Source organism: Balaenoptera ricei, chromosome 2 (genome assembly GCF_028023285.1).
Source record: "Balaenoptera ricei isolate mBalRic1 chromosome 2, mBalRic1.hap2, whole genome shotgun sequence".
NCBI lineage: Eukaryota > Metazoa > Chordata > Mammalia > Artiodactyla > Balaenopteridae > Balaenoptera > Balaenoptera ricei.
Window position 1 is genome coordinate 35,048,893 of NC_082640.1, and position 1,113,402 is coordinate 36,162,294.

The following is a 1,113,402-nucleotide window of genomic DNA, read 5'->3' on the forward strand; positions in this document are numbered from 1 at the left end:
TCTTTGAAGCCAACTGCTTTATTCAAACCAAACTTAGCATTTTCTGTGGATCTTTTGATCTTTCCTTCTAGTGTTTATTGCATAAGTGTGTGTATGTGGCTCCTATTCCTTTGTGAAAATAATAAGTAAATGAATTATTCCTTCACCGTTGAGTGGTGATTGATGACTATTAGTAAATGGTCTCTGTAGAAAAAGACTATGAAGACTAGAATCCTTTCATTTTCACACTGATATTCTAATTACTGCTTTTAAGCAAGCTATAAAAAGGTCAACATTTCAGGGGAAACATAAAAATGTTTTCTGAAGTTGCCGTAATGTCAAAGGTTGTGTGTTTTCTAAGACAGTAGTTGCCATCACAGATGTTTTCTTTCAAAGTGACTTTGAAATACATGCACTCAAACAAATTAATGTTCCCCTGGCTGACTCCTTTTGCCAGGAGTGACATCACAAGCCAATTTTGATAGACAAGGAGGGATGGCACAGGCAGAAACTGGAGACACCCTTTACCACCGTGTAAGATACGTGCAGTGACACCTCATTCAAAAAAAAAAAAAGAAAAAGAAAAAAGGTGTTCTGCGTAACTAATATTTAACCAAAGGAGTGGGAACTGGGTGGTGAGTGAGAATATAGCAGAATATTTCCAAGAACAGAAGGAGCCCCGTGGGTCCAGATTGAAGCCCTGGTTTCATGGTGAGACACACTGTTCCAGGAGCAGAGTGAGGTGGGCTCAGAACAAGAAGGCTGCTCATTAAAGAAAAATTAACAGTAATAAAGGATGCAGTAAAAATAGTTCACCGATTACATTTCTTATTAGGTTCTGGGTTCACATGCCTTCAAAATTTTATTTTGAGAAAGATGTATTTCTCATACATGGTACTTGTGATACAGGAGGTTGGGAGGGAGGGGCTGCAGAGGGAGAGGATAATAAAGAAGGGACTTGGGGCAAGAGTTTTCTGTGGAAAATAAAATAAAACTAGAAGGAGTGGTAGGTGCAGAGAGAGTTCTAGAAGTGGAAAGAGCTGCTGGGTGACCTTGATCGTGCTCTGAATCCAGAGGCATTTCCACCTCCCTTTGGTCTTCCAGAGTCTTTGGCTTTGCCTGGTGGTAGAGAAAGGCCAGGGAAGTCAGACAATTTGACCTCCTCTTGGACACTCATCCTTGGAGCTAAGGAGAGCTGGAGGCCTGATTCTGGTCATGTCACTTTGAGTGCACATTACAGGAACAGCCTGCAGCTATAGAAACACTAATAGGAATTTAGTGGAAGAGATCTCATCTGAGTACATCAGTTCCAACTGTCTTCCTTCAAGATTCAAATGCCTGGGGGGAGCACATATTCAGCCCCCTGCGGGTCACATGCCCACCTGCTCACCAAGGACCCCTGGTGTGGCAATCCCATTAAGACTAAAAGAATATTGGAACAGTGATGGTCAAAAATGGGGTCCTTAATGCCAAACAGGCAAAATCCACAGAAGTCCAGTACACTAGCAGAAGTCTCGGAGGAGTGAGGTAGTTCTGAGAAACGTAAAATCACAACATTTTCAGTCAATGGGATTAGAAATGAAAATCAGAGTAAGTAGGGAATGATTGACACTGGGAAGAAGGAGGAAAGAGGTGGTCTATGGTCTTACTCTGAGTGCACATACCAGGCACCGTGCCCTGAACTTTGGGGGCATTACCTCTTCTGTCCTTAAGACAACCCAGTAAGGAAAGTTCTAATATTTATCCCTATTATACAGATGAGGAACGTGAGTTTCAAAGCAAAAATGGGGATTTTCTTAAGGTCACACAATGGGTAAACAGATGAGGGAGTTGGAATCAGAGAGCTGATTCTCTCTTGTTAAGAGTCACAGAATTAACAAGTCACAGAGCAAATGCACAAACCCAAGGGTAACTCCATCACAGCCTTCCTTGTCTATCCCACAGGCCTGGCCCTGAGCCACTGTGTTCTATGTAAGATTTCTTCTTGCTCAAGACACAATAAACACACCCATGTTTTTAAAGCCTCTGATGGAGGTAAAGAGTATAGAGACTTCCAGGTTCCAGCCCATGAAGAGATGATAGGCATCACATAAGACTTCTATAATGTATTGCTGAAATATATGGGTGGAAGTACTTCTTTGACAATAAGAATAATCACAGAAATTGGTTTCAGCAAGTATTTTATGCCATGGTGGCAGGGGGAAAAAATCTGTAATTGGTTAAACTCCCATGTTAATTCCTTACAATTTGGCCATTGCTACAGTACATGAGTCACTGAGCATATTTTCATTTTCAGTCCTAAGCACAGTAATGTATTATATAGTTTAAAGTTGGAACTTTTAAAGACAGTCAAAATTAAAACCATTTTTAATAAAAAGGCTGAAAATTATTGCACGTCATCTTGATGGTTTAAACTATATATTTAATGTTTTAGTTCTTATATCAATCATTGCTATGAAATGTTATTTATTTAGCACCGTTTTTCAACTCAATGCACCCAAACTATATTCTTTAGTCCTCCTATTAATTGGAAATATTCCACTATATCTGATTTTGTGTGCAGGAACTGTACTCTTGTAACAATGACAGGATTCAATTTTAAAGACTCTACTGTATCATTGCATAGGGTATAATTTGTGCCCAAAAGCTTTTGTTAATATTTCTACAAACTGTTACTCTTTTACGTGGGTTTCATCATAGCATTGATCTCGAAAAACTGAAATGCCTGTCCATGTCTTTTCTGTCTTTACCAAACAATTCAGCTTTTAGAGTTACTATTTCTGAGTCTAATTTCACCAAAGGAAACCCTCACCTAGCCGTGACACAGAGTGGCCCATACATAGCCTCAGAGGGAAGGGGATGGGGAACAATAGGTCTGTGACTGCTGCATTTTCTTCCTGGAGTCTCTAAGATCATTTCTAAACGTGTGATGCAGTAGAGGAAACATGATTGAGGGTTGGAAACTCAGAGTTTAGCAAGCCATCTCCATGGCTAAGCTCCTTGGACTTCAGTCACTTACTCTGTGAAATAGGTATTCTAACTTCTCAGCTCTGTTTTAGCAGATCAGCTCCCTGGAGCTCTCTGGAGCTCTGTTCTAGCAGACCTACAATTTCTGCAATTTTTTTTAAGAAAGTGAGTTATGAAGAGGAACTAAAATAAAGTTGAGATACTACATGGTGAAGAACAATACTGAAGCACATTTGCATGATGCTTCCTTCACAGATGACAAAGCAATATGACACGCACCTTCCTTTTTCAAGGATTCAATAATTCTGCGTGGTAGAGAGGAGACACAGCTGAGAACGTGGATTCACACTCTTCCTCCACTGTTGACAGCATTGTAACTTTGGACCAGTTACATAACTGCTGTGCACCTTAATTTCACCCTCTCTAAAATGAAAATTATAATAATGGAAACATTTTTACGAGATTAAGTGAGTAAAGACACGTAAAGGATGCCAAACAGCACACGGCAATGCTAAGTGCATTAATGACAGTTGATGATCATCACTGTTGTCACCACCATTATTTTTATGCCTTCTGTGGTTGTACGGAATCTGAGGGGCTGAGTGGTGGATGCTGTCTGTGGGTTGCCTCATTCAATTTCCATTACAACCTACTTCTCGTCTGTCTCCCCAGAGTCAGAGTCTGAAAGCTAAAAACACTTCCCAGATTCCACTAGGCTAGAGTCCTGAGTATGATTTTGGGTACACCTTTCGGATGAATTTACAAGTGGGGAGAGAGGCAAGGCTGAAGGCATTCACTTTCCTGGTGCAGTTGAACAGAGGAGTGCAATTCTGGAGTGGGAAGCTGTGGTGGAAATTTCCAGATTGGACAGCTTTTTAATCACATAGAGGCAGAAGCTCCTTTGGTGGCGTGGCTCAGTGGTATGGTTTTTGGAGTTTTTCCCCAAAGCTCAAGCCTCTGTTTCTTCCACACCCCCTATGATACTGTGAGCTATGTATATGTCTTACTATATCTCATTTTCTTAGACTAAGTAGAGAGGATTCTGTTGTCTGCAACTAAGAAGACTCATCAATGTGGAGGGTACAAGCCACTTTCCCTAAACCATAGGCATAAACCATAGAAGGCCGGGTTTATGACTCCAACTTTAGTGGTCATTTCATTACCTCACAGTAAGAGAAAGGAAAATCAGCCAACTTTAATCTGATCATATCTCTAAATATGATCATATCACTTCTACAATCTAGAAACTGAGCTAGGCACTAGAAATGTTTCTGAGTTAACATGTAGATAAATGACATCACCTCAAGGAGCTTTTAATCAGTGGAAAAGACAAAACAAAAGCAAATAATATGTAGTATAAGTGCTTTAATAAAGACAAATACTGTACAGCAGGAACATGATGGAGAAAGCAATTATCCCAGGAAGCCATAGTATGGGTTTCTCAGGTGAGGGGGCCAGACAGAGTATGTGGGGAGGAAGTAATTCCATGCAAAGGCAATAGCATTTGCAGGGGCACAGGAGACATAACGATTTATGGCATTTTTAGGGTTGTTTTAATATTCAGATAAAAATCAGTATAATTTTATTTCACAATTGGGTTAATTTAAAATTGTTATACTTCGTAACTGTTTTGAACCATCTTGATTGGGGTATGTATTACAGGAGATTCAAACAATCAACATAGAAGCCACAGACTGGGGATTAGCCAAATAAATGCATATGGCTATAAAGCATTTGGGCTTATTTAATCACATTCATATCACTGTCATTCCCTTTGGAGGAACACCAGAGGCCATTGTGAATTAAAATTGTAAAGAGCCTTTATTCAGTCCACAAGTATTCTTAAGAACTTGCAATGTGCCACTTGCTGTGCTAGACCAGAACCCAGCAAGATCCTTGCCCTGGAGAAACTGACATTCTGAGATTGAAGGGGAAAGAGCTCTTTGTTTTATTGTTTTTTAATATCCATTGACTATCAATAGGAAGAAAAATTTTGTAACTTCCCCTCCACGTTCCTTTGCCTGTGCCCAGGACTTTGGACATCTATTATTCAAAAAACACTCATATTTTTCTCAGTCCCTGGGGTCAACATTTCTACTGCTAACAGACTTCCCAGCCTTCTCTTTTTACCCTCTTCCCTACCTGCCCTCCAATTTTTAAGTATCTCTCAAAAACTTCCCTTGATTTCTCTGCCCAACTCTTTTTTACCCATCTCTTGCTTAAGATCTCAGAGGACTCCATAGCATATTGTGATGGAAATAGCAAAGAAATGGGAGTCGGAAATTCTGGGTTCTTACATTTTTGCATTCTTGGAAAAGTCACACCCCCTCTCTGGGCCCCCATGTCCCAACTGTAAAACAAACCCACTGAGAGAGATGACCTCCGAAGTTCCTCTAGTACCAATAACTTGAGCACTTGTGCCTTTCTGAGCCAGGGAAGTTTCTTTCAGATGCAGATATAATTATGTTTGCTGAGGATAATTGAGATGGAACATGAGTGGTAGAACATTTGTTTTTTAAATTTGTTTATAACTAAATGAGGTTGAACTAAATATGGAGTTTCTCTACCTCTGGTCTAAGGAATATAGGGGGAAAACACACAGACACATTCTGAAAATGCCCACTGTGGAAGCATCTGATGGTCAACCAGATGGAATGAGTTGTATGCCTAATTCCTATAGAATAAATAACCAAAAAAACTGATAACTATTAGTAAGGAAGCACAAATGTAATTTCTTAATTTGGCCAGCTGGTTTTACAGGCTTCTGTCATCATCTTGAGGATACAGAACATTTTTCAAATCTAAAGCTGAATAACACAGGCTGAAATTAAATTACAAGTGTAGTCTGGACATCATGATTTCCAGGGACTGATGAGGACAGGGAAGTAGTCAGAAAATCTGGTTCTGCTTCTGCTTCTGCTTCTGGCTCCTGTTGCATCCCTACTCACTGAGTAATCCCAGGTAAGTCACCCAAACTTTTTGAATTCATGCCAGCCCTAATGACAGGGCTTTTGTGGGGTTCAACGGAGACTGTGAAAGTGGGAACATTTTGCAAACTGTCAACCACTGTACATCCTTGGGGGATTCTTACTGTCTGAGAATCCTGAACATCTGTGTTTTCTCTTGTACTTAAAAGGAACTTTAATACGTGATCTCCCATTGTTCCAGATATGGAGCTAAGTGCTTTAAATACATTTTAATTCTCACAACAGTCCTATCTTCATTTTACAGATGAGGAGACAGAGGTCCAGAAAGATAAAGTAACTTGTCCAAGTTCACACAGCTAGTTAGTAAAAGCAGAGCCAAGACTCAAACTCAGATCTAGCTGAGTCTAGAACAACTAGAAGTTGTTTTGTTTATGAAGATACCTTCATAAGATATCCCACAGATAGCCAATAATAGGGGAGGCATCTTTATCAGAATAAAACATGAGGATTCTTTATCCATTTCCAAGCAATGAAGAAGGCAAGAAATATTCTCTGTCTATAGATGGTCCAACTTTCTGGCATCTTTCCAGCCTGCACATTCCGATCATCTTCTCAACTCCAACAGAAAGTTACTCTTCCTTCCTCTCAGGTGCCATGGGTGCTACTCTGGCCGGGGTATCACAGGGAGACTGCAATGTCCTGGCCTCTTAAAAGTGCCCTCTGAGAAAACCGTAATTCAAAAAGACACATGCACCCGGAGTTCACTGTGGCACTATTTACAATAGCCAGGACATGGAAGCAACCTAAATGTCCATCAACAGAGGAATGCATAAAGAAGATGTAGCACATATATACAATGGAATATTACTCAGCCATTAAAAGGAACGAAATTGGGTCATTTGTAGAGACATGGATGGACCTAGAGTCTGTCATACAGAGTGAAGTAAGTCAGAAAGAGAAAAACAAATATCATATATTAACACATATATGTGGAAGCTAGAAGAATGGTACAGATGAACCTATCTGCAGGGCAGGAATAGAGACGCAGACATAGAGAACAGACGTGTGGACATGGAGGGGAGGGTGGTGGGACAGGGGATGAACTGGGAGATTGGGATTGACATATACACACTACCATGTGTAAAATAGATAGCTAGTGGGAACATGCTACATAGCACAGGGAGGTCAGCTCCATGCTCTGTGATGACCTAGATGGGTGGGATGGGGGGTGGGGCATGGGAGGGAGGTCCAAGAGGGAGGGGATAGATGTATACGTATAGCTGATTCACTTCATTGTACAGAAGAAACTAACACAACGTTGTAAAGCCACTGTACTCCAATTAAAAAAAAAAGTGCCCTCTGCCTTTCCGTGTCTGAGCTATCATATTGGCTTGGAGATCTTTGGCTCCCTGGGCTGTTATCACGTTAGTATCTCCCACAAGCACAGATTCGGCAGAGCAGGCCTGTTGGTAAGTAGCTGGAGGAGTCAAAAATGCTCCGACTCAGACAAAGACAAATAGCATCACTTATACGTGCAATCTAAAAAAAATGATACAAATAAACTTATTTACAAAACAGAAACAGACTCACTGACATGGAAAACAAACTTATAGTTACCGAAGGGGAAAGGCCGGTGGGAGGGATAAATTAGGGGGTTTGGATTAGCAGATACACATTACTGTATACAAAATAGACAATCAACAAGATCCCACTATATAGCACAGGGAACTATATTCAGTATCGTATAATAACCTATAATGGAAAAGAATCTGAAAAAGAATATCTATATGTATATCTGAATCACTTTGCTGTACACCCGAAACGAACACAACCTTGTCAATCAACTGTAAATTAATTAAAATAAAAAATGCTCTGGCTCAATGAAGAGAAGCTAAGAAAAACCAAGGGCCAATATAGTCAGGCTTCCTCCTCCCAGTCATTCAACAATTATTTCCCCAGGCTGTCCCCACATCACAGGTTCTGGGGAGGATGCAAGTTACACCTAGCACTTGCTCCTGCTCTCCAAGAGTTCACCTCCAAGGAACGGAGATAAGACAGAGACAGAGACACAATTTCTCTTCAAAGAATGCAGCAAATTTCTGGGTGTTAATGCATCTCATTTGTATACACCTGCTATTAATGGTGTGGGAGAGTAAACAGAATGAAAGAAGAAATTTGTTTTATAAACTGATAAACAGCACATTGTCTGGGCCGGGGAGTTGGTCTGACGTTCATCTTTATGCTTGGTTCAAAATCCAAGGCAAGGGTTTACAGCTGTTTCTGCAGATTGGAGAATAGTGTATGGCCAACACCACTTCGCATTTGCACCACAGAAGGTAGGAGGCTGTAACCATGGGTAAATCCAGTATATATAACATTCACTGTTCTTATTTCTTTCTCAGAATGCTAGGAGTCTTTATAGGATAGAGTGAGAAGAAAAGAAAAAGGTAAGAAATCCTGTTTCGAGAATCATAGCATCCTTCCCTACTGGAATGTTTGTAGACGTTTTTATAGAATGCCTGGTAGCAACTTGTCATGGGGCAAATGAGGAAACTGAGGCTGTGGGAAAAGTGGTGGCTTGCCAGGATCACACAGCTAACAGTGAGGGCTAGGGCATCTTGACCTTGTGAATTCAGATGGCCCAAAAGTTAGTTTCTGTCAACCTAAAAAGAGAGAGGAAAGAAGGAAAGAAGAAGGGAGAGAGGGAGGGAGGGAGGGAGGAAGGGAAGGAGGGAGGGAGGAAGGGAGGGAGGAAGGAAGGAAGGAAGGAAGGAAGGAAGGGAAAAAAGGGAAGGAGGGAGGGATGGAGGGAAGGAGGAAGAGAGAGCAAAAGAGAGAGAATTTATATGTGGTCCTACTATTTTAATGATCACCAATAGATGCCACATTTTAGAGTAGGGAGAAGATAGTATTTTTGAGACCTATGTTATTTGCAATTCCCCATAGATAAGGGGCTTTTATTGGAACTTTTAGCTTGAGGCTTATTTAGCCTAGCCTTGCTGCTGTGATGTTGAAAATTAAATCCTGTCTACTCTTTACCCTCTATGTCCTACTCCTGCCCTAGCCCCTAACCAGTACCACCCTTAAACCCAGGAAAGAGGGACCCCTGCCCAGAGCCGTGAGCTTTAGAAGGTCCCTTCCAGCCCTCCTCTAGCCACGCCTTTCCCTATGAGGACAGGAGTCCCCAGGACTACAGGGGCACACCCCTTCTCAGAACTTGTATTCCACCTTCTAGACCATGCACACAGTACCCAGGACCACACGATTCTCTGCCCAAGTGTCCCTGAGCCCACATGCCACCAGTGTGTAAATCACCATGCCCTAGAGGTGACCAAAGCAGGGTTGTGACTGGCATGGGTTGAGCTTGGAAGCCCAGGTCAAACCCAGAGGTGTGGGCAGAGCTGGGCCACAGGCCGAAGTCTGGAGACCAAATCTTGACTGCCACGTTCTGAGGACACCATCAATCCAAGGAATCCCGATTTCCTTCAGCTCTAAATTCTAACCTGGCCTTCCAGGTCATTATGAAGGAATATTTCTCATGGTATGAAGAGAGAACATTGATTTAATAATGTGTTAGCTTGACTTATAATGTTTTAAATGGAGACATAGGGTAAGTGGCTCTCCATTTGTACTCTTGCTCTGGGCCACATACATGAAGTTGCAAGCTGTGTTTCGCCTGAAAATGCCTTTCCCCTGTGCAGAAAGCATTGACTTGATGCTTTCAAGCCTAAAACCAGCCACAGTGGAGGGGTAGGTGTCTGGAGGCATGTTTCTTCCTACTGTTGGTGTTTTCTCTCATGGGAAGAAAGTTCCATTAGTAATACGCCTAGCCTCTCTAATCTTTAACTCAGCCCAGCCCAGGAGAGATGGAGTGAGTGCACTGATAGATTTAGAAAGAATAAACCAGGCGTTCTTGACTCTCCTTTTCCTATTGGGATCAAACTTTTCAAAGGAAATAGGAGTTCCCCTCTTTCTTCCACGCATAAGTCCATTGCCTATGACTGGATAGGTAAGTTTGCTAAATGAACTACAAACCAATTTCTCTAATAAATATAAATATGAAAAATAAAACATATTGAATCTAGATGTCAAAAGCAGGATATGGAACCAAGCTAAGGTCTCTTCTAGAAATGAAAGGATGATTCGATGTTGGGAAATAATACCAGTTATATTAGCAGGTCAAAGAAGAAAAATCACATGATAATCTTGATAGATGGTTATTTGATAAAAACCAACATTAATAATTGATTAAAGCTCTTAGTAAACTAGGGGTAGAGTGATACTTACGTAGCATGACATGATAGGCTAAACCTACATCACCCCAAGATTGAAACACTGAACTGTAGTGTGAAAGGTATTTTCTACTAAGCGAGATGTCTGTGCTTGTGTTACCCACATACCTCCCCACCCTCCACTTCTTCTTCCCCACCAAACTGGGGGAGAAAAAGATTTCCATGGTAAAAAGACTTTAGAAAAAAAGTACATGTTACATCCTTATTTTTGAGTATGATAACATATGCAGAATGACGCAATACAAGATTTTAGAAAATGACTTACAATAAATAAAACTTTAAATCTGATTACCTTTACAGCATTTGACCATGGAAACTTTTCTCATTAACATTTACTCACTGAACACATTTTGTAAAATAATGTGCAGAATGTCACAGTGTCAAAAATAAACCAAATAAGTCCATTATTCTACTATTTTTTATCCATTTCTAAATAAAACAAGGAAGAGTACTGGGAATAAATACTGGAGATTAAGAGACAAATTATTGCTTTTGGGAGATGATGTGATTGTCTATCTGGAAAACCCAGAGAATGAACTAGAAAAACTAACTTATTAGAATTAATGAGAGAGTTCAGGAAGATGGCCAGTTAGAGAACAAATTTACAGTAATAGATATATATAGATATAGATATAGTGCACCTATAAGCCAGCAATAATCAGTAATAGCATACAATTTTAAAAGACTATAATAGCAACAACGATATATATATTAATACCTAAGAACATTATCACAAAAATAGACTTGTATAAATAAAAAGGAAAACTACAGACCTTTATTGAAAAACCATAGACTTGAAAAACAATTAGAATATGTACCAGATTCCTTTTTGGGAAGAGTCTAAATGTAAAGATATCAGATCAGTTCTCCCCAAAATAACTCATTAATTCAAAATGATTCCAGTCTAAATTTCTAAGAGATTTAAAAAATTTTGTCCAAAAAAATTTCTAATATTCATCTTGAAGAGTAAACAAGACCAAAAGAAATCTTTAAACATTAAATAAATAAAGGAGATAGCTTGCTAGATATTAAAATCTAATATAACTGCAATAATTAAAACACTGTGACACTGGTGCTGGACGAGACAAAGAACACAGACCAGAAACAGAACAAAAAATACAGAAAGAGTTACGAATTTAGTACAACCAAAAGATTTCATTCAAGTAAACAAGCAAACAAAAAAAACGAATATATTGAATTAAACATGGTCTTGGGGCTACTGACTAATATGGAAAATAGGACATGTAAATCCCTCCATCTTCTCATATTTTTTAAATAAATTTTCAACAAAAATAAAATTTAAATATAAAAAATATGTTCACATATACTTCAAGAAAATGGATTTTAAAGCAGGTTAACAAAAATAGAAATAATAAAGGAAAAGATAAGTACAGATTTAAAACTGAATATCTAATTTATCAACTACCTCTTGAATGTCTACTGTGTCAGGCAGTGTACCAGACACTGGCCTTGCTGGGTTTTCCCTAAGTAAGTAGACTCTACTCCCAAGTTGCTTTACATCTGGATGGAGCCACGTGACTAGTTGGGACAATAAAATGTGGCTGGAAGAGATGCAAGCCAATGCATCTGCCTGACTCTACTGAAGAACAAACAACAAACCTCTCAGTCTTCCTCTCACTCCCCTGTTTGCAGCAATCTTGGAGCCACACATTGAGGATGCTATCACGTGATAGAAGCAACCTTGATCCCACAGTCACCACTTGGTGAAGGAGCCCAGCCAGGAAGGCCACCTATCCATGAACATCCCCTTGGAACTTTGCATGAGCAAAGAAGAAATCGTTCTTATATTAAGCCATTGAGACTTGAGGCTGTTTGTTACAGCATTTTGTCTTAACTGACTAATACAATTATCACTGAAAGTGGGATTGGCTGAGCAGGCAGGGGCAGTGAGGATGCCCACGGCGGGCTGGGAGGCTGGATATCCACGCTATACAGAGGCAAAATATTCAGAAAGACTGTCTTAAAAGATAGACCAGGAGACTGTTGATCCTGGAGGAGAAGATAGAAGACACATTAGCTCTGTACATTGGTTGTCACTTGCTGACTTTGGCAAGGTCTGATAGGAAAGGGCTGCACCCAGGAAAGAAGAGGTTAGTTTATAAGCAAAACCAAAAGAGAACAGAAAGATTTCAAACATTTGCAACAATGAAGGGTGAAAAAGCCAACTGCTTCTAGATTCCAAATAAGAACAAGATGGGATTGGAAAAAATCTTTGAGTGGCAAAAATCCAGGAAAAATTCTCAAGGGAATCAAATGACCCCAGGCAGTGATTGCAGTAAAGGTGTATCCTTCTTCTCAAATGCTGTTTTAGATAGACTCAAGGTGGCTGCCTAAATCAAGACTGTGTGTGGGTGGGGAAGCAAAGAAACCAAGAAAGAAATCGGCGGGGGGCGGGGGTGGCGGATGGGGGAGATCGCTAGCACCTAGTATTGAATGAAAGCAAAGAAATCAGAAGTCTTCTAAGTCTTAAAGGGAATTATGAATTGCTAAAGAAATTAATTTTTTTTTTTTTAAAAAAGGAGCTTTGTTCAAGATACAAAACTTGGGGATTCGAGTTGCAGGAACAGGAAGAAGGCAGCAAAGATGTATAGCTCCCAAAATAGTCCATCACCTCCACACTCACTTCCTATTTGGCCAAGGAGCATAACAGAAAAAGGAAAGGTTTTCCAGAGGGTGGAGTCAGGGGCCCCAGACAGCAGAGCAAGGCACCTTCTCTCTCTCTCTCTCTCTCTCTCTCTCTCCTTTCCCAACTAGGTTCCCTTCCAGGACAGAATTAAGTCTTAAAGCCCCAAGGCATTACTTACCTTGTAAGGAATGAGTTAACTTCTTTCCCATGTATCTACAATGGTTCTAACTATGTACCAATTGGAAATAGTCACTCAAGTCATTTTCTGTGTGGCTTATTCTCTCTTGGAACCCCACGTGAGAAAGGATTCCAGGGAGTTCCTTCCAGAAAGTCAAACCTGGGTCTAATTAGGAAACCTCCTCCACCACCAAGACAGGAGACTTCAGGATTTCGCCATTGACAGGGACCAGAAACTGCGTGTGGAAAAGGAACACTCTTAAATTATACTGACAGCTGTGGAGAAATGACAATATCATTTGAGTATAATGTAAAAGGCCTTTAAAATATATGTATCTTTTTCAACCCAGCAATTCCACTTTTAGGGTTGCATCTCAAGAAAATAATTGTAGGTAGGTCCAAAGATGTTCATTCACTGAAATGTTAGTCATGGAGCAAGTTTCTTACTGTGCAGACTTGACCATGCAAGAAATATCAATATATTTTATAATTTTTAATAGAAATCAGGGTGGGGGGAAGGGATAGTTAGGGAGTTTGGGCCTGACACGTGCACACTGCTATATTTAACTTGGATAACCAACAAGGACCCACTGTATAGCACAGGGAACTCTGCTCAATATTCTGTAACAACCTAAAAGGGAAAAGAATTTGAAAAAGAAAAGATACATGTATATGTATAACTGAATCCCCTTGCTGTACACCTGAAACTATCACAACATTGTTAATCAACTATACTCCAATATAAAATAAAAAGTTAAAAAAAATAACTAAACGCATAAATAAATAGAAATAAACATGGCATCCCCACCCAATCACACCAGGAAGGGGGGAAACCAATCTTGGCTCTTTTTGAAGACTCCTCTTTCTTCTTGGTGTCTCCAGTCAAAGGAATCAGGAAGCTGAGTCCAATCTTGGTGGACACGGGTGACTTCCTTTTCCAAGCTGGCGGGGCCGCGTGTAGGCCATGTGCCCCTGCTTCTGTGCCTTGCTTGGAGACGGGAATACTTGCCCAGGCTTAGAGCCTACCCCCTGCCCCGGCCCTCACCCAATATCAGTCCCCAGCAGCCATTCCCAGTGATGCCTGAGCCCCCTCCCAACCCCTGGGGCACTGCCAGGCCCAGACTCAATCCTTCCACTCTTTGCTCTCCCTTTTATGACTCCAAAACTCGTCTCTCACACAAAGCCACTTTGCCCTTGCTCTTTGCATAATCCCCTCAATAAACTGAGACCTAACCAACAAAAGCCAGGAAGAGAGATCTGTCTTCCTGCCTGGTCACAAAGGATCTCAGGGGCTTTGGGCTCCTTTCTTAAAAGGAGGAAGAGTGAAAACTGGGGAGAAGGAACACAAAGAACTTGCGTCCTTTCACATTCTCTACCCAGGCAAAAAGAACACGCCAAATTGTCTTTGTAAATTATTCTGCACCTTTATGATAGCCAAGCAACTGGACATAAACTATACGATTTACAAAGTGAGGCTATTAAATGCGTTACCATTTATTCAGTGCAAGAAATAGTGTGCAAGAAATATTATGCAAGAAATGAAACAAAATGCTATAGAAGATTTAATAACAGAAAAAGTCAAGTAAAAAGGGGGGGACAGGAAAGGTGAAAATCGGGTGACAAAAACGTATTTAAATATATCCCACTTCTAAAAAGCCAAAATTTATAATGTAAGGGTGTGTGTGTATGTAAATGAGCCTATACCCACAAACATATGATATTCCAAGACACACTGCATGCACTACAATGTGTGGTACAATTTTACATCTTTTGTCTTTTTGCTTGCACGTATGTAATGCAGTTTTTATAATGACGCATATTTTCACGATCACATGTATATAAAGAACCCGTATCCCTCCCTCCGCTGCGACCCTCTCTCTGGTCCTGCCTGACTTACAGCTCCAGCAGCTGCCGGCAGCTTGCTCACTCAGACATCGAAAGAGCAAAGCCCAAGCCCTGTGAATTATAATTGAAAACATTCTTCAAGGGCTTTAAAAGCATTATTGGCTCAGGAGTTCGTGCTGAGGATGAGCCAGCCTGGGCTTCATGAGGACTGAAGGGAAGACAGAGAGTCCTGTCAGATCTGGAGGACCTTGAGGGAAGTGGGGGGCTGTGGGAGAGAAAGGAGGTGAGGAAGTTGGGGGTGGCGAGGCAGAGGGCAGGGCCAGGTGTTTCCTTGGAGTGTCTCCTTTAGAGAAGAAGCAAAATATGTGGAAGGGCCCGGGTTTGGATGCTTGTGTGTCTACCTTAAATAAGGCCTGATTCATCGTGTGGTGATGAGGATTTTCCAAGAGTGTAACTCTGGACATCTAGCCTTTACCCTGCTCCCAAATTCATCTCACTGTGCATTAACCTGTGGTTCCTTAAGGCTCATCAATGGATCTTTAGGGCCAAACCAAATTAAAGATCTCTGAAGCGTGGTCCAGGAAAATGAATGTTGGCAGGGCACCCTGGGGACCACGATGGGCTCTGCCACTAATAAGATGCCACCTTCTGCAGACTTTCTCCCCCAGATGAAGAGACCCCAGCCAGGCTAAATTATGCTGATCAGGGTCACCTGCAGAGACCCCTGAGGGCGGGGATGGGGTGAGGGGTGTCACCTCTCCACTTGGGCAGCTCCTGCTTGGTTGGCTCTGTGTGTGTGTGTGTCTCCCTGTGTGTGTGTGTCTGTGTGTGTCTCGGCATCTCTCTCTCATACTTTGTAAATGCTTTCATGTCATTTTTTTTTTATGTTCTACAGAGGAAAAATGGTTCGGAAACTATGACCCTTGATTTTTGCATTCCCTTTCTCTTCTATCGTTTGGTAATTTTTTTTTTTTAATCAGTGTAGTAGCAACAACAGGGTAATTCAGTACCAGTATGGGAAACACACCTAACACAATGCAGGAACAGCACGGGGGTCCCTGCCATGGTCAGCCCTGTGCTTCTCCATCTCCTTAGAGAGGTTAGCACCTCCTGTTTGGGTGTTAAACAAGGATTTATTAGAAGAAAGAGAACAATAAAGAGGGAGGTAGAGAGAGAGGGCCAGGCAGGAGGAAAAGAGGGAGAGGGGAGTGAGCCTGTGGGCTTGGGCAGTGATAAAACACGGGTGGTATTATCACCTCCATGGGCCCTGGGCACTTTTGACTTCCTGGGCCCCTTCCTCCAAAAAATGATATTAAAAATTTTATTTTACAGCTGCATTGATATAAAGACAAATTTAATCTAGCTTTGATTATATTCATCGTCTTTCTTCTGACTTCTGATTTTAAAAGAAATGAAGGTATTTCGATGGCTCCTAAAATGATCATGGGCCCCGGGCACTGGGCTTGCTCTTGCCTGATGGGGAATCAGACCCTAAGCCCCACCCACCTCTGCCCCTTGTCCGTGGTCAGCTCCTTCTGGGATGGGCTTGCCCCTACCCTGACCCCACGCTTGGTGCAAATTCCTAAAAGAGGGATCTAGTTTTTGCACATCTGAGAGATGGAAAGTTAAACATAATGTTCTGTAGGAATTTTTAAGGCCTCTCTGGAAGAAAACCATCACAGAAATGGTAGATACATTGGAATGAACAAACTCCCCCTCCTCTTCCCATCTCAACCCCTGCACCATCATCAAGAGAAAAGCAGGCAAATAAATACATAATAGCTTGGAAGAAATTAGCAGATCATCATTGGATGATTTTACTCGGTTTCAGCAAAGTGCAGTTGGCATTCTTTCTGGTGTAACAGGCAATTAACTGCACAGTGGTGACAAGAGGCAGAGGCTCATTATAAAAATAAAAGAAACGTGTGACCCGGGCACCAAAAGGGAAGAGACAGGGCTGCATATCTTTCCAGCCGGGGCCTTGTAAAATAACTGGCCCTCAATCCAAATGTCTAACACACAAAGTGAGGTGGGGGCCTCGGAAGAGCCCCATTTAAGAGTAAGGAGTCGACCATGGATGATCAAAGAAAAAAGGAGAAGCTCAGCGAGGTGAGGGGGCAAAGAAAGAGGAAGGAGGGAGGTGGCTGTGGAATGTCAGGGTGAAATCGGGAACTCGGTCCCCACGTTTGATTTATGACATCAAGCAGAGTGTCATTGCTCAATCTTGTGAAGGAAGTAGGCACCGGGGGTTCAGCTCCAGATGGAGGCAGGGCATGGGTCTGCAGGGCCCCTTGGACAAACGGGCTTTCAGCACCATCACAAGGTCGCTGGGTGACCTTGGGCGAGTCAGCTCCGCTCTCTGTGCCTCAGTTGCCCCATCTGTAAAATGGGTATGATTACCTGCCTCTCATGGTTGCTGTGAAGATGGAACAAGAGCACACGTGGACACCGCCTGGTTAGAATACGAACTCACTAAGGGTTTGCTGTGACTGCCACCACCAGTCTTCTTATTATGGTCAGCATCTTTAGACAGCTCCTGGGGTGTCATGGAGACGGGGCGGGCAGAGTCAGGGTTTGGCTGTGAGGGGCTCCCACTAAAGAGGTGTGTTTTGGGGACTTCCCCGGCAGTCCAGTGGTTAAGACTCCGCCTTCCAATGCAGGGTGCGCAGGCTTGGCTTATCCCTGGTTGGGGCACTCCTGCATGCCCCGGGGCGTGGCTAAAATTTTTTTTTAAAAAAAGAGGTGTGTTTTTAAGATTTGGGGGATTGGAGGAGAATAGACTTGGTGAGGACCCATTAAGTTTTAGAGATTGTTTCTCTCTTTCACACACACACACACACACACACACACACACTACCTCGCACAAGTTCTTCATGGCTTTTTACATCAAAGTCAAGAGATGAAGCCTCATGTAACCTACATCCTGATATAACCCATTCTCAAACTAGAGCAGGACCCCAGGCTGCCTGTACAGACACTGCCACACCCGCTGACCCCACGCCCTCCCCTCACTCCCAAGGCCCTCTGGCCATCTCCAGCTCCGAGCTCTGAGAGCTGGCATTTCTGTGGTACAAGTGCATAAAGGAAAGTAAAGAAAGGCCTGGCTCAGCTGAGGGGGGCCGGATGCTGGGAACAGTTCACAGGACCCCTGCTGGCAGGGCAGAGGCGGCATCTTCAAAAGGCTGCCCTGCTAAGTGAGGTGCCGCTGTCCCCCCAGCCCCGAACCCCGCATGTCTGAGCTCCTTCGGGGGACATGGAGGAGCTTTCACTGGATCTCTCTGCCACTGTCCTTATTAGATTTGCCTCCTAAGTGCCAGCCGTGAAGGTTCATGTAAGTTTGTAGCTGTAATTTCTTCTGAGAAAAAAAATTAGCCATTTCTTGTTTGCTTTTTCTATGTTAGCCAACTTTTAACTTTTCGCTTCATCACCTGCCCAGCTCCAGGCCTTAATCCTGCTTTTCCACACTCTATTCATTGTGAGGCTGACACTAACATCGATAGCCAAAGTTGATGGCATGCTTACTACGTGCGGGCACTGTGCTAAGCATCCTATGTGCGTTATCCCTATTATGTTTACAAATGATGAAAGTAACACTCAGAGAGGTTAAGTCACTTGCCCAAAGTCACACAGCAGAAATGAGTTTACCCAAAAGTCAAGGCTGTCTGATTCCAGAGCCCACGCTTAGAGCACCAACACTCTACTGAAATGGAGCAGGACCCTATGGTCTATGCCCCCCATGTCCTCCGCCTGCCTTCTGTCTGTGGAAAAACTTCAGCCAAAGAATCAGTTTAATCAGAGAAGTGAGAAAATGCAGAAACAAAGGAAAAGCTAACACAAAACACTCATAGTTTAGTCAGTAAGCAAAGTCAAGGACCTTTAGTTCCTTCTCAAGGGCTATAGATAATATTCTGAGCCATATCCTGCGAGTTGTCTTATAGATACTGAAACCGCCACCAGGTGGAAGAAGTTACTACATGATGACCAGACAGTAGTCATGACATAAGCTGCCACAATGCAGAGAACTGGCCTCAAGGAAATGGGAACAAACCAGCCCTGGAACTGAAGATTAACTGTACCTAAAACAATCAAGATGACGCTGATCAGACCACCAATGACCAATGTCAAGATGACTGTCAGAGCTGACTGTGCTGTTTCTGCATGTATGTATTTCTCCCTCCGTCTATAAAAGCTCTTGCCCACTGATTGTCAGTGGGGGGAGTCAGCCTTTGGACAGAAGAAGTCCACCCTCCACCCCCTGCCCCCACCCCGGTTGCCAGCATCCAAAATAAAGCAAACTTTCCTTTCCACCAACCTTGGCTCTTTATTGGCTTTTTAGTGGCGAGCTGCCGCACCCCACTTTCGGTTACACTACTAGTTCATTCGAGGCAACTTGGGAAATGTAGAAATAGATGTGCTGTTGATAAAATCCATAATTAAAGCACATGCTAGGGTAATTTAAATAGTTAAATGAGGACGTATTATGCTAAGTCTGACCTACACGCAGGATTGACCGCAGTACAGCCTCAGAGAACCCAGCCAAGCAGCACGCTAAGCAGATGTCTAGTGAAAAGTGAAAAGAGGTGGAGGTTTCCACTCTCTGAGCTTAGGTTGACCAAGCAGGAGCAGGATAAAGTCTTAACTCTGAAAATAAACAAACAAATTCTCAGCTATATAAAGTCCACAGCATCGAATAGAGGTCAGTGGGCTGGGCGAAACCTGGATTCGGATAAACTCTGAGGATGGAAATAACAGGGCAGGCACAGGGTCTGAAGTGAGAGACAGCCAGTGCCTGCACTAAGTCTGGGGTCCACATAAAGCCCAAAATCTGGCTAAAGGCCAGGGACCTATGAAGCCTGATAAGCCCTAGAGACTGATGGTGTTGGGTGAAGTCTAGACTCGAGTACAGCCCGGCTCTTCTCCATGGGGCACAGCTGAAGATCATTCCTGGGGGATGGTGGTCCCCAGGAGCCATGGGTCTCCACTGTCCTCCCTTCCTGCCTGGCCGGTGGCACCACCTTAAGCTAAGCTCTACCCCCCACCCCAGGGGCAGGAACAAACTCTCGATCCCTTTGACATCTTCCTCAGAAGGGGACAAGGGGGCCCAGTGCCTATGTGGTGTCACCCATCTGTCAGCTTTCTCCCAAGACTCTTTAACCCATCTCAAAAGAGGTTAGATTTTGTCCTCTTTCAAGGGCACGGCTGTATGAAGCTTGAATTGCTTCCCCAGAGTACCGGGGGCTCCGAGGGGCTCCTCAGGCTTTGAGTGAGTCCCAACTTTTAGTTCTCTATACCGGTTTTTACTGCCTGCAATGTCACTTGAAGAAAGGTCTCCACCTTGTTAAAGAGTTTGAAAATCCCTGGGCCATATGGTCAACAAGTCCCTTCCAGCTGTTGCCACCCATCTTCTATGACAAGTCCCTTCAGCCAGTAATCACAGGCACCAGGTGTGAGGGTCCTGCAGGCACCGGCCAGCCTGTATTGATTTCACTCTGGCCCCTACCAAGACCTGGCTAAGGCACTGCGCGCCAACGCTCAGGGACCAGCCCCGAGGGAAGCTCCGGCTAGCTTTCCAGCTGATGGGCAACAGCTGGCCATATGCTGGCAGCAATCTCATGGTCCTGATGGCTCATTCTCTCCCCTCCCCCATTCAGTCACCCAGGCCACCAAACCAAGGCCAGCTTCCTCTTGGCCTATGGAACCTCGGCAAAGTTCGAGAAGACAGACCCAGTGGGAGGCTTCCTGGGGTGGCCAGAATAGCCACTGCGTCCCAGGGAGGGACAGGCGAACCTGGTTCAGCAGCCTGCTGGCAGCCGCAGCCTCCTGCAGCTTGCACGGTCTCGGGAAACCTTCACCACGATCAGCGTTGTCTTCGTTCTCAGCCAGTCTCAAGTGGGAAGCCCGGCTGAGGACAGGACCACCGGCCGGTGGCCCCTTTCCCATGTGGAGGGCAAGGCCAGGGCTCAGGATCACATTCAGCCTGCTCCCCTGCGTGGCCTCACACAGACCTGCATTTGGACGAGATGCATTTGAATCCTGGTTCCCCGGCTTACTAATTAGAGGACCATGAGAATTTGTTTAGCCTCTCTGCGCGTCCATTCCCTCACCTGTAAAACAGAGGTACTAACCCCTACCTGGCTGGGTTGCTTGAGGATCTGCTGACCTATTGTAAGAGCATAACACAATGCTTGCACCTTGTAGTGGGGGTTTTTATTCTTATTAAATTTTTAACGAGGTGTGTGCATCTGATGCTGTTCAAAAACGCAAAATCTCTCTCCAGGTGCGTGCTGGGGGAGAATCTATCATTTAAATGTTTATCACAGAATCCAGGTGACCTCACTGCCCTATCCGCCTCCAATTCCATCTCTGCCACTTACAAGCTGAATGACCTGGATCAAGTCTCTAAAGAAGGGCTTGAACTAGTCAGTGGTTCTCACACTTTAGCATGTGTCAGCATGGCCGTCTGGGGCCCACCCACAGAGTTCCTAATTCAGAAGGCCTGAGAATCTGTATTTCTAGTTTCCAGGGAATGCTGATACTGCTGGTCTGTGCTACACTCTGAGAACTACTGGATCTTAAACGTCCTTTCCAGTTCAAATGTTTTATATTTTATCTATTTATATTTTACATAATTATATTTTAAATATTTATATTTTATGCTTTTAGGATTTTATAGTCTAAGACTATATGGGGTCTTGACTGGATACGTTTTCCAGGAAGGCACTGCAATGTAGTATTAAAAAGCTGACAGCTGGAGTTCGTTAGTCGGCCTGTGGAATCCTGGCTGCTTATAAAGGTGTGTGCGTGTGACCTTGGAAAAATTACTTACCCTCTTACTACATCTTTCTCATCTGGAAAATGGGGGTAATAACACTACCCTACTTTATATAATTTGAGGTAGAGACTGATGGTTGTCCCCCTGAACCCCCACAACAGAATACTGGTTTTGTGCCCAACCACAAGATACGGATCATAATTGGTCAAAGCCAGTTGCATTCTCCTTTGCCAGAAACTGTTGGGGGGATGGGCACATGACACAATTCTATAAAGGGGAAGTCTGCTGGGGCCTTCTAGGAAAGATGTTCATCCCTAATTAATGACAAGAATTTCTCAAGGGAAATTCTTTTTTCCCTGTCCTTTTTTCCACTGCTTTCCTGCTCGGGTTGATGTCTTATGAAGATATAATGCTGGAGCTGCAGCAGCCACTTTGCAATCATGAGGCCACCCACCAATGACTCGCTGAAGATGGCTGAATGGAAAGACAGAAAAGACTCGAGTCCTTGAGGGGACCTTTGAGCTGCTGGGCCAACCTTGGGTCCATCAACTTCCAGATTCTTGTTCATAAGAGGCCACATTGGTGAGCACTTACTATATTTACTATACACCAGATATGCTATTATATCAGATGATACATGTGAAGCACGTTTTTATACAATGCCTGGGATGAAGTTTATAATCAGTAAATATAAGCTCTGGGCAATAATGAAAAATCTCAACATTCTCCTGTCGGTAGCATCTTCTTTAATTTTTAATAAAATCTCTGGCTCATGGAAACAGAGAGGCAGTGTACATTTACTAAGTGCCCACCTGCTACCCTTTTTGCCCCTGAGGACATTATACAAAGTGCATGCACAGTCCTGTCCTTAAGGACATTACAATCTAATGAAGAAGAACAAACTAACATTTTGGAAAAAAATAAGTTTTCAAAATTATTATGTATAGCACTAAGATATTTTAAATTTTTTATTTATAAATAAAAGTAATAAAAGTAAATGGCTTAAAAACTTTAACACCTTAGAAGGTAGCATATGAAAAGTACAAGTCTTCCTCAGCCTCTCTTTTTTGCCAAGGGTCACCGTTGTTCACAGTTTCCTGTAAATCTTATCAGGAAAAAAATTATTTATGTACTAACACTTACACACGTATTTATCAGTTTTATTGAGATATAATTTACAAACCATACAATTGACCCATTTAATTTGAATTCAGAGTTGTGCAACCTATGTTGCAATCAATTTTAGAACATTTTCATCACCCCAAAAAGAAACCCCATCGTTAGAGTCACGCTCCATTTCCCCCTCTCCCCACCCCCTGGCAACCTCTAATCTACATTCTTGCTCTATAGATTTGCCTATTCTGGACAATTCATATACATGGAATCATACAATAAATGGCCTTTTGTGTCTGGCTTATTTCACTGAGCATAATGTTTTCAAGACTCATCCATGTTATAGAATGTATCAGTTCTTCATTTCTTTTTATTTCTGAATAATATTCCCCTGTATGGATATACCGCATTTTTATTTACCCACTCATCAGTTGATGAACATTTGGATTATTTCCGTTGGGGGCTATTATGAATAATGCTGTTGGGAACATTCAAACATAGAAGCTTTTTAAAAATTACAGAAAGGGGCTCATCCTGCTATACTTCACAGTTCGTTTTTCACTTAAAAATCCATTTCAAAGATCTTTTTATATTAGCACATTCAGATTGCTGGGTAGAAAAATAAGTGCATTGGAAGTTTGATAAATGCACTGAGGAGAAGGAATTTGTGAGAGGAAAAAGCCATCTTTTATTTTGAATGAAGCAAATTTATAGAGAAAGGAAACAGCTAAGAAGAGATGACACACAAGCAACCAGAAAAGGTGTTGATGCGGTGAATGCTGTTATCACCTACGCTGGCAAATACGGTAACTTCTCTTGACATCCCTAGCCTGATTTCTTACCAGAAAAGCACCGACAGTGGGTGAATTGTCAGAACTGACAGATTGAATTGACAGGTGACTCTGCTTGGTTCACATGACCCTGGCCAGACATGCCCACAGCCCACCATTATTAGAGCCAGCACCTTCCCCCACCTACCTCCTTTCACTGCATTTCTTGTCCTCATCTCTTCCCAACCCAGTCCTGCATCCATCCTCCTAATCTCAGCAGATAGATGGTAAACCCCTCACATACCCAATCCTCCACTATCTCCCAGTGTCTTTTTCTTTTTAACTTTTTATTTTATATTGGAGTAGAGTAGATTAAAAATGTTGTGTTAGTGTCAGGTGTACAGCCAAGTGATTCAGTTATACGTATACGTGTATCTATTCTCTTTCAAATTCTTTTCCCATTTAGGTTGTTACATAATATTGAGCAGAGTTCCCTGTGCTATACAGTAGGTCCTTGTTGGTCATCCATTTTAAATACAGCAGTGTGTACATGTCAATCCCAAACTCCCTGACTATCTGTCCCCCACCACCCTTCCCCCCTGGTAACCATAAGTTCGTTCTCTAAGTCTGTGAGTCTGTTTCTGTTTTGTAAGCAATTTCATTTGTATCATTTCTTTTTAGATTCCACTTATAAGTGATATCATACAATATTTCTCTTTCTCTGTCTGACTTACTTCACTCAGTATGACAATCTCTAGCTTCGTCCATGTTGCTGCAAATGGCATTATTTCATTCTTTTTAATTGGACTATCTCCCATTTTCTTTATGAATGAACCCCAAAAGTACCCTGGAGTGCCTGCATTTTTAACCACAGGTACAGCCTGGGATGCTGAGAGCAGCAAAAGGATGGGGAGAAGGTAAGTAAAGGGGAGACTTAGGCTCCACATTTTTCCCCTTTGTTACCTGTTATTAAGGTAGCTGACACTAGCCTACTCATCCTGAATGCCCACCCACCCTCAGGGCAAACCTCATGCATGATAATGCAGGATCTTCTTATTTCCCACTTTAACACCCAAAGCTGTTATTTTTTTCCCCCCTAAGTCAGAATTGGTTGCTGTATTTGTGAGAATTCATTACGGAGGTATTCCACCTGGCGACCAAATCAGACTGGCAGCAGAGTAAGGCTGATTATACAAAAACCCATCTGTCCTCATTAATCTGGGTAATGATGTGCAGAACCCCAGCCGGGTACCCTGGAAGCTGGCGCTGAGGACCTGTGTGCAGGCGAGAGCAGGCGGTGACACTGCTCTACACAGCCTCCCTCTTTGATCTGCAGGAGCCACATCAGAGGCGATGACAGCCTGAGGTCTAAACACAGCCATGGAGACAAATCATTAGTTGGAGTCAGAGGGGACGGGACCAGTGTTCTACAAAATTCAAGTCTGTCCCATTTCCAAAGGCTCAGGTGACTCAGTTAATCTCTCCTTCCTTTCCCCTGCTCTGCCATCACCACCCATCACCCTTCCTTAGACTTGAAAAAAATAATCTAGCTTTTTTTAAACGTGGTTTTATAACATTGTGGATGTTTGGAAGTAAAGAATACAAATTTGTGTGTTGCAAACTTTATCATCTCCCTCGCTGACCAGCTCACATGCAGACTCTAAATCCTGGAATGACCCCATGGGCGGACATAGGCTGCCATAGTTGGGATTTGGCTGACAGGCACATCTACCATATGCTCACGACCCCAGCTCCAAAAGAGCTCAGAGCTCTCCCTTCCCGGCAGCAAAATCATTACCCGCACAGCTCCCCGGCACCACTTCACTGGACACACTGTATTTGTTCAATACAAACCCAGACTTGGTAGTAAGAGGGCTGAAAATACCTTTGGTTTCAAAGGGAGCAGCTCTTTATCTAAAGTAAGGGTTTGGGTACTTCCCTGGTGGCACAGTGGTTAAGAATCTGCCTGCCAATGCAGGGGACACAGGTTCGAGCCCTGGTCCAGGAAGATCCCACATGCCGTGGAACAACTAAGCCCATGCACCACAACTCCTGAGCCCGCATGCTGCAACTACTGAAGCCACATGCCTAGAGCCCATGCTCCACAACAAGAGAAGCACCACAATAAGCCCGCGCACTGCAACGAAGAGTAGCCCCCATTCGCCTCAATTAGAGAAAGCCCGCTCGCAGCAATGAAGACCCAATGCAGCCAAAAATAAATAAATAAATAAAGTAAGGATTTGTCCTAATCTGCAATTACCCAGAAGTCTGAGGACTCTCCACTTGAATATCCCCTGGGGCCATCAACTTCACCTAAAACTGAACTCCTTCTTTCCCCTCCCAACATCCAAATGAAGTTCTCTTCCCAACACTTGAATTTATATTCTGGCACCACTCTCCTCACGTTCACCTTCTCACACTCCTCTCTTCCCTCCCAAAGCCGCTGTCCCCACTGGATCGGCTTCCAAGCTCTGATGGTCATTTGGCAGCTTCCATTGATTGCTACAAAGTTCAGCCATTCATTATCTCTCATCAAATGAGTGCACATGCTTCTTAATAAGGGTCCAGTTACCACTCTCTCCAACCTCCAATACAATCAAATAAAACAAGAAAGAAGATATTCGAGGGTATTAATATTGGAAAAAGACAAGAGTCATTATTTTCATAGGATATGGTTGTTGCTCTTAAGTTCAAAATAAGCCACTTAGAAGCTATTAAACTAGTGAGAGAGTTCAGGAATATATCACACACATGATGAGTAAACAAAAAATTCCATATCCAATCTATACACATGCAATAATTAAACAGAAAATATAACAAAAAGAGATTGCCTCCTCAAAAGCAACAAAAATGTAAATGCTTAGAATTAACACTAAACTAGAAGCACACAAGACTTACATGAAAATTACAACACTTTACTAAAGAAGCAGAAGAATACTGCATATTCTTGGATAGGAAGAATTATTGTAAACATGGTAATTTATCCCCCAACTTAATCTATGAATTCAATTCAATCCCAGTAAAAAAATCACCACCAAAAGTAATTATAGAATGTACAGTTATTTGACAATTCTATAAAAGTCTATATAAATCTAAAATCATAGTGAAGAAAAACACACAAATAATGAAGAAAGTTTTGAAAATAATAACAATTTGACAGAACCAGTTCTATGAGAATTTGAAATGTATTACAAAATTATAGTAATGTGTGTCTTTTTGTGTCAGCAGAAAAAGACAAAGAGATCAGTGGAACAAAATTATGACAGAAATCCAGCAATATAGGAACTTAGTTTATGATATTCTGTAGAGAGTGAGCGGGTTAAAGATGGGAGATAAAATAATCAATAAATGCCATTTAGATTGGCTATCCAATTGGAAAAACATGAGGATTCAACCTTACCTCACACCATACATAGGACTAAAGATAGAATAATAACTCAAGTGTAAAAGTCAAAACTTTGGGAAAAAAAATATATGAGAATATTTGTACAATCTCCAGAAGCCATTAAGTATAAGACTAACTAATTTAACCAAAATTTAAATTTAACCCCAAATTAAATCTTGTTATAAAAGAGACATAGTAGCAAAGTTAAAAGATAATGTACAAATGTACATACTGGGAGAAAAAATTGCAACAAAGAGAATGGGGGAAATGGTATGAGATAAGAGATAAGGCAAACCATGGGGGACCTCAAAGGCCACGATACAGAATTTCATCTTTACCCCCCACCCCGCCCCGGTCAACCACAAAAGGGAAATATTCAAGACAATGACAATATGCTTGGAGATTTGCATTTAGAAAGATCATTCTGTCTACAAGGTGGAGGGTGAATTGGAGTTTAGCTGAGGTGGATATGGGCAGACCAATTACAAGGTCTTATACTACAGTGGTCCAGGCAAGAGATGATGACCAGGGTTATGGTGGACATGGAGAGAAGAGGATAGAGGTGAGAGATAGTGCAGGAGTAAAGTTAACAACTCATGGTCCTGGATTGTCATGGGGCCAGGGGTGAGGGAGAGGAAGGTGTCAGGATTTACTGCTAAGTTCTGGGCTTGTGGAACTGGATGGGTGGTGGTTCCATGCAATGAGATAGGATACAACAGAAGAACATGCTTGGGAAGAAAAGTCAAAGGTTCAGCTTGGGATGTGTAAGATGAGGATAGGTTTGAGACCTCATTGCCAGTGTATCTATCTGAGTTCCATGGATCCTGGTTAACAGGACAATACAAAGATGTGGTGAAGTGCGGGTCCAGGAATAAAACAAAAAGACACCAGTCCTTGACTTCAATTAGTGTGTCCTCCAATGGGGACGTGAGATCCTCCTTCCATGAGTGATAAACAGCTTGTTCTCCCGTGTGGAGACACTTCGTTTGACTCTGACTGAATCTGTGGAAAGTCTTAGGAACAGGATCAGCATGAGATCACAACCAGGCCACCAGGGTCCCCGGCCATTTTATTACAGAAATCATGATGGTGGGATTACAAGTAAATGGTATTTTCTGCTTGTTGTTTATAACTTCTAAATTTTCTCTAATGAACTTATTGTATTAGGAGACCAAAGACTCAGTAGAGATAAAATTTTTAACGTGCTTTACAGAGAAAGACAAATGGAAAACTGAAGATGGTAGAAGGTTATTTTTCCCTTTTTATTTCCTTTAACACATACTATTTTGAAGAATAATAAAGTTTGGGGGGAAAAACAAGAGTGGAGGGGGGCTGGGAAGGCCACCAGTGTCCCAGGTTGTATTATGACTCTGTGGGAAGGAAAGGGAGGAGGGAGAAAGGACCCTAAGAGCTGCAGGAGACAGAAAATCCACAAACACCCACTTTTAATACTAGTGACATCACTTCGCTGTACAGCAGAAACTAACACAATATTGTAAAGCAAATATACCCCAATTAAAAAAAAAAAAAAAAGACTAGTGACAAACTACAGGTGGCTTCCCACCTCACAGTAAATGAGAACACCATTTCTTAACAAAAATGTTTTCCAAAACATGTCAATGATGATCTTGTTCTGTTCATCAGGATCGCCCAATGTGGTTTCCAATTTGGAGTCTTTAGTACTTAAACTTAACAAGGTCACTGAGATTAAACAAACTTCTTCCTTTCCACTGCCAGCCAGTTCTCTTATTCTCTCTCTCTTTTTTTTTTTTTTTTTTTTTTGATGTGTACCTAGTAATATGGGTGCTCAAAAAAGTATTTGTTATTGACTAGCTGACTCTGATTCCCTGACCCTGTGGGATGTGGGCAGGAATGTCTTGACATTTCCTCAAATGCAGCCAGGGTTGCTTGGGCTGGCGAAGGCTTCCCCAGGTCAGTTCTGCTGAGCGCCAAATCTCCTCTGCTTGGCGTTTGTACCTTTTGCGTCTTTCTGAACCTTCCTTGTCCCTGAGAAATCCCTCTCAGTGCCACTCTGAGCTGCATTTCACAGTGTGAAAAGCAGATTCTCTGATACCTGCTTCCTGAGTTTGAATCTGGAGCCTCATTTTGATCTCCAGCAGCCTAAAATTAGATGATATCACCGGGAAGAAAAGCCATCTGGCCAGCAACCCAGCCCCCAACTCTCAAGCCACCCTTCTGTCTCTAAGAGACAGCACCCAACTCGGATGAAAAGAGGGGAAGATTGCCTTGGGAAATCAACCACATCAGTGGTTCAGTGTACCACCCTTCCCCGAAAGGGAACTTGGGGCCTTTGTTACATGGTGCAGTATCTCTCAATTCCAGAGCGTTCAAGTCATGTTCAAATTTGGGGTCAGAGTCCCTAACGTTCACAGCAGCACAAAATATAAGACCTGGAGCTGCATTAGCACTTTTCCTCTGATTAGAAATTGCCTGAAAGCAGCTGATTGTAACAACATTAGAAACATCCCTTCTCTGATCCACGTAAACAATAGATATAAATATGTTTGTGTGTATAAATTTGTGTGTGCAGCTATACATATAGTTATAAACATATATCAGACTAAAGAAACTAAGGAAAGTAGTCTCATTTGCTTTTATCCCCTCCTCTAATCAACATGCATTTTTTGGAGTCTGCATTCAATTCCAATTAAGGGATGTTTTTATACCTTTATAGAGGAACGACTATATTAACACTACCATTCACTTTAAGTAGTAATTGAATTTATAAGGTATGAAGCTTTTAATGCTACCTTGAGTCTCAAAAACTTCTCTCTCCTGCTCATGAGCCAGGTGGCTGAGCTCAAAGTACAAAGACACTGTGACAGGAGCTACCCAGGCACCAGAGAACCCGCATCACACCTCTGTGCACAGAGATTTGGCTGATTTTCACATCCAATAGAGGAAGCAATTCCCTTAAAAAAAAAAAAAAAAAAAAAAAAGGTAATTTGAGGGGATTGGCCCACTGAATTTTTTAAGAATTCAGAATTAGGTTTTAAACATGACAACTGTAAAGAAGGAAGAGGAGAAATATGCAGAAATATGTTCTGTTGGAAAATATATCAGTTAAGAGAAAAAAAGGAGGACTTTTGCAATCTCCATTGAAATTAATCGTGATGTGTCCCATCTCTGTCTGCTTTCTTTTTTTTTTTTTATTGGATAGTATCTCATTTTTTTTAATAAGCTTTTAAAATTTAAGGTATAACATGCATACAGAAAAGTGTGCAGATCCTAAGTGTACAGCTCCATGAGTTTTCGAAGTAAACATACCCATACAACTAGTAACCATGTCAAGCAACAGAATATTAACACCATTTCAGAAATCTCTCTTGCTCCTCCCACTTCACTGCCCTCACTCTCACACAAGTGTCCACTATACTGACATTTTTTTTAACAGCCTTATTGAGATATAATTGTCTGTCTGCTTTCATGACAACAAATCAGAATTTCTATAACATCACAAAACAATTATCTGTGCAAAACTTCAAAGAAGTCAGAACAAAACATCAATTGTGTCAACAGGATGAGTTAAAAAAAAAATTAACCCTTCAGATGTGAGCCTGCCCTTATTACAGCCCAGGCGTCTGCTAGGGCCCCACCATTTTCCTCCACAGGATATTCAAGAGTTGATGGACAAAAACGCATCAAAACAGATTTGCTGGATCCTGGGAAGATGGTGGTGTACGAAGCACCAGGAATCTGTCTCCCCATCTAGACAAAAATTGCGCTGGCAGAATTTGTCTGCTGTAACTATTTTGGAACTCTGGAGTTTATTGAAAGCTTGCAACTTCCAGAAGAAGCCTTAAAAGGTAAATTGCATTTAAGTCCTGTCAATTTCAGATCTTAGCTCATCAGCAATTACCCATCCCCACCCCAGCCCCATGGTAGACAGCTGTGCACCTATTCCTAGAGCAATTGGCATAAAGTTTTCAGAAGCCAGAGTGGGCAATAAGTACCTTGTCCTCCAAAAATCAGGTATCCATGCTCTGATCACAGATTGCTGATTCTGGTCATAAAGGTGCAAACACAGAGGCAGGCAGCCATTGTTATGCCTCCATCATTGTTGTATGCTCCTCCCCATCCAGCTGAAGTAACTTCCAGAGGATTTTAAAAGCTGACACTTTTCCCCCCATTCATTTTTCTCTTCTTCTCCTTTAGGGAACCAGGCATTAAAGACTAGATCATTCAAAAGCAACTGCCATATACAGAGGAAATTAGAAAGTCACTGAGTATGCCCAGGGAAAGATTTAGGCTCAGAAAAGACCTGAGAAGACCTTAAGTGTACACCTCAGGTTGACCCTCAACATGACGAGAACCTACAATAATTTTTTAAGGTAAAACAAAAACAGCAAACCCTAGAGAAAGGGAAGAATTCTGACTTACAGAGTTATCACATTATTAGATTCAAATGTCCAGTTTTCAGCAAAAAATCACAAGGAATACAAAGAAACAGGAAAATATGGCTCATTCAAAGGAAAAAAAAAATTAACCAACAGAAACTCCCAGAGAAAGACCAGATGACTCACCAACTAGACAAAGATTTAAAACAACTGTCTTAAAGATGATCAGAGAACTGAAGGAAGATGTGGAGAAAGTCAAGAAAATTATCTATGAACAAAATGGCAACATTAATAAAGAGATAGGAAACCTAAAAAGAAATGAAAAAGAAATTCTAGAAAGTCTAGAGCTAAAAATACAATAACTGAAATGAAAAATTTACTAATCAAAGGCACATTTGAGCAGACAGAAGAATCAGTAAACTTAAAAAATAGGACAGTTGAACTTATTGCATCTGAAGAACTGAAAGAAAAATATTGAAGAAAAGTAAACAGTGTCTAAGGGACCTGTGGGACACCATCATGTAGACCAACACATGCATTGTAGGAGTCCCAGAAGGTGAAGAGAGAGAGAAAAGAGCAGAGAGATTATTTGAAAAAATAGTAGCTGAAAACTTCCCAAGCTTCATGAAAGACATGAATATAAACATTCAAGAAGCTCAACAAACCTCAAGTATGATGAACTCAAAGAGACCCACACTGAGACATACAAGCTATCAAAAGGCAATGACAAAGAAAGAATCTTGAAGCAGGAGAGAAGCAACTCATCACATACAAGAGATCCATAGTAATAATATCAGCATATTTCTCATCAAAAACCTTGCAGGCCAGAAAACCATGAGCTAATATATTCAAAGTGCTAAAAGAAAAAAACTATCAACCAAGAATCCTATATTTGGCAAAACCGTCCTTCAAATGTGAGGGAGAAATTAAGACATTTCCAGACAACTCCCAAAGGTGAAGGAGTTTGTTACCACTAGATCTGCCCTGTAAGAACGACTAAAAGAAGTCCTGCAGGACTTGAAATGAAAGGACACTAGAGAGAAACTCAAAGCCATATGAAGAAATAAAGATTTCAGTAAAGGTAAATACATGGACAATCATAGAAGATAGACTTGTTGTAACAATGATTTGTAACTCTGCTTTTTATTTTCTATATGGTTTAAGAGACATACATTTTTTTAAAAAATCACTTATTAGTTTACGCTTTTGGACACACAATGAAAATGTAATCTTATGACATAAACAACTGAAAGAGATGGAGACAGAGCTGTGAAGGAGGTTTTGCATGTTATTGAAGTTAAGCTGTTATAAATTCAAACTAGAGCTGTGTAACTTTAGGATGTAATCCCCATTACAACCACACGGAAATAGGTATAAAATTACACACAGAAGGAAGTAAGAGAATTAAATTACCACAAAAATCAACTAAGCACAAAAGAAGACAGAAATTCAAGAAAAGGGGAACAAAAAAATCTATAAGGAATATGGAGAACAACTAGCAAAATGACAGAGCTCCCTCTTTATCAATAATTAATTTAAATATAAATGGATTAAACTATCTGAGAAATCAAAAGACAGAAATTGGTACAATGGATTAAAAAACAACAACAACACATGATCCAACTATATGCTGTCTATAAGAGGCTCATTTTAGGCCCAAAGACAGAAACAGGTTGAAAGTGAAAGATTGAAAAAGATTTTTCCATGCACACGATAACCAAAAGAGAGCAGAGATAGCTATATTAATGAGACAAAATAGACTTTAAATCAAAAAAAGTTTACAAGAGATAAAGACATTATGTATTAATAAAAGTTTCAATACAGCAAAACAATATAACAATTATAAACATTTATGCACATAATAACAGACCATCAAAATATAAGAAGCAAAAATTTACCTAACTGAAGAGAGAAATAGCCAATTTTACAATAATAGTCTCAATAGAGTTAAAAAGATAGACAATATACAAAGTATCTTCTCCAACAACAAAATGAAGTTAGAAATCAATAATAGAAGGAAAACTGGAAAATTCACAAATTTATGGAAATTAAACCACACACTCTTAAACAACCAATGGATCAAAGAAGAAATCACAAGGGAAACTAGAAACTTCAAAAAGTTATAAATAGGATTACCATATGCTCCAGCAATTCCATTCTGGGGTATATACCCAAAAGAATTAAGAGCAGGGACTCAAAGAGATATCTGTACACCTATGTTCACAGCAGCATTATTCACAATACCCAAAAAGTGGAAGCAACCCAAGTGTCCATCAGTGGATGAATGGATAAACAAAATGTTCTCTATATGTGCAATGGAATATCTTCAGCCTTAAAGAAGAAAGAAATTCCCACACATGCTACAATATGGGTGAAACTTGAGGACATTTTACTAAGTGAAATAAGAGAGTCACAAAGACAAACACTGAATGATTCCACTTATATGAGGTACCTGGAGTAGTCACGTTTATAGAGACAGGAAGTAGAATGGTGGTTGCCAAGGGCTAGGGAGAGGGGAGAATGGGGAGTTATTCTTTAAAGGGTGCAACGTCTCAGTTTTGCAACATGAAAAGCATTCTGAAAATGAATGGTGGTGATGGTTGGGCATCAGTATAAATGTACTTAATTCCACTGAACTGCACACTTAAACGTGGTTAAGGTGGTAAATTTTATGTTACATATATTTTACCACAGTAAAAAGAAATGAAAAAAGAAAACAGATTTGCTGGTGTTGGGCTAAGCTCACAGAGTTTATGAACCCAATTCCACATCCTCCCACAATGTCATTTCCGCCTTCTCTTTGTTTCATCTCAATCTGGATTTCATTACCTGGAAGTATTGCCCCTGAAGGATACCACACCCACCCCAATTCTCCCAAGGTTCATTCTCTGTGGAATATGTTGTTCAGGGGCTAAGAGGACTGGTCCTTGGAGCTCGACCACCTGGGTTTGAATCCCAGCTCTGGAACTCAGTAACTGGGTAACATTGGGTAATTCATTTATTCTCCCTATGCCCTCAGTTTTCCTATTTGTAAAATGCAGATGATAGTAGTCCTTTTCTAACAGAGTATTTCTAAGAATTAAATGTTAAATTGTAAGTACAAAGCTGATCAGAATTCCCAGTTCACACTGGCTGCTCAATTATTCATGTTACCAACATTCCACTAAAACAAGCATTAAAAAAAAAAAAAATCAATGAGGCACCAAAACCCATGGATTTAACATTCTTTTATTTCCCAGAGCCACCCACCTTAGCTTTGGTAGTCTAAATGGTCTCCCTTCCTCCAGTCTTGGCCCTTTCCAATCCATTATCCACCTCCAGGCTAAGGAGATCTTTCTGAAAGACAAATGTGACCATGCCCCTCTCCCTGTCTAAAATTGTTCGGCCACCATGGCCATGATCTGGTCCCTGTCTTTTGCTGTTCTCCAGGGTTTCACTCACACTCCAATTGCACTGAACTGCTTGAAGTTCCTTGAGTCCGCATTTTTTATTTCACATCTCAGTGTTTTGTCCACACAGCTCCCCCTCCTGGAAAGTTCTTTCATGCTTGGTCCACCTGGCAAACATCAGGCATCTTTTAAAGCACAGCTTTGAGGTCACTTTTCCATGAGTTGTTTCCTGGTCACCTTGGCATCTGATCCCAGAGGTCCTAGTACTTGAGTGCCCTTACTTGTCTCCATCTGGTGGGACTGATGCTTATTCCACCTCGTGTTCCCAGTACCCAACAAGACTCTGGCTCAAAATAGATAAATAATGTGGGATGAATGAACCTACTGTGCACCAGCAGACAAGGGGACGTGAGTTATGGTGTCTGCTCTCAAAGAACTTGGAATTAAACTAAGCTTAGAGAATACAATCAATGTGCGGTTAAATGTCTCGTTAGGGGCGCAGATATAGCCTCACCTTCAAAATGAGGACATCATTTGGGGAGATTTTAGAAACATTAAAATAGCAGCCAGTATCTCTTGTGCACACCTATTGTGTGTCATGTTAATTGTGTTAAAGTCATTATGTCATTTAAGCCTCATTAATTGATTAAAACATCAGTTTGAGCAGATAGAAATCAGACACTAATGCTGCACATAATTGCAGCAGCTCTTAGTTACTGCACTCATTTACTCTTCATATTGCATGGGTCAGTTTGTATTTATTGACCCTGTTCCAGAAGGAATGCAAAGAGAAAAACAGAGTTAATATAACCTCTGATCCCACAGCAAGACAGTGGTTTTGAAAGCCAAGCTTTAAATAAGTAAGACGGGGGCGCGAGGGGGCAGGGAGAGAATCTTAACTCCAAATGTTTCTTTTTACTTAGAGACAAGCCAGACCACCTTGTAGACCATAGGGCTTTCCTGTAAACCATGGAATTCAGATATGAAGTAAAGAAGTTTCTGCCACAGTGAAAGGGTGGAATTCCACCTTTTCTGGTACACAGAACGTGGAGAGGAGAGAGATGAAATGAGACGTGAATCCAGGATGCAAAGGCACTTGCCGAACTTCTCTAGGGTGACTGCTGGGACTAAAAGGTCAATATCGTTAGATGGTTATGGAGGAGTTCAAGGATAGGATACTGTGGCTAGTGGTCTGCTTCCCTGGGTGTAGCTTGAGGAAGCCTGCAGAGCTAGGAAAAGCCCTACATTTAGCCTAAAAACACATCTAAAAGGGCGTAAAATGAGAAGGCAGCACTGAAAAAGAAGGCGTGAAAGCTTCTAATTGCCCAGCCATGAAGGAGATCTGGAAGTTCATGTGCCCCAGAGAAGGTCATGAGGGCAGAGGTATAGATGTGGGACAAAAACATTGCAGAACGCGAGCCTCAGGATCAAAGGAAAATGACCCAGACCATGGTCTTTGCATCAGGTGCTCATGCAAAGTCCCAGAGTAGCACAGGACCCAGCACATCCCAGTGGAAACTTGGCAGTGATCCAGGGGCAGGACCACACCAGCCACCCAACAGAGAAATCAATCAGGACACGGAAGCCAACATCAGGTCCCGTACTCACACAAATCTGAGATGACCCCTCACTTCCTGAGGGGTCATTTGAGGAGAAGCGAGAGGGAAGAGAAAAAGTCTGAATGACTGAATATTTATCTAAAAGGGATTCATCTCCATTCATTCTACAGATATTAAGCTCCTACCACATGCAGGGCAATGCTGTGGACAATGGGAACACAAGCAGGGAACCATGAAGAAAAGAACCTGCAGAGACCTCTCATTCTGATAGATAAACACACCTCTCGCAAATGAACAAGATGTGTCCTATATCAGAGGATAAGTGCCAAAGAAGGGAATGGGAGTAGGGGTTGCTGTTTTATGTAGAGTGATCAGGAGAGGCCTCAATGGTGATATATGAGCACAGATCTGATAAAATGAGTAGTGGGCCACAAGATGTCTGGGAGAAGGAGGCTCGGGGTAAAAGAGAGAGCAGGTGCAAAGATCCTGCCCCAGGAGTATGTTCAAGGAAAATCAAGGAGACCAGTGTGTCTAGAACAGACAGAGCAAGGGAGAGGGTGGTCAGAGAAGAGCAAGGGGCCAAATCATGTTGGCCTTACAGGCTTTCATAAGAACTTTGGCTTTTATTCTGAGACAAAAGAGAAAGACTTGACAGGTTTTGAGCAACAGAGTGACTTTACCTGACTTGTATTGTGAATGGATCACCTCTTGGCTAAGGAATACACAAAGAGCTTATAACTTCCTAAGTCATTGAAGGGAAGAAATGAAAAAATGAAAGAAAAAAAAGAGAGAGAGAGAGAGGTGCACAGCAAATATATAGTAAAGTGATTGATGTGATTACACACACACACACACACACACACACCAGTAAGCACGAACAATATAAATGGACTAAAATCTCCAGCTAAAACCAAATATTGTCAGGAAGGATAAAAGATTTAGTTGCATGTTGTTTATAACACATATGTTTTAAACAGGAGGGCACAGAAAATTTTGAGAGAAAAAAGACAAAAAGAGAAAGTGCTAACCCAAAGAATATTGGTTAAAAATTGACTTTAAAACAGAAAGCATCACTAAAGGTAAAGAAAACTGTAGATGATTAAAGATTCCATTCTCCAGTAAGATAGTAACAATTCTGCTGCCCTCAGGGCTTTAAGATGAATGAAAGCCTCTCTAGAGGAGGGCACATCCAGGCCTTGGGGAGCCCTGTCAATGGCATTTCAAGGGAAATGACCAACACACAGTCAATGGTACCAGGAATATAAGGAAAGGACAAAGAATATTGTTAAAAACATCCTCTTCATAGGAGGCAGCTAAAACTAAAAATATAGAAAGTAAAAGAGATGCCACTTACAATAGCAACTAAAAATATAAAGAATAGAGGAACAAATCTAGCAAAAGATGGGCAAGCCTTTGATGGGATAAATTGCAAGACTTTATTGAAAAACAATTTTTAAAAGCTGAATGATTGGAGAAATACACCATACTCTTGGAAAGGATGACTCAATATTTTAAATATCACTTCTCCCCTAAATTATCTGTAGATTCCATGCAATCCACAACTAAAATCCAAGCAGATGTTTTTTACAACTTTTATGAGGCAAAACACTATTGAAGAAGAAGACAAGAGACATGTGTCACAATGTATTATTAAACTGAGTAACTAAGACAATAGGCAATCAGTGAGAACAAATAAATAAAAAGACTAGAGAGTTTAGGAACATACTTATACCTATATGAAACTTACTATAAGACCAAGTAAGCATTGCCAATTAGGAGAAAAAAGAGGTGTACTTTTTTTTTTTTTTAAGTAAATTTGTTCTTTTTATTTATTTATTTATTTATTTATTTATTTATTTATTTTTGGCTGCGTTGGATCTTCATTACTGTGCATGGGCTTTCTCTAGTTGCGGCCAGCGGGGGCTACTCTTCATTGCGGTGCGCAGGCTTCTCATTGCGGTGGCTTCTCTTGTTGCGGAGCACAGGCTCTAGGCGCGAGGGCTTCAGTAGTTGTGACGCACAGGCTCAGTAGTTGTGGCACACGGGCTTAGTTTGCTCTGCGGCCTGTGGGACCCTCCTGGACCAGAGCTTGAACCCATGTCCCCTGCACTGGCAGGTGGATTCTTAACCACTGCACCACCAGGGAAGTCCTGAGGTGTACTTTTTAATGAATGGCATGGAGACAACTGATATCCATATGGAAAAAAATAATATTGGATACTTATACCATACCAGACATAAAAATCAATTCCAAGTGGACTCAAGACTTGATTATGAAAAGAAAATTATAAAACTTTCAGAAGATAACATACATGAACATCTTTCTGACTTGGGGATAAAGAAGGGTCTCCCCAAATAAAAAATATTTGTGACAAATATCGTATATTAATGCATATATGTGGAACCTAGAAAAATGGTACAGATGAACCGGTTTGCAGGGCAGAAATTGAGACACAGATGTAGAGAACAAACGTATGGACACCAAGGGGGAAACGTGGCAGAGGGGTGGTGGTGGTGGTGGTGGTGTGATGAATTGGGAGATTGGGATTGACATGTATACACTAATATGTATAAAATGGATAACTAATGAGAACCTGCTGTATAAAAAAATAAATTAAATTAAATTAAAAAAAATATGAACATTACAGTAAATTAAATCAAAAGAAAAAACTAAATATTTTACAGTCTCAAAAAAAATCAAAATCAAAAAGTAGAATATTTAAAATTCAGCTACATTAAAATTAAGAACTTCCATTTTGTATATTATTGAAATTTTCTATAACAAAATATTTTAACTTCTCTTTCAAAAAACACAATAAAGATAGCAAAAAATGGGCCATAAATTAAATGATATATTTAATTCAATGAATTAAATGATAAAGGATTAATATATAAAATACATAAAGAACTTCCCTGAGTCAATCAAGCAAAAGACAAACAACCCAAGAGAAAATGGATAAAAAAGAGTAATGTCATCAAAGGAAAATACAAATGGGCCATAAGCCTATATTCAATTTCATTAGTTTCATCAGGCATTAAAAAATGCTTCTTAAAACCACAAGCAGAAAACTTTTCACATCCACCCAAATGGTAAAAATTGAAAAGTTGGACAATACCAAGTGTTGGTAGGAGTGTGGTGCAACTGTAAATCTAAATCCACCACTGGAAGAAGAGAAAATTACTAAAATCACTTTGGTAAACAGTCTGGCATCACCTAATAAAGTTAAACATATATATTTCATATGGCCCATATATTCCACTCCCAGGACTATATCCTGAGTAATCCTTATACATATGCACCAGAAGATTATTTCATAGCAAGATTGTTTATAGCAGGGATCAGCCAACTTTTTCTGTGAAAGGCCAAATGGTAAATATTTTATTCTTTGCAGGTCATTTAGTGTAGCAGGACAGCAATCATTAGACAATATATAAACAAATGAACATGACTGTCTTCCAAAAGAATTTTTTTATGGACACTGAAATTTGAATTTCACATATCCACATGCCAGGAAATATTATACTTCCTTTGACTTTTTTTTACCATTTAAAAATGTAAAACCATTTTTATGTTGAGAGCCATACAGAATCAGGTGGATATGACCCATAGGACACTGTTTTCCAGTCTCTGGTTTATAATATAAAAAAAAGATAAAGGTAAGAAGAAACAATACAATTGTCCATCAACAGATAAATAGCTAAATAAGTTGGGACGTATAAACAATGGATACTATACTGTTGAGAAAATGAATGAAATTCACACATCAACACAGATGAAACTCAGCAAAGAAATGTTCAGCAAAAGAAATAAGCCAAAAAATGCCACTACGCTAGCCAAGTCTTCCAAGAGGCAGACACCAAGATGGAATTCAGTGTGCAAGGATTTTTGTTAGGGAAAATGCCTATGTGAGAGAAAGTTTGGCAGAGAGAAGGTTGGGTAGAAGCATCCCGGGCTGCCTCCATGCAGCCTCAGAAAGGTGCTCCAGGGAGTCCTTGAGCCAAAGTTGGCCCACAAAGGGCCTGTCTCCCACACGGGTCTCCCTTAGTATCCTCACGAGTGAGCTGTGTGTGGGAAGTGGCCTTGGCGCTAACACCCATGAATTTCAGAGTTTAGAGCTAAGCATTAGGTCAATTACACTCCTGTAGAAGGAAGTGCAAGGCACGTTCTCATGGCCACCATGACCACCCATGGTATACATCCCACTTACACAAAGTTCTAAAACAGGCAAAACTAAATACCGTTTTCTTGTTGATTTATACAGAGGTAATGAAACATAAAGATAAGCAAATGAGGGACTTCCCTGGTGGTCCAGTGGTTAAGACTCCACGCTTCCACTGCAGGGGGCATGGGTTCGATCCCTGGTCAGGAACTAGGATCCTGCATGCCGTGTGGCACGGCCAACAAAAAAAAGATGAGCAAATGAATGACATACACTCAGGGTGGTGGTTTGGTCTGTGGGGGAGGGTGGGGAAGTAATTGAAGAAGTTCACACCACAGCTCAGCACTAAGGCACTGGAAATCGCTTCTTCAGCTGGATAGATGGCATATGGGTGTACATTTTGTTAGTATTCACTAAGCTGCACATGGATGTTTTATGTACTCTTTTGTATGTATGGCATATTGCCCGATAATTTTTATTGAAAAGTATCTTTTGCATATCTAAGTAATAGTATGTGTCAGTATTCAACCATGCTACAGATATAAAGCCTTTGTGCTTGGATATTGTAAGCATTAGAGATTATGTATGTAAAGTCACCTTGCTGAAGCTCAATAAATAATAGCTCTTTCCCTCCTTTCCTTCCTGCAGAAGTCATCAGCACCAGCCTGCATTTCTTCAAGTTCTTCTAGGACATGGCGCATCAGTTTTCACTAAGGAAGTCAGTCAGTGGAAGTAAATCATAGTAAATCAAAGGGACCTCAAAGAGGATCCTCTCCATCTTTCTCCTTCTCTCATCACTGTGGATGTCATGGCTATTGTCTTAATTTCTCCCACCTTCCTGATCAACAGTCACAGGTGCAAAGGAGTCCATCAAGGATAGATTCGCCTGTATTGGTAAAATGCTCTGTGTGATTCTGTCCTGTTCCACTATCAACTTCCTCTGAAATTCAGAAGTGCCTACATTGTATTCACACAGAGCTTTATATTCTCCACCAGCTAAATTCATTGTAATTGTCACTAAAGTGACTGCATCGGACTATAAGTTAAGACTCCTGGCTTGAGAGAGAGCAGCTTGACAAGATAGAAACTTAATAATGTTGAGGAAGAATTTTCCATTTCTAGTTAATTATTATTCATCAGTAATTGAATTTAAATTTTAACAAATGCCATTTTTGCTACCACTGAGGGGTTTTTTTTGACCTGTGGATATATATTATAGTAAAATATTTCTGACATCAAATCATTATTGTATTTCTGGAGTGTTGCTAATTTGGTCATGAATTCATCTTCATTTAATGGAATGCTGGTCTCAATTTTGCTTATTTTCATAATTCAAATTGAACTTTTTTTTTTTGTATTGAGATAAGCATCATGTCAATTCTGTTACCCAGGTTATTAACACATGAATAAGAAAATTTTCCATGTATTTCCTTCCTCTGTTTCTTGTACATTTAATGAAACCAACCAATAAAACCATCCATCCAGGCCCACACGTCCTTTTTTAAGTGTAAATTTTGGCATCTCTGGAAATTGGTCCTTAGTTATTCTATCTTTCAAGATTTCACTTCTAATGTAAATTTTTATGGGTATACCTTCCTTAAAATTAGGCTACTTTGAGATGTTCAAATTTACTTTTTTAATTACAGAGAAAGTTTTCTGTATCCTTTTCTTTCTCCCTTCACCAAAAAAGAATTAAAGAGAGATTAGATTAATTTCTTTATAATTTCCATAGTTTATTGTCTTTTCATTGTTAATTTTTGGCTTAATACAGGCTTACTTAGAAGATATTGTGGGTTCAGTTCCAGATCACCGCAATAAAGCAGATATCAGAATAAAGTGAGTCACAATTTCTTTGGTTTCTCAGTGCATAAAAAGTTATGTTTACACTATACTGTAATCTATTAAGTATGCAATACCATTACATCTAAAACCAATTTACATACCTTAATTTAAAAATACTTTATTGATAAAAAACGCTAACCATCATCTGAGCCTTCAGTGAGCCGTAATCTTTTTGGTGGTGGAGGATTTTGCCTCGATGTTGGTGGTTGCTGACTGGTCAGGGTGGGGGCTGCTGAAGGCTGGGAGGCTGTGACAACTTCTTAAAATAAGACAATTAAGTTTACAGCATCTATTCACTCTTCCTTTCACTAATGATTTCTCTACTGCATACAATGCTATTGGATAGCATTTTACCCACAGTAGAACTTCTTTCAAAATTGGAGTCAATCCTCTCACAACCTGCTGCTGTTTTACCAGCTAAGTTTTATAACATTCTAAATCCTTTGTTGCCATGTCAACAATCTTCACAGCATCTTCACCAGGAGTAGATTCCATCTCAAGCATCCACTTTCTTTGTTCATCCATAAGAAGCAACTCCTCACCTCGTTAAAGTTTTATCATGAGATTGCAGCAATTCAGTCACATCTTCAGGCTCCACTTCTAATTCTAGTTCTCTTGCTATTTCTACCACATCTGTGGTTACTTCCTCCACTGAAATCTTAAACCCCTCAAAGTCATCTATGAGGGTTGGAATGCACTTCTTCCAAACTCCTGTTAATGTTGATATTTTGACCTCTTCCCATGAATCACAAATGTTTTTAATGACATCGCAACAATGAATGGAATGGTGAATGCTTTCCAGAAGGTTTTCAAGTGGCTCTGTCCAGATACATCAGAGGAATCAACATCTATGACAGCTATCACCTTAAGAAACATATTTCTTAAATAATAAAACTTGAAGTCAAAATACTCCTTGATCCATGGGCTGCAGAATGGATGTTGTGTTAGCAGGCATGAAAATAACACTGATCTCATTGTACATCTCCATCAGAGGTCTTGGGTGACCAAGTGCATTGTCAATGAGCAGTAATATTTTGAAAGGAATCTTTTTTTCTGAGCAGTAAGACTTAACAGTAGGCTTTAAATATTAGTAAACCATGTTGTAAACAGATGTGTTGTCACCCAGGTTTTGTTGTTCCATTTCTAGAGCACAGGCAAAGTATATTTAGTGTAATTCTTAAGGGCTTTCAGATTTCCAGAATGGTAAATGAGCATTGGCTTCAACTGAAAGTCACCAGTTGCATTAGCCCCTAACAAGAGTCAGCCTGTCCTTTGAAGCCTTGAAGCCAGGCATTGGCTTCTCCTCTCTAGCTATCAAAGTCCTAGATAGCATCTTCCAATAGAAGGCTGTTTCATCTGCATTGAGAATCTGTTGTTAGGTGTAGCCACCTTCATCAATTATCTTAGCTAGATCTTCTGGATAACTTGCTGCAGCTTCACCTTGCACTTTTATGTCATGGAGGTGGCTTCTTTTCTTAAACCTCATGAACAACTTCTGCTAGCTTCAGACTTTTCTTCTGAAGCTTTGTCACCTCTCTTTATATAACTGAAGAGAGTTAGGGCCTTGCTCTGGATTAGGCTTTGGTTTAAGGGAATGTTGTGGCTGGTTTGATCTTCTATCCAGACCACTACAGTTTTCTCTGTATCAGCATTAAGGCTGTTTCTCTTGCTTATTATTCATGTATTCACTGGAGTAGCACTTCTAATTTCCTTCAAGAACTTTTCCTTTGCACTCACAAGTTGGCTAACTGTTTGGTGCAAGAGGCCTAGCTTTTGGCCTATCCCAGCTTTCGACATGCCTTCCTCACCAAGCTTAATCATTTCTAGCTTTTGATTTAAAGTGAGGGATGCACGACTGTTCCTTTCACTTGAACACTTAAGAGGCCATTGGAGGGTTATTAATTGGCCTAACTTCAATATTGTTGTGTCTCAGGGAATAGGGAGGCCTGAGGAGGAGAGAGATGGGGGACGGCAGTTCGGTGGAGCAGTCAGAACACACACAACATTTATGAAGTTTGCCAGCATGGTGCTCCAAAACAATTACCATAGTAACCAAAGATTACTGATTACAAATCACCATAAAAATATAATAATAAAGAAAAAGTTTGAACTATTGCGAGAATTACTAAAATGTGACACAGAGACAGGAAGTGAGCAAATGATGTTGGGAAAATGGTGCCAATAGACTTGCTCTACGTAAAGTTGTCACAAACCTGCAATTTATAAAAAATTCAGCATCTGCGAAGTGCAATAGAATGATGTATTCCTGTATTATTCTTTCCTCATGTTTTCATCAGATTTAGCTTGCCTTTCCTTTTATAACTTGGATTGAATCTTCGATCAGTTGAATTCACTTCTCAGTCCTATCATTTACTTTCCTTTTTGAGCCATAACCTTTCCTTTTTTTCACTGCTTCCATAGCACTTTTATGTCTGACATGGAGAATTCTCATTTTCACTGTTTTCTAAGATGTTTGAAATCACAGGTTCAAGTTGACTGGTTTTTTTTTAGGTGATTGCAATTCTTTTCCATGTGATTAATATTTGTGATCACAGAAAATGGGCTATATAATTTCTCCCATTTGAAATGTATTAAGATTTTCTTTGTGATCTAATTACATTTTATAGCTGTTCAATGAACTCTTACCAAAGGGTATTCAACTATTGGTAAGGTACAAATTCCAATTTGGTCTATTTAATTAAAGCCAGTAGTGCTATTATCCAGATTCTCTATATTCTCACTTAGTTTCGGCTGGTTGATCTTTCAGAGATGTAGGAAACTGTGCCAAAGTCTTTCTCTTCTTCTAGTTTTCAAACTTTTTCTTCTTGTGCACCTTATACAAAAATATTTTGTATTATAAGTCAATGACATGCTAGTCATTGCGTGTATATTCCCTTATGTCTGTAGGGAGCCTTGTACTTTTTCTTGAAATAAAATAACCCCCATCAATTTTAATGTTTTTATACTTTTAATTATTAATTATATATTGATAGTACTAATACAACAGTCTTTTGAGATTTTTGCTTTTTTGTTAGTTTATTTACCTGTGCATATTAGCCCAACATTTTGGTTTTACTCTTCTCATTTTCGTTTTTTCTTCTTCCTTCCTTTCTTAGATACAGACATACCTCAGTGATGTTGTGGTTTTGAATCCAGACCACAGCAATAAAGCAAGTTACAGAAATTTTGGAGTTTCCCAGTGTATATAAAAGTTATGTTTACACTGTACTGTAGTCTCTTAAGTGTGCACCAGCATTATGTCTAAAAAAGCAATGTACATACCTTAATTTAAAAATATTTTATTGCTAAAAAATCCTAACCGTCTTCTCAGCCTTCAGCGAGTTGTAGTAGTAACATCAAAGATCACTGATCAGAGATCACCATAACAAACAGAATAATAATTTTAAAAGTTTGAAATAATGTGAGAATTACCAAAATGTGACACAGAGACACGAAGTGAGCAAATGCTGTTGGAAAAAATGGTGCTTGCTCGACACAGCTGCCACAAATCTTCAATTTGTCAAAAACGCAGTGTCTGTGAAGTGCAATAAAATGAGGTATGCCTTCCTATACAGGTAACATATGCGATATTGTTTGCTATTTTATTGCTGTTTTTCATACTTTCTTATAGTTTTACACCATGTTTCATTTATTTTGTCTTCTTATTAAAATTGGTCATTTTAAAAATTGACCAATTTTTATACAAGTGACTCCTCCTAAATTTTGTAAAACCATATGTGAAAAAAAAAAAAAAAAAATATATATATATATATATATATATATATTTCTCTAATGATCAAAATCAAAAATAAAATCTCTTGCATGGATAGATGGATCTATCCAACTATCCTAGCTATAGGTGATAAAACAAGTATAGTAAAATGTTAATGGTAGAATCTAGGTGGTGGGTATATTGATGTTCATTGTAAAATTCTTTCAACTTTATGTTTGAAAATGTTCAGAAATAAAATATTGGAAACAATTAATTCATTAACTAACTTAACACCAAATAAATAAAATCACTTTCACTATTCCTCTATAAGATGGCACATTTGGTTCACAATTACCTGTCTGTGACTCTCACTTACCTCTCCACAGTTTAGGTAATAATCCTTGGAATTTTTTGAAACATTATAATGATGAAATTATAATTTTTACATTATATTTGTTCTGTTTTTTTGCACTTAGTTTACAGAGTATATATAAAACAATTCTATTTAGCTAGTTTAATTCTCCAAGTCAGTACTTCCATACTGTAACAACTTCATTTTTAGTTGTTTTGATCCATCTCTTGGCCAACGTAACTGTTTTGTGAAATAATATTCCTCAAAGAGAGTTTATGGATATTTTACTTTCTGGAAACTTTCAGTATCCCTCTCCCACCCCAAAACACACTACCAAATGTAAAATAGATAGCTAGTGGGAAGCAGCTCCATCACACAGGGAGATCAGCTCTGTGCTTTGTGATCACCTAGAGGGGTGGGATAGGGAGGGTGGGAGGGAGACCCAAGAGGGAGGGGATATGGGGATATATGTATATGTATAGCTGATTCACTTTGTTATAAAGCAGAAATGAACACACCATTGTAAAGCAATTATACTCCAATGAAGATGTTAAAAATAAACAAATATATAAATAAAATAAAGTTCAAACAAACAAAAAAAAAGATCTTATGGATGCCCTTCACTTATGAATAATTTTGCTAATATAAAAATTAGAGGCTAAAAGATTTTTCTTTCAAAAGAGTAATTTGAAGAAGTTTGAATTAAATAAATTTTTTCATTTATTTTTTAATTTTATTATTTATTTTATTATTACTGTAAGTCTGAGTATAAATAAACTGCTATTTGCTATTTTACTCCCTACCTAGATGATTTTATATCTATTTATAAAGTACCATGACATATGATGGCTCTGGTCTTTCCTTACCTTTCCTTTATTAATTGTACTTAGTGTTTACTTACTCAGCTTCAGACAGGTTTTCTTCTGTCTTTATTATTATTTCCCTCTTTTCCTCTTCTCCAGGGATTCTGTTCCATACATGTAGTTTCAATATGCTATTGTACTCCATGTCGTCTCCTCTCACTATTTTTATGTCTTTGTAATTTTCCTCCAAATTCTGGGAACTTTTCTCAATTTGATTCAACATCAAGAGTTTTCAGATGGCTTTAGCCATAGAAAACAATTTCAACCAAAATCTCGGATGACCCAATTATAAAGAATTATTTAAAAAAAAAAAAAGAGTACCTGTTCTGTTTGAAGTGGGGATAAGGAGCCCTTACCCCACTCTCTAAAACATGTACACCCCTTACACCAGCCTCTGAGACACCCTCATGAGGACCTAGGGTGCTCAGTTCAAAAACCACTGCTCTGCATTTCTCATTAAATTTTCTGCAGCATTAACTTGTTCCTTTACTACTTCTATTATTGATTTTGATTTGATGATTTTATTTTTAATGCAAAATACTATATTTAGTTTATTAGACTCATTCTAAACTTTGTAAAGCTGTGTACCTAATTCCTCTGTACATCTGTAACTTTACAAAGCTTAAACTCTACATTTAATTGGCAGCACAGGTCAAAACATTTAAAAGTCAGACTTATTAACATTTGGAGCAGTTTTAATAGCACATTTGGCATTCACTGATGTTAGGTCTCTTTGAAAAGCCAAGATAGTAAAGGAGGAATTTAATTTATAATTTTCTCCCTTAAAAAAAAGCTAAATATACTTTTTAAAAATAAATTTTGAACTACTGAAAACATCTGTCCCAAGGTGGGAGGGGTGCAAGATGTGGAATCAGCTCTGGTGACCACATAAATTGAAAAGGAATGCAATATTCTGTGCATTTTTATAAGTTTTTGTGTCCAGATCTGTTATCAACCATTTTTAAAAGTCATTAAATTTTAGTTTCCTTAAAAGCTCTATTTATCACAGTAATCTCTCTTTTCATCAAAGGCTATTGTGTTTTTATCTCATCCTTGGCTTCCTGAAGTTTATAGAGCTCAAGTTAGATATTGTCTAAAAGTTTTCTGCTCTTTCCTATCATAAACTTTCCAAAGTACACTGTTCCTCAGCCTCTTAAGTCCCATATTCATTTTCTTCCATGTTCAATCCTTTGATCACAGAGAGAGATCTCAGTCTTGATATTTGCTCATAAAAAGTGTGTGTGATTCTGCTTTGGCCCCCTCCCTATCTATGTGCTTTCTGTTGGACTTCACATCTCTGCCCACTCCAAACCAACTTGCTGGTGATTTGCAATTTATTTAACCTGAGGAAGGATTTGCCTGGTCAACTTGCTAGTCTGAAGCGGTGTATATTTACTTCCTTGTCAAAACATTAAATGAAAAACACAGTCTCCTGTTTGCGCTAATACCACAGTTTTTGCAGTTGCTAAATTCTCATTTCTCCATTAGCATATTGGGAATTGTAGCCCAGGAGTCAGTTGGAGAGAGGGAGAGCCTGAAAGAAAGACTCTATAATGAGGAAGAATTTCCTATGACCTCTTTTCCCCTATACAGCCTTACTTTGTTTCTTAGAGCTTATTCTAAGTTCAGTAAAGTAGAAATTCCTCCTGGCTTCTAGTAAGTTTTTTAATAATATTTCTGGTTTCCAGCTTTGTTGGAAATTTGAATCTCCTTCTATATTTTTATAACTATGTCAGTGGGAAACTAGGGGATGGTAAATTAAGAGTCACTGGTTTCCTGCCATCATAACCCACAAACGAGTACAGTTATTCAAATGCATTAGGCCACTGATCAAAACTGCAATCGTCCCTGAAATTATTTGGAATGACTGGTAGTGCTGAGAGTGAATTTGTCCCTTGAGTACTAAGGAGTCAGTGGAGGTCTTGTGTGTATACATATGCATGTGTGTGCCTATGTGTGGCATGTGGACATGTACATGTGTACACATGATGTGGAGGTGGTAAAATAATCAAGGGATGGACAAACAAGAAATTTCATTGAATTTAAAATTGGAGAGATTGTTTACTAATTTCTGGGGTATTCCATATAGCAACTGTTAATGGTCACTTATTTTATCTCCCCTCTGGACTCAGTTCTACTTGGTGCATGGAATTGTAAGGGGCTTTTGGTGGTTAGGTACTCAGCATCTACTCACCTCTTCTTCCATGCTAACACTACCCAATTTTATTTCAGCTTTTCAATGTCTTTATTTTCCCTTCTGCTTTGGGGAAAGTTGACGCAACCCTCAGTGCCCTGAGTGGATCCCAATTGATCTAATCCATTCGGGGTCAGACCATCTCCCCTACCACAGGGTTATTGACCTGTGGTAACCGACCTGTGGCTCGGGTAATTGACTTAAGCCAATCAGTGCCTGGCTTTCCCCAGCCTTAGGGACTGATCTAAAATAAGCAGGTGACCCGGTGAGATGTGAGGAGAGGTTTGCTGAGGAATTACAGGAATGAAAAAGAGAGAACATACTGAAAGATATGCTTTCTGTTTAGTTATGTGGTGTATCTATATCAAACCAGGAACAGTGATGACAATTTGCTAACATGAAGGGAAGTCACCTTGAAGCTGAAGTTGACACTGCAAAAAGTTGAGCAGAAATGGGAAAAATGGCTAGATCCTTGAGAAACTGTCAAGTGACTAAATCGATCCCATCCTGAGGTCACCCCACCTTTGGAATTTCTAGTTTCATGAACCATCAACCATGGCTTTTGTCACTTAAGCCACTTTGAGTTGGTTTTTCATTATCTCCAAAAAAAGAGTCCCAACTAACTCAGGGATCATGGGTCATGTTCACCTCTGTATTCCTTCCTTTAAACATGACAACAGCTGTTTCACTCCATCTGTTTCCAAAGTGGTTAGCCTTAAAGGAATGAAAAGCACAGTGGTTCAGAGAAGCCAGCAGTGGAGGTCAGCACCAGGGTGTTGGCCATCTCTGCTGGACTGAACCATGCCAGCTGTCCCACCCAGACGACAGCCTTGTGATCACTTCAGTCACCTTGTGTTTCTATTTCATGGCACACATGGCATCATCAGTTGAGACCATAGTCCCTCCCAAAGCAAGAGTACCTGCCTTATCTTTGACACTTCCCTCCAGGGTATTCTTGGGGGCCCTCTCACAGAAAAGGAGGTAACTGATCCTGTAAGTGAAGATTTCCTCTGATTGTACCAGGACAACTGCCTATGGGGTACATTTCTATGTCCCTAGCACTAAACCTAAGACCTGATTCACAGACTGCATCCCAAGTGTTTTGTCAGTGATGACACAGGAAAAACAGCCTTCTGGAAAATGACTGAACTCTGCCTAAATAACTAAATATCCCTTCTTACAATGCTCAGAGTGACGTAATAAAAGCTAATTAATTGTCTCCAAATTGTAGGATTTATTGCACAGATGTTGTAAGAAAAAGGAACAAAAAGTGGTCAACCCAATTAGGAGTAACCAGACTGGTGAAGAGGCAACCAGGATGGCCTACGGATAGATCACAGAAGGGGACACATGGTCAGGGGGTCTGGCTCGCCCTGATCTTTCCATTGACAAGCTGTGTAATTGTGGATGGTAACACTTCTCATTCTCCCACCAGGCAAGAGTTTCCAAAGAGCCATATGGGATTGTGGATACAAAAGAAAGTTTCAATGGCAGCATGAGTTAGAATCCATTCTAGGTTCTGGGGGCAGGCAAGGTGAATAAGGCCCTCCAGGGAACTCTCAGTCCAAAGAAATGACCATTCAGAAACTTCCATGTGATATTGGAAGATTGAATGAACAGCTTTTTCCATTTCCATATACCTTGCCCAACTAGATTCCTGTTAAAATAAAAAATGGAAAATAAATTAAAAGAGATGAATATCTTAAACATATGGAACACTGACATCCGTAGTTCAGTATTTCATGATATATTCTAGTATAACTACTTGGGAAAACATAAAATTAAATCCTTACCTCAAATGATTCTTCAAATTAAATTACAAATTTACATTATATTAAGTATGTTACAATAAATGAAATCAAACAACTAGGAGACAATATAGCCCTATATTTTTCCAGTCTTGTTTTCTTTAGTTTGATTATTTTTTAAATTTATTTTATTGAAGTATAGTTGATTTACAATGTTGTGTTAATTTCTGCTGTAGAGCAAAGTGATTCCATTATACATATATATATATATATTCTTTTTCATATTCTTTTCCATTATGGTTTATCACAAGATATTGAATACAGTTCCCTGTGCTATACAGTAGGACCTTGTTGCTTATCCTATTTTTCCAGTTTTATAATGGATATATGCTTCTATAAGCACAAAAGAAAACAAAAATTTCATAAGAGAAAAAAAGACTGAGAGTGTCACTATATTTAAAAGAACTATCATATTTCATCTGTTATATGATATTTTTAAACAGCTCTAAAATTGGGATCGATGACATCATGAAATTATTTTCAGACATGCAGTAGTTTTGAAGTAGTTATCATGACTTACATGTGCCCCAGCTTTGTTATCACTATTTGTCTTATCTTTGCTTCAACTGAGTCTGTTCATTATTTGTACTACATGGCCGAGTAACATAACTGAAAATAGAAAAAATGTTGCCAAATGTTCAAAGCATCGAGAGGCTGGTACTACAAATTAACACATCAAGCAGGACTATAGTTAAGGTGTTGAACACTGGAAACTTCCTGCAGACTTTGAATAGAATCTACTTAACTTTAGTGACATGTGATTCAATTAAAGAAAGCACCAAGTCATGAGTTAATTCAAATAGAAAAGTGACAACATAAAAACTTGCAGATTTGGCAAAGTGGGCAGAGTGGATAACAGCTTGGAAGAAAATCATAAAGATAGTCATGGGGTATGTTTTTTAAACTACTGCATCACCAATTGATCTTGATGGTACAAAGGATGATATTGTGTAGAAAACCATAGATATCAATGAAAAACTTCAGATTCTTTGAAAAAGTACAACTTATCAAAACTGACGCTAAGGAGATATAAAAAATTAGAATATCCCTATATCTATAAAAGAAGTTGAATGCCTAATTTTTTTTAATTTATTTAGTTTATTTTCTTTATTTGGGGGGGGGGGCATTGGGTCTTAGTTGCTGCATGCGGGATCTTTTATTGCACCATGCAGGCTCTACGTTTCAGCGTGTGGGTTTCTCTCTAGTTGCGGAGCACAGGTTTTCTCTCTCTAGTTGTGGCATGCGGGCTCCAGAGCGCGTGGACTCTGTAGTTGCGGCACACGGGCTCAGTAGTCGTAGAGCACGAGCTTAGTTGCCCTGAGACATGTGGGATCTTAGTTCCCTGAGCAGGGATTGAACCCGCATCCCCTGCATTGGAAGGTGGATTCTTTACCACTGGACCACTAGGGAAGTCCCTGAATGCCTAATTTTAAACCCACCCATAAAGAAATCTCCAAGCTCAAATAGCTTCAACAGTAAGTTCTTCAAATATTTAAAAAAGAACTTCTATCTTACACAAACTTTTCCAGAGAATAGGAAAAAAGTAGGAATACCTTCCAGCTCTTTTATTCATCATCCAGCATTTCTTTGAGTCCAAAACTAAAAAATTTATACAAAAAAAAGAGTACATAGTCCAATGAACATTGATGCAAAAATCAAAAATAAAATATTAGCAAATCAGATGATCCAGTGATATAAGAAGAAGAAAATTAATAAGGATCAATCAAGTTGGGTTTATTCTAAGAATGCAACTTGGTTTCACATTTAAAACTTAATCACCAGATTAACATAAAAATGGAGAAAACAGGTTTTTTCAAATAAGTGAGAAAGAAATAAATTAGGGAAATTAACCACCCATTTGTGATTTTTTCTTTAATTTTAGCAAATTGGGAATTAAAGCAAACTTCTTTAACTTCCTGATAAAAGGAATCTGCAAAATAAATATACAGTAAACTTAATTAATGGTGAAATATTGAAACCGATACACCTAAGTCTGGAAATGAGACAGATGCCACTATCACCATTTCTATTCAACATTGTACTAGAAATCATAGTTAGTATAAATAAATAAAACAAGAAAAAAATAAAGTTCAAAGTGTTAAAGAAAGTATTGGAAATAGGTATCCTTATGCACACATGATGTAACATCCAAAGAATCTAGTGATAAGAAGTAAAAGACTTCTATACAGAAAATGATAAAATGTTACTGAAAGGAATTTTTGAAAGACCTAAATATTTGGAAGAGTACACCATGTCCATGGATTTGAAGATTCAATATTATAAAGATGTCGGTTCACCCAAACTTATCAATAGATTCAATGTAATCTTAATCAGATTCTGGCAGATCTTCCTGTAGAAATTGACAAGCTGATTGCAGAATTTATATGGAAATGCAAAAGGAGCAAGAACGTTGGAAAACAAACTTGAAGACAAAGAACATGTTTAAATGACTTATGCTTCCAGATATGACAACTTATTATAAAGCTCCAGTAAGTAGCACTGTGTGGTACTGGCACAAAACTAGATGAAAGAACTAATGGAACTGAACTGAGAGTCCAGAAGTACATATAAATGTCCACATAAATTTTGACACAGACTAACTTGCAATACATTGAGGAAAGGATGATCTTTTCCATAAATGTTGCTGGGTCAGTTTACCATCCAGAGAAATTAAAATATCTGAATCCCTTACTGTTACCATAAAAGAAATCAATTCCACGTGGGTCATAGACCCAAATATAATAAGTAAAACAATAAAGTTTCTAGGCAGTAGCATAAGAGAACACAAAGTCTTCATGACCTAGGGGTAGGCTGCTATTTCTTTAAAAAGACACCATCTGCCCTCTCCCCAAAAAAAGCACAAATATTAAAAAAAAGAATAGCAAATTGAACTTCATTAAAGTAAGAATTCCTATTTATCCAAAGACACCAATGAGAATGTGAAAGGCAAGCCAATGAGTGGGAGAAGAGGATTTTTACCCAGCATGTATAAAGGACCCATACATATCAATTTAAAAAGAGTTAACAGATCCCTGTTCAACCCTAGAAAACAGTCTTAAACAGGAGATTCACAGAAGAGAATCTCCAAATGGCTAATAAGTATACGAAAATGTTCTCAACGTTATTAGTCATCAGGAAAATACATATTAAAAACACAAAGAGACACCACTATACACCTGCTATAACATTTAAAAACAATTTTCTTTTAATTAATTTATTTATTTTTGTCTGTGTTGGGTCTTCGTTTCTGTGCGAGGGCTTTCTCTAGTTGCGGCAAGCGGGGGCCACTCTTCATCGCGGTGCGCGGGCCTCTCACTATCGCGGCCTCTCTTGTTGCGGAGCACAGGCTCCAGATGCGCAGGCTCAGTAGCTGTGGCTCACGGGCCCAGTTGCTCTGCGGCATGTGGGATCTTCCCAGACCAGGGCTCGAACCCGTGTCCCCTGCATTGGCAGGCGGATTCTCAACCACTGCACCACCAGGGAAACCCTAAAAACAATTTTAATGGAACAATGCCAATTGTTGTCAAAGACATAGGACAACTGGAACTCTCATAGGCACCTGATAGAAATGTAAACTAACACAACCACTTCAGAAAACTGTCAATATGTACTAAAGTATAATTTACAGCTTTAGCTATAATTTACACATAGCATATGACCCTTTAGTGTTTTATATATATATATACATATATATATATCCCAAAGAATTGCATACATATATGCACAAAATACATTATAAGAATACCCCTAGGGCTTCCCTGGTGGCACGGTGGTTAAGAATCTGCCTGCCAATGCAGGGGACATGGGTTCAAGCCCTAGTCAGGGAAGATCCCACATGCCGCAGAGCAACTAAACCCGTGTGCAACAACTACTGAGCCCGCATGCCACAACTACTGAAGCCCACACACCTAGAGCCTGCACACCGAAACAAGAGAAGCCACTGCAATGAGAAGCCTGCACACCGCAACGAAGAGTAGCCCACACTTGCCACAACCAGAGAAAGCCCGCGCACAGCAACGAAGGTCCAATGCAGCCAAAAATAAAAATTAATTAATTAATTTAAAAAAAAAAGAATATCCCTAGTATCATATTTTAATAGCCCCAAACTGGAAACAAAAAAATGTTCATCAATAGTATATTGTATAGATAGCAGTATAATTGCCCAATGGAATACTATATTTTAGTGAAAAATAAACCAACACACAGGAAGATGGATGAATCTCAAAAGCATAATAGTAAGCAAAAGAAGAGAGACACAAAAGAGTACATACTGTATGACTCCATTTACACTAAGCTCAAAAACATGCAAAACAAATGTATGGTGAGAGAAGTCAAGATAGTGTTTCTCTTGAGGGGCATGATGTCTTGGTGAAGGCAAAGGAAGGCATCCGGGGTGCTGGTAATATTCCATTTCTTTTTTTTTTTTTTAATAAATAAATTTATTTATTTATGGCTGCATTGGGTCCTCGTTGCTGCGTGCGGGCTTTCTCTAGTTTCAGTGAGCGGGGGCTACTCTTCGTTCGGTGCACGGGCTTCTCATTGCGGTGGCTTCTCTTGTTGCGGAGCACAGGCTCTAGGCGCACAGGCTTCAGTAGCTGTGGCTCATGGGCTCTAGAGCGCAGGCTCAGTAGTTGTGGCGCACGGGCTTAGATGCTCCACGGCATGTGAGATCTTCCCAGACCAGGGCTCGAACATGTGTCCCCTGCATTGGTGGGCGGATTCTCAACCACTGCGCCACCAGGAAAGCCCCAATATTCCACTTCTTTTTTTTTTTTTAATTTGCACAATCTTTTGATTTATAATTTTTACTGTTACTTTATAAACTGTGTAAAAATTAATACACTAAATTTAATGGTGAAACATTTGCCCTTGAACAATTTTTAAATGTTTACACGAAGAAGAGCTAGAGTTTTTCACTTTGAAGAGTCACACATGGTACAGGAAGACAGTATTCAGGTCTTTTAGCTAAAAATATAATTACAAAGGTATGTTTCATGAGGGGTGGTGTGTGTGTGCATATTTTGGGCAAAATGAATACCCCATTTCATAAATAAATTAATGCAAATATTCATATTGAAATGAATCAAGAAAGGACTCTATATAAGTACTAAAAGTCAACCCACACTTAAATCACAGAACATACCCGATTATGATTAGGGAAGAAACAGTTCTGTTGTGAATTGGAGTAAACTTTACTTTGACAGATTTCATTTCTCCAGGTTTTAAAATTAGGTTTAAAGTTAAACGACGGGAGAGGCACTCTGTAAATCCTGTTGAACTCTGCAGTGGATGAGCCTTGAATCGTTGGGTAAACAAATAGGAGTCATTTGTATAGTCTCTGGAAAAATTTTTTTCCCTTTACCCCATCCACAGCCCAGTATTAGTTTCTTGAATTGATCAACTATATAAACAGTTTTATCCCTGATGATTTAGAGGCTGCATAGCTGACAAGGAGAGCTGGGCAACCAATGATGACACTTTATATTCTGCATTAAGTCCCAGAAAGGGCTTTGCTCCCCAGGTCACCAAAGTCTTCATGTTTGTACTAAGCACTTGTTTTTGTATACAGATCTTTTTATTTTTAACTTTAAATGTTTTGAGACATGACGCAAAAACAGAAAAGGACACAAACCTAAGAGATGAGTAGCTCAGTGTTTTAGCACAAAGCAAGCAGCTGCCAATATGCCACTTCTTGATCTGGGTGTTGGTTACACAGGGCCTGCTGAAGTTGGTCTAAAAAGTGAAAAGATTCAAACTCAAGTATATCTGACTTCAAAGCCCTGTTCATTAAACTATTTTAATGAATAGTGTGTGTCTGTGGTGGTGATAAGGAGGTCTACTTTAAAATGGGTATGAATAAGAAAATGTTCAAATTACCTCTCCTTTTAGCACCCATTTGGTGACTAAAATCAAAGAACCATGACTAAGAAACCATTGCCACCTAGTGGCATACTGCCCTAATTGCAGGATCAGGTATTTGGGGCATGACTCAACTTCCAAGCGGTCTACTGCCAATTCAAAACAGCAGGATGGACAGAAAGATAGAGAAGATGAAAAGGCAGAGGGCTATGTACCAGATGAAGGAACAAGAAAAAACCCCAGAAAAACAACTAAATGAAGCGGAGATAGGCAACCTTCCAGAAAAAGAATTCAGAATAATGATAGTGAAGATGATCCAGGACCTTGGAATAAGAATGGAGGCAAAGATTGAGAAGATGCAAGAAATGATTAACAAAGACCTAGAAGAATTAAAGAACAAACAAACAGAGATGACCAATACAATAACTGAAATGAAAACTACACTAGAAGGAATCAATAGCAGAATAACTGAGGCAGAAGAACGGATAAGTGACCTGGAAGACAGAATGATGGAATTCACTGCTGCGGAACAGACTAAAGAAAAAAGAATGAAAAGAAATGAAGACAGCCTAAGAGACCTCTGGGACAACATTAAACGCAACAACATTCGCATTATAGGGGTCCCAGAAGGAGAAGAGAGAGAGAAAGGACCAGAGAAAATATTTGAAGAGATTATAGTCGAAAACTTCCCTAACATGGGAAAGGAAATAGCCACCCAAGTCCAGGAAGCGCAGAGAGTCCCATACAGGATAAACCCAAGGAGAAACACGCCGAGACACATAGTAATCAAAGTGGCAAAAATTAAAGACAAAGAAAAATTATTGAAAGCAGCAAGGGAAAAACGACAAATAACATACAAGGGAACTCCCATAAGGTTAACAGCTGATTTCTCAGCAGAAACTCTGCAAGCCAGAAGGGAGTGGCATGATATACTTAAAGTGATGAAAGGGAAGAACCTACAACCAAGATTACTCTACCCGGCAAGGATCTCATTTAGATTTGATGGAGAAATCAAAAGCTTTACAGACAAGCAAAAGCTAAGAGAATTCAGCACCACCAAACCAGCTCTACAACAAATGCTAAAGGAACTTCTCTAAGTGGGAAACACAAGAGAAGAAAAGGACCTACAAAAACAAACCCAAAACAATTAAGAAAATGGTCATAGGAACATACATATCGATAATTACCTTAAACGTGAATGGATTAAATGCCCCAACCAAAAGACACAGACTGGCTGAATGGATACAAAAACAAGACCCATATATATGCTGTCTACAAGAGACCCACTTTAGACCTAGGGACACATACAGACTGAAAGTGAGGGGATGGAAAAAGATATTCCATGCAAATGGAAATCAAAAGAAAGCTGGAGTAGCTATACTCATATCAGATAAAATAGACTTTAAATTAAAGAATGTTACAAGAGACAAGGAAGGACACTACATAATGATCCAGGGATCAATCCAAGAAGAAGATATAACAATTATAAATATATATGCACCCAACATAGGAGCACCTCAATACATAAGGCAACTGCTAACAGCTATAAAAGAGGAAATCGACAGTAACACAATAATAGTGGGGGACTTTAACACCTCACTTACACCAATGGACAGATCATCCAAAATGAAAATAAATAAGGAAACAGAAGCTTTAAATGACACAATAGACCAGATAGATTTAATTGATATATATCGGACATTCCATCCAAAAACAGCAGATTACACGTTCTTCTCAAGTGCGCACGGAACATTCTCCAAGATAGATCACATCTTGGGTCACAAATCAAGCCTCAGTAAATTTAAGAAAATTGAAATCATATCAAGCATCTTTTCTGACCACAACGCTATGAGATTAGAAATGAATTACAGGGAAAAAAACGTAAAAAGGACAAACACATGGAGGCTAAACAATACGTTACTAAATAACCAAGAGATCACTGAAGAAATCAAAGAGGAAATCAAAAAATACCTAGAGACAAATGACAATGAAAACATGACGACCCAAAACCTATGGGATGCAGCAAAAGCAGTTCTAAGAGGGAAGTTTATAGCTATACAAGCCTACCTAAAGAAACAAGAAAAAGCTCAAGTAAACAATCTAACCTTACACTTAAAGAAACTAGAGAAAGAAGAACAAACAAAACCCAAAGTTAGCAGAAGGAAAGAAATCATAAAGATCAGAGCAGAAATAAATGAAATAGAAACAAAGAAAACAATAGCAAAGATCAATAAAACTAAAAGTTGGTTCTTTGAGAAGATAAACAAAATTGATAAACCATTAGCCAGACTCATCAAGAAAAAGAGGGAGAGGACTCAAATCAATAAAATCAGAAATGAAAAAGGAGAAGTTACAACAGACACTGCAGAAATACAAAGCATCCTAAGAGACTACTACAAGCAACTTTATGCCAATAAAATGGACAACCTGGAAGAAATGGACAAATTCTTAGAAAGGTATAACCTTCCAAGACTGAACCAGGAAGAAATAGAAAATATGAACAGACCAATCACAAGTAATGAAATTGAAACTGTGATTAAAAATCTTCCAACAAACAAAAGTCCAGGACCAGATGGCTTCACAGGTGAATTCTATCAAACATTTAGAGAAGAGCTAACACCCATCCTTCTCAAACTCTTCCAAAAAATTGCAGAGGAAGGAACACTCCCAAACTCATTCTATGAGGCCACCATCACCCTGATACCAAAACCAGACAAAGACACTACAAAAAAAGAAAATTACAGACCAATATCACTGATGAATATAGATGCAAAAATCCTCAACAAAATACTAGCAAACAGAATCCAACAACACATTAAAAGGATCATACACCACGATCAAGTGGGATTTATCCCAGGGATGCAAGGATTCTTCAATATACGCAAATCAATCAATGTGATACACCATATTAACAAATTGAAGAATAAAAACCATATGATCATCTCAATAGATGCAGAAAAAGCTTTTGACAAAATTCAACACCCATTTCTGATAAAAACTCTCCAGAAAGTGGGCATAGAGGGAACCTACCTCAACATAATAAAGGCCATATATGACAAACCCACAGCAAACATCATTCTCAATGGTGAAAAACTGAAAGCATTTCCTCTAAGATCAGGAACGAGACAAGGATGTCCACTCTCACCACTATTATTCAACATAGTTTTGGAAGTCCTAGCCACGGCAATCAGAGAAGAAAAAGAAATAAAAGGAATACAAATTGGAAAAGAAGAAGTAAAACTGTCACTGTTTGCGGATGACATGATACTATACATAGAGAATCCTAAAACTGCCACCAGAAAACTGCTAGAGCTAATTAATGAATATGGTAAAGTTGCAGGATACAAAATTAATGCACAGAAATCTCTTGCATTCCTATACACTAATGATGAAAAATCTGAAAGAGAAATTATGGAAACACTCCCATTTACCATTGCAACAAAAAGAATAAAATACCTAGGAATAAACCTACCTAGGGAGACAAAAGACCTGTATGCAGAAAACTATAAGACACTGATGAAAGAAATTAAAGATGATACCAACAGATGGAGAGATATACCATGTTCTTGGATTGGAAGAATCAACATTGTGAAAATGAGTATACTACCCAAAGCAATCTACAGATTCAATGCAATCCCTATCAAATTACCAATGGCATTTTTTACGGAGCTAGAACAAATCATCTTAAAATTTGTATGGAGACACAAAAGACCCCGAATAGGCAAAGCAGTCTTGAGGCAAAAAAATGGAGCTGGAGGAATCAGACTCCCTGACTTCAGACTATACTACAAAGCTACAGTAATCAAGACAATATGGTACTGGCACAAAAACAGAAACATAGATCAGTGGAACAAGATAGAAAGCCCAGAGATTAACCCACGCACCTATGGTCAACTAACCTATGACAAAGGAGGCAAAGATATACAATGGAGAAAAGACAGTCTCTTCAATAAGTGGTGCTGGGAAAACTGGACAGCTACATGTAAAAGAATGAAATTAGAATACTCCCTAACACCATACACAAAAATAAACTCAAAATGGATTAGAGACCTAAATATAAGACTGGACACTATAAAACTCTTAGAGGAAAACATAGGAAGAACACTCTTTGACATAAATCACAGCAAGATCTTTTTTGATCCACCTCCTAGAGTAATGGAAATAAAAACAAAAATAAACAAATGGGACCTAATGAAACTTCAAAGCTTTTGCACAGCAAAGGAAACCATAAACAAGACGAAAAGACAACCCTCAGAATGGGAGAAAATATTTGCAAATGAATCAACGGACAAAGGATTAATCTCCAAAATATATAAACAGCTCATTCAGCTCAATATCAAAGAAACAAACACCCCAATCCAAAAATGGGCAGAAGACCTAAATAGACATTTCTCCAAAGAAGACATACAGATGGCCACGAAGCACATGAGAAGATGCTCAACATCACTAATTATTAGAGAAATGCAAATCAAAACTACAATGAGGTATCACCTCACTCCTGTTAGAATGGGCATCATCAGAAAATCTACAAACAACAAATGCTGGAGAGGGTGTGGTGAAAAGGGAACCCTCTTGCACTGTTGGTGGGAATGTAAATTGATACAGCCACTATGGAGAACAATATGGAGGTTCCTTAAAAAACTAAAAATAGAATTACCATATGACCCAGCAATCCCACTACTGGGCATATACCCAGAGAAAACCGTAATTCAAAAAGACACATGCACCCGAATGTTCATTGCAGCACTATTTACAATAGCCAGGTCATGGAAGCAACCTAAATGCCCATCAACAGACGAATGGATAAAGAAGATGTGGTACATATATACAATGGAATATTACTCAGCCATAAAAAGGAACGAAATTGAGTCATTTGTTGAGACGTGGCTGGATCTAGAGACTGTCATACAGAGTGAAGTAAGTCAGAAAGAGAAAAACAAATATCGTATATTAATGCATGTATGCGGAACCTAGAAAAATGGTACAGATGAGCCAGTTTGCAGGGCAGAAGTTGAGACACAGATGTAGAGAATGGACATATGGACACCAAGGGGGGAAAACTGCGGTGGGGTGGGGATGGTGGTGTGCTGAATTGGGCGATTGGGATTGACATGTATACACTGATGTGTATAAAACTGATGCCTAATAAGAACCTGCAGTATAAAAAAACAAACAAAACAACTAAAAAAAAAAAAAAAAAAAAAAAAAAAAAAACAGCAGGATGACAGCAAAAACTTGTTCGATCTCCCCACACACACACCAAATATTTCTTTCTCAAGCAATCATTTATGGAAAGCAGTCACCTTTCCTTCAGACTGCTTATCTTAGTAACATAAATATTCAATCTTTATCCTATATTCATAAAAATAACAAGAACGTTACCTACTAATCATTGAGCAGTTACAACATGCCAGACACTGTATTAATCTCCTTGCATAAATTATGTCATTTACCACTCATAACAATTCCATGAGGAGTCCACTATTCTTATACTCATTTTAGAAATGAGTAGGCTGAGACATACAGAGATTTCCCAAGGTCCACACAGATACTAAGTAATCAAGTTGAGACTTTAATCCAGATCCCTAGGATTCCAAATGTCCTGCTCTCTTATTTTCCAAGCATGAAAGTTGGACCTTTCCTCCTCACAGTAGGAAATCCACAGTTGTGAGTTCCAGTGCTAGAGATGCCAAGGACTCACTGTGGACCACAAGCAAATCACTTTACTTCTCAGGGACTCAGTTTTCTTATCTGTAAACTTAAAGTCTTGCCCAGATGATCTCTAAGGTTCCTTCCTGCCCTATCACCTAATGGCTCCTGAAAACAGAAGAAGGGCATTAATCTAAGTCACTTGCAATATATTTTTGTGGTTTGGTATGACTATTTTTAGACAATCACAGAATAAGAGCTCATTTCATGGAGCTAGCCACAAATTTCCCACAATCTTTGGGGGAAATCCAGGCATGAGGGATACTAGTGCTTAATGAGATGAGGTAATACAGGAAAATATATAGCTGGAAGAAAATTTTATTAGTGTGAGTAAATGCACATTTTCAAGTGAATTACAAGACCTTAAGAAGTAAATGTATATGCCCCATGGGGAAAATCACCTAAGACTTTAAAACATGCTTTAAGAGCATGTAGTGTTCATTTTCAAGCATTCTGAGAACCTCTGCCGATGTCAGTAAAAAGAAAAATTGTGCAGGACTTTTAACCCTAGAAAGAAAAACAAATGACCTCAGAAAAATATCTTCAGTTAAGCAAATTGAGGATACTCTGTGACAGGTGCAATTGTTAGATAAAGGGGCTTTATAACACAACATGAGTTAATGTATTCATTCAGCAGAATCGCACTTATGTGAAATCTGCTGATGTGAAATCTACAGGATTAGCAACATTTAAGAATAATGCATGAAACTGGTCTGGCATTCAAATAGTAAAGCGCGCACCCTCCAGCTCAACATGCCTATTTTCCAAAAAAGTAAAGAAAAAAAGCATGTTGGCTCATGCAAATACAAGACATAACATTCTGGGTGATATAATTCCTTAAAGTATTTCTAAGTTGTCACATACCTATATGTTCGACACATGCATCCTAGCAAATTCCAATCCCGTGATGTCGATTTCAGAATTTACATCTGTGACAGAACTGTTAAGGACTGGGATGTCTGGTTCTTTCCATTATTATTTCAATAGCCAACCTTAAATGAATAAAATAACAGAGGTAAGACACAGAGGTACAATGAGAAAGGTGCCCCAAAAAGATGCTCTTTTCTCCTGTCTTACCTGTTTTATCTCTGCAGAGGTGTTCCTGGTATTTTTCAGTCATTAAACAAGAATTTATCAGTGTGTAAGATAAGAATAAATTCAGAGATTAGGCATTTTAGGGAACACCACTCATGGATGATTTGAAAACCAAGAGTATTGCAAAGAACCAAGGGATCACAGCCTTGATGTGACTAAAGCAACTAATGCATCCCCAATCTGCGTCCCATCATGCAAAGGTCCATGTGGACACAGTCACAGATGAGGAGACTGAAGCACAGTGAGAAGGAAAAACTGTGCATGCATCCAACAGACCCAAGCGTTGGTGCCTCCAAGTGTGGCCTGAAGGTCCCTCTGTAGAATACTGCCCTGCCCATTTTAGTCTTGTTGCTGCTGTTCACACCCAGCCCAACAGCCAACACCCCCTCCCAAGTATCACCTGGTTCCCCAGTACGTACTGCCTCCTCAAGGCTTGCTCTAACCCTAGAAGGCTTAGCTCTCCCTTGCCCAACAGTGATTCATAAATCCATGGATGCTACAGTAAGGATGGACCTTTGAGACATCTAGTCCTCTCTCTTTACATCAATTTCATCCATCCAACAAAAAAATTACATACCCCTGGCGACTAGCATCATGCCTGACACAATAGATTATCAAAATTTATTTACTGGATATAAAGATTTGCAAATTGTTTACATTTACAAGTTGAACAAGATCCATTCCCTGCTTTCTCTGAGCTCAAAGCCCAGCTGAGGAGATGGGACATGTTCAAAAGTAACTCTAATTGAACAATAAGAAACCACAGTCATTTAGAGAGGCCTGGAGGAAGCGGCACTGGAGATATATCTTAAAGGATGGAGATAAATTTCAACAGACAGATAAGAAAATGCTTTCTCTTTTCTTTGAAATCTTTGCCTTCTAGTTTCCTTGCTCACATTCTTCTGAGAACTTCAGCCACTTGGGCTTTTACTTCCAAATAGACGGGCTCATAAACAATCCCCATTGAGTGTTTATGGATTGGACAGATGGATGGGTGGATGGGTGGATGGATGGATGGATGGATGGATGGATGGCAAATGCTCCCTGCTCAAGTTCTGCAATAGCTCCCTATAGTCTACCATTTTGGGTTTTAGCTCATCTTGATTGACTTAATTGACCAAATCCATGTCATAGTTTAACCTTCACTGTGGTCCAGTCAATGTCCTAAATATCTTGCAGAAATCCTGTACTAGACCCAATCTCTGGATTTCCCTAAAGGGTTCTTGGGCTGTAAAATGGCCTATTTACCTTCTCAAACTCTCCGTCCCCCAAAGCCCAGGTCAAGTTTCACATCTTCCAGGAAGTCATTTTGACTCTAGTAGCCCATAGGGAAATCTTTCTTCGAATTTCTGCAAGATTTGTAATGAGAACCACAGAGTTTGTTCCTCAAATACACAAAGGCTGAAATCTTCTTTATTTCAAGTAAAATCAGATTACTGTGCAAGAGATTGCTCTTCATGCACAGAAATGCATTTTGCATTTATGATGTGTTCTTTCCTAGACACCTTGCACAGATCTTTACAAGCTGCTGAGCAAGGAACGGGGAGGGGGTGGAGGGGGGGACAGATGGAAACTGAGCTGAGTTTGAATCCAAGCTTCCTCACTTATAAGTCATTCCTCATCTTTAAAAAAAATGGTGGGGTCCCCTGGTGGCGCAGTGGTTAAGAATCCGCCTGCCAATGCAGGGGACACGGGTTCGATCCCTGGTTGGGGAAGATCCCACATGCCACGGAGCAACTAAGCCAGTGGGCCACAAATACTGACCCTGTGCTCTAGAGCCCACGAGCCACAACCACTGAGCCCGTGCGCCTAGAGCCCGTGCTCCCCAACAAGAGAAGGCACCGCAGTGAGAAGCCCGTGCACCGCAACGAAGAGTAGCCCCCACTCGCCGCCACTAGAGAAAGCCCCTGGGCAGGAACGAAGACCCAACGCAGCCAAAAATAAATACATAAATAAATAATTTTTTTAAAAAAAGAGTTTAAAAAATGGGATCAAGATACCTCTATTGCATCCATGTCCTGGCTATTGTAAATAGAGCTGCAATGAACATTGTGGTACATGACTCTTTTTGAATTATGGTTTTCTCACGGTATATGCCCAGAAGTGGGATTGCTGGGTCATATGGTAGTTCTGTATGACAATTGAATGAGACACCTATGTGGATGCACTTAGTATGGCACATAGCAAACTCTAATTCTTCAATAAATGCTTGGTTCCCTCTTCTATTGGAAACTCTAAACTGTGGAGGTGGGGCTTAAGGCAAAATAGCCCCCTTTATCGAAGGGTTAATATCAAACTTTGAAACTAATAGTCTGATATTTAAGTAATTTGTTGGAAGATGACTTTGAAAAAGTCAAGCTTTAACTGTGACATCGCTGTATTGCAGGGTCAGCCCTCATTCTATAAAACCCTGTAATCCGGAAGAGAACAGGATGGTGTTCTATGCAGGCGGCATAAATGTGCCACAGCCCCACAGAGTCCAGGCTTTATCAAAACAGTTCAGTTCTCTTACAAGCCGAGATCCTTGACAGCTACATTGTAGCTCTGTAATTATCTATAAAATGCCTGCAGATCACAATGGCCCTTCCTTCTTCCCCGTGTCAGTGTCAGCCTTTCCTTGCCATTTGGGGTCTTCTCGTGAGCAGACGTGAGCAGCCAGACAAGGCAATGCGCTGAACTTTGAGGGTCCTGAATCAGAGGGAAGCTCATTCATCCTGATGCCTTTCACCAGCCCTGTTTACAAACTTTCTGTGACAGAAATCTAAACGTGCTTAAGCAAAATAATAATAATAATAATAAACGGTGGGGGAGGGGATTTTTCCATTTGCCCAACTGGGGAGGATAAAGTGGAGAGTGCCGAGTACACGCTCTCCACGCTTCTGGATTCTGCTTCTCCCTGGGCACCGACCTCGTTTTCTCCTTTTACACGTGGGCTTCCTCCTGGAGCCTCTTCCAGTTAGCACCTGATCTCTTTTCCCTTTGTGGTCAGATTTCATGAAATGGGAGTTGACACAAGATAGCTTTGTGTTCTCCTTTCCCCCTCCCTCCCCAAACCATCCCAGACTCATTTGTGTCCCTTCACTTCATTCTGAAACTGCTCTCATTCCCGTCACCCAATAACCTCCAAATTGTCCAATTGACCGTGCCTTGAAGTCTTTGGCCTTATTGGGCTTTTTTGTTGCCTTTGTTTCTCTTGGCTGGCTCTCCATCCTACACTTCCATGCAACATTCTCTCCTGGTCTCTTCCTATCCCCCTGGCTGCCCATTCTTGGCGTCCTTTACTGGCTCCCCTTCCTCTCTCCATCTCTTAGATTGTGTTACTCCCCAAGGTTCCATCCTCAACTCTCTTCTCTTTTCACACCATATCTTTTCTTTGAATGTGACATATCCACATTCCTGGCTTTAATTGCCACCTCTAAGTGATGACTCTCTATCTCCAACGCAGATCTTTCTCTTGAATTCCAGTCTTCTAACTGATAATTGATTATCTCCTTTCCAATGTCCAAAGGCACTTGGAATTCAACATGTCCAAACTAAACTCAGCACCTACTCCATGGCCCTCAAAGTTGTTCCCCTTCTTCTCTGTATGGCGCCATCCTACCCTCGGGATCCCAAGCTAGACATCTGATAACCATCCTCTGCTTCCCGGTTTCACTAACCCCAGGTCCTGTTCATCTCAAGACTATATCCTTCTCCCCCCAAAACCACTGCCACTGTCTTAGTTCAGAAAGACAGCCACCCTGGTAGTACTGGTCTTCAGTCTCCCCTTCCCACCTCCTTCTAGCCCAATCTCAAAACTCCTTCAAGTGTGCTCTTTCCAAAACACAACATAATTGTGATTGTGTTACCCATCCACGCCCACTTAAAATTGAAGTTGCTTCCAGCTGTTCTCAGAACAGATCCTAGGGCAAAAATGTATTTTATCATCTTGCCCATGCCTGTTTCACCAGCCTCATCCCTCTCTGTGAGTTCGTGATCCAGCTCCCCCTGCCCCATGCAGTTGCTCCACTGTGGATGTTCTCTCTTACCTCTGCAACTTGGCCTGAGCTGTTTCTCTGTACAGGGTGTTTTTCCCCCTTATTCACCTGGAAGGTTCCCACTGATCCTTCAAGTCTCCATTCAGCCGTCATATTAGTTTCCTGGCACTACCATAACAAACTACTGCTAACTGGGTGGCTTCAACAAGAGAAATTTACTGTCTCTCAGTTCTGGAGGTTGGAAGTCTGAAATCAAGATATCAGCCGGGATGGTTTCTTCTGAGGGCAGTGAGGAGGAATCTGTCTTATTCCTCTCTCCTAGCTTCGGTTAAGCCACAGACATTCTTTGACTTATCCATGGCATTCTCCTTGTGACTCCACACCATCTTCACTCTATGCGTGTCTATCTCTGTGTCCAAATTTCCCCTTATTATCAGGGCACAGTCATACTGGATCAGGGCCCCCTAATGACCTTAACTTAATCACCTTCACTTGATGATCTGCAAAGACTCTATTTCCAAATAAGGTCATATTGACGGGTACTATAGGTTAAGACCTCAACATCTCTTGGGGGGAATGCAATTCAATTATTGTTTCCAATAATGATCCAGACCCTCATATAAACACGTCCCCACTAGGCTTTAGACACTTCTTTACCCATCAATTCAAATGCCAAAACCAAGAAAAAGACCAGGACCCAGTGAGGTAATCTAACCCTGCTCCAGCCATTTGTTCTTGCAGGGAAACTGAACTATTCTTTTCATAGCCTTCCGGGCCAAGGACCAAAGCACAGAAGTTAAAGCCAAGGGTCACCCATAGTGAGGAATCTGATATGGCCCTTCCACACCCCACATTCTGCCACAATGATGAAAAGCTACACCCTGGGGGTAAAAGTGAGCCAGAAGTACATTGGACTCCCTGCCCCCAACTCAGCAATGCAGGGAGAGTTGCTTTGATGCTGAACAGAAAAAGGAGAGCGATGGTAAACTGACATTAGTCCTTACACAGAATTATAGCCAGAATTCGCATCACCAAGTAGTCTAAATTCCTCCTTCTCTCTCTCCCTCTCTCTCATATTAAGCCACTGAAACTAAGAAAGCACCTGTGTGTCCAAAAAGAAGATGGATGTAGGGATAAAAATGAAATGATTGGTGGAAGAAATATATAGCATCTTTAGAACAAAAAACAATTTAGATCAAAACCATGTAGTATTGATACAAGCACACTGACTTTTTTTTAAGAAAGGAGAGTGAATGAAGAACTCCGTAGGTTTTTTGGCTTGACGCTTTTAAAATTGATATTCTAACAGTATATGATTTTTGTTATTGAAACTACATATAATGAAAATCCTTCATTGTCCTGACATCTGATTAAATTTCTTCACTTCTTTTGCTCTTCACGTGTTTTTTAAAAACTATTTGGGTTTTTTGGGCAGGAGGTGTTATGACACTGGTGGAGAACATTGTATTGCTTGGAATCCAGGGGTTGTGAAAACATTAGGAAGCAGCAATGTTTTCATAATGTTACAGGCAAAACAATTCTCAGGTCTTGAGTTCTACGACCAAGGCGCCAGGCGTGGCATCCTCAGAAAAGTTGAAACCCCTTCCTCACCTCAACATTACAGTAGAAAGTCACCCTCTTTGTAAGAAGGCAGGTGGTAAGTGAAATAACAGGGTAGCTGTCACATAAAATGAGGCATTTCAGGACTTGAAGGGGCCTTAGAAATCAACATTTGTGAAAGCTTAAATGGGTCTTTCTGTAGGACACAGTCACTATTGAGCTGTTTGTCATACAACAGAAGCCCCGGTGGAGGAAATCAGGGTGAGTGGCTCATAGGACACCTTAGGAAGCTGTAGTGTTGCCTAGAGACTTCAGTCCACTGCTACAACAAGTGTTCAGATGGTTCTTAAGCTCTAGGGTCCCTTGACCACAGAGGGCTTTACCTCTAGCAGAGAGGTACAAAGCCCAGTGGTATAAACCTCTCCTAAGAAGGACAACCAGGGCAAGTATTTTGCAGACAACTGGCTTTGCCAGAGAGGGCAGACCAGGTAAGCACACCCTTCCCCCAACGAGGCTTATTTCTTCCTGAGTATCTTCCCAAGGCACTTTCACCTCTCTGGGCCCCAGAGTCCTCCTTTATATAATGAATGGCCTGGACAACATCATTTGTGTAGTCCCTTTCAGCATTGCAGTTGTATTGCTGCTGTAACAAATTACCACAAATGTAGTGACTGAAGCACAAATTTGCAGTTGAATAGGGCAGAAGTCTGAAATGGGTCTCGCTGGGCTCAAATCAGTTTGCCTGCAGGGCTATGTTCCTTCCAGAGGCTCCAGGGGACAATCTGTTTCCATGCCTTTTCTAGCTTCTAAACGCCTCCCCACATTCCTTACTTGTCCTCCTCCTTGCAGCAATGTCAGGCTGAGTCCTTCTCATTCTGCCATCCCTCTGGTTCTCTCTTCTGATTTCCTTTTCCATTTCTCTGGACCCTTGTGATTACACTGGACCCTCCCAGATAACCCAGGAAAATCTCCCCATCTTAAAGTCATCTGATTCCATTCAAGTCACCTTACTTCTATCTGCAACCTTCATTTCTCTTTGCCATTTAACCTAACATAGGCACAGATCCTGGGGATTAGGGCATAGACATCTCTGGGTGATCATTATTCTGCCTACCACAAAAATAACACAAAATTCTGTTTCTGTAATAATCATGTTTCATGCCTATCACCTACCCTTCACCTACCAAGAGCCCAAAAAGTGAGTGCCATTGAAATAAGGAATAAATACTTTGACTTCTAAACCACCTGATGTTGGGAAAGCTAGAAAAAGAGCGAGAAAACTGACATTTATTGAGAGTATCAGCTACTCTGTCACATGCTTCATCTACAGCATCGCATTTGTTACCGTTTTCATAGGAGAAAACTGAGAGTCAGGTCGTTTAATTAATATGGCTTGTAAGTGGTTGAGTGGGAATTCAAATCCATGTGCATCAGGACAACTGCAGAGTTTATGTTCTTTTTCATCCATTAGTCCTTTCCCAATTGACAGTCCCCTAACGCAACTAAAAGAACCACGTGGTTGAATATACTCAGTTCGAAAGACTATCCTCTATTCTGAGATTTTGTCCTTCCTACTTTTTGTTTTGTTTTGTTTTGTTTCTAGAAGGATTTTTACTTTATAGAAGTATAGAAGGATGGGGTGGAAAACGAGCTGTTGAACTCGTACAGACCTGGTCTTGAATCTCAGCTCTGCAGCCCACTGTCCATGTTACTGAGAAGCGCTGAGCCTCTGTTTGCTTCTCTATAAAAGAGGATAATAAGGTCTATCTCATAGAGCTGTTTCAAAGGTGGAAATAGTGCATAGTACCTGGCACGGTACCTAGTATTGCTCTGATACTGATATTGACATGAACTCTCCCATTCCACCATCTTTGCAATGCCAACCAATCCCTGGGCTCCATCTAGCCCTGTTATGCAAATGACACCTGTATCCACATTCCTAGGCTGCTTTCTTCCTGGTCCTGATTTTCCCAGAGCCTGCTAAGCATCTCCACCTGGATGCCTTAGCAGTGTCTCAAACTCAGTACATCCAAAGCTGAACTCTGCCCTACCCCAATGTCTGCTTTGTCTCCCATTTTCTTTGTTTCTATTAATGGTGCACACCCAGTATCCTGTCACCCAGGCCAGTAACTTGGGAGTCTTTTTTGATTCAGTTTTCCCTTAAACTGATAGTTCTTGCCTCTGTAACACCTCCTCCCGCAGGCTTCCTTCTCCCAGTTCTCACGGCCGCTGTATCAGTGGTATCAGTGTTCATTGCTGCATCCCGCACACATACTATGCCCCATGGCCTTTCACCTCCAGCTTCTCTGCCCTGGCTTACTATTTTAGAGGTATCATCACTCCCCTGTCCAGAAGCCTTTTAGTTTCCCAGGGCCTCTAAAATCACATCCAGACTCCTTAGCCTAGTTTTCAAACTCCTTCGCAAGCCCCCACCAGCTTTCCTGTGCTACTTTCTTTCCTAGCACTCCCTCCATACGCCCTAAAGTCCAGCCAAATTATCAGGGACCTGCTTTTGCCTCACTTCTCCCCATTGTTGCCTGGTTCCATGCTTTTGCACACATTCCTCCTCCCACAAGATCGCCTCATGTCCCGATAAGACATCCTCCAGGATCTCCTCCCTGGGTCCTCATGTCTCCAGGCAAATGCCACCTACAACAAGCATTCTTTTCTCTTTAGCCGGTAGACTGCTCGTTTTAGTGGTTGACGTCTATAGGTCTTCACTCTAAAGCTGGGTGATTATGATACATCACTTTGAATGTAGTGGTCCAAGCTGTATTGGAAATAGAAATGTAAATTGGCTATTAGTTATGTATTCATAAAGAATAGGTGGTCACTTTTGCCTGGGCAACTAAGCCACACAATACCCGGCCCTTCTCAATGAAAGTTAGGACTACACCCACTTACTCTGTAAAACAGAGGTCCCAGTGGCTCTCCCAGTAAGAGCTGCTTCCCTGGCACCTACCAAAATCCAGTGACAAAAGTGTGACCTCTTCCCTGGTTCCATGGGAAAGAGCCAGTTTCTTAGGGGGTCCCATGAGCTGCAGGAACACCCCCAGGATTCTCCCCTTTCCTCCCACCAGGGTCAGGGAAGACAGGAGGTGACATTAAACTTTTCCGACATTCACATGCCCAACTTGTGAGTCCGTGGTCTCTCTAGGGACCCACTGGTTTAGAAGAACCAGCAACTTCTAGCTCAACTCCTGCACCTGGAAAGCGAGTTTTTTATGAAATGACTTAATCCTTCCCTTTCACCTACCCCACATGCTCACAAGCCCCACATCTACCAGGAACCAGCTGGTTTTGGAAAGCTTAGCTGACTCTCCTGCTGTCAGTCAACTTCCGCCACCCTACATCATGGTAGTTTCTAGTCCCAACTGTGTATCAGAATTATCCATGGAGCTTTGCAAGCACAGAAATCCTGCCTTCCATCCCTAACAGACCCCATCATAACCTCCAGGGGCAGGGCCCGCATCTGTACCTTTTATTTAATTGGGGTTTCCTGATTTCTAGTTTGTCATGTGGAGAATGGTCCCACCACAGTGTCCCGAATTACAATATTAACTCCCACTTTATGTGACATTTGGTCCCTCCTCTTGAGGATGCTCTCCCAATACTTACACCCACATGCCTAGGATCCTCCACGTGCTCATAATTTCAACAGGCCCATCCCTTTCCTGGAGCTGCCCCACCAGGCGTTTGTAGGCTCCACTGGTGATTGCAGCACGTGATCAGCTCAATTCCCTTCCAGCTTGAGGAATTCCAGAATCCTCTTCAAGTGGCTTTCTCTGTCTCCCTGGTGGGAGTGAAGCAAAATTACTATTTCTAATCATCTCCCTGAATTGGGAAATGAAATGAATCCTGCTCTGCTTCGAGAACTAAGCTGAAAGTTGAGAGAGAGACAATGATTTTTGAAGCCCAATGCCATAAACTAAATTCATACATTTTAAAAAATAACTTTTAGATCCTTTCACTAGATATTCTCAAGTTCTTTTTTTACTACTGTGTTTCAAATTCCTACTTCTGATGCTTCTCCTTCACTGCAGATAAATCTGTTCATTTTTTTTTTTAATTCTACCTGCTTCTATTAAATGCCAGGAATGATGGCTCTAAAAGACCAAAGATAAATGCATGTTATCCTGTCATTCATTTCTAGGAGGAAATCAGCTATAAATTTAGTTTGCTTCAGACCCCATACCTAGTACAGTTCAGCTACGACTGATTTTCCTGATGTAAATATTTTGCAAAAAAAAAAGTTAAAACAGTCTGAGATCCTTTGCTACTTGATTTTAGTATTATGAGTATCTTGTCACAGAATTCCCAATTTCCTTTATGTGTTCTTTTTAAATAGTTTCTCTTCATTCTCAAGTGTGATTATATTTTGTCTTGGGAACAAAACATTTCCCAAGGAACATAGGTCCAACCATATAGTGGGAGGCTAACGGAAAAACCCTGTTCCATCTGTAGGTATTTGGTTTACATGGCACACATCCATCTTCAGGGGGAGGGATGCACTGATGAGAAATAGCCATAGTGGTGGTTCCCCAGTTCATCTTTCCCTTATCACATCTTAAACACTGGGGAAGAGAAAACCAAATATTTTCGGATTCTGGCTAAGCATCAGCAGGACATTCCTGAGGACCCTGGGGAAGCCCGCTGATTTTGTAGTTCAAGGTGGATAATGGTCACTTGGTATCATTAAAGCAGGGACAGGCTGCCTATAAAAGCCATGGCACCAGAAAAATGTAGCCAACAGGGAAGGACTAAAATTCTTCAAGCTCCCGTGTTGTGCCAGCTGCATCCTGCTTGACCTCCCAACACTGAGAGAAGCAGGAGGCTTGGATGCCACCCGGGGTACATTGTGAAAAGCTCTAAAAACAAATTTCAAATTTGCAGTTTACCAAAAAAATTATTATTACCAAAGTCTGTGAGAAATGAAGACACTTACCCTCCCCCAGCCCTACCCACCATCACAGCTTTATTTTCTAAAGTGTGGGTGACGCCCGAGGGTGCAATGAAACTCATTGAGGGGATAAACAAGAAGCACGGGTAAGAGTGAGAGACCAACTCAAAGTGAAGGAAAGATGGGGGCTAGGGGTGCATTTTGGCTACCTACTGCTGCCTGAAAGGTCAGCCCAAACTTAGTGACTGAAAACAGCAAACGGTTTTTGTCTAGCAAGTTCTGTGAGTCAGGAATTCAGAAGTGGTATAGCCAGGTGGTTCTGGCTTGGGTTTCCAATGAGGTTGCACCCAAGATATCAGCTGGGATTTCGGTTATCTGAGGGCTCGACTGGGTTCCCAAGCTCACTCAGGTGCTCTTAGTAGGAAGCCTCTGCTTCGTGACACCTGGCCTCTCCATAGGGCTCTTGGAGTGTCCTTAGGACGTGGTAGCTGACTGCTCCCAGAAGGAGAGATCCAAAAGAGAAAGCAAGGAGAAAGGCCTGGCGCCTTTTATGACCGAGTCTTGGAAATGGATACCAACATTTCCACTTTATTCTCTTCACAAAAAATGAGTCACTAAGTCCAGCTCACACTCCCAGGAGGGGAATAAGACTCCACCTGTTGAAGGAAACAGCATCACAGCATTTGTTCACACATTAAGTCCAGTACATATGAACGAGTTCTGTTCTCAGAGCATGTTCGTTAAGTCCAACAAAGTTAGCCTAGGTGCCCAACTAAGACAATTGGCTTCACTGTACCAGCTACATCACCACTGCTTTCACGCTTGCTTCCGGACATCCTGGGCTTGAAATAAAGATACTGTACTACTGTACTCTATACAGTTCTGCACAGTAAAGGACACAAAAGCACAGCCACTTGTAGAGGATGCGCGCACGTGACAGCGTACGCCAGACACGTGAGCTAACTTATGTGATTGGACCTGTGAACGCACATTCACATGTCTGAAAGTTCGCGACTTGAAGATTTGCATGTAGGGGACTTACTGTATTTCAAAACCACTATAGAACGGGTGGGGATTCAGGAATGGAGTGATGGCGGAGAATTCTGCTGTGCACATTACCTGGCAATAAAAACACTATTTTTACATTCTCACACAGTTGCTTCCAGACAGCCATTTCAAAATGGCAACTCCTTCGGAAGGGTGTGTCATCACTTGCAACTGTAGGAACCTATGGTTCCGTATTAGCACAGTCCTGTCAACCACCTTCTGTTTGGGTGCTCAAAGCTAATAAGCAATTGTATGGACTTATTAGGAAGGCCTTACAGGTCATGGGCCTTTTGGGAGGCCCAGGCTAAGCTCACTGCCCCCAGACTGACCCCAAGGCTGCACTGAATGCAACAAATTAAACACAATATGTTGAACACTTTGCATATTTGCCCTGTGTATTACATTCATATAATTTTGTAGCAAGAGATATAGCTTTGTCCCTGCAAAGGCTCCCTAACTCCATCTCAGATAAAAATAAGCAAAGCTGCTTTTAGAAGCTTTGTATACTTTTTCCCCTTCTGACAGCCTTCAAGTGGCAGCATATGATTTTGTCCCCGAGACATACAAAGTGTTTTAATTAAAGGTTGTCTAAAAATACAGAACGTTTCCACAACCACGTCTGCCATTAACTCTTCTGACATTCTGGCGGCATTAAGTCCCGGAAAATTCTTTACATATTAAAAAGTATCCAAGTGTGCCTGCACACTGCTGGCTGTTTGCACTGACAAAACCAAACGGTCTGTTTACAGTTGGTGACCACAGTAATTAGAGGCACTGCAGGGCCCGAGGCAATTTGTTCTTACAACTTGAGAAACAAGCTTAGAGATTTTGTGGCATTTTGCTGAATGTCTCTATTTAAACATCCTAAGAGGAGAAGTAACAGCCTACGTGTCCACTAGACCAATCTGGGGAACTGGGTTTTTTTTTTTTTTGTCCCAGTTGGTTGCCAGCTGTTTCTGTGACCTTGAACAAATCAGTTAACCCTTATTGGTTTCAGGTTTGTTTAATCTATTGAGTTGGCCAAAAAGTTCTTTCGGGTTTTCTGCCAACATCATATGGAAAAGTCGAACGAACTTTTTGGCCAACCCAATATAATAATAGCAGTAGCTATTCAGCAGTGACAACATGCCAGGGAGTATGCAAAATGCTTTACATCGATGATGACACCAACCCTTACCTCATCCCAATGAGATAGGGCCTATTATTATGCCCATTATATAAGCCTCCTTCCTCTTGCTTATTTATGTCTTATATGATGGCAAAGAAAGCTTTCCTCTGAGAGGCAATGGAGGGTCAGGGTAAACAGCATATACTCGGAGAGAGTGCCTGGGTTCAGATGCTAGTTCTGTCATTTACTAGCTGTGTGATCTCAGGCTAACTTGTTAACCTCTCTGTGTCTCTTTTTTTCCCAACAGTAAAATGTGGGTAATACTAGGACCTACCTTATAGGCTTGTTAATATGAATTAAATAAGTTAACATTTGCAAAGTACTTAGAACAGTATTTGGTACATAATAAGTTTGGTTAAAAAATTACAAATCTGGATGATCTTGGGCCAGGCTTTTACTGGAAAGAAGAGGTAGGTCGGGGAATTGGATCCCTGATTAGTCAAGGCAGAGAGAGAAGATGTGCTTTCATGGCCTCTGTCCAGACGGGCCTCTAGAATGCTGCCTCCCTGGAGGTGAAGAGCCTTGGGGCTGCCCTGCCCGGCCAGGCTGGAAGACAGCAGAGCCTCCCTGAGGTGTCCATCTGCATTTGGAGACACTTCCATGAATGGTAGCAAAGCCCAACCAAACACACAGCGACAAGAGCCATGTTCAGTGCAGAGCAGAAGTCACGGCACTGCATGCAGAATTCCAAGCTGCCGGTCCCAATTAGGCCCCATCATGACACCCATTTCCTCTTTCTCTGTAATCCCTACAGCAACCTTGCAAATAATCTATCAAGACCCAAGAGTTTAAATCCAACTTTTGCTCTGGTCCACCCTGGCCCACAGATGGACAGCAGCCATGCATGAACAAAGTCTTAGCGCTTTCATTCCTTCTTCAGCCCAAATATTCTTCGCTACAAATGAGAGGCTGCTGTACATATTCCCAAGGCTACTGTGGGTAGTGTAGGAGTTCTCCTCTTTGAGATAACAAGTTGAAGGTCTTTGTACACAGGAACATCTTTGCAGAGGCAACCAAAAACGAATCTTTCATTCATCAGAACTTAGGGAGTGAAGTGAGAAGTGTGGATTATCAAGAGAAGAACTGTTCAAGTGGAAGATAAGGGACTTAAGGCAGCTGGAGGGAATGAGGAGAAAGTAGAGCTGCATTGAACAGGTTCAGGAAAATCAAAGGGAAGAGAGCAAGAGAAGAGATAGGATGTCAAAGAGAATTTGGGGCTGAGCATTGTTTCATGGGAACAGCTGCAGTCCACATCGGGGATACTCAGAAAAGGAGACATGGAGAGAATTTTTAAGAAGTGTTGCTATGCATTAACAATGTCTCCCCTCCTTCCACCTAGCCTCTCCCTTGGAGATTTTTCAAGAGGCTAAGTAAAAAGTGGCAGTGTTTTCAATTCTATTATTCTGAGGGACTTTTAATTCCTGTAATTGATACTATGCAAAGATGGGTCCACATGGGGCCCCAGTTATAGTTAGGTTTTGTATGTGTATATATATGACATACTGGCTTTCAGTAGAACCTCAACCCTGAGATTCCATAGTTCTGAGAACACAGCATCCAGGCAAATGTTACTTAAACAAGTGTGCTACGTCCTCCTAAGAAAAACGTGCCTTTTATCTTGGGGGCCCCCATGACCAACATTAGGAGTGGCTCAGAAGGAACATTGCACACAGTGTAAAACAGGGACATGTCAGAATCTCTTGGGGACGCCTACACTTGTGGGGAAGTAGTGGGGTTCCAGCAAACCCATGTGGGTCCAGAACCAGTTGGCTGTCTCTGGTTATTATTATTATAAATCTCTGGGGACTTCCCTGGTGGTCCAGTGGTTAAGACTCTGTGCTTCCAATGCAGCGGGCACAGGTTTGATCCCTCGTTGGTGAACTAAGATCCCACATCCCGCTTGGCCAAAAAAAACCCAAAAAATCTCTGATACTCCTAGGCCTGGAAAGCAAGTTCTTTGTGAAACAGCTAATCCCTCCCTTTCTCCCACCCCACATGAATTCTTCAGCTGTAAGACACAAGAGCGCACCATTCATTTAAAAATAAATGGGAGGAGCTGAGTCAGAGACCACATAGGCTTCCATGGCTGGGGGAGGGATTGAATGAGTTCTGTCCCCTCTCCTTCATAGCACTTCCTCATCTCCCCTTCACTCACAAACTCCCAGAGTCGTTTGTGAGCCCATCATCCCATCAGTGATATCAGGAAGCCCCACGGAGATGCCTGAGCCCGCTGCTAACCAGACTTCACAGCCACCTTCGTGCTGGTGGGGACACTCTCTGGTGGGAAACATCGGCCCCTCCTCCCTCGACTTCAGTGATGTCACACGGCCTTCAGCTGTCCTCCTAATCCACGGGCTGTGCCTTCTCTACCTCCTCGCAGGCCTACGTTCCTCTACATCCCCCTTTTATTTTCCCTCAGGGACTCCCTGCTCCCCTTCCCCAAGCAGCCTCAGCAATGCACCCAGGTTCATTGCCATCCAGAATGTCGGCACTGCTCCTCAGAGCTCAAAAGAGCCCTGTCTGATTGTACGCTTTAAATCTCCACTCGGATATCTCAAAGATCATCCCTATTCTGTGTGTCCAAGACAGAACATGTTATCTACCCTTCCAACTTGGTTCTCTTCCAAGATTCCTCCTCTGAGTTAACCTCAAAAATAATAAGAGGGAGAGCAAACAGACACTCTCTGCTTACCAGACCCCCAATGCCATGCCACACATATTAAAAGTGACTTCTATAAATCTCTACTTTGCACAAGAATTCTAAAGGTTGGTTTTTTTTTTTTTAAACTTTATTTATTTATTTATTTATTTATGGCTGTGTTGGGTCTTCACTTCTGCGCGAGGGCTTTCTCTTGTTGCAGCGAGCGGGGGCCACTCTTCATCGCGGTGCGCGGGCCTCTCACTGTCGCGGCCTCTCTTGTTGCGGAGCACAGGCTCCAGACGTGCAGGCTCAGTAGTTGTGGCTCACGGGCGTAGTTGCTCCGCGGCATGTGGGATCTTCCCAGACCAGGGCACGAACCCGTGTCCCCTGCATTGGCAGGCGGACTCTCAACCACTGCGCCACCAGGCAAGCCCTAAAGGTTGGTTCTTTATTGGCACTATTTTGCAAATAAAGAAACTAAGGAACCGAGAAGTTAGGGGATTTCCCTCCATTAATAAGTGGCGGCTCCACTGTCTACATAGCTGTCAAGCCAGAAACCAGGAAGACGTCACTGACACCCTTCCCATAGCAGCAACCTCCTTATCAACTCATCACCGGTCCGTGGCCTGTCAGGAACCGGGCCGCACAGCAGGAGGTGAGTGGCGGGGGAGCGAGGGAAGCTTCATCTGTGTTTACAGCTGCTCCCCATCGCTTGCATTACCGCCTGAGCTCCGCCTCCTGTCAGCATTATGCTGAGTTATATATTTCATTATATATTACAATGTAATAATATAAAGTGCACAATAAATGTAATGTGCTTGTTGTCTGGTTTTGCTTCTAAATAGATGTTTATTCGCTCTATTCTCTTTATCTCTGTGGCCACCTCCCTTTCCCACCTTCCGTTGTTTCTTTTTTTTTTAATTATAAAAAAATATTTTATTTTTAAATTAATTTTTATTGGAGTACAGTTGCTTTACAATGTTGTGCTAGCTTCCACTGCACAGCAAAATGAATCAGCCATACATATATGTACATCCCCTCTCTTTTGGGTTTCCCTCCCATTTCGGACACCACAGTGCATTAAGCAGAGTTCCCTGTGCTATACAGTATGTTCCCCTCAGTTGTCTATTTTATACATAGTATCAATAGTGTATATTGCTGATATATGCCTGCAGTGGCCTCTCCACCTTCCTCTATCTCCTCTTGTTCATTTCTAAAACATTCCCCACACTGCAGCCAAAACGACAGTGAATCTGATCACCTAAGCCTTTTAATATCTCCCCATTGCTTTTATATTTTTTATTATTTTTTTTAATAAATTTATTTATTTTTTGTTTATTTATTTTTGGCTGCGTTGGTCTTCATTGCGGCGTGTGGGCTTTCTCTAGTTGCAGAGAGCGGGGGCTACTCTTCGTTGCGGTGCGCGGGCTTCTCATGGCGGTGGCTTCTCTTGTTGCAGAGCACAGGCTCTAGGCACGCAGGCTCAGTAGTTGTGGCACACGGGCTCAGTAGTTGTGGCTCGTGGGCTCTAGAGCGCAGGCTCAGTAGTTGTGGTGCACGGGCTTAGTTGCTCCGCGGCATGTGGGATCTTCCCGGACCAGGGCTCGAACCCGTGTCCTCTGCATTGGCAGGCGGATTCTTAACCACTGTGCCACGAGGGAAGCCCTCACCATTGCTTTTAGAATAAAGACCAAATTCCTAATGATGAGAGCCTGCAACACTCCTCAGGGTCAGCTTCCCTCAACCTTCAACTCTCCAGCTGAAGGCTGGGCGCCAGTCACACTGTGTTTTCAGTTCCTGGAATGCATCTTTCTTCCTCATTCTTTCACCCAGGCTCTTCCTTCTGCCTAGAATATTCTTGACCCCCTCACTCTACCTAGTTAGTGCCTGGTCATTCTTCAGATCTCAGACCAAATTCATTGTTTCAGAGAAAATTCTCTGCCCCCAAATGATGTGTTCTTTTCCTCAGGGCATTAATCTCCCTCAGGCCTTTGTTTCACTATTTGATTGATGTCTGTATCCCTTGCTGGTTGGTAAGTTCCTTAAAGCAGCGATCCCCAAACTTTTTGGCACTAGGGACCGTTTTAGTGGAAGACAATTTTTCCACGGACCGGGGCGGGGTGGGGTGGGGTGTCGGGGGGATGGTTTCCGGATGATTCAAGCACATTACATTTATTGTGTACTTTATATTATTACATTGTAATATATAATGAAATATACGACTCACCATAATGCTGACAGGAGGCGGAGCTCAGGCAGTAATGCAAGCGATGGGGAGCAGCTGTAAATACAGATGAAGCTTCCCTCGCTCCCCCGCCACTCACCTCCTGCTGTGCGGCCCGGTTCCTAACAGGCCATAGACCGGTACCAGTCCGTGGCCCGGGGGTTGGGGACCTCTGCCTTAAAGGCATCGACCATGTCTATTTTGTTCACCTTTGCATCCTCATTTAACCAGCACAAAGCCTAGCAAATAGTTGGCACTCATTGATGTCTGCTGGATGGATGGATGATGGATGATGGGGGATAGATGGATGGATAGATGGATGGACGGGTGACTGATTAAATAAAGAGGGACTCAGAAGCCCAACCTACTTGCCCTTGTTTTTGTTCCCCACATTTACTTAAAAGATAATTTTTTCCCCTCCTTTGCATGCTCAACCATGTCTTCAGTATATTGCGTGGGTGTTAAGCACCAGAAGTCGATTCTTATAAACCTAAAAAGAGGCCAGCTGCCAGACTCATGATAGCAATGAATAAAACTGGAGAGGAAAACAGAGTTCTAATCACAGCAGGAGACAGTGCAAAGAGCACTAAACTGACGTCTAGAAACGTGCTTCCAATCACAGCTTTGTCACACATGAGGTATGATCCCAGAGAAATCTCTCTGCTTTCTTAGCTTCTCCAAATGCTATTTTTTAAAAAAAGTTGGCAATACAATGCTGTCTTCATCTCTCAGAATCCTCACTTGGCTTATTGATGAGTTTCAGTTTGTTTCAATTACAGTATTTGAATTCTTCACACAATGACTTCACATGGGGTACAAAAGGAAGGTTTAAAATCAGAAAATTCATATAAGAAAGAAGTATCCGTTTTAAATTTCATTTGGTGTTTTTTCCAGACCAGGTACTAGTGTTTTGCTGCATTTAAAAATAGCAATTTAAACGTTCTCCTTTTATTCACTGTAGTCATTTATTTTCAGTTCTATAGACTTTAAACTAACATAGACGAAGCCATGATTATTTCATTGTCAGAATTATTAATTTCTCTTTATCATAAATGCTGCTGAGTGAAGTCATTTTATGTACTGCAGCTCATGGCTGCAGCCTATCGTCTATGTGTCCATCATCAAAACACATTTTCTTTAAAAAAAAAAAAAAAGTTAATAAACTATAAGCACCACAAATTGAGCTTCATCTTCTTTCTATAATCGCTGAATTTTATTTGTGCCCTTTCCAGAAATTACCTCGGAAAGGGAAGAAAAGCAAGCTTCAGATCTGCGTTAAGTCTAATTAAGATAAGTATAGTGCATGACTTGGAGTGAGACCCATACCACCAGGAAAATTCGGTTCATTTCCTGTGTAAGTGTAAATAAACACATCCACTTTGCTGTTAATAAAAGCAATTGCAAGGCAATAAAAAGCTTAGCTGACATGAAGAAAGATGGAGTTATGAATACTTAATGACAACATGCCCCAGTTAAGAGACACAGACCTGGAATATGTTAGTCCAAACGCATGTGAATTTCCACCAGTGAGGGAAGGACCTGCAAGTTTCACAGTGATGCTGAGCTTCAAATGTGTGAGTTCCAGAAACTCAATCTCAACCAAGATTTTGGGGTTTATTTTAGATTTGGTATTTTAAACGTGGGAGGGAAGCAACGCGTAAATGGTGGATTCAGTGTTCCTTTGTCAGGGGGTGGGTGAATATTGTTGAAAAGGAGTCAAGTTACAGATTTAAAGAAATGCAATCCTCTTTCATATAAGGGTTAACTACAAAAGTACAATTTTTAAACCTGTTTAAAAGTGTTTATATCAGAAGGTCAAACAAGACATTTTATCCAAGGGGAAGGAAAAAGGGGATGCAAGTGGTAACCATATTTTGTTTAGAGGTCAGGCAATCTTGCAGATTGGGGAACAGGTTTACATACATCAGCTGGGAGACCTTGGGTAAGTCTCTTCCCTACTCTGGACTCAGTTTTCCTGGCTACACACTTTAAGATGGAAGTCCTCCAAAGTCTCTTCAGCTGAAATATTCCAGGATCATATTCATAATTTTATCAAAGCATGAGTTGAACTTTTCCTGTTTCCAAATTTTCATAAGTGAAAATTTCCCATCTGACTTGTGCATGAACACCTCCTAAGTTTGATGTTGAAGGTCATCTCAGATCTACTTTATGGCCTTCAGTCATTAACTCAGCAAACATTTACTGAGTGCCCTGTACCTTGTTTCTAGAAAGTGTTAGGGAGCTACCCAGCTAAAAACCAAACCCTGAAATGAATGCCTTCATTTGAAATTGGTCCCCAGAGAGGCCCTCTCTGCTCAGCAGATGCTCCCTGCAACTACTATTTTATTTCATTGTTTTCTAATGGTATTGGTGGTCCTAATATTAATCTATATGAGTAAAATAAATTTTGCCTCTGTCTATGACTCTTTTCTGACACCAGACTGAACAGAATTTCAACAAATTTAGTAAGAATGTTGGGAAGAGTCAGCTGCACAATATAGAGTCCATGGCACATCTGAAATGTACTTTGAATTGAGTTATTTGTAGTGAGGTGGATGGACCTAGAGTCTGTCATACGGAGTGAAGTTAAGTCAGAAAGAGAAAAACAAATACAGTATGCTAACACATACATATGGAATCTAAAAAAAAAAAATGGTTCTGATGAACCTAGGGACAGGACAGGAATAAAGACACAGACGTAGAGAATGGACTTGAGGACACGGGGGTGGGAGGTAAGGGGAAGCTGGGACGAAGTGAGAGAGTAGCGTTGACATATATACACTACCAAATGTAAAGTAGATAGCTAGTGGGAAGCAGCTGCATAGCACAGGGAGATCAGCTGGGTGCTTTGCGACCACCTAGAGTGGTGGGATAAGGAGGGCGGAAGGGAGACGCAAGAGGGAGGGGATATGGGGATATAAGTATGCATATAGCTGATTCACTTTGTTGTACAGCAGAAACTAACACAACATTGTAAAACAATTATATGCCAATAAAGATGTTAAAAAAAAAGATGTTAAAAAAAAAAACCTTTGCAATAAAAATAAATAAATAAATAAATAAATAAAATGTACTTCGAGTAGCCTACGAGTATGTCTGACAGAGAGGCGGTCCACCCCCAAGCCAGCTAAACCTGAGGTTCAACAGGCTGTCCTGGTACCTGCCAATTAGGAAATCAATACATTAGGATACTGTAAAATAAATATATAAAATAAAAGAAAGAATCAAAGTGAAGAAGAATAGTATGTATAGTACAATGTGAGTAAAAACGAGAGAGAGAGAGACCTCTATAAGGGTGAAAAGGCAATAAACTTTTCATTCTATGCTTTTTTATGCTTTTTGGTTTCTGTATCACATACAGGTATTATATCTATTAAAATAATAAGAATTCTATAACTTACTATAAGGAAGAGTGTAATCACCAGCATATGAGGGAGATAGACAAAATTTCATCCACAGAAAGGTGAACATGGGTGGATTCAAGGTGAAAGGGAAATTCAATGTAAGCCTAGGAGATTAGAGTCAAGGACACTCTGAAAAGACAGAAAGAACAAAGAGAGCAAAGGGGTGAAGAGACCATAGGCTGTATTTGTGGCAGGCTGAAGTGTGGGTATTTATAGGTGAGGTAGGCATACTGTTAAGCCTAACAATCTTCACTACTAAAAAATTCAATGACATTTATCAACTGTTCTATCACTCACTTAAAGAAGGAAGAGAATAAGCAAAACTCTTTGCCAAGCACTGTCTCTAATGGATAAGACTACCACGTTGAGTATCCAAAGTAATCATTCGATGTTTTCTATCCTATGCTCGATGTTTTCTATCCTATGTTACATTTTGGAAAAACACTATAAAAATGAAACACTCTGGTTCTCTGCTGATTCCCCCCCCCCACTTCCTTCTTCTCCAACTTTCTTGCCCTCCATGCTCTTCATCTACCTGGGGGAGTTGTCCAGCAACAATAAAATGTCTAAAGCCAATGTGGTTGGGAAGAGCCCATAGCTCAGCACACCACCACCCCCATCAGGGTATAACTGCTGGTCTGGGCCTTCTCTGAGTTGAGCACCAGGTGCTGAGGGAATATAGCAAATTCATCCATAGCAGTTGTCTCCATCCTTCAGCAGGTGTAGAAGACATTACCATGTTTGAAAGTGTCATGCATTCCTCCAGATTTTGTTTTCATTGTGCATACTATCACACTTAGGAGCATTCAGGTTTTCTGCCAAGGTCTGAAATGGGAGCTTAGAGGCCTGTTCTTGCATACCTAAATTCAAGACTGTACAATTTGCATCTGTTAAAATGTGCATGTCCTTTGACCCACCATTTCTATTCTAGATATTTATCTTAGAAAAATATACGTACCTTCACAAAATAATTCATATACGAAGATGTCTATTGCACCAGTTTATAATAATGCAAAAAATTAACTACCCAGGGCTTCCCTGGTGGCACAGTGGTTGGGAATCTGCCTGCCAATGCAGGGGACATGGGTTCGAACCCTGGTCTGGGAAGATCCCACATGCTGCGGAGCAACTAGGCCTGTGAGCCACCATTACTGAGCCTGCGCGTCTGGAGCCTGTGCTCCGCAACAAGAGAGGCCGCGATAGTGAGAGGCCCACGTACCACGATGAGGAGTGGCCCCCGCTTGCCACAACTAGAGAAAACCCTCACACAGAAACAAAGACCCAACACAGCCATAAATAAATAAATAAATAAAGCATGACACAAATTAAGCAAAAAAAAAAAATTAACTACCCATTAATATGGAAGTGGTTAACCAAATTATGATGTATCCGTATTATGGCGTACAACATAGCTTGTAAAAAGAATGAGATATACATATACTCACATGGACAGCTCTCCAAGATATATCAACAAAGGAAAAAGATCAAGGTACAGAAACACGTATATGGCCGGAGGTTTATTCCAAACATACATCTATTCATGTAGGAATGTTAATGTACTGGACTTCCCTGGTGGCGCAGTGGTTAAGAATCTGCCTGCCAATGCAGGGGACATGAGTTCGAACCCTGGTCTGGGAAGATCCCACATGCCATGGAGCAACTAAACCCGTGCACCACAACTACCAAGCCTGCGCTCTAGAGCCCACGAGCCACAACTAGTGAAGCCTGCATGCCTAGAGCCCGTGCTCCACAACAAGAGAAGCCACCGCAATGAGAAGCCCACACACCGCAATGAAGAGTAGCCCCCGCTTGCTGCAACTAGAGAAAGCCCACACGCAGCAAAGAAGACCCAACGCAGCCAAAAAAAAAAAAAAACCAAAAGAATATAAATGTATTGGAAAAGGATTGGCAAGATTCACACCAAACTGATAATGGTTGCCAAGGGCAAAGAGATTAGGAAAAGGGTTGAAAATGAAGTATTCTATTTCTATTTCTTCTACATTGTTGGGATTTTTATGCAACAAACATGTTTTTGTGTATTATTTGTGTCATAAAAAATAGTAACCCACTAACTTTGTGAAAATTTTGAAAAATACAAAAACACATAAAGAAGAAAATTAAATTTACTATTATATACTGCCCAGAGATATCTACAATTAATATTTGAATGCATTCTTCCAGTATTCTGTGGACCTTTTTATCACGAAGTGTTCAAGGGTTTTCAAACTTTAAAATCCCCAGTACAGAGCATAAAATGACAGCGCTGGGCATGAGTTGTACCTTGAAGTTACACCCTTATTAAAAATCAGCCCAACATTGCATGGGCAATAATTATGATAAAGTTTTTAAAACTAATACCAAGGAAAATAAGAGAAATGAAATGCCCTGAAGTGCTGAAACAGGGCTTTTGATTGGTGCAGCCTCTAAATCTTCACCTACTTTAAAATATGCTGCAATTTTGTGTCACTTTTACCAAGAAAATAAATCTTTACAATCTTTCAAATTCTTTCAGGAGCAAGATTTTTTTAAATAAAATTTTACTGTGGCTTATAATAGTTCCCCTCCTCTATAAAGAAACACATAAAGAAACCTCTATAAAGAAACACGTAAAATTCCACAACACCAAAAACCAAGGTCTAACAAACATGCCAGGATCCAAGCGAGATCTTTCATAACCACAAGGCAGAGGGAGGTAAACTGAGAAAAAGAGCACATCTCTCCTCGCAGGAAACACAGGCTTTATCTAAGCAGGTAGCACAGCCTGGAAAAAGATGTGATGTCTTACTTCTCTCATTGTCTTATTCAAAGAGACAAGGTCTGTGCCAAACTCCTCATTGGGCAGTGCTGCAGGTACATTTTCTTGGTGGCCATTAGAGTGTGACCACCACTGCCACATGATCCAGTGAGGGGGTGTCCGCATAAGTGGAGCTTACCGGGGAGAGCCAGAAGAGTCTCAGAAGTACATGTTGGGTGTTGTGTTTTTGTGTGCTCTATTAGTTCAGCATATCAGAGAATAGAGATCATTAGGTTTCAACAAAGCAGAGTTGAAACAGGCAAGTAAAGGGGAAAGAGGAGAGAGAAGGATTAATTGGGGGGAAAAAGCTCATAAAAAGAGTAAAAACCCTCACTGGACATAGTAAATGCCAAAACTGATGGTGCAGAAAATTGAATCAGTAATGTGGAAAAAAGCTAGAGAATCATCCTCAGATTGAAAAGAAAGGGAGGAATAGACTAAAACGATAAAAGGTAAAAAAGATACATGGAAGATAATGGAAGAGTTCTCTGACATATACATGACTGAGATTCCTGAATTACACACCATAATAAATAAGAAAATAATCATCTACAATATAATCAAAGAAAGCATCCCTTAAGTCAGTAATTCTCAAAATGTGTTCTGCAGACCTTTGGGGGTCCCAGTACACTTTCAGATAATCCATAAAGTTGACTATTTTCATAATAAGGTAATGATATTATTTGCCCTTTTTCACTGTGTCACTATTTGCAGTGATAGCACAAAAGCAATGGTGGGTCAAGCTCTAGCACCTAAGCTTGAATCAAAGCAATGGCACAAAACTGTATTATTAGACATTATAGTCTTCGCTCTCATGCACTTTTTTTAAAATGCTAATTTCCTTTAATAATGTCCTGGCTGCAACAGTAAAAGTACTAATTATGAAATATCTTGTCCCTTGTAAACATGTCCATTTATATCTGAGAGATGTGTGCTATGGTCCTGAGCCTCCAGGACATCCCCAGGGATTCTCCCCTCCTAGGAGTCACACTCCTGTGTCATCTTCTCCCACACTGAATAGTGATGACCTGAGTAACCAACAGGATACTGCAGAAATAAGAGTGTGTATCTTCCAAGGCTAAGCCATAAAGATACGGTGCCTTTCTCCTTGTGTCTTAGATCACACCCTCTGGGGAAGCCAGATGCCGTGTTATGAAGACATTCAAGAAGACTTACGGAGAGGACCCCATGGAGAGGAATTGAGGTCTATCTACTGTCAATAACAAGCATGAATGTGCCACACATGTGAGTGCGCCATCTTGGAAGTGGATCTTAGCTGCAGTCAAGCCTTCAGCCAACAGCCAACAACCTGGCTACAACTTCATGAGAAACCCTGAGCCAGAATCACCCAGCTAAGCTGATCCCAAATCCCTGCCCCAGAGAAACCCTGTGAGATATAATAAATGTTTATTTTTGCATTAAGCTGATAAATTTAGGGGTAATTTGTTATACCACAGAAGATAGACATGAAGCTCTGTGTCACCTACAGAAGTTCAATGGTTGCTCCAAGATAGTTGCTAGCAGAACTAGCCACTTTTCTCATGGAATAGCATTTTTACTGAATGAATAACTGGCAAACTATAGTTATTTAGAAACAGACATGTGGCACACTTTTTCTCAAAAATAAACAAAGTGAACCTGACACTTCAAGGACAACTGACAGCATTTGTTGCCAATGACAAAATCGGAGATTTTAAAGGGAAATTAGAATTTTTTAGAATTTATATCTGCCACCATGGGTCTTCATAGTTTTCCTATACATAAAGTCTTTTCTGATGAGACAGTGGTAATATTAACGAATGTGATTTTTTAATGTGGTTTAGTGAAATCTGTCAACATTTGGAAAGTCTATAGAACTCAGAAACTTAATATATTTTCTAAATGACCAATGCCTGATGTTATAAAAGATCCATTTGAAGTGCAAGATAAGTCAGTGGATATTTTTGTTTTTACTTTTATTTATTTATTTATTTTTTAATATTTGGGTAATCAGTCGTTCTTCTACAGTTACCATGGTTTATTTTCTTTTATTTATTTATTTCTTGGCTGTGTTGGGTCTTCACTGCTGCACTTGGGCTTTCTCTAGTTGCGGTGAGCGGGGGCTACTCTTCATTGTGTGCGAGGGCTTCTCATTGCGGTGACCTCTCTTGTGGAGCATGGGCTCTAGGCATGCGGGCTTCAGTAGTTGTGGCGCTTGGGCTCACTAGTTGTGGTTCACAGGCTCTAGAGTGCAGGCTCAGCAGTTGTGTCGCCTGGGTCTAGTTGCTCCGCGACAGGTGGGATCTTCCTGGATCAGGGCTCTAACCCGTGTCCCCTGCATCGGCTGGCAGATTCCCAACCACTGCGCCACCAGGGAAGCCCTAAGTCAGTGGATTTTAATGTAACAGAGGACAAAGTGTTCGTTGCTATGGTTTCAGCGTCTACATTGCAACTCATCTTTAAGAAACTAACATTTACCAAGTTTTGATGTAATATCAAAGAAAGTTTTTCATAACTATCCAAAAAGACGTTTAAAATATTCCTTTATTCTCCAACTACATAACTCTGTTACTGTACTTTTTTTCATACACTTCAATCAAAACAACATAATGCCACAAAGCAAATGAAGAGAAGCAGATATGAGAATATAACTATTTTTTATTTAGCACCTGTTAAAGAGATTTGCAAAAATATAAAGCAATGCCACTCTCCTCACTGAATTTTTTTTTGGAAAATACAGGTAGTTTTCATTAAAATGTATTATTTATAAGTTTTAATGAGTTTATTACTATATTTTAATGAATTAATAAATATTTTTAAATTCTCAATTTTAATTTCTAATATGGCAAATAATGATAAATATATCCTTCACAAAGGCAAGTTTGCAGGGGAGGTTTTCAAACATCTTTAAACTCAAGACCACAATGTTTGATAACAACTGCCTTATATGAGGAAAAAGACGTTACATGTATGTCTGATTGAAGGGATCACCTCTCTTACTCAGAATCGGTTTGGTTACAAATAGATAGATAGGTCTATAAATATATATGTATATTTGAAATGATATAAAAGATAAAAACAATAGAGCCATTTAATAAGGAAACAAAAGAAAAGCTTAAAAGCACAGAGCAAAAAAACTAAGGTCAGGGCTTCCCTGGTGGCGCAGTGGTTGAGAATCTGCCTGCTAATGCAGGGAACACGGGTTCGAGCCCTGGTCTGGGAAGATCCCACATGCCGCGGAGCAGCTGGGCCTGTGAGCCACAACTACTGAGCCTGCCTGTCTGGAGCCTGTGCTCCGCAACAAGAGAGGCTGCGATAGTGAGAGGCCCGCGCACCACGATGAAGAGTGACCCCCCCACTTGCCACAACTAGAGAAAGCCCTCGCACAGAAACGAAGACCCAACACAACCAAAAATAAATAAATTAATTAATTAATTAAAATAAAAAAAACTAAGGTCAGATATTATCAATTATGATGATGATTGAAGCTAAACCAAAATCTTTTTTTAAATGGGAGAGACTCTCTAATGGAGTATTAAACATGCTGTTTATAAAAGGCGTTCCTAAAATATGGTGGAAAGTAAGCCAGAAAAAAATGGTCAAATATGTATGATTCCACTTACATGAGGTACCTAGAATAGCAAAATGCACAGATACCCAAAATAAAATAGAGGTTGCCTACTATTAGTGGGAGGGGGAAACTGGGAGTTACTGTTTAAGGGGTATAGTGTTTCTGTTTGGGATGATGAAAATGTCCTGGAAAGGTATAATGTTGTAGCACAACACTTTGAATGTACTTAATGTCACTGAATTATACACTAAAAAATGGTTTAATGAATTTTGTTATGTATATTATAGTACAATAAAAATGAAAAAAATATATAGAAAAAGAAAATTTATTATTATTGTCTTAAGCTGATATAATAGTATGCCCAGAAAATAAAGAAAAACAAACTGAAAAATTATTAGAATATACTAGCATTTAGTAAAAAGACTAATTACAAAGTAAACACACAAAATCCAATAATTTCCTATATACCAATAGCAGTAATTTATAAAATATATTAAAGTAAAGATTCCATTTTCAAGAGGAAGTTAAAAATATAAAATGTTTAGGGCTTCCCTGGTGGCGCAGTGGTTGAGAATCTGCCTGCCAATGCAGGGGACACGGGTTCGAGCCCTGGTCTGGGAAGATCCCACATGCCGCGGAGCAACTGGGCCCGTGAGCCACGACTACTGAGCCTGTGCGTCTGGAGCCTGTGCTCCGCAACAAGAGAGGCCCGATAGTGAGAGGCCCATGCACCGCGATGAAGAGTGGCCCCCACTTGCCGCAACTAGAGAAAGCCCTCGCACAAAAACGAAGACCCAACACAGCCAAAAATAAATAAATAAATAAATAAATTAAAAAAAACTATATATATATAAAATGTTTAGAAAAAAAAGAGCTAAAACATCCTTATATAAAGAGATCTATAAGCTTTATTGAATGACTTAAAAAGAACATCTGAAAAATGGAAAAACATATCATGTTCCTGGATATGTAAGTATATTGTAAGTATGCTTGATATTGTAAGTATATCAATTATCACCAAAGTCATCTAGAAATACAGCTAAATTTCTATAAGAATTTGATATTTTTAACTTGACAAAAAGCAAATTTACAAATTCATCTGGAAGAGTAAGTGTATTAAAATCACTAGATAAAAAGATACAACAATCTAAAATGTGTTCCTAGTACCAAGATATGCCAACTGTTCAATTCATTTAACATTTATGCCATAAAAATCATTCAGCACATACTATGTGAGATGTGCTAAGGATACAGTGATGAACAAGACAGACAACCAGGTTCCTACCCTCATGGACCAGTGGGAGGCAGGCATTCAGTAAATCCTGGGGAAAGGAAGAGAGAGAGAGAGACAGTGTAGGCAAGGAAAAACATAACTTGTTTTCCTTTACCTGTCTTAGGTTTATTGGCTGTAGCTCTGCAGATTAGAGTTTTAAAAGATGAATTAACAAGAGAAAAACAGAGCTTGTTAACCCATGCATCAAGTGTACATGTGACAGAACTCAGGGATGAATAACTCAAAGCAGTGGTGATAATAGGGGGTTTATTTAGCATTTTAACAAAGAACAATAAATTTGTGGAGAAGTGACAAGACAAAGGAAAAGGGGTTTAGGTTCTTAGAGGCAGCAAACCGTGAGAAGGTAAACATATGTGGTTAACTAATGGAAGATAAGGGCTATTTTAGTAAGGTTTTTGTGCTCTGGGCTGATAAGTGCCGGGAGTCCTGGTGAGTTCTGCTCTTCCTGGTGCAGGAAAGAGAGACACCTTTCCAAACTCTTGTCCTGCTTTGAGGCGTAGGAGGAGGGCAGAGAGCATTTCTTGTGTCTGCTTCTTCTCTACTGCCTTCAGCTCAAAATAACCTTTATGCTACAGAGGCATTCTTGGGGTGCCATATTTTGATCCCCTAGGAAGGAAAGAGAATTACAGTCAGCACTATGGAGGAAATAAACAGGATAACATGAGAGGAACTGACAAAATAGGGATGATCCCACCAAGATAAGATTGTCAAGGAAACGGAAGGGAGACCATATAACAAGTGAGAATTAAAGAATGAGAAGTCAACTGTGGGGAAAACCTGAGTAAGTGGGTTCCACACAAAGGGAACGGTGGGTGCAAACACCCTGAAATAGGGAAGGCTTTTGAGGCTTCATCAGGCGGTTATGTCACAGGAGTAGCATAAGCTGGCCAGAGCTAGACACAGGGGTTAGATCATGAAGAGATTGTAGGCCATGGTAAGGACTATGGATTGTATTTTGGTAAGACGTATACTTCATCTTGGTAAGGATTATATTTTATTTTAATAAGGAGGAGAAGCTTTTTACTGGAGGCAGTATGATCCAATTTGTACTTTTAAAATGTTCGTCTAGTTGCTGTGTGAAGAATGGATTGTAGGGAGAACATAGTCAAAGCACAGAGAATAGTTAGGTTTTTGAAGTAATATAAGAAAAGGATGACAGTGGGTTTTAAATTAGAGGTGACAGAGAGAATGGAGAAAAGTATATTGAGTTAAGGGACAGACGACATTTTTTTGGAATAGATCCAAATATATATATATAGAAACTGGGTACATGATAAATATACATGTTTTAAATCAGTGAAGAAAGAATAAATTATATAACAAATAATTCAGATGTAGTAAGCTCTTCATTTAGGTAAAAATTAAGTCATAACCCTACCCAAGTCTTACACCAAAATAAATTCAACTTAATTGAAAATTTCAATGTGATGCATGGCTTTGTAATTGTTTGGGGGGTAACAAATTTACTATCTGAATTTTAAGCCCTTTAAAATACCATCCAAGATTTTGAATTTGTGAAATCATGAAAGAAAAGAGATCAGATAAGAGAATAAAAATTATATTACATGTCATTGTCGTTCTTCCTGAGGCTCCTTTTGGAGATCTTCCTTGTTTAGGATGACTTAGATAGTTTTGAGGAATGCTGGTTAAGTATTTTGGAGAATAGCCCTCAATTTAGATTTGTCCAATGCTGTTCTCAGGAACAGACTGGGATGATTTCCTTTGGGGGGGAGGACCCCAGAGGTAAAGTGCCATTGTCATCACGTCATATCGAGTGATGGCATACCATCAACATGATGACCTTGAGCATGGGGCTGAGGCAGGAAGTTACTCTCTTCTCCTGTTTCCATAGTGCATTCTTCGGAAGTCTCTGCACGAAGCCATGCTTAAGGAGGGGGAACTACCTGAGGGCAGAGTTACCACACCGTTTATTTGGAATTCTTCTACATGAGAGATTTGTCTATTCTCCTTCCTTTATTTATTTGTTCAATCATTATTTACATCAGTTTGGAGTCATGGATATTTGTCTTATGCTTAGCCTATAATCTAAATACTGCTTTATTCTGCTGCTCAAACCTTTGGCCATTGGAGCTCTTTAGTTGGTTCCTTCGACCTTTTGACATACAGCTTGCATCACTTTCTTTTATCGGCACTTCCTTACTTTCTGGCACTACAAGACAATCCAGGCTCATTTTGTATATTTTCTATCCCACACCTAGTCACTTCTCCAAGAAGCTCTGGTTGCTTTAGTTGGAAAACGGTATTAGAAACCAAGATGTAGGCACTAGGTGTGAAACTACTTTAAAAAAACAAAATCTCACATGATACCATGCTGCCAAGGATGTATTAAAACTGGTGTTTTCATCCATTACTGATGGAGTGAATGATACAATTTTTCTGGAAAAGTAAATTTTCAATGTGTATAGAGCCTTGACTTTTTATTCAGACTTTAATGTTGTATTCTCATGTCTTAAATGCAAAAACTTTTGCTATATTACTTATAATAGCACAATATTAGAAAAGTCAAACAGCATGGAAATGGTTAAATAAAAGAATAAGAGTCATTAAAAAGTAAGTTTAAGGGCTTCCCTGGTGGCGCAGTGGTTGAGAATCCGCCTGCCAATGCAGGGGACACGGGTTCGAGCCCTGGTCTGGGAAGATCCCACATGCCGCGGAGCGACTAGGCCCGTGAGCCACAATTACTGAGCCTGCGCGTCTGGAGCCTGTGCTCCACAACAAGAGAGGCCGCGATAGTGGGAGGCCCGCGCACCGTGATGAAGAGTGGCCCCCACTTGCCACAACTAGAGAAAGCCCTCGCACAGAAACAAAGACCCAACACAGCCATAAATAAATAAATAAATAAATAAATAAATAAATTTTAAAAAATTAAAAAAAAAAAAGTAAGTTTAAGCCACCTTAAATTATTTGTTGTATAAGATGGCTGGGGAAATAAATGGATACATAAATGTATGGATGCCATAGGGAAATGGTTTTTATGGGAATGAGGAACAATAACATTGTGTGTTTGTGTGTGTGTATTTAAATATATGTTACAATTTGTTTATAGGGAAATATCTTTTAAAATGGAAGGAAATTTTGTAAAATCTTAATAGTAATGGCCTCTGGATGACAGAATTATGTAATTTTTATTCTATTTTTTTCTGTTTTTCAAAAATTCTTTTAAAAGCTGGTACTTATAATCACCCAAAGCTAAACACAAAGTAATTTTTTGGGTTTTTTTACTTTGTTTATGTATAGTTTATTTCGTTTAAAATATAAATTATGTAATGAACTAAAATAATGGTATATAATGCAGTTTTTATATAATTGATATGATAGGAAATTATATATCATACATAAATCATCTAGATTCAAGAAAAAAACAATTCAGTGGCTTGAAAATTATATACTAAATTCTGAGGCTGAAGATATACTTATTTAAATATCTGAAAAATGAAAATAAAATTTTTTATAAAATCTGCAAAAGATATATACACTCATGACTGTCCTGTGTGTAAATCTGTCATAGATTGCTATATAAAGTGGCCCTCTAAATAATTACTGTGGGCTATTTGTATTTTATGGATGACTAATTTACCTATTCACTGAATGACACCATGATTTCTTGACAGTAAGCTCCTTATCTGTAATAGAGGAGGAAGGTCTTAACCAGGGGATTGGATCAACTCTCCCAAAATCACACAGCAAGTTGATGGCAATAACCAGATTCAACACAGCATCAAACACTAGAAAGAGCACTGGACTAAGGGTTGGGCTATCAAAATGCCTCTGGGCTGATTTGCTTTGTCACCTTCTCCTGGCCTTGCTAACTCCTTAGAAACAGACATACCTTCCTGGGTCATAGGGGGGATGAGGGAAAGGAACAGACAAATCTCAGAGTACTACAGGGAGTAGACCACATTGAAACTGCAAAGTCAAACAAACTTGGCTTTCAGATGATGGCAAGGTGGGTAATTAATTCACATGGGACTTTGAGTTCTGGGTTTGTTTTTCTCTTATGCAAATCTGGGTTTGTTTTGGTGGAGAAGTTAAGTCATAATTTTGTGTCGTCTTCCCCAGCTACAGGTCACATGACCCAAAGTTTTACCAAAAGCAGCACTTTTATTCTGTAAAGTTGCCAAGGCAACACCAGCTGCTTATGACATCATGTGACTGAGGGGACACAGGCTGATTTTAGAAGCCTAAAATTATCACTCAATCTGTTCACCAAAACTCTGAAACTGCCAAGACGGCCCCAAGCCCAAGGAAAATCTTCATTAATACTGTTCTGTGGAAATGATGGTGGTAATGAATTATGTATTCTTCTCTGAAGTCTGGTACCACAGCCTCAAATCACGTACTAAAAACGTACTCAAGATCAACACATGGCGGGCTTACAGAACACACCTGCTGATCTGTTTTCAATTAAAGTTTTTGCAATACCATGATGAATAAAAATAATTTTTAGTTTTTGTGGAGTTTAAAAATTAAAATTTATTTTTCTTTAAGTCAAATTATATCTCAAATTGTTCAAGATATATTAAACATGAAAAATAAGAATGGTATTTTTCTACTATAATATATAATTATATAGTAATTAGGAATATACATATAGTCAAAGTTTCAATATTTTTATGATAATAAACTATAGTCCATGGACCATAGTAAAAGTCTAAATTTTAAGGGTTCTCAGAGAGAATTAATTGCATAGACACATTGAAGAGAACTAAATCATTTGCCAGGCATTTAGAAACAGGGACACTCGTCTCAACCTCCCGTTATCACCTCTTAGAGGACAAATAAATCAGAATGGAAAATAAAAACCGGATTAACAGCAAATGTAACACTTTATCATATCATGTTGCCCAGGTTTTCCTCTTTTTCATTCTCAAACACTCACTTTTAAATTAAAATAGTTGCACTGAAATGTATGCTTATCATGACAAATGAGTAAGATTATTGTCAAAGGAAAATATCCAGAGTATAAATATTCCTTGTAAACAGAAAGACTTCTCAGCTCCTTACGTTTTATTTTGTGAAGTTGAATAGCTGAGCACCCACTATGTGCAGGACAATGTACTGGGTCCTATGAGGATACCAAGATGAACAAAAATCATCCTTTCCTCCAAGGAGGTAAGAGAAACATGCAAATAGCTAAACAAAGATGCAAATAATTAAAACTAAAAGCAATAGAACTATGGGAGCACAGGAAAGGCAAAGGTCCTCTGGCTGGAAGGACCAGATGAGGCTTCATGGAAAAAGTGATATTTTGAAGTGAACCTTGAAGGATGAGGAAGACTTTAACAAGTTGAATGGGGAAGAGCACGCCAAGGAGGGGACACAGTGTGAGCTAAGGCTGGGGAGCTAAGAGAAGAGGCAAAAGATACTCAGGAAGTTGTTGGATGGGAGTGGAAGGGTAACACAAAGATTGGGACCAGGTCCCAGAGGAAGCTGAATGCCATTCTGAGGCACTTGGACTTGATTCTGAGAATAAAAGGAAATGACTGAAGACTTCTGGGCAGAAGAGCGACTCGTACAGTAAGATCAACTGGGGGAATGTCTACTGTAGGAAGGCTAACTCAGAGGAGTGGGAGTCATATCAGGGACCGGTGGAAACCACCTAGTGAGAAGCAATGGAGATGGGAACTGGATAAGGATAAGCAAGCAGAAGGCCTTAAGATGTATGAGACGGGTGACTGGTAAGACATGGTGGCCTGCTGCCCCAGTGTGGGGCAAGGGAGTATTTTAAGACAACGCTGATGGGTATTACATGAAGAGAAACAGCACTCTGATCCCCTTGCCAGCTAAAGGGTTCTGGCTTTGTCTACTGAGCTTCCTCCCACTCCATTCCTTCCAAGGAGGGGTGTGTGTGCCTGTACACCCATGTGCATGTGTTCACGTGTCTATGTGATCGGACTTGGAAGGAAAGAAAGAGGAGAAATAGACTTGACAGGGCTAGAGGAAAAGTTGCCAGGGACTCTAGAAGAGAGAGAAATCAGGGGATGGAACAGAAGAGAATTGAGGACAGAAAGTGAATACAAAAGGGGGGGGAGTACGACTTTGATCCCTTAATACGTGACAGAGCAAAGAATCACATTCACTTAAAATTATTTTTCCCTAATGGATGTTGAATTCTGGAGGCCACACTCCAGAACTGAAACGTATGGATCACAACTTCAAAAGGGTGACATGTGTCATTAACTGTGGTTTGGTTTGGTCTGGTTCTGAGGATGGCAAAGAAGGGAGAGGTTTTTTGTTTAATTTATTACTTTTAATATTAAATGTAAAGGCCTAAGTAGCAATGTCCAGGAGGCAGTTCTGATCATTATAATAAAAATTATTGCCCTGAGATCCATGACTATTGTTGAAATGGATTTGTTCGTCTGACCAAAATTACTGGTGGCTCAATAAATAGGGTCAATAAGTCAAAATTCAAATTCTAGCTATAGCTGCAAAATTAGTTCTTAGAATATTAATCTGCTGTAAAATAGACATATACATCCTAAACATTACACCTGTATCTAAATCCAAATTAAAAGAAAATATATAGTATTCTATAAGTAATCTTATCAAACAATTCAGTTGCATTTTTCAGATCTGATTAAACCAAAGTTGTCTGAGTAATCATTTAAACTATATGAATTTGAAGTTTGTTACATATGCCTCTTTTTAAAGACAATTCAATTTCATTTTAGAGAATTTGAAAAATATGGAAAAGTAGAAAAAAGTTCTATTTTGCCCATCACCCAAGTAAAAACTGTTTTCATGTTGATATGTTTGCTTTCATTTTTTCCTCTATATAGATTTCTTGGTTGCTTTATATAGTTTAAATTATATTTTATGTGTAAATTTGTGTCACTTAATACGAGTATTTCTATGCTATAAAAATTTCATAATTATTTTAACAGAGAAGTAACATTCCATCAGGTCAATATACCATGATTATTTAATTATTCCCCATCATTGAAACTGTAGTTATCTGATATTTTTGCTAATAGAGAAACATCTCATTGCATATTTTTTTCATATTTAGGTTTGTTTCCTTGAAATGTGTTCTCAGAAGCAGGATTTCTAATTTAAACATAATTTGATTTTAATCAAAATATCTTCACCTGATGTATAAATTCAATCTCTCCCACTTCTAATTTTGGGACGTTCAGTAGGAAAGAACAAAAAATTGTGAAATTTCACATAGCAATCCTTACCGTGACATCATTTTCTCTTTTTTCTGTTTTCCTCACTGTCAAGCAATCAAGGACTAAAGGCAGGAAGGGTAAACTGAGGCTGGTGTCAGATGCACTGTCCTACTGAAGAGGTAATTGGACACCAGAGGGAAGGGTGTGAGGACCACTTGTTTCCCAGTCCTCTGACTCTGACTGTTGGTCTCTGGTTTCTCCACCTAGTTCTGATTGGCAGCTCCCGACACCATCTGAAACGTTTCTTTGGCCTCCTCTGTCTGGTACCCCTGGGCTGTACCTCAGAGCCCCAGAAGCATGGAGAAAAGCAATAATGCCTGCCTGAACTCTGTTTGAACTAACTCAAACCTAGATCATGCAATATCAATATGTGTCTCTCCTCCCCAAGAAAGCATTCTAGACTCCACTTAAAGTTGATTTACATTTGTGCAACTCTTTTATGTTGCTGCCCAAAACTAAAATTTATTCACACTTATCACTGTCGACCAGTGTTTTTCAACACTCAACGTGCATCAGAATCATCTGAAGGGCTTGCTAAAACAGCACTGAGCCTCACCTCCAGAATTTCTGATTCACTAGGTCTGAAGTGGGACCCAAGAATCTGCATTCCTGACAAATTCCCAGGTGATGTTGGTGCTGCTACTCCGTGGCCCACGCTTTGAAAGCCACTACCGAAGAGTTTTCCATTATGTGACTATACCACAATTGATTTATACTTTCTACTTTTGACGGACATCTTGATTGTTTTCATTTAGGAGCTATTATAAATAATAACTCTGTGAGTTTCCTTGTACACATCATTTGTTCACATATGTACCACATTTCTGTTGGGTCCCTAGGAATTATTGGGTTATAGGGTGTGTATACGTTCAAAGTTGGTAGATCCTGCCAATAAAATTTTTCAAAGTAGTTGAACTAACTTACACTCTGAGGAGCAATAAATATCTGAGAGTTCCTGTAACTTGCAGGGTCCCCACCAACTTAGGCTTGTGGAGATTTTAAGTTTCTGCCAATCTGTTAACTATGCGTGGTTTTTCATTGTGGTTTTAATGTTCATTTCCCTGATGACTAATGAGGTGGAGGCCTTTTAATATGTTTATTGGACATTAGGACTTCTTTTTATATGAAGTGTCTCTTCAAGTTTTTGCCCATTTTTCTAATTGATCTGAATGAGTTCTTTATACATTTTAGATACTAGGTCTTTGTCAGTTCTATGTGTTGCAAACATTTTCTTCCATTGTGCAGTGTGTCTTTTCATCTTTGCAGGGCCTTCTTGTGAATAGCATGTCTTGATTTTAATGGAGTCTATTTCAGTGTTTCTCAAACTATCTGTGGTGAAGGACCTTTCTTTTTCCCCCTAAATCAACTGGAAACTGAAATTTTTGAAAATACAATAAAATGACTGAGTATAAACATGAAATTTTTAAAAAGACATTCAAAAAACTTTCAACATTTTATTATCAAGCAATGTATTCAAGAGACCCCTGCCTTTCTCCCTAAGCCTCACCCAATTTTCTGAGAATATTGTACCCAAGAATGAAGTGAAACTCAGGAGAGAGTGGAAATTTTGACATTTATACTTATCAATTAACCCTTTAACAAAAGAACATTCAACTGCCAAGATTTTTATTGCTGAATAAAGGTCACAAAAGATATTCTTACCTTATTCCTCTGAGTTTCTTCTCACCCTGTTCTTGACCTTCACTCCATTTCTCTCCCCGTTCATGAGCCTCCAATCTCCTTGAAGTACAGGGACGGTTAGAGCCATGGATGTGTACACATGATACTTGGTAATAAAAAAATTATTTTAAAATTATATCAAAATGTCCCCAGAATTTTTATTTTACTCCGAGTCAAAATTTCATGTGGACTAGGTAAGTGTCCTACTCATAGCATAGCTTGATTTTTAACAAAGCATTTAAAAACTCTCCTGTAGGATCTAATTACAGATAAAATGGTGCAATAAAGCAGAAAGATTATATGGTTAGGTCATAGAAAAAGGAATGTTTGAGCAATATAATTATATATATATATAAAGAAATTAAAATGTGATGACTGATTTAATTGAGGTGACTCTTATTTTCTTCTCCGTTAAGAGGACTTAAAAATGATTGTGATTCACAGCTATAACTCTTTCTGTGCTTACCTCCTTCTGATTTTGAACCCCTTGAGGGCAGGAGTTATGTCTTATTCAGATTTGCAGTAGATTGTTTTTATAGATAGTCTGTAACAGGTTAAGAAAGTTCCCTTCTATTCCTAGTTCGTTAAAAATTTACCATGAACGAATGTTTAATATTTTTACCAGTTTGTCCTGCATCTATTGAAATGATCATATGGCTTTCTGCTTTAATCAATGAATGTAGCAGAATGCATGAATAGATTTTCTAAAGTTAAACTCTTCTTACATTCCTGCGATAAATCCTGTTTGGTTAATGATGTACTGTCACCTCTACACATTGCTGGATTCAGCTTGCTTATTTTTTGTTCATTAGTCCATGTCTGAAACTGATCGGAAGTTTCCCTTTTTCTTACTGTCTTTTTTTTTTTTTTTCCTTACTGTCTTTGTCTGATTTTGATATCAATGCTATGCTTGCTTTATTAAATGAGTGGGAGAAAATTCCTTTTTTTCCTATTTTATGGAATATTTTGTGTGAGACCAGAAGTATATGTTCCTTAACTCTTTGTTCGAACCCAACTCTAAAGCCTTTAGACTTAAGTATTTCTTTTGGAGAAAGTTTTTAACTATTGGTTTCTTTCCTTAAAGGTTTGCAGGGCAATTTATGTTTTCCATTTTTCGTGAGTCAATTTTGATGAGTTATATTTTTCCAGGAAATTGTGCATTTTATCTATTTTTAAAAATTGGGCACAAAGTTGCTCATAATAGTACCTCATTACATTTCCATCTCTGCAGCATATGCACTTATGTTGTGTTGCTTTAAGCCACTTTTGTAATTTGTATGGAAGCCATAGAAAACTAATACACCACCCCTTAATGTTAGTGTTTCTGAGGCTCTCTCTTTGCCCTGCTGACCTTCAAATTTTATATTTCTCTGGGGACGTTTTCAAGATTTTCAAAAAATCTATATGCTGATGACTCATTACCTTTATTGTAACAATCTCTTCTCTGATCTCTTTGCATCTCAACTTGTTCTCCTGAAATTCACCCTCCATGGAGTTGAAAGTAATGTCCTTAAAATCTAAAACAATAGCACTTTCCTACTTAAAACATCCAAAGCCTACACTGCTTCCCCTGACCTTCTCATAGCATGAAAGTGATTTTGCAAATAGTATCTCATTTCTCAAAACAACGGAGGAGAAAAGTAAAAAAGACTATTATTATCCTCACTTTACTAATTTAAAAGCTGAAGTACAAAAAGTTAGGTAATTGCTAAAAGGCATATAGCCAGAAGGAAGTGTGAGACGACAAGCATCTCCATGCCTTGGAATCTACCGGCCACCATGTGTTCTGTTTAAAGCTGACAGCAAAGAGGGGAGATCGCTACCAGTAAGAATATGAAGGCAGGTTATGAGGGGTGGGTGAGTGAAAACAAAACGGAGACGTTGTTTTGTAACGCTGTAATTATTCCCTTAATGTTCAAGTCTAAATATCTGTTCTCCCTTGCCTGCTGTCCAAGCCACCAGATGTCTTGAAAGACAGATGTTTCAGCATGTCAAACTTTTGGTCCCTTTAAAATGGCAAGTTATGGTCCCTGAAATACTCAATTACCAAAAATAAGTGTGCTGTACTTCATAAATCTCCAGAGAAGCCATAAGCACATGGGCAAGGCAGTATGGTAGATGTCATATCACAAGAATAATTGTAACAGATGTGCCACTACGAAGTTCTTTCTGGAATAGCCTCTACTAGAAAATACACACTCCTGTCTCCTACTCCTTATTTCAAGGTAAAAAGTAGAGCATATTAATGAAAGACCATTTACAGGAAAAAATATACATTATATAATTTGGCTAAATGTCCCTGTCAAGAGTCTGCAAGACAACCCTTGTCCACCCTTGGGATTCCAGGCTCTTTTGTATGATTTTAGCCATCATGGACTCCTCTTCAAGGCTTTCACTTTTCCTTCCTCTTCTCTCCTGCCTCACCAAGAGTCTATAACTCTCATTCTAGAAAAAAAAATGGCATTGCATTGACAAATGTTAAATTCTAGAACTCCTAGCTACCCCTTCATCAGTGTAGCTGTGTGACTTTCCTGAGTCACCTCACATCTCATCTTTTAGGAAGAGGTCACTGACCCTGATACCCCCAGGGCTGCCCAGAACCTCTGACTTTATGCTACAGCTGTGGCTTGAGCTTCCTCTCCCTACCCTCTAAGTCAGACTCAGCCCCCAAAGCCACATGTTCCTGTCCTACCCTTGAGACCCAAGTCCCCCCTCCCTGGTCTCTTCCAGTTTCATGGCTCTCCTGTTTTAACCACTGCCGGGACCTCATCTTCCAGGTTCAAATCTCAGAGGCAGTCAGGCAGCCCTAAAAGAGCTATGGAAGAAAGTTTAACCATGCGTCATTTATGATCCTGCATTCCTCCACTCCCCAGCAAAGACTCCCTCTATCCAGGGAGGACTTCCCCTCCTAGAACCAGCATTGCTCACGGTGATTCCCAGGTCCAGAAAGACTGAGTCAGTAAGTAGAAATGTCCTGATCCAGCCTTTGCATGAGAAAGTAGCAGGCATCGTCTCCCCCACTCTGACCCATCATCCTCTTCTTTACCCTCATTGGACTGGGTTCAGCTTTGAGTCTCCATCCTCTGGGTTCCTCTTTAGTAATAATGAATGGTCATGGATGGAATTGGAAACAATTGATGATCACCATCTCATGTTTCTCTGCAAGGCACGCATACTGTACTCCCATGAAAAGGGTGTTCAAATCCTTTAAAAATGTAACTGGAAACATAAAATTATATTAATATTCAACACGCATGGCAGAGATCTCATCACAATGAGATCTTCCAAAATCTACCTCGGAGTTCCCTGACTCATCTCTTCTCTCTTCTTTTACTTTCTAGAGCCAGGGATAGTTTGAAGTTGGAGAGTATTGACTATGGGAGCCCCTGCTGGGACTGAGGCATAGTGGAGAGAAGCACAAAGTAGAAAAGAAAGCATTGGCCACAGTTGCTCCTGGATGAGCCATGTGGACGGCTTGAGCTCCCCTACCTATTTCTCATTTGCATTCCAGCCTCAGTTTTCATCCTTTTCTCATCCTTGTCTCCAATTCCACTAAGAAAACTGCCTTCTTCCATCCCATCACCAATCACATTATTTCTGCATCCATCCTCCATCTCTATTCCAATTTCATTCTTCCTTTCCACCACTTCTCCCCACACTTGTGCCTTTGACATCATCCCCCCCAGCTCCTTGGGAGCATTCTTCATCAGTCTTGACCTCTCTGCCCGATTTCTGAAATCTCTTCCTCTCTCCTGGCACTTTCCCTTCAGTAAATATAAGCATGCTTGACTCTCCCTTTCTTTTTTAACACTTCTACCTTAATCCGTTGTGGTAGATAGAATGATGTCCCCTCTACCCCAAACATGTCCATCCTAATCCCAGGAAGCGGTGAATATGTTACCTTACATGGCAAAAGGGACTTTGCAGATATGATTAAGCCAAGGATCTTGAGATGACATATGATCCTGGATTATCTGGGTGGGTCCAGTGTAGTCACGAGGGTCCTTATAAGAGGGAGCCTGGAGGGTCAGAATCAGAAAAGGTGATATGACAGCAGAAACATAGGTCACAGTGATGCCATTGATGGAATAGAGCCATGAGCCAAGGAGTATGGAAAATCTCTACAAAGTGGAAAAGGCAAGGAACAGATTTTCTAGAGCCTTCAAAAGGAACACAGTCCTGCGGACACCCTGATTTTAGCCCCATAAGACCCCTTTTCAGACTTCTGACCTCAATAACTATAAAATAATAATTTTTGGTTGCTTCCAGCCATAAAGTTTCTGCAATTTGTTACAGCAGCAATAAGAAACTTATGAACTCTGCATCCCTCTTTAGCTGGCCTTCAAAGAATCTCCTCTTTTTCTCATTCAAAATTTCTTACTATCTCAACTTCTTCATCTGTTAACTCCTTCAATCTCTCCCCAGATGTCACCCAAGGTATTTTCCTACCATTTCCCATTCTGGAACACTTCTGCCCTTCCCCTTCTCCCAATTTACAGCATGGCTTCCCTCAACCTCCTGAGGATTTCAATATGCAGTGGAGGTCCTGGCTCCCCTCCCTTCTCCAGGGATGACGTGTCCCTCTGAGCCTGTCCTGGTCGCTGAGGTCAGCTGTTCTGTCTTTTCCCAGTGCAGCTTCTCCTGGGCCCTACACTGCTGGTGCCATCTGAGTGATGAGGAAGTTGGTACCTTGAAATATCTTAAACGTCCTTGAATGGAGATGTTAACAAAGAGACCCAAATCCGCTTGGTATTACTTCTCCTATCAGATGGAGGAGTCTGGGTCAGTTCTCCCTGGATGTCTCCCTTCAGCTGAGGAGAACTGGCTGCCTTATGTCTCTACCTCAGCAATGCTGTTCTTGCCTGGCCTACTTTCTTTTTACACATATCTTTTTTGGCATCTCGTTTTTCTCAGCTTGGCTGACATTTGATGCCACCCCATCTCCAATATATTCGTTTTCTATTTGAGCTCCAAGTTCTGAGACAAAGAGTCTTGACTCCAACTCCTTGAAGAAGACTCAGCAGCTGAAACTGCCCTTCACCCCAAGGCAACGTGCTCCAAGGTGGCCTCCTGTGGGGGGAGGGGAACCGGCAACAGCAGGCCACGCAGTAGAAACCACGCTCTGCGTTGACCACCACGCTGGGTTCTCCATTCAGGACCTCTTTTTTTTTTTCTTTTTAACTTTTTATTTTACATTGGAGTATAGTCGATTTACAATGTTCTGATAGTTTCAGGTATACAGCAAAGTGATTCAGTTATGCATATACATGTATCTATTCTTTTTCCAATTCTTTTCCCATTTAGGTTGTTACGTAATGTTGAACAGAATTACCTGTGCAGTAGGGCCTTGTTGGTTACGCATTTTAAATGTAGCAGTGTGTACATGTCAATCCCAGACCTCTTTATTTTTTTTTAACCATTTTTCTATTGAAGTATAGTTAATTTACAATGTTGTGTTAGTTTCAGGTGTACAGCCAAGTGATTTAATAATACATATACATATATATGTATGTATTCTTTTTCAGATTCTTTTGCATGATAGGTTATTACAAGATATTGACTATAGTTCCCTATGCTATACAGTAGGTCCTTGTTGCTTATTTATATACAGTAGTGTGTATCTGTTAATCCCAAATCCCTAATTTATCTCTTTAACCCCCCCAACTCTGCTATCCCCTTTGATGTCCATAAGTTTATTTTCTATATCTGTTGAGTCTACTTCTATTGTGTAAATAAGTTCATTTGTCTTCTCTTTTCCTTCCTTAGAGACAAGTGCACATATTTCAGCCACTACCGCCTCCTCAAAAAGCCTGATGGGATTGACAAAGAACAACAACCAATAAACAAGAGCAAGCTTTAGAATATTAAAGATATAATTGCCCAAATGTGTTTTTAAATTTTCAGTAGAAGTGTGGGAAGATAAAAGTGAGGAACTCTCCTAGGTGTATGCATCAAATCTAGAAGATCAAATAATTAAAACACAAATTCCAGAAAGATATATTAGAAGAGGGAGAATCCTATACAAAAATGAAAGAAAATTTCCCCCAGCCAACAGTAAACACTGACCTTCAAATTAAAAGTCCCCACAGAGAGCTGGGGTGGAATGACTGAGAAATGACCCCTATCCAGACATCACTGTGAAGCTTCAGAACATCAAGAATGAAGCCAATGATCCTCAAACTCCTAGATTCTAGAGAGAGAAAAGCAGGTCACTTAAAAAGAAAGAAGAATTCAACATAAGATTCTCATCAGTGATTCTGGATGATATAAGACAATAGAACACCCTGTTCTTCTGATGGAGCAGCGCCTTCAGAAGTTTATATAACTGGTTGGTCTGGGAAAAAAAAAAAAAAATGAGAGACAGGAAACAGTAGCTCCAACCCAACAGAGCAATGAAGGGCTATCCCTTGTGACACTAAAGCAACAGGCCTAGAAAAAAAAAGCAGTGCATGTTTCAACAGGCTGGCTGAAGTAAATTTCCAGGATAAATGCAATGGTCTCACATTCAGTCCACAAGTGTCTCCTGCATACCTATGACACAGCAGGCACAGAGGACACGGTGAGGGAAACACTGTCCCTGCTTTCATGGAGCTGACAGTCTAGCCCAAAGGAAACTAGCCCTGGTGACTTCCAGATGCGATGCTCAGGCTAGCTCTTCTCCGGCTCCACCCCGCGCCTCAGCTCCCTGTCTGATTGGTGAAGCCGTGCATGACTCAGCTGCTCTCAGACGCTGGCAATCCGGCAGATAAAGGGATTCCAGGGGTGGCACTCCCCTTCTGTCCCAAGGCCCCATCCTTCTGTATTCCAAACCAGGGTGTATTTCCTTGTATTCTTCACCACTCCACGGCTTCTCTGGAAGGGAAGCTGCAGGCGAGAGATTAGTACCTTCCTTTCGTCTGCTACACGGGTGAAAATGGATATAACACAGCCCCATCGAAGAAAATCTGGAACCGGAAATAGAAAGTTGAGAGTCCATTTCACTCTAGTACCTTCCTTTCGCCTGTGGGTGGCGTCTTCCCTGAGACAGAATTTCCCATTTTATATCTTTTTTGATTTTCAGTCAAAATGGAATGGAGGTGGAGTAAAATGGAGAAAGTAATTTCGTGTGTGTGTGTGTGAGATACAGCTACCATTTTATCCAGAAATGGAATGAGCTGAGAGATGAAAGAGAGAAAGAAAATTGGAAGTTAATTGCTACTTAATAGCAGAATAAGGAACTGAGGATGGCTTGCTTTACTTATTATCTGTCCTCCCTGAATTACAAAATAAACAGGATGAAACTTAGTATTTTCTCTATGCAGACTGAAGTGTGACATTAAGAGGCTTTGGTAATTAAATTTAATTGGAACCAGATTTATAAAAAGGGCTGGGAGCTGTTGAGGGCAAGCACTCTGTATCATTCACCTTCCTCTTCAGCCAATGCTGGCTATTCGTGCTGCTGTAGCCGCCGTTTCTGATTACCATGTGTAACAGAATTTAGAAAGAATTGCTTCTGAGAATGATCAAAATGGGATTTTACTTTTCCTGATGATTGAACAATTTTTCTAAGTTCAATCGTGGCTGAACTAAAAGAACACGGACCTCTTTGTAAGTGGCGGCTTTGTACAGCAGGGTTTATAGTTAAACGCTGCGAATCATATTTTTGTTAAAGCTTTTACGAGAATTAGTCATTAAAAAGCTGTTTCTCCTTTTCTATCCACCGCACAGCCAACGCTTTATAGATGTGCGAAACTGAGAACCGCTTGTCTCTAAACACAGTCACCTGCCCCTATTTCAGACTGACCTCTTCCATCAGGGCAAAGGAGTGCGGTGTCACAAAAGCCAGCAGCGGTTCCACGGAGCAGTCAGAGCACAGAGGGGAAATGGAAGGACGGCGGGGAAGCACAGACAGGAAGTAAAGAAGGGGACAAATCCGGGATGACAGAGTAAGTGTCACAGGAGGGTGGGAACAACATAGGGGAAAGGAGAAGGTAGTTGGGGTGGAAGTGGCAGCTTGAAGAAGGAGAAAGGGAAATAAGAGCAAGGGGGAAAAGCAGCAGAAAACATGAGTGAGAAGTGTGTGGGGAACGGATCCGGCCAAGGAGATGCTGGAGCATTGCGTTCCCCTCCGTGCCTGGGTGAGAGCAAAGGGACAGATGGAGGAGGAGTTGTGTGGGGAGTGAAATGGACTCTCAACTTTCTATTTCCGGTTCCAGATTTTCCTTGATGGGATTGTGTTATATCCATTTTCATCCACGTAGCAGGCACCACACATGTCTTCTATAGGACAGGTGATTCTGAAACTAGCATTTATTGAGCAACTATTATGGGTCTTGCCCTCCACCCAGGCACATTACTCATTGTTATTTCATTGAATCCTCATAACTAGCCTGTGAGAGAGTATTTAACCTTCTGTAAGGGGTGGGAAAAATTAGTCTGAAGAGGATTAAATAATTCTCTTCATGGTCTAACCTAGAGTGATGTTTGTGTGTGTTTAAAAAGTCCTTGTCCTGAACAAGAGGAAGACCTAAGGGGCTTTTAAAGTAAAAAGTCAAAGCAACACATTGTCCCTAGAGCCACAGCTTCATTAGACAAGAGATCCTGTTTTCAAAATCATCAGTGGTAACAGTTTTCCCTAATGTTTGTCACTACATCATGTGGGTCTCCATCTTTCCATCATCTGATAGCCATTTTCTTGCTATGTGATTAAGAAGTAAGCCAAGGACATATATTTTAGGTTTTTGTTACAGCACCACCTCACTCCAAGATTCCAGGTACCAAGTTTCAAACTAGATAAGTCACACTAGCTGCAAGAGACCAGATAAACTACAAAATCTCAGGGTATAAGAGAATATTAGTTTATTTCTGCATCATATTAATCCAAAATAGGCATTTCTGATTAGCAAGCACCGCTCCCTCAGGGATAATTCAGGAACCCAGAATGCTTCCACCTTGTAGCTACCATCTCCAAGGTTGATGCAGAAGGTCAAGAAGAATGTGTGGGAGGCCTGAGTATTGGGCAAATCCCCTTAGCTCACATTTCATTGGCTAGAACTCAATCACATGACCCCATTCGTTGCCAAGGAGGCTGGGAAACGTAATCTAGCTGTAGTTCCAGAAAGAAGAGAAAATGTATAAGGTTATCAACTAGCTCTGCCACATACATCCAGTTCCCAAATTTTAATTTAGCATTCTCTTCTGGTTTCTAGATATAGATATAGCCAAAATAATTATGGGTTGTTTAAAGCACTTTTGCTTCAAACATATATTGAGCATATACTGTATGTAAATGAGTGGGCTAGGCAGGATATGAAATCTGCTTGGAACTATGGATGTCAGTGGAAGATTCTCTGAAATATCTGTTGCGTTCTTTGTTAACCTCCTTCTTTCCAAAAGGAGGAAGGAAACATACATGTTGTGCCATGGGCCTTATTTCAGGAGAGAAGATGGAAGCAGTCGTCTTGATGGAGGCCAGTTTTCAGTGGGGAGAAAAGGATGCGCTGGCTAAATGTCCCTCAGGCAGTTTTGGTTTCCAAGGGAACCTCTGCCCACCCCAAAAATGCCAGGTTCCCTCCCTGTACTTCCGGGCATCAGGACTCTCCTGCCTGATCCTCCAAGATATCCAGGCATCTCCCCGTCTTTCTTCTCCCACGCAGCCAGCACTATCATGAGGAGAAGTTCAGACTTGGCCGTAGGCAGACGACTATACTGCAGTTTACCTCTGCCACTCCTTCCAGCCGCGTTAGAAACCCCGTGTCCTCCAAGATGGCTTCCCTGAGCCTCTTCAGGTTTGATTCCCAAGGTCTGTGTCACACATACTGCAAGCTCCAGATCATCCTAGCACATCTGGCAGCTATAACCTGGGCAGTCTTTGCCTACCCCCTAGGCTGGAGCCCACTGAAAGGGATATGTGTCCCTATCCTTTCCTCTAAGTTCTCCTGAGGTTTCCCACCCCAGGACCCAGACCACCTACCTCCCTCTCCCCTGGTCCTTCACGCACAGCTTGCTTGCTGTGTGTGTGTGTGTGTGTGTGTGTGTGTGTGTGTGTGTGTGCGTGTGTGTGTTTTGTTTGGGAGCACATAGTCTCTCTTTTTTTAAACATTTTTTAAATTGAAGTATAGTTTATTTACAGTGTGTGTTAGTTTCAGGTGTACAGCAAAGTGACTCAGTTACATGTGTATATGTAACTGATTTTATACACACACACACACACACACACACACATATTCTTTTTCATATTCTTTTCCCATAAAGGTTATTACAAAATATTGAGTATAGTTCCCTGTGCTATACACTAAGTCCTTGTTGTTTATCTATTTTATATATAGTACTGTGTATCTGTTACTCCCAGATTCCTAATTTATGCCCCCCCCCACCTTTCCCCTTTGGTAACCATAAGTTTGCTTGTTTTGTTCTAGACATGACATCTCAAAACTGATCCAGTCATCCCGAATGAAAACAGCAGCCTCAAATATGACCAATTCAAGGTCCAAAGCCAGTCAAACCCACAAAATGTTCTCAGTCCTCAATAGAGCTCCTTGGGGGTTCCCTGTGGGGCAGTCCAGGGAAGACCACTCCTAAAAGAGCCCACGGACTGATGGTGTCATAAAGCAATGTCCACAAGAAGAGACTCCTTCTTTGCTACTGCTCAGCACGCTGTCCCTTGGCTTTTCCGGTGACAGACTGAGCCCGCCCATGAGCCTCTGGTCCTGGTCTTGGCCTTTAAGCTCCTCCCCACCCTGGGGCTACCTTTGCCTCAGTGTCCAGAGAACGATCAGAATTGGAGCTGGAAGCAAAGGACGGTGGCTGTCATCCTCCCCACCCAGCCTCCTGTTTCCCTGTGAGAGGAGCCTACAGCCTCTGGAAGCCAGCGGAGAGTCACTGATGCAGCCCAGCAAAGAGGCATTCACCTCCTCTCATTCATTATCTGATTCATCTGATCAATCTACAGACATATGCTGATGCCTTCTCTCTGCCAGGCCCGGTGCTGGGCAATGAGGACAGGATGATTCACACCGTCCCTCCTCCCAGGCCTCATCCCAGGGGATTTTTCTACCAGAAGCCTCTTGGTCCTTTCTAGCATAATCCCTTTGCTAAAACAGAGTCTGGAAGGCCCCTTCTCAATACACTGGGCAACAGTGAGAGATTAGAATTTTAATGGATTTTCCCGCCCCCCCGGAGGTATGAGTGAGGGACTTAAATAAAAACAGTCTTGTTCAAGCCAAATAGCCTTGGACTCTGAATATGCATTTCTTCGTGAATCATGGGCTCTCCTCAACTCTTTGCAAGGATCTCAGGAGACACATTTTCTCCCTGCTTCGGTGGGAGTTGCTAGGAAGAAAGGGGAAGGCGGTGGTCCTCAGAGGAAGGGATGTAAACCCATATCTCCTGCCCATAAGGTTTCCACACAGCCCGGCGGCTGCTCTGGTTTCTTCATGTTGCGGAGAACTGGTTCCCTGGGTCAAAGGTCAATCCCCTACACTCACGGCTGACATTCCTAGAACCTCTCCCATCCACCCATTACCCACAGAAATCTCTCTCCCGTGTAACAGTGAGGCTCACACTCGGGTGCTAAACTCTGCTTTCCCGATTAGGCCCTGGTTCCACCCTCTTCTCTTGGGCATGGGTGTCCCTCTAAGGTCAGCTATTCTGAGCTTCCTCCCAGAACACCTGCTCCTGGGGCCAGTCCTGCTGGGCAATCCAGAGTGGGGGGGGGATGGGTGGCAGATCCAAAGGTCCCTGACGGGGAGCCTCGAAAAACAGGACAAAACGTTCCACTTGGTTGATTTCTCTTCCAAAGTTGAAGAGCTTTATCCTCAGTCTCATCTTAGGAGCAGGGGATTCCTTGTCTTCATTCCAAGCCTCCTGTTTTTTTGCATCCTGTCCAGCTGTTTTTCCAGCTTGTGCAGCTGCTGTCTCTGCTCACCCAACTGCTTTTGCAGGACTGGACATGTTTCTTTCTTTGCCTTCTCTTATCTCTTGGCATCAGGCCAAGCAGCAGAAGCCACTAATAGTAACCAGCTACTCCAGCGGGGGTCACTGCCTGGAGCCTTTCTTTCTCCTCTATCTATCCCAGGAACAAGTTCTGCTATTTCAGATTCTATCTTATCTTCAAGGGTCCCATTGGAACTTCCAGGGGTCCTGTGCTAGTGTTGCTTATTGGAGAACAAACGCTGCCCTCTCCTGTAAGCTAGTTATGGAGGAAGGGGATCCTCAGTGGTTAAAAACATGTTCCCTGCTTTCCGTTCAATTGGCTCCTCCCGTAGGGTCCTCCACTGCTTCTCTGATGCCCCCCAGGTCCAGTTTTTTGGCCTTAAGAAAGACCCACCTCAGCTACCCACTGCCCTTTCCTGGGGAGGATCTTTGTTTGGAGGATCCAGCCGAGAATATTTTTCCTCTTCCATAGTGGAAATCCCCATGAGGTCTCTGGATCCCCCTCCTTGTCTATAACGTAGGGCAAATTCTCAAGCAGAGGCAATTCGACCCCCCAAGGAATATTTGGCAATGTCTGAAGACATTTTTGATTGTCGCACAAGGGTGAAGGGTTGCTGCTGGCCTCTAGTGGGTAGAGGTCAAGCACGCTGGTAAACATCCCACGATGCATAAGACAGCTCCCTCAACAAAGATTACCTGTCTCGAAATGTCAGTGGTGGGGAGGTTGAGAAACCTTGCCCTGAGGGTTTTGGTCTCAAGGGATCCATGAGGTTCTCTCCAGCCTGGCAGTCTATGAAATCCCATCAATTTTGTCCCACTCCCACCCCAGAGGCTTTCTGTACCCTCATTTCAAGTTCTGAGTCCCAAGTACTTGGGGAATATCCAATTAGTGTGTGATTTCAAACAGACTAATAATAGTAATACCTAATGACAAACTTGTATTCAACCTAAAGAAAGCCTGCCTTGTTTGTATATATTGTGGCACATTTTGTGCATTTTGTGTTTGTAGAGTACTTATCAGTTTAATTTGTTTTTAATTCCAGCATTTGTTTGTTGACTGTTGGATGAAGCTGTCCATCAGAACTTGGAAAAATCTTTTTACTAAACCTTCAAAATGCAGTTTTGTGTCAATAGAGGAATATGTGATTTTCTTTATTAACATTCTAGTTTAAGTAGGAGAAATATTGACCTCTTTAAAGGTAAGGCATTTTACATCAGCAAATATATTTAAGGAAGGGGAAAAAAATCTTATATTTCTGTTAAGGCTTTTACAAGATTTCCTGATACAGAGGTGTTCTTTCCCCTTGACAATGTTCCAGTAGGTTATCTATAGACTTGAAAGTAATGAAATTGCCTCTCTCTAAACATTTGCCTCTCAAGTCAAAGTTCTTGAATTCAGATTAACCTCTAGAGTGAAGTCAAATAATTGACATCTACTGTGTCTGAAATCTTTGAAGTCAGAAGCCAATTCCTCAGTCAAAAGCAGGGCCCAGGGAACTCAAAGGGAAGAAGAGTTTGTGAAAGTTTGTTTGTGTGATTGTGGTGTGTGAGGAGGGCAGGGCTGTGGCAGGAAGTGGGGTATCTGTCAGGAAGGGCAAAGAAAGAGGTAAGGAAAGCATCTGGAAGAGTGAACGGGCAAGAGAAAGACAAGGGGCAAAGAGGAGCGTCAGGAGAAGGCATGGGACAGAAAAATGAGAGGATGGAGAAAGGAAAGCGGGATAACAGACGACAGCAGGGATGAGGGGCCAGGAAAGATGTGCAAAGAGTGAAACGTGGCAGGGTCCCAATGTTGAACAAGAAATTCCACATTCTTGAGTTAGGCAAAGCAAACTTTTTTAAATAAGAAAAATTGGAATTTCTTCCTTGCCAGTTCCTTGATCCCTGAGTGTAGGGTAGATGGGAAGGACAGAGAAGGGTAGAGGGACAGAAGGCAGGGTGGGAGGGCCCCGGCCTCAAAAATACAGCATCATCAGGGCTCTGGGTTTTGTCTGAAGTGCCATACACTCTTTCCCCACCCAACTCCCATGATCTTCTGGTTTCCTTTTGAACTCACATTGAGGTCAGACCCATTCAGTCCCTGAGCGCTTCTTAATCCAGGGATGCAGTGCTGCCAGCTTGCCCCCCGGCCACCTATACTCTGACTCTCAGAACCTCTTTCCCTTCTTGTTCAGCCCAGGCATTTTCTCTGAGACACTCCATCTCTGCCCCCAACCCCCACCCCCAAGCACCATCCATCAAGAGCTCTCTTTCCCTCTTAGAGTGGCAAGAAATAAGTTTCACAAGCCCTTCACTCACTGGTAAATTTCTGATTCTTCTTGGCACATGACCTTTGAGGATTCTTTGTTGGGCCACAGGACTCGTGTCAGAGTAAATCCCTGACAAGGGTTTCCTGCCCCAGACCCCAGGCAGTTCAATCATCCCTGACGGCTTCCTTCATCCTGGAATTTCATCTTGGAACTGGATGACTCATTGCCAGATCAGCAAGGAGGACCTCATCTCCAGTGGAAGGCAGGCACATTCCCTGGCATAAGGTAGCTACCTAATTGCTGTAGATTTCACAGGTGGTAACCTGAGAAAATGTCTCAGTGTGTGTGTGTGTATGTATGAACGTGTGTGTGTGTGTGTTGGGGCGTGCTTTCTTGATACTATGGTAGCTTTTAGAACCTGGAGAAATAGATGGCCCACTTACTAAGCAAAGAGGACATGGCTGAGTTACTTTAGCAAACAATAGAGGAAGGGAAAAAAAAAAGATCAGGTCAGTGGGCATGCTGGAATGGATATATTATGAGGCCAATAGACCCACTAGAGGATTATGTTCCATGGGTGGGCCCAGTGGACCCGCCGTGCACCAAGGCCACCAGAAAAGAGCTGGCCAGGGGGGCACCAACAACACTAAGCAACGCATTGGTATCTCTCTTCTGCAGGATGGAGCTGGCTATAGGTAAGATACTCACAAAGCTGGGCAGGTTAATAGCAATCTGTATGATGGGGCCCCAGAACAATAGAGGCAGTGCTTCACTCCCAGAAGCCAAGAGGGCACAATGACCGCACATCAGAGGAGCACCCATGGGGAGCTGTGGAGTTTGCTTATAGAGCACAGTGCCCTGAGGAGCAAAAGAGACAACCAGCCAACAAGGGAACTGCTTAACATCTACAGTCAGAAGAAGGCATGTACGAATGAGAGTAGGAGGCTGATGGAAATCACCCCACCAGGAAGAATCCATTATGGAAGAGACAATGGACAACCAACTAGACAAAATGACTTGGCCAGTTGGCTTTAGCCAGCCTTTGTCATCAGCTACCCCAGAACTTGCAAAATGAGCCCATAAATGGAGAGATGGAGGCTATGCATGGGCCCAACAACATGGACTCCCACCACCATGGCCAATCTAGCCACTGCCACCTCTGCTTGTCCAACCAGCACCAATGGAGGTCAATACTGGGCCTTGGAAATGGCCCTATTCCTTGAGAACAACAGGCCACAGAGTGGCAAGTTGACTATTTTGAGCCCCTCCATCCTCTCTCTAGGCTTCAGGTCCCATACCCTGTCCCCAGACTGGTCTCTGCCAAACTCAGACAGATCCTCTTAAACTATCTGGCTGGTGACCTCAGCCTTAACTCTGACTTTGGCAAATTCCTGGCCCTTGCAGTCTTAGCTCCTGAAGTAGTCCTACTGCTATTTGTCTAATATTTACTGCCCCCTCCCTCAACTTTATCCTTTATCTTTACCAGAAAAATGAAGATTTCATTCAAGGTAACATGGGGTCCAGCTAAAAATATTTGATTTCCCAACCACAGGAACGGTTCTGGCCAATGAGAGGTAGTCCCTTAATGAAAAGGCAAAGGTGCACCAGGAACATGCCTTTTTATGGTCTTCTTCACCCTTTCACCCCGTTTTCATGCTGGAACCACAGACAAGAGGCCTGAGGGTGCAGCAGCTGTCTTGTGACCCTGAGGCATTAAACACGTAACAGATGACACAGCAGAAAGATGGAAAGAGCTGTGATTCTTGGTAGTGTCTCCGAGCCACCAGACAAGTACTGATCGGCTTACTCTGGGGCTCCCTGTATGTAAATCCACTCAAATTCTGCTTAAGCCACTATAGGAAGTGTTATGGATTGAATTTCAACATATGAAAAAAAAACATATGTTGTTGTCCTAGCCCCCAGGACCTCAGAATGTGACCTTCTCTGGAGATAGGGTCCTTAACAGAAGTAATCAAGTAAAAATGAGGTCATTAAGGTAGGCCCTAATCCAATACGACGGGGGTCCTTATTAAACGAGGAGATTTGAAGATAGAGACAGATACACAGAGAGGGAAGATGATGTGAAGAGATCATATAAAGATGGCCATCTACAAATCAAAGTAGCCAAAAGGAGATCCTTTCCTCAGAGCCCTCAGAAGGAAACCAACCCCGCTGACACCTTGCTTTCTGCTTCTCACCTCCAGAACTGAAAGACAATACATTCCTGCTGTTGAAGCCATTCAGTGTGGTATTTTGTCAGCCCCAGCAAACAGATACAGGAGGGTTTTCTGTTATTTGAAACAGGATGCCTGCCTATACGATATGCCCACACAGTCCCCCATCTCCGCCTCTTCTCCCACACTCACCCTACCTATGACTTCAACCATCATCTGACATAATCCAACATTTGGAAAAATCTGACTTAAGATGACTGTTCAGTGAGCTGTGGGGATAACCAGTAAATTGTATTTAAACTTAATGAGCCATTAAGAACAACTGAACCGCCAGAGAGATTCTCAGAGCTCTTAGCAAAAGCCAAGAGTCGAGTTCCTCCCACTCACAGAGGGCCCATCACTTTCTGAAAAGCATCAACTTGTGTACAGACTGCCTGTGGCCACAAGGTCCTATCACAGACTTGACTTAATAAGATAAGGTCACACTATGACTTGTTTTTGTATTCTGACTGTCCTGGGCTCTAAAATCTGCCTGTTTCTCCATTTTGAGAAGCTTCTAAGTTTGATTGATTCATTTTGGACATTAGTCTGGATGCAGGAGTATCAGTATTCTGACCATTAAGGAAGGATTAATTGGGCTGCCCTGGAAGGGACTTCATTCTAGTTTCCAAATTTGATGTATGGCCTGGTTCCTCCCAGAACGTGGAGACCTGGATTGTGCTTCACTCTCTTATAGTGAGCTACTTGGCAGCCCCAAATTTACGAAGCAAAGGGCAAGATATTGAGGCAATATGTTCAACGTGCCAGCCCTGCTACGATTTCCTCTATCCCAAACGTCTTATAAATGCTTGAGTGAAATTTGAGGCGTTCTTTCTCCCTAAATGGGAAATACAGACTGGAGGTTTTCATTCATTTTGATCTCTTCTTTGCAGTGGAATTGCTGGAATCTAGCTGGCACTTAGTTCTAAATATATATGAATGAAGACTGAGCTCTTGAAATTAAACTTTTATGACAATAACACATTGATGTACATGCTCATACAAACAGAAGATTTGAAACACTGTTACTAATAATAAATGGATCATAAAAGCTTCCTAGTAACAAATGTTTGTCTTGGATATTTAATTAACACAAGCTGGATCCAGCGTAAGATACATTGTTTAGCAAATTCTAATGGTTACTACTAAAAGAGTGCATTTCTTTATTTCTGTGTGTCATTTAAATATAGTTAGCAATTTTTTTTCTTCTCAGATCAATCATTTAGTGAGTCTGGCGGTCAAATATATTCCCATTACGTGCCTTACGGCTTACTATGCTATTGTATATGTAGTATTGTATGTAAATCTGCTTACAGGTTACACTGTGAGTTCTTATAATAAAGTGCCTCAGACAGAGGCCAAGTTTTAGAAGCTACATTTCTATACTTCTTAAATATCTTCAACCTTTATGTAATAAGTGCTCAGAAACACAAGATTCTTCCGCTTTTATTCACTGCAGTAAATTCAAAGTTGATGACAAATGTTTAACCTTAACCGTTGTAGAATTTCTAAACAATTTCAAAAATGATTAAATAAATGAACCCTCTGAAATGTAATCATCCCCATAAACAGAAATTTTGTCCCTGTCACCTATTAGTATCAATATGTGTATAAAGCAACAATGGAGATTTTCAGATCATCTCTGAAAATTGTATATTCATTGGTTAAAACAATTATGTAAAAACCACACCCATGAGAAGCCTGGAAAAAATTCTTAAGCTACACATGTACACACACACACACACACACACCATTTTGAAATAAGCGGGCACACTGAGGCTCTCTCTTGATAGTCACTTCTTTATATGCCTGTCATGTCTTTGCTTCTAAATGCATCATTTGCCTAAGGATATGGAAATAGACTTTTTAATAGACATAATCAAGATAAACCTAGCACAAATTGTTTCAAGTTGTATAGAAACCCTGGGCCCCAATTCTCCTATTGAAGAGCAGTTCTTTTTTTCTTTGAAGTCATCCTCAACAGATAGAGTTCCTCCCCAGGTCCTCACCTGATTCTCAGGTGAGCCTGTGGGTAGAGGTGAGGAAGGTTTGCTTTCTTAACATGGTCAGGATATTACTAGGTATAAAAGTTTCTTTTCCCCGGACGAGCTTTTTTCCTATCCACCTTCCCCTTGTGGGAAGGAAGTCTGTGATAAACAGGAATATATAAAGAGGGCTCTGACTTCGAATAGTCAAATTCATAGGGACAGAAAGTAGAACGGTGGTTGCCAGGACCTGGGGGAAGGGAGGTAATGGGGAGTTATTTATTGTTTCCTGGATATAGAGTTTCAGTTTGAGATGATGTAAAGGTTCTGGAGATATATGATGGTGGTGGTTGCACAACAAGGTGAATGTACTTAATGCCACTGAATTGTACACTTGCATGTGTATGTGTGTGTGTGTGTGTGTGTGTGTGTATATGCACACAATGGAATATTACTTGGCCATAATAAAGAATAAAATTTTGCCATTTGCAACAACGTAGATGGACTGGAGGGTATTATATTTAGAGAAATAAGTCAGACAGAGAAAGACAAGTATGTTATCACTTATATTTGGAATCTAGAAAAAATAAAAGCAAATGAATACATATAACAAAGCAGAAACAGACTCACAGATACAGAGAACAAACTAGTGGTTACCAGTGGGGGAGGGGTGGGGAGAGGCAAGATAGGGGTAGGGGATTAAGAGGTACAAATTACTATGTATAAAATAAATGAGCTGCAAAGATATATTGTACCTTTTAAAAGTCAGATTCTTAGGTTCTAACCCAGACCTATTGCACCAGGTTTTCAGTGGAGACAAAAACCAAGAATCTGTATTTTACATGTTCCCCCAGGTGATTCTTACACACAGTAAACTTTGAGAGCCACTGTATCAGGTAAATATAAGCCCAAGGCAGTAAGCTTCAACTCCCAGATGATGAAGTTAATTTTCTCTACTTTTAGATTATGATCTAAAGGATAAGGTTAAAGCAGTAGTTCTCCAGCAGGGGTGATATTTCCCCCGGTGATATTGGGCAATGTTTGGACATATTTTGGTTTGTCATATTTAGGAGTATGCTACTGGTATCTAGTGGGTATAGGCTAGGGCTGCTACAAAAAAAAAAAAGTGGTTAAAATGGTAAGTTTGTGTTAAGTATATTTTAACCACAGTTTTTTTTAAGTTAAACGAAAAAAGAAGGGCATGTTAGTCAAATAACATCTAGACATTGTACTATGAGAAACTGCCAATATTAGAAAGATTTGTCTTGTAGATGCTCCTCTCTGTTGACACAGAAAGGCTTACACTCTCTCCCACAGTACGCCGTCTCAATATGCCTCCTGCCACGGGGGGTAGGGGGTAAGGGGTTAGAACTTTGAAGACTTTGCACCCACTCTCTAGGATGGAGTTGGGACCCTCATAGGAGGACCATATAGAGAATATCAAGAGGATCGTGGCAGTGAAGGAAGAGGGAGGAAGATAAGAAAGTGGAAGGGAAGCTGCACACCCATCAGAGGTAACCTCTGTATGAATTGGAAGGAGAGTCCATGAGAAAAGTCAAGAAATACTCCACCATACGTGCACCCCCATGTTCACTGCAGTGCTAGTCACAATAACCAAGATGTGAAACGACCCGGGTGTCTGTCAATAGGTGAGCAGATTTTAAAATGTGGTGTATATTTTAAAATGTGGTTATTTTAAAATGGAACACTATTCAGCCTGCAAAAAAAAAGAAGGAAATCCTGCCATTTGGGACAACATGGGTGGGCCTGGAGGACATTATGCTAAATGAAAAAATCCAGTCACAGAAGGACAAATACGGCATGATCTCACTTATATGTGCAGTCTGAAATAGTCAAACTCATAGAAGCAGAGAGGAGGACAAAGGTGATCAGGGACTGGGGGCAAGGGGGAGGGGGAGGGAGAGGGGGAGGTCAAAGGGTATAAAATTTCAGTTACATAAGATAAATAACTTTTGGAGATGAGGGAGGCAGGAAGAAACTTTGGGAAGTGATGGGTATGTCTATGGCCTTAAGGGTGATGATGATTTCCCAGGTGTCTACTGATCCCCAAACTCATTGAATTAAATACACTAAATTTGTACATAAACATGTATGGGAATGCATACATTAAATGTGTACAGCTTTTCATGTCAATCATGCCTCAATAAAGTGGTTTTTTAAAAAGTGCTCCGCGGCCTCTTCTGGATTTCCAATCTATTTATGGTTTCTACTCCACTCTCCACTGCTCTCCAACAAGTCCCCTTAGGGATTTGGAAGAAGACCTGGACCCTACAGACAACTTCTTCAGCTGGCCCAAAGCCAATCTTCATGACAGAGCCTCTGCTTGGAAAGCGGGTCCAGTCCTCACCAACCTCCACATCCAGCCACTCACCAAAGCTGGCCACACACCTGGCAGCAAGTGTGATGCCGCCCTCCTGGTTTGTGTCAGGACTCACTCCAGCATGGGCCAGTGTGATTAGGCCACCAAGAAGGTGAATGCTTCCCAAGGCCACGCGAATGGAAGGAGGTGGCCCTGCTCTGCTCCTATCTGTCCACACCTAGAGTACAATTGTCCAGTTGTGAGCTACCGGAGCTTAAGGTAAATGCGCCCAAAGCGCATCTTTTTTTTTTTTTTTTTTAACATCTTTATTGGAGTATAATTGCTTTACAATGGTGTGTTAGTTTCTGCTTTATAACAAAGTGAATCAGTTATACGTATACATATGTTCCCATATCTCTTCCCTCTTGCGTCTCCCTCCCTCCCACCCTCCCTATCCCACCCCTCTAGGTGGTCACAAAGCACTGAGCGTGTCATTTACAGAAAAGTTAAAGCCCCTGAGCTACATAGCATGGAAGCAAGAAAATTCGAGGTCTCACGGGTCAGTGCCTTCAAATCACTGACGAGTTGTCAAGTAAAAGAATAACATGACTTGGTCCATAAAATGAAAGCTGCCCGGTGGAGTTTCAGCTTTTGACTCCGGGCAAGGACCAGCTTTCTCACAGTTAGACCTGCCCAAAGGCACAAGAGTGATGATTTTCCAGACAGAGAATGACAAATGCTGTATGATTTCACTTGTATGTGGTATCTAAAGAAAAATAAATAAATAAACAAAGGTAACAAAACAGAAAGAGTCATAGATTCAGAGAACAAACAGGTAGTTGCCAGAGGGGAAGCGGATGGGGGGAGGAGGGAAATGGGTGAGGTAGATTAAGAGGTATAAACTTTCAGTTACAAAATAAGTGAGTCACAAGTATGAAATGTAGAGTATGGGGACTATAGTCATTAATTGTGTAATTTCTTTGGACAGTGATAGATGACAACTAGACTTATTTTGAAACGTATAGAAATATTGAAGCACTCTGTTGTACACCAGGAACTAACATAGTATTGTAGGTCAATTATACTCCAAAAACAAGCAAACAAACAAACAAACTCATAGAAAAAGAGATCATACCTATGATCCCAGATGAGGGGGGTGAGAGCGAGTGGAAATTGGATGAAAGCAGTCAAAAGGTACCAACTTCCAGTTATAAAATAAATAAGTACTAAGGATGTAATGTACAACATGATAAAGATAATTAACACTGCTGTACACTATATACAAAAGTTTTTAAGAGAATAAATCCTAAGAATTCACATAACAAGGAAAATATATTTTTTTCTATTTCTTTAAGGTTGTATCTCTATGAAATGATGGATGTTCACTAAACTTATTATGGTCATCATTTCATGATGTATGAAAGTCAAATCATTATGCCATATACCTTAAATTTATACAGTGCTGTAGGTCAATTACATCTCAATAAAACTGAGATATAAAAAAAAGAGTGATGACTTCCCAAACTCTTCAAGAAAACGGTGGTTCCAGCATTGGTGGAGGTGCTGTTTGAACTAGATTATATTTAAACTCCCTTCTTGTGCTAAGATTCGCTAAGCCACGAAGCACCTCATTTCATTCCCCTCCTTCCTAATCCAACTGCTATCTCCTGGGTCCAAGCCCTCACCATCTCATCTTGGGTCACTGACAATTTTGCAGGGAATCAATCCTGCCTACCACCAGCAACTTCCTCTTCCTAAAATATCACATTCTTTCAGGTGCTGCTCTGTTCCAAGGCCCATTCCCAACCCCGTCAAATGTTCATGATTCTTTCTACCTTTCAAATTTTTGATAATCTTCCTCCACCCCAGTGCGGTCATAAACTTTGCTCCAGGTAGACCTTTCTTTTCTCTATTTTACCAGGCTTCCACTTGGATCTTTACTAAAAAAATAAATAAATAAATAAAACAACACATTTCCTAGGCAGAGGGAATGGTTCAGGCAGAGGCATAAATATGTAGAAACACAAGACATATTCAGGAAATATAAGCAAAAGCGTTTGCTCTAAAATTCCATGACATTCCATTTAGTCATCACCTCAAACATCTCGTTCCTCTCTTTTTAATAATGGTGTTCTAGCCACTGAGACTTAAATCCCCAAATCTCCCCGTCCATCCTCACTCTCCAGAGATGCCCTCTGCCACCTCACACTGTCAATTCTGTTAGGTTGAACCACATGAAATTGTGATTAATGTAGATCACAATGGTCTAATATCAGCAATTTCACATGATTCAACCTAATACTTTTTCAAGGCCCTCACAACTCTCTCCTCTTCTCTCATCATCCCAGATACTCGGCTACCTCGTGCCTCACCATCTACCTCCTGGATCATGGCCATGGCTCCTCACCAGGCTGCCCACGCCAGCCTGTTCTGGCCTTTTCCCAGCCCATCTGGCTCACTATGAAAACAATGTCCCTTGATGCCTGCAAGACACACCCCAAAACCCCCAGTCAAGCTTTCCAGGCTCTCTACGACCTCATCTGACCTGCTTTTGCAATCTTACCCTCTACTCTTCTGTTCACCTGGAACCGTCAGTGGAAGGGGCCTTACGCCCACCACATCCAGAGATTCCCAAACCTGGCTACACATCAGAATCTCAGGGGGAACTTTTACTTCATCAGCCTGTCAATCAATCAATCATTCTAGCCTTACATTCATTTATACATGGGTTTACCATGCCTAGCACGTTAAAAAAACTGTTCTAATGAACAAACTTTAATTCTAGAGAATTTCTAGGTTCACACCAACATTGAGGAAAGTACAGAGCTCCCACCTCTCCCCCGATGCCCCCACCCACCCTGTCACACACACAGCCTCGTCCACCATCAGTGTGGTACATTTGTTCCAATCAATGAACCAACATTGATGCATCATTATCAACTACAGAAAATATTTTGAATAGGTAACATACAAAATTTCTTTAAAGATCCAAACACCACAAAAGGATATACAATGACAAGTAGGTTTCTCTCCAGCCCCTGACCCCGACCCCCAGTCTCCCTCTCCAGAAGTCCATTCCATGTATATACAATTATACTTGTAGGTAAGTCTCCATATACAATCTTAATACAAGTGTAGCATACTGTATGTACTCTAATGTACCTTAACGTTTTCCTCTTAAGAATGCATATTGGGGCTTCCCTGGTGGCGCAGTGGTTGAGAATCTGCCTGCCAATGCAGGAGACACGGGTTCGAGCCCTGGTCTGGGAAGATCCCACATGCCGCGGAGCGACTAGGCCCGTGAGCCACAATTGCTGAGCCTGCGCGTCTGGAGCCTGTGCTCCCAACAAGAGAAGCCGCGATAGTGAGAGGCCCGCGCACCGCGATGAAGAGTGGCCCCCACTTGCCGCAACTAGAGAAAGCCCTGGCACAGAAACGAAGACCCAACACAGCCATAAATAAATAAATAAATAAATAAATAAATAAATAAATAAATGAATGAATAAAAATTTAAAAAAAAAAGAATGCATAATGTTCAATATCAACACAAATCAATCTGCTTAATTCTTTTTAACAGCACTCTGCAGAGTTGTCTAAAGTCTAGTATTTATATCTTTAACTAACCATCCCCTATTGAAGGAATAGAGGGAGCTTTTTAAACTGCAGATTTCCAGGCCTCATCCCAAATGTACTGAATAAGAATTCCAAAAGGTGGACCCAGGAAGTTCTATTTCATATACATTTTCCAGGTTACTCTCATGTAGGCATCTCAAGGGACTAATATGCCAAGAAAATTGGAGATGGAAGATGTATAGTGATTTCCCCGAAGGCTCAGAGCAAAGGCAGAGTTAACAGAACAACAGCGGTGCTCCCTGAATAGGAAGTGTGGATGAATGAACAGATCTGGGAGGTACACCATAAAAGTGTGGCTGTGATAAGTAACCCCAAATATCATAGTCCTTTTTATCAAGAGATTTTAAGTGATCATTTTCTTGCTGTACAGTTCACTGATGTTGAAGTGCCTTCTGAGTCATCGGAGGAATATTAAGGCGTCGTCGTCATGGTTTTTAATGAGAAGTGTGTTTTACTGGCCTCTGAGTCCATGGGTGGTAGGTTTGGATATTTTCAGTAAGCAGTCTATTAAATTTACTCATAACTCATTGGAGTCACTTTGGGCTCTTCTGTAAAAGCAGGAGTCTTCTGTATGTCTGCACAGGGCATGGTTAAAAGGAACTAGGTTTCCAGAAATCTCTAGTCTCCACTTCACCAAAGACTGCCTGTTGGGCAAAACATTTAAGCTCAGTTTCTTGGGCTGTAAAATGAGGATAATAATGATAGCCATATTATTCACTGCTTCACGGGGTGTCTGTGAGATGATTCATATGAAAGCATTTTGAAAAGTGTAATGTCTCCTATACAAAATAAAATAATAGCATTGTATTAAAGATAAGATGTCCATCAAAATGTTCAGACGCAGAAGATCTGGCCCAGACACAATCGACAAACACCCCTCATGCTTCCAATTCTAAATTTTTAAAATTATTTTTGACCTATGAAAGTAATATAATCACATAGTAAAAAAATCCAAAGGTCATGAGGATATTAAGTGAAAAAATAATAATAGCAAACATAAGGACTGATAGACAGAGATAGAGAGCACATACCATAAGCCATGCATTATCCTAAATGCTCCTCAGAGCGACCCTTTGAGGTATGCTACTGTTATTATCCCCATTTCATAGATGATAAAAGTGAGGCACAGAGAAGTTTAGTAACTTTCCCGAGATACACAGCTAGGAAATGGCAGAGCCAGTTTTCTGTTATCACCCCCAAATACCAGCCTTATTCTCCAAGGATGACCACTGTTTTAACAGTTAATTGCATAACTGTATTAATTTTCTATTTGTGCATAACAAATTGCCCTAAAACTTAGGGGCTTAAAGCAAAAAACATTTATTATTTCACTGTTTCTGTGGGTCTGGAATCAGGGTTTGGCTTAGCCAGGTATTTCTGACTCAATGTCTCTTAGGAGGCAGTCAAGATGTTGGCCAGGGCTGCAGTCTTATCTGAAGATTCAACTTGGAGAGGATCTGTTTCCAAGTTCATTCACATGGTTGTTGATGGGTGTCAATTCCTCACAGGCTATTGGACTGAGACTCTCAGTTTCTCGTGGCCAAGGGTCCCCCTCAGTTTCTCAGCACATGGACCTCCCCACAGGGTTGCCTCAGGTCATGGCACGTGGATTCATCCAGTGTGAGAGGTCTGAGACCACACCCAAGAAGCCAGTCTTTTTATTTTTTTTAATTAGTTAATTTTCTTTTTTTTTTTTGGCCACATGCGCTGCTTGCAGGATCTTAGTTCCCCAACCAGGGATAGAACCCGCACCTTGCAGTGGAAGCACAGAATCCTAACCACTGGACCAACAGGGAATTCTCAAGCCCAAGCTTTTTATAACCTAATTTCTGAAGTGATATCCCATCACTTCTGCCATATTCTGTTCACTAGAAGCAAGTCACAAAGGCCAACCCACACTCAAGGGGTGGGGGTTACACAAGAGCGTGAACACCAGGAGGGCAGGGGATCTTTGCAGGCCATCTTTTTTTTTTTTTTTAATTTATTTATTTATTTTTGGTTGCATTGGGTCTTTGTTGCTGCACACGGGCTTTCTCTAGCTGCAGCGAGCGGGGGCCATGCCTCGTTGCGGTGCACAGGCTTCTCATTGCGGTGGCCTCTCTTGTTGCGGAGCACGGGCTCCAGGAGCACGGGCTTCAGTAGTTGTGGCACGTGGGCCCAGCAGTTGTGGCTCGCAGGGTCTAGAGCGCAGGCTCAGTAGTTGTGGCACACGGGCCTAGTTGCTCTGCAGCATGTGGGATCCTCCCGGACCAGGGCTCGAACCCGTGTCCCCTGCATTGGCAGGCGGATTCGTAACCACTGTGCCACCAGGGAAGCCCCTGCAGGCCATCTTAAAGACTGCCTATCATGATAGCCTTCTAAAAATTGTCCATGCATATAAAACTTCTTTTCCACATCACTGATTATTAGAGAAATGCAAATCAAAACTACAATGAGGTATCACCTCACACCAGTTAGAATGGGCATCATCAGAAAATCTACAAACAACAAATGCTGGAGAGGGTGTGGAGAAAAGGAAACCCTCTTGCACTGTTGGTGGGAATGTAAATTGATACAGTCACTATGGAGAACAGTATGGAGGTTCCTTAAAAAACTAAAAATAGAATTACCATATGACCCAGCAATCCCACTACTGGGCATATACCCTGAGAAAACCATAATTCAGAAAGAGTCATGTACCACGATGTTCACTGCAGCTCTATTTACAATAGCCATGTCATGGAAGCAACCTAAATGCCCATCGACAGGCGAATGGATAAAGAAGATGTGGCACATATATAGAATGGAATATTACTCAGCCATAAAAAGGAACGAAATTGGGTCCTTTGTAGAGACGTGGCTGGATCTAGAGACTGTCATACAGAGTGAAGTAAATCAGAAAATGAAAAACAAATATCGTATATTAACGCATATATGTGGAACCTAGAAAAATGGTACAGATGAACTGGTTTGCAGGGCAGAAATTGAGACACAGATGTAGAGAACAAACGTATGGACACCAAGGGGGGAAAGTGGCGGGGGGGTGTGGGCTGTGGTGTGATGAATTGGGCAATTGGGATTGACATGTATACACTGATGTGTATAAAATGGATGACTAATAAGAATAAAAAATAAATAAATAATTAAAATCATCTTTAAAAAAAAAAAACAAAACTTCTTTTCCAAAAAGCATATCCTTTGCATGTGCCTTTACGGACATCAAGGGGATCCTCCTGTTTATTATGACATGTAGAATTCCATTGGGTGGAAGTTGCATAACTTAATAAACCAGTCCCCGATTGACGGGAATGCAGTTTTTTTTCAAGTAAAACACCATTTTTACTAGTTTTCCTAATGTGTATCGAGCACACCTGTGGGCAAGGCTCTGTGCCGGGCGTTGGGGGCACAGAGATGGAAAGAAGAGACCCCTGCCCTCAAGGCATCCTCAGCCTAGTGGAGAGAAAAGACAAGGAGACAAACAATTGTGAAGGCCCCAGCAGATGTCACTGTGGTAAGAGGTACAAGGTGTTGTGTAAGCCCCAAAGAGGGACTAAGCATGTCTGATAATTCCAGAAGGAAGTAAACGCTTCCTCTTTCCACAGAGGAGCAAACTAAGTCACAAACCTGCCATTTTTCTCACCCATATCTTCCATGAAAACATGTGCTCTCACTGGAACCAGCACCAAAGACTTATGGGGTGTGCAGCTTCCATAATGTCATTTTTAGACCATGCCCAGATCCTACAACGTCTAAGAAATGCCCTAGAAAATGAAGTCAATGTGAAAGAGAAAGAAAGAAACAAACAAACAAAGAGCCCGGAATTCTGGAAACCAAACAACTGACTACATTTCACTTTTCAGTCAGGGTTTTGGCATCTTTTAGTCACTATCTAAATTAGTTCATGTGATGCTTTTATGGAGTTTTCTTTTTTTTAGAGAGAATTCTGCACTCATTTTACCCTCATCGAATGCTCATTTATTTTGTCTACCTGGAAAGACTATACTATAGAATTAGCTTAATGTTCATTGTTCAGTTGGTCACAAAACAGTCAAGAGATGACAAGCCTTTAGAATACATGTCGCAGAAATACCCCTGTGCTCATAAGGTACTAGTCATGCTTTAGGTTCTCAGCCGAGTTGCTGTGAGTCCTGAAGTCGTTATAGCAACTGGACCCTGCTCCAGTTTCAGGTCAATTACACTTAGCATTAAGAAAGGACCATCATTCCCATGGTTGAGTATTTTGTGCTGAATGAGTGCTTGCTTTTTCTGAAAATGTCTCTTGTAAAAAACATTTTTCTCAAGTGGTAAAGATAGGAGGATAGGATTTATTGATGCTCAAGTTGGAATCCTAGGTCCAGTGCTTACGGACCATGTGACCTGGGGTAAGTCATTTAACTTCCCTCCAACTCAGTTTCCTTATCTTTGAAATGGACTTATTCATACCTACCCCATGGGGTTGGATTAATGTAAAACCCTTAGCACAGTTCCTGGTTCAGAGTGAGGGCTCATTGAACTATAGCAATCATCACTGACATCCAGTGGACCAGTGTAAGGGATGCTTAATTCTCACTCACTTCCCACTTCCTGGAAAACAGGTTGGTCTTAATAGTGGGGGGGAGAGAGATGTTAGCTCTTTATCGCCAGTCAGGTTTTGACTGGGTCAGGGGACAGAGGAAGGCAAAAGGGGGACAGGATTCAGCACTAGAAAGTCCCCTGCTGCCCAGCCAGGGAGGGAGTGATTCCCTTAAGGTGAGAAAGAGTGAGTGTAGCCAATACAAATCCCATCTCTCCCCAAGTTGCCTTGCCCCCCATAAAGCTTCAAGGACAATTACTACCAGCATCACCCTGGCCAGCAGGCTCAAAACCCCCTTGAGATGGAGCAAATTTGTTCATATTTCTTGGAAAGATAAGGCTTAAGAGATAAAAGCTCTGGATCTCTTAGTGCCTGATAGTCACTGACAATAATAGAGCTTTTCCCAAGAGCCAATGTTGGTAGGACTACATTTTGAGTGTGTTTTACTACAAATACGCACAGTAAAATCTCAATGGTTTCTCCCTTCCAGTTGTAGAAAGGATCACAGGAGACAATCGAAAAGAAAGCGCTTTGAACATTCCATGCAAACATTATTATTGACTGAGTGCAATCTACCACTCTTTGGTGAAGAAAAATGATTTCCTTAATGTTGACCTCCCGTGCTCACACATCAGCCTTGGCTTCCCCTGCAATATTCCTGATATCGCTAGAGCTACCCTGGGTAGTGGGCAATCCCAGAGCACCACCGAGGGCCAACCTCTGTGCATTTAAATGTCAGAACAATATCACCAATTTCAAGACAGTGAAAAGACAACAGGGAAGATCCATTTTCTTTGTCTACATCAGGGTTTCTCACCCCGTCCTGGATGATTCTTTGTTGTGCTTTGCAGGATGTTTAACAGCACCCCTGGCTGTTACCCACTAGATGCCAGTAGCACTACCCCACGTTGTCATAACCCAAAATGTCTCCAGAGATTGTCAAATCAGGGGTGAGGGGGTTTGCAAAATCACCCCCAGTTGAGAACCAGTAGTCCACGTAAAGAAAGGAAACATGGACCAATAATTCGGGGCAGAGATGTCTGTTAGCTGATATTTTGTTGCTGCAGAAAGACGGATTTCAGATGGGTAGCAGAAAGTAGAAAGGGAAACTGTTAGTAGTTGCAGGGCATAAAAGTGGTACCTCTCTTCTCTGCAGCTGGAGAACCTCCACAGCAAGTGACCACCTCCACAGTTGTCATTTGCGGGACCTGGGGGATGGGACAAAAAGCCTGCCTTGGATCAAAAGTTAATGTCATCTAATGCCACTAGCATGTGTCCACATCCTCTGCTGGTGACAAGGGCCTGCCCTGCAGAGGAAACCAATAGTGAAAAGCTCTCTCTCCTCTCAAGAATCCTGGTTTTATTAATATATTCCAAAACTTCATGTCAACAAAGGGGACCTCTCACCGCAAAGAAATACAAGCCATCCAAGGGCGTGTCAGTAGCCTCGAAACCTGATTTTTTTTTTCTCATTTTCTAAAGCAGCATATGGACCGCAAAAAATCTCAGTGAGCAAGAGCCCATGTGAAATTCAACCAGTCAAGGCTTTGATTTTTCCTCGCCTTCTCTGGAATCATTCTGCTAAAGCAGCAAAGCAAAGCTGCATAACTAAAGAAGTAAGTGCAAAAAGACTCTTGGTTCTGTTCTAGGCATTTCGGAACAGCTGAAAGAAAGGGGGGATTGGACTGTAATATTGCTCCTTGCCAGGCCTCAGCTAACCTCCAGTCCTTGAGGGAGCAAAAATGGGGGGTAAACACTGCCTGGAAACTTTCCAGAGTTGAAGATGATGCCAGAAATTTCCCAAGCAGGGCCACTCCTTTCTCTCCTCCCACCCCAAAGGCCTGTCTCCTGCCTTTGCACAGAATCATTCACACCAAACAAATCAGGAGCTATGACGTAAGCAGTGACTAAATTTCCGGACAAATAAAAATGAATACAGGGCTTCCCTGGTGGCGCAGTGGTTGAGAATCTGCCTGCCAATGCAGGGGACGCGGGTTCGAGCCCTGGTCTGGGAAGATCCCACATGCCACGGAGCAGCTGGACCCGTGAGCCACAACTACTGAGCCTGCGTGTCTGGAGCCTGTGCTCCACAACAAGAGAGGCCGCGATAGTGACAGGCCCGTGCACCGTGATGAAGAGTGGCCCCCGCTCGCCGCAGCTAGAGAAAGCCCTTGCACAGAAACGAAGCCCCAACACAGCCAAGAATAAATAAATAATTTTTTAAAGAAAATGAATACAAAGGGGAAAAGAGGAACAGCCAATGTATGTTATAGCCTACTCTTTGGACTCACCTGCTAAATGTTACCCATCAGCAAAGGTTAAAGTAAAAGGCTGCCACATTCCAGGCAGACACCATTCTCCAGGGGCAGCTCAGCTCAGCCTGGAAGTCGGCTGGCAATTCAGCGGCATGGTCTGGTCATTCCTAAATACTCTCTAGAAGGCAGAGTTCCTGTCAAGTGAAAGCATGCAGGCTCCATCCCTTGACAAAGCCCCACAGCCAGGGAGCAGGTGCAGCCTGCCAAAAACAAACAAAAACTTCTCCCGAACAACAACAACAACAAACAGTTAACACCCGCAGCCTGTCAACACCAGTTAGCCTGCCTGACGAGCAGAAGCCTATTAAGACCAGTGCTCAAATCTAGCCCGGTCCTCTACAAGCAGAAACTGGCATCTCTGGGCTTCCCCCAAGGAAGTGACCTTCAGTGGAAATTCACCACAGCAAGCACAGCCCTCAGGGTCCCTATACTCTTGAGGGCCCTTGCTGGGTGGGATTATGACTTTCCTAGGCCCTAGGCGCTTTTGCTCCTTCCTCCATAATAATATTATTCAAATTTATTTTTGATATAACTTTCAGTACTTTGATACCTTGTTTTCTTAATGTGTTGTTAGGCAAAATTGAATAGGTTTTTGTGGGCCTGAAAATTAAGACATTGTCTTTGAACGTTTTCATTTCCTTTGCTTTATTTTCTTCTAATTTTAAGAGAAATTAAACCTTTTCCTGGGACCCTGAAAGAATCACAGATCCTAGGCACCATGCCCACAATGTCTAATAAGGAAGCTCTGATTTGGTAGATAACTTGCAATTAACAAAAAAAAATACTGTTACCCACGGCCTAACCATCCAACCAAACACAACCTTGGCCTCTTTTGAAAGTCCACTCTATCGATAAAATACTGACATAATACGCCTGGAAGTTGTATCTTTCAATTTGTCACTTAAGAGTGATTCCTTATAAAGGTAGACTCCAAGAAGCTTAAAAAAAAAAAAAAATCAAGTTACCACACAAGATAGATTTTCTTCAATATTTTATTTATATAGAAATACTTAAAAAATGAAGTAGCACCATTACTTAAGTTTTACCTTTATTATGTAGAACTTTAAATGTCAGAAAAATAAAACTCTTGATACAATTTCAAATCTTGTCTCAGCAAATATAATATTAGTATTTGACCATGAGGTTAAAGGCCCTTTATCATAAAATAAAATATACTTTGTTTTTTTAAACTTTGCTCAGTAAAGTACATTTAAGCTCAAGTAACATCACCTACATATACATAAACAAGTGGTAAACAAATGTATTAAAATAGAAATACTAAAACTATAGTGGTGCAACAGAATTTTTGTAACTTGCACTGAATTCTATTTATACAAATGTTAGAAAGCATCAACAGTTCCTTTTGACATGTTTATACATTTCCGTTTTTTTGTAATAATATAGAATAAAATATGCTTTATATCACTGAATAGAAAATATGCTGGGTGAAGCAGATCTAGAAGATTTGTCTGAACCTATAAAATCTCCATCCCAACAGAATACTGTTCAAAACATTACACATTTTATGGTTTGTAATTCCGTCACAATTGTGTGATTATTAAAATAATACAGTGTTCTTTGCCATAAGGCCATACTAAAATAAAAAGATTTAACCCAGCTACAAAAAAGTTCACTGAACTTAAATTAAAATACTTGTAAACATCTTTGCAATATGAAATATAATTTTTCAAGTCAAAAAAGAATAAAATACTTCAATCTGTATTAATGCAATTTCTCTTTAAAACTTTTAAACGTTTTTTAATATATAAGAGATATGTTACAGTTTCTTTAACTTTAATAAAGCTGCAGTATCCTGGTTTCACAGGAACTCCTGGCCCTTCCACGAACATTCAAAAAGGATCCACTGTGTTCTATAATAAGCATCGTAGGAACCCAGCCACAAAGGGGAACACACTAAAACAGTCCACACATCCCATAGCACTATTATTATCATCTTCATCATAATAATTATTGTTCATTTTTTCCTACTTTAAGAAAATGGAAAACTTGTGGGGTTTTCTTCTTTTGGAAGCTTCCTATTAAGTACAGTGTAAAAACTATCATTACTAGAATGTCGCCGTTCCTATTATTTATAGAGCATGCATTTAAGGTGGTTCGGAGGTTTCCCAGGCTACAGTACTCTTGATGCAGATATCCTGGCAAGTTCCTTTGTTTAAAAATTTAAATTTAAAAAATGAGCGGATACTACAGCTTTCCAAGCTCCTCTTCGGATCTCAGAGTGTGAGCAGGGAGGCGGGGAGGAGAAGGTGGGGCACCAAGGAGGTAAAGAGGCGCTGGGGAGTGAGGATGGAGGAAAGCGGGTTCTCCATCCCCCGCGTGGTGCGCGCCGCCGCCTTCAAGAAAAGATGCGGATGGCCTGAGTGACCGCGGTGTGGCAGACCGGGCATTCAGGCTCACTCTTCTCACAGATGCGGTTGGCGCACTCCATGCAAAAGAGGTTGTGGCCGCAGGGCACCAGGGCGGCGATTACTTCGCTCTCAAAGCACACGGAGCAGTCACGGCTGCCCTTACGCCGCAACCCAGAGGAGGAGGATGAAGAGCTGGAGGAGGAGCTGGACGAGGACGAGGAGCCGGATGTGTCCGACGGCTGCAGGCCTGGCAGCTGCGCCCCCAGGCCGTTGGCATAGGCGGCGTAGGCCAGGCCCCCTCCGCCCGGGTCGCTGCGCACCCGGCGAGCCAGGTGGTGCTCGCCCGCCCCCGGAGCCATGTGCAAGGGCGGGGACAAACGGGGGCAGCTGGTGCCCGGGTGCAGCCGGCGGTGCACCAGCAGCCCCAGGTTGGCGTTGGAGGGCGCGCTGGCGCCGCCCCCGGGAAAGACCACAGAGGAAGACGAAGCAGACGAAGATGCAGAGGAAGAGCAGGAAGAGGACACGGGAGCTGCAGGTCCGCCTCCCGGGGACCTCTCAAACTGGGCCCAGAGAAGTGGAGCCCCAGGCGGTGGGGCGGGAGCCGGGTCGAAGGTGGGCTGTAGCTCAGGACAGCCGTCAGGGGAAGGCACAGAAGCTTCCCCCGCCGTGTAGGTGTATCCATTGCCATTGTTGTTGTTTCCGTTGTGAGCAAAGCTGAGCGCGGGGCTGGGGGGACTATAGTCCGCCAGGCGTGGGGTGGCAGCTGCACTGCCGCTGGTCCCCCCGCCGAAGTAAGAGTCTGTGGAGGCGCTGCCAAGCGAGCTGGAGCTGTCGTTGCGATAGCTAGAGAAGGGCTTGCGGCCCGGAGTGGGCGTGATGCTGGGGGTGGGCTTGCTCCAGAGGCTGCCTGGGCCGGACCCGCCGGACCCATGATGCAGATCAAAGCCCACATCCGTGCCATTGGCGTGGAAGTCGTTCTCATCTGTGAGCTCAATGATGCCGCCAGTGCGCAGGGCGATGTGCGCCTCGATCTCCTCGCGAGCTCGGTCCACGTTCTCAGGCATGCCGGTCACCTCGAACACCGGCTCCTTGTCGCGGCTGGGCGTCACGATGTACGTGTGCGTCTGCTGCTGGATGCGCTTGATCGTGGCGCCCTTGGGCCCCACCACGAGCCCCACCACGCGGTAGGGCACCCGCACCTGGATGGTGGTCTGCCCCGGCAGGTTAGGCGGCCCGGGCACTGCGCCGTTGAGCGCCGTGTTCTTATTTCGCGAGGCGCGGATCATGGAGAAGTGCTCGGCGGCAGAGATGATCTCCCTCCGAGCCATGGCCACATCCTCCTTCCTGCCCGTCACAACAAAGACAGGCTCCTCCCCACGAACCGGGGTCTTGATATAAGTGTTGGTCTTCGCCCGCAGCGCTTTGATTTTACAACCTGGGAGCCAGAGTGCAGGGGAGGGAGTGGGAGAGAGAGACAGACACGCCCATTACCCCGGGGTAACCGCGGAGACCTGGGACTGCCCGCGTACGGGGCAGCGGGAAGGCAGAACGCGCGATGGGCGGAAAGGGGGCGGCTCCCTCACAGACCCCGGGCCGCTCCACGGGCTGGGAAGCGGGTTCCACCCGCGAGGCGCTCGAGGAACAGTCCGTTGGCTGCCCAGCCCTCCCCCAGTGACTGCAGTCGTCCCGAGCCAAACCCGAGAATCCCAGAAAAAGTCAGCTGGGGAGATGCCGCTGGGATCCAGCGGGACGCGCCGCCGTCCGCCCTGAAGACGCGGCAAGGGGATTCGGGGAAGGCGACCGAAGGCCGAGATCCTCCAGCGCGGGGGGGACTGGTGGGAATGGGGGGCAGTCCCGGGACCCATTGTTCCTCCTCTGGGCTCCATTCCGCTTTGCAGAAATCCAGAATCCTCCTCCCATCCGATGCTTACTCCTCCTCCTCCCCCCTCCCAAAGGACCGATCAAAGGCCCCCTCCCCCAAGCATCTTATATTTAAATTCTATTTCCCGGGTTGGGCTGGGTGGGGGGCGCTAGGGGAGAAGGCAGTGATTTTCGCAGGAGAAAGTGCATCCTGCCGTGGCCGCGGCGCGGCTCTGGGAGACAGCCTGCCTGCACTTTCTTTGTCTGGGGCGCCGGCCCTTCGCGCGGCTCTTCCTCCCTCCCCAAGGCTCCCCGGCGCCGCGGATCTCGATTCCTCTCCCGCCTTCCCCGCGGGGCGGTGGCCCGAAACCCTCTCACCTCCAGCTGCCCATCCCTGCCGGACCCACCTTGCCGCCCCACGATCTCGGCGACATGCTCGGAACTGGGCACCGGCACGCACTCGGTCATGTTCACGCTCTTCTTCCTCGGCTCGCTGTCGTACAGAGACGCGCCCTCGTCACTGTCCAGCCCCAGCAGGGAGAGCTGGTCGAGCGCGAGCTGCAGGGCTCTTTGGTCATCCAGGGTCTCTCCCCCGCCGCTGCCGCCGCCGCCGCCTCCCCCGCCGCCGCCTCCCCCGCCGCCGCCGCTGCCGTTGCGCTCCAGGTCTGCAAACAGCGAGCTGGGCATCGCTCGGCCGTGCGCACCGCGCCCCGCCGGCCCTCTGCTCGGCGGCGAGAAACTGCGGCCACAAAGGCAGCCGGGAAGCGAGTGGTCAGGGGAGGAGAGGCCGGCCGGCTGCAGAGGGCTCCGTTGCTCCTTTCTCGGCGCCGGGAAGAGTGGGTCGCTCCTTGCGGTCCGCGCCGGGCAGTGGCTGCGGGAGCCCCCGCCTGGGTCCCCACCCCAGATCTGCTGGCGGGTGGGGTGGGGGCAGAGCTCGAGCGGCGGCCGCGCGTGCCCCCCAAGTGCCCGGCTGGCTGGCCACAATGCCGAGCGAGAAGCGAGCAGGCGAGCGACAGCAGCGTTTCTTTAAGGAGCCCCTCCCCGGCTCCTCCACTCCCTCCCGCCCGCCCGCCCGCCAGCCCTCACTCAGCGCTTTTTCCTCCTCTCCTCCCCGCCTCTTGACTGAGCCTCTGCAGCCAGACGGCTCCAGAGGGGGACGAGGGAGGCGCAACGTCACCGGCGGGAGCTGACTCTACAATGCTACTGACACTATCGCTGGGGGAGGCGATTGGCGCGCGCCGGGCCGGGGGCGGGCGGAGGCCGCAGGCTGAGCGAGCGGAGAGCGAGCGCCCCCCCACCGCCGCGCTCGCCGCAGCCCGCCCCGTCCTCCTCCCGGCCGCGCCCCTCCCCCGCCGCCGCTAACGCCTCTCTTTGTTGTCTAATGCGGGACCGGCAGGCTCGGGACACTCGCCTGCACCTATCAACCGAGGACGGCCACTGTCTCCAGGTCTCCTCCCTCTCCAGATTAAGAAAAGGAAACGCGCCCAACTCTTGATGCCAGGGGCCCGGCTCTAAGAGACTGGTCCTTAGAAAGTCCCGTTAGTGTCCCCCAAATAAACCACCCCTAGAACCAAAGATGCCACTGGAAGAAGCGTCTATTGTCTGCCCAAAAGGCGGTCCGAGCCCTCGGACCCGAAAGGCATGTCTCGAGGTCCTGGTGCGCACTGGCAAAGTGGCCCCCGGCGCGGGCTGCCCACCTGCACGGGAGCGCAGGAGACACAAAGGCAAACGCCCGGCCGCATCGCCGCTCGTGCGCGCGCGCGCCCGCAATTCTGTCCCCTTGGGCAACACTTCGCCCAACTGGCCCTGAAACTGCGGATCAGAAAGCCAGAAACCGGTTGCAGCGCGGACCTGGCCGGCCCCGCCTCCGGCGACCTCCGGAACGCACCGCGCTGGGGTCCTGCACATGCCACGCGCGCCAGCTGAGACCCCGCGGGCGCTGATACGCGCACGAGCGCCGCGCCTGCACCGCTGGGACGCCGGCCATACCTCCAGCGGGCGGTGCGGGCGTGCGCGCCCGCTGCTCTCAGGTCCCTCCCCGCCCCACGGTCGGGCCTGCGCAGTGCGCGCGAGGAGCGGGCGGGCCCTTTAAGGAGGGCGCGGCGGAGCGCGCCGGCCCCTCCCGCAGTCCCGCCCAAACGGGAGGTGTGCGCTCGCCTCCCGGCCGCTCTTTGTGCGTTTCTCGGGGTGGGGGTGGCGTCGGAGGGAGGGTGCGACGGGACCGGCCGGCAGGGACGGCGAGCTGCGCCCCCTCCCGGATCTCCTGAGAGCCGCCTCCGAGCGCTAGGGAGAAGAAAGGAGGCTTTGAGGGGCGGGCCGGAACGGTGCACGCTGCCCGCCGGGCCCGCCACTCGATCCCTCTCCGCCCGAGTCCCCCTCCGCCGCCGACCCGGGCGGATGCCCCCGGGTCCCGGCGCGCGCTCCCCTCCCTTGTTCCGGGCGCCGCCTGGCTCGCCGGGCCCCCTGCGCCTGGCCGGGGCCGTTCCGCAGAGCGGCCGGGGCCGCGGTTCGCGGAGTCGGCCAACGCTGGTGCAGCGGCGCTCCTGCTGAGGACAATGAGGCCATGTGGCCGCAACCGCAGACAGGCTTGCTCGGGAATCCTCGTGGTGCCGCGGGGCGATCTCGGGACTCGAAGACAGCGGCTCCCCCAAGTGCTCCCTGCGTGACCCAGGGAAGAGGGAGGGAGCGCCCCGGGCCTTGGTTTCTCATCCATAAAATAGGGGAAACCATTCCAGCCCTCCCCAGCTCGTGAGTTCTGGGAATAAAATGTGACAATAGGTGGGAGCGCGCTTTGCAGGCAGTCAGGCAAACGCCTTTTGAGAAAACGAAGATGTTTTTCCTTCCTTGCTCACCTGGAGCTGTCTTGGCAAAGAGGTGCTGATTATTTCCTTAGGGAAATGAGACTTAGAAGCCACTTACAGTGGTTATTTCCTCAGGATGTTTACATCAGCTTCCTGGTGTGTGTTTTGCTTCAAAGGGAAAGCTTGGTGAGGGGGCAGGGATTGGGGTGGTGGGCGTGCCGATTCTTCTGAGAGAGCCACCGCCTAGACCTCCAGTAGAGAATTCCTGTATTTTTTTAACCTGGTTTATGGACTCAAGTCCTACCAATTTGAGAATGAGGAGGGAGTGCCCTTGAGGATTCCTGCCGAGATGGAGGGCTGGGAATAAAGGGTCCTGGCTGGGGAGGGCCACAGAGGAGGCCCAGCCTGGAGTCCCTCACTAAGGGCCTGTAAACACCGAGACAGACAGGAAAAGCCCTCCTGAGTCCTTGGCATTTGTATCTTGCCGACACAACAGGCTAGCTTTGGCCTCTCAACTCTGTTTCTAGGGACTTCATAGACTCTGGATTGCGCCAACTGAGGTTTCTTTTTTCAAATCACAAACGTGATGAAGGTAAAGTTGTTCTTCAGCTTCCACAGCTGATGAGGCCTGAACCCAGGTAAATGGGGGCCCCCCCTCCCCAAGGTTGCCTGTGCTAGGGACCAGGCCTGCCATACATCCTCCCCCTCCTACCTGCAGTGTTCAGCTTTCAGATGGTCAATTCCGAAATTGGTTTGGAGAACTGGATGCTTCCGAGTCCCTGGGTCATTCCCAGGAAGGTGAATACACTTTGTGGAAGTGACATGTTTCATATCTCTCTTCCCTACTAGATCAGGAAGACAGGAGCTCTACCTGCCTGTAAGTGCAAATGTTCAATGAAATCACCCATCTCACCCACCCTCCTCCCCGCATGAAGGATAAGCTAAAACTCTGACCACAGGAATTCATGGAAAGCTGCCAATCGCGAGGTGCCCACGACCTTCCATGTAGCCCAGGTCACCCTCCAAGGGCCAGAATGCTTCAGTTAAACCTATACAAAGGTCAGCATGGTTTTCTGAAGACACCCACAAAATCAAAGCCCCTCCTGAGGGTAGGAGGGGGATGACTGTGGTGGCAGGAGCTGGGATGGCTGACGGATCCGGTTCCCAGTCCAGCTCTGTCCCAGTGTTTTTTGCCTGCAAAAAGAAGGTAGTGTCCCGCTTTCCATCTGCTTCCGGGGTGGAGGGTGGTTTAGCAAATGGATAATGATAGTAAAAGGTGACTCATTGTATGTTGCAAAGTCCTAAGCAGATGTATTGGTAAGTGGGTGCTTTCCCCACTGCCACTTCTTATCTACTTGTATCCAGTAATGACTGATCAGGGTTATTTTCTGACACTTGAACGCTATTATAAAAGGAACGATCTGGAAATTTTAATTCACAGTTAATGGCTTGAATAAGCCAAGACATCATAAAACTTGCAAAGTCCAGTTCTGTTTTTAAATGGATAATACACCCAACCCCAAAGTTTCTGGTTAGACTTTCCCAGGCGCCTTTAGGACCCCAGAGCTTAACTACTTTTCCTGATACAGGACATGTTCCCTAAGGACGTCCCCGATGTAGCCATATTATTTTTTTTATTAGCACAAGAGAGAAGCTTGCAGAATGTGATCTGGTAAGATAATAGAGAAGTTCAGTTGTCATAAAATAAGAAAAGGTAAAAACAAACCAAGATTAGCAAAAGACCACCTTGTTCTTGTTTCCAGAGGCTCCAAACTATTTTGCACACAGCTTGCTTCCTCTTGCAAACTAAATAGCTGGCAAAAGAAACTAAAATCCTCGTGGGAAAACAAGCACACTTTCAATCAACTCATTCAACATTATCGAGCACCTACATACTTTTTTAAAGGCACAGAGGAAAGTGCTGAAGCTACAGAAATGAAAAAGACAGAGGAAGCCTTTCCCTTGAAGGCAGTCTTGTCCAAATCCAGTTCCCAGCAGGGTAAGTGCCCAGAGGGTAGTAAATCTGCCTAGGGTCCCAGGAAGCCTTCCCAGAGATGTGGATATTTGAGTTGTACTTTCAAAGGATGACATTAATTGAGACTAGTGCCTAGCATAGCATATGATATCTCGTAGGAACTCAATTAATGTTTATTAAATGAATGAGTGAGCCAGATTGAGAAGGCTCGAGGTGTAACTTTCTTAAATATGTGGATGAATAACAGTCTCTGGGAAACAGCTCAGATTACTTCAGCCACAACTGCATGATTTTGAATAATAATAACCACAAGTAATACTTATTAAGCACTTATTATGTGCCTGGCATTTTACCAAATGCTTTATAATGCAGTATCTTATTTAATCCTCTTAACTACTGAGGTCAATACTTTTATTATCTCCATTTTACACATGAAAATAGGTTAAGTCACTTGCCCAAGGAGAGGCACATTTATTCTTTTCCTTAAGGAGTACCCTTAAAATGATGTAATCTTCAAATATTAGATCCACTATTGAACCTAAGGTCTTGAAGCTAGTAAGTGGTACTTGAGCCTGTGATCTTAATCAACCCTAAGTTCCTTCCCATCTCTGAGCCATGGTTCCTCAGAGAGGAAATATTTCCAGCCCTGCTTCTGTAATGATCACATGTGTGAGGGGACTTGAAAGCATTTTGTTTTTCTGATGTTCTGTGGTTTTTATATCATTAACGTGTATGTGACATATAATACATGGAACACACATATTTTAAGAATATTTTAATAATATGGGAAATGTTCTCCTTATGTTGAACGAACACAGAAAAGGAGATAAGGAGTGTGTGTGTGTGTGTGTGTGTGTGTGTCTGTGTTACTAAACACTCAATAAGCATTAGAAAAAGCAAATGATGTATGGAAACACAAAAGACCCCGAATACCCAAAGCAATCTTGAGAAAGAAAAACGGAGCTGGAGGAATCAGGCTCCCTGACTTCAGACTATACCACAAAGCTACAGTAATCAAGACAGTATGGTACTGGCTGAAAAACAAAACAAAAACAAAAACAGAAATATAGATCAATGGAACAGGATAGAAAGCCCAGAGATAAAGCCACACACCTACGGTCACCTAACCTATGACAAAGGAGGCAAGAATATACAATGGAGAAAAGACAGTCTTTTCAATAAGTGGTGCTGGGAAAACTGGACAGCTACATATAAAAGAATGAAATTAGAACAGTTCCTAACACCATACACAAAAATAAACTCAAAATGGATTAAAGACCTAAATGTAAGACCAGACACTATCAAACTCTTAGAAGAAAACATAGGCAGAGCACTCTATGACATAAATCACAGCAAGATCCTTTTTGACCCACCTCCTAGAGAAATGGAAATAAAAACAAAAATAAACAAATTGGACCTAATGAAACTTAAAAGCTTTTGCACAACAAAGAAAACCATAAACAAGACAAAAAGACAACCCTCAGAATGGGAGAAAATATTTGCAAATGAAGCAACTGACAAAGGATTAATCTCCAAAATTTACAAGCAGCTCATGCAGCTCAATATCAAAAAAACAAACAACCCAATCCAAAAATGGGCAGAAGACCTAAATAGACTTTTCTCCAAAGAAGATATGCAGGTTGCCAGCAAACACATGAAAGAATGCTCAACATCATTAATCATTAGAGAAATGCAAATCAAAACTACAATGAGATATCATCTCACACCGGTCAGAATGGCCATCATCAAAAATTCTACAAACAATAAATGCTGGAGAGGGTGTGGAGAAAAGGGAACCCTCTTACACTGTTGGTGGGAACGTAAATTGATACAGCCACTATGGAGAACAGTATGGAGGTTCCTTAAAAATCTAAAAATAGAAATACTATACAACCCAGCAATCCCACTACTGGGCATATACCCTGAGAAAACCATAATTCAAAAAGAGTCATGTACCAAAATGTTCATTGCAGCTCTATTTACAATAGTCAGGACATGGAAGCAACCTAAGTGTCCATCAACAGATGAATGGATAAAGAAGATGTGGCACATATATACAATGGAATATTACTCAGCCATAGAAAGAAACGAAATTGAGTTATTTGTAGTGAGGTAGATGGACCTAGAGTCTGTCATACAGAGTGAAGTAAGTCAGAAAGAGAAAAACAAACACCATATGCTAACACATATATATGGAATCTAAAAAACAAACAAAAAAAATGGTCATGAAGAACGTAGGGGCAAGACCGGAATAAAGACACAGACCTACTAGAGAATGGACTTGAGAATACGGGGAGGGGGAAGGGTAAGCTGGGACAAAGTGAGAGAGTGGCATGGACATATATACACTACCAAATGTAAAATAGATAGCTAGTGGGAAGCAGCCGCATAGCACAGGGAGATCAGCTCCATGCTTTGTGACCACCTAGAGGGGTGGGATAGGGAGGGTGGGAGGGAGGGAGATGCAAGAGGAAAGAGATATGAGGATATATGTATATGTATAACTGATTCACTTTGTTATAAAGCAGAAACTAACACACCATTGTAAAGCAATTATACTCCAATAAAGATGTTAAAAAAAAAAAAAAGCAAATGAATAGTCTAGAAAGAAATACATCAAAGTTTGACAATGAATGTTCTTTAAGTAGCGGGTCACAATTTTATTTTCATTTTCTTTTTCTGTATGTTTCAAGTTCATCTTTATTAAATTAATTTTTTAAAGTAATGCATGCTTAATTTAAAAATTGAATAGTGCTAAAAGTCTTAATAAAATAGAAAGCACCTCATCCCTGCTGTAAACAGAAGCAAAAGAAAAAAAAAACCTAAGCTAATCCTAGCACACATTTATTCATTTATTTTTATTAAAGCTTTTGGAATTGTGAAAGGGGAAAGTTTCATAAATTTTATTAATGGGCTTTTAAAAGTAGCTTGACTTCTAAAATTTAAACATCATTTAGTTAATAATCAGTAATAACCATCCTACAATATCAGAAAGGAATAAGAATAAGAGAAAGTAATTTAAAAATCTCTGATATACTGGAATTTAAAGAGCCTGGAAGCTCACCAATCTCCAGAAAGAAGTAATTCTTCTTTCTGAGCAGAGATGAAATAAATCAGTGGAATTCAAACTTGTTTTTGCAGTTGAATCCCCTTTTTTCCCCAGAGTCTTAGGTTGAACCCCTATCTATGAAACTGACAAAAGAATGTTAAGATCTCAGGTGTTAGTGTGTGGTCCAAAACCTTCATTAGACAGTGAGCAAACTGAGGGCCAGAAATATATAATCTGACCCAATGTCAATTGCCCAACCCAGGGTCCTGACTTCCAATGTGAGGTGCTCTGTTCTCTTATTTTAGGAAATCTGGTATGGCCCCTAGTAAGCCCCTTCAATGTTTGATGGGTCATCTTCGCAGTGGTCTTACAGTCAAAACTGCTGGTATCAAACCTAAAAGGAATTCTACGATTGCTCCCCAAGTCTGGGTAGTAAAGAATAAGGAAGGGGGAGTGGTGGGGAAGATCTAAAGGCAGTGCCACTCACCTTGCCTCCCCAGCCTCTCTTCCCTGAACTAAATAGTGCCTCTTTAGTGAAGGCACTGTCTCAAGGAGCTATACAACCCTGCTCGGGAGAGACAGGTGATGCACCGGCAGTGAAGGTTCCAGACATCACAGTGGTGCTATACCTTCTTAGAGGGACTTCCATACCATAAATAAACAAAATGAGTGCTCCGTATTGGCATATGATACAAGTCAAGCACAATGCTAAACAGCTGGATACTTTGTCATCAATTCTCACAGCACACCCATAAGGTATGTACTGTCGATTCTATTATAGAAATTGACTTTCTCAAGGTCACATTTCTAGAAGAGTTGGAACTGGGATTGGAATCCAGCCACTCCAGAATCCAAACTCCAGCCGAACTTCTCAAATAGAAGTGTGTCCAGAAAAAGACAAACCAGGATAATGAAAAGCCTCAAAATCTTGATGTAAGAGAAATAATTGAAGGAATAATGACTCTTTGGACAAGAGGAGCTTCAGGCTAACAATATTTATCCCTCAGAGTTGAGAATGACAAACAGATTAAAATAATAAAATAGAAGATAAAGTGTCTCACAATCATAAGTGCTCAGTAAACAGAGATTTAAAAAAATCAAAAGTGGGAAGGGACAAGGCAGGGAATGGACGGTTTTCTGATATTTAAAGAACTACTCAGTGGGCGGCGGGTTCTGTGAAACTATGTGGGGTGAACAAGGATAGAAGCTACTGGAAGGTGTACTGGCATAGGATAAGAACTTGCTTAAGTGGCAGATGGGTGGGGTGGACCACTTCCAGGCAATGCTTACAAACACCTGAGGACCAGGAGACACCTACAGAGGGTTCATGCACTGGCTGGGCAGACAGGTAAATTTAATCAGTGGTGAAATTTCGAGTTTTTTTCAGTTGGTCTGTTGACATTCAACTAGTCACCTAGTCTCTGAGCTTCAGTTTTCTCATCAGTAAAACAGGAATATTAGTCCTTACATAGGCAGGTAACAAATGTGAGATAGTCTTTCTTGCCAGTGGGACGTAGACATAGTCTACATGAGGGTTTTCTCGTCAGACCTCTTATAAAAGTGATAGAGTACAGAATGAAAAAAGTAGTAAAAGCTCTTAAGTCTGTATCAGTACTTTATATGAGCCCATTGTCTCTGCTCTCATAACTTTTTTTAAAAGTAAGGAATACTTCTATAACCTAGAGAATTTGTGTGTGTACGTTAAACATCAGCCCCAAAGTCGAGATGCTAATTAATGAAATACAGCTGTGATATTCTGACAAAGAACTCTGAACTATCATCTAGTTTATCCTCATGATAAAAGCATTTTTTCCCATACATTTCAGTTCAAACAATAAAAATTATGTCAACAGGGCTGTTGACAATTTAGCTAATAATAGAATCCATTATGTTACGTTAATAAAACAAATCTTCTGCAATTTTATTTATTAAAATTCTACCATTATCACTGTAGTAAAATGTATATGCTGCCATATAAAGAAGATTCACTAACGCTGACAACCAAAGAAATCAAGTGAAAGAGTGCTTTTGAGTAAGCACAATCACTAGTGAACCTAACCAAAGAATTAAAATAGAGGTCATAAAGTAAATTCCACATCTCAGGGGAAAAAAAGAAATGTAGTCTCTAGCTGGAAGCATTATAAATAGGAAATAAAAAACAAAACACAATAAAGCATACAAAAGCATTAAACAACCAAATAAAGCAAATACCAACAAGTTGGTAATAACAGATATGAGGAGAATATATTCCTTCTTGAAAAGAGATTGATTCTCAGGTTGGATTTTACCTTGTAAAGGTCAAGGTCATGGTCTCTGGAGCTAGACTGCCTGGGTTTGAGAGCTTCCAGCCCTGCTAGTTTTGTGGCCTTGAAAGCATGTCTCCTCTTCCCGTGCTCAGTTTCCTCATCTGTACAAAGGAAGTGGTGATAGCACCTGCCTGCCTGGGCTGATGTTAGGCGTGAGGAGTGATGCTTGCAGAGGCACACGTTGATGCTCGCATAGCTGATAAGAAAAACTCTGAAAAAAAAAAAATGAGCAGCACTTGCATTCTCCTGTGTTTAACTATGTTATGCAGCTGTAAAAAATTAAAACAGCATATAATGGCATCAGATGAGAGCTAGATAATTCCAATGGACGTAAACATTTAGAAACAAACCCAAATTGAAAAGTATTTACTATAATGACAAGGGTAGAAATGCAAATGAGTGGGGGAAAAGATTATTCCAAAAATGATGCTGAGATAGGTGGCTTTTTAGAAGCACTACATTGGGTTGATTTTTTTTTTTTTAACCTCACAGCATACAGTGGGATAAATTCCAGGTGGGTTGAGGAGTTAAGTTTGAAAAATGAAATCATAAAAGAACTGAAAGGAAATCACTGTTTCTATAATTTTGAAGTTGGAAAAGGGCTTTCTGAGCATGACCCTAATGGTGGAAATTATTTAGGGAAAGGCTTATATAAAGAAACCAAGAAACTGTACTGCGGGACAAAATAATGTACAGCAGGGCTTCCCGAAATGTGAGGTACCGGCAGTGACATTGGGAGGTACACAGATGAGTCTACTTTGTTTTAATTATTATATATTTATTTTAATTGTACTATAAGATCTTAGTTTACCAAACCTTAGAATTCACTGATATCAAGGCAAGGAAGAAGCTAAAGTTGGTATGTACACTTAGAAGGAAGTCAATTTGAACAAAAATATTAGATAAATAATATTAGAGTTTGTTCTCAGATATTGTAAAAATATATAATGCAACTGTTCACTATTTACAATAGCCAAGACATGGAAGCAATCTAAATGTCCATCGACAGATGAATGGATAAAGAAGATGTGGTACATATACACAATGGAATGTTACTCAGCCATTAAAAAGAATGAAGTAGGGCTTCCCTGGTGGCGCAGTGGTTGAGAATCTGCCTGCCAATGCAGGGGACACGGGTTCGAGCCCTGGTCTGAAAGAATCCCACATGCCGCGGAGCAACTGGGCCCGTGAGCCACAACTACTGAGCCTGCGCGTCTGGAGCCTGTGCTCCGCAACAAGAGAGGCCGCGATGGTGAGAGGCCCGCGCACCGCGATGAAGAGTGGCCCCCGCTTGCCGCAACTAGAGAAAGCCCTTGCACAGAAACGAAGACCCAACACAGCCAAAAAAAAAAAAAAAAAAAAAAAGAAGTAATGCCATTTGCAGCAACATGGTTGGGCCTAGAGATTATCATACTAAGTGAAGTAAGTCAGACAGAGAAAGACAAATATTATATGATAACACTTATACGTGGAATCTAAAAAAAATGTTACAAATGAACTCATTTGCAAAACAGAAATAGACTCACAGGCATAGAAAACAGACTTATGGTTACCAAAGGGGAAAGAGGGGGGAGGGATAAATTATGAATTTGAGATTAACAGATACACACTACTGTATATAAAATAGATAAATAACAAGGACCTACTGTGTAGCACAGGGAATTATAGTCAATATCTTGTAATAACCTATAATGGAAAAGAATTTGAAAAAGCATATATATATATATATATATATATGTAACTGAATCAATTTGCTGTACTATGTATATATACATATATATATATAGCAATAAAATCACAAATGTATGGGTGAATGATGACTAGAGATGGAAACTATGGATGAGAAGATGTTCTAATTAAGCTAATTCTTTAAAAATTCATTTATAATTAGAATTTTATATAATTTCAATTAAAACACTTGCTTTTGAGGGGAAGTCTTTCAGAAGTACGTCTGAAAGAACACAGAAGACCCAACAGAATAAGGAGTAGCCTTCACAATACCAGATATTAGCACATTTTATTCCACTGAACTAACAGACAGAACAGTGTGGTATCAATGCATCGAAACAGGAAACTCAGAAATAGACCCAGGAGTGTGTAAAGCTTTGGTAGAGACACCATCCTTTCAGCAAATACTTGGAGTGCCCATCCTGTGGGCACCGGGCTGGGATATGGGAATAAAATGGTGAACCAGAGAGAGACGTGGGCCCTGCCCCGGCTCTGCGTGCAGTCTAGAAGGGAAGGTAGCATTCATGAAATCACAGGGCAGGGCCCACGACTCAGTAAAATTGCATCTGTGACAAGTGCCATGTAGGAGGGGACCGTGGTGCAAGGAGAGTTTGTAAAAAGGGGAATTTGGCTTCTCCTTATCACATAGAGGACTTAATCTCTGACCTGGAAATAAATGAGACAAGAACATGTTTTCCTGTATAAAGTGACAAAAGCAGGATCAATTGTTCTTTATAACATTTTCTGGAGCACTTAGTATACACCAGCATCATGCCAGCTGCTCTAATAATCTCAATAATCCAGTGAAATAGAGACCATCATGCTTTCCATTTTTGCCCTGAAGAGCACTGAGCCTTAGCTGGCATGTGACAGGCAGACCCGGGCTGTCCAAAGCCAGAGTTTTCCGTTACTCTCTTTTTCTTTCAACAGCTTTGTGGAGGTATAATCAACATCCCAAAAAACTGCACATATTCAACATTTACAAGTTGATGCGTTTGGACACACCGCACACCCATGAACGTGAAACCACCACCACAGTAAAAGTAATAGATGTATCCATCACCTCCAAAATTCTCTTGTGTCCCTTTTGTGTGTGTGTGGTAAGAACACCAACCTGAGATCTAGTTTCTCAAATTTTTAAGTGCATATTACGATATTGTTAACTATAGGCTATGTGGACAGCAGAAATCTAGAACTTATTCATTTTGCATAACTGAAACTTTATACCCATCGAACAGCAAGTCCCCATTAACCCTCACCCCATCCATGGTAATCAGCGTTCTACTCTCTGCTTCTAGAGTTTGACTACTTTAAATACCTCATATAAGTGGAATCATGCAGTGTTTGCCCCTCTGTGACTGGCTTATTTCACTTAGCATAATGTCCTCCAAGTTCATCCACATTAGCAGGATTTCCTTTTTTTAAGGCTGAATAATATTTCATTGTATGTATATACCACATTTTTAAAATTCATTCATCTGTCTATGGACATTTGGGTTGTTTCCATATCATAGCTATTAGTGAATAATTCTGCAATGAACGTGGGAGTACAGATGTCTCTTTGAAAGTATGATTTCAATTCTTCGGGGTTTGTACCCAGAGGTGGGATTGCTGAATCATATGGTAGTTCTATTTCTTTACCTTTCCACCAAGAGTATACAAGGGTTCCAATTTCTCCACATACTTGTCAACACTTTGTTTTGTTTTAAAATAGCCATCCTAGTGGGAAGCTGCTACATAGCACAGGAAGATCAGCTTGATGCTTTGTGACGATCTAGAGGGGTGGGATAGGGAGGGTGGGAGGGAGGCTCAAGAGGGAGGGGATATGGGGATATATGTATACATATAGTTGATTCACTTTGTTGTACAGCAGAAACTAACATAATATTGTAAAGCAATTATACTCCAATAAAGATATAAAAAAAATAAATAAAATAAAATAGCCATCCTAACAGGTATGAGGTAATTTTTTTTTTTTAATTAATTAATTTATTTATTTATGACTGTGTTGGGTCTTCGTTTCTGTGCGAGGGCTTTGTCTAGTTGTGGCAAGCTGGGGCAACTCTTCATCGCGGTGCGCGTGCCTCTCACTATCGCGGCCTCTCCTGTTGCGGAGCACAGGCTCCAGACGCGCAGGCTCAGCAGTTGTGGCTCACGGGCCCAGTTGCTCCGCGGCATGTGGGATCTTCCCAGACCAGGGCTCGAACCCATGTCCCCTGCATTGGCAGGCAGATTCTCAACCACTGCGCCACCAGGGAAGCCCTGAGGTAATATTTTATTGTGGTTTTGATTTGCATTTCCCTGATGATTAGTGATGTTAAACATCTTGTATGTCTTCTTTGGAGAAATGTCATTAAAGTCATTTGCCCATTTTTTAATCTGGTCTTGGCAATGAAATCATGGATATGACATGAACAGCACAGTCATCAAGAGCGTAAGTAAGATGTCTGCACAGCAAAGGAAACCATCAATAGAATGAAAGGGCAACCTACAGAATGGGAGAAAATATTTGCAAACCATATATCTGATAAGAGATTAATATCCAAAATATATAAGGAAAGACTACAACTCAATAGCAAAGAAATAAAACAAGGCAAAAAAACAATAATCCAGTTGAAAAACAGGCAAAGGACTTGTATAAACACTTCTCCCTCTTAATCATTATACTGTGATACCAGCTGAATTTTAGGATTATACACACACACACATTCATGTATGTATGTGTGTCCTAAACATTTGCTCTCATGCCATATATCTAAATATTTCAAAGTTATAAATCAAGCTATCAGCTGTTGAATAAAATGTGTTCTAACCTCCTACCTAGACAAACAGACCTTCAAAATGGCCTGGGAGACCAGGTTAGACTTTAGAATTCTCAGTCTCCTTGGGGTTCTGTCCTGGACCTTGGTCACACAGGGAAGGGTAGCCTTGGCCACGACCCTGTGACTCCCACTCCTCTTCTTCCCACCCCCATCGGTTTCAGACTCCATCCCACATCACAAGGGGGCCTCAAGCACAAGTGTGTGGACTTCCCAGCTCCGTCCACACCTTGTTCCCTGCAGACAGTCACTCCCTTGGATGCACCTTGGGCCTAGAGGTGCACACACTTCAGTGCAAGACCTGGGTGGGCCATCAGGAGAGGTCCACACCGGGAGTGTACTGGGGCCTCTGGGCAGGGAAGTCCCATTGTGACTTCATACTCTGGGGGTGGGGGGCATAGCCAGAGGACAGCAAAAGCATGGGGCCCAGGGCAGTGGCCTCTCTTGTCTGACATAAAATAACTTAAAATATTTAAAACAACAATTTGAGTTATAAAATAGCAATTGAGATAAGTACTATTATTATCTCCATTTTCTATGTAGGAAAAGATGACAAGTAAACCTGTATGCTGGGGGACAGAATGGTTGCAAAGACTCTTTCCACTTGTAACATTTCTCACTAGCTGCTTCTTTTCCTTCCTTTTGTTTCTTTCTCCCCCTCCCTTCTTCCCTCCTTTCCTTCCCTCCTTTCCTTCCCTCCTTTCCTTCCCTCCTTTCCTTCCCTCCTTTCCTTCCCTCCCTTCTTCCCTCCTTTCCTTCCCTCCTTTCCTTCCCTCCTTTCCTTCCCTCCTTTCCTTCCCTCCTTTCCTTCCCTCCTTTCCTTCCCTCCCTTCTTCCCTCCTTTCCTTCCCTCCTTTCCTTCCCTCCTTTCCTTCCCTCCTTTCCTTCCCTCCTTTCCTTCCCTCCCTTCTTCCCTCCTTTCCTTCCCTCCTTTCCTTCCCTCCTTTCCTTCCCTCCTTTCCTTCCCTCCTTTCCTTCCCTCCTTTCCTTCCCTCCTTTCCTTCCCTCCCTTCTTCCCTCCTTTCCTTCCCTCCTTTCCTTCCCTCCTTTCCTTCCCTCCTTTCCTTCCCTCCTTTCCTTCCCTCCCTTCTTCCCTCCTTTCCTTCCCTCCTTTCCTTCCCTCCTTTCCTTCCCTCCTTTCCTTCCCTCCTTTCCTTCCCTCCTTTCCTTCCCTCCCTTCTTCCCTCCTTTCCTTCCCTCCTTTCCTTCCCTCCTTTCCTTCCCTCCTTTCCTTCCCTCCCTTCTTCCCTCCTTTCCTTCCCTCCTTTCCTTCCCTCCTTTCCTTCCCTCCTTTCCTTCCCTCCTTTCCTTCCCTCCCTTCTTCCCTCCTTTCCTTCCCTCCTTTCCTTCCCTCCTTTCCTTCCCTCCTTTCCTTCCTTCTTTACACAAATATTTAGAGAGTGCCCTGTGTGCCAGGCACTGCCTGGGCCCTGGGGTTCAAGGCTAATCAAGACGAATGCTCTCAGGGAGTTTACAACCTAATGAGGGGACTAGCATTGATCACACACAAATAAATGGATAATTACAAACTGGGACAAGTGTGCTGACAGATAAGCATGTGTTGATTTGTTGGTTGCCTTTGATTTAAGGTTTCCTGCTGAGGCGGGAAGGAATGTAAATCTGTTTTTCTCTTAAAGCCAGAGGCCTTACATATTTTCACAAACTTCCCAGTTCCGTACATCCATGGCCGGTGTAATGAAACTGTTAATATTCCCCATGTGGATTTAGGCAGAGAAGACCTAGAAGCTTATTATTTTTAAATAGCTTTGTGTCGAGGAGGAGAATCCTAGAAGGAAAATCTGCTTGTGCCTTTAACATTGGCAATTTGGATTTCTGATCGCCCATTGATCTTACATCTTTTCACTAACAGTGTTCATGGTTTCTCGTAAGGAGGAAATAAATCCCCGTGAACTTTACCTTGGGAAAGGAATGATTATATCTTTACCACACCTAAGGGTCACTTAGGCAAACATTCCCTAAGAGGCAAAAGCAGCTGGTCTTACCCTCTCCTCCTCCCCTGCCCTGTACTGAACAGTCAAGCTTTTTAAAATTTTTATTCCTTGCAGGGGAAAACCTTATTTGAGAAGTTGTATTTTAGTACACGCACAAGACACAACACACACACACACACGTTTTCCTGTACCTTTCTCAGGTTTGGTGCAGGTGCCCCAGGTTGGGGGGTGCCCACGGGAACTGGCACAACCTGGGATGGGTTTTCTGCCCTTCACTACTGTGTCCTCTCCTGCCAAACAGTCTCCGGAGGACTGACTTGGCTACTGCGAATGAGCTGCCCCCGCCCCTGGGAACGCTGGGTCTTCTCCATCGTCTCCACCCTGCCTGTGGTATCCGCCCGCCAGGCCTTTCCTCTAAGTTACCTACAGACTGCACAGCAAATATAAGTTTGTTTTAGAGGGGTTTTGCGGAGGGGTTTGTTTTGTTTTTTATATTTTTGCAGGATTTGGGAAAGCATCCAACACCAGAATCAGAGCTGAGAAAAGAATAAGGAAATGGCTGGGGAGGGGAGACTATCTTGTCTCCAAAGCATCTTTTATCCTACGAGCCTGCAACTTTTTAAAAAACCTCTCATGTGCCCCCAAGCAGGGAGCGATCACCAGCTTGATCAAGGCAAGTGGGATAGAAACCAAACTCCTAGTGCAGCTTCTGAAGTGCTCCAGGACTTAACACCCAACCCACCACCACCAACCACTGTTACTACCACTGCTACTATTATTGCTACTACTACTATTATCACTACTGCTACTGTTATTATTACTGTATTACTACTGCTGCTACTGCTACTGTTCCAGCTACCGCTACTACTAATACTGCTATTGCTACTGTTACAACTACTACTATGACTCCTCCTATTACTACTACAGTAAGTCCCCTACATACGAACAAGCTCCACTCCAAGAGCGCATTTGCAAGTCCAATTTGTTTGTAAGTCCAACAAACTTAGCCTAGGTACCCAACTAACACAACTGGCTGTATAGTACTATACTGTAATAGGTTTATAATAATTTCACACAAATAATACATTAAAAACAAACACACACAAATAATAAAGAAAACGTTTTGACCCTTCAGTACAGTACCTTGAAAAGTACAGTAGTACAGTACAACAGCTGGCATCCAGGGGCTGGATCGAGTGAACAGGCAAGAAGAGTTACTGACTGGAGGAGGGAGAGGAGGTGGGAGATGGTAGAGCTGAAGGATCGTCAGCAATAGGAGACGGAGGGCAAGCTGCAGTTTCACTCACGCCTGACGTTGATGGAACACATGTTCGAATCTTTGAAAGTTCGCAACTTGAAGGTTCATATGTAGGGGACTTACTGTACTACTACTACTCCTTCTCCTTCTCCTTCCCCTCCTCCTCCCTCTCCTTTCCTCCTCATCATTATCATGAACATTTTGCTATTATCATGAAGCACTTTTTAAGCTTGCAGGTTTGCTGCCACACTAGGTGTGTATAACTCTGGGCGATGCCATGATGCCTTCCATTCTCATTTATGAAATGAGGGTGGTCCTAGCTCACTTCGGAGAACTGTTGCTTTAAGTGAGTTGATGGATCTAAAGTAGATCCCACAGTGCCCCAGCATGTAGAAAGCGTTCAGTCAAGGCCAGCTGTTATCCTCTCAGCCCCCGCGTAGTTTTTCCACCAACGCAGCCCTCCATAACTCTGCCTTGAATCCCCTTCTCTTTAAAATTATTTTCCTTATGTAATTTTTCATCATCCTCTTAGGCGCTATACAAAGGCCACCTCCCCGAGGAAGCTTCCCACACCGACCCCAGAATCAAAAGCGATTCCTCTCCCTTTTCATCTCCCAGCCAAGAGTTAGGGTCTGTCTTGGACACCCCTTTCCTTCAGCCTGATATTAATGTTCTTCGTGGATCCTCTTACCTCTCCTGCGAGGCTGTAGGTTGGTTGGGGAAATCTCTACACCACTTTCTTCTAACCGTGTTACCTCAGAAACTGCTTAACCTCTGTGTCTCAGTCTCCACTTCTGGAAAATGGGGGCGGGGGGGGATATTCATTGCACGATGCTCGTGGAGTTAGCACAAGAATTTTAAAAAATGCTACACGTAATCACATCATGCGGTCCCCGGCAACAAGGAAGTAGATGCTCAGAAAATGTTTGTGGAGGGATTCTCATGGCAGCTGATGTATTGAAGGGTGAGAAGGTCTACAACTGGAGGGACACAGGGTCGCCTTGGTGAATGAAGTCAGCAGATGTGAGGGTCACAGATAGCCCTAGTTGTCCCCACTCACAGTGAGCAAGTCTGCAGCCACACAGACGCTACTGTCCCACGGCCCTGCGATGCGGAGGCGGGGGCTCTCCGACTGCAGCCCCACTGTTCCGAGGGGAGCCGCATCTGTGGCTGCAGGCCCGACACCACCTGCGCGTCTGCCCCAGCACGTGTCGGGCGGCTCCTCCAAGGCACAGACGTCACTGTTCTCCCAGCGTCACATCTGCAAGGAAACCCAACTGCCTTTCACAGAACTGGGCCAGCTGAACTTGAAACAGATTCAAGGCATAGAAATCGGGAAGGAAAACCAGCCATGACAAGTCAGTCTGAAGGAACTCTCATTCAACCTCACCAGCCCCTGCTCCCTGTATTTCAAAGAAAAGCATTCATCACACCTTATTCTCTGGAGTGTTGATTTTTCCCAAGGTCAGCACTTTTTTTAAACTTTTCATTTGGATGTAATTTCAAACTTACAGAAAAGTTGCACAAACAAGAATAGTGCAAAGAACATTCATATATTCTTTACCCAGATTCACGTATTGGTAACATTTATCCCATCTGCTTTATCACTGTTTTTCCCTCTCAATATAAATATAGGTACAGATATAGATGGATATAGATATACACAAAACTAGGGTGTACATCATGGCCCTTTACCCCTAAATACTTCATCATACATTTTTCTAAGAATAGGGGTATTTTCTTACAAACCCATGCTACAGTTACCAACTTCAGCATTGATACAATACTTTTATCAGCTCTACTGTCCTATTCCAATGTTGTCGATAAGGGTCAGCACTTTTAAAATTCTCTTCAAAATAAAAAAAGATGAAAACCTCAGATAGGTTGAATAGGGTCATATTTATTTTAAAACCCTCAGCTTTTGGAGTAAATCTTCACACACACAAACACACACACACACACACACACACACACACACAACTGGCAGTGCTTTAAGCAGCCCACCTTGGTGGCCTTATATCCTTTTATGTTTCTGTTATCGTTGTGACAAACTGCTTCAGCATCTGTGTCTATTGTGCAGGCTGGTGTCACAGGTGTTCTAGGAAGGGAGCCCCGGCAGGTAATTAACACCTCAGGGAATGATCTACATGGAGTGGGGTCTGGCAAAGCCTGTAAAATGTACTCATTCTTTCAACAGTGAGCCATCGAGCACCTCCCCTAGGCTGGGCATCGAAGATACAAATATCAGAGACAATCTCTGTTCCAAATTTGCTTACATGACAGCTGAGAGCACAAACTTAGGAGCGGGATGAACCTGGGTTGTACTTACTTGCTGTGAGATGTGGGCGGATGACCAAGCTCTGAGCGTCACTTCCTTGAGCTGGGAAATGGGGGTGATAGTAAAAGCTACCTTCCAGGGGTGCTGTGCTGATCGAGTGAGAACATCGGTCCAAAGCTAGTACAGTGCCTGGTACATGGAAGTACTCAGCAAGTGCTCACTGGTGTGATTGGTGGGGAGACAGGCACATAAACATGCAATTATTATATCAATACAATCAACCTATTGCTATCATGGTGGTCTAGAGCACCAAGGGATCCCCAGAGATGGAAGCCCTGTGTCTTTCAAGTGGAATCAGAGATGTCCTCAGAGGAGGCACTTGAACCAAGACTGGAAAGGTGACGTATAAGCTGACCGGAGGGAGTCTGGAGGCTGAAGGGAAGGAAGAAGGAAGGAAGGGGAGGTAGTCCACGTCCCATGCAGAGGAAATTGCATGAGCAAAGCATGGACGACCAAAAGACAACAAATTACTTCACTGCGGCTGGCCTCAGAGCCAGAGGGGTAGGTCACTAGGAGGTGAGGCTGAAAAATTACCAGGGGGCCCAACGGTACCAGTGATGTGCAGGTAAAATTCCCACGAAGGATCACACGCTAATGGAATCAGCCACGCTGCCTTTCATCAGCATCAGGCACAGGCTACCAGGTGAGGCTAGAGCTGAGCAAACTAAGCCCCAGTGTGGTCCTGACCTTCCCCGTGTGGCCCTAGCTGGGGATCACGGCAAGTGAGTCAGGCAGCAGAGGGCTCAGGGGAGAGAGAACCAGCTCGGCGGGGGCGGGAAGGGGGTGTGAGAGAAACTTCAGATAATCCATCAAGTAGTGATTGAGAGTTTGACTGTGAATTAATTTTATGCCATAAAAGACCAATCCAATTCTGTTTGACTATGTAGCATCTTAAAAAGAAAACAAAATTAAAATGAAGCCCCAAAATTAAGAAAAAAAAAAAAATTAAAAGGGAGGGGTGTGCGGTCAGCCCACCCCTCCCTTTTAATTGCTCAAAATGGCCAGACGCTTTTTCACGAGAAATATTTTCTTCCGACAGTAAAATGAATAATGTTCATTACAGATGATTGCAAAAGTATTTCTTTAATCTCTTTTCCCACTTTCAATTAAGAACCTCTCAGTCATAGCTTCGTTATCTGGTGTGTCGAGTTAATGAAAGGCTGGTTATTGAACTCCCTGCAGTCTCCCTGCTTCCACCTTCCCTCCTGTCGTCTGTGAGTGCTGAGCAAAAACCACCTACCTGCCATCTCCCAAGCACCTCTTCTCATCCTGGTGTTCCTTTCTTTGGGGTGGGGTGGGGAGGGCGGAGGGTCCCGTGGTGCTATGCCACGTGCTGGTTTCCCCAAAGGTGGCCCATTTTAAAAGCAATGGCTTGGGGGCTTCCCTGGTGGCGCAGTGGTTGAGAGTCTGCCTGCCAATGCAGGGGACACGGGTTCGAGCCCTGGTCTGGGAAGATCCCACATGCCGCGGAGCAACTACGCCCGTGAGCCACAACTACTGAGCCTGCGCGTCTGGAGCCTGTGCTCCGCAACAAGAGAGGCCGCGGCAGTGAGAGGCCCGCGCACCGCGATGAAGAGTGGCCCCCGCTTGCCGCAACTAGAGAAAGCCCTCACACAGAAACGAAGACCCAACACAGCCAAAAATAAATAAATAAATAAATAAATAATTTTTTTAAATAAATAAATAAAAGCGATGGCTTGTGCTGAATGTAAAACCCCAAGCTTTTAAATAAGACCCATTAGCCGTGGTGTTTAACCAGAAGCTGGCAGCTGAGTTACCAGGAAGCTTTGTCAGCTCACACAGCAACCCACTCCCCTCTTCCATCCTGCTTCACTTGGGGGGGGATGGGTGAGGGGACTGTATATGGGGCTAGAGCTCCCCCGGTGATACTGACGCACAGCCCTGGTTAAGAACCTCCCCATCAGAAGGGGTTTGTTTATTCACTTCCTAGTCAGTGGCAAGAGACCCCAGAGGGAACTAGGTACGCCAAAGCCCAAAGCTGGAGTCCCCTCATCAGAGCTCCACTCTCCCCATTGTTCCTTTAAATAGCACAGTCCCCTGGAGCTTTTAAAACACAGTTTACTTTCAAAAAGTCAGTGCTCGCTCCTTCTCTTCCAGTAATAGATTTGCTCGGTGAAGTCAGGTTCTATAATCTGGCCTCGACTTGGCTCCGACAGCAGTTAGTGAAAACAGCACGGAGCAGAAACTGGATTTTTTTAGATTGCTTGTCCTGTTCACTGGGTCTTTTCCAAAATACTGCTCTTGTTTTCTGATTTTCAAAATATGATCTTATACAAATGCACATGAAGGGATTGTGGTCCACTTCACAAAGGGATTTTAAGAGGTTATAAGAGGAGAGTGTAGGTTCCCCCAAAGCACTGATAATCGGATTTAGTTTATCACCATTGGTTTTATATAAAATTCTTGGGGAATGTAGTTTATGCATCGGAGAGGCGCAGCTGCCACAAACGCGGCCTAGGTGTCCAAACCTCTGCACGGTCCACCTTTTGAATAAGGGCTACAGACTAGCAAGCAATGGCCTTTTCCAATAGCTCTGCCCATCAGAGCTTCTTGTCCTAGACCTTGAGCACAACCATGCCTTGCTGTTAAAGGTGCACCTCTCCCACCCCCTTCTCCCGATGTTTGTGAAAAATTAAGACAAAAATCAAAATGCTCTTGAGAAATACCTGAATGAATTCTTAAGAGGAGTTAGAAAGAAAAACATCCTTCCTTCCCTGCCTTTGTGTTTTGATTATGTTTGGTGTTATCTGTGGTTTGCAGAACAGCAAACTATTCAACCCAGCTTTAAAACATACCCACACTGACACCCACACCAGGGAAATGTGTTGGAGGGACCCAGGATTCTCTGCCAAGGGCAGAAAATACAGCCCCGCCTCGCCAGGGGCCAGGACCACTGGCTGGAGGGCAAAAGCTGTAGCTCACACTTTTCGTCTCTCTGGGGCTGCCCAGTCCCTGGCGTTCTCTGCATTTCTGCTTCATTCATTCACAGACTACCTTTCTCTGCTTATCTCCATGTAGCTCCTCAATCCAAGTACTTAACAGAACTTTCCAGAGTCTCTGAGTCACAAGTTTATTTTAGAAAAAATCTGATTGGTTCAGCTGGAGTCCAATTAGCTGTAACAAGAGGAGGCTGGGTACCCCTCACCCACTGCCCTAGCATGCCTCCCCACGGCATCACCTCATCCCTGGCTCTGACTTTCATAAACTATTGTACATTTCTGCTGCCTTTGTCCTCGCAGTCCCTGTAATAAGCATTGCTGGAGGGTCTGTTGTTTTGGCCTACCTAACATCTATTACTCCTTCTTCTGGCATCAGAATCCGCCTTTGCCTGTTGAAAAAAACCTTTGCCCCAAACGGCATCTTCCACTCCCCCTACCTGCCTGGCCAGTGGGTCGCAATGATTCAAATTCAGAAGATGAGCATATGTCACAAGCAGGGCCACTGAGAATCTTATCTAGGATTTTTGCTGGACCATTCAGGGAAAGAACCATTCTCTTTTTGCTGCCGGTGCCAAATTCAAGCCTGGAGCTGCTGGTGGCCATCTTGGCTTGCCCCCAAATGAAGCCAACACAGAATAAATGCAGAACCAAGAAACAGAAACAAATTGTGACAACATGGGTTTGAACAACTAAATCTGAACATGTCTGAAGCAAGTGGACCCCAAAAATCTCTTCTTTGCTTAAGCCAATTTGCGTTGGATTTCTGTCCCTTACATCCAAAAGAATCCCACCTAAAACGCCAGTGGAAGGAAATTACTTCCATTCTTCTTTATCGGTTTCAGCCTCATCAGCTAACGCTCAAAGAATGAAAGAGCTGAAAAGCCAGTAGAGTTGATGGAGCCCAAGGCTTTATGGTGCAGAGAAGCTTCGAGCTTCAAGGGCTGGAGAAGTTTGCCTGAAGCAGGCTGACCCCTAACATTTGTGGCCTAGAATAAGAGGACAAGTGGAGGCCTACATACCACATGTCTAAATATTTAAAGGTTACCAATCAAGCTAACAAACTATTAAAGACTATATAGTCGGGACTTCCCTGGTGGTCCAGTGGGTAAGACTCCGTGCTCCCAATGCCGGGGGCCCAGGTTCGATCCCTGGTTGGGGAACTAGATCCCGCATGCATGCCACAACTAAGAGTCTGCATTCCACAACTAAAGATCCCGCCTGCCACAACTAAGACCTGGAACAGGCTAAATAAATAAATAATGTATTCTATCCCTCTACCTTGACATATATACCTTCATTTTTTACCTAGCAAGGCAGACCCAAATTTAGGATCCTCAGGCTGCTTGGAATTCTGCACTGGAGCAGATGGGCGTAGGAAAGCCCACCACCAGCATGGGGGCAACCTCCCCTCCCATCCCACTCCCTCCAGCTGCATCCTCACTGCAAGAAACCTCACACTTGCAGGCTCACATCTCAGCCCACAGGACCAAGCTCTGCAGATCTGCCCTTCCCCCCACACTCAGTGTGGTCTGCCCTCAGGAGGACGGACTCAGCAAAGGAGCCCGAGCAGTTCTCAGAATCAAACCTTGGAGTTTGGGGGGCAGAAAATTCCGGCAACCCGGGTCCCCAGAGAATGGCCTAAAATGGGGAGGCGCGGGCCTTGAGTGCTATGTTCCTTGGCCCTTTAGACTCCTCCCCTGAGAGGAAGACCACGCTTGCAGAAGAGCTAGGACAAGGCCTCTGAAAGCATGGAGCCCAGGGTAGGGCCCCTCCTGTCCAGGTCTAAGGGTAGTTCTAGGCTGAGGTCACACACAAGTGACTAGAACTTAGTTTGCAGGCCCCAAGCCATGTACTGGTTTCTACCTCATTATTGGTATTTTTGTCTGACTAGAGTTTCTACTTTCTAAATTTGTATCGACCATTTAGGATCTGGCTTACTGTTTGATTAAGCCCAGGGCTACTGGGTTGCAGGGAACTTGCGCTGTCAGGGAAAGGTGTTTGCACGGCCCTTCTGACTGTGTCTTCCTGCAGGATGAAATTCAGTGATCCCGTCAGCTGAAGACATGTTTGCATTAGAAGTTCATTTTCACAGGAATGATCCTGCCCAGGCACAGACTACCCACTGTGGGGCAGTCCCGAGGACTGAACAACTTGCAGAATTACAGCTCATTTACTTCCTGATTTCTCAAAGCACTTTGGATGGTGAATATATGTAAACAAAAGTTTCCTGTATGGGCTCTTCTATGAGAATATTGGCATCTGCAGCTATTTTCAAGAGTCTCAGGATTATTATAATATTGGGTTGGCCCAAAAGTTCATTTGGGTTTTTCCATCACATCTTACGGAAAACCCGAACTAACTTTTTGGCCAATCCAATATGTTGCTGGTGGGAATAAGAGTTTGGAAGAAAAATGGACATAATGTTAAGGACCTATGGGATTCAGCAAATGCAACTTGGAGGCTCATACACAGATGGAAGGCCTGTGTTGGAGTGTGTGACGGATAATTGTAGGATTTATTAAAAACTATTTATAGTACATCAGAAGCAATACAGTCCAGTCATGGTACACAAGCACCAAAGTGTTAGACAAACTTTTTGTCCAATCCTATCGGCGTATCCCTGTGACTGTATTTATAACCTCATTTGGAGATAACCCTGAGGTGGAACTAGAGGCTCTTCCGGAATGGGAGGCCAAGTCACATGGCCCTCTATCCCCACCCAAGCATGTGCCTGGTCCTAGGTCAGTAGTGATCCTGGCTTTGGGGCAGATGCTCTGACCTCTGACCTGGAATATCAGCTTCCGGAGACCCACATGGTCCCTCCAGCCCAGGGCTGCTATTCACCTTGGAGGGTTTGCCCTCCTCTGTCTGCAGGTATGAAACGGAGCAGGACCCTATGGTCTATGCCCCCCATGGCCTCAGCCTGCCTTTTGTCTGTGGAAAAACTTTAGCCAAAGAATAAGTTTAATCAGAGAAGTGAGAAAATGTAGAAACAAAGGAAAACAGTCAAAGGAGACCAAATAAAAATAGTTTAGTCATTAAGCATAGTCAAGGACTTTTAGTTCCTCCTTAAGGGCTGCAGAGAATATTCTGAGCCATATCCTGTGAGCTGTCTTGTAGGTACCGAAACCTGCACCAGGTGGAAGAAGTTAACCACATGATGACCAGGCTGTAGCCATGACATAAGCTGCCACAATTCCAAGAATTGGCCTCAAAGAAATGGAAACAAACCAACCCTGGAACTGAAGACTAACTGTACTTAAAACAATCAAGATGATGCCGGTCAGACCACTGATGACCAATTTCAAGATGACTGTCAGAGCTGACTGTGCTGTTTCTGCATGTGGCCCCCTCCCTCCGCCTATAAAACTCTTGCCCACTGGTTGTCAGTGGGGAGAGTGGGCCTTTGGATAGGCTTCCGCCCTCCCCCGCTCCCCACCTGGTTGCAGGCATCTAAAATAAAGCAAACTTTCCTTTCCACCAACCTTGCCTTCTTATTGGTTTTTGAGCAGCAAGCCGCCAGACCCCGCTTTTGGTTACAGGTACCCAGAGGTCACCTTAAAGAAAATATTTTCTGCCCCGCTATGCAAAATGCAGCAATGGCTGTGGACATTGATTAACTCTCTTCCTGCTCCTATTTTCCCTACTTTTCTGCCAAATCCATGTAACACACTCCTTCCTTCAAAACTGCAGTGGAATAAGCCCTTGCTGGGCGTTGAAGACACAGAGCTAATAAGCAGTTGGTTCTCCAAGGCCTCTCTGCCCTAGTGAAAGAGACACGTATGTAGAGATAACCACCACCCAGTTGGATGAGTATGGAATTAGTTTTGGTTTATCTTTTACTTGATTTTACTGTTCATCTCCCCATCAGACTCTAAGCTCCTTGAGGATAGATGGTGTCTGTTTTGCTTTCTATCTCCCCATGGCCTAGCACAAAGTAGGTGCTCACTAAATACTTGTTGAATTAGACAAATACTTCACGGACTTTCATATCTTGTTATTTCATTCGACATTCTTAGTGCTTAAAATGTCATGCGTATTTTTCAATACAATTACATTATCACTATAAACATCAGCTTCAATGACATTTCATATATTTCCTCTATCAGTGTTTTCCAAATTCATCTGACGATAAGAATCGCCTTGGAATGTAGATCCCTGGGCACCATCCCAGTCCCACTGAATCGGAATTTTCCAGGGACCAAGACCATAATCTGTATGGGTAACCAGTGCCTCGAGTGATTGTTAACAGGAAAATCTGGGACATTCTAATGAATTTATCAAGGATTACTTAACCGACTTCTATTTAGATGATTTCTAAAAAGTTTGTTTTTCCGCTTACAGATGATTTCTTTAGAATGTATGTAACAAGTGTAATTACTGGGCCAAGTGCAGCAAACCACTTTCCAACAGGACTGTACCAGTCCATCAGCACAGAGGAGCACCTGTTTCACTTCACCCCCTCAGCAACAGCAGTAACAACTTCTTAAATGTCACTCATCGTATAATTGAATATTTCTCTCCTTGCATTATTTTTATTCCAGTTTTATTGAGATATAATTGACACACAGCACCATGTAAATTGAAGGTGTACAGCATAATGATTTGACTTATGTATGTCATGAAATGATAATGTTCACAATAAGTTTAGTGAACATCCATTATCTCATGCAGATACAAAATTAAACAAATAGGAAAAAATGTTTTTCCTTGTGATGAGAACTCTTAGGGTTTACTGTCTTAACAATAACATACAGCAGTTTTCATTCTATTTATCAGGTTGCACATTACATCCCTAGTACTTGTTTATCTTATAACTGGAAGTTATATAGAAAGTCCATCTGGGCTAATGTGTCATTTAAGACCAGTGTTTCTTTATTGATTTTCTGTCTGGATGATCTGTCCATTGATGTAATTCCTTGCTTTATTTTGCATTGGTTTGATTCTTACTAAGACTGAACATTTTCCTATGTTTGTGGGAATACATAGTTATAATTATATTTTCTCAGAATTTTTTGATCCTATTTCTTGCCTGTTTAATTTTGGAGCCTTAATATTTTTTCTTTTTTATCTTTAATGACCTCTTTATATATACAATATCAAATCTTGGCCTTTCGTATTTTCTGCAAATATTTTCCCCCTCCTGTTGTTTGCCTCTTGGCTTGAGTTCTTTTTTGAACACAGACGCTACACACACACACACACACACACACACACACACACACATTCCCCTTTTCTTTTCTCATTCCTCCTATTACTTCCTTTGTTCCTGCATCACTCCATGGAGAGTCTATAAGTGTCATGTAGGCTAGAGGTCAGGGCTGAAGTTACAAACCTGGGGCTGGGAGTTCACAGCAATAGATGGCATTGAAGACTAGAGCCTAGGTGACCACTTGGAAATAAAGTATTGAAAGAAAAGAAGTAAAAAATCAAGACCCAAAGGACTCCAACATACAGAGGTCAGGGCAGAGGGAGAGCTGGCAAAGGAGGCTGAGAAGGACTGGCCAGAGAGGTGAGAGCAAGGCCAGCAGCCTAGGGTGTCATGGAAGCCAAGAGGGGAAAGTGTAGAGAAGATGGAGCTCCAGGGAGAGTTTATGTCTAACGGTGGACAGGCCTCACTCTTTCTTCGACTGGTTTCATGGGGTTTTTGGTGGGTTTAGTATTAACTGTTTCATCCCCTTGGAATTTCTTTAGAGATATAGTGCAAGGTGAGCCTTGGACTGCCATCAGCCTAGAGATGAAGGGAGGGAGCCCTGGACAGTTTAGCCCTTTCACTTTCTCCACCCTCCCCAACGAAGGGGTAAAGGAAGAAAACTGGTTGGGAATTGTTGTTTCCCTAACTGTGATAAGGGTGTGGTTTCTGGAACAGGCCCAGTTGTCTCTGCCTATCTCTCCCATTCTGATTAGAATGGATGCTTGAAGTGAAGGCAGAATTAGGGAGAAAAAAAGAATCTTGGCCAACCACAAGAAACTACTCTCGAAAAATCACTGTCAATTACCCTGTGACTCAGAAAGACAAAAGTTATGGCTTTGTATTTATAGATGAGGAAATACAGTCTGAGAGCAGTCACATGAGTTGCCCCAAATGCCATGCCTAGAAAGAAGTGGAATTGGAGGAGAACCCCTAGTCCAGCCGTTCCCCAGTGCACCAGGTGGCCCCGAAACTGGAAGAGCAAGATGAGGGAGTTCAACACTGCTTCCTTGCTTAAAGGGACATCTCTGGTCTCGACGTGTCTCATAGAGACACAGACCTGAAGCAAGAGACAAGCGTTGAGTTCAGGTGATCTCATGGCTTTTTGAATTAATGTTGGGTTGGCCAAGATGTTCATTCGGGTTTTTCAGTAAGATCTTATGGAAAAACCCGAACAAAATTTTTGGCCAACCCAATATGTTCTGCTTTCTTGAATGAGAGAGAGATTTCTCCAGGGCTACCTTCTCTCCTGGGGAAAGAAACAGGGCTCCATCCATTCCAGCCAAACCAGGCTGCTTTCACACTCTCGTCTGTTCCCTGCCCTCAGACTTAGCAAGGCTGAGAGATCTTAGTCAGTGGTGGGGCTTAATCACCTGACAGGCAAATCAAGTATATAATTAGGGCACAGCAAAGCAGGGACATTGAAACAATTCTTAGTAAATAATTTGATATTTTAGAAAAACATGGTGTTGCCATGGAGGAAATTAGCCATGTTGAACTTGCATTCACTTGTTTCAGAGTCTGGTATCATGGTATATTTTGAATTTTACAGTGAGGTGGGATGGGGAGGGGCATGCCATAGTGTTTTTCAGGATTCAGGGCCTCTAAATATATCCTTCCTGCCTTGGTTAGGATTCAGGTATCTAAAGAGGCCTTGCTCTGCACCCCTGCCCTGGTATGGAAGGAAGAATTTGAACTTAAGGCTTTAACCTAATATCCTGACTCTGCTCAGGGAATCAATAATATGAATTTTAGAGGACTTGAAGTCATCTAAGTAAAGATTAACAACTGGCACGCAAAAGATGCTCAAAATGTGACAGCTCTTGGTTCAATTACCACTAAATAGCTAGCCCTGCGGTCCTCTTCCATGTCAGGGATCAGCAAAAGTCTTTCTGTAAAGGACCAGACAGTAAATATTTTCGCCTTTGCAGGCAGTGCTGTCTCTCTGTTACAACTACTCAGCTTTGCTTTCTGTATCACAAAAGCAGCCATAGACAACATATATGAATGAGTGTGGCTGTGTTCCAATAAAACTTTATTTAAATATATGGAGATTTAAATTTCATAGATTTCACATTTCCCCCAAACCAGTTAAAAAATATAAAACCATTCTTACCTATGGGCCATATAAAAACAAGCAGCAAGTTCAATTTGGCCCTCAGGCTGTAAGGTGCCAGCCTCCCATCCCCCCACCCCACCCCCACCTTGTTTCATGTTATCATTGGTTCTTCCTTACCAAGGACCAGCATCAAATTTTTTCTCACTCCTTAAAATGGAAATCAAGTACCAGCCTATCTTCCTTGTTAGAGCCACAGGGACAGTCCAGTCCCCAGAAATGCAACTGCTAACTTATTTATTAGCGCCATCACTCTCTCACAGCCATGGAAATGTCGCTTTGATTGAGCCCCTTGGCCCCATGGGACACTGGCAGTCGCTCGTGGCAGAGAAGGGGAGCATTTGTCTGGTGATTTCCTGGCGAATGTGCCCAAATGGAACACAGAGAGTCAAAGTCCGGCTCCTCTGCTTCCCAGGCTGCGTGACGTCAGAGCATCTCCTCGGTGTCCACGCCCGTGGTGCTGATGCTTCCAGCTCACCGGAGTGTCGCGAGGATTCAGTGAGATAAGGCACATTCGGTACTCAGCCCACCACAGATGCTCAGCAAACGCAACGGAGATGATCATGAGCTACCAAAGCAAAAGCTGCATGCATGGTTTGTGGCGTGGGCTGGCACCTCAAGGCGGCACGCGACAGAAAGGGGCTTGGGGCTGGGGGAGCTCACAGACATCTCCAACCTGTGCAGAGTGGCATGATGGGTTCAAGTGCTTTTTTGGCTTCCATGTGGCAGGTAGCAGGTTTGTATCTCCAGCTATGGTAAACAGAGTGTGCAAAGACGCCAATGTAACCAGCCAGCTCTTACCCTCCAGCCCCTCAAAGTCCCTGCCTCTTCCCAATCACAGAAAAGAAACAATTTGGGGAGGAAAGTCCCTCCTACTGTGACACCCCCCCCCCACCTTGGGTAGCTGCTTTCACTTCTGCAGACTGCTTTCCAGGTCTCCCCCAGTGCATACAGATGTTGACGCAGCTGCCAGACTTTGTTTAATGTTCTCTATCTACATGCACCTTATCCCATGTGGCTGCATTGTTGTCCCAGTTACCGATGTTGGTGGCAGCATACTATCTCTCAGGATAGCTTAACCGTCATTGATGGTCTTAACATTTCCCGACTTTAGGACATCAAGTTAGAGGTTTTTTTCAATGTCAAATATAATGCAGTGATCTTTGTGCCCAAAGCTCTTTTATTCTGCTGAATCTTTTTCTTTGATTTCCTTTAGAGAGATTCTAAGGACAGGATCAAAGCAGTACTACACTTGCATCAGGCAAGAGGTGTCTCTCCAACCCTCCTCTGGCTGAGTCCTTCCCCACAGGGTAAGGAATCCCCAGACCAAAGGAACATGCCCACTTGAAGTCCACAACCCCCCTTCTAGGTATCTGGGACCCCCAGAAGTCCCTGCCCCAAGCTCATCTCCAGACCTGCTCCTGGGTCTCTCCTCCTGAGGTCCAATCTCATCAATAGCGAGCACAGAGCTGGACCCAAGAAATGGCTAAGGGGACCTGGGATTAGGGTTCACCCATATAAACTCATTTTACTTTAATTACCTCTTTAAAGGCCCTATCTCCAAATATAGTCACATTCTGAGGGACTGGTGGTTAGGACTTCAACGTATGAATCTTGGACAGACACAATTCAGCCTAAAACAGCCACAGAAAGGAATGAAGTAGTGAAATGCACTACAACATGGATGAACCTCAAAACACTATGTTCAGTGAAAGAAGCCAGACAAGAAAGGTCACACAGTGTATGATTCCATCTATATTAAATGTCCAGAACAGGCAATTCCACAGAGACAGAAGCAGATTGGTGGTGACCAGGGACAGGGGGGAGGGGGAATGAGGAGCAACTGCTTGGCAGGTACAGGGTTTCTTTTGGGGGAGATGAAAACGTTTTGGAACCAGATAGAGGGGGTGGATGTACTAAATGCCACTGAACTGTTCACTTTAAAAGAGTTACTTTGGACTTCCCTGATGGTGCAGTGGTTAAGAATCTGCCTGCCAATGCAGGGGACACGTGTTTGATCCCTGGTCGGGGAAGATCCCACATGTCGTGGAGCAACTAAGCCCGCGAGCCACAACTACTGAGCCCGCACGCCACAACTACTGAAGCCTGCGTGCCTAGAGCCTGTGCTCCAGAGCAAGAGACGCCACCACAATGAGAAGCCCGCACACCACAATGAAGAGTAGCCCCTGCTCACCACAACTAGAGAAAGCCCGCGCGCAGCAACGAAGACCCAACGCAGCCAAAAATAAATAACATTTTTTTTAAAAAAGGTTACTTTTATGCTCTGTGAAATTTCACCTCAACAAAACACCCACACACAGTTACCCACTTCCCAGAACCATCCTCCCTCTCATCCTCCCATCCGTTTCTGGGGTCCACCCCCAGCTTCCTGCAGTTCGCCCTTCAAATCCCAGGGCGCACCCCCTGACTCCCATGTTCTCAGTGCTGAGGCCCCCACTGCCCTCCTGAGGCCCTGGGAACATTCCTCCCTCCCTACAGCCAACTGAAACGCTGTCCTCTCTCCCAGCAAGTCCGGGTTTTCTGTTTTCCTGTATTTTCCCACGGAGCAAAGTTTGGTGCTTTTGTACAAGGCTGTGCCATGTTCCCAGAGCTCATTAAACAGCCTCCCCTGAAAAACAAAAACAGAAAACCGACTTGTCTACATATTTCTCCTACCTCTGCCCTGGATCCCTTCCTTCCTGCCTCTGTAGAGATCTAGCTTCATCATTTATCCTCGCACACTCACGTTTTCTCCCTCTCTCTCTCTCTCCTGTATCTTCAAATTCTCCCTCACGTATGCTCTCTTCCCATTACAATGTCAGCCTGTTCCAGCCTCTCCTTCATAAAGAGTTTCTATCCTTCCCTCCACACCTCTCTCCAGTTCCTGACTTATTTCTCTGCCCGTTCGTGTGAGATTCTTTTTTTCCTTTTAAATTGGAGTATAGTTGCTTTACAATGTTGTGTTAGTTTCTGCTGTACAGCAAAGTGATTCAGCTATACGTATACATATATCCTCTCTTTTTTGTATTTCCTTCCCATTTAGGTCACCACAGAGCATTGAGTAGAGATCCCTGTGCTATACAGTAGGTTCTCCTTAGTTATCTATTTTATACGTAGTAGTGTATGTATGTCAATCCCAATCTCCCAGTTCATCCCACCCCGCCTTTCCCCTCTTGGTGTCCATACATTTGTTCTCTACATCTGTGTCTCTATTTCTGCTTTGCAAATAGGTTTCTCTGTACCATTTTTCTACATTCCCCATATATGCGTTCATATGTGATATTTGTGACTCATTCCGTATGACAGTGTCTAAGTCCATCCACATCTCTACAAATGATCCAGTTCCATTCCTTTTTATGGCTGAGTAATTGTCCATTGTATACATGCCACATCTTCTTTATCCGTTCCTCTGTCGTGTAAGATTCTTGAAAGAACTGTCGCCTGTGTCTCCTCCGTTCAGTCTCACCCGCCCACTTGAAACGACTCCTTCTGCTAGATAATTCCACCACCTTTAGCTTCCCAACCTAGCTTTCTCTTCCTCTAAGAAAACTCTGCTGGCCCCCATGTCTGGGATGAGATCTCCTGGGTGTTTCCCAGATCACCCATGCTTACTTTGGCTGGAGCACCTGTCATATTGCACTGTGGTTGCCTGTTCAGCCCATGTTCCCCTCCAAGATGGTGAACACCTGAAGGGACACATCTGTGTTTAAAAAACACTCTACACACAGCTTCTGAAAGCACTTGGCATGTTGTGTCAATGGACTTATACCCCTGTAATTTTCTAGGTGTCCAGCAACACTTATCAAATAATCTTTCATTGTTTCCTGGTTCCAAAATGCTAAACAATAAATTTTTATATTTAGCCAAGTTTATTTCTGGGTCTTTTCTTCTGCTCCATTAACCTATGTTTATTTATTTTGAACTTTCATGTATTTTAAATACCGACCTTTTAATAATTTTATTATAAATATTTCCTCTGTTTTTTAAAATAGAGTTTGAAATTATTTTGTGTATCTCCATTAATAAGTCTCTTGGCTTTTTTATTCTGATTATATCGTCTATAAAATGTCTCACAGAGAAAAATCCTCTTTCAATAACATTTAGCCTTCCCATATGAAGCATAGTATAATTATTTATTCAAATCTTTATTTATATCTTCCAAAATTATTTTGTATATTGTTTTCTTTCTAGAGATTCTGTATTTCTGGGTACCATGTGCCCTTTCATTATTTTGCCTTGTAATATGTATATATATTTTGCTTTGTGTGTGTATATAATACATATATATTCAATCATGTGTATAAAGTATTTCATAATAAAAAATAAAAAAGATCTTAATATCTCAATTGTTTTATTCCCCTGTAATGAAATATTTTTATTAAATTCATAAGGATGATTTCTCTTTTAATAATTTCTTTCAAGTTTCTTCATCACAGTGTGTTCAAGAATGCTCCTTTAGCTATACTTATCTGGCATCTAATAATGTACGTTATTATGCCCTCTTAAAATGATGACATTCTTGTCTCTCTTTCCAATATTGTACTCCTCTTATTTATTTTTCACGTCCAGTTACATTGTCTGATATTTGTATTGCTTCAAACACTCATCCTCCATCTGTCATTGGAAGGGAAAATCAGGGGTTCTGATGGGTGTGTGATCTAAGCTTAGTCAGAGGTACAAAGACAGCTGAGTTTCCATGAAATCCTTTATTGATGACAGTGAAAAGGAGGCGTGGTCCCAGGTGGAGGTCGGGGAGTTGATAGGGAAGGTTTCTTCCACTATAACTGATATACAGACATTAGGTTGTTAAATCCACATTCAGTTTTGACAAAAAGTTAACCTTCCTTAGGAATCAGAACATTGGGCAGTACACAAATATGATTCTAAGTTTCATTTTTGTACTAAATGTTCTTTAATCCTGATAGCCAAAAATGGTTGTTTTTTAAGCTCTCATGCTTTTGATTAATTTCTAAACTAAGAAGGACAAAGAATTGTCTTCCGGCAATAAATATCTTCTGTCTGTTTTGAAGCCCCACCTGTCCCACCCTCCTGAGCAGTGCCTAGTCTGCACTCTACCTAAATGGCTTTCCTCTCTGAGCCTTAGTTCTCTTATTGATTAAAAAGTCATTGGACTAGATGACTGCCGTGAACTTGTGGGGATGTTGATCTATGTTGAAAGCACATTTCCTATTGGTATTAGCTGGCTGATTAATGGATTTGTTGATGATACCAAAACAGAGAAATGTGTTTCTATGGGTGTGATTGCCAGGCATTAATGAAAAGCTATGTTGGGGGGTAAAATTGAGGCTGGGCTAGAGCTGGAGCTTCCAGGTTCCTTCTAAAAACAAATGTCAAGTCCAGGATTTTAGAAATAATTATTTGAACACATAGTTAAACATCACTTCTTTTGTGAACCTTTTCCAAATGTCCTTCAGACACAGAATTTCGCATGACTTCCTGAATGCTACTTTGTATACACCTCTGTTCCCTTACTTTCCACACTTCACCTGAATTATCTTTTAACTTGTCCTTTGTCCCCATGAGACAGTAAGTTCTCTGTAGTGTGGGGCTGTGGCTTATGACCTCTGTAAGGCTATAAGCCTTCAGCTAAGCACCTGGCAGGTAGCAGCTGGTAAGAGAACTTCTGTTGAATACGTGAGTGAGACAGAGAGAGTGAGTAGGTGAGTAAATGACTTGAAACCAGCTCTGTGGTGTAGAGCTATGCTGTCCAATATGGCAGCCACCAGCCACATGTGGCCACTTAAAATTCACTAAGATTAAATGCAATAAGAACTCAGTTTCTCCATCACACTGGCCACATCTCAAGTGCTCGATAGCCACATGTGGCTGGTGACTGCGGTACTGGACAGCACAGATTACAGAAAATTTCCATCATGGCAGAAAGTGCTTTTGGACAGTGCCAGTCCAAACTCTTATCTGTATTACACACACACACACACCATGGAGTTACAGGGACTCCAGTGGAGTTACAAGGAGGGCCATCTCACTGCAAGAGATTTAGCTGAGTCACTACCAGATATGTAGGGCTCCACCGCTTTTGACGGGACGGGGGTGTGGGGGGAAGAAAAAGTTCTAGAGGAAGTAAAAGGGGATGCCTTTGCTCCTAGACACCTTCTACTCCCTACTTCAAGCCCTCTTAGAGATCAGGATGCAAGGGGAGACCCAACTGCCATGATGTTAGACAGGATTTCATTCCTTTCCCAGACAATAAGCCTTCCATTATATTCCCATTACTCTATACTTTCGATTTATAAAGGGAAACTCCCATGTCTCACATGATAAATCATCTTTATTTATTTAAGGCTGGGAAGGGGCCAAAAAGCAAACTGTCAGTGAACAGCATACTGTAACCACAAATGCCTGCCTGGAGAGCCCTCGTGGAGTGCACGCATTCCCTGCCGATTCCAAAGCACTCTTTGCCGGGCAACGTTTGCCAGGACATTTTCAAATGTGCTGTGTGTTTGTCCCTGGGGCTTGATATTAAGCTCTGCTCATCCATCACCATCTGAAGGTCCACTTCTTCAGGAGAGATGCCTGGCCACAGAGATGACAGCCCCCTTTAGCCAGTTAAGGCTGTGCTCAGACACGGCCAAACTCTCCCATTCCCTTTTTGGAAACGATAAGCAACGGTTACTGTGGGCAATAGGGAAATGCAATTGCTGGATTCTTAATAAAAATTCAAAACTGCCCATGATATTCCAGGCAGCAGCTTCTATGAATGGAAGATTTTACATGAAAAAGATCTCAGAATTCTACTAAACAACAAATGCCACATAAACCATGAATTGTCACAATCTTAGGCTGGACAAATAGAAGGGGACCTTCATATCAAGAAAGTAAGTGTCCCACTATGTTTGGCCCTGGGAATCACACACCAGTCTAGGGATGGGGGCAACACATTGGGATATTGTCTAGAGGGGACCACCAGGAAAGCGACAGAAATGGTGACGAACCATTGCCTTTGTCTGCGGAAACCGTATTAGCTGACATTTCTCTGGACAGAAGGATGAGGATTCAAAATAAGCCATCAGGCTGAAATTATGACGCGGTAGATCGCAAACAGTAAGGATGGACTCTGGCGGCAAAAAAAAAAAAAAAAAAAAAAAATTATGTGGTGCCCAAAACATTATTTGTGAAAGTAAATGCCTAAGAGTTTCAGATAACCACAAGCTCATTATAAGGCAACAGCATAATTGGAATATTAAAAATAAAAATGTAAATGCTCATGAATGATACAGAGTGAGTGGGGGTGGCTAAGAGTGGCCCCAGCACTGAAGAACCAGTGTTCACCTCCAAGTGCTATCTTAGGAAAGGGGTTCAGAGCAGCGTAATCAGGATGGCATAGGCAGGGAGTGTTGAGTCTGGAAAAAAAGTATTGGTGGTACTGATGGATCTCTGTGGATCTCTTAAGGGTCACCTTACAGGGGAGAGATTAGATAGACATTTTACCTATATGGCTAATTGTTCTGAACAGGTTTCTGAGCAGAGAAAAGAGATGTTCTCGCTCTTTCCTCTGTGCTAGGGGCACCATGCCAGGGGCACGATTTCATTTAGTCCTTAGGATAACTCCAGCAGGTAGGTCATATTATCCTCATTTGACACCTGAGAAAGCTGCTTATTAAATATCAAGCTCAAGGTCACAAGCTTGTAAGTGGCATAGCTGAGATTCAAACTTGCACCTACCTGCCAACCGAGTCCCCTTCCTCCAGGGAGTCTCCCCTGACTATCTAGGAAGTCTACCCCCTTGACCTTTGACCTCTCTCAGGTATCACCTTTCCTCTCAGGCTTCTCCTCCTTCTCTCTCCACCCACTCCCTGGGATCTCTCCTCCTCCCCCCTCCACAGAACCCACATACAAAGTTTCAACCTTCATCACTCCCTGTTGGTGAGTCTTAATATTATCGGCTTAGCTGACCCACTTGCCAATTTCCATTGCCCCATTTCTACCCCCAGGGCAGTTTCATCACTGTTAGGTGCACAAGGTTCTGGGATAACTGAACAAGCAATCAGCATTGCTTGAACATCTACCAGGCTCAGGGTGAGCTGGGGTGTGTGTGGGGGGGGGGGGCGGTGAACAGAAAGCAACCAACAGGAACAAAAAGATGCTCAGAAATCATCGTTTGATTGTCAAAGAGCACATTCTCTCCATAATTAGCTAGCACTCAGTCCCCGCCTTCCAGGAATTCCCCGTCCATTGGGAGAAAAAAGACAAAGACACACTAACCAATAATTCAGGAATTGTGAAGCGATGCATGGGAGCACAGAGGGGGAAGAGCGAGGGGCTGCAGAGGTGTCAGGGCCAGTGTTCTGGAGGAGTCTGAGAGGCAGACAACATGGGGAGGGCTTTCCAGGCAAAGTCACATTGGAAATAGAGGGTGTGGGGACTTCCCTGGCGGTCCAGTGTTTAAGACTCTGTGCTCCCAATGCAAGGGCCCCAGGTTTGATCCCTGGTCAGGGAACTAGATGCCGCATGCATACCTCAACTAAGAGCCCGCATGCCACAGCGAAGATCCTGCGTGCTGCAACTAAGACCCGGTGTAGCCAAATAAATAAATAAATAAATAAATAAATATTTTTTTTAAAAAAAGAAAGAAATAGAGGCGTGTGGAACTCCAGGCCTGGGGCCTGCACTGCTCAGAGATGTCAACATGTGTGGGGTGATTTGGGGTGTTAATCACAAAGGTCAAATTGTCAGCTAATAACAAGCAGAGGTGAGGCGACAGGCATTTGGCATACACATGACTTAGGCACTCATGCTTGTTATTCATAAAGTTTGTTTACTAGAATAAGAGCACAGAGACTTTGGGAAGGGAATTTTGACTGTACCTGCTGATCAATTATAGATGTGCTACCCTCTGATCCAGCAACTCCACTCTCGGACTCTATCTTACAGGAATGCTCATTGTTCAGCTCAGCATTTTTTTTTTTTTTTTTTTTTTTGGAAATACTGGAACACTGGAAACAATGCAAATGCTTTTTGCCAAAGAATTACTTGGCAACTTATCAAACATACATTCAATGGAATATGATGGAGCTGATAAAAAGGAATGAGTTAAATACATATGTATCAACATGGAAAGGTAACCATGATAAACTGGGTTTTTTTCAGTTGTAGATTAAAATATAGAGAGTGTAACTTCATTGTGCTTGTGTGTGTGTTCGCCCAGGAAAACATCTGAAAGTATATGTCTCAAACTGTACGTAAGGGTTGATGCTATATAGGGGAGGAAGCAAAGTGGGGGGGAAGGGAAGGATTTTGCTTTTTACTACACGCGCTTCTGGGTTGCTTAAAAGTTTTGCAACAAACATGTAAAACTAGTAATTTAAAACAAATTTTTTTGCCGCGTTGCACAGTATGTGGGATCTTCCCCAACCAGGGATCGAACCCAAGCCCCCTGCATTGGAAGTGCAGAGTCTTAACCACTGGACCACAAGGGAAGTCCCTAAAATGTTCTTGAATGAAACAAATACAAAGAAGACACTGGCCTGTAATTAAATTAAGTAAAATCTAATAAAATATCTGCTCCATTCTTTCCCCACAGGGCCTCCCACCCACTGGATCTGAGAGCCTGAACCGAGGGGGTAGATATGCAGGCAGGAACCGCAGCAAGTTGGTGCCTTCCGCTGCTGGACAGTGGTGAATGGTGAGGGAGACAAAGTCTTGCAGTTCCAGCTGGAGGGGGGGCCCCGCAAGGGGAAGACAGCCCGTACCGAGAGATGGAACTTTAGGAACCGATGTGTCTGATCCATTTCCGCCCTTCACCAGGCAGCCTCTCTGTCATTGACTGTCCTCTTACCGTCACTGTCCCATGTGCTAAGCAGACATCTCCCTTTTTCCTCCAGCCAGCATCACTCCTGGGGCCTGGCTTCTCACTCATGCTGGAAGTCTCTCTTCTAACATAGCACATGTACACACAGAACATCAGAATCTAGAACCACAATATTAATGAACTGTATAAACCCACAAAAAAATGACATGGGTGCTGGACCAATGCCTAAGAGCATACCGTCTCTGAGCAACTGACCATACTTCTTAAATGCACCTGCTAGCCTTGTACACATCAAGATTTTGAGGACTTATTACAAGACCACACCATGCATTCATCCAGTCTTTTACCAAGACTCTTACTCTATGCCAGGCTCTTTGCTAGTATATTAGTTAGCTATTGCTTTTGGCTGCTAGTTACAGGGACCCAAAATAAGAGTGTTTTAAACAAGCTATAGGGGGTATTTTTCTCCCACATAATAGGAAACCCAGAGGTAGGGAGTCCAAGACTAGTATGGTGGCTTCTTGATTTCATTAAAAACATTCTATATTTCTGCTTTATCTTTTTTCCACCATTTTCATCATGTGCCTTCCAGTCTCAAAATTGCCTCATGATCACAATATGGCTGCTGCGCTTCCAGTCATCACACCTAAATTCCAGTCAGCAGGGAGGAGGAAAAGGAAATTGCAATAAAGGCATACTTTCCATCTGAATCAATCTCTTTCAAAACAGCTTTAATGGAAACTTTACCCAATTTTATTTGTATCCCATTTACCATCTCTATGTGCAAGGAGAATGGGAAATGTAGGTTTTTACTACAACTCCTGACAATACAGAGGTTCTGTCAGTAAGGAAGAAAAGAAAAAGAGATACTAGGAAGACATTTCTCACAGCTGGGCACCATGGGTGATGCAGAGATTAAGACCCAGCTCTGCCCTCAAGGAGCTCAGGCTTCAGGGAGAACAATTTCCTTCCAAAACGGTTAAAAGAATAATTACATCTTGAGACATAAACTTTCATCTCGAGGAAGAGACTCTGTAATTTAGGATGGCATTATCCCAGAAGATTCTAGACTGCAGAGAATTTTGCTGAGTTTGTTTGTTTTCGTTCACTAAGAATTGTGTTTCTGTCTTTGAAATCTGCTTGGGCCCTGCTCCTATCCACCAGCATTTATATTCCTCACAGCTCTGTGCTAGGAAATGGGAGAATCTTTTGCTAATAGCAAATGTCCACAGAATTTCTGGGCAGATTTCCCTGAAAGACAAATGACAGCTAGAAGTAGAAGGTGCTGCAGTCCTGTCTGTCCCCTCCCCCTCCCTTAGGCTTATCCCAATCATATTCAGGTTGTGGGCACCAATGGCTGCGGCTTTATTAAGAGAGGGATTCCTCTAGGGAGGGTGTAAAACCCTCTGACTGTGCGTTATGTGGCTTTAACTCCAGACCCAGGAGAGACCCAATTTTTCTGTTTCATTTTGAGCAGATCCCTTGTTTTCTTAGATAAAGTCAATGTGGCGGGCTCTGATGGTTTTCTGCCCCCAGGGGAGAGGGGTGGATTTTAAGCTGGTTTCTTCTATTTCTAGCTCCGCCTGGGGTGGGGATTTCCCCTGATGGAGCTAAGATTGGAGGAACCCGGAGCCGGAAGCCTGGGGGTGAGCACCCACTGCTGTCACCTTGACCTCTGCCATTCACCTGTGCCACTGCCCTCTGACTGCTCAAGGGGCAACCCAGAGGCTCGGCGGTAGGTGGGAGCGTCATGATGGGGGTGGTCCTGAGAGAGGGTGGGGCACCGCAGACGGCCTTGGGGAGTTCCCAGGAGAAGTGGGGTGGGGGGCACGGGAGGAGCAGAAGCAGGGCCCCACAGACACCCCGACAACCTTGAGAATGAGTCGCACATCAGCGCAGGTGTGTCTGACCCGGTTGTCTTTCATTCAGCCTTAATTAGGAGCGTTCTTTCTGCTGGGCGCTAAACCAGGCACTAGACACGCTCTCCCTGCCCGGGGGTGCGGGGAAGTCGAAGGTCCAAGGAGGGCGCTGTGCGCGGTCAAGGAGAAGCCCTCCAGTTGGGCTGATGGGTACAGAAAGCTTCCTGGAAGAGGCTCGCCCAAACTGAGTTCCAAAGGATGGATCAGGCAAGCCGAGACTGGACTGAGCTGGGGCGGGGCTCTCTAAGCTTGGCCCGTGGCTGCCTGCCTGCCCTGGGGGGATGGGGGTGGTACAAGGTGAGGCGGGGCAGGATGGGCGGGGCCATGATAATAGGACCACCCTATCAGGAGGAGGATGCTCCGGGGCCCAAGGTACGTGAAGCAAGGAAGGGCCAAAGATCTGCGTGGCTGCGTGGAGCACAGCTTTGGAGCTGGGCCGCCCGGAAGTCAGGCAACAGCCTAGGAAGGAGAACCTGAACTCAGACTAGTCAGGACACTAGAGGCGAAGGGACAGATGCACAGGCTGCCAAAGAGATAAACCGATAACCACTGGTGAGTGATGGGGTGTTGGTGGGAAGTCAGGAGCCATGGAGGAGGACAGCCTGGTGTGGGGACTGGGTGACTTTGTCCCAGCCTCACATTCTGAGCAGGGGAAAGATGAGTCCAGAGATTGTCTTTGTGAGTGGGGGGTTCTGTGGGTCAGCTTGGGAAGCCCTCCCTCCGATCAGATCCGGGAGTCGGGAGAGAGTTGGGGAAATGCAGCCGATTCCCGCTCTTCTGCTGCCCCATAGGTCTGAAGACAAAAGAGGGTTGTCCCTACAGTAAATACATACAAGGTTCCCCTCGTGAGCATAACGTGCCATATGTAAGAAGGAGATGCCTCAAAGCCCGGCAGGGGCGGGGCAGGGGGGAATTTATATGGAGACTTTCTTGTCACTTGCAACAGGGAATATATTTCTTCAGAAAACCCCGATAGGTAAGTACTAGAATGAGCTCCATTTGACTCATAAAGAATCTGGGATCAGAGATGGAGAGTAACTTACTCAAGGTGACCCAGCCAGTTAGTGACAAACAAACAGAGCATCGGGTCCCAGGTCTTGTGATTCTTGGGTCAGATCCAGGGAGGGAGTTTCACCCAGTGGTTAGCCAATGGACTTTGGAGTTTGGTTTGACTCCAAATTCTCCTTCTTACTAACCTCTCTGAGCCTCTGCTTCGTCACCTGTGACTTGAGGGTAAGGCTTCCATCTTCTCACAGGGGCGCTATGAGGCTTGAGTGAGATAATGCACTGGAGCTACTCCACTGTTGCCGTTACTTAATAAGGGGACTAGAGGGGACCCTGCTCGGTGGGCACGACCCAAGGCCAGGAAGTCAGAGTCAGTCAATGGAACATGGATTTCCACTGGGTGGTTTTTCTTACACCCAGCATCCAAAAAAGCTGAGTTCATCCTCCCTCCAAAGCTACATGCAAACCAGAGTCTGGTCCCCAACTGGGATTGGAGGGAGAATTTAAAACCCACCCTCCTGGACTTCCCTGGTGGCGCAGTGGTTAAGAATCCACCTGCCAATGCAGGGGACACGGGTTCGAGCCATGGTCCGGGAAGATCCCACATGCTGCGGAGAAACTAAGCCCATGCACCACAACTACTGAGCCTGCACTCTAGAGCCCGCGAGCCACAACTACTGAGCCCATGTGCCACAATTACTGAAGCCTACGCACCTAGAGCCTGTGCTCCGCAACAAGAGGAGCCATGACAATAAGCCTGCGCACCGCAACGAAGGGTAGACCCCGCTCACCACAACTAGAGAAAGCCCACGCACAGCAACGAAGACCCAACGCAGCCAAAAATAAAATTAATTAATTAATTAATTAATTAAAAAATAAAAACCCACCCTCCTGGTGGGCCTGACTTAGCCTGAGGCAGCATACGACACTCCTGGCAGACACAGGCCAGCCTCCTTTGTGGACCCACTAGGCTCAGCGATTCGGTCCACACTTACAAGTCCCCCTCCTCCTCCCTTTCTGCCCGGTCCTCCCCGTCCAGGAGTTAGGCTCTGTGGAGCCGGGCCCAGGAGTGGGGCGGCCTGACTCAGCAGCAGCGATCAGAGGCCCGGTCTCAGGCAGGGGTGTGGGCAGGGCAGGCGAGAGGGGTCTAGCGAGGGGTGGGGGAAGCGTGTCTTTGGGCTCTGCCTTCTGCACAGTCTGTGCCAAAGGCAAGCGGAAGATCTGACTCAGCCCAGCTGCTTCATCTGGGCTCTCATCACATGCTCATGGTCGGGACCACAGGCCCCAGCGACAAGGGCGCTTAACCATAAGCGACCCAGCTGACAAGCCCACTGTCCCATTTCTGGTAAGGTCCCATAGGATTTCTTGAAATCTTGTTCATGGGGTTGCTATGGACCAGACACTCTTTTAATTCTAAAGTTCAAATGTAGCCTTTTCTTTTCCAAAAAAAAAAAAAAATCTGCCACAATTCAAAGAGAACTGTGTTTCTATAAAAAGGAAAAAAATAGTACTTTTTCAAAAAACCATAGCCCAAACTGGAACATTTAAATATGAGACTGATGTATAAATATGCATACCCTCTCATAAAAATAGAGTGGTTTCAGTATATGTTATTTTTTCCCTTCATTGGTTGAATGTAATTGAAAATCCACCAAAAGCCATGCTGTGGTGAGTTAGCAGGTCACACCCCTCCCCCGCTTATGGAGACAACTGTTCATCCGGAGAATAGAGCTTAGAGCCGCTTATAGGGGCATGGTCTGTTGATGCAATAGTTATCCAGTCACCCATCTCCATTACCTCACACGGAGGTACGTTTCCAGACCCCCAAACAGAGCTGAGGAATGGGTGGAGGCCTGAAAGAGATGGTGCTGAAGGGGCCACAGGGAGCATTTCAAAGGAGGGGAAAGTGGAGAAGACTTGGAGGTCCGTGTCCCCCTCAACGAGGTGCTGGGAGTACGCTTGCTCCAAGGAGAAGCTAAGGGAGCATCTCCTTGGAGGTGAGGCAACCGCATTGTGTAAGAGGCTTGGGTTCAGGTCCTGCTCCCTCTCTGTGTGGTGCTGGCCCAGTTATTTCACATCCCTGACTCACTCTAAACTGAGACAGATGATACTGATGCAGAGGTGTGCTGGAGTGACTAACTGAAAACATGCTCGCTCAGCTAGGAGAAGACGTGGGCAGTCACTGGGTCACCCACGGGAAAGGGCTGGACCTGGCTGGCGCTCTGGCAGTCGAAGCATTTATTTTATTTCACGAGAACAAAGAATTAAGAACAGGACCAAGGATAGCCACGAGTGGGGATGAAAAGACAAGAAGAAAGCATCTCATAGTACCAAAAAGTAAGTAAGTGATTAAACACACAGGCACACGCATGGATGGGGGTTTGTCAAAGGACTGCAGGGCAGATTGAAGGAACCCCAGTCTCCCATGGCCAAAGCTGGAACAATCTGAGCAACACAATAATTAAAGGAATATTGGATTATAAACAAAAGTATAACATAAATATGCATGCCTCCATGCTGATGGAAATAAAAGACTGAATAAATTAATAAATGAGAGAGAAGAGACAAATGCCCCATGCAAAAGAATCCCAAATCGTTCCTGTTGGATGCTTCCCCGTACAGGAGCTGGAGCGTAGCTCTCCATCCCTTAAGTGTGTCCTGGCTTCCTTCAAAAGACCACAGGATGGGGCTTCCCTGGTGGCACAGTGGTTAAGAATCCGCCTGCCAATGCAGGGGACATGGGTTCGAGCCCTGGTCCGGGAGGATCCCACATGCCGCGGAGCAACTAAGCCCGTGCGCCACAACTACTGAGCCTGCACTCTAGAGCCCACGAGCCACAATTACTGAGCACGCGTGCCACAACTACTGAAGCCCGCATGCTTAGAGCCTATGCTCCGAAACAAGAGAAGCCACCGCAATGAAAAGCCCGCATACCTCAACAAAGAGTAGGCCCCACTCACCGCAACTGAAAAAGAAAGCCCATGCGCAGCAACAAAGACCCAACGCAGCCAAAAATTAATTAATTAATTAAAAAAAAAAAAAAAAAGACCACGGGATGGAAAGGGGGGGCCAGAAAGAGTAGCTTTACCATGGAGAAGCCTGACAAACACTGCTCACCCAAGCAATCAAGGTCAACGACAGCAGCCAAAAATCACATTGACAGTACGTACTGTTGATGTTGGTGTGATAGGATGTAAATGGCACTTTACCCCTTTGATCTTCCTCGAAAAAGGAAGACCGTAACCCCAGTCTAATCGTGAGTAACACATCAGATCAATTCCAATAGAAGGTCATCCTACAAAATACCTGACCACAACCCCTCAACACTGTCTAGGCCACCCAAAAACAAGGAAAGTTGGATAAATCATCAGCCAAGAGGAGCCTAAGGAGATGCAGTGACTAAATGTAATGTGGTGTCCTGGATGGGATCCTGGAATGGAAAGAGGACATAGGGAAAAACTAAGGGAATCCAAATAAACTGTGGACTTTAATGAATAATAATGGACCACTATTGTTCCATTAATTCTAACAAATGGACCTTACTGGTATGTAAGGTGACAATAATAGGAGAAACTTTGTGGGGGGAAGGGGGGTATAGGGGAACACTCTGTACTATCTGCTCAATGTTTCTATAAGTCTAAAACTCTTCTATTCTTAAAAAGTCTATTAATTTAAAGAAGAAGGAGGAGGAGGAGGAGAGAAGAAGGAAAGGTGATTCTTAGCACACGCTTCCATAAAGAGCTGACCTGAGGGAGGGCATGGTCAGCACATAAGGTGAGGTATCCCAGAGGAGGGGAAAATGGGGTATCCTCATACCCCTCAAAGTTGCGGGGAGGTGGGTGAACCTCCAAGATGAGCCAGGGGAAGGAGCTGGTGTCAGGGAACCGAGTCCAAGGCTGTCCGTGTGCCAGGGAATTCAATAGGAACACCCAAGGTGGGGAATTTCTGGTTCATTAAACTTGATTCTGTAAAAGAGGAAAATGTCTTTGCTATTTATAACCCCAAGAGCCTTCTAAGGAAGGGGTGCTCCATCCAACGAAGACCCTTTTGTTCTGCCAAGCACCTCTATGCATTCAGACCCTCCTGGAGCTGACTTCAAGGGGATGAAAGGGAGAGGGAGGAAGAGAAGAGATGGAGAAGAATCAGCAAAGTGGCAGAAAGCCGAGGGCTCCATGGGGTGAAAGGGCCAGTGAGAAGCCCTCCTGGAAAGTCAGCCGAAAGGACTTTTATAACAGGAATGTCAGAGGTGCTGTTGTAAGTTGCTTGCATTCCTCCCCACCACCTGAACTTCCTTGGTGACCCACAACTCCCCCATAGAAGGTTCCACTAAAGTGATGGTCCAGGACATCCCCGGTGGCTTCCCTGGGAGAGAAAGAACGTGAAGAGTTTATGTGGGCAATCACTTGAATGGAGACGAAGAGGCAACTGCAGGGCACAGAGCAGGAAACAATAATTCAGTAGATGTGGGACGCTGGGTATGGAGCTGACTGCGGGAATGGAGATCCCCCCTGCAGTGGGAACCCAGGCATCTTGGGGAGAGTTGAGACTTCCATGCATCCTTTGGGGAGGGCCTGCCTGGAAGAGGGATGTCAACCAGTATCTCCTGGACCACCAGGGGCCAGGAGATGCCCGCTGACATCCGGGCTGCCTGCAATACTCTACCTCAGTGGTGGAAGGCTTGCAAGGGTGATCAGATCCATGTGGGCAGCATGATGGGGGGCACATGTCCAAGGAAGTGTGCCCAGAGCCTTTCTAGGGAAGACAGGTACCCGGAGCTTGCACTCAGTTCTCACCGTGGAACCCTGCACCCAGCAGGTCCTCAGCATACCCTAGTTCCTTTTCCGGTAAAGCTCTGCTTAAAGAACATGCCAGCCTGATTGCGCCAAAAGAACACAGTGCAGTGCTGTTCCTTTCATCTGGGTGTGTGTTTGCTCCTCTGCTGACGATCATCTCTTATGGGTAACGATGAACACACCATTCACTAGTTAGCACCCACAGAAAACATCTGTTTTTCTTCTTTCTGGTTGATATTTGGAAATAGAAATCACTGAGTAGCTAAACTGATCGTGTGTGTGTGTGTGTGTGTGTGTGTGTTGGCAGGGTGGGGAGTGGGAGAGCAGGGAGACAGCAATGAGTGACTCTATTTAAAATCTCCCCCACCACCACTACTGGGCATATACCCTGAGAAAACCATAATTCAAAAAGAGTCATGTACCACAATGTTCACTGCAGCTCTATTTACAATAGCCAGGACATGGAAGCAACCTAAGTGTCCATCGACAGATGAATGGATAAAGAAGATGTGGCACCTATATACAATGGAATATTACTCACCCATAAAATGAAACAAAATTGAGTTATTTGTAGTGAAGTGGATGGACCTAGAGACTGTCATACAGAGTGAAGTAAGTCAGAAAGAGAAAAATAAAGACCGTATGCTACCACATATATATGGAAACTAAAAAAAAAAAAAAAGGTTCTGAAGAACTTAGGGCTAGGACAGGAATAAAGACGCAGATGTAGAGAATGGACTTGAGGACACGGGGAGGGGGAAGGGGAAGCTGGGACGAAGTGAGAGAGTGGCATGGACTTATATACACTACCAAATGTAAAATAGATAGCTAGTGGGAAGCAGCCGCATAGCACAGGGAGATCAGCTCAGTGCTTTGTGACCACCTAGAGGGGTGGGATAAGGAGGGTGAGAGGGAGGGAGATGCAAGAGGGAGGGGATATGGGGATATATGCATATGTAGAGCTGATTCAGTTTGTTATACCACAGCAACTAACACACCCTTGTAAAGCAATTACTCTCCAATAAAGATGTTAAAAAAAAAAAATCTCCCCCACCAGCCGCAGCTTGCTGCCTAGCGCAGAATAACTGGCATGGGTTAGGCTTTCAATACATGGTGTCTGTGGTTGCTGTACTGTTGTCAGGAGGCGCTGAAGGGTGGGGGGAAGATCGTGGGGCATGAGCATCCATCTCTGCAGTGGTAGAGTGAACGCGGGTAGAGGGTTCTGGAAAAGCAGAAGCTTTAGAGCATCACCTTTGATGCTGGCCACAGGAGGACGAGCTCTCAGTTGGATGTGAGACAGATGTTTTAATCTGGACCAGACTTTTTAATACTGACATGTGACCAGTAAGTTTTTAGATCTTTCTGGGATGACATCAAAAGAACTGAAAAGGACCGCATGGCAGCAGCTGGGATATTTTTTAAGGCAGTTCCTTGTCTGTACCGCCTGGAGTTCCAATTGTTCAGTGAACCAGTTATATAGTTCTAGATGTTCATGCGGACAAGTTCAGAAAACACTTGTCTGTAGATAGATGGACATAAAAATCAAACTAGATAAGGAAAGAAAAGTATTATTCATATTTTTGTGAATAACATTACAGTTTTCAATGTCGTTTCTTTGTAACTTTTTATTTTGATGTCATTTCAAACTTGCAGAAAAGTTGCAGGAAGAATACAAGGCGCTCCCATATACTCTCCACCCAGATTCACCGATTGTTCACATTTTGCTCCATTGTCTTTATTTTTCTCCCTTTACTGTCCGTTTATTTTTTCCCTTTCTCCCCTGATATATCTAGATCGATATATATGTATATATTGTTATTTTTATAATATGTCAACTACATTCTAATATCTTTATCAATATATTAAATGTTATTGTGACTATTAAAATAATAATAAATTTTAACAATATACTCATATATTTTAGACAGACACAATTTCTGAACCGTTTGAGACTAAGTTGCAGATATTATGCCCTTTATCCCTAAATACTTCAGTGTCTATTTCCTAAGAATAAGGTAGTTCTTTTTCATACCCACAGTGCCAGTATCAAACTTAGGAAATTTAGCATTGATGCTATTATCTAATCCGTAGTCTGTATTCAAATGACATCATTTGTCCTAATAATCTTCTTTATAGTAAATTTTTTTCCTGGATCAGCGGCTAACCCAGAATGTCACAATTTTTTTAGTTTTCATGTCTCTTTCGTCTCCCTTAATCTATAAGAGTTCCTCAGTGTTTACCTTCCATGACCTTGGTACATATTTTAAAATACAGGCCAGTTAATTTACAGGAAGTCCCTCAATCAGGGGTGATCTGATGTCTCCTCATGATTCCATTTGGGTTATAAATTTTTTTGGTACAAATACCCCAGAAGTGATGTGTCCTCAGTACGTCCTATCAGGATGCACGTGAAGTGGACTCATCCGGCTATTGGTGATGATAACGTTCGCACCAAGGGATGGTCAGATATTAAGAAAATTGGGTTGCACCGGACACTGTTTTATAAACTGCTTTCTCACTTAACAATTTATTGCAAACGTTTGGTATGTTTTAAATATTCTGACACAGAATCATTTTAATAGATGCATAGTTTTCCATTGTCACGTTATATTTACTTATTATAACTCCTATAATTTTGCCAAATTGTAACATTTTACCAAATATCTCCTACCATGAGCAATGTGATGCTGAATATTCTTGTAAATAATTCTTTTTGTATACCAAAGACTATTTCCTGACGGTGAATCCCTAGAATTGGAATTGACAAAGGCTATGAATACTTTTAAGGATAAAAGATGCCGTTCAAGGGGCTCCTGTCCTCACAAGCTTTGGTCCAACTTACGCTCCCCAGCAGAGCGTGTGAAGGGGCCCGCTTCACCATCTGTCTCCCTACACCCTCCCCAGCTTGGGGTTTTGTCATTTCCCCAAATCTTTTCTTGCTTTTATTTGTAATCCTTTAGTTAGAAATTTTGACTTTTGCATATATTTTGGACCATTTACGTAACTTCTTTTCTTTAGTTTCCTAATCATATCCTTTGCTAGTTTTTCCTTGAGTTTCCACCTTTTTTTTTTTTTCGTCTGTGTTGGGTCTTCGTTTCTGTGCGAGGGCTTTCTGTAGTTGCGGCAAGCGGGGTCCACTCTTCATCGTGGTGCGCAGGCCTCTCACTATCGCGGTCTCTCTTGTTGGGAGCACAGGCTCCAGACGCGCAGGCTCAGCAGTTGTGGCTCACGGGCCCACTCGCTCTGCGGCATGTGGGATCCTCCCAGACCAGGGCTCGAACCCGTGTCCCCTGCATTGGCAGGCAGATTCTCAACCACTGCGCCTTTTATTATAACATACAGTCCTTATTGTTATTATTGGATGAACAATTTGTAAATTGAGTTTTGAGTACTTTCTTGTTTTTTCTTTCCTTTGTGGTTATTTTTTTTTTTAATTTCCAAATAGCTTTCCTTTATTTATAAACAGAGTACATTTATACTTGTGTTTGTAATTTTGTCACATGCTTGTAAATATAGTTGTAAATAATTGCTCCACTGGTAATTAATTTGTGGTGTTAGGTCTTCAGGTTAAAGAGGACTACCTAGAAGCAAGTATAGTTTGGTGGCGAAGAGCACAGGCTTTGGGGTCAGGCCAACCTGGTGTTGAGTCCTGGCTCCGCTGGGTGAATCTGGGTGAGTCAGCCACACTGGGTCTCAATTTTCTCAGCGGTAAACTAGAAGATAATAATAGGGTCGTGGTGAAGATTAAATGAGATATTGTGTGTAAAACGCCCGCTCTTGGGCGCTCAGTAAATGTCGGTTGTTAGACGGTTGTTTTGTTATTGTAACCGGTCTACTGAGGACCACATTCAAAGAGACTCTGATTCACCAGGACGTGTGGGAAGGGCAGACACAGTGTCCAAAAGTGAGCCGCTAAGGACTAGAAGCAAGGCTTTTAAAGACGTTTACGGCAGGGCCGGGTCTCAGGCTTGTTATGTAACATCCAGCATTGACCTGCTTAACTGGCTCTTCCAGGAGCCCCTGAACCCTCCTAACCCTTCCAGGCTCGAAGTTACAGCATCTGAACGTTTAAGGGGTTGTTGTTTTGATGGGTTGACTTTTCTATGCTGCGCAGACATCTGTCCCATGGTGACATCCAACAGCTATTTAAGGTCCCCAGATGTACATCTGCAGGCTGCTGACTTGGAGTTTTAACGTCAGTTGGTAGCACTTAAGAACCTCTAACTAAGTGAAGAATGAACTTGGAAAACATTGAGCCCAGTGCCTGGCACATAGTAGGTGCTCATCCAGTGCAAGTTGTTTCCCTTTCCCCCACTCTCTCTCTCCCCGTTACTAATGGACACAGCAGATGATGGGGAAAAGCATGAACCAGCAACCCAGTCCCAGTTCTGGTCCTGCTCATTACCTACTGTATAATATTGGGCAAGTTAGGTACCCTCTGAACTTCTCTTTGCTCCCCTATAAAATCATGGTTTTGGGGACAACTTGCTTTCAAAGAGCCCTTCCAACTCTAATATCCTATGATGTTATCATATAAGATTTGGCATAACTGCTTATCCCCAGAAGCTCACACTCTTGAGATACTTACACACACTCAAGAACCAAAACATGAGGCATGGGATGCAAACTGCCCCAAGAAGGGACGCCCGAGGGTGTTCAAAAGGGCCTCCACCCGCTTAGCCTCTTATCATCTGACCCTCTCGCCAGGCACTAAATGCCCCTGTAGAAGCTCCAATTTGTCCGTCGCCCCCCAGAAGCCAGGCTTCCTACTCGGCTCCACTAACTCACTACTTGCCAGGCCCCAGCTATGCAGTTGTTGGTAGGGGGAGGGCGGAATTCTTTCCAGCCTCACGATGGAAATTTAAAGAAAATAATGCGAGACCTTCACAGATAGCTGCACACTCACCACCACAAATGGCAGCATCACAAAGACAAATATATAACATTTCAGAACTTGGGAGCGACCCATGCTCAGAAAGGGAGCAATTTGGCTGATACATGGCCATCCTGTGGTACAGCAGAGGGAAAAAAAGCAAAGTTTCTAATTACCCGGCCACAATCCTGTATTTTGATGTAAAAGAGAGGAAATAACTGAGCTCTCTTCTAGTCACAGACACACCAAGGGGCCAAGAGAAAAGCCTTCTGCCCAGATCATTGCTGAGCCCACAGCTGGCCTTCGGCCCAGGCGGGCCCAGCCAACGATCCTCAGATGAACCCCCAGAAGCCGACAGTGGCCCCACTTCATCCTCCCCGCCTTTTGCCGGGGCATCGGCAGCAATTTCCTTCTCAACACCTCTTCACCCTCTTCCGTGTCCTTTCTCACACATATGTGTTGGAATAGGAGGAATTGGGGTCAGGGAGATCAAGTAACAACCCTAGTTTACTCAGGAATACTGCAAACCAGATCGCGGCTCATCCTGTGCCCTGGGCACTTCTGATCTGGGCTCCCATTCCTCCTTCACTCTGTGCTTTCTGGAGCTCTGACACATCCTTCGTCTCCGCTGCACGTCACCTGTGGCCACGAGGTCAGCCAAGGTCTCCTCTATTATTGGGCTGCAAAATTAACGGAATCAAGCTTCAATCCTAAGATTTCTAGGGCATGACTCAAAACCCATCTCAAGGATTTGTCAGAAGCGTCAGCACAGACAATCTGGCAGGAAAGGATGCTACCTTCCTAAGAATGCTTGGGGAACGCTTAGCTGTGCCTCAGTTTCCCTTAGCAGCCCTCTGAGCTGCGGGGGCTTGAGGCCAAGAGGACTTCCCCACTGTCCGGGGGAGACAGACTTTGCAGTGCTCCCTGTCTCACAGCATAGAAGCAATTATTGTAGCCCCCCTCTCCCTGACAACGCTCACAGAAACACACGCACCCTGCTACCAGCCTGTCTGGGTTTTACTAGTCATTCATTTTATTTTCAGGATGTATAGGCAGGAGAATGAAAGAGAGACTGCACGGCACGGGTGAGGAGAAAAGGAGAAGAAACTTGGGAAATGGGAATGAGGGATCCTCTTGTGCTGGTGCTACCTTGCGTCCTGACACCGCTGACACTTGATGTATGATTGGTTTGACATTTCTCCTATGTAGACAACAATAAATCATAAACAAAAATCAGTTTATCAGAAAACATACAAGGAAAAAATATTAACACAGATAGTTGTGATATTTGCCCCTCCCACAGTCTAACACAGCAAATTCCATATCTGGCCACGTTTCCCCTCCCCCTCCTTCCACGGGAGATCCTGGGTCTGCCATCTTGGTTCCTGGGCTCCTCTTCTGACAAAACGTGGTCATACCTCCAAGAGGTGAAACAGAGGGCAAACTGATTTCCTTCACTGATTTGGAAAAGGACAGAAATTTTGCTTATAGGAAACAAGAAAAGATTTAAAGAGGGGGAGGAGGAGTGAGGGAGTCAAAGGCCAACCAAAGTTGGATTTGAGGACAGCTTTTCTTAGGCACTGAGGTGAGGAAGTGAGAAAGAAAGAGTTACTTCATTGGCATGTGAGAGCTGAGAAGAGCAAAGGTAATGGGGAAAGAGGATTTGTGGGTCATGAAATTCTCCTTTGACAACCTTCGAGGGATCCCAGTAAAGAATTTGGAAATACATTTGGAAATTCAATCCTTGCCTCCGATAGTGCTCTTGTTTATTCTTCAAGATCTTCATCAGAAGCCATCTCTGGAAATCTTTAAAATGACCTCCTAGTGACCTCCCATGTCTCTGAACTCCTAGTAGGCAACTCTCATCTCAGTCCCCAAAGTCCAGTAATCTCCTCAGGAGCGACCCCTGATTTTGTGGCATTGGGTGGGAGGTGGAGTGGCTTGCTTACTTGAGTAGGTTGTCTTAGTCCATTTGGGCTGCTCTAACAGAATACCATAGGCTGGGTGACTTATAAACAATGAAAATTTATATCTCACCGTTCTGGAGGCTGGAAAGCTCAAGATCAAGGCGCTGGCAGATTGGGTAAGGGCCACTTCCTGGTTCATGGACAGCCATCTTTCACTGTGTCTTCACATGGCAGAAGGGGCAAGAGAGTTCTCTGGTGTTACTTTTATGAGGGCACTAACCCCATTCATGACAGTGCTACTCTCATGACCTACTCTCATGACCTAATCCTCTCCCAAAGGCCCTACCTCCTACCCGTCTCTCTGGGGATTAAGTTTCAACACATGAACTTTGGAAGGACACATACAGTCTATAGCACAAGCCTTGCTTGCCTACATGTTCTGGGTTAACAAATGATGTCAGGGGGTTTGAGCCCCCAGTTTCCCCTCAGTGTGCTTTAGAGCCACAGGCTGTTAGTGAGTAGCGAACAATAACAATGGTAGTAATAATAACAGGCGCCTTTGATGTGCTAGGCACTGGGCTAAAGGCTTTACTTAACCTCATCTCACTTAATCCTTACAAAAGTCCCCAAAACAGGGATATTATCTTCATTTTACAGATAAGGAAATTTGGGCTCAGAGAGGTTAATTGAGTTGTCCAAGTTCATCCAGCTTATAAATGGCCCTTCAGGATTCAAACATTGTCCTCTTTGACTCCAGAGTCCAATCCTCTAATCACTTTGACATAGGAACACACCCCCGTATCTATTTCTTTGTGTGACATATGAGAAGACCTAGGCTTACAGTGATTAAATCAGGGATGAAATCCTGAGGTTTCACCATCAGTGACTGGTGGAGCTTGGGCTAGAATTCCTGCCTCCTGGCTTCCTATTGGCTGCTTTATCACAGCACCCTCCTCTTCCAGCCCCTCCCTGAGAGGCTGGCCCAAGGCTTGAGAGCTTTGTGATCCGATGGCAGGGAAGGGGGTGGGACTGTGGAGCAGGGCCCACCCAGCGGAAGAGCAGCCCAGAGGACACTGGGAGGGGATGCAGGAGCACCCAACTGTGTCTTGGTTTGTCCCAGACTTCCCCAGTTTAAGCACTCAAGCTCTGGACAAACCCAGACCATTTGTCACCCTACTGGGACCTGAGCTGACAGCAGTGTCTTGGCCTTAGGTCCAGGCCTGAGGCCAAGGCTTCAGATATCCGAGGAGTCTTCGGAGCCCCAAGACCAGCCTGCACCCAATGAGAAGCCATGAGGTGGCCCAGGTCCTGAATCTGCAGGCCAGCATCAACCAGGAGGGGGTCAGCTCTCCAGGTGAAGGGTCTTCAGAGCTAGAGGGCATTTTAAGTAGCCCGTAGTTATACCCATCATTTAACCGATGGGGACCCTGACATCCTGAAACCTCTCTCAAGACCCTGCAGCACGTGAAGGGCAGAGATGGACTGAGTCTCCTGGGCCAAATCCTACTCTTTGGTTAAGGTGTCACGTGGCTTTTCTTAACTTCAGGTGTCTAAGTCAGGAGGTTCCCAAAGTGGAGTCCCTGGGGACTTGATAGAAGTGCAAATCCCCTGGGCCCTGACCCACTAAATTAGAAACTCTGGGTGCGGGGCCCAGCACTCTGTGTCTTAATAAGTCCTACAGGTGATTCTGAGCAGGGTCAAGTTTAAGAATTATATACTCCTAAGGCATGGATCTTCTAGAACACTGAACTCCTCAAAGGCAGTACTATATGATCTTTCTCTCTTCTTCGCATGTCCAGCATGGGACCTGGCTGTCAGACAGTCTCAGTACAGTAATAGGCTATGGTCCTGGGGCCCTGGGCCTCCAAAGGGGGTGGCCTCGATGGAGGTTGGGGGGAAAGGCAGGAGGCTCATTCTCCAAAAGGGGCGTCTGTTTAATGATTGCCCTTTAAGATAAAGTGGAGACTGTTAGGACTACGCTGAAAAGATGTTAGGGGAAGTGGTTGAAACCACATGGTGAGACAGGCAGACAGAGCAGGCAGAGGGTGGGGCTTATTTTAAGTGATCACTTCCCACCTCAAGCAGCCTGCCCTTGCCTGGTTCACTCACTGTTTTTAGAGCTCCCCAAGTGTCTGTTTGCAGGAACGGTGTCACCTGAACAAATTGACTGCTGGGGACAATTCCTGAAAGCAGCTTGCCAGAACAGATCAATATTTAATTTCTAATGAGCAGTTTTCAATTAGATCCTAGACTGACTGCTGTCTGATTGGTCACCTGTAACCACTGCAGGCCTTTGCTCCAGCCAGAGGCCGAGTGCAGCTGATATTATAGCCATGACAGCCTGCGTGTTCGGTCCCACTGCTACACCTAGGGCAGCGGTTCCTAAGTGGGGCAGTTTTGCCATCCAGGAGACACTGGACAATGTCTGGAGATATTTGTGGTTGACACAACTGAGAGATCTAATGACCTCTAGTGGAGAGAGGCCAGGGGTGCTGCTAAACATCCTTCAACGCACAGGACAGAGTACCCACAACAAACAGTTACCTGGCCCCAAATGTCCATCATACTGAGGTGGAAACACCCGGTCTTACTTAGGGTTTCCTCTCCCTGGTGATCAGAGTCACCTCCCTGATGGCCTCTCTACCTCCAATCTCACTCTTAAAAGCATCTTTGTTCATGCCACAACTGTGCGCATGCATACACACACACTCACACCCCTTCACAGCACCAGTCACCTACAGTCCAAACTCCGCCCACTGTGTAAGCTCTGCACACCCAGGGCCCACTCGTCTTTCCATCTTTGTTTCCCCATCTCACTCCAGTCTCTGAACTAAAGTCCCTGTCCTGGTGACTCTCAAACTTGACTCTGCATCAGAATCTCCTGGGGGACTTGTTAAAACCATGGTTACGGGGCTTCATCCCCAGAGGTTTTGATTCAGTAGGTCTGGGCGGCGGGCTGCAGGATGTGCATTTCTTCTGGGTGAGGCCGCTGCTGCTGGGCTGGGGCCCACGCTCTGAGGACTTCCACCCACACCAGCTTCTCCTCACCTCTGGTCCTGTCCCCCAGCCTCTGCTTCTGTCCAGGATGCCCTTGCTTACTGTCCTCTACCCACCCGAGTTCTACCCTCAAGGTCCAGCTCAAACGCCACCTCCACCCTGCTGTTGCCCTCCTCTGATGCCCAAGGGAAGAAATATCCCAGCCTCGGCCCTCTTTCAGCACTGTGCACCTCTCCATGGACACTTACTTTCTTCTTTCCCTGACAGTTACAGTAAGTCCTCTACATATGAACGAGTTCCGTTCCGAGAGTGCATTCATAAGTCCAATTTGTTCGCTAAGTCCAACAGAGTTAGCCTAGATACCCAACTAACACAATCAGCTATATAGTACTGTACTGTAATAGGTTTATAATACTTTTCACACAAATAATACATAAAAGACAAACACAAAAAATAAAGAAAACATTTTTAATCTTACAGTGCAGTACCTTGAAAAGTACAGTAGTACAATACAACAGCTGGCATCCAGGGGCTGGCATCGAGTGAACAGGCAAGAAGAGTTGCTGACTGGAGGAGGGAGAGGAGGTGGGAGATGGTAGAGCTGAAGGATCGTCAGCAATAGGAGACAGAGGACAAGCTGCAATGTCACTCACGTCTGACGTTGATGGCCCAGGTTCCTTGCTGGAACCAGATGCACGTTCGCATCTTTGAAACTTCTCAACTTGAAGGTTCATATGTAGGGGACTTACTGTATTTAAATGCATGCTTTACAAGTCAGGCATGCTCCAGAAGAGTGGCTGGAGAGAGTTTAATCAAAGGGACTATTTACGAAGATGTGGGCAGGATAAAGGGAAACTAACAAGGATGCTGAAGCACCCCAAGGCTGGCAAGTATTGGAAGCCATGACCACTGTGATGGACAAGGTGGGGGAATGGTCACTGGAATCAGGCGAGGGTCACCTGATAGGAGCTGCAGGCTTGGGAAGAGGAGCACAGACACCACTAGAGGGCAGCCTGGCAGGGAGGGAGTCTGGGGAATAAATACCCCAGCTTTTCTCTCCAGCACCCCCTGCTGTCCTGCCAGTGCCTCCCACTGGCTAAACCCAATAAGAAAACAGAAGGCAAAGGAAACATGATGCAGCCCATAGACGTCAGCCTCCCAAGGCTCAGAGCAGGTGGAGAAGGTTGGAGAGTGGACCTAGTGGGGCAGAGAGAGGGTCTCCAGCACACGACTTCTCTCCCTACTATGAAAGCCCAGAGTTATAGCATCCATGTCAGAATTGTCCCCAGGATCCACGACAAGCCTGGGCTTTGCATAATAGAGTAGGCTATTAATAAATATTTGGTGAGTGAATCGTTCATCATTAGCTGGTGAGTATGTCTAGAGATTAATTTTCAGATATTTTATGGAATTTCATCACTCAAAGAAGTTTCTCAGAATATTCTAAGAATGTTTATAGCTCCACAGAAAAACCTGCCAGCTGAGGCCCCCATGACATGGCTGGGAAAACCAGCTTATCGTATTTCCCAGCCCTGTCCACCAATTTCTCACTTATATATCACTTTATCTTTCAAAGCAAAGAATATAAAATAGGGATGTATCAGGCTTGTGGAGGAATATTTTCGCAGATTTCAAGCAATCAAAGAAAACAGAAAGGAATGGAATCAACAACAGAGATACTAGTCTTTTTAAAGTGAAATATAACCAAACTAAAATTAAAGGGAAAAAGTTGTCTGCAAAACATATTTGCATTAGAAGTGATCATGAGTTCAAATTGATTAATTTCGTGTAAATATGTAAGAAAAACAACTTGAGCTTAAGAGAGAAGTGGTCTTCTATTCTAGCACAACTGGCAACCATTTATTGAGCACTTACTATGTGCTGGGAACTGTACTAAATGATTTATGTATTCTATCTCATTTAATCCTCACAACTGGCATTTGAGCTCTGAACCGTTATGATTTTCATTTTCACAGATGTTGAAACTGAAGTACTGAGAGGATAAGTAAATTTTCCTGGTTCTCATAGCTGGTAAAAGGCAGTGTTGGAATTTAAATCCAATTTGCCTAATTAAATCCAATTCTCACTGGAGAATAGCTAAAAGTTGAAACCATAATCACTATACAAATTCAATTCAGTGACTATCTGAGTGCCATTTACACCTACTAAATTAATTAACAATTTTAAAAATTGTTATTCAGTTCCATTGCTGATGAGGCACTGGTGAAAGTTATACCCACAGAGCTGGTGTCATGGTGGATGAATATACACTTCTGGGAAAGCAACACAGCAGAACCCATCAGAAATTAGAACCACATTCAGAGCGTTTCTACCATGATCAGAAGGCTGGTTCGCTGTCCTGTAGGAACAGGATTCTGCATGAGGGGCAAGGATGTGAGGTCTGGGTCTGGGCTTTGCACTCTTGGGGCAGGAGAAAGACGGTGTCTTCAGATATGGGATCCACTGTGCTTTCATCTACATGACCCAGCCCCATCTAGGAGCAGCTTCCTCCAAAGGATCGAGGTCGGGGTGGGGTGCGGCACTGGTCAGCTGACTGGGCTGGATCAGGCACAGGATATGGTCCTACTGAAGCCCTGGGATGGTGTGACTCAGGCACTAGGACCCAGACAGACGGGCACAGCTGTGTTCGGAGTTGTAGCCTTCCCAGAAGACTCTTCGTTTGCTCTCACTGACCGGGCCATGGCTGGTCCTAGAGGTGACTCATATTGATGTCCAGATGTTGAGCAGGTGGAGCGAGGAGGTAGCGGGGTGGAGGTTCCTTGCTCCACCCTTCCTGAGCTGGAGGAGAGCGGTCTCCCTGCTGCCCCTGCTGGGAACTCTGAGAACTGCAAGGGGTTTTCTGACATCCCGGATCTTGATTTCTTCTGGAGACAAAGCAGGAATCTTCTTCTGCTCCCTCCCTGTCATCTCTTTGCCTGACGCTACCTCTATATTTTAGCGGAAGCAGCACGCCGAGCATCCCAGGTCTGCCACTCACGCGCTTAAACTCTCGCTTCCCAGCTCCGTCAACACTACTACCTGCCTCACAAGTCCTTCCTGAAACCACATAGTGTTTCGTAAAGGCCTGGCACAAAGCAAGGAATCGATAAATATTCACTTTCCCCCTTTCCTTATTTTTATCCCTTTAACGGATTACAGGTGAAAACACCTCGGAGTGGTCTTCATTTTATACGATAAGGCCCATCTCGTGTGGGGCTTTCCCCTCCCTCACATTTTTCTTACAGGGCCAAAGGGCTGGACCTGGCGGCTGTTTCCAGCCCACAAGAGTCAATCAACCAGGGGAGGGCAGGGCAGTACGGCAGGGCTCCACCAGGGGGCAGCAGAGAGCCGGGCTCCGGGGCGTGGGGCTGGGGTCAGCACAGGTGACCTCAAGAGCAGGGAGACCTTCCCAGGCTCTGTCATTAGAGGCTGAAGGTCTGGGGGTTATGGGCTGTGTCACCAAACTGAAACTCCAGAGGCAGAGACCTAGGTGAGCGTGAGCCCAGCATGGCTGTTAGGTTAAAGAGGAAGTAGTTCCGGGACTTCCCTGGTGGCGCAGTGGTTAAGAATCCACCTGAAAATGCAGGGGACACGGGTTCGAGCCCTGGTCCGGGAAGATCCCACGTGCCGCGGAGCAACTGAGCCCCTGCGCCACAACTACTGATAGAGCCCGTGAGCCTCAGCTACTGAGCCTGTGCACCACAGCTGCTGAGGTGCACACCTAGAGCCTGTGCTCCACAACAGGGGAGGCCACCGCAATGATGAGAAAGCCTGGACGCAGCAACGAAGACCCAACGCAGCGAAAAATAAATAAATTAATTAACAAATCAAAGGCCGTTTCTTTAAAAATAAAAAAGAGGAAGTAGTTCTACAGAGTCCAGAAGAAACATTCTCAAACAGGGGAGTAATAGTAATAATAGCTGCTATTAACCAAATGTGCTGATATCATAAGGATATTACTGGGGGGATCTTTATATACATATGTACATATATAATACATTTGTGTATATATATATATATATATATACACACATATATACATATATACATATATGTATATATGTATATATGTATATATATATATTTTTTTTAGGCCGTGGCATGAGGGAATCTTAGTTCCCCAACCAGAGATGGAACCCGAGCCCTCTGCATTGGTAGTGCACAATCTTAACCACTGGACCGCCAGGGAAGTCCCGCCAATATATATTTTATCTGTGGTCATGTCTAATGTCAAACCTGGTAGACTCGGGCCATAGAGATTCTTCCGGAACATAGAGAAGATACCCCCAGCAGTCATGGGCTTCAGGACCTGGGGAGGGAGGAGGGTATTGAGTACAAGGAGATTCTCCCAGACAGGAAGCGGAAATGGAAACCCTGCTGTTTCCTCTTGATGGAGCGTGGAAGGAAGAGAGGCGGAGGAGGAGAGGCAGTGGGTCAGACGCGCGGGTCTTGGGTGCCCCATGCAGCCCAGCTCCCAGGATGTGGTGAGGCTGGACGTTAACATGAAGGAAAAGCCAAAAGTGGAGGGAGGGGGGCTTGTGCTCTGCTGGTGCTGGGCGTGGTGCAGGCACGCCGGGTACACACGGAGACCCAGAGGCGTGAGGGGGAGAGGAGGCCTGGGTTAGAGCTCTCCAGCCCTCTCTTGGCCTGGAGGGGCCCCCGAAGAGCCGGCGTGCGACAGCCACGGGTTGAGACGCAGGGGCCTGCCATGGTAAGGGGTGAGGTGACTGCACCATAAAGGCCACAGAGTCCCCAACTTAGTAGGGGGCAGGTGGAGGGTGTGTCTGAGATTCAGAAGGCAGAGCAGCACCCTGAAGAGCTGGGGGAGGGACCAGTCAGCAAGGGAGAACAACTGGACCCCAACCAAAACAAGAAAACAAGCTTCGCGTTAATCTCTGCACCCAGGGAGAAGTAGCCCACGGGGCAGGCATCCCTGCCTCTATGTCTGCTTTGCCTCTCGAGCCCCAGCCACTCCCATTCTCCTTCACAGCAGCCACGCTGGCCCTCTCAGGCCTTCAGTGCTGCCATGCTTCCTCCAGCCTCCAGCCACAGGGCCTTTGCACATCCCTTCTCTCCTCCCTCCAAACCCAGCCTCCTGGCTCAGTCCTTTTCTTCTCTTCCATACTCTTTTATAACACTTGTCATTTTATTAAGTTGTGATTTTGCATCTATCTTTGATTAACACCCACCTCCCCCCTAGGATTATAAACTCCATGGGGGCAGGGACCACTTTTTTAAAAATATTTTTAATTTATTTATTTGGTTGTGCCGGGTCTTAGTCACGGCAGGCAGACTCCTTAGTTGTGGCACGCATGTGGGATCTAGTTCCCTGACCAGGGATTGAACCCCGGGCCCCCTGCATTGGGAGCATGGAGTCTTAACCACCGCACCACCAGGGAAGTCCCACCATGTTTATTTTCACGCATCACCGTGTGCCCAGCACCCAACAGACACTGGCAAATGACAGACCCTCCATCAGCGTTTGCTGAATGACCGGACAAACAGCTGAATGAGTGAACGTGTGGCCACAACCTTGTCTCCATTTTCGGAAGGAGGAACGGAGGTGAGCAGTGAGCTGTGTTCAGCACAGAAGGTGGGGAAGGAGGACGGTAGGGGGCAGGTCCCGCCCTCGCTGAAAGAAGCAAACCTTTCCCCACATCACACAAGCTTTTCCTTTACCCCCCAAGTCAGAGCAGCATTTTCTTCTTCAGATGAAGAACCTGAGGTTCTTTCGGTTTTGTGTTTACTTCTCATGATGAAAATTTTCAGCAGACAAGAAAAGTGAGGAGGACTGTACCATATCCATTGGAGAATAAATATTTTAAAGTAAATTACAGATATCGTGGCAATTGACTGTCAAAGACTTCAGTTTGCATCTTTGAAAAATAAGGACACTTCCCTACATAACCCAAATACTGTTATCGCACCTAACAGAGTGATCCAGAATTTCTTATTATCATCTCACACTCAGGCCTTGTTCATATTTCCCCAGTGGGCTCCAAAATGTCTTCTACACTTGGTTTCCTAGACCCAGGAGCCAAACAAAGTCCTTGCACAGAGCAGCATGTTTTGAAGACCATCTCAAATGTCTTAATTCAGACCATATGTTGACAAGCATGGAACACAGAACCAGACGTCTCCCATTTACATTCCGGTATCCTCGGTCCTTCTTCATTCTCATCCATTCCTGGATGGAAGGCAAGTCCAGGAAGGAATCGCCACGGAGCCCAGATCCCTGGGGACACAGGGCTCCTCAGGCATATTCCAGAAGCCCACAGCAGCCCCCAGGGGAGGCAATACGCAAGCCGCACGGCGGAGGAGCAGAAAGATGAGCCATAAAGAATTTTCTTTTTCCGAACTTGCCAAGCCCTCCTGAGAAATCTGGCTACCACTTCTGAAGGAAGGTGCTGCCCCCCAGGCAGGTCCTGGAGGGCAGGGGTGAGGTCGACCTTTGAAAAGTCATCCACTTAAAGGACAAAGCACTTTCTCCGGTTCTCGGCCCCAGTGCAGCTGGCCTGGTGGCCTGAGGTCGGCCAGAGAGGCTGCAGACAGGCGTGTGTCACCAGAATGTGTGGAGGTCGAGCTGGGGGATGGACATGGGACTTGGCTGTGCCAGTGAGATTTTTTTTAATCTTGATGGGAATTTTGTGGTTTTCACAATTGCCTTGGGATAAAATAGGACCTTGGTTCATAGTCCCTCAAGTATGTAGCTGCTGAATTGTCCTTTAGATGACTCTCTTGGGTTTCCAACTTATACTTTTTCCCTTGGGCGACTGCAGGAGGGCAGCTTTCCCCGCCCCCTACCCTTGGCTTCCTTGCCTCTAAGATGAGGGAAAGACTGTGGGAAATTCCACCCCTAAAGAGAGTTTCCCCTAACCTTCCCCCTGAAACCGTGGGGTTTGGACAGACTGATACACATAAGACTCAGTCCTATGGGGACGGTCACTCTCTGTGCTCCAGAAAAGCTGGGGGCAACCTGGAAACATCCTCAGTGCCTGCAGGAGCCCCACTCACCAGGTGGGTGCAGACGTGGTCACCCAGGCCACCGTCCATCACACCTTTGCCCCCGAGCTGCAGCCTGGGCCCTGGTTCCCATCCGGCGTGGCCCCCACCACCTTCCCTGCCCATCAGGACAGGGTGCCAATCCCAGACAGAGAGTTGTGGGACTCAAACAGTGTGGAAGAGACTCCTTGCTCACGATCCCCTCCCTTCCCCTTCGGTACAGATACTTCTCTGCTGTGGGGCCTGTCCTGGGAACAGCAGGATGGTTAGCAGCGGCCCTGGCCTCTACCCACAAGATGCCAGGATCGTCTCCAGACGTTGCCAGGTGTCCCCTGGGGACCCAAATCATCCTCAGTGGAGAACCCCTGGTTTAGATCTCGTTTAAAAAGCCAGGAAAGTTGCAGAACTGTGTACACCAGCTGAGAGTTTCACTCTGCTGGGAGAACCTCAAACCATGCATTTCAGCAGCGTTCAGGAAAGCCCCCATTCTCTTCTTGGGGAGGCAGAGTGGCCACCAGGCCGGGCCAGTCGAGTCCCCTAGGTGTCCCTCCACTCATGCTGCGGAACAGTGCTGTCCCTAAGATAGGATGAATGGGGCGTTTCCCCCCTGGAAGTGTGAACCCACGAATGCTTTCCAGCCACCGAGGCCCTGCGTCCCCACCCTCTCCCTTCTTCCTCCCTTCCTTCTCACACCCTCATCCCCCAACCAAGGCCTCTGGCTCTGTCCGCCCTGAGCTGGACTCAGGCTGGGCGGCTTCTCTGGCCACAGCTAGAATGGCCCTAGGTTGCACCCGTGGCTCTCCCAACACTCTTACTGCTGTCACTCCCTTTCTCTCATGTCCCAGAGGAGCTGCATCAGGGAGATGGCCTTAGAGCCCTGGTTGACAGATCTGCAGGGCCTGGGTCTGAATCTGGACTTTGCCGACCCCTGGGCTGGCCCCTGGTCCTCCCAGCGGTCAACACAGGGAATTCAGGTGATGAAGGCTTGTCCTGATATCATAAGGATATTATTGCGAGGATCTTTATATATATATATATATATATATATATATATATATATATATATATATATATACACACACATATATATATACACATATGCATATATATACACATATACATATATATATATACATATATATATATATATATATATATATATATATATATATATATATATTTTTTTTTTTTTTTAAAGCATGCGGGATATTAGTCCCCCGATCAGGGATGGAACCCGTGCCCTCTGCACTGGGAGTTCAGAGACTTAACCACTGGACCGCCAGGGAAGTCCTGCCAGTATGTATTTCATCTGTGGTCATGTCTAATATTTTATCTGTGGTCATGTCCTGCTTCCCTCTTCATCCAGTAGGGGATGGTGAGAGAAGGCTCAGATGGACCAAGAGGAGAAGAAGGGGCAAGAATAAAAGGAGAAGGGTCTGAGGGGACCAGGGAAAAGACACAGGAGGTCAAGGGGAAGCGGTGCCTCTGAGAGCCCTGTTGGGTGACCTTGAGAGCAGAGGGCTGAGGCCCGAGGCTCTGCACCCATGGGAGCGCCTGGCGGAGGAGGAGCCCCTGGGATGGAGCCGAGGGGTCACACGCGGTCCTAGCCCCACTACCCCCGCGCAACAGACTCTGATGTAAAGGGCTGGACCATATCCCCTCTTCCCATCCTCTGTGGGTGCTTGACGGCCTTGTAGTAAGATCTGTCGGCACATAGACTACATCCCTCTCCTCCTTCCCCAGAAGGTTTGGGGTGCTGGGCTCCCCCATAAATGGGTGGTTGTTTATTGTCACTTCTGCTAAGGATCCCCCAGAGGAGGTCAGCATCCTCAGGATCCAGGAGATCCTTTCCTGCTGGCCCTCCTGCCCCTCCCAGTCCCTTCTTCCGCCAAACCCACTTCCCCACCTCACTGAGCGTCCCGCTGGGCCGGGCCTCTGGTTCTCAGTCTCTCGGGCCCCTTCTGGCTTCAGTTCTTCCTTCGACCATCTCCCAGCAGCCTAAACTCACCTGCTCTCGTGGCCTCTCGCCTGAATCTCCATGCCTGCCCTGCTCAGCTCAGCAGTGTCCTCTGCCTGCCCTGCCTGGGAGCTTCACGGGGGGAAAAAACAGTACCAATGTGCTGATTGACCTTGTCGTAAAGAAGGTCACCCAAGCCCTCCAGGCAGCCCTCCATGATGCTACAAGTCCTCCAGCAGCCCCGCCCCCTTTTTCCATGACTGCATCCTCAACCTTCACTGCTGCTCTCAGGGCGCCAGAACCATCTCCAGCCTCACCTTCTCAGGAGGATCTTTCTTCCTCCTTTCCCTGAAAAGCAAAACAAGAGGAAGCAAGGACCGTGAGAGGACTTGCTCTGTTTCGAATATAACCTTTTCTCCATCTTCACAGCTGCCACCCAGGTCAAGCCACCATCACCTCCTGCCTGAAGCACCACGATACTTCCCATCTGACCTCCACAGAGCAGCCAGAGTGACCATAAGTTAGCTCACGTCACCCCATCTAGAATCCTCCAAGACTCCCATTGCTCCTAGGAAAAAGATCAAATTCCTCAAATGGCCTTTTGGGCTCTGCCTGGTCTGGCACCACTTTCCCCCAGGCTGTCTCTGCTCTGGCCATGCTGGCCTTGTCTAAGTTCCTCAGACCTACAAAGATTCCCCCTGTCACAGGGCCTTTGAACATGCTGTTCTTTCTGGAACATGATTTCCTCTCCCATCCTGGTCTAGATATGCTCAAAGGTCACTTTCCCAAGAGAATCTTTTCTGGTCCCCCCAGTAGGTCAGGTTGCTTTGGTATACGTTCCTTCCTTCAAAGGCACTTATCCTAGATCACTGGGATGTCTTCCTCCCCAACTAGGGTCGCCAATAGCTCCTGAGTGCCTGGCACAGCATTTGGCACATGGTTGGAACTCAATAAATGTTTCTTTGTTGAATGAACCTCACCTCCAATCCTTCATTCTCGGTGGACCATGTCCCATTCTCTCTCTCTCTCTTTTTTTTTTTTTGGCCACACCTCGCGGCTTGCGGGATCCTAGTTCCCCGACCAGGGATCGAACCCATGCCCCTGCAGTGGAAGTGTGGGGTCCTAACCACTGGACCGCCAGGGAAGTCCCCGTTCTCTCTTCCTCTCCATCTCTACCCACGCCCCACACCAAAGAGTCCATTAGAGGTGAACTCTTTCCACCGCTGTTCCCTTCACCACGCACCCAGCCAGGCTCTCACGTCAGAAATGGGCATTCGTGCCTTCGCAGTCCCTCTGAGGCCGACCACGAGGATGCAGGGGGTAGATTCCACAGCTGCTATCGAGTCTTCCCAAAAGGCTTGAAAGTCTTTCCACTGAACACTAGATTGGGTGGATTTCTTGGAAACAATGTGCTTCTTACGAAAGAGATGAAGTTTAATGTTTTTCAGCAGCTTCTTCTTGGTCTGGCTGAATGTACCTAGCTAGCTGTGCTTTTCTGCCTTTTCTGGCTCTCATTTTCATCAGAGAGACAGCATGCCAACGCCCTGTGGGGCTGTGTTGAGAGCCAAGGCTCAGGAACGAGACAGACTGAGTCTGAGATTCTGTTGTACCACTTCTTAGCTGTGTGACCTTTAGGAATTTATGGGGATATAACTAGTACATACCTGAGTCGATTGGGAGGCAGCCTAGCACAGGGTTTGGGAACATGAGGTCTGGTGTGAGAGCATTTGCATGCTAAGACCTTAATTCTTGTGTGTAAATAATGTTAAAACCCAGAGGGAAGGTGACCAAGGGTCACTCCATTTCATGAAAGAATTAGTAATCGGTGTGTGTGTGTGTGTGTGTGTTTCCCAAGAGCCCACAAGATTTGGAAAATATACCATTTACGAGTAAGCAGAGCTTCTTTGGGCCACCATCACAGGAAAACAGATGGAATCCCACCCCTCTGGCTCTTGTTCACCTGCCATTACATGTCCTTTAGCTCTCAGAAAGGGGCCCCCCACAGTTTCTTCTTGAAGTTCCCTGAGAGTATCTCTGAGATGCGCCCTCGAGGTATGAAAACGGAGCCGTGCTCCCTAGAGCCCTCGGGGTGTTGAGACTAAACTGTGTTCTGGGCATTAGTGGGCGAGGTGTCTTTGCTCTCTCCTCAGCTGCCCTTTGGACCAGGAGGAAGGAAACTGTACGGTCTTATGTGTCTGGGGCTCAGAGATTTAGCGAGGCAGCTTTTTCAGTGTTTACTCACAGCCTGCAATGGGGTCAGGGAGACAAATCTGAAATGCAGATCCTCGGTGAGCTGAGTCGCTCCCGCCTTCTTTTCCCTGCCACTGTCTAGGGCAGTGGTTCACAGATATACGAGTGCACGAGAATCAGCTGGAAGGATGATGGGGCGCATGCCCAGTTCCTGATCCAGAAGGACTGAGGCAGGGCCGAGCGTGTGCGTTTCTGAACCGTCCTCAGGTGGTGTTGATGCTGCTGGTCAGGGGACCGCTCTTTGAGAACCCCTGCTTGAGGGCTTCCAAATCGAATCCAAGAGACTGTCCAAGTCCTCTTTCTAGAGTAGGACTCCTGCGACCTGGCACAGTGGCTGTAAGTCACCTAAATTCCTCCCATCCTTGCAGATGTAGAGACCTTGGTGAGGAGTCAGCAGGCAGCTGAGCTGGGTGCCGCACCCCAGAGCTGGCAGTGGAACTGAGCACGGTGTGTGCGTGTGCCATTCCGGGAGCCCAGCAAAGGGGATGGGGGTGTGTGAGCAGGGACGCTGAGGGTGTCGGCTGAGCAGCATCTATAGCTGTTGGCTTTCAGCCGTGCCCCACAGACCCCTAGGTGTTCCATGGACTCTGCCAGGAGCAGCTCTCTGCGCTGGCGGCCAGGTGTGGGGCTCCTCTTCGGCCCCCTCCCCCTGCCCTTCCGCTCCCGCCTGCAGCAGGCAGGCTCTGCGTGCCAGGCTCTCAAAACCTTCCTCCTCTCACCAGAGTTCCAACAGGGTCCCTCCCTAACACCGTCCAGTTCGTGTGCAGATGCCACATACTCAACCAACCTCTCAGCAACCAGACGGCAGTGCCCTGAGTGACGGTGGAGGGCTACTCGGTTATTTATCTTATCTCATCTAATGATTTTTTTCTGATTATTAAAGCAATACATGTTGGATGTGCAAAAGAAACACTTGTTAGGAAAACATAATGAGGAAAGAAAAAATGGTCTGTAACGAAATCCATAGGGATAGTAAATTTAACAGGCTTGTAAATGTCTTCAGATTCTTTCTGAGCATTTCTTACTGATGCATACATGCATTATAAATACTTAATAAAATGGATTCAAAGTATAGTTTTGTAGCTTTTTAAAAAAATTCCAATATATTTCAAATTTCTATGTCATTAAGTAAAGATTTTCTTCAAACTTTCTAATGGCTGTTAGTGATCCACTGTTCAAATACACCATAATTTACATAAGCAATTCTTCATTGGCTATTAGGATTTTTCCCTGTGGTGGCTGTTATTCACAGCCTTGTTTGGGTGTTTTTGTGCACTTGTGTGAATGTTTCCGTAGAGGAGATTTCTAGAAAGATGTCTAGGTTAAAGTGTATGACCAATTTACATTTTAACACATACAGTTGACCCATAATGCGGGTTTGAACTGCGTGGGTCCAATTATACCCGTTTTTCAGTAGTAAACACTACAGTGCTACCCGATCCGTGGTTGGTTGAATCTGCTGATGCTGAGCCGTGGGTACCGAGGGCCGACTGTAAAGTTATATCTGGGTTTTTGACTGCAGGGAACTTCAGTGTCCCTAACTCCCTGTGTTGTTCAAGGGTCAACTGTGTGCCAAACTGGGCTGGGCCACTTCTCAAAGCTGCTTGTCCACGTCAGAGTCAACAGCTCCAGAGGGTGACATGTCCCCTCTAGCTCACTTCTCAGATCTCACCCTGCTGCAAACTACGGATGGATTCAATGGCATTCTGCCACGGCTACCAGCATGTTACAAAAAATAATGGCAGTGGGGGTCTCCTTAGAAGGAGCTATGGGGATGACAAGGAGATAGACCGAGCTATTTGTAGGGGAGCTGGAGAATTTTCTTGGAGAGAAACATCCTGTAAGAAGGCAGCAAACACAATTGGTCGAGTAGGTAGCAGAAGAGGGTAATAATTTTGAGTACAGCCGGTGACGGCCATTTGAATCCATTCCAAGCTAGGCCTCGGGGACACTTGTCTGGTCTGCTGGAGAGCAAGGTGCCGAGGAGTTGATTCACTCAAAACTCCATAAAACCCCAGGACACCAGGGCCCACTGCTTTGAGGCCTTTCCGACATAACGACACAGAAAGGAAGAGGCAAAAAAAAAATCCACCTCTGCAGCTGTGGCAGGAGCATGGCTCAGTGAGCGGTGGCAGCAGCTGGCAGGGGACTGGGGTGCAGGTGAGAGGCAGCAAAGAAGTGACCGCTCCAGGGGAAAGGGGGCTGTGGTGCCCACAGAACGGCGCCCAGGGAAAGCGGGTCTGATCGGGGGCCTGTGTGAGACCACCCCAGTCCCCAAACCCACCCCTGGGAGCCTCCTGCAGCATTTGGGGGGAAAGGAGGAAGCAGCAGGAGGTCCTGTATGAAGAGGGCCATCAGCACAATGATCCCTCCAGGCTGGATGAACCCTTGCATATCACTTAAGAAATATTAACCTTTTCTGGGGAAGGGAGTTAGCTCTCCAAGAGAGAAGCCCAGGGAGAGTCTCAGACTTGAGGGTACTTTTGCCTTCTTTGGAGAAATATTTGACCAGGAAGCACGCCTTTTCGACATCAAATTCCATTCCAAATGCTAAATCCTGTTTATTTTGAAGGATTGAAGATGGTGGCAGGGGCAATTTTAAAACATTTCAAAGCCTCTGAAAACAGCCAAATGAATTCACCTCTGACTGACAGGCTTGAAAGTGCGGTTGTTTTAATATACGAAAATGTCTTTGGAAAGGGTAGCATATAACATGAAAAGTGTGTATTTTCAATGATCTCATGTGATACACTTAACAGAAGAATTCTCCCAGCCCTGATTTTTCTAGACACTCGTTTTTTTTAAAAAAAAATAGATAAAAGAAGGGGCGTAAACATTCATAACTAGACATCTCATAAGGTCACTTCTTTTTTCTTTCTTTCTTTTTTTTGCATGAGGGCAAATAAAAAAAGAAACATCTAAATCTGATGTTCAAACAACCTTTCCAGTTTGATCCAATCCTCTCACCTTAAAAGTCCATTTATAAGTGCCCCAGATCTTTGAGCTGGTTCCTCCCTTTCTTTGCTCCTTCTGGGTTTGAAAGGCAAATAACTTCTTCCTCCAAAAATGTTCTGTCCAGAATGAACACCATATGGATGCTCTTTTTCAAACTGAATACTTTTTGGTGAGTTCTCTCCTTTGACCTTTAGTCTCCCAATCCTAAAATAACAGTGTACACATTTGGAAAGAGTTAAGAGTTTCCATATCTACTGTAAGGTGGAAGAAAGTTAATTATCCAAATGAGGCCTTGCAAATTTTACTTAAAGTTAGACTTAAGATGTATAGTGTGCATTTTCACTTGTAAATCACGAAGCAGTTAAGATAAATTTCAAAAAGAGCAAAGTATAATTTTAAATAATTGTCAATTGAAATCTCTATGGCGGTAGTTTCCAAACTGAAGTATGCATCGGAATCACTTGGAGGGCTTGTTAAAACACAGCTTACTAAGCCCACCCCAGTTTGATTTAGGAGGTCTTAGGCGGGGGCCGAGAATTTGCATTTCCCACAAGCTCCCAGGTGATGCTGTCTGGGGACCACACTTTGAGAAGCACTGCTCTTGGACACATCCACGCCACTAAGACTTCTCTCTCAGGAAGGAGGAAGTGTGGCATTCCAGAAACACGGGAAGAGAGCCAGGAGAACTATGTTCTCAGTGTGGTTCTACGTGACTAAGTGTACACTCTTAGGTTAATCCATACACTTCCACCAGGATTTACTGAGCATCTACTATGTGCAAGGCACAGATGGTATAAAAAATCTTCACCTTCAAGCCTTCAAATAAGTAAATGGGGCAGGATCTCTACCCAAACCACACTTACCAGAATGCCCTGGGTACCATAAAAGAGATGCAAATAATATTATGGGCATCAGAAAAAGATAAGCTCATTTGGTTGGCAATGAGAAAGGTGACATCCTAATAGAGATGGCACTGGACCCAGGCCTTAAGAGATGGGAAGGACACAGGGTGAAGGTGGGGGGACAGCGGGAACCACAAGACATTCTTGAGCAGAGGAGGGTGTCAGGATCAAAGGTGTTGTATTGGTCAAGGCTGTTCAGTGCTCGTGATTTAAAGTGATTTAAAGTGATTTAAAGTCAACTCAAATTGACTTCGACAGAAAAAGGCGAGGAAACTTACTGCCTCATGTACCTGAAAAATCCAGGGATAGCTTTGGTTTAAGGTACCGAATTTAGATGCTCAACATTGTTCAGAAATTGGTCTCGCATCCATTCCAAACAGGCCAAGGGACTTGAATACACCAACTGTCCCATCCTGGGTCACATGCAGGTGTGGTGAGGTCAAACCCACTCCAACCTCATGGACCAAGTAGGAATGAGGTGGTTTCCCCAAAGAAAAGCAGGGTGTTATTTCCAGAAGGCTTTTGTCTACTGGGTACTGCATAGGAGAAAACAACTAGGAACTACTATAGATGTGAATAGCCCAAACATGGGATCCAACAGGTCACTATCAGAGGGGGAGCCAATTTAACAAAAGGTCACTACCCACCTCTCAGGTCCTTTGCCAAAGGACTTGCTACAACCTGGCTTCCATTCTCGGGGTCTGCTCCAGGGCAACTCCCTCGTCCTCTGTCCCCTCCGCCTCGAGCTTCTCTACAGCAGCAGGAACCCTGCAAGGGGGACTGTCCAGGTGGGGGGAGGAGGGGACAATTGCAGTGGTGGCCCCTGTAGACCAGGCCTTGAAAGCCAATCTCTGGAGGATCCATTGTCTCCAAATGTCTAATCAGGGCAGGGTCAGCTCAGCTACCGTGCATCTTCCTCCCACCAGCCTTGAAGCCCACTGTCACTTTCCTAGAAGGTTCTGGATCATTCCTGTCCCTTGTGGATGCTGCTGTGCACTTAGTGGCCAGAGCAGGAGCCCCTGCTGCTCAAGTTCCTCCCGCTGCACCCAATTCTGCTGGGCGCCAGGCCTCCCCCCACGGTGGGCTCCCCGGGGAGCCCGTTCCGAGTAACCGCAGCGTCACCGGTCCGGGAACTGCTTTCTCCAAGGCTCTCTTGACCCACTTGCTCTTTGAAAAGGGGAAGGAATGGGCCCCTGTGCCAGAGGTACTGGAGCAGCCCAGAGGGCTGGCTGGAGGAAGCCCTGGCTCTGGCCATGAAGGCAACATCAGTGCCTTGACCAGAGCAGGTCTGCACAGGGATGGTTATGCTCGGTGGATGTGGCTGCCTGGGGACCAGGCCGGGGAGAAAAGAAAGTAAAGCCTATGGAGGGTAAAAAGGTAGAAGGAAATGGTGGCTGGCAGAGTCGTGGTAAGTCAGAGCTTCCCAGCGTTGGGAAGACAGCAGGCTGTGGTAGGAGCAGAGCACAGTGAAGTTCAAACGTCCCAGGTGGGGCAGGCCAGGCCCGTGGCGAGGGCCAGAGTGGCCCTGAGTGCTGCCTCCAAAGCAGAGGGGCAGGAAGGGGAGTTGGCGCAGGGGGTGCTTCAGGAGCTGGGAAGACCACACGGAGGAAGCTGACGTCTCGGCTGGGCCTAGCCCTCACACTTTCCTGTAGCTCCCGTTCCAGCCGGAAGCACTGGCTGCCATGGGTTCACGAACGATGGATGAAGGGCAGCCCACAGGCAAGCTTATCTGGCTTGGCCTTAAGCAGAATCAGTCACTGTCCAAAGGCCAACTGTATGGCGGTCCCCAAAGCGAAGGGTCTTGGGGCTGGCCGATCCCACTTGCTATGCTTTGGGGACAGCACATAATCTGACAAGGGGCGCTGGCTACAGTGCAAAACCTGACCTGAAGGAAAGACCATGAAAAGTGAAGAAACCAGAAAGCAAGCACCCCTGGAATTTCGAGTCCTGCCGCCCTCCCCACTTTAGGTCCAGAGTGCTCAAGGTCAGCAGGATGGGAAGACCTCACTAGAGAAAAATAAAAGTGATGTTTTTTATTTTTTCAAAAAGACAACAGAAAACAACTTTTAGGAAAAAAATGCTACAAATGGTCATTCAAAATTAAGAAATAAAAATTCTTCAAGATCACTGATTTGCAAAAAGGTAAAAGTTGCAGCTGTGGTAAAAAGGCCTTTTAAATTGGACAAGAAAGGCTGTTTGTTTATGAGAAATCACACGAAATCTGGGACAGCAGAATTAGAGCTGCTACACCTTTTGCCACGAATCAAAATCATACAAAATAATCTCAGCCAGACCCAAAGGCCAGGCAGAGATGTGCAAAGGGCAACCCCCAAAGCAAACGTGCTCCCAGCGCTCCCAGCCCTGAGGCCGAGGTGAGCTGGGAGGGACCTGCGGGGTGGAATACAACTGCCTGGCCCTCTGGAACTTCCTCAGGAACACCGGAGGGAGGGGACACACGGGCTGGGAGAAACCCCATCTCCATGACTCAAGATCAAGTCTCTGGCCTGCCAGCCCTGGGCCAGGAATGGCCAAGCTGGGAGGGCCTTGGCCCCTTCACTTCCGGAGCCCTTCCTCGTGTTCCGCCCCCTCCTGCCTCCCGTCTCCTCTGGTCAGTGCTCCCTTGCTTCCCTGGAGTCTGCGGCGAATGGCTCTGCTCGTTCCCTGCCGGGCAGACATACCACAGGGTGAGAAGCCTCCCCACCGCTCATTCCTAAATTGCGAGAAGATGCTCTCTGTGCCGCGGGTTCTGTCTATGGAACAGGATCAAAGGAAAAGTCTTCTTACTCCCGTGGTCTGGTTTATGTTTTTAGGTTGACATTCATAATCCTGTTTTTAGAATCTGATCTAAATTCTTGGCTTCTATTATTAATTTTATCATTTTTTTTCTAGCTTAGGAAGTTTAAAGTGCTCTTTGCCTTAAAAAGAAAGGATTACTTGGACTGCTTCACAATGGCACACCTTCTAATTCTGGGATTTAATAATCTATTCACCTGGAGGGCTTTGGCTCCGGGACAAGGCTTCTATGGCTCTGGGCCTTATTTGTTGTTGTAAGACAGGAGAGAAGGGATATTTCTTATCCAGTTCCCTATTCGCAGTTCAAGAGCACAGGTTAATCTAATTTTTTTTAATCTAATTTCTGAAATCAATGATTTTTCCAAACTTACCAGCCATAAATCTGAGCCATATAGATAATGATTTTGAATCTTGGACACTGGTAGCTTTACCTAAGTGTGAGGCACAGAATATAAATATCATAAATATAAAGATGCCCCAGATCCTCCCCTCGTCCTCTGCTATAGTGAAGATTCAGCTTCTGTTGATGATTTCCCTGACCTAACACAAATCAGGCAACAGTCCCTGGAATCCTTTTGTGATGTACTCAGAGCAGGGCTTACCCAGAGGTGCAATTAAATGAGATATGGGACCATGGGCTGTGAATGTAACTTCTACGAGGCCGTAATGATTTCCTACTCCTATTCCCATAGAACACGTGTGAGGATCCAGTAATTCTCTCTCTCTCTCTACACAGACACAGACACGGACACACACACACACACACACCACACACTCCCACCCCATACACCCAGGGTCATAATAGGAGATGGATATTTCCCCTCAAGTCTATGAAAACTCTGCCCCTTCCAGACTCCCTGCCCCTGGCCCACCTGTGCCCTGGGATTGCCTTGGAAAAGGCATTATGTTGATGTTGCCTATGCCTGTCCTCTGAGACCTCAGGACCTCAACGCCAAGAATCCTCCGGGAGTGAGGGTCTTGATTTTGTGGCTCCCTCACTGCCCCTGAGGCCTGTCTGTAAATGACTGCCAGAAACGAATCCCTATGTAAGAACAGGAACACCCCCATCCCACTTTGGGACTGATAACTCCTTGGTTCACTTCCACTGAATTCAGTACACTGAGGCTAGGGTCTGAGCGTGCCATGGGGACACGAAGTAGAGACACAGTCTCACTATGCTGTCACACGTGGACGGGGTATCCATGGCTGGGGCCCCGTCACCAATAACACACCACAGCAGATTACTCGCACGGCAGATTAGCTATAGCCCTTGGCCTGCCCGCTCGTGGTCATTTCTGCTTGTTGTTGTCTCCCCAAACGTGGAGAAGGAAGAGAGGCAATCTATCAACTTGACACGCCACTTCCCCACACCAGCACATCTGGCAGAGCCCAAGAGAATGCAGAGAGAGCTCTCTTTCTGGGTTATGCCTCTTTTCTCTATTAAATGTAGCATTTGCTGATAAAGTGTATAGTCTAAGAATACTTTTTATAGCCCATCTGGCAGTTTGAATGATACTATTTACAAATGCTATAAATCGATGTGCTAGCTTTTCCTGTGTTATCAAAGTTTTCAGATAAACCAATACGTGGTATAACTCTCCTAAATTAATTCAGATATCAGTATCTGTTCCACTTAGACAGTGAATTATCTAGCTACATTTTCCCCAAAGTCTGGGTCAATTAGACTTGACCAGATATGCCAGGGCTCTGGTATTAGGAATGACATAGTTTATTAAAAACAACAACAACAAACAAACAAAAAACCATTAATAGCATTTCAAGCCTGGTCTGATAATTTTAGGTGTTTTGAAAAAGAATCCTTCTTTTAAGTGGCTATGAAAGGTATCAGCACAACATCAAAAATTACAAAATCTATTTTTGACTGGATTGCATTTGTGCCTTATATGGGGATCTCCCTGAATGAGGCAACTGAGGAGATTTAGGGAAAGTATTTACAATTAAGGCAATAATCTCATCATATTAGCTAATATCCCTTCAGTAAGGCTAAGAGGAAACAGCCAAGAGAATTATAGAAATTTACCTTTTTTTTTAAAAAAAGAAAAAGGTATAGGGCACAACTTTAATTAACATTTATTTAAATATGAGTGATGCAATTTATGAGGGAGTGTAAAAACAGAAGGTTTAAAGGCTAACAGTTGACCATTACATTGTTTTGCTACACAAATAAACCGTAAGATGAATCAGTGACTTGGTTTAACTAACCTAAAGGTAGCTGGTCTCTCGAGTATGCGGTCTCTCCAAATGATGTTAAATGCTGTGATTCAATGATTAAATATGAAATATGTTTAGGTGGAGGATGTAATCAGAAATGCAACACCCTGATGACAGGCAGAGGGGTGGGTGCTCAGTGTAGAGGACCCAGCCCACTGGGGGATCTGCACACCCTGCCCCCGGCACTTAGCAGGTTGCCCTCATCACAGCACGAGTCTTGCTGCCAAGGGGTTATACGTAGGGTAGGAAGAAGGCACCACTGCAATATTTATAACTTCTTGCCTTGTACCAGAATCAATTACAAAAACATTTTGGAACGCCCTCTTTAAAATATGATCTGGATCAGCTTTATTGAAAGTGAATGCACAGAGATGATGCAGCATAAAGAAATTTTCCCAGTATCGAAGCCCGGGTGATACTTCCTAACTTATTACGAAGAGGAGAATCTGCCAACAGTAGTAGTTACTTATTTTTGCTGAGGGTTCTCTGCTTTTCTGCGTGCTCCACAATCTTCTCTTCCACATAAAGACCCTTCCGCTTTCGTACCGCATTCATGTACTTCCGGGCCTGGTTCTCAGAATCAGCCTTTTCCCCAAAGTGCAAATACTCCTCCTCAGTGGTTGGTACCCAGAAGGGGTCACTGGGAATGATCTTGTAAAAGAAGGTGACAGAATGTGCTAGATTAGACAAGTATACTTTCATTTCAAATGCCAATTCATACAGTCTTAGCTTAAGAATAAAAGTGAAGCAATGAAGAGTTAAGCTTGCTAGAAATGGTAATAAACAAATATGAAGGATCACAGGCGGTATGAACAAATGGAAGTAGATTCAACAAAACTTGTAACAAACATATTATTCTTTATTCCTAGAGCCTTTACATAACACTAAGTAAGAAAACTATTAATTCTGAATAATATAATAGAAAAAACTCTCCCTTTCACTAGGATATACCTGGGTATCAGTGTAACTTCACTAATTTTGCCTTTGTCCTCAGCAAAGACCAACACGTGTTAAGTCCATTCTTGATTATTCTGAGCTTTTTGCTCCAAAATTCAGTGCAGTATTAGGAGCTCAGTATTGCCTACAGATGAAGACCACATTCCACAAGATCAGCTTTATCAGTAATAACAGTGAGATTCTGACTTTTATATGCCTTGTTCTTTTTGTTGTTTTTTCTTATTTCTCAATTGGGAGGAAAGAGGTGGTATTTCTCAAATGGTCTCAAATCCCAACACTTTTCCATTTAAAATGCAGAAATGAAAGAAAAATTTACTTTATAATAGTCACTCTTCAACACAAGAAAAGGAAATGTCTGTGGCCCAGGAAGGGAGAGGTTCTTGGAGGGAGAGAAGAGAGCCCACAGTAATACGTGAGGGCAAAGCCCCATCCACTTCCCACAGGGAGCCAAGACAGCTGTGCACCAGGAGGGCCAGGCTTCTACTGCCCACTTAGGATGGGCCCAAAGCCACATAAACCAGGTGTGTGGGGACCAGAACCATCCACTCTTCTCTGGAGCTGGAATAACCATGTCTGCCCAGGGCTGTGGCTGAAAATGAGTTGCAGGTCATGAGATAAAAGCCGTCACCTTCTGAAGATCAGACTCGGCCCGTGCTGAGTCTGTTGTCCTGCACCATCCACACTGGTGAAGGCACCAAGCTGAGCCACTGCAAACGCTACAGTGAGAGCTATGGCACTCAGGAGGACAGAGGGGGAGAGAATTCCTGCTGAAAATGACCCTGCCAGTAAGATATATAGAAGACAAAAGGAAATCCAGCACCATGAAAGACAGGTGCCAGACTCAACAAAAGGGAGAATGAATAATCAAATAGAGATAATAAGGTAATCTGAAGAGAAAATTCTAGAGGGTTCATTTAAAAATCCTCCAAGAAATAAAGGAGACGGAGGTGGGGAATAGCATCCATAACACATTAGGCAGTTGTGAAAAAGAAAGAACTAGAAATCCCAGAAATTAAAATTTTAGACATTAAAATTTAAAAAAACACAAAGAAACTCAGTGGGTAGGTTAAACAGAAAACTGCTGAAGGGAGAATAAGTAAATTAAAAAGACAGATTTGATATTCAGAATATATAAAGAACTCTTAGAACTCAACAACAAAAAATCCCAAACAACCCGATAAAAAATGGGCAAAGGACTTGAACAGACATTTCTCCAAAAAAGATATACAAATGGCCAACAAGCAATTGAAAAGACGCTCAACATTATCAGTCATGAAGGAAATTCAAATCAAAACCACAGTGAGGTACCACTTCACACCCACTGGGATGACTATTATTTAAAAAAAAAAAAAAATGGAAAAAAAGTGTTGGTGAGGATGTGGAGAGACCGGAAGCCTCGTGCATTGCTGATAAGAATGTAAGATGCTACAGCCACTGTGGAAAAGTCTGGCGGTTTCTCAAAAAGTTAAACGCAGAATTATCATACGACTCTGCAATTCTACTCATAGGTATATACCCCAAAGGACTGAAAATAGGAACTCAAACAAGTATCAATACATATACATGCAAGAACATAGCAGCACTACTCACAACAGCCAAAAGGTGGAAAAGCCTAAATGTCCATCAATGGACGAACAAACTATGGTATATAATACATACAATGGAATGTTACACAGCCATACAAAGAATACTGATACATGCTAAATGTGGATGTACCTCCAAAACAGTATGCTAAGTGGAAGAAGCCAGACACAGAAGGTTACATAGTATATGATTCCATTTGTATAAAATGTCCAGAATAGATAAATCACAGACATAGAATGCAGACTGACGGTTACCCGGGTCTGGTAGGGGAGTCTGTGTGTAAGCCCAGATCCAGGAAGGGTTTGGCACATCTCTAATTCCAAGGCAGGCGCGGAGGCTGGAGCGAATGTAACGCAGGGGTTGACGGTGCTGGTGCTGAAGTCAGATCTGCATGACTGGGGCAAGTTACTTAAAGGCATCTTGTGCCTTAGTTCTCTCATTTGTAAAGGTGTAATATTAAAAGTCCTAATCTCCTATGATTGTATGAGGACTAAATGAGATCATCAATTTATGTAAAGTCATGCCAGGGATGTAGTAAAAGCACATCACCACTCTCTCTGACACTGCTGAATTCAAGACTAGGGCTACAAGTGTAAAGCACAGTTGAATGGAAGTGGAAGGGGAGAGTCTGGAAACTGGGCAGTGTCTCTGTGTACTTTTATGAACCACCAGCCTACTGTGGCTGGAAAAACAGACCCACTCAAAGAACTGCTCCTGCATTCTGTCCCCGGGAGATGAATCCCTTTGCTTCCACAGTCACCTCTGGGGACCCTGTCTGCCACTCTCCTCCCCCACCCCCAGCCACAACCACATGTCACAACCTCCTAAGTGTGTCAAAGCACAGACCAGTGCCCTCAGGCTGAAGAAAGATGACATGCTAGGTATGAGGACTCAAGTGTCATCAGGGTATACGTCTACAGAGGATAAGCAAAATCTCCAAGGTGCCATTAGCCAAGTATTAGCAGGTTGCTGGGGCCCTGCCACATCCAAGTCTAATCTGACAAGGTACCAGAGTAGTGGGGTGATACTGCTGATCTGGAAGTTCCCACACACTGGTGAGTGGATTCAAAGGGGATGAGAGGCTGGTGGAAGCCTGGGGGCAGGACAAAGGCAGTTGCAGGTGGGGATTTTGTGGCTAGAGACAAGTGGTTGGTAGGAGAGATTCCTGAAACTGGTTGGTGCCACCATACTGGCCCCAGCAGCGAGATGGGACTGGACCAGTCAAGCCATTTCCTGGCCAAAGCCACTGAGGATCTAGGGTACTGTGTTGAAGCTGAGGCTCCCCTCCCCCTTTCCACAGAAGGCCCCCTCTTGCTTAGAGAGGGAAAGAAGAAAGTCAGGAAATGGAACATTTACGTGGGCAGTCATCCACAAAGACTATACTTGTAGGAGACTAGTTTTAAGCCAGTTTTCAGTGCCCTCCTCTAACTAGTTGGATGATAAACCCATCATAGAATATAAAGAAGCCGCATGTTCTTAGCAGGTCTCAGTGGTAGCAGTGAATACATCTTTAATCCTGTTTAAAAAAAGTGACAAATTTTATAAAGAGAAATAAGTGAGGTGTTAGTTGGGAGATATCAGACTCAGACTGGCCAACTGAAGACCAGAGTGTCCTCTTTTCAAAAATGTAACTTCAGAGCTTCAGAAGGGTCCAGTTTTGCCTGGGCCCTCAGCGTATATTTCTGAGGTTTGCTCAGTTTGTTTCCCGAGCCGCCAGGGCTGCTTTCTGTGCCCATCTCCAGCTGCCCGGGGGACTCGACCCAATGCGGGCCCACTGCCCACACCTCTTCTGTCCAGCACGGGCAGCTGCTGTTTTCACCTTCACTCCTCCTGTATCTGTGTGGACATCTGGAAGCTTCTTGCCTCAACATGCCAAACAAACTCTCAGAAAAGGGGCAATGGGGTACACTTTACCAGAAAGTGACTAGCCTGGTCCAGTCCCACCTGACCGTGTTAGGGTCATTTTGAATTTTTCCAGTATGGTAATGACAAGGCAACCCCAAAGGCTGTCCAGGTCTTGCTCCACAGAAAGGCATCCTTGAGGCGACAGAGCAGAGCTTGCTATCAGTTTGGAAGAAAAGATGCTTTCTTCTAACTGGCTCACCCAGAATTCATGTGCCTACAGTGAGAATGTTTTTTTGGCAACTCCACAGCCTAAAGAGGATGCCATTTTCTAACTCACAGGAAGAAAGGCACCCAAGTGCTAGCTGTTGCCCTGAGCATTACTACAAAAAAAAAAAAAAAAAAAAAAGCCTAGAAGAAAAAAGCCATGGGAGCTCTGTTTCAATACTTTGTCCAATTTTCCCTATGGTTATGGCTGGCAGGTGGCAAACACCATGTCCAAAATACACTTCTTCCGTGTGATTGTGATCACTTCTTCCTTACCCTAACGTGAACTTTAGCCCACCCCTCAGGGCTAATCTCAGTATTAAACAGCGAGTCTTGAGGTTATGCTGACATACATGTAGATCAGCACTGGCTGGTAATATTTTTCCTCCTGTGTCTGTTATTAGCTCCTTTTCTTCCTTTTTCATAGAAGGGTAAAACATAGAAAGAGAAATTATGAGATTGCTGACTTCAAAGGTTTCCTCATGGAAAATGCCTGTAATTTTATTTTCTCTATTTTTTGAAGCACTTTCTCTCAAAAGCTCTTGATTGTAAATTATATGGTGTGGTAGAATACAAATGAAAAAAAGTGCCTTGGAGTGAGAAGCCAGATCTCAACAACTGTGTTATTTCTAAACCTAACTATGGGGGAAAAACTGAGACAGCCAGAAAAGATCAGATCAATGACACTTAATTATAATGTAGTTTTCTAGACTTTCAAAAGATTTGAAGCTTTTGGGAACAGGACCATGACAGGTGGCAAGGGGATGACAGAAGGATGGTACAAAACTGGAGCAAACTTTTCCTTGACTACATTTTTCTCTCAAGTTATTTATTAAAGGGCAGATTTGTAATGATAAGCTGTAACTAAGTCAAAAACTAATATTTTTTAAAAACTACTATTAAGTATGTCAGATTAACTTTCAGCCCCCCTGCCCTTTTTTTTTCTTTTAATTTTGAGAGACAAAGGAGATTGAAAAACCATCATGGCTTTCACATTGACAAAAACTGCCTGTTTTGTAAAACTTTGCTGTTTTATATTAACTGTTCCTAAATACTTATTATCCTCTTTTCCTTTGGTATTAGTATTTCAGGTGGGCATACAGATGACCTAGGTTCTGGGGGGAGGGGTAGGTAGGCACACATTTTCTATAAAGCTCAAGACAGTAAATATTTTAGACCGTGGGCCACACGGTCTCTGTTGTAACTACTCAAGTCTGCTTGAAAGCAGCCATATAAAATACGTAAATGAATGGGTATGGCTATATCTGAGTATATTTTATTTACCAAAACAGGTAATGGGTCACAGTTTGCTGACTCCTGAGTGAGTTAAAGACTGCATTGTCCAGCCTCCTTGTCAGATGGAGCCTTGTTAGATGTGGCGGGATGACGTGTTCTGGGCAATGGACTGGGCAGCATCCTCTTAACAGGACTATGCCCTCTTAACGGAGTATGCCCTCTTCCCATTGCCTATTCTTAATGGCCGGTATGCAGAGGTGACAGGTGAAACAGCCACTCTGGACCATCGGTGGAAGCCAAGTGTTGAGAAAGGCAGCAAAGTAGCAGAAGCCTGGGCTCCTTCCACAGTGCGCCGCACACCAGCCCTGGACTGCCTCCTGAGACTCAAAAGAGAATCTTCTGCTGAATTTGAGCCACTCTACTTTGAGATCCTTTTGATAGAGCAGCCTTATCTGTTTCCAGATATATAGCTGACAATTGGGAAATGATGAGAAGTTTAATTTATAGATCTTTAAAAAAATGTGCTTTATAAAGTCACTTTCAAGGACAAGGGTGACTACAAAATGATGAGGGGACTTCCCTGGTGGCGCAGTGGTTAAGAATCCGCCTGCCAATGCCGGGGACATGGGTTCGAGCCCTGATCCGGGAAGATCCCACATGCCGCAGAGCAACTAAGCCCATGCACCACAACTACTGAGCCTGTGCTCTAGAGCCGGCGAGCCACAACTACTGAAGCCCGTGCGCCTAGAGCCCGTGCTCCGCAACAAGAGAAGCCACCGCAATGAGAAGCCTGCGCACCGCAACAAAGAGCAGCCCCGGCTCGCCGCAACTAGAGAGCACCTGGGAGCAGCAACAAAGACCCAACGCAGCCACGAAGACCCCACGCAGCCAAAAATTAAAATAAATAAATAAATAAATTTGTATATAAAAAAATAAAATGATGAGGTATTTTAAACAAACAATAGAATAAGTGAATTCAAATATATAATTCTTCCAAAAATGATGCCATTACAGGAGCTCTGAATATGTTTTAGATCTGTATTTACAGAGAATCCCAGGGATCACTTAACCTACACACTCTTTGTTCTGACCAAACATAGTATAACCCAGTTTTCTGAACCAGTGCTGATCAAGGACATTTTTTTTCTTTTTTGAATTTTATTTTATTTATTTATTTTTTATACAGCAGGTTCTTATTAGTTATCCATCTTATACACATCACTGTATACATGACAATCCCAATCTCCCAATTCATCCCGCCACCACCACCCACCCCCCGCCACTTTCCCCTACTTGGTGTCCATACGTTTGTTCTCTACATCTGTGTCTCTATTTCTGCCCTGTAAACCGGTTCATCTGTACCATTTTTCTAGGTTCCACATATATCATTAATATATTTGTTTTTCTCTTTCTGACTTACTTCACTCTGTATGACGGTCTCTAGATCCATCCACGTCTCTACAAATGACCCAATTTCGTTCCTTTTTATGGCTGAGTAATATTCCACCGTATATATGTACCACATCTTCTTTATCCATTCGTCTGTCGATGGGCATTCAGGTTGCTTTCATGACCTGGCTATTGTAAATAGTGCTGCAATGAACATTGGGGTGCACGTGTGTTTTCGAACTATGGTTTTCTCTGGGTATATGCCCAGTACTGGGATTTCTGGGTCATATGGTAATTCTATTTTTAGTTTTTTAAGGAACGTCCATACTGTTCTTCCTAGTGGCTGTATCAATTTACTTTCCCACCAACAGCGCAAGAGGGTTTCCTTTTTTCCACACCCTCTCCAGCATTTGTTGTTTGTAGATTTTCTGATGATGCCCATTCTAACCCGTGTGAGGTGATACCTCATTGTAGTTTTTATTTGCATTTCTCTAATAATTAGTGATGTTGAGCAGCTTTTCATGTGCTTCTTGGCCATCTGTATGTCTTCTCTGAAGAAACGTCTATTTAGGTCTTCTGCCCATTTTTGGACTGGTTGTTTGTTTTTTTAATATTGAGCTGCATGAGCTGTTTATAAATTCTGGAGATTAATCCTTTGTCTGTTGATTCGTTTGCAAATATTTTCTCCCATTCTGAGGGTTGTCTTTTCGTCTTGTTTGTAGTTTGCCGTGCAAAAGCTTTTAAGTTTCATTAGGTCCCATTTATGTGTTTATTTTTGTTTTTATTTCCATTACTCTAGGAGGTGGATGAAAAAAGATCTTGCTGTGATTTGTGTCAGAGAGTGTTTTTCCTATGTTTTCCTCTAAGAGTTTTATAGTGTCCAGTCTTATATTTAGATCTTTAATCCATTTTGAGTTTATTTTTGTGTATGGTGTTAGGGAGTGTTCTAATTTCATTCTTTTACACATAGCTGTCCAGTTTTCCCAGCACGACTTATTGAAGAGACTGCCTTTTCTCCATTGTATATCCTCGCCTCCTTTGTCATAGATTAGCTGACCATAGGTATGTGGGTTTATCTCTGGGCTTTCTATCCTGTTCCACTGATCTATATTTGTTTTTGTGCCAGTACCATATTATCTTGATTATTGTAGCTTTGTAGTATTGTCTGAAGTCAGGGAGTCTCATTCCTCCAGCTCCGTTTTTTTCCCTCAAGATTGCTTTGGCTATTCAGGGTCTTTTGTGTTGCCATACAAATTTTAAGATTGTTTGTTCTAGTTCTGTAAAAAATGCCACTGGTAATTTGATAGGCTTTGCATTGAACCTGTAGATTGCTTTGGTAGTAGAGTCATTTTCACAATATTGATTTTTTCAATCCAAGAACAGGGTATATCTCTCCATCTGTTGGTGTCATCTTTAATTTCTTTCATCAGTGTCTTACAGTTTTCTGCATACAGGTCTTTTGTCTCCCTAGGTAGCTTTATTCCTAGGTATTTTATTCTTTTTGTTGCAATGGTAAATGGGAGTGTTTCCTTAATTTCTCTTTCAGATGTTTCATCATTAGTATATAGGAATACAAGAGATTTCTGTGCATTAATTTTGTATCCTGCAACTTTACCACATTCATTGATTAGCTCTAGTAGTTTTCTGGTGGCATCTTTAGGTTTCTCTATGTATAGTATCATGTCATCTGCAAACAGTGACAGTTTTACTTCTTCTTTTCCAATTTGTATTCCTTTTATTTCTTTTTCTTCTCTGATTGCCATGGCTAGGACTTCCAAAACTGTGTTGAATAATAGTGGCGAGAGTGGACATCCTTGTCTTGTTCCTGGTCTTAGAGGAAATGCTTTCAGTTTTTCACCATTGAGAATGATGTTTGCTGTGGGTTTGTCATATACGGCCTTTATTATGTTGAGGTAGGTTCCCTCTATGCCCACTTTCTGGAGAGTTTTTATCATAAATGGGTGTTGAATTTTGTCAAAAGCTTTTTCTGCATCTACTGAGATGATCATATGGTTTTTATTCTTCAGTTTGTTAATATGGTGTATCACATTGATTGATCTGCATATATTGAAGAATCCTTGCATCCCTGGGATAAATCCGACTTGATCATGGTGTATGATTCTTTTAATGTGTTGTTGGATTCTGTTTGCTAGTATTTTGTTGAGGACTTTTGCACCTATATTCATCAGTGATACTGGTGTGTAATTTTCTTTTTTTGTAGTACCTCTGTCTGATTTTGGTATCAGGGTGATGGTGGCTTCATAGAATGAGTTTGGGAGTGTTCCTTCCTCTGCGAATTTCTGGAAGAGTTTGAGAAGGATGGGTGTTAGCTCTTCTCTAAATGTTTGATAGAATTCACCTGTGAAGCCATCTGGTCTTGGACTTTTGTTTGTTGGGAGATTTTTAATCATAGTTTCAATTTCATTACTTGTGATTGGTCTGTCCATACTTTCTATTTCTTCCTGGTTCAGTCTTGGAGGGTTATACCTTTCTAAGAATTCGTCCATTTCTTCCAGGTTGTCCATTTTATTGGCATAGTTGCTTGTAGTACTCTCTTAGGATGCTTTGTATTTCTGCGGTGTCCATTGTAACTTCTCCTTTTTCATTTCTAATTTTATTGATTTGAGTCCTCTCCCTCTTTTTCTTGATGAGTCTGGCTAATGGTTTATCAATTTTGTTTATCTTCTCAAAGAACCAGCTTTTAGTTTTATTGATCTTTGCTATTGTTTTCTTTGTTTCTATTTCATTTATTTCTGCTCTGATCTTTGATTTCTTTCCTTCTACTAACTTTGGTTTTGTTTGTTCTTCTTTCTCTAGCTCCTTTAGGTGTAAGGTTAGATTTTTTTATTTGACATTTTTCTTGTTTCTTGAGGTAGGACTGTATTGCTATAAACTTCCCTCTTAGAACTGCTTTTGCTGCATCCCATAGGTTTTGGATAGTCGTGTTTTCATTGTCATTTGTCTCTAGGTATTTTCTGATTTCATCTTTGATTTCTTCAGTGATCTCTTGGTTATTTAGTAACGCATTGTTTAGCCTCCATGTATTTGTTTTTTACGTTTTTTTCCCTGTAATTGATTTCTTTTTTTTTTTTTTTTAAAGATTTTTTTGATGTGGACCATTTTTAAATTTATTTATTTGTTTATTTATGGCTGTGTTGGGTCTTCGTTTCTGTGCAAGGGCTTTCTCTAGTTGTGGCAAGCGGGGGCCACTCTTCATCGCGGTGCACGGGCCTCTCACTGTCGCGGCCTCTCGTTGCGGAGCACAGGCTCCAGACGCGCAGGCTCAGTAATTGTGGCTCACGGGCTCCGTTGCTCCGCGGCATGTGGGATCTTCCCAGACCAGGGCTCGAACCCGTGTCCCCTGCATTGGCAGGCAGATTCTCAACCACTGCGCCACCAGGGAAGCCCCCTGTAATTGATTTCTAATCTCATAGTGTTGTGGTCAGAAAAGATGCTTGACATGATTTCAATTTTCTTAAATTTACCGAGGCTTGATTTGTGACCCAGGATGTGATCTACCCTGGAGAATGTTCCATGTGCACTTGAGAAGAATATGTAATCTGCTGTTTTTGAATGGAATGTCTTATAAATATCAATTAAATCTATCTGGTCTATTGTGTCATTTAAAGCTTGTGTTTCCTTATGAATTTTGTCTGGATGATCTGTCCATTGGTGTAAGTGAGATGTTAAAGTCCCCCACTATTATTATGTTACTGTTGATTTCCTCTTTTATAGCTGTTAGCAGTTGCTTTATGTATTGAGGTGCTCCTATGTTGGGTGCATATACATTTATAATTGTTATATCTTCTTCTTGGATTGATCCCTTGATCATTATGTAATGTCCTTCCTTGTCTCTTGTAACATTCTTTATTTTCAAGTCTATTTTATCTGATATGAGTATTGCTACCCCAGCTTCCTTTTGATTTCCATTTGCATGGAATCTCTTTTCCCATCCCTTCACTTTCAGTCTGTATGTGTCCCTAGGTCTGAAGTGGGTCTCTTGTAGACAGCATATATATGGGTCTTATTTTTGTATACATTCAGCAAGCCTGTGTCTTTTGGTTGGAGCATTTAATTCATTCACGTTTAAGGTAATCATCGATATGTATGTTCCAATTACCATTTTCTTAATTGTTTTGGGTTTCTTTTTGTAGGTCCTTTTCTTCTGTTGTGTTTCCCACTTAGAGAAGTTCCTTTAGCATTTGTTGTGGAGCTGGTTTGGTGGTGCTGAATTCTCTTAGCTTTTGCTTGTCTGTAAAGCTTTTGATTTCTCCATCGAATCTGAATGAGATCCTTGCCGGGTAGAGTAATCTTGGTTGTAGCTTCTTCCCTTTCACCACTTTAAATATATCATGCCACTCCCTCTGGCTTGCAGAGTTTCTGCTGAGAAATCAGCTGTTAACCTTATGGGAGTTCCCTTGTATGTTATTTGTCGTTTTTCCCCTGTTGGTTTCAGTAATTTTTCTTTGTCTTTAATTTTTGCCAATTTGATTACTATGTGTCTCGGCATGTTTCTCCTTGAGTTTATCCTGTATGGGACTCTCTGCACTTCCTGGACTTGGGTGGCTATTTCCTTTCCCATGTTAGGGAAGTTTTCAACTCTAATCTCTTCAAATATTTTCTCACGTCCCTTCTCTCTCTCTTCTCCTTCTGGGACCCCTATAATGTCAATGTTGTTGCATTTAATGTTGTCCCAGAGGTCTCTTAGGCTGTCTTCATTTCTTTTCATTCTTTTTTCTTTATTCTGTTCCACGGCAGTGAATTCCACCATTCTGTCTTCCAGGTCACTTATCCGTTCTTCTGCCTCAGTTATTCTGCTATTGATTCCTTCTAGTGTAGTTTTCATTTCAGTTATTGTATTGGTCATCTCTGTTTGTTTGTTCTTTAATTCTTCTAGGTCCTTGTTAAACATTTCTTGCATCTTCTCGATCTCTGCCTCCATTATTTTTCCGAGGTCCTGGATCATCTTCACTATCATTATTCTGAATTCTTTTTCTGGAAGGCTGCCTATCTCCACTTCATTTAGTTGTTTTTCTCGGGTTTTATCTTGCTCCTTCATCTGGTACATAGCCCTCTGCCTTTTCATCTTGTCTATCTTTCTGTGAATGTGGTTTTTGTTCCACAGGCTGCATTGTAGTTCTTCTTCCTTCTGCTGTCTGCCCTCTGGTGGATGAGGCTATCTAAAAGGCTTGTGCAAGTTTCCTGATGGGAGGGACTGGTGGTGGGTAGTGTTGGGTGTTGCTCTGGTGGGCAGGGCTCAGTAAAACTTTAATCCGCTTGTCTGCTGATGGCTGGGGCTGGGTTCCCTCCCTGTTGGTTGTTTGGCCTGAGGCGACCCAACACTGGAGCCTACCTGGGCTCTTTGGTGGGGCTAATGGTGGACTCTGGGAGGGCTCATGCCAAGGAGTACTTCCCAGAACTTCTGCTGTCAGTGTCCTTGTCCTCATGGTGAGACAGAGCCACCCCCCACCTCTGCAGGAGACCCTCCAACACTAGCAGGTAGGTCTGGTTCAGTCTCCTATGGGGTCACTGCTCCTTCCCTTGGGTCCCGATGTGCACACTACTTTGTGTGTGCCCTCCAAGATTGGAGTCTCTGTTTCCCTCAGTCCTGTCAAAGTCCTGCAATCAAATCCCGCTAGCCTTCAAAATCTGATTCTCTAGGTATTCCTCCTCCCGTTGCCAGACCCCCAGGTTGGGAAGCCTGAGGTGGGGCTCAGAACCTTCACTGCAGTGGGTGGACTTCTGTGGTATAATTGTTCTCCAGTTTTGCGTCACCCACCCAGAGGTTATGGGATTTGATTTTATTGTGATTTCGCCCCTCCTACCATCTCATTGCAGCTTCTCCTTTGTCTTTGGATGTGGGGTATCCTTTTTTGGTGAGTTCCAGTGTCTTCCTGTCGATGACTGTTCAGCAGTTAGTTGTGATTCCAGTGCTCTCGCGAGAGGGAGTGAGCACACGTCCTTCTACTCTCAAGGCCATCTGAATGAGATGGACGACTTGTCATCTCTAAGATATTCAGAAGCATGAGCTGCAAGTTCTGAAGGCAGTTATCAGCAACAGCAGCACAAATGAAGAAAGTGTTTCACTTCTCAAGGTCATTACTTTGAAGTGGAATAAGTCTCTCTTCAGTTCTAAGCATCATTTAGCTGCACTGTCCTGTAATCACACATCTGGTCACTAAAACACATGGGGGATAACGCTAATGTTTTTCATTAGGAACATCAGTAATATATTTACACTATAGACATAGTTCTTCAGAAGTTGCCTTTATAAATCCATTCCTTCTACTTCTTACTGGTTTGTGTTTTTATGTAAAAGTTGAGTGCCAAAAACCAAAACCAAAAAGCTAGAAGTTTGGATAAGTGGGAAATTACTACCCATAAGTGTGGGCATTAACAAATAAATGTTTTGTGCTACTGCTTTCTACATAATGAAGTACAGCAATGGCATCTATTCAGATATAGGCCAATAAAACCATCAAAACATCATTTAGTTTCTAGAAAAAGATGCAAGAAAAATTTCATAGTAAGTCACTGTTAAAATGTAGTTTGTACTGACAACCAAAAAAATGTAACCTAAATTAGAACAATATTAACTTTAGTTCTATCAAGCACTAAGAATGTAACTTTCTCTTTTTAAGGAGAAGCAGACACAATTGAGCATTTTGGACTAGCAACTTCACTTGTATCAATTTAGATGATATGAACTTGCCCAACTAAAATTAAATTTGCCTTGTCCAAAGTTAGTTTTGCTGAAGTGTCACCTTTCTTTACTTTGCCAGATTCACTTGACTATAGAATTCATTTTAAAGAGAAAGTTCTCCCTCAATTATTCCCATTCCTCTATACTGTCTAAATTTAAACTGCTCATTGGAAGCATTCTAGAGAAAGGGACCCAGCTGGCTAAAGAAAGTGAAAGAAGTAAAAAGAGCTTAGCACTGAACCTAAACCATGAGCTTTGTTTAAATAGTTTAAGGAAAAAGTCTGGATTATTTGTGTGAAGTTGAGTGCAATGCCACATTGCTGAGAGAGAGCCAAAAGGAACATGACACGGACTCTAAGAATGTTGACAAGAAAACAATCTTCATGCCAGGGAGGGCCTACCAGTGTCAGGCACTAGGCTAGATATTCCATATACCTTATATCTCAGGGGCAAAACAAACTCAGGGAGGTTCCACAATTTGTCCAAATAAGTGGCAGAATTAATATTTGAAACCAGGACTTCTCAACACCAAAGTCAATGCTCCTTCCACTAAACTATACACCTCCACGGTACAAGAGAATAATGTGAAGTTACTTAGGTTCCCTGTAAACAGTGACAACAGAACTTTCTTAAAACCACCTTTCAAACTTACAACCTACAGTTTAAAAATGCTATTCCTGGCCTTAAGGCTTTGTCTTGAAACATAACACATTGCTTTCTGCACATGCCCTACAGCTTTCCTTCACTGCTTCTCACACAGGCACCCTCCAACCCAATGTCCTTCTCTCCTCCTTAGCTGCTAGCTTCTACCTTTCCTTTAAGGATCTGTTCACAAAGGCCGGTCTGACCTCCCCGTCCTTTCTTGTTATTATTTTCTTGGCCTAAGTTAAAAAACAATGTGTTCACAATCTTGTCTTCTCTCCCAAGCAGTGTGGACCTGTTAAGTTTGCATTTCTGATTACAGATAAGGTTTACCTTTCACCTACCTTTCCCTACACTGACAATGAAGTGTTCTGATGAGCCATTTTATTCCACAACACTTGAAAGCTACAGGAGCCTCGAATCTCTATAATGGGGACTGAAGAATATGTAACACGTAATAATTTAAAGGTGTCCCTTGTAAGAAGCATAACTGTTTGCCTTTAAATGCTAGAAGTACTTTTTCCCCAGAAAAAACAATACCTTAAAGTTTCACTTTCAAAATATCTGTGGTTTTCTTATCTACAACATTATCTTTGGAGGGAAAAAAGGGATTAAATGTTCTGTCTTAAATTTTACATCAAATGAAAAAAAAAAAGAATACATATGTGTGTGTGTATTACAAAGCACATATAACCTAAGTCTCATTCAATCTGGATGAAAAAATGCCATATGCTTTGTCCTGTCCATTTGACTGAGCAGAGCCAGAGGAAGGCCACATGGTCTGGGAAGTAGTCTGCTACTCTTGGCGCCATCTATAAGGAAGCACATCCGTAGATGCAAAGGAAGGAACGGGGATTTGGATTCTTACCTCCCAATGGCTAAATATCAGCTGCGGGCTGGCCAGGCCACTTGTCCTCTTCCTGATTTCATCAGCAAAGCCAAAGCTTTCAGCCACGGGCAGCACAGCCTTGATGATGAACATGTCTGTCCCCTCTTTCATTTCCTCTTGTAGCACTCGACCTTCTCTCTTTGACAAGACAGCATAGACCCGACCTGCAAAGCCATATACACCTTTTAAATTCATTGACCGGTTACATGTCTTGAGCGACACGAAGATGGGACTACTCCTGTACCCTGTAACAATCAACTAATGATTAAGTTTGTTCCCAATAATTTTGGTTTACAAAAGCATGGGAAATTTTCAAGTGTTTATTTAAACAGTAAAGCGTTGACAATTATAGAAAAATTAGAAACAAATGATAACAAAAGGTGAAATCACCCCAAACTGCATTACCCAAAGACAATCTCCTCAACACAGTGTGAGAAGCAGGAGACTTTAAAAGGACCTTTTGATACAATTTCACTACAAGCTGTCTTTGGGTCTGAAATCCAACGAGATGAGTGTGACTGGGCTTTGTAAATGTTAAAATATTCTAATAATTTCAAGACATTATTAATGTGATGATGATAATTATCATGATGACAGGCTATTTGGGACTAGTAAGCAATCAACTGGCTCAATGACATTTCTATACTAAAAACTAAAGCCGCACATGTATATATGCTTGCTCGTATTTGTTTTAAGCTGATAATATTTCAGTTGTACAAATATAAGGGTTTTATTCCCTGAAAACTGATAGCCTGGAATCTTTAATGTCTGGTAACAATTTTTTCTGCCACGTCACAGGAATTCTATCAAATCCTCTTGGCTAACACTTTTATTTCATCTTTAGGCACAATTCTGCCTTCCACTCAGGAGGGAGACCCCTTCCCCTCTGACTGGCTTCTGTATGACTGCCTCTGGGTGCTCCGACTATCCATTCAACTAGTAAGCAGAACAGACTGCAGAGATAAACTGGAGATCACAGACAACTGGAAGGAACTTGCTTTAGCTAATGGGTACACTCTTTAATGCCCCCACTTTCACCTTCCACTTAGAAAAAATAATTTTAATTACGTAAGTGATCTATAAATATATTATCCTTAAAGATTTACACATTGCAGTGAAGCAGAGTGCAAGTCTCCTCTGACTACCACACTGAGTTCTGGACTCTGCCCTCCGTCCTAAATAACTGGGTGGTGATCTGGTATGGATGTCACCCACCTTACTTATTTTTTATTTTTTAGACTAGGCACTGAGGACACAGGGCAAACTTTTCTCTCTGACTCAGATTTCCCCCTGGTGGTGGTTATTAGGAAGGATAAAGGAAAACAAATGGCAGGAAACCCATTGTGTCGCAAGGCTTAAAAATTTTAAAAAAACCTTAAAAACTCCGGCAGGCCTTCTGCATCTCTTGGCTTAGCATCAAAACAAATAAATTAAAAATTCCATCAGTGATGACAGGCACAGTTGTCCTCTTCCCCACTCCCACGCCGGCCTCCACAGTTTCCCCTGCTTCCTGCCCCACATGCCCTAAGGGACCGCCTCTCGCGTCTTCACTGTGTGCTCTTTAACACCCAGGCTCTACCGGTTGCCCTGAGCTCTATTAAAACTGTTTCCTTGAAATTTCACAATAATTTTCATATTCCTATCCTAAATGTCTTTTTCTCAATCCTCATTCTCTGTGATTTCTCTGCGGTTTCTGCAGCTACTGATCAACACCCTCTCTGACAAATCTCTCCAATCTTAGCGTCACCTTCCTTTGACCGCTGGCCCTCTAACATCCATCATTCTACTGTCTACTACAATAATTCTTAAGGGTATGACTTCTTCCTAAGAGTATTCTTTGAGGCTCCATACTCTTCTCCAAACAAACTTTCCCTTCAGAAAGCCCATTCATTTCTCATTTGTGTGGTTTAAATTATTAACTTTATGTCTGGGACTCCTGGGACTCTATTTCTAAGCCTGGCCTCTCACTGGACCTCCAATCCCACATTTACTGGGACTGTGGCTGCCAGGGCATCTCCACAGTGCAGCGCAACTTCCTTTTAAATTCAACGTGTCTAAGACACAATACATTGCCTATTGCAAAAGGCAACTCCACTCCTCAATTTTAAAATCATTTCCCCTGTCATTCACACTAGAAATCTCAGAGTCAGAGAATCACAGAACAGTGGGCTAGAAGGGAACTCAGGGGTCAAGTTCTACCACAGTAGTCATTTAGATTCTGCTTGCATACATCTAGAACTCACTTCCTCCCAGGGCAGGCCATTACATCTTTGGACAGCGCTGATTGGTAGACAATTCTTGAGCCCCAAGTTTCTAACCATTAGGCCCAGTTTTTGTCCTATGGGACAGGTTTAACCCCTCGTCCACAGACCAGCCTTTAAGCTACTTGAAGACAGTATCCAGCCTTCTCTTCTCCAGTCTGAACACCTCCTCTCTCTCTGTCACGACCTTCCTTTCCTGTTCCATCCTGACCACTTGCCTATTTGAACGACTACAATTTATTTACGTTGCTTTTGGAACGCAGTTTCTAGAACTGAAAGCCATATTTTAGGTACAGTCTGAAAAGCTCTTGAAAAAAGCAGAATTAGTGTCTTTATTAGTGATCCCCTCTAGGTTATATATGACTTGCCTGAGATTCTTATGAGAAAAAAAACTTACTGTAATAGCTACCATGTGTGAACTAGTCATCTTTATTTACTCCTCTACCTCACTCTAAGGAAAGTTTTAAGGTGGTTTATGGAAGTAAATACAAAACAATGGGGTGGGGAGGGAGAAAGAATGAGTAAATTGGGGCAAGCAGACTATGAAGAGCTGGGCCAGCAGGGACGAGCCGCCTGACTGCTGCTGCAGAGGCTGGCTGCCCCTCCCCCTCCTTCATGGGTCTTGCCAGCAGGCTTGGATCAATAATTATAATGGGAACTGAAAGTAATTAATCATGTAATTTTGGGCCATTCCATTTTAATTCCACTAAAACTAAATCCTAAAACTGGGACACAGTGATGGATCACTGAACAATGGAAAACAGCTATAACAAAACCTTCCAAATACACTTGGCGCTCATGACAGGTGTGTCCAATGCTTGGATGCACTCAGGGACCCTCTCCACTGCTGAGGTTACACTGAGAAATGAATGCAGTCCTATCAATGAGGATTTCTGATCATGTGGCCCCTGACAGAATATTTTGATACCCCTTCAACTGGTCATAACACCTCAGGCATTTGTTCACTCACTCAAAGGAAGATCACGGTGTGCCCTACCGTACGCAAGGCACCAGGGAAGAGGCATCCATCAGGAAAGAAGCGGCAACAGAAAGGTTAATCGCCTGAACTGGTTTTGATCAGGGCTCCACTTTTAATGACTACACTATAAATGTCTCAGCCTGTACTCCAGGCCCTCTATAACCTGGCAGGAACCCACTACTCCAGCTCCTGAAACTGCCAGACCCTAGAGCACAGAGCACAGACTCTACGCTCTAAGCCAAGGTAAACCACTCACTGCCCACAGGACACGTTTGAGGTTTTTCCACTCTGAGCTCACAGTTTCTCCAACTCAGAATACTCTTAGCCCAGCTTTATAGTCAAATCCTTTTCATCATTTAAAGACCATTCAAAAACAACTCGTTCCACGAAGTGTTCTGTGAGATCCCAGGATCAAAATAATCTCTTCACCATTTGGGCTTTACTGAACCTAATCTGTTCTTTCGTGGCATTACAGATTCTTATATACATATCTTCTTCTTCCATAATAGGCAGTTAAGATTGATCTGCAGATTCTACCATCTTTAGAGCTGAAAGTTTGGCAATTAAAGGTATGTTATTTTTTTTCAGAATTTAGGAAAGGAAGCAGCTGTCCACAGCAATGTTTTCTCTAATAGTAAACAAACAGGAAACAATGTGAATTTCCAATTTGGGGATGACGGGAAGTAAATTACAGCACATCAAATTGATAGGATATTACGCAGAGGTTAAAATGAAAATTATGAATACTAAGTAGCCAAATGGAAGTGTGTTTATAAAACAAATAATAAATGTAAAAAGCAAAACATCAAACTGCCTATACCATAATGCATAATAGCCATGCAAAATGTACTATTATGGACAAAGATGGTAAAAGAAAATGAAAAATGATAGGCTGACTTCCAAGGAGGAAGATTTTTCTTTCATCTTGTGGTTTCTGTTACTGTCGGTAACACTTGCGGCATAACTTCAATTAAAAACACACACACACAAAGAAATCAGTGGGCATTTCTTATTCTTATAAACTAGGTCACACAAACCTCTTTTCCTTTTGTCACAGAACAACCAGACTGCTAAATCAAGCAAATGTGGTCGACAGGATGCAGGTGGTCTTCAACCAAATATGAGATAAAGTGTGCTGTGGACGTAATGGGGAATGTGGGCTGGTTGCTATTGGATAGAAATGGATGTTAACAAGTCACTCCCACCCTGGAAGGATGTCCTTAGTGAACTGTCAGTGCTCTGCTCACAGCTCTGTGTCCTTACTCTGATAATCAGCCACTTAAAAATTCAGAAGGCATGGTGATCAAATCCAAAGTTGACATGAAGCTGGCAAAGGTAATAAATTCTTTGACAGAATCAGGATAACTAGGTAAGGACCCAAATTTAATAAGACACAGTATGGGTAAATGCAAGGTTTTATTGTTGGGTTCAACCAACCAGTGTCCAGGATTAGAAAGGTAATGCTGCAGAGCAGTGTCTATAAAACCAACTGGAAAGGAGTTTACTTTAAGTTCAACAGAGGTCTTCAGTGCTGTGGTACAAAGAAAGCCAATTTAATACCTAGCTGATGAACTCAAAATTATTCCATCCATCATCAAAACCAATTTCAAAGTACAATCACTTTCAAAAGATTTACCCTGTTTTGACAGTTACAGAAAGATAGACAAGATGAAAAGGCAGAGGGCTATGTACCAGATGAAGGAACAAGAAAAAAACCCAGAAAAACAACTAAATGAAGTGGAGATAGGCAACCTTCCAGAAAAAGAATTCAGAATAATGATAGTGAAGATGATCCAGGACCTCGGAATAAGAATGGAGGCAAAGATTGAGAAGATGCAAGAAATGATTAACAAAGACCTAGAAGAATTAAAGAACAAACAAACAGAGATGACCAATACAATAACTGAAATGAAAACTACACTAGAAGGAATCAATAGCAGAATAACTGAGGCAGAAGAACGGATAAGTGACCTGGAAGACAGAATGGTGGAATTCACTGCTGCGGAACAGACTAAAGAAAAAAGAATGAAAAGAAATGAAGACAGCTTAAGAGACCTCTGGGACAACACTAAACGCAACAACATTCGCATTATAGGGGTCCCAAAAGGTGAAGAGAGAGAGAAAGGACCAGAGAAAATATTTGAAGAGATTATAGTCGAAAACTTCCCTAACATGGGAAAGGAAATAGCCACCCAAGTCCAGGAAGTGCAGAGAGTCCCATACAGGATAAACTCAAGGAGAAACACGCCGAGACACACAGTAATCAAAGTGGCAAAAATTAAAGACAAAGAAAAATTATTGAAAGCAGCAAGGGAAAAACGACAAATAACATACAAGGGAACTCCCATAAGGTTAACAGCTGATTTCTCAGCAGAAACTCTGCAAGCCAGAAGGGAGTGGCATGATATACTTAAAGAGATGAAAGGGAAGAACCTACAACCAAGATTACTCTACCCGGCAAGGATCTCATTTAGATTTGATGGAGAAATCAAAAGCTTTACAGACAAACAAAAACTAAGAGAATTCAGCACCACCAAACCAGCTCTACAACAAATGCTAAAGGAACTTCTCTAAGTGGGAAACACAAGAGAAGTAAAGGACCTATAAAAACAAACCCAAAACAATTAAGAAAATGGTCATAGGAACATACATATCGATAATTACCTTAAACGTGAATGGATTAAATGCCCCAACCAAAAGACACAGACTGGCTGAATGGATACAAAAACAAGACCCATATATATGCTGTCTACAAGAGACCCACTTTAGACCTAGGGACACATACAGACTGAAAGTGAGGGGATGGAAAACGATATTCCATGCAAATGGAAATCAAAAGAAAGCTGGAGTAGCTATACTCATATCAGATAAAATAGACTTTAAAATAAAGAATGTTACAAGAGACAAGGAAGGACACTACATAATGATCAAGGGATCAATCCAAGAAGAAGATATAACAATTATAAATATATATGCACCCAACATAGGAGCACCTCAATACATAAGGCAACTGCTAACAGCTATAAAAGAGGAAATTGACAGTAACACAATCATAGTGGGGGACTTTAACACCTCACTTACACCAATGGACAGATCATCCAAAATGAAAATAAATAAGGAAACAGAAGCTTTAAATGACACAATAGACCAGATAGATTTAATTGATATATATAGGACATTCCATCCAAAAACAGCAGATTACACGTTCTTCTCAAGTGCGCACGGAACATTGTCCAGGATAGATCACATCTTGGGTCACAAATCAAGCCTCAGTAAATTTAAGAAAATTGAAATCATATCAAGCATCTTTTCTGACCACAACGCTATGAGATTAGAAATGAATTACAGGGAAAAAAACGTAAAAAAGACAAACACATGGAGGCTAAACAATACATTACTAAATAACCAAGAGATCACTGAAGAAATCAAAGAGGAAATAAAAAAATACCTAGAGACAAATGACAATGAAAACACGACTACCCAAAACCTATGGGATGCAGCGAAAGCAGTTCTAAGAGGGAAGTTTATAGCTATACAAGCCTACCTAAAGAAACAAGAAAAATCTCAAATAAACAATCTAACTTTACACCTAAAGAAACTAGAGAAAGAAGAACAAACAAAACCCAAAGTTAGCAGAAGGAAAGAAATCATAAAGATCAGAGCAGAAATAAATGAAATCGAAACAAAGAAAACAATAGCAAAGATCAATAAAACTAAAAGTTGGTTCTTTGAGAAGATAAACAAAATTGATAAACCATTAGCCAGACTCATCAAGAAAAAGAGGGAGAGGACTCAAATCAATAAAATCAGAAATGAAAAAGGAGAAGTTACAACAGACACTGCAGAAATACAAAGCATCCTAAGAGACTACTACAAGCAACTTTATGCCAATAAAATGGACAACCTGGAAGAAATGGACAAATTTTTAGAAAGGTATAACCTTCCAAGACTGAACCAGGAAGAAACAGAAAATATGAACAGACCAATCACAAGTAATGAAATTGAAACTGTGATTAAAAATCTTCCAACAAACAAAAGTCCAGGACCAGATGGCTTGACAGGTGAATTCTATCAAACATTTAGAGAAGAGCTAACACCTATCCTTCTCAAACTCTTCCAAAAAATTGCAGAGGAAGGAACACTCCCAAACTCATTCTATGAGGCCACCATCACCCTGATACCAAAACCAGACAAAGACACTACAAAAAAAGAAAATTACAGACCAATATCACTGATGAATATAGATGCAAAAATCCTCAACAAAATACTTGCAAACAGAATCCAACAACACATTAAAAGAATCATACACCGTGGTCAAGTGGGATTTATCCCAGGGATGCATGGAAATAAAAACACAAATAAACAAATGGGACCTAATGAAACTTCAAAGCTTTTGCACAGCAAAGGAAACCATAAACAAGACGAAAAGACAACCCTCAGAATGGGAGAAAATATTTGCAAACGAATCAACGGACAAAGGATTAATCTCCAAAATATATAAACAGCTCATTCAGCTCAATATTAAAGAAACAAACACCCCAATCCAAAAATGGGCAGAAGACCTAAATAGACATTTCTCCAAAGAAGACATACAGGCGGCCACGAAGCACATGAAAAGATGCTCAACATCACTAATTATTAGAGAAATGCAAATCAAAACTACAATGAGGTATCACCTCACTCCTGTTAGAATGGGCATCATCAGAAAATCAACAAACAACAAATGCTGGAGAGGGTGTGGAGAAAAGGGAACCCTCTTGCACTGTTGGTGGGAATGTAAATTGATACAGCCACTATGGAGAACAATATGGAGGTTCCTTAAAAAACTAAAAATAGAATTACCATATGACCCAGCAATCCCACTACCGGGCATATACCCAGAGAAAACCATAATTCAAAAAGACACATGCACCCGAATGTTCATTGCAGCACTATTTACAATAGCCAGGTCATGGAAGCAACCTAAATGCCCATCAACAGACGAATGGATAAAGAAGTTGTGGTACATATATACAATGGAATATTACTCAGCCATAAAAAGGAACCAAATTGAGTCATTTGTTGAGAAGTGGATGGACCTAGAGACTGTCATACAGAGTGAAGTAAGTCAGAAAGAGAAAAACAAATATCGTATATTAATGCATGTATGTGGAACCTAGAAAAATGGTACAGATGAGCCAGTTTGCAGGGCAGAAGTTGAGACACAGATGTAGAGAATGGACATATGGACACCAAGGGGGGAAAACTGCGGTGGGGTGGGGATGGTGGTGTGCTGAATTGGGCAATTGGGATTGACATGTATACACTGATGTGTATAAAATTGATGCCTAATAAGAACCTGCAGTATAAAACAACAAACAAAACAACTAATACTAAACTTTCATTGGGTTATTTGTATGGAAATATGTTAATATAAATGTTTCAGACATTACATGAAATTTCTAAAAATCTTATATTTGTATTTGTATGGAAATATGTATGGAAATATGTTAATATAAATGTTTCAGACATTACATGAAATTTCTAAAAATCTTATATGTTCTGGTATAATGTTATAAGTAATAATCCTAGTTATTACTTTAAAATGTATATCTCAGAAATAACTAATTTTCTTGTCAACTGTATTATTATGAACTTTCATCAAATCTTTAACAGTGGTCATTTTTAAGTCTTTTGTCATTTACAGACAGTTCTGGGTGTACTCTGATGCTTTTGCAAATATGTTCCTATAAAAGGCTTTCATCTTCAAGAAATTCATGGAAAAGACTGTGACAAGTACAGGTTTCTGGTAACTGACAAAAAAAAAAAAAAAAAAAGATTTACCCTGTTTTGAATTTTGCTAATCCAAATTTCTCATAAAATTTCAATAAAAACCCATATTTATTCACTAAATTCAATTGTATTTTACTAATTGTTTTACATAACTAAGCTTTGTCGCCTTAACTTATTTCTCAAAGCAGGAACCATGCTTAACATAGTGCTGGCATATACAGCTCAATAATTTTTGTTGAATTGAATTATGAAATGCTGGTGAAATATAAAAAGAACTCCAAGTATGAAATAAGAATAGGTTTTTAAAAGTAAACAGTAATACTTACTAAGAATGTTTCTGATACATTAAAGCACATATGTTTTAACAATATAAGCATTTACCCCTACAAATAAAATAGAAGAACTATAATAATTGTAGATGTGAGTAAAACTAACACTAACAGAAAAAGTTATATTTTATATGTGAAGTTATTGCCAAAGGTAAAAACAATGGAGAGCAAGAATGAAAGACGTTAACAGGTTAGAAGAAATATGAAAAGAGACAATTTACTAGTCACATGATGATCAATTAAAAACACAAACCAATTCTTATGTCCGTTCAAGCTCATAAAAGGCAATTTTCCTGGGTAAAAAATGGTAATAAAACCTCAGTTAGGAAAGCAGGTTTTACAAGTAAAGGAGGTCATTTTCTTGGGATTATTTCCCCATGCAAAACAATTTTAAGATGATTATTTTTTCTGCAAAATTTCCCATTTTGACCATAAGCAATTCTATACATTTATAAAAGGATTCCTTATTTTAAAAATCTGTGTAGAAAAGTGTTTTAAAAAGAGACTAACTCATCTTACTAAATAAAAAAGACCTGACTTGTCCTTTTATTTGTCTTGTGCCAATTCTTGGAGAATTAAAGGAACCGGCAGCAGTCTGAAGTTTTCCTGGAAGATCTCTGAATATCCAGGGAGGAAGCAAAATGCCTCAGGAACATAGAGGTCTCCTCATTTCTTTTTCCAGTTGAAGGTGGTGAATTAGAAAGAAAAAGGAAAACACAGGTGAAGAGCTGAGTATCCTGATAGACCCTGGATACTAAAAAGTGGTCATCATTACCAAAGAATCCCTCAAAACAAGAGAAAACAGGCTTAGGAGGAGATTCTCTAGTCTAAGCAAGAAGGCCTCAAACCAATTCAGGAATAAAACAAATTCCAGATCAAATCTAAACACAGCTTCTTTGTAAGGCAGTGGGTGTGGCAGCCAGTTTATCTCTGAGAAATGTATTAAGAAGGCTGACCAGCGACACTGGTACAGACTGTGTACAGTGGACCCTTGAACAACACAGGTCTGAACTGTGTGGGTCCATTTACAAGTGGATTTTTCTAAGTACATACTATAGTACTACACAATTCGCAGCTGAATCTACCGATGTGGAGCCACATACAGGGAGGGCCAACTGTAAAGTAATATACGGATTTTCAACTGTGTGGTCAGTCAGCACGTGTAAACCCCGTGTTGTTCAAGGGTCAACTGTACTATCCAATCCACATATACAAGGTTGACATTTGTACCTGGATAAGGCAAGGCAAAGACATATTCTGCTCCTAAGGGAGAAGAGGGCATATAACCCTGAGGGCTAAGATAAGCATCTATTCCTAGAAAGTGCCAGAACTGACTCAGCTGGCCAGGTGAAAAGTGCCAGGATGAAGATCAAAGTGCAGGATGACAAGTGATATTCAAGGGACTGCCTGGTCACATGCAGGGTCCTAGTGGTGACTTCCTAACACAGAAGGAAAAATGGACACAGAGGACTGACTCAACAAAAGTGACTCAACAGTCTGCTGGGAATTTCCAATAAATGCCAACAGCTGAACCTAGCTTCATGTGTTGTGCTGAAAAGCTGTCTTCTAAGAAAGGACAAATGCCACTCCAAATGGATTATGTAAGGAGAGATGGCCATTTAGGGAGGAAATATGTGTTCCTATTATGCTGGGAATAAAGGAGGGAAAGACAGGCATAGACCTACATGGACCCTAGACTTTGGGAAGGCTCATTTCAAACACATAAAGGAAAAGAAAAACAAAAAACCGAACAGGCTTTAGGATAACAAACCCTAAGATAAAATTCCTTTGGGGAGTAACAAGAGTCTGAAAATATCAATCATGAATGATCCCAATGAGAAAAAAAGGAGGAGAGATCCTGCCCACTCAAAATAAATAGCTCCAAAATAAATCTGCTGGGTCATGGAAGGCACTCTGTTTGTGCCTTCTGACTCCTATTTTAAGAGGACAGGCACAGTAGATAGAAGAAGAAGATAGCAAACAACTAAGGGAGGATCATAGCATGTCCTGGATGTTGAAAACTAGAGTAAGGCGAGCCTACCAAGTAACAGAGTTAAAGACAACAAAAAGGGTCACAGCTACAACTTGGAGAGGCCAGTGTAACATTAATACAGGACAGCAAGAAGGCCAGGGTTGGTTCTCAACACCTATGTTACCTCCATTCTCTTCAGTAAGGAGAATGAGGAAGAAACTACAGCAAGTAGAACAAACATGATAGAAGAATGCTGAAGTTCAAGACAGCCGAGCAGTTGATAAGCAAGTACCTGGCCTTCTTAAATGAGTTCAAGTCTCCAAGACCAGAATTCTATCTCATGGCCCTAGAGAAATTTGCCCTTTTGAGAACTCGTGGATAGCAGGGTAGCCGCCAAACTACAGGTAAAAGGTAAATGATAAATGAACTTTTTTAAGGATAAAAGCACTGGTTTCCATAAACTACAGACTAGAAAGCCATACACTAATTTCCTACAGAATTTTAAGAAAACGTTATAAAGATTTGTATATATTTATAGAAGCACGAGGTAAACCTTTGGAGATGACATGGACTTTCTAACACAAAATCCTATCAACCTAAGCTTATTTCTTCTTATAAGATGGTTGGTAAGTTGATAATCAGGGGAATGCTATATATACAAAGGAGCTCAACTTCATCAAAACATTCAATTCACTACTTATTGAGTTTCACTTCTCACCAGACAAGGACACATGAAAAAAAATTTTTAAATGAATCAATGTGTGAAGATTATGGTGTTGAGGGACTTCCCTGGTGGCGCAGTGGTTAAGAATCCGCCTGCCAATGCAGGGGACACGGGTTCGAGCCCTGGTCCAGGAAGATCCCACATGCCAAGGAGCAACTAAATAAGCCCATGTGCCACAACTACTGAGCCCACGTGTCACAACTACTGAAGCCCACGTGCCTAGAGCCTGTGCTCCACAACCGCAATGAAAAGCCGGCACATGGCAATGAAGAGTAGCCCCTGCTCGCTGCAACTAGAGAAAGCCCACGCACAGCAACGAAGACCCAACACAGCCAAAAAAAAAAAAAAAAGATTATGGTGTTGAGACTTCTTTTTCTTGGCATTAAAAAACCCCAAAACTTCCTTCATTATTGTTGTAATGTTTATTACGTATTTTACACACACACACACACACACACACACACACACACACACACACAACCTAAGGGAAGAAATTAATTGTATAGACCCAGTTTACTCATATGTAAATACAGGAGTTCTACATAATTTCAGTCACTAAAATTTAAATCTGGCTTCTGGGGGAACAAAATAGGAAGACAAACTTATTAAAAAAAAAAAAAAAGAAAAAATGAGGTTGATCCTGACTTCTCACAAGTGAATGACAAGATGCAACTGCTGAACTGCATTAAAAGAAGAATGCTGTACCGCATGTGGGAGGTAGCAGCGTGTCTGTGTCTGTGTCTGTGTCTGTGTCTGTACGGGTGAGATGGTATCTGGGGTGCTGTTTATGGCTGCTTTATTTAAGAGGGAGGCTGACCGAATGAAGTATGTCCAAAGGACAGCAACTGGAACAATGGAAGGATTAAAAAAAATCATATTCTGAAAACCAGCTGAAGGATGTGGAGAGTTTTCCCCTAGATATAAAACTAGAAAACGAATGCTCCCCTCAAATATATGAAGTGTTATTGCACGTAAGAGGGACGAACGGTGGTATGAATGGTGAGAAACCAGCAGGAGACAAGACTTTTTTGCTCAATATGAGAAAGACAGTTTAATCCTGGAAATGGCTGTGAGCTGCCCATCAACAGAAGTATTCAAACAGAGGTGGTATAAGCATCTGTTAGTGTAGGAGAGACTGGAGAAGACCTCTGAGGTCTTTTTTTGAAGGAATTAAGACTGCTTGATTCTAGTTCTACCTCTGCCTTCTTAAATTAAGAATGTTCTCAATGGAAATGTGAAGAACACCTGGGAATGGTCTAGATCGGTGTTCCTCGAGCTAAGCTACGGATTCCGTGAGATGTTAATAGGATGCTGTATTCAAGTAAGGTTGAGAAACACCACATATTCCAGGCCATATCTGCAGATCTGACTCACAGCACATACTGGCTTTAAGCCGTCCCAGAGTGACCAAATCTATGTACCTGTGTTTAACTCAACTGTTTTTGAAATGCTGCTATGGGTGCTCAGTTTCTCTCACAGGAACCTTACTGTGATGCAAGCCTAAATTTCTTTTTGGGGAAGAAAACCCCCAACAATTTAGATTTATGCTTTTATGAATTAATCGGCAAAAGAACCTTACCAAAAAGAATGTAAAGGAACCACGTATTGACTCAAAGGACCTCAGAGCTCGAGAAAACACAACAATTTGGTCCACTCGCTCATCCAGTGCTCAATTCCTCCTTCTACCCTCCTCACCGCTGAAGCAGTTCCAAGATCTCAAGACGGTAAAGAGAACTACTGTGTGCCAGGCATGGTTCTAGGTCCCATATTTGTGTTCTCATGCTACTCTTCACAACCTCCAATGAATTATTACCTTCTTTTTCAGAGGTGAAGAAAATAAGTCTCACTGAAGTAAAATCTGTCAAAAGTCAAAATAGCTACCAAGTGCCAGGGTTCAACGTCTCCTGAGATCTTAACGGTTCTTCTCCCAAAGAGAGAAAAATCAGCAGTAGGATCTGATATAATAGTTAGCAGTGGATAAAGTCCCAAATAATCTTCTTCTTCAGAAGAGACCCAGAATTCACAGAAGCCCTTTGTGTTAGGAGTACGAGAATGTCACCTTATTCTCTGATCGTTGTCACAACTTTGGTTACCCAGACTGATATGGTTATTCCCTTGTGAAAAACTACTGCACGGGTTTGGACGGTAAAATATATGAGAAGTTTAAACCTCATTTACCAGACCTTCTGTTACAGAAAAGTCTTTCTATTTTTGCAAAATAAAATATCCTAAGTTGGCAAAACTTCTGCTCCCTTGCCCCCAAGATTTTAATATTTAAGGCCTCTGGCTTTCTAAGATCTTAGTTCCTGAAAATCAGATGATAATGTAGCTTCTGCAAAAAAAAATATTAAATGAGTTTAAGCTTTCTGATCTGGGAGACTTCCACTGTTATTCATGGTATTTCTCACTGTCTTTACCTTTCTTGCCTTACCGAGAACATCACTGGTGGCCATGATGTCACACGTGTACATTGCTGCCATCAGACGCTGAGGTTTCACTTGCAGTGCATAGCGACAGGCTTCCTTCATGGTGGCAATGAGCTGTCCTGAGAAGGGTCCATAGCAGTCGGTGAGTGAAGACTCTCCTCTCTGGGAAGCCCTCTTCTCAAAGGGCTCGGAGCAGCCACCTTGTAGGTCTTGGTGTTCATCTCTACCAGAACAGGTTTCACCTTCCCCCTGTCCCTCTTTTACCAGGTCACTTTGTTCTTGATTCTGTTTATCACTTGCTGTTTGGTCTTCAAATTTACTTAGGTCCCATTTTTCCAGAACAAAACAGACACCCATGAGAGGCTCCTCACACATGGGGCCAGAGAGGGTTGCTAGCTGGAAGCCACTCACGATGCTATTGCCCAAATCTCGGTATCTACTGGTTTCTTCTGAAGCTTTGCCATCTGGGCCTGTCCATACTGAATGCTGAAAATCTTTACTTTTATTTACTAATATGTTGGGCCCACATTTTCTTGGGCCAAATGACCAGATTTGGTCAACAGTGTTCCTCCATTTTCTCCCTGTTAGATGTTGCTCTAGTTTTCCTTTGAATTCCCAAATTTTCTCTTGGGTCTTCTGGCGAATCATCTGAGTGTTTTTACCCTCATTCAAAGAGGATATCAATTGCTCCATAGAACGAATCAAATCACTATTTTCTTCCAGAATCCGAGTGACTTCTTCTGGAAGGGGCATGGCTCGAACACTGAGTGTGGCAAGTTTATTGGGGGTTGTCATGGTGATTAGCCCACCAGAGTAAACTTGGATTCCTTCAGGGATTCTGTTTTGATCTTCTTTTGTTTGGTGTATGACTGCAACTTTTTGTTGTTTGCCTATTTCTTCATTGACCATGTCAACTTTGGGGGGGTTTGTGATTGTTTCTCTGAATGGAATAATGGGTTCAGATACACTGATTTGAATCTTTGCAAACCTACAGAGTCAAGAGAAATGATACAAGGTTATAATCAAAATGGCATCAAAACGCCCATGTAGAAATATCACATAATGAATATTCTGCAAAAACATAGAAATATAAAAATTATTTTACTAGGAAATATTGGTAATTTACATTATATCAGAATTCAATAACCGCTTTCATTTCAGATTCAAAAGACCACCTCTAATGGGAACAGACCTTCAGGGAGTTCTTGGCATATACTAGAATCTCACTGCTTTGTTCATTCTCAAAATAAATAAACCATGTATTTAGATAAGAATGTTTTGAGTGGAGAATAAATGTTTTAATAAGATTTGACATGAATTCTTTAAAATAATATCTGCCACTTTAAGAATCTGGAGAAGAAAAGATCAATGATTATAACTCTAAATAGACAAAAAAAAAAAAAAATCACAGAACTTCAGGATATACAGTCAAATCCTGACAGTGGATTTGGCTTTGATGAGGCTCATGGTGAGGCTGGCAAGACCTAGGAGTTTGTCTAGAGTAGCACTCTCCAAAAGATCTTTCTGAAATAATGGAAATGTTCTATATCTGTACTATGATTCCAGAGTACTTGATATGTGGCTAGTACAACTGGGGAAACAAAGTTTTAATTTCATTTAATTTTAATTACATTTAAATAGCCACACGTAGCTACTGAACATTTGAAATGCGGCTAATGTGACTGAGGGACTGAATTTTTAATCTTATTTAATCTTAATTTAATTTAAAATAGCCATAAGTGGTTAGTGGCTACTCTACTAGACCGCATAGGTCTTGAACCTCATAGGTCTTGAACCTCACTCTGGCACCAAGTTCAGAAAGCCCCCTTTCTCACAATGTGTCAAGTTTAGTTTCATGCTGCACTTTCTTCCAGATGAGTTACAAGTTCACAGAGGGCAGATTCTGGAAACTGGCATGGTCTGATTCTGATGACAATGAAACCACGCCATCTTTCTTTTTCTCTTATTTTCTGTTTACCTCATTCCCAGGTAATACTAAAGCTTTGGTCTGGTCTACTATTGGCAAGGTGGATGAACATATGTATAAATGTACATATATATATGTATGTACACATACATAAATGCGTGTGTATGTACACATATATAAGAAATTTTTGGATCTTGGAACAATGCTTTTTCCCTGGGAAATGTTATTCAATAAGGAAATTAAATACTAAAAGTAAAAGGTTTTGAAATGCTTACTTTTGATTCTAGATTTGTTTTTGCTTTCTATATTTTGTGGGTTTAGGGCAGGAATTTGGTTTATCTGATTTCATACTTTGTGATAAAATTGAAAACTCAATGAATGGATGGTTTTCTAAAAATATGTTACCAAAACTGATTTTAGAATACAGAACCTGAATAGACCATAATGTATGGAAGAAAATTAAAATTTTCTAAAAATAAAAGTCACTTCCAAGAAAGGTTTTGGTTTTGCTAGTGAGTTTGTTTGCTTTCAAGGATTAGTTTACTCCAATTCTATATACATTGTTGCAGAATACACAAGATGGATGTCTACCTGACACTGTATTCATTTAAAATTACTCTGATACTTGAACCTGACAAAGACAGCAGACATACACAAAACTGTAGCTCAATCTTACCCAAGAATTGAGATATAAAATCTAAGATAAAATAACAATGACAGGGACTTCCCTGGTGGCGCAGCGGTTGAGAGTCCGCCTGCCAATGCAGGGGACACGGGTTCAAGCCCTGGTCTGGGAAGATCCCACATGCTGCGGAGCAACTAGGCCCGTGAGCCACAACTACTGAGCCTGCGCGTCTGGAGCTTGTGCTCTGCAACAAGAGAGGCCGCGACAGTGAGAGGCCCGCGCACCGCGATGAAGAGTGGCCCCCGCTTGCCGCAACTAGAGAAAGCCCTCACACAGAAACGGAAGACCCAACACGGCCAAAAATAAATATAAATAAATAAAAATTAAAAAAAAAAAAAACAATGACAAAAATGGATATATATGTGTGTGTTTTGTTTTGTTTTTACTAATCACTTATTATGTATGAGGCACTGTGGTAAGCGGTTTACATGTGTTATTTCTTTAGTAGGTATATTATTATCCTCATTTTGTAGAGGAGAAAATCAAATAAGAAAGATCAAATAACTTCTCCAAAGTCACAGAGCTAGTAAGCTGGGTTTCAAATCGAGGTCTGACCTCAGAATCCATGCTCTTAGCCATTATGCTATAATGAAAAATCCAATTAAACAGCATATTAAAGGAATAATTCACTACAACACTAAGTAGTTTTTATTATAGGTTCTAAAACTTGATTTGTATTAGGACATCTGTTAAAATATCACATTAAAAGTGTCTAATAAAGTAATCTATGTAACCATCTTTAAAAATGCTAAATTGGCATTTAATAAAATTTAATACCCACTCCTGGTTTTTAAAAAAGAAAAGCACTTAGAAATCTTTGAAACAGGGAAATATTTTTTTAATTATCTTTATTTAGAGAAAATATGTTCAACATACTTAGAACTTTCAAGAAAACCAACTGCACAGCTTTGAAACTATGAGAATTGAGTACTATGACACTGTCCTATTTTCCTCGTACCATAAGGTCAAAAGGGCTACTAAAAGTCATATTAGTCCTTCCAGTTTCTAAGGTTTCCAAGAATTCTCCCATAGTCGTCACTTATAAGATTAATTAAAATCACTCCACACCATGGAAGGGGAGGTGTGCGTTTGGTTGTCACACCTACAAAGTGCCTCAGGGCTAAAGTTTCTTTAAATCCTGGCAGTGCAGAGCCTGTGATTACTTCAAAAGAAGTGCAGTAGACTCCAACTACATCAGCAATTTCCTGTGGCTTCCTGCCATATCTGATCATGACTACCTTGAGAGGTTTAGGATAAGAGCTCTGACAGTTTCTCTGGCCTAGAGACCACAGGAGCCTCCTTGTCTCCCACGCATGTACATAGCGCATTCCTGCACATGTGTATCAAAGTCAAAAAAGCTTATATATTAGAAGGCATAGGCTCTGTCCTGTGAGAGGTAAAAAAACCCTCTAGCATTATATATATGTTCTTATTCTAAGTATATAATTGTAAAATTTAACAGTCATATAGAACAGTACACAAAACAACACTCTACTGGATCTATGACTTACCACAACATGAACACCATGTAAATAAACCACTACTCAAGTTGAGAAACAGAACATTACTAGCCCTCAGAAGGCCCCCTTATGCATTCTCCCAACCCCATGAAGGTAACTGCTATCTTGATTTTCATTGTAATCCATTTTAAATTATTTTTTTTATCACCTAAACATATAACCCCCATACTATATATAGTTCAGTTTGGCCTGCTTTTTGGACTTTATATGAATAGAATCAAACATTTTTTTCTTCAGTTGTCTTCTTTTGCTCAATATTATGTTGTGAAATTCATCCATGTTTGTGTAGTTAGCTTGTTCACTGAGATTATTTTATAAAATTCCACGGTATGGATTTACTGTAATTTATTTGTTTATGCATTTTATTTTGAGTTTTTTCCAGTTTTTGGCTATTAAAATTTTTGTTGCTATGAATATTATTGATGCACATTTGTCCAGCTTTGTGTTAAGTATATATAGAATAGAAATGGGAATAGATTTGCCAAGCCGTAGGAAATAACTATCTCCTACCTTAGTAGATAATACCCAAACTACATTCCAAAGTAGTTGTACCAACTCACGCTCCCACTAGTTGTGTAGGTGAATTCCTATATCTTTGCTCTACATCTTTGCCACCATTTGATGCTGTCACTTTAAAAAAATTTCAACCACAAATAAGTAATTCAATTAAAATCAGTTTTAGATTTAAAGGGGGAATTTTACTTGAAATATAATATAATTCTAAGTACCATAAAGCATTATTTTTAAAGAGGAGTTAATGGCCTGAGAAATGTAAGGTTATTTAACATTGGATTTTAATTTGGTAGCAAAGAGTGTGAAAAGAGAGAAAATAAGTTAGTTCAAAAACTCCAAAAAATAACATAACATTTCAGTACTGTTAAGAAAATAACCCTCTGAGAATTAAGTTACTATTTTAAAATACATTATGCCTTATGATTTATCCAATTAGGATTATTCTCTAATCAACATTATAATTATACCCTCAGAAATTCTAAGAAAATGGTGACAACATGAAAGAGACGGAAAAACCTACCGTCCAATTTTGTACTAATTATGGCGATAAAAACATTTAAAGAAACCCAAATGGATGGTGCTGCAGGAGCAGCTCTTCTTATTCTACTGTATTATTAGTAGTAGTAGTAAAGTAGTACTGTATTACAACAACAACTATTACTACTACTACTACTACCACCACCACCAATTTTACTAGGTTGTTTTAAGGATTAAACGAGACACACAGAGTTCAACACAGTGACTAACATGTAGTATTTAGTATGTAATCATGTTGATTATTTATAATTATTATTTTAGCTATAATTATTATTATGGTTATTTAAGCCCCAGAAAATTGAAAAATAAAAGGAAGGAAGGCCATTACAGGGTGATTCATCAAAGAAAAACACATGGCCAATAAACATATTAAAAAATGTTTCAGGGACTTCCCTGGTGGCGCAGTGGTTAAGAATCCGCCTGCCAATGCAGGGGACAAGGGTTTGAGCCCTGGTCCGGGAAGATCCCACATGCCGTGGAGCAACTAAGCCCGTGCACCACAACTACTGAGCCTGTGCTCTAGAGCCCGTGAGCCACAACCAATGAGCCTGCGTGCCACAACTACTGAAGCCCACGTGCCTAGAGCCCATGCTCCACAAGAAGAGAAGCCACCGCAATGAGAAGCCTGTGCACCGCAACAAAGAGTAGCCCCTGCTCGCCGCAACTAGAGAAAGCCCGCGCGCGGCAACAAAGACCCAACGCGGCCAAAAATAAATAAATAAATTAAAAAAAAAAGTTTCAATATCATTACTAAGCACAGAAAGCGTATATTAACAATGAACACCTTTTATTCGTCTTCCAGGTTGGTGAAATTTTTAAAAATTATGATATACAGGGCTGGCAAAAGTTTGGGAAAAGAGACACTTTCAAATACATCTTGCTAGTTACAGTGTAAACCGGAACAGCCTTTCTTAAGGATAATATGGATCATAGGCCTAAAAAATATGCCAGCAATATAATATGCCACCTTTTGAATCAGCAATTATACTTCCAGAAGTTTATCTTAACCAAATAATCAGAGCTGTGTATAGATATCTGTAGGTATTTGAATACACATAGAACAGACTAGGGATTTATGGACCCAAATGTAATGGTCATAGTTATCTCTGCATGGTAATTGAATGATTCTTTTTATTCTTCTGTATTTCCCTAATTGCTACAATAAACATATATTACCTTTGGAATAAAGAGGAGAAACATAATTTGCAAAAAGTTATTTGGGATGCCTATTTTATGACACTTATGTATCACCATGATAGAGAAATACAAAGATTTACCGAAGGTTTACACTGTAGAGACCACATCAATAAGGAAAGGAAGTCTATCCTAATTACAGCCTATGTTTACAAAATATGATTTTGTTTTGTTGCCCTGATATGCTGTGTGTGTATATGCTTAAAGTAAAATACATATATATGAAAATATTTTATGATTCAACCTAAAAATGCAAAATCATGCAAGTATAGCAGTGAATACTATTTGTCAGTTATTAAAAATTAAATCTATGATCCAGTAACACAATAATAGTTCATGTTTAAGTTGAGGACACTTAATTTTTCTCCAAAGACAAACCACAGTGTAAGTTCAATGGGTTTAGGAAACGCTAAAGCATCCCACCGATTTTGGGGCTATCATTTCTCCATCTCTGTTATCACCTAACCTTTCTTTTAAGTCATCCAGGCATCGTTGAAGGTGGACTTCCCCTGCTGTGACTAAAACGTGCTCTCCCGTTTCCTGAATTAAAATCTGGACACAGGGATCAGCTTGGTTTAACAGTTTCATTCCTCTGACGAGCTGAGGCATTTCACCTAGGTTAACAAAATGAAATACTGATTAAATACAAGATAAGGACTAAAATAATCTAAAGATAACATCCGTGAGAAAACTGAAGGGAAAAGTATAATGAAATAAACTCTTAAAATAATGGTTTATTGTTCTTCCAAATAATATAGCAATGTGAAGAAAACTACCCTCTAGTAATTTACCTGTACAGATAGCTCACATGAGACACGTGTCACAAACATATCACTGAGACTCCCAAAGCTGATCTATGCCACTTCTTCAAACACTCAGCAAATATAAACTACCATCGTTATACTTGTAAATCCACCTAAATGTATTACACATGTATATATACCTAGAAACGTAACAGAACTCTTCCCAAACAGTACCTATAAAACTATAAAAGCAACAAATAAGCAAAGGAAGCATTCAGTACGATACTCAATTCAAGAAACTGTACCAGAAGCTCATATTTAAAATAATTATTTATGAAACTCCTTGACAGAACTGTGGATTTTAGAATAAAGCTGCCCTTTGGGTGAGAGCTGGGATACACTAAGCGGCCACTTTATCCCGTGAGCTATGGGCACCTTCTGCATTCCACTCTGTTGGTGCTTTCGGTATCTAATTGCTTGTTCCCTACAGTTGTTGGGGTACAGGTAGGGATTTGGATCCACATCTTGAGTTCGGCTGCTTTTTCACACCTTTCATATGCGTGGTGGCCACTATTCACTCAAGGCAGGTCATAGGAATTCTCTTGTTACTACCTTAGCAGAGACCTTGGCTTTGAAGGCATTTTTACGCAGTCTTGTTTCACTTCTACGTCTGAAGGAAGGACTCAGTTAATTCCTCAATGCTTGGTTTTCAACATGCTAAACAAACCAAACCACAGGAGCTTTCTGCAATCAGTTGTTTTTCAATATATTCTACCAAAGTTGACTACCCATATCTATTCCATATCTATTTATTTTCCCATTATCTATTTATTCTTTAAATAAGCTTTTCTTAATGATAAGTAACACTTTATAGTGCTAAGTGCGCCAGATAAGCACTTTACATATATGAACCCATTAACTATGAGGCAGGGATGATTACTGTTCTCATTTTATCGATGAGCAAACAGGCATAGAGAAGCTTAAGGAACCTGTGCTCAAGATCACAGACACACTGGTTTTGAAGCCTGCAGGCAGACAGCCATAGAGCCACACTCCATAATGGGTGTCGGCACCCTCACAGGTCGTGGTCATGAGCCACATATGGGATGCATGAAATGCTGACGGAAGACAGGGAGTGGGATTTCACTGTATGTGGGGGCGACGGATGTACCCTCATGTTTTCCTTTTCAGCATTTGTAGTTTTCCTTTGCCGAATTCAGTGGACAGATATTATCTAGTGTTAAGTTAACCTTCACAGAATTTGAAATATGGCTTAAAAAGATTCTTGCACGAAGACCACTAATAATACATATCACACAAGCCCAAGGGAATAATTAAAAAAAAAAAAATGACAAAGCTTTTTGTCAGCTCTCCATCACCAAATTACAAAGTACAAAACAATGTTACCAGTATGAGGACCTAATAAATTCTTTTTTAAATTTTTCCTTATAAATTTATTTGTTTATTTTTGGCTGCATTGGGTCTTCGCTGCTGCGTGTGGGCTTTCTCTAGTTGCGGCGAGCGGGGGCTACTCTTCGTTGCAGTGCACAGGCTTCTCATTGCGGTGGCTTCTCTTGTTGCGGAGCATGGGTTCTAGGCACGCAGGCTTCAGTAGCTGTGGCTCACGGGCTCTAGAGCACAGGCTCAGTAGCCGTGGCTCGCGGGCTCTAGAGCGCAGGCTCAGTAGTTGTGGCGCACGGGCTTAGTTGCTCCGCAGCATGTGGGATCTTCCCAGACCAGGGCTTGAATCCGTGTCGCCTGCACTGGCAGGCGGATTCTTAACCACTGTGCCACCAGGGAAGTCCACAAATTCTTAAGAAAACAAAAACAAAAACAAAAAACCCACTCACATTCACATACACACTTAAATCTGTCACTTCAAGGCAAAGGTGACAGTGTAACAATAAGCAAAGAAGAAGCTTTTTCAAAAGAAATTTGGCCTGTCTGACCAATAGAATACTGCAGAAGTGATATGTGATTCCTAAGGTTAGCTAACAAAAGGTACTGCAGCTTCTGTTTTAGTGTCTTGGACTACTGGCTAAAGCCAGTAACCATACTGTGCTCCAGGAAAATCAAGCAGCCATGAGGAGAGGTCCCTGTGGAGGAACTGAGGTCCCTAGCAAGCACCAACTTATGAGCACCTGTGAGTGAACCACCGTGGAAGTCCAGTTAAACCTTCAGACGGCTGCAGCCTGCTGTGATATATGACTACAACTGCATGAGACATCCCCAAACTGAGCCCTTCCAAAATTCCTGACCAAAGGAACTGTGAAAAATAATAAGTGATTACTGTTCTTTCAAGTCACCAAATTTTGGAGTAATATGTTAGGCAGTATTACATAACTAATGCAACTATAAACCACAATCATAAATAAATAATACATATTCACCTATTTATATATCCAGTGCATATCTCCATCAAAGACAAATAAGAATATTTTAAAGACAGTTATTTCATTTTCATCTCAATTTTTAAAGTAATTTCTATGTTTGTGTGTATTTCATAATGTACATAAAACATCAGCACAAAAGTTCGTGTATCTATATAAACATATGTATAGAGGGCTCTTTTATTTTAACTGATATGGATAAAGGATGAAAAAAATTCTGGAAACCAGTAACTCTGCTCTCAGGTAAACAGAATTTCTTGGATTCCTAAAAATAAAGATCCAGAGGCAGGAGTCTGAATCCTGATTCAACCACTTACTAACTGCTAACTGTAAGGCCATGGGCAAGCTAACTAACTTCTCTAAGCTTCAGTTTACCTCATGTGAAGATGAGGATAAAAAATAGCACAGGGCTGTTGAGAAGATTAAATGAGATAATGTCAAATCCTTAGAATGTAGCACACAGTAAGGATCAATGATGACGCTGAAAATAATAATGGCTTTGGGCATGTGGAGTTCTCTGTGTCTGGGTGTTGGATTTTGAGTAGACCCCGTGGGCATGGAGCAGAGTGGCGGCCACCATGACATCTGGACCTCAGCTTAGGAAGTCAGAGAAAGAAAAGTGGAAGAACAAATGCTCGGAATGCCTTCACACCGAAAGAAGAGCAAAAAGGCTGTCTTCTAGATTAGTTAACCCAGTTTGTCAGCATGAAAAAGAAAAGAGGGCCTGGGGACACATGTTCTATTCAGAAATAAACAATGCAACTGCCCAGTGCTTCTCAGGGGCAATACTACTGGGAAGTTGAGGTATAGGAGGGTGGGACATCCCAACAGTCATTAGACATGTAATCCGTAGAGAGAGGGGCTATTGCCCCAAAGTAAGGATGGGCATAAGAAACTAGGGCAAAGAGTAAAGAGACAATAAATATCCTCTGAGGGCTCAGAGGAATGAGACTAGCGTCAAGAGAAGTATTCCCAGACATTCTAAATGTAAAATAAGATGTTGACACTGTAGTAACAAGAAGACAGAACAATGGGTATAAACTTCAGACATGGAAATATAGAATGGGGTACACTTCAATAACATAATTAAGAATACACATGGCAAATCCAGCAAGAATAATATACTTGATTGGGAAAAGTAGCAATACTCCTTTTAAAATTATGAAGAAAACTGGGTGCCCCTTCTATCATTTTAGTTTATTATTTACAAAGTTCAGAAAAATCTAATGCAACACATATGAGGAAATAAATTTTGGCACTCAGATGGACAATCTTAAGTAATTCTGTTTATTAGATTACCTTGTTTATGAGAAAGAAATTAATCTTACTGAGTCTGCTATGGGACAGGAAGTAAGCTAGGTTCTAGGATCTCTCATCTCATGTAGCCAAAGCTGTACAGAAGGTGGGCCTTTAGGACTGGGCTTTTACTCGGCTTGGATAATAGCACAGAGTAGCACACAACTATTAAACAGACTCCAAAAAATTATACATTTCTTTTAAAACATTATAGCTTAAGTTCCTTTAATCCCTGTTTTAAAAGTAAGAAATAAGATTTGAATAAATACTAGAAACACCTAAGAATAAATTATGGTTGCCAGACTCAAATGTTACAACTTAAATAAAACTGAGCTTTCTTATATTGTATGTACTTCTTAGGGTTGGAGGCAGTTAGCAAGTAGAATAAAAGAACAAACCATGAGGGGCCGGGATCTGGACAAACCCACAAAGAGGAAGCAGGCATTACAAAGAATGGCGTAAATCCATGCAACAACCAAAGGCACTGTCAGTCCACAATGACAGCCCAGAAAGCATGCCTGTCTGAGGCCCAAGGCAGATAGCTATTTACTAAGACTGAGCCCAAAGGCCAGAGATGCAGTCCTCCAAATACATATCTGCTCAAGGGTCCCAGGGATCCTCAATGGCTAGAATATGTCTTAGGAACTGAGGCAGAGACAAGCTTTCAGAAGGCCCCAGCTCTGGGGAGAGGAGGGATATACAGATGCAGGGGCAACGAGGCCATTATATACCTCAACAGAAAACTGCCATTTTACACATTTGTTCTCTGGTTTCCTTAAAGCAGTCTGGAGATTCTTCACCAACGACCACTAAGCACTGGGAACAGCAAAGTCACAGGGACTAGGGGGGTTAGTTACAATCATGGGAAGTAAAATACAAGAGTCAGTGAGGACTGGCCAGGCAAATGGTATAAACCAAAGACTAAGAATTAGTTATTATAGGGACTGGCATATGTGGGTGTCATACAGCCAGAGAGAAAGAGGCAGGAAGTGCTTTCTAAACAAAGAGGAAATGCTCAGTGTCCAGATAATCTAGCAAACCTAGAGGGAAGAGGATATGAATTTTGAACCAAGAAGCTTGGGATAAGATTCTAAGAACCGTTCACATAAAACATGAACTCTGGTAAGACACCACGCTGTGCCAGGGTTCTGGGGGATGCAGAGATGACCCTGTTTCTGCCATAAAGAAGAATACAGTGTCCCTGGAGGGCGAAGGTGCCTACAGACTCCCGGTTCCTAAGACAGAGGTTAGATTCCCCTCAAAATGTTGGTGGTCTGTATGGCCTCATGGCTGGGCAGGTTACTCCTGTTATAAACCTTCATGAAAATACATAGTCTACTACTGAAACAAATCATGAGGAACCAAGCATTAAATGCAAGTATTTTAAAAATGTAATGAACATCACATGCTTTTAAAAACAAGGTCATCTTACTTGGGTGTTTCGGTTCAACAGCAACCCTCACAATAGGGGTGGCTTCAAAGTTGAGTGGTATAAATGGCGGGCAAGATGGCAAGGTACACAGTGTTGCCGATTTCAGCACAAAGTCTTGAAGGCCTCCTATTCCTGCAGGGAGGAAAAGATCCATGGAGTCAATAAAAGATGATAAATTCTGAATTTATGTTAGAAAAATAACAACATCAACCCAGTATATATGTCACAGAGAAAAAACACTAAACAAATTGGGCTAAAACACACCTACTTTGACCACAGAAATGATCATGTCCAGAAACATATGTCTGAAAATACTAATTACTTTTTAAATTGTAACTCTTAGTTTTTAAAATACATTAATTTGATGACGATGAGTCTCTCCTGAAATAATCTCTTTTGCCAAATCTACTTGCTTGTGGGTAAAGGGAATTTAGAGACTTTTAGAGGAGAATATCAGTTATTCCCCCACCTCCCTCTCTTGCCCACTCTCCACTTCAGGCTCCCGGCTGATAGTTGCATAAGGCTCTAAAGCACACATATTTGTCTTTGAGCAGATAGGAGCAGAGAGAATGCCCCAAAAAAGTGAGATGAAGGGGTCATATTGAACCTCACATCCAGAGTAAGAGCAGACAACATTTTCGAACAAATTAAGAAACACAAGGGCGATTTTTGTGCTTTGGGGTTAAAGAATTAAGAATTGAAGAGGGCGTGGAAGGGGAGGCTACCTGTTTTAGGGGAAGGTGACATAGGAGAAATGGGCAGGGATATTTAATCGGCAGTCTGCTTTTGCATCTCGAGCTTAGCAACAACTATGAAGAGGTAACAAAGAAAACAACTTTGCTGCCTTCAGCTGACAAATGGATGTACAGGTACAGGGTGCCGGGGTGCCACACCATCGACCATTCAGCCTGGTGGAGGGGAACTGAAGCAGAGGCTTCTGACACACAAGCTTGGAAGGTGGTTTAGAGGTTTCTTTGAGTCTGACCATACAGTGTGAAAAGTCCCCTCCCATAGCCCCTTCCGAATGCCTCCAGAATTCACCATCCCACTACATTAAGGGATCGCTACAACTGTAAGAACACCTTCCTTACATTAGGCTGAAACGTGTTTCCCCCATCTCTACACATTGTTCTTAGTTCAGTTCTCCAAAGGTCCACAGAAAATGTGCTTCTTCTACTTTTACCAACTACCCTTTGGATTTCAAAGGCATCTGTCAGATCCTTTTAATCCTTTCCTGCCTCACACTAAACCTCATTAGCTCCTTTAACTGTTTAGCTCATGACATGACTTCTAGACCTTTCGTGTGCAGGGGATCCTCTTCAGACTAAAGTTTCCAAGGAGCTAAATTCATTCCCAGTGCCTCTGGTTTATTTATTTGGTCAAGGTCTAAACTTATTGCTGTCCTTCTTAGCCCAGCACACAGAGAGACCTATACCTGGCCACAGCTTCTTGATAATGTCCTCCATGTACCATGATGTAACACATCTGGGTCTGCCCAAGTTTCCACCAAGTCTACTAGAAATAACAACATCTCCCATGAGGCTAGGGGTTTAGGAAAACCCCACAGTAAATATTCTCTTTCAAACCTCATCCATCCTGCTTCTGACCTCTGATTAGCATGCATTTCCTTCCTGCACACACAGCACATGGTTTCATGAAAAGATAAATGCTGGTCTCTCCTCTGTATCACCAGGTTTGCAGGCTGCAGAAGGTCAGTATATTTTGAACACTGTCTCTTTAAACTTCTGGTTTACATTTTGCTGTTCAAATCACCAAATCTATCCTTGCTACTTAGATATGCCCAGATTTGTGAACAGATTAAAAACATGAAAAAACAGAAACAAAAAAAGTCAATACCACAGTATTCCTAGTCAAGATTAAGACTTTATGGAAAAAGTTATGCTCCAAAGATAGTAAAAAAGTCACTATCTGTAATATGCCACTATTTTAACTAATTTTTAAATATAATTTAAAAATCTAAGAAAGGAACCATTAGTTATTTGGCTGAATCACAATAAAATGATTTAAAAATCACTTTGAGAATTTCTTGATGTACTATCAGATAATTATTAAGTGTACAACTTGATATTTATACAAAACACACTTTAAAACAAACTTTCTGTTTTAAAAATAATGCCATCAGGTACAATTTTGAAAAAAAAAAAAAATGAAACAAAACAAAACAAATCGCCATATACCCATAACCACACCATTTGAATACTGTCACTATATTCATTCGATGTATTTCCTTTTTTATTCCCTCCTCTACTGGCACACATAATTTACACTGTTATAATCTCCATATAATTTTGTGTCATTTTTTTTTCTATTTAAATCACATGATTTTCACTTCAGTTGTTTAAATCACAATTATATCAATCAAGGAGGTATAATTCCTTCACATAAAGTTCACGTGCTAAAGCATTTTTCAACTGGGATTGGAGCTGCAGAATGTGTTTCCTTCAGGGAATCATTTTAGAAGTTTTGGGATGGAAAAAGTGATAGGTCAGAAAAAAAATACGCAAAATTAGCATGGCATGAATTTGTTTCAAGGATGAAAGAGGGTGCAAAGCTTTTTCCATGTATGTTTTAAAAAAAGGCATATGACTTAAATAAAAGATAGAGAAAAAACAGGCTGATGAATATGGAGCAAAAGGAATTTACTAAACACCAAGAATTCTAGCTTGTTTTTATACAAACGCCAGTAACTTTTGTCTGACTGAAGATAAACAATCCAAGTCCTCTCTGGTCCCAATTCTTCTCTATATAACAAGGAGTATTAGACATTTTGAGTGAGTGAACTCTAGCTTACAGGCTGGGGTGACACTTGAGTAAATACTGAGTTCTTCCACTGGGTACACAGGCCCTCACCAGGATGTGTACCATACCCTTCAAACTTTTCTTAATCAAAAATCAGCATTTTGCAAACACTGCCAGACCAAAATTTTTTCCAGGTTCTCTCTAATGTTTCCTTTTACAAAGTATTCCATTTTTAGTTTTTTTTTTGAGAAACTGCCATACTGTTGTCCACAGTAGCTGTACCAATTTACATTCACACCAACAGTGTAGAAGGATTCCCTTTTCTCCACATCTTCACCAACATTTGTTATTTGTGTTCTTTTTGATGATGGCCATTCTGATGGGTGTGGGGTAATATCTCATTGTGGTTTTGATTTGCATTTCCCTAATGATTAGGGATGTTGAGCATCTTTTCATGTGCCTGTTGGCCATTGGCATTTCCCCTTTGGAAAAATATCTATTCAGATATTCTGTCCATTTTTAAATCAGGTTGTTTTGTTTTTTTTGATGTTGAGTTGTATTAGCTGTTTATATATGTTGGATATTAACCCCTTATGGTCATATCATTCGCATCACTTGCATATGTGACTGATATGACCCAGCAATTGCACTCTTGGGTATATATCCGAAAAAAATAAAAACACTAATTTGAAAAGATACATAAACCCCAATGTTCACAGCAGCATTATTTACAATAGCCAAGATATGGAAGCAACCTAAGTGCCCATCAACAAGTGAATGGATAAAGATGTGGTGTGTGTATATATATATATATATATATAATAGAATACTACTAAGCCGTAAAAAAGAATGAAATTTTGCCATCTGCAGCAACATGGATGGACTTGGAGGGCATCATGCTAACTGAAATAAGTCAGACAGAGAAAGACAAATACTGCATGATATCACTTATTTGTGGAATCTCAAAAATACAACAAACTGGTGAATATAACAAAAAAGAAGCAGACTCCCAGATATGGAGAACAAACTAGTGGTTACCAGTGGGGAGGGGGAAGGGCAATACAGACATGGGGGAGTGAAAGGTACAAAACTATTGAGTGTAAGATAGGCTCAAGGATTTATTGTACAACAGGGGGAATATAACCAATATTTTATAATAACTGTAAATGGAAAGTAACTTTTAAAAATTATATACAAATTAAAAAAACTTTTTTGAAGTACTCCAGAAACAAGCAATGTTAAGGAGCACATCTTTTATGATATGAGACTGAAAATATTGCGTGGGCCCTGAGAGATGGATTGGTCTTCTGTCGACAACTTTTTTTCTTTAACGACCCCCTGCTGCACCAGCTGAGTCAACCTAGGATGCGGGCACACTGGCAGCAGTAAGATGGTGAACTCATTACTGAGCTCTAACACTGCTTGCTGGGAAGGAGCCTGTCAGCTGTCTGGAGAGAGAACAGCATTACTATCTTCAGGAAAGTTTCGATTCGTAAACTGCTCTTCCATTGCTGGTACAAAAATAATACTGGAATGAAAAAAAACTTTGTGGGAAAACGTGTTACTGCTCTAGCTAGAATATGGTCTCCTAATTGCCAAAGTTGTATTTCAAGACAACTTTAACATTACTACACCCAGAACCATCAACCTGTTCCTCTTACACTGTTTAATAAGACTGAGTTAATAGATTCCTTTAAATCTTCATAGTAAATGCAAGTTATGTATCATGGATGTCTACAGAGCCTCAGGCCTATGAGAGCGATAAACACTACTTTAGAAGAGATATGAGGATTCAGACAACTATTAAAACAAAACAAAACCTTTTTTTTTTTTTTTAAAGTACAGGTTCCCAGAGTAGTTGGTGAGAACCTAGAAAAACCTTTGGTTTCAGAAGACTACCTTCTGCTCTAGGTCCTTCTGTCTTTGAATACCAAAGAAGCCCATATCCTCTGACTCTTAATTTTACGCCCTTATTCTGCACCTTCCTGGAAACTCAGATTCTGCTCTCCTTGAGTCAACTACATAGGATATCAGGGGATCCATGCACTTTATAACTCTTGTCACGGAGGGAGCAGGCAGGTAGGTACAATAAATATAAAATGGGCTTTTTCCAAGCCTGCCTGCCGAGCATCTCCAACGCAGACCAGTATTGCTGAAGTTTTCAGAGGACTGGTCCAGTCTGTCCATGATGCTAAACAAGTTCCTTAAATCAACTGCCCTTTACCTTTTTGGTGTTATAGGAGGCCCCGGGGAAAACTCTTGCAACAATGACATCACCATGTCAGGATTTTTTTCCTTCGTAGGGACACATGGAGCTCATAACCAGCTAACAGTTACATCAAGATCTGGGGTCCTTTTCTCAGAAGAGAGACTACAGTAAATGGAAAATGTAACACCTTAAGAATCAAAACCTTTTTTTTTTAAAAGAGCCGTCTAGACTTGCTATCTTCGTCTATATTCCAGAACAGGTGGAAACGTGGCCCTTAGGGTCCAGAACCATGTAAGGGAGCTATAATTAGGTGTCACTGTGGAGTCTCAATTTATGCATCAAGACCACTTCCATTTATGCCAGACCACCATTCCTGCGAAACAGATGACTCAGTTGAGCTGGCTGTCACCAAGGGAATTAACACAGTTGGAAGGGTCTAGGATTAAAATAGTGGAAGAAATTTCACCTTGGACCTGGAGGCAATGCAGAGTACCTGAATGGTGCCTAATATTCACTCCGAGTGAATAAAAGGGCAGTTACTTCTGACTGTCTCTTGGTGTGTTATACCATGATAAAGGATCTACTAATGCTAGCCCAGGAGAAAGGATGAAGCACATTAATTAATTAAAATATTTGAAAACAATGTTTTCTATTAGAACAGAAACAGATGTGAAGGACTGTGGGGAAGGGAATACCAGGCCAGGGACACAGCATATACAAAGTGCTGGAGTGTTGTGGGAACCCAAAGTAGTTCAGAATACCTTATGCATAGAATACACCAAGGGGCTGGCAAAACAGGAGGGTGAAGGAAAACAGAGAGATTATTATCAAGGGACGTGGATATCAAGCTAAGCTTAGACTTTACTCTGAAGGGTGTGGATATGGAAACAAGTAGATGAATTAGAGAGAAATGAGGTAAGCTATCAGTCTTGGTGGTTACGTAGGCGCTGGAAAGAAGGGACAGGAAGAAACGAGGATAAAATCCAGATTTCTAACTTGGTAAACTAAGCATTTCTCTACCCTTCTTTTAGGTTCATAAGTTTTTCCTATTGTTTTTATTAGTTCTTCATGTAATAAACATTTTAACTCTTATCATATTTTTTTTCTCCAGACTATAGTTTCCCTTTTGATTTAGCTTCTATTTTTTCTCTTTAGTACCTTTTTGAGCTTTTTCTATTTGGTGTCTAAACTTCAGAGCTTACAAACTTCAGTGCTCTCAAAGAACTGATATTTATTCAACTTTCTGTTAGTTTTCCAAGAATTTAGTTTTAGGGGCAGGGGCACAACTAGGCACTTTCATAAAGTTTCTTCAATGAACAAGTGAACCTGAGAACAGTTCCTGCCCTCAGAGCTTAAAATCTGGAGGGGGACAAAGGCAGATAAACAGGCAATTACAATATAATGTGATAAATGTCATAATAGGAAAAGCACAAGGTTTATGTGGAGAGAGAAACTGAGAGGTTAGACTTCCTAGCAAAGTTGACATGTAGGAGTATCTGAGATAACTCTGCAGATGCTGTGGGAGGAGAGTGTAGAGGGGGGGAAATGGCACCACTGGAGGCCCAAGTGAGAACCCAAAGTTATTATCTACAGCTGCAGTGTGGAGCAGAAGGCAGGACTGAAAAGACATTTTCATCCCATTCATTTCCACTTCTCTGAGATCTTGCAACTGCCATCAACTTTTTTTCCTTAGTCAACATGCATTCTTGTGATGTTTGGTTTGGAATCAGAAGGACTTGAATTTAATTAAAGCTCTAACCTTATGTCAGCTACCTAATCTCTCCCTAGTTTTACTTTCCATATATACAGCATGTGGTACTTTCATAGGGTTACTGTGAGCCTTAAGTAAGATAATCAAATAAAGAGTTACAGTCGCTGGCACAGAGTGAGCACTCAATAAATGGAGGTGGTGGCAGTGGTGGTTATAATTGGTTGTAGTAGTAACAGTAGTTGTCAGTAATAGTTTTGTTAATCAAAAAGTATTTTTTTGTGTATGGTATGAAGTGCATATTTAATTTTTATATATACTATTAACTAGTTAACTGTAAAGAAGGTTATAATAACTTCTCTATAAGGTACAAATTCATAATCATATCCATTTATAAGCTTTGAATCCTGTCCCACTGACCTAAATTTATATTTTGTATAGTAACACATGGTTTTAAGTGATGCTCCTTCAAAGATGTGATTCCAATTCAAATGATTTCAGTAAAATGGAAGAAGTGTACAATGTTCAGCACATAAGAAGAATAAAATGCCTAGTATAGTTTAAAATAATGCTGGAAATTTGTTTTAAGATTTAAAAAGAAAAAAAAAAAGAGATATGGCTTTACACAACCAGGAAATGGTAACCAGATTTCTTCTACCTTTAAACTCGAAATATTTCCAAATAAAAACAGGAAGCAGAGTCACTTCTGGATGAAATGGCAACTTCATCACAAGTACACAAAAGATCCTAGTTGAAATGATCAATGGAAGAAAACTAAGGAAAAACTGAATGAATAGTGAAACTAGACAGGGCACTTCAAACTTTGAGCTATTTCTGTTAACTGTAGATCAAATTAAAGAAAAATAGCAAGTGTCAGGTTATAACTCCATTCTTGAGAAATTAACACAACTTAAGAAAAATGATTACATACATAGTGTACTAGTGGTGGTCTATTTGATAACAGACCAATGGAAATGAAGAGTCTAGAAACATGTATGTGTGAAGGTAGAAAACCTAATGAAATGGAAAAAATAATACAATTGCATCTCTATCATACACCATCTAGAAAAATAAATTTTACATGGAATTGAAAGCACAAGTCATAAGATGACATCATACGACTGAAGACTGATAATGTCTTACTATATTATAAAATCTACAAAACAAAAATGCCATAAACAAAGTGAAAAGTTATAAAATAGATGTTTTCAATGTTTAAACAAGACAAAGGATTAGTAAGCATAATATATAAAGAACTAGTACAAATCAGTGAAAGAGACATGCAACCAACAGGAATATAGGCAAAGAATATAGTTTCAAGAAAAGACACTAAAAGAAAAGGAAGCTCTAAACATTCAAAAAACATACAAAAAAACCCTTAATCGCGTTAATAATAAGGTAAATGTAAATTAAAACAATGAGATACTATTTCACACCAATACAACTGGTATAAGTCTGAAAAGAAACCACGTTTGGCAAGTATGTGCAGAAATTATAGGTCTTATGAACTGGAAATGGGAACAAAAACTGTTACAATTATGCGGGAGAACGATTCTGTGATGTTGAGCCAAATACAGACTGTGCAACTCACCAGTTTGATTTCTACTCGTACATCTCAGATCAGTGTGAGTAGCAGGCACAATAGTGTTACCAGTAACATACCACAAACAGTGGTACAACTCTAGTGGTACAAATCTAGGTGGTTTGGTAATTACTGGGAACATTTCTGGTTGGGGTCGACTACAGGCATTAGTGGGCAGAACCAAGGACCAGTGCCTTGGAATGTGTGCAAATGTCCCACACAAAGAATTTTCCCAAACCACACAGCTTTTGAGTATTCTGCTGGACAAACCTATTAATAATGATCCGAGTTTAGATTTAACTCCATTTTAAAAGTGAAGTATTTTTTGCCCAATTTAACACATGTTGAATTTTCAGGAATTTTGTTCTGAAAATGAGCTACTCACCATTTTACCAACAGCCACTCATGGCACCCCAGTCATCAGTACCATACATCTGCATCAAATTGCATCTGTAGCTGTCACATTCATGGTGACTACAAGTATGTATCTAACTTGATTATGCCATCTAGTATAGTCAAATTGGAACATTTACACACTGCAGGGTACTTCATTTTATTGAAAAAAAAATTCTTTAACCAGAAGGTAAGAAAACAGCCTTTTTGTTTCTCCTGCGCCTTGAATGCTTGCATTGTTTGAATTATCACACAGCAATAAACCCTGGGATTATGCTGTAAACGCATTATATTTGAATCAATCAATTTAGGCCCTAAAAACGGAAACTGTGCTCTCACCTCTGGGCTGCCAGACTTGGATTTCCCTGGTGCCTGGTGTCCGCAGAGGGAGTCTTGGATTCCTATCTGATAGGGAGCTGGAATGTTTCTTGAGGTTAATCAAGATCCTGAGAGTGAGGCGTCTGATAGCCTCACACTGAAGGCCCTGTTCAATCTTAGTTCCACGGAAAGACCCTAATCTCCGGGTCCACTCACAGGCCACCCTGGCATTAGATGTGAGAATGCATCACCTGATGCCACCCCTGTGTCCTTTACCATTTGTAATGATCACTTTTCCAATGGTAAATATTTTCCTCAAAGTCAAATCAGGAATTATGGAATTTAGAGGGTCCTATTGAACCTTACATTCTAATATATTGTGATTTCTTTGCGAGTAGGGCTCAAAACATTGGGTGAAGGAATACTTCACACAATTCCTGTGCTTTTTAGATTTATGTCAATAAATTTCTACTGACACTTATGTTTACAGGTCTGTGCTGAGCACCTTGGAGGAGACAGAGATGAAGAAGACCAAGATCCTGCAACTTTCTCTCATTTTAGTATTATAAGTGCTCCTAAAGCACTTTTAAAATTCAGTCACATTATTGCTGATAATTTATTCCAATCCCTGAACCTTGGAGCTTGAGATTTTTGTGACCATCGCCATATGTCTGCATCTTGATGTGGCACAGTTACTATGGCATGGCACAGACACAACTTACTTGTACTAAACCCTACCAGAGAAATGTAATTCCTAAGGGGAAAAAATAACAATGATAGAATGTTAACGAAATTTTAAGCAAATATAGGTTATTTGAATTCAAGCCAATACTATTTCCAGCGCATGCATTACTTCCCTGTGAGAGGCAGCTTTCAAAGCAGTTCTGTTATTGTGGACCAATCACTTCACAGACCAATGAAGTAAGAATAAGTACTACAGGTTGAATTTTTTAATGTTAATATTACTACTATAAAACTACAGTAATCAAAACAGTAGGGTACTGGCACAAAAACAGAAATATAGATCGATGGAACAGGATAGAAAGCCCAGAGGTAAACCCACACACCTATGGTCACCTAACCTATGACAAAGGAGGCAAGCATATACAATGCAGAAAAGACAGTCTTTTCAATAAGTGGTGCTGGGAAAACTGGACAGCTACATGTAAAAGAATGAAATCAGAAGACTCCCTAACACCATACACAAAAATAAACTCAAAACGGATTAAAGATCTAAATATTAGGCTGGACACTATAATACTCTTAGAGGAAAACACAGGCAGAACACTCTGACAAAAATTGCAGGAAGATCTTTTTTGATCCACCTCCTAGAGTAATGAAAATAAAAACAAAAATAAACAAATGGGATCTAATTAAACATAAAGGCTTTTGCACAGCAAAGGAAACCATAAATAAAACAAAAAGACAACCCCAGAGTGGGAGAAAAGTATTTGCAAATGAAGCAACCAAAAAAGAATTAATCTCCAAAATAGACAAACAGCTCATGCAGCTCAATATAAAAAAAACACAAATAACCCAATCAAAAAATGGGGAGAAGATCTAAACAGACATTTCTCCTAAGAAGATATACAGATGGCCCAAAAAGCACATGAAAAGATGCTCAACATCACTAATTATTAGACAAATGCAAATCAAAACTACAATGAGATATCACCTCACACCAGTCACAATGGCCATCATCAAAAAATCTACAAACAATTAATGCTGGAGAGGGTTTGGAGAAAAGAGAACCCTCCTACACTGTTGGTGGGAATGTAAACTGGTAGAGCCACTATGGAGAACAGTATGGAGGTTCCTTAAAAAATTAAAAATAGAACTACCATATGACCCAGCAATCCTACTCCTGGGCATATACCTGGTGAAAACCGTAATTCAAAAAAGATACATGCACACCAATGTTCATTGCAGCAATATTTACAATAGCCAGGGCATGGAAGCAACCTAACTGTCCATCAACAGAGGAACAGATAAAGAAGATGTGGTACATATATACACTAGAACAGGGGTCCCCAACCCCCAGGCCGCAGACCGGTACCAGGCCGTGGCCTGTTAGGAACCGGGCCACACAGCAGGAGGTAAGCAGCGGGCGAGCAAGCAAAGCTTCATCTGCCGCTCCCCATAGCTCCCTACTGCTCGCACTACTGCCTGAACCATCCCACCCCCCATCCCCCTCCGGCCTGTGGAAAAATTGTCTTCCACGAAACCGGTCCCTGGTGCCAAAAAGGTTGGGGACCGCTGCACTAGAATATTAGCCATAAAAAAATAACAAAATAATGCCATTTGCAGCAACATGGATGGACCAAGAGATTAAGTCAGACACAGAAAGACAAATATCACATGATATCGCTTATATGTGAAATCTAAAAAAAAAAGGGTACCAATGAACTTATTTACAAAACAGAAGTAGAGTCACGGATGTAGAAAACAAACTTATGGTTACCAGGGGATAAAGGGAGGAAGGGCTAAATTGGGAGATTGGGGTTGACATCTACACACTACTATATATAAAATAGATAACTAATAAGAACCTGCTGTGCAGCACAAGGAACTCTACTCAACACCCTGTAATGGCCTACATGGGAGAAGAATCTTAAAAAAAAAAAAAGAGTGGATGTATGTATATGTATAACTGATTCACTTTGCTGTACACCTGAAACTAACACAACATTGTAAATCAACTATACGCCAATAAAAGTTTTTTTAAAAATCGTGAAAATATATAAAAACTGGGTATGGTTTGGTGCAAAGAATATATACTTCTGTAGAAAGTCAACTCTAAATGAATCTGTGCTGGAACTATATACTCAATATAACCCATAAGGGAAAAGAATTTGAAAAAGAATATACACACACACACATATATATGGCTGAATCACTTTGCTGTACACCTGAAACTAACACATTGTAAATCTACTGTACTTCAATAAAAAATATTTTTTAAAAAATGAAAAAAAATGTTAATGAGGTTTTACATTATAGTAGTAATGGGTTTTAATTTTATAATATTATGAAAGCTCATCTGGTTAGTACTGGTATTGTAAAGCAATCAAACCTCTTTATAAAGGACAAAGGGATCTATGCTAAAGAGTTGGATTAATGTAGACTCAGTAAAAAAAATAAGTGAAAATAATTAAAGATGGGGCCTCAGATTTATACATCCATTCTCATTTGCTACCCTCTTGTAAAATGACAGATCAGTAAATTTCTACGAGGTAGCAGTTCTCATTACTATCTAAGAACACTCTAAATGCCTATCAGTATAGGACTGGTTAACTAAATATGCTATACGTGTCAAAAAAAAACCACACAGCCACTAATAAATTGAATTTTGAAGACTACTGAGCCACAGATAAAGCAGAATATAAAATTCTACATAGATAAGATTTATAGATAAAATGAAGAGAAATATAAAAATGAAAATTATAATAGTGGTGAGATTAAAAGTGATCATCTTTAAATAAAAAATATTTTGATTTTTACTATGAAAAGTTATTAGACACAAGCTACAAGAACTAAAAATTACACAAATTACATGGGTATTTAAGTTTTTTAAAGAGCTGCCATTAACAGAATCAAATGGATATAAACTATATAAACTGATATATGGCAAACGTGACACTGTAGTATAGTGGGGATTTGCTAATGATTTTAAGTCAATGGCGTATTCACACTGGCAGAAACAATCAATCTGACTTCCATCTCACACCACGTACAAAAACCAATTCAGATGGATTACAGGTCTAAATCTCATAAGTTAAAAAAAAAAAATCTTCTTCATGACTTTGGAGTAAGCAGATTTCTTAAACAGGACACAAAAAGCACTAATCTTAAAAAACTGATAAATATTAGACTATATTAAAATTAAGAACTACTGTTCATCAAAAGACACCACTAGAGAACAGAAAGGTAACTCACAGAGTAGGAGAAATCTGCAGTAAGTATATCCAACCAGGGACTTTTATGCAGAATATATAAAGAATGCCTACAAATCAATACAAAAAAGGCAGAGAATCTTAAAAAAAAAAAGTAGACAAAGACTTAATGATAATTCATACATGAGTAAAAGTCAATAGTTAATAAATAAGTCAAAAGGAGTTTAACTTCACTAGTCATCAGGGAAACCAACTACTATTCCATACACACCAGAATGGCTCAAACAAGAACAAAAACAAGTGTTGGTAAAGATACGTAGCAACTGGAACTTTCAGGTCCTCCTGGTAGAAGCATAAATCGGTACACTCACTAAGTCTGAACATAAACCTGCCCTATAACACAGCAACTTCTCTTCCAAGAGACATGTGTACAGATGTTCAGCAAAAGACATGTACAAGAATATTCAAAGCAACAATATTCATAATGGCCAAATATTGGAAATAAACTAAATGTCCACCAACACAAGAGCGGAAAAATCGTGGTAGTCACACAATACAGCAATGAGAATGAACAAATCACAACCATGTGCAGTGACATGGATGAATCTCACAACCAGAATGATGAATGAAAGAAGCCCGACACAAGAGCACATTCTCTATGATTCCATTTGTACAAAGCTTAAAAACAGGTAAAATTAATCTATGATGTTAGAAGCCAGGAGAGTTGGTACTCTTAGTGGTGGAGGGTGCAGGTGGCAGTAACTGGAAAGGCAGTTGGCTTCTGGCATGTGGGTAGTGTTCTGTTTCCGGATTCGGATGCTAGTAACACATGCATAATGTTCAGTTTATGAAAATCTATCAACCTGTGGTTTAAGATTTGCATATTTTTCTATACGACTATTATGCATCAATAAAAGTTACTTAAAAGTGTTATTTGGCTCAAATTACATGGGTATTTAAAGCGCTTCTGAGTCTCTTAGAGATGCCATTAGCTGCAACTATTAAAGATAAACCATTTCAGAGCCTTTAAAAAAGAACTGGCAGCAAAAGAGTGAGCGCATGGTTTGTCTCCTGTATCTTTTCCCTCCACATCATCCAAGGAAGAGTGAAAGGTGTCTTTCACCTCAGTGTCCTTACACGGATTCTTCTGAACATGTCTGTCCTTGAGCAAATCACTTCTCTATTCAAGTAAGTGCAGCCGGCCTCCTCCCGGCGGCACAGTTCTGTCTATTCTCTGGTTCCTGATGCTCTCCAGTTGATCCATTCAGAAGATGGTCCTTTTAAATACCCACTGGAAGATACTATAAATGGTTTAGAAAACTATTCTTTGGGTTTTGGTCTGTTTCATTTTGGGGGAAAACAAAACAATCCCCAGCAAACATCACACAATTCTCTAAGGCTGCCTTTATTTATGTATAAAAAACGTCCAACACATTACCCAAGATTTTCCAAGTGTCTCCTTCCATTCTTACCAGCTACCGCTGCTGAAATCTAACCACCATTAAAGAAAAATAATCTCAGCTCACATCATGGGAAATGTTTCTTTGGCTCTAAGTAAAACAGAGAATAAGTGCTGTGAAAAAGTAGGTCAGCAAAATAATATGAAAGTTGTTTACAGCTGATTATTTCCATAACACTGTCCATGGTGGCCTTGTGTACATGGGTCTCTTCAGCAAACACCCCAGAAACACTCTGAGGCAAGATTATCATTTCTAAGTGATAGGAGACCCACAAAAAGGGTATGTCAGGCGACCCTCCTTTACTCTACCAAGGCACTTGGGTATGTTTCCTCAAACAGCCACAGGTGTCCTTCTGATTTATTAACAAGCTCTGTCCCTAGTGAAACCTGTTGCAAACTAAAGAATTCACCGTAACAAAACGCAGAAATGCTAATACAGCATCTGTAAAGAAGCTTTCATAAGACAAACTAATGTGAACAATTGACTCAAGACTTCCCAGTCTGTGCCTACTAAGTAGAGTTAGATGGGCAATAACAAAATCCCACTGGCTCCCTGTCCCCACCAGTTCATACAGGGCCTTCATCTTCCTGTCCATCATCTTCTCGAGGAATCCCAGGGGCTGTTCCTCATGGGCTCATGAGCTCACACTTGCCACAGGTACTTAGGCACTGGTGTTCTCATGGTGCAAAAGCTCTGCAGGGGTCTCTGATGTAGGGGGAACGCTTCTTCTGTATGCTATACCCTGTTAGAGCATAGATAATGCTTGCGACCCAACGTCTTACAGAGGCCAACTCTTACCTTCCAAAGGTCTCAGTCATGGGAGCAACAGGGCTGGGCCAAAAGGCAGATCCAGTGACAGGTATCATGCCATTCCTCCCCGTGGAGACTAAGGCTTGGCTACTGGATTACCCTGTCATGTCTGGTTTCTTGTTCTTTTGGAGAAGTCTCCTTCCAGGAGGTACCTCAATCATCTTCAAGGGCCCTTTCTACCAATATCTGGATATGCTCCCCAGAAGGTAAGCAGTCCACGCTGAAGCTGATCCTTGGTACTTAACTATTTGAGTTATTATTCAACATTAAGAAAATGGCTCATGGTATTTGGCTCAGGAGCAGAAGAGAGCAGCAACACTACTGAGCACCCTCAGGCAGTGGGAAAAGCCTTCAGGGAGATACGGAAGCAGCCAGCTTTCCAGTACCATATCAGGTTGGTAAATGCCTCATCTGGAAAACAAAATCATCTCTAGAATAGTCTATGTTTTAGTAAACATCAAGGGATTTCTTTCAAACTTTGCACACAACTTTCATAGCTTGCTTGTAAAATAGCATTGTCGCTGATTTAATGACAGAAACATAAAATGTATACTTCAGCAAGTCCTTAGAGCTCCTCCCTTTCACAGGTGAAGAATCTGAGGGGTACAGTGGGGAAAGACTGATCCCAGATCCCAGTCGCTGGCAGTTCTGGAAAGAGCCCAGTTTTCCTGACTCCCAGGAGGAGGGATTTTTCCTTTATGCCATGCTTCCTCAATGTGTTCCAGATAAGATGAATTACATTTTTCCAGGACCAATAAATAGTTATAATATTTCTGCTCCTTTCCAAAATCATTGAAATCTCATTCACATGCCTTTCGTCCAGTAAAGGAAAAGTAAAAATGCCAAATCTGTTAAAGAAGAAGAAGAGGGGAGGAAGAACTGGTGGGGACAAGGAGGGAGTGAGTCACCCTATTTATCCCCTGTAGAGCTGCTGAGCACACAGGAACAGAGTGCACCAGGGTGGAGAAGATGAGGCAATAATTCCTGAAGACTCCAGTGCCTATGCCCAGGATCATCCTTATGGAGGGGCAAAAGGGCTGGGCAAGTAAACACCTGGTGCCCTGTCTACAAATATCTCCAAATAGGGAAAACTGGTTTATAATGAACATCAGCTGAAACCTTCAAGGGACAAATGGGAGGAAAGTGCCTTGCCAATGTAAACACACTCAGATAAGGAAATGGGGAGAGAGCACTAGCTGTATTTTATCCCAGCTCCTACCCCTTCACTGGCAACACTTAGAATCTCAGGTGTTCATGAACACCATTTAGCTGTGCTGTCTTCTTTTCTCTGATCTCTTATCTCCTCCCCATTCCCACTCCTGCTATGGCTTTACTACCTCTCCACTCCGAGAGTCACCAGAATGTCTGGCACCTAGTAGGCCCTAAATAGATATTTGCTGAATGAATGAATGAACCTCATGTGTGTTAAATGTCAATTAAAATGAAGCAATAGCTGTGATTAGACTGGCAAAAAACCCAGAGCCACTACAACATAAATATAATACAATGATTGTCATCATAGCACTGTCTGAAACAGGAAAACCACCATACAGCAAACTAATTATTCATTAGGAAGGAATTGGTTTAAAATACTTGTGGTACATTCATAAAATTTATTTAGCCATGAAAAAGAATATAGTAAATTAGAATGTGATAACACTTGAAGATATAGTACTGATAAAATATTCTAAGATATATTATGATAAAAAAGCAAAGTAGAGTAAAACAACATTAATAATGAGATTCTTTCCCTCCCCTTTTAACATAAGAAGATATACTTGGAATATGTTGGTATACTTGGTAAGAAGATATACATGGTATATGGGTAAACCTGACTAATTGTCAAGAACAACAGCTAGATTTTTAAGTTGGCCCTTCCCAAAGAATATGGAATGGATAAAATGATATCCCAAGTTCCTTTAAGCTCTAAATATCTAGGGTCTTATGACTTATTATGAGCAAGTTTCCCTTCCATACAAATATGGCACACTCTATGAAAACTCAATATACGACTTTGTCCTGAATTTGACTGTGATAAAATGATCCCCAGATGACAAATAAGACTTGAGTTAATTTGTATTTTTGCATTTTGCATACAAGTCCAGGAAAACAATTTTTAAAGCCTCTGAATATCACTTAAGAAACAGTTTCATTGTGATTATACTTGAAGATGGAAAGGAAAAAATAAAACAGTTACTTGATACATATCAGATTTATTATCCTCAGTGACAACACAGAAAATCACAATTAATCATACAAAAGAGCTGCAGAAGTGGAAGACCCCTGACAGCCTGTTTGCTTAAAACAACCTGCTGCAATGTGAAATCTCCTTCATAATATCCCTAAGAGAAGATGGTCACAGCAGTCCACTTCCCTGATGGAGGAGCATGAATTCAAATTTATGTATGTGTGTGTATGAATTCACTTATCATTATGAACATCTACTGCATGACAAGTCCTCTGGCAGGCACATGAATATGGCACTGCCTCTACCCATGGCACTGCCTCTACCCAGCAGGCTCTTCTTGGCTTTCTTGTGTTGTATTCAAATCACATTCCCTGTTATAACACCACTGCCTCTAGCTGTACTCTCTGGAAAAACACGAGCCTTTTAATACTTTTGAAAGCTAGTTATCACACCTTCCGCACCACTGCTGTTTTCATAAAACCCCCTAAAAACTTCTATTCCCTCTATGCTCCGTATATAAATTTAACAGAGGAAAGTACAACATTTAGGTCAAAAAATCAGTTGCCCACACAGATATATTTTTAGGCAGTCATTTCAGTTTCACAAAGGTTTTCAGTCTGTGGTTGACAATAGGTTTGCTGCAAACTAACAGTCTGAGGTAGCTGCTAATTCAATCTTAGGTTTCCTTCATGAAGCCTGGGAACCAGCAGAAGGTTCCAACAATAGTCACCTATATTTGAAGTATTATTCTGTTAGGAAGGGCAAGGACAAAACTGAGTCCACCTAGAAATGGCAGAAGAGGATGGCAAGCTGCCTGTAAACCATATTTTACAGTCATGAAGCATAAGGAGCCAAAATGTGGTTTGAAGTCAGGTTTAATTACCAGAGCAGTCAGCTTGCAAAGGCACCGGCAGACAAACACATGGGAGGAAAAAACTGGGCATCCAACCTTCTATCAAGGCTGGAGCCTCTCCGGCCTGGGGCATTTGTAAAGGGCATGGGATGGAAAGACAATGATGAGATCTGCAGGTAAAAAGGATCTCCCAGCAGGAAAGAGGACTTGGTGGTGACAGCCCACTTATGACCCAGGTTTGGGGGGGAGATGGCAAAACTAAGCGAGGACTTGTCCAGGGAATTTTACTATAGAAGCCCCTTTGCTATATATTAAGTATTAAAATTATCAATTTCTCAAACGTGGGGAGGAAGAAAAGCTGCTAGTCATATTTTATAATAATTTTGCCCTTAATATAAACTCTGTTTTCTTTAGTAACTCAAATAAAGCGTTACATATGCCAAGGTATATCTGCCTAATTCTTCAAGCACATGGGATAAAAATAGATTGGTCAGTGAAGTCTGTTTTCTTAGCAGGCAGCTCTCTCACTTGCTTCTTTGGTAAGTTCACCTCATTATTTTTTTGGGGGGGAGAATACTTGCTCCTTAGGATGTGGTGTCACACCACCACTGAGGGCACGTTCCCTTATTAGTCATCACTGGTCACTGGCCCTTTTGTCCCTGCTCTACTGATCATGTAACACTACTACTCCACTGACTGCAGCAGAAGCCAGCTGAGGAGAATAGGGTTGGTGATAAACTGCACCCACCCTCCCTAAATCTGATGGAAGGAGCTGGAAGAAATGTAATAACAGAGGTTCTAAGGATGGTCTAGCACTGCATTTTTAGCCGTTTTGAATATTATCACTGGGTTTACAATAGGTCCTTGTGTTCTCTGTTTGTGAATAGGGTCAGCTGGCAGCTGGTTAAATTTCTTAGGGAGTTACTGAAGCCAACATTAAAACAAAACCAAGCACAGGATTCCCTAAAAAGTGCAAAGCACCGGGAAGTGTGCCCAGAAGAACAATGTCAGGTTATCTTATGAGTCCAAGAGCAGAATACTCGAGCAGTACATATTATTAATGAAGGGCTCACCTTTCCAGGGTGGCTAGTGTCAGTCATGCTTTCCTCCCCAGGGTTTTTGGTTTCTACCCTATAGGGCTGTGGCACTCTAGGACCTCAGAGGTGAGGAGAGATGTGAAACAGGCTAGAAGAGGGGCTAAGAAAAGCGACCCAATCTTACAACTGTCATTATAATTGGTGGTAAATCATTATTTTTAATCTAAATATCTTGTCTTTGATATTGTTAGGGAAGTCATCATTATAAATATCTATCTTGGAAAGCACTGACTGCTGTATTACTATGCAAAAGATCTGCAGTTGAGATATCCAGGATTCTCAACAGTAAATACTCCTGGTACCCACAGGAAACAGCAGAAGCCGAAAGAAAATTCAAATCATGACTATAACATACATTCACAGCAACCTCTGAAGAGTGATTTAGGAGCATTCAGAAGAGTTCTTCTGGCAATGGAGAAGACAAAACCCTGCAATCAGGATGACTTGTGAAGCGCTGAGCCCAGCTTCCTGGTGCAGGTGGGGGTGACTGACTGCAGTGCTCTTCTCCCTGAGAAGGAACCCAGTCCTCCTCCTGCACCACAGGTCACGCTTTACTTCAAATCAGGGCCCAGCTACACTCTCCCAGCAGGACCAACCACAAAAATAAACGACACCCAGGCTGTAAAATGGGAGGCACAGCAAACTGCCCAAGAGAGCACAGACACTTTGCAGTGCTCTTTCATGCCCTACTGAACAGTCTCTCCAGCATTTCATCTCCTACCTGGTATGTGGGGAATTTTTTCCCACATCTGGAAGAAAATGGAAGCCAAGTAGACTGTAAGGAAGAAGTTGAAAGTTCCTAACTCCCAAATTCCTCAGAGACTGACAGATAAGGGATTACTGGATGAAATGGGGTAAAACAATCTACTCTACGGCCAAAATAAGTATAATCATAAAAACAAAGATGTGTAAAGTCTTCTCATCTGAGGACTTTGGGACAAGAACAACTTAAAGAAGGGGGTGAATAAAAGTCCACTGGTCAGCTAAAAAATTAGGAGACCTTCGCTTCCCCAGACTGTGTTATTAACATGAAGCAAATGTGTCAGCGAAGGAAAAGGAAAAGACATCTGTCTTTAAACTCCCCGCCACAATGAGCTCTCAGAGACAAAGCCAGTTTGAGTTCTGTTGACCATACAAATGAACTCACTATATATATATATATATATATAAAACCCCTCTTCCAGAAGACATGTAGTTCTTAGTAATGCTGTGTGTGTGTATGTGTGTGTGTGTACACACACACACCCTTCCCCACCACCCTCCAAGTTAGGACATTAGGTCACCTATTTTCAAAAATAAAAGATTAAAATTACATCTCTACCCGACACAGTAAGCCAAGATAAAAATCCACATGGATTTAAAAGTGACAAATGTATGCATTTTGTTTGTGTAAGCAATACATACTAAACAAAAATGGAGTGTTTATCAGGGAAAAGGACAAGACTATTAACTTTTCTCTATATGCCATTGTTTTGCTTAATTCATTATATTGTTTATCTCCCTAAATAAAAAGAGAGAAAAATGAATTAAATTATATAACTTAACTTTTAAAGATGGTTGAGTTTAACAATCAGTTAGCAAAATTCCTGAAAAGTTAACAATTGGCTCTTGTAAGCTGACCATTTCCCTTTTCTGTGTCCTGTAGGGCCTACTGTAGATTTTCCACACCTAAGCTTTCTAGAAATAACTTTTCGGAGCTTCCAGTTTATATGAGTTCCTGTAGAAACAGTCTATAACCTTCATGGTACCAAGGCTGACTCTGCTCTTACTTGCATGCCCACCCTGTACCCCCTGCAACTGACATCTCATGATGATGTGCAACTAATTCCAGTAACGCAGGAGCTTGCTAGGTAGTCTTTTGAGCACCTCCCCCTCCCTCCACCCCCCACCTCACTGGAACCTCAGCCTGTAGTGATTTTAGCTAATTTCTAGAGCTATGTTGTTTATCATTTCCTTGAACTCTGAATAGAGGTCACCATACCACTTGGATGCTCTGTTTTACCTTCTTACGTAAGCTATTTTTGATCTGTTTTTAAGAGTGATTTCAAAAATGTTCTCTATTATACATCACCTTACAAAGGAAGTTAGCAAGGGGATGATGACAAGCACCAGGGCTAACTGTAGTGCTTTTCTACAGAGGACGCACTTGTCAATGAGCTAAGGAGCAAACACTGTGACATATATTTGGAGTTCAAGTTTCATTTTTTTTTTCCCAATAGTGAAGAAAAAATATTGTGAAATGGGTATCACTTCCACTAAGGCTGTTTGGTTAAGATAAAATGCAAATGTTTTAAATCAAGGGGTTACCTGTATCCTATAGTTAGTTGCAAATTTAATTTCTACTTTGCTCCAAAGGTGATTTAAGAGATTGTATTTTAATATCTAACTGGTGAGAATTATTTTGAGTAACTTTTTATTACTAATTTCAAGTTTTAGTTTATTTTATAGTATAACAGCCAGAGCAGTTTATATTTGAGGGACTTTATTAAGATTTTACTTGTGACCTAGAATCTGATTTTAAAATCTGACTTTTACATAGAGTACAGTGTTTTATGTATACCTAGTGAATCCAGCATACATTCTAATGGGGGAACTAAATAAGCCCAGAAGGTTAGAGAAGTCATGAATCACATTTTTCTCCCTCTCAAAGTTCTGGAGACAGAAAAAGAAGCTTGATGTTGACTCCATTTTCTCTGTTTAGTGGGTATTCTGCTTTAAACTACCTGGATTTTCTGGACTATTTTCCTTATTCTTGAAATATTTCTAAGAGTCTTTCTCTCCCGCCCTGCCCACCCCCCCCCCCATCCGTAACTACACCCATTACTCAGGGTTTCCTTTCACCATGAGGGCCCAAGTCCACAGAAAATTTTCTCCCGTTCTTTCTTTCTAGTGTAGACGCATACACACACACACACACATTCGTATACACATCTATACTGAATTCTCTGTGTTTATTTTCCATGTTTCCAATCTTTTCACTCAGAATTTTAATCTTTTTCCTTTTTAGTTCTATTAGAATTTCTTTAGCTTTCTTTTCACTCACTGATTCAGGTTTCTTCAGTACTGAATCTGTTCCTCACCACTTTGTTTTAAAATCCTACAACCATGTTTTTAATTTCCAGTAATTTTTCCTCCTCTCAGATCATTTATTTTTCGTGACTATCAACTCTGGTTTTATCAATGCAACACCCTCCTAATCTTACTTTGGATAATTTATTTTTCTAAGTTTTCTCCAGGTCAGACAGTCCTATTTACTCTTGTCGCTCAAACTGGTCTTTTTCTTCTGAAATGCCGTATCTTTCTGTATGTCCGTTGGTGTCTTCTATGTTCACTCGAAGAGAGGAAGTGTCCATGTTAGTTTTCTGAGTGATAAACTGTGACAGATAGTACACAGGTTTTCTGTTCTCATCTTGAGTCTTCACAAAATGAGGAGGGAGGAGTTTAGAGTTATTGAAAATTTCTTTGCCATCTTGGTGATGCAATTATCTCTATGGTATAAGAAAGGGCCAGCAAGTAGAATCAGAGAAGAGGGTTTAACTTTTGTCTCAAATAATATCTTTCTCATGTCCTGAGTAATATAAGCAATAATACTGATTTAATAGGGGCGTATGGGTGTGTGTGTGTTTGTGCACAGGCATGCAAAAATTATCTTTAATGTCTGTGGAACATTTTAAAAGTGGATACTAGGTCACAAGTAAAATCTCAATAAAGTCCCCAAAATATATGCTGCACAGCTATTATTTGATTCTCTGATTCACCTAGACTTTTTCCATCCTATTTTGCATGCCTACTGTGATTTTTAAAAAAGAAAAAAAAGGATTATCTGTCATAAAAATTATTTAAAATGTATTTCCACCTCTTTAGGTACTTAAGGAAAACTGACAGTTTTCTTTGCCCCCTCTTTTCTCCTTGGCTGCATCCACAGCTTTCCCTAAGCATATGACTTATTATCCACATCTCTGTAAATTATATATATTCATTGTAAAAATGGAGAACAACAGAAGAGCTGCTAATTTCTAAGATTACTCCAAGCAGTAAAGTTTTCTTTTATAGAAAAGAAAGTTTAAAATTTCATCATTCAAATGTAGCCTATCTAAAACACCTGGAAATGATTTCAAAGTCACTAGTCTAATAGGTATTACTTCCAACCTTACCATTACTGGCCTTTGAAATATAGAAGCTAAAAGCAGACTGACAGATCAAATACTATAGATAAAAGCATTCTGAAAAGCATACAGTGCTATAAAAACATATGGTAGTAGTATTAAAAATAGATTTGGACATGAAATCCCAAACTCATTCATTTCAATGATTCCCTTAAATCTTGACAAAGGCAGAAAATAGTGAGACTTTAATCCAGATCCAGTTCTGCATCTTACTGGGATCATTTCAGTCCAGTCAATTTTAATCAAATTACACTCCATCCATACATGATTAGAAACAAACTGAGAGGTTTTGGTCGAGTGCCACAGTTTTTCTCACAAAGCCATCATGCTCACTTTATTGGAGGACATTTGGAAATTACGTGATCAAATTTGAAAGTAACTTTTCAAGAGTTGCGTGCGGTCTTTCTGACAAGGAATAGCTTTATACTTGTGGCAGAGTTAAAATCTCTGGCTGTAACTAATTAGCTGGTGATAAAATAATCACAATGACAATGGACATGGAATACAAACCATAAAGAATCTTAGACTCTAACACATGCATGTTAACTGAATAAAATTTATGGCCTCACTCTCATCCATCCAGGAATATATGGCCAAGACACAGCCAAGAACATGGAAGAAAAGGATGGCTGAAGATACAACTAATGGGATTTTTTTTAAACATCTGTTGAGGCAAAGAAGGTTAGGCACACTGCATCTTAAACTAACAAATACAATAAAACCAGGTGCAGAAATGTATGGAACCTACTAAAATAAATTAAATATAAGCAGATGTACCATTTTGTCCTTTAGGAATTACAAAAACTAGAATTACCCATAAATAATTATTAGTAATCATCATGCTTACTAAATAAGTGCTTTATGCTTAACTAAGTGCTTTAATAAACATTACCTTATTTGGGTTTCACAACACTATGGGCAGGAAGCCCCCACATGAATTGACAGGGGATTAACAATAGTTAATGAATTTGAAAATGTGTCAGAAGAGATTATACGCACTCATAGTGCAGTGCCTCTTGACACTGTGTGAGCAAGAGCCCAATACACATCTGCTGAACTGTACTAAACTAACAATATATTCAACAATAATTTTATAAGGCAAAGGAAAGAAGCAAAAAATGAAATGTGTGTGTGTGTGTGCGCGCACGAGTGCAAGCTGTATAAAGAAAAGCTATGGAAGGATACATGCTGGTTTGCTAGCAATGATTATATCAGAGAAGCAGTTGCAGAAATGAAACTATTAATTTTTGACACTTCTATACTGTTTGGATTTTTACTATAAGCATGTATTACTTTTGAAACCCAAATGAATGAAATAAAAATTAAAATGTACCAGCTAAATCTGCTAACAAAGGATGGATATAACTTTTAAAACAGAAAACAATTCAAATTGTATTTATCTTTTTAAATAAAAGAAAAAGAAAACACCGTAGGATTATGCTATGGTTTGTGATTATTGGATCCTGAAAATTGAATACTGAATTTTATGATCAAATATACTTGCTAGAGGGGAAAAAAACACAGATTCACCAGTATTTATTGAGCACTAACCATCATATGCTAAGCAGTTACCTAATAACTTAGGACTCAGAGAATATCTGTACTCAATTTATCCACAGCCTTCCTTATTTACACCCAATTAGATCGCCTTCCAGCTTTGCAGATAAGCAACCTTACACTCTGAATATAAATTCAAAGATTACTACACTTTCTAAATATCAAAAGTTTTTAGTCATGAAAGTCTACAGCATTATTACATGTAAGCTCAGTTAAGCTGTCCATATTCTGCCTAAATTTGGAGGCACTTAGCTAGAGTTAAAATTTGGCAAAGCCTTTAGAAAGACTCATTTTTTTCTGGTGTTGTCAACTGCCTATCATGATAAAGTACACAGCATATTTTGCAACTTAAATTCTAAAAAAGGACATTCTTCCCTCTTCTGGCTCATAAATGGTTAACCGTTACTAAATACACCTAGCTTTCAAATTAAGAAGCCAAACTTATTCTTTAGAAATACACATGGCCCTGGACTTCCCTGGTGGCACAGTGGTTAAGAATCCGCCTGCCAATGCAGGGGACATGTTTTCAAGCCTTGGTCCAGGAAGATCCCACATGCCACGGAGCAACTAAGCCCGTGCGCCACAACTACTGAGCCTGTGCTCTAGAGCCCGCAAGCCTCAACTACTGAGTCCATGCGCCACAACTACTGAAGCTTGTGTGCTCTAGGGCCCACGTGCCGTAACTACTGAGCCCGTGTGCTGCAACTACTGAAGCCCACACGCCTAGAGCCCGTGCTCCGCAACAAGAGAAGCCACTGCAATGAGAAGCCCGCGTACCGCAACGAAGAGCAGCCCCCACTCGTCCCAACGAAGACCCAACGCAGCCAAAAATAAAATGTAAATAAATAAATTTATTTATTATAAATAAGTAAAAAAAGAATTCTTTAAAAAAAAAAAAAAAGAAATACACATGGCCCGACCAACTGGATGTGCTCACAGAAATCTCTTCTGTGAATTCCTTGTGTGGCTCTCCAACTACTTTCCCACTGGGTCTCTCCCACCTAACTTGGAGCCTACTCTCCTAACTCTAGACACATCGCTGTCACCAACACTGCTGGTGGCCATGGTGGCTGAATTGAGCTGCTCTCTCTCTGCCTCGCACTGGAAAACTCCTTTGCCTTCATATTTAGCAGGAGTGTCATCTTCCAGAAAGGACTTTAATTGAAAAAGAGTTTACTGAAAACTTATTTGAGAGTCTCCAAGTAACAAAACAAGATAAATGGAATCTCTTCCAAAACTGGGTTTGGTCAGTGGTGCTGTGGGACTGACTGGATCCTCAGCCCCAGCTCAATCCCAGCTCCTTTACCTGAAGGACATTATTCTCAGACGAGATGGAAATTCAGCCTTCCTTCTATCAGGCCAAACTGTTTTCTCAGATTCATTCCACAAGTATTTCTTGAGCACTCACTTAGTTCAAAGCATACTGCTGGATACTGCCAGAGATACAAGGATCAGGTACCATCCTCAAAGAACTTATAGTCTAAGTCTTAAATTGGTTGGATACACAAGTAACATTTCAGTGTTGACTCTTTTAAAGAATGATTTGAAAAACATAAAGGGCAGCCATTAATAGAATTAAAAATAGGATATGCCTTCTAAAACATAAGAGTATCTAAAAATACAGGAAAATATAGTAAAATACGCACTAAAGCAGCATTAAAACCAAGCATAAAGTAAAACAATTAAGGACAAAGTATATCAGTCATAACTAGAGTGACAACAGAATTCACCATCCAAACTAGCATTTACAAAAGTGAAAGGGGGTGCTATTAATAACTTCTCCAAGACAACAGGCATAAACCAGGATGTCCTGAGCAAGCCAGGTGGTGACTTCTCCCTAGTTATAAAAATAAAGTTTGCTTTACTAAGAAAGGCGGATGGAGTTAATGGGTTCAAATGATCATCTTCCCTTCAGAATATGAAAATCATGAAGCATACTGAAAAAAATGGAAAACAAAATAGGATACACAAAAATATTCTTTCTACAATTTTTGCAAAGAACAAAGCTACAGACTTGTTACATTTTAAAATAAATTTAAATTTGGTCAAATATTGTGAGTTTTAGAAATACTTTTATATCATTTAAAGTGAATATATACAACTTACCTATAATTACACCAGTAAACTAACATCTACTTGTTTAGGTTTTTTATTTTTTAAAGGCAATTCTATATTTTAACATAGGTTTAACATACTGGGTTCAGTTATAAACTTGCCTAACCTCATAAAGGGAATTGTTTTCCAAATTTATTACCAAAAAAAAAACACTTTGGATATACTAGACTTATGTAGAAAATTAGACTTTTACAGGCCAAACAAATCCAGAAAACAAAGTTACTCAAAAAAATGAAGATATTTTGTAAGACCTGAAGAGACCAATGTTACATTACTTACAAACTCTTCTACAGCTATGAGATTTCAGGCTGTGAACAGCCCTAAGGTATCCCACATCTGGGCAGATTAATACGCCTACAAATGAAAGACAAACAGCCATACTTACTCACATGACACCCAGCCTACTGTCTACTCCAAGTTCTACATCTCTAAATTAATGCGGGTCCTTGGGAGAAATTAATTCCTGGTGAATACATTGACTATCAGAGGCAACAAAGAAGCAAACCAGAAGCATAGGACTGGTGGTCACGTGCTGGAAATTCAAGTTCTTAGTACTCTGGTCTTCCATTCTCCCTTTCTGATCTGTAGTCCCTCAATTTTCCCATATACAATCTAAAAGCCAAATTGCCAGCAAACTAATGAATAATTGTAATAATAGCTCCTAGAACTTCCATAGACTCTCCTTTCCTCCTGCTCAAAATTCTATTCCATCTCTGTGCTCAGAAGGTGCAACTGGGAGGGTAGCACACAGCCATTTGTCTATTCACTTACACGTGCACTGGAACATGTGTCCTAGTAAAGGGCACCCACTGTGTAACAGGTCCGGGCTCAACACCAGAGATGCCCAAAGAATGACGATCCTTGGCCCAGAAGCTTAGAGACACCAACTGAAAACACAAACAATGTAATGGAATAAATGTTCTAAGAGAAATGTATTAAAAGAGGTATAGGAACCCGAAGGAAGGAGCCAGATGTAGCCTACAGAAGGTGGGGAAGGCTTCAGAGAGGCTGCATCTGAACTGGGTCTTGAATCTGAGTTTATCAGGTAGTAAAGGGAAAAAGAACACTTGAAAAGAAGCAGCATGTGCTGAAACACAGAGGTATAAAAATCCTGATATATTCACTGTTAGTGGGAATGTAAATTGGTTCAGTCACTATGGAAAACAGTATGGATGTTCCTTAAAAAATTAAAAATAGAACTACTGTATGATCCAGCAATCCCACTTCTGGGTATACATCCAAAAGAAATGAAAACAGGACATCGAAGAGAAATCTGCACTCCCACGTTTATGGCAGCATTATTCACAATAGCCAAGATATGGAAACAACCTAAGTGTCTGTCAACAGATGAATGGATAAAGAAGTTGTCACACACACACACACGGATATTATTCAGCCATGAGAAGAAGGAAATCTTGCCTTTTGCAACAGTATGAATGAACCTTAAGAGCATTACGCTTAGTCAGATACGTCAGATAGAGAAAGACAAACACTGCATGATATCACTTAAATGTAGTATATTAAAAAGCCAAACTCAGAGAAACAGAGAATAGAATGGTTACCAGGGGGAATTGGGGAGATGGTGTTTAAAGGTACAAACTTGCACCTAGCAGATAAATAAGTCCTGGAGATCTAAACCACAGCATAGTGATTACAAACAACAAGACTGTATTATAAACTTCAAAGCTGCTAAGAGGCTAGATCTTAATTGTTCCCACCATAAAAAAGAAACGATAATTATGTGACATGATAGGGGTGTTAGCTAACACTACTGTGGTAATCATATTACAATATATAAATGTAGCAAATCCACATGTGTACACCTTAAACATAAACACTGTTAAATGTCAATTATATCTGAAAATAAAATTTTTTAAAATCCTGATGTATTCAGGAGTGGTGAGAAGTGAAGCACAGGGTTTGAGGTGGGGGGAAGCAGACAGTGAAGACTCTATGAGGTATGGATACAAAACAAGCATAGGCTCCCAGGTGTGTGACATCAGCAGTGAGGAAATATGAGGGGGATGGAGAAGGGGGGGTGTCTCACTATCTCACCTCTTTACGGTCTCTCTTTCCAAACTGGGTAAAACTGGCAAAGTCTCACTGTTCACAACTTCTCTCTTCTCCCTTTTGAGAGGAGCCAAGCTATTTCTCCTCCTGTCCTTCCCAACAGTTTTCTTTTCCCCCCTTATAAAATGAAAGACCTGGGTTCTAGTTTCAACTCTCACTACCCAAGCTTAGAGGAGACCCAGTCTCTCTCTGAGTCTCAGACTTGCTTTTTATAGGAAGAAGAGACCGGACTACATGAACCATGAAACTCAGGACTCAATAAGCAGAAATGCCAAAAATCATTATAGCATATTTTCATTTTAACAATCATAGAAAGTGAGGAGAATCAGTAACAGACATATTCTAAATAATCTCAGCTACACAACGGTACAGGACACAAAATCTGCCTACTAGGGGATGGCTGGGATAGTGTGATTTGCTATGCAAGTCAAAACCACCTCACAGTTTTCTCATCTGCAAAATGAAGATAGGAAATTCACACTCAAGTTTGCAGTGAGACTTAAATAAGAAAACATAAACAAAACCAAGTCACTGGACACCTGGCATGCAATAGGTGCTAAGTAAATATTGGTTAAATCTAGTTTGATATATTATCTTTCAAGTACATTTATATATGTGCCATCTGTATTAGTATCAGTTAACAAAAAATATGCAAATACAATGACATTGGTTGTGTAAACTGTTTAGAAAGTGAAATTATTATTTTAGAAAAATTGAAGGCTTCTAATTGCATGGGAGATCAGGATATTACTGGTATTTTATATGCTGCTTCATTGCCCACTAAGCAGCATACATTTTCATAGTAATGCTTTTTTCAACTAGAAACAACCCAAGGAGTCATAACTCAATTTCTAAGGTGAAGAGGAAACCAAATGGAAAAAAATATACAATGAAACAATGCCTTTAGTATTTGGAAGAGAGGTAGGAGGGGCAGGAGAAAGAAAGAAAGGGCCAAAATAAATTTAAATTACTGCTTTGAAATCATTCTTCATGTTCAAACAGCACGCTAAACTAATTTCAATTTCTTTATCTTAATGATTCAGACATCTCAACCTCTGATAATAAAAGATGCCTGCCTGCATGTTTGCAAGACTCTGGCCTGCACAAGAGGGTATAGTTCATAGTGCCTACACAGAAGAATCCTATTTGTGTTAACAAACTTCAGTCCAGCAAAGCACAAAACCTACTCAGCACTCATATGCCCTTCACCCACCAGCTTAATACTCTTTATAAATACAAAGGCACAGGCTACAAATTTTACACAGGGGCTCCGGCGCAGAGCACAGGCTCATGCACGCGCTCACACACAGACACCCTAGTCTTTGTTCCTCTGTTTTCCAATATGATGAAAATCCATGGGAAAGGCTGCCCCCTTGTGTTCATCTCAGTGAGGCCGTGGGCCTTGCTAGAGCAGGAACAAACTGGCCGCAGATGCCTTTCAATATCCCCTGATGGCTTCAGAGAGCAGACTTATTAGCCCACTCGACCTCTGCCCAGAAATCTAGGCTGGTATAAATGATGATCATCGCTTGGGCTTTCAGAGAAAGTGGCACTGCTTCTGAGTTGGTTCAAGTCCAAGAAAACCATTCTGGACCTCTATTAAGGCACAGCCATGTGCAGCTGGTCCTTGTACATACAAACAGGATGAGAACCGCTTTTACAACGCTCCTGGTTGTTAGAAGAGACCTTTAGAGGGATGGAATTCCTATCTGTCAAATGGTCTCTGGACCTCTGGCTTTCTGAATGACACCTAGAGAAATCCACAGATAGGAGGAAGGGCAAAGAGGATACTGAGAACAGCATAGCAACTAAAAGAGGTAGGAGAGCCCAAGATAAGAGCAATTAGGAAGGTTCCCAGAAAACCAACTAAGAGAGAAGGAAAGGCTTATCATAGGAGATCACCTGACTCAACCTTATTTTCTATGGATATGCTTTCAGGTCTGGAAGTCCCCACAAAAGTAGCCAACTTGCCAGAGGTCTCAGCTGGCATACCTAGTGCTTTTTCTCATGTAAGAGGCTACCTTATTGACTAGTATGGGATCAAAACTGTGAAGGGCCTATAAATAATTTGGAAGATTAAATTTAAGCACCCAGCATAAGAAATTTAACCTACTGGATAATATAGAACCAAACATACAGTAAGCATGAAATCCATGTATGTGAGAGAATGACTAAGCTATAAAATTAAGCAAACAAAGGTTTGTCTTTTCAGAGCAAACAACAGTTCAAAAAAGAAAAAAAAAAACTCCATCTTATTTTTTTTCTTTTAAGACACTCTGGATCCTGAGAAAGGAAGGCTTATCAGAGATATTGATATCCCTTCCTCTCTTCCCCAAATCCCTCCACCCCCAAATCTCAAGTGAAATGCCCAAAGAAAGGTAAAAATTAGGGAAAGGCTATGTCAACACAGGAAAAGGTCTCATCCAAATGCCAGAAAATTTGAAAAATGGAGCTAGATTAAAGGTCACCCAGGCATCCCAGAATTAATTTATGCCACAAGGAGAGCAACTGGTCTCTCCACAAATTAAAAAATAAAAGAGATCCTGGACCTCATAAATACCCCAGAGTAAGAAGGCCCAGGGCAGATGTCTTCATGTCAGGGAAGACCCTGGGGCACAAGCAGTAATTCTGGCTGCTTGCCAGCTGGCTCCATTTGAGACAGCCAGGCCTGGGGCTCACAACAAAAGAGCTTATATGAAAATGGAAAGGGCTTCTCCCCAAAACAGGCTAGTATTGGTACAATTTAATGGTTTAAAATGATTTGGTATTAATAAAGTTAGGAGACCAGAACAACACAGAGCTGGGTTAAGTCGCAGCCCCTTCCTTAGCTCCCCCATCACTAGAAATGGCTTAATATGATAAGGATGTCAATCCTTCCCAAATGAACTTGTAAATTCACACACATAAAATTATTTCTTACTATAAAACATGTGTATGTATGAATGTGTGTTTATGCCTGGACAGAAGTTTGGAAAAATACACATTACACTGTATATTCTAAACACCTACAGTGAATACCCCTGGGAAGGTAGTTCACCTAGTATTTTCTATATTTACTGAGCTTTACAGTGAAAGAAGGTGATCGCAACTTACTTCTGTAAATAAAACGTCTCAACATAGATATTTAATCTACTGGAATTAAATAAAATGATCTCAAGTTCATATGGAAAAATAAATGTCCAAGAAGAGCCAAAAAAATTACTAAAATGAAAAGTGATAAAACCAGATTAAGAAAGAATGACTGAAACCAAACAATACAGACTGGCAAATACATCAGAATAGAAAATAGAGCCCAGAATCAGACTACTATAGTATTTGTAGGACTCTAACAGTGACAAAAGTAGTAGTGAAACTTGGGGGTGGGGGGAAGGTTTATTTAATAAACTGTGATGGCACAACAGTTATGCATCTGGAAAAAAAAAACCTGGAATATCTGGCCTACGGGTAACCTGGTCCATGCCAGAGCTTGGCTGGGCACACGAGGGTTATGTAACATAAAACGGTCAAAGAACAACGCAAGAAAGAGTACAACAGCCAAAGTATGTGGTAGAGAATAAGAGAATTAAACAAAAAAAGAAAAAAGAAAAAAAAAAGAGGAAAAGTATCAGTGGAGCTTAAGTCCCTACAAATCACACCTCTGAGAATATGGTACAAAATAACACGTGGGGATAGACAAGCTCTCTAGGCTATGAGGCGATTGAGTTCTGCCTTCCCTTGGGAACTCCCTTAGCTCAGGAGGCTAGAAAGGGGCCTCAACTGGCGCCTGGAGGCAATTTTGGCCTTTACGAAGCCTAGAACAATGCTCTTCTCTTGACTGGACCAAGGCACACAGAAAAGAACAGAAAAAGACTCAATATCTCTGCTTCTCCAACATCAAAAAGCCTTTTTCAGCCCAGAATATGCCCTCTGAATCTCCCAGAACACCTGGGATACACTGAGTGCAGGAAGGAGCAATTCATTTCAGTGTCTACATGAGCCAAATGAAGAATTTCCAGTGATAACGTCACCTTGCCGCTGGGACCCCGGATGATCATATCACATTAAAACATCACTATCCTGTTATCCTTAAATGAGAAATGCTCAGACCAAGCCAGGACTTTGCTCTCACCTAAGAAATTCCAGAATAATTATGATGAAAAGCAAATGTGTTCGCTTCTAAAGAAATGTTTTCCACACTCTTCCTTTTGTACCTGAGAACATTTTAAACTTTGAAGAAATAAATGATAAACCCCAAGTAGCTCTGGCTGCTCATGTGTTCTCTCACCTAAGCTCAGTGATCTTATAATTTGATTAATTCATTCATTCCTTCAACCAATATTCACTGAATGAAGTGTAGAGACTTATGAGGCCCAGTCCCCTTAAGGTACTTGCAGTCAGTCCCCTGCCCCCCAAATTAGCTTGTGTGAAGTGTTAGGATGGTATAAGCTAAGTGCCCACCACTGAAGGAGAAAGGGACTTCCTTCCCTAATAGAAGGTGTACTGGCTCTCCTCCCCACCCTATAAAACTGGAAAAAGGCCAAGTGCTTTTTAAAAGACCACCATATATTTTATTCCAGGGCAGAACCTAGTTGCTTTCAGCTTCTACTGCTCTTAATACAATTCCAGAGATCCAACTAAGGATTTACCTTACAAATGACAGCTTAAAAAAATTAATATATTTCTTTTTATTTTAAGAGAACAAATTATACTGCTATTTTGTGGTGTGCTTTATATTTATTAATCACTATATTTTCAGGATAACATTTCAGAAGAATATATAACTATTTTTATAGTTAAAACCTTCTTGCAAAAAAAAAAAAACAAAAAAATCAAAAATCAAACCTTAACTCTGAATCTACCCCGAACAGCTCATGGCTTTGTTGACCAGGCACGTGATGCGGCCTCTCACGGAGTATCTGGGACACCACCACCCGTCTGCGTATGTCTTCGCTTTGTGTTCAAACTTGTATACATGCTTCTCAATAGAAAATTCTCTACCTCCTCCAACTTGCAAGCCACCGCCTTCTGCCTCAGCCACTCTTCCTCCTCTAAAACATACACTTCTGGAGTCAGGCTCCGACGCAAATGGAATGGAGTTCTAACATCCATGTTGTCAATTCAGAAGTTTCAAGAATTCACCCTTTCTGCCTTGCTTCTCCGGGAAACTGATTCCTTCTATCATCTCTACTTACCTCAAGCTTTCTCTTGAAGACGTTACCAGAAGTTCTGATTCTTTGTTAACTCTGAATAACTAAGGATGAGAGGGAGACTCAGAGAAGTAGTTTCAGTAAGAGCCAAAGCATCTGATTTCTTCTCTACCTACATTTTTTGGAGGACATTTTTCAGACAGACTTCGTAAGAACAACAGAGTACTTTCCCCAGAATGTTTATGGTAGCCAACTTGAATTTTTCAATTAGATCAAAAGAGTTAATGTTTAAATAAGTGACATGCTAAATTAGAAAAGTGTTCTTTAATCTTCACAATTACGTGCTTCACTTATGATTTATTTTCTTAACAAGTGTGACAACTGGCAGTCAATTAATTAATGATAATATTTCCCATGGAAATCAATGGTAATAACCATGTTGCTTAATTAACATGTTGCCTTGTGATATTTTCTGAAACAAAATAAGAGGCATCATCCTGTTGCTTCCCATTATCCTCATCTGCAAGATGAAGTGAAAGATCACAGTAAGTACCTTGCCCAAAGCTACAAAGCTAAAGGGTTGCTCGGCTGGAATTTTAACCCAGAGTATCCTATTTCCAACCCATGTACTTCGTACCTCTCCACTCAATTCAACAGGATAAATTCTATAAAACAGCACCAATGGTGTCAAAGAAAGATATTAACATGGTCTTCCTTTCTGACTTAAAAAAAAAAAAATTAGATGATATTTCAGGTATAAAAAAGGTAAAAAGAAAAATAAAACAGACAATATAGGCTCACTATTCACCTGACAAAAGAGAATATTACCAATAATTTTTACCCCTCCCAATCACATCCTCTCTCAAGGGAACTACTCTGTTGAACTTGCTGTTTATCTTTTCATGTATTTTTTTTATTACATATGTATCTGCTTCTAAACAATATACAATATTTACATGTTTTTAACCTTTACATAAATGGTTGACAACTGGCTTGTTTTTAAAATGCACTATTTGTGAGACTGACCCAAGTTGATATTTATAGTGTAGTTCATTTTCATCCATGTATAATATTCTACTTTATGACTGCACCATAATTTACTTATCCATTCTTCTGTCAATGGATAATTAGGTGGTTCCCCTCCCCCCATTTTTTTGCTATCGTAATTAGTGCTATTATGAAAATTCCTGTACATGTTTCCTTGTTTGCAAGATTTAAAAGTTACTCTAAGATATAGTCCTAAAAGTGGAATTGCTGTGTCTTGCCGTCACCTATTCTTCAAAGTGGTGTACCAATTAACAATTTACATCAACAGTTTATAAATGTTTTCACTGCTCCATCCCTACAACACAGGATACTGCCAGATTTTAAGAATTCCACCATTCTAACTGTTATAAAACAATATCTCATGATTTTAAAATACATGCATTTCTTTGATTACTTTCACATCTAATGGGTCTGCCACATTTTAGGTCATACTAGAAACATGTTTCTCCCTCCAACATCACACCTTCCTCTAAACCACATACTTCATCTTTTCTGAAAAGACCAAAAGAGATGTCGAGCCTTCTTAATTACTGCCACCACTCAAAATCCATAGTTACTGTTATCACTCAAAATCAGCTTCCTTCAAACTATCTTCATAGTCTTTGCAGAAATACCTTTCTTTTTGGAAAAATTTTTTAAAATTCTATTTAACCATTTACCCTCTCCCCCAAGACTATAATAAATATCTTCATAGCCAAATCTTTGTGTACAATATTAATTATTTCCCTCTGAATCAATCCCTAAAGGTAGCACTTTTGGGTCAAAGGATATGATTATTTTTCAAGATATAATTATCTTTAAAACTCTTGATATACAATGCCAAGTTGTACTCCAATGGATGGTATCAATTTAGGGGTATAAGAGAGTATCTTGACAGTCAGTCGTCAGCTGGATAAAACCAAATTTGGCCTTGTCAACAAGACTACTGTGTGAATCATCAAGGATTGCTTCCCAAATTTCATTTAACCATTTACGGAAGTCAAATTATTTCCCCATTCTGTCATGCATTAAAAATACTAAGAAAAGAGGTCAAAGGTCTCACCATCAGCTTCTTAAACTTGACCTCTGCTTTATCCATTACCACCTACGCTTTCAGCTTCCTATATCTGACATTTGATCTGTCAGTATCTTATGAGTTTAGCTAAATTCCAGGCTCTGGCCTCCCCAGTGCTGGCATGACAATTATACAAATAATTATTCAACTCACAAGTGTGATTCCAATATCACTTGAAATGGAATATGACTTGTAGTACGTTTACTATTATGTGTAAGTTCTAAATACAACTGCTCACTTTTTCAACTACTGTATCTGAAATAGGCTTGGTAGGGCCAAAGACAAATGGAAATGAGGAAATTGCAACAAGCCTATGAGCTGAGTTTACATGAGGTGGCTCAATGACAAGTGAGCCTGCCCCCTCCCGGCCAACCAGGTCTCAGTGGTTATTTCCTCCACGTTTAGACCTGGGGCAGCTGCAAAATGTCTAACAATAGCCAATATATAGTCCCTCTATGACGGGCACTCGACTCAGGCCAATCTTATGTTTCCATGTCTGAGCAATACTCACTGGACTTCCCATCTCCGTGTCTTCCCAAAGCCTCACTGCAATCCCATTTATTTTAGTCAAAGTACAACCTGATGATCTGCTAGCAACTGCTCACTATGGTTTCTCCATGCATTATCACACGCTTCAAAATCTTATTCCCTCCCAAGCCTTGTTTACTCTCACCAGCCGACCATGTTTTTTACACTGTTGAGTTGAGAGAGGTTATATTCTATATACCACTAACCATTTGAACATTTTACTGCATCCCTCATCTTTCCCCTTTCACTACCTCTTTTTCTCTCTGAAAAACAGCTATTATCAAACTCTATTATACACACACACACACACACACACACACACACACTTTCCCTCTCTCTTTGCCTTGACCCAACCACTCCTTCAAACCATTAACCCGTGTCGCACCTTTCTTCAACTGAAAAACTTCAGCAAAAACTGTTTCAATTACCTCTTCCTTTATTTCCTGTGACAAGCTGGTCTCTATTTTATAAGTGCTATTTAAGAGTAAAAGAGGACTATCATATTTGGAGACGGAAGGGAAAAAAATTCCCATCACATAATCATTTGTTCTCGTATAATATCTAGAGTGGCAATAAGCTTATTAATAGTCAATTCTTAGGTTATGAAGCTGTATTAGTCTATCTATTCAAAAGAAGTTATGTAGTTTTAGCCAGTTACTCCAGTGAGTGAAAATGAGGATTCAACAGACACATCTTAAAATAAGCATTTTACTAAACCATATGGTAACAATTCGATCTTAGGTAACAGACAAGAGGGCTCCAGCTATCTCATAACCTGCTCAGCTGCCTTAAGGACTAAAGGGATCAACAGCTTGTCACATTTAAGTGCAACTGCAGTACACTGGTTGAAAAATGTTGAATTAGAGTGTGTATAAAAATGTAATGATAAAAAGAATAATGCATATAAAACTAAAGAAATCCAGCCAAAGTTATAAGTAAGATTCAGGCTATAAATACTTTCATTTGAAAAAAAAAGAAAAAAAATGAACCAACTCTTTTGAATAAAAAAGAAAGGGACAATAACAATTGATAACATTATCAAATCACAACTGACAACCAACCAGGTATAGTTGCTTTCATGGTGTTAATCAAACTTCTTAAGGGCCAGAAAATTCCTGTGTCATTTAAACTGTTTGCAAAACAAGAAGCAATGAAAATATCCCCTAATTTGTTATTTCTTCATGCAGCTAGTAGAAAGCTGATATCTAAATTCCACAAATATAAAATATACAAAAAACTATAGATCAGGCAAACTTACAAATACTATAAACACTTTACAGAAAAACTACTAACAAATAGAATTCACTGCTCTATTAACATATTGAAATATACTCATCAAATAGTTTATTCCAGGAATACAAAGCTGGTTTGATATTAGGAAACGTGTTAATGTGATTCACAATATAAGTGGGTCAAAAGAGAAAAACATGTATCACCTGAAAGATGTGGAAAACACCACATGATAAATCTCAATATCTATCCACATTTAAAAAATTAACCTAGTAAACAGAAACAGGAGGATACTTTATTTTAATTGTAAAGACTATCCAGATCAAATCTCATAGAAACACTAAAATGTTTACAGGAATTCCTATACTATAAAAGGAATAAGACACCACTCTTAAGCACTGTTCTAAGGGTTACAGCAAACATACTTAAACACAAGGGAATAAGCTATAAATATTGTGAGAAGAGATTATCTCCAAGAGAAAAACATACAAGTTACAAAACAGTAGAGAAAGTGTGATTTTTTTTTTTTATTAAAAACATACTACTGAACTGTACACTTAAAAATGGTTAAGAAGGTAAATGTTGTGTCATTACATTTTTATCACAATTTAAAAATATATATACACACACACAGATTAAAAATAAAAAAAAAAAAGACTGGTGGTTATCCCTATGGTAAGAGATAATTCTTATTTAGCTTCCCTGAACTTTTCAAATATATCTCTATCATGACCCACATTATACTGAAAACCATCTTTTAAAAAGAACTTCTAAAAAAAAAATAACCCTTAGAATTCACATATAAGCCTTATGACCTCAAAATAAAAAAGACAAACTTATATATTGAAGAAATAAAGAAAACACAAACATAGAATTGATCATGAGAAAGACAGTCTACCAGATTGAAAGAATCAAACTTTTTATGTGCCCTGCCAAGACGATTTACAAGTGAACTATTTCAAAACTTTCAAAGAAATGATGATTATCACATTCTATAGAAATGTCTCTAGAATAACAATGTCCAAAATGGTAGCCACTAGCAACATGTGGTTACTGAGCACTTGACATGTGACTAGTGTATCTGATGAAGTAAACTTTTTTAATGTTATCCGATTCTAATCTATTTAAATAATGGCATATGGCTAATGGCTACCAATTGGACAGTGCAGCTCTAGAGGGTAGAAAAGATGGACGCTTCCCATTTTGGAACTACCATGACACCAAGAAAATAATGTCAATTTTATTAATAATACAAGAAAAGTCTGGATGAAATACTAGAAAATTGAATCTAACAGTGCATGGAGAAAATATGAAAATGCTCAAGTACTGTTTTTTCTAGAAATACAAGGACATCTTAATAACCAGGAAATAAATATAATTCATGATATCAATTATAGCAAGGAGAAAAGCTCTATAACCTTGTCTTCAGAGGCTGAGAATGTATCAATAAAAATTAAGTATCTATTCCTGATTTTTAAAAAAAACCCAAAACTTTCCTAGCATGATTAAGAGATATGAATCAATAGGCATCAGCAAACCTGACACTAAAATACTAGGAATATCTTCATTAAAGTCAGGAAGGAATAAGACAGAACAGCAGCTATAACTATTATTTATCATACTTTTATAGGCAATAAAAATAAAAAGAAATAAGACACATAACTCTTAGGAAACAGGAGAACAAATTCATTATCATCTGCAAAGAAAACTTACTAAAATCAGTTGGAACTATTAATACTAAGAAATGACTAGTAAGGCTGCTGGTTATTTACTGATTAAAACAGAGTCTTTCCAAGTGGAAATGCTGATAGTAAGGCATATTTAAAAGAAATTCACTAGTAAGTGAATTTAAAGTGTTACAAATGTACTACAAAGGCTTAAGAGTCACAAACTGCTGAGCTTTCCCTTGAAATAATCAAATCAAACCTGCTAGTAAAACCCTTCAATGGCTTCTGCCTCGTCAGTCACCCCACATGACTAAGGAGAACACATACACTCCCTCTCTCCATTTAATCCACACTGATTTCCTATCAACCCAGCAACCAACCACGGCAAAACTAAAGCCATTTCAGGAAAAGGCTAATTAATATTTATTATTTTCTTCATGTTGCAAAAAGAGGAATATCATGTTTCCTCTTAGAATATGTCCCTGAAATTTTTAAAGATTTAACCATATGGAAGAGATCTAGAAGTGTGTAAGAAAAGGCTAAAGATCTGGAATCCTAATTCAATTTCCCCTCACATTTTAATAGGCGCCTGTAGCAAACATTTATTTTTAGAGAAATTCTCAGTAGAGAATTGAACAAAAGACTATTGTGTGTTCAACACAGTAAGGTTTCTCTGGTCCCATCTATACCAACTTTTCAAACATCAGGTTGGAATTAAATGATTTTAAACTTTAAATTGACTATTTCCAGACCATAAAATCTAACCACACTTAGTCGGTGTAAGTATTCCAAGTGAGTTATAGCTGAGTTCAAGTGTGAAATCTGCATTTTTCAAGTACCAATAAAGGAACTTTCCTTTAGACTTTACACTGACTTGTTCAAGAATGCCATATAATGTTTTCATTTCCCTCCCCAACAAAAATTTTCATCTGCACCTGATAAATCTGACTTGGTATTGTTTCTGATGAAAAGCATATGGGTATCGGTCATATCACTCTACTATTTTCTTATTAAAATGAGAATTGTAACTTTTTCTCTAAGTTAGGAAGAGTGAAAAAGAAGTTTACAGGCCTGCCTGATCACTATGAACATCGCTATGTCTTAATTTGCAGTATGTGTCCTACCACGGGCCTGCTAAAATACAAAAGGAAACAAGAAATTATCTATGATTAGTGGTGTGGTCATCGTAAAACATGTCCACAAATTCCTTGACATATCTCCCAGCAAAGGTGGAGTTAGTTCCCTCTCTTTGAGTATGGACCCGTCTTAGCGACTCTCACTTCTTAATAAAGAGAAGGTGGCGGAAATGAGACTGAAGGCTTTAGAGGCTGGGTCATAAAAGTTGATACAGCTCCCTCCTGGCTCTCCCTATTGGGATGCTCACCTGCAGAACCCAGCCACCATGCTGGGAGGAAGCCAGGCGGCCACATGCTCCAGCCCCAGTTCCACTTCCAGAAAAGGTCCCAGCCGACAACCAGCATCAAACAGCAGACAAGTGAGTGAAAAGAGCCTTCACATAACTGTAGCACCCAGGCTTTGAGCACTTCAACTGACACCATGTGGCACAGAGACAAGCTGTCCCACCAAACCATGTCCAAATTGCAGATTCATGAAAAATTTACAAGTGCCTTTGTTTTAAGCCACTAGGCTTTGGGTGGTTTATTATGCAGCAACAGATAACTGGAACATGTAGATTAATTCAACCACATTCAGCCACTCAACTTATTCTTTCCATTCACCCCCTGCCCACCCCCTGCCACAGGAAGACAAACCTGTTTTAAGTAAACAACAATGCTGACATAGAAACCTGATAGCTAGAATCCCAGCATTTGTTACCCTTGCTGGCAATTAGCTTTCTCTTGTTCTGTTTGCTTCTCACCTCTTAACATACCAGAATTCTTGGCCTTTTCCTCTGTCCTGCCTTAAACTTACTCCTAGCTTTGAAAGGTTGCTTTTATTAAACACCTGGCTTATGAAACTGCTACTACAGCTACATATGCTCCAGTTTTTTAATCAATAAACAAGTGAAATTTGCCTTACAAAAGGTAATTCTGACTCTCAGGCTAGTAACTAGTTCAACATGTTCTGATAGAGCCACTGAAATGGGTTCTCAACCCAACCAAGTAACCATATCAAAAATGTACTGTTCCTTCTAAGGAATACTAGGAAGGGAAATATCCTAATAACTAAAATAAGATTTTTCTCTAAAAAACACAAACCTGAAAAGTTAAAGTCTGAGGGAACCTTGGAGATAATCTAGTTCAGGACTTTTTTCAACCAGTGGTATACTGACATAATCCAGGGAAGATTTTCATGACAAAAGTATTAAGAATTTGTATCTTACTCCATCCTCACTGAAATGTCAACCTGCCATAATATAATGGCAATTTTAAACTTGAATTCTGTTTGTACTTTATTTTTACATTTGTATGCATGTATTTTATAAACAAGACGTACAAAATATAATTTTGTTTATATTTTACAGCTACAGCAATAAAATGTATCCATACAATGCTATTTAATGTTCTGTCCTTAAAGTTTAGAACGTATGATAAATATAACAAAAGAAGCCCTGGGAGTCCATAGTCTTCTCAGAAAAAGAAATTAAAGTAGCTGTTCTATTTTTACTATAAGAAATGTTGGTAAAAATTTCTCTAGTCCAAATCATGTGGCAAAACTGAGGATCAGAAAGGTTATACAGTTGGCCTGAGGCCATATAACTAGTTAGTGGCAAAACTATGACCAGAATTTTGGTATACTCATGTTCTCTAGTCAGGCATGAGACTCCATTAGATTTGGATTAACAGAAGGAAAACAATTACTGTCTGCTTCAATTCAGAAGGTAAGTCAAAGTGGTTGGCTGGATTCCAACCCCTTCAATGCTACATTTATAATCATTCTGGAAGACTATCTTCCTCCTTAATGTAAAGAAACAGAACCTTAATGAAGGGGCCTCAGGCAACACCAGGGCAATGTGGAGGAAATGTGGCTGACAGTGCGGACTGGCTATTCAAAAGCCATTCACAACCCCAATATACCTTGCCTTAATTGTAGAGACTATAAGAGACTCAATCCTTGGCCTCCACTGCAGCTAGGGGTGATCACATGACAAAATTACAAAGAAATGAGGATATATACATCAGTCACTAACAGGGCATTTCTTCCCAAATAAAAACATCAGTGCTATGAGAAGGCCTTTGGCCCTTGTGCCCTCTTCCTGCCAGGAATGTCGATGTGATTCCTGGAGATGCAGGAGCCATCTTGGTTCCATGGGGACAAAAGCCACATGCTGAGGATTGCAAACAGGCAAAGAGAAGGAACCTGGCTCCCTGATGACATAGGAGAACCATCCCACCAGCCCTCAACTCTCTGTCCTCTATCTTAAACTTCCTACTGAGTGAAGTTTAAGACAATGCAGTTGGTTTTTTGATTACCTGCAGCTAAATACAATCCTAATTCTTAAACGAAATAAATCTGGCTTTTCTCCCTAATCCATTTTGTCCCAAAGTTGGGTGTCCAACTATCTTATTTTTTTAATCACTGAATTTGGTAAATGAATGTTTAATCACCTCCACCACCCTAGCTCGTACCAACACCCCAAAATGTTTTAAAAGATCAGTAAAAGAGAATGAGGCATGTCTCTTTTCTCCAAGACGAAGACAGTTTTAACTTGCAGTAGGTCTCCTGTAGCAGATGGCAGAGTTAAGGGCTGCCTTAGGAGGCAGATGAAAGAGAGACGGTTTCCCTACTTATAACCCAGCTGACCTCAGTCCTGAACAGCATATGGAAATCTAGAAACAGAAAGAAGGAAACCAGAACTATTGCATGTCAAGTTCCTAACCTCTACTGGGGAAAGAGCACAAACAATGAGCCTTAACTGGAGGGGATACTATAAAAACCATTCATTCAACCCTTTATTCAATACCTTTTCTTTCACTTGAACATTGTGTTAAGAGATCTTCGACCTCACCTTCCATTTAAGAAACAAAATTAATCGAATCAAGAGAAATACAGTAATCCCAAGGAAGGCTTATAAACAAAAATAGGGTGTTTTCTGTTCATCTTCCCACGTCCTTCCTGATAAAATATTTTGCTAGCTACGGAAGCTTGTAAAGTTATATCAATTGTTAAGGTTCAATAGCATTTTCCAAAGGGGTGAAAAGAATGGGTAACACTGATGAGAAGCTAGAAATTCTACTAATTTCATACCAAAAAAACAAAACAACAACAAAAAAGGAATGAAAAAGTTTTAAAAAGAATGTATCCCAGCAAGGGAGCATCAAAATGCTTTGGCATATTTCCCGGACTAAAGTGGACAAAATCCAGCTGTTCTGGACCAGTAGTCTAGATCATTTCTCTAAAACATAAAAAGAATCCCCAGCCCAAGCAATCACCCAATAAATAGCTCTACAGCTGACAAGGACCCTAAGGGTTCAGAATGGGATACAACATTCCACAACACACTCAGGTTCCTGTGATGATCCAAGGGAAATTCCTTAAGCTAAGTCTTTAGGATTGCACTAAGGACCTTAAAATGTGAATTCTGCACACAAAGAGCAGAAGCCAAGCAAGTAATAAACATTATGGAGATAAGGAGCAGTATTTATGGATATATAATATAAAGCAACATTCAATGGATAAAAAATATTGCGAGAAAATAGACCTTTACATCAGAATAGTTTCCGATAATTTAGAACCAGAAGTGTCTTATTCATCTAGACTGACTTTAATGTGAGCAGGAATTCTCCTTCTTGCTCCCAAACAAATGGAACTCCAGCTTAGGATAGAGCATTCACAGATTACTTTTTTTTTTAAGTAGAACTACCATAATTTACAGCAAGCTATTGCTGTACATGCTAATTACTCAAATGCACTAAGTTAAAGCCTAAGGACACCAGACAAAAATAAACAAACCAAAAACGAGATCAAAGTCATTTCCTTTGAAGACTTCACTTAGTTTGTGTGACAGGTAATCTCTCAGAATGGACTACAGATATAATACATAACACCACCCTACCTAGCACATTTCCTGGAGGTACCTTCTCTAGATCTTCCAGTTCCCTTCCCATCAGAAGATACAGGTTTTCCAGGGTACAGCATGCCATGTGGGGGACTGGGGGAAGGTCATCTAATGGAGCTGAGAAGCCTAATGGCACCTAGGCAAAAAAATAAAATAAATAAATAAAGGAAGATAAGTTAGAAGGCATCAAATGAAAAGATTAGTTAATACCTACAAAGTTACTTTTATTCAAAAGTAAGATATAGTGCAGTCATATTTCATGTACCTGAAACGGCATGATACAAAAATAAGTCTCAGTTTATGAATAAATTCTGAAATAGTGAAACCTCTCAAATATTCAAAAATTGTCAAGAATTCCACATAATCATAAGCTTTATGGCTAAGTAATATAAATTCTGTTGTGACCTGGTAGCACCACATTAACGAACAAAAATCCCCATAGCCCTTTGCTAGTATTTACATGAACCATGCCATATACCAGTTCTGGTGACCACTATGCTATTATTTCAACACTCATTATTACTATTATCACTTAAAATTGTAATAATATTATTATAATGCCATGTCAATTATAATCTTATTATAATGTCCTTTAAGCATTCAACAAGGGCTGGTGCTAGTGCTGAGTAAGACATGAAAATGAGTAACTTTGGAAGAGCAGTTAGACGTAATAAACATGCCATGTAATGGCCAAACAACTGCTATTGATATTATATGCTACACTGTTCATCTGGAAGAGAGCATGCTGTGAAATATTAGGGACTCATGAGAAGACACAGCACACTCACATGCAAAGATATACTACAGGGATAAGAGATTTATGAACTCCCCCTACATCATATTTATTCTTATGGAGATACTGTCTCAAATTATTCAAGACATTGTCTCGAATAATTCAGTGATCTCCATATAAATGCAAGTGCCCTGAAAGCATTTCAACCAAGGAACCAACTTATCTTTGATACCGAAAGGCCCAAGGCACTGTGCCTGTGCTGTGAGGAGAATAAAACGTCCAAGACATAACATATACAAAGATAATTACCATTGCAAACCTAGAGTGAGTGACAAAAAAGCAGTACAGGCAAGTAAATTCATAAAATCTCAGAGGAGGGAGAAGATAATGTGTTAGGGTAGACGTGGAAACTTCATGAAAATGATGACCTTTCAGGCACCTGATACATTTAAATGTACATGTTCTGACTCAGTGACAACTCTGTAGGGGAGCTCTAAAGATAGGGTGGAAGAAATTTAAAATATAAGGATCAAATTGGAAGAATCAGAATTATGCAGACAGTATGATCATTCACTTAAAGCAAACTACAGATAAATTATAATTACTAAGACAATTTAGCAAGATGAGCCACAGACCAATATACAAAACTTAATTAACTGTATGTCTATAAATCAGCAATAGAAAATATATATATTTTTAGAACAGTAACTTTTACAATATCAACAAAATATAAGAGAGCTAGGAATTAGTAACAAAAGTGATTAAAGATTTTTATAGAGAAAATGATAAAACTTTAATAAAAAACATTTTAAATGACCTAAATAAGTGAAGAGCTATACCTAATACATTCATGGATAGAAAGATTCAGCATTGCAAAATGTTGACTAGTGCCATACATGTACCGATTTAAATCAATACCAAAGTCTCCACAGGACTTTTCATGGAACCTGACAAGATGACTGTAAAGTTTATAGAGAAGAGTAGAGAGTTAGGAATAAACGAGATACAAAGAAAAACAAGGTAGAGGAATTTGGCCTTTTAGATGTCAAAACATGTAGAAAAGAAGACAACACTGAATAGGGACAGTGACAGACAAACAGAAAAAATGAAGTCTAATAGTCCAGAAACAGACCAATGTACATGTGAAATTTGATTTATTACAGAATTGACAAAGCGGATTAGTGGGTAAAGATAGGATTATTCAATTAATGGTGTTGGAACAACTGGTTATTTGTATGCGGACAAAAATCAAATTGGATCCCTTCTTCATACCACATATAATACAAACACTAACTTAAACATTTAAACATGAAAGGCAAAACATTAAACTTTAGAAGAAAACAGAAAATTTTGTGTCTTCAGTGTAGTCATAATTTTAATTTTCTTAAACAAGTTACAAAAAATAACACCCATAATGGGAAAGACTGATGAATTCAACTACATTAAAATTAAGAACTACTGTCCACTGAAAGACACTAAATAAGAAGTGTGACAAGTCCCAAACTGACGAAGGAATTTGCAAAACTTAAAAATGACAAGGAGTTAGTATCCAGAATACACAAAAGAATATACAAACTTAATATCCAGAATATATAAAAATCAATATTAAAAAGTATATATTGTACAATAGAAAATTATGCAAAAGACCCAAAGAGATATCTTCATCAGAGAAAACAAGAATGACCAATAAACATGTTAAAAGAGTAATAAGGAAAATGTAAATTAAAACCATAACAAAACACCATATCATACCCATTTGATTAGCAAAAATTAAAAGCCTGACAATACCAAATTTTGGTGAGGACGTGGAATAACTGGCACTGTTAAACACTGCTGCTGGGAGTGTAGGTCAGAACTACTTTGGAAGACAATTCGGAATTATCCAGTTAAGCTGAAGATACACACAGGCAATTCCACTATGGGCATATTACCTTGAATTTTTTGCAAATATGCACAAGGAAGATGTACAAAAATATTCAATGTAGCATTGTTTCGATTAGCACAAAATGAAAGCAGCCCAAATACATATTGAAAGGAAAATGGATAAATAAAATATTTCTATAATGAAATACAACACAGCAGTGAACAATAAATGAACTACAGGAATAAGCATCAACATAAATTTACCTCACAATGTTAAGTTAAAAAGCAAACTGGAGAGTAACTACAGTAAGATTCCATTTAAACAAAGTACACAAACAGGATATTCTTTAGTGATGCACACATAGGTTGTAAAACTATAGGGAAAAGCAAGACAAGGATGGAGCAGACAGACTAAAGGCAGTCCTCCTATGATCCCTGCCTCCTGGTGTTCACCTCCTTGTGCAATCCCTTCCCCCTCAGTGTGAGTGGGGCCTGTGACTTGCTTCTCACCAAGGGAATATGGCAAAGGTGATGGGATGTCACTCCCACGATGACCTCATGTCACACAAGACTCTGTCTTGCTAGTAAATTCACTGTACAGTCTCCTCTCGGGCCTGATGAAGTAAGCATCCAGGCTGGGAAAGTCCACATGACAGGAAACTGCAGGCAGCCTCTAGGAGCTGACAGCAGCCAAAAGAATCTGGGGCCCTCAGTCTCACAGTTACAAGCATGTGAATTCTGCCAACAACCTAAGGAAGTCTGGAAGCAGATACTTCCCCAGCTGAGCCTCCAGCTGAGAATACAACTCAGTCAACATTCTCATTGCAGCTTTGTGAGACCCTAAGCAGGACTAGATAAGCTGCGCTCAGACTCCTAACCCACAGAAACTGTGAGATGAGAGAGCAGAAGCAAGAGAACTACAATTCTGCAGCCTGTGGAAGGAAAACCATATTCACAGAGAGACAGACAAAATGAAAAGGCAGAGAACTTTGTACCAGATGAAGGAACAAGATAAAAAACCAGAAAAACAACTAAATGAAGTGGAGATAGGCAACCTTCCAGAAAAAGAATTCAGAATAATGATAGTGAAAATGATCTAGGACCTCAGAAAAAGAATGGAGGCAAAGATCAAGAAGATGCAAGAAATGTTTAACAAAGACCTAGAAGAATTAAAGAACAAACAGAGATGAACAATACAATAACTGAAATGAAAATTACACTAGAAGGAATCAATAGCAGAATAACTGAGGCAGAAGAACAGATAAGTGACCTGGAAGACAGAATGGTGGAATTCACTGCTGTGGAACAGAATGAAGAAAAAACAATGAAAAGAAGTGAAGACAGCCTAAGAGACCTCTGGGACAACATTAAATGGAACAACATTCGCATTATAAGGGTCCCAGAAGGAGAAGAGAGAGAGAAAGGATCCAAGAAAATATTTGAAGAGATTATAGTCGAAAACTTCCCTAACATGGGAGAGGAAATAGCCACCCAAGTCCAGGGAGTGCAGAGACTCCCAGGCAGGATAAACCCAAGGAGAAACATGCCAAGACACATAGTAATCAAACTGGCAAAAATTAAACACAAAGAAAAATTATTGAAAGCAACAAGAGAAAAATGACAAATAGCATACAAGGGAACTCCGTAAGGTTAACACCTGATTTCTCAGCAGAAACTCTACGAGTCAGAAGACAGTACCATGATATATTTAAAGTGACGAAAGGGAAGAACCTACAACCAAGATTACTCTACCCAGCAAGGATCTCATTCAGATTCGATGGAGAAATCAAAAGCTTTACAGACAAGCAAAAGCTAAGAGAATTCAGCACCACCAAACCAGCTCTACAACAAATGCTAAAGGAACTTCTCTACGTGGGAAACACAAGAGAAGAAAACGACCTACAAACACAAACTCATAATAATTAAGAAAATGGTCACAGGAACATACATGTCGATGATTACTTTAAAAGTGAATGGATTAAATGCTCCAACCAAAAGACACAGGCTTGTTGAATGGATACAAAAACAAGACCCATATATATACTGTCTACAAGAGACCCACTTCAGACCTAGGGACACATACAGACTGAAAGTGAGGGGATGGAAAAAGATATTCCATGCAAATGGAAATCAAAAGAAAGCCAGAGTAGCAATACTCATATCAGATAAAATAGACTTGAAAATAAAGAATGTTACAAGAGACGAGGAAGGACACTATGTAATGATCAAGGGATCAATCCAAGAAGAAGATATAACAATTATAAATATATATGCACCCAACATAGGAGCACCTCAATACATAAGGCAACTGCTAACAGCTATAAAAGAGGAAATCAACAGTAACATAATAGTGGGGGACTTTAAGACCTCACTTACACCAATGGACAGATCATCCAAACGGGAAATTAACAAGGAAACACAAGCTTTAAATGACACAACAGACCAGATAGATTTAATTGATATTTACAGGATGTTCCATCCAAAAACAGCAGATTACACTTTCTTCTCAAGTGCACATGGAACAATCTCCAGGATATATCACATCTTGGGTCACAAATCAAGCCTCAATAAATTTAAGAAAATTGAGATCATATCAAGCATCTTTTCTGACCACAACACTATGAGATTAGAAATCAATTACAGAGAAAAAAACGTAAAAAACACAAACACATGGAGGCTAAACAATACGTTACTAAATAACCAAGAGATCACTGAAGAAATCAAAGAGGAAATCAGAAAATACCTAGAGACAAATGACAATGAAAACACGACGATCCAAAACCTATGGGATGCAGCAAAAGCAGTTCTAAGAGGGAAGTTTACAGCAATACAAGCCTACCTCAAGAAACAAGAAAAATCTCAAATAAACAATCTAAACTTACACCTAAAGGAACTAGAGAAAGAAGAACAAACAAAACCCAAAGTTAGTAGAAGGAAAGAAATCATAAAGATCGGAGCAGAGATAAATGAAATAGAAACAAAGAAAACAATAGCAAAGATCAATAAAACTAAAAGTTGGTTCTTTGAGAAGATAAAAAACATTGATAAACCATTAGCCAGACTCATCAAGAAAAAGAGGGAGAGGACTCAAATCAATAAAGTTAGAAATGAAAAAGGAGAAGTTACAACGGACACCGCAGAAATACAAAGCATCCTAAGAGACTACCACAAGCAACTCTATGCCTATAAAATGGACAACCTGGAAAAAATGGACAAATTCTTAGAAAGGTATAACCTTCCAAGACTGAACCAGGAAGAAACAGAAAATATGAACAGACCAATCACAAGTAATGAAATTGAACCTGTGATTAAAAATCTTCCAACAAACAAAAGCCCAGGACCAGATGGCTTCCCAGGTGAATTCTATCAAACATTTAGAGAAGAGCTAACACCCATCCTTCTCCAACTCTTCCAAAAAATTGCAGAGGAAGGAACACTCCCAAACTCATTCTACGAGGCCACCATCACCCTGACACCAAAACCAGACAAAGATACTACAAAAAAGGAAAATTACAGACCAATATCACTGATGAATATAGATGCAAAAATTCTCAACAAAATACGAGCAGACAGAATACAACAACACATTAAAAGGATCATACACCACGATCAAGTGGGATTTATCCCAGGGATGCAAGGATTTTTCAATACACACAAATCAATCAATGTGATACACCATACTAACAAGCTGAAGAATAAAAACCATATGATCATCTCAATAGATGCAGAAAACGCTTCTAGCAAAACTCAACACCCATTTATGATAAAAACTCTTCAGAAAGTGCGCACAGAGGGAACCTACCTCAACATAATAAAGGCCATATATGACAAACCCACAGCAAACATCATTCTCAACAGTGAAAAACTGAAAGCATTTCCTCTAAGATCAGGAACAAGACAAGGATTTCACTCTCACCACTATTATTCAACACAGTTTTGGAAGTCCTACCCATGGCAATCAGAGAAGAAGAAGAAATAAAAGGAATACAAATTGGAAAAGAAGAAGTAAAACTGTCACTGTTTGCAGATGACATGATACTATACACAGAGAATCCTAAAGATGTCACCAGAAAACTACTAGAGCTAATCAGCGAATTTGGTAAAGTTGCAGGATACAAAATTAATGCACAGAAATCTCTTGCATTCCTAGAATAAAATACCTAGGAATAAACCTACCTAGGGAGACAAAAGACCTGTATGCAGAAAACTATAAGACACTGATAAAAGAAACTAAAGATGATACCAACAGATGGAGAGATATACCACGTTCCTGGATTGGAAGAATCAATATTTTGAAACTGACTCTACTACCCAAAGCAATCTAGAGATTCAATGCAATCCCTATCAAATTACCAATGGCATTTTTTACAGAACTAGAACAAACAATCTTAAAATTTGTATGGAGACACAAAAGACCCCAAATAGCCAAAGTAGTCTTGAGGGAAAAAAACGGAGATGGAGGAATCAGATTCCCTGAATTCAGACTATACTACAAAGCTACAGTAATCAAGCAATATGGTACTGGCACAAAACCAGAAATATAGATCAATGGAACAGGATAGAAAGCTCAGAGATAAACCCACGCACCTATGGTCAACTAATCTATGACAAACGAGGCAAGGATATACAATGGAGAAAAGACATTCTCTTCAATAAGTGGTGCTGGGAAAACTGGACAGCTACATGTAAAAGAATGAAAGTAGAACACTCCCTAACACCATACACAAAAATAAACTCAAAATGGATTAGAGACCTAAACATATGACCAGACACTCTAAAACTCTTAGAGGAAAACATAGGAAGAACACTCTTTGACATAAATCACAGCAAGATCTTTTTTGATCCACCTCCTAGAGTGATGGAAATAAAAACAAAAATAAACAAATCAGACCTAATGAAAATTAACAGCTTTTGCAAAGCAAAGGAAACTACAGACAAGATGAAAAGACAACCCTCAGAATGGGAGAAAATATTTGCAAACGAATCAACGGACAAAGGATTAATCTCCAAAATATATAAACAGTTCATGCAGCTCAATATTAAGAAAACAAACAACCCAATCCAAAAATGGGCAGAAGACCTAAATAGACATTTCTCCAAAGAAGACATACAGATGGCCAAGAAGCACATGAAAAGCTGCTCAACGTCACTAACTGTTAGAGAAATGCAAATCAAAACTACAATGAGGTCTCTCCTCACACCAGTTAGAACGGGCATCATCAGAAAATCTACAAACAACAAATGCTGGAGAGGGTGTGGAGAAAAGGGAACCCTCTTGCACTGTTGGTGGGAATGTAAATTGATACAGCCACTATGGAGAACAGTATGGAGGTTCCTTAAAAAAGTCAGAATAGAATTACCATACGTCCCAGCGATCCCACTACTGGGCATATACCCAGAGAAAACTATAATTTAAAAACACACATGCACCCCAATGTTCATTGCAGCACTATTTACAATAGCCAGGTCATGGAAGCAACCTAAATGCCCATCGACAGACGAATGGATAAAGAAGATGTGGTACATATACACAATGAAATATTACTCAGCCATAAAAGAATGTAATTGGGTCATCTGTAGAGACGTGGATGGATCTAGTGACTGTCATACAGAGTGAAGTAAGTCAGAAACAGTAAAACAAATATCGTATATTAACGCATATATGTGGAACCTAGAAAAATCGTACAGATGAACTGGTTTGCAGGGCAGAAATAGACACAGATGTAGAGACGTATGGACACCAAGGGGGACAAAGGGGCTGGGGAGGTGGGAGGTGGTGGTGGTGGGATGAATTGGGAGATTGGGATTGACATGTATACACTAATATGTATAAAATGGATAACTAATAAGAACCTGCTGTATAAAAAAATAGATAAAATTCAAAAATTCAGAAAAAAATAAACTTAAGGTTGATGTTTTAAAAAAAAAATGCAGAGTCTGATTCAGCAGGTCTGGGGTGGGGCCTGAGATTCTGTATTTCTAACAAGTTCCCAGGTGATGACAACATTTCTAGTTCATGTGAGTAGCAAGCATGAACAGGTCTGTGTAGACAGGAGGCTGGAAAACAGGTAAGGGATACATCACACAAAAGCCACACTGAGGAGTTTGGGCTTTCTCCTTAGTGCATTGGTGAGACACTGATGAACTTTAAGTAGGAAAGGGATACATCATATCTGCAGTTTTAAAAATGACTCTGGTTACCGAGTACATGTGTGTATGTGTTTGGGGGAAGGGTGTGTGTGTGCAGCACATTTCTGCTCCAGAGACATAGTGATGTCCAGCCCTAGAGAAGTCACCTATAAATTCTCGGTCAGATGTGAACAGAAGCAGCAGCCAGCTGGGGAAGCAGAATGGTAGGCAGTGGTTCTGAAACTTGAACAGGCAAGGAAATCACCAGGAGGGATTATTAAAACAGATTCCTGGGTCTAACCCCCCAGAATGTCTTCTTCCGTAGCTCTGGAGCAGGGCCTAAGAATCTGCACTTCTAACAAGTTCGCAGGAGATGCTGGTACTGCTGGTCTTGTCTTGGGATCACACTTTGAGAACCACTGGTGTAGTGGAAAAAGCACAGGCTTTGGGGGCCATACAGATATGAATTCAAAGCCCTGACCCACCACTTCCTAGCTGTGTGACTTTGGGCAAGTTTTTTAAACTCTTTGAGTCTCCGGTTTCTTATTTGTAATAATAAAACAGTAAAATAATACTAAACTCATGGCAGGACGGTTGAGTAATGATGGTGGTAAGGATTAAGTAAAGTACACATAGTGTGTGCTTGATAAGGCAGAGTGGCTTTGCTTTGGGTTGCACTGGAAGGCAGGACCAATTTAAAAAAAAACAAAACAAAACTGTGAGATGAGAAAACATGTATTGTTTTAAGCTGCTAAATTTGTGGTCATCTGTAACATGCAGCAATAGAAAAAAATAATACAAAGGATAAACACAAAATTCCAGGCAGGGATATGTCTGAAATATTCACTTTTTTTTTTAAGTAGCTGAAATTAGGTTTTACGGGGATCCAATTACTGAAATAAGGAGTCATTTGTGCTGTCAATTCATTTTATCATTCCTGCTTTAGTCATCTGACACATAAGCAGTTGATTTCAATCCTGAGCCCCACAAGAGCAAAGATACACTATGTACAGAAGATAAACTGGAGTGCTCGTGGAATTTCTAATGCCCAATAAATCAGTGTTTCACTAAATAACAATTTCTTACTCCTCTTGACAGTTTAAGAGAGTAAAAAAGGAAAAAAATTAACCAAGACCACCCTTTCTGATAAATAACAAACTATCAATTACGTGTAAACCAAGATGGTAAGATGATCATAAATGGATTTTTATACATGCCATCACAGCACTTTCACCCTCCCATAAAACCTAACCCTATACACACCAACTGCTGTGCTCCTTCTTGCTAAATCCAAACATGTCACAGACTAGCACGAACTGCTTAGCCACCACTCAGCACTGCAATGTCCAAGGATCAGACTGCTAAAACTGATGGAATTAGCAGCATTCAAGGCAAGGCAAAGTTGATGGCACAGACTTCTGTCAACTGCCATCTCCCTCTCTCTCATTCATACAGCAGCTCCCCTGGTTAACCTGCAAGGAGAGGAGCACGTGCTTTTCTGCTCGTGATGCCGCACGTCTTAGAAGCTCCTCACTTAACTGCTTCTCGCTGATCCTGACTGGCTCCCTGGACCTCTGGCATTCATCCTATGACCTTTATCATTTATTTACTACATATATCCCTTGTTTATGTCCAAAAATGTTCTGACGGCTCTAGCTTGTGGCTTCTTACTTGCCCTTTGGCTCAGACATATTTAGATGCTGGCTGTTCACCGACTTTCAGACCCTCCTGATCAATTTCTGGGATCTGCCTGCCAAGAAACTGTTGCCTATCACCTGCTCACTGCCCATGCCTTTGGCCTGTGCCACCTAGTTTTTGGATATTTCTTGAACATCTGCCATTGCCCTGGCTCCAACATGACATCTGTTCTTACCAGTTCCTTCCTCTAGCCTTGAGCAGAAAAGCCTTATAATTAACTAAATAAGGTTTGAAAACTTGGTTCATATACTGGTTTAATTTCCTAAATGCTACTAAGCGAGACAGGTTTACCAAATGTTACTGAAGTAACACAAGAGGAAGTACATGGATTCACCTGAATGTGCCTTTCTAGAGACAAAATAAATCTACTAATAAGGTAATCACCAATCTCAACCAATCTGACAAGGTATCAGAACCTTGAAACAAACTAACATTTTACTTCCAATTCTTACCCGCTGCAAAAACTCAAGAGGACTGTATTTGGGCCCCAAGACGAAAAGTTTCTTTCCTCTTCGAGCCACGCCACTGAATACTCGAGCAAATGCAATAAAAGGCTCTTGGTCATTTGCTTCCTGGGGCACAGGTTTAGGGGTCTCACTCTCCACCTCTTGCTCATCACCTGCCAGAAGCCAAAGGATAATAAGTGCCAGGAATGCTCTCTCCAATCCAGGGACTGCTGAGAAACTCAGAGGGAACAGGGAATATGCTATATTCAGCCCAGTTTCAGCAAGGAAACACCAAGAATGAAAGTATACTGCTAAAAGCTACCTTTAAAGCTAAAAAGCCCAAGAGCTAAAGGATGAGTGTCCCAAGTTATGTAAAAATCCCGTCTCACCAAAGCCTATTTAGGAAAGCTATACCTTTCGGCTCTTCTCCCTGTGGACTCGTTTCAAGGGCACTCCCATCCTGGGTGGGCTCCAAGGGTGCTTGGCCCTGCGCGGCTGCCAGCTTCTCCGCGTGCCTTCGTCTTGCATGCTCACGCCTCTCAGCAATCTCCTCCTGAGTGAGAGGTCTACAGGATACCAGATACGTTAACACCTGGCAACATCAAGCATCTCTCAGTCTGTTCAAGCAGAGAAACAGCAAGTATTAACGTAGCTGGAGAAGATGATGGTTGGTCCCCAGTCCCATCCGGGCGGAAGGTTTCCCCAAGTTCTCTCCCTCACTGCAGCAAGAGGAGAGAAGGCCTGTCGGGCTTTCTCTGAGAATGCTGCGTCCCCAGCTAGTCTGAGCTTATGAACTGACATGCAAGAGCCCATGTCCCCACACAGAGCCACACACAACAGCATGGAACCTTTCTTAGGTACCGATGTTCCTCCTCGATAAGGCAAAGGACAGGAAAAGGAAGGGTGTGAGTAACAGACACCGGGGCTCAGAACACCCCTGTAGAGAGATAAGCATAAGACTTCAATGAGATTGAGGTTTTCTCCTCAAGTACAAAAATATATCTTCATGGAGAATTGAGGTCCAAGAAGAAGGGTCAGGCTGAACGCTGGCAATTCATCAGGATAAGAGGTCAAATAGTGATTATCAGTCATTGTGTTAGACCCAAGTACCACCAGAGAAAAGGCAGTGCGTGGGTGTGTCTGGCTGTCTGCTGGGGGGTTCATCTGGAGGGTGGGTCATGTTGCTTGATCCTGTCACTTTGTGCCTGCCTCCCCTGCTGTCCCCCACTGTGATTTTATGATTCCTGCTTCACTCCCTGGTCTCTGACTTGACACCTGGCTGATAATCTCGTCTCCCAGCCTGCCATTCCCCTTTCCCCTTCTCTCTCCTTAAGCACTGGAATCCATTCAGATGGCCATTCTGAGAGTGCACTGTCCACGTGCATTCTAAATGGCCACATGCTCTTGGAGATCCTGATGTCAGGTACCCTAAAACCCCTTTTTACTTTGTGTAGGCTACCCTGGGAGGTGAACGCTTAAGTCACTGACTGTCCACTGCTATCCTCTTCAGACACCTGCCTGCTAGACAAGACCTCCCACTAGGGCTGGACACCAATTCTACTCCCTTAGCACCTGCCCCTCGAAATCAAAGAATTCGGTTCTAGGAGTCGGCCCCTTCTAGTCAGACCCATCCCAATGCAGGTAGCAGGGCTGTGACATAAGACACAAAAAAATGAGAGCACGATCTTTGAGAATGGCTTGCTCAGGTGTCGTTAGGTAATCAAACCTGCTGGCAGTTTCGCTACAAGAGATAAGCTCCTCCTTACTGGAAGCTCTACATGTTAAAGGCCTTTCAAATACAGGATAAAAGCTGCTTCCTCATAATTTCTTGTCATGGCTCTTGTTCTGTCTTCTGGAGCAACATCCAACAAACCTTCTTCCCTCTGCCTTCCTTTCAATCATCTGCATTCATGCCCTTCTCCTCCCCCTCCCCCTTCTCTTCTTCAGGCTACACACTCCAGCTGCTCCTTCAATCAACCCTTAGATAACTTACCTTGTTTCTAGACTTTTGCTAAAATCTTTTACAAGAGTATCTGAAAAGTATGAATTAAAATATAAATGCAGAATACATTATTATTACTACAAACAGGGTGGGAAAAAAAAACCTGATGCACTTGTTAGCACATGGAGAGAAACTGTCTCTTCCAATGGGCTTATCACTATGATACGGACATTGTGTTCATCACTCTACGTATATTATAGCACATATTATCAAAACAAATGACACAGGTATTATTACTCCTAGTTTACAGACGAGAAACTGGAGGCTTAGGAAATTTACATAACTTGATCCAAAGTGACACAGACAATAAATGGAGGAGCCGTAATTCAAATACAGATATGACTCCAAACTCTATACTCGTTATCATCAGGCTATGTCTCCCATCCAGAAGGAATTAAAGACGATAAAATCATCATCACATTCAGTAAATGTGGTTTTATTTTAGCTTTGGTTAAGGAAGAAGCATATTTGTTCACATATATTAAATCCTCATTCTGCCTGAGCTCATAACCTGATTAGCATTTTATATTCACTAAGTCAGCATCACATGCATGCAGGCTTGCTGTCCATCTACATGCTTATCCATCCATCCAGTTAACGCCTACTATGTGCCAGGCACTGCTGTGAGCACTGGGAGTGGTGGCAGAGGTAAACAGAGCAGACGGAAGAGAAGTCAGCAAGGTTTTATATGAAGAACCCATTGTGTAAACTAGTATCTATTGAGAATAAAGAGGAATTTATTTGCAAGAAAACAGAGCTCTACTAGTCAAGGAACATCTGTGGGTGGTGAGTTACTGAGGCTGTAGCTGAGCTAACTATGGATGACAGTTCTGAGGGGACGGCAGTCAGCAACAGCAGGGATGAAGGAGACCAGAGGTGAGAATACTGACTGGAGCGTCAAATGGCAGACTGGGGAGGTGAATCTGGAGAAGAAAGGAAAAGAGGCAACGACACAAAACCACCCACCCTCAGGATTCCAAGCTGAATGTTCCTGCTCTGGCCTCTGCGAAGCTGGCCGAGGGGTAGGCTGGGAGAGTGTCAGAGAAAGGGCTGGAAAGCTGGCTGTAGTTGGTACGATCAGTAACCACACCACCAGGTAGCTGAGATGATGGGAACCAAGGGACCAAGGAACGCGGCTTCTATCTGAAGATCACATCTTGTTACTAAAAGAAGGTGGTTCTCAAGAAGGAAGCCGAGAGGAACTGCCTCAAAAACTCCTAGTAGGATGTTACCTAACAGGTACTTATCAGCAAGTTAAGTATTCAGCAAGAATTTGATAGAGTACAGTTGAGAACAGCAAAAGCAAAGGCCCAGAATCTAAAAAGGGCAGGCAGGTTGGAAGGTTGCCTGCCTAGATTTAGAGGTGGAGGTTAAAAAGCTGCACAGGATGACAGAGGCCAGATTCCACACAGTGAAGTAGAAGACCATAGGTTTTCAAGCTAGACAGATGTAGATTCAAAAACTGTTTTGGCCTCCTTCTAGCTATGTGACCTTGAGTGTACTACTTAATCTTTTTAAGGCCTCTTAATTTCCTCAGGTAAGACTGAAACATTAAACAGTTCCATTGCAGAACTGTTGTTAGATCTAAGTGGCATAATTAATGGTGAGGCAGGAATATTATAAGTTTAATAAACTGCAGCCAATTATTAGTGTTATCATCATTATTAATTATAACATAAAAGAGTAAGATCTGAGATGCTGCCTGAGGTACCAGGACCTTCTTCAGAAGTAATATTTATATCCTTTCTCTCAGGTTACTTGAAAGATTGTTACACAGAATGCCCCCAGAGTAGCTGTGGATAGCACAGAAGAGGAGCTTCCAAGCTCCTATATCGAGTGAATCTTTTCATTCCAGACACCAAAATCATACTGAAGGAAGGATGGCAAATGGACTGGCAGAGTTAGACACTGGGGCAGGGGAACCAGCTAGGAGACTGCTGCAATAATTCTCACGAGAAATGATCAGGATCTAATCATTTATACTAGCGGTGAGGGGGGGGGGGCAGTGCAGCTGGGAAGGAGGGGAAGACACATGACCAACTCATATGATGTAGAATAGATCCTCCAAGACTCTGGAAACTTGAGAAATGAGCCATCTCCCTCCACACACGCACAATACACGTGAAGATCAGCAGAGATACTCACCCATCCAACAATCTCTACTGGGGCAGACAAGACAGGCTTAGATTAGAACCTGCCTGATGTTCAATAAAAGTTAACTGTGGCTACCACTACTCTTACTGCTCTTCAAACTGACATGAATTCAAATCAACAGTCCCAGAGCTGATTTCAACAACCATCTCCTACAGAGGTATCACAGAAAGATAAAGTACCCTGCAAATCTTATGTTCCCGCAGGGGCTGCGGCGTATGAGTTCCAGGCTGAGGAGAGAAAGCATTACCTGCACCTTCCCACCCACACCCTCACTGCAGCCCCGTCAAACCTACACCACTTCCCTGGCCCAACCCAACTTTCCTTTTATCCTTACCTTGGCTTATTCTGAGGCAAAGCCTTAGCATCAACTGCAAACATTTTGGAAACAAAGATAATAACCGGAGCAGTGTCTTCGCTTCCACATTTCATAAAAGCTAAACAGACAGGAAGTAAAACTGTTACTGTTTTTTTCCATTATTAAAGAGCCAGATTTTTCTGAAAACAATTAGGAAGTTTAGAACATGGCATCATCTAAATACGTAAGCAACCTATAATGTTTTACCACTATGATAAAAATTGCATCTGGAAAAGTATAAAATTGCTAGAAAAATAGTAGAGCAAGAGCAAGAGAACTGGCAGAAATGAGGAAAGAAAAGCAAAACTGATAGGGTGGGAGAAGGGCTGGAGGAACTCCCACATAGAACTAAAGCTAGGAAATGGGCTTAACCACCCACCATAAGCCCTCAGAAGTGTTTCCTGTGGAGAAGGGATAGAACTGAGAAATTTTACCAAAGGTCAACAGTCAATAGGTAGCTTACTAATAAAATACATAAAAACCAGTAGCTTTTCCAATCCCTCACAAAAACAAGTTAGAAAATAAAACAGACAAAAATATCTTATCATGATAATAACCAAAAACCTTAGAAATGAATTAAGATTCAATACTATAAAGATGTCAATTTTCCCTAAGTCTATAAATTTTAACACAATTTCCTATCAACATATTGACATTTTTCTTAACCTACATAAAAAAACCACTGGTTAAGATAAAAAACCATCGGTTGGTAATTTTTTTAAAAAATCACCCCACATCAAAATAATTCACACATAAAGAATTCAACAGTAAAATTCAAGTAAGAAATAAAGGAATCAAGAATTAAATGCCTATCAGAAGTCTTGCCAGGGAAAACTTTGAAAGACTGTGAGGAACAAAGTGACACGCCCTGACTTCAATTTTTAACAGGATCACCCTGGCTGCAGTGTTGAGAAAACGTGAAAGGCTATCAAGAACAGCAGCAGGGATACCAGCTGGAAAGCTATTATAATAACCAGATGAGAGATCATGGTCCAGGGAGGACCCAGGGAGGCAGAAGTGGAAATGTTGAAAAGCAGTTGTTCTGGATATATTTCAAAGGAAGAGTAAACAGGATTTGCAGATGGACTGGATGCAGGGGCCTGAGATAAATGCGGGAATTAGGAGCATGCCGTTGTCATGCAAAGCCTTGAGACTGGAAAAGGTCAGCAGGTAGAAAACAGATGAGGTCCAAAGACTAAGCCTTGCTTTGGGGCATCCCACAGTTAAAAAGTCAGGGAGATGGAGAGGAACTGGAAAAAGAGATTAAGAATAAACAGCCAGCTCTGATGGCAAATATTTGGCTTGGCTTCCTAGCCTCAAGAGGCTATTAGAAGTTCAATCTGGAAATTCCTTATGAAAAGTTCCAGCAAAGCAGATTTAAAAGAGCCTATATAGTCAGTTAACTATTCTTGCTGGACCTATAAAAATAATCAGGCCAAATTTAATGAAACTAAACTTACTCTGCAAACAAATTAGTCTTAATTTGGCTATCTTGGGTAGAAATCAGGGTGACTTCAGAGAGAAAAAAATTATGTTTCAATAGAAACTATAATACACACTTGTGGATATTCGATTCTAGTTCTGTTATCATCTTCGAGGTTTTGTTTTTCTACTGGTAAACTGGACTGGATCCTGAATTCTTCTAGTTTCCTCAAATATTTGGCTACAACTCTCCAAAGTATCATTTCCAATTTTTCTCCCACTTTTGATTCGGAATCACTGAGAACCAAAGCTGCCCCTTTCCTGAAGCCCCGCAAACTGAAGCTGAACAACCTGCAATACACTTAAGAGAGACCACCACACAACATCCCATGTTTAGACAATCTTCAGGCCTGTTGCTGTGTAAGCCGCTCAGAAAGTTTACCTGAACACTCAACGACATCATCAACGACATTTCACACTGCAGATGATACTTGACTCTGACATCTAGAAATCTTGACTGGCTGCCTCCTAGGTTCAGAAGTTGGTTTATAATTTGCTCCAACCATTAACCTTTTTCTTCTGTCTCCATAGAAATGCCTCTTATAATACCTGATTGCTTGCACCTTATAAGCCTAACTTTGAGAGCCCACCTGCATCACTGCCTCCAGAAATGAATTTAACTAGACAGATCTATTGTCAGGACTGAGACTGGTTTAATGAGATGGAACAATCTACCAACTCAGCTTCTGGACTGTGACACTCCTTGAAGACATTTCAAAGGCAGAACTGTTGAAGAGCAAAATTTGCCACCCCAGAATGTGTTTCTTTGGCATGAGGATTAATTTAGGCTGATTATTTTTAAGAAGGAGAAGACTCAGGAAGTCCTTCTTTTTATGTCCCCTTAGCTGTCTAAAGAATTCAGATACGGGGCCTGGTCCCGGAATAGAGCTATCACCAGAAAAGAATATGCAGCTATCACTGTAAAGAATATGGGCCAGGTGTGGTGGGGGAAACCTGGCAGGACCTAGAGATCAGAGTCCACTCTGTGTCCCAGAGTCTCTGCACAGCCCAGCAAACATTCTTTTCAACCAAACTTTTGCTTTTCCATCTTCATGTGAATTGCCTTCCTCCCCTTTGAAGTCCTGAACCACTCACAGTATTTAAGGTGAGGGTTTCGGCCAGTTATTCTGTTTTCCTGGGTCTGTCCCATGTATATATGTTATTAAACTTTGTTTGATTTTTCTGTTTTAAAAAAAAAAAGAAAAAAAGAATAAATAGCCAGGGAGACAGGGAGAAAGTAGGAGTATGTGGAAGCCTAGAAGTCAAGGAAAAAAGTGACTCAAGGAGGAAGGAGTGATCAACCATGTCAAATGGTAGTGACGGATCTCGTCAGATGAGGATTGAGAACTGGCTGAAAGATATAACAAAGGACAGTCAACAGTGGCCCTGAGAACAGCAGTGACTTGGGGGGCAGGGGCTGCAAATTCAATAGATTGGGAGAAAAAGAATAGGAGAAAGTGAGTACATACACATGAATTTCATGGAGCCACACAGAGCCTGGAATGGGAGGATCCCTCTCATGGGGAGCGCATATAGGGGGCTTCAAAAGAGCAGCACAGCCCCTGGAATCACTTTTCCACAGTCCCTGGGGACACAGCCATGGTGGTGATACGGCACTTTAGGAACACATTCCTGGCTATTTAGGAGGATGGAATACAGCATGATTATAAGATTATGAAATGTGATCAGGGCAAAAGGTAGGGGTCTCAGAGCCTCTGGTATCCCCACTCCACTGGCAGAGCAAAATGTCTCTAGCAAAACTGAAATGTTAGAAAACAAAAGGCAACTGGTGAAATGTTTGTCAAATTGTTTATCTGTAGAATTGGCCATTTGGCCATTTAGCAAACTAGCATTTAGCAAATTGGTCTAGAGTAGTCTGGACTTAGGACAATCAAAAATATGTTACCTGCTGTGTTCATCTTTACCTCACCTGCTTTCAGCGCCTGGGTTTCCGGTGGAAGAGAATCAAATGTTTGCGATCCTGCGCACATCAGTTTCTCCACTCTCTCGGCTGTAATATCAAGGGGACTAGGAAGTTTCTGACACACCATAGCTGAAGTCTGTTGTTAAGGACTCAAAACTTTGAGCAAGTGCCCTCCACCATGGCAGAGATTCACAGTATGCACTAAATACTGAGGTGACAATGTATGTCTATAAGATGCCTGGGCTGTAAGGCAGCACTACGCCATATATCACATCTCAAAATATGGATACAATTTCAGGGAGTTCATGGACACTCTAGAGCCCAGAAAAGATCCTCGTGATAGACATTCTAACACCGACATCCTACGGAACAAGTGAGGAAGGACAACAGAGCTTAGGAGCCTGGCTAACTGTGACCTTTTAAGTCCTCAAAATCTTTTATGTGGTTTCATAGACTGGTATAGAACAACCATCAGCCACAAGCTATGATACAAGAAGGTCCCCCACCAGAGCGAGTGTCACTGTAGGGGTATGTGTCTATCACAGCTCTGAGATCCACTGCTGGTTCACTTCCAGGACACTGCGCCCCCAGCCCACTGCAGGGGTATGCCTGAGTACACACAGGTCAAGGAGAAGAAGATAGTCTAAATTCATCTATAAAATCACTTTAGTTAATGTAAGCCATTTAAAATCAAGTCTTTTTGGAATCACTAATGTGAGAGGAAGTATCAACAAGCTAACGAAAATATGGGTCTAAAATGAACCAGTGCTGTATAAAAAAATAAATAAAATAAAATTCAAAAATAAATAAATAGGGCTTCCCTGGTGGCGCAGTGGTTGAGAATCTGCCTGCCAATGCAGGGGACACGGGTTCGAGCCCTGGTCTGGGAAGATCCCACATGCCGCGGAGCAACTAGGCCCGTGAGCCACAACTACTGAGCCTGCGCGTCTGGAGCCTGTGCTCCGCAACAAGAGAGGCCGCGACAGTGAGAGGCCCGCGCACCGCGATGAAGAGTGGCCCCCGCTTGCCACAACTAGAGAAAGCCCTCGCACAGAAACGAAGACCCAACACAACCAAAAATAAATAAATTAACTAAAAAAAAAAAAAAGAAGGTGAAGAAGGCGGCTTTAAAAAAAAAAAAAAAAAAAAAAAAAAAAAAAAAATAAATAAATAAATAAATAAATAAAATGAACCAGTGATCCTAACACAAACATCTAAATTATCTACTTATACGTAAATCTTAGCCTAAAAGTTTTTATTTTACAGATTACTAAACAAAAACTAAAAACATTTTTAAAGAACATTCAGGTTGATATTAGTATTAGTCCTAGTTAATATTAATATACTCATTTTTAAAGTACTTAATACAGTTTCATGGTAGAACCTTAAATAACCCCAGAAGACTCTGGATGGAAATGCGTTATTTTCAGAGGATTTCCGGATTGCCAATAACACACTGGTTTTTCTTGTTTAGTCAAATCTATGATTTCATTAAAAACCATTAAAATAAAGGATACCAAGAACAGCTTGAGATATGGGAAGCCACTGACTGCAAATAGCATTGATCTGAACTTTAGGATCTGAATGCCGTGCCTCTCGGGCTCCAATTTTTAATCCTAAAGAAGTCACGATTTTATCAATTTTTTCTTTGTCCCTATAGTAAACATACAGGATGGGTGGGAGGTGAGGGGTGAGGAGAGAGAAAGATCACATAAAGACACAAAGGAGCAGTGAGGAAAAGGGACTCAACATTGTTTGACACATTTATTCCTAATGTATTACTCTTACTACAAAAAAATAAAAACGCTTGAAGGGGCTCCTGCCACAGGAGAAAACTGCTCAACCTCTACCCATACACTTCCAAATGAACTTTTCTTTAAAACGTCCCATGAAGCACCATTCCACAATCTCCCTAAAAAAGCTATGTCAACTGGTAAAGCAATTGTATAAATAAATACTAAAAAATCATTATTCCATCTCTGGAACAACTTAGAAATTTACTGAAGCAAACATTCTTTTCCATGTGTATCAGGCAAGTTTTTCCCCAAGTGCCCCATTAGTGATCCTTGATATCAAGCACCTTTTCTACTATAATTACTATTTTATTTTAAACTGAGCTTGTATAAACAAAAGTCTAATGTTTCTTTCCATCCTTTTATCTCTTCACCTCAGCACTCTATAAAATATTGCTGTTCTCTCCCTCCTGTCACCCTTTACTTGGGTTACACATACTCCTTTAAATTGTTTCCAAGCCCTGTAATCAACTCCTCTGTAAAGGCTCTGTTCATTTTTTCAGTCTATCTCAGCTTTCTGAAGTGTGACTCATCAAACTGAAAAGTGAGGCAAATTATACTGTCCAATTTATGTAACAATTTATAACAGCCTTACTTTTTCAAGACAGCATCATACAAACTCCATATATTTTCCAGGATCAACTGTACAAATAAAGGTTTCTTTCCTTTTGCCTGTAAAAAAGGATGAATGGGCTTAAAGTTCTGAATATTTAATCGGTATCTTACATATTCATTCTTGACATGTTTTATTATCAGTGTTTCATTTCTACTAGAAAATATTTACCCAACAGAAAAGTGGAGGAAAGTAGCTATAAGAATGCTCTAAACAGCCAATAATCTACAATCAGTAACAACCCACTGTTCTCTTCCTCCAGGAACCATGGACTTCACAAATAAGACCAGTTGCCCTTTCACTGCCATCAAAGAAATACATGATACCCAAGCTGAGAGCTAAAACTTCACTCTAAAATTTCCATGGACTTTGTTCTAAAGAATGTTCTTAAACATGAAAAATGTTCAACTTCAAGGAAGAAGATATTAAAAAAAACCAAAAAAACCCCAACTATTTCTCTTACCAAACTGTACAAAATAATATCAAGAGCACTTTGAGATGGATAATATACAAAGAGCTGGAATATAAACTGATACCCTCTTTCTCAAGAACTATTGGCAAGGTATTGGGAAATTAGGCCATTACCTTTGAATGCCTGGTTAAAAAAAGGTCATTGTCAAGACATAAAAATGTATTTATCAAGATGCCCACCACAGCTTTACTTAAAATATCAAAATATTTGTGAAACAGAAATAAAAATTATGTCCATTCTTACAGAATTTATGTAGATTCTACATTTATGTAGATTATGTAAATGATGATGTAATAGGGTCCTTATGTGACAGGAACTGTTCTAAAGACTTGTCTTGGATATTTCATATAATTATCATAACCACCCTATAAGTATTACTATCTCCAATTTGCAGATGAAAAAAACTGAGACAAATGTCACAGAACTAGTAAGTGGTGGAGCTGAGATTCAAACAGAGTTGGATTCTCAAACCATGCTCTTTCCCACTTCATACACTGGCTCCCTCTTAAATACACTGTTTACACTGTTTATAGAAAGCTTTTAATGGCAACGGAAGATGTTCACAATATGATGTCAAGCAGAAAAGCAGCTACATTATATAAATAGCAAAATCTCAACTGAGGGATGTATGTATCTATCCAGAAAGAATGAAAGAAATGAAAACCACAGCATCAGCAGTGTTGGCTTCTAATATTTTTTCTTTCCTGTGGCTTTATACTTATAAATACCTTCTTAAAGGAATATATATGCTCTTCAATGAGAATGAATTTATAAAACCCTGAATTTTACATTTAAAAAAATCTTCCAGAAAAGCATCCTCTGAGGCTATGTGATTCAGCAGCCTTAATCACCTCAATCGATACAATGAAGTGCTCCAGGGAGCACCTGCCTCTCCACATCAGCAAAGCATGGTGACTGACATTCAATGAGAGAAGGCCTCAGCTGAGACTAGGGATAAAGTGTGGGCCACACAGTGATGTCTGAAAGAGATGTCTCTTTATGAAGGGGACACACAAATGCCTGATGGAAAATATGTGTCTTCAAGTTCACATGCACAGGATCTGAGATTTTTGCTCCTCTTAAAAAGAAAAAACAAACAAACAAACAAAAAAACCCAGGCAGTCCTTTGTTCCCTATATTTAAAGAACTCCATTTAAGCAATACTTGGATATAAGACACATGAGCTTTAGCCAAATATATACAGTAGAAAATCCCTCATGAACTGACTCCCATAAACCAAGGCCAAATTACAGGTGTCTTACAGTACAGGTTTTCATAGGGCAACAATGTGACCAACAATCAACAGGGACATATGCCACATTACCTGATCAACCTTCATAACCTTCTTAGCCTTCATATTTATGTAATAATCTCCCCACAAGGTTTTCAAAAGAACTTCCTTTTTGATGCCAGTTTTTTGACTGTAGATTTCGGCAAAGTGTTCAATTCTGAAAGAAAAGCAAGTGTTCACGTTATTAATAACAACATAAATAAGTATGAGTACAGCTAACACTTGAGTGTTTCTGTGCCAGGTACTGTTCAACGTGCTTTAAATGTCATTTCAACTATCTTACAAGGTAGGTACTAATTATCTCCCCCATTTTACAGAAAAGGATAATGAAGCACGAGATATCACACAGGTAACAAGTGAAGCCGGGATTCAAACCCAAGCAGTCTCGCTCCAGAGCCCAGCTTCCTGTCCAACTTTCCCTAAATTCATGTGAATCAGAGTTCATGCCATACCTCCCTTTTTAAATTCTGCATGTGTAAAACAAGAGGAATAATGGCCAAGGAAATGCAGGCTCCAGCTGCCATTGCAGCCACGCCAACAATAAACTTTTTTTCAGCCCTTCACTGCTATAGGTACCTATTGCTCACAAAGAAAACAAACTCTAGAGCCAGAACATAGAGAACCAGAACCTAAAAAGCCTAAAGGCTTTTTAGCATCCGGGATTAAACAGGAAACAGATAGATACACACTTAATTAACTCTCTCCAGCCCTTAGAGAAGCCAGTTAGCACCAGGTCTGCTCTACTGCACACCCCAGCCACATGAGAGCGGGTCACCTGACAAATAATGATGCTGTATATTACAGCATCTGCAGTGTCTGGGTAAAGGGCCTAGGAAAAATACCTTTTCTGCAGGGAACAGTATGTTCCTACATAATCTAAGCTTTGAGTCCAACTCTCAAAGTACCAGCAACTTAAAAGGCGCCTGCTATATTCTCCAATGCAGAAGGAATCCAAAGTTAACAGATTCTAGACAATTCTTTACCTGTCAGTCAACAACTGTGGAATCTAGGGGTTAACTACAACCAAGTCCAATTAGCTGATATTCTCTTACGATAATAGAAGCCTGGTGGGAGCAATAAAAAGCTGCAGGAGTGGAAGTTAATAATTATGGTTGGAACCAGAAATATGAAGAGCATCAGGCAGCAGCTTAGAAGCAAAAATAGATGCTACAGAAACTGCTAAAGCTAAATACCCAATGCCCCCTCTCACTGAGGGCCAAGGGAGAGAAAAACACCCATCAGGAATCAAAATTCATATCATACAGTTATAAGCTACTAACATCCTGAAAGAGATGGCCTCAAAGGTCCATCATTTCCGAAGTAATTCACTATGGTAAGCTTTATTTCCCATTTGATCCAACAGTTATTTATTTAGTAGAGGTTTTTTTCACTTTTCCAAAACTTTAGTTTCTATGATTATTTTATTTATACTTATCATATAAAAATTTATATATAAATTGTATATATAACATGTATATAATATATAATTTATACATAATTTATTTATATATGTTAGTATCACTATATTATTAATTCATAATCTTTTTCGTCTTTTTGGAGGGAACCCATCTTCTCTTTACCAATTTTTACCTTACTCCATAGACATAGCTTTCCTACTCTGGAGGGCTGAAAGGAGCACTCTTGATCTCTCTCCCACTTCAATGGCTACTCCACAAGCAAAAAGAAGGCCAATGGCCAACACTTATTGGGCAGAGTTCCTATGCCTCAAAACGGAAGCAAGCTCTGTCTTGCTCCCTACTCCAGGGATCAGTAAAAAGAGCCAAGCTTCCTCCTTGACTTCCTGGAGTTAAGTACACCTAGAGCAAGGCACAGAACCTTCTTTCCAGAGGCAAGTCAGCAGACCCTTATCTCACCCTGGGCTTTCCATCTCTCAACACCTGATCCTGCCAGACAGGCTGCAATCCTCCATGCAGATTCGCAGAACCATTACAGGACCTACAGGAGGGAGACAATGGGAGGCAACTACTGTGGCCTGAGGTCCCAAGCTCATTCTCCAGCCTAACTCTACCAGGGAGCCCTGTTCTTTACAGTGATGCTTGCTGGGTCCTCAATAAATAGAGTCAACACTTTGATCATCATATTGGCAACTTGGGTCCATTCTTAGATGGTTAGCGCTGGAGATAATGACTGAGTGATTTGTATAAGCTTTCAACATAGTTTATATTCCTTGAACTTGAATTGTTTGTTTGCCTGACATAGGATCAATTTTTATATATCCTTCATTGACACTTAAAACAAATCCTGACTTTAATTATAATACTATTCATATGGTTTGTTTCTATTTGATGTTAAACTGTGATATGATGCAATCCCCCCAAACCACATGCCTGTGGATTTCTACTTATACTTCTATTTTTGCCTCATGAACTTTGCTGTTATGATCATTAATCTCTTTACTACAGAAATGTGCCAATTATCCACATAAAAGTGATCCTTATGCCAGATTTGCCATAAATTCTGCTCTGCTTATCATTAAGATCGCCAAACCTACTTTCTTTTTATTCACACTTGATTGACATTGAGCCAAAGCTTTGGTGTTTACCCTCTGTCCCTTATCCTTTATGTTTATTTTATTTAGCAAACCTCTGGAAATTTCCTTCTTATAAAAGACAGTATCTCCTCAACAGGGGATTCAAACATTTACTGTCATAACTGTTCTGATTAGGTAGATTTCTATTCATGCTTCTAGGATTTTTTTGTTGTTGTTGTTGATTTGGGCTACCCAGACTGTTACGTTTTTTTTTATCCTTTACAACAATGTGTCAGATATATGTCTTGTTTTTAACTCAAAAAGTGGTAAACAAAGATTTTCACAAACACTGAAACATACTATAAAATCATAAATTATAGTAAGAAATTGGCCATTTGCAAAAGTCCTCAACAAAATACTAGCAAACAGAATCCAACAGCACATTAAAAGGATCATACACCATGATCAAGTGGGGTTTATTCCAGGAATGCAAGGATTCTTCAATATACGCAAATCAATCAACGTGATACACCATATTAACAAATTGAAGGGGAAAAATCATATGTTCATCTCAATAGATGCTGAGAAAGCTTTTGACAAAATTCAACACCCATTTATGATAAAACCCCTGCAGAAAGTAGGCATAGAGGGAACTTTCCTCAACATAATAAAGGCCATATATGACAAACCTACAGCCAACATCGTCCTCAATGGTGAAAAACTGAAACCATTTCCACTAAGATCAGGAACAAGACAAGGTAGCCCACTCTCACCACTATTATTCAACATAGTTTTGGAAGTTTTAGCCACAGCAATCAGAGAAGAAAAAGAAATAAAAGGAATCCAAATCGGAAAAGAAGAAGTAAAGCTGTCACTGTTTGCAGATGACATGATACTATACATAGAGAATCCTAAAGATGCTACCAGAAAACCACTAGAGCTAATCAATGAATTTGGTAAAGTAGCAGGATACAAAATTAATGCACAGAAAACTCTGGCATTCCTATACACTAATGATGAGAAATCTGAAAGTGAAATTAAGAAAACACTCCCATTTAGCATTGCAACAATAAGAATAAAATATCTAGGAATAAACCTACCTAAGGAGACAAAAGACCTGTATGCAGAAAATTATAAGACACTGATGAAAGAAATTAAAGATGATACAAATAGATGGAGAGATATACCATGTTCTTGGATTGGAAGAATCAACATTGTGAAAATGACTCTACTACACAAAGCAATCTACAGATTCAATGCAATCCCTATCAAACTACCACTGGCATTTTTCACAGAACTAGAACAAAAAATTTCACAATTTGTATGGAAACACAAAAGACCCCAAATAGCCAAAGCAATCTTGAGAACGAAAAATGGAGCTGGAGGAATCAGGCACCCGGACTTCAGACTATACTACAAAGCTACAGTAATCAAGACAGTATGGTACTGGCACAAAAACAGAAATATAGATCAATGGAACAGGATAGAAAGCCCAGAGATAAACCCACGCACATATGGTCACCTTATCTTTGATAAGGAGGCAAGAATATACAGTGGAGAAAAGACAGCCTCTTCAATAAGTGGTGCTGGGAAAAGTGGACAGGTAGGTACATGTAAAAGTACGATATTAGAACACTCCCTAACACCATACACAAAAATAAACTCAAAATGGATTAAAGACCTAAATGTAAGGCCAGACACTATCAAACTCTTAGAGGAAAACATAGGCAGAACACTCTATGACATAAATCACAGCAAGATCCTTTTTGACCCACCTCCTAGAGAAATGGAAATAAAAACAAAAATAAACAAATGGGACCGAATGAAACTTAAAGGCTTTTGCAAAGCAAAGGAAACCATAAACAAGACAAAAAGACAACCCTCAGAATGGGAGAAAATATTTGCAAATGAAGCAACTGACAAAGGATTAATCTCCAAGATTTACAAGCAGCTCATGCAGCTCAATAACAAAAAAACAAACAACCAAATCCAAAAATGGGCAGAAGACCTAAATAGACATTTCTCCAAAGAAGATATACAGATTGCCAACAAACACATGAAAGAATGCTCAACATCGTTAATCATTAGAGAAATGCAAATCGAAACTACAATGAGATATCATCTCACACCGGTCAGAATGGCCATCATCAAAAAATCTAGAAACAATAAATGATGGAGAGGGTGTGGAGAAAAGGGAACACTCTTGCACTGTTGGTGGGAATGTAAATTGATACAGCCACTATGGAGAACAGTATGGAGGTTCCTTAAAAAACTAAAAATAGAATTACCATACGACCCAGCAATCCCACTACTGGGCATATACCCTGAGAAAACCATAATTCAAAAAGAGTCATGTACCACAATGTTCATTGCAGCTCTATTTACAATAGCCAGGACATGGAAGCAACCTAAGTGTCCATCAACAGATGAATGGATAAAGAAGATGTGGCACATATATACAACGGAATATTACTCAGCCATAAAAAGAAACGAAATTGAGTTATTTGTAGTGAGGTGGATGGACCTAGAGTCTGTCATACAGAGTGAAGTAAGTCAGAAAGAGAAAAACAAATACCATATGCTAACACATATATATGGAATCTAAGAAAAAAATAAAATAAAAGGCCATGAAGAACCTAGGGGTAAGACGGGAATAAAGACACAGACCTACTAGAGAATGGACTTGAGGATATGGGGAGGGGGAAGGGTAAGCTGGAACAAAGTAAGAGAGTGGCATGGACATATATACACTACCAAACGTAAAACAGATAGCTAGTGGGAAGCAGCCGCATAGCACAGGGAGATCAGCTCAGTGGTTTGTGACCACCGAGAGGGGTGGGATAGGGAGGGTGGGAGGGAGGGAGACGCAAGAGGGAAGAGATATGGGAACATATGTGTATGTATAACTGATTCACTTTGTTATAAAGCAGAAACTAACACACCATTGTAAAGCAATTATACTCCAATAAAGATGTTAAAAAAAATCATAAATTATAGTAAGAAATTGGCCATTTGCTTAGACCACTGTCTTCAAACCCTTTTCTAGTCCATCATTTATCTACACATACATACACATACAGACACATAAATCTTTGAAAATCTTGTTTTTCATCCTTTACATTCGTTTCAATCCCTCAGTTACCACAAAAGTTGCTTATAAACATCAAACTTTTCTTCATTATTGCTTAGTGCTTTTATTCCTGTATCTGTCATTAGTTATAATTTTAAAACACTGACAGTTTCTAGCACAACTTCTCCATTCTTGAATTCTATTTTAATTCATTTCCTCTACCGAATAACTTCAAACAAGATTCTCAGAAAAGATTTGCAGAACATGTTTTCTAAGACCACTGACCTATCAGTCTTTTGCCCTGAATGACGGCTTGGCCAAGTATGAAACTTCTGGGCCACATATTCTTTTGTGTCCAAGGTACCCAATGGATTAATGTTAATTGCAGGATTCTAAGACACTACTGCACAAAGACAAACAAAACTGTAAGGAAGGGCTTTTCATCGTCTTTTCTTTCCTGCCCCTGTTTTATAGGACTGGGGCCTCAGCTCTATTTATCTTAATCGGGAACTAGATCGTTGCTGCCACCCACACAAGTCAATGTGTTTCTGCTTTTTCAGAGCAGATTCTCCTAGAGTAACAACTATTAGCAGGACAGATTTAAGCCACACAGCCACTAGTCACACTTCTTAATCCTGTCCCACTATGTAAGAGTTTATAGAACCATCTGCTAAATTCTGAAATGTACTCATTTCCCACTTTTGGTGACAACTTTCCCTACTGAAGTTGCCAACTTTCCCCATTCACTGATATGTTAGAGGAAAATTGGAAGGAAATGGGTCTCCAGTGCTTTCATTTCCACCAACCCTTTTCCATAAATTAACATGTCAACTAGTTGAGAACAGGCACTAGTAGATCTATAAAGATGACTTTGTCTAATACAGGGGAATTCATTTATTGACTGAAAGTACGTAAAAATGTCCAAAGTTGTGAGAAGTTACCCTCATTCTATTCATTCAAGTCTCTCCCCATTCCTTCTTCCACAATAAACTTTCCCTAATTTATGAGATTTAGACTAAAATTCACATAAAACATTCAATTATTTATGAAAATCATTACAAGAAAAGGGCAAGCCCCTTACCTTGTGGCTCACTAGCAAAATTTACAAATTAAGAAATCAATAGGTCTGACCCTGTTATATGACTGAATGAATCATTGTACGTTTTAGCTCAAAGAAATTCTTAGAAATTATCTTAGACCTATATTCTTATTTTTCAGATGAGGAAACAAGGCCCAGAAAGATGACAATGGTAAGTCATCAACTACATATGAAAAGTACAAATTTTCAAGTTTGTAATTTCCATTTTCACTATATATCCATTATCTGAATTTATTTGTCTGGTATGACCTTTATAGGCACCAAATAAACCAAGGTATCTATAGTTTATTACAAACTAGCACAGAAAAATTATGGTATTATAATTTATTATGCTGCCCAAGGCAAAATGTGTTCAGTCAAAAGGAAGTTGAAGGGCAAGTTCCTGTAAAAAGGAAGACAAGGAACAGCCAAGGGTGGTTTCACCTGGTGTATTATTTCTGGTTCTATTATCCCTGCAAATTATATGTAAGGTTAAGCCTACAACTAAAGTAAATTTCATTATATCCCCACAACTGTTTACCCAAGCCGAAGACATTTTTCTCAAAATAAAAATCCGCTGAATTTTCTGATTTCACGGGTCAGTAATGGTTGTGGTTAGAAATGTAATCAATTACCTAGCACATTCAAAACTGATATCACTACTACTTGGCCTGAGTGTGTACATACCCAGAAGGGGCAATTAGAAAAAACAAGGTCCCTATATTCCATAGTGAAGATCCCATAGAAGCACTATGGTAAAAAAGCATGAACTTCAGTGCCAGGCAGACTTTAAACTTAACAACAGCTATGCCACTCAGTGGCTAAGTGATGTTTAACAAATCAATCAACGTCTTTGAACCTTAAATAATAAATATTAATACCTATTTAAAAGGATTGTTCTGGGACTTCCCTGGTGGCGCAGTGGTTAAGAATCCACCTGCCGATGCAGGGGACACAGGTCCAGGAAGATCCCCCATGCCGCAGAGCAGAGCAACTAAACCTGCGTGCCACAACTACTGAGCCTGAGCTCTACAGCCGGTGAGCCACAACTACTGAGCCCACATGCCACAACTACTGAAGCCTGTGCACCTAGAGCCTGTGCTCCGCAACTAGAGGAGCCACCACAACAAGAAGCCTGCACACCCCATCAAAGAGTAGCTCCTGCTCGCCGCAACTAGAGAAAGCCCACGCACAGCAATGAACACCCAATGCAGCCAAAAATAATTAATTAAAAAAAAATTGGAAAAAAATAAAATAAAAGGAGTGTTCTAAGAATTCAATGGAATAATTTAAGTAAAGTGACTAGCTCAATGCCTACCATATGTACACCCTCAATAAAGTTAGTTTCTTTCCACAGTAACTTCTGCTAGTGTAAATAATAAAAGTTGATAATGTATTTGCTCATATATGCATAATAACCTCCAGATGATACACAAGAAACTGCCAGGACAAACTAGTTTTCTGTGGGGAAATGAACTAAAAAGCTAAGGGATAGGGTGGGAGACTTTTCATTGTATGCATTTTTGTACCTTCTGAATTTTGAATTTATTCAAAGAATAAGGTTTAAAAAGTTAATTGTATATAACATCTACAAAGAGATGCAAAACTGGTTGAATACTCAAAAATCAATGTAATCTACTATATTAATAGTTAAAGATCAAAAATCATAGGATTATATTAATTGATACAGAAAAAGCATTTGAAAAAATCTGACACCAATTCATAGTAATAACTCAGAAAAAAAGGAGTGCAGGGGAACTTCCTTACCTTGACAAAGAACATTTAGAAACAACTTAGAGCTAACATTATACCTCTTGGTGAAAGATGGGGAACAAGGCAAGTATGTCTACTTTCCCCACTTATTCAAACAGTGCTATAAGTTCTTGCCAGTGCAACAAGGCAAGAAAAGAAAGGAAAATGGCACAGGACAGGAAGAAATAAAAGTCCTTATTTGCAGATGACATGACTACCTTGTACAAAATCCCAAGGCATCTGCAAAAAACTCTTAGAACTTATGAACAGGTTTAGCAAGGTGACAGTATACAAGATCGACACACAAAAATCAAGTAATTATATTTCAATACAGTAGAAATGAATATGTGAACACCAAAATAAAAAATACAATACCATTATAATTTCTAGAAAAAAAGAAAAATTAGGTGCAAGCCTAATATAATATATACAGGACTTAAATGCTGAAAACCACAAAATGCTGATTAAAGAAATCAAAGAAAATCTACACAAATGGAGAAACATACAGCCTCCATGGATTAGATGATTCAACATAGTAAAGGCATCAATTCTCCTTAAATTAATATACAAGTTTACCATGAATTTTCCACCAAAATCCTAGCAAAATTTTTTTTGCAGATATAGGCAAAGATTATTATAAAATGTATATGGAAAGGCACAGATCCTTGAACAGCTAAACCCATTTTGAAAAAGAAGAATGTGATGGAAATAATCCACCCAGTTTCAAAACTTATTATACACTTAGAGTAATCAGGGCTATGTGGTATTGGTGGAAAGACAGACACACAGATCAATGAAATAGAATATAATACTCAGAAATAGACCCACATAAATATGTCTAACTGATTGGGACAAAGGTACAAAAACTATTCAATAGAGGTATAGGCTTTTCAATAAATGGTGTCAAAGTAACTGGGACACCCACAGCCCCCAAAATGAACCTCGACCCAAGTTTCACATCTTATACAAAAACTTAACTCAAAATGAATCACAGACTTAAATGTAAAAAGGAAAACTATAAAACTTCCAGAAAAAACATGAGCGAAAACATTCAGGATCTAGGGCTAGGCAGACTTCTTTTTTTTTTTTTTTTTTTTAAAGCACTTTTCTTTTTTATAGCTATTTTATTTATTTTATTTTATTTTTGGCTGTGTTGGGTCTTTGGTTCATGCGAGGGCTTTCTCTAGTTGAGGCAAGTGGGGGCCACTCTTCATCGCGGTGCGCGGGCCTTTCACTATCGCGGCCCCTCCCGTCGCGGGGCACAGGCCAGACGCGCAGGCTCAGTAGTTGTGGCTCACGGGCCCAGCTGCTCCGTGGCATGTGGGATCTTCCCAGACCAGGGCTCGAACCCGTGTCCCCTGCATTAGCAGGCAGTAGGCAGACTTCTTAACGCCAAAAGTGTAATTCATAAAAGGAAAAATCGATAAACTGGACTTCCACTCAAATTAAAAACTTTGCTCTGTGAAAGACACTTATTAAGGTGAAAAGCGAAACTCTACACTGGAAGAAAATATTTATCAAACACATATGAGACAAAGGACTAATATCCAGAATATATAAAAAATTCTCAAAGCTCAAAAGTAAAAAATAAATAAATAAAAAATAAAATTAGAAAATGGGCAAAGGACTATACAATGAAGCAGGTAGTCAAGAAAATGAAAAGGCAACCTATTGAATAACAGAAAGTATTTGCAAATTATATATCTGATAAGGGGTTAATATCCAAAATATACCAAATACTCATACAACTCAATAGCAAAACACCCAAACAATTCAATTGAAAAAAAGGACAGAGGATATGAACAGACATTTTTCCAAAGAAGACCTACAGATAGCCAACAGGTATATGAAAAGATGCTCAATATCACTAAATGTTGATCATCACTATCAGGAAAATGCAAGTCAAACGACAATGAGCTATCACCTTACACCTGTTAGAATGGCTATTATCAAAAAAGGTAAGAAATAAGTATTGGTGAGGATGTGGACAAAAGGAAACCCTTTGTGCACTGTTGGTAGGAAGGCAAATTGGTACAACCACTATGGAAAATATTATGGAGGTTCCTCAAAAAATTAAAAATACAACTACCATTTGATGCAGCAAGTCCACTTCTGGGTACTTATGCAAAAAAACCCCAAAACACTTGAAAAGATATATGCACAACACCTTCATTGCAGCATTATTTACAACAGCCAAGGTATGGAAACAGCCTAAGTGTCCACTGATACATGAACGGATAAAGATGATGCAGTATATATACACAAAACGGAATACTATTCAACCATAGAAAAGAATGCAAACTTCCCATTTCCAACAACATGGATGGACTTCGAGGGCATTAGGCTAAATGAGATATGTCAGACAGAGAAAGACAAGGACAAATACTGCATGATCTCACTTACATGTACGATCTTTAAAAAACAAAACCAAATAAACAAGCAGCTTACAGATACAGAGAACAGATTGGTGGTTGCGAGAGGCAGGGAGTAGAGGATTGGCAAAGTGGGTGAATGGGATCAAAAGGTACAAATTTCCAGTTATAAAATAAATCAGTCATGGGATGTAATGTATAGCATGGTATAGTTAATAACACTGTATTGTATAACTGACATTTCTTAAGAGTCAATCTTAAAAATCCTCATCACACACACACACAAATTTTGTAAATATATATAGTGAGATAGAAACTAACTAGGTTTACTGTAGTGATCATTTCACAATATACAAATATTGATCATTATGTTGTACACTTGAAACCAATATAATATGTCAATTATACATGAACAAAAACAAAATGGGCAAAGGACATGAAAAGACATTTCACACAAGAGGATATGCAGATGACAAATCAGCTCATGAAAAGATGTTCAATATCACAAGCTGTTAGGAAAATGCGAATTAAAACCATAATAACATATCAGTACACACCTATCAGAATGGCTAAAAAAAAGAAAAAAGAAAAAAAAATAGTGACAATACCAAATGAGGGTGAAGATGTGGAGAAACTGGATCACCATACATTGCTTGTGGGAATAAAAAATGGTACATCAGTTTGACAGTTTCTTTAAAAACTAAACACACAACTACACTATGACTCAGCAAATGCATTTCTAGGCATTCATCCCAAGGAAATGAAAACTTATGTTCACATGAAAACCTACAGATGAATGCTTACAGCAGCTTTACTAATAGTAGCCCAAAACGAGAAAAAACCCAGATGTCCTTCAATGGGTAAATACTCAAACAAACTGTGGTACAACCATACATGGAATAGTACTAAGCAATAAAAAGGAACCAACCAGTGATGCACACAACAACTTAGATAAGTCTCTAGAGAATTATTCTGAAAATCAAATCCAGAAAAGGTTACATATTATTCAATTACATTTCTATAACATTCTTGAAATGACAAATTATAGAAATGGAGAAGAGTTAGTCATTAAGGAGGGGTTGGAAGTGGGAGGAAGTGGGTGTGGCTATATTAGCAGAACATGAAGGCTCTACATGGTGATGGATTTAATCAATGCTAATATCCTGGCTGTGATATTATACTGCAGTTCTGCAAGATGTTACCTTTGCAGGGACACTAGGTAAAGGAACAAGAGAACTCTCTGTATTCTTTCTTACGACTGTATGTGAATCCACAATATCTCAAAATAAAAAGTTTAATTAAAAAATCAATTGGATAGAAAATCCACAAAGAGATTTAATTACATTGAAACACTTACCCAAAGCCCCACCCATCTATTGCACTTGTAAATACCACATTTCCCTGGTCTGGAGAGAAGTAAAGGTGAGAATCATCCGTGTCCTCCAAGCCAGTGCTCCAGTCATACACTTGCTCCCCTTGCTCAGAATTTGGATTCACTTGGGATTCAGTCTCTCTCTCTGCTCTTTCTTCTAGCACTTTAGAAGTAAAAAGAGTTCCTGTGAGTGCATTAATCTAGGAGAGATGGTAAAATGGCAGAATGTCATTCAGATGCTTAGCACGCCCATGGCAGGAGACACACTGTCTAACCCTTGCTAAGCCTAGAATCGTAAGTCACAGTTTCAGCTCATATTAAGCACACATGGATGGCGATGACGTTTATAGCAATCATTAACTTATATGCTATCAACCCATTCTTTCCACACCCAGCAAAACTAAACTGGAAGGCTTTTGAATGGTCATTTTTGTGCTCATGAGTTGAAAGCAGACACTAATCTGTGGTATCCTCAACTTGTTTTCCAGGACCAGGGCCAGGTGTCACTAGAACTCATGGTTTCCAACCCCCACAATCTTCATTTATAACCTTAGTCAACTCCCTCACCATTTCTCACAGCAGATGTCTGAACTGTTTGCCCCTCTCTTCAGGCCCTCTTCCTGACCTCTAACCCCCAACTGTTTTCACTCTCAAGTAGGTAATCTGATTTCCTACCTCCGAGAGAAAATGGAACCTATTACTCAGAAATCCTGCAAGCTCCCCATAATTCAACCTATAGGTCCATCTATATCTACAAATACCGCCGGTCCTTCTCCTTCCGCTGCAAGGCAGGAGTATTTCATCTGTACCCATCCCTGACTATCTCTTCAGGGAACTAGATCCACTGATCCATTCTTTTTCACTGCTCTACCTTTATCATTTCCTTTCTTTAGCAAATAAATATTCTCAAGTTGGTCTCATCAATGGTACTCCACCGTCTTGAAGAAGACATTTCAAACCTCCATGCATGGCATACAAGGTTCACCATAATCTAAACCCTATACTCCTTTCTACTCCCGCCTCTTATCACTACTTAACAAGATCTAATTCTTCAACTATAACAAATAATTTGCAGTTCTTTGAATGAAACATTGTACTATGCTTTTTTCCCTTTATAACTATGTATATCTCATTCCTTCTCTCTTGAAGGACTTTACCATAAGTCTCTACCTGGCAAACGCTACCTCTCTTCCATCTCAAGGCCTCTTTTGTGAGACTTTTCCTCACTCTCCCTTTCCTCCTGACCCAGTCTGGGTGAAGCAGCCCTCATTTATGCTCTCAAATCACATCCAGGGTTTATGTCATTGTTCTCCAAATATCTCTTTTAAGTGTTTGTCTCCCCTACCACACTGTGAGAGCTTTGAAAATAGGGACTCTTATCTGTCTTTACAGTCATAATCCTTAGCACAGAGTGAACATCCAAGAACTCATTCATTCAACATATAGGTATGTTAATGTTTGCTGAATAAACGAATGAATGCTTTGGTAAAATTTCATCTAAAGACAGGTAATAAAAAAAGCCAAAGAGTCTCCTAATATTGCTTCACTGTGAAACCAAACTACAGGATTTTAAACAAGAGAACATTGAAACCTATTGTCCAAGCTTTATATTCAAGGATGCTGCCAGGTGATGGAGGGGACTCCTAAGATGATACTTGTTCTATTGCCTCGCTTGTGGTATGATGACTGTGACACATGTGAATCTAAGTAAGTGAATTTTCTGTAGCAATGCCTCATACTCAACTCAGCAACTTCCTTACAACTCTTCTTTGAGCCACAATTTTTCAAATACCGAAGTAAAGCATAAAATACCTGTTCTAAAATATTCTTGAGGTGACAATAGGCCTCCTGTGGGGTGAATTTCAGTTCCACTATCAAGCGATCTATCTTATTAATCACTAAAACTGGACGGATGCTTTCGAGCCAGGCTTGTCGCAGAACTGCCTGTGTCTGATTAAAAAAGAAAGGAAAATGTAAAGCTCGTGATCTGAAATAAGTAAAGCACATTAGAAAATCCTGATTAATAAGCAGCTCATTTCCGTACTCCTTGATAACAACTCAGACCATGCCAGTCAGACACAGGTGTTCACCAGACATTCACAAAGTATATAACACAGAAGCAAAGAACTACAGACAAGAAACTGTCCTTGCCTTTATGGAACTGACAATTTATTTAAGAAGGATAAATAAAATTATGCAAAAGACAGTGAAGAGTTTTGTGGAACTATACACACACACACACACACACACACATACACACACAGAGTTTACTGAATTTTATTCAGTAAATAATCAGAAAACAAACACTCATGTTGCCAACACACAGGTCGAGAAACAGAACATTCCCCCAGAAGTCCCCTGTGTACACCTTCCTGATCATAAACAACCTCTCAGCATTAACCACTATTCTGCTATTCTAAAGTCAGGTCTGTTCATTTTACTTGTCTTGTCAGGACACCTAAGACACTACAAAGACTAAGGCTGTGCTTCTCCAGTTGGGGGACCTGCACCCTTACAGGCAATCAGACAGGAAGTTACAGAATAATTACAGCATATCTTCTTGGAATTATCAAATTTTCTCCATTTCTACAAGAAAACGTCATTTCATTGGGCTTTTGATTTATTGCGCTTCACAGATGTTGCATTTTTTACAAACTGAAGGTTTGTGTCAACCCTGCATCAAGCAAGTTTATTAGCACCATTTTTCCAACAGCATTTGCTCACTTCATGTCACTATGTCACATTTTGGTAATTCTCACAGTATTTTACATTTTTCACTATGCATCTATTTGTTGTGGTGATCTGTGATCAGTGAACTTTGACGTTACTATGACAACTCAATGAAGGCTCAGAAATGGTTAGCATTTTTCAGCAATAGAGTATCCTTTTAATTAAGGTACGTACATTTGTTTTTTAGACATTATGCTATTGCATACTTAACAGACTTCAGTATACTGCAAACATAACTCTTATATGCCCTGGAAAACCAAAAAAAATTCATGTGACTCACTTTACTGCGATATTCATTTTACTGCAGTGGCTCAGAACCAAAACTGCAATATCTCAGAGGTATGTCTGCAATTTAAACCTTTTCTTATTCTTTTTAAAAAACATTAAAACAAACAAGGGCATTTAAGAAGTAGGACATAAAGGTGACAACATTTTTAAAGATAAAACATAAGGTTTCAAACAAAAATTATTTTTAAAACTAAGTTTAGAAAGCCACTCTGAGTTTCACGTCGACCGGAGTTATATGTTCACTCTGGCCTTTGGGGTGAACTTTTTGAACTTTGGTGGGAAAGAGAAGAAAGTCTAGGTTAAGGATCTGGAAGAGTAAGAGAGGGCAGGAGGAAGGCAGAGAGACAGCGTGTGTAGGTGGGAGGGGGGTAGACTGACAAACCAATAGAAGAGACTCTCCCATCTCAGTATCTTGCTATCAATTACCTCTCACAGTTCAGAAACTTTTCCACTGGAGTGAAACCTCCAGATCCTCCTAAACACCTCTCCCATTTCTGCTGAGTCCCTCTCCAAGAGGACATGACAGACATGTTAAGGTACCTTAAAGTCATTCTCTCTACTATCCCTTCAAAACTCGGGGGATTTGACTCCATCACAGACCAGAACACTACCGAATATGAAATGTAAAACCAGCTTTGTGATGGTCAGTGAAATGTCTCAAGTGGCACAGAGTCATCGACAGTCAGTTCCTCCTCTCTCCCCCCACCTTCTTTAACCAGTTAAATATTTCCATGTTACGATCCACTACCTGCGGACAGACCCCTTCCACAGCGTCCACTACAATGATGCACCCATCACAAATGCGAATAGCCGTCGATACTTCTGAGGAGAAATCCACATGTCCTGGAGAGTCTATCAGATTAATCAGGTACTGCTCCTCACCTGAAATGAAATTGGAAGACACACATTTTCAGTCGTGCAGGTACACAGTACTCTTCCTCAGGCAACCCAGAGTAAGAGAGCTTCTAAGAAATGACTGAATAAAGCTAAAGAAGACAAAAGCTCCATCAACAGCTACCATTTCAATTTAGGAATTCCCAACGATGGAACTATCAATTCCAAATAGCGTCGGTATAAAAGGTTACAGGATTTTATTATTCTAATAATCCAATAACCACTTATCAAGAGCTACTGTGAGCCAGGCACTGTGCTAAACGCTTGTGCTAATCACACATGATTGAGCCCTTAAAATATCCATACAACATAAACATTCCTCTACTCACTGTGCAGATTAGGAAACTGGGACTACAGGAAACTAATGGAAAAGACACAAAGCAGGTGGCCAACTACTTCCCTACAACTTCTCAAAGAGCAGTGTGTGAATATGCACAGCAAGACTTACACTCAATTCTAAGTCACAAATTTAAAGAGCAGCTGCTATTTGCCAAGCAGTGTGCTATGTGCTCTCACATTTGATATACTGTATTCTTTAATCCTCACACCAAAGTTGTAAGCTCAGAGCATGACTCATGCCTATGTGTCCTGTTTTAGCACTGAAAGTCTCACATCCCATCAAACGCCAACGTCAGTCCCACGTCCCACTAAGCCCTAAGTCAGTCCCAGGCAAACCAGAACTACTGGCCACCCTAGGTTACAGAGACCTCATATTATCAATAAAACATAATTAAGTAAACCAGCCAGAAAACCGGTAGTTCATTAGAATTCTACACTCATTCCCCATTCACTGCTAAATTTGATACAATTCTCTTTCAATGGCATAATAATTACTTAAATGATCAAACACCTGAATATACCTATACCTTACTTTTGCTCCTCCTCTTAACTCAGTGTTTTTCAACTTTTGTGTGCTCCAGAACTACAACAGGGCTGAATGTTATAACTTATGGGGCCATTTAAAGGAATTTCCCCAGTGTGATGTTAACAACTTGATGACCTGTTTAGTGCCCTGTGTGATACTCATAATGATAAAACAACAACACTGCAGTAACCAAAGCCAGAGCTCACATTTGTGGAGTGCCTATCTGGGCACTATCTGGCACTGTTCTAAACATTTTATAGACATTATCTAATGTTTACTTACAACAACCCTTGCAGTAGTTACTACCATTAGGCCAAATTTACAGAGCAGGAAACTAGGGCACGGAAAAGTAAAATATCTTTCTGAAGAACATCCAGCTAGAATCCAACTCTAAGGTAAATTGCCTAAGATCAAAGAATTCAAAATGGTAGAGTGAAAGTTCAAACCCATCTACCTCCAAAGTCATACCTTTAACCCCGATCCTCAAGATGGCATATATTTAATCTCACATGCCAAGGTCCCACTAGTAGTGAATTTCTGAACACTAGGTTAAGGATTCCAAAATGCAATGGGCTCAGTGGGAAAGACTGCCATCAATCAGCAAGACTGCCTTCTTCAATACCACTCCTTCCCCTGCTTCCTCTTTTCATGCAAATTGCTTTGTAAGGAATTCTGGCTCTGATGCACCCACCAGGGAAGACTCCAACCAGAGAGGACTGTGGACATCTCTAAACAAAGTCAAAGAACCAGTGCCCTGGAACAATGGCCCCGTGTGCCTCCTTAATCGAGTCTTTTACTGTCAGGTCTCACAGCACCAGTCTCACAGCTACCCTTTAGGATAAGCACCAGGGTCCCAACCAAATAAACCAGAGAAAAATGAGCAGTGCTAGCAAGGTTCAGGGTTCTATCCGCTCCCATCACATAAAACAAAAGTTATGAGATTCTTGAAATCATTCAGCATTTTTGCAGCCCAACCCTTCATTTCATAAACATGCTAAAGCCCCCAAAAGGGAAGAGATTTACCCCAGGTCACAGAAACACACCCGGGTCTATCTACCACCTTAGTCACTTCCTATGAAGGTCACAGATGCCTCTACACTTTGCAGCTGAGGAAACAACACTTGTTTGTTCATTTGGCTAAGAACCAGAAAAAGAAACCCTGGAGTGAAAAAAGATTGATGTTCACTTCCTGGAACCCATGTAAGGGTTCTAAACCTCTGCAACCTACTCGGAACTTCTCTATGTTCACATCACCCTGGAGAGAAAGTCAAAGATCAAGGACCAACTATCTCTCACTCAATTTCACATGGCTAATATGTGCCATTACCATAAGGCATGGGATGGGGCCTATTGTCAGAGCAACTGAAACGGTAACAGCAGCGCACCTTTGACTAACACTCAGAGTGACAAAGAGAGAGATACACGCGCACACACACACACACACACACACACACACACACACACACACACACACTTAAGATGAGAGACTTTAGCATGCTCAAGAGCTGACAGTTAGGCACCAGGACAAAGGAGATAAGTCCAGAGCACAAGTCTTTCACAGTGACAGGAGGCAAGCAAAGATACTAATAATGTTACATTTTGAGGGGCAGTGGCAAACAGTTGAGAAAATTCTCCCGTGTTCTGTGAAACAGAACGTAAACATGTCTGCTGAGATTGTGGGAGAGGGACTGAGAGGTGGACTGGAAGAGACTAGAAGGTTTAAGAGAGCTGTTGGAGAGAATGAGCAAGGCCTGACAGACAACATGCTGGAAGTCGGCCAGCAGCCCGAGGACCAGCCGAGAACCCAGCCCAAGTATAAGGAGGAAAAAGGTGTAGAGAGTTAGCTCTACCAAGGGTTAGAGTTTTACTGGGAGGACAGAAGGTGAAGAAAGCAAACTGAGGACCTTGGCAAGACTGTCAGCAAAAAGACAAATCTGGGTTGTATGAGGCAGGGAGTAAACGAAGGACAGTGATGCGGCTCAAGAGACTGAAGGGCTTTCTGAAATCAAAGAATGGCGACCTCGCTACACAGGCGAGAGAGCTGGGAAGAGTAAAGATTGTGGAGAAGGGAGTATTTGAATTTGAAATGTCAAAGATGAACAGTTCTGGATGATGCTAAAATCCAGCAAGTAGCCATGCCAGAGGGAGGGTGAAGTGGAGATCTACACGTCACTGTTGTTGAAGCCATGCCGTTGGAGAGGTCATTTTCAGAAACGGTAAAAGCTACCTTGGTGGATTTGGGCAAAAAGGAAAACGATGAGCCAGGTGCCAAAGTCATTAATGAACGGGGACCGGGGACTGTAACCGGAAGCTGACAGTGGTAAGAAAGGTCGAGAATAATTGGATGGACAGTAAGAGTCTCAAAGGAGATGGAGTTTTAAAGCAAGGGTGGAAGAATTAAGCTTTGAACCAGAACTAGTGAACAAGGGGAACGGCAATCCCATGTCCTAACCCAGAGGTAGATGGAGCATGAAAGAATGAGTAGCACTCACTTGAAAGAAGGATAAGAAAAGCAGTGTCCTCAGAAAACAGCCAGCAGGAGGAGGAGGGAACAGCAACAAAAGATGTTGCGGATGCAGGGGTTATTTGTTTACCTTGGGATGTTTTCAGAGAAAGTTTTGGGAAGGAAGGGAACAGTGAGAGGTTGAGGGCAGAGCAGGTATTAGAATCACAGAGAAACATGGGGAAGAGATTACTGAGAGGCCAGATCACAGGACTTCCATCTTGGGCAGTGACCAAAGACAACAGGGATGCGGGTCATGCTGGCCACAAGAAGATGTCTGTAAGCAGTCGCAGCAATCCCTGGTGGACAGGAGACAGTTACGCTTCAGGGAGAATCAGCCGTGGCCAGGACTGACTGATTTCCAAGAGACTCCTGGTGCAAACGAGGAGTCTGCAAATGTAATTACTTGGCTCCCAGGACTACTACCACATGCTAACTACTCTGTCTTCAGGGGAGTTTCTTAGCCCCTGTGAACTCCATTTTGCACACATGTAAAATGAGGATAACATCCATCTCACAGGATTGCTGTGAGGATTAAACAAAATCACGCATATGAGGCATCTGGCTCAGAATCCAACTATCGTGCACCCGTTTTCTTAGATCTGGCATCAACTGAATGCTTCACAAAGTAAAGCATTCATTATCTTAAGAGGGAAAAATCTGATCTTTAGTCAAACAAGGGACAATGGAACCCTTCCCTCCCAGCCCTGGCCCCAAAGGAAGAGGACAGAAATCAGAACCTCGGGTTAATGTTCACATATCTGGAAGGTAAGGGAAGCGACTGATACATGCTGGCCTTGTGTGAATCTGGATGGCATGTATCAGTTTCCCCACGGCCTAGTTTTAAGAGATTAAGACCAGAGAGCCACAGAATTGAAACCAACATGGGTGTAAACTCTCCACTTGCCCACAACTACAAACCCCTATGGAGGTGTTTACAAAGAGGTGAACCTGCACATGGATCTCTTTGCAGAAAGCCCTGCCATATCCTTGGTCTCCACATTTGGAGTACATCCGAGCTACAGTGTGGCTGCCACCTGGGTAAATACTGAGTATCCCACTGAACCAGGCTGTTAGCTAGCTAGCACATATGCCTGAAGTACAGACTGAAAGCCTGTAAGTTAAAGCCCACTGCAGTTTGTTCTACATGGTGCTTTACAAATTCTTAATAAGTTGCCAGTATTTTAAAAATTGGAGGATTTTACCAAAAATCTTGATGCCAACTTTTCTTGGAAAAAAAAAACAAAAAACAGAAAAATACAGGGCATCAGTCAGCTGCAGCTGGCGAGCACTAGCCCCCAGCCAGGTACTGGGGGGTGTTTCATGGGTGGGTAGAGTCTGCTCTCTAACTCATAACAGTCCCACCCAGACTGCCTCATTCATGCAGAGCTGTTGACAACAGCACTGCGTCAAGAACTAATAATATAGTACTTAATAATCCAATTAGACTGGTGTTGGAATAAGTAGTCAACTCTTTGGGGGGAAATTTAAGTTAGATATCTACCTCACAGCTTGCATGTATACACATTCACGTGTACAATTATGGTAGGATTAAATGTAAAAACTGAAAGGATAAAAGAACTGGTGGGAAACTAGAAGTAATTTTTATTTCAGTCTTGTGTTTTAATGTATATTCTACAACATACTGAATTTCCTATAATACATATAAACGTAAATTTATTTAAAATTTTTAAAAAGACGAATTAAAATGAAAACTTCATTTCAGAAGTTCTGCAATAGCAGTATTTGCTCACAGGTATAGAGAACAGCTACAGGGTAGAAATGACAACAACAGGCCTTCTGATAACAACAGTCCAGGAATTTCTAAGTACTTAATCCATCTGAATACATTTCTCTCATCTATAGTTGCATCCTAGGCTAAAGGATTCAAGGTATTACATCCTCTTAGGATTTTTTATAGAATGTATATTAGGATTGGGATTATTTCCTAACTCTTGAAATGACCAGATAAATGCATAGTATCCTTGTGGGAAGGGCACAAAGAGGGGTGGCTAAGAAATAGGAAAATAACAAGATTTAACAATATGGTCCCAACATTTGTACCAAATTTTAGTCACAAATGTAAAGATGAGAGAGGCTCCATTTTCTCAAGGAAGAACTGGGGCCCTGGAAAATGCTAAGATAAGAATATCACCTTGATGGTTTTCAACACTCTATCTGTAATATGCATAGTTTTGGTAAGCTTATTTGTTTACCTTAAACTAGAAAAATACCTTATCTTTCAATCCAAGTGAGGATTTGAAAAAATTTTTGAAAGCTGGTTAAATTAAGAGTCAAAACCAGAAAGCACTTCATTAACATTTAGTACAGAGATCCTCAACTAACAGGGCATTTGGAAGGGGCATGGGAAGGAGGGGAAGAAGTGGTAAACACAAAAATCACCTGCAGATTTTCTTCAACCATCAGGTTTCCCTCCTCCAGAAGGGAGATCGCCTTCAGGCTGTCCCACCTTCACAGCAGGAAATGCCCCATTCCAGAGAGTCAATGCTGAGACAGGGAGGAGAATGTATCTCATCTCTCGGATGTTTTGAGAACATGTCTCAGTCAACATCCCCAACTTCCATCCCCATTTTGCAGATGTGGAAAGCAAGGCTCTAACTGTCAAGTGTGCTGACTGCCTAACCCACAGCCCCTTCTAGGCCATCACGGTCACAAAGAAACATGTTGAATACTTTATGGCTCCACTCCAATCACCACTGATCAGACTAGGAGATGACCATCCAACCCCAGACCAGCAGTCCATAGGTGCAACTTCTGCCAGAGCCTGGCATCAAAAGACAAGCTGAGCAACATCCTGCTCTTGAGATGTATGCTCTTAAACGTAGGGGAAAGCAGCCGTAAGCAACAGAACTAAGGGAAAAAAACAGGAGTTGAGAGGAGGGGTCAGGGAAAGGGGAGTTCATGAAGATGGAGGCACTAAGGGTAGGCAAAAGCTATAAAACAGAGAAAAGACTTACAGGGTAAAAACAGATAAAAACAGAGAATTCAACCCAAGGATGACAGTGGAGTTCCAGAGGGAAGATCCGTTAACTTTTACTGATGGTCTCTAGAGCCATCCTGGATCCAGAATCAACATCTGCCTTCAATTTCTTTGAGATGTCACTCCAATAATGCTCCTGCTTTTGCATTTTCATGAATACTGTCTCCAGTATCATTTCACACATATTCTGTCAACAAGCCATCACACCCCAACCCAAGCTAGCTTAAGCCTCTGCTCTGTGCAATCAAGAAAGTATATCTAGGACAGTCTGAGAGCAAGTTACCCAAGGTCATACAGTTCAACAAAATAAAGATTAGACCATTCAATTCCCTGGGACCTATAGCCATTTTCCTGCAACACTGTACCACAAAGACAAAAGGGAACTGGAATGACTGAAGGTCATGATACATAAAGTAAACCTTAATAAAATGGTTTAAAAAGGGGTGAAGGAACTGGAGACAAAGTCCAGAGAGCAACTAAAATTCACACTAAAGTAACCTTCAAATGAAAACAGACTAATAATATGAGTGTGGAAAAAGGAAGGCTACAAATGTCTTGAACTCTATAAAAATAAGGAGAGAAAAGAAAGAAACTGACCACCGACCCATTCACTGGATCACAGAATGAGGACGTTTAAAAGGTGAGAGGTAGTTTTTAAAAAATAAGGCATCAGTTTAAATACTAAACACTGGGAATTCATGTACCTAAAAGCTTCAAAACTGGTTTAGTTCAAAAACACTGTAAGACTGACCTCAAAGAGAAGAGTCATGTCCCACATACTATAACCCTTGGTGTCAGTGCCAGAGATATGAAGGATAAATCACAGGTCAGTCCATTAGGAAAATGAAATACAGCTTTATTATTTTCTTCTAGTTATACAAATTCACATTTTGTGTAAAATTTCCAAACAGTACAAAATAAATATTTTGAAAAGTGTAAGTTTCACATAATCCAGCCCCTAATAACTACAGTTAAGGTTCTGGCATGTGTCCTTCCAGACACCTTTATCTGTATACATAATATATTCGTATTACTAAAACACATTCATATCTTATAAGTATTTACTCTGCAACTTGCTTTTTGTCTCCTACTTTACCTGTTCTATATAATTACATATAGGTCAAACAGTTGTTTGAACAGCTGCATAGCATTTCACAGCATGGATGTATCAGTTTACTTAACTATTTTCCAAAGACAGACATTAAGGTTGTTGGCATTCTTTTCCCTAATACAAACTTTTGGGTGAATGTCAATGAACATATATCTCATGTGCCTGTATGACTGTTCCAGTCAGATAAATTCCTAGAAGTGTTACTGTCAAAATGGCATCCTGATCTGGGGATAAAAACCATACTGATCATGGCAATGCGCACACAGTCAAGTAAATAAGACTCTAGATCTAATAGGCAGGCCATAGGACAGAACGAGGACCTAGCGAGGAAATGGGACAATAAGGCTGAACCAGCAAGGTCCTAAGACTCCAGACCTTCCCTCTGAAGAAGTCTATACAATCACCTGGGTGGATGGGGGCAAGTGTGAGCTGCCAGTTCTTCTGCCCTCAAGCCAGTCAGAGGTCCCCATCTGTACTCAACTCTGGACAGCCTGACTCTGATCTAACAACAGATCATCTGGAATGGCCAGAATGAAATTTGTGGAATGTAAAGCAAAAAACCTGAGGCCTGAAACTAATTCAGGAAGAGAAAGAAGGACACAAAAGATACAAAACCATTGTTCTTTAAAACACAGATCGATTTACCTTTTGCATAATGTAGTGAAATGGCACTGGATTTCATAGTGATCCCTCGGACCTGTTCATCCTCTCTGCTGTCCATGTACCTTAACTGTAAAAATGCAACATATGCATCCTTATTTCCCAATGAATTAAAATGTAATATTAAAATGGACTGATTTGGATTTTTGTTTTAAACACTTAAATTTTTAGGCTTATTGCCATGAAGTTGTTCCTTATGTCCCATTATTACCTTCTTAATCTCTGCAGCATTTTTCTTTCCTAGTACCACTTATTTCTTCCTCCTTTCCTTTCTCCTGATCAACTTCTAACTTTTTATCAGTTGTAATGCAAGACAATCATAAACTGTCTACATTGCCAGTAATTTTTTTTTAATTAATAGGCTTTATCATTTTAGAGCAATTTTAAGTTTATAGAAAAGTTGACTGGAAAGTAAAGAGGTTCCCAAGCATCCCCTCCCCTCCTACACACACAGTTCCCCCTATTACTTACATCTTATATTAGTGTGTAGTGTGGTACATGTTACAATTAATGAACCAATATCAATACACTATTATTAATTAAAGTCCATAGCTTACATTAGGATTCACTCTTTAAATGTATTATGACGTGTCCACCATCACTGTATCATATTTGTTAGCTGTATTAATCTTTTTGAGGAACAAATTGTGGCTTCATTGATCTTTTCTACTTCATTAATTTATGGTTTATTATTTCCTTTCATCTACTCACTTTAGAGCTATTGTACTTTTTCTCACTTCTTAAGTGGGAAAAATAAAAGCACTTTATTATTTCATTCAATCCAGTTTTTTTAGCCTTCTATAGACAGTATCTTGGGCCAGTTCCCCACCCAATGTGCCTCAAATGCCCAAGTCCTCCTTCAGTATCTTAGGTCTACTTTTTTAGTTCAATTTTGCTTCTCTATCTTCTCTTCTCTATATTACCAGTCACCTGATAAATCCTGCTGACTATATCCTAAATTCACTGAAGGGAGCAACATCTCTACCTTTCTACTGCAAATAAATTATTCCAATTTCTTTCAGTTCACAGATAGAAAGAAAGGTCTCTATCATTTCGTTTCCTAAAACATGATCTTCATCATGACCCTCAGGCTTCAGAAGCCTTCCTTTGGTACTCAGGTTAGCCTTCAAGGTCTTTGTAATCTGATACATTTTTTCTACCTGCACCTTTTTCTCTCTCAGTATAGGCAAACGTTCCACTCAAATCAAGCACAATCCACAAATTAGCCTTTATGCATTTTATCCACATTATTTCCCACTGTGAAGCATCTCTTCCACCTGTGAAATTTTCCACAATCATGCCAGGTTATCATCTGATTGGTTGCAAAAACTCATTCTTGCACTTATAAAATATTAATATAAAGTAACATAAAGCAATATAGAAATAACTTTTTTCGCAACAATCTATTTTATCTTGCTAAATGGATTGGCAGCTTCTTAGATCATGAACTATGCTTTATACTTTTTCGATCTTTAAGAACACAACGAAGGACTCATCACATTGTAGATTTGCTAATACTTACTGAAATGCAAGTATATATCAAATATAACATACCTTGCCCGCCAGGCGGCTGGAGATGATGCCATTGCTAGATATAAGACAGTCAGCCAGAGTAGTTTTTCCTGTTAAAGTAACAGTATTAATTTAAATCGATTTCTTTTTTTAAAGGGTGAGGCAGGTAGATTGTAGCGACAAATTTAACATCTAACCATAGAAGAGGTTTAGCAAATATCTCCTATTTACCTATACTAAGTGAAGCGAGATGCAACGCGCATTTTAATTAGAACTTTGAACAAAACATCATCGGGAAGGATACAGATTCTAGCACTCCACAGTGCTGTAATCTGTATTGCCAACCCTGCGGATCAACGTCACTTTAAAATCCGTCAAGCAACATTTTTTTTTAAGGACAGAAAAAGTTTTTTTAATTGAGGCATAATTTACACAGAGCAAAATGCACAGACTCTTAAGTGATAAGACAAACCACTGTGCCAATCAAAATATAAAACATCTGACAAACAACTTTTACAGTTACTCAAATCTGTCCGACAAAGAATTTGATCAAGTTTATTGTAATTATTACATCAGTCATCAGATATCCATAACTGTGTCCAGGCCTATAAACTTAAACTCTTGATAGCTCAGCATGACAAAAGGATAGCACAGCAATCACGTTTTCCTCTGAATGATATACTGGGTAAAACATCGCCACAAAACAATGGAACATTATCTTTTGCCGTATTTCCCCATGTATGGCCTCAACTGGCTTTTACCAGTTAAACTGTCTGAAGAAAATACCCATCTGGCAAAGAAATTCAGGAAATTTACCCACATCTCCTACTGTTTGCAAGCCAATGGAGGGCATCAGCTACACCACAGTGACCAATGCTACCCAGTATCCAAACGTAAACCCAGGAATCTCCTCTAATAATAAAAGAAATTCTTACGATACTCAAGTACCCATTTGGACCTCTAATACTGTATTACGTGCTTGCCATGTAAACATTATGTATTAGCATATAACCCTAGAGTGTCACTTTCCTGCTTCCAACGGAGTAGAACATTCTAAGTACGCCGAGCATATATCCCCCCAAATGCAAGTGTCAAGAAAGCAAGGACTTTGCTTTCTTCACAACTGTATCCCTAGGACCAGAACAAGGCTTGGCATATAAGAAACATTCAATGAATTATCTGTTGAATGAATAAATGAATCACAGGTTTTCTAGGATAGTATTATCTTAACATACTTTTAAATAGTAAATTTTAAAGTAATCTGCTGTACACACACATGCCATTGACTTGCTGCATGATTTAATTCACAAAGCAAAAAAAAATACTTTTGTCAAACTTCATGTCCTCAAACCGTGAGCAGCATAATTATAGAAACTCATGGGGTAAGGTTAGTCACCAGATTTGTATACAAAACTCATTCTCAGTTGCCTTCACCTACAAAGGGATCCATCACCTCTCCTTTTAGTTCCCGTGACTACTTCACTTCAACTATTATATCAATGGCAATAGCCACCTAACCTCTTTCCTGCCCTTCAATCCATCCTAAACACTTCCACCAGACCATTCTTACTAATGTACTATTTGATTACAACATCCCTGCTTTATTCTGTTCTCCCAATGGCTCCCTATTACCTAATAATAAATGCCAATGATCATCTTCATGATAAAGCACGTACCTGCCAAGGGCTTCTCATTATCATCATTTAATCCTCACAATGCTATAAGGTAGGTTTGGTTTTTATTCCAGTACACAGAGGCTGTATACTGAAGCTCAAAAAGGCAAAGTAACTTGAAATGGAGTTTTGAACTCAGGTTTTCTAACTCCAGAGCTGGAGCACTTAACCCATATCCTAGTGCCTAGCTGGCATGAAGGGCTCTTTAAGATACAGCCCAGCCTACCTCTTCACTTTTCTCTCTTACTCCCTCACCTTCAGGATGGTATACAGGTTTTATTTCACACTCCCAATCCTATCACTTTGCTGTGGCTACGTGAACTAAGAAGCTGTCTGAAACCAAGCACGCGGGCTTAGCAGGAGGCAATGCTGTGGTATGACAGCAATGTCTGTGAGAAGCTAAGCACCATGCATCCTTGCCCCCCTCTCATGTCCCGTGCTTTGGTCACATACATTTCATTCTCCCCTTGCTGGCATTATTCCCACTTGAAATGTGTGTCCCCATCTGCCACCCTGAATCACCCTTCAAGGGTCATCCCTAACACTGTTATAAAGCCCTTTTCTTAACCCATTACTAGCTTCCCGACCCTCCAGCTCTCTCAACCCTTAAGAGTCTACGTTTTGCCTGTCTCATGTTGTGCTGCCTCAACCCCCAAATCGCCTCTCTATATAGCTGGGCTGGTGCCCTGTGCATAAATCTCTACCTTCTGACATAGCTAGCAAAATACCTCGAGCTTAGCAGATGTTCAATAAACATCTGACGAGTTAAACAGAATCACATAACACAGGTTCTGAGGACATTATGTCAAGACTACAGATGTGTTATATTACAAAGCCATTTCAAAATACTTGACAAATACTTAAAAACTCAACTTCTCGTTTAAAAGACAACAAAATATACTACATAGAAGAATAACAATCACTAGTTAGCTGTGTTCCTCCCACAGCAAACTTTTAAAGGAAATAAGACTTGCAACTTAGCAAGCATCACTCTCAACTGCCCACAGCATCACTCCACTGACACATGCGGAAACACACCCCCTTAATTACTGAAAATAAGCCATTTAGAAAGGATTCTTACCATGGTCAACATGAGCCAAAACACAGATATTCCTGATGTTAGCAGTGTTTTTCTGGAGTTGAATCATCTTATCCAAACTATTGAGCACCATGGTCACTTATTTCCTGTGACTAATAATTAAACATGCATTACAAATGGCTGAAGATCCGGGCGTTAAAAGATAAAAGTTTCTACTGCTGGGAGCTGACAAGACTTCTCGAGTCCCTTAAAGTAAGAACCCAACGGATGCTTACTGAAGGGACAGACCCACCCAGGCCAAAGTCCAATTTGAGCACTTCAACAAATACTGTACCACGACTGTACTTGCGGAGTTTTTACTCATCCTTCCGGATCGGCCGTTTGCGATGAATCACAAAGCTCGTGGGGGTGGGTGCACAGTGACACCTGGAACTCTGCCCCGTACTCTGTACTCGGGCATTATTTCTCCAGGTCAGTGATTACATACTGGAAGGGTCTTAGGCAGGAGGGAGAGAAGATGCCGACATCTCTCTCTTCCCCTGCTCGATCTTTTCCCAAGCCTCTCCTATCACTCCCACTTGCTTTCACTGGAGGTAAAACACCCAGCTTCCCGACTAAATTTTGGGGTCACGTGCAGGTGCACTGAACGTCTTCCATTCCTTTCCACACTGGGGAAACAAAGAAAAAACAAACCCTCAACTCTACATTCCCTTTATCCTCACTCTCTTTTTCTTTGAGGATCCCGGGTCCGCACTGAGAAACGGCCGGCCAGGCCTGGACACTACGCTCGGGCGGCAGCCGCTCGCAGCCCGGGCTCGCCCCTAGCCCCGTCCCCGCCCTGCCGCCGCGACGACCCGGGACCGCCACTGCCTGGAGTTGGCGGAAGAGGACGTCCGGACGCCTGCGGGCCCGCACTTACCGGCTCCCGCCGCCCACCCAGCCGCGCTCGGATGCCAGCGCCCGGCCACACCACGCGCGTCGCAGGCTCCCAGCCCACCGCGTCCACCAAACGCCCGCGCGCCGGGGGCGGGGCTGAGGACGCACGACCTTTGGCCCGCCCGCGTCTCTGGTGCCGCCGGAAGCAGGCGGTGCTTCCGTTAGCCGCGCCCCGGCGGTTGCCGAGGCCGGCGCGGTGGAGCTGCCAAAGCTGCGGGTGCGGAGGAGCTGTGGAGCCGACCCCGGGAGCCGGGAGCAGGAGGACCTGGTGCCTGTGTCAGATTTGTACCTGCGGGTAAGAAACGGCCGGTGTGGCGGCCGCCGTGGCTTGGAAGCGAGCTGGGGTCTCGGGGAACGGAGCCCTCAGAGTGGCCGCCCCGCCAAGGTGGAGGACGCGGGCCCAGCGACGTCCCACTTATCCCCGGGTCCGCAGATGCTCGCTGCGCACCCGCCGGCTACCGCGGGTTAAGCAGTTCTGCTTTGTCGGCTCCTATCCAAGGGCGCAAACTGAAATGCCATGGCGCCAGGCGGATGATACACGCCTGCGTAGCAGCGGCTGGATGTCAGGCTGCCAAGTGGGGAGACCTGATCCAACGGGGAGAGTGTATGCCCACAAAATTTATTTATTTATTTATTTATTTATTTATTTATTTATTTATGGCTGTGTTGGGTCTTCGTTTCTGTGCGAGGGCTTTCTCTAGTAGCGGCAAGCGGGGGCCACTCTTTATCGCGGTGCGCGGGCCTCTCACTATCGCGGCCTCTCTTGTTGCGGAGCACAGGCTCCAGACGCGCAGGCTCAGTAATTGTGGCTCACGGGCCTAGTTGCTCCGCGGCGTGTGGGATCTTCCCAGACCAGGGCTCGAACCCGTGTCCCCTGCATTGGTAGGCAGATTCTCAACCACTGCGCCACCAGGGAAGCCCCTATGCCTAGAAAATTTAAAAAACATAAATAAAAGGAAACGGAAGGGGAGTAGAACGGTGTGCAAGTCTATGAGTTTTCGACCCCTGTTAACGCTGTCTTCTGTTCCTAGCTGTCCATCCCGGCCTGACCATATTCCCGTTCCCAGTCCCATCCAAACTGGTTTCCTTTGGGATCTGACGGACTGAAAAGGTAGTAGGTAGTCTCCTGAAACCCAGAATTGGTCAGTGAGTCCTGCCTAACCTATAAGCAGTCATCTCCTTCCTCAGCTTCCTTGCTGACCCAGGGATTAGACCACTATTTGCTAAATAAATATTATGAATATGTCAGTCCTGTCGTACAGTAATCCCCTCCAAAGGAAAAACACTTCACATGGTGATGGAAAGCAGTTTCCCCGTAGTTTCATGGTAAATGTTGTTTTTAATTACTAATCGGATGTAGATTCAAAGGTAAGTCGACCTTTGAGGATTTGATTCATATCTGAAAACCCTGATGTGCAAGAAAATTGATTAATTTTTTTTCTGATCTTTAAATTAATTTCTATCCAACCTAAGTTCCTTTCCCATCCAGCTGTCAGGAAATTTCAGTCTTCATTATGTTGAGGCTCCCTTTTCTCCAAGCAGTAAAATGATCCAGGGAGCAGAGGCATTGCCAATGCAAGAGGAGTCTTCTCTGGGCTTTAAACATTGGTAATGCTTCCCACTGAAATGTCTCTTGCTGAAGTTCACATAATCCCTTCAAGAGTGGTGCCACCGCTGCTTTCAAGTTTATGTTTGAGGTACAAGAATCTTGGCAAAGCTGGGAGCCACTGTTGTAGGGTTCCACCTAGCCAACTCTTGATATCCGGCCACCTCCTGGAACACTGATAGAATGGGGCAAAGACCCCCGCTCTTCTAAGAACGCCCTCCCCCTCATCTTCTACCTCCTTCCTCTCTCTGGGGAATCGTCTCCTCTTCCCTCTTTTGCAGTCCAGGACCATCTGTTTCCTCTTAGGACCTCATTTCCAGAAGGACATCTGATTTCTTCTCTTCATGAATTGTTTTTAAAAAGACAGGAGAACGTGTTGACTTCAGGCAGCTTATATCCTCGGTCCTTCCAAAAGGCCTGCAAGAAGGAAATATCAGGGTCCTGACTACCTGCTTGAAATAAAGGAGGGGAAAAAAACAAGGAGAACAAACGCATTAATATTTCAATACATTGCCTCTCTTTAGGAGGATCAAGATTGTCAAGAGACCCCTTCAGGGAAATTTTGACCTGCATCTGCTACTTTTTCATCTTGCTGTTTGAATCTTTTTTTTTTCCATACTATGTAACTGAATCTTTTCAAATGTCTATTTCTTTCACTATATCAGTCAAAACAACCATCTATCTCAGAACATCGTTTCCTCTGCAATGTGTATATACAATTGCTCATGTGAGTTAAACTATGATAAGTTATTTATGTTTGCATAGGCGACATCATTGCCCACATGGAACCACAAGGATTTATGAAAATTCTGACGTGTCTTGTCCCACAGCTGAATGTTTGGAAAACTATCCTATGTATGGCAGTGTTCTTCCACCTCAGAGTCTGAAGCCCAAGGAAGAATTTCGAGCATATCGTGGTAAAATGGAAGGAATAACAACATTTAAGTAAATATCAAGAAACTGTTTGCTTTACCTGTTTTTCTCCCCACTCTTCTGGGTTTTTTTGTTTCTGTTTTTTGAATTTTTGAATTTTATTTTATTTATTTTTTTATACAGAAGGTTCTTATTAGTTATCCATTTTGTACATATTAGGGTGTATATGTCAATCCCAGTCCCACTCTTCTGGTTTTAATAAGGTGTTTTTGTTTTTAACTCTTTAAACTATTTAGTTGATTTAAGTTGAACCAGTGTAAGAAGCAAGAGACTAGTTGAGTCACAACTTGAGGAAAACAGAAAGATGAGAATTAAGTTAAATGAGAAAAATGAGAAGGAAAGGGGATATATAAAAAGTTCTGTTGGCTTCCCTGGTGGCGCAGTGGTTGAGAATCTGCCTGCTAATGCAGGGGACACGGGTTCGAGCCCTGGTCTGGGAAGATCCCACGTACCGCGGAGCAACTAGGCCCGTGAGCCACAACTACTGAGCCTGCGCGTCTGGAGCCTGTGCTCCACAACAGAGGCCACGATAGTGAGAGGCCCACGCACCGCGATGAAGAGTGGCCCCCGCTTGCCGCAACTAGAGAAAGCCCTCGCACAGAAACGAAGACCCAGCACAGCCAAAAGTAAAATAAATAAATAAATAAATAAAATTTTTTTAAAAAAGTTCTATTGATTGTTTTTCTTAACCTCCTAAAATCTGTTGTGTTTATCTGCTTTTCATTGTGACCAGAACCTAGAGGAATGCAGCAGCTTCCTAATGGTTATGTTTGTATCTACTCTAGTTTTTGCATCTCTGATCTGTTTTCTAACTTTAGTCAAGATGACCTTTTTATGTACTATTTATTTTTTATTTTATTTTATTTTTTTATTGAAGTATAGTTGATTTGCAACGCTGTGCCAATCTCTGCTGTACAGCAAAGTGACTCAGTTATACACATACAGACATTCTTTTTTTATATTCTTTTCCATTATGGTTTATTGACAGGATATTGACTATAGTTCCCCGTGCTATACAGTAGGACCTTGTTGTTTATCCATCCTATATATAATAGTTTACATCTGTTGGGACTTCTCTGGTGGTCCAGTGGGTAAGACTCTGTGCTCCCAGGGCAGGGGACCCGGGTTCCAACCCTCGTCGGGGAACTAGATCCCGCGTGGATGCCGCAGCTCACTGTTCACATGCCACAACTGGGAAACCTGCATGCCACAACTGGAGATCCCGCATGCTGCAGCTAAGACCCGGTGCAGCCAAAATAAATTTTAAAAAAAACCAAAGAGTTTACATCTGCTAATCCCAAACTCCCAGTCCATCCGTCCCCCATCCCCCACCCCCCTTGGCAACCACAAGTCTGTTCTCTATGTCTGTCAATCTGTTTCTGTTCTGTAGATAGGTTCATTTGTGCCATATTTTAGATTCCACATATAAGTGATACCACATAGTATTTGTCTTTCTCTTTCTGAGTTATTTCACTTAGTATGATAATCTCTAGTTGCATCCATATTGCTGCAAATGGCATTATTTTGATCTTTTTTATGGCTGAGTATTCCATTGTATATATGTACCACATCTTCTTTATCCATTCATCTGTCGATGGACATTTAGGTTGTTTCCGTGTTTTGGCTATTGTGAATAGTGCTGCTATGAACATAAGAGTGCATGTATCTTTCTGAATTAGAGTTTTGTCCGGATATATGCCCAGGAGTGGGATTGCTGGATCATATGGTAACTCTATTTTTAGTTTTCTGAGGAACTGCCACACTGTTTTCCGTAGTGGCTGCACCAGCTTACATTCCCACCAACAGTGTAGGAGGGTTCCCTTTTCTCCACACCCTCTCCAGCATTTTTTATTCATAGACTTTTTAATGGTGGCCATTCTGACTGGTGTGAGGTGGTACCTCATTGTAGTTTTGATTTGCATTTCTCTAAATAATTAGTGATGTTGAGCAAGATGACCTTTTAAAATGCAGATCTAATCCTGTCACCTCCCTGCTAAAACTGCTGTTATATTTTCCCATTATATTTAATGTATACCAAAATCCCTTCATTGTTTGCTCCCTGCTTTCTTCTCTGATTTATTTTCACTGTAATGCCCTTTGCACTCTTACGGTTACATCTCATAGAACATTTTTCATTTCTTGAGAGTACCAGGCTTCTCTTGTCACAGAGCCTTCCAAGATACTATGTTACCTGCGTGGAATTTTTCCTACCTCTTTACCCTAATTAATGCCTATTCAACCTATACATCTCAACTCAGTTATCACTCTGAAAAGCCTTCACTGACACTCATTCAGTTTTCAGGCTAGGTAAAAGTCCCCTATGTACGTTCTCAAAGCATCTGCCTATTATTTATCATTAGATTAGTTTCAGTGTTCCATGAAAGCAGGAACTATGTCTATTCTTATTTCAGCAGTCTGTTTCCAGAAACCTGTTAACAATGCCTACTAGCTCATAGTAGGCACTCACTATTTATTCAGTGTGTGAAAGACAAAAAAGTCCTTTTAAGCCTAAACTTTTCGTTTGGACTCAGCTTTTATGATCTTTGTCAATTCATTGGGTTCTTTTCTCTATTTTCTTAATGTGTACACTATAGTCAAGGTACAATCTTAGGCATTACGTATAAAAATATCAATAAAGAGAGTTTCTTGCTTTCCAGGAACTCATACATCAGCTTTCTATAATTTAGGGTTTTTGAAATGCTCTGTAACCACTTTAATTTTTAGTGCTATCCATTTTCTTTTCATTTCAGATAGAGCTTATTTTACTTACCTAGCAAAGGTGGAGACCTTCAAACTTTTACTCCAGTAATTGTACCTTTAACATTTCAGGCAACTCTTGCAGTGCTTTGGTGATTCCAGTTACTTCTGTAGGTTTGCAGCCCTTCCAGAAATTTGAAGATTTTCCATAGTCCTCATACTTTGGTGTGATTTGGAATCATCTAGAAAGTTTAAAATTGCAGATTCCAGAGCTCCACCTAAAATAGTCAGTAGATAATGAAGTGGATCCCAGGAATATGCATTTTTAACCAGCATTGCTGGTGATTCTGTTGCTACAGACTCAGTGCAATGGGCAGATATTGGACTGTTCACTGGGTATGACAGGGAACAGAAAGAAGGGCTTTCCCACTATGTTTATAGTCTTGTGGGAATGATAGTCCTGAAACAAAAATCAGATAAACAAGATAACGACACATTATAGTAAATGAGATGAAGGAATTGAGCAATTGGTTGAGATAGAGCACATGGGAATGTTTGCTCTTTTCTCTTCACCTTTACTCCTTTCTTTCTTGATGCCTTACTGATTCATAATGGAAATTTGAAATAAATTTCACGCTATTCACATTTATTGAATAAAGATTTTGCATTTAACCAACTCTAAGTGTTAAAATCAGGAAAGTTTAACCTGCCACATCTTTCTTTAAAAGGCAATTGCTTTTCAATTCTGGGCTTTCTCAGTTGCCTTGTTCAAGTAGCCTGTAATAGTAAAAAAATAAAATAAAATAAAAAAAGAAATGTCCCAATTCCCAAAAGGTTCAAATATGCCAACAAAATTAAAACTTCCATTTCTTAAATCATCATCTTTCCACTTACTAAAACATTAGGTCTTTTCTTCATAGTTTGACTAGGGAATTAGCAGTATTTCCAAGAGCCGTATTCAAGGGGTTTGGAACTCTTGCTTGACTCCCTCATGGTGACCACACTGACTAGGCAGCAGAAAGCAGCTGATTCATCTGTACAAACAAAGAATCATGTGTCATTCTGTTGTATACTTTTCTATAATATAGGAAGAGACTGTGTAAAGAGCAGATGTCTGGACTTGTACAGGACTTTTGATCCTTTATAGCATTACAGCTGTAGCACAGTAGATGATTGCCAGAGTTGGCAGGAAGTCTGCCCTGAAAGTACGATTCCAGACATGTCAGATGTTTTAGGATATATCAGATGAATAAGAGTGCATTTACCCTTTACTACTTCTCCATAGAAAGTTGCTTTGGGTTTAGAGGTAAACTTTCTAACGCTTAACTAATCTTACTAGAGAAACTAAGACTTCTAAGCTTTCTCTGCCCTCTCCACTTCCTGACTGCATTTTAGCCTATTCCTCTCTAGCTGGTATTTGGGAAGAGCAAAGAACAACTCAGATGTGTTGAGAAGCATAGGTATGGGATTTCTACTATTATTTATCCACTAAATAATATTTCATAAGCATTCGTTAAGTGTCAGGCGCTATGCTAGGCACCTGGGATACAGTGGTGAGCAAAACAGTCATGATCTCTGTGCTCACAGATGTTGCAGTCTCGTGAAGGTGGCAGTCAAAAAAAAAATCACTCAAAATAAGTATAAAATTGCAACAGTGATCAAATCTATGAAGGATAGGCGCAAGGTAACTTTGGATCCAGAACAAGAGGCTTGACCTTATCAGGGAAATGAGAAAAATGAGCTAAAATCTGAAGGCTGTAAAGCAATTAACTGGATTAAGACTGTAAGAAAGTGCCTTCCAAGCAGAAAGCAGCATGTAGCAGGAAGGAGCATGGAAAGAAGGAAATTGTCAGAGAAGGCCAGCAGGAGCAGAGAAAGCAAGAGGAAGCACGGTGTGATTTGAAGCTAGTGAAAGAGGCCATGTTCAGTTTCTTCTATATCCTTAGAGCAATAAGAAGCCACTGAAGGTTTCTTTTCTTTCTTGTTTTTTGTTTGTGTGTTTGTTTGTTGAGGAGGGTACGAAAGAGAAGTGAGGAAGAGGCTGGAGAGATGAGGGCAAGAATGACCTGATCAAATTTATGTGTGAAAGGATTACTTAGGGTGCAATGTAAGAAAAGATTGGAGAGAGAACTAGTAAATGAGTTTAGGAAGGCATTGAATTGATTTGAATGAGCTATTACGAAAGCTTGGAATGGTGATGAGAGAGAAAAGCAGACTTAAGAGATATTTAAGAGGCAAAATTGACAGGAGTTGATGATGAACTAAATATAGGAGGGAGGTGAGGCATGAAGTGTTAGTCCTGGGTTTCTGAGTGCACCTGAAGAGATGGTGATGCCAGTCACTAAGATAGGGAACAAGCCAATAGGCCCAGATTTGTTGCGGGGAAATAGTTTGATTAGGGGTATACTAAGTTTTGAGGTGCCACTGAATATCCAACAGGCCACTGTAAAAACTGGTACGGAGCTAAGAGAGGAGGTCTGAGTGGAGACGTATGAGTGAGAGGTGTTTCCATATAGTTAGTAATTGCAGCTGTGGGAGTAGAGGCGTTGTCCTCAGGAGGGAACATTGGGTGAGAAGAGGAGAGTGGGTAGCCCCAGTGTCGAGGAACTGCCCAACTTCATGACTGAGTATGGGAGGGCGAAGCTGCATAGGAGACCAAGAAGAAATAATGAGGAAGGCAGGGAGAGAGAATTTCTCAGAAATAGAGGGAGTGGGCAATAATGTCAATTACAACTTGAGAGGTCAACTAAGATGAGGAGTAAAAACGTCTGATGGATTTAATCACAGAGAAGTCATGGTGCACCTTCAAGCTGTGTTAGAGAAGTGACAGTGCTGGCAACCAGGTTGAAGTGGGTTGATGGGGGTGAGGAAATGGAGTTAACAAGTCTAAGAGGTTACATCGTGACTAGAGAAGGGATTCAGTGAGTTTTGGGTTTTGGAGCTTATGGACATATACAGAAAATATTGATTAATACAAGATGGTTTAAATAAATGATACAATGAGTGAAACAGTCCATAGTGTCCCAAGAAAAAAAGCAGTTTTGAAGACTTTTAGTAATATTTGTAGAGTTAACATATCATCCTTACTGTGTACTAAACACTCATGTGTATGCTGTACATGCATGCATGTGTCAGTCCTTCAAACAACCCTATGAGGTAGATGGTATTATTGTCCTATTTTATATCTAAGGAAACTGGAGTATAGACGGGTTAAGTTTTCCCACATCATAAATCTGGTGAGTGACAGAGCCAGGTAGTCTGGTCAGTCTGAGTCTGTGGTCTCACCATCCCACCAGACAACCTCAGTGTCTGCAGTACTACCTCTGCCACAGAATGTTATATAATGCCCAGGGTGGCTAGGGTACCATATGACTCCTATCCCTGGCAAGGGCTTCTGGGGATCGGAAGATGGATAAGACCCACATCAATACTATGAATGTGATTTATGTCTAAAGGCCAGAGTTTAGACATAAATTATTTCTTTAATTGATTACTTAATGATGAGCAGAAAGATAGCATGACTTCAACAAGAAGAGAGCATGCCCAAATAGTTTATTAGAGTCTTTAATAGGATGAATAAGGATTTTGACAAAGTGGACCCAGGCGATATAGTTAAAATTGTTTTCAGATTCATTAAATCTTTAACCTGAGATTTCCTTCCAGGTTAGGAAAAAATTCAATTATTTGAAGATTTTACTTATGTAAGATCCAATTAACTGAGGATCCATTGTAAAGATGTTTTGAAAACTAGGATTTTTGACATTTCTTTTTCTTATATTTAGTCACTGGATAGGACATAAAGGAATTCAATAATCTCTTTCAAGTAGCTTATCAACCATCACCATTTTAATATCTTCTTAGACTTTTCAAGTAAAAAAAATTCTGAAAAATTTTAATACTACATTGAAATACTTAGAAATAAAAGAACCTGTGAAGCTATGTTTCAAATTTATATATTTCAGGTCAGATTCTCGTCCTTATGAAATAGTCAAACAGCCTCGCCATGCACCAGAAGAGTATAAACCAAAGCAGGGGGAGATTGATCTTGGTACTACCTACAAACGGCATCTTAATTCTTGTAAAGTGCAGTGTGTGGCAATAGCTCAGCCTTTGGAGAGACAAGTTAAAAAAGGGAAGTGGGATACTGTCCCAACCTATAAAGGTAACTTGCCATTTCAAAAATTAAAGAGCCAAAAAACAAAAACTTACTTCCAGCTTTGAGATCTAACATCAAATCATGATTTTGGTGCATTGCCAAACTTAAGTCTCCGTGGCTTAGGAAAACACTTTTTTCTCTGTCGTCCAAATAGTATTGTATAGTGAGAAAAAAACAGACTGCTTGATGGAGAGTTAAGAGACCTGGATTCCTGTCCAAATTCAGACACTTAATTAGTTTTCTCTGTCTCAAACCATGAAAACAAAGGATACCACTGAACAAGCATTATGTCATATTTGTCACATTATGCCACATTTAGTCGGCACTGTTCCTTTCCTTCCATCCCAGAATGAGTTGAAACTTTACTGAGCATACTGGAGCCTTTGAGAAAGTCAAATTAAGAGCAACCCTCTTCTCCATTCAAGTTCTGAACCAACCGATAAAGCAAAAGAGTTAGCAGGTAGAGAACCAAAATACTCCCTTTATACTGATAAAGGCTGGAATAGAGGATGAAGCTTGCATCTATTAGCAGATGGTCCCTGATACTGAACCTCAGAATACAGTAGGCTTGTCCACCCAGTGAGACAGTGTTGGAGCACCACATAGTCAACCTGCTCCTCCAAGACTTCCAGCATGGAATACCTTCTGCCTCCTGGCAACTGACTTGGAAGAGTAAGGGCTGTACAACGTATGACCAGTTTCTTTCCAAAAATCAACCTGATTATATAATAGTCTGTTGCTTTTTGGCAGGGAGTGGGGTCCTTTATTTTTAAACAATAGGCTATCTTGTTAGTTCATATTTTTTCTTTTTTTTTTTTTTTTGTTAGTAACGTAATTGCATATTTAGGCTTAAAGCCTTTTCACTAGTTATGTGATATAACTGAATGGGTATGTCCTAATATAAAAACCCTTTTGTAAGAGTGATGCCATCCACAATAAAAGTAATGATTTATACTTTAAACCGGTAATAGCTGAATACATACTTTTTCTTTAAATGTCACTCTTACCAGTTTAATGAGTAACTATAAAGTATATGGTATCAGTATGCTGTGATCTATATGTCAGCCCAGGAGGGATATCTATACAAAGGACACATTTTTAAGACAATGCATATGGTGAACAAATATATTGTTATAATCTAATATAGCATATAGTAATTGCTAAGGTATATATTTATTGGTATGCAGAAGAGATAGTGTATTGTGTAATAATTCGACATAAAAGATAATTGGTGAAATGTCTGTACTAGGTCTTTTAAACAACCATAGTAAGATTTTCTTTTTTTTTTTTTTCCCCACCAAGTCTATTTAAAAATACAACAATATTGATATTCCTTGATACTGTGACTATTTACATATGACACACACACATACACACCAGCACTAGTTCTGGCTTCTCATTACCTGGGTTTCCTATAGATTCCTGTACTTCCACTTCCGTAATACAATGTTGAGGATTCCTGGGTTCCTTATGGCCTTCCCTCTCCTCATATTCCCTAGTGAGGGAAAGTGATCCTTGTATTTCCAGGTTTTCAGGCATGAGACAACAGATACTAAGGGCCAAGGGAATAATTCGTCTTTCTGCGTGATGATTGTACTGCAGGTTCTGTAGATACCTACTGAAGGACAGGTCTGTAGCTGAAGAGAAATCACAATGGGAAGAGACTCTCTCACTGTCACCTAAGAATTAAAGAACAGAGCAAAGGCAGAAATGGGATATGATTAAAAACTAAAACGAAAAACTCTACAAGATGGTGAGAAGGGTGACATCTAGATTCTGGAGATGTGGTTCTGTGAAACTGGTGACTCTTAGACAGAAACATACCTGCCCCTAGCAGCCTTGCTTTAGAAATTCATTCAGATTAAAATGTAGGTAATGAAAATAGGTCAGTATTTGATTTGATACTTTTTAGGGATTACTCTTCTGTGTGCTGGGCACTATAAGGAATAGAGATCTGAATTGAGCATGGTTGTTGACATTTAGAAACTTTACAGTTGAGTTGAGAAAAAAGAGTAATAATAGCCTGAAGAATTAAATAGTCATACGAGAAATAAAAATATGAGCTATCACAAGGAGGGGCGAATAATTCACTAGAAAATTAATGGAACAATTAGGGCTTCGAACACTTAGACTAAGCAGGATATCACTGCAGGCTAGTCTGGGAATGCATCACAGACTAGTAAGTATTGATATATAGAAAGAGGAGGGACATCATAAAAACTATGATGAGATGAGCAAAAAAATCATAAAGCCAGAAAAATAAGAGGGTTGTTCAGTGAACATGGTGGGAACCAGAGAATTTCAGGACCTGAGAGATTGGTGTATAGTTCTAAAAATGTAGGTTGAGATCAGATTGTGAAGTCTTGGTTGTCAGACTGAGGAGCTTAACATTTTTCTAGTAGCCACTAAAAATTTTTGAGTTCTGCTACCAGATAGGATATAGCAGATGGCAGAAAGCCATTACTTCCACTGAAACAGCCTAAAAAAATACATAAATTTTTTAAAATATTTTTTTAATGGAAGCAAAGAACTAAAATTACAGAGACAGGGGAGCCCTTCCTAGATGAGCTGAGATGGCCAACTGTGTACTTCTCTGGGAGCATTTGTCAAGTCTAGGCCAAGGCAGAAGATTAGGGTAGCATCAGCAGCGGAACCCTCCTAGGGGGAAGGGAAACCAGTGGAGCACCTGACATGTAGGCCGGTGTGACCAACTGGCATCTGTAAATACCCCAGATGTGTGGCTGGTTTCCCTTGTGGGATGTCTGCTGAGTGATTAGGGGGCATGGTGGGCTAGAGGACTGGGCTAGAAAGAGCCCACAGAAATATCCCAGTCTCACTTGGGAGCAGGTGCTTAGGGGAGAAAGTCCCACTAGAATGAAGGCTCTACCACAAACACATCACAGGTCTTGTCCTTGAGAAACTTGTAACTAGAGGAAGACTGTGTCTAACTGAAGGTGCCGCCGAATGCCAGCCGTGCTCGGTTCCTGACTGGATCAAGGTGACCTGCCCCATATCTTATCTTCGTAACATAGGAAAGAGCAAGCTGTCTTCTGTTGAAAATAACATCGATTTTAGTTTCTATGGTTTTCTTATACATGACATCCAGCATAGAGTATAACATTATGAGACCTATAAAGAATCAGGAAATATTTAAAGAGGTGATGGTCAAGAAATTTCCAAAATTGATGAAGGAATCAGACTCCAGATTCAAGAAGCTCGACTAACCCCAAAATAAACACAAAGCCACATCTGGCAAATGTTGTCAGACTTCTGAAAACCAACTAAAGATAAATCCTGAAATGATAAATTCTGAAATTATAAATTCTAAAGATAAATTCAATTAAAGAAAGCCCGTACTCAGCAAAGACCCAATGCAGCCAAAACTAAAATAAATAAATTTATTAAAAAATAAAAAGATTGAGCCTGGACCTGGACAACAGAGGAACACCCCCTCCACACACACACACCCACCAGATTACTGAGCACTGAATAACAAGCAACAACAGTGTACCATTGGAGAGACGCAAGGTTACAGAGAGACATTCTCTGAGGTGCAGGTGCAAAGAGAATGCCTAAAGCTGAGGATGGCGCTGAAATTCAGAAAACCAGCCCTCCCCCCCGCCCCCGCCCCAAAGCACAAGATAATGCCAAAGGAATTTAAAGCTGATGGTACACTGAAGGTAAGCCTAGCAACAACAAAAGCCAAACCTAGCTCAACTACTGATTGAGCTGACTTACCCCCCTCACTAAAGGCCTGGCAAATGAAGACGTATATCCATTTCTGGACATAAATACTATTTATCCCAGTCTCTACTGTGCTACACACAATATCCAGCTTTCAAATACAAATTATAAATTGCACAAAAAGTAACATTTTATTGAAACACAGCAATGCCATTCATTTACATATTATCTACGGCTGCTTTCATGCTACAGTGTCAGAACTGAGTAGTTGCAACACAGACCATATGGCCCACAAAGCCCTAAATATGTAATTAATGAAAATGAAAAAATACGATATTAAAATGTGTGGGATGTATCTAAAGCAATGCTTAGAGGGAAATTTATAGCATTAAATGTTTGTATTAGAAAAGAAGACAATCTTAAATCAATAGCTTAAGGGTCCATCTTATGAAACTAGAAAAATGAGCAAATTAAACCCAAAGCAAAGTAGATGGAAAGAAATAATGAAGAGCAGCAATCAATGAATCCGTAAACAGAAAAACAATGAGAAAATCGATGAAACCAAAAGCTGAATCTGTTAAAAGATAAAGTTGAATAACCCTAACCACACTGACCAAGAAAAAAACACACTAATTACAGATATCAAGAATGAAAATAAGGATCTCATTATAGACTCTGTAGAACCTTATCTTACATTATTGTTTCTTCCATTATTCTTATCTTTGATGATTTCATCAGGTTGCTATTCATTCAATGTTTGCCTCAAGAAGGCAAAAATTAAAATTTAGGAAGTAAGATTGACAGGACTTGAAAACCACTTGAAACAGGGAGAAGGGAGTGAGGGAGAGAAGATTAGCTGGGTGAAACCTTTACCTGAGATACCAAATTCAAAATAGTGTTTTCTTGTTGATGTATTATTTGTGGGGAATATGAGTCTGAGCAAGATGGTGAATTCAGTTGGGGCATACTAAACTTCAGTTTACCTCTTGGATATCTGAATAGAGATGTCTAGTAGGAAGATAGATATGTTAGTTTGGATTTGAAGGGAGGTCTGGAGTGGAGATTCAAGTTTGGGAGTCATCAGCTTATAGGTAGGGTTAAAACTGTGAGGTTCGTTTGATGTGTAGATTGAGAAAGAAAGGATAGAGCCCTCTGACTTTATTAAAATTGCCCCCAATTCCTTGGTGCCATAAGACAACACAGGGAACAGAGTCCCAACTACTAAAAGAAAGAACTCACATATACAGCTGAGGACTTTTGTCCTCAAAGAAGAACCTAGAACGTCTCGCTATATAAGGCTGGAGATGGACCTCTGCATAGAAATGTTCATGGTGAGCAAACACATGCAAGCACCTCATGGACTTAAAACTGTTCAGAAGAAAGCAAGCTTCCTGTCTAGATTTTAGTGGCTAGAAAGCAAAAGAATGAGCTGAGGAAACTGGATTGCCCTTATCTTACAAGGGTAATACTGTAGCTGCCAAATGAGCAGACTGCATTGTTAGATGTGGATGGCATTATATTTTCTTTCCATAAGTGTCATAAGATACTAAGAATAGATGATGTTAATAAAGACTGTGATGTTTTAAGGCATTGCTATAGTTTGTTATTAATAAATATTCTAGAGCAAATAAATTTTCTAGGCATATGAGCGTAGGAATATTTATGAGAGGCAAATCAATTTTCTGCAGTTATCTGAAATTGATATTCTTGCTAATACATGCTGTCAAATCTTGTCTCTCAGTCTCCAAATTCTTCCTTCCTTTTTGAAAACCAAAGTTGTTTGTTAAGGGAGAAATATTCTCTTTTTCTCTCATGAAATTAACGTCATTTTCTTGTAGACATTTTGGCAACAAAGGCTCTCCCTGTATGTTTATAGGGAACCATAGGTCTTCAATAACATCCTATGGTTTCCTTTTAGTTACTGAAAAATAGTGCTATAACTTTATACTTTAGATTGCAAACAACAGAGATTCCTTCTTGGTGCCTCAAGAAAAAGCGAGTTTATGGTAAAGCTCTATGTGAACTGGAAACGGAAAGCTATCGGGTACAGAGGAAGCTTGAGGGAAGAGCTGCTCCCTCCATCTCTGCCATGAGCTACATGGCTTCTCTCACAGCATCTTCACTTCCCTTTACATGTCTTCTCTGACTGCCATTCTACTAACTGGCCTCCTCTGACTATGTATCATCTCTGTTTCCTTACAAGTCTATTTTGAAGTCTTCAACTTACCATAGCTCTCCACTTCTGCTTCATGGCATCCTTTTACATTCTTCTCCCACTTTTATCTGGCTCTGTATTTTCAAATTTAGGCTCACAAGAACGAGCATGTGCTTGACCCAGATCATCTTTTCTTGCCAAGTTGTTTCTTGCCAGGTCTCTACTACCCTACAGATTGCCTGCTCTTAGGTCAGGTATCCACTCTCATTCACACATTTGCAGCTTGAGGGTGGTGGGAGTAATCATTTGGTTTAAGACTTGGCAATCTTGGCAGAAATGCCTGTGGCTGAGGAATTTGTCTCTTCAAAGGAGGTATCCACATAACAAGCATTTGAGTTTTGGCCTTTCCAATAAACAGTGCATGGACTTTAGCCTAGACTCTAATTCTTTATCTTGTATATCTTCTGCCTTTTATAAATTAATTTTTGGTATTTAGAAATACATATTTTGGGGTGAAGTCAATTCTGTAGTATTTCTCAGCTTTCCACCTTTCTTATCTAGAAATGGAAAACCTAAATAACCCTCAGTTGAAATATAAGCAGTTCAGTTTTCCATCCATGGTCTAGGTAAGCTGCAAGAAGCAGAATTAAGGTATTTAACACTAAATACCAGACTCAGCTCTGATGTTCATTTCTAAATTCCACATACAATTTCTAACACTTTAGAAAGCACTCAGTTTTGGCCCCTCACCTCTAGATGACCCTTTATCGTTCAGGAATGCCTTGAAGCCCGTTTCCTCCAGAGGAAAAGTTGAAGCCAGTGATCTTTCTGGGACAGTACAAGTTACCCTGTAGCCTGTGTCTTTGCTCAGGGAGTCCAGTAGGCTTCCTAGGGTACAATGGAGTTGAAATTTTCTCTTCTTTGAGGAGTCCCTCCAAAGCAAGGAGTAATACCTACATCATTTTCACCCACACATCAGGGCCCTTGATTTTATGGTAATCCCTAGATTTCATGTTTTACTTTAGCATTTTGTAAGTTAGAGCAAAAATCCCAATGAGTTCCTGGGAACACAACCATAATCTCCTAAACTCTGTCTTCACCCAAAACACAACCTTCTTGGCTTTCAAAAACTATCAACAATCAGTCTCAGATGTTCCATTCCCTGATGTAATCACAAGACTCTTAAAGTGGAAAGTTACACATATTAAAGTGGAGAGATAGGGAAAGGAAAGTGGAAGTGAAGAAAAAAGAGTAAATCTCAGGGGAATCAATGAAACTTCATGCTTGATTGGTGTTCAGATTTCTAAAAGAAATGAAAGGATGGCAATGAGAAAAGTCAGTCATGATTTTTAGAAGGTGGTGGTTTTCTTCAGTATTTAAACATGCTCTTTTTGTGTTTTTTAATTTTCAAGATGATTATAGAGCTTGGGACATTCGGAAAAGTGAACTTTATAAACAAGAACAAACTTACTATCCCCCTACTGTGAAATTGGGAAGTACAACTACATTTCAGGATGACTGTGTTCCTTGTGAGATAAAGCCTAGGCAAAGCTTTAAACCCAGCCCTGCAGTCAAAGGCTCTACAGTCCCCTTAATGGTGATACAAGTCATCGCCTTGATTATGTACCTCATCAGCTAGAGTTCAAGTTTGCAAGGCCAAAAGAAGTTTACAAGCCAACCAACCAACCAACCTCTTGAGGATCTCACAACTCACTGATATGACTTTCAGGGTCTTGTTGGTGAAAATGGAAACATCTGCAGACCTCCATACACCAGAGTGTTCCAAAATGCTGAATTTGAAGGAAGCACTGAATTCCGTGACAGTTTTCAACCATGGGAAATCCCACCACCCGAAGTCAAGAAAGTACAAGAGTATGTCCCTCCCGCAGGTATCGTGCAATTACACAGCACAAGCCACATCGATTATGTTCCATATGAGGCCAGACGTGTTGTTCCTTCCCATCAGGCCAGTTTCTTGTAGAAGAAATAACAGTTTTCCTTTCCAAGGAAAAAGCACCACGAAGGAAGATTTTCCAGCGCAGGAAAGTTGTTGTCAAAGACTTATTAAGCAGGAGCAGCAGATCCCCAACCCATCTGGAAAATTTGATAGTTTGAGCACTTTCAGATCTCACTATATGCCACATGAATTGATTCCAACAGAGAGTTGCAGACCTGTAAATGTTCTCTTTAAGAGTTCTATTCCATTTGATGACATAACCGTGTACTCTCCCGAGCGTGCACCAAAGAAACAGGAAATCTGCCCTGCTAGTTATCCTTCTCCTCCAGGTTATATCTTTGAAAATACAAATTCCCGAGGTCATAAATTCTTCCACACGATCGCTCCCATGGTGAAGGCCTTCTAATCATCAAATCATGTTTAAAAGGAAGCTAACTAACAGAACGTTGGTTTCCCAAGGGCAAAACCAATTTTCTATGGTAGAAAAAAAAGTTTATGAGAGCTGGAAAAAATCATGTTTTAAATTTTTAAACGAGATTTAGAAAATTTGTTACAGGAAATCAGGATTTTAAAACCCATTTTGTATTAATATTTTAACCAAGATTGTTCTTTAATATGTGTTCTGAGAGTTGCATATTGTACATTCCCATCTGAACTATTTTAATCCAAACATACTTTCTGGTAGCTTGTCTCAATCTACTATCATTTGTACGTGTGTTTATAATTATGGCAATTATAGGGTTATTCATATATGAGTTATTTATAAGTGCCTTAGGACTAATAGAACACCATTGAAAATGATACATGGATTCTTTTCATTGAAAATGATACATGGATTATTTTTTCAAGACAACAGTATTTTTTCCCTTAGATTTCAAGGCATCTGCATAGTGTACCCTGAGTCAAGTTTTGGTTGGCAGTGTCAAGATGGCTGCACCGCTCCTCGCTGTGTTCAAGTTAGAAAGAGGCATTGTGGTGTGACAAGTAAAGGCTCTGTGGGTTGGGAATCAATGCACCTGCGTTCAAGTTCCAATGACACCAGTTTCTACTTGTGCCATCCTAGGCAAGTGACTCTTGTCTTTGAGGCTCAATGTCTTCATTTGTAAAAGAATATCTGCTCTGCCTACCTCTCAAAAGTTTTGCTCTGAGCATCAGGTCATGTGATACAACATAATGCATAAAGTAAAAGTGCTAACCAAATGTCAGGGATTGTTAATAAGTCATTCAATCTCTTTCTGTACCTGTTTCTCTGTTTTCAAATTAGGAGAATTACCTACTCAACACTCACTTTCTGTCCTGTAGCAAGGATTGTAAAATAACCTAATCTGCTTCGAGCTTACGAGTAGTATGATTTCTGAGATGAGACTTGCCCTCTAAAGCTTCACAAGCACCCTAGAAGTTGTTACAGAGAATGGAGAGCTTGGATGGGGAGAATAATGTGGTTCGAATGACAGTACTTACAAAAAGGAAAAAGCATTTGCGAGAGTAGTTTAAGGAATGACTGACAGCTCTGAAGAAAATTTTCACGGTAACCTCAGGTAATTATGCACCTAATTGCTGCTCCCAGAGTCACGGTGCAGAAGAAGAATCAAGCTTGGTATGGGCACAATTATGTCCTCCTCCTCCTCCAGTGTGAAGAGAAATGCCAAGAAGGGAAGGAGGGAAGGAATGGTGCCATTAAGTGAAGTAGAAAGAACAGACTGCAGTTATAAATGCTGAGACTTCCCTAATGAATTAAACTCTTAGTGGGTGTTTTTTCTTTGATCAATGATGCATTATGGGATAATATGATTTATTTTATCTTTTTAGTCTTTAGTAGCTTTAGAACTGTTTCAAAATATATACTTAACTGAGAACAAGTCCGTCAACAATTGGTTAAAATATTTTTCATTATGTGGAAGTAGTTTGTTTTTATTTACTTTCATATTAATTAGGGAAAATTATGTTGAATTGATATATTAGTCATATTAATAAAGCATCATTAAATGAATTTTCATGAAATCATTTCTGCAACAAATATTCTCTGGAAAAGAGAACTTGTTAATAAAGTATTTTCCAGGATAAACTCTACATAATTCACACACACACACACACACACACACAGACACACACACACAGTCACACAACATTTTAACAGCACTGGAAACTAGTAATATTATTATTTAACCATCTGCCAGATTTAGAATGAATTTCCACTAAGCCAAACTTGGATAAATCAGATGAAGGAAGGAGGGCATTTGGAGACAAAATTTCCACCCCCACCCCGTCCCATCTCCATCCTGTCTCCCTGCATGTCCCTGTTGTGGAGAATAAGACCACAGAATGAGACAGAAAGGCTTTGTAGTTTATAAAGCCTGCAGGGACAACAACGCTGAGTGCACCCTAATGTAAACCGTGGACTTTGGGTGATTATGCTGTGTCAGTGTCAAGTCGCCCATTGTGACACATGTACCCTCTGGTGCAGGCTATTAATAGTGGCAGGCTGTGCATCTGTGGGGGCAGGAAGTACAGGGTTACTCTCTGTACTCTCCACTCAATTTTGTTCTGAACCTAAAACTGCTCTAAAAAATAAAGAATATTAAAAACAAAGACTGCATGGCAGAAAGAAAGGAGGGTAGTGTTCACCAGTCAGAGGTTGGGAAGCCCGTACCCCAGCCCCTGAATACATCAGATTTACAGACTTTCTTTCATACAAAACTATCTAAGGCCCCCTCTGAGAATCGCTGTGTGAGAGGAGTCTGGTAATATGAAGCGAAGAGGAGACCTCTGAACATACATCAGAGAAAGGGAAGGTGAACCTTGTCATCATAAGTTAGCAAACTTCAAAAAGGATGTTTAAAAAGAGTGCTGATACAAAAACAGAAATATAGATCAATGGAACAGGATAGAAAGCCCAGAGATAAACCCACACACATATGGTCACCTTATCTTTGACAAAGGAGGCAAGCATATACAGTGGAGAAAAGACAGCCTCTTCAATAAGTGGTGCTGGGAAAATTGGACAGGTACATGTAAAAGTATGAAATTAGAACACTCCCTGACACCATACACAAAAATAAACTCAAAATGGATTAAAGACCTAAGTATAAGGCCAGACACTATCAAACTCTTAGAGGAAAACATAGGCAGAACACTCTATGACATAAATCACAGCAAGATCCTTTTTGACCCACCTCCTAGAGCAATGGAAATAAAAACACAAATAAACAAATGGGACCTAATGAAACTTAAAAGCTTTTGCACAGCAAAGGAAACCATAAACAAGACCAAAAGACAAACCTCAGAATGGGAGAAAATATTTGCAAATGAAGCAACTGACAAAGGATTAATCTCCAAGATTTACAAGCAGCTCATGCAGCTCAATAACAAAAAAACAAACAACCCAATCCAAAAATGGGCAGAAGACCTAAATAGACATTTCTCCAAAGAAGATATACAGATTACCAACAGACACATGAAAGAATGCTCAACATCATTAATCATTAGAGAAATGCAAATCAAAACTACAATGAGATATCATCTCACACCGGTCAGAATGGCCATCATCAAAAAATCTGGAAACAGGGCTTCCCTGGTGGCGCAGCGCTTGAGAGTCTGCCTGCCAATGCAGGGGACATAGGTTCGAGCCCTGGTCTGGGAAGATCCCACATGCCGCAGAGTGACTAGGCCCATGAGCCACAACTACTGAGCCTGCGCGTCTGGAGCCTGTGCCCTGCAACAAGAGAGGCCACAATAGTGAGAGGCCCGTGCACCGCGATGAAGAGTGGCCCCCGCTTGCCGCAACTAGAGAAAGCCCTCGCACAGAAACGAAGACCCAACACAGCTAAAAATAAATAAATAAATAAATAAATAAAAATAAATTAAAAAAAAAAGTTCTTTGTTTATATAAAAAAAAAATCTAGAAACAATAAATGCTGGACAGGGTGTGGAGAAAAGGGAACCCTCTTGCACTGTTGGAGGGAATGTAAATTGATACAGCCACTATGGAGAACAGTATGGAGGTTCCTTAAAAAACTAAAAATAGAACTACCATACGACCCAGCAATCCCACTACTGGGCATATACCCTGAGAAAACCATAATTCAAAAAGAGTCATGTACCAAAATGTTCATTGCAGCTCTATTTACAATAGCCAGGACATGGAAGCAACCTAAGTGTCCATCATTGGATGAATGGATAAAGAAGATGTGGTACATATATACAATGGAATATTACTCAGCCATAAAAAGAAATGAAATGGAGGTATTTGTAGTGAGGTGGATGGAATTAGAGTCTGTCATACAGAGTGAAGTAAGTCAGAAAGAGAAAAACAAATACAGTATGCTAACACATATATATGGAATCTAAGGGGAAAAAAAAGGTCATGAAGAACCTAGTGGCAAGATGGGAATAAAGACACAGACCTACCAGAGAATGGACTTGAGGATATGGGGAGTGGGAGGGGTAAGATGTGACAGGGTGAGAGAGTGGCATGGACATATATACACTACCAAATGTAAAATAGATAGCTAGTGGGAAGCAGCCGCATAGCACAGGGAGATCAGCTTGGTGCTTTGTGACCACCTAGAGGGGTGGGATAGGGAGGGTGGGAGGGAGGGAGATGCAAGAGGGAAGAGATATGGGAACATATGTATATGTATAACTGATTCACTTTGTTATAAAGCAGAAACTAACACACCATTGTAAAGCAATTATACTCCAATAAAGATGTTTAAAAAAAAAAAAAGAGTGCTGATAATGTACCTTTCAAAGGGTCACAGTGTCCAATATAACATGAAGAAACGTCCATTTTGTTAAGACTTTAGCTTTTCTTCTCTCTCCACTCAATGGTGTTTTACATGGATGGGCAGATTTTCACCCTATGTCACAGACCTAGGACTTTAACCAATGTCGCCCCTCGCCATCCTCCCCTCCAACAGTGCATACAGTTTGATAGCTGCCAGGGCTATCTCTCCATCACCTCCAATGTCCCCATCAATACTTCTTTATTTGTAGCCATTATGGAAGTATAATGACAAATGACACAGATTTGGAGCAACTGGAACACTGTATGTTGTTAGTGGGAACAGCCACTTTGGAAAACAGTTTGCTAGTTTCTTATAAACATGCACATACCATATGAGCCAGCAAATCCACTCCTCAGTATTTATCAAAGAAGAATGAAAACTTAGTAGTTTTACACAAAAGCCTGTACGTGAATGTTTATAGAATTTTGTTCATAATCACCCCACGCTGGAAACAACCCCGAGGTCTTTTAACTGGAAAAATGATACACATCTATAGTATACCCATACAAAGCCAATTCAAGGAACAAACTATTGATTCACCCAATATCACGCATGAATCTTAAATGTCTTTTGGTCAGTGAAAGAAGCCTCAAAGGCCACATAATATATGATCCCACTTGCATGAAACTCTGGAAAAGGTAAAATTATACGGACAGAAAATAAATAATTGCCAGGGGGTGGGGGGTGGAGAAATTATTGACTACCAAGAATCAAGATAAGGGAATTTGGGAGGTGATGGAACCGTTATGTAAGAAACTGCTGGTCGACAAACAACTCTGAATTTGTCAAAATTCTTAGAACTGTAAACCACAGAGGCAATTTGACTGCATGTAAAATTATAAAAACCATCACCCAGGAGGTGGGGAGAACGCAAGGAGGAATGCAGACTGTGACAAATAAGGATGACTATACTACAAATGAATCACATAACCACACTGCAGGGGGTGGGAAGGAAGGGGATGACCTAAGTCACTCTGGAAGAGGGTTCTCACTGGACACCATAAGGCAGTAGACAAAAAGAATACTATACAAATACTTTACTCTAGTTGGTAATTTCTTTTTTTCCTTTCACAGGGGTATGCGTTAGCAGCTCTGAAACTACGTGTATAATAAGGTCAAACCAAGAAAATATATTGCAGATAATGAAAGCCAGGCTTCTCCCTGTCAGAGAAAGAAGTTTACAAACAAGAAAAAGGTATAGACTATAATAATGACCCTATGGTGCTGGACTGGCATTCAAGGTTTCAGTATGAATGCATAGATACAGGAAAAAAAGTGTGTGTGTGTGTGCGCGTGCGTGTGCACGCACATTCAAGGATTAGTGTATATGCAATCAACCTTTTAACCCTCCCAATGGCCAAAGCTAGAATGCTTTGAGCAACAAAATAATGATAGTGTTGGATTTCAACCCCTAAATATATATTATATATAGATATATAGCTATAGATATCTATATCTATATATCTATATCTAGATATATATGCATCCCCTGGAGTCCATATGGATATACATAAAGTGAATAAATGGGGAAGAAGGGACAACTCTTCCCTTCCAAAGGATTCCAATTAGTAAAAGTAGAAGGAATGAAGAAAATAGAAGGTCACAATTAGAACATCTTCGTAATAATTGTTGTAGGCACAATCCACAGTGGACACTAAAATTAAGGGACACTACTTTAAGAAGAAGCAGAATATTTGCACAGTGTCAACGTATTGTCTCTAAAATAAGTATTTATTAATTACAAAGGGAAAAATAGTAACTTAATAGACAAGAAACTTGGCAGAAACTACCTGAACCAAGGATCAAGTCACTAGTAATCGGACTTATTGACATATTGTTCCCCCTGATAGTATGCATTAAGAAGGGCAATAATGCATAACCTCACTCTAATCTTGAGAAAACACTAGATAACCCCAGATTGAGGGACATTCTACAAAACCTCTAGCCAGTGTCATGTCAAAAGTGTCAAGGTCATGAAAGACAAGAAGAAATTGAGGAAGCATCACAGATTGAAGGAGGCTAAAGAGGCAAAGCAACAAAATGCAATGTGGGATCCTGAATTAGAACTCGGGCAGAAAAATGGACAATAGTGGGAAAATGGTAAAGTCCCAAAATGTTGATATGTAAAAGAATATTTGGGATTTCATCACACTGTACATGAGAGAGGACCCAAGCCTTACATTAGTGTTTAGATTGTAAAATGTGGACTTTTTTCGGTGTCCTTGCATAGTTACTAAAGATTACAAAATATTTCAAACTGCCAAGAAAATAGAGGGGATTTCCCAGAAAAATTTATCTGAGTTGGAAATAAAGTTGTAACTTTTCCACTGTCCCGATAATGCTCTCCACTGCTTGTAACCTATGTAGGCCTTAGAGAAGGAAGGGAGGGAGGGAGGGAGGAAAGAAGGAGGAAGGGAGGGAGGAAGGGAGGAAGAGGGAGGGAGGGAAGGAAGGGGAAAGAGAGAACGAGTCAAGGAGAGAAGGAGGAAAGGACAGAAGAAAGGAAAGAAAGAAAAGGAAAGAAGGAAGTACCCTGTTGAGATATCTGAAGTGTCCCATTGCTTATCTTCTGTGTGGCTCAGCCTCATTAGGTTAACATAGTCTTACAAGTTACTATAAAATGGTTGATTTTTGTCTTCATCAAGTGACTTTGGAAACTCCAAGGCCTGTAGCAAATGAAGGGGAATTTCAATTCCAGCACCATGAATGTTTTCTAGAAAGACTCACTGCTAATCTTGAAGCACTATACACTTGACCCTTGCACAGTGTGGGAGTTGGGGCGCCACCCTTCCCTGCCATGGAAAATCCACGTATAACTTGTAGTTGGCCCTCCGTATACTCAGTTCCTCTGTATCCGAGGTTCCACATCCACATATTCAACCAACCTTGGATAGTGCAGTATTTACTAGTCATAGAAATCTGTGTATAAGTGGACCCAAGCAGTTCAAACCCATCAACTGTATAAGAGAAGGAAGCTATTAAAAGCGGTTACTCACCAACTGCTGCTAAAAAGTCTCTCTGTGCAGACATCTCAAATCCATCCCTAACCTCCTCACAATAGCCAAAAATAAAAGTGTGCTAGTGCCTCCTGCTCCTGCTCTCCCAACTACCACCCACTTCCATACCCGCTTCAGGCTGTCCGTTTGGAACTTCTTGCCACTCTTTCCTGCCCTTGACATTCTTTTAGGTGTGATTCACAGGAAGTAAATGACTGGGATGAGGCAGTGAGAGTGAATCTCTGTGTGATCCGCTCTGAATCCTGTAACCCACACCCCAAAGACAGCGCAGGGCACTGAGCCCAGCAGGGTTGCTCCTGGACTCAGAGAGGCAGCCAAGGTGACCATACCCAAGGCCACCAAAACCCGAATGCAAATAAGTCACCTGCCTTTGTAAGGATGCCACTGAATAATCAAAGTACATTTATTTCTGAATTCCTAGTCAGGATCGTGAAAGAGAAATATTAACTCTTAGGTGATAGAAACAGTAGTAAAATACAGTACACAGGAAGGTCATTTGAATGATAACAAGACAAAAGGTACAACAGCAAATGAAAAATAGCAACTTTAAAAACAAAGTGAAGCAGTTTAATAAGAAATTTTGTTAATAAGAAAAATACATGTCCCCTGTCTTTATTACATACTGTACAAAATAAAATATTGCACCTTTAAGTCATATAATAAATATATACAAAGAGTATTGTACAAATGATCTCTCTTTAATTTAAAAAGCCTTCAACAATCAAGTGTGATTGATGATGAACAACTCACAGGCTGGTGTGTCCTCGTCACATCCCCGCACCCGTTCCCAACCACCAAACCCTCCACGTACAGTAGTGCTCATCCCAGTGTCAGTGAGGCTGCAGTTAGAACAAGAGACCTGGTGCTCAGTAGATGGCAGAGAGACTCAGCAAGCTTGTCTACAGACAAATCCAAAGCCAGAACGCACTGCTCACTTACGAGTGACCAGGGACTAGGGCCAGCACACCTGCTTCAGGTAACTTTGCTGCCGACAGGCTATAGGCAACATGCGCACAGGCAGCTGGGACCCCGAATAAAGAAGTATGACCACTTATTTGGGGTTGTGTGCCATCCAAAGCCATAACTGGTAGAATGTAAGGTAAGAGCCCCCTAACCAAATCAGCTTTAGAACTTACAATTAAATACTACTTCCCAACTCCTTCAGCAGCAACAACTTATCCAAACTTTACCTCTACCTGGACGCCATCACTAATGCCAGCATTGGCACGTCCAAACCCAAACCAACTCTGGCCTAACCCTAATCCATAAAGCCAACTCTAGCCGTAACCCTAACTTAACCTCCATTTTTCTCACCTAACCCAAGGCTAAAACTAAACTGAACCCTAAACTTATTCACCAAATCCTAACTCTAACCCCTCATCCTAACTGTACCTTCCAGCCTAACCCTAATTCGCTTTGGATTTACTGAAAAATCAGTTCAAATTAAAACAATTATTTACTATAAACAGCTCTTTTCAGCTATCATGTTTCATAGTTAGATTACTTTCTCATAATTTTTCCAAAATAAAAATCCTTAGGAATACTATCTTATGCATAAATTAGGTCTAACAAGGCTTTGGTTTTTCTGTTTTTGTGCAAGAGAATAGTGCTGAGAAAAGTCTCATTCACAGCTCTTAAAAGAACGCTTTGAATATACTTCAAAATCAGTAGAAGAGGTTACTTTCCCTCTCCTTTAATTTCCAAGATGCCTCATTTAGTCACACATCGATTTCCGTAGTTGTGAAAATGGCAGCAATGTTTACTCTGTGTTTTCTTCCCTAAGTTCTCTAAGAGCAAGGATAAGATGCCATTTCCCAAGGATGCCTGGATCAGTCAAGAGTCACAAGCCTGTCCACAGTGATTGTCTCCTTTTCACAGACTAAACGTAAGGGTCCATAAAAATGCCATTAGAGCCAACATCTTAACAACTATTGGCCAGAGCTTCTAAAATGTAAATGCCTTATAAACCTGTTGCAACCCTAAAACAGAGAAGTCATCAGTTGCCGTGTTTCTCAAGCCTTCAGGATGTCCTACTCTGTACTAGTCTATAAATCACAGGAAGAGGCAGCTCCTGACAATGCACAGGTGATCTTGGTGATTTCCTGATTAGAAGGACACGATGAGGTCCCAAGTGCAATGGTGTACCTGCTACGGTATTTTATGTTAGTCCTGGAACATATCATTTAAAAGAGTTGGAATTAAAAACCGGCCATTGGGAAATGACAGTCCCAAATTTTAACAGTGATGATTTTGCATCGACTTCTGTCTGATTGTAGAATCTAGAGGGTTTTTTTGTAAAGAAATACATGTTTTTGTGCCAGCTACATGGGGAAGAGAGCTTTTACATTTTGTTTCATCTTCACAGCAGCATTAGGACCCCCCCTGCAAAGTTTTATCCTTCTTGACACGACTGACAGCACCTTTGTTTGTAGACGTCTAGCGAACACAAATTAAGATGATTTACAAACGTACAGTAGTGAGTTGTGTCTGTGCAGCCTCCTGCAAAAAAATATATATATATCCATTTAACACATAGCTCATTAGAGACCTAGTGTAAAAAAGTGCATGATTTTATGAAAAGCGGAAACTGAGATCACGTGAAGCGAAGAAGCTAGGCTTGGGTTAGGGCCACTGCTTGGCACTAGAGTCAGAAGTGCCCTGGACTCACGTCTTAGCTGGGCCAAGTGGCTTCTCGATGCCCTCCGGGCACGTCACAGTCCTTCAGGCCACCTGCTCCTCCCAGTGCTGACAGCAGCACTAGCTTCTGGGGTGTCATGAACCCCAGGGAAAACTTATCAAAGTTATGGACCTCTCCCTAGAAATATATATATGATTACATTTCCCACATAACTTCAGGGCATTTACACACCTGCCCAATCCCATCCAAGGAAGCCTTGTCTGAGGGGCTGAAACTCCAAGGCAGAAAGAGGCTGTGGACAGGCTCCCAGTGCTTGTTAGAAGGCCACTGTCCACGCTACTCACTCAACTATGTTCTTCTCTAAAGAACACCAAGTTGCACCCACATCAAAGCAGCTAATCTCCTGATGTCCCAAGATACCACATATGTTCAGAATGGCCCTGCGGATAAGACCCTGACAAGGTTGGCTCCATGCGGTCCGGTTTGCACAAGGCTTCGGGGTGGTCGCAATACCTGAGAGGGGTACGTACTATCACAGGAAGGCCCCAGGCAGTGCCGCCAGGAAGAGGGTTTCTTCCCCGGCTCGCAGCGTCTCTCAGCCACCGTCTTGCAGCTCCTTGTGTGGACACAGTCCACCTTCCGAGACTGGAAGCCCTGACCACAGGCTGACGTACAGGGCCTCCAAGGGCCTGCGTGCCAACATGCGTCACGAGCCCCCGACGAGCAGTTCCTCCAAAAGGTGGGTCTGAAATGAGAAAAACAAACAAAAAAGTGGACAATGGGAGAAAGTGGGGTGTCACTTCTTGCTGGGATCAAGCCTTTTACTGTATTGTACTTTCAGTATAGCAAAGGCTTGACAATTAGGACCTTATTCAACAGGAAACTCATCTGCATTGTTCCTGGCTGACTAAGCAAAGTGGTGGAGGAATCACAACCTCAATAGAGGCAAGCAAACCGCGTGTTTCCATGAGCCTCTGGCACCACATCAAGGCACGCACCTCAAAAGACACACTCTACTGATGAGCTGGAGCAGATCGATTTAGGCAAGGAAGAGAAGAATGACACATTTGTTGACAAACTGTAAGCTCTGTTTATATAAGCACTTGAAATATATTCTGCTATGAGTATGAATTTGTTTGTGAGCAATCTTCTCCACTATGAGGAGTGCTCTAGTTTACATTTAGGACACACTATAACTCGTAGGGAGAGCTAACAAAGACCTTTTGGGAAGAGGGATCTCTCTCTAGCCTCCTTACCCTTTAAAACAGAACAGAAAGTTAATGCCCTCTGTTTTGTTGTTGTCAAAAAGGGTCCACTGTATGTGTATATTTATTTGACAACCATGTGCCAGAGAATTTTCCAAATACTTTACATAGATTGACTCCTTTAATCCTCACAACTACCCTACACAGTAGCTAGTTAATTTTTTTAATTGAAGTATCGTTGATTTACAATATTATATTAGCTTCAGGTGTACAACGTAGTGATTCAATATTTGTATACTTTATACTCCATTTAAAGTTATTATAAAATACTGACTATATTCCCTGTGCTGTGCATTACATCCTTGTACCTTATTTATTTTATACCTACTGGTTGGCACCTCTCAGTCTCTTAGCCCTGTCTTGCCCCTCCTCCATGCCTTTCCCCCCCTGGTAACCACTAGTTTGTCTCTGTATCTATGAGTCCGTTTCTGTTACAGTCATTCGTTTTATTTTTTAGATTCCACATATAAGTGACAGCATATGATATTTGTCTTTCTCTGTCTGACTTGCTTCCTTAAGCATATATACACTCCAGGTCTATCCATGTTGTCGCAAATGGCAAAATCTCATTTTTTATGGCTGAGTAATATTTCACTGTATATGTACCACATCTCCTTTATCCATTCATCTGTTGATGGCTACTTAGGTTGTTTCCATATCTTGGCTATTATAAATAACGCTGCTCTGAAAATTGGGGTGCATATATCTTTTTGAATTTGTGTTTTCATTTTCTTCAGATTTATACCCAGGAGTGGAATTGCTATATCATCTGGTAGTTCTCTTTTTAACTTTTTAAGGAATCTCCATACTGTTTGCCATAGCGGCTGCACTAATTGACATTCCCACTAACAGTGTACAAGTGTTCCCTTTTCCCATCCTCAGCAACATTTATTATTTGTTGTCTTTTTGACAACAGATATTCTGACAGGTGTGAGGTGATATTTCATTCTGGTTTTGATATGCATTTCCCTGATGATTAGTGATGTTCAGCATCTTTTCATGTGCCTGTTGAATGCCCTCTGATTTTTGAAAAGATATTTACCCTGGAGGGTGAGCCACCTTAGTGGACCCACTTTGGGGTATCTGCTCTTGTTCCCTAGGGCAGGGCTCCTGGAACTGATGTACTTGTACCACATGAGAATGTCTCCCCATCCCCTAAGAGGACTGGAAGAGGGCCCTAACCTGAGCTGGTTCAATCACTGTCTTTCTCCCAGGAACTTGGAAGTTGCTGGAACAAGACATATAAACCTGAAGGCCGGAGTAGTGGTGGCCATTCTCTGCCACATGGGCCAGAGAAGTAGAATAAAATAACATTCAGAAAGAACAAAGAATGAAGCAGAAACACACGGAGCTGCAGAGCTGAGAGGAGAAATAACTCCTCATTTCTTGGTAACAGTCCTCCCTGAGGTCTCACGGCATTATCCCTTTGGATCGAGACATTTTTGTGTTCCTATAAAAGGCTCCCTATCAGCGCACATAATCCATAAGGAGTGTTGAAACACCACTGGAAATGTAATAAGATGGAGAAAAGTCTGATCACCTGAACTTCTCTGAGACTATTACACATAGTTGGAAGCAATACTTGGATTAGCCAGTAGGGGGAGACTCTATCAAAGGGTTTACTTAATACTGTCCCATCAAGCTGTTTATAAGATTCGTAAGAGGAAAAAGGATGAGGGTGTCCTGTTAACTGCAGCGTTTTTGTTTTCTCCAGTGGGTATGAACCTTAGGGGGCCAAAAGTTGAGTTGCTTTGGACAAGAGGGCAGAGACTGAGTACTCTTCAGCCATCCCCTATGCAGAGATTAGCTTTTCTACTGAAAACAGTTGAACAAATATTCCAAGAATACTCAAAGAGGACATGTTAAAATCTACCAAATTGTTCTATGTGAGAATGGTGGTCCTATCTTCATAAGAAATCTCCCACCCTCTCTGTATAACTCATTCCAAGTTGACTTTTGTTGTTTCCAGCCCAAAGGACCTTAACTAATACAGCCTCTTTTTCTGCTTCGTTAGAAGACAGGGCCAGTGGGATGTCAGAAGAAACTATTTAGCTTCCTAAACCTGAAAGATGAGAGAGGCACAAGGAGCTAGAGACCAAGGCAGATGCTGAAACCCAAGAGGCTGGTCATTGAGGATGCAGTAAAAGAATGCAAGATCGGTCCAGCAGAGAGCATCACTTCCTTCCGGGCAGGGATGGGACTGGGGATGGGGATGCCTGAGCTAGGGGGACACAGTCTGGGCACCAACACTGTGCACACAATTGGAACTCATGTCTTTTTCTATGTAAAAGATGAAAGTAGAAATGGCAGCAGAAATCATAACAGTAACCCTGTTTCTACTAGTCTTTCTCAATTTCTCATTCCTATTCAGTCCAGCTCTGCTCCTACCTCAAATAACCCTTTTCATCATCAGCCAGATGGAACTACTGATTCTGTAGGGCAGTAGATTCCAAGTCTGGCTTACTATCAGAGGTATGTGGGCAGCTTTCAAAAGATGTAGATTAAGAAAGAATTAAAAACAAAAGAAAACATAAACAAACAAACAAAAGAGATATAGATTGCCAGGTTCCGCTCCCTCCGAAAGATTCTTATTCATTAAGTGCCAGCTGAGGCCCAAGAATCTTTAAAGAAACTTCTCAGGGAATTCTGACTCATGGCTGAGGTTAGGAATTACCTCTTTGGGGAACAAACCCTCTGGGTCCTCCAGCATTTCCTCAGATCCCTGTGTTGTCTTCTTGCCATAATGTGGGCTAGTTTACCCTGATAATGCTCACTCCCTTTATAACTCTTTTCAGTGGAAGCCACACCTCCCAAACCCTTCCCAGGGCCAATAATAGAGGCTAGCAGATAGCCTGCTCACCACTGATTCTCTACCAGTGGCCACTAATAATGTTACTCCTTGTAACACAGCCTCTAATATTTACTGAGGCCCTACTATGGCAACTGGGGGTCTCCAGCCCGCCCACTGCATTGTAAAGTGAGATCTAGTACCTCACCTACCTTCAGCGAGCCCACAGGAAGCATGCCCAGTCAGCAGAAGAGGCCTGTGGGGGAAAATGAGGCCAGAAAACTGCAAAAGAAACCCACAGAAGCTCTCTAAACTAACCTAGTCCTTCTTCCATAAACCACCAGATATTTGGGGAAAACTAACAGCATGAAAGAAAAGTACTAGGACACTGGTACTAAAAGCTGAACAGCCAACCCTGGAGGAAGCAGAAACAATAGAGAAAATGAAAGGCAACTTGACTCTTTTCCCGCTTCAGGTCTAGGAATTTTTCTTCTATTATTTCTTTTATGTCTACCCTTTCAGTTCATTTCCATATCACTTTCTCTAAAACCCCACTTAATCAGATATCCTCCTGATAGATCCTTCCATGCCTTTTATCCTCTCTATTCTATTTTTTGCTTCTTGTGTTGGTTGGAAAGTTCATGGCATATCCAAGGGACTGAAAGAAGGACAGTGGCTGGAACACAAAGAGTGAGACAGAGTGAGGTCTCGAATGAAGCTGTGCAGGGAAGTAGGACTTGACCGTGCAATACTTTATAGGGCACGTGGTGGATTTTAGTCAACCTTTTCCCTAAGAGCAAGTGAAGCCTCTAAAGTGATGTTAATCCAGCAGGGAGACGGGGTGTGGTGGTGGTATGATCAGATTTGCATTTGGGAAAACATTACTCTGGCTGCAGTAGGGAGACTGGGTTGGAAAGGAGCATGGATGGATGGAGGGAGACCAGTTGGATGGCTTGGCCAGGGGTGATGGTGGTAAAGATGGAAAAAAGTGGATGGGTTGGAGAAAAAATACAAAGAGCCAAAAGTCATATAAAAAGTAACCAGAAAAGTACAAATTACAATAAGATATATTTTTTCATCTATCAGATTGGCAAAATTTTTAAAATATTGAAAACCTATATAAAGTTGATGAAAAGGGGGACTCTCATATATTGTTGGTATAGACATTTTGGTGGTAATTTAGTAGTATCCAAATGAGCATTACTGTCAATTCAAGTCCATACCTAAAATTTATCCCATAAGAATATTACCCTTTGTGCATAAAGATGTTCCGGGATGTTTACCGCAGCATTTGTCTGTAATAGCAAAAAAATTGGAACAATCAAATGTCCATTAGCAATGGAGTGAGGTAATATTAAGTACAACAATTCAAAAGAATAAAGTGACTCATGTACTCGGATGGGAAAGAGGCCTATCATGTATTGATAAGTAGAAAAAACAAGTTTCAGAAAAATATATCCAGTATGTTATAAAGAAAGCTCAAACCACGTAGGTGTTTGTAATATAAATATATCTTTGAGCGTGCAAAGTAAAACATCTGGCATGATACATATCAATCTGTGTGTGGTCTCCATCTTCCGAACAAAATTGGAAACTGGGTTTTCTTTTGAGAATAAGGGCAGCTGTTCCAGACATTTTCCATTCGAGGAGAATGGTTCTGGCTGGAATTGTTTTGGGAATAGGAAATGCAGCTGACCCTACATTGCCAAACCTTACTGAAGGCTCAAAGTAGCAACAGAGCCAATTGTCAAGGTCATCTCATTTTCTCCAGCAAGACTCAGGATGTGGAGGAGGAAGGAAGAGCCATAGAGTGAGCACCTTCTATGACCCAGGCTGCTTAAGTGCCTCACACTAAAGCAATTAATCAAAACTTCCCCCAAACAAGATAACCTAAAGACTAGGAGAAAATATTTGCAAATGATGTGACCAACAAGTGCTTGATTTCCAAGATATACAAAGAGCTCATACAACTCAACAACAACAACAAAAAACAGACAACTCTATCCAAAAGTGGGCAGAAGACCTAAATAGACATATGTCAAAAGAAAAAAATACAGATAGCCAATAGGCACATGAAAAGATGCTCAACAATGTTAATTATTAGAGAAATGCAAATCAAGCCAATAGCCACATGAAAAGATGCTCAACAATGCTAATTATTAGAGAAATGCAAATCAAAACTATGAGGTACCACCTCACAGCAGTCAGGATGGCCATCATTAAAACGTCTACAAATAACAAATGCTGGAGAGGGTGCGGAGAAAAGGGAACCCTCTTACGCTGTTCATGGGAATGTAAGGTGGTGCAGCCATTGTGGAAAGCAGTACAGAGGTTCCTCAGAAGATTAAAATAGAATTACCATATGATCCAGCAATCCCACTCCCAGGCATATATCCGGAAAAAACTATGATTCAAAAAGATACATGCACCCCTATGTTCAGAGCATCACTATTCACAATAGCCAAGACATGTAACAACCTAAATGTCCACAAACAGATGAATGGATAAAAAAGATGTGGTACCTATATACAATGGAATACTACACAGCCATAAAAAAGAATGAAATAATGCCATTTGCAGCAACATGGATGCAACTAGAGATTATCATACTAAGTGAAGTAAGTCAGAAGGAGACAGGCAAATACCATACGATATCACTTATGTGTGGAATCTAAAATATGACACAAATGAACCTGTCTTAGAAACAGAATCATGGACATAAGATAATAGACTGGTGGTTGCCAAGGGGGAGGAGGATGGGGGAGGGATGGAGTGGAAGGCTGGGGTGAGCCGATGTAAGTTTGTATATATAATGGATAGACAGTAAGGTCCTACTGTATAGCACAGAGAACTATATTCAATATTCTATGATAAGCCATAATGGAAAAGACTATTTAAAAAAAAGAATGTGTATATGTGTATAACTGAATCACTTTGCTGTACAGCAGAAAATAACACAACATTGTAAATCAACTCTACTTCAATTAAAAAAAAAACCTCCCAAGCATAATTTCACACGGACAATAATACCCCATTGTGCATTGTGCAGAGTAGGCGGTTAGGTAGTCCAAGGTTACACAAGAAGAGAGTGGCAGAACTCCACATTTCCCCGTTAGTGTGCCCTCTTGGCTTTCTCCTCACTTTCTCTGGCTGGAGCACGCTCCTCTGGGGTGGTGGAGTCGCCAGATGGAAGGGGTCTGGGTGACCTCTGAGTGACCTCAGGGAACAAAGTTCTTCTACCCCTAAATCATCTATCAGCTCAGACTTTTATAAAAGAGGGAAGCATTTTTTTTTCTTGTGTAAGCCCCTTAACAAGATAAAAGTTAATTTTATTCTCTGCTAATAACGTTGGACGTTATTCTGTGCCAACGTCCTAATCAAACAGTTTCTAAACAAAGGAGTAAAGTAGTTCATTGAAAACACTAGGTTACAGATTTAATCTGTAAACCTAAATGAAATATTATTAGGCTTCATCAACTTTGTATATAGAGGGAAAAATACCTGTCTATTCTCAATGCTACTTTTTCCTTTCTCTTTGGGGTGTCTCTGTATGTTGAACATCCAAATAATTTGTAATGATAAATAGTACATGTTAATGAGTATTTTGGTATAATACATACTATTGAGGATGGCACCATGAGAAATCATAATTTAGTAGGAACTGTCCATTATGAGAGGTGGTATAGAGGACAGATGATGCCACTTTCAGGTGGTCATAGTCACTATCTGAGGTGGCAGGGGTTGTGTGCTGCCCTAGGGCGGGGCCGGTACCTCCTGTCATCACAGCCGGACTCAGAACGGTTGGGGTGTTGACAAATTATATGATGCTGCTGCTGCATCCTCACAGCGCGACCCAGGCAACATCCAGGACACTGGAACAAAAGCACAATGCAGTATAAACAACATTGTGAGCTCATGCATGCTGGGGTTCCAAAACCATGTGCTGCGGTGGCATTGCTAAGGACTAGCTACAGGGGATCAGCTGTCCCCAAGGGAAGTTAGGGAGGATGGAAGCCCAGCTCTAAGGACCAGACAGCCCTCCTTCGGAGCCTGAAGTTTCCTTTCCTCCTCTTTTCCCCCAGAAACTGAGACCACCTCTGGGCAGAAGGGGAAAGGACAGGGCCAATCTGTAATTGACCAGGCTTAGGTTCAGAAATGACTGTGCTTAAAACCATAAGCCATGGCCAAGTTTGGATTTTCCTGCTCAGAGCAAAAATGAAGGCTATATGTTGAGGTGAGTTCAATTACAGAAAAAAAAATTTGACATGCAGCAGTTCTTAAATTTTTCTGTACTCATAACACCTACTAATTTTTCTTCTAATTTGTTTTATGATTGAAAAGGTCTTTCCCGTCCTGATAGTTCTATTTGAGTTTAATTACTTTTACACTGAGCACTTTAATCAAGTCAGAATTTATTCTGATGTATGCTGTGAGTCTGGGCTCTCATTTTACTTATTTTTCTTACATTAGCTGACCAATTTCCCTCATACAATTCACATACTGTACAAGTCACTGTTTAATGTATACAATTTAATGGTTTTTAGAGTTGTGCAACCATCACCACAATCAATTTCAAGACATTATCACCATCCCCAAAAGAAACCCTGTACCCTTTAGCATCTATTCCCAATTCCTCCCACGGCCTCTCCCCTTCAGGCCTAGACAACTGTTCAGCTACTTTTGTCTCTAGAGATTCACCTATTGTAGACACTTCATATAAATGGAATCATACAATATGTGGTCTTTTGTGTCTGCCTTCCCTCCCTGACCATAAAGTCTTTAAGGTTCATCACCCTGTAATACATATTAGTACTTTATTCTTTTTAATGGCCAGATAATATTCCATTGTACAAATATACCACATTTATCTATCTGTCAGTTATTTCCAATTTGTGGAATTTTATTATGGGTTTGATTTGAGTTGTTCCCACTTTTTGGTTCTTATAAATAATGCTGCTATGAACATTCATGTACAAGTTTTTGTGTGACCCTGTTTTCATTTCTCTTTGGTACATACCTAGGAGTGGAATTACTGGGTCATATGGTAACCATACATTTAACCTTTTGAAGAACTGTCAGACTGTTTTCCAAAGTGGCTAGGCCATTTTACATTCCCACTTGCAAAGTATTAAGGTTCCAATTTCTCCATGTCCTCATCAACACTTACTACTATCTCTCTTTGTGATTAGCATTTCCCTAATGACTAATGATGCTAAGTATCTTTTCCTGTTCGTATGGGCCATTTGTAAGTCTTTATTGGAGAAATGTCTATTCAGATCCTTTTCAATATTTTAATTAGGTTATTTGTGTTTTTATTATTGAGTTTGAGTGTTCTTTATATATTTTACAAACAAGTTCCCTTTCATATATATGATTTTTTTAAACATCTTTATTGGAGTATAATAGCTTTACAATGGTGTGTTGGTTTCTGCTTTATAACAAAGTGAATCAGTTATACGTATACATATGTCCCCATATCTCTTCCCTCTTGCATCTCCCTCCCTCCCACCCTCCCTATCCCACCGCTCTAGGTGGTCACAAAGCACTGAGCTGATCTCCCTGTGCTATGCGGCTGCTTTCCACTAGCTAGCTATTTTACGTCTGGTAGTGTATATATGTCCATGCCACTCTCTTTGTCCCAGCTTACCCTTCCCACTCCCCATATCCTCAAGTCCATTCTCTACTAGGTCTGCATCTTTATTCCCATCTTGCCCCTAGGTTCTTCTGACCATTTTCTTTATTCTTTTCTTTTTTAGATTCCATATATATGTGTTAGCATACGGTATTTGTTTTTCTCTTTCTGACTTACTTCACTCTGTATGACAGTCTCTAGGTCCATCCACCTCACTACAAATAACTCAGTTCCTTTTTATGGCTGAGTAATATTCCATTGTATATATGTGCCACATCTTCTTTATCCATTCATCTGTTGATGGACACTTAGGTTGCTTCCATGTCCTGGCTATTGTAAATAGAGCTGCAATGAACATTGTGGTACATGACTCTTTTTGAATTATGGTTTTCTCAGGGTATATGCCCAGTAGTGGGATTGCTGGGTTGTATGGTAGTTCTATTTTTAGTTTTTTAAGGAACGTCCATACTGTTCTCCATAGTGGCTGTATCAATTTACATTCCCACCAACAGTGCAAGAGGGTTCCCTTTTCCCCTCACCCTCTCCATCATTTATTGTTTGTAGATTTTTTGATGATGGCCATTCTGACCAGTGCGAGATGATATCTCATTGTAGTTTTGATTTGCATTTCTCTAATGATTAATGATGTTGAGCATTCTTTCATGTGCCTGTTGGCAATCTGTATATCTTCTTTGGAGAAATGTCTATTTAGGTCTTCTGCCCATTTTTGGATTGGGTTGGTTTTTTTTTGATGTTGAGCTGCATGAGTTGCTTGTATGTTTTGGAGATTAATCCTTTGTCAGTTGCTTCATTTGCAAATATTTTCTCCCATTCTGAGGTTTGTCTTTTTGTCTTGTTTATGGTTTCCCTTGCTGTGCAAAAGCTTTTAAATTTCATTAGGTCCCAATTGTTTATTTTTGTTTTTATTTCCATTGCTCTAGGAGGTGGGTCAAAAAGGATCTTGCTGTGATTTATGTCATAGAGTGTTCTGCCTATGTTTTCCTCTAAGAGTTTGATAGTGTCTGGCCTTACGTTTAGATCTTTATCCATTTTGAGTTTATTTTTGTGTATGGTGTTTGGGAGTGTTCTAATCATATGGTTTTTCTCCTTCAATTTGTTAATATGGTGTATCACGTTGATTGATTTGCGTATATTGAAGAATCCTTGCATTCCTGGGATAAACCCCACTTGATCATAGTGTATGATCCTTTTAATGTGCTGTTGGATTCTGTTTGCTAGTATTTTGAGGATTTTTGCATCTATGTTCATCAGTGATATTGGCCTGTAGTTTTCTTTCTTTGTGACATCTTTGTCTGGTTTTGGTATCAGAGTGATGGTGGCCTCGTAGAATGAGTTTGGGAGTGTTCCTCCCTCTGCTATACTTTGGAAGAGTTGGAGAAGGAAAGGTGTTAGCTCTCCTCTAAATGTTTGATAGAATTCACCTGTGAAGCCATCTGGTCCTGGCCTTTTGTTTGTTGGAAGATTTTTAATCACAGCCTCAATTTCAGTGCTTGTGATTGGTCTGTTCGTATTTTCTATTTCTTCCTGGTTCAGTCTCAGAAGGTTGTGCATACCTAAGAATTTGTCCATTTCTTCCAGGTTGTCCATTTTATTGGCATATAGTTGCTTGTACTAATCTCTCATGATCCTTTGTTTTTCTGAAGTGTCAGTTGTTACTTCTCCTTTTTCATTTCTAATTCTATTGATTTGAGTCTTCTCCCTTTTCTTTCTTGATAAGTCTGGCTAATGGCTTATCAATTTTGTTTCTTCTCAAAGAACCAGCTTTTAATTGTATTGATCTTTGCTATCGTTTCCTTCATTTCTTTTTCAGTTATTTCTGATCTGATTTTTATGATTCTTTCTTTCTGCTAACTTTGAGGGGGTTTTGTTCTTCTTTCTCTAATTGCTTTAGGTGTAAGGTTAGGTTGTTTATTTGAGATTTTTCTTGTTTCGAAAGGTAGGCTTGTATAGCCATAAAATTCCCTCTTAGAACTGCTTTTGCTGCATCCCATAGGTTTTGGGTCATTGTGTTTTCATTGTCATTTGTTTCTAGGTATTTTTTGATTTCCTCTGTGATTTCTTCAGTGATCTCTTGGTTATTAAGTAGTGTGTTGTTTAGCCTGCATGTGTTTGTATTTCTTACAGATTTTTTCCTGTAATTGATATCTAGTGTCATAGCGTTGTGGTTGGAAAAGATACTTGATACAATTTCAATTTTCTTAAATTTACCAAGGCTTGATTTGTGACCCAAGATATGATCTATATTGGAGAATGTTCCATGAGCACTTGAAAAGAATGTGTATTCTGTTGTTTTTGGGTGGAATGTCCTATAAATATCAATTAAGTCCATCTTGTTTAATGTATCATTTAAAGCTTGTGTTTCCTTATTTATTTTCATTTTGGCTGATCTGTCCATTGGTGAAAGTGGGGTGTTAAAGTCCCCTACTATGATTGTGTTACTGTTGATTTCCCCTTTTATGGCTGTTAGTACTTGCCTTATGTATTGAGGTGCTCCTACGTTCGGTGCATAAATATTTACCATTGTTATATCTTTTTCTTGGATTGATCCCTTGATCATTATTATGTAGTGTCCTTGTCTCTTGTAATACTCTTTGTTTTAAAGTCTATTTTGTCTGATATGAGAATTGCTACTCCAGCTTTCTTTTGATTTCCATTTGCATGGAATATCTTTTTCCATCCCCTCACTTTCAGGCTGTATGTGTCCCTAGGTCTGAAGTCAGTCTCTTGTAGACAGCATATATACAGGTCTTGTTTTTGTATCCATTCAGCCAGTCTATGTCTTTTGGTGGGAGCATTTAATCCATTTACATTTAAGGTAATTATCGATATGTATGTTCCTATTACCATTTTCTTAATTGTTTTGGGTTTATTATTGTAGGTCTTTTCCTTCTCTTGTGTTTCTTGCCTAGAGAAGTTCCTTTAGCATTTGTTGTAAAGCTGGATTGGTGGTGCTGAATTCTCTTAGCTTTTGCTTGTCTGTAAAGCTTTTAATTTCTCCATCAAATCTGAATGAGATCCTTGCTTGGTAGACTAATCTTGGTTGTAGGTTTTTCCCTTTCATCACTTTAAATCTGTCCTGCCACTCCCTTCTGGATTGCAGAGTTTCTGCTGAAAGATCAGCTGTTAACCTTATGGGGACTCCCTTATGTGTTATTTGTTGTTTTTCCCGTGCTGCTTTTAATATTTGTTCTTTGCATTTAATTTTTGATAGTTTGATTAATATGTGTCTTGGCGTGTTTCTCCTTGGATTTATCCTGTATGGGACTCTCTGTGCTTCCTGGACTTGATTAACTATTTCCTTTCCCATATTAGAGAAGTTTTCAACTATAATCTCTTCAAATATTTTCTCAGTCCCTTTCCTTTTCTCTTCTTCTTCTGGGACCCCTATAATTCGAATGTTGGTGCGCTTAATATTGTCCCAGAGGTTTCTGAGACTGTCCTCAATTCCTTTCATCCTTTTCTCTTTATTCTGCTCTGCAGTAGTTATTTCCACTATTTTATCTTCCAGGTCACTTCTCCGTTCTTCTGCTTCAGTTATTCTGCTATTGATCCCTTCTAGATAATTTTTTATTTCATTTATTGTGTTGTTCATCACTGTTTGTTTGCTCTTTAGTTCTTCTAGGTCCTTGCTAAACGTTTCTTGTATTTTCTCCATTCTATTTCTAAGATTTTGGATCATCTTTACTATCATTATTCTGAATTCTTTTTCAGGTATACTGCCTATTTCCTCTTCATTTGTTAGGTCTGGTGTGTTTTTACCTTGCTCCTTCATCTGCTGTGTGTTTCTCTGTCTTCTCATTTTGCTTAACTTACTGTGTTTGGGGTCTCCTTTTCTCAGGCTGCAGGTTTGTAGTTTCCGTTGTTTTTGGTGTCTCTCCCCAGTGGCTAAGGTTGGTTCACTGGGTTGTGTACGTTTCCTGGTGGAGGGGACTAGTGCCTGTGTTCTGGTGGATGAGGCTGGATCTTGTCTTTCTGGTGGGCAGGTCCAAGTCTGGTGGTGTGTTTTGGGGTGTCTGTGGCCTTATTATGATTTTAGGCAGCCTCTGTGCTAATGGATGGGGTTGTGTTCCTGTATTGCTAGTTGTTTGGTATAGTGTGTCCTGCACTGTAGCTTGCTGGTCGTTGAGTGGAGCTGGGTCTTGGGGTTGAGATGGAGATCTCTGGGAGACTTTCACCGTTTGATATTATGTGGAGCTGGGAGGTCTCTTGTGGACCAGTGTGCTGAACTTGGCTCTCCCACCTCAGTGGCACAGCCCTGACGCCTGGCTGGAGCACCAAGAGCCTGTCTTCCATACGGCTCAGTATAAAAGGGAGAGAAAAAGAAAGAAAGAAAGAAGATAAAATAAAATAAAATAAAATAATGTAAAATACAATAAAATAAAGTTATTAATATAAAAAATAAAAAATAACTATTAAGAAAAAAAATTTTTTAAGTTAAAAAAAAAAAAAAAAGGACAGACAGAACCCTAGGACAAATGATAAAAGCAAAGCTATACAGACAAAATCACACACAGAAGCATACACATACACACTCACAAAAAGAGAAAAAGGGAAATATATATATATAAATATATCATTGCTCCCAAAGTCTACCTGCTCAATTTGGGATGATTCGTTGTTTATTCAGGTATTCCACAGATGCAGGTACATCAAGTTGATTGTGGAGATTTAATCTGCTGCTCCTGAGGCTGCTGGGAGAGATTTCTCTTTCTCTTCTTTGTTCCCACAGCTCCTGGGATTCAGCTTTGGATTTGGCCCCGACTCTGCATGTCGGTCGCCTGAGGGCGTCTTTTCTTCGCTCACACAGGACGGGGTTAAAGGAGCAGCTGATTAGGGGGCTCTGGCTCACTCAGGCCGGGGGGAGGGAGGGGTACGGAGTGTGCGGCGAGCCTGCGGCGGCAGAGGCCGGCGTGACGTTGCACCAGCCTGAGGTGTGCCGTGTGTTCTCCCGGGGAGGTTGTCCCTGGATCACGGGACCCTGGCAGTGCCAGGCTGCACAGGCTCCCGGGAGGGGCGGTGTGGAGAGTGAGCTGTGCTTGCACACAGGCTTCTTGGTGGAGGCAGCAGCAGCCTTAGCGTCTCATGCCTGTCTCTGGGATCCGTGCTGATAGCCACGGCTTACGCCCGTCTCTGGAGCTCCTTTAAGTGGCGCTCTTAAGACCCTCTCCTCACGTACCAGGAAACAAACAGGCAAGAAAGAGTCTCTTGTGTCTTCGGCAGCTCCAGGCTTTTCCCCGGACTCCCTCCCGGCTAGCTGTGGCGCACTAGCCCCTTCAGGCTGTGTTCACGCCGCCAACCCCAGTCCTCTCCCTGCGATCCGACCAAAGCCCGAGCCTCAGCTCCCAGCTCCCGCCCGCCCCGGCGGGTGAGCAGACAAGCCTCTCGGGCTGGTGAGTGCAGGTTGGCACCGATCCTCTGTGCAGGAATCTCTCCGCTCTGCCCTTTGCACCCCTGTTGCTGCGCTGTCCTCTGTGGCTCTGAAGCTTCCCCCCTCCGCCACCTGCAGTCTCCACCCACGAAGGGGCTTCCTAGTGTGTGGAAACCTTTCCTCCTTCACAGCTCCCTCCCACTGGTGCGGTCCCATCCCTATTCTTTTGTTTCTGTTTTTTCTTTTGCCCTACCCAGGTACATGGGGAGTTTCTTGCCTTTTGGGAGGTCTGAGGGCGTCTGCCAGCATTCAGTAGGTGTTCGGTAGGAATTGTTCCACATGTAGATGTATTTCTGATGTATTTGTGGGGAGGAAGGCAATCTCCACGTCTTACTCTTCCGCCATCTTGAAGCTCCTCCTCATATATATGATTTTAAAATATTTTCTCCCATTCTATGGGCTGTCCACTTTCTTGATCATGTCCTTCGTAGCAAAAAAAAAGTTTTTAATTTTGATGTGGTCCAATTTATTTTTGTTGTTGTTTTAGCTTATGTTTTGCTGTCATATCTAAGAAACCATCTCCTAATCCAAAGCATGAAGATTTATGGCTACATTTTCTTCCAAGAGCTTTATCGTTTTAGTTCTTAAATTTAGGTCTCTAATAAATTTTGACTTAATTTTTTGTATATGTTGTAGGCTAGGAATCCAAGTTCATTCTTTTATATGTGGCTATTCAGTTGTCCTGCACCATTTGTTGAGGAGATTATTCTTTCCCCATTGAATGGTCTTGTCACCTTTGCAGAAAATGAGTGGACATAGATACATGGATTTATCTCCAGACTTTCAATTCTATTTCATCAATCTATGTGTCTCTGCTATGCTAGTACCACACTGTGTTGATTATTACAGTTTTGTAGTAAGTTTTGAAATTGAGAAGTCTGAGCCCTCCGACTTTGTTCTTTTTCTAGATTATTTTGGCTATTCCGGCTCCTTTATATTTTCATATGAATTTTAGGAACAGCTTGTCAATTTCTGCAAAGAAGCTGGGATTTTGAAAGGGATTGTGTTGAATCTGTAGATCAACTTGGGGAGTGCTGTCATCTGAATAATATTAAGTCTTTTGATCCATAAACATAGGATGTCTTTTCATTTATTTAGATCTTCTTTAATGTCTGGAAAAAAAACTTTCTGTAGTTTTATACTATTTATTTCTTTTGAACTATTCTTCCCTCTATGATGAGCTGCCTTTGAACTTTAAACTCATTTAACATGGGTCTGTTTCTGTACTATAATTATATTCCATGACTCACGTCTATTCCTGTACTAATGCTGCATTATTTTACTCACAAAAGCTTTGCGGCACGCTCTGACATCAGATAAGGTAAGTCTCTCTATAACTCTGGTAATTTGTTTTTCTAAAAATTTCTTGTCCTCACTCATTCTACCATATGAATGTCAAAATTATCGTAAGTTCCGAAAAAAGAACTCTACTGTAATCTGAATTGGAAGTACATTACATGTTTCAGTTCATTTAAAGGAATGGACTGTTCAACTTTTCTGTTATGTGTTTCAATAATGTGTTAAATTTTCCTTATAAGTTCTGTGATGGTTAACTTTATGTGTCATTTCGCACCCATACCTGATCAGGTGAAATTTAATGAGGCGTTGGATTTGGAATCGGTGTTGGAATGGGTTATGAGCTCCGGGGATATTGAGATGGGGTGAGTATATTTTGCACATGAGAAGGACGTTAATTTTGGGGGGACCAAAGGGCATAATGTTATGGACCCGTTTGTATCCCCTCAAAATTTATATATTGAAGCTCTAACCACCAATGTGACTGTATTTGGAGATAGGGTCTCTAAGGAGGTTACAGGTTAAATGAGGCCATAAGGGTGGGACCTTAATCTGATAGGAATAGTGTCCTTATAAGAAGAGGAAGAGATACCAGAACTCTCTGTGCGTGTGCACAGAGAAGAGACCATGTGAGGATGTAGTTAGAAGGTGGCTGTCCACAAGCCAGAGAGAGAAGTCTGACCAAAACCAACCCTGACAGCATCTTGATTTTGGACTTGTAGCCTCTAGAACTGGGAGAACATAAATTTCTGCTGTTTAAGGCACCCAGTCTGTGGTTTCCTCTAATGGTGCCCTGCAGGTTAAGACAGGGTCTACTACACATTTCTTAAATTTTTTTCCCAGGTATTTTTTATTATAATAGCATTCAAGGTGGTATTTGGAATACCGGTTCTGAGACTTCTGTGCACATATTACTAGTGTTCCTCTGCTCCTTTTCTTGAAGCCTGCTCTTGTCCCTATTGCCTCAAATCCATCTATCTTGTAGCTTGTTATTGAGCTGCTACATTCAAAGGGACCCGACCTTGGTTAACCTTTGTACTGGAAGATAGAGACACTATGATTTCCAAATGCAATCCTTGAGGTCAGACACATACATTCATTTTAGAGACCAATCAGACTTTTCCCCCAAATTAAAAAAGACAGTATTAGAAACAAGGTGATGATTTGTGTGTGTGTGTTTTATTATATATTAGTCTCTTAAATCAAACAGAAAACAAAAAGTGGAGCTACAAACCAAAGTTAACAATAGTACTAGCTTTCCTCATCGCCCGTCTATCTACTTTTACCAGAGGTCTTTATTTCTTCATAAGGCTTTGAGTTACTGTCCAGGGTCCTTGACTCCAACCTGAAGAACTCCCTGTGGCAGGCAGGTCTGGTGGTTAAGAACTCTCTCAACTCTTGATTAACTGGAAATGTCCTGATTTCTCCCTCATTTTCGAAGGAAAGTTTTGCTAGATATAGGATTCTTGGTTGACGGTTTCTTTCCTTCAACACTTCAAGTACACTGAGCCATGCCATCTGGCCTCCGAGGCTCCTGATGAGGAATCTGCTCATGACCTACCTTCCTGGCAAATCTTCTCTCAGCTTCATAGACTTTCATAATGTACCTTATCGTGTCTTATGCAACAGAACATTTTGTATAGTATCGTGAAGTCAGTTAAGTTGTAACATTACTTTGAGACCAGAACTTAAGGAAAAGGAATTGAATATTTCAACTGTAGACATTATGAGGTCTTTAAAATTATTACACATTTTCAAACTAGAAATAAAAAGGCCACTGAAGTATCCTACAGATTTTAATTTATAACAAAGTGAATACCGATATCTAGTAACACACGTGAAGAAAAATTTCTTTGGGATCCTTTTTCCTAAGTGTAAAGGGGCCTTGAACTCAAAAAGTGAGAAAACCACTGTGGTTTATCCCCAGCTGTGATGGGTCCATTTCTTGCTCTGACCTCAGAGTGCACCACTGTGATGTACTTCACAAAGCCCTATAAAAGAGAAAGCTGGGCCCAGGTTTTTGGTCCTTAGAGCCCAGGAAGCTGCTTTTGGTGACCTGACGGCCTTGGACCTACAGTTAGCTTGTTTCTTCCTTGTTTCTGCCATTTTGTTGATTTTTTTTTCTCCTTTCTCTACTCTTTTTTATTTGTCTCATTTTTCTCTCTACAGTTAGCATAGTCAGTATTCTTGGTATAGTTAGCACAGTTGGTATAGTTAATAGTTTATTAGCATAGTTAGTGTAGTTAGTACTAGTTAGCGCTGTTGGTACAGTTAGCATAGTTAGCGTTGTTAGTAGAGATAGCATACTTAGCACTGTTAGTACAGTTAGCATTGTTAGTTAGCATAGTTAGCATTGCTAGGTAGTGCTGTCAGTCAGTGTAGTTAGCAGATCACCATGATGCAGGGCCTCACACCCAACTCTGCTGACAAGGAGGCTCATATTGATGACTTCGAGATCCTCCACACCACTAGTGAAGGCATCTTCAGTAAAGTGAAGTTGGCCCGGCACATTCTGACCAGGACACAGGTGGCTGTCAAGATCATTAAGGCGTCAGAGCTTCTCAAGCGTCCAGGCACTTTCCCGGGAAGTGTGCAATATGAAGGCTCTGAATCACCCCAATATTGTCAAACTGCTGGGGGTGATTGACACGGAGGACACTCTTTTCCTGGTGATGGAGTACGTCAGTGGGGGGGACATGTACCGCTATTTGAAGATCCATGGCCGTATGACAGAGGCGGAGGCCCGCGGCCCGTTCCAGCAGCTGGTCTCCGCCCTGCAGCACTGCCACCAGAGGGGCATCGTGCACCGGGACCTGAAGCCAATGAACATCCTCTTTGATTCCAACATGAATATCAAACTTACAGACTTTGGCCTCAGCAACAAGTGTGATGACACTGGCCTACTGGACACGATCTGCAGCACAGTCCCTTATGCTGCCCTGGAACTCTTGCTGGGGCAGAGGTACAGCGGCCCTGCGGTGGACGTGTGGAGCCTGGGAGTAGTGCTCTACACCATGGTCCCGGCCCTTTGTGGGAAAAGGCTTACAACAGCTGCGGAAGCAAATCCAACAAGGGCAATACCCCATCCCACCTTATCTGTCTTTGGAGATCAGGGATCTATTACAAAAAATGATTGCCCTCAACCCCAGTGACAGAGGCACCTTACCTGACCTCATGAGGCATCCATGGGTGAACATGGACCAGAAGGAGCCACTCCACCCACCCTGTGAAGAGGACCTGGAGGTCACAATGGTGAGGACTCTGGGCTTGACTTGCGACCAGATCCAGGACACTGGAACAGGCAGTGTGAGCTCCAAGAAACCCAGGTGGGGGTCTCCATCATAACTGTGAGGCCCTTCTCTTCTGGGGACCTCAGTGGCAGTGAACTTGAGCCTTCTCCAAGCCCTGTGGTGTCCTCCCTGCAAACCAGGTGGCTCTACCAGAGAAAAAGTGTGCAGCTGCAGGAAGACCAGCAGGCAGGGCAGAAGACCAGTGAGTCTGCCTGTCCCCCACCCAGCCTGGAGTCGAGGACTGCCACCCCCAGCCCAGCCCCCCAGCGTGGCACTGGGACATCCACCTCCAGCAGCAGCGGGATTGGAGCCCCAGAGGGAACCAGCTGCCCCCTGGGTGTGTCCAACACTGGAAGGTCCTCCCACACTGGGCAGCCTGAGAGTGTGTCCTCATCCACTCTCTCTGGCCACAGCCAGAAAAAGCAAGGGGTGGCTGGGAGAATCTGGAACTTCTTTTTAAAACATCTTTGTTGCAAGCTGCCCAGCAAGAGGCGTCATAATAAAGTGAGCCCATGTGAACCCCATGGATGACCGAGGCAGGAAGGTCAGGCCGCTGCGCTCCCTGGGGCCCGGTCCGGTGGAAGATGAGTGTGTTCTCTGCACGGCCTTCAGAAGCATCGTATCCAAGACCCTGGCCAGCTCAGAGGATGGTCCGGAGCAGCCCGGGCAACCGAAAGCGAGGCCACCGTGGCTGCAGGTCTGCCCCTCAACCCCCACCTGGGTGAAACTTCAGAGACTGGACTGTCATTCCTGGGGCACGTCTCCCCTCCCCTGCTCTTCTGTCTTCCGTGTTGGTGGGGGAGGGGGATAGTTCTTGTTCCATGAACTCCTTGGTTCTTCCAATTCTAGTTAGTAAACTTGATGCTCCAGAAAGATGTATCACACTCTGCTTTGCGTCGTCCCTGCACAGAATGGGGGCTGTGCATTTTCCAGTTAGACAAGTGTGTAGCCATGCAGTGCTTGGAGTTAATCAGAACAACTAAAGGGAAACATGACCGAAGAGAATTAGCACAATGACTCCCAACAGCAACAACTGCTGCACTGCAGGGCAGAAATGCAGAAAGTGTGTATTACCTTCCTGCACTAACATTCCCGAACATTTTCAGAAGGGCCGAGGGGAACTTTTGGTCCCTGCGGCCTGTGTTCATTACAACAGAGAGGCCCATTAAAAGGATAACAAGGTCCCGTGGACCAGCCTGTCCGCGGTGTAGTAAGGGCCCTGTGCAGCTGAGTTTCATGACTGTCGTGCAGCAGTTGGGCTCTCCTGTTCCCCTGTGCGGAGGGGCCCTGATGCATGGATTTATTTTAGTTTAGTTTAGTTTTTTGATGTGGACCATTTTAAAAGTCTTTATTGAATTTGTTACAATATTGCGTCGGTACTATGTTTTGGTTTTTTGGCCGCGAGGCATGTGGGATCTTAGTCCCCGACTAGGGATCGAACCTGCACCCCCTGCACTGGAAGGCGAAGCCTTAACCACTGGACCACCAGGGAAGTCTCTTTTTTAATTTTAGTTTTTTGATGCATGGGTTTCACCACAGGGAGTGGATGATTATACTAGATGATCATACTATCAAAACACTAGATTTGTCAGCGTTACCTGGTTCCCTGGTTCAATAAGCCCTTGAACACACGGGTGACTGGAGCAGGGTCTTCTTCCCAGAGGCCTCTCTCTGGGGGCACATGCTCTCGGAGGCATCACCTGCACAGTTCCATTGGCTCTCGTGCGCTTACAGGTCACTTGCCGACTGCGGAATCCTTCACCGCAAGACACAGAGCACTCTGACCACGTGCCCGTGAACCACCTAAGAACAAAAACTACAGGAGCTTAGTAAGGACAGGTAAGACAGATCCTAAAGGGAGTGCCTTCCAAAGGAAAAATTAATCCTAAGATGATGACTGTTTCAGGGCCCTCACACGTCTCTCTGGGAATGGGCAGCAGCACAGATAACTCCCAGCCATATGCTCAGATTTGCTTTTACTCAGAGAAGCAACAGAATCACCACATAGAGACAACCAGCATAGGGGTGGGATAGAGCCGTCTTCACGTATGTAAGGAGCCATGACCTGTGTGGCTTCATAGAGTAGAGCTAGGGCAAAATTAGGTGGAAACTTCAAAAAGGTGGATTTCAACTCACTGAAACCAAAGGGAAGCAAATATTACTAAAGCACCTGTGTGCTCTTTGTGCTCTGAGATATTTGCAAGTTTTCTTATGTAATTGTCATCTTGTTCCCATTCTTGCAATGAAGACAGAGATGTCCACAGGGTTAAATAGCTATGGTCACATAACTAACATGCCAACAAAGCTGGGACTGCTTCTAGATTTATCTGACCCTAAAGTTCATAATGATTATAGGAGACTGAACTTGGAAGTGGACACCTTGGAGATATTGGGTGCTCTGTCACTCAAGATGTTCGAGCTGCCACCAGGATACTGCAAGAGTAGGGGTTCCTAACCTGAGCCCCATTGTTCTCCAAGGGAACCATGGACTTGGATGTGAAAAGGATTACATCTTCATTGTTACTAATCTGTAACAGCAATTGAGTATTGCCTTCAATTGTAAAAATGTAGGCAACAAGATATAGTAGTAGTAGCAATACCTGTGATTTTGTTACCAATACAAATCATATCTGTTTTCACATGACATGAAAATTGTGGCAGGCATTCAAACAGTAATTATATTCATCACCATTTCAAAATCAATTGTACTACTAGATACTATTATTTAGTGTGTTAATAGAGAAGCAAATTTACTACTACATCACACATTTAAAACTACTTCAGTAAGTATATTTCAATATAATTAATTGGCTTCCTTTGCAATCAAGCATATTTTATTTTATAGATTTAAAACCCTTGTTTGAGAACGGAGCCATAGGCTCCTCTAGACTATGTAGGGGTCTGTGGAACTGAAGTGTGAAGGACCCCTGATGTAGAGGGATCTAGGGTTAGATGATCTCTACTGTTTCTTCTAGGTATGAAAGTGTATGACTCTATTTTTTCTAGGAGTGGCTTAAGGGTTGAGAGAACTTAATAAATAAGGATAAATTTCCCAATGTGAATTCTTATTGTGAGAATCAAGAATTGACATAAACGAGTTTTCTTGGATCAAATTCCTCCTAGTTATTTTAGCATCAGTTTGCTGCTTCCTGCGGGACAGATGACTGTTGCACAAGCTCTTCCTTTGAAGGACAGTAAGAGCTTATGCAAGTGTCTCGGTGCCTATGGCACTGGAAGAGAGGTCAAGGTGCCTACGGTATCCATGGCTCTTCTAAGTATGTGTTCCGAGGCATGTCTTTTGTTTCACGGTGTGACCATGTCTCCCACTTCTCCTCCAAGGCTCAGATCATGGATCCGGGGTGGGCATTTGCACAGGGCAGTGAGCTGTACAACATTATGTACACCTCCGATTCCTCCTCAGTAAAATGAGGTTGATAATAGTGTCTGCCTCACAGGTTTGTGCTCAGTAAGTGCTACTACTGTTTGGTTTTTGTCTTGGTTTGGTTTTTTCTTTGTTTTTACTGTGAATTTTGGCACTGTGAACTAAAATATTGCCTGCCATATCAGTAAACAAAGGATATTGCAGCCATCAAGCCATCACATTACGGCCGCCCTGACGGTGCACCACCCCGAGGAGACTCAGGATGAGAAAGCACAGGACACTGGCCCCAGATAGTGGAGGTGCACATCAAAGGAATGATTTCGGTAAGCTCAGACTCTTGCATCTTCCCATACAGACAAAGGCGCTAAATTCCTTAACTTGAGATAGCTGGTTTTCTTTAATTAATAGTAATCTTTTGATGTTCCAACTACCTGGTCTTTGGTTGCAAAAACTCCTATATATCGTGGCTCCCCAATCCCCTCCTTGCCACTTCAGAAGAGTTTCTCAGCATTATCTGCGATGCTATGTCCCAAGCTTGAAGTTCTCAGAATGTCTGTCGAATAAAACATACCTCTCGACTTTTAGGTTGTGCATTATTTTCAGTCGACGGCATCATTGGTCAATTATCTGCTAGGGACTATGCTATTCAATCATTCATTCATTCTTTTAACCAATATTTTTAGAGAGTGTGCAATGGGGCAATCACTGTGCTGAGTGCTGGTGATAACTTGTTAAACACACCAGCTGTGGATTTGTTCTCATAGAACTGATGGTCCAGTGCGGGGGCAAGACAGGCAGATTATGGTAAGAGCTGTGCAGAAGAATGCCACGGAAAGAGACAAACATAGAGCACAGGGGTCTGGGTTAGTTTGGGGACTAGAAGGTTTCCCTGAAAATAGATGAATAGGAATAACTAAGTGAAACGAGAGTAAGCAGTATGTGCAAAGGCCCCGAGTCAGGAGACAGAACGGTATATCGAAGGGACGAAAGAGACTACTGTGGATGGAGATCCAATAACCAGGCTGGGAGAGACAGCAATGAGACAGAAAGGCAGCCTGAGACCCAAGCACGGAGGGACTTTTATTCTTTCACTCACGTATTCGGTCAGGCAGCAAATAGGTACTGGGCCCTTACTATGTGCAAGGCATTATTTTAGACATTGGGGGATAAAATGAACAAGATAGACACAGTCCCTATGCCAGGAATTTTGACCTTTGTCCTAAGAACTATGGGAAGGCATGGAAGGGTTTTTTGTTTTTTTTTAACATTTTTATTGGAGTATAACTGCTTTACAATGCTGTGTTAGTTTCTGCTTTATAACAAAGTGAATCAGCTATACGTATACATATATCCCCATATCTCCTCCCTCTTGCGTCTCCCTCCCACCCTCCGTATCCCAACTCTCTCGGTGGTCACAAAGCACCGAGCTGATCTCCCTGTGCTATGCGGCTGCTTCCCACTAGATATCTGTTTTACATTTGGTAGTGTATATATGTCCATGCCACTCTCTGAGTTCATCCCAGTTTACCCTTCCCCCTCCCCGTGTCCTCAGGTCCATTCTCTAAGTCTGCATCTTTATTCCTGTCCTGCCCGTAGTTTTTTCAGATCCATTTTGTTTTGTTTTGTTTAGATTCCATATATATGTGTTAGCATACGGTATTTGTTTTTCCCTTTCTGACTTACTTCACTCTGTATGATAGACTCTAGGTCCATCCACTTCACTACAAATAACTCAGTTTCGTTCCTTTTTATGGCTGAGTCATATTCCATTGTATATAGGTGCCACATCTTCTTTATGCATTCATCTGTCGATGGACACTTAGGTTGCTTCCATGTCCGGGCTATTGTAAACAAAGCTGCAATGAACATTGTGGTACAGGACGCTGTTTGAACTATGGTTTTCTCAGGGTATATGCCCTGTAGTGGGATTGCTGGCTCGTATGGTAGTTCTATTGTTAGTTTTTTAAGGAACCTCCATACTGTTCTCCATAGTGGCTGTATCAATTTACATTCTCACCAACAGTGCAAGAGGGTTCCCTTTTCAACAGAGAAGCATCGTGATGAGTTTGTGTTTTCGGTTTTTTTAAAGTTTTTTTAAAAATGTGAACCATTTTTAAAGTCTTTATTGAATCTGTTACAATATTGCTTCAGTTTTATGTTTTGGTTTTTTGGCCGCGAGGCATGTGGGACCTTAGCTCCCCGACCAGGGATCGAACCCACACCCCCTGCATTGGAAGGCAAAGTCTTAACCACTGGACTGGCAGGGAAGTCCCATGAGTTTGTTTTCTCCAAGATGGCTCTGCTTATACATTGGACAAGGCACTCTAGAAAGGAGACAAAACTCAGGAGGCTCCTGGAGTGGTCCTAGTGAGGAATGATCGTGGCTTGGACTCCACTGGTAACAGTGGGAAACTGACAAGAGTGGATGGAAGTGAGAGGAAAGGGGGAGTTTAGGATGCTGTCAATGTGATCTGGAACACTGGGGACGGATCAGAGTTGGTGGAGACCATGAGTTTGACTTTGGACATTTTTAAAACCATTGATTTGTGTTTTCTGTGACACAGAAAGGTTATTAATGGTTGTACCCCTGGGGGTAGAGTCTAAGGAACTGTGCTTTTAGCTAGTGCCTCTCATGATCTGGCCCACTGCCTTATCTCCTGGGTAAACCCATGAAATCAGCTTCACTGTGCTCTTAAGGTACATTGTGAGTGCAGGAAACAGATTTGGGTAGCAATTAAGAGCACAAGCTGTGAAATCAGACTATGTCCATTTGAATTCTGGCCCTTGTAACTGTGCAGCCTAGGGGAGTTGTGCCATCTGTAAAATAGAAAATGAACGACATCGACCTCATACGTGACTGTGAAGTGATCCACATAAAGAACTTAGCAGAGTGCCTTGTATGGTACATGCTAAACAAATCATAGTGGTCGAGTTATTAAATCCAAATGACTGGGCATTTTCAAACAAGCCAAAACCCGGTACTGATGAGATGATTACACATACCTCGAGGGGCAGTCCCAGATGTTACAGGGCTGGAACCCAGCCAGCGGCTTCTGGAGATGCTCACAGAAGGCCTCACTCACTTCCTGCCCGTTGGCCATTACACACTGGGGTCTCTGAACTCGGGCTCCCAAGTGGCCGCAAGTGGCAGAACACTGTGTCCAGCTACCAAGCTCCCAGAAAGTCTCTGCGGAAAGAAAATGAATGTCATGACAGATGAGAAATGATGAGGGGCTGGAGACAACCCGGCCAAAGACCACGGCCAGCTGTTTTCTGCTTAGCTGCCTGTCTGGTGCTCTGAGTAGCACATCGAGAATAAGCCATCGTACAGTGCAAGGGAGTCCTTTAAATCTCCTTTTCCCTCAACTAGCTTATTGTAATAACTGGTGGGAATGGCAGCCAGAATGGGGCCCTTGGACCACAGCCTGGGAGAGGGGCTATTGCAGAGCAGCTGGATCTGCCAGAAAAATCCCAGAGAGAAGGAGGAGGTATCCTGTGCAGTGCGCTGGCTCCTCCGGACTCTCCAAGCAGAGCCAACAGGGCAAGAGTGGAGGGTCTCTCAGGGGATGCCCTCATGGGTTTTATTTCTCCAAAGGGGATCAGGCCGAGAAATGAAAGATGTTTAGCAGGGAGCAGGGATTAAGCAGAAATGTTAAAGTTGCATTTCAATTCCATTCTTACTCTTCCATTAATTCTGAATCTACGCTTCAGATTAGTCCTGAAACTGCGTACATAATTTGTCCTGGAGACATCTGGAAAGGTGAAAATGGGAGTTTCCTTTAGAAACGTTGAAGCTGACCCCCTCCAATAATTATAGCGGATTTTTCTTTAATCCCCATTCCAAGCAGCCCTTCCCTTCCCTTTTGACACTTGGTAAAAAGATGAGGTAGGACACGATGATGACACACGTGTGTATGATCACAGAAAGTGCCAGATTTCTTGTAATATTCACAAGTAATTGATAGCTACCAGCTGTGTCCACAGGCTCCCTCACAGAGGGACTGGTTTCTTTAACTGAATTGTTTTCCCGGTTTTCCTTTTGATTTTGGAATTTTTGTCCTAAGTTGCATATGGTATCATTTGCAAAGGAGAAGAGAATATATTTTTATTTGTCCCCCCAGAATTACAGTTTATTTAAAACAAATTTAAAAAATAGCTAAGTTTATTGAGAATTTTCCAGGTGATAGGTACTGAGTTAAACACTTTTAACATCAATTTTCCATTTAATCCTTGTGGCCATGTTGTGAATTCGATTAGTTTTACTTGCAGAGGTGGACACTTAAAAAAGCTAAGTGACTTTCCCAAGGTCCTTCAGCTGGATTGGAGCCCAGTGCGTCTGTCTCCAAATCTCACTCTTTCTAGTCTGTCACATTTCACTAAGACACCTTGATGATTCAAGGCAGGACACCCATGCATTTCTTTAAAAAAAAAAAAAATGTATTTTTTTACTGAGGTATAATTCATATACAATAAAATGCTCAGATATGAGGCATATGGTTCTATGAGTTTGCACAATTGTATGCACTTATGTAACCGTGATCCAAAGCAAGGTATATAACATTTCATCACCCCTAAAATTTCCTCCTGCCTCTTTTGTAATCAATTTCCCTCTCCTCCAGGCAACTACTTCTTCATTTCCATTAATATACATCAGTACTATCTGTTCTTGGACTTTATACGATACGTACTGTTGTGTGTTTGGCTTTTTTTGCTTAACATAATGTTTTTGAGATATACCCATATTGTCCTGTATATCAGTCATTCATTCTTTTATTTTTATTGCCGAATAATATTTCATTGTATGAATACACCCACAAAGTTACACCTTATTCTCATAAACATTTCTGATTTTCTTAACTCTGTCTCTCTCTCTTGGCCTCCTAAAGAGTTTTGCAAGCTGGAAATACCTAGATTAGGTTCTTGTGACCAAGTACTGATATGCGTGGAAAAAAATATTTGTGAAAGAAGACAAATGATAGAATTGATTGCACAGTGCTTAGCAAATCTTCCCTCTATTAATATTTACCAAGTTAGCAATTTTTTTGCAACTAGAAAATCAATGTCTGCATTACCACAAATAATGATGCAGATTTGAGATATGACCTCTGTGGGCTTCCCCAGGAGTGAATTTTTTTTAAAAACGTTCAATATGGAAGGAAAAAGTTGAACCCCAGAAGGCTGAGGGGGAAGAGAAAAGCTGGCTGGATGCCTAGGAATAATTTTACTTATTGCAAAGTGCAAAACATGGAGGGTCTTTTAACTAAATCCTTTTCTTAGCACATGTCTTACCACCAGCAAATCCCCCAGAAAAGCCCAAACCCCAGACCTGAAGGTAGGGGTTCTCTTGTTGGCCCATTACTGTTGGTTCCAGTGTTGGATGCCTGGAGCATATGCTGTTTATGGTCCTGGGGAAATAGAAGTTGACTGCCTGAATGTCTTTGTTCTGAGAAGAAAAAAAGGAACACTTGTTTACCAATTAGAAGTGATCCAATTCTTGTTCCATCTTGGGTGTTCTGAAAGACGACAACTCCTGGGAAATAATTCCTTTGCAATAGAATGCTCTGTCCCAGGACATCAGGCTCACACAGATCTGGGAGCTATGTGTGGGGCTGGGTGTGCGGAGTGCCACAGGGGCTTAGTTAGAGTTATTAACTACGCTAACATGTAGCATCTCTGCATGTTTTCAAGGTTTACAGCCTAACTAAGAAGGTAGGAAAAAATACATTTACCAGAATTCCAAAAGGGACTGGAGGAAGCAGCTGGGGCTTATAGGGCTCTTCCCCTCCAGACAGCTTTGGGAACAGAAGAAGGGGTGATGTTTTATAGGGCACCTCACATGGTGAGGAGTGCATGAGTGTAAGAGCAGAAGGATGGTGGAGGAGTGCTGTGTATTGTGTGATGTAAGACATTCTTGATTCCCCAGTCATGTGACCATAGTCACGAGCTGCTTGACTGGAGAGACTTCTGAGAGAAGAGGCGTGCAGGGCAGAACTGAGACACTCACACAGACTCATGAGTGGAGAGGGGGAGAGGCAAGGAATAAGGCTGGGACTTCTCAGGGAGCTTGGGGAAGGCACTCGAGAATCAGACAGGTTAAGCTACCCCATTTGTTGACAATCTTCCATATTAAGATCCTAGAGGACCACAGAGGCTCTTTGGGAAGGGCCACATGGAGGCACGCCAGTGCCTTTCTGATCAGCAGTGAGAGTCAAGCAGGGCAGTATGGAGAACACTGAAAGAGATGACTATATATTTGGGCTCTAGTAAAAACTTTCTTTTTTCTTTTTTTTAAATAAGTTTATTTCTTTATTCATTTCTTTATTAATTTATTTTGGGCTGTGTTGGGTCTTCGTTGCTGTGCATGGACTTTCTCTAGTTGTGGTGAGTGGGGGCTACTCTTCGTTGTGGTGTGTGGGCTACTCATGGCGATGGCCTCTCTTTTTGTGGAGCACAGGCTCTAGGCACGCGGGCTTCAGTAGTTGTGGCATGTGGGCTTAGTAGTTGTGGCTCACGGGCTTAGTTGCTCTGCGGCATGCGGGATCTTCCCGGACCAGAGATCGAACCCATGTCCCCTGCATTGGCAGGCGGATTCTTAACCGCTGCGCCACCAGAGAAGTCCTCTAGTACAAACTTTCAATGAGTAGCAGGTTTCCTCATTTATACAACGGGATAAAAGATTACTGCCCTCAACACTGCGCTATTGTAAATATCTAAAGAGTTCATGAACATCAAAGTGCTTTGTGCATGACACCTATTCCAACTCCCCATCTATTTATGTCTCTGGGCTCCTCTAACTGCCAACAAGAAAAGCCATGGAGAAAGCTCTTTCCATCATCCGCTTAGTTTGGCAGTGGATTCTATAATCTCATACCAGTTCTGCCAGTGACTCAGTTTTATTCGTTTATGAAACACTTATTTAATCCTTACACCTGTGTTAGGTGCTGGAGATACAAAGGACAATAATAAATGATCCCTAATGTCAGTCTAACTGACGTCTGTGATTAACTCCCAATCACTTCCAAACTCTGGGGGGGAAAGAGGAGTATTATTTATTGAGTCCTCAAACCCCTGCAACTTAAAGTTCATTCTGGTGACAAGACTTCCGTGAGCTCCAGATCTTATCCCTGACAGACAGCAGCAGCAGAAGCCAGCTTATCACCCTGTGCCGGGGGCTCACTGCAATGACCTTCCCCAAATTGCGATACTGACCCCACTACAAGGTGTCTTAAGACTCAACTGATTAGTATTTGTTGAGCACCTACTGTGTGCCTCATACTCTATTATATTCTTAGGACTGCAAAAGAAACATTAGACATGGTCTGTACCATGAAGGGACCCACAATTTAGCTGAGGAGACACAAATGAAAGAGGAAACAATTGGAGACCAATGTGTGTTAGGACTTAGGGCCCAATGGGTGAGACCACAGAAAGGAGAGGTCCAAAAAAATCAGAGAAGGATTCACATGGGAAACAGGAATTCTGTTGGCCCTACAGGATGGGAGGTGTTGGGGCAACATGATAAAGGCGGTGAGCAGTATGAGTGCAATGAGCACTTTTCCTGGGTAAGCAATATGAATGGAAGCCACACTTCCAGGGAAGCAGCATGGGGTGTGTGTGTGGAGGGGGGTTTGGAACACAGGGCAGGAAACCATGTTGCCTAGAACAGAGTTTAGTGCTAGCTTACAGTGGAGGTCAGGGAAAAGAATTAAGCAGATGTAAAGGCAGAATATGAAGGATCTTGATTCGGGGCAGAAAGTTTATATCCCAATGTAGGTTCTTAGGCAGAGAAGGAGCAGCAAGAAAGTCACAGCCTTCTAAGAGCAGAACTGGTAAGACAGAGTATTAGATTTAGTGCTCGTTTGTAAGTGGGCAGTGGCAGCAATAGTTAAAACCATTTAATGTCCACTTGTTTACTCCTCAACCCCAGAATCAACAAAACCAGTTCTTACTTTGTACATATTATAGGAAGCACTTGAAGGACAACAAGAATTTGACGCTTACCCAGCAAGTGGAGGATGGATGATGCCATCGCCTTTCCAAGAGCATTGGTGGCTGTACAGACGTAGGTTCCTTCACTTTCAAGGGAAACATTCTGCAACAACAGGGATCCATTGAAAAGCAAGGAAATATTGTCACTCAGAGATCCTCCTTTCTTCAACCAAGTTATATTAGGTTGAGGGACACCTTTGGAAGAAAAACAAATATGACAAAGGCAAATTCCTTTAAGAACAGGGCCACAGGACCATATGCAAATACCATTTAGCATTTTGACCACAAGTCAGGAAATGGGTTTAATCCCATGTAATAGGAAAAACGGCTCTTTCTATTTCTATAGCTTCTCTATGGCAGGTGGGGGATGCTGCTGAAGCAAAGGGCTTTGGTCTACTGAGCACCGGGTTGGTTTATGTATATAAGTCAAGGAATAGGAGCCAAAGAGGGTGGGCTTGCTCTGTATTGGGAAGGGAGAGAAATTTTGAAGTTGAGTGGGGGTAACGGGAGAGTGGTTGGAAGAGAGGAGCTGATCAAGCCGGATGAATATGGAGGCAGAGACACAGAGAGGAATTCCTAGCAGTGGGTTGTCACAAAGAAGCCTTTTGGAAACAAAAATATCGAATATGGATGTTTAAGTGGTTTGCTGTGCAAAAGGTAATGCAATGTTCCTCCCTTCAGGCGGAATACAAAATCTTTAGGGAAGTAGATTTTGTTCATCCATGCTTTTGTGAAAGAGGATAATTTCAGGGAACAAAAAGAAGTGTTGCATTTTAAGTTTGGGTCAACGTAGGGGTGAGCAGACTGTAAGCGACATCTCTGGACACAGAGAGGAGCGTGAGGAACTGAAAGAATTTCTTCCCCCACATCTTGAGAAGTCTTAGCAGTTTGCTGGGCTGTGGGACGTGAAACTAAGAGGAATCTCATTTCATTCTTAAGAGCTGGGGCAGCCTCCGGTGATCCAGCAGGGTTACTGGTTTTGAGGATGTCCTTTCTTCCTGCAATGCTCTGGCTAGAGAGGCTATGGCAGAAATGGCAAGGCTTTCTGACAAGAAAGACATGTCATCGCTCTAGTCATGACATCTGCAATGCACCTTACAAGAGGCAAAACACATGCTCCATGAACACTGAGACACGTTGATTCTCACGGTTATTCCCAACTCCTGGGAAGCAGTCATTGTTAGCTCTGTTTACAGCTGAGGAAGCTGGTCAAGTCAAAACTAGCTCAGAACCTAAAAACACAGAGCAGTGCTAATCACAAGTGCATATATATAGTTTTGTAGTTTCTTCTACAAATATAAACACATGGAGAGGTTAAACTTTCCTAAGGTCAACAGCTAGTAAACACTGGATCTGAGATCCACACCCACGCAGTTTACTCCAGAACTTACCTTTTAACCACAATGTAGGTAGGTCTTGTATATTTCTTGATAGATTTATTCCTAGGCATCTCATACTTTTTATGGCCATAGTAAGCAGGCTCTTTTAAAATATATTTTAGAGTTGTTTATTCCTGACAATTAGAAAAGCAATGAACACTCACGTCTTTATCTTGTATCTAATCATCTTACCAAAGTTTATTATTTTGAATAGTTTTCAAATGATTTTGTTGTTTTTTTACAGGTAAACGATCACATCACTTACATGTAATGACAATTTTATCTCTTTTTTCCTATATTTATACCTATAATTTCTATTAACTATTGCACTGTATTAGCTAATGTCTCTAGAACAATGCTGAATCGTGTTACACCTGGCAAATTTGTCTTGTTGCCAGCTTTAAAGGGAACATTACTAATGTTTCATCCTTAAGCATGTTGTTTGCTTTTGTTTTCTGTTAGCTGTTGTCAAATCAAAGAAATTTCCTTCTGTTTCTAACTCACGTGGAAATTTCTAAACCTTTGAGCTAATATTTAGTTTATTTTAATTGGTTTTTAAAAAATAAAAGTATTTAAAGTTATTAATTTTCCTTTGAGTACAGCTTCGACTATATATCTTATATTTTGAGATGAAATAAACCATTACCATTATTTCACTCGTTCAAAAATGTTTACAAAGTGCTTATTGTATGTGAGACTTTATGCTGGTGCTAAGGATATGTGAACTAAGTTTCCTTAAGAAACTTGATTTTAGAAGCCTTAATTTTGTGGTCCTCTAGGATCTTACAATGAATATTGTCAACAAATGGGGTAGGCTTAACCTGTCTGATTCTCGAGTGCCTTCTCCAAGCTCCCTGAGAAGTCCCAGCCTTAATTTTTAAATTTTAATTCCCTCCTTTGGAGGGAAACAGATGATTGCAAGAAAAGGACATGAGGGCTTATGATAAACGTAAACACTGGATGCCACTGGCACGTAAAAGCTGTATTTAATGCAGACTGGAGAGAGGGGAAAGATTCCCACATGAAGGAACATCTAAGCTAATACTTTAGGACAAGTAGAAACACGTCAGGTGAAGGGGGTGGATGTGGCGGTGAGACTGTTTTAGGTAGAGGGAACAGCGTGCAAAAAGGCACAGAGACGAAGGAAAATATAGTGCATTTGGGGAATCATAAACTGTTTTTTTATGACTGGAGCTTAAAGTACATGGAGTAGGAGTGAGGAGAGATGACTACAGAGGTCAGCAAGTACTCATAAAATGAAAATTTATTATCCACAGTAAGGAGTTTGGTGGCAGTTATCCTAAAGGAAATAGGAAATAGATTCATTCTTTTAAGCAGTGGTTAAAACTATCAGATTGCTGCTTCAGAAACATCGTTCTGGATGTGAGGTAAAACGGGGACGAGGGAGGCAAGGGTCAGTAGGACCACTTAGGTGGTTACGGAAGCAATCGAGGTGAGACGCAAAGGGTGCTGAAACAATGGTGGGAGCAAGGGATCTGGAGAGAATAGATTCACTTAGTAAACATTAAAGAAGAAAAATCAGTAGGATTTGGTGACTGATGTTCTACGCGGGAGTGAAGGAGAAAAAGGATTTAAGGATGACATGCAGATAGAGGGTGGTGCCATTCATTGAAACAGGGAAAATAAGAGGAAGAGCAGACCTGCATGATAAATTCTTATAAGCATGTTGCGGCCTGAGAGGCAGGCGTCGAATTTAACACATACTCCTAGGAGCCTGCGGGAACACTCCGGGGACGAGGACCGGTGGGCGCCATTGTCATGCTCTCCCTCTGCTGTGCTCCAGAGCTTCAGAATCTCCCAGAAGAGGGCTTTTACACAAGTCTGCCCTGAGTTTTGTGGCTGCCAGCTGCGGATGCCTCTGGCTTGCCCGGCTCTGGAGGACAGGGGAGCCTGTGTTCCTGGTCCCTTGAGACCGTAATAATTAGTGTCACCCAGAAAAGAGCTCATACACCTACCTAGCACCCTGATTTTTGTGATTGCTGTCAGGGGACACCTCTGTATCACGTGGCTCTGGTGGCCAATGGGGCTTATACGTGTGGGTCCCACAGGATGGTGACCAATGGAGAAAGAGTTCTTAAACAGCTACCACCCCCCAGGGCACAGCAAGAGGCCACAGACCCAGGTGCTCCTTCTTTCTGTGAAGGAGGCCTATTAGCTAAGCATCATGACTGCGCCCGAGGGGCAGGCTTCTGATTAAACATGCATCTTGGGGGTGACTGTGATCCCTCCCAGAGGCCTCTGAAGGTGGGAGCTGTCTTCATGCTCACCCTCGGCCATGCTCCAGGGCGCCAGTGTTTCCTGCAGGCAAGCTTTATGTGCATCCAGTGCCCTGGTTTTTACCTCTGGTGTCCTGTTTTTTTATTTTTATTTTTTATTTTATATTGGAGTATAGTTGATTCACGATGTTGTGATAGTTTCGGGTGTACAGCAAAGTGATTCAGTTATACATACACGTGTATCTATTCTTTTTCAAATTCTTCTCCCATTTAGGTTATTAAAGAATACTGAGCAGAATTCCCTGTGCTATACAGTAGGTCCTTGTGGGTTGTCCATTTAAAATATAGCAGTGTGTACCTGTCAATCCCAAACTCTCAATCTATCCCTCCCCCCAACCACGCTTTCCCCAGGCTAACCATAAGTTCATTCTCTAAGTCTGTGACTCTGTTTCTGTTTTGTAAGTCAGTTCATTTGTATCTGGTACCCTGGTTTTCGTGGCTGCCACCCAAGGGATGTTCCTTGATCTGGTGGCTCTGGTGGCCAGGGGTTGAAGGGGTGGGTGTAGGGTTGGGGGGGGTGGAGGGGTGGGAGGGTAGGGAGGAGGCGGGGGGTGGCGGCTTGCATTCCTGGGTCCCACAGGACTGTGGCAATCAGAGAGGTAGTTCTTGGCAGGCTACCACCGCCAGGGCACCGCACAGACAACGGACTGAAACACACCCTCAGTCTTTCTATGAAGGAGGTCTCTTTGCTTGTCCTGGAGCTTTGGCCTGAGGGGCTGGCTTCAGGTCTGGCTCACATTTAGTGGCTTATGGAGCTGCTTTCAAGGAATGTAGGCTGTAGAATGTAGCGCCCCTTGGCACTCTCCCTCCGCCTCACGCCAGCTCACAGCTATCACCCAGAAAAGGAAGTTACACACTCATTTGGAGCCCTGATTTCGGCAGCTGCCACCCAGGGGACCCCTCCAAATCTTCTGACGCTGGTGGGCATCAGGGATTACACGTACAGTCCCACAGGACTGTATATATCTGCATACTTAAAGGAAAAACTGATCCTGAGTGTCTAGCTTGCAGTCAGCCTGAATCTAGGTTCTGAGAGCCTCCCGTTTGAGACACTGACAGGTCTTAGCACATCCTCAACTATGAGGAGTTATTAAATACATACAGTAAGTCCCCTACATACAAACCTTCAAGTTGCGAACTTTCAAAGATGCAAACGTGCGTTCGCATGTCCAGTCACATAAGTTAGTAGATGTGTCTAGAGAACATTGACACATTGCATGCATCTTCTACAAGTGGTTGTGTTTTTGTGTACTTTACTGTACAGTACTGTATAGAGGACAGTAGTACAGTATCTTTATTTCAAGCCCAGGATGTCTGGAAGCAAGCGTAAAAGCAGCAGTGATATAGCTGGTACTTTTCAAGGTAATGTACTGTAAGATTAAAAATGTTTTCTTTACTTTTTGTGTTCGTTTTTTATGTATTATTTGTGTGAAAAGTATTATAAACCTATTACAGTACAGTACTATATAGCCGATTGTCTTAGTTGGGTACCTAGGCTAACTTTGTTGGACTTGCCAACAAATTAAACTTACGAACGCGCTCTTGGAACGGAACTCGTTCATATGCAGGGGACTTACTGTAGTAGGTTGCTTGGACAAGCACAAAGGTTAGAGAGACAACCAGGAGCTGAAGCAGAGCTCAATGACAATGTTCATCTCCTTCATGAGGCTACTCCTTCAAAACTGAGTAAGCTTGTTGCTTCATCTCTATAGAAGCCAACACAGAGACATAGAGTGGTTGAATGGATGAAAAAACAAGACCCATCCACATGCTGCCTACAAGAGACTCCCTTTAGATGTAAGGATACACACAGACTGAAAGTGAAGGGATGCAAAAAGATATCCCATGCAACTAGAAGTTAATTTCACGAGGAAACCTGGAAAATCACACAGATGTGGAGATTGAAAAACATGCTACTGAACAACCAATGGATCATCTTGCTTTTCTAGATTTTCTTGGGGACATAGCACATACACTACCTAAGATTGACCTTGGTAATACAGTGGATGCTCTCCTGTGCTTCTTGAGTGCTAGTTCAATGCCATTTTTACTGCCTAACCTCAGCATTCTGACTCAGAGCTCTAATGAGCAGAAATTCCTCCTGGTCCCATCTAGATAGATCCCAACCAGCATCTCTGCTCCCAGTGCTGACTATACTTGGTATCTCTTTTACACACTTTATTTTTATTTCAAAGGGTAACATTAGGAAGAGCAAATCAGGTCTCCCTCTTTTCTGCCTAAAGACCACAGAAGTAAATCTGTGGTTTCCTGAAAGCCTCAGACCATACTGCTCAAAAATGTCAAGAGTAAAGATGAGAGACTAGGTTAAATTTCTCTTGGGGGCTTCCCTGGTGGCGCAGTGGTTGAGAATCTGCCTGCCAATGCAGGGGACACTGGTTCGAGCCCTGGTCCGGGAAGATCCCACATGCCGCGGAGCAAATGGGCCCGTGAGCCACAATTATTGAGCCTGTGCATCTGGAGCCTGTGCTCTGCAACAAGAGAGGCCGCGATAGTGAGAGGCCCGCGCACCGCGATGAAGAGTGTCCCCCGCTTGTCACAACTAGAGAAAGCCCTCGCACAGAAACGAAGATCCAACACAGCCATAAATAAATAAATAAATAAATAAATAAATAAATAAATAAAATTTAAAAAAAAACACATTACTTAAAAAAAAACAAAAAAAAGTAAAAAAAAAAAATTTCTCTTGGGATTCCTTTCAGCTGAAAGATATGTGTGAGATAAATTCATCCATTCATCTATCCACCCACCTGTCACTTTATATATTTATTCAACTCACTTTTATTATGTACCTCCTATGACCAGCACTCTTCTTGAGCATTATTACTGCATTAATCTCTCACCTCTCCAGTAGATCATGAGGATAGCGCCTGGCAAAGGGTAGACAAATGAATATTTGCTGAATGCATAAATGAGTGAACTGGGGAACGGACCTACCAGAAGAAAATTATATCCCAAAGATACGTCAGCATGACTTCCTGGTTATTCACCCCAGTGTTCTCTTCCAAATGGCAAAGATAAAATGCTGACTCTATTTTTAAAAATCTTCGTAAATTCAGATGCTATTATTTTGGAATCTGTGGTAATTTAGAAAAGGGTGGTATTAACTGGGAGGAAAATAACCTCCACAAATATTTTGAGGCAAAAAATGTGAAACATTTCAGAAATCCCTTCAAACACTTAACTAGCCTCCGTATATGTGAATTTAAATTGTTATTTATTAATTAAAGGGATTCCTTTAAGACCTCTGCTAAGTCATTCTCTCTTGAGTAACTGAACATTTTTTAAAGCAACACTAAGTTTGAAAATATTTTACAATTTAAGGATATTCAGATTTATCTCCTCCAACTAGTCCCAATTAAGGGGAGTTTTCTCAAATTATAAAACCTCTTACAGTGAGAGACCCTGAAGCACTTCACACGTATTGGCTTATTCATTATGCCTCTATCATAAGAAGCATGCAAGCAACAGTGCTGTGAATTCTAAATTGAAAAGGGGTGCACTAAAGCCCTTCAGCGAGGTAGAACAAGCCACGCGGGGTCCTCGGGGAAGAGCACTCCAGGCAGAGAGAACAGCTCACGCTTCAGCCCTGAAGCAGGGTTTTTACCATGGCGTCCCTGAACCTCATGTAGGTCCATAGACGGAATTCAGGGGTTTGTGACCTTTCCACTTACTCCAGCTGAGATTTAGCATTTCTATCAACTATGAACATAAGCAACAAACCAAGGTAGCAGTACCATGGACGCTGCAGCCAATGGAAATCACAGATATTTTCATATCACATTATAATTCTTACAGATATCTCACAATATCTTTTATACCATCACTACTTCAAAACTATGGTATTTATTGGACGAATGTTAGCTTTTCAGTTGAATGCATTAGTAAAGAAACACATATATTATTAGATCGCATACTTGCTTTATTAATATTGTGATATCTGTATTTTGATTATAATTGGTTTTCTTTAAAATATATAGTCTGCATCTGAAAACATTGTTCTGAGAAGCAGTCCCCTAGGCTTCATCAGACTAGACTTCAGGGCATGCTTCTCTTATTTTGGAAAAAGATAAAAGAACACTGTGGCTGCAGGGATGTGAGCAAGGTCAGAGAAATGGCAGGTCAGGTGCGGGCTCAGATCATAGAGAGCCTTATAGGTCATTGTAAGGCTCTGGATTTTACTCTAAAGGCTTTGAAGAGTTGTGTGTTCTGACTCTTGATTTTAAAGGGTTACTTTGACTGCTACGTTGAGAGTAGATTGTAGAGGGCAAGGGCAGAGACGGAGAGCAGCGAGGAGGCTGTGATTACAATCCAGCCTAGAGATGATGGTGGGTTGGAGCAGCTTGGTAGCAACTGAAGTGGTGAGAAATGTTCAGATTCTGGATATATTTTGAAGGTGGATATATTTTGAAAGATTTCTCTGGGGAATGGGGGATTGATGGATAGAGGGCTATGTCAGAGAGAAATGCAGGTCAAAAATGATGTCAAGATTTTAGGCTCACGCAACTGAAATAAAGGCACTGCCATTCTCTGAGACTCAGAGAAAAACTCCATGAAGAAGCAATTTTGGGAGCAAAACTCAGGCATTCAGTTTTGGATAAGTTAGGTTTGAAACATCTGATATTCACTGGGAGATGCTGAACAGGCACTTGGATCTGTTCACCTAGAGCTTAGAGTAAAGGTCTGGGCTGGAAATACAAATCTAGGAGTTGTCAGCATACAGATGACATTTGAATCCTTGAGCATGAATGAGATTGATGAGGGAGTGAGTACAGCTAGAGAGCAGAAAATGTCTGAGGACTAGTCCTGAGGTACCCTGACTTAGAGATCAGAGATGTGAGGCAAAGCCAGCGGAGGAGGCTGAAAAGGAACAGGTGATATGGTGGGCGTACAACCGGGAGTGTGGTTTCCCAGAAGCTGAGAAGAAAATATTTCACGAAGGAGGGAATAGCAACTGTCAAATGCAATCACTGTCAAAGGGCCAAGTAAAAGGTCTGAGGATTGGCCAATGAATTGGCAATGCACAGACTGACATGGTGGGCCTGTTGGTAACCTTGACGACAGCTCTGAAGGTTGAGTGGTGCGGATAAACTTGGCTGGAGTGAGCTCACGAGAGGATGAGGGGAGATGAAATTGGAGACCGTACAAACTACTCTTGAGGTGTTTTGCTATGATGGAAATCGAGGAATGAGGCAGTAGCTGGAGGGGGGAGTGGAGTCAAGGTCAGCCTATCTAAAGGTGGCTTCACTCACCTGGAATTTGCAAAATCTTCCTAACCCTTCTCCCTGCTCCTACACTGGCCTTCCTTTCACTCTTTGATTCCCTACAGTCTATTTTCAACATGGTAGCCAGAGTGTTTCTCCTAAAACGTAGGTCAGATCATGTCATTCCTCCAATGGCTTCCACCTCATTCAGAATAAAAAACAAAGTGCTTATGATGGCTTATATGGCACTACGTGATCTGCCTCTATCATCTCAAAAAAAATGGAAAACAAACAAGTGCTGAGAGCCAGAGACAGACAGATTCTTGATGAAATCATTTATGTTCCTGAATCCAGATGTGTCCAAAGTTAGCTGCACCCTAGGACTTTTCAGTTTCCAGAGCCAGTAACTTCTCTATTTTTCTTGAGCCAGTTCGAGGTGGTTCTCTCACCCTTGTAACCATGGGCGTCTGGACAAAAAAGGTAGGTATGAAAACAACCCAGATGGCCAAATGGCCAGAGCAGCACGCACCTCTGGGAACAAACTGGCATCATCGTGTTCCAAAAGAACATGTCAGAGATAAGAAGTTTGCAATGAGGAGGGTGAGACCACAGCAGAATATGGCCCGACCTCTTCCTCCTCACTCTACACAACTAACCTGGCCAAGTTCATCAGCTTTTAAGAACACAGTGATAATTCCTATGCTGACAACGCCCACATCCGCCTGTCCAACCTGAACCTGTCCCTCGAGTTCAACACCAACAGCTCCTGGACGTCTCCCATCCACGAGTCCCAAAGGTGCCTCAAACGCAGTTAAGTCCCACAGCAAATTCGTTCTCCCTCTCCTCTTACCTCCCCGTAGGCTTCTTCTGCATCATCATTTCAGCACCACATCTATCCAACCTCCCCACCTCGGAGCCTCAGAGCCACGCTCGGATCTCGCCTCTGCATCCTCCATGTTTCATTTGCCACCAAGTTAGAAAAAAATCACTTCTAACTTAGGATGTTCCTGGATCATCTCCTCTTCTCCATTCTCATGGTCAGTGCTGTGGCTCAGGGCCAGAGTTCCTGCCTTAGTTACTGAAACAACCTCTTAGCTGGATTCCCTACTTCCCAACAATTCTTGTTTTTTTAAAATTTTTATTGGAGTATAGTTGATTTACAACGTTCTGTTAGTTTTAGCTGTACAGCAACGTGAAACAGTTATACATATAGGTATATCCACTCTTCTTTAGATTCTTTTCCCAAATAGGTCATTATAGAGTATTGAGTACCTCCTACACCATTGGTGGGAATGTAAATTGGGACAACCATTATGGAGAACAGTATGGAGGTTCCTTAAAAAACTAATTACAGAACTACTGTATGATCCAGCAATCCCACTCCTGGGCCAACAATTCTTCATGCAAAGTCAGAGGGAGCAAAGTGCTGGGCCCTGACTGCCTTCAGAAGCTCGTGGCCCTGGCATTGTCAGCTCCACATCACTTAGCTCCAGCCACACTCCTAGCCTCACCTTCCAACCCTCCTGCCCGGTCTCTCCTTCCACAGACCTCACACCGTAGCCAATTCCGTGTCCTGCAGCAAGCCTGCCCTTGCATGCCAGCTGTCCTCACTCATGCTCTTCACTCTGGAATGTTCCTACCTTTTCATCTTCATGGGCCTGGTCACACCTCCTGGGACCTCCCACACTGAGCTGCTTGTCTACTCCTCCCAGTTCCTACAGTGTTTTATTCGTGTGCACACTATCGCATTGACCACGTTATGTCATGGTCAGTATTGTGGCTTTCTGGGAGTTCCTTGCTGTCAGCTGGGCTTGTAGGAGGTGCTCAGAAGAGTGTGTCGAATTGAAAGCGTTCAAGGCTCTTTTTGGCTACGGCCATTCTCACTGGTGTGAGGTGATACCTCATTGTAGTTTTGATTTGCATTTCTCTAATAATGTTGAGCAAAATTGGGTCATTTGTAGAGACGTGGATGGACCTAGAGACTGTCATACAGGGTGAAGTAAGTCAGAAAGAGAAAAACAAATATCGTATATTAACGCATATATGTGGAATCTAGAAAAATGGTACCGACGAACCTATGTGTAGGGCAGGAATAGAGATGCAGACATAGAGAATGGACATGCGGACGCGAAGGGGTAAGTGGAGGGGGAGATGAATTAGGAGATTAGGATTGACATATTTACACTACTACCATGTGTAAAACAGATAGCTAGTGGGAAGCTGCTATATAGCACAGGGAGCTCAGCTTGGTGCTCTGTGATGACCTAGATGGGTGGGATGGGGGCGGCTGTGGGAGGGAGGTCCAAGAGGGAGGGGATAGATGTATACATATAGCTGATTCACTTCGGTGTACAGCAGAAACTAACACAACATTGTAAAGCAATTATACTCCAATAATAATAATAAAAAAAAAAACCGTTCAAGGCTCTTGTTATGGACTGGATGTTCATGCTTCATTCCTCCCACCTCCACCACCAAATTCATCTGTTGAAGCCCTAACCGCCCATAGGATGGCATTTGGAAATGGGGCTTTGGGAAGGTAATGAGCTTTAGATGAGTTCATGAGGGTGCATCTCCCATGATGGGATGAGTACCCTTATAAAAAAACAAAAGGAAGATACTGGAGATCTCTCTCTCTTTCCATCATGTGAGGAAACAATGAGAAGATGGCTGTCTGTAAGCCAGGAGGAGTTCTCACCAGACACTGAGCCTTCAGGCACCTTGACCTTGGACTTCCCAGCCTCCAACACTGGGAGAAATAAATGTCTGTTGTTTTAGCCACCCAGTCTATGGTATTTTGGTATAACAGCCTAAGCTAAGGCAGCTGTAGAGGAGGACTTGACTTTGGGGTTGTTGCCTGTCATGGGGCTCACCCCAAGGTCCTCAAGGCCTTAGGAAACAGGTTCTGCTGCATTCACACCCCTGGCTGGCTGAGACCCTAAGGGAAGGACGTCACCTTAGAGCATCTAGCGGGGCGCAGTCTCAATTCCTGCAGTGCCGTCCTGCTCTGGCCGCACCAGCTCGGAGTGACCAGGCTCCTCTGGCTACCCAGGGCTCCTGACAACCTCCAGAGCCTCTCCGCAGTTCAGCCGACCCGAAGTCTGAGCTGCAGGTGATTCCACGAGGGGAATGAGCTCCCGTTTCAGGGTGCTCCCTGAAGACACCCCACCTCAGTCGTTCTGAAACGCAGAGCAGGGGCTGGTGAGGATGGTGGTGTGAACGCTGTGCTCAGGAATTCTGCGGTTCATCTCAGCAGAACTTACCGTTCAGCAGAAATTTTTTAAAAAAGGGAAATCCCCCAGCATGATTTTTTTGGAGTCCATTTTGGTCACTAGTTATTCTGATTCTCTATGACTTCCTAGTTGCTTTCAGTCTCCCATGCCTGTGCTTACATCACTTGGTGTAGGAGACGACACATCTGCCACTCAGACTGTCCCCCCACCAACAATCGCCTACACCTTTATGCAGACAAGAATCCATCCATCCACTGAATGCTCTGGAAGTGCCTACCATGTGCCCGCACTCCTCTAGGTGCTGGGGTCCTAGCTTTGCTGGCATGCTGAACATCAGCTTCTCCCACCGTTAGGCTTTCAGCAGAGTACAAGGAGGGTAAGACTCCTCTCAGGAGTCGGCATCTTTTTTCAGCAATCTAAGGAAACAAACTCTATGGGCCTCTCACTTCGTATGAGGCCTCAGGCAACCATCAGCCAGCGAGTTTCCTCAGGGCTGAGACATGCAGATTGACCTCAGGAACCCCGGAGCAGTGCCTTACACACAGCAGGCGTGTTGAAATAAACTGAATGGAACAAACTACAGGTCAGAGGAATTGTTCTGATCTACAGTATATAACTCTGGTTTTCTTTTTCCTTTCTTTCTTTCTTTTTTTTTTTTAAGCTTTAGAGCTCTTTCATTTCATTTTTAAAAAAATATTTATTTTTAAAATTCATTTATTTTTATTTTTTGGCCGCATGGGGTCTTAGCTGCAGTGCCCAGTCTCTTCGTGGTGGCACACAGGCTTCTCTCTAGCTGAGGCGTACGGGCTCAGTAGTTGTGGCGCACGGGCTTAGCTGCCCTGCGGCACGTGAGATCTTAGTTCCCCGACCAGGGATTGAACCCGTGTCCCCTGCATCGGAAGGCGGATTCTTAACCACTGGACCACCAGGGAAGCCCCTCTGGTTGTCTTCTAAAAAGGGTGATGCTTCTCCTTCAGAATATCTTGCAAGGTTTAGACGCGTGCATTCGTAGGCAGGGGCTGCGTAAGAGGGAGAGAAGAATCTAGAGTTCCTATGGCGATCCCAGGAGGTTAGGGGTGAGGACAGGAAGGCTGAGGGTGAAGGAGAACAGGGAGAAGAAGGGCTGAGTCATGACATGCCTTTGCCATGATCCCTGCATCTTCGGCCTGGCTTGAAAACCTCGCCAAATGCTTGGTATTAATGGATGTCCTCCTATGAGCAGAAACCAGTCAAGGAAGTGAGTTTGTCATCCTTGGTTGATGGAGGGCAAAAGAGAGACCGTACCAGGTCGGTGCAAGAGAGAGTGAGAAGCAGAGGGTCCAGGGCAGTGTAAGCCCCCAAGAACTATCCGAAGTCACTTCCAGAAGGCTTTGGAATCTCCAAACCTTTCTGGAACTGACAGGGGTCAGAGACAATTTAAACCTAAACCTCCACATGGCAAGGGTATGATACTGAGTTTACACAGATAGTAATGTTCTACACAGATAAGGAATTTCAGAAAACAAAACTAAACTTGGCGACTTTTTCGATGTAAAGGGGAGACAAAGGTCTCCAGCGCTGAGGAAAGGAGCTGACCCTGCAACTCAACACCTAGAGCAACACTGCACCTGTGAATGTTTTCAAAGAACTGCAGAGGCCAGGGGAAACTCGGATGGAATTCTTTATGGTCTTTCAAACCTACAAATGTTTGCTTTGTTGAAACAGCCATAAAATGTCAGAAATAGTTTAAACTTATTTATCTAACCTCAAAGACAGGCTATTTCCCCCAAGACTTAACAGCTCGGAAACATTCAACGTTCTGTTTCCACAATGCTGAAATCATTTTTGAAAGGCAAATGTTATGGAAAAAAAGTTCAGATCTGGAGGGGCTGTGAAAAACATGTGTTGCAAAAAGTCTGCACCTCTGGGGTGTCTTTAAAATAGTCACTGTTTAAAGACAAATTTCCTTCACCCTTGAAGGGCTCATGAAATAGTCTATACTATAAAATCCTTGGCCTCTTCAGACTGCTCTAAAATGCTAGATTTTTCTATCAATGTATCACATATATTACACTTGTATGTTTTGTTCATTGGTTTGTTTCCTCCAGCTACTCAACACTCATACTGTATTTTTTCCACAGATGAAAACTGAACATTTAAGCTACCAGTAGTCACCTCCAGGGAATGGGAAGAAATGATGTTGCCAGTTTATAAGATTAGAGGCAAACTGAACACAGTGTAGGCAAAACACAAAGGGAGTCATTACTAATCGATGAAACAAATGAACAAGAGTTCACGGTTTCAGTGTCAAAGAGAATATCTCAAAGCTCCTAGCACAAAAGGTACATATCCTTCTTGACTGGCGGGTAGATCTTCACAATGCAGTACATTTTGCAAGGCATTTTCCTCTTTTGAGTTAACTGCATACCCTTTTGTTCTTTTGGCAATAGATATGTAACTATGTTTTTTGGATATAAAGGATTACCCTTCAATGAGGCCATATCCAGAATTTCCTCCAAATATAAGGCTCTGGCTTTTACCATTCACAGAATTCTCTTGAATAGCTATGGAAGTACTTCCGCTTTAGTAGAATTATGTTAACAGATTGACATAATCAGGTCCCCAAGTAATCTGATCTGAGGACCTTAGAAACAATCTGGGTCATAGCATCGATCCCCAATTCCATAATCAAGAGTTTTTCCTCAAAGGTTTTCAAAACGTGTTTATTTTGCCATAGAGGAAGGGTGCCAGCAAGTCCTCTTCCTGGTGTGGTCATCCCTGACCTCTCAGCAACCCTGGACTCCTGCTTTGCTTGGGACTGAGCAGTTCTCTTTAACTCCAACAGTCGTATCTCACAAGCACTACACAGTTCAATGCTGGATAGTGTCCTCTGGGGTCCCGCTTATAGGCTAGAAAGGACCCCTGAGAGTTATTCTATATATTATCTGAAAACCGAAAACCTCCAGTGGTTCCCTGAAGAACAAGACTCAAAGTCAAAGCTGGTGCAAATCAAGCGCAGGGATGCATGCTGGAGTTTACAAGTGGTGACAACCACTGAGCCCAGCACAGGGAATTCCTCAACAGCAGCTCAAATGGGGATAATCTTGGGACATTCGGAGGCCCTTCCTGATAAACATCAATTTTGGTAATCTATCAATGTAACGTTGCGACGTGGATGGACAAATAGCTTTGATACGTTCCTTAAAAGCTACATTCAATGTGTGGCTTCTTTGGAAGTCATACACCATGACCTACAAGTTGATCTTGCTGCGGCCACCAGCAAACCCTGGGAACTACGTGTGGGCTGCTGTCAGTGGGGCTCCCGGGGTGATCTCTCAAGGCTTGGTTGACTCCCCAAGCCTCCCTTTCCTCCTCCCTCAAGGCACTGACGCTTCTCTTGTGTCTCTGAGCTGCCCCACTTACCCTGTTGAGCAGTTCCTTTCTCCTTAGGAGTGATGGGGAGTAAGATTCAGTTTTCCTAGCTCCATAGCTTTGACACTTCTTGGAGGAGAAAAGCACAAAAGCCCTTCAATGTATGGGTACCACTGCTCACAACAGCTCATCCTCCAGCCCCGGGAGCCTCACCGTTCTCACCTCGCTGTGGGTAACGCTAAGCTTTTCTACGTGCCTTCTCTCCACTGGGGACTTAGTTGCTATTCTCTTTTATCACTTGGAAAATTTCTACTAATTCTTAAAGAGCCATCTTAAGGCCGCTCTTCCATGACCCCCTCTGACACTGAAGCTGATTCCTCCTTTGTGGACCTTTGAACATGCTGACATGCCTATTCCACCTTCAGAATGAGCCCAGAGCATGGCCCCGGCCCTGCCATTTAACCCCAGTTTCTGGTTCACTCCTTGTTACCCACTGTTTCCTGAGGGAGAGTCTCTCATTTTGAGATAACATTTGAGATAAGTTCCAGGAGACACTTTGGCCCCACTTACTGGCTAAAGCACTGGCTCTTCACCTTAACCTGGGCTACACATTAGAATCTTCTCGGGAGCTTTAGAAAACCTTGATTCTCAGGCCATACCACAGACAAATTAAATCAGACTCTCTCAGGGCAGGGTGGGGTGGGGTCGGAGGTGATGTCCAGGCCTGAACTGACACTATCCATGGTAATAAAATGGCTTGAGCAGATTGTCTGTCAGTCATGAAAATGAACACATGGGTGTTCAATTATCAAATACATAACTAGCGGGAATAAATGAATGAAAAATAAGAAGAAACAGAGGGGCTCCTAAATTGGGATGTTACTAAAGATGCTGAAATTCTATTCCGGTCCTCTGTTATCGCACCCTAATGTGGGGTGTTCTCCTCACAGTGACTGTTTTTCTAACATCAATAGTTCCTGAATGCCTTTTTCAGGCTGTACCGAGAAGCTTTTTAAAATTTCTGGAGTTTGAATTCCAACTAAATTTCCTCTCCTCAAGTCCCCACCTTCTGTGGGTCCTGTGCACCCTGCTCTCTCTCTAGGAAGGCGCAATTAGGGCAGAGGAGTGAACGTGGACAAACAAGTCATCCGAGGGCTTCTGATGGTTCTGTGTGTTTAACATGAGAAGGATTCCTCCAGCCTCCACAGCTATCCTGAGCTTTCCATCCATGTCCAGGGGATCTCAGAGCATAAAAGAGCTAAAGGTGAGAGCTCTGGGGGGCAGAGAGCAAGTAGGGCCTTTCTAACAAGATAAGCAGATACGATTGGTTTGAGGCATTGCCTCTTACTGCCTTTAAAGAAAAGCTCCCCAACTGCTCCCTAGCAGATCTCAGACAGGTCTGGGGAGCTCAGCAACGACCACTCTAGCTTCCGTTCCGACAGCATCTGAGGAGCCAAGAGGACACAGGGCCCGCCCAAGGCACCACTCAGAGACCCGGGGGAGTGAAGCAACTTGTCACATTAGAAACCTGAGCTTCAGAAGATCACCAGGAGAAGACCTGAAGTCGGAAAGCAAAGAGAAGGAGCCCAGGAGGAACCCTGCCTACAGGATCAGTATCCAGCAGGCGCCCCCAGGACCAAGTCATTACAATTTAGGTGGGCTTAATGTGTCTTCGTATCAGAACTGTGGTAATGAAAAAACCATGGGGGTAAAACCTATCATGGCAGAGAGCTTATACATTAGTTTGGGAGTCATAAGCCCTATGCTAGTGTTCTAACCAGTGGCTTTCAAACAGTAGCAGAACCGATTCTTAATTTTTTTTTTAATATATATATAAGGAAGTCCAATTCACAAAACTGCAGAAACGTGGAGGTCTCTTAGTTGTACTGTATGCTGTGGGAGAGGGTAGGTAGGGTTGAAAGATAAGTTCGGGGTCCCTGACAAGGCTCCATGGAACCTACGGTTTGAAGCTCGGTTTCTCCACTGGTCTATTTATGGTGCATAGAAGAAAGGGGCATGGCTATTTGGAGGACAGAGAGTAAATGGGCACAACGTGAAATTACATGATAAAAGGCCTTGTGGGTCAGCTGTTTTTACAATGTGAAGGGGTGAAGGTTAACACGGGGCTGGGTGTCTGTGAAGTTTTCAGGGCAGAGAAACATATTGGTGCAACTGACGACACGAGTGGGGAATAGATATTTGGGGAGGAAAGAAGTGTTGCTGATGACAGGACTGGCCACGAGAGCTGTGGTCTGAATGCTTCAAGAGATGGTGGGGGGCTTCCCTGGTGGTGCAGTGGTTGAGAATCTGCCTGCTAATGCAGGGGACACGGGTTCGAGCCCTGGTCTGGGAAGATCCCACATGCCGCGGAGCAACAAGGCCCGTGAGCCACAACTACTGAGCCTGCGCGTCTGGAGCCTGTGCTCCGCAACAAGAGAGGCCGCAATAGTGAGAGGCCCGCGCACCGTGATGAAGAGTGGTCCCCGCTCGCCGCAACTAGAGAAAGCCCTCGCACAGAAAAGAAGACCCAACACAGCCAAAAATAAATAAATAAATTAATTAATTAATTAATTAAAAAAAAAAAAGTTAAAAAAAAAAAAAAGGCATGTTGGGACTCAGTCTCTGCAGACACAGAAGCCCAAGCACATGGCTTTTTGCAATAAGTATGAAATTTGATAGGTGCTTGAATAGCCCTTTCTGTTTTTCATTCTGCGCATCTAGCTACCTTATGCCAGCATTTCCTTCTACTTCTTGACTGTGTAGAGATTCATGTTTCCTCCAACTGGGAGATTGAGATGGATCAAAGGAGAAGAAAATCATGTTCCAAGGAGCATTCAGAATCTTCAGAGGATCTTCAAAGAACAGACAATTGCTTTACATAATCCAAGTATGAGTACAAAGAGGCCTGGGGCAAGTATATCAAGGGTTAGGTGAGGCAGTGGGAAGTCATTACTGCACGGTGCATGACTCGCCATGTTCCTTTCTTGCTACAGCAGTGATGGGCGAGGCATGCATCAAGGTGGGGCCTCAATCCTCCTGGGGACAGAGGGGGCACACTCAGGTAGACCTCTGGCCTAACACTGGCTGGCATCCTGCAGGCTGGCGAGAGGCCAGCCTCTCCGTGGACTCTGCCTGGATCCTAGACCTCCCACCATGGGACAGTTCTCCAGTGGGCCCTGGCTGCTGCTCATACCTGAGCCTCTAACACCTTGTCCCTAAGCTGCAGCACTTACTAAGTCCTGCCTCAGACCTCTGCTTTGACACTCTCCTCTCTGATTAGACCACCTGGGTCCCCATTCTGCTGTCTCAAGCCCAGAGCCTCCTTCTCCCTCCAGTTCCTTTGGAGTCACACAGACTTGGGATTAAATCTTAGCTCCCACACTTGTTACATATATACACAAGGGTAAGTAACTGCACGTAGGGACTTCGCTGGCAGTCCAGTGGTTAAGGCTTCTCCTTCCAATGAAGGGGCAGCGGGTTCGATCCCTGGCCAGGGAGCTAAGATCTCACATGCCTCGCGGCCAAAAAACCGAAACATAAAACAGAAGCAATATTGTAACAAATTCAATAAAGACTTTAAAAATGGTCGTCAAAAAACAAAAAAATCTTAAAAAAAAAAAAAAAAAGTAATCGCACATCCCTGAGCATGTTTACTCTTTAGCAACACAAAGATAATGATAATATCCACCTCATAGCCTATTCAAGCTGACACATATTAGGTACTCAAGTTATTGTTATCTGGGGTGATGAGTGTTGATGGTTTTTCAATATGTTTCTTACTGAGATGCTGCCTGTCAGCATATAATCCTTAGCTCTTTGCAATGTGGTTTCTCTCCATGTTTGACTTACCTCTGTGCCAACGTCCCAGCCCTAGCCTGGGGACGACTGTGTCCCTGATCCTCAATTAATGACACATCCATTGCTAACTGCTTGATACGCCTGCTCTCCTTGGATAAGCTCTCCAGAGGCATGGAATCCTAATTTAATATCTTGAGTGACTGGCTCCACAGTCCAGTCAATGACCAGCGATGCGACTTCACTGAGCTTAATTTATGGCTTTCTGCAGTTTCTTTCTCCCCAACTTTGCATCCATACTGTAGACAGAATGTTCTCTTTTAACACAGATTGGGTCATACCATTACTCTACTTAAAACATTTCTTGGGACTTCCTTGGCGATCCAGTGGTTAAGACTCCGCGCTTCCAACGCAGGGGGTGCGGATTTGATCCCTGGTCAGGGAATTAAGATCCCACGTGCTGCGCAGCCGAGCCAAAAAATAAAAACAAAAAATTTTTGCCTCCCTGCCTCCAATAAAAGGAAGTCCAAGGGTTTTAGCGTGACATTAAAAGCCCTTCACAATCTGGTCCCAATGTATACTTCCAAACCCACCTCTTCCCACTCTCCCTCACACCCTCTGCTTTAAGTCACGTGGATCTGCTTATGGTTTTGCAAATAAGCCAGGAGCGCTCATGTTTCTGTGCTTTTGCATATATGCTGTTTCAACAAAAATGGCCTTCCTTTTTGTTCCAAGTGGCCTGGTTATAGTGTCATCTCTTCTGTCAACCTTCTCCGATCCTTTGGGAGCCTTAACTCTTCTCTCCTCCGTGTGTCTTCATAAACACTTATACTTTTGCATTTGCTATGTCATAGTTTCTGTGTCTATATATCTGCAAAAACAAGATCTTATTCATCTCTGTACACTAAGGAACTAGACTGGGCTTAGTAGATGCTTAGTGAATGCTTGCTAAATGGATGCAAAGATGGATGGAATTTCCAACCATCTGTGATTGATTGTTTGATTGAATATAGGGTTCAGAGAGGAGAATGGTGGGAAAATTTCTGTATCATAGGCAGAAGTAGGAAAAACAAGGGAGGGGGGTCGGCTTTTTGAGTGGCAGAAGAGGTTTTAAACATACTTTAAAACATATTAGCTATTTCAAGGATTGTATATGGTGTAAATAAGAGATAAACATAGTACAGAAGAGGGGATACATTTCAAAAACTAGAGATGAAGCAAAATAAATTAGCTTTAATTTAGAATATGGTCAAAAGCACTAAAATGTTCGGTTCATAAAACAAGAGGAAGCAGATTATCCTCAGGTTTTCTCTTTAAGTATTCTGAAAGTTATATGGAAAATGTTGTGGGTAAATGTATTTTTCTGGAGAGAGAGTTTTTTGTGGGGGGTGGGGGGTGGTCAAAGGGATTTGTGACTTAAAGATGTTAAATCACTGCGACTGAGTTCCACACTGCATAATGTCAACCAGTAGTTGTCGGAGGAAAATAATTGTCAGACACATGAGGCTGTGTTCAGGAATTTAAGCATATAAACTTGCTGCACCACAAACATTTTCTCAAAGTCCTCCCCTGTAAGGGAAATCATTAAAGCCAGTAAAGAAAGCTAATAATTCAGTTAGACATCAACAAAACTCTAGGTATATTTCACAGCATCTTAAGCCTAAAAAAGTCTCTGGATTAAGAAGATACTTTTAAATTTATGTAATACGTTTCTTCTGAAACTGACCAGCATCTCTTAGGTATGAATGGTTTACCTTCTCTCTATTCATCTCATGGAGCACCAAGACCCTGCTGCTACCTGGTTACACCCTTGCTTCCCACCATCTGCTTGTACACACACTGTGTGCACTCAACTTTGTACCTTCTACCTACTTATTCCCCCATCCTCTCCTATCAATGGGGAACTCAGAAATGACAGAGGTGTAGGGCTTAAATCTATATCGCTAGTAAGTTTAGACTTTCTAGAAAGCAATTTGCCTTATTTGCTTTAGTTCTTGTTTAAGCAATAGAGCATTACACCTACAGCTAAAGTTCTGTCCCTAAACTTTGCTTTCTTCTTTTCTCTCCCAGGAGTACCAACAATCCTGACGACATTGGTATATGTCCTTCCCATGAATGTTTGTATATTTTTGCCATACAGTCATACACTCATAAATAAAATATATGATTGTGCCGTAAGTTTTAACTTTACATGCTAGTATATTGTGAGGATTATGATTATGATTTTAATGAGATATAATTTAAATACTATAAAATTCACCCTCTCAAAGTATATAATTCGATGTTTTTTTTTTAGTGTATTCATAAAGTTGTGCAGCCATCAGTACTATCTAATTCCAGAACATTTTCATCACCGCAAAAAGACACCCATGCCTATTAGTCATTACTCTCCATTCTCTTGCATTTTCCTCTCCTCTTAGCCACTGGCAGCCTTTAATCGGTCGCTATGGATGTGCCTACTCTAGACATTTCATGGAAATGTAATCATACACTGTGTGATCTTTTGTGTCTGGCTTCTTTCACTTACCATCATTTTTAAAGATTCATCCATGTTTTAGCATGTATCAATATTTAATTCCTTTTTATGACCAAATAAAATCCCATTGTATGGATATACTACAATTTCTTTATCCATTCATTAGCTGATGGATATTTAAGTTGTTTCCACCTTTTGGCTGTTAAAAATAAAGTTGCTATGAGCATTTGGGTACAAGTTCTTGTGTGAACATATGTTTTCATTTGTCTTGGGTATATAACTAGGAGTGGAATTGTTGGGTCATATGTTTAACTTTTAGGGAAACTGCCAAACTGTTTTCCAAAGCATCTTCCTAGCTTAACTCCATTCCAACCTGTGGGCCAAGAGAGTTTCTTGGAGACTAAAGAGGAGCCCAACACACAAGAACACTTTAGAGCAGAGACTCAGATCAGCTGCACCTCTAATGAGCTTAAGGAATAAGAAAAACAAGCAACCCAATACACACCTAACACGAAATTATAGGATAAATAATGTTCTTGCTAAGCATTAACACACGAAAAAATAAAATATACAGCTCTTGATATTTACTGGTCATTCTCCTCAGACAAGCTTTCCTTTCTTACCAGAAGGTGGCAGGAGGGTACAGTTTAAACTCCCCACCCCTCTCATTTTTAGAAGAAAGTTTTTTTTTTATAGAATAAGACAAATAACTCTCGCAAATAACTTAGAACTTTTAACCCTTAGAAATGCAGATTCTCAGGTTCTATTACTTAATATCATGATTAGAAATATCATATAAGAGTGACTAGGGACAATCACTATTGATATCTATACCACATGCGTCAAATAAAACATATTTGGGTATAACAAAGAACTATGAATCTGTCTAAAAGGTATGAATAGATAAGCTCACTCTGATTAGTAGAAAATATTTTAAGGGTAACTGAAAAATAAGAGAAAAATTGATACATTCCACTGACTGACAGTAATAATCTAATCTCAGTTTGCAATATGAAAATGTAATTTTGGAAAGCAGTATTCAAGTTTGTAAATGTTATAATGCCCTCCTCTATCAAATGGGGCTGAGTTAGATGATAACCCAGGTCCCTTCTTCCACTAATATAGTGTATTTCCTATTTTAGAGATGAGAGTAGGACAGACACGGGACTCACCTATAGTCATATACTAGCTAGTGACGGATCTGTCTGTAAAATCCAAGTCTTCTGACACTTCATCAACTTCATCAATACTTCATCTTCACTTAGATGAATCTCCATAAAAAGCAAAGTTAGCTATGACTTCTGCCCATAAGAAAACACAGTAAGTTCACTGCAGGCTTATTTAAAATGGCACATAACTCAAAATGAGGTGTTTATTTTGAAAAGGAAAGACCTCCTGATGAGTTCCTGGGGTGCAGGCTATAGGGGATGACTGCCAGGTAAAGCAAGACCAAATGGGCCCATTCCTAGTAAGAGCTGAAAGGGGGGTTGGGGGGGGGGAGGGAAGAGGCAGAGGAAGACTGCCAACACCGAGCTGCATCGCGGGCCCGAGGGGGCACAGCACAGGGTCCAAGGGACTGCAAGAGTCAAGGAGTGGTCAGAGACGGCACACACGCTGACTGGGCCTGGCCGAAGAATAAACCAAGACAAGATTAATGGTCTTAGCTGGAGGCTTCACTCACGAAAACAGTTTCCACTGAATCCAGTCCCTGACTTACGACAGCAAACAGTACACCACAGTCCTTTCAATGGCTCGTCCCCCCAGAAGCCTAATTGTAAACTATTGTGGGGAAGTAGGAAATTTAGAAATAATGTTAAAAGTTGAGGTGTCTCTTAATAGAAGTCAGATCCATTTTGCAGAATCCTCTGCAGGTGTAGAGCCGTAGAAACTCTAGACATTTGTGGCTTGGCAACTACAGAGTTCCGTTCTGCTTCTCTCCTTGCTGCAGCCAGAGAACGCCGCCCGTTCTGTGATGGTAGGTGTGTTTTGCCAGAAAACTCACATATTTGTGGGTGGAGTCAGTTGGGAGGCTGGAGGGATTTTTCAAAAGTCTTCGTAGGCCAAACATTGCAGGGACTTCCAAGGGGTGAAAAATAATACCTTGGGGGTTAGCAACTTTCCACTGCTTGTGAAGCCAAAGGTGCAGCTCTGGAAACATGGCAGGTTAACTAACTGACAATGACAGGGAGGGAGAGCCTTATAGCTGCATGGCTGTGTCCTAGGATCCTGTCATTACGTGCACCTTTACTCTGGTACCGAGACCAGCCGTAAGGGCTCCTCCGGTTACCCTGGGCTCTCTGGCCTCGGTAAGATTCATCTTAAGTGGCTGCAACTACAGGTACCCCGTTAGAACTAGGAAACCAGGCAAATACAGTTGCCCAGAGAATTAAATCAACGCATAGTAAATGACAGGCACACGCAAGGTCACCCGAACATAGTAGATCTTAATTTTGAGGAGTTTATAAGTCTCTCTGAGAAACTGATCAAAGCTATTGACACAGGCCTCCTGGCCCCCATAAAATGTACGTGTGTACAGCATATAATATTAATCTCAGTTGGGGCATGCATGGGCCCGGGGTAAGACTTAAGAATCCATGGCTTAAAGAGACAGAATGGCCCTAGATTAAGACAACGTCAGACTGAAAATGGCATTTCTATTAAAGAAAGAATGAGTCAGTTAGAAAGAAGGTTTAGCTGCTCTTGTAAACAAAGCAGAAAGAGCCACTGAGGCACAGACTGGTGATGCTCACCCAAGGACAGTCCAGGACAGACAGTCTAGGCCACGGGACCCTGACATTCCCACTCTCCGACCTGGCCTTGCCTAGCACAGCCTTGGTCCAGCTGGAGGACACAGCTAATGATTTCCAACAAACCTCCTTGCTCTGACTCCATACTCACCAAGCAATCACCTGCTAGAAGCTGGCCTTTTGTGCAGCTCTGCCCACCGGGACAGGGTGTTCTGGTCTTGCCAATATGAGCATGCCAGTGTACAGGGCAGGTCCTGTACATGTCCTCATAGTCCTCAATGAGAATGATTAAACTGCATTCTGTTTTACACACTGGTCTCATGAGCTGGTGTCAGCTCACCCTTGAGAGAGAGATCCTCTGTCGGGTGCTGGAAAATCAGATTTTTAAGCTTGTAGGGCTGTCTGAGCTACCAAAATGCCAGCTGGTGACTCCCGGCCACACTGGGCTGGCCTTGTGCTCTCCCACTGGAAATGACCACGCTCACCTTTTACAGGACATTGGATGGTCACGTTTGCTCGCTGGGGTGCTTCCACGATGCCTCCAATCACGACGGAGAGATGGCTGTGCTCCGGTCTGGTGATATTTCTTCCAATAGACAAGATAACAGGTGCCTCTTAATTCAAAGGGAGCAGGAAACTACGTTAGGTTCAGGCTTTTGCTCTGAGTAAACCGTGCCGCATTTGCTAAGATTTGCTGAGTTCTTTGAGAGCAGGGGCGGGGTCCTGGCTCTCTCCGTATCCCTTGTGGTGCCCCATGGGGACTTGCACATCCACAGCCTGGAGGTGCTCAGGGGATGGATGGACAGATGGATGCATTCAAAGAGGTATCTACAAAGAGGCGTTGCAACAACCCTATACAGACTGTGAGGATAGTTTGGTTTTATAACCAAAATTGAGGATAAAGTCCTCTTTGACACTTTGAAAAAGAAGGAATTCAGAAGTTCATGCAAACAAGACATGGCACGGCAGGAATAACATCTCTGCAGTGCAGCCTTGGATGAGTTAAAGCAGGACCAAAACACACGACGGCTTGGGACCACCTGACTCTTTTCCTGGAAGAAAAATTTGAAACAAACCTGCGTAACACTTGCATGGAAAAGATGAATAATAAAAACAAGGTCATAAAGAATCAGGAATTCATTCACAGACTTTTATTTTCCTGGATTTTAAGAACCATGTACTTTTACCAGATTCATTTATGAACTCACTCAGGAAACCTACTTTGTGCCTGGGCTGGACAATGGGAATATGAAGTTGGGAAAGAACCATTCTTGCCCTCAAGCAACTCATGGACTGGTGGGAGACACCATTATCATTACAGGGTGATGGCTGTTGAGGTAGAGAAAGGTGCTGGTTGCCCAGGTGTCTCTCAGGAGCATGTGGGGGTCAGGGAAGGCCACATTCCTCTACTGCAGAACTATCGCCACGGTTGGTTTCCCTCCTCCACCCCATTAGCAGGTAAGCTCTTGGAGGGAGAGGCCACGTCGTAGTTCTTTAATCTGTTTTATCACCAATGCATAGGACATGAAAGAATAACAACATTTTGGTGTTTGGTAACCATGTATTCTGGAGAAGAGAACTTGGGAATGACCATGTTTGGGTGACAAAATGTTCCATTTGCTCCTGGAGTGCTTGGGGCACTGAAATGCTATCCTGAGAATTGAAAAGATAGGAACTCTTGGGCTGGGAAAGGGCTGTCATTGTCCTATGTCCTCTGGCCCCTTGAGGACCTTGCACCAGCTCTCCCATGAATCTGAGCTGTTTTGGGATGGACTTACGGGGAAATCTGTGAGCTGCAAGAGAGACTTCTATTCCTCCCAGCAATTCCAGAACCCTGGAACTGAGGTTTTCTGGAAAAGAGCTGATGCTCACAGGAGAGAACAGTCCAGGAGGATCAAGGCACAGAAAATCAAGGCCTGAAGGCCCTACCTTGGGAATGCAGCCAGGAGAGGGACTTAGCATCAAGCCTTGCACATTCAAGGAGCTTTTAAAATCAACTGGCCCAACCTCCTCTATTTAGAGAAGTGATGAACTCGCTACATCAATGCTTAGTTGTCTAAATGCTGGGTTGCAATCCCTGATATTGTCTTTCTCCTCACCTTAGTTTATTTGAGCCATAGATACCAGAAACCACAGAGCAGAGAGCTGGAGGATAACTTTCTTATTTTAGTTTTAATCCCAGAACATGAGCCTGACACAAGGAAGCATTGCTTACAACTCTGCCACCTAAAAATGTTCCTTCATAAAAAAAGCACACTTTAATATTAAAGTGGCTTTGTCTACATCCTGGGACAATTTACACTAATATACGATGACAATTTCCTGAAAGTGTTTCTAAGGATTGGGGGGTATGCCATTGCGAGGTATACATCAACCTTTAAAGGATAATTACTCTCTTTCGCCGGCTGGTGGCGCTTTAAAAATGAAAAGTCCATACTATCAACACTGCCGATCAAACCCTGTTTCATTAATTCCCAATTCTTAGAAAGCAAACTCTAGAGCAGCTGTTTTCCAAGTGTGGTCCTCAGGCCAGCAGCACTGGCATAACCTGGGGACATGTCAAATATGCACATTCTCAGACTCCATCCCAAGCCTGCTGTGTCGGAACCTCTGGGAATGGGGTCTAGAGATTTGTGTTTTAACCCCACCCCCCGGTTATTCTGTTGCATGAAGTGTGAAAACTGCTGCTGCAGAGTTTAATGTTCAAAACAAAACCAAACCCAGGCATTCCAGGTTTCAACAATGGGCATTATTACCTGCATACAGCACAGAAGAACTTTCCACATCCGAACCGAGATGATTAGCGACAGAACATCCATATATTCCTTGTTCTTTCTTTGTAGGTTTCTGTATCTGTATTTTCCCCATTCCATCCAGAATGACTCTGTAGAACAGTCAGAAAGAGGATGCGCTTGTGTAACACACCGAACTGTTCTAGAACCACAGCAACTCACAGAGAATGAAGACAGCAAAATGATTGACCTTGGGCTGGCAAGGATCCCAGAAGATGATGTTGTCAAGCTACTTGCCTATAAGCGGACAACTATATAGACTAGAGGGTGGAAAAGTCCTTCGTCTCGGCTGAAACTTAGTGAAATGGTAGAGCTGGACTGTGCTTGGAGATCCTATCATCCTATCTCACTCTGCATGAGAACAGACTTTTCTGGATGGACTCAATGCTTAATCTACCACGTTTTAAAAAAGACAAACGAGATTGCAAACGAATTGGAAGATTCGTTTAATTTTAAGATTATACATTTCAAGAAAACGCAACTGCAATTTTTGTTGGTACATTACATAGTTTTCTTTCAAGCATGAAAAATACAGTACTGAATACTAATAGTGAGTTTAAATCATCTGATTTTTCCCTTTCTTTTATAATTTGTTAGTCATTATTAAAATTTCACTAATGTTGCACCTTACAAATCCACGTGAGACATGTGTGTCATTCTCTACAGGAAAATCAATAGTCCAAGTAAGGTAAACTCTAGGTGAAGTTACAAAAGAAGTATAGCAAGGATTATTAGGCACACACAGTCTCCACGCTACTGTTCCTTAATAGTATGGTTTACTGGGAAAGATGATCTCAAACAGGGATCAGCATTGATTCCCTTGTGTATAGTTCAGAGATACTAAGTGATGCCGTGTCTCCTGCTTCTCTATTTCTCAGTTCTACACATACTGAATTTCACCTGTCTGTCATCATCATTGACCCACACCTTACTGTGTTACAGTTAACTTTAATAGGTACTACTCTTTTGAAAAAGTTAGAAACATTTGCAGTGGGAGTAGCAACTCTGAAGACTAGGGCTGCTTCTAGGCTATAGGATATCTGTATGAATTTGAAAAAAAGTTGACCCTCACCCTTGGCAAATGTAGCCTCAAAGTTCAGGGGTTGGTGAGCAGAGGGTTCCCTTCTGTCCACCTCCTTCCCTTCCTTTGGAGAGACAATGCCTTTCACAGCTTTGTGGGCAATTTGTGAGCTCAATTTCAGCCAGAGATTTGCCCGTTCAGCTGCGTACCTCTGTGCAAAGTACAAACTGTATACACATGCATGGTGGTCCTGAACATGATTTTGGCTATGGAAGGAAAGGGAGAAATAGAAAATTCCCAAGTGTTCAATGAAATATTAGTTATAAGAGAGTGGAAGAGGTTTTTATAAGAAAAAAGGAAGGAAACAGTTGAAAGGGAGAAGTTAAAGACAGCAAAATCTGTCAATGGTCAATCGAATCTCCTTTATTAATTTTTTTAAAATTCAGGTAGACCCATTCTACCACTTATGAACAGAAAATAAACATTGTGCCATAAATTATTATATTCTGTATCAATTTTCGCTTCATATTATTATTATTTTTAAAAATTTATTTATTTATTTATTTATGGCTGCATTGGGTCTTCGTTTCTGTGTGAGTGCTTTCTCTAGTTGTGGCGAGTGGGGGCCACTCTTCATCGCAGTGCGCGGGCCTCTCACTGTCGCGGCCTCTCTTGTTGCGGAGCACAGGCTCCAGATGCGCAGGCTCAGTAGTTGTGGCTCACGGGCCTAGCTGATCCGCGGCATGTGGGATCTTCCCAGACCAGGGCTCAAACCTGTGTCCCCTGCATTGGCAGGCAGATTCTCAACCACTGCGCCACTAGGGAAGCCCCGCTTCATATTATTTTAACTAGGGTTTCTCTTCTAATTCTATATGAAATAATAAATCTTTTGGTTTATGAGACTAGAGGACCATCCTATATGACTGTCAGTAGAGAATGATTTCACTATTGTTTATATTCTTTCAAATTTCTTCAGAATAAATGTTGAAAACTTAAGAAAATTTCTTCAAATTTTATTTCCTTTTTATTATAGCAGTTTAAAAGTCGTTGAAAATAAAGAACTTAAATTCACTTTCTCCTGAAGTCACAAGTGAGAAAATAGAGATAATGGATTCTACTTTGTTAATGATATGCCTAAAATTGGATAATAAGTTATTAATTTTTTAGTTTTTTTATGAATGAGGACAAAATCCTCATTTCTAAATCTGTCACGCTTAAATTATGCTCTTATTTGAGTCCTCAAAGGATTAAATCCAGTCTTATGACTGTCACTCCTATAAACTTATTTTTATCCAAGTGACATAACCTCCAGAAATACATAATTTTGAAACTCTCTTCAGACTGGCTTCCATTATTATAGCTCATAATAATAAATAAAGAACATCTGTAAGTTTCATTTTCCAATGTTTACAATTCCCAATCTCCTAAAGAACTTATGGGCTAACTGTATTGTGTTTCCTGAAAATAATTTGTTCAGTGAATAAGAACATTTTTTTTTTTTTTTTTAATTTTTATTTATTATTTTATTTTTGGCTGTGTTGGGTCTTCGTTTCTGTGCGAGGGCTTTCTCTAGTTGCGGCAAGTGGGGGCCACTCTTCATCGCGGTGCGCGGGCCTCTCACTATCACGGCTTCTCTTGTTGTGGAGCACAGGCTCCAGACGCGCAGGCTCAGTAGTTGTGGCTCACGGGCCTAGTTGCTCTGCGGCATGTGGGATCTTCCCAGACCAGGGCTCGAACCCGTGTGCCCTGCATTGGCAAGCAGATTCTCAACCACTGCGCCACCAGGGAAGCCCAAGAACATTTTAAAAATAAGTTTATGGTGTTATTTAGAATGCCAGAGATCTATATCATATGTAACATTTAATCAATGTTACACTTTGTGTGTGTCAATATTTTCCCACACAAAGGTTTTAAAAATTATATTAAAATGTTTAAAAACTAAAAAAAAATTAAAAATAAATTAAAAAGACAAACGAGCAAACCTTAATTTGCCGGTTGTTAACCCTCATTTTCTGCCCCGATCCTTCTTAACAAACTGCAGACGTGGACTTTTCATTTCAGATTTTCACACTGGAAGTGAGTGGACCTTTAGCTACTGCTGCCTGGCAATGGTTATCATCTCACTATCACGGTATGAAAAAGTCAGTGGAGGTAACAAAGCTCAAGCTGCATTATATTGGATTTTGACCATGCTGTTAAGAATCAGGACTACACTGTGTGAGTTCCTTATGGCTTCCCAATATTATACCTGCATGTAAATACCACTTGATATTCATAAACACCTGCATGTAAATACCACTTGGAGAATCAGGGTTGGGTAGGTGTATCCTCACAGGTGAGATAATTATTCAGGGAATGAGAAAGAGTACCTGTTCTGCTTTAATTTTATTTTAATTTTTTCTTAATGACTTGAAGTTGCTAATAGGTTGTCTGGATCAGTGGTCCATATACTATTTTTTTCCCTGCCCCTTCGCACTTTACAGATCTTAGCAATATGGACTGTTGTGACCACTAAATACCATGTTTCTTCATGAACTGAACGGGGCCACTTCATTTCCTGTCACTTCATGTTGCTCGCTCATCCTATGCTCCAGCCATAATGAACCTCTAACAGGTTCCAGGACATTCCATGATCTGTCATCACCCCGAGCTTTTGCATACGTTGTTCACTTTACTTGGAATGCCCTTCCCCACTCCAGGCAAACTCTGACTTACCCACTGAGTCCTGGAGCCAATGTAATTTCCCCGGTAAAGCTTTCCCCAATACTCCTAGAGTTATCTTCTGCCCCCTCTGGGCTCCTTCTGCTCTGGTTCATATATTTAAAAAGATATTTATAAAACATCTTTTTATTTCCACCAGACTGTGATCTTGTCAAGAGCAGGGACCAAATCTTATTCACAGCTGTGCATTTTCTATGCTTAGCACAGTGCCTTGTATACAGCAAGTTTTCAAAAACATGCAATGACTAAATGCATGAATGATTACAACAGAACAGAATAATGGTAGAGAATAAATGTACTAGGAGGATGCAAGCCCCCCTGCAACCCACAAATGAAATATACAAGGGTGGGCAGAAACCAAAACAGCTGAATTGCCCAGAACAAAAACAGGAATATGGCAGACCTAGCTATTACTAGGGCTAGACTTGCACTGTCAAATCCCTACTAAGGAATAGTTGATTAAGAACAAAAGTATAACTAATAGCTCTACTTGACAAATGTTTATACACTAAAATGTTTTCTTAAATTATTTCATATGTACGTTTGTATGACTTAGCACTTCTCAGATGATTCCTTTGTTTTCTTGGCCTCAGTTTTACAGCACAGTGAGAAATCACTGAGATTAGAAATAGTCGAGCACATGTGAACCTTCCTGCCAGGTGGTGCCACCCAGTATCCAGCCTAGACCAGTCTGTGGGCTGAAAGTTCTTTAACGAATCTGATCTTGGCCTTTGCTGCATAACCTTATTCTTAACTTGAAGTAACAACAAGGCTGATCTTTCCACAGACATCATCCTAGTGAATCCACCCACAGCCTTCCCTTCCTAGCTGAGATTTCTTACTCAGCTGGCGTCCAAACGTACTCCACGCCCACGCTGTTTCCTCTTATTGGAGACAGGCTCTCAGAAGCATAATTCCATTTCAGAATTACTTCAGTTGAGAAGATTTGTGAAATTCAGAAAAATATATCTAAAGGTGAGAACCTTTGTTGAGTAAAGGAATTTAAACATAAGTTGAAAAAATTAATTAGGTAAAGTTGAGAAAAAAATGGAAATAAAAATAGATCCTTTAAAAATTCCCTTAAAACATTAAAAACAAAAACTCTTAATAGCCATATAGGATTGTTTCAATATCAAATGGTTGATCCTCAGAGTATGCAGAAACACATCTGAGTGGGATGTCAGAACCTTAATAGGATTTCCAGGAGTCTCAGCCTCAGAAACGAATGTTAATTCCATTTGAACAAGTCAAACAATCTAAAATCAACTCAATTCAACAAACATTGACTTAAACTGACCGTGCTCTACTACATCCCTGTAGTACTTTATGGCCACAAGTCAACTGATCAACCTTCTCAGCCTCTGTTTCCTTATCATTTCTAAAGTGAAACTGTTGAGCCGTCCTCAAAGGGTAGTCCATGGACACCAGGGGTCCGGGAGCTCAAAACTATCCTCATAATAGTAAATACTAAGCCATTATTTGCATTTTTCACTGTGTTGACATTTGCACTCATAGTAAAAGCAGTGGTGGGTAAAACTATTGGTACCTGAACTGGAACCAAGGCAGTGGCACCAAAGGGTACCAGTAGTCACTGAATTCTTGGTACCACACACTTGCAGTAAAAACAAAAATGCCAGTTTCCCTTAAGAATGTCCTTAATGAAGCAGTAGAACTTATTAATTTTACTATAACTGGACCCTTGAGTGTAAGTTATTAAATATTCTGTATGACAAAACGGGAAATACAAAGCACTTCTGCTGCATGCCCAAGTGTGTTGGTGTGATTGTGTGAACTGCTAGCTGAACTAGCTGCTTTTTCATGGCATACCACTTTACTTGCAAGAATGACTGACAGACAAACCATGATTATTCGGACTTGGGTATTTGGAAGATAATTTTTTAAATGAACAAAAACGAGCTGGCCAATTCAAGGAAAATAACTGACAGTATTTGTTGCCAATGATAAAATTCGAGCTTTCAAGGGAAAATTAGAATTTTGGAAAATCAGTAACCTTCATTGTGAGTTTGACTGCTTTCGAAAACTCAAAGACTCTTCTGAAAAGTTGGGTAGTAATATTAAAGAATATACGTCTTTTATGTACTGTATAATGAAATGTGTCAACATTTGGAAGATGCGTATAACTCAGTCAGCCAGTATTTTCCAAATGACCAATGTATGATGTTATAAAATCTAGTATAGTTAAAAGATCCATTCAAAGAGCAAGAGAAACCAATAGATTTCATTGTAACAGAGTACCAAAATCTCATTAATATGGTTTTAGATTCCACGTTCCAGCTAACCTTTAAGAAGCTACCACTTGTCTAGTTTTAGTGTAGCATTAAAAAAGAATAGCCACAATTACCTGAAAGGGCTATGAAAATATTCCTTCTCTTTCCAACTGACATATCTGTATGAAGCCAAATTCTCTCTATAAACATCAATAAAAACAACATATCTTTTTTTTTTTTTAACATCTGTATTGGAGTATAATGGCTTTACAATGGTGTGTTAGTTTCACTGTATAACAAAGTGAATCAGCTATACATAAACATATATCCCCATATCTCCTCCCTCTTGCGTCGCCCTCCCACCCTCCCTATCCCAACCCTCTAGGTGGACACAAAGCACCGAGCTGAGATGTTAAAAAAAAACAAAAAAAAATCATTTGTATTCAGAACAAAAGAAATATTGTATGCAAAGAAAAACCAAAAATGCAAATTAAGGAAAATATCCATTGTGCTGGCTTTTTCTGATAATCCACTTGCACATGTTTAAAAAAAAATAGCACACCTAAGGAAAAAGAGAAAGCCAACAGAATATTTCAGGGAAATAAAATTTTCAAGTGAAGAAACCAAAGAAAAACAGGTTTTAGGGCTTCCCGGGTGGCCGCAGTGGTTAAGAATCTGCCTGCCAGTGCAGGGCACACGGGTTCGATCCCTGGTCTGGGAAGATCCCACATGCCGCGGAGCAACTGAGCCCGTGAACCACAACTACTGAGCATGCGCGTCTGGAGCCTGTGCTCCGCAACAAGAGAGGCCGCGGCAGTGAGAGGCCCGCGCACCGCGATGAAGAGTGGCCCCCGCTTGCCACAACTAGAGAAAGCCCTCGCACAGAAACGAAGACCCAACACAGCCAAAAATAAATAAATAAATAAATTTATTTAAAAAAACCAAAAACAGGTTTTAAATCTGTATTTGCACTTGGACTTGAAAGATCTCAGTGTCAGGAATAATAGGGTGTAGCTTCTTTTTTTTAATTGAAGTATAGTTGATTTACCATAGTATATTAGTTTCATAACTTCTTTTCAACTATGGGAAAAACCACCAGGAAATCCAATGTGAGGTGATAGATCCCCATCTTACTAATTCTAAAGGGGAACCTTATGGCACCCCAAAGGCATGGAAATACCCCAGAAGTGCTCACGTGCACACACACCGTCATACTAGTCACACTTTACTAGAGACTTTCCTAGAATATATGCGTTTTTTAGAAATCGCCTTGTTTCCCTTTCGTTAACTCGGGCTGTAGGAATGAAAGGTGAAGCTAGTGTAATGTCATGATGCATTTGTTTGTAGCCTTCTTATACCCCAATCTTACGGAAAAATGGTCTGAGAAGGGAAAGAAAATCATTAATTTTTTTGTTTCCATTTATAATTTATGCCCCCAACTGTTTCTCAAATGGGTGTGAAGTCAGAATGATCCTGGTTACTTGACCAGCTGGGAACTAAATTATTAAATTATCCTCTGAAAATTAAAAAAACAATGTAAAACAATGCCATTATCAGTAATTTTTAAAATACTGCTTTTCAAAAATTATGTTATTTATGTGAACATGAATTGGGCTTATTACTTATTTCTAAATGGATTAATAAACAGCTCTTTTAAATGTTTCATGGTTTTAATTTCTAACATCACTAGATATAACTCACATTACCAAAAGCTCTTCGGGCTTCTCATCATTTTTTTAAGTTTAAAGGGGTCCTAAGACCAAAAGATTTGAGAACTGCTAAGTTAGTTGATCTGGAAGGTTAATTCCACTTCAAAAACTTCATTATACTCTTGTGTTCAGCGTTCCAGGCAAAACAATAAAAAATTAGATTTGTTCTATCTTTTCATTCTAAGACATAGCCTAACAATTTAATATAAAATTTGAATTTTACCTACATTTCTTTTAATGTTTCACATATTAGGTGATGCACAAAAAAACGACATGATAAAAATAAAACTTGCATTTTTAAAGTAACTTATGGTTTGCAAAACAATTTAACATCTGGTGTTTTGTGTCTCTCAACAATCCCTAGAGGCAGATAAGGTGCAGCTTGAGCTCTTAAACTCAAATTGAAAGAAAGCAAAAGGTCTATAACCCTATGTGTACAAACAGCAAGATTTGGAGACAGTAAAGAACACAAAAGCGAATTAATATTTCTGTTATCCCCTGTTATTTTGTGTAAAATGAATGAAATGTGATATTTTTGCACTGACATGGATAACTATCACAATAAAATAAGGTGACTTAATATTGTGTTTCGAACATCTCAAAAAACTTTGATCCTTATCATCTTATTTTTGGATTTTGTGACATGAAAAACTGCATGATATAGAAAATTACTTCAGATTCTCAATCTTTCTACCAAAGCTATTATTTGTGTGATCTTCAAACATCACTGGCAGTGTTCAGGAGATAAGGTCCCTGGTTCTGACTGGCCATGAATTAGTCATGAAATTCTGGTTTCCAACGACCTCATCAGAAAAGTATTAACCCCTACCCTGCCAAACTCATGGGGCTGGTGTGAGTTCAAATGAGATACCACATCTAGATATGGAAGATTCTGATTTACAGTTCCTACACAATGTAAGATTACTGTAAGTATGCTTTTTTAATGGCCTTATGTTGATTTTATTTTTAAATGTTAAGTGACCTGCAAAGAGAGTCTGTACATGCTTAAATTCAATCTTAACGGTAACCAGTCTTGTATCACACCTATATGATAGTGACTGGGACAGTACGATTTCATTTTGAGAATTCCCATGCACATGTGAAAACCATACCCTGACTTTTTTTTTTTTTCATTTTAAAATTCCTTTAATTGACAGGTTATTGTATGGAATACATACAGTAGCAACACATTTTAGAGTATATAATGTAAGTAGAAGTAAAATGTATGATAAAAAATAGCACATGAGAGAGGGGAAAAGGAAGTATAATACTATTAAGTTTTTTTGTTTTGAGACACATTTTATAAATTGAACTGTAATTATCAGGCAATAAAATTCACTAACTTTAAGTGTACAATTTGGTTTCTGACACATGTATACATTCGTGTAGCCACCACCACAAACAAGATAGATAACATTTCTATAACCTCAAAAAGTTTCCTTTGCTCCCTTTCAGTCAAGTCCCCTCCCCCAAAACCTTAGGACTATGACAACCATTGACCTTCTTTCTATCACTGTAATTTCGTCTTTGCTACAAGTTCATATAAATGGAATTATTATGAAGTATGTAGTCTTTTATGCTTGGTTTCTTTCACTTAACATAACGGTTTTGATATTCATCCATATTGATGTATATATCCGTACCTCCTTCCTTATCTATGATGAGCATTTGCCATCTTATGGACATACCATAATTTGTTTACAAAGCCATCAGTTGATGGACATTTGGCCTATTTCCAGTTTGGGGTTATTATGAATAAGGCTGTTAGAAACATTCAAGTATGCATTTATTTGATATGCTGCTTTCCATCCTTTTACTCTTAACCTATCTGTGTTTTTATATTTGAAGTGCACTTCTTGTTGACAACCTATATTTAAGTTGTTGCTTTGTTATCATCTGACAATCTCTGGCTTTTAGTTGGAGCTTTTGGATTATTTATATTTAATGTATAATCTTATACTTTACATAATATATACATAAATAGAAGAACACCTTGACAAACTATCAAAAATTATTCAACAATCCACAAAATAACCAAACAGAACTTCTAAAAATTATATATGTGGTCACTGAAATGGAAAACTAAGTGGGTGGGATAATATCCACTTAGTTTTTTGCAATGCTGAAGAGACGAGTAGCAAACTAGAAAATAAAAGAGGCAATATGAAAGAGAGGTTAAAATACAGGGAAGATTGAGACAGAGAAATTCTCACATACATTTATTTGGAGTTCTAGAAAGAAAGAAGAAAAAGCTATATTCAAAAAAGAAAATGGGCTGAGAATTTTCCAGACCTGATAAAATATATGTATCCTCAGGACAGAAAGTGCAACAAATTTCAAGCAAGATAAATAAAACAAGACACTCATGTAGATTTATCATCATAAAACTGCAGAGCACCAAAGGTAAGAATAAATTTTGAAAGATAAACAGAGAAAAAGGACATATTACCTACCAATGAATAATAATTACATTGGCAACACACTTTTCAACAACAAAAATGGAAGCCAGAAAACAATCTTATCTATAATAGGCTGAGAAGAAAGCAACTGTTCTCCTAGAACTGGTAGCCACTTAGCCCTCCACTTTAAAATGATGGTGAAGTAAAGACTACTTTGATTTTCTTTCTTTTTTTTTTTTAAATAGATCTTTATTGGAGTATAATTGCTTCACAATATTGTGTTAGTTTCTGTGGTACACCAAAGTGAATCAGCCATATGCATACACATGTCCCCATATCCCCTCCCACCCTTCCTATCCCACCCTTCTAGGTGGTCGCAAAGCACTGAGCTGATCTCCCTGTGCTATGCTGCTGCTTCCCACTAGCTGTTTTACATTCCATACCCTAACATTTTTGAGTTTCTTTCCTAAAGAATCCTGCTGGAAACACATTCTTAGGAGAAGGGATTCGAAAATATTTTCAAGAAAGCCAGAAGAAGAACCATTAAGACGGTATTACAGAGGAAACACTGTATTCTTATTTTACTTACTTTTTGGAGGGTCGTAACAATGCTCCATCCTTGGTCCATGTATATGTGGCCTCACTGGGGGTAACAAGCTCACACAGTATATTGATGACCTCTGTCCTTCTTGTAATGTAGACTGTATTTCCAATCCTTGAATTTACTGTTTTATTAAAAGAAACTGAGGTGGGCTGGCTTTGCCTCAAGAGAACAGGTCCCTTTGGCTTGAATGTCAGCTTGCCTGAGTCTTTCGAATTTGAGCTCTGGGGCACACTTCCCGTTTCCCCCCTCAGGTGAGCCGCGGGGGGCGCCTCTCCCAGGATGCCCCTCCACTGCACGTGTGCGGACTGCGCCTTCGCTAACTCGGCCACCAGCTGATATATCACCTGGGACGCAAGGTCATCACTGACCTCTCCGGTCTCCATGAGCTGACTCATGTTCCTTATCAGTTCATCAAACTGGGCAGTATCCATGCTGTAGGCTCCCTGTTTAACTGCGGATTCAAACTGCTTTTTCTCAAACTCCCAGGAGTTGGCGTTTCCTGCAGAATGGCTGCAGTGACCCAACAGAGCTCTTAAGAGAGGCTGGTGACGGATTTGGCCATCGTCCAAATAAAGCTCATTTTTGTTACTCCACTTCTGCCTCATCTTATGCCATGTGGCTCCCAGATTATTGGCTTCGTTGTGGTCCATCCCAGGATATTCCCCTGTGTGCCCTCTGAGGGCTGGGGGTGCAATGAGCCGGTTGTCAGTGCCAATGAGCTTGAGCACCACTGTCTCTTGGGCAGAGCCTGCAATGCACCGGTACATGCCGATGTCGGGGGCTGCAAGGCTGTGGATTTTTAGTGAGCCTGACTTGGTGATGCCGAGTCGTTTGGAGTTCTGCAGACAACGGCCATCCTTCTCCCACTGGATCAGAGATTTCTGGAATCGTCGCACTGGGCATTTAATAATCACAGATGTGTTGGGCAGCAAATAGGCTCTGCTCCCGACGGTCAGGTTAAGGCGCTTCTCTTCCCTTGTCTGAATGTAGACTCTCTGGACACCAAGGATCTGAGGACCCTGCTTGCCAAGGTTGGTCTTCATCTCTGGTTGCATTTCTGTAGGAAAAAAAAGAAAGAAAGAAAAGAAAACACAAATATCTCAATAATGAAAACTTTTTGACTGTAATCTTCCAAGGCTGGCACAAGTCAACAAATTCTTTTTTCCTCTTTTAAAACACTTGAGAACTAAAACATAAGGAATGAGATCTATCTATCTATCTATCTATATATATTATACATCCTTAGATGGGGGTAAATTTCACAACTATCTGGTACTTTTGCAGCAAAGAATGCACGTTTGAATGAATTGCACGGAAGCATGTAAATTATTTTACAAAGCTCTGCTTTGGGGAGGCATGAGGGTAAGCGGTTAAATGTTTCCATCAGTAAGGGGATGTCTGATATGTGGGGCCTCCACCACCTAGGGGAGGAGGCCCTTGAGAATCTAGTATGGCTTGGCCAGGGGTACCCCAAATCTGAGGGAGGCAGTGATTGGGGAGATGAGTGAATGCGTTTGAAGGATCTGAAAAGGAGGATGAAGCTGGCCAACTGCAGCAGATAACCCAAGCGGGTCAGTTAAACCAGCATGGGGGCCTAAAGAAGCGAGTGATCAAAGAAGAAAAGGTAGGACAGGCACTTGGAAGCCAGATGAATCTGAGTTTGAATCTTAGCACTGCCATTTGCACAAGTCATTTAATCTCTCTGAGCCTCAGTTTTCTCACTCATAAAATGTGGGTAATGTTAGCAGCTTCGTCAGAGGAATGTGACAGGTTAGAGCATTTATATCAAGTGCACAGCACATTAGCGGGCACTTAAAAGCTCTCATATATGACTATTGTCAGCGGACAAAGGCAGGTCCAGCCAGCAAACAACAGGGCAAGCTGACACGGATCAAGGGTCGGCTGACTCTTGCTTGTTCCTGGGCATTGGCTGCAGTTAATGGGCTAAGGCCAAAGAGGACACTCCTCAGATTCCCATCCCCCAAGAGCAGTGGCTCTCTCCCTCTGTCCACCTGCGGGAAGGAAGGCCTCAATGCGTCCTAGGGTGATTCTGAAGTGAGTAGGGAGGCTTGATGCAGGTGGGAGACGGATTCCTCTTTGAAGATGTACTTAGGTCTATGGGCAGATGGTGGAGCGTGGGCTAGAGGGCCTGGAAGGTGGAAGTGACAGAAGAGAGACTGCATCCACAGAAATGGCACTGTGGAATTCAGGTCATGAGACGGGGTGGGGGGGAGGGTGGGAATCAGAACCTTGGAGGACCCCGGTTACGGCTCCTCCTGGTTGTAGCACTGGCAGGGATACGCTGGGAGGAGAACCAGATTGAGACTCCGCTTAGATGGACTTCTCAGGCCCTGGGCACGAACTAGGGTGTGTTCGCCAGCACCCTGGTTTGCCAGAACAACTCCTGGACTCCTCTCGGGTGGCTCATGATCCCTTTAGGGTCTGCCTGCCTGCTGGGGTGTGGTGGCGCCCGTACGTTCAGAAAAGCAACAGGGTTGGGTGCATAACAACAGGGTTGTGGTAGAGAATGTTCTAAGTGAGGGACAGGCATAATGAGTTTGCATGCAAATTCCACAGAGATGCAATTAATAGGCCAGGCCCCTTGTCCACGGTTCTGCCTGTGGATGCTCCCCTCGGCTCATCTCTAAGTGGAGCCGGGTGGCCTGTCATGTATACACCTTTCCCTAGTGGGACGCAGACCCTTCACAGAGGATGTCAAGCTCCCCTCAGCCAGTTAAAGCATACAGGTTTTCTTTCGGTTGGCAATACAGAGTTTTGGACTTACTGCTGTTCAACAGTGATCAAAAGCAGAAGGAGGATTCCTGGTAAATTTACGGTTCATCTATTACTACAGGCAGAGGTGCTATGCCAAATACTTAACAATCTGCATGGCGAGGGTGCAGTCAACCAGAGCAGACGGCGGCTGTAGCAGTGGACCAGGTCTTTGCAGTGTCCCCTCGCCCAACATTGGTACACTATGAGGAGGTCAGACGGCTCCCGGCAGGAGGGTCCCAGCAGCTGGGAGACAGTCGTGGGGTTCAGGCAGAGGCTACTTACTAACCATTTGGGAAGTATTTCCCTACTTTAACAACCAGTTACAACTCTGGTGTGTAGAGTTTCAATATCAACCCTGACTATAGGCAGTGGCTCTCAAACTTTGCTGTGCATTCGAAACACCTGCTATTATTGTTTTTTAATCTCAATACCCTGGGTCCCACCTCCAGAAATTCTGACTTATGGGGAACAGCCTGGGCATCAGACTTTGTAAAAGCTCCCCAGGTGACTGAGATGGGCAGCAAAGGTTGAGAACCACTGCCCCAAAGCGTCCCACTGCATTAACTCAAAGGCAATCTGATGGGATACTACTGGTGAAGAGGGAAGGGAAAATCAGAAAGAGCATCTGTGTTTTCTGTGCAAACCCTGCCAAAGTCTTTATAACTTGCAGTGTCCTCTGTAAGGAGGAGGTAGGAGGATTTCTTTGTGGTCTCACCATCAGGAACTCTTATACTTTCCTCTGAGTAATTAGTCCATTTCCTACCCAATAAACACTGAACCGTGTAATCAACCAGGTTGCTTTTTCCAAGATAGTTATGTTATCAAGTTTAGAGCTAAATTTGTGCCCACACATAACAGAAGTGCAAAATTCAAGACATAATCCTATATTAGCCTTGTTTGTTTTCCTTTTTTATTACTCACTGGTTTCTAATTTTACTTATCTGGTTGCATTTTATGAATACTTAACTTATCAGTGGCCTATTGTTGTCACAATGCACGGTATGTATGTATGTCTATACACATACATATCCATAATATCTACATATATGTGTTTATATGCACCTATAAAGCTCTCTTTTTATTACCATTTAAAAGGATTCAGTTGAACACCCTGTCTGGTCATTGATCCCTCAGTGGTGGACAATGGGAAAGATAAATGTGCACGTGGATGGCTTTGAAACTTGTTCTTCAAAATCAGAGTTTAAGCTGGGTCAAAGTCAGACTTTTGAACTCATGCAACTGAGAGAGATGTGTGGAGACAGACTCTGAGGGCTGCTACAGATGATGCCATAGCTTGAACGTTCCTGCTCTTACTGGGAAGGTGCAGAAGCCCACATGGGGAATGCAGCACATGCCTGGCTCGATGCTTCAGGCTGGAGATGATCTGAGGCTGGTATAAGCCCACCCAGCATCTTGTGCGGAGATGGGTTCTAATTGCCATGGAGATGGTTTCTAATTACCATGGAGAAGGGTTCTAATTACATTCAGGCCCACTGGTAGCCAGACGTCCCTCAGCTGAGCTTGGGGCTTAAAGTAGATGGGACCTGACTCCTTCAAAAGCAGGCTGGGGAGTCTGCAGGTGACAGGCAGTGTTCAGCCTTGCTAAAGGGCCTGCCCGTGGCTGGCTGAGCCACACAAGCAGCTCAGAGGCTCCCTCTGGCTGCATGCCCATCTGTTGGAAGGCAGGCCCTGTGGCCCCAGCTCCATTCCCAACCAGGCCTGTTTAGCAATTACTCACGCTGGGTATGCAGCAGTTCAGTTAGCAGGTACGCCTGGGGAGGGATCTGGGATCAGGCTCTGGCAGGCTGCCAGGTCCCACGGCGTGGGCCAATTCCTCTCTTGGGACTCCGGTGAGTTCCTTTGGAGCAGTGCCTGGAGCGTGGCCTCATCAGACACAGTTCTTGGGCAAGAAACTGGTCTGGTTTCGGGTGACTGCCTCCTCCTGCATCTGGATATGCCCCCAAACTGCCACACTGGACAAGCCTGATGAGATAGAGAGTGGCCAGGCAGCGATGGCATCCTCCTGGAGGGCCTGCGGGCAGTGCGAGGGTACCAACCCATCCCTCCACTCTCCCACTGTGCTGGATAGGAGAAATGCCACATCTTTTGGCGTTTCTAGAAAACGAAAAGATCTTTCTTCTGGAGGTCCTCCTTCTGGCCTCAGTGTCAGCCTGCCCTACCCAGTAAAGGCCAGCTCTGATGCCCGAGGCTTGTTTATCGCAATTGCCTCTGCTCTTTGCCTGTTCGTGTCCGGCCCTAATTCCAGTTGTGTCCCTGCCACGACGCTAAGTCTTGGCGCCATGCCAGGTTTCTGCCCCAAGCCATCTGCGCTGGATGTTTACACTTGGTCTCACCATCACTTGACTCCTGCCACTCCCGAATGGGCTTTGGCTGCAAAGCAGCCTCTAAGCCTTCCTACTACCCTGTGGAACCCAGGCCCATCAGAATCCAGCCCTGGATGGGGCTGCTTGGTTGGTGCTGACTCCCATTGCTCCCACTGGCATGGAGGATCTCACAAGCCCCTTTGGAGCTCTATCAAGAACCCGGGCAGCTTTTTTTCAGATTCTCTTTAGGGTAGAAACACAGGTAGCTGGGAGGAGGCTACAAGGGATGCTATAGGCGGGACTGGTTAAATGGGCTGTGAAGCCCCATGAAGATTACACAGTAAGTGTCTCATCAGGCTGAAAGAACGGCTTCCACACTTGGTTCTCATGCACTTTTCAACCGAGGGTAGATGAGCTTCTGCTCACAGCACCGCACTAAAAGCTCCCAGGGAAAGGCCACCGACGGTCCCCTAGTGACAAATACAATGTCTCCCTTCAGTATTCGTACTTGACCCTTCTAGGACACGTGGCGCCCGTAATCACTCAGTTCATGGAAAAGTCTCGCCTCCCCACCATTTTTTTAAACCCTTCTTCTGGTCCTTTCCCACCACTGTTCGTTGCCAGCACGCTGCTGACTGTTGCTACCACCCCTCAGGTGTCAGTGCCTGGCCACTTCCTCCCTTTCTCTTCTTGCTCTAAACTTTTCTTTGGATGATCTTGGAGTTGTAACTAACAACTCTAGGTTGATGCCTCCCAAGTTGGTCTGTCTAACCTAGACCTTTCTCTAGAGCGCAAGACCTAATAGTCCACTGCTGACTGGAAATCTCTTCCTGCTACTTCAAGTTTAAAATATTGTAACCTAAACACTTTATCTCTGCCTCCCTAACCCATCCCAATAGTCCTCCTCTTCCTATATGCCCTAAGTTAATGGCTTCATCTTCTACCAACCTCCTCAAGGCAGATTCTAGAGTCATCTCGATTTTTCCCTGTCCACTGGCATGCTGGCCCTTCCTCTCACAGACTCACAGGTCGGTGACACTGTTACTATCCATTCCCAACTCTGCATTCAATGATGCCACGTCGGTAGCCAGAAACCAGCCATGACGGGAGTATCTACACCACAGAAATCAGCAAAGGTAACAAATGACAGCAACCTCTCCCTCCTCGCCACCCACCTTGCCCCAGAGCTGCTTGTTAAACACTGAAAAGCACACCACTGTCCTTTTCGCTCCCAACTCCAGCCAGCCATCAGGTACTTAGACGGGACATCTGAAACATTGTTAGAATGCAGCCTCACTGCTTCTATCCTCGCACTCTCTCACCTAGAGATCGTCATATCCCCTTGACTAGACTCCCTGCCTGCACTCTCATGTTTTTCCAATATATCCGTATATAAAGCACTATTGACAATAGCCAGGACATAGAAGAAACCTAAACGCCCATCAACAGAGGAATGGATAAGGAAGATGTGGTACATATATACAATGGAATATTACTCAGCCATAAAAGGAACGAAATTGTGCCAGTTGCAGAGACGTGGATGGACCTAGAGAGTGCCATACAGAGTGAAGTAAGTCAGAAAGAGAAAAACAAATATCGTATAATATCGCTTATATGTGGAATCTAGAAAAATGATACAGCCGAACTTATTTGCAAAGCAGAGACACAGACGTAGAGAACAAACGTGTGGATACCAGTGGGGGAAGGGAGGCTGCGATAAATTGAGAAACTGGGACTGACACATATACACTACTGTGTATAAAACAGATATAATAAGAACCTGCTGTATAGCACAGGGAACTCTACTCAATGCTCTGTGGTGACCTAAATGGGAAGGAAATCCAAAAAAGAGGGGATATATGTATACGTATAGCTGATTCACTTTGCTGTACAGTAGAAACGAACACAACATTGTAAAGCAACTAACTCCAATAAAAATTAATGTAAAAAATACATCTAGACAGCTGAGTAAATAAACCAAAATAAAATCTGACTATGTCACTCCTTCTTTGATAAAATCTAAACTCCTCATTATGGGGTTCAAGATGCTCTACAGCTCACCTCTCAAGCTTTCCCTTTCACCATAACCCACCTTCAACCTCAGTTCTAATCCTATGGAATTGCCAGCAGTTTCCCCAAACATACCACTCCATTTGTCATACCCCACCTTTGCCGACACTGTTCTCTTTTCCCAGATTCTCCTGTGTCCCGTGTGGGTCTGATGAATGGACACAGCTTTCAGAATTCTGCTCAAAGCTTTCTCCTTTTTGAAACTCTTCCTCACATCCCCCAGCAGTGGTGAGCACTTCTGCATCCTTTTATGATATCATTGGCACTTTATTCTCCTTATTTGTTTATATATGTCTCTCTCCTACTAGACTATGAGTTCTTAGAGACAAGAGGAAGGATCCTTTTCATTTTGTATCATAACATCTAAAACACAGTAGCACTTGATGAATGATTCCTGAAAGAATTAATAAGGAAATGCTATCCTCTGACACTGAAAACAATATATGCCCAGGCAGAGAGATCATCTCTGTCCTTAGGGCACAGCATAGTGTCTGGTACATGTAAACAAGAGTAAACAGTAAGTAAGAGTAAACAGTAAGAGAAAACTCTTACTGTTTATTGAATGAATAACAAGTGAATGACTGAGCAAAAGATAAAATAAATGTATGCTGTTGGATGCTGCAGGAGGTGACACAAGCCCAAGAGGGGTGCTGGCGAGGTAGCCCTGTGCCTGTCTGGGTTTCCAAGGGCTACAGCTATGTCAGGCAGGCAGGGGTGGGTGTTACTGGAATCTGAGAAGGCATAGAGGAAGAGTAGAAGCTCTCTATAATGAGAGCTGAAGAGGCAGACGCTGGGCTGGTACAAGGAGGAAGACCAAGAGCTGGAGAGAAGCGAGTGGGTTTGAGATAACCTGGGAAGGGTATGAGGCATATGTTTCTTGACATTTTCATCATATAGTACACGCCTGGGTGCCTCCCCTCCCTCAAAAAAAATTTTTTTTTCGCCGCACCATGTGGCATGTGGGATCTTAGTTCTCTGACCAGGGATCGAACCGACGTCCCCTGCAGTGGACACGTGGAGTCTTACCACTGGACCGCCAGGGAAGTCCTCCAACTATTTTGATGTCAGTACTTGGGTGAAAAATAAGAATTCTTCACCAAAGCTTGGGAACCTTTAAAACCAGGAGCCGTAATTGAAAAAAATCTAAACTCAAACACTGTATTCCTATTATCTTTTGTTTTCTTTAGATGCCTGATTGGAAGCCAAGACGGGTAGGCTTTTAATAGCAATCTGAGGATGATCCAAGCCTGACATATTTGAAAAGCATGTCTTTGGGTACAACTCATTATGATAAGTGCTTTGGGGGCCTACACGGAAAAACTGTCCAGAGCTACTGTCTAGCTACCCCATATAAACTTATACCCTAGTAAGCCAGAAGACACAATACTAGTTACTCTGTTACATTTTATCCTATCTTAAAGCTATAATAGGAATTAGAGGAAAGTGGTAATGACATTAAAAATAACTAATACTTTTGAGCCTATAGTATGTGCCCGGCACTGTTTCTAAGCACTTTCTAGGCATTAATTCTCAAAACAATTCCATGAGGTAGGTACAACTACTATTCCCATTTTATAGATGAAAAACTGAGACTCAGAGAGATTAAATAACCTGCCCAATGTCACATGATGAGATACTGATAGAAATGAGATTTGAACCCAAGTTGGCTTAACCACAATGCCATATTACTCTTCAGAGATTAAGTGCAACTGAGAAAGATTACTGGGGAAGGTAGGGTTTGTACTGGTCCTTCAAGAATGGGAAGAATGTCAGTTGCTAGATATGGCGGAGGGAAGAATTTAAGCAAGGGGTAAAAGCTGGAGGTGGGAGAATGCAGGGAAGGTCTGGGGAGAAGCAGGCAGGGGGTATAACTGGACTGTATGGTGCACCGCTGGCCTCTAGGGGGAGCTCAAGACATCTTGCCTCCACCCCCCCACCCCACCCCCCCCCCCCCCGCCCTCCACCCCACTGCACATTAAAAGGGTCAAAATGAGGAGCAAGAAGATTCTCTCCTCCATAGAGAATGGGTTTTACTTAAACTCAAGGCACCGATTAGGACACATTTCTAGAAGTGGAGCCTTGAAAGGGAATAAAGATCACAGCATAGTTGGGCTTGATCTTTCTTGTCTTCACACCTCTTCCGTAACTGAGGGATTAGGCCTATAAAGAAGACCATCCTTTTCCAGTCTGGTGAGCAAAGGGGGTGGATGTGACATGAAGGAGAGAGGACAGTCAGAATAGTGGAATAAAAGATGAGTTTATCCACAGAGAAATGGGAACTTGGGGCCAGTAGAGTGGTTACGAAATAGCTGCTATGATGAATTTCTTGGGAATTCTTAGGAATAGGAAAAACACCCACACATTATTGCCCAGGTAAATCAGATAGCATGAATATGAAGTATGTCTAATCAGGATGGTGATATTATTTTCTTCAGCAAATCCCAGTAGCTCAGGTCAGGGAACTAAAGAACAAGCAAATAAAAATCACCTAAAAGGTGATGTCGTCCTAATTGCTTTGAGACATGACATTATGGATTCTTTTAAAGGAGATTTCACAAAGTACCTAAGCCTGCGTGTGATCTGAAGTGGTAGGTCAGAAAGTATGTATGACAAGAGATGTTCAGTTTATATCTAGAAAGATGGAATTCTCCTTGAATTGACATGGTGAAATGCATTGATTTGTACACTGTTAAAAATATTATGTATGCACATTTGTTAAATATGCATGCAAACCGATCTTTGTATAATGTTTGTTCTTTGTGTTATTTTGATTAAAATATAAAAGAGGTTTCTTAGGTTTTAAAATCATGTGGATGTGATAAATTACCATGCTTTATTATCTGAAACAGTCAACTCTGTGAAATAGGAGCCCTACTCAGCTGTTATCTGATCTGTGATACAAGACAAAATCATTAATTCCTTTACATCCCCTTGTTCTCTCAACTTATCCTGTGTGTTATCATTTATATACATGGTTGTAGTTAAAGTTAAAAATGATGACACAGTAAAAAAAGATCACCTAAAAGGTAACCCACCAGAGTTGAAGATGAGCAGGGTGATTGAGGTAGTGGGTTAAGGAAGGGCATAGTGATCTGACTCTAGAATTGGTTAAGTGAGTGATGAGGAAAGGCCAGCCAATAGGAGTGGTTTCTAGTGCAAGAGCAGGAAGTTTGGGGACAACAGGGAAGGAAGAACCAGAGGTCACAGTGAAGCATTAACTAAATAAGCAGGGGCCAGGTGGGGAACAGTAGAAGAGCAGGAAGCTATTTAAGTACCAAGAAATGAGGAAGTCTATGGTGTCACCCTGCCAAGGGGATGGCTGTCAGTGAAATTGACCATGTTGGGAAATTGGGCTATCAGGGTGTGAGAAAGTCATCCGCATGGATGCTGGTTGTCCTAGGTGTTGGCAGATGTTGGAGAGGAAGAATGGACCTGGTGGTGGGGTGTCCTGGCGAAAGGTAGAAAGGATGCTGGAGGTCGGCACACAATGCATTTGAAGGTGGGACGAGGGCGGTGTACATGCTTAGTGTGTGATGACAGAGGGAAAATGGTGCAGAGGCAGGAGGGGTAGGGAGGATGGGTCTGCGCCAAGCTCATCCCTCGGCTCTGATACGGTGGTGGGGTGAAGAGGATGCCATAGGAGCGTGCAGAGGGAGAAGCCAAATTTATGCAAGCCAGGGCCATTGATCCAAGGTGATGGCATCAGGCCAGGCTACGGCTGAAGTGGAGGCCCAGCTCGGGGTGACTTGTCTGTGCTGGGAGCATGCAATCCTGTCTCTTGTCTGCTTCCATGACCTGCATGTTGGCAAGCTAGAGAATGAGATAGGGTCAAGGGGAAATATGACTGTCTTTTTTTCCTGCTTTTTTTTCTCCCTAAAACTTATCCTTTTACTCTGCTTTCTACCACATGCCATAATAATTTACAATTTCATCTTCTACCACATTGCATGCCCTAATAACCACGATGTATTCCCACATGTTATTCTGTTATTATTTTAGAGGAAGCTGCCAGAATTTAATTTCACTCTCCTCTAAGACAGTTTATGGTCCAGCCACATTGCTACGCAACCATCCACAATTAATAAAAATCAGGTAGGTAAGCAGCTTGAAGCATGACACTGTGCCACACGCCACAGACATTCTTGAATTCCAGGATACGATAAAACTTGGGATCTCGAATTTTTGGAATCTCAAGATTTTGAAAACTTGTTCTCAAAGTATTCCCAGGGAAAAAAAATTAATGTTGTCTATGAATCACCACAGAGAGGTGGCTAAGAACATGGGCTCAGGAATCAGACAGATTTGTGGTCAAAGAGGCCAAGAGGCCCAACTGGCAGCTACAGATCCTTGGTCAAATCTCGGACCTTCTCTACGTCTTGGATTCCTCATCTCTCAATGGGGATAATACCTGGCTCACAATGTTGCTGGGGACTAAATAAGACAGTGCAATAATGCCTGCAAGGAACTCCACAGAGTAAGTGCTCAATAAATGCCATGAATGCTATGACATTTTTTAAAGTTACTATCGTTTTTCTTACTTGGTAAGTTTCTTCAGGAAAGTTGCTGGTAAATTTAGTAGTATATATACATACATATACGTACATACATATATGTACGTATATGTATGTATATACACAAGATGCATTTGTTAAGCAGGTGGATACTTCTTCAAACTGACTTTTCTTAGAGCTGTATCTTGGTCTTCAACATTATACCATTTGCCGCTTATAACAATCCTGAATTCTGCTTTATTTGCTTTACCTACAGATTAGAAACGTGTTGCTCTATGGAAGATGAAGCCACTTGGGGAGAGGAACAGAATCGGCATATCTGGTGAAGCGCGGACTTTCCATACTTACTCCTGCACACAGGCATTCGGCAAGATCTCACAAGAGGGGGCCCAGGAAGATGCCTGCACACGGTCTCACTGAGGGGGACACGCCGGCCTTTGGCCGTCAGCCTTTGGCATACCTGCTGTCTCCGCTGGGTTCCAACACCACAACTGACAGAACACTGTAATGAGAATTGGGCGACAGAGTCAAACGGAGTGTGAGCAGACATATCCCCCGCAGCAACAGCGACGTCTCCTACGGTGAAACAGGAGGGGTGTTATGTATGGGTGCACCAATAAGTAAGCATTTCCTAGGCTTGAACATCTTTTAGGAGATGGAGATTTTCCCTCACCCCACCACTCCCCATCACTCCCCTCCCCTCCCCTCTGCCTTTTCTTTTCTCTCTTCCCTTCTTCCCTCCCTTCCTTCCTTCCTTCCTCCTTACTATCTTCTTTCTTTCTTTCTTTCTGAGATAGTAACTAATTTCTAGTAATTTATTGTCGTGCGGTTTTATGGTCTTGTAATTGATGTCTAATTTATTTTTTAGATGTCTAATCTAATTTATTTTAATTTATTTTTTAGCTATTTATTAATATAGTAGGATGACTTTGCTTTTTAAAAAATGACATAATATAGACAATAATATGGTATTAACTTTGTATGGTGACTAGAATTATTGTGGTGATCTTTTCATAACGTATACAAACATTGAATCACTATGTTGTACACCTGAAACGAATATAATATTATATGTCAATTATAGTTCAATAAAAAAATTAAAATTAAAAAATGACATACACCCATGATCAAGAATTCAAGGAGGAGAAAAGTATAAAAGGAAAGTTTTCGTTTTAAAAAACACCCAAACTGCTCTACGTAAAAGAACATTAGTATTTGATAATCAATGTGTCTATAACATTGATATTTGGTAGTCATAATTACATGTGTACATGCAATTTTAATTTAAAATTTTAGCAATTTTATTAGGTATATTAGAAAAAAATTAACTAAAATAAGATTAAAAGAGTTGCTGAATGGCGGATTTTTTTCCACTATTAAGTGATTAATTCCCAAAAGAACTCTCCAAAGGTAAGAAAGAAGATGAAAGAAACCAACAAGAGGCTTGGGTAGTTATTTTTACTGACATATTTTGACTTAACGAGAGTATCTGGTAAGCACATTTACATTTCCTCTCACCCATCTCTCCTCTGCAAACATTCAATTTGCTTTTGTTAAATTATTTAGCTAACGTCAAGATTTTCTGATATTTACGTTCTGTTCTGAGATGCAATTGCTGGTTGATTACTCTTAATTCTGTGCTTAAGTGAATTTACGATTCATCTTCCATCTTTTTTCACCAGCATCTGTGCCTTCCTGGATTTTTTATTTTTAGTCATCTTGGTGCTTCATCATGGCCCTGCAAGTTTTTCGAGACGGGCTTATGGGTACGTATGCTCTGACTGCCTCTCTTGCCTTTCCACATGAAGAACAAACAAGATGAAGAGAAAATACTTGGGTCATACTTCCTTTCCTTTTGAATTGTGCAGACACTGCTTCACTGTCTTCTTGCATCTAATGCTACTGTGAAGGTGTAGGAGGCCAAGCAGGGAATTTTTGTTGTTTATTTGTTTGCCTTTTATGCTCAGAGGCCTTTGGCTCCTTTCTTTACCAATGAAGTTCAGCACCTAAGCAGGCTATGTCTTAGTGGGTCATACTTTAGTGGCACGTGGTATACCATTATGACTTGCAAATTAAAGCTTTTATTAAAGGAAACTAATTCCCCTTAATTATCTCTGAATATTTTTCTGTTTCATTTGTTTTGTTCTTCTCACAAATACCAATTACACTTATGTCTAATCTCCTCTCTCTGCCTTTCCATATCCATCATTGCCTCTGAAAACCAATTTTACACCTTACTCTTTTTCATATCATTTTATATGAGTTATTCCAGCTTGTATACCATAGCTCTCTGTTTCCGGTCGTTTTAATTACTTTTTGTTGCTTGTAAAGTAACTTTTACGTCTGCTGTCTAAAGTTCTTCTTTTCACTTTTTTTTCCCTGACTATTCCAAGTTGTCTTTTCATCTCCTTCTGTTGACTCATAATCTCTTTCTGAACTCAAACCTCATTTTAAAGCCACTTTCCTCCCAGACATCATGACTATAATTTCCTTGGGAATATGGAGCCTATTTTTCAGAAATTTTCTCTGGGTAACACCTTGTGATACTATGCTGTTCATGTGACTCTTGCTTCCTGTTCCTTTCCCCACACCTTAACTTCTTTCTTCCCCTTCAATTTTTTTCTCCCAGTTTTGATGCATAGTTTTTATGCCGGAACTTTTTAAATGCAGCTGGCTGTTTGTGAACACCAAGGGTTTGGGGAATGAGCTAGGGCATTTCCATAAGTTTGCTGTCTTCAACAGTCTGTCACCAAATTTTTATTTCCTTTGCCCATATATCTCTTCAGATTTTGGCATTGGAAGGGTCGGTGTGACTCAGGGAACAGCCTCTTAAGTAACTCATTCACTGTGTAATCATCCAGCAATTGCTGCCCTTCTTCCTTCACACCACTCCATTTCTGCAGCCTTCCTTGGCTGGGAAGCCTAAACATGTGGCTTCTCCTGCAGCTCCATCTCCCCCACGGCTCTGCAGGGACAATCACGGTGTTTTCAGGGTCAGCGCATGGTCCCCCATCTAGTGTCTGTAATCAAAGAACCGTTGAGTAGGCCTTTCAGGACCATCACACTTACTCCTAGGGAAATCTATATCCTGCTCGTGCCTGAGGAAATCTTTGTCAGCCCTCAGCCTTCCCTCTCTCATTTTGGTCCAGATTTTACAGTCTTTGGCAGGTGTGTCTCAAAATTGATAGTTTGGGCTTGTGGCCATTTCATTGTTCATTAAAGACAGGATGTTCCCGCTCTTTCATTCTCTTTGTGGGTTTTTTGTTGGGTTTCACAGAGGGGAATGGAATTTTTTTAAATGCCTTTATTGTCCTCTTTAACAGAAAGCCCAAATTATTAATAGTTTTTCAGTACAGAGGGAAGCTTTTTGTAAGCTTTTGAACAAATAATTAAAAATTACCATTTAGCAACTTATGATGTATTTTTTTAACATGTCAAATCATCATCTAGGAGTTTTCCATATAATATAAAAACAGTAGTTACATAATTGCCAATCACCACTCATAAGCCATTTCTCATGATCAGTATTTGACTTTTTCTCCCCATTATGAATGGGAAGACCATCTGTAAACCCCTCTTCTGGATGGAGGTCTTAGTGACCTTGCATCTGCTAAGTTCAAGGTTAGCATGCCATTAGAGAAGGTTCACAGCTGAGACAGCAGAGATGACAGGACCAGTGCCATTAATTATGACTCACAAAACAGCAACTTTATGCCAAAGCTTCTATGATTTATTCCATAGAAATATGGTAGATTCCTCTGGAAGAGCTCATGGGAACAACATACCCTGAGTTCTTGTAAATTTGGAACTATTTGTCTGCGACCTTCAAACTTGAAGATCAGTTGGGCAGGACAGAAAATCCTTGGTTCACATTTCCTCTTTTAGTACATTAAAGATGTTGCTTCATTGTTTTCTACTATGAAGTGGTATTGTTGCAAAGTCTGATGCTAACCTGATTTTCTTTCCCTAGTAAGTGACTTGGTCCTTTTGCCTAGAAACACTAACACATTATTCTTTAATCTTTAATATCCAGTATCTTTAGTAGAGTATGTCTTGATATTGACTGTTCTGGGTCAATTTTCCCAGGTATATGGTGTGCCCTTTCAGTGTGGTGCTTGGAATCTTTTATTTATAGTTTTGTTCTGTTACATTGTTTCGGTTTTCTTTTCTCGGGACTCCAATCGGGTCTCATCCTTTAGACCAAACTCTAAAGCTGCATTTTCTACAACACTTTCCTGGGACTCAGGCAGACTCAGATGTTTCCCCTCAATTTTCACTTATTTCTGTAGATGGGACAACTTTATTGGACTTTATATACAATTTTTTTCATCGGTCTGCCTCATTCAACTGTGAGCTCATTGAAGACTGTATTCTTGATTGTCTCAGATTCCTGGTACCTGGAGTAATCAATCATAGCAGTGCTCAGGAAATGACTGTGAAGATGCTGAGCTGTTGGCAATAGGCATACTCAATTTAGAAGAAGCTTCTACAAGTCTATTTATTTCAGTCAACAAGTAAGAGCATTTCTATCCTAAGTACCTGTCTTATCAATAAGCTGAAACTGTCTTGTTGATAAGATAGTGTGTGTGTGTGTGTGTGTGTGTGTGTGTGTGTGAATATCCCTTTCATGCAGTTGTGTACTAGTAAATGTTTCACAACAGGTTCATGGAAAAGAGGGCCCTGATTGTAACATTTGCCAATTTCTATGGTGTAAATATTCCCATCAGGGCTGATTTCAAGCTGTCGTCCAAATGTCATTGAATACAAGGTAGGAAGAGATCACAATTGGTTCTCAAAAGCTAGTATGAACTGGCTCCAACACACTACTGCCTTCCTGAGTCATAATTAATAAATCTATTGAAAACTGGAAAGCCATATTTGGAAATCCATGTGTCCTGGACATATCTTGAGCTGTACTTTGTAAAATGTCTCATGTATAGAGATCTTTCCCTTTTTACTTAGCATATGGACATATTTCAAGAATTGAAGAGTTGGCAGGTATTCAACTAACTGAATTCAGGTAACTGAATACAGGAGGCAAAGTCAGAGATGATCAGAAGTGTTGGAAAGATGCTGGTGCACTGAGGACAGGAAGTAGGTGGGGGAGCTGGTTGGGAATGAAGAGGGTGTCCCTTTGCCTTCCCATAATGAGGATATATCCTACTTGGGGAGCTAAGGACAGGTACTGAAGAGAAAGTCAGAAACTGTTCCTGGAGACAGAGAGTCACCTATAGATGTCAGAGAAGAAGTCCCACCACAGAATCATCGATGGAGGAAAAATGCAGTGATAAAAATCAAAGGGTCAAATACTGAGCTTTTTGGAGATTTGGAAGAAGGCAAACCAATAGAAAAGATGCAGTCAGGTAATTAGGAAAAATAAATAACACCAAGAAACACCCTGAAGGAGAATGATGAAAGTGGACAAAATGGCCAAATGCTCCATCGAAGTAGAGAGAACAAAGAATGAGGAGAGGCTACTGGATTTCAGTCAAAGGAATAGGGTCACAAAACAGTCCACAAGGGGTATGTGGATTGCAGAAATCCACCTTTAGGGAAGACTGCCCCATATAAGTGTCGATGCTCCTTTTTTTTTTTCAAATTTATTTATTTATGTAATTTATTTATTTTTGGCTGCGTTGGGTCTTCGTTGCTACACGCGGACTTTCTCACTAGTTGCGGCAAGCAGGGGCTACCCTTCAAAGGTTGCAGTGCACGGGCTTCTCATTGCGGTGGCTTCTCCTTTTGTGGAGCACGGGCTCCAGGCGTGTGGGCTTCAGCAATTGTGGCACACAGGCTCGGTAGTTGTGGCTCGCAGGCCCTAGAGTACAGGCTCAGTAGTTGTGGTGCACGGGCTTAGCTGCCTTGTGGCATGTGGGATATTCCTGGACCAGGGCTCGAACCTGTGTCCCCTGAATTGGCAGGCAGATTCTCAACCACTGTACCACCAGGGAAGCCAATGCTCCTTTTTGGTAACTAGAAAAGCAGTGTAAGAATTGAAGGTTCCTTTCTGCCTAAAACTGGGTTCAGATCTAAGGAAATCAAGGAAAAGGAATGAGCCAATGAATGAACAAAGCCCAAACATGCCATGAATAGAGCTAGTGTCAGGGAGAAGAGTATTCCAGCTGCAGCCTGAGAGTCCTGGCTCGGCGAAAAGCAGAAATTCTGGCGTGGCTTTTCAGTCTTTCTGAGTTCAGGGGTAGTGGCCAGTTCCAATGTGGAAGGGCCTCATCCAGAACCACAAGATGGACGGCTGCCCTGGAATGAGCCATCCCATGCCAGAGGGACGAGCCTGGCAAAAAGCTTTAGGGACGGTGGCAATTTGGCATCAGAGTCTCTGCCAAAACAAAGCAACTCAGAAATGAGAGAAAATTTCAACCATCAAGAGAAGAGCTGAATTCCGTAGGAAACACAAACTGCTGGGCGAAACGTGGGCCTAACTGGACCCAAGTCTGAACGCTGGCTCTGCCTTCCTGTGCACGTGGGCACACCTGCTCCTCCTCCCAGATGCAGGTGTCCTGGAGATGTGGCCTTGGCTAGGAGCAGGAAGATGTCTTGACTGTGCTTGGGCTGACCTCTTGGAGTGTGCACAAGCTTGCTCTCGCCTTGGTGAATGGTTGCCTAGGAAACTGATCTGCCTCAGGTCCAGCCCAGCTCACGTGGCTAACCTCTTCTGTCTCCTCTTCTTTCTTCCAGCAGAATCTCTTCCAATGAATGATTTTCCTGTCCTCTGTTAGCTGGCCTGAGCTTTACTACAGCTCACTACTTCAACACCATTTTGCATTTCCCCTGTCTTTGCAAAGGCTCTTGAGGAAGAGTATTTACCTGCTTAGAGGTCTATAGGGCCCAAGGACCTGTCAGCAATCTCATGGCCACTGGCCTCAAGGACACTATAGGCCAGATGAGAAGACCATGTGGATGCTCAGGAAGTAGCTCCCCATTAAAACGCAATAAAAAAACCCCTGGGGTCATCATGAGTTAAAGCTGGGAAATGCTGTATGATTTTAGGGAGTGGAAGACTTCACAGAGGAGGGAAGCTTAGAGCTGGGCCCAGGATTTGAGGGTAACAACAAGAGCAAAGACACAAGGCAAGCCTGAGTATACGTGGTAAAGGGTGTTAATTTAGTGAAACATACCCAGCAACTACAAATTCTGTTATTCACAGAGGGAATGGACAGGAGAGGAAAGCAAGGATGTCAGCCCCAGCCTCTCCTCTAAAAGGCTAGTGAGAAGAGTTTGTTCAGGAGGTAGGATGGAACTGTGAAGGCCTCTTTTTTCTCAGAGGAAATAAGAAAAGAGATGAGGAGGGTGTGGTATTTTAGAGCACAGCAGGGGTTCTAGGTGCTCCCGGGCTGCCTCCAGAAACAAGGTGCCCACCACCTCCGCTCACGCCTTGTCTTTCCCTTTTCCTGCCTCTTCCTCTTGGGTTAGGGCAGCACTTGCTCAAAGAAGTTATTTCCCAGAGCCATCCCTACTTTGGACACATTGAAGGGCTAAGCAACCCTCCCAAGGATGAGGGGCAGGTAGGGAAATGCTTCTCAAATGGTAATGTGCCTGACAACACCTGGGGATCTTGTTCAAATGCAGATTCTGACTCCTTAGGTCAGGGTGGGACTTGAGATCCTCATCTCTTACAAGTTCCCAGCTTCTAAAAAGATGCCCATTTGGCTGGTCCCTGTGTCACACTGAGTGTAGTAAGGTGACCAAGCATTCACGATGCCAAGACTTCTCTCCACAAATGTGTGGCTATCCCCTCCCTGAAGTTCTGCCCCTAACCTTATGGAGACAGTAACCGGAAGCATTTAATGAGGGTTTGGGGAAACATTTAGGTAGACCCTCAGTGACCTGGATGAGGACCATGACTTGTGGCTTGTCAGTTAAGACAGTTTATACATACTAGTACTTAATTGAGCTAGACAGTTAAAACAGGAAAAATATAAAACGGTAGAACATGCAGATAAAAGTACTGTCAATCCAACCTATGCCAGAAGGATGCTCAGGGGGATGGGAAGGGTCCACTCTGTTCGGTGTTTCCACACCTAATATCTCATGTTATCCTCAGAACAACCATTGTGTTAAAAGAAAGGAAAATGGAGGCTCACACAGGTTAAGGATATGGAACGAGGTCACTTGCAGGCATTAAAGCTTGTAGGTTCCATCATGGGTCTGTTTGGCTCAAAAGCTCTTGTTCTTGCATGAGAGACATGAGTGTACACAGTTTATACTAAACTTGGGTCACACAAACTCAGGTTTGAATCCTAGCTCTCCCCTTGGGAAGGCGACTTCAGTCTGAATGTACCTCTGTTTTCTCATCTACAGAAATGGATACATCTGCTCCCAGAGCCGTCGTAGGATGAGATGGGAGTAGTATCATACAATAGGTTGCAACCGTACCATCACTGAATTTAGGACTCAGGGAAGTTCATAAATGTCAGTTACTGCCCTTTCTTATTTCTTGAGATTATTTCTAAGGTTAGATTGCCCCTCTGCTCCCAGAAGATATACATTTGGGGCAGTGACTGGAGATTAGAGGACCCTCATTAGGGACCTCAACTACCTGCTTCAGAATCTTTGCTAAAACCTCAGCCTACAGACAGTAAGGATGCAGCAAGACTGGAAGAAAGAGCTGGAATAAGAATAAAGGGGGCCGGAATATGAGTCCCATCAGTTCAAGGAAAGCCCTGCAAGGTATTCTGGGAAACTGAAAGTTGATTTTTCCGACCTTTAGGAGGTGACTTGATAGATGCAGTGATGGGAATACTTTGAGGTGTTAGATGGTGTGGAGATGCGAGAGTGGTACAGAGGCCGGGAATCTGGTGGGCAGTGTAATATCAAAGAGAGAACCCTTGGAATAAGGTTAAAAGTCGTGGATTCTACTCCTAGCTTGCAGCTTATTTCAGCTATTTGGGTTTAATTTTCCCCACCTGAAAAATGAGGCATTGCTACTAGACTATATTAAGTCCTGCCAGCACTAAAATGATAGTTTGGAATTCTGCTTATTGCAATTAACGTGAACTTGAGAGGGTAAATGGTAAAATCAGCAATGGTATCAACGGAATGCAGAGGAAGTAAAGGTGTGGAAAATTTTCAGAAAGTTGAAATGTCAGGGTTTAATAAATAATTCTATATAAGGAGACCTAAGGCAGAGAAGAACCAAACCGATTTTGAGTTAATCCTGGGATACAATGACTTTGGTTCTTCCAAAAGAAAGAAGTAATGGGATTTGGTTTAGGAGAAACGTGTTGAGTACAGTTTAAGTAATATTGAGTAAAAACTGAAAACGGATCATTATGTGTAGGTCTGGACCAGGGCACTTACACAACCCAGAGAATGAGTAAGTGCCTCCTGAAATTCTGCACCCTAGACATTCCACTCACCTCAAACTAGCCCCAGCTCTCATCTCAGGGAGGAAATATCGAAAGGCTGAAAAAAGGGAGGAGTAGAAAAGAAGGGACTGTAAAATTTGCAATGGCTGTTACCTTTGACCAGTCTCCCACAGTTAGATACGGAGGACAGTCTGTTCTGGCACAGGACTTATGAGAAGATGCCTTGGGTCCTTGACACAATTCATCTGAGAGACTCAGAAAGCTGCCATCCGTTAACAGCTGCTGACAGGTGACCCTGCGATTCTGAGTTCCCCCACCACAGGTCCTGGAACACTGAGAAGACAGAAGGAGGTGAGTCAACGGGCTTGGCCCTCTTCAACTTAGTGCAATGCAGGGCTCTTACAATCATCAGCCTGGCGGCCGTGGAGTCACCAGTCTGCCATACCTGCTGCCATTCTTCAATATGCCAGCTAGGAGGGCAATCAAACTGATTGCATGCTTGTAAGGCATGGGGCTTCTCATCTTGGCATTCCTCAGGAGTGGAGGGGGATTCCCCAGGGTGCAGGCAGTACACTTCTCGGGTCTGGATTCCAACACCACAGGTAGCTGAGCAGGGTCCCCAAGAGCCCGTGTGCCACCTGTACCAAAAAGCAAGTGGGCAACATTAACTGTCCAATGGACTCTGTGCAACAACCAGAGCATGGACAAGTTCCTCTCTGGACTTCCAGACTCCACCCGCCACATCCAGATCCTGGAGTCACAGCATCAACATAGGCAATTAAAGTACAGAAATACAATGTTTCAAGGCAAGAAGTGTCAGGAAAGGGTTTAAAGATTTTACCTGTTTGGGAAAGTCCAGAGTAAAAGAGAAGCAGATTTCTCTCCATCCTAACCTACCACCCTACAGCAATAATAAAATCTTAGTTTTGTTTTGAATAGAGCCCCAAGGGCAAGGGTGATTTATATAGGTGCCAAAAGAATTTTAAATGCTTAAAAGCACACTTCAGGAAAATTTCAGGGCACCTGGATTCATTATTTGGAATGTCCCTAAGAAAATTCTTTTATGTTAGGATTACAACATATATATATATATATATATATATATATATATATATATGTATATAAAATGTGATTCCTTTCCAATAAGATTTTGGAAAAATCAGGTTTTCTCATGAAACATCTGTAAAAATTAAAACCCAGGGCAGCTGCTCATGATACATATTTCCAAGTTGCCTTCAAAAAAGATTCTCTCAATTCACATTCTCACCAAAAGCAAGTGAGACAGCCTGGTTTCTTACAGCCACACCAACACTGGACAATATCATTTTAAAAAGTCTCTGCCCGTCTGATGGGTGAAAAATTGTATACAATGATTATTTTAATTTGTGGATATTTAATTCTTAGTAATCATGAATTTTTAACTAGTTACTGTAAAGATATATCATGAGGAAAGAATTTTTAAATGCTTAAAATGTACATTAATAAAAAAATGCTTGCTCCAGGGTAGTTTGTAACAGCAAAAAATTAATTAATTAATTAATTAAATTTTACAAAGTGGAAGGAGGCCATCTAAACATTTAATAATAAAGGGCAAAATAAATAATTGTCTATTCATAAAGCACCATGTTAGCAGCCATTAAAAGTAAAGTAGATATATAGTTACTGACATGGAAATACATTCATGTATTTTTATTAGAAAATAGGTCATAAAATAGCCATGTTATTTTATGCACTATAAATGCATGCAGAAAAAGAATATGGATAATTACACATTGGAATGTTAACAGTGATGATCTCTAAGTGATAGGATTTTTATTTTCTTTATTCTTGCTAGTATCTTCTTCCTGATTTTTCTTATAATAAACATTCATTATCAGAAAAAATAAGTTAGTTCTTTGAAAAATATTAGTGTTTATCTAAAGGTGATTTTTCAGTTTTTCTGATTTCTAACTTTCTATAATAAACATGTTTTATTTATGTGACTAAGAGAAAAAATGAAGAACAGTATTAAAGACAAATAGGGCAAAAAGAGTAAAATCTTAATTTATGAAGGCAAGAGTTCACAATGATGATATAACAAATACGGAGACTGAATAACAAGCACAAATATGTATGAAATATGAGATGTTAGATAAAAGAAAAATGGAAGGATATGTAATAAAAAATTTTTTAAGCTGTGAAATACTTCTCTAAGCTCCTGGCTTATCAAAAAGATGAATTTTAATAAGAACATAGAGAACTGAATAATACATTTGAAAATTTTGATGAAATACATGTTATTAGGCAACTACAAAAAGTTCTATTCAAGAAAGGGACTAGAGCTTGCTAATTGTGTGATTGAGTGCCTACAAGTTTCTAAGAAACAAGTGAATTCCTATGTTATTTTAAATGTTCCAAAGTAAAGAAGAGGATTAAAGATTTTAATGCATATTATGAAGCTCGGTAAAACCTGAGCACAAAATCTGACAAATGTATATAAAGAAAATATTTTTTATGTATGGTTATATATTCTGAATTCTAAATAAAAGAGAAATATAAATCCTAAGTAAAATGGAAGCAAGTCAATCAAAGGATTAAAATGATACACAGTACACGCTATGGACTGAATGTTTGTATCCCTCCCCAAATTCATATGTTGAATCCCTAACCTCCAATGTGATAGTGTTTGGAAATTAGGCCTTTAGGTAGAAATTAGGGTTAGAAGAGGCCATAAGGGTGGGGCCTTCCTGATGGGACTAGTGCCCTTGTAAGAAGATAAACCAGAGAGCTTGCTCTCTCTCTCTCTCTCTTTCTGCCATAAAAGGACACAGTGAGAAGGCAGCTGTCAGCAAGCTGGGAAGAGAGCTCTCATCAAACACTGAACCCTGCTGGCACCTTGATCTTAAAAGTTCTAGCCTCCAGAACTGTGAGAAAATAAACTTTTGTTGTTTAAGCCACCTAGTCTATCACATTTCTGACCACAGTGGAACTATATTAGATAATCCCCTAAATATTTAGAAATTATGCAATAACCTTTTAAATTACTCATGGGTCAAAGAAGAAATCACAATGAAAATTAGACAGTATTTTTAAATGCATGTTAAAAAATATGAAATGTCAAAATATGTGGGATGCAGCTAAAGCCATGATTAGAAGAAAATCAATGTCTTAAATGCATATATTAAAATGAAAGAAAGGCTGAAAACAATAATCTATTTCAAGAAGTTAAAAAAACACTATATTAGACCAAAAAAAGTAAAGGAAACAAAAAAAGAGATGAGAACAGAAATGAGTAAACTAGAAAACAAAAGTTGGCTGTTCAAAAGACAAATAAAATTGATAAATTTACGGTGAACTATGAAGAACAAAAAAAGAGACAGCATAAACATAAGTAATTTAAGGGTAATCTCAAAGGCATTAAAAATAATAAAAGTATAATAGGTGTAAAATGAAAAACATTATGTCAAACAATAAATAAATTTAAATTTAAATAAATTTAAAAATTGGATTTTTTTAACTTCAGAAATTAAAAAATTCAATTAACATGCAAAAAGACAAATGAATATATAAACTAGCATTTATATTCCTTTAGCACTTACCCTTAAATTATAGCATCTATCACTATAAATGTTGATAACAAAGTCTAGAGTTTCTTGGTTCCTTTTCTTGATCAAGATGAAAGGGCTTCTTGAACTACTCTCATCTGTTACTGTTGTCTAGAATTCTGTTTCTCCTGACTTTTCCATACTTATTTTAATCATTCCTGTTTTGTCTTGTTTTTCCACGGGTTTGGTTGAGTTCATTATATTTTTTATTCTGCGTTCTCCTCTGCTATCTTTTATCCTTAGAGTTACCCTTGGAAATTTAAAGGGCCTATTTAACATCTGTAGAGTTAATCAAAATTATTTCCATCTTCACAAATAGTACAAGGGGCTTAAAGCACTTTAACTCCACAATCAACCTTTGACCCAATTTTACTAGGCTTTGTTGTCCAATATCTATTTCAAATCCACATTCAGATATTATTATTGACTTGCACAGTCAGTGATTCTTTTTTAGATAGCTGTCTTTACAATGTACTTTGTTCAGTATTCATTCTTATATCTCAGACCGTCCCTCTGGGATCAGTTTTCTGCTTAATAAACACATTCTTTTAAAATTATCTTTAGTGAAAGTTTGCTGATAGTAAAGTCTCCTGGTTTTGCTCACCTAGAATTTCTAACATAATACTAGTTAACATTTATCGATCACTTACCATGGGCCAAAGCTCTTTTTAGAGTACTTTACATGTATTAACACACTTAATCCTCACATCACCTGTAAGGCCACGGTTTGCTGACCCCATTACAATCTGAAAATAACCTTGTTTCATCTTTGATATATTGTTCACTAAGTATGTGATTCCAGGCTGACAGTTATTTCCTCTGAGCCATCTGAAGATAATATTCCATTATTACTAATGAGAAGAATACTGTCAGTTTTTGCTGTTCCTCTTATACATCTCTTTTCTCTGATTGCTTTTGAGATATTTTCTTTGTCTTTGGAGTTCCAAGGCTTCCCAATCATGTGTCTAGGTGTGTATTTCTTTTTTATTTTTCCTGCTTGGGATTTGTTGTAACTCCAGATTCTCAGGATTCATATTTTTCATTAACTCCAAAATAGTCTCAGCCATTATCTCTTTGAATATTACCTGCTATCTTTTTGTAGCTTCATTTAGATATATACCTTCTCAATATTTCCTCTGTATTTCTTACCTCTAGTGCATATTTTACATATCTCATTTGCTCTCTGTGCTTTTTTTCCAGGTAATTTCTTCAGATCTCTCTTCTACTTCACCTGTTTGCCCCATTCCATAACTTTTAAATGTCAGTGATTTTATATTTAACCTAGGTATTCTATTAGGTTGAACCATATGAAATTGCCAATATTTGACCATTTTTGACCAATGAAATTTAAGTTTTATATGGTTCAACCTAATATTTGGTTCTTTAAAAAATCTGTCCAAGTATTTTTGATAGGTTGTTCCTAGCTTAGGTTTTCATTTCCAGTTTTATACCTTTAAGTATTTTAAACAAACTTATTTTATTTTCTGTATCTGATAATTCCAATTATCTGATGCTCTGTGTATCTGATTCCCCCCTGATTCTCCCACGTTGTTTATTCCTGAGTTTTTTGATTTTTGATTATGAGGTCATTCCCATTAGGTCTTTGTGGGAATTTTAAGTTCTAGGTGGAAGTTACATCATTCTTCTACACAGAATTTGCATTACGTCTGTCAAAACCAATGTGAATTAATTTTTCAGATCACATAGTCAGATGCATATAACCCCCCCTCCTGCATAAAGGGCTGTTGGTAGCTGTCCCTAGGGAGGTACTAACTTTTATACTGGGTTACCACTCTAGATTCATGCCTCAGCTTCGTTTTGGCTACTGAGAATTTCCCCTACTTTCTTACAAGCTTAGTTCTACATTTCAAGTTATTTTTACATATTTTACATGGTATTTTAGCTTTAACAAAAGGGCATTCAGGATATCTAGTCCATCACAAGGCTAAAAATGGACATCCACATTCATATACTTGAAAGTTTAGCAAGTTTAGCTCTAGGATGATCATGACTTTCCCTGAGTTCTCTGAAGATGTTATTCCTTTGTTTTCTGGAAACTCCACTTGTTAATAAGTTCTTGGGGTTAATATGTCTTTCATGTCTTATAGCTTTTAAGAATTTCTTGTCATCCTTGATTTTCTGCAGTCTCACTATGCCCTATCAAAGTGGGGATTTGTTTCCACTTATTTCTCTTGATACTAGAAGTATTTTTTCCTGAGTTTTAGTAAACAGTTTAATATCTTGCTTCTCTGCCTTTATTTCCCTATTTCTGCACTTTCTTCTCTTTTCCCCAAATCATCAACCTTCTGTGGTTTGATTCATTTGACATCCTCAGCACTATCTTCAAGTCACCAACTCTTTCAATTGTCTATAGCTTATTCTTTTATTTCATTGACTTTTTTTCATTTCTAGGTTTTCTAATGCTTTCTTTATAATACACATCTATTCTTACCACATTCCTGCCTATTTCTATTTCAAAATTTCTAGTTCTTTACATGGATATTATTTATTAGTTATTTCTCCAAAGATCCCAATAATACTTAGTTTAAAGTATTTTTCAGATTGTTCTTATATTTTAATTTCTTCTGGAGTGAATTCATCTTTCAACTATTGAATCTGTGGACTATCTTCATAAGTATTAGATTTTTTTACATGCTTTGGAACTTCATTTTGCAGCCTCAACTGGAAGAGGGGATTCTCTCCCTCCACCTCCTTCAATCCTTTTCTCTGTCTCTTAATCCTTCCTGTCTCAGTTTTGTTTGCCTCCATCTAGCCCTCCAGGGTCTCCAGTCTAGATCAAGGTCTTATATGGACAAAGTGGCACAGAAGCACTATAAGGACACTGACGATCCAACCACCAAGCCAACAGGTAATCTGGGGCGGTACCTGGTCCCAGGCCTCTATCTGTGTCTGTCCTTCCTCTCCACAAGTGAGCAGCCTCAGGTAAACAATGGCTTCAGGTTGTGATTAGCAGCAGCTTTTGTTCTTTTTTTTCACAAAGAAGCAAAGAACATGGGTCCTTTCCCACGAATTAAAAGGAAGATGTTAAGTCCCTGCTATCCATAGGATTGGATACAATTGGAAGTATATAAGTTAACCTATTAATTAGCCTATTAATATCTAAATTTCCAGGAGCTTTAGAGGTGAGGGAAATCACCAATAGTAGATATATAGGTCATACTTTGATGACAATCAGACTACATGGCTAAATAATTAGAAGGCTTTTGTTGCACTATTAAAACAACTCAGCTTAACTATGTAATTTATTTGAAGTGACTTCAGGATGATCAGTCTTTCAAGAAAGTATGTAACTAGAAGAATCAATTAGTGCCATAAGGAACCAGAAGTGGAACCATTTTTATTCAAGAAATGGATAACAATTTCTTATTAACAGACAATGAACTAAACACAGAATTTTTTTTTTTTAATTCAAGAACTGGGTAACAAGTCGGTACAGAAACACATTACTCTTGCCTCCTGTTTCCCTACTTCCCTGTGTTGAATCCTGTCATAGAAGAAGGCTCTTCTCAGACTAGTGGGACCATTAAGTAACCCCGCATGTTTCTATGAACCGCTGGCTCTCTCTTGGAAAAAGCAAACTCCATAAATAGCAGACACTCAGCAGTTATAGGATAGACCAAGGGGAGTAACCCCATAAAAGCAAATAAACATACAACACCCCACCTTGGAGAGTTCAGGCTAACACATCAAATACATTTGCCTTTGGGTAAATAAAGATCTACTGACTGTCCAATCCAATCTCACTGGTAAGTTTCACCCTGGGGTAATATTTTACTGCTATTGCCCTTGGAGTCAGTAAATATTTGTATGGAAATATTGTGCAACACCCTGTTCCTGTTATTCCTACACCACTGGTTTCTAGAACCTAAAACATTTTTGTAAAATTACCTTTATTTTGGCATCAACCCTTTGTCTCTGCTGGTTTTTTTCCAATATGACTCTCAACCTTCAAAAAGTTTATTAAATTTGCAACTTCAAAATGAGGAATAGTATTTCTCTTCACATAAAAGCAGACCCTTAATTTTGCAAAGTGGCCAAGATATAGTGTGTTGCCTTAGTCCTAGCTTGAAAGCTCTGTGAGCAAGATGCTGCTGAAGAAGATAATGTGCAGGATCTCTCGCTGAGGCTGAGGGAAGGAAGGGATCCTGCACGTGGGCTGGTGCGTGAATAAACCAGCATGCTTCCATCGGCAGCCTTAAGGAACAGTTTATAGACTTGTTGTCAAATCTTGCCCTGATTGGTAAGCCAAGGAAGGACAGCACTGCAAAACAAACTCAACCCTGCCTTGGCCTCCTGGGCAGCTCAAGCAAAGGCTGTTATTCTTAGAACTAAAACAAATCCTGAGCATTTCAAACAACTCATGAGTAGATATGAGGATAATTGCGAAAACACTAGGCAGAGTCCTAGAGAAGTGAGTGAAAAATGCAACCTGAAAGCATGACTCAACAATGAAAGACTAGAGCTGAAAGGGACCTTGGTGATCATAAAGTCTGACACCTATCGTCAACATTCAGATTAAGAAACTAGGCCCAGAGAGCTAAGGGACACGTCTGAAATGCCTTGATGGAGGTAGAACGAGGGCTCTATCCCATTCCCCTGACCCACTCCCACTTCTCTCTGGACTATTAAGACTTACCCCTATCAAGTGTCTAAGGTTAGGGTCCCATTTCACATTGTTGGGCTTCATTATACCAGTGAGAAGTGAGCCACTGCTTACTTTTATGGGAGAGTATTAGCTTATTTCCTGGAGGAGGGCTCCAGGCAGAGGGCACGGTATGTGCAAAGGCCCAGAAGGCATGAATGAGCATGAACATGGGTCATAGTGAATAATTTAGTGTGGCTGCTGGGCAAGTTCCTCAGCGTGAGTGCCTCTGTGTGTGTGTGTGTGTGTGTGTGTGTGTGTGTGTAGCGTGTGATGAGGTGAGGGTGGTCATGACAGGAAATGTGGTTCAAGAACCTAAAACCAGGGTAAAAAAGACTTTATTTGCTGTTATGGGTTGAACTCTTTTCTTCAAAAAGATGTTGAAGTCCTAACTGCTAGTGCCTAGAAATGTGACTTTATTTGGAAATAGGGTCTTTACAGATGATCAAGTTAGGATGAGGTCATTAGATATTGGGCCCTGATCCAATATGAGTAGTGACCTTATAAAAGGGAAATTTCGATGCAGAGACATACAGAGGGAAGAGGATATGAAAACACATGAGGAATGCCATCCACAAGCTAAGGAACGCTAAAGCTACCAGAAGTTAGGAGACAGGCAGAGAACAGGTTTTCCCTCACAGCCCTCTGAAGGAACCAACCCTGCCAAAACAACTTGTTTATGGACTTCTGGTCTCCAGATTGGTGAGACAATAAACTTCTATTTTTTAAGCCACTCAGTTTGTGGTACTTTGTTATGGCAGCCCAAGGAAACAAATACCTATGCCAAAGTAAAGAATGTGGATTTTCCACAGGTAAAGGGAAGTCATTGAAGGGCTTTTTGTGGAAGCTCACATGGTCATTCTACAATTTAGAAGGATCTTTCATAATCACATGTGTGCATGTGGATCAGGGAAACACTAGAAGCAGGAGTTTATTTAGGAACTAAGAAACCGTTCAGTCAAAACATCTGAATCAAGGCAGTTAGGAATGGATAGGACCTGGGAATTAACATACTAAGACAAATATCATATGATATCACTTATATGTGGAATCTAAAATATGGCACAAATCAACATATCTATGAAACAAAAACAGACTCACAGACATAGAGAACAGACTTGTGGTTACCAAGAGGGAGGGGTTTGGGGAGGGAAGTATTGGGAGCTTGGGATTAGCAGATGCAAACTATTATATATAGGATGGATAAACAACAAGGTCCTACTGTATAGCGCAGGGAACTATATTCAATATCCTGTGATAAACCATAATGAAAAAAATATGAAAAAGAATATATATATATGTATAACTGAGTCACTTTGCTGTACAGAAGAAATTAACACAACACTGTAAATTAACTATACTTCAATAAAATGTAAAAACAAAACAAAAACACCTCTGCAAAACCCTGGAGCACAGAGGGGCACGATTTGGGAAGCAGTATTTTTGAAGGATGCTCTGAGCATTTCTGGAACAGACAGCAGAGATGCAATGATATTCATGGCTACAAATCTAAAAGCAGAGTCAACATCTTGATGAAGAATATTTGCGGCACTATATAAACAGTAAAAAGGAAATGACAAGCTAAGGAAAAACTATTGCAGATTCACATGGAAGCAGGCTTTAAATGGGGCATACTCAAGTGGAATTGTGGCCAGTTGGGTACCTCGTTTAAGGACATTTATTAAAAGTTTGTAATTGATCTCATCATCTCTATCACTGTTCTCCCCATTTCAGGGTTTGAGCAGTCTTTTAAAAATGTGACTTTATCATTTCATCGTTTAAAGCCTCCAGTGGCTCCCCACTGATTCTCTGGATCACGTCTAAATGCCTACCATGGCCCTGCCATGTCTGATCTCATCTCAGGATACACTGACTTCCCTCTGTCCAGTTTCCTGAACACACCAACTTCTTCTTTTCCTCGGGGTCTTTGCACATGCTGTTCCTTCTGCCTAGAACACACCTTCCTCTACACTTCCCCTGACCAACTTCTACTCCACTTTCACATCTCAACTCACATAGAACTTCCTTAGAAAGGCTCCTCTGACCACCTGCACCTAACCCTCAGCCCCCACCAATCTATATTATGTCCTCACGTTACTCTTGTTCCTGAGACCTTTTCTGTTTCTTTATAGCATTTATTATAATTTAAGTAATATACTTATTTATGTTTCTGTTTGTTTAACTCTTCCTTCTACCCCATTCCAAGACTCAAGTTTAAGGAACCAGTTTACAAAATCACATAGAGCATGATTCCAATTTCGTGGGAAAATATGTTGAGGTATTAAACTATGTTTTTCACTTCCTATATTTCCCCTTGTCTCTTACCCCAGTTCAGATGGGTAGTCTCCATCTTACAGGGCCTCAGAGGAGGGATGGGGCAGGGGAGGAAAATAGAAACTCCGGCTTTTCCAAAAATATCTGAATCATTGGTTCCAATATTAGAATAAGAAAAAACTGAGAAACCTAAGATAAGTAATTAGGATTACTAAGGTGTTCAATACTTAACATGAGTGCTATTTCCCTAAAGATGAAAGGGAGCAGGCTTCAAGACAGCGGAAGAGTAAGACGTGGAGATCACCTTCCTGCCCACAAGTACATCAGAAATACATCTACATGTGGAACAACTCCTACAGAACACCTACTGAACGCTGGCAGAAGACCTCAGACCTCCCAAAAGGCAAGAAACTCCCCACGTACCTGGGTAGGGCAAAAGAAAAAAGGAAAAACAGAGACAAAAGAATAGGGACGGGACCTGCACCAGTGGGAGGGAGCTGTAAAGGAGGAAAGGTTTCCACACACTAGGAAGCCCCTTCGTGGGCAGAAACTGCAGGTGGCGGAGGTGGGAAGCTTCGGAGCCACGGAGGAGAGCGCAGCCACAGGGGTGCGGAGGGCAAAGCGGAGAAATTCCCGCACAGAGGATCGGTGCCGAGCAGCACTCACCAGCCCGAGAGGCTTGTCTGCTCACCCGCCGGGACGGGTGGGGGCTGGGAGCTGAGGCTCGGGCTTCGGAGGTCAGATCCCAGGGAGAGGACGGGGGTTGGTGGCGTGAACACAGGCTGAAGGGGCTAGTGCGCCACAGCTAGCCGGGAGGGAGGCCGGGAAAAAGTCTGCAGCTGCCGAAGAGGCAAGAGACTTTTCCTTGCCTCTTTGTTTCCTGGTGCGCGAGGAGAGGGGATTCAGAGCGCCACTTAAAGGAGCTCCAGAGACGGGCGCGAGCCGCGGCTATCAGCGCGGACCCCAGAGACAGGCATGGGACGCTAAGGCGGCTGCTGTCGCCACCAAGAAGCCTGTGTGCGAGCACAGGTCACTCTCCACACCTCCCCTCCCGGGAGCCTGTGCAGCCCGCCACTGCCAGGGTCCCGTGATCCAGGGACAACTTCCCCGGGAGAACGCACGGCGTACCTCAGGCTGGTGCAACGTCACGACGCCTCTGACGCCGCAGGCTCGCCCCGCACTCCGTACCCCTCCCTCCCCCCAGCCTGAGTGAGCCAGAGTCCCCTAGTCAGTTGCTCCTTTAACCCCGTCCTGTCTGGGCGAAGAACAGACGCCCTCAGGCGACCTACATGCAGAGGCGGGTCCAAATCCAAAGCTGAACCCTGGGAGCTGTGCGAACAAAGAAGAGACAAGAGAAATCTCTCCCAGCAGCCTCAGGAGCAGCAGATTAGGTTTCCACAATCAACTTGATGTACCCTGCATCTGTGGAATACCTGAATAGACAACGAATCATCCCAAATTGAGGAGGTGGACTTTGGGAGCAATAATATATATTTTTTTCCCCCTTTTTCTCTTTTTGTGAGTGTGTATGTGTATGCTTCTGTGTGTGATTTTGTCTGTATAGCTTTGCTTTTACCATTTGTCCCAGGGTTCTGTCTGTCTGGTTTTTTGTTTGTTTGTTTGTTTTTTGTTTTGGTATAGTTTTTAGCGCTTGTTATCATTGGTGGATTTGTTTTTTGGTACGGTTGCACTCTTCTTTCTTTCTTTTTTTTAAATTACTTTTTAAATTTTTTTAAAATAATTATTTTTTATTTTAATAACTTTATTTTATTTTATTTCATTTTATTTTTATCTTTTTCTTCTTTCTTTCTTTCCCCCTTTTATTCTGAGCCGTGTGGATGACAGGCTCTTGGTGCTCCAGCCAGGCGTCAGGGTAGTGCCTCTGAGATGGCAGAGCCAAGTTCAGGACATTGGTCCACCAGAGACCACCCAGCTCCACATATCAAACAACAAAAATCTCCCAGAGATCTCCATCTCAACACCAAGACCCAGCTCCACTCAACAACAAGCAAGCTACAGTGCTGGACACCCTATGCGAAACAACTGGCAAGACAGGAACACAAGCCCACCCATTAGCAGAGAGGCTGCCTAAAATCATAATAAGGTCACAGACACCCCAAAACACACCACCAGATGTGGACGAGCCCACCAGAAAGACAAGATCCAGCCTCATCCAGCAGAACACAGGCATTAGTCCCCTCCACCAGGAAGCCAACACAACCCACGGAACCAACCTTAGCCACTGGCGGCAGACACCAAAAACAACGGGAACTACAAACCTGCAGTGTGCAAAAAGGAGACACCAAACACAGTAAGTTAAGCAAAATGAGAAGACAGAGAAACATACAGCAGATGAAGGAGCAAGGTAAAAACCCATCAGACCTAAAAAATGAAGAGGAAATAGGCAGTCCACCTGAAAAAGAATTCAGAATAATGATAGTAAAGGTGATCCAAAATCTTGGAAATAGAATGAAGAAAATACAAGAAACGTTTAACAAGGACCTAGAAGAACTAAACAGCAAACAGTGATGAACAACAAAGTAAATGAAATTAAAAATTCTCTAGAAGGGATCAATAGCAGAATAACTGAGGCAGAAGAATGGATAAGTGACCTGGAGGATAAAATAGTGGAAATAACTACTGCAGAGCAGAATAAAGAAAAAAGAATGGAAAGAATTGAGGACAGTCTCAGAGACCTCTGAGACAACATTAAATGCAACAACATTCGAATTATAGGGGTCCCAGAAGAAGAAGAGAAAAAGAAAGGGCCTGAGAAAATATTTGAAGAGATTATAGTTGAAAACTTCCCTAATATGGGAAAGGAAATAGTTAATCAAGTCCAGGAAGCACAGAGAGTCCCATACAGGATAAATCCAAGGAGAAACACGCCAAGACACATATTAATCAAACTATCAAAAATTAAATACAAAGAAAAAATATTAAAAGCAGCAAGGGAAAAACAGCAAATAACATACAATGGAATCCCCATAAGGTTAACAGCTGATCTTTCAGCAGAAACTCTGAAAGTCAGAAGGGAGAGGCAGGACATATTTAAAGTGATGAAAGGGAAAAACCTACAACCAAGATTACTCTACTCAGCGAGGATCTCATTCAGAGAAATTAAAACCTTTACAGACAAGCAAAAGCTAAGAGAATTCACCACCACCAAACCAGCTTTACAACAAATGCTAAAGGAAATTCTCTAGGCAGGAAACACAAGAGAAGGAAAAGATCTACAATAAGAAACCCAAAACAATTAAGAAAATGGTAATAGGAACAAACATATCGATAATTACCTTAAATGTAAATGGATTAAATGCTCCCACCAAAAGACATAGACTGGCTGAATGGATACAAAAACAAGACCTGTATATATGCTGTCTACAAGAGACCCACTTCAGACCTAGGGACACATACAGCCTGAAAGTGAGGGGATGGAAAAAGATATTCCATGCAAATGGAAATCAAAAGAAAACTGGAGTAGCAATTCTCGTATCAGACAAAATAGACTTTAAAATAAAGACTATTACAAGAGACAAAGAAGGACACTACATAATGATCAAGGGATCAATCCAAGAAGAAGATGTAACAATTGTAAATAGTTATGCACCCAACACAGGAGCACCTCAATACATAAGGGAAATACTAACAGCCATAAATGGGGAAACCGACAGTAACACAATCATAGTAGGGGACTTTAACACCCCACTTTCACCAACAGACAGATCATCCAAAATGAAAATAAATAAGGAAACACAAGCTTTAGATGACACATTAAACAAGATGGACTTAATTGATATTTATAGGACATTCCATCCTAAAACAACAGAATACACTTTCTTCTCAAGTGCTCTTGGAACTTTCTCCAGGAGAGATCATATCTTGGGTCATGAATCAAGCCTTGGTAAATTTAAGAAAATTGAAATTGTATCAAGTATCTTTTCTGACCACAGTGCTATGAGACTAGATGTCAGTGACAGTAAAAAATCTGTGAAAAATACAAACACATGGAGGCTAAACAATACACTACTAAATAACCAAGAGATCACTGAAGAAATCAAAGAGGAAATCAAAAAATACCTAGAAACAAATGACAATGAAAACACGATGACCCAAAACCTATGGGATGCAGCAAAAGCAGTTCTAAGAGGGAAGTTCATAGCAATACAATCCTACCTTAAGAAACAAGAAAAATCTCAAGTAAACAATCTAACCTTACACCTAAAGCCATTAGAGAAAGAAGAACAAAACCCCCTCAAAGTTAGCAGAAAGAAAGAAATCATAAAAATCAGAAATAAATGAAAAAGAAATGAAGGAAACAATAGCAAAGATCAATAAAACTAAAAGCTGGTTCTTTGAGAAGATAAACAAAATTGATAAACCATTAGCCAGACTCATCAAGAAAAAAAGGGAGAAGACTCAAATCAACAGAATTAGAAATGAAAAAGGAGAAGTAACAACTGACAGTGCAGAAATACAAAGGATCATGAGATATTGCTACAAGCAACTATATGCCAATGAAATGGACAACCTGGAAGAAATGGACAGATTCTTGGAAATGCACAACCTTCTGAGACTGAACCAGGAAGAAATAGAAAATATGAACAGACCAAACACAAGCACTGAAATTGAAACTGTGATTAAAAATCTTCCAACAGACAAAAGTCCAGGACCAGATGGCTTCACAGGCAAATTCTATCAAACATTTAGAGAAGAGCTAACACTATCCTTCTCAACCTCTTCCAAAATATAGCAGAGGGAGGAACACTCCCAAACTCATTCTACGAGGCCACCATCACCCTGATACCAAAACCATGAAAAGATGTCACAAAGAAAGAAAACTACAGGCCAATATCACTGATGAACATAGATGCAAAAATCCTCAACAAAATACTAGTAAACAGAAGCCAACAGCATATTAAAAGGATCATACACCATGATCAAGTGGGGTTTATCCCAGGAATGCAAGGATTTTTCAATATACACAAATCAATGAATGTGATACACCATATTAACAAATTGAAGGAGAAAAACCATATGATCATCTCAATAGATGCAGAGAAAGCTTTCGACAAAATTCAACACCCATTTATGATAAAAACCCTCCAGAAAGTAGGCACTGAGGGAACTTACCTCAACAGAATAAAGGCCATATATGACAAACCCACAGCCAACATCATCCTCAGTGGTGAAAACTGAAATCATTTCCACAAAGATCAGGAACAAGACAAGGTTGCCCACTCTCACCACTATTATTCAACATAGTTTTGGAAGTGTTAGCCACAGCAATCAGAGAAGAAAAAGAAATAAAAGGAATCCAAATCGGAAAAGAAGTAAAGCTGTCACTGTTTGCAGATGACATGATACAACACATACAGAATCCTAAATAAGCTACCAGAAAACTACTAGAGCTGATCAATGAATTTGGTAAAGTAGCAGGATACAAAATTAATGCACAGAAATCTTCTGCATTCCTATACACTAATGATGAAAAATCTGAAAGTGAAATTAAGAAAACTCTCCCATTTAGCATTGCAACAAAAAGAAAAAAATACCTAGGAATAAACCTACCTAAGGAGACAAAAGACCTGTACTCAGAAAATTATAAGACACTGATGAAAGAAATTAAAGATGATACAAATAGATGGAGAGATATACCATGTTTTTGGATTGGAAAAATCAACATTGTGAAAATGACTCTACTACCCAAAGCAATCTACAGATTCAATGCATCCCTATCAAACTACCACTGGCATTTTTCACAGTACTAGAACAAAAAATTTCACAATTTGTATGAAAAAAACAAAAGACCCCGAAGAGCCAAAGCAATCTTTTTTTTTTTAAGTTTTAAATTAATTATTTATTTATTTTTGGCTGTGTTGGGTCTTCGTTTCTGTGCAAGGGCTTCCTCTAGCTGCGGCAAGCAGGGGCAACTCTTCATCGTGGTGTGCGGGCCTTTCACTATCGCGGCCTCTCTTGCTGCAGAGCACAGGCTCCAGAAGCGCCAGCTCAGTAGTTGTGGCTCACGGGCCTAGTTGCTCCGCGGCATGTGGGATCTGCCCAGACCAGGGATTGAACCCATGTCCCCTGCACTGGCAGGCAGATTCTCAAGCACTGCGCCACCAAGGAAGCCCCAGACAAAGCAATCTTGAGAAAGAAAAACGGAGCTGAAGGAATCAGGTTCCCTGACTTCAGACTATACTACAAAGCTACAGTAATCAAGACAGTATGGTAGTGGCACAAAAACAGAAATATAGACTAATGGAACAGGATAGAAAGCCCAGAAATAAACCCACACACATATGGTCACCTTATCTTTGATAAAGGAGGCAAGAATATACAATGGAGAAAAGACAGCCTCTTCAATAAGCGGTGCTGGGAAAACTGGACAGCTACATGTAAAAGAATGAAACTTGAACACTCCCTAACACCATACACAAAAATAAACTCAAAATGGATTAAAGATCTAAATGTAAGGCCAGACACTATCAAACTCTTAGAGGAAAACATAGGCAGAACACTCTATGACATAAATCACAGCAAGATCCTTTTTGACCCACCTCCTAGAGCAATGGAAATAAAAACAAAAGAAACAATTGGGGGCTTCCCTGGTGGTGCAGTGGTTGAGAATCTGCCTGCCAATGCAGGGGACACGGGTTTGAGCCTTGGTCTGGGAAGATCCCACATGCCGCGGAGCAACTGGGCCCGTGAGCCACAACTACTGAGCCTGCGCGTCTGGAGCCTGGGTTCCGCAACAAGAGAGGCCGTGATAATGAGAAGCCCGCGCATCACGATGAAGAGTGGCCCCCGCTTGCCGCAACTGGAGAAAGCCCTCACACAGAAACGAAGACCCAACACAGCCAAAACTAAATATAAATAAATAAATAAATTTATTAAAAAATAAAAAAATAAAAAAATAAACAAATGGGACCTAATGAAACTTAAACGTTTTTGCACAGCAAAGGAAACCATAAACAAGACGAGAAGACAACCCTCAGAATGGGAGAAAATATTTGCAAGTGAAGCAACTGACAAAGGATTAATCTCCAAATTTTACAAGCAGCTCATGCAGCTCAATATCAAAAAGACAAACAACCCAATCCAAAAATGGGCAGAAGAGCTAAATAGATATTTCTCCAAAGAAGATATACAGATTGCCAACAAGCACATGAAAGAATGCTCAACATCATTAATCATTAGAGAAATGCAAATCAAAACTACAATGAGGTATCATCTCACACCGGTCAGAATGGCCATCATCAGAAAGTCTACAAACAGTAAATGCTGGAGAGGGTGTGGAGAAAAGGGAACCCTCTTGCACTGTTGGTGAGAATGAAAATTGATACAGCCACTATGGAGAACAGTATGGAGGTTCCTTAAAAAAGTAGAAATAGAACTACCATACAACCCAGCAATCCCACTACTGGGCATATACCCTGAGAAAACCATAATTCAAAAAGAGTCATGTACCACAATGTTCATTGCAGCTCTATTTACAATAGCCAGGACATGGAAGCAACCTAAGTGTCCATCGACAGATGAATGGATAAAGAAGATGTGGCACATATATACAATGGAATATTACTCAGCCATAAAAAGAAACGAAATTGAGTTATTTGTAGTGAGGTGGATGGACCTAGAGTCTGTCATACTGAGTGAAGTAAGTCAGAAAGAGAAAAACAAATACCATATGCTACCACATATATATGGAATCTAGAAAAAAAAATGGTCATGAAGAACCTAGGGGCAAGACGGGAATAAAGACGCAGACCTACTAGAGAATGGGCTTGAGGACACGGGGAGGGGGAAGGGTAAGCTGGGACAAAGTGAGAGAGTGGCATGGACATATATACACTACCAAATGTAAAATAGATAGCTAGTGGGAAGCAGCTGCATAGCACAGGGAGATCAGCTCGGTGCTTTGTGACCACCTGGAGGGGTGGGATAGGGAGGGTGGGAGGGAGGGAGACGCAAGAGGGAAGTAATATGGAGATATATTTATAACTGATTTACTTTGTTATAAAGCAGAAACTAACACACCATTGTAAAGCAATTATACTCCAATAAAGGTGTTAAAAAAAAAAAAAGTTGAAAGGGATGTTCCAAATGGATATAGCCTCAGCACCACCTCCCATATGCTTGATGTTCTTGGAAAGCTCCAGACAGACTTGACAAAGTGGGCATCCTTACTCCCAGTTAGATCCTAATAGTCGTATTGTATTGTTTCTTCTGCAATTTTCTGCTAGTGTTCTGGTACGGATGACTCTGGAATTCAGTAAAGCTGGGGGTGGAAATGGGATGTCCAGGAAAGAAGATTTCCCTATGCTGTTTCTGGGCCTTGCTCACCAAAGTAAGTCTGTAGGTCTTTACTGCCTCCTCTCAGCTGAGCACAGCAAGATGGCTCTAACGCAAGTCAAGAAGTTCCCCGTATTTCCTTAGCCGACAACTTAAGTCAGAAATATGGCAATGGACCCCATCTTTATCCATTCTTCTGTTGATGGACATTTAGGTTGCTTCCATGTCCTAATGAGAACCTACTGTATAGCACAGGGAACTCTACTCAATGCTCTGTGGTGATCTAAATGGGAAGGAAATCCAAAAAGGAGGGGATATATACGTATATGTATAGCTGATTCACTTTGCTGTACAGCAGAAACTAACACAACACTGTAAAGCAACTATATTCCAATAAAAATTAAAAAAAAAAAGAAATACGGCTATATAAAACCCTGTGCCTGGCTTACTGCAGGTGTGGTCTCCCCAGGGATGAAGCACGCATTGAGCTGGCCTCTTCCCAAGACTCTGCAGGTTAGAGACCAAGACCCACAAGGAAAGGGCCCATCTGTGGGATACATAAGACTGGATCTCCAGGATGCCCTGACTTATTTGATCCTCACCCTCACCACTTTCAGACCACGAAGGCAGGAGTTTCTGCCTCATAGCCAACACATCTCATGGAATCAAAATCAGAAAGATCAAGAGAATTCCAGAAGCACAACTTATTTCCTGAATAAACATAAAAACCTATCCTTACTCCCGTATGGCATGGGACACAATAAACTTCCTCAATTACTTAGGGTCCTAGACATAACTAAACTCACCTTTAGTGAATACAGGTTCCTCATTAGATGGGTGATATAATTACTAAGAGGCAGGAAAGAGAATCTGGCAACAAGAGAGAGGAGGTGATTGGGAATGGGCTTTAAATGTTTGGTTTTAAATTTATCACAGAAGAGAGGTCGAGATTATAAAGGTAAAGGATAGAGAAGAGAAAAAAATGGGGCCTGGATTTTGGAAGGTCTTGTGTGAGAGACCAGTGATGCTGAGTTATAATCCTCTGTAGCCAGCAACACGCAGGGATAGAGGAACAGGGGGAAAACCTACCCTTCCTTCTGATAAAATTCCCCAGGATCTTAAAAGGACTTGTGAAAGGAAGCAAATTAACTTTTAAGTTCAAACTTTCAGACCAAGGAGACCAAAAATAAGTCAACCTCGCCTACTCTTTGGGGCCTGTAACATTACACCCCATAATCTGAGATCTATGGTAAATCAGTGGGAAGGTAAGAACACACTGGTGTGAGTTCTAGGTAACAAATAGGAGATCACTCAGTCATTCAACAAATATGGATTGAGCACCTACTGTGTACCAGTGCCAACTCGACCTCAGATCCTGTGCTTTTGGATGTGGCTTTAGGCAAAGAAATGTTCTTGAGGAGACAGACAGGAGACAGAACAAAACTGCTGACCCAGCAGCAGGCCAGTTCATGTTCATTCATGTTTGATGCAAACAAAAGTCAGACTAAAGGGGTTTCCTGCTGAACCTGGCAGTATCTGTGCATCTTAGCAAGAATTTGGCTGGGGCATAACTTGAACAGAGAAGGGAGAACTCCGAAGTAGGCCAGGCTGATCTACTTTGGGTGGACCCGCCAGTCTCAATGCACACAAGTGTTTCCTCTGCAAGGGAGGGTGTTACCATTCAGACGGTGTGTCCTGGGAGCATGAGACAGCACATACCTGGGCGGGCAGGGTTCCGTGTTACAAGCCTGGCTCATTGCTGGAGGACGGTGGACCATATCACACAAGGAGTCGTTGACCGTCTGCTGGGTCTGGATGTGTAAGCACACTGCAATGGCTTCTTGATGGCCTGGAGGTTGGAAAGAGGAAAAGTGCAAATGACTTAAAATAACTCATTGTGGGGAAAAAAGAAAACAGGGTCTTGAGACTTCTCATTCTTAAGCTACTGCCCTTTTGACCATATTATGTGGCTGCAGGCTGAATTTCAGGGTACACGTGGAGCAAACGACTTTGCATTTTGCAAAGTCTCCCAGTCTTTGATATTCTCTCCATCACCTTTTAAACTCAGTCCCTCTACCGTCCCTCCCCCAAATATACTCACTTTAAGCCATTAAGGAGCATCCTGACTCCCCATCCACCTTCAGACTGATCTGCATTCCAAATATACTCAAAGCTAGGAGTTCCCTCAAGTGAATCATCAAAGTGTTCCTTCCAAACATATACAATAATTTCCCTAAGAGGAATTTTCACATCAGCTCCTAAAGAATAACACTTTCTTTATATCATTGAATATGTGCTAAATTTGATGCATAACCCTTATTAAAATTTTCATTAGAGTTGGAGTTCCCGTTCACTAATACTATCATTAGTAATATTTCTATTACTAGCAAAAACAACAGCAATGCCTCCTGTTGGGAAAGTGATTTGCAGTGTATGAAGTGCTTTCAAATACATTATTTGAGCCCACCATAATCTTGTGAGGTCAAAAGAATGGTATCATTATCTCCAGTTTATTAATTTAATCATAAGGAAACAGTTGAGAGAGAAATGAAGACCGCAAAAGAGTGATAGATTCAAAACTGAAAATCAGATTTCCTGCTTCCTAATTCAGTGGTCTTTCTTTTGTACCCGAGGGATTCCAAAATGCAATACAGCCAACCAGCTTCCCTGTTCAAATATGAACTTTCACAGGCACATTTTTCCTTTGAGGCTAGACAGGTCTGTCTGACCCCAAAGCCCATGTCTCAACCACTCTTCTTTTTTCGTTGAGACAAAAAAAAAAATTATTGGAAAATCAGAACTGAACAAAATATAAATGAAACTTTTGATGAAAAAAATCAAATGAAAATTGTAATAGCGACTGACTATGCTATTTGAAATATGCAAATGTATTCAGTTTCATGCAAAAATGTGTGTTCCATTATGTTATAAGATTGTGGTTCTTTTTCCAAATGCCATGTTTCAATTCAACCATTTTACAATATTTTGCAGAATGCAGTACAGGCCAAAAGTATGTATAAAATATGTATTTGAGATGTTCAGTTCTTTTCACTAAATTTTCTTTTGCTTTCTTCAGTTGTAATCTTATGCTCCTGTCCATGGCAGGATGCAGTCTTAAATCTCCATGCATCTTCCATGAACCTTTTTCTTTTTTTAAATAAACACTGGCTAACCTGAAATACAAGGAGACACTGCTAAAACATCACACCTTGGGTTCTCACCAGCAAATGTCAAACTTTCTTAGTGATTTTACAGGGACATAGATGTTCATTTTCTAGCAGGTTTCATTTCTTTTTAATCTGAGAAAAATTCAGTTATCTTTCACATATATTTTAATTTGTAATTAAAATTATTTAGAAACTACACTTAGAGACTATTTTGGAATGTTTTCTGGAGATTGAGGGGGTGAGTCTGAAAGCACCAAAGTTATCTCATTTTAACCATTTTGATGGAATTTCACAACATTTGTGACAAATCTTTGGGTCTTAAAGCAACTTTACTCAAAAAAATATAAAAGTTTAATAGGCGATTTAGGATACTTATTGAAGTAGAATGCATTTTCCAAAGACGGCCATGAGAATATCTCCCTTCCCACGTACTGGACCTACAACATGACTTCAACACTTTTCACTTCAAGAGGTTTGAGCAAACCTTTATCCTCAAAAAAAAATTATAAAAATAAGTTTACTTCATCTTATACTTAAAATATGGATAGTAATCGCAAATATGCATTTAGAAGTCATAAAATAAATCAAGTGTTGAAATTTCGATATAATTTTTGTAATAAATTCCTTTGGTAGCATGAGGCAACATCCTTCACTTCACATTTGACTTCTACAATGTCATAGTAAGAAGGTTGTTTTTCTTTGGCAAAAAAATATCCAAAGCCTACATCAAGAAATGAATTCATAATTAAAGGGTAAAAACACAGACTCTATGAGGGGAAGCAGAGCCAGTAAATGAGCTAATATATTCCCTTTTGCTGGTTTAAGGTTAGTTTGAGTTGGATTTCTTGCAAAGAAATCTTGACAAATTCAACATGCCAAGTAACGTCACACACACACACACACACACACCCAGTAAGAAATACCTGGAGCAATAAAAAAATCTATAGTCAGAACCTTTAAGATGACACCCACTATTTAACATAACAAATTATTTTTCAAAGTGGGAAAATGATTTGAATAAGAAAATTATGTTGATAAAATAACCAAATAGCCTTGGCCCTTAGAAACAGATGTAATATGCTCTTTTTAAGCACCAGTGGAACATTAACAAAAATTGATCCTATATGAGTCTATAAAGAAAACTGCACTAAATTCCAAAAGCCCGAAATTATGCAAGTAACATTCTTGACCATAATAGAGTCCAACTATAAATGAATAATAAACTATTAACCCACCCCCCAATCCAAACATTAGAATTTTTTAAAAGTCATTTCCTATAAAACTCCTAGGTCAAAAAGAGTGACTAGGTTACACATTATTTGTGACAAGAAAAAAGAGAAGAGGAAGCCTTAAAGCAACTTGAGACTAGATGAACATCTCTTTTTCTTTTTGGTAAAGACTTGGGTTTTTTTTGTTTGTTTGTTTTAAATTAATTTATTTATTTATTAATGGCTGTGTTGGGTCTTCGTTTCTGTGCGAGGGCTTTCTCTAGTTGCGGCAAGTGGGGACCACTCTTCATCGCGTGCGCGGGCCCCTCACTATCGCGGCCTCTCTTGTTGCGGGGCACAGGCTCCAGACGCGCAGGCTCAGTAATTGTGGCTCACGGGCCCAGTTGCTCTGCAGCATGTGGGATCTTCCCAGACCAGGGCTCGAACCCGTGTCCCCTGCATTGGCAGGCAGATTCGCAACCACTGCGCCACCAGGGAAGCCCAAGATGAACATCTCTTGATGATGGTTTTAATATCATGAAATAGATGACTTTTTTCTAACAACATCTAAATTATGAAATTCACTTTAAAATTAAGACCTTGTATATAACAATAAGCAGGGGGGAATCTTGAAAATGATGTTAAAGATCCAGCCACAATGCTCCCCCCTCAATCCTGCCCCCAAGAGGGAAAAGCAAGAACTGAATTTAGACAGTTGTAGGAACAAATTCTTTCAAACTTTTTAAACAGATAGCATTTATGATATGAACTATTTAAAATTATTGAAAGGTATGGAAAACTCCAATTCATCTCACAAGACTAGTACAAACCTGATGACAAAAATCTATAAAAGAAAAAAAAAAACCAGATCTACTTCATATAGTGTTGCCTTATACAATGCTATATGACAGATGCAAGCCTAGGGCCATATTGAAAAGAACAGTTAGCATAGGTTTTTCCCTCTGCTGATTAGCCAGTACGATAGAATAAATACTACTATGAACTCCCAGGTAATGAAAAAAAGTAGAACCATAATATGGTATGGACCCAGAGGAGTGCCATTTTGGTATGAAAATGCAAGTTTTATAGCACTCCAAATAGGTGAGTTCTTTTTAGGAGCCAGATGAGGAGACAGCTGGTAAAAATTAAGGACTGTTGAAAGCCATTTGGCCTTATGAAGGGCATCATAAACATCACTGGAGCCTGAAAGGAAGTGACCAATTATATCAAGAGTAGCTGGAAGAAACTACAGCTAGAGGCCTGTTACGATTTGAAGGGATTTGAAGAGAACAAAACAGCTATTGCTGATGTACCATGTCAGGAACACATCTCCATGGGAAGTATGCTAAAATGAGCCCATAGTGGGCCAAATCAGCTTGCAGTCCTACTTTCCCATTTGCAGGAAGGCATTCTTGTACTCCACCACGCTCAATAGATGATACCTACGTGCATCAATATCATTCATACATGCATGGAAAACCCTAAATTAAATACTAGCACATTGTAATCAAGTCAAAAGTATCATAAAAGAATACTACATGTGACCTCAAACAACTGGGCATTCACATACAAAATCACTCACACACAAATATTCACACACACTCAAACAGAAACAACCAGATAGGAACTTCCTGCGATCAAGCAGATAAATCCACCTACCCTCACATCCATCCTCGCCTTTCCCTTGCCAGTTTCCATTAGGAGCTGCTCCTCCAACTATTTAAGACTGAGCTCCACAACCAGGCTTTGAATTTCACTCCCTTGCATCTTAGGACATTTGTTGATACTTTGCCTTTTGCTTTCATTCTGGAACTTTCTCCTTGCCTTTTTTTTGTGTGTATTTTTATTTTATTTTTAACATCTTTATTGGAGTATAATTGCTTTACAATGTTGTGTTAGTTTCTGCCGTATAACAAAGTGAATAAGCTATATGTATACATATATCCCCATATCCCCTCCCTCTTGCGTCTCCCTCCCACCCTCCCTATCCCACCCCTCTAGGTGGTCACAAAGCACCGAGCTGATCTCCCTGTGCTATGCGGCTGCTTCTCACTATCTATTTTAAATTTGGTAGTGTGTGTATGTCCATGCCACTCTCTCACTTAGTCCCAGCTTACCCTTCCCCCTCCCTGCGTCCTCAAGTCCATTTTCTACGTCTGTGTCTATATTCCTGTCCTGCCCCTAGGTTCTTCAGATCCATTTTTTTTTTTTTTTTAGATTCCATATATATGTGTTAGCATACAGTGTTTGTTTTTCTCTTTCTGACTTACTTCACTCTGTATGACAGCCTCTAGGTCCATCCACCTCACTACAAATAACTCAACTGCATTTCTTTTTATGGCTGAGTAATATTCCATTGTACACATGCCATATTTTCTTTATCCATTCATCTGTCGATGGACACTTAGGTTGCTTCCATGTCCTGGCTATTGTAAATAGAGCTGCAATGAACACTGTGGTACATGACTCTTTTTGAACTATGGTTTTATCAGGGTATATGCCCAGCAGTGGGATTGCTGGATCGTATGGTAGTTCTACTTCTAGTTTTTTAAGGAACCTCCATACTGTTCTCCATAGTGGCTGTATCAATTTACATTCCCACCAACAGTGCAAGAGGGTTCCTTTTTCTCCACACCCTCTCCAGCATTTATTGTTTGTAGATTTGCATTTCTCTAATGATTAGTGATGTTGAGCATCCTTTCATGTGTTTGTTGGCAATCTGTATATCTGCTTTGGAGAAATGTCTATTTAGGTTTTCTGCCCATTTTTGGATTGGGTTGTTTGTTTTTTGGATATTGAGCTGCATGAGCTGCTTGTATATTTTGGAGATTAATCCTTTCTCAGTTGCTTCATTTGCAAATATTTTCTCCCATTCTGAGGGTTGTCTTTTCGTCTTGTTTATGGTTTCCTCTGCTATGCAAAAGCTTTTAAGTTTCATTAGGTCCCATTTGTTTATTTTTGTTTTTATTTCCATTACTCTAGGAGGTGGGTCAAAAAAGATCTTGCTGTGATTTATGTAAAAGAGTGTACTTCCTATGTTTTCCTCTAAGAGTTTTATAGTGTCCGGTCTTACATTTAGGCCTCTAATCTATTTTGAGTTTATTTTTGTGTATGGTGTTAGGGACCGTTCTAATTTCATTCTTTTACAAGTAGCAGTCCAGTTTTCCCAGCACCACTTATTGAAGAGACTGTCTTTTCTCCATTGTATATCCTTGCCTCTTTTGTCATAGATTAGTTGACCATAGGTGGGTGGGTTTATCTCTGGGCTTTCTACCCTGTTCCATTGATCTATATTTCTGTTTTTGTGCCAGTACCATATTGTTTTGATGAGTGTCACTTTGTAGTATAGTCTGAAGTCAGGGAGCCTGATTCCTCCAGCTCCGTTTTTTTCCCTCAAGATTGCTTTGGCTATTCGGGGTCTTTTGTGTCTCCATACAAATTTTAAGATTTTTTTTGTTCTAGTTCTGTGAAAAATGCCATGGGTAATTTGATAGGGATTGCACTGAATCTATAGATTGCTTTGGGTAGAATAGTCATTTTCACAATATTGATTCTTCCAATCCAAGAACGTTATATCTCTCCATCTGTTTTTGTGTCATCTTTGATTTCTTTCATCAGCGTCTTATAGTTTTCTGAGTACAGGTCTTTTGTCTCCTTAGGTAGGTTTATTCCTAGGTATTTTATTCTTTTTCTTGCAATGGTAAATGGGAGTGTTTCCTTAATTTCTCTTTCAGGTTTTTCATCATTAGTGTATAGGAATGCAAGAGATTTCTGTGCATTAAATTTGTATCCTGCTACTTTACCAAATTCATTGACTAGCTCTAGAAGTTTTCTGGTAGCATCTTTAGGATTCTCTGTGTATAGTATCACGTCATCTGCAAACAGTGACAGTTTTACTTCTTCTTTTCCGATTTGGATTCCTTTTATTGTGGCTAAAACTTCCAAAACTATGTTGAATAACAGTGGTGAGAGTGGGTAACCTTGCCTTGTTCCTGATCTTAGTGGAAATGGTTTAGTTTTTCACCATTGAGAATGATGTTGGCTGTGGGTTTGTCATATATGGCCTTTATTATGTTGAGGTAAGTTCCCTCTATGCCTACTTTCTGGAGGGTTTTTATCATAAATGGGCGTTGAATCTTGTCAAAAGCGCTCTCTGCATCTATTGAGATGATCATATGGTTTTTCTCCTTCAATTTGTTAATATGGTGTATCACATTGATTGATTTGCGTATACTGAAGAATCCTTGTAATCCTGGGATAAACCCCACTTAATCATGGTGTATGATCCTTTTCATGTGCTGTTGCATTCTGTTTGCTAGTATTTTGTTGAGGACTTTTGCATCTATGTTCATTAGTGATATTGGCCTGTAGCTTTCTTTCTTTGTTACATCTTTGTATGGTTTTGGTATCAGGGTGATGGTGGCCTCGTAGAATTGAGTTTGGGAGTGTTCCTCCCTCTGCTATACTTTGGAAGAGTTGGAGAAGGATAGGTGTTAGCTCTTCTCTAAATGTTTGATAGAATTTGCCTGTGAAGCCATCTGGTCCTGGGCTTTCGTTTGTTGGAAAATTTTTAATCACAGCCTCAATTTCAGTGCTTGTGATTGGTCTGTTTATATTTTCTATTTCTTCCTGGTTCAGTCTCAGAAGATTGTGCTTTTCTAAGAATTTGTCCATTTCTTCCAGGTTGTCCATTTTATTGGCATATAGTTGCTTGTAGTAGTCTCTTATGATGCTTTGTATTTCTGCAGTGTCAGTTGCAACTTCTCCTTTTTCATTTCTAATTCTGTTGATTTGAGACTTCTCCCTTTTTTACTTGATGAGTCTGGCTAATGATTTATCAATTTTGTTTATCTTCTCAAAGAACCACCTTTTAGTTTTATTGATCTTTGCTATTGTTTCCTTCATTTCTTTTTCATTTATTTCTGATCTGATTTTTATGATTTCTTTCTTTCTGCTAACTTTGAGGGGGTTTTGTTCTTCTTTCTCTAATGGCTTTAGGTGTAAGGTTAGATTGTTTACTTGAGATTTTTCTTGTTTCTTAAGGTAGGATTGTATTGCTATGAACTTCCCTCTTAGAACTGCTTTTGCTGCATCCCATAGGTTTTGGGTCATCGTGTTTTCATTGTCATTTGTTTCTAGGTATTTTTTGATTTCCTCTTTGATTTCTTCAGTGATCTCTTGGTTATTTAGTAGTGTATTGTTTAGCCTCCATGTGTTTGTATTTTTTACAGATTTTTTACTGTCACTGATATCTAGTCTCATAGCACTGTGGTCAGAAAAGATACTTGATACAATTTCAATTTTCTTAAATTTACCAAGGCTTGATTCATGACCCAAGATATGATCTCTCCTGGAGAAAGTTCCAAGAGCACTTGAGAAGAAAGTGTATTCTGTTGTTTTAGGATGGAATGTCCTATAAATATCAATTAAGTCCATCTTGTTTAATGTGTCATCTAAAGCTTGTGTTTCCTTATTTATTTTCATTTTGGATGATCTGTCCATTGTGGAAAGTGGGGTGTTAAAGTCCCCTACTATGATTGTGTTACTGTCAATCTCCCCTCTCCTTGCCTTTTAAATGCACCCAAGGCTCTCTGTCATTAAATGACAGCACACACACACACCTCTCCCTTAACCCACTGTGCCTTCTAGCCTTCTACCTCTCTGTGTTTTCTTTATCATAAGTTTTGCCATCAGAAAATCGAATCTATTCATCTCCATTTCATCACCTATCACTCTCCTCTGTCCTTTCAAGTCTGACTTCGTCTCCACCAATCCATGGAACTGACCCTCTAAGTCATCAGTGACTTCCCCTTGCTGGACCTGGTGCTGATTCTCAGTTTACCTCACTTCACCTCTCAGTGGCCCCAACGCAGCCGACTCTGGTTCCCACCACACCACTCCCTCCTGGTTTTGCTCCTATCTGGCTGACCTCTTCATCGCATTGACTTTTGTGGCTCAGTATCCTCCACCCAGCCAGCGGATGTTGAATTTCCTCAAAGCTCATTCTTAGACCCTCCCCACGGCTCACAGGTGGTCTCTTCCTGAAGATTTGCATCCATGCCCCTGGCTTCAATTCTCCCCGTACACAGATGACTCATAAATGTATATTTCCAGACTAGATCTTGCCACTTTGCTTCAGATTCACACATTCAACTGTCTCTTTAGCATCTCCATTTGGAAGTCTAAAGGCACTTTAAAATCATTATGTCCAAACTGAAATCATTTCTTTCTGCCAAACTGGACCGCCTGTCAGCACTCATTATCTCTGAAAAGAATCTTAGGACTCAGACCTGCCACCTCACTCCCACTGGCCCACTCCACTGACAGACTTTTTCCCTTCTCAACATCTCTCAAAGTCACCTGCTCACCCCATCTCCATCATCATCATCACCACTTCAGCCCAAGCTCTTGCCTGGACCAGGCAAAAGCTTCCTTGATGGTCCCTCTTACATCTGCTATGAACCCTTCTAATCCCTTTTTTACAATACAACCGGACTAACCTTTTTGAAATAAATAAACATTTGATCATTAACTCCCACTTTAATGACTTGAATGGCTTCTCATTGATCTTGGGATAAAGACCCAAATCAACACGGCCGGTAAGGCCTTAACTGTCTGGCCCCTGCATTCCTCTCTAGCATCATCTCACATTAAACTCCGTCTTTCTCAGTACCCCAGCTGTGCCCGACTTCTTCAGCTCCTGGAATGTCTCATGTGCCCTCCTGCCACGTAGGGCCCTTCCACATGATCCTTTTTCTGCTGGAAATTCTCTTTGTACCACCGTCTCTAATCTCTCTTTTGCTTAATTAATTCCTCATCTTTCAGATTTAAGTTCGAGTGTAATTGTTCTTAGGGAAGCTTTCCCTGATTTCCCTAATTAGGTCAAATTCCTCCTATTATATGATTTCATAGCACCACATACTTCTTCTGTAGCTGCTATAACCAGCTGTAACTTTACATACGTGTGTGTGTGATTATGTGAGTAACACATTTCCCTCACTAGATTTGAGTTCCAAAGGTAGGAATTACTGAGTCCCTATCACCTAGGCAAGTGCTTGGCACAAAGAAACGTGCACTAAATATTTATAGGATGTTGTTTTTGAATGAAACAATAGAGAGATTCCTGCTAATGTCAAGACCAAGGCAAAGTTGGCATTATCCACATTATTTACTATCGTTTTTGAAATTCTGGACAATGCAGTAAGATATAAAACATAAACAAGATAAATAACTACTGGAAATAGAAAGAGAAAAATCATCATTAATTGCAGATGATTATTTACTTGAAGAATTCAAAAGCATGCACTAGGAAACTGTTAGATGCATTAAGGGCTTCAGCAGTTTAGTCAGATTTTTTTTAAAAAAAGGGGAAAAAACAGTATTCTAATATAAGATGAATAACCTATTATTATTATATTATAAACCAATCATCCCACCAACATTTATTATATACCATGTGTCAGGCACTGTGATTAAACATCTCTCCAACATAACCTTGTTTAAGAATCACAGTTAATTTTGTTTCTTTTTTGTGGCTGAGTAATATATGGGGATATATGTATATGTATAGCTGATTCACTTTGTTATAAAGCAGAAACTAACACACCATTGTAAAGCAATTATACTCCAATAAAGATGTTAAAAACAAAAAAGAATCACAGTTAATCCTTTCATTAATCCTAATAAGGTAGATATGGCTCTTCTCATTTTACAAAAATAAACCTCTACAAACTTAAATAACTAGCCCAAAGGGAGTGGCAGAACTAGGGTTCAAAAATGGGGCCAGGCCTCAAAGTCCATGTGTATGCTACTAGTCTGTGCTTTTAGAAAATACAAGGGTGAAAATGAAAGGTCATAAATGCAACAAATAATATAAGATATCAAAGAAAACTTTAGTGAGGAATGTTTATGATGTAGTAAATTACAAAACCTTACCAGAGGGTATTAAAAAGGTAAGCATAACTTCTAGAATGTACATGTATGTACACACGCACACATACACACACACACAACACAATGCTGTATATATACATACATACACACACTCTGGAAGATGGAAATTGAATATGTCTGCATGCTTCATACTTTTGGGAATTGAAAAAGAATTCTCTGTTGCCACTCCAGTGTGAAAGCAGATTGTAAAACGTTCTTAATCATCAGTAATGACAACAAACGGATTTATTTTTATTTCCTGTATGATGTGAAGGCAAGTTAGAATATACAAATACACAATATCAGGATGTGACCGAAAGTTTATCTTTTTGGAAATCTATAATTTGCGTATCTTATTTTTCTACCAGAAACAGGAATGTTGAAGAAATAACTATATGCCTGTGGAAATTCTACTTTCCTGTGGTTTTCAGACACTGCAGACTTACCCTCCCTATTATCCAGGGTGAGGGTTAAAAACCCACATTCAAAACCACACATAAGTGGACTTGTAGAGGCCAAGCCTCTAAAACCACATTAAAATGGATCACAGAGAGGCAAGTATCACTGCCTATAAGTAATGCAGTAGAGACAGTAAAGCCGAAATAATCAAAAGCTGCACTCCATCAGGACAAGGACTGTGCCTTCATTTTATAACCTGATATTGAGCCCAGAAGCAAGTGCACAGCATGGAGTCTAGCGCAGAGCAGATGCCCGGTTTCCTGCATTTATAGAGAATTTTATAATCCTCCAAGCTTTCCAGTTTTTATAGAATTTAGTTATGTATTTAAAAGGAAATTTTAAGCTTGAACCCAAGAAATTAAAAACATTACTTTTTACAAAGTTAAGAAGCTTATTATAAGCGCTGACGGTTCAATCAACCCTCTCTAAAGAACGACAATTAAGCTGTTTGTTTTCTGTTTTGGACTGTGTGATGCCCTCTGATCCTCGGCTTCCCCAGCTGTAAAATTTGGGTTAGTGGGTATCCAAGGTTCATCTTAATGACACAATTCTGAATTACACAACTCAAGGCACCCTCACAAGGCTAAATTCTGTTTAACTGAAAGTTGAAAGATTACCAAGTTGAGAGCTATTAAAATTTGTAAAATGCGTTCCAGATAAACAAGAGGATGTCAGAAACAAATGGACACATTCCCATCAACCATTTGAATACTGAAATGCATTTCTAACATGTGCAAGGCATTTTTCTCCTCACAATAGGCCAAAAGGTCCACAGTGCCCATAAGGATAAACTGAATTAGTCAAGTTTCACAAAAACTTTTATGTTTTAAACAGATCCTGGTCATGCTATTACTCCTAAGTATATACCCAAGAGAAATGAAGACATATGTACATACAAAAATGTGAACATGAATGTTCAGAGCAGTATTTTTCATAATACCAAAGACATGTGAATAATCCAAATTCTAACTGATGAATGGATAAATGTGATACAGCCATACAGTGGAATAGTATTCAGTCCTAAAAAGAAATGAAGTACTGACTTACGCTACAACATGGATGAACACTGAAAACACACTAAATTAAAGAAAGGGGTCACAGAAGATTGCTTATTGTGTGATTCCATTTATATGAAATGTCCAGAATAAATAGAAAGTAGATTAGTAGTTGCCAGAGGCTGCTGCTAGCAGGGAAATGGGGGCTTGAGGGAAAATGGGGAGTGATTTCTTAAGGATACGGGGTTCTTTTGGGGGGGAAAGTGTTCTAAAACTGATTGTGATGATGGCTGCACAACTTGGTGGAATATACTTAAAACCACCAAATTGTATACTTTAAATATATAAATCGTATGGTATGTGAATTAATATCTTAATAAAGTTGTTACCAAAAAAATAGAAAATCATTCCAGGGGGTCCAGGCATCCTGGAGGTGGAAACTAGGGCTCTCTTAGTGGACACTGGGAACACAGCAGATCCTAACATTTTGGCATCAGGCTCCAAAAATGAGGTCTAATAGACTCTCCCAACTGAATCAGAATTTACCTGGTCAATTTTCCTTGGGCAACTCAGTGGCCTGTTGAGTTCCAAGGACCCAACAAGCCATATTTTCCCATCTGGAGAGGGCCTTCCCAGTCAGGAAGAGAACTGAAGTCAAGGATGACAGAGTACTAGATGCAACAGTAATTCTATCAATGGCAGTATTTAAAAGCCTGAGATTAACACAGTAGTTTTGGGGTATGCAAGCAATAGCAGGGCTTAGTTCTGCTCTCATAATGAAAGACAAAGCTCCAAGTCTCTGGTGAAAATACAGCAATGTAGTGGCTCAGAAGTGGTAGAGATAGCTGCATTTTGTAGTCATGTAGTAGAAAGTTCCAGACATCTATAATTGCAATTGAATAGAAGAACATTTTTGCATCCCAGTGACTATCTCCAGAGGGTTTCCCCAGATTCATCAATAAAGTACTAGCTCCCAGATTGCCAAGGGCATATCAGTCTTAAGGTTTCCAAGATATAAGAAAAGACGTGTCCAGGACCCTGAAACCAGAGGGAGCAGGAGTTAGGTTTTGGGGCAACAGCAGACATGTGGCAGTGTGCAGGTAACTGAGACTTACGTGCCCGGAAGGGAAGAGACACAGCTGACATTTAGGGTCCAAGTGAACCAGGTTAAATTCCTGGCTAGTTGGGATGGGCTTCTAGGAACCAGGGAGAAGCAAGTAAGAGATAGAGAGAATCTGGAGGAAGATAAGGGTTCTTCTCCTAACTTGCACATGTGTACCTCCAGGCGAAAGGCAGGAGCTTAGCTGAAACCTGGGGGTAAAGCACACACCACCTCATCTGGGTTTATTGACAGGCTGGTGTCTAGGATAGGTGGGTTGACAGGTTGATTAGACAAGAAAGGAGAAAGACAGATACCATGAAGTCACAGTGATTGGATGGCAAGGATTGAGAATGTACTCAAAAGTCTGAGGGGCAAAAGAGGAGAGGCTCGGGCACAATGACTGGTCCATGAGCTCTAAGACACGATCGCGAGCTCCTAGTAATGGGCGCGGGGCCGCCAGGAGGAGTGGAGCCTGCTCTTGAGCCAACTGCCTCCTAAGGCAATAGCTTCCTTATCTTCTCCACCATTGGCTGGGACTGAAGTCAGAGCATTTCTAGCCCCCAACTTTAGCCATGACAGCTGGCAGGAAGGCGCAGTCAGGAGTCAGTGATAGGATGTCAGGGGCCTGGGTTCCTGATGAGATGAGTCTCTTTCATGTTAGTAGAGGATCTAGGTTTCCCATTGATTATTTCTGTCTTTTTCCTCCCAAAAGAGAAAGAATGACTATCTGGACTCCCGCCCCCTGCTCATCCACTCCCTTTTGGATTCTGGAATGCTTAAGGCACCTTGGGGCCAACTTCCACCCCAGTGGGGTCCCCTGACTATATTACCACTTCCTAATCCTAACAGGGTCCCCTGGCTATGCGTGTTACCCCACACGTACACACACGTAAATCATGGTGATCAGTGTGCTCTGCACTGGTTTCTGGTCCAATGTGCAGGTATGGACCTAAATATTTTCTGAGGATGGCTTCTGACCAAGAGTTGCATCAGATAGGGCAATCCCAGGCTGCCTCAATCTGTAATTCTGCTTTATGCACAAGATTGCCTTAACTAATCATTTCTGCATTTTCCTATTTATTCTCTATTAATCAGTGACCTCTCGCTCCATCTCAGTTAGGCGGATGCTTAGGCCAAGGAGCACAGGCTACAGTGCCACTAGTCCTTTATCTTTCTAGAATAATCACGATGAAAACTGAAAGAAAGAAAAGGCATAGTTTTCAATTATTCAACCTTAACCTCCTTTTGACTTCTGCTAATTTGCATATTTGGCTTAACCGATTTAGTGATTTCTCAAACCACCCGCAATGCAAGACCTAACTGTCCCTTAAACAAAAAATCACATACCTCCCAAACACGTGGCGGTGCAAGGGGTGAACCCAGCATACTCCCAGTCGTAAGTCATCTCACTGTCCTGCTCCTGCTGGGAGGCGGCCAGCTCACGGGAGATGGGGCTCTCATCACAGGGTTCCAGATGGCAGGGCCGCTCGGTGGGCGGCTGGGGGCCTTCACACTCTTCCTCGGGTAGCTCGGTCTCCGTCTGCGTGAACGTCAGGAGCACGCGGCACTTCACCTCTCGCACCTGAACGCCTGGCCCACACGTGGTGCTGCAGGCGGACCAGGGCTCCGGAATGAACCTGCGCGAAACGGGGGAGCCCCGGGTGGGGGGAGGACACGGGCAATCATTCAAGAGAGGCCACAAAAGGAGTGACAAGCATTCTATGAAGGAAAAAAGTAACTTCATCCAGAGGGAATTCAATATGTTTGGAATGCTGTCCTTTTGTTGGTGCTCAAAAATGTGTCGTTGACAAATGTTCCAACCCCGTCAGCCACGGAAAGAAATTTGCACCAGAGATACACTGAACTTTTGTACCCATTTTATAATTCAAATTCTGTGCTCTGACCTTTGCAGATCATCACTAAAAGGTTTTCTTTAAGATCTGGTAATAAATAAACCATTGTGTAGAGATAATTTCTACTCTGATTTCTTTTATAATATGGACATGTTCACCAGTATTTATTCAAGAAATCTTTATTGAGCTTACCCTTTCTTAACAGGCAGAGTTTTATTAAAATGTCTCGATATTTAGGAGCTAAACTGTAGGATAACAAATGCTTTCTGAAGCTTTAATATTCGTTTCTATTTAACATATAAACACACAAAACTTCTGAATCTTCTTGAAAATATCCCAGGTGTTGCCCAATCTGACTGAATAAAGCACTTATTTCTTATCCTGAATCATTATTCACTAAATCATAGGGTGTCACCCTTTGGTCTGTAGACCAAAGGCCTACGAAGGTCAAATCCAGCCTACCTGTTAAGAATGATTTTTATAGTTTTCAATGGCTGAGGAAAAAAAAAGAAGGATAATATTTTGTGTCATGTGAAAATGACATAAAGTTCAATGTGTGTCCATAATTAAAGATTTATTGGAATACAGCCACGGTCACTTGTTCACCCATCGTTTATGGCTGCTTTTGTGTTACACGGCAGAGCTGAGTATTTGCAATATAGACTGTTTGGTCTGCAAAACCTAAAATATTTATTATCTGGCTCTTTACAGAAAATGTTTACTGATTCCTGCACTGAATTTAAAACATAGATTCAATAGGGACATATATTTTAAAGATACTCTGAAGGAACATTTGCATCATAACATATTAACAAGTAATAGGCTGGAAAGAGTGCTGTAATAGAATAAGTCTGGGAAACTTTGCTTTCAATAAGGTTGAATAGGTTTATTTACTGCAAAACTTTCCCAAAAACTATGCTATGAACGCATACCATACATATTTAAGAGGGGAATATGAAGTGCATCGTTTCCTAAATTTAAGTGAATATACGTCTCTATTCATGGGATAATGTTGTACTAACTTCAGAAAATGCTGCTGAGATGTTTGCTTAAAATGCAGTTCCAAGGCTTAATGTTTAAAATCTCAGAATGATATGGTTACAAGGGTCTCTCAGAGTCATCTAAGCTTCTTTCCCTAGATAAGGTTTCATTACAGTTGTACACAATAGCACATACGAATCAGCAGAATTGAAACACCATTGCTCTAGATGAGCCCAATAAAGAAAGAATATCAATAACTCCTCCCTTTCTGCATTTTGTTTCCTGGGTTGAAAATTGTTAGTGGGAAACTCTATTCTCTAATCTTCATTTTCCATGAAAGGTTTTGCTTAACTTCTCAGGATGGAGTGGTATTGGAGTAATATTTGCATGTTTACTCTCTTCTTTGCTTGCTGCTTTCCCACGGTAGAACTGGAAAGGAGGAGACTGATTAAATTTAAGATGATGCATCCATACAATGTAATAAGATGAGGTCATTTAAAAGAAGGAGGTGAGTCTATGTGATTGATAAGGAACAGTTTTCTCTTGAAGACTGTTAAATGAAATAAGTATGGGATATATATACTATGATCTTTTGTCTAAATACACAAAAGGGCATATATATACATATATAGTGTATATACTATATATATAGTATATATTTATAGCTATATGTCTATATATGCTGATTTACATATAATTTCTCTTTTCAGGAAGCAATTGCAAGAGTTGGGAACTGGAGTGTGTAGAGGGAGGCTTTTACTTTTTGTTTTGCAGCTTTAAAAGGTTTGAACTTTCTAACCATATGAATACGGTACTTCTATGATCATTAATATTTTTCTCTTTTCGCCTTTGTAATAAAAACTTAAAATTTGGGATTATGTTTTAATGGGAAGTAGATTTTTTTCATTCAGATTGGACCCCTGTGTCTTGTAGATTCAGAATCCTGAGAGGAAGGCTCACCTCAATTCCCAACAGGGCAAATGATGGTTACACTTGATATTTTTCTAGGTGTCCTGGATCTTTCAAGTTGTTTTTCTGTTCAATTTTTTAATTAAAAAAAATTGGGGGGATTGTGGGATCTTAGTTCCCAGACCAGGGATAGAACCCGGGCCCTCAAAAGTGAAAGCACAGAGTCCTAACCACTGTACCACCAGGGAATTTCCTCAAGTTGGTTTTCAAAGATCCTTTTAAGGGTCCTCTTAAAAAACAAATGTCAGAGCTGTCCAAATTAGCCATGAATGATTTGGGGGAGATGACATGGGGAGCCACGGCAACTCCAAAATGTATGCATCTTCTAGCATGATCTTCTTCTATGTGTTATTTTTTTATTTAAAGGAAAGATAGTATAGTGTTCATGCAGTTCTGAATCTTGTTTTGTTTTTGTTTCTCTCCCGCAGTAATTTATTTTAAAGAAAAGAATGGAGCACAGCTGCACACAAGCATTTGAAAAGCAATGTCTGGGCACAACAAAACCAGAGAAACAGAGCATGTTCCCTATGTCTTTGCACAATAGAAGAACTTAAAAGAAGAACAATTCACTAACATGAGAGCTTAGACACAAGATGATAAAACCACAGAATAAAATGGAAAACTATGGAGCTGAAGAAACAAACTATGAAACATAACATTATTAGAAACTAACAAATAATTCAGAACTAAGAAGAAAAACAGAAGAAATATGGCTGAAAATCAAATTAATGACATAGAAGCAAGACTTGGAAGTGAATGCAGTGATGAGAGAGAGAGAAAGAGAAGCTTTTAAAGCAATTAGAGGGGTGAAAGGAGGGATGGGCTGCAAAGGAAGCTTTTGGGGTGATGAGAATGTTTTGTATCATGAATGGGGCTGGGGTTTTATGGTTGTGTACATCTGTTAAAACTCATCACTTTGAATAGTCAGTTTTTGTATGTAAATTATACCTCTCTAAAATTGATTTTTAATGCAGTTTTTGGAGATAAAATGAGAGAGAACCTAAATAATCCAATATTGAAGACAACTGGATTCTTCAAGTAGAGGTTTCAACACATGAAACAGAAAAAAAGTGTTCATAAATAAAATATGCGAAAAATGTGCCTAAAATACAGCTTGGAAAGGTACGCTGTCTTCCAGGAAAAAGTGATGAAAAAATGATTAACATAAAAACCTAGAGCTTTCAGCAGAATAATGCCCCCCAAAAGATGTCCACACCCTAATTCCTAGAATTTATGAATATGTTACCTTACATTGCAAAAGGGATTTTGCAGATGTGATTAAGGTTATGACCTCAAGATAGGGAGATTATCCTAGTGGGCCTAATCTAATCACATGAGTCCTTAAAAACAGAAAAAATTCTCTGGCTGGAGTTAGACAGATGCAGCAGAACAAGAGACAAGAGAGATTCAGAGCATGAGAGGTACTCAACCCGCTGTTGCTGGCTCCAAGATGGAAGAGGCCAGGAGCTGAGGAATGTAGGAGGCCTCCAGAAGTTGAGAACAACTCCTGGCCAACAGCCAGCAAGGAAATGGAGATTTCAGCTCTGCAACTGCATGGGCCTGAATTCTGCCAACTTCCTGAATGAGCCTGGGAGTGGATTCCACCCTAGGGCCTTCAGAGAAGCGTTCAGGCTGACAGACATCTTGATTTTAGCCACGTGGGATCCAGAGAAACCAGTTGAATCTATTGGGTTTCTGACCTACAGAACAGCAAGATAATAAATTTGTGTTGTCTTAAAGCACTATGTTTGTGTAGATGAATATACCTGGCTTAAAAAAGTAAAACTTTGAGGATGAAGAAAGAATTGTATAAGCATTACCAAAAAAAGTCCCCTATAAGAATAAAAAGTCAGGTGGACTTCAGACTCACAACATTCAAAACCAGAAAAGGATGGAGCAAAAGTTTTGAGAGAGAGAATCTGGGTCCCAAGAATATTATGTCCAGTCAAACTGTTATTCAAATACAAAGGCCATAATTTTCTGTAAAATAGGAACAGTAATGGTACCAACCTAATGGGGTTAGGTAAGGATTAAATGAGACGTCAGAATGAAAAGTTCAATAATTACAATACAATAAAAAATGACAACTAACATTCTTTGCATTATTATTCATGTAAGATACTGTTCTATGTACTTCACATATATTTTATCATTTACTCATAACAACAACCCCATCAGGAAGTATTGTTATTATTCCCATTTTACAGATGAGGAAACTGAGGGTAATTTGTCAAAGATTACAAAGTAGCTACTGGCGTTATTTTACCCTGCCTCAGCAGTATCATAGGTGAGAGATGCATTTTAAGATCATCCAAGATGACAATAAAAGGATGCCAGGAAAATTCAACAATACTATTTGGGGGCATTTACTTTTCTTATTTCAAAAACGAATAAACAAACACCAATATCCACTTGATAAAATAATTATTCACTCTAAAAGAAGAAGAATGTAACCTGTATTAGTGAAAGAAAAGCATATTGGGGGGAAAATATTATCAGAAACAGAAGGAAATGTATAGCATTTCCTTAAAATTTAATGACAATAAAATTCAAGGAAGCATTCTACAAAACAAAAGATAAATGATGGGGTTAAGAAGTCAAAACATGGCTGGAAAAAAAACCTCTGGCTTGGTTGAGAAAAGACTGAAAAATACAAAAATAATGCAAAGTTTGCTCTATGACAGAAGAAAATCCAAATGAATAGTTGGAAATACATTCAATGATGAGGAGGGCAAGTGCTTTTGTTTGAAGGGGAGGTGTGCTTCCAAAACATGGAGGAAAAAAGACAAAGAGGTGGGGGGAAATATTACATGTTAAAAATAGAGAAGAGATGCAATACAAGACAGTTGGTGAACCTTTAGAATAAATAAGAAAAATAACAGAAAAGAGGCACAAATACAACAGAAGAAAACTTTCATGCACCCAAGAAAGATTTGAATCTATGTCCTAAAAGCCCTCACTGTTTACCAAAATTATTGAAAAGAAAATAGAACCTGGACTTATTCTAGAAAAGTCCTCTAATTTTAAGTATATGGGGAAAATCTTATATCTAAGCAGAAAAAAAAAAAAAAGGTTCACAACACAAGGAGAAAGGACAGTTTAGGTGCAGATATTTCCTTTTCAATATCCAGAGCCATATGTCCACAGTTTTAAGAAAAAAAAAAAAAGAAGATAGCTTATTAAACAAGAGCTCATATTCCCGCTCATTTGAGGGTATAAGAAAGGCATCCTTAAATATAGAGGGTCTTAGAGAGTGTGCCATCTGTATAATCTCCCAGAAAAAAATGCACAAAGATCCACTCCAATTTAATGAGAATTTAATTTTTAAAATTACTATGGGGGAAAAACAAAAACAAAACAAGATTCAGCACTGCCTGAACACTATAGTATCTTTTGTTTAAATTTTTAAAAGGAAATTTGACAGTAGAAATTAAATGCCTTCAACGTGCCTATCTTCTGGCCCAGAAATTCCACCCCAGCAAATGTGTCCTAAGGAGACATTTAGAGACGAAGAGATGGGAAATTTGAGATTTGCTACAGTTTTATTTATCATAGTAAATAATTAGAAACAAACTGCAGACATCCAGAAAGATCTTTCTAAAAATGTAATCGTGATTACATCACTTGTTAAAAATCCTTAAATGGTTCTCACTGCCTCCAGATGAAGTCCAAATTCCTTTATGAACCATGGAAGACCTCCAAGACTTGCTTACTTTCCCAGCTGCTGTTACCACCTACTTCTCCTCCAGCCCCCTCTCCACGCTTAGTACCTCAATGTCCAGGTGTGGCCCCCATAGGCCAGTTGGCCAACATGCAACCTCAATACCTGACATGCTGTTCTGACATCTGTGTACATCTTAGGGCATCATTTCATGTACCATCTCTCCCAGGAAGCCATCCTTGACCCCCTAAGCCTTATAATACCGTAATATAATCGCTAACTTCTCTATCTGCCCTATTAGACCAATCTAAGGATGGGAGAGACTTGAATTCAGGTCTCCTAACATAAAGTTGGAGCTCTAGTATCACATGCCAGAGAATCACCATCCACCATTTAATAGCTCTGAAATGTTGGATAATTCCTTAATCTATGCCTTTGTTTCCTCATCCCTAAAATGAAGCTAATAATAATGCCTCCTTATGGGGTCATTGTGAGAATTAAATCAGTTAATCCACATAGAACACTTAGAACACAGTCTGGCACAAAAGAAGTCCTCAATATTAGTTGTTTACTGCTGTTGTTGTGAGAAAAACAGCTGCCTGAAACATAACCTAATTCGATTTTAGCAAATACAAATGGCACAAATGCAGAAGCTAAAATAGCAGTGAAGAAAATACACGAAGTGTTTTAAATCCTTGGTTCTCATATATGAAAAATGGGAGGGAGGGCAGCATGACTAAGGAAGTGTTGTGAGTCCCGCAGAAACTAGGAAGGCTCCAGGGAAGAACTTTTAAAACAACAATGAACCATATCAACTGTCAACACATTCCACAGCTGAAAGTTAAGAAGGTCAAAACTGCAGTTCCCCGGCTTAGCTTTATAAGCTATAATTTGTATTTTTCTAATTAAAAGGAAAAGCCTTTTGAACATCCACTTTCTATGTAAATTCAGAGCTCAGGCCATAGTCAACCACAGAGGCAGAAATATTTATCTTCTCCAGGAGGGTTTGGGAGGCTTTCCTCAAGGGATCTGAAATACAGCTCACTGTCAACAAGCAAGCATCCCCAAACCACAAGAGACAGGGGTAATAAACGGATGAACTGGAAGCTGAGATATGTTGTGGTTTTGTTTGGAAATCAAGGGAATGACTAGAGTCAGAAGTGGTAGGAGGAAACCATAAACTTCACACTAGACAGCCAGGAACAGGCCAGAAGCTGCCAGGCAGTGTGAATTATAAAGGAAAACTGCAGAGAGACCACAGAGGGAGACGGGGAGGAAGGTGGAGAGAGGCAGTCGCTCAGGCCCGGGAACAGGTGCTGGGGCCTCAGTTTTCCATGATGGGAAGAAAGAAGTGGTGTCCTACAGGAGAAGAGGGTGAACCAGCTTTGCACAGTGAATACAGACTGGACAAGCCACCAGCAAAGTCGGGTGGGGCTGACAGTTCATGCAGGCTTCGGGATGGATACAGGGCTGGAACCTGCTAAGCTTACACGATATGCATCTTTTCCAGTTAAGTAAAACAAACCATATTTTCAGAACTTAAAAGGGACCCTCAGGACTATCTGATCCAATGGTTCCCAAATTTGGATGCACCCCACCCCCAGTCACCCAGCATGCTTGCTAAAAATGCTGCTGACAAATCCATAGAGATGGAAGTAGAACAGAGATTACCAGGGGCTGGGGGTATGAATAGGAGGATGGGGAGTCAGTGTTTAGTGGGTACAGAGTTTGTGTTGGGGATGATGAAAAATTCTGGAGATGGATGGTGGTGATGGTTGCACAACAATGTCAATGTGCTTAATACCAATGAACTGTACACTTAAAAAGGGTTAAAATGGTCCATTTTAGGTTATGTACATTTTACCACAATTTAAAAAATACCTGGCAGAGCCAAAAGAAAAAAAAATTGCTGGTGACTGGGACCCACTCCCAGAATGTCTGACTTGGTGAGGTCCAGAAATCTGCATTTTAAATAGCACCACAGATGCTTCTACAGGAAGCAATTTGAGAACCACACTTTAAAAAGTGGTATTGTGGTTATCAAAAAAAGGTCTTTCTATTTTGGAGCTACATACTGAAATATTTATGAATGAAATGATATGCTGTCTGGGTGTGCTTCCAAAATGGCCCAGTGGGCTGGAGGTAGTAGTGTAGATGAAGCAAGAGTGGCCCCAAGTTGATAACTGTTGCAGGTGGGTGATGGACACATGGGGGTTCGTTACACTCTTCTCTCCTCATTTATACAGCCTTGAAATTTTCTATAACAAGCAAAAAAAAAAAAAACATTCTTAAAAACCAAGTGAGGGGGGAGACCTTCAGTATGGTGGAGGAGTAAGACGTGGAGATAACCTTCCTCCCCACAAATACATCAGAAATACATCTACATGTGGAACAACTCCTACCGAACACCTACTGAACGCTGGCAGAAGACCTCAGACCTCCCAAAAGGCAAGAAACTCCCCACGTACGTGGGTAGGGCAAAAGAAAAAACAGAGACAAAAGAATAGGGACGGGACCCGCACCAGTGGGAGGGAGCCATGAAGGAGGAAAGGTTTCCACACACGAGGAAGCCCCTTCGCGGGCAGAGACTGTGGGTGGTGGAGGGGGGAAGCTTTGGAGCCACGGAGGAGAGCACAGCAACAGGGGTGCAGAGGGCAAAGCAGAGAGATACCTGCACAGAGGATCGGTGCCGACCAGCACTCACCAGCCCGAGAGGCTTGTCTGCTCACCCGCTGGGGCGGGCGGGGGCTGGGAGCTGAGGCTCGGGCTTCGGTCCGATTGCAGGGAGAGGACTGGGGTTGGCGGTGTGAACACAGCCTGAAGGGGCTAGCGCACCACAGCTAGCCGGGAGGGAGGCCGGGAAAAAGTCTGCAGCTGCCGAAGAGGCAAGAGACCATTGTTTCAGGGTGCGCCAGGAGAGGAGATTCAGAGCACCGCCTAAACGAGCTCCAGAGACGGGCGCGAGTTGCGGCTATCAGCATGGACCCCAGAAACGGGCATGAGACGCTAAGGCTGCTGCTGCAGCCACCAAGAAGCCTGTGTGCGAGCACAGGTCACTCTCCACACCACCCCTCCCAGGAGCCTGTGCAGCCCACCACTGCCAGGGTCCCGTGATCCAGGGACAACCTCCCCGGGAGAACACACGGCGCACCTCAGGCTGCTGCAACATTACTCTGGCCTCTGCCGCCGCAGGCTCACCCTGCACTCTGTATCCCTCCCTCCCCCAAGCCTGAGTGAGCCAGAACCCCCTAATCAGCTGCTTCTTTAACCCCATCCTGTCTGGGTGAAGAACAGATGCCCTCAGGCAACCTACACGCAGAGGCGGGTCCAAATCCAAAGCTGAACCCCAGGAGCTGTGCGAACAAAGAAGAGAAACGGAAATCTCTCCCAGCAGCCTCAGGAGCAGCGGATTAAATCTCCACAATCAACTTGATGTACCCTGCAGCTCTGGAATACCTGAATAGACAACAAATCATCCCAAAATTGAGGTGGTGGACATTGGGAGCAACTGTAGACGTGGGGTTTGCTGTATGCAACTGACTCATTTCTGGTTTTAAATTTATCTTAGTTTAGTATTTAGAGTTTATTATCATTAGTATACTTGTTTATTGATTTGGTTGCTCTTTACCTTTATTTTTAATATATCTATATCTATATATATTTTTTTCCTTTTTCTTTTTTTGTGAGTGTGTATGTGTATGCTTCTTTGTGTGATTTTGTCTGTATAGCTTTGCTTTTACCATTTGTCGTAGGGTTCAGTCTGTCCGTTTTTTTTTTTTTTTTTAGTATAGCTTTTAGAGCTTGTTATCATTGGTGGATTTGTTTTTTGGTTTGGTTCCTCTCTTCTTTCTTTTTTCTTTTTTTTTATAACTTTTTAATTTTTTATTTTAATAACTTTATTTCTTTTTATTTTCTTCCTCCCTCCCTCCCTCCTTCCTTTCTTCCTTTCTTCTTTTCTTCCTTTCTTTCTTTCTCCCTTTTCTTCTGAGCCATGTGGCTGACAGGGTCTTGGTGCTCTGGCCGGGTTTCAGGCCTGTGCCTCTGAGGTGAGAAAGCCAAGTTCAGGACATTGGTCCACCAGACACCTCCCAGCTCCATGTAATATCAAATGGCAAAAGCTCTCCCAGAGAGCTCCATCTCAACGCTAAGACCCAGCTCCACTCAACAACCAGCAAGCTACAGTGCTGGACACCCTATGCCAAACAACTAGCAAGACAGGAACACAAGCCCACCCATTAGCACAGAGGCTGCCTAAAAGCATAATAAGGTCACAGACACCCCAAAACACACCACTGGATGTGGTCCTGCCCACCAGAAAGACAAGATCCAGCCTCATCCAGCAGAACACAGGCACTACTCCCGTCCACCAGGAAGCCAACACAACCCAATGAACCAACCCTAGCCACTAGGGGCAGACACCAAAAACAAAGGGAACTACGAACCTGCAGCCTGCAAAAAGGAGACCCCAAACACAGTAAGTTAAGCAAAATTAGAAGACAGAGAAATGCACAGCAGATGAAGGAGCAAGGTAAAAACCCATCAGACCTAAAAAATGAAGAGGAAATAGGCAGTCCACCTGAAAAAGAATTCAGAGTAATGATAGTAAAGATGACCCAAAATCTTGGAAATAGAATGGAGAAAATACAAGAAATATTTAACAAGGACCTAGAAGAACTAAAGAGCAAACAAACAATGATGAACAACACAATAAATGAAATTAAAAATTCTCTAGAGGGAATCAATAGCAGAATAACTGAGGCAGAAGAACAGATAAGTGACCTGGAAGATAAAATAGTGGAAATAACTACTGCAGAGCAAAATAAAGAAAAAAGAATGAAAAGAATTGAGGACACTCTTAAAGACCTCTGGGACAACGTTAAATGCACCAACATTCGAATTATAGGGATCACAGAAGAAGAAGAGAAAAAGAAAGGGACTGAGAAAATATTTGACAAGATTATAGTTGAAAACTTCCCCAAAATGGGAAAGGAAAGAATCAAGTCCAGGAAGCACAGAGAGTCCCATACAGGATAAATCCAAGGAGAAACACGCCAAGACACATATTAATCAAACCACCAAAAATTAACTATGAAGAAAAAATATGAAAAGCAGCAAGGGAAAAACAACAAATAACATACAAGGGAATCCCCATAAGGTTAACAGCTGATCTTTCAGCAGAAACTCTGCAAGCCAGAAGGGAGCAGCAAGACATATTTAACGTGATGAAAGGGAAAAACCTACAACCAAGATTACCCAGCAAGGATCTCATACAGATTCAATGGACAAATTAAAACCTTTACAGACAAGCAAAAGCTAAGAGAATTAGGCACCACCAAACCAGCTTTACAACAAATACTAAAGGAACTTCTCTAGGCAGGAGACACAAGAGAAGGAAAAGAACTAAAATAACAAACCCAAAACATTAAGAAAATGGAAATGGGAACATACATATCGATAATTACCTTAAATGTAAATGGATTAAATGCTCCAACCAAAAGACACAGACTGGCTGAATGGATACAAAAACAAGACCCGTATATATGCTGTCTACAAGAGACCCACTTCAGACCTAGGGGCACATACAGATTGAAAGTGAGGGGATGGAAAAAGATATTCCATGCAAATGGAAATCAAAAGAAAGCTGGAGTAGCAATTCTCATATCAGACAAAATAGACTTTAAAATAAAGACTTTTACAAGAGACAAAGAAGGACACTATATAATGATCAAGTGATCAATCCAAGAAGAAGATATAACAATTGTAAATATTTATGCAACCAATATAGGAGCACCTCAATACGTAAGGCAAATGCTAACAGCCATAAAACGTGAAATTGACAGTAACAAAATAATAGTAGGGGACTCTAACACCCCGCTTTCACCAATGGACAGATCATCCAAAATGAAAATAAATAAGGAAACACAAACTTTAGATGACACATTAAAGAAGATGGACTTAATTGATATTTATAGGACATTCCATCCAAAAACAACAGAATACACTTTCTTCTCAAGTGCTCATGGAACTTTCTCCAGGAGAGATCATTTCTTGGGTCACAAATCAAGCCTTGGTAAATTTAAGAAAATTGAATCGCATCAGGTATCTTTTCTGACCACAATGCTATAAGACTAGATATCAATTACAGTAAAAAATCTGTAAAAAATACAAACACATGGAGGCTAAACAATACACTACTAAATAACCAAGAGATCACTGAAGAAATCAAAGAGGAAATCAAAAAATACCTAGAAACAAATGACAATGAAAACACGATGGCCCAAAACCTATGGGATGCAGCAAAAGCAGTTCTAAGAGGGAAGTTTATAGCAATACAATCCTACCTTAAGAAACAAGAAACATCTCAAATAAACAACCTAACTTTACACCTAAAGCAATTAGAGAAAGAAGAACAAAAAACCCCAAGTTAGCAGAAGGAAAGAAATCATAAAGATCAGATCAGAAATAAATGAAAAAGAAATGAAGGAAACAATAGCAAAGATTAATAAAAGTAAAAGCTGGTTCTTTGAGAAGATAAACAAAATTGATAAATCATTAGCCAGACTCATCAAGAAAAAAAGGGAGAAGGCTCAAATCAACAGAATTAGAAATGAAAAAGGAGAAGCTACAACTGACACTGAGAAATACAAAGGATCGTGAGTGATTACCACAAGCAACTATATGCCAGTAAAATGGACAACCTGGAAGAAATGGACAAACTCTTAGAAAAGCACAACCCTCTGTGACTGAACCAGGAAGAAACAGAAAATATAAACAGACCAGTCCCAAGCACTGAAATTGAGACTGTGATAAAAATCTTCCAACAAACAAAAGCCCAGGACCAGATGGCTTCACAGGCGAATTCTATCAAACATCTAGAGAAGAGCTAACACCTATCCTTCTACTCTTCCAAAGCATAGCAGAGGGAGGAACACTCCCAAACTCATTCTACGAGGCCACCATCACCCTGATACCAAAACCAGACAAAGATGTCACAAAGAAAACTAGAGGCCAATATCACTGATGAACATAGATGCAAAAATCCTCAACAAAATACTAGCAAACAGAATCCAACAGCACATTAAAAGGACCATACAACATGATCACGTGGGGTTTATCCCAGGATTACAAGAATTCTTCAGTACATGAAAATCAATCAATGTGATACTCCATATTAACAAATTGAAGGAGAAAAACCATATGATCATCTCAATAGATTCAGAAAAAGCTTTCGACAAAATTCAACACTCATTTATGATAAAAACCTTCCAGAAAGTAGGCATTGAGGGAACTTACCTCAACAGAATAAAGGCCATATATGACAAACCCACAGCAAACATCATTCTTAATGGTGAAAAACTGAAACCATTTCCTCTAAGATCAGGAACAAGACAAGGTTGTCCACTCTCACCACTATTACTCAACATAGTTTTGGAAGTTTTAGCCACAGAAATCAGAGAAGAAAAAGAAATAAAAGGAATCCAAATCAGAAAAGAAGAAGTAAAACTGTCACTGTTTGCAGATGACATGATACTATACATAGAGAATCCTAAAGATGCTACCAGAAAACTACTAGAGCTAATCAATGAATTTGGTAAAGTAGCAGGAAACAGAATTAACGCACAGAAATCTCTTGCATTCCTATACACTAATGATGAAAAATATGAAAGAGAAATTAAGGAAACACTCCCATTTACCACTGCAACAAAAAGAATAAAATACCTAGGAATAAACCTACCTAAGGAGACAAAAGACCTGTGCTCAGAAAGCTATAAGACACTGATGAAAGAAATTAAAGATGATACAAACAGATGGAGAGATATACCATGTTCTTGGATTGGAAGAATCAACATTGTGAAAATGACTATACTACCCAAAGCAATCTACAGATTCAATGCAATCCCTATCAAACTACCACTGGCATTTTTCACAGAACTAGAACAAAAAATTTCACAATTTGTATGGAAACACAAAAGACCCCGAATAGCCAAAGCAATCTTGAGAAAGAAAAACGGAGCTGGAGGAATCAGGCTCCCTGACTTCAGACTATACTACAAAGCTACAGTAATCAAGACAGCATGGTACTGGCACAAAAACAGAAATATAGATCAATGGAACAGGATAGAAAGCCCAGAGATAAACCCATGCACATATGGTCACCTTATCTTTGATAAAGGAGGGAAGAATGTAAAATGGGGAAAAGACAGCCTCTTCAATAAGTGCTGGGAAAACTGGACAGCTACATGTAAAAGAATGAAATTTGAACACTCCCTAACACCATACACAAAAATAAACTCAAAATGGATTAAAGACCTAAATGTAAGGCCAGGCACTATCAAACTCTTAGAGGAAAACACAGGCAGAACACTCTATGACATAAATCACAGCAAGATCCTTTTTGACCCACCTCCTAGAGCAATGGAAATAAAAACAAAAATAAACAAATGGGACCTAATGAAACTTAAAAACTTTTGCACTGCAAAGGAAACCATAAACAAGATGAAAGACAACCCTCAGAATGGGAGAAAATATTTGCAAATGAAGGAACTGAGAAAGGATTAATCTCCAAAATATACAAGCAGCTCATGCAGCTGAATATCCAAAAAACAAACAATCCAATCCAAAAATGGGCAGAAGACCTAAATAGATATTTCTCCAAAGCAGATATACAGATGGCCAACAAACACATGAAAGGATGCTCAACATCACTAATCATTAGAGAAATGCAAATCAAAACTACAATGAGGTATCACCTCACACCGGTCAGAGTGGCCATCATCAAAAAGTGTGTAAACAATAAATGTTGGAGAGGGTGTGGAGAAAAGGGAACCCTCTTGCACTGTTGGTGGGAATGTAAATTGATATAGCCACTATGGAGAACAGTATGGACGTTCCTTAAAAATCTAAAAATAGAACTACCATACGACCCAGCAATCCTACTACTGGGCATATACCCTGAGAAAGCCATAATTCAAAAAAAGTCATGTACCACAATGTTCATTGCAGCTCTATTTACAATAGCCAGGACATGGAAGCAACCTAAGTGTCCATCGACAGATGAATAGATAAAGAAGATGTGGCACATATATACAATGGAATATTACTCAGCCATAAAAAGAAACGAAATTGAGTTATTTGTAGTGAAGTGGATGGACATAGAGTCTGTCATACAGAGTGAAGTAAGTCAGAAAGAGAAAAATAAATACCGTATTCTAACACATATATATGGAATATAAAAAACAAAAAAAAGGTTCTGAAGAACCTAAGGGCAGGACAGGAATAAAGACGCAGACGTAGAGAATGGACTTGATGACACAGGGAGGAGGAAGGGTAAGCTGGGACAAAGTGAGAGAGTGGCATGGACATATATACACTACGAAATGTAAAACAGATAGCTAGTGGGAAGCAGCCGCATAGCACAGGGAGATCAGCTCGGTGCTTTGCGACCACCCAGAGGGGTGGGATAAGGAGGGTGGGAGGGAGATGCAAGAGAGAGGATATATGGGTATATATGTATATGTATAGCTGATTCACTTTGTTATAAAGCCGAAACTAACACACCATTGTAAAGCAATTATACTCCAATAAAGATGTTAAAATAAATAAATAAAGAGTAAACAGTGACAACAACAACAACAAAAACACAAGTGAGGGACTTCCGTGGTGGTCCAGTGGCTAAGACTCCGTGCTCCCAATTCCAGAGGCCTGTGTTTGATTCCTGGTCAGGGAACTAGATTCCGCATGCCACAACTAAAGATCCCGCACACCGCAACGAAAAGATCCCACGTGCTGCAACTAAGACCCGGCGTAGCCACATAGATAAATAAATATTTTTAAAAAACACAACAGTTGAGGAGCATTCCCAATAGAGAGGAAAACATTATTAAAGAGATGGAGGTGAGTGGCAGCTTGTTGCCAGCAAGGAACAACCAACAGTTCAGTGTGGCTGGAGCACCCCATTCAAGGTAAAGTAAGGAAGCGGTCAGAGATGCAGCTGGGAGCTGGGAAGGCTAACACCCTGCTACAGCTTGTGAGCCTGGTGAACGAGCGTAAGTCTTTGAGCGACGGGGAAACATTGGGAATTTCTGAACGTTGTAAGAAAGATCAGATTTGTGCCTTAGCTACACTACTCTGGGTTAGAGGATAGATTTCAGGGGATCGAGTGGGGAGCAGATTAGAAGGCTGTTGTAAGTGTCCTGATAGTGATTTCAGGACCTGGACAGGATGGTAGTAGGCATGGAGATAAGGAGCTGCAACGGAGAAAGATTTTAGTAGATATGACTGCACAACTCAGTAGTTAATTACAGATAAGGAAAGAATGAGCAAGAGGCAAGGATGACTGCAGGCTTCTAGTTTGGGGAACTGAGAGCAAACCACTCAACCAAGAGAGGACACGCAGAAGGACTAGCAATTGTGATCTAACTGTGTTTTGAGAAGAGATCCTGGTAGGATGCATCATTCAAGACTGAGAACTCCATGACCGTCCTTACGTGACGGCTACAAACTCCCTTGCAGGTGTCTCAAGTCACTTTTCTTCTATAGGTTCCTTCCCTTACAGAATCATAGGAGATGAAAGCTAGGAGAAGGTTCCAGTAGCTTTTAGCCTAACACCCTCCTTGTACAGCTGGGAAGTCTAGAGACGGTAACTGACTTGTCTAAAATCCTTATTATCTTTTTAATACGTTTAAGGCTGTCCAAACTTCAGATGAAAAACAAACAAAAAAATCAAGCACATACATATAACCATTCCTTTCCATCAACTTGACTACCAGTCTTCCTTCTTTAGTAGTCAAATACCCATTGCCCCATTTCCTTCCAATTCAGAATTCATTTCTTAAAGCTCTGCAACGTTTTACTTCTCTACACTTTGAATGCTACTGCTCTAAAATTAACTGAGAAAGACTTTCTTGTCAAACAAAACAGCCTTTTCTCAGTCCCCACAGCTGTTCCTTGGCTTTCGGTGAGGTTTGAATACTATCTGCTATACCTCTCCTTAAATGCTTTGCTCCCTTGGTCTTTCTAACAGTGAGCTTTCCTTGGATTTACTCCTTCATGCTCCACTTCTTCTGACTCCAATTCTGGATCTCCATGCTTCCATCATGAGCCAAACACTCTTCTCTCTTCAATCAGTTACTCTGGGGTCATTCACCTCACAGTGTCCACAGTGTCTTCTGGGTTCACATCCAGATCGGACAGTAGTCCATGTGGAAAAGTTCTGCATGTGTCATAAGTGTGATGTGCCAATTCTCTTGGCCCGCATCACTAGAGGCACGGAGCCTTCTCAAAGACAAGGAATCCATGTGCTCCTGGGGCTCACTGCTGGGCTGACCCACAGTTAAAAGGGATACTGACAAATGAGAGAATGTTCTGAAAAGAGCAATGGGGTTGGTAAGGGATCTAAAAACAACATGTGAAAACCGCTGAAAAGGCTAGGAATGATGAGCTTGGGAAAGACAGTGCTCTTGCGATCCAGCTTTCTGCAAATTTGTGAAAACTTGTCACGTGGGATGCAGCATAGATGTGTTTTTCTCTGTTTCAGAAAGCAGAAGTTTGAAGGAGGTTGTATTTTGGCTAACAGGAAAAAAAATCTTGCAAATAACTCAGGTTGTTCAACCCAAGAATGAGCTGTCTCTCAATGCAGTGAACTCTGCCCTTGCTGAAGGTGTTGAAGAAGAAATGCCTGCTCTGAGAGGGAGACCAGCCATACCTCTGAGATCCCCTTTCCTCTGACACCCTGTGAATCACTCTCCCTGTGATAGCCTGTCAGCACCACGGACTTCACATGCCTGATGTGGAATCAGCCGTCCCATCCAATTCCTCAAGTCTACCATTCATGCTGTTGTTCTTCTAGATTGCTGGGCTAGATTCATCATCTTTGATTCCTTGTTCTTTTTAGGTCCCTATACCTCTACCTCCAGAATGTTTCTTTGATATGTTCTTAATACTTTATTTCCATGGATACCATTACAGTCCAGACTTGCCAAACCCCATGTGGATAGAAGTCATTGGATTTTTGAGTTGGGACGAACCCTAGAGAGATCAAGCCCAGCCTGCTCATTTTATAAGTAAGGAGAATGAGACACAGAAAAATTAAAGACTTCTCTAAGGTCACATCGTTAAAAGTGGTGGTACTAGGCTCTAAGATTTGTAGTGCCATATTCTTTCCATTGCCCCATACCACAGCAGCTCTGGGATTTCTCCTTTTAATCACTCAGGCCACCCTGATACATTTTGGCCTAACTGGTTTTATAGACATTGGCCATGACTTAACCATGGAATGACTGGTTTATTTGTTTAATACTGTCTGTTTGTTTAATGATGGTCTTTGGTCAAATCATATGTGTTAATCTAGATCTAGGAATTATCCCCAATCTCTTAACTGTAACAGACCACTGGGTCTGCTTTGAGTTAAACAGCACTGTTCTTTTCTGTGCTTCTCACAGATATTGCCAAAGCAGGACTGCTGAATTGTGAAATAAAGAAGAATTCTAGCCAGCTCAAGCTCTCTGGAGTCTGCAAATCCAGGTCATTTGGATTTGAAACATATCATTGTACTCCAATGAGTACAAAAATTACATATATCATGTTAGCTGGCTATGCTCTGATTACTTCCATAAAAGGTCCTGGACTCACGTTGGTTCTTCAGTTGCTATTCTGGTCTCTTCTAGTTCTTGTGCTTGTTTCAGCCAAGGTAATTTCGCTTCCACTGGACTTTTTTCTGACAAAAAGGGAACATAAACAACAAGCTTAATTATTGTTACTCATTCAAGAGTTGGATATGTGATTATTATTTGCTGAAGATTTCATCAATAAAGAGGTCACGCTTTTCAAATGCACAGTACACGAAGTGGCTTCTGGACGGAACCAAAAATTTCTGTCATACATTTTTTTAATTAACACATTATCAAAATGCAACCAAACAACCCCATGACACAGTTGAATACATTCTCCAAGTTAGCATAAAAATGCCTTTTATAAAGCAGTACCAATATCTGTTGTTTGCATATTAAAGCTCTTACTTCAACCGTTATCAGTTTGCTTTCTTTTTCCACAAATTTTTTTGCCCATTGAATGAGGAAATTAATAGAGAAAAGCAAATAACATAGAAGGCTTAGAAAGTTGGGAGGAGGAGAGTCAGTGCTATGGTTTACTCAAACTTTAATTGCTATAATTGTTGAGGGAAATGATTACCAATTACCACTGGCCTGCAGGAGCAAGCTGGTGCCCCTCTCTGTCCTTTGAAGCTTCCTAAGATGTGAAGAAAGAAACAATCTAATTATGAAATGAGAAAGGAAATAATTTTGGACTGCTTCAGGGAAATCACAGACACTAAGAAAGTGGCTATAAAAGTACCACTGACTGCAGAAATAAGGAGAAAAGACTTCACTGACGAAGTTATATAATCAGTGTTTGTACCTTGCATGGAAACCAGTGATTTTTCTGGAAGACAGACATCATCAAATAAATATTTTTTGAATAGTTAGTTGCCTATGAGGCTATTTGTGTAAATAATGCCCCCAGAAATAATGAAGAATTTTATCATCCTCTCCAAAGTACTAAGGAAGACTCCTTGGCACTGACACTTGGGAGTAATTCTTTTTCCATTTCCAAAAGGAAATACTTGTCACGAGGACTGGTAATACCTTAGAAAAGTACGTATATGGAAATAATCATGTCTAGAGAGGAACATACATCCAAAAGATGATGCCAAGACTTCCTTACCCATGGACGCTACCCATTTCTGCTAATTCACGTGGAACAAGTGGGAACTACAAAAGAATTTCTAAGTGCATCTATAAATCTAGATTGGGAACTGAAAGTCTTCATTCATTCATGGTAGGCAATAGGACATATGATGAAGCTGGCATTGTTCCTTCCTCAAGAAATGTACACTCTGGTGGAAGGCATGTGGGAATTTTCCTTTTCCTTTTTCTCTTCATCCTCCTTCTCCTTTTTCTTCAAAGCAGGGACTGCATCAAATTATTTTATGCCCACCAAGAAATGTTAATATAAGCCTAGACAGGAGCCACTCTATATGTACTGAATCAATAAGAGCTCAGTTTCTTCTCCAGACCAATTAATCACATAGGCCTAACTTCTTTATCTAGGTGGATGGGTCTACTGTAATCTGTCAGTAAAACAATTTTTATAAGAAAGTTAGTACGTTGAAATTCAAATGCTGCAATATTAGTAAGAGAGCTGGAAAACACCGTTTGATTTAACTTTTAAATGCACCACAAACTTACCTTTGGGTTTGTAACACGGGATGGGAATGATACATTCTTCTTTGATGTGTAACTTCAGTTGTGGATTACAGCCACCAACGTGCTGTCCACGATGGTTGATACACAGAACAACCCGGTAACGTAACCCCCGGCCACAAGTCACTGTGCACTTCAAAGATGAAAAGAGAAGCCAATGAAATTCTTGTTCATGAAGAGATCCACAAAGGTATTAAGGTCTCATGCACAGGAGAGTCACTAATCTACATGAATGTTAAACACAAAAGACCGTTAGATAAACATTATGTAAGGAAGGGGGTGGAGGCTGATCTCCCATGATTCTTATGCTTCAGGGCCCCTCCCTTGCAAGGCTTCCTTCCCATTCTCCATTCGAGAAGTATTTCAGGTGAGGTCACAGCGCAAGAAAAATTGAAATGCCCTGAAATCTTTCTACGCAAATATGCAAGAAACTTAATATAGGTTTTCTCAAATTTAATTAAAAATTCACATGACATCATCCAAAACAATTTGTGAAGACAAAAGAAACTTTTCTAAACTATTAATTTAAAAAAATATCAAATTTTGCTCAACCATGCTAGAGGATTATCTTTCTATTCTGTGTATAGAAATCGATCTTCCAAAATTGTTGTCATATGAAAGGGCCATCGAAGAGTATTCAGCCAAAAAGTTTAGGAAAAAAATATTATAGATGTATCAGGCACTTAAAATTAATAAGAACATTATGCTATTTTCTCTAAGTTTTTATGAGCTTTGTGTTGTCAGTATTTTTTTTCTTGAATTATTTGTTTATGATTTGGAAGGTACTCTTGTCTATGAATGGAATATTTTCATGTCATGAACATCCACGATATGTTTTCAATTTATGTACATTATGTTGGTGAGCATATATGTATGTATATGTGTGTGTGGTTTTTTTTAAAATCAAGACTTTATTTTTTAGGACTATTTAAGGTTTATAGAAAAATTGAGCAGATAGTACAGAGAGTTCCCATATGCCCCCTTTCTGCTACATACAGTTTTCTCTAGTGTTAATATCTTGCATTAGTGTGGTACCTTTGCTACAACTGATAAACCAATACTGATACATTATTATTAACTAAAGTCCAGAGTTCACATTAGGGTTGTCAGCTTAAAAAAATTTGTAATTTCTTACAATTTCTTTTGTTATTGTACATAAACATTTACTTAGATACCCAATATTTGTGTTTTGTATTCTTTCTTCTTAAAAAGTCACCTCCTTGGTAGGGGAGGGATGGATTGAGAGTTTGGGATTAGCAGATGTAAACTATTATACACAGAATGGATAAACAACAAGGTCCTACTGTGTAGCACACGGAACTATATTTAATATCCTGTGACAAACCATAATGGGTAAGAATACAAAAAAGAATGTATTATATATATGTGTGTGTATATATATATATATATATATATATATATATATATATATACGTATAACTGAAACACTTTGCTATACAGCAGAAATTAACACAACATTGTAAATCAACTATACTTGAATAAAATAGATTTTTTTAAAAAGTCACTTCCATATGGTATAAACTTCAGGCCCCACCAATCCTGGATCCATCCATCCCTGGGAGAGGTCAAGAAGCCTTGGGCATGTGCTACAGAACACACACTGTTCTGCAGATGTGATCTCACTAACCATCCTGACACACTGGCAGGTTAGCAGCTTCGCTCCCATTTAACAGATGAGCAAATGAACAGCCCACCACCTAAGGACCTTGCTCAAGGTCATGCAGTTCCTAAGAGGCAGAGTGGAAATCCATCCCAGAGCCTCCTGTTGTCAAAATAATTACTTTACCACTGCTTCATAAAGCTTAAAGATTCTTTCCTGAGTCCATGGATGCTTCTTCAATTGTCACAGATGAGTTGCAGAGGATATGGAGGCCTTTTTCAGCATAGACCCATCTCCAAGAAGAGCAGAATAGCAGGAAACCTCTCTTATTCCCCCATGCCATTCTTATGACCACTGAACAAATACTGAATGAATTTAGTGAGGTTTGAGATTATATCTGACGTCTGGGAAACTGATTCACCTACCCCCACATTCACCTATTTGAAATATATGTGATCTTAAGAGGTTATTTTATATTGGCCAAGAAAGAAAAAAAATTCTTCCCCAAAGAGAAAGAAAACAATATGATTATAAGGTATAACTACCCTAGAACTGGTCAATCCAAAGGAATATTATTTCCTCAGTAGCTTCTCAGGAAGCTGGACACTTACCCCAATGATGTGGTCAGTGTTTACAACATTCCCAGAACTCCTCTTTCAAGCTGAATACATCCTTAATGATAGCAAATTCTCATCACTGAGAATGTGTTTGATTTTTTAAAAAGTGGAATACAGTATGAAGAGCCAAGAAAGATGAATGAGATGCGTTGGTTAACAATCCTTCATTTGGGTATTGTAAGTGACAATAAAGTCATGATATAGATGGGGTGGGGGTGGTATAAAAGCTCTAAAGACAATACAGAACATATGGGTAAGACCTGTAAGAGTGGAAAACAAGCTCTGCAGGTTGTAGAAGTAATGTTGATTTTTGAGGAGAGATCACAATATGATTTTTGGCATATAACTTGAGTTCAAAGAACCGAACGACCTTGCCATAATAAAATCCTTCCATCTCAGTCTATTAATTTATGTAAACAAGGCTTCCCAGTGTGTACATGCAAAACAAGCTAAAACAAGAAATCAACAGTTAAAATTAAGAATAAAATTACTGCTGAACCCATGTTTCTTTCTGGCAATGGACTATTTTTTAAAGCCCCACTCATCTTCTTGGAAGACTAGTTTCAAAGGAAATTTTACTTTTTATGTATAATAATCATTCACGAGAAATCGAAATACATTTAATTGTTGTTTTGGTTGTGTACTAAGATTAAATTTAATAATAACTTAATCCAGGGGAACATTTCTAATACTTAAAACCTTATGGCTATAGGAAATTAAAATAAATTAATTTCAACTGCTACACATATTTTCTTAGAGAAAAGTAGAAGAGGGTAACCAATAAAAGACTTTAAAGCATAAAAGTACATTATATTAGGATAAATTCTGTGGGGGGGAGTGGTTTGAAAATGTGAGTTCAAGGGGAAAATAATGCAAAACATTCAAATTATTCAAGAGCTTATTCATATGTTTTTTAAAAATGGAAGATGGCAAGGATAGAAACCATCATGGCATTTACATTCTACTGGACATATTTTTTCTAATGCTATAACACTTTTATTTTAAAATGTCAGCCTTCAAGACATGTTAGAAATGACATTCTTTGATTTTTTTTTATTTAAACTTGTGATAAAAATTTTAGATGTCAACCTAAATATATATGAAGGGGTATGTAATTTTCCAAACTTCTTTTGGTATATGAACAAAAAAGAATGGATAACTACTGCCCTACTAAGTACAAATGAAGCAGTAGGGGGTGATGATTTTGAGGATCAGGGATATCGGAAAAGGACTGTGATGAGACAGCATCTGTAAGCTGGGGCTGGAAGTGGGTCTTTCACCCAGAAAACTCACTTATCTCTACTCTTCAAGTTTCAGTTCAAGCGCTTCCTCCTTTCGGAAGCCTGCTCTGACACCTTCAGGTAGGGTGAATCACCCCACCTCTGTGCGCCGGCCATACAGGACATCATACCGCTCACTGCAGTGTCACACTGCATCACAACTGTTCATTTGCGTGTATGGTTTCTGCAACTGGATTATGAGCTTTTGGCGGGGGGGTAGAAGCAGGTTTTATTTACTCCCTAGGATGGCAGCTGGCCCAGTGAATAAATAAATAGATAAATGCATGTGTGTGTTGAACTAAATATGTAGGGATCACTCAAAAGAGCTAAAGAAACATGAGTCAATTATGTCTCACCCTCTAGCAAATTAAAAGTTTAAGCTTAAAATATTAAATACCAATACCTGCAATTTTTTGACTAATCCAACTGCACTTTATTTGCTCTAGAGGTTTACTTGCTCGTCTCCCTAGAGAGGAAACTAAGCTAATTTAACACGAGGCCTTGTTACACCTCTGTGATGTTGCCCTTTTCTCCTTTCCTACCACCTGACACCTCAGTGGCTTCCAAATAGGCTGCCTGCCTCTGGTCTTTCCCAGCATCAGTCTATTGTCTCAATTACTTAAAATATATTACATTTATTTTCTTCAACAAAAATAGCAAAGTTTCTTAGTAACCACCAGACTAAGAACATACCTCTAATGTCAGTTTTATCATCTCCATCTGAATTTTCCAATTCTTTTTTTTTTTTAATTTATTTTTGGCTGCATTGGGTCTTGGTTGCTGTGTAGGCTTTCTCTAATTGCGGCGAGCGGGGGCTACTCTTCGTTGTGGTGTGCAGGCTTCTCATTGCGGTGGCTTCTCTTGTTGTGGCTCCCGGGCTCTAGAGCGCAGGCTCAGTAGTTGTGGCACATGGGCTTAGTTGCTCCACGGCATGTGGGATCTTCCAGGACCAGGGATCAAACCCGTGCCCCCTGCACTGGCAGGCGGATTCTTAACCACTGTGCAACCGGGGAAGCCCCAATCTTCCAATTCTTAGTAACATGGGTTCTCTCTTTAATCCAGATGAATTAGGGCCTTTTTCAGCATCTAGTCATTCTGTGTCATTTCTGCCTTTGCTCAGCCGTCTCGGCTTGGCCCTAGCTCACATTTATGTCTTCACTAGGCTCTCGTTTGGTTAAATCTTAAAGATGGGTCAAGCACTACAAGGGCAACAAAGACTTCCCAATCAACTCTGCTCTAATGCCTGTTCCGTTCAGATGTACCATGGTTCTTAATTAATTGTTCTTACCTGTGTTGATGCCTGCAATGTTCTCTCTTACATTGTCCTCCAACTGGCTCTTCCTAAGCTCTTTGGGAGTAGGAACCCCGTTCATATGCAACTTCTGCCTCCCTCAAGGTGCCCAGTACAGTGTTGGGAGCATGGCAAATAATCATTAAAATCTGAGATTGAATTAAAAAGTGGCGTGTACTCGGGACTTCCCCAGTGGCACAGTGGTTAAGAATCCACCTGCCAATGCAGGGGACACAGGTTCGAGCCCTGGTCGGGGAAGATCCCACATGCCGCGGAGCAACTAAGCCCGTGCGCCACAACTACTGAGCCTGCACTCTGGAACCCCGCGCCTAGAGCCCGTGTTCCGCAGTAAGAGAAGCCACCGCAATGAGAAGCCCACGCACCACAACGAAGGGTAGCCCCCGCTCGCTGCAACTAGAGAAAGCCCACACACAGCAACCAAGACCCAATGCAGCTAAAAATTAATTTCTAAAAAAAGTGGCGTGTACTCAAATCTTACCTGAGACCACTCCATGGCAATCCACTTGGGACAGTCGAACAGATTGCAGGTTTGCATAACCTTGGGTTTAGGCGCATACATGCACTTCCATTCTTCCACTTGCAGTATCTCTCCATGCATGGACTCCTCCACACACACGAAGCTCCGCCTTTGAATCCCACCTCCACAGGACACCGAACACGCAGTCCAAGGATTATGTTCCCAGCTCAAAAGCAAACAAACGAAAACACATTATTTATTTGTTGCTTGTTTCAAGTTTGCAAAGTTGATTGCAAAAAGTACAGCCTTGGGATAACAGTTGTGGTTTGGTTGAAAGAGCACAGAATTGGAACCTTAAGACTTTAATCTTAACTGCTACACACAATCTGCAGTCACGAGGTACTTAACTCCTTTGACCCGAAGGTTATTGTCAAATGAGAGTAAGACACCTGCCCTCGTGTATTACCACAACCATTGTGAGAATCAAATAAATTAAACTATAAAGTGTGAAAGCATCTTCAAACAGTCTCTAAACTATAAAACACAAATGGACAACATTACTAGGGCATCATAGAATCTCAAAGTCGGAAAGGACCATCCTAGTCATCTAGGTATAAAAGGGAATGCAAATTTCTGATCAATTGCAACGCTTGAGGTCCCTCTATAATACCCAGTTATCAAGATACGCTTGTCATCTCCAGTGACAGAAAACATCACCCTCTGAGCCAGCCTATTCCATATAATTCTTAGAAAGATCTTTCTTATTATGGACTTGAAGTCTGTGTTCCCTTATCTCTCTGTGAAAGGTCTAATAACTGTCCCTCTTACATTTTGGTCTATTGCTACAGATACTACAGTTCCTTGCAAATTACTTAGAGCATATTACAGAAAGAAAAAGGAAACCTGTAACTCACCGAGGGAGAGGTTGGAAGTGGTCATAGGGCATGATCTCTTTAAATCCATCACTACAAATGAAATCATTGTGAGAATATAATTTCTAATCAATTAACGTATTTATTAATTTGACTAGTACAGATGTGACATCCCAAAAGACAGAGCTCTTTCAAATTAAAAACGAAATATGCCGAGTGTTATGAACCATTTCCCCCAAAATTCAGCCACGATCTCCTTAATTTTTAGGAAAATCTCTGACACACAACATCCCCAATTCTATATGAAAATGTAGAAAATGGAACTAGTAATATGTATTCATCAAAGGAAAGAGTTTCTCTTAATTTAGATAAATCTATTTATTCTCTTTTATCATCTTAGCAGGTTAGTCTGATAAAATATATTAATGATATTAATACACTGTCATATTAGCAGGATCTTTAGAAAACCATTTTGTTTCACAGAATTTGCCCTTTGAAAAGGCCTCTATTAATAATTACATACACCTGGGATTACAGGAAATGCACAGCTTCGTGATAGGAAATGAAATCCACTGAGAATGCTTCCTTTTCCACTTGCACACTTCTGCCTTAGCCAGCTGGCAGATAACTGGGGGATTCTGGGACTTGACAGTATGCTGTTATTTTAAGATACTGTAGTAAAGCCAGGAAACTTCCCCAGGCAATCCAAGTCATCAGGTACTAAATTATGCAGCAGGATAGTTTATGCATAGCTTTACTGCTCTGGCATTCAAACTCTTCACTTCCTTGCACCATGCATTCTTTATACTGAATTTAATATGTACACTTCAAAAGTCAAAAAGTGGTGATCAGTGACCCAGTTTAAAAAGCTAAAATGGTGAGTTACTGATATTTACGGCTGGCAGATGGACTAGACACTGTACCTGGATGAAGAGAATGTTCATGCTGTATGTGCAGGAGATGCTCAAAGAGGTTCGTTAGCAACAGTCAAAGATCACAGCACATGGACACATAGCCCGCAAGAGAGAACCAGACTGAGTAAGCTGATGAGCCTAATTCCTACTGACCACGGTTATACATGTGAATACAGGTACCTGCCACCAGTGTACGTTCAAGGTCACGCAATGGCAATTGTGTTGCCTGGCAAGGGTGGATCAGTCACAGCTGCAGTTGATTTGTTTCTTTTTAAAGGAAAAAGGGTATGGGCAGTTATGCAAACCTTGATGGGCAAGGATCCATGCTGCATTCCTTCAGTTTTGGTTTTGGTTTCACATTCTCAGGGTAGTAATGGCAATAATGGTCAGGAACCACCCTCTTCAACCGGATATCCACACATTCAGCAGAATTGAGCTGATACCCTAAAGCAGCAGAACAAGAAAGTCTGAAGATCGCATCCGTTTGGGGTTTACTTGGCAAAGTTATCACTTGCCACACACTTTTTTATTCCTCTTTAAGAAACTTAACTCAGTGGTTCTCAACCCTGGGTGTATAACAGAACCACTTGGGAGGCTTTAATATACACCAACGCCCAGGTCCCTTCCTGGTCCAATTAAATCAGAAGCACTGCAGCCAAGAAATCAGCATTTCCACTGGTCAAAGCGGAAGGAGCGGGTGCTTTCTGTTGCCATGATTGCATTGAGACCAAAGAAATAAAGTTGTTCCTTTATTCCCAGGCTCCGGGGTACTAGAAGCAGCAGACGCCCACTGCTTAACCCCGAGGGGGTGTAAGGCTCTTTAGCCAAAGCACCTATGGAGAGCTAACAATTGGACTGAGTACTATTTTCAGTTTCCTGAACTACTTTAGATTTAGAGTTGTTGTGGGGAGCGAATAAGATCATGTGTGTCTGGACAAATGTAAATCTCTGGACAAATGCTAGGTGATATGGTGCAGCAGCAAAAAAAAAAAAAAAAAAGACTTTTAAAAAAAGACTCTCAGGTTCTTCTAAGATGACTAATATGTGTGGCCAAGATTGAGAATGACCACTTGAACTGATTGTGTCACTCTCAGCACTTATAACTAAAAGTTACAATAGACGCCTTTGAAAATGTTTGGAGCTCAGGTACAGAAAGAAGGTAGCTATTCATTGTCACACCTCTCCTCACTGTCATCCTGGCACTGTGCAAGGCTCTCTTGTTTCCGTATACTTTCTCTTCTCCCATCACCACGCCCATTACAATCCCCCAGAGACACCTATTTATTGTTTATATGTCCTTAAATATATATCTGTCTTATGTAATTTTGTTTTGTGTGTATCTGTTTTGACTAAATTAATGATACTGTGTTTTAAGTCCTGTTCTGTTTTCTACTTTTCTCACTCAACATTACATTTCTGAGAACTACCCTTGTACTGTTGCTTCTTTCTTCTGTATAATATTCCATTGCTTGTACATTTTACTTATTTCCTGTCCTGGGGTACCTAGGGGTACCTCTGATGACAATAAACTTTCTAACTGGGAAAATAAACATTGTCTATACAGAGAGGAACAAAACCCTCCCCGCCTACATCTCACTCTGCCTCATAAGCCTTCAAAGAAGAAGGAATGAAGACTTATTCCTGATTCTATTAAATTCAATTTGTACAGTCTCTGAGGAAAGTGAACATTCCACAAGGATGAGTGCTATAAACTTAAAAAACAACTCACAAAATGATGCTTCTAACTTCCTGAAAGATTTGATTCCAGGTTTCCTGTCACTACATAAGTGTCATGTTAAGTTTTTTAAAAAGTAATTTTCAAAACCAGAATGAGCTCTTCACCAAAAAAAAAACACACAAAAAAAACAAAACAAAAAAACCCCAAAGTTAAGTTCTCAGCCTCAGCCAACTGGTCTAAAGTTCTAAAAATACATTTAAAGGCCCGATTGCTGAGAGGAATCTGATTTTATAAACCAATAGACAGCTTTCTACAAGTCAAGGCTTAAATGTAAGCTGAGTGTAGAAGGACAGACTGGTATGCATTATAAAAAGCAAGGTCAAAACCACAGGAACGAAAATCCAAATGGAGTCAATAAAATATTACTTGGGTGCCAATATCTGCCAGAAAGTCTGCAATATCAGATGACAGTGGCAATCTTGGTACTTTCTCCAAACTAATCTCAAGTGTCCCACATAGATGATTGCAGACAAGACCAGGAAAGTCCATCCAAATACCTTGGAGACCAGCGAGCTAATTTTCCTGATTACACCAAAAACCCTGAAATGCCATTTAACACAAATCATGTAGATTTGATTACTAACATAATTAAATTTTGGTAATGCTTTCCTTGTGGGTTTTATGTGTATGTTTTTATTTTTCCCCAAGACAATAACAGAATGAGATTACAGCTCCTTGAGTTAAAGAAAATAATCTTTGCTCTAAATGGAAACATATTTCTAGGAGGAGACAAGGAGCATACAGGTGTTTATAATTTGGGGAGAGACAAAATTAATTTTTCTCTTTAATTTTGCAGCGGTACAGAGATAGCTAAAAGAGAAAGAAATAAGGCAGACTGCCTTCCTACATTATGAACAAATGTATTGAAATTCTGCCGGTGTACAGAAAGTGGCAGGATGTTGGGGGACCCCCAAAAGGAACCTAAAATGTTCCTTCTGTCCTTACAGCCAACGCTATCTTTGGTGGACAGTCACACAACCAGGTGCTTCCATTGAAGGTTCCAGCAGGACTGATCATGTCTTTCCTTGGGCACCGGCTATGAGAAACATCTATTCTCCTCCCAAGAATTGAACCAACTGAACTAATAAGCTTAGTCCCATTATACATGTCCCTCCCAGAATGGAAAGCTTCTCTTTTAACTTAGGTGTCCAAATGAGAAAGTCTCTCTGTGTGTGAGAGCTAGGGAATAAATTAAAAAGAGATATTTGTTTTTCTGATGGGTAAGAATTAAAAATTCCCCCTATCTCTTGGCTTTTATTTTGGAGTCCATGAGAGACATGCAAACGTGTTTCCAGCTCTCTGCTCAAAGTAAAGGGTGCTTTCTAAATCCAGTTTTCACCTATGTTCAAGAATAAAGCAAACACACATTCATTAAAACCACTGCATTCCAGGCCACTGAGTAGGATGCTGTGTGGTTACACGTCTCTAATTACCATGCTAATTTTTTTTTAACATCTTTATTGGAGTATAATTGCTTTACAATGTTGTGTTAGTTTCTGCTGGATAACAAAGTGAGTCAGCTATACATATACATATATCCCCATATCCCCTCCCTCTTGTGTCTCCCTCCCACCCTCCCTACCCCCCCTCTAGGTGGTCACAAAGCACCGAGCTGATCTCCCTGTGCTATGCGGCTGCTTCCCACTAGCTATCTATTTTACATTTGGTAGTACCACGCTAACTTTAAAGTCAGCTTCAAAAAAGCAAATGTGTCATTTCTAACTCTGAGCTCTAAATATTCATGAACAAAGTCTGTGCCTCACCTCCTCCACATGTCACAGTGCAGGGAAAGAAGTCAGTTTGTCTCCACTGATGACTGATTGGCTGGTAAAAGAAGAACTGGACCACGCTGTCCTTGGCCGCAGTGTACCTGGTCTGGACGGAGACAACTTTGATAACATATTCGCATGCAAGGAGCTAGTGCCTTCCACACCTTTCAACATCAGGTGAACACAAGTCACCTACGTAGACAAACACATCTATCACAATAAACTCTGGTACATGAAGATTCCCAGAATTTTAAGATGTGACAGCATTTCGATTAGATTTGTCATAAATGGGATCTCAGAAGATCTTTGACCAATCTCCTTGGAGTCATTTTTCCAGATAATTCTATGCCTGTGAATGAGTTCACAAAAATGTAGGTGCATTTTTAGTTTATTTACTTAAGTTTTATTTTTCTTCCCAATACATTTGATTTTAATTTCCATGAGAACAGGAAATGAGACAGGAAATGTAATCTGGGTTTGCTTACAACATGGCACATAACTGCGATTCTTACATTTATAATAACAACATCTTTAAGCATCTTTAAGCAGATCCTTCTGAAAAATCCTTCTGAAAGCACAACTCTAGAAACTCAAATGTACACAAATCCATGGTGTTTGCATAGAAGCTTTCCAGTATCTAATTAAAATAGAGGAGGGGCACCACTGAGAGTGAGCAAGCAGTTATAGACAGAGGTAAGTTTACCTTCAGGTTATTTTGCTCAGGCAGCAGGTTCTCTCCCTACTTTTTTTTTCCTTCCCTCCTGATTGAACAAATGAGTGAATTGAGGAAAGGTCCCAGAACACAACACAAAGAGAAAAAGAGAGGGAAAACAAAGGTTAAGCTGTGGGAGATAGATCCAGAAATGCCAGCATCACATGGAGTTCAAGAGAAAGAATAGAAAAAATAATGAAAAGGTGATATTTGATTACATCATTGTTGAGAATTTTCTAGACCTTAAGAAAAACAGAAGTACTCAGTCTAAAAATATTCATAAAGTTCTGAGCAGACATTGTAAAAAATACAACAACAAGGACAGAGAGAAATTCTGAAAGTTATCAGAAAGAAAAAAATGATTCCCTACAAAGGAGTGAGAATCAGAATGGCATCAGATTTCTCACAGCAATAATGGATGCAAGAAAACAAAAGCATACCTTCAAAGTGATGAGGGACAATAGTTTTTTAATCTAGAATTCTACAACCAAATTATTCATTGCTAATCAATTATCAATTGTCAACTTATAAACAAGCTATGATCAAATTATCAATCAGTAATCAGTGAAATAAAGTTTTTCTCAGACACAAAATGACAGAAACTTTAACCACTCAGAAACTCTCACTAGGAAAAAAAAAAAAACTATGAAAGGATATACTGAAAAAGAAGTAATATAAATCCACAAGAAAGTAGTGAGATGCAAGAAGCAGTAATGATGAAATAAATCAGTAAAGCTTATTAGTAAATCTAAATAAGGGTTGACCAAAAAAGAAAACTTTGATGTATTTAATTATAAAACGGTAAAAAAAAAAACTGTAAAATTATAAAATGGTGAAAAATTCCAGACACAAGATGTGTGTGGAGGGAGAGAGGGGCAGGGTTATAGTGATGGGATGAGGATAGCACAGAAAAGACTTCTAACGAGTTTTGCTTCTGGCTATGGAAGAACGGTTTGTCTCTGATGAATCCTCCCACTGAGAATAAGTAAAAGTGCTGCATAGAATACTTTTTAATGTATTTGAAGGCATCAGAAAACTACCGTAGTAGTGAGGATGTGCAGGGCCAATATCCCAGACACAAAGGAAGCCCAGACATGTGAGCATAACATTTGGTACCACCTTCAGTACCACCTTTCTGCTCAAGACATTTTCCATCTTACAAGTGGTGACTGAGCAGCTGAGAAGCTGAGCAGGCCTGTCATCAGACTCAAGTGGCTGAGGCAGCAAAACCTGGAGCTCCAGGCCCGCCAAGGTGAGGAGTGTTGGTAAACAGCCCAGGCTCCCAGCTGGGACCCCAGAAAGCTGTATCCTAGGAATAAGAGTAGACTGGAAAGGACTTTCCTGGTGGTGCAGCGGTTAAGAATCTGCCTGCCAATGCAGGGGACACGGGTTCAAGCCCTGGTCTGGGAAGATCCCATTTGCCACGGAGCAACTAAGCCTGTACACCACAACCACTGAGCCTGTGCTCTAGAGCTCATGAGCCACAACTACTGAGCCCATGCACCAGAACTACTGAAGCCCACGTGCTCTACGGCCCGTGTGCAGCAACTACTGAGCCTGCATGCTGCAACTACCGAAGCCTGCGTGCCTAGAGCCTGTGCTCCGCCACAAGATAAGCTACTGCAGTGAGAAGCCCGCACACTGCAACGAAGAGTAGCCCCCACTCACCACAACTAGAGAAAGGCCGCGTGCAGCAACGAAGACCCAACGCAGCCAAAAAAAAATACTGGAAATATTCCAGTTTTCAAAGGGAATGATGCCCAGATTCAAATTATTTCAGTCTCTTGGATGAAGGTGATTGGCTGCTAACCTGTCTTCTAGAAGCAATAATTAATCCAGTCTCAAATGGTATCTATAATCTTTCCTCTACTATATGCAGCAAAACTTTAACCCTAGATATACAACAGAGATAAAATTTAACACCAACCAAAAAAGTGGGAAAATAGACATATAATCAGAAAAATAGGAAATCCAGATATGGGCATTAACTGATAGAAACTTAAAAATGTAAGTATACCACTACCATTTCCTGTAACTCTGGCCTTGGCTTCATGTCTTGTTTCCCTGCTTGAGGGCCTAGCAACACCTCATTCTATTCCCACGGTCAAAAAACATGTGTTAGCACATAGCTTTCACCTCAGGCTCTGTTTTTAAGAAAACCTAGACAAAGATACTGTGACTAAAATGTTCAAGAAATTAAATGACAAGATGGAGAATTTCACCAGAAACAAAGAAACTATAACAAAAATAAAATGTGATTGTAGAAATAAAAAGCAAAATAATTTAAATATATATCTCAATGAATAGACTTAGTAGACTAGACTGGGGTTCCGCAAATATTATCTTAAAGAACCAGATAGTAAAAGTGAGTTTTCAGGCCATGTTATCTCAGTTGCAATTATTCAACTCTGCTGGTGTAGTGCAAAAGCAACCACAAGTAATATATAAATAAATGGGGGTAGCTGTAAACTCCATTTACAAAGACAGTTGGTCAGCTTGCTGGTCATAATCTGCTGACTTCTGGATTATATACACCTATTCAGAGAATTAGCAAACTGACAGATAAAAAGAAAATGGAAATTAGACATTTGAGATACAGGTATAATTGTAGTCCCAGAAAAAGAGAACAAAGAGAATAAGATAGAAGCTATATCTGAAGAGGTAATAAATGAGAAAATCTTCCAAAACTGATGATGGATATCAAGCTACAGATTCATGAAGCACCAGGAACCTCAAGCAGAAGAAAGTTATTAATTATATCAGAGTCAAATTGATGAAAACCAAAAACAAGAGAAAACACTTGAAAGCAGGCAAAGAAAAAAGACACATTACCTTCTAAGGAACAAAAATAAGACTGACAGCTGAATTCTCAACAGAATAAATGGAAGCCAGAAGACAATGAAGCAATATCTTCAAAGTGCTGAAAGAAAATAGTTTCACAATGATAAAGAGGTCAAGTCACTAGAAGAGGTAATGATTCTAAATGTGAGTGTACCTAACCACCTAACCTCAAAATATATAATTCAAAAATTAACAAGAAACAGAAAAAATATAGACAAATGCACAGTCATAGTGGTAGTTTTACCAGGTCTCTTGTAGTAACTAACAGAATAAGCAGACAAAAATCAGTAAGGCTATAATTTTGCATAAAACCATTAATAAATATGATCTAATTGACATATGTAGAACATTGTGTCCAACATCAGAAGACTACATATCATAGTCTTCCAAAATTTGCTACATTCTGAGCCACAAATTAAGTTTTAACAAATTTCAAAACATTAAAATAATATAATGTTATTTGACTATAGTAGAATTAAGGTATAAAATGATGAGATTACTTGAAAATTCCCACATACTTGGATGCTACACTTCTAAATATTCTATAAGTCACTATATCACTATATCATATATATCACTATGGAAATTACAATACAACTTAACTGAATGATGAAGAAAAAGATTTCATATCAAACTTTGTGGAACAAAATCTAAAGCATACTTTGAGAGAAATTTATGGAGTTAAAAGCATATGTTATGGAAAAATTGGATGAAAATCACTAATCTAAACAGCCATCCCCAAAAGTTAGAAAAGGACTTGCCTGGTGGCGCAGTGGTTAAGAATCCACCTGCCAATGCAGGGGATTGGCATTGGCAATGCCAATGTTCGATCGCTGGTCCAGGCAGATCCCACATGCCGCGGAGCAACTAAGCCCATGAGCCACAACTACTGAGCGTGCACTCTAGAGCCTGCAAGCCACAACTACTGAGCCTGCCTGCCACAACTACTGAATCGTGCACACTTAGAGCCCATGCTCCGCAACAAGAGAAGCCACCGCAATGAGAAGCCTGTGCACTGCAATGAAGAGTAGCCCCCACTCGCCACAACTAGAGAAAGCCCAGGTGCAGCAATGAAGACCCAATGCAGCCAAAAATAAATAAATAAATTTATATAAAAAAAGGTTAGAAGAAGAATAACATATTGAATCCAGAGAAAGTAGAGAGATGGTAACAATAAAGATAAGAGCAAACATTAATGATATGAGAATGAAACTACTTTAAAGTGGTTTATAAAGCCAAAAGGTGTTTCTGTGAAAAGTCTCATAAAACTGATAGACCTCCAACATGACTGATTAAGGAAAAAGAAGAGTAGGGACAAATAATCAAAATTAGGAATGAGAAAGAAGACTCGCTACAGATTCTCCACACAGTGAAGAAATAAGACAATACTATAAAAAAATCTATGCCAATAACTTTCAAAAAGCTAGTTGAAATAGACAAATTCCTTGAAACAAAACTGACACATAAGGGAATAAAACATCTGACTAGTCAAGTAATAGCAATCTCACACAAACTGTTACAGAAAATAACAACAGAGGAAATACTTCTCAATTTGTTTTATAAACCTAGTGTAAAATTAATACCAAGACCCAAAAAACACATTACAGGAAAAAGCCACCCAAAAAACAAAAACCTCTCCTGGAAACAAATACTGAAAAAGAATCATAAATAAAATAATTTAAAATCATTGGGAAAGGGAACAACAGAGATTCAAGATGGCAGAGTAGAAGGATGTGTGCTAACTCCCTCTTGCGAGAGCATCAGAATTACAACTAACTGCTGAACAGTCATCGACAGGAAGACACTGGAACTCACCAAAAAAGATACCCCACATCCAAAGACAAAGGAGAAGCCCCAGTAAGACGGTAGGAGGGGCACAATCTCAATAAAATCAAATCCCATAACCGCTGGGTGGGTGACTCACAAACTGGAGAATAATTATACCACAGAAGTCCACCCACTGGAGTGAAGGTTCTGAGCCCCACGTCAGGTTTTCCAACCTGGGGGTCCAGCAATGGGAGGAGGAATTCCCAGAGAATCAGACTTTGAAGCCTAGCGGGATTTAAGTGCAGGACTTCGACAGGACTGGGGGAAACAGAGACTCCACTCTTGGAGGGCACACACAAAGTAGTGTACACATCAGGATCCAGGTGGAAGGAGCAGTGACCCCATAGGAAACTGAACCAAACCCACCTGCTGGTGTTGGAGGTTCTCCTGCAGAGGCAGGGGGTGGCTGTGGCTCACCATGGTGACAAGAACACTGGCAGCAGAAGTTCTGGGAAGTACTCCTTGGTGTGAGCCCTCCCAGAGTCCACCATTAGTCACACCAAAGAGCTATAGCCTCCAGTGCTGGGTCACCTCAGGCCAAACAACCAACAGGGAGAGAACCCAGCCTCACTCATCAGCAGACAAGCAGATTATAGTTTTACTGAGCTCTGCCCACCAGAGCAACACCCAGTTCTACCCACCACCAGTCCCTCCCATCAGGAAGCTTGCACAAGCCTCTTAGATAGCCTCATCCACCAGAGGGCAGAGAGCAGAAACAAGAAGAACTACAATCCTGCAGCCTGTAAACGAAAACCACATTCACAGAAAGGCAGACAAAATGAAAAGGCAGAGGACTATGTACCAGATGAAGGAACAAGATAAAATCCCAGAAAAACAACTAAATGAAGTGGAGATAGGCAACCTTCCAGAAAAAGAATTCAGAATAATGATAGTGAAGATGATCCAGGACCTCGGAAAAAGAATGGAGGCAAAGATCGAGAAGATGTAAGAAATATTTAACAAAGACCTAGAAGAATTAAAGAACAAACAAACAGAGATGAACAATACAATAACTGAAATGAAAAATACACTACAAGGAATCAACAGCAGAATAACTGAGGCAGAAGAACGGATAAGTGACCTGGAAGACAGAATGGTGGAAATCACTGCCACAGAACAGAATAAAGAAAAAAGAATGAAAAGAGATGAAGACAGCCTAAGAGACCTCTGGGACAACATTAAATGCACCAACATTCACATTATAGGGGTCCCAGAAGGAGAAGAGAGAGAGAATGGACCTGAGAAAATATGTGAAGAGATTATAGTCGAAAATTCCCTAATATGGGAAAGAAAATAGCCACCCAAGTCCAAGAAGTGTAGAGAGTCCCAGGCAGGACAAACCCAAGGAGAAACATGCAAGACACATAGTAATCAAATTGGCAAAAATTAAAGACAAAGAAAAATTATTAAAAGCAGCAAGGGAAAAATGACAAATAACATACAAGGGAACTCCCATAAGGTTAACAGCTGATTTCTCAGCAGAAACTCTACAAGCCAGAAAGGAGTGGCATGATATATTAAAGTGATGAAAGGGAAGAACCTACAACCACGATTACTCTATCTGGCAAGGATCTCATTCAGATTCAATGGAGAAATCAAAAGCTTTACAGACAAGCAAAAGCTAAGAGAATTCAGCACCACCAAACCAGCTCTACAACAAATGCTAAAGGAACTTCTCTAAGTGGGAAACACAACAGAAGAAAAGGACCTACAAAAACAAACCCAAACCAATTAAGAAAATGGTAATAGGAACATACATATCAATAATTACCTTAAATGTGAATGGATTAAGTGCTCCAACCAAGAGACACAGGTTCACTGCATGGATACATAAACAAGACCCATATATATGTTGTCTACAAGAGACCCACATCAGACCTACGGACACATACAGACTGAAAGTGAGGGGATGGAAAAAGATATTCCCTGCAAATGGAAATCAAAAGAAAGCTGGAGTAGCAATACTCATATCAGATAAAATAGACTTTAAAATAAAGAATGTTACAAGAGACGAGGAAGGACACTATGTAATGATCAAGGGATCAATCCAAGAAGAAGATATAACAATTATAACTATATATGCACCCAACATAGGAGCACCTCAATACATAAGGCAACTGTTAACAGCTATAAAAGAGGAAATCAACAGTAACACAATAATAGTGGGGGACTTTAACACTTCACTTACATCAATGGACAGATCATTCAGACAGAAAATTAATAAGGAAACAAAAGCTTTAAATGACACAATAGACCAGATAGATTTAATTGATATTTATAGGACATCCCATCCAAAAACAGCAGATTACACTTTCCTCTCAAGTGCACACAGAACATTCTCCAGTATAGATCACATCTTGGGTCACACATCAAACCTCAGTAAATTTAAGAAAATTGAAATCATATCAAGCATCTTTTCCGACCACAATGCTATGAGATTAGAAATCAATTACAGGGAAAAAAAGTAAAGTAAAAAGCACAAACACACAGAGGCTAAACAATACGTTACTAAATAACCAAGAGATCACTGAAGAAATCAAAGAGGAAATCAAAAAATACCTAGAGACAAATGACAACAGGAATACGATGATCCAAAACCTATAGGATGCAGCAAAAGCAGTTCTAATAGGGAAGTTTATGGCAATACAATCCTATCTTAAGAAAAAAGAAACATCTCAAATAAACAATCTAACCTTACACCTAAAGGAACTTGAGAAAGAAGAACAAACAAAACCCAAAGTTAGCAGAAGGAAAGAAATCATAAAATCAGAGCAGAAATAAATGAAATAGAAACAAAGAAAACAATAGCAAAGATCAATAAAACTAACAGCTGATTCCTTGAGAAGATAAACAAAATTGACAAACCTTTAGCCAGACTCATCAATAAAAAGAGGGGGAGGACTAAAATCAATAAAATTAGAAATGAAAAAGGAGAAGTTAAAACAGACACCACAGAAATACAAAGCATCATAAAAGACTACTACAAGCAACTCTATGCCAATTAAATGGACAACCTGGAAGAAATGGACAAATTCTTAGAAAGGTATAACCTTCCAAGACTGAACCAAGAAGGAATAGAAAATATGAACAGACCAATCACAAGTAATGAAATTGAAACTGTGATTAAATATCTTCGAACAAACAAAAGTCCAGGGCCAGAGGGCTTCACAGGTGGATTCTATCGAACATTTAGAGAAGAGCTAACATCCATTCCTCTCAAACTCTTTCAAAAAATTGCAGAGGAAGGAACATTCCCAAACTCACTCTAGGAGGCCACCATCACCCTGATACCAAAACCAGACAGAGATACTACAAAAAAAGAAAATTACAGACTAATATCACTGATGAATATAGATACAAAAATCCTCAAGACAATACTAGCAAACAGAATCCAACAACACATTAAAAGGATCATACATCATGATCAAGTGGGATGTATCCCAGGGATGCAAGGATACTTAAATATATGCAAATCAATCAATGTGATACACCATATTAACAAATTGAAAAATAAAAACCATATGATCATCTCAATAGATGCAGAAAAAGCTTTTGACAAAAAGTTTTGACAAAACACCCATTTATGATAAAAAACTCTCCAGAAAGTGGGCATAGAGGGAACCTACCTACCTCAACATAATAAAGGCCATATATGACAAACCCAGAGCAAAAATCATTCTCAATGGAGAAAAACTGAAAGCATTTCCTCTAGATCAGGAACAAGACAAGGATGTCCACTCTCACCACTCTTATGCGACATAGTTTTGGAAGTCCTAGCCACAGTAATCAGAGAAGAAAAAGAAATAAAAGAAATACAAATTGGAAAAGAAGAAGTAAAATAGTCACTGTTTGCAGATGATATGCTACTATACATAGAGAATCCTAAAGATGCCACCAGAAAACTACTAGAGCTAACCAATGAATTTGGTAAAGTTTCAGGATACAAAATTCATGCACAGAAATCTCTTGCATTCCTATACACTAACAATGAAAGATCAGAAAGAGAAATTAAGGAAACAATTCCATTTGCCATTGCAACAAAAAGAATAAAATACCTAGGAATAAACCTACCTAAGGAGACAAAAGACCTGTACTCAGAAAACTATAAGGCACTGATGAGAGAAATCAAAGATGACACAAAAACAGATGGAGAGATATACCATGTTCTTGGATTGGAAGAATAAATATTGTGAAAATGACTCTACTAGCCAAAGCAATCTACAGATTCAATGCAATCCCTATCAAATTACCCATGGTATTTTTCACAGAACTAGAACAAAAAAATCTTAAAATTTGTATGGAGACACAAAAGACCCCGAATAGCCAAAGCAATCTTGAGGGAAAAAAAACGGAGCTGGAGGAATCAGGCTCCCTGACTTCAGACTATACTACAAAGCGACACTCATCCAAACAATATGGTACTGGCACAAAAACAGAAATATAGATCAATGGAACAGGGTAGAAAGCCCAGAGATAAACCCACCCACCTATGGTCAACTAATCTATGACAAAAGAGGCAAGGATATACAATGGAGAAGACAGTCTCTTCAATAAGTGGTGCTGGGAAAACTGGACTGCTACTTGTAAAAGAATGAAATTAGAACGGTCCCTAACACCATACACAAAAATAAACTCAAAATAGATTAGAGGCCTAAATGTAAGACCGGACACTATAAAACTCTTAGAGGAAAACATAGGAAGTACACTCTTTTACATAAATCACAGCAAGATCTTTTTTGACCCACCTCCTAGAGTAATGGAAATAAAAGCAAAAATAAACAAATGGGACCTAATGAAACTTCAAAGCTTTTGCACAGTAATGGAAACCATAAACAAGACGAAAAGACAACCCTTAGAATGGGAGAAGATATTTGCAAACGAATCAACGGACAAAGGAGTAATCTCCAAAATATATAAACAGCTCATGCAGCTCAATATTAAAAAAACAAACAACCCAATCCAAAACTGGGCTGAAGACCTAAATAGCCATTTCTCCAAAGAAGACATACTGATGGCCAAGAGGCACATTAAAAGATGCTCAACATCACTAATTATTAGAGAAATGCAAATCAAAACTACAATGAGGTATCACCTCACACTGGTTAGAATGGGCATCATCAGAAAATCTATAAACAACAAATGCTGGAGAGGGTGTGGAGAAAAGGGAACCCTCTTGCACTGCTGGTGGGAATGTAAATTGACACTGCCACTATGGAGAACAGTATGGACGTTCCTTAAAAAACTAAAAGTAAAATTACCATATGACCCAGCAATCCCACTACTGGGCATATACCCAGAGAAAACCATAATTCAAAAAGACACATGCACTCCAATGTTCACTGCAGCACTATTTACAATAGCCAGGTCATGGAAGCAACCTAAATGCCCATCAACAGACAAATGGATAAAGAAGATGTGGCACCTATATACAATGGAATATTACTCTGCCATAAAAAGGAACGAAATTGGGTCATTTGTAGAGATGTGGATGGACCTAGAGACTGTCATACAGAGTGAAGTTAGTGAGAAAGAGAAAACAAATATCGTATATTTACTCATATATTTGGAATCTAGACAAATGGTACAGATGAACTGGTTTGCAAGGCAGAAATAGAGACACAGATGTAGAGAAAAAACGTATGGACACCAAGAGGGGAAAGCGAGGGCAGTGGGGGGTGGTGTGTGTGGTGGTGGTATGAATTGGGAGATTGGGATTGACATATATACATTAATATTTATTTTAAAAAATAACTAATAAGAACCTGCTGTATGTAGAAAATAAATAAAATAAAATTGAAATTAAAAAGAATCATACCTCATGATATATAAAAGGATAATCCTTTTTATTAATAATAAAATAAATACTTACAAGTAAATACTAAATTCTAATAAAAAATAATAATGACCAAGTGAGGTTTATTAAAGGAAGGTAAGATTGGTTTAACATCTGAAAATCAATGTAATTCACTATATTAAAAGGGAAAAAAAAAATTTGATCACTTCAAAAAATGCAAAAAGGCATCTAATAAAATTCCATGCTTATATACATTAATGATGCAAACTAGGAAAAAATTTATTTCATCAGATAAAAACATCTACAAGAAATTTATAGAAAACATCATACACAATTGGGGAATTATAGAGATCTTTGTCCTGAAAGTGAGAAGCATGACAAGCATAGCTGCCATCACTATTTCTATTCAGCATTATACTAGATGTCCTAAGTAACGGAATATAGCAAGAAAAATGTTTAAAAGCATAGAATAATTGGAAAGAAGAAACAGAACTCATTATTTGCAGGTGTCATAACTGTGTATGTACATAATCCAAGAGAATTCACAAACTATTAGTATTAGCAAGTGAATATAGTGAGAATATAATGTCAATATACAAAAATCAATTAGATTTTCATACTCCAGCAGAAAACAAACAGAAAAAAATTTTAAAACATTTACAATAACATCAAAATAACAAACATTTGGGAATTAATTTAACAAAAGATATGCAAATCATATACATTGAAAATTATAAACATTATTGAGAAGAATTTAAAAAGAACTAAACAAAGGGATGAATATACCATATTTATGGATTGGAAGACTTGATATTGGAAAATCAGTTTTCTCCAATTTGACCTACAAATTCAATGTAATTCCAATCAAAATCAGCAGAATTTCATAAAAATTTAGAAGCATATTTCAAAATTGATATGGAAATGGAAGGAGTCAAGAATATCAGAGATAATCTTCAAGAACAAAGCTGAAGTACTTACACTACCAGATATCAAGACTTATTTTAATGCTACAGTAATTAAGTCACAATGGTATTGGTGCAAATAGGTCAATGAAACAGAACAGAGTGCAGAAATAGACCCACACATACATAGTTTGGGATTTAAAAGAAATGGGGAAGGGATTGCCTTTTCACCTAATGGTTTTGGGTCAATTGCATAGCCATGTGAAAAAGATATTGCTTCCACTTCACAACATACACAAGTATCAATTCTAGTTGGATTATAGCTCTTAGTATGAAAGGTAGAACAGTAAGATTTCCAGACAAAAACATACGTGAATATTTTTGATCCTAAATAAGGCAAAGATTTTTTAGCCAGGATACAAATAGCTTACACATAAAGTTTAAAATTAACAACCCACACCACAACAAAATTAAGAACTTCTGTATGGGGAAACTGATAGCCCTAAATACATTTAATGGAGAACAAAAATTGAAAATAAAATGAATTAAGAATTTAGCTCTAGAAGTTAAAAACACAATACCAAAATAAAACCATGTAAAGATAAAGGAAACAAAAATTAAAATTTACATAAATAGAATTTTTTAATGAACTCTGAGAGTTACCAAGCCTCGAATCTAGTTCTTAAATGTCTCAGAGACAAATCTTTGGATGGTTTGAACAAAACAAAAATTAGACAAGGAGCCAGTGAACAAGTTTAGGAATGAAAGAGACGTAGGAACTGTTGAGTCTATTGTTGTTGTTGTTGTTGTTTTGTTTGTTTTTAGTGATAAAGGAATGCTATGATTACTTTTGAAAAGTTAAGTTTGAAAAATTAGATGAATTGGACACTTTTCGAGAAAATAATAAATTGCAAGATTGACTCAGAAATAGAACCCTAAATAAATCAATAAACCTAAGAGGTACTGAAATGGTTTTCTAAGTCTTGTTCATTACCACCAAAAAGAAATAGAATAAAAGAAGGAAGGAAGGACGGGAAGGAGGGAGGAAAGGAGGGAGGGAGGGAGGGAAAGAAAAGGCATTAAACCCAGATGTTTTACAGAAAGAAATAATCCTTATTGTTGCAGATGCATTTACTTGCTTACCAATATCCATTTCCCTTTCCCTTTCTGCCAGAGGCTTAATTTTGTTCCAAGGTTCCTTCTTCCCACAGGTGTCTCAGATAACTCTCTTTGCAACTTTCAAATATACAATAGAGTACTGTTAACTTTAGTCACTGTACTATACATTACATCTCCAGAACTTATTTATCTTGTAACTGGAAATCTGTACCTTTTGACCCCCTTCACCCATTTCACCCTCTTCCTGCCTCTGGCAACCACCAATCTGTTCTCTGTACCTGTGAGTTTCGATTTTTTTTAGATTCCACATGTAAGTGAAATCATACAGTATTTGTCTTTCTCTGACTTATTTCACTTAGCGTAATTCCCTCATAGGTCCATCCATGTTGCTGCAAATGGTAGAATTTCCTTCTTTTTTTTTTTTTTTTAATTAATTAATTAATTAATTTATTTTTGGCTGTGTTGGATCTTCGTTTCTGTGCGAGGGCTTTCTCTAGTTGCGGCGAGTGGGGGCCACTCTTCATCGCAGTGCGCGGGCCTCTCACTGTCGCGGCCTCTCTTGTTGCGGAGCACAGGCTCCAGACGCGCAGGCTCAGTAGTTGTGGCTCACGGGCCCAGTTGCTCCGTGGCATGTGGGATCTTCCCAGACCAGGGCTCGAACCCGTGTCCCCTGCATTGGCAGGCAGATTCTCAACCACTGCGCCACCAGGGAAGCCCTGTTAATAATTATTATCTGGGCAGTCGTATTAAGGCAATTTTTTGAATTCTGATTTTCCTTTCATCTATCTATCGCTTAAATTTATAATACTGATGAAACTTCAATTCTAGTTCTCCACATTGTCATTTTAAAAGACAATGCAATTGTTTAGAGGTCTATTAATATTATAATATCTTTAAATGTCATTAAAACATGATGCAGTATTATCATTCTTCCTTGGAAAAAGTCCCTGTTACTACCACTGAGAATTTCTGACTATTTTAAGAGAATTTTCATCCAAACTCCAGGAAGGAGTCATATTTGGATATTTGTTCTTCAATTCCAAGAAGGCTGGCATTATATCGTATTATTTTAGAGAGCAAAATAGGCAAAATGGGAGATAAAGGATTCTTTCTTCAAAGTAAATAAAAACTACAAATAATAATGCCCCTTCCTCCAATCCTAAAAACTTTAGAAAAATGAAGTTATTAAATCTGCAGGGAACTTTTTCTCCCCAAGATTTTGTTTTTGCTTTTGTGTTTTGTGACCGGGCAGTAGAGTCACAACAAGTGCTCATACTCTATGAAGACAATCGCAGAGATGCAGCTTCTTTCCTTATAACTGCTCTGATCTTCTTCACAAGCCCCCTCCTGACTAGGGAGGGAGGGGAAAACAGCTTAAATAGAGTTCAATCCTAGGAGGTCAGTCTGGTTCACTCATTTAAAGAGTTCTCTTTAGGTACCGCTGTTTCCGGTGGGGAAGTATCCAGGCTTTCTGCTGTGCCCTCATCCAGACCGATCTCCTCTATGGTGGTCTTTGATGTAGGACCTCACAGAGGCGGGAAAGGAAAGAGGCCTCGGATCCATGCCTGGAGGTCCTCATCCTGTCCTTGGGCCCATAGCTGTGTCCCTTGTCCCTCTGGCCACTGGGAGGCCCACAGGGAGCCTCAGTGCCTGTGAACTCAGCTGTGTTCTTCCCCAGCCGGGGTGGGTGGGCTCCTCCGTTGCCCTGCCCAGTCCACATTACTCTTGTGCTCAGTTTCTCGGTGGTGTGGCTGGGACTCCTCCCCAGTCCCTGGCCTGGCTCACAGCCCCTTACCAAGGAGACCAGATGCTTTATTGTCCAAGCCAGGACGTTTCTGAGGATGAAAGGAGGAGCTTCTAAGAATTAAGTCAGGGCTGCAGGTGGAAACTGGGTCTTTTCTGAACAAACTAGGATGTCTGGTCACTCTACATTTACCCCTCCATTGCAGGGTCATTTTGCCCCCACCATGTCAAGGCTGGCCAGCCAAGAGTACATGGAATTTTCTAGATACCTTCCATGCCACACAAGAGCTGAGGGAGACTCCGGGGAGCTGAACTCAGACGCAACCTGTGACTAAACATTTCACGGCACTCATGCCAATTTCATTCCAAGGTAGCTTCCCCCAGTGGCGGATGGAGATGGCCACCCTAGGAGGCATTTTCCTCTTGGGTTCTGAATGAAAAGTGAAGCAAATCTCCTCCTCTGCCTTTAGCTTTGAAACCTACTTAATACGCTTCCCTGCTCTGCAGAGTGACTGCTGTCATGATCCACGTCTCATTGCCTTGCTTCCTCCATCCTGTCCCCAGTTTTCTTCTTTTACCCACAATGCCCTGAGGCAGAGGAAGCCGACTCTCCGCATCCTGGCTGGGGTCCCCCTACAATGGATGCTCCTCCTGAGTGTAGGGTGCTGAGGACACTAAGTCCACAGCTCAGCCTTACTGGGGGTACAGGCATCCTCTATATTGCAGAAGAAACACTTTGATTTAGTGTTGAAATGGTATGGGAACTAAATCAGTTTATAGAAGGCTTATCTCCTTCCATAAGCCTGACGTTCAAGACAAAAGTCTAAACTAAAAAAAAAAAAAGAAAATCCTACCTTAATAATCAAAAGTTGAACATGAATGCTCTTTGCAGTCTTGCTAACAACAGCCCAATCATTAACCACTACTTTCAAACCCCCAGGGTGAATAGGTCCACTGACAAGGGAGATGGTCAAGTACAGAATGGCAAAAGGGAACTGTATATTAACATTTACAAGCGTATACTACTCCTGTTTGGTTAGGAAAATGATTTTATAACAATGGTAAGAAAATGAATTCAAACTCAACTGCCTTACTTGGCCACTTCTAAATAATTTCCAAAATTTATGGAATAGATTTTTCTGTAAAACTCTTTTTTTCATATTTGTGTATATATTACACCAATAATTCAGCTGTGAATTATGGTAACTACTAGAACAGTATTTGAACTGCTTTAACCAAGAAATTTCCCTCAACAGACCACATTCTGTGTATAAGCATCAGTTTAAAATAAATAAAGTAAATAAATAGCATAAGTAAATAAATAAATAAAGTAAAATATAGCATCAGTTACATTATAGTAACTATCATGTAATATTTCAACAGTTTCTACCTTTGTGATTCATGGCAAATGCTTAAAATGAGGTGGAATTCTGATTGGGAGGCATGATGAAATAGGTAAATTTTCTTTTCTGTTAGACACTGTTATGGGCTGAATTGTATCCATCCCCAAAAACATATGTTGAAGTCCTAACTCACAGAACCTCAGAATATGATCTTATCTGGAAATAGGGTCTTTGCAGATCTAGTCAAGTTAAGATGAGGTCATTAAGGTGGGTCCAACCCAGTATGACTGGCATGCTTATGTAAAGGGGAAATTTGGGCTCAGAGGTGGACATGCACAGAGGGAAGGTGGTGTGAAGACAAAGGGAGAAAACCTGAGGATCCAAGAGGCTAGGAGAGAGGCACGAAACAAATTGTCCCTCACAGCCCTTACAAGGAACCAGACCTGCCCTCACCTTGATTTTAGAGTTCTAGCCTCCAGCACTGTGAGACAAAAACATCTGTTGTTTAAGCCACCCAGTTTATGGTGCTTTGTTACAGTAGCCTCAGGAAACTAACACATGCACAGACTCTAAAAACTGTGTCTTGCTGTGTTTTGAAACACCTGTGAACATATGAATTTAGCCAGCGTCTGCATCACATTGCAAGGCTGAAATCTTCTCTTTGAGAGAGAGGAAAACAGGCAGTTTCAAGTCCTCTCGGCCCTGGATAAGTTAGATATGCTATCATAACTTCCCAGAAAGAAAAGAAAGACTTTGTAGGTAGAAAATATACAAAATATCTGGAGCTGTGTTTGTAGGAAACCAGAGACAGAGGCTTGCCTAGCTGAAAACTAATGGGAAAAGAAATCAGAAAACATTTTCCTACAGAAACACAAAGTATCCAAATGGGAGAAAGAGGAAGATTTCAGACCATGAGGAAGAGAAACTTTTTTTTTCCTTGAAGATGGACATGTTTTTTAAAGAGGGGAAAAGCCACCAGCAATAATTAAAATACTTAACCACAGAAACAGATGTCTTTCTCAAAGCCATTTAAGTTTATTTTACTAGATTATTCTTATAAGCATATACTGAAAATAGATATGCACAAGTATATCAGTACAGTATATCAGTACTCACAGATATTCAGTAAATTCTCACTGAATGGATAGTGCCTCTTACAGTCCAATCAACAAAGCATACAGCATCAACCACTGGCTCAAGACTCTCTACTGCTCCCTGGTGGCAACATGCACATATTGCAGAAGCAAAATAATACTTCAGGGGCTCTCATGCAAAATACCCGTGACTCAGTAACACAGTAACAAGAGTCATCCATGAGAAACAGATCATTCAGGAAAATAAGAATGTATAGTGAGAAACCCATTGGGAAGAAGAAAAAGTGCACTTTTCAAGAATGGTCCAATCATGAAAATATAGCTTCTGAAAAAGTAGAAAAAAGAAATTTTGTCTCACTGGTGCAGTGAGTTGCCAGATTTCAGAATCCACACAATAACCACAAAAGACTCTAACATCCCATGGATGCCTTCATATTTTACTCTCTACGTCAGAATATAGTCGTTTTCAACAGTCCATTTATTAAAAGTCCATGAAATGAGGTCTAATCTAGGAACAGTATAAAAGAGGGTGCCTTTATATCTCAGTGCACCCATGACTGAGCGAAATTAGCACTCGGGGGCAGAGCTGGTTTTCACATTCTCTCTCAGGTTGAAGCCAGGTCTTCCTTTTTTTTAATTCAGCTGCTCTTGGTTGATTGGAATGGAAAGAGATACAATGAAATACATGGCTGACCATCATCAGGGACCTAACACACACTTTTAACCTCCCACTCAAAGGACAGCAATCCCTTGATTGCATCCTGGGCCAAGCAGAGATGAATAGAAGCAGAGTTCCTTATCTTAGTAACAACACAGGCTGGGTAATACTACAGTGCTCTGAGGAAAAAAAAAAAAAGTAACTAATGGAAAAGGATATTTCCTAGAAACCCACAATATTTGGACAAGCTTATAAGGCAGGGAAAACCATCAGAGTCATTCTTGCTTCATCAGAGTGTCTCTGATTTTGCCAATTTCTCTCCCACCCAGCACACCATGTTCATGAAAGAAAATGGCTGTAGGCACGAAAATGAGGTTCTATTTATGCATGAGTCCGACAGCTGTGTGTAACACCCTCTTTGATAAATAAATATATATATATATTTTTTTTCTTTTAAAAAGAAAACCTTTCCAGTCAAGGGAGATCAAAACCTTTCCAGAAATTGAAGTTAAAGCCCAGAATTGTTTATTAAATCTGAGAAAACTAGAACTCCGAGACAGGAAAATAGAAGGCTGAGTACAAATTCAGACAGTGGCAACATGCTGCTAAAATGCATTCTAAGAGGTGAATATATAATTAGGGCAAGAAGATGTAAAGTAATTTTTAATTACACATGTGATATATGACTGTATTCTTTTTTTAAGAATTATTTTAAGTATTAAAATATTATAAGTAAAACTAAGATCACTCCCCCAAAGCACCAATCCCCTCTAAAATAGCCATTGTTTCCTCAGTGTTTTCAGTTTGGAATGTATCCTCTCAAATTAAAAAAAAATGTATACACACACATATTCATATACATACACGTGTGTGTGTACACATACACTTGTAGAAGTAAACAGTTTATGTGTATATGCTTTTTATTTTATTTTATTTATTTATTTATGGCTGTGTTGGGTCTTCGTTTCTGTGCGAGGGCTTTCTCTAGTTGTGGCAAGCGGGGGCCACTCTTCATCACGGTGCGCGGGCCTCTCATTATCGCGGCCTCTCTTGTTGCGGAGCACAGGCTCCAGACGCGCAGGCTCAGTAGTTGTGGCTCACGGGCCTAGCTGCTCCGCGGCATGTGGGATCTTCCCAGACGAGGGCTCGAACCCGTGTCCCCTGCATTGGCAGGCAGATTCTCAACCACTGCACCACCAGGGAAGCCCCCTCTATATGTGTTTTTATGCATGGGATCAATAAACAGTACATTTTCCATGCTAATACTTTCACCAAACAATATCTTAAAATTTTAACCTTTGTGGCTATTTGTCCCATCCCATCACTGTACTAATGTCTCCTACTTGGTCAGATATCTTCAAACTGACTTAAGAAGAATACAGATCTTCTGAGTAGGAATGAGAAGAGAATTTTAAAAAAGGTTGTGTGTGTGTGTGTGTGTGTGTGTGTGTGTGTGTGTGTGTTTTACCACTTGAGCATCAAATGGGAAAACCCTAAGAGAAGCAAACCAAGCCCAGAATTTATGTATAACAATGGATGAGAGAGAATAGAAGGAAAGAGAGATGACAGCTGGCTTCCCCAAAAGCCTTTCACAAAGCTACTGTCAAATAATTACATTGGGTTGACACTTCGAGGGTCTGACACAGAAGTCATTTCAATGTCTAGGAATGGCAAGTCAAGTCCAGGAATGGCAACTTAAATGTCTACGAACGGCAACTGACACTTACACCTTCAATGTCAGGAACACATTAGGGCCTGGTGTGGGCCCTGGCAAATGAGGATGTGTGCCCTAATAAAAAGGCTGCTGTTACCCAGCTGCAGCCAATTATCGCTATGGCAACATGCAAGCTAGTTGTCAGATCTTCCCATTTTTAAAAAGAAGCAGGAAAAAATACTGGTATTTTAATATTATAATCTCTTGTTTTTTTCAAGGTTGACTATTTAAAACCCAAAGATTCAAAACAACAACTTCACCCAGACCGACCTTGGCTGGTCACACTGTAGGTAAACAGGACGTCAGTTTGCAACTCTCATCTAATTCCAAATGTATTTCTCTGCTGGCACAACCGATGTCTCAATGAAACACTCTTTGACAAATTAATGTGGAACACAGACAGTTCTTTTGAGGGCACTGGGTCTTTTCACAGGTAAAGAAATCCCTGGCAATTAGAGCTCTTTTCTTTCTTCCCTTTCTATCTTGAAGTTTCCAAAAAGGGATAGGACAAAATCATCCACTGAAATGCCCTTTTTTGCACATCTTAGGTATTTATAGTTTTATCAGAAGAATTTCAGATTGTGTCACCTTGGAAATATATTGGCCACTACATTTCATATCCTCTGAGTGAAGGAAGATGCCCCCGATGCACCCAAGAGAGGAAACACAGAGTCGTGGTTACAAGGGAAGAAGAATTCTTGTGAGGGGACCTCGTGACAGGTGTCCGGACAAGGGCTCATTATGAGACATTGCTGAGGAAACAGGGAAGGGGGTTAAGGAAGGGGGCCTCTGTCTTCTCTGCTCCCCTTTGCAAGGACAGCAATAGCACAGTCGTGGTTTAAGACATGGAGCATTTAACCACTGACCATTTTCACCGAAATCCATCTGGAGGTTTAAAACTGAACACAGCAACTAGAGGTTATACATGCAAAAACAATCATTCCCCTATAAAAGTGAAGCTTGTTTCTTAACTATTGGGGTTGGGGAACAGAAACTACTTTAGAGAGATGAACAGTTTTTAAGAACTGACTGTCAAGGTGAAAATATTAATGACACATGCCCTGTATAAAAAGTCACTGGCTGCCTACTAAACAAACGTGTTCTTTTTAAAATTCAAGATGTGCAGGGCCCCAGATGCATGACATTTATGAAGAGGCTCATCCTACCTTGAAGATGAAATCAGCCATCAGAGGTCCTGGAATCTTAAAGGCTTGCCTCTCGGAGCCCCTCTGAAATTCAACTGTTGTATTTTCTACAACAAAAGCTCCAGGGCTGTTAAAGCTGTGCTCTCCTTTGCTTCCTTGCAGTGTTTTTGTTTCAATGACTAAAATTTAAAAATAAAGTTTCAGTGAGAGAATATCTTAAAAGCATTTTATTCCAAAAGATATTTTACTACAAGTAATAGCATCTGATATCAACACAATATCAATACATCCACTCAGTTTACAAACATTGATTCAAATAGGTAGAATAAATATATAAGCTTCTTAGTTATCTATAAAAAGAAGCAAACAAGAGTGCTAGGTCCAGTTAGGTCTACTCAACTCTTTGGAGTCATTTCTATAATAAGGGGAAGAAGAAAACATCTCTTTCTTTATATTTTTTCATGATGTAGCTATTACTTAAAATAAAGCGATGTTACTCATTTTCTCACCCATTCAGATAGTAAGCCTAGACTTTTATTTAGACAAAACCACAATAAACTCTAAATTTGCTTAATTTTTTTTTTTATTTTGAAATAATTGTAGATTCACAGGAAGTTGCAAGAACAGTAAAGAGGTCGTGTGTACCTTTCATCCAGTTTTACCCAATGGAATGGTTACATCTTACCCAACTATAATACAATATCAAAACCAAGAAACAGACATTGGTACAATGTGTGCATAGAGTCCTATGCCATTTTGTCACACGTGACCACAACCAAAATACAGAACTATTCCATCACCACAAAGACCTCTCTCATGTGTCACCTCTTTATTCACATTAGCTTTTAAAGGAACAGTAGTGCTTTTAGATCTCTTACAGAACAATGCCAACGGTTTAACCAAAATACCACTTCTACCTTATTTCAGTGATTTCTTTCTTTCCCTTCTCTTTTTTTTTCTTTCATTTTGTAAATGTCACCATTCTTAGTGAACCTGGTCCACCTGCATTTCTGGCTCCAGATCTATTCCTAACTCACTGCCTTGGATTTTCATTGCCTTATTTCTAAAACGAGGAGTCAGAGCAGACAATCTCCCAGGTCCTCTGCTCCTCAGAAACCTACACTTGACTCACTGGTATTCAATGGTTCTTTAACCATCTCGAACAAAGGACACAACAGAACCAGAACTCCATTCCGTCTCAAACTTAAAAAGCTGATAAAAACACAACAAAATGATCTGGCTTTTATGAAGCTGCAATCCATATGTGCTGTGCTTCGGTGGTGATCCTTTGCCGATTTCTCTCTGCCACCGGAGCAGCTGCAGGAATTCAAGCGCCCTGGGCAGATTGCATAACAGGTATTAGGAGACATCCCTGATTATCCCTGACAGGCAGGCTGGGAACTTTTCTGGGAAAATTCAAAGGCTGGACATGAGCTCCTTGATCTGCAGGAGTCATTAGCAGTCAAAGAATAATGCTGGGTACTCTCAGGCACACAAAACCCCTACCACTTTGGCCCTGATCTCCATGACCGCAGCAGATTTTTGGAAAGTGTGAGATTAAATTCATTTCCTAGTTCCAATGAAGATATAAAACAGAGTGTTAGAAAGTGAACTGTCAGTAAAAATGAGATGGGAAACTGGAGATAGTAAGAGGGATCCACCCTGGATGAATCAGCCCTCTAAAAGTAAAGGAGGAAAAATCATAAGCATTCAGGTAATATCAAAACACAAAATGAAGCTGGACAAGTTCCATCCACGCAAAGAAGAAGGCATGCAAAACACTGCTTCTAGACCGAGACTTAGCCTGAAGTGACTTGATTAAATTCAAATAGAGTGCAATGGATTCGATGGCTGTGATTGTTTTACCACTGCGCTAACCTTCTGGATCAAAGCTCTCCAAGTTTCATCTGGCTGCAGAGTTATGGCAGGGGGTGTCAGAATCTGGAAACGTGATCTGGGGGGAAGGGAAGACCAGTGTGACATCCATCTTTTAAACCTGTTAGCTTGGTTTTGATGTTTTGTTTTTTGACGTTGAGTCTATTCTATTACTTCAAAGGTGTCCAAGATCTTTAGTGGCAAGGATGTGAGAACACAGGAGCAAAACCAGTTTTCAAGTGCATGTGAATTACCCAAACCACTCTTCTCCAATTCTCATAAAATATCTTTATATCAATTATTTCAAAAGGCTTCCCACTCTCTGGGTCACAAACCCTGGCTGCATACATAGGAGGTCTAAAGCAGGTGCTCTGACCTCAACTGTGTAACCTGAGTCAGAAGTGGGTGGTCAATAAAGACAAGGGAAGTGATTTGATGAAGCCACCTTTTTATGGTTTATGGATGCAAACGATTCTGATAGTTTGGATTAACAAAGCCCCTGTGATGAATTCACAGTGAAGTGGAGGTCAGTGTTGCTCTTTAAAAGTTGTCATTTTTATCGGTGGTAAACTTGCTTCTCCTTAGCACCTGTGCCTCTTAAATTGGCAGAAAAGGAGTTTTTGAAAATCAACAATTCAGATGATGTGTTGACTTATGGATACGTTTTTAAAGTTTTTATTAGTGTCTAGCACCCCATGTGTGTACTGCAGCCCTGTGTTGTAATGTGCAATTCACAGCTCATGAGAGCTGCACACACAGCCCTTTAATTCTCTGAGCTTCCACAGACCCTCTGCGGTTTCTATAGCAAGACAGACAGTGCTGGGTGGAGACCCCAAGAAATCTATAAACAGCCCCACCACTGTGAAAGGCAGAGGGTAAGAGCCTCCTTTCTTGCTACCCACTGCTGCCTTTTTTCTCCTCTTCAGGCTTAAAATGATGGAGGTGGCAAAGAGCCAAGGAAGAGATGATCTGTATCCTCAAAGAGATAAAAGAGAAACATCCTATGATATTGTTTATATGCAGAATCTAAAAAAGAAATGATACAAACAAGCTTTGGAATTTATTAGCTGGCTCAACAAAGAAATATATTGGAAATCCCCTCATCTTTGTTGCTTAATCTGAAAAATGAAGTTAGCGTTGTTGTGAGAATAAATAAAATCACATACAAAAAAAAATAGGATCAGAAATCAAGACCCTCTTAAATCCCCAAACCTTCACAACTCAAGTCTACCATGGTACCTTTAAATATTTTGATCCACACTTGTTATTTTTAAAAGAAATGACTAGAAAAATGGTGAATGCTGCTAACTGCTTCTAGTTGAAGGGCTTTCCCTGAGAAGTATCCGTCCAGGCTTCTTTCAAAAGAGACAGGGTCATGCTAATCATCCCAAGAGGTCTCCTTAAATTCTAAGAAGGCCACAAAAGTATTGTTAGGTAAACATGTAATGAGCATTTAGCACAGCTAACTTGGTTATAAATACATCAAACTTATGCTTCGAGTTGTATATTATAGTGTATGCATACTTTATTCACTATTCATTTCCTTTGATTAGTCATTATGTTCAGGGTTCATGTTTATATTAATACATCTCTACATATGGTCGTCAGACCGCACTTAGAGGACGAAAAAAAATCCCAATTCTTACAATTGATAATGGAGGTTTTCAGTTTATGGCATCTTGGCTTCTCGAGTTTATTGCTAGTCAAAACACATTTAACGCTGAAGTTTTGCTACAATAAAATCTCTTTTGCAGGAACCCTCTTATTGTTTCCATTTTTGAAATTTTAGGGAAATCTGGAGCTGTGTGTTTGATATAATGCTGAAGCCAAGCTTGCAAAAGGACTAGAAATTCAGTATTTAAACACCTCTAGGCGATATGCAAGATGGACATTCTGTAATTAAATTCCATTCCACAGCAAAGAGACTAACAGTATGCTACTGGGTGTTCTCAGTTCTTAACGATGCAGCCTTTTGGAGGGTGGCAGTTAATATGGATCTTAAAAAGAACGATTTATTACTGCAAAGTGAGCTTAATTTCAGGAATATATCTTCGAATAAAAAATTAAGAAAACACTTGTGTAAATCAAGAAAATAAAGCCGCTTCTATATTTAGGTGTTCAGAAATGGTAACTAAATCCTTTGTAAATAAAGCCAGTTCATTCTATTCACTGGCAGAGAAGGGTAGCTTTCAGAAACACTTCTAGAGCCAATTTTGAGATTGTTCAGAAGGAGATATATTCCAAGCAACAGATCTGTCACCTTTGGAGAAAAGGGAATATATTTGAGCTCTGTTCTTGGAACCATGCCAGTCTTGAGTATAAAGTTATGTTTAATATGCCAGAACATATATGTATGTAAATGAATATTCTACCTCAAAGTATTCATCTTTACCTAACCTGTTTACTGTGTACTTATTCTGTTTTTAGAGCTTATAAAACTCTTTTTAGAGCTGAATGTTAAAGAATTGTCTGTAGTATCACGAGAAAATCAGGCCCAGTCACTGCAATTTTTTTTATTTTTTAAAACATCTTTTTGATATGCCATAAAATTCACCCATTTAAAATGTAGTTTCATGGCTTCAGCATAGTCACAGAATTGGGAAACCATAACCACAATCTAAGTTTAGAACATTTTTGCCACCCCCCAAAGAAACCCCATATCCGTTAACAACCCCAGACCTGCCACCAACCCAACTCACCCCAGCCCTAGGCAACCACCAATCTACTTTCTGTCTCCTTAGATTTGCTTTACTCTGGACACTTTATATAAAGACAATCATAAAATATGTGGCCTTTTGTGACTGGCTTCTTTCACTTAGCATAATGTTTTCAAGGATCATGTCTATTGTAGCATGTGTCAGTACTTCATTCTTTATTAGAGACAAATAATATTCCACATATGCCCATTTTATTTATCCATTCATCAGTTAACGGACATCTGGGCTGTTTTCACGTTATGGCTATTATGAATTATGCTGCTATGAATGTTCAACACTTCACAGTTTTGAATCCAGGATGCTACTTTACAATGTGATCACTCAAATGATTCACAAAATTTGGATCTAAATGATTTTCACCTGTTCTCAAACATCAAGTTTGCATTTACAAGGATAAAGATTCACTCTCATCAAGAGCTGTGGGCCTTAAGTCATTTTAAAAAGAAGCCTAAAAAATGTTTTGATGCTTCATTGTAGAGAAAGCCTTGAGTGAACTGACCATTATATGGCTATAAACATTTCAATATTTTAGTTAAATACATCAGTCACATTCTTCTAGTCATAATTCATATAATAAAGTAAGGGTTGAAAAAGACTTTCCAGTAATTGTTCACCCTCATTGCCCTAAAGATATTCTCTTGCTTCCCTAATTTAGGTCATAATTTACTAAAGAATTTCTTTCTTTTTCCAAGATTTTAATCTATACCATTGGTGACCTTAAACATTTTGATATAAACTTTTCTCAAAGGACATTTCTGGTTAGACTATCGGTACTACAGCCAAAATATACAAACACATATAACACACATGGACAAACACATTTAAAAGCTACCAAAAATGCTTGTGTCCCTGAGAAATTTTTACGATTTGAAAATCTAAGAATGGTGGCTCAGAAAAAAAATGGCAAAATATGTCACACTTTAATCCGGTAGACCTTGATTTGTGTGGCTTTAAAAGTTACAAATAGTGTTTCGTACTCTTTACAGAAAGATAGAGCTGAACACAGTAAGCTTCTTCAAGGCCAGGGGCTCAGTCTTGTTAAAAACTCATTTTCCGGGGAAAAAGACTAAGAAAGTCCTGCCTATGGCCACAGGAAACCTTGGGAGAGAAGCAGACAAAATTTGGTATTTCTAGTTCCTTTGGGTCCTAAGAGACCAGAAAAGCTAAGACAGAAAGATGCCATGTGACTTTGGCCAAAGAAACAATACAATTTCAATCCTCTATTATTTCAGACTCTTACTATTCTGGGAAACCAGTGTTTACTTTCAGTGCCCCCTAGACCTGAGGTTGTGATATGCTGGCAACGGAGCGTGTACTTGTCAGCTATATTCACTGATACAGCTCTGTGTTTTAAATTTCGTTTTGTTATTTTTTACCCCAAACTGCTAAGATCGCCAGAAGACTCTAGACTCCTAGTTTACTCTCCACATAAAAAATAGTTTATTTCACATATAACTTGATTTCCTCTCCCATGAGGAGATTAATTTCCCACTAGGGCATGAGAACTAAAAAATTCAGGGTCATAGATCATTCCCTAGTGATACAGACTATTTCAGACTGGTAGAAGTTCATCTACCTACCTGTTAACACAAAGAAATATATAATTTTTTTGGCTAAATAATTTTTCAGGAAAGAAAAACATGTTAAGATTAAATTCTACTTACAGAGATGTGCAGGTCCTTTCACTGTAATTCTCACACTTCGACTTCCCAAAGGAACAGCAATTACATTTTCTTCCCCTAAGAAAGAACACAAGACAAATGTAATAAGACTTGTGCACTAAAGGGCCATCAAAATAAGCAACTCAAAACTGGGAGCGTCTGTAAAGTGTTCTTAACTAGATTTCATTTCCATCTTCAGTCAAGAAATCTTTGGAAAGCAGCTACTGTGTATAAGGCATATTAATACTAATCACATAATTTCATTTAAATACATTTTTTAAAAACATTAAAGAAAAGTTTAAATAAATGCACTGGTCTACTTGAGTGAGTCCACAAACTAGGGCCCTCAGGTCATACCCATTCATCTGAGGCTGCTTTTGCCCTACAAAGGCAGAGGTGAGTATTTGTAACAAAGACAATATGGCTCACAAAGCCTAATATATTTACTATCTGGTCCTGCACCAAAAAATTTTGATAATACCTGGCCTAGACAATTACCTAGTGGAAATCCTGGTCCCTGTAGACTTTTTTTTCATGCCGTTACACATTTTGAAATTAATTTTCATTGCCACATAATAATCTAAGGGCATATGAAATTCTATGCCCCAGTCCCCTATTTGATCATTAAGTGTATTATTAAATGATATTAGTACATTATCAACAATATGAATCACTGCAAGCAGATGCTGTGTTTTGTTTGTTTAACTTACAGAGAACAATTTGTTTTGAGAGCCTCTGGGGTGAAATTGTTGGATCAAAGGATGTCACTATGTTTGTTGACTTGTTCATAAGTTTTATTAAATAAAAATACCTATTTATTATTGAAAATTAGAAAATGCAAAAAAGCATACCAGACAAAATGAAACTATTTCCAGAGATCATCACTTCTAACACTTTGAGAAATATCCTTTCTGGATTTTCTGTTTGTTTTTAACATACATACATAAAAAAAAAAGCAATGAACACTATTTAAATATCCACCATTTGAGGAGGGGTTAAATAAACAATGGTATATCCATACTAAGGAATACTCTACAACTGATAAAAGTAATGATAAGAAGCCACATTTTTTTTTTTACATCTTTATTGGAGTATAATTGCTTTACAACAGTGTGTTAGTTTCTGCTTTATAACAGAGTGAATCAGCTATACATATACATATATCCCCATATCTCCTCCCTCTAGCATCTCCCTCCCATCCTCCCTATCCCACCCCTCTAGGTGGTCGCAAAGCACCGAGCTGATCTCCCTGTGCTATGTGGCTGCTTCCCACTAGCTATTTTACATTTGGTAGTGTATATATGTCCATGCCACCCTCTCACTTCAAACCAGCTTACCCTTCCCCCTCCCCATGTCCTCAAGTCCATTCTCTGCATCTGCATCTTTATTCCTGTCTTGCCCCTAGGTTCTTCAGAACCATTTTTTTTTTTTTTTTAGCTTCCATATATATGTGCTAGCATACAGTATTTGTTTTTCTCTTTCTGACTTACTTCACTCTGTATGACAGACTCTAGGTCCATCCACCTCACTACAAATAACTCAATTTTGTTTCTTTTTATGGCTGAGTAATATTCCATTGTATATATGTGCCACATCTTCTTTATCCATTCATCTGTCGATGGACACTTAGGTTGCTTCCATGTCCTGGCTATTGTAAACAGAGCTGCAGTGAACATTGTGGTGCATGACTCTTTTTGAATTATGGTTTTCTCAGGGTGTATGCCTAGTAGTGGGATTGCTGGGTCATGTGGTAGTTCTATTTTTAGTTTTTTAAGGAACCTCAATACTGTTCTCCATAGTGGCTGTATCAATTTACATTCCTACCAACAGTGCAAGAGGGTTCCCTTTTCTCCACACCCGCTCCAGCATTTATTGTTTGCAGATTTTTTTGATGATGGCCATTCTGACTGGTGGAAGTCACATTACTTGATGTGGAAAGACTGCCAACATATATATTGATTAATGAAAAAAGCAAGTTAAAAAACAATTATATGGACAATGATTTCTTGAATATGACTTCAAAAGCATAGGCAACAAATGAAAAAAATAAATAAATTGGACTACATCAAAATTAAGCTTTTGCATATCAAAGGGTACTATCAATACAGTGAAAAGGCAACACATGGAATGGGAGAAAATATTTGTAAATCACATATCAGATATGTTCTGGTTAATATCCAGAACATATAAAGAATTCCTACAACTCAAAAACAATGACAACAAAAAGGAACCCAATTTAAAAATGGGCAAAGGACTTGAATAGACTTTTTTCCAAAGAGGATATACAAATGCCAATAAGTACACAAAAACATGCTCTACATCACTAATTAGGGAAATGCAAATCAAAACCACAAGGAGATACCACTTCACACTCATTAGGCTGGCCATTATTTAAAAAATAAGATAAAATAACAAGTGTTGGTCAGGATGTGAAGAAATTGGAACCCTTGTGAACAGCTGACGGAAATACAAAATAATGGTTCAACCACCATGGAAAACAGTTCCTCAAAATATTAAATATAAAAGTACAATATGATTCAGCAATTCCACCTCTGGGTATACCCAAAAGAACTGAAAGCAGGGAGTCAGACAGATATTTGTACACCCATATTCACAGCAGCTTTATTCACAACAGCCAAAGGTGGAAGCAACCCAAGCGTCCATCCACAGATGAGTGGAAATCTATCACGTGGTAAATATACACAAGGGAATATTATTCAGCCTTAAAAAGTAAGGCAATTCTGACACATGCTATGTAACATAGATGAACCACAAAGACATTATGCTAAGTGAAATAAGTCACAAAAGGATAAATACTGTATGATTCCATTTATATGAGGTATGTCAAGTTCATAGAGACAGAAAGTAGAATGGTCTTTGCCAGGGGATGGGGTAAGACAGATTACCACAACCTATCTCCAGAACTTTTTTCATTTTGCAAAACTGAAAGCCTGAGCCCACTAAACAATAAGTGTCGGAGGGGGCGGCAGCTGAGACGACAGCGGTGGCAGCAGCGACGGTGGCTCTGGAGGCCGCAGTCCCAGTCCTGGCTTCTGTCCTAGCCCCACCATGGTGACACTTGCTGAGCTGCTGGTGCTCCGGGCCGCCCTCCTGGCCACGGCCTCGGGCTACTTCGTCGGCATCGATGCGCATGCCAAGGAGTGCTTCTTCGAGCGGGTCACCTCGGGCACCAAGATGGGCCTCATCTTCGAGGTGGCAGAGGGCGGCTTCCTGGACGTCGTCGTGGAGATTACAGGGCCTGATAATAAAGGAATTTATAAAGGAGACCGGGAGTCCAGTGGGAAATACACATTTGCTGCTCACATGGATGGAACGCATAAGTTTTGTTTTAGCAATAGGATATCCACCATGACTCCAAAGATAGTGATGTTCACCACTGATATTGGGGAGGCCCCCAAACAACAAGACATGGAAAGAGAAGCTCACCAGAACAAGCTAGAAGAAATGATTAATGAGCTCACAGTGGCGATGACAGCTGTAAAGCATGAACAGGAATACATGGAAGTTTGGGACAGAATACACAGAGCAGTCAATGACAACACAAACAGCAGAGTGGTCCTTTGGCCCTTCTTTGAAGCTCTTGTTCTAGTTGCCATGACACTGGGACAGATCTACTATCTGAAGAGATTTTTTGAAGTCCGGAGGGTTGTTTAAAAAGCCTTTTGCTGATGATCCCAAACTCATAATTCACTGTTTACCAAACGTCTTGGTCATAATAATGTCATTAGTTTCTATGTTTTTATTTTCTAAACTGTACATTCACAGCTTCTGTTTCTTTGTGATTAACAGATATTGGGGGAAAACACTTCTTTAGGAAAGTTATAGTGAAATTTGACATGTGATTGGCATGATTTCATATTTGAATTCTTCCTCCATTATATACAGGTCCTTCCAGAACTCAAACACTGTAAGTGGAATATAGGTGCATAGTCCTTATTATATCTTCTTTCCTTTTTTTTTTTTTTTAATAAATTTATTTATTTTATTTAATTTATTTATTTTTTGGCTGTGTTGGGTCTTCGTTGCTGCACGTGGGCTTTCTCTAGTTGCAGTGAGCAGGGGCTACTCTTTGTTGTGGTGAGCAGGCTTGTCACTGCGATGGGTTCTCTCATTGCAGAGCACGGGCTCAAGCGCACGGGCTCAGTAGTTGTGGCATGAGGGCTCAGTAGTTGCGGCTCGTGGGCTCTAGAGCGCAGGCTCAGTAGTTGTGGCGCACGGGCTTAGTTGCTCCGTGGCATGTGGGATCTTCCCGGACCAGGGCTCGAACCCATGTCCCCTGCATTGGCAGGTGGATTCTTAACCTCTGTGCCACCAGGGAAGCCCTCCTTTTGTTTTCATAATAAAATGCAGTTTGTTCAACATAGTACTTTACTGATAGCACTTTACTAAAATGACTGCATTCTTGGGATCCCTTATCCTGCAGTTCAAGTCATTAAAGATTCATTTTGTTGAGTCCTTATGAGAAACAACAATCTGAACCTTGACATTTTCTGTCCAGCCTAATGGCAGAGCTCTGTGACTTAGAGGATGCTACCAGGTTGGTACTTTTATACTTTGTCTATGTTGTTTTTGCTTTAAAGATAAGACTTAAACCAACAAACTTTTTCCCCTTTAAAGTTTTACTTTGAACCTTAGAACTCAATCACCTCCACTTAAAATTGTTGACACAAGCAGCTAATAACCATTTTTTGGTTTCTGCCTAACCTTGTAAGAAGTTTCTATTAAAGCCAATTCTCTGGGTGTTGCAGTGAACGGTGGTTCTTTTTCTTTCTATGCTGGCTCATCCACTTTCTATACTCTTGGCACGGAGGAGGTATGCATTCACATAATTGGAAAAATCTAGATTTCTGATGCCAAAGGGTTAAAAGCCTCTTGGATTTCTTTGCAGTGATATACAGCCACTATTTTATTTTTGATCAAGGCATTTTGGCCACTGTTTAATTAGCGTACTGAACATTACTGTCAGTACTAGGGTGTTTGTTTCTGTTTTTTTGGGTCTTTCTTTTTTGGCACATGTGAATTTTGTTTTGTATAAAACAAAATGACTCTCTCTTGGCTTCTGATGATGGGTTTAAAATTAAAGGAGCATCTAGTTTTGGTGTGGGGATGATCCAGGATTATGTTGTGACTGATGTATATTAGCTACTTGTACATTATTTTTGGATCTTTGCAAGGGGAAAACTACAAGTAATGAGTTTTATATAATTAATTTAAATTTGTTACAGGTTTTCATGTTCAGGATAAACAATTTTTCAACCTTGGGTGAAAATACTTGCAACAGTTTAAGGTGACTGTGTTTTACCTTAGGACAACTGTTGCATGCCAATTTGTGTGCATGTGTGTGTGAAAACACTTCAAAATTGAGTTAGAAGATGTAAATTTAAAATTGGTTGTCTATCTAATCTGCCCCAGGTCCAGTAAATAAACAATACTTAAAAAAAAAAGTCTCCATTCTCTTTCACCAAACCACTGACAGTGGTTACCTCTGAGGAAAGAAAAGAGTTCTAGGAGTGCGTGAAGGGAAACATAGTTCTACACATTTTGAGTTTTCTATAATGAAAATGTACTGATGAGTTACTTTTAAAATACCATTTTAAAAAGCTAAAAACACAATTTACAAAAGAAAAAGAGAAAAAAAAGAAAATAAAGAACCAGGGCCCAAATGTTTTGCTGGATGAGTTTTGCAAAACCTTAAGCAAACAAGTAAGTTGCAGATATAGGAAGAATGAATGTTTCCCAGTAGTGATACACAGCTAAAATAACTCAGGTACCCAAACCAAACACAGAGATCACATAAATAAATATGTGAACTAAATCTTAATTATGACTGTGCATGTAAAAATAATAAATAACACAAATAAATTCCAGAACTCTATCATAAGAATGATACATCATGACTAAATAGAGCATATTATAAAAATGAATGACTGAGTCAACATTAGGAAAATTATTAATATAATTGATTATATTAACAGATCAAATGAGTTAAACATTATGATCATTTTAATGAATAAAAAAGGTAGCTAACACTAATAAGAACCTGCTATATAAAAAAATAAATAAAATTCTAAAATTCAAAAAAAAAAAAAGTAGCTAACAAAATTCAACATGCATTACAATGATTCCTTTCAAAGCCAGAGATAGAAAAAAACACCCTCAATTTAATAAAGAATCAGAAGCCATGAGCAGACTTAATGGTGAAACATTAGAATTATTTCCACCATAATCAAGAACAAAACAAAGATTATCATCATCATTTTTTCCCCACATTCTTATCCTTGTCAATGTAATTAGAAAATAAATAACTTAGAAGAATATATATTGGAAATAAAAAAATTAAAAAACCTTATTTGTAAATGATATAACTACTTTAAAATTCAAGAAGAAAAAAACTACTGTAGACCAATATCCCTAATGAATATATTGTAGATGCAGCAAGTCTCAATAAAATACTGGCAAACCAAATTCAGCAGCACTTTAAAATGATCATACACCTTGATTAAGTGGGCTTTACCCCTGGGGTGCAAGGATGGTTCGACATATACAAATCAACAAATATGATACATCACATTAATAGAATAAAAGAAAAAAATCATATTATCATCTCAACAGACACAGAGAAAGCATTTGACAAAATTCAATCATGATTAAAAACTCTTAACAAATTAGGCATAGAAGGAACATATCTCAAAATAACAAAGGGCATATATATTTGTTATATATGACAAGTCCACAGCTAACATCATACTCAATGTGTTTTTTATGTTTTTTCTGTATTTTCCAAATTTTATACAATAAAAAATGCACTGATTTTTTTCTATAATGTTATTTTTTTAATTATTCAGGAAATTTTCCAGTGGCTTCAGATTTTAAGATGATATCTACAGTAACAGAGGGTGACAAGGATCTCCCAAGTAGAGTCAGAATGACTACAGTTCTTAGTAAGCTGAGGCTGACCAAAATGCTAAGGCCAGTAACCAAACACATGTACTTCACTGTGTCATTATTTAAGGTAGAAGAGTCAATAATATTATGTTGATGAACAACACAGAGTACAGACAACTTTTTAACTTTTTATTTGCTTCTGACTTCTGTCAAGAAATACCTCTATTTAAAAATGATAAAAATAAAGAAACCATAAAATAAACTTTAAATAGGCCCATAGATGTGAAGTCTTCATTGTTCTCTCTTCTGTACTTTCAAAGTTCTCTGTAATGAAAAGGGCCTGGAAGCAATGATTCCCCAGGAATAATAAGTATCGCCTATATCTTGGGCTCTAAATACCATTCCCCACTGAAAAGAACCAAGGCTCCATGAAAATACAGGCAATTCTAGGTCTGGAGAAGGAAAAAAATTCAAAGAGAGCCTAAAACACCTTGTTGTTTTAGAACGCAAGGCAGTGTTTAAAATCCAACGTAATTATGTCAAAAGGAGTCACCTTGAACTGCCCCCATTGGCCACATTTTGGACTATATGAGGCCCCAAATGAATACTGTCTATAATATTATAAAACACTGAATAAATAAAAATCCCTGAATACAGAGTGAGAAATGAAAAAAATGACTGGGGAGCTTCTTTACAGAAGAATGTCTGCAAGTAAATGTAGAGGTAATGATAGAATTAGAAAATTACCATTTGCAACCAAACCCCAGTGTAAGTACTATTTCAAGCCAGGAGCAACAATAGATGCTAAACCTATCATGTGAAAAATTGTTGCAAAACAGAATATTCAACACCTTAAGATAACACCCTGCAGGTTTCTTACAAGGAAACATGGATCTACGTAACAGTGATCTGTATGTCCCCACCTTAGACAAGTGATCAAACATAGCATTACTAATATTGGGAAGGCTGACATCACACAGATGTTCAATCCAGTTCTAATCAAGCCCTGGACCTCACGGCTCAGTTTATAGGAAATACTTGAGGGAGATCAACAAATTAAATGGTAATCAGACAAACCCAGAATATGGGAAATGCTATAAGACAACTGGGATGAACGCTTTAAAAAGTCAATATTATGAAAAAATAAATGGTCTAAATAAAAGAGACATCTATGTAACAAAAAATTGTTTTGAAAATAATAAATTAGAAAGCTTTCTTGAGCTGAAGAAATCCTGTTTGGGTAGATCAACCGGGCTAAGCACTCTTTTAGAAAATCTTTGTGAACTAGGCTATAGTGTCTTTGAGAAGCATTTATCCTGTGTAAGTGTGTGCATGTATGTGTGTATGTGTGTGTGTGTGTGTACATGCGTGTGTGTTCCAACTACCATCCATTGACAATTACACACTTAAGTGAAACCTCTTAGACTAGAACCCCCGGCACTTTATTTTAGCCAGATGGTTCAAACTCGGGGGAAATGTGTGTAGAGAGCAATGAACCCCCAGTCGCCTACAGTACTAACTCGTGGAGAAATGCACATTGCAGGGCAGCTGGGCAAGGCTAAGATGGAGCAACCTGTAAGAGTCCCCACATAAGGCTTTAATGTCATTAGGACGTCCCTGGTGGTCCAGTGGTTAAGACTCTGTGCTTCCAATGCAGGGGGAGCGCGTTCAGTCCCTCGTTGGGAAACTAAGATCCCACATGCTGCAGTGTAGCCAAAAAAAAAAAAAAAAAAAGTAGGGAAAGGATTCAACGTCCTTAGATTATGGAAAAGTAATCTATGCTGTACAGTTTTAAATGCCTTCTCCTCCTAAACTGCAATTCCCTTTTGTTTCTGTAACTCTCCTACAGAACAGTTTGATACATCTGACGTCCCTGTGGTACTTTTACAGGGCAGTGCCTCCCAGGATCACCTGGGGAACTTATTAAAACACAGATTCCTGCTCCTCCCACAGAAATCCTGACCCAGAAGTTTAGGGTGGGGCCCAAGAATGTGCCCATCCAGCAGCCTCCATATGTTTCCAATAGCACTGACCCAGGGTGAGGGAAAACTCCAGGTCTTTAGGACAGGAAGCAGGGATGGTTCCGTAGTCACAAACTTTTCAGCATTTCTTTACCGTTCTGCAGGAAATGGCACAATTCTAGGTCTGACCAGAAATAAAGTGAGAACCCTTGTGAGGTAGACAATTTTAAGGCGGGAGGGGTCAGCTGTACCAAATGTTCTACTGATGAGGGCTTAAAGTGCTGATGGATGAAGCAGTAAAAAGCTTGTTAATGGGCTTTGTAAAGGCAGTTTCAACTGGGTAGTAAGCACAGGAGGCTGTGGTTTGAGGAATAAATGATGACAAAAAAGTAGAAACAGGAAATGTAAACAGTTTTTCCAAAACTTGTCAATAAAGGTAGGTGAAAGATTAGGGTGGTAGCTGGAGATATGGAGTTTAAAAGATGTATATATACACACACATACTAATATACGTATACATATAAACACACACACATATTTTGTAAATTATACTTCTATTTAAGATGGAAGACATCTGGTCACATTTAACCCTGATGGGAAAAGGAGACAAGAGAGGATAAAGAAGAGAGAGGGGATGATGGGTGGGATGGGATCCCTGAGGAAGTAGAGGGGGCTGGAATCCAGGACACAGATGGAGGGATTAATTAGCCTTGGAAAGGAAGACAGACACTTGTGCCTCTGTAATGGGAGGGAGCAAAGAATGGATGGGTGCAGCTGCAGGGCGAGATCTCTTCTGATGGTTTCTGTTTTATTGAGGTTTTTTTTTTTTTTTCTTACAATATTCTTTGGCGTTTAGCATAGAATCAGTTTTTGTAAATGGTCCATAAATGCTTGAAAAGACATTACATTCCGTCAAAATTCAATGCTCAGTAATACCTGTTAATGTAATATTACTAATTCTGCTGTGCAGCTCCTACTGACTGAAGTGTGTTCAAGTCTTTCATAGAAGTTTTATTTGCTTCAATTTCTTCTTACAGACCTATAGGGCTTTGTTTTCTTTATACATTTTGATGTAGTGGTATTCACAAATTTTTAAGACTGTTTTTTGATTATTGGTGGATATAAAATACTCCTCTTTGATTTTTTTTTTTTTTTTGCCTGAGATTCTACTAGTTCTGATATAAATACTGCTATCATGCTTTCCTTGTCTCCCCTGTTACAATGGGACACTTTTAAGCCCCAGACAAATGGCCTCCAGGTTAATTCCCTCAGTCTGGAGCTAGACCCAGATCTCATAGGAGCAAGCTGCTTCTTGTGTTTCAGGACAGGTTAAGTATAGACCACTTAAAACCTCTTCTCACAAGTTTGCATATGAGGCCACCAATCAGGTCTGATTCTGAGGCTGCTTTAAAATATTATACTTTCTAATGGTGTAGAATCTAATGGTTGAGAACATACCAGATGGAGGAAGGCTTCTTCTCTACCCTATCCTACAATGTTCATAACATCAAGTCCACGTCTGGGAATACCCAGATTTTGGTGGTGGTGTTGGGAACTGGTTCCTGGGGAACACTTTCATTATTTGGAACTATTTCAAAATTTTTTCATTGAAATTTGGGGTAAGAGATCCTTGATACTGCTACTCACTGTGCCATCTTCCAGGGCTTCTTCTTATCACAATTTAAATGTCATTTGCATTATTTTTACTCTACAAACTACTGGGAGAGGCAATATGGAATCGTGGTTAAGATCATAGACGCTGGAGCCAGACAATGTGGGTTGGAATACCAGCTCCGCCACTTACAATGGCTGTATGACTTTGGGCAAGTTCCTACCTTCCCTGTGTCTCAGTTACATCTGTAGAATGAGGATAATAAGAATACTTGTTTCAAGGGGTTGTTGAGAGGATTTAATAACATAATACACGCAAAGGGCTTAGAAGAACTTCACCACCAGTAGGACTGGGTAAGCAAAAGTTATTAAAATCACGCTGAGCACATACTATGCCCCCAGGCACAATCCTAGGTAACCTGAGATAAATGCCTCCTTTGTTCTAGTAAAAACCCATTCCTACAATTAAGAAAACTGAAGTTTTGCAAGTTTAAGTGACTTGCCCAAGATCACAGACTTCCTAATTAGTAGGGCTGGGGTCAGAACCAAAAACTGCACTCAACTTTTCTACTGTTGAGACCAAGTTATAATTGTATAAACCCAAACTCTCCCATCACAAGTATATTCTTTACAGACTTTGATTTTATGGGTTTCACTTATTTGATTTTGCAATCACTGGGTTGACCCAAGGATTTACGAAGTTTGCTCCCACTAACTTCCCTCCCACACATAAACGCTCAAGTCCAGCTGTTGTTCCATCATATTTTTTCTATGCCTCATTTCCTGTCGCAGAATCACACTTTTGCTAAGTAGCAAGATGTACAGGAAATAAATTGTCTACACAATATTAACTAATCAATAAACATCAGTTTCAGCCCAGAAGGACTGTAATTTATACCAGATCGCTTATTTTCACTATAAAGTCAAACTAGAACTACACCAACCTAAATACACACATTCCGTGGTAACACAAGAAAAGAGATGGACTCTTTTATTACTCTCACTTCAACAACCTCATTCCCACTTTTCCATTCCTGGTTTTTATTTTTTTGATTTTTTAAATCTGGTTGGGTATTTTGCCGAACAAAACTTTCGGTCAAGCATATTTCCTGTTACTTTCTTGACCCTGAATTTATCTTCTTCAGCTTTTTTAGGCTCAAACACACACACACACACACACCCTCCAATCTCCTTTCCATTCCCAAAAAACAAAGGAGTTATTTTTTAAAAAAGGAAGACAAGTACCTGAATAAATGCTAATGCTAATACTAATAATAACCCTATGGAAAAAATGGAAAAATAATACTTATTTTCCTTTAAAGAGAGATAATGGGTGTGAAAGCATTCATTTTGTAAACTGAAAAACATATAAATACAAAAATGGTGTTTATTAATGCTCTTACACACCCATCACCACTTGGCATCATTTAACCTAAAATGACATTGTGTAGAACAGGGGCTGACAACTTTCCAAATTAGGGTAGCCAAGTTTGATTCGAGTCTATCGGTCCCTCTGTGAGTGTGGTGGGGGACTGAGGGGGGCGAAAGAAGGGAAAGCCAGTGTGTGGCTACACAGATTCTGAAGCTGGAGGACTGTCCACATACTGCCTTTTGACACAGAGGTGGGAAAAATGAGACGTGCCATGGAACGAAGATGGGCAAAGTAAAAATCAGAAATTAACAACCATCTTTTCAAAAGTAGAGAAGGGACACGGCAGGGATTTGACTTGGTGAGAGCAACCGGCTGCACGCTGAAAACCGATTCCCATACCTACACCCGCCCTGCGATGACATCCCTACTCCTGCCCTGAGCTGCTCATGTGCTACATCATGGATGTCTCTTATTGCTGAATCTGCAAATGAGTGTCCTTAGCTATTAGCCCTGTTGTCTATGTAGAAACAACCTGGAGGTATATCTCTTTAAGGGCTTAAAATGCCTTTACCCCAAAAGAGCACGGTAACAGGCAGGGTGCCTAACAGTGTATGCTTTGGTGCTTGCTCATTTCCAGGACTAGCTTTGAATAACACGCGGTAGAGGGGGGCTATGTTACATATAGCATCTAACAACATCTTTCTGTCCAGATGTTCCCCGGCATCCTAGTGTAACAGTTCTTTTCTGCCCTTCATACTGCATCTAAGAAATCAAGAGCCTGGTGAGGACTAAATGGTCATTTGCCTTCTGACTCTGTAATGGGATGCAGAGGTTCAGAATATGTCACCCCAAAATATGCCACTTTGGCATACTGATTATTTTGAATTAAAGGTACTTGAGAAACAACCAGTGCAAGAAGGACACTCTTACCCTCCACTGGAGGAAAGCAGGAGATAAATCTCAGGGGAAGGTACCCTCCCTGTACCAGGGTGGTGGTGGTAGAAGGCATCCTTATCACCAAAGGATAATTTGGGGAATTTGGGGCCAAGAAGGCTGTGTAAACAAATATAAATATGTAAAATCTCCTGCGCTCTTTAAGAAGACAAGCCATCTCTGTGGAACCTTTTCATTAAAGCTTTGGAAAATTCTTCATATGAGATCCTAGGACTTACTTCTCTAACCTCCATTTAATCCCAAGATCTCTGTGTTTGAAAATAAGGAATAAATTACAAATATATTTAATAGACTTGCAGAAATAAAAGATGTTTTAGAAATCATCTATGCTAACAGTCTCAGGACGCAGATGAAAAAGCCAAAGTTCTTGTGATCTTGCCTAAGATCACAGATAGTGGCCAAGCAGAGGTTATTACCCTAGTCTTTGGCTTCCAGTCCAGTTCTGTTGCACAATATTATTTAGTCTCACTGAAAACATAATAGGAAGCAGAGTTATCTCCAGCAAAGAGCCTGTATTCATTCGTGCAACAGTTATTGAGCTCCTGTGACGTGCTCAGTACTATACAAGCACTATACAAGCATTTATTTCACCAATAAAATGGTGAAAATCATAGACATGGTGTCTGCTTTTGCAATGCCTGACTAGTAGGAGAGACCAATTAAACAAATAAATACAATTGTCCCTTGAACAACACGGGGGTTAAGGGCACTGAACCTCCACGCAGTTGAAAATCCGAGTATAATTTATAGTCGGCTCTCCGTATCCGTGTTTCCTCTGTATCCAAGGCTCCGCATCTGGGGATTCACCCAACTGAGAATCATATAGTACTGTAGTCTTTACTATTGAAAAAAATCCACATATAAGTGGATCTGCGCAGTTCAAACCCATGTTATTTAAGAGACAACTGTAAATGAAATAATTACTTCTTGCAATAAAGGCTAAGAAGGAAGTAGAAAAGAGAAGGGCTGACTTTAGGTAGATTGGTCAAAGAAAGCCTCTCTGAGGAGGTGACACTTGAGCTCAAGGTTGAAAAAGAGGTAGCCCAGTTAAGAGCTGGGAGAAGCATGTTCCAGGCTCAGGGATTGGTCGATGCAAAAGCCATGGAGGAAAAGGGCACGTGGCATTCTAAAATCATCCAGAAAGTCAGTACGACTGGAGACTAGTGAATGAGGGGCAAAATGGTACACATGACATAACATAAGAGCCAGATCCACAAGACTTTGAAAGTCATGGAAAGGGGTATGGATTTTATTATAAGTGTAAAAATAAAGGCAATTCACAAAAGAGGTATTAAGCTGGGGAGTTCCTGGTCAGTCTGGCTACTCTGTGAAAATCAGCCTCCATAACACCCTTTCTCAACAGCACCTGCATGTCATTTTCCTCTTGGTTTTTTTTCATGCAGAGGACATAGAAGAAGCATAAAAACATGGGAAAGAGCAAGGCAAGGGCGAAAGCCCAGGGCTCTAGATTTTCAGTCTTGGGATCTTCTTCCATGTCATGCTCTCTCTCGTGAATTAAATGGGGGAACATCCCATTAAAAAGAACAGGGTCTGGGACTTCCCTGGTGGCCCAGTGGTTAAGACTCTGCACTTCCATGCAGGCGGTGTGGGTTCGATCCCCGGTCGGGGAGCTAAGATCCCACAAGTTGTGCGGCGCGGCCAAGAAATTGTAAAAAAACATTAAAAAGTCAAAAATAAATAAAATGAACAGGGTCTTTGGTTTGAATATTCTTTCGCCACACACAGTTCTAGCATAAGAGTTTTATCCATCAGAATCTTGCCCAAGAAAGATGAATAAGGAGGCAGAAAAAAATGAAATAAGAAGGCAGGAGGAAGGGAAACCAATCTGTTTAGCATGTCAGCAAGCCGATACAGTCTTCTTTGTTACGGAATAAGTTAAATGTACAGATTATCTTTGGAAGTGACAGTCAAAGGAGAAATGAAGAGTGTATGAAGAGAAAACCTTGTGAGAATTGCCCTGTGAGGCAGCCCCACAGTCCGCCTAGCCCAGGATGCTATATCTGTCAGGAGTACCCAGGGATGCTTTGTAAGAAGGTGTGGTTATCTTCACAATGTCCAAAGTTAAGCGTAATGCTGGTGTTCCAGCTCAGCCTTAGGCAGCACTGTATCAGTAGGCTTAGTTGCCACCAGGGAAAAATGTACAAGTTGACCCTTGAACAACGCAGGGGTTAGGAGCGACAACCCGCTCTGGTCAAAAATCCGAGTATAGGGACTTCCCTGGCGGTCCACTGGTTAAGACTCCGTGCTCTCAATGCAGGGGACACAGGTTCAATTCCTGGTTGGGGGTACTAAGATCCTGCATGCCACACAGTGCGGCCAAAAAAAAAAAAAAAATACAATCTGAGTATAACTTACAGTTGGCCCTCCTTATACCCAGTTCCTCACATCCGTTCGCAGTTCCGAGTGGGTGGGTCCAACCCACCGCAGATCATTTAGTCGTGTAGTATTTACTGCTGAAGACAATCCAAAAGCGTGCAGTTCAAACCCGTGTTGTTCAAGGGTCAACTACATAAACAGCTCAGACCAGACAAGCTGAGCTTATTTATTTATTTGTCTCATGGGTGCGTGCCCTTGTGTGGACAAGACCAAAATAATAGGCAAACCTGGAAAAACAAGTGAGTCCCTAAGTACCAAATCAAGATGCTCCAAATAGCGGTGTTGCTGTTTTTAGAGCTTTCCCTCTTTAAAAAGTGAGTGGCGGGCTTCCCTGGTGGCGCAGTGGTTGAGAGTCTGCCTGCTAATGCAGGGGACGCGGGTTCGAGCCCTGGTCTGGGAAGATCCCACATGCCACGGAGCAACTAGGCCCGTGAGCCACAACTACTGAGCCTGCGCGTCTGGAGCCTGTGCTCCGCAACAAGAGAGGCCACGATAGTGAGAGGCCCGCGCACCGCGATGAAGAGTGGCCCCCGCTTGCCGCAACTAGAGAGAGCCCTCGCACAGAAACGAAGACCCAACACAGCCAAAAATAAATAAATAAATAAATTTTAAAAAACAAACCAAAAAAAAACCACAAATGAGTTTAAAAAAAAAAACTAAAAAAAACCAAAAAACAAAAACTGAGTGGCTTCCAGTTCCCTGTTCCAACAGCCAAAGTTATTGAAGCCAGTTGTTAGTTCAGTCTCTCTCCTTCTGCCTGTGAACAGGAAATATGCATGCTGTATGTGGATTAATTTCTGATATTTCTCATAGCAAAGCTTTTGGCTCCAGGCTCTTACACCTTGAATCTGCCTCCCTGCAGGATGGAAACGAGGGCCCCTGAGCAACCTTATGCTCTTTCTCCAGAGCAGGGCTGTGCCAATAGCGTCTCCCGGCCATGGCCTCCTTCAGTGTTAAGTCCCGGGGAAGATGGGAACGATTGCTTGGCAAGGTGAGGACGGAGGAGCCTGGTGGACCCCACAGGTCTGGTGATGCACACTTAGGGATTGACGTGGCTTCGTTTCCCACATTTCTTTCACACAAAGCACGATTGTAGGGAAGTGCTTCCATATGGCCCGTGGAAAACCCCAGCCAAAAACAGCTTCAGCTGGCCAGATTCAGAGCAGCAATAGACATGAAGGGGCCGTAAGGAAAAGCGAGGGTGAGAAGCACCGAGTTTTCATGCAGGCAGGCATCTTTGCTAACTTTAGCCTCAGCCCCAGCACAGGCATATAGAGTCTGAAGACTCGCCAGCAGCCGGTGGGATGCCCCCAGCTCTCACCGCATAGCTCTCCTCACTGCATTCAGGGATCTGTCTGTGAGCTCCAGCTGCCCTTCCTTTGCAGAAATTAATCAAAAATATTAGATTTGTAGGGGCCCTTCTCCTGGATTGTCCTGAATTGGCATCAGGGGTCTGAGACCCCTTCAAAAAAATCAGAATGGCAAATTTGGGGCTTATGGGGACACATGCATTTTTCTGGAGAGAAAATGCCTAATTATCAATAGATTCTCGAAAGGATCTATAATCCCAAAGCTGAAATTCAAGAGAGAGAGAGAGGATATGAAGTACCTTATCAAGAGTGAGGAACGATGCAGTCAAGCAGGTAAGCCCCTTTCAGCCAGCACAGCCCCCATCCCATCCCCTCCCACCCCAGGGCCTCCTCCACATACTTCTCCAAAAAGACTGGTTTCTTGACCCAATTTCACTCAGCTTCTACTCTGGTTCAATTAGAATTTTCTCAATTTCTAATCTCTCTCAGACCCTGACAAGATGACATCTTTTCTGATGAGATTTCCACACTTTTTAAAGCCAACAGTAACTGTAGGCACTTCCCCAAGACCTGAGCTGGTGATGATTTTCCCCCATTAGTCCTCTCATCCCAAAGCTGTCCTAGTTAACTCTTCACAGCCCTGCCTGGCTCTTCTCTGTCTTCCTCTGGATCTTATTCTTTCCTCTATCTTTGGTTTCTCCTACAATTCACTGTGTTTTGACACCTTTGACAAGACTTTACTCCACACCCATCAGTAGCTCTCTCAAAAACAATGTCCCGGTGGACCAAGTGTTGATTTCGAAATCTGTTTACATTTAATGTTATGTTAGAGGTGTGACATCCTTTGGTACCCATATAAGCAATATTTCTAATAAAAATATTGCTAGCATTTACTGAGCTCTCTCTACATGCCAGACACTATTTGGAATGCTTGGCATGACTGACTTATTTAATCCTGACAATAACTCCACAAAGGCGGTACAACCGCTGTTCCCAGTTTAAAATGAGAAAGTCAAGATACACAGAAAAGTTCAAAAACTTGCTCTGTTTACAGAGCTAGTAAACAACAGGCCCAGGATTTAAACCCAGGCAGTCTGGCCCCAGACTCCAATTTCTTAACCATATTCCTTAACTTCTCTATTCCTTAGTTTTCTCACCTGTAAAATGGGTTGGACAATGTCAAAACCACAGTGTAAGGGGGCTGGTGGAATTAAATGTTATGCCTGAAGAGACTGTTGGGAATTATAAAGCATTAGATCAATATTACTAATAACAGAATGGATGGAATGTGATATACTTGGTTTCCCAGCTCCTTAGAAGCCAGTGTGTCATATGCCACAGTTCTGGTCAGCAAGGCAAAACTCCCTGGGGAAGACTTCCCTTCCTGACTAAAGGGCACAGTATTAAAAGAATGCCTTTTGCACCACTTTCTTCTTTATCATCTGCTGTGCGGATGTGTTGTCTGAGTATTTAATAGTGACTTAGCAACCCCAGATGAAAGCCATGCTCTAAGCTGATGAAGGAGAGATAGGAGCCTGGTTCCTCATAAACATAGTAAACCAGCCTCCCCAAACTTGACTGCCAGCTCCAGACTTCTTGTTAGAAGAGATATGTAAACTCCTGTATCTATAAGTTGGGTCTTCTGTGAATTGCCATAGAATCCATCTCTCACTGGTACCCCACTACTCAAAGCCAGCTCCTTCAGGAAGCCCATGGATCTCATGGTTTCCAATCTCACCTAGGCCCCCTTGCAGCTACTCCTCTACTTCATTACTGTCTTTTTTTTTTTTTTTTTTGGCTGCGCTGCGTGGCGTGTGGGATCTTAGTTCACCGGCCAGGGATTGAACCCGGACCCCAGCAGTGAGAGCAAGGAGTCTCGCTGGGAATTCCCCTCCTCACTGTCTTTGATAAGTTATCCTCCTTTCCTTGATGGGAGCACTCTCGAGTCCCTGATAGCCCTCACTCTTTTCTTTTTTTATTGAAATATAGTTGATTTACAATACTGTGTTAGTTTCAGGTATACAGCATCTTGATTCAGTATTTTTGCAGGTTATATTCCATTACAGGTTATTACAAGATATTGGGTATAATTCCCTGTGCTATACAGCATATCCTTGTTGCTTATCTATTTTATATATAGTAGTTTGTATCTGTTAACCCCAAACTCCTAATTTGTACCCCCCCCTTGGTAACCACAGGTTTGTTTTCTACATCTGTGAATTTGTTTTATTTGTTTTATTTATTTTTTATATTTTTTATTTATATTTTAGGGAGCCTGAAATCTTTTTATAATTCCTTGGCACCATAGTATTAGCTCACAAAACACCCACTCGTGCTTATTGTCTGCAACAGACAATTTATATGATAGCATTTCTTGCAATGAAAGAATATTAAACCTGTTTCTCAAGTCACTAAGCACCCTCCTGCTACAACTATTCCCAAAGCTTGCACAGATATTTTGTTGTACTTAAAATTTTGTTTTTTCTACTGTTAATCCCTTTGCCAGTGTTTTATCCTAAAGAGGAAGGAAGTGATGTAGAGATCATAGCTTCCAATGAAGAAAAGGATGGCTGGAGGGTAGGGTCATCTGCCTCATTTTCTTTATCCTTCAGCCAGTGTTAACTATGTGTCAGACACTTTTTCATATATAGTCCAATTTGATCCTCACAATGACCCTAAGAGCTGAGCATAATTATTATCCCCATTTGTGAATCTGTTTTAGAGCCCTCACTCTTAAGCAGCTGACTCTGCCTCCTAATGAACACAGTTAAAAAAAAAAAAAGACAAAACACTGTATTGCAACACAGTTAATTTCTCAAGGGTGCCTGTAGTTATCCAGTTCTTGACATGGTGTGGGTGTGTACCCCTCCTTTATTCCTGGGAAAATCCTTCCCTTGATACATTCTCTCACCTTCCGTTCACTCCTAAACCCACTGCATTCAGGCTTTGGTTTCAGCCAGAAGTTCATTGAAACCACTCTTGCTAAGGTCACAAATTTGGCTTCAAATTGCCAAAGAGAAATTTTTGGACCTTAATTCCAGCTTACCTCAAAACAGCATTTAACATGGCCGACTATTACCTCCTTTTTGGAATTACTTATTCCTTCAGCTTCCATACTGCTTTGGCTAAGTTCTGAGTTTACCTACTCTTTTCATTATCTTTTCACTTGAATTCCCTTAAACTTTTTCCCTGGCTAAATTGTCATGACTTCCTGATATATTCTATATACTCTCTTTGGAGGGACTCAGCTAATTTATAGCTAAAGACCACCAAGATGGGGATTTTGCCACTAGCAAAATGGGCTATCATGTTTCAGATCAACTCTACCACTCCAAAGACAATCAACATCTGTTTGAAGGTATCAGATAGGTACCAAGGCATTGAATACTTAAGGGGCCAAATTTCAGGAAAGAAGAAAAACCCAAGGAGGTGAACGTTTATCTTTGATATGCATCTCCTCTCCATGCATTCCTTACCCTGATGAACAGCAAATAAATCCACCCAGCTGTTCAAGCTGGAAAATCTGCAACATCCTACCTTTCTTTCCTCTCTTACAGTCTTCATTCAAAGAATTATCAAACTCCACTGACTCTCCTAAATCTCTCTCCCATCTGTTCCTTCCTCTGCCTCTCCCACCACACTACTCCCGACCAAGGCCTCATTATTTCAAACACCCTGGAGTACTTAAAAATAGCATCCTGCTTAGACTCCTTGCTTCCCGCTCACCTCCACATGCAGCCAGAATTATTTCATTAAAACACAAATCTAACCATGCCACTCCACTGCCTAAATGGCTTCAATGACTCCATTTAACCTGAAATGTGAAGCACAATGATGAAGGCCTTTATGGTTGCCTTCTGTCTTATCCCCCACCCTAACCAATGTGCAATCCTAGTAGTTCCTCAACAAAGTCCAGGCTTCCCTCTAGGGTCACCCCATGAACTTTGTGTTTCCGCTGCCTGGAAAATCCTCCTCACCTTCCACCCCTCCTGTAAGGTTCTCCCCATTTTGGAAGAATAAGTAAAATCCCTATTTCATAAGTTACATCCAAATAAACACGAAGAAATAAAAGAGTTTAAAGTAGGAACACACAGGGACTTCCCTGGTGGTGCAGTGGTTAAGAATCCACCTACCAATGCCGGGAACACGGGTCCGATCCCTGGTCCAGGAAGAACCCACGTGCAGCGGAGCAACTAAGCCCGTGTGCCACAACTACTGAGCCTGCGCTCTAGAGCCCGCGAGCCACAACTACTGGAGCCCACACACCTAGAGTCCGTGCTCCTCAACAAGAGAAGCCACCACAATGAGAAGCCCGCGCACCATAACGAAGAGTAGCCCCCGCTCGCCACAACTAGAGAAAGCCCGCGCGCAGCAACAAAGACCCAACACAGCCAAAAATAAATAAATAAATAAATTTATAAATTTATAAAAAATAATATAAAGTAGGAACACATAAAAAAAGCACTGGCAGAATGTGCACATGTATAATTTTTTCCCTTTAAGACAAGGGTCAGCAAACTACAGCCTGAGGGTCAAATTCAGCCTGCAGGCTAGGTTTTGTAAATAAAGTTTTATTGGAACACAGCTGTGCCCATTGGTTCACGGGTTGTCTGTGGCTGCTTTTGCCTGGTAACAGCACAGTGTTGAGTAGTTGAGACAGAAACCATATGGGCTGAAAAGCCCTAAAATATTTACTCTCTGGCCCTTTACAGAAAAAGTTGACTGACCCCCAAATTTTGAAAAAAAAATTTTAAGCAGATATTATTGAACTTAAAAGATGGAAAAGTCTGAATATGTAGAACTTAGAAACTACTGATTCTACAAACACAAACAATATTTAAAGTCAAATGACAAACAGAGAACATTAGAAATAGGTACAACAGACAAATAGTATATATTCATGATACAAGTGAGGAAAAGATCACCATCCAAATAGGAAAAAGAGTAAATGACTTCAGCAGCTAATTGAAACATGAAGAAGTATAAATGGGCAAAAAATGCATGATGATATTTTCTACCTTGTTAGCAATCGGAGGGGGGCAAAAAAAATAATGACTCATAGTTTACCTTAAAAAATCAGCAAATTAAAAAAAAAGTTATACTCTGTATTGGCATATGTTCAAAGAAACAGGTAGTCTTAGAAGAGGTAATTGGAATAGGGACTTCCCTGGCGGTCCAGTGGCTAAGACTTTGCCTTCCAATGCAGGAGGTGTGGGTTCAATCCCTGGTGAGGGAGCTAAGATCTCACATGCCTCCTGCCCAAAAGACCAAAACATAAAACAGAAGCAATACTGTAACAAAGTCAATGAAGACTTTAAAAATGGTCCATAGAAAAAAACAATCTTTAAAAAAAAAAAAAAGAGGTAATGGGAATAAAAATTTGATATACTACACTTTTTTGGAAGAAATTTGTCTTTTAGAACACGGGTCAAAAGTTCTTTCCAACGAAAAAGCTTAGCATTAGGAAAATGTTATTCTAGTATCAGACGGTCTAAAGCACATGTTTTATGGTAACACTGTATCGGGTTTAAAACCTACTTTTTTCAGGAGAAACCTGTGACTTTGATTGTCCCCGCACCAGCCTGCAGGTGGCGCCGTCACCAGCACAGACGCCACAGTTGTCTTCCTTGGCGTTGCTCCCCAGTTGCCGGTCGCAGCCCACTGCCTGCAGACAGAAGCACGGCGGTCAGGAGCGGGTAGAGATACGGGGATGTGAGACCTTCTGTATGTCAGAAACCTTATTTATGGTGTTATCCTTCTTAAATGTACGAGTTGGCTCTCCTTTATGAGAATATAGTTTTTAAAAGATATAATAATATATAAAGCTTGACAGTACCCTGTCGTTTATATGATTCTTCTCCAAAGCCCAAAGAATTAAAAAAGACTTGAGACTGCCCCTTGACACTCCCACTCTTAGTGTTTTATTTATAATTTTATTCAGATATTTTATGTACATAAAATGAATGGAACATTACAGATATTTCCTCTCTCCTCTTTCCCCACCCCTTCCCTCTCTATCCCTACCCTAGTCCTATTCTCTCATTTCTTCCCCCAAATGACCACTATTCTGAAGTTGATGTATATCCTTCTGGTCCATAGTTTTATTTTAATTTTTTTTTGTTTTTAATCTCAATCTATACCTGTATAATAATACTGATGATATATCCACCTCTCTCTATATTCTGTATTTGTATCTTTGCATTTCCTTCTGTTTATCATTATCTATACGTATACCTATCTCTACCTGTATGTCATTATATATATGTGTGTGTTTGTATATATACAATCTTTATAAAAACTTTTATAAACAATTTTTAAAATATAAGAAAGGAATTAATGAGAGAGCTATCTCATAGAATATGCTTATACTGATATCCTTCGGTCTTTTGTGAATTACTGCTTTTGTGAGTTGTGTGTGTGTATTTGCTAGACTGTGAGCTTCCTTGTATGAGAAAAAGGGCTATGTCTTATATTTCTTTTTTTTTTATTTTACAAATATGTCTTTTACATGATGTGCGCCCAATAATATTAACTGATGAGCTGGCTTATCTCTACCTCTGCATACACATTCAACTTTATTTGTACTTATATGCCTGGTGTGTAAGTGCAGAGACCTTAGAGGCAAACAGCCCACTTACAAAACCTGCCCTGTCCTACCACCCCTTTCAAGCTGCAGGGTGTTGAACAATTCAAACTCTAGGAGACTCATTTTCCTCAAGAGTAAAATAGGGACAATAATACATACTCCACGTAGGGTCTACTAAGAATGAAATGAGAAAATGTATGTGAAACTCTTAGTACAGTGATTAGACTACTCAAAGGGCTCAACAAAAGAGAGCCCCTTTAACCTCTCTCTGTTTTTCATTTTGTTTTGACTGCTGGGTTGAGCCCCTATGCTTCGGTTTGGAGAACTGCTGGATCAGATTTTGTATCCAAGGTGTTGAAGAGAATATAAAACAGGACGAAGCTGGAACCACATCTATAGACTATTCTTTCCAAAATGTTGGTGCTGAAGGGAAGGAAAAAGATCAAATGAAAGTTTCAGGGAGAGGTAGGAAAAGTTCCAAGGAAGTTTAAGGAAAAGCCTATGATTAGAGATATTTTCAAATTCACAAAGGGCTGTCATGAAGAAAGGGTTTACATTTGTTCTGTGTATTTTCAAACGGTGAAAGCTACAGGTTTAGGCATAATTTAGTTCAATATGAGAAAGTTTTTAAAGTCAGGGTTATCCAACAATAAATATTCAACCATGGGCTAGGTAGGAGACTTTTTGGCAGGAAAATTGGAGAGGGGATTAAATTATTTGATGAGCAGCTGAATCCTTTGAGACCCTTCAATCCTGATTATATGATTTTTATAAAGATAATAGTAAAATATTAATAATAATAGTTGATTTTTATTGAATGCTTACCACGTACCTGGCATTATGCCAAGTATGTTATACACATTACTTCATTTAATCTTCATAGCAACCTTTTGATACCTTCTATCTCTATTTTACAAATAAGGCATCTGAGTGTCACGGAGGTTATATGACTTTCCTACATTACACAACTAGTGTATTGTTTTAAAACCTGTTTTAAAACCCAGTTCATCTGACAGCAGAATCCTAACACTATGCTATACCTTCCTCACCTTTAGTATCAGCAGATGGACAACAATGAACCCAGTTACATAGGCCATTATGTTAATATTTACAAGTACATGTGGAATAACTTAAGAGTGATTGAGTTTGGAAACACACTTGCGTGGTTGAGATTCAATCAGTGAGTAACTTGTGTTCATGCAACTTTCTCAAAGGGTAGTAATTCTACCATCAAATTATAGAAACACTGTTCCTAGGCCAAGCTCTGTCCTCACACATCTGTGTCCCTGAGCACTTTGCATTTCATGAGAATGAGAATCACCCTTTATCTGGTCATCCAGGAAGGGTGTGGGTTTAGGAGCTAGGATGGGCTTGTTTTGAAGAGTGTTTAGAGCCTTGCAAAACCCTGGGCAATCGAATACCCCCCTGAGCACTGACATTTATTTCATAATTTTTAAAGCTACAGTTCATCCAAATATTACAGCCAAAAATAAGCATGTGAAAACATCACAGAAAAATAATATCTGAAAAGAAGGTCTGGTTGCCTTGTGATTCATAGGGTATAAGCCAGAACTGCCCTTGAAATTGAGGGACTACTGAATTTTGGCTCTCACTTCACATCATAATGAACACTGAGCAACTTTCTAAGAATTGCCTCAACTATTTTCAACTTCTGTGACTTTTCCTGAAGTCAAGATCTCTAGTGGTAACGATTTAAAACCATTAATCGATAAACATAGCAATAAAATTTATTAACATCCATATACAACCAATTTCTATAGAGCCAGGCACTACAGAGTATAAATTAGTAATATAAGATTCATATTCTACAGTGTAGTTAATGAGACAAGTTATACAAGATAGGGGATAATATAAACAAAAATTTAAGATATATGAGCAGTGCTTTGGGGAATAAATACACATATATAAATCATCACTTCAGCTAAGGATTATTTCATAGTTCTGGCATATGATTTCTTAATCAGCTCATAGAAGTCAGTGTTTAAATAAGGGTCATTACTCCATATGAAGCAAAACATGAATTTTTCAGCTCAGTCAAATATAATCCTTCAAGAAGCAAAGAATTTTTTGAGTCAACTTCTGCTTGAGAGCTCTGAAAATTTGATTCTACCTTACAAAAAATTCAAACATTCCTGCCTGAAAAATCAGAGGCTATGGAGCTATGGTAGTCATTAGGAATATTCAGAAATATTTAGCTTCTCCAGCCCATGGAGGACTGCACTTCCCCACCCCCTTAGAAATTAAGTGTGGTCATTGACTGTCTTTGGCCAAAGAAATATGAGTCTAAGTGTCTGTGTCACTTCTGTAAGAAGCTTCAAGGGTCAGTGTGTGAGTCACACATTCCCCTTCTCATTGCTGTAGTTATTATGCAAAACGTGTTCCAATAAAGCCTCCCTCAGTCTGGGTCTCTGAGACGTTCAAGGGCAAAGACTCCTGCTGACCCACGTTGGCCAAGGAGCATGAGCTAAAAGTCACCTTTAATTGTTTTAAGCCACAGAGCTTTAGGGGTTGTTGGTTACTGAAGGAAAAACCTAGCCTGTATTATACTGGAGCACTATTTAACTATTAATGGATAGAGCAGGGTCATTAACATCAAAGGGTTGTTTGAAACTGGCCATTTCACATTAAAATCCAGATTTCTGGCTCCTGTTGACAAATGAAAACTCTGACATGTTTATACACGGTTGCCCCCTTGAGCATATTAATGAGCAGATATGTATTCTCCAGCTCATGACAGCCCTCATCACTCACTATGACTAGACTTGAGCAGTTTTCTTCCAGAGTGGAGGGTAGATATTTGAGTTTCAGCCTCTATACTAAACTGTCTAAGCATCACTCACCTATCGTTCTGACTGCTCTCTACTAGAATCACATCTTACTTCCAGCTAGAAAATTTGGCTATATTTGTAGCAATACAAAACGTACAAATATCATCAGTATAGCGCCATGGTTAAGAAAACAGATTTTGGAATTCGGTTTCCTGGGTTCAAATTCCAGCTCTACCATTTTCTAGCTGTGCCGTCTGGGCAAATGACTTAGCCTCTTCAAATTCCAGTTTCCTTACAGACAGAGTGGGGATAATGACTATCCCAGCTTCATAGTGTATGATGAGCTAACACAGTAAAGTGCTTAGACAATGCCTGACATCTTCTAAGCACCCAGTAAGCGTTAGATGCTATTCTTTTTACTAGAAATACAAAGTGATTTCTTCATTTACACAGTCGTCAAGGAATTCAATAAACGTGAATGATAAATCAGACTTGTTCTGCAGATCTGGTTCCAACCAGGTCCTGTTTCTGATAAAAATCAGACCTCCAAAGCAGAAGCAAATTTCATTCAGTGAGTATAGTTGTCTCATGCTGTCTGCTGTGCTCAGACTAATGGGAGGTTCTTCCCAGGAGCACGGTGACAGGGTCATGTAAATGAGCAAACTGTAAACACACTTGCAAAAATTATTTGTAGTCTCTGTCAAGTGAACATCAGGGCTCAGTTCACTGATCCTAAGGCAATCAGAGAGAATCACACAGTTTACTTTCTCCCATCCTAATGGCTGTGGACAGCCACGGCCACATTGTATGGGAAAGGGAATTTATGTGAACATTGTCCGTGAAAGGAAAGATACTGAATTCAACTTAGAAGCGTCTGAGTCACTTTTGAAGAAGGGCATGCAATTCTTTTGACCTGAATAGCCTTTGCCAGAAGATCACTCAGTTTTCAGCAAGGTATCACCTATGACTGCCCAAAGAATCCACTTACTCATTAGACTCACAGAAACATGATAGGAAGCACACATTTTAAAGGAACTAATTCAGCATTGAAAACCAACTTTATCCTGCAATCGCCTTCAAACCTTGGAAACTACTGGAGCAAACTATGCACTTTAGACAAATAAGAGGGAGCTCTGGTCAGTGCCCACGAGGAGAAACCAGGGAAAGGGAACCAGTGTAGCCTACAGGGCTCCTGTGTGACAGCTGTTCTGTTGGGCTCCTGAAATGTTGTTCACGAAAGAACGAATTTATTTTTTTTGAGTGTTTTTGAACTTTAATGTTTTTTAAATGTATCACACAAACTAGTTGTACTTATTTTCATGCTGCCTTATAAATTAAAAAAATCACTATAAAGCCATCTATTTAACATTTGTCCTTAACAGCAAAATCAACTCTTTCTTTTTTTTTTTTTTTTTTTTTGCTCAATACATTTTTTTTTTCAATTGGGGTATAGTTGCTTTACAATGTTGGGTTAGTTTCTACTATACAGCGAAGTGAAGTAGAGTTCCCTGTGCTATACAGTACGTTCTCATTAGTTATTTATTTTATACATATTAGTGTATATATGTCAATCCCAGTCTCCCAATTCATCCCACCCCCATTTCCCCCCTTGGTGTCCATATATTTGTTCTCTACGTCTGTGTCTCTATTTCTGCCTTGCAAACAGGTTCATCTGTACCATTTTTCTAGATTCCACATATATGCCTTAATATACGATATTTGTTTTTCTCTTTCTGACTTACTTCACTCTGTATGACAGTCTCTAGGTCCATCCACATCTCTACAAATGACCCAATTTTGTTCCTGTTTATGGCTGCATAATATTCCATTGTATATATGTACCACATCTTATTTATCCATTCGTCTGTCAGTGGGCCTTTAGGTTGCTTCCATGATCTGGTTATTGTAAATAGTGCTGCAATGAACATTGGGGTGCATGTGCCTTTTTGAATTATGGTTTTCTCTGGGTATTTGCCCAGTAATGGGATTGCTGGGTCATATGGTAATTCTACTTTTAGTTTTTTAAGGAACCTCCATACTGTTCTCCATAGTGGCTGTATCAATTTATATTCCCACCAACAGTGCAAGAGAGTTCCCTTTTCTCCACACCCGCTCCAGCATTTATTGTTTGTAGATTATTTGATGATGGCCTTTCTGACTGGGGTGAGGTGATACCTCACTGTAGTTTTGATTTGCATTTCTCTAATAATTAGTGATGTTGAGCATCTTTTCATGTGCCTCTTGGCCATCTGTATGTCTTCTTTGGAGAAATGTCTATTTAGGTCTTCTGCCCATTTTTTGATGGGGTTGTTTGTTTTTCTGATATGAGCTGCATAAGCTCTTTGTATTATTTTGGAGATTAATCCTTTGTCAGTTGCTTTGTTTGCAAATATTTTCTCCCAGTCTGAGGGTTGTCTTTTCATCTTGTTTATGGTTTCCTTTGCTGTGCAAAAGATTTTAAGTTTCATTAGGTCCCATTTGTTTATTTTTGTTTTTATTTCCATTACTCTAGGAGGTGGACCAAAAAAGATCTTGCTGTGATTTATGTCAAAGAGTGTTCTTCCTATGTTTTCTTCTAAGTTTTACAGTGTCCAGTCCTACATTTAGGCCTTTAATCCATTTTGAGTTTATTTTTGTGTATGGTGTTAGGGAGCGTTCTAATTTCACTCTTTTACATGTAGCTGTCCAGTTTACTCATCACCACTTATTGAAGAGACTGTCTTTTCTGCATTGTATATTCTTGCCTCCTTTGTCATAGATTAGTTGACCATATGTGGGGGGGTTTATCTCTGGGCTTTCTACCCTGTTCCATTGATCTATATTTCTGTTTTTGTGCCAGTACCATACTGTCTTGATTACTGTAGCTTTGTAGTATAGTCTGAAGTCAGGGAGCCTGATTCTTCCAGCTCCATTTTTTTTTTTTTTTCCTCAAGACTGCTTTGGCTGTTCAGGGTCTTTTCTGTCTCCATACAAATTTTAAGATTTTTTGTTCTAGTTCTGTGAAAAATGCCATTGGTAATTTGATAGGGATTGCATTGAACCTGTAGATTGCTTTGGGTAGTAGAGTCATTTTCACAATATTGATTCTTCCAATCCAAGAACATGGTATATCTTTCCATCTGTTTGTGTCATCTTTGATTTCTTTCATTAGTGTCTTATAGTTTTCTGAGTACAGGTCTTTTGCCTCCTTAGATAGGTTTATTCCCAGGTATTTTATTCTTTTTGTTGCAATGGTGAATGGGATTATTTCCTTACTTTCTCTTTCATATTTTTCATCATTAGTGTATAGGAATGCAAGAGACTTCTGTGCATTAATTTTGTATCCTGCAACATTACCAAATTCATTGATTAGCTCTAGTAGTTTTCTGGTGGCAACTTTAGGATTTTCTATGTATAGTATCATGTCATCTGCAAACAGTGACTGTTTTACTTCTTCTTTTCCAATTTGTATTCCTTTTATTTCTTTTTCTTCTGTGATTGCTGTGGCTAGGACTTCCAAAACTATGTTGAATGAGAGTGGCTAGAGTGGACCTCCTTGTCTTGTCCCTGATCTTAGAGGAAATGGTTTCAGTTTTTCACCATTAAGAATGATGTTTTGCTGTGGGTTTGTTGTATATGGCCTTTATTATGTCGAGGTAGGTTCCCTCTATGCCCACTTTCTGGAGAGTTTTTATCATAAATGGCTGTTGAATTTTGTCAAAAGCTTTTTCTGCATCTACTGAGATGATCGTTTGGTTTTTATTCTTCAGTTTGTTAATATGGTGTATCACATTGATTGATTTGTGTATATTGAAGAATCCTTGCATCCCTGGGATAAATTCCACTTGATCATGGTGTATGATCCTTTTAATGTGTTGTTGGATTCTAGTTTGCTAGTATTTTGTTGAGGATTTTTGTGTCTATATTTATCATAACTTTGTTTAATGGTTTACAGGCTACACGTGAGTTTTCAGCATGATTCAAAATTACTTTCTTTCCAGTGGTACCTTTAGTTCATGTCTGCCTCTCTTGTCCTCAGACCCTTCCTGCTGCATTGAGAGCCTTAAAGGAAAGGCCGCAAGACAGTGTCTCAATGATGAGGTGGGTTTACATGTTCAGCAAAACTGGGCAATATTAGACCATCAACAGTTTGGTAATGAGGATGATGAACTGTACTCTACGGGTAACTTTTCATCCTTTCAGATTATCCTTCTTATTTGAGAATACTTTTTATTTTTGCAGGCAATTCTGTAATTATCAATGTAACAGGTTCTTGAGCCTTCCACACCTCATAAGATAAAGAGTCAATATCCATACCATTTCTTTTTTTTTAACTTTTTATTTTATATTGGAGTATAGTTGATTAATGAAAGAACAAATTTAAAATAGGGCCTATAAGGAGAGTAACATCTCCTTTATACAGACTGAGGAGACCAAGGCTCAGAGACAGTAAGCAGTCATAGGAAACTAATACATCCTGCACCAAGCAGTGTTCACTCCAACCATGTCACTGAGACTGCTTAAGCTGAGGTCACCAATGATCTCTGTTTGGTCCAAATGAAGCAGGCATATTTCAATTCTTTTCCCTCTTGACTTCTCTGAAGTATTTGGCACTGCGAACTTCCTTCTTAAACACTCACTCACCCATATCTTGTTTTTTCCCAGTTTTCTATTACACAGAAGATTGTTTTGTGTAGTCTCCATCATGTGCACCTCTTCCAATGCTTGCCCCGGAAATGATGGTGCCTGAACTCTGTCCTTGGGAATCTGCCCTTCTCATTCAGTCCCTAAGGACATACATTAGCTTTAACCATGGGACGACCCCCAGATCTATATTCCCCATCTAGAACTCTCTCCTAAGCTCTAGATTCATGTATCAACTTGGATATCCACGGGTACATCAGGCTCATCATCTTTTCCCCACACACTTGGTCCTCACTCAGTATTTTCTGTCTTGGTGAAGGGCCTCATCATCTACTTAGTTATTATGTCAGAAATCCAGACATCATTCTCAACTTCTCTCTCTCTCTTCCCACATCCAATCAAACATCCAGCCCTAAAAGATCTGTTTCTTTAATCTGTAGAATTTGTCTCTCCTTCTCAGTCACCCTACGTCCACCTTACTTTAAGCTCTTATTATCCCAACTTGACCTATTATTATCTGCTCCAACCCTGTCTTCCCCAAATAATCTGCCACATTGCCACTTGAGTGATCTTTCTAAAAACAATCCCAACTCAGCTATTTCTTATAAAATTCTTCAGTGGCTCCTCTCCTCTTATAACTTTCAGAATAAGTTCATGATTGGTTTCCACATACATCTGTTGCCTCAATTTCAAGCGTTATCCCACAAGTATTTTTCACCTCAGCTCTACAGAATGAGTCAAAGATGCTTAAACACACCTACTATCACATCTCTTCACTAGCGCTATTCCTTCTGCTTGTGATTCTCTTCCTCATCTTGGTATATGTAACTTCTACTCAACTTTTCAAAACCTCAGTGTCAAAACATTACCTTGATCACATTGCTCTTCTTTAGCCCAGATTAAAATTGTTTGTTAATAACAATTATTTTTCATTATAAAAGCAATACACACTCATTGTCAAAAACTTGGAAAACAAAAAAGCATAATTCTACTGACAAATAATAGCTATTATTATCATTTAGTGGAAGAGCTCAAAAGTTAACTGGTGGTTACAAAGGGAAACCATTGACAGCATATGAGATAGAAAAATGAAGTAGTAAACTCTGACCTTAGGGAAGATTAAGCAAGAGCAAACATCAAATAAGATGGTTTAAGAGTAGGAAAGAAAGGAAGAGAGATTGGTTAGGCTACCAAGGGAGACTGACTAGTTTAGTCTTGGGGTAGAAAAGTGAAAGTGAGAGAGGAAAGAAGAGTAAAATGTGAGAGATTTGATAGAGGTACCAGGATAGAGGACATGCAAGCAAATACACTCGGTGACTACAATATGAATTCAGGAAGGTAACACTGAGAATTGTGGTGTCATAAGGAGAAATGAATAGAAATAGCAGTTAGAATAACTAGTGGATCTGGGAAGAACAATACTAGTTCATTTGAGAAGGTGGGGGCGGGACTGGAGGAATTCCGATGGTGTATTGGAGGAATTTGTGGAATCTCCCAGAATGGATATCAAGCTTGAACTAGAAAATTCAGGATTGGAGGCTGAGAGAGAAATGAAAGAAAGACCAAGAGTTATGAAAAGCCTCTGCATTTGCAAGTAGACAAGACTCATTTATTCAACCAGTTTTTAAGTGAGGACCTATTGATGGGGCCAGACATTGTCAGGGTACTGGGGTATGGTAGTGAGTCTAAATGTAGCAATTAAAAAGACAGAGAATGTCACAGTAGATCAAAAAACAGGATCCAACTATCTGTTGTCTGAAGAAACCCACTTTAAATATAAAAGCATCTATAAATTAAAAGTAAAGGGATGGAGAAAGACACAGTATGCTAACATTAATAAAAATAAAGCAGGGGTAGGTATATTAATTTCAGACAGAGCAGACTTCAGAGCAAGGGGAGTTATCAAGGGCATTTATGTAATGATAAAGGTGTCAATACTCCAAGACAACATAACAATTCTTAATGTGTATATGCCTAACAATGGAATGCCAAAATACACGAGGCAAAAACCCACAGAACTGCAAGGAAAAGTAGATGAATCCACTATTATAGTTGGAGACTTCAACACCCCTCTATCAGAAATGGATAGATCCAGCAGGTGGAAAAAATTGAAGAAGAACTAAATAAATGGAGAGATATTCCTTTTTTGTGGATAGGAAGATTCAATATTATCAAGATGTTAGCTCTTTCCAACTTGATTCCAGAAAGTTATTTTGTGGATATTAATAAACTGATTCTAAAGTTTACATAAAGAGGGAAAAGACCCAGAACAGTCAACACAATACTGAAGGAGAAGAACAGTGTCAGAGGACTAACACTACCCAACTTCAAGGCTTACGAATAAAGCCAAAGTAATCAAGATGATATGGTATTGGAAAAAGAATAGACAAATAGATCAATGGAACGGAATAGAGAGCACAGAAATCAACTGACATGAATACAATCAAATGATCTTTGGCAAAGGAGCAAAGGCAATACAATGGGAAAAAAAGATAGTCTCTTCAATGAATGGTGCTAGAACAAGTGCACATCCACATGCAAAAAAATGAATCGAGACACAGACTTACATCCTTCACAAAAACTAACTCAAAATGGATCATAGACCTAAATGTAAAAACAAAACTATAAAACTCCTAGAAGGTAACCTAGAAGAAAACCTAGGTGACCTTGGCTATGGTGATGACTTTTTAGATATAACACCAAAAGCATGATCACTAGAAGAAATTACTGATAAGCTGGACTTCATTAAAATCAAAAGCCTCAGGACTTCCCTGGTGGTCCAGTGGTTAAGACTTCGCCTTCTAATGCAGGGGGTGCGGGTTCGATCCCCATGGGTTCGGGGAGCTAAGACCTCACACGCCTCACAGCCAAAAAACCCAAACATGAAACAGAAGTAATATTGTAACAAATTCAATAAAGACTTTAAAAATGGTCCACATCAAAAAAAAAATCTTAAAAAACTAAATGAAAATGAAATAAAATAAAAAGCCCCTGGTCTGTAAAAGACACTGTCAAGAGAACAAGAAGACAAGTCACACTGGGAGAAAATATTTGCAAAACACACATCTGATAAAGGACGGTTATCCAACATATATAAATAACTCTAAACAATAAGAAAATAAGCAACCCAATCAAAAAATGGGCAAAAGACCTGAACAGACACCACATCAAAGAAGATATATAGGTGATAAATAAGCATGTGAAAAGATGCTCAACATTACATGTCATTAGGGATTGCAAATTAAAACAACAATATGATACCCCTACACACCTATTAAAATGACCAAAATCTGGAACAATGACACTACCAAATGCTGGAGGTGATGTGGAACAACAGTAACTCTTACTCATTGCTGGTAGGAGTGCAAAATGCAGTCACTTTGGAAGACAGTTTGAGACTCTCTTACAAAAATAAACATACTCTTACCATGATACAGCAATCACACTCCTTGGTATTTACCCAAATGTATTGAAAAGTTGCGTCCATACAAAAACCTGCACATGATGTTTATAGCAGCTTTATTCATAATTGCCGAAACTTGGAAGCAACCAAGATGTCTTTCAGTAGGTGAATGAATAAATAAAATGTGGCACATCCTGACAATGGAATATTATTCAGCAGTAAAAAGAAATGAGCTAGCAAGTGATAAAAAGACATAGAGAAAATTTAGATGCATATTACTAAGTGAAAGAAGCCAATCTGAAAAGCCTACACTGTATGATTCCAACTATATGACATTTTGGAAAAGACAAAACTATGGAGGAAGTTAAAAGATCAGTGGTTACCAGGGGTTAAGAGTGGGAGGGATGAGTAGGCAGAGCACAGCGGATTTTTAGGGGAGTGAAAATACTCTGTATGATACCACAATGACAGATACATGTCATTATACTTTTGTCCAAACCCATGGAATATCCAACTCCAAGAGTGGACCCTAATGGAAACTGTGGACTTTGGGTGACTATGATGCGTCAATGTAGGTTCATCAATTGTAATAAAGGTACCACTCTGGTGGGGGAGTGTTGAAAATGGTGGAGGCTCTGCATGTGTGCGGGCAGGGGGTATATGGGAAACATCAGTACCTTCCACTCAATTTTGCTCTGAACCTAAAAAATTTTATGTCCTTTTTTAAAAAGGTGGGGAAGGGGAGAGAAGAGTTCAGGAAGATCCTGGAAAGGTAAGCAAGGATCCTGGATGTCATCATCAATGCAATGACAAGCCATTTAGGGATTTTGGTGAGAGGAGTGAAAAACTCTGATTTAGGCTTTAAGACAACCACTTTGGCTACGGTGTGGAGAATGAATCAAATGGGGACAGTGTTGGAAGCTGGGAGATCAGGACAGGAGGCTATTGTAGTTTAGGTCAGAGCTAATGCGGGGCTTAGACTAGGAAGGAAATCAGTGGAGATAGAAATGGTGGATTCAAAAGAGGCTTTGGAGGTAGAACTGACAGGACTTGACAATGGATTAGATGTGTGGATTGAAAGAGAAGAATCAAGAATGACTCCAGGGTTTTATGGTGAGCAACTGGGGGCCGTTTTCTAGATGAAAAGATGTAGGAAGGAGAAACTAGTCTGAGGAACAAGACCACGGTTCGTCTAAGCGTATGAAGTCAGAGATGCCTGGCAGTGTCTGACACTTAGTAGATAGTTAGGTTCATTTGCTATTGTTACTACCATTTTTGTTATGAACATAATAGGGTAGATGGAATACTAGGCATTCATTATGTTTACAATTTTTCTTTTCCAGTGATCAAAGGAATGGGGTGGAATCCTAACCTTTCCCTACTATCCCCATACTGTCTCAGCAACCTGTCATATCCCCTGAATCCTCAGACCCATTACAAGCCGTGGGGGATTATACCTCAGACACACTCACTGCAGCTCTCCAAAGTCCACTCTGAAAAGTCTGCTGGAACACATTCATGCTAATTAATTAATATATGTCATTGCTCCCAAAGACCCAAAACAATGAATTAGTTTTAATAAGAAAGGTCAGAGAACCTATCAGTATTATCCTTCCAAAGCAATGATTCTCAAAGTGGGGTCCCTGGGCCAGGAACATCAGCATCTCCTGGGAACTTGTTAGAAATGCACATTTTCAGGCCCTACCCCAGACCGACTGGATCAGACACTCTGGCATTGGGGCCCAGAACACTGTGTTTTAACAAGTCCTTCATGTGATTCCGATGCACTTTCATGTTGGAGAACCACTGATCTAGAAAAACCACAAGTCATATATTGCAATCTTTTGATTCTACAGGGGCAAAATTTATACTATTTTAAATAAGTAAAACATAAGCTACAAGTGAGTAATACTCCCTAAAAAATTTTTACATTAAAATGATCAAAGACAATATTTCATCTGCGTGAACAAAAGTGCAGAAGAAAAAGATTATTGACAGTGGTCGTGGCACATCCTTGAACCAGGGGTACAGGAAGTAGGTGTGGCTTACCTGACAGATGCCGCTGATACACATGTCCAAGGAGTCAGCATTGCAACGAGTTCCATCCAAGACCTTGGGTGCCAGCTCCACTACCAAGTTCTGTCCCTGTGCGTGACACTTGAGCGCACAGGGGGCAGCAGGATCATTGTACTCTGGAAGCCACTCATAATAACGCCCCTGATACTGGACATCATTGTAGGCTGAACACTGCTGGGCTCTGAAGTCCTCCGCATCCGGAGGGCAGTCCTGGGGGCAGAGAAAAAGGGCCACATGCACATCACCCAGTGAGATGGGCCAGCAGAAGGCTGAACAAGTGTACCCGAGTCCCATGAGAGCAGACCCCAATTGCTTCTCTCCCAGAAGTCACTTCATTCCTTCACTTTTTTTTTTTTTTTTTCCTTCAAAACAGAATCTGTAGTGTGGAATTCTACTGGTACCTCTGTGATAAAGGAGGGGATCACCTCATTTATTCTGATTATTTTTCCACCCAGGTTGTTTTCTCCAGTTAATTAAAACTTACCATACTTAAATGCCAAATTTTGCTCTATTTTAACCATACTGAATATAAATTTTCAAATGCATTACACAACCTCCTTCTTTTTGAGACAAGGGAAAATGGAATGTTTTTGATTTTTCCAGGTGACCTAAGGTCTTCATAGGAAATATTAATTATCTTCCATGCCTTTAGGAGCCATTTCAACTAAAGGATTGTTATTAACTGGCCCCAAACTGCTGTGCTCTGTGGGGACTTGGGTTTGTTTCATTGCTTTTGTCATTGTTATTTAGTTCATCACACTTCCTCTCTTGTTTTCAGACCCCCAGCCATCCCTCTTTACTGGTACCCAGTGCCTGCCTTCAATGGGCTCTAGAATGGAAAGAGATAATGTAGCTTTTTCAAATTCTGTCTACAACAAAAGCAAATAAATCCCAAGTTAATACCCCAAGGAGCTCTCATAATAATAGGACAAAGTGTTTGTATAAGTCTTGATGACTCAAGGGTCTTTTTATTTAATTACTAATCAATTTCATCAGATATTTACAAGCAAGATGCTAGATGATAAAAATGTTACTTTACTCTTCAAAACTGAGCACACTGTGATGACCTAGAGGGGTGGGATAGGGGGTGGGGTGGGAGGGAGGCTTAGGAGGGAAGGGATATATGTATACATATAGCTGAGTCACTTTGTCCTACAGCAGAAACTAACACAACATTTTAAAGCAAATATACTCCAATTAAAAAAACAACAACAACAAGAGGAAGGAGTCCTTGTAACTTAGGCATAGAGAATAAAAATTGAGAAGCAACTCCAAAAAGCTGTAATGGCCATTCAGCAGTACCTAATAATGACTTCAAAGCTAGTTAAATCCAAACTAGAAAGTGATGAACAAGAAATAATGCCTACTCAATAGGGGGCTGCAAATAGACACAGGGGTAAAGTACTTTTGAAACTTTAGATAAGGGAGCTTGTTATTTTTACAAGTTTCCCCAGAAGGACAAATCAACCACAAAGTACAATAATGTTAGCTTAAAATTATTAGAAGACACTTGTTTTAGATTATATTATACTAATAATTGTTTTTCATTTATTTTTCCAAATAAGCCAATTAATTCTAAAAACTCAGCAACAAAGCAAAACAATAAGACAATTCAGCGTAAAGGTTATTTAAAATAGTCAGGGCTTCCCTGGTGGCACAGTGGTTAAGAATTCAGCTGCCATTGCAGGAGACACAGGTTCGAGTCCTGGTCCAGGAAGATCCCACATGCCGCGGAGCAGCTAAGCTCGTGTGCCACATCTACTGAGCCTGTGCTCTAGAGCCCACAAGCCACAACTACTGAAGCCCACGAGCCTAGAGCCTGTGCTCTGCAACAAGAGAAGCCATGACAATGAGAAGCCCGCGAACCACAATGAAGAGTAGCCCCCACTCGCCGCAACTAGAGAAAGCCCGCACGCAGCAATGAAGACCCAACACAGCCAAAAATAAAAACAAATAAATAAATAAATTTATTTTAAAAATAAGAAAATAAAATATTCAGTATGCAACTCTACACACAGTTCTATTAAAATTTATAGAGCATTTTTTGCTATAAACATATCAAATACATTTATAAAATACAAAGATTCACTCAATATTAAAGACATTGTTTACATTTGAGTATGCAAAAATATAGATATAAATATATATATCACCTGATGAATTTCCAGAGACTTAAGCTGAGTGAAAAATGTCAATCCCCCAAACTTACTCACATGATTACATCTATACAATGTTCTTGAAGTGATAAAATTATAGAAATGAAGAACAGATTAGTGGTTGCCAAGGACTAAGGATGGGGTGAAGCTGGAGGAAAGTGGGTGTGGCTATAAAAGGAAATGAGAGATTCTTGTGGTGATGGAGTTATTCTTTATCTTGCCTGTATCAATATCAATATCCTGGTCCTGATACTGTACTATAGTTTTGCAAAATCTTACCATTGTGGGAAACTGGGTAAAGGCAACATGGAACGTCTATGTATTATTTCTTACAACTGTATGTATATCTACAATTATCTCAAATAAAATGTTCAATTAAAAAAAACAAAAACAAAACAAAACAAAACAAAAAAAAGTTGAGCACAAACTTCCCAATTAATGGGAATGAATTCATTGTATACAAACTTCCCAATTAAAGAAAATAGATACAGAAAGGCAATATATTATTTTTTTCTTATTGCAAAAGAAATAAATGTTCATTGTAAAAACTTTGGGAATAGTTTCTATTCAAAAAAAGAATAAATAACAAAGATTCTTATACATAAATCTTTGCACAAATTTTTGATTATTTCCCAAGGACAAATTTCTGGAAATGAAATTTCTGAGAAAAAGAGTGTGTTTCATGAGCTTTTCAAAATATTACCACATTGCCCTCCAGGAAGGTCATATTATTATCATCAGGCCATATAAGTTCCCTTTTCTCAGTACCTCCTCTCAGTTTGGATATTATAATTTTCTAAAATTTTTTCCAATCATAAGTGTTTCATAGAATTTCAACATTTTAATTTGCATTTCCTTCTTATTATTTAGGTTTAATATCTTTTCATGTATATTTGCTTTTTGTATTAATTCTTCAAAAATTTCTTGTTTTCTGTCCTTCATTTATCTATTGGAATGTTTGTGTTTTTATTATTTTTAACAGATAAAGCTATTAAATTTCATAGTGAAGTTATCGACTCTTTGTCATTTGTATTAGAAATATTTTCCCCATTTAATCTTGTTTTTGGTGCTTTGTGAAGTCAAGAAGTTTTGAATTTTTATGTAGTCAGCTCTATTCATATTTCCTTTTAAGGTTTCTTTCTTTACTAATGAGATATGCTTTTCCCTCCCTGCCCTGAAAACAGATAAATACTTAAATGTATTTTTCTAGTTCCTTCATAGTTTAGCAATTATGTTTAACTCTTTATTACATTTGGAATGTATTTTGATCTATGGGGTGAGGTAGAAATCTAACTTTATTTTTCTGCAAATAGTTATTAACAAATTATCAGCCAGAATTTTAAAATATAATTTCTTCTATTTATCCCCTTTTTACTACTTGATTTTTGTATTTTACTGTGTTTATGCTTTGGGCCTTGATAAAGTGCCTAAAATCCTTTTTGGAAGTAGGTAGGGAATAAGTAAAATATAATTAGTAGACTTTCCCTGAAATTAGTTGTATTACTTTGCTGTGAATCATTCCAAAATCTTCTATTACATCCACATTTTTCTTTGTTTTCACAAAATTAACCCTTAACCTAGGTCACACCTATGGAAGAAAGTATCAAACTGCAGAAGATTAAAACTGGATGACATTTCTGTCTTGGAATGAGGACGTCTTCCATCTAGCCATAGAGAAGATCATCAGTGACAAAATTATATCACCTCCTCTTTCCTCAGTCAGGGTCAATTTCTTCTGTATCTGACTCTTTGAAACCCAGAGAGTATAAGAGAGCGGGGTAAAAACAACTTCCCTTGCATTAGGCTCACTTAGCATCTTAAGCACACTTGAGGAAATAAAAGTGCTAGCTGTCTGACTCTTGAATGTCTTAAACCCCTCAAACCAAAGAAGTTTCACAAAATCAACTATGGTTAATTAACAGAAGCCAGCCTAAACTGAGCCCTCGCTGAAAGGGTGGCCAGGTTTGTATGTGTGACCTAGCCTCCTTGGCCACAGCTGATTATCAGAGGCAAACATCTGGTCCACACCAGGTCAATATTTCCCAGGAATTCAGAATTGCAACAAAAGAGCTGGAGCTGAAAACTCACATCAGTCTGGGCTGGTCTAGCCATTTCTTTTATGTGATGCATGTTGAAGCAAAGTGAGCCAGTTCCCACAGCAAAGAGCAACGAATTAGACATGAAAGGTCAGATAATAAAACATGGGTTTCAGCTGAAGGAGTAAGTAACCTGGGCTTCACTTTCTGATTCCCGGGTCCAGGCCCTCAAGATGTGCTTATTCCTAAATTCCGCTAAATATCCACTCATCCATCCTGTGAATCCCATTTTGCTTGAGCTAATTTGAGTGGGTTTCTGTTCCTTACACATGATGATCCCTGATCAAGACAGCCGTATATCTAGCCCATGCTTTCTAGTTTACCAGGAAATATCACTGACATTCTCTCTTCACTACCACCCTTTGAGCGGGGTAGGTCAGGATTATCATTACCCTCGTTTGTATAAATGGAGAAAACTGTGATACAAAAAGTCTTCAGTCGCTAGCCCAAAGGCATACAACTAGAGTATGACAGAGCCAAGACTGATTCCCAAAGAAACAAGCATTCCATTATATGATACTGCTTTCTAGTAATCTTGGGGGACATTGACTACCTACATTAAATGCTTTCATTTACATGGCATTCTTCCACTGTCAACACTAAGTCTGTCTAGTCTGGTTCAGATGGGTTGCATGCCCTGGCTCAAGACAATCTAGGGATTCCTGTGTCTAAAGTTTAGTTGACATTTAGGAAGCTTGGATACCAAACATCCATCTGCTTTCCTTTCCCTGAGAAGCATTTCTTCATATTAGTCAAGTTCAAGACAACACTTATTTATTAAATATACTTTATGGGTTTTGCCTAGGTGACATGCTGTAAGGAACACAAAAGAAGAATATAATCCATCAGTTACCTAGCGAGCTTGTTATCTTATTGGAGATGTAGCATCTATGTGCATGGAATACATTGAAACCGTGGGTTATTTATTACCGGTATTTGTAGACTTACAGTAGGACTTTGCAATGAAGGAAATAAAATTGTTATCCAAGAGTTAAATTTAAAAGTGAATAAATGGAGCTAATAAGGAAAGAGTAAATCTAATAAGGAAACAATAGATCCTAGATCAGGAAGACTTGACTCAGTCAGGAGTGGGTAGCCAGCCTGGGAGGCATAGAAAAGAAGAAGGAGGAGGAGAGGGATTAGGAGGAAGAAGAGGAGGAGAAGGGGAAGAGATAGGGGGAGGGGAAGATGGAGAGGGAGGGGAAAAGGGAGTAAAGCACAGCAGATAACAACCAGCACCCATTCAAGGACCATTCTGAAGACAGGGGTCTCCTTTCCTCCCTAAAACCATGAGAATACATAAACCTGTATGGACAACTTAGGGAGAGAAGCCAAGACAGGAGGATTATCTAAGAAGCTGAGTATTTTTAGGCAAGAGAGACAGACCATTACCTAAGAGATGATTTATATAATAGGAGTGGACCAAGCTTTAATTTGGGTTAGATATTTAATTTTCCTCCTAGATAAGCAGTGAGTAGGGACTCAGGAGAAACACGATTTCTGTAGAAGCAAATTTGAACATTTTATCTTCATATCCATGTTATAGTATGAGTTAAATTTCGTGATCCTCTTATATAACAAATGCCAAATTTTCTAGCATAAAAATGAATTATTGTAGGTGGCTACTATCAGCTAGAATAAGCAAATGATGCATCATGAATAAGTAACATTTCAGAAGGGATCTGAAGGACGATGTGATGTGAATAGAACAAGATATGAGAAACGATATAAGGAAAAAAGAAACAGCAAAAATAAATTCAGTATCTATGAGGCACAGCCTTGTCCAGCCAGGGTGAAACTTGTGAGTTGAATAAGATGTAAATCTCACCATCTTTTGGAGGTCCTGAAATGCAAGTAAGGGGAATTAAAAGCAATAGGGATCCACAGAGGGGAGCAATATTAAAAAGGGACAGAATAGGTAGCATTTTAGGAGGGCCAGTATGGTAGCAGGATGGACTGGAGTTCTGCAGATAGATATGAGAGGAAGTGGCCCTAGCCCAGAGTAGAAGAAATGGCAATGGAAAAAAAAAAAAAAATCTCTAAGAGAAAACTGTCAGAAATTAGCCATTCATGGGATCCAGAGTATAAAAGATCTTTCAAGGGTCACATCAAATGTCACCTCTTCTGGAAATTTGTCAGGGAGCCCAGGGACCCCACTGTGCAGAATTAACCATGCCTCCCTCTGTGCCCATATAAAAAATGTGTTCATGCTACAAAAATAGTCTTACCAAATTATGATACACTTATTTTTTAAAATATGTTCCCTTTGCTTTCTTCTAGCTTTACCTTTAATTTCATATACCCTGGTATAAAAACATACAAGTAGTGAGTGAATTCAGGCATTAGACCTCCTTGCTGACATGCATGACTGCCCTTGGAACTTCTCCACTTGCTCTATATACCCCTGATAAGGATAATTCTTTCCTGAGGCCTCTGGGGCCCAGCCCTGGCTGGAAGAGCCCATGCTGAGTGTTGATCAGAGGGTCATGTCTGAAGATGGCGGTTACCTGGAGCCCCAGTACTGCACATAGGCATGTTCTGTTCCCCTAATCTCCCCGGTCCTTCAGCCCAAAGCCCCATCTCCCCTGACAGAATGAATGCAGGGAGAGCCGCTGAACCAATGCCTGATTTCTCAGGGAGGGAAGTGTGGTCCTCGTTTCCTGGTCATGCCTCCCACTCTGCCACATGAAGCACGGGTTCCTGCATACCACAAGTGGAATTTCTTTGTCTATGAGCTCTGAATGCACGTCCCTAACACATCCAGACTCCATAACAAAAGAACTTTCAATCGTTCCTTGAATGCCTGGAACCTGCTTTTTTCCCAGGTTCCCTGTCTTCCGCTTTTTTTTCCCGGTCTTCCGCTGACGTGGGCAGAGGTCAGAAATGTAGCTGTCAGGGTCGTCAAGCCAGATCCTCCCCGGTGTTGGGGATCCCTCCTGGGCTGCTGGAGCGGAAGGCCCAGGGGCATGGAGGACATCATTTCAGTTGCCTCTGCCTTCAGCTCCCTCGTGCCCTCCTCTGACCTTTGTCCCTGGCCAGCTGTGAATATTCAGAAGGCCCCTCCTACTGTTCTTGGGGTTGAAGTTTCTATAATGGTATCGGAAACTGTAATGTTCCTCCAATTACCTCTGCAATTCATGTGCTCCTGAGCTGTTAGAAGTGGCCTTGCTGCTGTCTGGGTGTCATGTCATTATCTGACAAAGCTCGAGACCTCTTCACACTTCTTTCCAAGAAGCATGATGGTGTAGCAGAGTGATCAAGAGCACACACTTCCAAGGAGCCTGGAACCTGACTGCCTGGGATTAAATTCAGCTCTGTGACCCTGTGCAGGTTACCTAAATTTCCTTCTCTGTAAAAGTGGAGACAAAAATAACACCTACTTTGTAGGGATTATGAGGATTAAATTTATTTATTCATGAAAAGGCACTCAGAACAATGCCTAGCATTTAAGAAGTACTTAATAACTCTGAGCTATTATTGTTGCTATTAATATCATTACTGATCTTGGTTAGGGGTTAGAAAGCTGATACACATGTGACAGACTCCATGGTCCAGCCCGGAGGCTGAGAGCCTGAGCCTTCAAATAATCACATGGAAGAACAGAAGAATTAGCAACCTCGGGAATAGGATTGAATGTCAGGTCTCTGGTGCTCACCGGCGGTGACTTCTGCTTCTCTGTAAAGCACACTTCACCTCCCTATGTGGCCATTGATGGTGACATCCCTTGGATGGGAATGGGAGATCTTGCACTCCCATCAGATGGGACGCTCAGGTCCCCAGAAGTATAGGTGTGAGCATCTTTGAATCACGAAGCAAGTTTCCCTCAAAAGAGTGCCTGACCTGGGAATCACTAAAGGCAGCTTCCTTCGAAAGAGTGGGTGATGAGCCCCATCCCCAGGGAAAGGGGAGCCACTGACTAGTGAACGAGCATGGCCCATCTTCAGTGAGGCCATTGGAAGGCAGGGAGAAGCAACAGCAGGGCTCACAACTCAGTTCTCTCTCCACTTGAGATAGGCTGCAGAATAGTTCCCTCTCCTGCTCTCTGGACTCCTTGGGGTGATAAGAGAGATGAAGATTTCAAGAGTCTAAATCCCTAACTAATAAAGCAGGAAGCATCTCCAGTAATTATATGTAAAAAAAGAAAAAACAAGATGTGACCATATTCATACACTGAGTTCACTGTGGTTACATCCACTTACGGCGCTTGACGCCCTTGAAACGTTTCTATGTTATATTCCACGGAATATACCCGTATAATCACTCCTGGAAAGGAACAGACTTCTTACAGATCATGGACACTGCAGCTGGGACTGCCTTTATCCACATCTGGTCTACAGTAGGGCTTGAGTATCACGGCTGCAGACACTTGGCGCGTGGAGATGGAGGGGTGCCCTGAACACTACAGATGTGAAAGACCTGCCACAGGGCTCCCTTATTTCCCTGTAAGGAATTTGTTGGAAACTCTGCACTTGCAATGGCAAGCATAGAAATTAATGTCATTTTCTTATGAAATCTCTCTACGGACTCTCTTAGGATTCCAACTCTGAGAAATAGAAAAGGGTGAAATTTACACTGCTGTCCTCCCCCACTAGCTCCCACCTCCTAAGCATCTATTTCTCACCAGCCTGGAGGTTTTAAAGGTTTCTGCAGACTCCTCTGAGGGACCATCAATTAGAGACCATGTGTACTCCCAAGACCCTCGGAGCCTCAGGGGCATGAGATCTTCACTCAAGCTCACCAAAGTTCTAACCACTGCAACTAATATGCACCAATTTTAGTAGATTACATTCTTTCTCTACATTGCATGGCACAACACTCCTAGACCCTTATATAACACTTGTGTTGAAAAGAGCTGCCTTTTTGAAACTAGCTAGAGCAGAGTCTCACACACACACACACACACACACACACACACACACACACACACAGAGAGAGAGAGAGAAACAGAGGGAGAGAAACCCTAGAATGAAATCTCAGAATGGAACTAGCTAGAGCAGTCTCTCTCTCTCTCTCTCTCTCACACACACACACACACACACACACACACACGAGAGAGAGAGAGAGAGAGAGAGACAGAGAGAGAGACAGAGAGACAGAGAGAGAGAGAGAGAGAAACCCTAGAATGAAGTCTCAGAATGTAATATCTTGATCTGGACATTTAAAATGAATTCTCCTAGATAGCTTCACAGAGTATTCCTTGATAGCATACTGTTGTGAAATTTATTCTGGAATGACTGCAAGGAATTTGCCAGACCAATTTGTCTGAGAAGCCGAGCTGTCCCACTGTGTTAATCAGAATAATGCACCCTCCACAAAGATGGTCACCACCTAATCCCTAGGACCTGCGAATAGGTTACCTTACATGGCAAAAGGGGCTTTGCCCAAAGCATCCTTTGACTAAGGTTAAGGACCCTGAGAGGGGGAGATTATCCTGGATTATCCAGGTGGGCGAACCTTGCTCAGCTGTGATCACAGGCAGATGTGACTACATAAAAATGGACAGAGAGATGCAGTGTTGCTGGCTTTGAAGTTGGAAAAAGGGGCCACAAGCCAAGGAATGTGGGCAGCCTCTAGAAACTGGAAAAGACAAAGAAATGGATTCTTCCCTAGAGACTCCAGAAGGAATGCAGCCCTGCCAACGCCTTAATTTTAGCCCAGTGAGACCCGTATCAGAATTCTGACCTCCAAAACTGTAAGATAATAAAAAATTTGTATTGCTGTAAGCCAAGTTTGTGGTAATGTGTTGCAGCAGCAATTAAAAAATAAAATGTACCCAGGCAAAAGGTAGTAGATGGAAACATCTTGTGTGTAAAACCCTGAGGCTGCTAATACATCAACGTGCTGGTGTAAGAATGAATGCTAGGGGACTTCCCTGGCGGTCCAGTGGTTAAGACTCCGCACTTCCAATGCTGGGGGCATGGGTTCAATCCCTGGTCGGTGAACTAAGATCCCACATGCTGTGCGGTGAGGCCAAAAATAAATAAACAAAATTAATTAATTTAATTAAAAAAAAAAAAAAGAACGAATGCTAGACTCTGCTTGTACCTAAATGCCAGCCTGTGTCTGTGCTCGGTCAACCTCTCTCCCTCCTTCATCCCCACCTGGATTCCAGCTCATTTAATTGTGCACCCACGCGCATGTGTATCTCTCGATTCCTCAAGTCCATCCTGTCACAGGACATGTGAAACCTATTTGCCTTGTCTCCCAAAATCCCTCCTAGGACATAGTGGACACAAATCTGGCTACCTCAGGGCTGGGTGATATTGGATTTTGAGTGCCCTATAAATAAGCACGATTTTTCCCACCAAAGTTTGAGAGAGAAACATTTCTGCTTCGCCACTGATTAAAATAGACTGAAAACGTGCCTTGAGCTCCACAGACAAAAGGTCCTGCTAACATTGCCTATTCTCCACTCCCCAAGTCTAGAGCTTGAGGCTGTCCAACGAGGAAAAGTTTGGGTCCATAGAACAGAAATGCTTACCCAGGACTGCTGTCTCACACTGGCCCAGGACAGAGAAGGAACAGAGATGGGCAGTCCCTCCAGTAAGTGAAACATTTAAAATAAATGACATAGCTAATTGAGAAAAATTGATTTTTTAATAAAAAACCTAAATCTCACTTAGATCTTCAGATTTTCAGAATTTCCTTTGAATTCCTGTCATCTTGATTCAGGTATACATCACAAACAACCGAAATGTTTTACGTGGAAAATAGGATTGGTGCTTTCTGACATTTTATCTTGCATTGCACGTTTGTATATTTGAATTTTAGTTTTTGTTTGTGTTGATCACTGTAGAATGAGAGCAAGGTTTACAAACCCTTCCTCAGGTGTGGTTTTCTTGAGTCACCTACAGTACTCCTTAACACATTTTGCAGGGAGCGGGACAGGTGTTTTGGAGCAGGAGAAACAGCACTAGACAAGTTCAAGTCTGTACGCTTCCTATGCGGCCTTTGGAAAATAATTTCACCTCCCTCGGCCCCAGTCCCCTCATGTGAAATAAAGAAATAACCACACCTCATATGACAACATCTCGGAGACAGTTGTGAGGGTCAGGTGAAATCCTACACATAGAGCATTTTGAACTTTGAAGGCATTTACAAGTATTATGTATTGTTTCTATGAATTCAGAAATTATTAAATGCTTACCAAATTAGATCATACATGTGAAGTGGCCTAAAAAGGTAGTATAAATGGCAGGTATGAGATATACAAAACCTGTTGTCAATTAAATGAATATTCAAATTTTCCACAATGAGTACCAAGAGGCCATTAGCTTACGGTACATAATAACTTCAAACATGAACATATTTTATGGGATTATATATTTTTATTACATACAGAACTTACATGATTGCTGCATGTCTTGTATCGAATATTCTGCCCTTCACAATTCCTGAGGAAAAAAAAGAAAATAAGGATTTCATGGAAGTTGCAAGCAGGAAAAAAAAAAACAAGTGAAAACGAGGCACACGTAAAACTTTTATTAGTGCCCATTACCTCAAAGATTCAAAGTTTAGATTCTAAGAAATAACTTTCAAGGATCAGGAGGCCAGAAAGTCTCATGGAAGTGTCACATTAAATACAGTGAATTCTTTAGTTGAATTAATGCAATAATATTACTTAAGCACAGTTTTTACCCCAGGGTCTATATAACCACTGAAATTAATGTATACTGTGTGTATGTGTAATGTGTGCATATATGTTTTCTTTTTCTATGAAAAAGAAGGTAAAGCTACAGGCAGAAGTATTTGTGTAGCACGTCCCTGTAGGGGAATTTCTCTTCCTCCCTCACTGAGGTCACCAAGTTAGCTGGGCCCTCTATAACCTCCCTCTCTAATCAGTACAATGGTCTCTGTCAGAAATTTGCCTGAGGCAATGCTTATATTTTACTTCAGCCACCAGCCTTATTAAACAAATGTTACAAAATAGTGTTGGGGTGGATTTCTTAGGACACCGATCCTCTAGGATCTGAAGTCATATACGCATGTATGTATATGCTTGAGAATCCTCCAGGGATGACCACACACTATCCTTCCCTCCAACCTCTTGCTTTGGGACCCAGCCACTCATCTTCCAGGCAAGCTTTCCTTTTGGATGTTTGGAATTCCATCTGGCAGGTCCTTTCCTCAGTGCAGTGCTTGCTGCTCTGTATTTTACATTAACTCCTTAAAGATAATTCATCTGTGAATGGGATCTTTCCCAGTTTTTCCATGGAGTTATGTTTTTACCCTTTATGTGTCCCTGGTCAATTCAATGGCAAATTTGGAGCAAGAAAAGCTAAACACAGGCTTAACTCGCCATCTTGAATTAAAAGTCAAGTGTTAATTTGTTTTAGAATAGTTAGTCCTGGAAGAAGAGAACTTTTTTTTTTTGGCTGTGTTGGGTCTTCATTGCTGCTTGCGGGCTTTCTCTAGTTGTGGCGAGTGGGGGCTACTCTTTGTTGAGGTGCACGGCCTTCTCATTGCGTTGGCTTCTCTCGTTGCAGAGCATGGGCTCTAGGCGCGAAGGCTTCAGCAGTTGTGGTGCTCGGGCTCAGTAGTTGTGGCTCGCGGGCTCTAGAGCGCAGGCTCAGTAGTTGTGGCGCACGGGCTTAGTTGCTCCGCGGCATGTGAGATCTTCCCAGACCAGGGCTCAAACCTGTGTCCCCTGCATTGGCAGGCTGATTCTTAACCACTGTGCCACCAGGGAAGTCCCTGGAAGAAAAGAACTTTTAAAAAGTGGATCCAAAGAGATCCTTTTTTGCTGGTGTGATTTAAATATGAGCCTATATGAAATGGCTGAACAAGTTTATTTCAGCAGTATATAACTCACTGCACATACCTTCTGACGATTTTATTTTTTATCAATTACAAAAAGAGTAAGTGAAGACAACTAATGTGCCAAGAAGTATAAAGGAGGAAAACCAAGCATTAAAAATCCCATCATTGGGACTTCCCTGGTGGTCCAGTGGTTAAGAATCCGTCTTGCAATGCAAAGGACACCAGTTTGATCCCTGGTCGGGGACCTGAGACCCCACATGCCTCTGGTCAACTAAGCCCGAGTGCCGCAACTACTGAGCCTGCTTGCTCTGGAGCCCATGCAACCGTGGCAACTAATGAGCCTGCACGCCACAACTAGAGAGAAGGCCACGCACCACCACAAAGAGCCCATAAGCCGCAACAAAAGATGCCGCATGCCACAACTAAGACCCAACGCAGCCAATCAATCAATAAATAAATATTTTAAAAATCCCATCCTCAAGACCTTTACCCTTAATAATCTGGCATTTCATCTTCCAGAGTTTCTGCCCTGATTTATTTACAGTTGTGAAATCATACAGCCCATTCAACTTCGTATTCATTTTAATCTAATATCATAGCCTTTTCCCATTTTATTAATAATTCCTTGGAAAAAAATTGTTTAATGACTACATAATAGTCCATAATACAGACATTACTTTTTTTGTAGTTTTGAATTTGAATTTTTTTAATTGTGGTAAAATACACGTAACATAAAATTTACCATCCTAACCATTTTTAAGTATACTCTTCAGGATTGTAAGTATATTCACATTGTTCTACAGACATTACCTTTTGTGGGTATTTGTGCTGCCTCCTCTTTTTCCCTACTTTTAAAATTTACATACATTAAAATTCACTTTTTGGGGGTGCACAATTTCATGCGTTTTCACAAAGCCATACAACGGTGTAAGCACTACCACAATCAACATGTGGAACAGCTCCATCACCCCATAAATGCCCTCAGGTTGCTCCCTTGTAGTCAACTTCTTTCCATCCTCAGCCTCTGGCAACCACTGATTTGTTTTCTGCCCCATTAATTTTGCCTTTTCCAGAATGCCATGTAAACGGAATCATACAGTGTATAGTTTTTTGAGACTGACTCCTTTCACTTAACATAATACATATGAAATCCACCCATGCTGTTGCATGTATCCATAGTTTGCTCCTTTTTAATTGCTGAATAGTATTCCACTGTGTGTATGTACAACAGTTTATTTACCCATTCACCAACTGGATATTTGGGTTGTTTCCAGCTTTTAGCAATTATGAACTAGAATGTTGTAAACATTCTACATTCATACAGGTTTTGTAAACATTTGTAAACAGGTTTGTAAACATTCATACAGGTTTTGTGTGAACATAACTTTTCATTTCTCTTGGGCAAATACTATGAGGTAGGATTGCTGAGTCTGCTTACTTTATATGATAATCCTTTGCTAAACATCTTTATGCTTTCATTTTTGTTCACATTTAGGATACATATCTAGAAATGGATAACAAATGTCATTCCTTTTATCTTGTGATTTCTTCATGTATGCGTTTTTAACTCTTGGTTGGCTAAGTATTATTTGATTGGTTGTTTTTTCAAGAAGGGTAAATGTCTCCCATATTATTACTAAACTTTGTATTTCACATAGGAAAGGCAATGAAGCAAGATATATTACTTTTTTCATGTTCCTTTTTCCTCAAAACTGTAGACACGTTTCATTGACCTTTGACATTTAGACTCACAGAAGAGAAGTCTGATTTTTATTCTTTTGTACATGTGTTTTATTTTCCTGCCTGGAAGCATATAGTGTTTTGTTTTGTTACTATTTGAAGTAAAAATTATAGTCAGGGTGTACCTAGTTGTGTGTTTATTTTCATTGATTTTGACTAAAAATGGTTGGTCTTTTTGACTAGAATACTCAAGGTCTTTACTTGCAGTGCTGCGTATTACTCTCAGATTATAATTTTGATTACTGCTCTTGTTCCAAGAATATCTGTAATTCTTAAGTTAGAATTCCCTTTCTCTGCTCTTATTATTTCCTTATTGATCTATGATTTTCTCTAATATACATCTCATTTGTTTGACCTTCTCTTATACTTCCAAGAAATCTCCTACAGATATCCCTCCACATGATTGATTTTCTTTTTCCTGTAGTGATTATTTTGTGTTTTATTGTCTGGTATGCTTTTTTTTTTTTCGGCCACGCCACGCAGCTTGTGGGATCTCAGTTCCCTGACCAGGGACTGAACCTGCGCCATGGCAGTGAAAGTGAAAGCCCAGAATCCTAACCACTAGGCCACCAAGGAACTCCACTGATACACTTTTTGATACTGCTTTTTCTTTCTTTGCAATCCTTCTTTTTAAATTTATTTATTTATTTATTTTTGGCTGTGTTGGGTCTTCGTTTCTGTGCAAGGGCTTTCTCCAGCTGTGGCGAGCGGGGGCCACTCTTCATCGCGGTGCGCGGGCCTCTCACTATCGCGGCCTCTCTTGTTGCGGAGCACGGGCTCCAGATGCGCAGGCTCAGTAGTTGTGGCGCACTGGCTTAGTTGCTCTGCGGCATGTGGATCTTCCCGGACCAGGGCTCGAACCCGTGTCCCCTGCACTGGCAGGCAGATTCTTAACCGCTGCGCCACCAGGGAAGCCCTTTGCAATCCTTCTTAAACTCACCCTTCTCCATCCACATCTCATACCATCCTCACCTTATTTTCTGCTCCAATTGCATCATGTACCTCAGTCTCTTCATATCTGTTTTCTGGGAGGTGCAGTCCCTAATGGGATTTATGAAGTATACAGGAGAAAGGCATTTTGGAGTGAAAAGAACAGCACTACGGCTGCCTCCAAAAGCATTACCTAAATGATACTTAAATTTCTGAACTGGAATACAGACAAAGTGTCCAATTAGTTGCCTCCTTTTAATATAGTTCTCTTGACTTGTAGTTTAGAACACCTTCCTAGATTATTGCAACAGTTTGACCCAGTCTTAGTATTTCCTAACACTGTATATTTCCATCTTTGTGACTCATCAGAGGTATAGGACTTTGAAATTTATTAAACTCTCAGCCAGGCTACATTAAATTTTAAACATTCCAGAAGCACCAAACTGGGAGTCTGGCAGGAAAAATTTATTAGGGTGGAGAAGTCTCTCTCTTGGTCAAAAGGATATGACTCCATTCTCCTGGGAAACAACAGCTATGCCAGTGGACAAGGTCATTTACTTACATGACTTATTTCATTGTGCTTATTATGTGTGGATAAAAGAAGAAAATAAATTACAGAAAAATGAAAGGGTAATTTGAAGTACTCTGCTTTTTTTGGAAAAGCCCCAATTGAGGAAAGCAGCTAATAGATTAGGGAAGTGATAACCAAAATCTTCTTGTATTATGCTGACTTATAACCCTAAAAAGCTTTTGATTCCAATTTCATGGGGGCAGGTAAATTACAAAAAACATGGCTTAAGAGAGTATTTGAATTGATCTAAATACTGGAATACAAAAACTGTGGAAACTTACAAAGAATGACATTTTCTTTAAAAGTGTATTAGAACTTCAGAAATAATTTTTCAAATGCATTTTTAGTAATTGTTTAATTTTAGTTATTTAAATGTAAAACAAAACCAATTTTGAAAAATTTAACACTAAGAGAAAAGAACGTATTTGCTGATGACAGCTTGTGTCTCAGGCCTGCCGTGTAGACCATATGGTCGTGGTCTACACCCCACTGCCATCTGCTATGTCCTAAGTGTGAGGCACTAACTTGCATCTTGAGTGTTGGACCTGAAAATCTAAACCTAAAATGTAAGTATATCTTTACTAAAAATGCCACTACAACTGCAGCAAAGTGATATGAAAAAAGGAGCATTTCATTTCATGAATTCTCAAAATATAAAGTACCATTTTGGACTCATTCCTTCTCCAATGACTTCTTATGGTGAACCTACTCTGCACTAGGATGTGGATATAAAGATGCAGTAGGATTATCTCTCAATTCCCTTAATAAGTCAGCAGTAAGGTTTTTATTTAACCCAACCATCTGGTGGACATTTTTCATATTCTACTTCATTTTGTCCAACCTAACACACACTGAACCCACTGACTGGCCTCTACTGATGTGGAATGCTTTGGTTACAATTTAGTGTGAAAATGAATGGCCACTTTATGAAACAGGCATAAAATGAAATGCAAGTTATTTTAAAGTTAAGGACACTGGAGTCCTAATTCCCCAAGCAGGAACCTGCCAGCTTATTCTGGAAATAATTCCTTTGGCTCAAAGCAACTGAGCTGCAGAAATATTACTTCCAAGTTTTTAATTCCATTCTAATTATTATTTGCAAGAGCTAATGGTTATTGGAAGTATATGAAAATTCAAGAACATCATTTCACAATTATGTATTTTCTATCCATTACAACATTCATAACACCCTGAAATTGAAGATTTTTGAAGCCATAAATTTATGAATATATAAAAAACATATGTTGATTCCACATGAGGATACATTAAAAACATTAATAAAATTTCCCTGGAGTTTATAGCAGTATAATTTATTGCATTCATTTGCTGATGTACTGACTCAAATACTAGTGTCTTAAAAATTAAGAAGCATGTGTTTTGAAGCATAGAAATATATTAATTTTTTAAAATAGCAGTTAACTTAAACCTGTCTTTCCCATGGTTGGCACTTGACTAGAATATCAAATTGCAAATTTCTGCGAGAGAAAGAGACATTCTGGCTGGCGTATGGTTTACAGTGCAAAAGAACTGAGGTGTGTATTTAAATGTAATCAAATTCTGAAATAACTTTATCCACAAAGAAATAAAATGAGCAAAATAGCCACACTCACCCCCTTTCCTAAATCGTAAATTTAAAGGGGCACACTGATAAAAAGAGAAGGCATTGAAAGGCCTCCTAAAGCTTTGGGAGAGCTTTTTGTCTGGTTTTTATGTAACCACCTCCACATACCTCTTCCAAGAAAAATCGACCACAAAAGCTCAATATTTATGAAGAATTTAATGAGTCTCTAAAGCTGTTCAAGGATAAGGAGACCTGATAAGCTTTCCAAGGGAAGTAGGTTTCCTTCTTAAAAATCACAGAGTACTTCCAAAATTACAGTGCAACGTCTCAATATGGGAGTGGGTATGTAAGGTTTGGGGCTGCCTAAAAGGTGGGGAGCAGGAAAGACAGAATTATTAACAACCCTACTGCCTTTCCTTTGAAGTAATCTAATTTAATTTTTATGCAGAGAAATAACGTTACTGTCCCTGTTTCTTATCAGAATCATGGAAAGAGTGGGTGCACCACAGGCCTGGCCTTATGCCAGGAACCAAGCTGGAGAACAAATACTGCCTCACCGTACGCTTTTCTTAATGTACATACCTCAGAACACACTATTCTCTCATTTAATTTTTTTCTTATATTTGGTTTAAGATCTTCCCTAGCTTCAGATATGTATTCAAACTAGATGAGCTCAGAGAGCAAGCAAAAATTTGGAGATTCCCAGGCCTAAAGGTAAATTTTAAAATATAGGTTAAGATGTGTACATAAATAGACTAAAGAATACTGCGTAAGTCCTAAAAAATGAAAAAGTCAAGAAAGTACTACTTCAGGAATGGTGACGCGAAACACAGTAGCGATATTTAGGATAGAGCTGTTTTGGGGGTTCCTACAATTATTTTATTATGAAATGTTTTAAGTCCAAGAAAAGGTCAGGAGAATGAGGCAAATGCATGTACACACCACTGAGAGTCATCATTTCTTGAAAGTTTTCTTCAGATTTATTTTTAAGACATGTGTCATTACAAATATGGTGGGAGCCCCCTGCCAAACCTCCTCAATCTTATTCCCCTGCCTCCCTCCCTTTGGTTAGAGGTAACTAAGTAAATGGTATCATAATTTACATAACCTTTCACAGCTTGATTTTTTTTTTTGTCCCAACACTGTTTTTGAAAATATCCATGTTGACAGACGCATCTCTAATTCATTCATTTTTATGGCTCTAGAGTAATCCAATTTATAAATATAGCTCAATTTATCAATTCTTTCTATTTTTTATTGATCAATTTTCCTAAAAGTCTATGAAGATTTAGGTTGGTTCTTCAATGAGCAATCTTATACAATCACCTAGGGTACATTTGCACACGTTTCTCTGGGATATATACCCTAGTCAGACTGTTCTGTTGTGGGCATTTACAGCTTCACTAGTACCAGATAATGACAAACTGCCCTTTAAAGCGGGAATACTAATTTTCACCCCCATTAGTAGCGCAGAAAAGTTCTTGTTTTTACACATCTAGGGCAATATTTGGCATTTTTAAACTTTAGAAAGTTTCCCAGTCTGAAGAAGATGAAATATCTCACTTTGCATTTTTTGCATTTTTTTTTTTGTTAATGAGGTTAATATTTTCATTGTTTTTTGACTATGCAGGTTCCCCTTCTGTGAATTTCCTGTTCATATCCTTTTCCCATTCTTCTACTAGTTTGCTTTGCTTTTGTTTTATTGTATTTAAATATCTCAGACACTAATCCCTTATTGGTTATATTCATTATCAAGATTTTCTCCCATTCTATGCTCTTCTTTTGGTTTATAGTATATATTTTTACAATACAAAGCCTGCTTAAACTTATAAATATTTTCCTTCCTAACTTATGCTCTTTTGTCTTAGTTAAGGAATAATTCACTACCCAGAGATCATACAGATATTCTCCTATATATTCTTCTTCTAAATGTTTTCAAGATTTGCTTTTCATAAGTAGATTTTAATCCACCTGGAATTTATTCTTTAATAGATTGACATTTTCTAATATTTTTCCTTTGGATATTAATAATCATATTTGAACCTCATGTATTGAATATTCATCTTTTCTCCACCATTTTTTAAATTGCGGTATAATTGGCATATAACATTAGATTAGTTTCAGGTGTAATTACACAAATTTTTCTTACACAAATTTTTCATGACATCTTGAAATCCTACATATGCATGTTTCTGTTTCTGGGCTCTTGATTTTGCTACATTGGCCTATTTGTGCCCATCCTACTACTATAGTTGAATTTTTTTTTTAATGTTAGTGTTTGGGCAAGTCTTTTGTTCTCCTTCAAAATTGTTTTTATTATCTTTGCACTTCCATATGACTCTTGAAATTACATTTAATTTAAATATAATTTAGGAGAAACTGGCATTTTTATGATATTGAGGCTTCCTAATATGAACATATTATATATCTCCATTTATTTAGGTGAGCTTTTAAATATTTCATAAAGGCCTTGTATATCTTTTACTGAATTTATTACAAGGTACCTTATATTTTTTAAGTAGCAAAAACGGTGTCCTTTTGAAATTTGCTTTCTTATTAGTCTTTCCTACTGTGTAAGAATATAGTTGTTATTTGTGCACTAACTTTGTTTCCAGTAATCTTAAAGAATTCTTTCATTAGTCCTATTATTTTATGTGTAGATACTCTTGGATATTCTGTCTAGACAATCAGGTAGTCTATGAATAATGAGAGTTTTGTTTCTTCCTTTCTAATCGTTATACTTTGTATTTCTTTTTCTTGCCTTATTATACTGACTAGGACCTCATGTACAATAATGAATATAAACAATGACAGTAGCCATTCTTATCTCATATCTAATGTTAAAGAAAATGCAGTAACATTCTATAGACTAAGAGAGTACATCTCTATTCCTAGTGTGAGAAGATTTCTCATTTCAATTATGAATGTGTTCATTTTATCAAATGCCACTTTTGCATCGATTTAGATAACTGTATGACTTTTCTCTCTTAAATATTCCATGCTGTGCCTGCTGGTGCTTATTCATTGCAAATACTTCCATGTGTATTATCTATTTTAGATTGCAAGCTTATCATAAGCAGGGCTCTATTGATAGGGATAGGAATCCTATACAGCCTGGCTTGCTGACCTGTCTCTCCATATCTTTTTACTACTGCAGTAACCTCAGGCTGTCAAGGGTAACAAGACTACTTTTCATATTAATTTCTCACCTCAAGGCTTCCACAATCAAATGGGATATAAACATCCAACTCAATATATACAACCTATGTAGATCAATATGCATGCACCTCAAATTCTTGGGAGAGTAGGTCCATTGTTCCAAAGTGGAAATTTTTTTTCATTTAATGTTGAGACCAAGATATTTAAATTCCCTATGTTGGTGTATGGCTTTTATTTTTTTCCAGTTCATCTGTTTAGTAAGTATATAGACCTCAACAGTCCTGTCTTTAAATTAGGGCTGGAATTCCTATACTGTGCCTCATATACACACAAGACTTGATCTCCTGTGACTGTGAAGGAATTAAAACTCAAAAGCCTGAGTTCTAGAAACCAGTAAATCCCATCTCCATCCCCAGAGTAGGCACAAAATCAGTTATGCACTTACTGGTCTGGCCCTCAGTTTCCTCTCTGTCTTTTGGCTCTGTAGATATCATTTAATTTCTTGTATGTTCAACTTTACTGTTTTTTTATTAAGACAATTTTTTTAGAACAGTTTTAAGTTCACAGCAAAATTGAGGGAAAAGCACTGATATTTCCCATATATCACCTGCCCTCACACATGCATAGCTTCCCCCATTATCAACATTCCCCACCAGAGTGGTGCCTTTGCTACAACTGGTGAACCTACATTGACACATCCTAATCACCCCAAGTTCATAGTTTACATTAGGGTCCATGCTTGGAGTTGGATATTCCATGGGTTTGAACAAATGTATGACATGTGTCCATCATTATGGTATCATACAGAGTATTTTCACTGCCCTAAATATCCTCTGTATTCCATCTACTCATTACCCCCACCCCCAACCCTTAACCCCTGGCAACCACTGATCTTTTTACTGTCTTCATAGTTTTGCCTTTTCAAGAATGTCATATAGTTGGAATCATATAGTATGCAGCCTTTTCAGATTGGCTTCTTTCACTTAGTAATATGCATTTAAATTTTCTCCATGTCTTTTTATGGCTTGATAGACCATGTCTTTTTAGTGTTGAATAACATTCTATTGTCTGGATGTACATTTTATTTATCCATTCACCTTACCGAAGGACATCCTGGTTGCTTACAAGTTTGGCAATTATGAATAAAGTTGCTATAAACATCTGTGTGCAGGTCTTTGTGTGGACATAAGTTTTTAACTACCTTGGGCAAACACCAAGGAGCATGAACACTCACTCATATTGTAAGAGTATGTTTAGTTTTGTAAGAAACCGTCTTACTGTTTTCCAAAGTAGCTGTACCATTTTGCATTCCCATTAGCAATGTATGAGAGTTCCTGTTATTCCACACCCTCACCAGCATTTGCTGTGGTCAGTGTTCCAGATTTTGACCATTCCAATGGGTGTATAGTGGTCTCTCATTATTTTAATTTGCAGTTACCCGATGACAGATGATGTGGAGCATCTTTCCATGTGCTTATTTGCCATCTACATATCTTCTTTGGTGAGGTGTCCGTTAAGGTCTTTGCCCAATTTTTTAATTGGGTTGTTTGTTTTCTTATTGTTGAGTTTTACAAGTTCTTTGTATATTTTGGATAACAGTCCTTTATCAAATATGTCTTTTGCAAATATTTTCCCCCAGTCTATGGCTTGTCTTTTCATTCTCTTGACATTATCTTTTGCAGAATAGAAGTTTTTAATTTTAATGAAGTTGGCTTATCAATTATTTTATTCATGGATCATGCCTTTGGTGTTGCATCTAAAAAGTCACTGTCATACCTAAGGTCATCTAAGGTTTTCTCCTAGGTTATCTTCTAGGAGTTTTACTGTTTTGTGTTTTGCATTTAGTTTTTTATATATTTTGAGTTAGTGTAAGGTTTGTGTCCACATTCAGTTTTTTGCATATGGATGTCCAGTAGTTTTAGCACCATTTGTTGAAGAGACTATCTTTGGCTCCATTGTATTGCCTTTGCTCCTTTGTCAAAGATCAGTTGACTACATTTATGGAGGTCTATTTCTGGGCTCTCTATTCTGTTTCATTGATCCATTTGTCTATCCTTTCAAGAATAATACACTGTCTTGATTACTGTACCTTTATAGTAAGTCTTGAAGTTGAGTAGTTTTAGTCCTCTGACTATTCTCCTTCAATATTGCATGGACTATGCTGGGTCTTTTGCCCCTCCACATAAACTTTAGAATCAGTTTGCTGTTATCCACAAAATATTATGCTGGGATTTTGACCGAGATTGCATTGGATCTAAAGATCAAGTTGGGAGAAACTGACATCTTGACCATATTTAGCCTTCCTATCCATGAAAATGGAATATCTCTCCATTCAACTTTACCTAAAAAAGATTTATGTCCTATTTTACCTGGCCTTTCTAGGTGTTTTTTTAAATAAATTAAATACTTTATTTTAAAATAATTGTAAATCACATTGATTCGTAAGATAATGAAAAGAAATCCTATGACCCTGTTTCCCCAAATGGTAACATCTTGCAAAACTATGTTACAGTAACACAACCGGGATATTTACATTAAAACAGTCAGAACACAGAACACTTCTATTAACCCAAAGATCCCTCAAGTTGCCTCTTATAGTCATACCTTCTTTCCAACCACCCCCAACTCTTTTTTAATATCAGGCAATTACTGACCTGTTCTCCATTTCTATAATTTTTGCCATTTTAATAATATTATATAAATGGTATCATATGGTACATAACCTTTGGAGAATGGCTTTTTGTACCTCAGCATAATTCTCAGAGATTCATCCAGGTCATTGCCTGTATCAATGGTTCATTTCTTTTTACTGCTGTGTAGTAGTCCATGGTATGGATATACCAAAGTTTGTTTAACTAGTCACCCACTAAAGGGCATCTGGGTTGTTTCCATTTTTTGGATATTATGAGTAAAGCTGCTAAAAACATTCAGGTTTTCATGGGAAAACAAGTCTTCATTTCTCTGGGATAAATGCCCAGGAGTACAACTGCTGGGTTGTATGGTAGTTACGTGTTTATTTTTTTAAGAAACTGCCTGTGGCTGTACTATTTTACATTCTCACCACCAGTGTATGAGTGATCCAGTTTCTCTGCATTCTTGCCAGAATTTCATGTTGTCACTTAAAAAAAAAAAAAAGGTATTCTGATAGGTATGTAATAAATAATGTCTGATTGTGGCTTTAATTTGCATTTCCCTAACAGCTAGTGATAATAAGCACATTTTCATGTACTTATTTGACATCTGTGTATCCTCTTTGGTGAAATATCTGTTCAGGTCTTTTGTTCATTTTCTAATTGGATTGGTTTTTTTTAATTGTTAATTTTTTAAAGTCCTTAATATAGATCCTAGTCCTTTATCAGATATGTGGTTTGCAAATATTTTCTCCCACTGATCTAGGTGCCATTACCACCAATACCACAGTTGTGATTACTGTAGCTGTATAAGTCTTGATATCAGGTAGACTGATTCCTTCTACTCTATTTTTTTTCAGAATTGTTTTAGGTATTATGTGGCTTAGCCTTTCCATATAAATTTTAGAATAATCTTGTTTAATCTACATAAAAAAACTTGCTAGAATTTTGAGTGAAATAAACCTATAAATCAATTTGAGCCCAGCTTTCTTCCCCACTTGGTTCCTAGAATATTGGAATCAGAGGATCTTTGTCTGAGAAATCAGAGCAGCCCAAAATAAAATACCTAAAAACATCATCAGGCAATGAGATAGACCAGCCACATCTCCTTAAAATTAAGCTGGCAACTCTTTTCCTTAAACATGAACAACAACAACAACAAAACAAAACAAAACAAAATAAGGATCACCAGAAATCTTCGGAAGGTCTCTAACATGAAATATAGTGACAAAAACAAAACAGAAAACAGTAATTTGGAAAGAATTGAGACTATGCAGGGAGAAGAAAACTCCCCCCAACCCTGCCCCACAGAAATCTTTTTATATGCTCAGAGATAAAAGAGAAGATACTGCATCTGAGAATCAGGGACAGACTGCTTTTTAAAAAAAAAATAATTCAAGGAACAAAAAATATATAAGAAGAGAATAGAGAAAGAGGAAAAAAGAGAGAGATAAAATACTTAGAGAATTGCAAAATAAGTTTAGGCAAATCTCCCAGAAAGTAGGGCAAATGGGAAAAGAGAGGAAAACAGTAAGTCTAATATCTGAATAATATATACATAAACATCTTTTAAAAAATAATCAACAAAAATTAAAACTTTAAAAAAAATCTTCATCAAAAGTCTATATTCTCCAACATAGCTTTCAATATTCTTCATAAAATTACGTATCCTTACCTATCCCACAGACCGATACTGTAGTCAAGCAGGCTTTTTTAATCAGTCTTGGGATTTATTAATTCATTCATCTATTTATTTATGGAATAAAATATACTAAATTTCCTCTACACATCAGTAGTAATGTTGGACACAGAATAAAGAGAAGAAAGACACCATCTATGCCACCTAAATGTTTTTTCAATTGTGGAAATAGAAAAATAAAAAAACAACACAATGAAATAAACACTCTGATAAAAGTATGTTCACAAGATCCTATAGAAACACAGAAGAACTGCAGCTAACCTAGTAAATGGTAGAAACTGCCAACAAATGCTTTAAGGAAGAAATGGAGATTCAAAGGACTTTCCAAGGTCAACTATGTGTTGTTAACAACCAAAAGGAGAAAAAGCATGCTTTAGGCAGAAATAAGAGCATTGGCAAAAGATGTGAAGTGATAGGTGAGAACACATTCACTTATTTACTCATTCAATTAACAATGTGTGGGTCCTAATCATATGTTAGATGTTAGACCTTAGAGTGGTGAAGTAAATGTCCCTTCCCTAAAAGGAGTATAAAAATAAGAAGCACAAAAGAGGAACATCAAATTTAGACCAAGATGTCAAGACAGGTTTCCTAAACGAGGATGACCTTGAAGAATAAGTAAGAATTAACCAGATATCACACTAAAAAAAGACACAAAAGTTTATGTGATAAGATGCAGATGATTAAGACAATAGGTGCACAAAGAAGGGCCAGGTTTAAAATGAAGGAAAGAAGGTAAGGTAACAAATACACCACAGCAGCATTTTGAAACATCATTAGAAAATAAATCAGAGAAAAATTCAAGTGGCAAGGATCTTGAAAAGCACTCTTAAACACACAGGAAAATAAACAACAGATGAAAGTGACTAGAGTAAAAGTAGAAGACAAACAAATAACAAGTGTTCATGAAGAAGAGGACAGAACAAAGAGGCAAGAACCAACAGTAAATGATACAATAGAAGAAAATTTTTTCTACAATAAAGAAAGATCTAAATCTGTACAACAAAAGTGGCCACCATGTGCCAAGGAAAAATCAATGAAAAGAGACTGATAGCTAGATGCAACATTGTAAAACTCCTGAGGGAAAAATACAGCCTTCTATAGGTAGCCAGGCAGAACAAATAGGGTATCTAGCAAAGAAGACAAAAAAATCAAGCCAGCTTGAGAGGTCTGTGAGCAACACTGTATACCAAACTTTATGGAAAAAGAACTTCTGAGTCTTGAGAGGGAAAATTTGTGTCTCGGGAATTTTATACCCAAATAAGCCATTCACTGTGTATGTGTGAAGTCAAGAGAAAGACATTTTCAGATGTATTATATAAGGACTCATAAAGTATAAGACCCACAACTTTTTCCTGAAATTAAGAAGGCTATAAAGTCCTGCTGCTTGAAGTGTGGTCCATGGACAAGCAGCATTGACATTACCTGGGGATTCGTTAGAAATGAAAGATCCTGGATCCCACTCCAGACCTACTGAATCAAAGTTTATATTTTAACAAGATCCCTAGGTGATTCATATGTGCATTAAAATTCCAGAAGCACAGCTCAAAACGTATCCCTGCCAACAAAGTGATGATTCAGAATTAAGAACTGAAAATACTGACAATGAACACTGAAATAATGTATGCACACAAACACAATTAAGTTTCAACGATAGTTTGAAATATGATTATGAAAGAAAAGATATAAAGGGAATAAATGGTGCCAAGAAACTGAGTATAAGATCCCAGATTATAATAACAAAGCCCCAAAGAGTAGGAATGAAGAAGAAAAGTATAAAATACGGATCGGCTTACAAATAGAAATCAAAAGAAACTAGCATTTTATTATTGGCATTGACAGTTATAAAGCAATTATTAAAGTATGGCTTTCAAACATCTTAAATTTAATCATCAGTAATATAAAAACAGGATATATATATATATATTTCCAAATTACCAGAGGTAAAATTTCAGCAAAAAAAAAAAAAAAAAGCATAAAAGAAAAGAGAGAATGAAAGATTTTAAATAGTGATGGTTAGCCAAGCACATATATTGAACTCTTTCTCCCTTACAAATGCCTAGTGAAATGATCAACAAAGTATATTAATAGGTCAACAACTCTCCATCATAGCTGGAAATTCATACAGGCTATACACAAGCCAGAAACTTCAACATGCATGCGAACAAGACTAAATTAAAGGATGGTATACAAATATATTATTCACTACACACAAAAGAGAAGGCTGCCTTTGAAGTAAGTGGAACAGATCCACAGGAGAACCCACCAATACTCACTAAATCAAATTGACAGATGATGTAGCCAGAACTCCTGGCAATCAATGCCGTGGGAGTGGCCAGTATAAGACAAAAATGTAGATGCATATAAGATCCAACTGGATAGGGGGCCATGTGAAACACTCAGTGCCTGTATGGGCTGGGGTACTCTGGAAGGGTTAAGGGAAGTGTAGGTACTGCAGAGACTATCTCCAAATAAAGGAAAGCCACAAAAATTCATTAGCAGAAAGGCAATGTTCCTTCCCACAAATGCCTTCCACTGCAGCTTCTATTCATTCTCCATATTGATACAAAGCTGCAATAGATTTAAAGCAATGATTCTTACCCAAACGGAAGAAAGGCATTTTTCCCATGGAGAGTGAGAACTGAATTAACAAAGGACTTGATAAAACCCTAATTCTAATCTAGATCCCTGATATTTGGAGATAAACACACACACACACACACACACACACACATATATATATACACATACATACACTTAAGTATACATATAAACATATTAGTAGATTTTTTAAAAATTGCTCTTATTTCTTTAATAATGATCCTATAGGATCATTTTCCTTCGAATTATCTCAGTTTTTGTTTGTCTCAAAACATCTTTATTTCACCTTCACACTCGAAGGATATTTTTGCTAGATAGAGGATTCCATTGTAATAGTTATTTTCTTTCAAGATGTTAGGTAATTTCATTATCTTCTAATGAGAAGTTAGCAGTCAACATTATCTTTGCTCCTTTGATGGTAATGTGTCTTTTCTCTCTGGCTTCTTTTAAGATTTTACCATAATGTGTTTATGCATATTTATTCTGTTTAGGGTGTGCAGAGTTTCTTGAATTTGTGGCTTGATATCTTTATAGCAATAACTTTTGGAAATTTGGGGAAATTCTTGGTTACTATCGCTTCAAATAGTACTTCTACCCTACTCTCTATCTCTCTTTTCCTTTTAGGACTCCAATTATACATGGTTTAGACCTTTTCATCTTGTTCCATATATCCCTTATTCTATGTTCTGTGTTTTCCCCCCACCCTATAATTTAGCCTGGATATTTCTACAAACCTATCCTCTCTTCTACTGTTTCTAACCTGCTATTATGGCCATCTATTTAGTACATAATTTTAGTTATCACTTGCTTCTATTCTCAAATTCCCATATGATTCAATTTTATGGATTCCAGTTCTCTGGTGAAATCCTGTATTCTGTCATCTATTCTCGTAAATATTTATTACAGGGTTTTTGTTTTGTTTTTTTAACACACAGGTCCAATAACTCTAGTACCTGTTTCTATCATCTCTTTTTCCTCTTGCTCTTGTATCATGGTAAGATTGGCAATGTTTTATTGAATCACTGGCATGATCTATAAAAACTTGTATAATCTTTGGTTGGTGTCATCTTCCTCCAGGGTGTCTTTTTTAAAGCTTCTTGGAGGCAGTTGGAATAACAACAAATTTTATTACTCAAATTAGGGTTGAGCTAATTTAAGACTAGGTTTCAGTCTTTGTAATATCTAGTCTATTTAGGATTGGTTTTCCCTTTCTCCTAGGGTATAGTCCTTCATGGATACAAACTGATCACCTGAGATGTTTACCAGGGCTTTGAACTCAAATTTTTATGTCCCAGGACTATGAAACTGCCAATAAATCTGCTTAATTTCTCAGCCTCTTAGCAGCTGCTTTCTGCTTGGCTTTTCTGCCTCTTACTGCTTAAAAATTGGTGAATACTAGGATTAAAAATATGGCTCAGATAAAGTGATTTTTCTGCATGTCGCTTACTTGCAGGGATCTTGCAGTCTCAAGTTCTAAGTACATGATTATGTTTTACTCCTCAATTTCTGATTCCCAATTACCCATCATTAGATTGTTAATATCTGTAATAGTTTTTATCACATCCAAAGTATGGTCCAAAGTGAAGTGAGACAAATAAGGGCAAAAAAGTAAATTTTTATAAAGCTACATAAATTCAATTTAAAGGCAGGTCTTTCGATCTAAGATTATGTCCTACTTCTTAATGTTAAAATGAAAAGATTCTGATTGTAATTCTTTCCTGAAAAGTCTGTGATGGTAGACCATAGGTGAGTTTTTTGTTTGTTTGTTTTTGTTTTTGTCTTTATTTGACCAAATAAAAAACTGACAACCTATATTAGTTCCAAATATGCTTTTTTTGAACAATTTACTAGTATTTGAAATCCAAAAGTGTGAGAATCAGATTCTTTACCTTCTTCTTCAACATTGCCCATTCTGCTTTCTCCCCTATCTATTGTCTTTTAGGCATAAAAGCTGCTTTTCATTTCCTGCTCCAGCACCTTTACATATGCTGGCCTCATTATCTGGATTTTATGTCCCATAACCCTCCACCCTTCATATAATTAACTTCCTCTCAGCAGTTGGGTCTCAGCATAGACCCTCGGCACAGAGGACTTCCCTGGATAGGTGTTATCTACCCCCTTGACACAAATTTTAATTACATATAATTTGATTACATACTTGTTTATTGTTTGTCCCCCTAGATTATAAGAACCATGAGGACAGGCTCTGTGTTAGTTTAACTCACAGTTGTTAAACTCCTTACCCACACCAAGGCATAAAAAGCATCTTGGAGCTGGAGACTTAGCTAGTATAAGGATTTCTGAAGATTTCTTTGAGAAATCTATGCTATGATCCTACCCCTCACTCTGCTCCAACAGAAAGAGAAGGGATGAGGGCTTCAATCTGCTAACCCCCAATTGAGAGGAAGAAATTTTAGGGACACCAGCTGATACACGCCTCTTGCAGTTGGTTGGTGTCTAATCCACACCTGAGACAGTTAAGAGCTGAGAGCTCAGCTGCAGTGGGCTGTGTAAGCAGAGAAGGTGTGGCTGCATTGGCTCCTAGAACTGGGGAGTTTGTTTAGCAAAGTTCACAGGAGGGTTTCCAGTGAACCAGACGTGGGCCGCATGCGAGAGCCAGCATGGGGTTGTCCTAGGAACGAACATACCAAGACAGCCGCTGAGGGGGTGAGTAGACATAAACAGGAAGAAGCTGGGAGTATGCCTCGGTGTCCAAGATTAGGAAAGAGCAATGTTACCATGTCAGAGGATTGCGAATACCACATGGTAAGCGAATTGCAGGCAAGGATCCCAAGGGACTGGGGGGAAGGAGGAGACACTGTCTCAGAAAAATCCATCAAAGTGCTCACAATAGATGAAGCTGGCTTTAAACACCTACTAAACCAGAGAACATCAATACCTGGTCACTAAAGTCAAGGCAGAACTCCCCTCCTCCTTCTCCTCTCCTCTTGCCCAAATCTCCTTTTTTGAGTAAGTACAGAGAAGGTAGAAGAGGCTGAGCAGTAGTCCTTCCTACCCCGAAGACTTTCCAGCAGCAGCCGACGCCGGTTAGGAAACAGAAGACACAAATGCACACACACATTGAGATAGATCACTTGGCAAAGTCATATTCTAGGCAAAATCAAAGTAATTTTTTAAATTAATAAAATAACAGACATGGAAGCATTTTGGTTGTATGACAACAAGATGAAAGTGGCCATTCATGGTCCTTAACATTGATATATTCCTCTAAATCTTTTTAACAGATACAAGTTCATACCATCTTTTTTTTAATTTTGCCTTTATCTCTTTCGCCAGTGGATAAGTAGAATTTATGGAATTTTTGCTGTTTAAGTGATGCTTGATGCTGAATAAGGACCATTTATACCGGTGATTCAAACAGAACCTTGACTGAGCTCAAAATTTTGAGCTTAAGTAGTCTCATCCCTTCTATTACTCCTAATAATTACCTTGTCATTTATCACAGGATATGGATTTTTATATTTTGAGGGCAGGGCATGAGGGATGGATGTCAAGGAATCATAAAATGCTCTAATATGAGGGGTTTGGCTTTTATATTTAGTTGGCGACTGGGGAGGTACATACCATAAAGAAAAGACAAACACAAATAAACCTCACTCTTTTCCCACCTGAACCCTACCATTCATTGCAAATTATTCAGATCCCTCAGAGTTGGATTGAGATGCCAAAATCTCACCTTCCCATGCCAGTCTCCATGCTGGAAACCTCTCCCTCAAATGACTGACCAGCAGTGGGTAAGAACTTGCTCCCTGCCTGAGAAGACCCTCCCTGACCCTTGCCCACAGGAGCACAGGCCCCCTATTACAAGCCTCACCAGGATAAATACATCCCGGTACAACGTAACATCCATATGGTATGACACACTTAGAGGGCATTTATTTCCTCACCAAGGTAACAACACAGAAGAAGCAGCTATACCACTCTGTCATTGTGAGATTAATCCCCGGACTCAGTTCTGCAACCATTTACTTAGGGTTCCAAGCTCTGAGTCACAACTTGCCCTAAGATAATGACACCAACACTAACTCCAGGAGCCTTCCCATGCTTTCCTGGAGTGCACTCAGAGTTCTCCTTCTCAAAGGCCATGTCTGCAGTCTCACATCTGCCCTGCTCTGTGCTGTCTCAAGGAAATGAGAATGTACGTGGTCACTGTTTAACAGGCCATAAAACAGCGACCTTGATGGAATCCAGAGCATTTCTGCTCTATACCTTACACATTCAGGGAACGTCCATTCCCTCTTTCACCGGACAACATCCCCAAACTGAAGTTGGCTGCCATGATCTTGGAGTCTTCTTTTGTCCAGAACCAGCATATCCAGTTCCATCCACTTGGGGTTCTGTCTTACCTGAGAGCTCAGGTAAAAATCCTTGGCTAGGATTGACACTACCCCGTGAAGAATTACCTCAAATTGTCTCAAGAGCAATGATAACTGTGGGTTTCTTACAATGTATGTTTATTTTTTAAGAAGCTGATCTTACATTTTAACAAATGTTGCTTAACATAAACATTTCTAAGATAGGAGCACAGACCTTGCATTACCTTCTTAATCAATGGGTTGGTTGCTCAGAGAAAGTGAACCGAAAGTGATTAAAATGGCAACAACTCAAGGGTGGAACACAGAAGACTTGACCTCTTACCCCAAGTCTCAACAACTCTGGGCCAGTGACTTATCATGCCAGCCTCCCCTCCCTTAAAGCCCAAAGTGTGTAGTGCCCCAGCTGCTGCGAGCTGGGAGTCTCATGTGGAGGGGTATGGCCACACTCATGAAAATGTGGCCATTACTATTTAAATATGGTAACTTGAGGTAACTTAAATATGGTAAGTTGGTAACTTACACCACCATCATGGTACCTTCCAAAGCCAAGAAGCCCAGTTTTCTTCCCAACCTTACCCATCCAAAGGCGCTGACACCCCACAGAGAAGAACAGGAAAAGCCACCACTTACCTGCCAGTCAAACATCTCCGCAGAGAATAGGACGCTCCTCCCCCACAAGTCCGGGAGCAGTCACTCCAGTCACCCCAAGCATCCCAGTTGCTATCTTTGTCTTCATCTGAACGAGTGTTTCTTGAAGTCTGTAAAGTGAAAAAACGCAATAAATTATAGAAAAAATGCTAGAAATATCCCAAAAGCTTTCCCAGTTTTTCCAGAGTCTTACTCTAAGCTGTTCACAAAGACTAAAGTTGCCTAAAAATGCATTGTTTTGGAATGGCTACATTAAAACACACACACACACAAGATAGTTTTATATGGAAACTCGTGACACATGAGTACCTTTCCACCTTACGAAGGTTTTATCCAGATGGCTTCCAAGCTCAGTTTTAAATTTGGAATTTTATCATTCCAAAATTTAAATAAATTGGCTAAATATAAATAATATTTATTATTATTATTTTGTGTTTATAACTTACATAGCAGGGTCCCAGCTTGTACCTAAGAAATTCTCTCCATTGTCTGTCATATAGACTGGTGCTTACTCCAAAGAAACCTTTTTGCATGAGGATTTGTGGAACCTCCTGAGAGAGGCTTCACCCCAAGAAAACAAAGCAGATAAAGCTTCAGGGTCCAATAAAATAGAGAAAGTTCAATTATCAATGCTGTTTGGATTAATTTGTCTTCTGGACTTGCCACCATTGACTTATATCAAGATACTCTAAAGAAAAGAGAACAGGGGGAGTTAAAATTTTTTAAATATATAGATAGATATAGATATGAAAAGAAATGATGTACAAAACATTACAAAGAGGCCTAAAGTAGACTCGAATAAATGAAGAAACACATAGTCCTAAATAGCTGGACTCAATACTGTAAAATGTTAATTCTTTCCAAATTAATCTATAAATTTATAACTCCAATCAAAATCCCAAAGGGGATTTTTTTAGACCCTAACAAAATGATTCTAAAGTTCATCTGGTGGAGTAAATGTCTACAAGAGCCAAGAAAAAACTGTACAAGAAGGGAAGTTAGAGGGAAATTGCCTCAATTCAAACAGTATAGAATTGGCATAGCAATAAGCATTAAGATCCATTAAGGTTAGAAAAAGAAGAGTCCAGAAACAGACCCAAGTATAAGGACATAACATAGAACCACAAGTCGGTGTGATGAATGGTTTAAAAGAAAATAATAGATAACTTCTTCACAAAAGACACCAAAATGAATTCAGATATATTCCAGAAATTAATATTTTAAATGCTAAACCCATAAAATACTAAAAAAGCTATAGATTAAAAGTCATACAGGCTTGATGTAGCAAAGAGTGTCCTAGATGTGTCAACAAAGGTAGAAACCCCAAAGCAAAAGACTGATAGATTGAATTACATTAAAATAAAAACACACATAGCATTTTCTCTCTCTTCACCTATAGATAAAGGAATAAGTATATGAACATCCACACAAAAATGCCGTAGTAAAAGAAAACACACCAAATTGCCTCTAAGGATGGAGGGAGCAGGACTCGGCATGCACGCTGTTGGGGAAGGACACAAGAGGAATGCCAACGGAACGTTTTGTTCCCCTCCCAGTCCTCCCCCAAAAGATCTGAAGCAACTGTGACAAAACATTCAACTCGATGAAGCCAGGTGGTGCTATAATAGATGTTAGTTTTATCTGAACTTTTATGGATTTTGAAGTTTCTTTTAAAACATACTTTGAGGGGGCTTCCCTGGTGGTGCAGTGGTTAAGAATCCGCCAGCCAATGCAGGGGACACGGGTTCGAGCCCTGGTCCGGGAAGATCCCACATGCCACGGAGCAACTAAGCCCATGCACCACAACTACTGAGCCTGCATGCCACAATTACTGAAGCCCAGGTGCCTAGAGCCCGTGCTCCACAACAAATAGAAGCTACCACAATGAGAAGACTGTGCACTGCAACAAAGAGTAGCCCCCGCTCACCGCAACTAGAGAAAGCCCGCGCACAGCAACAAAGACCCAACGCAGCCAAAAACAAAAACAAAAACAAAAAAAACCACTTTGAGGGTAAAAGGCAATCATTAGAGAAGAATGTAAGCCTATATCATATTTAATACAGGTAAATGTGTACATGCCTAGGGAAATGAGTAAGAGGTTAATTAAAATGTTAGCAGTGGCTACTTCCAGGTGCTAGGAAATTTAAAATTCTTTTGTTCTTTTGTCTCTGAATTTTAAGTTGTTTTTTTTTAAGCCAATACTTCAATATTTTAATTGAAAACAAGCAAGGAAACAAACAAAACCACATCCTGTTGACATACAGAAAAGCTCAAGTCAGACAGGACTTAATAGGTGAGTTCTAAGTTGGAAACCAGGAGAGTTTATGAAGGAAACCCTGACATACTAATAAACCGAAGCATGGGACTCAGCTAGATATTGCACAGATTTCCTTAAGCCCTTAGGCCAAGTTACCTCATCCAACCAAAAAAAAAAAAAATTAAATTAAGAGAGGGATCTGTAGAAAGGACCTTCAAATGTGAAATGAATAAATAATGACTGGAAGCAAGGAGGAGATTTTCCAATAATTTTCACCCACATCTCACCGGTCACTGGGTTTCCTGGCTTCTTATCAAGCTACCTATTTATAGCACAGTAAGCAGCCCTACTAGAGGCAATATTTCAGCAACAGTCAAGGGAAAGGAAAGAATAAATACCTGGCAACTGATCAAGTCTGTCATCGGGAATAAGGGCTAATTAAACCCATACTATTTACTGTTCTAATTAGACCACTGTTCAGTTCGATTTTCTACACTAAACGTCACCAAACAGAACTGTGTCCTGTCTATAATTTAATATAAAATAAAGTTTTAATTCATAAAAAATACAATAAGCAGTTTAATACACTCATCTGGGCTTTTAGGTTGGTGAGTCCAAATCATTTAGGTAAACGTTTAAAATAAACACAGCTGAAATTGATTTTTCATTTTGTCACTCGATATACTGATAGGCTGAATGTGAAAAGTTGAAAACCATCATCATATATATTTTAAAATGAAAGTTGAGAGTTCTTTGAAATATTGTTTTCATTTGTTTTTATTCCCACTATCCCATCTGTTCAGTTTATAGTTAGAGTCAGGTTTCTTTCCATAACTTCTCCACCTTTACTTACAAAAAAAAAAAAAAGAATCTTGATTCTAAAATAACCAAAATAGGCAAGTTATAAATGCAGGCATTTGGTTTCTTTGGTTGAATCAGTAAGATATTTTTCCCCTAAGAAAACAGAGAGAAACTGACATCTCAAGAGGGATCCTTGAGTTTTTCTCCTCTCCTTGGCCATGAAGATGGTCAGATTTTGCTTTGAAACCCCACTGCTATTTCCTACCAGCCAGTCCTCCTGCCCTTCTCATCATTCTTCGTTTTCCAAAGAGTAGCAAAAATATCCCCAATTTCTACCCAGTTCTCATCTCTTCCCTTTGATGCCAGCAGCATGATGATAACACAAACGTTCAGAAAAAAAAAAATCTCATTGGAGCTGAGCAAAGAGTCCCCAGGGTCAGTTCTGAACATTTATATTTGTATATTCTTCTTTATAGTGACACAGAACCTGCTTCCCTGGAACTTACATCCTCTAGAGCAGTGGACACTGAGTCTCCATCCTCTTCTACAGAAGAAACCTTTTCAAGCTTTCTTCAATTGTCCCGGCTCTCTCACGAATATCTCCTCTCCCTGCGCACTCTGCAGTCTGCGCATTTTTTATTTTAAAATGTAGCATCCGGAACATAACAATGTATCTGAGAATAATAGACTACATAGTGTCCCTATTACCCAGGTTTCTTTTGATGAAATCTAAGTTTCCATCTCTCTTTCTTCCCTCCTCTCCTCTTCCTCCCTTCTTCCCTTCCTTCCTTCCTTCCTCCTTTCCTACCTTTTTAGTCACACCATTTATTGGATCTCATGATGGAGGCAGTATCACATAATGGTTAAAAGTTGTGTGACTCTGGATAAGTTTCTTAACCTTTCTAAAACTCATCTATAAAATGGAGATGATATTTTTACTCCAACAGGATTTAAACAAAATGCCATCTATAGAATGAATCACACAGCATCTCAGTAAATGTCTCAATAAGCATAAGGTATCTTTCTTCAAAATAATGTCTTTTTCCAAACAATGACAGGAGAGCCAGCTCTCTTCCATTTTTACTTAGGCAAGGCTTAACATTAATCACTACTGAATTTCCTCTTGTTGGTTTTGGCCCAGAATACCAGCCTGCTGAGATCTGTTTGCACCCTGATCCTGTCACCCCATCTACAAGCCACTTTGCTCAGCTTTGCAGCTTCCATGCTCCACCCAAGTCCCTGATAAACATGCTGGACACAGCTCCCTAATGTTACAGAATTCCATATGCACATTTCTGCTTTTTTAAAATAGTAAGTTGACCCTAATGCCAAGTAAGCAGCCAACTAATCAGACTTGGAATCGGTGAACACAGTTTAATGTTACAATAAAAATATGAAACAAAAACCAATCACCATCACCAAGTGTTAGGAGGCAGAAAGAGTGGTGGGGTGGGAAGAAACCAGCCATTAGGAGGAACTGGATCAGGGACCGTAGGGTGGGGTCTAATATTCTTGGGCTGCATGGTGGTGGTGAGTCTCCTGAGAGAAGAGGTATTGTATTTAGCAGCCCCACTTCGGCCAGCCCCAGCTCTGAAATCTAGTGACAATAAAATATGATTGACTGATATCAGCCCCATGTTTGACCTGATGGTCACCCTGCAGAGGCAACTTCTATGTTTGTAAGTTGGGTACCACTAATTCCCAATTCCTCCTTTTCAGACATCCTCATGAGCTGTCTTAAGTAATTATTTAAACTCCAAGTTATTAATATTTTATAAGGTAAGTTGTTATCTGAACCCTATCTATAGACTTCTTCCCCCAAGTCTGAGTCAACCGACATCCTATCACTCAGTGACCCCGTTCTGGGCCAGACTCTGAAGTGGGCATGGAGAAAGAACTGAAGAATCTGGCCCCGCACAAAGCAGCGACCATGTATGTACACAGTGAGCACCCTTGCCAATATGTTTCCTACATTCTTTCTAACCTTCTCAACAAACCCTTGAGGTGGATATTACCAATCCCCGTTTTATAGCTGAACAACTGGAGCTTCCAGAACGACGTGTCCAAGGTGTGGGGGAGCCCGGGCAGAACCCCTTCCTGTCTGACCCAGACAAGGCCTGCCTTTTGCTCATGGATGCTCCTCCCCTGCCCTTGTGGACCAGGAATCCAGTCAAGTGCAGCAGCCAACCTATCATCACTCGTAGCTAGCATTTCACATCTTGGATCGAATACAGCTGCTGCTGTGATTCACTTGACCACAACATTCTTTTGATATCTCAATGAAGTCGTTTTACTTTTTTTTCCCTCTCTATATTGCAAGCAGAACTACACTTCTGTTTTTCAAAAAATATTTGATTTTATCTAAGTTATTCCACGAGGAATACGCGTTCTTGACCGACATTCACAGACTGGGATGCATTTGTTAGTTTTCTCACACAAACGTACACCAACGGCTTGCAGAGTTCAAGGCTCGGGGAAGATGAGCCTGGATCAGGCCCTCAAGACAGTGAGTAGCAGGTGAGAGAGGCTGAAGGGTTGGGCAGAATCAGCCCTCAGTCACTGAGAGCAACAGACACAAGGACACAGAGCAAGGAGGTGCTGAAACAGAAGCAATTTCTACCTCGGTTAGGAATGGCGGGGCACATACTTTCCAGGGAACACACTAATTCTGCTGGAAGCACCTGGCAGAGCCTCACAGGTCCCCATCAGCTTCTCTCATGTAACGGGATTGCAAGTGCATTCTTAGTTCTGATTCTTCTTTATTTTCTAATTGTAATGGAATTACAAAACTTTCCTATTTTCTTCCTTTTGCTCAGCTATATTTCCCAGTTTTATACGATGAACATGTATACTTTATGCAATAAAACACCAAATAAAAGTTCTTTTTATAAGGGGTGGGGGGAACACTAAAGAGGAACCTTATGAAAATATATCCAAAGAGGTAAAATGCACTTTGTGCTGTTTGGTTAAAACTATCAGGCTTAAAGATCTCTTAGGAAGTCATATTTTCCTAAGTAAAGTTCTAGCTAGGGAGTAATCTGGATGAAAAATTCAGAGAAGATATTGTTTACTCATTATATAATAGGACTGGTAGAAGCCAAAAATATTGTAGGAATAAGTGTGCTCACATTCTCATAAAGACTCGAGGACTTCTTGCCTTCTTGGATCCCCATGCATAAATTAAATCATAAAATATTTCCCTGACAGCTCTTAAATCTGTGACTTATAATGAACAGCACAGCTCTACCAGTCTTGCAAAAACGTTAGCAATTAAACACAGATTTCACATATAAGGTCACTTATCGGAAATGCTATATTAACAGGTCCATATTAAAAACAACTCAAAATAAAATAGGTTCCACTGGGATGTTACTTCCCAGACATCAAATAAAGGTTTATTCCAGCATTACCACAAAGGTTATTTAAGGAAATGACAAACAACCCAGATTTTAACAGTAAATACATTCTTTCAGGTCAATACTACCTTAAGATCTTTAACAACATATTTTTTAAAATATGAATTAGGTAAATGACATAAAATGTCCCTGAAGCTGTCACAGAGACTCAACAACTCAGTGCAGCCAGAATACCTAAAACACTAACATAGCTAAAGCTATGTGCTAGGTATACACCTCTGTCTTCTTGGTCCATTCTATCCTCTACTGGAAGGTACATATATCCACACGTCATTACCCTGATGGTCAATGACCACTTGCAAGGATTTGGTCTACCCTTTCCTAACCAATGTGTTACCTATTATTTTACCACCTTCTTAAAGCCCTTCACTGATTCCTCAGGACACATGTTCTGTACGTCCAGGCTCTCCATGACCTGCTCTGTCTCATCCTCCAGCTCTATTCCCTGCAGCTCAGGCTCACACTGCATCCCATATTCCAAGCACACGATATTTCTCATTATTCCCCAAACACAAACACGTTTGCTAAGTCCTGCTTCCTTTGGCAAACCCCAAAACAACACCAAGACCCTCCTCTTGGAGCAGCTCTATTTGCAGGTGACCAGTGAGTGAAGACACAGAACTAGCAAGCCCTGCTTCCCTGAGGCTGAGGTCAGTATAGTCCAGGATTGCTTCTGAGAAAGCATCCTGCTCCCTGGATTTTTCCTGCCAGCCCCACTACATAGGAGGCTGGTCCCAATTCTGGGATTCCTCACCTCCTTGAGTCTCCTCCCCTAGTTAGCCAGGCATAGACTGACCTGGTTATGTACTCCTGGTTAATGCACTCCAGTCACCCTGGCTCTCAGATTCCTGGATTAGAGATTGATTCCGCCTATTGTTCTAGTAAAAGAAAAAAAATCTCCCACAAATGTTATGAAGAGGTTCCAAATCATGGCAACCAAGGCTTCTCCACATCAAGATGAAGGAACACCAACTAAACACTCCAGACTTCTGAGAGTGAGACAGGCCTTCTGTATACAGCAATCCAGTCCATCATATTAGGTCAGAGAACTAGGTCCCAGAGGGAAAGAGGGCAGATTCAGATGGGGATAATTTGAGAAGCATTTTAAAAACACACTTTGCTGTACAGCAGAAATTAACACAACATTGTAAATCAACTATACCTCAATTTTAAAAATACCGACACACACTCTTTACTAAGATGAGAACACGGTACAGGGAAACTGCAGGGCTGGTGCAACACACCGGGGCTGGTACCAGGCAGACCCTGTGAATCAGACAATTCACATTATCTGCCTGGGCCTTGTCTGCAAGATGCGGCGAGGGCAGGCAGAGGCTGTAGGTAAAGGGTTGGTTGACAGAAGCTAAGGCCTTTGGTCAAGAATTACAGCCCACAGCAGCCTCACCAAGTGGGAGCTGGGGAAACAAATACACTTCTCTCCTCCCTCTCTCCAATCCCCTGCAGTGCTCACCATTGGCCAAACCCGACCAGGAGCCAGAGGGCAAAGGGAGACCATTGATGCAGTCCATACAGGTCAGCCCCCCGGGTGGGGCCAGCACAGGGTGGGGAGCGATGGAGAGTGGATCTGGAGAACAAAGGGAAGCTTTCCGACGCAGCAATTTATTGACTTGCTGGAATATTTTTGAGCAGAGGACTGACTTCGGCAAACTATATTTTGGAAAAATTACTCTGGCAGGAGTGTGGGGAAAGATTGAGGGAGGAGAGTGCAGAGCTGGAAGGCCACTGTATAGGACAGGCAAGAAACAAGAGCCCAGGCTAGACACTGCCAGTGTCTAGAAGAGGAGGACATAGACTTGAGGGGTTTTGTTGTTGTTGTTTATTTGTTCAATTTTTTTTATTGAGACATAATTGACACGTTAACATTACATTAGTTTCAGGTGTACAACGTAATGATTCGTTATTTGCACACGTTGAGAAATGATCACCATAAGTCTAGTTAACATCCATCACCATACATAGTTACAATTTTTTTTTTCTTGTGAGGAAAACTTTTAGACCTACTCTTTCAGACATGAGGTTTTAAGGAGCTAGAACCAATAGGACCTGGGTGCTGACCAGATGCAGGGAGAAAGGAGGCGCTAGGATGACTCTTGGGCTTCCAGATTAAGTGACTTGTGGGAGATGTTCATCTCAGCCTCACAACCATCCTCAGCGCCACCCTTGAGGTGAGATGCTCAGTGCCCTTGGGTACAGAATGCGAGCAGTGCCTAAATTACAGCTAAGATAAAGGGAGCATACTGGTGGTCCCAGGAGGAATCTGGCCTGTGGGTCTGATTCATCTAACTATAATTGTATGGTTTACCAAAAAAAGGAATTATTTGTTAATGTTTAAAGATATGGAGATTTCACATAAAAATCTAGATTTCTGTCTTCTCAGGAAAAGGAAAGAGGAAATCAATATAGGCGCCACATCCCAACATGGTAATAACTCAAACTAAGGGTGGCCACACAGTTTTGAAGGGGCATATGCCCTCCAGTTTGTACAGTCTCCATCCAGCCACTATGAGGACTCACAGTATCTGCCTGACCCCCGGGGGGTCCAACTGGGAGCTTGCTGGTGATGAATGACTGTTGGTTTGAAGGTAATCAAGAGACATGTGTATTTGTACTGATGTCAGATTCTTCAGTCTTGCTACAGAACATCATGTTCTAGAGAGTAAGAAACATACACACAAATAATAAAAATAAAGCAAAACAGGATGCTTTGTTGTCTTCACTGGACACTGAGTTCAGCCATCTGCACACAGAAGCAGAGTTTAAGAAGTTATTCCATGGTGCTCAGTGTCTAAACTCTACTCCCTTTGTACCCCTGGGCTTTGTCTCTGGGGTATTTCAGATATAAAATATTAGTGTATTTAATAAGCTCAAATAAAAATTCCCGAAGCATTGACAAATCATATTCTAGAACACGCCTGTGCTATCTACTAACACACAGATCGTCACTGTCCCCAGGGAGCCCATCCCAGGAATTACACAGATCACCTCTGTACAGCACCCCCCCCCCACAATCCTATATTAAGGATGAGAACATCTAGGTTACTTTTTTTCCATTAGTGCAATGTTCCTGGCTACTAGACAAGTTAGAAAACAACCACAGCCTCCAATTGTAGCAAGAGGCATAAATAAAAGTGACCTAATACAATTGGGTTTAGTTTAGTTTTGTTTTGACTGTATTTTTTTGTTAAAAAGAAATTCCTAAATACAAAGCTACTTTACATGAAGACAGACTTAATAGGATATTATCAATGATACTTTGGTAAGTCATCATGAAGCACGTACAGCACAACATCAGGTAAGACTGAATAGAAAGGAGAAGCAAATGTTGCCAAATATAAAAGTCTGATGGAGAGTAATGGTAGGCTGGGTAATATGGACCAACCATTCCACTAAGAACAACTAGAAAAGCAAAAATATCCTCCATAAATGAAATAAAGACGTTTTCAGACAAACAAAAATAGAGAGAATTCACCATAGGCAGACCAGTCCTAAAGGAAATACTAAAAGGTGTTTTTAGGGTTAAAGGAAGCTTGGAGATACGGAAAGAAATGAAGAGCAAAAAATAAAATGGTAAAGAAGAATGTGGGTAATTCTAAATAAAGAGCAACTATATAAAACAGCAATTATCGTGGCTTGTGGAGTTTAAAATATTTATATGGCATTAATATATCTGACAACAATGGCATATGAATCAGAAGAGTGATAAATGACATTAAAGTACCCTAAGATCCTTGTATCACCTAGGAAGAGAATAAAAGGACCAATTAATATTTGACTTTGATAAGTCAAGAATACATGTTTTGCTAAAAATAGAATTACCATATGATCCAGCAATCCCACTCCCGGGCATATACCCAGACAAACTTACAATTCAAAAAGATACATGCACCCCTATATTCATAGCAGCAGTCTTCACAAGAGCCAAAACATGGAAACAATCTAAATGTCCATCGACAGATGAATCAATAAAGACGATGTGGTACATATATACAATGGAATACTACTCAGCCATAAAAAAGAATGAAATAATGCCATTTGCAGCAACATGGATTGACCTAGAGATTATCATACTAAGTGAAGTAAATCAGAAAGAGAAAGACAAATACCATATGATATCACCTACATGTGGAATCTAAAATATGGCACAAATGAACCTATCTATGAAACAGAAACAGACTCAGACATGGAGAACAGACTTGTGGTTGCCAGTGGTTAGGGGGAAGAGAAGGATTGGGAGTTTGGGATTAGTAGATGCAAACTATTACATATAGGATGGATAAAAAACAAGGTCCTACTGTATATACAGGGAACTATATTCAATATCCTGTGATAAACCATAATGGAAAAGAATATAAAAATAAGAATGTCTATTTGTGTATAACTGAGTGACTTTGCTGTACTGCAGAGATTGGCATAGCATTGTAAATCAACTATACTTCAATTAAAAAAATTTTTAAAAAAAGAATACATATTTTGATCTCTAGTGTTACCACTAAAAGAATAGAAAAGAGTGTACACTTCCAAATGAATAGGTGGGAAAATATACAATAAGGACACATATTCAATCAATCCAACAGAAAGCAAAAGTGAAGAGGAAAAAATAACATAGAAATGATGGATAAATTTTAAAAGCACATAGTAAAATGAAAGATTTAAATGCAAATATAACAATAATTGCATTAAACCCAAATAGAATAAATTCACTAACTAAAAGACAAAGATTATCAGGATGGATTTTGAAAATTCAATTATATTCTGTTTAAAAGAGACATTCCTTAAATATAAAGACCACAAAGATTGAAAATAAAAAATTGAAAAAAATGATACCATAAGACTACTAACCAAAATAAATCTAGTTTAGTTGCACTAAAGTAGACTTAAAGATGAAGAGACAAATAGAGATGCTTTATGATGTTGGAAGTTTGAATTCACCAGGATGGAACAAAAATTCTAAAAGTGGATGTACCTTATAACATCACCTCAAAATATATAAAGCAAAAACTGACAGAACTATAAGAAGAAAGAGAAAATTCCACAATCATGGTGGGAAGTTTTAACACGTTAACTTACCAAAGAGATGAAAAATCAGTAAGCATATAGGGTATTGAAACAATTCAATTACAAATAAAATGAATACGCATGTATAGAAACCTATAACCAACCACTACAGACTATATACTCTTTGTATTTATAAAACGTTTGTAAAAATTGATCATAAGGTGGGCCATATAGTGAATCTTAAGAGTTCGAAGGATTGAAATCATACATTTTCTTTGCCCACAAATCAAATAAACTAAACGTCAATAAAAAACTAAAAAATTTCTAACTAATCAGAAATTAAGAGATATTCTTTTCTTATGATTTTTAAAGAGCTTTATTGACATATAATTATATATCATAAAATTCATCTAAAGTGCACAGTTCAATGGTTTTTAGTATATAGAGTTATGCAGCCAAATCATTTGTTGAAAAGAATATTCTTTAATTGTTTTGACACCCTTATCAAAAATCAGTTGACCATAAATATGAGGGCTTATTTCTGAGCTCTCAATTCTACTCCATTGATCTATATGTTCATCCTCATGCCACCATCACACTGTTTTCATTACTATAGCTTTGCAGTAAGGTTTGAAATCCGGAAATGAGTCCTCCAACTTTGTTCTGCCATTTCAAGATTGTTTTGATATTCTAGGTCCCTTGTATTTCCATATGAATTTTAGGATCAGCTTGTCAATTTCTGCAAAAAACCCAGCTGGGCTTTTTTAATTGAGTTATAATTAACATACAATATTAATTTAGTTTCAGGTATACAACATAGTGATTCAATATTTTTATACATTATGAAATGATCACTGCAATAAGACCAGTTACCACCCATCACTATACAAAGGTGTTAAAATATTATTGATTATATTCCCTATGTGTACATTATATCCCCATGACTTATTTATCTCATAGCTGGAAGCTTGTACCTCTTAATCCCCTTCACCTATTTCATCAATCTCTCCCCCTCTCCCCTCTGGCAACCACCAGTTCATTCTCTGTATCTATGACACTGTCTTTGTTTTGTTTGTTCATTTGTTTTGTTTTATAGCATCCACATATAAGTGAAATCATATAGTATTTATCTTTCTCTGTCTGACTTATTTCACTTAGCATAAAGCCCTCCAGGCCCATCCATGTTGTCACAATGGCAAGATTTCATTCTTTTTATGGCTGAATAATATTCCATTGTATATATATACCACATCTTCTTTATCCAGTCATCTATTGATAGACACTTAGGTTGCTTCCATATCTTAGCTATTGTAGACAGCAGTGCAATGAACATGGGAGTACTTATATCTTTTCAAATTAGTATTTTCATATTCTTTGAATAAATATTTAGAAGTGGAATTGCCGGATTGTATGGTAGTTATATTTTTAGTTTTTTTGAGGACCTCCATGCTGTTTTTCATAATTTGCTGCACCAATTTACATTCCCACCAACAGTGCACAGGGTTCCCTTCTTCTCCACATTCTCACCAACACTTGTTGTCTCTTGTCTTTTTGATAATAGCCATTCTGACAGGTGTGTGGTGATTATCTCATGATAGTTTTCATTTCCCTGATGATTAGTGATGTTGCGCATCTTTTCATGTACCTGTTGACCATCTGTATGTCTTCTTTAGAAAAATGTCTATTCAAGTCCTCCGCCCATTTTTTTTAACATCTTTATTGGAGTATAACTGTTTTACAATGTTGTGTTAGTCTCTGCCATATAACAAAGTGAATCAGCTATATGTATACATATATCCCCATATCCCCTCCCTCTTGCATCTCCCTTCCACCCTCCCTATCCCACCCCTCTAGGTGGACACAGAGCACTGAGCTGATCTCCCCATGCAATGCAGTTGCTTCCCACTAGCTATCTATTTTACATTTGGTAGTGTATATATGTCAATGCTACTCTCTCACTTTGTCCCAGCTTCCCCTTCCCTTTCCCCATGTCCTCAAGTCCATTCTCTACGTCTGCATCTTTATTCCTTTCCTGCACCTAGGTTCATCAGAACCTTTTTTTTTTTTTTTTAGATTCCATATATATGTGTTAGCATACGGTATTTGTTTTTCTCTTTCTGACTTACTTCACTCTGTATGAGACTCTAGGTCCATCCACCTCACTACAAATAACTCAATTTCATTTCTTTTATGGCTGAGTAATATTCCATTGTATATATGTGCCACATCTTCTTTATCCATTCATCTGTCAATGGACACTTAGGTTGCTTCCATGTCCTGGCTATTGTAAATAGTGCTGCAATGAACACTGTGGTACATGACTCTTTTTGAATTATGGTTTTCTCAGGGTATATGTCCAGTAGTGGGATTGCTGGGTCATATGGTAGCTCTATTTTTAGTTTTTTAAGGCAATTCCATACTGTTCTCCATAGTGGCTGTATCAATTTACATTCCCACCAACAGTGTTAAGAGGGTTCCCTTTTCTCCACACCCTCTCCAGCATTTATTGTCTGTAGATTTTTTGATGATGGCCCTCTGCCCATTTTTAATCGGGTTGTTTGTTTTTTAATATTGAGTTGTATGAATTCTTTATATATTTTGGATATATTATCAGATATATGATCTGCAAATATCTTCTCCAGTTCAATAGGTTGCCATTAATAGAGTTTCTTTTAAATAACCCACAAGTCAAAAAAGAAAGCATCATGAAAGTTAGAAAATATTCTTAACAAATGAAGGTGAATATATTGCATATCAAAGCTTAGAGAAAGCAGTTAAAGCTGTGCTTAGAAAGAAATTTGTAGTTTTACATATACACATACTTGAAAAGAAGAAAGGTGAAAAAAATCAATGATCTCAGTTATTTCAAGACATTAGAAAAATGGCAGCAAACAAAACCCAAAGAAAGTAGAGGAGGAAAATAATGAAAATAAAAACAACAATTATGAAATAGAAAACAAAAATATAAAAAGGAAGATCAACAAATCTAAAAATGGGTTCATTATGAAAACAAGTGGCTAAATTCTTTGGCAAGACTACTGAAGAAAAAAAGAGCGAGAAAATCAATTCCAAGAATGAAATGTGGAACATCACTACAGATTCTGCAAGCACTGAAACGCTAAGAGGATGAAAGCCAATATCTTTATGGTAATGTAGTTCAGACTTTAGATTCAGGCCCAGCTCCCCAGCCTTGAGGCAGGGCAAACTCTGCACAGTATAATTTACCCTCCAGTGGGCCCCAGAGGATAAGGCAAGGCTGGGACTTCACTTGAAAACCCCCCTTGGCTGTGCTCTTTCCCTTTCCCCTTCCCTATCTTGCTTCTCCCACTCCCTAACTGGATTCCACTGAAGATGCTTCCTGAATAAATCACTTGGATGTGAATCCTCATCTCAGCTCTGCCTCTCAGAACTCAAGCCAAGTAACTTCTAAGACTCTACACACATAAAATACTGATAAAAAAGTACTGTGACCCAAACATGACAAAATACTAGCATTAGTTAATTCTGGGTGGTGGATATATATGAATCTGTTATACTAGTCTCTGCATTTTTCTTTTTCTTTACATATTTTTTTCCAATTAAAACAAAAAGTAAGCACTCCTGGGAGGATATGGAGAGGGAGAATTTCTGAGGCATTCAAGTAGTGACAGCAAGTCATTTGCAGGGGAAAAGTCTGTCTTCTCTACAATAACATTTAATGACATAAGACAGGGAAGCAATCCCTAAATATTACAAAAAAAGAAAGAAAAGGAAGGAAGGAAGGAAGAAAGGAAGGGGGAAGGGAGGGAAGGAGGGAGGGAGCAAGGAAGGGAGGGAGGGAAGGAGGAAGGGAGGGAGGGAGGGAGGGAGGATGGAAGGAAGGAAGGAAGGGAGGGAGGGAGGAAGGGAGGGAGGGAGAAAGAAAAAAAGAACCATCTAAGAATATTGTATTACACTCGTCCAAAACCTATTCAAGAATAAAGGCACTTTACCAAAATTTAAACCTTTTGTGCATCAAAGGATACTATTAACAGAATGAAAAGGGAATCCAAGAAAGGCAGGAAATATTTACAAATCATATATCATATAAGGGATTAATATCCAGAATGCATAAAAATAAGTCAACGACCAAAAAAGAAACACCTCAATTAAAATTGGGCAAAGGACATGAATAGACATTTCTCCAAAGAAGATATACAGATGTCCAATAAGCACGTGAACAGATGCTCAACATCACTAACCGTTAGGAAAATGGAAATGAAAACCCACAATGTGATAACACTTCACACCCACTAGGTTGACTATTATTAAAAACAAAAACAAACAAACATAAAAAAACAAGTGTTGAGGAAAATGTAGAGAAATTGGAACACTTATGCTTTGCTGATGAAAATGTAAAATGGTGCAGCCCCTGTGGAAAACAGTCTGGTGGTTCCTAAAAAAAAAATTTAAATAGAATTACCATATGATCCAGCAATTCCATTTTGGGGTATATATCCGAAAGAACTGAAAGCAGGGACTCAGACAATTGTTCACCCATGTTCACAGCAGCATTATTCAAAATAGCCAAGAGGTGGAAACAACCCAAATGTCCATCGACAGATGAATGGATAAACAAAATGTAATACATACATACAATGGAATATGATTCAGGTTTAAAAAAGAATGAAATTCTCATACATGCTACAACATGGATGAAACCTGAAGCCCATTATACTAGTGAAATAAGTCAGACAAAAAAAGGACAAATACTGCCTGATTCCACTTACATTAGATACTTAGAGTACTCTAATTCATAGAGACAGAAAGTAGAATGGTAGTTGCCAAGGGCTGGGGGAGGGGAAATGGAGAATTATTCTTTAATGGGTACAGAGTTTCAGTGTGGAAAGATAAAAAACTTCTGGAGATGAATAGTGGTGATGTTTGCACAACAATATGAATGTACTTAATGCCTCTGAACTGTATACTTAAAAATGGTTAAGATGATACATTGTATGTCATGTGTATTTTACCACAATAAAATAGAAAGAATAAAGGCAACACTAACATTTTCAAATGTAGGAAATAACATTCAGGAAATGGAGCCTTTCTTTAAAAAAACAGATGAAGAACTCTAGCCAACCAAGAGATGATTCAAAATTTTAAAAACAGAATTACAGAAGTCACATAAAAGGAGTGAAGGTGTGTATTTAATCGATTCAAATACTGAACCATGAATAAACAACAGAAAATTAAGGTTGTAGAACAGAATATGTATTATATTAAATTAGTATGCATATGATAAAAATTGGGAGGTGAAAGAAGGAAAGTTGCAAGGAAGTCAAGAAATAGTGACTAAAATTTAAACATGAAATTTGAAAACATAATAACTCCAACTTCCAAATGTTTTTCATAATCTTTTGTCATATTCTAAGAGATATCTTTGAGGAAATAATTTATCATTATTCTGTGAAGGAACATTCAACCCAAGTTTGGCAAGTCCTTCAGTTTCACTTCATTTCCTTATTATCTATTAAATTCACAAAAATTAAATATTTTAAATATAAAATGGCATGCATCACGTGATGGCATTGTTATCGAATTATGTCAATTTATTTATTCTATTCAAAATCCTATTCATACATGTGTGTGAAAATGTCTAGAAATGCTCTTTACCAAATATGAACACTAGTTATTTCTAGAAAGTGGAATATAGGGTGATTTTTAGTTTTCTTTGTAGTTTTCTGTACTGCTAGATTTTTTAAATAACAAAATACAATTTTTTTAATGTTAATTATTCTGATAAATAAATAAATCCAACCTGCATCCAAAGAAGTCATTCCACTGTGGCTTCAAAACCCAAGGCAATTGAGGGTCTCTCTGGTTAATGCTTGCCAAGAAGCCTGCATTGGTGTCTGGCATTCCTGTGAGCAATATTTATGGAAACTGTCTCAGGGCATCTCAAGGCTGAGTGAACAAGGCCCGCAGTCAGAGGCTATGGATTATTAACTTCCAGCCTTAGACATCTCAACAAATGTTCTAGAAGTGAGACAGGCTGGGACCTGGGACCTGGGACACTTTGCTGCAGTGCTGCAGTGCTTGTACCTGGACAAACATCTCCTAGAGCAACAAAATACCAAGAAACTATAAGGGACTAAAAATAACTGCGTGCATGCACAGTTGGGGCAAATTATGGACAACAGGATACAAAAAGACCAAAAAAAACCAACCGGCACTTCTGAAGAGCTGGGAGCAAAAACAGGGTGTCACCAGCAAAAGCAGAGTGCTGTGCATGCCCCCTGCACTCACCACCAAAGGGGTGGGCAAAACACCTAAGCCACCCCTCCAGCCCGACCCCTGGACACACCCCTACCCTCACGCCATATAAGGAATCAGCTCACCCCCCCCCCCCACATCAGGAAGCAAGCAAGGGAAACTGTTACTTGTTTTTGCTCCCTCCTGTGGCCGCAGGAGCCCCAATTAAGCCTTGCCAGAATACCTTGTCTGGCCTCTTATCAATTTCTATTGATTGGGGAAGGCCAAGAACCCTGGTCGGTAACAGAAGGATATTTCTCAGTTGGGCACTTTTATCCCCCAGGGGCATTTGGCAATGGAGACATTTTTTGGTTGTCGCAACTAGGGCAAGGGGGTTGCTACTAGCATCTAATGCATAGAGGCCAGGGATGCTGCTAGACATCCTACATGGCATAGGACAGCCCGCCACAACAAAGAATTATCTGACCCAAAACGTCAACAGTGGCGAGGTTGAGAAACCCATTTGAGAAGGATGCAAGTCCATACAACCCAGATTCTTTACTCTCATAACGACTCACACTGGTTAAAGTGGGGGAAAAAAAACACCTATTTTCTAAACCAGCTTAACAACCAAGCATCATTAAAATCCTCAAACTTCAGCTAGTCTTAACAATGCAAAATGCTTTACTTTCACTCCCCACATTGGAACAAAATAATACCCTGCATATGTATAATGCTTCTTACCATTTTAAAGCAGGTTCATGAAGATTACTTTATATATTTTCTTGCCGTACATTAAGAACCGCAAACTAGTCTTAAGGAGCTCCTAATTTCAACATACCTCAAACCATATTCAAAGCATTCATATTTGAAAATCCACAGTAGACTTTTCTTTCCAAGGAAAAAATAAGCATAGACTTTCACGTTTAATGATATCAAGTATTTAAAAAATTCTTTTTTGACTTTTCTCAGTGATTTACTTCCATCCATGGTTAGCCATTTCACATAGAAAAACACAGGTTTTGTGCCAACAACTCATCAAGAATATTGCCCAGACCACATTTTAGGGGCATAGGCTTGAAACAAACTCCCACAAGAAATATTATTTGACAGTTACAAAAGTAAGTAATAAAAGAAGCCAGCATGTTGTTTTTATCTCATGCCTCTCCTTCTGGGATTGGCTGGTGGTCTGCATGTCCTGAGCCACCTGTGGTCACCCCAGGTAAAGAGAGAAAACTGAGACATTCTGCATATCTGAGATTGGTGGCCCTGTAACTGGAAGAGATGACAGCAAACTCCTAATTCCTTCACTAAAAATGGTAGGAGAGTCTCCCTAGTTGGATAACAATGGCCTTGTATAGGTCACTGCTAAATGGTTGAGGTTTGGATCCACTGAATTTTCATGAACATTAACCAGAGTTTGGGCAGGTTTAGCAAAGTTAAAATTTTTTCACCCACTCAACAACATTCACCAAGTCCAATTTAGTCACTGCCCTCAAGAAGATTCATCTAGTTGGAAGATAAAACACATACACGTACACACACACACACATATATGGATTTATAATACAATCTTACATTAAAGCAATCATTTATTTGATTTGATCGTGTAGTTAATTAACTTTAAAAATATCTGATGGGAATTTTTAATAATAGAACTTAAACTTTCAGAATCACCAGAGACAATGAACTCAAGGAAAATATGATCTGTAGAGCAAAGTACCAAAAATAAAGAAACACATCCCAGATTTTGGCTGTACCCAAAACTATGAGCATGATAAAGAAATAAACCAAAAGTAACAGAAATGAGAGTAAGTATAAACAAAACAGGGCATTTTCTTTTCAGCATTTTTATTTCTTTATATTCTATGTCATTGATTCCGTTTTCTACAATTTCAATTTTGTTCTTTGTTGCTTCTAATGCTATCGAAATCCTGCTGTTGCATCATCTGTTTACACTCTTTCCTTAACTTTTAAGCCCTTTTTTCATCTCATTTTGTGTTTTCATACACTCAATGTTTTCTTCAATTTTATCAATAGCCAAAGCAAATGTTAAACTATTTGTTTCCTGCAATAAATTACCTTCTAAGTATTCCTACTTTAGAATACAGTTTTGTGTTATGATGCAGAATCTTTTCACATTTCTCATGTTATTATTATTGATTTTTACTCATTGTACAAGGAAAAATCTATTCTCGGCTGGTGTTGCCTCAGAAAGTTCTGGGGCAGATTCTTGTTGGATGGACAGATTCTCACTTCTTACCTGGACACTACGGGCAAATTTCTTACACCTAGGCTTAGGTGATACATGAGAAGTAGGTAGTAAATCAAGACTAAAAGTGATCCCAAAGAAAGAATATCACCTCTGCATCACATTAGTTACAGTTACCAAGATATGGAAGCAGCCTAAGTGTTCATCAACAGATGAATGGATAAAGAAGAACGATAAAGAAGATGTCATATATATATATAAAATGGAACACATTTATATATATATATAATGGAACACTACTCAGCCATATAAAAGAATGAAATTTTGCCATTTGCAGCAAGGTGGATGGACTTGGACGGCATTATGCTAAGTGCAATAAGTCAGACAGAGAAAGACAAATCCTGTATGATATCACATATGCAGAATCTAAAAAATACAACAAACTAGTGAATATAACAAAAAAGAAGCAGACCCACAGATATAGAGAACAAGTGGTGATTACTAGTGAGGGGGAGGGGCAATATAGGGGTGGGGAGTGGGAGGCACAAAGTATTGGGTGTAAGATAGGCTTAAGGATGTATTCTATTACACAGGGAATAGTGCCAATATTTTTTAATAACTGTAAATGGAAAGTAACCTTTAAAATTGTAGAATTTTTTAAAATTAAAAACCTTTAAATGTAAAAAAAAAAAAAAAAGATGCTGCATCAAAGAATGCAATCTCCATATGTAGTTTCCTGTTCATACCAGTCTCCACACCATATCAAGTGAACCTCCTGGTACAGCTGCTCACCTTCTTAGAAAGGACACAAACATGTCGGGGAAAATCTACATCAGAGAAAGGTACAAATACCCACAGGTTTATGTTTGGTGTGGCTCCTTTTGTGCTTGATTTACCTGGACCAGGAGCTTCCGAATATTAACTCACAACAGCCAACAAGGTTCCAAGAGGAATCATATCTGTCTCCCTGTTATTTGAGACTTTATTTCAAGGCCACTTTAAATTTGATTCTGCTTCTAACCTGCTGGATGACCCCCAACACTTGGTTAAGTCAATATATTAGTTTTTCCCTCTTTCCCATAATAATATAAAATGCCAAAATTTTAATGATCTTGAGGTTACATTCATCAATGACTCAAAGCTACAATCCAACCTCACCTAGTTAACTTAGTCCTTCAGTTCTCAGCTCACTTGTCACTTCCTCAGAGGAACCTTACCTGACTTCAGTCTGTAATTATAGAGCAAACCATGTGATTATCTGATTAATGTCTGTCTCATCAACTAGACTGTAAGCTCCATAAAATTTGGTATTTGATCTGGTTTCATCTGCCAGTGTATCTCCAGAACTTAGCATGGTACCTGACATACAAGAGGCACTTAATGAGAGTATTTACTAAATGAAGGCGTGAATTAATAATTTAGTTAATAAACAAACAAGTGCATAAAATTTCAATCATAAATGTATTTGGATAAAAAGTCATGTTTTGAGACAATAAATCAGGGAATTAAAATTTCTCCAATACAGAAAAATTTCTCTATGAAACATTTTGAAAGAGAAGTGGGCCAGAGCCCTGACTGGTGAATTTATCTCTTTTGTTTATTGTCTGACATTTGTCCTTCTCTAAAATAGCTGTTGATTCTGGTCACAACACTAAGCTATGCCACAGAATCCACAAGGGAGAAAGAAACATATCCTACCCATGTTCTCACCAAGAATGGGCTCAGACTGGCTCGTTACTTTATTGCCAGTGTTAATCCTCTTTTCATGACTAAGCAGGAGCTTAAGGAAAGCTAATTCAGTTTTCTGTGGAGCTGGGTTGAGTTAGCAGATATGTTCGTTGTAATTGATTAAGAAACAAAACCCTCAGGCTTGTAATAGCTGATACCTCGTTCTGGTTCAGCTTAAATCCATAATCCATTGGCTTCAAAATATGTGTGGAAATATGGGGATTTGGAAGGCCATGAAAGAGGAGGAACCAATTAACATACAAACATCCAAACCGAAGCTTCCAGAAGTCTGGTTTTACACTAAACGAGTCTTCAACATCTTTCTCAAGGATACAATGAAGGAACACAAATGAATATCGATAATTTAACGTGGAATCACAAAGTGTTAGAGCTGGAAAGGGACCCTCAGGCTTATTACTTTTACATATGGTAAAACAAAGGCCCAAGTGGAAAAGCTACACAGTCAATCCAGTGACAGAGGGCTTGGATGAGAATTCGGTTATTTCCTCTTGCAACCCAGGACGCTTGCTCACTAAGCACAAAGCTCACTCTCATGAATTGCTGCTCTACCGCCATCTTCCCATCTTTTACCTTCTCCACTCTTCATCCTAAACATCTAAGCCAGATGTGTCCCTTTAAAGCATCATTTCACATGTCACACCCACTCACTGCTCAAACTATTTAGTACCCACTACCCACATTTTTGGTTCTACTACCCACAGGACAAAATCCAAAGTCTACAGCTTGTCCATCATGACCCTCCCCTTCTGCCTTCCACCGGCATCCCCATATTACCTCCCTCTATGCTTCCACATGTAACAGCCACTACAGTTCAACTGTTCTGGTCATCACTGATCATCACGCTGGCTATGCATACATTTGCTGATGCCATTCTCCCTATGGTGACACGTCGATGGCTGCCCAGAATCTCTGTCAGTGAACTCTTGGGGCCTCAGCTGCAGGAGTATGTTACCAAAGAGCCTTCAACCTTCGGTCTTTTCAGAAATTGACTCAGTTACAGAAAAGCATCTCTCTTAGGGCCATGCCCCTATCCAGGGGCAGTCCACATCCAATGACTAATCAAAGAATTGATATAAAGTCCTGGCCATCTCGGTCCAACTTGGGGCAACTCTAAAAGCTTTCCTTGCTCCAGAGTTCCTGGAGGTGGGTAGAAGCTGTGTTTGGGTCTGCATTACAGCTGAACTTCTCCCTCTGCACATCCTGCCTCCTTCCCTCTCTTCCATGGGTGTCAATCCCAAGGGAACTCCCAAATACACATCTTGCATCCTAAACTCCGCTCAGCGTCTGCTCCCCAGGAAACCCGACACACAGCATCTCATCTCCAAAAATGCCTTCCTCCATTCTCTTTCAAGAATGGAGGCCACTCCTCTTCAGAAATTCTATAGCACATATAGATCATTTCACTTATTTTACATTAATATGAACCATGGCACACTGTTAATTATATCCTAGGCACTTGAAGTTGAAAGCATCCACTATGTTTTACACCTGTTTGTATCCCTAAGAACTAGCACCATGGCACGTACACAGCGAGTGATCAACTCACGATGACAATGTCAGTGATAATGAAGATGTAACAAATCTTGAGTGGACAATCCATTTCAACTCATGTGTCATTCTCCTTCCCCTACTTGACAAAATTCCCAGAGAGCAGAGTACTGCTATCCCCCTAGGCCTCTTATGGCAGGCATTGAATAAATGTCCAGCACAACTCTGATGCAGTACTCCCTTTAAAATGAAGGAGAATAAGTTTGCTTTTGTATTCTCAGACATGAGAAGGGAGGTTAGGGAAGGAGGAGACATGTTTTGCTTAAGGGGAATGACATATGAGGAATGTCATACAAGGTCTTTCTTCCAGGCCTAGAACACTCCAGAAGATGCTGAGCAGACACTTGCTGAGAGCTGCCGCTCTGGTGCCAGGGAGTCTGGGTCTGCCAGATCTGATGACCGCCCCACCGCAAGCTGCCTTCATCCATCTAGAATGACCCATAGTCTGAAATAGGAGCCTCTTCTCCATCTTTGAAACAGCCAAGCAAAACTATTCCTTTTGTCTCCTTCTCCTGGAGAACAATGGATGTTTGGGAGCCATGGGTTTGCTTTAATTAAAACAAAACTGGATCATGGTAACTCTTACGAAGTAGACAAAAAATAAACGAAAACCCATTATGAGCCATTAGAGCCGAGGCTTGAATTTTGGGACATATGAGCATGTTCTGAAAAGGAAAGAGAAATCTCCTATCCTCCAGGAGAAATCTTAAAAGCTAACCTCGGAGAAAGTCCTCCAGCCAAGGTCACTGCCACTACTGCTCTGAAAATGGGAGAGGCACAGCATCCAGCCTTCTCTTACACGCGTGGACAGATCTGGCCGGGTACCTGACAGGAAATCTAACACGTGGGAAATGGAAAAAGTTACTGAAACCACTTCTCCTGCTGGGGCAGAAACAGTCTAAAGTGGGGACAAAACTACTGCCTTGAAGTGCCAAATAATGAAATGTTGTTTCAATGCTCTTTCCAAGTGAGGAAAGAGGACGTGAAAGATGAACAGCAGGGGAAAGCAAAACAGGAACAGGATGCAAGTGGAGAATCAGGGAAGCAGAAAACCTCAGGAATGGCCAGAACTGGCTCTTAGCTGATAGGGATTTCAGAGGCTTGCAGCAAGAGGGCAGCCCAATACTTCCTTATAGAACTTAATTTCCAGATTACACCTAGACCACATTATGTGGGCAGCGTCCTTTGAAAGCCAATCTAGACTGTCACTCCTGTGAGCTTTGGACATTTTCTTGGTGTCCAAACACAGATAAACTATGAGACAGTTCCAGTCCTTTTATTTTCCCCCAGAAAAATCCACAACAAAGCTTTGTCTTACTGAAAATTATTTATTCCATTGCATGTTAAGTAAGAAAAATTCCTGTTTTACTTCACTTTTTTAAAAAATGAGAAACTACTTTAAACCTGAAGTGTACTGTTTTCACCTAAGGCTAGCTTCATCGTGTAACCACCACTGTAAATATCATCCACATTACACAATGCCCTTCATAAAATGACCCTGGTTTACTAGATAATAGTTAGGAGCATGGGCTTAAAAGTGAAGTAGACCTTGGTTGATGTACTGTCACACAAGAGCTGGTGGTTGTGGCCCAGTTAGTTATCCTATCTCAATCTAAACTTGCCCATGGGTATAAATAATACAGGACTTGTGTCAGACACTAAGATTGACCCCCAATATCCATGTCCTCCTTCTTTTTTGCTAACAGAATCCCAACTGGTCAATCATAATTCAATGTGATTAAGCCTGTTCCCACTTTCCCAGCCTCCCTTGCATTCTGGGTGGCATGTGACCCAGTTCTTATCAATGACAGGTAAGGGGACATCTGCTCTGGGTGTTCTGGGCAAACACTGCTTTCTTGATTAATGGGACATCAGTGGTCCCATCCCTCTTCTCCCCCTTCTTTCCTCTTTGGAGCTCAGTGTGGTATCTGAAGCTGCAATAACCATCTTGCAACGATAAGAGGAACAGCCAACACACTGAGTACAGAGAACAGAAGAAAGAGAGCCTACATTTTTTATTGTGGCACTGAGCTACTGTACCAGTCCTATTTGTTTAAACAACTATCGGTGTGGTGTTATGTTCCTTGCAATTGAAAACCCTCATAACTGATAAAGGTTGTTGTGAAGATTAAAGAAAATACTCTATGAAAGTCTCTTGGTAAAGCATCTGTTACATCTTAGATTTGTCTGGCTTCAAAGCCTGCCCACTGCCATGAAAATTACATTTATCCTTAACATATATTGCCCAGTTACACTAGATATATAGTGTCACTCTATGTACTTTTTGTTTCATTTATTAATGCAAATAATTTCATATAAGAAGCAAACACTCTCTTTTGACATTACACAAATGCCTTCTCTAGAAAGGCATATATAGGAAATAACAAGCACTAAAATCTTGCTGACAAACCACTGATTGAAAATTAATGCTCAGAGACAACATTTACTTGAGTGTCCATGAGAGACACATATGGGATATCTAATGGAGGTGGAAAGAATTCTACCTTACACAGAGTGGGAATGGAGAAAATCATGGAATCTGAAGTATTCCAAAGTATATAAATTTGAACAAAATATTTTTGGTGTCCTTGGCAAATATTAAATCATGAATGTGGTTTAATCTTTATATGGCAGTGCTCTGCTTTTCTAGGATGATTAGAATGAACTGTGCTACATAAATGAACTTTCCACATGAAAAAAGTTGTTTACCCCTTTTGGTATTATTTGAATTAAAGAAATCTTTTCTTGTTAAATCCATTATTATTATAAACAGTAATTATTACACTAGATTGAAATACAACACTTTTAGTAACCTCATCCAATCTCCTCACACAACTATTATAAAGTTGGGTGTTATATTTTCAGGTCAGTGTTAGTTAGACTCTAGTAACGCATATCTACCTTTTAATTAGTTTCCCTTCCCCTCAATCATGACAGACAGAGAGATTAGATAGTTGTAAACATTAAACTCATTACACAAGTAGATGCTTTTGTGCAGGGAAAAAAATGAATATATCACTCAAAAGGCAAAGGAAAGCACAATTTTTAATAAATATACTAAAATCAAAAGAGGTAAATGTTAGATTCCTGTTTTCACTCATGTAAATTCAAGGCAAATGGACACAATGGTAGAAGAGATAAAAATGGAATGATGAGGTAACAAAGTCTTACCAAAAGGAAGATGATATACATAAAGTTAGATGTAAGGACAGTTGCAATACCATAGGAGAGTTAAAAACTAAGTACAAGAAGCAACAAACAGAAGAGATAATTCATAAATAAAAATCCCATAAGGAGTAGAAAAATTTTAAAGCATTTCCCAGAATGCTGATGAAAAGGATAAGGAAATTCAAACAACGAGAGAGAAAATAATACATGTGGAGATCAAAGAACAATGTTCTAACACGTAACTTGTGTTTTTAATTGTATAGAGAGAAAATTTTCTGAGCTTAAGTCAGATTGCCACACCAAGGTTGCAGAGGTTCATTTTAGGCAAAATCATTGAAAAGCACCACTCACATAAACACATCCAGGCCAGTTGTCTGAAGTACAAAGACTTAGAACTAATCCTACAAGCTTCTAGACAGGAGAAACATACATGATTACAAACTAAGAAAAATCCTACTGGCCAAGAATTACTTTATTATTTTTATCTGTTATTCTACTTTGTTATTCCAAATTTTGTGTTATTCCTCATTTCTTTTTTGCTAAGGCTAACCAGAGGTTTATTCATTTTATTGCTGTTTTTTTCCAAATAACCATGTTTAAATTTAGCCTTTCAAATGTTTTTAACTATTCTAATTAACAAAATTCTGCTTTCACTTACATTAAATTTTTCTTCTGAATTCCTTAGGTATATTTTGCTTTTCTAATGTCAGGAGTTGAATGTTTGTTTAGTTCCTTTCTATTCATTCTTTCTTACGAAGTTTCCTCTAATTACAGCTTAGGCTGTATGTTTTAACATAACACATTATTTTTATTTTTCATTTTCATTATTTTCCAGATAACCTACAACCATGGATTTTATTTCATCTTTGATCAAGTAATTATTGGCTTAGGAAAGAGGCTTATTTCATTTTGCATATGACTGGACTTAATTTCTACTTTTTGTTACATATTTCTAGTTTTATTGCATTGTGATAAAAAATGTAGTATATACTCTAATATGGGACATTTACTGACTTTTCTTTGTGAGCTAGTATATTGTATTTTTGAACTGACCCCTGGGGTTTTTTTAAAAAGAAGACATGCTTTCTGTTTGGAAAGCATAGGGCTCAATATACATCTATTAGATTAACTATGTTGAATATATTTCAATTTATATCACCTTGCTGATTTCACCTTTCACTTTCAATAGTTTTCGAGTTGATTTTCTCAAATGTTTAGATTGATCATAATTTCTTCAAATAATTATAGTTTTGTCTCTTCCTTTATAGTCTTTATACCACTTATTTTTCTTTTCTTGTTGCATTGGCTAGGTATTTTCATTTAATACTTAGTATTTTTACATGATTCTTTTACGCCTTCCGTATTTCAATAAGATGTTTTAACACTAATAGGATGCTGGTTGACAATATTCACTAACATATTTTCCTTACAGTACTAGTGAGCTGAAAAAAATTTTATTGGTATTCCATATTGAATACATCACATCCCTTTATGACAACTTTTGAGACAATTCCTCAGTCTGTTAATGACTAAATTTTTCATCTGATAATGACTGAAATTTAAACTATTTTTTCATTCCTAGAAAAACTACACTTGGTCATGATGTAGAAAAAAACCAAAAAACCAAAAAACCCTCCTGGATTTCATTGATTAATATTTTATTTATTTTAGCCTTTGGTTCATGAGATTAAAGTATAATTTCCTTCTCTGTGCTATCTTTGATATTTCAATATTATACTAGTCTTTTAGAACGTTTTCTATCTCTTTCTACACCCTAGAATAGTTTATATTACATAGGAAATACATGTTCCCTTCAATGGTTGTTAGAATTCATATAGAAAAATATGTTGATGACTTTAATAGATAACTGGCCGCTTTTTCAACTTTTCCAATGGATATTGGTCTATTTATATTTTCTATTTTTTATTTTAGGAGTTTGAGTTTTAAGATTATCCATTGTATTCAATTTTTCAATTTTGTTATAAAATTATACATAGTAACTGCTCATAATTTATAATCCTTTTTGTATCTGTGATTCTGTTTCTGATATTTATTTGTGTCTTCTTTATTTCTTAATCAGACTTGTCAAAAGTCAGTGTATTTTACTGGTTTTCTCAAAGGAAGAGTTTTTAGCTGTATGATGAAGTATATTGTTTTGTGAATGTTACTCTTCTATTTCAACGTTTTTGCTCTTTACTTTCTTTGTGTTACTTTGAAATCCTTTTATGTGTTTGAGTTGAACATGTGTTCATTTATTTATTTTTTTTAATAGATCTTTATTGGAGTATAATTGCTTCACAATATTGTGTTAGTTTCTGTTGTACAACAAAGTGCATCAGCCATATGCATACATATATCCCCATATCCCCTCCCTCTCGAGCCTCCCTCCCACCCTCCCTATCCCACGTCTCTAGGTCATTGCAAAGCACCAAGCCGATCTCCCTGTGCTATGCTGCTGCTTCCCACTAGCTAACTATTTTATATTTGGTAGTGTATATATGTCGATGTTACTATCACTTCGCCCCAGTTTCCCCCTCTCCCGCCTTGTCCTCAAGTCCATTCTCTATGTCTACGTCTTTATTCCTGCCCTGCCACTAGGTCCATCAGTACCTTTTTTTTTTAAGATTCCATATATATGTGTTAGCATACAGTATTTGTTTTTCTCTTTGAAAAAGGAACCCTCCTGCACTGTTGGTGGGAATGTAAATTTCTTTTTTTTTAATTTAATTTTATTAATTTTTTTATACAGCAGGTCCTTATTAGTCATCAATTTTATACACATCAGTGTATACATGTCAATCCCAATCGCCCAATTCATCACACCACCACCACCACCCCCCCGCCGTTTTCCCCCCTTTGTGTTCATTTATTTTTATTTTAAATCTTCCCTGCTTTTTAAGCCAAAACATTTCTCTCAGTACTGTTTTCACATGGGGGTTAATTTTTTAAATATAATTATCTGACCATTAGATATTCTACATCTTCCATGGTGCAGCTAATCATTGGGAGGACCTCAATGCCAGGATTGATAGAAAATCCAATGTAATCCCAGCAGGATTGCTAAAGAATAGAAGGACTGCTTTCCCCTATTATGGATACTAGATTATTATGCAAGATGGTATGTTAGATAAACCTGAGGGAAATTTTTGCCAATATTGCTAATTTGTGCCTTAGCAATATAAAGTTTAGTCAATTTTGCATCTTCCTGTCCTAAGAATGCCTACTGCAGATCAAGTCAAAAGGGAATATTTCTCCCTTGTTCTCACAATATGCATAGCTTCCCCAAATCTCTTCTGCCAAGTAATTAGATCAAAGTAAGAGGGACTGAGGCACTTGCAAACTTTATTGGTAACCTCTTTCTAGGCAAAGACTCTTTCAAATTCTACTGTATGCCTTAAAGGTGAGGCTTCCTTCTGTCACCAGCAGATTATGAATAACCCAAACCCGGTTTCATTTACTAAGAGTCCTTTGGTAGCTGGTTTGACAAACACTGCTCAGTAGCAAACAAACAAACATTTAGGTTATTGACATGCAAAAAAATATACATATGTTTTAGTTTATGAAAAATCTCTCATTGACCCCAAAAATGTCCTTATAAATCTTATAAGAAGACTCTTAATGGGAGAAGCTTCTGGAACATAATCATTCATATGAATCTGGTAAGCAGATTAAGGAAGTCCAACATTGAAATGCTTCTTTTTCAAAGTCAAATATCCTGATCTTTGTGGACTAAAAGCTACTTTTTTATAAAATCAGTAGCTTTTTCCACCTTATAGTAAGGAATATGTTTTTGCTCCTGAGAAACACTGTTAGTTTATTATCTTATGGACCCTGTGAATTGTGTAACTGATTGGGTTTATCCCTCCAAGTTGGCTGCTAGAAAGTTCAGAATTATCAATAAATATGTACCCCCTCCTCTCCTGTAGTAAGTATGTAGACCTGTGTGGTGTGCATTTTTATTTTAGTCTTATTTCTGGCTATAACATATTTATTTTAGTCTTATTCTTGGCTATAACATATGCCTTTATCCTTGTCTTTTCTTTGTCACCTACTTCTGGTTTATTTCATATCAGATTTTCTATCTCTTTACGGGCTTCCTTGTTTAAAATTAGATATAATTTAAAAAAAAATAAAAACCCTTATTCTGCAACATTTGCATAGTGAGGCTGCCTGATACAGTTTTACTCCCCACTAGATATATATAATTACAGGTGAAGCTCAGAAAATAGCATACTCAGATCCGAAAACCAGTATGGGGCGTACAGGCTCCCCACTTTCTGGAGACATTCAAAGAGAAGCTGGACGACCTCATAACAGAGATGTAATATCAAACATGACATGTTTTGCCCTCCCTACCAGCAGAGGAGAAGTTAGAGAAAAGATACTTCTACCATCTGCAGCCATCATTCCCTAGATGAGAATGGGGCAGGCTGCCCCTGATGCTTTCTGGGGTCTGAAAAGGAGACTCCTTTCTCCTCCGCTCCAACAGTGATTTGTGCTTGCATGGTTTGGAGGAGAAATGTTCTAACTCCTTTGTGCCTTGGTGTGTTCATATCTATAAACCATGAGACTATTTGCTGAACATCTCTTCCTCCCAGAAATAGCTACACCTGTACCTGAGCTGGCAGGTATACATGAGCAGAGGCAACTTGTCACAAAACAGGCACACAGGTGTTGTGATGCTGAACAGTTAGAGCAGTTTGGTCAAGGAACTACTATATGAACATCTCCATGGCCGGGGAACCTGGACTCCCATCCCCGGCTTTCCTAGCTCTGCCCTTGTTATGCCCATAATAACTTACTGACAGCTTGAGGATGAAAAATAATTTAATTAACAGAATGGTTTTTTTTTAGGCTATGATTCTTGCCAATGCCATTAATTATGGAATAATGTCTACAAATCCAAATTAACATAATAGGTGACTCAATAAAATCCTTACAATTGCTATAATCACTCAGATCACAAAAACTCAAAAGAGAATTCTTTTTTTTTCCTGCAAACTGCAAAATATATGTGGAAAACTTTTTCCCCTTTAAAGAACTCACCCAGGTGCACCATAAGTTGTTGCCATGAAAATTACTATCTGGACTTAATATCTTTATGAGTTCATAGTCTGTATTTTATAGTCAAACAGTTTCAAGCTGTAAAGCATTATTATAAAACAAAAAATATTAACAATTTTTGTTTCAGAGACTCACTATTCCCTTTATGCTAGGAGGCTCACCACACTTCCCTCCGGTCTGAATACCAACCTTTCATTAAATGTCCGCCTGCAATGTCTATTCCTCATATACCATTCCAGATGTCTATACAGTGGGAAGGGGTCCCTGGGCCGTCTTGTGGTTGATGTCCGAGTTACTTTCCTGCTTTTACTGGGCACTAAGCCAAATAAATGATCTAAAGCATTCAAAATAGACGTCAAAATTAATAAATTTTACTCATATGAAATTCAGGATCATGCACCCTGTATTATGAAGTATGAATGCTGTCAACAAACTAGAGGAGATTTTTAAATAAAGTCATCCCCCTGTAAATTTAATCAACACCATTTTCTCCAGACAGTGAGATAGCTTCCATCAGACAAAGCATAGCGAGTATGGCACAATCATTTGAAAGATATGCACTAAAATGTAGCATATTGCCAAGCAAGTTATTTTCCAAACCTCTAGACCCACGAACTTTCTCTGGTGAGTTAAAATGACATTGAATTCCACTCATATGTGCGCAACCCACAAAAATGCCAAAGGACAATGAACTTAGCACCAGCCCCAGAATTCCAATCACATTTAGAAGCTGTGACTCACAGTTTCTCTCCATCAAGGTCAGTACCTAACATGTAGACACCCACCTAAGTCCCTCACCCCCAGGAAGAGAACGTTCCTCTCTGCTTCTTTGCTTTCCATCAACACCTCTACCATAGCATCACATTAGGATTACTTTTGACCATTTGTCTCCCCTGCTGGGCTATGAGCTAGCCGAAAACAGAAACTGTCTTGTTAGTCATTTTATCACCGACAGCTGCTGTAGAGTAGGTGCTCAACTTGTTGGATTGAATAAAAGATCCAGTTCATTTTTGTTTAAGAGGGTTTAAGGAGACATTTTACATTACCTTCCCCATTTCAGTCTTGTGATTACACCCAGACAGTAAATTTAATGAAATGCTGAAAATGGAAATAATGTGGCAGGTCATAATAAATGCCAGCTCAGGAATTCCTTAAAAGTGTGTTTCCCCAGTACAATGCAGTATTGTGCTCTTTCCAAGGGCCATAATTTAGCCAACCCATTTTGACAGATTCTAATGAACCAAATGTCATGTATGACAATATCCATTACCTGTGCTCACTGCAGTCTGACAGCAATCACATTCAGAGAAACACTGTATCCTAAGCTGGCTATTTCTAAAGAAACATACCCCTTTAACAAACACAAAGAAAGATAAACAGGAATGTGTGATGTTCTGATGAAAATCCAACCCGATCTAAGAAACAGAAAGATAATCTAGCACAAATGAGGAAAATTCAACAAATTCTGTGAAATGTCAATGGAATAAAAATAACGGCTTTATGGAATATAACGAACTGGTTAAAACAGAGCTGAACATTGTTTATATAGCTTCGAATACAGTTCTACAGTATTTCTTGTAATTCACACTTATTATCAAGTGTAAAAGCAATAGCCCTGGTATATATTATTGCCAATTATTCAAACAGGATAGAATTTTCTTGGAAAATCCATTTTTAAGGAAGAACGTTGATCCCAACCTGTTCCTTTAAATCCCAGTTTTACTCATATGTTTTGATCTGACAAAGGAAACATCTGTTAAATGGATAAAATATACAGAGATGACTCATTTATCTGACACCATTAGGGAAATGAGTAATTTTCCAGGTAAAGAAGGATGCCCTCCAGAGTATCATTTTTAGCTTAACTCTTTTTAAATGGAAAGCATACATTAAAGCCTTTAAATTAGGGACCTAGAAAATAATTTTATACCTTCTTGGTACTCAGCATTATTTCAGGGAATATGCATTACTATAAAAGCAATGGGTCAGTTTGTGTGATTCTAACTGCTCCCGACCACTAAGATTTTGAGCCCTCAAGGCTGGTTGTGAAACTGAGCTATGATTTTTCAAACCCCAATCTCCATCCCAGCTTCTGACCCCCTTCTCCCTTCTTTCCCCTTTGCCACACAGAGTGACCTAGGCACCATTCTGAGGAGGATGCTCCAGCCTCAGTCCTTAGTTCACCATTCTAGGCTTCGGATGGCATTTCAGATTCAACTCTGCTGGCTTTATTCCTGGAGTTCCCACTTGGACAATGCATTGGTTTGGAACTTCCTAGGTGGCCAGTTCTCCTGGCCTTATCCCTAGCACCTTCTCTGGGTAATCAGTACCTGCAAGTGACCCAACACATTCGAAACTGTTCCATGTCATTTTTATTTTCCTCTTACTGTATGTATTTTATTTAAATTTTTTATTTATATTTTTATTGCATATATATAATATACAATATTTATGTTATATATTTATAGTGTGTGTGTGTGTGTGTATATATATATATATATATATATATAAAACAAAATTTACTATTTTAACCATTTTAAAGTGTACAGTTTTGTGGCATTAGGTGCATTCACAATGTTGTGCAATCATTACCTCTATCTATTTCCAGAACTTTTTCATCATCCAAACAGAAGCTCTATATCCATTAAACAACAACTCCCCATTCCTCTCTCTGCCCAGCCCCTGGGAACTTCTATTCTACTTTCTGTCTCTATGAATTTGCCTGTTCTAGGTATCTCATGTAAATGGAATTATACAATATTTATCCTTTTATGTCTGGATTATCTCAGCAAAATGTTTTCAAGATTCAACCATATTGCAACACATATCAGAATTTCATTTTATTTTAACAGAAAAGTAAACAGAAATATAAAAATGAGATAAACCAAAGAGCTTCTTCCCCATAAAACAAGAAGAAAACTTCCTCTTTTGCAATGGCACTGGAGAAAAATGAGGAAATAAAATCTTACAAACTTACGGAATGGAGGCAAAACCATGGGAAACTTTAGGATAACAAGATAATGGGAATGTTGTAGTCAGCTTCCCGCAGTGTCCTTCCCTCTTCAAACTCCTTGCGTTCCTGGCTCTTTCTTCTCTACCTAACCTCCATCCGTGGTGTTCCTCAGGCCTCAGGCCTGGGTTCCTATCCCCTACTCTACCCTCATCTGTTCCTGTATCTTTTTTTTTTTTTAATTTAATTTATTTTTTATACAGCAGGTTCTTATTAGTTATCTATTTTATACATATTAGTGTATATATGTCAATCCCAATCTCCCAATTCATCCCACCACTACCACTCCCCCCACATGTGATTTTTAAACGTCAGATTTTTAATGTCAGTTTTTAGATGTTATCCATCTCTTAAAGAAAAAAAAAATTAAGACCTACAGGTCAGATACCACACCACTAGGTTACCTGCTCTGTGACAATTCTGTCCCTCTGAAATTAATGCAAAAACCATAGACCTGGGCGGTCTTTTTCAAACTGAGATCCATAGAAGTCCAGTATTTTTGAATTTTCTATGCTGAGTTTCCATTGCAGACATAATCTAAAAAATTAATCTAAGCATGTTGAGGCTCATCTGAGGGTGGGGACACATTATAGCCAAAGGATGTCCCTGTTCCCTTTTGTATTTACGTTGATGATTGTGTTCAAGTCGATGGATCACCCAAAGTGACTGGGTTTTCCTTTCAAGGAAATCTTTCTCAAACCAGGGTGCAAGTTCTCAGGTTTTGAGTGTTACTGCAAGGGAACATTTCTAGGGGGTTCTCTTCCTTTGTCAAACATGTCCAACCTCAATTTTTTATACCTTTTTAATCACAAAATTATTCTATTAAATGATTTAACATGAGCAACTTTAATGAGTAATGCAAATTACTGTTTCAAACTAACACTTTATTGATTAGTGTTCGTATTGATAGACAGGTATCCATGTTCACATTACAGTATGCATTTCACCCAAATGTAGAGGGAAGGGAATCAATGTGTGTGTGTTTGTGTAGGTGAAATTGAACACCTAAACATATGCATCCCCCAAGGCTGAATCCTGCAGACTCCTCTGCTCTGAAAAGTGAAAAAAGGAAAAGGTTTCCACAGGAAAATAAAGTTTCTCCGTAGAAGACAAAAGTAAAGGTGAGGTCTTCTGTCTCATTAGTGAAGTTCTTCAAAGAAAAACAAGAAGGGCAATGACCCACCAGACACAGAAGAAGGTGGTCGCTTATTAAATAAGTGTGAGTCTTGGACATCCATTCCCCAATCCTTTCCATTTATTAAAATTGCCCCCAACCTTCAAAGTATCCCAGTATTGTTAGCCACTCCCCCTGAGTGGTCCTTCATCACTATTTAAAAAGAATATTTATCATGTTTTAACGATCAAAGTATTATACTGTTATTTGCAGAAAACCTGGAAAATATATTTAAAAGAAAATATGAAACATCCATAATTCTACAATCCAAAGATAACCACTGTTAACAGCTTGGGGTATTTCTTGATGTTTTTCTTTCTGTCCACATATGAACAAAATTGGAGACTTGTATGATTTTGTGACCTAATCTTTCAACTTATGGACATAATATTAATGCGTCCTATGTTATTTTGAAAGTGTATATGTAATAAAAATTTTGTAATATTCCATCTTAGAAATCCCATAATTTGCTCAACCATTTCCTTATGGTTTAATATTTAGATTGGTCCTGGTTTTCACATATTATAAACAATGATGAGATCAATGTACTTTTGCATAAACCTTTTTTTTAAACTTAAAATATTCCCTCGATTCATTCTTAGAAAAGACATTAGCTGGGTCTAAAAGTAAACATATTTTTGAGGCTCCTAATAAAGGTTTCAAAACTGCTTACCAAAGCGTTGCACTTATTATTATTCAATAGCATCACATAAGCCTAATCTTTCCCATCATAATCACCAGCACTGGGTTTTCATACTTTTTTAAGTAAAGCTGGGGGGTGATGCTATTTGGTCATTGCTTGGATTTACATTTTATTGATTATAAGGGAAGTTGAATCTTTCCATATGACTTAACGGGTCTTTTGCTTTCCTTTTAGAAGAATAAATTATTTTCCTTAACCATCTATTTTCCTTACAAAGTATTTTATACAATAAGTATTTTAACATAATTTGTATTATATATTTTCCTTTAACTTTTCATTTGAATGATTTTCAATAAATATACATTTTAAGCCTTCTAAGTAGTCAAAGTCATCAATACACTTCATTTTCCATTATGAGTTTCTCCATCAGAAATTTGAGAAACATCTATTTTTACAGTCTTATTATATTTTTATGGTTTAATTTTTATTTAACTCTCCAGTCCATATGGAATTTATTTTGGCATATGGAAAGGACTTTTAACTTCCTCTAAATAGTTAACCAATTGTTCTAATACCACTTGTTGACTATATTAAATGTTTACATTTACTTAAAGTATTTGAGGCTATATGTTTACTCCTCAATATAGATTATAGTTAATTATGATTTTTGAGATAGTATTCTCTTTTTTGTTATTTCCTACAAAGTGTGTAATTACACTTCTCATTTCCTCTTTGATCAATCATTGCTTTAGGAGAATATTTTTAAATTTCTAAGTGTTTATAGTTTTTTGGCTTAAAACATCTTTTCTTAATGTTTATTTGGATTACTTAGACTCAGAGAACATGGGCTATATTGATCTCCATATCTTCATTTTTTCTATATCTGCATTTCCTAAATTCTGAAATGCTGCTTCCCACTTTTTGTTTGAAATCAGAATGCAATACAATCAACATAGATATTAGTGATATTTTTGGATTTTTTTCACAAAAGCTTTTAGTAAATCAAACATGTCTTATAGCATATATTTAATGTCTTCTTCTCTTCCACCTGATCTCTTCTGTCATTTGTGAGTACATAGGTTAGCTCTCTGAGATGTGTATAACATAGCTACAATCTCCTTCTCATCGATTTTATTTCCCTGTCCTTTTCCTCTGTTACTAAATTTCTGAAATTTGTTTTCACTGATTCAATTTTCTGCTGAATCCAGAATGCTTAATACCTCCTGCATCTTGATTTCCTTTGAAACTATGCTTTTCCTCTTTTTTAGTCTTTGTTCACCTCAGCCTGCTCTGCCGCCTGATGGTCTAAGCGAGTTTCAGAGACGTAATGACTGAAAAACAAACCAGTCAGTGTGCTGTATTTCTTAGGTTTCTTGTTGCAAATCTATTTTGGAGGGAGGCAGTATCTAAGAGTGTTAAGAGAATTGGAGGTTCCCTTCCTCTCAAACTGAAGAACATTTTTTCGGTTCTGTGACATCCCTTGCTTATACTTTTTTAAAGAGAGTAATCCATCTAGAATTAGATTAAAACCGAGCAGGAGTTAAACGAGGGTATGTTGTGGTGGGGGGGGGGAGGTGTCTCTCAGAGACCTGTAGGGAAAGACACCTTATTCACCCCAATCCTTTACTAAGGAATCTCTGAGTCGGAGTCACCAGCAGGTGCACGTGGGGCAAAATGACCGAGGGGTCCCAACACCACTAAATGCTCATGAGCATTAGAGTATGCCAGGTATTTAATGATATTGATGATCAGATGAATTCTGGTGTTTGTTTGTTTGTTTTTGGCCTCACATCGCAGCATATGGGATCTTAGTTCCCTGACCAGGGATCAAACCCACGCCCCCTGCCAGAGTCTTAACCACTGGATCGCCAGGGAATTCCTGAATTCTGGTCATTCAAAACAAGATTTCCTGCACTGTGTGGCAAGAGGGAGGCTTAAGAGAGAGATGCAGAGCATCGCTACAAGATCACACATGGCAGACCAAAATGAAACTTCACGGCAACCTCTGATAGCTCTGCCAAATGGGTCAGCTTTGCTAACTTAAGAAGTACTTATGCTCCTAAATAAATTGCAACATTTATATATATATCGATGTATCTATATCAATATATATAACTAAACTGTATAGAAAAAAGACTTCCTATACTCTTCATCTGAACCTGGGAAAGAACAAAAGGATTTTTGCATTTATTTTTTAGGCTTCTTATTCTAATATTCTGCAATAAAATTTGGCAAGTTTAATGAAGTATTTTTTAACTTAAAAACTGTGACTATTTTGTCTTAAAACTAAGAGAAAATAAGCTTTTAAAATATTTCCGCTAAGAATTTACCCCAAGTTCATGGCGTTAATAAATCCACGTCTTAAAATGGGTTGAATTTGGGATACTTGTGTTCTAAGAGCACTATCCTGTAATGGGGCAGGAAATTAAGCTGCTCCAAGTTAGGACACAAAATAGACTCAACTTGTAAAATATGTTAATGGTACCACAGTTTCACTTGCAATTGCAGGGCATACTTAGTGTTTTTAAAATATTTTAGTGCTGAACACAGTCATACAGAATGCAATTCTTATCTTTGTAAATGCTGGAACTCCAAAATACCTTTTGTCACCAACCTCTAAATCAATACTTCTCAAACATGTTCTGGTTTCAGAATGTGTGAAACATCATGGGATGCTTTTACAAAGCCCCATGGAATACTAATAAATTAAACTTTAGTTTATTGTACATATAATTTTGGACTAATGAAAACTATTTTATGTCATATTTTAGTCTGGCAAAGAGGTCAGGAGCCAAACACTAAAGAACCATCTATAGAATAAACATCTAATTGCAAAATATTTTTCTAATCAAGTTCTTTCTTGTGAATTTGATATTTTTAAATTTGCATTATTTAATTTTAGGTATGCAACCTAGTATGGGAAAAAATGAACTCTTCCCTTGAGAAAGACTAGGTTTGATGAGGTCATTAATTTTTCCAAGCTGCAACTTCCTTATTAATAATATGAAATGATACTAGCCACCTCACAGGAATGCTGTTTCATTTTGTTGTTGTGTAATTGTTACCCTTTTACTTTTTATTATGGAAATTTTCAAATATACATAAAGGCAGAATAGTAAAATGAACCCCAAGGATCCCTCATTCTGCCCCACAATCAGCAACCCAAGGTCAATTCTAATCCATCCACCACCCACCTACTCCCCATTATCTTGAAGCAAATGCAAAATATCATGTCATTTTATCAGTAAACATTGTCATGTACCTCTACAAAAGACACTCTTTTTAAACATAATCACAATGCTGTTTTCACATCTTAAAATTTAGCAATTGACAATAAAATATTAATTTTCCAATTTTCTTATGTCACAAATGGTATTGTCATTTGGGGTTTCTTGTTTGTTTAAATCAGGATCCAAATAAGGTCCACATATTGCAACTGGTTGATATATCTTCTACATCTCCTTTCATCTTTTTGGTTCCCGTCTAGTCTTTTTTTTTTTTTTTTTCTTTAACAATGTATTTGTCGAAGAAACTGTGTTGTTTGTCCTGTAAAGTTTCCTCCTGTCTGGATTCTGGTGTTGCAGACCCATGGATGAGTTTAACGTTTCTCTGTACCTGTTTCTCTGTTACTTCTTATAAATGGGCAGTTGGATCTAGAGCCTTGATTTTTTGTTGTTGTTGTTGTAGCCGCGGGTGCGGCTTGCTGGATTTAGTTCCCCGACCGACCTGGGATGGAACCTGGGCCCCTCAGTGAAAGCGCCATGCTCTAACCACTGGACTGCCAGGGAATCCCCTAGAGCCTTTATTTTTTAGGGAGGTGGTGGGAAGCACAGATGGTACTGTGCTCTTCCAGCATGTGACGCATCACGTTTGGTTGTCTCTCTTCTTGTGATATTCACAGCTGTTGATATTCAATGCCTAGAACCATCAAATTCATTAGGGGTTGCCCAGTGATGACAGACTCATTCTGTCACCCCGTCTTTATTTACTAGCAGGAGTATTTCTGTTAAGACAAAATCTCCTCCTCTACTATTTGGTCACAGTCATATAGAGAAGGCAGGATAAATGTTTGGGGTTTTTTCTCCCCTTATTGGTTTCCAGTGTCATGAGTTGATACCCTAACACCTGCCAACATTGACTAATACATTCTAGTGTCATTGTTGACTTAGGAATTTAAATATAGTTGATATATATATATCCTTTGCAGTTTTTATTCTTACTGATGCTCAGATTGTCCCAATTTATGCTCGTAAGCGTCTCTACAAGTTGGCTGAGGCCTTTCGATCGGACTATTAGTCTGGACAGCTTCCTTACTACCTGGTAATTACATGATGTCCCAGGTTAATTTTGCTTATTTCCACCCCCCATAGACCTGGGATAAGCCATTTTTCCATGGAGTTCTGGTTCCTTTTAAGTAGAAAATGGTATTTAGAGACCATAATCTGGACATTAGGTAAGTTGCTAGTAAGTTGGCCATTTGGTCACCATTTTTAGGACTTTTCAGTGAATGGAGCGTGAAAATATGTTCCATTTTGTTTTTGTTTAAGATGAAACACCTTAGGAGTTTTTACAGATACTTACAGTTCAATTTTAGGACTATAGGGTTTTTACTTAATTTCTTCTCTCTTATATTTGTATCCCCTCGCTCCTTCACTGAGAATCTGGGTTCTCAAGAATGCCAGAAATATAAATTAGATTATCCATCTGTATTGTTCATTTGCTTTATCCCACATTACCCCCATAGAAGTCTCAGAATAGCATTGCCAATGCTACCATCAACAATGTGATCCCTACAAAAAGTTTTGTGATTTTATTTTTAGTTCCTTTTGGCGTTGGATATACCCACTTACAGTCAAATCAATATGTCTTAAAGTTACTTGGAATAATTCTTCTCTATGTGGTTACTGCCCTCAGCTGAAAACACAGATTTTTTCAGTTGCGTTATTTTTTTTTTCTTTTTTAGGGATCGTACTTTTTAAATCTAATTTTGTTTTAGAGTTTTGTAAATTATTTGCTTGATTCCAAATTCAAATGTATACAGAGAAGCTTAGCTTCTATCCCTCGCCCCTATACCTTATTCTCTCCCACTTTTTTTTTTCAACTCTTCACAAATTTCATCCCAACTTGTACAGGGGCCACGCTAATCCTTCCCATATTGTCAGTTTTAGTATATGTGCTGCACAGAGCACACACAGAGGATTTTTTTTTTTTTTGAGGAGTAACTGTAGTTATAACTCACATGTAATATCTGATACAGTTCCTGTATACAGAGGCTGCTTAATAAAGGCAGCTATAATCTTAGTTTTATTTGAACTAGAAAAAGCTTCCTCTTCCCTAGCTTTCGAGATTGGAATTGCAGGAGTTATTTTGGATGCAATACTACTTCACATCATTACATCCCACACCCAGCACAAGGTCTGGCATGCTGCAGAGATTCAATCAACATTTATTGAGGGAATGAATGAATGACTGTTCCTTATCCTACTGCTGCTACCAGCACAGATGTCAAATATGAAACGCCTAAGTTCACAGCATTATAATCTTTCATGGGAAAGGTGTGTTGAGGATTAGGTTTTTATAGAGAGCATAGTTGTATTTAATGTATATATTTAATATATCATAGCTCTATTCAATACACATGTATTTTCATGTAGCGGAAACCTAATTCAAAGGCAAATTTTTGAGTCAAAAATCTTGCCTTTTTCTAATGAGACAGGAAAAATTTCTCAACCATTTTAAACTTGGCAGAATTAAAAACTTGTCAGTGTTACATCCCGGAGGGAAGAGGTTAAGAGAAGGATGCACTCAAAGGGACTAGGAGTTCTGTCCTTGTTGGTGGTCTGCCACATGGAAAAAGTTGAGAATTGAAAGCAGAGCAGCCAGTGTCCAAAAACAGAGAACAATCTGATTCTCCAACCAAGCCTTGGGCTAACAGTGTTTGGAAGAAAGAACATATTTCCCCACAGCTGCAGGTAGAAAGTAAAAAATAGAAAGGAATATACACACACATGCACACAAGAAAGAAATCAGGATAGACTCTTTGCTATAATCAAGGATGAATAACATTTTTGAAGCATTTATTCCATTCCTTAAAGAAAACTCAGCAATAAAGGTATAGTTAGAATTTCTCCAAGTCTTGTCACTGCTGGAAGTCGGCCTTCTATCCACTCGGTGTCCATGGGAGACACAGAGAACTTACACAGGCTTGCTCTAGAATTGCTCTTATTCTAGTAGAAGAGATAAGACATCCACATAAATAATTACAAACCCAGATGAAGCCTTGGGGCCCTAAGTAAGAATGAGCTGCTCCTCTCCAAAGAACAGAAAGAAAGCGCTTCACCCTGAGGAACTTCTCTCAAAGCTACCTGGAGGAGATGCTGTCTAAGCCGGGCACTGCAGGAAACACAGACATTCAGTGAGGAGCTTGGCCGGCCAAGGGCCTGGCACAGGCAAAGGCTGGAAAGGACCTGAAGTCCATTTTGGCCAGAGCACTGGGCACACAAAAAGAAATGGGGGATACGGGACCAAGCTATGTAGGGACTTGAATGCCAGTCAGGAATGAGCTATTTCAGAGAAGTAAACCAATGGGACCCACTTAAGGTTTTTGACAAGGGACGGAACCTTCAACAAGCAAACGTTCATTGTGCGTCTACCACGTGCCAGGCCATGAAGTAAGATCTGAGCCTGTGGTGATGAAAAGACACAGTCCCTACCCCGAAGAGGCTCAGAGCCCAGTGGAGAGTCAGAGGAGGAAATAATCCCTGTGCTGGGAGCAGAAGAGGGGGAATTAATGTCAGAACCTCGAAGGAGAGGTTAAAGTCCTCTTTAAGGACTTGGTAACATCCTTAATGAGTTAGATCCAGTTCTGGAAAGAGGGGTGTCTGTTATGTTATGTACTTTAATTTCCACATAACTCAAATGTATTCCTGAAAGCAGCCACATATTACGAACTTTTAGAAGTGGAAACCTGTCCAAAACGACTGTGCATTTGTGCATGTGCAGAATGACGAATGTAATTGAAACGGTTTCTGGGAAGAGGCAATATTAAAAGCCATCCGTCACTGTCCTGGGCTATCACTGCCAACCCTGGGGACGTGGGGCTCATCGAAAGTGCTCCAAACCTCAGATCCTGGATCATGTTTTCTTGAAATAGTTCATGATGCAGCATCTCCACGGGATTTGCTGTTTGGATAAATAAGTCGCCCAGAACAGCACTAGAAATTCAAACTGACCAGGCGCACTCTCTCTTTACACCCACTCCTCTCTCCTCACTCCCTCCTGCCACCCAGGAAGGTTAGTGATAGCCTGCTTGAGAGGCAGAAAATGCTACAAGAAAAAAGCTCCCAGGATGCTAAAGAAAGGAAGCAAGCAAGCAGACCTAATCTCACCTGGGTGGGCAGGAAAGGTGAGGATGCTATCAGGGGACTTCCTTGAGGAAGTAATAGTTGAGCTGAAGGATGAACAAGGGTTCAACAGAGATGCCAGGTGAGGGGAGGGAGCGGGGTGATAAGAAGCAGAGAAGGATGTTCCAAGCAACTGGGACAATTTGTGCAAAGACGGCAGATGGAGAAGACCCAAGTGAATGGACACATGAAAGCTTCATTAATAAAACCAGACCTGGAAATTCACTGGAAGGCAATGCCAAGAGAATGTCCAAATGGGACATCCCTAACACCTACACCCTTGTCCCCCACTTGCCCTTGGAATGTCCCACCAAGCACCGTAGCCAGCAGCACCTCGACCTCAGGGCCACTGATCTCCATTGGTAACTCCAGCCCAAGAGTGCACAGAAAAGTCCGGCCTGGAAAGTTGGGTGATCAACTGTTCCAGTTTGCCTGGATTATCTCAGTCCCAAGAAAACTAGGACAGTTGGCCACCTACGAAAGTTGACATGAGGCTCATATTACAAGAATCATAAAAGGTAAGATAGAGAATAACACTATAGACACTTTCAAGGTACTTCTCCAACCGGCCTCAGGCATCCACGTGCCAGAACCATTTCTGAAGAATGCCTTCACTACCCAAAGACCACACCCAAGAAAACACAGTGCAGACTGATGAAGCTTCAAACATGAGCAGACAAAAGCATCCATGGAATGACCCAAACCTCACAGAGCCTTAGCCCATCAGGAACCTCTTTGCAAGCATGCCTGTAGTTTTGTGATGTAGGCCAGAATTGGCCCAACAGAAAGAAACATTTCCAAACTCGAAATAAGCCAATCAAAACATAATGCTTAAAATCCCTCATGATAGGGAAAAAATTCCATTATTGCCTCGACATCTAGCCCTTCCAACTTCAGCTTGGAGAAAATCAGCAAAGTCCTTTCTTGCCTGACATGGCTCTCCTCTCGGCCGGCCAGCAAATCAACTCACCTTTGTTTTGTAGCTCTCTCAATCTCTGTCGTCCTTGACAAGAGAAAGAAATAACATGCTTCCAGTGAGTCTTCCACCTGCCATTTACTCCCCACCCTCATAGCAAGCCTGCAAGGCGAGCTTCCTGGCCCTAGCCCAGCATTGGCCCAAGATAGCAAGACACCAATAAAACCCACTCCCTTTGCTATGCCTGAAGAAGAGAGACCACAACAGAATGCAAGCCCTGGCATTCATTTAAGAGAAACACGCATTTCGGAGCAGAGCAGAGAGGGGGGGCCCACTTGCTTTCTTTCATCCAAGGATTGAGGGTGACACAGTAGAATGACTGGAAGTGACCTAGTCTCAAAGTGCTTGAAGACCCAGAACATCTCTGGGCAGGGACTGGCCAGATCTCAGAGAGAAGAGAAGTCTGGGCACAGCCAGCAAGGGCCCTGTCTCTCAGCAATCCTGACTGCAGTGAGGGACGTGTAGGGGATACTGCATCTGGGACCGTTTTGAACTTCACCAGCTTGTATCTACCATTTAACCCACCTGATGAAAGTGATTTGAAAAATGACACGGTATCCCAAAAATGAGTCAAGGGAGACAGTGTTAGAAGAGGAGAATGTTTGCATGTTTCAGAGGCTGGAACTGACTCTCCATTTAACAGACCTAATTCTTTTATGCTTGAGAGCGAGCTGATGTGTGAAACGCTCGATGATAATGAAATTCAGACTCCACGTGTGCCAAAGCCAATCAGAACAGCACGTACGGTTGCGTGCGCAGTGTTCGTGTATTTGCAGCGCGCCTGAACTAGGAATCGAGGACAAGTCATTCCAATCAGTGTGTTCCTGTCTTCTCCTAACAGACCATGAGCTCGCCTCCTCATTAGATCGCTAAATCTTTGGAATATCGAAGGAGTGTAACTACATTTGACCAACATTACTCACTAACAAAGGAATGAACTATTCAAATTCAAATGGCTCGCTGCTTAAAAACATTTTACACATAGGCCAGAAACAACACAGAAAACTCTCCTATGTGGAGAATATGTGATCTAGATCCCCAAAGACAATGACAATACCCTATATGTCCGAGGGCTAAGGCCATTTCCCTTCACTAGAAACTTCAAAAGTTGGTATATACTTCCCAAGTTAAAAACTATTACATAAATAACTTGGAAACATCAAGTGATATTTCTGAGGCCTGCCAACAGTTTAACCACAATGAAGCTCCCGGCCAAGATATTCATGAAAAGTTCGGAAGAAGTTACTTTGAGAAAGATGGACTCACAGCAAACAGATTTCTTGTCCTTAGAAAGAATGCATAAATCAATAATTAAATAAGGAAGAGGAAAATTTGGTTTGTCATAATCGTTGAAGAAAAAAAGACATTTAAAAGAAGTTTAGAAAGAAGACTACACAAAGCCTTCATTATTAATATATTATTGTTACGACTCGTATTAAAAATTCATTTAAACATTGCTCTCATACTTTTCCTTCCCGCAGATTAGATGTAAAAATGTCTTAACTGAGCTTCAGGGCAAAGAACAGGCACTTGGCTTTGCTACTGCCTGGCTGTGTGATCCTGGGTAAGACACTGTTCCTCTCTGGGGCTCAGACTCCTCACCTGAAAAAACAGAGTCCCTAAACTTCCTTCCAACTCTGTCATGCTACAATTCCAGATGCCTGTCAGGGCTGGGCCGCACATCCAGCCCTCTACCTCCCTGGTGATGGAAACAGTAAAGAAAATACAAATTGGAGAGGCGTTTTGAAACGAGAAATCACACAAGTAAGCAGTCAACGGCATCCAGGGGAGGAAAGCAAAGAATCAACTATGACTCCATTGATGACGTCGTAAGGCCTTAGGATTCTGACAAACACAGAATTTTACAAACATAGCATTTTACAGATGTAGAATGATTTGCACCAAACCCTGGATTTGACTTCAGGAAAGGAAGTGAAATTCTTGAAAAGGATGCCCGTCTAAGGTGAGGGGGGGTGTGGAAGTAGGAGATACTGGAAGTCAGATTTTTAAGAGCTAAAAGGAGGAGGAGGAAGCAGCAGGAGACAATAAGAATTTGGAAATCAAGGTCGCTGAAAGCAACGGTAGATCAGAGTATAGCTAACAGCAATGTTAACTTGAAAAAACATCTTGAATCCACTTAAACGTGGGCAGAAAGAGACAAAACAAATGCCAGATCAGCCAGGGGCTCCTTACCTGGAGTTACAGGGGAGACAGAAGGTAACAGGGGAGAAAGGATGATGGGTATAGACAGTATAAAAGGACCTCTGCGACATGAAATCAAGGTCGTTCTCTTCCAAATCTCCGCAAGCTTATGTTAGAATTTACCCTAGGTTAGTTTTAGGAAAGTCAGAACCTACCACTAAATGAACACCCAGCCTTATCCCACATGCCTGGAATTCAAGTTAATGCTTTGGGTGTTTTTTGTTTTTGTTTTTGCTTTTGTTTTTCAGCCTTTTGGTGCTTTGTAGCCTAAGGTGGCAAGGTAGACATTACATCAACACGTGCACACGAAAAGACAATCCTTGGACCACAGGAAAATGCACACGGGCATGAATTTCTAAGTGTGCTTAACCCCCTTTATCCCACCACAGCTGCCCACAAGGAGGAAGCACATTATAGCCAATCCACAAAATCTGGGAAGATGTACCTTCCACATTTCCCTGCACCTAACAAACGCTAAAAAAATAAGACACAAAAAGAAAAGAATATTTGTGCAAAACAAAGAGTTCCCCTAACATTTAAAAAAAAAAAAAAGAAAAGAAAAGAAATGACTTTCAACGGAGAAACACGAATCGTGGGACAGACTTTTAAGTCAGTCCCATGACAACTCATGAAGCCCCACGTCTAAAGCTTCAGTGAGCTGAAGGGCAGGATGGGAAGACTCGCCATCCTCTTTCCCAGAAAGAGACTCAGGCAGACACTGAGCAGCTCTCAGTTCTGCCTCATCAGCGATGGGAGAAAGAACAAACTGCAGAATTCAAGACTCCACTTCCTAGAACCGGCCAACACTCAGCTGCTTGCCTGTGAACAGGTCCTCTGGGGGACAAAACTCTAAAACCACCATGAGGAATGACCAAAGAATCTACCCCAAAGGCTGGCTGCCTCACAAGGCTTTCCACCACAAGCTCCTTAGCAAGTCATCCCAAACTAACACATTTTAACTACCTTGTACCACGGATGCAACCGAATGTCAGAACGCTTTCATTCCAAGGATCTGCTCACTACATGGGAAGTCGGTGCCATTTTCATCTCCGCTACCATGTTTCACCCAGAACTTGAAAACATTGTCATTCCTACTGTGAAAATAATTCTCCCTATAAATGCTATCAGAATGGTTAATTCCAAATTCCCGAAGGAGTTAAGAATGAGCTGATGATGAAGCAACCCATGAATATGAAATCATTCCCTTGGATCTACTAATGTCTCCAAAGCCCTATTCACCATAACAGTGGAACCGGGATTTTTGGGAAAAGAGATAATTTTCTAGGTGATTCTTCTGAGAGAAGCAACTGGATGTATCTCAGAGTCGGGGAGCCTGAGGTGTGGAGTGTAAGTTTTAGTTTTTTTCACATAACCATCCGGGTGTCCTTGAGTAAGTCATTTGCATATTCAGAGGCTCTGTTTTCTTGACTTGTAAAATGAGGCATTTGAGCCAAAGTCTCCACCAGTTGTAAAATTCTATGATTCTCTAAGTAACAGTTTACTGCATTGCTGGCAAGCCTGCCTCGATAATCAGAATGATCCAATTAACACTCTGCAATGCAGAATAATCATTTTGTAGTTTCGAAAAATAGACTGTTTTTGGGGGAAGGATTTTGGATCATGAAATACGGTCGCTTTGTTTTTCAAGACAAATGAGGCATCTGTGGTCCAAAGATGTTGGATAACTTTGTTAAATTGCAAGCCAATTAGTGGCAGAAGCAATACAAAGGCTGTCTGACTAGTCCTGTGTGCACTAAACCGCACGGCTACCCAGTTGGCTTCAGAACGGCTTACTTCACTAGAAGCCACCTCAGTCCCCTGTATAATCCACAGCGTGCCTTTTATGTGACTCATTAAACACAGCCTATATCACAGCTGTGCTTTACTGGCCTCAGGGTTATTAGTTTTCCAGACACCTAATCCAGGAGACATTTGAAGAGTGACCTGAAGGTCTTCATGAAAATACACCGGAATAAAATACTTTTAAAAGTCCTACAGGCTATATAAAAAAATAAAATTCAAAAAAAAAAACCAATTTACTGTATAACACAGGGAACAATATTCAATATTTTGTAATAACGTATAGTGGAAAATAACCTGAAAAAAATAATAAGATATATACACCTGAATCACTTTACTGTACACCTAAAACTAACACAATATTGTAAATCAACTATACTTCAATAAAAATGTTCTTAAATTAAAAAAAAAAAAAAAAAGTTCTACAGGGGTCGTCGAAGAGAGCAAACACACCATCTGCTTGCTTCCCATTTTATCAAATGAGTATTCGATAGGTAGGAAGTTCCTAGTGAACCCAGTTTTGACCCAACAACTTCAGTAACCAGACAGCAGCGCCCGCGGCATAAGCACTTTTGTCACTCTGATTTCAGGCCGTTGGGACAGCAGGACAGTGCCTTTGGCACATACTCGCAAACTCCACAGGTAGGTGTACTTAAGCGACATGACAGCACAGACACTGACTGCCCTGGGTGGCCACTCACACAGACCTATACCTATTTCTGACCATGAAATGCCAGCACCTGCTGGGATGGAACAAAGGCTACTCTGGAAAACCGCCTCCACCACACTCCCGGTATGGAATCTTTGGAGGGGCTGCCCTGAAAACCTTTGAGGGACAACCTGGGAACTTCTGTGCAAGAACAATGCTGCATGCCACCCAATATGCTGCGATCTGTTCCAATATGAGACAGTTCGTTCCAAAGAGCGCAACAGACAGACATTAAACCCTAAATTATGTTGGATCCAGCAACTTGGTTGAACCCTTCAGACATCATGATGTGTGAAAGAAGCCAAACACAAATGAGTGTGTGCTGTATGATTCCATTTATATAAAAAATAAAAGTAAAAACCAAAACGTATCTATAAGAGTGATAGAAGTCAGGATGGTGGTTACTTCTTGGGTGAGGGATATTGACCAGAAGGGGCCCAAGGAGCTTCCTAGGGGGCTGGGAATGTTTAATTGCTGGATCTGGGTGGTGGCTACAGAGGTGTAAAGTTATTTAAAAACTTACCAAGTTCTACACTTCAGATATGGGGGTACTTTACTATATGCTTGTTATACCTTAATAAAAAATTGAACATATTGTGTGAGGTCCTTTGATATTAATGGAGAATATGCTTCTTCCTTTTCTTTAGCATAAGAATATCTGAGATTCTCTGAATTGAGTCTTTGCAAATAATACTACTAGCAATAACAATAGCTAGATTAAGGGCTTATATGCTCCAGAACCTGTGCAGGGAGACATATGAATTATCTCCTTTAATCCTTAAAACATTTCCGTGAGGTTGACACCATCATATATTTCACAGATGACAAAACTGAGGCACAGAGAAGTGAAGTAACTTGTCGGAAGTCACACAGCAAATAAAACATCAGAAACGGAGTTCAAATCCAAAGCAGTCTGACTCCTGAGTCTATGTTCTTAGATGTTCTTCACATTTTATGGTATGTTACAGGATAGGGGGAGTTTTCAAACTGAGTTATATTTGATCTAACTTCTCCCCTGAGCCTAAGAAGCTCCTTGATTTGACAGTGCAGTCTGCACACTCAGCATTAAGAGAAAAGAGAATCAAGGCTTGGGCTGATGGGTTAACAGTCTCTAGATGATTACATTCTTGAGATTCATTCAACAGATACACCTAGTTTGGTACAAAGGCCTATTTTCTTTGCCTTTAGTAGCAGAGGGTAGGTGCTATTATTGGCTTGTTATAGTTTGACCTTGTTCCTTTCCCTTAAAAGAAATACACAGTGGGGGCCAACACAGAATGTTTTCATATGCTATTCACTGGGGCTCTCTGGAACACTGTGTCCGAGGACAAAATTTCCACGGCGTGCCACACACTTTTAACATCTGCTTTAGGCCTTTTGGAAAGACTAAAGGGGCTTACTTTCCTCTTTTGCTAGCTTTTATATTGCTATTATATTAAATATCATTTATCTGCAGAACCTGGAGAAGGCATCAACCACTCTTTAATTAAAAAACACGGAGCTCGTGATTTTCCAGACACTCTCTTCTATCCTTCACTGCCTCCTCAGTTAGTTTCTCTGAAGCTCTCATATGAAAACCTGTTAGAGCATTAATTTCTTGATTAAAAGGAGCCATAAACCATAGGCCCTCTAAAAATCCATCAGGGAGAAGGTCAAAAGGCAATGTGATGGTTTAGGCCCTCTTAGCAACCAGGCTCAAATGTCTGTCCAAAGGACTAACTGGGGTCTATAACATGAATATCGAATCATCTTCCACCCCACCCCTGCTCCCTGTAATAACGATTTGTGGACTCGCTATTCAGGGAACTTAAATGATCGATGTTGACAATTTTGATTAAAAAAAAAAAAACTGGTCTCATCCCACCCCTGCCCCTGACTACCTGGATAGCATCCTGCTCACAGCTGGGTGCACTGGTTCACAGCCTGCCCCTCACCCCAATCCCAGCTGCAGAGCTCAATGTACCAAGCACAGGTCACTCAGTAGACACTGAGGATCAAAATCAAGGGTGCCTCCCCCTGAGCTGGGATACAGAACACCCTGCAATAGATGTCTCTACCCGCCCTCCATGCGCCATCGTTCATCAACCAGTTACGCTGCCGGAGACTTTAATCCTCCTCCCAGCCTCATCTGCACTCTGCCCACCTCCAAGCCAGCCCCAGAGCCGCGTACCACTCCCTGCTGTCACATCTTACATCTACCCATGCTGGCAGACTGACCTTCCCAGAGCCGCTCCTTCCGAGCAATATCTTTCACCCCCTAACTAGGCCCTGCGCAACTCAAGCCAGAACTCACCAGCCTTGACCACACAGATCAGGATAGCACAGCGGACCTCGGTCCCTGGGCCATCTTCCTCCACCCCGTCATGTCCCGTGAGAAGACATTCTTGCCCCATTCCTCACCCACACCTGGCCCCTTAGGTGCCAAGGTCTACCAGATCTTTCAACGTCACTCATCATCCTAAATCCTAGCCCAGTTTGCACCACTGCCTCAGAAGTTCAGGCCCTATCAGCTAGAAACCTCTGCCTTTGGCAAAATTGACATTCTCTGTTTCAAACGAGTTGTGAGTGATTTCAAAGACATATGTCATCTTCCGTGCTGTTAGGGCATCAATGTGAATTGAGAATGGAGGGTCACAGTCGCGAGTGTGCGGTTTCTCCATCTCAGCCAAGCACGGCCTCACTCTCCAGTCGGGTTTCGTGCAGTGATTTAAACACACACGCCTGTGCACACACACGCGCCCTCACACAGAGGCATGCATATGTTTTCCCTTTCTGGAAAATGGGCTTTGAAAAGAAAAGTTTTGGTGCTGGTAAAAGAAATAAAGTAAGAGCTAAGAGGGCAAAGAAAGTAAAGCTTAATCAGAAAACAGAACTTTTGGATAACTTCAGAATTACATGATGAATTTGGCAGTAGCTGAAATGAACGAATTTACATATTTATATTAATATGGAAATATTTCTGATGAAAAATAAGAGAATGTGTCACTCAAGGCAATGCCCCAACCAGGGTGAGAACCACACACTGTGCAGGAAGCTACATGCAAGCGTGAACAGCCCAGAGTCTTAGGGTCCTTCCTGGTGTAATGGGTCTATTATATAAGTGGTGACAAGGAGGAAATATAATTATTTTGAAGTTATTTTTGAGAAACTGTTTCCTGCCCATTGGCAAATGGCAAAGCCAAAAATAGGCTCTTTAATGAAGTTCTTACCTGGTCGTCATAGCGGTACGTGAGGAACTGCTCCCCTGTTGTATCTTCCAGAAAACTTCCCTGAGGGGAGAGTGCAAACTCAGGAAGGAAATAGGCCCCAGGAGACTTCTCTGCTGTGGTCTGAAAGGCAAGATCACTTGGTTACAAATAAGGCCCCAGTAAGGACTCCCAACAGGCAGTCTCTGAAAAGGGTGAGTCCAAGAGAATCCACCCACCAAAAGGCTGTACCAAGAAAAGGGAAGTGCCTATTTACAATAGCCTAGACGTGGAAACAACCTAAATGTCCCTCGACAGACGAATGGATAAAGAAGATGTGGTACATATACACAATGGAATATTACTCAGCCATAAAAAAGAATGAAATAATGCCATTTGCAGCAACAATGGCATTAGACCTAGAGATTATCATACTAAGTGAACTAAGTCAAACAGAGAAAGACAAATACCATATGATATCACTTATACGTGGAATCTAAAATACAACACAAATGAACCTATCTGTGAAACAGAAACAGACTCAAAAGACATAGAGAACAGACTTGTGGTTGCCAAGGGGGACGGGAGTAGGGGAAGGATGGATTGGGAGTTTGGGATTAGCAGATGCAAACTAGTATATATAGGATGGATAAACAACAAGGTCCTACCGTATAGCATAGAGAACTGTATTCAATATCCTGTGATACACCATAATGGAAAAGAATATAAAAAAGAATGTATATATATGTGTATATATACACATATCTGTATATACGTATATACAGATATGTGTATATATACACATATCTGTATATACGTATATACAGATATGTGTATATATACACATATATATCTGTATATATATATATGTATAACTGAGTCACTTTGCTGCACAGCAGAAATTAACACAACATTGTAAATCAACTATACTTCAATAAAATTTTTTTTAAAAAAGGGAAGTGCCCTCTCTTGGCAAAGGCCATGTGAGACACACCAGGTATCTGTGTTGAGGGGCTGTTAGACCAGGATAGCACCCTGGGCCACCTCAAATCAGCTCACACAGTATTTACTCCCTGACACCTGTTCCTTCCTCTGGCCCACAACCTTCCAGCAATGCAGCCACGGTGAGGTTAACTTGCTTAAGTTCTGTTGTTACAAATCCATTGTTTCTAGGATGTACTTTCTTTCTCTTTCCTTTTCTTTCTTTCTTTCTGTTTTTGATTGTTTGGTGAAAGAGTGAGAAACAAACTTATTTTTTCCATACTGTAACAGAAGTGCATGTTCCTTCCAGAAACTTTAGAAAATTTAGATGAGTGCAAAATAAAAAAAAACTGCCCATAAATACTCCAACCTATAATAACCACTTTTAATTGTTTTGATGTATTTCCTTTGAGACTTTTTTCTCATAATGCTTTGTATGTTTATATTAAAAAATCCAAGATTAAATAAACATGGATTTTGCAGAAAGACTCCATTGGATTCAAGGAAAGCTCATGCCCTGGCATCTGAATCGGTAGACGTAAGCGCCATTTATTGGGGTCAAGGGGAGACAGAAAGGACATCATCTGTTGGAGAATATGGCTTGGACACAATGGCCCAATGGACTTGCTACCAACACTTGCCACGCCCCCATCCAAGGGATGTTGGAGCATGCAGAGGGCTTATTCGGATCACTGCCTTGACTGGTTCAAGGAGGAACGAGATAAAGGAGACGGAACCCCCAGTGCTTAGCCCCACATGATCAAAAACACGGGTCCATGACTCTGCCCCCAACAGGGTACCTCACTCCCCCTGCTCCAGAAGGAGTGAGCAAGAAACAGAGTGAGAGGCCACGGGTGTAACTCCGAGGAAATCATTTTCTGCAAATAGGAGGAGTGGGGAATAAAAGTACCCCTCTAACACCTCTGCTCCACCGGGGGTCACAATTCCAAACTGCAGCAGGAACTGCGGTTAAAGCAAAAACAGCCATTTGAACGCTACACGTTAAAAAAAAGAAATCAAGACGTGATAGCTTTGTTAAGGCACTTCGAACAGATAAGTCTGTGTTTTGGTGAGCCCTACCCTGTTCAAAGAATTTCAAGATTTTCTCATTAAATTTCATTCACATGAGGGGCTCAGCAACAAGCAAGAGACAGGAATCTTCCCAGAGCCCTGCAGCCCCAGATCTCCTTTGCCCTCCTTCTGAATGGCCTGCTTGAGGCCCAGTGACTCCTACCTGAGTGCGGGAAATTGGAAAAACGCCTGTGGATGTTCTATCTGCTACACTGTGAAGCCACCCTTGACACGTGTCTGTCACCCCACTGTTCAGACCACCACCGGGTGCTCTGTGGAGGTTTTCTCTGTTATGTCACCTTCCTGTGGGGAGGCTCTGCTCTAAAAGTTAGCATGGTCACCCTGAGGTCCACAGCAAAGCCACGGTGTCAAGAGCCTGGAAAGGAGGTCTGATCAGGCCCAGGCAAGGGCACAGAATACGTCTGTCAGACCTGGCCGGCCAGCTCTCTGATAAGTGCTGGAGATTGTTCCTAAGTGACCTTGGGAGGAAAAGGAAGGGGAGCTAATGCCACAGCCTCCGCAGACAACCGGACTCTCACACGCTTTAGCAGTGTTCTATGGGGCTCTGCATGAAATATCAGAAAAAGCAAAAAGTCTTCCTGGTAGTAAAGCTTTCCAGCCCTCAGTATTCATTAGTGTGGGAAAAAAACAGCAGACACTTATGACTTTATTATAACTATAGCTGATTACCTTCCACTTTGTGAGCCACTGTTCCAAACTTTACATTGTATTTATCAGGGTTTAAAAAGGTGAGGCGGGAATAAAAACTTCCACGTGAAAATAAGAGGTGAATTTGATAGTCAAATGTATGTCTCTGTATGTTTCCTAGGAAGTTTGAGTATGTGTAAAAGTATCGCTCTTCTCACCAAGGATAAAAACACATCTAGGTAAACCTCAGGGCCAAATTTTATATAACTGCTGGTAAAGAATGGATTCTATCTTAACGTAATTCATAGACACTGATTACCAAAATGCTTAGCGAAATATCGATAAAAGTTAGTTGTTGTTGTTGTTTGCCTCTATTGGCTTCAGAGATGGTAGAATCATAGTTTTAAAGGCCTGAAGAGGCCTTAGAAGTCATCCAGGTCAAACTCCTTTCTTTAGAAATGAGTAAACTAAGGCTCTGAAAGTGAAGAGACTTGCCAAACACCACAGAGCAGGAGCCAGGGCTGGAACATGTTACTGGCCATGTGCAAAGACACAGTTAGATCGTTTTACCAAACAGTGGGGGCTGGGAGCAGCCTAGGATCAACACCTGAAATCAGCTCCCTGAATACACAGGGCCTCCCAGTATGATGCTTATCTTCAGTTGACCATACATTCAACACATATTTATTGAGCACCTACTACATGCCTGAAACTGTTCTAAGTGCTATGAATACAATGACGTACAAGGAAGATAAGGTCCCTCTTTTCATGAAGGTTATACTCTAGTGGGAAGAGATACATAATAAAATAAGCAAACAAATTCATAAACAAGAAAATTAAAGCTCTAAGTGCTATAAAGGAAATAAACAGGGGGATATGAGAATAAGGTTGGGAGAGGGTTGTTTAACTTTAGATAAGAAAATGAGGAAGGCGTACCTGAGAAGACAAGGTTTAAGCTAATACCTAACAGGTAAGAAGGAACCAGTCACTCAAAGAGCCAAGGATGAACATTCATGATGAAAAGAAAGCAAGTACAAAAGCCCTAAGGTGGGAAGCAGGTCAGTGGGACTGCAGATCACAAAGGAAGTCAGTGCGGCTGGATCCAGTGTGAACAAGGAAGAGAGTGCATGAAATGGAAATAAGAGAAAGGAGGAGCTGGGACATTCAAAGCCTTACAGGTCATGGCAAGGAGTTGAAGAACTATAGATTTCAGTTAACACTGACTGCTTTGTGGAGGATAGGTTAGGAGGATGCAAGATGGAATCATATAGATCAATTAGAAGGCCGCTGCACTAATCCAGTTGAGAAGGGATGATTCCTTTGACTGGGAGGACGGCCGTGGTGAAGGGGAGAGGTAGATAGACTAGAAGTTACTGACAGGTGAGAAAAAGCAAGGAATCAAGGATGACTTCCAGGTTTGGGCTTGAGCAACAGGCTACAAAAGATTCAGTATGAGGGACTTCCGTGGCGGTCCACTGGGTGAGACTCTGCGCGCCCAATGCAGGGGGCCCAGGTTCGATCCCTGGTCGGGGAACTAGATCCCACTTGCATGCTGCAACTAAGAGTCCACATGCCACAACTAAAAGTCTGCATGCCGCAACTAAAGATCCCGCATGCTGCAACAAAGATCCCGCATGCCGCAACAAAGACCCAGCGCAGCTTAAATAAATAAATAAATAAGAGATGTAAGTAGTAAGAAGAAAAGTTCTTTAAGGAAAAAAAAAAAGATTCAATGGGTGGGTTGCCCTGAGGCAGGAAGGGTTCTGCTGGGGAGGGGCAGAGAGTTTGGGTCTGTTTGGGTCACATGAAGTCTGAGATGTGTATGAGACATCCATCCACGTGGAAAGCTTGAGCTGGCTGTTCAATATGCAAGTCTGGAGCTCATAACGGAGGTCTAAGGCTAAAGACAGAAATTTGGAAGACATCGTTTTCATTTCCTACACATATATATTTACAGCATCATAATGGAAAGGACCCTCCCTAAAGAATGAGTTTGGCGGACAAGAGGGCTTTGTCTGGAGCCCTCAATAATTTTAATAACTGAGGACTTCCCTGGTGGCACAGTGGTTAAGAATCCTCCTGCCAGTGCAGGGGACACGGGTTTGATCCCTGGTCCGGGAAGATCCCACGTGCCGCGGAGCACCTAAGCCCGTGCACCACAACTACTGAGGCTGCGTGCCACAACTACTGAAGCCCGCGTGCCACAACTACTGAAGCCCGCGTGCCTAGAGCCCATGCTCCACAACAAGAGAAGCCACCACAATGAGAAGCCTGCGCACTGCAACAAAGAGTAGCCCCCCTCGCCGCAACTAGAGAAAGTCTGTGCACAGCAACAAAGACCCAACACAGCCAAAATAAATAAATAAAATTAAAAATTAAAAAAATAAGTCTAATATCTGAAAGTGAGTAGAAGAGGAGGAGCAAGCAAGAGACTAAAAATGATAATCAATTAGAGTAGAATGAAGGAAAAAAAAGACAAATATTGGGTCATGGAAGGATTCAGCATCAGAGTGACCAACAGTCTTGAATGCTGCTAAGAGACTGAGATGAGGCCAGAGACATGTCCATTGGATCTGGCAGCAAGGAGGTCACTGTTGACCTTGACAAGAGTAGTTACGGTGATGCGGCAGGGACAACCGTCATGGTTTTGAGAGGTGAATGGGAGAAGAGGAAGTAGAGACCGTGATGAGAGACTCAGAAAGGGGCCATAGCTGGAGGGAAATGTGGAATCACAGGTAGAATTTTTAAAGATAGGAGACACTGGAGCAGGTTTGTTTGCTTACAGGAATCATCCAGTAGCAAGAGAGAGAATGGAGAAGACAGAAGAGGTAACTACAGGTGCAAAACCCCTGAGAAGGAAGAGGAATAGGATCCAAATTGATTGCGGGGGCTCTGGCTTTTGTCCAGATGAGGGGCCCTTGTCCCACATAGGCCTTCATCAGGCCATGCTTCCTAGCAGACTTAGAGCCTCCATCTCCCCTGCGCCTACTCCTTGGATACCCTTCTGCGAGGTCCCAGGGACTCCTGGTCCCACGATCATCCATTTGTCTCTATCACCCTCTCCGACCACCCCTCACCCACCCCAGCCCCATTCAGCTTTCTCACCTCTGAGCTGGCTCTCTTTCCTGGGCTCTGCTGCAGCTGCAGCCGCCCTACTGCTGAAAGAAAGTGCAGCCACATTTCTTACCAAATTGCTGCCTTCTGTGGCGAGGGGGGACTGTCCTAAGCCTCTGTAAACAGAGTATTTGTCTGTTGTGCTTCTTTTATTTTATTTTTTTAAATTCTCTTCGAACTACCAGAATTTTTTTTCTTTTATGGCTTTGTTGCTGCACTCGGGCTTTCACTAGTTGCGGCGAGCGGGGGCTACTCTTCGTTGCGGTGCGCGGGCTTCTCATTGTGGGGCTTCTCTTGTTGCAGAGCATGGGCTCTAAGCACACGGGCTTCAGTAGCTGTGGCACGTGGGCTCAGTAGTTGTGGTTCACGGGCTTAGTTGCTCCACGGCATGTGGGATCTTCCCGGACCAGGGATCAAACCCTTGTCCCCTGCATGGGCAGGCAGATTCTTAACCACTGCGCCACCATGGAAGTCCCCAAGAGTATTTTGTCTGTTGTGCTTCTATACTATCAACAGCAACTACAAACATTTCATAAGCTCCAATGAGCTTTTTTTTTGCTCTGCTTAACGACTGGGTAAAATGATGTACGTTTGCCCTACATTTTGTTCATTGTATTCCTATCCCAGGCTTCTGTCTCTCCCCCAAGGCATCTCAGGGCAGCATTTTGGAGGAAGTTCCACAGGGCTGAGGGCTGTCTCCATCATGTCTGCGTTCCCCAGGGGAGATGCCTGGTGTAAGGTCATGAGAGTGAAAGACTGCTGGCCTGCACTACCTGAGCTATGCACTAGGGGGCCTTCTTCCTCACCAACCCCCATTCTCCTGTGGGAGTTAAACGCTGCTAATCCCTGGGCTAGCCCAGATTCTCTCCAGGCTCACATCACACTCCGTGTTACTGATAAACTGATTTTACATTCACCTCTTTTTATCAAAATCCTTACTCCTGAGTCAATTTTTCAATCATTTGGGAGTCGAGGCTACAGCCTGGTGCCATCCAAGTCCTTTCCCTCTATAGTGGCGAGGGTGCACCACCATGCCTGTTTGAAGAGCCGTCCTGTAGCAGCCCATGATCATGAAAGCTCAGTGCTGGGAGGGAACGTCTCAGTCATTTAATCCAGCCTGTCCACCTCAGTAATCCTGCCAGATGCCCTGCAGCCTCTGCTTGAATACCTTTAGTGACGGGGAGCTCACTCTCTTACAAGGCAAAAGGGGTCTGTCAGAATCTAGGAAGTTCAGAGATACCAACCTAGTCTGAAGTGGCCCATTGCTCCCCAAGTGTGGAATGAGGTACCTTTCCTCTGTCATCCTCCCCCACGTCCTTCCCCTGCCTTTCCCTCTCCCTAGAGGGAACTGAATTCTAGAATCTGAACAGAGTGGGATTTGGGAAGGGACAAATATTTGAGTCACAGAGCTATATAACTGGAAGAAGTTTTAGAGACAGTCTAATCCCAACCCCTACCTTGGAGCAGGAATTTCTCCTGCAGCATCTTCCACAGTCATGCACATAGACTCAATAGAGGCCCTTTGAAGAGAAAGCTGGGAAGGAAGGAAACTCAAGTTTATTGAGCATCTACTGTGAGCTAGGATTTGTGAACACTGCCTCTATCTGTCCTCATCGCTACGCTGTGAGCTATGTGTCACCAGCCTCTTTTCACACAGGAAGAAACCAAGACACAGGACATCAGGACATTTAACTAGGGACACACAAAGTCCCAGCTGCTGAGCAAATGTTCACCCCCATCCCAGTCCCCCAGCTCCCTCAGTGGAAAACAGTCTTGGAAAAACTGGACCTTCCTTGAAGGAGAAATGGCTAAGTTGACTCATGGCTTCAGAAAGCAAGCACCCCGGGCAGCAAAGAACACGCGCTGACATTCTCACCACCTGGGGGTTGACTTCCTAAATGTCAGGGAGACTCGGTGTCAGGCGGTTCCTCACAGGACAGGGTGACCAAAGAGTTCAGGCCCCTTCAGCAGCAAGAGTTGACGGCAGGGTTGGGGGAGGGAGATCGGACCAGGAAGTGTGCAATCTTCCCAGGGCGCAGATCCAGGGCCAAGGAGAGCAACTGCCAAAATGCATCATCCCACCAGCCACTGTCCACAGCTGCCGAATCGCTGTCCACACCTGCCGAGTCACCGGGGACAGGGTCAGAAGGAATCCAGATGGCCCCTCCAGGGACCTGAGGATGCAGCTGATCCACCTCCCCCTCCAGCTGAAGGCTTTGACTTTGGCAGGAGGAAGTAAGTATGGGATGGGGGTTCAAGGACAGGATTTCAGCATCCTAGCCCCCATCTACACCCTGGAAAGGATAGAGAATGTCTATCAAGACTTGGCTGATGGCATGGAAGGAGAAACAAGTGGAGGAGAAGTGGGTGTTCCTATATACAGAACAGAACCCAATACTCCTCGAAGGTTGAGCAGTCACCATTAAAAAGAATACAATGGGATTCTCATTGAATTTCAACAAGCCAGTTTAAACCCTTCTCCCAGCCTTGTCTGAGCGCTACAGGTGGACGTTCGTCTCTCTCCAGAGCATGAACACAGCCAAACACCACACCACTGACCTCTACAGAACTGTGGTCAGTAAAGATCACTAAGTTCTCTTTCCTACCTGCCACTGTTAAGCCATATCTGTATTCGGGACCGAGAGCCGGACTGTACCATCCCCGGTCATTCACGCCCTCTTTAGATCTGGGCCATCCTTTCAGCCTGTCAAGGCTCTTTTTGGATCCTGACTCCATCTACCAATTTTTGCATCGCTCTCTCCCCGCTTCCCATCAGCCCAAATTTGAGCAGCTCTCTCTCCATCTGTCTCCTTGTTACTGCCACAAACACTGAGCTGGAACAAGGCTGAGAACTGGGCACTTTACCAGGCCAAGAGAAGCCTGTCTCCAGGCTGACAGTGACTTTACTCACTTAGGGTCTTCTCATTTCATATATCCCCAACTTGGCCACTGGGGATTCAAGAAATACCTTGTCCGATTCTGCCGTGACACAGACAACACGTGGAAGTAAGACACTAGATGGAAGAACTGAGATTCCAACGGATCTTCCTAGGTCGGGACAAAAGCTAAAGGCTAAGAAGGGACAACACTGAGTCACTATTGCAGAACAATTCCCCATGACAACAGGGCTTCAGAGGACGGTGACGGTCACTGCCAGGAATACGAATGCATAAGAAGTCAATCTCAATTAATGGCAACCAAGATCTGCAGCAGAGAGTTTAGCACCAGGATGGGAGGCGCGGACCACTCCTACCGGTGGAAGGTCCTTTTAAATGATAATATTTGGTGAGTCTGAAAGTGTGTGTTCCAGGTGGAACAGGAGAATCCCCAGGCTCTGGGGACAGTCTGCCAGGAATACATTCTCTGGAGGGTCTCTGGGGGTTGTTGCTCCCGGCCTGGATTACACATGAGACTTTACAATTTGTACCCTCCAAAGTCCATGAGGGAATAATCAAGTTAACCAATATTATTTAAATTCAGCATACCAAACGCATTTTTGTTCCAAGAAGCAGGATGTGCATTTTGTTTCCTGAACCTGAAACAAAGACTCAAAAAGAGACCTTCAGGATCATTTTGGTTTTTCAAGTAGGATGTTGTCATTCCAAGATGTTTCAAAGTCCTGGGGGTCCCCAAACTTCCTGATTAAATATAAAATGTATTTACTTTGCCAAGGCTGAAAGGGTGGGCTGAAAGAAAATGAGTTTTCACATTTTTTTTCTGAGTCTTTAAAAAAAGTTAATGCTAGGAATTTAAGATTCATCCTTTCTATTTACCATCAACTAATGAATACGTTCTCTTGATCTTGTTGGGTTGAAAGGCCTAACGTTTGAATGAACATCTGAGTGTGAGTACATCTCAGCCAAAATACCATGTCGTTTCAAACTTCAGCTTCACTCTGAGTCACATTTTCAGAACAACTATGAGCAGAAGACCCTTCTGCATCCCTCTTAGTGCTGGAAGGCGGGTGATGCCTTGTGGGTGTGCATATTCAGAACAAGCTGTTCCATGGAGAAGGTCTTTCCTTGAATTTAAATTTATCGTATTAAGACTCTCTTTAGCAAACTGGAATGTGGATCTTATAAATGTCATTCATAGCACTACTCTTCCATCTGCCACTAAACACAAATTCTCTCTCTCTCTTTCTCTCTCCTTCCCTCCCCTTCCCCTACACACAGACACACACACACACACACACACACACACACACACACACATCTTTAATCAGCCCTGGCAAGCAGGGCCAAAAGCAATCAGTGAAAAGATCTTGCTGGAACAGATTTCACCTTTCAGTTTCCTGAAAGGAGAAAACCTGAAAATGAAATCACAATACTTCTTTATATATCTGAACCGTCTTTAGCCCTCAGCACCAGGCTTTGTGCATAGGAGACATTCAATACTTAATTTTCTTTCCTAGAAAAACTGACATAGGGTGCCCTTTCCACCCCCACAGAGCCCTGCATGACTGATGCCTGATTTTCTCTCTGCCACAGAAAGACCAGAATGCTCTGGCTGAAGCACATGCTGGCATTTCACAAGGGGTTATTTAAAAACTTGACCATTACTCTGAATGGGGAGAGGAAAGCAAGCCTGCCCCTGCCAATATACACAATATAGATCCTCTTTCCCAGGAGCCCACCCCTCCCACAAAACTTTATTGAAGAGTCCATTTTTCAAGGACTTGAAGGAAGCTGACCCCTTGGAAAGAGACTCAATGAGCAAAATGTCACGTGGAAATAACTCTAAAACACTTCAGGGGGAAACATTGAAAACTGTATTCCATGAACAGGGCTCCACTGGTAAAGAAAAAAGTTAGACGGATGGTCATCGCAAATCTTAATCAATTGTAAACTCCCTACCCACTCTTCCCTTCTCCCAATCCCTCCCCTCCTCCTGGTCCAGTCACACCGGTAAGGGGTCATGCCCTTCCCCCTAAAAGCCAGTCGGCAGAGCAGGGAATGATCATTTATTTGAGAAACGTGAGCAACTGTTGTTGCTGAGAAGTGCCGTATGTGGGAACGACCCGGAAGAAGTGCCGTGGAGAAGTGAGGTGTTTCCCGGGGGAATCTCTGTAATTCCCTCCCAGGCGTCACTTCCACTCCAACAGGGATTCAGGGTTGAGGGAGAGACAGTCTCGTGGGGCCCAGTCTGGGCAGTGGAATCTGCGCTTTGATCCCAAAGCGAAATACATCTTTTCCCACAGCCTCTTCACCACGGACGCTCATGATTACCTCTCTGGCAGAGACAAGACATCTTTGCTTTTAAAATAGAGTACAGGGACTTCCCTGGTGGTGCAGTGGTTAAGAATCTTCCTGCCAATGCAGGGGATACGGGTTCGAGCCCTGGTCTGGGAAGATCCCACATACCACGGAGCAACTAGGCCCGTGCGCCACAACTACTGAGCCTGCGCTCTAGAGCCCGTGAGCCACAACTACTGAGCCCACGTGCTACAACTACTGAAGCCTATGCACCCTAGACCCCGTGCTCCGCAACAAGAGAAGCCACCACAATGAGAAGCCCACGCACCGCAATGAAGAGTAGCCCCCGCTCGCCCCAACTAGAGAAAGCCCGCGTGCAGCAATGAAGACCCACTGCAGCCAAAAACAAATAAATAAATTGATTTATTTCTAAAAATAAATAAATAATTAAAAATCAATAGAGTACAAATCAGTATTGTACTTTACCCAGGTGGCGGAGGGAGGGACTCCCCAATGCATCAAATGTTCAGGTACTTCTTAAGAGTATGCCCAGGGTCTATTCAGTCACCCGGTCAACAAACTGTTTATTAAGCACCTACTAGGCACCAAGGCCGTTTTTGACATGGAGAATTCATCAGTCAACGAAACAGACAAAAATCACTTTTCTCAAGGAGCTTATATTCTAATTCGGGGAAACAGAAAATGAACATAATATATAAGTAAGTTACATAATGTGATATAGGAAAAAGAGGTTGGAAGTGCTGGGGGCTTGGGGTATAAACGGCACTTTTAAATAGAGCGGTCAGGGGAAGCCAAGGTAGGTCAGGGTTCCTTAGGGAATCACGTTTTATTTTCTGGTTTTCTAAACAGACAAGTTGGAGCCTGCCCTTTTCCTTGGAGGCTTCAAAGTGTCGAGTCTCTCTAGGAACCTGGCTGGGACCTGCCAGGCTCTGGAGTCATCTGCTTCTACCTACAGCAGCGGCGTGACCCTCTGCTCCTTGGCCCCAACTGCCTGTGTGCTTCTCCACCACCGTGCCCTGCAGCCAGCCCAGGCCCCAGCACTTCACCCGGGCTGTTCCAACGTCTCCTGCTCCCGCTGAGCCACAGCCCACCCCGCCCAGGCCCTAATAGTACAAGCACGGGCATAAGTATGCAGAAAACACCATTACTGGACAACAGATTGATTACATGGGCATGGTGTCTGTCGCCAACGTCAGGGGCCATGACTAAGCATGAGGCAAATCTGCGTATATCCCAATACACGAGCTTATACAAACTCAGTAGTGAAAGAAAAAGAAAGAAAGGAGGGGAGGGAGGGAGGGAGGCAGGAAGGAAGGAAGGAAGAGGGGGGAAGGAGGGCAGAGGAAGGAAGGAAGGAAGGAAGAAAAGGAGGGAGGGAGGGCAGAAGGAAGGAAGGGAGAAAGGAAGGAAGAGGGAGAGAGAGAGAGGGAAGGAGTGGGGGAAGGGAGGGCAGAAGGAAGGAAGGAAGGAAGAAGGAAAGAAATAAAGGAGGAAAGAGAGAAAAGAAAAGAAGCATTACCAGCTCTTCCCGATTTGCCAAGGAGACACCACCCAGCCTGACACAGTCCAGAACCATGTCGGGGACATAGTCATGTTTATTCAAAGTCTTTCTCACCCTCACGGCTTGCTTTCTTTCAGGAAACAGCTTGTCTGTGTGGCTGAAATCCTACAGGCTTTCAAAATGTAGGCTTCCAAGAGAAGAGAAAGACAGAAATGTGCTGTTTGCACATATTCCGAAAAACATTTATATTCAGCCTAAGCCGGTTTGTTTTTCTAAGCTTAGCAGGGCAGGAAGTCTTCAGTGCTAACGCATCAGCAGAGCTGCCAAGTTTGCTGTTTGGATGCTCCTGCCTTTCAGAATTCTTAAACAAGCAAGGCGATAGGAAGATAGTGATTTACAGTCAGGATGTCTTTGCTCCATGTGTATAAAATGGCATCACTCTAATTTCCATAAACTACCAAAAAATTCTGGAGGTTTAGCATAAAATGTTAAGGACTTCTTGAAAACAAAAGGTGATGCTTTTATAAAATTAAGATGCTAACATTAACCCCTACAATTCAACGGTACCAAAGCCATACTGGAGGCATAAATCAGAAGAAATTGTTACAAACAGACTGTCTTCTGTTTAAAAACAAAAAAAAGGAGAAATGCAAACTACAGTGTTTGATCCAAGCAAAGTGTTGGGTGTAATACAGGTTTAGGGATTTAAGTTGGTATATTTTTAAGGTATAATTTTAATTTCTTACTGATATATGGAATGACACGTAATTTTTTTGCATGCTTTAAACACAATCACATCATCCCGTATTTGTTTGACATGAAAATGTCACTTAGTTTTAAATCCTGAATAAACATAGGATTAGTTTTACAAACGGTACCGGATACATGGAAAGTCACATTCATAAGCCAGACAAACTTGGAGACACTGGACACCTGCTATAATTGGTGATGGATGCTCAAGTTTAGAAAGGGGGCCAGATTTGTGGTGGGAAGCCCGGGGGTCCAGCCCACCTCCACAAGAAACTCCGTGGCTCCCAGCATGTTTCTTCACGTCTCCAGGTCTTACCACATCGTTAAACGGGGGAGACCGGGCTAAATGAGCTCCAGAACACCCCAGGGCAGGAGGAAAACTGGGCTAGAAGATGAAGGGGCAGGGCTTTTGTTTCTTTACTGTATTTTTTATATTACTAAATTAATAGTGTTGGTATGAATTTAGAAAAAGTCTCCTGAGCAGAAAAACACCCAGTAGTCAAAAAGTAAAACTCTGGTAGCCTTTGTAATGAGGGTCATCGTATTCTCTTAAACCAAAAGCAGTCCCAGGAGAGACATGCAGAATGATCCCCTCGCTAACTAAAAGGGCCCCCCCAGAGACAGCTGCCCATGAAGGCCAGGGTTAAAAAAAAAAACACAGAATAACTTCAGGATAAAAGAGTCAATGTGGAGGGCTTCCCTGGTGGCGCAGTGGTTGGGAGTCTGCCTGCCAATGCAGGGGACACGGGTTCGAGCCCTGGTCTGGGGGGATCCCACATGCCGCGGAGCGGCTGGGCCCGTGGGCCACAATTGCTGAGCCTGCGCGTCTGGAGCCTGTGCTCCGCAACAAGAGGGGCCGCGATGGTGAGGGGCCCGCGCACCGCGATGAAGAGTGGTCCCCACTTGCCGCAACTGGAGGGGGCCCTCGCGCAGAGGCGAAGACTCAACACAGTCATAAATAAATAAATAAATAAATAAATAAAAGAACGTGAATTTCTAAAAAAAAAAAAAAAAAGAGTCAATGTGGAAAACTTTAACCATTGCCTTCCCCCCAACAACCAGCATGGAGAGGGAGAGGGGGGCTCTGAGAGAGGTAGCAAGTGTATTTCGGTAAGGTGTATTCGTGCTCGCAAAGACTCACTTGTTAAAATGGAGCTAAAAACCTTATACCTCCCAAAATTGCTGTGACCATTTAATAAAATAATGCATATGGTTGTGTAATTGTAATTACTTAATTTGTAAGAAGCTATACACATGTATGCTACTATGATTGTTGTTATCACAAAGTTCCAAAAACAGTGGATATATGTATATGTATGGCTGGTTCATTTTGCTATACAGCAGAAACTAACACAACATTGTAAATCAACTATACTCCAATTTTAAAAAAATAACTAAAAAAAAAAGAAGTATGGGGGACTTCCCCGGCGGTCCAGTGGTTAAGCCTCCGCGTTTCCATTGCAGGGGGCACGGGTTCAATCCCTGGTCGGAAACTAAAATCCTGCATGCTGCACGGCCAAAAAAAAAACCCAAAGGAAATTCTGAAAGACAAGTATTAAATGGTGACATATTACAAAAAAAAAAAGTATGAAATCCATTGATGAATATCCAAATTTCTTAGCTTAACTTTCAATCTTAATCTAATTTGCACAATATCTGTTACAATCCCACTGTATTTCAAATGTACTTCTTAAACTTTTTCTAATAAAAGCGAATTTTCTTTGACCAAAAAAACAGAAAAACAAAGTTCCAAAAGCAAGTTTTTAATATTAGTAGTAATACAATCATGTACTGAGTATCTCCTCTCTGTGGGTGCTGTGCCGGTCATCAGAGACTGAACGAGAGACAGTCCGTGCTCTCAGGGAGCTCACTGTCTAGGGTTGGGTGTGGACTGAGAAAGAAATCAGTAAACAGGCCCTTCAAAGCCATGTGATGAGGGCCATTGAGGAGAGGGAAGGACAGGATGCTACAGGAGCACGTGAGAGGGACACGCTCGAGGCGGGGAGGGTGGAGTCAGGGTCACAGAAGGCATCACAGAGACAACAGCCAAGCTGTGATAGAAAGAACACGTAGGCACTCCCCAGGAAAACAGAGAGAAGGATGGAGGAACAGAACCTTCTAGAACAACATGGGTGTAATGAACAACAAAGGCAAGCTGGATGAATAGCCTGCATATCTGGAGCGTGGCATGGGAGGGAAGAGGAGAGAAGTCGGAGAAGCAGACAGGAAAACAGAGAGAAGGATGGAGGAACAGAACCTTCTAGAACAACATGGGTGTAATGAACAACAAAGGCAAGCTGGATGAACAGCCTGCATATCTGGAGCGTGGCATGGGAGGGAAGAGGAGAGAAGTCGGAGAAGCAGACATAGGCTGGATCTCAAAGGGGGTCTGGTGGGGCAGATCACAAAGCCAGTGTTTATCCCTAGAAAGCACCAGAGGGATATTAAGTAAAGAAGTGAAACTATTATTACGGAGAACGAACTGGAGGGGGAGTGAGACAGAAGTCGGGGAGGCTAGTTAGGCTCCTCTATTATTCCAGGAGAGAGATGACAGCGGCAATGAGGATAGAGAGAGGAAAATGAGCCATAACAAAATAATGTATCTCAGAACTCAAGTTAAGAAAACAATTATGCCAGCATATTTGAAATACTGGGAGAAATTTTAAAGTTTTAGAAAAAATTCTAAATAATCAAAATTGACTCTAAAAAACAAAAACAGAAAAATCTCAATGGTCCTTCAACTATTAAAGAAATAGAATCAGTATTTAATATTCTTCTCATGAAGAAAACGACAGGTTCAGATGGTTTTAAGGTGAGCTCTACAAAACGTTCGAAGTGTAAATAATTCCAATCTTTAAATAAACTCTTCCAAAGAACAGAAAAAAAGGAACACCCCATAATTCATTTTTACGAGATTATGACCTTGATAACAAAACCAGACAAGAGCAATACGAGAAAGAAATTACATATCAATCTCACTCTTGAAATGAAGGCAAAATTCCTAAATAAGATATAAGCAAAATAAATCTAACATCGTATAAAAAGAAACCATCAACAGTAGAATGGATCAATAAATTGTAGTCTGTTTATACCCTAGAACACAATAGAGGAGTGAAAATGAATGATCTCAGCTTCACACATCGACAGAGATGACATTTTAAACCATAACACTGAGCAGAATAGACACAGTATGATTTCATTCATATAAAATTCAGAAAAGGCTAACACCACATAATACGTTATTTGGGGATACATACTCAAATGACTAAAACAAAATCCACCTTTTGTGGGCTTCCCTGGTGGCGCAGTGGTTAAGAATCTGCCTGCCATTGCAGGAGACACGGGTTCGAGCCCTGGTCTGGGAAGATCCCACATGCTATGGAGCAACTAAGCCCGTGTGCAACAAATACTGAGCCTATGCTCTAGAGCCCGTGAGCCACAACTACTGAGCCTGCGTGCCACAACTACTGAAGCCCGTGCGCCTAGAGCCCGTGCTCCACAACAAGAGAAGCGACCGGTGAGAAGTCCGCGCACCACAACGAAGAGTAGCCCCCGCTCACTGCAACTAGAGAAAGCCCACGCACAGCAACAAAGACCCAATGCAGCCAAAAATAAATAAATAAAATAAATAAATTTAAGGAAAAAAGATTTTTTAAAAATTCACCTTTTGCTGTGGTGGTGTCTGAGCAGAGAGGAGGATGCAGTAAGGAAGGGACACACAAGAGGCTGCAGTGGTATTGATAACATCCTGTTTCATAAGCTCCATGCCTGGGCCACCTCATGTGTGGCTGTGCAGGTTGGGCACCACACCCTGCATGTGGCCATCTTCCTATAAGCATCGTGTTACATAAAGTACTTTGTGTGTGTGTGCAAAATAATCATCATAATAAAATAATGTTATAAAACTTAAAATATATATGTATGCAAAATAATTAGAATCAAATAATTTATATAATAGTAATATAATAAAATAAGTTTTAAGTCAGACCTGTAAGCATGTTTATTTTTAACACTAGATAAATATAGCCTTTTATATCAATGGGAAAGTGGTAGATTAGCCGATAAATTCTTTGGGACAACAGGTAAATTAGGAGGAAAAGGAAAAAGGAAAAACACTCAGTTTCCCTCCTCAATCAATGCATCAAAATCAATTCCATATGGATAAAAAAATGTAAATGTTAAAATATATATGCATGTGTGTGTGTATATATATATATATACATATATATATATATATACACACACACACACATATTTATGTGTATGTGTGTCTGAATGTGTGTGTATACATACATTCTAGAATATATATATTCTAGAAAGTGGTGGAATTTTGTAGAATCAAGAATTGTGAAAGAAAAGTCTGATATCATTCTGATTGTTTTCCCATTGTAAGTTACTTTACCTTTCATCTGGAATTTTTGAACAAATTTATAACAGCCAACAAAGTATTTGTGGTGACACAACAGCTAGACTTAATCACAGTGATCACTCTGAAACATACAGAAATATTGAAATATTCTGTTGCGCATCAGGAACTAACATAGTGCTATAGGTCAATTATACTTAAAAAACAAAGAAACAAACAAACTCATAGAAAAAGAGATCAGATTTGTGGTCACCAGAGGCGGAGGGTGGGGAGCGGGGGAATTGGATGGAGACAGTCAAAACTTCCAGCTATAAGACAAATAAGTACTAGGGATGTAATGTACAACATGATAAATACAAGTAACACTGCTGTACATTACATATGAAAGTTAAGAGAGTAAATCCTAAGAGTTCTCATCACAAGGAAAAAAAAATTTTTCTATTTCTTTAATGTTGTATCTATAGGAGATGATGGGTGTTCACTAAACCTATTGTGGTCATAATTTCATTATACATGTAAGTCAAATCATTATGCCATACACCTTAAACTTATACAGTGCTGTATGTCAATTATATCTCAATAAAACTGGAAGAAAACATAAAATTTAATAATCCAAAAAGAAAAAATAAAATAAAGTTATTTGTTTAAGAAGTCTAGGGAATTCCCTAGTGGCCCAGTGATTAGAACTCTGCACTTTCATGGCTGAGGGCCCAGGTTCAGTCCCTGGTCGGGGAACTAAGATCCTGCAAGCCGTGTATCAGGGCCCAAAAAAAAAAAAAAAGTCTAACTTCTGGCTTCCTAAAACAGTCTCTACTGACTGTGTTCTCTTCATGTGTGTGGGCCACACTTTCCTGTTTCTTTGTGTGTCAAATTTTTGTTGAAAACTGGACATTTTAAATAATATAATGTAGCAACTGTAAAAAATATTTTAACCTTCACCCTTAGAAGTCAGAAATTTCACCAGAATATGTATATGTCTCTGTTTGTGTCTTTTTTCATTGGTCCTGACTGTAGCCCAGTGAGCCCTTTCAGACTCAAGTCTGTCTCCATTCAAGGAAATTTTCTACCAGTAGTTGCTTCATTGTTGTCCCTTCTCCATCCATTGCTTTTTTCTCCTTCTGCTGTTTCTATTGTTTGAATACCAGGTCTCCTAAATCTGTTCGCCAAGTCCCTTAGCTTTTCCCTCATGATTTACACTGTGTGGGTTTCCACTGTTGTAGATGGTATTTCCTCCACGTGGATGTCCTTCAGCTCATTCACTGAATTATTTACTTTGAAAATCTCGTTTGTTTTTAGTTGAGGAAAGCCATTTGGGGCTGTAGTGGAATCTCCTTACATTCTCTTAGTTGGTGGTTTTTCCAGTTTCTTTCTGTCTCCTCCAGAGCAGTTCTATTTCTATACAAGAGAAACACTCTATATAAGAGTTCTGTGTAAGAGGTGTCTGATCTGAGTGGGCTGCTTGCTATTTCTCTTTCTGGCTGCTGAGCCCCCTTAGATGTGCTGCTTTTCTACTCTTTTGTGTATACACATTGGTGCTCAAATATGCTAGAACCAAGTGGCTACCATCCCGCCATGGCAGGGAGGAAGCACAATCAATGCCCCTGAGGGACCTTAGAGACCCAGCTGGCTAGATAGCAGTCTCCTATCAAGGCACAAAGAGAAAACCTCTCTTGGGACTTCCCTGGCAGTCCAGTGGTTAAGACTTCGCCTTCCAATGCAGGGGGTGCAGGTTCGATCCCTGGTCGGGAAGCCAAGATCCCACATGCCTCGTGGCCAAAAAAACCAAAACATAACACAAGCAATACTGTAACTAATTCAATAAAGACTTTAAAAATGGTCTACATCGAAAAAAATCTTAAAAATTCAATAAAGACTTTAAAAATAGTCTACATCGAAAAAATTCTTAAAAAAAAAAAAAAAAGAGAGAGAGAGAGAGAGAGAGAGAGAGAAAACCTCTCTCTTCCCAAGTCCTATTCTCTTCCCAGAGGGAGAAAAGTTCTGAGCCACCTTTCAGCATTCATTAGGGGCTGGGAAAGCCTGAATCCTCTCTCCAGACCAGCCTGCTTGCCAGCCCCAGAACGTATCTATCCTTTGCCAAAGGGGCAGCTGGCTTTAGATGGCCGTAGGATTATGCGACCCTGAATTATTCTGATATAGCATTCTGATATACAGAATGAAATATATTTATATACATATCAGATCTTGATGTGGTGAAAATCTTTAGAAGTATAACATACTTCTAAAGGCAGAAACCATACAAATATTTATAGAGCTAATATTAAAACTGAAATTGAAAAGCGAGTAATCAAACAGGAAAATACTTTAAACACACATAACAAAAGATTCTTAAAAGATTCTTAACTTCTACATATAAAAATAGCTCTTACAAATCAGTAAGGAGATGAGGAAGAGATTAATTTTAAAAATGGGCAAAAGACACGAATAGGAAACTTACAAAAGAAGAAATGAAAACAGCCAATAAACTTATGATATCACTAGCAATAAGAAAGACAGGTAAAACACTTATCAGATTGGCAAAGATTTTAAAAAATACACTACCCACTGCTGGCAGGGATCAGGTTTGAAACACATTTTAGCAAGTTGGACTTTCAAATGTTTAAATTCAAATGAAGAACAAGTGACAATCTTAACTTTAAAAATGTACACAAAAATTGCTACACCCCAAATAAAATCTCAGAACAAATACATGTTTAAAAGTTTAAATGGCTAAAACTACAATACAAATAGAACACTGGGGATATGAAGAAGCACTCTCACACTTAGCACATTCATTCATTCATTCAGTAGTTTTGAGCACCAGCTCTGTGCCAGGCCATAGCAGAAGCACTAAGGACACAGTGGTAAAGGAGACAGATGCAGTCCTGCCCTCAAGGAGTTTAAATTCTTAATAAATAAAGAAAGAAATAAAGTTTAATTCATAATAAAGAAATTATTATGAGAGCATTTCAGACAAATTTCGCTAATTTTAAAACAGGCAAATTATATGCTTACTTAACCTCCCCACCTAAAAACTAATTTTGAGAGATATGTTGAAACATTACTCAAAACACATTTAAATCATAAGTAGCTTATCAGTACAGTAAGGGGAAGAGGGACAGAGCTTCACCTGCTCCAGCCTTTGTAAAGATTCAACTCCACATTGGTTATCTTCTTGCAAGGAGAAGAGAACAGAGGAAATTAGCTGGTTGTGGTCTAAGTAAGGGAGGAAAGACGGGGCAAGGTATGCTGATCCCATCTCTTCCCTAGAGGTCCTTTAGGGCTGCACTGTCCAACAAAGTAGCCATCAGGCAACATGGCTATTGAGCATTTGAAGTGTGAGTAGTCTGAACTGAGATGGGCTATAAGTGTAAAATAAACTCCTGATTTCAAAAATTCTGTATTTAAAAAGCAAGGTAAAGTATTTCATTAAGAATCTGTATGAATCTGAAAAAGAATATATATATATACACATATATATACATCTATATACATCTATATACATATATACATATATACATACCTATATACATCTATATACATATATGTATACACACACACACATATATATGGCTGAATCACTTTGTTGTACACCTGAAACTAACACAACATAGTAAATTAACTATACTTCAATTTTAAAAAGAATTTTTATATTGATTGTATGTTGAAAGGATAATATTTGGGTTTTTTAGGTTAAATGAAATATAATATGTTACTAGAATTAATTTTTTTAGTGTGGCTACTAGAAAATTCAAAGTTACATATGTGTCTTGCGTTACATTTCTATTGAACAATGGCAGTATATAGGATTTTGGAGTAGTTCTTACTTCCCTGAAAGTTCTGAGAAGAAACCCCACTGATCTAAAACAGGTGGGTGTTTCCAATACTCCTTACTCACCAGGATGCAGTCTTGGGTTCAAGACTAAACAGATGATCCCTAAACGGGCTGCAGAGAGGAATAATCAAGACCTCGAGGCATTGCAGAAACTCCATGCCTAAGAAGGAGGTCCCATCCACACATCAATTATTGGCTCTGATGAGAATGGCCACCAACCTCAAACCAGCATGAAAGGCTTAACTGCAAGAATGCATTTTAAAAGGCCCACGTTCCAGTGCCAAAATGAAGTTGAGCAACTAAATTCAGCTTAATTCTTGAACAAGAAACCATAAGACAGCACAAACATTCTAGCCACGATGTTGCCTGCCACCTAAGACATGAAACGTCTTCCATTTTCAGCAGCTGCCATTCAAACATAATTCAGTGTGACTACATCTAAGTCTTATATTTCATGGATGGCTGACCATTACTACAGATCTGTTTGTCCTCTCCCATAGTGAGTCAATGCCAACAGTAAATAATGGACTAATGTCACTGGTTGTGTTTAGGAGTAAGTGAAATGAAAATGAATCACAAACCTTCCTTATGGAAAAGCAGTTGTGTTCTGATGAAAGTGTCTTTAAGTGTTTAGAAGGAAAAATGGTGTAGCGGCTCAAAGGCTTGCCTGCATCTACTCAGGGGTTTCTGACAGGTTGTAAAAGAGAGGCGTCTGCTACTTGGCTTAGGGCAGAAACCCAGGCTGTGGAGACCTTGGCTTAGGCCAGACCAGGAGGAAAGCGGAGGGAGGACGAGCTAGCTGCCAGGAAGAAGCTGGAAAGAGCTCACCATGGGTTTCTACACGTCCATGGGGAAGTCGCTCGCAGGGAGAGACGGTTTCATCTTCCTGGGGCCTCGCTCTACCTTTGCTGTCCTCAGTAAAAAGACAAGAGAAGGAAGAAACAGCCACATTATTTAACAGTTATTATGTGCCAGGCACGTATTAGATGCTAGGCATAGTTCATCTAAATTAATCTCACATCAACCCTGCAAGGCAGTTAATATCACCCTTCTTTTTTAAATAAGGGGGAAAAATTGAGGTTCTTGAGGTAAAGAGAGCTGTCTAGTGTCATGGTTAGTGAGTGGCAGAACCTGTTGGAAAACTCATTTATTTCCTCCTCACAGAGACGTACAGGATACAAAATCATTTTCTTGGGCAAAAAATATATGAGGCTAAACACCTAGAAGAAAATATAAGAGGGTATCTGTGTGGCATCAAGGTCAGAACGGATTTCTTTTAAAAAGACACACAAAAAGGCAAACTATAAATGATAAGATGAATAAACAGCCAAGTATTTATTCATTCAATAAATACTTCTGAACATCTGCCATCTGCCATAGACTGCTCTAGGCACTCGGGATCCATCATCGAACAAAAGAGACCAAAACTTCTGCCAATGAAGGATCGGTATCAAGCATATATAAATGATGTCTACAAATAAGTGAGAAGACGACAAAAAAGAAACTCATGGGCAAAAGGTATGAACAAGCAATTTACAGAAGTGGAAACCCACATGCCAGTGAACATGAAAAAATTGCGTATTTCACTAGCAATCAGGAAAATACAAATTATAACATCAAAGAGATACCCTTTCATAAATATGAAACTGGCAAAAACGAAAAAGCCTGACAGTGTCGAGTACTGGAGATGACATGGTAAAACAAGTTCCTAGATTGTTGGTTAGACTATAAATTGGTACCATGACCTTAGATAATAATTTGTGCAATAGCTAGTAAAGTTGAAGATGGCGTATCATTTCACTCAGCAATTCCTTTCCTAGGCACAGACCCTAAAGAAATTAACATATAAAAACAACATGTAATAGAATTGTCCATAAAAACAAAATTGGAAACACCTTAATTATTGACAGATGTGCAACAGGAGGATGAAAAAACACATTCTGATGTCTTCATACAATGGAATACTACAAAGCAGCAAAAATAAATGAATTAAAGCTACATTTAACTACATGGATGAATCTCACTAACATAATATTGAGCAAAAAAACCAAGTTCAGAGTATTCACAGTATTCCATTTACATAAAGCTTTAAAAGTATAAAACAATACTACATATTTTGTTTAGGAATATGTAGTAAAATTATAAAGAAAAGGAAGGGAATTATAAACTCTAAATTCAGAATAGTTACTACACCTGGGGACAAAAGGAAAGGAAAAGAGGAAAATGTACCTATTTCTTTGTATTGATAATGTTTTATTTCTTAAACTGGGAGAAGGTACATGAGTATGCACTGTATTACTAGTTAATCCTTTCTAATTCTTAGTTATTACATAAAAAATTTAGCAAACTAAGCATAAATCTCAAAAAAAATAGAACTTCCTTATGAGAAATCAGCAAGGATTCCCAAAATATAAATTAATGCTGTTCTTTATAAGTTGTAAACAGCTAATCTTTGCTTTGGATTTCAAATCCACCAGGAAGCCCTAACTTGGAATATCAGCACAAAGTGTGCAGCCAGGGACATAAAGCACTGTTCTGTGAAGGAGACGTCTTAACTGTTTTTCCTAAAAGCAGAATGAAAAAACAAAAACAAAAAAGCTAGATTAAATGGTGTCAGGTTGTCAAAGGCTAAGCCAGGCCTTGGAGACGTCTCAGGGCAAAAGCTGTCCCATACAAGAGGCCCAGGTTTTGAAAACATGGTGCAAGTGTGGAAAAGGCTCAGAATGGTCAGGGGAATGAAGCACTCCTGAATTTGGAGAGTGAGGGTATGGGAGAAGCACAGGGTTCATTACTGGATGAATTCAGGGCATGGCTGGATCAGGGACCCAGCAAGGCTACGTCAGGAACCGTTCTGTGCTTCTCACGCTATTTACTTGTCTCCCAAACTCGGTATGAACTTCTTCCAAGGCAGAGAGCAGGTCCTCAAATGAGTCCTCACAGTGTCCAGGGATCTGTGCTAGACTGTGAGGGGCCCAAAGGTAAAGCAGACATAGACCTCAAGGAGTGAGGGAGAAGAGTCAAAGGTGAATCCAACAGAGGAGAAGGGCGTGTACAGAAAAAACTCAGTTGCAACGTCAAACAGGATAAGGGAGAGATGAATGGTGGTGAGAGGATTGGGAAAGACTTTGCAAACATCTTGAATCTTGAGAGAGATTGAATCTAGAGAGCTAGGATTAAGAACAGAGGGGTGGGACTTCTCTGGTGGTGCGGTCCAGTAGTGAAGACTCTGCACTTCCAACACAGAGGGCACGGGTTCGATCCCTGGTCAGGGAACTAAGATCTCACATGCCGTGCAGTGCGGCCAAAAAATAAATTTAAAAAAATTTTTTTAATAAAAAAAAGAACAGAGGGGCAAGTGGAGAAAGGCTTGAGAGGAGGGGAGAACAAGTAGAGGAAAGCAAGAGGCAGCAGTTCTGTTTGACAAGAGTGTGGATACACGACCAACCACACTATTTGGAGGAACCAGTAAGCCACATACAAGGGCAGAGTAAGAACTCAGCAATACCTATCTCAATCATAAACAGAAGTTCTGACCAAGTACAGTCGGCCCTCCACATCAACAGGTTCCACATCTGCGGATAGAAAATATTCAGGAAAAATTTTTCCAAAACGTTCCAAAGCAAAACTTGAATTTGCCACGCACCAGCAACTACTTCCATAGCATTTATATTGTATTGACAGCTATTTCCATAGCATTTACATTGTATTAAGTAGTATAAGTAATCTTGAGATGATTTAAAGTATACAGAGGATGTGCCTACGTTACATGTAAATACTTGAGCATCCTTGGATTTTGGTATCTGCAGGGGCTTCTGGAACCAATCCCCCACAGATACTGAAGGATTATGTACCTACTTCCTTTCATTCTTCCCACTAATGCCAGTTTCATCTTGACTCAAAAGAATGACCAGTTTTATTAAGCAATATCTTAATCTGAATTTGTGGCCAAAGTTCAAATATTTCCAAGTGAATTCCCTTATACTTCTATACCTCTGATAAAGATTGGGCAACCTTACAAGGCCTGCTTGGGATGTCTTCCTCTACCAGTATATAACGAAGGCAGTTTGGTCCAAATGACAATAGGTTGGGTAATGAGTCAGTGAGAAAAGTGGATGGGAAGCAAATCAGAATAGATTCACATTTCTTTACAAGTTATAAACAACACATTTTTGTAACTGGAGAAATAAACATAGCTCACTTCTAAGAAAGCAAACATTTGCAGGAAAGTCATTAGATGACATCTGCTCTCTGATGGAAAATTTAAGGAAAACAGCATGATCCAGACCAAGCCAAGGGAAAGACCAATTAGTATTATTTAGACTACATCACTATCATGCTTCCTTGTACAATAAACAATCACTGAATCTCTCTACTCTTTAACTCCAATATTCTCCAACTAGATACCAAATGCTTCCTTCTTCCAACACACCAGTCTGTAATCTATTCAGTACTCAGTGCCAACAGCAAGGATGAACATTTTTGGTAGGCTCCTTTGGCTGACCTAACATATACTGGGAAGAAGGGTAAAAAGGGATGGAAGAGAAGACTGAAAAAGTGAGAAAAGAAGTAAAATGAGTAAAGGAAGATGTGTCTAAAGTAGTGACAGGTAGAGGGACACAGCCACTAGCCACTGGCACTGCTACCATACATTGTCTGAGAAAGACATCAAGTGAATGAGAGAGGCAAGTTTATCTTAGCTCTGACCCTCACCTGTTCTGAGACCTTGGTTAGGTCTGTTTTGGGCTCCATGATCTTTGAGGCTCTGTTTATCCTATCCCTGAGTTTTCAAACACAACTGGCCTACCACATACGATGCCATAGAGGATGCAGAGAAGCCTGCTACAATGACTCCACCCCCAGAGCCCCAGGGTCAAGATGTCAGCATTCAGATAACTGAGGTAACCAAGTCACCCTACCCAGAAACTGTCCCAAATGGCCAAAGGAAAACAGAACAGGGGAATATCAATAGTTTTAAATAATCGTTTTGAAATGATGCCAACCATATGATAAAAATTTTAAGGATATTTTTGGTGTTAGATCAAGTATTGGCAGGACCCAACAAAGAATAACTCACTAAGGACAGATTTTTAAATATCCGTTCTTAAGAAAGTGGTACATGGGATTGTTATGGGAGTATGTTAATGAAATTGTACAAAAATTTCTAGATGTGGAAGGTTGACAGCTGGAGACCATGACAAAGCACAGGGAAGCCAGAACAGCTTCACTTGAAGTCTCTCTCTTACCAGGGACCAACAGCGGTCAAAGGTAGCTGGCAGAGGGGCCATACCAAAATGAGCCTGTAAATAGGACTATGGCCCCAGCTCCCACAATTAGTCCTTTAGGATGCTGGGTGAATGAAGTTGCGATTTAAAAAAAACTATATGATCAAGAGTGATATTTTAAAGTATTTAACAATTGCTAAGGCCCAGGTACCAACCAATAAAACAGATGGCAGCCGTAACTATTGATCGGCCAGGTAGGTAGGTATGGCTGGTAGGTACTTGCTTAACTAATCCCAGATCCATTCCTGACAGTCTTAAAGATAGATTTCTACGGTACGCAAGCAAACAATCAGGGAACCTATGGTAGCCATTAGCGCTGTTCACTAAATGTTTCCAGTTCTCCTCTTGGGTTCATGGTAGGAGTGCATGTTCCCAACCCTTTGAAGTTAGGTGTGGCCATGTCACTTGCTTTGGCTAACAAAGCAACAAATGGCTAACAAAATGTGAGTGTCACTTCTATACAGAAGTTTTAAAGAACCAGTGCTCAACTTGCCACATTTTCTATTTTCCTCTGAAATGGCAACCAGCAATGTTTCAGATAGCAACAGCACTGAGGAGAAATGTGACAGATATACAAATGAGTGAGAAAAAGCCCTCTGTGCATCATGCCACTGAGATTTTTTTTTGAAGGTTACTGCAGCATGATCTAGCCTATCCTGACTGATGCATCACTAGTTTTGGGAATAATGCAAAAGGCGATAGGGCCATTGCAAACACTCATTCAAGGACAAGTGAACAGATTAAAACCAACTTGGAGGGAATTCCCTAGCAGCACAGTGGTTAAGAATCCACCTGCCAATGCAGGGGACACGGGTTTGATCCCTGGTCCAGGAAGATCCCACAAGCCACGGAGCAACTAAGCCCATGCGCCACAACTACTGAGCCTGCACTCTAGAGCCCACGTGCCTAGAGCCCATGCTCCACAACAGGAGAAGCCACTGCAATGAGAAGCCCACACACCACAACAAAGAGTAGCCCTCACTCACCACAGCTAGAGAAAGCCCGTATGCAGCAACAAAGACCCAATGTAGCCAATAATAAATAAATAAATAAAACCAACTTGGAAACTACAAGCATCTGCAGCATTAAAAAAATAATAACAGAACATGCAAGAGATAATTTTTTAGAAACAAAGTTTGTTTTTTGGAAACAAAGTTTTACTCTAGTTTTACTCTGCTCTCTAAATTTTAGATAGCATTTGCTGTGAACACTTAAGGAAATTAAAGTGAACATGAACTTTGAGAAACAAGATATAAAAGATGAGTTGATAACTCAACAGTTGTAAATGAAAAGGGAGCTGGCATAAGAAAACAACGTAAGGAAATAATCTTAATGCATTAGAAGGAGTAAAGAGCAGAAATTACAGAAAATTAACTGCATGCAGTTTTTTAGCATAGTAAGATGAGAGATCAATAAAAGTGAAGAAAGAGCAAGGGAAACTAATCTAAACAACACAGAAAATACTATGAAAATAAAATTAACAGAGCATCAAGGATCTATGGTATAATAACAAAAGATATAAAATTTATGTTATCAGAGTACAAAAAGGAGAAGAAAAATAGTATAGGGCTGAAAAATATATTTGAAGAAATAATGGTTAAAATTTGGGGAAAAGCACAAAACCAAAGATTCAAGAACCTGACTCCTTAAACAGAATAACACCAAAGAAATACACAAGACATACCATAATCAAACATCTGAAATCTAAAGACAAATAATCTAAAAATAAACTAGAGAGAAACAATGTATTACCTTTAGGGGAACAACAATTCAAACAATAGTGGACTGCTTATCTGAAACCACAGAGGCCAGAAGGAAGTAGCAGACATTTCAAGTGCTGAAATAAAAGAACATTTGAACCAGAATTCTATACCCAGCAAAAATACCCTTCAGGAATAAAGGGGAAATACAGACATTTTCAGATGAAGGAAAACAGAATTTGTCACCAGAATACCTACCCTTAAAGAAAGGATAAAAGAAGTGCTCTAAAAAGAAGGTAGAGGCAGAGTCAAGATGGCAGACTAGGAGGAAGTGGAATTCGCGTCTCCGCACAACTAGGGCACCTACCAGGCACTGGTGGGGGACCACAGACACCTAAGGGGACAGGAGGAACCCCCAGCGACCGGGTAGGATGTGGGGCGTGGAGGGGAGTGAGGGAGGAGGAGAAGTGGCGGGATGGGACTGGCGCCCCTGAGGGGCGTCTGGGGGAGGTGAAGGGATCCCATGCCAGAAGGGAGAAATTGGGGGGACCACTGGGAGGCCAGAGGATCAAAAGGGAGCGTGGCCAGGTTTCCCCTGCCCACTTGGGCCCCCCGGGAGCCTGCTGAGATCCCAGGCCTGATCCTCTGCCCACAAAGGCCCCTCCAGCTGTGTGGGTCCTGAGGGAGTGGCAGGGAGGGAAGGGGGAGCAAAAGTAAAGGCCGGACCTCCGGGACTGGCTCCCCTGAGGGGCAGCTGGGGCGGGGAGGAGTTCCTACACCCAGCAGACCCACCCACCATTAGGGGTCCAGCAGGGACAGGGGAGACCCTGGGGGAGACCCGGAGGGGGTGCATGGAGGAATGAAAAGGAACACGGCCAGTGCTTTCCCTGTCCACTTAGGCACCGGGTAGCCTGTTGGTCTCCAGGGCCTAATCCTCTGCCCTCGGAGCTTCCCTCCTGCTGTGCAGAGCCCAAGTCCCGCCCCTACACCCCCAGCCCAGGGCCCTACCTTTACACTTGGAGACTCGTTCTGAGACCCCCTCCAACCCACTGGGCCTAAACCCCACCCACACACCCTCACCCAGGGCCTTACCTCCAAACTCCGGAACTCCACACTCCAGAGCTCCCCCTTTGGACATGCTGCCTCTCCCCTTCCAGGCAGGTCCTAAGCAGAGGCCCCGCCCCATGCTTGAATATTGCCCCGCCTAGGTCCTGCCCCCAAGGCCTTTTCTGGCTGGAGGGTCCTGAGCCTAGGCCCCGCCCCACACTCAAAGGTCACTCCCCCACCCCCACCCCCACCTAGGTCCTGCCCCACCCTAAACCCCGCCCCGGGCTAAGTTCCACCCCCGCCTAAACTCGGCCCCCCATAGCCAAGGCTTTTTTTCTTTCTTTTTTCCTCTTTTAGATTGGGGTTCTGCTTTAACTTCTTGTTGACTCACTGTTGATTCATTTATTTATATTTTCATTTTTCCTAATATATTTTTTCATTCAAATTTTATTTTGTTTTTGATTCTTTGTTATTGTACTGCTCCTTTTTTTCTTTTTCTTTCTTTTTTTTTTTTTTTGGCACGCCACGCAGCTTGCAGGATCTTGGTTCCCAGGCCAGAGGTTAGGCCCGAGCTCCTGTGGTGGGAGCTCCAAGTCCAAACCGCTGGACTAACAGAGAATCTCAGACCCCAGGGAATGTTAACTGGAGTGAGGCCTCCGAGAGGTCTTCATGTCGGCACCAAGACCTGGTTCTATCCAACTGCCTGCAAATTCCAGTGCTGGACGCCTCAGGCCAAACAACTAGAAAGACAGGAATACAGCCCAACCCATAAAAAAAAAAAATAAATGAAATGACAAAAAAAATGTTACAGACAAAGGAGCAAGGTAAAAACCTACAGGACCAAATAAATGAAGACGAAATAGGCAACCTACCTGAAAAGAATTCAGAGTAATGATAGTAAAGATGATCCAAAATCTCAGAAACAGAATGGAGAAAATACAAGAAAAGTTTAACAAGGATCTGGAAGAACTAAAGAGCAAACAAACAGTGATGAACCACACAATAACTGAAATTAAAAATACTCTAGAAGGAATCAATAGCAGAATAACTGAGGCAGAAGAACGGATAAGTGAGCTGGAAGATAAAATGGTGGAAATAACTGCCAGGAAGCAGAATAAAGAAAAAAGAATGAAAGGAATTGAGGACAGTCTCAGAGACCTCTGGGACAACCTTAAATGCACCAACATTCGAATTATAGGGGTCCCAGAAGAAGAAGAGAAAAAGAAAGAGTCTGAGAAAATAATTGAAGAGATTATAGTCGAAAACTTCCCTAACATGGGAAAGGAAATTGTCAATCAAGTCCAGGAAGTGCAGAGAGTCCCATACAGGATAAACCCAAAGAGAAACATGCCAAGACACATACTAATCAAACTATCAAAAATTAAATACAAAGAAAAAATCTTAAAAGCCGCAAGGGAAAAGCAACAAATAACATACAAGGGAATCCCCATAAGGTTAACAGCTGATCTTTCAGCAGAAACTCCGCAAGCCAGAAGGGAGTGGCAGGACATATTTAAAGTGATGAAAGGGAAAAACCTACAACCAAGATTACTCTACCTGGCAAGGATCTGATTCAGATTCGATGGAGAAATCAAAAGCTTTACAGACAAGCAAAAGCTATGAGAATTCAGCACCACCAAACCAGCTTTACAACAAATGCTAAAGGAACTTCTCTAAGCAGGAAACACAAGAGAAGAAAAAGACCCACAAAAACAAACCCAAATCAATTAAGAAAATGGTAGTAGGAACATACATATAGATAATCACTTTGAATCTAAATGGATTAAATGCTCCAACCAAAAGACACAGAGTGGCTGAATGGATGAAAAAACAACATCCTTATATACACTGTCTACAAGAAACTCACTTCAGACCTAGGGACACATATAGACTGAGAGTGAGGAGATGGAAAAAGATATTCCATGCAAATGGAAATCACAAGACAGCTGGAATAGCAATACTCATATCAGATAAAATAGACTTTAAAATAAAGACGGTTACAAGAGATAAGGAAGGACACTACATACTGATCAAGGGATCAATCCAAAAAGAAAACATAATAATTATAAATATTTACGCACCTCAATACATAAGGCAAATGCTAACAGCATTTACTGTGAGCAAATGGAGAAATTGACAGTAACACAATAATACTGGGGGACTTTAACACCCCACTTACCCCAATAGACAGATCATCCAGACAGAAAATAAATAAGGAAACACAAGCTTTAAATGACAGAGTAGACCAGATAGACTGAATTGATAGACTTAATTGACATTCCTCCCAAAAACGGAAGAATACACTTTCTTCTCAAGTGCACATGGAACGTTCTCCAGAATAGATCACATCTTGGGTCACAAATCAAGCCTTGGAAAATTTAAGAAAACTGAAATCATATCAAGCATCTTTTCCAACCACAACGTTATGAGATTAGAAATCAATTACAGGAAAAAAAAACACAGTAAAAAACACAAATACATGGAGGCTAAACAGTGTGCTGCTAAATAACCAAGAGATCACTGAAGGAATCAAAGAGGAAATCAAAAAATACCTAGAAACAAATGACAACGAAAACACAACAATCCAAAACCTATGGGACAGCAAAAGCAGTTCTAAGAGGGAAGTTCATAGCAATTCAAGCTCACCTCAAGAAACAAGAAAAATCTCAAATAAACAATCTAACCTTTCACCTAAAGCAACTAGAAAAAGGAGAACAAAGAAAACCCAAAGTTAGTAGAAGGAAGGAAATCATAAAGATCAGAGCAGAAATAAATGAAATAGAAACAAAGAAAACAATAGCAAAGATCAATAAAACTAAAAGCTGATTCTTTGAGAAGATAAACAAAATTGATAAACCTTTAGCCAGACTTACCAAGAAAAAAAGGGAGAGGACTCAAATCAATAAAATCAGAAATAAAAAAGGAGAGATTACAACTGACACCAGAGAAATGCAAATTATCATAAGAGACTACTACAGCAACTATATGCCAATAAAATGGACAACCTGGAAGAAATGCACAAATTCTTGGACAGGTACAACCTTCCGAGATTGAACCAGGAAGAATTAGAAAATATAAACAGACCAAACACAGGTAATGAAATTGAAACTGTAATTAAAAATCTTCCAACAAACAAAAGTCCAGGACCAGATGGCTTCACAGGTGAATTCTATCAAACATTTAGAGAAGAGCTAACACCCATTCCTCTCAAACTCTTCCAAAAAACTGCAGAGGGAGGAACACTCCCAAACTCATTCTACGAGGCCACCATCACCCTGATACCAAAACCAGACAAAGACATCACAAAAAAAGAAAATTATAGACCAATGTCACTGATGAATATAGACGTAAAAATCCTCAACAAAATACTAGCAAACAGAATCCAACAACATATTAACAGGATCATACACGATGATCAAGTGGGATTTACCCCAGGGATGCAAGGATTCTTCAGTATATGCAAAACAATCAATGTGATACACCATATTAACAAGTTAAAGAATAAAAACCATATGATCATCTCAATAGATGCAGAAAAAGCTTTTGACAAAATTCAACACCCATTTATGATAAAAACTCTCCAGAAAGTGGGCATAGAGGGAACCTACCTCAGCATAATAAAAGCCATATACGACAAACCCACAGCAAACATCATTCGCAATGGTGAAAAACTGAAAGCATTTCCTCTAAGATCAGGAACAAGACAAGGATGTCCACTCTCACCACCATTATTCAACATAGTTCTGAAAGTCCTAGCCATGGCAATCACAGAAGAAAAAGAAATAAAAGAAATACAAATTGGAAAAGAAGAAGTAAAACGGTCACTGCAGATGACATGACACTATACATAAAGAATCCTAAAGATGCCAACAGAAAACTGCTAGAACTAATCAATGAATTTGGTAAGGTTGCAGGATACAAAATTAATGCACAAAAATCTCTTGCATTCCTATACACTAACAACAAAAGATCAGAAAGAGAATCTAAGGAAACAATCCCATTAACCATCGCAACAAAAAGAATAAAATACCTGGGAATAAACCTACCTAAGGAGGCAAAAGACCTGTACTCAGAAAACTATAAAACACTGATGTAAGAAATCAGAGACAACATAAACAGAGAGATATACCATGCTCCTGGATTGGAAGAGTCAATACTGTGAAAATGACTATACTACACAAAGCAATCTACAAGTTCAATGTGATCGCTAACAAATTACCAATGGCATTTTTCACAGAACTAGAACAAAAAATTTTACAATTTGTATGGAAATACAAAAGACCCCGAATAGCCAAAGCAATCTTAAGAAAGAAAAACGGAGCTGAAGGAATCAGGTTCCCTGCCTTCAGACTATACTTCACAGCTACAGTAATCAAGACAGTATGGTACTGGCACAAAAACAGAAGTATAGATCAATGGAACAGGATAGAAAGCCCAGAGATAAACCCACGCACATATGGTCACCTTATCTTTGACAAAGGAGGCAAGAATATACAATGGAGAAAAGACAGCCTCTTCAATAATTGTTGCTAGGCAAACTGGACAGCTACATGTAAAAGAATGAAATTAGAACACTTCCTAACACCATACAGAAAAATAAACTCAAAATGGATTAAAGATCTAAATGTAAGGCCAGACACTATCAAACTCTCAGAGGAAAACATAGGCAGAACACTCTATGACATAAATCACAGCAAGATCCTTTTTGACCCACCTCCTAGAGTAAGGGAAATAAAAACAAAAATAAACAAATGGGACCTAATGAAACTTAAAAGCTTTTGCACAGCAAAGGAAACCATAAACAAGATGAAAAGACAACCCTCAGAATGGGAGAAAATATTTGCAAATGAGGAAACTGACAAAGGATTAATCTCCAAAATATACAAGTAGCTCATGCAGCTCAGTATCAAAAAAACAAACAACCCAATCCAAAAATGGACAGAAGACCTAAATAAACACTTCTCCAAAGAAGACATACAGATGGCAAACAAATACATGAGAAGATGCTCAACATGTCTAATCATTAGAGAAATGCAAATCAAAACCACAGTGAGGTATCACCTCACACCAGTCAGAATGGCCATTATCAAAAAATCTACAAACAATAAATGCTGGAGATGGTGTGGAGAAAAGGGAACCCTCCTGCACTGTTGGTGGGAATGTAAATTGATATAGCCACTATGGAGAACAGTATGGAGGTTCCTTAAAAAACTAAAAATAGAACTACCATACGACCCAGCAATCCCACTACTGGGCACATACCCTGAGAAAACCATAATTCAAAAAGAGACATGTACCACAGTGTTCAATGCAGCACTGTTTACCATAGCCAGGACATGGAAGCAACCTAAATGTCCATCAACAGATGAATGGATAAAGAAGATGTGGCACATATATACAATGGAATATTACTCAGCCATATAAAGGAACGAAACTGAGTTATTTATAGTGAGGTGGATGGACTTAGAATCTGTCATACAGAGTGAAGTAAGTCAGAAAAAGAAAAACAAATACTGTATGCTAATGCATATATATGGAATTTTAAAAAGCAGTACTGATGAACCTAGTGGCAGCGAGGAATAAAGATGCAGACTTACAATATTATGACATAGTATGAGTGTGTTTCATGTTTGGTAATTGCAATCATTGGTGCTTTTGTTGTGGTCATCCATTTACAATGCTTGGTGTCAGTTTATTTATCTCTTGTAAAAATAAAATACAGTGTGTGTGTGTGAAAAAAAAAAGATGCAGACTTAGAGAATGGACTTGAGGGCACAGGGGGGAAAGGGGAAGCTGGGATGAAGTGAGAGAGTAGCACGGACATATATACACTACCAAATGTAAAATAGATAGCTAGTGGGAAGCTGCTGCATAGCACAGGGAGATCAGCTTGGTGCTTTGTGATGACCTAGAGGGGTGGGATGGGGAGGGTGGGAGGGAGGCTCAAGAGGGAAGGGATATGGGGATATATGTATACATATAGCTGATACACTTTGTTGTACAGCAGAAACTAATGCAACATTGTAAAGCATTTATACTCCAATAAAGATGTGAAAAAAAAAAAAGGTAAGTGATAACAGAAGGAAACTTGGAACTTCAATAAGGAAGAAAGCACAGTATAATGGGTGAAAATAGGGTAAAGATAATAGAATATCCTTCTCTTCATGAGCTTTTTAAAAATATATGTTTGAAAGTTGAAACAAAAATTATATCATCTGATGTGGTGCTCAATGTATGAAGAGAACATATTTAAGGCAATTACCACATTAAAAACAGGCAAAGGTAAAACCTAAATGGAGGTAAAGTTTCTACACTTCACTCAAAGTGTCTGTGATAAGATAACACAACCACGAGAGGGTGGGGGAAAGAGAGATTCAAAACCTCTATAGATAAACCAACATGTAATTCTAAAAAAAATGTTCAAGAAACCCACAGGAAGGCAATAAAAAGGAAACAGAGGAATAAGAGACAGAGAAAACAAACAATAAAATAGCAGGCTAAAACCCTACAAATATAACATATAGTTATAACATCAATAACATGTAATTATATAGCATATAATTTAAATATAGCAATAGTTACTTCCAGTGCAAATGGTTGAAATACACCATATACCAGATAGAGACTGGCAGAATGGATTAAAAAAAAAGATACACAACTCAATAATACGCTCTCTATAAGAAATCACTCCAGGTATAATTACATAGACAGGTTGAAAGTAAAAGATATTAAAGTAAAAGAAAAATATATTATGCTAATAGCATATTTAATAGTAATTTCTTAAAAGGATTGGCTACATTAAAGCAGATAAAGTAAACTTCAGAGCATAGAAAATTCCCAGGGACATAGAGGAACATTCCACCAAAAAAAATAGGAATACTAAATGTGTATGCACCAAACAACAGAGCTCCAAAATACTTAAAGCAAAAACTGATATAACTGAAAGGAAATATAGATAAATTCACACTTATAGTTGGAGATATCAATACCACTCTCTCAGCAATTGATTGATAACTAGATAGAAAATCAGCAAAGCTATAAAAGAATTAAACAATATTGTCAGCCAACAAAATCTATTTGACATTTAAAGAACACTCTACCCAACAATAACAGAGTACACATTCTTTTCAAGTGCCCAAGGAACATTCACTAAAATAGACCATATTTTTGGACATAAAACAAACCTCAACAAATTTAAAAGAATTGGAATCATACATTGTGTTCTCTGACCATAGTGGAATCAAACTAGAAATCAGTAACAAAAAGGTAACAGGGGCTTCCCTGGTGGCGCAGCGGTTGAGAGTCCACCTGCCAATGCAGGGGACACGGGTTCGAGCCCTGGTCTGGGAAGATCCCACATGCCGCGGAGCGACTGGGCCCGTGAGCCACAATTACTGAGCCTGCGCATCTGGAGCCTGTGCTCCGCAACAAGAGAGGCCGCGATAGTGAGAGGCCCGCCCACCGCGATGAAGAGTGGCCCCCGCTCGCCGCAACTGGAGAAAGCCCTCGCACAGAAACGAAGACCCAACACAGCCAAAAATAAATAAATAAATATATTAAAAAAAAAAAAAAAGGTAACAGGAAATTCTCCAAATAGAAACTAAATAACATATTTCTAAGTAATTCATGGGTCAGAGAGAACTGCTCAAAGGAAACAAAAAAATTCAAAGAAATGAATTAAATTAAAACAAATCAAATTTTGTGGAATACGGCAAAACAAGTTACAGAAAGAAAAATTTATAGCACTAAATGCTTACATTAGAAAAAAGGAAAGATCTCAAATTGATGATCTAATTCCACCCCAAGAAAATAGAAAACAAAGAGGAAAAATAAAAAACAAAGCAACCAGAAGAAAGAAAATAACGAAGGGCAGAAATCACTGAAACAGAAAACAGAAAAACAGTAGAGGAAATCAATGAAAAGTAAAACCTGATAATTTGAAAAGATCAACAAAATGTGTCAACAACAAAAAAAAAATTGACAGAGAAAAAAAGCAAGACTGACGAACAATAAAGAGAGATGATACAAACTACCAATATCAGGAATGAAACAGGATATCATTATAGATCCTGCAGTCATTAAAGGATAACTAGGGAATACAACAAACCACTCTACATGCATAAATTCAGCAATTTAGATGAAATAGGCCAATTCCTTGAAAAACAGAAACTACCAAAATTCACCCAACATAAAAAAGATAATCTAAATAGTGCTATAATTATTAAGGAAATTGAGTTCATAGCTTAAAGCCTGTCAAATAAGAAAGCTCCAGGATCACACGGTTTCTTTCACTGGAGAATTCTACCACACGTTTAAAGAATTAACACCAATTCTACACAATCTGTTCCAGAAAACAGAAGAGGAGCAAACACCCTGCAACTCATTTTATGAACACAGTATTACCTGGAAGTCAAAATCAGACAAAGACAGTACAAAAAAAGAAAACTGCAGGTGAATAACTCTCATGAATTTAGATGCAAAAATTCTCAAAACAAAATATTAACAAAATAAAATTCAGCAATATAAAAAAGAATGATACATCATGACTAAGTGTGGTTTATTCTAGGAATGCAAAGCTGTTTTATTATTTGAAAGTCAATCAGTAGAATATACCAAATCAAGAGGTTAAAGAAGTCACAAGATCTTATCAACTGACAAAGAAAAAGGCATCCGACAAAATTAAACACTTATTCATGATAAAAATTCTTAGCAAACCAGGAACAGAGAAGAACTTCCTCAACTTAATAAAGAACAATGATCTACAGGCAATGTCATACTTAATGATGAAAGGCTAAATGTTTTCTCCCAGAGATCAGGAATAAGGTGGGATGCCCACTCTCACCACTCTTATTCATAGAACTGGAAGTGATAGCCAGCACAATAAGGTAAGAAAAGAAAACAAAGGCATACAGATTGAAAAGAAATAAACTGTCCTTATTTATAGATGACATGACTGTCTGTTTAATCACCTTCCTATTCACCTTATTCATGAGGGAGGGAGTCCCACCCTATGGTTATAGGAATGGCCAAATACACAACACATGACTGGACAGATGAGACAGACAACAGTCTGTTAATCACGTATACTCACAGCCCAAGGGAAGAGCATACCACACGCCATACAGGGCCCCATAGCAGTTTCACTCAGGACAGAGTAAACAAGCAGGGACAAGGGAGGCAGGCTTTGTAGTATCAAGAGAGTGAGGTGGCCTCTGGTTCTCTCAGGAGGATGTGGTTGGCTTGTTTGAACAATTCCACAGGCTGCAGGGAACTGAAACTCACGACTCAGTTATAACTAGGAACTCTGCCTGGCCCCCTACGTAAGGAAGGTTGTTTGTCTAGGAGACCATATCCATGGGAGCAGAGTGGGGAGGGGAACTGGCAGATATGCATTCAAGACCATCCTGGGTTCGCCAGATATCAAGGCAGCACGTAATACTGGGCCTTAATTTTAGGCCTTACACCACACTGTCTGCATAGAAAATCCCAAGGAATCTACCAAAAACCTAGAACTAATATGTAAGTTTAGAATGGTTGCAGCATACAAAAGCAGCACACAAAATTCAACTGTATTTCTGTGTTTTAGCAAATAACATGTGGATAATGAAACGAAAAACCCCAAACCATTTATAACCACTCCAAAAAATATGAAATATTTAGGTACACATATAAAAAGACATGTTCAGAATTTTACAAAACACTTATGAAAGAAGCCAAAATAGATCTAAATAATAAAGAAACAGACCATGTTCATGGGTTGGAAGACTCAACACAGTAAAGATGTTAATCCTCCCCAAACCAATCAATAGGTTTAACACAATTCCTATCAAAATTCCAGCAAGATTTTTTGTATATATAGACGAGCTTATTCAAAAGTTTATATGAAAAAGCAAAAGAATAGCTAAAATAATTTTGATAAAGGAAGAGTAAAGTGAGAGGAATAATTGTACTCAATTTTAATACTTACTATATAGCTACAGTAATAAAGATACCATGGTGCTGGAGGAGGGGTAAACACATAGATCAATGTGAACAAAATAAAAAGTCTGGAAATAGACCCACAGAAATACTCCCAGTTGATTTTTGACAAAGAAGCAAAAGTAATTCAGTGGGACTTCCCTGGTGGCACAGTGGTTAAGAATCCTCCTGCCAATGTAGGGGACATGGGTTCGAGCCCTGGTCCGGGAAGATCCCACATGCCACAGGGCAACTAAACCCATACGCCACAACTACTGAGCCTGTGCTCTAGAGCCTGAGAGCCACAACTACTGAGCCCGTGTGCCACAACTACTGAAGCCCGTGCGCCTAGAGCCCATGCTCTGCAACAAGAGAAGCCACCGCAATGAGAAGTCCCCCACCGCAACGAAGCGTAGCCCTTGCTCGCCGCAACTAAAGAAAGCCTGCGCGCAGCAACGAAGACCCAATGCAGCCAAAAATAAATACATAAATAAATAAAATTTTTTAAAAAAGTAATTCAGTGGAAGAAGGACAGTCTTGCTCTAATGCTGAAACAATTGGACATCTACAGGAAAAACTGAGTCTTGACCTTAACCTTACACCTTATACAAAAATTAATTCAAAATGGATCACAAACTTAACTGTAAAACTATAAAACATTTAGAAGAAAACAAAGCAGAAAATCTTCAGGACCTAGCAAAGAGTTCTTAGCCATAACACCAAACACCATCATCCACAAATGAAAAAAATGATAAGTTGGACTTTATCAAAATTTAAAACTTTTGTTCTGCAAAAGATGCTAATAAGAGGATAAAAAATCAAGCTATAGACCAGGAGAAAATATTCATGAACCACATACCCCATAAAAGGAATTCTAACATACCAAAGAAGTGAAAACTCCTTTATATATACTCACTATCAACGAAAAAAGAATCTATGAATTATAAATATTGAACACACATTAGGGCTCCATTTGCACTATTACTGCCAACTCTAGTCTCATATTAGTTTTCGTTAAGATCACTTTCTTTCTTGACCTCATCAGGGATTGTCAGTCGATGGATTCATTCACTGAATCTCAGAATTATGTGCTAATCCCACAGTCTTATATTACACAACAAAGCTCTGAGCTCATTGAGTACTTCCACATGACAGTCAAAAAAAAGATACCCGTGTCCTGTGTGCCATGTGTCTTTTGAAAGACAAGCTTCCCTTGGTAATTGCTGAAGTGGAAAGAACTCAACATCTATCTGTGCTGGCCAAGGAAGAACCTTGGGAGCCAAGGCCTCCTTGATACACCTTGTGTCCTGGGGTGGGCATCAAAGAAGATCAACAGACAACATAGGAACAAATCAGCAGTGAGGCCAAAACGGACAGAGACACGTGGCCTGTCACAGTCAAGGGATTCACCAAAGACCCACTGAGGAAAGACTGACGGTTATATCAGCATATCATCTGTACTGCTCTGTCTGTGTACACATAAGTGTATGTGCCTATCTATTACTTTTATCAGTTAGCTATATAATGAAGTGTGGCTGGTTCATTCCCTAGCATGGGTTGGGCTATTCCCCTTCCCCCCCGCCACACACACAAATCTTTGAGTTGTCTTTGTAAGTGTTCGGTTTCTCCTAAATGTCCATCGACAGAGGAATAGATACAGAAGATGCGGTACATATATACAATGGAATATTACTCAGCCATAAAAAGGAATGAAATAGTGCCATTTGCAGAGATGTGGATGGACTTAGAGATTGTCATACAGAGTGCAGTATGTCAGACAGAGAAAAACAAATATCACATAATATCACTTATATGTGGAATCTAGAAAAATGGTAGAGATGAACTTATTTGCAAAGCAGAAATAGACACACAGACGTAGAGAACAAACGTACGGTTACCAAGGGGGTAAGGGTGGCGGGGTGGGATGAACTGGGAGATTGGGACTGACATACATACACTACTATGTATAAAATAGGTAACTAATGAGAACCTGCTGTATAGCACAGGGAACTCTACTCAGTGCTCTGTGGTGACCTAAATGGGAAGGAAATCCAAAAAAGAGGGGATATATGTATATGTATAGCTGATTCACTTTGCTGTACAGCAGAAACTAACACAACATTGTAAAGCAACTATACTCCAATAAAAATTAATTTAAAAAACAAAAAAATAAAAAATTTTAAAAAGCAGAAAAAAAGTGTCTGGTTGCTAAGTACCTCACTAAGGATCCACCAGGCATCAGCCAGATGTATACTGGGCACCACCGAGGTAAACAGTCTCCCACATCAGGGACTGAACAGAGCCCGCCAGAGCACGGCCGCCTGCCACTCCACGCATTCCTTCCCCACTCCATGCACCAAATGTTTTCCTGGCTCTGACAATGGAAGCTGCTAATGCATCCCAGAAAGTGTTTACAGAGTGTGCAGCACAAGGGTTCCACCCCCAAAGCCGTGAACAATGATGCCTGCCACATGCTGGACCTCCCAAGGATGGGAAGGAGGGCTTATAGGTCAGTTCAGAGCCGCTGGGCTACCTCTGAGATGCAACGCCATTAAGCCTGTCCTGAGCAGTGAGGCAAAAGGCCTGGCCGGGGTCCTGGGAGGGCCTGCTTTCATCAGAGGGCCATCGGGGGAGGGAGTAATAGGTGCTGGTGTCCTACCAACCACTGCTCCATGGAAAGGAGGCTCTGCAGTCTCAGTGTGAAGTGTTTGCCCTGAAAGGAATTTCATTTGAACAGCCACAGGGCTTTGGACCTGCTTCACTCTGCCCATCCCAGAAATTCCCCCCTCTCTTCTCTCTCAACCTCAGCGAAGGGCGACTACAATTATTGCCAACAAATGAGCTACCCTTCCTCCAGAAAGACAGTCATGCCCCTCACGTACAGGCTGGCTCTTTTCCACCGCTGGCTTCAACCTTCCATCCCAGCAAAGGGGCAGGTCATCCTCCAGCCTCACGGAGAACCAAACCAAGCAGGAAGAGGGTCTTCACAGGCCCTGCCTTCACCCCCGCAGAGGATTTGGACCGTGCTTTCTCCTTGCCAAACTCACCTGGAGTCTTGTCCCCCAGATTCCACTGAGCACCACCAAGTTTTGCTTATAATTTTATCCCCCTCCCTTTCTGGTGCCTTATTTGGGGACTTTAATATATATGGGTCTCTCTTTTCATAAATTATAGACTCATCTCTTATTCACTTTATAACTAGCTTAAAAGGTATCTCTAAATGAGCCACACCAACCCTCAGAATTCCCTGCTCTGATAACCAAGGTGGCCATTTCTATCTGGATTTAAGGGTGACAGAGTTTAAAATGTCTGGACTGCTACTAAACTGACAACAATTTTGAGTGATATCAAATGCTGGTGAGTATGTAGAGAGAAGGGCACTCTCCCGGGCTACTAGTGGGAGTGTGAACTGGCACAACTTGGTAATAAAGAAAAATATATGTGTATAAAAATGTTGAAGATTTCATTATTGATCCTATTGGAAAAACTAAAAAACATCCCAGAGGCAAGATCAGAAAATGGGGAAGCTTAGTTCAATCTTACCCAACACCTGGACCTATTATTCCTCTTAAGGAGAGAACCATCTCTGTTTACAGAAACCGGCTAGACAAGAAGTTGCTAAGTTCCTGAAGACAAAGATCAGTAATAGCCAAGGGGAAAAAAAAAAAAAGAGATAGACTGTTCCCCCCTAGAACTAAAGAGGAATTAGTGTGGGGAGTGAGTAGACAGAAAGGAACAATGAAGAAAGAGAGAGGGGATACGAGAACAACATTCCTTAATACAGAAAATAAAATGTATTGTCCAGTATCCATGGAAATTCAGAAAAATGTCAAACTGTTAAATATCCTTGTAACATTCATAAAATTGAGCATTTAAAAACAAAACTTTCTGCATACTCTCAAGAAAAATAAATCAGAAATTAAAGCAAAATAATTTTTAAAAGTTTGAAAAATTACAAAATACTCCCCTTTGCTGTCCTACCAAATTTTTAACTTTTGATTGCATAGAAGGTTTCTAGGAAAATGTTAATTACCAAAATTGATTAAAGAAGCGGGAAAAACCTGAATAATCCAATAATCATATAAAAAGTTTTTAAAAGTTGTCAAAGAATTACTTGCCCCAAAATGTTCTGGGCCCCATTTATTTTTACTATCAAGGTAAAATTTTACTATTTATTTTACTTTCAAACCTTCAAAGAATAGCTTATCCCTGTGCTAAACTGATCCAGAAAAGAGAAAAAGATGGAAAATGTTTCAAGCCATTTTATAAAGTTAACAAAAATTTTTATATTAAAAACCTGGAAAATACAGTACCAACCAACATTACTTATGAATACAGATGTAGTACTTTTCAACAAAATATTTGCAAGCCAAATCCAGCTGAATATTAAAAAGACAGTATATCATGGCCAAGCACAGTTAATGCCGGGAACACAAGGATGATTCAATATTAGGAAACTTATTAATATGATTCATCATGTTAGCAGGTCATACAAGTAAAAGAATATGATAATCTAGATAGCTCTGAAGAAACTTAGTAACCAAGCATGTTGGAAATTGCAGCTTTAAACGGACACTACTGGCAGTAGTTGGTTCCGTGGGGGAACACAGCACCCCAGGAAAGCAGAGCTACACTAGGTGATGGCCAATCAGAACTTGGAAGCTGTGCTAGGAGCCTCATTTATCAACCCCCTCCCTCCAGCCAAATATCAGAGGAGGAAAATCAGCACACACAAAAGTCGATGGAGAATGGGGTCTATTAACTAGGGCAGTGTTTTTTTCAAACTGTAAATATAGCCCATGAGTAGGTGATGAAATTACTTGGGTCTTAACCAGTCATTTTGTCATAGAATCAACTGGAATGGAGTGGATATAAAAACAGGTATCACAGTGAACCACTCATGGAAAGAATTAGCATTGTTTCTTGAAACTTTTGTTCCAAAAATATGAATGCATAGATATGTACATGCATTGAGTCATGATGTAAAATGCACTTCCTCCTGTGGGTTTTTTCAGTCAAAAAGCTGAAGTAACACTGAACTAGGGGATTGAGAGGAATCTATTTCTAGACTTCTACTTGCAACAGACTAAGATTTAAGGCTAGAGTTAAAGTTATGAGTAAGATGGGAAGGAAGGTATCATAGCCTCCCTATCCAAGAGGAACACCTATCTCATGAAGTAAAGCTGGCTTCACATCACGAGGTGAGACTTGGCTACAATTCCTCATTAGTGCCGACTCTTCCCAAATCAGTAATGTTAGTTTGTGATGGTGGTGTGAGTGTAGCAACTAAACTATGCTCTCTGGAGCTACACTGCCTCAATGAAAAACCTGGCTTTGCCAGATTAGATTAGATTAATTATTTCAAAAGTATTCACTCCTACCCCTCACCCCACAGATACATATGATCTCTAGGGGAGGAACATACTTGCCCACCCCAATAATTTTGTGAGGGTTCTTTGAGGGGAGGCTTATAATTTAGTCAGTTTTTTTTTTAATTTTTTAATTAATTTTTATTGGAGTACAGTTGCTTTACAATGTTGTGTTACTTTCTGCTGTATAGCAAAATGAACCAGTTATACGTATACACATATCCCCTCTTTTTTAGATTTCCTTCCCATTTAGGTCACCACAGAGCACTGAGTAGAGTTCCCTGTGCTATACAGTAGGTTCTCATTAGTTATCTATTTTATATGTAGCAGTGTGTATGTGTCAATCCCAGTCTCCCAATTCATCCCACCCCCCTTCCCCCTTTGGTATCCATAAGTTTGTTCTCTACATCTGTATCTCTATTTCTGCTTTGCAAATAAGTTCATCTGTACCATTTTTCTAGATTCCACATACAAGTGATATTATATGATATTTGTTTTTTTCTTTCTGACTTACTTCACTCTGTATGACACTCTCTAAGGTCTATCCACAGCTCTGCAAATGGCACTATTTTGTTCCTTTTTATGGCTAGTAATATTCCATTGTATATATGTACCACATCTTATTTATCCAGCCCACCCCAATAATTTTGGACTTGGCCATACAACCTGCTCTGTCCCTACCTCTGACTGTGTCTTCAGCTATGTGAGTTGCTTCAGCCAGTGGGGTTTTACAGAAATGACACAAGCAGACTGCATAAGAAAGACCCTTGTGCCTTTGAACTTGCTCTCATGTGTCTCTTTTATCACCATGAGAAGAACATGCTCTGCTCAGCCTGCTTGTCTAAGAAGAAGGATGAGAGACCCATGGAGCAGAGCCCCATTAAAAAGAGGATCCCTATCAGAACAGAACCCTCACAAGATCAATGCATACAAATTTTTAAAAATAGAAACAAATATAAGCAAAATGCAATCAATGAACATGTATCTCTAGATAAATTACTCCAAAAAGATCACAAATAAATTATAAACAACCTGATCTTGCTTTTAAAAAGTTCAGGAAGAAATACAAGAATTTAAAGAAAACATTTTAAGACAACAGAAAAAGTGAGCTTAGGAAAAAAATGGCAAAAATTGTAAAAACATTACAGATTTGAGGACCACATTAAAAAACCTTTCCTGAAACACATGCACACATCCCTATGAAGATTAAAAATTATTTACATTATGTCCAGATGAAAATATGGACTTCGGAATAAGGAAGAAATCATGTACGCATCATGGCAGACAAAGTGAGGCACATACAAGGGTTAAAAATCAGATTGGCCAGAGTTCTCTTCAGTAATACTCTGTAACAAAAAATACAGAATCAATATTGACAAAGACCTGAAGAAAAAGAGTGGGAAAAGTTTTCTTTGATTATATTGTTGAATTTTTTCCTGTTCTTTTTAAGAAATATTAACGTATGTTAGATCTCCTTTGTTACCATTTTTCTATAATCACGTGTATGTTTGTTTTCTACTTCATCTTATAGGAGACCCACTCTGTCTAGCATGTCCCCAGTTGCTTATTCCATTGCATGCGCTCTATTTCTGTTGTTTGTAATGGGATCGGCTGTTTGCAGAAAAACAGCAGGAGGAGGACATGAGGTATGAGACGGGGTGAACTAGACTAGTACACAGCTTCGATTCTGTTGTCGGGCTCTTTCTCTTACTAAAGATGTGATTTCCTTTTCTCTAGAGCTACACCTTCCTTTTATTTTCAACATCCAACAGTCAGGGAGGTTCTCGAGAAACCCCCTTACTCCACAGCATTTTGGTCAGAAAAGTGCTGATTTCTTCCTCCCTACGTTATCCCACTCCACCTTCCATGGTCTCTCCCTGTAGGAGGTTATGCTGTACACCTAGATGATAAAAATTCTGTGTCAGCAATTTTCCTCTTCAACTCTATGTCCCTTGCCATTTTTGGTGTCAAACCAGGCCTCTTTGGGGACAATACCCACTTATGTTTGTGTCCCATCAAGGCCCCCAATTTCACGCTTCTTACCAAAAGTTTACTAGATAGGCACAATTTGTGACAGTCATCATTAGGGAAACCTCTGTCCTGCTCAGAACGCAAGGAGACACATGTCAGCCTGCAGGGTCTTCTCTCACTCAGGTCTAGATTTCACAGTACTCAGAAAACAGTACTTCAAAGTTCGTGTTTACAAACAGGTACCATCTCCTTGTTTTACTGGAGATAAACTTCGTTCTTTTTGTTGCTGTTTGTTTGTTTTATATAGTTTTGAGGGAAGGAACTTGTTACACCTCCGTTATGCCATTGCCATTGAAAACAACAGGATTTTTGTTCTTGGAACTTGCCCAAATAACTTTAAAGACATTCTGGACTGGTCAAAACTATAATATTGAAGAGAAAACTCATGCCTTAGTAGATACTAAACACATTATAAAACTATAAGAACTTTAAAAGTATGATATTAGCACAGGAAGCAACTGACAGAAATTTTAATGTTTAAAAAGAAATATAAGACTAGAAGAAAACATAGATTACACCTATTTTCTCTCAGTATGAGGTTATTTCTAAGCATGATGCAAAGGCAAAGAATTCTTAAATTGAGACTCCTAGAGTAGGAGACTTGAAAATTTTAAATGTCAGTTTATCAAAAACATAAATAAAATTAAAATATTAATGACAAAATGGAGAAATTATTTGCAGCATATTAAAGACAAAAGACCCATATTCTTTACGTATAAAAAGCCACATACAAATTAATGAGAAATTCTCAGTAGAAAAATAGGCAAAAATATAAAGATAAAATCTTTTATTCTATTTCTAATGTCTCAAGGAGACCATACACAAAAGCAGTAATACAAATGGCCCAAAAGTATTTTTAAGAATCTCTCACTACTAAGATTTCCTTAAATCTTATATTGCCAACTATTGCAAAGAGTACACATTGATAGACGCTTTCTGAAAGGCAACTTGATAGTATAAATCAAAGGTCTTAAAACTGCACATAGCTTTTGACCCCAAGATTATGCTTCAATAAATACACTTTCCTAGAAATGTATTCAAAGGAAATAATCACAAATGTGAGCAAAGATGGATCTGCAAACATATTTTCATAGCAGCATTATTTGCAACAGCAAAAAACTGATGAACTTAAATGTTCAGCAGTAAAAGAATTAGTTAATAAAATATAGCACACCAAATGATGCAATACCGTGAAGACATTAAATATTATTATATTATAATAAATATAAAAATATTTAATGACATGTAGAAATATTCCTCATGTTGTTAAATCTTTACAAAGTTATAATCAAAATACAGTGAAACCACTTTTTAAAAGATACACATATATGTTAATATTCTAAGAAGAATATTGGAAATGTACGCAACAAAATCCTAACAACTGTTAGAATGAAAGGTGGTTTTCTTCATCTTTGTCCTTTCCTGTGTTTTCCACATTTTTTTATAATGAATATGTTTACGTTTTTAAATCAGGGGGAAAATGGAAATTTCAAAAGAGAAAGTGAAGAGAATTTAAAGAGTCCTTTAATACTATAAATGAGTTTTTATTAATAAAATAGAGTAATTCTTTCTTTTAAACATTTTTTTTCAAAATAACATGCTATTATATTTGTAAATGAAGGCTTGGAGAACAGATGAATTTCTGAGCATTTGACCACAATAATTTATAGCATACATTAGCTGGAGCTGTTCAGTGCTGACAAATTCCAGAAAGTAATTGCATAAAATACTTGGAGAGGAAATTGCTTTATGCTTCCATGCTATTTATGGAAATTAGCATCTTTGTAAAAATAAACTGAGAGCAATCACAATCATAAACCTTGAAATGTGGTTTCCAAAAGATGTTAGCTCTGCTGCTTTAGGATCCATTAGCAATGCAGAGGGGAAACAGTGGCTACTTTTTTTTTTCTCTGTTATGAAATAACTGCATACAATTGGTTTTTTCCTCCTGGATCTTTAACCCCTCCCTTTCTCCTGGCTGCCTCCCTTTGCAGTGCATATATACTGAAGTGTTCACTTTGCTCAGAAGAAACTTCCTAATGATCCTGTTTCCTTCTCAAAGAGTATTACATATTTCCTTTTTTTTTTTAACATCTTTATTGGAGTATAACTGCTTTACAATGGTGTGTTAGTTTCTGCTGTATAACAAAGTGAATCAGCTATACATATACATACATCCCCATATCCCCTCCCTCTTGCGTCTCCCTCCTGCCCTCCCTATCCCACCCCTCTAGGTGGTCACAAAGCACTGAGCTGATCTCCCTGTGCTATGCAGCTTCTTCCCACTAGCTATCTACTTTACATTTGGTAGTGCATATATGTCAATGCTACTCTCTCACTTCGTCCCAGGTTACCCTTCCCCTTCCCTGTGTCCTCAAGTCCATTCTCTATGTCTGTGTCTTTATTCCTGTACTGCCCCTAGGTTCTTCAGAACCATTTTTTTTTTTTAGATTCCATGTATATGTTAGCATACGGTACATGTTTTTCTCTTTCTGACTTACTTCACTCCGTATGATACACCCTAGGTCCACTCACCTCACTACAAATAACTCAATTTCGTTTCTTTTTATGGCTGAGTAATATTCCATTGTATATATGTACCACATCTTCTTTATCCATTCATCTGTCGATGGACACTTAGGTTGCTTCCATGTCCTGGCTATTGTAAATAGAGCTGCAATGAACATTGTGGTCCATGACTCTTTTTGAATTATGGTTTTCTCTGGGTATATGCCCAGTAGTGGGATTGCTGGGTTGTATGGTAGTTCTATTTTTAGTTTTTTAAGGAACCTCCATACTGTTCTCCATAGTGGCTGTATCAATTTACATTCTCACCAACAGTACGAGAGGCTTCCCTTTTCTCCACACCCTCTCCAGCATTGTTTGTACATTTTGTGATGATGGCCATTCTGACAGGTGTGAGGTGATACCTCACTGTGGTTTTGATTTGCATTTTTCTAATGATTAGTGATGTTGAGCATCCTTTCATGTGTTTGTTTGCCATCTGTATATCTTCTTTGGAGAAATGTCTATTTAGGTCTTCTGCCCATTTTTGGATTGGGTTGTTTTTCTGATACTGAGCTGCATAAGCTACTTGTATATTTTGGAGATTAATCCTTTGTCAGTCGCTTTGTTTGCAAATATTTTCTCCCATTCTGAGGGTTGTCTTCTCGTCGTTTATGGTTTCCTTTGCTGTGCAAAAGCTTTTAAGTTTCATTAGGTCCAATTTGTTTATTTTTGGTTTTATTTCTGTTTCTTTAGGAGGTGATCTTGCTGTGATTTATGTCATAGAGTGTTCTGCCTGTTTTCCTCTAAGAGTTTTATAGTGTTTGGCCTTACATTTAAGTCTCTAATCCATTTTGAGTTTATTTTTGTGTATGGTGTTAGGGAGTGTTCTAATTTCATTCTTTTACATGTAACTGTCCAGTTTTCCCAGCACAACTTACTAAAGAGGCTTATTCAGTTCCTCACATTTTGCAATCCACAGCTTCCCCTGAAACTACTCTCTCAAACACAACTGACAATTTCACAAGATCAGGGTGAATTTTCACCTTCGTGTGTCCCTAAAACTAGCTCAGAACCTAAAGGAATCTTCAATTCTTCCCTCTTTCTCTCTCAGTCCCACATAATCACTTGTCAAGTTCTATCCCTTCAGGTTCTAAAATGGTGCCCATAATCACATCCTCTTGTTGAGGACTACTCCCCCCCTCCCCATGGCCCCATGCTCTCTTGTGAACTGAGCTGAAGTTCTCATCATTCCCAACCTGCACTGGTGCCAGCGGCACCCCAAGTATCTTTCACTCAAGTGTGTTCCCAGTGGTCCAATGGAGTCTTACTGGTGTCTCCCATCACCTCCCGGTCAACACCCACAGGACTCCATGCTGCCCACTGAATCAAGTCCTCTTTATCATTTATTTATTTAGTGTGCTCGGCAAGGTCCTCCCCAGTGTAACCACAAACTATCTTTGTTCATCCTTATTTCATACCCCATGCTGTCAATTACCCTACTCTTCAAACATACAGTGTCAGTGGAAACAAAGAGGACAAAACAGATTGAAGAGACATTTCTTTCTTTTTTTTTTTAAAGTCTTTATTGAATTTGTTACAATTTTCTTCTGTTTTATGTTTTGGTTTTTTGGCCACAAGGCATGTGGGATCTTAGCTCCCTGACCAGGGATCGAACCCGCATCCCCTGCATTGGAAGGTGAAGTCTTAACCACTGGACCACCAGGGAAGTCCCTAAGAGACATTTCTGAGATGGAACAAATGGAAGTTAGTGGCCGGATGGGTACAGGGCAGGGGCAACAGAGTAGAAGGCATCTACAGTGGCCCCAGGATTCTGGGTCAAATGCCTAGAAGATGGAGAATCCAGGCACTGAGACAGAGCTGGGTGGGTGGTGAGGATTTCCATTTAGGAAATATTGTGTCTGAGGCCCGCAAGGAATATCCTGGTGGAGGTAAGTAGCAGCTCACGGATATATTGATCTGCAGCTCATGGAAGAGGCTGACAGAAACCTCTCAGAGATACTGGGTGTCTTCCATTTTAGTGAGGTTACCAAGAAGAAAGAAGGGAAGGAAGGAAGGAAAGAAGGAAGGAAGGAAGGAAGGAAGGGAGGGAGAGAGAGAGAAAGAAAGAAAAAGAGAGAGAGAGGGAGGGTGGAAGGAAGGCAGGAAGGCCAAAACTAAGCTATCAAAATTGCGTTTTATTTTCAATGTTTACATTTAACAGTTAATGTAAAATAATAGACAGTTTTTTATCTTTTCAATGTATATATAATCTTATTTGAAGAGAACATCAACAGCCTAAATGTGAAAGCCTGAATCATTATGAGACCTGGGTCCTCCGGTGATAACCCCAGGCAGGAGCTTCTGGAGAGAGAAGCAGCAGAGTGATTGAGGCTGCCTGGGGAGAGCACGTGGAGAGAGAAAGAAGGGCAGAACTCTGGAATTAAGCAGCTTTTAAAGAGAGCCAGAGACGAGCCAAAAAAAGAGCCTGAGATGGAAAGGTCAGAGAGGTAGAAGAGAAACAGGCGTGCAGGTGTCACAGACGACAAACAAGGAAAGAGCTCCCCTTCATTCTCCCACTGGATTCTCACCAGCTCTATGCAATGACTCTGTAACTATCCGATAACTCTGGCAACTTGGTAATAAGGGGGAGTCTGCCTCCAGGACAGGCTTAGGTCTTTCTGCTCGGACTCCACCTTTGTTGGCAGCACAGTTTGGAATACGCAACCAAGACCACTGTAGAGGATGCAGTCACACAGGAAGTCCCTTTATAACATAAAACCCAGAGTGCTGGAAAATTCTACCCAAAATAAAACAGGGGGAAGAGGAAGAAGGCCACAATGTCTACCAAGTGTGTAGCAAAGCATATTCCACTAAAAAAAAATTATTTTAAGGCAATATTCAAATAAGTGATTAAAAATGTGAGTATACAAAGTTCACTACAGATGGCTGATAACAAACAGAAGTGAACAAACCATCCTGGAAACAACCCAACTGTCCAGTAATGAAATAATGCGTTTAAACAAATTACAGTATTGTGGTATATCCAAAAGTGCAATGAACACAGCCATTGCAAACAAAAATGCAGTTATATATGCAGAAAGATGTTCATGACATAATGACTAAAAAAAATGATGCATAAGACAGTATGTTTAGCATGATTCCATTTATCTAAACATATACATATATTTATATCATATTTATGTATAAAAAAAGTCTGGGAATGAAAATGTTAATAATTTTTTTTTTTTTGTCTTTTTTTTTTTTTTTTTTTTTTTATTTATGGCTGCACTGGGTCTTCGTTTCTGTGTGAGGGCTTTCTCTTGTTGCGGCAAGTGGGGGCCACTCTTCATCGCGGCGCGCAGGCCTCTCACTATCGCGGCCTCTCCCGTTGCGGAGCACAGGCTCCAGACGCACAGGCTCAGTAATTGTGGCTCACGGGCCTAGTTGCTCCGCGGCATGTGGGATCTTCCCAGACCAGGGCTCGAACCCGTGTCCCCTGCATTGGCAGGCAGATTCTCAACCACTGTGCCACCAGGGAAGCCCTGTTAATAATTATTATCTGGGCAGTCGTATTAAGGCAATTTTTTGAATTCTGATTTTCCTTTCATTTATCTATGTCTTCTATTTTTCTACAATTTTTTAAATAAATTTATTTTATTTTTATTTATTTTTGGCTGCGTTGGGTCTTTGTTGCTGCGTGTGGGCTTTCTCTAGTTGCAGCAAGTGGGGGCTACTCTTTATTGCAGTGCAGGGCTTCTCATTGCGGTGGCTTCTCTTGTTGCAGAGCACGGGCTCCAGGCGCACAGGCTTCAGTAGTTGTGGCACACGGGCTCAGTAGTTGTGGCTCATGGGCTCTAGAGTGCAGGCTCAGTAGCAGTGACGCACGGGCTTAGTTGCTCTGCGGCATGTGGGATCTTCCCAGACCAGGGCTCGAACCCGTGTCCCCTACATTGGCAGGTGGATTCTTAACCACTGTGCCACCAGGGAAGCTCCCAATTTTTCTACAATTTAAACGTTTTATTTGCATAATTTATCTGCTAGCGGTCAGGGCCTCTAGACACAGATTGCCAAGTGATAACAATGAGCTCAATCAATTGATTGTTATTCTCTTAAACGTCTTCCCTGCATAGGGAACAGCAGGAAAAGTGTCACAGAACTCGCCTGGAGAGTTCTGTGGAAGGATGATCAGAAGATATGGCAACCATGCATATGAGAACAAAGAGAGAAACAGATGAAAAGGATGCAAAAACAAAAGGTCCTACCACAAGTTAATTGATATCATAAGAAGCTATCGTAAAGGGTGAATCCAAGTGTTTATGGATCTCTAACCAAGGCTCATGGAGGACCCGATTCAGTCAAGAGGGAACTGACACAGGCCACCGTCTCAGACTGAATCTGCCACCTCCTTCTCCTGGGTCAGAAGAGTGGTTTGGAGGAGGCAGGGGATTTCTGTAACTCACAACAACCACCCAAGTGTGGATTCTGACTTCTGATTTAAAGGAGCTGGGAGTGAAAGCCAATGTTGGAATTAATGTTGGTGGCGTCACAGGGGGAGAACTGCCACCAAGACCAGAGCCAACACCAGGACATGAACTACTAATACTGGAGCTTCCACCATGGTGACAGCCACGGAGACAAAAATACCACCAAGACCAGAACCACCAAAATATCCAGAATCACTAAGACCAGAACCACCCCCAACCCCAGGACTGATGAAAACCATAAGGATTAAGATCAGAAACAGTGACAAGACCAAAAACAATGCCAGAGAGAACCTCTGAGACCAGAACCACCTAACGTAACAATATTTAAAACATCAGACCAGAACCACTGAAATCAGAGACCAGAACTACCACCAAGACTAGCATGGCCCTAGGACTAGAACCAACATGTCTAATTTTAGTATCAAGATACTGACCCTTCCCAATGCCAAAACATTGGAATTTAGGGGGCAAAGCTCATGATAAAGAGGAGCAAAGTACACACATTCTAAAGAGGGCTACCAACGTAAGGTGACCTCTCCCTTAGAGCTCCCTAAGAAGGGATACCAGCTACCACCTCACTCCTTCCCCTCTAAGAAGGAGGAGTGAGATGTATTGAAGAAAAAAAAGAATCACTCAGTGAGATTGGGGATGCCTGCAAGGAGAGACTGGCGATCCACTCTCCAGATGGGCATGAGCTTAGACTGGATCCACTGATCCGTCCTAGCAGAGCAAGGACCAGAGAACTGAAGGGAGTTGGCAGGACAGAGAGAGGAGCCAGCGCTGGAGCATCCCATACCCCCACCAACTGCACAGCAAGGATGCAACCACTTCCTGTGGATTAAGTGGACAACACCAGAGGAACCGGGTTTAAACCATCCTGCCAGCACCCCACCCAACAGGGTTGCCTGGAGGCAAGAAGATCCCAGCAGCATGAGGCAAGCCGGAGCTGGACCTCCTGCTTCAGCAAAGGCAGGTCCTGCAGAGCCCTCTGAAGAACTTACATGTGCTACCCAGAGGGCAGAGAGTCAACGAGAGCTAGAGAGACGGTGACAATTACCAGAGAGAGGCATCCAGTTAAATCAAGAGCTGTTTGGGGCTTCCCTGGTGGCGCAGTGGTTGAGAATCCGCCTGCCAATGCAGGGGACACGGGTTCGAGCCCTGGTCTGGGAAGATCCCACATGCCGCGGAGCAACTACGCCCGTGAGCCACAACTACTGAGCCTGCGCGTCTGGAGCCTGTGCTCCGCAACAAGAGAGGCCGCGATAGTGAGAGGCCCGCGCACCGCGATGAAGAGTGGCCCCCGCTCGCCGCAACTAGAGAAAGCCCTCGCACAGAAATGAAGACCCAACACAGCCAAAATAAATAAATAAATGAATAAATTTATTAAAAAAACAAAAACAAAAAAGAGCTGTTTGCCCTTCTCCCCATCCCCTCTCCTTGCTCCCAACCCCAGGAAAGCTGGACCGAGAATAACTAAAAGGAAAAAAGAGCCCCACACCAGTCCTTAGCACTGGTTGAGGTGAGAAGAGAATGGACCACAGTACGACCCCACTTCAGGTACCTGGAGCCACGCCTCAAGGCTAGACTAGACAGAAGGGAGATGAGATTTAAATCAAGCAGGGAATCAAAATTTTAAATTGGACTGGACTTTTAATAAATGAAAGTGAATCTGCCCAAGATTGCATGGAGGCATGGAAATGGAATGGATTTGGCAAAGCATGGCTGGAGCCCATGATTTGCTCCATATTTATATCCCCCTGAGTTGAGACTTCTCAATGAAGAAGTCTGGAAGAGAGAGTTGGAACAGTAGCACCTGTCTTCTCAGGGAAGATCAGGGTCCCTAAGGAGCAGGCCCAGAGCAACAGGAAGCTTCCAGGGCCAGGGTGTAACCGGAAGATGGGAGGCCTTTCCAGCTGCCTGAGTGAGGGAAACAGTGAGCTCCTCCAGAAACAGTCAAGAACGAGTTAGAAAAACACAAGACTGCTGACCTCATGGCTTGCTCTGCAATCTATCACAATTATTTGTGGCCAGTGAATATAAAGGTTTCAGTTTTAGCTGATTTAATAAAGAAAATCTAGTTTTTATTAAATGAGTTGGCACATTCCTTGCTCCTTGCAGCTCAGCCTCACACGGCTATTAACTCTCCACCAGCCTCCTGGTGGCAGCACTTATAAGGAAGGGGAGAGACCAAAGAAGACCCCAAGGGCCCCCCAAACACCCAAATCCCAAGATACCTCAGAGGAGCAGCTTTGACTCAAACTCAGGCTGACCCTAGGGAGATAACCAAGTGTCCAACCCTTGGGCGCCCCAAACTGACTTAGCCTTCACTAGAACATTCTCCAGGCCCCGTGATGGGACCAGCCACATCCCCAGCAGAAATCACAGGCATCTTGCTTGTTTCAAAGGGTTAATACAGCAACAGCACTTACTTAGTACACTTACTACATGCCAGACAGTTTTCATTTTGTCACTTTTTTCCTCTTCACAATGGATTAACTCCTCCAGAAAATTCTATGAGGTAGACACCCCCTCTCTACAAATGTGGACACTGAGATGCAGAGATGTTTGTATAGCAGGCCTTGAAGTGGTGGAGCTGGGATTCCAACAGCTAATGCTGTGGATGATGAAGACCGCTGGCCTGAAATCTCCGTTTACAGCCTTCTGTGCACACTGCCCCATACATGGAAACAACACTGCAGCGGCACAAAGATATGGAAAAATCCAAAAGAGGTCCGTGCGTGATTCAAGCTGGGCAAACACTGCCCTTGGCCAAAGGTCAACAGACTGCCTCAAAACACATTTAAATTTTATAGGGTGGAAGAAGGCAGAATGAAACTCTGTGCCTTGAAGCCTCAGCCTCATTTGACCAGGAACAAATCTCTGGAGCTCTCACAGCCTGTTTCAGATCTGCTGATGGGACGGAAAAGCAAGTCTCCATCCTTTTGCCCCAACACTACACCTCGCTGATCACAGAAATCCTAAAGTTACCCTGAAAATATTAACATTTGTTCTAATAAAAGCTATCTATTGAAATGTGAATATGGGGTAGCACCAATAAAATGAATAATGGGGGAGAAGATGTACCTCACTAACCAGCTCTGCATGAGTCACCAAAATCATGGGACACTGGAGCTGAAGGAGGCCTTAGAAACACTAAGTACAAGAGTGAAATGAGAAGCAGAGAAGTCTGATTAATCTATCCCAGGGTGTATCTCTTTATATATGTGTGTATGCTCATCTAATAGACGTTAGAGACCTTATTACGTGCTAGGCCGTTTGCCAGCCCTGGGAGTACAGAGGCCACCAAGCCACGTAATGAGAAGTTACATGTGCAAGGAGGGGTTGCCTTGCTTTAATTCACACAAGATACCGTATGGACCAGCATGTTCTAATTCACACAAGGTACGGTATGGGCTAGCAGCATACCTCAGGACACAATACTAAGATGCGCCCTGCACCTTTAGATCTGGGGGTACAAACTGCTTGGCTGAATCTAGTCTACAAATATATATGTCTGGCTTTCAATGTTTTAACAACTGAGAGATAGCATAGGAAGTCTGGATAACCAGCTGTCTTGCAAAATAGTACGATCCAGCAATCCTGAGTTTGCATTCTCACTTGGCACTGATCAGCTGGAGTTGAGTAGAGGTTGCTCTTAATAGGTGGAGCATGTACCATCAACTTTGCCACAGTCGCCGCCATTCCCTATTGTCTCTCAGGCAACGCTAGCTCCATTCGTTTGAGTCTGTCCAGTGGGTAAATGAGGATGCGATGCTTGAGCTGGGTCCCCCTGGGGCTGGTGGGAAAGACAGGATGCTAAAGAAAAGACTGCAGCGCAGGCACACTGGCGGCCTCTTCTTGGTCTTCTCAAGCCCGCAGGAGCTGGGTCCATCGCTGGCACAACTGGTGGCGCAGCGCCTGGCGCGGGGCCAAGGCCGATTGGCGTTCGGTCTGTCCGGCGGCAGCCTCGAATCGATGCGCGCCCACGAGCTGCCCGCTGCTGCTGCCTCCACCAGGCCTGCCGGCCTTGCGCGCTGGACGCTGGGCTTCTCCGACATGCCCTTGGAGCACTGCGAGAGCACTGACGGCCTCCAGCGGCCCCACCTGCTCTCCACACTGCCCAGCCCCGCCAACCAGGTGATCACCATTAACCCCGCGCTGCCTGTGGAGGCGGCTGAGGACTCGGCCAAGAAGATGAGACAGGCCTTCCAAGGGGATTCCATTCTGCTTTTCGACCTGCTGATTCTGGGTGTGGGTCCCGATGGCCACACCTGCTCACTCTTCCCAGGCCACTCCCCCCGGAAGGAGCGGGAGAATTTGGTGGCCCCCCCCCATCGGCGACTCCCCAGAAGCCTCACACTTCCCCTGTTGAAGGCAGCTCCAAGTGTCGTCTTTGTGGCGACTACAGCAGGCAAGGCAGACATTCTGAAGCGCGTTTTGGACGACAAGAAGGAAAACCCGCTCCCCGCAGCCCTGGTCCAGCCCCGAGCTGGGAAATTCTGCTGGTTCCTGGACGAGGCAGCAGCCTGACTCCTGACCGTGAGTGCCCTTCGGGAAGCATTCCACGTTGTAACGGTTGTAACCCGGCGCCCGAGAGATGCTACAGCTGGGACCATGCGCAGCCCGAGAAGGCGGGACCATCCGGGGCTGGGACCCACCGCCAGCCCACTCCAGGCTTCATTTTAGAAAAGCCCTGTGGTGCCACTGGAAGCCGATAGGGTGCGGCCACCAGACCTGCCCAGGGGCTCAAACCCATGGGCCCGTGGCTCCGGGTGACAATTATTAAAAAGAGCATTTGAAGAAAGCAAGAGAGAGAGAGAGGTAGGGAGGAAGGGAGAGAGAGAGGGAGGGAGGAAGGTGGGGGGGGAGGGAGGGAGGGAGGAAGGGAGAGAGGGAGGGAGGAAGGGAGAGAGGAGGGAGAGAAGGAGGAAGGGAGAGAGGAGGGAGGGAGGAAGGGAGAGAGAGAGGGAGGGAGGGAGGACTGCAAAACAGTGTGATATGTGTTGATAGACGTAAACACAATACTTATTTAGTGGCTGAGCTAATGCCACAACCTGGCCTCTGCCCATTCATTGTGTCCTGGCCTGTAGCAGCCAAGTCTCTACAGTGCACAGACAGACAGCCGTTCCAGACTGAAAGAGACAGGATCCATCACAGCCCCAAGTTATCACTCATACACAGCATCCACAGTGGTATCAAGGCGCAGCGGCATTAGGACTCGGAGAGGACCCAAGGGATTGGATTATGCTTACAGCTAAGTCAACCAGAAATACCACTTGCTGGAGGTAAGAAACAATTAGATTCCCTTTGGTATAAGATTAACATTAATCATACCACATCTTAGGTGATCTAGAATGAAACTCCTAAGTAAACAGAAGGATGCCTACCATTCCTCTTCCCCTCCCTATTACCTGCAGGAGGGCAGAGTGCATGAAGACCATCCATATCAGCAGCCACCAGGGGCTCTTCCAGGAAGCCATGGGGTCCGGTCTCCTGGGGGTCTCACTTGCAGCCTAAAAAAGAGGAAAGATTTGTTTTCCAATCAGCTCTGGACCCAGTGGCAGCACTCATGACTTAACAGACCAACCAAAGGGAGGAACCCTGAGCCCCACACAATGTCTTGGAAAGATTTGTGTTGGTCCAGGATGGAGCTACCTATTACAGGGTACAGGCTGTCTCGGGCTCTCTTTAGGAGGAGTCCACATCAAAGTCAGGAGGGCAGCTAGACCAGCCTCCAGTGTGCAACCCATACCTCCAGCCCTCCAGAAGCTGAGCCATCTCTGCACCAGCCACTTCCCAGCCCATTTGTCAGCAGCAGGGTGTGGCTATTGGCATCCGACTCAGGAAGCCCGCATGGAGCCAAGGGTTAGGGCACCTGCCAGCTTCCGCTGCTTCAGGCAAAAATGAGTCTAAGCCCAACTAAGCCAGCCCAGAGAGGGGAAGGGACCTGCCTAAGGTCACACAGCAAGATGGTGACTTTTCTAGGACTGGATTGCAGGTCTTCTGATGGTTCAAGGCTTTCCCCACCAGAAGACACCGTTCATCCTCGGAGCCTCAGCCCTGCAACCAGAGAGGCCTGAGAGCTGAGTTAAGGGAGGTTCGGAGGGCACAGCCTCAGAGCCATACTAGCACAATCTCCTAAAAGCAGGTGAGGGCAAACCAGCAGAGGCCCTCTGAGACCAGGAGGGCAGCGGGGGCTTTCTTCAGAGTTCTCCTGACAGTTGGCAGGGAAATCAGAACGAGGCGAGCCTGGAAAAGCCGAAAAGCCGAGGTCACCCTCGCCTCTCGCGGGCGCCTTGGCGGAGCCGGTGTCCGGGGGCGGGTCGGTGGCTTCTCTCCATCTGGAGAAAGCATTAAGGGCCTGGCCTAATGCGATCCGCAAATGTGCTGCTGTTTCCGACCTGAGGCGGCGACTCTGGGCCGAAGGGAGGCGGCCAGTGCGGGGCCCTAGGACCGTGCGCCCCCCTCGCTCGCTCGCTCTCTCTCTCGCTCGCAGCAGCCGTCCCGGCGCGTACTCCTCCGACTACCCGCCGCCTCGCAGTTCCCGGCCCCCCGCCGCCGCCGCGTCCCAGTCCCGCACGTCCACTTGCTACAGCGGGCGCGTCACTCAGCCCCTGGCGCTCTAGGCGCTCGCAACCCACTTGCCAACCGGCCGGACCTTCCGACGCCCAAGACCACTAGGTGCTGTCAGCCCGTTTTCTACCTAGAAAGCCCCAAATCTGAAAACCCCCAACCCGGTGGAGTTCCCCGCAGTCAAGCGCCCCTGAATGTCTCTCCCCCAAACCACCTGGACCCCACGGAGTTTGCCCGGCCCGAGGTCTCCGAGCCTTGCTGAGCGCCCCGGTCCTGAAGCTCCCGGGAACCGAGCAGTGCACCCTCCCGCTCGGCGCCCCGCAACCCCGCTCAGAGGCCACTGCCCCGTCTTGCTCCCCCGGAGAGAGCCTTCCCACCCCCGGGCGCCGAGCTCCTAGCACCCACCTGGCGCCGCAGAAGCGTCTGGGACGTGCAGCCCGGGCCGCGCGGGCTCGGCGCGCGCGGAGGAGAGGCGGACAGAAGCGGCCCAGTCAACACCTCGTGCGGAATCCGGGACCGGGACCTTCCCCGACGCTGGCCTCCAGCCCGCGGCGCCGCAGTCGCCGCCGCCGCCGAGAAGTTAAATGGGGCTGGGACGGGGCCGCCCCGCCTCTCCCGCCCCCTCCGGGCGTGCGGAGCAAGGCGCTGGCGGGGGCCCAGAGGCGGAGGGCGCGCGCCGCCACCTGCACCGCCCGGCAAGTGCACGGCGCGCACGGGCGCCCGCCCGCCCACGCGCCGGCCCCGCGTCTTCCGCCCGTGCAGGGGACGCCGGGGGCGCGAACGGAGCGCGTGAGGGGCCGGGCCAGGCCGCTCGGAGCGCGCGGGGCCGCGGCGACGGCGAGACTCGGCTGGAACGCTCCGCCGCCCGCTTCCTGGAAGCCACTCCTCGCCTTGGGCCGGCCGCCAGGCGTGATGCCAAGAGCCGGGATTGCCGACGCCGCCACCGCCGACGCCGGCAGGCGCTCAGGGGAAAGGGGCCGCTGCGCCGCGAGCCAGCCGGGGCGCCCCGCCTCAGCCGGAGCCGGGAGCGGGGATGCCATCGCCCCCCCCGCCACCCCCCGCACTTTCCCGAGCTTCCACCCGCCCCGCCAGGGCCCGGACGCCGACTCTGCTAAATCAGGCCCAGCGGCCACACGGAGGCTTGCCCGGAACCGCTGGCTCGTGCCTGCGAGCCTCCGGCGCTCCCGGCCAGGCATGACCAAAGTCGGAGACCAGTGGCCCCACCCGGCCTGCGCCGCCTCCGCTTCCGGAGGCGCCCAGCGCAGACCCCGTGCAGGGGCCGGTGGACTCACCACCCGGACTCCTGGCTGCCAGGGACCACCAGCGACCGACCAGTAGGGGTGCCTAGTAAGCGGGTACCTGGTGCCACTTCCTATGAGCCAAGCTTGGGTAACAGAGCTGCTCAGCTGCCCAAACCATGGGGTGTCCGGGCCTGGGATTTGGGGTGGAGGTGTCAGGCACCGGGAGTGGGGTGAATTTCCTCGTGGACTTGTGGAAGTGAAGTAAGGTGGAACGCTTGTCCCTGGCCTTGGCCTAATCTCAGAGGTATAAATCCAAGGGCCCGGGATTGCTTGGAAAGTCTCACTATGCCCCCGGCTAAGTCCTACCACAGTCATCATTTCCTTGGGTGCCTAGTGTGTGCCAGCCACGTGCCAAGCTCTTTATGTGCAACTCATCTTCATAAGGGCCCTGTGGTAACAGTAGCATTATACCCATTTCATTGATGGGAAAGCTGAGGCCCAGGGGCTAACATAACTTGTACACAGTGAGTTGCAAAGTCAGGGTTGGAGCCCATATCTCTTCTCTCTAAGGCCTCCGTTTGTTCATCTCTGAAGTTGCTCTCTTGCCTGTTCTGTGTTTGGTACATTACAGGTGGTGTTAGAGCTTTACGGAGAGGAGCTGGCCCTGCCCGCCTACCTCCCCTATCTTGCCTTCCTTAACTCGGTGACTTCCTCTGGCCAAGAGGAGGATCTCCAGGACGGTCCACGTAAAATGGCTGGAATCTTGCGAGAAGTTAGCAGAGGACATTCAGTATGAAGGAGGCAGAGGAGCAGGCGGCCGTGGGGAGACTAGTCATGGGGGGGGGGGGGGGACTGGGCTAAACCAGAAAGAATGCACCCATGTACAGTCGATTCTCCTTATTCACCGTATCAGTTATGTTCTTCTAAAGTAAAGGGAACTTTATAGTGAATTTGGGAATACCAGACCATTGTTCCTGGGGAGAATACAGGGTTAGATTCCTGCCAGCCTCTGGTCACTATATTCTCGTGAACCAATGAATACATATGTGTGTTTCTCCTTAAAGACGTCTTACTTAATATATATTGATTCATTAACACTGAACCCACAACGCGTGCCTGAATGAAGTTTATGTAACACGGGTATCTTATCTAACACAAGGATTTTCTCCACAGGGCACATCACAGCCTTCTTCTGCTTAGGGGCACTAGACAGCACTTCAGCACTGCTCTGGAGGGCCATTTTAAACAGCAGAATCACCAAGAAAAAAGACCAAAATGTGAAAAGTGGCACTGAATAGGCCCTCAAAGGGTACTTGTTTACAGTATGAGAGCTGAAACAAGAAGGCAGAGCATGGCCTTGATGGAGCTTAGCTGGGAAAATGCATATCAGGCAACTCAAAATGTTCACCCCTCATCAGAGGACCATGAAAGTGCTGCCAGCATTGATTTGGGGGCTGCAAATAAATTTTAGCAAGTAGGCAAGTTCACAAATATGGAATCTGCAAATAATGAGGATTGACTTTGTGCTTCTCCTATCAGGGTAGGGTAGAGGAATAATGATGCTAACATTTCCAAACACTTACAATGCACCAGGTACCGTTCCAGGTACTTTGCTTGTATTAACTCAGTCATCACATCAGCCTATGGGGTAGGTATAACTTTTATTCCACTTTACAAATGAGGAGACTGATGTAGAAAGATTTAAACACTGCACGTTCTTAGCAACTAGACTATACCGCTTCTCACGTCACTCACATTCCCAAATGGAGTCCATTGCAGAAATTACATGCATATTCAAGATGAAATGGAGAATTCAAAGAGACATTATGCTTGTGCAGTGGCAGCCCTGCACTTCCTGTGACTCAGGAAGGCCCTGAGAAGGCCTCTGGAGCGGGGGCTGGTGGGGGTGTTAGAAACATCTGAGCTGCTCTGCTCTAAAGTATTAGTGGCTCCTGTCTCATTTTCCCTTGGGCACTTTTGATTCTGGAGCCTCTAGGGAGTGCCCACATCAAGTAGGGAGACCAGGGCTGAGGCTTGCTCTCCCACAAGTGCCGTTGAGTATCAGGCCAGCCCCCTCAAGGAACAGTTGGTCGGGAGTGAAAAGCAGAAGGGAAAACATCACCAGTTCCCTGATGGAAGTTCTGCCTTCCTGTTCACCCTAGCAGGTCTTGCAGTCAGTCCTACGTGTGTGGCTAAGGCACTGTGAGTTAGGATCACAAATTCCTCTGCTCCTCCTCTATGTGTGGGCTGGACCTCACACGTGCAGTCCTCAGATTCACCATCTAACTACCCCAGAGGGCTCTCCATCACCCTGCCCAAGTGTAGACGCAGAGCCATCCCTCAGTCATTTGCACCCACTCTCCCCTCTTCCCTGAAGCCTGCCCAAATATTTAAACAGACATTGCCAAAGGCATGGAGGTGGGGGAAGATTGGGGAGTGGGAAGAACAGAAGAGAATGAACCCCCAAAAAGCCAAATCTGATCAGGCCACTGGGTGTGACTGCCCAACCGATCTATCTCTGATGGGGGATGGGGCTCAGATCCTTCCCTGCCCAGCTCCTGGACTACCTCCCCCAGTGAGAACCCCACCGCCTGGGGACAAAGGCAGTGCATTTCAATCCTGAGAGGTCTAAGAAACCAAGTTCTGTTTCCTCCCTAAAATCCATCTTCTTGAGTTCCCGGTTTCCCTTATCTGTCTCAGAGTTTCCTACCCTTACTCCCTGCATTGCCTACTGACTGCAACCAGACAAGCACAACAATGCAACATTTGTATGAGAGAGAGACAGAACCAGGGAAGTTCCTACTAGTGAACTTCTGATGCTTCTGTTGGGGTATGTGTGTATTTTACCCTAAGAGAGAGGTGACATCCCTTCAGGGCTTGGGCCTGAATTTGTTCTTGATACAGAATTACTCTTTCTGGTTGCAGAACTCATGAGATGGACTTGGAAAGCACACTCAAGAAGACTGTGTCGGAGGCTTGGAGAAAAGGAGCCCTTGGAGGCAAATCCTATAGAAGTTAGAGCTGACTGAAGTAGGAACGAAGAATGCATCAGGGGAAACGTCAGGTGAGCATGGTGTCTTAGGGGTGTGAGATTGCCGGGGGAGTGCTCTCACAGGAAAGATCTGTAAGGGAGCAAGGGATGCAGGATAGGGAAGGGCGGAGAGCAGAGTGAGCCCATGCCCCAGGGAAGGTCTAGCCCTCTCCCGATCCTCAGGGATCCTGGAGCCAAAGCTACACCATAGAGTTGCCCTGTCTCCAGGCAACAGGACTGGGTTGTTGTACGCACGTGACAGTCATTGCTTCCACTGGAGCTGGATGGCAGGGGAACCTCCTAAGCAGCTCTCATAAGCCAAAGGCAATGCTCCAGAGCAGGTCTCAGGTATAAGCCCTGGGCTGCCACACTCACGTAAGCTGGGAGATGGCTGTACCTGTCAATAACGAGGGTCTGGACAGGGCTCCGGCACCAACAGCATCTACCACAACTGGCTTCTCAGGTGTGCCCCGCCCCACATGGGAAACAGGCTCAGCCAGTGGTGATAGTTTTCTGCCTGTCCAGAGTACTTCTTTGGAACAAAAATTTGCTTTATAAAACGTGTTCAAGGCTTCTGTCTCATAAGCAAAAAAAAAAAAAAAAACCCCTGGGAGGAGGTGCGACAGGAGTGGTTCTACTTGGTGAGGGGCTCTGTGTGCTTTGGCACACTCCCCTTCCTGGTTTTTCCTCTCATCCTGCACCCAGATCCCCAAGGAGCTGGGGATCAGATCATGCCAGATCCGTGATTTCACGCCTTCTTAGAGGTGCCAGATCCATCATTTCAAGTCAGGAGTCTTAGGAATTAGGACTGCTGCAGCACTGGAGGTCTGAGCCAGTCAAAATCTCTGTCAGGAGGGTGAGGTGGTGTTAGACAGGCCCTTTCTAGAAAGTTCCAAATCTTTGGGATTGGTCAAGGGAAAGCTATAGTCCCCCAAAGTGCTGCAAAGGAATAGAGTTGGGATTTGGTGACCCTTCTCAGGGCCAGAAAGCTCTCCAGGCCCCAGACCCAAGGCTGATTTTCACATGGTCTCCAGGGCTAGGAAGGTGCTGACCTCAGTTTTATGTGCATCTCATACTCTGATAAACCTGTACATATACGCAGACATATATGTGCACATAGACTCTACCATGGAACATGAGCAAACCATAGGTACTCTAGGAAGAGTGGATTTACTAGTGCCTTTGAATTCATCTCCTTTACCCTTGACAAGAACCTTATCTTCTTCTCTTAGAGGCACAAGGCCAGTGTAGAGAACACTGGAGCTGTGGTCAGGAAATGTGCTACCTGTCCAGGCTTGGCCACACATTGGGGGACTCCAGGTAAGTCACTTCACCTCTCTGAGCATCACTTTTCTCCATTATTTTGTGAAATATAAAAATTAGAAAGTTCTAAGAGGTCCTTCCACTTTAACTTCTGAGATTGTTTCTATACTTTGCTTGTATAACATAGAAACATCTTCTTAATCTAGAACCCAGCTCTGGAAGTCTCTCCTCATTTCCCCACAACCAGAACAAAAAAGGCCTCTGAGCATCCAACTGACATCAGATTTAAGTATATTGCATATAAGCAAATACTTATGTCTCATTTGAGACTATTGATTCTTTGCGCATAGTTCTCACATGTTTGTCATCTAGTTTTCAAGGGTAAATTAGAGGCTATAATTAGAAAGGGACAGAATACCTCCAGAGAAAAGGGATACTAACAGCATAAAGGTGCTACAGAAAAACTGTAAAAGGCACAAAAGAAATAAAAGACACCATAAGTCTGGTACAGTTTTGTTCATCTTGGTGGGGCCTGAGAGTATCACAGTATCATTGTACAGGGCTATGTTCATGCTCATGAATCCAGGTTATCTATGAATTCACTTGTTCCTTAGATTCTGTTGATGGATGTATGGAAGTACAGGCTACATTTTAGAAAAATATTCACTCACCAAAGGGTTAAATTGTAAGAAAAGGAAAACAAAAGCAGTCACCATATATTCCTTTAACGATTCACCCTTAGCTTCCTGAAAAATTCACACCTAGCACATCATCTCTGACAACTCTAGGAGTCCAAGGTTTTATTCCAGAATTGATTAATTTGAGCAAAAATAACAGAGTGCAAAGTACTCTGTACACTTTTTTGTTTAAAAATGTGATATTGGTTTTCTTACAAGTCGTCAAGAAGAGTTGTGCACAAAAGCATTTTCTCCCATGCTGCATGGCGTGTCACTCACCCTGCACCACAAAATGAGACCCGCTTGTTTAGTCTGCTTCCCTACGTGTCCCTTACTCTGTCAGATTGGCAATATTTGGGTTGGAAACACCACAAAGAAATACTTGAAAAGTCTTTTTTCAAATATAAGTTCAATAAAAACATTTCTATGTATTAAGTTTTGCAAAACACACTTAACTTTGAGAGAGTTTGGATAGCCAATTAAGCATTTTTATCCCTTCTTTACCAAGACTCAGGCAAAAAATGTTCTATGGATGAGTGTGAAGAACCAAATTCCTTCAGATGCCACCATCTATGTCCAGTCAGCTTTAGGCTTAGAGAACAATTCAGTTCAATGCAGCAAAATACAATATATATTAATTGACAATCTATTTTTGCCAGGTTATGTTCTAGGTCCTGGGAATACAATGGTGTGGTAAGATACAGCCCTGCCTGAAGGAGCAAATGAGATACTGTTTTCCACAATGGCTGCACCAACTTACATTCCCACCAACACTGTAGGAGGGTTCCTTTTTCTCTACACCCTCTCCAGCATTTGTTATTTGTAGACTTTTTAATGATGGCCATTCTGACCAGTGTGAGGTGGTATCTCATAGTAGGGTTCAGTGGCTCCGGCCTGAAGGATGTTTTCTCAGCTCTGTTCTTTTGCTCTTTCATTGTGAACTTCCGCCTGAAAGACACACCCACCCCTGAATCCTCCAAGGCAAGCTTGACATTCAATCCGAGCCTGGGTCTCTGGTTTACCATCAAAGCAAGAGAGGGACTTATTCAGCCTTTCCGATGAAATTGCTAAATGCTATTTCATTAAATATGTGCCAGAGCAGTGTATTTTTATTGTTGTTTTTAAAAACCAAGAAAGAAACCAAAAAAACTCCATGAAACAAGTATCCCCAAATTCATGTATGGTGTCAGGAAGATTGAGAACAAAATGGCTAGTGTTCTGCAAAGCATAAATAAAGAAAATGGAAAAGAATTTTTCCTTTCAAAAAAAAAACCCTGATATTGACATGAAATGTCAGGTCAGGTAGAGACTTCTGATCCAAGATGATTTGAACTCAAATGTTTCACTCATCCTACCCATTCCCCACTGAAATCACTAAATGGATATTATATAAAATTCTATATGAATGCTGGAAACTGAGGAAGGGAATTATCCCCATAACTGAAACTCAGCGGGTTGATGAGATACACTAGTAGCCATTGCTCTGGCGACAATGGCCCTCGTGATGAAGGAACAGAGCTGTGCGCTGTGAATGTCCTCCGTTCACCCTGCCAGGAAGCTAAGGAGACCATGGGTATCTTGTGGGAGACTCAGCATCACCTGATTCTTTACCATGTCTGGCCTGGGACCTCACAGGAATGGTCCCTCTGTAGGTGTATCTCCCTGTGTGGTACCCTCCTGGCTGCCTCTTGCTAGCCTCCTCCTGGCTCTGTAAACCAGAGACTGTGGTTTTTAGAATGATCAGTTTAAGGTATGCAAGATGTGTCACCTTTCTGGTGAAGGTTCTGGGGAGCACTAACCCCTCCATCTTTGGAATCTCAAGAGTCACAAGAGCCTTTGAAGAACGGTCATTTTCTGAGCTGCATCCAGATACACTGGGAGAGCCAAGAGGCAGAGGCAGTATAGCTGAGAGCAAGGCAGCCCCGCGTCCTCTCATTGTGGGCTCTCAGCTATTACCATTCCTGTGGCTTCACACTGACAGTTATAAATATGTACGTATAGATCGAATAAATATATGTAGACTAAAGTGGGATAAAATGGTAAGATAATAAACCTCACTGAGATGAAAAGTATAGTAAGTGTTGGTGTTCAAGGGGAACCAAGAAACGGAACTCCTCTGTCCAAACCTTGAACCAATGGAGCAGTAATAACAAAGTGTAGGAAGACCACACATCGCCTTTATTCCTGAGCTTTCCGTGTGCTCTCCACTGATGAGCAGCTCCCGAGAAGGGGAGGGGAGGGGCTGAGCTACATTTGCTCAGTTCTTCTTTCTAAACTCGTCAGTCAGAATAAGCTCCCCCTGGACCCAGGGCTCATGAGCTAGAGGGTGTAAAGAGGGAAAGAAAGTCACACGAAAAGAGCTGCGTCTATATGGAGGAGGCATCCCAAGTGGAGACGTGTCCACCACACATACCCCAGCACTCTTTGGATTTTTCTTCCATTTATATCTTGGGCTTAGTCATTAAGCCTATGGTCAACTGGAGGAAGACATTTCCCATCTTCATGAGGCTACTTCTGCCTTACCAACTACTACATTTTTGGGTGTCCTCATTGACAGGGTGGATTTTGCCCCTAGAAAGCTCTGAAATGAGTTGAAACTGTATAATAACTAAATGAACACCATTGGATTAGTTTCCTAGGGCTGTTGTAACAAATGACTACAACTGGGTGACTTAAAGCAACAGAAACTAGTTCTCTCACCGTTCTGGAGCCCAGACGTCCAAAATAAACGTGTCAGCAAGTCCGTGCTCCACATGAAGGCTCTAGGGGAGAATCCTTCCTCGCCTCTTCCTTGGCTTCTGGGAGCATCACTCCAATCTTTCTCTGCTTTTCCCATGGAAGCTTCCCCATGCTTTCCCCATGGCCTTCTCCCCTGTGTCTGGCTCTGTGACAAATCCTCCTCTCCTTTCTTTTATAAAGGCACCAGTCATTGGATTTAGGGCCCACCCTAATCCAGGATGATCTCATCTTAACACCCCATCTGCAAAGACCTGATTTCCAAATTCACATTTTCAGGTACTGTAGGTTATGACTGGGACATGTCTTTTTGGAGGCCATTAATCAATCCACTCCAACCACCAATACTAAAGTTTACTATGTATTCTATTTCCCACCTGAAATTATGTCCAACGATGTTGTCCAACATAGCTTATCAGAGGTTCTACAACTGAGACCAAACAACATTAAGATACTCTAAGAACAACATACTAATATAAATATAGACATATACAGAATATATAAAGAATTCTCACAAGTTAATAATAAGCAATTTAAAATAGTCAAAAGATGGAGTTCCCTGGTGGTCTAGTGGTTAAGACTCCACGCTTCCACTGCAGGGTGTGTGGGTTGGATCCCTGGTCGGGGAACTAAGATCCCACATGCTGCGTGGTGCGGCCAAAAAATATATAAATAAATAAATTAAATTAAATGGTCAAAAGATTTGAAGAGACGCTTCACAGAAGAAGAGACACACATGCCCAATAAGCATATGAGAAGGTGCTCAACGTCATTAGTTATCATCAGGGACTGGCCCATGGGAGGCACCAAGGGGGCTTAGACTTACAGTGCTGTACACTAAATAAGAGATCTTCTAGTTGCCAGGGTAGCTACATTCCCAGAGACATTAACAAAGGTGGGGCCTTGGACTAAGACATTGACCACCTAATTTGTAGCAAATGGGTTCCAGTTACCACTACTGAAAAAGAAACAGTGGATGCACATCCCTGGTCCAATCAACTGTGGCCAGTGGATAGGGTCACAATGTTCAGGGTGGCCGATAGGTCCCTCCACAGTGGGTGAAGTAGAAGTTATATGTGGGGCAGACACGCTAAAAGATCAATCTGACAGGTACAGAAATAGCATGGCCTTTAGAGTTGAGCTCTGTGATACTCATTCAGCAGCAAGTCACTTGCCTTCTCTAAGTCTCAATTTCTTCACCTGAAAATAGGAACATTGCAACTTGCCTTAGTGTTTTTAATGAAGATTAAACTAGAAAATGCACGTAAAGCAAATGACACAGCTGGCCCAGGAAGGTGGTCTTTCTTCCACCTCCATGGAGGTGAACATAACCGATTCTTCCTGCTCGTGGGGTGGGAAATGAAAGTGGCTCCTGAGAGGAACATTTTAAGCCTGAATTACTCCAAGTCCAAAGGAATATCCCCAAGAACCCTTGGTCCCAGGACAATCCCAGGAACTGGAACAAGTTTTCCTAAAGGAGCCATAACGTCCACTTTGATTCTTAGCCCCCTCCCCACGGTTTACCTCTGAGGCAGAGAAGAACCTTTATGTCAATGGAACTTGGCTTGAGTTGGGGGCCTCTTCCAGGCAGATAATTCCCCATGCACCTTTCTACTGGACACACTTCATTAGGACTTGCCCTCGAATACTCCCTTGATTCTATGTTCTGACATCTCTCTAATGCTCCTATTTCGGCCCTCTAGACTTGGCCTTGAGGTTAGTATTTGATCTCCTTCGCTGATCTCTTGTTATTTCTTAGACTTGGCTTTTTATTCCCCCTTCCTGCTCTTTGTACTTTTACTTACACTGAGTAGGATCACATTTCCCTTGTCAGCCCATTGAGACCAACCCTTGGTGCCGCCCAAAGGCCAGATCTCAAGCTGGCCTTGCTCAGTACCCCCAAGGAGAGATTTGAACAAAACCCAGTTATCCACTGGGACCTAGACCAGGCACATGGCCAGCCGTGATCTCATAAGGACAGACACCAGGTGAGTCTCCTGGGACTCACTCCACTTGCCTCTATAGCAAAACAAGAGATGAGGAGTAGGCAGAAGTGAGGATGGGATCCCAGCTTGAAGCTAAGCAGTGTCCATGCTAAGGGTCAAATACACCTGGCAATACCTATTGAATTGAAAGATGTGCCTCTCAGGGGTCCATTAGTTTGAGGGATGGAGAAATCTCAGAAGAACATATCCTCAAGGAAGAGGAAGCCACATAAATAAACTTGATCCATTTAAGAATATCTAGTACTTATTTATATTTAGAACTGTAGTAGATTAGTGTCCCTGCTTCCTCACCTTTGCCCACAGGTCTGGAGGTTGGCTAGGGTAACTCAGTTCTGGTCCACGTCTCTCTCCGGTAGGCTAGCTTGGGCATGTTCTCCTGGTGAAGATGCAGGTGCAAGAGCACAGGTGGGAAGGCTGAGCGCTGTTTCAAGTTTCCGTTTGTATCCAGCCTGCTACGATCGCACAGGCCAAACAAGTCACAAGCTGGACCCCAAGTCAGAGTGGGCACAGGAGGAGTTTGCAGCTGTGCATGACTGTGCTTAAAAATCAATTCAACATTAAGAATAATCAAGGCCTTTTTGCCAACACAGTGTGTCATGTTTATTGGGCTATTCACAAGTCAGCTAAAACACCATGAAGGGAAAAGACCGGATGCCATCAGTAATGTCAGGAAACAAAATATTTAGCAGTTCTTAGTTTCAAGTGTCGCATTCCATCACAGCTTGAGGAATATGGGCAATTCACTAACAAAACTGCAATGGGTGCCCTTTATTTTTAGCAACAAGAAGCACATACATTTATTTAACCAATGACTTTTAGGATAGTCAGCAAAAAAAGAAAATGGTATTTTCATGTAGCTAAGACAGGAAAATCATTTATACAAATTAAATGGATACAAAATACATTATAAAGAGAACACACATACAAAAGTCATTAAGCTGGTCAAAGAGCAAGAATGCCACAGAACACCACACTGAGAGAACACTGGTGTGAATTCATTTCCGTTATGAAAGTACGTCCAAAGTTTGGGTTACACATTTACTGAGGTAAAGGCACAATCACTTCCACGTAATTAATGGGGAAGAATCCAGATTGCCCATGGAGCACTCCTTCATACCAGTTTTCATCTATCTGATTGGTTAATGTAATGATATCCCCTTCTTTAAATCCTAGTTCTCCTTGGTTTTCTGGCTCAAACTCATAGAGACCACGACAGCAGGGCTGGTCCATGGGAACGTGAGAACCTGTCGGCATCACATGGAGACAAAAAGCACAAGTTAACATGACAAATCACCCAGGGAGCATTGCAAAGGTGGAGAGTTGCAGAGACCACGACAGCAGGCCCCCGCCTTCCTTCCCAGGACAAGGCCGGCTCAACCCACCTCACAAGTGCTGTACTTGTGGCCTCTGCCCTCCTCAGCTCTCCCAGCTGCCCTAGATGACCTCCTGGGCCCACGGCTTTTCTCATCAGTTCTCCCAGCCAGAGAATTCAGGCCCAGCCCCTGTCCTTGAAGCAGCTACTCAGCTCTGCCTGGAGCCCAAGGGAGGTGCAGAATTACAAGGCCCAACCCCTGCCCTCAGGGAGCTCATAGTTTCTTTCTGGAGACTGGAAAACACATGGGAAACATTTAAAAAATAAAGATGAGGTACTGTATCACCTATAGCTCAGAGAAGAAGGAAGCAGGAAAGGCCTGGGTGGTCAGGGACATTTTCCTAGAGCTGGTGACCAGGAGCTGGAACATGGCAGGGTGTGAGACTGGAGAGGGATGAGGAGAATCTCTACAGACTAGACTGCAGTCTTGGGATTGTTGTACTAAGCCAGAAGTTCTCAGAATAACATTTTTTAAATAATTGTTTTTTAATTTCAAAACTAAAACTAAACATGGTAAAAAGAGAGAAAAGACATGCAAAATTGAGAAAAGTTAGCTGTAAACCACTAATGAAGAGGTAACCAATGTTAACATTATGGCATAGAAGCTTCCAGATATCTTTATGAATATGTTTGTGTATGTATTTACATATAGCTGTTTTCATAAAAGAATTCCTATATATATTACTGTGAACATCTTTCCAGGTTACTTTTAATTACTGACCAGTTGTCAACTGTTATCAGTATAACATAATTTCTTTAACCGATCTCCTATTATAGGATATTTAAAGGTCTTCCTTTTCTTCCCTTTCCTCCCATCCTTCCCTCCTTCCTTCTTTCCTTTCTTTCTTCCTTCCTTTCTCTCTCTTCCCTTCTCCATTCCTTCCTTTTCATTTTCCTGTTTGTTTTCTCTTGGCTTTTATTGATAACTCTTTGAAAAATATCCTAATGTATGTGTATTTACAAATATGTACATTTAATTCCTGAGGGTAAACGTCTAGAAGGAAATTGGCTGTTCATAGACATAAATTTTTCCAAGACTTTCAAAATTTACTATCAATGTATTTTTTCTATGATTTTTTTTGTCTTAAAAGTACTAGGAGCCCCTAATATATTATACACTTTTATACTATAAATATTAACCTTATATCTGTCATGTTTGATACAAGCAGTATTCCCAGCTTATTATCTGTTTCTTTTTTTTCTTATATTTTGTTTTTGGAGTGTGCACTGGGGATGGGGCAGGGATGGGGGTTTCTCTTTTGTTTTGGCATACATGCAGAAATTTTACACAACATAAGCAGTCAAACTGATGAAACTTTTCATTCATGATTTCCCTTCTACAATTATATATGAATATTCAACTAAATTTATCCGAGTAATTTTTTTAAATTAATTTTTAATGTGAAAATGTTTTCTTTCAACCCGTTTGGATTTTTGCAAATAAAGGTATTATTTGCTTTTAATAATGTTTAAGCAGTTATCGCAACACGATTTACTAAATAACCCATTCTTCTCCACTGATTTCAAATACTACTTTTATCTTTATCAATATCATACATTTAATTATCATGTGCACTTGGATCTATTTTAGGATCTTCTACTTTGCTCCACTGATCCGTTTCAGTAACCGTACCACACTACTTTAAATATTGTAGCTTTGAAGTAAAGGTTACTAATTAGTAAAGCAAGTTCCTCATTATTACTCTTCTACAGGCATACGTTGGAGATATTGCAGGTTTGGTTCCAGACCACCACAATAAAGCAAACATCTCAATAAAGCAAGTCACCCAAATTTTTTGGTTTCCCAGTGCATACAAAAGTTATGTTTACACTAAACTGTAGTCTGTTAAGTGTGCAGTAGCATTTTGTCTAAAAAAACAATGTGTATACCTTAATTTAAAAATACTTTATTGCTAAAAAATGCTAACCATCACCCGAGCCTTCAGCGAGTCCGAATCTTTTTGCTGGTGGAGGGTCCTGCCTCGATGTTGCTGGCTGCTGACTGGTCAGGGTGGGGGCTGCTGAAGGCTGGGAGGCTGTGACAACTTCTTAAAATAAGACAACAGTGAAGTTTGCTGCATCGGTTGACTCTGCCTTTCACAAATGTTTTCTCTGTAGCAGGCAACGCTATTGGATAGCATTTTACCCACAGTAGAACTTCTGTCAAAATTGGAGTCAATCCTCTCAAGCCCTGCTGCTGCTTTATCAACTAAGTTTATGTAATATTCTAAATCCTTTGTTGTCATTTCAACAATCTTCACAGCATCTTCATCAGGAGTAGATTCCATCTCAAGAAACCAGAAACCACTTTCTTTGCTCATCCATAAGAAGCAACTCCTCATCTGTTCAAGTTTTATCATGAGATTGCAGCAATTCAGTCACATCTTCAGGCTCCACTTCTAATTCTAGTCTTCTTGTTATTTCCACCACATCTGCAATTACTTCCTCCTCTGAAGTCTTGAACCCCTCAAAGTCATCCGTGAGAGATGGAATCAACTTCTTCTGATAATGTTGATATTTTGACCTCTTCCCATGAATCATGAATGTTCTTAATGGCATCTAGAATGGTGAATCCCTCCCAGGTTTCAATTTACTTTGCCCAGATCCATCAGAGGAATCACTATCTGTGGCGGCTATAGTCTTACAAAATGTATTCTTAAATAATAAACTTGAAAGTCTAAATTACGCCTTGATCGATGAGCTGCAGAATGGATGTTGTGTTAGCAGGCATGAAAACAACACTGATCTCATTGTACATCTCCATTAGAGCTCTTGGGTGACTGGGTGCATTGTCAATGAACAGTAATATTTTGAAAGGAATCATTTATTCTGAGCAGTGGGTCTCAACAGTGGGCTTAAAATATTCAGTCAACCATGTTGTAAACAGATGTGCTGTCATCCAGGCTTTGCTGTTCCATTTCTAGAGCACAGGCAGAGTAGATTTAGTATAATTCTGAAGGGATTTAAGATTTTTAGAATGGTAAGTGAGCTCTGGCTTCAACTGAAAGTCAGCAGCAGCATTAGCCCCTACCAGTAGAGTCAACCTGTCCTTTGAAGCCAGGCATTGACTTCTCCTCTCTAGCTATGAAAGTCCTAGATGGCACCTTCCGATAGAAGGCCATTTCATCTACATTGAAGATCTGCTGTTTAGTGTAACCACCTTCATTAATGATCTTAGCTTGATCTTCTGGATAACCTGCTGCAGCTTCTACATCAGCACTTGCTGCTTCCCCTTGCACTTTTACATCACGGAGGCGGCTTCTTTCCTTAAACCTCATGAACAACTGCTAGCTTCAGACTTTTCTTCTGCAGCCTCCTCACCTCAGCCTTCATAGAATTGAAAAGAGTTAGGACCTTGCTCTGGATTAGGCTTTGGCTTAAGGGAATGTTGTGGCTGGTTTGATCTTCTATCCAGATCACTGAAACTTTCTCCATATCAGCAATAAAGCTGTTTCACTTTCTTATCATTTGTGTGTTCACTGGAGTAGCACTTTTAATTTCCTTCAAGAACTTTTCCTTTGCATTCACATCTTGGCTACTGTTTGGTGCAAGAGGCCTAGATTTTCACCTATTCTGGCTTTCGACATGCCTTCCTCACTAAGCTTAAGCATTTCTAGCTTTTGATTTAAAGTGAGACGTGCGACCCTTCCTTTCACTTGAACACTCAGAGGCGATTGTAGGGTTATTAATTGGCCTAACTTCAATATTGTTGTGTCTTGGGGAATAGGGAGGCTGAGGAGAGGGAGAAGGATGGGGGAATGGCAGGTTGGTGGAGCAGTCAGAGCACAGACGTTTTTCAAGTTCATCACCTTATATGGGCACAATTTGTGTCCCCCCCCAAAAGAATTACAATAATAACATCAAAGATCACACATCACACATCACCACAAAAAATACAATAATAATGAAAAAGTTTGAATTATTGTGAGAATCACCCAAATGTAACACAGAGACACAAAGTGAGCAAACACTATTGGAAAAATGGTGTCCATAGACTTGCTCGATACAGGGTTGCCACAAACCTTCAATTTGTAAAGAATGCAATATCTGCAAAGCGCAATAAAACAAGGTATGCCTGTATTTAAAAATTTCCTATTCCCACAAAATCATTCAACCAGGTAAATTTTAGTAGCAATGTATTGAGTTACCCTCATCTTGACTTTAACTGGATCATATTTTTGGAGTAATAATAAGATTAATGTTACAAGATTATTTTTAAATGAATGACCATTGCATGCCTTGAGGAAACCACACTTGTTTATGTGTTGTACATTTATCCTACGTCTAGACTGGGTTTGTTACTATTTTAGATTTTTACCTCTGTATTTTAAAATGAAATTACTTCCTTTTTATATTCTGGTCATGTTTTGGTATAAGAGCATTTATAAAATAAATTCTTTTCTCTATTCTCTAAAATATTCAAACTTGAAGACTTGATTTTAAAATGCCCCTAATTATCTAGGCCTATGGATATCTGAAGACAGAAGGCTTTCTAGGATAGCTTATGATAGTGGCTTAGTGTGTCTAGGAAGGACATATGGTCACCCCAGTCCAGTTCCCTACAGATCCTAAAGGGGACATGTGGCCTCAGTGGTTCCCATGGTTCCATGCAGAGGAGCCAAAGGTGAGAGCATGGGCAGGAGCTGAGGGGCTGCCCTGGCCAAGTGAGGTGATGCCCCTCGCAGAGGGGGTGGAGGGCAAGGACCACCGGTGAGTTCAGAGGGAGACCTGATTGTCCCAGTCAAGATGGAGGTGGAAGGAGGCTGAACCCCACCCCAGGAAAACCACACACTCCATCCACATGAGGCCACCACATGGACAGAGGCCACCACCAGTGGATGGAACAGGCCATCCAGAAAGAGACCAGGGAAGCCTGCACACCACAAGACACCTTGTTCCTCTTTACATCACCCGAGCAGAGTGAGGTCTGCAAAGCAGGGAAGGCAGCACCCCAGAGCCAGACCAGGCCAGTTTCACAGGTTTTGGCCTTTAAGAAGAGGGCTTAATCCTTTCCCATGATTGAAATATCTGCACGTGTGACCTCTGCCATCCTATGTTTTCCATTTCCATTTCCTTTTTCTATTATTATGAAGCATTCTTATTTCTCTCCCTGTCCAGACTTCACCTGAGAGTTGAAACAAGTTCTACTAGAGATTGTGTTCCTTCCTCACCAAGTCTTTTCCATCCAAGTAAAGAGAGAAGATAGATTTGGGTTGGTCAAATGAGGAGCCCCTTTGTCCTGGGGAGGGGCCGGGAGGTGGCAGCAAATTCACCGTGCAGCACCCCTTTCTCTGGGGGCAGTCCTCCCTCCGTGCCACCCCACTGCTAAACTTCTGCGCACGCTGTCCGCCCCACGTGGGAGTGAGAGCCAACCCCCTGCTGGCATAAGGAGCGTTTCCCACCTACTGCCTTCCTGCTGCAGTGGTTCTCAACCTGGCAGCACATTAAAACACCCACTGCCCAGGCTGACCCCAGACCAATTAAATCAGTAGCTCTGGCAATGGGACCCAGACAAGGGGGAATTTTAAAAATTTCTCAGGTGTTTCCAATTTCCAAAGGAGGTTGCAAACCACCAGACTCATGGCCCTCTTTCCCTCCATTTCCTTTGACCAGAGCCTGGGAGTGTCAAGGAGCTCGTGGGGAAAGGGAAGAACGTGGTGGCGGGTTGGCGGGGGGGAGGTTCTTCTTCCTCTGCAGGTGGAAAACTCCTTCCCAGGTGGTGATTCCAGGTAGGTCAGCATTTTAAAATCTGGGTCCCCTGCACTATTATCTCTAGAATCTACCTGACGTTTCTAGCATGTAGATGGCTCCTTCCATGACAGACGCCCCCATCCCACCCCAAGTCTGTATATTCCTCTTGTCATAATGATGGTAATTGGGAAGTAGAAGGATTTAAATAGGGGGCCCAGTTCATGATCTTGAATATGAACAGAATAACCTTCAATGATCTCAAAACATTAGGGAATCGTGCGTTTCCAAGCAGAACTTTCCGTTTTCCTTTGGAAATACAGCTCCTATCTGGGTGGGCAGCGGGGCTGGGAGCTGGGCACTGAAACCCTGCGGCAATTCAAGCCTCTGAGTCAAAGTCAATTTTATTAATGAATAACTGTTTCCATGTGGTCTATTAAAATGATTAGTATTCTTTTATCATTTCTCCCACTGTCAGTTTTTAACAGAGATGGAGTCAGGTGCCAAAGCACATGGTGGTCTTGGGAAGCATTTCCTTGAATACAGAATGTCAATGCTAGAAGGGTCTTTGGTGGTCTTCAGTGAACCCTCCTCTTTTTGAAGAAGAGGTCACAGCTGCCTGGCCCCAGAGCTAATGGCAAAGGCAGAAAGAGACACCAGGGCTCCAGACCCCAGCCCATGACCTACCCTCCTGATGTCACCTCCTATGTGATCTATGCCACTGCTAAGGGTTGCCAAGAAATTTCACAGGCTATCACACTGACTACAGGGCTAATTGTGTGTGTGTGTGTATATATACATATATATATATTTTTCCCCTCCCATTTACTTTGTAAGCTACCTGCAATGACTAAAATAAATACTAAATGGCAGGCATGCACTTATCCCAACCACCACCTATGTGTGCATACGTGTGCACCCCCTGCACACATGCACTGAACAGATCGGGGGTAAGACACATCACTCACTTCTCACTTCATTTATTCCAGGCGAGGGACCATTGCCACACTGCCCACTTTGATTTCCTAAGAGCTGGGAAGTGACCAAGCACTCACATCACACTCCATCAGCATATGAACCCAAAACATGGCATCTCCCCCGAGACCCCTGAGTGGAGAGCCCCTGGGCAGGAGTTCCCTGACTCAGGTAATAAGACACGAGCACTGGGCTCCCCCCACCATCTCTGCGCTGTGTCCCCTCCACCCACTGAACACGGTTCTCAACAGTGTAGGCACCAGGCAGATCCATACCCACCAGAGCCTGGTCTGGCTGTCCTGAACTACACCCGCAGCAGGACAATATTCTGCAATATCGTCCAATGCATTTGTCACGCTGGGTTGTTTTTGCCGTCTGGGGCCCTCAACCCAAGTAGCCGTGGCTGCCCTTACTTTAGGCAGAAGGTGGAACCTGCACACGAGCAATCAATGTTTCGCTGGTAAATTCCAAAATAATGCCATTTCAGTTGTGAAATGGTCTGAACGCCAAGGCTTTCAGGCTTTCATGCCAGAGCCAGGTAGGCTTTTATGAGATTTGAGAAGCGGGGCGGGGTGGGGAGACTTCTGCTTCCAAGGAAGCAGAGCTTGAAGAACTCCAGAGCATAGAGGCTTGTATTACAAGCTGTGGGGAGGGAGGGGCTGTTTCCTGCCACCCAGAGAAGAGATAGGAGCTCCTTCTGGAGTGAGGGAGGAGGCCTGGTGAGAGAAGAGGGCAGGGAAGAAGGCTGAACTGCTCCCTGGATTCCACCCTGGGTGGGGGGGTCTTAGGCCCACTTCCCACTGGAACCGTGGGGGAATGCAGGCCCCCAAAGTGCTCTAGACTTGGGGGCACTGAGCACAGTGGAAATGGTGGGTGGTATAATTAAACAGAGAGGGCTTCTGAGGGGGCCACCCTTGGCTCCTCACGAACTGTGAACACATGTTAAGTCCCGGCAGGAAGTGAGGAAGTGCTGCAGGGGCAGCTGGACCAGAGATGGCCTGGGGGTGGGTACACAGGCTCCGAATGCAGAGATCCAGCAACCCAAAGGCAGAGACTCAGGCCCCGGACCCGGGCCTGGACCTGGAGTGACAAGTTATCTCAGCTGTGGAAGCAGTTAAGACCCCAACACGCTTCCCCACTTGCCCCTGTGATGTTCCCTAAACTCCCCCTGCACCCAGGCAACATCTCGGGGTAGAGAAGGAGGTAGGAGAGAACCCTGGAGGAAAACCAATAGTCCTTGCGGGAAATTTCAACCGAATGACTAGGTTTAAATCCTGAATTGACAAAGCAATAAATGGACAGTCTGCACTTTCTATTGGAAGAGACTGCGTTACCTTGAAATGGCAAGATTACGTTTTTTTCCACCATTAGAAGAAATGGAAAAAAGATTAAATTTTTTTTTTTTTTTTTTTTGGCCAACAGTAGAAATGGAAAAAAGATTAAGTTGTTTCCGCCATCAGTCTAAACGGAGGCTCGTAAGCAAGTTCAGTTAAAAAGAAATAAAGTTTGTGCCCACTTGCGTGATGGTGTGTGAATTTTCCCTCTCCACAAGAGACAAGTCAGTGTCACCACGGATGGAACCCAAAAGTGCAGGCAGAAAAGGGGACATGTCCCCAGTGAGACCTTTTCAAACTGGACTAGGCACAAATGTGGGCGAGCTGCCTGAGTGGAAGCCGCACCTCTGCCCAGATCTTCCCGTAATAAAGGAGGGGTCCTACCCAGCACCCCATCTTTGTTGAACACCCACTCCCCTTTCCCCTGGCGTCTTGCTCCACCACCTCCATCTCTATGCTTTCTCGTGCTTGGTAGTTGGCACCTGAAACTGCTGAGAATCTGTGCACGTGAACTCCTGGCAGCCGAAACCCCAACCCAGTCTTCCTTGTTAAGGCACTAAAACAAAGATTATTTTAACAGCGAAAAGGGAGTGTCCCTGTTAAATATTTATTATTCAAGCTCTGTTCCACCCCATTTGGGGGAAAAAAAAAAAAAGGGAGACCCTACCACAAGAATTGTAAGGTGGCCGGTCAGTCAGTACTACATCGGCAACACACAATAGGTCAGGAAACCCTAAAAGAAATTTCACTTCCCTCTTGGCAATAATGTGGACCGGTTTCTAACAATATTGGGCCCCCTCTTGTTTTAACAGCAGGAAAATTCTTTGGATGCCCTTCCCCCAACCCCGCCTTTTGTTTCCCAAACTCCCTGCTGCCAAGGGCTACTCACGTGTACAGAATTGCTGGGCACACTTTATTCTGGTAGTGATAGCCCCACAGTGAATTAATTCTGCAGTCCCAGTCAGCTATAGGGATGAAATACTAACCCTCCGTTTTTCAGTGAACACCATGTGCCAGGACAATATTCTAAGTGCCTGTTAGCAGATTTAATTCTCAGAGAAACCCTTTGATGAGGTACCATTATTTCCCCCAATTTGATGGATGGAAAAACCTAGGTTTAAAGCAATTAAGCAGCAGGGCTGAGATCTGACCTCCATCTAGGTCCAGAGTCTGTGTCCTTGATCGCCACTGCATGCATCCACTCTGAAAATTGTTGGCTGGTGAGTTTATGCCCACTCAGTTTCTGAGCCAACCCCAGCCAAGGGGATGGTCCATCACCTAGGTTGGAAAGAGCCTGTGGGTCCTCAGCTGGGCAGGCTCTGGGAGTTCCCGTGCCTTGGGATGCTCTTTATTTATTTATTTTTTTGAGAAAAATATTGTTTTAAATCTTTTTTAATGAGGTCTAATATATACAGATAAGTGCACATATCATAAGTGTATAGTTTAATGAATTTTCACAAACTGAAACATCTGTGCAGCTAGCATCAAGATCAAGAAATAAAACTTTAGTAGCATCTTAGAGCTCAGTCATGGTCTTTCCTCCAATCAGTACTTCCCCAAAGATAATCACTAGCCTGACTCCTAATGCTATACATTAGTTATGTCTGTTTTTTGAGTTTTATGTTAATGGAATCATACAGTATGCACTCTTTGGTGTCTCGTTTGTTTCACTCAACGTTATGTCTGTGTGGAGTGTGACTAAGTTCTTCATCTTGTTTAATTTTGTGTGTGTGTATCTTTTTGATGTACATAACAACATAGTTCAGTATTAGATCCATATAATCTATAAATAAAGACAACGTTTTTGGGGGATGTGTGAGGAATGCTCTTTAGGAGAAACCTCCACCTAAATCCTTCTCTGATCCTGGAAGGCCTGCCCACGTCCCAGCTCGCCCTGCCAATCACTTGAGGGATGTCCTTCAGGTACTTATTCTCTGTGCTGCTTCAAAGTGAGCAACTCAGGCTTCAATCAAAAAATAATAATAATAATAACCAAACAAAAACAGGTGTCTACTCCAGGTGGTGGACGAGACACTAGAGTGGAGGTGGCATCAGATAAGGCTGGCGTTTCCGCAGCCCGGCCGTCTCCTGTGCTCCCTCCCTCTGTCTCTGCCACATGCCAGAACCTGGGAGCCTGTTCTCCAAGGCTGTGTTTCTCATCCTGACTTTGAAGGAGATAAAGGTGGAGGTAGGAGTGGTCAGTGGGGCAGGGGACATCCTTCTCTCCGTAGCGCTAAAAATCACAGCTCTTTTGCTGTACTTGAACTTGGCTAATTTCCAGATCACCAAAGGAGCCCACTGTACTCTCTTCTTCTCTGCTGGCCCTAACTTTGTGGATTTCATTACCTGGAAGCATTTGGTCAGAGCATCTCAACTGAAAGGCAAGCTACAACCCCCACTCCTATTTTTTGGGTTGGGGTGGGGAAGGGGCTGGAGAGAGAAGGAAAATTCACACAACTGCTGTCCGCATGAGTGCCTATCAGCGTACAAGGTATGGAGTCTACGGAAGCTACTGACCTGAGGAGGGCTCTTTGTCTTTTAGTAAATGCCCCAGACGGCTGTGCCTTTTGAGTTTTTGTTCCTGCTTTTTATAGTTTTTCTCTTGCCTCCCTTGTAGTCAGGCTGCGACCTGTCACTTTTTCCTGCCGACAGTGGGCCTTCCGAAAGCAGTCCCCCAGGCCTTTCTAATCTGCTGCTTCCAGTCTGCTGTAGGCTGGGAAATCAGATAACCAATTATGTAACATTAACAGCTGCTGTGTCGTGGGCTCTTGCTCTGTAGCAAGTACCGCGCGTGCCCAGCACCTCTTATTTACGTGATCTAATTTAATCCTTAGAATAACCCTATGCAGTTGGGGTGATACTTCCTGTTCTTTTGATGACAGAATTTTGACCCAGAGGTGACAGCCGGGATTTGGCCCTTCCTCTGACACCAAAGCCCACTTAACAGTAAGGCAGGTGGCACCTATCTTGGCTGGGTGAGCTTGTTTTCTGCTCACTTCCTGGTCTCAAGTCTGGAATGCAGAGGTATTTCCATGACTTCTGCGACCCAGGGGCAGCTAAGGAACAGAGAGGAAGGTACCTGAGAACAGGTGGAATCGGCAGTCACCCTGAGACTTACTATACCTGTACCATCTAACTAGAAAGTTCATCTCTTAACGTGTTGGGGAAAAAACACTGACTTGGAACTTTCGAGTCTATTTCTGGTTCACACTCATTCTCAAACACCGAGTGTGCACTCTGGGCCAGGCACCACGCCCACATATTAGACACCATCTCTCTTGAATTAGAACGAGCATATCTGGTTCAAGTTCCCTTCAAAAGGTGTCATTTTTTTTTTTTTTCCGATCTAAAATCTCAAGCTCTTGTAGCAAAAATTTTTTTGAAGCTAACACTTTTCCTTGAGCTGACCCAGACAAAGCATTGGTATATAACTCTGATAAATACCACAAAACCCATTTTGTTCAACATCTGTAAGTACTATTTTTGTCCATTTGGTAAGGACATATGGGACAGAAACTTCAGATCCCTGGGTTCTAGCTCTGGGTTAGGTCACCTCTGGGCCCTGATTTCCTTACCTGAAAATTTTAAGTATTCATCTATGGTTAATGCTATGGACTGAATGCTTGTGTCCCCCCAATATTCAGATGTTGAAGTCCTAATCCCCAAAGTGGTGGTATTTGGAGGTGGGGACTTTGGGAGGTGACAAGGTCATGAGGGTGGAGCCCTCATGAATGGGGTTAGTGCCACCCTGTGTACAGACACAACGAGAAGACAGCCATCTGCAAACCAGGAAGAGGGCCCTCACCGGACACCGAATCTGCTGGCACCTTGATCTTGAACTTCCCAGACTTCAGAACTGTGAGAAATAAATGTTTGTTGTTTTAAGCCCCTCAGTCTAGTATTCATTATAGCAGCTCAAGCTAAGACAGTTAAGTAGTAAACTAGTAAGTAAAGTCTAGTAAAAGTCTATGAACTACCTTTCTAGAAATAAGAACTCTGTATTTATCCATAGGAGATGTGATTTATTAAAATGACTTGTCAATGGAACTCAAGCTTAATCATTACAATCTATAAAAATAAGCATGTGTAATTTGTTTTTACCTTAATACCAATCCTCCACCACTTACACAGGTTATATGAGATGGGTTTAACTAGTAAAGTTTGTGCCCACCCCCCTTACAAAGCTTTCCCTTGTGTACGGAGATGACTTTTGCAGATTTCTCAGAAGCCACGGCCCATTTATTTAACAAAGTTTCCTGGGAGGTGACTCCTCAACTACAGCCAGGTCCAGTGCTTGTGGGTTGCCTTTGCCACTCTGAACTAAGGAAAAAGGGAAGACAAATGACAGCCTTAATCAGAGGTGGCTTCCTGGCTGCTGGCATGGGGATCAGCTTGCAGATGGTGTTTTGCTTGGCCTGCTCCTTGCTTTGTACAGTGTGGATTAGTTGACAATATTTTAAAAATAAGGAGATTACACATAAATATATGATTTCTGGCTTCTCTTGGAAAATCATAAAGGCTGGCTATCCTAGGTCCACATTCTCAGGCAACAAGCAGCTGCTATTTGGACAGGGAAAGTGTTCTCTAGGTGGCTACAGACTCCTCTGCCTGTGGTGCTCCTGACTTGGAGGTCTGTTGTCAGACATCTTTCACTGGCCTGGCACTGTTTTCTTACACTTTCCTTCATCTCTCATTCCCATGATCTGGCATTAGGGTTTGCACCTGAGGCCACACCCACTCGACAAGTCCAGGAGGTATCACAAACAAGTCCAGGATTCAAACGAAAAGTCCTCTGGAATTGTGTTGCATGGCTGCCCTGTTTGTAATCCCTGGAAACTGACTTCTGCTGGCTATTTTTTAAAACGTAAGTACCTATATTACTATTTAGATAACGGTATTTTAAACTTTAGCTTAAAGACCAAGCACACCATTGTAGAATATATACTAAGATTTTAAAATATGCATTTGAGACAATATAACCATTTCAGCCAAGAAGTATTAAAATTCCTACAACTAAGTTAGAAATTACGTCCTACAGGCTTTTCAAAAACTCTTTTTACAGACTATTTAGAAGAGTTACAGGAAACCATTCCCTGCAACGAGAAAACCTTTCTCTCTAAAGGTTCCTTGAGATGAAAAATAAAACAAGGACTCTTCCTCTTTCCCACGTCAATGGCTACTGATCAACAATAATAATCACAGTTCACATTTTAATTTTTAATAATATTTTTTAAAATACAGAAAATGTAAAAATGTTCAATCTGCACTTTTCAAATTTTTAAGAATGCTGAGTACTCAGAAAAGATAAATATTGCAGCCACAGAATTTAGAGCTGGCAAAGAAACTTGGAATGTATTAAGTCCAATCACTTCATTTAGGGACAAGTAGAAATCAGTCCAGAGATGTTAAGAAACTCTTCCCAAAGTCACACAGCGAATAAGTGCCAGAGTCTGAATTCCAACATGGGACTCCTGTTTTTTGCTTATTTCTCTTTGTCTATAACTCTGACTCTGAACCACTACTGATAATATACAGAAATGGATATTGGGGGAGGGCTGGTGGCAGGGGGAAAAAAAAAAACAAGAAAAAAGTGGGAAGAACAGAAGACAAAAAGTGAAAAATAACCTGCTGACTGAGCAATCACCATTGACACTGCTGTGTGAAATTTTAATTTCCTCTTTGGAAATTTAGGTTAAAAATACATCTATTGGGCTTCCCTGGTGGCGCAGTGGTTAAGAATCCGCCTGCCAATGCAGGGGAGACAGGTTCGTGCCCCGGTCCGGGAAGATCCCACATGCTGCGGAGCAACTAAGCCCGTGAGCCACAATCACTGAGCCTGCGCGTCTGGAGCCTGTGCTCCGCAACAAGAGAGGCCGCGACAGTGAGAGGCCCGCGCACCGCGATGAAGAATGGCCCCCGCTCGCCGCAACTGGAGAAAGCCCTCGCACAGAAACGAAGACCCAACACAGCCATAAATAAATAAATTTAAAAAAAAAAAAAAAAAAAAAACATCTATTTCTATTTGCAGAGTGCTCGTCTTCTTTAAGTTTCACACTTCACTTTTGAATAAATGTTTATTTTCTAATGTAATCCTAGAGATTTCACTCTGATGAGGGGAACGACTTAGGCTCTAAACATTATATCCAAGCCCCCCTTAGAAGTGTGAAGGAATTTATAAAAGTCTCTTTGTACCTACAGGGAGTTAGAATGTCTTAATATAAGCCATTTGAGAGATTTATTTTGCCTCGCTCTGAAATGCCTGTAGCACACATTTGGAAACCACATTTGTTCACTCATCTCAGCCTTCCACATTCTTAACGTCCATCTCAGTTTGGTCCATATTAACCCTCAGTTGTGATTATATAAAGTGGTGCCCTCTTTAAGAACAGCAGTGAAAACGAAAACCTTCACAAAGAAATGAGTTGATTAAAAAAATGTAAAAGATACTCTGTCTTCTAGTCTTTACATTTAGAATTCAGCAAGTGATAACTTACCCTGGGTAGGGAAGATACTTGAGCATAGGTCACAAGCTCCTATACTATTTTCCTCAAAACCAAGGGTTTTCTGGGAACGACCCAGGCACGCATTTTAGCACGAAGACTTTTCTTGGCCTCCCTTTCTCTTTGGGGACACAGAGGCAGCACACGCTGCTGAGGCGTCATGACCCCACACTCAGGGGCTTGGACAGGCGGTGGTTTCCCCTAGCCAGGGCCTAAACTTGGATTTTGTCTGCAATCCATCATTTCAAGATGTGATTTCCACCACCCCCCGCCCCTTCTCCATTTCTGGCTCACTTTATTCATTCTCCTAAGTACCTAGAAATGATATTATCAAAGATTCCATCTCAGTCCCACAATGGATTCTGCCTAATTGATCTATGTCCTTTCGTCTCCCTTTTTTTTTTTTCTTTAGAAAGAAGAAATGATGAAGAAAATGTTCTTGGAATTCATTTCTGGCAGAGTCCTGTGAGCTTTGCTTTAAATTGTTAGTGAAATGCTTGACATTTTCCCTTCACTTTATAAACATTATGTGCAAATCATTCAGAATCCTAATGGAAGGTAGTTTCCCATTAATGCAGGCTATAAAAATGCCATTTTCTTCTGAAACTGTGCCTTAGAAACAAACAGTACAAGATCTCTTCACACTTGCAAATTCTCCCCACAAATCAATGAAGCCCGATGCTGGAAATGGGGACGAAAGCTACCACCAAGGGAACTTTCTAGAGGCAGCCTAGAAAAGGCAGAGGCATGTCATGGAGTTTGCCGCAATGGAGAATCCAGTTGTGGACACTGAGCCTTCTTAAAAGCCATCTTTGGCACATCTGTGATCTCTGGCTGACCATCACCCTTCTAACAACTTAATCTGCCTAGGGACTGAGCTACTGGCCAAGAAGGAGGGGACGTAAGCACTGACACACACAGTCTGGATGAGGAAGCCAAGGAACTCACTGTCCTATCAGTGTTTTCTTCTTCCAAGTCAGATGCATACAACAGACTCCCTTTGCAACCACTTGCTGGCCCGATTCCCTCTGATCAAGAATCTTGGAAAGAAATCATTCCCGATGCTCTTGAACATTCACTAACATTCCCCAGTACTCTTTCTTAAAGATATAAAATAAAAAATCTATAAGGTGAAGAGCCCAGCTCTGCTACTTACAGGCTCTGTGACCTCAGGAAAATCTCACTTAACCTCTCTGAGCCTCCACTTACTCATCTGTAAAATGGGCATAATAATGGTACTAGAAATGTGTCTGAAGTACTTAATACATGACCTGACCCCTAGTAAGGACTCAATACGTGTAACTGCTATATTGTTAAATTATTATTTATTACTGCTTTATTTTTTATCACTTCCTTGCAATATTGTTATGAGGATGCAATGAGTTATGTGTATAAAGCATCAAATAATAATACCTGGCTAATTTTTGGTACTCAAATGTTATGTCCTTATGCCCTTAAATGTTACTTTAATTAAAATACTTTTTCATTTTTATTTTATGCCAGTCTGCAAGGTCAAGTTTAGTATAGGTAGATGAAAACACCTTCATCAAAGGAAAACTGAGTTCTCTCTCATAGCAAATGAGAGCATGGTATCTTGGGAGCTTGACTGGAGGCCTCATCTCCAAGAACTACCCCCCTGTTTGGATGCAGGCTATAAGGGCAGAGAAGGTGGGGTAGGGATTAAGTCCTGGGGTCCTGGGGTCTGCCGATTCTGCTTCATTCAGATATAATACAGGGAGGGAGGTGGGCTGGAGTTGGACTCCTTTTCAAAGTTTTTAGTTAGTTTGTTTATATTCAGCTTCTTTCTAAACAGAAATTTTGAAATGGATTACAATGACATATGTATTCAGAATAGAGGTTTTACAAACCAGAAATAGAAAAGTAAAGCCATAAAAAGTAGGGAAACAACATATTTTCATCCAAACACGAGAACCTGTGAGTAAAGGTGGGGGTGGGGGGACTATTAAAAATGATACTAGAGCAACAGACATACACTGGGACTGTCCCAAGCAAACTAGGATGCATGGTCACCCTCGACAAAGGGGAGGAGGAGCACATGCACTAGCTGAGGTCATTTTAATGACTGCTGTGCTTGAACTTCACATCTGGCATTGAGCTTCCTGGGGGCAGGGAGAATAGAGAATATAATGGGGTACACAATTTTCTTTAAAGAAGGAAGTACACCTATTCTTCAAAAGCCATCAATTTTCTCATCATGAAATACATTTCTGTTTATTCAAATATTCTTACTGAAATACAATTTAGAGAATATCTTGAAAACAGGAAAATATTGCCCATAATCCTATCATTTAGCCTGGTCTACATGCAGATATTGATTTACAAAGTTGTAATCATAGAACACTTATAACTCTGTGTCTTTCTTTTCAACTTCATATCAAACCATAAACATTTTTATGCTGCTACTTAATTTCCATGTTAGTAAGTTTGAATAGCTGCATACTACCCCATTTGATATACCATTGCCTACTTAACCATTATCCTACTATTGACAAATATATATAAATAAATATTGGTCATTAGGCTGTTCCCACTTATAACTTTTTCTTCCTCTATATAGTGCTGTAATAGATAGAGGAATATGCTTTTGCTTAAATTATTTCTTTAGGATACATTTCCAGGAATGAAGCCACTGTGAGTATATAAACATTTTTCTTAATTTTGATAGATACTGCTAAGTTGATTTCCCAATGAGTCACCCCAGGGGTTGGCAGACTATGGCCTTCGGGCCAAGTGATGTTTTAATGGAACACAGCCATGCGCATCCATTTTCATATTGTCTATGGCTGCTTTCACACCAGAACAGAGTTGAGTAGTTGCAACAGAGACCATATAGCCCACGAAGTGTAAACTATTGGGTCGGCCAAAAAGTTCGTTCGTGTTTTGCGTAAGAAAACCCGAACGAACTTTTTGGCCAGTCCAATATTTAAGACCTGTCCCAGTACAAAAAGAGCTTGCCAACCCTTAGATTATCCTAATGTACGTTCCCATACTGCCTGTACATGGTACCACATTCTAACAGAAATGAATTATGTGGGGTCAGACATTTTCTTCCACAACATATTTGTAGTAGACGTTCGTGCTAGAAACTGCAAGCTGGCCATCAAAACCCTCTCTTTCCTTCTTCACAGTAATATAATGTTAGGATGTGGCTCTCCAGCTAACCTCCCCCCCAACCTTTGCAGCTAGTTGTGGTCCTGTGACTAAGCTCTCCCCAGTGGGATGGGAGTGGAAGTGATGTGAACCACCTTTGGCTCATTTCCCTAAGAGGAAATCTCTAGCCCTGGACTTCCATTCTTAATTTCTATCTTGTTTGAACCATTGCTCTCTTGAGTTTCTGTATGACAGTAACTACTGTTACCCTAACTACCATGCAAAAACTGGTACCAGAAGTGGGGTATTGTCATGATAAAAGCTAAAATTAGTGGCTCTGACTCAGTGGCCAGGTAGTGATGAAGAAGGAACAGATATAATCGGCGTGAAAGCTGGTGACCCTTGTTAGGATGTGGAAAAACATATGGTAAAACTTTTGCCTATGATAACTTTCAAAGCATACCACATACCAGGAGCTCTAAAGGAAGGAACTGGAGAAAACAGAATGTTAGTGGATGTTACCTCCCATCCTTGGTACATCTAGCAAATTATTATAAGAAAGAGAAGAATTGCCCAGTTTGCAAGCAAAGATAAAAGAGAAGAGAGAAAAATCAGACGTTGGGTCCCAGCACATTAGAAAAGCTTCTGTACCCCAAGGAACAGAAGATAAGCAGGTTGTGCTCCAAATCATTCTCAGAGACTTCTCTCAACCCAGTGAAGGCACCTAGTTCCACAGCAAAGATTAATCTAAAGGTATTGCCTTCTCACTCAAGTCTGCTGTTTCAGATGGCCTCAAGGTAGCCTCAATAAGTTAAGAAAGGTGAGACAAGAAAGGAAAGAAGTAAGGCAGTCTTAAGAGCTATATCTAAGAAAGAAACTTGGATGTGATTACCGGCAGATGGAACTGCCTGGGAGATACAGATCAGAAGCTATTCCGTTTTTGGAGGCATTGAATTGTGAAAGGAAGTGCGGATCTAACCTGAAAACATCTGCATCTATTGAAACTTGAAGAACCCTCAAGGCCCCTAAGCAGCAGTAAGCACAATTCTCACAGGAGGCAGGTTTCCAAAGGCCACTTCAGATGTGAAGTGAAGACATGGAAGCCATGAAAGACTTCTGAGAAGGCAAATCTAGGGACCTACAGGATAAAGGACAGGAGCGATCCCTCCTGCCACCTTCCAAGGGAGCAGAACCAGGGTCTAATCTTCTTTCACTGGCACAGTCCTTGCCATTCCTGTCCGGCAGAATTCCATCATTTTTATAGACTAGTGCCTGCTTTGTATTTCCCGATGTAACTAGGTATGGCTGCCCAGCTAGAGACTGCACTTCCCAACTTGCTTGGCCACGACCTGTGGTCATTGGATCTGAGTTCTCATCCCTGGAATGTGAGTGTGTCATTCCTGCCTCACTGGTTTAAGAGGAAATGTCTAGCCTTGCCTTCTGTTCTTTCTCCCCTTCCTTCTGGCTGGAGTGGCAACAACTAGGACAACTTGGAAGCCACAGGATGATGAAGATGGCAGAGCTACCATCAGCTGTGTCTCCTGAGTGACTCCACGGACGAGAACCACCCATCCTCTTGGAATATCCTCCCCGGATTGTTGCATGAGTGAGAAAATCTTACTTTGTTGAGCGTTCGTTGCACTTTGGGTGTCTCTTCTTTTTTAAACAGAAACTAGTGTTACCCTAATACAATACAAAAGAACTTCCCAGAGAACTGTACCTGAGTATCCTCTTGATAATATTTTAATGAAATCAATTTTATTCAAATAACTTTAAATAAAACTTTACATCAAAATGTAAATTGGGGCTTCCCTGGTGGTGCAGTGGTTGAGAATCTGCCTGCTAATGCAGGGGACACGGGTTCGAGCCCTGGTCTGGGAAGATCCCACATGCCACGGAGCAGCTGGGCCCGTGAGCCACAACTACTGAGCCTGCGCGTCTGGAGCCTGTGCCCCGCGACGGGAGGGGCCGCGATAGTGAAAGGCCCGCGCACCGCGATGAAGAGTGGCCCCCACTTGCCTCAACTAGAGAAAGCCCTCGCATGAACCGAAGACCCAACACAGCCAAAAATAAAATAAAATAAATAAATAAAGTAGCTATAAAAAAGAAAAGTGCTTTAAAAAAAAAAAATGTAAATTGAAAAGCAGTACTACATGCTATAAAGAGACTGTAACGGTGAGCATAATTATGATGAAAAATGGACAATTTTATTAAATTCAAGGTAGGTACTTTTGCCTGCAAAAGACTTTTAGCCTGAGGTCTATCTTCTCTGTTAAAACTGGACATAAAAATATTCCAGCACAAAGCTGTAGCTTTATCTCCTTGAAATCAGAATGACTAAAAGAGAATTGAAAAGAGTAATTTTCTCATGATGTGATTCAAGGTTCTCTAGCTCTATATCCATTTAGCACCTAAAGCCATCTTGGGTAACAAACAGCAGCCATCTTGGGTAACTGAATGACTTGAAGTTTGCATTAATCCAGCAGATTGAGTGCAAGATCGCAGCCTTCCTTTCATGTACCGAATCACTAACGATTATAAAATAGGTATGTCTTTAATTCCAAACAATGAATGAACAAGAATGAACACTGTTGGTAGACCATAAATTATGAGGAATATAAGGAATATCTGAAAGATGGAAAGCAGCAGATGGAGGAAATGAAGCTCAAAATGGTTCCCAAAGAGAGATGCAACAAAAGTGGATTTGGAGGATGCCCAAAACTCAGAGTAAGCGGTTTTGGGAGCTGGATGACTGGTTGGCATTCTGGGAAAAGAGCAGCTTGGTAAGTCCTCCCATCCTGGCTTTGTACCAAGTACCTGGGAGCCCAGGCGTCTGCCTCCAGGAAGGAGTATTGAGTGCAGGGACCTGAAACAGTGCCATGAGGAATGCAACCAGCCAGACAACTAGAAACCAGTGCACCTTACCCAGCGGAGCATCCCTAATCCCTCAAAACCATGGAAAATAGGCAGCAGTGATAGCACCATAGGCAAACTAACATGGAATCTCAAATTAACAGTTGTGCACAGAACCAAGAATCATTGTTTATCCATTAATGCTTGGCAAAAATTGAAGTCTAATGACACGGTATGGGGAAGCATGTATTGCTCCATTCATGGTAGTGTACCCACCTTAGCAGGTAATTTGGCAATATCTACAATCACTTAAATGCATTCACTCTAACTCAGTAATTTCATTTCCAAGAAAGACTTGCCCATCAGCATGTGGAGGCAGATAAAGGACATTCTTTTTAGCAAATAACTGGAAACAACCTTAATGTCCATTAATGGGGAAATGGTATATATAATGGAAAACTATGAAGCCATTAAAAAATAGTGAGATAACATATATACAATGAAATATTAGTCAGCCATGAAGAAGAATGAAATAATGTCATTTGCAGCAACATGGATGGACCTAGAGATTGTCATACTGAGTGAAGTAAGTCAGACAAAGACAAATATCATATGATATCACTTATATGTGGAACCTAAAAAAAATAGTACAAATGAACTTTTTACAGAATAGAAATAGAGTCACAGATGTAGAAAACAAACTTATGGTTACCAGGGGGAAGAAGGCGGGGGAGGGATAAAATGGGAGATTGGGATTGACATATACACACTACTATATATAAAACAGATAACTAACAAGGACCTACTGTATAGCACAGGGAACTCTACTCAATACTCTGTAATGACCTATACGGGAAAAGAATCTAAAAAACAGTGAATGTATATATATGTAGAACTGATTCACTCTGCTATACACCTGAAACTAACACAACATTGTAAATCAACTATACTCCAATAAAAATTTTTTAAAAATAGTGGGATAGATCTATATGCATGACATGGAAATAACTCCAAGAAATAGCGATACATTTATAAAAGCTAACCACAGAACAATACATCTAGTATGATCTTGTATTTAAAAAACAGCAAAAAATCTAAAACAGTGTGTATATCATGTATCTATCTATGCACATAAACAGATATGACAGTGTTCATACCAAATTTTTAACAATGGCTACTTTTAGAGAGGGGCCTGGGATGGAGTGGGTGATCATAGGAAACTAGAGCATGATTTATACCACTTGAATTTTATTTTTCTCAGTTTGACCGTTTTATTTAGGAATATATTTGTTCCATTTGTCTAATTAAAAAATAATGATGCAGCACTTAAGGCAGTGCCTACTATATAGCAGGTGCTCAACATATGCTAATTCAAACTTTTTTAAAATTAGTAAAATATTTGGGAAGTGTTAAAAATGTAAATATAAAGGATAATGTAGCATGATGTTTCTATGGCCAAGGTTTGACACATTAGAAGGCAATAAGTAAAGTGATGGAATTCTTCCTTGATATAAGTACTCAAAACAAGGAAGTAGAAAAAGGGGCATTACTAGGGGGAAAAGGGAATTCACCAAATAACCTAAGAGAGATATCCGAGGTCTCAAGGTAATCACACAGAATACAGCAATAAGCAGTAAGCAAACGCTTCCAGCAGAGCCGTAAGGAAGGGCACACAGCACCCACAGAATGGTCATCTCACCTGTTGTCTTTGCTGAAGAGGTGGTGGATACCCCATTGAGCTCACTAGGACTCCTTTTTATGGGCCGTGGCTTGTATTCTCGTTTGGGGATGTTGGATGCAGCCGATATTCTGTAATACAGATTTGAAGGTCAGTCAGACAGCTGATGAAGAAAGCAAAGCCTCCAAGCCTACGTTTGCTCTGCTGTGATAAGCCTACAAATTTAGGTCCTAGGTGATGGTCGTGAAGGGGGTGATTTTTACACGTTGATTCGTGAGTAGCCCAAAGTGATAGCTTTGATATCCCGAATGTGGTTTTTCAACTATATGCAGATATACCTCGTTTTATTGCACTTCGCAGATATTGCGTTTTTTATAAATTGAAGGTGTGTGGCAATCCTGTGTACTATAGGTGCCATTCTTCCAACAGCATTTGCTCACTTTGTATCTCTGTCACATTTTGGTAATTCTCGAAATATTTCAAACTTTTTCTTTATTATTATATTTGTTGTGGTGATCTGTGATCAGTGATCTATGATGTTACTCTTGTAATTATTATGGGCCCCACAAACTGCGCCATGTAAGATGGCAATCTTAACTGATAAATGTGTGTGTTCTGACTGCTGCAGCACCACCTCCAGCTGTTCCCCCATCTCTCTCTCTCTCTCCTCAGGCCTCCCTATTCCCTAAGACACAGTAAAATAGAAATTAGGCCAATTAATAACCCTATAATGGCCTCTAAGTCTTCAAGTGAAAGGTTCTTATATTGCTCACTTTAAATCAAAAGCTAGAAATGATTACGCTGAGTGAGGAAGGGATGTCCAAAGCCAAGATAGGCCAAAAGCTAGGCTTCTTGCACCAAACAGCCAAGTTGTGAATGCAAAGGAAACGTTCTTGAAGGAAATTAAAAGTGCTACTCCAATGAACACACAAATGGTAAGAAGGTGAAACAGCCTTATTGCTGATATGGAGAAAGTTGTAGTGATCTGGGTAGAAGATCAAACCAGCTACAACATTCCCTTAAGCCAAAGCCTAATCCAGAGCAAGGCCTTAACTCTCTTCAATTCAGCAAAGTCTGAGAGAGGTGAGGAAGCTGCAGAAGAAAAGTTTGAAGCTAGAAGCTGTTGGTTCAGGAGGTTTAAGGAAAGAAGTTGCCTCCATAACATAAAAGTGCAAGTGCTAATGTAGAAGCTGCAGCAAGTTATCTAGAAGATCAAGCTAAGATCATTAATGAAGGTGGTTACACTAAACAAGCGATTTTCAGTGTAGATGAAACAGCCTTCTATTGGAAGATGCCATCTAGGACTTTCATAGCTACAGAGGAGAAGTCAATGTCTGGTTTCAAAGCTTCAAAGGACAGGCTGACTCTCTTGTTAGAGGCTAATGCAGCTGGTGACTTTCAGTTGAAGCCAATACCCATTTACCATCCTGAAAATCCTAGGGCCCTTAAGAATTACGCTGAATCTACTCTGCCTTTGCTCCAGAAATGGAACAGCAAAGCCTGGATGATAACACATCTGTTCACAGCATGGCTGACTGAATATTTTAAGGCCACTGCTGAGACCTACTGCTCAGAAAAAAAGAGTCCTTTCAAAATATTTCTGCTCATTGACAATGCACCTGGTCATCCAAGAGCTCTGATGGAGATGTACAATGAGATCAGTGTTGTTTCATGCCTGCTAACACAACATCCATTCTGCAGCCCATGGATCAAGGAGTGGTGTCGACTTTCAAATCTTATTCTCGAAGAAATACATTTTGTAAGGCTCTAGTTGCCATAGATAGTGGTTCCTCTTATGGATCTGGGCAAAGTAAGTTGAAAGCCTTTTGGAAAGGATTCATCAGTCTAAATGCCATTAAGAACATTTATGTTTATGGGAAGAGGTCAGAATATCTACATTATCAGGAGTTTGGAAGAAGAATTCCAACCCTCATGTATGAGTTTGAGGGATTGAAGACATCAGTGCAGGAAGTAACTGCAGATGTGGTGGAAATAGCAAGAGAACTGGAATTAGAAGTGCAGCCTGAAGATGTGACTGAATTACTGCAATCTCATGATTAAACTTTAACAGATGAGGAGTTGCTTCTTATGGATGAGCAAAGAAAGTGGTTTCTTGAGATGGAATCTACTCCTGGTGAAGATGTTGTGAAGATTGTTGGAATAGCAACAAAGGATTTAGAATACTATAAAACTTAGTTGATAAAGCAGCAGCAGGGTTTGAGAGGATTGACTCCAACTTTGAAAGAAGTTCTACTGTGGATACAATGCTATCCAACAGCACTGCACGTTACAGAGAAATCATTCGTGAAAGGCAGAGTCAACCGATGCAGCAAACTTCACTGTTGTCTTATTTTAAGAAGTTGCCACAGCCTCCCAGCCTTCAGCAGCCCCCACCCTGACCAGTCAGCAGCCAGCAACATCGAGGCAGGACCCTCCACCAGCAAAAAGATTCGGACTCACTGAAGGCTCGGGTGATGGTTAGCATTTTTTAGCAATAAAGTATTTTTAAATTAGGGTATATACATTGTTGTTTTCTTTTAGACACAGTGCTATTGCACACTTACCAGACTACAGTTTAGTGTAAACATAACTTTTGTATGCACTGGGAAACCAAAAACTCTGTGTGACTCACTTTATTGCAATATTTGCTTTACTGTGGTAGTCTGGAACCAAATTCCCAATCTCTCCTAGGTATGCCTATATTTGTAAAGTATTTGTCTCTCATAAAGTCTCTGAGGCATCCAACAAGTACCAGGGATGAACTGGGCACTCAACAATGTTTCCTCCTCGTTTTCCTCATATAAAGATAGAATTAAGAAACGATGCTCAGGGGCTTCCCTGGTGGTGCAGTGGTTGAGAATCTGCCTGCCAATGCAGGGGACACGGGTTCGAGCCCTGGTCTGGGAAGATCCCACATGCCGCGGAGCAACTGGGCCCGTGAGCCACAACTACTGAGCCTGCGCGTCTGGAGCCTGTGCTCCGCAGCAAGAGAGGCCGCGATAGTGAGAGGCCCGCGCACTGTGATGAAGAGTGGCCCCCGCTTGCCGCAACTAGAGAAAGCCCTCGCACAGAAACGAAGACCCAACACAGCCATAAATAAATAAATAAATAAATTTAAAATGCATTTAAAAAAATTAAAAAAAAAAAAAAGAAACGATGCTCATGTGAGCAGTAGATGAACTACCTGCCTACAAAAGTGGAGAGTTCAGAGACTGTACCCACCTTTTGTCTTCCCTCTATAATTACTGCATTGATTTAAGCAAAAATCCCTCCAAATTTATTCATTATAATCATCCTGTGTAAAACAATTTTCTGTTATCAAACCTGGTCAAAAATTAGGGTAGTTTTTTAACCCAGTATTTTAATTAATAGGTTTGCCATGCACACTACATATATCACTAATTTTCAGAAAAGTAGAGAATGCGTTTATCAGCAAAGTCACAGGGAACCCAGTAATGTTTCTTTGACCATTCAGAGGGTATTTTTGACTCTTTCAATATCTCTCAGAGTCAATGTTATGAACATGGGCTGGTATTTGTGCTGGTGAAGTAAAAACACATCTTTTTCGAGACATTTACATACTATCTGAATATCATCTCACTCCTCTCCACATCCCTAGATGTTGGGGAGGGAGTATATGCCATCCCACCCTCAGCTAAACTCTCATCAAGTCAGCAGTGAAGCCAAGACAGCTCTGTAAGGGCTGAATTCGAAGGCAAGTGAGCAACTTTGGTTGCCCTAAACACAGGTCATGAGTAAGGGCTTGAGTGAAAAGAAAAAGGAGAAAAGCTGCCAGATCCCTTTTCCCAGTTCTGTCCTATTGGCCAAAGCCATGTATTTATTATCTCAGTGCTATCCCACACCCAACCATGAAAGCCAGCTAAAGAAAATTCAAAACAGAACGGGGCAGTGGGAAGGGGGAGATGGAGAGACTGATTTCGATTGATTTTAACTCTGCAGCCCTAGGCTTGTAATGAACGTGAAGGCTCTTACCGCATCTGTAGCTTGCTCTGTAGCTCCTGCAGAATCTCTGTGGACTGTCTGTGATAGTCTAAAGCTGCCTCTATAAACACGGCCAACTGGCTGACTTGTTCTACCTGCAGCAGAAGTGGAAAATTACTCCATGGAGGCCAGCGCCTGTGTAATGTTCAGAAAGAGAAGAGACCAGCAACAAAGACCCAGCTTTGCAGGGAAGCGCCCTGTTTACCTGGGCTCTGGTCTATTTCATTTCATTTCATTGCGAAGTAATGATCACACAGGTCATGGTATAGAGCTATAAATGCTGGAAAAACATGTTTAAATTTATTTGTGATTATGAAGTTGATTTAACTCAATTAAAAAAAAGTCTACTTTTCCAATTAGATGATCTTCTCAGGAGATGTTTATGCTATAAAATTCATGGATCTGAAAACGGAGAGATAAAGCTTTTCCAATTACAACTGAAGCCAAGGTTTAGTAAATGAACTGCTTCCTTAGCGAAGTGTCTCTATGGGCACTTTCTAGCTAAGTCACATCAAGAAACTAAGTAAGTTAAGCTGTTCTCGGATAAGAAGGGAAGCCAGGAAGCAGGGCACGCACCAGGCCAAGACTTGCCAGCCCCCTTTATGTTTTTGTTGCCCCCTATATGTTTTTGTTGCTATCAGCACAAAATCATTTCCCTGAAAAAAACAGCCCGAAGGAATGAACTAGAAAGACTCTGGCAGCTCTCTTTCCCATGAAGCAAGACATTCATGAAATTAGTGACAAAAATTACAGTGGACGTAAAAAAATAAAATGAAAAAGTTATGTTACATAAAAAAGCCTGGAAGGCCTGGGGATGCATAATTTGAGGAAGAGCCATCTCCAGTAGGGCACTGGAGCTCCCTTCCCTGCTTCCCTACGTGTTTGAGGGGCTGCTACAGAAAAGAATGATTCATTAAGCTGATTTCCACAAGCCTCAGAGGCAGGACCACTGGGTTGAGGTGATGGGACGGGGAGGGGGTGGGAGGCAGCGTGAATCCCATGAACTCCAGAACCAGACAAAGGCACAAATCAAAATCAATCCCCCTCTTTCCTAAGCTTCCCCATAGTCCATGCATCATCTCCTTACTTCATTTGCTAATCAGCTTAGGGGAAAGTCTGCCTGTTTATTCACCCTTACACCCTCACCCTGCAAAACCAATCATGGACTCCTTTGCCTTCAAAGATCCAAGCTATTTTCATTTGCTATTACTGACTGTGCTTTAGCTGTCTATACTTTCATTTTCCTTGCCCATGTACACCATTTTAAACACGGGTTCATGTTCATGTAAGATATACATGGACTTCCACTTGGGCCATACTGTGATCAGCGTCTGCACCATGAAATCCCACCGTATTACATTTACTTTACCACACTCTGTGGCTGGAAGAGCAACAAGCCTAGCCTTAAATTTCCAAAAACTCAATAAACAAAACAAAGACAGCCTGGCCCCTACAAAATCCTAAGGATTTCTTAAGTTTCACCTCTTTGGCTTCTACACATACTTTTAAATAAGTCCAGCACCACAGCCTAACAGGATCACAGTAGAATCTGCTATGGATTCCTTATAGTGTAAGAGCTGTGTGCTGGTTAAAATCTGCACCACACTTCTCTATCTTTAGTAAAGTTAATTCATATATTAATACCCACTTTGAAATATGCTTGACATCTTATAATTTTTAAGGGAACAGTGAAAGGTAGTTGAATGAATATTCCTTGAAACACACGTGGTGTTGGGAGGGGGGATCACCAGCTATCATCTCTGATGTGGCTAAAATACTAGATTATGTATTCCAGAGAGGCATTTGGATTCATTGGATGGCTGACTTTGGGAAGGAAATGGATCTTGGGGTCCCTTAATACCTGGAAGACAACAGCAGTGCTGTACAGCGCCTGCACACAGTAGGTGCTCAATGCAACTGCTGAAGAGGTGGTTATGAAGCTATAAGTCTCTTGTTGACAGTGAAGCCATGTGGTGCCCCAAGTGGATTATCTGCCTTTCCCTGCCAGAAAAATGGAAGCTTCCAGCTGTCCCCGGGCCATGAGCAGTGAGTTGCATGCTGGTGGCCTCTGCTTCCCAAACCCCAGTGAGAATTCAATACCTGAACTGGCAGAATCAAGGTTGCAATAAACCCAGGCCTGGCAAGAGTCAAAACCTGTCCAGAAGGTAAAACATTTCTTCCACTGGCCACACCACTCAATTTGGCAAATTCACCTATTGAAGCAGGAGATGTCACCTGGGATGAGAAGAAAAACTTAATTCCACTGCCACCTGAGACCTGTGCTGCCACTTGGCTGGTGCCGTCTTGAGAGTAAAGTGTGACCTCACACCCCAGAAGGGTTCCCATGACACACACAGTGGAACAGAATTACCAGAGAATTAGCTCCGGTCTCTGAAAGTAAAGTGCACTTGCTGTTACAGATGAGGTCACACCCAGCTCAGACGCCTCAAGTGAGAAACTCATGATGCAAACAGACTTCCCTATGGGGCAGCTAGAGGTGAAGGAGGCAGAGGCCAGACAAAGGCGGTGCTGGCTGACAAACGGGCGGGGTGAGGACTGTGACACTACCTGGGAGGTACATGGAACCATGAAACCAGAAGGAGCTTTTGGTGGACAGAAAAGTGGCCCCCAAAGACATCCAAGTCCTATTTCTCCAAATCTGTGAATATATTACTAGGTGGCAAGAGGGGCTTTGCGGATGTGATTTATGTAAAGGATCTGGGATTAGGAGATTACCTGCATCATCTGGGTGGGCCCAAAATAATTCCAGGGTGCTTTAAGAGGAAGGCAGGAGGGTTAGAGTAAGAAAAGGAGATGCGTCAGTGGAAGCAGAAGCAGAGTGAGAGATTTGAAGGTGCTTCACTGCTGGCTTTGAAGTGGAGGAAGAGGCTGTGAACCAAGGGATGCAGGTGGCCTCTAGAAGTTGGAAAAGACAAAGAAATGGGTTCTTCCCTACAGCCTCCAGGAGGAATTCAGCCCTGCAAATACCTTGATTTTAGGACTTCCAACCTCCAGTCTTTAAGATAATAGATTTGTGTTGTTTTAAGCCACAGATCTGTGATGATTCAGCAGCAATAGGACACTGCCATTTCAGAGCTGCTTTGGCCTATTCTCAAATGAAGCAAAATCTAACAATGGGACTAGCTCTGGTCAGGGACCCCTGTTTATGGGGGATGGGAGTTGTTACCTTGAGACTCATAGGAACCAAACTCATGGGGCTAATGAACCCACTGAGGCTGTTGGAAGTACCTTAGCGCTGGGGATGGGGGCAGAGACTAAGAGCGGGAGAAGTTCCCAGGAGCTGTGGAAAGTGTCCAGGGACACTTGGGTGGGATCTGAGCCACTGGGGGAGCCTGTGGACCAACAGCCATTGAGGGGGCTTGTGGAACTTTGGCTGTACCAAAGGAAGAATGGCTCAAAGGACTGCATAGTAAAGGCCCTCTAAGATCAACTCTCTGCAACAGGGATATGGAAATTGGGGTGGCAGAGAAGGCGCAGGGCTGTGAAATCTCCTCAGACCCTCCAACAATCAGTTACCAAGGGACTGGTCGGCAGCCAGGTAATGGGCACAGAGGCACACTCTGAAGACCACGGCGAGAACAGAGAGAACTTGACGTGAATAGGTAATGCCCCGCCCAGATCCTTGGAATACACAGTACACACAGCATGCATGAATGCACAAATGTGCATCTCCTGGGACCTGGCAAGCTGTCTCCTTTCACAAGTGAAATGACATACTTCCAATGCAGGCCACCTTCGATGTGAACTGTGATAATCCAACTGATTTCTGGCTCTGTCATATCAAAGACTCCACTCTTTCTGGATTCCTCAGAGAAGCTGGAGGAAAATTTCTCAGGAATTTTGCAGTCTGGTCATAAACAGATGCCTTTTCCAATAAGGCAAAGGCATTTATTTAGAGTTTCTGAGAAAGTTTGAGTCAGGCCATTAAATTCGTATTAAATTAATAACATGGATAATAATCCTCTACACTCTTATTCTCCACTTTATACTTCTAAAGAATTTCTTGCATGCAGGGGTTCATTTGCCTGACACTGTAAAGGTGAAAGTGACTTTCTAGGGGCATATAGCTGAACAGAGGCAAAACCACAACCAGAGGGCTTCCCTGGTGGCACAGTGGTTGAGAATCTGCCTGCCAATGCAGGGGACACGGGTTCGAGCCCTGGTCTGGGAAGATCCCACATGCCACGGAGCAGCTAGGCCCGTGAGCCACAACTACTGAGCCTGCGCATCTGGAGCCTGTGCTCCTCAACAAGAGAGGCCGCGATAGTGAGAGGCCCGTGCACCGCGATGAAGAGTGGCCCCCGCTTGCCACAACTAGAGAAAGCCCTCGCACAGAAATGAAGACCCAACACAGCATAAATAAATAAATAAATAAATAAATAAAAATTAAAAAAAAAAAAAACCCACAACCAGATATCAGGTCTTCCACTCTTTGTCGGGAGTGCTTTCTTTCTACTAGTCCAATACTTCCTAAATGCCTTATTTGATACATTACAAGTCCCTTGATATGTCAATAATAAAATAATAATAATAATAGTGATGTGGAAGAGTTCGATTGTCAAATAAGTTTGAGAAACTGCCTTGTGTATCCTCTTTTAGGAATCTCTTGGAGATTAATTTTTCATATATTCATGTAAAGACTCTGAAAAGTCTTGTGATAAAGCAAACCTGTTTCGTTTTGGTTAACCCAGGCTTTCCCAAACTTATTTGACCATAAAGACATTATTCATGCAACACACACTACATCCCATGGAATGAATTTTGGGGAACACCACTCTAGACCAATGGAAAGAACCCAGGAATCTGGAATCTAGTAATTCCACTTGTTCTGGGAGCCCATGGACAGAGGGAGGGTCCCCAGGCTGGGGATTTGTATCAGGAGAGCTTAGAGAATACTGCAGGTGCCTAGCCTCATCGGACTGAAATGGCATCTTCTGTGTGATATTTCTGGCCCCTGCCAATGTCAAAGACCTACATTCCATTATGTTGTGTCGTGAGGAATAAACTTCTCTGCAAAGACAGAAGAGGAGAGCGTTAACAGGCCTAGGAGCGATTTAGCATTCCCAAGAAATGGCGGTGGAGACTGGGAATCAACTGCTGAATATCCTGTACCCCCACCTCAGAGCTAACTGTGGGGGACACAGGGGTCCCTCTCCTAGGGGAGGGCTGCTCTGGGTGCCTCATCCCAGCCTGGCACAGCAGAAAGAACCAGCCCTAGACCTGCCCCTCTGGGGTCCTGGGAAATCTCATGGACCAAAACACCTCCTGGCTTGCATCTGCGTGTAGAATAGGAAGCTACTCAGCTCCAGACAAGAGGTGAAGTGATGCTCAAGGGCTCCAATCCAGCACTTACTGACAAGACCCCCAAGGACGACAGCATGGCGCCAAAGGACACTCTTCTCTTTGATTACCCCATTCCCAACTCTGCCAAAAATAGGTAGAAAAACAGATGCCACTTTCCCTTAGGAACGAATGTTGGAGTGAACAACTCAGGGCCTTCTCACCACCCCTTCCTTCTTTCCATATGATAGGAGGAAGAGTGATTCATCTGACTGATGAGATTAGGGGACCCTGACACCCAGGGCGACTGGACCCTGTGCTGGAAAGGCAAGAGGGGCCTGGGGTCTGTATTCTTGAAGAAAGTGGGTTTGTGAAGCAGCTTTTCTGCTCTGCCCACCTCACTCTCCCTGAAGGTGGCTCTAAGGTCTAGACGAGGTCTGGGGTAAGTAGTTGGAGGCCCGTGTGGACCCAGGCCCAAGGTGCCCACTCGATTTTCCAGACAGTCCTGTCCTCTAGGCAGGAGGCTGGTTTGTCACCCTTGTTTGGCTGCCCTATTTGTCTCTCAGTTGGGAGAATGCAGATGTGAGGACAGATGAGCAACCACGTCCTGGAAACCTCCAGAAAATCCTAGGAAGAGTTGCATGATCTGCATTTGGAGACCCGGGAAAGACCAAGCCTGTTAGTTCCGGTTGGAGTTCTCCTCACATCAGACAGATCTTTGGCAGACAGATTTTGTAGGCAGTATCTGGTGAAGCTTTTATCGTGTCTTAGGCAGGGCTATAGGACATGAGGGCTGGAGAAGATACCGCCTGTTCCCTGGAGAGTGAGACTTTGGGGTTTGCATTGTTAGTGCCAGACAGAGATGGGCAGGTGGCCCCAGAGCTCCAGACACGCCACCTCAGATGGTCTCCCTTCCTTCACGCTACTCTGCTTTCACTTTCTCTTTGGAGGGAACACTTGCAAGCCCTTTCCCCAGCCCAGCTTCACTCCTCCCCCTGTGGATGAGATAGAGGAATGTTCTTTCATTAGTAGGATGGGTTCTCTGCTCTGCATGGCCAGAGGCCGTGGGTCTCAGCCTGTGTCTGGGTGGGAGAGTCAGGCTGGCTCTGCATCGGGGAGGCTTTTGCCAATGAGGGTGCAATGAGCAGACAGTGCAATCGGGACGTGGGTTGGCCATGCCATCCCCTCCAACACAGGTGACCAGGAGGCCTGTATCTTACAAGCATTGGGTATTCTCATCAGTTAAAAGGGCTTCCCCTTGATTCCAATCTGGTTTTTGTGTCAATTCCTCAATCAGTCAGAACCCAAAAGCATGATCAGTTCTGATGGATACCCCAAACCTGTAACCCACAATAAGATAATCATGTCCCACTTGTGTTTGGAGAAAGTGCCAGGGCCTCTGCTGCCTGCCACCATGTCCCTGAGGCCACGTGTTTGACAGAGTCTGTCCTCAAGAAGCAGGCATATACCTGGTCTCTAGCAGGTACCAGGTCAGGCGGAATGTCCAATCCATTGGGCAAAGGCGGGGCCTGCAGACCCACTGCGTTTAATCTGGGAATTAGACAGATCCCAGCCATCTTTAGTTCCTGGAAGAAACCCAGCCATCACCAGCCATCCTGAAGCACAGCTCTTCATTCCGAGCTTCCTCACCATGAAAAGAAGCAGACATGGATACAGAAGTATGAGTGACGAAGGATGGACATGAGGTTGGTGACCCAGAGGGAGCAGGAAGTCAGGGTTCTGCGAGCTGCAGAGCCACTGGGCCTGGGCTCGTTGCTGGAGAAGGGCCAAGGACAGGTCTGAGGGTTCAAAGCATGCCTCATCCCACCATGTGTTGCTTCTTTGTCTTTCCCCCAGTAAGTCACACCCACTATTTATCCCGAAGCACCAGGCAGTTTCAGTATTAGCATGTCAGGTCCAAGGGGAACTGGAGAACATTTTCTAGACCTTGCCTCATCAACAGGACTGCCAGACCACCTGGATATGGCCAGACACTGTCATGGGAAAAGACAAGGTTGTCCCTTTCTAGGTCTACTTGCTGTTACCCCAAGAAGACAAAGAAGGCAGTCTTCTGGAGCTTCCACGATAACTTGTGAGTCTCCTCAACTATAAACCTGGGAGAGGCAAAGGTAAGAGCAGCCTCCCTATCATAAGTCACTCAGTAAATGGTAGCTTTCGTCACTGTCATCATCATCTCACCACCATCAGTCTCCTTAGCACTGCCATTATCTTGAGAATCAGCAACCATAGCACGCAGGGTAAACATTACAGTTAAAAATGGCACTAGGAAAGGTGGGAAGAGAAAGAGGTGGAGCCTATTTCCAAGGCAGCCTTTGAAAGTCCCCCACCGTTTCATTATTCTGATCTCCTCCCATCTCAATGGCCAGTTTCAATGGCTGCCAGTGAAGACGTGGACCCAGGCCCTAAAATGAGGGAGCAGCCCATGCGCCTCAGAGCTGAATGAAGGCACCCCCCCACCCACCCCAGGAAACTTTAGAAGAAACACTGCAATTCATGCCTCTGCAGGGCCAACACCAGGACCTCCGTGGGGCTTGAGTTATAAGCTAGCTCTTACTTCTCCCAGGGTGGGGTGGGCAGGGGTTAACTCATTTGTGACAAGCAGAACACTGTCAACAAATGGACAAATGACTGAGTTCTTATAAGGAAGGAGTCATTTCTGATTTTGACTGATACTGAAGGGAAACTGAGGTCTCTTGGGTCAACTGCCAAGACCACAGCAACTGAGACAGGCCTCCCTAATGGAGTACTTTGCAATAGCTCATCACAGATCATGAATAAAGGTCATGAATAAAGCGCATGGGTCAGACAGCACGTCTGACACATGAGATTCAACCTCAGAGTTTAAATCTACCTCTAAAGGACCCAGGACTGGAAGGGCAACGTTTGCTGCAGGCTGATAAGGAATACATGCATCTGATACCTCACACTTCAAAAAATCAAATATGGCAATCCAAGACAAAACCAAACCAAATGGCCTATTGCTAGGGGATAATTTCAAGGAAATTTCTATTTTTAAGGGAAAGAAAACAACAAAGAAAAACAGGGAAAACTGTTATACCTCTTCCTATTTCTCATAAGATGTAAAAGAAAAAAACCTGATAAGATATTTAAAGGAGAAGCATAATAGAATGCACTTTTTGGTACTGAGGTTTAATGGACATGGGGATTTCACATTGTTTCCTCCAGGGTTAATGTCTTGTCAACAGTGGACATAATTCCCCCACAACACCATGGCAGATAAAAGGTGCTCAGTACATTTGGTTTGACTTGACTTGAAAGATGCAAGACCTCAATGTACCTTTTAATCAATTATTAGAAGTAGAACGCAGTGTTGCAGAAAAATAAACCCTCTGACTTGTTCCAACAGGTTTGAAAGTCCAACAAATAGGTCCAAAGCTAATGCTGGGCTGAGGTGGCTCGTGGCATCACAGAAGCTGGACTTAGGGGGGAAACTCCGAACGGGGCAGGTGGCCAAGGGCTCTTCCCATCAGGCAGTAAAAAATGCCAAATGACTTCTCACTGCCAAGGCAAAGAAGGGTGGCCTTCAGCCTTCACGGTGCCCACTTGGGGGTTACCATCCTCTTTAGTTCCATTTAATCTAACTTTACTTGGACAAATAAAATAAGAGCTGGTGGCAGGAGTCACGGTACAATAGGATGTTAGCATTTCTGAGGGGTGTGTGTCAAGACCTTCACAATCCCCAGGTTCACAAGCACCACTATGGTACAGCTGAAAAGCTTAGGTCATGCCTTTATATCCCAAAGGTTCACTATGACAAGTAAAGGCATCAGAGAGCTGGGTGATGAGTGAGGCTCTCCCACTAGCCAAGAGAGCTGCTCCTCCTCAAACATCTGTCTCACTGAGCGCTCTTCACAGTCTTAGCAAAACTGCAAATTACCACATGACTTGGGCTTTCCACTCTCCCGCAAAACCACCAATGCTACGGCCTCAAATACAAAGGCTGGTCTACGACGCACTTCACCTAAGAAAACCCCACCTCCCCAGGGCCAACCTGAGCACATCTCTGAAGCAATTCCAGGATCAACAGGACTTCTCCAGATCTGAGATTTGAGTCAGGACTTGCTGGATATCTGAAGCTATTTCTTAGGCAGGAGATAATGGTTATGGAAAATTCCAGAAACTTTGTAACAACTAAGGCTCCAGAGCTTCTCAACATGCTGACCCTAGTCATACAGTCAATGTTTTCATTCACATTAAAGTCTCCTGTTTGGTTTAAATACTTACATCATTTTCTAAAAAATTAAACATGCTTCTTTCAGCCAACTCCTTTGACTCTTCAAATTTTTCTACTGCTTGTCTGACTTCTTCATCTGGTATCTTACCTACTCGCTTCTTTTTATAATCGTAATCCAGGCGGCGGCCTTCCAGTTTTTTCAGGTGGTGCTAAGAGACAAAGGGGTCCTTCAGAGAACTGTTATGCTCAAACACAGCACAAAGAAATATTCAGCATTTCTGTGAAAATAGTCATTGCTTTTTCTTGGCATAAATTCTAGGGGGCAGGATCCCACCCTACACTTCTTTTGCACGCACTCAGCGTCTATTAGAGGCTCCCTTCACTGCCGGTCTACGAGGGATATTTGTGGAATGAATGAATGGGTAGACGGATGGATGGATGGATGGATGGAAGACAGAATGAATGAGTGTCTATATGGAACATAAGGATGCAGTCTCAGTATGCAGATTAATTTTCCAAGGTTCTCTATAGGACCCCTCACTTAGGCTCCATTAATGTCCAGAAAATTTCCAACCAAATTAACTATACCCAAAAAAAGTATGTTTCTTTTGGTACTATTGTCAACTCCTCACTAAGAAGTAGATTATAAAAACACAAATTTCTAGTATCCTCTAGAATACTTATGCATCTTCCATAAAGTTCCCAAACAATTACAGAACAAGTTGAATAAATGCCCTTGATGAATGTGATACAGAGGACAGATGCTCACAGGCAACCTCTGAAATGATGGAATTTCTTTTTAAAAATATGATCTCTTTAACAAAGTACAACAATTATAAATATTAGAGGTGTCCATTCGTGGAATGCAGTGCCTTGTGTGGTAGTAAGTTCCCCATCACAGTTTGTGTTCAAGTAGAGGGATCCCATGTCAGAAATACTATAGAAGGGATAACCGCACAGGGCAAGGGAGTTTATAACCATAACCCCTGGAAAACAGATATTTGATATTGAAAGTGTATGTGAAAACAGATTGTCCCACTGAAGCATGTGGGTAACTTGACTATTCTTTTTAGTGGGAAGCACTGGTTCTAACCTCCATAATGATTGGGTGAAAAGAGTATATGGGACAAAAAGTCAGAATCATCTCCCTTCTGACATGTTCTTCTGACTCTGGGCAAGTCTCTGAACCCCTCTGTGTCTCCACATATGTGGCTGTAAACGGGCACAACCAGGCTTAGTCTGGCTACTTATGGGTGACGAAACATTTATAGAAGCACTTTGAGTCCACAAGACCTTTTACAGATATGTCAGTCATGTGTTAAATGAACAGGCTCTCCACTCCAGATGTCCAAGATACATAGAGCACAGTTGAGACTATGAAAAGCCTTCTGAATATTAGACTCTTAATTCTTGATCATCTATAGGATTTAAGTTTAAATTTATACAGTTTCTCTATCAAACCAGAGTTGAAGAACAAGAGACACCATTTAGGAAATTATTTTTTTGCATAGGGAGAAACATTTAAGGATATGTGCATTTTGTACATTTCTCCCGCTCACCGCTCAGGATCCACATTTGTGTCCATTACTAGCTACCCTACTGAACCAGGTCCAGTGGAAGAGCAATGTCGTCCAGTGGACTTTCTGTACAGCTTTCTTCAAGGTCAGCAGCACAAGAAGAAATGGCATATTATGCATTTCAGCAAAGGAGGTATTTGGTTCTAAGGTTCTGCATTTGGGAAAGATGTTTTGGCATCCCCACAACACAGAATGTCTCTTCTCTAGAATCATCTGTTCAATAATAATTTGTGAGCACAAAGGCTGCGCTAGTCATGCAAAAGTGAACAAAACATGCCTCCTTACTCCAAAGCACTTGCTGCCAAACAACAGAAAAAGAGAAGCAGTGATGTTCACAGCACAGGGAGCACAGGAGCACCTGGTTAAGCCGGGGAGAGAACAAGAGCTTCCCAAAGGACCGACCATCTGAGCTGAGATCTGCAACGTGAGATGACTTAGCCAGGAGAAGGTGGAAAAGGAGAAAGACAAAGAATAAAAAGAGAGCACAAAGCAAAACATCCCTTGGGGACTGTAAGTAATTCATTGAGGCCGGGCAGAGAGTTCAAGTGGGAAGGGGTGAGCGATCAACCCATAGAGAGAAGGAGAGGCCAGGAATTAGGCACTACGGTGCTGGATCTTTACCTCCAAAGTCAGTGGGCAGCTACTGGGGGCTTGTACCTTCGGAAGACTCTGGCTGTGGTGTGGAGAGTGGACTGGAGGGGCCGAGATGGGAAGCCGGGATTCAAGGGCTGCTGTGCTGATGTGTTTAAACGTTAACCTGAAGAAGCCGATAGAGAGAAAGGGGAAGAAGGGAGATTCTGGAGAGAGGATGCCGGATGTGGCAAAGGCCCTGAGGAGATGAGGATAATGGACTCCGGGCCCCAGTGGAGGACTGGCCTGAGGGGAAGAGGGCAATGGGAGTAAGGAGCTGAGGAGGGTGCTGGCGGGGGCTGGGTGGGGGGCCGGGTAGCAGAATGTCCTGGGAGTTCCTGAACGGTTGCTTTCATTTTTCTTTCAACCTTCCCGAATTCCCCTCCATAGCCTTTGCTTTTGGTGTAAATTCTAAATGCCTATACGGGCATCCAGGACTTTCCATCAGGAAGCTCCGGAACAGGGCCCAAGTATTTGCATTTCTAACATGTGAAGCTGATGCTGCTCAGGGACCACACCATGAGAATCTGGGCCTGAAGAAAGGAAAAGGGGACATCCCCCAGGCTTGGATGACTTCCAAGCTGGCCCAGGCTGCATTCAGATCACGCCTCAAGGCACCACCAGGAAGGTCTTCTGGGCAGCTTCTCAAGGGGGTGCCCGAAGAAGGTCTCGATGCAGCCTGTCCCTCCAGAGTAGAAGTCCCTGGCAGGGTAGAAGTCTCAAGACTGTTTCTGCGTATCTGCAAAAGCACCACCAAGCAAGTGGCATGTGATTACCTACAGGTCCCTGAAAGCTCCCGTGTATGCTCCGGAGGGCCATTTTTAACATTTTCCAGATACAAAACGTTGATTCCTAGGTACTGATTTCCTTAAGAAGTAATGGAAGATAACGATCACTAGTGCAACGTATCGAAAGACGCAGCTAGGGAGTGTTCTAATTTCATGTAGCTGTCCAGTAATAGCCAGGACATGGAAGCAACCTAAGTGTCCATCGACAGATGAATGGATACAGAAGATGTGGCACCTATAGACAATGGAATATTACTCAGCCATAGAAAGAAATGAAATTGAGTTATTTGTAGTGAGATGGATGGACCTAGAGTCTGTCAAACAGAGTGAAGGAAGTCAGAAAGAGAAAAACAAATACCATATGCTAACACATATATATGGAATCTGAAAAAAAACATGGTTCTGAAGAACCTAGGGGCAGGACAGGAATAAAGACGTAGACATAGAGCATGGACTTGAGGACACAGGGAGGGGGAAGGGTAAGCTGGGACGAAGTGAAAGAGTGGCATGGACTTATAAATACTACCAAATGTAAAATAGATAGCTAGTGGGAAGCAGCCGCATAGCACAGGGAGATCAGCTTGGTGCTTTGTGACCACCTAGAGGGGTGTGGGATAGGGAGGGTGGGAGGGAGATGCTAGAGGGAGGAGATATGGGGATATATGTATATGTATAGCTGATTCACTTTGTTATACAGCAGAAACTAACACATCCTTGTAAAGCAATTATAATCCAATAAAGATGTTAAAAAAAAAAGATGCAGCTACTATGGTATGATTTTGATAATCAAAAATCCAATACACGGAATTCGCTGGCAGTCCAGTGGTTAGGACTCTGTGCTTTCACTGCCGATGGTCCAGGTTCAATCCCTGGTCAGGGAATTAAGATCCCACAAGCCGTGGGGTGTGGCAAAAAAAAAAAAAGGTATTAAAAAATAAATAAAGATTGCTTTTTAAAAAATCCAGTACAAAGTTATGCAGTCATTTTGTCATGTGAGAAATGACGGTAGAAATATGTATCTTGAGCTTGGCTCCTAGCTGGCTTCAATAAGGTACAAAATAAAGGGCTAATTGATCCTGGGACTCTTTCCCAATGAGCCAGGTAAACATAACTGAGTTATTTTTTTACCACCCACAATAAGATGATGCTTTCACTGAGTCGCTATAGAAATGCTCTAATGATTTTAAATAGTATAAACATCATACTAAATAGCAACAGGCAGATTTATAGCCTAGAAAACTTACCCCAATCTCTTTTAAATCTTTGTCTTGTAGTAACTGAAGTGGATCAATAAAAGTTTGCTTTACATTAATATCAAGAGAGTCTTTCACCTCAGCCATTAGCTTCATGGATTCGCCAACTTCTATCAGTGCATTGCCTTCAATAGAAAATACAAATAAAAAAGGTTTTTTAGCAGACCTAACTCTAAGTTAACAGTGATATTTATTTAATTTTTTCCCAAAAGTTTGTGATGATCAATGGTGTGTAACAAGGTCCTCAACTCTGGGGCCTTTGGATCTTGACCCAGAGAAAAGAAAATGTAAAAACGAGAACGTCTTTCTAAATATTTTCCACATTTTCCTCACTACTTCTGCACTTTCTCCACCGCATAGAATAAAACTCTGAGGCTCAGACAGACGGAGGCACTTACCGTATCAGCCACTAGATGGGGTTAAAGCTTCTTTTTTTAAACTGGTAGTTTTGTGAACTGGCACCAAGGGTTCCTTAGAGGCGCAAGAACAAAATCCGTCTTTGTAAACAATAAAAGGATTCATTCATCAGGGGTTAAATATTAACCAATAAAGATTACAATAGAAATAAATGAATAAAACCTCATCTCAGCTTCCAGCTGCTAGGTCTTCTTGAGGCCACTCCTTGTATTCTTGAGATGGTTCTAAGTTTCCCTACCCTTTCTGATGTCAAAGAAAGTCTGGCAGTGTCACACAGGACAGCCTTTCAGCAGGGTGGGAAGGGTCTGCTCTTGCAGTGAGGTCCAGGCCAGCCATGCCAGACTTGGGCAGCGATGGGCGGCTTTAGCTGGATTAAATCCTGGTATTCGGCACCAGCTAACCTGCAGTAATTTGCAAGCAGGCATCCTGGTAGCTGAGCACTATGAGGGTTGCAGGTTTTCTAGAAGACATCTCTGGGAAATGCCACACTAAACTGAACTCTTTTTCCTGTAGTTGGGGTTTTCCAAATCAATCTCATAAAATGTTAGAGCTTGGGGTCTCTCAACTCCCAAGCTTGAAGAAGACCTGAAATCCCAGCCCAAGAATTTGCATTTCTAGCTAATTCTGACCTTCAAGTTGTTTCACCTACGAGTAATAGGCATGTACAGTTTATTCATCTGTAAAACAGGGATAGCAATATCACCTCACCTCACTTTTTATTTTTTTTAAGAAATAGCCTAGATAGTGTATGTTATAGGACCTTGCAAAATGTAAGTGGAAACCATTACTCCAAACCACAGCTGACCGAGACTCTGTTTTGGCGCATGGGTAGCTTTGTTCCTCCTGGGAGGCTATGTCTCCTTAACTAACTCCCCAGAGTCTGGTTCTAACTCATTCTGAGATGGAGATGAGAACGTCCTTTCCTGGCCTGGGGACTCTTTCCTGCCCAGCTGGTCAGAAATGGAGGATATGGCTTCTGACCCCACTGCTCACTCTGACACCAGTGCCCACACCCCAGAATGTCAGTTAATTTAGCTTTGACGAAAACATTTCCAAATATGTTTCTTAGAAGGTGCCAAAGGTGACATTCTGAATATTAGCTGTCACCTCCATGGGTTTGATATCCCATCTCCTTGCTCAGGATTCCAATTCCACGAGGACGTGGGACTCAGCCTCCACCGGTGGAGGTCTCTGCACTTGAGGAAGTTTCTGTGTGGCCCCAAGAAGAAATCATCCGACAGCACAGTCTTTTCCTCAGAACAGCAAGCAACCCCTCTGTTCCTAATGCCCTCCTGATGTCAGCTCTCTCTTGCTGGACACCTAGGAAGCTACCAAATTGTCTGCCCTTCAAATCCCCTGTCCTGTCACCTGACCAGACGCACTGCAGGACTGTCCATGGATGTTAGGGCCTGCTTGGCTGTGTCTTCTGTTCCCTCCACTGGTCAGCCTTCAGGACAAGGAATAGGCCATCTTGGCCCCATTCACCCAGGGAATAAAATAAAATTCAAATTATACTGCTCTGAAGGATACTGTTACCCTCTGTGACTAACTAGTGTTTTAACATATGGGATTTTTTTTTTTTAAGTTTTCAAAAGACTTTCCCCCCACTTTCCTAGATGAATGACTATGGCCTAATACCGGAATCCTCAATTTCCATATCTTGCTTTGCTACCACTACATGAGTAGCAAACGTGCCAAATTCTCCCGGAAGATTTAACATATCAAGTTCGATTCACACCCAATATAATTTATCAATTTAAAGTAATCTCAATCAAAATTTAATAAGTTTTTTGGGGATTCCCTGAGGGTCCAGTAGTTAGGACTCAGCGCTTTCACTACCAAGGGCCTGGGTTCAATCCCTGGTCGGGGAACTAAGATCCTACAAGCCACGTGGTGTGGGGAAAAAAAAAAAAAATTAATAAGTTTCTTCTTTTTTAGTACAGGGGACTTAAAATGACTCTAAGTTTCATCTGGAAAAATAAAACAGATGAGTATGTCCATGAAATTTTTATAACATCTAGGGGAAATTTTAGTTAAATATATTAAAATATATTTTAAAATGACAATATTTAAAACAACATGACACTTGATCAAAACAGGGTACAGATCAAGAAAACAGAAGAGAAAGACCAGAAACAAACTTAAAATATATAAAATTTTATAACAAAAAAGTTATAGAAAATCAGCAGAGAAAGGTTGAACTTTTCAATAAAGTGTTAGGGCAACTAGCTATGTATTTGTGAGAACACAAAATTAAAACCCTATTGCACAGTACTCATCCATTAAATTCAGGAGCTTGGGAATTTAAAGGTAAGAAAAGAAAACATATGCATGAAAATAAAGTATAAACAAACATTTACACAGCTTATTAGTGAAGCGGGGAGGAGCGGAAAATTTTTTCTAAACATGATACCAAAGCCATAAACCATAAAAGACCAATGAGCCCCACTAAATAAAAAGCAAAAATCTTGTTCCATTAAAATAACCTTCACCTACAACATCAGAAGGTATACGCCTACCTGGGGCAAAACTTCATCAACATATGAGACAGACAAAAAGTAAGTATCCTGACCACTGAAAAAGCTCATAAACCAGTAAGAAAAAAAAAAAAAAAAAGAACACCTTAATAGAAAAATAGGCAAAGGACATAAATATACAATTCACAAAGATGATGACAAATGTGAAAAAAAAAATCTACCTCACACATAATCCAAAAAATAAAGTTAAAACAGCGCCCAGATATCAGTTTTATTTGCTATGAATCAAATTATCAGTGAGTTAAAAGGAAACTAAAAAGATAATTCCCAGAGTTAGTACCTGTGCTGAGAAACACACTCTCATACCTTCCTGGCAGGAGTGTCAAAATGGTATAACCTTTCTGGAGGGTCATTTGGGACTATGCTTCAAAAACCTGAAAAATAGGGCATACAATTGACTCAGCAACTTCACTACCAGGAATTTCATCTAAGAACATAATCTTGGATATTTCCAAAGCTTTATCCATGAAAGTGGCTATCGTAAATGCTATGTAATTTTTTTTTTCACATAAAGAAGAAAAATCTAAATATCCTAAATAGGACTGATTGAACAAACTGTGGATGCATGGAATATTATGCAGCCTTTAAAAACAATACGGTAGAAGACTGTCTTATGACATGGACCATGCTATAGCCAGTGGGAATAAGCAGATTACAAAAGGGAATTAGGGTATGTATACTATAACCCCATTTTAATTTTTTTAAAGGTGTGTGTGAATATATATAAGAATAAACAAAAGGTATAAAGGATATACAGCAAAGTGTGTAATTGGGCCCATCACTGGGTAGGTAACTATGGGTGATGCTGGCATTTTCCTTTATTTTACTTGCCTATGTTTTCTAAACTTCCTGCGATAAACATGTATTACTTTTCTTTTAATTTTTATTTATTTATTTATTTTTTGGCTGCGCCACTCGGCATGCGGGACCTTAGTTCCCAAACCAGGGATCGAACCCGCGCCCCCTGCATTGGAAGCAGCAGGGTCTTAACCACTGGACCACCAAGGAATTCCCGAACATGTATTGCTTTGATAATATGAAAAAAATAACAAGCGTTGTTAAAATGAAGGTTTTGTGCATAACCTAAAATCGACAAAGGATGCGTTCTCAGCTCTCCCGGGTGATGTGGGAATACTCACCAAAAGTGGAGCCTTCCCCGAGCTCCTTCCCGTATTTCAGCATGCAGTCGCCCAGCAAGCCTTCCGTCTGTGGGTACCCCGTGGTTTTCACCTGTCCTCGGATCTTCGACACAGTGTTCAGCATTCCTAGCTTAGCTCTGTATGCTTAAAAACATTATCATTTGTAATTCCTTAAAATGGCATGGTGGAGTGACAGGTACATAGCATGTAACAAATGGGGCTGGAGAAATCAAGATTGCCCTAGACAAAACGTCAGAGCCCTGAGACAGGAAGGTAACTTACGTGACCAAGTTACTCACATGGTTTTCTAGATTCTTAACCAGGGTGGGGGCTAAGGGCACTGTTGCACAAACATGATGAAAAATAGAAATTATGGCACACACTGTTGACTCCCAAATAATAGTAACCGGGGCTCTCATTACCCCACCCACAGCTTACTCACTGAGTCAGACGCTGACACCTGGGCAGACAAATTTTCCTGGGGACCAATTGCAAACTAAGAACAGAATTGCTGAGATGGATGTTTCAAACCAACTGGTGGTTAACAGCCCCCCACCCCCAAGAGTGTATCCAGACTGATGATATGTAACTTCATGGTACAGGGCCACTGAGCTGCACACTCCTGTCTAGGAAGCCTAACCAATAGGAGACAGATGCCCCCATGGGGAACCAGAGTCTGTGTTGATGGTCCCTCAGGTGCAGCTCCACTCCTGGACCCAAGGGAAATGATAGGTGGCCACTAAGTCCTTTCTCTGACTTAGGCCATGAGTGTTTACTAATCCCAGCTCTGTGTGACACACCATGCTAATTACTGGGACTCCAGAGAGACCTAAGACAGCCTCTGACCTCAAGGAGCTCACACTCTAGTTCCTGGAAGGCAGAAAATACAAGATGTAATTATGCAAATAAAGTCTGATGTGGTGTACAGAAAGGAAAATATAACAATATGCTGAATAAAGTTGGAAAGATGCCCCCCCAAGAGTGCAGAAGTAGTGTAAGATGCAGAAGGGGGAAGGCTTATTATGGTTTATAACCAACAGATAAAGAGTAAGCTGCTTTGACCAAAGAAGGAATTAATACAGGACAAATCAGGAAATACCTAGGGGGAAATGTGACTATGAACTGAACACCAAGCTAAGGATTTGGGAATTTATTCTGTAGGCTAGGTGGTGTTTGAGATAATTTTAGGTTGTAAAGGGGTAAATTTTTATTGTCTTTCATTTTAACAATTACATATTTATTTTAAAGTATTCTAGACTAGTGCTTCTCAAACTTTAATGTGCATGCAAAGCACCCAAGGATCCTGTTAAAATGTAGAGTCCGATGCAGTCAGTCTGGGATGAGCCCAAGTTTCTGCATTTCCCACAGTCTCTCAGGGGATGCCGGTCCTCCTGGGCCATGGACCACACTTCGAGTAGCAAAGCTTTAGACACTCACGGTGCCAGTCTTTTTGAATCTTGCCCACCTCATCCTCGAAGCACTTATCCTCCTGGTGCCCAGGCACACAGGCTTCACTCTCCTGCCACACAGACACATACACACACACACACACACACACACACACACACACACACTCTGCTCCTCTTCCCCACTGTCCGGGCGGGATGTGGGATGCAGCAGTCCTGTGACTGAGGGCCGCTAAATGGAATGAGAGGCTGCTAGACCTCCCTTCCTCTTCTCCAGGAATAACCAGAGGTGTCTGGCCAAGTGGACACTTTCATTGTTGGCCAATACCTCCCTACCCCATTCCAGTGTCAGCTCATTGAGGGCAGGTTCCCTTCCAACTCAACCGTATATCCCAGGACCCAGGAAAGCCCCTTGCCTAGAGGGAGCATGTGCTAAATATGTGTTGACTGATTCATCAGGAAAAGGGACTTGTGTGGTTCAATCACTGACGAGGTCCAGGAAGAGATATATAATTATGCTTTTTAAAACTATAATCAGCTGTACAGTTTTAAAGAATTCTATACCTGCCATCCTGCCTGGACATAATATTTTATTCAATGTATGTTTTTAAATTTATTTTCTAGATTTTCAGATGGTTGGATGTGTGCTGATTCCTACAGCCGAGGGAATCACGATAATTATATGCAAATAATAAATTCATACAAAGTAAAGGCAGATTTGGAGAGCCACAGAATTCAAAGCTTGGACGCCCTCTATTGGTTTCTGTAGTTTAGAACTTAGGAAAACTTCATCAAGGGATGCTGCTTCAATACCTAGGAGTGAAAGACCTCCTGTCCAGAAGCTGCGGTAACACTGGATCTTCTCATGTTTCTCATGTTTATCGTACCTCACTTCATCAGCATTTAAGCAATGAAGTGAAAGCCATTTCAAAGTCACAGGCACCGTTAGAACAGGATGGCAGAAATTTTTTTAAAAAAAGAGGAAACAGCTGAATAAGAAAACATGGACAAAATATTTAGTGGGTTTCCGAAGCATCTCATAAAAAATGTCTTTGCTTAGCAGTGTCTTGCTGCTAAGACCAAGACTCCACCCAAATAACGTCACCATAGTTCACAGAAGTGTCTGCTCTGTTTGTCATCAGCTAGGATTCACTGCAACTACCTTTAGTCACTCAACTTAAAAAAACTGAATTTCATTATTCGGACACAGAGGACATTGTTTCTAGATCATGTCAACCATACACTCAGTAAGCCTGGGTTATTAGAATCTGTGACAGCGAATGAACAATTGAATATTTCAAGACATTTTCTAACTTTACCTGGATTCGGCTGAAGATATTCTGTGGCTTTTGAAAGAATTTCTGCAACAGCTTTATTGGTAATGTCTATTTTCTTAAAATAAAAGAAACACATGAAGATATTGGTAAATGACAAACAATGAATTCTACAGGAAAACAAACAGAGAAATAAATTTGATCAATTTAATATTTATAACGCCATTATAATGATTTTAATCCAAATGGACATTTTCAACATTTCTGGAAGAGGTAATATTTTCTTAACTTTTTGATTCTGGGACATCCTTCCAATAATTGCTCCTCCCAATGATGGTGGAGAACACTAACTTCTTATTCAACATTAAAATGGATATTAATGTAATATTTAGGAAACTTGGACAAGTTATTATGCGCCACTAGATTATTGGTTGTGCTTGAAGGTCTCTCAAAACCAAGACTAGACATTTCTGAGCCAAATTTTCCTTACTTGCTGGGTGAACTTGAATTTCTGTACTTGTATAAGGATGTCATAATAAGGATTCATATGAGAAACTACCTCAGTAAGCCAACAACAAAAGAATCATCATCACTAGTATCAATATTATCACTGAAATACATATTCTTCTGTTCTGTGGGCAGAAGATGCTAACAACAAAGGTTTCCCTGCCAGGTTAAGACTGAATCTTTCCTTCCTCAAAACCATTCCTGGATACTCTGGCTGTTGGTTAACCAGAAAACGAATGTGAGAATATACAATAAAAGTTAACTATGCACATTTCAATAGCTTTACTTTATACCATCAATAGCCCAAAAGAAAATGTTTTAAAGGAAAAGGAGATCCCGCTCATAAGAGCAGCAATTAAAAAATAAGCAATAACGAGGAAGAAATATTATGAGAAATGTACAATACATACTTGAAAAGCCACATTCCTAGATGGGAAAATTCAGTTTTGGAAAGATGTGAATCCTCCCCCAATTAACATGTAAAAGTAATTCAAAGCCTATCACACTTTCAATTTTTTCTTTTTTTTGTTAAAACTTGGCAAATTAATAATAAAGTTAGATTCATACATCACACTACCTACAGGGTTAAAAATATGGACCTAAAAACAAACTGTAAAAGTACTAAACTATGCAGGAGAATATTTTGAAATACTGGGGTGGAAAGGATATTCCAGGTATCACCGAAATCCAAGCATCAAAGATGAAAAGACCACAATTCTGACTCCATAAAATTTCAAATGGAACGGTGAATAGACACAATACACGAAGTTTGATAAAAGTGGTGAACAGAAACTAAAATGCAAAAAAATAAAGGGTTAGTATCTATTATACTCCGTACTCCCATTAAGAAAAAAAAGCAACCCGACTAGAAAGAAGGCAATCCACAAAAGAGGAGAAATATAAGTTGCTTATAAACATTTGACAAAATATTCAGGAAAATTATAAATTAAAAGGAGATACTTTCCACTCACCAGATTGACCCCCCCAAAAATCTTTTTTAATTGACTAGACCCCATATAAGGTATTATACAGGTGTGGAGTAATGGGCCCTTTCATATACAATAGGAGTGCTAAATGATACGATCTTTTTGAGATCAAGGTGAAGTACCTATTAATGTACCATCTATCATACTTCCAGGGGCTTAGCATCTAGAAACATACCAGTAAACTGCAGGGAGGTAAAAAGATGTTTCTTAGACCATTTTACATAGTCATAAAAACTGAAAACAACTTAAATTACAATCAATAGGAGATTGACTTGATAAATTGTGAAACATCCAAATAAGGAATACTCTTTAATCACAGGGGGAAAATACACAGAAGATCTATATGTACTGGGAAGACGTCCACTGTGCGTTGCTAAGGAAAAAAGCAAGCTGGGAGTGATTTCTAATACAAAAAACCTCATTTTTGTCATTTAAAAATCTATGGGGGCTTCCCTGGTGGCGCAGTGGTTGAGAATCTGCCTGCTAATGCAGGGGACACGGGTTCAAGCCCTGGTCTGGGAAGATCCCACATGCCGCGGAGCAACTAGGCCCGTGAGCCACAACTACTGAGCCTGCGCGTCTGGAGCCTGTGCTCCGCAACAAGAGAGGCTGCGACAGTGAGAGGCCCGCGCACCGCGATTAAGAGTGGCCCCCGCTTGCCGCAACTAGAGAAAGCCCTTGCACAGAAACGAAGACCCAACGCAGCCAAAAATAAATAAATTAATTAATTAATTTTTTAAAAAAGTGAATAAAAATCTATGATCTGTTCAGGGTCAGAAGCTTTCGATGAAGCACTCTCATCCAACCTGAAATTGTATTTGTTCCCCTTAGCTGAATGCTTAAATTTGGGGACCCAGGAAGGTTTAAAAAGACAGTACAGAAATGAAGAAATGAATCAAACCCATATTACTGATACACGTGTGCTAGCTGTGTGTGTGGGAATGCGCCTGTGTGTATGTGTACTTGACCTGGTAACGAGTTTTGTACACTTTGAACTCTCTTCAGTATGTTCAATTGTTTATGAAGATCTTTGAAATGTTTAAGAAAATTTAATAACTTAATGTTTATATTTTATTAGAGTTACAAGAAATGTAAGTGCATAGGAAAATCCTGTTTTAGATTTGATGTTAAGTTTGAGGGACTCCTATGCACTGCATTTGTATTGCAGGAATTTGCATTAAGGGAATTTGCTTAATTATGTAACTAGTTGGTGACAAATGTATAAGGATTTCATCTGTTCAGCTTATGATTTAATGGAAACTAAAATGAAGATTAACTAAAAATGATCATCATTTTTATACTGAAATTACTAAATTTATAAATAAAATCCATATGTGCAGTTTAAGGCTTAAGAAGACTAGGTTTTTTATCGTATAATATCGCTTATATGTGGAATCGAGAAAAATGGTACAGATGAACTTATTTGCAAAGCAGAAATAAGAGTCACAGATGTAGAGAACAAACTTATGGTTACCAAGGGGGGAAGGGAGGGTGGGATGAACTGGGAGATTGGGACTGACATATATACACTACTATGTATAAAACAGATAACTAATGAGAACCTGCTGTATAGCACAGGGAACTCTACTCAGTGCTCTGTGGTGACCTAAATGGGAAGGAAATCCAAAAAAGAGGGGATATATGTATACATATGACTGATTCACTTTGCTGTACAGCAGAAACTAACACAACATTGTAAAGCAACTATACTCCAATAAAAATTAATTTTAAAAAAAGAAAAAGAAAAAAACTAGGTTTTAGATTTATAACTTTATATATATTCAGTATTAATTAAAACACAACGTAGAGTGGTCATTCCATGTATACAACCCTCTTTGGACATGAAAAGCCACCAGGTATCTAGGAGTCACCTCTGAGGGGTGAGGATGAGAGGAGGTAGAGGCAGGAATACTTTCTACTTAGACTCTTCTATTTCTTTTGGGAAAAAAATGCCAAGAAACAAATGGCCTAAAACTCACAGGCCTTGATGTACACCTACTGGTGGTGCTTCCAGGACAGCCCAGGAATCAATGCAAGGAATAAACCCTTTACAAATTAAAGAGGATGCCACTAAACGCGTTGGCAAAAATAGGCAATCAAGTTGAACACTGAAAAAAATAACTCACGTAGTTTAAAAACAAAAAAATTAAAAACAAAACCTCCCTTCTAGAATAACTGGGGACATCGGGGGAGTGGGTGTGTGTGTTCAGGTTAAGAAAATGCAATGCAAATATCTCAGCAAACCATCAGGACAAACAGGGGAAAGCAGAGAGGTGAAAATTATTTTTGTAAAGTCTACCTGGTGTGAGGGCGTCTTTGTTGGTAGATTAAATCTGGAATTTCCATTTGTGTTGGTACCCTACCCCTGAGGTGCCCAAAGCCTGTGCCACTGACACTCCCAGACCTCAGCCCTTGAGTTAGAGAGCTGCTGGCAGCCCTGATTTCTGACACCTGTTTATAATAATCTCTCTCTCTTTTTTTAATTTAAAGAATCGGGAGATTGGGATTGACATATATACACTAATAGGTATAAAATGGATAACTAATAAGAACCTGCTGTATAAAAAAATAAATAAAATAAAATTCAAAAATTCAGAAAAAAAAAAAAAAGAATCCACATCTGTCATTATATCCTTCTTATTCCTTTTGTAGTTTAGTTGTGTTTTCCCTTTTCCCTCTCTTGCTCACACTTAGTAGAGGTGGTCTTTCAAAAAAAAAAAAAGAGTTCTTGGTTTTATTTATTGATTCTACCTTTTTGTTATTATTGTTTTATATTTTATTAATTTCTCATTTATCTGTATTGATTTCTTCCTTCCACCTAGAGTGATTTACTTTGCTGTTGTTTTCCTAGCTTTTTGGCTTGAATGACTTATTCACTCTCTTCCAACATTTATTTTCTATTAAATGCATTGAAGACTTAGCCATATATCACAGGTTTTGACATACAGAGTTCTCGTGACTAAGTGATCTTTAATTTTATTTTTCATTTCCTCTTGAGACAAGAATTATTTTTACATGTCCTTCCATTTCCAAACATCCAGAATTTGGCAACTATACCTTCCTTGTAATCCTTGTGTTCTATGATTTTACTTTGAGAAATTTGTAGAGTTCTTTTTCCCATAGCCCAATAAGTAATTGATTATTGAAAGTGTTTTAAAGAAATTTGAAATGAATTCTCAGTTTGAGGAATGCAGATATCTATATTATTTACAATCAAAGTTAATAGTCATATTTTATGAAAATTCTCTATGAGCCTAACTATTATTTAATTATCTGTTATTTTATGAGAAAGGTATGCAAAATCTTCTACTCTGATTTTTGTCAGTTCTCTATGCATTGACAGCTTTTACCTTACATATTCAGATGCCATGCTAAATGATTCATAATCATTCATAACTGTTATAATTTCCTGATAGATTACATGATACATCTTTCTATAATTTTTTAAAACCCTCTTTTTCCTTTTAGTGGCCTCATATTTTACCTAATTCACCTCTTCTAGAAAGTCCTTAAAACTTCTTGACCTATTAAATATTTCCATGCTTTTCACTGCTGCAATAAAACAGATAATAGATTTTCTTTTTGTATTTCTTCTGTCACTCATTCAGGTTTTGGGAGGGAAAGGAAGTAAACAAGAGGGGTCTCAGTCCAACAACGGAAACTAAAATTATTGAAATGTACTTTTAAACTTAACATCTCAACTGAATCATTTTATTAGTAATAAAGTTACACAAATATCTTTATTTATCAAGAGATTTTTAAAGTAATTTTAGGTATGCCAATGATGTTTAAATGTTCTACGATTTTCAATCTTCAGAAACTAACTTTTTCCAAAAGCAAAACAAAATAAGCTTTCTATCAAGGCCTTAACATTTCTAGAAAATTAATTGTGCTCACCCAGAAAATAAGAAGCTCCCTGGAGGACAGTGTGGCCAGGTCCAGGGTATCCTGAAGACAGTAACCCCTACACCCCCAAGGCACAGTCTGGGGCTGGACTTCCTTCCCCAGAATCTGCCGAAAGCTCTACTACCTGCTATAGCCTGTATCCTCCATGTTACACCTGAGGAAAGATGCTTTGCTTTCTCTCTGCCCTCTCTCACCTGGGGACTCTAATTATTAAAACTAGGCTATTTTTAAAGGTCCCAAAACAAAGGGGAAAGGACCTGAGGAAGCTGATAATTAGTGATGGTCCCACTTCTGCCTCCACCTAAACTACTTCACACAGTTGACCAGGAAGCTTGTTCAGGGACCAAGACTCCACAGTCTTCCTTTGTCATGTGTTACCAATCACGTCTGTAACGTGCTCATTGTATTTTTTAAATGCTTTCATACACGTTAATTTTTCTGCATAATTCTCAAAACATCCACACGAGGCAAGCAGAGCACACATTATCATCTTTGTGTCACCCGTCAGGAAAGTCTGAAACCAGCTTATCCAAGTTGATTGACATGGCTGGTTCCAGTGGATAAAAATTACTTGTTATGCAGCTGCTGCAACACGTGGGAACAGGGTCAGAGTCTTCCACACATTAAATCAATATTTATATATTCGAAGAGCCTCCTCCCAGTAATACGTTTCGACTCTCCAAGATATTAAATCACAATCACTTTGGCCTAAACTGTTTGCCAAGATGGACCATCTTTTGAGCATTCTGACTCTTGTCCACTAGAGGGAACCAGTTAGCCATATCCCATCTCCCAAGGTCCAGGGTCTTTATTTGGACCTTGAAGTATGAAAGAACTTCCTTTTGGACTCTATAATCCACACCTGAATTCAAACATCCTAGATCCCCACTCTAATATCCTTTACAGTATCAGTATATCTCATATCACAATGAAAGTCAAATTTATAAGATAATTTACATTAAAATGTTCTCTTACCCTTTCCATGTCAAGAAATTCATCATCTAGTTTCGTTCCTTCAACGCCACTTATTTTTTCACTAAACAGCTGTAGAAATAAACACAAGTAATTGTACTGTACAATCATTTGTTATCACGGTATTTGACCCAAATTATTACAAACAAAAACAAAAAAACTCAGGTTCAGCTTGTTGGATTTTTTTGAATTAAGTCCTTTAAGAAAATTGTTGGAAGGAGTAACCATACCTAAGAACATGGGAAGATACACATTCCTCACTCATTCAACAGATATTTATTATGCACTTACTATATGTAAAACACATGGTAGTTGCTCTAGTAGGAACATAAATAAGATTAATCCTGGTCATCCAGGAACCCACAGTTCAGCAAAAGAGTTCATATACCAACAGTCAACTAAAATACAAGGGAGAGGGCTTCCCTGGTGGCACAGTGGTTAAGAATCCACCTGCCAATGCAGGGGACACGGGTTCGAGCCCTGGTCTGGGAAGATCCCACACACTGTGGAGCAGCTAAGCCCGTGCACCACAGCTACTGAGCCTGCGCTCTAGAGCCCGCAAGCCACAACTACTGAACCCACACACCACAGTTACTGAAGCTCACGCGCCTAGAACCCGGGCTCCGCAACAAGAGAAGCCACCACAATTAGAAGCCCGCGCACCGCAATGAAGAGTAGCCCCTGCTCGCTGCAACTACAGAAAGACTGTGCGCAGCAACGAAGACCCAACACAGCCAAAAATAAATAAATAAATTTATAAAATACAAGGGAGAAACAGTAGGAATACAAAATAATAGTATAGAACACAAATTATTGTAAACATCTTAAGTGATAAGCATTTCAGTGATTCATAGAAAGGATTCTGCAAACCTACAGTGTAAAGGGTAAGGGTGGGGGTCATCCAGGACTTGTTTCCTAGAAGGCTTGGTATCTGAACTGGCTTTTTAAGGACAGGGGACATTTCAACAGGCAGGACTGAAGGAAGGCCTTCTGGTGTGAGGCAGTGTGAAAAAAGACCCAGAGGCAGCAATTTGTAGGGCAGTTTCTCAACCTTGGCACTCTGATATTCAGATGAGATCATTCTTTGCTGAGGAGACTGTCCTGTGCATTGTGGGATGTTTAACAGCATCCCTGGCCTCTACCTACTAGAAACCAGCAGCACACACAACTCCATTGTGAAAACCAACAAAGTCTCCGGACAGTTGAGAACTACTGGTATAGGACCAAGTGTGCTCAAGAAACAGCAAGAAATTTGGTTTAACTCTAATGAATGGTACTCAAAGGAGAATGAAGGAAAATAAAAGCTGAAAGGTAGGCAGAGGCCAGACCACATAGATTCTCAAATGCCAAGGTAAGGAATATGATTGAGAAGTCCCTAGAGTTTCTTCATCAAACAATGCAGTTGGAAAACCTTTTAGAAAACCAACTTTGGCTCCAGTATGGGTTGGATTAGAAAACAAGGAGACTGGATTAGCAGTAGAAAATATGTTAAGTCACTTTCTTTAGAAAAGTACACATCTACAGGATTTGTTTACACCTTTAAGATACTTATATGAATATAAAACTCAGTAGTAAAGGGAGGTGGGTACCACCAATTAATGGTAAAAAAAAAATCGTAGGTTGTTTTAAATGTTAAGTGTGGTTTTCTGCTACTACTTACACTACTACTGTCAGACACACAGTATTACTGTTTAATAGGAAGAATATACATGCAGACAGTATTTAACTTAAATTTGAGGTGTGAGAGGGAATTACTTGAAGAGAGATGAAAGATTACCAAAAAAAGGCTACAACTCCCCATCTTCCCTGTTTCTATGTCTTTGCCATCCCTCCTAGACAGAGCTGGAGTCTATTTCCACCCTAATGAATCGAGCTGGGCATGTGACTTGTTTTGACCCATAAAAACAAGCCTAGGCTCTACAAGATCTTGTGTGCTTTCACTCGTTCTCTTGAAACCCTGCTGCCACCATGTGAACAAGCCTGAGATAATTTGCTAGGTGGTGAGAGACAAGTGGCCCTAACACCTTCAGTCAGGACAACCAGTTAATTCCTCAAACCAGAGCTCTTTAGTTTGACCTGCAGCTGACTGCAGACACTGTGAAAGCCCAGCCGATACCAGCATAATCTGCTGACCCATGGAAGCATGGGTCATTTACATGGTCATTGTTCTAGACCACAAAATGTTGGAGCACTTTGTTACTCAATAGAAGCTGACAGATACACTAAGACAATAGTTTTTGTTTTCAGGCTCAGTATTGAAGTCAGAGAGGATTATTCTAATGCCTTGATACCAGGGGTAACCTTCAACAAGAACAATTGAGAATCCCATTGCCATACACCAAGCAGTGTTTGAAACAGATATCCATCAATTAAGTCTCCCAAATCTCTTTTTGTTCAGTAGTGAAATCATTTAAAATATTGGTTCTTAACTTTGGAGGTAATTTTCTGAAAATGTAATGAAAATTACACAACCACACCCCAGGAAAAACCCTCCACGTTCTGTTGCATGGTAAATTGCAAAAATGGCCATAATGCTTTGCAGTTCCTCCCATCAAGATATGGATTTTATTTCTCCACCCATGACTTGCTTTAGTCAATTGAATAGAATGTAAACAACCCTGTGTGAGTATTGACTTTGGACCTTATAGATACATTATAGCTATAAACAGACTTGGTAGATACTTCTGCTCACTCTCTGAGGTCCACTGTGACCATCTCCATGTGAATAAGCCTGAGCTTGCCTGCTAGAGAATAAAAGACCACTTGGAACACAGATAGCCGTCCCAGCTGAGCCATCCCAGAGCACCAAAACCACAGCTCACCTGACCACTGACCACCAAGAGGTCAGTGAGCCTGAGCCCAGCTAAGATCAGCCAGACCAACAGACCCACCCAGTAAATCCCAGCTCAAATTGCTGACCTACAGAGTTGTGAACTAAATAAATGGGTTTTGTTTTAAGTCACTATGTTCAGGGGTGGTTTGTTACACAGCAAAACTGACTGATACAATTACCTGCAATTTCAGAGGGCTACTGGAACCACAGAAGCCCATGCATATATCCTTGTTTTAAAATATCCCTTTGAAAATCCTTCTAGGATTGAGAGTTAGACCTGAAAACTACCCAGCCTGAATCAGTTCTCACTGGTTCAGGTTATACTTGTCCTATTTTTAGAAATCAGAGTGTCTAATAGAAGGAGTGTTCCCACTTTTAAGAACAGAAACTAATGAGATTAATATTTGTTTCTTATTTGGAAGGAGACACCAATATGGGATTTTTTTCAACAGGAGTCATGGTTAAGAGTCATGATCATTCCTCTGTTTTTCCTGAATTCCCCAGTGATGTTCAGCTGTTTTGAAAAGTAAGTATAAATAGACGCATGGTATTAGCTCTTTAGACCACTTGACGATATTTAATTCTTCATCATTCAAGAAATATTGTTGAGCATCTACTATGTGATAGGGAGACATAAAGATGAGAAAGACAGGGGTGATCACTACAGGGCTCCTGACCTCATTGCAGAGTTACAGAAACTGCAGTCCTATTTCTTTTAAGTGTTGGAAGCTATATATAAATACTGAAGCTTCTACTTCTGGTCAAAATGACTAGATAAACTCAACTATGATACATGGCCTATGCTCTCAATACATAGCAATAAAAGATTAAGTATCAAAAGAGAAAACCAAAAAGATAAGTAATGCTTAAAAAGAGAATAAAGTTTTTGTGCGGACAAGAAAAGGAACAGAAACACAATATGGTGAGCAGGGTTGAAGCCTCAGTCTTGCTGAGCTTCTTGTCCGCCACAGGCTCTGGCAGCCAGCAGTCTGGTTCCTTTTGGGTAAAAAGGGATCTAAAGTGTTCCATGAGACAAGAGCCTGGAATCAAGCTCTGCTCAAAGCCAGGGGATGGGAAGGAAAGGAGGCTGGAAAAAATATCCAGATGCAAACCGAGGTTAATATGTTTGGGAATCTGCAGGCTCATGGAGACTGGAGAGCAAAGAACCAATCAAGTTACCACCTCCACCCCCCATCAGCTCTGTGGCTAGACTGAGATATCCCCAATATCACCATAGAACAGAAACCATCATTCAGCATCTGGGCCTTAGGAAGCAAGGTGGAAGAACTCACAACCACTAGATAGAAGGGTGCACAGAGGGATTACAAGTGACAAAAAGACTCCCTCCCCAATTAAAAGTAAGCCTCTAAATCTAAATTCTAAGGCACATGAATCAATATAACACCAAGTAAGATAGCCAACAAAATCACAGATCACAACATGAATTTACTCCTGGTGAAAATACTTTTATGAAACAATCTGACAAAGACTTTATATGTTTACACATTACCAATATGATAAATGAAGGAATAACTTCTATTAATAAAGAGCAAGTAATTACACAAAAGGAGGGGATTCTTAAATAGCTCTACAAAATTAGAAATCTTGGAAATAAAAAAATAGATAGTCATGAAAATGAAAAATTCAAGAGATGATATAAACTCCAGACTGGGCATAATCAGAGAGAGAACTGGTAAACTGGAAAATATTACTAAGGAAACTTATCAAAGAACAAAAAATTTTAAAGGACAAAGAAGTTTTACTTTTTTAATATGAAATGTCAGTGAATATGGAGCATAAGTGAGAGGCTCCGAGATATACCTGATAGGCATTCCAGGAAAAATGACATCATATGAGAGAATCAATATTTTGATTTAATAGCTCTATTTTTCCTACAATTAAAGGAAAATATGAGTCTACAGTTTGAAAGTGCACTCAAGTGCTAAGCAAGATAAATATTAACTCATACCTAGACACATCAAGATCTCAAGAATAAAAATTTCTAAAACTACCACAGGGGGAAAAACAAACAAACAACCAAAGCAACAATAAAAATGACAGATTTCTCTTTGGCAAGAATAGATGTCAGGATACAATGGAGGTAAAGCTTCAAAGTGCTGAGAAGAAATAAGTGAAAATATAGAATTTTATGTCTCCCTAAACTGTTGTTTAATAAAGAGAACAAAATAAAGATATATACAGACTATCACAGTCACTAATAAAAGTAATGCTAAAATACTTCATCAAGGAAATAAAAATTGAACCAAAATGGAAAGTATGGATCACAAGAAACAATGGTGAGAACAGGAATTGAAAAACTCTGGTGGTAAATGTAACTATTGATTAAAAAACAAACAAGCAAAAGGTAAAATTAAATCCTTAAGCAATAATAACATAAGGAGCAGGAAGGGTGTTCGGTGGATATTTTGAACAGGCTAAGGTTTGTCTGTGTTCAGGAGGAGGTGGGAAATGGGCATAACTGTAACATTGTTATAACAATGTATGAGAAGTATCTGCTTTATATAATTAATGGTAACTATTAAAAGCACAGAACAATAATATACATATAATACTATGTGGGTTATAACATAGTATCCATACCAGCACATTTGGAAAATCAGTGTTTTCCAATCCAAAAGAAAACAAAAGGCAAAGGATATGGAGGGGAACATAGAAGATGACCAGTGGAAACTACAAAATAAGACAGTAATCAGAAGTCCAAATAAATTAGTAATCATTATCTACGTAAATCAATTCAATTCAACCCGTGAAAGGATAATTAATAGAGTAGATTTTTTAAATCCAGCTATATAGCGCTTTTAAGAGACACACCTAAGACACAACACACAGAAAGAGTGAAAATAGATAAATTATACATACTAGGAAAATACTAATCAAACTAAACCCAGTCAACAATAATATCAAACAAAAGAGACTTTAAGGCAAAGCATTAATAAGGATAGAGACTTAACCTGATAATAAAAGGAGCAATCCACCAAAATTCTGTTATAATATAATCCACCTAACAGCATAACTTCAGAAAAAAAAAAAAAAAAAAGTAAACAAAAACTGAAAGAAATAACTGAAACTAACATATCCACAATCATTACGGGGATTTTAACACAACTCTATCAGAAAAGTGACAGATTTAAAAAAAAAAAAAAACTTGGAAGGGATATATATGGTTTGAATGATCAAATTAATAACCCTAATCAAATATGCACAAATACATATATCCCTCCGGTAAATAAACAGACAATGTATAGTCTTTGCAAGTATAGATAGAACATTAGAAACACTGACCATTTACTAGGTCACAAATCAGTCAGTACCACACAGAACATATTTTTAACCATAATGCAATTAAATTAGAAATCTACAATATAAATAACTATGTAGGTATAAAATTTTAGAATTCAGTCCTAAATTACGATGAGTTTAAAAGGAAATCCTAAGAGGAATTAGCAAAATAATAATAATAGCAATAAAAATACTGTATGTCAAAACCTGTGAGATGCAGCAAAAGCAGTGTTTAGAAAGCAGTGTATTACCTTAAATTCATTTTTTTAAAAAACCACCTCAGTGTTTCAAACTGACACATATCATTCAATCTAATTCAACAAACATCTGAAAGTCTACCAACTAGGTCAATATGCTAGAGATAACAAAGATCAATCAATCTACATTCCAGCCACTTACAGGCCCATTGAGAAGCAAACGTAAATGGCCACAACACAATGAGATGCAGATAACAGAGATGCAGAATTTGCTGTTCAAACCCAGACGGAAGAAAGAAAATTAAATGGCTGAAAAGATGCCAAGAAATTTCCAGAAATGAGCCTAGAAGGATATATGGAGTGCACCAAGGAGACTAGAGAAGAAGTGGCATTTCTGGCAGAGAGAATAGCATAGGCAAAGGCATACCTTATTAAATATGTATATATATGGGCTTCCCTGGTGGTGTAGTCGTTAAGAATCTGCCTGCCAGTGCAGGGGACACGGGTTCGAGCCCTGGTCCGGGAAGATCCCACATGCCGCGGAGCAACTAAACCCATGCGCCACACTACTGAGCCTGCGCTCTAGAGCCCGTGAGCCACAAGTACTGAGCCCATGCGCCAGAACTACTGAAGCCCACGCACATAGAGCCCAGGCTCTGCAACGAGAAGACACTGCAATGAGAAGTCCGCACACCGCCAGAAGAGTAGCCCCCGCTCGCTGCAACTAGAGAAAGCCCACACACAGCAACGAAGACCCAAAGCAGCCAAAAATAAATTAATTAATTTTAAAATATACATATATATGAAGGCACTTAGGAAACAGCATAACAATACAATAAAGATAATGAACATGGAAATCTGACCCCAAATGAAAATGAACATACAAGCATATAGGCAGAGGTCAAATTATGAGGCTGAATTTAATCCTGTGGGCAATGGATTTTTAAGCAGGTGAGTGATATGACTGGGGCTGCATTTCAGGAATATTACTTGAATGGTCCATGGGAGAATGCACTGCAGGGGAACCAGAAGGTGGAAAAGGAGATCCACTGGGAGATAAGAAGGGACACACACAAGATGAAGAGGTAGACTGGGGAAGAGTGTCCAAATTTCACTCTAAAACTCTCCTATCTTCTTCAACTTTAAACACAAGTTGCCCTCACCTATTCAGCTTTTCCATGCCCAAACATTGCCTCTGACCTGGGCTTCCTAGATGGAAGTTGCGAATCTAAAATACACATAGCTAAGGGAACGTGTCTCGTGTGATCTTCCCCTGGTGAGAAAGAGGATTATGCTGCAAATTAGACCTATCCCAGGATTGCGTGTTGCTATAATCAGAGATAAATCTTCATTCACCATCTACTTCTTGGTAGGCTCCAATTTCGTCAATAACAGGAAAATAAAAACCATTTTCAAAGACTACAATCAAGCAGTGATGTAAAAGAAATTTATTTGGGGGACATGAAGCTTTTGCATTTGGCTTTTCATCTAGATGTGCTGGGGTTTTAGTGGTAAATGTTAACACAGTCTTGGCCTTATTCTTGTGCAAAAATCTGTTTTCAAAGAAACCTTGGCTTCTCTACCTTCTACCCTTTTATGAAGCAGAAAGTAAATAGCAAGAAAGCCAGAACCTAGGAGAAAATGTAAAAAAGCAAATTTTATACCTCAGGATTTTAGAATGTGCTCTAGAACAGTATTTTCCAATATGTGTGCCACAAAACACTAGCTGCACAGGACACGAACAAAGGTCAGACAAAAGAACAGCTCCTTCACCATATAAGTTTGGAAACATGGGGATAAACAAAATTAAGCAGATTTCTTTACTAAAACACTTTTCAGAGACTTTAAAATGTAAATGGGCATTGCAGATTTCCAAGGGGGTGCATATAAGATTTCCCACCCTTATGTGGTCATGGAAGATGTCTCATACGAGGAAAAATCTCAGTGGAGATTCTGAGAAGCCCTGAACAAAAAATTTCACCTTCTCTACTAGTCCTTTTTTTTTTTTTTTCTTTCAACCACTTAGTAGCTATGCTCTGCTCCTTTCAGCTTGGAAAATATGGCAATACTCAAGTATAAATAGAAATAATTAAGGAGACTTGTAAGTTGATAACATTAGGAGATGAGCACAAGGTATTTGTGAGCTCTCTGTACCAGTTTTGCAACTTTTCTGTAAGTCTAAAATTATTTCAAAATATAAAATTTTAAAAAATCTCTGAAGGCTTCAGAGAGCAACCAAGGCAATCAGGATCTGAGGGGCCAAAATCATGAAGAAGGGAAATGCACCGAGAAGAGCCATACATTCACAGCTGCTTTTCCCCTTTGGGGAAATTCCTGCCTTGCAACACACGAAGTAAAAAATCTGAACAGAAAGCATCAGCCTAGAACCTGCAGCAGTCTCACTGGGCTGGGGAGAGGAAAATTGAAGTGTGCTGTAACCTAGGAAACCAGGATAAAAGAGGCCAAAATTCCAGGAAAATAAGGAAACATAAAGAAGTAAACCCGACAGGCCCTGTGCAATTTCCTCTCAAGGCTTTTGATAATTCTTAAGCTGTATATGCACAAAGCAAGATGCTAAACTACCAATACAAAGAGGCTGCTAGAAGGCTAAAGATCTAAGAGGAGATTTCTGCATTATCACAGTGATCAAGAGACAAAATTAGAGTTCAGGATGCCCAATAACGAGGAACCTCAGTAAATGGGTTTTTGGTTCAAACCCTGAAGGCCTAAGGCCCAGGACTAACTGCAAGGTAGAAAGAGACATGCCCTCACAAAGCATGATACGTAAACTTGAATCATTACAATCCCTGTTTGCATCAAGATTCTTGACCTTTACCCTCATTATGTGCCAGAATAAAATTTCTCTCTGGAGGAAATCTTCACATATAGTATCTGCCATTAAAATAAAAAATCATCTAGTATGCCAGAAGACCAAACCAAACAACTGAAAATTAAGAAAAAATAAAATCCAATAGGCAATCCCAATACTGACATCAAAACTATCTTTAAGACAGCTATGATTAACAAACCCACAGCTAACATCATACTCAGTTGTCAAAAACAGAAAGCTATCCCTCTAAATTAGGAACAAGACAAGGATGCCCACTCTCCCCACTCTTATTCAACATGGTATTGGAAGGCGTAACCAGAGCAATTAGGCAAAGAAAAGAAATAAAAGGCATCCATACTGGAAAGGAAGAAGTAAAACTGTCACAATTTGCGGATGGCACAATTTTATATATAGAAAACTCTAAAGATTTCACTTAAAAACTATTAGAAATAATAAACACAGTAAAGTTGCAGGGTATATTATCAACATAAAAAAAACTGTTGCGTTTCTATATGCTAATCACAAGCCAACAGAAAAAGAAATTAAGAAAACAATCCCAGGGGACCTTCAAGATGGCGGAGGAGTAAGACGTGGAGATCACCTTCCTCCCCACAAATACATCAAAAATACATCTACATGTGGAACAACTCCTACAGAACACCTACTGAACACTGGCAGAAGACCTCAGACTTCCCAAAAGTCAAGAAAATCCCCATGTACCTTGGTAGGGCAAAAGAGAAAAGAAAAAACAGAGACAAAAGAATAGGGATGGGACCTGTACCTCTGGGAGGGAGCTGTGAAGGAGGAAAAGTTTCCACACACTAGGAAGCCCCTTCGCGGGCGGAGACGGCAGGTGGGCAGGGGGGAAGCTTTGGAGCCATGGAGGAGAGCGCAGCAAGAGGGGTGCAGAGGGCAAAGTGGAGAGATTCCCACACAGAGGATCAGTGCCAGCCAGCACTCACCAGCCTGAGAGGCTTGTCTGCTCACCTGCTGGGGCGGGTGGGGGCTGGGAGCTGAGGCTCCGGCTTCGGAGGTCAGACCCCAGGGAGAGGACTGGGGTGGGCTGCATGAAGACAGCCTGAGGGAGCTAGCGCACCACAGCTAGCGGGAGGGAGTCGGGGAAAAAGTCTGGACCTGCCGAAGAGGCAAGAGACCATTGTTTTGGGGTGCATGAGGAGAGGGGATTCCTTCCCCATCTGCCCACAGAAGGCAGAGCACTGCCTAAACGAGCTCCAGAGACGGGCGCAAGCCATGGCTATCAGCTTGGACCCAAGAGATGGGCATGAACCACTAACACTGCTGCTGCAGCCACCAAGAATCCTGTGTGCAAGCATGGGTCACTATCCACACTCCCCACCGGAAGCCTGTGCAGCTCGCCACTGCCAGGGTCCTGTGATCCAGGGACAACTTCCCTGGGAGAATACACAGGGTGCCTCAGGCCGTTGCAACGCCACAGCGGCCTCTACAGCCACAGGCTCACCGCGCATTCCAATTATGACTACTGTACTCGTCCCTCCCCACAGCCTGAGTGAGCCAGAGCCCCCTAATCAGCCGCTGCTTTAACCCCCTCTGGTCTGGGCAGGGAACAGATGCCTGAGGGCGACCTACACACAGAGGTGGGGCCAAATCCAAAGCTGAACCCTGGGAGCTGTGCGAACAAAGAAGAGAAAGGGAAATTTCTCCCAGCAGCCTCAGGAGCAGCGGATTAAATTCCCACAATCAACCTGATGTACCCTGCATCTGTGGAACACCTGAATAGACAATGAATAGTCCCAAAATTGAGGCAGTGAACTTTGGGAGCAACTGTAGACTTGGGGTTTGCTGTCTGTGACTGATTTGTTTCCAATATTTATGTTTATCTTAGTTTAGTTTTTAGCGCTTGTTATCATTGGTGGATTTGTTTACTGGTGGATTTGTTTGGGTGCTGTCTTTTTTATTTATTTATTATTTTTTATGTTAATTTTTTTTCTTTCTTTTTTTCTCCCTTTTCTTCTGAGCTGTGTGGCTGACAGGGTCCTGGTGCTCCGGCCAGGTGTCAGGCCTGAGCCTCTGAGGTGGGAGAGCTGAGTTCAGGACACTGGACCACCAGAGACCTCCCAGCCCCACGTAGTATCAATAGGCTAGAGCTCTTCCAGATATCTCTGTCTCAACACTAAGACCCAGCTCCACCCAACGGCCAGCAGGCTCCAGTGCTGGACGCCCCATGCCAAACAACTAGTAAGACAGGAACACAACCTCACCCATTAGCAAAGAGGCTTCCTAAAATCATACTAAGTTCACAGACACCCCAAAACACACCACCAGACGCAGCCCTGCCCACCAGAAAGACAAGATCTAGCCCCACCCACCAGAACACAGGCACCAGTCCCCTCCACCAGGAAGCCTACACAAACCACTGAACCAACTTCACTCACTGGGGGCAGACACCAAAAACAATGGGAACTATGAACCTGCAGCCTGCGAAGTGGAGACCCCAAACACAGTAAGTTAAGCAAAATGAGAAGACAGAGAAAGTCACAGCAGATGAAGGAGCAAGGTAAAAAGCCACCAGACCAAGCAAATGAAGAGGAAATAGGCAGTCCACCTGAAAAAGAATTCAGAGTAATGATAGTAAACATGATCCAAAATCTTGGAAATAGAATGGAGAAAACAGAAGAAACATTTAACAAGGACCTTATAGAACTATACAGGAAACAAACAATGATGAACAATACAATAAATGAAATTAAAAATTCTCTAGAAGGAATCAGTAGCAGAATAACTGAGGCACAAGAACAGATAAGTGACCTCGAAGATAAAATAGTGGAAATAACTACCTCAGAGCAGAATAAAAAAAAAAGAATGCAAAGAACTGAGGACAGTCTCAGAGACCTATGGGACAACATTAAACATACCAACATTTGAATTATAGGGGTCCCAGAAGAAGAAGAGAAAAAGAAGGGTCTGAGAAAATATTTGAAGAGACTACAGTTGAAAAGTTCCCTAACATGGGAAAGGAAATAGTCAATCAAGTCCAGGAAGCACAGAGAGTCCTGTACAGGATAAATCCAAGGAGAAACATGCCAAGACACATATTAATCAAACTATCAAAAATTAAATACAAAGAAAAAATATTAAAAGCAGCAAGGGAAAAGCAACAAATAACATACAAGGGAATCCCCATAAGGTTAACAGCTGATTTTGCAGCAGAAACTCTGCAAGCCAGAAGGGAGTGACAGGACATATTTAAAGTGATGAAAGGGAAAAAGCTACAACCAAGATTACTCTACCCAGCAAGGATCTCATTCAGATTCGACGGAGAAATTAAAACCTTAACAGACAAGCAAAAGTTAAGAGAATTCAGCACCACCAAACCAGCTTTACAACAAACACTAAAGGAACTTCTCTAGGCAGGAAACACAAGAGAAGGAAAAGACCTACAATAACAAACCCAAACAATTAAGAAAATGGGAATAGGAACATACATATCGATAATTACCTTAAATGTAAATGGATTAAATGCTCCAGCCAAAAGACACAGGCTTGCTGAATGGATACAAAAATAAGACTCATATATATGCTGTCTACAACAGACCCACTTCAGATCTAGGGACACATACAGACCTAGAGTCTGTCATACAGAGTGAAGTAAGTCAGAAAGAGAAAAACAAATACCGTATGCTAACACATATATATGGAATCTAAAAAAAAAAGAAAGAAAGAAAAAAATGGTTCTGATGAACCTAGAGGCAGGACAGATATTAAGGTGCAGACGTAGAGAATGGACTTGAGGACACGGGGAAGAGGGGGAAAGGGTAAGCTGGGACAAAGTGAGAGGTAGCATTGACATATATACACTACCAAATGTAAAATAGATAGCCAGTGGGAAGCAGCTGCATAGCACAGGGAGATCAGCTCAGAGCTTTTTGACCACCTAGAGGGGTGGGATAGGGAGGGTGGGAGGGAGACACAAGAGGGAGGGGATATGGGGATATATGTATACATATAGCTGATTCACTTTGTTATACATCAGAAACTAACACAACATTGTAAAGCAATTATACTCCCGTAAAGATGTTTAAAAAAATACAAAGAAAACAATCCCATTTACAATCACAACAAAAAGAAATAAAATACCTAGGAATAAATTTAACCAAGGAGGTGAAAGATCTGTACACTGAAAACTATAAGACTTGATGAAAGAAATTGAAGAAGACACAAATAAATAGAATGATATTCTGTACTCATGGATTGGAAGAATTAACGTTGTTAAAATGTCCATATTGCCTAAAGCAATCTACAGATTCAATGCAATCCCTATAAAAATCCCAAGGACATTTTTCACAGAAATAGAATGAAAATTTCTAAAATTTATATGGAACCACAAAAGACCCCAAATAGCCAAAGCAATCTTGAGGAAAAAGTACAAAGCTGGAGGTATCACATGCCCTGATTTTAAACTATATTACAAAGCCATAGTAATCAAAACAGCATGGTACTGGCAGAAAAAGAGATACATAGATCAGTGGAACAGAACTGAGAGCCCAGAAACAAACCCACACATATATAGACAACTAATATGAGACAAAGGAGCAAAGAGTATACAGTGGAGAAAAGATAATCATTTCCATAAATGGTGTTGGGAAAACTGGACAGCCACACAGACACACAAAAAAGAAACTAAACCACTATCTCACACCATACACAAAAATGAACTCAAAATGGATTAAAGACTTTAATGTAAGACCTGAAACCATGAAACTCCTAGAAGAAAACATAGGCAATACACTCTTTGACACTGGCCTTAGCAATATATTTCTAGGTATGACTCCTAAGGCAAGGGAAGCAAAAGCAAAAATAAACAAATGGCACTACATTAAACTAAAAAGTTTCTGCACAGCCAAGGAAACCATCAAGAAAATGCTTGACTTGAATAATCTAATTTACTTTTGTAGAAAATTGCAGCAAACATGACAGAATAAAGATTGTTTTCAAGTAAACATGCAACATTTACCAAAACGGACCATATGCTGAATCATAAAGCACGTCTCCAACAATTTCAAAGTCTAAAACCATTCAGAATATGTTCTCTGACCACAGTGATATTAATATGGAAATCAATACCTGAAAATTTTCCAAATATTTGGAAATTAAGCAACACACCTAAATAACCCGAATCAAAGATGAAATCATGATGGGTGTTAGAAAATATTTTTAAATAAATAATACCAAATATACAGATATATCTAAGTTTGTGGGAGGTAACTACAGGTGTTCTCAGAGAACAGTTCTTTAAGTTATCAGTTCTCAAACTCTTTGATTTCAGAATTCCCTTATATTTTTAAAAATAATTTAGGACCCCTACCACATGCCATACATCAAAAACAATCCCTCATTGATCTTAAAATAAACGTCAAAGGTAAAACTAAAGATTCTAAGCATTGACATAACCTTGGGATAAGATATCTCAACCAGTTCCCCAAATACTAACTATATATAAAGAAAAAGATTGATATGTCAAAATTCATTAAAAATAAGAGAAAACAGAGAGTGGAACATCAAGCCATAGAGTAGAAGATATTTTCAATACATTTATCTGACAAAAAAACACATTCAGATATTTAAAAGAATTCCTACATTAAAAGAAAAGCAACACGCTCAATATTTTTTAGAATAGGCAAAAGCCTTGTGGAGCCAACTTCACATAAAGGGGATATCCAAATAGATAAAATGCATGTGGAAATATTTTCACCTCATTATCATCACAGAAATACAAATTAAACCTCAGTGAGATGCCACTACATCTCTACCAGAACGGCTAAAATTATTTTAAAACAACAATATAAATGCTTCCAGCGATTAATGGAGCAACTGGAACACTCATACACTGTTGGTGGGAGTATACATTGGTACAACTACTTGGGAAAACAGTTTGGCAGAATCTACTAAAACTGAATATATAAATAGCCATACCCTAAGACTCAGTAATTCCGTTCCTAGGTAAACACCCAGCAGAAATTCTTCATATGCACACCAAAATTCATGTACAAGCAGCATTATTCGTAATAACCCAAAACTGGTAACAACTCAAAGGTCTATTAGTAGTAGAATGAAAACTACATCATGGCTATTTCTATAATGCAATACTGTACGGCAATTAAAAAAGATACACCTGCCACATGCAACAACATGGGTAGATTTCAGATATAACATTGAATGAAAGAAGCTCATGCTGTGTGATTCTAATTATATAAAGTTCAAAAATAAAAGTAAACATACTGTATTATTCCAGTCACATAAAATTTAAAAACAGGAAAAACTAACCCATGATGATAGAAGTAAATGTAGTGGTTACCTTTAATTTTGGGTTACCAGAGAGTCTTCCAGGGAGCTGGTCATGTTCTATATTGGGAACTGGTTTTGTGGATGTGTTCACGTTGTTAAAATACATCAAGCTATGTATGTATGACCTGTCAGTTCCCTGTATATATATTTTATTTCAATAAGAAAATGTTTAACTCACCCTCCCATGAGCCCTGCATTTAGTGTTGTCAATATTTGCATATATCATATTATCATGATTTATTTATCTACAAGGAAGCTTAACAAACAATGCTGGTCCACTTCTTCCTCCTTTGTCTGAATAGTAGAAATAAAGTTCATGTCTGATTATCCATGTCTGGAAGTCTCTGTTCAGTAGAATTGTGACTAAACCATACAAAATTAAATAATCTATATTCAAAAGAACAAAAAGCCTGGGGGTTATTAAATGGTGACTGTGTTCCCTGTACCCTAAATGTTACTTCAAGGTTAATCATTACAGCAGCAGGATGAAGAAATTAATTAATGTCAAGAAGAGAAATTAGATAGATAAATACACACAGAAAATTCTGCAGACATTGAATCAAGATGGTGGCTTGAATACACACATCTTCCTCTCCACTGTACCAAATACCTTTAAATAAACCTGAATATATATATATACATGTGTGTGTGTTATATATATATCAAGACAGAGAGAGAAAGAGAAGCGTATGACACATCCATAACAGTGCTGAAAAACAAAAAGGGTGCCAGCAGCAGATAGAAATGGTGAGAAATTCCTAGAAGACAGAAAGCAGATGGGATCAGAACTGAAGAAACAGACCAATAGAGACAAGGTAGAAAACTGCTCCCAAGATAAAAATTAATACAGAGAAATTCCAAATCTAAATAAAGTGAACATAGAAAGAACAGAGTGAGCCCCCAGGGACTCATCAGGAGACTTGATAAAATAACTATATAGAAAGCAACAAGGATCAATGGAAACCCTCCAGCCCCATCCCTGTTCCCACATCTATTTCCGAGGGCAGGTTCTGCAGTTACTCCATTTTAGTTCAAACCCCTGCCCTACTGCTGATTAGAGAAGTAACTGGGCAAATCACTGAAGCTCTCTGTGCCTCCAATCCCTTATCTGCAAAATGTAGAGATATAAGGGCTATTAGATATACATGGGTTATAACCCATATATTAGGGTTAATATATGGAAAGCATTTAGAACAGCATCTGACACTGTTAAGCCCCATTAAATATTAACCATTAATATTATCAACTGACCAACAAACAGCTAGGGTGTGTGTCCTGCACCCACACTCTATAGAGAGTGAACTACTCTAATCAGATGGGCCCCAGAGTGGGTGTGAAAATCTCAGAGAAGCCAGAGAACCTTCCAAACATCCCAACAACCTCCCTGTCTTGTCCCCCATGGCCACTCACCCTATTGTAAAACCCACCAGTCCCCACACCCACCCGTACACCCACTCCTTTCAGTAAGAAGGGAAGACTCTTAGGGAAACAAAAAACCTAAGCAAGCTACCTACCTACTGAGCCAGGCCCAGTCCTTCATTCTCATTGACTGACAACCAGGAATCACAGAAACTTGAGGAAAACTAGGAGCATGAGAGCAAACATCAAAGATGAAACTTTAAAATGATCCAAAGAAAATAGAGATAATCAAGTTATAGAGGGGAACTTCTAGAAGTTCTCATTAATGCTCACAGATACACTTGAGAAGATACTGTATGCATAAAACAAGAAAAAGCTACAATGAAAAAGGAGTCGTCAGAGGGGGAAAAAGCTTAATAAAAAAGTGTGAGCATTTCATGGACACAAGTGAAATATGAATTGCTTATTGAGAAGACAGAGTTGAGGAAATGTCCTAGAATCTACAGAAAAAAAAAAAATGAGAAGTAGAAAGAGGATTGACCCAACCCTCTCTTGGCCCAGACACCCACCTTCTGGATGCCCCACCACTGCATCAGGAAGACCTGCTGTCCTCAGGCCCAGCTTGGCCTTAGGCTTCCTGCAGGAGCTGATTCTGAATTGTGGATCCTCTCTGGGAAAAGGGGTTACAAGTAGAGTAAATATTTCCAGTCTGCACAGAGGCGGACCCCTCTCAGCTCTCACGCATGGAAATTGGAGGTTATTACTAACGGTGGGGACTAGTTGAATCTCTTCTACTTACTTTTTGCACACCCTAGCTTTTTCTGAAAAAAGGATACCTGTGATTTGGCCAAGGTAGCCTCCTGCAGTTTGCACTATATCGGGCAGAACTTCCTCCAAGTTGGTGGCATGTGGGTGAAGACTTCTCTAATTTTCAGCACTAATGCTGGCTTCCATCCATTTTTATATTCCTCTGGCCATTTTCAATTAGGGTTGATAGATGAGGTTAACATTTTCCCCCATAAACTTCTTTACGTTTCTTTAAAAGTTTGCCAACATGTACTCAAGTCAATAATTATTAGTTGCAGGCTTCTATGAATCTGACCTTTTAAAAAATTTGATTCTAACTGGTATTATCTGTTTGATCCTTTCACAGCAAAACGTAAAATTTTCTTTGTAGAAGACCCTGCATGGTTAAGGCAGAGTCTTTCAGGGAATGCAATTAATCATGAAAGTCACGCTTCCTCTGGGAAACTTTGTTCCCAGAACCCACTCGTGCATGCAGGCCAGAGAGGACAGTGTGGGAACCCAAGGATTCACTGGGATTTGGGAGGAGTTACTCTTTTCCTTTCTTCCATTGTGGGATTTGTTCTTTTGGGTACCCTTTTCATTGACCTAGGTAGGCAAAAGATCTGCTAAGTATCAAGTAACTCAAGTCAAGTTACAAAAGATCAGATGAGAGAATGAGAAAATGAGCTTTAAATTATAAGACCCAATTTAGCTAAGAAAATGTATTTCATTCTCCTTAAGCCATCCTACCCATCCTAGGAAAATTTCACCACCTTCAAAAGGAGGTAGGAAGTTGACACTGAGAATGTTTTATTCCTAATGCTCACCAATAAATACCAGTCTAAAGAGAGTTCTAACACAGATGATATACCTGAGTTTTTTAAATGAATAAGCAGGGACCCCTTGTTTTAAATAAAAAATTGTAGAACCAAGCCTTGACCTGTGATAGCTTTTTTCTTTTATATAGATGGTACTTTATAAAATTGAAAAAAAATGAAAAATACAAAATGTAAAATATTACCAAATCTTATTAAAATTTTGACTTAATTACAAAAATTGAGAAGCAATGGTTCCCCCTATTCCCTGTCACTTTACAAAAGTGACAATAGGTTATACATATTTATCTGCAACCACCCCCAGAGAAGAGACCTTTGCATTCTGACCTCTAGGCACCAAGCTAAATATAGTATTTGGGTGTTAATCTATTCCCTCCTCAGTACTTTGGAGACATTGCAAATTCATTGTTTAATGTTGCTAAGGAAAGTCTGAGAGATGAATTTTTGGTAACTTTCTTCGGACTCATTTATTTTTAGGAGTCTTCATCTTAGAAAAAAATTTACTATCTACTTTATAAAGTCAAGTGTTTTTTCCTCATTCGTTTTTCTTGGTCTACATGGAGCCCCTGTAAGTTGGACAATCAGGTCAACAGGTCTGTGAATTTTTTTGAAATCTATAGACAGAAGCAAAGGACCAGAGTCTTTTGGTTTAAGTTAATAGGAAGAAGAGAGAGAGAAGAAGAGAGATACTGCTGCTCTGAGAAGTAATTGCACCCCCAAACTCAGGGCAGATCAAGGGTCAGAAAACCCAGGGACCAGAAGTAGGGCCCTAGGTATTAAGGGGACCCTCCCCAAGAGGATCCTAAAAAGGAAGTTTAGTGCCACCAGAAATTTTTAAAGTACATTCATTGCACCAATCAAGCAAATGTTAACCAGAGAGGCCTGGAAGGAAATGAAGCACCTGTGAGGAAGTCAGCTCTGAATACCTACCAGGACCCAAGAGGAGTCACCTGCACAGTCACTGAACAAGTAGAAGCTTCCCTGCCCTGCTTTCCCCTCCTCCCACCCCACACTCCAAACCCCAAGGGCCAGCTGCTCTAAGGCAGGCGACTCAATGAGAGAAAAATGCAAGCACAAACTGTCCTCGATGGCAGTGGCCTGCCTGAGTCCTGCCCCAGCTGGGGAAGGGAGAAGATTAACTCCAGTCATCACTCGAGTTGTGATAATCACGTGGACCTGGAAATTCCAATGGCTGGATTGAGGCTGTGTTACATGATTTAAGGCAGTAGTCTTCAAACTTGGGAACTTGTGGAGATTGCACGTGGACAGTTTTAAGGAATTCAGTTTCCAGATTCTCAACCTCTGTATGTACTCTTTCCCACCACCGATTTGCCTGAGAAGGCTCCCGAATCTGTAACCCGCCTTCTGTCACTTTACAAAAGAAAAGCACGGCCCACATCTCACATTTCACTGGGTATTGGTCAGGGTGAGAAAACCTCTGGTGAATCTTCAACCTCGCCCACTCCCTGGAATCAACACTGACATGTGCTCAAGGCTTTCACCTTCCAAAATGTAACCTTCCCTTCTTTCCCCACATTCCCCTCTGGCGACCTACTCTAGTCCGTACTTCTCAGGACTGCCTTGTAAAGGAGCCATACACACAGACTGTCTCCATTTTCTTACTTTCCTTCACTTCTCAAGCCATGCTGGGCCAGCACTGTTAGCTGCCTACTCAATACAATCTCCGAGTCTTGCTAATAGTACCCAGATTTTGCTCAGATGGCAATGTGCCCGGTCCAGGCAAGATCACTCTTCCAGAAGTGGTAGTCCCATCCCTTGTTTTCCTAGCATTCCTCACAACTACTGTAGTCATGTGACTCATTATGGCCAATAAGACCCAAGTAGAAGTCGCCTGGGGGCTGGGGGATTTCTGGGAAGGGTCCCTCTGAAATGACCGTGATGTATAAGGCTGCACAGCCAACTTGAGACTGTAAGGAAAAGGCTTCAGGAACTGCAGAGATACATTAAGCTGTTGAACACACACTGACAGCCTCCTACCTCTGGACTTCGGGTTATGTGAGTAAAATAAGCCCAGATCTGTATGCAGCTACAGTTACTTGCAGCCAAACTCATTCCTAATTGATGTACCTTATAATTGATACACCTTAACTGGCTCCATTCAAACTGCTCTCACCAATGACCTTTTAATTTCTAAATCCCCAAAATAAAGCTTAGCTCTTCACTTACATGGGCTCTCTGGGCATGTTGACTCTATTGACCAACCTCTTTCTCAAAGTACCTCTTTTCTTGGCCTGTGGGGCCTAAGTCTCTTCCTCTTCCTCCCTGGACACTCCTTAATTACCTCTGTAATTTCTTTTTCTCATCCCACACACACTCCTCCCCTCCCCACTCCCAATTCTTCAGCCACTAAGTCCTATCCATCCTATACATTCCAAATATCTCTTGATTCCATTTCCTTCTCTCCATTTCCATTAACACACCCTCAGTTCAGGCCACCATCATCTCACCCCTGAACTACTCTAAGTGCCTCCCAGATGGGCTCCTCCAATCCCTCCTCCACACTGCTGCCAGGGAGGTATCCAAAATGTCAAACGAATAATGTCATTCCCCACACTGATGCAGCAGCTCCCTGTTGCCTTTAAAATAAAACACATACTTGGGGCTTCCCTGGTGGCACAGTGGCTAAGAATCCACCTGCCAATGCGGTGGATTCGAGCCCACGGGTTCGAGCCCTGGTCCGGGAAGATCCCACATGCCGCAGAGCAACTAAGCCCGTGCACCACAACTACTAAGCCTGTGCTCTAGAGGCCGCGAGCCACAACTACTGAGCCCATGTGCCACAACTACTGAAGCCCATGCACTTAAAGCCCGTGCTCCGCAACAAGAGAAGCCATCGCAATGAGAAGCCCGCGCACCGCAACGAAGATTAGCCCCTGTTCGCCACAACTAAAGAAAGCCTGCGAGCAGCAATGAAGACCCAACGCAGGCAAAAATAAGTTAATTAACTAATTTTTTTAAAAAAACCAACGCATACTCCTTAACACAGTGTACCACACCCTCTGTGATCTGGCTGCCTCATGGCTCTCCAGCCTCATTCTCTGCCACTCTTGATAAGCATTACACATGCCTCCATTCCTAAATTTTTAGTCCCTGCAAGCATCCTGTTCTTTCCAGCCTTGGTACATGCTATTCCCATTCCCTTGGAAGGCTTTTCCCATCTAGGTAACCCCTAATGATTGCTTCATGGCTCAGCTCAAGTGTCACTAGGATGTCCGGCCTGACCCTGAGACATAGTTGGGTGACTCTCCTGCAGGTCCCCTTAACACAGTAAGTGCTAACACAGCACTTATTATGCTGCACTGTCCACCAGCCTCCTGCAGTGTCCTGTGAGATCCTTGGGAAAAGGATCTTGTCCATCCTACTCAGGATGGCATCCCCAGCATTAGCACAGTGCATACCAAACAGTAGGCCTCCTGGCCAATAACTGCCCCCACAAAATGTACTGAAGGGTCACTGAAATAATCTGTGGACGCGTTAAGGATATTGTTTGAATTTCTATTGGTGACACTTTTCTCCAATAAAAGTCCAGTAAAATTTGGTCCTGAGTGATAGCAAGGAAATAATCATAATATCTCTAACCATGTGATCTCCTGGCCTGTGGTCTCCTGACCTTCAGTTAAGTTAAGAAGATTTAAAAAAAAATTCTCATCATACAGTTGCTATATGGCAATAATAGAAAAGAAAAGCATGATGATTAATTGAAGGAAAGCAAACCTGTTTAGTAACGTCAAGATAAGAAAAAAAAATTAGCAACTTATGATTTTGTCTGGGTCACTTTACAAGAGTTATGTGGAATATGATCTCAGAAAGTTAAAAAAAATCCTCCTTTAAAAATAAAACAGCTGAACAGAAAGTTACAAGTAAAAAGCATGAATCTATATAACTTCTCTTTGGAAATGGGAAGATATCTCTTTCATGAAAAAACAACATAGAATACAGTATTTAGACTTTTTTAAGCCAATAGATCAGCAACTTGTAAGTGTTGAAGCTTTTAGGAGAAAAGTCTGATTCACCCACCATGTTGCAAATAAAAACCTCCAGGGCCACAAAGGCTCAGCAGATCTCCCTAACTGTGCACACGATCCACTGTCACGTCCTCTCATGCTGACCTTACTCACTCCCCCATACTCCAACAAGAGCCAGACTTATGTGAAACTTCAAAACAGGTGGAGAAGAAATCACCTTATATAGTATAATCCCTTTCTGTAGCCGTCACATCCTTTGGCCTTAGCTGTTTGGTTAAATTTAACACTGCTGAACACCCAATATGAACTTCCCCATTCATTGGAAGGTTTTGGTGATTGCTGGGGTAGTTGTTGCTTTTGCCAACACATGGGCCTCAGGGAGGAGAAGCCTCGCTGATTTCACATTCAGTTGGTTTTGGAGATCGGAGGCCATTGAGAGATAAGGATAACAGCAAAACCAAAACAAAACAAAATAAACCCAAGTACTTGAGATCACACCAGATGCTTAAGTCAAGGTTGGGTCCGTATCTAGAGCTGAGGGCCAGATTTCATAAAAGCTCCCCAAGCCTGGCCACAAGGAACACAAAAAAACTGCTAACGTGAACTCATTCACAATTCAAAAATTAAGGTGAGAAAGCCTCAGTGCTGCTTGTAATGGCTTCGGTCCACCACTCCTGCCCCCTTCAATACGGTTCCCTCATATAAGAAAAGCTGGTCTCGGGCAGGTTCCTGGGAGATGCAACTCAGGACCTTCTCCGTTCTTCTCCAAAGAGCCTCCACTCTCCTCCTGGGCGCCCACCCTGCGCTTCCTTAACAAACCCTCCCACACAACCCTGCCCTTCCAAACTCTTCTCAGGATGTCTTAAAGTACCCACTTGTTTCCACAGTGTCATTTGAGCTCAAGGCTAAAGGACTAAAATCAAGTGAGACGTCATTGATACAGTAGCAAATAAATAGTAACAATACAATGTACAGTTGGTCTATTTTGAGATGCTGATAAGGGGAAAAGAAAAGGTAAAAGGAATGTTACATTATTTTCCTTCCCATGAAAACTTTCATGACCTTGCTCAACACTTCACAATGATACTTCCTTTCTGGGGTTTGTCTCTGAAAAATTGTGTGTAAATCTGTTTTTCATAACTCAAAACATATTTTTAATTCACTTTTGAAGCTTGTTTACTTAAAGGCATCATCAAAGAATCCTTTAGCAAAATGAAAGGGTCCTAATGATGTAAAGATCACCCTTATATCTATTTGTCATATAAATTCAACTTTGGGAATATCTGCTGTTCCCAAAATGTGGACCATCTCTATGGTTTAGGAAAAAAAGGTAACTATTTAGGCTTTTTAAAATTTTTTTTCTTTTTTGCCCTTTTATTTCTTTGTTTTTTAAATTGGGGTATAGTTGATTTACAACAACTAGCACAAACAGTTTTGTACAACACAGTGATTCAAATGTTTTATAAGATTATACTCCATTTAAAGTTATTATAAAATATTGGCTATATTCCCTGTGCTGTACAATATATCTTTGAAGCTTATTTATTTTATCCATAGTCATAATATTTTTTTCAATTGTACTTGCTCTTGCCCACACAGACTTTTTCCTATAGTCACACAGGAGGTTTTATTGGATACCTTAATCAGGAAAAGACCTTTCTGTGATCTCAAAGCAGATTTCAGAGCCTGCACATATTCTGTCCCTTCTTTGCCAAACTGAAATTATTGACTCAGAAAATTTAGTAATTTTGCTTTTTAAAAAGCAGCTTGGGGCTTCCCTGGTGGAGCAGTGGTTGAGAATCTGCCTGCCAATACAGGGGACACGGGTTCGAGCCCTGGTCTGGGAAGATCCCACATGTCGCGGAGCAACTAGGCCCGTGAGCCACAACTACTGAGCCTGCGCGTCTGGAGCCTGTGCTCCGCAATAAGAGAGGCCGCGATAGTGAGAGGCCCGCGCACCGCGATGAAGAGTGGCCCCCGCTTGCCACAACTAGAGAAAGCCCTCGCACGGAAACGAAGACCCAACACAGCCAAAAATAAATTAATTAATTAATTAAAAAAAAAAAAGCAGCTATAATGACAAAGCAAGGAAAGAAAATCAATGGATCAAACTCAATTTCAGAACCAAAATAAGGCAGCGACATTAGTGTGATCACAAAGCATATGCAATGCCTAAGGCAGGTCCAAGAAACTTGCAGAAATGAGGACAGCAAAGGCCGGCGTCTTCCTCCACCAGCCCTGCAGCAAAGGGACCAGAGGAGTGTGGACTGACTGCCCACATCACTTTTGTGGAAGACATCATTTGAGGAGATTGTCCCTAAAAACCAACACCTTGGGATCTGCACCTCCAACTTACAACACGGTTGTTGAAGGTGCATTCTACTACAGGGCAAATACAGTAAGTCCCCTACATACAAACCTTCAAGTTGCAAACTTTCAAAGATTCGAACGTGCGTCTGGTTCCAGCAAGGAACCAGAACCTGTACCAGCAACATCAGGCGTGAGTGAAATTGCAGCTTGCCCTCCATCTCCTATTGCTGACGATCCTTCAGCTCTACCATCTCCCACCTCCTCTCCCTCCTCCAGTCAGTAACTCTTCCTGCCTGTTCACTTGATGCCAGCCCCTGGATGCCAGCTGTTGTACTGTACTACTGTACTTTTCAAGGTACTGTGCTGTAAGAGTCAAAATGTTTTCTTTATTATTTGTGTGTGTTTGTTTTTTATGTATTATATTGTGTGAAAAGTATTCTAAACCTATTCCAGTACAGTACTATAGAGCCGATTGTATTAGTTGGGTACCTAGGCTAACTCTGTTGGACTTACAAACAGATTTGACTTATGAATATGTTCTTGGAACGGAACTCGTTCATATGTAGGGGACTTACTGTAAGTAACACCTGGGATGAAAGTTGCAAGCACCTAATCAGGTCAAAAGAAAAGCTTTTTATTAGGAGCTTCTGCAGACTCCTCTCACTTTGAAAATGTTAGGGGTCCTCCAACCTCCAAGGTCTGGTTTCAACTCTTCCCTCATCTCTTCTCACTTCCCTGCATTCTCTCCTGGGAAATTACATAACACTCTCAAAAGCTTCACTTACCATCAAGCACCCAAATTATTATCTTTAGCCCCAAATCACTGCCCTGAGTTGCAGATCCACACATCCAGCCGCTTCCTGAATGTCCCCATCCAAATGCCCTCTACTGAGCTCATCATGTCCCTCCTTCCCTCTGCACCTGCTCCTCCCTTGCCCACCTGTCCAGACAGCACCAACTTCCCAGGTGATAAGAGCAGAGGCTACAACAAAATCTCCCATGTTACGACTTCTGGCTTTGACCTCAAAAGTGCATATATATCCCAAACTAATTCAACTTGACTTCGGAAAATAATCAGACACAAAACAAAGAGCAGACACTGCCCCAAAGCCTCCTTCCCTAGTCAGCAACACTGGCCTCCACTAGCCTCAGCTTGGACACAGCCCCTGCTGAGGCCCTGGGACATCAGAGAGAGAGACCAGGGAGCTGACCAACACTCCGCACTGACCCAGAACTGGCAATAGAATGAGCATTACAGTTTTCGCATTATTTTAGGTTGTTCTAATCTGAACAGTTTGCTGCTCAGAATCTGTGTTGGTTATTTGTCTATTCACTCTCAGCCCCAGCGGCACCCTTCTGCATCTCCTCGGTCATGCCATGCCGAGGTTGGGTCTCTGCAATCTACATTTCTCAGGCTTGCAAGCCACTGGCTTCTAGTTATGTTTTGATGGTGGAACGAGGGAGGAGTGAAAAAAGGCTCTGTTCCTGCTTTCAGCATCCACCTAGCAGCAGCAAAAAATCTCCACCTCCTAGTCTTGGCACTTCTAGCAGCAGCTCTGGGGTGTCCCCTTGGGGATTCAAGGCACAGCTCTCACCACCCCCTCAGGGCACAGTCCCCCCCTCAACCCGTGGCAGTCTCTCCTCTGACCTCTTAGGTTTTGAGATCACAGTTCTTCCCTTTGTCCCCAGGACCTAGAGGTAGCAGCTGCAATTACTTCAGCATCCACTTGTGTTCTTTCAGCCTCCCAATCCCTGTATAGTCAGAAATCCCTCGTATTTGAAATACTTAGCATGATTTCTGTATCCTAAATGGGCTCTGAGTTATGATACAGAATTTCTTTTGTTGTGTGGCTTGTTTTCTTTTGTTATAGATTTTATATTTTGCTCACAAAATATCGCTTTCCCATGGCAGAAGTCTCTACCTTTGGTTACCATTTATTCTGCCAAGGAGACTGTTTTCCAGAGTGGAAATGGAAGACCACATATCAGGAAGAGGAAACTGAAACCTCAGAAAGAGGCCAGCCGGACCCGCAGATAATTCTGGGCCCGTGATCCATATAACTCAACTTTCAGATTCTCAATTCAACTTTATACCAAATATTTGAGAGGTTAAGAGAAACAGAGGCCTGTTTTAAATGTTTGGTTTTTCTCTCTATGGACACAAATACATTTTAAGATCTGATGAAAAAGAATACTGCTGACCCCTCTCCCTCCTTTGGCCCCTTCCCCACAAGCCACCATCCTATGGAGTCCTGTCCATTCTACCTCCAGCTGTAGGAGCCCCAGTCTAACTCACCAGCACCTGTCCCTGGGAAGACAGCAGCCTCCCACTTTTCCGGTACAGGATGCTGGGATAATTGCATGGAATTAATAATCAGCGTGGAAAATGACAAAGCTTACTTCCCCCACAGACAAATTAATAACAGGTGGATTACACTGTTGGGAGAGAATTCTCCCCAGGTCTCTTTTGTTTCTGCATATCTTGCAAGCAGAGGCTTTGCTCCTCCCTTTGTTCCAGACTATCTTTTCAAGGATGTTTGTATAGTGACCAGTCTTAGAAGATATGATGTTTCTCTCCGGGGAAAAGGACAGGTTTGTTTACTTTCCAGTAAAATAAAGAGGGTATCTCCCTTTGGAGCAAAGGTCAGGCAGACTTACTGCCCTTAATAAAAGGTTCAGGTTCCCTAGGCTCAGGGTTCCTCTCCTATAACACAATCTACTTCATGTACAGGAGTTATGACCAGCCCTCTTCACATCTGTCCTGGAGGAATTTGGACTTGGGAGCCCGCACAAGAAAATTCTGCTACTCTGGCTACTGCTGTTTTTTGTGAGTAATAAAGTCATTTGTCTCAGACCCAAAAACCTTGTATCTTTTGCAGCATTCATGAAACTGAACAGGCTAACTTGTTAGCTTGCAAGTAGGGGAAAATTTTAGAGCCTCTACAGCAGTGGTCCCCAACCTTTTTGGCATCAGGAACCGGTTTCGTGGAAGACAATTTTTCCACAAACAGGGGGGTGGAAGGGGACGGTTCAGGCTGTAATGTGAGCGATGGGGTGGGATGGTTCAGGTGGTAATGTGAGCGATGGGGAGCAATGGGGAGCAGCAGAGGAAGCTTCACTCGCTCGCCCGCCACTCACCTCCTGCTGTGCGGCCCGGTCCCTAACAGGCTGCGGACCAGTACCAGTCTGTGGCCCAGGAGTTGGGGACCCCTGCTCTATAGTTCTTAGTATACATTACTGAATGTGAAAACAAAAACTATCAAGCTTTAGAAGATGAAATAAAGAACAGCTTCATAATCTGGAATTGGGAAAGATGTCTGAAACAGAATACACAAAAGCATTTACCATAGAGGAAAAAAATAGATAAATTTGACTACATTAAAATGCAGAAATTCCATTCATCAACAGACACTATTAGGACAGTGAAGAAGATGTTCACAATAATAAATAATATTGACATACAACTGAAAAAGGTTTATATACAGAATGAATATATATCCTATAAATCAATAAGAAAAATACAGAAAATCCAATAGAAAAATTGGCAAAATAGTTGAGCAGACCCTTCACAAAAGAGGAAATCCAAATGGCCAGTAAACATATAAAAAGGCACTCAACCTCAAAATCAGGGAAATACAAATTAAAATGAAAACCATCATGGAAAGTCATTTTGGAAAACAGTTTGCCATTATTTAGTAATGTACACCATATGATCCAGCCATTCATATAGCAGCATTATCAGTAACAGCCAAAAAACTAAAAACAACCCAGAAGTCCACCAACAGGAGAATGGATAAATAAATTAGGTATTCTATACCACAATAAAAATGAATGAACTATAGCTACACAGAACAATGTGCATGGCTCTTAAAAAATAAATGTTGAGTTGAAAAGAAGTCAAACACAGAATAAAATATATAACATGACCTTGTTTTTATAAGTTAAAAAAACAGGTAAGGGAGTTCCCTGATGGCAGAGTGGTTAAGAATCCTCCTGCCAATGCAGGGGACACGGGTTTGAGCCCTGGTCCGGGAAGATCCCACATGCCGTGGAGCAACTAAGCCCATGCGCCACAACTACTGAGCCTGTGCTCTAGAGCCCGCGAGCCACAACTACTGAGCCCGTGTGCCACAACTACGGAAGCCTGCGCACCTAAAGCCTGTGCTCCGCAACAGGAGAAGCCACCGCAGTGAGAAGCCCGCGCACCGCAACGAAGAGTAGCCCCCACTCACCGCAATTAGAGAAAGCCGCGAGCAGCAATGAAGACCCAACACAGCCAAAAATAAATAATAAATAAATACATAAATTTACTTTAAAAAAAAAAACAGGTAAAAGTAATCCACTGTATTTAGGGATATTTAGGTTATACAGTTATAAATAGAAGCAACACGTGATTGCTACAAAAGGTAGGATAGTAATTACTTTTAGGGTGAGAGAGGAGTACATAACTCTGAAAAGCTCCATGGGGACAATGTTCTATTTCTTGTCCTTGATGGGATTACACTAGTGTTCAGTTTATAAATAAACCAACAATCTGTACACTTATGTTTTATACCCTTAAAAATTAGTAAACACAAACACAAAAAGACTGAGGAAACAATATCCACGTCATGAAATTGAACATCGCCAGTAAACCAGAAGCTCCCACATACCCCTTTCCAACACAACCTTCTCCTTTCCCTCATCGGTTGTCACTATCCTGAGTTTTACCCCCAAGTGTACATTATTAAATACTACGGTTTACCTCAGTCTGCTTTTGACTTTTACCTAAACGAAACCAATTGAACATTTGCATTTGAGTCTGAAAACTGTTCTTGATAAATCAACTAATTACTGTGATGCATATGCTGCTTTGAACATAATATCTTCGTAGTGAACTAAACATAGTTCAGTTGAAACAGATAACGTGCTAGAACTTTACAAGTGTGTGTGAAATCATGAGAACGCCAATTTAGATTAAGCAAAAGAACATGACATTAACTCAGTGGTGTTAATTTGAATTTGAATTTTACTGGGTTAGTAGTTTTATCTGCATTTAATTTGAAATAAGTTTGGAGTTTATACTTGTCTTAAAGCTCTAAGCATTAGTTTTAACACTTACTTTTACATTCATCCATATTTAAGTAACAATATAATAAAACTAGATTTAACTCAACACAAGGAGTCCCTTATAAAAAGGGGTCCTTAGTTCACACAGATTTGAGAAACCCTGCCTAGGAATTGGCTCCCATTCTTCCATCTCACCCTCCTGCCTGCACCCCAAGACAAAACCACAGCTTGCTACCTACAGCCAGGAACATTCAAGCAGAATGCTTTCCAAACCACCCATGTCATCTCTGTGAAGTATGTCAGGCACTCTGCCTGCAACCTTTGGAATTCATTCCGATTCCATTTGTCATACAGGTGATCAAAGCCAGGGACCAAAATCAGGCACCAGCAACTAAGCAAAGTGTGAAAACAGTTTATTTGGGCCAGGTGACAATTCTTTGAAATGCTAGTGACAATCATCCATAGCTCATACTTCGGCATTGCTACTGCTTAATTATGAACTCAAGCGCAGAAAGTCCTCACCCAGGACATTTGTTCCCTACTGCCGCTGTAAAAAATTACCAAAAACTTAGGGGCTTAAAACAACACAGATTTATTTCCTTACAGTCCCGGAGGTCAGAAGTCTAAAATTGGTATTTCAGGGCTACCATCAAGGTGCCGGCAGGGCTGGTTCCTTCTGGAGGCCCCAGGGGAGAATCCATGCCTTTGCCTTTTCTAGCTTCGGGAGGTCACCTTCGCCTGCATCCCTTGGCCCCTGACCCCTTCCTTGCGTCACTCCAATCTCTTACATCCACCTTCACTTTGCCTTCTCTTCTGTCCTGCCTCTGTCTTATTAAGGACCCTTGTGATTACATGAGACCCAACTAGGTAATCCAAGGTAATGCCCCCATCTCAAGATCCTTAACTTAATCACATCTGCAAAGTCCCTTTGTCATATAAGGTAACACTCACAGGTTCCAAGCCTTAGCACACGGACCTACCACACTCAGGTAGCAGAAGTCTGACCTACCACAGTTGTGAATAGGAGGAATGCACTTCTCCTTTGCTTAAAGTTCAAGGGTTCAAAAGAGGCACACAAACTCCTGACCTAAAAGCAATTTGTTTCTATGTGAATGAATCCTAAATTACTGTAGTATAAAAAGAAATATGGGGGGGCGGGGAGGGAGACGCAAGAGGGAGGGGATATGGGGATATATGTATACGTAGAGCTGATTCACTTTGTTGTTCAGCAGAAACTAACACAACATTGTAAAGTAATTATACTCCAATAAAGATATTTTTAAAAATTAAATATTAAATAAAGGGGAAAAATTTCATCCATTCATTAAAAACAATATTTATCAAGAAAAAAAAATGTGAAAGGCAGGAAAAATGTTGCCAGTTGCTCCTTTATCTAGTTAATGAGGATTCTCTAAAGTGTTCTCTGCAGAATAACACCTTACCTGGAGGGAGTTGGTGGGGAGAGATGGAGTGAGGTGACAGCCAGGCCAAGGGGGGAAACAAAGTGCTGATCACATTGTGACTCTGTGTGTGGGGGGGAAGGGTGGGTGTGTGTGAGAGAGAGAGAAAGACAGAAAGAGAGAGAGAGAGAGAAAGAGAAGGGGGATGGGCTGACGGAGGGAGGGAGGAAAGGAGGGGGAGGAAAGAAGAGAGGAGGAGGGGTGAAGGTCAGGGAGATGATGCTGGCATCTGACTACACTGTTGGTGCCTCTTGTTTGGCTTCCCTCACAGAGCAGGAAGACAGAGGAGCTTTCTAAGTCTCAGCTGCAGGAAAGCCTTACGTGAGCAGCTTCCACAGAACCAGGAACAGATCTTCTGACACCAGTAAGAAGGAGAGCTCCTGCTTCCACGCTGCAGCTACTGCTCAAAAGCAAACTCTTTGGAACATAAGTACCTCTACTTCTGACCCTAGGAGTAGTTTAGAAATGAAAATTATTGGGACCTCAGAGAAGACAAGGATTAGATTAATATTAAACACGTAGAATGGAAGCAACCTAAGTGTCCATCGACAGATGAATGGATAAAGAAGATGTGGCACATATATACAATGGAATATTGCTCAGCCATAAAAAGGAACGAAATTGAGTTATTTGTAGTGAGGTGGATGGACCTAGAGTCTGTCATACAGAGTGAAGGAAGTCAGAAAGAGAAAAACAAATACCATATGCTAACACATATATATGGAATCTAAAAAAAAAAAAAAAAAAATGGTTCTGAAGAACCTAGGGGCAGGACAGGAATAAAGGTGCAGACGTAGAGAATGGACTTGAGGACACGGGGAGGGGGAAGGATAAGCTGGGACGAAGTGAGAGAGCGGCGTGGACATATATACACTACGAAATGTAAAACAGATAGCTAGTGGAAAGCAGCTGCATAGCACAGGGAGATCAGCTCGGTGTTTTGTGACCACCTAGAGGGGTGGGATAGAGAGGGTGGGAGGGAGATGCAAGAGGATGCAGATATGGGGATATGTGTATATGTATAGCTGATTCACTTTGTTATACAGCAGAAACTAACACACCACTGTAAAGCAATTATACTCCAATAAAGATGTTAAATAAATAAATAAACATATGTAGAGTTAAGAAAATAGGAATATTAAACACATTTTATTCAAGGTTTTTTTTTTTTTAGTCAGCTAAACTATATATCTCTACTTCTTACAATATTATGTAGCTAATGTCAATGCACCTGGGTTCCAGAAAGGCTACCTCACCCACAGTCCCACCAAGATACTGGCAATAAGAGTTCCTGAAGAGTTTTTTTTAATCCCCATTAATGGACAGAAGTATGGATGGGTCAAGTTCCCTGAAGTGACAGGTGGCATTTATTCCCCTTGAGAGGACCTGTCAGAGCCATCCTAGACCTCTTCATGGGACGCAGGTCTGAAGACCCCTATACCACATGCTTTTCCACGGGAAACTCCCACCGCAGTGAGTCTGTCTTACTGACAATGTGCAGAACTGCATGCCAAGTGATTGTGCATCCAAGGGCCTGACTCCCTTAGGTCCAGCATTGGCCCAAGGGACAAACTCCCCTCTGACCCTGGACCCCTGCGAGCTTGCAGCTGTCCACACTAGGGCACCATGCCATACCCGCCCTGTAGGGTCGGGGTGCTAGGAGGAAATCCCAGGAGGGACGGGAAAGGTCAGGAGTGTGGCTTCTCGGGAGCCAACGTGAGTTGGGCAGGGGAAAGGAGTACTGGGGGAGCAAACTGGGACATTTCACTGGGACCCTGGAGACTAAGCAGCTGGTGGGGATGCTCACAGACCAAGAGAATAGGAGTCTCCAGACTTTGGGATTTTACGGGCAGTAAATACCAAAAATGGCAGTAGTAGTAATAATAACAATAAAATATAAAATATAATATTTATCATAAATTAGCTATCCAATCATAATTATATTATAAAATATTATAAAATATGTTACATTCAAATAAAATAACAGATATAAAATATAATAATGATATTATTATTAATTTTATTATTTTTACCATATAACAAAGTGTTTTCAAGTTTTCATTTTCTTAGAAAGGGCACTTCTTCTTTTTTATTGCTGTTTCATTTGAATAAGGACCTTTCAATACCAAAATTATAGGAAGAACATAATCTTGGAAATCAGGTAAATTCAGATTTGATAGAAACTCACATTGTTCTCTGATTTGTCCTTATACTTTTCTCACTTTGCTAAGGACCAGTGAACACTTCGAAGGAGGCCGAAAGTTCACACGTGGAGCTGGAGAGCCGGTGGGACTGGACACCAGGCACTCCTGCCAGCTCTGTTTCTACCTGTTCTCCTGCAGGTAGCTCTGCAGAGGAGGTGTCTTCTACAGGAGCAAGGCCTAAGGCCCAGACACTGCGGTGCCAGCGCCCACCAGCATCCCTTCCTTCAATCTGCTCTTCTGATTGGCCAGTTTTCTTTGGGGAAAGCCTAAATGCCATACTTCTGCCTGGTGGTAGACATGCTCTAAGTAGTCCTTCCCAGAGCCAGAGAAAGGATTAACTGATTGCTTCCCTCTTCACTTTGGCTGCCAGCAAGCCCAACAACAAATTTGAGGATCAACAATAGCAACTCCACGGACCTTCATACCTGTGTCCTTACATGTAAATAAATTCACGTAGACCTCCACAAGCCTTGACTTTACCACAGCGTATTTATATTTTCCCTTATCACGATTCATTATTCTTTTTTACACTTTATGTCTAAAATTTCTTGTAAACTGTTTCAAATCCTACGTGGTACAAGAGAATGTAAATAATATAAACCCCAAAAATGTTTAGGTTAAAATTATAAAAATTTGCTAAAGTAATTCACTGATGACTGAGGCAACCATGATGTCTTTTACATAATAACCCAAGTGCAAAGCAAAAATCACTTATGCCACCAGATGAGGCATTAGGGCCCAAACTGGCATAAGCAAAGCTAATTTTTTTTCCCTGAAAGATAAAATATAGTGAGCCATCAGCTTAATTTAAAATTCACACAGCTTCTAAACAATAAGAGGCACTTTTCTTTTCCATGAACAAAGACGTTTTATTCATATGTGAATAAAGCAAAGATTCTTTCTATTCTATCTACATGAAGCAATTCTGCATTTCTATACAAAATGAGCTATTTTGCACCAGGCAGAGCCATATTACAGAACCGTTGTGCACTCTGGATGAAGTTGTCTGATTGCACATGCATTAATAACAAAAAGCACTTTGTATTATCAAATAAGAAAAAAAAATCCTTAAGCCTTCCATGACACTCTCTTCTGTTTTTACTTCAACACAAACCCATACATTAATGCATTCACTTCTAACCTAGAACTGGGTGTGCTCCATAAGGATGGAGAAAGTGTGTGGGCCCAAAGTGAAAGGACCAAATAAAAGAAACGTGAACCTCCATACCAAGTATTTTGGAGCGGTTTTTGGTTGAATTTTTTCCAAGCATGTAATTTTTTTTTTTTTAATTTTATTTATTTATTTATTTATTTATTTATTTTTGGCTGTGTTGGGTCTTCGTTTCTGTGCGAGGGCTTTCTCCAGTTGCGGCAAGTGGGGGCCACTCTTCATCACGGTGCGCAGGCCTCTCACTATCGCGGCCTCTCCTGTTGTGGAGCACAAGCTCCAGACGCACAGGCTCAGCTACCGTGGCTCACGGGCCTAGTTGCTCCGCGGCATGTGGGATCTTCCCAGACCAGGGCTCGAACCCGTGTCCCCTGCATTGGCAGGCAGACTCTCAACCACTGCGCCACCAGGGAAGCCCCCAAGCATGTAATTTTAAATAGGTTTTGTGAAGTTCGGGGTGGGAGGCGGGGCCTGGGGAGGAATCTCCCCAAAGTGATTACAAACTCATTTAGACAGCAAAGGATAGTTTCTACTTATTTTAGGGTTAAATCCCTTAATTATTCATATTTCAGGATAATGAGGGAGGCATTATAAAAATAGCATATTTTTTAAAGAACTTTACTCTTTCTTCTCCAAAAGTTTAAACCATCTTCTTAAGAGTGTAAATATAGTTCTTAAATTTAACAGGAACCAACACTGACCAACCTGTTAAATTTAACAGGAACCAACATTTATCATACCAATAAAACTGGATTTGAAATATGAAGTCTTAACTTAAAAACAAAATTCTTCATTAATTACTCCCACTTTTGAGCAACAAATTACCGAGAAGTTCTGATCTCCTGGGCGAATAGCTGGTAAGAAGTGAGACAGCAGAAAATATAAACTAATTTAAAGCTAGACTCCATAGTGATCATTTGGAAGCAAAACATGAATATCATCATAACAGTCCTTGCCATCCCCCGGCCCTCTACAGTGTTCGTGGGAGGGATTTTACTCCAATAACAATATCCTTGGATTCTAATCTTAGTACATGCAGGGCATACCTCCCCATTGCTCACCTCCAAAGCAGGTCAACCTTTATTTTCCTGTCTTCTTCACCCAAGACAAGGCTTGAGCAAAATGGCCTGTTCCATAGACAATTCCACTGCCCTCATATTCTGTCCCACCCTTTCCTAAAAAAAATGTGTATTTCTTAAATGTGTGATTCTTTTAAAAAGCATACTAAAACGCTCAGTGTGTATTTAAAAACATTCATTCCATAAAGGCTCACAAAGTGCTTAATCCCCAGTAAGATGCTGGGAGACGTGACTTTCCAGTAGCCTGTCTCCTGCTCCTACCTTTGCCCCTCTGAAGTCCGTTCTCAACGGAGCAACCAGAATGATCCTGTTAAAATTTAAGTCCACCTTGCCCCTCCAATATTCCAGAACCCTGCAATGGCTCCTCTTTTCACTCAACGTAAAAGCCGAAGTCTTTGCAGCAAGGCCCCACAGAAACACCCTCTCATCCTCCCTGACCATCCTTCTTCTCCCCCTCGCTCATTCTGCTCCAGCCACTCTCCTCGCTGGTACTCAAACACCTCAGGCAGGCTTCTGCTCCAGGGCCTTTGCACAGGCTGTTCCCTCTGCCTAGCACACATTTCCAGCAGATACCTGCACAGCCAACTTCCTCGCCTCCAAGTCTTTGCTTAAATGTTACCTTCTCAATGAGATGTACACTGACCACCCTATTTAAAATTGCAGCTGCCCCATGCCCTACCTCTACTGCCCCAATCCATCTTCCTTTTGTTCTACATTTTCTTTCTCTCCAAAGTCCCTATCACTTTTGAACTTACCATGTAATATACTTACCGGTTTTGTACACAGATACACCCCAAACACCTAGAAAAGTGTCTGGTACCTAGTATGTACTCAATAAATATGTTTCAAATGAACAAATGAATACTTGAAAAGATCCGAGATGAATCACTAAAAAGAAATTCAAACCAATGAAAGATATCAGTAAAGGTTGTTAGTTAAAAATAAGTATGCACAAAAATAGATTTTCAAATTTCAATAATAGCCAGTCAGGAAAATTACATATTTTTAAGCAGGAGAATTATTTATATAAATAAAACCTATTGGGACTTCCCTGGTGGTCCAGTGGGTAAGACTCTGCGCTCCCAAAGCAGGGGGCCCAGGTTCGATCCCTGGTCAGGGAACTAGATCCCGCATGCATGCCGCAACTAAGAAGTCAGCATGCCACAACTAAAGATCCTGCGTGCTCCAACTAAGACCCGGTGCAGCCAAAATTAAATAAATTTAAAAAAAAATACTTATTATGGTAAACAAGTAAGAACAGAGCTGTGATGTTCCCCACCTGTCAGCCACTCCTAGAAGCCCTTGATCTCTGAAGGAGAAGGGGTTTGAAAAGCCACACATTAAAAACCGCACAGGAGAAAAGAGCCAATTCACACCAGCAACAAAAAACATTAAGTACTTCGAATACTTAAGAAGAATTTCTTAGATCTATATTGAAATAAAGCCTACAAAATACTTACTGAGGGACATAAAAGAATTCAAAAGTAAATGGCAAGATATGATAAATTCGTTAAGTGGGAGGATTCAAAATCCCAAACCAGCTGTTTTTCCACAGATAATTACATAACACAACCCCAACAGCAATGCTTACGTCAATATTTTGAGTAAACTGACAAAGAGATCCTAAAACCCGTCTTGAAAATAAAATGTAAAAAACAGAAAGTGCCCAAATCAATAGAAAGAGCAATGAACAAAATAGAAGGTTCAGAAATAGAACCAATATGTAGGATCTAGCTTTACAATACAGGTAGCATTTAAGCTCAGTAGGAAGAAGCCAAATTATTTAGTAAACTCACTAACCATATTGATGACAGTGAGGAAAATTTTTTAAATTGCTGTAACTATAACTTCAAAAACATTCCTGATGAACTCATAAATATTTTAAATATTTAAAAAATGAAATGATATAAATGAAGCCACCATAGGCAGGTGAATATTGGTGTAGTCTCAGTTAGAAGCCTTTCTAAACATGATTTCAAAATCAGAAACTATGATAAGAAAGACTAATAAAACTGACTACAATAAATAAATAAATAAATCCTGTTACATTAAAATAAAGAATTTCTTTTTGTCAAAAGACACCATCCAGTCATTAGAGAGTAAAAAGACAAGCCAGAGAGTAGGAAAATATATGTGCATAACATGTAACAGCAAAGAACCAGTACCCAGAATATATTTTAAAACTGCCACAAATAAATGAGAAAAAGAAAAATATTTTTAAATGGACACAGTACTTGAACAGGTATGTCACTAAAAAGGAAATTCAAGTGGCCAATGAATAAATTAAAATGTTCAACCTCTTGGTCTCCAAGGAAACATAAATTAAAACATCAATGAGTTATTACTACATATTTACCAGAGGGGCAAAAAATCTGAAAGTCTGACAATACCAAGTGCTGGCAAGGATGCAAACTATATAACGAAGTTCTTAGAAATCAATAAAACACAAACACATAAGATGTTAAGCTCTCTTCCTGAGTAGTATGGGAGACAGGTGTGCTGAGAACCAGGACCAACACAAAACTGAGAACCAGGACCAACACAAAACTGAATCCAGGAAGTAGGTGCAGTTAAGTGCAGCAGCCTCACCCTGTCTCCTACTGGGTGTTTCCTATCTACACTCACGTTCCATGAAATGTGGTAACTGTTACAGACCTCACTCACTCTAGGTACCAGAACTGCTGGAGCTCTGAGGCAGCCCCAAGGAAGGTGCCAAAGGTTTCTTTTGTGATTACCATGCCCTGTAAATGATCCACACCTTTGGTCTGCAATTCTGCTTTCCATTTCTGCACAGGTGAGGACAATGCATCCTCCTCGGAGAAGGTGATTCCTGAACACCAAATTAGACCCTCAGAGAGAAGGCTGTAATTTAGATACACAGTTGTCACAGTCTAAAACCATAGCCACATCTTCTGATGACTTTAAGTCATTCTCCAGATCAGAAGTTTACATTATTCCTAGAGAGAAATCTGATCTTTATTAAATCTGTCTGAATGTGAAATAACTGCAATTAACATTATTGATAAAATACCTATTTTCCTAATGAATCATCAGGTTTCCTTCCTCTCCTACAAACTGTCCAAAAGGAGGCTGGTAAGTCTTAAATGCAAGATAGGCTCTCATATGTCTAGAATAAGTAACTAAGATCTTGCAACCAAACAAGAAAATGAATAAATCGACCTTCAAATGTCTGTTCTCCTCGTGATATCAATAATCCCATTCTGAATTCCACCTTTACATTCCCATTAAGGACCATAATAAGCAAAGTGAATTTTTTAAAAAAATTTGCAAGTCAGGAGGAGACAAAAATATTGGAGCATAGGGCTTCCCTGGTAGCGCAGTGGTTAGGAATCCGCCTGCCAATGCAGGGCACACGGGTTCGTGCCCCGGTCCGGGAAGATCCCACATGCCGCGGAGCGGCTAGGCCCGTGAGTCACAACTACTGAGCCTGCGCGTCTGGAGCCTGTGCTCTACAATGGGAGAGGCCACGACAGTGAGAGGCCCGTGCACCGCGATGAAGAGTAGCCCCCGCTCGCCATAACTGGAGAAAGCCCTCGCACAGAAACTAAGACCCAACACAGCCAAAAATAAATAAATAAATAAATTAATTAAAAAAAAAATATTGGAGCATAAAGTACTTTTATGATGCACTTTACAAATCTAAAATTGGAATTTACCCTAAGATACAGCTTTCATAATTTGGGTTGTTTATACAGGCATACCTTGGAGATATTGTGAGTTCAGTTCAAGACCACCACAATAAAGTGATGATCACAATAAAGTCACACAATTTTTTTTTTTGTTTTCCAGCACATACAAAAGCTATGTTTACACTATACTGTAGTGTACTAAGTATGCAATAGCATTATGTCTAAAAAAACAATGTACATATCAATTTAAACATACTTTATTAACAAAAAATGTTAATCATCATCCAAGCCTTCAGCAAGTCATAATCTTTTTGCTGGTGGAGGGTTCTGCCTCAATGTTTATGGCTTCTGACTGGTCAGGGTGGTGGTTGCTGAAGGCTGGGAGGCTGTGACAACTTCTTAAAGCAAGACAACAGTGAAGTTGCCACATCAACTGACTCTTCCCTTCATGAACAATTTCTCTGTAGCAGGCAATGCTGTTTGGTAACATTTTATCCACAGTAGAACTTCTTTCAAAATTGGAGTCAATCCTCTCAAACCCTTCCACTGCTTTATCAACTAAATTTATTTCTAAATCTTTTGTTGTCATGTCAACAATCTTCACAGCATCGAAATCAGGAGTAGCTTCCATCTCAAGAAACCTTTTTTTTTTTCCTCATCCATAAGAAGCAACTCCTCATCCATTCAAGTTTTATCAGGAGATGTCAACAATTCAGTCCCATCTTCAGGCTCCAGTTCTAATTCTAGTTCTCTTGCTGTTTCCACCACATCTGCAGTTACTTCCTCCACTGAAGTCTTGAACCTCTCAAAGTCATTCATGAGGGATGGAATCCATTTCTTCCATACTCCTGTTAATGTTCTTATTTCTATCTCTTTCCATGAATCACAAATATTCTTAATGGCCTCTAGAATGATGAGTCCTTTCCAGAAGGTTTTCAAATGACTTTGACCAGATCCATCAGAGGAATCACCATCGATGGTAGCTATAGCCTTTCAAAATGTGTTTCTTAAATAATGAGACTCGAAAATCTAAATTACTCCTTGATCCATGAGCTACAGAATGGATGCTGTAATAGCAGGCATCAAAACAACATGGATCTTGTTGTACATCATCAGAGCTCTTGGGAGACCATGTACCTTGTCGATGAGCAGTACTATTTTGAAAAGAATCTTTTTTTTTAAGCAGTAGGTCTCAACAGTGGGCTTAAAATATTCAGTGGGCTTAAAATGTTGTAAACAGTGGGCTTAAAATGTTGTAAACAGATGTGCTGTCATCTAGGCTTTGTTGTTTCATTTATAACACAGAGTATATTTGGCATAATTCTTAAGGGCCCTAGGATTTCCAGAATGGTGAATGAGCACTGGCTTCAACTTAAAGTCACCAGCTGCATTAGCCCCTAACAAAGCCTGTCCTTTGAAGTTTGGAAGCCAGGCACTGACTTCTCCTCTCTAGCTATCAAAGTCCTAGATGGCATCTTCTTCCAACAGAAGGCTGTTTCATCTACATTTAAGATCTGTTGTTTAGTATAGCCACCTTCATTTATTATCTTAGCTAGATCTTCTGGGTAACTTGCTGTAGCTTCCACATCAGCACTTGCTGCTTCACCTTGCCCTTTTATGTTATGGAGGCCAGAGGAGAGGGAGAGAGATGGGTAACAGCAGGTCAGTAGAGAAGTCAGAACATACAAATTTATTGATTAAGTTCAGTCTTACATGGGCGCAGTTCGTGCCACCTCAAAACACTTGCAATAGTAACATTAAAGATCATTGATCGTAGGTCACCATAACAAATATAATAATAATTTAAAAGTCTGAAATATTGCCGGAATTACTAAAATGTGACACAGAGACACAGAGTGAACAAATGCTGTTGGAAAAATGGCACCAGTAGATTTGCTTGACACAGGGCTGCCACAAACCTTTAATTTGTAAAAACAAACAAACAAAAAACAGTATCTGCTAAGTGCAATAAAGCAAGGTATGCCTCTACTGTTAAGTTTCACAGAATGTAAAAACACAGGGTTTTTTTAGACAAATTTATTCAATTTACTTTCATAAAGTTGTTAACTGTGCCATAAACAGTGTTACAAGCTGATGGCTTTCAAAAAATTGAATAGTTCCTGCCTGTTTTTGATAAGCAAACAACAACTGTGGAACACTGAATAAAAATCAGGTGGAAACAACAAAAAAAGGTGAATGGATAAAGAAGATGTGGTACATATATACAATGGAATGTTACTCAGCTATTAAAAGGAATGCAGTTGGGTCATTTGTAGAGATGTGCATGGACCTAGACACTGTCATACAGAGTGAAGTAAGCCGGAAAGAGAAAAACAAATATCATATATTAACACATATATGTGGAATCTAGAAAAACGGTACAGATGAACCTATTTGCAAAGCAGAAAAGGTAGTATTTTCTACCCTTAAGGTCATGAACAGCATAAACCAGTCCCAAAAAAGCTGTAAATCTCAGGAACAGAGAGAGGTCAAAGAAAAATATTCCAAAATTTATGACTATAACTTTTACCAAAGGATCTTTCTTAGCCTTCTAGAAAGCAGAGCCTGAGGCAAGGATTAAAGTGCTGACAATTTATTCCAGAGGCACAAGCCCAGGACTGTGAAGGTGAGGAGAAAAAGGGAGTGAGGCAAGGAAAGATACTAAAGAGTGTGCAATAAAGCATGTGATCATGCTGACACTTTCAAAATAAGCCAGGAAGACAGCAGGTCACCTGGCAGGTGTGTTCACTTGGTACTTGGGACTTTCTCAGAAAGAGTTGCAAAAACAAACTGGACCTCAGAGTAGCCCATGTAAGGGAGGAAGAAAGGGAAATCCATCTGCCCAGCTCCCTCTATGGTCTCCCATTGGTTAAGGTTCACTACAGGGAGCCAACAACAGAACACTTCTGGGTTTCACCATCTAGGCCTTAGCGGCCACTCCACAGCCAGGCCCTATGCCCACTGTGTGGCGTTCCACCCAAGACCAAAAGTGGAGGGAGATTTGGCACTTGACAGGACTCGGCATGTGGGGCCCAAAGGACATGTCAGCCCAGGGCTTCACCTCTGAACTCCAGCCTGCCCTGAGAGCTCAGCAAGTGACAGCAACAGTGGCAGCTGTGTGCTCAGGGAGGAGAGGCTCAAAAGGAGGTGGCAGGGAGAGAATCTCATTAGATGCTCCAGGTTTGGGTTCAATATAGGACCTTTCAAGAAATAAAGCTCTGTCCAATTGCTTTAATGTACTCAGCAATCACTATCAGCAATTACTGCCTCATTCATTCATTCATTCATATGTACATAATGAGTGGCTGTCACAATCCAGTTCCCGTCTGTGCTAGGTCCCAGCAAATCAATAAGACAACTCCAATCCTCACAGAGATCCAAATCTACTCAAGGAAACACGCATCATTCACTAAACAAATATTTATTGAGTGCCTCGTTCGTGTGCTAGACACTCCTCTAGGCCTGGAGACTCAGTGATTAATAGTCAATAAAATGACCACAGAATGGTAAACAATGAGAACTGCACTAATTATAACCCTGAGTAAATGATTATAGTGTTTTAACTAGTCGTACTGCGACCCGAGTCAAGTATATGAAATCCCATCAGTATACAGGGGTTTAAGAGCAAACAAATAAACAACAATTATACAACACACCAGGGCTTGGGCACTAAATGGGGAGATCTGGATAAAATCCTGGAAAATGGAACCAGAATCCAGGAACCTAGCAAGTCCCTGACATTTTGCAAGATGTGTTATTTCAGGAAAAGGTGCCAGTCTGCTGAAAAAACTGACATATGAAATTAGACAAGATCCCACTGAAAGGAATGGGGTAGGGGAGTCCTGTTGACTGCTGGTGTGGCAGCCACTTGCTACCAGTGAGGGGCCCGCTGAACGGATGCCAGCTCAGACAGAATCACTCTGGAGGAAGGACCCACATTCTGAGTCCAGGTCCCAATCTCCAACCAATTACCTGGAGCTTGATCACATTTTGGTTCCCAATATTTTGTAGGAGACTGCAGGTGGCCACAGTCCCTTATTTGGGGTGTGGGATAAACAAATAAATCCCTGTGTTGAATATAATGATTGTAATAAGGTATAATGATAGTAATAACCTTTGCAGGCATTTTTATGTGCATATGTTTCATTTACTTTTTAAGCCTTATGAGAATCATACATATTGAACCTGTAACTATACTTTAAAATATTTAAGAGAAATTAATTAACAGACTGTATAAATGGTACTGTTTGTGGGATTTAATTGGTTAAATTTATAAATTAAGCACTATTCAAAGAGCAAGTGAAATGAGTGCTTTTCATTTTAACACAAATATTACTAGATTTACAAATAAATTTACAAGATTTCCAAGTTGTTTTTAAAAGCTTACAGTAGAATAGGTTTTTACATTTACAACTTTAATGAATTAGATGTTGGATAAAATACAGGCATACCTCAGCAATATTGCAGGTTCAGTTCCAGACCACTGCAATAAAGCGAATATCACAATAAAGCAAGTCACACAAATTTTTTGGCTTCCCAGTGCATACAGAAGTTATGTTTGCACTATACTGTAGTCTACTAAGTGTGCAATAGTATTGTCTAAAAAATAATACACATATCTTAATTTAAAAATGCAAAGCAAAAAAAACCCCACCCAATTGGTAACAATAGTTTCATGTGATGTACGATAGTAACATCACAGATCACCAAAACAAATATGATAATAATGAAAAAAATTGAAATATTGTTAAAATTATCAAAATATGACACAGAGACATGAAGTAAGCAAATGCTGTTGAAAAAATGGTTCCAACAGACTCCCTCAGGGCAGGGCTGCCACAAACCTTCAATTTTTAGAAAATGCAATGCCTACAAAGCACAATAAAATGAGGTATGCCTGTACTGGTAATCATAAATCTCTCCTTCTGAGCCCTCAGAAATCAAAAACCAAAGGGACAAGAAAGACACAATAGGCCAGGTAAGTACAAAATGCTATAAGAACACTGACAATGGAGCAACCAATTCAGGGGGGAGGGTGGTTGTGCAGAAAACAGAGGCAAAAATTCCTAAAGCCGCAGGTGATGTTTCAACAGAGTTCTGAGAGAAGGAAAGCAGCAGGTGGACAGGGGAGGGAGGCTGAAGGGAAGCATACATCAGCACAGAGGGGCATGGGCGTGGCCCACCGGGGTAAGCCAACAGGGCACGGCGTGGAACCTGCAAGTGGTTCTGAATGGCTAGAGCTGGGTCAGCAGACACAGGTACAGGAGGGGTGGGCCGGGCAGCAACTGGAACCAATAGAGGTTTATCCTGAGGGGCCTCTGAAGGATTTTTTTTTTTAACATCTTTATTGGAGTATAATTGTTTTACAATGGTGTGTTAGTTTCTGCTTTGTAACAAAGTGAGTCAGTTATACATATACATATGTCCCCATATCTCTTCCCTCTTGCGTCTCCCTCCCTCCCACCCTCCCTATCCCACCCCTCTAGGTGGTCACAAAGCACCGAGCTGATCTCCCTGTGCTATGTGGCTGCTTCCCACTAGCTATCTACTTTACATTTGGTAGTGGGCATGACATAATCAGATTTGTGTTTTAGGCAGATCCTTCTGGCAGGGTATGGAAGATGGCCTGGAGGGGGAGAAAAGGTGGGTGTATAAGCAATGTATGCCCTCAGTGTATAGTGATGGTGGGTACAGAGAAGAGTTAACAAGTCTTAAAGTATTCAGGAAGTAAAATCTACAGAATGTGGGCCCTGGAGAGATGTGGCTGTGGAGTGTGTGCCTAGCACAGTGCCAAGGAAGTAACTAAAGACAATCAATTGAACAACAAATTTGTTCAATGTGTTGAACAAATGGTGAATAGAATAACGGCAACAATATCAAAACGTGTCGTTTAGTGGAAGTTACTGGGTGTTGAGCCCTTTGCCAAGAGTTTTGCCTTTATTATCCAATTTCATCTTCACATCAATCCTTTAAGGCAGGTTATATTTATTGTCCTCATTTTGCAAATGAGGAAACCAAGACACAGGGACATTAAATTACTTTCCCAAGCTCACCCAGCTACTCGGGAGAGGAGGCAGGACTGAAACCTGCGTAATCAAGCTCCAGAACTCTTTGCCCAAAGGTGAAGGATGGTTTTACAGTTTCTAGCAATTGGAGTGATGAAAAGGTTTGGGTGGGGGAAAAAAAGTACAATTTTGGACAAAAATTTAAGATGTGTGTAGGGCTTCTAGATACAGATGTTTAGGAAAACTGTCAATAGCTCAAGAGAAATGTCAGGAAGCACAAACACAGATTTGGGAATTATCAGTAGGAGGTCCCATGGATCATGAGAGTGGATGGGATCACGGAATATGAACAGAGTGAAAGGAGAAAGAGGACCAGGTGATCACTGATCACTCCTAGTGATCACAGATTTTAAAGAGATGGAAAGAGAAAGAGAAGCCGGAAAATAAAATAGAGTGGTCAGAGAGGTAAGAGTTCCACCAGCAGAGTGGTGTGGCAGGAACCACAGTAGAAGGCAGAAGTAGAAGCCTTAGAGAAGGAGGGAGTCAAAATACACAATAAAGCAAAGCAGCCAAACAAGATAAAGACAGAAATGCCTGTCGGACTCTTTTAAGAAGACGTGGGTAACCTTCAATTAACTGACGCAATTCCAGAGAGAGAATGAGAGAAAGGCAGATTACACTGGGTGGAGGGGGATAACGCGATAAGGAAGTAGAGGCAAAGGGTAGAGATACGCTTTGTAAAAGTCTAGCGGTGAAGGAAAGAGGGAGATGGGAGAGGCTTGAGGGAGACAGAGCCATGGGAAGGATTTGCAGAAGAGGCAACGCTGATTAAGAGTCAGTAAAGGAGAGGCTGAAGATGAGGGGGAGAGGCTAGGATTGGTGCCGTGAGGTCTCAGGATCGCAGTGATTCTGGAAGAGCCACTACAAAGAGTGGAAGAGGAAGCCATTCGGGGACATGATAAATGATTAGTGACTTCTCCTGAAGCCAAAGCCATACATTTGTAACACCAACACAGTTATAAGATCTTCTCCAGCAGTTCCTGGCAGCCTCTGGTAGGAGAGAAGATAGATGTCAGATTGCTCCAGAAATATATGAAAGACGAGAGAGTGACGGGTTTGCAGGGGTCTGTGAGAAAGGGGCTGTGCCCTGCACGCGATCCGGGCAGCAGGAAAGGACGAGAAGCCATAAGGTATCCGAACGAGCTTCAGGAAAAGAGCAGGACCTGCCAGCACTGCTGAGCTACATCAGAAATAACAAGCTGAGTGGAACTTTCCTACTGACCTGGAATCACAGCTAAGGTCCAAACTGAAGACCAAAAACTCATAATATCCCACGTTCAAAGTGACCAACAAGCTTCCAACCGTGAACAAGCTTTCACTGCCCTGCACTTTCTTAGAGATGCCAACACTGGTCCTGCCCCCCACCCGCGCCAACTGCTCTCCCTCCCACCTGAACACTCCCCAAATCAATAGAAGGAGAGGACGCAGGAGAGGATGGTAGTAGCCGGCCTTGTGGGGAAAAGGGTCCTTCAGGGTGAGAGGGACATGCAACACCTAAGCCAGACGAGTTGGGTTCAAATCCCATATCTGCCTCTGGTAAGCTATGTGACCTAGGGCAATATATATCCACTCTGGTCCTCAGACTTCTCGTCTACAAAAGGGGGATAATAATACCTACTCCATATGGTTGGTACAGGGATTAAATCAGTTAAATTATTTAACATGCTTAGAATTGCACTATGTAAGTATTAGCTATTTTTCTTATTTCTTCCCCTTCTCATGGGAAACCAATGCGGGTGCTTTCCCTTCCCCAAAGCCAAGTCACGGGGTCTCCCATGGGGACCACTTGCAACATTTGGAGATGGCTTCAAAGAAGGAACACTGCTCTCCTTGGCCCTCAGAGGGTGGGAAAGAAGACTCTAGTTAGTTCCCCTGTCTCAACAAGAAGTTGCAAGGCAGGGAGCAGTAGGAGTCATGGGGCTTTCCAGGCAGCGTCGGGGGTAAGTAAGGAACACAGCACCAGGAGAAGAGGGTAGGATTCTATACCACTGACGGCACCAAAGGGAGAAGACCCAGCTCACTCTGGAGGAGGGGGTCCTCCGCAATCGAGGGGCTAGGGCAAAGCTGTTCACCCCAAGCAGAACCAGAGCAAGGCCAGGACCTCCCCGCAACACACACCACCTCCAGGTCGGAGACACAGAAGAACTCAGCCTCTGCAGCTGTCCCTCTTGCACCCAGCACCAGGGGAAGAAACCCCTAGAAGGAGGAGAGGGAAGAGATTCCTCAGAGCCTGAGCACAGCCCCTCCTGCACCCCAGCAGCCAGGATCCCACCTCCTCCAGCCACACCGCAGGGAACAGGTTAGGTCACAGTTCCAAAAACGGAGAGTGCTGTAAACACTGAGACTGGCAGGAAAGCTTTGGCTCTAATCAAGGTATCCTGAGGGTCATAATGCGCAGAAGGAAAGTAGAATTTGCTCCCGCACAGTGGAGAGCACGTATCGGCAAAAATAAAACCAGGTCCTATGTTTGTCAATAGCTGAGACCTCTCCTTAAATAAGACAAATATGAAAGACCTTCAGCCGGCAGGTTCTCCATGGCCACCGTCACCCCACCTGCTCCACTGACTAAGCGCATCACAAACCAGCCCCACAGGGCGGAGGCTGCCGTTCCACTTGATGCCCACAGCCTGGAATATCTGTGGTCAGCCTCGGGTCGTAGACCCACCCTAAACCTGGCCCATGTGTTCAGTATACAAGATTGGGCTTCTGCCTCACTTTCTCAATTATGCTCTGATTTCACTCTGGAAAAGTCCAGACCATTTGGCGGATGCCCTGACAACTACCCTAGCTTTCTCCAACCCTCTCTCCCCGAGGACTAAACTCTTTCCTTGTTGGAACCTCCCCTGATGGGAGTTTCCATTCCTCTCCTTAGAACCATGGCGGCACTTCCCCCTCTCCTGCCCCCTACCACCACTATTACACTCCTTGAGTACTGCCAAGGCCAAAGTCACCACAGCCCACCACAGTTACTGACCACAGCACTAACAGAGAATCTCACAACCTGGCCTGAGCCCCAGTCTCCAGGCCCACCCCTCCCAACCTGCCCACTCCAGCAGTTCTGGGCTATAACAGTCAAGACCACGTGGGTATGACTACAATGGGAGAGGGAGGGCACTTACAAATTGGAGAGTAGATGCAACAGGATCAGAGCAATAGTTGGTTTCAGAGCAGAAGGTGATAGGATGGAATTTAAGATTTCAAGGTGAAGCAGTGAGTGATGCCAGAGTCTCTAGTCTGGCTATGGGAATGGGTGGACACAGTGGGGGAAAGGAAGGCTGCCAGTGTGGAGAAGAGCCAAGAACTCATCCGCTTATCGGCTGACCCATCCAAAACAAAGCTGGTGTGTCACAGTGCCAAGGCTGGGAAGAGGATAATTTAATCTTGACTCAGAGGAGAAGGGACCATAAGGGTGTTCAAGTGCTTCTTTTTGTGTTCTTTTAACATTTTATTTTGGAAAATTTTGAACATATCACAAAAGTAGACAGAACACCATAATGAACCGCCAGTTAGCCATCACCCAGCTTCAACAATTGTTGAAAATTTTGCCCATCTTATTTCACTAGTACCCCCCTCCTGGTACACCCCCCGCCCCCCACTGTTGATTATTTTAAAGCAAATCCCAGACATCATATAATTTCATTTGCAAATAATTGAGTATGTATGTATCTCTAAGAAGTAAGTGCTCTTCATTTTTTTCAACATTACCAGAAATAATTTTCACACCTAAAAATACTTAACAATAATTCCTTAATACCATCTGACATCCTCTTGGTGATCATATTTCCTCAATAGACTTATGCCTCTTTACAGATGGTTTGTTTGAGATGGGAAGCAAATAAGGCCCACGTGTTCATCGGATTGATTTGTCTCTGTCTTAGTTTGGTTTCCCCCAGAAACAGGTTCCAAGGCAACGATTTAAGTGCAAACTGTTTATTTGGGAGGTGATAGCAGGAAAACTAGTGGAAGAATAGGAAAATGAGCCAGGGAAGGGAAGAAAGCCAACAAAGGGTACACACCACTGGGGACAAATGGAGAACGGTTCCTCTGGACAACTCTGGGAGACAGTGTGGGGCACCCCTGAGCATTACCCCAGCCCTGGGAGATGGGGAGGAAGCTTGGGTATTTATCCACCTTCCCCATCCATCACTGGCTGAGGGCTGCTTCCAGGGGCATTAACTCTCCAGGCCATAAATTCTCTGGCACTCTGCTCTGCTTGCCACGCGTAATCCTACAGACAGAATGAAAGCCCTTGGGCAGAGGGTCACCAGAGTTCCCAGCAGGGTATCAACTGTAGCTGCTCCAGTCCACTAAAAGTTTCTTTCATCTACATTTCCTTCTCTGTCTTGTTCTTTGCCCTTTATTTACTGAAGAAGTGTGTCATCTGTCCTTTAGAATTTCCGCATTGTAGATTTGGTGGATTACATTCCCATGGTGTTATTTAACATGTTCCGCTATCTTCAACATTTACTGTGAATTAAATAGTTAGAGACTGATCAGATCCCGATTCTATCTTTTAACAAGAATACCTATGGGTGACGCCATGACCTTCCAATTGCATCACATCAGGAAGTAAGGGTCTCTAACAACTAAAGGTTTGTCTAGCTTTAAACAAATTTTCCTCCTCTTTCATTGGTTGGCTATGTTCCTTAATTCAGCATATTCCCAAGCAGGCCAACTTCTTCCAAATGCTATGGAAGCTGAGCAAATATGAAGTAGACAAGTCAAGCTCTGTGTCATCCAAAGGCCTCGCTGGAAATTTTCAAGGAGGGTTTGCTTGTGCCTTAGAGCACACACCCGAAGACGTCATTTATTCTCCCACTCCTCAGAGTGCCTTTCAAATACCAACCTCCTTTTGAAACCAACTTCCATACCAAAACAGTGCAAGCACCACATGTATCTCTCTGACTTTGAATTCTGGATGTGTGAATCTGCTTACACTGTAAGCTTCAACAAATTCCAAAGCGGAGAGATGCTTAGACCCTCTCAATCTTACCTACACCATTTCATGAGAAAAGTCTGCCTTACTGCATTGTAATGCACATAGAATGCACGCTAAAGAAAGAGGCTAAGGCTCTTGAAGAAATGCTAAAATTAAATTCAGAGAATGATCTAGCCCAAAGGAATGTTTCATACAATACTGACAAGTTGAAAATCTTCAGTAATTGATGTTTGCTAAAGAACCTCATTGTAGTTTAATTATCCAAGGTCATTTCTACTTGCCTCCATCAACCGTTCTCCAGACCAGAGTCCATGTTGTCAATTCATTCATTCAAGAAACACTCACTGACCGTTGGAGCTCAGGAAGGGTGCCAGGCTCCGGTGGGAAAGAGTTTCTCTTTATCTCCTCTGTGATGCCAGTTCCTTCAATGTCATCCCAGACTCACAATATTCCAGCCTACACATCTTCTTAAAAAGGCACCAGGGACAGTGATCTGTTTTTACTCAAAACACTCTGACACCAAATGTGTAGCTTTTTCTTCCACCCAACAACCAATTCTTTAATTCTCCAATACCAACTGAGTGTCCTACAATTCAATTCTGACACTAATTACCTGGAGTTGGCATCAGACTCCACAGGTTTCAAGGCTCCATCCCACAAGACTGCCCTCACTTCAGATGCCAGACACAAGTATCGGGTCTCCAGGTTACCCACACATCTGTCCCACTTGGCTACAAAGTTGGGGATTCCCACAATCTCCTCCTTAGGTTTGAAAATTTGCTAGAAAAGCCAACAGAACTCAGGAGAGCATTTTACCATTAATAGTCTATTATAAAGATACAACTTAGGAACAGCCAAATGCAAGAGATGCACAGAGCAAGGAAGTGAAGCGGGGAGCAAAGAGCTCCCACGCCCTCTCCGGGCACACCACCTCCATGTGTTCACCAACTGGAAAGTTCTCTGAACCTCTTCTTTTAAGAGTCTTTACTGAGGTGTCATCAGGTAGGCATTATGGATTAAATCTTTGTCCATTGGTGGTTAACTCAATCCCCACTCCCTCTCCCTTCCCTGGAAGTCAGGGGGTAGGGCTAAAAGTTTCAACCCTCTATTCATGCCTTGCTCTTTCTGGTGACCAGCCCCCATCCTAAATCTATCTAGGAGCCCCGACTCAACAGTAATCTCATTAGCATATAAAAGACACTCATCACTTAGGAGGTGCCGAGGATTTGGGGAGCTGTGTGCCAGGAACCAGAGACAAAGGACCAGGTGTCAGAGCACCCTCTCCCTCTTCACTATGCGCATGGTGGATATTTCAAAACCTATAAATGACATTTTCTACCCACTGCATTTACCAGAAAAAAAACAAAACTCTTATCCCCAGGAGACCACCTGAGTGGCTTCCTCTCCACCTGGAGGCTGAGCCATTCTGATGACTCCCAGTGTCCTTCTGGCCTTTATCCATCAGTGACCAGCATCTAAGAGTCACCTGGAACAGTGCAGTGGGTAAACAGCAAAGCCTCTGCTAATCAAGGTCCTCAGAAAATAACAACAACAAACCATCACAAAGCATTCATTAATGGGGCACAGCAGGAGGGAGGCAGCCTAGACCCACGGAGAAGGGGAGGCCAAATATCCAAGCGTGGAGATGTCTTGAGGGTCCCAGCTTCGTCCTTCTCTCTTAAGTTAGTTCTCACACAAGGTCATCAGTCTCTTCCCAATGTCTTAGCTGACCTCTGTGGGCCAAACAATTCTGTTCCTGATGACCCCGTTCCCCCAGCCTGCCAAAAAATGCCCAGGCCCTGGAGATAGGTTCAGTTCCCTCTTATCTGTCCAGCTAGCTAGCCATCTCCTTTATCTCTAGATAATTCCCACTAGACTCCACTGACAACAGTTACAAACCTGTGCCACAGGCTGTTCTCTCTCAAATAGGTGTAATTCCCCTGCTTGATTTCACTTGGAAAGGGCACGCTGGTTCAGCCTCTTCATTTTAAATAGACGTGGAGGCCCATAGGGGTTAAGTGACTTTCCAAAGATCAACAAGCGGTGGCAGACTGAAATCTAAAACTGTTGTGCCCCAGGGTTACCGGACCATTCAATATGAAAGGAAGCTTGTGTTTGTAGTTATGGAAGAATAATGCAGTTTGCAAATACATAAAGTTGCCCCTAGGCTATCAAACACTGGCTAAGGACTGAGTAATAGAACAGCTACTACTACGGGGGCACTAGGGAGAGTCTTCATCCCAATCAAAGGAAGCAGTAAACATCCAGGAAAAGCAAACTGGATGAAAGTGGAAAAAGGGATGGAGAAATGGAGGTAATGGTAGTTGACCCTGGATAATGGAAATTAAGTGGTTTTAGACTTTTTCCCTTAGCTTTACTGTGATGCTTGAATTTTCTTCTCAAGTAGGTATTTATCATCATAATTAGGGAAAGTAGACCAATAAGCCTGATTCCTAGAGTCACACTCAGAAGCCAGCCTCATTTCCTGGGAGTCATACAAGATATAACACCTGCCTGGAGAATGCCATCAGAAGAAACAAAGCACTCCGTAAGCCATGAAACGTACCAGCTCTTTACAAGGCATCCCATCCACTAGCACAAGCCATGCTGGACTCTCAGGGCACCGCGTTCAACCCCGGTGCACGGCATTATAGCTTCAGAACTGGCCAGGATCTTTGTCAAAAAGTCAACTTCAGTCTTCTGGGTCAGGGGAGGCAGATAACTAACAGTGCCTAGATGCTCACTAAAGTCCCCATGAAAACTAAAAATAGCAATAGGTCTGGACAAGATAAGAGTGCATTTACCATATACCAAAATCAGAAGGATCTTCCACTGATGGGAAGGAATTCAGGTATATAGTCACTGACAAGTGAACATCAGCCCCCAAACCAGAAGTGGCTGCAGTGTGAAACTGAGTTCATCGTTCAGAGAACACACCCTTTCCATCACAGACATTGTAGACTTGTGTGCTTACCATACAGTTTTCTAGTAAGTAGCAATCCCATGACCTGCTCTAACAAATTCAGTATGTAGAACACCACAGTGTTCCCGCACATGGAAGTCAGGGTCTTGAGGAAAAGGTGCCTTTTTCTAACTCACAAAGAGCACCATATAGGCTAGCAGTGACCTCATCAATACCCTAACCCCACTGGCTGCTCCTCCACAAAACTCTAAGGGATTCAATCCAAAGCACATAACCAGCCTGACACTGTTGGGAACCCCTTTCTGAAGAAGTCGAGTCCCTATGTCTCATCAATAACTTTCTTGCCTCATCCGTCCTGAAGCAACAGCTTCTAGGGAGCAACCCAGCAAGGTGCAGAGATGACCAGACCAACTGCATTCCTGGGTGACCTTGGAAGAGTGCCTGCAGGCAGGTATACATTTTCATGCAATGAAAGTTTGATCAGAGGTGGCCTCAGACCCTGCAGGGCCAATGTCCATTTTATCACTTGTCAGAAAATGGACAGTGGGGGGAAAAGAAGCTATGTCAGCCAAAAACAGCTGCCCGAGATGTGTGACAGACCAGAACTGTCCCACTGGAGACACCGGCTCAGCCGCTGGCCTCAGTCGGTGAGGACAGGGAGGGCACTGTGAGTGAACAGTGTATCACATCCAGGAGCCAACACTAGGCTTATTCATGGGTAAGTAAATAGAAACACAACAGTCTGAGGCCTATGACCAGAATTTGAAGCATAGGAGAACAAAAATAGTTCCTCGAGGAATAAGAGCAAAGACCTTCTTGCACATAACTTTACTGCAGGGAAGAGTAAAAACTGCTTTGGGTCTGTGATAGGAAATGAGGGCACATTCCTCCAAAATAGGCCACGTACAAAATAGAAGAGGCAAATGTATCCAACAGAATGAACTGAGGAAGAAGAGACCACAGAGAAAATTAAAACATCATAGCCAAATTATAGGAAATTCGGGGCCGAGAGGAATGTGCTGAAAAACAGCATGAGGACACGATGAGACACAGCCCAAAGGTGGGACAGCTAGCCTGGTCATTTCAACAAACTGACGTCATGAGAGAAAAAAGAACAAAAAGAAAAAAATCAGAGGTGAAGGGAACTCTTCTAGATTATAAGAGATTTTAAAATGACCAAGCAATTCCACTCGTAGGTATATACCCAAAAGAACTGAAAAGGTACTCAAATATCTGTGCACAGTATTGTTGTGTCCTGAATGTTTGTGTCTCCCCAGCCCCAAAATCCATATGTTGAAGCACCAACTCCCAATGTGATGGTTATTTGGAGGTGGGGTCTTTGGGAGGTAATTACATTTAGGTAAGGAGGATGGATAAGGACTGGTATCCTTATAAGATGAAGAAGAGTCCAGAGCTCTCTCTTTCCCAAAGACATTTGGGAATAATTAGGGAAGCTTGCATATAGGCTGGGCATTGAATGATATAAAGAATCATTGTTAGGTGTGATAACGGTAGCATAGTTAAGGAGAAAAATGCCTTTATTTTTCAGATGTGCACACTGAAGTATTTGGGAACAAAATGTTATGATGTTTGTTAAAGTATTTCAGGAAAAAAGGAAGATGAAGCAAAGGTGGCAAAATGTTAACAATTGTGAGATGCAGGTGATGGGGTCGGGATATTAACTGTATTTTTCTCTTTAGTTTTCTATATGTTTAAATTTTTTCATAATAAAGGTAAAAAAAACTCCCAATCAAAATCCCAGCAAGTTATTTTGTAGATATTGACAAACTGATTCTAAAGTTTTATATGGAGAGGCAAAAGACCCAGAATAGCCAAGATTGATACTGAAGAACAAAGTTGGAGGACTGAGGTTATCAGACTGTAAGGCTTACTATAAAGCTACAGTTAAATAAGACAGCATGGTATTGGTGAAAGAATACACAAATAGATCAATGGAGCAGAACAGAGAGCTCACAAGTAGACTCCCATAAATACGGTCAACTGATCTTTGACAAAGGAGCAAAGGCAGTACAATGGAGCAAAGATAATCTCTTCAACAAATGGTGCTGGAACAACTGGAACGACCAAAGGACTATAAAATTTGGAATCATCTAGATCCGCTTTGCAAATTGGGGTAACTCCAATCTACCTGGCAGCAGCTTTGAGAAATTTCTGAAAAACATAAAGCAGGCAAGAATGCCTGAAGCAAGGACGGATGGATCCCTCACTCACTGGTCAGACCGGCACACACAATGGGATAAATAAAGGGCCACAGGGTGGAAGTCCCACAGATGCCCCGAAAAGAGCACTCGTGGTAGTTACTAATGAAGATGGTAGAGTGCCTTACCTAAACTTGGGAAGACACACAAAGAGGAAAGGAACCATTGGCAAAGCAATTAAAGAAAACCCTGCCAGAGATTTCCTCCAGTTACTTCATTATTTCCACAAATATTAAGTGCCTGTTACGTGAAACTGGGGCTGGGAACACAGCAGCAAACAAAACACACTTGGTGTCTAACGTCATGGTGGCTGTGCCATCCAATCCATACCCACTAGCTACATATGGCCATTTACATTTTAATTTTAATGAATTAAAGTTAAATAACATTTTAGAATTCTATCACAGTCGCATTAGCCACATTTCAAATGCTCAATAGCCATGTGTAGCTAGTGGCTATCAAATGCTCCCAGGAGCAGCCCTCAGCCAATGCCGGCAGGGCAGGTGGTAGATAAACGCCCCAGCCTCCTGCCTCTGGTTGGCATAACTCTGAGGTGGCTTCCACGCTGTCTCTGAGAGTTCCCCGGCAAGCCTGAGCCCCAGGTGCCCTCAGAGGTCACTAATTTGGTAGCACACCTTTCACTGGCTTCCTTCTCTCCCGTCTCTCTTCCCCACTCCCCAACTGGTTTTCCCGGCATCATCTCAAAACCAACAACAACCAAAAAGCTGCCTCCCCACAAATTCCTGTTTCGAAGTCTGCTTACGGGAACCTTCAAACCAAGGAAACAATATACACAGTCCAGCTGCACTACCCCCCACCCCCAAACACTCTAACCACCAGAATATACTACCTATACTGTAAGTGAAGCAGCAAGGGGGTTCCTTCAGTGTTGATCCCAAATGTGCTCATCTTTGAAGGATCCTGAAAATATGCACCCAGCCCTTAAACCATAAATTACTAAGTGCAGACCTTAATGTATGCAGTATGGAAACGTGTAGCATTGTGGAGGGGTTGAGGGGGAATTGAGAGACCTAAGTCATCACCCAAGCAGGCCTTCTGCTCCCCAGGGACCCAATAGTGGGTTCTCACACACGGACCTTATGAGGGTGAAGCTTGGCCAAATTCTGCTTTAAGGAGCAGAGTTTGATTTTCTGTCCCAGGCAGGAGGCCAGCGGAAAAACTTAACAGCTAGTGTTTATTGCATGTTTATTACGTGATGAGCCCTGTGCTAAGTACTTCAAATGCATTAGCTCATTTAATCCCCTGAGTCCACCATGTTGGAGCTGTTTTTCTCCCCATTGTACAGAAGAGGAAACTGAGGCTTACAGAAGGGAAGGGGCTTGCCTAAGATTACACCACTATTACACTGTTGCGCTGGGACTCCAACCAGGTCTCCCTGACTCTGAACCCAAACTCTTCACCAACAGGTAACACAACTCCCTTCTAAATGATTATTATAATAAAATCACCATTTATTGAACCGTATAATGTGCAAAGCACTTTAGATACGTAACTTCTTATCCTCACCACAACCCTCCAAGTTAGAATTGAGCCAGATACTATGTAAGCTTCATATATACATTAGCCCATGGTTCTGATGAACCTAGGGGCAGGACAGGAATAAAGACACAGAGGTAGAGAATGGACTTGAGGACACAGGGAAGGGGAAGGGTAACCTGGGACGAAGTGAGAGAGTGGCATGGACATATATACACTACCAAATGTAAAATAGATAGTTAGTGGGAAGCAGCCACATAGCAAAGAGAGATCAGCTCGATGCTTTGTGACCACCTCGAGCGGTGGGATAGGGAGAGTGGGAGGGAGGCGCAAGAGGGAGGGGCTATGGGGATATATGTATACATATAGCTGATTCACTTTGTTATACAGCAGAAACTAACACAACATTGTAAAGCAACTATACTCCAATAAAGGTGTTAGAAAAACAATAATAAATAAATACATTAGCCCTAGGAAGAGTTATCTCCATTTCACAGGTAAGAAGACTGAGGCACTAAGAAGCATTTCCCCAGGGACTTCCCTGCTGGCGCAGTGGTTAAGCATCCGCCTGCCAATGCAGGGGACATGGGTTCGAGCCCTGGTCCGGGAAGATCCTGCGTGCCACGGAGCGACTAAGCCTGTGTGCCACAACTACTGAGCCTGCGTTCTAGAGCCCGCAAGCCACAACTACTGAGCCCATGCGCCACAACTACTGAAGCCTGCACGCCTAGAGCCCATGCTCCGCAACAAGAGAAGCCACCACAGTGAGAAGCCCGCACACTGCATCAAAGAGTAGGCCCCACTCATTGCAACTAGAGAAAGCCCGCACACAGCAATGAAGACCCAATGCAGCCATAAATAAATAAATAAATAAACAAACTTAAAAAAAAGAAAAATACTCAGGTTTTTTTTTTAAAAAAAGAAGCATTTCCCCAGCAAGTGCCAGTGCAGAGAGCCAAGTCGGCTACGTTCTCCTTCCTACCTGGGTGGGGCTCCTGGATTCCATCATGCTCTTCATCTTACCTGCGGAGAGATCCAGCTTCCTCCTCTGCAAACCCTGCTTGGTCAATGCTTAGAGGTAACTACGACTGATCGAGATCGCCTACCTGCTCAGAGGAAACCCAGCAGCAGTCCTCCCAAGGCTCTGCCCCTTCCTTAACCTGCAAGTTGTCCCAGGTCCTGTCTTCTCAGAGTGATGTCACCCCATCCCATTAGCTTTCGGCTAAATGGCTTGGCCCTCACTCTCTGGTCCCATGCAATCTCCCCTGCCTCGTACCCACCTTTTCTCACTGCCCCAAATGCCCTCAAGAGATCTCAATAAACAAATCAATAGCCTTATCAAAGAAAGGACATATCATGGAGACTACAGGGCTTTTCGTCCTTGGAGAAGTAAATTAAATAAATCCAATAATATTTGTTCCTTAACAATCTACGCTGGTCTTCTGATATTACACTCCTTATTTTGATGATAAGCTTCCAAGAATTTTTCAATTATGGCTATTTCAGCTAATTTCCATTCCCAAAGAACCCCCATCTAAATCTACCACGGAGAATAGATACACCACATTTCTTTAAAATATGCATGTTTGGCAACTCAAAAGGGTACCATCTGGTTCACATAATTTCTGCATGAAGTTTCTGAAAAGCCTACACAACATATATGATCCACTCCTACTGCAATAGAAGCCAAAACATTCCACTGTTATTGTACAAATCGACTCAGGTTAACTGTGGCTGAAATTGGCCATGGACCTTGCAACGATCAACTCCCTTAGAACACAGCTCACCAATTAAAATATACATATTTAATCAAAGTCATGCTAGAGAGGAAAGATAAACATGAAAATGACATCACCCTCAAGAATCATTTTTGAGCCCTGGGAAAAGCAAGTAGAAAACTGGCAAGAAAAGCAAATTGGGACTCTTTCAAAATGAAGCAAAGGAGAAGGCAAAATAAAGTCGGAATAATGAAAACAAGAAGAGAATGATGATGGGAGTGGAGGGAACCCAGCGAGGGGACTAAGCACTGTTTCCTTGGTGAGGAATTACAATGCGGCACATGGCAAAATGCCTAACAACCTGTAAACAGAAAACACTATGTCCCCATCGGAGTAAACACATCAAGGCCATTCCTCACCAGCACTGTAAACTCTGGATAGAGGAGTTCGTTGGTGTGTGACAGACAGTGAGGCATTACCAGAAGTGACTTTGGGGTACGCAAGTCTCCTGAATTACAAAGTAAGAATGTATTCCAGAGCGAGGCCCTTCCCAGGTCACCAGGATGAATCAGAATTGTTAAATGATTGGAGATCCTCCAAAAAACACACAACCCAATTGCAGATGCAGACAAAACGTTTTTAGTGTTCTGTCCAGGGCTGCAGAAATGTTGCACACCAGCATACGTAAATTCCCTGGACTTACAGCTCAGAGCAGAGGTTGGCAAACATTTTCTGTAAAGGACCAGAGAGCAATATTACAGGCTTTGTGCTCTATGTTGTCTCTTGTCATAACTATTCAATTCTGCTTTATGCCATAGACAGCATGCACGAAAATGGGCTTGGGTGCGTGTTCCAATAAAACTTTATTTACGGACACTGAAATTTTAATCATATGTAATTATTGGGTGTCACAAAATAGAATTCTTTTGATTTTTTTCAGCCATTAAAAAAATGTAAAAATCATTCTTAGCTCACAGGTTGTGCAAAAAAAAAAATAGGTAATGGGCTATATTTGACCCACAGGCCAGTTTGCCAACTCCTGATTTAGAGCTTCTATTTAATAGAGGCTAAATAGGTGACATATGGTTCAAATGAATGATAAAGACACCTTGGATTTATTCGAAGATTGAAAATCATGAGGAAGAGACTGGAGGGTAGCACCGGATTTATCTCATGCAATGGTGACAAGTACTGTACTGCATTTGTCTTGGAATCACTCAAGGCCTGTCCTTGAGTCCTTACAAGACCACTTGCCAGCTGTATGACCTTGAGCAAGTTTTACTTAACCTTGCCAAGCCTAATTTCCTCCCTCATAAAAGGAGAAGTAAGACTAGCACCTTCTTTTTTTCCAATAATCATTTTTTTAATTGAGGTATAGTTAATTTACAATGCTGTGTTAGCTTCAGGTGTACAGCAAAGTGATTCAGATGTGTGTCTGTGTGTGTGTGTGTGTGTGTGTGTGTGTATTCTTTTTCAGATTCTTTTCCATTATAGGTTAGTACCTTCTTGGTAGAGGTATCAAGGAGATGAAATGAGATGCTCTAAAAATACTTTGCACAGTACCCAGCACTTCTACGAAATAGAGCTAAATAGCATTATGATTATACTCATGGAATGATTAGTTGATTGACTACAAAACATTTTTCCTGGATATGAAGATAACATTTCCTGGAAGTGAAGAAGTCCCGACTCCTAATTTATGAAAGTCAAAGCTCAAAACAAAGTAGATGCCAGAGGCAAACATCAAACTAATACAATAAAAGAATATTTGAATTTTGGTGCCACACCCCAATGATTCAGCTATTAAGAGTCTGGAAACCCGGGCTTCCCTGGTGGTGCAGTGGTTGAGAATCTGCCTGCCAATGCAGGGGACACGGGTTCGATCCCTGGTCTGGGAAGATTCCACATGCCGCGGAGCAGCTGGGCCTGTGAGCCACAACTACCAAGCCTGCACGTCTGGAGCCTGTGCTCCGCGACAAGAGAGGCCGCGATAGTGAGAGGCCCGCGCACCGCGATGAAGAGTGGCCCCCGCTTGCCACAACTAGAGAAGACCCTCGCACAGAAACGAAGACCCAACACAGCCATAAATAAATAAATAAATAAATAAATAAATAAATAAATAAATAAATAAAAATTAAAAGAAAAAAAAGAGTCTGGAAACCTCCAATTTCTATAAAAGTTGTAAGCTTGAATTCATGAGAAAAGAATGTAAGCATACACAGTCATTCAGTCACTCAACAAGCACTTCTATTCCAGGACAGCCTGCCTGCCTGGGTTGCAGAAGTGGTAGCCACTGACCAAGCCTGCCTCTGCTTCTGCTTCCCATCTCCATCCCTCACCCCATGACAGACAGTGGCCAGCTGTGGATGGTCAAATAGCTTCTATCTCCCGCTGCTCAACCCTGGCCCCAGTCAGCACCAAACAGACAGTTGCAGCGGCAGCAGGTGACAAGGAAGATGGTGGACGGCTGCCGGCCTGTGTGCTGGACTATGGTACAGGGTATTGCTATTAAGGAGTCAGCAAAAAAAAGGATGAGAAAGCTCAAAGGAGGGTGATGAAAGGTGTTGATGACCTAGACTTCTTCATTGCTGATGAAGCAACAGAAAAACCTTCATATGCAAAAAAGTGGCCAATCTGCCATGGCATTGTTGAAGAATGGGACTTGATGAAAAAGTTTATGGATCAAATGATCTTTAAATATTTAAGAGCAGAACATGAAGACCATTTTTTTTGACTGAACCTCCACTGAATACTCCAGAAAACAGGGAATATACTGCTGAAATAATGTTCTAGGCTCGTACATTTCTGCACAGGCCATTCTTGCCTTAGCTGCATCCTGGACCTCAAGACAAGGAGGAGAACAATCTGTTGATTGGTACGATAATAGACAGTAGAAACAGTGTCACCCATGCCACCCCTGTGACTGAAGGGTATGTGATTGGCAGCTGTGTTAAGCACATTCCAAACACAGGATGAAAAAGAACATAATTTATTCAGCAACTGCTGAGAGATGGAGAAGTAAGAATCCTTCAGAGCAATCCTTGGAAACTTTAAAGGAAACTTTAAACTTTAAACTATAGTTATGCCTGCCCAGATTTAGTGAAAGAATTTAACAAGTATGACACAGATGGAGCAAAGTGGATTAAACAGTATACTGGAATCAGTGCTATCTCAAAGAAAGAATTTTCCATTAGTGTTCGTTATTGAGAGATTCTTGGGACCTGAAATTTTTTCTCATCTAGAGTTTGCTAATCCAGGCTTTACTCAACCTATCTCAGAAGTTGTAGATAAAGTAATTCACAACTGTCCTACTGATGTCAGACGTCCTCTCTACAAGAATATTGTCCTCTCTGGAGGTTCAACCATGTTCCGGGACATCGGACATCACTTGCAAAGAGATTTGAAAAGAACTATAGATGCCAGGCTGAAATTAAGTGAGGAACTGAGTGGTGGTAGATTGTCACAAAAACCTATCAATGTACAAGTCATTACACCCAAAATGCAGTCACAGGCAATTTGGTTTGGAGGATCCATGCCGGCTTCCACACCTGAATTCTACCACGTATGCCACACCAGAAAGGATTATGAAGAAATTGGGCTTAGCATTTTTCATCACTATTCAGTGTTTGGAATCATGTAAAATTGACTTCGTAGTTATTGGGGTTAGGGAGATGAGGAAGAAATCATCTTTCTGATTGCCTTTTTTGCCTGGATGGCTGGTTTTGAGATTTTAAACTTGACTTGAAATAATAGGACCACACTCAATTACACAGGAATATTTTAGTAAGTTTATCAACATGGGAATGTAAAGGAGAGCCAAAATGATGAAATGTTTTTCTTCAGATTCAGTATTTGAATCGTATGTGTAACAAAAAGAAGCAGGTGTTCGTTCTTTCTGTGCCCTGATAGGTTCTATATTATTGAATTAGCCAAGATTTGATGGGATTTATCGGTACACTATAAATGTACCGATAAATATACATAACGCTTGAACTGAACATTTCTAAGTGTAAAATGCAAGAGCTTGCTTATATTTCATACTTTTTATCCTTTGAGGGAAAAAAGTCACGGGAAAACTAGTATTTGAGGGGAAAAGTGACCAAGTAAAGGACAAATTCACAAAGTAGCCTATGACACATGGCATAGACACACACACTCATGGGATTCCAGTTATTAGGAAGTGCCTCCATACCCTGTGCCCCCCAGTGGTTTTCCTTGCAAGTGCTTTTGGGACTAAGAAGCTATTATCTTGGATTAACTGATACTTGCTAGTGCTTTCTGTTTAACTCTCATTCTGTTTCTTGCTTTAAAGGAAAAGTAAAAACAAGACTGTTGGACCAGTATTGCAGTTCTGTAGTGTCATTTCCTATTAAAAAAATTAATCATTTGATTACCTAAATTGGTCATTTTTGAAGCCTAACACCATTCTAATAAAGGCACAAATTTCTTTTGAATACTTGTTTCAAGTTCTTTTTAAGTTAATAAATCTATTTTCTTCAAACCTCTGCAACAGTTCTTTAAAATCCAACAATTGTAGCAAACTGACTTTTTATGTGTTCTAAACAAATAATTGTTAACTTTTAATATGTCGAGTGCTTTCATTTTGATAACTGGATCTCCACTTGATATTTTCATTTGTATAACTCATTTGCAGTCTGAAAAGTTTTTTTTTAGTTCCAGTCTCTGACATATCATGGAAAGTTAATTTTCATTGCATTTGAAAATATCTGGATCATGAAGAAAAAGTGATGAAAATAAATTAAAACTAAATAACCTTTAAAATTTTTAATAAAAAAGTAGACTTCTGTGTGAGAAGCAGCTTGCAATGTCTGGTAGAAGGGCCTAAGAAGTAACCAAAATGATTTCAATACAACAAAAGTGACATTATTGATGTGTGTACACCCAGGGTTCAGGGAGCAGTGATGGGAAGCAATAGCTTTGGAGAAGAAGGAGGAAGAATAAAAGGAAGCTGGGTGAACTAGAGTTCTCCAGGCTCTGAAGATGGGGAAGAATTTTCCAGGCAGAAGTAACAGAACAGGCAAAGGACAGAATGAGCCCAAAGCTGCTGGAGAACGGAGGTTGAGCATTGCTAGAAAGAGCTGAAACCATCACACACCAACTTAAAGAACTGAGAGTCTACCCTACGCCTGTAGGGACTCCATGGCAAGGCCTGGAAGGGGAATGACAAAGTCAAATTTATACTAGTGGCAACCAGGTACGGTGTTCACTTAGGCAAGAGCCATAAGCCCCCGTGGAACAGGGTAACGTGGTGGCGATGGAGAGGAAGGGGTGAATGGGAGAAATATTTAGGAGGTAGAATCTACACAGGACTTACTGACTGCATGTTGAGGTTGGGAGGAATGAAGAAGAGAGGAGAAACTGAAATAAGAAGCCATAAAAAATAGCCAAGAAGCAAGAAATGATGGTAGATTCCAGGAGAGATGGGTGGCATGGTCTGCTGGTCTACAGTAATTGTCGGGGCAATGGATGTCAGCTTCAAAGCCAAGAACAGCCAGGGAACAGGGAGAGAAAAGCAAGGAAAACACGCACATCTTATGCACACTGTCAAGCATGTGCAAATAAGTTGGAGAGAGTGGCCAACAGCCAAAGCAGCAGGCAGCATACATTGCTGTATCAGACATTCACTGGATACGTCCTACATGTTCCTTAGGTAGTGCCTGGACACTTGGTACACACAATAAAATACATATAAACAGATTCAAATGTGATTTAATATTGCATTTTAACCAGCTATCTTTTTAAAGTAATTATGATGGCAAACAAAAATATTGTATACCTTTTCTCTTTATTCCACAGAGGAATTAGTTTATCAGACTCTGCATTAGTTAATTCATTCTTTTTTTTTTTAATGATTTCTACCTCCGTAGTGCTTAGGAATCATTTGGGTGGTGTATATATCTCACTATAGTTATTTTTTTTGTCTTTATTGAATTTTGTTACAATATTGCTTCTGTTTTATGTTTTGTTTTTTTGGCTGCGAGGCAGGTGGGATCTTAGCTCCCCAACCAGGGATTGAACCCGCACCCCCTGCATTGGAAGGCTAAGTCTTAACCAGGGAAGTCCCAGTTAATTCATTCTTGAGCAATCACGTTCATCACACAGGAAGGCACAACAAATGGAGGGGCCTTCATAATTGCTGAGGTCAAGCCCTCACTCTAAGATGAGAAAGCTCTGTGACCTTGAGGCCATCCCTTTACGTCTCTGGGCCTCCTCTCATTTGATAACACTTGTGAATGAGACTTCAGGCCAAACACTGGGACACAGGGAGGAATTAGGTCCAGACACTTTTCAAGGGCTGTTCATCTTTTCTCATTTGTTAAAATGATGAAAATAGCCACTTCTTGAGCAGGTGGTTGTGAAGATTACATACGCGTAAGTTCCTCCTTACAGTCTGTACAAACAAAAAATGTTCAATAAATGGAAACGCCCATGAAGAACCTCTAATATTGGTTTCATTATCGCCGTTTAGAGATGAAGAAACCAACGCCAAGGAGAGTGAAGTTACTCTCCCAGTCACACTTCTTGGCAAACGTGGGAAGCCTAGTTTTTGCAAACCCAGATGCTACTCTTCCCAGTACTCCCTGCTACCTCCCCTGATGGTGAGCCTCTGGCCCCCCCATTAGTCACCACAGCCAGCTGGTGAGGCTAGTAGCCCCCCCATTTTGGCACAACCACTGTTCAAATACAGGTCTCCAGTCTCTGCACTTCCCAGTTCCTTCCACCGACAGCCATAGAGGTTCAATTCCTGGAAGTTCAGCTTCAAGACATCGTGGAATGGAGTTGAATGAAAGGTACATTTAATATACCTGATTTAACAATGCCCACTCAGGCGGAAAAGAAAAAAAGACAAGAAAAGAGAAATTCCTTTATTTTCTCAGTTGCTCCTTACACCTGCTTCTACTCCTTCAAAATAAACCTGGGCCTCCATCCACTGTCCCCCAGGAAAGAAATCCACCGCTGTAAATCAGGAAAAATAAAAGTGAGTTATGGGCTTTGAGCTCCCAAGGGTCTAAGTCTTTGCTATTTATGGCCAAATTATGGAATTGTATAGGTTGTTTCGCTCTGAAATTTCTGCATTACATGCTGACTGTTAACACTACTCCTAGTCCTGGATGTCATCCCATCATATTGAGAACTCAACCCTTGAAGAGATATGACCACGAGGTTTAGACAACGATTCTGTCTTTTCTTGGAAAAAGCACTTGATTGAAGACATCAATTTGAATAGCAGGGATCCAGGATAAATAAAATTCAAGGACGTTGGTTAACTTTTGTTAAGCAGATTTTACGAGTTACATAAAATTTATCAAATTCTGTCTTAAGATACATAACTTTTACTTATGAGGTGCTAAGGCTCAATGAGAGCACCAGGGAAGAGCTCCCATCTGCCTTAGACTAGTCTAGAAACTACTTATTCTTGCATCCTCTTCTCAAAATAGTCCCAAATAGGTCACTATGAGCAAAGGGCTCGCTCCCCCTCATTTCTTGCCCATGTTCCCACAGTCGTGTGAAGCTGCTCACTCACTTCAAAGCCTGCCTTCTACTGCTCTGCCCACTCAGCACTGTTGAATTCGTATCATGACTAGACAGCTCTCTGCCCTCACACCTGATCATTCCACAGTTCCCACATTATGCCGGCCAAGCTCCTTCGAAGAGAGCCTAACACAACAGCACATGGGCAAATGCTCAACTCGGTTCCATCCAATCTGCCTTCCAACAAGGTTTCCAGGAACAGTCCCAGACGAAAAGCCAAGAGCTGTCTCTACGGAAACCATATTTATCTCCTTAGCAAGTACTGGCAACACCACAGGCGACCAGGAATCATCCTTCTACTATTCAAACCGGAGGAGATGTCAACCTGCCTATGAACCGTTTCAGCAATATGTGCTAGTCTAAGACGTTTAAAAAAGGTCGCCAACCATTTGGCAATGGACCTTGTTAATTCATCACACATGTTTCTTTTGGCCTGCAGAGGTTTTTTAAAATATAAATTAATTGCCAATATTTCAAAACTAGGAAACTTCATTTAAAACATCTGGATTTTGCACATTCCTCCCCCCAAATCAAGAGCATTCAGGCAAACAATAGGTTGGAGTTCAACAGAAGCAGGCCATCCAGGTTCCAATCCTGACAACTTGCTGAATGTTCATTCAACATTAGAGGATGGTTCCATGCAGTGTTCAAAAGGCTTAGGATTCCATAAGGGACAACCAGGACAAGAAATGACCAGACAGTCATACCTGCTAAGAAGGGATTTTATTTGGGTAACTCAAAGGACTTCTGCTTCAGGGAAGACGGAGTAGATATACTTTTCTCTATTCCTCCCACTAACTACAACCAAAATCCTGGGTATTATATATAACACAAACCCGAGAAGGCCCTGACAGGTGGAAAGAAGGAGGTACACTGAGTAGGCACCTCAGGGCCCAAGAAATGACACAGTGGTGAGCTTCCTGAGTTTTCTTTTTCCCTTATACATCCAAGACTTGGAGCTGAAACAGCAGCAACCTGTAAATACCAACAGATGCAGGAAAATAAATAAATAAGTAACCTCAATAAAGGCCTGCTCTCTCCAGCCAAAGGATCAGGCAAGGAGCAGTCTAGCAAGACAGAAATGTTTAGATAATACCCGCTGTACTCCAGCTCTACTCCAAACACCACAGAAAGAACTGTGACCCCTACCCCCATCCACACTAGCAAAGGATGAGTGGACTGGGGGAACTTGCACCTTTGCCAGGTTATAATGAGGTGACCCAATCCCCACCCCCAATTCTCTCTTCCCCTGGATGGTGTCAGAGAAAGTCAAGTAGGGAGCCAGTACTTTCATCCCCACCAGGTAGCAACAAGCTCCACCCTGCCCACACCTTCAATGTCAGTGGACAACATGTGGGGGAGCCTGGACCTCCACTCCCACAAGCAGTAGTAAGGCACCCTCTCACCCTCCTTCCTGGGGTGTATCAGAGGAGGCCTCATGGAGAATCAGGACTTCTACCACCACCCTTTGGTAATGAGGCCACCCCCTCCCATGGTGTAAGTTGAGGCCACATGGGAAACAGCTACAAGGCACTTCTACCTATCCCAGCCAGAGAGGTATCAGCACAAGCCTACTGAGGTGCCAGAACTCCCACTCCCACATAGCAATAAGGAGGCACGAACCCTGAATGTCAACAGTCTAAGTGAGAAACCTGGACATTTACTCCCACTTGGAAGTAACAAGGCAATGCCACCACCTTCCCTTGCCAAGGCAGTGGGAAAGAAAGCCAGTAAAAACAGACAATTTAATTAAGATCCAGAGTCTCACAAAATAATACCTAAAATGCCAGAGTTTCAATTTAAAAAATCCTACCATCATGAGAGTGTGGCCAAGATGGCAGAGTAGAAAGACCCTGAGCTCACCTCCTCACATGGGCACACCAAAATTACAACTATTTACAGAGCAACTATGGATGAGAATGACCTGAAGACTAGCAAAAAAGGTTTTCCACAACTAAAGATGTAAAGAAGGAGCCACAGTGAGACAGGTAGGAGGGGCAGAGACATAGTATAGTCAAGACTCACACCCCCAGCTAGGCAACCCACAAACAGGAGGATAATTATAATTGCAAAGGTTTTACCCTAGGGGTGAGGGGTCTGAGCCCCACATTGGGCTCCCCAGCCTGGGGGTCCTGCACTGGGAATACAAGCCCCAGAACAACTGGTTTGCATACAAGAGAGCCAGAGGGCTATAGGAAACAGACTCCACTCTTAAATGGCTCATGCAAAATTTCACATGTCCTGAGACCCAACGCAGAGGTAATAATTTGAAAGGAGCCTGGGTCAGACCCACTTTCTGACCTTGGAGAGTCTCCCAGAGAAGCAGGAGGCAACTAGGATTCCCTTTGGGGGCACAGATGCTAGCAAGCACCATGTTGGAGCCCTCCTTCTAGCCTAAGAGCACTGGGGCTTACCCACCCACCAGCCAGTTGATACCAGCCCCGGGACCCCCAGGACCCTCAGCCAGCCATGCCAGGACCTGGTCCCACACACCGGCAGGCCAGCAGCATCCGCATGAGGCAGGGCCTGGAAGCCAACCAGGCCAGGGGACAGTCCCACCTACAAGTGCACCCACAGTAGTCAGCCCTGTCTCAACAGAAGGGCCCACTCAGTCCACATAGAAGGCACTGCTAGAGCATATAGCTTTGGTGACCAGAAGGGAGTGTGCTACTGAGCCCCATAGGACATCTCCTACATAAGGCCATTTCTCTGGATCAGGAAAAATAACCAACCTACCTAATACGTAGAAATAAAAATAGTTAAGCAAAATAAGGTGACAGAGGAATATGTTCCAAATGAAGAAACAAGATAAAACTCCAGAAGAAGAACTAAGTGAAGTGAATATAAGCAATCTACTCAATAAAGAGTTCAAGGTAATGATCATAAAGATGCCCAGTGAAATTGGGAGGAGAATGGATGAACACAGTGAGAAGTTTAACAAAGAGTTGGAAAATATAGAGAAGAACTAAACAAAGCTGAAGAATACAACAACTGAAATAAAAAATATACTAGAAATAATCAACAGATGAAATGATACAAAGGAGTGGATCACCAAACTGGCAGACAGAATAGTGGAAATCACCCAAGCTGAAAAGAAAAAAAAAATTTTTTTTTTCCTGAGGATAGTTTAAGAGACCTCTGAGACAATATCAAGCATACTAACATTCACATTATAAGGGTCCCAAAGGAGAAGAGAGAGAGAAAGGGACAGACAACTTACTTGAAGAGATAATAGCTGAAAAACATCCCTAACCTGGGAAAGGAAACAGACATCCAGGTCCAGGAATCACAAAGAGTCCCAAACAAGATGAACCCAAAGAGATCCACAGCAAGACACATTATAATTAAAATGGAAAAAATTAAAGACAGAGAGAATCTTAAAAGCAGCAAGGAAAAGCAACAAGTTACATAAAAGGGAACTCCCATAACACTTGTCAGCTACTTTTCAGCAGAAACTTTGCAAGCCAGAAGGGAGTGGCATAATATATTTAAAGTGATGAAAGGAAAAAACCTAAAACCAAGAATACTCTACCTGGCAAGGCTATCACTCAGATTTGAAGGAGATATAGAGAGTTTTACAGACAAGTAAAAATAAAAGAGTTCAGCATCACTAAACTGGCTTTACAAGAAATGTTAAAGGGACTTCTCTAAGCAGAAAAGAAAAGGCCACAACTAGAAATATGAAAATTATGAAAGGAAATATGTCAATGGTAAAGGCAAATATACAATAAAGGTAGTAGATCAGCCACTTAAAAAGATAGAAGGTTAAAAGACAAAAGTAGTAAAATCATCTATATCCACAATAAGTAGGTAAAAGATGAACAAAAAGATGTAAATGTGAAGTCATAAACATTAAATGTGGGGCGAGGGGGAGTAAAAATGCAGGGTTGTTAGAACGCATTCAAACTTAAGAGATCACCAACTTAAAATAATCATGTATATACATATATATATATGTTGTTACATATAAACCTTGGGGTAACCACAAACCAAAAATCTGTAATAAAAACACAAAAAAGAGAAAGGAATCCAGACATAACAATAGAACAGTTATCAAATGATAAGGGAAAAAAGCAAACGAAGAAGAAAGGAATGCAAAAGAACCACAAAAAAACCCAGAAAACCATTAACAAAATGGCAGTAAGTACATACCTAATCAATGATTTCTTTAAATGTAAATGGACTAAATGCTCCAATCAAAAGATATAGAGTGGCTGAATGGATATAAAAATATAACCCATATATATATTGCCTACAAGACACTCACTTCAGATCTAGAGACACACACAGCCTGAAAGTGAAGTGATGGAAAAAGTTACTCCATGCAAATGGAAATAAAAAAGAAAGCTGAGGAAGAAATACTTGGACCAAAGTAGACTTTAAAACAAAGACTGTAACATGAGATAAAGAAGGACTTTACAGAATGATAAAGGAATCAATTCAACAAGAAGATATAACACTTGTGTGTGTGTGTGTGTGTGTGTGTGTGTGTGTGTGTGTATCCCCAACATAGAAACAACTAAATACATAAAGCAAATATTAACAAACAAAAAGGGAGAAATTGATAGTAACACAATAATGGTAGGGGACTTTAACAACCCACTTACATCAATGGACAGATCATCCAGACAGAAAGTCAATAAGGAAACACTGCTCTTAAATGACACATTAGACTAAATGAACTTAAATATATATAGAACATTCTATCCAAATACAGCATAATACACACTCTTTTCAAGTGCACATGAAATATTCTCCAGGACAGATCACATGCTAGGCCACAAAACAAGTCTTAATGAATTTAAGAAGACTGAAATCATACCAAGCATTTTTTCCAACCACTATGCAATAAGACTAAATCAACTATGAGGAAAAAACTGCAAAAACACAAGACATGGAGGCTAAACAATAGGCTACTAAACAACCAAAGGGTCACTGAAGAAATCAAAGAGAAAATGAAAAAACTACTTGGAGACCAATGAAAATGGAAACAAAATGATTCAAAATCTGTGGGATGCAGCAAAAGCAGTTCTAAGAGGGAAGTTTATAGTGATAAAATCCCACCTAAGGAAACAGGAAAAATCTCAAATAAACAACCTAACCTTGCACCTAAAGGAACTAGAAAAAGAACAAGCAAAATCCAAAGCTAGTAGAAGGAAAGAAATAATAAAGATTAGAGCAAAAATAAATGAAATAGAGGCTAATAAAATAGAAAAGATCAATGAAACTATGAGCTGGTTCTTTGAAAATATAAACAAAGTTAATAAACCTTTGGCCAGACTCATCAAGAATAAAAGAGAGAGGGCACAAATAAAATAATAAATGAAAAAGGAGAAATTACAACTAACACTGTATAACTACAAAGGATTATTAGAGATTACTACAAACAATTATATGCTAATAAAATGAACAGTCTAGAAGAAATGGAAAAACACAGACTCTCCCAGACAGAATCAGGAAGAAATAAAAAATACAAACAGACCAATCACCAGTAATCAAATTAATCAGTAATTTTAAAAACTCCCAACAACCAAAAGTTCAGGACCAAAATGCTTCACAGATGAATTCCACCAAGCATTTAAAGAAGAATTAACACCTAACCTTCTCAAACTATTCCAAAAAATGGAAGAGGAGGAACACTGCCAAACTCATTCTACAAGGTCACCATCACCCTGATACTTAAACCATAAAAAGACACTACAAAAGAAAGAAAATAACAGGCCAGTATACCTGATGAACATGGATGCAAAAATCCTCAACAAAATATTAGCAAACCAAATTCGACAATACACTAGAAGGATCATACACCATGATCAAGTGGGATTTATCCCAATGGTGCAAAAACGGTTCAATATCCACAAATCAACCAATGTGATATACCACATTATCAAACTGAAGAATAAAAATCATATGATCATCTCAATAAGGATTGAAAAAGCTCTTGACAGAATTCAACATCCATTTATGATAAAAATTCCCAACAAAATTTGTATAGAGGGAATGTACCTCAACATAATAAAGGCCACATATGACAAGCCCACAGCTAACATCACACTCAACAGTAAAAAGATGAAAGCATTTCCTCTAACATCAGGAAAAAGACGAGGATGCCTATTCTTGTCACTGTTATTCAACATATTATTGGAAGTCTTAGCAATTGCAGTCAGACAAATAAAAGAAATAAAAGGAATCCAAATTGGAAAGGAAGAAGTAAAACTGTCACTGTTTGCAAGTGACATATACTGGATATAGAAAATTGCCACCAAAAAGCTATAACAATGAATGAATTCAGTAAAGTTGCAGGATAAAAAATTAATATACAGAAATCTGTTGTGTTTCTATACACCATCAAAGAGCTATCAGAAAGAGAAATTAAGAAAACAACCCCATTTATAATTGCATCAAAAAGAATAAAATACTAGGAGTCAATCTAACCAAGGAGGTAAAAGACTTGTACTCAGAAAACTATAAGACGTTGATGAAAAAAATTAAAGATGACACAAACAAATGGAAAAAATATACTGTGCTTATGGATTGGAAGAATTAATATTATTAAAATATTACTCAAGACAATCTATAGATTCAACGTAAAAATACCCTATCAAAGTATCAATGGCATTTTTCACAGAACTAGAACAAACAATTCTAAAATAGGTATAGAAACACAAAAGACCCTGAATAGCCTAAACAATCTGCAGAAATAAGAACAAACCCGGAGGTATCACAATCCCTGATTTCAAACTATACTACAAGGCTACAATCATCAAAACAGTATGGCACTGGCACATAAGCAGACACATAGATCAAGGGAACAGAATAGAGCCCAGAAATAAACCCACACTTATATGGTCAATTAATCTACTACAAAGGAGTCAAGAATATACAAAGGGAAAAGACTGCCTCTTCAATAAAACACTAATTCAAAAAAATATATAAACTCCTATGTTCACTGCAGCAGTATTTCCAATATCCAATATATGGAAACAACCGAAGTGTTCATCAATAGATGAATGGATAAAGAAGATGTGGTATATATATATATATATATATATATATATATATATATATATATACATACATACATACATACACATACACACACACACACACACACAAGAATATTACTCAGCCATAAGAAAGAATGAAATCTCGCCATTTTCAACACCATGGATGGGCCTTAAGGGTATTGTGCTAAGTGAAATAAGCCACACAGAGAAAGTCAAATACCATCTGATTTCAGTTAAATGTGGAATCTAAAAAATGAAACAAATGGACAAACGTAACAAAACAGAAACAGACTCATACATACAGAGAACAAATGAGTGGTTGTCAGAAGGGAGAGGAATGAGGGCATGATGAAATAGGTGATGGAGATTAAGAGGTACAAACTTCCAGTTACAAAATAAATGAGTCTCAAGGATAAAATGTACAACATGAGGAACATAGTCAAGAAGATTGTAATACTTTGTATGGTAACAGATGGTAACTAGACTTATCATGGTGATCATTTTGTAAAACTTAGACATATCAAATCACTATGTTGTACACCTGGTACATGGTGTTGTAAGTCATTTATACTTCAATTTAAAAAAAAATCACCATCATGCCAAGAACCATGAAGCTCTCAAACTGAGTGAGAAAAGACAATCAACAGATGTTAACATCAAGATTACAGAACTATTAAAATCATCTGATAAAGATTTTAAAGGAGCCAAGAGGCAATTATAAACATGCTCAAAACTAATGAAAAAAATAGAAAGTCTCAGCAAAGAAAGAGAAGGTAAAAGAACTAAATAGAAATGAAAGAACTGAAAAATACAATAACCAAAATGAAAAAATTCAACCTGCAACTCAACCACAGAATTCAGGAGAGAGACAAAAGAATCAGTGAACTGGAAAGAATAACAACAGAAATTACGCCATCTTAACAACAGAGAGAAAATAAACTGGGAAAAAAAAAAAAAACAGAGCTCAGGAACATGTGGGACTATAACAAAATATCTAACATTCACATCATCAGAGTCCCAAAAGGTGAGAAGAAAGAGGGCAGGGATGAAAAGGCACTAGAAAAAACAATGACTGAAAACTTCCCCAGTTTGGCAAAACACATAAACCTACAGATTCAAGAAGCTAAATGAACCCCAAACAGCATAAGGCAAAAGAAGACCAAGACACCAAGACACATCATAGTCAAACTTCTAAAAACTAAAGACAAAGAAAGAATCTTGAAAGCACTGAGAGAGAAACAGCATCTAACCTATAAAAGAAAAACAATTCAAATGACAGCAGACTTTTCATCAGAAATTATGGAGTGACATAATATTCAAGTACTGAAAGAAAGTAATTGTCAACCCAGAATCCTATATTCAGAAATGAAGGTGAAATCAAGACATTCTCAGGTGAAGGAAAACTAAGAAAATTTGTCACCAGCAGACTTATCCTAAAAGAAGGGCTAAAGGAGGCTCTCTAAGCAAAAAGGAATGATAAAAGAAGAAACCTTGAAACATCGGAAAGGAAGAAAGAACACAGTAAGCAAAAATATGGGTGAACAGAATAGATTCCTCCTCTTTGAGTTTTCTAAATTATGTTTGATGGTTAAAGCTCAAATTATAACACTGTATGACATGTTTCTAAATGTGTATAGAGGAAATATTTAACCCTGTTATATTATAAAAGGGGGAAGATAATGGAACCTAAAGAAAACTAACTTTTCTACACTTCCCTGGAACTGGTAAAATGATGACACCAGTAGACTGCAGTAAGTTACATATATAGAATGTAATACCTAGAGCAGCAACCGACAATGCTATTCAAAGAGATACAGGTATCCCCCTACTTTTCAAAAGTTTGCTTTATGCCACTTTGCTTTTACAGAAGACCTACATTACTACCTGTTTTCACTAATTAAAAGAAATCTGAAGAGGATTTTTACTTTTACGAAAAAAGGAGAAATGCAAAAAAAGTGTTCAGCATTTGTTTTGCAGCAAGCTGTTATAGAGGCAGCACACACCCAGAGCAGCAAGAGTGGCACCACTAAGCTCAATCCCTGGGAACTATACTCAGCATCTCAATATCAAGCTGAGCTTTGAACTGTATCTGTCAGCATATGTAGTTTATCTCAATTTATTTTATGCATCTCTTAGCAACGTGTGTGCTAAGGTAATTGTGTCTCTACTTTACTCCATTTCGGCTTATGAAAGGTTTCATAGGAACACTCTACTTTGGATAGTGAGAGAAACCTGTACACTCAAAAATGTTATACATAAATCAAAATAGAATTCTAAAAAAATTCAAGTAACACACAAGAAGGCAAAGAAAAAAAGACAAGAAACAAAAAAACAAACGAACAAAAAGAGGTAGCCTTTAGCCCTAACATATAATTATGTTAAATGTAAATGGTCTAAAAACACAATTAAAAGACATATTGGTGGAGTGAATTACCATGACCCAACTATATGCTGTCCACAAGAAACTCACCTCAAGTAAAGCAATATATGCAGGTTAAAAGTAAAAGAATGAAAAAATACATATCATGCAAACATTAACCAAAAGAAAGCAGGATTAGCTATATTAATATCAGATAAAGTAGACTTCAGGGCACATAAAATTAGCAGAGACAGAGAGGGACATTAAATAATGATAATGAATTTAAAAGGGTAAATCTACCAAGTAGACATAGAAACCCTAAATGTGTATTTACCAAACACTTGAACTGCAAATTATGCAATATGAAAACTGACAGCAATGAAAGAACATATAGACAATAGATATAATTATAGATAATTATATTTGGAGACTTCTCTCAACAATTAAAAGAACTAGACAGAAAACCAATAAGGATATTGAATTCAACAACACTACCAACCAATAGGATTTAATCAATATTTACAGAATACTCCACCCAACAGCATATACACACTATTTTCATGTGCCTTCAGAACATATAACAAAATAGACCACATTTTGAGCCATAAAATAAAACTCACAAAATTTTTAAAAGTCAAAATCATATAGAATGTATTCTCTAATGACATTGGGATCAACCTAGAAATCAAAAACAGGGTTAAACAGGAAAAATTACAAACACTGTAAATAATCGTGGATCGAAGAAAAGTCTCAAGGGAAGTCAAAATGTACACTGAATGAATGAAAATTAAAATACAACATATCAAAATTAGTGAAACACAACTAAAGCAGTGTTGAGAGGAAAATATATAGCACTCACTGCATACATTAGAAAAGAGAAAAGGTTTCCAATCAATAGTCTGCTTCCTTCAAGAACCTATAAAAAGAACAAAATAAACCCAAGCAAGTAAAAGGAAGGAAATAAAAAATAAGAGCAGAAATCAATGAAATTGAAAATGGCAAAACATTGGGGAAAATGAAATAATGACCTGGTTCTTTGAAAAGATCAATATAACTGACAAACCTCTAGCAAGACTGACAAAGAAAAAGGGAGAAGGCATGAAATTACCAATATCAAAAGTAGGGCTTCCCTGGTGGGGCAGTGGTTGAGAGTCTGCCTGCCAATGCAGGGGACACGGGTTCGAGCCCTGGTCTGGGAAGATCCCACATGCCGCGGAGCAACTGGGCCCATGAGCCACAATTACTGAGCCTGCGTGTCTGGAGCCTGTGCTCCGCAACAAGAGAGGCTGCGATAGTGAGAGGCCCGCACACTGCGATGAAGAGTGGCCCCCGCTTGCCACAACTAGAGAAAGCCCTCACACAGAAACGAGGACCCAACACAGCCATAAATAAATAAATAAAATAAATTAAAAAAAAAAAGTCAAAGAGACCCTATACACATGTAATAAGGGAACTGATGATAATGATTAATAGGGGAATACTATGAATAACTCTCCACACATAAGTCTGATAACCTAAATGAAATGGACCAATTCCTTAAAAAACACAAACTAACAAAACTCCCAAGTGAGAAATCTCCAAGCCCAGATGTTTTCACTGGAAAATTCTACTAAATGTCTAAAAGAGAATTAACATCAATTTTACATAATCTCTTCCAGAAAACAGAAGAGTAAGCACTTTCCAATTCATTTTATTAAAGTAGTATTACCTGATACTAAAACTAGACAAACACAGTACAAAAAATAAAGACCAATATCCCAAAAATATAGAAACAAAAATCCATGGCAAAACATTAGCAAATAGAATTAATTCATCAATATATAAGAAGAAATATACACCATGATCAAGTGGGTTTTATTCTAAGGACACCCAACTGGTTCAATTTTCAAAAATCAATTAATGTAATCCACCATATTAACAGGCTAAAGAAGAAAAAAAATCACATAATCATATAAACTGACGTAGAAAAAGCCTTTGACAAAATTCAACACCTATTCATGATTTAAAAAACACTCAGAAATAATAGAATTAGAGAAGAACTTCCTCAACGTGTTAAAAAGCATCCACGAAAGATTTACAGCTAACATTACTCTTAATAGTGAAAGACTGAAAGCCTTTCCGTAAGGGTGGGGAACAAGGCAAGGATTCCACTGTCAATGCTCATTCAAAATAATGCCGGAAGTTCTAGCCAGTGAAATAAGGCCAAAAAAAAAGTAAATAAACGGCATATAAAATGGAAAGAAGGAACTAAAACTGTCCCTATTTACAGATGACATGATTGTTTACCAAAAAATTTCCAAGGAATATACCAAAAACCAAACCAAAACAAACAATCCCCCCACACAGAAAATCCCTCCCAGAACTAATAAATGAATTCAGCAAGGTCACAAGTGTAAATTTAATGAAGCATGTATAGGACTTCTACGCTAAAGACTCAACATAGAAGTCATGTCAATGCTCTCTAAACTGATACACAGTTTTAGTGCAATTCCTATAAAAATTCCAGAAATATTTTTTGTAGGTACAGATACGATTATTCTAAAATTTATATGGAAAGACAGAGGAACTAGAATAGCTAAAACAATTTTGAGAAAGAAGAATAATGTGGAAAGAATCAGTCTGATTTCAAGACATCATGTAGTGACAGTCAAGACTGGGTGCTATTAGCCAAGGGATAGATCAGTGGAATAGGATAGAGAAGGCATGAATAGATCCACACAAGTATGCCCAACTGATTTTGTCAAAGGTTCAAAAGCAATTCAATGGAGGAGGGATAACCTTTTCAACAAATGGTGCTGGGGTAAAAGAACACCCATAAACCAAAAAAAAAAAAAAAAAAAATGACCTTCAACCTAAGTCATACCCTATAAAAAATTAACTCAAAATGGACAACAGGCTTAAATGTAAAACACAAAACTATAGAACTTTTAGAAAAAAACATAGGAGAAAATCTTCAAGATCTTGGACTAGGCAGAGTTCTTAGATACCATAAACATGATCCATAAAAGGAGAAATTCTTAAACTGCATTTCATCAAAATTTTAAAGTTTTGCTCTGTGAAAGAAGGTGAAAAGACAATCTACAGACTGGGAGAAAATATTTGCAAACCATACATCCAACAAAGGAGTAGACTCTAGGATATTATAAAGAATTCTCACAAGTCAACAGTTAAAAAAAAATTCCAATTTAAAAATGGGCTAAAGATATGAACAGACATTTCACCTAAGAGGAGATACAGAAAGCAAATAAGTACATGAAAAGTTGTTAAACCATTAGCAATTAGTGAAATGCAAAGTAAAACACGACGTAACTCCATACATCTAATAGAATGGCTAGAATAAAAAATAGTGACAATAAATCCTAGAGAGGATGTGAAAAATTTGGAACCCTCATACATTACTGGTAGGAATAGAAAATGATAGTCACTCTAGAAAAGAGTGAAAGTTTCCTAAAATACTAAACACGTAACTACCATGTGATCCAACAACTGCACTCCTAAGCATTCAACCCAGAGAAATGCAAAGTTATGTTCACATAAAAACCTGTACATAAATATTTATAGCAGCTTTATTCCTAATAGCCAAACTGGAAACAATCCTGATGTCCTTGAACAGGTAAATGGTTAAACAAACTGATATCTGTAATAAAAAGGAGAAAACTACTGGACTTCCCTGGTGGCACAGTGGTTAAGAATCCACCTGCCAATGCAGGGGACACAGGTTCGAGCCCTGGTCTGGGAAGATCCCACAAGTTGCGGAGCAACTAAGCCCGTGTGCCACAACTACTGAGCCTGAGCTCTAGAGCCGGCGAGCCACAACTACTGAGCCCGCACGCCACAACTACTGAAGCCCTCGCGCCTAGAGCCCGTGCTCCGCAACAAGAGAAGCCACCGCAATGAGAAGCCTGTGCACCGCAACAAAGAGTAGCTCCCGCTCACCACAACTAGAGAAAGCCCACACGCAGCAATGACGACCCAACACAGCCAAAAATAAAAAATAATAAATACATAAATAAATTTATTTTTTAAAAAAAGGAGCAAGCTATTGATACCTACAACAACCTGGATGAACCTCTACAGTATTACGCTGAGATAAAAAATCCAAGCCAAAAGGTTACAGACTATATGGTTCCATTTATATAACACTTAAGAAATGACAAAATTATAGAAAGGAAAACAAATTAGTGGTTGTCAGGCATTAAAGAGGGGGTGGGGGCAGAAGAGGAGTGGGCAAGGCCATAAAAGGGCAACATTCATGATCCTTCTGGTGATGAATCTGTTCTGTATTGTGTAAATAAATGAGCTCAGCAAGGTCACAGGTGTAAATTTAACAAAGCATGAACAGGACATGTATGCTAAAAACTACAAAATCCTGATGAAATAAATCAAAGAGCAAAATACATGGAGAGATATACCATATCCATGCATTAGATAATGTAACTGTAAATATCCTGGTTGTGATAATGTACTATAGTTTTGCAAGATGGAAAAATCTGGGCAAAGGGCATAAGGTATCTGCATTCTTCCTCACAATTGCATGTGAATCTGCAACTATCTCAAAATAAAAAAGTTTAATTTAAAAATGCATGGGATTATAAAGGAAACCAATTGTACTGAACTCAGTCACCAAAATACCAAAATATTTATCATACAGTTTTTTAAAAGTTAAGCAGTGTGATAGAGAGGGCATATGCCTATTTGAATTGAGTGGTCAGGGAAGACTTCTCTGGCAAAGTGGCCTGTAATCTGTGCTATGATCTAAATGACAATAAGGAAACACTTTGCAAAGATCTAGAGGAAAGGCATGCAAGGCTGAGGAAACAGCTCTGGCAAAGGCCCAAAGAAAAGAAGACCTTAGCACATCAAAGGAACAAAGAGAGGCCAGTGTGGCTGAACAGCCGCAGGAGAGGGAAGGGAGAGGCCAAGTTATGTGAGGCTTCACAGGCCAGAGGAGGAAGTTGGGGTTTTATTCTAAAAGCAACTGGAAGCCACTGAAGCACTGAAGACTTGTAAGCTGTCTACATTACATTAACAGAATGACATAGTCTGAGATAAATTTTTAGAAGAGCATTCAGGTCACTGTGGGTAAATGGATTGTACCTGGTAGGAAGAAAGGTCTGGAAATTGGTGCGGAGGCTCTGGCAACCATGTGGGCAAGAGGTGATAGTCAGAACAAGGATAGTAGTAGCAGAGCCAGAAAGAGGTAAAGTGAATGAGGGATACATTTTTAAAGTAGAACCAAGAGGAAGTACTTTCTGATGAATTAGGGATAAGAGAAAGAAAAAAATCAAAGATGAATCTTGTTTTTGTCTTATTTTACTTGAGCAGTTGAGCAATTGACTGAAATAGAAACCACCAGCAGAAAAACATGTTGGGGTGGTGAAAATTAAGAGTTCAGGTTTGGACATCTTAAATTTGACAACCTTTTAAATATCCAAGAGGTGAGGTGATGTAGGCAGTTAGACTTATGAGTTTGTTATGGGTCTGTGTTCAGGAGGAGTGTCTGGGCTAGAAATATAATTTAGAGAGCAATCAACGTATAGATCATGTATAAATCCATGAGGCTGGACAAAACACCTTGAAAAGGGGGAGTTACTCCAATTCAGAGCCCTGAGGCACTCCAGGACTTAGTTTTCAAGGGGACGAGAAGGAGCCATTAAAGGAGATCTGAGGGAACAGCCACTGAAGCCAGAGGAAAACCACACAAGTGTAGAAGGAGTTGTAAGCAGAGAATGGTCCGCTGGGTCAAAGGCTGCTGAGAATCAGACGGGGAAGTGACCATCCAATTTGGCAACTTGGAGGTAGGTCACTCACCACCTAGGTAAGGTGGTCTCAGACAGATGGAGAGGAAAGTCAACTGGACTGGGTTGAGAAGAGAATGGGAAATGAGAAAGTAGAAACGGGGCAACAAAAAACTTTCTCAGTACATTTTGCTGGGAAGGGGAGAGAAGAAATAGGATGGAGGTAAAGCGGGATCTCGGACCAAGCAAGGATATTTTTCCTTTCTTTTTTATCAGATAGGCGATACTGTTTTATCAGATAGGCGATACTGTTAGGGGAACCACTGACTGAAACCGCCCGCCCTGGCCAGGTAACCACTTGCATGAGTTATCTTACAACAGGAGGTCCTGGTAAGGAACATGGAACTAACAAGCCACCACCAACTGGAAGAATTCAGGAAAGGTCAAAAGGAGAGAGGAGACAGCAGTCCATATGTCCTACCAACCTCCCAGAATCCTCCTCGCTGGAATCTATCTTGGCTGAGCGATGCGCTCACCACCAGGAAGGACCCTGAGTCAGAATGATTGGCCAGAGACAACCCGGAAACTAACCCCATCACAATAAAACCCGAGATTGCGAGCCACGTGGCAAAGCAGTCCTCCTGGGTTCTCTTACCCTCTGCTCTCCACCCGGGCGCCCCTTCCCAATAAAGTCTCCAGCTTTGTCAGCACGTGTGTCTCCTCGGACAATTCATTTCTGAGGGTTAGACAAGAGCCCACTCTCGGGCCCTGGAAGGGGTCGCCCTTCCTGCAACAGTACTAGAGAGCATTCCATATGCCGATGGAAATGATCCAGGAAAGAAGAAAATATAGTGCAGAAGAGAGATGCAACAGGAGCAAAATCCCTGAGAAAATGAGAGGAGACGGGGTTCAAAGCAGAGTGCAGAGACCAGCCAGGTGTACCCTGTCCTTGTTACACTGGGAGAAACAGAGGAGCACCCACGCATTAGCTGACAGGTCCCTCCAGACTTCTGAACTGTGGCCCATAAGGAAGAAAGAACACAGACGTGGATGAGGAGATATCACTCAGATATCAGGTTCATGAGTAGGGAGTACCCAAGTCATCCAGCCTGAAATAGCAGCAGCTTCTACCACTGATGGATGATTCGATCATGCAAAGCACTTGGTGACTTCCGTGTTTGAGAAAGCTTTAGCCAATGCCGGTGGGAAAGACACCATCATCCAATGAATTACAAAGTCAGAAGGAACAACACTGGGCTCAGGAAGGTCACTGCTGCTGGTGCTGTGGTAAAAACATGTGGGGATGACCCTGGGAATTGCAAGGGAAGAGCTCATCCGGAAGGCATCTCACAGAAGAACTCGAATAGTTAGAATTGCAACAATGCCTTCCCAATCATCCCCAGCGCTTCCTCCAGCCCCTTCCCCCCAACTCTACACTTTCCCAGGTTTCTAGTGAAAAAGAAAATCTAGCTGTCCACGTTTGGCTGATGTAGACTCTCCAGAATAAATTCACTTATTAATTAGCCAAATAAAGTCGTGTATCAGTTCTGTTTATCGGCAGTTTTATTTTCTGGGTAAAGCAGGCCAATGATAGCGTCCCCCAAATACACATGATACACCCCCACACACACTTAACGCTGGGAAATATAATTTATAGTCAGTTTGTTAGTAAAGTTGAAAAATGAATCTGAAAAGAATAGTACACACACACACACAAAAAAAATCCCTGCTTTTAAATGCATTTTTAATCAAATTCCAAGTGATAGCCTCAATTACAGTTACTTTAGAGAAGAGGCATCAGTGGTAAGAAATGCTTGGATTATACTGTGTTCTTCAGATATTAAAAAAATTAAAACTAATTTAGTTTGAGCATCTACTCTAGCACCCTGAGTTAAAAATATATGGATAACACAGATTTATGGATTAATTTATCAAGCAGTCTATGTGGAAAGGAGCAAGCATGTTTTAGCTTAATACATTTTCTGATGCATCTAAGTAAAAAAAATTAATCATTATGGATTTTGCAAAGTGCATTTTTCTTTCTCTCTAACGAGAAAGTGAAACAAGAGACATTCACTGCCTCCCTAGAGATTCTCATAATTTGCAAAGAATATCCTTCTCTGAAGCATTTACCCCTAAAGGGTCAGCCTGTGCATCTAGTCATTACAGGGAGAATGTCTTGGCCCCTTATGACCACTCATCATTTTCCTGATTAATGCATCAAAAGAGAAGGGGGGAAGGTTACAAAAAAACACTTTGTTAGGGCCTCCCCATTCCCTACTGTGTTCCTGGGTCACATGAAAGAGCACTGCTACATAAGGGCAAAAAGAAGTAAATTTAACATGAAGCCCACAGGTGTCATCACCATCTTGTGTCATCGCCAGTTGGCTAGTTTGGGGAGAGAAGAATAAGAAGAAAGAATAAAACTAGGCTTTCATGGGATGGGGAATAAGGCTCCTAGAAGTCCATAAAGGGAATAAATCTGGCTATTAGCATAGCGTCCAGGTCAGCGCAAGCACAGATGTGGCCTAAGCATCCTGCACCAACAATAAATGCTGTCAAGAAAATTATGATGAAATAAACATAATTAATACAAATCAATGAGTGGTGACATATCATTATTGTAAGTTATATTTTTATTGGTCAGGCACAATGCTTAACAAGAAACCACAATGCCGTCTCTAAGCTATTTGTATTTATCTCTAATAACTCAAGCTGCATCCCTACCAGTAGAAAAGTAAACCACTTGATTAAGAACCCTTTTCAGGGACTTCCCTCGTGGCGTAGTGGTTAAGAATCCACCTGCCAATGCAGGGGACACGGGTTCGAGCCCTGGTCCGGGAAGACCCCACATGCCGCGGAGCAATGAAGCCCGTGCACCACAACTACTGAGCCTGCGCTGTAGAGCCCGTGCGCCACAACTACTGAGCCCGTGTACCACAACTACTGAAGCTCGAGCACCTACAGCCCATGCTCCACAGGAAGAGAAGCCACCGCAATGAGAAGCCCGCGCACTGCAATGAAGAGTAGCCCCCGCTTGCCGCTAGAGAAAGCCCACGTGCAGCAACAAAGACCCAATGCAGCCAAAAATAAATAAACAAATAAATAAATAAAAATTTATTTTAAAAAAATACACCATTAAAAAAAAAAGAACCCTTTTCAAGAGAAAAAAGGTATTTAACTACGATCTTGGGACACTTGGGTTATAATTCCAAATGCTGAAGGAAAGGATTAATTAAATCTCGTTATTAACTCAACTTGTACTCTTCTCATTTTACTTGATTTCCTCCTCTTTCCTGTTAGTCTCCACATGTTGCCAAAATGATGCAGAATCCCTGGGGTTTACAATTCTTCGTTCTCTGTAAAGTAAGGGGATTTTTTTTTCCTGCAGAGATAGGTAAGGTATCAAGAAAGAAGGACAGGTAACCAGGAAGTTATAAGTTATTTTACCTTGCCTATCATTGAGAAAAATCATCTCAATTTGTCATGGTACTGGTACGCTTATTTGTAAAAGGTCCACTTTATAATCTTTGTCTTTCTCTGAAATACTTTAAGTGAATTACTTAACAATTTCAGAACTGGGATATATTATATAGATACATATATAGACAGATATGTATTTTCTTGAGATATAATTTATACCATACAATTCACAACTTAAAGTATACAATTCAATGGTTTTTAGTATATTCACAAAGTTGTGCAATCATCACCACAATCAATTTTAGAACAGACATGGCTTCTAAATCCTCTAATTCATTATACAGAGAGAAAACTGACATCCAGATGGGTTAAGTCACGTTCCCCAGGTCACAGAGCTAGTCAGCGGCAGAGCCAGTCCTGGATCCCTGGGAAGTATTAAGCCATTGACATCATCTGGACTCCCTTTCCCCTGCCTAGGAAAGTTCTTCATGAATTAAAAACTGCTGTTAAAATGTTGTCTGAGAAAAACATCTGGCATTTTTTTTTATTGTGCTCCCTCTTATTATATTAAGCCTGGTCTAATTTCTCCACCAAATCTGTCATATTGCAAGATTTCTTAGAAAGACCCCTAGAACAGATAAAAATGTATCTATTGGGCACTTTGACCACAAAATGAAGCCCAGAGAGAATCTGTGACGTCTTTCTTTTCAGATCAAGTCACAAAAGATTTCAGCTCACGCAAAAAAAGGCTAAATTAGACCCTCCGCTCATTTCTTTTTTAATGGGCTGATTATGGGTAGTTAAACTAAACGACCTCATCACTAGCATATTATTTCACCAATGCCAATAACTTCCTGGGATTTCAACCATTCACTCTGGTTAGTGGTCAGAAACCAATTTCAATCATCCAAGGGCTGTGTCTTGCTCGTCTCTGAGATTTGCTCCCATGAAGTCCATACCCAATAAAAGAATATTTTTTCAAAAGAGGTTAGTTCCTTGCCAGCGCTAAGGAAGCTAGCGTAGCAAGCCTAGCCAGCAAGTACGCTGACACTGCCCTGACCACAGCTGCACTCGCCTCCAGGCTGCCCACCCCTCAGTACTGAGCTCACAGCAGCACTTGCTGACTGTTCCCACCTTTAAATGCGCCCACCTCTCTAGGTTTCCATGACACTCCTCTCTCCTGGGTTGTACTAGTTCTCTCCTTCCTGTGCTCCTCCACCCCAAAAGTTTCACTTATTTAATAAATATTTATTGAGTGGTTACTGTTTATCAAGTCCTGGCCTAAACACTGTCACTAAATGTGGGTGCTCCCTTCAGTCTATGTGCAGCTCACTGTGCATTTTCTCACTTTCATTTGCACTTACATTTTTAAATCTCCATTTAGGCTGGAAATCCCCCCAAACTCTGTAGTTCCAATCTTGGCCTCACCCACTGGCTCCCAGGCCAATGACATCTGAATGTCTCACAAACCTCTCAAAGTGCCCAAACCCCGCAGTGAATCCACCATCGCCCTGGTCACCTAATAGGCCCCTCATCCAGGACTCCTTATCACCTCAATAGTATCACTGTCTGCCCAGTGGCCCCAGCTGGAAACTGGGCACCACCCAGTTTCTTCATGGAAGGGATGCAAGTGAGGAAACAGCACTGAGACTGACAGAAGAGAATCCTCCAATTCCAGCTGCATTTCAGGGACCAATTTGTGGAAGAAGCAGGATGAGACCTCATCAGAAATGTGAATTCTGAATGAAATCTGTAGAACAGATCCAGCAGTGCAGGTGTGGGATAGATTTTACAATGTGAGCTCTGCCATGGCTGGAAGAGACTAAAATCTTAGAATACAAATTTGCTTGCCAACAGACACATACACACACACACACCAATTCCATGCCACCCTTCGGGTTTTCCTGTTTCCTCCGCTTAGAACGCCTATCCTTTCCACCCACACCCCCTACCACAATTCCTCCTCATACTTAATTCACAAATGACGCGACTCTTCCTCCGGGAAGCTCTCCCTGATGCCCCTACTGTATTATCTGGCATCCCCTGTGCGTGGAGGTGTGTCTAACACTATTTGTTTACGTGTCTGTCTCAGTGTCTCCCCACCAGACTGGCGGCTCTTTGCGCCAGGAAGACGGTGGGGAGAGGAAGGACGGCTGTGTAGCGTCCCAGCCCGGCAGCCGGACGCAGTCGGGCGGGGCCCATTTCGAGGCGCGCGGTGGGAGCGCTGCGGGGCGCGCTGCGGGGCCCAGCCGAGCGCCAAGTACACAGCATCCCGGGATCCGCCGACGCCCGCGCGACCGCCCCCAAGCGGCAGGACGTGCCCCGGGGGCTCCCAACCAAAAGGCGGAGGACTTGAGGGAGGCCCGGCCGGCACCGCACTCTCTGTGGTCCACCTCCCGGCGCGGGTTCAGTAGAGGCACCAAGTGGAGCCTCCAGGCCTCGGGACGCCCACTCTCTCTCCTGCGCCCGACACCCCGCGGCCCGCCACCTCGTGCTCTCCTCCGCAGAACCTCTCAGAATTACAGTGGCTCGGGGTGGAGCTGGGGGCCGGGGGCTGGGAAGGAGGAGGCGCCAAGGAGCGGAGGAGAGAGCAGGCGGCCCCTCACTCCACCCCCGCGCCCGCCTAGGCGGGAAGAAATGGAGCCCTAAGAGAGGCCCCTAAGGGCGCCAGAGCCCCAAAGGCCCCGGAGCCTCGAAGGGCCCGCAGCTCCCTAGTCCCCCTCCCTCTCGCCTCTGTGCCTCCCTACCTGGCTGGCTTTGTGGAACTGTTTCTTCAGCCCCGCCACCGACATCTCGACGGCGCCCGGCCGGGGCTGGATGGTCTCTGGGCTCTGCCGGGCCACGCGGCCGCGACACGCTGGGGAAGCGGGCGCCGGGGCCGGTCCCCGCGCAGCTGGGCTCCGCCGGGCCAGCCTCCCACGGTCACGGCCACAGCCACAGCCGCTGTCACACTCGCACACACGCGCACACGCTGATGGCAACACTGCGTTCCAAAGCCCCTGCGCAGCCCATTGGCCAAGCCGCGGCGGTATGCAAATGAGGCCGCTGGGGCCGCCCACGCTACATTGTTGCGTGGAGACCCGGGGACGACTGGAGCTGCTGGGAAAATGGGCCTGGGAAGCTGGGCGTGGGATGTCCCGGGGTCCGGCGAGCAAAGCCACACAGGGCTGCTTGCTGGGCGTAGGACGGGATGCATCTGGCATTACGATTGCCCTGGATGGGGAGAGAGAGATCACCTTTCTATGCTTTGGGACTTGGTGCGAAACCTGCTTTTGCTCGTAGGCAATATCGCCTCCCTCAGGCGCATTTTCGGTAGGTTTCTGGTTTTTAAAAGGGACGCTCCGAAATACGCCTAAGTGGGGAGAAATGGAACGGGACAGAGGACCTGCAGTAGGAGGAATTAGTCTGTGGGCGGCTGGTCTGTCTCTTCTTAACCCCACTCGGTGCTCTGGGTACAAGCTGGTCCTCTAGGAGCCCAAGAGTTATTGGGTAATTTGTTAAATACCGCGCTCGCCTCCATAGAGCGCTGAGCCCACTGTCAACTGTATTAAGAGCAGCTATCTCCAAGGAGCCTTAAACAGCCTGCTCTGTATCCAGGGGAATTCACCCGAGGACGAACCCAGCTCCCTCGGTAACTCTTACCAGTTGTGTCAGTTACAGAGTGTCCTTTTTCAGAGAGACCAGAGCGCCCATGTGCGCGGAGATCCAGCCAGGGGTCTGGAGCATCCCACTGATCTTCGTGTCAGAGCTGCGCCCAACAGGTCAGCATAAGCGGAATCTGGCCTCCAAAAGTCCTTAGGGCTCCCAAAAGACCTAGAACCCACTCTTAGCAACGCTTAACACTGAAAGATACAACCCTCTTCCTCCTCCAGTCTTCACCTAAAAGAAAGAAGCTCCTCTCTCTGGACCCTCAACAGATCCCATCTGGGATGACCAAGAGCCCCGGTTTACACCTGTTCCCTGGCATCCACTCCTGGCATCCTGCATTTCTCCAGGATAAAAGTCACACGGGCTCTCCTGGGCCATTAGCTCCCAACTCCCTTATCCCTGACTTCATCCTAGTGAGGATTGGGCTGGTAACTACATCTCCCTGTGCCTCTGTTTCCTCACTTTCCCTTTAGAGGGTGCGAACAGGAGCATTCTTCCTCTGATATGGGAGAAAACAATGAACATAGTGAAGAAGAAAAAGGCGGCCATCCAGAGGGTTAATTAGTATGACTTGCATGAGTGCTGTGGACTTGACTGGCCTACATACAGCTGACACCAGCCACAGATAGGTAACTAGAAGGTATGAGGGTGGTAACAGCTAGGTCCGAATAGCGTAGCAAGATGACCTGTCCACACTACAGGCTGAACCCCACTCAACAGCAGGCCCTGCCCCAGGGGAACTGCTACTAAGGCAGGGGCGGCTGGGGGCCAGGCCATCTGGAAGGGGCTCACCTGCCTTCTTTCTGTGTCCAAGAGTAGTCTAAGTAGAACAGGTTTAAAGGGACTTCTCCCTAAACCAGTCTGACTCCGTGCCCTTTGGGAAAGGGGGTGAGTTTTTTTTAAACTTTTTGGCCTTTTTTCCTTGGTTGATAGCATATTGCAATTCAGTTAATTTTGGTAATTTATCTTTTCATTTCATCAAGTATAGAACTGTAAGCGTATTCTCATCATTTTTTTAATGTCAGAATCGTTCATGTATGTTTTTCCTTCATAAAAGTATTTGTGATTTTTCTTAATTTTTTCTGTGATAAGACTCAGAGGTTTGCCAATTTTGTTGGTCGTTTAAAACAGTTCTTGGGACTTTCCTGGCGGTTTAGTGGTTAAGACTCCGCCCTTCCACTGCAGGGGGCACGGGTTCCATCCCTGGTCAGGGAACTAAGATCCCGCATGCTGCACAGTGCAGCCAAAATAAATAAATAAATAATAATAAAAAAAAATTTTTTTAAGTTCTTGAGTTTATTCATCATTGCTATAGATTTTTTTTCTCTCATTAATTTCTATCTTTATTATACATTCCTTCCTTCTGTTTTGTTCAGGAGATTGAAGTTATTCACAATAGAAACTGATCCTAAGCTGGAAAAGAATATATTGGAGAAGGATTATCAGGCAGCCCAGAGGTTCAGGGGATGTAGGGAACCAGGTTTGGGGGGGGGGGGGGATGAGCAGGAACTAGGAATCTGAGTGGTCAGATCTCCAGCATGTCCAGGGGCAGCTTGTTGGGATGTGCTGCTTCCACCACATGTTCAGGCTGTGGCTACCAGAATGAAGGCTAAGCTGTTTCTGCTTCTTTCAGGCACTCACTCCAGATTCAAAGTTCCAGGGGGCAGCATCTGATGAGCTAAGTCTAGATGTTATGCCCCAGCTCTAGAGTCTAAGACCCACACCATGGTGGATTTCCCCAATATAGGAAGAAGCTTCAGATGCCAGGTAGCCAAAAAAAGTATCTACAAACAACAGCAACACGAATGCCCACGAATGTTTATCTGGGAACTCCTTAATCCTTTCAGTTGAATGTGTTTTATTTATTTTTATACTTTCTTGTTTTATAATCAACACATGTAAAACTATGAATTTTCCTCCTGAGTACAGCTTTGGTTTCACACTTTGTTTTCATTATGTAGTATAGTTCTTCTGATTGTGTTTTAAATAAATTTTTAATTGCAATTACAAAGAGGAAATAACTCTTTGATCCAAATGTTATTCAAGACAATTTTTAAAATCTTTTTAAGGTGGTTTGATTTCTCTTATTCATGATATATGAAATTTGAGACTTGTGGTACTATTGTCAAATAACATGTCTTGAAGGTTTTTTTTAACATAGTCTATTATGTTTCATTTTATAAATGTACCACAGAGGTTTGAAATATGTGTATTCTCAGTTTCTAGGCTACAGTTTTTCAGTTCATGGGTAACAGGAGCATGTGTTCTACCAAAGCTCCTAGCTCAGAGGGAGATTTCAAAGACGTGCTAGCTGGAGCCACATTGGCCAGTTCGTGGTTTGCCTTTTACATCACCATCACCCCTCCAGGACCCAAGGGCCCATAGCTCCTCAATCTGTTTAAGGAAGGAGTATACAAATGTCTTGGGCTATCTGACAGAGTTGTCTACATGGTATGAAACCAATGGGGGAGTCCTGAAGCACAAACAAGCATCACCCTAAACTGAAGGATCTTTGGGCACTTGGTGGTCTTCAAGGTAAAGGACAAGAGGGATGCTGTGGTTGTCTCTGGCACTCTGGACAGATGACCCATGTTCTGGAAGAGGCTTGGGTGTTCTCCTATGTTCCTTTCCTTGTAGTCCTTGGCTCTCCCCTCCATTTCCCCTTCCTTGGTCCACAGAGTACTATGCTAGTGTGCATTCACATCTGTCTGCCTTGTGGTCAGGCCAGCTTTTGAATCTAGTATTTGCAGCTCTTGTGTCTGGTCCTGTCATGAGTGTCACATTTCTCTGTGTGGGCAGAAGCAGAAGAGCCTTGGGCAGGGGACTGAGAGGGAGAGAAGCCTACTGATTAATGTCTCCGAATATTATCCCATCATGTATCTCATAAATCAAGTCTTCTGAGCTCATTGTTCAAATGCTCTGTGTCCTGATTTCTTCTACTTCACTTACCAGAGACTGAGAGAAGTAGTCTACAGTATCTTGTTACAATTATAATTATGTCTGTTGTGCCTTCATTTGAGAGTTTGCCTTTAAATATTTTAGGGCTGTCATATTTTGCCTGTGTTTGTGACTGCCATATCTTCCTTGTGGATTGGAATCTTATCCTTAAAAAATAACATATCTGTCCTACTTATGGATTTTTGCTTCTATTTTACTTTGTCACATGTAATTTTTTTGTATCCCTACGTTTTGTTTGTATGTGCTTCATATGTCCTAATTCGTCCTTTTCCTCCTGTCTCTTCTTTTTTCCAGCTTTATTGAGATTAATTAACATACATGTCATATTACATAAGTTTAAGGTGTACTGTGTGATTTGATACACATATATATATTGCAAAATGATCACTACAGTAAGGTTAGTTAACACCTCCATCACCTCATTTGTCTTTCTTTTTTCTTTTTCTTTTTTCTTTTTTTTTTGGTGACATGAGAACATTTAAGATCTACTCTCTCAGAAACTTTAAGTATACATCCTTTACTTTTGACCTTTCATTTTGTTTGACATGTGCTCTTATAAAGAGAATAAATTTTAATTTTGTTTGTGGGCCAAAATATGTTTTAAATGTATTTTCCTAGAGAGATTTAAAGCATTCATATTTATTATGAAAAGGATATATTTGGTCCTAGTTTTGTCATTTTATGGCATGTTATCTGGGGTTTTTTTACCCCTTCAAATAGCTCCTTCTATCACTAGTATCTATGTGCTTCAAAGGTTTTCTTTGCTTTTTCTTCCCCTTTACTTTTGTGAGTTATGTACCCAATTTTTACCCACTAGCGGTTATCATTGTTCTATAAAATATTTGAACTTATATTCTCTATCAACATCAATAATTAAACACTGTAGGGAAGCCATAGCATGATTAGAATGAGCAGTGGCCAGGGCGCATGGACTAGGGCCACCTCGTCACCTCCTTCAACTTAAACCAGATCATGCTCTAGCCCCAGCCAGCTGAAAAGCCTCCAGCAAAGACCAGAGTGGGTCCAGTTTCCTTTATCTGAAACAGAAAAAGAACCAGTTTGAGACTAGGATGCAGGGTGTTGGTTTTAAGCCAGGGAGGCAAAGATGGAGAGAAGACAAACAGAAATTTTGAGATAAAAGAATAGCGAAATTATTTTAAATTCAAAATAAAAGTTTTCACAAGTATATATTTTCCATGATACAATAACACCTAGAGTTTGAAACTATCAAAAAGTAAAAAGGAGGAAATTTTACCTTTGGAATCACCATTGAAACAACTGCTCTTAATATTTTGGCATATTTTTCTTTTACAGCCTTTTTCCTATGCAAAATTTAAACACAGCAGGGTCATGACTATGCGTACTACTTTATTTTCTTTATTCTCTTAATTACATGAGCATTTTCTATACTGTCTAGTCTTCACACACATTATTTTCATGACAACTTAATAACCAATTATGTAGACATGTCAAATTATATTTGATCATTTTCTATTACTACTCCTTTAAAGGATTTTTCCCCCAAATTTTTCATCACTTAAATAACACTACATTAAATATCTTTTTCCATATTAGGATTACTTTCTGTATTTAAGAATAGTTCCTTAGAATGGATTCCCAGATGTGAAATTAGTGCATCAAAGACTTGAACAGTTCTAAGTGCAAATTGCCATTTATGTAGCATAGTTATAATTGCTCCCACCCTCCATGGTCATTAGAGGAAAATCTTATAAAAAGGGAGGGGGTGTCAAAGAGACATGGATCTACATCTTCCATTTGCCTTGAATTCCATGACTTTAAGCCTGTGGCCTGATATAAGCTCCAGATTGCAGTTCTTGGCAGTCTTTGGAGAGCTGAGTTCAAATACTGATGTCTTAAATAATCCTAAAATGTTAGTTTAACCATGGCCTCTCAATTTCCAGCTTTACTCTTTTTTTTTTTTCTTGAAAAAAAGCTCTCACCCAGACTCCTTTCTGGGGAGGCACTCTGGGTTACTCATGCGTGAAAGGGTGGAGCTCTGGCCCATTATGTGGCATTTGTGCATTATGCCAAGTATTTAGATAGACCAGACCTAGACGCATTCCTTCCCTCAATTTAAAATCTCCACATACCTGGTTGCGCAGAAAGTTGCGAGCATGGCTATTATTTTGCGTTCCTTATAACTTCACAGACCTTTTATTTTGCACATCTGGGAAAGATGTGTGCCCATCGATGAGGTAACAGAGCAGACATGATGAATCCCAGATGCTGAACATGGCAATTTGCCTTGAACTTGCATGATCACAACTGGGAACAAATGTATAGATTTTCTTCACTTATTGTTTTACATGAAGCTGATGGAAAATCAATTGATGGGTTCCAGAAAAGGCCAGAGAAATCTTTCCATTTTAAAATGTAGAGGAAAAACACTGAAGTATTTTTGTGAGTTTAAAAATGAGGATTGGGTGAAGGGCTGCAATAAGCACACAGTGAAAGTAAATATAATTAACTGATGAATTAATGTCTTTCATAGTTATACACAATGCATGACTCCATTGTTCTGCACTCTAAAAATGTTCAGTTAGAATTCTGGATCATGGTGTAATGCTAATTAGAATTTGTTAATTGCATAGGTGCAGTTTTCATTTTCACATTTTACCCCGGAAGATTTACTTTTAAACAAATGCCAGGGATGTGGAATTAGTGAGTGGTGTCCTGATGGCTTTTGTAAACTACTGCTGCCACCTTGTGGTGCTACTGAGAAGTGGCAGAGGTAAACCTTTAGGAACCATAAGTTTATCAGACAGTGGTTAGTTGCATGCCATTTACTCATAATTTCAAAGTTTTTTAAGAGCACACTAGCACCTCTAGTCTTGTCACAGCAGCTCATCTTAATGGTGTTGAGTGCAAAATGTTGCTGCAGTTTGTAAGAATCTCAAGAAGACCTGTTCTGTCACTAAAACTTTAACCAGAGAGGTAGGAGGAGAAAAAATAGAGAATGATGGTCATGGTACTAAAGGAGGAATTTCAAGAAAGAGGAAGTGGCCAATAGAGCCAGTGGTTACTAAGCAGCCCCCTGCATCCCAATTCTATCATTATCTATCCCCTTTTCCTCAATTTATTTTTTCCTCTTTACTCTAGATATTTTAATAATACCTAATTTTCAATTTTTTATCCTCCAACTCCACTCCCAGAATGAATAAAAGCTCTATCACACTGTTCAATAGAACTTTCCATGATGATGGAAATGTTCTCTATCTGTGCTGTCCAATACTGAGAACCACTGGACAACTGCGGCTATCAATCACTTAAAAGGTGGCAACTGTGGCTCTCAATTTCTACTTTATTTGGTTTTAATTAATTAAAGCTTAAATAGCCACATGTGGCTAGTGGCTACTGTGTTGTGCAGAGCAGCTCTAGAAGGGTAAGAGATTATTCTACTCTATTTACTGCCGTGCTCCCAATACCAGAAGAGGACATGGAGGCCTAGAGCCACTCCATAAACATATTCATTTAGTGAATAAATGACAATGAAGAGGGCAGATGAAGACGCAAAGTAGTGTATTAGATTTAGCAAGAAGTTGTGTGTTTGGGGGGCGGGGGTGATTAGGGAGGAGCTGTGGTCAAAGTAGATGGAGTTGAAAAGCCAAGGAAATGTGAGAGGTTGCTGTTCGTGTTGCGTATTCAAGGTGATGTGAACAACGGTCCTGCCAATACTGACTCCCATGGAATGGCGAGAGTCAGCTCTGCAGCCAGCGGCTGGACTAAAGGCCAGGAATCCTGCCAGGATGGTCAGCAGAGGGAGGGACCACAAGAAACAGCGTTCTCCCATAGGCACATCTGGGTGGGCATCACAGCAGTGCTGCCATGGAGGACAGGGAATTCCCATCTGGCTGTGGCCTTGTCCTTGAACCTGCAAGTTCGCCAGCTCGTTAAGTGGACCATGAGGTTGATAACAATGACCTGACAGGTGTGGTAGGACTCAGGGAAGCTTTGTCAAATGCATGAGACAGTCTCATTAGTATCATTATTTACACATGGCTTATTCCTCTTCTGGTCACTGCTCAGAAGTTGCATAGAAGTCTGTGGGCCCTCACTGGCAGGAGGTTCTGGCCCTAGACCCCAGCAGTCCAAGCTTGCACGTATCCTCTACCCGTCTCTACTCCAGGCACCTACTGGGACTAATGCTCTAACCGCGTCCCCATTCCCCTTGGGGAAAATGTCAAATTCCTTTTATAACATGTGCCAAATGAAGCACTGAAGGACGTTAAGACATCGATTCTCAGGACTTAGAGGTAATAATTATGGAATTGTAGATCACTGAATCATTCTAAGAAAACCCCAAAAGACACAGACATTCAATTTTAAGAAAACAATGCTTGCTGGTCTACTAAAAAGTGTGCTTTTCTCCACCCATTTTCCTATAAGCCCCCATTTTTCAGGGGATAAGTCAATTCCCAGATTGAATTCATATCCTCTTTCCACTGCCCTTGTGAGAAGAAACTGTGGTTCCCTTTAAGTGTAGGATTTGGTGCATTTACAAATGTAGCAGAAATGTCCTTAGCATCTGGTATTTCAAGAATCTCCCACTTGTTCTGTATGTGCCTCTTGTAATCACACAAGGAAAGTTTACACAGTGTCTGTGTTGATTTGTATTAATATTTTTAAAGTCGGTTCATTGCTGTTATGATTACTGTCTATAGGGGGCAGCGAGGGACCTCAAAGTGAAACAGCAGAATTTTACGCATGGTCAAAGGTGAGATTCCACAGCTCTCTAAAGCAGTGCTTCTCAATCTTTAATGTCTACATGAATCCCCTGGGTATCTAGTTAGAATGCAGGCTCTGATTCCCCGGGTCTGCAGTAGGCCCCAAGGCCTAAGATTTTGCATATCTAACAAGCTCCCAGGTGATGCCAGTGCTACTGGTCCAGGGACCACACTTTGAGTAGCAAGGCTGTAAATGACAGTCTTATAGAGACCCCGGATGCAGTTTTCTTATTTAACACATGCTCATAAACAGCTCCTTGTGTTTAAGTGAACTGGATGGATGGAAAACAACTGAGTTACAGGTATGTCCTTCCCTTGGCCATGGGGGCAACATTTTCTCTCCTGTGGCTCAGCAACTCTGCTGGTAAACTTCAGAGGCTGGTATTATTTGTCATCACCTTGGCCCAAGTGGGTGTTGGATTCTGAAACTGATTTTGTCAGATTTTGTCCAAACAGTAGAATGTGCCCTCACCCCTGAAGCATGGAACCAGTGGCCTGCAACCACCTTCTGTGGCCCGGGCCATATCAGGCCCCTGGATGTGCAAAGGGAAAAAAGTCACAGTGTATATGGGACATGCCACTGTGCACTCTCATGGCAAGCCTGTGACATATGTACAGTTTCTCATTCAAAGCTCAGAGAGACAACCCGTCCCCAACAAGAGGTGACTGATCCATCTCTCAAACTCAGGCCTCGGAAGTCCACCCACTGGCCTGGAGAGAATCAGGACTTTAATGTGTATGAATACTCCTTGCTCTAAAGTACACTTCAGTAAAGTTCATTCAGTTAACACAAACGTATTGAGCACATGCTATGCACCTGGCCTTGTGCTGGGGGCTGGACCAGCAGAGATGAACCCATTTGTCCCGTAGGAGCAGACATTTGAAACTTTTGAGTAGGTTTCCAAGGAGAGTCTCATGCAGCCTTAGGAGAAGCTGGAGTCGAGTGAGCTGACCGGTGTCTGTCCCTACCACTGGCCCCTCAAGGTGCTTTTCCCTGACCAGGGCAGTCATATGGTATTACATAGAGGCTGGATTCCTTTGTGCCCTAACATGACCCTTATTTCTATAGTAAGCTGTGACTTTATTCTCCTCCCTACCAGACTCTGAACTGGAAAACACAGCTTAGTAAGCATGTATTGTATTGGTTAGCACCATTCCATTCCCGTGACTTTTCCTTACTCCTGACCGTTATGCACCCTCTGCCCACCCAGGCTGGGGAACAAGAGAGCTGATGCGGCTGAAGTGATGGAGGACCATGAGGGGTACTGACACACACGCTGCCACCCATCCTCTTCGTGGGCTGGAAGCTTACCTCAAGCAAGCTGCTGGAAGATGAAGCTTTGTCTGGCCCATCTCTGTACAGGCGCGCGTGCACACACACACACACACACACACACACACACACACACACTGACTAGTACAGAACCTAATGAACTCTGTCACCCCACAAAATTTGAGAAGTAAATGAGTGACTTAAGATCTCACCCGTGGGTTTGCAGATCATGAATGGATTGACGTTAAAGTTCATTAGTTTTAGGCAAAACCGACCAAAGCTATTAGAAATCAGGATCCTGATAACCTGTGGGAGGGGCAGTCAGGACTGAAAGGGGTCCCAGGGAGGCTTCTGGGGGCTGCTTATGTTCCATTTCTCAGACTGGGTGCAGGGTACATGAGAGGGCTCACTTTGCTAAAATACATTAAGCTGTGCTCGTAAAGTATGTGCACTCCTCTAGATGCACACACAAAAAAATACACAGAGTTCATAACTTTGAAAGATTTTCACTACATAGAACAGCCATTTTAAAAACAGGAATTAAATCATAATGCTTAAATCAATGACAATGAACAAATGCCCTGAATTTTCTCCTTTGCAGATCCATTGCTTCTTAAAAACAAAACAAATCACCAATTACCTAATCTTGGCCACCCCCATGCAATACATTTAAGGCTAGAAACTTCAAAAACAGCCCATCTCTTCTCTGTTTTCCATTCGGCTTTTGCTCTCCCCCCACTGATGCTTGTTGAACGACCTCACCTGATTTTTATATAGAAAATTGAGTCCATCTGGTGTTAGCTCCCTCCAGCCCCCTCCTGCCCACTTGAATGCGATCCTGGGAACCCACGTTTTCCTCCCCTGCTTCCCTCTGATGGTGAGGAAAAGGAGCCCCACCTCCTCTTCACCTCTCTGCAGCTCACTCCCCAGGAGTCTGGCCCTGACACACACCTCCAGGAGGGGGGCATCCCCTCCCCACAGGCAGCAAATGCTGGATGTTCCAGACTTGGCCCCAGCCCATTTGCAAGGTCTTCAGTTTCAGGAAAAGAACCTGAGCTGCTTCCCCACCCACCCCCCGAGGACATTGGTAGAATCATCCCCTGAGATCTGAGTTTACCTTTTATACAATCTTGACCCTTTGACTTTTGTCTTATATTTCCTGACTTCCAGACATATGCAGGGCCTAATTTTAAGTGGCTTTGGAAGTTTAGATGTTCAGGCTTTTGCAAATAATTTAATTTCAGGCCTGAAATGCTCAAGTTTCTCTGAAAACCTAGAACCTTTTAAACTCTTTAAACTGGGTGCTTCAGCTGTGCAGTCTGAGAGTTGGAGGCCCAGGCCTGGTCTTTCTGTCCTCCATAAAACCCAGATAAAGTGTCTAGCAGGGAAGTACCAGGTGCCACCCAATCTGGGTTTAACCTGCTGGAGGGCTCTGGAGAAGCCCAATTTGCCTAAAAGCTAAAATATCCATTCCCTTAATGATACATTTCCCCAAAATTCATAGTTGTATGATCTATTTTAGTTCACATATGATAAAGTAGTCTCTAGCCCCTACAGCATCCATGCATTCCCATGGGCACCCAACCTGGGGAGTGGAGTGTAAGCTTGCTTCCTCAACTGGACATCTTCTTCAGGACACAACCTGCACAACTGCCCATGGCACCCCTGTCCACTCTTTTGGAGATATTTTAGGTCAATTCTGATATCTTTCTGCTTCCTCTACTTTTGATCATTTCAGTAACTATTTTATAGCCACTCCTTCTAAGGATACTTCAACTTTATTTTCATGTTTATAGTACATATTTAACAAATGCCCAGAATTTATACCCAAGGTATCAGATTTATCTCTTTGAAGTGTCTTAGTTCTACTTTACTCTTTAAAAACAGGTTTTACAGAACTTGGTACACCATAGGGAATTATTAATCAAATTATATGACATACAGAAGGTTTATGCCAAATTAGTGAGGCCTGCCCAGATGGTTAGAATGAAGAGGCAAGAGATATAACATCAGTGTGCTCAGCTCCACTGCACTTTGTTTTTAAAGCTATATAAATAAATAAAAGGATTAGGCATCACAAAATACTAATTAATATATCCAACATATTTAAAATATATTTGTGGTTTTTCTCTCCTCCATTCTTTTCCTAGAGCCCATGCCTTGCAAGGCCAAGATAATTGAAAAGCATGCTCATAACATAACCCGAGTCTGGGAAGAAGGTAGACACTCTTTTTTTTTTAACATCTTTATTGGAGTATAATTGCTTTACAATGTTGTGTTAGTTTCTGCTGTATAACAACATGAATCAGCTATATGTATACATATATCCCCATATCTACTCCCTCTTGCCTCTTCCTCCCACCCCCCCATCCCACCCCTCTAGGTGGTCACAAAGCACCGAGCTGATCTCCCTGTGCTATGCGGCTGCTTCCCACTAGCTATCTATTTTACATTTGGTAGTGTATATAAGTCCATGCCACTCTCTCACTTCGTCCCAGCTTACCCTTCCACCTCCCCGTGTCCTCAAGTTCATTCTCTACATCTGTGTCTTTATTCCTGTCCTGACCCTAGGTTCTTCAGAACCTTTTTTTTTTTTTCAGATTCCATATATATATATGTGTTAGCATACGGTATTTGTTTTTCTCCTTCAAGGCAGACACTCTTCAGGATAATAAAATACAGGAGATATGCCAACAGCACAAGATATCTGACGTATTTTAGAGAATCCACCTGGAGACCAGATGACCATAATGGCCTTTTCCCATCCAACCAGCAGGATGTGAGACTCCCTCCACCCTGTCTCCAGCAATGGGCAAAAGAGAGAAATCCACTCCAAAGGACTAATCCACAGACTGACAATGCACACCAAAGGCCATGGCCAAAAGCAGCCATTTTAGGGAGAATAAGAGGAATAAAAGGACTGGGGATGGGGAGTAGAGGATGGCAAGGAAGAGTTCCAAAGGAAACTGTTTCTGCTCATGTGCTGAGTAGTTATTACAGACTGAGGTCAAGCATGGAAGATATACTGAGAAGACAAATAAACATGATTGTCCATAAAGGTCCCTTAAAACTCTATGGCCTACTGCTCCTAAATGGTACATGGGCATGAACTGGGTAGACGAATCCCTACCACCCCTTTTTACTCCAAACAGATTGATTCTATCACTAGAACATAAGTTAAGAATTGACTGAAGGAGGTTTTCAGCTAAACAAAGCAGACATAACACATGTTTATCTCCACCTCTTCCCAAAATCACACAGAAGGACACTAAAAGAATTAGAAAGAGAACAAGAGAAGAGATGACAGACTAGAGATGTCAACCAAATTTGGGGAAATTGAAAACAGTTGAATAAATGGTGCTGCCTTAGCTGAGCTCTGAGAACAAAAATCTGACTGCCTGCAGAGGAGATGAAACTGGTGAAAAACTGATTCCCAGTACAGAAGCCTGGAAAGTTTCAGAAATCAAGGCACAGGCACCTTCAAAGAGAAAGAATAGGGTGGGTTTGGCAGTGCAGGGTGGAAAGCAGAACTGGTTTAAACCTCTAAAAAGGAGGAGCTGGGCCCCCAGATTCCAAGCCCAGGCCACAAAGCCACGGGAATGACCCTGCCTCTCTTTGCAGAAAACAGGAAACCCATCCTCCAGAGAGGCTGGACCAGAGAAACACTGGGAGTGGAGAAGTAAAAGTGGGTGAGGCCCTCCTTCCCCCACCCCACCCCCACTCAGTTCTGAGAATGCTGGCTCTAGGAGGGCTGTCTCTAAGGGAAAACCATGGAACTGATAGATTAGTTGGTGTGTTTGACTGCATAAGAGGACTGTTAGAGTTCTTTTAGAATGTTTGGGGCTGAATCAATGATAAATAACTGCTATAAAACTAAGTGAACAAAAAATAAGGCAATTATTTAAAATGATATAATAAGGGAAATAAAATCATAATACAGGGACTTTCCTGGTGGTCCAGTGGGTAAGACTCTGTGCTCCCAATGCAGGGGGCCTGGGTTCAATCCCTGGCTGGGGAACTAGATCCCACACGCATGCTGCAACTAAGAAGCCCTCATGCTGCAGCTACAGAAGCCCACAGGCCACAACGAAGATCCCGAGTGCCACAACTAAGACCCGGCACAGCCAAAATAAATAGATAAATATTTTTTAAAAATCACAGTACTGGTATTATGATACCAGTACATGGTATAGCTGTGAACAATATTTGCATAATTATAATAATGACAATACAAAAGATTAATTTGACAAAAACTATATAAATTGGGAAGATGGGGAGGGGCATGTATGGTGGTTTAGGAAACATAATAGTATTTTAATAGTAGGAAGTCAATAGATGACTTCTAAAATTTAAAAAATCACAACTAGTAATATAAGCATGTTGTATAGAAATAACAAAGTTTAAAAAGAGAGAAAGAGAAGAAAAGGCTGAAAGATTTAAAAGCATGTATTCTGAGTGGTGGAGATGGGGAGCAAAAATTGAGGTACAGGAAGCCTGGGGTAAAGGACTGCTTCCTCTCCTGTAAGGCATGGACTATCATTTGACTTCTAAAATTATGTACACGTACTGCTTTAGTAAGAATTAAATTACATTTTTAAAAGGAATTTGTTGGACATTCTTTAGAATTAGGTGTGCGTGTGCTCTGGGTTGAGAGGGAATTAGACCACCTCTTTGCTCCCCTAATCACCAGCAGATGTGTGGATTTCTTCAGAGTCTGAGAGAGGGATTATAAGAGACCACAACATGGACAACAGCCTAGCAGCTGACCAGTGAGACTGATTTGCTTTACTGGCTGCTTCATTCTTCCCTCCAACCTAAAGGCCATAGATGTCTGGGATTATGGAACTGTGGTGCAGTGCCTGCTATGCCCATTTGAATTCCATAAAACTTAGTCAAGAGGTTCCTGCTTTGGCAGCTGAACAATGGTTTTCAGGGGTATAAGTATCCCCAGCACAAATGGTAATGTTGCTTGGAGGGGAAAAGAGATTTAAGTAGAAGCAACAATGATATCTGTGCTAGAGCTCGGAAGGGCACCCAATTTGGAATGGATGTGTCAGCTGAAGACTGGGATCACACCTTATTTTGCAACATAGAAGACACTTCCTATTCAGGCCTCCCAGAGGAGATGCTAGGGGAGGTGGCCTAGAAACTAGTGTGTACGCCTTCGTTGTGTGGTGCAATTAGAGGGACGGCAAATTCATGGAAAAAATGAAGCTGGTCTTCCACATGTGCTGGTGCAGTGACTAGGCAGGCTTCTGGGGGGCTTAATTAGTGTGTGCATGGTATAGTTTTTCATCCTTTAGTTTTAACCCATGTATGTCTTTATTTTAAAGTAGGTTTCTTGTAGATAGCATATAGTTGTTTTTTTTTAATTCAAGCTGACAATCTCTGACTTTTAATTGGAATGTTTAAACCATTACATTTAATGTAATCATTAATATGGTTGGGTTTATAGCTACCATCTTGCTATTTGTTTTCTATTTCTCCCATCTGTTCTTTGTTCCCCTTTTCCATTTTTCCTGTTTTCTTTTGTGTTAATTAGGTACTTTGGGGGATTCCATTTTGTTTCCACTATTGGCTTTAACTATAGCCCTTTGTTGTATTTTTTTAATAGTTGCTTTTGGGTTAAAATATTCACCTCTAACATGATAGTCTACCTATAAATAAAATTATACTATTTTACTTATTATACATATTATACATGAAGCTTAAAAGAGTGCACTTCTATTTCCCCCTCTTATCCTTTGTGCTATTTTTATCATACTTTTAAATTCTACATATGTTATAAATACCGCAATACATTATTATTGTATTTGCTTTAAATGGTCAATCATCTTTAAAACAAAATTTCAAATTAAAAAATGTATTTTATATTTACTCACATATTTACCATTTCTAGGGCTCTTCTTTCTTTTGTATAGATCTCAGTATCAATTTGGTGTCATTTTCCTTCTGCCTAAATAACTTCCTTTTTTTGCTCAGATCTACTGGCAATGAATATCTCAGCTTTTTTGTGTGGAAAAGTTTTTATTCCACTTTCATTTGAAAGATATTTTCAAAGATATTTTTGAAAGATATTTTCACTAGGTATAAAATTCTAGGTTTATAGTTTTCTTTCAGTGCTTTAAAGATGCCATTCCATTGTCTTCTGGCTTGCATCTCTTCTGACCAGTAGTCTACAATATTTCTCTTTGTTCATTTGTATGCACTGTTCCTTTAATTTCTAACTGTCTTGTGAATTTTTTTTCTCTGTATCCCTTATTTTCAGCAATTTGATTTTGATGTTCCTTACTGTGGTTTTCTCTGTTTGTTCTACTTGGGGTTTGCTGAGAGTATTAGTCAGCTTGGACTTCTATAACAAAATACTATAGACTGGATGGCTTCAACAACAGACATTTATTTCTCACAGTTCTAGAGACTGGGAAGTCCAAGATCAAGGTGCTGGCAGATTCGGTTCCTGGGGAGAGCCTTCTTCCTGGCTGCAAGAGGCTGCCATTCTCACATGGCAGAGAGGGAGAGAGCTCTGATCTCTCTTCCTCTTTGTATAATGGCACTAATCTCATCATGGGGACCCCCACCTTCATAACCTCAACTAAACTGAATTACCTCCCAAAGGCCCCACCTCCAAATGTCATCACATTGGGGGTTAAGGCTTCAGCATGTGAATCTGAGCGGGGTACACAAACATTCAATCAGTAACAATGAGCTTCTTGGATGTGTGAATTTATATTTTTAAACAAATTTGGAAAACTTTTGGCTACTTTTTCTTGAAAAATTTTTATTGCCTTCCCCTTTTCTGGAACTCCAATCACACATTCCTCGGGCTTTTTCTCAATCCAGCTCTACCTAATCAGCCTTCTAACTAGAGTGATTTATTTTTTTTCTTAGAATCATTTAGTGAGTTTCTACACTATTATTTGTCAATATAATGGTGATTTTTTTATTTTTGTTTCTTTTTAAAAAAATATTTTAATGATTTTTTCAGCTTTATTGAGACATAACTGACAAAATTGTAAGATTACTTAAAGCGTACTATGTGATGATTTTGATATACATATATATTGTGAAAGGATCCTCTCCATTGAGTTAATTAACACATCTATCCATCACCTCACACATTTACCTTTTTTTTTTTTTGATGAGAACATTTAGGTTCTATTTTCTTAGAAAATTTCATTTTTACAATACAGCGTTCTAACCTATAGTCATCGTGACATATATACATTAAATCCTCAAACCTTATTCATCTTATAACTGAAAGTTTATGCCCTTTTACCAACCTCTCTCTTTTCCTCCCAACCCTTGCAACCACTTTTCTGCTCTGTTTCCATGAGTTAAACTTTTTTCCCAGAGTCCACATACAAGTAATGCCATGCAGTATTTGTCTTTCTCTGTCTGACTAATTTCGCTCAGCATAATGCCCTCCAAGTTCATCCATGTTGTCACAAATGACAGGATTTCCTTCCTTTTTAAGGATAAATGATAGTTACATGTGTACACAGAAACACACACACACACAATATTAATTCTTCCAATCCATGAGCACAGAGTATCTTCCCAATTATTTGTCTTTTGAATTCTTTTGTCAATGTCTCACAATTCTCAGTGTAGAGAATTAATATTGTTTAAGTGTCCATACAACCCAAAGTACCCAAAATGTTCTACAGATTCAATGCAATCCCTATCAAAATCCCAATGACATTTTTCACAAAACTAGAAAAAACAATCCTGAAATTTGTAAGGACCCACAAAAGACCCCAAATAGCCAAAGCAATCTTTAGAAAGAAAAACAAAACTGGAGGCATCACACCTCCTAATTTCAAACTATATTACAAAGCTATAGTAATCAAAACCATATGGTATTGGCAAACAGACAAACAAAAAAGACACATAGCTCAATGGAACAGAATAGAGAGCCAGAAATAAACCCATACCTATATGGTCAATTAATTTATGACAAAAGAACCAAGAATATAGAATGGGGAAAGGATAGTCTCTTCAATAAACTGTTCTGGGAAAACTGGATATCCACATGCAAAAAAATGAAGCTGGACCTCTATCTTATACCATACACAAAAATCAACTCAAATGGATTTAAGACTTGAACATAAGACCTAAAACAATAAAACTCCTAGAAGAAAACAGGGGGTAAGCTCCTTGACATCAATCTAGACAACGATTTTTTTTTTTTTTGGACTTAACACCTAAAGCAAAGGCAACAAAATCAAAAATAAACAAGTGGGACTACAAACTAAAAAGCTTCTGCAGAGCAAAGGAAACCATCAACAACCTATAGAAGACAACCTATAGAATGGGAGAAAATATTTGCAAAGCACATATCCAATAAGAGATTAATATCCAAAATATACAAGGAACTAATACCATTCAATAGTAAAAACAAAAACAAATAACCCAATCAAAAAAATGGGCAGAGGAACTGAGTAGACACTTTTTCAAAGAAGACATTCAAACAACCAACAGATACATGAAATGCAAATCAAAACCACAATGAAATATCACCTCACATCTGTTAGGATGTCTATTATCAAAAGACAAGAGAAAACAAATGCTGGTGAGGATGTGGAGAATATGGAACACTTGTACACAGTTGGTGGAAACATAAAGTGGTGCAGCCACTATGGAAAACAGTACAGAAGTTCCTCAAGGAATTAAAAATAGAACTACCATATGATCCAGCAATCCCACTTCTCAGTAGACACCAAAGGAAATGAAATCATTATCTTGAAGAGATATCTGAACTCTCACAACAGCCAAGATATGGAAACAACCCAAGTGTCCATCAACAGATGAACAGATTTTAAAATGTGTGGTATATACAGTTGGCTCTCCGTATCCACAGGTTCTGCATCTGCCATACAGAGGGTCAACTGTACTATGACATTTTATATAAGGGACTTGAGCATCTGGATTTTGATATATGCAGGGAGTCCCATGGATACTGAGGGACAACTGTACATTCAATGGAAATTATTCATCTGTGAGAAAGAAGGAAATCCTGCCATTTGTAACAGCATGGATGGACCTTGAGGGCATTATGCTAAGTGAAATAAGTCAGACAGAGAAAGACAAATGCTGTATGATATCACTTATATTTAGAATCTAAAAAAAGCTGAACTCACAGAAACAGAGTAGAAAAGTGGTTACTAGGGACTGGGGATAGAGGAAATGAGAGAGATATTGGTCAATAAGTACAAACTTCCAGTTATAAAATGACTAAGTTCTGGGGAATCTAATGTACAACATGGTGATTATAGTTAATAATACTGTATTATATACTAAAGTTGCTAAGAGAGTAGATCTTAAATGTCCTTACCACAAAAAAAGTAATGGTAATTATGTGATGTGATGAAAGTTAGTTAACACTATGACAGTAATCATTTTGCAATATATATTGAATATATGTATCAAATCAACATTTTGTACACCTTAAACTTACACAATGTTATATGTCAGTTATATCTCAATAAAGCCTGAAAAAAATAAAATAAGAAGAAAAGGGAATAGATCACAGAAAGAAAGCTGAAAAGAAGGTTCAGGACCAGATTGAGGGTTCTGTAATCCCTCAACTTTAGTCAATTGTTCATGCTAATACAATTGCATCAAATGTAACCTAATCTGGGTGAACCCCACAGTACAGATTCTTTAGTAGGTACTCCTTAGATAGGAGATTTGATCCATGGGGAAAAGCCAGTGAAGTAGAAATTGGGATTAGGCTCTTAACTGAGGAAATGAAAGTCTAGGTGATCATTGAAATACCACTGGAGAAAGTTCTTCTGATTAAAACTACAGTGCTGGGCCAGCCACTCACGTGGTTGGTTGTGTGGACTGTTCCCTCGGACTTAGATCACACAGGGCTGTGAGCAGATGACTATGGGGGAGGGGCACAGACCCATGTGCCTCTGAGGACCCAAGACTGTGATGTCTCAAATGAAGAGTGAATGGAGCAGGGGTGCTGGTTTAATGCTGCTCTCTCACATGTATAACAGTTGCTAGTAGTCTGAGAGAAATGATGTAGACACCCAAATTTCAGAATGGAATGGAAAATGTGGCATCTAGAAACGATTATAGTTGTTCTCAGAGATGGCACTGTTCTTTCCCCCACACCATGTCAATTTCCTCTTGCCTCAGGAATTCCTGAAGCCCTACTTTTCCCATTTCAAGTGTTTTCTGCCATCTCCCTAAGAGTGATTTGGGCAGCGAAGACACATAGCCAATTGCCTTTCTATTAGGGATGCTCAATGTGCAGACGTGAACATGCTGAAAATACCAAAATTCATGAAACCGAATTAGCGTGATCCCTGAGGAACACACGTGATCACCTTGCACATTTGGGTAGATCATCCGTTTCCTCCTGCGAGTTTCTCTGCCTCCCTGCTCAGCCCCCAGTAGTTTCTCAGGGTAACTTAGAGGACCCTGTTTGGCCTGCACAATCTAGAAGAATTTTGTTGACCATGGTTTGGGCAGCAATGTCCCAGCACGAGTTCAAGTTCTCCAAAAGGGTAACTTTCGCAAAGTTTTATTAGCTAAACCCTTGCTCAATATGAAGTTTTCTCCCAATCCCCATACTTTTTCTAAATCCCTTAACAATGAACCAGATCCCATGAGCTGAACAACAAGCTAGGAGCGTTTAATTCACTTCGTTTTCTCCCTTAACATTCCATGGCTGGTGTATCATCAGACTCCCTGCAACATTTTGTTCTACCTACAATGTACAACCTGATAGGGTCTGGAAAATTCAGATGGGGTGAGGAGGATTCAGACAAATCTGATTAGCTGGGCAGGGAAAAGTCACTCTGTGAGCAACAACCATTGGCTTCCAGAGAATACCAGACCTCTCCAGAGAAAGGGAAAGGTCAGGTTCATATATTTCCTATCTTTCATATTGTAGTGCCTGGTACAATTCACTCCAATAGGGAGTATTCTCCTTTTAAGGCCCCTCAAGATACCCTGTACCAGGTGGATGCTGGTGTCTTAGTTTCGTCTTCATGGTTCACAGAACCATGGAAAGCTGGTTAGATAAGAGAGAAGACCCATTTTTCCAAACTTCAAGTATGTCATTCCTGCAGTAGATCCAAGATCTGAGGGACAGAGATTAGATTAGCATTCCAGGCAGAAATGAGAGCATAAGCAAAGGCCCTGTGACAGGAGAGGGCACAGACCGGAAAGAAAATCAGGGTGCTGGACCACCAAGGCAGAGGAAGTATGGGGTGGAAGAGGCTGGGGCAGTAGTTAGAATCAGACTACACAGGGTCTTGTAGGTCTTGTTAAAGATCTGGGTCTGAATCCTAAGAATAATGAGAAATCATTGAAATTTTAATAAAGCAGGAAGCAGATGAGTGGCCTGATCACACTGGCTGCATCTGTGGAGGAGCTTTGGCGTGGAGAACAGATTGGAGGGGCACTGGTGTGGAAGCAGCATTTCAGACGTGAGGCGCTGGCTGGTTGAACCAGGGTGGTTCGGGGAAGCAGAAAGAAGTGAACAGATTCCAGCGACATCCTCGGGCAAAAGGGGCAAGACTTGGTGACGGACCAAATGCGGGGAAGGAGGTGTCAGCAATGACCTTCCTGCCTTGGAAGCTGCCAAGAGCTCAGCTCAGCTTTCCTCCTTCTCTGCTGCCTCTTCTGGAACAGGCAGACCCCCCAGGGAAAAGCAGCATCAAATGCTAAGTTGATCTTTCGGGTTTTCCTTTGCCTCCGGATCTTAGCACTGTCCTTTTTCACTGCTTATTTTGGGTCTCTGAGGCCTCAAGAAGACCTTATATTTTGTCCCGTTTTTCTAGCTGTTCTCTGAGGGAGACTTGGCCTGTCACTAGCTGAAATGGAAGAAACAGTCTCCAGTCGACCTCAGAGACTCTGATCTCTGCCCCACCCCATCCTGATCCCTCACAGAGTCACTGAGCTCTTGCAGTTGGGAGACCAAGTTCTAGCCCAGACTCTACCACTGACTTTCCCTGTGACCTTGGGCATGCCCCTTCCCACTCTGGGCCCCACTTTTCTCATGCACTGTCTACCTCACATGCTTGTGGTGTGAGGTAGAATGTAAGTATATCAGGATGTTTGTTCAAGGTGATGTGACTTGTGGTCTCTAAGACCCACCTGAGAGCCATGTCCTGTAGTTTCTGCCACCAACTATGACCTTGGACACCCAGGCAGATCAGCAGTCACTCTGCACAGTCTGATGTCCCTGGGGTCCCTCCCAACTTCACAGCAGCTAGCCTAGTTTTGCAGGGCCTGAAGCTTATGTAATATGGTAGACCCTCTTTAAAAAGAATACTATAGAACAAACACAAAATCAGTTATACGTGAATTTTTTTTAGAGTGGAAAAAGAAATGTTAATGAATTCAAATTTAAGAGCTAATAAATACCTATATTAGTCAGGGTCCAGGCTGGAGGCAGAATCCACAAAGTAATTGGAGTAAGAAATGTTTAATATAAAGAATTATTCATTGGTTTAAAAAAAAAATGATTCATTGGTAACAGGGGATTAACTTAAAGGGTAAACAGAACTCTAGAGGATATAGGACTAGTAGATAAACAGAGCAACCATAAACTCTAGGACTGAAAGTACCCAAGGAGGGAACAAATTTGGAAGAGCTCCTCACCCTCCCATCCCCCAGGGCTGAGATTCAGACCTTGATGGAGAGGGTATGGCTGTGGCCCATTGGACGTGCAGAAGTTTGCTGAGGTGTCTCAGGCCAGGTCTGACAAGCAGTAAGCCACCTGCTAGGGTGTGGACTAGACTTACTCAGGAGCTCCCTTCTGGGGTGCAAGTGGAACTTGCTGAAAAGCTTCTGCAGGGGAAACACACTGTAAAGTTGCTCATCAGGTGAGATTTGTTGGCAATCCTCCAGCTGGGTGCCTGGGAGATGTGCCAGGAGCTGGCTGTGGTGCTGGCAGAAATTGCTGGAACCACCCGTTGGGGTGGCCCTGAAACTTGCATGGGGATAAGCACCATGGGGTGTGGCCAAAAGCCCCAGAAGCGAGAAGAGAAGCAGGAAAATCCAGAAGAAAGAAGAGAAGCGTCTTTGTCCTCCAGTGTCCCTTCAGCACCCTCCTCCGGCAAAGCTTGATATGATGCCAGCAGGCAATAGGGAAATGTTTACACCCCAGTATCACAAAGCGGAGCAAAGAAGGGTGGGTAGAAACTGAGAAGCAATAAAGTGATGACTGGCAGAATCCAGGAAAATTACCTATTTCATCACCATCATCATCACCACCATCATCATCATCATCCATTAGTTGCTCGACATAACCTTATTATACATTTTTCTTACCCTTTCTGGCTTCATACTCTTTGACTTTGAATGCTTGCTCATATGACACTGATTTTGTGACACTGTTTTCTATAGCAAGACTAGAAAAGTAATCCAGTATTTCTTCTAGCATGCTTGATGGAAATCTATTTTTTTAGTATTGATAGTTCAGAAATAGTAGCCTCCAACTTCAAAGGCTTTTGTTAATGCCCCTTCTGTAACTGCACTCCTGGTCTCTTCAATAGCTTGGAGTGAGGGCCTAGGGTGTTACTGGCTGTTGAGTGGGGGACACGGGGGTGGCTTCCCAGCAGGGAAGGAGGAAGGGACAGGGCACATGTAGAGGATGGACACCCAGCTCGAGCAGTGCAGCCGAGCAGAGGTGTGCTGGGGGTGGCAGCTTTCCCCACTTAGTGCTGGAGGGGAACCTGCTGATCCTGGGAAGGGACCCCTAACAAGCTAGAGTCTTTGAGGCTTAAGCTTCATTAATTTGACCATCAGTCCACTTCTGCCACTACAGAATAGCAAAACTGACTTCCTACCTGTCTTCGGAGGCCTTTGGATGGTTTCTGAAATTCTGCTTTAGCCTCAAAAGTTGTGGACATTATTCAAAGGACATTACTCTTATGGAAGAGTTTTAGAAACCAGGCAGCCTCTTGGGATAAATGTCCAGACCCCTCCCAAGGGGTTATTTTAGAAGCAGCAGCAGTCACGGAAACTCTAGCCAGTTATTTTTTTAAGGACAGTTATCATGAGTACTAAGTCATAGCAAGTAGAGTTATTTTTATCTTCTTTTATCAACTAAATCACTTCTTTCAAACATGAAATAACTTTTGAAACAGGGATGGCTGTGGTCAGAATCAATATTTCCCCCAAGATGAGCCTACTTCAGAGAACAGTGCATCTCCTCCAGTTTTACTGAGATCTAACAATCCCAGACAGGAGGCACGCAGGAGGGCGACTAATGATTTTCCAGTTCCGGTCCCGCCCCTCCCTCTCCAACACCCCTCCGTCCAACCTGTATTCTGGGCCACTCTTTCTTGGATGGAAAACTAGAAAGATTTGACATGTTGTTAACTATATTCTTGTTCATGGTTTTTACCCCAGATTTCTATACATTCCTGAAAGAAACATATAGAAAAAAATACAGGCACTGGAAAGTTTAAGGCTATTTTTTCCTAAAGGTTATTCTTAGTGTGGGCTAAAGGATAGGGAGGTGGATGAGGGGAGAGCATTTATCCCATGAGGAGGGAAATTGAGGCCCCAGAGAGGCTTACTTGCTTCAGCCATGTCTGTCCTCCATCTGGTATTCTTAGATGCCAGCTACACCAATCTCCCTAACCTTCTCTGCCATCTTATTTATATTCATCTCTATCACAAAGAGAAAACTCAGCTATCACTCAATATCCAGAAGCAATAATTTTTTAATTGTATGGTTTTTTAAATGAGCAAAATAAAGAGATAGATGACAGATAGAAAATATTTGCAACTTATATCACAAAAAATGAACTTCAATACCTAATATAGCCAGACCCTAAAAATTCTACATACCAACATTATCCAAGTAGAAATATAGTAAGAACAAAAGATACCATTTGTAGCAGCCACTGAACCTTTGGAGTGCTAGAGAAAGGCTGGGGTGTAGGAACAGGTGGGAAAAATCTGTCTCCAAAATTCATATGTTGAAGTCCTAACCCCCAGTACCTCAGAATGTGACTGTGTTTGGAGATAGGGTCTTTAAAGAGGTAACTGGGTTATAATGAAGTCATGGGGGTGGGTCCTGATCCAATATGACTGGTGTCCTTATAAGAAGAGGAAATTTGGACATAGGCATTGCACAAAAGGAAGACACAGGGAGAAGACAGCCACCGACAAAGCAAGGAGAGAGGCCTGAGAAGAAATCAACCCTGCCAATACCTTGATCTTGGATTTTCAACCTCCAGGACTGTGAGAAAATAAATTCCTGTTGTTTAAGCCCCTAGTCTATGGTACTTTGTTATAGCAGCCCTAGCAAACTAATAGAGCCCTGAAGCAGCTCTGTTTGTGCTCAGAGAATCACAGAAGATTCTGTCTCACTTTCTATCTTCAGGATGCTACCAATTGTTGGCTTTCTTCTTTCAGCCCAGCTTCCTGAAACATAGCTACTGCAGGTTTGGTGCCCCAGGGAAGGGCTCTGACTGGTCCAACAGGAGTCAAGTCTCCATCAATAGACCAATCACTTGAGGCCAGGTGGGTGGTATAGAATGATTGGTTCAGGCAGTCTCAATTGATCAAAGGTTCTGCCTGCCACTGCCACTGGTCTTGCTAATTTAAAGCAAGCCAGAGTTCCTACCTGAAGTTCCCCACTCCCTGACCTTCCAAAGTATCACCCTGAGGAGAGCCACTTGCATGACAGATGAGGTAGACTCTAACCAGCGGATTCTGAAAATCCAGAAGGACCCTGGACCCTCTTTTAAAACATACATGTTTCTGGTAGTAGTTACATATTGAATTAATTGTTATGCTATTAATTTCTTGGTTGCTTCCTTTTTTTTCTTTGTAGATGAATTGAGCAGAGAGTCCTAGATATTGTGGAAAAGTTCAAACAATATTTCTGAGAGGGAAGTGAGGGGAAAGAAACAAGTTTCATGGATTTAAAACTTTTGCTGGGGCAGCCTCTGCCCTTTGAGTTCTAAGAACTCTTCGTGTGAGATGTAGAGTCAACATAAATATGTGGACTTCTCATTTAGATGATACCTAATCTAGGGGGTCTTAGATCAGTAAACAAAACTGACGGGTTCTCTGAAATTATTTATCTCTTAAGGTACCATAATTTCACTGTGTACCTCAAAAGAGAAAGTCAAAGAAACCTCACAAAATTCCAGCTTGTAGGTTCCACCATCGATTGAAAATTGGGTACAAAAGCACTATCTTCCCTGGATCACTGGCTTTTAGAAATTTCTCAGCTTCAAAGTTTTACTTGTAACAAGTAGCAGCCAAACCTCATGTTGTCTAGTCATCCACTAGGATGGAGCCGTGGGAAGAGGCCTGGGAATGGATCAAGACAACGACAGGTGGTTGGACTTCCCTGGTGGTCCAGTGCTTAAGACTCCATGCTCCCAATGCAAGGGGCATGGGTTCAATCCCCGGTCAGGGAAGATCCCGCATGCCATGTGTCATGGTCAAAAAAATTGAAAATTAAAACAAATTTTTAATTAAAAAAATAAAGACAAGAGGTGGTCAAGTTCCAGGAGAATAACTAGGACAGGTGATGGTGAAGCAGGGGGTGGGGGTTGGGGAGAGGGGGGTAGGCAGGGAGTTGGGTCAAAGGAACCAAGGCTAAGAATTTGGGGAACAATGGGCAGATACCCAAAGTACAAAATCTGGACAATAAGACTGGGCCAATGTCTAGGCAAGGAACTTGGGTAACAGGCCTGGGGCCGCAGCAGCAAGTCTGTCTGAGGATCCTGAATAGAGGCTGCTAAGCCAGAGACTCCCTTCTGCATATGGCCCTGGCCAGAGTTGGGTGCCAATGGGATTTGGTAGTGTTTATAAAAATGTTTCCATGGTCCCCCATCTGCCTCTGAATCTCCTGGTTGGCTTATTCAAAATACAAATTACTTAGCTTCCCCTCATCCAGAGCCACCTCTTCCTACCAGATCAACCGTAGGGCCAGTACTGAAGAAAGAGCCTTTTCATAACTCCCCACCATTATTTTTATATACCTTAATTTTTAGAACTTTACTGAAGTAGAGATCTGTGCCTTCAGAGAGGGGTAAATAGACACGACTAGATGGAAAGGTATTCTTGATACTGGAACAGCAGTCAGAAGCACTATTTTCCCAACTTAGTAGATCTGGAAAGTTTGGCCCATGAGCCCCTGTCTCATCACCTGACCATGACGCTTCCAAGCTCCCCATTCCTACTGTCCCTACTCGAAAGCTCAGTATGACTCCCATATTCCAGAATGACAGACTTGAGACAGGAAGTCCTCAGGCTCCCCTCCCCCAGTGGGTAGGGACTTAAAATAAGTTCACTGCTCCTGGCAGACTGGCTCACGACAAGGCATTCCCACCAACCTTGGCTCTACCTCCAATATGAGACCCAGCTCATAGGGTGAGCTGCTTTGACCCCCATTTTTTAGTGTGTCTCTGCTAGTGCTTTGGGGAACTGAGGCTCTGGCCCTAATTGCTGACTGTTGGGTTTCATTTTGCCTCAGCCATTTCTGGAGACTCTGCTTTGTGCCTGGTTGTATATGCCCTTCAGACTCCATCCAATAAGCCCCATCCCAAGTGTCTGTCTAGTTCCAAACCTAGCACATGGTAAATGCTATGAGAGGTAGCATGGATCTAAGGTGAAATCACAAGACCACAGGTCTGTCTTGGTTCTGCTGTCACCCTTGGGAAGCCTTGGGTAAATCAGTTCCCATTAGACTACATGGACAGCTGTGTAACTTTAGACCACCAGCCCATGAATCCAGATAACAGACAACAACTGTCAACCCCCAAATCTAAGATATTCCTGTGGGTGATCTATAGGACCTGTACGCAACAATGAATCAGCTCCCTCTCTGCTTCACTTTGATGCCCCAAACAAAGCCTCACTCAGAGGTTCATTAAACTGCTGTATTGAAACTTTAGAACCAGCCACATGAAAAAAAAAAAAAAAATCACTCCAGTTGCAAACATTAAGCATTTGAAGGAGACCAAATACACACTTACTCAATACAGCCAGGTCTCAGCTTCCCCATCTGTAAAACTAGGCTCAGTCCCCAGATCCCTCAGGATGACCAGCAGCTCCCAATGCCAGGAAAGTGCTTCAACAACATCAGGTGAGCTGTACAAATGAGAGGTAATTTGACAAGTCAGCCAGCACGGAGCAGCCAGTCAAGTCAATGCAAAGTGCTCTAATGCACTTAAAAGCCCAGAAGCAAGCCCAGGCTGAGTAATAATGGCCTAAACACCACCAGGGATTTCCCAAGTCTAATTTCCAGGCCTGATGGCCATGGTGTTCCAACTCCATTGGGCTAATTAAGGCACAGCGGAGACAGAATCTGACAGAGAAGCTCACCCTGGCCTTGGTCTAGATTTATGGAGAAGAGAAGTTGCCAAGAAGGTAAATTAGACATCAACAGGGCTTCCCCCAGGATGTTGAGGTCTCAGGAGCATTAAGGCTGTGAGATTTAAAGTGAATATACATCAGTGCTGTGCAGAGAGACCAGGAGGTGTGGGAGTTAGAGCAAGGTCTCTTCCGTTTGCTAACCATGTGGTCCTGGTATACTCTACTATTCCAGTCCTTCACTTCTTCATCTATAAACTATAGCTAATGTTATCTACCCCAAAGTGTTGTTGTAAAAAATGAAACATATGTAAAATGGCAGTATTGGGCCTGGCACAGAATGAGTGCCCAATAAATAGTAGCTATTTTTATATTATGTTATAGTTGTCATGTTTTCTGCTATAGTGAAATATTCACACAAGACCTGAGAAGTGAAAGACTATTTATCTTTCAGACCCAAAGACTCAGCCGAGCCCTGATTGGGACATATGTTCCTTTGGGGGAGATATGTTTACATGGGATGTATCTGCCTAAGGGGGCTACTTTTTCTCTCAGCTTCTTCAAATACCAGCTACTTTAGCCAAATGTATACAATTTATCTCTCCCGCAGAATTCCTTAATCTTAGCTCGAGATGCTCCCCCCTCCCATTTCTAACCCGTTTCCCACCAGTGCCATGAGCCACATTGGACCATCATACAGGAAAACCATAACCTGTGCTCCCGACAGGTACAGAGGAATCCATACCTCTCTCCTAGTCATTCTTATCACTAACTTTCCAAAATCAGTTTATCTACATAATATCCCTGATTCTGAGCCAGGAAGGTAGATGCTAGCAGTTAAAATTTTCAGCTCAATGGAAGAAGAGTAAAGAAATTTCTATTGAGTAGAGCTGTCCAACATATATACATATACATACATAGATATATGCACACATACTTTGTGAGAGAGAAATTCAAAGGGCCAAAGTCTAAATCAAAGTCCACCAAGTTCATACATTAGAAGACACATTATTATTAAGAGTTTACTTCTCCCCAAAATTAATCTGTAGATTAATTCCAATCAAATTCCCAAAGGATATTTTTTGTTGAAATAGACGAGTTAATTATAAATTATATGTGGCAATGCAAAGGACCTAGAGCAGTCAAAGGAATCTTGAAACAGAACGAAGCTTAAGGACACACACTACCTGATTTCAAAATGTACTATTAAAGCCACAGTAATCAGGAGAATGTGGTATTAATGTAGGAACAGATAAACAGGTTAATGGCAGAGAATACAGTCCTGAAATAGGCCCACACATATAAAGACAATTGATTTTCAATGAAGGCACCAAGGCAATTCAATGGAGGAAAAGAAATTCTTTCAATAAGTAGGAGCTGAAACAATTAGATAAACATGTGGGAAAAAAAATGAACCTTGACTCCTATTGCACACCACACACAAAAATTAATTTGAGATGGATTATTGATTTAAACATAAAAGCTAAGACTACAAATTTTCTAGGATAAAAAACCAGGAGAGTAGGCAGATATTCCTTATAAAAGACACATAAGAAATAAGAAATTTCTTATAAAAGAAATTTTTGATAAACTGGATGGCATCAAAATCAAAATACTCTGCTTATCAAAAGACACCATTGAGGAAATTAAACAGAGAACCACCTGCTGGGGGAAAATAATCACAATACATATATCTGAAGAAAGACTTGTATTTAGAATACATAAGGAACTCCTACAAATCTACATCAAAAGACAAACAGTACAAGTAAAAATGGGCAAAAGACTTTGAACAGACATTTCACAAAAGAAGGTATACAAATGACCAATAAGCCCATGAAAAGATGCTCAGCATCATTTGTCATCAGGGAAATGCAAGTTAAAACCATTATGAGATACCACCTCACATCCACTAGAAACTAGGCTACAATTAAAACAGTTTACAACACCAAGTACTGACAAGAATGTGGAACAACTGGAACTCTCATATACTGTTGGTATGAACTAATTTGCTGGTACACAATTACTTTGAAAATGGTTTGGCAGTTTCTTTTTTTTTTTTTTTTTTAACATCTTTATTGAAGTATAATTGCTTTACGGCAGTTTCTTATAAAGTTAAATATACAACCATCCTATGACATGCTACGTATTTACTTAAGAAAAATGAAAACATTTTTCCTAAAAGAGACTTATATAAGAATGTTTATAACAACTTTATTCATAATAGTCAAAAACAACCAAGTGTCCATCAATAGGAGAATGAATAGACAATAGTAAAATATTCACATAGTGAACTACTTTTTAGCAATAAAAATGTAACAACTGATACATGCAACAACATGTATGAATGAATGAATGTACATACATGAATTTGAGATTCATGGATGAATCTGAAGAATATTATGTTTCATAAAAGAAGCCAGACAAAGAAGAGTACATACTGTATATTCCACTTATATGAAGTTCAAGAATAGGTAAAATTAATTTGTGGTGATAGAATTCAGAACAGTAGTTGCCCATGGGGGATAGGATTTACTAAAAGGGGGCATGAAGGAAATTTCTGGGCTGATGGAAATAGTTTACGTCTTGATTATAATGATAGTTACATAATCACTGATCAAACTTCATCAGACTATATACTTAAGATCTATGCATTTTACTGTATGTAAATTTTACCTAAATAATAGAAAAAGACCTTTAAACACACATTTCATTCTAGTTAGTCGGTTTGCTTTTTCACAGTGGGATGTTAGTAATTCAGAAGCTGGAGCTAATGAGTGAATTCATTGAGGATAATGAAAGCCAAGTTTCTCACTGTTGAAGAAGGGTGTTAGAAATATGGAAACAGGAAGACTACAATAAACTTTGGAGTGTTGGATTGGAATAGAGGAATCAGTATGAATGGTTTATAATATAAGGTTTTTAATTAGAGATTGATATATTTCCTAGCCCTGACAGCTGGGAGGGCCTCAAAGCAATGACTCCAGTAGCAATAAACACACCCAGTGCCCAGATTTGATTTCTAAATACTATTCTTCTCTAAAAGGAGAATGGCTCCTTGAAGAAAGGGTTGATTCCAGGAATGGGGCAGGGATAGTACAGTATGAACCTGAAACATCTCATCCCACCAGAAAATATGGATGTGTTAAAAAAAAATGGTGGCAGCACGTCTGAAGGACACAGGAGCCTACCTGACAAGGCTCCCACTGGCTGAACCTTAAACAGTTTGGGAGTCCAATTAAATAATCATGAGGAAACAATTTGAGCATCAAATTGGGTGAATTCTAACCCACGTAATAAAATAAAGAATCCACAAGTCCATTCTGATATAAATAAATATATTCTGACAACACTTTCTTACGCATAGAAGAAATAATAAATGGAAGAATAATAGTTTTTAAATTATCAGTGAAGGCTAGAATTAGTGGGTGAAAGTTTGATGAGTAACAGGGTGTTTACATAATCTCAAAGTATCTCCCGTAACTACAAAGGGGATGATAGAACTTTACAGAGAAGAAACTTGGTGGACACCTTCTTAACCAAGTGATCAAAGTTAACATCACCAAAATTATGACAAACTGACATCATGTCCCTCCTAATGTGATACACAGACAATAACACAACATCACTCCTGGGGCATGTCTGCCAAAAATTAAAAATTTAAATCTAATCAGAGGAAACACCAAACTAACCCAAATCAAGGGACATGCGATCAAATAACTGACCTGTAGTCTTCAAAAATGTCAAAATCATGAAAGGAAAAAAAGCTCTAGGAACAGTTCCAGATTTAAGAGACTAATAATTCATGACGACTAAATGCAAAGAATAATTCTAGATTGGATTCTGAACCAGAAAAGAATAGTTATAAAAAGGAACGAAATTGGGTCATTTGTAGAGACATGGATGCATCTAGAGACTGTCATACAGAGTGAAGTAAGTCAAAAGGAGAAAAACAAATATCGTATATTAACGCATATACGTGGAATCTAGAAAGTGGTACAGATGAACCGGTTTGCAGGGCAGAAATTGAGACACAGATGTAGAGAACAAACGTATGGACACCAAGGGGGAAAGCGGTGGGGGGGTGGTGGGGGTGGTGTGATGAATTGGGAGATTGGGATTGACATGTATACACTGATGTGTATAAAATGGATGACTAATAAGAACCTACTGTAAAAATAAATAAATAAAATAAAGTTGAAAAAAAAAAAAGAAAGAAAGACAACCTGGCCTTGGGCAGGGGGCATGGACATCCACGTGCTTCTCTGGAAGAAGCACTGCAATGAGATACCACCACATGCCTGTTGCAACATCTAAAATTAAAAAGACTGATTGTGTTAAGTGTTTGTGAAGATGTGGAGGAACTTGAACTCATATACTGTTGGTGGGAATGTAAAGTGGTACAACTATTTTGGAGAACAATTTTTCATTTCTTGAAAAATTAAACAAACACCTATACCATATGACTAACCATTCCACTCCTAGGTATTTACCCAAGAGAAATGAAAGCATTCAATACTTGTACATGAATATTCATAGCAGCTTTATTTGTAATCACCACAAACTGGAAACAACTCAAGTATCTATCAACAGATAAATGAATAAAAATGTTGTAGCATATCCAAAAAAAAAAAAAAAGAATAGCTAAAAAGGACACAATTGGGACGATTGACAAAATTGAATATGGACCATGGGTTGACAGAGAGTATTGTATCAGTGTTAAACTTCCCAGTTGAGATCCTTGTACTGTGATTATGTAAGAGAATGTCCTGGTTCTTAGGAAATACACACTCAAGTATTTAGGGATAAGGGGGTCTGTCTTGGCCAGCTTGGGCTGCTATAACAGACAATTATAGACTGGGTGGCTTATAGACAACAGAAATTTATTTCTCACAGTTCTGGAGGCTAGCAAGTCCAAGATCAAGGTGCCAGCAGATCTGGTGTCTGGTGGGGACTCCCTGGTTCATAGATGGCCGTGTTCTCACTGTGTCTTCACATGGCAGAAGGAACAAGGGAACTCTCTGGGATCTCTTTTATTTAAGGGCACTAATCCTATTTAGGAGGGCTCTACCCTCATGACCTAATCACGTCTGAAAGGCCCCATCTCCAAATGCCATCACATTGGGGATTAGGTTTCAATGTATGAATTTGGGAGCGGCACACAAATATTCAGTCTATCACAGGGTTCAATGTCTGCTACTTACTCTCAGGTGGTTCAAATAATAACAATAATATGCACTTACGTATGATATATAGGTATGTGTATGTGTACAGAGAGAGAGAAAGAGATTGATAAAGAAGCAAGTGGGGGAAAATATGCAAACAATTGGTGAATCTAGATAAAGGGTATACAGAAGTCCTTTGTACTGTTTTTGCAACTTTTCTAAAAGTTTGAAATTACTAGATCAAAATTAAGTTTTATGCATTAGTTATTTTGACTCTGTATTCTTTTTAAATATAGCAAGAATGAAGGTATTTTTATTCCTTTCCCAGACCTCAAAACTCATGGAAAAAAATAGAAGATGTGATCACTGGTGAGGTGAAGCTGTCCAAATCTGAAATCTGGATGGAGACAAGAGATCAGGCTGCGAGCCAACACATGCTTCTCCAGCTGGGTGTCTAGGGAAGAAGAATCTGAGAGAAAATTGATAGTGCAGGACCTTTATCAGGGATTGCTCTTAAATCAATACCTCTGGAAGAAAGGGCATGGAAGCAGGATTGGACAGAGAAAGGAAAAGAACTGTAATGCTATCTTGATAAGAGCCTCAGTCCTTCCCCTGGGGAATCTCTGGAGCTGGCATGGCCCTTGGGAAATGCCCCTGGTTTAGGCGAGGGGGCTGGACCTTTATATCCCTGCATGAACCAGTCATGGGATGACAGCAAAGGAAGGAGAAGGAACCCGAGAGAAGTTACAGAAAAGGGGAGAGTTGATATAACATGATCTCAAGGGAGACCCGATTCAAATCAGGTGTGAGAATAGACTTAGAAAGATGTAGATATGCTTCTTCTGAACTAAGCAGGAAAGTGAAGATAAATCACTTTTAAATAGTAAGCAGGTAAATCAGCTTATTCATGGACATCTAAAAACCTAAGATATGTTTGAATTGAGATAAAATTATGTGCTGTTCCCAATCCCAGTTTATTTTATGATTTATGAACATAGATGAGTTTCTTTCATGTGCTGCAGAAGATACAATAAAAAGCTAGAGGTGATACTGGGCAGACCCCCTGGCATTTGTTGGTGGAAATGTGGGCTTGTCACAAGTCCAAGCTGGGCTCCTGATCCAAACACCAAAAAGAATGAGCCTTTCCAACATCATGGTGCTGTGCAACTTGTCTTGGAATCTGGACAATGCAGTAGCCCAGCTCTTGTAGCATTCCCATGTGCCTTTGAACCTGGATCCAAGAGATTTGTAGCAGCCCACATGGACTGACAACAACATTCCTTATGTTTTATTAATAAATTTTTCTCGATTACTTTATGGTGTATGCAAGATTCTCAAAAGTGATTGATTTTATCAGAGCCAGCTAGCAACAAAAAGTATGACCAAGATGAACTACGTAACTCACTACAGGGACTGCTTGAGTTTCCAAGTCTTCTTGCTCTGTCTTGAAGGCTAGTTTTACAGCATGAATGCAGCTTCTCTCCCTCTTCCTTAGGAAGGTCCAGCTTCATGCTGTAGGGTACATATCCTATTTCAAGGAGTTGTGGATTATTGCCCCTTTTAAAAATCTTTCATGCAGTTTTTCTCCTATGACAGGGTTTCTCAACCTTGACACTATGGACATGTTGGGCTGGATAATTCTTTGTTGTGATGGAGAGTGGAAGAGGTTCTGTCCATTACAAGTTTAGCAGCATCCCTCGCTTCTATCAGAAGTACCCCAACTTCCCGCCAGTTGTGACAAAAATGTCTCTGGATGGTTCCAGATGTCCTCCCAGGGGCAAAATTGCCTCTGGTTGAGAAACACCGTCTTAAACTGAAATATTAGAAAAGATTTCAAATATTTTATAACTGCTACACTTTATAGCCTGTCTGTTTACTCCCAATACGAGGCTTTCATAAAAACCTGGGTGAGGTGTAATTCCAACATCCAACTGTCTCCCCAGGCATCTGTCCATCTCTCTGTGTTTGTAAATTGCAATGCCTCATTGATCCTTCTTTTCACAGAGTCCATTATCTATTCATATTTTGACTCTAAGAGATGTTTGCTCAAATCATGTCTGCTGTGCATAATGGTCTCCGTAATTTAAAAGCTTCCTGCCAGCAGGCATTTCCCACTATTGACCGTGGTCTTCTGGAAAAAGTATGTTGCTTTTGCATGCGTATGGTTGGGTCTCCCATTCTATTCCAAACCTTCAAGTGACATCTTGTCTACAAACAAAATAATTGAGCATTTAGAGTTTGTATTCATTTGTCTACAATTTTAGTCCCTTGGAGATGCTGACCGGACAATATCTCGTGATGCTGCGGCAGGACAGGAGCAGCGGTGGGCAGTAGACTTCTGGACTGAGAGTAACGGAAAGATTATTGCCCTATCTGCCTCCTCCCTTCCATTCTGAATGGGTTTTCTTTTTTAGGTCATTGGCATACTTCCTAATTTCAGACAGGTTTTGTAGATCTAGCAGTGTTTGGAAATCCATATTGTGTATTGCATATTAATAAACCATTTTTTTCCTTTTCTTGGAATAACTTCGCAATCTGGAAATGCTTCCATGTGGTAGAAATTGGTCCTCCCAATGTTGCTTAGAGAAGAAAGAAGAACATATGCTTAGCAGCTAATTTCCCTATAATACTAAGTAAATTTAGCAAAGGCCTTCCCTCTGAATCAGCTGTTTCTCTTTCCATTTCTTCTACAAGCAATCCACTCCTACGCGTATATCTGGAGAGAACCATAATTTGAAAGGTTGTGCGCACCCCGATGTTCACTGCATCACTATTTACAACAGCCAGAACAAGGAAGCAACCTAAATGTCCATCGACAGGGGAATGGATAAAGAAGATTGCAGAGACATGGATGGACCTAGAAATTGTCATACAGAGTGAAATAAGTCAGAAAGAGAAAAACAAATATCATATAATATCACTTATATGTGGAATCTAGAAAAAATGGTACAGATGAACTTATTTACAAAGCAGAGATAGAGTCACAGATGTAGAGAACAAATTTATGGTTACCAAGGGGGGAAGGGGGGATGGGACGAATTGGGAGATTGGGATTGGCATACATACACTACTATGTATAAAATAGGTAACTAATGAGAACCTACTGTATAGCACAGGGAACTCTACTCAGTGCTCTGTGGTGACCTGGATGAGAAGGAAATCTAAATAAGAGTGGATATGTGTATACGTATAACTGATTCACTTTGCTGTACAACAGAAACTAACACAACATTGTAAAGCAACTACACTCCAATAAAACAAACAAACAAACAAACAAAAAAAACTCCATGACATGTTCTGTATGTTCCAGTCTTACAACAAGGTCATACATCTGAGCATTCTGTCCTTCTCTCTCTGGATAATCATTCAACTCATATATTTGCTACTCTGTCATTTGTTCAAATAAATTAATGAGAGAAAAGAAATGAAGACATGTATACAAATAACTAAGGCAGAGAGTAGAAAAAAGTATGTGTATCATGCAAGACTTATCAGTTAAATATTATGAGGGTTCATTTATTTGGGGTTGCTTTTACTTTGTGAGGTCCTGAAATATTTCTTGCTATGATCGTCTGTCCTGAAAATATTAAGGCACAATTCAGCGTCTTCTGCTGTTATTGCTTATCCGAGGGTCACACTGAACCCTCAGAATAATTTCCCGTGGCAAAAAGGTCATCGCTCTGCAGGCCCAGGGGACAGGGCAATCTCGGTAAGCTGCCTCCTTTGCTGCACACAAGGGGGCCCATCTTCACCTCGTGGCAGGTTACTGGTGGGGTTAAATGTATACTACTGCCACAAAACACAAAGTACACAGAACAAAAAGTAAGTTTCATGACAGATGCCTCTGGCATGTTCTCAATATTTCTTCTCCAGTGGTGTCTTTTCCTTCCCACCCTCATTAGAGAAATCCACCATTAGTCAGTTCAAACACTAAAGAATTTTAACTGGAGTATGGGGGAATTCAGAAGGCCCAGAGCAGGCATGTTCCCTATGAGTGTAACAGCCATTCTTCTGGCCCTGTCCCTAGGAGTTTGGGTTCTTCTACTCTTCAGGGACGGCCACAAGGATCTTTGAGAAGCACATTTTACATTAGTTTTATTCCTGACTGGGTTCAGGTTCACCTTTAGGGCAGAGAATGTTAATTGTCCCCTAATATCCATCCTCTCCTTCTTCCTTTTAGTAATAGAACTTCCTGAGTTTTGAAGGAACACTTGCCCAACAAGTTAGAGACAGCATTCCCCAGCTTTGTAGCTACGTATAGACAGGTGTCTCAAGGTCACCAGAGAGTAAGTGGAAGAGCTAGGATTCAAATCTACATAAACAAAGAATACAGTCTATTTTCTCACCCTGTCTCCCAAAAGTGAAAGTGATGAAAATAAGGAGACCGTTTGTGGATAAAGGAGAGAATTCTAGGAGAGTAGTTTGATCGTTCTCTTCCTTTCCAGAAGTGATATTGATGGCCACCACGGAAGGGCTGGGAGGGGCAGGTGTCATTTGCCAGAGAAGGTGAGCTGGGAGAAGAGCCAGTGCAGGGCATGACAGGAGTCTGCTATGCAAAGGTTTGGCAGGCAGCGCTGGGTATCCAGAAGAGGCAGGTTAAGGGGCGGGAGGGAACTGGACCCAGACAGCCACATCCAGTATTGCCATTCCTTTTTTTTTTTTTTTTATACAGCATGTTCTTATTAGTTATCTATTTTATACATATCAGTATGGCCCTTCCTTGACCACATGCAGCAGCCTCGAGCTGGAGTGAAGGAAATGGGTGTCTGTCTCAGACACAGAATCTCCGATATACCAGGTTTGAAAGAGCCCTTGCCAGATAATTAGTCCAACCTCTGGCTCACCATCTGCATCTCATCCCAGCACTTCTTGAGCATGTCCATCAGTACAGACCCTTTGTTGAGTACCTGTTCCCCTTTTGAAAGAAAACAATCCTGCAGAATTGTTAGAAAAAATAATACTTATTTCCATCCTACTGTGGACGTACATCTGGCATTATGATTTTTAAAAATTAATATGTATAGGTCAGTAGTATATTTATCTTTATTTGCAAGGCTGCTTTAAAATTCACAGATACATATCCCTTCTGGTGTTTGAATGTGAAAGTGTTTTTTCTTTAGATATTTTAAAAGGGGAGAGTCTGTGGCCCAAGAATTTTCACACGTAATGCTATTCTTCTAAATGGATTTATGAAAAGTTATCTCAGGACTTCTGCTTTTTTGCTGCTGTTAAAAGCTGCTGGCTACAATGTCTCTGCCTTGTGAAAAAATGGGGGGTTTTATTTTAAAATTAGATCCTAGGGTTAATTTAAAGATTATGCCAAGTGTATGTTCCAAATCCACTCATTCCATCTGACCTGCATGAACACATCTGCTCTGTGTTCGCCCCACCCAACTTCTGACGGTGGCATACATCTGATTCCTTTGATTAAAGAGAAGAGTTTGTTAGGATGTCATGTACAGTATATCAAAGGAGATCAGGCACCCGTCTGCAAGTCAGATGACAAAAGGAGTGATCAGGACGGTACGGCTAAGCAGACATTGTGAAGAGTCAGCTAAGGGGAATGAGTCATAATTTGGAAAAGTGTTCGTTACCGGTGGTTTTGGTAATTATCACGCACAAGTCCCAGGGTCTGCGACATTAAGTGAAGCAAAGTAATTTCCCCAACATCCATCTGTCCCAAGCACAGAATTCCAACCAAACTGTAGAACCAGCATGGTAAGGGAGATTCCACAACATTTGGCAATAATTTTCCAAACTGGGATTTGTCCAGCTGTTCAGTCAATGGATCCAGATTAAGAAAGCGCCTTACCTTTAATCAAAGCATGATGAAAAGCTTTTGTTTCTGAATAGCAAGGCTGCCTAAGAACGTCATTTCCTTTTTATTCGAATCAAAATATACATTGTTTTCTGTATTTTTTTTTTAACTTCTAGAGTAATTGGCCTCCACACTGGACCATCACTTGCACTCTCTGTATCTCTTGAGATGTAAGCTGTCCATCTTGGTGCTGAGAGATAGGAAGAGTTAATGCTTCCTGCATGGGGCAACTTCCCAGACTGTTAAGTTCTTACTGCTCAGCGTGTGATATACCCCAGCAGCACCAGCTTCCTGTGGACCATTGTTAGAAATGCAGGATCCCAGGCCCCACCCCAGACCTACTGAATCAGAACCAATGGTTCTGGCGGGTTGGACAGTGCATTCTTTTCTTTTCATGGCCTGATCATTCTTAAAAGAGGAAATGATGTCTTGTTATTTATTTGAAATACAAAGCAGGTACTTTGTAAACTGCTTCTGTGTTACACTCATTCTTCAAAACATATTTATGAAGTATAAACAACAAGGTCCTACTGTATAGGACAGGGAACTATATTCAATATCCTGTGATAAACCATAATGGAAAAGGATATTAAAAAAGAATGTCTGTATGTGTATAAGTGAGTCACTTTGCTGCACAGCAGAGATTGGCACAGCATTGGAAATCAATTACACTTCAATTTTTTTTAAATTAAAAAAAATACATTTATAAAGTGATGAGTATATGTCAAACCCACTTCCAGGAGCTAGGATAAAAGAGTGAATGGAAAAGGGTCTGTCCCCTTGAAATTTAAATTCTACTGCAATAGATGTATTTCTGAGAAAGCCCTTTTTCTCAGTCTTCACTGTGATGTGTACCTTCACAGGTTTTTTTACACAAAGCCCATGTCTCTTCTGTTTTCAGGTGCTTCATCCATTAACAAACAGTGTCCCAGGTGGAGAGTGCCCAGTGTGCCTGGATTGTCCTCGGGCCCCTCCGGAGGCTCCATCTCCCTTTCACAAGCCTGAGGCTGAGGGCAGGTTTCCTGATCTTTGTTTTACACAGGTCTCTATCCCAATTCCCCAGGCAATTCAAAGAGCCCCAACCCAGCACGCCAGGAAGAAATTCCCCCTTGTGACTATGAATGTTCTTTCAGAGGATAAGGAGGAGGAAAGTGGAACACAATTCTGGATTTTAAGTCCTGGCTGTTCATGAAGCCAAAAGGAAGCTTCAAGGAGAGATTTTAGCTGTCTCCTTCATCTCAGCCCTGGCATCCTCTGCTGAGGACAAAGGTCTTCCCTGCTCACCTCCCCAGTCTCTGGTGGGCGTAGCCATTCATGTGCTGCTGGGAACGCCAGAGGGCAAGCCTCTTCTAGAGAAGCCTGGTTCATCCTGCTGGCAAAACAATGAGTTAGGGGCTGTTGATGGGGAGGTCAGCCAAGGCTGGATCTCACTTAGCACTGTTTTACACTAAAAGGCATGGAGGAATTAGCTGTTAATCCAGCCCCGCGGAGCTGTATTTAGTACCCTGTGGAGCTGTATTTAGTACAGTATTTAGTACTGTATTTAGTACCCAGATTTTGACACATTTAATTTTATCCAAAGTTCCCGAAGCTGAGGGAGATTTGTTTTTCTATTTGCATAACTTCATGGATATTTAATGAAATATGGGAGAGGAAGCCCATGTGCTTTTACTTTGTCAATTTCTACAAAAGTCAAGGGACTACCTTTAAAGAAAAAATTGAACAAATATTGATGAAAAGCACTTCTTAACACTCTAAAGAGGTGGTTACCCTAAAACAAAAGCCAAAACTATGTCGAATGGCAAAAAGCTAGTAGCCCCTCTAAGCAAAGGAACAAAACAGAGATTCCCTATTTCCTTCCTTCATTCTTTTTTTAATGTGGATTTTTTCCAGTTCTATTGAGGTATAATTGGCAAATGAAATTTGTGTGTATTTATGTACAACACATTGTACACCTTAAACTTACACAATGATATGTCAATTATATCTCAATAAATCTGGGGAAAAAATGTATCTGATTAGATTTCCTAATTATATTTTATTCTTTTCTTCCTGCCCCCAGCAATTATTGAGCATCTACTCTGTGGAAGTAAATGAAGCCCAACCAAATGAAGAAAGCAAAGGCTATTTATTCTGAACTTGCTGTCGTAAGGGAGTCAACCACCATCACTTGCATTTTGGCAGAGACTCAAAGGCAGGCAGAGAAGTGAGTAAGCTATACAGTGGGAAAACACAGAAGGCTTCAGGTGTGCCCTGATTGGAGGCTGTTGGCATGGGGGAGCTGGAGGTGGGCTAACTAGAAGCAGGGTATCCTATGTGATTGGTTAGGGGTGCATATTTGGCTTTCTCTGGTTGGTCCCAAGGCAGAAACCAGGACAAAAATTAGGGGAACTCTTAGTTATTAATGTCCTGGCCATTTGGGGCCAATTGTTAGAGAAGTTATTGTTTAGTTTCCTGGATTGTTGCTAGAGATAGCACTTGGCTTCCTGCAATTCTCGCTTATAGCAGACCAGCTTCCTGGGCTAATTATTGTAGATAAAGGGTTTTGTTTCCTGGGCAGGTTGTGGGTAAAAGTTCTGTTTTTATATTTGGTCTGGTCATTGCCCATGTGTACATTCAGTCTCTCAACTATGTCCCAGATGCTAGGTGCTGGGACACAAACTTATATGAAAATGTCATCTGCTCTCAAGGAGTTTACTGCCTAGTAGTTACCATTGTTATTAATTAATTTATAAAGTTTCTTCTAGTACAATAAGACATGAAAAAGAAATGAATAAAGATTAGAATAAAAGTTTACCTTATTATTTTCAGGTGGCTTAAGTGCAGTCTTTGGTACTAGTATATGGGGTAAGGCATACTTTTAGGCCAGTGGGTTGATATTTGAGGCAAGAAGTAGCTTATTTTGTCACTGAAATTATAGTATTTACAACATGACACAGACCTTCCACTTATTAGGCACACACAAGGTCAGGTGAGAACTGACCCTCGGGGGTAATTTATAATCTCTAAATACACCACAATCCCATGCACCTTAAATTGGCTCTGGGAGGGGAGCTCCATCACATACACAGGAACAAGCAAGACATGCCACATCCAAAAGGGTAACCTACACAGGAATGAAGAACCCACAAAGATCATACCAAGGCAAACATCTTAAAGACCTTCTTCATCTTCACTTTTAGGATATCATTAATATGCCACAGCTGTTGGTCTAAGACACCACTCCAAGAATTGCCTTCTTGAGGCAAAGCCCTGAGGAAGGCATGGAAGGAAGGATAGTCCATTCATTTTCCTCCTGTTCCCTGAAAAATCAGTATCTCACTCCCTCCTCTGCTCAGAAAAAAAGAAGGGCTCTCTCTTAAAAGAGGAACTGGCTTTGTTCTGTGAGGTATCAGATGGTGGAGATGGGAGCAGATTCTTGAGGCAGCCCGTATCTTATACAAGAAGGGACCATGTCACAACTGATCTACAACAGCATGAGCTGCCTCGCTGGTAATATGCTTTCCATCCAGGCACTGAAAACTGGGTAACCAAGCTTGCCAGGGACATGAGGGGAAATGTGGTAGGCCATGTAGTAATGTCCTCAACACCCACTCCTTACCCACACCCCACTGTGTAGCAGCCATATTCTATGAATGCTCCAAGGATGAGTCCTTCTTGGTCTAAGTCAACCATGATGATCATAAATCTTTGCCATGACATTTGTCTGAGCCAATCAGCTCATAGCATTCTTCAATGAGCATGTGACCCAATTCAGGTCTCTGGGCCATAAGGCGAGGCACTTCTGAAAACTAAAAAATGCTTGCTCACCTTTTTGAAAGCACTTTTTTTTTTTTATTTTTTTATTTTTTGAAAGCACTTTAGAAAAGGACATTCTCTGATCTTCTGGAGGGCATGCTGTGCATATGTGAAGCCAGGAATTTCTGCAGCCATTTTGCCACCATAAGGGAGACCAGCTTTAGGATGAAGCTTTCCAAGAGGATGAAGTCAGAGCATAGAGACGGCAAGAAACACCATCCTTAATTTCCTCACTAAGCCACTGGATCAAACCAGCCCAACTTCTGCTCTACAAGTGACAAAAACCAATAAATCCCTTTATTGTCTGAGCTATTTTGAGTTGGGTTTTCTATTTCTTGACCTTGAACAGAACTTATACAGAGGGGATTCCTTTTCTGGAAGAGAGACAGGCCCAGCTGACTTCTGAGGATGTTTCATACCTCCAAACGTTTCCCAGACAAGATAAACATCCCCATCAAAGACTACTGCTGAGCAAACAAATTACATATTTAACTCTAAATTCAAGCTAAAATGGAAACCTAGACTCTAGGGGTATTAGGAATACTTCCTCCTCAAATAAATACATATTGAATAAAGGACTGAATGGGGTCTGGGGAACAGACAAAAGGAGGAAGAGGCTTGGCCAAGGCCTGTGATATTCAATACTTAACAATACACTTAATTTGCCCAGTATTTGAGACTGTCATAGAAGTCCCCTATTTGCTTATAAATTTGCTTTTGTTTGGGAGCAGCAGCTCTGCTGTTTCTCAGACACATTAGCATCCCAGCCACAAATGATCATTAAGGTCTCAGAAGGTCTATGGTCTACCTTTTCCCTAAATCCCTTAAGATGACTTCCCACTTCTGTAGGCAACATCCCCACCATGTGTATTTTACACACCAGGGTGCATGCCAGAGCCCTGAAACAGATTCAAAACATGTAAACTCTGGGATCCAAGATAACTATTTTTAAAATAAATACAGACACGACTGTCCATATGGATATTTCCCCCTCTGTCTTGGCTCTTTTACCTTCTCTGATTGAGAGGATGAGCTGAATCCTAAACCTGAATTTGAACCTAAGTGTGCTTGTTACGGTTCCAGAAACACCAGGTCATATTTCCTCCAGAGCATGGACAGAGGAGATGAGGCTTGTTGTTTCTCTTACAAGAAGGAATTCGGGGGGGCCTGTGAGAATCCTGGGGTTATTAGAGGCCTCAGCAGTCACAGTAGGGGAGGTGTCAAGAAAACTTCTGTAAACTCTGGACTTCCTAAGTCCACACTTGCAAACAGGTACCAGAGTGGGGGAGCTCGGGAGTCTCCAGAAGATTCCTCTGAGATGGGAGTGCTTCTGCAGCAAGCTGAGGAGAGGGGTTGGCAAGCCTTTATCAGGCCGCAGCCAGTGGGCCCCTTGGTTCCGTCTAAGAGGGCACAGTGTAGAGGAGATGCTCAGAGCCCCTGGGACGCAGGTTTCAGTAGATGCCTTTCATTGTCCCCCAATCATGCATCCCTGCCTGACAGTCCCCAGAGGCTTTCCTTCATGCAGCCTCAGACTGGTGGGTGCCGAGACGGTTACAGAGTTATTGACAGGTTGCCCCTGACACCCTAGGTAGAGGCCAGGACCCTTACTCCTGAAAGTGCATTTTCAGCTAAACCTCAGCTTCACGCCTCATCTTCCTCCTTATCTGGAATTTAGTGGCTTAGCATGATGCTTAGCACACTTTTAAGGTCTCAAAAGTGCCAGCCATTATTGCTGTTATGTATCTGCCCTTGCAGTTGTACCAATACAAAGCCTTTAAAGAATCCACTTCCACGTTGATGGTTTTTCCCACACATGTGGCTTTGACACCTGTCAATCATCTTCCACTCTCCTCACTCTCTCCCACAGACAGTAAATCACCAAAATGCAGCCTTGCAAAGGGGCCCAAAGACAATGGTGTGAACCAGCCTCTCTCAAGGTTTCAGAGCTATTCCTACCCCCTGGCCAACTGATACCCCTGTCTCTACCTGGTGACTCTGATGAAGGAGAAGTGCAATGTGTCCCTCTATGGGACCTCAACCTGGAGTTCTGGGCCTGTTCCCTTCTCATAAGATCTATTCAGAGGCCATGACTTGTTCTCCTCCCCTGGCAGCTGCCATGCCCACAAGACTGCCTGCCTTTACTGCCAGCCCCCTCTCTGCTACAGGACCAGCTGAGCGATAAGAACTCTGAGGACCCGCTGACAAATGAGGGGAGGCAGGACCTGGTGAAAAGGGAAGGCTCTTTCTACACCTTCAGTTCCCTTGAGTGACCATGTGATGCCTTTGGTTAATGGGCAGGGAGGACACACTGCAGAGCAGAGAGGCTGCATCCCCAGCCAAAATGTAACTGTAACTAATGTGAACTCTGGAACATTGGCCAGATAGCCTCTCCCAAGTACTCACATCAATGGAGGGCTACAGAGGCATGGATGATCCAGAATTGTGGACAATGGATAGAATTTCTATGTGGTGGTAAGGTATGCTGCTGCTATGTTTGAAATTGTGTGTACCCTGGAAATTAGCTTCAGACATCACATTGGAGCTGAGTTTTGAAGTCTCCCTGTTTCCCATTCAGATCCTCCATTACCTCCCAGGCTAGGGAATGGAAGAAGGGAATGGGCACTGATTCTTGTGTTTGAAGATGTCTCCACCTGTATCTAGTTAGAGAAGTTGATTTAGTACCACAAAGCCTTAAATGGAGAAAATACTCTCCATAGATGCCCTACAGGTGGGTTGGGGCGGGGGGCGGGGTGGGGAGTTGATAAATAATATTCCTTTTTTTTCTTTCCTAAATATGGAACCAATTGATAAATATAAGACATGTGAAGCAGATGGACAGAGATTTAAGCCATCAGTTTTATTGTTAACAAGCTGATGAGAGACTGTGTCTTTACATTCATGGCCAAAAGGGCTTGCCAACACTCGCAGTACATACGGCCCCTCCGTATCACCCCTGGACAGACCTTGGGAGCCCAGGCAGGGAAAATTCAGGTCAGTAACGGACACATCCTCACCCAGGATGGCAGCCTGGTACCTGTCCCAGGTGAGAGGGAAGGAGAGTAACAGGCTGTTGATAGATCAGCTCCTCCAAATGGAGAAATGTAAACCAGTGTATGTCAGCTCTTTTCTAATCAGATAACTCACTGCACTCCCATGAAGAGAGTCAGGAGTGGGACTAGAGGTGAGGCGTGTCCCTCACTGATGTAAGTCCCTGCACCTGAAAACATGTGAAAGCCAGGTTTGCCCTGTAAACTGATATCCCTCCTCCCACAGAGAATCATAATGGCTCTTCCAATAAGAGCTGTTAACATGGTGAAAGTCGGGAGAGTCTGTAGTCGAATGCTATCATCTAGCATCCTATATGGGTACAACAAGCCACAGGCAGAAGAGCTGCAGTTAAGTCACGGCACTACTGGATGGAGAGCTCGCCTCTTTCCTTTCATACCTTTCAGGTCCAAGGTCTTTACTCAGGGACCACGGCCTGGGGCAGCTATGGGTTGAACCTGGGTGGGGATCCTAGAGAGGGCCTGTGTCTATGAGTGTCTGCCTAGCAACCTCTCACAACATTTCACGAAACATGCAGAGAACCGTTTGACATGCACCGCCTTCTGTCTGGATCCTGCCTGTCCCTGCCCCTTGCGTAATTTACTCCTCCGCATCCTTTGGTCTGAGCTTATTAGCTCACTGGTCACTTTCTCAGGAAGGCTCTCTCCTAACACCCTCACCCCCACTCCTCAAGCCTTTACTGTCTACTCTCAAAGAACTATGTTCCTTTCCTTTGGAACATTTATTTGGGACGCGCTTTTGTGTCTGTTAGTGTGATTCTTTGGTCAATTTCTGTCAGCCCCAATAGACTATCAGCTTCGGGAGGATGGAGACTGTGTCTGGTTTTGCCTCCTCCTGTATCCCCAGCACAGTGGCTGGTACATAGAAGGAGTTCAAATATTTGTGGAAGAGTCAAATAAATGAAGAAGTGAATGATTTTACTACCACACCAGAGGACGAAGATTAAAACCAAGGTAATCCACTCTCCCTGTCTGTTAACACATGGCAAGACTGAAAGGAATCACACGGAGAAGCGATCAAGAACTTGAGCTCTCAAGGCGCTACTAGGAGTCTAATTTCACTTTTCAGTCATTATTAGTAGTGTGACCTTAAGCAAATTACATAACTTGGCTTCGGTTTCTTTTCCTGTTATCAGAGGATAATAAGAGGGCCCACTTTATAAAGTTGTTGTGAGGACGAAACCACATGTAAAGTGGCTAAAACAGTGTCCAGCACTCAGTAAATACTGGCGAAGATTATTCCTCAAGGAGGGAAGGTTGGTGGGTGGGTTGAAGTTGAGAAAGATCCAATAGAACGTATGTTTTCTTCAGCTAGAAGGTGAGGTTATCTGCTGGTGATGGGGTAAAGGATGAAGCAGATGCAGGTTTGAAATGGCTGTTACAAGACTGGGAAAAGGAGGTGACTGCAAGGCAAAGTTGAGGGTCCAGCTAAGGCGGAAAACTGTGAATTTAGAGCAGCACCAACCAGCGGAATTGAATAATTTCCCAAGCAGCTCTCAGCAGCCAGAGAGGAGGAGCAGGAAGAGGGGAGGGTTGGAATGATCCAGAATTAAAAGCAGGGCAGAGGCAGGATGTTAGCAAGGAACAGGACCTGCTACATGCAAGAATTTATGATAAAGGTGACATTTCAAATAAGAGAGTGAAAGATTATTCAATAAACAATAGTGGGACTATTGGGTAACTCTTTTGGGAAAAGACAAAATCAGATTGTTGCCTAATATAACATATCAAAATAAACTATAAATAATTAGAGTTGAAGGTGGAAGGAAGTAAGGAAAGAAGGAAGAAAACAAAGTAAACTATAGGTGACAGTTTATACAACCTTGGCAAGGGGAAGGCTTTTCCAAGCCCAACAACCAAATCAGAAGTCATAAATTAAAAGATCAATATGACTAAAGAAAATGTAAAGCCTCTATGCCAGAAAATTAATTCTTAGAGTTCAAAATGGGGAAAATATTTGCAATGTAATGAGCAAAAAAGTATTTGCAATTCAGTCAATATTATGACATAGTATGAGTGTGTTTCGTGTTTGGTAATTGCAATCATTGTTGCTTTTGTTGTGGTCATCCATTTACAATGCTTGGTGTCAGTTTATTTATCTCTTGTAAAAATAAAATACAGTGTGTGTGTGTGAAAAAACAAAAAGTATTTGCGATTCAATATATAAAGTATCCTTTCCAATCCATAAGAGATGAAGGCAGTAACAGAAAAACAGACAAAGGACTTGCATAGACATTCACCAAAGGAGAAATGCAAGTGGTTAATAAACATACGAAAAATCAAGAAAGTATTCATCAAAACAATCATATGTTAAATCTTTAGGGACAAGATAGCATGTGCAATTGATAATGTTAATTGGCCAAAATTTTTTGAAAAAAAGTAAGTTAGGTTTTTACCTATGTCAGACATCAGACTGACTAAATGCAAGAGGAATTAAAGATTTAAATGTAGTGAAAAAATTAAAAAATGAATGGGAATAGAAAATTATATTTTTATATTCTTGATCAGAAGAAGACCTTTCTTAATGTAATACCAAAGCTGACAATTCTGACTAAATAAACATTTAAAACTCCTAAAAAAAAAAGCTTAAAGCTAAAGGACAAGCAGGAATGAAGTCTTCATAACATGATAAGCAAGGGGCTAATAATATTATATCAAGAGCTCTTGAAAATTAATGAGAAAAAGCTGAACATACCAAGTGAAAAACACCCAATGTCTGATACAGATAAGCATTCAATAAAATCAACAAATGACACAAACAGGCAATTTACATAAGAAGAGATTAAAAAGTGAAAAGATGTGTTGTTTACCCTTATTAAAAATCAAAGAAAGGGGTTAAACAATTAAACAATAAATTTTCTACTTTCAAATTGACAAAGATTTTTAAAGATTGATAATACCAAATTTGGGTGAGGTTGTGGGGAAATAGGCATTCTCATACTTTGTAGGTGCGAGTGTAAATTGAAACGACCTTCTGGAAGGCAGTTTGCCAATGTGTATCAAAGCCTTAAAAATGTGCACACTATTTGACCAGCCACTATCTTCCTAGGAATTGATCCTAAGAAACTCATTATGTATGTGTACATAGTTTTGTTTATGGTGCCTTTCATCACAGCTTTCTTTTATGGCTAACAGTTGTAAGCCACCTTAATGTCCAACAGAAGAACTGATTAAATAATTTTGGGCAGAACCTACAGATGTGAAGAGATTCATGATATACTTTTAAGCGGATAAACACACAACTATGTATAAAATAGATAACTCATGAGAACCTACTGTATAGCACAAGGAGCTCTACTCAGTGCTCTGTGGTGCCCTAAATGGGAAGGAAATCTAAAAAAGAGGCGATATATGTATCCGTATGGCTGATTCACTTTGCTGTACAGCAGAAACTAACACAACATTGTAAAGCAACTATACTCCAATAAAAAAATAAAAATAAAGTAAATTACAAACAATATGTGTAATATACAATGTAAAGAGTCATCACCTCTGGGGATAAGCTTACAAGTCATTTTTATTTTCCCTTGGTGGCTTCTCTATATTGTCCAAATTTTCTTCATAACCAAATACTGATTTGTAATCAGAAGACAGTAAATGTTACCTTATTGGGGGACAAATGAGAAATAAGGGGGATAAAATATCATATTCTTAAATATTCCAGCTCTCTCAGATCTCTCAACCCTGTGGATACAAATGGGGACACATCAGCAAAAATCATTCCGGTTTCAGTGTCTCCTGACCCATCTCGAGCCATCTTCCTGGCTCCCTCAAAGCCTCGGCATGTTATTTCTTAGGGGAGGAGGAAGAGGAGTATCACAGGTGCTCTCCATCTTGAGCTCCATCCCCTCCTTCAGGTGTGCTGCTGTGAAGCCACTTGAGGGCGCCTGGGACTGTGACAGTGTGACCAAAGGGACCTGCCCAGGCAGGATGCATGCCCCAGGACGCGATCTCCTGGAACTCCAAATAGCAAGCCCGAGTGCGGCCCAGGGTGCCTGGTATCCTCACACGCCGAGCCCCTGCCAGAGTAAGGAGAAGTCCTCCTCTCCCATTCTGGTCACATTTTGAACTTGGGCCCCATTATCCCCCAGAATCCCTCCACTACCCCCACCCCTACCCCGCCTCTCGGAAACACTCCCTCTGCTCCTGCCTTCAGCCCTTCCCTTAATGAACCTCGCACAGAGTCCTGATCCAGTCCCATCAGAGCCTGCTGTTTCTGAGACACCTTGTCCTCCCTCCCACCCGCCACCCACCCCTTCAAGACCCCGCCCTCCTCCCTTACCAGAAATGATAGGGCAAATAAGCCCTAGGAAAAGTCACACAATTCTCCCAGCTTTAACAGTGGACAGAGGTTTACTGTGTTCCTGCCATGTGCAGAGCATGTTGGAAATGAGTGTGAGCACACACCCGGGTTCTTCCACACCCTGGCTTGCATCCTAGCAGGGAGGGGTTTGTGTCACCATCATCTGACTAGGGAGAGACAGATTTTGTGGTGAATACCCACTTTCTTAGCCTAAGATTCATCTGATAATTGCCTCTTCTAATGCTGTCGGGCTTTGGCTATGTGCAGTCTCCTCACTTCAAGGAAGCTGTGCACTCCTCCGTGTGGCCCCCAGGGTACCTTGTTGCTAACAGGTCTGAGTTTCCCCAGAGATCCCTGCCCCAACTCTGCCAAGCACTGGAAGGAAAGGTGAAACCAAGATGGGACCCAGTACTCAGGAAAGCTGCCTTGTCTGGGGCAGAGAACACCTGCCACCGCACACGCTCACCCACACGGCTTCGCTTTCTGCCATGGATGGTGAAACCTGTCCCACGTCTGCGGTGGGGATGAAGCCTGGAGGGCGGGGCCTGACACTGCCTGGTAATGAATGCCGGAGGTATTTGGTGAGTCTGGGAGCCCACGGATGGGTGGAGGGTGGGGACGGTCTCCAGTCAGTACTTAAGTGACAGGAAATTCCTATTGGTAGGATGACCTCATGCTGACGGTGCTGGGGAGACTGCCCCAGGCTCAGTCTGGGAAAGGCAGCGTCCTGTCCCGGGATGCCACTGCCAGAGGGGTCCTCAGAGGAGGGCACAGGGAGTGCCTTCAGAGTCGGAGGCTTAAGCCATTTGCAGACTCCAGAGCCTGGATACAGCACAGTCAGGTCCTGCTAGACCTTGCTGTATTCCCTCGTGTTGGGTTTTTTGGGCCCTCCCACAGGTGCCTAGGAAAACCCGGACACCACACCACAGCAGAGAGAAGATTGCACCCGAGGTGGCTCTAATTAGACCAGAGGGCAGGGCGCGCGCCTGTCGGGTGACAGCTGGAGGACCCTGGGCACGTGTCCGTAACCAAGACTCACTCCCAACCCTCACCCAGGACCGGTCATTCCTTGTAACTCTGGAATCAGCGATCAGGACACACCCAGCGTACAAACTTCCCTTTGGAGACAAGATGGGCCAGAGGGAGAAGGAGTGGATAGCGGCTGGGACTCCTGCTCCAGGGCCGAGGGCAGGGTTGCACACTTCGGGCAATCGACTCAGCCTGGGATGCACCGTCAGTAGCAGAATCCAGGGCTCAGGGCTTTGAAATCATCCTGGGGAGGCCAGGGGCTCCTGCGAGAGGCAGTAGCATCTCTGGCTTGCCCTCCAGGCCACAGGTGGCATGGGTAGTGTGTGATCCTCAGTGCTCAAGGGCAGAGGTCCACTGCAGTGAGCCTCTCCCTCCCCCCACCTCCAGCAGAGCAGACAAGGCCCCCGGGCACCAGGCAGCATGGGTGCGCTGGGTGGTGTGGAGGAGCAAAGAGCCGTCCTTTCTCTCTTTAAGCTTAAGGGGTCATAGGGACTTCCCTGGTGGTCCCGTGGTAAAGAATCCATCTTGCAATGCAGGGGACACTGGTTGGATCCCTGGTCAGAGAACTAAGATCCCACAAGCCGCGGGGCAACTAATCCCGGGCGCCTCAAGGAGAGAGCCTGCACACCCTGGAGCCCGCGCTGCAACTAGAGGGCAGCCCGTGCACTGCAACAAAAGATCCTGCATGCCGCCACTAAGACCCGGTGCAGCCAAAAAAAGAAAAAAAAAAGAAAGAAATTAAATAAATAAATTTTTTTTAAAAAGGTAATGATCTTTAAAAAAAAAAAAAAAAGGGAGCGGGGGTCATATATCTTGTGTGGGCTTCATTCCTTGTCTGTGATCTCTCCTGATGTGTGGTGTGAATGAACCCATAGTCAGACTGGAGACCGATGAATAGATTGATGGAATGACTGTAGTAGCTGCCTCTAGACCAGGTCTGGAGGGGTCCAGAAGCAGCCTCCCACCTCATCCAGGCCTGGAAGGATCCAGAGATCAAGAGCAATTTCCCACCCCCAGCATGGGGTCAGGAGGGGATGGGTGAGCTCCAGAACCTGAGGTGCTCTTCACCCAGAAGAGGGGAAGTGAAGGCCACCTGGCACACTAGGGAAAGGTATTAAAAGCACTCTTGCTTGCTCTCCCAAGGAACTCAGCTCAGAACTTAACAGTCACAGAAAAATGGGAAATGGAGCATTATGTGTCCCAGACTATGGAAGGAGCCCTGTGGAGGACGACGCTTCAGCAGAGGCTTTGGGGGGAGGGGACTTTCAAGCCTTCAGACTATCTGTTCAGTACCTGCTCTTATTTATGGTTCTTGAGCTGTTTAGCCTGAGTGATAAGCATAGGAGATATAACTCTTAGAAGATACAAGAACATTTGACAAGGAACACCTATTAAATGCCCCACCCTTGAGGAAAAAGAGGGAAAGAAATGGGGACTGGAAACCTGGGCAAAGTGCCTGGAGAAAGCACTTGCCTGCACCCCTAGAATGTCAGCTTCCCAAGGGCGGGGATTTTTTTTGTCTGCTTTGCTCACCACTGTATCTCCAGCAACTAAAATAGTGCCTGACACATAAAAGACACACAATAGATATCTGTTGAATGAATAATGCAAGGGGGTAAACCCCAAACCTGCCACTGCTCACCTCATAGCAGAGTAACCACTTTGCTGGGAACCAGTCCCTGGCTCAGCCCTGCTCTCTGCTGGGTGTCAATCCTCATTCCCTCAGTCAATAAAACTCCACCGGTGACTTCCATGCAACAGGAATGGCAGGTGTTGGGGAGGACATTGTGAATCAGAATCTCTCCCCTCTGGGCACTCCCAGCCGGGGGTGGGGGGAAACAGACAGCAGACAGATGTCATCAGCAGGTGGCTGTGTGGGGAGAGGATGTGTGTGCATCACAGGGCGGACAAAAGTGACAGGGCTGGGTGAGCCCAAGAAGACTGCACCCAGTGCTTGGGAGTAGGACTTTGAGTTCCAGGCAGATCCAGGCTTGAATCCCAGCTCCACCCTGGTCTAACACTGGGCAAGTTACTTAACCTAAGTTTTCATTTCTTATCTACCAAATGGACATGATTTCCTCCTCACAGTTTTGTGTGAGGATGGAAATTGAGATAGTTCCTGTTAAATGCTCAGCCCAGGGCCAGATTCTTCATACATGCTACTGATGGTATTATTCTTCTTCTTAAGGTATTTAAGAGGAGGTGACATTTGAGCTGGGGCTTAAAGGAGGACAAGAAAAAAAAAAGAGTAGCTCTAGATGAGAATGAGTGAAGTTATGGTAACTGAGTTTGTCTCTAGAGGGTAGGAAAGCCAGGAGAACTGCATTCATGGCCTCTGTTTGCCCTAGGAAGGAAACAGAAAATATCTGATGAGAAGAGTAGGATGGGGTTTGAGTGGGAAATGGGAGACATTTGGAATAGCTGCCTTTGGGATGGGAGAGGAACCTAACAGGGAAAAGTATAAGAGTTGATGGGATCTGTCAAAAAATCCAGTTATAAGGCTGAAAATTTAATATTTTAATGGGTCAATCAACAATGTTCTGGCCAGGAGTGAGAACCAAGGAGGCAAATAATGGGGCTGGACTGAAATTGGAGCTGGTCAGGAGGTGCTGGAGAAGGGGACAGGACTAAGAGACAGAGAGAACTCCTGAGTGTGTTGTTTAAAGAGACTGATCAGTGATTCCAGGACCTGGCACAGAGCCTACCATGTAGAAGTCATCCCATAAATATCCACTGAATTCATGAAGGAAGGAAGGAATACATGAAACGAACCTATGTTCTAGTTTAGCAAAGGAAACAATTAAAGACAGATGTAGGAGGCTCTGGTCATTGCCTTCTAAACCTATTTAACTACTGATAAAAGGACCTACTGTATCCTTGACCTCAGGGCAAGCATCATGGCTGGCCTACACTATTTAGAGTAATCCTGTTCTCCTTTGTTTTGGCCAATGAGATATACAGGAACTCTGGACCACAGCCCTTCACAGTCAAAAGATATGGCTTTCTGTCTCTGCCCCTCTCCACCCTGGGCCACTGGTGACAAAATATGACATCTGGAGCTGCAGTAACCCTGCTGCAACCCTAAGGAGATAATCAATGGACAAAAAGCCAACACACTGAGGATGGGAGAGTACAAAAACAGGCAGAGGCCGGGTCTTCGATGGACTGGCTGAGCTGCTGTGCCAGTCGTGTGCCAGTCCTGGAACCACTTAGCTCCAGACTTCTTGTTAAGTGAACAGTAAATGCCATTGTGGATTAAGCCATTTGTGGTTTACTGTTTCTTCCAGCTGAACACATCCTAACTGACACAATGGGTAGATCCACCATTTGCACAATTCACATTGTGGTCTATGTGGAAGCACCCCAGGAATTCTACAGAGTGGCCTCTTGTCAATTGCAGAGGGCTGGTAGCCTGGGAAAGGGGTCTGAAGGTCTTGAGAACTTTGCAAAGTGGGTTTATAGGACATGAAAAGACAAAAAGACAACACTTCAAGCCCCTAGGTTCCCAGGATGCTCTTCCCAGGGGACTTTTACCACCTCCACTCCTGTGTTTCCATCCCTTACTGACCACCTACAGGTTCTAAAGCTCAGCCAGCAGGAATTCAGGAAGCCAATCCTCCCAGCCCCCACCCCTGATCCCTTTGCCTAGAACCTGGGGTCTTCACTGGTGCTTCTCTTGGAGTCTCCATCCCTTGGCTTCGGGGAGGCACCCCTTTGACATCCTCTTCCACATGGTGAAGGGGAGGTGTAGCCCGTGCATAATGAACTCCCCTTAAGGCCAGCAACCTTCTTGTGGATTCTCCTCTTGTGAGGCGGGGGAGTAGGTGGGTCTATGGAAGCAAGATTTGTCCTTGCACCTCCCAGCAAGCTTTGCAGATAGTGGTCACTCTTGCTGGAAGACCCCTGGATTCTTTCAAGATTGAGTAGCTTACTGACTTAACTGCAATTCCAAGCCAACAGGAAAATCCCTCTCTCATCCTGTTACTGCCTTGATTATTCATCCTCTATCCCTGTGGGTATATATTCAAATCCACACTGGCTACATGTTCAGCCATTTCTCCCTGCTAGATGGGAAACCTTGCAAGTTGGAGGTGCAACTATACTACAAGTACCTGGAGCCAAATTTATCTTCTATATACATTTGCCTTGGGTCTCTTAATCCTACTTTAGAAAATTGATGCCCTGCTGATCACTTTAGCCCAACTTTTGAACTATTGCTGATTCTGTGTGTGTAGGATGGAAAAGTACTTTTTGATTGTCTTAACTTTGTGAAGGACTAAACTCTCCAGAGACCTAGACCAGCCCAGATGAATAATGTGGTTCCAGTAGAAGCAACTGAAATCCTAACCACAGAGTAATTCTCCTAAGAGCTCCCGGATCTCACTCGTTCCTTTCCTGGAGCATGTAGAAAGCTACTTTGTTGCCACAGACTGGCTGACCACTGCATCATCAAGACCCAGCACAGTGACAGGCAGCCACTAGGTCCTCAATAAATACTTAAAGAATGTATGAATATTGATATCAAGCTTATTTATCAGGGTCAGATTTTGTGGTTAAAATATTAAAATTCCTTGCTTTTCCTAGAGAATATATTAATGACAGCTAATAGTGTTATGGATAGTGCAAGCTTTGACTAAGACAAAAATTAATTGTTTAAGTCCATATAAAGAACTACAAGCAAGTCAAGTAGAGCAGGAATTGAAATGCATCTTAAGGACATTTAAGATGGAGGTCAGTGGTGACCTGGGGGAGGGCAGTTTCAACAGATTGGTGAGAGGAAAGGTCAGATCGCTGAGGTTCGAGGGATGAATGAGGAAACGGAAACGGAGAGAATACAGGATAGACATTTCTTTGAAGAAGCTTCGTCGTGAAGAGAGAAAGAGAAGAAGATTTCTTAAAAGTGCATCCAGCATTTTTCTACTACCCACTTTCCCCTCTGCTCCCCTCTCTGGCACCTGAAACAACAGAAATAAAATCAGCTTATCAAAGTACACCCTGAAAAAAGCATCCTGAGCCAAGCTCCTCACATGAGCCTCATGTCTAGAGCTTCAAGGGCTAGATGTTTGGCTAGGAGTCATGACTCTAGAACTACTGTGAGAAAGAGGGTGTCTTGGGTGCCTGCTTCAGAGGTGTCTTATTACACATTGTCTGGGCTATTCCTGAGAAACTCCTTCATTGCTTGAAAAAAAGGCTATGGAGTTTCTATAAAATTCATAAACTTACTCTGTTTTTCATTTTAAAATCCAGAGGGATTCCATATGGAAAGGAACAGTTTGGGGATTCCTTCCCAATTGGCCACAGGTGTGCCCTAGTTCCTACCACCCCGCCCTGCCCCCATCTCCCCAGCAACATGAGTGGAGACATGGGGGAGGATTTTCCCTGGCCTCCCAGCCGTCAGTGTGCTGAATATTCTGAGTGCATCTGCTGTTCTGGCTGAAAAGAGGATGCCAGGTAGGCAGGGATGCGAGGAGTCTGGGCTCTGGTCCTGGGGCAGCAGCATGCCTCCCAGGTGGAAACTCAGCATCTCCTAAGACCAAATACACAGGTACCCCCCAGAAGAAGGGGACGTGAGCACACTTTTGATCCCTCTAAGCCACACCTTCACTGGATTTTTGTATGGCTGTGGGCCATGCAGTTCTGCTTTAATTCCACAATGAACCAGGCTGAGGGTAGCCCAAATCAGCTGTGTTGACCTGAAGACTTTTTTCCCTCCACTTGTTTCACTTCTGTCCTTCAAGCTAAAGTTTCCTGGTCTTTGGATCAATGCCTACCTGTCAGAAGTATGTCTGGCACTGAAAGCCACTCATAACATCTCCAATTAGAAGTATATATTTTTAAAGTCTCTAATTGGTTAAACGTTAATATGGAAGAGACACAAAGAACACACTGCTAAGTGGACCCTCACTACTGGATATGTGAGATTTAATAGATTCATCATTTAAATCATTAAGTGCTCACCAAAATATGCCAAGTAGTGACGATTATCTTAGCCAGTCACTTTTCCTAATTCTTCCTGTCTGAATCCTTCCTGTAACAGCCCAGCTCTGAGCCTACAGAGTCCTCTGCTGTGACTTCATCCTTGTGCTGAGAGATGGTGTAATAAAGTGGTCTTAAGATGCAGGTAGACCTGGGCTGAGTCCAAGCTCTGACACCCCGGAGTAGGTGTCCTTGGAAATCACTCCCCTCTCTGAGGTACAGTTACCTCACAAGTGCAATGGCGATGACAGCATCTAGCTCGAGGCGTCAGCTGGATGAAGTGAGATATCATCCACCAGGCACCTACCACAGTGCCTAGCATTTCAACAAGGGTGTTAAGTGGATGCAATTTCTCTCTAAGATGGAAGGGGCTCAGTCAGAGCTGCTGGACCACACACAAGGCAGGCTCAGGCGCACTTCTGCATTTGTGAGGCAGAGACAGCAGAATGGCACCATGCAGGGCAGACACATGGTTCTTGGAGGTGAGCAGCCAGCAGCTCCTCTCTGCTGGATCTCTGTGTGGTTTGCAAAGGGGTGAGACAGACAGTGAGGCTCGGTGGGGGGAGAGTTGCAAGTGCTGTGCCTCTAGCGCCTGAAGAAACTACACCTCAATTAGAAATAACTTTCTGGAATGTAAAAAGGTCAGGAACTTTGGAGGGAAGGCAGTCATGTCATTTTGGAATTTATGCAATTGAAGCAAGGGCAGACTGGGTGGGGTAACGAGGCTTTGGAGACAGACAGAACTAGGCTGGCATCCCAGCATGACCACTTATCAGCAGAAAGCCATGGCAGGCCAGTTTCCTCATAGGGGAGGGTGGATAGTAAGACCCATCTTACAGAATCACTGTGAGATAGTGCAGATGGACACTTCACTCAGAACACCCATCATGATCAGACAACATTAGGTCATGAATCTCTTAGGTCAGGAAAGCAAATGCCAAACACTTTGGAGAGAACATGGCTTAAACCATGGCTTTTACCTAAAAGGAACTATTTCTTCAAAAAAGGAAACCTTGAACATCTTGAACAATCCACATGAACACAAAGATGGGGAGCTACACGGGAAGTTCACTCATTAGCTCAGTTGTTGAAAGCCCATGTACCTTAGATGGAAGGAGGTCATCTATCCAGGGAAAAATTGAATAGCCTTCATTTCTGCTTCTTTACCACCACCCCCATCTTCAAGGCAAACTCACCCCCACCCTGCTTCTCCATCCCACTGCCATTCCATCTCTTCTTATCTTGCTCAGTGATGTTTATTCAGCATCTATACTTGCTGTCTACACATCCCACCACTTAGTTCCTCCTCAATCACCTATGATTGGCCACCCCCACTCCAATGAGACTGCCCTTGCCAGCATCACACAGGGACCCTCTAATTGCTTCATTCAGCAACCTCCTCATAATTCTTACCTTCCCTGGCCTGGGTACCATTTCCATTCAGTTTAGAAAACATTTATTGTATACCTGCTCTATTTGGGCACAAAAAATGCTACGGCGGCCATGAATGCTAGTCAACCACTTCCTCTTAAAATTCTCTCTCTCTTTTTTTTTTTTTTGGCTTTTATAATACTTTTCTTTCTTCCTCCTATATTGTTTGCTGGCTCATCTTCTCCAGTCACTGTTTTCTGACCCGTACTTGGAAAGACACTGATGAAAGAAACTGAAGATGACACAATCAGATGGAAAGATTTGGATTGGAAGAATTAATATTGTTAAAATGATCATACTACCCAAGACAATCTACAGAGTCAATGCAATCTCTATTAAAATGCCAATGGCATTTTTCACAGAACTAGAACAAATATTTTTGAATTTGTATAGAAACACAAAAGACCCCAAAGAGCCAAAGCAATCTTGAGAAAAACAGAGCTGGAGGAATCACACTCCCTGACTTCAGACTATACTACAAAGCTATAGTAATCAAAAGAGTATGGTACTGGCACAAAAACAGACACAAAGATCAATGAAAGAGAATAGAGAGCCCAGAAATAAGCCCACGCATTTATGGTCAATTAATCTATGACAAAGGAGGCAAGAATATACAATGGAGAGAACACAGTATCTTCAATAAGTGATGTTGGGAAAACTGGACAGTTACATGTAAAAGAATGAAATTAGAACATTCTCTAACACCATATACAAGAATAAACTCAAAATGGATTAAAGACCTAAATGTAGGACTGGAAACCATAAAACTCCTAGAGGAAAACACAGGCAGAACATTCTTTGATATAAATCATAGCAATATTTTTTTATCTGTCTCCTAGAGTAAAGGGAATAAAGGCAAAAATAAACAAATGGGACCTAATTAAATGTAAAAGCTTTTGCACAGCAAAGGAAGTCATCAACAAAGCAAAAAGACAACCTACTAAATGGGAGAAAATATTTGCAAATGGTATGACCTATAAAGGGTTAATATCCAACATATATAAATGGCTCATACAACTCAACACCAAAAAAATAAACAACCCAATTTTTTAAATGGGCAGAAGAACTGAATAGACATTTTTCCAAATAGGAAATGCACATGGCCAACAGGCACATGAAAAAGGTGCTCAATACTGTTAATCATCAGGGAAATGCAAATCAAAACCACAATGAGCTACCACCTTACACCTGTCAGAATGGCCATCATCAAAAAGAACACAAATAACAAATGTTGGCAAGGATGCAGAGAAAAAGGAACCCTCGTACCCTGTTGGTGGGAAAATGTAAATTGGTGCAGCCACTGTGGAAAACAGTATGAAGGTTTCTCAAAAAACTAAAAATAGAACTACAATATGACCCAACAATTCCACTCCTGGGTATACATCTAAAAAAACCCCAAAACACTAATTCAAAAGATACGTGTACCCCAGTGTTCATATCAGCATTATACAATTGCCAAGATATGGAAGCAACCTAAGTGTCCATCAACATATGAACGGATAAAGAAGATGTGGTACATATATACACAATGGAATACTACTCAGCCAGAAAAAGAATGAAATTTTGCCATTTGCAACAATATGGATGGACTTCGAGGGCATTATGTTAAATGAAATAAATCAGACAAAGACAAATACTGTATGATATCACTTATATGTGGAATCTAAAAAATACAACAAACTAGTGAATATAACAAAAAAAGAAGTAGACTCACAGATATGGAGAACAAACTAGTGGTCACCAGTGGGGAGAAGGAAGTGGGGGAGGGGCAATATAGGGGTGGGAGAGTAAGAGGTACAAACTATTAGGTATAAAATAAGCTACAAGAATATATTGTACAACATAGGGAATATAGCAAATATTTTATAGTAACTATAAATGGAGTATAACCTTTAAAAATTGTGAATCACTATATTGTACTATATTGTAACGTATATAATACTGTACATCAACTATACTCCCATTTTAAATTTTTTTTAAAAAATAAATAAATGGGGTTCCTTCTTGACTCCTTTCTCATTGCAATTGACAGGCTCTTTCCCAGAGAGCTAATGATCAAATCCAGCTCCAATCTCTCTTCTCAGCTATTGATCCTCTTTTCCTGCTTCCAACTGACATTTTCAATGGAGAGTTACAGGAACCTCAGATCCCACCCGTGCAAAGCAGACCTGTTTCATATGGCCTGGGAGCTCCCCCCGCCCACACTGGACCAGCACCATCAAGCTGCTCCCAGCCTCCCCATCCTTCTTTCTGTCCCTCCTTATCAGCTCCCTCCTGCCCAGGGCTTTCACCTCCTGGCCCCACTGTCTGGAACATGCTTCCTCCCTCTTAATCTGGTCCCTACTGTCCAATCTCTCAGGCACCCTAATCATCTATTACACTGTTAGAAATGCAGATTTCTTGCAACCCACCTTGGATATCCCGAATCAGAATCTTGGGGGAAATGTCCCGGAATTGTACATTTTTATGAAGCTCCCAAGTGTTTATGATGCACTCTCAAGTTGACAGTCAAGTTGAGAAGGGCCAAAAAAAAGAGAGGATATATTCTAGACACATTACAAGCGATAGTTGGCAGGATTTAATGATCATCTGGATATGGAATGTGAGGGAGAAGGAAGAAAGAAGAACCCTTTGGAATTTGAAACCAGGAGAATGAAGTACCAGTAAGTGAACTATAGGAGCCCTGAACTGATTTTTGTGGGTAAGGTATTTCATTCCACTGTTACAGCTTCAGTTTAACATGCTAAAGAGACCCCAACAGGAAATGAATAAAAGCATTGCTGAGGTCTTTTCTGAAATTCATTATTTGCTTAAATTCAAAACTAGTTTTTATTCTTTTCCTCTACCTAATGTTGAAACCCAAGTTGGAAACCCAAATGAAGGGATAATACAAATGATTTTGAAGTAGATGGGTCTGTGTCAGTGTTGACTAACAAAAGGGAAAAGTATTTGGAGTTAAATTAAAGCATGAGCTGAAAAAGAAGCTGCTTAATTAGAGAAGGAGATGTGCTGATACGTTTGAGCTCTATTTTCTAAAACAATTATCCTAATTTACGTTTTTGAATTGCAAAGGAAATAGTTACTCCTGAACTCCCACTTTCCACTTGCCAAAAATATTTTAGCCTTCTTGGAGAGTCTTTTGAAAATGGTCTCTTTTATTGGCACAGTTGTTTATTTATATTTTAAAATACAATTACAATGTATTAAGTTCTCTACAGAATCGATGCTGTGATCATTGAAAATGCAAGATTAAGTTAATGAGAGAAAAAGTGTTTCCTAATTGTTCATACTGTAAAGTTAATTCACTGAAATTCATATTAGTTGTCTTAACATGGCCTAGCAATGTAGAATTATAACTCAATCCAAGTTTTGCAGTTCCTAAAGAGAATTAGGGCTGAACAAATAGTAACTGAACCGCTGACAATTAGAGATAACTCTATTGTACATAAGGAGCCAATGTAGAGTGTTTTATATTAACATTTGTATTTCAGGACCCACACTTTTATAGATATGAAAGTATTTAAATTTGCTGTCACATTCCTTTATGGCCTTAAATCAGCAAAGCCCCGGCTTCTGCCATGACTGGAACCAAATGTTATTTTCTAAAGAAAAGAGCTGCGGGATCAGGGAAGTGTCAGGCAATTCATCAGGAGGAAGGAGGACAAGATGCCAAGACAAGCCCTTGATGCGTTAGGGCATATTAGATACTTAACCCATTCCATAAAATAGAAAGGCTTTTTTTGTTTTAATGGAGAAAACATCTCTGAAGTCAGGCTTTCTTCTCAGTATAAAGAGCATTTGGGGTCCTAAATTATAATTTAACAACCTGAGATAGAATGACCTTTAGAGCTAGTGATCTAATGCAGCACCTTCCTTTGCAGATGAGAGTGTGGGACAGGGAGCCCTGAAACCTGGTCAATGGCAGAGCTAGGAGCACTTCCCAGGCTCCCAGGTCCCTCCCTGAGGTGAGGCCACCACCTGGAGCCTTCCACATCTGTGCATACTTTTAAACTAAACAAAAACACTGTTTCTAATTCACCAGGTTTCTAATGGACACCATCATAATTGACTTTACCATGTGCCCAAATCCTGGAATAAAATATAGATGGGACATTACACTCAATCTAAAATTAATGTTTTTACTATGGAGAACAGTATGAAGGTTCCTTATAAAAGTAAAAATAGAGCTACCATATAATACATGCACCCCAGTGTTCACTGCAGCACTGTTTACAATAGCCAAGACATGGAAGCAACCTAAATGTCCATTGACAGAGGAATGGATAATGAAGATGTGGTACATATATACAATGGAATATTACTCAGCCATAAAAAAGAATGAATTAATGCTATTTGCAGCAACATGGATGGACCTAGAGATTGCCATACTGAGTGAAGTAAGTCAGACAGAGAAACAGAAATATCGCTTATATGATATATAGCTTATATGTGGAATCTAAAAAGAAATGATACAAGTGAACTTATTTACAAAACAGAAACAGACTCACAGACTTAGAGAATGAACTTATGGTTACCAGGGGGATGAGTAGGGGAGAGGGATAGTTAGGGAGTTTGGGATTGACATGTACACACTGCTATATTTAAAATGGATAACCAAAAAGGACCTACTGTATAGCACAGGGAATTGTACTCAATATTCTGTAACAACCTAAATGGGAAAAGAATTTGAAAAAGAATAGATACATGTATATGTATAACTGAATCACTTTGCTATACACCTGAAACTAACACAACATTGTTAATCAACTATACTCCAATATAAAATAAAAAGGTTTTAAAAAATAAAATTAAATTAATGTTTTTAAGTTAAAACAATTATCTCAGTATGGAGCAATTTTCATTTGGAAAATTTCTGTTGTTTATGTGGGTGTGGGTATATGGTGTTGTCACAACAGAGGTTTTGTTCAATTCAGTAAAGAAATATGAAGGACCTGCTGGGCGTAGGTCCCATTTTAGAGATAATGGAAGAAGGCAGAGGAATGTTATGGAACCAGCCTTCAAGGAGCACAACGTCTAACCAGAAGACAGACAGCCAAACACATAACACAGTGGGTTAAGTATAGGAAAGAGGGGATGGTGTGCTGGAGCCAGCTGGCAAGAGCCTTCTTGTTAGCAAGTACGCATCTTGTCCCAGCTCAGCTTTCAGCATCTTCACATTGATAGCCTGAAACTGACCAATGCTATAAAGTCAGGGTTCTGGAGAGCCCATGGTTAAACACTTATCACTGCAACACTGGATAGAAGGTATCACGGAAGAGATGTGTTTTGGAGGATGAATAGGAATTTGAGGGAGATCCTTGGGTAAAAGAGGGTCAGGGGAAAGAAAAAAGTATTCCAGCTAGAAGGAATACATATATAGGGGCATCGCTTGTTTAGGAAATATTGATACAAGTGGGTCAGTGGCTCTCAAACTTTAATGTGCACCAGTTTCACCTGTAGAGCATGTTAAAACAACTTGTTGCTGGGCTCTGACACCAGAATTTCTGATTTAATAAACCTGAGGTAAGGCCCAAAGATTTGCATTTCTAACCAGTTCTCAGGCAATGTTAATGCTGTTGGTCCAGAACAGAGGCAGATAATGGAACACCCCGTGCATGCAAAAAAAACTTGGATTTTTCTCTAGTTCTTCACCTGTCAAAGTGTGATCTGGGGCTTCCCTGGTGGCGCAGTGGTTGAGAATCTGCCTGCCAATGCAGGGGACACGGGTTCGAGCCCTGGTCTGGGAAGATCCCACATGCCGCGGAGCGACTAAGCCCGTGAGCCACAATTGCTGAGCCTGCGCGTCTGGAGCCTGTGCTCCGCAACGGGAGAGGCCACGATAGTGAGAGGCCCGCGCACCGCGATGAAGAGTGGCCCCCACTTGCCGCAACTAGAGAAAGCCCTCGCACAGAAACGAAGACCCAACACAGCCATAAATAAATAAATAAATAAATAAAATTAAAAAAAAAAAAAAAAAGTGTGATCTGGGGGCAGCAGCAGCAGCATTACCTGCAAGCTTGTTCTAAAGGCAGATTCTCAGGCCGCCGTTTCAGACCTGTTGAATCAGAATCTTCAGTATAACAAGATCATATGTGATTCATATTCATATAAATTCGATAAGCACTGCTCTACATAGCCCACTGATTCTCAATCCTGGCCCTAAACTGAATCACTTGGGGAGCTTTTCAAAAATACTTATGCCCAGGCCCTACCTCCAGATACTTTGATCTAACTGATTTAGGATCTGGCCTGGGCATGGGTATAGTTTAAAAGCTCCCCAGGGTATTCTAATGTGCAGCCATGGCTGTGAACCAACGCTCTAGCCGTAACCCTCAGGTGGGAGAAGGGTTCCTTGTCAGGGCAGCTGTTGTGAATATTCCATGATGAAAGTTTGAAAGAGCAGCCAAAAGGTGCAAAGTCATCACTAACTGCTGAGAATGTAACTGGGGCAGGGACAGACAGGTTACCCTCTTTCATGCCTCTCCCTGCTTGCCCCACAAATCTCAGTCTCTTTTTCACTCCTCTCTTCCTTTTGCTTAGCTTTGACCTCCTATTCTGTCTTCCTTCCTCTTTCTTACTCCCTTAACGATATATAATAGTAATTAACATAAAAAAATGAGCATATCATTTCAGTATGCAAAGTGCTTTAACATATATAATCTCATTAGATTATATGAAAAGGAGAGTGTTTTAAAACCGTAGTCTTTATCTAATAAGGTTACCTGGCTTTGATCTGTCGTTTAAATAACAGGTGAATTGAACGGTTTGGATTTTACTCTCTCTAAAACAAAACGAATACCAACTACTAATTGAAATGCTTTGTATTTGCATATGGCCCTTTACTGACACCCCCCCACACACACACACCTTAGAACTTGACCCTAAACAGGGGAGTGAGTTTCTCACCTTATTGCATGGGACACATCTATGCAGCATGTATTCTGAGAGCACACTTAGCATGTACATATTAGATTCTGTAGTCTTCTCGGACAGTTTGGCCATTCCAAACGGCTTTGCCATCTAATAAAAGCCATTAGCTCTGAACTTCAAAAGCATTAGGCTAAGTGAAAGAAGCCAGACATAAAAGACCACCTATTGTAAAATTCCATTTGTATGAAATGCCTAGAAAAGGCAAATCTATAGAGACAGAAGGTAAATTAGCAGCAGTTACCTGGGGGCTGGCAGGGGTGGGGGCAGAAGTAACTGCAAAAGGGCATTGAGGGTTTTTTTTTGGGGGGGGGTGGTAATAGAAATGTTCTAAAATTAGATCACGGCTACAGTTGCACAATTCTATAAATATAACCAAAACTACTGAACTGTCCTGGCAAAATGGATGAATTCCACGGTATGTAAATTATACTTCAATAAAGCTACTTAAAAAAATAACAACAACAACAAAACATTGGCATTAAGTATTTCTCCACCTTAAAATAAGTTTTTCCACCCTCATCCTCCTCTAATACTATTCAGTGAAGAGGAGGGAGCAAAACGGTTTTAATGCAGACTGATTTAAGAAAAAAAATATATTTACATTGCCCACGGTTTGATAGCATTTTTATTTGCCTCAAAGTACTGTTAGGCTTGGCAGGGCAAGGAAAGGAGGGAAAAGACAAAAAGGAGGAAAGTTTAAAAAGAAAAGAAATAAAAGCTGTGTTACGTTGTTAAAAATAGCTGTCTGGGAAGCTTCTGGCCGGCAGGGGAAAGCAGAGCTGCGGGAAAGGGTTAACCCCGCGGGCGCCGACATCTGGCAGGAGTGAGGGCGTTGGCAGAGCCTGGTCCGCCCGTACCAGTCTGTACAGGGGAGCTGTCCCGCCCGCTGATTTATCATTCCCTAATGTCACGGGGATGGGATGTTGAAATTGCGGCTAGAATGTGAAATACGAAAAACATGAAGATTATGATTTAGCGTCTGGGGAAGATCAGCGTTAGCCTTTGGAGAACAGCTCGTAAACGGGAGACATCCTTGGCAATCTCCTGTGGTTTTCAAGACTCCAACTCTCAAGGAAAGCAAGCTCAGGAACTGGGCCGCCGGAGTGTTCTTCTGTTAGAGCAGACAGAGGCAGAGATGGAATTAAGAACAAAGCCACTTCTGTGCTGACATGGAGATGGTGCCGGTGCTCAGCAGGAGAACCAAAGTAAATTTTAATTAAACAGAGACCTGATGTTGAAGGATAAATAAGACAATGTGGGGTGTAAACAGCTTATATCAGTGATTTGAATGACACCTGCGGGTGTCTAGACATGAGGTGCATCCTGATAATTTGTAGTCTCAGAAAAGATACAGATGAGTAGGACGATATCCCCAAATTTTGCTCATTAAAAGTAATAATAGCTTGAATTTTTAGGAGGTGTTAAATAAGAGAACCGAGTAGGGAAATGATGTTAACAGCTATCCATGGAGGAAAGGGTAAGTTAGCAAAAGAAGTACAAAACCACATGTGTGTAAGTCTTGTATCAAAGATATGGAGAAACACTACTTTCTGTGATTTCTTTTTCCCGACTAGATTTTAGATACTGTGTTGGAGCAATTTTGCATTTCCACATGTCAGCACGCCCCCGTTTACAGGGGAAAATGCAGTTTCCACATTGTTTGTTGGTTATAGAAATGAGCGTTGACAAGCGTTCCCTCAATGCTTACGGTGTGTTTTAATTACTTCCTGTCATATCGAATGCATCCACAATATGGATTTTAAGAATTGGCCTCAAGACATGGGTGTGCTACACTGAAAGTTAAATAGGAGAGTCTGACTACTAAGTCTTGAATATTCATTCATTTGTTCATTCATTTATTCTTTCATCCAGAAAAAGCACGGCCACAGGCACTGTACAAAATGGCAAGTTGGACCCTGCCTTCATAAAGCACCCAGTCTGCCCAATGCAATCACATGGAAAACTTTGTGTGTATTGGGGGCGGAGCGGGGGTTGTACTGAATCCATTTTGCAATAATAGATAGAAAAAATAAATAATGATTTAGAGGGGTGGGATAGGGAGGGTGGGAGAGAGGGAGACGCAAGAGGGAAGAGATCTGGGGATATATGTATATGTATAGCTGATTCACTTTGTTATAAAGCAGAAACTAACACACCATTGTAAAACAATTATACTCCAATAAAAATGTTAAAAAAAATAAATAACGATTTAAGGAGTTCTTTTTCTGTCTGGCAATATTGGGACATAGCCCAGAAATCAGTACTTCAGATAAATGAGGATAATCTCTCTTCAGAACCAATTAAAAATTATAAAAGAATTTTTGCTAGGAATCACCCTAAAATATAGAGCTCTCTCCCCTGCCTGCCTTGATCTCATTTGGTCATGCTGACCCTAAATTACAGTTACCTTGGCACAGAGAGCCAGGAGCCTGGGAGTTTCTTCTTTGTTTGTTAATTTCATATCACAGTTTTACTTTTATTCCTGTGTGACTTGGGGCAGGCTTGTTAACCTCTCTAATTGTGCTTCTTCCTCTGTAAAAGGAGGGGTGGATGTCACTAGATGTTCTCTTTTTTTCTTAAGGAATTTATTTATTTAATTGCCGCACCATGCACGGCATGCAGGATCTTAGTTCCCCGACCAGGGATCGAACCCGTGCCCCCTGCAGTAGGACCGCAGAGTCTTAACCGCTGGACCGCCAGAGAAGTCCTTTTTTTTTTTTAAATGGGTTTTTGATTTTTTTTTAAGAATTTATTTAATTGGCTGCATTGTGCACGGCATGTGGGATCTTAGTTCCCCAACCAGGGATCGAACCCGCGCCCCCTGCATTGGAAGCACAGAGCCTTAACCACTGGACTGCCAGGGAAGTCCTGAGGTTGCTTTAAATCTTACCTCTAGATGAATGGAGTATAACTGTACATTCACACACCTACCAATTGTGCTACTATTTCTAAGGCAGAGTGAAATTTCCCCTAGCATGCCTTCCCAAATTTCTAGAACACTGGCACAAAATACATTGTACTTTGCATCAATCCAAGTTCATTTTATTCCTAAAACTGGTATCAAGGCATTTAGCAAACATTTACTGAGAAGGTACCTGTTCTGTTCCAGGCCCTAAGCAGATGGCTGGAAATAGAGTGGAAAAGCCTGTCCCCACCAGGGTTAGTCCCACCAGTACAGGAAGCTCGGCTGGGAGAATGTCAGAAGTGAGCCCTGAACAGCCTGCCGGCCTCATGACACTCCTCCTGGATTTGTATGTTTTGCCCTAGATAAAACAGCTAAAAATGCAGATGAAATCCCACCATTCTTTCTATGAAAAAAAAGAAAACAGGGTTGATATTGCTCCTGTTCATACCCTCTCGAGATACATTACAAAGGGTTGCTATTATTTTTCTATTGTAAATGCAATCCATGCTTCTTATAGAAAACTGGAAAAATACAACAAAGTAGAAAAAAGGAAAACAAATCAGCATTCATTGCCCCACTTTAGAGTCAATCACTGGCAACATTTTGGCCTATTTCCTTAAGGTTTCCAGTCAACAAATAGTTATTGAGACCCTATGCCAGGCACTGTGCTGAGTGCTAGGAATGGGAAAAGCGTGACCCGTTCACCCTCACAGAACTCACAGCCTAGGGAGAGAGACCCTGGAAGTGTGATGACCCGGAAGTACACACTGGAGGGACTTGACCTCGGGGCACTTCCTCAGACTCTGGGTGTAGGAAAGGGTTTCCAAAGGAAGAGACATTTGAGACCTGAAGAATCAAGAGGAGTCATCCAGGAGAGGGGAGGGGTGGCAATGGGAGGAAGGCATGAGTGAAATGTGGGGTTTAGGATGGTTGGAGGGCAGGGGGCAGGGGCCTCTAGGAGGAGGGGTGATAAGAGATGCTGTTGGGGAGGGAAGCCAGGCCCTGCCAGGCAGGGTGTTTTTATCAACCCAGTTGTTATTTTTCTGTAGCTACAAGATTGGGTCCTGCTTCTTTTTTTGTTCTTATTTTTAGACTTAATGCCATAGCATAATCATGTTTCACATTATTATAAACTATTCTTTTAATTCAGTTTTTTGGGGTTTTTGTTTGTTTGTTTAGTATTCAGAGAGTTGTGCAACCACAATCAATTTTATTTTTTAGTTTTATTTTTTGGCCGCGCTGTGTGGCATGCAGGATCTTAGTTCCCCGACCAGGGACTGAACCCGTGCCCCCTGCAGTGGAAGCGTGGAGTCTTAACCACTGGACAGCCAGGGAAGTCCGTATTATAAACTATTTTAATGGATACATAATATTCCCCCAATGGATGAGGCATCATTTACCTAATTTTTTTTTTTAAAGAAAGCTTGTTTTTCTTTGCTTCACATTCCACTCCCTTTGTAGCTCTCCAAGGTCTCCAGATAATGACAAATTGGAAAATTCTAAGCAGGATAAATGTGTTAATGTTTTTTTACTCCAAATCAGAATTTGAACCATCAGCTGGAACCCACCACCTGCATGACTCCTGGCAGCAGCTGTTTAGAGTCCCTTCCAGAAGTGAAATCAACATAGCTTTCATTCCCTCCTCTCAACAGCCCACTCCCACATCCAAAGAAAGATCAACTCACAGAACCCGTTTCTAGGTAGCACCGAGTCCCACCTTCCTCCCACCCCTGGGCTCTGAGCATTCCCACCTCCCTTCCCCTCCTCTGACGAAATCAAAGATTGAAATCAGTTGACAAAACATCAACATTTTATTAAAGCAAAAGCTTTAGAAGAAAAAAAAATCTCAGTCAAAAATAATGTATGAGGGACTTCCCTGGTGGCTCAGTGGTTAGGAGTCCACCTTCCAATGCAGGGGACGCAGGTTTGATCCCCGGTGGGGGAACTAGATCCCACGTGCATGCCGCAATTAAGAGTTCTCATGCCACAACTAAGGAGCCTGCTTGCCGCAACTAATACCTGGTGCAACGAAAAATAAATAAATTAAATTAAATTTTTTAAAAAAATGTGTACACCTTAAAAAAAATAATGTATGAGGGGCTTCCCTGGTGGCGCAGTGGTTGAGAATCTGCCTGCTATTGCAGGGGACACGGGTTCGCACCCTGGTCTGGTAAGATCCCACATGCCGTGGAGCAACTAGGCCCGTGAGCCACAACTACTGAGCCTGCGCGTCTGGAGCCTGTGCTCCGCAACAAGAGAGGCCACGATAGTGAGAGGCCCGCGCACCGCGATGAAGAGTGGCCCCTGCTTGCCGCAACTAGAGAAAGCCCTCGCACAGAAACGAAGACCCAACATAGCAATCAATCAATCAATCAATCAATCAATCAATCTTTTTTAAAAAAAAAATAATAATAATGTATGAAAAAACTCACTCCTTCATCTCTCTTAATCCCAAAGATGCCACAAGCACTCATTCATACATTTATTCATTCATTTATTCAACAAGTGCTTGTTTATTGTTTGGCTGCCCTCTGAGTATAGAGGTTGAAACCTATGTGGTCACTGCCATGCAGACCTTACAGTTAAAGAAGAGTCTGACGTTCAACAAATAAATATCAAGAAGCATTTTATGACCTACAGTGGTAGGTGCTATGAAGGAAAACATACGTGAAGGAAAAAGCATGGCAAGTTTTAGGAAATGGAAAGAGGCAATGTGGCCAGAGCATGGTGAGAGGGTGGGGGAAGGTGGTTAGATGAACAAAAGAGATTTTCTCCTTTATTCATCTTTCTCCCTAACCACAACCATAGAAAGTCTCATGGGAGATGGAGCGTTTCTACCCATTTGGAAACCAGGGGGCTTGTCTTCAGACAGGGTGGGCTTGGCATTGGGGTAGAGAAACAAGACATGTAGCCTTCAATTCATTCCATTTCTTATTTCCTTTGGTTTTTGAGGCCCTGAGGGTCAGTAACCTGGTTATGAAGGCAGCCCTCAGGACAGTTAAAATACTAACACCACACATGAATGAAGTTCTGTTTATGTACCTGCCATTTATGTACAGCTCATTGATTTTCCTTCTGTTGATTGTTCTTAAAAGGTATCTTAAGATAGAATGTTTTCATGAGCCCAGATGTTAATATTAATGCTATATCCAACAGCCACAGATTCTCAGAGAAGTAAGCTTGCCTTTAGACTGTATTATTGATTTATTCTGCCCAACCGAATCAGTTGGAACTCTTTTGGTTACAAGTGATAGAAAACCCAACTCAAGTTGGCTTAAGCAAAAAGGGAATTTATTGGCTTATGTTACTGGATAGTCCTGGCATAGGGCTAAGTGTCAGGCACAACTTAATGCAGGGGCCAACCAATATTATTAGTACTCAGCACAGCTCTGTTCTTCCAGTGTGTTGATTTTGTTCTCAGACAGTATCTCCCCTCGGGGTCAGAAGGCGGCCACTGCAGCTCATCTTGAAAGCCCACCACGAAAAGGGAGCTGAAGACCATCAGTACCCACCCTGGGAGCTGGAAGCCGGGAGGGAGACCCACCCAAAATACAAAGGCTCAGAGTAGGAGAGGCATGGGCCCCACAGAAAGAAGCAAAATACTGGAATTTTTTTAATAGGAGAAAGGTAAATAGATCTAAGAGTCTCACTCCCCAAAAAATCACTATCAAAAACCTAACTTTTGATAGAACCCATTTATGCTATTTGGTAGAAGAAAAACTCACAGAATAGAAGAGCTGGAAAGCAAACAAAGAAGTCATCTGGTTTGATCCTCTTTCTTTTGGCAGGATCAAATCCAGATCTTTCCAGGCGGATGAAAATGTGTAAATGTTTCCAATGAAAGAACCAAGTCTTGAGCCTGGGCATCTCATGATTCTCAACTCTAACACCACCCCCTCTTACCCCTCCTTCTCTCCATGCCTTCAACAGATGAAGAAGTGGATTCGATTCTCATTTTCTCCAGTATAAATTCTGCTCTTTACTGCTTCTAAGGCTTCAAATTCCACCATAACATGTCAGATTCACATCATTTTATCATTATGTCAGCCGGCTTCCTTCCTATTTTTTTCTTTCATCTTAATTCAGGTTTTGTATCTGGAAAGCATTCCTGAATTTTATAGAGAGAATAAAGCGGATGCCACGTAAAATGTATTTTTTGCAGTAAATATTTTTCAGAAATGTGATTTTGCTCTCCTACCTTGTATAAGTTCCTAAACCTCTCTGAGCCTCCGTTTCCATATCTATAAAATGGGGATAATAATAATAACAAGCTTCATAGGTTTTTTTTGGTGAGGATTAAAGCACTTAGAAGTCTGTATCTGGCATTTAGTAACTGTTCAACAAATGTTAGCTGCTGCTACTATCATTATATCATCATCATTATTTTATAGAGTCTTCTCTCTATATATGGGTATTTCATCCTTGTACAACCAGGCTTTTCTTCAGATCTGTTTCCTCATTCCCCACAGAACAAAAATCCAAACTGGACGCTCACTGTGTCTTGATCCTCCCTCCTGCCCGGCTTGACTTTAATGTTGCCATTTGATTTGGTTTTCCGTTCGATATCAAAACTGGGAAGAGTTCAGTGGGCCAGGGACCTAAGTATATGGAGAGAAAGCAGGGATCCTTGCACCTGGATTCTCCACACAGGGCCCTGGTCTTGGTGCATAAACAGCTCTCCTCTCCTGCCAACACTGTGAGCCTCTCCTTGGACCCCAACCCTGGGCCTCGGCCAGCAGCTCCCACAACACCTCTGTGCCACCAGGGGCCTGAGGCTCGAGGAAGCCGCCCTTGCATGAAAACTGCCTTTGCACCAGATCTGCCTGCTGTGCCTCCAGGGGCTGCCGGCTGGACATTTGCTGTTTCGACAATATATACTATCCCCCTCACCTCCCCCCACTCTCCCAAGCCTCCAATTTAGTGCTGCTTCTAAACCTCAGGCCCCAGCCCTGGGTCTCCTCTCCTTCCCTCCAACTTTCACCCCTTCAAACTAGAAGACGTTCATGACGTCCAGGATCTGCTCTACTCCTCCCATGAGGTTTTGCTACTTTCTCAGGAATCTGAGTTACCGCTTTCTTTCATTCTGTACCATTTACTCTCAATCAGACAGAAATTCCTTGAAGTTTTCTGACATTTGCTGGGCACCCTTACCCAGCTTCTAGCATGAATGCAGACTTCCCCTATTTTTATGGATCTTCAATAACTTAATTTAGGGTTGTAAAGAAGGGCCATGTTACCCTAAAGACTGAGTGTCCCATTTTTTTTTCTTGTTCAACCTTTCTTAAGTGAAGAATTTCAACTTTGAAACACAACTTCTTTTCCTGTTCGTAGTTGTGAGAGAGGGCAATATTGAACTTTTTTTTTTTTTTTTGCAAAATGTTCAAATTGGAGCCTCAGTAAAATCCTGCTCTGACCACACCCAGGGGAAATGGAGAAGCGGTAATGAACAGAACTGTCCCAGGGAAAAGAACACAGGAGGATGAAATGGGAATGGTTTCTCCTGGGTGATGCAGGGTCCGAGCAAGTCAGGGCTTCTGAAGGAGGCTGCCTTCAAGGGCTCTGACTTGCCTGCCCTGTGGGCCAAAGCCTGCGTTAGCCGCAAGTTTACTATGCAGAGACAGAAAAGGAAATTCATGAACAGAGATAATGTCATGTGTATGGCCACTGCCAAGAATGAGAGCCAGAATCTCTCTCTGGTCGGGCTTCTCCTCGGCCTTTCCTTGTCACAAGGGTGGAGCCCAGCCAGGTGAACCAACCTGACCACCGCCCTGTGTGCAAGCCCGTGGCTGGCTTGTGGAAGCAAGTCCTTGCAGGGCTCCTATGGTTCCTCCTCAGCCTGAATGAGGACGCCCACTGTCATCAAGCCAGGTTTGCAGGCAAAGTTCCTGTCCCGTGCAGACACACAACTTGTAGCTTCCTTGGGAGGGTGGAGGGTGTGGGAAGTGACTCTCTCCAAACATTTTCATCTTATTTTCTCCTATGATGCCCATCCAGGCAACGTGCATTGCATATGTTCTTTGAGGTCAAGAGGCTTCCAGGAAAAGGTTCTAGGGGGGCTGCATGAGTAGGATGGAACCACAGAGCATCACTTAGGGCTCATCACTGTGGCTTAGACTCAAGGCTGACTAGGACTGCTGACTATACCTTGCCTACTGTCAGGTAGGCAGTGGAGGGGAGGAATGTTGGCTGAGGACGGTTTTTTTTTTTGGGCCGCACCGCACGGCATGTGGGATTTTAGTTCCCCGACCAGGGATCGAACCCATGCCCCCTGCAGTGGAAGTGCAGAGTCTTAACCGCCGGACTGCCAGGGAAGTCCCGGCTGAGGACTTTTGATGTGCGGGAACTTCCAAAGGACAAGGTTGAAGCCAACTAGCTGAGTGGCTCCAGGTGATTTTCTTTCACTCTCCCAGTCACAGTCTCAAGAGTAAAATGGGGACTGGACAAGACAATTTCTACAGCCCTTTATGGCTCTGACATTCTGAGATAGTACAGTGAAAATAAACTCAGGCAATTACCTAGAAGTCTCTGTTCTTAGAGGAAATGGGGAAAGCTGGAACCTTTGGAAGTCCTCTTTCTCCTGCTAGGGCCATAGCACAGTGCCTGGAAGTGATATAAATCTCTTCTCCCATCTGTGGGGGCCCTGATGGAGTGAGCACCTTGCTTATGGTGCTAGGCATGGCCATAAGGCTTGACATCGGCATGGAGTCCTGGGTGCCCTTTGCCTTGTACTGACAGGAAAGCCGAGGCTTACTTCCATTCAGGGACCATTCCTCACCTGCCACTATGTGTGAGGTACCACACGGAGGACACTGAGAAGTAGAAAATACATTCTCCACCCTCAAGGAGATTTCTAGCTAATCTGAGCTTCTTTAGTTACTCAACACTCCTCCTTTTCCTTGTTTACTTCCAGGTCTTTGCATATGTTGTGCCCTCAGCCTAAAACACTCTCTCTTTATCCCCCTGTTGCTAGGCCTGCTGTCTGTAGCAATGCAGGTTGCATACTGCGTAATTCTAGATCTATGTATGCAGATGTAAATGGTGCCTTCAGAAATGTGCAGTGCATAGCCTGTACAACTGTGCAGCATGGCTTTGACTGCCTTCTCCACCCCCTTTCTCCTATCTGGGGGTAGCTCATAGTCATCTCAGTTTTCAGCTTAGTCATTACGTTTCCTCCTTTCTTTCTGTCCTTCCTCCTTTCCTCTTTCCCTCCATCCCTTTCTCCCTGTCTCTCATAATTACTGAGCATCTACTATATGTCAGGACCTGTGCTAGGAGCTGGGTATATAGTTGTAACAAAACAGATAGGGTCGCTATTAAGCTTACATTCTTGTGAAGTATTTATATTTTTCTTCCTCCAGGAAGTCTTCCCTGACTGCACCCATGATTGCCTCAGGTGCCTACTGACTGACTGATGAATGGCTCTGACTTGGGAACCTTTTGCTCTAGAACACAGTGCCTCTGGTATGGAGAGAATCTGAGAAGGACAAGTGGGGTTGAAGAGACTAACCTGAAGCCCTGAACCCAACTGGGCTGGAGCTCCATCCCTTCCTGATTCCTATCCTTGGGAGCACCCTGGGGCATCCGTGAAGCTCATTAGTGAAGCAGAAATTAATATGAGGCCAAGAGCATGGCTTTTCCCTGCCAGGGAGGCCACAAAGTTCCAGAACATCTCAGGGAGGAATGGAGCACCACTCAGGCCTGCCTCCCGGGGCTGCAAAACAATCCTTAATGAACCCTCTGCAGGGGAGGGTGAAATCACCTGCAAGGAGGCAGCTCAGCCTCAGGTGTTCTCCAGGAGGCTTAAAATAGCGGGGCTCCCTCCACAAACACCTTCCAACACTGTTTAGGATGGTGAATGCCAGGAAACTAATGAATCTGAGCTTAGTGAATTAATTGTTGATGAAATAATGTGAAAAGTGTGCTTCCTGTTCATCAGTCTCTACAGAAATTAATTAGTCCTGCTTGGCAGCAAGCAGGATGAAATTTTCAACTTAATTTATGAATTTGGCCAAATTGTCTATGGGAAGCCTTGTCTGGAGGACCTTCCATGGCTGCTTCGTGTCCAGACAGGCCTTGCCTTTCATAGAAGACGTGATTGCTTTAAGAGAGCCCCAACAAGAGGAGAGAGTGGTGGAGGAGGAAAGAGGTTTGATTGTGAAGCTCCAAGCAGACCCACGCCTCTCCAGGCTTCCTGTCTCAGCCCTCCCCTGTGAATCCTTCATCTGAGGAAGGTCTGTTAGCTGAATTGAGGGGTGATGATTCAGAGCAACAGGGCTAACTGTCAGGTACCGTCTGACTTCACATTTAATTATTCTATGCTGTGTGTGCTAACTCAAATTGCAGGATGATGTGAAAGAAAAATAAATCTAATGAGAAGTGTATTTTTTTTGGACTATTTTTAAATAGGGAGCGGAGAACTTCTCGGGCCTGGCGAGATCAATCTGAGGAATTGGCTGGCACGAGGCATGAATGAGCGCCTGTATGCCCGGTACTTGGGCACAGAACTGCTGGCTATCGAGTGTTCGGTCAGCTTTTGTCACCATGGGAGTCAGGCTCTCTCACTGCAGCCATTGGGAACAGGAATCCCCACCAGGCTTTCCCCGCTGAGCAGCAGAATCTGATGTAAACCTCTAAGCAGAGTGACTTGAGTGTCACCAGTCTCTGAAACATTTCTGAGAGACAGCGAGTGATTGAGCATCTATGTGTGTACATGCTTCTTTCTGTTGCTAAAACACCAGTTTTCTCATGGAAAAGCCTGTGAACCACTGAGTTAAAATAGGAGCACACGGTGCTTTGTGACCACCTAGAGGGGTGGGATAGGGAGGGTGGGAGGGAGGCTCAAGTGGGAGGGGATATGGGGATATATGTATGCATATAGCTGACTCACTTTGCTCTACAGCAGAAACTAACACAACATTGTAAAGCAATCATACTCCAATAAAGATGTTAAAAAAAAAAAAAAAACAGGAGCAGAGAGGGTAAGGGGATGTGTTCCAATCTAACTGAACACTTCTGGCCAGTCTCAGGAGTCAGGAGAGGACAAGAGCCCCCAGGGTCATTTTTACTACTTAGACTTATTCAGTAATTCAAGCGATAACTAAGCAGGACTATTCTAGGCATTGGGGATACAGCAGGGAACCAGGTAGTCAACGCCATGCTTCCATGAAGCTTATTTTCTATTATGAGCACAGACACAAAGCTATCAGCATCTGGTTTCTGATTCTGCTAAAACTTAGACTTGTTAACATTTTATGATGGACCACTTTACTGAACTCTGAGTTCTATATTAGTTTCTGTTTTTAAAACAAAATGCATATTGCCTAGTAGACACGTACATTGTCACCTCCCTTGCGTGCATGGCTGTTGAAATTCATACCTGTACTAATGCCCTCAAATTTAGTCCAAAAAGGTTGTGATCTTCTAAAGACAGCCAGAATCAGCAACCGTTTTAGGACACAGTAAGCCGGGGGAGGAAGTCTGTTTGCCCGTGACATTGGCTGTTTGGAGGTGACCTCGGGTCCCTGAGAGGCACACCCTCGTAGGTTTATCAGGCTGCATGGAAGGACTCACTCGTGCACCGGATCCGCCACTATGGTCAGGAAGAGCATCTCAGAGAGAGAATGTTGGAGCCTGAGCAAGCGCCTACCTCCTTCCTGTAGGCGTTTGCAGCTGCAACCAGACTTCCCTTCCCTTTATGAATTTGTGATGTTCATACCAGCTCACTCCGTGACCTCAGGCTGTGTCTGCCCTTTGTTTACCTCTGTTCTCAAACTGCCAGATATATAATTCCATGGTTCCCTCAGATTGCTTCTTGGGAGAAGGTAGATTGCATAAACAAAGGTGTGTGTGGGGACAGCTCTAGCCCGAGAGCTAGGCAAAGCAGTCGGATGTGCTGGAAAACCAAGGCATGGTCTTCCTTCAGCCCAGCTCTCCTGCTAAACCGACAGTCACTGTTCCATAACAAACGTCCTTTGCTTTCTTCTCCTCAAGTCACCTGAACCACTATTCCCCCATCTTCTCAGACTGAATGCCTTTCAGGCCCCGCTCACACGCTAGCCCAGCTCTTGAGGGCTGCCCGTATGGTGTTCTCTGGAAGTAATTTCTTCCTCTTTTCTGGCCTCTCGCTGCTCTTGAAACACAGCCATTTGTGTATTATCTTGCCTACAAATTCAAAGACCTCAAAGGAAAACCCCGTGCATTCTTAACCAAATTGTCCCCTACAGTCTTCACACTGAAGAGGGACTCAGTATGTGTTTGTTTCTGTGTCTATTCCACCCTGGGAACATTTGAGGACAAAGTACTGTTTATAGAAAATGGTGAGAGTTAATGAAAGAGGTCTTAATGTTAAGTCCAATTGTACTGAACATCCAAAATTTTTTCTTTCCTGAAAGCAAATAAGCAGAGTGATCCTCCTTGGCGTCCTACCACCCAGAAATGTGACTAAGTAAGATCTCTCAATCTTCCCTCTCTTTCATTCTTTCTGCAGTTTATATATTACTCTGCCATAGATAACACAGACAAGGGGGTTGGCATTGAGAGCCAGAAGACCAGGGTTCAAATCCCAGCTGTGCCTCTTACTAGCTGAGGGATCCTGCATAAGCCATTTAATCTGCCTGAGCTTCAGTTTGCTCAGCTGTGAACTGGAAATAATACTATCTGTGTTGCCTACCTCCAGTGTGGATGTGAAAGTTAAATGAGATGGTATAGGTGCCAGTGCTTTAAAATGGTTTACCCCAGTGTGTTCACCGTGTGAAAATCACCAAGCCGCACAGATATAACATGTGTGTATCTATCATACTCCAGTAAAAGTTCTTTATAAGGTAATACTTTGTACAGACATTTCCAATTGTTTATATACTGTGTACTGAGGAAAAAAGATGAAAGAATGATTTAAAGTTGGCTGTAAGTCACTAACAGTCTTGAATCGATGTTGAGTTTATAAGGGAACTAGCCATTTCAGTTCACTGAGACAACTTCACATTTTGTTAGTCATTACGTCATAATTCTCAGTGTTTTAGTTTTACCATAGTCAAATACAATAGAACCATCTTTTGGCAGTCTGGAGACTTGCATTTGAAGTAAAATTTAGGAGCTCTCTATGGAAAAATATATGATATAGCGAAGGATGAGTTCTCTCATACATGTACATTTTATCTTTAAAATAATAACTGGGATATACGAACTATTATAATTGCTTGGTTTTTTGTTTGCTTGTCTGTTTGTTTGCTTACCACTTTATACTCAGTGCCTTGAAGAGTGCCCTCATTTACTTAAGAACTAAGGAGTTCATGGGACACAGGACTTCGGGTGCTAAAACCAAGAACGTCCAGGACAAACTGAGATGGTTGGTCACCCTACTGGCACGTGGAAGATGCTCAGATGTTGGTGGGAGGAAGGAAGACAGGCAAGAAATTCAGGAAGAGTGCAGCATTAGTGGTGAGCATCGCTGCCTTCCAAGAAATTCAGGAATAAATTTTGGTACCACAAAACTCTCCTTTCCTTTAAGTTTTCTAAAAGTGTACCTTATGCGTGCATATTGTAAATGTTTTAACATTCATATTTAAAAGCCACTACTCTGCACTTTAAACACCATTATGGGATAAAACGGCCTTCTACAAAATGGTTAATGTTTGGAATTGCATTGCTCAGACCACAGGCAGATGTAAAGATGTGGAAGCTACAACGTTAGACACTACTGTCCTCATTCTTTCCTCCTGACTGCAGGATTTCATTCTAAAAAAGAACCATGGAAATGTTATTGTAGTCTTTATCACTGGACAATTAAATTCAAAATGCAGGATTAAGAGTGGGTGTTGTTTTCCTGGCCAAAGGCTTATAGGGCTGGAAGAGACCTCAGCGATCCCTCCAACCCCTTCTATTACCAATGGGAAAAGTCAGGCCAGAAAAAAGTTGGCAACAGAGCCAGTCGAGGACGATCCTCCTGAGTTCCTGTGCATCCCACTTCCCCACGTTGCCTTTTCCTTTTCCTTTGCTGCTCTTGGCCTCCTTGTCTTCATCTTATGGCGTTTTTAATCAAATTATAAAATCAGATTTGAAGATTTCCTGTGCTTCCAGGGCATGTGCACCTACCTCCAGTCTAAACCTGGTTGCTCTTATCTGACTCTGCCTCCCAAAGATTTCCAACAAATTAGATACTGTATAGGTCTAATGAGGGTGACTAAGAATAATCAATATAAAAGCATTTTAGCCACTAATCTCCAATGAGCAGATATGGCATTATGTATTCTAATTGGGGGGTAAACACTAAAGAATGAGACCTTACAAACTGGCTGTCCTCTGACCCTGTGACTTTGACATGACTGTGGAAAGAGAAGCAAATTGAAGTGGAGTGAATATACAGGACAAGGGATGAGAACAGAGCAGAGTAGCCTGTGCTTTGTATAAGAGACCAGAAAGGTTAACACAGCAAACCTTAACTAGTCTCATCAAGATAAAAAGATAGTAAATGCAAAATAACGACATGAGTGATGAAACAGAGGACACCACTATATGGACTGAATGTTTGTGTCCCTTAAAAGTCCTATGTTGAAGCCCTAAACCCTAATGTATTGGTATTTGGAGGTAGGACCTTTAGGAGGTAATTAGGTTTAGATGAAGTCATGAGGGTGGGACCCCTCGATGGGATTTGTTTTCTTAATAAGAAGAGGAAGAGAAACCCCAGAGCTCACTTTCTCTCTGCCATGTAAGGGCTCAACAAGAAGGCGGCTGTCTGCAAGCCAGAAAGAGGGCCCTCACCAGAAGCCAAATACTGCCAGACCTTCAGCCTCCAGAAGTCCAAATCTCAGTCTTCAGACTCCAGAACTGTGAGAAAATTAATTCCTGTTGTTTAAGCCACCCAGTCTATGGTATGTTGTTATGACAGCCCAAACAGGCTAAAGCAACTACATTCACAACTCTCCTAACAGCCTGGCCTCTCATCTCCTTAATCACTTGTTTCCTATAATGTTGACCTCCATCCTACCTAAACCATGTACTCCCTGGAGCAGGGACTCTCAACCTTAACTGCATATCAGACTCACCCAGGAAGCCTGGACTTCACCATAGCCCATTAGAATTAGAATATTTCTCAAGTTGGGACCTGTTATTTAAAAGTTCCCTGGGTGATTCCAATGTGCAGCCACAATCAAAATCCACTGAACTAAATACATTCAAGCACATTCAAATCAATAAAAAGAAAACCTCAGAAAATGGGGAAAGCATAAAAACAAGCAATTTACAGAAGAAATATAAATGGCTAATAAATATGTGGGGAAATGGTTAAGTTGCTAATGACCAGGGAAATGTAAACATTTTTTTAAAAGATTGCTCTTGGGACTTCCCTGGTGGCGCAGTGGTTAAGAATCCGCCTGCCAATGCAGGAGACACGGGTTCAATCCCTGGTCCGGGAAGATCCCACATGCCGCAGAGCAACTAAGCCTGTGCACCACGACTACAGAAGCCTGCGTACTCTAGGGCCCGGGTGCCGCAACTACTGAGTCCGCGCGCTGCAACTACTGAAGCCCGTGCACCTACAGCCCATGCTCTGCAACAGGAGAAGCCACCGTAATGAGAAGCCTGTGCACTGCAACGAAGAGTAGCACCCGCTCGCCACAACTAGAGAAAGCCCACATGCCACAATGAAGACCCAACACAGCCAAAAATGACATAAAGAAGGCACTTCTTTCTGCCTGGGGTCAGTTTCCTCTTAATTTTTTTGAATTTTATATCCACATATATATTTTTATGTATTTATTTATTTTATTATTTATTTGGTTGTGCTGGCTCCTTAGTTGTGGCATGCAAACTCTTAGTTGTGGCATGCATGTGGGATCTAGTTCCCTGACCAGGGATGGAACCCGGGCCCCCTGCATTGGGAGCACAGAGTCTTAACCACTGCGCCACCAGGGAAGTCCCTCGCATATATTTTTAAGAGATAAAAATTCTCTGAAAAAGGATTTCTACTTCCAGCAATGGCAGACTAGCTTGTTGCCAGCTGACCTTCCTGTCAAAATCAACTAGAAAAACTCGATAAATATGAAGGGAAATAAAACGTATTTGAAGTCATCTGAGATCTATGCAGGCAGCCGACCTGAGGGGCCAAGATCCTGGAGAGCAGGGAAGCACAGAGAGGTGAGCCTGCTGGAGGCACCACTTTTCTCCTGAGGGCATTTGTCAATTATAAGGCAGCAGCTGAGACAGTGGGATCCCAGCAGAAAGCTGTGAAGGGGCAGCTGAGAAGCCAAACAGAGCTTTCAGCAGTCTCAAAAGTCTATGGTGAAACGAACAGTTGGGGACCACCTGAGGTAAACACCCCAGGCTTTCATTTGGAGCCCCTGAAGGACTGTGGCATGGTAAGGGATATTAACATGCTTCTCCCAGTAGTAACTGATAGAAAAAGTGGACAAAAGATAAGCAATGATGTGGAAAGATATTAATAAAGTTGATATGATTGCAAGCGCACACATAATTTACCTAATAAATGCACTACTCTTTTTAACTGTGCATGGGCACATCTACCAAAATTGACCATATGATGCTGGGTCAAAAATTATGTCTCAAAAAATTTCAAAGTTTTGAAATTACACAGCATATGTTCCAAGATCACAGTACAATTACCTACACATCAATAACAAAATATAACTTTTAAAAACCCCAAATGTTTGGAACTTAAGTAATATACCTCTAAATAACCCATGGGTCAAAGAAGAAATCGTAATGAAAATTGTAAAATATTTTGAATTAAATGATAATAAATATACGATATGACAATGTGTGGGATACAGCTAACACTAGGCTTAGAAGAAAATTTATGGCTTTAATACACATGTTAGAAAAGCAGAATGTCAATTACCTGAGTGTTTATCTTGGGAAGTTGAGAAAACCCAAATAAAGGAGAAGAAAGGAAATAATAAAGGTAAGAGCAGAAATTAATGAAATAAAGAACAAAAGGACAGTTGAGTGGATCAACAAAGCCAAAAGCTGAGTCTATATAAAGAACAATAAATTGATAATCCCTTGGCAATACTAATCAAGAAGAAAAGAGAAAAAGCATAAATAACCAATAACAGGAATGAAAAAGGATACATCACTACAGTTCTCACAGGCATAAAACTTCTCAACAAGGGAATCTCTCAATCTAAATATATAAAATAATAACACTAAATTTCAAAACATTTTATAATAGCAATTTTAAAATGGTAGAGTTACTTGCAGATTCCACCAGCTTTCTTTCCTATTTTAAGATGGGACCCTGTATAAATAAATTTTCATTATCTCATTAACCCTGGCTTGATAAAATACTCAGTACAACTCTCACAAGCATAGAATGTCTGGTAAACTTGGAATTTCAGCAGTTAGATATTAGGAAAGATAGAAAATCTCCAGAATTATACTATTTAGAAGCTTGAGATGCTCAAGAGAGTCTCTTACCTAGACCTCACCTTTAAGGTAAAATATACATGAAAATATTTGAGAAGAGAAGGTAGAACCCCGAACTTCCTCAATCACCAATTAAACTGTCAGTATAGCCTCATATGTATTTCTGGTGATAGCCTAAATAGGATTAAATCTTTACAGTGCTACATGACTAATTTTGAACACCTCTGCAATTAGAACACAAAAGGAAACACAATGTTTAGATTTATAACCATTTTAAGAGCACTCATCATGGATTATGTTCCCAAGTTTTTATTAACCACCTTGTGATTATGAATTACAACCTATTATCATGCTGTTAATCTAAATGTTTACCTTGCTGGGACAGCAAAGCCCTTTAGATCAGTAACCATATCTCGAATGTTTTAAAAAACTCACCTTTTGTGTGAAAACGGCTGGACTAGCTCCCTTCTCACTTTGTGTTTTCCAGACCAGGGGCCTTGTTCTGAGGGAAACAATAAACAGATAAAATAGGTGAGCAGTATGGCAAGTTCAGGTCAAGAGCACTAGATTGAGAACCCAGGAACCAGGGTGTCATTCTAATACGTAATTAATTTAGTTCTAAATGTAATGAACTGTGTGACTTTGGGTATGTCCCTTCCCCTAATGGGCCTCAGTTTCCTCATCTGAGAACTGATGTTGATGGTCCAGGTGATCTCTGAGGAAGGGGTCTACTTGGGCTAAGCGGCAGAGGCACATCGTCCATTTATGGAGAACGCAGCAGAGACTCATTCCCTAGGGCTGGCCCCAGGGAAAATGGGCTCCCCTTGTTGGCCCTGGACTTAGGGGGACAGATTGGAGAATATGAAAACAAGGCTCCTCTTCTTTGTGTTTAAACATCCTGCTGTGCAGGAATACCATCAAGTAACTCTAAAGCACCTCTCCCTTCCCCTTTCCTCCTCTCTCCCCCTGCCACCAGCCATTTATCTACTTGAGAATGATGAGTCCAAGAGGTGAGGAGGGTGCCAGCTTGCCCTATAGTCTAAGAGGCATCTGTGTAAGTCGAGGTACTCCAGAGAAATAGAACCAATAGGATGTGTATGTATACATATAGAGATAGATTTATTTTAAGTACCTGTCTCACAAAATTATGGAGACTGGCAAATCCAGAAACTTCAGGGTGGGCCAGAAAGCTAGAGACTCAGGGAAGAGCTGATGTTACAGCTCAAGTCCAGAGTTCTTCTGCTGGCAGAATTCCTTCTTGCTCAGAGTAGGTCAGACTTTGTTCTAGCCTTCAACTGATTGGATGAGGCCCACACACAGTATGGAGGGCAATCTGATTTACTCAAAGTCCACTGATTTAACTGTGAATCTCATACAAAAGCTCCCTCACAGAAACATCCAGAACAATGTTTGACCAAATACCTGGGCACTGTGGCCCAGCCTAACTGATACATGAAATTAACCAACGTAAGTCCATCCCTTGTCGACTCAGTACCCATACACGTCTCCTTAAATGATAGTTAATCTCAGAACAAAGACAATAACAAGATTATAATTCCACCTAACATGATACCACTATCCTGTGAACAGCTGAAAACACACTAACCCTTTCCCCAGAAGAGGATGCAAACTCCTTGAATAATATTTACTCTTCTCCTTAATATCTTGTATCTTAAATACTGTGATGTAAAGTTAACCACACCTAATTTACACAATGTTATATATCATTTATATCTCAATAGATCTGGGAAAAAATTTTAAAACAGCCCTTAAATACTATGATATAAAGTCAATACATCCATCTTATGTTACATGATACACACATACATATACATATATTCATAACAAAATAAGGGAGAAATACTCATTTCTGTAACTGGTTACCTGCTCATAGCTAGTTTTTATAACTACATTCTCCACTATGCATTCCATATGCCCTTTGCTTTTAGCAAGCACCTCAGCTGGTCATGATTCTTTACCTGGTGGGTAAAGAACCCTGAAGGGTCTGAGCCATTAGTGGTCCTACTTGGATTAGGTTTTCCATTGATCTTAATCACAGGGCATGGTAACACTAATAGATGGCCTAAGGCATCTCCTATATTCCAAACACTCTCTTCCTTACACCCATTGTGGAGTAGTTGTCCAATTTCCGTAGTTCTCCAATTTCCCTTTGATAGTCAGAATCAATCACCCCACCCAACACAGTAACTCCCTTCTTTGCTTGTTGACTTAAAGCCATGAGGAGCCCAAAGTGGCTGGGTGGCACTCTTAACTTCCAGTCCAATGGAATCATCATGTCTCCTCGTGGAAGCATTCTTCCCTTTTAGAACAAAGACCTCTAGGCCAGCAGAGCACAGCATCGTGGAGACAGGAAGCAAAAATCTTGCTAGTGGGTCACTAGGGGTAATAATGGTTCCTCTCCCATTTCCACCCCTGGATTCCTTGACCCACGAATCCTGGCTATCGAGAAACAGTACCACATATCAGATGCTGATTCAGAGCATATACGGCCTCCTGGAGAACCCTGTCCCAACCCTGCAAGGTATCGCCGCCTAGCTGGTGCTATAACTTAGTTTGCAAAAAGCCATTCCACCATGCTATCAAGCCAACTGCTTCAGGATGGTGGGGAACATGATAAGACCAGCAAATCCCATGATCAAGAGCCCACTGTTACACCTCATTTGCTATCAAGTGAGTTCCTTGATCAGAAACAATACTGTGTGCAATACCATGACAGTGCATGAGGCATCCTAAAAGTCCATGGATGATAGTTTTGACAGAAGCACTGCATATAGGGAAGGCAAATCCATATCCAGAGTGAGTGTCTATTCCAGTGAGAACAAAATGCTACTGCCTACAAGACAATATCCAAACACACAAGGCCACCCCAATTCCAGCCACTGCTTACTTCTCCAGCCTCATCTGTCATCACTGCCCCCCCCCAAATTCCCTGATGGAGCCCCCAGAGAAACTTCTTCTTTCCCAACTTTGCCATGATCTTTAATAACTCTGCATCTTCACCCACCCATTCATTGACTCATTTGTTCACAGATTCATTGAGTCATTAAGTATCCACTGGTGAGCAGGACAACAAGGTCTTTGCAGATATGTGTTAAATAAGTTAATACTCTAATGAGATGGCTGGTATGATAGGGAATGTAGTCGGTGCTAGGACAGGAGAAAAAAGTGCCTAATCCACAGAGTAGATGAAGACACCCTGAGGACGAGACATTTCAATTGAGATCTGAAGAATGCATAGGCATCAGCCTGGTGAAAGAAGTCAGAAGGGTGTTCTGCCAGAGGGGGCAGAATATGTGAAATCCTGGGAGTGAGAGTTGCTGTGACAGAGCAACAGGAGGAGGGGGAGGGAAAGGAGGAGGAGAGGGAGAGGGAGGAGGAGGGGAATGGAACTGGGAGACACCCAGAGGCTGATGCAATATTCTGAGCAAGAGATGATGAAGGCTTGAGATACATGGATGGATTTTAGAGATATCTAGTAGAAGAAATAGAACTTGGTGAATGATTGGCTGTGGAGAGTTGAGAGAATGCAAGAATATTTCCAGGTTTCTGGCGTAGGCAACTAGGAAGAGAGTATCACTAGCTACTGAGATGTTCACTATTTATCCCCAGACCCTGGGAAATATTTGTTGACTAAATCAATGAGTCAATGGAAGAATGAGAATAGTCGGGAAGGAAGATGAGATGATGCCTTTGGTTTTGGATATGGTGGTTGTAAGGCACCTGTGGGATATCTGAGTGGAGATGTCCAGGAGGTCATATTGCATATGCAGGTCTGAGCTCTAGAGAGAAGTCTGGCCAGAGCCTTTGCACGTGCTATTCTGTCTGTAAAGTGGGAATAACAGTGTCTCCTCTGCCTCTGATCCCCACAAGAATCAAATGAGGGAAGAAGTGGTGCTTGGAAGAAATCATATGCTGGAGGAAACGGTTTAGACTTGAAATCAGACAGACCTGGTTTTAATCTGTGCTTGTCTCTTTATAAGCTGTGTGTCCTTGGGTAAGTCACTTAATATCTCTGAGCCTTGGGTTTTCATCCACAAAATGGAGTTGATACCACCCCTCCCTTCAGGTTACCTTGAAGCTTAGCTCAGCTAAGGATATGGAGCTCCCTTTATACCTGGTGCTGTGAAAGGGCTCAGTATGGCAGCCATCCCTGCTATTGTCTTTTACATTGTGTTCATAATGCCCTTAGTCCTTGTCATTTCTTTTTTTTTTTAATTTAATTTATTTTATTTTATTGGCCGTGCCATGTGGCATGTGGGATCTTAGTTCCCTGACCAGAGATCAAACCCAGGCCCCCTGCAGTGGAAGCGTGGAGTCTTAACCACTGGACCACCAGGGAAGTCCCTAGTCCTTGTCATTTCTAATTACTTTGAGGAGGTGTGACTTTGAGTCCCTCTTTCCTCCACCCATTCAAAAGGTCAGATGTGTACCTCTGTCTCATGGGTCTTCCCACCTTTCTCCCTCACAATGTAATTCTATACCGTGGCTTCTCCATATAACTAGACCAAAAACATGGTAAAAGTCCATGTCAGTTTCATGTGGAATGTCAGCTTCCTGTGGCCAGCTCCACAGAACCAAAGGCATTCCAAGCTCAGGTTCTAAAGCCAGTAAGAACTACTTTCAAACACCCACCTTGCAGCTGGGTAACCTTGGGCACCTTGTTTAACCTCTCTGAACCTCTGGTTTCCTTATCTGTATAATCAGAATAATATTAGTGCCTGCCTCACAGACTTGCATGAAGGAACAAAGAAGGCTGTGGTAAAGCAGTTTATCAAGGAATCTCAATGCACTGGGGTGAATGAATACGATTGTTTTATTTATTGAAAACTTGCCGTATTAGTCATGGTCTGTCAAACCCTCTTTTCCTATTGGATAATAGCACCCTTGATGATATTTCATTCTGGTTCTAATATAACTTCTTGGCTACTTTTTGTTCATCCATTTTTCTGTTATTGTTGCTTTGAAAACAGTCTTGTTTCAATTCTTAAGATTTAGTTTTGTTCAATGAAAGACGACGGATTCTGGATCCAGCTGCCTTGGTTGTAATCCCAACTCTACAATTACTAGCTGGGAACTTTGGGCAAGTTACTAAACCTCTCTGTGCCCCCATTTTCCTCATCTGTAAAATGGGAATAATGATAGTACCTACCTCATAGGATTGTTGCCACGGTTAAATGAAATCAAAGCCCTAGAAGAGTGCCAGGCACACAAAGTGTGTAAGTTTTGCTATTATTATACCCAACTCAAAGACCCTCCCCTTCTCTTCTCCAGGCAAGGCTAGATCTGTGTCTTTGTCTGTTTGAGTTCTGTGGTCTCTCTCATCAGCCTTCCCTCTCCATCGTTCCAAAATGAGACCAACATTGGGACCTGGAGGAATAAGTAAAAGATAGCTATTGTCCCACTTGCCCCAGCCAGGGAGACCTTCTTTCCTACACAGCAGTAATACACTACACATGGGCTTGATGCCGGCAGGTGGTGCATTCAATAGGCCTGCAAAGGAGGGCTCCCTCCTGGGCACCTCCCAGAGCCATAGATGATCCCTTTAGACTCTTGGCCTGTATATTCCTGCCCCAGCTCACAGCATCCTGTGACATGCTTCTGATGTCCTATTCAGTAGTGGTCACTGGCTCCCAAACTCACCTACCCTCAGCCCCCAACTATTAAACCCATGGACCTGTGCAGAATCGATTTTATGTTCCACCTGGGACTGAAACTCCAAGGCCAGAGGCCAAGGAATGGGGAGGTAAGTCCTTCCCCCTCTCTACCCATAGCCCCCACCATGCAGCTCACCCCACGGGCCCTCTCCCACACCTGGGCACTGCTGTATCAGGCTGTGTCAAGGGCTCATTGGTTCCTGACTGAGCCAGGACTCCATCAAACCCACATCCCCCCAATTTGACAAGGGTTTCCCCTGAGGCATCCCTCCCTTGGCTTCAAAGAGAGAAATAGCCCTTTCCACTCCCCTGACAGGCTAAGTCTGTCCTCCTCCAGGCCTCCTCTTCTAGCCAGTGTTGAGAAGCTGGGGCTGGTAGGGTGATGACCACACTTTTCTGCAGAGGTGGTTTCCCCAGCATCCCTATGCCACAGTTCCCCGACCCCAGAATGCAGCCTCCTTAATCCCTTTGTATCTTAGCTGTAGGCTTTGGTTACCAATTCAGGCACATGATAATCACACCATCCTGTGAAATTTTTTTTTTTAAAAGAGAATTTGCACATTGCTCTCAAAATATATTTGAAAGAGTGAATGGAAAACAGGCATATTACAAACCAATATTATAAATATAATAATAAAGTTATAAACTAAGTGACAATAACTAATGCAATAATAAAAATATGAAATTATTATAAATATAATTTTATAAATAATATTTAAGGGACTTCCCTGGTGGTCCAGTGGTTAAGAATCTGCCTTCCAATGCAGGGGACGCGGGTCTGATCCCTAGTCGGGGAAATAAGATCCCACGTGTCGCGGGGCAACTAAGCCCGAGCACTCTGGAGCCCGCGCTCCACAACTAGAGAGAAGCCAGTGCGCCACAACAAAGATCCCGCGTGCCGCAACTGAGACCTGACGCAACCAAATAAATAAATTAATTAAAAAAAAAATTGAAATTAAAACCTTTTTATAATTAAATCAGAATGAGCCATATGAAACTGCTGCTTTTTGTAGGTCAAAAGCAGTCATGTGTTGGTAATTTCACGTGGATCAACCTAATGCTTAACTCCTTCTGTGGGCCAGGTACTGTTTCAAAAGCTTTACAAATAACCAGTTAATTCTAACAATGATCTTACGAGAAAAGAATTATTATCAAGGCCATGTTACAGCTGAGGAAACTGAGACACAATTTCTTACTCAAGAAACCTGCCAAGGTCACAAAGCTGCTAAGTGCCATAGCCTGAGTTTAAACCCAAGAAGGCTGACTCCGGATAGCATGCCCTTAACCACCACCCTACTCCTCAGAAGCAGTGATCTGATAAGCAATTAGCTTCCAATGTAGGCCTTTGCCATTTTTATTCCAAAATCAGGGATGGATTATGGACCCGAACCCTGCCAGGTAGAGACCGTGAGCTCAACAGGAAACAACACCCTCGGGCAAAAGGAACAAGGCACAGTTCTCGCTGAGCAAACATAGTTAAGCAGACATGGCACCATGTCTTTTCCTCCCAGCACATCTTTTCTACCTTTCTCCTCCTGGTCAGTCTTCCCATCAGGAAAATGGGCACATGCAATGTGCACTCATGGCAATAGATGCAAGAACTAATTAGCGCCTGAAATGTGTGTCAAAATCCCCTGCTAGAGGTACTATAATAAGGGCAAAGTATTCTCACATAAATTCCAGTTTTGCATCCTGTGGCTCGTTCCTCTCTGGGCAGGAGATGGTGCCCCGTCTTATTGAGATCTGATTTCTAAATGCAACCATGTGTTTTCTTTCATCCAAATGACTGTGCTCATCTCAGGAGCAGCCTTTAATTTTCCTCTTGGAACCAAGGACTATACTTACTTACAGCAACAAAAGGTCCCTAGGACGGTGAGGTAAGATTTGAATTAAGATACCTTGGCATATTCCACTCCACAGCAATTAATGGGCAACAGGTTTTTAGCAGCACCCACTCTCTTAAGAGCAGTTACTCTTTGCCTCAAGAATCCCTGAGTATCATGTTATCAACTTGTCCTGATTAAGCAGCCCCCAGAGGCTGGCTCTCTGCAAAGTGGGAAACCAGGTCGACGTCATAGTGAGGACCTCTGTCCTCTGAGGGTCCAGCCTGATGGAGAAGCTATGTGGTAATCAGGTCTTGATCTGCATCACTGACATCAAATATGGCGCAGGCTGCATGATTCGGAAGGGGCTGGCTATCCAGTTGGCCCATTATCCAGTTTATTCCTTACTCTCACCTGCCTTTTGGCCACCGTTGTTCATTAGCATCTCTCCCAGGAGAAGAGAGAAAAGGAAAGAAGAGCCAACTTTTGCTTGTCCGTTTGGCTCCTTGTCAACAACTCTGGTAAGTGTTTAATCTGATGGAACCGTGGTCCAAGATGAGAATTTGGATTCTTTCCCTCTCTCTACCCTTTGCCAGGCATGTGAACTCCTGTTAAGGCTTCAAGTCCCAGCCTTCCTGAAGGCCCCCAGGCAAAGTCAGAAGTTAGTCACTCCCTCCCTGGCTCCTGGAGCCCCTCTCCAGGACTAGAGAACACTCCTAACATTGTGCAGTAATGATCAGGGCCCTCATCTGGCTGCCATTGGCCAGGGAGTTCCTCGAGGGTGGGGTGTGCTCTTTCATCAGCTTAAGTCCCCCAGGTTCCAGGCCCAGCACTTGGCACAGGACGGGGGTGTAAGAAATGTATGTTGAACAAACAAATAAACCCAAGAAGACCTTCTTTACTCTTTCCTCTCAAAATCAAGAGTTAATGAGGGTTTTTTTGTTTGGGGGGGGTTTCTAGATTTTGATTGGGGGGGAGGGGTGCCCGTTTGTTATTTTTAAGAAAACAACATCCCAGAATTTCTAGAGAGGGGAAGGCCTTTTTTTTTTTAATATTCTCTTTTTTTAATTAATTAATTAATTAATTTTATTTATTTATTTTTGGCCGTGTTGGGTCTTCATTGCTGGGCACAGGCTTTCTCTAATTGCGACGAGCGGGGGCTACTCTTCATTGTGGTGTGCAGGCTTCTCATTGCAGTGGCTTCTCTTGTTGCGGAGCATGGGCTCTAGGTACGTGAGCTTCAGTAGTTGTGGCACGTGGGCTCAGCAGTTGTGGCACGTGGGCTCAGTAGTTGTGGCACACGGGCTCTAGAGTGCAGGCTCAGTAGTTTCGGCACACAGGCTTAGTTGCTCCGCAGCATGTGGGATCTTCCCAGACCAGGGCTCGAACCCGTGTTCCCTGCATTGGCAGGCAGATTCTTAACCACTGCGCCACCTGGGAAGTCCTGGGAAGGCCTTTTTAACAGACTGTTTCACGTCACTCATTCAGCAAATATTTGTTGACTATCCCTGATGTACCAAGTGCTATTTTATATTTTAGATCCTGGAGAAACAAAACAGACAAAGCCCCTGCCCTTGGGACACTTACATTCTAGTGATGGCATTCTTTCTCGGGTACTATATTGACTCTCTTCTCTCTCTAATTTCCTACCTTATATTCACCTCTCTAGTCCTTTTCCCTGAAGACGATGAACCATCTCAACAGTTTTCACCAAATAAGCAAAAATACGCAAAGTACAATTACAAAATAAACACTTAGGTAAAATGGCAGGCACCCCTTTTTGCCCTCTTAGTGGCCCTCAAAATCCATGCTGCTAAGTAAGAAGCTTTTTAGGAGACCAGGTGTCAGAGGCAGGAGGCAGGAGGCAGGAGGCAATTTCACAGCACAGAGGCAAGTGGCAGGACAGTGTAGCCTTCCCCAAGGCCAGCCACCTCCTTTGACACAATGGCAGCCAAAGACTCCTGAGCCACCCCAGGAAGGACTGTTCCCCAGGAAGGATGCCTGTTCTGAGCAGGGAGGGAGAAGAGGAGACTAAACCACCTCCGGTTCTGCCTGAGTCAGGTCTTTAAGGGGAAGAACATTTAGTTTATCTAAAATGCTGTGAATTCCCACAGCCTTAGGCAGACCCACGTTCCAACGTAAGCACAAAAACAAATTCTAAAGCCAAGTAAATGACTGGTGATGGTGGTGATGAGCCACAGGTATGTATTATCGCGACCACTGCTTTTCCCTGAGGATTCTCTCTGTGAGGGGAGGGGATCCACCCCAAAACTGTAAGGTTCAGAACTTTTTTTTTTTTAATAAATTTATTTTTTTTTTAACTTATTTTTATTTTTGGCTGTGCTGGGTCTTTGTTGCTGCACAGGCTTTCTCTAGTTGCAGCGAGCGGGGGCTACTCTTTGTTGCGGTGCGCGGGCTTCTCATTGCCGTGGCTTCTCTTGTTGCGGAGCACGGGCTCTAGGCGTTCGGGCTTCAGTAGTTGCGGCACGCGGGCTCAGTAGTTGTGGCTCGCGGGCTTAGTTGCTCCACGGCATGTGGGATCTTCCTGGACCAGGGCTCGACCCCGTGTCCTCTGCATTGGCAGGCGGATTCTTAACCACTGCGCCACCAGGGAAGCCCCCAGCCCATTTTTGAGCAACAGCTTTTAGAGCTTGGTACGTAAATGGTGACTGGCAGATGGATCTGTTCGCACAGTCCCAGCATGTACTGCCGACACCTAAAGGGAAAGAGATACATCGTGGCTGAGGACGTTCCTCTGGTCTTGCCATTCTGACGATTGGCTTTAAAACAAGCAGAGCCGTGATTAAAAAATTCCCTGGCAGTCCAGTAAGTTGACTCCGCGCTTCCACTGCAGGGGGCGCGGGTTTGATCCCTGGTCGGGGAACTAAAATCCTGCATGCCGCGTGCTGCGGACAAAAAAATAAATACATAAAATTAAAAGGAAGATCTTTGTGTGGACAAAAAGGCAATAGCTTTTTTTGGATGAGTTGAAGTGATGATTGAAGTCGTTTTGGCTTTCCTGGTGTCTGGGTGGAAAGAGAACACGTGTGTGACTCTGCCCAAAATTACAGCATGCCTACAGGCTCTATCAACGGCTGGGGACAGAGTCCTCATGCGGCATCAGTGAGTTCCACAGAGGCCGGGAGGTATGCAGGGAAAAGCGTGGGTCTGGGGTGGGGGGCACAGCTCTCCAAGGCCTGTTTCTGAGCAATTGGTGGGAACAACTGTTGAGAAATATTTCTACTTCTGCCCAACTATATTCGCTCAGGAGAACTACATACCATGACTTCTGTCTCAGAACAATATTTGCTGCTATTAGCCACCCAAGGGATTGTGTGCACATACGGGCTTCCTGATGAGGTCTTTTGGCTTCATCTGGGGGTTCTCTGTCCTTGTCTCGTGTCTGTCTCCCCCTGAATGACACTGTATGTGGGGGCCTGTTTCCTCTCAAACCCATAGACATGTGCGCGTTTGGCTGTGAGCGAGTATGCAGGCACATTTACCCCTCTTTACAGACCAGGAAGGGCTCTTGAAAGTCTGTCTCAGAGACTTTAGAAAATGTGGGCAAATTCCACACTCAGGGCATTCTATAGAGGGGAGGGGCAGGTGGCAGCCTTGAAGGCTTGCTGGTGGGGAGGGGCTCCCACAGGCACCCCAGGCCCCAGGAAAGCCAGACCCGGAGAGAGAACCCGGGGACTAGACAGTTTTCCCAAAACAGACTGCCTTGCAGTTGCATTCAAGATTATTCAAAATGACTCGGAGCTAAAGCTCTGCACTTGGGCACCAGAGGGCTGCTTGTCCACTGGGCAAGGTCTCTGACACACTGCTAGGTGCAGGAAAGGGCGTTTCTGCCACTCCGTGCTGTTCAGGTGCAGATGTTCCAGGCAGGCAGCCTCAGAATCAAGCTGACACGCATCCCACAGCATGACAACCACGGCGTGAGGTTCTCAGGAAGGGCTGAGTGTGTGCATTAGGTCACTGAGCTCTGTTACCATTTAACCAGCCTCAGCCTGCGTCGTGGTGACACACATCTGCTGACTGGACGGATCAGTGCATCGCGCTGTAGGCTGACTGGTGGGCCATGCTTGAAAGACTCCTGGCATGTGCCCCTGCCTGCATTTTTCACTCTTGACTGAAAGCATATGCTCCGCACAATCAGGACAGTGTTAGCATGTGGGTCCGGGGCGGCTTCCTACACATCTGGCTGAGGCTGGCTGAATCACTTCCCCCGGGAGGGTGGCTTCCAGCCCTGTGACATCTGGAGAGTGGCAGGAAGTGTCTGGATTCATCCCAGAATGATTTTTATCTCCACATGCTTTTCCAATTTCATCAGGGCCTCTGTGCCACATTACAAATGACATGTCCACATGTGCCATAGGCAAGAATGACAGATAGAGAAAAATCATCTTTGACCCTTAAAAGTTGGTCATGTTTTATGAGGAAAGAGCTTGGGCACAAAAGGTATTACAGTGAGAGCCCAGAGATGGCTTGAAATATATAAGTCACTTACATTTTAGGTTTGGAAATGAAAGCATCCTTCCCAAATGACTAGTTTATCAAAGCAATGAAAACAGCATTTAAATTTTTAATTTTTCTTTTTTTATTGAGGCATGACTTACATAGAAAAATGCACAAGTATCTTCAAATCTTAAGTGTACACCTTTGATGACTTTTAAATTTTTATACATATACATACTCACGCAGCCACCACCCAGACCAAGGTTTAGAACATTCCCAACTCCCCAGAAGGCTCCCTTGTACCCCTCCCTGTCGATGGCCCACCCATGAAGGTCCCCACTGTTCTGGTCTCTATCACCATAGAGTAGTGAAAAGGGCATTTTTATTTTGGGGTCTTACAGGTTAATAAATATCTCACTATACACAAACAATAGAAATTTTGTAAACTGCCACAAACTTGCATAGAGGACCCAAGGTCACGGTTCAGGTAAAATGCTTTTGTAACACCCATATGTTACAGCATGTAGGGGTCTTCCTATACCTGATATTTCACAACTGCGGAAGAACATATTCCCAGAGGAAAACTCCTTGTCTTTACTGGGGAGAATTCTGGATTTGTTCTTGTTCCTGAAGCCTATCCCTATCTTGCAGCTGAGTTCACACATTTGCAAATGTACAACCACATGCCTTCCGGTTCTCCCCTCTTTGAAGGACATCCAGGCCCCAGGCCGAGAGCCCGGGCTCTCAGACCTCGCTCTGCCTTTCCCCCGGGTCTTACACCCATCCAGGAATGAGGCCCTCGTTGCAGCTTGCTCCTCTCCAGAGAAAACGCTTAGTCAGACCCAAAGCTAGTCGCTGCAGGCCCCACACTGTCCTCAGGAAATACCAAGAGAAAAGGCTGCCGGAGAGAAGATTAAACCCTCTGAGTATTCCAATATCCCATTTCTAAATTCTGCAGCCATTGTCGTTGGACTGAGTGGACATACCTGCCCACTTTGCCCGACAAGTTACCCTCTCTTGGAAATAGCCATGGCTGCAAGCACCTGACCCCAGGTAGACTGGCCTCAGCAACATGGATGCACCTTTTCTGGAGGGTTAGACTCTGCCACTCTACTTTTATTTTTAGATTTGAAGACAAGCACTTGGAAGGATTTTCGTTTAAGTTTGGGGCGGGGGGGCGGTGCTGTGCTAGCCACAGGAAAGTGGCAGTGCTAATGGAAGAGGCCTGGAAAAGGAGTCCAGAACCAGGGGTGCTTCTGCCCAGGTACGACCCTGACCCGCGATGGGACCTGGACAGGCCACAGCCTCTCTGCCCCCAGCTCCCCATCTGTATGATGCAGGCCATTGTACAAAGAGACTAATCCGAGCTGTCTTGCCTAGGGTAGGGGTGGGGGAGACCTGCTGGGAACGTGGCGTCTAACAGTGTGGGTTTTTGTCTAAGTCTTAAGCTGTCCTTCAGCTTCTCTAACTGTAAGATGAGGGGTTGAACTCCCTCACACTCCCCCAAGGGCCTGTGTGTTCAACCATGATGATGACAAGGAGGTTTTTCAGTTGCCCGAGAGAAAACATTCCTTCCACAGGAGCTCCAAGCAAAGGGTGTGTCTGATGGGTCACCCTTCCTGCACCTACAGGAAGACTTGGGCAAGGTGGGACTCTGTAGGTAGCTTTGAAGACCCCCAGGTAGGAGGGAGAGAACGTGCTTTTCCATGCATGAGGAGAGTGGACTTTTCCTTCTTGGTGGCCAAGTTCACTGTCCATATGCAGACCCACTGCCAGCAGAGTGACTTTCCACAGACTCGTCGTGTTTTGAGAGCTGGTCCTTGGCAGGACTAGAACACATCCCTGGGAGAGAACACTCGTGGGTTTTCTTTGTTGCCGCATCGTGGGGCCCTCACTGTCAGACCAAGGCAGCCCTTGCAGACACTCCAATTGACACAATGGTCTCTGGTCTGTGGGTGGAGTCCACCTTGTCCAGAAATCTGCTAAGAAGGTTCTTTTTCAGGACTTAAAAGGCAGGATGAATTACTGCATTTGGTCTTTTTTATCTATTGGGCTGGTCTCATCCAGGTACCTCCTATTACTAGGAATGGAGTTCATATTGTAAAATGTGCCAGATTCAGCTTCCAGAATAATTAATCATGTATGTGTGTATGTGTTGCTGTAATGCAAATACCCTACAACATCAGGGGTTCTGTTGTTCACATCCACTTCTGCACCACCGAGGCCCTCAGCCATATGTGAGAGAGAAAACTCTTACATGCTGTTTGAAGCATCTTCTTCTTCTGTCATTGTCTTGGATTTACCTCACCCACATGCCTTTTTCGGGGTCCTATGCCATGCTATATTCAACACAGATTGTATGGGAAGGTCTCCTTCTTGCTGTTCATTGTTTTCAAATCAATAGTGATGGGCTCTCTCTCTCTTACCCACTGTTGCTCAGAGTTTACACGGTAAGCACATCTTCATCAACACAATTCATATAGCTCTGAGTAGACCTGTTCCTACGGGCTACTACACAGACCTGTGCTCATGCTATGAGTTCTGGCACATATAATACAAAATGCCCCCTGCATGGCTCTATCAGTGTTACATCTTTGGACCATGCACTTCTTGCCCATAAACTCTTTCTCCACCCAGCAGTCTGCATCTCTAATCATCACTGTGGCCATGAGGGAGCTTTTACAACATCTGGTTGTTTTTTTGTTTTTTTTTTGGTGAAGGGAACTATTTCCAGGCTGAGAACAACTTAAAAATGTCTCCCCCACCGTGCAGATATCATTAACTTTACCAAGCTTCCTGTGGTAAGCTTTCCCAGGAATCTGCTGCTTAACCATTTCATACCACTCTATGTGGGCTGCAGTAAGATCACTGGGAACTGGTTTGTCTCAGGACATCCCTCATTCACATGAACCCTCAGTGGTTGCGGGACAGTGACTTACACATACAATTGATGTTCAGTGGATGAATGAATGAGCTTGGCATCTTTTAACTTAAATCAAATCTCCATTGCAGACCTACTAATCTTTAATAAAATAAGCTTTGGTTCAAAAGAAGTCTGTGTCTGAAGTGAGGTTTTTTTACTGCAGAAAAAAGTTGCCATCCTCTTTAACAATAGGGATGTCGGTGCAGGAAGCTCTGGAATGAAGATATGTCCTTCCCCCCTCTGAGATTCTTCAAATCTTTTTTTTTTTTTTTTGCCACACCGAGAGGCATGTGGGATCCTAGTTCCCCGACCAGGGATCGAACCTGTGTCCCCTGCAGTGGAAGCGCAGGATACTAACCACTGGACCACCAGGGAAGTCTCTCAAATCATTTTTTATGAGGTGGGTTACCTATAAATAATGCCAATCTCTGTTACTTTTCTCCTCCTATTTCCTCCTCCTGAAACATCCTTTTTTTTTTTTTAACCCCATCCCCAACTCTGAGTGTCTGATTATGTCTATTATCCAAGATCCACCCTCCAGGAAGCCCTCCTTGATCTCTCCAGACTCAATTTATTAAGGTATTTCTTTGGCTCTTACAGAGTTCTACCCTGATCCCAGCCACGTGGATCTTCGCCCAGTCCCCTTACTTGATGCTACGTGGAAAACTCCTGGAGAAAAGGACCAGGCTCTCCCCTAACAGCATCGCACATGGTAGGCAGTCGGTGAATATGCAGGAATGAATGGTTCCAATGGGAGTCCCTTTGTGCTGTTCATTCGCAGAAGTGATTCAGATTAGCTTTGGGGAACAGAGATTTCAATTATTACAATCTTCTGTTTCCTCTTTTCCACGTTTGAAAGTCAAGCTGTGGAAAGTAACTCCCATATTCGATTATTAATCTTTAGATATATATATCATAAAATTTATCTTTACATGTTCATAGCTGGACTTTTTGTTATAGCAAAAAGATGGAAACCATCCAAATGCCCATCACTAATAGAATGGATAATAAATTGTGGAATTTCACACACAGGACAATTATAATGAGCAATCTACGACTGTTTGCAACAATTTGGATGCATCGCATAACATTGAGTAAAAAAGCCAGACACAAAAGAGTGTAATTCCATTTATGTACAACAACAGGCAAAACTAATCTTTGCTGTTAGAGATAGTAACTGCCCTTGGAGGAGTAATGACTGGAAAGGAGCTTGAGGGAGGTTCTACAGTGCTGAGAGTGAACTGTTTCTTGATTTGGGTACGACTGCACACGTTTTCAGCTTGTGACCATCTACTGAGTATTACATCTATCATACAGGTGTCTCTCTCTAAGCAGATCTCTGCCACATGCACTGTTTTTGGAGAGATTTTGGCCTGGATCCCTCTTTCCAGATAGATGTCAAGAATCAAAAGGTATCAGGAATCAAGCTCTACCAGAAAAACCGTTTGTCTGTATAAGAGTTATCAACTGCTGTATAAAAAATTACCTTCCCCCCCAAAACATAGTGGTTTAAAAGAGCAAACATTTATTATCTCATAGCTTCTGAGGGTCAGGAACTTTGGAGCAAGTTAGCTGGGTAGATCTGGCCTAGAATCTCACATACGGTTTCAACTGAGATGTTGGCAGAACCTGCAGTCATCTGAAGGCTTAACCGGATCCTATAGGATCCAATTCCAACATGACTCATTCAAATGGTCGTTGGCAGGAGGCCTCAGTCCCTTGCCATGTGGATCTCTCCATAGGGCTGCTTGAGGGTCCTCACAACATGGCAGCTGGCCTCCTCCAGAGCGAGTGAGAAGCAGTGTGAGGAAGAGCCATGATGTCTTTTATCACTTATCCTCAGAAGTCACATAACATCTTTCACACCATATTGTATTCATTAGAAAAATGTCACCAAGTCCAGGGGCTTCCCTGGTGGCACAGTGGTTAAGAATCCACCTGCCAATGCAGGGGACACAGGTTCGAGCCCTGGTCCAGGAAGATCTCACATGCTGCAGAGCAGCTAAGCCCATGCGCCACAGCTACTGAGCCTGTGCTCTAGAGCCCACGAGCCACAACTACTGAACCCATGTGCCACAGCTACTGAAGCCCACGCACCTAGAGTCCATGTTCCTCAACAAGAGAAGACACCGCAATGAGAAGCCTGTGCACCACAATGAAGAGGAGCCCTGCTCGCCACAACTAGAGAAAGCCCGCATGCAGCAACGAAAACCCAACTCAGCCAAAAATAAATTAATTAAATAAATTAATTTTTTTTTTAAGTCACCAAGTCCAGCCTACACACAGGGGAAGAGAATTAAGGTTCACCTCTTGAAGGGAAAAATATTTTTAAATTGTGGACATATTTTTGAAACCACCAAAGTCCACCCACTGACCAAAAATTATTTACATTCTTCCCATATGCAAAAGACACCCCCCTTCCAAGGCCACCAAAAGTCTCATTCCATTTGAGGATCAGCTCAAAGCCCAGCCTCCCATCATTAAAATCAAGTCCAGGTGCGGATGAAACTCCTCAGGTATATATAGCTCCTTAAGTGCAGCTCCTTGAGTACAGTTCCTCTCGATCTGAACTAAATATACAAGTTATCTGCACCACCCAGAGAAACACACACTCAACATAAGATGATGTAACAGGCATAAGATAACCGCTATTAATGCTTCTGTTCAAAAAGGCGTAAAACAGGAGGCACACCGAAGTCACTAGTAAGTAGCAGTTCTGAAATTCAGCTGGGCAAATTTTGGAAGTTCCTTGATTAGGATTCAGTCCTGTTTCTGCTCAGAAGTGATTCTCATGGCTGTTGGCTCCACCTTCTGTGTTTTCCTTCCTTTTCTATGATAGGTGACGTGTGTTTGCAGCTGCGTAGTTTTCTCAATTTGCTTCTCAATAGAATTCTGGGAGTCCAAAGGCCTCTATTCATTTTGTACTGTCTCTGTCCCTTTCTCTCCAAATGTGATTTTTTTTTTAACCAAAATGCCATGGAGGCAATACCATGGCTCCTGATCCTGAGATACAAGAGCCTCTCTCCTGAGACACAGGCCCTGAAGCGAATGTGCCACTATATTTCAAACTGGTGTCTGGCCACCATACCCCAACACACCCTCTCTCAACTTGTCACTAACATACCCATGAAAACAGGGGAAAAAAGTTTTTTTCAATTCACATTGCTGAAAACTGACACCCCCTCCGCTCCCACCAAAAAACAAAGAAAAGAAAATATTGGGAGGAACTGATATTAAGGCAAACAAAGCAGAAATTTTATAAACTTACTTTAGTTTTCAGCTCATGGAATGATCTGGCTTCACTTCTCAAAACAGAGATCAACAGAAAAAAAGGAAGATATCTGTACCTTCCTTATCATGACCAGAAACCCAAGCAGCCCACCTCTTGGGCACTACAAGAGCCCTTCTGCCTGCCCTGCCCCACACCACCCAGTATAATCATCTCTACAGACCCACACAGAGAAGGGCAACCTTGGCAGAAAGAGGTCAGGCAAATGGTGACACATACTGTGTATCTCGAGATGCGGTCTCCACAAGTGAGGCAGTGGAGACAAAAGGACCCGGGTAGCAGTGCATGCTGGGAATTGTAGTTTTTATGCTTTACAGTACTTCAGAGCCCAAGAACAGGGAAGTTATCATGAGCCCTAAAACCAACTAAAACAGAGAAATTTCTAAATAAAGTAAGAGTGAATACAAATGTGAACATCTTTTTCTTGAAGAGAATCAACATTTTGAAAAATAATAATAATAATCTGGATCTAAAACCCCGACTGAGTTTATAAATGAAAGAAACAGAAGAGAGGAAGACTGAAATACCAGTTAACTATTGACCCTAACAATGAAAGAAGTGTAAGTAAAACTTTAGGAAGACTTTAACAACTTACAAAAATTAAAAACTGAGTATGTGTTCCAAAACACTAGACTTCCGCCAGCGGAATTAATATACCTAGAAAAACCAAGAAAATGTTAAAGAAGAATAATAAGGTATACCAGTGATTCTCAAACAAGTATGCATCAGAATCACCTGGAAAGCTTGCTAAAACATGGAGTGCTAAACCCCACCCCAGGGGTTGTAATTCAGTAGATCTGGGTGAGAGCTGAAAATTGGCATTCCGAACAAGTTCCCAGGTGACACTGAAGGTTGACCACACTTTAAGAACCACTGAAAACGTATCATAAAATTACAACAATTCGTGAATGGATAAACAAAATGCATATCCATACAATAGAAACTATAAAAAGGAACAAAATATTGATTTGTCCTACAACACTGATGAACCTTGAAAACATTATGCTAAGTGAAAGAAGCCAGACACAAAAGGCCATGTAGTGTATGATTTCATTTATATGAAACATCTAGAACATGCAAATCCATAGAGACAGAAAGCAGATTAGTGGTTTTCAAGGACTGGAATAAGGGGGGAAATGAGGAGTGGTGCTAATGGGTATGGGATTTCTTTGGGGGGTGATGAAATTGTTTGGGAATTAGATAGTGGTGATAGTTGTACAACCTTAAGAATATACTGAAAACTACTGCATTTTACATTTTAAAATGGTGAATTCTTGCCATCTGTGACATGAATGGACCTAGAGGGTATTATGCTAAGAGAAATAAGTCAGACAGAAAGATAAATACCATTGATTTCACTTATATATCGAATCTAAAAAACAAAAGAACAAACATGCAAAACAGAAACGGACTTATAGATACAGGAAACAAAATAGTAGTTGCTAGAGGGGAGGGGGTAGGGAGATGGGCAAAACAGGTGAAGGGGATTAAGAGGTACTAACTTCCAGTTATAAAATTAAAAAGTTGTGAAGATGTAATGTACAGCACAGGAAATATAATCAATAATATTGTAATAACTCTTTACAGTGACAGATGGTAACTAAATTCAAAGTGGTGATCATTTTGTACCATATAAAAATATCAAATCACTATGTTGTACACCTGAAACTAATATAATACTGTAAGTAAACTATACTTTATATATGTGTGTGTGTGTGTGTGTGTGTTAAACTAAGATATATTTTGACTGCTAAATTGGCAAAGAATAAAAAAATAATTTTTCATAGGTTAGAGTCCAGACTTCTGGGAGGGGGGGGGACGATCTGACAATGTACATCTCAAACCTTTAAAGTTTGAGACTCTGCAATATCACTTACAAGAATTTATACTAAAGAAATAGTTAAGACTGTGTCCAAACAACTATCCACCAGGTGGTTGATCAGCAACTTTGCTTAAGATTTTGGAAATCAGAAAGGAGCTATGTGTTAAACAATAAAGGTTATGTTGAAAAATGGCCCATCTAGCAAATGAAATACTATTCAGCCATTAAAAATGATGTTGTAGGGACTTCCCTGGTGGCGCAGTGGTTAAGAATCCACCTGCCAATGCAGGGGACAAGGGTTCAAGCCCTGGTCCTGGAAGATCCCACATGCCGTGGAGCAACTAAGCCCGTGCGCCACAATTACTGAGCCTGGGATCTAGAGCCCACGAGCCACAACTACTGAAGCTCTCTCACCTACAGCCCGTGCTCCACAACAAGAGAAGCCACCACAATGAGAAGCCCACGCACCACAACGAAGAGTAGCCCCTGCTTGCTGCAACTAGAGAAAGCCCGCGTGCAGCAACGAAGACCAAACACAGCCAAAAAAATAAATAAATAAATTTATTTTTTTAAAAAAATGATGTTGTAGAATTAATATTTATTGCCATGGAAAGATGTTCATAATAAACTGTCAAGTGAAAAATACAGGTTACCAAATAGTATATACAGCATGAACCAACTTTTGTTTTAAAAGCTGTGCATGTGATATAAAAGATCCAGAAAGCTGTATACCCAGCATTACAGAGGGTGTCTCTGGGTGAGGAGAATACCATGGATTTTTCTTCTTTTAAGCTATTTTTTCTGCAAGTACTATATAGTGCTTTTGTAATAAGGAAACAATTACTTTTCACTTTTTAAAGGAATGTAATGTAAAACTGAGGGGGACACTCCCTTTTCTGAGATGACACTCTCAGATGCATAGGAAATGGAAACCAGGAGCAATGCGTAAACTGCAGAATAAAATATGGATGGCCTTGGAGGCCCGACTCTTTCAGCTGTATTGCCACCATAGTATTCTTTCCATTGTATTTCTACAATATTCTTTCCCCTGTATTCCTACAATAATATTCTTTATGCTGTTTTCCTACCATAATAGCACATGATTCTGCTAACCGAAGGGGTCTGCTCTTGGGGACTTCCCTGGTGGTCCAGTGGTAAAGAATCCACCTTCCAATGCAGGGGACGCAGGTTCGATCCCTGGTCGGGAAACTACGATCCCACTTTCCGCAGGGCAACTAAGCCCGTGCACCACAACTACTGAGCCCACTGCCACAACTAGAGAGCCAGCATGCCACAAGGAAGATCCCGTGTGCTGCAACTAAGACCCAACACAGCCAAAAATAAAATAAAATAAGTCATAAAAAGGGCTCTGCTCTTGAAAAAATTTGGCAACCTCAAAGAAAAGATGCTTCTTGAAGAGTATCATGTGTTCTTAGAGAAATTTTTATTTCCCTAAATATCTTATCTCAGAATTCAGAGATACCCCAAATCACTGAGCAAAGGAGGAGGTAATGACGTCAAATTAGAGCAGCTTAATGGGACTCGTCTCCACTAACGATAATAACTAACATTTATTCAACACTTACTACTTGCCAGGCTCCATTCCAAGCATTTCTCACGCACTAACTCATTTAATTCTCACCGCGATGCTATACGCTAGGTACTACTATTAACCCCACCTTAGAATGGGAAACCGAGGCACAGAGAGGTTAGGTAACTCGCCTAAGCTCACAAGATTCAGATCTAAGCATTCTGGCTGTAGTCTTGTCAGACTTTTTAGGGTCTCTTTAACAATAAATCTATACTTCTGGGTCCAAAAAACATCTTGCCATCGTCATTTGGGAAAGCTTTCTTACCCTGTCACTGGGCTATCATTACTCTTTCTGAGAGTCAGGGTGGTCCTACAGAAATGTCCTGTGTCATCTATATCCATTTGCTCCCTCCTGATCCTAAAGATGTGGGGTTCCTTGGATCCCCTGGATCTCCTTTCATGTTCCCCAACCCCACTGTCCCATGGGTTCACATCCAGAGAGCAAGACAGGGGTGAGCCACCACTGGGGCTTTTGGCATGATGGAGCCTCATGGCACTGTATCCTTGGGGGATTCGGAGTTTGCAGATCAAGTCCCAGTCTCTCCCACCAGATGCTACGCACTGGGCACATCCAGGGCCAGAACCTGTTCGAAACCCCAAGGTGTGGGCGAGAGTCTGAATTTTCAGTTTTTTTCTGAAGTTTCAGGAAGTTATTCTATTGAGTGACAAATGGAGCAGGGAGCACAGGAGGAGTCCACCTTCAGTGCAGGGAATAAGGGGTGCCTTGTCCATAGAGAATTTAAAAACAATAACAGAACTAACTAAAAGTTGATCTGCTTTCTATTATCTCCATCGACAACAATTCTAAACAATGTCAGTGATAAAAGACTCCAACCTGGTGGACTGGACCACTCCCCACGACCTCACCCACAAGCCTTGGTACACCACGGCTTTGATTCCTAGCTTTTCTGATGTTCTACCATTTTATTTGTGAGGCTGACCATCAACCCCCAATACCCTCTCTCTTCACTGGGGTTCTTGGTACCCCAAGTAATGGGTGAGGAGGATGAGAGGCTTTATTTGGGAGGGAGGGAACAAGATGGCCTTTAAAGGCTGGGTCTGTCTGCTTCTTCTCCCCACGAAGGTGTCTGGGAAAGAGGAGTTGCGAAACCAGGCATGGGGCCCAACTCTGGCTTTTCCCCTGAGGGCAGACGTTGTCCCCAAACTTAGAGTCAGGCTCATGCTGGGAAAGGGAGTGTCTTTGAGACCCAGCCCTGATGTCCCAGCTTCTCTTAGATGTTCCCTGTGCCCCAAGGCAGAGTTAGTCACTTCCTTCTTGCACTCCCACAGCACGTCGTACACCCCTTTTTTGGAGCACTGGGCACGCTGGAGCACTCATAGATCACCCCACTCTCCAGGCAGCTCCCTGAGGGCAGGAACTTACTTGTTCATCATTGTTCCCCAGTTCTGACGTAGCGACTGACACAGAGCAGATGCTCAAAAATATCCAGTGGAACCGAAAATGGAATCACACCCTGTCCTCATTTTTCCCCATGAAACTTGTGTGCTATGGGTCCATGAGAAATATGGTCTGGGGTAAGGCATCATTCATTCATTCATTCCACATACACTTGTTTATTCTTTTTTTTTTTGCTTGTTTATTCTTATGTCATCATCATTATGCTTAGGTGTTGTTTGTTTTTCTTTACTGTCATTGATCTGAGTAATTTCATTTGTTAAAGACATTAATTTCCGAAGCTGATAGAGGAACAGCAATTCAATACCAGACGGGGACGTTTCTGGAAAGAAATTCGAACATTGCAGATGGGAAGCTGGTGCTGTTCATTCACACTGTGGTGACAATGGGGACCTGCAGAAGGAGTGGAAGAGGAAGTGGAGGTTGGGTCATCCTCCCTTGGGGGCAAATCTGATGAGAATTGCAGTGCCCTAGCCATCCAGCCCAAGGCCTACCTGGGGATAAGGAGTGTGAGGCCTCAGTGCAGTAAGGGAATTACTTACTAATAACGGGTGGGGATGAGCTGGGAGGAAAACGTGACAGGACTCGTTCAGTCTTGTACAGGCCACACCCAGTTTAGTCACAACTTCTGAACCCGAAGAATGTGAAAGGGACATAGCGGAGGTTGTACCTGGGGTTTAAAATTTTTTAATGTCCACCTGCTCAATCCTCTACCAGGAAACGCCCCACACCGCAAGGATGGTCTCGAGAGACGGATCTGTCCTGAAGAACATCCAATCTTTTGACTGAAAAAAACGAGTGGCTGATCTGACCTACTTCCTCCCCTTTAAGCAGAAGAATGTGTACACTCACTTCAATGAGAGCCATGTCAGCAGCAATCACTGTGAAAAAAACCTTCTGCCAAGATGAAATTCAACCTTCGTGGGCATATGCTGTGGTGGCATTTTTAAAATATATTTTCTAGGCACCTGAAATGTAAAAGCATGTAAAATAAATAAAAGCCAATTAACACTAGCATCTGGGGAGATGCTGCTTGGGGAAAAGAGAATGGAATGTAGGGGAAATCCTTGGGAAGCACGCAGCTGATAGCTTCAGCAGCACTTCCTGAGGCCTGGCTTTGACCTATTCTGAGAACCTTCCGTGGCCTCTCAGGCAATGTTAGCACAGGCAGGGTTTGCAAACCGAAGTCCCATGGGTCAAATCCAGCTCACAGATGTGTTTCATTTGGCTTGAACAGTGTATTCATTTTTTAAAAGTTGAAATCTGTAAATAGGACGTGTGCTTTCTAGTTTACCACAGTCCTCACCACTCCCAATTGTCTTACATTGTCTTGTCCATAGCCAAGCCTCTGTGGGCACCTAGATCTGTGACCCCTATGCCCTAGACTCTGGTTCTCAAACTTGGCTACCCACTGGAATAATCCAAGGGAGCTTTATAAAATACCCATGTCTGGGTCCTACCCTCAAAGATTCTGATTTAATTCACCTGGGGTACAGCCTGGACAGTAGCTTTAAAAGCTCCCCAGGTGATTCTAATGTGCAGCAAAATTTGAGAACCAATGCCCTTAAGAAAGCAAACTGGCTGGAGAGCTCTCACCCCAGGATGTTTCCCACCAGGCACTGCTTATCTCCAAATTAACTGGTTCCTTTTACCTAAGGCTAGGCTACCTGGTCAGTAGAAGTACTTCCTCACCTAGACCCTTGCATTTAACCTTCTCTGAAGGGGCTCCAGGCCAAACTCCTCAAAAGATCCCTGATGACTTGGGAGATAATGATCCCTTTTGAAATAAGGAGTTAGGGCCATTTTTCTAGAGCTTTTAATAGTTGGTGATTTAGCCACAGGCACATTCAGAATCAGCCAACTTCTTGTTTTATTTTTTTTATTTTGGCCGCTCCATGCAGCTTGTGGAATCTCAGTTTCCTGACCAGGGACTGAACCTGGGCCACGGCAGTATAGAATCAGCCAACTTCTATTAGGCATGAGGGACTTTCTCATTTGATTCCTCATCTTAGATTCATAACAACATCACAAAGAAGGTATTACTCTCCCATTTTATAGGTGGGCAAACTGTGATACCTAGCTCTAGGGCCATAAAAGCCCCATTTTGTAATTCAGGCTACAGTTGAATTTATGTCAATAAACATTCAGTGCCTGTTATGCTGTCTGCAGAGGGCTATATTCCAGAACAGCCCTAATGACTGTTAACAGCCAGCATTTGCTCTGATTGGTCAGTGTCTGTGCCACATTGGTTGGTAAACATTTGAACTTAGAGTCAATGGACTTGTATTAGGCACCAAGCACTTTGTCATATCACCTCTGTTGCTGGATCCACAACAAAGGTGATTAAAATATGGTCCCAGTGCTTAAAGGCTCAAGCCTCAAGGGAGAAGTAGACACTGTGAAATACTTATAATAGGATCTACTACACAATAGAAGAGGGTGTAAACTGAGTGCTGTGAAAGCACCAAGAGGGAAGCAACTATCTCTATTTGGAAACACCAAGGAAGGCTCCACAGAGCAAAAGATAGTTAGACCTGCATGTTGAAGGATGAGTCGGAGTTTCCCAGGCAGAGAGGGGATTAAGGGTGGAGGTACTTGCCGAGCAAAGGCATGGAGGTGCCCCACGCACAGCATGTTTGGAAAACTTGGCTTTGAGTCAGGAAAAGAATTTCAGGTTCCCTTGAAAGTTAGTTTATCCTGCTTATCTATAAACCTAATGGTTCTGGATGTCCTTAATTATTTTTTCAGTATTTTGGCCCATCAAGGTGAGTTGCAGATGAGTTTCCCAGCTGCAAAGACAGAGCTCACTGGTGTAACAACATCCTTCATCTGTTACCTAGCACCTTTCCCTCTTCAAATAGCATTCCAGAAATCTGAACGTGACCCTTAGCTCCAGCAGAAAGTAATCTCTTTTTCTCTCTTACAGTCACGGGCACACAAGCGTTGCTAATTACCTTATGTTAGTTAATTCCAACAGCAGCGTTATTTTAAAAATCACAGGAAAAGAGAGAAATCAGAGAAAAGGAGCACACAACGTAAACACTAATACTTTGGAATATTTGCTTAAAATCATCTTGGGACAGTTAAAACCTAAATCATCCCATTAATTACTACACATTAGTGTCTATAATTCCTCTTAGCCATGTCTTTTAAAATCCACACTTCGTCCCTTAACTCTGGATGACTCTCAATGCTGTTCAATTCAGAAATTATGGATTTTTAATAATCAAACGTGAGTTATCTAGAGGCTTATTTGATCTAATTATGGTTCCACCTTCCAAAGTGAATGTATCATCAGAGGTAGAGCACTGTCCAAGATCAGCCAAAATGTCTGTGCATGAGCCTGAATTCTCTTTTTCATGTGCATGTGTTTTAGCCCAGAGCAATGTACATGACTTTGATATCTTCAATATTTTCAAGCTGGAAGATCTGTGCAAGATTAATTACAAACTTAGGGGCCTAATGTAGCTCAGCCCTTCATTATCATTAATGAAGCTTTTTTGTCTGTACCAAGAAGAGAGCTCTAATTGGATTTATTTCTTACAGTAGAAATACAAGTATCCCTCAGAAGTTTACTTTGCCAACCTATTTTGTCAAGTAAACCTGCTAATTCATGCAAACTGGAGGATCCACTGAGAATAAGTAAATTTCATGACATTAGCTGGTTGGGGGAAGCCCCAATGAAAATCCACTACATCACAACATACATTTCGTTCATTAATCTGTAAGTAGAACCTGGCCTTAATTATTCATGATAATAGCCCTTAATATACTAGTTCGCTGCAGTGTATTTGGTATCAGTAATGGAGGTCTCTATCCTTTAAGAACTTATTACAACTCTCTGCTATTAAATCTTCACTGAGAGGTGGGGTAAGAGCCTGACCAGGGTTTTCATGGGAATGCCATGTTCGAAGCATAATAATCAGGCTTTGCTGTTCTGAAGAGACTTTCATCCTAAGGATCTCAAAGTGCTTTATGAGCCTTCATTAGTGCCACGAATACCCCGAAGGCACCAGGGTTTTACTATCTTTGTTTTCTATAGGTGAAGAAACAAGACACAGGCTGGTGAAGTGACTTGCCCAAGGTCACAAAACAAATCAGCAGGACATCTTGGAGGGCACAGGCAGGTTTAGGCAGTGACTGTTTTTCTTCAGCCTTGCAAGAAACCAGTTGTGTGTCTTCTGAGCTAGAGGGTCATGGCCATGACTTTAAATGTTTGGGTGGCCCCCATCCACTCCGGCACATACAAGGCATATAAGAGGACCTCAGTGCCTGCTAAAGGGAGGAATGAATGATAGTCTTACCGGTGCTTTCAATTCAAAAACTCCTTATTAGCTACTCAAACTCTTTTATATACAATTTCTCTCCCACTTTGTACAGCATGTGGAAGAGTCCTGTGAAGTATGCTAAATATGCCGCTATCTCTTTTACAGTTGTACTGTGAAGAATTAAGTGTTTGTGGGTTTTTGTTTTTAGGAAGAGAGATTTCCATCTCCCATATTACAGGATTTTAATAAAGGTCCTTTGCTCAAGTTAGCTTCTGCTGTTATATTAGAGAGTTCTAGATAATTAAGTGGTAGGTTCTCCTCATAAATCCAGCTATTTTTTCCTAAACCCTCAAGCTTCAAGAAAACCAAGAGAGAGCTTTTAAAAAATTATTTTTTATTGCAAGTGACATCTATAATATGGGTCCCACTTTGAGGTTGGTGGGGGAGATCTTTTTTGTTTGTTTTGCTTTAAATGTGTGTATTTGATCCCAGCTCAGATTTACATTTAAAACATTTTAAAAGTGTACGCACTCCCAATTGTGTGGAATGTCAGGAAACGAGTTCATTCAGCGAGGAATGAGCTTTCAGCTCTGTCCTTTGTGACAGATTCCAGAGCGTCTCTACCTTAAGGCAGGCGGGTCACCAGGCCGCTTCTGTGACCCCCCCTAACCTGTACCAGGCTGCCGGCAAGCACTCCTGTCAGCTCTGTTTACTCTGGCAAGACTGATGGCATCCAGGTGGATTTCCCAACCCCCGCGCCTCCTCACTCTCCGCCCCCACTTCCCCCGCTCAGGCCCACGAAGATGGTTGCATTTGCCAGTTGAATAGCTAGGCAGTGAGTTGCTGTGCAAAACTACAGTCTGTGAAAGCGGCTTTTCTCCAGAGTTAAACCAGGGCCTCCACCTGATTCCTCCGCCCTCCCCACCACCAGCCCCAGCCCCGAACTCTATCCTCTGGGTTTTAGGAAAATGTGCCTTTTGCTTGTTACTGCCCCTGCCTCTCCCTGGATAAAGTCACTTGCCTGGGAGGGCTGCACTGTTAGGTAGATAATCCTGTTAAGCATCTGGAGGGCCTGGTCAGGGGATGTTCAGCTCAAGAATGTCAGGAGTAGATGGAATGGTGCTGGAGGTGGGCTCCTGGCTCAGGGCTGAGGGTAAACAGGCTGCTTCCCTGCTGGACATCAGCCTCCAGTCTGCCAGCTCCCACTGGCTGGTGATAAGCTGCTGACCCTAAGGACTAACTGCTATGATGGCTATTACGTACCCACAAGTGTTGTTTGGGCCGCTTGGATGTGGTGCTAAACACTAGGGACTAACTATGAGTAAGACTCCATTCCCGGGTACTGTGTGCAGAGGTGGGGGAGAGGAGGGGTGAAGTTAAAGGACAAGAAAGCAAACGCTAAATAACACGTTACAGAATCCAGAAAGAGAATGATCCCTGGGGAGTGGAAGGATTCGAGATGGTGCTTGAAGGAACAAAAGGCACCAGGACATGGAGGAGAAAAGGGAGGGTGTTCCTGACAGGAGAAATGTCCTAAGCAAAGGTGCTCAGGCAGGAACTAAGAAGCTGCATTCGGGGAACAATAACAGAGGAACATGGCTGGTGCCAGAGTTCACACTGGAAAGTAATGGAAAAGCAAGGCTGCAGAGCCAGGGTGAGGCTGCATGAAGAGGGCCTTGAGTGCCAGGCAGAGGGGTTATTCAGCAGGCAAAAAGGAAAAAGTTCTGGAAGGATTACCCAGGAAGGTCGGAGGTGACATGATCCAGGTGGTGTTCTAGAAAAATTAATCTGGCATCAGTGTGCAGGTGGAAAGAGACTGAAAGCAGGAAGCCGGTTGACTGTAGTAACCCACACACCATTTGATAAGGGCTGGGAGGTGGCTGCTTAACCTATTCACAGTCTAGAGCCTTCTTCAACCCCCACCCTCCACACCCTTCCATGGTTAACTTCATTCATCCCTTAGGTCTTGGCTTAAAGGCCACTTCCTCCAGGGAGACTTCCCTGACCAACTTCCGATTAGGCAGAGTACCCCTGCTATATGTTCCCATAGAAGCCCACTTGCTTTGTCATAATTACCTCACTGTGTTGTGTGTGTGTGTGTGTGTGTGTGTGTGTGTGTGTGTTAGAAAAAATATATATAACATAAAATTTGCCATCTTAACCATTTCTAAATATACAGTACAGTAGTGTTAAGTATGTTCACATTTTCATGCAACTATCACCACCATTCATCTCCAGAACTCTTTTATCTTGCAAAACTGGAACTCTGTACCCATGAAACAACTCCCCATTTCCTTCTCTCCTATCCCCTGGCAACCACCATCCTACTTTCTGTCTCTATGAATTGATCCCTCTTAGGTACCTCATATAACAAGTGGAATCATACAGTATTTGTCTTTTTGTGACTGGCTATTTCACTTAGTATAACGTCCTCAAGGTTCATGCATGTGGTAGCATATGACAGAATTTCCATCATTTTTAAGGTGAAATATATTCCATGGTATACATATCATATTTTGTTTATCTATTCATCTGTTGATGTACATCTGCAGACTTTTTAAAAAATACAATGAACTCTGAATAGAATAGAACAGAATAAAAATAGCAGAGTGTACTCTTGTCACAGGGGTAAGTATTGAGAGGGAGAGTCGCTTACCAGAACTCCAATATAATGAGATGAGCAATACAGGAAATAAAATTTATATCATGTGCCCAGAATTTAGTAATATGAAACAAATCCCTTCTCAATCTTGGGCATAGTACAAGTGTTAAGGTGGGTGTTGCTGACTTTACGTACTGACTCTTCTCACCTTAAACCACCACAGTGAGTGAATGAGGAGTGATAAAGTGCTAGTTCTCCAGGCCACATTTCCCCAGGCATTCTTCACTCTGTGGCAGTATCTGTCTCAGAATACACACAGGCTGGCTGAGTAGGACCAGTCCTCTTGGCTGCATGATCCTAGAGGCTCTCATACAACCAGACTGTAATCCTCTGTTCACTGGCCACCGGAGTCTGGATTTAGCTCCTAGTATGAGCCTTAGAGCCCTTTCCCTCCCAATGCCCTTCAGTTCTTTGCTCCCAGAAACTCATGTTAAACCCTAGACAGCAGTTCTTCCTTTAGAGCATGTCAATAGGGGTTTAAGGCAGCTGTCTGAAAAGTTTATACCTTGTAGCTACAGGTACACAAGTGTTGGGGGAGGACACACATCGCACACACACACACTCACCCTGGGGCCGAGGAAGCAGAAAAGAGAGGCTGCAAGTATTCCTTGGTGACTGGGGGATAGAAAGAAGACGATATGGGTAACCAACACCTCAAATCCTTTCCCCAGTCATTGGCAGGGACATCACCCCCTGCCCTCCATGTTATCACTTTGTTCTGGCCATTACACAGACGTTTGGAGGACACAGCATGATGTAAGTCTGCACCACAGTGCACAGCCTCTGTGGGGAGGGCCTCTGCTGACCTACGTCTAGTGCATTTGATTGCCCCCAGGCCCCAGGACTGTACTGGGCCAGGAGCAAAGTCATCAATAAACATCTCTGCCTGAGAGAACCAACCAAACCTGTATAAACAAGAACTGTGAGCTGGAAATAACTTACACAGGTAGTTGTTTAATATAACGGCCATGTCCCTTGACATATATCCACAGTTCAAAGATTCATAAGGCATTCAAGTTTAGGTAGAAGCTGTGGTTGGGAGAATAATGTGTAATATGATTATGCTAATTTTCAATACAGGTAATAAAATAGAAATTCAAAATTAAAGAATCATATCTAACGCTTGCTTGCTGTAAGTGAACTATAAAATTGTTCTTGGAAATCAGAACACCTATTGAAATGTAGAAACACTGAAGACATGAAACTGATACTGAACTTCTAATATAAATTATACATTTGGAAGCAGGACTTAGTCAAAATTGAGTTAAGTTTACACTTTAAGCCCCTCTCCAACTCTAACCACATGACAATGATAGATAAAATGTAAAAACAGAATACTAAAAATGTATAATCATGCTCAAAAAGAAAATAAGCACTTCCATGGACTATATATTTATCAGAAATACAAGCTTACAAGTAGTAAGCACTGGTACTTTTGATGGGTTCACAAAGTACCCCATAAGAGATGGGGAACCAAAGCCAGGATCACTGCAGAACCACACAGATCCAAACACTGAGCAACGACATGGCTTTTCTCAGGTCCTGGTTGCTAGGTGGAGCTTCTCTCACCTCCATAAGTATGTGGCTTTTTTAAGAGGTAATAGTCTTAGCTTCTTTAATGGGTAAGGGAGTCCCACCTTAATCTCAGTTTTATACAGTGATACCGTATCTGGTCCTCACTCTTTTTAAATGAACAGTGAGTAGATGAATTCAATCCAGATGAAATGACAATAAAAGAGCTACCTGAAAATGATTTTAAGATGACTGTTTCAGGGTCTTCAAAGAGCTAAATGAATGAGTAACATCCATAAAAGAATAAAATAAAAGAACAAAAAGTTATGAAACAAAATAGGCAGAAATGAAACACGAACAGGGGAATATGATAAAGAACTTACAATAAATCTTAGAATTGAAAAATATATTTATTAATGTAAAATATATTCTTCTATACTGAACACAAAAAGAAAAGTAGAATGTTGAGAGATAATACCAGGAAATTTATCCAAATTGAGCATAGAAAGATAAAGATAAATAACAAAGAGCAGTTCAGAAACCCAGGATAGAGAGGTTCCAGCATATGATTAACAGGAGTCTGGAGTAAGAGAATAGAAAAAATGAGGAGAGCAATAGTTGAAGAAATGCTGGCTGAGAATTTTTCCTTATATTGAAATGCACACCAAATATTGAGCAGGATAACTTAAAATAAATCATTCCTAGGCACATCTTTATGAAACTGAAAAAAACCAGGGATAAAAAGAAAAAAATTATAGCTGTGTAAGAGGCAAGACAGATTTCCTGCAACAGAATGATGTTAGATCAACAGTGAACCACTCATCAACAATATCAGAAGCCAGAAGACTTCTAATGGAATAAACAACCATCCGTTCAGAATTCTTCGCACAGCTAAGCTACCATATGAAACTGAAAAAAACCAGGGATAAAAAGAAAAAAATTATAGCTGTGTAAGAGGCAAGACAGATTTCCTGCAACAGAATGATGTTAGATCAACAGTGAACCACTCATCAACAATATCAGAAGCCAGAAGACTTCTAATGGAATAAACAACCATCCGTTCAGAATTCTTCGCACAGCTAAGCTACCATTTATGAGTCAGAGCAAAATAAAGGCTTTTTCAGATTTACAAAGTCTAAGGGCATGTGCCATTCACAATCCTCACTGGAAAGACTACCAAAGGACTTACTTCAGCAAGAAGAAAAGTGAACCCAAAGGTATGCAAGGCAGTATGAACAAAGAAACAGAGCCCAAAATAGGGAAAAATGTATTGGTAGATTAACTGTTGACTGTACGTTTGGGCCTGAAGTTACCTGAAGATGCATAGATAAAGAGGAGATGTTGAAATATGAGCCAAAACAAAGAAATAATTCACCAGCATTAATAAGAAAGAAATTGGTCTGCCCTAGATTCTCTTCGTTCAGCCATTCAGCAGAGGAGGAATGAGTAACCTGCATCTATTGATTGCCTTATACTGCAGTCTTATTCCAAGAAAGATTTAGGTTAGCTAACCTTCAGCTATTCCTGGTCTATCCTTCATTTTCAGATCCAGGAACTTCCTAAGGGAGTCATTGGCAGCCTTTTGATTGAACCTTTGGCACTAGTCCCAGGGAGGGCTCTCCATGTTAAAATGAATCATGGGATGTGGGTTTTTTAAGCAATCCAGTCCCTCAAGTCTTCCAAACATAGTAAAGACTTTTAGAAAAACTCAAACTCAAAGGAAAAAGAAACATGGGACCTATGAAAAAATTCTGCAGCACTAAAGAATACGTAAGACCCCAAGGGATACTCTTCCTCCTCAAGTAGGTAAACTTGAAGATAAAGCTGCTTTATATTTCCAATGATGTAAAAGAATTCATTATATCAATCAATGAACAGGTCAGCATAAAAAGAATGCAACAAAATTATACCCATAACAGCTGAAATTCCGTCTTCATTAAAAGTAATAAAAGCATAATGAAAACTAGAGAATCTATTCATTCAAATAGATGATAATGTCAAGAATGATACACCAAACACAGAATAAATCAATATAAAATATTTTAAATGAAACAAAAAAGACAAGAGATATTAAAAACAGAACACAGATCTGATAGCCAAACTATGAAAAAAACGTTCCTGATAAAGAATGAACAGCTGGTTAAGAATTGATTATCAAAGCTCAATTTGGATATATCAAAGCAGAATTTGGAGGGAAAAAAACCTGACATTGGAAATCAAGAGGACTCACTGGATTATCCCAGATAAGATCAATAAAAAGGAAACAATATTAACACACATCCTCATGTATTCTTAAACCTCAAAGGAAAGAAAACACCTATTGTCTGATAATCAGTAATCAGGTCTTTGTGAAATCTCCTACCCTGCAATGTGAGCTGGACCTAGGGACACTCTTCTAACAAAGTAGAGGAAGTAATGGGATGTCACTTCCAGGATTAGGTTACAAAAAGATTCTGGCTTCCACCTTGCTCACCATTTCTTGTTCTCTCTTGCTTGCTCTGCCATGTTGCTGTAAGCAGCCCTATAGAAAGACCCATGTAGCGAGAAACTGATAACTCTGGCAAACAGCCAGCCAGGATCTGGCGCCTGCCAAAAGTCACATGAGTGAGCTTGGAAGTCGATCTTTTGAGGCCTGCCAACAGCCACATGGGTGAGTGAGAAGCAAATGCTCTCCCAGCTAAGCCTTGGGATGACTGCAGCCGCAGCGAACACCTTGACTGCAGTTTTATTAGAGACCCTGGGCCAGAGGTCCTAGCTAAGCCGTGTCCTATGTCCTACGAGACAATAAATGTCTGTTATTTTAAGCCACTAAATTTTAGGATAATTTGTTACACGGCAATATATAACTATCATATCTATTGTGTGATTATATTTTATTATTTTTTTAAATTAATTAATTTATTTTTGCCTGCGTTGGGTCTTTGTTGCTGCCCGCGAACTTTCTCTAGTTGCGTCGAGCAGGGGATACTCTTTGTTGCGGTGCGCAGGCTTCTCATTGCGGTGGCTTCTCCTGTTGTGGAGCACGGGCTCTAGGCACATGGGCTTCAGTAGTTGCAGCACACGGGCTCAGTAGTTGTGGAACACGGGCTTAGTTGCTCCACGGCATGTGGGATCTTCCCGGACCAGGGATCGAACCTGTGTCCCCTGTATTGGCAGGTGGATTCTTAACCACTGCACCACCAGGGAAGTTCTGTATTGTCTGATTATATTTTAGATTTTAGAAGAATGGGAAAAGGAAGAGAAAGAAGAGGGAAGTGCAGGAGGGCATAATATTTCTTTTTTCCATCAAAGGGAGTCAAAAGATACCAGCTTTGATTAAGTACAGAACAAAAAATTTATAAAATGTTTCAAGAAAATTATTACTAGGATTAACAATATGGTGATTGGCTTCCAAATAGCCAAAAGTAAACAGAACATATTTTGTGTGTTGAAATAGCATGAAAATAGCAAAGAAACACTGAGAAAGCGTGAAATGAAATCTCTTAAGTCAGAGCAAGTATAGCAATTAGACCAGGTACCATTTTGGAGAACAAGGAATCTCAGACTGGTTTAAAAAAGAGAATCTAACAATATTTACTTATTTGGTAAACAAATATATCTATTGAGCCTCTACTGGGATACCTAATGAACAAACCTGATCCAATCTGACATTAAATACAAACAAGCAATTATAACACAGGATAGTAAATCCAACAGTGAAGGAAGTATAGGACACAAGAAAAGTTGATTGATGTAACCTTTTCTACCTTAGTATTTTTAACCCCTTTTATTTTAGACAATCCACATATCAACACCACTCTCCAAGCAGCCTTTCAAGATTCCCAAGCCCTAACCCTAAAGCACACACAGACAAATAGAAATTACATTAGCTATAATCTCTGATCATAGTGTAGTAAAGTGATAAAGCGTAAAGTTTAAGACCAAAAAAAGAAGGTATTAATAAACTGGAAAGCCTTACATAACATCTGGCTCAAAGAAAAAATACTAATAGTACAATAAGAGATGATCCAGAAAAAAATAATTATGGATATATTACATAAGAAAATATAGCAAATGTGGTTAATGATATATTCAGAGTTGAATTTGTAGCATGAAATGTTTTTTTTTAAAGAATTTAGCATTCAACTTAAAGTTCTAGATATAGAACACTAAAGGAATCCTAAGAAAAATTAGATTAAGAAAATAATAAAGATAAAACAAGGTGACTTGTTGAAGGAACAAATAAAATAGACAATATAGTGACAAATCTGATTAAGAGAAAAAAGGAAACAAAATTAGAATTGAGAAAATTGACATAACAATAGCTATAATATTTTCAATTATTATATAATTGCAGACAATTATGTTATTTAATTTAAAAATAGCAACTAGATGGATATTTCTCCCTGAAAATAAATAAAATAATTGAAAGCAGAAGAAACAGAAAACTTGAAAAGAGTAATAAAGGAAAATGAATAGAAAAAAAAAAACTATTAAAAAAAACCTCTCTACCCCTACCAGCAGGTTTCAGGAATAAGGGAATACACAGGTGAATGCTGTCAAATCTTAGAGGAACGTAATTTCCATGTTAAAAAAACTTTTCCATAGCACCGGGAAAAATGAGAAGCTACCAACTGATGTTACAAAACAAACACGTCCATGGACTCCAAACTTCTTTGACTTACAAACACACAATTACAGGCCAATTTCCCTTACAAATAGAGATATGAAAACCTAAAATGGAATGGAACTCCAAAGGCCATTAACTCTACCATTCAGTCCCTCAACAGTCATTCACTGAACACCTATTACTGGGCAAAGATGGTACATCAAGCATTATGCTAAACCCTGGGAGATACTAAATCAGTAAGATATGGTCCCTGTCATCAAGGAGCAAAGAGTCTACTTGTGTGTGGGGGGGGATATAAAAACAATTAAAATGTGTTAAATGCAAAGGAAATCTATTCTCAGAGTACAGCATGGAATAGGGACATCTAGCCCAGCGTGGAAAAGGAAAACAGAGGGCTATCAGTAAAGACTTCTTGGAGGACAGTGAGCTTAAACCAAGCCTAAAGGAAGAGTAGGAATTAGCCAACAGGGAGGTGGAAGGAGCAGTGTTCCACCTCAGCCGGTGAGGTTATTCCAGGCAAAAGAGATAGGAGTGGAGGCATGGAGACAAGCTTGCTTAGAAAAAACTACTATGCACCACAATGGTCTACAGGCCTAAGACGGTGCATATGGTTTTTCATACTGTATGTGTAGGGTCTAAACCAAAGGAGGCAGAGTGTGAAGTATAAACAACAGGAGGCTGAGGACAGAGACTGAGGAACATGAAAAATGCAGGTGGAGAAAAAGGAGCCCATGAAGGACATGGAAAATATCTGGTGAGAGAGGAATGAGGAGAACCAGGAGCATGAGATGCCATGGAACTCAGGGAAATCGTGGTCCACAGAGACTAATACAGCAGAGAGTGGTGTGGACAACTGAAGAATGCCCATCAGATGAGAAATCAAAGAAGCGAGCAGCCAGTGTAGCCTACTTTGAAAAGCTTGGACAAGAGGAAGAGAAAGAGTGGAGAAGGTGTGAGATCAAGGGAATGTTCTGGTTTTTTGTTTCTCAGGGTTGTTTCAGATATCTGCTGCTGCACACCAAACCACTCTAAAGGTTATGACTTAAAACAAGGATTTATTATTTCTCAGGATTCTATCAATTGGTGCAGTAGCTCTTCTGTGGGTCTCTCCTTTGGTCACTCTTGGGCTATATTCAACTGGTGGGTCATGTGTTTGGGCTAGTTGGGACACTAGGCTTCTCTCTCCACATGGTCTCAGATCCTCTCTCCCAAACTGGTCAGTCACTCTACAGGGCCTCTTCCACGTGGTCATTCTCTCCAGCAAGACAGTCTAGACTTCCTTACAACATGGTGGTTGGGCTCCAACATGGTGGTTGGGCTACAGTAAGTCCCCTACATACAAGCCTTTAAGTTGTGAACTTTCAAAGATGGGAAGGTGCGTTCGCAGGTCCAATCTCGTAAGTTAGTTCACGTGTCTGTCATACATTGTCACGTGCGTGCATCCTCTACAAGTGGTTGTGCATTTGTGTACTTTACTGTACAGTACTGTATAGAATGCAGTAGTACAGTATCTTTATTTCAAGCCCAGGATGTCTGGAAGCAAGTGTAAAAGCAGTGGTGATATAGATGGTACTGCTAAGAAGTTCCATCTGTTGTACTTTTCAAGGTACTGTACTGTAAGATTAAAAATGTTTTCGTTATTTTTTGTTTGTTTTTTATGTACTATTTGTGTGAAAAGTATTGTAAACCTATTACAGTACAGTACTACATAGCCAATTGTGTTAGTTGGGTACCTAGGCTAACTTTGTTGGACTTATGAACAAATTGGGCTTACAAACGCGCTCTCAGAACAGAACTCGATCGTATGTAGGGGACTTATTGTAATCTAAGAGAGATAAGCTCAGCGTTGCCAAGCCTCTACTTGCATCACAGCTGCTAATGACCTTTTAGCCAAAGCAAATTACATGGTCAAGCCTAGAGTCCACATGGGAGGGGACTACAAGAGGGTGTGAATACTGGGAGACTTGGAAGGACGAATCTATCGATATAACAGTTCACTGTAATGGTGTTTCTTTTCCCCTTAAAATGGGAGAGAGTTTAAAATGTTTATAGGCTGGGCCCAAAAGAACTAACTGAAAGGGAGACATTGAAGATACAATAAAGAGAGATTATCACTAATAGAACCCCAGAGGGTGCACTTGGTGGGGGAAGGAAGAGGAACAGCATCCTCTGAGACTGGAGGAGGTGAGATTTAAAACAGGTGTTTAGGACTTCCCCAGCAGTCCAGTGGTTAGGATGCCACACTTCCACTGCAGGGAGCATGGGTTCCATCCCTGGTTGGAGAACTAAGATCTCGCACGCTGCACAGTGCAGCCAAAAAAAGAGAGAAAAAGAGAAGAAACAATTAAAAATAAAATAAAACAGGTGTTTAAATATATTTTGGTTAAATCACTGAGGGGGAATAAAAGGGGAGTTGTCCACGGAAATGTGGCACTGGGGTAGAGACTTGGTATTTGTGGTAACACCAACCCCACCGTCATTTTGCTTCTCCATCAACGCTCAGTCTGCATGTTGAAGCTGAGGAGGCTGATTATAGTATTGATCCAGGGGGTTTTTCTTAAAGAGGAATTTTATTTTATTTTATTTTTGGCCACGCCGTGCGGCATGTGGGATCACAGCTCCCTGACCAGGAATGGAACCCACGCACCCTGCAGTGGAAGCTCCGAGTCTTAACCACTGGACCACCAGAGAAGAACCCTGACCCAGGTTTAGAATCTGGTTGTTGGATGCTGCAGAAGGATAGTGGTGCCACGGAATTATGGATTACTGGAGAGGGTAATTTGAATAATAGAAACGGGGTTTTTACTCCACAGGTAAGAGACAGAGGCCAGGAAGAGACTGATAGAGGAAACAGAAGAGTCAGGAAACTAGAGGTCTTTATAAGTTCAAAATACACTGAAGTGTGAACAAAGATGTGAGAAAGGGAAGAGAAGTTGAAGCCCGAGGAGGTCCAAGAATCGTAGGGCCAGATTACTGGGTAGGCAGACCACATGAACACTGAAATCCAGGAATTAATGAAGGTCCAGTTGGGGTGGAAAGTTCTAAGCCAATCCCCAGGGTCAGCAGTGAACGATGGGAAGAGACCAGGAGGTGACAGTTCTGCTGAGGGGCTGCTCACAAGGACAGAGACTGGGTCTGTTGTGTCCTCAGGCACCAGTACAGTGTCTGACACACAGAAGGCACTCAGTATCAATAATTATTGTGCAATAAACAAATGACTTTAATCTACCTTCTTCACTTAACAGCTGAGAAAACTGAGGCTCCCAAAGCTACACAGCTAGTGTTCAGCTAGCCAATGTTTCCCACCTCCTTACAAAACTACACTAAATATGGATTTCCTTCTCAACCTTCCCAGAGGCAGCTCATGATTTTATTACTTTATTATCCCAAAACTAGTGAAGTGGCATTTGTCATCCCTTGGGTGCTGGGATGGAATATCCTAAAGTTGAATGACTAAAGGGAGTGGCTAAAAACCTTCCCTGAGGCCTAGAGGGACTCACTTATTAGAAATACATCACATGCATTTTCAAGGCACATTCAAGGAAGTTGGTCCTGTAACCATATCCTCGCCAGTTTGCCAACATTTCATTGTTCTCTCTTCTTCAGGTGCTGTGGTCCCATCTTCTTCGCTAAGATTCAGAAAATCAGGAAGTCACACACACTCACCATAGCTGTCCATCCACAGTCACCATAGATTTTTCCATAGACTCTACAGGCTTAAAGAAATTAATTAGCCTTCAGCTGAGTAGGTCTGGGCTGTTAAAGCCTTCCCAACTCTTATCTTTAAAGAAAAATGAAAACATCTCCCCCAAAGGCTATTGTCCACTATGGAATCCAACTGAAGAAGAAGGAGGGTGGTGATATGCTCCTCTTTCCCACTGGACCAAAATTCAAAGCTTCAAATGTGTGGTAAATCTAACCAAAGATAAAGATTTGCAGGTGTTTTTTGCATAAAAGCAAGAAGGGCAGATGTATCTGAAACGTGTTTCTAACCGAATGGGACATCTGCAATCCATTAGGGGTGTCCTGAAGAGAGAAAGTGAGAGGGGAGGTTCAGGCAGAAAGCCTGCTCTGCAGAAACACAAGCATGAGGACGTGTGTGGACCCTTCTGTCAGGATCTGAAGACGCCGAGGTTCTAAAACAGGTTACCTTTTCAGGGGTAAATTTACATCTCTACCCAGTAAACCAGTTCCTCTTTTTCCTTTCCTTCCATCACGTTATCTCTGAAATGTCAGTGCCCTCTCTTTACTCAAGTACACCTACATGTTTTAGTATTTAAGACTTGGCAGCCACCTCAGATAAAGAGAACATTCCCCTCTTGGAGCGTGCGGACCTTCCTTTCCCAGCACTCACGAGAGCAATCGGTGTCCTGACTCGGCTTCTTACACTCCCACAGAACAAAGCAAAATTGTCACCACGGCATTACTTGCAGGTTACTCACTGGCTGTTATGTGCTCTGTTTCAGACTCCCAAGAAAACCACTAACTTTTATTAGAAGGTGTGTAACAAAGGCTGTTGCAAAATACCCACGGCTGTGAAAATGATTCTGAGGTGTGTGAATCCCAGAATGGACGTTATGAAGGTCACTAGATTTTAATATATAGGATCTATGCCCAAGGCTTGCTTTTGGTCTCCCTTTGAAGTCTTAGATTGAGCTTCAGTGACTGGGTCCAAATTGAGCATAACATGTTAACTGGCATGCTCCTTACATGAGTTCCTTCATAAGCATACAGGTCTATTTTCCTGTATAATGTCTCTTACTTACTGACTCACCTTTTGATAAACCATTAGTACCTGGGCATTTTGTTAATTACTAAACTCCTGGTAACAGACAAAACTGGCCTGTTAAAACTTGTGTTGTAACTTGAGGATTTAAAGCCACCCCTCTGGGAAACGTCGGTATCAAAACTGATTTGCTGTCAGACACAAGGTGTTAGAAGCCACAGTTTGACAAAGTGGATTCCCAAGTACAGTTGGCAATTACATTTTAGAAGACTTCAATTATGCCATTTACAAGAAGGTACTTTTAAGAAGCTACAAGTCAGGAATGTGTTTTTAAATCTCTTCATATATACATTTATAGGTAAGCCCATATTTAAGAAGCACCGACTGCATACAGAAGAGCACTGTTCTAGAACGGTAAAAGTCAACAGTCCCTACCCTCCGAATCTCAAAAGCCAAGAAGAAAAGTCTCTTCAAAAATTAAAGTATGTGTGGACTTCCCTGGTGGTCCAGTGGCTAAGACTCTGTGCTCCCAATGCAGGGGGCCGGGGTTCAACTCCTGGTCAGGGAACTAGATCCCACATGCATGTCACAACTAACAGTTCACATGCCGCAACTAAAGATTCCTCATGCTGCCACAAAGATCCTGCGTGCCACAACTAAGACCTAGCACAGCCAAAATAAATAAATAAAATTTAAAATTAAAAAAATAATTAAAGTATGTGGTCAGTGCATTTCTGGAAAATATTTTACTTAAGATCAAGGAGATAATCATGACAACAGCATCAATGTGCTTTAATTAGAAGGATCTCCTCACTTGCCCAGGGTCTGTGGATTGAGGGCCTGTGTTCGGAGATTCTCTCCTAATCGTCTATTACCAAGGTCATCTAAGAGTGAAAGAATGAACAAAGACTGTTATCAACATAGGGCACTTGGTATTTCATTTATCCTTTATCCCAGAATAATCTTCCAGTAAAACTGAATGTAATACCGCGGAGCAACTGGGTCCGTGTACCACAACTACTGAGCCTGTGCTCTAGAGCCTGCGAGTCACAACTACTGAGCCCATGTGCCACAACTACTGAAGCCCACATGCCTAGAGCCTGTGCTCCTCAACAAGAGAAGCCACTGCAATGAGAAGCCCTCGCACCGCCACAAAGAGTAGCCCCCGTTCGCCACAACTAGAGAAAGTCTGCGCACAGCAACAGAGACCCAACCCAGCCAAAAATAAATAAATTAAATAAATAAATAAATTTATAAAAAAAAAAATCTATATCAGCTGAGAAGCTTTCCACTGAAAATAAGGGGGAAAAAATCTCAAATTGACTTAAATTATAAAAATGATTTAATTGTTCACAAATCTAAAAAGGCTGAAGGCTTCACGCATGGTTTGATCAAAGCTTCAGTTGAATTTCCCTACAATTCTCTCAACTCTACTCAAGCTGCAGGTAACATCGGGGATTACATGTCTCCTTCTTCATGCCTATGGGGAAAGAAGAACTTGGCTTCCCATGACCATCAAACAAAAGTTCTGAGCTTTGAGCTCATTGGACTACCCTGGAACCAATCCCTGGGACCAGGAAAAACCCTGTGATTGGGTTACCTGAACCAATTACCTGTGGGATTGGGGTTGGGTACCCACCAAGAAGAAATGGCTGCGACATGCTTTAGAAGGAATGAAATGGAGGTTGAGGAGGCAATCATAGCATAGTATCTGCTGCAATCCTTTTTCATGCCTAGACTCTGGATTACTAATTAATTTTTATTCAGTATCAGAAATGAGGGCTGTAAAGAGGAATCTATTTCCTCTAAATTTGATAAATCAAATTTAAAGATGGTTTTACTTTTTCAAAATCATAAAATGCATAACTCTAAGTTTGTTTTTTCATAGCTCTCTTTTCCCTTAAGAATACACTGAAACTCCCAAAGAAATATTTTAAAAGTTTGCTATCAGTTAGTAATTGAGAATGATTTAAAGTCCATCCTACAGTCCATCTTCCCTAACCCTTTCTTCCCAATTTCCAAAAGCAATATGACCTAGCTTGGAATTCTCAGTTATAGTAACCCAAATATTCTCTCCTTCAACTTGAATAATAGGTTGTTAAATTTGCAGAAGATGCCATGTTCCAAGGTAAAATGAACCTTAAAACTTTTCTTCTGACACATGTTCACCCGCCTCCCAAAACTGTCCTGTCCTGATAAAATCCACTCCAAATTCATCGACTCAATATGCAAAGTGCCAGTCTAAGGGATTTTCAACAACTAAGTATTTCTTCTACACTTTACATAGAAATAGAGCTCCTTGAGTTCAGAGTTGCAATTGTAGTACTAAATAAAGTGGCCAGGGCTTCCCTGGTGGCGCAGTAGTTGAGAATCTGCCTGCCAATGCAGGGGACACGGGTTTGAGCCCTGGTCTGGGAAGATCCCACATGCCACAGAGCAACTGGGCCCGTGAGCCACAATTACTGAGCCTGCGCGTCTGGAGCCTGTGCTCCGCAACAAAAGAGGCCGCGATGGTGAGAGGCCCGCGCACCACGATGAAGAGTGGTCCCCACTTGCCGCAACTAGAGAAAGCCCTCGCACAGAAACGAAGACTCAACACAGTCATAAAAAAATAAATAAATAAATAAAAGAACGTGAATTTCTAAAAAAAAAAAAAAGTGTCCAGGGAGGAGTCCACCTGTGATATTTTCTTTCCACTGCCTTGGTGAAGAGAGGATGAGCTGTTTGGAAGGCAGGCCACAGCCTTCTTGTGACCGTCATTGATTGTTTAACGGCCATGGAGGACAGAATAAATGAGAAGCTAACTTCACGCATCCCAGACATATCAAAACAATGGTAGCCAAACTTGCAATGTTTTCTCCAAGCATTACACTTGAAAGAACCATCATAAGCCTTCAGTCTGTCCGCGTCAGAAATGAATATTCTTTCCTGATTGCAGAGCATGCCACGGATGCTCACAAACTGCATCACCGTCAGAAACACTCAGGGAAGCAGTTTAGAATCGGGCCTGGGTTTGTTTGCAGGGTGGAATTTACAACAGTATTTATCACTCTTCCTTACTGACATCCCCTCCTTGAGATCTGGCAGTCTTGGCTACCAAAACCCCAAATGCAAGACACAGTGCATTCCCCTTGGTGTAGCAGGACCTTCAGGGCATTTTGGTCCCCTCAATCCCTGACCTTGTGTGAGAGGTAGAGAAACAGGAACAGTTTTCTGCCACCAAAACCCTGTGCCACCTCTGGAATGGCCTCATCTCCTTCCTCTCAGTAGGGAGCAGCCCAGGGGCTAGAGGGAAGAAGTTGCGACACCTGGGCCAGGCCTGTGGCAGGCCAGCCTGCCCCCCAGCAGGCAGCTGGGGAGGGGGGGCGTGCAGTTTGGCCTCAACGCGGCTTAGTCAGGCTCCAATGCTGAGCTGAGCCACAGATGTGCCCAGACCTGCCAGGTGTCTGTGTCTGGGCTGGGAGGGGACGGAACAAATGTGACTCTTGTCTTCCAGTGTTTCCCGGCACCGTCCTCAGAGGAATGTGGAAGACTCAAGTGAGGCCACCTCAGAAGACTTTCGACAGGGCCGCAGCTCTCTGCCCACGCTGCCATGTCAAAAGCCTTTCCCTGTCCTGCCCCTTTGGCCCTCAACACAGCCTCCTGCCAACTGCCCCAGGGCTAGCTCCTCCTCCGGGCCACTGGTAAGCTCAGAAGGGAGACAGCTACCCACCTGCCCTGCTCCAATATGCTGTTCCCATCAGTGGTGCCCAAACCTCCATAGGTAAAGGTGGGTTTTTTTTTTCCCTTTTTAACACGATGATCCCATGATTAAAAATACCCTTTTTTAATTAAAAAAAATTTTTTTTCAAGTTCATTTGTCCCCACTGGGGAAAAATTTTCTTGTGAGAATTAGTTTCCCAACGAGAAGCTATTCTGAATTTCACAGAACTATTAACAACTAGACGGAGACTTATCAGGGTATAAATATTATAGATGTTTACCAGCCCATTAGTGGGCTCTGAATCCAACACACAAAGGTTGTTACTCGTCTCTGTGTGGCTTCTGAGAATTCCATTTAAAGGTTAGGCGGGCTGTGAGCCATTCGCCACCAGGAGTCATATTCACTCTACAAATGTTTACTGCACACCTACTATATACTACAAGCCCAGGCCTCAAGAAGACATCTCTGTATACAGCAGAGGGTGCAAATGAACAGCACATAGGCCAGATTCAGCCCAAAAACATATTTTGTTTGACTCACACCATATTTATCAAAAATTTGAATTAGTTGCCAACTTTTAAATATCAGAATATTTCCAGCTTCTCTTGAAAACTCAGGAAATCTGGCAAAAGTGAGCCCACATTCCCAGCTGATGACAAGCAGAACAACAACTGATCACCTCACACATGCACTGGCTCTCAGTTCACACAACCCCCACCTGGCCTGCTTCCCCTGACTCAACCTGCCCCACCCCTCAGTATACACCAGTGGTTCTCAGGATGGGCAATCTCAGCACACCCATCTCAGGAAAGGCCTCACTCAGGGAGGCAGCAACCCAACCAAGTCTCTCATTTAAGAAGAGCTACTTCATGCCTCCATAAGAACAGGTCACAGGGATTTTCTTATTTTGTGCCCTCTCGACTTTTACCCTTTTTAATAAAGGTTTTTTTAATTCCTGGTATCAGTGAAGACATTGTTTTTCGTGCTTGCTACAACAAAAAATTGGACACAAAAGAAAAATGGCAAGGTGGAAGCACAGAAGCACACAGAAGCAAAAAGGGAGGACTGTGAGAACAGGGTAGGCCCTCAGGATGCCCCACTTGCCAGATGAAGAAGCTGAGGCCTAGAGACAAGAAAGTCATGCCCAGGTCCCATTACTGACCAGTAGGAGAAAAGAAGCATGATCTGGATGATCTTTACCCAGCCGGTGCCACATTCTTTTCTATATTCAAGGATGGTTTCTCTGTCCCAGGTTCTGCTTACATGTTTCCAAGGAGTGGCAGAGAAGCCCATCAAATCTGGGAATAAATATGAGGACTGATTTCAGGAGTCACATTTATCAGGTATGATTCTAAATGAACCTACAGAAGATTAATTAGCAATTTTCATCTAGTCCTACTGATTCCATATATGGGGGTCCAAACTGTCATATTTGAAGAAATGTGTATGTGGATCCCAATGGTGTGTCTTGGGAGAGGTGGCCTATTTTCACGTTTTCAAATCGTGTATTGCCAAAAATCCTCCTTGTCTGTAACCAAACACAGAGTTAAACAGGTTGATCCTGATATTTGTTGCTAGTGAAAAGTTTTACTGAAATATAATTCAGTTGCCACAAACACAAAGATACTGACAAAAACCATCAATCAGACAGATTAAAGGTATTTAATTGGGCCATTGTCTGGGTCTTAGACATTTCAGTGTATTTATAATAAGCATATATGGCCATTCACTAATACTGCAACCAAGGACTCCTCTGGTAACAAATTTAAATTAATTACAAAATCAGTTTTACGTGCAGGAGAAAGGAAGGAGAACAGCGTTTGCAGAACAGAAACTATCTTATTTAGCTCTACCAATCTAGCCAGAAACAGGGCTTCATACCTACTTTTAAAGATGAGGACAGTATGAGGCCTAGAAAGCTGACTTTCTCAGTTTCCAATTGCGTGAACCAGCTACACCCAAGCCATTCTAACTTCAAAACCTGAGCTTTGGGCTTCCCTGGTGGCGCAGTGGTTGAGAGTCTGCCTACCAATGCAGGAGACACGGGTTTGAGCCCTGGTCTGGGAAGGTCCCACATGCCGCGGGGCAACTGGGCCCGTGAGCCACAACCACTGAGCCTGCGCGTCTGGAGCCTGTGCTCCGCAACGAGAGGCCGCGAGAGTGAGAGGCCCGCGCACCGCGATGAAGAGTGGCCCCCGCTTGCCGCAACTAGAGAAAGCCCTCACACAGAAACGAAGACCCAACACAGCCAAAAATAAATAAATAAATAAAATTTTAAAAAAACAAAAAAACCTGAGCTTTGTCTGCTGCAGCAACTCATAACACAGAAGCCACTAAGATGAGCAATGACCAAAGAAGTTAAGACAAGGACACATCACAACCAGGCTAGAGAATGTAATAAGCACAATAAGAGAGGCAGATACAAGTGCTTGGGGGTCAGAAGAGGACAAAAGCACACAGAGTGGAGGGTTGGTGGATCAGGGAGGGCTTCTGAGAAGCGGTGCCATTTGAGAAAGGTCTTGAAGGATGCACTGTGTTACAACAAGCAGAGAAGAGCAGCAAGAAGAAAGGTCGAAATGCTGGGAGTGGGAAGGAGGAGGACACAAACGGAAGGTAAGCAGTTTAGGTTTGGAATTCACAAAGCAAAGCTTCATAATAAAGTCAGCCATGTGAGAAAATGAATCTTGCCAACACCTGTAAGGCAGGGAGGGCAGAGTCCATCACATGAGGCCAGGCAACCTCATACCTGCAAGGAAGGGCACCACACTGCAGACCCAGGACATGGCCAGAACGCCAGCTATGTGTCCGGCCTGCGGGGCACAGGCAGCAGGGGCTCTCTGGACCCCATGAAGCCCAGATACTTTCTTCCACACGCACCATGGTCGCTCCTTTCCCTCCTCTTCCATTCAGAGGCCTGCGCCATTCAGAGCCAGGACCAGTACCCTCCGTCTGAATGAGTGCAACTCGCTTCTTTTCCCCTTTCATCTCACATCTTTTTCCACAATGTGCAAGGGTTTTGTTTCCCTCCAAGGACCTCCACTAGCAGCAAGGTAGGTGGGATAACTTGGGGGACAAGGAAGTAGGATTCCCCCAAATCCAGCCTTCAGAGAATCCTTTTAGGGACCTGAAAAGGGAGAGAAGGCCTGACTCTCCTCAGCTTCTGTGTCTGCTCCAGGGCGGGGCAGAAGAAAAGCTGGGTCCTGCTTCAGCAGCTGTGGGCCATCTCTGTCAGCTCCTAGGGGTGAAGCATCCCCTGTCCCCAGGACAGGAAACCGGTTCTCCCGGCAGGCCCCCTCCCCATCTGCTCATGGCGGCCAAGCTCCTGTTTGGTTTTCCAGGACATTTAATTTCATTTCGTCCTTACTACCCAATAAGAGAGGTGAAAACTTAATCCCATTTTACCACAGAAGCAATTGAGGCTCAGGGAGCAAAGACTTGTCCCAGGAAAGTGGTAAAGCTGAGACTATAACTCCTTAGACCACAGAAGGGAAGCGGGGATGCCTGTTGGAGTTCGTAATAAAACTTCCTGGCGCCCCCCTTTCTCCACATCCTGGGACACGTCCCCACACTTCCTCTGGAAATAAAGTTTCTGGTGACGAGGGTGGCACAGCCCTCTTCTTGGCAGCGGTGGGACCCGAGGGCGCCCCGGAGCAGGCAGGGCGGCAGAATCATCCCCCGACATGGGAGCCAGAGAACTTCAGAGCATTTCGCCCTTCCCCGGGACAGGCAAACACCGACACGTCTGTGTCTTTACCGACAAGTGCCTTCAAGCCCGGCGGGGGCAGACACCTCCTCACCGGCCGCCGGCTAGGTCTCCGCTGTCTGCGGGGGCCACGGCCTCGCATCAGCTGCATCGATTTAGCGCGTTAGTGGGCCGCGGGAGCAGGAGGCGGCTTCCCGGGCGGCGCAGCAGCGCCCGAGCCTCGGGCGACTCAGCAGCCCGGGAGGAGGGGGAGGGGAGAGGAGGAGGGGCGCCCCCCCGGGGCGCAGGGGGCGGGCGTGCGGGCACACGCGGTGCGCGGCGCTCCGGAGGGCGGGGGCGGCCACCGCGCCGGGCGGCCTGGGCGCACGGGGAGCCGCCCACTTCGCCGCGGCGGGCCCCGACGGCCGGAGGTTGGATGCGGCGGCGCCCGCCGAGCCGGGGCGGACGCGGGGCGGCCCGAGCCGGGGACACGCGCCGGTAGCCCCGGCACTGCAGCGGCCGCAGGATGGCCGAGGTAAGCGTGGCGCCCTCCCCAGGCGCGGGGCCCCCTCAGCGCGCAGGGCGGGGCGGCCGGGGACGCCGCTCGGACCCCGGGCAGGTCGGTACTCTGGGGTGCACTAGGGGCCATCTCCCCGAGGGCCACCTGCGCGGCGGCGGCGCGGTCCTTCCCTGAGGCAGGGCGTGAGGGAGCGTCTCTGCGGCGGGGAGGGCCCGTGGGGGCGCTCGGACCCGTCGCCGCCCGACGTCCCGAAACAGCCCGACGCGCTCTGGGTGAGCGACCCGGGTTGGCGGGCGGGGGCGGGTCCCCGGCGTCCCCGGGGCAGCCCCGGTGCGTCGAAAGTGCGGGGTCGGGAGAGACTGGGCGGCCGCCTTCCGCACTTCTTCCCGCCCCCTCAGCACCTCGGCTTTCGGTCCAAGGACATTGGGACTGTTTCAACCGCTTTTACCTCAGAATTAATTAAACAGCTGATTTTTAAAGTGGCCTTTTTTTTTTTTTTTAAACCTGGATTTTGTTTCCGGAGAATTAAGCGTGCGGTAGCCTTCGGTCACTCGGAGAACTGCGGAGCCGGGCGAGGGACAGTGACGGGGCCTCCTGTCCGGGGCGAGGGGGAGGGGTTGTCTACAAATCTTTTGTACAAAACTGCAAATGAAGACGCAGACAGGTCGGGTCAGGAAGCTTCCGGGACAGGATAGATTCGAGGGTGCAAGGTCAGGTTTTTATAAAGGTTACAGCTGACCTGCCGTGGGCGCGGAACAGTTCAGCGCGAGGTGTTTCCCCCCTGGTTCAGGCAGCCCCGGGAATCGGGGTCAGGCTCGAGGGTTTCCACGTCCAAGCCAGACACAGTGGGCTCTGGCTACTTGGGGACGGGCAGCCTGCAGGTGACAGGGCTGGACCGGGCTGCGGAGCCGGCGGCGGTGCCCACGCCGCACTTGGCATCGCCTGCAAGCGCCGGGGCGGCCGGTCCCGCGTCGCGGGTGTTGAACCCCGGCCGCCCTCGGCTTCCTGGCCCGGGGGCGCCGCGCTCGCTCGCCACCCGAGCGCCCAGGCGGGTCCCCGCTGCCGACCGGGCGGCGGGGCAGGGGACCGGGGGTGGGGGGTGCCCGAGGGCAGAGGAGGAGGCCGCGACGTGGTCCCCGCTGCCCCTCGGGCGCCGCGGGCCAGACCCCGAGCCCCACCGGCCGCCTGGTTTTGCATAACCTCCTAAGGATTTGTCAGCCAGATGTGACAAGATTGTCGAGCAGAGAATGAAGGAGGAGATCTGATATTAATCAGTGCATAGCTCGGAGCCAAACTTTCTCAAATGCGGTGTAGAAACATGTTCTTCTCATTTAAGGCATCTCTTTGTGGCTGCGGGGCTGCCACCGGTCTGACTTTGACAGTTAAATGGAATGCCAACTAGCAGCCTTAATTGTATGAGTAAAGTTGTGTGTATTGTTGGGGGGAGGATCAGACACTCTAAGGTTCAGTAATGTCCCCTAGTTTTATGGCCATGCTCAGCGCAGTCCTCTGAAGACAGGGCATTTAAATCGGGCCAGACGCGCCTGGTCGCAGCCAGGCCTCTGCTGTTAACACTTAAGGGGCCTAAAAGAGGCCCCACTGGTGTCCTGGGAATCCCTGTCAGTGTGTTTGTGTGTGTGTGTGTGTGTGTGTGTGTGTGTGTGTGTGTGTCCCATAGAGCAGATCTAGCAACAATTTTTAAAAAATATATTCTTCTCATCAAAGCAACAAAGATTTTGGCTGGACAGTAAGTGAATTGAAAAACAGCATTTAGCAGATAATTTTTTTTTTTCTGGTGTCCTTTTATTCCTTGCTGTTTTAATTTGATATTGGATTTCATGGGATCTTTTCATAAGATTTCTTAGATTGTTTTTTGCAAATACGTGCTTACGTGTTAAAGCTTTTGTTCAGTGATAAATATACTGGCTTCTCAGCTGTCCCCAAATCTGTTGATATATATTACTAAAATTTCATTAAAATTGAATACGTCAAAATAAAAATTTTGTGCATGATGTAAAAGAGCATTACTTCAAATGTTACAGATTGTCCAGGATTTGATTTTTGCTTTAAATAGGTGTGAAAAGATAGCCACCACTTTTGCTCAAATAAATTTTGATAAATAGCTTTATCTTTTTTGTCATACCTAAAAGAATAAGAGTCATTATTTGATTTCTCATCTAATAAGTTTGCTAACTTTAATTTCCCCAAGAAAGTATTACCATTTCACCTCAACTGTTGGTTGAACATGTTCTGTTATAGTTAAATGCTAAGAAGAGGTGGTGAAATCTTAGAATAAGTACTGCTCATACTCTGGGAACTCATAAATATGTTCAGACATCTGCATAATTTAATTTGGAATATCACCTGTACCCATAGTTCCTATTCCCTTCAGAATAGTAAGGATTTAGCGCTGTGCCCCTTCTTCAGTCAGACAGAGAGAGTGGTTAGTTTGAAGTGGTTATTTGGCTGTTGACATCTACTGGGATGTGGAACGATGATCTGTTTGCTCTGGTTATAATTCACACTAGAAATATTAACGAAAATGGAGTAATTGCAATGGAAGCATAAAGTTTACATAGAGGGTTATCTTTATTTTATTTTAATTTTCATGCCTCTCCCATGGATCAGTTAGGCCTGCGTCCCAAGCCCATGCCCGTATTCTGTACCTCAGAAGCATCAGCTTGGAAAGAAGGACGAACCAACCCATTGGGTGAGAAAAGCCATATCGGTTTCCCTGTGGAACAAGTAATAATTGTCCTTTAAGCATACACTTATTATTTCTGAATGCCTGTGGACAAATATAAATGGGAAAACATTTTAAAAGTTTAGTTTGTCAGTAAAATTAAACCACAGCATATGGGGTGAGGGGCATAAGTGTCTTTTAGCTTTTGTGTATGGCTTTAGAAGTTGTTTTGACAGTGGCCATTAAAGAGTTGCCCTGAAGGTTCCACAAGGTAAATTACTTGCAGGAGGAGCATGCTTTACCCCAGGGTGAATTTTCACCTCTACAGACATCATTTAGAATGAGTTACTTTTTTCAGAAACAGTCCTGTTTAAAAAGAACTAGATGTGACAAAGTGAGAGAGTGGCATGGACATATGTACACTACCAAATGTAAAATAGATAGCTAGTGGGAAGCAGCCGCATAGCACAGGGAGATCAGCTCGGTGCTTTGTGACCACCTAGAGGGGTGGGATAGGGAGGGTGGGTGGGAGGGAGATGCAAGAGGGAGGAGATATGGGAACATATGTATATGTATAACTGATTCACTTTGTTATAAAGCAGAAACTAACACACCATTGTAAAGCAATTATACTCCAATAAAGATGTTAAAAAAAAAAAAAGAACTAGAAATATCTTAGCTAAGGTGAAATCTCAGTGCTAGAGTCAATAAATTTTCTAAATTACTTTATTCTGAGTATTCTGTAGATTTTTAAATTTTATTTATTTAGATATTTTATTTTTGATGACTTATCTGAGAGATATTAAAGCTAACTGATTATGCACAGAAGGAGCATCTGGAAAGGGTTGTTTTTTGGGGTTTTTTTTTCCCTTTTAAATCGGTTTCCACCTGAAAACCTTATTTCCTCTTATCTTGTCATTCTTTGAAGCCCTTTTTCCTAATTCTGGAAATTCCACGATTCCGGTGCAGCCCCATTTCTCTACTCAGACACACGCCTATTTTATCCAAAGAGGGTGGGTCTAAACAGAGCAGACCTGCTTCACCAGGGTCCAACTTGGGGCCTTCTCAAACTTCGCACAAATAAGCAAACCAGCTATCGCTGTTCCTGTCCACACATGGACTCATTATTATAAACCAGCCTAACAAATCACAGGAGGACGCTGCCTTGGGGGTTGATAATTTCACTCAGCTAATGTGAGAGAAAAGAGAGATGGACAAATAAAATGTTGTGAAGGCCAGGTCCAAACAGCCTATGTGGAGGGAAATGGTTGTCTCAGGTAAAGTTAATTCAGGCTGCTAACTTTTTTCATAGAGTTATATTAGTTTGTCTCCTCTTACACATTATTTGTGTGATCCTTCAGTACATGCTAGCAAACATCAAAATTATTTTCCAGCCCTACATCAGCTTCCAGAAGCATTGTCCTTGCTCTGTAGCCCTCTGATTATTTCTTTCGTTACTCATTATGAGGATAAAATTTTTATACAGGCAACTCTGTTTCACGATACACCATGCTGACTGTTAAGACAGTGATCAGGATGTCATAAGTAAGTCTGATCTTTTCTTTTTAAAAATTTCAATTGGAAAATCTAGGGGTTTTTTTACACTTCGTTTTTAAAATCTAGTTCTCACTAAGTCCCTAAAAGAAATATTGGCAAAATTTTACTTAGCGATGTTCATAATGTCATCGTTATTTTACATCAGCAGCAATGGTGAAGTTGCATTGTTTGTATAGTTGAAATTATCCTGAAGTGTAAATGTCTTTTTTTGTTTTGGTTTTTTTTCCTTTGGCTGACCGTTGTGTCCGGAAGTTCCCTACATGTACGTTAATGTCCTTTTGTTTTTTGTTGTCAAAGTTTTCTGAAGATTACAACTGAGGTCTCTGAAACTTAGGTTATAAAGGAAAAAAAATGTCTCCGTATCATTTATATACCTGTATAGTTTTTTGTTGTTGTTGTTAGTTTTTTTAAGAAGAAATATTTGGTTTGGTTTCTAAGGTAAGATTCACAAATTTTTCTACTTCTTATATTTTCTGTTTTTAGAACTAATAATTTTAAGGAAAAAGGCACAGCTGTTAAATTATTTTGGCACAGAGTTTATACTTTGATTTATAGAGATCAAAGGAACAGGTATTTTCCCCATCTCCCTCTTTGAACTAAACGGCAAGGGAAAACACTACAAGTGCCTCATGCATACTTTCTACTAACAGGTAGACTTGGCCGAACATCTGTTCCCTGAGTTCTACCTCCCACCTGCCGTTTCTCTGCCAGACTCTTCTCCACCCTCTCAGTCTTCTTTGACCGGCCTCTTTTCATCCCCATCCTTGCAGTGAGAAACCAGATTCTGTCAGTTCTCCTTTAGTGTCATTTTTATGTTGCAAATGCTACCTGCCTGGTTTCTGAGCCTTCCCAGGGTCCCCTCTTTCAACCGTGCTCATGATAAACGGTGTCTTCCCATTGTTCAGAACGCTGATGGTTCCATGAACCCAAGAGAGAGACTCATGGCTGCCCATCTGGACAGCACCCCCCCCCCCTTTGGCCTTTCTCGGTCAGCTCTTGTTGCCCATGACAGAAATCTGTGCTCTGTGGCCCAGCCTCCTGGGCTTGACACACATGTACAGGGTGAGCCTTCTTTACGCCTAGGACTGTGGCATTTCCTGCATGCACTGCTGAGAGCATGCCTGCTGCCTCCTGGAGAAAGCCTCCTCTGGGCTCTCTGCATAACACTGCCCTCTCCCTCTATGCCGTCTTACTCAAAACTAAAATTTGGGGGAGAGGTGGAGTCTTGATTTTTTTTTTTTTCACTTTTTATTATAGAGTATCTCAAGCAAAATTGGACTAGTTTAACGAAGCTTGGTGATACGTGCTTGGGGATTCAACAGTGATCAACTTTGGGCCAATCCTGTTTCATCTGTTTTCCCTACCCATTCCCCTCACCGTCACCAACACTAAATTCCTTTGAAGCAAATCCTGAGCATTCATTCATAAATATTTTAATATGTAGCTCTAAAGTAAAAGGCTCTTTTGTTAAGAAAAGCAATATACCATATAGCATCTAAAAATTAACAGTAACTATGTAATGTCATTAAATTTCTAAAGTGTTCAAATTCCCTTGATTGTCCCTTTAAGTTTATATTATCATTGGTTTGTTCAAATCAGTATTCAAATAAGGTTCATAAATTGTGTCTACTGATCTATAGGTTTACATTTTACTTTTTTCCTTGCAATTTATCTGTTGAAAAAGCTGGGTCATTTGTCTTGGGGAGTACTCCCCAGCCTGGATTTTGGTGATTGTTTCCTCGTGATATCATTTAAACATTCCTCTATCCCCTATACAAAAAGGCTTGATCTAATTCAGATTTGAACTTTTTGGGCAAGAGCACCCCATATGTAGTAGTATGTACCCTCCAATGCAGAGGCAGGTGACCTAGTTGTTATCTTTTTCATTAAGAGTTGCAGAATGCTGATATTCTAATTCTTCATTTATTTATTTACTGGAATACTATAAAGAGAATCTTTGCCTCATCAGTGATTTGGTTGCCCTGAAGTACAATTTGTATGAAAAAGGATACATGCTTAATTCTTTCCCTTTGTTTAACATTTTTTGGTTCCATAGTATCCTCTAAAGGGGGCCAGTGAGTTTTACATTTGTTTTTAACTGCCTTATGAATTGCTAGATTTTAATACAGTAAATGACTCGCACTAATTTTTAGCAAATCATATTTTCTGTTCAGCAATTCTTTTTTTTTAATGAAATTTTTAGTGTGTATTTTGTTGTGTGACTGTGATACAATACAGCAATTTTTAAAAATATATTTATTTATTTTTGGCTATGTTGGGTCTTCGTTGCAGTGCGCGGGCTTCTCATTGCAGTGGCTTCTCATTGTGGAGCACGGGCTCTAGGCGCGTGGGCTTAAGTAGTTGTGGCACGCGGGCTCAGTACTTGTGGCGCACAGGCTTAGTTGCCCCGTGTCATGTGAGATCTTCCCAGACCAGGGCTGAAACCCGTGTCCCCTGCATTGGCAGGCAGATTCTTTTTTTCTTTATTTTTTTTAATTTATTTTTTTATACAGCAGGTTCTTATTAGTCGTCCATTTTATACACATCAGTGTATATATATCAATCCCAATCTCCCAATTCACCCCACCACCACCCACACCCCCCACCGCTTTCCCCCCTTGGTGTCCATACGTTTGTTCGCTACATCTGTGTCTCAACTTCTGCCCTGCAAACCAGTTCCTCTGTACCATTTTTCTAGGTTCCACATATATGCGTTAATATACGATATTTGTTTTTCTCTTTCTGACTTACTTCACTCTGTATGACAGACTCTAGATCCATCCATGTCTCTACAAATGACCCAATTTCATTCCTTTTTATGGCTGAGTAATATTCCATTGTGTATATGTACCACATCTTCTTTATCCATTCATCTGTCGATGGGCATTTAGGTTGCTTCCATGACCTGACTATTGTAAACAGTGTTCCAATGAACATTGGGGTGCATGTGTCTTTTTGAATTATAGTGTTCTCTGGGTATATGCCCAGTAGTGGTATTGCTGGATCATATGGTAATTCTATTTTTAGTTTTTTAAGGAACCTGCATACTCTTCTCCATAGTGGCTGTATCAATTTACATTCCCACCAACAGTGCAAGAGGGTTCCCTTTCTCCACACCCTCTCCAGCATTTGTTGTCTGTAGACTTTCCGATGATGCCCATTCTAACTGGTGTGAGGTGATACCTCATTGTAGTTTTGATTTGCATTTCTCTAATAATTAGTGATGTTGAGCAGCTTTTCATGTGCTTCTTGGCCATCTGTATGTCTTCTTTGGAGAAATGTCTATTTAGGTCTTCTGCCCATTTTTGGATTGGGTTGTTTGTTTTTTTAATATTGAGCTGCATGAGCTGTTTATATATTATGGAGGTTAATCCTTTGTCCATTGATTCATTTGCAAATATTTTCTCCCATTCTGAGGGTTGTCTTTTCATCTTGTTTATGGTTTCCTTTGCTGTGCAAAAGCTTTGAAGTTTCATTAGGCCCCACTTGTTTATTTTGGTTTTTATTTCCATTACTCTAGGAGGTGGATCGAAAAAGATCTTGCTGTGATTTATGTCAAAGAGTGTTCTTCCTATGTTTTCTTCTAAGAGTTTTATAGTGTCCGGTCTTACATTTAGGTCTCTAATCTATTTTGAGCTTATTTTTGTGTATGGTGTTAAGGAGTGTTCTAATTTCATTCTTTTACATGTAGCTGTCCAGTTTTCCCAGCACCACTTATCGAAGAGACTGGCTTTTCTCCATTGTATATCCTTGCCTCCTTTGTCATAGATTAGTTGACTGTAGGTGCGTGGGTTTATCTGTGGGCTTTCTATCTTGTTCCATTGATCTATATTTCTGTTTTTGTGCTGGTACCATATTGTCTTGATTACTGTAGCTTTGTATTATAGTCTGAAGTCAGGGAGTCTGACTCCTCCAGCTCGGTTTTTTTCCCTCAAGACTGCTTTGGCTATTCGGGGTCTTTTGTGTCTCCATACAAATTTTAAGATTTTTTGTTCTAGTTCCGTAAAAAGTGCCATTGGTAATTTGATAGGGATTGCATTGAATCTGTAGATTGCTTTGGGTAGTATAGTCATTTTCACAATATTGATTCTTCCAATCCAGGAACGTGTTATATCTTTCCATCTGTTTTTGTGTCATCTTTGTTTTCTTTCATCAGTGTCTTATAGTTTTCTGAGTACAGGTCTTTTACCTCCTTAGGTAGGTTTATTCCTAGGTATTTTATTCTTTTTGTTGCAATGGTGAATGGGATTGTTTCCTTAATTTCTCTTTTCTGATCTTTCGTTGTTAGTGTATAAGAATGCAAGAGATTTCTGTGCATTAATTTTGTATCCTGCAACTTTACCAATTCATTGATTAGCTCTAGTAGTTTTCTGGTGGCATCTTTAGGATTCTCTATGTATAGTATCATGTCAGCTGCAGACAGTGATAGTCTTACTTCTTCTTTTCCAATTTGTATTCCTTTTATTTCTTTTTCTTCTCTGATTACCATGGCTAGGGCTTCCAAAACTATGTTGAATAATAGTGGCGAGAGTGGACATCCTTGTCTTGTTCCTGATCTTAGAGGAAATGCTTTCAGTTTTTCACCATTGAGAATGATGTTTGCTGTGGGTTGGTCATATATGGCCTTTATTGTGTTGAGGTAGGTTCCCTCTATGCCCACTTTCTGGAGACTTTTTATGATAAAGCGGTGTTGAATTTTGTCAGAAGCTTTTTCTGCATCTATTGAGATGATCATATGGTTTTTCTTCTTCAATTTGTTAATATGGTGTATCACATTGATTGATTTGCGTATATTGAAGAATCTTTGCATCCCTGGGATAAATCCCACTTGGTCATGGTGTATGATCCTTTTAATGTGTTGTTGCATTCTGTTTGCTAGTATTTTGTTGAGGATTTTTGCATCTATATTCATCAGTGATATTGGTCTGTAATTTTCTTTTTTTGTCTGGTTTTGGTATCAGGGTGATGGTGGCCTCATAGAATGAGTTTGGGAGTGTTCCTTCCTCTGCAATTTTTTGGAAGAGTTTGAGAAGGATGGGTGTTAGCTCTTCTCTAAATGTTTGATAGAATTCACCTGTGAAGCCATCTGGTCCTGGACTTTTGTTTGTTGGAAGATTTTTAATCACAGTTTCAATTTCATTACTTGTGATTGGTCTGTTCATATTTTCTGTTTCTTCCTGGTTCAGTCTTGGAAGGTTATACCTTTCTAAGAATTTGTCCATTTCTTCCAGTTCGTCCTTTTTATTGGCATGTAGTTGCTTGTTGTAATCTCTCATGATCCTTTGTATTTCTGCAGTGTCAGTTGTAACTTCTCCTATTTCATTTCTAATTTTATTGATTTGAGTCCTCTCCCTCTTTTTCTTGATGAGTCTGGCTAATGGTTTATCAATTTTGTTTATCTTCTCAAAGAACCAGCTCTTAGTTTTATTGATCTTTGCTATTGTTTTCTTTGTTTCTATTTCATTTATTGCTGTTCTCATCTTTATGATTTCTTTCTTTCTGCTAACTTTGGGTTTTGTTTCTTCTTCTTTCTCTAGTTTCTTTAGGTGTAAGGTTAGATTGTTTATTTGAGATTTTTCTTGTTTCTTGAGGTAGGCTTGTATAGCTATAAACTTCCCTCTTAGAACTGCTTTTGCTGCATCCCATAGGTTTTGGATCATCGTATTTTCATTGTCATTTGTCTCTAGGTATTTTTTTTTTTCTAGGTATTTTTTGATTTCCTCTTTGACTCCATCAGTGATCTCTTGGTCATTTAGTAACGTATTGTTTAGCCTCCATGTGTTCTGTGTTTTTTACGTTTTTTTCCCTGTAATTGATTTCTAATCTCATAGTGTTGTGTTCAGAAAAGATGCTTGATATGATTTCAATTTTCTTAAATTTACTGAGGCTTCATTTGTGACCCAAGATGTGATCTATCCTGGAGAATGTTCCGTGCGCACTTGAGAAGAAAGTGTAATCTGCTGTTTTTAGATGGAATGTCCTATAAATATCAATTAAATCTGTCTGGTCTATTGTGTCATTTAAAGCTTGTGTTTCCTTATTAATTTTCATTTTGGATGATCTGTCCATTGGTGTAAGTGAGGTGTTAAAGTCCCCCACTATTATTGTGTTACTGTCGATTTCCTCTTTTATAGCTGTTAGCAGTTGCCTTATGTATTGAGGTGCTCCTATGTTGGGTGCATATATATTTATAATTGTTATATCTTCTTCTTGGATTGATCCCTTGATCATTATGTAGTCTCCTTCTTTGTCTCTTGTAACATTCTTTATTTTAAAGTCTATTTTATCTGATATGAGTATTGCTACTCCAGCTTTCTTTTGGTTTCCATTTGCTTGGAATATCTTTTTCCATCCCCTAACTTTCAGTCTGTATATGTCCCTAGGTCTGAAGTGGGTCTCTTGTAGCATATATATGGGTCTTGTTTTTGTATCCATTCAGCAAGAGCAGGCAGATTCTTAACCACTGCGCCACCAGGGAAGTCCTTGTTCAGCAATTCTTGACCAATCAAGGTGTCTGACTTTTTTTCCCCAATGAAGCCATGTGCTCCCCTAGAGCAGACACTGGGAGTTCCTCATCTTTGTGTCTCCCTGAGGCTCCCCACTGTTACCTGTACGTGGTAGATGCTTTAAAAATAAACAACGACCCCCACAAAAAAAACGATTTGTTAAATAAATTGGTTTCATTTTATCAGACTACTAATGGAAGGTGAAGGCATGATGAACATCTGGTCCATGTGTAATTCTCCAGGTGGGCGTCAGTCCAGTGCTGCCAGCAGCAGATAAGCTACCTCACACAAAAGGACCTCATGGGTTTTCTTCTCCCTTCATTCCAGTTGTCCTGGGACACCTGGCAAATGATGTTACTATTTTCAGAATCCTAGTTGTACCTCTGTGGTTTTGCATATGTTAGAAAAACAATGAAAAACTTAATGGAAAGTGTAAGAAGTTAGAGGAAAATGAGAGGAGGGAAGGTGGGGAGCAAAAAACAAGAAAAAAAGCCAGTTCTAGTAAGAGAAGTTAGAAGTATAAAATGTGTGTTAAGAGGCAGAATAGCTCCAAAGAGCAATGGGGTAGAGACCTCCCATCCTTGAATCAAGCATTTTCCCAAACCAGGAAGTCTAACTCTGCAGCCACAGAGAGAATGGGAATACAATTTCACTGGAGATGAAAAGAAAGTAAGTTCTCTCCCCACAAGCTAAGGGTGGTCCAGCCGCTTTAGAAGATGTTTTGTATTTTAAATGGGCAGTTTTTGATATGCACTGTAGATTTCCAGGACTCAAACATATGAATAGCCATTGTCTATATTCAACATTTAAAAATAAAACTTGGAAAAACCCGAATCATTTTTATTCTAAAGCTTGGTGACTTTTAAAAAGTGATTTGTGATTTAGCTGACTGGGTCCTTTGATTTCAAGTTGGAAAATTATGATTCTCAGAACTGAGAATCTGACACAGTCTTAGAATCTCACATTTAAGAGAGGACCATAGACTCTAAACTTGGCCTCAGTGATCTCTACTAGTTAGCAGTTTTTCACATGATTTTTATGTGGCACTCTCCACGGTCGATAGGAAGATCATTGTGTAAATTAGGAACAGCATTTGGCTGCTAGTAAAAGAGCTCCTAAATAATAGTTGCCATCCTTTCTGCTCAGCCATCCTTAAGGCTTGACTGCGAGGTTGACCTCAAGTTTGCATCCATGAGGTCCAGCAGTCGTGTTCTTGTTCCAAGAAGGAGGAAGGAGGAAAGGCAAAGAATTCCCCCAGCTGAGTCAGCTCCCATTTATTTTTATTTTTTTTTAACATCTTTATTGGAGTATAATTGCATTACAAATGGTGTGTTAGTTTCTGCTTTATAACATAGTGAATCAGTTATACATATACATATATCCCTATATCTCCTCCCTCTTGTGTCTCCCTCCCACCCTCCCTACCCCACCCCTCTAGGTGGTCACAAAGCACCGAGCTGATCTCCCTGTGCTATGTGGCTGCTTCCCACTAGCTATCTCTTTTACATTTGGTAGTGTATATATGTCCATGCCACTCTCTCACTTCATTCCAGCTTACTCTTCGCCTTCCCCGTGTCCTCAAGTCCATTGTCTACGTCTGCATCTTTATTCCTGTCCTGCCCATAGGTTCTTCATAACCTTTTTTTTTTTTTAGATTCCATATATATGTGTTAGCATACAGTATTTGTTTTTCTCTTTCTGACTTACTTCACTTTGTATGACAGACTCTAGGTCCATCCACCTCACTACAAATAACTCAATTTCGTTTCTTTTTATGGCTGAGTAATATTCCATTGTATATATGTGCCACATCTTCTTTATCCATTCTTTTGTCATTGGACACTTAGGTTGCTTCCGTGTCCTGGCGATTGTAAATAGTGCTGCAGTGAACATTGTGGTACGTGACTCTTTTTGAATTATGGTTTTCTCAGGGTATATGCCCAGTAGTGGGATTGCTGGGTCATATGGTAGTTCTATTTTTAGTGTTTTAAGGAACCTCCATACTGTTCTCCATAGTGTCAGCTCCCATTTATAAGGAGCTTTCTGTAAAGCTGTACCCAACCACTTCTGCTTGCCCACATTGGTCAATCCTTAGTCACCTGGCCACCAAAGGAGACGTGGAAATTAAGTTTCCTTTACAAAGGCAGATCAGGCAAAGGATATTGGATGGGTGTCTGTAATTAGTAAGCGTGGTGCGGCTTTCTCATTGATTCATTCATTACTCTCTTAATACCAGTGGAAAGCTTACCAAGTATCAGGCCCAGTGCTAGCCACTAGGTATTGGTTTGGAGTTTCACTTTTGTTGCCTCTTTAGGGAATGATTCGTTATAGAACAACTTTTTTGGAGGTTTTTATCATAGGTATTTTTGGTAGCTCTGTCTGTGCAGAGTCAGATTACTAGAGCCCAGAGGACCTAAGATCTTGCTTGTTGTAGGTCTGGTAGCAACAACAGTTTCACTGTGCTAATTGGTCTTTTCAACTCTCTATCTGTATATCCTCTTAAATATGACTAATAGGCCTCTGAGATAGGCAGGAACAGATATCCAGCCCATTTTATAGTCAAAGACTCCAAGGCATGGAGCTGAAGGTTATATGGCTTTACAAAAAGTAAGACATAGACTGAGGACAATCGTAGATTGTACTACCTCTCAGTGAAAGATGCTCAGTGTGATGAGGGGGAAGGAGTTTAGGTTCCCCAGCTCTGCCTCCAGAGGGGTCATTTTAACAGGCAAATCATATTAGTTTCATACTTTTTTCAAAGGCTCACTGTTAGACTTAGGACAAAACCATACTCCTTGGCCTGCCGCACAAGATCCTATGCACAGTGGTCTCTGTCACCTTTCTGACCCCCATTTTCTACCATTAACCTTACTAACTCCACTCAGCTACCCTGGCCCCCTTTCTGTTCCCTGAGCACTTCCAGCCTCTTTTATGCCTCAGAGCCTTGCACTTGCTCTGCCCAAAACACTCCTTCAATCTCCAGTTCTTCACTGGCTCCTTGCCATGCCTTAGGACTCAGATCAAGTGTCACCTCCTCAAAAGCCTTTGATGATGACCCTGTCTAAAAGGCACTTACCACTACTCCTGCCTCTCCATGCCACCCAGTAAAATTGCTAGCAAAGCTTTCTGCTTATTTCTTCAATAGCACTTACCTTATTCTGAAAAGGTATTGTTTGTTTGTTTACTTGTTTATTCTGTCTCTCTCTTGTAGAATATAAGCTCCTTGAGGGCAGGGACCTCATCATTCTCGTTCAACACTTTAGCCCCCAGAGTTTAGAATGCCTGGCTCATAAACACTCAGTAAATATTTATTCAATGAATGGGGTTTCTTTACCACGTGGAACTTTAATATCCTTATAGTTTCTGTTGAGATTAAATGAAACCATAAATATAAGTGCAGTTGGTACCAGATACTGATAATTCAAGATATAATCTATGCTCAGTGTCCAGGTTTGAGACCACCCTCAAGTAGCCTATAAGTTCCTAGCTTCTTCATCTATAAAATGGGGTGGGGGTAAGAAATGAGATAACACATAGGTACAGCTTACTGCAGTGCCTCATACATAATAAATAAGCAATCAGTATCATGAACTATGTGACCTTGGGCAAATTACAATCTTCCATAAGTTTGTTTCCTGAGAATAATTCCCTCCTCACAGTGATGTAGTGAGGATTGAATGCGATCACCTATTACGTACGAATGCCACCATGTGGAAGGGCAGATGCTGGAAGAATAGCTAGTCTCGCCTTTGGACTCAGAACTGCCCAGTAGAATTTTGTGTCATGATGGAAATGTTCTCATCTCTGCTGTCCTGTAAAATAGCCACTAGCCACATGTGGCTCCCAAGCACTTGAAATATGACTAGAGTGACCAAAGAACTGAATTTATTATTTTATTTTATTTTAATTAAGTAGCCACATGTGGCTAGTGGCTACTGTTGGACAAGGCGGACTAAGTAACTTGACCCTACAAAGTTGTCTGGCTGGTGTGCAGTTCAGTTTTGTTCCTGAGCCAGATCGCAAATGACTCCCCTCAAAGGGTCAATACCATGAATCTGGAAATCCCAAAAGTCCTCTGTGATTTTTCTCCTCCCCACTTCCATCTGGTCCCCCAAGAGTATCCCCCTGAATTTATCTTCAGTGATACGAAAATGTTTGCATGTACTAGAGATGAAAACAGTTTTGAAGTGGACAGTTTTTACTCTCAAGCTCAATAATTCAAATCCCATCAAAGGCCTGCACTGTCCAGCAGTGAATGTCTGTGCATCTACCCCACTGTGTGCCTGCACTGGCCACTGCTAGGAGTTCAAGTCAGCATCTACTGACAAAAGGCCCATGGCAGCATCTCCCCAAGCTGAAGGTAGAGGGTATCTGGGAGAGGAAGTGGGACCCTCAAATCTTCCTAAAATCTAGGTCATAACTTTCCATCCCAAAACTGAAAATAACCAAATCATCCATCCTATACTAGGTGTGTCAGTAATTTCTGGGTGAATGAATGAGCAAATGATAGTTACAAGAAAGCAAACCAGAATTTTGAATGTTGATTTGTAGCACATCAAAGTGACTAATAACAATTCGGAAATAGTCTGATTAAAATGAGTGCGTAAAAAGCAATAATCATGTCTTGATGAGTTCGGAATGTTGTAAACATCTGCTTTATGTTTCTGAAGAATGGAACAAGTATCAGGATTCTGAAAGAAAGGATGTAAGTTTTAAGAGTTTTCCATTATTGATTTACATGAGTACTTTTTGTCCTGTAATTAGAATTTTTGATTTGATTTCACCTTAGAAGTTTTAATTTGTCTGTAGATAATGGTGCTATAATTTTACTACATCGTGGGATTCTGAGATGGGTGGAAAAAACCCAAGGCTTTAATATTGGAAGTTTTCTTAGACACTGTAATTAGCATTTTTAGTTCATAAATAATTCTTCTGAGATTTATTTCCATAGACGTTTAATGAGCTTTATTAAGCCTTATTCAAACAGGTTCATATAGAACCACATGAATGTTTTTTATAAAGCAGCATTCATACATTGGAATTACAGATAAAACTGCTTAAAATTCAGTCCCCAAACTAGAAGCTGCTATAACTGTGAACAGTCAGGTTAGATCAGGGAGTGTCAGCTGGGGGCAGTTTTGCCCCTAGGGGCATTTGACAATGTCTGGAAACATTTTGGTTTTCACAACTGGGGAAGGGAGGTGTTACTGTGGCACCTGGTGGGTAGAAGTCAGGGATGCTGCTCGACATCCTACAATGCACAGGACAGCGCCCACCACAAATAAGTATCCAGCTCAAAATGTCTATAATGCTGACGTTGAGAAACCCTGAGTTGGTGTCAAGAGATGCAGAAAAAAATGAGTTTCAACCTTAGGCTATGAAATGTGCTTGGAATTGTTCCCTCTGTAGTTTCACTGTGCTGGGCCTGAGATAGTGTCACTCAGAGTTTCCTGGGGGCTTCCCGTGAGTCAGCCTTCTGAACAGACTCTTTAGGGAGTGGAGGAAGTATGTGCTCAAGGACATCTTTCTCTAATTCAGGCAGGTCCTACTTTCCAAGTAAATGAAATGTGAATTCACTTCATATAGTTCCAATATCTTGTTTTTAAAGAATGAATAGCATCTTGAGGGACATAATCCAAAATAAGAACTTTTCTTCTTTTAAAAATGTCCGTTAAAACAGTCATATTTGTAGAATGTAGGTGGTGAAATATTTCAGAGGTTTAGTACTAAGTGTGCTGGTAGCTGTTGAGAGTATAGATGATTGGGTTTCCTGTGAGCTGGCGTTCAGGGAGTTGCAGGGAAGTTTAGAAGCTGGACAAGATAAGAATGCTGCAAACTGAGGTAATGGCACTCTTTTAAATTTTGACAGTGTGTAGTAGAAACTAAACCATTACTCATTTTTATCCTTTAACTTCCAGTCAAGATAACTATATAATTATGTGTGTAGGTATATAGATGTGTGTGTTTGTGTATTTATCAATAATACATTTGTATATGTGTATACAAGTAGAAACTCTATAACCAAAAATAATTAAAATAATTTCTGTCATTAGAGCAATATTTCTTGATCTTTTTTTTTCATTATTCACCCCCCCCCACACGCATCTAAGGAGACTTTAGAAATTTTTTTCTAATTGGGCCTACCCCAATGAAATTTTAGTTTCACACCATATACTATATATCTGTTTATGTATGTATATGTGTGCTTTATACATAAAAAGAATGGAACAGTTTTCACCCTTTGGGGATGGTATACCCCAGATGAGAATGTATGCATTATTAGAGTGAGAGACTGTTCTGATCATCTGGAGTTCTTTATGTTATATTCTATGACTTTACAAAGAGCAAAACCCTTTACTCATATTTCCTGTTTTTTGATAGCCTGTTGAAGGGATTAGGTAACACTGTTGCTGTCTGCTGCATACCTCAGTTATAAACAGCCCTATTCCTTCACCTGAAAATCTCTGTCTAGTTGTTCTGTTCAGGCCCATTGTAATCCAAAAGAAATTGTAGATAACAGTCAAATCATGTAAAGTTTAACCTGTATTTAAGGAAGGTCACTGGTTTTTTTAAAGACTTTATTTTTTTAGAATACTTCTAGATCCATAGAAGAATTGAAAGGGAAGTACAAAGATTTCCCATATATCCCCTACCTCCACGTAGGCATAGCCTCCCCTATTTTCAACATCCCTCACTGGAGGATACATTTGTTACAATTGATGAACCAACATTTGACACATCATAATCACCCAAAATCCATGGTTTAACCTTAGAGTTCACTCTTGGTGTTGTACATCCTATGGGTTTGGAAAAATGTACAATGACAAGTATCTATCATTATAGTATCATACAAAGTATTTTCACTGCCCTAAAAATCCTCTGTGTTCTACCTGTTCATTCCCCAACCCCTGCCAACCCCCTGGCAACAACTGATCTTTTTACTGTCTCCATAGTTTTCCCTTTTACAGAATGTTTTATAGTTGGAATCATACAGTATGTAGCCTTTTCAGATTGGCTTCTTTCACTTAGTAATATGCATTTACGTTTCCTTCATGTCTTTTCACGGCTTTATAGCTCATGTCTTTTTTGTGCTGAATAATATTCTGTCGTTTGGGTGTACCACAGTTTATCTATTTGCCAACTAAAGGACATCTTGATTACTTCCAAGTCTTAGAAATTATGAATAAAGCTGCTATAAACATCCATGTGCAGGTTTTGTGTGGGCATAAGTTTTCAGCTCCTTTGGGTAAATACCAAAGAGTGCAGTTACTGGATTGTATGGTAAGAGTGTGCTTAGTTTTATAATAAACCACCAAACTGTCTTCCAAAGTAGCTTTATTACTATTTTGCGTTCTCATCAGCAATGAATGAGATTTCTGTTGCTCCATATCCTCACAATCATTTGATGCTGTCAGTGTTCTGGATTTTGGCCATTCTAATAGGAGTATAGTGGACTGATTTTTTAAAATAATATTTTTATCAAAATATAATTCACATACCATAAAATTCACCCTTATAAGTATACAACTGAGTGGTTTCACTGTATTCATTGAGTTGTGCAACCATCACTGCTATCTAATTTTAGAACATTTTCATCACCTCAAAAAGAAACTCTGGTTAAAATTTAAACTATCTGTGTTTCAAAGGGTACCATGAAGAAAGTGAAAGGATAAGCCAAGGATTGGAGAAAATATTTGCCAATCGTATATCTGGTAAGGGACTTGTACCTAGAGTATATAAAGAACTCTTACGACTCAATGCTAAAAAGACAACCCAATTTAAAAATGGGCAAAAGATCTGAACAGACATACAGATAGCCATCAAGCACATGAAAAGATGCTGAACACCATTAGCCGTCAGGGAAATGCAAATCAAAACCACAATGAGATACCACTTATACCCAGTAGGATAACTACAGTAGAAAAGGCAAACAGTAACTAGTGTTGGTGGGGATGTGGAGAAATCAGAGCCCTCATAGACTGCTGGTGGGAATATAAACTTTGAAAAACAGTTTGGGATTTTCTCAAAAAGTTAAACATAGAGTTACTATATGATCCAGCAGTTCTACTCCTAGGAGTATATCCCAAAGAAATGAAAGCATATGTCTGCAATAAACTTGTACACAGGGTTCCTTTTGGGGATGATGAAAATGTTCTAAAATTGTATTGTGACGATGGTTGTACAACTCTGTGAATATACTAAAAAATTATTTAATTGTCTCCTTTAAATGGGTGAATTGTATATGTGAACTATATCTCAACTTAAAGCTGTTTTTAAAAAACGATGAAAACAGGACTTCCCTGGTGGCGCAGTGGTTAAGAATCCGCCTGCCAATGCAGGGGACACGGGTTCGATCCCTGGTCCGGGAAGATCCCACATGCTGTGGAGCAACTAAGCCCGTATGCCACAGCTACTGAGCCTGCGCTCTAGAGCCCACGAGCCACGACTACTGAGCCCGCGCGCCACAACTACTGAAGCCCATGTGCCTAGAGCCCACGCTCTGCAACAAGAGAAGCCACCGCAGTGAGAAGTCCACGCACTGCAACAAAGAGTAGCCCCCACTGGCCGCAACTAGAGAAAGCCCACCCACAGAAACAAAGACCCAACGCAGCCAAAAATTAATTAATTAATTAATTAATTAATTTTTAATAAAAGAAGAAAACAAACAAAAAAGGTAACCCTTTCCCTCCACTACCACCCATTAGCAGTCACTCCTCATTCCTACCTGCTCCCCACGACCCCGGTAACCACTAGTCTGCTTTGTGCCTCTATGGATTGGCCTGTTCTTGACATTTCACATAAATGGAATCATTCCACCTGTGACTTTTTGTACTTGGCTTCTTTCATTAGCATAATATTTTCAGAGTTCACCCATGTTTTAGCAGGTATCAGTACTTCATTCTTTCTTATTGCCTAGTGATATCCCATTGTATGGACATACCACATTTTGTTTATCCATTCATCAGCTGATCAATATTGAGGTTGTTTCCACTTCGGGGCTAATATAAATAATGCTGATTTTAAAGTTCGGGTACAAGTTTTGCGTGGCCATATGTCTTCAGTTCTCTTGGGCTTATACCTAAGAGTTGCTTGGTCATATAGTAACTGTGTTTGTGAGGATCAGCCAGACTGTTTTCCAAAGTGGCTGCACCATTTTACAATCCCACCAGCAACTGATTTTTAAGTGAAGACTAGTTATATACTCCTTAAAGTGTCCTAGGCCAGATTCTCCCCTTCCCTGTTCCCACCCAAGGCCACATAGTCCCTTAATTGTCACATGGAGGGTTTAAACCCATAGTCGTAGGGCTCTTTCATCCCCTCCAAACACAGAGACACTCCCCAGTGTCAAAGCTCTCTTGAATCATACAGATTCCACACAGAGGCGCTTCCCAGGAATCTCACTGACAGAGCTCCTGTGAGAGCTTTTTCTCTTTAATAATAGATTACATTCCTCAGGCCTCTATTCCGTTTTGAGAAATTCATCTTAAAAATACATGTGAAGCTTTGTTCTTAATACTAGAACTTTGTTGTCACGTACATCTCTAGTTTCAATTTCAGTTGTGTGTTTGCACACTCCACACCCCCACACCACACCCGACACTTCGACCTGCACCTGGGCATCGATGCAGGGCTTGTCCAGCCTGTGTGCGTCTGTCAGTCACACAGTCCAGTGAGCGGAGTCGGGGAATCATTGTCAGTGTGGTCAGCCATTGCATGTCCTCAAATCTATCTTGATGTTCAGCCTCTGCCTCATTTTGGGGGGTAACGAATTACACATGTGTAATACTGTCAGTTCTGATTGCTCTCCTATTTACTTGTGTCAGGGTAGCCCGTGTATACCTTTCAGGGTTGCTGTTCTGGTCAACTTAGAGATTTAGTGAGAATGGGACTCTTCTTCACCCTTTCTGTGTCCTTAATAACAAGCAAGATGTTTCCTTCCCACCTGTAATCCTTTCCTTTTTTTTTTTTTTTAATTAATTAATTTATTTATTTATTTATTTTTGGCTGTGTTGGGTCTTCGTTTCTGTGTGAGGGCTTTCTCTAGTTGCAGCAAGCAGGGGCCACTCTTCATCGCGGTGCGCGGACCTCTCACTATCGCGGCCTCTCTTGTTGCGGAGCACAGGCTCCAGATTCACAGGCTCAGTAGTTGTGGCTCATGGGCCCAGTTGCTCCGTGGCATGTGGGATCTTCCCAGACCAGGGCTCGAACCCGTGTCCCCTGCATTAGCAGGCAGATTCTCAACCACTGCACCACCAGGGAAGCCCTGTAATCCTTTCTTATAAAGAGTTCTGGGATTTTAGCCCATTCTCGCATGCAGAATATCTGTCTGTGTAGCATGTTCACCGTCTCCAGGTCTGGGGCCAGCTTCTCCTCTTTCCAGGATACACTGTACAAGTCTGGGCCTGGCACAGAGTGGGCACACATCACTCAAAGGACGTTGCTCAGTGGAGGAGTGTGTTTTGTTATGTAAATGTGATGTGTGTTCCACGCCACACTAACATGCCAGGTATCCCTGTGTTCTCTTCTGCAGGCCATCGGCTGTACTCTGAACTGTAGTTGCCAAAGCTTCAAACCAGGGAAAATAAACCACCGTCAGTGTGAGCAGTGCAGACATGGATGGGTGGCCCACGGTAACTTTATTTTGCCCCCTCTCTTGGCCTTTAGTGTACCCTTTAAATAACTTACAGTTATTCAGGAACAGATTTAATATCTAAGAATGACAGCTAACATTTGTAAGTTACTGCTATGTGCCAGGTAACAGCCTAAGAGCTTTATATATGTTATCTCGTTGAATCTTAACAACTCTATATGATAAGTCTTTATCAACCCCCTTCTAAAGATGTAGAAAATGGTGCTTCAGGGCTGTTGTTCTGCAAGAGTAGAAATGTTCTGTGCTGTCTAATATAGTAGCCTCTAACCCAGGGTTGCTAGATGGAAGAACAGAATGCTCAGTTGAATTTGCATTTCGGTTAAACTATACATAATTTTTTAGCCTAAGTATATCCCAATGAATATTTTTGGTTTAAGTGTATACCACTTATTCATTTTTTATCTGAAATGTATATTCAAGTTTAATTTTTATTTGTATTTTTATTTGCTATACCTGACAGCCCTACACTAGCCACATGTGGCTAAAAGTACTTGAAATGTGACTAGCGCAACTGGTGAACTGAATTTTTAGTTTTATTTAATGTTAATTAATTTAAATCTAAATTTGAATAGCCATATGTGACTGATGACTGTTGCATTGGACAGCATGGAGTTCAGTGGCTTAACTTGCCCAGCCCAACAACTAGATAGTGGCAGACCAGGGCTCAAACCCAGATCTGTTGGATTTCCAAGTCCAGGTTCTTCCCCAGACCCCATGCTTCCTGGTTTTCCATCTTCTTGATTATGCACCTGCCACCTTCGTTTTTACCCGTTTTCTGTGCACGGTCCCTACTTGCGGCTGTTTTACTCCTTAGGCATGCCACAGGAAAGGGAGAAAAGAAGCCTCTCAGGCTAGTCCATTTTATTTTAGAAGTTCCTGAGAATAACTTGGAGCCAGATAGCTATTAAGATTATTAATTGTTTGCATATTTGTGGTTTTTCTACTGGAACAAATAACTGAGAGTTAGCGCTAACCTACTTCTGTGCAGTGTTTCTCTTAAAAGTAGAATCTTGAAAAACGATATTTCTTCAATTCACTTTTTCAGCTCTAAGTAAGCTAAGGATTCCCCCCGTGTATCCAACAAGCCAGGTGGAGATTGTCCAGTCCAACGTGGTGTTTGATATTAGCAGCCTCATGCTGTATGGGACCCAGGCCATCCCTGTTCGCCTGAAAATCCTACTGGACCGGCTCTTCAGTGTGTTGAAGCAAGATGAGGTCCTCCAGATCCTCCGTGCCTTGGACTGGACCCTCCAGGATTACATCCGTGGATACGTGCTGCAGGTATGGGGACCATGGGCACTGTTCTCCTAGAATGTCTTCCGAAGCTCGTGTCCATGGAACTGATGTAACCCAGTTGCCTACAGTGCTACAGCCATTGGTAGTCATCCTTCCCTTTCATAGTTATTTCTAATGGCTTAAACCCTACCTCAATGTTCTGGGTGAAATCCGTGCCTTTCCTCAAGGTATCTGTGAGACTTCAGGATGCGGGAGAATTACATATTCTCTGATTTGGGTTTCACTCAGCCAGCTCTTCCACAGTCAGCCATTTGCCCCTTCCTTGGTGCTGCCTCCATTTCTTTTATTATCCTCAAACTATTTACTGACACAAGACATCATGTTTCAGATTTTACTGAGAGTTTGGGGTTGAGGAAGGGAACTTACATTGCAGAAGGGCACAGCAAACAGTTACAATTTCATGCCACACCTTCCTGTTCTTTAAAGCCCTCTGCCATCCATCCTACTGCTAATTTTCCTTCCCAGGCTCCATCACCTTGTGATATTTCTGTGTGCATGCTCTGGCTCATTCTCTCTCTGCCTCCCCAGTTCCTTTTGGCCTCCTCGCATTTTCTCTACGTCTCTCCATCATTCCATGCCTTTCGTCCCTTCTCTCATCTCTTTCCTTTGCAGAGTAGTTTTACCTCTCTTTCTGTACCATACTGTGGGGGGGTAGGCCTTATGCTTCCTATCCAGAGAGGCTATCAGGGTGTTTCGACAGCAAAGAACGTATTCCCTGGTGTGAATTATATCATTTCTCTGACATATGAAACAGCTACAGCATTTTCTTCCTTGTTACTACGCTAGAAAATGTCAGCTAACTTTGATAAAAATTTCAACGAAATGGGTGGATGAATGTTATTTCCAAGATTAACATACACTTCAGTCTAACTCAGCTGGACCATAACCCTGAAACAAACACTAATAACAACCATTTATTGACTTAGACCCTCATCCAGTAATCTCACAAGGTAGGTAGATTATCCCCATTTTCCAGTTAGAAAACCAGAGACTGAGTGCTTCTAAATCTTGCTGAAGTCACTCAACTTGTATGCAGCAGACTGAGAATTTGAACCCACTTCTTTCGAACTCTGACAATGCCTCCAGTCTTCCTCTGGAAACATGTTTGCTCACCTCGAGTGCAGGACCCCCAGCAGGCTAGAAACCACCTTTTATGTAGAGCAGCATTATGATCTTACATTATGACATGGATCAATATTTAATGATCCTAATAATCTTGCTTTCTAGTGTTAGGATTAAAAATATGGAATCAATTACCTTGAACCTCTAGTGCATGAAAAATTTATGATGTTACATTCCTCATCATCTTCAAAACTCTTACATGCACTGTGAAAAATCTCAGTAGGCCATCAAATACATGTTCTGTGATAAAATATTTATTGTAGTTTTGGGAAAAGTTAGGCCTTGCTAGAGTTTGAAAGATCTCCAACACTCTAGTGTAATTACAGCTCTGCTTTGTGAACATAGGCAATAGATCAATACAGGTTCATTTGTTTTTCAATGTTAGTTGCTTGGGAAAGATTATTAAACTTGCAGCAAATAAATACTTGAACTATATCTAGGCCTGATTGCCTCATCTATACTCTTTAGATAAAGAAGTTACTATTGTTCAAATGATACATATTTTAATTTTAGTGGAGGAAAATTATGCCTGATGCAAGACAACCAATTGGTTTGAAATAAGATGGAAAATAATCACCAAACTTCTCCTTAGGCTTAAGTGATATAATTTTATTTCTCTCTTCTGGACCACTGCTTACATTTGTGCAGTTTATTTTCTGCACAGAGTTTCTGTCCTAGGACAGTGGGGTGAGCGAGGGCTGAACTCATCAAGCCTTGTGCTCACAGGGGTGTCTTTTTCTAATATGTACAAAAGTGCCCTGTGGTGCTGGTGGAGGCCCTGACCACATACATGGTTCCTTTCTTAGAGAAAAGGGTAAGGAATAGTAAATTAATTGCCCGTTTTAATTTTGGTTTGGGTTTAGGATGCATCAGGAAAGGTGTTGGATCACTGGAGCATCATGACCAGTGAGGAAGAGGTGGCCACCTTGCAGCAGTTCCTTCGTTTTGGAGAGACCAAGTCTATCGTTGAGCTCATGGCAATTCAAGAGAAGGAAGAGCAGTCCATCATCATCCCGCCCTCCACGGCGAACGTAGATATCAGGGCTTTCATCGAGAGCTGCAGCCACCGGAGTGGCAGCCTCCCCCCTTCTGTAGACAAAGGAAACCCCGGCAGTATACACCCCTTTGAGAACCTCATAAACAACATGACCTTCATGCTGCCCTTCCAGTTCTTCAACCCTGTGCCTCCTGCACTGATAGGGTCAGTGCCGGAACCATATGTGCTGGAGCAGGGTCAGGACCAAAGTCAGGACCCCAAACAGGAAATCCACGGACCCTTCCCCAACAGCAGCTTCTTAACTTCCAGTTCCACCCCATTTCAGGTTGAAAAAGAGCAGTGTCTAAACTGTCCAGGTCCTGTTACTAAAAAGGAAGACAGCGCCCATTTAAGTGACTCCAGCTCATACAACATCATCACAAAGCTCGAAAGGACACAGTTGTCCCCAGAGGGCAAAGTGAAGTCCGAGAGGAACAGCCTCGGCACAAAGAAGGGCCGGGTGTTCTGCACAGCGTGTGAGAAGACCTTCTACGACAAAGGCACCCTCAAGATCCACTACAACGCCGTCCACCTGAAGATCAAGCATAAGTGCACCATCGAAGGCTGTAACATGGTGTTCAGCTCCCTGAGGAGCCGGAACCGCCACAGCGCCAACCCCAACCCCCGGCTGCACATGCCAATGAACAGAAACAACAGGGACAAAGACCTGAGGAACAGCCTGAACCTGGCTGCCTCTGAGAGCTATAAGCGCCCGGGTTTCAGGGTGACTTCTCCAGACTGTCGGCCTCTCCCTGGCTACACTGGTTCAGGGGAGGATTCCAGGAGCCAGCCAACCTTCCCAAGCATCGGCCAAAACGGAGTGCTTTTTCCCAACCTGAAGACAGTCCAGCCAGTCCTTCCTTTCTACCGCAGTCCGGCCACCCCGGCTGAGCTAGCAAACACACCTGGGATGCTACCTTCCCTCCCTCTGCTGTCCTCTTCAATCCCGGAACAACTGGTTTCCAACGAAATGCCATTTGATGCCCTGCCCAAGAAGAAATCGCGGAAGTCCAGTATGCCCATCAAAATAGAGAAGGAGGCTGTGGAGATAGCGGATGAGAAGAGGCACACTCTCAGCTCAGATGAAGACATGCCCCTGCAGGTGGTCAGTGAAGACGAGCTGGAGGGCTGCAGCCCCCGGTCAGACAGAGCCCCATTGGGAAGCTTAGGGAAGTCTGGTCCTGAAGGAGAGAGGCCCTGCCATCTCAAACCGGCAATCGAGTCCAGCGGAGCCATCCGCCAAACCCCCGAGCAGGCCACATACAACTCAGAGAGGGAGACTGAGCAGAAGTCAGTGCTGACCATGGTGCCACGAGACGGGGAGGATGGTGGCCGTGAACCTCATCTCACCCCCGGGCTGGAGCCCTGTGTCCCTTTTCCTGACTTCGTCAAACTGCAGCAGCGCCTGCTGGCTGGGGGCCTCCTCAGTGCTTTGTCCAGCCGGGGGATGGCTTTTCCTTGTTTTGAAGATTCCAAAGAGCTGGAGCACTCAGGTCAGCACGCATTAGCGAGGCCGAAGGAGGAAAATCGCTTCCAGTGTGACATCTGCAAGAAGACCTTTAAAAACGCTTGCGGTGTGAAAATGCATCACAAGAACATGCATGCCAAAGAAACGCACACGTGCACAATGGAGGGCTGTAAGGCCACATTCCCTTCCCGCAGGAGCAGAGACAGGTAAGACGTCTGGTGGCAATCATTTCTTCCAAGGCAGTGGTTCTTAAACTTTAGCATGCATCTGAGTCACGTGGAGGGTTGTTAAAACAGACTTCTGAGCCCTCCCCCTAGAACTTCTGCTTCAGTTGGTCTGGGACGAGATGTGAGAGTTTGCATTGCTAAGTTCCCAGGGGACACTGATGCTATTCCAGGGACCACAGATTGAGAAACAGTGTTCTATAGATCCAGATTTCCTGGATTTTCAATTCCAGAATTTAAACTCATTTAGCCACAAAACCTGACCTGAAATGATGTGAGGCTATTTTAATCTTTTTAAATCTCCCTTTGTGTGGATTTTTTTAATACATATTCCATACAGAAATGTTAATGGATTTATTATGGGGACATTGCCATGATATGACAGTATATGCATCATTCTGCCTTTTTAAAGCCTGAGAAATTCTGGATTCAGAAACATCTGGCCCCAAGGGTTTGGGATAAGGCATCATGAACTAGTTCACACATTAGAGGGGGAGGAAGCGGGGGAGCTTTGAAAGTTAGGATTGTAGCTCCCCAAAACTTGTCTGATTTTCATTTCACACTATGAAGTCCACAGAATGAAACGTTTTCTCCAATTTCTATTTAACCACTATTTTTGAAAGGAAGAATAACTGCCTGATTGAAGATTTTTGAAATACTAAGATATCAAAGAGTAAAGGCAATTAACAGGTTATTTCAGTGTCTGTGATGTGTGGTTCAAAGATGAGAAGACTTTCAGTGCCGGGTTTTCATGACCTCACCACACAGAGTCAGACTGTTTGTACAGAGTGCCCGGGTATAGAGTATCTCTCATCACTCTGGGGACACAGCACTGACGTTACTATCTTACTTGTGCTTTTCTTAATGAACTTGAGTCGCATAACCACTCTTCAGGTCGCCTTCCTCCCCAGCCTATAAAGGGAAGAGGAAGCTTACCAAAAGATGACCCCAGGAGGCTTTAAGGAGAGAACCAGCTCTCTGATGAAATGCAGCATTATGGATGCTAAATGGTTCACAGAATGTTAAAATGTTACATTCGCTCGAACAAGCTTGACTTCTAACAGCTCAGCACCACCATTGCCTCAGTCCAAGTTGTAGCACCTAATTTATTAAGAGGGTGAAAATGTATAGACTCCCACACACATTCCTGGACAGGGCTCCTAAGAACACACACATTGTCTTGAGCAGAGAGGATAGGGCAGGGGTGATATTAGTTAAAATTCCTGTTTCTGTTGCTGGATGTTGCACCAAACCACCAAGATACCCGAATTAGTGAGCCAGTGCCCCTCCTCTACCCTCCAAGAGGGGTGTTCATTCATGAATAAGCTGTCATTATAAAGAAGAGATAGTCGTATCGGTCAGGTTATCCTTGATATTTATGATACTGTTCTGACCTACATTGTCTACTAAATTAGAAGGCATATTGAATTTAAGATACTATTTATATTTATTTTTCATATATTTAATATTTTCTTATTTTGGGACCTATTTGTGATGCTCCTGCCCCACCACAGGAAAACATCTTTCGTTCTAAATGTAAACCACTAATTCTAGTAGTCTAGAACTTGGACTGCATATTCCCTAGAATCTGTGATTTAAATGATACCATTTTAAACAGGACTTTGTGAGCAGTCCCGGGCCCACCACCATTTTTCTGAGTCAGGGATAAGAATTGCATGGCTGTAAGGATAACTGACTTCCTCCCTTCAAGCCACTGCTACTGCCAACAGCAGTTCCTAGGACCCATCACCAAGGGACGAGGACAGCACTGTGGATACTTATTTAGCCAACAAATAGTCAATAACCTTCTGTGTTAGGTGCTCTAGACACAGTCCCTGCCCAAGAAGGCCAGTGGGGAAGACAGAGCAGTAAGCAGGTGATTACAGCTGAAGGTGGTGGTTGCTAGAAGCGGGGGTATTATATTACGGGCACGTGGGAGGGCGCCTAACCAAACTCTGAGAAGTTAAGGATGGTTTCCCAGAGGAGTTCTGTCTAATCCAGCAGCTCGCAGAAGTTTTGGTCTCACAGCCCCTTTACAAATTCTTAAAACCTCAAGACCCTCAAGAACTTTTGTCTATTTGGGTTTCTATCTATCAATATTTACTGTATTAGAAATTAAAATTGAAAAAATATGTATCACATCACTTAATAAACCTATTATATGATACCATTACATTTTTATGAAAAAATAACTACATTTTCTGGATCAAAAACTTAGTGAGAAGTGGCTTTGTTGTACGTTTTGCAAATATCTTTAATGTCTGGTCCGGTAGAAGGCGACTGGGTTCTCATACCAGCTTCTGCATTCAATCTGTTGCAATATCACATGTCACGTAGCCTCTGGAAAACTCCACTCTACACTAGTGAGAGAATGAGCCTGAAAAGGGAAAATAATGTCTTAGTATCATCATGAAAGGAGTCTGACTTGAGGGACATCCTGAAAGGATCTCAGGGACCACTAGGGGTACCCAGGCCGCAATTTGAAAACCACTGGTCTCAGCTAATCTAAATAGTTAAAAACGGGAGGGAAGAGTTGGAGGGGGAGGTGTAGAGGTTGGAGGGGGAGGTGTAGAGGTTGGAGGGAAGAAATGCAGACCTGGGCAGTAGGCACAGCATTAGTCCTGGAAGCAGAAAGCCTGGCACGTGGTCCACAGGGTTTTTGCAGCTGTGGTACTCACTGGTCTCAGGGTACATGGCACCTTGGGAAGTGCATCTAAGGATGCATCTGAGGATGGTTAAGGAGGAGAGAGGGCTGCCCACATGTTAGCTCTTGGTGTTCATGGGATCCTCAGGAGTTGAGCAAAGGGCCCAGAGGTTTGCTTTGTTGCATCAGGGACCTTTCTGTGCAAGGTGTTCCAGTAAATGTGTTTGTCAGACTTTTTTTTGACAACTTGTGTATACTGGAACCTGTATGTCAATCTAATATCTGGTTTTCTGCTGAGACATACCTGCCCCTTCAACGCAGGGTGCTGACATAATCACAGGGCAGAGTTGCAGTTGAGAAGAGCTGCTTGCAAAGTGGGTGATCTGGGAGTATAATTCTGATTATGTCCCAAGAAAAGAATGTATAAGAGGATTAAAAAGAAGTTCAGAAATAAATTTGATACATTTTATGAGTAACACCCCTCCCATATGTCTTTGGAGATTTAGAAGAGAGAATTTGATTCCTTGTTATTTAGGTGAGGGTGTTTTTCCCAATTTGACCCTGGCATGCATTCTGATCTGTGTTGGGGGAGGTATTTTCCCTGTTTGGAATAATTCTCCAATCACCTTTAAGATTGTACCCTCTGGTAAGGGGTGTTTTTGCTCATCAATAGTTAGGGGATCTCCGAGCAAGGCCGACATTGATTGACAAGTTACATCAAATGATACCTTATGAGTAAAAGGCATGTGTCATAATGGATACTCATTATCTGTCCTTTAGGAGTAATCATTGGGTAGATGATTGGCAGTGTGCTCACAGTGCTGCCTTTGCAAGTTTTCTGTCTGCTATATAGTGAAATGTTGCAAATACGAACTAAATTTAGCACACGCACATGTGCACACACCCCCCACACACTCATGCACACGCATACAATTTCTAGCCAATCAGATTTTCACACCTGTAGAACTTGCGTGGGGGTGTGTATGCAAATGCTCTAGACCACCATGCAAGCCACATAGGAAATTTTAAATTTTCTGGTAGCCACATTAAAAAAGTAAAAAGAAACAAGTGAAGTAAGTGTTAGTAACATATTTTATTTCACTCAGCCCATCCAAAATATTATCATTTCAATATATGACACTAGCCACCTTTCAGGTGCTCATACACTTATGAGTAGCTGTCATACTGGACAGTGCAGCTCTAGAAGATAATATTTCCTGGTTTCATTGAAATAAAGTCCTCTGCTTAGTTCCTTATTGTTTGTGACCAGTTTTCTTCTGGGATGTCCTGGTTCCAGTGTCCCAGTTGAACTGGCCTAACTGAAGTAGTCTAGCCATTCTCTAAAGATGAGGTACAAGAACTTATGTGTCAATCAGATTGTGGAAATTGAAGAGAACTACATATTCTGTTGACCTATCTAGTCAAATGCTAACTTGTGACAAGTGGTGAACGGCAGTGGGCAGTGTCCACCACACACGCACTGTATCACTTCTCTCATGCCACAAGCTTTCCTGGTATCTGCCTAGTGTCTCTACTCAGAATGAAGGCTGTCTTTAACACAGCAGAAACAACAGCCCAACCCATTGCTAACCATCTTTTCACTCTCGTAGACACAGTTCAAACTTAAACCTCCACCAAAAAGTGTTGACCCAAGAAGTGTTGGAGAGCAATGAAGACCATTTCCGTGCAGCTTACTTGTTGAAAGATATGGCTAAGGAGGCCTATCAGGATGTGGCTTTCACACAGCAAGCCTCCCCGACATCTGTCATCTTCAAGGGAACGAGTCGGATGGGCAGCCTGGTTTACCCAGTAGCCCAAGTCCACAGCGCCGGCCTGGAGAGCTACACCTCCGGTCCGCCAAGCGAGGGCACCATCCTGGATTTGAGTACTACCTCGAGCATGAAATCGGAGAGTAGCAGCCATTCCTCCTGGGACTCAGACGGGGCAAGTGAGGAAGGCACCGTGCTCATGGAGGACAGCGATGGCAACTGTGAAGGGGCGAGCCTGGTCCCCGGGGAGGATGACTATCCCATCTGTGTCCTGATGGAGAAGGCCGACCAGAGCCTTGCCAGCCTGCCGTCTGGGCTGCCCATAACATGTCACCTCTGCCAAAAGACGTACAGTAATAAAGGGACCTTCAGGGCTCACTACAAAACTGTGCACCTCCGCCAGCTCCACAAGTGCAAAGTCCCGGGCTGCAACACCATGTTCTCGTCTGTTCGAAGTCGAAACAGACACAGCCAGAATCCCAACCTGCACAAAAGCCTAGCCTCCTCTCCAAGTCACCTCCAGTAACAAGGTAGTGGACCACGTTTGCTCAGATAAGCATTTGTCGTAATTCAGGAATAAGGTAGTCCAAAGAAAAGTTTCTAACTCTGTTTAGTTACCATTTGGGGCAAGTGAGGCAAAGAATATTTGAGTTGACTTCATAGTCTTCTACAGCAGGATGAGCAGAAGACAAGCCTTGTGAGAAGTTGTCACTGGGGTGGCATTTCCTATTATTTTTCTTAGCCCAGGAGGTTTACCACTGACATAACAAAAACTTGCAGAGATGTGGTTTTCCCCAGATTTGTTTACACATTCCCTGGGAGAGCTCCAGGTCTGCAGGTTGACAGCAGGGGCCCAGGACCTGGGGGCAGCTTGAAGTGAGGCTTGTAGTATTAAGAGTCAGTCGAGTGTCCTGGGACACAGACTGTCACCACAGGTGACACTCCCATCTTTGGGAGCCACTCCCAAAGATCACATTTTTGAGTTCCTGCTTTAATGAGTCTGAAATCCAAACTGGAGTTTGGGAAAATGACTATTTGAGACTATCCCTCCGTGTAGATTGGAGAATTGCCTTTTTTCCCCCTGAAGATCTCATGTGTTACTCCAGGGAGTTCTCAAAGGAAGCACATTGGCCTCTAATAAGTAGGAACACGAATGTTACCCAAGATGTTAGTTCTCGTTCTGTAACACGCGTTAAGAAGCTAGGGGGAAATACTTCATGCACTTAAAAATAGCGGTCTTCAATTTAATTTAAAATAAGTTTGCTAATATTTAATTTGTGTTTATGTTATGTGAGTGTTTGTGGTGAGTGCAGACATGTCACAGTGTGACCACTGGGTCTCTGCTCAAAAGCAGAACAAGTGACAACCTAAACTGCAAAACCACTGCCCATTTTCGTTTGGTGACCTTCGGCGTCTGTTCATTTAGATCCCCTGTGGAACAAACGCAGGCGTGACTCTGGCAGGACCATTTGTATATATTCAGCCAAAGTGTTTAGAGAATGTGGTCCTGATGGTTGTGCATTTTCATTATCACTGGATCCCTCAGTCTTCACCCTTTTATAAATGTGTAAGGTTAGGATGAACATTTGAATTTACATGGTAGAAAGAAAAGTAGGACATTATTGCCATACTGTATGTCTTAATATTTAACTTATTCTGAAATATATTCTGTACCATTATACACATTTGCTGTTGTAGAAAAGAAGCATAATAGGTCCTGTGAAAGGAGACCCTCTCCTGAAATTTGGCATTTACAATACCCTAAAAGTCCATGGTTGGGAAAAAGAAATTGATTTTGTATTAAAACTTCAAGTTAATCACCTTTTTAAACTCATGGTTGGTTTGAGTAATGAAAAGCATCCTTAAGGAGAATTGGGGCTTTATAAGAGATACTATTCCTCTGACCCAAAGGTGAAAAAAGCCAATAACGTGTTACTGATTATTTCAACATTTTTTTAAAAAATAAATGTGACAACTTAAAATTTGTCTCTGCTTAAAATGAGATGTATGTTTCAACTGTTTTGTTACCCAGCTGTTTAATATTCCATTGTCCCCAAAGTGGAAAAATTTGTATACAAATGAGTTTTCTATGATTTAATAAAAATATATGACACACTTTTTGTTTAAAAAGGCAAACATTTGTCAAAGCAGTTTTGTCATACATACTGTGTGTTGTGTGAGTGCATGTGATCATCATACACACACACACACACACACACACACACTTATGAATTTTACAGCTCTAACCACCCAGGGAAGGTCTGGTCTGGTGGACAGGAATCAGTAACTACTGCCCCATCCTAACAGGAACTGCAGCGGTTCATGAGTTGCAAAGAAATTAAGTGGTTACTTCACTGGGAGGAGGGGCTAGGTATCACTTATCAAGGAAAATACAGGGATTTTTAAAAAATCTATGCTATCAAAGATAAGTCTTATGGCCAATGCTCAAAATGGAATGCAATGAAAGATTTAAGCCTCTTCTTTCTTTCTTAAATACGCAGGGTTTTTTAAATTTATTTTATTTATTTATTTTTTTTATAGTTTTGTGGGGTTTTTGGGGGTTTTTTTGTTTTTTTTAATTTTTATTTGTGTATTTATTTATGGCTGTGTTGGGTCTTCGTTTCTGTGCGAGGGCTTCCTCTAGTTGCGGCAAGTGGGGGCCACTCTTCATAGCGGTGCGCGGGCCTCTCACTATCGCGGCCTCTCTTGTTGCGGAGCACGGGCTCCAGATGCGCTGGCTCAGTAATTGTGGCTCACGGGCCTAGTTGCTCCGCGGCATGTGGGATCTTCCCAGACCAGGGCTCGAACCCATGTCCCCTGCATTGGCAGGCAGATTCTCAACCACTGCGCCACCAGGGAAGCCCCTTAATTTATTTTTTAAAATTTTTATTGGAGTATATTTGGTCTACAATGCTGTATTAGTTTCTGCTGTACAGCAAAGTGAGTCAGCTATACGTATACATATATCCCCTCTTTTTTGGATTTCCTTCCCATTTAGGTCACCACAGAGCATTGAGTAGAGTTGCTTGTGCTAGACAGTAGGTACTCATTAGTTATCTATTTTATACATGAAAGTAAGTTTTTATTACTTATCTTTTAACAACTTTGCCTCTTTCTTCTACTCTTCCAACATATAGATAAAAGCACGATCCCACCTACCCATCCAGCCCCCCTCTCAGGTGATGCCAGTGTCCCTGCTTCTTATTTCAGTGGGAGAATAGGAGTCATCAGAGGGGAACTTTCTTAGCTACCAGCATCTGCACTGCTCCCGCCCTACTCCGGGCTGTGTCATCTCTTGCCTGGATGACTGCTGTAACCTCCTCACTGGTCTGCTGCATCCATTCTCATCTCCTACAGTAGCCAGAATGTCCTTCTAAGTTATAGCTCCGGTCCTGTAGTGCCCCAGCTCGAAACCATCCAAGGTTTCCCTTTAGCAGTTAGTGTAAAATCCAGAGACCCTCCCAAGGCCTACAAGGCCCTAAAACATTTTCCTGCCCCTGCCGCTTCTCCATTCTCTTTTCATTACAGTCTTTGTCAGCCGTCTCTCCCTCCCTCTCACCATAGCAGCTGTTCCAAACCTCCAGTTTGCAAGGTCCCACTCCATGGCCAGTCATATTCACAGAGCTGACCTCACTTCCTGCTCTCCGCGAATTAGGTGGGAACCCCTTCAGCTTCTCCCCCGGTGCCCACCAGCCCCCATCCATTTGTCTGTATTCATACCCGTCCTCATGCGGTCACATCTGCCTGGACCTCCTGAGAATCTATCTTGTGCCTGGCAGATAGCAGTGAGCTGCAAGCCTCTGTGAGAAGGGGACCAGGATCCCCCCTGCACTCCCACCACCCATTTTGCCATCACACGCAGACCCGTCACAGCCTCCTTGGGCTCATCACCTCCCACTGAGGGATCCGAGTCTCCCTAACTCAACCTTTCTGATTTTATCCATGTGTGCCTGGGTGGCTATGTTAGTCTGGGTCCTCTAAGAAGCAGATGCCAGTAGGACTAAATGTACAAGGATGGTATTAAGAGACACTCTTGAGAGAAAATAGGGAGCTGGGGAAAGCTGGAGGAGCCGGCAGATGCAATGCAGGGCCGACCCCAAGTGAAGAAAGGAAGGAGGGAAGATTGGGTGAAAGTATCTTGAGACTGCCATGTACCTGAGGAAGGCTCAGCACGGCCTTTGGGGAGTCCCTGTGTCCAGATGAACCATCCGAGCAGTCCCCCATCTCCCGGGAATGGGTTCCCTGGGAATCGTTTCCCTGCCATGCTCCGTCTTGACTGCGAGCAACCCATGGGAAGTGTGGCCTCTGTGCAAACGTGGCAGCGGATGTAGAGCAAGATAGCTGGAGCAGTTGGCCAAATCTTACCTTTCTAAAGCCCCTGGGTCCTGTTCAAGGTACATTCAAACCTATGTTTTTCTCTAGACTCAAAAGAAGTGTTCATTTTCTTTTTGAAGACTGATGCTCTCACCTCATCCCTCCAGCTGCCTCAAGGTTGTCGTTCCATCACTTCTCTCCTCTCCCATTCATTATCAAATTCGTCTTTCTAATGGTTCCGTCTCTCTAGCCTGTAACATTTGCAAATCTCTCTCATCTTAAGGATTAAAAGAAAGAAAAAATAGCTCTCTGTCCCCCCCCCTCCCCCGATCCCTTCTGGTGACTCTTCTTTCCTCCTCCTTGTGCATCCAGTTTCCTTAGAATAGTAGATTTTGCCTCTGTCCTATGGCTGCACTCTTCTTGCTCCCGGATGGCCATATCCAAAGGACACATTTGGTTCATTGGTGCACCCTGGTCCCTCCCTGGCCTTTTTCTCTGCTCATGCTCATGCTTTTGGTTGTCTTATTCATCCCTGTGACTTGCAGCCCCAGCAGGATCCCTCCAGAGCTGCCCTCTTCACTGTTGGTTATCATGGAATAACCCACAGCATCTCCAGTTCAGCTTGTCCTCAACTCAGTTTGTCGTTTCCCCACCAATCAAACATTTTTCTCCTTCCGTTTCCTCGGATTGAGGGAGTGGCGCCATCACCTGGCCAACCCAAACTAAAACCCTGGGGCGGTACTGAGTATGGTTAAGAGCATAGCTCTTTAGGTCTGACTGTCCTTGGCTGTTCCACATACTAACCTGGTGACCTTGGCCAAGTAACAGCTTCCCTGGGTCTCAGTTTCCTCATCTGTATAATGAGTATAAAAATATACTCATGAGCTTCAATAGCTCATTATGAGACCCAAATGACATGGTGTATATGAAACCCTTAGCACAGTGCCTGGCACGTACACCCTCAACAAACATTAGCCGTAAGCATCGTCTTCGTCACCATCATCATCCCTATCCTAGACTTCTCCTTTCATCTCACTCCCAACAACAGCACTCAGTCACCAAATCCAAACAACTCTACCTACGAAAACGCTCTCACATCCTTCCCCTCTTTCCTGCTCATCATCGATGTCAGTTCATCAAGGCAACCCTCCACTCCATTCTCTGAGAGTATTTCAGCAGCCTCCTATTTTTATTTCTCTCTCAAATCCAACCTCCAGACAGCAGCCCAAGGTCTGATGGTGTCACCCCCTCCAGGGACTTCCGGTCCAGCCAGGCCTTAGCCAGGCTGACCCCCTGCAGTGGGCCCACAATCCTGGGGCTAGTCAGGCCCCAAAGGCCCTGCATATGCTGCTTGCTCTGCAGGAATCGCCTTTCCAGTCTCTGACCCACTAACCCTTGGTCCTCCTTTGAGACTCAGCTCGGGTGTCATCACTTCCTGAAAGCCCCTGGTGACCTCGCTGTCTCTCCCTCTCAGTGTTGAGTGAAGCGAGCCAGTTCTTGGCACCCATGTGCTGTCAGGTTTACCCACAGACTTGCCCTCCCCCACCCCAGCCCCTCCTTTGGCAGGTCTACTGTCAGCATTCACCCCTCACCAAGGGGCTTTACTTGTGACCTCTGGCTGTCAATCAACAGAGAACCCTCTACCGTGTCCCAAGCATGCTGAACGCACAGTGGTAAATGTAATAGACGTGGTCCCTGCTCTTGGGGAATTTAAAGCCCAGCAAGGAAGACTGATAATAAACCAAAAAATTTAAAAATGATACAAGCTGAATTTCCAGAAGAGAGGTCTCTCTATCTTCAACTTCTCTCATTAGCATCCCTTCCTGCGAGGCCCACCTAACTGAGGGAATGGGGTCATGACTTCCCCGTGACCTCCCCTCCTCAAGGTTGGGCACTCTGTCTCCACGCCCAGGTGTGTGGCTGCATAAATGTAACTTAACTGTCAATTGCCTGCACGTCCCTAAACCTTCAGCCTTGTGGGTCATCCTTCTGTTTATATTCACATTAAATAACGCCCACACTTTAAGAAAATTCATCTCAGCAATCACTTTCTCCATCAGCCTTTGAACACTAAAAGAACACGAGCCTCCCAGATTCTGAGAGCAAACTTTCAAGTCAATACAACTTCAACTGACAGATGAAAACTAGCTTCTTTGCCCTTTATCCTAGGGATCTGATAATATTCACTCCTCCAATCAAGCTTTCAAAAACCCTTTTCTCCCTCCTCTAGCAGAGGGTCAAAGACCATGGGGGCATAAATATGGCCGATCTTAAGGTTTATTCTGAATGAGCTAATCCACTCACATCCAGATTTTCCCTGATTTCTTAGACTCTATTAGGAAATTGTATAGGTCACTGTTTCTTTTTTTTTTCTTTTTTTAATTGAGATAAAATTCACATAACGTAAAATTTACCATTTTAGCTATTTTAAAGTATACAATTCAGCAGCATTTAGTACATTTACAGTGTTGTGCAACCATGACCTCTATCTAGTTCCAAAACATTTTCATAACCCCAAAATACAACCCTGTACCCATTAACAATCACTCTCCATTCCCCCTTCACACCGGCCCCTGGAAGCCACTGATCTACTTTCTACCTCTATGGATTTGCTTATTCTGGGTATATCATATAAATGGAATCATAAAATATATAGTCTTTTGTATCTGGCTTCTTTCACTTAATGTAATGTTTTCAAAGTTCATCCATGTTGTAACATATCGTTCCTTCCTATGGCTAAATAATATTCCATTGTATGGCTATACCACAACAATTTTAATTTGTTTTTCCACTTAGTGGACATTTGGATTGTTTCCACTTTTTGGCTATTTTGAATAATGCTGCTCTGAACATTCATATACAAATTTTTGTGTAGACATACGTTTTCAATTCACTTGGGTATGTACCTAGGAGTGGAATTGTTGGGTCATATGGTAACTATATGTTTAACTTTCTGAGGAACTGCGGGACTGTTTTCTAAGGTCACTGATTCTTAAATGTAGTTGCACGTTGGAGTCACCTGGGCATCTTTTAAAATTACCAATTCCTAGGTCCCATCCTCCGAGGTTCTGATGTAATCAACCTGCTTTGTGGCCTTTGCAGGGGGAGTTTCAAAGCTCCCCAGATGCTTCTCCTCAGCCTGGTTGAGAACTTCCAGTATACAGACAAAGAGGACTCAGAGATGATGTCATTAATAGATAACTCCTGAATCTGCCGTCAGAAGTCAGTGTTTTCCCCTGCTTGATCGTGAGAATTTTCTGAGGCGCTTCCTAAAAATACAGATTCATAGGCCCCTTCTCTGGAGATGGCTTAGAGAGTGGGCCTCAGGGGGATCCTGGGAATCTGAAGTTTCGACGCACATTTCAGGTCTACCTTATGATCTGGCAGGTTTTGGAAGCAATATCCTAGATCCTTGCTTCTCAAAGTGTAGGCCTCAGCCAGCCACATCAGCATCACCTGGAGCTTGTAAGAAATGCAAATTCTCATACAACTAAATCAGAATCTGCATTTTAGCAATTCCACAGTGATTATAAGCACATTCGTATCTTTCTTTTTTTTAAAGATTTTTTGATGTGGACCATTTTTAAAGTCTTTATTGAATTTGTTACAATATTGCTTCTCTTTTATGCTTTGGTTTTTTTGGCCACGAGGCATGTGGGATCTTAGCTCCCTGACCAAGGATCGAACCCTCACCCCCTGCATTAGAAGGTGAAGTCTCAACCACTGGACTGCCAGGGAAGTCCCAAGCACATTCGTATCTTAAAAGCACCCTTAGACTCCTAAATCTCAAGCTGTATCATCCCTGGGCAAGTGGTTCTCAAAGTGGACATGCATTACATCATCTTAAAGGCTCATTGAAGCACAGGTGGCTCTCGGAGCTTCTCATTTAGTAGGTCGAGGCATGGCCGGAGAATCTACACTTGTAACAGGTGACGCTGATGCACCTGGACTGGGGACCACACTTTGAGAATCCCTGGTCTAAAGTCCAGACCAGGGTTTCTCAATCTTGGCACTGTTGACATTTGGGGCCAGATAATTCTTTATTATCTGTAGGGGGCTGCCCTGCGCATTGTAGGATGTTCAGCTGCTTCTCTGGCTTCTACCCACGAGATGCCAGTAGCACCCCCAAAATTGTGACAGCTAAAAATATCTCCAAGCATTGCCAAATATCCCCTAGTGGGGGTGGGTAACAAAATAGCCCCCAGTTGAGAACCACTGGTCAACACCGTTCCTAAAAGGGAGGGTCTGTCACTCATCCCATTCCTGGAAGAGGAGAGTTGGCCCCTGGCTCAGGCAACCGCTCTCAGCCTCTTCTCCCACCCCCTCAGATCCTGGGGGGCATCTACAAAGGAGCCTGAGACGCCCTGGGGCAACATCTTTCACCCAGGATTTACTCACGGGGAAATGAGACCTTGGTCCCAGCTCCCTGGCAATTGTGGGGTACAAGAAAAACGTCTGAATCTCTGAACACCAGCTTTATAGTCCTGACAGGTAGCCCAGCCCCTGTCACCCTCCCTCCTCACCCATAACTCCTTCTGTGCAAGGTCTACTTTTGGCTACTCATTAAAACCATATTTTCCAATAAACTTTTTTTTTTCACTTTTTGGCCATGCCTTGCAGCACGCTGGATCTCAGTTCCCCGACCAGGGATCGAACCCGTGCCCCCTGCATTGGAAGCGCAGAGTCTTAACCACTGGACCACCAGGGAAGTCCCCCAAGAAACTTTAGAAGTGACTTCAGACACATTGTATAAAGAACTGAATGCCAATTGGTCACCTGATGCTTTTAAAGCTACATCCTAGAAATCTGTGATTGATTCTTAATTCATCTGTATTGCTATATTTTCTTTATGTTCTTTGCAGAGGGCTGGGAATACTAAGAAAAAACAAATGATTTTTTAAAGGAGCTGCTTGGCTTTCCAATCTTCTTTGATGCTTGGCCACCTTTCAGATTGTTGGTGAATATTGCCCTCTGCTGGAATGTCTTGGTTATTGCAATTGGCATTGTGTGCTGCTGGAATCCTGCCTGTCCAGAAATAATGTGTTTGGAAATTCCCCTCATGTCCTCCAATGCCAAGGCCAGGTGAAAAGAAGACATGTTTCCTGAATGTTCTTAAACCTGCTTCGTGGAGTTGAGTGTCTCCACCTAGGGCAGTGGTTCAGGGTAAGTTCACACAGGCTCCTTCTGTCACTCCCCAGTTTGGCACTTGCCTTCCTAGAACAGAAGGTGAAACCAGAGCCCTTCCAGCTCTCCAACCTGCCTGCATGTGGAGGAGTGATGTGGTGGGAAGGACACGTTTAGGGCCCCCAGGCTCCTGGCTTCACCTTCCACCTCTGCACACCCCTAGCTGTGGGGCCTTAAACATCTCTAACGCTTGGAGACCTCATTTCTCCATCTACCAAATGGTGGTTTCAGATTTTATTTCAAAGTGTTCTAGGAACCTCACAGGGACCTCACAGGCCAAAGGGGGTATGAGGAGTAGCCAGGAGGGCAATGACCAGCACCAGAGGAGTTCATTCCCCTTCTATCTGGTCTCATATGTTAGGTTTTAATATTTTGTGTTCTGCTAAAAAAAAAAAAAAAGAACATATATAAAATATAATATATGTATATTATATATATATATGCTACATCTTCTTTTTTTAATATTTATTTATTTATTTGGCTGCGCCGGGTCTTAGTTGTGGCACGCGGGATCTTCAGTTGTGCATGTGGGACCTAGTTCCCTGACCAGCGATTGAACCTTTGAGAGCACGAAGTCTTAGCCACTGGACCACCAAGGAAGTCCCAATATGCCACATCTTCTTTATCCATTCATCTGTCAACAGACACTTAAGTTGTTTCCATGTCTTGGCTACTGTGAATAATTCAACAACAAACATGGGAGTGCAGATATCTCTTCGAGATAGTGACTTCATTTCTTTTGGACATACACCCAGAACAGGGATTGCTAGATCATATGGTAGTTCTATTTTTTATTTTTTGAAAAACCTTCATACTGTTTTCCATAGTGGCTGTACTAAGTTACATTTGCACCAACAGTACACAAGGGTTCCCCTTTCTCCACATCCTCACCAACATGTTATCTTTTGGCTTTTTTTTTTTCACACACACTGTATTTTATTTTTACAAGAGATAAATAAACTGACACCAAGCATTGTAAATGGATGACCACAACAAAAGCAACAATGATTGCAATTACCAAACACGAAACACACTCATACTATGTCATAATACTGACATTCAGTCCAGTAATCCTCCACTGTAACAGGTCCCTTACTTTGCAGTGAAAATTGATTTGAATATTTTTTGCCTCTGAGTCCTTGAGGGACTTATTTTATTTTATTTTATTTTTTATTCAAACAGAAAGTCACAAAAATTATAATCATCCTCATCAGTTCACTCAGTCCCATGTAATTAATTTTTTTTTTCATCTTGATCTTTTGTTAGCACTTTTATGAGTTCATCAGTTTTTCATTAGAGTTCTGAAAATGCTTATTCATTCAGTTCAGCAGTACAGTCAGTTACCAGAAACCTGTACTTGTCAGAGTCTTTTCCATGAATTCCTTGAAGATGAAACCCTTTTATAGGAGCATTTTGGCAAAAGCATCAGAGTACACCCAGAACTGTCTGTAAATGGCAAAAGACTTAAAAATGACCATGGTTAAAGATTTGATGAAAGTTCATAATAATGCAATTGACAAGGAAATTTAGTTATTTCTGAGATATACATTTTAAAGTAATAACTAGAATTATGACTTATTTTACCAGAACATATAAGATTTTTAGAAATTTCATGTAATGTCTGAAACATTTATATTAACATATTTCCATACAAATAACCCAAAGAAAGTTTAGTATTAGTTGTTTTTTTCTGTGTTTGTTTTTTTATACTGCAGGTTCTTAATAGTCATCAATTTTATAAACATCAGTGTATACATGTCAATCCCAATGGCCCAATTCAGCACACCACCATCCCCATACCACCGCGGTTTTCCCCCCTTGGTGTCCATATGTTTGCTCTCTACATCTGTGTCTCAACTTCTGCCCTGCAAACCGATTCATGCGTACCATTTTTCTAGGTTCCACATACATATGTTAATATACGATATTTGTTTTTCTCTTTCTGACTTACTTCACTCTGTATGACAGTCTCTAGGTCCATCCACATCTCAACAAATGACTCAATTTCATTCCTTTTTATGGCTGAGTAATATTCCATTGTGTACATGTACCACTTCTTTATCCATTCATCTGTCGATGGGCATTTAGGTTGCTTCCATGACCTGGCTATTGTAAATAGTGCTGCAATGAACATTGGGGTGCATGTGTCTTTTTGAATTATGGTTTTCTCTGGGTATATGCCCAGTAGTGGGATTGCTGGATCATATGGTAATTCTATTTTTAGTTTTTTAAGTGACCTCCATACTGTTCTCCATAGTGGCTGTATCAATTTACATTCCCACCAACAGTGCAAGAGGGTTCCCTTTTCTCCACACCCTCTCCAGCATTTGTTGTTTGTAGATTTTCTGATGATGCCCATTCTAACTGGTGTGGGGTGATACCTCATTGTAGTTTTGATTTGCATTTCTTTAATAATTAGTGATGTTGAGCAGCTTTTCATGTGCTTCTTGCCCATCTGTATGTCTTCTTTGGAGAAATGTCTATTTAGGTCTTCTACCCATTTTTGGATTCGGTTGTTTGTTTCTTTAATATTGAGCTACATGAGCTGTTTATATATTTTGGAGATTAATCCTTTGTCTGTTGATTCGTTTGCAAATATTTTCTCCCATTCTGAGGGTTGTCTTTTCATCTTGTTTATGGTTTCCTTTGCTGTGCAAAAGCTTTGAAGTTTCATTAGGTCCCATTTGTTTATTTTTGTTTTTATTTCCATTACTCTAGGAGGTGGATCAAAAAAGATCTTGCTGTAGTTCATGTCAAAGAGTGTTCTTCCTATGTTTTCCTCTAAGAGTTTTATAGTGTCCAGTCTTACATTTAGGTCTCGAATCCATTTTGAGTTTATTTTTGTGTATGGTGTTAGGGAGTGTTCTAATTTCATTCTTTTACATGTAGCTGTCCAGTTTTCCCAGCACCACTTATTGAAGAGACTGTCTTTTCTCCATTGTATATCCTTGCCTTCTTTGTCATAGATCAGTTGACCGTAGGTGCGTGGGTTTATCTCTGGGCTTTCTATCTTGTTCCATTGATCTATGTTTCTGTTTTTGTGTCAGTACCATATTGCCTTGATTACTGTAGCTTTGTAGTATAGTCTGAAGTCAGGGAGTCTGATTCCTCCAGCTCGGTTTTTTTCCCTCAAGACTGCTTTGGCTATTCGGGGTCTTTTGTGTCTCCATACAAATTTTAAGATGATTTGTTCTAGTTCCATAAAAAATGCCATTGGTAACTTGATAGGGGTTGCATTGACTCTGTAGATTGCTTTGGGTAGTATAGTCATTTTCACAATGTTGATTCTCCCAATCCAAGAACATGGTATATCTCTCCATCTGTAGGTATCATCTTTAATTTCTTTCATCAGTGTCTTACAGTTTTCTGCATACAGGTCTTTTGTCTCCCTAGGTAGGTTTATTCCTAGGTATTTTATTCTTTTTGTTGCAATGGTAAATGGGAGTGTTTCCATAATTTTTCTTTCAGATTTTTCATCATTAGTGTATAGGAATGCAAGAGATTTCTGTGCATTAATTTTGTATCCTGCAACTTTACCCAATCCATTGATTAGCTCTAGTAGTATTCTGGTGGCATCTTTAGGACTCTCTATGTATAGTATCATGTCATCTGCAAACAGTGACAGTTTTACTTCTTCTTTTCCAATTTGTATTTCTTTTTCTTCTCTGATTGCCGTGGCTAGGACTTCCAAAACTAGGTTGAATAATAGAGGCAAGAGTGGACATCCTTGTCTCGTTCCTGATCTTAGAGGAAATGCTTTCAGTTTTTCACCATTGAGAATGATGTTTGCTGTGGGTTGGTCGTATATGGCCTTTATTATGTTGAGGTAGGTTCCCTCTATGCCCACTTTCTGGAGACTTTTTATGATAAATGGGTGTTGAATTTTGTCAAAAGCTTTTTCTGCATCTATTGAGATGATCATATGGTTTTTCTTCTTCAATTTGTTAATGTGGTGTATCACATTGATTGATTTGCATATATTGAAGAATCCTTGCATCCCTGGGATAAATCCCACTTGGTCATGGTGTATGATCCTTTTAATGTGTTGTTGCATTCTGTTTGCTAGTATTTTGTTGAGGATTTTTGCATCTATATTCATCAGTGATATTGGTCTGTAATTTTCTTTTTTTGTAGTATCTTTGTCTGGTGGCCTCATAGAATGAGCTTGGGAGTGTTCCTTCCTCTGCAATTTTTTGGAAGAGTTTGAGAAGGATGGGTGTTAGCTCTTCTCTAAATGTTTGATAGAATTTACCTGTGAAGCCATCTGGTCCTGGACTTTTGTTTGTTGGAAGATTTTTAATCACAGTTTCAGTTTCATTACTTGTGATTGGTCTGTTCATATTTTCTGTTTCTTCCTGGTTCAGTCTTGGAAGGTTATACCTTTCTAAGAATTTGTCCATTTCTTCCAGTTCGTCCTTTTTATTGGCATGTAGTTGCTTATAGTAATCTCTCATGATCCTTTGTATTTCTGCAGTGTCAGTTGTAACTTCTCCTATTTCATTTCTAATTTTATTGATTTGAGTCCTCTCCCTCTTTTTCTTGATGAGTCTGGCTAATGGTTTATCAATTTTGTTTACCTTCTCAAAGAACCAGCTTTTAGTTTTATTGATCTTTGCTATTGTTTTCTTAGTTTCTATTTCATTTATTTCTGCTCTGATCTTTATGATTTCTTTCCTTCTGCTAACTGGGTTTTGTTTCTTCTTCTTTCTCTAGTTCCTTTAGGTGTAAGGTTAGATTGTTTACTTGAGATTTTTCTTGTTTCTTGAGGTAGGCTTGTATAGCTATAAACTTCCCTCTTAGAACTGCTTTTGCTGCATCCCATAGGTTTTGGATCGTCATGTTTTCATTGTCATTTGTCTCAAGGTATTTTTTGATTTCCTCTTTGATTTCTTCAGTGATCTCTTGGTTGTTTAGTAACATATTGTTTAGCCTCCGTGTGTTTGTGTTTTTTACGTTTTTTTCCCTGTAATTCATTTCTAATCTCATAGCGTTGTGGTCAGAAAAGATGCTTGATATGATTTCAATCTTCTTAAATTTACTGACGCTTGATTTGTGACCCAAGATGTGATCTATCCTGGAGAATGTTCCGTGCGCACTTGAGAAGAAAGTGTAATCTGCTATTTTTGGATGGAATGTCCTATAAATATCAATTAAATCTATCTGGTCTATTATGTCATTTAAAGCTTCTGTTTCCTTATTTATTTTCATTTTGGATGATCTGTCCATTGGTGTAAGTGAGGTGTTAAAGTCCCCCACTATTATTGTGTTACTGTCGATTTCCTCTTTTATAGCTGTTAGCAGTTGCCTTATGTATTGAGGTGCTCCTATGTTGGGTGCATATATATTTATAATTGTTATATCTTCCTCTTGGATTGATCCCTTGATCATTATGTAGTGTCCTTCCTTGTCTCTTGTAACATTCTTTATTTTAAAGTCTATTTCACCTGATATGAGTATAGCTACTCCAGCTTTCTTTTGATTTCCATTTGCATGGAATATCTTTTTCCATTCCCTCACTTTCAGTCTGTATGTGTCCCTAGGTCTGAAGTGGGTCTCTTATAGACAGCATATATATGGGTCTTGTTTTTGTATCCATTCAGCAAGCCTGTGTTTTTTGGTTGGAGCATTTAATCCATTCACGTTTAAGGTAATTATCGATATGTATGTTCCTATTACCATTTTCTTAATTGTTTTGGGTTTGTTTTTGTAGATCCTTTTCTTCTCTTGTGTTTCCCACTTAGAGAAGTTCCTTTAGCATTTGTTTGAGAGCTGGTTTGGTGGTGCTGAATTCTCTTAGCTTTTGCTTGTCTGTAAAGCTTTTGATTTCTCCATCGAATCTGAATGAGATCCTTGCCGGGTAGAGTAATCTTGGTTGTAAGTTCTTCGCTTTCATCACTTTAAGTATATCAGGCCACTCCCTTCTGGCTTGTAGAGTTTCTGCTGAGAAATCAGCTGTTAACCTTATGGGAGTTCCCTTGTATGTTATTTTTCGTTTTTCCCTTGCTGCTTTCAATAATTTTTCTTTGTCTTTAATTTTTGCCAATTTGATTACTATGTGTCTCGGCGTGTTTCTCCTTGGGTTTATCCTGTATGGGACTCTCTGCGCTTCCTGGACTTGGGTGGCTACTTCCTTTCCCATGTTAGGGAAGTTTTTGACTATAATCTCTTCAAATATTTTCTCTGGTCCTTTCTCTCTCTCTTCTCCTTCTGGGACCCCTATAATGCGAATGTTGTTGCATTTAATATTGTCCCAGAGGTCTCTTAGGCTGTCTTCATTTCTTTTCATTCTTTTTTCTTTATTCTGTTCCGCAGAAGTGAATTTCACCATTCTGTCTTCCAGGTCACTTATCCGTTCTTCTGCCCCAGTTATTCTGCTATTGATTCCTTCTAGTGTAGTTTTCATTTCAGTTATTGTATTGTTCATCTCTGTTTGTTTGTTCTTTAATTCTTCTAGGTCTTTGTTAAACATTTCTTGCAACTTCTCAATCTTTGCCTCCATTCTTTTTCCGAGGTCCTGGATCATCTTCACTATCCTTATTCTGAATTCTTTTTCTGGAAGGTTGCCTATCTCCACTTCATTTAGTTGTTTTTCTGGGGTTTTATCTTGTTCCTTCATGTGGTACATAGCCCTCTGCCTTTTCATCTTATCTATCTTTATGTGAATGTGGTTTTTGTTCCACAGGCTGCAGGATTGTAGTTCTTCTTGCTTCTGCTGTCTGCCCTCTGGTGGATGAGGCTATCTAAGAGGCTTGTGTAAGTTTCCTGATGGGAGGGACTGGTGGTGTGTAGAGCTGACTGTTGCTCTGGTGGGCAGAGCTCAGTAAAACTTTAATCCACTTGACTGCTGATGGGTGGGGCTGGGTTCCCTCCCTTTTGGTTGTTTTGCCTGAGGCAACCCAACACTGGAGCCTACCTGGGCTCTTTGGTGGGGCTAATGACAGACTCTGGGAGGGCTCATGCCAAGGAGTACTTCCCAGAACTTCTGCTGTCAGTGTCCTTGTCCCCACGGTGAGCCACAGCCCGCCCCCCACCTCTGCAGGAGACCCTCCAACACTAACAGGTAGGTCTGGTTCAGTCTCCCCTGGGGTCACTGCTCCTTCCCCTGGGTCCCAATGCGCACACTACTTTGTGTGTGCCCTCCAAGAGTGGAGTCTCTGTTTCCCCCAGTCCTGTCAAAGTCCTGCAATCAGTTCCCACTAGGCTTCAAAGTCTGATTCTCTAGGAATTCCTCCTCCCATTGCCAGACCCCCAGGTTGGGAAGCCTGATGTGGGGCTCAGAACCTTCACTCCAGTGGGTGGACTTCTGTGGTGTAAGTGTTCTCTGGTCTGTGAGTCACCCACCCAGCAGTTATGGGATTTGATTTTACTGTGATTGCACCCCTCCTACCTCCTCATTGTGGCTTCTCCTTTGTCTTTGGATGTGGGGTATCTTTTCTGGTGAGTTCCAGTGTCTTCCTGTCAATGATTGTCCAGCAGCTAGTTGTGATTCTGGTGTTCTCGCAAGGGGGAGTGAAAGCACATCCTTCTACTCTGCCATCTTGGTTCCTCCTCCTCTTTTGGCTTTTTGATAATAGTCATCCTAACATAATCAGAACAGCATGGCTTTTGTTAAAGAAAGGAGTCTCTCTGACCTAAAATCCAAGCCACCAGAGAAGAGACTTGAGGATATAGTAAAGTGGAATCTTTTCTTAAATATCGGGATTTTTCTGAATGCAAAAGTAATACAAACTCATGGGGGGCTGAGGGGAGGTGGATGAAAACACAGAAGACAAAAGTTTAAAAATCCCACCCTGCCATCATCCTTCCATCTATTTCCTTTCTTTTGTTAAAAGAAAAGTCGTGTTTGTTTAATTATTTACTTTTCTTTTTATCTAAGTAATATTTATTTTGGCTATTATATTTATATTCTCTTAGATATTATATTTATATTTATATATTTCTAAGAGCTCCATATTCCAAAGGAGTAATTCTTCTTGGGATGTATGGTTTTCAACTGCCTACGTTCCTTTCCTCCTTTGCTTTTGCTGTTTCCATGCACAGAACTTATGCAAGGTTCTTTCTGATGATTTTTCACCTTTCAGTGGGGCTGGTTACTTGCTGAAGAATAGAGTGGGGATGAGTGAGGCTGAGCAGAGGGAGGGAGGAAATGGAGAGAAATGCTCTATCATTTTAGTCTATAAGGAGGTGTCTGGGGAGGGTGGGAGGGAGGGAGATGCAAGAGGGAAGAGAAATGGGAACATATTGTATATGTATAACTGATTCACTTTGTTATAAAGCAGAAGCTAACACACTATTGTAAGGCAATTATACTTCAATAAAGATGTTTAAAAAAAAAAAGGAGGTGTCTGGTAACACTTAGGAATGCTTTGAAGCATACAACAGAAAATTCAAAAAATTAGTGTCAGACAGAATTTATTTCAAATAACAAGAAATCTAGGCATAAGTAACTGCTGGGATTTGTGTAGTGGCCCAACCTGGCCAGGGCCACCATCTCTGCAATTCTCTTGACTTTTCCCTCATTGTCAAGGAACAATGAGGCTTCTCTGACTCCAGTCACCAACCTGAACTGAAGGTAGGAGGAAGGGATAGAGGAGTGGCACTAAATAGGTTTTTCTGTATTATCAAGAAAAGCAGAAGTTTTCCCAGAAGGCCCTAGCAGATTCTACTTCCGTATCATTGACCAGAACCATGTCACATGGCCATATTTAGCAGCCAGGGAAGCAGGGAAAGCAAAGATTTAGTTTTCCTTTCCTCTGTAGTGGAGGTGGCAACAAAGAAAGAGTTTGGAACTGTCTACTGAGTTAGCCAAGTAACAGTGGTTTCAGAAACAGACTCACAGACATAGAAAACAAACTAATGAATACCAAAGGGAAAATGGGTGGAGGAGGGATAAATTAGGAATTTGGGATTAACAAATTAACAGATACAATTAACAATTAACAATTAATTAACAATTAACAGATACACACTACTATATATAAAATAGATAAGTGAGGACCTACTGTATAGCACAGGGAACTATATTCAATATCTTGTAATAACCTATAATGGAAAAGAATCTGAAAAAGAATATATATATTATAAATAAATAGAATATATATATTCAGTTGTATATATATAACTGAATCACTTTGCTGTACACCTGAAACTAACACAACATTGTAAATCAACTATACTTCAATTTAAAGAAACCCAGTGGGGACTTCCCTGGCAGTCCAGTGGTTAAGACTCCACGCTTCCACTGCAGGGGGCGCAGGTTCAATCCCTGGTTGGGGAACTAAGATCTCATATGCTGCGTGGCACAGCCAAATAAACAAACAAACAAACAGTGGTTTCCACATCTTTCCTTTGTCCTGGGACTAAGTCTCCTTTCATATTCCATTTTTCGACTGGGTGGTTGGCTCAGAGGTTGAGTCACTACTCCCTGTGCTATGGTCTGGAGATTACTGCCTCTTCTCAGAAGCCATACAAACTAGGTCACCAGCAACAAATTTGGCCTTCCAGTGTCACTTCTCCTTCAGCTCCATTTCCCCTGCCTTTCCAGTGTCCACCTGGCCTGTACAGGAAGTGTCCTGCTTCTTTCATGATTGACACCTGCTTCTGGATCTCACTGCTGCCATCCAGAGTCTCCCAGGTGGCCAAGTCACTCCCAAGGGGGTGCACAAGATGATCAAATGGGCTGAAGGAAGAAAATATGGAGCTTCATATTTAAAGAAAGGAGTCTCGGGCTTCCCTGATGGCGCAGTGGTTGAGAATCTGCCTGCCAATGCAGGGGACACGGGTTCGAGCCCTGGTCTGGGAAGATCCCACATGCCGCGGAGCAACTAGGCCCGTGAGCCACAATTGCTGAGCCTGCGCGTCTGGAGCCTGTGCTCCGCAACAAGAGAGGCCGCGATGGTGAGAGGCCCGCGCACCGCGATGAAGAGTGGCCCCCCACTTGCTGCAACTAGAAAAAGCCCTCACGCAGAAACTAGGACCCAACACAGCCATAAATAAATAAATAAATAATTCCCAAAAGAACTGAATGTTTTAAAAAAAAAAAAAGGAGTCTCTCCTTATTTCTTCAAATAAGTTGATCTTATTTTTATCTTGACAAAACAAAGAAGTTCATCTTTACTGACCTTGAATATACAGCCAAACAAGAGCACCCTTGTTTGGCTCGTGTGTCCGGTGGACATGTGGTACATATTCGGAAGACTGGAAGCTAAACACATAGAGAAGTTGACAGTGGCTCTCACACTCCTTCCTTCCCTCTCTGTGTTGCAGAGTAACGCAGTTTATGTGTGCCCAGTTTAGAAGATTAGCAACTATACTATCTAATTGTAAAACCTAGCCAACACAAAGTAAACAAGAAGTTTGCAGAAATTCCTGCCAAAACAAAAACAAGACAAAACAAAACAAACGAACAAAAAACTATGGTGTTATGGAGTGGAAAACTGCACAACCTAAAAGTTGAGAATTATGTTTTATTCAGTGGACTTGCTGAGGACTCAAGCCCAGGAGGCAGCCTTTCAGATCACTCTGAAGAGGTAAGAGAGGAGCCCAGGGTATACAGGAGTTTTTACAACCAAAACCGGGTAGTCAGAACATCAGAAGATTACTGTTAATTAAAGAAAAACCGGACATCTCAAGTTACTCAATTTAGCATTTTTCTATGTATGGGAAGATGCAAGAATCTGGGCTCATTGAAATCATGCCTTTGATATGCACCTCAGCTATCTGGGGCCAGTATCCTGTTTTTCTCCATCCTGAATCCCCTCAGGGTGCACTGTTGGGGGTGGTTGCAGTGCCTGCATCCTTTGTTTGCTGATATGGCAGGAGACATTCATTGTCCACAGCATGAAGACAATACTAAAGCAAGCACAAACAAAACACTAAGATCAAAATGGCAGACATAACACCTCTTTTACTATTAGAGATGAACTTTTCATCAGCCACGTTACAGAGTAAAAACTACAACAATCTAATCAGATCTACGGAAAAAAAGCCAAATTTTATCCAAAAAAGTATTTGAGGTGTGGATTCTTATATGAGTAAAGATGTGCTGTTAATAAATAAAATTAAAATGATCTGGCTTTAAATATTGTTTAGTCCATTAAAATCTCATCAGTTTAAATTTTCTCCTTCAATCTGTTTTATCATTTATATAATTCATGAACATACCCTGTATATAAATTACAGGGTTATGTGTTGGGGTGCATCTATTTTATTCTGATAGTGGTTTACAATCAAAAATGTTTGGAGAAGACTGCCCCTAGCAATGAACTTTCAGGTCTCTGACCTTCCTCAGATCAGGAGGGTTCTTGGTCATTAACTACACAACTCACTCAAGCTATTGTAACCAGAAAAGGAATTTATCAAAGGACATTAAGTGGCTCACAAAACCTTTAGGAGAGCCAGACAGCAAGTCAGGTTTGGAGGTTACACAGCCAGGAGCATTGCTTGTCTAGCCACACAGTGTGATTCACCCAGCAAAGACCTTTCTTCTTCTACAGTGAAGACCCTATGCCAGCTGGGACCTCGGTCACTGGGTCTGGACGCCCTGAAACTCCGCCACACTGCACCCAAGGCCAGACCCCTCCCCAGCCAACCTTCCAGAAAATGGAATCCACAAAGTGCCTGCCTCCTCCTGGCTCTCTTTCACATCAAAGAATGTCTTATGCCCATTGCAGAGCCTAGATCACATTCTTTTTTGATGGTTGGTTCTGATGAGCTTTGAGGTGGGGAGTAGGAGGAGGAGGGAAAAAAAATGCCTTTACTTTGCCAATTTTAAAAGTAATTTTCCAATTAGGGTAATTTAAACATGTAATTTAAAAGAAACATTTTCTTTCTCCTTTCTTGATCAATCTGTCTAGAAATCTGTGTTATTTTTTTTCCTTCAATTTGTTTATCAGTAACACTAGTTCATTTTTCTACTTACTAATATACTACTTTTATCCTTATTAATTCCTTACTTCTGCTTTTCTTGTGTTTATTTTCTGTTTTCATAAGCTGAATGCTCAATTCATTTATTCTCACTCTAGTGTAAGAATTTCGTGCTAAGAATTTAACTCTTATGGAGGTTTTAAAATATAATGTTATTATTTTTTAAGTAGTATAATTTTAACTTTTATTTCTTCTTTGATCCAAGATATAATAAAATTGTTTTGTTTTCATTTCCAAGTTTTACAAGATTATTTCTTTGTTTAATCTTAGGTTATTACTTTCTGATTTTATTGCATCATGATAAGATGTAGTGTGACCTGTACATTTTCAGCTTTGAGGAATTAATTGAGGTTTTCTGTGTAGCCCAATATACAATTAATTTTTGTAGATGTTCCATAAACATTGGAAAAATTAGACCCAATAGGAGATTCTTTAATTTCTAGGTGGACCTTTAAAAATACTTTGCTATTAATTTCTAGTTTTATTCTATGTTATCAGAAAGTATTATTAGTAATTTTCTACTTTATGGAATTTAATATTTCCTTTATGACTTTATACATGATCCATTTTTGCTAATGATCTGTGTGTGCTTGAGAAGGTGTAATTCCTATAATCAGGGTGTGAAAGTTTTATATATGCATAAAGTCTACCTTATTGATTACATAGTTTGTCTTCATTATTCTTGCTTATTTTGACCATCTGACCTGTCTTGTACTTGTAGTGGTATGTTAAAGCCTCCTACTATTAGTGTTTTCCTATCTGTGTCTCCTTGCAACTACAGTATAGTTATAGGTGGTTGCTGCATTATTTGGTGCATACCTATCTATAATTGTTGTAGCTTAATTGTGAGTCATAGGTTTTAGCATCTTTATTTGTTATACTTAACGCTTTTTGACTTAAATACTGCTTTGACTGATACCAGGATTACAACTCCAGCTTTCTTTTCCTTTCCATTTACCTGGTATATTTTGCCTATTTCTTTATTTTTAACCGTTCTGAATGACTTTTCAGTGTCTCTTGTATACCTATCAGCTTTATGAGCCAACTTAAAAATCCTTTTCTTTTATTAGGTGAGTTCAGTCCACTCACTTTTATTGATATGACATATATGTTTGGCTTCAATTCTGCCTTATTATTTTATGTTATAATTACTATACATGTATCTTTATTGTATTTCTTTCTCTATTGGATGTATTTTCTTTGTTCTAATTTTTAAATTTTCTTTTGATATTTAGAGAGGTTTGCCAAGTCACAGAATATTTATTTAGTTGTTACCCTTATATTTAGACCTTTTACAATAACTTTACTTTTTATTTTTAATATATATTTTTACATTTTTTTATTTTATAATAAATATATATTTTATTTTATATATTTTTATATATTGGGTTTGCCAGTTATGAAAAGTATCCAGTAACTCCCACCTGTTGCCCATACAACAATCCATGAACTTATTCTATCATCCCCAAGACATATTATTCTTCCACTCTTGCCCCCCACTTTTGTTTTAGTCTTAGAGCTAAAGTTACATGTATTAAATGAATTTGAAGTGTGTAGTGTTCTCTGTCTTCTAGTATGCCAAAGGCACAGGTTAGTGGTGGTTTCACTTGTTTTTCTTGTCAATCTGTACAGTTTTTGGAGGAAGCATGGAAAGATATAAATTTAGGTGGCCACCATCATCCAGGGATACCTTGAAGTTCTCTTGAATTTTGAGAATTCAAAATAAAATTCCTCCTGTGAACACGTGCTCTTCTGACTCATGAGAACTTGGCAAGCTTCCTTTCAAGTCACGGAATAGTTCTTCTTTATGTGCTCGTTCATTTAATCAGATTTGAATGCTAAGAGTGTCATCCATGCCTTGTGTTTGCCCCCAACATTCTTCTTAGATCACTCCATGCATGACTCAGGTGCTGATGGCATTCTGCCTTTATCTTAAGGTAAAGAACTTGTTACAGTTCAGTGATCAAGCCTCTCAAAGAGAAAAGGGAGGAAGCCAGGGCTGTGGGCCAAGGTCTCTACATAGTTTTTTCTCTATGTCTGGTAAAGATTCTGTGCCATGAACCAGGCCCTCAAATGCCACTGATATTTATAGACAAGAAGATACTGAGTTGAGTGTTGCCTATCTGTCCTATTGCCCACTCTCAGTGTTCCCGCCCGTCATAAAAAAACCCAAAAAACTAGGAATTCTTAGATTTAAAAATCCACAAGTTCAACTGCCTTCTTGGGAGGGGAATTATAAATTAATACTTGGCATTCTTCTTGATCATGTTCCAGCTCACTGTGACTTCCAGAAATTAATTTTCTGTCATGCGACTGCCCTCTTCTATAGGAAAGAAATAGGAAGGACATTTTTTAGTTTTTTTATTCCCTTGTTCATTTCCATTGGGATTGAGATAGAAGTAGGTTGCCTTTACTCAAGTCACCATTTAACCCTGAAATTTTATATAAAGATATTACACTTTTACAGTACCATGTAAATACAAGGTTAAGAAAAATCCATAGTGTCATTCTTAATAGATGTTATCAGCTCATTAACTGCCCACGCTGTGTGCTGGACTCCAGAAATAAGACATGGGTCCTTGAGAAATTTGCAGTCTTGTGCATCAGGAAAAGGATGGATATGTAAGATAAATAATAAATAAAATGCCTAGTACAGATACCAAATGCTATAGCCTTTGAGAGGAGTCTAAATCCTAGAGGGGAGTTTTGATGCAGGATATGAACAGAACTGGGCCCCAAAGGGAGGGAGCCCTTAACCAAAGGGAAGTTGGGAAAGGGGGGAAATGAACACAGATAGTACCTGGGGCATATGGTGTGGTCTGTGTGAGAGATAGTGATGCTTTCTTTTCATCACTAGCTGATGCAAATTACCTTCTTTCTTTGATAGCCTGGAAGAAATTTTGGTCTTCCCAAAGCTGGGGGTACAGTTATTCATTCATCACCTCTAATTTTCTTTGCTTTCTCCTTGAATGAATGAAATACTGCATTCTGGTTTAGCCTTTATTAAAGAGAATAGTTGTTTACCTCAGAAACTTTGGGCTTCTCTAAAGTATGGTTGGCTGATGAAATCTATTTTACATGTCTGAAGATAATTTCTGCATTTCTGTTTACCCATTTGTTTTCTTGACACCACCCATTCAGAAAATATTGGTGTAGTACTGTCATGGTTAATTTTGTGTCAACTTGGCTGGGCCACAGTGTTCAAATATTCAGTCAAACATTATTCTGAATGTTTCCATGAAGGTGTATTTTGAATGAGATTAACATTTAAACTGGTGGACTTTGAGTAAAGCAGATTACCACTCATAATGTGGATGGACCTCATTCAGTCAGTTGAAAGCCTTATAGAACAAGGACTGACCTCCCCTGAGAAAGAGGAAATTCTGCCAGCAGACTGCCTTTGGACTCAAATTGTAACTATTCCCTGAGTCTCCAGCCTGCCAGCCTACCCCATCAGATATACACACACACACACACACACACACACACACACACACACTATTGGTTCTGTTTCTTTGGAGAACCCTAACTAAATACAAGTACCTAGGTAACTTCTTCATGAGAATGAATTTAAGAACAAGTATAATCACATCTAAGGCCTTTAGAAGGACATTCACAAAAAATAGACTGCAATACTCTGTAATGACCTATATGGGAATAGAATCTAAAAAAGTGGATATATGTATATGTATAATTGACTCACTTTGCTGTACAGCAGAAACTAACACAACATTGTAAATCAAGTATACTCCAATAAAAAATTAATTAAAAAATAAAATAAAATATTATAAAATAAAATAGATAACCAACAAGGACCTACTGTATAGCACAGGGAACACTGCTCAATATTCTGTAGTAACCTAAATGGGAAAAGAATTTGAAAAAGAATGGATATATGTATATGTATAACTGAATCATTTTGCTGTACACCTGAAACTAACACAACATTGTCAATCAACTATGCTCCAATATAAAATAAAATAAAATAAAATAAAAAAGAATAGACTGAAGCTACCAGGTAAATGATGGCAGATCTTTTAACCAGGGAAAAGTTCATTCTGTCAGTAAGTGCACCCTAGAAAAAAGAAGGAAATACCAAGCAATAAATATTTCATGCCCTTAAATTTAGAGAACATGAAATGTATGAAAGAAAAGATTAAAAGATAATACAATAGACTAAGAAGAATAACAGGGAGATTTCAGAGAAAAGGAAAGAAATAGAGAACAAAAGGAAAAAAATATCTGTATATAACTAGTTCATATATGAGAATAAAAATCAAGGAAGATAATGAATTACACAAAAAAATGTCTCACAGAAAGGGAAAAGGCAAAGAAATAAAACAATTAGAGGTAAAATGATGGATATGGAAGACATAGGTAAATGATACTCCTAAATAAAGAATAAACAAATGTTAAAAAAAAAAGTGTCCAAAATTAGAACAGATGAAAACACTCCTGAAATGAAGAAATAACTATATCTTCAAATTTAGTCAACTGAAGACAACAAAGTTGTGGAGGAAAATATGATACAGTATCATCAAAACTGAGACATAGCCTGGAGAAGTTTCTCAACTCTAAAGATAAAGAATACTATTAGCACACAGGCAAGTCACCTATATTGGGGAATAAACCCAGGCAGGGTTCTGATCATCTCTAGAAAGACAATGCCAGAAGACAGGAATGTAAGACCAGAATAAAAACTCCATGCTTCCACCTAACAGGATGCTACCATTTTTTGTACAACAAAGCTATCACACTCTTCCCAAAAAAGCAATACAGCCATCACTCTCTTCCCAAATAAGCAATATACAAAAACTTAACAGTTCCTATTTCCATCTCTGGGTGAGGCTAGTTTCTCTTCTAATTCAGTCAGAATCCCATGTGAACCATTTGGAACACAAAGACTAATATTAAGCCTTATATGAAATTGACCAGGGGAAAATGGGGAGGAAGAAATAATACATATACAGATATATATATATGCATGTGTGTGTGTGTGTGTGTGTGTGTGTGTGTGTGTGTATAGAGAGAGAGAGAGAGAGAGAGGGTGCAAGGAAAAATATACATGCTGATGCACCCCATTTCTGTAACTGGTACTCAAGCTGTAGTTGTTGTATCCAGCTTCTTGTCTCACTATACATTTTAGTCCCCTTTATCCTCAGCCAGTCTCTTGGCAGATACAGATTCTTTGGGGTAACCCAAACCTTCATTCCTGAACTATCTGACCCCCAGTGGTCTTCATTTAGTTTACTATTTAGTTTACTATTAACTTTCTTTCTACTGGACGTGGGAGCACTAAGAGATGCCTTAAGAGAATCCACTGAGTGTCTTTTTTTTTTTTTTTTTTTTTTTATTTATGGCTGTGTTGGGTCTTCGTTTCTGTGCGAGGGCTTTCTCCAGTTGTGGCAAGCGGGGGCCACTCTTCATCGCGGTGCGCAGGCCTCTCGCTATCGCGGCCTCTCTTGTTGCGGAGCACAGGCTCCAGACGCGCAGGCTCAGCAATTGTGGCTCACGGGCCCAGCCACTCCGCGGCATGTGGGATCTTCCCAGACCAGGGCTCGAACCCATGTCCCCTACATTGGCAGGCGGATTCTCAACCACTGCGCCACCAGGGAAGCCCCCACTGAGTGTCTTAGCAACTCAATTCCCTAATATGATTGGGATCACCCCAGCCAATACAATGACCCCCTTCTTTGCCTGTTAATTGAGTGGCATATTAAAGTCCAAATTGGCCAATGGTAGTCTCAACTTATAACTCAAGGATGTTAATCAATTATGATCCCTAGTGGAAATATTCTTCTATTAGAAACTAAGACCTCTAAGCTAGCAGAAACCTATCATATTTGGAAGCAAAAATTTTGTGAGTGGGTTATTAGAAACATTCCCATTTCTACCCCTTGATTTCTAAACCTGAATATCCTGGCTATGGAAAAATTAGCACATATATTGATCACTGGTACAAGAAGAAAAGAAACATATTTTGTAGGATATACCCCAACCTTTCAGAGTTATTGTCTTCCAACTTACACTGTAGCTGTCTTCAGTAGGCCATGCTACTGTTCTCTCAGGCCAGCTGTTTCTGAGTGTTGGGGCACATGGTAAAGCCAGTGAATTACATGAGCATGAGCTTGTTGTGGTTCTCCTTTCGCTGTGAAATGAGTTGTTTGGTCAGAAGTGATGTATGAAATACTTTACTGGTGAATAAAGCATTCCATAAGTCCAGGGAGGGTGGTACTATCAGAAGCACTGCAGATAGAAAAGGTAATCCATATCCATAAGTGATTATTCCAATGAGAACCAATTACTGCCTACTTCATATTATGGTATCATCATTGGCCTGTGCTGTTGGCAGGTTAGACATTCAGCTACATCATCCTGATGAGGAGGAGGTCTACGTGTTGGGCCCATTGCTGCCATCATGGCCACTTTGAATACAGAGCATTCAGCAAGCACTAAGGTAGCTGGGAAAAGGGGCTTGCTGACCTCCTCAGATCATGTCTTCTTATCTACTTAATTATTTTATGGTAGATGCCCTTTGGTGAGCACCCACATGGGACATAAATATCCTTACACTCTGTGCCCTTTCAAGGAGGTCCATCTTCATATCTCTTCCCTAGATCTCCTTTTCACTCCAATATTGTTCTTTCCAAGTCCCTGGCCAACTGGCCAACTCATAAACCTCTGCCAAGAGATAAGTATAGATTCTCACCTCTAGTTATTTCATGTTGAATGAATTATCAGTGAAATGGACCACTTGAAGTTGTGGTAGGTGAGGGCATTTTTCTCCAGTAATGTCTTTCAGGAATATTTCTAATTAAGGTTGGGCCTCGTTCCAGTATGGTAACAATCAGCTGAAGCTTAGCATGACTGTCCCTTTTATAAGGGGCTCCCCAGTTTGCCACTGTCCTCACCACTCCTTATCTTGTACATAGTTTGTTTCAACCACTTACATTTCTTGCCTAGCCCAGTAGTCATTTGAGTATAGCCAGTCTATTGAGAAATTCACCTCTTATTTTTTTTAATTGAAGTAGAGTTAATTTACAATGTTGTGTTAGTTTCAAGTGTACAGCAAAGTGATTCAGTTATATATATATATATATATATATATATATATATATATATATATATTCTTTTTCAGATTCTTTTCCATTATAGTTTATTACAAGATATTGAGTATAGTTCTCTCTGCTATACAGTAGGTCCTTGTTGTTTACCTATTTTATGTATAGTAGTGTGTATATGTTAATCCCAAACTCTGAGATTTATCTCCCCCGCCCCACTATCCTCTTTGGTAGTCATAAATTTGTTTTCTATGTCTGTGAGTCTTTTTCTGTTTTGTTTATTTGTATCATTTTTTTTAGACTCCACATAGAAGTGATATGATAATTGTCTTTCTCTGTCTGACTTACTTCACTTGATATGATTATCTCTAGGTCCATCCATGCTGCTGCAAATGGCATTGTTTCATTCTTTTTTATGGCTGACTAGTATTCCATTGTGTGTGTGTGTGTGTGTGTGTGTGTGTGTGTGTGTGTGTGTACATACCACGTCTTCTTTATCCATTCATCTGTTGATGGACATTTAGGTTGCTTCTGTATCTTGGCTATTGTAAATAGTACTGCTACGAAGGTTGGGGTGCATGTATCTTTTTGTATTAAGAGTTTTCTCCAGATATATGCCCAGGAGTGGGATTGCAGGATGATATGATAACTCTATTTTTAATTTTTTAAGGAACCTCCATACTGTTCTCCATAGTGGCTGCACCAATTTACATTCCCACCAACAGTGTAGGAGGGTTCCTTTTTCTCCACACCCTCTCCAGCATTTATTATGTGTAGAAGTTTTAATGATGGCCATTCTGACTGGTGTGAGGTGATATCTCACTGTAGTTTTGATTTGCATTTCTTTAATAATTAGTGATATTGAGCATCTTTTCATGTGCCTGTTGGCTGCTGTATGTCTTCTTTGGAGACATGTTTATTTAGGTCTTCTGCCCATTTTTTGACTGGATTGTTTGTTTTTTTGATATTAAGCTGTATGAGCTATTTGTATATTTTAGAAATTAATCCCTAGTCAGTAGCATCATTTGCAAATATTCTCTCCCAGTCTGTACGTTGTCTTTTCATTTTGTTTATGGTTTCCTTTGCTATGCAAAAGCTTTTAAGTTTAATTAGGTCCCATTTGTTTATTTTTGTGTTTATTTCCATTACTCTAAAAGACGGATCCAAAAAAATATTGCTGTGATTTATGTCAAAGAGTGTTCTGCCTATGTTTTCCTCTAGGAGTTTTATAGTAGCCAGTCTTACCTTTAGATCTTTAATCCATTTTGAGTTTATTTTTGTGTATGGTGTTAAAGAATGTTCTAATTTCATTCTTTTACATGTGGTTGTCCAGTTTTCCCAACATCACTTATTGAAGAGACTGTCTCTTCTCCATTGTATATTCTTGTCTCCTTTGCCATAGATTAATTGATCATAACTGTGAGGGTTTATTTCTGGGCTTTCTACTCTGTTCCATTGATCTATATGTCAGTTTTTGTGCCAGTACCATACTGTTGTGATTACTGTAGCTTTGTAGTATAGTCTGAAGTCAGAGAGCATGATTCCTCTAGCTCCGTTCTTCTTTCTCAAGATTGTTGTGGCAATTCAGGGTCTTTCTTGTTTCCATACAAATTTAAAAGTTTTTTTGTTCTAGTTCTGTGAAAAATGCTATTGGTAACTAGATAGGGATTGCATTGAATCTGTGGATTGCCTTGGGTAGTATGGTCATTTTTAACAATATTGAGTCTTCCAATCCAAGAGCATGGTACATCTTTCCATCCATGTCTTCTTCAGTTTCTTTCATCAGCATCTTATAGCTTTCAGAGTACAGGTCTTTTGCCTCCTTAGGTGGGTTTCTTCCTAGGTATTTAATTCTTTTTGATGTGATGGTAAATGGGGTTGTTTCCTTAATTTCTCTTTCTGATATTTCATTGTTAGTGTACAAATGCAACAGATTTCTGTATATTAATTTTGTATCCAGCAACTTTACTGATGAGTTCTAGTAGTTGTCTGGTAGTGTCTTTAGGATTTTTCTATGTATAGCATCATGTCATCTGCAAACAGTGACAGTTGTACTTCTTTTCCAATTTGGATTCCTTTTATTTCTTTTTCTTCTCTGATTGATGTGGCTAGGACTTCCAAAACTATGTTGAATAAAAGTGGCAAGAGTGGGCATCCTTGTCTTGTTCCTAATCTTAGAGGAAATGCTTTCAGCCTTTCACTATTGAGTATGATGGAAATCCAACTTATTTTATTCTTAACAACCATTTATAAAAAGTTTACTCTGTGCCATGTATGTTCCTAAGTGCTCTACAAATAGCAACTTGTTTAATCCTCAGAATAACCTTGTGAAATAGATACTCTCATCATCCCCATTTTACAGATGAGGTAACTGAGTCCCAGAGAAATTAAGTAACATGTCAAAGGTCATTCAGCTAATAACAGGAACCAACAAGTCAGTGCAGGTAGTAGTCTGGCTCCAAAACCTGTTTTTAACCACCACTATGAAATAGTTTTATTTATTTTTTTCTTCTCTGGAGAAATCTTTTTCTTACTGCGGAGAGGGCTCTCTTAACCTCTCATACTAATTCCCTAAATTCAGTTACCTTTTCATTTTTTTTTTTAAGATTCAGTCCAGTTGACTTTAATGTATCAATTGCAAATGTGGCTTAAAGCTCCCTCTCCACTTCACCATCCTGACTAAAGTATAGAGTCATGTTGTAAAGTGTTGGTAGCAGGACAGATCTGTTCAACCCCCACCTCTTCCTGGTGACTTCTTCTCTCTCCAGGGCAGGAGGAGGATAGAAACCTGGGGTCCTCCATGTTACAAGCCTCTCTTAGCTCATTGTCTGTTGGTGTGGTGTGAACAATGGTGAGGGGTTAGCACTGGTGCCATTAGGAGACTTGGCCGCATCTTCTCCATGATTCCCCAGCTAGTGGTATCGTGTTGCATTCCTAGGATATCTGTAAAATGTCATTCCCCCTTGTGGTGGCCCCTGAAAGACTAAGGCTCCCTATATCATCTGTTCTCCATGGCAACCTGTGTGACTATAAACAAAGAATATCATCTGCCATATCAGAAAACAAAGGATGTTGTGGCCATCAAGCCATCAGCCACTGCAGCCACCCACAACGGTGCACCCTGAGGGGATTCAGGATGGAGAAAAACAGGATCCTGGCCCTTGGTAGTTAAGGTGCATATCAAAGTAATGATTTCATTAAGCCCAGTCTCTTAAACCTTCCTGTACATAGAAAAGCATTAAATTCATTAACTTGAGATATCTGGTTGTTCTTTAATTAGCAATAATCTTTTGATGCTTGATTACCTGATTTGTTTTGTTTTGTTTTGTTTTTGCAAAAATTCCTATAGATCCTGGCTCCTCCCTTACCTCTTTGGAATAGTCCCTCAGAGCTGAGAGGTTGCATCCTGGTCTTAAATCCTCAGTAATGCCCCAAATAAAACATAATTCTCAACTTTTAGGTTGTGCTTTTTTTCAGTTGACAGACCCTTGGAGTTCTGTGGGATCTCTCTTCCATATGTTTGGCTTCTGGGAAGTACGGGATGTGGGCCTGGCCCCTCGTCTGTCTTCTCCAGTGCTCTTTTCCCTTGCTCTGGTATCCCAGGGAAAGGTCAGCAAGTCAAGTGACTAAGCAAGAACACAGTCACAAATGGAAACCTCAGCCTCCCCATCTCACAGACTTTCCCAAATTCTACGAGTGATTCCCTTGGGGAATCCCTGACTTGGCTTTGAAGAGGTAAGTGGAGGAAAGAGTCTCTTCTCACACACTGCACTGCCCTGCAGGGTGTTTTCCTCCCCTTCCCACCACTTTGTGGAGAGGAAATCTTGTGCACTGAGGTACAACAGCATCTCCCAACCTCTGCTCCCTGGAGCACCCATCCTATAAGATGTTCCAAGAATAAAGGATCCTGAGGGTGAATTCATTTGACATGAGCTACATACTTTGTCCCCTTTTGAAGATTAAAAATTTTGTTAGATTTGTCCCCCATTTATTAGATTCTCTAACGTATTAGAGGCTCTAAGAATCCCCACAGTAAAGATGGCTTAACTGTGCTTTAACTTAGCATTTGCCAAACTTATGTGACTATGTATTTCTTTTTGCCCTACACTTATTACTGTATCAGTCACAGATCCAGACGAGAGGAACCCTTGCCCTGGGCCCTGCATATCACAAACGTTGTTCAGGACCCAGAGAAAAGCTTCTCTGCATCACTTTCCCTGCATCCTCAAAACCAAAGGTGACTGTGTCAAAACACAATGAAGGTTTGTGGGTGGCTCTGCTGCCAGTGTGAATGATCAACACCGGCTGGGAGTCTGGAGAAGTTCTGAGTGGGAGAAGTGCTTAAGTAAGAGAAAGGAAAAATTAACATGTCAAATCCTTCTCTGATAGCTTGAATACATTTTTGCATAACAAAATATCTTCTCCAAGTAGGACTGAGTTTACTTGTTTTCCTTTCTTTGTATTCCAATTCATCGTTCTGGTGTGAATTAGTAAGGTTTCAGCCAACAGTTGCACAGGGTGGAGAAGAATATGTTGCAATACTAAACAATTAAAACTAATTTTAGGGGACTTCCCTGGTGGTCCAGTGGTTAAGACTCTGCGCTTCCACTGCAGGTGGTGCAGGTTCAGTCCCTGGTTGGGGAACTAAGATCCCACATGCCACATGGCCAAAAAAAAGACTAATTTTAAATGTGTATACATATATATATTCATATAGATATATCATATACTATACAATACTGATTCTTTACCTTGGCATAAAATGGACATTTTATGCTCGAATGGCAAATGCTTTTATTTCCATGAAAATATTTTATGAAGTTTAATTAAAGTTAAAATGAAAACATTTTGGTTTGGGGACTTCCCTGGTGGTACAGTGGTTAAGAAACTGCCTGCCAATGCAGGGGACATGGGTTGGATCCCTGGGCTGGGAAGATCCCACATGCTGTGGAGCAGCTAAGCCCTTGAGCCACAATTACTGATCCCATGTGCCACAACTACTGAAGGCCCAGTGTGCCTAGAGCCCGTGCTCCACAACAAGAGAAGCCACCGCAATGAGAAGCCCGCGCACCACTATGAAGAGTAGCCCCTCACTCGCCGCAGCTAGAGAAAGCCTGCACGCAGCAACGAAGTCCCAACACAACCAAAAATAAATAAATAAAATAAAATAAAATAACATTTTGGGGCTTCCCTGGTGGCGCAGTGGTTGAGAGTCTGCCTGCTAATGCAGGGGATGCGGGTTCGAGCCCTGGTCTGGGAAGATCCCACATGCCACGGAGCAACGGGCCCGTGAGCCACAATTACCGAGCCTGCGCGTCTGGAGCCTGTTCTCCACAACAAGAGAGGCCGCGATAGTGTAAGGCCCGCGCACCGCGATGAGGAGTGGCCCCCGCTTGCCACAACTAGAGAAAGCCCTCGCACAGAAACGAAGACCCAACACAGCCATAAATAAATAAATAACTGATTGGAAAAAAAAAAATAATAACATTTTGGTTTTATATAAATTATGTAAGTAATGTCAAAAATTGTTGAGGGCTATTTTTCCAAAGAAGATATACAAATGGCCAACAGGTAGATGAAAAGGTGCTCAGTATCACTAATTATCAGGGAAATGTAAATCAAAACCACAGTGAGATATCACCTCACACCTGTGAGAATGGCTATTCTCAAAAAGACAAGAGACAACAAGTGTTGGCAAGGATGTGGGGAAAAGGGAAGCCTGTGCACTGTTGGTGGGAATGGAAATTGGCGCAGCCACTATGGAGAACAGTATGGAGGTTCCTCAAAAAATTCAAAATAGAGTTACCATATGATCAGCAGTCCCATTTCTGGGTATTATATCTAAAGGAAATAAAGTCAGTCTCTCATATGTGAACCCATGTGTTCACTGCAGCATTATTCACTGTAGCCAAGATATGGAAACAACCTAAGTTCCCATCCATCAATGGATGAATGGGTAAAGAAAATGTGGGGTGTGTGTGTGTGTGTGCGTGTGTGTGTGGTATGTTGTCGACTGAAAGAAAAATGCACAATGCAAGAGTTGTGAGTTAAACTTGCTGAGGACTAACTATAGCCTGGGAGATCTGAAGAGGGTTCTGAGAAACTGCTCTGAAGAGGTGGTAGAAGCTTAGTTTATATATGACTCTTTTTTTTTTTTTTTTTTTTGGCTGGGGAATACACGCAGTCAAGCATACATTTTTGTAAAAGCTTGCCACTAGTCACAAAGAACAGATATCACAAGTTAATGATTTTAGTGCTTTTCTATGTATGGGAAGATGCAAGAAGCTGGGTTCATTAAAATTCTTCCTGAGATACATCTTACTATCTAAGGGGCCTGCTTGTCCAAAGCACAGAGCATCCTCTTATCGCCTTTAATTTCCTCTGTCTGAAGCACAGATTGCTTCATCCTGTCATCGCCTTAATTTCTCTGTCTGAAGCACAGGGTGCACTGTCAGTCAGCGACTACAGTGGGTTAATCTTTGTAAAATTGGATGGTGGGCAAAACACTCAGCTCTTCTTTTTTGGGATCTTAGTTCCCCAACCAGGGATCAAACCCGTGGCCCCTGCAGTGGAAGCACAGAGTCCTAACCATTGGACCGCCAGGGAATTCCCTGTTCTTCTTTTGTTTTATATATATATATATATATATATATATATATATATATATATATATATATATATACATACACACACACACACACACATATATATGTATATATATAAATAGAATATAATTCAGCCATAAAAAAGAAGGAAATTCTGCCATTTGCAACAACATGGATAAAACTTGAGGGTATTATGCTAAGTGAAATGTCAGACAGAGAAAAACAAATACAGTTGACCCTTGAACAACATGGATTTGAACGGCATGGGTCCACTTATAATCAGATTTTTTCCAATAGTAAATACTATGGTACTACACAATCGGAGGTTGGTTGAATCTGCAGATTTGGAACTGTGAATACGGAGGAACCACATATGCAGAGGGCCAGCTATGAGTTATATGCAGGTTTTCAACTGTGAGGAGAGTCAGCACCCCTAACTCCTATACTGTTCAAGCGTCAATTGTGCTGTCTGATCTCATATATGGAAACTAGAAAAACTGAACTTATGGAACAGAGAGCAGATTGGTGGTCACCAGGGTACCAGGAATGGATGATGGTGGTCAAAGGGTACAAACTTCCGGTTATAAGATGGGTAAGTTCTGGGGAATCTAATGCACAGCATGGTGACTATAATTAACAATACTGAATTATATACTTGAAAGTTGCCAAAAGAGTAAATCTTTTTTTGTTGTTACATTGGAGTATAGTTGCTTTACAATGTTGTGTTAGTTTCTGCTGTACAGCAAAGTCAATCAGTTATACATATATATATATTCCCTCTTTTTTGGATTTCCTTCCCATTTAGGTCACCACAGAGCATTGTGTAGAGTTCCCTGTGCTATACAGTTGGTTCTCATTAGTTATCTATTTTATACATAGTAGTGTATATATGGCAGTCCCAATCTCCCAATCCATCCCTCCCCCCTTGGTAACCATTCGTTTGTTCTCTATATGTGTCTCTATTTCTGCTTTGCAAATAAGTTCATCTATACCGTTTTTCTAGATTCCACATATATGTGTTAATAGAAATGGTAACTGCATGAGGTGATGGTTGTGTTAACCAACATTATTGTGGTAATCATTTCACTATATACATGTATATTAAATCATCACATTATGAACCTAAACGTACACAATGTTATATCTCAGTAAAGCTGGAAAAAAACTGTCAAGGGTACTAACAGTTAAGAAAAGGGTGGATAGGGCTTCCCTGGTGGCACAGTGGTTGAGAGTCTGCCTGCTAATGCAGGGGACACGGGTTCGAGCCCTGGTCTGGGAGGATACCACATGCCGCGGAGCAACTAGGCCCATGAGCCACAACTACTGAGCCTGCGCGTCTGGAACCTGTGCTCCGCAACAAGAGAGGCCACGATAGTGCGAGGCCCGCACGCCGCAATGAAGAGTGGCCCCCGCTTGCTGCAACTAGAGAAAGCCCTAGCACAGAAACGAAGACCCAACATAGCAATCAATCAATCAATCAATTAAAAACAAAAAAAAGAAAAGGGTGGATAAGCCAGAATTTTGGCCCTGGATATAGACGTATTCTTTGTGCCATATACGGCGTACTGTTCGAATTTAACATTAAAAGATGGGGCCTCATCTGTTCTGATAAGAGACATACTTGGAAACAGTTCAAAGGTTATGTATGATGTTGTAGGAGATCAGAAGATCAGAATATGCCACCTCAAAATATGCCTCTTTGGCATAAGGATTATTTTGAGCTGAAGGCAATTAAGAAGGTGCAAATGAAAAAAAATGCTTTTTCCCTAAAAGCAAGTCATAAGTTTCCCTTCGTGAAGGTGTTCCCCCTCCCCTCTCCTATACCAGGAGGAAAACGATTCTTATTTCTGGAGACAGAAAGTCAGCACCAAGATAGGTGCTGACAAACAAATCTTACTAAAATAACCATTATCTTCCATTAGTTTCCTCCCTTCCCATAATTTACCACCCATAGAAGCCCAAACCCCTTTTCCTTTGACTTGTCACGTCTCCGCATTGATTGTTCTTTGTTAACATGGTATACAAGCTCCTGGGTCTAACTGCTTGTTCCGGGTCCTAACTGCTTTTCTATGAAGGCCTCCATGCATGTAAAGATTAAAATACTAGCATCACATAAAATCTGTGTGCCTTTCCTTTTGTTAATCTGTCTTTGTCAGTTTAATTCTCAGGCCCCAGTCATAGAACTGAAAAAGATAGAGGAATAGTTTTTTTCCTCCCTTACAGTTTTTCTAGGTCTGCCCAAAGATAGAACAATATTGATGAAAATATATATAAACTGTGACCTTACAACCATTCTAGGACACTAATTATATCCAGCTGAATGTTGTTAAGGCTATTAGACTTAATTTAGACAAGATATGAAATGCCCAAAAAGAGTTCAGTGAAATCACAAAAAATGCTCAAATGAAAAACAAATCATGGTATTTGTTGGAAAATTAAAATAATTTTGAATTTGCATTATCCAGTTATTTGGTATAAACTGTTGCTTGCTACTAAAAGTATTAGCAGAAGTTTATTTTTTAAAACTATTTCACTTTTAAAAGGATTAATTTTTTTAATTTTTGAGAACATGTTTTTCTAAATCAAAAGAAGCTACATATGAAATACGCAAAAAAAGTGATAGTCCAATAAAATAGTAGGATATCAGAACATGGAAACAGACAATTTGCTTGATTCTGAAGGAGAGGATTTACTTACAAATGATCCTAAAACTAATTCTGTGGAGACCCCTTTCTGGTCAAATTAAATCAAGAAGTAGTCTTCTTTTAAAGAGAAATTTGCACCAATCAAGCAAGATACTGCTATTTTGGTTTTCTATGGAATATTTCAACATTGAAAAATATTTGAAAATAACTGAATAAATATACTGTATACTGTATGAATACAGATATTCCTTTAGAAGATGATAAAAATCATAATAAATATTAACAGTATATGATGAAATTAAAATATTTTTATAATATATTCTGTAATAATCATTTTATATATGCAACCCCATTGTTGCATATCATGATATACATGATACATAAAATATGTAAAATTATTGGTTTCTTTCCAAATGTAGGTATTGCTTTGAGAATATTGGCAATTATAGTTGTTACTGCCCCAGCAGAGCAACATTTCTCCAAATGAAATAATTAAAAAATTTTTTTAAATCATCTAAGAACTACAGTGTTATATTACAGACATTAGTAATGTCTAATTTGACATCATTATCAATAAAATGCATGTTATGGAAATCTTGATTTGCTGAAATGAAGGCAGGAAAATAAATGTTATGGAGTAAATATAAAAACAATTGATTAACCATGTGTACCTTTAATTTATTACTCACCCAAACATCACTGGACCATCAACAGAACAGGCAGACATGCGCGATAATAATTATATTCATCATCTTTGATTTTTGCCATGTTTCAATCACATAAAGATTATAGCTGCTTACACATTTTTCAGTTTTATCATTTTGGAAGTACGCTTGCCAAAGTAAGTGGGCAGAACATATTTTATCTAACAGTATGTTAGCTTGACTTATAACTTCTAAATATTTTTGTATGATACATGGCCTCAATTTACACTATTGACCTGGGTCTCACAAATGTTAGGAAACCTGCTTGTGAATATCCTCAAAAAGCAGTATTTGTTTGGGAAAAGTTGATGTGTAGACACTGGAGGTCATAAGTACTATTTCTGATTTCCTTTCCATTTCACTTTGACTTACTGCCAACATCCTTTACTATTATTTTTCTTCCCATTAAAACTTACTTCCTCCACAGTAATTATTTCTACAGATTGATTCATTGACTTTTCTCTGAAATCATCCATTATTAGCTTAAAAGCCTTTGGTCCTATGGTGAATTCCTGGGCAAACAATTCTCTTGAGTGCTCTGCATCATCAACCAAGATCCCATGGTTGTGGCATCTTTAAGCCACAAATGACAGGTACATGTTGTGTGTGCCATCATTTTTTATCTGGTACATATGGCAGAGACTGCTAACTGAACACAGAATCTTTCCCACTGATCCTGGATGCAGTCTCAAAATACATTCTCCTACATGGTGTTCCAGGTAGCCATTATTAATAATTTGGAGTTGGCACAGTTAGTGAAATCTATTTGCCATCCCTGGCCTAAAGCTAGGTCAGACCTTGTGATAGGTGCTGGGCATACAGAAGTAAATGAAATAGTCTCTCTCCTTGAGAAGTTCAAACTTTATTGGTAAGTGGTCCTTAATGATCTGGAAAGAATTCTGCATACTTTCTAAGAATTATCTCCCATTCCTGAAGTCACTTTGAAAGTCAGAAATCCCCTTCATCCTTTAGGGATTTGTCAGGGAAAGCAAACATCAGACATAAAAGCATGTACATGGAGTTGATTTCAGAATTTTTAAGCCATAGTCCACCAATATTCATTTTTAATTTGAAATAAACTTTATTCAAGTATAACAATTATAAAGATGTGTACAGCATCTACCTACCATGTGTACAGCATGATTATCATAAAGTGAACACACCTGTGTAAACACCCCCCAGGTGGAAAAACAGAACATTACCAGCAAAAGTCCCCTGTGCCCATTCCCAATTATTATCTCCATCTTCCTTCCTAAAGATAACCACTATCCTGACTTCTAATACCATGGATAACTTTTGAACTTTTTGTGAATGGAATCTCATAGTACTTATTCTTTCATGTGCCTGGCTACTTTTGTTCAACGTTATGTTTATAAGATTAATCCATATTATTACATGTGGTAGTATTTATGGTATTTATGGGTATTGCATCCCATAAATTATTCTATTATATGACTGTTCCATTATTTATCCATTCTAGTGTTGATGAACATGTGGATTTATTCCATGTTTTAACTATTATGAATAACACTTCTAAGAAAACCCTTGTACATGACTTTTGTTGTACTTATGTTCACATTTATATGCCTAAGGAGTGAATTGCTTTATATTAAACTTTAGTAAATATATTCAACTTCAGTAAAATAATGATAAATTATTTTCCAAATTGGTTATACCAACTTATACTTCTGCCAGCAGTGTTTGAGAGTTTCAATTACTTCACATTCTTGCCGACACATGGAATTGTTTGTGCTTTTAATTTTAGCCATTCTCTTAGGAAGATAGTGGTATTTCATTATTATTCTAATTTGCATTTCTCTGATACCTAATGATTTGAGAAGCTTTTCATTTTTTTTTTCCATATGCCTAACATCTTTTGTGAAGTGCTTGTTCAAGTTTTTTAACCATCTTTCTTTTGGATTGTTGCTTTTTCTTATTGATCTGTAGGAGTTTTTTGTATTTTCTGAATATAAGCCCCTCGTTGATTACATGTCTTGCAAATATTTTCTCACACTCTGTGTGGTTTGTCTTTTTACTCACTTCTTTAGTGTTGTCTTGGCTATTGTTACCTCCTTGCATTTTATACAAGTTTTAGAAGCAGCTTGTCAATTTTCACACACAGCCCACCCCCCAAAAAAAATTGTTGGGATTTTAATTTGGTTTAATTAGGTTCCATACATCACCTTGGGAAGGAATAACACATTTATGATATTGAGTCTTCCAGTCTATGAAAATGGTATATCTCTTCATTTATTTAGTTCTTCTTTAAATTCTCTAAATAATATAGTTTCTGTGCAAAGTTCTAACAAATCTTTCATGAAATTTATTCCTAAGCAGTTGATGTTTTTGGTGCTATTGAAAATGATAGCATTTCTAAAATTTCATTTTCTAATTGTTTATTGCTGGTGTATAGAAATGCAATTGATCGTTTTTCTATATTGACCTTTTGCTGGTGACATTGTTGAATTCACTTATTAATTCTAATAGTTTATCTATAGGTTCTTTTAGACTTAGTACATACATAATTATGTCATCTGCAAATAACAGTATATTTATTCTTTTCCAATCCTCATACTTTGTTTTTTTTCTTTTTTTATAAATTTATTTATTTTATTTATTTATTTTTGGCTGCGTTGGGTCTTCGTTGCTGTGCGCAGGCTTTCTCTAGCTGCGGTGAGCAGGGGCTACTCTTCGTTGTGGTGTGTGCGGGCTTCTAATTGTGGTGGCTTCTCCTGTTGCGGAGCATGGGCTCTAGGCGCATGGGCTTCAGTAGTTGTGGCTTGTGGGCTCTAGAGCGCAGGATCAGTAGTTGTGGCGCATGTGCTTAGTTGCTCCGCAGCATGTGGGATCTTCCCAGACCAGGGCTGGAACCCTTGTCCCCTGCATTGGCAGGCGGATTCTTAGCCACTGCATCACCAGGGAAGTCCCTGTTTTTTCTCTTCACCTTAATTCATAAGCTAAAGAATCTAGTACAATCGTGAATAGAAGGTGTTACAGCAGATATCCTTGCCTTGTTCACAGTCATCGGGAAAATTTTCAATATTTCACCATTAAGTATGATGTTTGTTATAGATTTTTGTATATACCCTTTATTCTATTAAGAAAGTGCCTATCCATTCCTAGTTTGTTGTTGCTTAAAAAATATATGCTGAATTTTATCACTTTTCCTGAATTTCCTAAAAGGATCATGTGATTTTTCTCCTTTACTATATTAACGTTGTGAATGACATTGATTAATTTTCAATGTTAAACAACCTGCATTCTGGATTAGAGTCAAATTTGTCATGATATATTATTCTTTTTATGTATACCAGGATTTGGTTTGCTGATATTTTGGTTGAGATTTTTTTATCTGTGTTGTGAGAGTGGTATATAGTTTTCCTTTCTTGTGTTATATACTTGTCAGGTTTTGATATTAAGATTGTGCTGGACTCATAAAACAACTTTCCAGTCTTCTCTCTTTTTCTATTCTCTGAAAGAGTTTCTGTGAATTGGCACTATTTCTTCCTAAAATGTTTGGTGTAATATACCAGTGAAGCCATCTGGGCCTGGAATTTTCTTTGGGGGCAGATTTCACTTACAGACGGAATTTCTTTCGGTAGTAGATTTAGGACTAGTCACATTTCTCTTTCTTCTTGTGTGAATTCTGGTAAGAAGTGTTTTCCTAGTATGTTGTCAGTTTCATCTAAATTTCCAAATGTAACAGCACAAAGTTGTCCGCAATGACTTTTTTATTATTTTAAATATCTGTAGAACTTGAAATGTCCCCCTTTTCATTTCTCATTTGTTATTTGTTCTTTCTCTGTTTCTTTTGATCAGTCTTGACAGAGGCTTATCCATTTTATTAGTCCTTTAGAAAACCAACTTTGTTTATCCTGTGATATATTTTTATGGTTTATTAATTTCTGCTTTTTGTTATTTCCTTCCTTCTCCTTTTTTGGGTTTACCTTTATGTTCTTTTCCTAAGTTGTTGAGATGAATGCTTGAGATCATTGCTTTTCATCCTTTTCCCCCTGATATATGCATTTAAGACTCTCTACACAGCTTTAACTTCATCTCACAAGTTTAGATACATTGTGTTTCCAATATTATTCACTTCAAAATATATTTTGATCTCCATTGTAATTTCTTGACTCATGGGTTATTGAAAATTAGACACTAAAAATATTGTTTCATCTCCAAATATTTTGGAATTTCCTAGTTTTCTTTTTGTTACTGACTTCACAGCTTAATTCCACTGTGGGCAGAGAACACACCATGCCTAATTTTATCCTTTGGAAGTTGTTGGGATTAACTCTAAGAATAAGCATATGGTAAGTTTTGGTAAATGTTCCATATATATTTGAAAATGTGTATTCTATAGATATTTGGTACTGTGTTCTAAATATATCAATAAGATTGTGTTTATTACTTACGTTACTTAAATCACATACATTCTTTTTTTTTTAAACATCTTTATTGGAGTATAATTGCTTTACAATGGTGTGTTAGTTTCTGCTTTATAACATAGTGAATCAGCTCTACATATACATATATCCCCATACCTCCTCCCTCTTGCGTCTCCCTCCCAGCCTCCGTATCCCACCCCTCTAGGTGGTCACAAAGCACCGAGCTGATCTCTCTGTGCTATGCGACTGCTTCCCACTAGCCATCTATTTTACATTTGGTAGTATATGTAAGTCCATGCCACTCTCTCACTTCATCCCAGTTTACCCTTCCCCCTCCCCATGTCCTCAAGTCCATTCTCTACGTCTGCATCTTTATTCTGTCCTGCCCCTAGGTTCTTCAGAACTTTTTTTTTTTTAGATTCCATATATATGTGTTAGCATACGGTATTTGTTTTTCTCTTTCTGACTTACTTCACTTTGCATGACAGACTCTAGGTCCATTCACCTCACTACAAATAACTCAATTTCGTTTCTTTTTATGGCTGAGTAATATTCCATTGTATATATGTGCCACATCTTCTTTACCCATTCATCTGTCGATGGACACTTAGGTTGCTTCCATGCCCTGGCTATTGTAAATAGAGCTGCAATGAACATTGTGGTATATGACTCTTTTTGAATTATGGTTTTCTCAGGGTATATGCCCAGTAGTGGGATTGCTGGGTCATATGGTAGTTCTATTTTTAGCTTTTTAAGGAACCTCCATATTGTTCTCCATAGTGGCTGTATCAATTTACATTCCCACCAACAGTGCAAGAGGGTTCCCTTTTCTCCACACCCTCTCCAGCATTTATTGTTTGTAGATTTTTTGATAAATCACATACATTCTTATTCTTTTTTTTTTTTTTTTTTTTGTCCACTTCTTCTATCAGTTCCTAAGAGAACTTTGTTGAAATATCCCACCATAAATGTGGATTTGTCTCTTCTCCTTGTAGTTCTGTAAACTTTTTGCTTTATATATTTTGGGGCAATGTTATTAGTGTATATGTTAAACTTTTGATTTTTTTCTGGTGAATTTACCATTTTATTTTTATGTAATGTCCCTTTATAGCAGCATTTCTCAACTGTGGTGCTATTGACATATTGGGCAGGAGAACTCTTTGTTGAGTGGGTATGGTGGTGCTGTCCTGTGCACGGTAGGATGTTTAGCAGTATCCTTGTTCTCTACCCACTAGATGCCAGTAGCATCCCGACCCTACCCATGACAATCAAAACTATATGAATAGGGACTTCCCTGGTGGTCCAGTGGTTAAGACTCCAAGCTCCCAATGCAGGGGGCCCAGGTTTAATCCCAGGTCAGGGAACTAGATCCCACATGCTGCAAGGAAGATCCTGCTCGCGGCAACGAAGATCCGGCGTGTGACAACTAAGACCCGGCACTGGGACTTCCCTTGTGGCTCAGTGGTTAAGAATCCACCTGCCAATGCAGGGGAAACAGGTTCGATCCCTGGTCCAGAAAGATCCCACATGCCACGGAGCAGCTAAGCCCGTGTGCCACAACTACTGAGCCCACACGCCACAACCAGTGAAGCCTGCACACTCTAGGGCCTGTGTGCCGCAACTACTGAGCCCACGCACCTAGAGCCTGTGCTCCACAACAAGAGAAGCCACCCCGATGAGAAGCCCATTCACCAAAATGAAAAGTAGTCCCCACTTGCCACAACTAGAGGAAGCCCGCGGGCAGCAACAAAGACCCAACGCAGCCAAAAAAAAAAAAAAAAAAAAGACCCGGCACAGGCAAATAAATAAATATTAAAAAAAAAATAAATGTCTAGACATTCCCAAATGTCCACTGGAGGGCAAAATCGCTCGTACTTGAGAGCCACTCATCTATAGTAATGCTTTGGGTTGTAAAGTCTATTTTGTCTGATGTTAGTAAAGCCATTTCTATTGATATTTGCAAGGGTTTTTTTGTTGTTGTTAATCATTTTACTTTCAGTACTCTTACGGTACCTCTCTTGAAAGCATAATGCTGATCTCTTTTTAATCCAGTCTTACAATCTTTTAATTGTAATTGGAGTATTTGTTCCTTTTACCTTTAATGTGATCACTGATATTTTTGGGTTAAAATAATTATGAATATTTATCTCATATTTAATCCACTATTCTATGTCCTTTTTCTCTTCTTTCTTACCTTTTTGGGTTCTGTATTATTTTACTATTTTGTTATTGCACCCATTAGTTGAGAATTCTTTTATTATTCTTTTAGTTGTTATCCTACAGATCATGACATGAATCTTTAAATTATTAAAATTTAATATGTTAGTGCTTTTCCCACTTTCTGTACTATCCTAGGATCTAGGGCCTTTTTACTCCATGCACCTCATCTCACTTTTTGTGAATTTTTATTTCTCCATATATATTACCCAAGTAATTCATCATGCAAAATACTTTTTAATCCATGGCTTGATAGCTTTAATCAGTTTTAGAAAATTTTTGGCCATCATGGCTTCAAATACTGCTTCTATCCCATTTTCTCTCTCTCTCCTCAACATCTGAGACTTCATATTAGACTTTCTCACCATATCTCATAGAAAATACCTTAGAAATACCAATAGAAAGCTGGTGTGTCTATACTACATTCTTTTCTGTTTTTTCCTTCCTTTAGTCTCTCTGGGCTTAAGTCTGAATATCTTTCCTTTTGACCTATCTTCCAGATCACAAGCTCCCTTTAGCTGTATCTAATCTGCTAATTAAACCCTGTTTCAGTTATCTGTTGCTACATAACAACCCATCCCCGAATTGTGTAGCTTAAAACAATCATCACCATTTACTTGCACATAATTCTGCAATCTGAGCCAGGCTCAGTAAGGACTGCCTGTAGCTTATGGGGGTTGGAGGACCCAAGATGGCTACACTCACATGTCTGGCACCTCAAGTAGGGGGATCAGAAGAGTTGGGGGCTGTCTAGGTGTCTCTCTCTCTCTATAGTCTTTCATTCTCCAGGGTCTGTCTCTCTCCACGTGCCCCTTCCCCTTCCATACCAGCAGGGTATTTGTAATTACAGTAACTCCCCTTCAAGTTGTGAAATTTCAAAGACGTTAACGTGCACCTGGTTCCAGCAAGGAACCAGAACCTGTGCCAGCAACGTCAGGAGTGAGTGAAATTGCAGCTTGCCCTCCGTCTCCTATTGCTGACGATCCTTCAGCTCTACCATCTTCCACCTCCTCTACCTCCTCCAGTCAGTAACTCTTCTTGCCTGTTCACTTGATGCCAGCCCCTGGATGCCAGCTGTTGTACTGTACTACTGTACTTTTCAAGGTACTGTACTGTAAGAGTCAAAATGTTTTATTTTCTGTGCTTGTTTGTTTTTTATGTATTTTTTGTGTGAAAAGTATGATAAACCTATTCCAGTACAGTACTATAGAGCTGATTGTGTTAGCTGGGTACCTAGGCTAACTTTTTTGGACTTACGGACAGATTGGACTTCCGAACGCGCTCTAGGAACAGAACTCGTTTGTATGTAGGGGACTTACTGTATTTACACGGTGGGCCAGGATTCCAAGAAGGTGAAAGTGGAAGTTACTACGCCTCACAATGGCTAGGACTAGAGCTAGCAACGCATCATTTCTCCCACATCCTTCACTCCACACAGCAGCCCTTCAGATGGTTGCCGTTAGATACACTGGCCTCTCGTAACTCCTGCAACACTACTTCATCTGACATGTTTTTGATTCCCTCACCATCCTCCTTGTTGTCCATGACTTCTAGTCCTAGAACAATGACTGACACACAGCAGTACTCGACAAATATTTGTTCAATAAGTCAATGAAGAAATGAATGCTAACTGTTGATCCAAGGCTCTCTTCAGCAGCATTTACACAAATATTGGAACAATACTAGCCAAAGTGGTAGCTAAATTTGCAAATTCTTCGTCTTTAATACTTTCTACATATTGAATCACCTCTTCTCCCAAATAGCTGATAACTCACTAAAGTTCTCCAGTTTGTTTCTCAGCCTGAGACAGGACTGTGAAGGGAGAAGAATGAGAACAGTCTTAATAGAAACAGCCTTGGACTCTGAGTATCAGGGAGGAAAATTCCCAGGACCTAAACAATATCCCTTTCCTTCCCCAAAAAAGATGCAGGTGACTCAAGTATGTCTTCAGAGAACATTAACATGCATCTAGGGTCATTATTGGGGGGCTCTCTGTTTCTATACATTGTGGCCTGAGTGCAGTTGCTGCTGTTACCCACCCTCCCTCCAGCAATGCTGACCCCAACCTTTGACCCCTACCCTGCCCCATCGTGGCCCATGCTGAGTTTATGATGCCTTTTGCCAACCTAGAACTTACTGGTGCTCACACTGAGGTGGGAGTTCCCTCTCTCACCACAAGTAGTATATTACAGTTCTTCTATTTGACTGTCACAAAGGTGTCAATATCTTATGATCCTTTCTCTTTCAAAGAATATGAGACCAGTTCTTCTGGGACTGGGTCAAAGGACATTTGAGAGATAACCCTAGTGGCAAAAGTAATAGAAATGAACTCTGATGCAAAGTCCAGGGAGTGCCCTTCTGACATACCGAGTGTGTGTGTAACACCAAATTTTCCCAACTCCCTTTCCATAATTCTTTTCACCACACCATGTTAACAACAAAGACAACAATATAAACTAACATTTAATGAGTACTTATTATGTGCCAGGCACTGTTCCGAATGCTTTAGATATATCATCTCATATATAATTTTGGGTGGAGGAATAGAGTGTAGGTAATTGAAGCATCGTGGAATGGGTGAATTGGGAGACAAGATCTGAAGGAACTGTTAGAAGAGTTTTATCAGGAAGCTGAGCCAAGATATGAAAGGGGAAGGTGAAAACAGGACAGGGTTGACAGCATGTGTGGATGTGTGAGTGAGAAGTGGCAAAAAATAGATCAGGTAGCCAAGGGCAGGGAGATGTAGTAGCCCATCAGGATTTGAGGATGCTGAAATCAGGTGATCAAAGGAAGTTGATATTATCACCACATGTGAATGGAGATCCTTCCAATTTTCAAGTAAAATTAATGTATTCTATTTTGACATAGCACATAGACCAGCTCTTGGGGCCACATTGATTAAAATAAAATACATCAGACTCTTTTAATGGTCTTAGTGGTATCTCTAAAGGGTTACTTATTATCTGTTAAATATTTGAATAGAGCATTGTTCTGGAATAGCCAGAGGAACAATCCTTTGCATAAAAGTGGAGGACCCAGTCTGAAAGCTCTGTCTTCAGTGAAAGCCACAGAGCAATGCTTCATCCCTGGCAAAACTGTGTTGACAAGGTGGTCTGCATCCAACCTGGCTGCAGAACAGATGGGCTCTTAGCCAAGCACATTAGGAGATTCCCGATGACCAGTCAGAGGGAGCCTGTAAGGGGATCCCATGTGCGTGTGTCATTAAGTGTGACTTGGTCCGGCAGGAGAGGCAGGCGGAAAATGTGCGCTGAGCAGTCAGGCCGGGGCTCAATTAAAAACCTGAAACCAAAGCCTAGACTGGGAGAAATCTCCACATTATCGATATAACCAAACCCCCATCAAATGTCCCTTCTTTGGACTCTGTCTTCAACCACTCTGCTGGCTCCTTCTCCTAATAACAAACTCAAATTTCTCCAATCTTTAAAATCCAGCCAAATAATCACAACAGAACAACTCTCCCTGCATGCTTTTGGGCTATTCCTTCTCCACCGCTGGGAATGAGCTGTCTACACTTCCTGCCTCCACAGGTTCACCTTTCACTCCCATCTCAAGCCACTGCTCTCTGGTTTCTTCTCATCACCATTTCAGTGACACAGTTCCCAACAAGGACACCAAATACTTCTCAATCACCAGATTAAATGGAGCCATCGCCTCCTTTATCTTAACTTGACCTCCCTGTGGCATGTATCTGGACATCTCCCTCCTTCTGGAAATTCTTTAATTCTTTGGTTCCTACAGGACCACGTTCCTCTTCTTCTTCTGCCTGACCCTTAAATGTTGGTGTTACCTGGCTCCATCCTCGCCACCGCTTTTTACATTCTACACGGTCTCCTAGGAACCTCCCTCATGGTTTCAGCCACCACTTATCTACTGAAGTCACTCGAGTCTCTATGTTCTACCTTGACCACTTTCCCTACGCTGTGTATTCAGCTCTCCACTAAAGCATCTCTCTCTGGATACCCCAGGAAATCTCAACACACAAAACCACTCATGATCTCATCTCCAAATTGCCCATTCTTCATGGATTTCCTCATCTCAGTGAATGTCAAAACTAATCATCCCATTGCTTAAGCCAGAGACCAGGGAAGAGTTTTTGACTCCTCCTTCTTCCTTGCTACATACTGCCCAGTGAGTCAGCAAGGCCTGTCTCAGCCCTTGTCTTCTCTCTTCTGGAGAGAGCCCCCCACCTGCCAGCTGAGCTCCTGCCTCCAGACTCTCACCCTCAAATCCACCTCCACAGAGGCCCCCGGAGTAATCTGTCTAAACCCAAACAATGATCGTGCCCCTCCCCTATTTAAAGTCCTCCCATGGCTTCCAACTGACCACCTTTCCCCTCTCATTTCTCTCCTCTCCCCTATCTCTAATCTGTGCCCAGAGGGAGGCGGGACCATGTGGGGAGAGCAGCCAACAGCTAGGGCTTTGGCAGCTGGTCAGAGGGATCTGGGTTTGGCATAAGAGGATATAGGAACCATTCACAGGTTCATTAGCAGCGCATGATGACATGACGACAGGTATACATGGCAGTCCTAGAAGTGGGAGACACATTAGCAGGCTGCTATAGACTGAATGTTTGTATCCTCCCAAAATTCATGTTAAATCCTAATGACCAATGTATTTGGAAGTGGGACCTTTGGGAGGTGATTAGATCATGAGGATGGAGCCCTCATCAATGGGATTAGTGCTCTTATAAAAGAGATCCCAGAGAGCTGCCTCACTCTCCTCCCCTTTACCCCTTACCCCATGTAAGGACACAGAGAAAAGACTATTTTCTGTGAACCAGGAAGCAGGCCCTCACCAGACAAATGAATTGCCTATGCCTTGATCTTGGACCTCCCAGTCTCAGAACTGTGAGAAATAAATTTCTGTTGTTTATAAGTCACCCAGTCTACAGTATTTACAGTATTATGTTATAGCAGCCCGAAGAGACTACGATTTACACAGGCTCTTGCAACAGAGGCAAAAGGACCTAGACTAGTCTACAGTGAGAAAACAGGAAAAGGTGAACCTGTAGGACTGGTGAGGAAGGGTAAATATCTAAAAAGGAAAATCACCAGATGCAAGTAGTAAGGAAATGCATTAGTAGATAATGTTAAGCACTATTAAAGTAAACAATCCACAGGAAGTCTAGAGAATTTAAAGCCCCATTAAAGGAACACGAGCAGGGGTTAAAACACACGCACAATTCTACACAGCAAGTGAGGAACGCAAATGCTGGGAGGAACTGTAGCTTCTATAAAAGGGGGAGAGGGCAAGAAAGCCTAGAA

The 1,113,402-nt window shown here is 41.3% G+C and overlaps 8 protein-coding genes, 1 long non-coding RNA gene and 1 pseudogene across 17 annotated transcripts; 6 read left to right on the plus strand and 4 right to left on the minus strand.

The window, feature by feature from the left end:
• Window positions 1–134,168: 134,168 nt before the first annotated feature.
• Window positions 134,169–137,655, minus strand: MEX3B (mex-3 RNA binding family member B). Its single transcript, XM_059915353.1, has 2 exons — window positions 137,023–137,655; window positions 134,169–136,190 (listed from the first exon to the last, which is right to left on the minus strand). The coding sequence occupies exons 1-2, from the start codon at window positions 137,300–137,302 to the stop codon at window positions 134,743–134,745; spliced, it is 1,728 nt and encodes a 575-aa protein (XP_059771336.1). The 5' UTR covers window positions 137,303–137,655; the 3' UTR covers window positions 134,169–134,742.
• Window positions 137,656–214,807: 77,152 nt separating this feature from the next.
• EFL1 (elongation factor like GTPase 1) lies at window positions 214,808–353,922 on the minus strand. 2 transcript variants are annotated; one of them, XM_059912335.1, is made up of 20 exons: window positions 353,829–353,922; window positions 352,952–353,061; window positions 350,240–350,307; window positions 348,671–348,755; window positions 340,400–340,533; window positions 338,446–338,583; window positions 336,619–336,833; window positions 324,532–324,655; window positions 322,718–322,794; window positions 321,847–321,983; window positions 320,336–320,458; window positions 316,903–317,002; window positions 312,827–312,978; window positions 312,419–312,585; window positions 301,541–301,679; window positions 256,693–256,824; window positions 251,298–251,445; window positions 244,461–245,443; window positions 229,972–230,156; window positions 214,808–215,134 (listed from the first exon to the last, which is right to left on the minus strand). In XM_059912335.1, exons 2-20 carry the CDS (start codon window positions 353,040–353,042, stop codon window positions 214,946–214,948), a joined length of 3,387 nt encoding a protein of 1,128 aa, XP_059768318.1. In that variant the 5' UTR covers window positions 353,043–353,061; window positions 353,829–353,922; the 3' UTR covers window positions 214,808–214,945. The 2 variants fall into 2 exon arrangements, with proteins under 2 accessions (XP_059768318.1, XP_059768319.1); XM_059912336.1 differs by lacking the exon at window positions 214,808–215,134 and having other exon boundaries at window positions 230,010–230,156; window positions 244,447–245,443.
• Window positions 353,923–353,995: 73 nt separating this feature from the next.
• SAXO2 (stabilizer of axonemal microtubules 2) lies at window positions 353,996–375,566 on the plus strand. The gene is given in 7 exon segments (XM_059912344.1): window positions 353,996–354,140; window positions 356,217–356,396; window positions 363,044–363,243; window positions 370,489–370,659; window positions 370,662–370,750; window positions 370,752–371,030; window positions 371,032–375,566. Coding segments are annotated over 6 exon segments (1,239 nt in total). The 5' UTR covers window positions 353,996–354,140; window positions 356,217–356,304; the 3' UTR covers window positions 371,440–375,566.
• Window positions 375,567–380,395: 4,829 nt separating this feature from the next.
• On the minus strand, window positions 380,396–747,175 carry ADAMTSL3 (ADAMTS like 3). Of its 6 annotated transcripts, none has more exons than XM_059912338.1 (30): window positions 746,927–747,175; window positions 745,360–745,461; window positions 686,116–686,235; window positions 633,528–633,655; window positions 612,258–612,303; window positions 600,631–600,867; window positions 586,719–586,845; window positions 564,673–564,747; window positions 558,438–558,595; window positions 537,519–537,630; window positions 534,323–534,461; window positions 533,146–533,196; window positions 532,253–532,457; window positions 526,930–527,077; window positions 525,317–525,401; window positions 506,570–506,859; window positions 492,079–492,208; window positions 471,989–472,181; window positions 471,697–471,876; window positions 462,569–462,722; window positions 450,526–451,597; window positions 439,823–439,950; window positions 437,552–437,680; window positions 412,579–412,761; window positions 409,904–410,020; window positions 407,581–407,764; window positions 402,794–402,998; window positions 389,300–389,400; window positions 382,006–382,220; window positions 380,396–381,336 (listed from the first exon to the last, which is right to left on the minus strand). In XM_059912338.1, exons 2-30 carry the CDS (start codon window positions 745,426–745,428, stop codon window positions 381,230–381,232), a joined length of 5,088 nt encoding a protein of 1,695 aa, XP_059768321.1. In that variant the 5' UTR covers window positions 745,429–745,461; window positions 746,927–747,175; the 3' UTR covers window positions 380,396–381,229. The 6 variants fall into 6 exon arrangements, with proteins under 6 accessions (XP_059768321.1, XP_059768320.1, XP_059768325.1 ...); XM_059912337.1 differs by having other exon boundaries at window positions 745,336–745,461; XM_059912340.1 differs by having other exon boundaries at window positions 381,218–381,336; window positions 381,989–382,220; window positions 745,336–745,461.
• LOC132359082 (uncharacterized) lies at window positions 382,008–434,513 on the plus strand. The gene is made up of 7 exons (XR_009500722.1): window positions 382,008–382,214; window positions 382,355–382,555; window positions 389,611–389,762; window positions 398,197–398,270; window positions 402,930–403,034; window positions 404,782–404,900; window positions 433,914–434,513. It is a non-coding gene; the product is annotated as an uncharacterized LOC132359082 (long non-coding RNA).
• LOC132360305 (transmembrane emp24 domain-containing protein 2-like) lies at window positions 567,739–568,405 on the plus strand. Its single transcript, XM_059915354.1, has one exon. The coding sequence runs from the start codon at window positions 567,739–567,741 to the stop codon at window positions 568,342–568,344; it is 606 nt and encodes a 201-aa protein (XP_059771337.1). The 3' UTR covers window positions 568,345–568,405.
• On the plus strand, window positions 743,720–744,521 carry LOC132360800 (6-phosphogluconolactonase-like). Its single transcript, XM_059915893.1, is given in 2 exon segments — window positions 743,720–744,487; window positions 744,489–744,521. Coding segments are annotated over 2 exon segments (801 nt in total).
• Window positions 747,176–758,074: 10,899 nt separating the features above from the next.
• On the minus strand, window positions 758,075–899,649 carry SH3GL3 (SH3 domain containing GRB2 like 3, endophilin A3). Of its 3 annotated transcripts, none has more exons than XM_059915355.1 (9): window positions 899,458–899,649; window positions 811,901–811,969; window positions 805,572–805,644; window positions 802,847–802,990; window positions 798,745–798,878; window positions 794,556–794,714; window positions 784,980–785,083; window positions 781,008–781,117; window positions 758,075–758,719 (listed from the first exon to the last, which is right to left on the minus strand). In XM_059915355.1, exons 1-9 carry the CDS (start codon window positions 899,500–899,502, stop codon window positions 758,514–758,516), a joined length of 1,044 nt encoding a protein of 347 aa, XP_059771338.1. In that variant the 5' UTR covers window positions 899,503–899,649; the 3' UTR covers window positions 758,075–758,513. The 3 variants fall into 3 exon arrangements, with proteins under 3 accessions (XP_059771338.1, XP_059771341.1, XP_059771339.1); XM_059915356.1 differs by lacking the exon at window positions 758,075–758,719 and adding an exon at window positions 769,419–769,557; XM_059915358.1 differs by lacking the exons at window positions 811,901–811,969; window positions 899,458–899,649 and having other exon boundaries at window positions 802,847–802,983; window positions 805,572–805,645.
• Window positions 873,149–874,269, plus strand: LOC132360306 (actin-related protein 3-like; annotated as a pseudogene).
• A 133,772-nt stretch (window positions 899,650–1,033,421) lies between the features above and the next one.
• Window positions 1,033,422–1,063,600, plus strand: BNC1 (basonuclin zinc finger protein 1). The gene is made up of 5 exons (XM_059915359.1): window positions 1,033,422–1,033,499; window positions 1,053,396–1,053,495; window positions 1,054,561–1,054,796; window positions 1,056,797–1,058,643; window positions 1,062,916–1,063,600. Exons 1-5 carry the CDS (start codon window positions 1,033,422–1,033,424, stop codon window positions 1,063,598–1,063,600), a joined length of 2,946 nt encoding a protein of 981 aa, XP_059771342.1.
• Window positions 1,063,601–1,113,402: the final 49,802 nt, after the last annotated feature.

Coding starts and splice junctions, on each gene's coding strand:
- MEX3B (XM_059915353.1), bottom strand. CDS start 137,302: ATGCCCAGCTCGCTGTTTGCAGACCTGGAGCGCAACGGCAGCGGCGGC. Junction 136,191..137,022: donor CGAGATCGTGGGGCGGCAAG/GTGGGTCCGGCA, acceptor TCTGGCTCCCAG/GTTGTAAAATCAAAGCGCTG.
- EFL1 (XM_059912335.1), bottom strand. CDS start 353,042: ATGGTGCTCAATAGTTTGGATAAGATGATTCAACTCCAGAAAAACACT. Junction 320,459..321,846: donor CATATCTCAAGCTGTTCTTG/GTATCCTTTATT, acceptor AACAGACTTCAG/CTATGGTGTGTCAGAAACTT. Junction 312,979..316,902: donor TTGCCTCAGAATAAGCCAAG/GTAAGGATAAAA, acceptor GGTATCCTGTAG/ACCTCTCACTCAGGAGGAGA.
- LOC132360305 (XM_059915354.1), top strand. CDS start 567,739: ATGGTGACACTTGCTGAGCTGCTGGTGCTCCGGGCCGCCCTCCTGGCC.
- ADAMTSL3 (XM_059912337.1), bottom strand. CDS start 745,428: ATGGCTTCCTGGAAGAGCCCCTGGTGGCTGCTGATATGGATGGTCTTC. Junction 532,458..533,145: donor CACTTCCAACCTCTCCCTCG/GTGAGTTACAGG, acceptor TTTGCTTTTGAG/CTGGGAACATAATCCTTGGA. Junction 527,078..532,252: donor TTGCCATGGAGTGGTCTCAG/GTAAGATTTGAG, acceptor TCATCTTTGAAG/TGCACAGTGACTTGTGGCCG.
- SH3GL3 (XM_059915355.1), bottom strand. CDS start 899,502: ATGTCGGTGGCGGGGCTGAAGAAACAGTTCCACAAAGCCAGCCAG. Junction 794,715..798,744: donor AAGATTTAAAAGAGATTGGG/GTAAGTTTTCTA, acceptor TTTGTCTCTTAG/CACCACCTGAAAAAACTGGA. Junction 785,084..794,555: donor TTAATTTTTTAGAAAATGAT/GTAAGTATTTAA, acceptor CTTCTGCTGCAG/GTAGAACAAGTCAGCCAGTT.
- BNC1 (XM_059915359.1), top strand. CDS start 1,033,422: ATGCGGTGTAGAAACATGTTCTTCTCATTTAAGGCATCTCTTTGTGGC. Junction 1,053,496..1,054,560: donor ACATGGATGGGTGGCCCACG/GTAACTTTATTT, acceptor TCACTTTTTCAG/CTCTAAGTAAGCTAAGGATT. Junction 1,054,797..1,056,796: donor TCCGTGGATACGTGCTGCAG/GTATGGGGACCA, acceptor GTTTGGGTTTAG/GATGCATCAGGAAAGGTGTT.